At 42.8% G+C, this 1,153,433-nt stretch overlaps 2 protein-coding genes across 2 annotated transcripts; both read left to right on the top strand.

The window, feature by feature from the left end:
- The first annotated feature begins 241,649 nt into the window (after positions 1-241,649).
- Positions 241,650-944,692, top strand: GRM7 (glutamate metabotropic receptor 7). Its single transcript, XM_054978478.1, has 10 exons — positions 241,650-242,159; positions 470,484-470,700; positions 598,489-598,630; positions 620,255-620,409; positions 727,284-727,424; positions 763,591-763,791; positions 768,840-768,979; positions 838,958-839,893; positions 936,622-936,868; positions 944,622-944,692. The coding sequence occupies exons 1-10, from the start codon at positions 241,650-241,652 to the stop codon at positions 944,690-944,692; spliced, it is 2,760 nt and encodes a 919-aa protein (XP_054834453.1).
- A 114,949-nt stretch (positions 944,693-1,059,641) lies between these two features.
- LOC129328993 (60S ribosomal protein L22-like) lies at positions 1,059,642-1,063,773 on the top strand. The gene is made up of 2 exons (XM_054978363.1): positions 1,059,642-1,059,895; positions 1,063,638-1,063,773. Exons 1-2 carry the CDS (start codon positions 1,059,642-1,059,644, stop codon positions 1,063,771-1,063,773), a joined length of 390 nt encoding a protein of 129 aa, XP_054834338.1.
- Positions 1,063,774-1,153,433: the final 89,660 nt, after the last annotated feature.

Genomic DNA, 1,153,433 nt, shown 5'->3' with positions numbered 1-1,153,433 from the left:
AGGATCCCTAAATCAGAACTGAGGTAGTGTACATGGAAGGATGCCTACTACATGTGTAATTTCTGTTTCGCAGATAACACATTACAGAATTTAGCCAAGGAACTTGTGACCTATGCATTGCTATATATATACTGCTTCAGTCACGTTCTTTCCCCTATTTCAGTTTAATTAGCTTCTTTGTGATTTCCAGATCTGAGCATGTGGGAAACTTCCTAAACAAGTGATGCAAAATTTTCTTGCATGCTTCCTGGTAGAAACTGCAGTGAAGCAGTATGTGCTCTATAGTCTCAACCAAGCCTGCTCCACAAAGACAAACCCTCTCTGCCTTTGCAATCTTTTTGTAACATCCCTCAACATCTGCAAAGGGGAAAAATTACATCTGGCCATAGATAATGCCCGGTGGTAAGATGGAATCTCTGAGTATAGGTAGGCTGCTGGAGTTACAACACAGAACGATTTCATTGGGGCTAAAAAGTGTGGCATTCTGTTGATACCTCCCTGCCATTCAATATCATAGACCCTTTGCTTGATTATGGCCCTGACTTGTTCTAGGGGCATTATTTGGAGAGACTCAGGGGAAAAACCTAAGAGGTTCAACTTCTGATGAACTGCCTTGAGCAGTCCTAGGAATATACTGGGAATACCTACAGTTTTCCATGAATTTGTTCAACAAAAGAAAAAACAATCCTTTCTGTGCAGTGTCTAGCACTTCTTGAAAAATGAACATTGGACTATATGAGGCACAGAAATATGCACGACACCATATTTCCAGGCTGTAATACCCCCCTGGATTTGGGATGCTGCATTCACTTCAGTGTTAGGGGATGGAGTACAAAATACAGAAGATTTTGCAGAAAGGGAAGCCTTGTTTTTTTAGCAGAGAAGAAAATAAAATAATGCACAATATGAAAAATGGCTAATTCTCATTAAGGAAGAAGAAAAGGCAGACCTCTGCGCAATAATGGCAAAAACGCTGTCCAAATCAATTAGCTATTTAGCAAGCCTCAATTATAGCTTTCTTCCTAACTTACCAATAACTTTACTCTGTTTCCTTTGTCAATATACCCATTCAAGTTAATGAAAATTCTGAAGGCCAATTGGAGATAGAGCAAACAAAGAAATTAAGACCAGGATGACATGGTAATAACATTAAATAATTGTAGCATTAGAAAAATAGACATAATCTTATCTTGAGGGAAGCAGTACAGGTTAAAACGGTACATATTTTTAATGCACTGCCCCAGCCTCAAATATGTCCCTTCTCTAAGCATCAATAACCATTCTGCTGAACATTACAATCATTATTCTTCTGCCAAGTCCTATCACATTTTTCAACCTCTTAGGTGCAGACTCAAGAAATATTGATCCAATGAATCACCCTGACTTGGGTGTTGGTTGCTGCTGAGGCATTTCTTGCAAAAGCTGGATGCTAGCAAAGGCAAATAGATTTGTTTTCAGAATACACTCCACAGATGAGGGGAGGGAAAAAGCTCAAAAGATGAATGATATTAATAGTCAACATGGGGTTGAATCCAGTGCATCATTTCTGCAGATGCAAGGAATCTACCCAGAGCACACAACTTTTATCTTTAACTCTTCCACAACAGCTCAAAATGCCATCTGAAGTCCTGTTTGTAGGAGGCCAAGCTGCCGAAGTTGCACTTCACAGACTGAAGTCCTTGTATCCGTGGAAGTAGTTGTGCTGGATCCAATCCATTATCTGTCCACCATGACAATGGGGGAAAGGATAGTTTATGACAGGCTGAATAGTATAATAGTGGTTAAAATTAAGGATGCCTAACTTATTTATTTGTTTAAAATATTTCTATGACACTTTCCCATCCAATTAGGGCTCCCAAGGTAATGGAAAACATAGATTAAAACATTAAAATAATACTTAAAATGTATATATAAGTACAATAAAAACATATTGCCATATAAACAAACAACAGACAGGGAGAAAAGCCAATAGTGTTTACTAAGGGGTACACCAAATGAAAAAAGAAAAGTCTTTACCTGCTGGCAGGTAGACAATGACAGAGGGAGACAGCCAGATCTGGGGAGTGAGTTCCAAATTTTGGGCACTGTGCCCAAGAAGGCCCTGTCTTGGGATTGCTACCACTTGGGTTGCCATGAATACATTTGAAGGTGTTTGTAGTGATTTGTGTTCCTCTTTTCCTTTGCCTTTGGGCCTTCAGTTCAGCTCTACCTTATGTGTACTTCAGGAGGGCTCTGATCACAACCAACATTTTTTATTTCCAGTCACACAGAGCTTAAAGTGTTCTCTACATTACTCAGATTTTTACCTCAAGAACATCTTCTCTTTTTTTTTCTGTTTGTTTGACCTGTACATTGTTGCCTCCCTGATTCTCTCTAAAATTTTTCACTGCCACCAAAGGCTTTTTCCTTAGACTTCCTCAGTTTAACAGGTAATATAGGACGGCTTGCTATAGTAGTAGTGTAACATAACAGCGCATGGGGATTGCTGTAACATAATTTTTTTTCTTAAATGAAAGTAGAATTTATTTCTAAGTACATAAGGTGATGATAGCAGAATTTTGATAAGCATATTAGTTTCAGAATAATTCTTAGTAGGGGTGTACACTGAGAAAATTTTCATTTTAGTTTTAGCTCCTGGGGGTTCCAGAATAATTCTGTTCCATGACTGTTTGTTCTGGCTGGGGTGATGCCAGCTCAATACTGATCCATTTGTTTGTTTGTTTTTCATTTTCATGAGTTTCAGCCCATTGCATTGGCTGCACATGCATAGGCAGATGCTATTCTTTTCAATGAGGGTGGAGAAACGAGGCTCTGGGGTAACTATTTTTGCTTGCATCAGCACCAAAATCTGACAGAACTCAGTCCTCCCTCTAAACCATTAACCCACCAAGTTTGAGAGCATACAGCGACAGGATTCCAGGTTTATGGACCCTGAGGAATGCTTGGGAAGGGCATATGTCAAGGCAAATGCTGGGAAGTCACGCAGTGTACACACGCTAACACACTGTCCTTTGAGGGGGGCAAGGCTCTATTCATGCTTAGCTGAAAACCACATCATCCAAAAACCAATCAGTCCAATGAATTTTTTCTCAAGCACACAAAAACTCACACAACAATGAACCCCAAAGAAAGTAAGTGTTGGAGGGCACACACTAGTGAGAAATTAACTGGCAAAGTGGTGCCAGCATGGTGAGCCAGCATGGTGCTCAAGCAGAGGAGCTCTTCATTGCTAACCAGCACTGTGCAGCAAAAAAAAAAAAAAAATTAAATGCTTTTTACGATAGTGACAAAGCCTTTGAGTCCTGCAGTTTTGCTAAACCTTACCTTTGAGTCCTGCAGTTTTGCCATGTTTCCCAGTGTCTTGTAGTTTTGTTTTCATAATGAGAGGTGAATCTTCCTTACCCTAATCTGCCTGGGACTCCCTGTTTAAATCTGCTGTCTTCCAGCCTGTCCTTACACTGTGTGTAAAAGGCACAGAAAGGGAGGGCTAGATGTTGGGTTTTCCTTCACAGAAAGGGAAGTAGAGGGAAAATGGCCCTCCTTTTTTCCTAATTTTACTAGTAAAAGTGGGAGACTGGACAGGTTGCTGGCTGCCAGTCTCCCTTTCTGACTAAAACCATTAACCCAGGGTTGACTGAAAAGAAAAAAGGAGAATTCACAGGAAGACAAGCAGAAAGAAAAAAAAAATCTGACCAGATTGGTCCTCCACGTAGAAATCTGGAAATACTTGGGTGTGAGTGGTTGTGCAAGTGTGCAATGCACATGCCTGCTACCTCCCTTTCATTTAATGCTGGATTAACAATTTTAATCAGAAAAGCCTTAAAAGCCAGATGAAATTCTTCCTGTTGATCCTTAATCCACTATCTTGGAAGGACTTCTTAAATTAGAATGGTGGTCCTGGCACCATGGGGCACCTAAGCAAAGGACAGCAGCAGCAGAAGGCCACTGAATGGGCATCAATCAGCTTCACATGCCTCAGTGTGGTGCTCCTTTCATCATTGCCTTTTCTTTCCAATTTTAACCCTAATCTGCATAACATGAGCCTTTCCAGCAGCTGGGGCTCAGAGGCTGAAGGAGATGCCTCCCTTCTCAAACCCACGTATCCACATGTGAATTTTGCTGAGCTCGCTTTTCCTTGCATTGTGCACACAAATGCACAGAAAAGAATGGTAATAGCGACACTGGTGCTAACAGCAAGTGCCCCAGAACAAAGCAAATCTTTTGTGATTTGGTTCCTGCATGCCACTCATGGCCAATGCCATTGCCCAGGAAGTGCTGGAAAAAAATGCACTCATGCTTGTTGTGCACATCCTCTTCCCACTAGTGGAGTTAACAATAAGGGGTCAGACCCTTTGGATCTAATTGTTTGCATAACTGATAAGTGCTTGCCAATAAGAAAAACAGGATGCCGCCAGTTATCCCCCCACGACCTGGCTTGCCTGCACAGTCTCTGTGAAACACACAAACTTTTTGGGGGGGGGGGTCATTACAGCCTCATTTCTTGAATTTATTATGCCATTCCAGAATTCGCCTTAATGAGCTAAACCAGAGTTTTCTGTGTGTATTTTCAGCTCTTTTTTTTGTTATGCACACCCTTAGTTCTTAGCTTGGTGGTTTCAGAAATAATTATATCTTCTCAAAGATTCATTAATAGACTCACAGTGCAACCCTAAGCAAAGTTACTCCTGTCTAAGCTTATTGATTTCAATGGGCTTAGACTGGAATAACTCTTCATAGGATTTCACTGTTAGTCATACAGACTAATTTTCCAGACAGATCTTCACTAACAGAATAAACTCTCATCTCATCCACACAGGCATAGATTCATTCAGGCCTTTCCACAGAGTTTGCCAGACCTAGATAGACTATCACTCTCAGATATTCACAAACTGACACAGTCTCACACACAGTTTGCCTGACGTAAACAGAATTGGGCTCTCAGGCTTGCATATAGTTTGGCTGATTTAGTCAGAATTCTTCAGAGGACCCCAAAGACTGACTGAAATCATTTCCCACAGCACTGAGTAAAAACTGGAGTTCATTGCCCCCTAGGGCACACCTACCATCCAATTAGAGTGGGCTCCCTTCATCCATCGACCCTCTCTCCTTCTTTCCTCAGATGCCTGTCTTCTAACTCACAATAACAATTATTAAAAGCCCCACATCACCCAGTCTGTTTGCTTTGTGCTGAACAGCTGTGAACACCTATCAAACAGATTTGCATTCTGTATTTGCAAAGCTGCACATGTAATCGAAATGACTGTCAGCCATTAGCTTTACGATGGACTACTTAGACAAGCACCAAAGAGTAGGATTTTATCAAAGCACAGCATTTATTTATGACTAATTTATATTATTTGTGACTAATTGTCTATTTAAACAATTGCCTGCTGAGTAGAACATTTACACAGCAAGACTGAGGGAACAGTAGAACTTAATTAGTCTTTGTGAGAATACACATGTGCAAAAAGTCAGTTGCACTGTACTGCATGGTTAACAAGGAATTCAGCAAAGCACCAGCCAAAGAGATACAAATGAGTCAATTAACAGCCAAACTGATCAACATAGAAAAATCAGCTCCCTGTTCACAAGTGGCATACAGGATGTAAGCCAAATTGGTATGTGTGTATATATATAGTAGTGGTGGAAAGTGCTGTCAAGTCATAGCTGATGTATGGTAATCCCTGCTGGGGTTTTCAAGACAAGAGAATAACTGGGATAGTTTGCCAGTGTCTGACTCTGCAACCTTGGACATCTTTGAAGTCTCCCATCCAATTAGTAACCAAGTCCAACCTTGCTTAGCTTCTGATATTTGATGATATCAGGCTTGTCCAGGCTATTCAGGTCAGGGTGTGCGTGTGTATATGTGTGTGTGTATTAGGGGTGTGCACAACAGGAAAAAAACCAAGCTGAAAACACACACATAAATGGCTGGTTTGGTCCGTTACAGTAGCTTCCATAATGGTAGAATAAAATCAGGCAACAAGACTGTAATGATTCCCCTCCAGCAAAAAAGTTTGTGAGTTTTGTTTCAGTTCTTCCCCATGCAGCAGCAGCACAGGCAGGCAGCTCACAGCATCTTGTTTTCCTTAATGCATGCAACCAATTAAGGGTGTGCATCTAGAAAGTTTGGGTTTCAGTTTTGGTTCCAGGTCCTGGCTCTGAACTGATCCGTTTGGGTTTTTTTTCTTCAGTCCATTGCATGGACACATGTACAAACACACACTGTTCTTTTCAGGGGGGTGGGGAAACAAGGCTCTGTGGCAGTTATTTTTGCACTTAACCAAAAACAGCATCAACCATTAGTTTAAACTATTGTTCCACTGATTTTTTCCTCAAGCACTATAACTCACACATCATCAACAGACCCAGAGAAGACGAGTGTTGGCTGGTAGAGCAAGGGGGCATTCCCAAGTGGGAGAATGCTACGAGTGCAAAAAACCCAAGCATGCTTCATGTTCGCTTTTTTCTTTTTCTATAATGTCAATAACTTACTACCTTTGCATTATGCTGTTGCCTGTCAGTTTCATGTTTCCTTGTGCTTTGCTCTCACAATGATGCTTTTGATGCTCTCCATTCCACTGCAAAATGGGGCGTTCTCATTGCCAATTTTCTCCCTTGCCCAAATGCAGGCAAGCAGGCAGACAGAATGATTGGCTGAATTCCTCCCCCCCCACACACACATAACCCAAACAGATCTAAGTTTTCCTTTCACTAAGGAGGCAGGCAGGATTGTTTTTGAAAGAGAGAAAGTACACTTTTGCCAATTGATTTAGAAAATAGATGGAGCCCCGGAAGACTATGGAAGCAATCCTACACAGATCTTTTCAGATGCAAGTCCCACATTATTCAATCATGCTTAATCCCAGAGAAGTCACTATAGATTTTCAGCATATGATGAAGCCTTCCAGGGCTTTTATCAAGTTTAATTGATTAAACAGATCCCTGCCCCCCAGCACTTTTCCTCACAGTGATTCCAAGTGTCCTGATTGGGGGAGGGGGAAGACAGAACAATGCTTGGGTAGCAATGCAAAACAAAACGAGATGCACACTAGCAAGTTTGCTCAGATGTAAGACCCATTTAATAGTGCTTACTCCCAGGGGAGTGTCTTTCAAATTGCAATGGAGACAATCCCTTCCAAACATTTTCAAAGCTGTGAGAAGCAGGGGGGGGGCTCTCTAGATTGACAAGGAAGAACACCCATTTCCTGGGTAGCTACTGGTGGTGGGGAGAGATACACTCATGCCATGTGCATTGATTTCATTTCCCCTTCCAGTCAAAAGAGTTAATTCATAATGTAAAGTCCTCTCCTTGGGATCTGATTAGTGGTATTCTGGAAAACAAGGTGCCTGCTCGCTGCTGCTGAGGTATGAACTGAACTGAAACGCACACACTTTTTAGTGGGAAGGACTCATTTCAGTTTAGTTTCCCAGTTTTGGTTCAGTGTTCCAGAAGCCACTGAGCTGAACCAGAGTTCTGTGTGTAATTTTGGCTGGGTTTTTTTTTTCTGTCATGCATACCCCTACAACCAATCTGTCCCAAAGGGAGAGACTGAGCAGCCCTTAGTGCCCTGTTTGCAGGAAGAGGGATGTGCACAGTGCTCATGGGTGCATTTTTCTGAGGCAGCCTCCCTGATAATCAGGTCATTGAAAGAAGAGGAGCACCAACCCCTACCCCTATCCAGTGACTTTGAAAACCTTCATCCAATTTAATTTAACTCCATTTGAGGGGAAGAGCCCAAGCACTTTCCCACTCCATCATTAGTATTAAAAACAAAAACAAATTATCAATTTGCAAAGGTTTTCTTAATACCAGCAAGGGGAGCAAAGCAGATGGTGCTGCTGTCCAACAGCAGGTATGCACAATGCAAGGAATGTGGCAGGGTAGCACTGGCAGTTGCAGCCAGAAGAAACCTTGCATGATTTTATATATGCAGGTTGCAAGAGGGAGGGGTGTCTGTGTTGTGGGCTGCCACAGAGGCACATGTTATGCTGATAAGGTGTGTGTTTTGTGATGGAGGCGAAACTCATTGGATTGATGGGTGTTTGGACTAGGAGAGGTGAGTCTGCAGTTTTTGCTTGATTAAGCATGAATAAAACCTCATTTCCTCACCCACCCTTTGAAATGGGAGCATGTGTGGAGTCCCAATACTCACTTTGACACCTTTCTCCAAAGATTTTTGGGGGGTTACCAAACCCCATTATTGGGTGCATGCTCAAACTCAGCAGGTCAGTCAATTATATGGAGGGAGGACTGTGTTCTGAGTGATTTTGGTGTTGTTAAGTGCAAAAACAGCTGTCCCAGAGCCTTGTTTCCCCAACCTCCTTGAAAAGAACAGCGTGCATCTGCACATGCGCAACTAACACCCCCTTTGCACATGCACAATAGGCCAAAAGTCACAAAAACAAAAAGACTCCAATCCTAATAGATCAAATACAAACTGGCACCATCCTACTAGGAAAAAAAACAATAATGAAACAGAGCTCATATGGAACCCCCAGAACCGAAACCCAAGTGGAAATTTTTCCAGTGCACAGCCCATAGATAGATATAGATAAATTATGCATTTTTCCTGGATTCCAATTTTTCAGCATTACAGTATACATACCTGTAGCTGAGTGCATTGATCCATGTCTGATATTCTTAAGAAACCATTTTTCCATGCAAGTGGAGAATTTCTTGATGTTTTTAAGCCAAATTCAATTGTTCACTGTCTTGGTTCACTTATGGCAGTGTGTGGTCTCAGCCTTTTCCCAGAGATCAATAATGGTCATGCTATTATTTAGTGAGTCTCTAATCTCCACATTAAACATTAGTGGTGCTTTGTGGATCCATAACAGGGACAAGCTTTTCCAAACATTTTTTCCTGCCACAAAAAACACTCTGTTCAATATTTTTTGTTTTAGTTCAAAAATAGGTGAAAACATCTAATCACAGTGTGGATGGGGGTCAACAAGAAGTACAGGCAATATTTGGCTGTGGCATCCCATCTGGAGCTGCACATCCTCCCTTCCCCACAACACTAATTCCCACAATACTCATTTTCTCTTTTGTATAACACTCCCAAGTAGAGATGGGCACGATCTGTATTACGATAAAAAAAACCCCGTGATAATAGCAATCTCCCAATCGTGACCTGGTGGATCGTTGTCTTCCACAGCAAATGATCCAGCAGTTGGGACATCGGGGCGATCATGATAGGACCGGAAAGTTAGACATTCAGGCGCCAACAATCTGTTCCCCTGGCAACGGAGGCAGGGGAATGCCTGAGCTCTGTTTGAAACTTGATAATATTTCCCCTAGCGAGGAAAAGCTCTTCTCAGCATTAACTCTTTCAAAAAACCCTTGCTTTGAGAGCAGCTATCAAGCTTTTTTGCACTCCTCTCCTGAGTTTGTTCAGTGCTGAAAGAGTTAACTGAAAAGAGATATCTCTCTCCTTCTGGCTTCTCAGCCCAGTGCCTGCTTTTTGCAAGAAGTTGGTATGTGATTTGATGTTTCATTTGTGTTTTTCCTATTTAAAAAACCATAGGATCCATGAGGATCCGTGTGGATCCTGGTTTTACTTTCTTCCTGTTTAAAATATCCTTTTGGAAGACTGACTGCTTGCTTTTAAAATCGGATGGGATGGAGGATTCTATCCCTGCTTTTTTTAAAAAGCTGGCTGAAACTTGTTGACGGGGTGTCTCTCTCTCTCTCTCTATTTGGAGAGGCAGGGACGTGTTAAAAACTCCCCCCCCCTCTGCTCTAAGTGCGTGCATGTGAGAGAGAAAATGCCGGGTTAAAAACTCCCCCCCCCTCTGCTCTAAGTGCGTGTGTGTGTGGAGGGGGGGGGGGCTCCGATCCCAGATTCCAGATTGGAAACTGGACTTGATCGGAGTGAATCAGTGATCTGGACTCGTCACCAGCGTGGATCCACGAACAGCTTGATCGGTATTTTTTTTGGATTGTGCCCATGTCTACTCCCAAGTGAGACTGAGGGCAACGCAAAACAGGAAGCATGGCATTCACTCTATCGTGGCTTAATTTGACCTTATAGTCATCATAACATAGCCAAATTGCATTGACTATGTGAAGCTATGATGTCATCAAGGAATCATATAGTGACTGTAAAGAAGCTATATGTGGGGAAGAACAGGGAAGAAGCAGAAGATTGGGTGTAAATAAACTTTGAAGTGAGATTAGGATGCCAAAGAAGAGCAATGGGCAAACACCAAAGGGTCAAGTGAGGTGAGGCTCATTGAAGGGGGAAATATATTAGAAGTGTCAATATTCCAATATTAGAAGTTTCCAAGTCATGATGGGGGTGCTAGAGTGCTTGGTGCTATATGCCAATTTAGATATAGCAGATATACCACAAGCATGGGGGAAATTAATGGAACACTTTTATCCCTGGATATAAATGCTATAGACAGGACAGGGAAGGATATGTTGGAAGAGGGGTTGCATTGTATATCAAAGAGGGTAGGTGTGTGCTCTAAGAAAAATGTCATTATAATTTCTGATTTGGGATTGAGGGAGGGATTTTTGATTGCTGGTTTTCAGGTTAGGAATGCAAATAGATGTTGGATTTTTTGGGGTTCCAGAGTTTGGGGACCGTTATTTCCCATAGGAAATGTATTCCAGAGTCTGGGACATTTCTTTAAATATATCCAGGTTGGGAAACCAGCCAGAGAAGTAGCTGGGCTTCTGGATGACCAAGGAATAAAAGGATTGCAAGAGGAGATGGCAGTAAAGCTAAATGAATTCTTTGCATCTGTGTTCACTGTGGAAAGTGTGAGGCATGTACCCAGGCCACAGCCACAATTTTTGGGAAGGGACCCTGAAGAACTGAGTCAAATTGAGGAGATGAGAAATGAAGTTCTAAACCTACTGGGGAAATTAAAAACCAGTAAGTCTCCAAATTCTGATGGCATATACCTAAGGCTTCTTAGGGACCACAAATGTAAGCTCTCTTCTAACTTGTTACTAAAATCAGTAGCAAACATTACACCGATTTTTAAAAAGGGGTCCAGTTGAGAAACATGAAATTACAGGCCAGTTAGCGGATACTTCTCAAGTTCTAGGATCAAGAAGTGCAAAGGATTTATACTGAAGCAACTTCTACACTGGCAAATCCTGGCATCAGTGAAGAGGCTGTTTCCCATGTACTTTTGCCATGCTGAACTCCAGGTGTTCTACTATTTCATGGCAGTGCCACCATAACATTACAATAACCTTCTATTAAAATGAAGCAGCAAAAACATCCCTGGGTCATTTGAGTTTAGAAGTTTTGCTATACTCATTATAATAGTTCTCAAGAAGACAAGTATTCACTGAAGTGCTGATAATCAAGGGGCAATGTTTTTCTTTAAAAGATTGGAATGAATAGCAAGAAAGATGAACTCACCCATTAATAATATATGCACCTCTCCAGCAGCATTTTCTTTTCTTTCTTTTTTTAAAAAAACATATTTCACTAAAAATTCTGATTTCTTATATCTTTGCCATTCTGAGAGCAAAAATCCAAGTTGCATAGTTTATCCAGTGTAATTTTTATTATCACATTCTCTAGAATCAATTTCCATTCCAAAGTGACATGTTCCCTCCAATTGTGTTATTAAATAGTTTTTGAGACAGGGCAATAAAGGATTGAGATTACATCTTTCGCAGAAGAAATAGCAAAGTTAATGGAGCAATCTAATGGTGGCAGGAACAGAAGGAAGTATACTGAATTTTTTATGGCTATATCCTATTACACAGAGATGTCAATAATAATCAATGAGCTCCTATGAAAAAGAATAATAATCTCTTAACATTTTTTTTCAAAAACACTTGTAACTATAGCTCAGATATCTGGCCATCTGGGTAATGTCTAGAAATTCAATCTGCCTACCTATGTCTTTTGCCTGAATGCCATGATAGCTCTTCCTGGTGGTTTGCTTCAGCTTCATTCAACTGCACATCTAATTGTAAAGGTGTTATCTGCCCATCAACAACTATCCTTCTTGAAGAGCTAAGAGAAAAGGGTTGAAATAAACTTAACCTCCCTTTTACATGGGCAGGTATGATACCAGCAGCATCTTGGAAAGTAATGTATGAGCAGACAATGTATGTGGCATAGAAAGGTAATGTTTGCATATGATAAAAAAAATGTTCAGTACATCTAAGATACGAAAGTGATTCAAGTGATAAATCTAAAGATTCAAGTGATCTCCAAATACTAGGACAGACTCTCCTGCTCCTAAATTTCCTTTGAAAAATCTATTCAATAAATTATTCTGCTATAAACTCAGCTGATGGGATGATCAATTGTCCTTTGACATTTATAAGTATGTGAGCTCCTTGGAGGAACTGACTGATTGCCACCCCAGTCAGAATAAGAGACGGACACCAAGTTGGATCTAAGGGCCACTTTATTAACTATATACAGGAAAACAAGCCAAACAGCGGCAAGGACCTAAAAGCGGTACAGGTCAAGCCACGGTGTCCCCCTGGACCACCGCCTTGACCTGTCTTGGTGAGCCCGGAAGCCCCAGGTGGGACCCATCCAGTGGATGAGGCAGACCCAGCTGGCCAGGCAATTTTGGTCACCCCCCATTAAGCTCCTGAACACCTCAGCCATATAGCAGTGAGTGTAGGACTCACAGGCTGTGGTTCCTGAAGGCAGCCTGCCTCTGCATCTGGCAGCCGTCACAGCAGTACCAGACCTATAGGCAGGTCCCTCTTCCCACAATAGGGAAGTGCCAAGGGTGCTCACCGGCCCACACCCTACTCCTACCCAAACCAGCCAGGCCACTTCTAACAGGCACCACCCCAAGCCAATCACCTCAACCCCTAACATTAGTGCAAGGTAGGTGAAAAAAAACCCTTTCCCAAGCCAATCCGGAACTAACCGGACTAACGGGACTGAGCTGGGAAGGGCAGAGCTGTGCAACAAGCACTTGCTCCACCCTCCCAGCACTCCTTATTAGGAAAGAGGGGGATGGTGCCGTCTCCCCCTCCAGAGTGTCAATCAACGGCCCCTGGCTGAGCAACATAGCTGCATGCCAGGAAGGGGCCACATTGCCACCCTAGTCAGAATAAGAGATGGACACCAAGTTGGATCTAAGGGCCACTTTATTAACTATATACAGGAAAACAAGCCAAACAGTGGCAAGTACCTAAAAGCGGTACAGGTCAAGCCACGGTGTCCCCCTGGACCACCGCCATGACCTGTCTGGGTGTGCCCCGAAGCCCCAGGTGGGACCCATCCAGTGGATGGGGTGGACCCAGATGGCCAGGCAATTTTGGTCACCCCCCATTAAGCTCCTGAACACCTCAGCCGTATAGCAGTGAGGGTAGGACTCGCAGGCTGTGGTTCCCGAAGGCAGCCTGCCTCTGCATCTGGCAGCCGTCACAGCAGTACCAGACCTATAGGCAGGCCCCTCTTCCCACAATAGGGAAGTGCCAAGGGTGCTCACCGACCCACACCCTACTCCTACCCAAACCAGCCAATGCCGGGACCAAGCCTCTGCTTAGGTCCCGGCGCCCCACTGATGGCCTAGGGCCAACTGAAGTCCTTGCCGCAAATCCTCTAAAAAGATCTGATTGCCTGCTTGAGACAAGTGCACCCCATCACCTCTGTAAAGGTTGGGGAATTCGGCCCTGATCCTGGGGTGAGGCAGATAGACGCCTAACCCCTCCCCCAATCCTTTTTGAATGGCCCTGTTGGCCTTCATCCATGCTCTTTCGACGGCCTGCCAATTTTCAGCCTCCCTCCAAACCTGACGGGGAATCATGGCTGACCACATGATCAACACCCCTGGCCATCATGCTGCAATGAGGCGCATATCAGACAGCGCCCGTGAAAACAATGCCTTACCCTGCTGTAGGCCAAGATCATTTCCCCCCAAGTGAATAACAAGGATGTGGGGTGGAGTACCACGCCCCACTCCAAACAACAGCAGCATCAGGCCCAACCCCCAACAGCCACGTCGGCCCTGCCATTCAACCGTAGCCTGGGCACTGAGTCCAAGCTGGGACACGACTGATGTTCTGCATGCTTGATGGGCTGCCCAGAAGACATAGCTGTGCCCACATATCAGGATGCGCTGCCATCCTACCCAGGATGCTGGACCTAAGGAAAACACGAATTAGTACCGTCAAAATCGAGAAAGGAGGCGCACATAGGTGCGAAAGGCAGAAGACCACCACCTGCCTACCCTTCGGATGACCTGTCCTGAATATCCCATGGCAGCAGCCGTCGAAGCCGCCCCAATCCGAAAGGAATGCGTTCCAAAACTCACCCCTTGCAACCCCAGCTCAGCCAGGGCTCGCTTTGTCACAACCCAAAACTGGTAACGGGTTAACGGGGAACCATCCTGGTGCCTGAAGAGGCAGCCTTGCTCGGTATCCCACACCTGCTAATATCTCCTCAATGCCCTGACCGGACACAAGTCCGCATCAGAGCAAGCTCCCAACTGGGTGGACGACCCCCTAAGCATCTGGTCAGTCTTGGACCACCGAATCTTCAACACCACTGCATCACCCTCAAAAGTTAGGTCACTTGCCATAAGGGCCCGACTCGAGGTATCTTTAACTGATGCAACTACAAGCTCGCCCACTTGAAGGGCACCAAAAAAGGCAGTTAAAGCAGCCACATGAAAAAGCCTGGCTTCGTAGCCAGACCTGCAAACCACTTTCCAAACTGCGCCAAGTCCCTTGAGAACTGAAGGTGAAATGGGCTCACACGGATCCTTACGGACCACGCTCTCCCTGGACCATCCCTCGAGCATCTTCCACACCTGGAAATCGCCCGTGGCCTCAGGAAATCCCCGGGCCTTACTAATAAAGGCCAGGGCTGCAAGCTGCCCTTTAATGGGTTTTACTGCCAGCCCATGGCCCTTCTGCCAAACACAAAACTGTAGAATATGCTCGACAGGGAAGGGCCAACACCGACCAATCCGAGCCTCCCGTCTGAACTCCTCTAACTGGCCTACCGTTCTCCAATACGCCCTCCTCGTACTGGGTGTGATGGCTAGCTGGATGGCACGACACGCTTCGGCCTCCCAAGCAGCCAAAGCTCTGGGGGCATTACCGCCGGACGAGGATCCGCCTCCAGTGCAAGCTGCCAGAAACGCTCCATCTGTTGGCGAGACCAAGCATCCACCACTCCATTGCTAATTCCTGGGACATGCCTGGCCTTAAACAAAATGTTGTTCCGCAGGCACAACAACGTAAACTCCCTAACCAATTGCATCACCCTGGGGGACTTGGACGTTAAGGAATTGACCACATGCACCACTGCCAAGTTGTCGCACCAAAAGTGGACTGAGTGGTTGGCCAACTCCTCACTCCATAAATGCACAGCCACCAACATGGGGAAAAATTCTAGAAAAGTTAAATCCCTGACTAAGTCCAATGCCAGCCAGTCCAGTGGCCACTGTTCCGCACGCCACTGCTTCTGGAAATAAACTCCGAAGCCTGTGGGACCCGAGGCATTGGACGTGATTTGCAACTCTGCCTCAAGCAGCAATTCATCCCGCCAGAAGGTAATACTATTAAACCCCTCCAAGAACTCATTCCAAACCTCCACGTCTGCACGCATACCACTCGTCACTCACAAACGGTGATGGGAGGTATGCAGAGGTGCCATGGCGTCGCATAACCGACATAAAAATGGCCTACCCGGAGCCACTGCCTTACACGCAAAATTAAGATGCCCCACGAGCTGCTGCAGCTCAACCAGGGATACCTTACGCTTACCCAAGAATTCCTGAAGAGGGACTCTAAGGTCCTGAACCTTGTCCAAAGGCAACCGCATGGATTGCCAAACCATGTCCAACTCAATCCCTAAGAAAGTAAGAACCATAGAAGGGCCTTCCATCTTCTCGTGAGCCAACGGCACTCCCAGCTCATCGGCCATCTCAATAAAGGTGGTCAAGAGCTGGGTACATTGAGACGATCGTGCCCGCCCAACAAACAAAAAATCATCTAAATAGTGGGCGGAGTCATTACAAGCTGCACGTTGCCTAAACTCCCATTCGAGAAAGGAGCTGAAGCGCTCAAAGGCAGCACAAGATACGGAACAGCCCATCGGCAGGGCACGGTCCATATAATACTTGCCTTCAAAGGCAAACCCCAAAAGCTCAAAATCCCCAGAGTGGATGGGAAGCAGGCGAAATGCAGACTTAATGTCGCATTTTGCCAACTTGGCACCCACCCCACACCTACGTACCACCTTGACCGCTTGGTCAAAGGAAGTATACTTCACTGAACATAAATGCCCCGGAATGGCGTCATTCACCAACTCACCCTTGGGGTGAGACAGTTGATGAATGAGGCGGAACTCACCAGCCACCTTCTTCGGCACCACCCCTAAGGGGGAGACCCTGAAGTTGGGGGTGGGCGCATACGGCCCCAAATCCCTACCTTCCGCGCATTCCTTCTGAATTTTCTGCCTAACTATATGTTCCTTACCCTGCACCGAACGAAGTTTTCAGCCATAAATGGGGCCCTAGGTCCCTGAACAGGGATTCTAAAACCATGCCTAAAACCTTCAAACAAATAAACTGCATCCTCCTTAAGAGGGTAAGCATGCAACAAGCGCTCAAGGGCCCTCAGCCTTATCGGGCTGGGACCCTTTACCAGGGGGCTGCTGTCCTCCTGAGCCTCTTCCACCCTGCTTCCTTCCACCCCAACCTTGATGGGCTTTGTCACACGCGTTGTATGGGTATTGTCCTGCACAAGAGGGGCATTCATGCCTAAATCGGCATGGCTTTCTAGTACAGGTTCCCTTATACGCATACTCCCAACAGAGCAGCCAGGGTTGAACCTGGTGCCCCGCTCCACCGCAGGTATTGGACACCTGGGAGTTGCGGTGCACCACATGGCCGCTGTCTGAGCGATCCCCCAAATTAGGCTTAGCAGGGGACATCACCGACAACCATAGCTGCTGGTGGATACGGTCCCACTGTATACTAGGGTTCATGGCCGCCTGCATATGGAACTCCTCATCGTACTGCATCCATGCAGCACCTGAGAAGCCCGTATAACCCTTCAAGATAATGTCAAGATATTGAAACAAAGATGCAGCCCGATTGGGCTGCGCTCTGGCAATTACCCCCGCGTAAATTAGGAAGCCGGGGAGCCAATTATTCCATGTCCTATCCACCCACTTCCTCCTTAACCACTCCTTATCCCTGTCATCCATTTCATCTTTATCCTTCTTCTCTAACTCATGATAGAGAAGGGAAAATATGTCAACATATTTGCCACGCAGAATTTTATCCCTCATGGCCTGCGCAAGATGATCCCCTAAAGGCAGAGCCGTGTCTCCAAAGGGGATCACATTGAAAGAAACCTGACCATAAGCAAGTGATGGATAAGGATAATAGCCCCAGGGGCTGGCAGGATAGCCAGGCCAACCAAACGGCGGGCCCATGTACACTGCCACCCCCGGAGCTCCCCAAGCCTGAGGAGCAACAGCTTGCTGTTGCTGGGCAGAAGGCAGAAAACCTGGGCTAGGGATGTGCTGCACCATAGCACCTGAAGAAGAACCCTGACTAGTTGGTGTGTCCTGTGTTGCACTTGTGAACCCTCCCATGGTACCCATTGCCCACGGCCCCCAAGGCCATGGATAAGTGTACTGTGGTGCATTGTCCTTACCTGACACTTCCACTGGGTCCACAGCCACTGCGACCAGAGGCGGGTCCTCAGGCCAATCCCGCTCCACTTCCAGTGCTGGCTCCTGGGCTGTCACCACCTCCGCCACCTGTCCACCGCTGCTTCCAGCTGCCGGTGATCCAATAGAACCTTCCAAAGCTGCTAAACGACGTAAGATATTGCAGTTAACTGTGTTCCTGGATGTGCGATGAACTGGTCTCCCAGTATTCACAACCTGCCTAGGCGCACCCACATCCCCTTTTGCCTGTTCAAGTGCCTCCAAGCGCCTCAGAATAGCCTGCTGATTTCCCAAGGAGTCCTCCTCATCAGAAGAGGACACAGCTGGGGGAAGGGGCCGCTTAGCAGGCACTCTTTTAGCAGGCTGCTTACCCTTCGAAGCACCACTACCTTTCTTAGGCGCCATTGTACAATGAAAAGCTTGAGGTTTATAATTCACAACTAGAGGGTTCTGAACCTCCCCAATCCACCAATCCTAAGCCCCGCTTCACACCAATGGTTGGGCAGTACACCCCCAACTAAGGCAGGGAGTAGTGCCTGATTACCAGGCAGAGCAAACCAAGCCACTTATTAATACACTCTGCCCCAAAATGGCTGCTGTAATGAGCGTGCCACCTATGGCCAAACAAACGGGGAGGGGAGGCAAAGAAGAAGGATAGTAAGCCTGCAGGTGAGTGTGACTCGTGCCCAGCAACCCCCAGCCACAAGTGGGGAGGGGGGGGAAGCCACCAGGGAAAAGGCAAGGAAAAGGGGGGGAAGCCTGCAGGCGAGTGTTAACTCGTGCCAGCAACCCCCAGCCACAAGTTGGGGAGGGGGGATGGCCACCAGGGAAAGCAGGTCCCACGACCTGGAGGCCCAAAGCCTCCCTTAAGGCCTAACCCCCCTTTTGGCGCCAAGCCAACCCGCCTGCACATGGCCCGAAGCCGAAAAACTACGGGCTTTGCTGCAGTGATCACGCTGCCCCAATGGCCTTAATGAGCCACCTGCCACCGGCGAAAAACCCGGCAATCACCCAGGGAGCCCAGGCAGGAGGCCGTTCAGCTGCACTACCTCCCACAGACTAAGGCACCCGACCCCTCCAAACAGGCTGGGCCGCACGCGTCCGCGCAAATGAGTGCTGCCCAACAACCCGGTCGAGAGGCCGCACAGCCCCGGCGGCCCCACGCACCCGGCGAGGGACGCTGCCGCCGCCTGCTACCACACCTGGAAGCCTCCCCATTGGGCCGCACTCCTGAGGGCCAGAGCAAGTCTCCCCGTCCTGTCGCCGCGCCGCTGGAGCCGCTCCCGACGCTCTTCACCCCTGGGCCTGCACAGGGTAGTCGCTCGGCTGGAGACGTCCTTCTCCTCCGAGAGACTAACTGGACTGAGCTGGGAAGGGCAGAGCTGCGCAACAAGCGCTTGCTCCGCCCTCCCAGCACTCCTTATTAGGAAAGAGGGGGATGGTGCCGTCTCCCCCTCCGGAGTGTCAATCAACGGCCCCTAGCTGCATGCCAGGAAGGGGCCGCATTGCTTTAAATGAATGTAGAGAATGCACAAATGAGTTCTTCAATACATTTTTCCCATAATGGTAGCCTTGGCTTATGATTAAGAAACATGCTGAAAATTATGAAAGATTAGCACCATGTTCTACAATAACCTGGGATGCCTGCTTGTCAACCTATCAGTTCTAAACAGTTTAGAGTACATAACTTGTTAACAGCAACAGTAAACATTTTAGGAGCACACTTTCCATATAACAGTCTGAGAGCTGAGCTTACTTTAACTATAACCTTGCATCGTTCTTGGAGTTAAGCCAGCCAGCAATAACTAGAGGTGGGCATGAATCCTGAAAAAAAACAACCGCTTGGTTCGTGGTTCATGGCTTTTCATGAACCAGGAACCAGGAACTTTAACAAACTGGGGCAAGTTTGCAAACCAGTTTGTGGTTCATGGGGCTTTGCAGCGGCAGGGAAAGTGGCATTTAAACCCACAGATCAGCTGCTTGTCAGGAGATCTCTGACAAGCTGCTGATAATTTAAACAATGGGGCTTGGCTGGCCGGCCTGGAACTCCCAGCTGGCCAGCTAAGCCCTGCTGTTTAAATGGGCATTTTCCCCACTCCCAGGCAGGGAAATGGTGATTTAAACTTTGGGTGGGGCTTGGCTGGCCCGCCAGGAACTCCTGGTGGGCCAGCCAAGCTTCACTTGCTCTAAAAACAGGCATTTCCCTGCAGCTCCGAGCTGTAAGGAAATGGCCATTTAAACAGTGGGGCTTGGCTGGCCGGCCAGGAGTTCTCAGCGGGCCAGCCAAGCCCCACCCAAAGTTTAAATGGGGTGGGGAAGTTCCTCCATCTTCCCACCATTGGGTGAATGAGTGGCAGAACGGAAAGTTTAAACTTGCCGCGCTGCCGCTCAATCACCCAGTGGATTAAAAGGGCATTTCACCCCTGCAGGCTGCACCCAGCTGCTTGTCAGGGAAACCCCTGACAAGCGGCTGAGTTGGGGGTGAAATACCCTCTCCCTGCAGCTGTGCAGCATCAGGGAGAAGGGCATTTCACCTGCCCTGCACTCAGCCTACAGGGACTTTCCAGCTGGCCAGCTGTTGCACCAATATAGATAAAAGCACATGACAATAATCAATACTGAGAAATACTAGGCCAAGCACTTGTATTCTAGATGAACTTTCAGACTTTGCATGAACTGTGTGTTTTTTTCTTTGTGTAAGGTAATTCTAACAGGTGTGCTTTAATCTTTTGACAGTTAATTAAAATAGTGGACTCTATTGAGATTAAGTTTCCTCTATCAGAGATTCAACCAATAGTGATCTCTCAACTTAACTTTTTCTGACACTTCTCAGAGATTTATAGTTTGGTTTTGCAAGTTTGAGTATAATGTCATTTTTTACTAATTGGAAGGTTGTACAATAAAAACTATGAATATTCAATGAAGCATCAGACCAATTATCATTTATTTGTGCTATCATGTGAATAGACCTTAAATATTTGCATATGATGCCTTATAAAATTGCAAATTCAGATAGAATGTCAGCGCTCTGATGGAAGAAATCTCTTGAGAGAATTTAGGTAAGAACTTATTTTTACCTATGCATTTCATAGAAACTTTAATTAAACTTAGAATTTATTAGGAAATGTTAGCAAACTTATTTCTTATTGCCTTTCTGTGTTCTGTTTTATAGCATTTATATTAATAACCATTTATATTTTGATTACTTGCTTCATTAAAAAACTAGGGTGTATTTTCAATAAAGTGAAATAAACTCTAGACAGGTGTCTGTGTGTTTGATAAAGAGTTGCAAAGCAATATTGAACCCTATATAAATAAATGTACTGATAAATAGCTGGTTTAAAGAACTTATCTGTTTGACAGGTCTGAGAACTAAGTGCTGAAAGCTTTCCAAGAGAAAAGATACATCTTTCTTTTGGCTAGTAGAAGCTTAGTTTCAGACATGGGCAAAAGCTCGTTACACAGCCAAGCCCTGCTGTTTAAATGACCATTTCCCCATTGCTTAGAGTGATGGGAAATGCCCATTTAAACAGTGGGTGGGGCTTGGCTGGCTGACCAGGATTAACTCTTGGCTGGCCAGCCAAGCCTCACCCACTCTTTAAATGGCCATTTCCCCGCTGCTCTAATCAGTGGGGAAATGGTCATTTAAACAGTGGGTGGGGCTTGGCTGGCCGGGGAACTCCTGGGCTGGCTGTTTAAATGATCTGCTGCTTGTCAGGGAAATCCTCGACAAACAGCTGATCTGGGTGTTTAAATGCCCCTTTCCTTGCTACTTTGCAGCTGCAGGGAAAGAGGCATGGGGGTTCAACATGAACCAGTCCAAGTTCATGGATGTTTGTGGAAACAAGCTTCCACGAACCACTGGTTCATGGTTCTTTTTAGTTTGTATTCTGGTTCGTGCCCATCTCTAGTAATAACCTCATATAGTATCTGGAGTTCAATTCATTAATTTACATCTGGATATAATCTCACAAGGACATGTTTACAATACAGAATTAAATTATATTTTGGTGCAATTTCACAGCTGTTTTCATTTATTAATTGTCTTTTTGTATCTATTTATTTTAAACAATTCTATGCCACCTTTCTACTTCATTAAGGTCCCCAAGACTGCGAACTTCAAAACATTAAAATATTTCAATATTAAAAGAGCATTTAAAATAATTCAGTCTGGAATGACACCATGATTGATGATATCAAAAGTAGCTGAGAAGTCCGGGAGATTTTACGTGGTCTCATTTCTCCTGTCCAACTTCAAGCATAGGTCATCAACTACATAAATATATAATTTTGCATTATATTATATTAAGCATTCCTTCCTTCTTCCTTCCTTCCTTTATACTCCATCTTTTTCTCCAGTGACACCCCAAAGCAGCTTATATCATTCTCTTCCTTCTCTGCCATTTTTTAAAACTGACCTAGTTCTTATGCTTTGAACAGCAGCCTAATAGACAGAATTTCAGCTGGTGATGCTTCATCTAGAATGGAGATACATCGAAAGAAATGCTTCTCGTACTCAATTTCTGTTTGTCTGGCTCCTGTGAAAGGCACAAAAGGAGGGCCAGTTCAACTAGGTGAGGATACAAGTGGTAATCACAACTGAACCCATGGTTTTACTGGTTAAGGGGATTTTTCTTTATATTATTGCAAATGATAAAAATAACAACTTATGAAAACAGTTGTCATACTTAGCCATTTTAAAAAGTCGCTTCAGCATGGCAGTCATACATATATAACTTCTGAGAACGTGTTGAAATTAAGGCCAACTCCAGGTTGGACAAGGGTAGACTAAATGTCCCCTAGTATACCCCTTCTCACAAATTCATGTACACATAGCCCTCATTTTCTCACTTTAATAAAGCTACCTTAAACTAAGTCAAAACATTTGTCTGTCAAGGTTATTATTGTCTACTCTGACTCATGGTGCCTCTCTGGTGTCTCAAGTGGAAGTCTTCCCCATCACTTCCAATGTGATCCTTTCAACTGGAGATGCCTGGGACAATATAAGCAAAACAGATGTGCCACTGGTGATAAACATGAGACAATGCAGGTGCCTCTAGGGTGGTCTCTCATTTCCAGAGTGTTCTCCAAAGACGTTCAAAGGGAAGGCAATGGAGCACATACTTCTTCAAAACCAATCCAGTATACTAGGATTGATTGAAGTTTGTTTGTTTTCTTGCTTGCTTGTTTGCTTGTTTGTTTGTTTGTTTGTTTGTTTGTTGAATTTGTAGTTCGCTCTCCCCACAAGCAGGCTCAGAACGGATCACATCAATTTGAAAATACAAAGATAAGCAATTAGAAACTAGTAGCATAAAAAGAGCAGTTGCAGTTTCACAACAGGTTCCATACGTTGGCAAATAGAAGTCAGTAGTAGACCCTGCAGAGGACTTGAGTCCCCAGCAACTGTTTGATTATGTTAGTCCCTGATGCCATCCCTGCTTGAAACTGAAGCTTCCTTTGAATGCTCTGTTTGGCCTTTTCTGCCTTTGATTTGCTACCCCTTTGATTTGCTTCTGGAACTGTAGGCTTTCTCCCTAACTCATTTGTAATGCTACATAACCAACATAAGTAAATAATATGCCCGAGTATTTCTCCAAGACACTCAGAGACATACAAATTCTTGTAAGCATACAAATTGTCTTTTTGTTTTGCGTTTACAGAACACATGCATAATTCACAAGTTTCAGAGCTTTGCATCTCCCAACATGAAGATGGGACTAATCGGACTACAGAAAGAGCAGATGGTTCTCCAGTTTCCTACGCAAAAACACATTGGTGGGGAACTTAAGACAACATATTGTGACAGTTCATGGAATGCTGCTATTAGAATTTGAAAGGAATACATTGACTGAGCTGTTTTTGGAAGGAAAAAAACCCTGGGAACAATGTTGTCATTGTGTTCATATTTCTTTTTCATTCTGTTTCAAACAGTAGAAGAATGGAATGAAATTGTTCTTACCTTTAAGTAAGGGAGCAAGATAAACAAATATGTAAGAATCCATAATATTGAAATATAAATGGGACAGAGTGAAAGATTTTTGTCTCTATATTTTAGAAAGAAAAAATTGAACTTTGCGAGGTCCCCCGTACCCAATCCCCCACATTGTTAACAGTGAAATAAAAACATACTTTCCAGCTGCAGTTCACTATGAATGTGTGATACTGGTCCAATTATTTCTTTGAAACCAATTATTTCTTTGAAACATTTTACCTCAATCTAAAACATGAGATCACGTCAGAACCACTTATCCACAAAAGTGGATATGTTATTTTTTGAAACTTGCCCATTCAAGTAGCTGATTGGCTTGCTCTTGCACACGCTTCTGGGTTATATTGCCCATCTTTTCCCACTCTATGTTTAGAAAGTTGAGCCTCAGTTTGGGAATTTTATTTGCAATTATGTATGCAGATTTCACTCACAAAATTAAAAATGAGGCATTTGTGCACATCCCTGCTGCTTGTTTTTGTTATTAAATTCTATTATTTAAAATATTTTCATTCAGACTCTGTAAGATAACATTTAAGGTGGCTAATAGAGGTGTGCATAATGAAATTCCCAAGCCAAAGATATTAATAAAAATCACTGTTTAGAATCATTACCTTGAGTGTCCAGAATGGAATGAATATTTGTCAGAGATGCTTTAGGCTCATCCTGTATTGGGCAGGGGGTTGGACTAGAAGGTCTGTATGGCCCTTTTCAGCTCTGTGATTCTGTGATTCTGTAATATGAATCCAAGATGCTTTCCCCCCAAAAAATGTTGTTGTTGTTTAAAAAAAAAATAAATCTGGTGCTTACCGGCCATGCAGCATGAGCATGCATTTTTCTTTAAGTCTACTGATTTCCTGGACAATGGCATTTCTCCCTTCCAATTGGATCCTTGCAAGTGAGGAGAACAGAATACTCCCAGCCAATCTCAAGCTACAGAACCTTCTTCCCCTCCACACACAGTTGGTGGGGATTTCCCTCTGAAAACAGAAAGCCTGGAGGAACCAGTGGCCATAGAATTGGAACTCTTGATTAGAGACGGGCACGAACAGAAAAAAAACCTGAACATGATGTTTGTTGTTCATTGCCATCCACGAACAGGGAAACATGAACAACCATGAACATGGCCCTGTTCACGAACATGTTCATGGTTGGCTGTTCATCGGGGCCAGCAGGCTCTCCTCCAGCCATCATGCAAGTTTGGTCAAGATTCCTACTGCACCACTCCCAGAAACCTGACCTGAGCAGGCACCAGGAAAGGTACCAATGATAAATAATAGCTTGGCCCAAGAGCCTGGTAGCAGCCCTGGAACCTGAGGGTGGGCGGATCCCTACCGCACTACTCCCAGAAACCCTAACTTAGCAGGCAGCAGGAAAGCTACCAGTAATAAAAAATAGCTTGGCCCCAGAGCCTGACAGCAGCCCTGGAACTTGAAGGGGTAGATCCCTATTGCACTACTCCCAGAAACCCTACCTGAGCAGGCAGCAGGAAAGGTACCAATAGTAAATAATAGCTTGGCCCCAGAGCCTGGCAGCAGCCCTGGAACCTGAAGGGGTTCCCATCACTCACAAAGAAAATTCAAGCTCTAATGCACTCTTCCTGTCTCTCTATCAAAATGCCAACAGCAGCTGTCTCTCCATCTCCATGGTCTGCAAAGACTAGCCAGTGCTGGGAGCCCCCCTCCCCCATGGTCTTTGCTCTCTTGTAACAAATTTTGGAGCTCCACACTTGGAAGGAAGACCTGTCTATCAAGCTAAATTGGTCTTAGATTGGAGTTTCCAGGGCAACAGCAGGAGTTCAGACAGAGTTCAGATAATCCCTGCCTACATTGCCAAGGGAATTGATTGCAGGTGCCAGACTGTCTGGCTTGACAAACAGCAATGAATGAGGCTTGCAATGACCACCTGTTCATTTAGAATGGGGCCTCATGAACAGCTTGTTCTCAAACAGCAGATTGGGCTGTTCGTGCCTTTTTTTTTTGTTCGTATTGCTGTTCGTTCCCATCTCTACTCTTGATCCAATTTGCTTGAAATTTGGGTAGCCTTTAGTGGTCAAGCATTAGTTGGTCTCCTGGTATCATTTGCTTGAAAAACAGCCTCTCCAGATAACCCCCCCCCCAAGTCCCCGTAGCTAATAATAAAAGGTTGGAAATCTCCTTGTTCACTTCATTAAATAAACATACCACAGCAAATAAGCACGATGAATGCAGAGTTTTCAATAGAAAGGTAATTTTGTTTACTGTCAGGGAAAATTAAATGAATGTGGACAGGCTTTTTTTTTTAATTCAATGCCCATCTGGAGCTTTTTTACTAGGCTGCTGTCATTTTAAGAATCTACAGAGAAAAAGAAGTGCAGCTGGGTGGAATGGGGTCTGTAAAATTAACCCCCTTTCTTCAATATGTTTGAAACTTAGGGGAGTCTTTAGATAAGAGGGAGAGCTGTGATTTGTGGAAATTTGATGCCATTATCTTTATAAACAGCTGCCCTAGACTGTCCTGAAGAAAAAAAAATGCACAAATTTGACTCCGGAACTGGTTATATCATACTCAGAAATAAGTAATGATGGTAAAAACCTCTCCCCCCACAGTCAAGATGAGAAATTATAATTATTTTTTATGCATACCCCTAGCAGCTAACAATATATAACTAACTCACCCAAATTATAAAATTTCAACATAATAGAACTAGTGATAACACTCAGAGAAAGAGTTGATGGAGCAGATATATCTCTGCCCCCCCTTTCAAAACAGCATACTTTTGGTCCTTGAAACCCTGGAAAAGCAAGTTCTGTTGGAAGAAGAACAGGCACATCTAGGGAGAGGCATGGAGTGTAACAAGTGACTCTCAAAGTCTCAATAGCGGGGACAATTGTATGGAAGTGTCACAAAAGCATGGCAGTTTACAACATATTCTGAAGTCAAGGTTTTCAATGGACATAGAAGTGTGTAACTTTGCTTAGGTTGCCACCATTACCCTCCCACATTCAAGATGGTTAATAATGATAATATAACCATACTATACATATAACAATAAAAATGAAATACACTATGAATCCAAAAGAGTCCAGTAGCACCTTTAAGACTAACCAATTTTATTGTAGCATAAGCTTTCGAGAATCAAGTTCTCTTCGTCAGACGCATGATACAGAGACTGGTCAAATACAGAGAGGAGGGAAAGAAGGGGAGGAGAGAGAAGAGGCAATTAGGGGGGGGGACCCCTAATTGCTGTAGATATTGTAGTTTTTCTTCTTTCTACTTATTACTGTACCATTTCAGCGTTTTGGGGAGGGCTTTCTGATTCTATGTAAGCACAGGCTGTAGTTTCTGTGCCCAGATATCTTATTTGGGTCTTTTGGGGCTTGCTCTGCTTTTTAATTATTAGTATTGATTGAAGCCAGTGGGCTTACAAGGGTGTAACTCTGTTTAGGATTTCAGTGAAAGATATGAAGCATTTATCCAGGGAAAAATGCAAAGCCCTAACATGATGCCTACTTTTGTTTTCTTTAAGTAAAAAACAACTAACTTGGGATCCACTAGTCTCTGCCACAGTCTGTTAATTTCCTTTGTGGTAAATCAGACTAGCATTAATCCCATATTTTTTATAAATACAGACGTGCATATATTCTTCTGCACATATCAGATACCAATAAAATCTATTAACTCCAATGAAAATGATTAATTAAACCAGGAATTAATTAGTTTGATTTGGGATGGTAAAAGTCTGTGTTTGCAAGTTCTAGAAAGACCTTCCTCCCTACTCAAATTTCCAGAAAGTGTTCTTAATTTTTTTTCTTCTGAGATGTAAAAGTTGTTTTGTGAGTGTGAGTAATGGTCATGGGTTTCTCAGCCTAACGTGTCTCAGAGGGCTGTTATGATGCACATAATCCATGTAGCCTTTATTATTTGTTTACAAAGGTTCCCCCCCACCCATGTTAGGCCAAAAGCTGGGGAAAGAGTGCCATTTGTTCTCTTTTCCCATCTTTTGGCTTAATATGGGAGAAAAATCTTGGTAAACATATAACAGTGCGCTACGATTCTTGACTGTTCCTGTGTTGGAGTATGCTCCCAGTAATTTACCATTTGGTTCTCTTATGCTGCAGTTCCTCTCTCAATATATCAGAATTCTTGCCTTTAAAATAATCTGTTATGTTGCTTTTCCACCATTGGGAGGCAGAGCACTAATGCCGCTGGCTAGCTTAAGGTTTGCTAACAACTGATATTTAAACTTACCTTCCAGGAAATTGTTCACTGCCTGTCATTCCCAATTAAACCAACAGACAATCCTCCTCCATCCCTGAATGATCCTACAAAGAAGAACTTCCACTTTCATCTTTCTAAAAAGAAGCCTATCATAGTCTCACATGCTAATGTATGCCAAAGGAGTAGAAAGAAACCCCATGAGTTGTTTGCTTTTTGTCTGCATTAGCATATATATGTATTTTTTTATTCTGATTCATTAAGCTTTGCTTCCCACTTCACTGTGGGTATGTTGATGTCTCTACCATGGCTTCAATTTTGACTTGTGGAATTTGTGCACCATTGACCACAACTACCCAGAAAGCACATGGATCTAGCTGTGCACGCTTTCTGGCTCTGGCTGAAACCACCCAGGGATGAACTAGCAGCCTTCCAGCAATGAATGAAGTTTGTAACTATATTTTGAGTTTAAAATTGGTTGCATTTACAATATTTTAAAACTTGCTTTCCTAATAAGAGAACAAGCATGGAGTAAAGGTGTGCACTTTTTATTCCATTTATCTGGCTTAAAAAAAATCTTTTTTAAAATTTTCATTCAACCTAGGTGTATGTTTCCAAGGTCAAAAGAGAAAATTTAGAATAGGAAAACAGTGGACAGAGAAAGGGTTAAGTACCTGCTGCTTTTCATTTTTATCCTCCCATGGCCGTTTTTCATTTAAGCTATCTGCTATTGGAGTTCTACTACACTTCGTATGTAATATCTACATAGGTCCTCACTGCAGAAATCTGTGTGATTCCAACCACCATTATACTGGGCAGATCTTTGTGTGCCACCTTGAGCCACTATAGTTAGAAAGGTGGAATACAAAAATCCAAACAAATAAATATATATTTTCTGTATAGCTGTATCTGTCATTGATATCCCAGCAGAGAGTGGGAGATGTAATACCATATGGGAGAGGGAGAATGAACCAAGGGCCATCTTGTCCATCTACTTCAGCATCATATTTTCCACAGTGGAACACTAGATATCTCTGGGAAACCCACATGCAGCCAAAGGTATAACCTTCATCTGCTGCTGGGCCCCAGCAATTAGCGTTTAGAGATACAATGTCTCTAAATGTGGAGGCTCCATTTTAGACAGATGATCAATAGTCATTGATGGATATATGTATGTTTTGGTCTTGTTAAATTTGCTGCAGCCGACTGCACTGGGGGAACCAACTGCTGCAGCCAACTGCACTAGTGCTGGGGGAGGGGGGGAACCCCAAGAAACATTCTGTACATTATGCTTCTGAGCCAAAACTCCTCAGGAAGGAGAAACACTTGTACAGGAAATTCTGGGACTAGTCATTTGAGATAACAGAGAAATGTGACATTACAGCAATGCTTATCTTAAAGACAATGCTTAATTTTATGAGGCAAAATTAAAATTATCCATATTGTCATCATCTTTGTATCTTGTAGAAAAAATACTGAGGGCAAATAAAAATAAATGGAAGTTTAATTGAAATATTTAAGGTAGGTGTATGTATACAGCTAAACTATTTTTAAATTAACTATATAAACAATACTTTTTCATAAAGCACCACAATGGATCAGCTTGCTTCTTTTTGTGATTTTTTTGCATTACCTGGGATGTATTCTCTTATTTAGATTTATAGCCCACTCAGCAACAGAGGCTGAGTCACAACAGAGCATTTTCCACCTGCAGATACATAAGTGACTAAGCTGTTTTATTAAACTTTCCTTATCTTCACTTGCAAATAAGAACTTTTAAAAGTTATGTTAATGAATATATAAACTACAAAAGAAAATTAACACCAGCCAAAATTAAAACTGGTAAAGGAACTGTGGAGAAAGGCTCTGGGATTATTCTGCAGTCCAAAAAGAAGCAATGATCCTTTCAATCTTTGTGCATATTGTCTTCATGTTTGTACCTTCGAGGAGATAACAGCAAGAACAATTTAAATTTAATAAAAGTTTAATTGAAGTATTTTTTTCATCTATCAAAGAGCTTTTGGTGATGGGTGAGAGAGAAAGTACTGGGTGTTCATGCTGGATTGCAAAACTGGACACAGTTAGATGCTGGATAATATTTTTAGAAACTGTAATCAGACTTGTGACATTGTTTATAAGTAAGCAGCAAAAGCTAGGGGTGGGTATATACACCATTGAAAGTATCAGCTACATTAGGCTTAACCAGCACAACTGGTGAACCACTGGGCAAACCATGGCCATGTATCTTTACCTGGCAGGTGCATGCCACCAACCTTTCACTCATTTTTAAAATCCCAGACAGGCAACAAAAACAGGAGATCTATTAAACCTCTGGTGGTGGTGGTCTGCCTTATATGACAAGCCCTCTGCAGTCAGCACAATAGGTCACAAATTGTATAGGCCTGATTTAAGCTGTATGTTAGATATAATCCATTTTTTGTTGTCAGTTGCGTGATGGATGCATGACAATAGTTTTTAATCCTATATCCTTTTCTTTAGTTTGTCATTCAGTTCGACAGTCAATAAAGAACATGATATCAATTTGCAATGACAGGTGAGAATGGTGTCTATGTCAGCATATTCTCCCAGAGGCTAGGGTTTTTTTTGCAAGTATATTGCTATGCAATTCTAAACAGAGCTACACCCTTCCTGCTCCTATGTAATTATATAAGATTATAGCTGTATAGGATTTCACTGTCAGTGTCCAAGATTTAAAGGGTTTGCACGTAAGGTTTCCTTATCCTTGGGTAAGAAATTGACTGATTACCTCTGATTTCTAATGCAGAAATGGAACTTTTCCTTTCTGTCATGTGCGCACATAGAAAACCTGTGCATGTATTGGGTCATGAAGTTGCAGGCATTGTCCATAAAGTGCATCCCTACTGTTGAATATGTAGCCAAATGCAAGCAAGAAACCTGTCTTTAAAAGGTGTCACCCATCAGTCATCAACAGTACTCCAAATTGAACTTTTCTAGACAGAAGCAGGCAGAGATAGCAGGGCGTAGCAGACACTTCCATAACCAACAGGAGCTAGTTCACGTGACAGCTCTAGAATTTAAGGGAGATAGGCCTCTGAACTCCATAGTACAAAAAGTAGCTGACTCTAGATTAGAGATGGGCACAAACAGCAATACAAACAAACAAAGAAAAAAAGCCACGAACAGCCCAATCTGCTGTTCGAGAATAAGCTGTTCGTGAGGCCCCATTCTAAATGAACAGGTGGTTGTTGCAAGCCTCGTTCGTTGCTGTTCGTCGAGCCAGACAGTCTGGCACCTGCAATCAATTCCCTTGGCAATGTAGGCAGGGATTGTCTGAGCTCTTTTTGAACTCCTGCTGTTGCCCTGCAAACCCTAATCTAAGCCCAATTTAGCTTGATAGGCAGGTCTTCCTTTCAAGTGTGGAGCTCCAAATTTGTTACAACAAGGGAGCAAAGAGCAGGGGAGAGGGGGGCTTCCAGCTCTGACTTTGCAGACAGTGGAGAGACAGCTGCTGTTGGCATTTTGATAGAGAGACAGGGAGAGTGCACTGGATCTTGAATTTTCTTTGTGTGTGGTGGGATATGGATCTTCCCTTTCAGGTTCCAGGGCTGCTGCCAGACTCTGGGCCAAGCTATTATTTATAATTGGTACCTTTCCTGGTGCCTGCTCAGGTCAGGTTTCTGGGAGTAGGCATCTTGACCAAATTTGCATGATGGCTGGAGGAGAACCTGCTGGCCCCTACGAACAGCCAACCATGAACATGTTCATGAACAGTGCCATGTTCATGGTTGTTCTTGAGTCCCTGTTCATAGATGGCAACGAATAACAAATATCATGTTCATTTCTCCCCCTGTTCATACCCATCTCTACTCTAGATCCCAGGTACAGGGCGTACAGCCTTCAAAAGGACATTTATTTCTCAGGTATAATTTATATACATCCATCCCACATTGCCATGCACAGCTATAAATAAATTTCAAGAAGACAGAAATATAAAGAGCTTAAACCAAAGGTACTAAAGAAAAGACAAACCAATCCTCCAGTTTTCCTAAGGGTTTTCTACAGTTTGACTCAGTCAGTGCACTAAGTGGGGAACAAGATGAACAAAAATTGCAAGATGATTTAAAATGTATTTAACAAATGGCAAAATTGAAAAGCAGCCAGAAGTCTCCAGTCAAGTGGTTCAAAAAGTAGTCAACTAATTTCTCCACCAGCACCACTAGACTCAAAGAAGGCTGAGAAGCAGCAAAATAAAGTATCCTACACACCAGCTGCTTCATGGGTTGTTTTTTTCAAAGATCCAAAATTAGGACCTAAAGACATAACAGACTTTTCCTATCAAAAATGGCTGTACTGTGACTTGTGGTAAAATCATGGAAGTTAGTAAAGTCAATACCACAGCGTCTTATTTCCCTCCAATTCATTTATAAATTTAAGACTTCCAAAAAAGAAAGAGAGAAAGAAGGTTCCAGGACTGACTTTAACAGTTGGTAATGACTGCTTTGCCTACTGAGTATTTTCTAAAGGGGAACTCAAATATAAATAATGCCATATACTGGTGAAAAAGAAGGGCATTCACCAATTGTGAAAACATATCAGAAAATATAAAGTTCCTGAACATCATAGAGCTGTCCAAGGAGGGAATGGTCTCCAATTATCAATTGAAAAAGGAAGGACAAACCCAAGACACCATATAATACTAATCATGCAACATTTATAAATAACAATTCACGTTATATATCAGGCATAGAATCCTCACGACAGCGAAAATTGTGCGGTGAAGTATTATTACAGCTGAATGAACCTCCTCCCAAGGAGGAAGGCTCCCGGCGGGAGAATGGCAATGGGTTTGCTGGCTTTGTTGGGGTGGATTCCAGTGACCCTCCCACTGATCCCAACTCAGAGGAGCTGGTAGCCCTCTGTCTCCCCCCCGCCAGATGTTTCGCTGGCCGATGACGGATACCAGAGGCTCGGGTGGCACATCTTCAGGTGCCTAGTCAGGACCGTCGATGACAGGTGCTTCAGGTCATGCCCCTGCACACCAAGCCATCACAGACACAGCACCGCACCACACTGGGGTCATTCGGAAGGGCCAAAAATTCCTCCATACAGCGAGTTTGAACCATGCCCCACTAACTGTTCCAGGGGAGGGAGGATGAAGGGTTACTGGCTGCACCGCGGAGCTGGCAATGGAAGATGGAGTAAGGGATGGACTGCAGGCAGGGACAGTGCCAGGAGTTTGGGATGGGGACGGGATGGATGTTTGGTCAAACCCCAACCATTCCTCCATGGATCCCTCACCCTCCTCCTCCTCAAACAGTTTAAAGAGTTCCTCTTCCCCCGGCAGCAAGAGCTCTTCAGCCTCCTCTACAGCCCCCACAGGTGATTTTTGGGGAGCAGGAGTCTCTGCTGCCCCAGAGCCCTGCCCAGTACTGCTTCCAGTGGGGCAACCGGGACAATCTTTGCACTTCCCCCCATGACCACCCTTGGCCCCCGGCTGAAGCCTCATTGTGCCAGCAAATAAGAATTAAGAAGGAAAGAAAAGGAGAGAACACTTTGAGCCCTCAGCTGAGGTGCCCACTGAGCTTGGCCCCAGGGCCTGGCAGCAGCCCTGGAACCAGAGGGTGGGGGTAGAGCCCTAGCCCAGCACTCCCAGATACCTGACTAGAATCAGATCAGGCAGTAATAATAATGTGAGCCCTCAGCTGATGTGCCCACTGAGCTTGGCCCCAGGGCCTGGCAGCAGCCCTGGAACCAGAGGGGATAGATCCCTATCCCACCAACCACACACAGAAAAAATCCCAGCTCCAATGCACTCTCTCTGTCTCTCTCCCAAAAGGCTAGTAACAGCTCTGTCCCATTCCACTGCCTGTTGAAACTGAAAGGCAAAACTGGGAGCACAGTGCCCTTTTATAATTAGAGGTCTCATTGATTAAAGCAGGAAGTCTTTGGTTGGCAGTCAGAACTGCCTAACAGGGTTTGCAGGGATGAGATTGGACTGCCCATGGGTACAGAACACCCCTCCCCCTCCCTCCCCCATGGTCTCTGTTCCCATGTAACCAATTGTAACTAATTTGGAGCTCCACACTTGGAAGGAAGACCTGCCTATCAAACTAACTTGAGCTTTAATTGGGGTTTCCAGGACAACAGGATTGCAGACAGAGTTCAGGCAGTCCCTGCCTGCATTGCCAAGGGAACTGATTGAAGGTGCCTGACTGTCTGGCTTCACAAACAGCGGATGAATGCAACGAACCAGGCTTGCGACAACCACTTGTTCGTTTACAATGGCGCCTCATGAATGGCTTGTTCGCGAACAGACAAATGGGTTATTCATGGGTTTTTTCATTCGTATTCCTGTTTGTGCCCGTGTCTAATTACTAGACAGAGCAAAGCATTGGGAAGACGTCAATATTACCTTAAATCTTGCCTAAAGAGGTCTGGCAATTCAAGAAGCTAGTAACCAGATGGGTGACCTACATTATGGAAACTTTCTTGGAATTCATAAATTAAAGTTGACACATGAAGTTGGATCATGTGGAAGCCCAGAAGGAGCTTTAATGTCTTCTGGTGGCTAACTTCTGGTACCAAGTACTTTCAAGTAGTGATGTCAACCAATATTATTTTACAAGACAGAGAAGTCTCTAAAATCAAAATCACCTCTCTTGGCTGATATTATTGCAGAATTAAAGCATCCTTAGGATGTGTGCAAGTATCTAATTACTAACAGTATCTGAAGTTGCAGGAGGAGACAATTCCCCAGGCTGCCAACAGATTTTCTATGATGGTTTTAAATGAGATCATAGTATTATATGTTAAATTCTTGTGCTATGTTCCACCATTGTCATTGTAATGATATGTTTCTTTAAATACTTGGTGTGTTACTGAAGAAGAATGGGGAGTGATAGAGAAGGATGAGTGAGTGAGTGAGTGAGTGAGTGAGTGAGTGAGTGAGGTGGTTGGTTGATGACTGAGAGTATAGGCGGAGTTGAGAAGCATGAGTGGAGAGAAAACTGATTGGACAGTAGCAGTACTCTAGTGGCAGAGTGAACTGCTTTTTTAAAGTTATTGAACAGAGAGAAAAGTATTGTTCTGGGCAAAGCATGCAACCTGTGTGGAAGCCTGAAAGGATTCTCATTCTAGTTCAGTCAGGCAATCTGTGTGAAGCCTGAACTGTGTGTTTCTGAGAGAAAATATTCATTCTGTCTAAGTCAGACAAACTGTGTGTGAGCCCGAGAGAGAAAGTCTGTGTATATCTGAGTGAGAGATTAATTTATCTAAATAGGCAAGCTGTGTGGAAAGGCCTGAATGAATCTAAGCTTGTGTTGAGTTTATTCTCTTAAAGAAGACTTGTGTGGAAAATTACTTTGTATGATTGAAAAAAAGCCTTTAAGAACAGATAACTATCTTCAAAACCACCAAGCATAAGAAATAGTGTGAAACTAATACACTTCATGTACTAATAAAGGTTTGGGGTTTTTTGTTCACTCCAGAGTATAAGTGATTTCTCTATATCCCAGTCTTATTGTCAGAGCCATATAGCCCCTCAAAGGAGGCTAATGCTTGGGCACATTATTCAGGGAAAAAATAAATTAACTAGTTTGGAATTGAATTCCTGGTGGCAGCATTATCTACTCATAGGGTGAAATAACAAGATGGTTTAAGGCACTATATCGAACTAAACAATAGAAAGGGTTACAGTCATATTAAACACTTTAATCACAATTTTGTTGTCTAGAACTCATAAGTTCCAGGAGAGCTTTATGTTAAGCTGACCTAAGCAGGGTCAGCCTTGGTAAGTGGATGGGAGACCTCCAACGAAGACCAGGGGCAGACAATGGCAAACCACCTCTGTTAGTCTCTTGCCATGAAACCCTCCCTCAGGGGTTGCCATAAGTCAGCTATGGCTTGATGGCACTCTTCACCATCATCACTAAGCAAAAGATCCAGGGTCTCTGGAGTATAAGGGGAGATCTTAATTGATCAGAATCCTGCAGAGAACTAGGTCTATTCTGATTCTGCAGCTGGTGCATGGGCTGCTAACCTGGCACTACATCTCCTCGCAGCTGCCTCAGCATGAGCCTGCTGCATCCAATGTTCCTGCCAGGTGGAGGCAGGTCATGGTGGGCCTGTTGTCCATATCCTGGGCTGGTGCTTCATTGCCCCAGAATCTGGGGGGACAGATGGAAGCTCTGGTGAAGGAGCCTCAACTACAGGCTCCTTGGGGTTAGGTCTTGGAACAGATGGGTCAGGGTCTTCTACTGTGCTCCCTCTTATGACTCTATGCTTCCTCTTCCCCAGTCCATGTTTCTGGCTCCTTGGGCTTCTCCTCCAAGGCTTCTTCATACAAAGCAGCTCAGTGGGGATCAGGACAATATTGTTATCCGGCTATTCCCCCTGATGGGGACCCAAAGCAGTTTACAAAAATATACATTGAATAAATTCAAATAAAATATGGTATAAAGAACAAACAGACAAAAAGAAAGCAAGATATCCTGGGTTGGCCAAGGCCAAGGTTGTGATCCACAATCTAAGAGCTAAGGGCTAAGGGTTTGTGTCTCCAGCCATGTCTGGGCTATAACTATCTGCAGCAGGAAAGAGAAAACCACTCAGCCTTGACATTTCAAGCTGGCAGCCATCTTCCCTCAATTCTGCTGCCAGCTCTCCAACTAGCACAGCTACTCTTCATGCCTAACCACCCTTTAGCATTTTGCTCTTTGCTGATCATTACAAAAAAGAAAAGATAAACCCACAAATAAAATTCATAACTTGAAATAAGGATCTTCAAAAATCAAAATTGCTCTGTTACTTAAGCAGGACCATGTGGACTTGCATCCGCTGAAAGTGTCTTCCAACAGAAGGATTTCCTCAGCAGAAAATGACTTCTATGGTTCTCCCCTCTTGCTGCAGTCAAAAATGGTTTCATGATGAGCACTAATAAAAGATGCATGTATTTTTTGTTTTGCTTTTCCCAATAATAAAAAGCATATTAAGCCAGTCGACTGATTTCAAGCCTATCTATCTTTAACAAATCACAAATTATAGTAAGCCTGGTCCTGCAAATTGCCAAGCACTTTTATCATTTTCATCACAAGACCTAGGGTTAAAACAGATAGAGGACTACACATATGGATTTAAAGCATAATTGGAAAATACATGCTTTGGACACAATGTTACATCTTTGGCAACCCTGCTGGGATTGGCAGATTCACAGATGTTACTTATTTTGCTGATATTAATTACTGGCATCTAGCATTTGGTGCAGTCCTTAACACTGTCATTGCCATCCTCTCTGTGGTGTTACTGGGTGAACTGGAGTTCTAAGCTCTCTTAAATTTGATATATTTTGTTCTAAAGCAGGTCCAAGAGCTGCATACTTTATTTTTTTCCTTTTTCTTTGATGCTTTCTCTCCCTTTTTTCCCTTGAAGCCCTTTGATAAATATTGTTCAGATCTTCAGAGCTGACAACTTGAGTGGAGTAATTGCACTTGCAGCAGTGTAGAATGGATGGTTGGAATCTACAGCACCCCTAGAATATTTATGTGCTGGACTTAACACCTAGGGTGAGCCATCAGTGATACAGATTTCCATTTCGGCATTGTTTTCTGTCTGAGTAGTATTTCAGAAACATTTGTCAAAATGCACATAATGGTGGTAGATGTAAGAAAAATCACACTCCCCCAACCCTCTGCATAGTTTTTATGGACAACTAAAAGAGAAACCTTTCCCAGGATTGCTGGGTTTAGTGTAGCCTGCAATCCTTCATTTAGAAAAGGCAAAATGTATGCCTAATGCACTATGGGTACCCACAAGCATCATTATACATCCTGAAGGTTTGCTTATAATTTTTGTCAAAATAAGCCTTAATATTTAAATATTTACACTTCTAAAGTGACAACTACATTGCTTCACTACCCCTAGCCTCCCACCCTCATACTAATATGCCCAGGACACCAAAGTGAGCTAAGGAACAGTTAATGCACATTGGTATCAGCACTGTAAATGGCATGAAATGCCTACAGTGTGCCAAGGGCACAAATCAGCAAAAGGTTAACTATGTTTGAACACCAAAAATTAAAGTTGTACAAGTACACATGGTATGGTATGCTTTTTCAAGTGCACTGACAGCATATACTTTGTAATAGGGATTCAGGAAATTTTATTAGTATTTGAATAATTGGGCAATGTAGAAAGAGTTACCATTCAGGTCCATTTCACACATTCATGCACATAATTCGATTGCTTATGTGATGACTTTTCCAAGAAGGGAAACCACCCCAATCCTATCTTCATACTGAGGGCCAGAAGGGACCAGAGAGGCAGCCACCTGATCCCACAGAGAAGAAAGACCGAGCCTGTAGCACCTCCAGTGGTGACCCTGGGAATCAGTTTACAAGTAAGAGTGGGCATGCAGCTGCAAAGCAGTCCACCATCCAAACTTGAGACATATGGGCCTGCAAGTCGGAGGTCAGGGAAGTGGAGAGAAAGGCATGGAGGAAAAAGTTAAGAAAGGAATCACCTTTCAAATTAAGAAAGGTACAACCAAAACTCTAAAAAGATGTCTGCGTGGTTAACAACAGAAGTCAAAGAAGCAATCAAAGGGGGAAAGGTTCCATTTAGAAAGTAGGTTTGTCCTAATGAGGTGGAAAAAAAGGAGAATGAGTTCTCACTAGAGATAGGCATGAACCAGAAAAAAACCGAACCATGTAGTTTGTGGTTCATCAAATTTCACAAACCACGAACTTTCACGAACCTGCCCCTGGTTAGCGACCTAGTTCATTTGGTTCATGAAAATGTTACATCCAGGTCAGAAAAGCATCACTTCCAGGTAAGCAGAAGGTCACTTCTGGGCTAGCAGTTCACTTCCGGGTCAGCAGAAGATCTGCAGGAAGTCCATCCCCTGTTGCCTAGGAAACTGATTGATTGGCACCAGGCTGTCTGCAGTGACGAACCAGAAAACAAACCAAATGAACCATCCTAAAGTTTGTGGTGGGTCATCAGAAATGGGATCTGACGAACCGCTGGTTTGAGAACCATGAACCAGCTTGGTTCATGCTTAATTTTGGTTCGTATTTCGGTTCGTGCCCATCTCTAGTTCTGACAAATAAATGTAGGTTGGTGATAAAGTGAGCAAAAAGAGAATTTGAGGATCAGATTGATTTTTTTAAAAATAAGGCAAACAATATATATGTCCATATCAGAAGCAGGAAAGAGAGGCAAGTTGGGTTTTGGATGACAAAGGAACAAAAGGATTGCTTAACAAAGAAGGGGCCATGAATGAATACTTTGCATCTGTTTCCTCTATGGAAAATGTGGGAGCTGCTGGAGCTGCTGTTTTGGGGAAGGGTGTCTAAAGAATGAGTCAAATTGAGGTGATGTGAGATGAAGCTCTAGATCTATTGGAGAAATTTAAAAACATTAAAGTCCATACGGCATACAGCTATGGTTTTTAACAGCAGGATTTGAGTCCAGTGGCACCTTAGAGAACAACACGATTTTCAGGGTATAAGATTTTGAGAGTCAATAAGATTTCCAGGGTATAAACTTTTGGGAGCTTTGAGTCTTGAGAGCTTATACCCTAAAAATCTTGTTGGTCTCTAAGGTGCCACTTGACTCAAAATTCTTGATCTACTAAGCAATATATGTAATTTGTTCCTAAAATTGATCTCTATGCTGTACGCCTGGAAAGTAGCAAATGTCTCACAGCAGTTTTTACAGGTAGGTCTAGAAGAAAACCAGGAAATTACAGTCCAGCTGGCATAAATTCTGTTCTAGGTAAATAAATAGAAACTATTATGTTCTGAGTTGGTAAATGTGCTCCCAGACACAGTGTAGGAGAGACCTAAACTGATTGTTCTGGGTGACTTCAACTTTCATGGTGAATGTTTCTTTCTAGGGCTGGCCCAGGATTTTATAGCTTCTTTGTCAAATAGAGTCAGGGCCAACACATGAAAGAGGCCATGCCTTGGTCTTAATCTTTAGCATTGACTCTTTGAAGGGAGGTCTTTCGGGTTAGAACATTTGGCCTGAACCATAGTCTGACCATTACAGACTGAAGACAAGAGTCAATATGGCCCCTGTCATGATGAAGGCATAGATTAGCAGCCCTTTTATATCAAATTGGTCTGTGATTCACCTTTTTAAATCCAGCCCTGGGAGTAGGGTTGCCTGGTCCCTTTAGTCCCCTGGCAGGGGACTGGGAACCTGGCACTCACCCTCTGCGGTGATCGTCATTTCTTCTCACGCACGCATGCATAACGTGCACAAGCTCCCAGCACGTGTGATGACATCACTTCTGGGAAGTGATGTCATCACGTGGATCAGAGGGTGGCCTGGCATGTGTACCCGTGCTCACCCAAGGGCTGAATTGCCCCCCCTGCGGGCCTGATTCGGCCTGAAATGGGCCTGTTGCACCCTGGGTGGGGGATTGGCAGGCTTACCTGGGAGAGCACGGAGGATGGGGCAATAAACATGATTTGCTCTGGGATGGATCAAGGGATGTTATCCTAGCCTTTTGCTACCATCATAGAGCCAGAAGCATAAGAGATGTGGCCAATGTGTCAGGTATGGTGTAGTGGTTAAGAGTGCTGTTCATGAACATGTTCTTGGCTGGCTGTTTGTGGGAGGGAGGCGGGAGACTTGGAAGGGAAGAAAATTCCCTGTGTCATTTACAAATGGTGTGGAGAACCTCCTTCCCTTCAAAGTCTCCCTCCTTCCAGCCTGCTGGAGGGAGGGGGGAGACTTGGAAGGGTAGAAAGTTCTCTGTACCATTTGGAAATGGAGTGGGGAACCTCCTTCCCTTCAAAGTCTCCCTCCTTCCAGCTGGCTGGAGGGACGGGGGAGACTTTGTCAGGAAACCCGTGACAAGCAGCTGAGTCGGGGGTGAAGTGCCCCTTTCCCTGTGCAGCAGCAGGGAGAAGGGCATTTCACCCCTGCAGGCTGCACTCAGCCACTTGTCAAGGGTTTCCATGACAAGCAGCTGTGTGGGGGATTTAAATGTCCCTCTTCCTGCGCTGCGCAGCAGCAGGGAGAGGGAAATTTAAACCCCTGAAAGCTGCAATCAGCCCTTGTCAGGGTTTTCCCTGAGAAGCAGCTGAGGGCCAAGCTACACATGACGAATGACACTTGAATGGCAAGTGGATTGAGTGGAGGCAAGTGAACAGGGAGAAATACTCTTGCTGTTCAAGTGTCATTCGTCATGTGTAGCTTGGCCCTGAGTCGGGGGTGAAGTGCCCCTGGGCTTAGATTGGGATTTCCAGGGCAACAGGAGTTCCAACAGAGTTCAGTAAGTCCATGCCTACTGTTGCCAAGGGAATTGATTGAAAGACACCAGACTGTCTGACTTGACAAACAACTGATGAACACCACAGATGGCTTGGAATGAACACTTGTTCGTCCGGAATGGGGCCTCATGAACAACTTGCTCATGAACAGCTGATCGGGCTTTTCATGGCTTTTTTTTGGTTCATATTGCTTTCCATGCCCACCTCTACTCACAAACAATTTGGGAACTCTAATGGGATAGTTAAATCTTAGACTTTTGGATTTCTTTTCTTTCTTTTCTTTCTTATAGCCTTGAGCCCTGCTCCATTTATATATGTTTATGTGCTCTATGTATTTTATAATCTACTGTAATACAATAAAAATCTTTATTTGATTAAATCCAGCTGTGTATAAATTTCACCTACACACTCTCTGCTCATCCACTTGCTAGATGTCTGCACACACATAGAGGCTCAGCAGTTTCCCAAACAGCTGATGAAGGGTCAAGGCTGTTTCAGATTGGGTGGTGGCAGCCTACCGGAGGAACCAAAGATCAGAGAATAAGTGAGAAGCTCCCTCAATCATAATAGCCCTAATACCCCATGAAAAGGAGGGGACCTATTAAAATGGTCTGCCCAAGTGGAATCTTGGAACTTGAAGCTTCTTGATGCTATTGACAAGATTGACCTCTCCCATCTTTGGGGAGGAAGCCAATGCCATAGTTTACAACAGATGTCGATGACCTAAAGCGGGCTTGTAGACATCTAGAAAGACATGGACAGAAAACTTTCATTGAATCTGATAGAGCATGCTATACAGCCCATTGGAAGACCTACAAAGCAGCAGTGATAATAGCAAAGAAACATTATTTCTCTGAAATCATTGCATCAGCTGGTCCATGGCCATCCCAATTGTTTAAGGCACCATGACATGTTCTGACTTCTATATCTGAACCTTTACTGTCTCAAGTCAGACAATAAACATTAACACCGTGGCAAAGTTTTTTTGCTGATAAAATAGCATGATTATCTATATGCAAACTGTAATATAGGTGAGGCAGAAGAAATGCTTAATATACCATCTGGTCCACTTATGGATCATTTTGAACCAGTTAGAGTGATGGATATTAACAGGATCCTGGACTCTGTGAAGCCCACTACTTGTGCACTGGATCCTTGCTCAACTTGGCTGCTAAAATCATGTAAATGCCACATGAATGCCTTTTGATGTCATAAATCAGTCACTAACTCAAGGCACCTTCCCGTGGCTACTCAAAGTGGCAGTTATCTGCCTACTACTTAAAAAATCCATCCCTAGACAAAAATGTGGCCAATTATTGCCCAGTCTCTACTTTTCCCTTTCTAGCTGAAGTTATTGATAGAGCAGTAGCAGACCAACTCCCGGTCTTCTTGCTTTAATCTTGTGCTCTGGACCCTTTTCTGTCTGGGTTCAGGCCCTGGTTATGGGACAGAGATCACTCTGATGGCTTTAGTGGATCACCTCCATCTTTATGTAGACAAAGATCATGCTTCTTTGTTACTTCTCCTGGATCTATCTACAGTAGATCATGTCATCCCACTGAGGCATTTAGAGTCCAGAATTAGGTATCAAGGGATGGGCTTTGGATTGGTTTAAATCATTCTTCGTGGAACATATTCTAAGGGTTGCTGTTGAAGACAACATAACTTCAGTGAGGGAATTATCTTCTGGTGTAATGCCCCAAGTTATTCTCCCTGTATGTAAAGACTTTAGCTATGGATTGTCTGTAATCAATATGCAAATGACACCCAGCTCTATATCTCACCATTCAAATCCACTGGTGATGCAGTAGAGGTCTTGAATCACTGTCTGACAGCTGTAATCAAATGGCTGAAAGAGGAGAAATTGAAAGTAAACCCAGACAAGACTGGCTGGGAAGGTAGAGATATTGAAGAACAGTGTGCTCCCCACTTACAGGGAGGTTCAGTTGACCTTTGCAAACTTGGTTAAGAGTCTAGTGATTATACTGGAATCAGCACTACTGCTAGAGAAGCAAGTTAATGCAGTTGCAAAAAATGTTTGCTTCCAATTCAGTCTAGCCCAGATCCATACCACAGTAACATCGAGACTAGACTATTGTAATGAGAGCCATTGTGGTGTAGTGGCTAGTTTGATGGGCTAGGATCCCATGTTCAATTCCCTATACTGCCATGGAAGTTTACTTTGGAATTTTGGGCCAGTCACAAACTCTCATCCAGGGGTGGCGCAAGGGTTTACAGTGCTCCCGGCCAGCCGGCCAGGTGCCCCCCCATGTGTGTGCAAGCACAGGCGCACCGGCCTGCATGATGACATCGTGCGTGATGTCCATCATGGGAGAGCGTGCACCACCGCCGGCCCGATCGTTGTGGCAGGCGGCCTCTGAGCTCTCCCGCTCGGTTGCCTGAGCCGCCGCAGATGCCTGCCCATGGTGGCTGCGCCCGGCCAGGGGCTTGTGCTGGCATTGGCGTCGCAAGGCGTGAGAGATAATTTAATTTAATTTAATTTAATGTATTACATTTATATTCCGCCCTCCCCGCATCAGCGGTCTCAGGGCGGATAACAACAATTCAACATATTAAATATCACTAAAAACTGTAAAAACTCTACACTAAAAACTTTTAAAACTCTAGGAGGCTGCTGCTTTGTGGCACACACTCCCGCCCCCCGCGCCTCCTCTGGTGCTCCCTCTGGCACCCTGCACTTGAGGCCACTGCCTACCTGGCCTCAATGGGCGCGCCGGCCCTGCTCTCAGCCTATCCTACCTCACAGGGTTGGTGTGAGGGAAAAAATGGTAGAGAGGAGAAAGATGTAAGCAGCTTTGAGTCCCCACTGGGAGAAAGGTGAGGTATAAATGAAGTAATTTTTTTAAAAAAATGCTATCTACATAGATCTCCCATTGACTCCATTTGGTATAGAATGCCACAGTTCAATTTTTATAAAGAGCAAGGCAAAACATACTGCCATTCTTCAGTCACTCCAATAGTTACCCATCAGTTACCAGGTTAAATTCAAAGTTTTGGCTATCACAAACAGAGCCTTCATGGCCTTGGCCTTCATATCTGTGGGACTGCCTCTCTTCCTACATTCCATCACAGCAGCTTTGCTCATCTGAACAAGGCCTTCCACAGGTGCCACCATGCAAATAAGCAAAATCAAAATTGCTCGTACATGTCCATTCTCTGTTGTGGCCCCCACCTTAAGACGGGTAGATGGGCTACCACTCTCCTGGATTTCCACAAACTATGCAAAACTGAATTATTCAGAAGGAATTTTTTTACACAGGTAGGAGGGATGCTTTGGTAAAGGGATAGGGTCAGTACACTATAGCACTGGCACTGTATGTTGCTGTAAGTATACTCCTAGGTAGCATATGCATCATTTAATATGTCATGTTTAATTGCTTATGCTTTGTTTCAGCATTGTTTTCAATGCTGAATTTCTGCTTGTTTTCAAATTTCTGCAATCTATACCCTCTTGAATTTTTTTATTGAATGTCCCAGCCATTGGTCACATTGACAGATACTGGATAATCTGTGTTGAGTCTCAGTGAGAAAACTGAACTATAAATAACAGATTTTTTAAAAAAAACTAGAGATAGAATTATCAAACACACACAAAAATAAATCCTGCTGAGGGATAATCAGCATGAGTTCTACAAGGTGAAGTCCTGCCTCACCAAACTTTTGCATATGGTTAAAAGTGATTCAGCAGACATTATATGTTTGGACTTCCAAAAGGCTTTTGAAAAGGTACTTCACCTAAGACCGAGTAAGCTTAGCTGTCATGGAATAAAAAGGTTGAGTCCTCTTAGGATTGGATGTGAGAGGAAGCAGAGGGTAGGAATTAGATATGGGCACAAATTGAAAAAAATGAACCACGTGGTTCGTCGCATTCGAACTTCTATGAACTTTCCCTGGTTCACGAATTGGTTCATTGTTCGTGGTATCTCAAACACTCAGTGCTGGCTGCTGAAGCCAGCACAGGGTGTTTGAAACTGACAGCCCCCTTGTCCTGTCTCCTGCAAGTGGCAGGAGAAGGGGGCTGTGACTTTCAAACATCCCATGCTGGCTTCACCCAATCAGATGAAGCTGGCATGGGGTATTTTGAAACTGACAGCCTTCTCCTGCTGCCTGCAAGTGGCAGGAGAAGGGGGCTGCCATTTGCAGCGCCAGCCTGTCTGGCTTCACAAACCAGCTCACAACTCTCACGAACTGGGCAAAAAATGTTGTGGAGTTTGTGAAAAATGCGGCCCCACCAACTACATTTTCACAAACCACGAACCAGCCCGATTCGTGCATTTTTTTTATTTGTATTACAATTCATGCCCACCTCTAGTAGGACTAAATGAACAGGTTTTGCAGACAGGGAAAGAAAGAAGTGGGGTCCTACAAGGATCATCATTGGGACCAGTGTGATTTAATTTGTTCATAAATGATTTGGAATGTGGGGTGAGCAGTGCAGGGTCCAAATTTATTGATGATACCAAATTATTCAGGATGGGGAAAACCAAGGCAGATTGTGTGGAGCACCAGGAAGATCTTTCTAAATTGGGTAGGTGAGCAACAACATGAAAAGTGAAGTTCTATGTAGGTAGGTATAACTTGATGCACACTTGAATAAAAAAATCATAATTTTAAATATAAACTGATGGAGTATGAACCAGCTGAGACTGAGAGGAAGAGATCTTGGATTGTAAAGGATGATTCAATTAAAATGTTCAGTGTGGGAGCAGTGAAAAGGGAAAACTTCATGCTAGGGGTTATTAGGATTACTAGGAAATGAGTTAAAAATAAATCAGCTCAACTTTTGTGTCTCTAAATAGATCTTTAGTGCAGGCATTTGGAATACAGTATACAGTTCTAGTTGCTTCATAACCAAGGTTATGAAGACGTTAGAGCAGGTTGTTGTCACAAACATTATTGTCTTGACATAGGATAGCTCTCTGAGCTTGGAAATGGCATCAAACAAGAAGCCCTCCCCTTTCTTTGAAAACTGAAGCCAAATAGTATCTTTGCCTCAAAGTGAAGAACTAATGGTAGTTTTCTATCACCTCTTCAGTACAGGAGGTGCTCCAGAAAATCCCAGAAGATATCCCAACTTTGCATTTACAGCTGCGTGTCTTGGACCATACTTGTATTTTGTTACTTCTTCTGTCCATGTAGCAGCCATTTTGTGATAGTTTGCACTTCTTTTTCTCAGAATTTTAATAGTGCCCACATGTTCAACAAGTCGAGTCCCTGGCTTTTACTACAAATTGCCTTTGGCTTCTAAATCAGTGGGTTTCCAAAGTATGTTGCAGGAGTAAAGGTGTTTGGAAGTGAATTTGGAACAGAGAGAGAGATGGTTGGGAAAAGAGTTAAGCACTTCCTTCCCCCACATTAACTCTGTATACCACTTTCCCGTTTAAAAGAAGATTTGGGGCTAACACTCCTTGTATTTGCGACAAGTGATGTATATTTTGGCCTTCCAGTAAAATGTACCTTTTCAGGTAGTCTCCCAACTATGTTTGATCAAAAGTTAACAAAGTCCTCTGGTTTTCAGCTTCAGCGCATGTACATTCTCACTTTCTCAGTTAACTCAAGATGAGTAGCCATGTTAGTCTGTCTGTTGCAGTGGAAAAGAGCAAGAGTCCAGTAGCATCCATATGACTAACAACATTAGTGGTAGGATATAAGCTTTCATGAGCCACAGCTCACTTCTTCAGATATCTTCAGGTATCTGAAGAAGTGAGCTGTTGCTCATGAAAGCTCATACCCTACCACCAATTTTATTAGTAATAGGTTCTACTCTTTTCTATTCTCAGTTAAGTAATTCATAGCAATAATGGCATCATTTTTACAATGACCAAACTCTTCATGCTATGATAACCTATTAGCAGTTGTTACATTCTTCCTTAGTTTAATAGCAGTGAACTTCACCAGACTGTAAAAATATTCCAACATTGAGAAAGAAACCCCATTAATAAAAAAGCTAACACAACAACAATTAAATGGAAAACATACTGTTCCCGCCTTAACTATGCCTATATAGCAGCCTAATGGGATTTCAGAACATAGCACCTTTTCACATAGATAAATTGTTTCTGTTGTAAAGGCATAGACAGTCAATTCTTCCTGAATTCCTTAGGGTATAAATTTGTGCAAACTGTCAACATATATTGTCTTTCTCAAGTTTCTTGCCAGCATGCATTTGGGACACCCTGGATAGCCATCTGCTTTTAGCATTCAAATAAGTTTCTCTCACTACAGGATGTGCATAGCAACTAAACTCAAAATGTTATTTTCTTAAACAATATATTAGGGGGGAAATAAAATAATAGATTATTAAAAGGTCTGTATACTATGAAGGGGGGAAAAACCAGTTTATTAGTCTATGGGAACTAATCTACGAAATACAGGGGGAGGGGGGGAAATTTCACGTAGGTAGTTGGTCTACAGTAGAAGAGCAAGAGTTGAGTCTAGTAGGATCTTAAAGACCAATAAAATTGTGAGATCTGAAGCTAACCAAGGTTAGCCTTGGTTATAATTGGATGGGAGACCTCAAAAAAGGATCAGGCTTTCAGAGGCTGGTGAATGACAATAGCAGGCGTGATTGGATAGGGTGGGGTATCCAGAGCGGTAGTGGGTGTGGAGAAATCAGCATTGATAATGAGACAGGAAGCCTAGGTCTTGATTCAGTCCAGGTGAGTATTATCAGTTGCAGTTCAGAAGTTTCTCTTTTTAATCTCATAGATCCAGAAGAGTTAGCCATGTTAGTCTGTGGCAGCAAAATAGCAGAGTCATTTTTTTTTCTGGTTCATGCCCATCTCTATAATAAATATCATATAAAAACACAATTAAAATCAAAATGTGCAGTTTAATTCACTTAAAGTGCAGTAACTGTACAATTAAACTTATCTAGATCTTACATGAAGCACAGTATAAGTAAATGTACCCATACATGATATATGGAGAAGGGAGTCTGTAATTAAATCTGTAGATAGGCAGACAGATAGACAGATGTATCTCTCCAATAAAAAGAGCTAGAGACTTTTAAAAAATGAAAGATGATAATTCAAAGAAGCTAGTATTGAACAAGGGAGCTTCTTCATGCAAATCATGTGTAATATTTGAGTAATGGCTCCTTCCAGTTGCTCAGCTGAAAAATAAGACTGACATGAATGTTATTTAGTCTGAATTAGGGATGTACAAACATCCATCAGTTCAGCTTGTGCCCTATTCATTGGCAGCAAACAGTGACCTGATTTTTTTGACTATCCATTCAATAGTTTTCCAGCTTGTTCAGGGGTGTTTGACAGGTTCTTTCACTATTACTAATCATACAGTACAGCATAATTGTTTTTTTCACACATGCACATTCTCATGCAGCCCTATTGAGTCCTGCTACTCTGTCATCCTTGCTGCATACCTGCTTTACTTCAATACTATGACCTAGCTAATTTTTAAAAAGACAGCCAAAAGCCCTGTGGTGCAAGGAAAGGGAGCAACCTATTTTAAGAACTGCCTGCCAAGCAGAACAGTGGTATGGCCAGAAGTAGAACTTAATTGGGCTGCGTGAGAATTAGTATGAGTGAAAAGCTTCTATTGCAGTATGGAACACTATAAAGAATGGGATGAAGCAACCCACTAAACAATCACGAACAAGTCAATGAATAGATGAACGGTCCATTAAAAAAACTGGCTCCCTGTTCACAGCAAGTGTTCAAGCATCCCTTCCTCAGGCTAGAAGCAGACCATGTAAAAGATGCCACCCCTCCATTAAAAGTCTGGGTAAAAAAGAAACGTTTGGCCTCTTGCCCAAAAGGACAGACTAGTCTCAAGGCAAGAAGACTCCAAAGTGAGGTGCCACCACTGAAAAAGCCCTGTCTCTTGTCACCTGCTTCATTCCTGCAAGCAGGGACATAGAGACCAAGGCTCAGAAACAAGATCTTTCCTTATGCTAGAGAAGTTTACTGACATGTGAAAGTCATCCAAAGGTTGCAAATAAAAAATTGGAAATTCAGGGGACCATCATTGCTGCATAAAGCAGCAGCATACACCGGTTTAGCTTTCAGCATCAAAAATGTTAATGCTAAGCAAGCAGCCATTACAACATCAAATAGTCCTGCCTACACATCAGCTTTGGAGCTGTAACAAAATGCAACTGGTCTGGACTAATTAAATGGCATGTTCATCCCCAGCTTTGCGTAATATAATTGACTGATTCTTTTTTAAGAGTTCTGGGCTTGGAAGACCAAATTATCTCTGGGAACCCTTGATCCAGACTTTGCTGTATTTTGTTCTTGGCATCTATTATATTAGCATGTGTGTATTGTTTGTGGCAACAGCTTGAGCAAATGTTTTGAAATTATGACAGAGGAAATTACTTTTCTATCCTTGCATTAACAAGTAGGTGTCTTTGATTTTAATTGTAGCTACTGAACTGTAATTACAGCTGATAACATATGGTGAAAAGTCTGACAAAAGAGAAAGAGATCATAAATGTTCTGTTTCAAATAAAAATTGTTACACTGAATAAGTTGTTTGGTGTAGACCTGGTATCAGAAGAAATACAAAACAGGTAAAGTAATATCTTTTATTATACTATCTTCTTCTGGTTTTAGTCATGTGATGAGTTACCCAAAACCTTTCCTTAGAAGGAAATGCTAATTCTCAGATACATGCTAGGCTTGGAAGGATACTTTTTGAAAGTTTCACTTTCTTAAGATTGTGGCCTGTCCTTTAGTACGTCAACCGAAATCTCTATTTTCATTTTTTTTCACCTCTATATTTTTGATTTTTGTGAATCTGTCATTACACGTCATGACATACTTTTTCAATGGAAAAACAGTCAATACACCCCCTCCAGGGAAACTTGTTGGTCAATATGTGAAACAAGATGCTGAACTACATGGACTGCTGGTCTGATCTGGCAGGGCTCTTCTTATGTTCTTTAACCTAGGAATTCTGATCTTTCAAAGCTGAATTCCCAGTGTAATGGAGAGTTCAGAAAGGTTAAATCAAGGGTTCATGCTACCTTATCAGTACCATTACGTATTGAGCATAAATCCCATACAATTCAAAGCTGGTCAATAATGGACTCACCACAGATCCATCCTTTCCAACAGAAACTTGCATAGCAATATTATGAGGCTCTATTCGATTCTAAATGCAAGTTCTGGACATGTCATAAGAAATACTGTTCCTCAATCCACTGTGATAGCTGGAACTAGACATGAACATGAACTGCATTATGAACCAAAAAAACCCACGAACCGCCTGATCGTCTGTTCGTGAACCAGCGTTCATGAACAGGGTCCATGGCCAATGAACCAGCGTTCATTGGAAGCCTGGTTCATTGTGTTTGCCCGTGGTGTGTGAAGCCAGACAGTCAGGCACCATCAATCAATTCCCTTGGAAATGGAGCTGGGGGAATGCCTGAACTCTGTCTGCACTCCTTCTGTCACCCTGGAAACCCAAATCGAAGCCCAGCTTACCTTGATCGGCAGGTCTTCCTTCCAATCATGGAGCTGCAAATTGGTTACATGGGAAAAGACACCCGGGGGGAGGGAGGGGGAAGGGGAGTGTTCTGTAGGCATGGACACTCCAATCTCATCCCTGCAAACCCTGATAGGCAGTTCTGATGGCCAACCCCTTGTACACTGGGCCAACGTCAACTGGTGGCTCTAATTGTATCGAATGGGACTTTCCTGGAGGCCTCGGATTGGAGAGGGTATAACGCCAAGATCCCTATTGCAATCTTGACCAAACTTGGTTGTGTCAGACTATGGAATCCCAGTTATCTAGAGTTCGTCTCCCCCCTTCTGCAAGAAGCACAAAGTTTCTTGGTTCCAAAAGGTTTATTGAGAGACAATGCTCAAGATATAAGTATCCATATTCCAAGGATTTTAGGCCTTGGCTGAACAGAAGCTTTGTTGAGAATGACACATAAAATGAAAGTAACAACACTTCAAACACCCCTTCCCAGCTTCCCCCCTTAGTCCTGTCTAGAAGGCCTAGGAAGGCGAGGACATCAAGGTCAGCTGGGCTGATTAGAATTCTTCGTTCCCATGGATATAGGCGGCCTGGGCAGCACCTTGGCCTGGAGGGAGAGAACTAAATAACTACAGATTACAACAGGAGAACATGGCGTAGCTTTGGCATGAGAACTGACATTCTGACAGGTTGCTGGCTGGAGGAGAGCCTGCTAAACACTCCCTGGGAATATGGGCTCTCTAAGTCCAAAGGGTGCCGTTCTGATGCCCGCAAACCACGAACCTCGAACTGGTTCATCAGCAGGAAATGTTCGTTTTGGTTCACTGGTTTGGGTTCGTCATCGGCACCTAACCATGAACTGCTGGTTCATTAAATTTTTTTGGTTCATGCCCATGTCTAGCTGGAACATTGTCTAGGGAGCCCACTTCCTGATTATTTTGAGAATTTTCTATGAATTCATGTTCTTTTGTGTGTGCTCCTGAGGAAACATGAAGAAATTTAAGAAAGCTAATTTCTGCAAGTAATTATCATCATGTCTGTAATTATTCAAGGTATTGTTTGAATTTCAGGCTTATCCCTTTATTTTTTATGCTTTCATCATCCTGATTATAAGCCCAGGAGGAGTGCCAGAAGTTTGTCTTGCCACTCCCTTGCAGTCTTCATTCTTTTTGTCCTTTCACATGTGAAAAAGGAGAAAGATATGTGAGAGGTAGAATGAGAAGTAAAATATTCAGGGGAAATGAATAAGGAAGATGGATCTGAAAAGTATTTGGGGAAAAAAACTATAGGTAAAATGCTGGATACAGGAAAATATGAAGAGGAGATGGGAAAGGAGAAAGAATTTGGACATATAATGATTTAGACAGCAGGGAACACCTTGAGAGAAAACTGGAAACATTTTGGTGTTCATGTAGAGATGGATTATGAAGGGGACTAGAAGGTAATGGTAGATATCTTTTCTAGAAAGGCTCATTCTGTGGGGATGAAAAAGCTACAAAATTGTAAGTCAGATCTATATGATTAGATCCAAAGGTAATTTTCTGTCAGTAGAAGAGAGATGATTTTTGCTGATTACTTCTCCCATGGTAGACCCCCCCCCCCGTCCTCTCAGAGCAGCCTTAGTGAGTTGTAGTGGGATTGGAAATCAACAGAAATTACCCCTTCCTCTTCTGCTGGTTATATACACAGAAAATGACAGTTGGATCTAATTCCTGGATTTTAGAGGCACATATCATTCACTCTGCCATTGGAGCCATAATATTTCACTAGATTGGTTCCTCTTTAAAAGTTTTAAAGAGCTTTGGCATAGGCAAGAAGAAATGTCTGAATATGAGCATTGCACTGTATAATACAATCAATGAAGTAACAAAGAAAATAACTATTTTTAGTCATTTTCAAAAGCATAGCATCCAATTGTTGCAGACTTTCCTTGGCTTGTAATTAGGAGTGAACTCTTCAGCCACATAACCTTTCTCTGCTCTTGCATCAAAAGGTTAATTGCTATGGTTCTGTTTTTTTTTAAAAAAAAGCAGAAAATCACTTTAAATGTTTTTCATGGTAATTATTTGGACTGGCTTGCATGAGTAAACACAATTATGAAAAAATACATTAATGGATAAAAGACCATACCTAAACTATAGATTGTAATGTTTCATATATACAGCAGAATATTTTGCAATATGTATCATCTGATTCTTAAATAATAGCTACCTTCTAATAATACTTGTCTTGAAATTTAACATCATTAAGGATGTACCAAAACTGTATTATTCTCCATATATGTTTGATCCTTGCCTGAGGCTGGGCAGGAGTGCAGGTAGATGCCTTGTGTACTCTGACCAGTCAGGGAATGGCAGGAAGTGACATATTTAAACAAAGCCACTGCATTGGCCTTTCATTCTATACTTCATTAGAATGACAAGGTGGGGTGATTAGATGGTTGCTTCAAGGCCAAGCAGCAGGTTTGGGGGTGTTCTTTTCTCAATTTGGCCTAGATAAGGGACTAATTTTGCTTTCTCCACTTGGCTTGGGAGGGGGCATATAAATTAGCTTCGGTCAAATAATGGACTGGTTAAGCCCTAATTACAGTTTTCAGGAATGATGTGGGGAGTGTTTGCAGCTACTGAGGTTAATTTTGGAATGGTTTGGAATACAAAATGAATTAAGAAGCTTGAACTGAGATCACTGCGGCTGGTAGGAAAGCTATGCCTCATAGCAGGAGGATCAGGTTCTTATGTTCTAGACTACCCTCCCCCTTTACTTTATATCCTTCCCAAGTTGAATGGATAAGCTCCAAAAAGCAAGTGAGTTTCATAGGAGACCAGTGAAGGTTGGGGTCTGGCCTTACTGGTGAAACAGCACTTCAGATCATTGTTGTATCCAAACATTTGCCTTCCACAAACCTTTCCTTCTCAAGAAACAAAAAGTATTTCCTATCAACTGCATAAGATTGCTAATGTGATGAATGCAGATCGAAGACACTTAAATAGTTGGTGATCCCTAATCATGGCAAAGTCAAGGAAAGGAGGGTGCTAGTATAGAAGGCCAAATCAATAGCTGTCTGGATGCTCCATTGGCCTGTAGGCTAGAGAAGCAAAACCTGGAGGGAGGGAACCAAGAATGGAAGGATGAAAGAAAAGAGCTATATCAGTTTGATCAAAAAGAGTCCAGTAGCACCTTTAAGACTAACCAATTTTATTGTAGCATAAGCTTTCGAGAATCAAGTTCTCTTCGTCAGATGCATGATACAGAGACTGGTCAAATATAGAAAAGGAGGGAGGAGAAGAGGATAATGTGATAACCTGTGATAATGTGATAACCATTCATAGTCCCTATTCAGTCCCAGCTTGACAGAGTCAAATTTGCATATGAATTCCAGTTCAGCAGCCTCCCGTTGGATTTTGTTTTTGAAAGGTTTCTGTTGAACTACAGCGACCTTTAAGTCTTTGATGGAATGTCCTGGTAGACCTAATCAAAGACTTAAAGGTCGCTGTAGTTCAACAGAAACCTTTCAAAAACAAAATCCAATGGGAGGCTGCTGAACTGGAATTCATATGCAAATTTGACTCTGTCAAGCTGGGACTGAATAGGGACTATGAATAGGGACATTATCACAGGTAACAGATTTCCTTTACAGAGGCGGGGTCTGGGGGAGCTCAGTGGCACCTGGCGTGGGCTTTTGGGGACCACAGATCTCTTTGTCAGATGCATCTGGCAGGGAGAGCTGTGGTTATCGAAGGCTCATACTGCATTGGAATTGGATGGTCTAGCTGTTTGGCTGCTACAAACTAACAGGGCAAACTCCTTTGAAGCCAACTGATCCACACACCAAAAGGAGATGTTTACATATACTAGCAAAGGAATGTTTTGGTTGCTCCCTCCCCTCCCCCCCCCCCAATTGCCTCTTCTCTCTCCTCCTCTTCTCCTCCTTCCTCTTCTATATTTGACCAGTCTCTGTATCATGCATCTGACGAAGAGAACTTGATTCTCGAAAGCTTATGCTACAATAAAATTGGTTAGTCTTAAAGGTGCTACTGGACTCTTTCTGATTTTGCTACCACAGACTAACACGGCTAACTCCTCTGCATCTATATCAGTTTGAGGATTTGTTGGGGTTGGATGTGGAAGAGGTGAGAATGCCCTTCCAACATGGAAACCTGGAGTCCACATTCCTGGTCCCCTTTGAGTGGCTAGGAGAATTTTAATAATGCAACCCTAAGCATAGTTGTATCCTTCTAAGCCAGTTGAGCTCAACAGGCAGAGAAGGGTGTCACTCTGTTTAGGACTGCATTACAAATTCCACTTTCCAGCATCAACAATCCAAGTCTGATTTCCATGAGATCTTTCTTCCTATAAAATTCCACCACTCCTTGCCATAACACAAAGCAAATTCAAGGATATACTAAAACAAATATGAAACTTATTAGGTCAATTCATAAAAACAGATTATGAACTGGGTTACAAATGTGTAAAGGTGAAGGTAGTCCACTGTGCAAGCACTGAGTCATTACTGACCCATGGGGGGACGTTGTATCACGACATTTTCTTGGCAGACTTTTTACGGGGTGGTTTGCCATTGCCTTCCCCAGTCATCTACACTTTACCCCCAGGAAACTTGGTACTCATTCTACTGACCTCAAAAGAATGGAAGGCTGAGTCAACCTTGAGCCGGCTACCTGAACCCAGCTTCTGCCAGGATCAAACTCAGGTCGTGAGCAGAGCTTGGGCTGCAGTACTGCAGCTTACCACTCAGCCGCGCAGAGTGGGTCAGTAATGACTCAGTGCTTGCACAGGGGGACTAGCTTTATCTACCTTTTTACAAATGTGTGCAGTTTTTAAATTCTGTAATAGTCGCTGTGTTGGATGTTGAATGTGAATATTTTTAAAGTTAATGTTGGGGCACATTGACTACAAAGACACTTGGGATCCCATTTGGAAATTATTCCTAAACAGAATCCTGTAAGCAGCTGATCACCCTTGCTTCAATACATTCTGAAAGCCATTCAGAACCCAATACATTTCATTCAGAAGAAAATAATGGATTCCAATACTTTTCTCAGTAATTCACTTCAGTATGTTCCATTACAATGCCAGCTATAAATGACACTTTAAAAAAAAAAAAAGCTTCCCTGATTTAACATGGTCCATTGGACTTCTTTCACTAACAGTGCACAGCTCTTCCTTGAAAACTCTATTCCAAATATTTAATTTTACAGGGCCTCTAACTGTAACAGAAAAGATAATAGAATCTGATGTTCTTATTTAACAACTGGTAGGATTATTGTGTGATCTCAAGAGAGAGAAGGATCAGCTATTGCGTGAAAGCCACGTCAGTTCCTAAACAATACACTGAAGTCTTCTTCTTTTTTTACAAATAAATATTCTCCTCTTGTTTCTAGAACAAAACATTTGCTTCTTTCCAAAATAATATACTGCACAGCCTCTGCTGACTTGCATTACAAACAAATTATAAACATCAGTCAGTCTTTGAAATAAGATCAGGCGCATAAACTCTTTCCCAGTTTCTGTATAGTTTCCCAGCAAATTCCCAGTATACTGTACTGATAAATACTTCCATTTGAATGTTGAAGTTGCATACCTTCAGTTTCATCCAGCAAAGTTTTAGGATCCCTAGTGGCTAGTAGTTGTCTAATTGGACTTTTAAGAAGCTGCCTTGTTTCATTACTGTGATTTCCAAGACAGCTTCTTCAGCTTCTTGAATCAGTGATGTGTTCTAAGCCATGGAGAGAGTCTTTGCTTTTGCTATTGCTTTAACAGTACAACTTTATGTATATGTATGTGTATTTTAGCTTGGTTTCAATTGTTTGATGATGTGTATTTGTTTGATTTTAAGGGTTTTTAAGATGTATTCTTAAACATCTTAAACGTGTTTTTAATCTGTTGACTGCCTTGGTGGCCCTGATGAGGGTGGAAAGATAGATGTGCAAGCTCTTGAGAACTCAGTAATGATAACATTGTTATTCTCTTTTCTAGGTTCCAGTTGTGTTATATGATTCCACTTGACAGCCAGTTCTTAAATGATGGGTCTCAATCCTGGATGGTACTACTCCTTTCTTCAAGTAAACTAGGCCATGGAGGGGTGGTGTCCATCAGGCTGCCTCCCTTACCCCAATATCAGTCCGCTCCAGCCTCTTCTCCTTCTCTTTGCTGTTCTGTCCCCTCCTCTTCTATCTTTCTTTCCCTTTCTCTTTCCTCCTCTTGTCCGCTTCTCATCTCAGTTGTCACTCTTCTGTCTTCCTGCCTCACCCTTCCTCCTGATTGCCTTGGTGTCAGCAGCACTCCCCACCTCCATCTGTGCCTCACCTGCTTTCACCACCTATTTCTACTTCTGGGTAGTCTGGGTGAGGCTGGAGACCACCACCAAGCTCTTGTAGGGCCACTCCCAGGAGAAGTCTGGCTGCTGTCAATAGTTCGGGGCTCCTGGCTCTGAGTAAGTTGGTGGGGATGGGCCCTTTTTGTTTCATCCAGCTGGGGTGTTGCCTCTTCCCACCCCACAAAGCAGAGTATGAATTTTGTAAATCAATTAAATAAATAAAACTTGCCTATGTGGAATAACACACAACCTAACTCTCTTTCACCTCCAAGATGTCTTCAAAGATTTTCCTCTGCAATTGTCCCTTAACATTCTGAAAGTTCCCTTTCTGGAACAAAATTCCGACAAACTTTGGTGAAGCTGGTTTATTTTTTAAAAGTAAAAACACATGATAGGACCAGAAATGGCCTGTGCGACCACTGCGATGGAACTAGAAACATCATGCATTGCAAACAGAAAGTAGATTTTTATTTGGAGCTGCTGTGAGACCCAGGAATGATGTATGAAAAACTTTTTTAAAAAACTGGTTAAACTAACTGCAACTCTTTTTAGAGAAATTCCTTTATTTGAACAGATCATTTTATTCACCTTTCTTTTGCCTACTAACACTCTCTCTACACCAAAGTAAATATCGCTCAAGCTAAGGTGACTTACCAGGAACTGCATTCCTCTTTATGTTCTTCTGGAGTAATATGCAAAGAACTCTTAGATCGCTCCTCTTTTGGAAATATGAATGATCCCAGTGCTTAACCATCTCTGTGGAGAAACTATATGAATGAACTCTTCCTTTGTCTTACTGCAGATGGGCTGCAGATGAAACCCCATGAATGCAATAGAATAGGGCTTATGATGCACCAATCCAAAAGCAGCCCATGAATCCACAAACAACCTACTCTTCAAACTTGATGTAGTATGAGAAATTATAGCCTCTTCCAAAAAAGGAGGGGAAAGAAATATATACATGCGTTCAAAGGGTTTTGTGAATCTAAGACCAAGATGGTAGCTGTGATGATTAAAAGGCAGAGGGGAAGGGATAAAATGTGGGTAGCAACATTCTCAGAAAAGTAGATGTGAGGAAAAACTGGAATATACCATCCTTGGTTCTTTTAGGAAAGGTGGGATAGAAAGTTAAAATAAATATATCAGTTATTTTCTTTTCTAAGACCACAGTCCAACAAAGAAAAGTAATAAACTGATTGAATTAAGCTCAACTTAACATTGTGAGCTGCATTTATCAAACTGAACATATTTGCTGCAAGTGCCTCCAAGAACAGAGTAGAGGGAGGAGAAGCTGTTAAATCAGGTATCCTTTAAGTTGGTACATGAATCTTTTGAGGTGTTAAACTTTTGTGCCCTGAAAAATTGTAAGTCACCTAATATAGTACATTGTGTTGAGTAGCATATTTCTTACTGGGATACCTGGGCAGATCAAATCAATTTTATAAGCCATTTTTTTTACTACAATACATAATTCTTTCCTATATTTGAATAGTATTTTTGAACAGTATTTGAAAGAAAAAACATACAGAATATTGCACATCTTTATTGAAGAAAGGAAGCATAAATCATAGATTTGTGAGGCTGGAAAAGATTTATTGTCTCTATTCCATTTCGTTTACATTCTGTAGTACTTTTCCATTCAACATTCGCAAGGTTTTAGCCAATATAATTTAAACATCACATTTGGTTGAGCATTTTATCCAATCTTGGGTAAATTCTTCCAAACACTAACAAATGTAATTGCACCAACAATTCTTTTTTGCTATTAACTTTGGTTTGGATTAGAATGTGGTAGCATTATTATGGGAATTGGCCAAGCTAGAAAGAATATCAAAGAAAGTTGCATGCATAAAAGACAGGGGAATATATTAGATTCTCATCTTTTTTCTGTTGTGTATTTCATTATTAATAAAGTTTATAGTGCTGCAAAATATTTGCCTGAGCTGAAACTGTCTTTTTATTAATGGTGTTAATTCTCCTATGGCTTCTGCTATGTCCATCTAATTTTTAGAAGGGCAATATAATAACAACAACATTCGATTTATATACTGCCCTTCAGGACAACTGAACGGCCACTCAGAGCAGTTTACAAAAAATGTTATTATTATCGCCACAACAATCATCACCCTGTGAGGTGGGTGGGGCTGAGAGAGCCCCTAGAAGCTGTGACTGACCCAAAGTCACCCAGCTGGCTTCAAGAGGAGGAGTGGGGAATCAAACCCAGGTCTCCAGATTAGTTCCACTCTCTTAACCACTACACCAAACTGGCTTGCTCAGGCAAAACTTCCCTATATGCAGTATGGCCAATGTATTTCTAAAGAATCTGGCTCACTGTTAATTATTGTTAGGAGTTCTAACATCTGAAGATTCCTGGTGACTCAGCAACATAACTGATTCACTGGAAAATAAACACGCTAGTGAGCCAAATGTAACCCTAGCTCAGTTGACAATCAGGGCAGAAGTAGTTCACATTGATTGAATGCAAGAAGCTGCCTTGTATTGAGTCAGGCTAGTGGTCTATAAAGGGCAAGTAATATTATCTGATTAGCAGCAGCTCTTCAGGGTGTCCTGTTAAGATCTTCCACATCTACTACCTGATCTTTTAAAATGAAGATGGCAGGGACTGAACCTGGAACAAGGTGCATGCAAAGCTCCCACTGAGCCACAGCACTTCCCCAGCAGCACTGAAAGAAAGAGGAGAGGCAAGGGATACCAGGAGTACAGGGATATCAGGGTCACCAGGAACAGGGGAACCTAGGAACCTGCCTACAGCTGTCTGACAGCAGCCATCATTACAAAAAATCTGCCAACTACAGCATTTCAAGTTATTTCTTTTTTAAAAAAGGATTTAAATTTATTTCAATATACCAAAAATGCTACAACTTAATTTGGTGTCAAGGCTGCATGTTGTTCAGCCGGTACTGGAATACTTCCAATTCACAGTTAGCATAAAATACATATGTGTATTTCCTCCACTTACCAATTATAATAGGAAGGAGCACAAGGATTGGTTTGCCTAATAGAATGCAGGAAATTCAGGCCATCGTTAGTATATCAATTAACTTCTTTTCAATTTGGACGGCTTGCCTAAAATGAAGTAAATGGTTTGGGTTTTCAGTCATTTATCCCTTCCAGTTGGCAGAGAAACATGCTTTCTTTTCTTTGAGAGAAAATGTTTTGACAGGATATGGGTTCAGAGAAAAAAAGAAAGAAGAGTATGGTCTTGACAAGGAATGAATAAAATAATGAGAACAAAGAGGTGTTGTATGGAAAGCAAGGACATATAATGAAAATAGAGTCGAATAACTAGTGGAAAATAAGAGAGAATTCATTAACTGGAGAAATAACCTGTACTTTTACTTAGACTTTTTTTTGTCTTCATTTTGACCTCTCTCTCTCTCGACCTCTCTCTCATTTTCTGTCTTCCCTCTTCTCCCCGCCTCCTAGCCCAGTGTGGCCAAAGAGAAGAAATTGTTTAATTGTTGGTTGTTGTGGGTTTTCCGGGCTGTATTGCCGTGGTCTTGGCATTGTAGTTCCTGACGTTTCGCCAGCAGCTGTGGCTGGCATCTTCAGAGGTGTAGCACCAAAAGACAGAGATCTCTCAGTGAGAGATCTCTGTCTTTTGGTGCTACACCTCTGAAGATGCCAGCCACAGCTGCTGGCGAAACGTCAGGAACTACAATGCCAAGACCACGGCAATACAGCCCGGAAAACCCACAACAACCATCGTTCTCCGGCCGTGAAAGCCTTCGACAATACAAATTGTTTAATTCTTCACCTTCCTGGGCAGTAGGATATTCGATACAGCTCTAAGTTTCCTTTGCATGGAGACCTCACAGAGTTTTTTTACTAATCTCTTTACAACTTCACAGCTTGAGCTTCAAATGTACATGCTTAGGATAGTAATGTACCTTTAGCTAATGACTAATTAACACCACCCCAAAAAGTATATATTTGCTAATATAGCTGTTATAACTAATCAGAATTGAAAATTAAGAACAAGTTGCTAATGCCCAGAAGTCTTTAGATATATCCATTAACTTTGTAACTAAGAGTGGAAATACACATTATGGATTATCTGGAGATGCTCAAGTGCAGGATTTTGTGTGCGGTCCTTAATTCATGTGCAGGCTTTTCTTTCTCTGTGCACTTGAATGCCACTTTCACAGGAGCTCCCTTGGTGTGATTGCGTCTGCAAGTGTGTCCAGAGGGCAGAGCACCAATTCAGCACTGTTGCTGTGAGCACAAGTACTGAAGGCTCCTTTGACTTGCCGATTTGCATTTCTTTAAGGTGTGAGAAACTGTCAAGATCTACATTTCAATGAATAGATATAGGAAGTGGAGGAAACTGGGATACTTTTAGTAGTTGAGGAGGAACTGATATCGAACGAGTGAATGAATTCACATGGAGCAAACTGAAGTGTGATTATGTGAGTGAGTGCATGGAAAGTTGGAGGGGGGACAAATGAAATGAGGTTGAGTGTCCCTATGTACTTAGTAACATGTATTTCCACCCTAAGAGTTCACTGAAACTGGAAGGAGGGGAAGTGGAGGACTTATGTATCCAATAAAGATGTTATCCAGTCAATAGAGCTATACAGACCGGATAACAGTCTGCTGCTGAAAAGGATTGTGCTGATAGGTCTTCTTTTCTAGAGTTTTTAAATCAATCCTATTGCTGACTTGTGGACTTGGTGATGGTTTGATTCTATATCAGCAATGGTTTCTGGTTGCATGAGATATTGTGTTTTTGTATTGCATCTGCAAAGCACAGGGACAAATATGTATGTGTGGGTCGTTTTGTGTGTGTGTGTGTGTGTGTGTGTTGCCTGCTCCAGTATACAGACTGGGGCAGAAAGGTTATACTTACCTTCTAGAGAAGCAGCAGCACTGCAAGAAGAATAGATAGAGGAGTAGAATTTAGCAGCTCTCAGCCTCTAGTTTTGTTTTGTTTTTAATATTCCTCTCTGCTTTATAGTTGAATAGATATACAGGAGAATCACCCACAGGGGAAAAAAATTCACATCGCAGTCACAGAGCAGGAACAGGAATTAACTGGTAGATATGAAAAGTATGCCCTTCTATAATAGAAATGCTTTTTTCCCTACCTGTATAAAATTTGGATGTATAGGATCCATTAGTGATTACAGATGCAGTCCCTGATAATTTAATCAATTGCATTACCATAATATAAGCAGGATACCCGCAAAGGCTTGTGGGACAGTATCTCACCCCCACCACTATTTCTTCTTTGCTTCCCTGCAACCCCCATAACCTCTTCCTTTTTCTGTTTCCTTCTCTCCTCCCCCTTTACCTTCCCCCATGTCTTCAGTTGTCCCTCTTTCTTTTTGTCCCCTGGCAGCCTGTGCATGAGAAAATAATGGCCCTGTTGTGTGGTTCAGGCTGCTGGGCTGGGCCTAGTTACCTGGGCCGTTTCCACACGGTCAAAAATCCCGCGAATCAGGCGCAATGAATCGCCTGCCCACAACCCCACGATCATCCTCCTCATTGCGGCTTCTTCCGCATCGTGCCGCATTGTTCCTCTCCCAACAGCCCACATGGGCATTAGAAACTGCTGGGCAGTGAGCGGCTTGGCCACCCCCTGTCTCCACCTTTTTTTTTTTGTTTGGGAGCTGAGTTTTGCATTAGTTCGGGATTTCAGTAGATAAACCTGACGCTCCTCCCACAACGGCTTGTGATAGGACTGCTACTTTGCCCGCGAAAATCTCTCGGAGGCTATTGGTTGCACTGGTTTATGGGCACTGGTTTATGGGCAAACTTCAGATTAGGGGCTATCATTCCAAGCACCAGAGCAGCAGGACTCTTAAAACCCATTCCACGTTTTCTTTGCAGTTTTTCTGTGCTGCCTTCCTTCCCTCGGGGAGCTTCAGGTGCTCTCCCCAACGTCCCACCTCGGCTCCTTCTCCCGCCTCTCTTGCCCCCACGGCCAAAGGTGCCTGTGTTGCTGCCGCCTCCTTTCCTCCCAGCGGAGCCATCGCCGGTACTCCACAACAAAATCAACCCACTGTATAAAGGATTTCTCAGTTTAATGAAAGAGGGAGAGAGTCAAGCATCAGCTTCTTTATTGTACAAGGCACAAAATTTCACACACTTCCTGCCCAGCGACAACCAGCGGCTCGCTACAGCCCTGCACGTTGCCAAGCGCTGGCCGCTCCTCTCAGCCACGCACGGGCAAAGAGAGCCCCTCACCCTGGCATTCCTTCATCCATTGAAATTACGAAACTGCGCAAAATGTGCCTTTAAAAAAAATGGTTGGGCTGCTTGGCAGCAGCGACAAAAAAAAAGGAAAAGGGGGGCGGGCTTCCACAATGGTGGAATGTTTCTTCCTTCCCTCGAGGAGCTCCAGGCGCTCTCCCCAACGTCCCACCTCGGCTCCTTCTCCCGCCTCTCTTTTCCCCGCGGCCAAAGGCGCCATCGCCGGCTTGTCATCCTGCCCAGCGACAACCGGTGGCTGCTTCAGCCCCCCACGCCGCCAAGCACCAGCCGCTCCTCACAGCCACACACAGGCGAAGAGAGCCCCTCACCCCAGTGCTCCTAGCCAAGCAGGGTGGAGGTCTGCGGGGCGCTGCGGGGGTGCCAAGGGCAAAGCTAGTTGGGGGGGCAAGGGGTGTTGCAGGCTGCTGCTGATCAAAGCAGCCCCCCACAGCACGTTGGGATCTGCCTCTCCATTTTTTAAAAAATCACCTTTTCTTTTGCATCTCAAAGAAAAATCACTTTTTTCATGGATCAAAAACATTTTTTGCGATGCCCATCGGTGGGTCCAACTCATAATATCGTGCCCCTCATCCATTGAAATTACGAAATTGTGCAAAACGTGCCTTTAAAAAAAAATTGGTTGGGCTGCCTGGCGGCGGCAACAAAAAAAAAGGAAAAGGGGGGTGGGCTTCCACGATGGCGGAATGTTTCCAAACGTTAGGAATCGTCATCAGAGGATCATACGGACTGCTCAAAAATCGGAAGGACGCAGAATAAATGGAGGCGGAACAAGACAGGTAATGTCGGGTATTGTCGGGTTTTGATGGGTTTTAGAGTGAAAGTATGCGGGAGTTTCTCTCTATATCTGGACCGTGTGGAAACGGCCCTGGTCAGGAAATCACAAGGACTTTTGAGGGGGCACCTCACTTTCCCCTTTATTGCCTTCCCTACCCTATTTCCTCTTTCCCTTCTACTGGAAGATCTCATATCCTTTCCCCTTGCCCTTTCACCTTCTCTCTCAACTTTCCAACAACCTACCTTTTATATGTCCCCCATATTCAGCTATATTTATGATTTACTTACTTGATTTGTACCCCACTTTTCTCCACAATAGGGACTCAGCACATCTTACATCATTCTCTTCTCTATCATTTTATCCTCACAGCTCTTTTAGGCTCAGTTTAGAGTGTATAATTGACCCAGCATCATCTAGTGAGCTTCCATATCACACTGGTGATTTGAAGCTGGGTTTCCCAGATCCCAGATCTTTTCTGCAAGGAGCTTTGTCACTGGTTCTGGCTCCATACAGCTTCAATGTATCCTCCAGATTCTGCACACACTGTCAAAATACCCCAATTCAGTCACCAAACTGCTTCCTAGAATTTTTTGTGTTCTTCATGGTGAAAGGGTGCACTAGATGCAGAAATGGTCTTTCCCCAGGTTTTCTATTTTTCCTCCCAGGGCATATACCTTGATTTTTTTTCTATCAAAGTAAAGACAGATGTTTTGAAGTGCAGAATATTTTCTTTAATGTAAGCCCTGCCCCTGCCTTTTGCCCTCCCCTTTATCTCTTGGATTCTGATTGGTTGAATAGCAATGTGTAACTGCACCCTTTCCTCTCCTTTCTTCTTCTATCAGTCTCAGTTGTAATCCTTTAAAAAATGTCATCAATGTTTGTTTTGTGTTATGTATGCACTTTAGCAGTTAACTTTGACAGTTAACCTTGGCAGTACATCATCATCTCACAAGAAGAAGCTATCAGGATGACACTTCATTTTACCATTAAAAAAGATTAACAACAACAACAACAACAACAACAAAATAAGAGCTGAGACATTGGGGAAAAAATGCTACAATGGCTAACATAAGAACTCTGCAGAGAGCCCTAAATCTCACTTAATATTTTAAAGTGTCCCTCCAGACCACTTCAGCGAATCATACTTCCAAACACTAGAATGATATTATTATTTATTATTTTATTCTATGTACACCCCACCCTACCAGCAAATGGGCTCAAATCGTCTATACATTGTTATATTGTAACAAATGCAACAAAAAAGCAACAAAAAACCTTCCACACTGGCAAAATCTCTGACGTGTCATCATGTCCAAGAAAGCCAAGGTTGGAAACTTGGTAATGCTGTTGGAATTACATAGCAATGCCCACTGAGGGTATTTGTCTCATAGAAGTAGCTACAGGTGCTACTTCTATGACTTTGGAGGTTTTAACAACCTTTCTTTTTAGATTTTGGTTTTTTTTTTCCTTTCAGGTTTGAAGAAAGATATGTCTTGTCTGTTCATGGCTCTGTTCTCTGGATTGAAGTACCCATAGATTTAGCCACAATGTCAATTTGATATATTGATATTCTATTTATACTATTTCTTGTCTTTCATGACTCATGAAATGGTATGCATGAAATTAGACTTGACCATAGGCAAATTTTGCATGTTTGTACTGGTGGAAAGTGCTTTCAAGTTACAGATGACTTACGGTGACCTTGTAGGGATTTCAAGGCAAAGAGAAGTTCGGAGGTGGTTTGCCAGTGCCTGCCTCTGCATAGCAACCCTGGTATTCCCTGGAAGACTTTAATCCAAGAAATTATGCCTAAGGCCTAGCCATCCCCCATCCAAATAAACTCAATATTTCAGAGAACAAATTCTGCCTGCATACAAAAATTGTTTCCCCTGCCTTAATATTCTCAGGCACAATTGGTTTTAGACTTCAATCAAAAAATACACCACAGATGTTTATTTAAAAAAAAAAAATGAGGTGCCCGTGTTTGTCACCAATCACCAGAGCATTTCAAAATGTAAAGGAAGGGACCACCTATCTGCTTTACATAATGATCCATAGTTGTGTAGCATCTTAAAGTCTATGGCTGTGTACAAGCCTCTAGCAGCTCTCCAGTTACAAAGTGAATTAGACCCTTTGATACAACAATCCTCTCCTTCTTATCCCTTCCCAGAACCCTTGCCTTTACCTTGGTCTCTTAGCTGCTGCAATCATCTCCAAGATAACTTGTCATTTAAATAGAAGGTACAGCTGTAGTGGAGTGAAAGGGGAGGTGATCTCTGTCTGCCCAGTTTTCCTATAAGCACTTTGATAAAAATGTTGATAACAATGCAAAAAGAGAAAGTGAAGTATTGGGTTTTGAAGAGAAAATGTTGAGAATAAACATTTAAGCAGTATGGAAGAGAATACTAATATTATTGTGGCTCCTGCAATGCTATTTGGGAAGGAACTTCAGCCATGTTATTACAAGCAGGCTATTTGCATCAAGGCATTGCCCCCCTAGTTGAAATGAAGAGTCGGACACAAGTGTTGGATCTAAGGGCCACTTTATTAAACTAACCTCAACATGAATATTAACCCAAAACTGCAGCAAGGGTAAAAGTGGTACAGGTCAAGCCATGGGGTCACCCCTGGACTTCCGCCTTGACCTGCCTGGGCAAGCCCCGAAGCCCCAGGTGCGAGCCATTCTGGGGGATGGCTAGGAGACCCGGCTGGCCAGGCAAATTGGTTCCCTTCTTTCAAGCTCCGCTCTACATTCTGCCAGGGGAGCAATTCATGCCCCCCTCCGTTAGCAGCCAAGGCTGCATGGAGGTATGGTTGAATTCTCAGTCAGGGTATTTTGCCTTGTAATACTAATTCATTGTTACATGGTGTATATGTTGATATGTTATGGCCTATGGCTACAACATTAAACTATTACTAATACTGTATTACTAAACTAATATGAATACTGTATTCAGGATTTGTGAAATGCAGACGTTCTAGCTACAAAAGTCAATTGTCATATAATTGACAGTGCTTTGGATTGCTACTTAGGGTGCATTTTGATCTGTCATCTCTTTGCATTTCATTTCATTTTCATGGTGTCCCACTGCTAATTTTTGCAATGAGTACTTCCAGCTTCAAGACATTTTTGGCACTAAGAGAGAACTGGCCCAATATTCTCTTATTTGTCATAGAATGAAATAAAGGTTTGTGATGTCACCACCAGAGATTTTGGATAGGAATTTATTACTAAATATAAGGCTTACCACATGGAAATGCATCTCTTCTAAAATGGTAATCCCAAATGAAGCTCTCTATGTTGGTTGTGAAATTGTACTGGCAGTAGCATAATTTGTCTAAGTGCATCTCCTTGTTACATTATGTATTTTAAAGATAACTCCTCATATTTAAAGTAAATAGTACATTTCTCTTGCTGTGGAAGCAGGAGGAAGGACAGATGTTGTTTTACAAAGCAAGTCAGAAAAGATTTTATTTAGTGCAATTAGAAAAAGGAATCATTGTGTAGTGATGCAATAGCAAATGTTATAAGAAAATAGTATACCAAGAATACTGTGAAAAATTATTCCTGTCTTGGCTGCCAAGGAGTTTAAATGAGGCCAATAGCATAATAATAATATTTACAACCTCAAGTGCTTTGGAAGCATTCATCTTCTGTGCCGCAATGTGCTGCGAGCATTACTCCCCTTGGAGAAGAGGGGTGGAGGGTGGGGGGAGGAACAGAAGCCCAAAATTCCATGGGGAATCAGTAGACAAATAAGGAACAGGAAGCAATTTCCTATCCAACCTCTATGGCTCATCAAAGAATTTGAAGAGAGGAACATTTATCTCATTCAGCCTCTACAAGGAGTGAACTACCCACATACTCATTCTACTAATTATGCACTAACATTAGAATGGCTGCATAGAAAGATGACAGAATAGAAAACTGGTGCTGAAGCACACAGCCAGGTAAGTCATATTTATTTGAACCACTCAGCTTTAATTTAATGATAGAAAATGGAGAATAGATGTGAAGATCACCTTGAGTGGGCTCTAACCAGTTCTTCTGATGGTGAAAAATAAAAAGGAGTCCCCTTTGACCACCCCAGGGATCATGGGACAGATGGCAGCTGAGGCTAGGAGTGCTTTTTACCAGCTTTGAAGGGTTAGCCAGCTGCATCCTTTCCTGGACAGAAAAGATCTGGCCACTGTGATATATGCCCTGGTTATATCTAGATAGTGTGTGTGCATGCCATGAACTTGAAACCAACTTATGGCAACCCCAGCAAGGGGCTTTCAAGGCAAGTGAGAAGTAGAAGTGGTTTGCCTTTGACTTCCCCTGCAGAGTCTTCCTTGGAGGTCCCCCATCCAACTACTGACACTACTTAGTTTTAAAGATCTGACAAGGTTGTCTGAAGTGGATTGAAGCGACCATAATAATCTAGGATTGGGCCGGTTACACTGGCTCCCAATTTATTTCCAAGCCCAAGTCAAAGTAATAGTATTAACTTCAAAGCCCTAAATGGCTTGTCCCAGAATTCGTGAAGGAGCTCCTACTGCCTTAAGAACCTACCCAATCACTAAAGTCAACTTCCAAGATTTTGGTGACCCACCTTCTAAAATTAGGTGTGTGACAACCTGCAAGAGAGTGTTCTTGGCTGGGCATAAAAAATATGGAATTCTTTTACAAGGGATATTCATCTATCCCCTTCAGTCACTTTCTTCTGACAATGATGATGACTTTTTTGTTTCATTTGCCATTCCTTCAGTGATCCTTTCCTCTTCCATATGCTTGAATTACTGCTTTATGTGCTTATAATGTGTATTTTAGTTTTTGTTTTAATTATTTTTATGAATTACTTCATGATATGTTTTTATGTTTCAATTGTTAGCCACCTTGGTGCCCTGATTGGGCAGCAATGTGGTGTACAAATTTCATAGACAGACTAAGTCATTTTAGGTGGGGACTATCGTGGGGATGGGAATTGGTAAAACTGACTGAAAAGATGGCTGAATCCAACCAGATATAGCTTCTTCCTCCATTACTTATTTATTCAAGGAGGCAAGCAGAATGGCAGCAGAGAGAAAATGGAGTAATGGACAAGTAGTGGCATTGCTGGAAAAAAACTGTTTCCTTCTAAAGGACATGCTTCTCTATGGACTGCATTTAGGGAATGAACTGCCTGACAGAAGTGATATGGGTGGAGATGCTGGACCCTAAGTGTTCCTTAAAAGTGTACTATCACCCACCCAATCAAATCCTCAAGGCTGATCTTAAGATGGAGAAAAAAAACAGGGAGGCGAATAAAACAGAGAATATTGTAATACTGTGTGAGTCCAACCACCTTCATGTTGAATGTGTAAACGTGTGCTCGAGTCATGCTGCAGAAACTAGATTCTTAGACAGAATAAATGACTGTGCACTGGAACAGTTGGTCACAGAGCCAGCCAGAGGAGTAATGCTCTTGAACTTGGTTCTGAGTGGGGTTCACAGACAAGCTACTTCACCCAAGATTCCTGAGTAAGCTTAACAGTCATGGGATAGTAGGACTGGCTCTCTTATGGAAACTGGTTAAAGAACAGGAAGCAGAGAGTAGGAATAAATAGTTTTCGTAATAGAGGGAAGTAAGCAAAGAGGTCCCACAAAGATATGGATTGGGGCAAGTACTGTTTAATTTGTTCATATATGATCTGGAACTGTGGGCAAGCAGTGTAGTGGGCAATGTTGCAAATGATTCAGGAAAGTGAAAACCAAAGCCCCAGGAGGATCTCCACAGATTTAGTGAGTGGGCAGCAATGTGGCAAATGAAGTTCAGTGTAGGTAAGAACAAGGTGATCCACATTAAAACACCCCCCCCCCCATTTTAGGAATATGTTAATGGGATCTGAATTTGCTGAGACAGGGAAAGAGACCTTCGGGTCATAATAGATAGCTCAATGAAAATATCAACCGAGTGTGCAAACTCTATGCTGGAGATCAGGAAAAGGATAGAAAATAAAACAGATAATATTATACTGCCCCTGTATAGATCTGTGATGTGGTGTCATTTGAAATATTGTGTGCAGCTCTGGTTACTGTATCAGAAAAAGAACATTGCAGAACTGGGGAAAGTACAGCAGAGGGCAACCAGGGTAGTTAAGAGGATGGAATACTTTTCCTATTAGGAAAGGCTGAAGAGACTGGGGCTTTTCAGTTTAGGAAAGAGGCTATGCAGATGTTCTTGCCTCTTCGTCTTGAGTCCACTGCTACCTCTGCTCAAGCTGTCTCAGCTCCTGTTTCATCCATCATAGCTCCTCAGTAAACCAAGGGACTAGTCTGGCATGGGGGCAGAGAAGGTGAAGAGGAGCAATTGCATTGATAGCTTCAGAAAGATGGACATTCCAGCCCTCTACCAGCACATCTAGCAAATTATCAGGGGGCACTGGATCCCACAGAACATTCTGAAAACCTATTGGCTCCATCTGTCTCCCTGGGTAAGCATAAATCAACTCACTGCCGGGGGCAGGTGGGGCTGGGATAACCAGAAAGGTCTTCAGGACAAAGTGGTCTGACCGTAGTACCACTTCAATCATATCCAGATCCACATTCAGCACCATCCCAAAGATAAAATCCAGCGTGTGTGTCCCACTTTGTGTGTGGGAGCTGATACAATCTGAGAGAGCCCTAGTGCTGCCATGGATGACACTAGATCAGCAGCCTGTAAGGAGGCAGCATCATTGGCATGGACATTGAAGTCCCCCAGACTATCAGCCTACAATGCTCCAAAGCCTAGCTAGCCACTGCCTCCAACAGGCTTGACAGGGTATCCGCAGGTGAGTGAAGTGGTCGATACACCAGTCAGATAACCAGACTTTCTACAGCATTCCACACCAGGCCAACACAGTCAATGCCAGCAATCTTTGTTGTGGAAAGTGACCTGAAAGAGAAAGCCTCTCAAATGAGTATCACCAGCCCTCTTCCCCAGCCACTTGTCCAGGACTGATAAATCAATAAACTCAGGGGGTCAACTCATTCAAGGCAACCGTCTCACCTTCTCCCACCCAGAGAAGGTCTCGATCATGCATACCAGGTCCATCTTATGTGCCACAAATAATTTTGCGGTGTTGATGTTTTGTTATTAATGTACCTGGCACTGCACAACAGCAGTGCCAGAGAGAGGCATTTATTCTTAGTCCCACTATCAACATATCTTGGGATGAGGCGAACATTTGAAGGGAGCCAAGCAGAACCATATCTCCACTTCCTTCCTACACCATACTTAGCCCCATCACCATACTCTCCCTGATGCCCCAATTACTGGGATCCCCAACTCCATACTGGCTTCCCGTACATTTTTAAAATATTATCTTGAACTGATGTTTTCCTTTTTGTTTTCTTCACCAATCTGGGTCCCAGTTGGAGTAAAGAAGCTATTTAAAATACATAAATAATCAGTAGTGGTTATATCCCACTTTGTCAAAGAGATTTAAATCTCAGCAAATACCATTTGTGATTATTTGTGGCATAATAATGATGGTATAAAATGTATATGATGGTTTGCATAGTCCAATTTATGGTATTAAAATAGAAAACTATGAAAAATTATCCTGACTATGCAAAGAGTCTTACTGTCATGTCCAGATCAGTGCATTACAGTGTGAGGAAGATAATAGTATTCCTTTGCTCATATGCATTTTTTTTCTCAGTTGCATTTCACTGACGAGATTCTTCTTCCCCTACCACCATATAAAAGTTGAACTTTCATGTTCTAAATGTTTTTTCTTATTGTTAAGAGGGAGTAAATTTTAAACAACGAACAAAAAAAAAAACCTTGGAAGTACTGGTGAAAGAAATCAAATGATAATTTTAAAGGATTTATTAAAAGTCCATTTCTGTTATGATTTCAACGCCTATAAAGAATGCAAAGTAGATTATTCCACCATATGCTTCACTAGTACTTTTACCAAGAAGAATTTAATAGGCAACTGACAGCTAGTGAAGCTAGTGTGTTATGGATTCATGAGAGTAATTTCTTCTGTACGAATCAGTATCAGTTTTATGATTATAGTGTTGTCATTTTTGTTATTGGGTGCAATGGATTTGCAATGGGCTATGGTTAATGGCCTCCATTAAAAATTCAATTCTGTTTGCGTCTCACACCACTAGATTTGCAGGGACTGTGTGAACCCAAGAATCATTCTATGGATGAAATTAGCATTTAATATTTAGGAGAATGGGAGAAATTAATGACCATAGTCCTAAATATTAAGGTACCAACAATATGGCAGAAACTCAATCATCCTAAACAAATAACAATCCAGAGTCTCTTAGCAAATATATGGTGGAGCAAGGAGATTATGTTGAAATTAGGCTGGCATTGGAATATAAAGAAGCTTATAAAGAAGTATTTTGCCATACACCAGTAGTCCATAGGGAAGAACAAAGAACACGTGAAATTCTGAACATGTTAGGGCATGTAAATATCATGTGATAGTTATTTCAGGGGTTTTCAGAAGCAGTCATGCAGGATGGTCAATCAAGTCTTGAAGGAAAGGATCTGAGGGAACAGAGCATGCCTATTCAACTTATGACTTGGCTAAAGACAACCAATGAGCCAGGTGTTTCAGGGCTTTGTAGCTCGGGACAGGTTAAAGAATCAGGGGTTTATTGAGTCCGATGGGCTATCTTACACATACAGTCCAACAGTCTTGGTGGAAAAGCAGGGTTTGTCCTCAGTATGCCAACTAATATGATGCTGTAGGGACATCATGATTCGGGAGAGCTTCTAAACCATTGTAAGTACAACAAAATAAAACTTTGTATTATTCTGCATGTTAACAAAGTGCACAAATCAGGAGTAGATGCAGTAAGAAAATGCAGTGGATTGTCTCCACACAGCATGTGTGTTCAGTTGGTGTCAGCAAAAATTGAAACCAGCCACTTCAGCACCAGTACTTTCCTCCCCACAACCCCTGGAATGCCCTTTCTGTGACCTAGTTTGTTTCTTTGATTTACCTTCCAAACCAGGCAGGTTGGGCACAATCAATTTAGGCTGTTTCTGATCCCAATCTGCTCTTTTTGTGTCCAGATTTCCTCATGGGAAAAGGACTCTTGAGATCCAGAATCAAAATTTCCCTGGCTTTCCCCAAACTTTTTTCTCAGCACTTAACACCCCCTTTTAAAAAAAATCCAATTTGAAGTCACCCTTGATCCATCTTATATGTGTGCAGAATTATTTAGTCCTTAACTGCCTCTCTCCTCTCCTTTCACTGGATGCTGATTGGTCGGCCACCAGGTGGAAACCACTCCCTCCTTTCCTGGCTCTCCACTCCCTCTTTCCTTTTTTTTAAAAAAAAGAGTTGTAGTGCTGCGATAGCGTGTCTCACATGGCTGCATTGTAAATTGTGAATAACGTTTGCTTCCTACTGCCAACAGTTGTCCATTCCTGATCTCAAGGGTGGCACTTGGAGAAGCCTAACCACAAACCCTGGCAAGTGATCCAGCTATCCCCCCATTTAAATTCTTTGGGGAGGAGAGGAGGTGCAACTCTGCAATATTTGTTCCTGCTACAATTAATCACAATTTCCATCCCACCCACTCTCCACACTAGTAGTTTATGGGGATTACATCTATTTCCTTTCTTTAAAGGGGAGGTTTCATTGTGGAGATGGAAAACTGAGAGGGGTGGCCAATCTCTCCTCACCAGAACACAGTCATGTGATACAACGAGGCCAATTGTCCTGATTACTGACTCACACAGACTGCAGGCAGGGGAAGTTCCCTAGTTGTCAGACCAGGTCGCATCACGGTTCCAACATTCAGGCACAGGGTAGACGACAATCACAGCTTCGAGTCCAAAGGGGGTATTCCAGAATCAAGTCCACAATAACAGGCTGAGGTCAGAGATGAGGGAATCCATTCCAAATAGAGCATCAAGGTCAGTAGTGAGTAGACATGTTGCTTCCACATAGTCACTCCCTTCTCTGCTGCTTTTAAGCCTCATGCTGCTCAGCCACTTGTGCTGCATCATGTACCTGCCAGCTGTCTCAGTCCTGCTCCTGCAAGCACTCATCATCACTGTTCATGCTGGGCCAGTGCTGTGCTTCTAGCCTGGCACTGCACCTTCTGGCTTGGAGGACTCTCTTTGGCCTCCTCTGACAGCACTCTCGAGGCTCTGGTGATGAGGGTGGATAGCTGGCTCATGCCTGGCTCCTTGTCATCGGCCCAGAGCTGGGAAGCTGAGGGGCCAATGTGCTGGAACCTGGCTGTGAGTCCATGTCTGATCCTTCAGAGACTGCCTCCTCCTGCAGTGCCTCTGCCACTGGCAGTGCCACTGGCAGTGGATCTGGGTAGGGTTCACTGACTGCCTCTTCCTCAGAAGAGTCCTCTGCCTCTCTTTGCTCTCCTGGGCTGGGCTGGTTGACAACACCTTTGGGAATGCTGTTTCGAAGGGTTGCAAACTTTTGAAAGGTTTCCTCAGGCAGACAGGTGCCATTTTATTTATTTATTTATATTTATTTATGTCATTTATAGTCCACCTTTCTCACTCTGGCAGAGGTGCTATTTTCTGCTGTGCTTTCAAGCAAGCAAGATCAGAGATGGCTACTGTGATGGACTGCATGTTTTAAAAAGCCTGGAAGAGCTGTACACACAAAGCTGCAGGATTGTTAAGGGTTAATCCCTCTGTACTGGCCTGCTGGTTCCCAGTACTGGTGCTGGGAGGCAGACTCGGCTCCAACACACAGTCCAAGGCTGAGACTCCAGGGGCTGGGCCAGCAATTATACACATTGCATCCATGCCCAGCAGTCTCTATTGGCTGGTTTTATAGCCCCAGGACTAAGGGCCATGAGTACAGCCAACTGCTTGGGAAAGGATCCTGCACTTACTCTTTTTCAGCTTCAGAGAGCAGCTAGCACCAGCTCAGGAGGTGTGCACTTTGCCTCCTTGCCTGCAGTTCCATTCTCAGCTTCCGTCTATGACAGTATAAGGGTGGAAGTGAAGCTGGAGGGCTGGGACCAGCTAACTGAGTTTCACCTGCTAGATCAGAGTTAGAGGGTGTTGGCTCTGCCCCAGCTGTTGGTTGCACCTGCTGATCAGCCTCCTGCTGGTCAGCTTCTGTTGGCTCCCCTTCTCCTGAGGAGTCCTCAGCTTCTGGCAGTTCAAGGCTGGCTGCACAGGGCTCCTCTTCCCCCGAGGAGTCCTCACTATTGCTGACCCCTGGCTGACTCATGACACCCTCACAGAATCGGAGAACTTTGAGTGAAAGGCTACTCCAAGGGATCTGATTGGATAGCATGAGCTGGAAAGAGGAGGGACTGTTTTTGGTCCTAGCTGAAAGAAATTGAGTGTGAAGAGTTGAGAGATGGAGTCCTAAGAAGAGCAGTTTTAAGACTGGCAGGAGAATTGTGGAAAGTTGTCAAGGAGGTTTGGAAAGTAGGGGAAGACTCCCAAATGGGTCACAGAAAAGGTGATAGATCTTCTAAGGAGATGAGATTTTCCCTACCTAGTCAAACAGGGAGGTAGCGCTGGAGAGTGAAGAGATCCTTGGTTGAGTGTGGTTGGAAACTGCCTGTGGAGACTTTCAGGTTCAGTTAACAACTGACCAATAATAATAATAGCAACATTCAATTTATATACCGCCTTTCAGGACAACTTAATGCCACATTCAGAGCGGTTTACAAAGTGTGTTATTATTACCTCACAACAATCACCCTTTGAGGTGGGTGGGGCTGAGAGAGCTCTGAGAGAGCTATGACTGACCCAAGGTCAGGCAGCTGACTTCAAACCAATAAGTGGGGAATCAAACCTCGTTCTCCAGATTAGAGTCCTGCTGCTCTGATCAAGAGAACTGTGGTTCTCGAAAGCTTATGCTACAATAAAGTTGGTGAGTCTTAAAGGTGCTACTGGACTCTTTGCTGTTTTGCAACTACAGACTAACACAGCTAACTCCTCTGGATCTGCTGCTTAACCACTACACCAAACTGGCTCTCAGTTTCATGCTGAAGGAAAGCATTGGTGTCTGAGAAAAAGGGGATTGGGGTACTAGAAAGTGGGGTATCGTATTCCTAACTCCAGAAGAGAAAGAGAATACTAAAAGAAAGTATACTAGAGTGCTTGGGGGGGAAACACGGGAACCAAAGCCTTAAAACATAAGCCTTTTAAGGAATGTTCCCCCTAAGTGGTGCAGAGTTGTGAGCCAGAAATCTACTTTTGTGAGCAGCAACTTGCAAGTTTTGAGCACACCTTTTCTAAAACCAGAATCTATTTGATTTAAAAAAAAATTTGAATTGTTTGAGGCATTGTTATTGGGTGCTATCAGTGGGCACTCTTTATTAGAGATCACTTTCACTTATTTGGTCTATTTGGGCAGCCTCTAATTCCTAATGCCTATTCTATTTGTCCTCAACTGTCCAACTCCTCTCTGATAACAGAGTCAAAAATGAAGAATTTTCTTTTCCCCACAATTTTGATTTTTGTTTGCTGGCTGTACATTCTTTTTATCTCCAATCCCTCATGCCTTCATATAAAATTAAGCTTCTGTTGTCTTTTCAGTCTTTTTGAAGTTTAATGCACTGGAGTCTCTGCTGCAATTAACTAAGTCCAGCACTCTTGTTGTACAGCTGTCAGATGAAAGGTGTTTTTCACAGTCTCATGTGTTTTTCAGTGTCTCCATTGCAACTTCATGATAAACCAGTCCTCTGAATATATGCATACAAATTAATAAATCTTGGTATCCTACAAGCATTATGAGAGATCATAGATAATGCTTGTGTGTTAAACTTGCTAATAAATGTGGTGCATATTGCTTAACATAGTCCACATGTACAGCTTTAACCTATTGATAGGGGCCTTGTTAAATGGATCATGTTAATTGTTTGTATCACCTGTTCCTGTCAGACTGGGTGTCACAGAATGAAAATAAAAGCAATTAGCTTTTCTTTTAAATTGAAAGGGTGAATCTGTTCTCCCAAACTGAGACCTTGTGTGCCCAATTGCAGCCTAGAGCACATTTTTATGGCTCAGTTATAAACCTCTGGAAAAATGGGGTTTTGTAATGGAAATGGGAGACTAAATGAACGGGTCACTCTATTTACTTGGTGTTCTTTTATCCTCCTCCCATTCCCCTACTCCTTGGCTACAAGAAATGCTCTGCCAGTTCTTCTTCACTTCTCTATGTCATCTCTCTTCTGCCTCTTATGATCCTCTGTATATCCACAAGTCCAGAAAGAGGACATTTTTTATTGGTAGTAATAAGGAAAGAGACACAGGGAAAAAATATGAAGAAGACATCCTCAACCTCCACCCTCTCTAGCTCCCAAATCTTTAGGAATTTCCCTACCTGGGGCTGGCAACCATTGTGTCCATGAGAGCCAGACGAGGCCAGGGCGCAACTGCCCATTCAATATTGGCCATTTGCCCAACTTTGATGCCTCATCTGGTTCCCGTAGCCACAGGAGAAAGGACACTTGGCCACCCACCTCCTCCTCTAGCTCTCTGTGAAGGGAAGGAGAGGTGGCTTGGTGGGCCAGCTGAGAGGCTGTGTGGATGCCCACTCACTGAGACCACCAGCCCCATGCTGCTGCCAGCTCCTAGAGCTGCAGGCATGCGATGAAGAGGCCCCAAGGCTGCCCACCCACCGCTGCCGCCTCCTCTAGTTCCCCATAAGGGGAAGGAGAGGTGGCTCAGTGGGCCAGCCAAGAGGCCTTGCAGGTGCCCACTCCACAAGGCCACAAGCCCCACGCCACTGCCGACAGTGGCGGCTTCCAGAACAGTGGGGCTCAGGGGAAAGGCTGCGAGGCCCTGACCCCACATTGCCACTGCTGCCACCTCTGCCTCCTGGAGCTGCAGGCATGCGGTGAAGAGGCTCACTCTACAAGGCTGCAAGCCCCATTCCACCAGTGCAGCCGGCTCCCGGAGCAGCGGAGCTCAGGGGAAAGGTTGTGAGACCCTCACCCCATGCTGACACCACCAACACCTCTGGCTCCTGGAGCTGCGGCCGTAAGGCAAAGAGGCCCCGAGGCTGCCCGCCCACTGCTGCTGCCATCTCCTGTAGCTCCCCGTAAGGGGAAGGAGACGTGGCTCAGTGGGTCAGCTGGGAGGCCATGTGGGTGCCCACTCCACAAGGCTGCAAGCCCCATGCCGCCAGCATCACCAGCTCCCGGAGCAGTGGGGCACAGGGGAAAGGCTGTGAGGCCCTCACCCCACACTGCTGCCACCACCACCACCTCTGGCTCCTGGAGCTGCGGGCGTGCGGTGGACTACAGAAAGGCCCCAAGGCTGCCCTTCTGCCACTGCTTCTGGCTCTAGCTTCCCCTTCCTCTGTGCCATGGCTGGGGCTGCACCAGACCCTTCCGGCAGGAAACAGGGGAGCCAGGGGGTGGGGCTGGGGTTGGGGCTGCACAAGGCACACTCGGCCAGGCCACATCAAGGTGAGGCCAAGGCCAGGGTCTCACAGGCCCTGGGGGCAGGAAACAGGGAGGGCGAGGCCCAGGGCACCCCTCTGTGCGCTCGGCTTCAGAGCTGAGCACTGGGGGTTAAAATTTGTGCACCATTGCGCGTGAGTACACCTTAGCGGGAACCCTGCTTTTAAGTATCTGTGAACAGCATAAGAACTGAACAGCATAAGAACATATATGAGGTAATATGAATTACCTCATAAATTTTCCAGTCTGATTTCACTTGACCTTTCTCCTTTAAAGTAAATAAAAGAGTTAATTATTTTTGGAATTTTAAAAATGACTCTGGTGCCATTTCTGTTGTTTAATGATGAGGGGATGTTTTAACTGCTCAGAAAGCTGCCAGTGGATGAGGAGTTTCCTGGTGTGAATGAGAAACACTTGATCTTCTGGAAATATGGGGGGAAGAAAAGTTCCAGGCAGCCCTGTCTGTCTCTCACTGAAATATTGACATTTTTGAGAGAATTGCAGAGCAGATAGTACCAAGGGGCCACAACTGGACATCTTTGGAGTGCTGGTGGAAAACCAAGGCTATGCACCAGGTATATAAGAGGTTGTGGTAAACATGGCTGTTCTAGAAGCTCTCCCATGTCCTGTCCCTTCTATCAACAGCTGTATCACATACTCAGAGTGGATGCCAGCATAAATCACCATTGGGTGGCTATGAGCCTTTCCTTCCTGTCTGTAGAGGTGGCATAGGGACAGATGGCAAGCGGAACGAGGGTCAGAGGAGCTGTTTAGTCACAAGCTGGTCACCATAAACTATCAGGACATCAGTTTCTCCACTCCTTCAGATACTGGTCAGTACATTGTACATTGACTAGCTTTCAAATTTACACTGCTATGGGTGCTTGAAAAGAGCAAGAGTTCAGTAGCACCTATAAAACTAACAAAATTCTTGGTAGGGTATGAGCATTTGACCATCTTATTTCACTTCTACCACAAATTTTATTAATCTTATAGGTGCAGGCGCAGGAATGTCCAATCAGTAAATATGGGGACAAGGGGGGGGGCGAGCATGCCTACTGTGTTCCAACATTACGACATATGTACTGAGGGTTTTTTTTTTGTAAAAAAGTGAGGTTGACCTGAATGCCTGCAAAAGGAGGCTCCAAACAAGCAGATCCAAACTTGACTGGAAAAGAAAATCAGATGCAAAAATTGGTTCTGTGTCGCATCATGCAGAACATGGGAGCCCTGATCTGATTCTGCACCCTTCAGCATTGGTACTTAGAAGTGCCGATTTAAGTGTGCCATACAGAATAAGCCCTAGAATACAAGAATGTTGGACTATTCCTCTAGAAATAAGTAGATTCTGTTTCTGATTTGGTCTTCATATAATTTGCATTATCAGTTTGACTGAACAGAATCATTTTGGGAAACCAACAGTTTGCAGGTAAGCAACTTTCATTTTACACATGAGCACTATCAAATCTTCAGGCTCTTTTGAGAACAGCTGAATTTTCTGGGAAATGGAAAACAGTCTGAGTACTGGCATGCATCGGTAACTTGGCATTGCCTCCAGAAAGCCCTAATCCAGTTTAAAGATCATGATTTTATGATTTTTTTTTGTAGTGAGTCAAGTAGCTGCCTGCCCTAAAGATAAAGCCTAGGTAGGTAAGAATGAACATTATTGCTCTGAGACATTAAACCAAATTCAATGCTCCATGAGAGAGAGAGAGAGAGAGAGAGAGAGAGAGAGAGAGAGAGAGAGGGCTATTTAAATTTCTTAGAAAGAAAATTAGGTGGGGAAGAACAAATAGGAATTCATGTTTCTATTTTTATTTCAATGCAAATGATAATTCTCATGCCCAAACTATAATAATTCAAGAACTCAGTTCATCTTTCCCCCCTCTTTAATTTTTACTATGATATATTTTCTCTAGATACTATGTATGTTAAGAATAAGTCACTGAATAGTTTCCACTAGGAATTCCTTTGTAGCTTCTCTGAATAGTTCCCTGAGAGCATTTGCTATGAGCACATTTGAGAATTCATCAATGTTGCATGAATATTTCTGTTTTTTGGCAGGGTTTTTTAAAATGACTTTTTAGCATCTGCTTCTTAACATGGATAGTGGGGCTTATGAATTCAGAATATGTTTGAATATGACATTATACCAAATTCATTTAAAACTTTGATTATCATTATTGGCAACCCTTAGTTCACTATCTGCATTGGTCTGAGAGAGCAAATTTGTGAAAGGAGGCTTAATATTTTATCTCCATCAGAATATCCACTGTCTCCAGACTCCAGAGGTTTCATTCTAAGATGTTTTTTAACATCTCAAGTTTTCTCATCAAACATGATTGCTCCAAAAGTTGAATAATTTTAAGGGAGGGGGAGCTATGCAAAAGGTAGCTTAGAAGAGACTTTTGATAACATCTTTTCTTTGATGAGCTACTGTGGAATTCAAGATGATATTGCATCATCTTCCCAAATGTTGTTTAGCATTAGCAAATTGATTCACATGAATGGCTTGTAATATATCAAGAATATTTGACTGATTGATATTTGGTAAGCCTGCACAGACACAACCGCAAAATGCAATAATTTAATGGTAACTTTTTGCCTAGTGTGAATCTGCAATATTTTTTATTGGTGTTGTATCATCTTATTTGCTGTTTGCAAATGCAAATCTGACTCCTGGGAGATGGGTCATCATCTCTCATCATCGTAGGTTTGGACAGATGTCAGTTATCCAGTTCTGTACTTCTGCCATAGTTTTGCTGCCCCAAGTATTCAGCTCTGCATTCTGCCAATGATTTATTGCAAATGTATACTCTACAGGAGTATACCATATACCCTGCAGCTGTGGACAAGTTTACATCGGGACCACAAAGCGTAGCATCCAGACAAGAATAAAAGAACATGAAAGACACTGCAGACTTGGACAACCTGAAAAATCAGCAGTGGCTGAACATAGCCTAACTCAAACAGGGCACAGTATCTTATTCCAGGACACCAAAATACTGGACAACACTTCCAACTACTTTGTCAGACTGCACAGGGAAGCCATTGAAATTCACAAGCATAAGCAAAACTTCAACAGGAAAGAAGAAACCTTAAGAATGAACAGAGCATGGTTTCCAGTTCTGAAAAACGCCAGGCTAACAAAACACTCTATACCTGACAATAGCCCTACAGAGAAGATTAGCACATCAAGCACCAATCCATATGCAAAAGAACCTCCTCAGGATACAGTGAAGCCTCCCGCCATTAGCATTCCACACCCTGGGAAACTCTTACAGGATGACTCAGCTCAACCCCACCCCTCCTGAGTAGATATAAATGACCTGCCAACATCTTTTCCACACTGTGACACTGAGAGATCTCTGTCTTTTGGTGCTACACCTCTGAAGATGCCAGCCACAGCTGCTGGCGAAACATCAGGAACTACAATGCCAAGACCACAACAATACAGCCCGGAAAACCCACAACAACCATCGTTCTCCAGCCATGAAAGCCTTCAACAATACATTTATTGCAAATGTTTATGAACGTTGTTGTGTGTATCCACATGCAGTGGTCATTTTGATGCATATTATATGCATACTTTATACAAATCCAATAATTTTTGCAATGTGTATTTCCACATTCCTTCATTGGTATATCATCAACAGAGCATGACATTGTGCTTGTACTGCCAGGTTTACAGCATGCAGTACCAATAAAGCTGTACTATTCACCATATTGTGCCATCTTTTTTCTTTTTCTTTCCTTTTTCTTTCTTTCTTGCTGCTGTAATCATGGTTGGCCCCATCCAGAAAGCATATCTCAAGCAAAGACAGAAGGATTTCTCAAATCAAATTGGACTGCATTCACATTTGGATCAGAGATGCTGCAAACTTCATGTTGAACATGTTCAACAGTAGAGCTTATCTTGTTCAACTGTGATGAACTGATGCCAGTCACCAGATTTGTTCTGTCCTGCCCACTGGAAGGTTGTTTCAGGCTTTTGAAAAAATGGAAATTGTTCAATTTTTTTATTTATATAAAACATTTCGATGCTGCCATTCCACTCAGCTTAGGAAACCCAGAGTGGCAAACATTTAAAACATTAAAACAATGTTTAAAATACAAATATTTATTTTATTTATTTCACATTTCTATTCCGCCCTCCCCGTGAGCAGGCTCAGGGTGGATCACAAAAATACAATATATACAATATATACTATATATAAAATAGATAAACAGTTAAAACATAGAAGCGCATAAACGCATAGGCACACAAACAGGGAGGAGGACTAATAAAAGGTAATGAGGGAATGTCAGACAGAATGAAAAAGATTTCACTTAGAGATGTGCACAGGAAAAAAACTCGGTTGATTTGGTTTGGTAATACTGAACTGGAAAAAAATCAGAATTCAGGGAATACCAAATTTATTCTCCAGTTCAGTTTGGTAATACAGGACAAATTTGGTAACATTCGACCATAGTTTCCTACGGGAAACTCAATTTGGAATTTCTAGTAGCCAGGTGTGTGTGTGTGTGTCATTTTTGGACCAAATTTCACCAAATTTTCTTAGTATCTACTATCTACTCCTAACTGTCCTCTAATGACCCCAAAAATTCATTAAGATATGTCCACCCCCAAGAAAGTGCCCTCAGCAAACTCCAATCTCCATTATTCCCTATGGGAAAACTATTGGGGGCTATCCACGGGTCTGGGAGTGGCATTTTGCAAGCAAAATCTGGAAATTTTGCAGCAGACCTACTCCTAACTGTCTTCTAACTACCCCTCCCCCCATGTTTCATGAAGTTTGGACCATGGGGGCATTTTATGCCTCCCCCAAGAAGATGCCCCCAGCCACCTCTAATCTCCATTATTTCAGTGATCCCTTCTTTATGCCCAATATTTTAAATGTTTTAATTGTTGTTTTATGTCTTTGCTTTTTAACTGTGGTTTAACTGTTTTAATTATGAGTTGTTATTATTGTTTCAGTTGATTTTAATTGTTTTAAAATGTGGTTTTAGCCACCTCGGTGCTGCTTGTGGAGGCAGAATATAAATTTTGTTAACTAAAACAAATAATAAATATTGGAAGTAGGTGGCCTGTAAAGTATTCTGGCCCCAAGACTTACAGGGTTTTAAAGGTTAATCCCATCACCTTGAATTGAGTACGTAAGTCAACTCAATACTAGTATAGAAGGAACAAGACTGGAGTGATATAGTCCCTACAGCTCACTCCAGTCAGCCTTCTGACCCCAGCATTCTGTAACAACTGTAGCTACCAGCAAGTCTTCAAGGGCAGCATATTGTACAGAGCACTACAGCACTCTTATATGTTACCAGGGAATGCACCATATGCAGTATTTTACTAGGGTACACTAGATCTACTAGCTGATCTGAATTTCCAGCTTTCATTTGAATTAAGTATTTATTTGTATTAAGTATTTATCCTTTTTAGTTATCTATCTTTTTTTAAAAAAATAAAAGTTATTGTGATCTAGCCATTGTCAATTTTAAAAAAGCCTTCCATTGCAGGGGGTAAATGGCAGTTACAGGGAACTGAAACAAGGAAAATGTGGGGGGAAATTCTGTATGCATGCTCCATTGCCATTTCTTTACAGTGACAATGAAAGCAACACAAAGAATAAGCACCCGGCGTGGAACTTACCCGCACCGGTGTTTGTGGGCCCACGAAGCAGGGAGAATCAGCAGGAAGGCTTTCCGGCTGGCCTGGCCCAGACGCGCAGCCCTGGAGCAGGTTGGGCAGTGCGATTTGAAAAAAACCCCAGCCAGCCAATCAGGGCAGCCGGCTGGGAACCAATAGGGGGAGGACCTGTAGCCTGACCTGGAAAGTGAGGTTTTCACTCAGGTCCCCCACAAAGGGTTTAAGTTTCTGGGCTGGCCATATGTGAAGCAGTCGGCCACAGAACAGCGATCAGTGAAGGGCACTCGATTGCAGCTCTGGAGGCTGCTGCGAAGGTGGGCCCAGATGGTTGCTGTGGTAGGAGACGGGGAATTTTCAGGGGAGCAGGGAAAAAGCGATGTCTTACGCCTAGGGGGGCGGCAAAAGGGGATCCCTGGGCAGCAGTATTAAAACGGCCCCCTTGACGTAGAGGAAGCCAGTAGCCTCCCTGCCACCATTAGGAACACAGCAGCCGTGCGTACAAGCGAGTAGACTTCCTCCCACCTTTGGGAGCACAGCAGCCTTAAATATAAAAGGCAAAATAAAGTAAAGCATCAGCTGGAGAGATTGGTATGCCTGCCAAACGGCAGACTGCTGGGCAGAAGGCCAAGCGTCGTTCCAGCCAGCGAGGTAGGGCCAAGTCCCAGCCCCGCAGGGATGGCGGGGTGGCTGGGATGAAGCCCCACAGGGCTGCTGGGAATTCACAGCCCGCAGGGCCCATGAGAAGGAGGGAGGTGGGGCATAGCCCAAGGGGGCATAGCCCAAGGGGCCATGGAGGGTCCCAATGCCTTGGGGAAAAGAGGCAGGCTGGGCACCAGGCTAGCATCTGGGGCTTTAAGTCGGGCTATTACTCCAGGTACAGAGGCAGCGCAGAGGCGCAGGAGTGGAACACGGCACTAGCCCTCAGAAGGGCAGCCTGGGCACAGGGATTCACCAGCAGGCCCATCACAGCAGAGCACGCGGCCGAGACAAGCCCCTTCCTTGCAAGGCCTGTCCAGAGCCTTACAGAGGCTCTCTGAAAGAGTGGACAAAATAGGGGCCCCTATAGATGGGCCAAGTGAAGGTACTTCAACTCCCGAGAGCGACAGGTCATCAGACGGGAATGCAGGCAGGCAGGCAGGACGGAGGGGTGCCAACAAAAAGCGGTGGTGGCTTCGATCTCCGTCCAGTGGTAATTCCTCCAGCCCAGAGGTTAGACGGCATCCAGCAACAAAGAAAAAGCACAAGAAGCACCGAGCAAGACAGGTATCGAGGCGCAGGGACGACTCCGAGTCTAGCACATTGAGTGAGTCTTCTTCTGGGGAGGAAGGGAGGGATTCAGATGGGGACTACTGGGAGGCTGCTGCTCATGTGCCTCCTATAGCGGCATGGGCCGCTAGGAGGCGTTCCAGGAGGGGTGCAGGAGCATCGGGGCCTGGGGCCGTCTGGGGCCAGGATGCTGTAGTTGACACTGATTGCCCGGCGGTAAGTTATGGGGATGATGAGGATGCCCCGGGGGTGCACTTGTCATGGAAAATGAGGAGGCGCATTCTAGACGGCTATTATGTTGATGTCTTTTTGCTACTCTGTCCGGAAGCGGAGGATGGCATCTCACATCCTTCTTCACGAAGGCGTAAAGGAAAGGAAAAAAGAGTGGAGGCGGAGAGAACTTTTGCCAACTGGATGGAAGGTTATACCATTTTCATGGGGGTGGTACAGCTAGCATACCCTGATGGAGGATGGCACATTTCTAACCATTTAGCCAACATCCTCCGGGCTTCGATCTTTGGATGGGGAAACAGTGGCCATTGATTATGATGAGGCCTTTAGGAAGCGGGCCTCTCACAGCACCAGAAGGAGATGGGATCTAATCAGCCAGAAATTGTGGCTGTGGCTCGTTGGTCCCCATATGTGGGGGAGGAGTGACTTCGCCCGGCAAGGGCGGTGGGGCTCTCGGAAGGACAGAAAAATGGTTTGTTGGGAGTACAATCAGGGGAGATGTCAGCAGACCCGCTGTAAGTTTGACCACTTCTGTGAATCTTGCTCGGGGCCGCACCCTCGCATGTCCTGCCCTCGCCCTGGGGCCCCGCAACAGCCCTTTCGTGGGGGCCGGCCCACCTATGCAGGCACCCGCAAGGACGGAGGCACTGCCAGCTCAAGTCAGCCTGCACCCGGAGGAAAGTAAGAAGGCTCCTTTGAGTATGGCCCTCGCCCCTTCTCCCATTCGAACGGATGCTCTCAGGCGCTTCTTGGACAATTATCCAAATAGGTCAGCAGCAGATTACTTGTGGAAGAGGTTCACATCTGGTTTTAGAATTCCTTTCACAGGCCCCAGAGTCTCTACGACATCAGGCAATCTTAAGTCTGCCAGGAACATGCCCGACGTGGTGGCTAGGAAGTTGGATAAGGAGATTGGGGATGGGCGGATTGCGGGCCCTTTTGTTTCCCCTCCATTGCCTAATCTCTGAATTTCTCCTTTGGGGGTGGTCCCCAAGAAGACAGCTGGTGAATACCGCCTTATTCACATTTGTCTTATCCAAAGGGATCTTCTGTTAATGATTTCATCTCACCAGAGTTATGCTCGGTTCGATATGCTTTGCTAGACCACGCCGTCCACTTAGTACGTTCTTGCAGCATAGGGGCCCTGATGGCCAAGTGTGACGTTCAGGCAGCCTTCAGGCTGTTGCCAGTGCACCCAGATGATTTCTGTCTGCTTGGTTTCAAGTTTGGGGGTGCATGGTACATCGACGAGGCCATGCCCATAGGGTGCGCAGTGGCTTGTGCAGCGTTTGAGATGTTCAGCACATTTCTGGAATGAGCTGCCAAGGGCTGTTTAGCATGCCCTCAAGTTGCGCACTACCTGGACGACTTCCTCCTCATTGGGTCTCCAGGGGGAACCATTTGTGCCCAGAGGCTAGCGGGCTTTCAAGCCTTAGCGAGCGAACTGGGGGTTCCCCTAGCAGCGGAAAAAACAGAAGGTCCTGCGGCTCTGCTCACCTATTTAGGAATAGAATTGGATTCAATTGTGGGGTGTTCCAGGCTTCCCCAGAGCAAGCTGCAAGCGTTGCAGGGATTGATTCAAGCCATGCTGGGCTGCAAAAAGGTCACTTTGAAGGAGATGCAGTACCTACTGGGGCATCTCAATTTTGCCTGTAGGGTAGTTTTCCTGGGTTGCCCCTTTTGTGCACGGGTGGCTTGCACCATGGCTGGGGTCTCCTCACCACGCCATCATGTTAGACTCACCAAAGGGATAAAGGAGGATTTACGGGTTTGGCTGGCATTTTTGTCACAGTATAATGGGGTGTCGTTCTGGCAAGAAACGTGGGAGGGTGCCACTGAGCTGCAGGTTCATTCTAATGCAGCTGGCAGCACCAGCTTTGGAGTTTATCTTCAAGGCCGGTGGTGTGCCCAGCCGTGGCCCAGCAGTTGGAGTAGGTCAGGTTTGGTCAGGGACCTCACTTTTCTGGAGCTGTTCCCAATATTGGTGGTGGTCATCATATGGAAGGAACAATTCCGGAATCGGAGAGTGGTATTCTGGTGTGATAATATGGCGGTGGTCAAGGTCTTGAACAGGCAGTCATCGCGCTCTGAGCGGGTAATGCGTCTGGTACAATGGTTCGTCTTAGAGTGTCTGGTTAATAACATTTCTTTTTCTGTGAAGCATGTAGCAGGCACAGATAACAGCATCGCCGACGCATTATCTTGCTTCCAGATGGAGTGGTTCTTGGCCTTGGCACCAGAAGCATGCCGGGATCCAGACCCCTTCCCGGAGGACCTCTGGAATCTTGGGAATGCTCCATAGTCCAGGGAGTATTATCATCATTTGCTCCTTCTTCTTTACAACCACGCAACACACCAAAAGAAAGCTCACCCCAGGCGGAAAATATTCAAGGCAATTTAACCACTTCCTGTAAGTTTAGTGTGTAATACAAAAATACAAGAAACATTAAATCCAGAAAACAGTAAATATACAATATTATTGCCAATAATAACTATAGCTGATATAGTCCCCAGTTACATGAAAAAAGGGGGCGGTGGCCCCAGCAGACGTGTGTAACTGCCGTGGTCCAACAAGTTGTCCCGATCCAAAGGGTGTAGAAGCCGCTGAAGGTAAGCCAATAAAAGCAACTTGAGGCAGAAAACAGCAAGACGTCCCGGTCCGACGCTTGAAAAAAAAAGCCGCTATGGAGTGAGCGGGAACGAATTAATTAAGCACTGAAGCCAAACACAACAAGCCGTCTCAATCCAACGCTTGTAAGAGCCGCTGTAAGGTAAGCGGGAACGGAGAGCCGAGACAAAAGCCGCTGTGACATGAGCGGGAGCAAATTAATTAAGCCCTGAGGCCAAACACAACAAGCCGTCTCAATCCAACGCTTGTAGGAGCCGCTGTAAGGTAAGCGGGAACGGAGAGCTGAGGCAACGAGCGTAAGCCGGCCAGATTGTTCTCTTTTTCTCGTTTCAGACCTAATAACGTCTTTCATCAGGCCATAATATCTAAGGAGTAACACAAAAGCAATAATATGCATCGCTATATGAGAAAAAAATATAACAAGAAGACATTCAAGTAGTACTTACATCATAAATCACAGTTTTAAACTCCCAGGAATTTATCCAACATATGCGGAGTATAGGGGGTGGGGCAATACAAACGCTTAAATATATCAGGGTGGGACCATAATAACATACACGCATTCTTTTTAAAGACACAGCACAGCAAGTAAATTTACACAAGGTAAGTAACAGTTTTATATACAAGATATTATTCAGTAGTGTTGGTTACAACCACTAACCAGAGGAAGGGGAGGAAAAAGGGGGGGGGAGGGGGAGGAGGAGAAAGGGGAGGGGGAGGGGAGGAGAAGGGAGGAAAAGGGCTGGAAAAGGGCAAACCACCCAGGGAAGAGCGGGGAGGGAGGATCATAAAAAGGAGGAGAGTTCCAAATGATTATTAAGGCCATGTGGGATCATGGACCGAAGCCTAATGATCCACCTAGTTTCAGCCTGGAGGAGGAACCGATTGTGAAAACCCGGTCTCGGAACAACTTCCAGAACCCATGTTGCCATGGGTTGCCCGGCAGCCCCCTCCATTGCAATATTGTATATGGCCAATTTGGAGGAGCAATTTATTTATAACGTAGAGGCCAACCCGTTTCATTCAGAAATCATCTGTTTCCGGAGGTACGTTGACGACATTTTTTGTGTGCTGCGCACGTCCAATAGAATCCAAGAGTTTATGGAATGGATAAATGGGTTAGATTCTAATATTAAGTTTACCCATCAGAGTAGTAATGAGAGTATTCCTTTTCTTGATGTGGTTGTTTTTAAACAGCCCTCCGGGGGACTGGGGGTTAAACCCTATCGGAAGCCCACAGATAGATCAGCCTACCTCCAATATACTTCTCATCATCGGCCCACATTAAAACGGAACATTCCAGTGGGGCAGTTCCTGCGCGCTAAGAGGAATGCTACGTGCTGGCAGGATTATTGCACCGAGGCGGCTCGCATGAGCTCTGCTTTTGCAACCCGCGGCTACCCCCCATGGGTCATAAATAGAGCGAGGAAGAAGGCTGACGCTACCCCCCCGAATTAACACACTGAGTTATCGCCATCGGGATACTTCCTCAGATAGGATCACTTGGGCATTGGACTACTCTCAGTTGTCTGGTGCCATTTCCAATATCATCCGTAAGAATTGGCACATTTTGTCTGATTTGCCGGGGTGTAACAACTTACCACAGATTGGGTACCGACGTACTAAGAATCTTAAAGACCTTTTAGTCCACTCAGATTTTAGATCTAGATCCGAGGTATCCAATCTACCACAGGGACATTTTCCCTGTGGACACTGCAACATTTGCACGCTGAGTGTAAAACTAACCACAGTTAAAAATCCGACATCAGGAAAATATCTCTATTCCAGATGCTTCTCCACCTGCAGCACCCCTAATGTAGTGTATCTCCTCATTTGCGATTGTGATCAGATGTATGTTGGCTGTACCACTCGCCCGGTACGATTACGCATTCAGGAACATATATCCAGATGTAAAAATCCAAGTTTGGACCTCCCACTGTATGAACATCTTAGGACTAGACATGTCTCTGACAGACCCTTCCGATTTTCTGTTCTGGAAGTTGTTCCGAGACCGGGTTTTCACAATCGGTTCCTCCTCCAGGCTGAAACTAGGTGGATCATTAGGCTTCGGTCCATGATCCCACATGGCCTTAATAATCATTTGGAACTCTCCTCCTTTTTATGATCCTCCCTCCCCGCTCTTCCCTGGGTGGTTTGCCCTTTTCCAGCCCTTTTCCTCCCTTCTCCTCCCCTCCCCCTCCCCTTTCTCCTCCTCCCCCTCCCCCCCCCTTTTTCCTCCCCTTCCTCTGGTTAGTGGTTGTAACCAACACTACTGAATAATATCTTGTATATAAAACTGTTACTTACCTTGTGTAAATTTACTTGCTGTGCTGTGTCTTTAAAAAGAATGCGTGTATGTTATTATGGTCCCACCCTGATATATTTAAGCGTTTGTATTGCCCCACCCCCTATACTCCGCATATGTTGGATAAATTCCTGGGAGTTTAAAACTGTGATTTATGATGTAAGTACTACTTGAATGTCTTCTTGTTATATTTTTTTCTCATATAGCGATGCATATTATTGCTTTTGTGTTACTCCTTAGATATTATGGCCTGATGAAAGACGTTATTAGGTCTGAAACGAGAAAAAGAGAACAATCTGGCCGGCTTACGCTCGTTGCCTCAGCTCTCCGTTCCCGCTTACCTTACAGCGGCTCCTACAAGCGTTGGATTGAGACGGCTTGTTGTGTTTGGCCTCAGGGCTTAATTAATTTGCTCCCGCTCATGTCACAGCGGCTTTTGTCTCGGCTCTCCGTTCCCGCTTACCTTACAGCGGCTCTTACAAGCGTTGGATTGAGACGGCTTGTTGTGTTTGGCTTCAGTGCTTAATTAATTCGTTCCCGCTCACTCCATAGCGGCTTTTTTTTCAAGCGTCGGACCGGGACGTCTTGCTGTTTTCTGCCTCAAGTTGCTTTTATTGGCTTACCTTCAGCGGCTTCTACACCCTTTGGATCGGGACAACTTGTTGGACCACGGCAGTTACACACGTCTGCTGGGGCCACCGCCCCCTTTTTTCATGTAACTGGGGACTATATCAGCTATAGTTATTATTGGCAATAATATTGTATATTTACTGTTTTCTGGATTTAATGTTTCTTGTATTTTTGTATTACACACTAAACTTACAGGAAGTGGTTAAATTGCCTTGAATATTTTCCGCCTGGGGTGAGCTTTCTTTTGGTGTGTTGCGTGGTTGTACTGCAGTTTAGCTCTTCACCCCCCTTGTAGTTTTTCCTTCTTCTTTACAAGCATACCACAGGGCATTGTTTAATTTTCTGGCTGTTTCCCGGCGCTGGGGTGGTTCTGGAAGCCTGCCTACCTCCGGGGGGCTGGTACTTCAATACTTGGCCCATCTTCAAGAGCTGGGTTTGGCCCCCAGAACCATGAAGTGCCATTTGGCCGCTATCTCCTTTTTCAGCAAAGCTCGAGGTTTCCCCGATCCCTACATCTCTTTTGCAGCTAGGAGGGCCATTGAGGGATGGAGGCGCTTGTCCCCTCCATTGCCAGATTGGCAACGCCCAATAATTTAACAGGTTCTGGTTTTAATTCTTGAACACCTGCACAACGTGTGCTATTCAGCTTTTGAAGCTCAGCTATTTGAAGCCGCATTTAACTTGGACTTTTTCGGGGCCTTCCGGGTGGGAGAGCTAGTGGCTAATTCCAGGTGTGATGCTACCGGCAAGGCCTTAGGGATCAGGGATGTTAGCCTGTCCAGCTCCAGCATGATCATTCACCTCCAAAGATCGAAAACAGATCAGTAAAGGTGTGTGGGGGGGTGAAGATTCTTTTGAGAGCTTCAGGTTCCGGCCTGTGCCCGATTCGAGCCTTATCCGTCTATTTGAAGGCACGACCGGCAGGTGAGGGCTGCCTATTTGTTCACCAAGATGGGACCCCCCCTTTCCCGGTACCAATTTGTCAGGGTACTTAGGGCCGCATTGGCCAAAGGGGGTTTTCCAGCGCAGGAATTCAGCGCACATTCTTTTAGGATCAGGGCAGCCACAGTGGCGTCGCAGATGGGCCTCCCACCAGGATGGGTGAAAGCAATTGGCTGTTGGAAGTCATTCAGTTTCAGATCATACGCGCGGCCGGAACGGGTCATTAATCCTGCTTCTTTGTAGTTTTTTCAGATCAAAGGATGCAGGTGTGGATCATGGGCCACAGCATTGTTCATTGGTTGGCAAGTTATGCGAAGGTGTCTGGCTGGGGGCATGACCTGGGGCTCGGGGAATCAGTTGCAGTTTCATGGTTGGCCTCGAGGGGAATGATCTGGAAGGAGTTGCTGCCTCTATTCCTGCAGTTAGTGCAGCGCGTAGGTTCACCAGATGCAGTCGTTTTGCAGTTTGGGGAGAATGACCTTCCGAAGAGAAAGAAACTGGAAGTGCAGCAGGACATTTTGAGAGACTTGGGGGTGTTGCAAGAAAGTTATCCCAAGATGTCTGTGGTTTGGTCAGCTTTGTTACAACGGAGAGTATGGCGGGGGGTGGGGGCCAATGAGAGGGTGGATTTGGCCAGGCGGTGGCTATCCAAGACAGTGGGTCGATCGGTATTGGCAGTGGGTGGAGTGGTGATTGATCACCCAGATATCTCCTTTCGGTTGGATGCGTTGTATCAGCCAGATGGAGTGCACCTGTCCAGCTGGGGGCAAGATATATGGTTGCAAGATATACGAGAAGCTCTGCTTTATTGGTTGCAGCATTAGGAGCTGTGGCAGGGAGTCATTTCATGCCTCCAGTGGCAGTTTGGGCGTTGGGCACCGATCCCATCAGGAAAATCAGGGCCAGCTGGCACTGTTTCACCATAGATGGGGATCCCCATAAGGGATCTTGGACCAGGCCTGGCAGTGGTAAGCCCAGCTCTGGAGGCTGACAGAGCTGGCCTGTATTCAGGTGATGGGGGAGCCACGCAGAGGCTTCCTCCCAGTGTGTCTCCCTTAACCGTCATCCCGAGGTTTCCCCCTGCAGCAGGCCGGCTGGAGGGGTGAGGGTCATCGACTGGCAGGCGGGTCAGCCGATGCAGGGATCCGTGCCCTTATGCAGCCATAGCTCCTTGATTCTGTAACCAATAAAGTTGTGGCCAATTTTTCTCCAAAAAAAGAAACGTCACTGTGGTTTTTTCCTGCTCTGTGAATCCCTGCTGTTTGGGTTGGTCCCGCAATCCCCATGCAGAAGCAGCCCTCTTTAAACAATTCCTTGTGGAGCAAAGCAGCAGTGCAGCAAGAGTGGTGGTGGTAGAACTCAATCAGGCTGTGTGAGAATAAGCACAAGTGAAAGCTGCACTGATAGGAAGGAATATATATTGATGCAAACTGCTGCCAAAGAGCCATAAACAAGTAACGAATACAGTCTGCTGAAAAACTGGCGAACCAGACATGAACCAAACTGGTGGGTGTTTGAACATCCCTATAGATATTCAATACATGTATTATCCATTTTATGGTGAGGGAAATTCAATGGAAGCATGGATTACAATAGCTGCTATTTATATAAATACCCATATAATGTGTATTTTGATATGCATGCATCCATGTAAATGAAGTTTATAGAAATTCACAATGGAGATAAGTGAAAAAAGGAATACTTATTGCAGATGATTTTGGAACAAATATGGAGCAAAACTACATTTGTGCAACTCCAATTACATCTTGTTTCAGGAGCCTGAACCCTTTTGAAACTGGAAAAGTGAATCTGGGTGTCCAGTAGCCACAAATGACTGGCATTTTGGCTGCTGTAGAGCTCAAAAAGCAGGTACCACTTCCTTTCTAGGTGAGTTTTGGCATGTCTGTACTCTCAGTTAAAGCCTATATAGATCTCTTTCCCTGAAAAGATTAAAATTGGACAGAATCATTTGTTTATACCTGGTCATGGGTTTCCACTCTATTCTCACAATGGCTAAAAGAAGCTTTTTTTTTCATGGTGACAGGTTAAATTTTTAAAAAATCACTTGCATGATTCACTAGAGTTTACATCATTGACTTCAATGTCCAGTACAAGGTAGTCTGAGAACTTCCTTCAACTGTCTCATCATCTTCATTAATAAGTCACTGTTAAAGTCACAGGCATATGGTAAATTGGACCCATAATACATCCATCATTAGAGATGGCTCCCACAGAGTTTGTGCTCTCAAGCCAACTATAAACATTGTTACTGTGGCATTGTTACTGTGGTAATGTATGTACATTACTTTTCCCCTTGAACTTCTTCAGCTGACAGCATTATAGAGCTAGGAATCCGGCACAATCAAGGTCTCTTTGTTGTGGTTTAGGCACTAGAATACCATTATTGATCTTCATGGTGAAGACCAGGTGACACACAATTTGATTCTTCACCATTTGATTGTTTCATAGCTTCAGCTGGACTCCCAAAGTGCGTGCCAAAATTTGCCTGGCCAATGAGCCTTAGAATATCTATTTACAAGTGTGTGTGTGTGTGGGGGGGGAAGCACTTGAGGAGACCATTTAATTTCTCTCCCCCCCCCATCAGCCTCTACCTTGAAAACTGTGGCCCAGTTGCATGGTGCTGGCCACCAGGCAGGGTTGGTGACCCAGAAGGACTCCCAAGGGGACCTCATTTTCCCTGTATCACCTAGCGCACATGATTTCCTCTTCTCCCCCTTGACAACCTTTATATTCCCTCATCTTTCCATGCTTTGTTCTCTTCTTCCCACCCATTAAACATCTTTTATCTGCCCCCTATCTTCAGTGACTTTTATTATTTCATTTATACCCCACCATTCTCTACAGCAGGGACCTAACACAGCTTGTATCATTCTCCTCTCTCCCCATTGTATTTTCACTGCAACACTATGAGATAAATTAGCCTGAGAATGTGTAACGGGTTCAAGGTCACCCAGTGAGCTTCCATGATAAAACGGTGATTTAAACATGGATCTCTAATCACTACACCACACTGGCTTTTGTGGGGTTGCTGCTGTTGAACAGTAGCAAGCACCTGGGCCTGGGCTGAGTCATGCAAGTCGTGAGGTAGTAAATCATCCAGTGGTTGCCGCCTGGCCATACCCTGATGAGTCCTCCCTCAAAAGCCAAAACAGACCTGAAAAGGTCCTTTTACCTTCCCTTTGTCTTTTACTGACTGAAGCCAAGCCTTGAAGGCTGTGTGGTTGCCTAGCAATGGCCACTGAGGGCAATCATTTCTTAAAGCTGCAGGTGCTGCTTCTATTATTTGGGGGAGGGAGGGGTTAACCCCTACCATGTAAACTTTTTTAAAAAATGACCCTCTTGAGAATTAGAAATATTGATTCACCTGTGTGCATGTACACACATGCACGTGCATACACCCACATACATATATAGTTGACATCCTAAGAAACTGGATGAATATATTCCTAATTAAACAGGTATTCTAAAAGGACAGATGTACAAAGAAAATGGTAACCTTGCTCTGTGATACCATTGTTTATTGTTACCTTTGATTCCTGAAGAAGGGACTCTCAAAAGCTTACAGTCTGAAAATCTCGTTGGTCTCTAAGGTCCACTCTGGACTCAAATCCTGTTGTTTCCTGAAATATTCCACTCATTGTAATCATACTCCATTCTGTAGTCTTTTCATTGGCTACTCATCAGTTACCTGGTTCAGTTCAAGGTTGTGACTAGACATGGGCGTGAACCAAAAAAATAATAATGAACTAGCGGTTTGTGGTTCGGTGCCAATGACGATCTCGAGATCACGAACTGCAACAAACATTTCCCGTTACGGAACTGGTTCATGGTTCGCTGTTTGTTGGGCGTGGAATGGCCCCCGTGGCACTTACAGAGCCCATATTCCCGGGGAGTCTTTTGCAGCCTCTTATACAGCCATCACCCAAGTTTGGACAAGATTGCAAAAGGGATCTTGGAGTTCTACCCTCTCCAATCCAAGGCCCCCAAGAAACTCCCACTCAACACAATTAGAGCCACTGGTTGACGTTGGCCCAGTGTACAGAAGGTGGGTGTTGATGGCGGCTGCCATGCCTGGCAGCCATGGGGAGGCAGCGACGGGGTCTGGCCACTCGCTGGCAGCACCCCCCATGTGCCCGCCCACCAGGCCAAAGAGGAGTGCACTGGTATTCCCAGCGTGGGTGGGAGAGGACATGTCATTTGGATGGGGACCTGATCCCCCAGCAAGCGAGGGTCCTCACCCGAGGGTCCCACTGAGGAACAGTGCGGCAGCAGCTGACAGCACCCACCTTCCTGCCTTGCCAGAAAGGACGGGAGGGAGAGGAGATGTCATTTGGAGGGGAAGTGGGAAGATCCACCAACAGCCGCGAGGCCTCCTCCAAAGCTCCCACTGAGCTACTCTGTGGTGGCAGCCGACAGTACCCACCTTCCTGCCTTGCCAGAAAGGATAGGAGGGAGAGGACCTGTCATATGGGGGTAAGTGGGAAGATCTCCCTGCAACCGCCAGTCCAAAGTGGAGTGCGCTGGTATTCCCTGCGCGGGCTGGAAGAAGGGTGATGACGGCGGCTGCTGGGCCTGGCGGCTACGGGGAGGCAACAATGAGCCACCTCCTCTTTAGGGGGGGGGGGTCTGGCCGCTTGCTGGCGGCACCCTCCATGGAAGGACGGGAGGGAGAGATGTCATTTGGAGGGGTCGGAGTGCTCCAGAGAGCTACAGGTCGAAAGAGGCTCTGTGAAGTCGGAAGATCCTAACAGCCGCGAGGCCTCCTCTGAGGATCCCACTGAGGAACTCTGAGGCAGCAGCCAGCATCAACCACTTCTTGCCTTTGTGGAAAGGATGGAATAGGACAGGACTGGAGAGGTTGTTGGGAGGGGACTGAGTGTTCTGCAGAGGGCGAGGTGAGAAGAGGGACCGTGTACTTGTGTGGGAGAGGAGGGCCAAGCCCGAGGCTTCCTGGCTGCATTGTGCAGCAGGACCGGGATGGAGAGACATCCACCCTGAAGGAGTGCACAGACTGCTGTGGCAGAGGCTTGTCCACTCCCCCTGTGTCACAGTGGAGGCTGCCTTCACAGAAAGGACATGACTGGTCGTGGTGGCATTACCCATTCCCCCCTGCTCAGAGGGGGCAGCAGAAGACCATGGAAAGGAGGTGCGGTGCCATGCTAACACCAGCAACAGCAGCAGAGCTGCTCCTCGTGGCAGAAAGCAGCATCAGCTTGCAGCACCACACCTTCCTGCCTTCACGGAAAGGACATGACTGGTTGTAGCAGCATTACCCATTCACCCTTGCCTGGAGGGGACAGCCGCTGCTGTTGGCAGCGGCCACTGTGACGTACAATCTTATGTGCAACAGTAGTTGATCTCTCCCTCATGGCCAAAAGCCAAAGCATCATACAGCACCCACTGTCTGACCTTCACAGAAAGGGTGTGAGGGCAAGGGACCCATTCCCCCCTGCTCAGAGGGGGCAGCAGGTGCCCATGGAAAGGGGAGGTACAGTGCGATGCCACACTAACACCAGCAACAGCTCCTGAGCAGCCCCTTGTGCCCAAAAGCAGCAGCGGCAGACCTCAACCACCTTCCTGCCTTTGCAGAAAGGACACATGACTGGTCATGGGTCCCATTCCCCCCATGCACAGAGAGGACAGCAGGTACACATGGACAGAGGTGCACCGTGCAGCTCAAACCTGTCAAGCTCAGCAAAAGCTTCTGAGCTGCCCCTTGGGGTCCAAAGCGCCAGCAGCAGACAGCACACAACTTCCTGCCTTCGTGGAAAGGGTGCAAGGGACCCATTCCCCCCTGCTCAGAAGGGACACCAGGTGCCATGGAAGGGGGGGTAACATATGGTGCCACTCTCACATCGTCAACAGCAGCAGAGCTGTTCCTCATGCCCAAAAGCAGCATCAGCTGGCAGCACCACACCTTCCTGCCTTCGCAGAAAGGACGGGATGGGAAAGACAGGAGAGGTTGGGAGGCATCTATGCACATCCAGAGAGGGAGAGGTGTGAAGTGGGAATGGGAACTTGTCTGGGAGAGGAGGGCAAAGGGTCACCAGCCATGGAAGCAGCCCCAAGAACTGAGGGAGGCTTGAGCCCGCTGTGGATGAGCTGGGCCAGCTACAACCCCAGGGTGGCTCAGCGCCTGGGTAAGTCCAGGTCCATGGGAGGGTGCCCCAGTAGGTTGAGGTTCACCTTGATGAACACCGACATGTCCACCAGGTCTGGGTGCAGACTTGTGCGGTGGGGACAGAGGAGGTCTCCCAGGTGGGAGAACACCCGCTCGCTCTGCACGCAGGTGGGAGGGCAGGACAGGATGTTTGTTGCCAGGATGGACAGGTCCGGCCATCGGTCAGATTTCCTCACCCAATACTGCAACGGTTGGCATGGGGGGGCTCGGGGGGCTCCGAAAGGTACTCGCACACCATGGCCCCCACCAAGTCCTCCACTGACAGGAACGCACCCGCCGTGCTGCAGCCAACCACGCAGTCCACCGATGAGGCCCAGAGATTGAATGTGTCCGTTGGGGTGGCTCTTCCCTGGCGTGGCTCTCTTCCCACATCCTCCCCCTCCCCCTCCTCCTCCTCCACTGCCTGCCCCTCACTGCTGCCCGATTCCTTCTCTCCTGACCCCTGTCTCTGGAAATGGAGCACCACTCTGCAGAGCTCCTTTTTCCAGTGCTGCATCTGACCCACCTGCGTGGTGATGCTGCCTTTGATGTGGGGGTCACAGAGGGAGGCCAGTTGGTACGGCGCCTCGCAGCATAGAGAATGCAGGCTTTCAGTGACACAGGCCTGGATCCTCTGGACAAAGTCCTGGACCCTGGGGAGCAGCTGTTGCCCTTGCTGGAGCTCCTGGGACAGAAACTGGTCAAGGCGGTGGATCAGAGGGAGGACCTGACCCAGGCTGGCCTGGTAGGAGCACAAGAGCTTGGTGGCATCCTTAAAGGGTTTCATGATCTGGTACATCTGGGCAAGGACTCTCCAGTCCATGGAGCTGAGGCTCAACTCCTCTCCCCTCCTCAGCACATCCGAAGAGGACAGGAAGTATTCCAGCGCGCCCTTCTGCTCCACCAGACAACATATCATGTCATAGGTGGAGTTCCAGCGGGTGGGAAGGTCCTGCAAGAGTTGGTGCTTGGGGTCCCCTGCCTCCACCTGCCTCTGGAACAGAGAAGAGTTTATGCGGGAGAAGTGGGAAGCAATGTGACAGCAGCTGCGATGTGACAGCAGCGATGTGACAGCAGCGATGTGACAGCAGCTGTCCAGCAGATTGCGCATCCGCAAGGTTCCCTCGTCCCAGCTGTCCTTCGGCTTGCTCCCCAGCCTGAGCATGTCCCGCATCACAAGGTGCAGCTTGTGCACCATGCACACCAGGCCTGGGATGGATGCCTCTTTCAGGGCTGCCAACATGTTGGCTCCAGAGTCTGTAACCATGAAGCCATGGACAAACCCTTCCACCTCAGACGTCCACTCCCTCAGAGCCGCCTTGCCAGTGGCGGTGATGTTCTTCCCGGTGTGGACCTCATCCATCCCCCGGGCATGAAGAGGAACCGCCCTGTAGCCCAGTGTCAAGCTGAGCACCTTTTCATGGCTGACAGATCTTGGCCTGGGGAGGCGGGGGTCCTCTGGTTGCCACCAGTGGGCGGTGATGGCAAGGTACCTGTGATGGCAGCCGCTGCACAGGTCGGCCGTGAAGTGCACTGTTCTGCCTTGGGTGGCTGACAGGTCTCTGTGCACCATGTCTCGCACTGCCTCGTACAGGGCGGGCACGACTCGATGCCCAACGGTGCTCCGTGGTGGCATGGAGAACCATGGGGCAAAGTGCTGGAGCAGCAGTTGGAACCTCATGACCTCCATGACGAATAGGGGGAAGCCTTGCAAGGCAATCGTCTGTGCCAACACACGAACACTGCCTCCTGAGCCCTTGACCTCACCCTTTTCAGCAGAGCCACCCCCTACCCCAATGGAACAACTTCCCCCAGGGTGGCCTGCCTGGCCCTTCCACTCCCACCAGCCACACCCTTAAGGCAAGGCTTCTTGCTCGGGGTGCATTCCGGAGACCCTCCCATCAATCCCGGATCAGATGAGCTGGTGGCCCTCGGTCTCCCCCCAATGGATGTTACGTTGGCCAAGGATGGAGACTACAGGCTCCCGTGGTGCCTCTTCAGGTGCCAAGTCAGGGCTGTCGATGACGGGTGCTTCGGTTCATTGGCCCTGCGCACCAGGCCCTCACACACAGCACTACACCATGCAGGGGTCAGTAGGAAGAGACCGAAAGTGCCTCCAAACATTGAGGTTGAACCGTGGCCCACTAACGGTTCCAGGGGAGGGAGGACGAAAGGTTGCTGCTGGATGTGCCACGGAGCTGGCAATGGAAGACATAGTGATGGGTGGACTGCAGGCAGGGACAGCACAAGCGGTAGTTTGGGATGGGAACGGGCTGGATGTTTCCTCAAACCCAAACCATTCCTGCAAGGATCCCTCGGCTTCCTCCTCCCCCAAAATTTTCAGGAGTTCCTCTTCTGCCGCCGGCAAGAACTCTGCGGCATCCTCCACAGCCACAACTGGTGATTTTGGGGGAGCAGGAGTCTCTGCTGCTCCAGAGTCCTGCACAGCACTGCTTCCCGTGCTGCAACCGGGACAATCTCTGCACTTCCCCCCACAACCACTCTTGTCTCTCACTCGAAGCCTCATACTGACAGCAAACAACAATTGAGGAGAAGAAAGGAGATGACACTGTGAGCCCTCAGCTGAGGTGCCCACCGAGGTTGGCCCCAGGGCCTGGCTGCAGCCCTGGCACCAGAGGGAAGGAGGGACTAGAGCCCTAGCCCACCACTCCCACAGACCTGAACAGATCAGGCACTAATGGGAGCCCTCAGCCGAGGTATCCACCGAGCTTGGCCCCAGGGCCTGGCAGCAGCCCTGGCCCCAGAGGGAGGGAGGGACTAGAGCCCTAGCTCACCACTCCCACAGACCTGAACAGATCAGGCACTAATGGGAGCCCTCAGCCAAGGTGCCCACTGAGCTTGGCCCCAGGGCCTGGCAGCAGCCCTGGCACTAGAGGGAGGGAGGGACTAGAGCCCTAGTCCACCACTCCCACAGACCTGACCCGATCAGGCACTGGTCAATAATCAATGTGAGCCCTCAGCCGAGGTGCCCACTGAGCTTGGCCCCAGAGCCAGGCAGCAGCCCTGGAACCAGAGGAGATAGATCCCTATCCCCCAAATCCAAGCTGCATTATACTCTCAGTCTCTCTCCCCAAAGGCTAGCAAGTGGCAAGCAAGAGCTCTGTCCCACGCCACTGCTCGCTGAAAGTGAAACCCATCCTGGTAGCCCACGGCTATTTATAAACACAGGTCCCATTGAGCAACCAGGAGGTCTGTGTTTGGCCGTCAGAGCTGCCTATCAGGGTTTGCAGGGATGAGATTGGAGTGCCCATGGCTACAGGACACCCCCTTCCCCCTCCCTCCCCTGGGTGTCTTCTCCCAACTTGTAACCACTTTGCAGCTCCGTGGTTGGAAGGAAGACCTGCCGATCAAGGTAAGCTGGGCTTCCATTCGGGTTTCCAGGGCAACAGAAGGAGCGCAGACAGAGTTCAAGCATTCCCCCGGCTCCATTGCCAGGGGAATTGATTGCTGGCGCCTGAGTGTCTGGCTTCCTGAACTGCAGCTGAACACACCGAACCAGGCTTTTACTGACCACTGGTTCGTTGGCCTTGGCCAATAACGAACCTCCGGATCGCGATCGCCCGATAGCCATTTTCGTGAGTTTTTGAAGTTCGTAATGCGGTTCGTGCCCATCTCTAGTTGTGACTGTTCCATTCAAAGCTACTCATGGCCTAGGCCCCTCATATTTGTGCAACCGCCTCTCTCCCTATATTCCACCATGACAGTTTTGCTCATCTGAACAGAGTCTTGCAAACGTAAGTCCTGACTCCTATGTGAAATGTGGTTAACAAGATTAGTTTATGTGTAATTCATTGGATGTTTGGTGTTCAGCTCAGATTTTATGAGGTCATAAAATCTGGCTAGTGCCAGGCTTTTTGCAATGAACATTAATGCAAATGAATGACAACAAGGACTAGGTATCCCATATCATACTCCCACTCCACATCTTTTTTTCTGGATTTTCTCTACTTTCCTCTTCTAACTTTGCAGGCTTTGCAGAGAGAATTTATCTTCTTTCGGGGCTTCTTGTTTCACTTAAATGTATGAGTAATTTTACCATGCTCTTTTGTATGCCTAGGACATCATTCCTCATCTCCTTCCATCACTCTCTCTTCTTTTAAATCTCTCCCTAATACTTTCTCCTTCAGCAAATCCCTCCCAATTGACGACAGCCTCACTGTTCTGCTCTGCCTGGTATTGTCTTCCCCCTGTGTTGCTATTCAGTTATATCAAACCCTGTTCTTTCTTTTCACCTTTGTCCTGCTCATGAAGAAACCATGATGCTTCTGTGCTTTCTGCAATATCTGACAGATTCCTGGATTCATCTCAATGATAAATTTAGTAGTGCTGTGTGTGCTGGAATACCACACCAGACCATGTTTTGATCATATATTTAAACTCTTTAAAATGAACACACAAGAGAATCAGTTGATGGATTTTTTTTGACGGCCTTTTATGGTTGGAAGACCCAGCAGAGTAGATCAGCACTTGCTTTAAAATAATTAGCAAATATTTTATGCTTTTTATCTAAGATAAATTTCAAGAAGATGACATTTGACCATTTTGATTCAGCATCTGGAGGGTTTCATTTGAAGCAGGGCTTACTGGGTATTGTTCTTTGCTTGCATATTTGATCGAGGCCAGAAATTTGGATAAATAAGTGATAAACATATGCTGCACAATTCATACTTGAAAGTTTTTCTTGTCCCATGTTATCTTATTATACTATCAGTATTTGATACCACACATGGCATTAAGCAGAGCTGATATGGGAGTCGCAAAGACTTTAAAGGTATTTATTGTCCAGCACCTTTGAATATATATCAAAGACAAACAGATATTAGTGTTTTCATGCCACATATATTTCGAAAGTGGTTGCTTCCAAGCAGGACTTAATATCATTATCAGTAGTAGTATTCACACTCAGGATAAATGTAACTAAGTGTTTCAAGAACAGCAAGGTATCCTTCCAAAGAAAGATGCATTATGCAAAAGTGATTTTTAGCAAAAAGTAATGCCAAGTTTTGTCATGAACCAAGTTTTCACTTTCTTCTTAGAACTATGAAATATATGATTCATGAATTTACATTGTAGGATAGCAAAATAAAGTACGAGCTTCTTCCATCATATCCATTTTAGCAGATCTGGAAAATTAAGCAAATTAGGCAGTCTAGCCAACTGAAGAACTGATGTTTCCCATATAGATCATCCTTCTTCCAAGTCTACATTTCACAACTGATGATGAGCCACCATTATGACTATCTACAACTGGATTTTGCATGGAATGTAACAGAACTTGCAGGGGTGAGTTACATACATATATATAAAGTATGGCTGCCTTCAGAATCTGTTCATCTAGTTTACTATTGTCTAACTTTCCTATCATACTGACCTTCTATGAAATACTCAGTAAATTCCTACAAAAAATTCACCAGCTAAGCATTATGACAACTTTAACATGCCAATTGTTTTTTATTTGTTCTGTGCTTTTTTGTGTGAGTATGGGGAACTTTCTGGGTGCTTGTATTTGTCCTTTCTGGATGCTTATATTTGTCCATCATGTTCTATATGCATTCTTCCTCTAGCAACAGCTCCATTTACTATTACTTCTTGTTCACAAGTGTTTTGAGAATTGATTTGTCTATGCTCTCCTGGTAGTGGAGACTGCCCTCAAGTCATTGCTGACATATGGTGACCCTTGGCAGGGTTTTCACGGCAAGAGACTAACAGAGGTGGGTTGCCATTGCCTGCCTCTGCAACCCTGGTCTTCGTTGGAGGTCTCCCATCCAATTACTATCTAAGATTGACCCTGTTTAGCTTATGAGATCTGACAAGATCAGACTCACCTGGGATATTCAGGTCACGGCAATGCTCTCCTAGTGATTTCATTTTATTAATTATCTTTTATATGTTCCAAACATGCAGCAAGAAACCTATAGCAGTTAGCTAGAACTGACTATTGAGGATACATATTTCACTAACGCCCCAGTCCAAAATGATAGCTATACTGTGAAACACCAACTACAGTTAAAGATCTGGTTGTATATTATTCCTCTCATCGGAAAACCAGATGGAACAGAGGTTGAATGTTCATACAAGGCCAATACATTCCTAGAGATTATCGATCTGCATAGCTAATGAAGTAGGAACAGAGCTGAATGAATAATTTGGCACAAATAATTTGCTTGATGAGTTTTCCTATTTTCCCTGATCACTAATTATCTACTAGTCGATATGAGTTTTGAATATTTTAGTGCATTCCTCAAATGTGTGCTAAATTACAGTGGTAAAAAGACTGTTTTGGAATGTGGTGCTCCATCAGTTTTTTTTGCAAGAAAGCCATGTAATGGACTTGAAATTGGGTTGCCATGCAACTACATGCATAAATTCTTCCTTTCTTTTTTGCTGCTCTTTTGCAGAATTTTGGAACACAATTCACACCACCAGTTCATACTCAATATAGTTATGGCCTTGAAATGTCTCTCTCCCCACCTTTAAACTGTGACAGCCTTGACTTTTAAATGTGATTCTTATCCCCACTCTTAACTTATAGTCGATTAAAAACACTGCAAAAAAGATTGGAAGACCAAAAAATCCCAAGGAAGTATCAGATTTTGTTTAAAAATGTGATTTGTTGCAGCAGTGATTAGTGAGGGGTAAACATGCCCATATGTGGCCACAGCAAGCATTGTTGTGAAAGATTAAAAAAAAAGAGGATGAGCTTTAGTGAATGTACAATGTGGAGCTCCTAAAATGTGTGCACGCAAACAGAGGTCAACTCTCTCCCTCCAGTCTGCTCTGCCAGTTCCCAGCTCACATCCCTGCTGGGTGTAGCAGCCAGTACCTACTGTGCAGGAGGGTTTCTTAAAGAGAAGACAGTTCTTGACTAGGCCTATCTTTTCTATCAATCCCTCTTTCCAATCTTCCACACCATGACTTCCTGCCAGGGTTGCTAGGCCTCCCAAACTAAATCAGAAAGCTCAGACAATTACAACTCCAGGCAATCCAGTCAGTTCTGCACGTGAAAAGTAGCTGTTGTATGCCATTGGCCTGTATGATGATTAATCCAGTCAATGCCACTGACACAAATACTCTCAAAATACTGCTCGTTCTCGGCAGAACTCTAATCTGGAGAACCGGGTTTGATTCCCCACTCCTCCACTTGAAGGCAGCTGGGTGACCTTGGGTCAGTCACAGCTCTCTGGAGCTCTATCAGCCCCATCCACCTCACAGGGTTCTTTGTTGTGCAGATAATAATAAAATACTGCTCATTCTAAATTAGAAACATATACATAGTACTAATGTGTGTGGTGCTCAGCTTGCATTAAAATGGGCATTGTATGCAGAATAAATTTTTTTTAAACACTTCTAATTTCTTTTAACTGAAGCTCAGCTTGGCAACTTCCCATTTATTAGCAACTGGTAGGGTTGTTAGGTCCCCTAACACTCCCAGAAGGAGGGGGGACTTGGCACTTATCTGGGGAGTGATGTCCTTACGTGCGCGCCTGCCTGGCAAGACATCATCACTTATGGAATGACATCATCATGCCCGGTGGGGTATCATCCTGCACTCCACAGGGGTCAATTTGTCCTGGGAGTTTTTTTTGCCTCCTGGGCCTGTTCCCCAGCCCACCCCCCTCTAGCCAGGTGAATGGCAGTGGGAGGCAGAGGCTAGGAGAGGGGGATCCCCTGCCCCCATTAGGGGACTGGCAGCCCTAACAACTGGAGACATTCAGAGTTTGAAAATGATGCAGTTCCAAGAGAATAAGCCATTTACAGACACGCAAAAAGATTAGTGCTACATTGTTGAGATGCAAATATGAAATTAATCAGAAGATGAATTGTCCCTTTACAGAGAACTCACCTGTATACTGTCTTCGGCTTTAGATAAGGGGATATGGGAAGCAGGATAACCATATGCAGAGCGTTCCTCTGCCTTCAATAGTTAGATAGAATATATTTGATCAGGTACACCTCATCATGAAAGGGTGAGAAAAAAATGGAACCTGCTGAAATTCCTGCTTCTATACTGCTAATAAAGGAGCATTACTTATATTTCCCACATGCTGGTAGAATTATTTTGTTTGTTAAATTCACAGTCTGGAATGGTAGAAGAGGGAGTTGGAGCATTAAAAAACACATATTTGGTCACAAAAGATAACCTGCAGAGAGAATCTTCGTACATCTGGAATGAAAGAAACTTACTGTTGGAGTTCCTAAAGAAGATTATACAGGCTTTATTTTCAAGAACATTCTGAGCTCCTTTCAAATACACCACATATACCAGAACAACCCCCAGGATCCTCTGTTTTGAGCAAGGCAAAACAAAACAGGCATCTACACACTGTGAATAAAGGGAGGTTTGGAGTGGGAAGTGAGGGAGAGAAGCTGGCAATGAATCAGTCCACCAACTTACTAAAGTAAGGACAGGACTTAAAGTGCTGTCAAGGAGTTTCTCCTAATTCTCTTACTCTTTTTTTCTGAATTCTTTGTATTTAGCTCTCAAGGAAGATGGAAGATTCTACAACTCTGTGTCCCCATTCTACTTGCAAGACTTGTATGAGGGGATGGTACAATATCAGTGGGGTTTCTGTTTTACACTTCAGCCCTAAATGTTATTGTGGTATTTAGATGTATACAAATGGGATCTATTTTCCAGTGTGATGTTTGGAAGAGCCACTATCTCGGAGGCATTTGCATCTAGGTTTGCATCTATCTGTACTCATCTGGTCACAGATCACATTCACTTCATTACTGGCCATTTGTTGACTTTTTATGCTTGTAGTTTGGCTGTCTTAGTTCTGGATTTTTTGCAGGAGTAGATACCTCCAGCAGTCTGTAGTCCTAGGGATTTGGTGGCATCCTGGCCCAACTGATGACTGACTGAGGATGGAGTGGTGAGTCATCTGATCTGGCTCTATGGACCACTTTCCCTTGCTGTACTACTTCCATTTCATGGGGTTGGTCATCTTCCTTCCTCTGGTCATGTTCATATGCTTCTGAAGCTATTTCCTCAGTTACCAGCTTTGATGGTAACTATCACTGGCAGCTCCTCATCACTTCCAGAGTGCTTATGTTTACAGTCAAACATACCAGGACTACAAATTACTACAAATGAATTATCACTGGATGAAGAATCCAACTGCAGCTCTCAATGTCATATTATTTGTTAGCTCCAATATCAATTTACATGGAGATCATGTCCACTAAAATCAGTAGGAGTTCCCAAGAAAAGAAATAAGGTTTTTGAAGTTAGAATTCAGTGGGCTCTTGCTGACCATGTCTATCAAAGTTCAAAACACTTGAAGGGAATTTTTTTTTACATTCCTGCAAAGTGATTATCAAACATTTGCTAAAGTGATTGCCAACAAGTACATCAATCAATGTATTGCTTCTATTAGTAACAGTCATAATAGGTATTTTGGAGAAGTGGACACCTATCTGTCTAAAACATTTTTAGCCCATTGTGCTATGCATCTATAAAATGTACTCATACTACACATTTACACCAGCACAGAGGGACTGTGTGTATCATGAAAACTACATTCCCAGGATACCTGTAAGCCCTGCTGTTTATAGTACTACATATGCCATTTGCATATCCAGCACCCTTCATACATACAGTGGGATGCCCTCTAACATCCCCTCTGCCTCACCCCCAGTGGTATGTGCTAGCTCTGATGTGTTACAGTGAACACATGTACATTCTGCATGCATGTGTGTACTAGTGATGAGTGTAAACTAAATCCTGAGCCACAGAAATCACAACTCCGCCTCCCGTTTTTGACTCTCTGGAACAGAAATGCTAGTCTTGGCTTCTTGGTAGTCACAGAAACCCTCCCTCACAAAATCCATGTTTGTTGGGGGGGGGGGTTTGCCAAGTTTTGTCATTTACCAGCAAGGCAGCATGACTGCACATATCACTTGAATCTGTATTGAATTTCTCCCTTTCAATTTTTAAAGACACTTAAAGGACACTTCCTCCTATCTGCTTGAAAAGCACATCTTGGGCAACAGAGATGTACCTACTTGTACCTTAGTTCAAAGCATGATAAGAAAGCAGCTAGTACATTCCAGGGACATCTCAGATCACTCTAGAAGGATGCTGCACTCATTACAAGTGTGACTGGTAACAAATGTAATGCAGAGGTTGGATGGCTGTGATAGGACCATAGGATGTTTAAATCCCAACCCAGCGTGGAAATTCAATGGGTGATGGGAGGAATTTGGAGGAAGATTTTTGACCTTGATATGCTATCACAAGACATGACATCACAGCCCCTTTGAGCTTCCCCCTCCCCAAACTCTACGCTCTCCATGCATTGCCTCCAAATCTCCAGCAATCTCCCAAGTTCCTGACAATCTTAGTTCCTCTGCTTGTATAACTCGTGCCGTTTTCTTTTTTAGTGTTTGATTTCTATTAAAAGAGCATAAAGAGTAGAAGGTCAAAAAACAGGCAGTTAGTAAAATTGCTCCTATATTACCAACTGCAAGAGCCCCACTCCCTCCGTCAGTCTGGCCTGCAGCAGGCGAGAGAAGGCCTAGAGCTTGACTGAGGGAACTGCTGATTTCATTGCAGGTATGAGATGAATCCAACCACTGAAAAATTAAAGGTTAGGATTTTCCTTTTATGCACTATAATAAAGGAGGGGTTTGTCAAACGTATACTTTTTAAAATGCTTTCCCCTGCATCAGTCTGGCCTGTATCAGGCAAGAGAAGGCTTAGAGCTTGAGAGAACTGCTGATTTCTTTGCAGGCCCATGCCAGAGATAGGAAGCCTCAAAAGAAACAGCAGGAGGAGCTGTTGAAGTTTCACTGGGGAAGGAGTAGGCATCCCCTGCCCCCACCTGCCATCCCCTGGTCCTGCTTATCTCACTGGTGGGAGGGGGGAAGCACGAGGGTGATGAGAAGCACCTGCACATGCTCCCCTTCTGCAGAGGAACACCAGTGAGCGTAGAGTGAAAACCACCCCTTTGGAGGCAGCTTTCACTTTCACTTTTACTGGGATTCTGCAGAGGGGGAGCGCTATGTGTGTGCACAGGAGGTAAGTAACCCACTATTTACCCCAGCCCCCAGTACCCCCTCTTGGGCCCCTGGGACTCCTGGCAACCCTAGGAAGGAGAAGCCCTGCACTGCTTCTTTTAATGAAAATCTTGGACTTTCTGTTCTTTTTGTATTACAGAACATCATTTGTTAGGGCTTACCTTTGTTCAGAGTGCCCTTTCTGAAGGACACTGAAGATCCTGACTCTGCAAATGCTGCTGTGTTCATAGTTGTTGGGTTATGATAAATGTTTGTTACCTTGAAAATGATAATATCTTGAGTGTTTTCTTTTGAAGCAATTCCGTTCTTGCTTGCCAGGCCAAAAGGGTGCTGTCATTTAATGACTTGAATTCCTCACCCCCACCAACTCTTCAGCTGAAAAAGAGAATGTAGGAGAGGGATTCTGCTGGGTTACACTTGGTTGTTAGGAGGGGAGGAATCTGCAGCACCAACCAGCTGCTGAAAGAACTTGTAGCTGAATTTCTATGCTGCTGCTTTCTTGCGGGTAAGCTTTCTAAGCACGAGCTGTCCCAGAAGCAGGAGACTCAGGGTCTCACCACATGAGACAAAATACACTCGAATTACACAGGTAATTTGAGTGTATTTTGTAATTTGAGTGTATTCGAGTGTAATTCAAGAGTAATTTGTCTCGTGTGGTTTGACCCTGAGGCAAGAGCCAAAGCGTTGTAGGCTTGTACTGGAAGGAAGAGATATATTGACTCACACACAAGGAAAGATGTGCCCAGTGCTCAGTAAGTAGCCTTTCCCTGCTTCTGTTTGTTTACATTGTAGATTTTGTATTGTAAGCCACTTTGGGTTCTTTTGTGGTCCCTCTGTGGGATTGCAATAAATCGCTGTACTTGCAGGATCTGCTGAATGTAATACTCTGCTTTATTCTCAATCAACAATGAATTAATATAATAACAATAACAACAACATTTGATTTATATACCACCCTTCAGGACAACTTAATGCCCACTCTGAGCGGTATCCCCACAGCAAAACACCCTGTGAGGTGGATGGAGCTGAGAGAGCTCCAGAGAGCCGTGACTAGCCCAAAGTCACCCAGCTGGCTTCAAGTGGAGGAGTGAGGAATCAAACCTGGCTCTACAGATTAACATAGAAAAGGACAGTAAGTAAGAGAACAGTCTAGGGGGTGGAGTTTTCCTCCATCCTATAATCAGGTTTCAGTTAACTCTTTACTATCCATTTTACTAAAGGTTTCCACTGGGCAAATAAACATAAATAAAGAAATGGTGATAAATAAAGGTACAATCACTGACCTGAACTCTTTTGAAGTAGAATAAAAATATGTATATTAATAGCCAACCACCAGGTGGTGGAAACATTGTTCACTAGCCATGCTAGTTATGATCAGGGTGAGGGAGAATGGCCTGGAAACAATGTTAGATGTGACTGCAGAATTGTTTAGAATGAACTCAAAAGAACAACCCTCTATATTTACTGGTCCCACTGCAAAATGTTGCTGCCTCCAAGATCTCCCAGGCTTCCTTCCTAGCTCTGGCCGGGTTTGGGAGCATCTCATAGATCTCACCTGAAGGCTAGAGAAGCGCTGTTTCTGCCCATCTGAATTCATTGTAGATTCTCTCAAGGTCTTTGCTGACAAATGGCCAGTTGTTGGTTCTGAGTCATGAGCTGTTTGATTGAGTGGGGAAGCCTTATTTGTCTCAGCAGGGTCATATCTGGCCATGTGTAGACCGTACAGTGCAAAAACACAGCCAGCCCTTTCTGATGAGTGTCATTTACAACAAAACAAAATAGCTCTTCTTCCTGCAGAACATGAACTGTCAAAAATATGGTTGAGGACTTGGACTGACTTTGCAGTGTACATTGAGTGATTTTAAATGTAATGCTTTGTCTCACAATAAACATATTTCCGATGGCTTAAACCATGGTTTATTTAACATTATAGAGTCATATCTTTGCCACAGTAATAATGTTTTATGGCAGGTAAAAAGAAACACTTTGCTTTGCAGGAGAACAATATATATGAAAAAATGATGTCCTGATTCACACATGCAGCATTTCCCAGAAATTGCCTGTGGAAGCATGTGGAAGGACTGACAGCAGGATTGTGGCCAGAATAGTTTTGTACAGAAGTAGTGATATGTAAATACCTTCTGGTTCAGCTATGTTCCTGTTCACTGGTGGTGCTCGGGCTGCCAGTGAATAGATTGGGTGTTGGACTGTTTGCAACCTCTTTGTGCATATTTGCAGGAGTAGTTTCCTTGCAGTCATCAGAAGCTAACTCCCATCTGATGAGGAGTCCTGCCGCGAAAATTTTGCTCTGTACCTCGAAATGGTTTTATGAGGGAGGTAATCAGGAACCGATTCTCAGTTCATCAGCCGGAGGGCAAGTTCTACCGATCTCCTATCTTGGAAACTTTACTGCCTCCCAGACTTGCTGAGATGCAGCAAATTTAGAGGTTGGGGGTGATTTCTCCTCTCTTCTCCCCACTCCATAGCTGCTGCCTTGGGCAACAGGGAAATGGAAGGGAAACTGCCCTTTCGCTTCTCTGTTTTGTAGTGCAGAAATTAAAAGCTTTGTGTCTGTCCTCATCCAGCTTTTGGGGGGCGGGCGGAATGCTTTTTACAATGTAGAGATTAAAGGCACTGCATCGTTTTCCCAATTTTCTACAGAAAAGCTCCTTTTTGCAACTTCACTGTACAGCTATTTTGCTGACAGTGGTGAGGTGGATAAAAATCTGGCCCTCAGCTGATCCTGAATCAGCTGGCAGTCTGCTTCTGACCGAAAGACAGCTGCAGACTTATTTGGCAGCTGCTTGATCTGCTTCATGCAATCTGATGATATTCCTGATTGGTTCACAATCTGATCATAGTAGTAATATTGAAGATGAAGAGTTATCTTTCGGCCTCCTGAATACAGTCAGATTTGTCCATGATGACAACCATTCCTTCTTTTCAGCTTCTTTAATCATGATGCTTAGATTCTTTCTGAGGCTATTTATAGCATTTCTTTCCGTGTGGGTGAGGTTGTGTTGTGCAAGATGATGTTTCTTGATCACATCTGTTTGGGATCGGCAGCAAAAATATTCTATGTAAAAATCTAATGTGGAATTGTGACTATGGGGGGGGGGGGCGGGGAGGGTGTCCATGTAGAGTCTTTCTTCCTGTAGCATTGGGTGAGTGGTTGCCCATCAGAGGGTTTGGAGAGATGTCAGTTGGTCAGCAATAGTTTGTGAATTGTTCTGTTGTGAAGTTGCTGCCTGTCCATCCATGTTCTGTTCTGAGGCGTGATGAAAATACTCCTTCAGATGCAGATGGAGAAGAAAGGCCTCCAAGGCACCAAAGAATCGTATCATTCTTGAAACTATTTTTGTCTTTCTCTCTTTCTGCTAGTGTATGCCCCTTCCATCTCTTGGCTATGACCCTCAGACTAATATATTTTAGGCCTTAAACCTGACAGGGATCATGCAACAGTTACATGTATTAGAGATTCAGAGCAGACTATACACAGCCCTTTCAATCAATCACCTCACCCTTAGAATCTGTTAACCAGCAGCTCTGCTTTATTCAGCAGAAAGTTATGTTTTTCTGTCTTCGGGTGATTATACATAGTTGGGTATAAAAAGAATAATGCACTTTAGGTATCCATTATATTAATGGTCAGAAATCGGCAACGTATCCCTAGAAAATTACTGATTCCATTCTGGTATTCATTGCTGAGGGCTAATAGGCAACTCTCTTCTTTCTTAGTGCTGATTTTAAAAAAGTGTGGACATGATTCGATTACTCAGCATTTGATCAAGGTATTAGCTCCAGAGCTGTTTTCACTGAAAAGAAATTATAAACAGTCTGTCTGTGGTGCATAATCTATTAATGTCTCATTCATTCATTCATTCATTCATTCATTCATTCATTCATTCATTCATTCATTCATTCATTCATTCAGGGTATTGCTTAAAGTTACCGTCATCTCCTAATAAGCATGCATATGTGAATTTGTTCTTAGTCTATTCATATGTGCTGTTGACGTACGTCTTTATTTGAAAATGCTACTCTGTTAAAATACACCTTTCAATCAAGGTTCTATAATGGTTACATTACAATGTAATTTAAGAAGGGGGCAATGGTACCTAATTTTATATAATCCTTAACTCAGCCTACGTTACTGTAATCTGATATAATAAAATTACTTATGTTTTCAACTAGTTAATTCATTTTACAACTCTTTATTATTCTGAATTTTCAGCATATTATAACTTTTATTTATTCTTCATGTTTCATTTTTAGAAGCTATTTTATTGTCTAAGTATTGCCATCCAGGGCTCTGATGCATGGATGCCTTACTAACTTTTCTATTCTTTATTTTACTTTTATAACCTCAGAGGCCTTTGACTCTGTTCTGTAGTTAAGGGAAGAAATAAAAATGCCTCCAGCTTTTTGTCATTAAAAACCAAGCCAGGGAATTTTATGCTATTCCTCTTCCAAGCTTCATGAGACATTTGCATAACATTACATTGCTTTTATCTATTTACAAACAAATTTATGAAGCTTGGTTATTAAAAATGACACTGTCAAAAGCATATTAATCAAGATAATTTGTAATCATTTGGATGATACAGCTATTCCTGAAAGACCAACAAAATTTGCCAAGGTATTAGCTTTCATGAGTCAAAGCTCCCTTCATCAGATATTTGACAAAGTAAAGGTTGGCCCACGGAAGCTTCTACCCTGGAAAATTTTGTTGATCTTTCAGTACTACTACAGACTAACATGGTAGTCGGCTACTCACCTGATACTATTCCTGTCAGCGAGCAATCATATACTTTTGTTCTTCCCTTTTATCCAATATTTTCCTTTCCTTTCAACCTTGAAGCTAATAATTAATAGGGAATAAATGGATTTCTTCAATCAACAATAGTATAAACAGGGATAGTTTTTTCTGTCCAATCCCATTTCTGATCTTTCCAACAACCCTCATCTCTATGGTTGTTGGGGGTTTTCCGGGCTGTATTGCCGTGGTCTTGGCATTGTAGTTCCTGACACTGAGAGATCTCTGTCTTTTGGTGCTACACCTCTGAAGATGCCAGCCACAGCTGCTGGCGAAACGTCAGGAACTACAATGCCAAGACCACGGCAATACAGCCCGGAAAACCCCCAACAACCATCGTTCTCCGGCCGTGAAAGCCTTCGACAATACAACCCTCATCTCTGTTGAAGATGGAGTGGCATAGTTGACAGAATTTGGCATCATCCAGCAAATAATTTTCATGAGTAATGATAAGAGTTCTTTCCCTGCTTTTCTGTTTATCATACAGTATCTTCTAAAATACTTGCCACTATAAAGGATTGTTGGAAGGATTCTTTCTGAAGAAAAATATCCCAATTCTTTCTTTTCATTTTAGTTTAAGAGTAGCTTCACACACTCACTTTCTGCATTTTTGCTGTTTCCCTGATAATTTCATGCTTTGATAAATTCAGTGTTGACAGTTGCTCACCCGGAGACTGTCTGCTTCTTTAAGAGCTCAGAAGAAGCAAGAGATTATATGGCAGAGACACAACTCATATCACAGCACTAAAGGCCCTTTGCTTGCCCTTCTGTCCGGCCTGCTGTGGGGCATAATGAGAATTATGCTTGCTATGGCAGCCAGGAAAGAAAAGAGGGCAAAAAGGTTATTGGAATAGCAGAATGTGAACAGCTACTGCTGCTTACTCTATTTCTGCCTTTGAGATCTTAGTCTCCAGGTCAGCACTTGGCAACCTTAAATAAATCCCTCTGCTATAATAAAGCCAGTAGGTACACAAATAGATACATTATGCAACACTTGGAGGAGTGTGTGCAGTGCTTTAGCACTTGGAGGAATTCAGCATCTCAAAACATTGATTGTAAATGGAAGACTTCAACAGCACATTTCTTATCACTGCTTGTTGTTTTCTAGCCTCCGGGGCTAAAAAAAGTCATGTGAGAACTCAGATGGATGAGCATTTAATTTCTGCTTTAAACAGACCTAGAATAATTTCCCTCCATGCTCATTCTGATGTACATGGAAACAGCAGGGACATTTTTAACTCTACCCTGTCAAGTTGTATAACTGTTCTGTGTTATATTTCTCAAGAATGCTTTTTTCATTTTTTTTAAAGATCAAAGAATAATTTACGCACAGTAACATGCAGAGGAGGACAGGGAAATATTTGGAAACAAGTGAGTGGACTGAACTTACACTGAACAGCAAGTGTATGTTGTTTAGTTTATATACTAGCAACAGAGCCCGTTGTAAAAATAAATACAACCGGCTGTAACAGTGGGGTGTTGGAAGGGCCATGCCAGCAAGGCCCTCCCAAGCTCCTGCTGCCGGCGGAGGCAGCTGGAAGGGAGCACCCCACACTGTGCCTCCCTGCTGGCTTTGAAGCCGCCTGGGGGGCTTCTCCCAAACTATGCCTTTCTGCTGGCTCCATAGGCAGGCCTCTGAGGGGCTGCGGAGCTGGTGGGGAGACACAGTGTGGGTCCACAACAGCTGCTGAGATGGCATGAAGGCCATGCAAGGGGAGCTCCCCCATGCTTCATGTCCCAGCCTGCCCCTGCTAACTCATATTTTATCCTGGCGCAGGTGCACTGCAGGGCCCTCAGTGCACCTGTACCAGGATAAAAAGTGAGTCTTCAGCAACATAGTTTGCCTTTTATGTCTTAGGATGTTTATATTTTTGTCAATAGTTTTGGTCCTCAGGTTTTCAGTGTGGATAGGGTTTTTTTTTATGCAAATGGTATGGTTTTTATCCATAGTATTTTGTACAGACAACAGGTTTGGGCCAAGGGATAGATCCCAGTATAGCTGTGGCACTTCCCTTCATAAGGAGTATGAAATATCCCTTCTGAAATTGAAAAGATTGTCTTTTTGTTATCTGACACTGATAATCATGTGTCCTATAGAGTCTCTCAGTTTGCACTCACAGCCAAAAAGACAAGGTGGTACTGAATGAGGCTGTTTTGTGATTCCTGGGATAGTTTGGCACACTGTACTGTTTTAATTAATTTTAATTAACCTTTACAAACTGTGATAATGGATTTAACTGTTTATTAGTCAATGTTTGGTAAATTGTGACGGCCTATGGCTACAGACAATAAACTCTTTGGAACTTTGGAGTCTTCCCATGAACAAAAGAGTCTTCCTTCAATGACTGTTGCGTGAGAGGAAAACTCCTGGCATCCACTAATGCGGATGTGCAAAATCCAATACACAAGAAATAGCCAGGAGGACATTTTTATAACTATATTATCCTGATCTGGTGTTCTGCTATGGGAAGGAAGATGATGATTGGAAGGTAAGGGGATTGACGACAGTCCCTTTGACATTAACAAATCTCTACCTCCCAGAGTTGAGACTTACAGGGATACTAATACTTCACAGGAGTAGGGATCAATTAAGATGATCTGCCCTCACAGCCTGATGGACTCCTGACTTAATCCTGACAAAATGGAAGTGCTACTGGTGGGGAAGGTTTGACCCAGGAACTGGGCTATCTCCTATTCTAGATGGGGCTGCATTTGCCTTAAAAGAAGAGGTTCATAGCTTGGCAGTGTTTCTAGACCCTTTCACCAGCTTCAGCTGGTGATCCAGCTTCAGACCTTCCTGAGGAAGAAAGATCTTGCCATTGTGCTGCATGCCCTGGTAACATCTTGATTAGATTCCAGCAGTACGCTGTATATGAAGCTCCTCTTGAAAACTGTCTGGAAGCTACAGTTAATACAGAATACTGCAGCCAGAATGTTGACTGGAATGTGCTTGTCATGGGCCAGTCTGGGCTCAGTGAAAGTGAGGACTCCTCAGGAGGAGAGGAGCCTCGTGTAGCCAGCCCTGACTCAGCCACTGTGGGTGATCAGGAAGAACAGCTGCTGGCTAATCAGAATCCACAGCCTACAGCTGAGGCAGAGTCACCAGCACCCTCCAGCTCCTACACCACAGGTGAAGCCCAGCCAGGGATCTCCAACACCATAGGGGAAGCCCAACCAGGAGCTTACACACACACACGCACACGCACGCACACACACACACACACACACACCGGGTTCACCCACACCCAAAGAACGCTGCAGAAGAAGGTAGAGAGTGGCGCTGCAGGACAACGCCAGCTGTTTGTGAATAATGACGATGAGTAGCATCAGGATAGAGCCCAAGAAGCTGGCTGCAAACTACACCTGGCTATAAAATCCAGTCTAGAGGACCTGTTAGGCATGGAAGGAATGAGTTGAATTCCTGTTACTGCTGCGACCACGCCCTTGAACCTTGCCTTGCTCCTGTAGCCTTTGGACTGTGCCCTGTCTCTGCCTGCATCTGGACCTGACTTTACCAATACTGACTTACGGACCCCCTGACTCAGCTCTTGGACTTTGGAGTTTTGACTCATGCTCTGACCCTGGACTGGACTTTGACTACTCTGCTTGGGCTAGCCTGGCCTATGATAGTGCTGTAGGGACTATAGCACTCCAATCTTGTTTCATCCACATTTGCTCCCAATTTGTTTCCAGGTGCTAGTATTAGCTTTGGAGCCCTATACAGCTTGAGGATGCATATCATAAAGAGCATCTTCTCCCACATGAACCTACCCATCCAAACCAGTCATCTTTGGAGGCCCTGCTTCAGGTACCAATTCCATGTGAGGCTACGTGGATGGAAACCCAAGAAAGGACCTTTTCAGTTGTGGCACTAAAACTTTGGAACTCCCTTCTCAGGGAGATTAATTTGACTTTCTCTACCATTGACTTCTACTAGCAGACAAAGACTTTGTTTAATGTACCCCCAGTAACTTTTATCAGCCCTCCTCCCTTATTGTGTTACCATGTGCATTTGTCTGTTTATATTGAATTGTTTATTGTATATATACTTTATTTTAAATACTATTTTAATGTTGAAATGTTTTGATGTTCACTGCTTTGGGGGCAGTATTTGGCTGAAAAGTCAGCATATAAATATGTAAAATAAATCAATACATATTATAATGGAATAGCTCAGGAGGCCACTTTTGTAAGAGAATCCTATTGAAATGCTTATTGTATGAAGCACCTTGCTTTAATTGAATTGACTTCTGGCTTGTATACCATTTTCTATATTATGGTATGCCATGCCTGGAACAGATTTTTGTTTGTTTAATTTACATTGTTTTCAAATTCTGTAAATTTAACCCTATTGCATTGTTTATTAGATATTTTATGTTGTCTGATTGAATTGTTTTGTATATTTTGTAATCTTCCTTGAGTATCACTGAGAAAAGTGGGCTATAAAGGAAGTGGTGGTGGAGAGTGCTCTCAAGTCATAGCTGACTTATTGCGACCCCTAGTAGGGTTTTCAAGGCAAGAGACTAAGATAAGTGGTTTGACATTGCCTGCCTCTTGAAACTCTGGTCTTTGTTGGAGGTCTCTCATCCAAATACTAACCAAGGCTGACTCTGCTTAGCTTTTGAGATCTGACGAGACCAGACTCACAGGGGCTATCCAGGCCATGGTATAATGGAAGTAAATAAAATAAAAGCTGGCATTCATTTATTGTATTAAAAATTGGCACATTTTATGGTGTGAAGAAATAAAGTGGCATAAACATAAAGAATCATGAGTTTGATTTGCATAAGAGAAAAATGAAATTCCAAGAGATTTTGGAGTTAAAGAAGTAATGATGAGAAATTTACAATAATCCTTTATTTAACCAGTCACTAGGATTATCTGCAAGCATGGAATCCAGAGATAAACTCTTGTGTTCCATGAGCCATCTAAGCTTAATTCTATAGACACATGAGTGGGGCAAAGGGAACCAGAACCAAGTTAGACATATCCATTTTTGCATATGGCATATTTTTGTGGTCTCTTGATATATTTCCTAACCAGCCGCTACATTGGCAAATACAACTATCCTCTACTGAATTGTGGCAAATTATTGTCTGGCTGACTTACTTCCTACAAGATTTTCATGCATATTGGCTGACTTAGTTCAACTTGCAGATGGTTAGTGGATGTTCCTGCTTTACCACAATGGTTGAAATACATAGACTGGCGTTCTCTACCAAGTACATTTATAATGCAAAATAATAGTTGAAATTTCACATGTGGCTAATACAGTTTGTGCACTGAAAATTAAAGCCAACAACTTTTTATTTCAAAGAGATGTCCAAGAAAACAGGTAGGGAGGGCAAACGTGGGCAGAAACTTGAACAATCTGGCAGGGTTTGAGAAACCATGGAATGTATGAAGATGAGAGGAAGAACTGGTAGAGCAGAATCTTGTAGGTTTGGTTGGATCCTGGCAGAATCTGACCACTCATGCCAGAAGTAAATGGAATCTAGAGTTTATTGGGGTTAGTAGGTCAACAGATACTATATATAATGCAGTTTTGTTGTAGACCCAAACACTGTTCGTATGGTTCTTGAATGCAAGCTTCTTGTCTGTTACTGAGGGAGGGGGGTTGTAGAATGAAATTCTCAAGTTGAAAATATAGTCCGTTTCCCCAAGTCTTAAAAATAGCACCCCACTCACGGAATGCTGGTGGCTCTTTCGAGCAATTTCTGATGTCACTATTTCCAAAATGGAGGCAGGCAGTTATGATTCCGATTTTGTGGCACCAAGAAAACAGAGTCATACTGCTCGCCTCTGTTTTGGAAATGGTAACGTCAGAAATTGTATGACAGCATTCCATGAGTGGGGCACTATTTTTAAGATGTGACCAAACAGCCATAAACAAAAATAGCTGTTTCAATTATTTCCTTAATTTTCTGGAATTTTTTGCTTCTCTCAGTGGCATCATTCTGGTTATTTTAGAACTGCTCGCCTCTCAGTTCTCTACTTCCCCTGTCTTACTTGGGGACTCACTCAGCCTTATTGGTGCCAACGCTGTTGCAGTATCCTGGCCTATTGATTCCAGAGCCTCATTATCCGTTCTTACGGAAACTTTCCTCATCTATTGTTCCCCCAAACAGATCCGTGCTACAATCAATGTTTGTGGACGGCCTTTGAAGACCTTCCCTTGGCAAGCCTGATTCTAGCAGCATTTTCTGTACCCAATCGGGTGGCTCCTCTCCTCTATAGAGATCCCAGGGGCTATCTGCTGCTGTAGCTATGGCCCTGCAGGACCTTGGGGTATTATATCCTGTTGTTTTCAGCAACCTTTCTGCTTCCAGCATGCATGCATTATATAGTGTTTCAAATTTTCCCCTATGTTCTAGTGCCCACATATCCCAATCTTTGGCTGCCCCTCTATACAAGAAAAGATAATTATATGGTGTGCTTTGCGGTTGGGGCTCATGTGGTCGGACTGTAACATTTTTTGCATTTGATGGTGGTATGGGTGTTATTGGAACAAATGATGGTGATGCTGGGCTCCCATCTGATTTTGCCAGCCCTGAAGTTTGCACCAAGTTTCCATCTACTACTGGCACCTGAATTAACTGCCCCCCTTGCTGGTCATGATTTGATCGTCCCCGCATTGGTCCTGGGGAAGCTGGTGGTGAGCTGGTGGTGCTACTAAAATTTGGTCCATGGGGTACTCTGCCAGAGGTAAATCAGAATCTACGAAGGCTGATCATTTTATCAGCCTTTCCCCCACCCTTCTGGGTCATTTGTGAACTTTACATAGCATCTCGTGTCTCCCCTTCTTAAGAGCATTTGCAGCTCATCTGTGTCCTCTACTACTCCCCATTCTTTTGCTGCATTAGACCACATTTTAGCAAATTCATATTCCTCATGATTTCCAATCTCCTTGCAGTAATCCAATAATTTTCTAATTTTATCTCGTTTAAAGGATCCCGCCATTGGCCACCTTGTACCTTCTGCTAATACGTATTTCGGCCATTTGCCCATACAATACGTCATTAATTTTTCAACTGGATATTGCTTCGCCTCTTTGCCTACTCCAACCACCTTATTCCAATTCTGAATAATCTGTTCCAGTGGGGAACATGGGACAACCGCTTCTGAACATTTACTTTTCCGGTAACCCATTCTTTCTCTCTTTCCCTTTCTAAATCATAAAACAAATTTTCTTTCCTTCCAATTCTCTTTTCTCCTCCTCTCCCTCCTTATTCCCATTTCCCAGCTCAGAACAATCTTCCCTTCACATATACATTAATAACAATTATGCCAAAGATGAGAGGAGGGGTGGAGGGTGTTTCTGCAATGCACTAGGCTAGACCAGATGGTTTTCTACAAAGCGCTCTGCCCCAAATTTGTTTTCTTGGAGTCTCCTGCTCCCTGTGAAAACAGGCTACCACAGTGTCTCCAAGAGACGTGGGCCTTGTGGCAGTTGGGTCCCCCAAACCACTGGCAGGCTATAGCATGTTGCTTTCCCCTTTCAGAGAAGCACAAGTTGTGTGGAACAGTAACACAAAGCAAAGATTCTTGGGAAGAATGACCCCCCATACATTTTTTCCCAAGTTCCAATGCTTATCAACCATAAAGCATGAGCACGTTTTTCTTTGATACTACTGATTTGCTGGACAATGGCATTTCCCTCTTCCAATCAGATTCTTTTAAGAGAGGAAACAGAACACTCCCAGCCATCCCAGTCAATACCAAGCTGCAGAGAACAGCCATGAACTCAGCTTTAGCAATCTCATGTTGTTATCACCCCTTGATGTTTAGTTCATAGGTCTCCCATATGATTACTAACCAAGGCTGACCTTGCTTAGCTTCTGAGATCTGACGAGATCAGGCTCACCTGGGCTATCCAGGTCAGGGTTCTGCATTTGGTAAGAAAGATAATATAAGTTTGTACTTCTGCAAGGGTTTTTTTTTTGGTGCGATTGATAGATTTCCTCTCCATGTGACTGAATGTTTGCCATCCTTGAAGATAGTTTTAGAAGGATAGCTGTGTTGGTCTGCAATAGAATAGCAGGATTTGAGTCCACTGGCACCTTAGAGACCAATAAGGGTATGAGCTTTCAAGAGTCAGGTCTTCCTTCTTCAGATACGAGTAGGAATGAAGAACCCTGAACCTTTATTTCCCAATCAGAAAGTATCTGATAGTAGGAACTAGAAGTAGGACCTTAACTTAACCATTTTTAAAACAAAAGATATTCTACAATATCATTTGCTGCCAACAGAGTTGCCACTAGACATGGGCATGAACAGCATACAAACAGAAAAAAACCACGAATGGCCTAATCTGCTGTTCTCGAACAAGCTGTTCGTGAGGCCCCATCCTAAATGAACAGGTGGTCATTGCAAGCCTCGTTTATTGCCTTCAGCAGCCGTTCATCAAGCCAGACAGTCTGGAGCCTGCAATCAATCCCCTTGGCAATCGGAGGCAGGGAGGAATTCTGTCTGAACTTCTTCTGGCTTTACTTCTGGCTTTAACCCTTCAAAGTACTTCCAGCAGAGAGTCCCGTTTTTGCCACTGTGAAGAGAAAATGACAGCCAATGGGGAGATCTGAGGATCATGCCTTTCCCGGGGTGCAATCTCTCTGAAACTTGGGGGGGGGGTCTTCAGAAGACAGTGAGGACTGTGTCTCCTGCAAATTTAGTGGGTATTGGACATTGGGAAGGTCACTTTTGTAACCCCTCAAACTAGCTTCCAGCAGACACTGTTAGTTGTTCATTGTTAGTTGTTCATTGTTCGTGGATGACAATGAACGACAAACAAGGTGCTTGGGTTTTTTTTTACTGTTTGTGCCCGTGTCTAGTTACCACTAGGGGTGTGCAAGGCCAGAGAGATTCGATATTCCTGTTTCGGTTATAACTGAAACAGTAAACCGTTTCAGTAATCGGATATTCGGTAATTATTTCAGCTTGTTTCGGCTATTTTTTTTTTAAAAAAAATTATTGGTGAGTGGAAAAAAAGAAAATTTTCCAAGTTTAGTACATATAATCCCATTTTTCCCCCTTACTCTATCCCCCACCCTTTTCCTCCCCCCTCCCTGTCGACTTCCAACAGCTTTCCAACCCTTAACCCTTCTTATTGCTTAAATCTATTTCATTTATATTATCCTACCACCTATAAATCATATTATCTCTTACTCTAATCACATTCTAGTTCTTTAACATAAACTCTATCAAATATACTATCAATATAGTGTATATCATATACCACTCAATGTAGCATAACACAGTATAGTATAATATATAGCAAGGATCCCAATATCTCTTACTTTAGACATATTCTATTTCTTTTAAACATATACTCTATCAGATATACTATCAATGTAGTATATATTATAAAACATATATTGCCACCAATGTAGCACAGCACACAACATAATGCAACACAGCTCATGGCTCTACACAAGGGAAGGGGAGGGGGAGGGAGGGGGAAGGGAAGGGAAGTTGGGTATACAAAGGGGAATATCAAACTAAATATCGGGCCAGGGGAACAAAGGGAAGGTAAATCTGAGTTTGAAAATGGATAAAACGCTACAGGTGCTGACACTGAACGTCAATGGTCTGGGTTCGGATTTAAAAAGGTATAAACTTCTTAGATTTCTTAAACAACAGAATATAGATATAGCATGGCTCCAGGAAACACATAAATCAAAGAAAGATAAAAGACCTTTATTCAGAGACCCTAATTGGGGGATCTTGGCAGAGGCACGTGGATCATCAAAATCAAGAGGTGTGGCAATTCTGGCTCACAAGAGGAATGATATAAGAGTAATAGAAGTGATAAGAGATGCTGAAGGGAGGTTCATAATGGTTAAATGCCTGGTTGAAAATAGATTAACAACATTGATAAACATATATGCTCCAAATACGGGACAGAAAACCTTTTTATTAAAGGTATTAAAAAAAGCGCGTAGCTTCTCTGAAGGAGAGGTAATTTTGGCAGGAGATTTAAATAAGGATTTTAATAAAGATAACATAATTAATTGGAAACAATGGGATCTGACTGAAGTACACAAAGTTCTTAACCTAGTGCCCAAACCCACATATTTTTCAAGTAGACATAAAACCACCTCATGCTTAGACTATGTACTTATAAATAGAATGAGTACCTGGGAGGTAAAAAGAGTAACCACCCATCCAACATGGATTTCAGACCACGCCCCGGTAAGTGTAGAAATAATACTAATGCATAAACAAGTTAGAAGACCATGGAGATACAACAACATGATTATGGCTAGGGAGGAGGACAAGCGATATATTACGGATCAAATAAAGCTATACTTCAAAGAGAACAGAGGAACGGTGGAGACAAATACACTATGGGATGCGGCTAAGGCGGTAATTAGAGGGCAATGTATTATGAAAGAAAAGGAGATAAGGAAAAAATGGCATGCCGATAGGGAAGGGAAACTACAGGAATTAAGTAAGTTGCAAGAGGACCAAATAAAGAAATTTTGCCCCAATAGACATAAATTAATTAGGGAACTGCGGAAAAAACTGGATGTTCTTGACTCCATGGCATTATGGAAAAAGCAGGTTATGGTAAAAAACGAATACCAGAGAAATACACTTAATTCAGCCAAGAGATTAGCAAATTACCTGAGAAGGGAAAAGGAGAGACAAAGGGTGAGGAGTATTAAGATAAATAAAAAGGTGACACAGAATCCAGAGGAGATAAAAGGAGCATTTGAGAAATTTTATAAAAGTTTATATGAGGAAAAAGAGGTGAAGGAATTTGAGGAAGAGATAGGGACAGTGTTAACGGAAACTGAACGAAGGAGGCTTGAGGAGGATGTAAAGTGTCAAGAGATTGAGCAGGCGATAGGTAGCTTGAAGACAGGTAGATCTCCAGGGTTAGATGGTTTTTCAGCTGAATTTTATAGGGAAATGAAAGAGGTATTGATCCCTGAATTACAAGAAGTATTTAATAATATATTAAAAGGAGGAAAGGCCCCAGATACCTGGAGGAAAGCAGAAATAACGGTGATTTTGAAACCTAAGAGGGACCCCCAAGAAGTGGGTTCATATAGACCGATTAGCCTGCTGAATCAGGATTATAAACTCTTTGCCAAAATATTGGCAAATAGACTTAAGAATATTATTCGGAAAGTGATAAAAGAGGATCAATACGGTTTTATGGAGGGTAGAAACATTGCACACCCGATAAGAAATTTAATCAATGTCTTGTGTCATAGTAAATTTAGGAAACTGGCTTTATTAAAATTAGATGTTTATAAAGCTTTTGATACACTGTCATATCAATTTTTATGGACAGTTATGGCCAAATATGGAATTAGTCAATCAATTATACAAGTATTCCAGGAAATATATAGAGAAGGCACAGCGGTAGTTAGACTCAATGGGGAACATACCTCACAATTCTCAATTCAGAGAGGAGTTAGGCAAGGATGTCCGCTTTCCCCGTTCCTCTTCATAATGGCTATAGAACAACTAGCTCAACGCATTAGGAACTCTGGGAGGATAGAGGGATGTCAAATAGGCAAGGAAGAAATTAAATTAAACTTATTTGCAGATGACCTGATCATAGTTATATCTAATCCGAAAGAAGGAGTCAAAGAGACAAAAATTATATTAGAAGACTTTGAGTTAAACTCAGGATTAAAAGTTAATATGGCAAAATCAGAGATAATGTATATTAATGTGAGGATGGAAGAAAGGAAAGCGATACATAAATGGACAGGAATAGGTTTAGGGGTCAAGAAATTCAGATATTTAGGGATAGATATAGTTAAAAATGTTAATAAGATGGTAGAGAGGAATTATAATCGGACGTGGAACACAATATTGAAAGAAATGAGGAGGTGGGGCAAGAAGACATTAAACATAACAGCTAGGATTAATATAGTGAAAATGTTCTGGACCCCAAAGTTATTATATTTGTTTCAAACGATACCTTTAGAAATCAATAGAAAATAATCAATAGAAATAATCAATAGAAAAAATCAATAGAAATAATCGAAAATAGGACTCTGACGGCGGGGGAACCAATGGAGGAGTTATTAAAGGTGATGATAAACACAAAAAGAGGATTAGCAGGCAAGATATATAGAAGGATGATGTCTGATAAAGATCGGACAAGAACCCTCCTTCAGGGGAAGTGGAGCGTAGAAATTAGTCTAGCGGATAGAAGGGTTGACAGAATTATAAAAGGTATACAGGAGATAAAAGTGCATAAATTCAGAGAGCTGGAATTGAAATTCTACACGAAGTGGTATAGAACCCTGGCTATATTAGCTAATATGTTCTCAAGACTAAGTTCAAACTGTTGGCACTGCAGAAACGGGAAAGGATGGTACTCCCATATGTGGTGGGAGTGTGCAGAAGTTAAAGCTTTTTGGGAGAAGGTAACAGAGCAACTTTATAAGTTCTTCGCAATAAGACCAAAGATAGACCTAGAATTGATGTTAGGTAGTACTTTAGGTCATAAAGATATCAGAAAAGAAGGACAGGACTTATTTAAAGCAATGGTGCTAGCCGGTAAAGCAGTAATAGCATTTGGTTGGAAAGACAAAACTAAGTGGACGGAACTAAACTGGCAGGATTATTTATTTGAATACATTCAATCAGACATTATAGCCATAATTAATCAGGATGAGTCATGGGAATTAAGAATAGGAAAGATTAAGGAAAAATGGCATTTATATTTAAAATGGGTCATGGAGGGTCAACAACGGGACATTCGGTGGAAGCTCCTAAGCTTGTGCCCCTGGCTAGAAAGGATGAGTAGCTAAAGGGAGGGCGGGAGGGATAAGGGTATGGAAATACAGATGAATAACTTGAATGGGAAATAGTCATCCAAAATACACTAAAACTCTCAACCCTCCCCGGCTATAGGATACAATATCTTCGGCGATGAATTAAGTGAGGAGGAAGAGGAAGGAGAATCAAGGAGGAATAGAAGAAGGAGAGGACTCAGAGACTTACTCCTCTTATCCGGATGTGAAGAAACAAGATAAATAGAAGAATGATTCTTACAAGGGACTTCTGCCGAAGATATAGAAACTGTATATGAACTTATGGGGAGGGGTTGGGCAATGGGTATATATGTACGGGAATAAGGATGTTTCGAAGGAAATGCACAAAAATATACAATAAAAAAAAAAAAAAACATAATGCAACACAACAACATAATCTAATATAAAATCTGATCTACTAACCCATCATGATGTATTGTATATAATATACCTATTTAACTATTCTCATTGTCCCACGTATTCTAAGTAAAATTCCCCTAAATATTATACTAGCTTAGATTATAGTTACATTCCCCCCTAAATGGTAAGATCGCTTCTCTCTTCCCTTTACAACATTGTTCTTTAAAAATTCTCAAACTGCCACAGTTCTCCTTTCACATCCCATTTTTTTTCCAAAAATTGTTTCAATTTCCCCCAATAAACAATGTATTGTCCTAGGTCAAGATCTTTAAGTTTTCTTGTCATTTTGTCCATTTCCGCCATGTACAGCAATTTATAGATCCAGTCTTCTACCGTTGGTATTTCTTGTGTCTTCCATTTCTGCGCATACAAAAGTTTTGCCGCTGCAGTCATGTAGAATAATAATGTTCTATACTGCATTGGAACTGCCTCCATCCCCAAGTTCAGTAGCAACAATTCTGGGTTCTTATTTATTTGAATTTGTAGCATCTCATTAATTACTTCGATTATTTCTCCCCAGTACTGCTTAGCTACTTCACATGTCCACCACATATGATATAGTGATCCTTCATGCTTTTTACATTTCCAGCATTTGTCTGACATATTAGTATTTCCTAGCACAATTTTCTTTGGTGTTAAATACCATCTGTAAATCATTTTGTACACATTCTCTTTAATGTTCGTACAAGTTGAAATCTTCACTGTATTTTTCCATAGGTGTTCCCACGCCTCCATTGTTATTTCTTTATGAAAATGTATTGCCCACTTCACCATCTGGACTTTTATTGTTTCGTCCGCCGTAAACCATTTTAAAAGTAATTTATAAATCCTAGATATTTCTTTCTTGCCTTCTTGTAATATCACTTCCTCCAGCTCCGAATTTTCCAGTCTTATACCTCCTCTCAGGCAGTCCGCATTATAAAGATCTCTGATATGTCTGTACTGAAACCATCCATAACAAGGAGACAATTCTTCTTCTGTCTTTATTCTCAGCTTTGAATATTGTATTTGTGTAATCTCCTTGTAGGTTAGGCATTGCTGTTTGTTATCAACAGTTCTCGGATCTATTACTTCATATGGAACCACCCATGAAGTAATTCCATCTTCCATATACACCTTGTATTTCTTCCAGACCGTGAAGAGGCTTCTCCGAATGTAATGATGCAAAAACATAGAGTCCGCTTTTACTTTGTCATACCACATGTATGCATGCCATCCAAATATTTTTTTATGTCCCTCCAGGGCCAGCAACTTACGTTTTTTTAGCGTTATCCAATCTTTCAACCATACAAGACATATTGCTTCGTGATATAGCCTTATATTGGGCAGTTGCAAGCCACCTCTTTCCTTCGCATCTTGTAGAACCTTCATTTTCACTCGTGGTTTCTTGCCTGCCCACACAAAGTCTGAAATTTTCGTTTGCCATTTATCAAATTGTTTGGAGTCTCGGATAATTGGAATAGTTTGCAACAAGAACATCACGCGTGGTAAAACATTCATTTTTACTGCCGCTATTCTTCCCAGCCATGATAAATTCAATTTGTTCCATTTTATTAAGTCTCTCTCTATTTGTATCCACAATTTCTCATAATTATTTTTAAACAGATCTATATTTTTTGCAGTCAGTTCAATACCAAGATATTTTACTTTATTGGTTACCTCACAGTCTGTTATCTCCATTAGCTCTTGCTGCTTCTGTTTAGTCATATTCTTACATAAAATCTTTGACTTCTTTTTATTCACATGAAATCCAGCCAAATCTCCAAACAGTTTTATTTTCTCTATTACCTTTGACATATTTTCAATTGGATCCTCTACTATTAACATTATATCATCTGCAAAAGCCCTGACCTTGTAGGAAAACTCTTTTATTTTCACACCTTGAATTGTATCATCCGCACGTATTTGGATCATCAGTATTTCCAAAATCAGAATAAACAACAATGGAGATAAAGGGCAACCCTGTCTAGTTCCTTTACTGATTTTCAGTTTTTTGGTCAAGTCCTCATTCACTATAATTGCTGCACTTTGATCTCTGTAAATTTCCTTAACCGCTTGTATAAACTTTTCTCCCATTTGCAGCTTTTCCATGGTAGCAAACATAAAGTCCCAGTTCAGATTGTTGAATGCTTTTTCCGCGTCTACAAAGAAAAAACCAACCTCTCTGTCACAGTGCTTGTCATAGTATTCAATAGCGTTTATTACTGTCCTCAAGTTGTCTTTAATTTGTCTATTAGGTAAAAATCCCGCCTGTTCTTCAGCAATGAATTCTGACATCCATCCTTTCAACCTCTCCGCCAACACCTTTGCAAATATTTTATAGTCATTATTCAACAACGAGATTGGTCTATAATTTTTAACATTAGTCAAGTCTTGACACTCCTTTGGAATCAATGATATATTGGCTTCATTCCATGAGTCAGGGATCCTTTGATCTTGCATTGCTCCATTGATTGCGTCTTTCAGGAAGGGCGCCAGTTCATTGGCCATCACTTTATAGAACTTTGCCGTTAGTCCATCTGGTCCTGGCGCCTTTCCTATTTTCGTTGATTGTAAAGCTTCCTTTATTTCTTCTTCCGTCACTTCCTTGTTTAGTTTCTCTTTCCATTTTTCAGTAATTGTCGGAATTTTCATCTTCTCTAAATATTCTGCTATTGAATGCTTGCTTCTTTTTTTTGATACAATTTTGCATAAAATTTGAAAAAGGCTTTACTAATGGCAGCCTGATCCATAAACACCTTATCATCTTCTAGAATTTTACTTATAACTTTCTTCTCCTTCCTTTTTTTTAGTTGCCACACCAAATATTTCCCGGGCTTATTGGCACCTTCAAACGACCTCTGATTCATCCTCTTTAAATTCCACTCTAATTCTTTATTGTCCATTGCCGTCAATTGCTCCTGCAGAATTTTAATATCCTGATATATTTTCTTTTTCCCCGGTCTTTTCTTAAGCTGTATCTCTTTGGCTTTTATTTTGTCCAAAATTTCAGATCTCTTTTCCTCCTTTTTCCTCCTACTTCTTGCATTCAAGTCCATTAGTATGCCTCTTATCACCGCTTTATATGTATCCCATACCTTGTTAGTCGGCACTTCTTTGTTCAGGTTATATTGTATAAAAAATTTGGTCTCTACAGCAACGCAATATTTTCTTCTATTTGTAACAAGTCCTCATTTATTCTCCATCCTTTTCTTTTATTATTTTCCCCAAATCTCCACATAATTGGATTGTGATCTGAGCCTACCTTAGGCATTATCTCCACATCTCTAGTCCATAGTGCCAATTCTTTAGAGGCCCAGATCATATCTATTCTTGATAGTGTAAAATGCCTTGCAGAGTAAAATGTGTATTGTCTATTTTTAGGATATTGTCTCCTCCATACGTCTTCTAAGCTTTCTTGTTCCTTAAGCGTAAAGAACGCCTTTGGCAATAGTCCTCTTTTTTTGTGAGCAGCTTTGGACTGCTTGTCCTCTTCCAAGTTTGTAACTCCATTGAAGTCCCCCGCCAAAATTATGTGATCATAGGACAGTTCATCTAATTGTTTCTCTAAGTCCTTAAAAAACTTTTCTTTTGCACCGTTAGGTGCATAAATCCCAATTATCAATATCTTCTTAGAATTCCAAATAATTTCTACTGCTAAATATCTGGCTTCTGCATCGTTTAAAACTAGTCTGGGCTGCACTTTCTTGTACTTTTTGGTAAGTCCTTTTCATTTTCCCTAATAAAAGTCTCCATCTCATGACCAGATCTGATGCTCTTTCTTACTCCACCAAACTCAAAAGCCAGTCCTTCTGGTATTTCCCATCTGTATCTAATTTTCAATTCCTTTAGCATCTGAACCAATTCTCTATATTTCTTCCGCTCCAATAGCACCGATCTGGGCAACTCTTTCATAATTCTCACCTCTTTTCCATCAACTTCTAATGGATCCTGAAACTGTTTGCTCACAATAAATTCTCTTATATTTCTAGTCGTAAATTGCACAATCATATCCCTTGGCAGTTTCCTCTGAGCTGCAAATCTGGAATTAATTCTATACACCACATCCAAAAGAGCTGCAATTTCTTCCTCTTCTTTCCCCAGGTAATCTGCCAAAATTTCTGTAATCTGGTCTTGGGCTGATTTTCCCTCTACTTCTTGGATCGCAGGAAATCTTAATTGCTTTTCTATCTGTTTGCATTCTGCAATGGCCATTCTCCCTCTCATTCCTCTCATTTCAATCTTTTGCACATCTGCTAATGTTTCTACCGTTTCCTCTACTACGTTGACTCTCTGCTGTGTAACTTGTAGGTCATTTTGTATTTTATCCATGCCTTTTGTCAGTTCTGCCATTTCTGATTTAAGTGTCTCTTTAAAATCTTTTAGTTCTTTCGCCATCTCTTGCATCATGTCCTTTAGCTCTTTATTTCCCTCTGAAACTTTTTTGTCCAGGTTCTCCATCGTAGTTTGCCACTCTTTCTTCGACGGCTTGTTTCGGCTATTGATTTCATTGGGAAAACCCTCTCCCGGCTTTCTGGTAGCTTGGGGGAGGCATTTTCCCACCGAATCATGCCAAACTTGGCGGGGACCTTCGCCTAACTCCGCTCTAACTACCCCCCAAGTTTCAGAACAATTGGACTTTAGGGGCCATGTTATGCCCCCCAAAACCAGGTGCCCCCATCTTCCTACACTTCCCATTGTTCTCTATGGGGAAAAACAAGTCCTCATCTTGCTAGGTGGCCTGGGGTGGCATTTTGCATGCAAAATGCCCCCAACCCTCAGGGACCCTTCTCCCACCTGTCCTCCCACCCTCCACCAAGGCTCAGCCTGCTCCCACTTTGGGGGGCCATTTTATGGCCTCCCCAAGTAGGTGCCCTTTAACCCCCCTCCTTTTCTCCATTATATCCTATGGGGAAAGAAAGGAGAGGCTTGTCTGGCTAGGGGTGCATGCAAAATATCTGGCTAGGGGTGCATGCAAAATGCCCCCAACCCTCAGGGGCCCTTTTCCCACCTGTCTTCCCATCCTCCACCAAGGCTCAGACTGCTCCCACTTTGGGGGGGCATTTTATGGCCTCCCCAAGTAGATGCACTTTAACCCCCCTTTCTCTAATATTTCCTAAGGGGGAAATAACAGAGGCTTGTCTTGCTAGGGGTGGCATTTTGTCTCAGCCTGCTCCCACTTTGGGGGGCCATTTTATGGCCTCCCCAAATAGGTGCTCTCAGCCCCCCAAATCCACCCCTACAGCCCCACACAGACCCAAATCCCCCGCAGCAGCCACACACAGACCCAAATCCCCCCAGCAGCCCCTCACAGACCCAAATCCACCCCCAGCAGCCCCACACCCACCAGAACCCCAGGAGCAGGCTGGCCAGCCGTTCTCCATTGTTCCCTATGCTGGGAACTTTTAAACTCTCTTTCCCAGGGCAATTCTGCACAGCCCAGGAGTGCCACAATGGTGGGCATACTCCTGAGTGCCAGCTTGTCCCTGTGAAAGAGCACCTGATACACAGACACCCTCTCCCTGATACCTCCACCACCCTCAGAGATGAATGGCCAGCCTACCCCATTGTTCCCTATGATGGGAACCAACCTCACAACAAAGAATGAACTGCAAACACACACTGAATCAAGTTTTTTTAAAAATATTTTCTCACTTTCAAAGTACAATTGGGCAAAGCATCATGGCACATCACACTAGCAGTCCCCCACACAAAAGAATAACACAATTCACTTCACATCAAAGAATCTCCAAAAAACCCTTTTGTAAACACTTAATTTTTAGAACAGCTTTAAATTATGCAGTAGGAGGGCACAACAGGGCATGAAAAAAGCAGAGAGTTAAAATGCAGGAGACATGCAAGCAGTTGTGCAAACCACCACCACCCCAGTAAACATGCTCCCAGCTTGGTTTCATGGCTAGCCCTAAAAGATGACCCAGGGAACAACGATCCAAACCATGAGAAAGGCAAGGCCTACCCTGCAGTGCAGAGCCAGGCCTGGCTCTGGCCTAGCCAGACCCACAGGCCACAGCCATGGTGCAGAGCCAGGCCAGAGAGTTAAAAGGCAGGAAACATGCAAGCAGTTGTGCAACCCCCCCCCCCCACCAGGTAAACATGCTCCTAGTTTAGTTCCACTGCTGGCCCAGAAAGATGAAACATGGAACAGTAATCCAAGCCATAAAAAAACCAAGGCCCACCCTGCAGTGCAGGCCCACAGGCTACAGCCATAGTGCAGAGCCAGGCCAGAGAGTTAAAAAGCAGGAAACATGCAAGCAAGCAGTGGTGAAACCAACCCCCCAGTAAAAATAATCCTCTGTCTCAACCTGAAACAGTAATCCAAGCCATAAGAAAACCAAGGCCCACCCTGCAATGCAAAGCCAGTGTCACAGTGAAACATTTTTTAGCAGAGGCCAGCAAATTGGCCCAGCATCAATTTAAACAAACTCTGTGCCTTCCCTTCCTCCCATCTCTCCCCTAAAAAAAAAAGAAGAATATATCCTACCAGTCCTCTCCTGATGAATGTCCAGCCCTGAGTTTATCCTCCACAGGCAGAAGTCCACTCCACAGGCAGAAGTCCACCCGGTGCAGTCCAGAAGTCCAAGGCAGCAAAGAAGTAGTCTCTCTCACTCTCTCCTCAGCAGCAGCAACAGAGGCTGTCCCAGTCCAGCCTCTAATTTCAATCCCCTGCTGCAGCTTCTGCCAAAGATTTGAATCTATTGGCTGGAAGAAGGATGCAGCTGTGGGATTGGACACTCCTAAGTGCCCCCTCCCTTGCCTTACCCCCCCACATTCCCCCTTGGAGTCCTACTCTATCACTCCTTCCTGCTCCCCCCTCCCCTACCTAGGAATTTTGGTTGGAATCTTTTGCTGCTTGCTTTGCATTGCATTGCAAAGTGCAATGCTAGCAAGCAAGCATCTTGCAAAGCAAGGATTCCCTCCTTTCCTAGCAAGAGGGTGAGGGGTGAAGAGGAGGTAGTGAGTCACTCACTCCTTCTCCCCCCCCCCTCTTCAAAGAGCCTGCAGGAAGCAGGATTTTGTTAGCCGCTTGCAAATGCAAATGGCTAGCAAAATTGTGATTCTCGGTTTACCAAAACGATTACTGAAACATACCGAAACGTTTCGGTAATCGCTGGTAGGATATATTCTTTTCCCCCGGTAATTGGGAAACTTTTGGTAATGCCGAAACAAACTGAAACAGGTTTGTTTCGGTATTTTTTCGGTTATCTGATAACTGAATTGCACACCCCTAGTTACCACAAGCCTGGATAATTATGTCCTGTCCCTTTAATAGAGGTTTAATGTGTGACACTTTCATGGCATGGAAGTAAATAACACTACATGTTAAATAACAGTCCATTAAGCCTGTATTAAAGGGACAGCTCACTTTTTCTCCAAGTAGTTGGCAACTCTAATAATGGCCTGGGAGATAGTCATCAAACATGCAGCCAAAATGAGAAAAGAGCCTTATTGATTGAAGTGATGAGCAAAATGAAATAGGCAGCTATCAGTTACAGTTCTAAATGGTAAAAATGTCTATGATATTGTTCCATCTGCTTCTAAAGGAACACTTGCACTTTCTTTAATTTGTAAGTGGTAAAGAAGCATTAGATAGACCAAGTTATTTTGAACACTGCAGCAAAGGGCTGCTGACAAACCATCATCAATTCTTAACACAGCAAGCAGTCTAAGGGTAGAAAACAAGAGTAGTCAGTTTCATAGGCAGCCTGCAAGAAAGAGTTCACACAATGCAGCCCTGTGCTGAGTCAGACCATTAGTTCATCTTTCACATTGTTGTATGCTCCTGCTAGCAGCATCTATCTAGCAAGAATCTTTCACATGGCCTATCAGGTACATTAGAGATTGGTTACGGTCACTCAACAAGTTTCAGGGCTGAATGAGGATTAGAATCAGGGTCTTCCAAATCTTAGGTGTTTTTCACAGTCAGTTTTTCCTGATTCAGATTGTATTCTGTTCTTTTTGATCACCAAAGTTCTGCATGCGTAATGGAGACAGGAGAGGCAGAATAGAACTTTCCTCAACTTTTCCTCAACTTTTTCCCCTGTGCACATACCATGACTGGTGTTAAGCCGGCAGTAGTGCATGCAGAATTCTTATTTCAGCAGGGCTTGACCCCCTACCCTTTTGTTTTCCTGGGCACTGATTGGTTGATCACCAGCGTCTGATACTCTTATCACACTGGCCACAGTGGTTCCTCAGATATTTAATATTATCTATCTCATATGGCCAGGATCAATAGAGCAGCTTCACACAAGCCCAATGTAATTTTATTTCTTTGAAGAGGGCCCCATACCTTAAGCTGTGTCCAACAGAAACCATCACAGTTTTTATTTTGATTATAAAACTCTACTCACTTGCAAAAGCAGTTTGTGGCTATGATGTTTCCATACACGTATAGTACAGTTTGAGACTAATTAGACTAAAAGATCCTGGAGCTGTCTTCACAGGTCTTTGGGTCTTGGCCTATGTATACTGGTTGCTGTACCAGTCCAAGAATGCCTTCCTTTATTCCCTTCATTGTTGTTTCTACTTTTTATCATTTTTAACTGAGGCATACTTTATATTTCACTTACATGACTGTATGCCATACAATCTTATAGCTAGTTTTAAACAAATGCCTTGTACTTATATAAGAAACAAAATGTCTAATTAATATTAATCTAGAATGAATAAACATTCCTATTATAGACTAACGAATACATTCTCTATAAACTCTGGTTAGCCATAGATAACCCACTTCATCATATATGTTTCAAAAGATTATTCCTCAATATACTTCTTACATGTCATCCTAAGCAGGTTTGCTCAGAATCCTACTCAGGTCTGTTCATTGGGGCTTACTTTCAGTAACGTGTCCTTAGTTTTTGTGTTCGTTCCAGTGGGATGGAGGTGGGGACAGGGGAACAACAAACTCATGGCCCTAGAAGAAAACAGAGGCTTTGCAGATGCAATGTTCAGACTCAAGCTTCTTTTATTTAACTTTTAATAGGGAAGTATTGGTGGTTAACATGAACAATTTTCACAGGGAATCAATCCTATGTGTGGACCGGAGGACCTCCAGAGGTAAACCACTTGTTCTGACAATGAGAGCTCCTTGCTCTCATCTGGGCCCAGTTACACTTCCTCCCCCTGAGCCACCAATTCTTTGGATGTTCAAGGCTTTCTGCCCCTTCTCTTCCTGTCTTCTTCCAGGTGTCTCCCACAGGGTGCCACTCAAACTGGAATGTGGCTCCATTCCATAATTTTTCAGGCAACCCAGTTATCCGGGGAAGGCTTAGAAGTTCTCTGATGACAAATGAAGAACAGGAAATCATGGCCGTTTCCACACGGTCCAGATATAGCGAGAAACTCCCGCATACTTTCACTCTAAAACCCATCAAAACCCGACAATACCCGACATTACCTGTCTTGTTCCGCCTCCATTTATTCTGCATCCTTCCAATTTTTGAGCAGTCCGTATGATCCTCTGATGACGATTCCTAACGTTTGGAAACATTCCGCCATCGTGGAAGCCCACCCCCCTTTTCCTTTTTTTTTTCTTGCCGCTGCCAGGCAGCCCAACCAATTTTTTTTAAAGGCATGTTTTGCACAATTTCGTAATTTCAATGGATGAGGGGCATGATATTATGAGTTGGACCCCCTGGCGGGCATCGCAAAAAATGTTTTTGATCCATGAAAAAAGTGATTTTTCTTTGAGATGCAAAAGAAAAGGTGATTTTTTAAAAAATGGAGAGGCAGATCCCAACATGCTGTGGGGGGCTGCTTTGATCAGCAGCAGCCTGCAACACCCCTCGCCCTCCGACTAGCTTTAAGAACATAAGAACATAAGCAAAGCCATGTTGGATCAGGCCAGTGGCCCATCCAGTCCAACATTCTGTCACACACAGTGGCTAGAAATCCAGTGCCATCTAAAGGACTGTCAGTGAGGCCAGGACACCAGAAGCCCTCCCACTGCCTTCCTTCCAGCACCAAGACAACAGAGCACCACCTCCCCACAAAGAGAATACCATCTATCTCCTGTGGCTAATAGCCACTGATGGACCTCTGCTCCATATATTTGTCCAGTCCCCTCTTGAAGCTGGCAATGCTTGTAGCTGCCACCACCTCCTGTGGCAACGAATTCCATGTGTTTATCACCCTTTGTGTAAAGTAGTATTTTCTTCTATCTGTTCTAACCCGACTGCTCAATAATTTCATAGAGTGCCCACGAGTTCTTGTATTGTGAGAAAGGGAGAAAAACACATCTTTCTCTACCTTCTCTAACCCGTGCATTATCTTGTAAACCTCTATCATGTCTCCCCTCAGTCGTCTTTTCTCCAGGCTAAAGAGCCCCAAGCGCCTCAATCTTTCCTCATAGGGAAAGTGTTCCAACCCTTTAATCATTTTAGTTGCCCTTCTCTGTACTTTTTCCAGTGCTATGATATCTTTTTTAAGGTGTGGCGACCAGAACTGTACACAGTACTCCAAATGAGGCCTCACCATCGATTTATACAGAGGCATTATGATACCGGCTGATTTGTTTTCAATCCCTTTCCTAATAACCCCTAGCATAGCATTAGCTTTTTTTATGGCAGTCGCACACTGTGCTGACGTTTTTAGTGAGTTATCTATCATGACTCCAAGATCTCTCTCTTGGTCAGTCTCCGCCAGTTCAGACCCCATCAACTTGTATTTATATTTTGGATTTTTGGTTCCAATGTGCATTACTTTGCACTTGGCTACATTGAACCTCATTTGCCACATGGATGCCCACTCTTCTAGCCTCGACAGATCCCTTTGGAGTGCCTCACAATCCTCTCTGGCTTTCACCACCCTGAACAATTTCGTGTCATCTGCAAATTTAGCCACTTCACTGCTTAATCCCAATTCCAAATCATTAATAAACAAGTTAAAAAGCATTGGACCCAATACCGACCCCTGTGGCACCCCACTGCTCACCACCCTCCACTGTGAGAAGTGCCCGTTTATACTCACTCTCTGTTTCCTATTAATTAGCCAGTTTTCGATCCACAAGAGGACTTGGCCCTTTATCCCATAGCTACTGAGCTTACTTAGGAGCCTTTGATGAGGAACTTTGTCAAAAGCTTTCTGGAAGTCAAGATAAACAATATCTATCGGGTCTCCCTTGTCCACTTGTTTGTTCACTCCCTCAAAGAACTCTAACAGATTGGTGAGACAAGATCTTCCCTTACAGAACCCATGCTGAGTTTTCCTCATCAGCTTTTGGTCATCAATGTGCCCACTAATTTTATTTTTGATAATAGTTTCCACCAACTTACCCGGTATTGACGTCAGGCTGACTGGCCTGTAATTTCCCGGATCTCCCCTGGAACCTTTTTTAAAGATGGGGACAACATTAGCTACCTTCCAGTCCTCAGGAACAGATGCAGAGTTTAATGACAGATTACATATTTTTGTGAGGAGATCTACAAGTTCACACTTGAGTTCTTTCAGAACTCTTGGATGTATGCCATCTGGGCCCGGTGATTTATCAGTTTTTAAATTATCTAGCAGTCGCGTAACCTCCTCTCTCGTCACCTCAATGTGACTCAGGTCTTTCAAAACCCCTCCCAAAGTCAGTGCTTCCGGAGTGGGCATGCACTTCTTATCTTCCACAGTGAAGACAGAAGCAAAGAACGCATTCAGCTTCTCGGCCATTTCCCTATCACCCTTTAGTAATCCTTTTACGCCTTGGTCATCCAAGGGCCCCACTGCCTCCCTAGCTGGTTTCCTACTTCTAATATATTTAAAGAATTGTTTATTGTTTTTCTTTATGTTCTTTGCAATATGCTCCTCATATTCCCTTTTTGCCTGTCTGATCACAGACTTGCACTTTTTTTGCCACAGCTTATGCTCCTTTTTATCAACCTCACTCCGACTAGTTTTCCACTGCCTAAAAGAATCCTTTTTACCTTTTACAGCTTCTATTACATTGCTTGTTAACCATGCTGGCCTTTTCCTAAACCTATTTGTGCCTTTCCTAACCAGCGGTATATATTTAATTTGAGCTTCCAGGATTGTAGTTTTAAATAGTCTCCAAGATTCCCCAAGTGTTTTGACCTTTTTTACTTTCCCTTTCAGTTTCTTCTTCACGTACCCCCTCATCTCAGAAAAGTTACCCCTTTTGAAGTTAAACATGGCTGTGTTGGTCTTATTTGGCAATTTCCTATTTATACATATGTTGTACTCAATAACATTATGGTCACTGTTCCCAAGTGGTGCAATCACATTTACATCTCTCACCAGGTCTTCAGCATTACTGAGGACCAAATCCAGGATCACCTCTCCCCTAGTAGGTTCTGTAACCATCTGTTCCATAGCACAGTCATTGAGACAGTCTAGAAACTCACTTTCTCTCCCCCGATTCGAACACCCATTGGCCCAGTCAATGTGTGGGTAGTTAAAATCACCCATTACAACACAGTTTTTTTGTTTAGCAGTCATCTTTAATCCTGTCATCATTTTATAATCCTCCTCTATTTTCTGATCTGGAGGGCGATAACAAACTCCCACAGTTAAGTTTCCATTTGGGCCCGTAATTTCAACCCATAGCATTTCCAGAAGCGAATCTAATTCAGTTACCTTCTCAATCTTACTGGAATGTATACCTTCTCTGACATATAGAGCCACCCCACCACCAACCCTTCCCTCCCTATCCTTCCGATATAATTTATATCCAGGAATCACCGTGTCCCACTGATTTTCCTCATCCCACCAAGTTTCTGATATGCCCACAATGTCTATGGATTCGCCCAACACTAAACATTCCAGCTCCCCAATTTTACCTCGGACACTTCTAGCATTTGTATATAAACACCTGTAACTTCCCCGGCACACTTTGCCTCGAGACGTAGTTAGGTCATCTGCACTGTTTGTCTCCATCTCAGTTGACAACTCTAATCTATCTCCCTGTAGAAGTGTTATACCTAGCCCTTCATCTCTCTGAGATGAACCATCCTGAACCAGAGACACTTTATCTCTTGTCGGCTTTCCCCTAGCATTTAGTTTAAAAACTGCTCTGCCACCTTTTTGATTTTAAGTGCCAGCAGCCGGGTTCCTTCTCGGGACAAGTGGAGACCGTCTCTCTTGTACAGCTCCCGCTTGTCCCAAAAAGAATCCCAGTGCCTAACAAACTTGAACCCTTCCTCCCTACACCATCGTCTCATCCACGCATTGAGACTCCTGATCTGCGTTTGTCTCTCTGGCCCTGCGCGTGGAACAGGTAGCACTTCTGAGAAGGCTACCTTGGAGGTCCTGGCCTTGAGTCTCCTGCCTAACAGCCTAAATTTTTGTTCCAAGACCTCACGACTGCATTTCCCAACATCGTTGGTTCCAACATGGACCACGACCGCTGACTCTTCCCCAGCACTATCTACCAGCCTATCTATAACACGCGTAATGTCCGCTACCTTCGCACCAGGCAGGCAAGTCACCATACGGTCAGAACGCGGTTGTGCCACCCAGCTATCTACTTGTCTAAGGATCGAATCACCAACTACCAAGAGCCTCCCTCCCGCCCCACCCAGGGATGGTTCCTTGATGCGAAAGGAAACCTGCTCACCAACTGAAGAAGAGGTCCCTTCTGAGGGCATGTTCCCCTTATCCTCAGTACAGTGCCCTGATTCCACAAGATCCTCATTCTCCTTGACAACAAGAACGCTGCCATTTTTAGAGTGGGACACATCTATCCTGTCCCTGAGAATCTTGTCCTCGTGCCTATCTAACTGTCTCCGCTTCTCCAGGTCAGCCACCTTGGCCTCAAGGGTACGTACTCGTTCCCTGAGAACCAGGAGCTCCTTGCAGCGAGCACACATCCAGGACTTCTGACCAGAAGGCAGATAGTCATACATGTGACACTCAGTGCAATACACTGGAAAGCCCCCAACCCCCTGCTGGCATTCTGACTTCATTATTCTGTTTTAGGAATAACACAGAATAATAATAGCCCTAGGAATAATAATAGCCCTTGGCACCCCCGCAGCGCCCCGCAGACCTCCACCCTGCTTGGCTAGGAGCGCTGGGGCGAGGGGCTCTCTTCGCCTGTGTGTGGCTGCGAGGAGCGGCTGGTGCTTGGCGGCATGGGGGGCTGAAGCAAGCTGCTGGTTGTCGCTGGGCAGGAAGACAAGCCAGCAATGGCGCCTTTGGCCACGGGGAAAAGAGAGTCGGGAGAAGGAGCAGAGGTGGGACGTTGGGGAGAGCGCCTGGAGCTCCTCGAGGGAAGGAAGAAACATTCCACCATTGTGGAAGCCCGCCCCCCTTTTCCTTTTTTTTTGTCGCTGCTGCCAGGCAGCCCAACCATTTTTTTTAAAGGCACATTTTGCGCAGTTTCGTAATTTCAATGGATGAAGGAGCGCCAGGGCGAGGGGCTCTCTTCACCCATGCGTGGCTGAGAGGAGCGGCCGGCGCTTGGCGATGTGCAGGGCTGTAGCGAGCCACTGGTTGTCGCTGGGCAGGAAGTGTGTGAAATTCTGTGCCTTGTACAATAAAGAAGCTGATGCTTGGCTCTCTCCCTCTTTCATTAAACTGAGAAATCCTTTATACAGTGGGTTGATTTTGTTGTGGAGTACCGGCGATGGCTCCGCTGGGAGGAAAGGAGGCGGCGGCGACACAGGTGCCTTTGGCCGTGGGGGCAAGAAAGGCGGGAGAAGGAGCCGAGGTGGGACATTGGGGAGAGCGCCTGAAGCTCCCCGAGGGAAGGAAGGCAGCACAAAAAAACTGCAAAGAAAACGTGGAATGGGTTTTAAGAGTCCTGCTGCTCTGGTGCTTGGAATGATAGCCCCTAATCTGGAGTTTGCCCATAAACCAGTGCAGCCCATAAACCAGTGCAGCCCATAAACCAGTGCAACCAATAGCCCCCGAGAGATTTTTGCGGGCAAACTAGCTGTCCTATCACAAGCCGTCATGGGAGGAGCGTCAGGTTTATCTACTGAAATCCCAAACTAACGCAAAACTCAGCTCCCAAGCAAAAAAAAAAGCGGAGACAGGGGGTGGCCAAGCCGCCCACTGCCCTGCAGTTTCTAATGCCCGTGTGGGCTGTTGGGAGCGGAACAATGCAGCATGATGCGGAAGAAGCCGCAATGAGGAGGATGATCATGGGGTTGTGGGCAGGCGATTCATTGCGCCTGATTCGCGGGATTTTTGACCATGTGGAAACGGCCCAGGTTTCTTGGTACAAGTTTTGTGGGGGGTTTGGACAATTCAAAAGGGGGGGGGGTTGAACAATTCAAAAGGTGGTTCCCTTCTGTCTAGAACTTTATGTGGGTTGGTGTGCTTTGGATGTCATAGGGTGGTACTGTAAACCTTTAAAATTCAATACGATTTTCCACAATAGATTAAGATAACTATCCCTCTAAAATTTATATGCAGCTCTCTTCAATAGATTGCACTTTCACTGATAACCAATCAATAGATACAAAGTCTATGAACTAAAAACTTTATTTACTTAAATTTACATTTATATAATTGTACACAACATTTGTTACTTCCCTCCTGTCCTTAAAAATGACATCATTTGTGTTTATATGCAGATATCTTCAGCTGATTGTTCTGCCACTGAACTAGTCAATCAGATTTTGGGCTTAAAGATGTGGATGTCTAATGCTTAAAATAAAATTATTTTATATAAGATTGTTTGTGCTGCTGAAATCTGTGGATGTGCAAGGAGCAGAAAGACCTGAAGGCTGCCAGAATAAGTATAATCTCTTAAATACATTACTGTGATAATCCTGGTCAAATGAGATGATAGAAAAGATCTTGGTGAAGGTCAAGATCTGAAAGCTGATTGCTCTGGGATTTTAAAAGTTGCTATATTACAGTATCCAAAGTAGCTATTCTACCTCTAGGGTTGTTCTTTGGCAGCCAAGAGCCCTTGAATGACATACTGGTTAGTAAAATGGAAATGAACAAGCAGACAATGTACATTACTGCTATATAATCTTCAAGTCATAGTAGCGGTTGCCGATATATGGAAGTGGAAATCGTCTCTGTGGTCCCATGTTGCCTTTGTTTGGATCTTCACTAAGATCATTTCTGTTATTCTAATTGGATAAGATTAAAGCCTATTTAGTCGCCATCCAGGATGAGTGAACTCATATATCAAGCAACCTACAAATATTCAGTGGAATGTCTGCATGGAGCAGATGCACGTACAGATGAATGCATGATTTGTCTCCCTGATTTTCCAGGGTTCTTGATGGTGTAGAGAAAGCTCTTTAAACCTACTGTTTTATATCTAGGCTCCATGTAGATGTTCAAATAAATAAGCGTAGGTAGGGAGTAAGGGACCAGGCCTAATACCATATTCATTTTCTTATTTAGAAAATTTCCATGCCACTTTTCAAGGAAATCTACTTGAGGCAGCTTACAAAGTAAAGAGCCATAATACAGCATAGATAGTGCAAACTAAGAAACTATTAAAATATATATTTTAAAAATCTGCATTAAAAATCCAGCCAGAGTATAAACCATTTAGCTTAAAATGAGTTTGATAAAATAGTTCTCAGGCTAGAAGCGGACTGAAAAAAAACACCTCGTTTATTAAAAGCTTGAATAAAAAGAAATGTTTTGGCCATGTGCTGAAAAAGGTTTAGGAAAGGTAGCAGGCATGTGAGCCTCAGGAGAAAGACATTCCACAGGTGAGGTTCCACCACTGAAAAGCCCTGTGTCTGCTTGTTCCATGCCTCACTTCTGCAGGCAGTGGTTCAGAGAATGACTTGTGAGGAAGATCTTAACTGGTTAGCTAACCACTGTAAGGTGCGGCCATATCCCTATCACCACCAATTTCAGGGGGAAGATATTCTTTGGTGTCACTATGTGAAGCAGACAGGGCTCAATGAGCCTAAATGAGACTCTGCATCCTTATAAGGAGTTCCTCCTACAAGAGGATGAGGAGATCCCGGTCACTCCCATGGTTCTCACCTAACTTTACCCATGAAGAGGTGATCTTTGCAGCTGCTCAAGTAATGGCTTTTAAGGGGCTGGCTTCTCCCATGTTGGCCCTAACGGGATGCACCCCTTAGTTGTCTGGATTGCTTTGGCTCCAGCCAACGAGGTTCTGAGGGTAGGTCTGGGCTTATGCACCAAGCTGACAACCACTAAGATAGTCCTCAATAAGTAAAACCATGTGTAGCCAATGTGCTATCTGAAATAATAGTAGAGTGTGATTATATCTACTCCAATAACTGCTTTCCAATCTTCTGCCCTGTATATTTTAGATGCAACCACACTGACAAATAGTTGTTTTAGAAGACAGTTGTAGACCCCAAGTTCTGACCTCAAAGTCCTTTTCCTAATTCCCCTCCCCCATGGTATAAATACCTAGGTTTCATTTAGTCACCCCATGGGCTTGTACATCTCATCAATGGATTCATCTCAGTTCTCAGTTACTACTAGGGTTGCCAGGCAACCAGAAAGAGACTGGAGGAGCAGGACATGGGAAAGAGGTGGCCCTCAGCAGTGGCATGATTTCACTTCTGGGGAAGAAAACCAGAGATGCTGTAATGCTTCTTTAGGAATCATCAGAGCGGCATTCCTAGAGAGGCATGACATCACTTCTGGTTTTTCCCTGGAAGTGAAGTCATGTCATTTACCCAACAGCCTGTTAAAAATAATTTTCTTCTGTCACTGCTTGGAGCTACAACAGAAAACAAGAGATGGGGGCAGGGCATCCTCATCCCCACATGTGGACTAGCGGCAACCCTAAAATGAAGTTAGGAGATGGTCCTGTCTTTTCCGATTAACTTTAGGAAGGTACTTGATTGCTCTACCAAATGGTCGAGTATTCTGGAAATTTATTTAGTATGCTGGAATGGAATTTCCCACAGTTGTGGAGTGTTTTCTTGACTCAAAGATAGATTTTCTGTTCTCCCTTGGCATCATATGTCCCCAGGCTTGAAGAGGTTCAGCAGTAACACAATGGTTATCAAACGTCTAACTTATTGTCTTCTGAATTTGCTGTAGTTTTTGAGAACCACTTGTAAAGTACCTCTGTGCTACTATCTTTCTCCTCCCCAGGTTTTGGGACTCCCATATTAGTCAATGTTGATTGAGTTTATATTTTATTGCTCATGTTTAGTATTTTGAAATGTATAGTATTTATAGAACAACAACTGCGCTTCACAACCATTTTGCACATTGTGTAGAGGCAACTGAGCCTCCCAAAGGCTACCTTCCCATCTCATCCTTTTCCTTATTTTCCCTCCATTCTTGGCAACCCACTTATATTTTGGTGCCTGAACTCACCGTTTGAGAACCACTGCGTTAAAGTTTTATTGGTTAAAGAAAAGCACATTTCAAATGGCTTATGGACCGCAAAGAAATCAAAAAGAAGTTGCTTCACAGGAATGAAACCATGTTTCATAGATTCCTGCAAGCAAAATCCATAAGGTATCATGATCTATAAATTTAGATGGCAATGTCATATGCATAACAGCTTTGCAATCTTACCCCAAGTATTGCCTTAGGAAATAAGGAGGATGTAACACCTTTAGAATATTTTCAAGATACAGAAACAATTGTTCCCCTTTTCAGGATGCTGTTCAGCAAGCACCATTAAAAAGAATAATTCTCGCTCTGCTTCATTGAAATCAATGGCTGAGACGTAAAGGTCGTCACACACATTTACATAACAGCGATCCAGGGCTGACTGGGATGTGATAATATGCTGAAAGCTTTCTTTCTTTCAAAGATGAATTGTGGGTTTATTTTTGGTTCTGCGCTGTGATAATGCAGGCAATGCAATTATTATGCTCTCAGCTAGAGCTTTTCAGGAGTGAAATTTTCCAGCTTTTCCTGGAACTGTGATTGTAGTGTTGGCAGGGATGTTTGTATAAATAAGATACAGTTGCTTAGACTGATCAGGTCGCAAACAGATCACTTTGTAGGCACCATAGAATCATATCTTGGTAACAGTACAGCAGGCCCTACAAATGACCATCTATTCCAATGAGGGCAGATTTAGAGCTTGCTAAAATGTTACAGCCTGCCTGTGTTCTCCATATATTGAACCCTTTTCTTCTGACAAATGAATCAGATTATATGTTTGTCAAAATTATGGGCCAAGCAAGGAGAAGAGGAAACAGCTACCATGAACAGGACAATAAAGCACATCATCCTTTCTAACGTTTCAGGTTGCTGAGAATTTTGGTTTGATTATTGTTAATGGATGTATCCACATGGTAAAGATACAGATTATGGGAGTCAGGGCCTTTGACAAAAGAATGCCAGTGACAGCTGAGGGGTGGAGATGTTTCTTCAATGAGGGCTAACTGTCTAGAGATGGTCTGTTGTTAGATCTCTTACTCATCAACGCTTACAGAAAATGTCCAAGGAGAGGAGGTCACTGTATTTGAACAAAAGGGAAGTGTGAAGTTCTGTTTGAAAACTGTTTAGTTATTATTTTATTTACATCTTCTCTGAGACTCAAGGCAGATTCACAGTGTAAATCAATGCAGGACAGAGACATCCAATTAGCAATGTAATAGGATTAGGACTGCAGGAATCTGAAACAAAGCTGAAACAATGCAGCCCTCCCAGCTGGCAGCATGAGCAGCTATGGCCAGGGGCTGCCCCCACATTTCCTGGCCATCCAGGAATCACATGGAGGGGGCAGAGCCAGATACCTTATAAGGCTGCTCTGCCCCCTCAGTGTCTCAGTTGCACCTCATGCTTGGCCCACCCACCAACCCTGTGGCAGTATAGGTTTAGCCAATCGCTGGTTGCCAGGGCTAGGTAGGATTTTTTTCTCCTTTCCCCACAAATTGGGTTGTGGTAATTGACTTGTGGTGGAGCTGTAATTACCTCTCCTACTGACAGGTTAGAAGTTGAGTAAAGTGAGCAGGCCAGTGAGCACCCTTGGCATATCCCATTGGTCAGGAATTGGGCTCTGTCAGGAGCAGCTGGTTGCTTTATGGCACAGCTGTGAGGACAGACTGCCTTGTGGGGAACCCCTGGACAAGCCGGTCCTCTCCCAGGCTTCACGGCTTGGGCGGATGCAGCTTTAAGAGGGGGAACTTCTTCGCCTGACCAGCCAGGTCCCAGCCATGCACACAGATGGATGTCTCACACCCAGGGCAGTGGGGTTCGCCCAGACAGGTCAAGGTAGAGGTCCAGGGGTGGCCCCAGGGCTTGACCTGTACCACTAGTCAGGCCCTTGCCAGTTGACAGTTATGTTGTTATTTAATAATAATAATAATAATAATAATAATAATAATATGTTTATTGCTTTTCCGACCGAAACCATAAGCCATACAAACACCAACAAAATATGAACTGTACACTTGAACATACCCAATTCACATAGACATAACTCGTCATTATCACTTTAAACTAACTAAACTCATGAAAATCTTGTTTCTTTATTTATTATTTAATAAAGCGGCCCTTTAATTCCCAAGTCTTGCATCTGGCCTCTTTATTCTGACTTGGGGGGCAGGACGAGGGGAGTAAAAGTATTGAAATTTAGAAAAAACAGGCAAAGGCAGCTGTGAAAAATCTGAAGCATCTTGAATACAGGCTCTCTCTTTGGGAATCTGATATGGGGTTAGAAAATAAGATGCTTATAGGAGTGATCTTAGCTTGTACTTATGCTCTGTTCATATATCTATAATAATAAAAGGTACCGCATGTCCCTCTCTCTCCCTGTTGCAAGCATAATTCATAAGAAATAAAACTCGGCATCTGAAAATTGGATACCGGATTAGGATGATTATGGCATCTGAAGGGATGAAGGGACTCAGAACACCCTGGTCCAAGGAATCTGCAAAAACTTTTCCTCCATGTTACTTGCAATGAAAGCTAAAATACTGTTTATGACAGGCATAACTCATCAGAAAATGAAGCTAGGCATTTTAAAATTGGCCACCAGATTAGAATGATTATGAAAGCTGTCAGTTCCAAAAATAAGGGCTATCAGAACATCCTGGCCCAGGTGAGCTTCAATATATCTGTATGTTATTTGCAAAAGAAGCAGAGATTTAGTCATGAGAAGCCAGGAAGGTGCAAGAAGCAGGTGAAAAATATTTCCTGTTACAAAACAAAGGAAGTTAAGAACTTCCCTGAGTTATCAGAACCAGTGTAGTATAGTGGTTAGAAAATCTTACTAGCATCTAGAGAACTCAGGCTCAAATCTAACCTCTGCCACAGAAGCTTGTTTGGTAACTTTCAGCTATTTGCACACACCATAACCTACCTTGCAAAGTTGTTGCTATGAGGATAAAATGGAGGACTGGAGAATGATATATGCTGCTTTGCATGTACATTGGGGGGAAAGGCAGCACAGGCAGGGAAGGTGGAACATATTCCCCCTTTACAAAACAAACAGGGATTTAAGAACATGCCTTACCTACCATACCGAGTGTGGTATAGTAATTAGAGTGCCTGAGTGGACCTAGGAGACTCAAGTTCACCTTCGGTCATGAAAATAGGGTTGCCAGCCTCCAGGTGGGGCCTGGAGATCAGAGAATAACAACTAATCTGTAGGATACAAAGATTAGTTCTCCTTGAGAAAATGGCTGTTTTGGAGGGTGAATTCTATGGCATTATACCCCTTTGAGGTCCCTCCTCTCCCAAACCCTGCTACCCCCAGGCTCCACACTGAAATCTTCAGAAATATCCTAACTCAGAGATGACATCTCTATACAAAAGCTTGTTTAGTGACTTTTGGCCAGACATACACTTTTACCCTAAATTAAGTTTGCAGGTTGTCATTGTGAGGATAAAATGCAAGACCGGAGAATGATGAAAACCACTTTGGGTCTACACTGGGGAGAAAGTCAGCATAGGCAGGGGGTAGGGATGGTGGGAAATTTTCACTCCTATACAAAACCTGTGTGTGTGTGTGCTAAGAACTTCCCTGAGCTAACAGCCAGTATAAGCAGTTAGAATATCAGATTAGGATCAAGGAGACCCAGGTTTGAATCCCCTATCTGCCATGGAGAGTTGTCGAGCATGGTCAGTCCCACACTTTCAGCCCAGGCTACTTCACAGGGTTATTGTGAGGATAAACTGGAGGACAGTAAGAATGATGTACACTGTGGTGAGAAATTTTGGAGTCTGGCTCTGAAAGACCCAGGCCCAAGCAGTATTCCATCTAGAAATTACAAGCCGCAGTTTAAAACGCTCCAAAGTGGAGGGTTTTTTTTTTTCCTCTACTCCTCTTCAACCCCCTCCCTTTCTCTTTCCTTAACTTTCGGTTTTCCCTTATCTCCTTTTACAAAGCAGCCTGCTAAGGAATGTGTAACATTTGGCACACTATAAAGGATAGGAAAAAAAGCAAGGTCATAGGCCTGAACTAAAAAGTCACGCACGCGCACAAGCCATTACATTTCACTGCACATTTCTGCTGACTTCAGCAACGAATTCCTAAGACTGTCTTGCAGAGAAGGCTATAAGGTAAACAAGTCTTTTTGGTCGCCCTGGATCAGGTCCATTAGCCAATGGGATCACTCCAGTAGTGACGTCACACAGCCCATTGGACCACTATATAAGAGGGTTACGAGCCACTGTAAGGTGCTCTGGACTCAGAACCTGGGAGTCTAGGGACGCCCGCTTGGAGCCTGGGACAGGACCATCAGAGTGTCCCAGCCAAGTAGCCAGGGAGGCTCTCCCCTTTAGGGAGCCTCGCTGCTGCACTTCAGCTCCAGCCCAGGGAATGCCCAGGTTTTTCTATAGTTGTCTTATGTTTAAGTGTTAGAATATAAGTTGCCTGTATTCATTTAGTGTGTAAAGTGTTAAGTGATTTCTTAGAATTTTAAAAGTTAAGTTGTAAGCTGTAAGTTTGAATTGTATTCCATTTGTAGCAAACTGCTTTGTGTTTCATTTTACCCTGCTTCAATAAACCCTTCTGCTTTAGCATTATATTGCGTAAGTGTTAAGTACCCTTAAAGGAGGGAGACAAAAGCTTACCCCCAAAACCAAGGACGACTGGCTATGGAAAACCATAAGAATGAACCCCAAACAGAAAGAGCTAACTGGCAGGCTCCGGTCAGGGAGGGAGAGAGTGGGAGTCACAGGGGGAAGGGCTGCAGGCAGGTCCCTGGGATCCCCCTGGCACCAGTTTCTCTCTCCCCATCAAAGGTGGGAAGGAGCCATCCATAAAAATTCCCACCACATACACCAGGGCTCATTTTGAGGGGGAACGCGCAGGAACGCAGTTCTGGCAGTTCCCCAAAGAGGTCACATGACAGGTGGCCCCACCCAACTGACTCTCAGCCGTTTTGGGCCCGTTTCAGCCTGGATTGGGGCCGAATCTGCCCGGATCGGGCCTCTGATGGGTGGTGGATCACTCTCCTGCTCAGCAGCAGCCTGATCCCAACCATTTTGGGCCCCTTTTTGGCTATATTCAGCCTTTTTGCCATTTTGGGTCCAATTTCGGCCCAGAATGGCCAGGATTGGGTCCAAAACAGCCAGGATATGTGATGTCAGGGGGTGTGGCATATGCAAATCAGTTATACTAATGACACATTTCCAGTGATGTCCAGGGGTGTGGCATATGCTAATGAGTTATGCTAATGAGTTCTTCCAGCTCTTTTTCTATGAAATGACCCCTGATGTACACCCTTTTGGCTCCCCATTGAGTAGAAAGGTAAGGTATAACATTTGTCATAAACTTAATTTTCCTACAGTTCGCTAGAAACGGATAAGCGCTCTTGCTTTTGCTTCATCTAAAATTGTCACCACTGTTTTGGCATGATGCAGAACTGTTCATTCAGCGTTCAAAATACTGTTAAATATAGTCAGTGCAGCTAGGTATGGGGTTGATGAGTAGAGGTAGCAGGCATACTTTTAGTCTATAAACAAAATAAATATTTCAAAGATACCATAAGTCTTCAATTTGCTGTCATCCAAAGGAAACCAAATACTTTAGTGCTGCTTTGTAAAAATATGTGTCCGGCCATGTTTCAGTGGTTTTACTAATGAATCTTGGCAATTCAGTTTCGTGCCCAAAAATTAAAGGTCCACTCATAATTTCAGGGTTGGTGTTTCCCACTCTTTCAGGTTTTTGTAAGAGCAGTAATCTATGCTGGTGGTTCTGAATACAGGACTGGAACGATGCAACTTTAATTTTGTATTAATATTTTGGACATCAAAATATAAATAAAAGGACATCATATAAAAGCGCCTGAGAAGGAAACCTGAGCCAGTCATTCTCGCTCATCCTAACCTACCACACAGGGTTGTTGTGAGAATAAAATGTTAGCGACTGCGACACAAGCTCTTCTGAACATCATGAAGAAAGGGTGGGATACAAATGTATAGATAGATAAAATACATCTTTTTAGGATGGGTATCATTTTAAATCAATAAGATCAATTTAAGCAGTACTACAAAGGACCAGGAACTATGGGCTGGTAAAAGACAATTGACCTCACATTTTCATCCAGAGAAAAAAGGTAAGCTGCTTTTTATTCATTTCTATATTTCATTTATTACATATTTATTTATGTTCACAGCATCTCTGTAAGGTAGGATTTGAAAGATAACAAGGTTTCCACAGACAGTGAATGTTTCATCACCAGAACTCACGTTTCTTATAATCAGGCTGTACACCAAAATACACTGTCTATGAGGTATTATCTTAATTCTTAGTGGCCACATAAATTCTTGAATGCTCAGAGCTGTTTAGAGGAAAAACAGCTTTTCAAAAAAATTTAATGTCCTGAAACCCGTTTTAAGCCTAAAAACTGGATAGATCTTAAATAAGGAAATTCAATCATGGTGCATTATTTCTGTTTTCAGTAAAGGTATACCTGTATATTCAAAGAAAACAGTAAAAAAAATGTTCTCTAACTCTGTTCCATCTAAAAATGCAGCACAGTAGATGAAGCAAAGAAAATAAGAAAAAACATCAGTCTTTAATTTATACTTCTCCTGTGTTTTCCTGCACAGGATTCCATCCAAGAATGACATCAAATAATAAAAGAGAAGGAACAATTAATAATTAACTCTTGCTTGATCTTATATTGAAATGATCCCCAAATTAATCATCCCCCTCCCCAAAAGAATGCATATTTGATATGTTGTTAATCACTTTTTTCAGAAGGGGGCATACTTGTGCTGTTACAAGCAAATCCATTCAGCCCTGCTGACATAAATTTGTTTTAGCAGATACCAATCAATGAATGAACAAGTCCTACTATGAAGGATTTGCATATTTAACATAAAACTGCAAGTCTTATTAATCTGTGGTGTGACAATTTTAGAAACAGACACATCAGCATAATAATGCAGATCTGTGTCAGTGTTTGTTCAAATGTTTCTAATCAAACAATAATTTTCTATGCATTTTAGGGGATATTTTTTGTTGTGTATATATGGAGGGCGGGATTTATATTGGCCCTGGAGAAAAATGTGAGAAAATGTTTTCAGAATTATTTCAGCTGCTCAGCTTCTCAAGATGTCCAAGAACTTTTCTACTTAACAGTGTTCCCATGCATCCATCTCCTCTCTTTCTGTTAGATGATGGGCTGCTCATCATTGTCAGCTAGAGAACTGGATTATTCATCTGTGCATATACTAGACTGAAGTATTTTCTTCTGAATTAATTAGACTGGGAGGGGATGATAACATGGGAGGGGGTAGCTGCAAAAAAAAAACCACACACACACTTCAGTCATTGAGCTACCAGGGCTTCTTCCTCTGCTTACTTACATTGGGGATACATGCCTCCATATTTTTGTTTTCAGTTTCAATGATTACTATCACACAATAGGAATATTGCCTAATAATAGAAACAATATAATGGCATAATGGTATAATACCAATTTCAATAATGTGGCAAATCTGTAGATACTTGAATCCAGAGATTGGAGCCATGAACAGACAAGGCAGATACTTCTATACCTCTGGGGGTGGGGGAGCCCAAGGTTTGCAGAAAACTCTGAAATCAAATAAATAAATTGGGGAATTAACACCCCTCTCCCAGTAATAAACACACTCTGACCTGGATCACCAAGGCTAGGCCAAGCTCATCATATCTTGGAAGCTAAGAGCGTCTGCCGAGGTTAGAAACTGGAAGGCAAAACACCAAGAATATGGCCCTTCTAGCCAGCAGCTTCCACTGATAAGGCTGGGGGCCACTCTTTGGCTCCCTGGAAGGAGAAGGAGACAGAGCATGTCCATGGTATCTGGGTCTCAGGCCGGAGGGGCGGAGAAAGGAGTCTTATGAGGCAACTCTGCCCAGCCAGCTGGCAGTTGCTCTGCATGCTCGGCCCACCCACCTCACCCTGTAGTAGTGCAGGACTAGCCGGCTGCTGTTGCCAGAGCCAGGTAGGAATTCCCCCCCCCCTTTTCCCTAATTGGCATGGGGAAGAGGTGGTTTTTTGCCTACCTTGTACTGCTTGCAGAGGTTTGAGGTAATTGGCAAGGTGGAGCCACCTTAGGATGGTCAGTGGCAGGAGACAGTTTGGGAATAGGGAGCGGGCCAGTAAGTACCCTAGGCGCTTCTCCACTGATAGGGAAGAGGGGTCTGCCAGGAGCGGATGGTACTGCTTGTGACGGCTGCCATGCTGCGTGGGCAGACTGTCTTGGGGAACCCCATGTGCAAGTCCTTCCCTCACTGCTGTACGGCTGAGGCTTAGGAGCTTGAGCTGGGGGGATCCATTTTGCCAGCTGGCTGGGTCTTAGCCATCCATAGGATGGCTCGCACCTGGGGCTTTGGGGCTCACCGAGACAGGTCAAGGTGGAGGTCCAGGGGTGACCCCGTGGCTTGACCTGTACTGCTAGTTGGCCCTTGCCGTATTAATGGTTGATGTTATGTTTAATAAAGTGGCCCTTCAGTCTGTCTCATTATTCCAACTAGGGTGGCAAAGACCTACATTGCTACACAGAGGCAGGCAATGGCAAACCACCTCTGAATGTCTCTTGCAATAAGTCAGCTGTGTCTTGACGGCACTTTCCAACATCACCAATAAGAGAAGTAATGTTTGTAGCTTTAGGAAACGAACACCTTCAGGCAACCATACCAGTATCTCCGGTCTTCAAGCCTTGGTATCAGTTGGTAAAAAGAGGGGGAGGAGAGGCCCTTTCCAGGGCAGCTTCAGCCTTTGAAGGAGGACTCCTTAGAGCCAAGCCTGGTGTAACCACTGAGTAACTCATTTGTGTTTTAACATAACCTCCAATGTCAAAAAGACTTTGTATTTAAAAATGCAGGCATTTTTCACTGAATGATACAGTGCCGAAATAGATCTTTCTTTTTTCTTTTTCTTTTTGTCTCAAGCTCTCTCTCTCTCTATACACACACACACAAATCAAACTCCTGTACTGGCAAACCTAAGACATGATGTTCAAGTAAATATTCATCCTTCCTCTTCTTTCATCAAAGACAAAGAGAGTTGAGCTGAAAGCTGTACATCTCATTGCTGTCTTGCCTCGAAAGCAACAGTTGACATTAAAACTAATTTTCCCACTGAAGGCATGCATAGTATAAAGATATTTTGTAAGAAGCTGTCAGTTTCCTCTATTTGATTTTTTTTAATACAAACATTATAAAGAGTCTACATGTATCATAAGGAGATGACTAGACATGGGCACGAACAGCAATACGAACAGAAAAAACCCACGAACAGCCCGTTCATCTGTTCGCAAACAAGCCGTTCATGAGGCTCCATTCTGAATGAATAAGTGGTCGTTGCAAGCGTTGTTCGTTGCCTTCGTCAGCTGTTTGTCAAGCCAGACAGTCTGGGGCCTTTCAATCAATTCCCCTGGCAATGGCAGGGACTAAACTCTGTCTGAACTCCTTCTGGCTTTCCTTCTGGCTTTAACCCTTCAAAGTACTTCCACCAGAAAGTCCCGTTTTTGCCACTGTGGACAGAAAATGACAGCAAAGGGGGGACACATGGATCATGCCTTTCCCGGGGTGTAATCTCTCTGAAACTTGGGAGGTCTTCGGAGGACAGTGAGGACTATGTCCCCTGCAAATTTGGTGGGTATTGGACACTGGGAAGGTCAGTTTGTGGGGTGTTTAAAGGGCCTTGTCCCTTGCATGTGGCAGGAAAGGGCCCTTTAAACTATCAGCTGGCAGGCGGCAGGGGAGAATTCCCCCTGCCACCTGCCAGCTGATAGTTTAAAGGGATCTTTAAGGTGCCACAAGCAACGAACATGTTTGTGAACAGGGTCATGTTCATTACTGTTTGTTGTTCATTGTTTATGGATGGCAACAAACAATGAACAGCTTGTTTTTTTTTGTTCATGCCCATGTCTAGAGATGACATAAGCTCTTGCATGCTTTGTGGAAATGAGACATTTGAAATCAGTGAGGTTTACTTGACAAAAATGCTGTCTGAAGTAGTATTATCAGGCTAAGTTGTCCATTATTCCATACCCAGGATAGCCAACTATAAGTTAACCAAAGTGGGGAGGGCTTCAAGAATGTCACGCATACATTAATACACTTCTCTGCAGGAGGTCACAGGAAGCAACAGAGCCACTCAGTCATCATCCATATCTTTAAATGTATTGAAATATTAACTGCACTGACAGTCTGTTGGGGGCATTCCAGGCAGATTAGTAGCATTTTATTTTCACTGCTGTTGGGAGCATTACTACTACTCATTGGTCATGCAATATGCAGCATGTTTGGAAACCAAATGCAAAAAATGGCAAGACTTTTGTTGCGAGAGGAACTTTGAGGAGGCATAGCCTATTCTCATCCCTCTATGACAAGTGACATCTCATAAAATGCTTTTACCTCAAAAAGTGTTAAAGATATAGGAGTCATGGTGCCCCTTTATTTTTATTTATTTAATAAAATGTATAGCTTGACTTTCGGGCCAGCAAGGCAACTAACAAAAATGCCTCTAGCCCAGCTTAATAATAAATACATAGACATTTTTTCCTGTGATCTCATGGCCCATTTCGCCTGAGGACCAGTCTAACCTACCCACGTCTCTTTTTTCAGAGCAGAGGAATGGACAACATCTGGTTAGCTACCAACTGTGGAATACTTCCTCCAAGGCCTCTAGGTGGAGTCTCAGCTGTGGTTTTGTGATAAATTGTCACCTCTATTGCTCACATTGCAATTTGTGTTTGGGTACAAATCACTTGATATAAAGTGCTAAAGTAACATGTTTTGAAGGGCACGTTGTTTTTTAAATCATCTTCATCTTCTTTTAGAAACCCAACAGCAGTGATCAGGAAAAGGTCTCATGTACACTGTAAAGTGGAAAGTGGCGACTTTGGGTTGCTTTGATAGCCTCAATCAATCCCCCACCTTTTAAGCCCTAAACAGACTGGGACCAGCATATCTGCAAGACCGTCTCTCCCCATATGTGCCCCGGAGAGCATTAAGATAAGCAAATAAGAACTTACTGGTGGTCCCTGGCCCTAGGGAGGCCCAGCTGGCCTCGACCAGGGTCAGGGCATTTTCAGTTCTGGCCCCAACCTGGTGGAACTCTCTGTCGGAGGGCACCCGGGCCTGCCAAGACCTTATGTCCTTTTGGTGGGCCTGTAAGACAGATGTTCCACCAGGCATATGGTTGAAGCCGGTCTTTGATCATTTAGGAGCCTCCCTACTGGTCTCCCACCAGGGGGGCAATGTAATTATCTGCCTCCCTATAAGTGCAGTCACCAGATTATTATAAACTGTACCCCAACTCCACCCTTTTGTTCTGCTTTATCATGATTAGGGAAATTGGAGGGGGCCTGCCATCAGTTTTTGTATGTATTTATCGTGTTTTTTATTTTAAATGTATTTTATATGTTTTAATAGTCATTGAGCATTTTACTGTAACCCACCCTGAGTCCATTCGCGGAAAGGGAAAGCTAGAAATAGAATGGATGAATGGATGGATGGGCTGGCTCCTATAACAGCACCTCAGAGTAGCCTGTGGAACCCAGCACCTTCAGCAATGGAAAAGGGCTGCCTGTCTAGAGCAATCATCTTGCCAATGAGGTGAGTGATCCTCTGCTCTGACCCCTTCTGCCTACTCCTAGCACCAGCTGCACCAAACATCTTAATCCGATATGTCTTGCTTGGCATCCTTTCCTTATAGGAGTCCTTGAGCACTAGAGGGGATCATGGAGCACTGTGGAAAATGTGGATCCTCCACCCTCTTGAAGTGCTTCTAGCCTGTGGATAAGTAGGGGCATCCATGCTTATTATCAGCCAGGGGCACCACCAAAACCACCTCCAGTGAGGGGCTTAAGGCACCATGTCTGCAAGGTGAGAAACAGAAGGAGACAGAGTTTACAGGAGAAGATCACAGGAGACTATCAGCTTATAAAACAATAAATAACAAATGAGAAGGAAGGTCTTGAGAAAGAATAGGGAATAATGGTATCTGCTGTCTAGACCTTTGAATATTAAGTTGAGGATGTTTGGAACTAGATTTTGAACTTGATGAAAATGGGCAACCCTTTTCATAGTGTTTCTTCAGATCAGTATACAACCTAGGAAAAGCTTTCAGTTTCTTCTATCAGAAGAAAAAGAATAACTTCGCTTTAGCAAACACTATCTCCAGCTAAAATAAACTTTAATTACAGAAACCACAGATTCTTGTGTGCTTCATAGAAACTCCATCCTGTAAGCCTATTTCTACAAAAGTATGTTAGCTTTTAGGTCAAACTCAGGCCATCCAAATCAAGCAGTCATACAGGCTTTTAGTATCAGAATATAAATATAGGACAAGGAGATATAAATCCATATCCACACTTCACAGTAGCTCTGTTCACATGTTGCAGTGAATGCACATACATCCTGCATTAAGAAAAAACCAACATGCGTTCACTTTATACATGAAATTAGGGATCAGTATCTGGATATATGTATGATTTACATGTGTTGAATGTAACATGAGAATTATTCAATGTATATGTATATTTGGGTATGACATAAGCCTCACAGTCCCTCAGATTTCCCCTCCAAAATGGTCAAGATTGTCTCTGGTAGCCTGTCTCTGAGCATAATTTAAAGGCCTTTTTTTCTCACACTTTAAAACATTTATATTTTTGGCTTATATACCAGGCGAACTGTTTGGTAGGGGAGAAGCAAGAGCCTATTCTTTAACTGAAATGGCACTAGAGGCGGAGTGAAGTTCAAAAGGAGACAGCAGTTTTATTAAACAGACCAGTTTGGTAAATAGATAGGCAGGGAAAGAAAAGCTGAGAAACGTTTTGATTGTTGAACATAACACAAGCATTAGGCACAATAATCTTAAAGCTTAGTTTCAGTAGTTACAGATCTTAAAAGTGAGAGGTTGGTATTTCAGATTTAGGTTACTTTAACAAGGTTCCTTCATAGATTTCACTTTACACCAGACCTAGGGTCCTCCTCAGAGGACTTCTATTTTTTCAAGAAGCGTATCGGTTTCATAAAAGTAGTTCTCAGTTCTTAAAGTTACTTCATTTAAACTCATTCACACAGATCTCTTTTAAGGCTTCACACACAGTTAACCTCTTCCTCTGACTCAATATTTCTCTCACAGACGTGCTTAAAGTTACTCAGGCAGCACACAGCTAGCCTGCTTTCTTCTGACTCTATATTTCTCTCACAGAAATGCTTCAAACTCCTCAAGCAGCACACAGCTTGCCTTTCTTTCCTTGACTCTTATTCACAGAAATGCTTAAAACTCCTCAGGCAGCACACAGCTGACCGCTCTTTCCCTGACTGTGGGCCAAACTACAAGTGACAAATGACACTTGAATGGCAAGTGTATTTCTCCCTGTTCACTTGCCCTCCACTCAATCCACTTGCCAGGCAAGTGTCTTTCGTCATGTGTAGCTTGGCCCTGTGTGTTCTTTCACAAACATGCTCAGTTCAGGTTCCATACAGGTTATATTTCTCTCATAAATACTTCAACGTACTCAGGCAGCACACAGCTAGCCTGCTTTCTTCTGACTGCCTTCCTCCTTTTTAGATACTGTGCAGGAATTATTCTTCTCCAGAAGACATAACCCTGATCACTTGGCTGAAGGGCAGTCTCCTTTAACTACCCATTTTCTCTGCCAACAACCTCCCCCACTCCATTTCTGTCTTGTCTGTGTAAATTTGTGCTGGCTTTCACACTCAAGCACTTTAACTAAAGTTTTCTTTACACCTAAAGCTGTCCTAGTAGGGCAAACTTTTCCTTTTTTCTTATACAGAAGGTTACTAGACTGACCCTCCTTGTCAGACTCCAAACTTCAACTCCTTCAACAATTTTGTCAACACCAATTGTTATCTTCTCACTGGCCAGAAAGAGGGGAGAAGCCTCCCTTCAGGCAGTATTTTAACCTTTTCCCTTCCACTATCTGAGTGTTGCACTTAGTAAACCTTCCATTTAAAAGCCCATTCTGTCACAATGGGTTATACATGTAACTTGCAAAGAGAGCTAGTGACCATGTCATAAGAGCTCACTTGCTTTTATCCTTTGTGATTGGTGTCTCCTCTTCAAAACCTTTGTGCATAACTTGCTTTCACTTACTCTACAGAAATTAATTAATGAGTCAAATGGATTTGCCATTTTGAAAACAGTAGACAAAAGGGGTTATTTTAAGTCCAGATAAATGTTACTAGTATTATTAGCACTATCATTAAGGAAATGCTGTGTTATAGTTTGCTTCTGTTGCATGATGGTAGATGGGGAATTGTGGATAATTTTAATAGAATGAGACTTCAAGACTAATTTTAGCCTATGTTCTTACCTAAATATTATTAACATTTGCATATTCCTGTGTTTGCACACTGATTCTCTTAAGAGTTGCAACTAGTTATGTATGCTATATGCTGTGTTTTTCTGCTGTTAAATGAATTATGTATATATTCAAAAGTAATTAGCAGAGAGGTGTTGGTTCAGTTGAATTTTAAACTAATTTAACTGACCTAAAACCTGATTTTTTTTAAAAAAAACTGTAATCCCTAAGTAACTCCGTCAGGCATAATATATAGCCTTTGATGCGTCAACTGATGGGAGCTTTGAGAATTTTGTGTGGTGTGAATGACACTTAACCTCCAGCTTCCAGCTGACTTCAAGAGGATCTAAATTTCATTGCTATTTTTCATTAATTCTAATTCTATTCTTGTATTCCAGCAGCTTACTAACTGTGTTCTGGGATATCCTGAGGCTCCTTGGGAGCATCCTGTTCTGTTTTTCAGTGAAAGCATTAGTAATGGAAGATAAGATTTGCTGAAAGACTGCTTGTCCTACCAGTATGATTCTTTCTCTGCAGTATTCAACCAAGGAGGTCATATTCAAGGTTGCAACTCGACTTGAGGTTCAGTCAGCTGGACCAGAACTTCACGTGATCTGAATGTGTACCAGAGAACTCTGTCTCTAGAATCCATCAAAATATTCAGGCAATTCTGATCTATATGAATCCCTTGCACAGTTTAACAGCCTCCTTGGATCCACTGGCAAAGAGAGCTAGAGTTGGGTGTCATTCACATACTGATGACACCACATCCCAAAGTTTTCCAAACCATTTCATGTGGATGTAAAATATAGAGGATGATAGAACATCTAAGTGCCCTTGGAAAGTGCAGAAGGTTTTTAATACCACTATTGGTAGTTTGCCCTACAGAAACAGAAGCACTGTACAGAGGTACCTCCCAACTCTGATTCAGCAAAGCAGAAGGATGCAGCATGAATAGTATCAAAAAGAAATCTATAAGTATAATTATATCTTGATGCTAGCTTGATACTAGCTAGGTGCCCATGCTTCGCTATGGTATTTAACTACTTAAATCCAGTTATAATATTTATGTGTAGGTAACATTTTTTGGTTTGGGGGTGGTGGTGGAGTTGGTTTTGTAGTATAATAGCATAGTATCCAAGCTTCACAAAAGTGTTTGAATAAAGCAAAGCATGTTGATGACTAAAACGGATGAAGTGAATTTCAAAACGTAACATTTATTGAAGAGATTTTTAAAAGGAAAAGATTGTAGTGTGCGAAATAAAATGAAAAATACGTACAACTTTTTTTTCTACTGAAGGATCTCTTTGTAGACCACTTTGGTGGTTTTCCCCTCAGGTGCAAGGATCACCAGGTTGCTGGGTGAGCTCACTCTGGAGCAGGCCACATAGAACTGCCCATATGAGAAGCAATCCTCCCTCAAGTCAATTCCTGCCACCTTCAGTGTCTGGCCCTGGGATTGTTGATCATCACATAAAAGCAGGCCTTGAGGGGGAACTGCAGTCCCTTGAATTCTAAGGAGTTCTCTGATGGTATGAGTGGTATGCATGGTATGAATATTGTCTCTCCCCTCCCCTGCCAAGCACTGCCGGTGAACAATGTGGCCTCGACGTTCATGTTGAGGGTTTTCACTCGCTGTCTGGTGCCATTGCAGAGTTGGGGTGGGTTGAGGTTCTGGAGCAGCATTACTGGAGCCCCCACTTTGAGGAGAAGCTTGTCGTCTGGGAAACCAGGAGGGTTGAACATGTTGAGGAACTCCATAGGGTAGAGGACTGTGTAATGCATTTGAACCACTGAGTCCACAGATCTGTACTCCATTTCTGCCCCTTTGAGGGAGTTAAGTTGTGTTTCATTAATGATGGCAACCTTGTAGTTCTTGGGGTTCTGAATGGCATGCTTGCACAGCCAGTCCATGGACTTCTCCATGATAGTGGTGATATCAGGGTATAGCTTGGCTCTTAGGTCTGCTAGGATCATCACTACTATGCCCAGGCCTGCAGGGATGGTCACCTTTCCATTGGATTCAGGACTTGCTGGTACTTGGCCGCTGCTACTCAGTGGACCGCTGGAATATGATGTGCATATTTCTTTGCTGCATCTCTAAGTTGCTTCCCCCTTTTAGCATCAGTATATCTTGCACAACATCTGCCAGGAGGCTTCTTGGGGGCGGTAAGAGATGATGGCTGTGAGAGATGTGCAGTGGAGTTGGAGTGAGGGAGGGAGGGGTAGTGTGGTGGTAGGATTGTCAGGTGGTAGGATTCCCAAGTTGGGAAATTCCTGAAGATTTAGGGGGGGGGTGGAACCTAGAGAGGGTGTGGTTTGAGGAAGGGGAGGGGTCTCAGTGGGGTATGATGCCATGGAGTTCACACTTCAGAGCAGCCATTTTCTCCAGGGGAACTGGTCTTGGTTGCCTGGAGATCAGTTGTAATTCTGGGAGATCTCAAGCTACCACCTGGAGGCTGGCAACCCTAAGTTGTGGGCATTTTGGCAGGTTCATGTGAGAGACTCACATCAAAATGGCCCCTAGAAAGGTTGTGCACCATTTCCCCATGAACATTTAAAAACTCAGTTCCCATACTGATTTTTATATAAAGTCCCTATTCAAGAGTCTTGTACCTCCTTTCTTCAACTGTCTGCAATTTCCTTGACCTGATTTTTACCTCAGAACACAGAGTTCCACAGCTGACCAGTCAGAGAGAGGGGGGTGCAAGCAGGCAGGCCCCACAGTAGGGTTGCCAGGTCCAGGTTGGGAAATTCCTGTAGATTTGGGGGTTGGACCCTGGATAAAGTGGGGTTTGGGGACAGGAGGGGGCTCAGAATGGTATAATACCATAGAGTTCACTCTCCAAAGCAGCCATTTTCTCCAAGGGAACTGATCTCTGTCACCTGGAGATCAGTTGTAATTCCAGGAGACCTCCAGCCACCCCCTGGAGGCTGGAAACCCAATACCACAGGGAGATTGGCAGCCCTAGAGAACTTTTAGGGGAAGACTGGGTGCATTTTACCTCAGGACACATTCAATGACTCCCTTAGCAACTGTTTAGAATGTTGGGCTGAGCCCCAATCAGGCTGTATGTGCAAATGACCTTGAAAAGCCAGCCCAGTCAGGGAAGAGTGGCAGAGCTAGCAGTTGGGAGGGGGGTGGGGAAGCAGGCCGTAGCCTGCCAGCCATGCAGGGAAGCTCTATCCCTATGGGAAACACACATTTTACCCCCTTAGGGGGCAAATTTCTTAAAATCCCTTCTTAGTGAGCCTCTACATCACAAAAGGAACACTCTCCCATAATTTCAGGTTTCTAGGTCCAGGGGTTTGGGCTGGGCATTGATGAGTCAGTCAGGACACTTGTCTTTATATATATAGATGATGCCCAGGTAAATGATAGTGATTTAACTGACACATATTTAGCAACCAGGTATCCAAATACACTAACTGCTTTGAACCAACCAAGAAGGAAAATGGTTATCAAGGTTTTATTTGTTTGTTTTTCTTAATTTATTCCCCACTTCCTCCCCCATAGTGACTAAAAATGGCTTACATTGTTCTCCTCTCCTCTATTTTATCTTCACAACAACATTGTAAAGTAGGATAGTCTGAAAGAGTGTGACTGGCCAAAGGTTACCAAACAAATTTTCATGGCAAAATGGGGATTTAAACCTAGGTCTCTAAGTTCTTAGTCTGACACTCTAACCACTATACAACACTGGCTTTCACCACTTCCAGGATCTTGTCTTCTAATGTGACATTCAGGAAGTAGCTGATGTCAGTTTGCGTATATGCAAAATGTTTTACAGAAATTGCATATCTTGGCCCTAACATGCCCCCACATTTTCTTGGAGATCAAAACATATTAGCTCCCTATCTACTTGGAAATATTCTGTTGGACAACACTAAGGAGATACTATTGTGGCAATAACGTAATGTTTTATGGGAGAATAATCATCACCAAATTTTCTGGGTCAGATTTTGCATAAGTCTTACATAACTCCAGCCATTGTCTTTACTGACCAGGTTCTAGCTAGTAGGAGAGGGGATGAGTAATTTCTCCATTTCAGTGATCAAGCAGAACTCCATCCAGAAAATCTGAAATCATCAGGATCCATCATTCTTCAGAGACATTTCATCCTAATGGATCCTGTACCTTGCAGAAAGTATAGTGTATGTTTTCCCTGAAAGATTGAGCCTTCCTATAATCCTAAAAATAAAAAGCTGAAATTCAAGCTGATTTCACATGTGGAATGGTTTTGTAGGCCATTCGATAAGTCAATACTAGACTTGTCATAGTCATTCAAAAAATTATCTCAGCCCATCACATTTTCGTAATTATAACAATGGCTGTAATTGAATACACTGGACTCTTTTCAATATGTGACTGGGTACAACAATATATCCTTATACAATAAGCTTTACCAAATGATATCTCTTGACAAGCAACCTTAGATGATCTATGGCAGCAATGATGGCAAGTGTCTTAAGTGTTAAGCATTCTTCCATGAGAGTTTACTGCTACATTCTAGCAATATTTCATTTTGCTTGGCTAATAGCCTAACTCTTCATCATGTCAAAAGAAGAATGTCAGGTATTTTTGTCAGGTGGCATCAATAATTTCCTTATTAAAACCTATGTAACTACTACGATTCAACCTTCTTTGCCAATATCTTAGTTTCTAGGCAACCAGTAACAAGATTTCAGTCTCAAAATAATAATTTAATTCAAGCTAGTCCAGGAGTCTCCAAAATGCTTGTTACCTTTCACAGTCACCAACTTCCTTTAAATAATAATAATAAAAAAAACTGTTAATCTTTGTTGGCTTCTAGTCCAGTGAATTGATTTTTCAAGATTTCAAATTGCAATGCCTGTACATGGCTTTCTTTTGTATTTTCGTTTGGGTACAATCAACTTTCATTGTTGTTGGATGAAAAGAGGAGTTTGTCTGGCTTGGTAGAATAACATGTTTTCCAACTGAGTCACTGTTTTTCAGAAGTAAATATTTTTGTCTTAAAATAGAAATCTAAATGATAACCAGTGTGATTCAGTGAATAGAGTGACATACTTGGCCTGCGGACAACAGTTGACTTCAAATACCTGCCCAAACTATAAAATCTCTGAACATCCTTCAGTAATTTTGTGATCTCTTAGCCTGAGTGATCTCACAAAGATGGGGTTGTGAAGAGAAAATAGAATAGCCTCATTAGTTACTTGTTTAAGTTAGTTTTATACCTTGTCATAGCCACAAGATTCTGAACACATATGTGGAGGAGGGAAGGGAAAAAAAAACATCCTCCACATATCTGTTGACAGCGGTAGGATCTAAACTCCTTTGTTTACAATATACACAACATAAGTAAAATTACCCAAGAAAAGCAATCATTAGGAAAAGGCAACTAAGGGCCAAACTACAAGTGATGAATGACACTTGAACGGCAAGTGAACAGACTCACATGTATTCCTCCCTGTTCACTTGCCCTCCACTCAATCACGTAGCTGTTCACTTGCTGGTTCAAGTGCCATTCATCACTTGTAGCTTGGCCCTAAATCCAATCAATCCAGAAGCAATAACAGCAATAATTGGAAAACATTTTAACTGTACAAGCCTATATAGAATTCTTCCAGTTTAACTCATTGGACTAATGCTGCATAAACATGCACGTTAAAAATATGCCAAATTCCAATCCATTTACAGTGCAATCCTAAAAAGAGTTACTCCAATCTAAGCCCATTGAAATCAATTAGTTTAGACTGGAGTACCTCTTCTTAGGATTATACTGTTTAGTTACAGTTAAAATATATAAATGTATAAGTATATAGCAGCAAATAATAAAACAGTTCAATGAAGACCCAAGCCTCTCAGCACTTTTAAAAATAATATTTTTAATGTTTTACTTCTGTTATTAATACAAAAGATCAAAAAATGGTGTACCTGAGTTCCTTGGTATACAAATGAGATTGACATAGACAGATAAAAAAGCAGAGAAACAAATCCTTATTCCTTATTGATGTGAAAAAGACAAAATGGAAGCTGCTTGCAATTTTTTATTTAAAAAAAATATTTATGTATGACACAATCATGTTACATGCATTTTTGAAACAATCAAGGAAGAAAAACGAGAGAAGAATGAATTGATGACATTGCAAAAATGAAATATATGGTTGTGACAAAGGTAAGTTTTTATTCATATTGATTCCGATGAAAAATTTAAATTTATGCTTCAATAACCACTTAATGAAATCAGTGGAATGTCAAGATGTTTATCTATGACTGTTAACAATCCATAGTTGTATCCCAGGTGTTTCTATATAAAGACTGTCCATCCAAATATGCTCCCATTTTTAATCTCATTTGTGTAAGTCTCCTTTGTTAGTTCCGCTGATCTTCAATCCCATCAGTAATTCTTCTGTGGTTGACAGTTTAGCCTACTTCTGTAGATATGCTGCTGATATTCTACTAGTAAAAATCCTTATCCTCTGGCTCTGAATGTACTCCAGATCATATTTTTAAAATATATCCTTTAAAAATAATGAAAGGCTGAGAGGTAGGAAGCCAGCAATTAATCAAATGTAATGTCAACACAAGGTCATGATAAATTAACATCAACACCATCAATTCCATACATACAGATGCACTTTTTAAAAGCTCCTTACCATCATATACCATTGCTGGAACATTTCCTTCAACAGCCTTGAGGTAGAACGCTGTGTGCCTCTAAGATATTTTATACTTGAATAGTTTTAGACTTTGTTATTTTTTTTCCAAGATGAAGTTCCCTTTGTTGCCTAAACGATATATCATATCCTTTTCCTGTATCCAGTATAGTGGAATGATATTCTTGTTAACAATCCAGTTTTTGAAATTTTTGCAGTTTCATTCATTTCTTCTGGATAGAAAAGGGAGATGTTGGCAGTAGAGATGGGCACGAACAGCAATATAAACTAAAAAAACCCACGAACAACCCAATCAGCTGTTTGTGAACAAGCTGTTCCTGAGGCCCCGTTCTAAACAAACAGGTAGTCATTGCAAGCCTTGCTGTTCATTGCTGTTCATCAAGCCAGACAGTCTGGCACCTGCAATCAATTCCCTTGGCAACCGGAGGCAGGGACTGCCTGTACTCTGTCTAAACTCCTGCTGTTGCCCTGGAAACTCCAATCTAAGCCCAATTCAGCTTGATAGGCAGGTCTTCCTTTCAAGTGTGGAGCTCCAAATTTGTTACAAGGAAGCAAAGAGCAGGGGGGAGGGGGGCTCCCAGCTCTGATTTTGCAGACAGTGGAGAGGGAGAGACTGTTGTTGTTGGCATTTTGAGAGAGAGACTGGGAGAGTGCATTGGAGCTTGAATTTTCTTTGTGTGTGGTGCAGTAGGGATCTACCCTTCAGGTTCCAGGGCTGCTGCCAGGCTCTGGGGCCAAGCTATTATTTATTATTGGTACATTTCCTGCTGTCTGCTCAGGTAGGGTTTCTGGGAGTGGTGTGGTAGGGATCTTGATGGGTGGAAGAGAGCCTGCTGGCCCCCACGAACAACGAACAATGAATATGTTCATGAACAGGTCATGTTCGTCAATGTTCGTTGTTCATTGTTCGTGGATGGCAACGAACACCAAACACCATGTTTGTTTGTTTTCCTGTTCGTGCCCATGTCTAGTTGGCAGGCACTTGGGTTTCCTCATCAACTGCAAACAAGTGGATAATATTATTTTGTCCTACCTATCCAACAGCAGAATCAAACTTGTTCTCGAGAGCACCATCTTATATTTTTAAATCTGAGAAAGAAAAATTGTCAGAGGCAACACAATGCTAGTCATTATTTTTGTGTTGGGTATGCAGTATCTTGTTCATTAACACATTCATTGACTTTGAACATTTTAGCGACTAATGAAGGTTTATCTAGGAAGAAACCCACTGGTTTTAGTAAAAATTGAAAACCCTTCTGGGCCTTCAGGATTTGTGCAACCACTGGATTGTCCTGTCTGTTCTAGAGTGCTTGCCTTTTATCGTAATGTCTTCTCCCTCTCCTTACTGCTGTATGTTCATTTGTACAGTTAAGCAATAATGGCAGAACACATGCAAGGAGGCTTTCTACTTTAGATAATATGCTTTGTTCAAATGATGAATTATACCAAAAGAGGAAGCATTGCTAGCAGTAGTGCTTATGAACTTTGGCACACAGCTCTCTGTTTCAAACCTAGAACTCTTTAAGATGGATGAAGAGCCACTGTTATTAGCTCAACAAGGTTGAAATGATATTTCAGAAAAAGATGTCATGGCCAAGTGAATAAAGCACAAGTGAGATGCTTGGGGACCTTAGGAGTTTCTAACAAGTCATTACTTATTATAAGTTCTCATCAAGCCCTGTAGGCTTGCATTGTCATTGAACTCACATAATGGCCTGGCAATTTCTCTCAGAGGCACTGTGAGTCAACAACTCCTTAGGCTGCAGCTAGAAATCAATCACCTCACCTGCCAATGTAGTTGATTCACCAATGGAAAGGATTGTCCTTTTTATATTAAAAAAACACAGAGGCACTCTTGCTTGCTCACTGTTCTGTGAGCCTTGTATTTTTAATATCAGAGGTGACGGGCCCTTGCTTTGCCTTGCTCAAGCATTCTGAAATAAAAGGGAATTCCTTCAGAACAGGGATCATCCTATCTGCCAAGACTGTCTCTTAAGACTCTAAAAGATTTAAAGGGATAGGGATGAGTGAGGAAGGCTAAAATATATAGTTATAATAACAGAAAAAGTGTGCCAAGGGCTTATGTAAGAATCTCTGGGCCTTAGCATTCAAACATCTGCGCAGAAGCAATCTGAAACTTAACAATCTGGTTAACAGCAGACTATGAAAAAAATTCTGAGTCACAGTTGACCTCAAGGTTGCAGACTGGTGAGAGGAGAAACAGTGTGTGATCATCATTAACAGAAATAGTTGAGCAGAAAACTAAGGGGCAGCTGGAAGATGCTTGAAAAGCAACAGCGCGGTAGCACTTGCCTGTATTCACTTTGGATAAAACTTAAATATTATTCAAAGCTGAAAAATGTCAGGAAAAATGTCAGCAACTGTACAAAAGTTGCTTTTAAGGGGCTGGTGCCAACTTAAACCATAGTGCCACCAGGCCAGCCCTTTCCACTTTGTCTCATCTCCTCCATTGTGTCTGTTTCTGCTGCCTTGTCCCCCTGGCTCCACCCAGTAACCATATGTACTTGCCCTTTCTTCCAGAGGGAAGTCCTATAGAACTTGCCATATTGTTTGTAAAGAAATTTGAGGGAGAATGGGGGCAAGGAAGATTAGCTGCTGGAGGCAGAAGCAGTTGTGTGGAAGATGGGATGAGAGGCTGGTGACAAGTGGGCAAAACACTGTCAACCTCTCAAATCTGTTGTCTATGTTCATTGCAATCCTAAGCAGACTCACGTCCCTCTAAACCCACTGACTCCAGCCCTGTACCAATGACCTGTCCATGCACTGACTACTTGTGGAGGAAGAGCAGGCATGGGTGTGCTGGCCCCGCCCCACCTCCACATCATCTTCAGTGCACTTTCTCCTCGAGATCAGCAAAACTACTTTCTAAACCTTGCTGTGCATAGGGAGGGAGAGTATGTGCTTACTCTTTCCCCACATGTTCTCACAGTGCAGAGTCAGACCCCTCAGTGATCACATGATCACTTGTGCCTGCTGTTATTCTCTGAGTGGTCAGTCAACACCAGATGGATCATCTGTACAGGGATTTCAATTGACATAGAAGGGTGTAAGTCTACTTAGTCTAGATTTAAACAGCTGGCCCTGCAGAGTGACATACATTACTTTACATATACACTCTTTATCACACTCGGATCAATAAAAAAAGTGTCCACAGAAATCTTAGAAAATTCTGTTCCTTGGCGAAGAGATCTTTTTGTGCACATAATTATGATTTTTCTCTCATCAGAGATTTGCCATATCTTCTTTCTCCATCCTTATTCAGGGTTGCTTTCCTCTGCCGACCCTGTATGCTTTGAAAACACTGACCTGGTATATTTAATTTTGCAGAGCTCCACATAAACTAATGGCACTACATAAATAGTAAGAGTTCAGTGCTTCTGGAAGACTTCATGCTGAAAGCAGTTGATAATTAATCTCTTGCTTTAGGCCAGCAAGGTTGTGGCTGCTCTCCATATAATCATCCTATCAAGATGCATTAACTCTAGTAAATGTTAGATGTACAGGAAAGTGGTTAAACCAAAGATAATATACACTGGACTTACAGACATGCAAAATCAGAACTGTATCAACTATTAAAAGTGCAGTTGGGTCTCTCAAGTATGCTAGGATCTTCAGAAGCTGGAAATGACTGTATCTTCATTTAAAACTATGCAAAGGAGTCACAGACTACATGAAACTACAACACTTCTGGTTCCTAAGTACAGGACAACTAATGTAAAGAACAGGACAGATCATGATAAAGATTTGGAGGTACAGAGGTTCCATCTTCTACATTTTGTTCTGTCATTACGTATAACCACATTTTAACAGAAATTGAAATTGTGAGTTGTATACAACTCAAGTATTTTTCTGTCTCTATGATAACAAATAGCAGATCACATAGTAAAACTGTTCCTGGGCTGCACAAAGTCATTAAACGTAAAAATAAATGTCACAGAGAATGTTTTTTAGTATGGATAACATAGTTTTCATGTTTCAGTTTTTGTTTGTATGTTTGTGGCTTACGTTCAAACATGATATAATGTCTGCCACCACCTGCATTTCAGATTATTCCAGTCCAAGAACAGTTTCACCGTATGATCTGTTGTTTACAGAAACTGGGACACTGCAAGCCCAGAGTGTCACTCACAGAAGCCAGGCAGAACCCAGAGCCAATGTGGTAATGGAACAGAACAGAACTAAGTGCCAACATCAACCATTAAGCAAAACCACCAATCCAGCACCAGCACAATGCAAACAAGAACACACACAGTAGTAAATTAGTATAAGATCCCTATCCCAAGGAAGGCCTCAGAAAGTAAGATGGAGGGGTCATTTTGGGTAACCCAAGTTTTCCTCTTTGCAATCTGAAATCTACATTGTCACTCACTGGCTCTGAAGAGCCTAGAAACAGAACTGCAGAAGCTGCCTTTCATCAATGGCCCTCCTGTTCCTTCCCACCCCTGTAATAAATAAAGTTTAGATAAAGTTTAGTTAACTTCTTATCCTTCCGATAGGCCTGTAAGACAGAGCTGTTCTGCCAGGCCTATGGTTGATGCTAGGCGGAGCCCCTGTGTCTGGTCAAGTATGGGCTGTGCCCTCCCCACTGGTAACATCCTCCATTGGTTGAATACTCCCTAATGCTCTGGTGCTGACTAAAGGGTGTGCCACTGTGTGTGTGTGTGTGTGTGTATATATATATGTGTATATATATATATATATATATATATATATATATATATATATATATATATATATATATATATATATATATATATATATATATATATATATAAATTTTTGAACGTTTTATAAGTTATAGTTTTAAACTGTATGAATTATTTGATGTAGTTTTAAATTTGTGTGCAAATTGTGATCTGCCCTGAGCCTGCTGGTGTGGGGAGGGCAGAATATAAATATAATAAATTAAATTAACACAACAACAACACAAGCTTCATTTTTGGTGCTTATGTGCATTTGCTTCTGCTTGTTTTAACTTAACATTTTCACATATGTGGTGTCAATTCTCAACTTTCCGTAACATTTCTCTTCCTATTCTAGGGCAAGAAAACAACATCTTTTGGTACTCTCTTCCTGTTCCAGTGGCAAAAAACAACAACTTTTTGAACTGCTTTTCTTAATTTTCTGCACAGAATTCTGGCAAAGGTCAAGGAGAGCACTGCCTGGACTGGTGGTTTTTTTCAGTGTGTGTGGGGTGGGGTGGGGATATTCCAAGTTGGAATGTGCATTTTGTATAATATACCAAATGGATAAAGTGTTCATTCATTGTTATAGTTGCTCTCCTTGTGTGTGGTTGGGGTGGGGGATTGTTTTTTTCTTGTTGATTTAAAGAGCTGCTGGTTGCTGCCAAGAGAGGGGCTGGTGCAGGGCTTGGGGAAGGTGCCTGCTACTGCAGTGCTGGGGCGCGGGGGTAGAAAGGAGGAAAGTGTTGCTAGACAAAAGCAATCTTCCCTCAACAAGAACAGCAACTCTTAATAATAACAGCAAGTAAAAGCAATCTTCCCCCACAACAAAAGCAAACGACAACCACCACCAGAAAACAAGCAAAAGCACTCCTCACAACAGCAAAAGCAATTATTAAATAAATTTTGAAAAGGAAGAAAACTTTTCAATTCCTTCCCTTACTCTACCCATTCCCAATCCACCACCACCCCCCAACAGGAAAAAAATGAGATTATGATTCTCAAACCAGGCAGATGTTCCACAGATGATACTCTAGGCAGCCAGGTAGCAATTCCTCAGGTCATTTGGATTTTATGGACTCCCTCCACCATGTCATATTAATGAAAAAGAGCCACAAACGAACAGGTGCTTGTGAGTTACTGAGGGCCAAGCTACAAGTGACGAATGACACTTGAACGGCAAGTGTATTTCTCCCTGTTCACTTGCCCTCCACTCAATCCACTTGCCGTTCAAGTGTCATTCGTCACTTGTAGTTTGGCCCTGAGAGAATCTTGTGACTATAACAAAAGAAATCCCTGCAATTGACCATATGTATGTAGTCATATTTCACCAAATCATTGCAAAAAACAGCGTGTTTGGATTTCTATTCTTTAAGGCCTTGCTTTGCTATCATAAATAGAGTAATATCCCTCTAAGTCAATGAGGTAACTCTTTAGGAATGTTCTCCTGGGATCAAGATGGCTGCCCATCAAAGGTACTGTTCAAATCTAAGGCCAAACAAAACCATGTTTTGTTATTATACTAGATGAAAATAATTGTACTTTTGAGCCGTGTTTTCGTTGTTGATTTTTATAGATCAGCAATATCAAAACATATGGAGAAGGGGCTTTGGCTAAAAGAAATAGAAGTTAATAAGGTTCTTAATAATAAGAAACTATTCTTCTAAAACAATTTAGAAAATTTACCTCACAAAATCACACCAGTGCGTAAAATATTGGATGTGCCCTTGCCCCAAAGCAATAAAGTATTTTATTTAAGATCACCAATAATAAATGAACCCAGGATGGGGGAAAAATATACCCTCCCTATTAAAAGGGGGGTGATGACTTTGCAGAACTTTTTGCCTTCCTACAAAATAGCATTTCCAGTCCTCCAGGCCTCTTAATTCAAAATAAAACAAATGCTGGTCAAGCGTTACATATGACCATAGTCTGTATTTTTATATTAAACTTTTTTATCACTTTCAAATATCAGCCAGCAGATTTATTTTTTGTAATTAAGTGAATTGTTATTTACCAGCAGATATAAGACTGAGGTAACAGACATCTTAGCAGTAGCATAATTCAAAGGACATGAATTATTACTGAGATCTGATTAATGGAATAGTTCTTTCTTTTGCTACAGGTTAGGGAATGGTATCTCATACGGGGGGAGAGGGATCTACCATTTATATGTGGCAATGGCTATTTGCGCCTGGATAGTTTGAGAGCTAGAAATACAGAGCGGAGACATGAAATGCTAACTCTTGGACATTCACTGTGAAGATTTTTAGCTAACAAACTCCAGAACAGATGGCATGACTCTGAAAGAGATTTCCACTCAGCCTCGCACTTCGTAGTTGTAATTTTGGCCCATTAGCACTATATAGGTCTAATTTTGTTGGCACAGTTTTCCATTTAGACATCTGGATAACTCTAATTAATGTTAGGAATCAGGTATTCAAGTTTGCCATTCAGGGTGGCAAACCTCCACCCATCACACAGGCAATTTGCAGGACCTAATGCAAAGCCTAAATTAAATGGATTTAACACCCATTATAAATTAGTTAAGAACAAATGGGGAAAATGTTGACTTAAATTTGGAGATTTGTCATTCTTGAGTTAGAAAGTACACTAGAAGCACATAATGTTGTGTTCTTGCTGACACAACTCGTGTTGGTCTATTCAGGACCTAGATCACATGCAAACTCTGTGTATACCATTTCAAATTCAATGGAAGGAAATGAGGCTAGCAGGGTAATAAATAAATAATAATAAATACACTCTTGTTATATGATGAGTTCTCGCCTGTGTCCAGATCTGAATTATGGGAACGTGTGAGTGCCAATACAATGTAGTGGCAAATATGCTAGGTGAGACCCAGCTTCAACTCTCTACCATGGAGTTCTCCGGGAGCTCTTGGGCCACTTGCACTTGCTAATTCTAATCCACTTGACAGGGTTGTTACAAAGTTCAAATGGGAAAGGGAGGGCAATGCACACCACTCTAAGCTCCTTAGAGGAAGAGTGGCTCTAAAATAGATAGATACTGGTTATACACTAGCTATTGGGAGGAAAAACACATTGCCTGTAATACATATATCACTTCTACAAATAAAGTGCTTGAATTAGCAGGCTAAGAATCTGTCCTTAAAAGGTTTTCTAGAAAATGCATTAAAGTCCATCTGTAACTGCTGAGCCCAACAGTTCTTAAATTCAGTATAAATCTTTGAAGAGCATTTGGTTGATAATTGGTTGTAAGGCAGAATTTGTAGTATACAACATAAAAGGCTTAATTATCATGCTGAGCTAAGGCAAATGTACTAGTGCTTAAGGAGGGTTTCTTTTCTCCCCCTAGCAAGGTATAGAAAATATGGATGACTGTCAGCATATCACTCACATCAATTCACGCAGGTTTGGTAATTAGATATTCAGTCTTGTTTACTACAAATTTATGGCTGCAACCTCTGGATCAAGCAGTAAAAAGAAATGATCAGATTTGTAAATTGCAAGCGTAATGCTTCCTGATAGTATTGTCTGTTTCTGCAGTAGTGGGTCTCTTCCCTCAACAATCTCAGATCTCAGGATTCATTCCTTTTTATTTATTTACTTCATTTATACTTCACCTTTCTCTCCAATGGGGACTCAAAATGGTTTACAGCATTCTCCTATTCTCCACTGAATCAAGGATAAATAGAAGAGTGTACTAGATAATTACTTTACTTGAGGCCAAAATGGGAAACTTGGTTGGGTAGCAACTCATCAATTCATGCTACCCCCATATTTGTAAAAAAAACAAACAAACAATTTTTCACACTATAGTAACAAGCATCTCTGTGGTATAGCTTCTTCTGTATGCTTGCCACCACCCCCTGCAGCAGCCATATTGTGGTTGCACCTATCGCCCTGTGTCACAATTTCAAAGATACCCACAGATTAAAAAAATTAGGGATCTCTGCATCAGACAATTTGGTGGGAGGGACAGCACGATGCTACTCAGCCAGTCAGGAGACTGCTTCAGTCAGTTTAAGAGAACACCTTGTTTTCTGGCAGAGCTGCAACACTGTCACTTCCTTTCTGTAGAGTATTGGGATTCGCTGTTTTTTTCCAGGCTGAGCAGATTTTGGGGGGAGGGGGTATGTCTTTATCGGGCCTACAGTCAATCCTTTTTTCATCTGCTTCATCTTTGTTTTGGAGGAGTTTAGATGGGTAAGGTTCTGATTAAGATGGCATGTTTTGTGCAGGCTCGTTGTTATGTCAATTAGATTGGCAAGGGAGTGGCAACCAAACCAGACACCATGGATTATTTTATTCAAGTGCATGTGAAGGGAGCTCTCTGAGGGCCAAGCTACAAGTGACAAATGACACTTGAACGGCAAGCGTATTTCTCCCTGTTCACTTGCCCTCCACTCAATCCACTTGCCATTCAAGTGTCATTCGTCACTTGTAGTTTGGCCCTCAGTGCTGTTGGTTAACTCTACTCCTGAAGCTTCATGCTAACAGATGTAGGGGCCTTGACTGGCAGAATCTCTCACAACAGTTTTGATTTGTAGACAAGAGCAAGTGAAAAGTAGCTAAGTAATGCTTTGGGTTTGAAGCCAGGATAGGATTGCTTAAATGCTGCTGAACCTATCTGGTAGCCTCTTAGAGTGCCTATACTAATGGGGTAAATACTTTACCTATTCTAATTTAGCCTTTTAGACAGTGAATAAAGGTTTAATTTAATCCAGTCTTGATGTCTGGGTCTTCCTTTTTGGGAAGGGGTGGGGTGGGGGTTACGTTGCAAAACAGCATAGTTGTGTGTGGGGAGGTTTGGAAATCTGTACCTTTCTGCCCATAATGTGCAGCACTGTGATACAGCAATATATACACCACGTTGAGGCAGCAACTGTGTTATTATCTCAAGGACTTATCAGGAATGAGGTAGGCCAACTACAAACTGATATCCCATAAGGGATTTGTTATTAATTTTGCTGCAGTCCAAGTTTTATGCCATATAGTCCAAATAATCCTTGTGAATAAATAGTTCCCAATTAAACACAGAGATGCCCTTCTGTATCTTTGGCTCCCACTTTAACAATGTCCCCCAAGCAGAAGTTAACTTGGAAAAATTTCTGGAACTGGAGCTCCAAGCTTCTTCTCACTCAAATCTTCCTTTTTGTTCTTTCCTCCTGAACTTTTCAGCAGTCCTTTTGATTCATTCCTCCACCAGCAAGACCCAGTCTTGGGATTTTTGCACCTTCTAAAATTCAGCCACTCCAATATATGATAAGACTAAAATCTTTTCCAAAATTTAAATTGCCACAGCACACATCATTTCCATGGGGCGCTTGGTATGTCCCTTCAACCCTTAATCCCATGCACCCCTTTGTTCTGTTGAGTTGTTGTGATAGAAAACAAATTATTTCATTTCTGAAATGACAAATATATAACCTAGTAATGGTCAAGTAGCTGACCTCCCTCCCTGGGTCTCCAAATGTACCTATTTTTCCTCCAATTCGTGAACCCACCCCTACTAAGTTTATGGAGGAGTTAAGTGCCAGTGTACCATAGCATATAGAATGTTGTACTAGGAAGTGGGAAACTCATGTTAAATCCCCAATCAGCCATAAAACTTGTCAGGTGATCTTGACTTTTGTTCAGTGTCACATACCTTACAGGATCGTTGTGAGGATCAGATAGGAAAGAGAGAACCATGTACCTTTGAGCTCCTCAAAAGAAGGAATGGGTAACCATATCCTAGATACAATTAATTGTTCCCTCTATGTTTGTTTTATGGAGGGAGATATTATTTCTGTGCATATAGCATGGGGTTGCCATCTCCAACTTGGGAAACTCCTAGAGATTTGAAAGTGGTACCTGGAGAGGATGATGTATGGGGGTGGAGAGCTCAGCAAGGGTGTTACTTTATGATTTATGTTTCTCTTTGACTGTCATAGAGCCTGCAGTTTGAAGATGCCATTTCCTCCTGGGAAACTGGTATCTGCACTGATTCCACACATCCCTAGATTTCTACTGCATTCCACTTAAAGTGAAACTTGGTGTTCTTGCTCTGCTGAAATCTCAAAGGAATTTTTTTTTTAAGCATGAGATCTCTCGTGGCATTTTGAACAGAGCATTTGCCCCCTCAGTTGGAAGAATGAGACAGACACAACTTGTTGGTAAAAATGGCCGCTTTATTAAACATAACATCAACACTAAACTGCGGCAAGGGCAAACTATGTGGTACAGGTCAAGCCACGGGGTCACCTCTGACCTCCGCCTTGCCTGTATGGGCGAGCCCCGCTGCCCTGGGCGTAATCCATCCATGGGATGGCCTCAGCCCGGCCGGCCAGGCAAAGGGTTCCCCCTCAAGCTCCTAAAGCCTCCTAAAGCCTCAGCCGTACAGTATTTCCCAACTTTCTCCTGCCAGGGGGAGCCTACAGGGCACCACCCTTGAAATACCACCAACCTCTGCTTCAGTACAAGGTAGGCGAAAAAACCTGCCCCCACCTAGGCCAGTCAGGGGGAGCAGGAAAAAATTCCTACCTGGCTCAAATAAGCAACCGGCTAATCCTGCACTGAAACAGGGAGAGGAGGGTGGGCCGATCGCTCGGAGCAACTGCGCAGAGAAGGGGCGGAGATGCACAACGGCTCTGTCTTCGCCCGCCTCCTGCAGTACCCGGATGGGTGGGAAGCCAGTCCCCTCCTCCATCCGAGGAGGCAAACTCGGCCCTACGGCCAAAGCCACTTGTGGCTGCCGTGATTGGCCGCATTGCCCCCTCAGTTGGAAGAATGAGACAGACACAACTTGTTGGTAAAAATGGCCGCTTTATTAAACATAACATCAACACTAAACTGCGGCAAGGGCAAACTATGCGGTACAGGTCAAGCCACGGGGTCACCTCTGACCTCCGCCTTGCCTGTATGGGCGAGCCCCGCTGCCCCGGGCGTAATCCATCCATGGGATGGCCTCAGCCCGGCCGGCCAGGCAAAGGGTTCCCCCTCAAGCTCCTAAAGCCTCAGCCGTACAGCATGAGGGAAGGACTTGCACCTGGGGTTCCCTGGAGGCAGTCTACACAGGTGGTGGTAGCCATGAAGCATACCATCCTTCCTGAGAGACCCCATTTCCCCACCGATGGGGAATTGCCAAAGGGGGTGCTCACCAGCCCGCTCCCTATTTCCCAACTTTCTCCTGCCAACGCGAAAGGCCAAGCCTCAGCTTAGGCCCTCGCGCCCCACAGGTGGCCTAATGCCAACCTGAGCCCAAGCCGCAGGTCATCTAAGAAGATGTCATTGCCATCCGGGGACAAATGAACCCCATCATCCCTGTAAAGGGTGGCATTAGCGGCCTTAATGCGAGGGTGAGGGAGATAGATGTCCAGTCCCGAAGCTAAGGCTTTCTGAATGGCCCTATTGGCCCTACGCCTAGCCCGAGCCATACCCCTCGGGTCCAGAGATTCCCTCCATTTGCGTCGGGGGAGCATCTCAGACCAAAATACATAAACACCAGGCCAACGGCTCTTGATTACCCTCAAATCGGCAATCACTTGCAGTGACAGGGCTCTGCCTTTCAAAAGACCCAGGTCATTACCACCCACGTGTAAGACCAAAATATGGGGAGGAGGACCCATCCTTCCTCCAAACAAGAGAGGCAGCAACCCAGCCCACCGAAGGCCACGCCGACCCAACCATTCAATGGAGGCATCTTCGCTCAACCCAAGCTGAGCTCCAATCGGTGTCCGTCTGGCGTGCACTGCAGCCCAGAACACCATACTGTGGCCGGCTATAAGGATCCGCTTCCTCTCAAAGCTGCTCACTGCACCTGGAAAAAATCAAACTGTGTGAGACTAAAACAACGGGAGAGGACGAATGTAAGACCGGAAAGCAGACGACTTCCATCTGCCCACCTTCTGAATGGTCTTATCGGCATACCCCATGGCTGCCACCGTAGATGCAGCACCAATTCGAAATGAGTGAGTGCCAAATTTGACACCCACCAATCCCAGCCGGCGTAACTCTCTATCCGTTACCGCCCAAAATTGGTAGCGAGTTAAGGGAGAGTGATCAACATGTCGAAACAACACTCCCTCCTCCTCGCCCCTAACCTTCAAATAAGAATGAAGAGCCCGAACCAGGCACAATGCCTCGTCCTCACAGGGTCCCAAAGTTAACAAGGACCCGGCTTGCTTTTGATCGGTCTTAGACCTCTTAATTCGAATCAAAACCTTATCGCTTACAAACTGAATATCACAAGCCGATAAAGCCCGCCCTGAAACATCCCTTTGCGACTGAACCACAAGTTCACTCACCCGCAGGGCACCAAAGAACGCTGTGAGGGAGGCGGCGTGGAACAGCCGGCACTCAAAACTGGAACTACATATCTCCCCCCATAGAGCACCAAGGCCCCTAAGAATAGTGGGAGAAATCGGCTGCCTTACGTCCTTAACGACCCCAGACTCCCGGGACCAACCCTCAAACATCTTCCAGAGTCTGAAATCACCTGTAAATTCTGGCAAGCCACGTGCCTTGCTGGCAAAAGCCAACGCAGCCATCTGCCCCTTAATAGTTTTAACCGCCAATCCGCGAGCCTTCTGAGCCACGCAGAACTGCAAAAGATGCTCAGCGGGGACAGGCCACACCTGATTCAGCCCGACCCCCTCCCTAAAGTCCTGGAGCAGTCCTACCGTACGCTCATACGCTCGGCGAGTGCTGGGAGCAATGGCCATCCGAATCGCTCTGTTCACTTCCACTTGCCAAGCCGCCACAGCTCTGGTGGCATTCTGGAGGGAAGGCTGTCGGCTCCGGGAGCAAGACGCCGGAAGCGATCCATCTGTCGGCGAGACAAAGCGTCCGCCACCCCATTGTCGACTCCCGGCACATGCCGAGCCCTAAACAATATGTTAAGCTGGAGGCACTTCAAAGTGAATGCCCGAACCAACGACATGACTCTGGCAGACTTAGATGTAAGGGAATTAACCACTTGCACAACTGCCATGTTGTCGCACCAAAAATGCACTACATGGTTGGCAAGTTCATGGCCCCAAAGAAAAACTGCTACCAGAATGGGAAAAAGCTCCAAGAAGGTTAGATCCCTAACCACCTCACTCTACACCCAATCCACAGGCCATATCTCAGCACACCAGTGCCCACGGAAAAATACCCCGAAACCCGTGGACCCAGAAGCGTCAGAAGCAACCTGAAACTGGGCACCAACTAGCAACTCCTCGCGCCAGAAGGTGACCCCATTGAAGAAACCTAAAAACTCCTCCCACACCTCAATGTCAGCACACATCCCCTTATCAATGCGAATTTTATGGTGAGGGGCCCGAAGGGCTGACATAGCATCGCACAGCCGGCACAAGAACGACCTGCCAGGGGCGACTGCCTTGCATGCAAAATTCAGAGAACCCACCAGCTGTTGCAATTCGTGGAGGGATACCTTCTGCTTACCTCTGAACGCCGCCAACAATTCCCTGAGCTTGCTCACTTTATCGGATGGGAGGCGTAAAGACTGGTGCACCGAGTCAAGCTCAATGCCCAAAAAGGTCATCACCTGAGAAGGACCCTCCATCTTTTCGTGCGCCAGGGGAACCCCTAGTTCACCCGCTAGAGACACGAAACTAGCAAGCAGGCTAGCGCATTGCGCCGTGCCCGCAGGCCCAACGAACATAAAGTCATCGAGGTAATGACAGGTATCCTGGCATTTGGACCTGCGCCTCAGCTCCCACTCTAAAAAGGAGCTAAAACACTCAAAGGCAGCACACGATATAAAGCACCCCATTGGGAGAGCTCTGTCCATGTAATAATGCCCCTCAAAAAAGAAGCCCAGGAGATCGATATCACCAGGGTGAACCGGGAGCAGGCGAAAGGCAGACTTGATGTCGCACTTAGCCATAAAGGCCCCGATCCCACATCTGCACACGACCCTGACCGCCTGGTCAAAGGAGGAATAGCGCACTGAACAAAGTTCCTCAGGGATGGCATCGTTAACTGATGCCCCTTTCGGAAAAGAAAGATGGTGAATCAAACGATATTCACTAGGGGTCTTTTTAGGAACCACCCCTAAGGGAGAAACTCGCAGGCATGGAACAGGAGGCGTAGAAAATGGACCCAATACCCTGCCCTCAGCACACTCCTTCGAAACCTTATCCCGCACAACAGCTTCCATGCCCACAACAGAACGCAAATTTTTAGACATGAAAGAAACTCGCGGGCCCTGAAATGGTATCCGAAAACCGTACCTAAAACCGTCCAACAGGAACAATGCGTCCCCCTGCTTGGGATAATAAGGCAGTAAGCGCTCAAGCGCTCTCAGACTTATTGGGCTGGGACCCTTTTCCAGTCGATTGTTGACCCCTGCCCCCGCCTGAACGCCTACCACCCCCACCAGGCTTGGCTCTGGGGCAGGACTTATAAGCGTGCGGTCCGGAGCAAGCTGGACACTCGTGTCTATATTTACAGGACCTCCTGTTGCAGACACCCTTTGAAGTGAAGTCCCAACAGAGCAGCCGGGGTTGAACCTGCTGCCCCGCCTGGGAGCGGGTGGAAACAGCTGCCTGCGGGCGGTGAATCAGATGACCACTATCTGCCCTATCACCAGAGTTTGGCTTGGAAGGGGACATAACCTGCAGCCAAAGCTGCTGGTGAATCTGGTCCCAGGGAATCTGAGGGTTCAGTGCAGCCCTCATCCTAAATTCTTCGTCATACTGCAACCATGCAGTACCGACGAAGTCAGTATATCCCCTATAAATTATATTAAGATACTGGAATAGGGACACTGCCCGTAAAGGCTGAGCCCTCCCCAGCACACCAGCATATATCAAGAACCCAGGGAGCCAGTTATGCCAGGAACGATCCACCTTACGGCGCTTAATTTTTTCCTTATCACGCTCTTCCAAATCTTCCTTGTCCTTCTTTTCCAGCTCACGGAAAAGAAGGGTGAACACATCCACATATTCGCCCCTCACTATCTTATCCCTTGTAGCCTGGGTAAGATGATCCCCAAGAGGAAGCGCTGTATCCCCAAACGGGAGAGCCCTATAAGGGACCTGACCATAAGCACCATAAGGCATGAAACCCCACAGTGGATAGCAACCATATTGCCATCCCAATGTAGGCATACCTGGAGCTGGGCTATCAGAACCAGTCCAAGGACTTGTAGCAGACCCTACGGCCGTAGAAGTACCAGCTACCGCCGGAGCTGAAGCAGCTAGATCCGGGTGCCCCGGAAACTGCCATGGTGTATTAAATGATGTAGATGGAGTGTTGGGGCCTGAGGACCCGGAGGCAGCGGCCTGACCCCAGGGTCCCCATGGCCAAGTGCAAGCCTGCTGAGAGGCAGACTTACCATCAGGCCCACTAGGCTCCACAGCCACCGCCACTGGAACAGATTCCGCCTGACCTTCTGGCACAGCGTCGTCAACGATGACTTCGGCCTCCTCAGGGTGGTTCCCTCCAGCCGAAGTTCCTGCTTCCGGCCCACCTGTAGCAGACTCAAGAGCAAAAAGTCGTGATAAGACCTCTTTCCTAAAGGATGCCCTGGAAGCCACTGTAAGCGGCCTACTACGCTCACTGACTGCACCTGCTGTACCAGATGCCCGCTTGCCCTGTTCCAAGGCATCCAAACGCTTTAAAATCGCAAGGTTAAAGCTGCTATCACCCTCATCCTCAGAAGAGGAAATTGTTGGAGGAGGCCTTTTAGAGGGAGGCTTCTTAGCAGGCTGTTTACCCTTGGCCTTACCTCCACCCTTTCTAGAAGCCATCCCACCTTAAAATGAAGTACCAAAGGATAGGGGTAAAGGAGCAACCCAAGGGCTGGCAACAATGGGCACACTAACTGAACCCAAACTTTCACAATGATAGGAAGGCTTCACCGGGAACCTAAGCCTGAAAAATGCACCAATCTATAAAGATGCACCCAGAACAAAATGGCGGCCGCACAATGCACAAAATGGCGGCCGCAACAAGAGGGGGGGGTGCCTCAGTACCCCAGCCGCCCGGAAAAGAAGCTAGCTGCCAGAGAAACCAAGGGGGGAGGGGGGAGCCGACTCCCCGGCCGGGCGGGTAGCTTCCCAGCTAGATACCCCCTTCACCCGAACGCCGAGAGAGCTTCAATGCCAAAGCGCCAAACCGCCAAAAAAGCGGCGCGCCGCCGCAACACAAGCCGCCACAGAAACGGTGCCGCGGCAAACAATAAGCCCAGGAGCTCGGCACGGCGCCCCCAGCGCCGGAGAGACCAGCGGGGGGGAGGGAGGGGGGTTAAGCTAATCACCCCCCCGCCCAACCACCCCAGTGGAAACTGGCCCTGAAAGAAAGCGGCTCGCCACCACCGGAAAAAAGCCACCACCGACACGCCGACTCCGCCACCTGTCGAAGGCAAGGACGATCGCGGCCCTGGAGGCTCCCGACACGGCCGCACACACGCCGGCTCTCCCTCGGCCGCTCCGCTGAACAGGGGCCCACTCAAGACAGCGCGCGAAGCAGCGCCGATTCTGAGCAAGGCTCCCTGCGACCCTCGCCCTCCACTCCGAGTGTCGGCAGAGCAGGGGAAAAGACGTCCTGCTCTGACCGATCGCTCGGAGCAACTGCGCAGAGAAGGGGCGGAGATGCACAACGGCTCTGTCTCCGCCCGCCTCCTGCAGTACCCGGATGGGTGGGAAGCCAGTCCCCTCCTCCATCCGAGGAGGCAAACTCGGCCCCACGGCCAAAGCCACTTGTGGCTGCCGTGATTGGCCACATTTTTTTTGTTAAATTCTATACAGAACCCAGAAGCCTGTCTTTGATTATGCTGTATCTCACTGTCTTTTCAAACAATAAATATTAGGGTAGCATTGTAGCAGTTTTATAGCAGCAAGAGAGAGATTGCATTTTAGTCAATAGCCAGTTGTTACCTTGTCAAAAGAATTCAGGAAGATCTAGGCCAAAAAGTATGTGCTGGAAATAGTGGTCTTTCTTTCTTTCTTTCTTTCTTTCTTTCTTTCTTTCTTTCTTTCTTTCTTTCTTTCTTTCTTTCTTTCTTTCTTTCTTTCTTTCTTTCTTTCTTTCACTCTAAGCACTCTAGACCCTTTCCAGTCTGGATTCACACCAAAGCATAGGACAGAGGCAGCACTAGTAATGTTAGTGGATGATCTCCGATTGAATATAGACAAAGGCCATGCAACCTTATTGTTCCTCCTGGATCTATCTGTAGCCTTTGACACAGTAGACCATGCCATCCTGTTGAGGCATTTAGAAAGAGAAGTGAGCATCAAAGGAAGTGCCTTGGACTGGTTTAAATTGTTTCTCATGGAACGGACTCAAAGAGTTGCCATTGCAGATCAACAATTTCCAGAATGGGAACTCTCTTGTGGGGTTCTGCAGGGTACAATCTTATCTCCTGTGCTATTCAAACGCTACATAAAACCTTTAGGAGAACTAATTTGCAGCTATGGAGCTGGATGTCATCAATATAAAGATGACACCCAACTCTATAGCTATCCAGGTCCCCACAGGATGCAGTAGAAATCTTAGATCACTGCCTGACAGCCATAGTGAAATGGCTGAAAAATAACAAATTAAAATTGAACCCAGACAAGACTGAAGTGATGCTTGTTGGGAAGTCAGAGATCTTGAAAGACATTGTACTCCCCCCTTTTGATGGGCTTTGTTTTGCCCTTGCAGACTCAGTTAAGAGCCTACGGGTTATACGAGATTCGGTTTCGTTTTCCTGGCCATGTCGGACGCTCCTCTCCGCAGGTCCGGGAGGAAACGTCCGAGCAGCCTGACCGGGTGGTTGGCCTGCGAGGGTTAACCCCCAGGATTCCCAGTGAGGGGGTCAGGGTCCGGAGCAGCGGGAAGAACCCCCTGAAAGCAATGCAGGGGGTAAATTGCCCGTTTGCTCCAACGGAGGCCGGCAGACTTGCGCAGCACATCGCGTGCCGCCGGGCCATGGAGAACGGCAAGAAGCAGATTTAAGGTGAAAACCTGTAAGTAAGCGAATCCCTTCTGATTTCTAGGCGTATGCGAAGAATTGGTGGGAGTTGAAGCTAAGAAGGCGCGGATTTCTTCCCCTTCATGGAGTTTCGGACCCTCCCCTAAGATGGCGAGGAAAAAGCAGAGCCCTGCGATGAGTAAATCAGTGATGGCGATGTTACAGGGGAAGGGGGAAACCCTGGAAGAGATGGTCAGACGAGCGGTCTTTGGAGCTATGCAGCCCTTTGTAGCGAAGTTAAATGAAACGGGGCAAAAGGTTGATTCAGTGGAAAGCGAAGTGAAAACCATTAAAGAAACAGCGTCTGGAGCAGAGCAGTCTGCACGTGAAAACATAGTACTCATGAAAGCAACAAGTAAAGAAGTGAAGCTCTTGGAGAATCAAATAATAGGATTACAAGTGGACCGTGCCCAAACGGTACTGCGTCTTCAGAATGTAAAAGAGGAGCAAAGTGAAAATTTAAAAGATTTGGTATCGGAACTTTTGGCGTCATTCGCAAAGGCAACTAAAGAAGAGTTAAAAAGCAATATTCTGGAAGTCCGTCGGACATCTTCAAAATATGCAATGAAGCATCAGCTGCCTCACGAGATTATTATTGATTTTTCATCTAAGAAGACTCGGGACACCATCTTATATAATTCGTATAATGTGGACTTGGACTATCTGGGCAATAAGGTTAAGATATTGAAGGACGTTCCATTTTTGGCTCGTAAAAGAAGATTTAAATATAAAAGACTTGCGGCTTTCCTGAGGAAATGTGAAGTAAAATACAAATGGTTGTTTCTGGAAGGCATCTGGTTCAGATACAAGGATCAAACCTACAAGATAACATCGGAAGTACAGCTGAGAGACTTTTTGTTTAACCATCAGGAGTTTCAGCAAGAAGAAAGTCCAAAGTCTGAAGGGGAGAGTGGGGGGGGGAGGCGAGAACGAGTGCAGCTATTGTAGCTGGCAGAGAGAACTGAGACCGAGATGCAGGGGGGGGGAGAAGACCTGATCCTGAATGTAGTCTGTATTTTATAAGATCTACCAATCTGATAGCATATTAGAAAGTTAACTTTAAAGAAAAATTGCAGTATGAAGGGAATACAAGACATGTAGATGTAGTGTGTGTTTTCTGTTTATATGTTGCTCTTCCCTTTTCCCCAGTCCCCTTTTTTCCTTTATATTTTTGTAGTTTTTTGTAGTTTTTTATGTCAGAAATTAAAAATAATATATATATATATATATATATATATATATATATATATATATATATATATATATATATATATATATATATATATATATATATATATATAAACAGCCTACGGGTTATACTAGATCCAGCATTATTACTAGAAAAACAAGTTAAAGCAGCTGCGAAAAATGCTTACTACAATATCACTCTAGCCTGGAAGACAGCTTCTTATCTTGACACAGCCGACCTGGCAACCTGGATCCATGCTATCGTAACATCAAAACTTGACTATTGTAATGCACTATACATTGGTCTCCCATCTAAGTCAACTAGGAGGCTCCATAAATCTTGCAGGTAATTATTGTAAATACTTAATCCCTTGTTAGGTACAGAAGTGTATTACTTGTATTGTGTTGTTCTTTCAACACAACAGATGCATAGAAAGTTTCATGTAGGGGGTCAGGTCTCCTATTATAGTGGAAGACCTCCCAGCATTGGCCTCCTGTTCCCTTCACCACTTCCCAGGCTGGCAGGGGGGAAATGGAGGTGGTTTCCTAGTGCGTCACTTCTCCTGCAACACAAGAAATGATATATATTGTGGTATCATTCTAGGATTCACCAAAAACTTTATGGTTTGACCACAGTGTTTTCAGCAAATCCTAGAGTGTTGCCCTGATGTTATGACATCATTTCCTGTCTTATTCTAGAAGTGACATTGCATGTCTGTACAATGACAACAAGTTTGTCCCTGCCCCCCAATTTCTCCTGGTGGGTAGCCAGTGGCAGTTGGCAATTCTAGTTTCACTGCAGTCTCTTTTTGTCCTATCACCTAAGCATGTAAACCCTGAAATTAAACCAGCATTTCAGTTCTAACATTTTATGTATCCCCCTTGTAAAAATGATTTCATTACGGAAGGCCTGAGGGAATTGCAGATCCTCCATGTTGTAAACTGGAGATAATTTTCTGTATCTGTAACTCATGTAGAAAGTAATATAATCTCATTAAAGCTTCAGGGATCGTTTTAAAAAAAAAATATTTGTTTCCTCTCATAAACTTTGAGCAGTATCACATCCTTCAGAATAAGTACCACAAGTACTGCACAGATCATATTTTGATTAAAAATAAAATAAAGCAAAATAATCAAACTAACCAAAGTTAGCATTAAGGAGTGCTGTAATTTATAGGTATAGTAGAGCATTAACTATATATTATGTTTTAGGAGCAGATTTAGTTGGATTGCAATTATACTATTTTACCCAAGAGCTTAAGTTTTAATTGCTCCCATTTGCTGAGATCTGATTGTATTTTATGCATTATTGGGCCTAAATTTAATTTAACCTAATCCATTTTCAGAGAGATAGGTGAGTATTTAGGAGCATCATGTCTATTAGTCCTAATGTGAAACACACAGCAATTCTCAATGAGAGCTGAATCCAAAGCTCATAGACATTTGTCTTTCACTGGCACTTACAGGGCCTATTACCTTCTTTCTCTGAGCCCACACAAACCTTCAATGGACTTAACTTCACAACAGTCCTTTAGAAAGAAAATTGTGAGGCTTTGTTACAGATGGACTGACTGATTTGACAGATGTCATCTAAAAGACTATGTCAGGTGTCTGTGGTTGAATAAAAAAAGCTTCAATGAGCAGAGGAAGATCACTACATAATACATACAAAGCTGCTTTATTGGGAGTCAGGCCATTGATTTATCTAGCCCAGTATTGTCTACTCTGACTGGTGACAATTTTCCAGGGCTTCAGGCAGAGAAAGGACTGGCTTCATGTTTTGGGACCCCCAGCTGAGAGTGACCTGGGCCCTCTTCCCTCCTCAGCAGCAGTGGCGCCATAGTTTTTGGCGCCTGCGGCCAGCCAGTTTTTGGCGCCCGCACACCCACTTGCACCCACGCACCAGCCTGTGTGATGACATCACGTGTGACGTCATCATGGAGGCTCGCACGCCGCCAGCCCAATTGCTGTGGTGGGTGGCTGGGAAGGCGCGCTGGTGGCCTCCGAGCTCTCCTGCTTGGTTTCCCTGCACCGCCGCAGACACCTGCCTGCGGCTGCTGAGCCCGGCCGAGGCATGTGCTGGCGGCGGCGGCTCGGGGCAGGAGGGCTAGGAGGCTGCAGGTCAGTGGCGTGCGCTCCCGCCCCCCTGCACCTCCTCCGGCACCCCCTCCGGCACCCCACACTCTGAGGTCACTGCCTACCTGGCCTCAATGGGCGCGCCGGCCCTGCTCCTCAGCCTGCTACCTCTGTTTGCACCTCACTTCCTATCTACCTACCCACACGATCTCCTGCCTGCTTGGGCATCCTTCCCCCACTTGCTGATAAGCCCTCCCACTGCCTGTGCTCACAGCCACCTGCACTGCCTTTAGTCCTTTTTCCAATGGCACTGAGAGATGCATCTGGCTGAGAGTGTTGCTGTGGCTTCCAGGATAATTGCTACTGCGCACCATCTGCACAAAATTCCTCAGTGGTGCACGGCAACATGTGCAGCCAGAACTATGAGTGGCAGAGTGCTCACAAACAAGGGAGCAGGGAAGAACAGCTGAGCATTGGCAGTGGGCTCCACCAAAAGCCCTGGACCTCTAGCCATTGCCCTACCTCAAAGTATGCTGATGTTGGCCCTGTCTTTCACCATCACCACACCCACTGGAGAGTCCAAAGATTTACTCTAGGACACTTGACACTGAAGCACATACTCTACCACTGAGCCACAATCCCTTCCATTTTAAAAGGTTTTATTGTGATGGCTTTTTGTATCTCATAATAACCTAAAATATTAGGTGTTCCTGAGAAGTAACTCACATTTTCAGCTGTGACTGTTCTTTTTTAGAGGGGGATGGGAGACTGTGCAGGCATTGTTTCACAGCACATCTGAATTTTAAGCATCAGTGCTTTTATGAAAGGGGGAAAAAACCCTGTGGTGAACTTCTTAGCAATCAAAGAGATTGTTTTATAGTTCATGAGATTAAAATATGTTGCATTAAAACTGCATCATTCGAAAACATAGTAATTCATAGTAATTCTCTCTTTTCCAAAAGAATGGCTTTTGTTTTTGTATTATAAGCAAAAATGAAGTCCATTTCCAAAATATAAACTCATCTCAAAAGCACTTATAATTCTTTACTCTGTGAAGAGAAAGTCACAAATATATTTGAAACTTAAATTACTTTAAATGTGTTTTTCTAATTCCCACTCGGAACAACAGACTTAGAGCTTGAAGATCAAAGGGCTTTAAAGTTCATTTTCTACATCAGTATTCATACAAAATAAGTGCATCTGTGGTAGTTTAAACACTCTCATTTTCAAAGAATAAATTAGGATGATGAAAGTTAGAAAAGAATATCTGTTGATGCATCCAAACCTGGTGCATAATAAACTTGGTGACTGAATAGAGCTTGGATCTTATACAGGTTCACATTATGAAATTACACTAACTGATCAGTCAAAATATTCCTTGGTTTACCAATCATCAGAATTCATAATGCAAGTTGAAATGTGATGAACACTTATTTAAAAAAAAATAGTCACGTCATTTAAGCCAGCCATTTTTTTTATTGTTAGTCTGTTTTGTTTTTGAACACATACACTATGGTGCAGTAGTTATCAAAATGCTTTGTCATCATTTCCACTCATTTTTTCCCTTTAATTCAGCCCTGTTTTGGGATAAGATGCCTGGGTTTGAAAAAGCATCAAGACTACACAGAGATGCCCACAGACAGAAGCACACGAAATCACAAATGAAAAAAAAATGTGAGTCAGAAAGCTCACATGGGGACAACTCAGGAATACTACCAATAGCATCCCTTACACTGAACATGTGCACCCAGGCTCACTTTATGTCATGACTGCATTATGTCGAGGGAGACATTCTCATTTTCAAAGTAATCCATTACCAAGGTAGTGTGTGCCTATGAAATACAGTGAGGATGTACTGTAATATGATTTATCCAATGAGTGGTTTCCTGAGTATCAATGCCAAATTGAGTCATCCATAACATGGATACTCCATTACTGTCAGAAGCTGCCTTGAACTTCGGATAGGTGGATATATATATATTTAATGAACACATTAATTAATTAGCAACATAGAAGTTATTTGATCACCCTTGTTTGTAATGTAATGTCCTTTTGACATGCTTGGTCTGTCCTGTACATCTGTCATTTTATACATTTGTCACACTGAAAACTCGTAACAGATGAAAGAAAAGAATGTATTTCTTCAATTAAAGCTACAACTTAACCACACTTATTTGGGAGTAAGCCCTACAACAGACACTTTTCATCATTTTATGTACATATCCTAGTCCCAGAGTATTTTTGGAAGCTGTATACTACAATGACTGTCCTGAAACAAAATGATTCTTGGTCTAGCTAGTGCTTGTATGGGGGACTTCCTGAGATCACTATGAAAAGGTTTGAAAAGTAAATCTGATACAAATTTGCTTCTTACTATAATAAAATGTGCACTTGCACATGCAGCAAAATGAACATTTGCACTTGTCACTTGTTACAGTGCTCATATTTAATGCCTGTAACTCTGTTCTGCTAGCAGGGGAGCCTTACTGCAAAGTAACATTCATCTTCCACTAGTAAGGCTCCTTCTGCCAGAGGAAAGTGCCACCAGTGGTGAAAAAAAATCACAGGATCCAATCCAGCATGCATATTGTAATACATGGGCAGATCATTGTGCAGAAAAGCTCTGCTATGTAGGCAATTATCTTGTCCATGTGGATGGCAGCCAGTTTTGATCCCCTCATTTTGGCAAATTGGATTTGATAAAAAAGGAGGAATGCCAAACTCACAGTAATCTGGAGGCTTCCATGGAAATCTCTGTGTAAAAATAGGTTGCAAGCAACGAGAGATTTTGGCACATACTTGTCTCCAAAGTACTGTTAGATGAACTTTGTCAAATGTGATAAAAATATAACCAGGTGTATAATCCTGGTAGAAGCAGAGGTGATAATGTTACTTGGCTGTATTAAAGTTGCAGTTAGTATAAGTAATGAACAATTAACAGAGAACATATTGATAATGGCAAAGATTCTAGGTGACACTAAATGTAAACCTGATAAAGTTCCACCCAGTGTGGTTCAACAATATGTGTGAAGACCAGACAAAATACATTTAAAAGAGAGAAACTTTTATCCACTTGCTTGCTGTAATTTTGCTGCTAGAAAATTACAGCATGTTCTGATTCTGAATAGCCCATTCTTTTGGCATATTCCTACTTTGTTTATTTCTATTATATTAATTTTTCATGAAGACTGTTCCGGCTTATATAATATAATATAATGCTTACACAGCGAAGTTTTATGGTTTTATTAGAGATTGAAAATGATAAAAAAGAATTGTTTAAGACAACATGTGGTCTATTTCAGCTTCTCTATTTCTTTCAACTGTTTTAGCCAGGCGGGGTTAGATTTTGGTGCAGAGGCTCAAGCAACAACCTGGGCCTCGGATTGGGGAGTGCTGGTTTCATGGCCTATCTATTCACTCAGCAGCTGGAACACTTCATCATTACTTGTGGAGTTAGCAAGATTGTTCTGCATAGCCGTTCTTTTAATTAAAGGGAGAGAAAGGGAATTTCTCCCTAGAAGCTAAAATGACAAAACTGAGGCTATCGTACTTTGATCACATCATGAGAAGACAAGATTCTCTGGAAAAGTCAATAATGCTAGGGAAAGTGGAAGGCAGTAGGAAAGGAGGAAGACCTAAAATGAGATGGCTTGACTAAATAAAAAAAGTGACATCCTCCAGTTTGCAAGATCTGAGCAAGTCTCTTAATGATAGGACATTTGGGAGGCCTTTCATTTATAGGGTTGCCATAGGTCAGAGGCGACTTGATTGCACATAACACTCACAAATGGATAGAACCCAGATTAAAACCTGCTAGTCAGGGGTTGGTGAGCAGAACCGAGGATAAATCCAAATCCTACTAGAACATCCCTGAACACAGTAGAGATAGGGCTGCCACCATTTTCCTGAACTAACCCTAGCACAGAGACTGGAAAGAACAGGTTTCTGGCCTTACCGAGCAGTACCTGGGAGTCACTTATGCTAAGCCTCTCACCAATTAATTATAAAGGTAGCTGGGCCTTGGCTTCAATTCAGATTGAAACCAGGAACCAAGGAAACATCACATGGCATGAAGAATATTTTTGTTTATTAACATAGTACATAAAAGGTTATATTTAAGAATGTGAGCAGAATCTTTTGCTATTCTAAGCCAGGGTAACTTGCAGGTAAGAAACAGCATTCTTAGTCAGCACCCAGTTTCTGTGTCTAAGGGTCTCACCACACGAGACAAAATACACTCTAATTACACCAGTAATTCTAGTCTTTTTGTAATTCAAATGTATTTGAGTGTAATTCAAGTGTATTTTGTCTCGTGTGGTTTGATCCTAATGCATCAGAGCAGGGTTGTAATCATAAGGACCTTGGAGAGGGCCCACAAAGACACAATGGCTAGAGGCAAAAACCAAGAGCAAAATCCATAACTGAACTTTCCAGTTTTAAGCCCCATTGCCTATCAGCCTAGGCCGATCTCTTTATCCAATCAGTGCCATGTCCAATGAGGATGGCATAGCATGACCCGGGGCACATATCATCTTCCCATGAGAATGCAGGTGGGGTTGGATAAGCCCAATTTGTTGGTATGCTTTGGCCTTGCCTTCCCCTTTAGCCTTGGAGACTTCAGTAATGGCACCTAGCCTGCAAAACCATGGAGTCGTTCTCAGCTAGCAATTTTTACCTATAATGCATCCAGACGCTTGACAAGCAGGTCTAAAACTTTTAGCCAAATAGGCCAGTTTCTTTACAACAGGAAAATTTTTATCAGTCCCTGTAAAATAAAGCTGTGCAGTTGAGTGATTTTGCTATTGATACCATTAGTATAATCAAACATAATTAAATTAGTGTGATGAAATGACAGCTTTCTCTCCACAGTTATCGTATAGAAATTATAACTTTTGAAAAATAATGTTTAATTGGCACACTGCTGAGGCTCACAGTCTAGTCTAATAACGGAGAAGAGGGAAGAAGCCTGTAGTTTTAGCTTGTTCTCTGGCAGAAGCAGAGGCCAAAATTTGACCAAGGAGAAGAAAGAATCAGGGCTTTAAAAACATGATTTAAAAGAAGGAAACTGAAAAGGCTACCTTTTAAAGCTAGGATTGTAGTTATTGCCCATTTTATTTTTCTAGTTGTCTGTCTTTCTTAAATATTGTCTCAATTTTGCTGGTGTTGGGGTTTTTTTTTTGCTTTGTTTTGAGTCTTTGTGGTATAAAATGCTCTATACTGCATTATGAACACCTGCCATGCAAACATCTGGTCTGAAAATAATCAGGAGCACAGAAACAAAGCTTCTAGTCTCTTCACTCATCATCACTTATGTGAAAAAGGCCTTGAAATATTATAGCTTATTTTAACCTCTCTGCTTTTTGAACAGTAATAGCCACTGCAAATTGCCTTAATTTAATCTTAATTTGATTTTAGTCTTAATTGCAAAATATAGAGCTCTCTTCTCCCACCCCCCACCCCCCCTCCCCGGACAACTATGACAGGAATTAAAATCACTTTTTAGTTTCTGGAAATATGTCATCTGGAAATGAGCCAACCTTATTAGTGAGACAATCATATTTTCGATGGGTTCTGTTCAATGCCTTGCAAAGAGGTAATAATATCACAAATGTTTGATGCTTGACACTGCTTTCCTAGTTTGGTTGGGGTTGCATAGCAAAGTGGAAGGAGTTGCATACTGGTACCTGCATTGCACTTCTGCAGAGAGACATGTCTTGGGACTTTAGGGTGGCAATTGGGGAAACCTCTGCAATTGTTGGATATATGGAGTCTTCACTTTTTAATATAAACCAATAGGAAAAAAGTGTACAAAAAGAAGAGCAGGAAAAGGGGCAGGGAGTGGTGAGCACTAAGTTATGTCACTTCAGAGTCTCCCTCCTTTGAGGCTTTATGTTCCCCTCTCTCCGGCTCCCATCAGTGGCATGCATTCACAAATTTCCTCCTCATTTCTGTTAGACTATCTATCTATCCTATTGTTGCTAAAAAGCTTTCTTATCATCCCAGTTAAAATCTCTCAACTAGAGTTACCAATCTAGAGGTAGATCCTGGAGTTCTTCCAGAATTACGACTGATCCCCAGAATACAGAGAACAGTTCCCCTGGAGGAAAGGGCTTACTCTATGGCCTCAAAATCAAAAAGAGTCCAGTAGCACCTTTAAGACTAACCAATTTTATTGTAGCATAAGCTTTCGAGAATCACGTTCTCTTCATCAGATGCATGGATGCCAGTTTCCTTCTGCCCTCCATGCATCTGACGAAGAGAACGTGATTCTCAAAAGCTTATGCTACAATAAAATTGGTTAGTCTTAAAGGTGCTACTGGACTCTTTTTGATTTTGCTACTACAGACTAACATGGCTAACTCCTCTGGATCTATGGCCTCACATTCCCAATGAGCTCCTTCCTCTCTTCAAACTTCAATCTTCCCACCGCCACGCTTAATATCCCAGAAATTACCAAACCATGGTTGGCAACCATACTCTCTGTGTTAATGACTATCAGGATGAAGATGGCCATAACCAGAAACAGGGATTTTTCAGTGGTGGCACCTTGTCTTTAGAATGCCATTGACGATCATCTGATTGGTACCTACTCTGTCATTTGAGCACTTAAACATTTCTCTGTATCTATATTTGAACTGGGGTTTCATCTCACACTTTTTAGCTGGTTGTTTTAGGACTTACATACTGCTGTTTTATGACTATCATTGTATTACTTCTTTAAACTTCTGGGTATGCATTGCTGACTAATGTGAAGTCTGAACTTTAAGTACGAACAATATGTAAGGCTTCATGCTTCTTACATTAAGCCTGGAGTGTTAACTTACAATTCCCATGCTTTGGGGGAAATGAGTGAAAGCAATTTGTAAGACCTTCATTCTTTTTTTAAACCAAGGGCTTTTTGGTCTCACAATAAAAAACAGCTGGCACGCAGTTGCTTAGATCTCATACATTGAAAATGGAGCTGTTGTGCATACATGGCAAATTTCCCACCTTTGCCCTCCTGATGCACTCTTCTATGTTCCTTGAAATATTGCCTCCATGGATCAGTGAACCCCCACAAACATCACAGGGGTCAAAGTGGCAGCTCCAATGAAGGGCAAGGATCAGCAAAATCACTCTCACCCTCTTTCCTCAAGTGAGCAGAAAAGAAGGTTAGGATCCAAGTTATTGATTCATAATTAGATGGTCAACATAAAAAGGGATTTGCTATTCTCATTATGAAGAAGTAGTCAAGCCTGCAATATTACCATTAGCAGGCCAGTGTTTCAACTAGATTAGTTCCTTCCACAATTTCAGAAGATGATTTTTTCCCTATTGTTACTGCCAAAGGGGGAGAGCAAAAATGAAGGACTCAGTAAGTGATTTTATAAACTCTGCATATGGATAGCAGATAAGGTAGGCCTTTTGTAGATGAGAAATCAAATGAAAGTCCACTAGGATTTCTGTGGTATGGGTATTATTTTTGTTGTACTGGAAATGTTGCCAAGCGCATCCATCAAGGGCTGCGGTACCTTATGCATCTGAAAGAGGGACTAGTTTTTTTTCCAGTTGTGCCATTAAGAAAAACAGCAAGCCATCATAAATTTGCATACAAGCCACAAATATGTACAGCATTTTTTTACAAATATGTATAATCTTCTTAAAGGGTGTTCATCTTAAATTTAGGATTATTTAAGTATCAACTACCCCATATTTTATTTATTTATTTATTTATTTATTTATTTATTTATTTATTTATAGCCCACCTCACTGAGACTCAAGGCGGATTACACAGTACGAGCTTAGTACAATCAGTATCAAGTCCATTTCCATGAAAATATCCAACCACTGTGGTCATCTGTTGAGGTGTCCCCACTCTCTGAGGTTAGATACGTGGCAACCTGAGAAAGGGCCTTCTCAGTTTTGGTACCAAATACCTCCCCAGGGATATTTGTATGTTGAGGGCTTTTTTTCTGGGAAAAGAGGTGGTGGAACTCAGTGGGTTGTCCTTGAAGAAAATGGTCACATGGCTGGTGGCCCTGCCCCCTGATCTCCAGACAGAGGGGAGTTCAGATTGCCCTCCACGGCCACTGAGCAGCGCAAAGAGCAATCTACACTCCCGTCTGTCTGGAGACCAGGGGGCGGGGCCATCAGCCATGTGACCATTTTCAAGAGGTTCCGGAACTCCGTTCCACTGCGTTCCTGCTGAAAAAATGCCCTGTGTATGTCTCTTTCTACCATAAGCAGGTGAAGATTTTTGCTTTGTCCAGGGTTTCCTCCACACATGATTAAATGTTCTCTAAATGCAAGGTGGGTTGGGAGAAACCTGAATACAACTCATGTTTAACATATGACCACACTCACCTTCAAAATGAGGGTGGGGAAAATGGGCTAGTGAGCATGCATGGATGCAAGAACAGCTTTGTTGGTCCCTGCTTTCCTCCCACAACACTTTTGCAGATAGAAGAGGGTTGTGGGGGCAGGCAGTTATTCTTATTGCTGGAGACAATAATAACATTTGATTTATATACTTCCCTTCAGGATAATGTAATGCAAGTGGTTTACAAAGTATGTTGTTATTATCCTCAGGACAATCACACTGTGAGGCGGGTGGAGCTAAGAGAGCTACAAAAAGCTGTGACTGACCCAAGGTCGCCCAGCTAGCTTCAATTAGAGGAGTGGGAAATCAAAGCTGGTTCTCTAGATTAGAGTCCTGCCATTGTTAACCACTACACCAAACTGGCTTAACCACTGAAAAGTGGTTACCAACAAAACTGCTTCTGCCTCCAACGTACACTTGCAAGCCCATTTTTCCCTACATACACACTATTTTGAAGTTAAATGTGGTTACACGTTAAATGCAAGTTGAGTTTGGGTTTCTGCCAACCCACCTTGCACTTTGCACATATGTAATCAGGCCCTCAGTGATGTCCTTCTTCATGCCCTATTTTAATTGCTGCACCTGTATTTTTATATGAATTTTAATCTTGGTTTTAAATTAGTTGTATGATAGTTTTAGAATGTTCTCCCAGCCTTGGCGGCCATGATTGGAGATCAAGATGGAACATAAATTCTGAAAATAAATAAATTAAAAAAAATATCTTCTGGTAAATACAGCACACGCATTCATGCGCACAAACTTAAAACATTCTTGAATTGTTACAAGCCCTGATGCTAAGTGATGGAGTGGGTCACCAATTTAAAGGCAAATTTGCACATCTACATTTCATTTAAAAATAGCTCACCAATTTGGGTTCACAGTTCAAGGCATGTGGTATTGAAATTTATTACCTAACACATTTACATGATTTTTTCCTGCTGTTCTTCATTGGAAGTGTGTTAATAATAATGATTTTTTAAAAAAATTCTGCACTAGAATTAGCTCAGAGGGATTTTTTCTCTTCAAGTTCCTCTTCATACCACTTCTTTCTGAATAACCTATAGAGATACTTTTATTTCTTTCCAGTCTAGAATTTCTTATTATAGTGAAACTTACCCCTTTGCAGCAAGTCATTGAAATTACTTTTTTATTCATTTCATTCTCTTAATCAGATTAATAAAGTGTTCTAGGCAAAGTTGGGACAATTATAAGGCAAATCATAGGTTACTTTGAGAGGCATTCAGAAAAATGGATCTCAAGTAGTGACAACAACCTTACTGTGAAGAGTTTCCAAAGGAATTAGTAGGTTACTACTTGTGCAGATACTTCAATATGTGTAGCCCACTCTGTGCTTGGCCTGTTGGTCACCTTTATTTCTGAAAAGTGCTTTTGAGTAACTGTGTCAGAACATTAAGAAAAGACAGGGATCTTGAGAATTTTGGGGGTTTAAGTGACTGTTAAAAACAGTGGCAAATGAGAGTAAAAAAGGGACACTCACCTAAGTCAGCTTTTGAACCTGGACAACTGACATGGAGGACACAGAAGGGAATTGGAAGCAGGCCATGAGCTAATGGTCCTTAGTTCGTTTCTTTTTTTTTTGCCTTGAAAGATCTCTCTGTAGCTTCAGTTGGTACAAAATATGGCAGTGAGCCATACATATGGTGTCAGCCACTTGGAACTCAATAATTCTAGTGCTGTGTCAGCTGTAGTGGTTACTTGTTTCCAAGCCCTGTTCAACAGTTATCATGTTTTAAAGCCCTTCATGGACTGGGGCCCTCATGCTTACTGAAGTGCATCTCCTGGTACACTCCCACATGCCCGCCATGTTCATCAGGCATCCTTCTCCTAACGACGCCCAGTCATAGGACAGTCTGTAGAGCAATAGGCAGATCATTGGCTTTTTCTGTGATTGGTCTAGCACTATGGAATGTCTAACTGGAAGAATGAATGCAAATAAATAGGAAATGTTGTGGAAACAAAGAACCACAGTTTAGATGCTAGTGTTGACAACCTCCAGGTGGAGCCTGGAATTCTCTCAGAATTACTATTGATCTCCAAACTACAGATATCAGTTATTCTGGAGGAAATGGTAGCTTTGAAGAGAGAAGTTTAATTCAAAAATAACAAAATATTTTATTTAACATAGGTGGGAAAAGTCAGGTGATATTAGGCTTGAAAATTTCTGAGGTAACTCAATATAGGGTCTCACCACACGAGTCAAAATACATGTGTAATTCGAGTGTATTTAAGTGTAATTCAAGGGTAAATCAAGTGTATTGTGTCTCGTGTGGTTTGACCCTTGGATAACTCTGAAGTAAAATCAGTACATGCATACGTAACCTGTTTTGTTCAAGGAACAACATCAAATAAATTGATATATCTAATTTGAGAACAGGGAGAGTTCATGTCTATGTCAGTGTGATCCCACCTTGTGACACTTGCATTTATAAAAATAACAATGGACAAACTTGGAAAAAGAAAGCATCTTATTTGGAACAATACCATAATAAAGCATATACAACAATAATCATGTAACAAAACAGGCCTGTTTTACTCAAGCAGACCCAAGTCTCAGTCTTTGTGACATCTTCTAGCCAGTCCCTTGAAATGCAGCAACTTGTAGCTGTGCTCTGCATTGGGATGTCTTCTGTTCTTCACAGGAGTCTACAACATAGTTCATCGAAAGGAGTGCTTCTGAGGAGAGGGTGCTTCTCCCTGCAGTTTCAGGCCCTCCAGTCTCTCAGGGAAAATTGCACCTTTTTTTTTCCTTATAAGGAACACCCCAACTCTTTATCTCCCTCTAGTGGACAAGGGTTACACATAGACTTAAGGTCTAATGTTTCAGATGAGTTTCTTAAGCTCTTCCCAGTTACTTAAATCTTTATGTTGAGAGGCTTTTGTTCCAGTGTTTTTTCAAACACTCTAGTACACTTTCTTGGAGTATTCTCTTATTCTTTTTGGTTTCCAGAAGGCTGGTGCCCTCTTTCCAGGACCCAAACCCCTCCTCTTGAAACATCAGTACTTGTCTTGAGTTTTTAATTGATTCTTAAGGTCTCTGAAAGCAGTTTCTAACCACACCAGACCAGGGATCTCTTCATTCTTCAGAGCTAACTCCCAGTTTCACTGGGTAGGGAAATTCTCCTCTCTCTAGCAGATCTATCCCCTTTCTTTGGCCCGAATAGGAATCTACACCTACTTCTCAAACTTCCTTGTGAACTTTCCCTCAGTTTTCGTGCCTGTGTCAAACTGCTCTCTGTCAGGGCTGAATCTCAAAACTGTCAGTTGACTCCTCTCAGCTAGGGCTGAAATCAGACTTCCCTCTCCCCAACATCCAGTTTAGAAATCTTTCTCTGTTCAGCTCATGCTACCCAATCAGATTCCTTGGAGTATCCTGTCACTCCAGGCTGTTTGTTTCTTTGAAGAATTAACCCTTCACAGTCCTTCAGCTGTTTGTACAGCACTTCTAAGTTTTTAAAAAGTGCAATCTTTCATAGCATGCTTTGCATATTTGTTACCCAGGTGGAGAAACTGCACTTTTAAACTGCATCTTATTCAAATCTTGTGCAAGAGGAACTAGGCTAAGACTGTGTTTCCACTGCTGCATTGCTGGATCCAAGCCCATGCTTTTCATAACATGGGTCATTTGTAGAATTAACTCAGGGTTAATTCTACAGGGTTCAAGCTGCTGTACACTATGCATCCTTACACTGAGGGCCAAACTACAAGTGACGAATGACACTTGAACAGCAAGTGTATTCCTCCCTGTTCACTTGCCCTCCACTTGCTCTCCACTCAATCCACTTGCCGTTCAAGTGTCATTCGTCACTTGTAGCTTGGCCCATAGTCAGACCATTGCCCAATCTAGCTCAAAGCTGTGCACTGAAGCTCTCCAGTGGAGAAGGATCTCTCCTTCTGCCTAAGATCTTGCCACTGGAGATGCCAGAGACTGACCTCATCATGACTACTTGGATCTTATGAATGCTAAGTATATCTTGTACCACTGAGCCTTGATTCCTCCTTTATGTCAGCTTCCTTTGTTTGTTGCTTAAGTTTTATTTGATTTATATACCACCCTCCCCACGGATGGGCTCAGGGTGGGTTACATCAAGGATAAAATATAGTTTGAAATCTTGGATAGTGGTCGAAAACTTGGCCCAATGTTATAGCTAGATATCATAATAGGGGAACCAGACAGTAAAGAGAAATGTTTGAAATCTTATTGGAGGCCATGAAATCTTTAGTGCCTCCAACAATTTAGTGTTCCTGCAGCATCACATCTTTAGTGGAGTTGCTGTGTTATCTCCAAAGCTTGAATTAGAGTGGCATTTTTCTTTTCTTTATGCCCCTTTGATTCTCTGCCAAGCTTACTTTAGCCAGCAAATACTGGACTTATGTAGCTCATTGCTCTTCTGGGCACAGAAATTTTAGTAAATTTGTTTGAGCTGCAAACTGCTCCACTCTAAGAGGTTTCTAAATTTAGGCAAAGGGTCAAGAATTGAGTGGAGTCTTTGAAGCAAATGCACGCATGGATCCCAATCAATAAAGATATTTCCAATAGATCTTACCTCACATATAAAGTAGGATACATATCTGATGCCTGAAGATTGCCAATGACCCCTCCACCACAGCTGATCTTCTGGGCTGTCACAGAGAGTTCATAAACACTGTAACAACTATATGGTGATTGGTCAGCAGTTGATGGTGCAGTTCCTTTGAAGGAAGTGGAAAAAATGATTTTGAATTTGAGTCTTTCAAGGGTAAGGAAAGGAAGACCCGTGCTGTTGGGCCAAAAGGGCAGTAGGAGCTGAAGTACAAAAAGGTGAGTAGGAAAAAGTCCTGTGGGGTAAGGAAGCTCAAGGTCAATGAACTCAAAAGCAGATTATGAGAAGGAAGGAGGCAATACAGGTAATGGAGTGAGAAACAGCAAACAGCCTCAGTAAGCAGCTGCTGTGAGTTTTACCAATACTGATATAGAACAAATAAGTAATTACAGCCATTTTCCCCATCCACGCAGCAATTCTGTAAGTTAGGAATGCATCTATCGAGAAGTACTAGTTTAAACTCCGAGTGCAAAATAACAATTCTTCCCACTAAAGGAAGTTTAAATCATTTTTGAAGGAAAGTTGATTAATAATTCATCCACTTACACTGCAGACAATAAGGACACATCTGGCTTTTTAATTTTAGGGCAAACCCATATTGAGAAAAGAACACAGAGACATCACTTGTAATTAGCTTTTTCAGAACTCTAAATATGCTATTGGCAAGAAATGTACCAGGATATTCCATAGATTTGGTACCCACCATATAGCAAAAATACATCAGCTGCACATCTCTTTCTTTCTTTCTTTCTTTCTTTCTTTCTTTCTTTCTTTCTTTCTTTCTTTCTTTCTTTCTTTCTTTCTTTCTAGTAACATTGATGTACTTTCATTGAGATGTGATAGGAAGATTTGATTTCCTTATTGGTTGGGCCAGACTGGTAGTCATTGGGGAAAGTTGACAAATTCTGAGAAAGCAGAAGGATTGTGCCTTCAAGAATCATAGGAAGAAGTTGTAGTTTGCTCTGGAAAGAGCCAAGCTCATGATACTGATGTTCACATTCACATCATGATTTTTACTGCATCAAACAGGTTCTTCTGGAGTTGTTTTTTGTGTAGCATTTAGTAGTCTAGTTCCAAGAAGTTTCAAGTAACTGTGGGGCAACACACAATCCAAATCACTGATTTGGTGATTCTCTAACTTGCTGGCAGAGCTTGACTGAAGGTATTTCCACATAGATATTAGTATGAACTACCAGGAGCCCTCCTTGGTCCCAACTTCATCTGGCTGCAGCATGTGCAGGTGTGTTACTTTGGCACACCTACTTGTTAACAGATTTGTTTACCATTACGTAGGGTAATCAAATGCAAAGGAAGACGTGTCCTGTATCTTTAAAATTTGTATGGAAAGACATATTTCGGTGATTGCAAATTGAAATACGAGAATGAGAAAGGCTGCCTTCCCTAGACAGTGACTAAAGGTGCAAAAATTCTGTCTTCCTTCATTTCTGGTCATGCTGTCTGTCGTAGCATCCTGATGTCTTGCTTTGTTTACTAGTTTGGTTTTGCTGGAAGCAGCCCAAGCTACTAAGTGCTGGTGTGCTGTTAGACCATTTGCTTGCTTTCAAATATTTTTTTTCCATGTATATTAAACTGCACACATAAACTAGGAGCCCAGCAATGATGCGCAGCTGAATCCTAAACCCAAGATACTGATACATCATCAGTGTTGGCACATTGCCAACATAGTATCCTTTGGTTTTTTATCAGAAAAGAATGTCTTTTAAAAGATCCATTTTGAGGGGGCTGAGAGCATACCAACAGCACTGGGAAGGCACTGAAACGGCAATACCACCCAATGGGGTGACTCAATATTACGAGGTTTCAGAATGCTGATGATATCACCTCTCCCACCCACCCCCACTCCCCAGGGAAGCAGCCTATCAAAACTGGCAGACTTCCCCAGTCCTACTTACACTCGTGTGTGTGTGGGTGGGGTGGGGGGTTCATTGCCATCCTAAGCAGTTTACAGACTGCCTTTAGGATTGCGCTATTTTAGCAGTCAAAATTTGTTAGAATCAATCATCATTGCAGTTTTCTTTTTCATCATCTTGGATGTGCCACAACTCTTAGTGCTGCGATAACACCTTCCCACAAGAGAATGTTTTTCACATGCCAGGCAATCTTGGCAGAAAAGATGAGCTTTTCTTAGCTACAGAGACTTGCTCAAAGTGCTTTCACACTTAGTGGCCTAAGATATCTTAGGAGGATCCACGTGTGTAGTAAATGTAGCTTAAGACAACTAGTGCTCTAACCAGTGGCTTTTTTATCCTGGAGCTTCTACCCCTTGTGGTTCTGCAGGCACAGTGTCATTTCAGAGAGCAGATAAAATGTACCGTCATCACTGGGTCTTCAGCAGCTGCATTAATCAAGTTATTTTTTGCTAATTGATTCCAGTGCTTCTGTTTTGATTGTAACGCTATTGTTGTTGTTTTTTGCTATTGATGAATTAATTTATTTAAAACATTTGTTTGCTGCCTTTATAGAGTTGACGTCTCTGGCTTTGGAAATCCCTGGAGACTTGGGGGTGGAGCTTGGGGATGGTGAAGTTTGGAGAGAAGAGGTCTCCATGAGGTCTAATGCCATAGACCCCACCCTCCAAAGCAGCCATTTTCTCCCGAAGAGCTGATCTCTGTAATCTGAAGATCAGTTGTAATTCCAAGAGATCTTCAGGTTCTACTTGGAGGTTGTAGATGCAGAGAAGTTAGCCGTGTTAGTCTGTGGTAGCAAAATCAAAAAGAGTCCAGTAGCACCTTGGTTAGTCTTAAAGGTGCTACTGGACTCTTTTTGATTTTACTTGGAGGTTGGTAACTTTAAACCTTTCCACTCAGCATAGGGGCCCCAAGATGGCAAACAATCAAAACAATATGTAAAACAAATGAAACATAAACATACAGAGACACACAAAGACAGAAGAGAACAAATGAGAATTTGTGAAGGAAAGCTAAACAGAATAGCAGTGACAACAAAAGCCTCCATCTGCTGGAAAAACAGAGAGAGAGAGAGAGAAATCTCCCTGGGAAAGGGGTTCCAGAGTTGGGGCATCACAACTGAGAAGGCCGTTCTCAGGATGCCACCTGTCTAGCCTCAGATGGCAGGGGCATATGCGGTAAGCATCTGAAGTTGACTGGAGTGGTTGGGTAGGTTCATATGGGAGCAGGCAGTCCTTCAGTATGCTGGCCCCAAGGTATGCTGATTAGGGGTTTGGGTGTAGGGCTGCCTATTTGTTTTGAGATCTGATTTCCAACTTGGATTGTTGTAATTGTCAATTGTTTGATTTGTATTTATTATAAGCATGGTATCAAAAAGATGATCTATTACTACAGCAAATAAATACTGGACAGTTGCTTCTAAAGGAAAGAAAAGAGCTTGAAGGACAGGTTAGAACCTGCAGAGTAATGCAGTAACTGCCTGCCTCTGAAACCTATTTTGGCAGCTCAGTTAGGGAGGACACCTGCCTCACTGGTTCTCAGCTGGGCTTTTTATGCATCTGCTCTTCCTCGCATTTTGCAGTGTAGGAGTAGCTGATCATCAAGTTGGAATTCCCACCCACCCCAAAGCCAAATTGTTTCATATCTCAGGAGAGAGCTTTATGTACTCCCATAATGCAGGATTTGGTAGGTTGAGATTTTAGGAACTGCCTTAACTATAAGCCACAAATGGCATAGGCAGTTCAGGCTGTGAGGGGGCAAGGTTCAGTGGCCTTAGTGATGGCCCTAACTTGTCACTTACTATGTAAAGGCATCCTCTCAGGCCACAGTCCCAGGGTAATTGGGTTCAGAAAATCTTGGTCAAGTGCCTTCCTCAGGGTCTGTCTAACTAACCCCCCACCACAACCACTAAAACAATCTGTTGGGTTCAGGCAACACCTCCCTCCCCCTGTGATTATGATGAGCTTCAAACAGTTTTCACTTAGGCTTGGAGAAGGGTGGATTACCCAAACTTTGTGCCAGCCCTCTAAACCAAGGCAAAGCATGCCTGTACTGAAAGGGTAGGGGACACACAACACAAATTAGTTGTAACCCTTCTCTGTTGCAAGTTATTTGAGTTATAAAGTTGTGACCCAATTTTATACCATAGTATTCCAACTTGTCTCTTTTTTTCATGGGTGTGCTTACAATGTTACTTTGCCAGCCTTCTGTGATGAAACTATGTTGCCAGTTGAACACCTAGTTAGTGATGAGACTCTGGCAAAGAAAGAATGGCAGTAGACGTGTACAGGAGGAAAATATAGGTTGCAGACAGTAACATGATCATAAACAATCCACCTGAAGCCAAGAAGAGGTGTGGTATAAATATTTTAATAAATAAACAAAAAAACAATTAAAAAGGGAAAGGAGGTTTGGACCCAGCAATCCTTTGGCATCTTATGCAGATGGTTACAAATCACTATTCCCTCCCTCAGCAGCCCCATCTGACTCCTGATGTTAAGGGACCTGCATGAAGTAGTACTTGTGGTTTGAGGGCTGCAGTGAGGAGAGTAGGGTTGCCAGTCCTCTGGTGGAGGCAGGGGATGAGCTGTCCCACTTCTTGTTTCCTGAGAGGTGGCAGGAGAATTTTTTTCAAAAAATGGCCATTGAGCAGATGAAGTGACATCACTTCCAGTAAAAAACGAGACATGATTTCACAACTCTAAGAATCACCAAAACTTTTATGGGATTAAAAGCATAGAGTTTTTGGTTATTCCTAGAGAGGTGCGATGGCATGTCAATTTTTTCCCAAGAAGTGACATCATGCTGTTGCTGGTGGCCACCACCCATATCCCCACTCCCGTGGTCTGCCACTGGTTGCCAGGCTGGACCTGGAGATCCTAGAGGAGGGGAAGTGGGCAAAATTTCAGCCCCTTCCCTTTCTTTAGTGCAACCCAAATTATACTCCACATGAATCCCATGAATCCAAGAATCAATTTTCCCATGTTTTAAGGGCACTGATGTGGGGAAGGGAAAGCAAGAAGTTCCTTGCACATGTGGATCTTGGCGCCAACCTGGTATGTTGTTGGAGGGGCATTTCCCCCATATTCCCAAAACCTCATGACAGATAAGGCTTAGCCTTGTATAACACACTATGGTTCTGTCCACACAAAAGTGAATAGAATTAGGTATTCCATTAATGTCCAGAGGACAAGTAAAAAATAACACACTTCATTAAAATCTAAGAGATAGATTTCCAATTGTTGCAATGGAAATTAATTAATTTTTATAATGGATGTATATAATTGTACAGCGATTACATCAGGGATGAGTGAGTCTTTATAATTAAAGGCCTGCAAGGTTTCATTTGTAAATTAATATTTTCATGGGATTGTAAATCTGGAAATAAGGAGGGTGAAAGCACATGTGCAAAGTTTATCTACCACCCCACCCCTACATGCCTTTTTTAGGAATATGGTCAACTATTAATAGCTTTTTTAGTGAGTCTATGTGAGAGGGAATCTGGATAATTCCTGATGGGTTAGCTAAAATTTAGCATGCTGTGTTAAACATGCAGAGGTCGGAGTAGAGGAAGACATGCACAATTTCAATTTCTCCTATTCCATAGGTCTACTGAATGTCCACATATTCCTTGATCATGTAATATTTTTGTAACACACAATCCTAAAGTCAACCTGTTGACTGCTTAGGATAGTATCCAATCACAGTTCTCCTGAGCACCCCTGGCAGGACACCCATGCCTCAGATGACAGGGCATGTGGCATAGGCTACATCTCTTCTGGCACACAGAAGAAGGAGTGAAGTGATAGGAATTCTAGTGAAAAGGCAATTTGCATGAAAAGGAACCACTTTGCCCAAAGAACCAAGCATGAGAACATAACAATGTTTGCTTGCACTTCTTCTACCTCAGAACATTTGGAAATTCTGGGTTAGCTCCAAATTTCTACTGTACACATGTATTGCATTGTTTGCTGGATGTTACAATCCTGTTGATTGTATTAACTTATTCTGTGTAATCTGCCTTGTGTCCTAGTGAGAAAGGCAGACTATAAATACTGTAAACAAAAAACAAATAAATTATGCTATAATGTCATGTCAGTGTAACCACACCTATAGGGGAAAGAGGGAATTGAACTACCTGTCCAAGTGACTACCAGCTACTCCAACCATTGCTACTACTCACCAAATATTCACAGAGTCTTTTGCATGGCAGGATCAGAATCCTTGAAGCAAACCTAACAGAAACTGCTGACACAGTTCCAATGCAACTCTCTACAATCTGGCACTCCCGGCTGCAGCAACGCTGCATTAGCCGGGGGCCATGTTTTGCAAGCTTGCCCGGGAGAGAGACAGACTTCCTTCCCAGGCATACGGGTATTTGGCGGGGGGCGGAGCCAGTGCCTTAGAAGGCGACTCCGCTTTCCCAGCTTTCAGTTGCTGGCTTCGCTCGGCCCACCCACCTCACCCTGTCATAGTGCAGGGTAAGCCGGATGCTGTTTCCAGAGCCAGGTACGAATTTTTTGCCCCTGTTTCCGTATTGGCTATTGGTGCAGGGTTTTTTTCGCCTACCTTGCACTGCTGGCAGAGGTTGATGGTTTTTGGCCGGGGTGGTGCCGTTTAGGTTTCCCTGGCAGGAGATTCTCAGGGAATAGGGAGCGGGCCGGTGAGCACCCAGTGGCATTTCCCCCATATGTGGGGGAACAGGGTCTGCCATCAGTGTGATATGCTTGTGACAGCTACCACAGCACAGGCAGACGCCTGCGGGGATCCCCAGAAACAAGTCCTTCCCTCATGCTGTACAGCTGGGGCGTTAGGAGCTTGATGGGGGGATCCGTTAGCCTGGCTGGCTGGGTTGCAGCCATTCTATGGATGGCCTACACTCAGGGCTTTGGGGCTCGCCCAGACAGGCCAAGGCGGCGGTCAGGTGTGACCCCGTGGCTTGACCTGTACCGCATAGTTGTCCCTTGCTGCAGTTATAGTTATGCTATGTTATTGTTATATTAATAAACGGCCATTTATCTCCAAGCCTGTGTCTGTCTCTTATTCCAGCTAAGCTGGCAAGGAATGAGATACTATTAGCTCAATTACTACACTTTCCCCCCTGAAGGAGATACCTGAGGCAGAGAGGTGAGCAATAGGAAGGACACTTAGTACTAATTTCTCAAATCCATTGTTGTTGCCTTGTGCAGAAGATTCCTGTCTCTGGCACTGCAGAGAGCCAGTTGGTGTGGTGGTTAAGAACGGCAGGACTCTAATCTGGAGAACCAGGTTTGATTCCCCACTCCTCTGCTTGAAGCCACCTGTGTGACCATGGGTCAGTTACAGCTCTCTTAGAGCTCTCTTAGCCCCACCCACCTCACAGGGTGATTGTTGTGGTGATAATAATAACATACCGCTCTGCGTGGTCATTAAGTTGTCCTGAAGGGAGGCATATAAATTAAATATTGTTGTTGTTGTTGTTACTATTACTGCTCTTATGTCTCTTTTGGCTTTTTCCAGGCAGTTTTCTAACTGTAGCAGAGGCAAAGATGGACCTCATTCCAAGTGCAGTGCTGCCATACAACCAACAGCTCCAGTGACCAGTGGTCCCACGAAGCATTCAAGTGGCTTGGTTATGGTCACAGCTGGAGCTGTTTCTGTTGTTGTTGTTCTTTCATTTGTCTGTCCGTCTTCTGCTGAAACCCCTGCCCTTATTAATTTCATGCATAAATAAGGTTTATCAGTCCAAAAAATGTCACACACCATGTACAAGGAGAAAATCCAAGAAATTGGAAAGATTGCCAAAGTTTTATCTGGAAAATAATCATTAGAGCACTAGAAAGGGTTTGATCTGTCCCCTGGGGCAAGGTTGTAATTTCCTGTGAAATATTTATGGATGTTAGCAGTTTTAAAGAGGAATTATGAGGAACTTTCTCTATGGACTTCAATTGCTTTATTGCCTCTTGCTTTTTTTGTCTACTGGAACTCAACATGGTAATCTATATTATATCCCCCCCCCAAATCCCCCATAGTAATAATTGTCTTTACATCAGGATCTCAAAAAAAACTGCTTAAAATTAACTTTCCCCCTTTTTTTATTTTGTGACATCTAGCTTGATGAAGAGTTCTGGAGAACTTGAAAATTTGTACATTGTTCTTTGTCATTATGTTGGTCTTAATAAAAGGTACTACATGAATTTTTAAAAACTTTTTGGCTTTTACTTTTGAATTGACACAGCTGTAAACTTAAATAACGGCATATTTAGCATCAAATGGCTTCTAATAATTTTCCAGATAAAACTTTGGCTATTTTTTTCACACTCTAACTGAAGATTAACCAGGTACGTTTGAACCAATCATAATGATTTCACATCTCCTTAATGATTCTGAAATGACTTTTAGTGTCACACTCATGGAAACCACTGCAACAGTTGAAGTGAGGGTTGAGTCATCTCCTTGGCCTCTGAAGTGACTTTTGAAAATATAATCTAGAGATAAACATGACCATTTAAAGTACATCTTCTGCTCAGTTTAAGGGTCATTATATTACTATGTCAGACAAGAGCATTTTTACACCTTTGAACTAATGACTAACACAGATATCCAATATTCCTTGGAAAGCAAGGCTCAAGATAAGGGTTTATGTGTCTCATAGCACAGAGTGATGCAACATTTTAGTTCAATGTTAATTTTTAATCTCATCCTTCTTCCTCCTCCCCCCTTTGATGTATGGCTCAATGGAAATTTTAGGTTCTGATAAAGCAGTCTGGGCATCCTTTCTTTATGATTTGCTTTGATGAGGAGAGTGTATAGCCAAGTTTGCAGCCTTCTCTAGAAGGTTTATATGCATGGAAAGTTAAACTTGTGGGCGTAATTCTAAACACAGGCTGCTCAAATCCTCTCAAAATCAATGAGATTTAAGCAGCCTGTTTGCAGGAATGTGGCCATCTCTTAATATGGTCATGCTCCCAGCCTCCTGGTTAAATCAGCACCTGCATGGGTGCAAATTAGAGACATGTGCAGCAATGGTAAACAACAGCACAAATACCATGCTGGCTGCAGTCATGTGTATGGCACATTAGCAGGATCCGCAGTCCCATCCCCATGGGGGACATTTGGCAGGAGATCCCCCCCCCACAAGGTGCATCCTGTTGCCACTCCATAAGGAATTGCTCTGCTACTGCTTTGTCCAGTGGTGCTGCTGCATAGGGCTCAAATCCTGCAAGGCAATGGGTCCCAGGACTGTTTAACCGACTAATCTACAGAGCACAGGAGGACAGCTGCCAGGCACCCCAAACCACAGTTGTGCCCTGTCTCCATCATGAAGGGGTCCCCCTGGCAAGGGAGTGTGCTGACAAGCCAATGTGGGGTTGCAAGCATCCCTACCACCAACTGTCCCAAGAACATTTCCCCAGGGGCATGCCCCTTTGTATGCAGGAGGGGCTGGCTCAGGCTGCCCTCAAACAAACACAGCACTGGCTTTGTGTGTGAGAACTGGCATTGCTGGGGCAGTGCCTGACCTTGTGCAAGGGGAATGGCGAGGGAAGATGGAGACTCCCAAGCTGGGGTAGCTGGATCTGTGCCCCTCTTTACCTTTATATACGTGGTCTTTCCTTAAGGGTACCTATTAAGAGTCTGAAATGAGACACATTAGCCACACAGCACGGACTTTGCTCTCCCCCTTGGGTGTGAGTGCTAAGTGCTCCCCCAGTATGCCAAGTGCCCGCTATGTGCATCTCTCACCACCAAGTTACAATGCTGCATGCTCAAAGGCAGCATGACAGAGAGCTCTGTGACAGAGTCACATGCCACAACACCCTACCTACTGACATGTGGAGAGTCCTGGCTGGGGGTTATGTTGTGCTGGGGGGCAGTGATTGGATGATGGGAGGGGGTTGGTCTGTCTGTCACTGGGGAGGGAAGATATTGGTTCTTGCCACCATCAGCACCCTGTGTTCCAGAGGGGTTTTTGGAAACGGCTGCAGCTGTGGTGATGCATCTGGCCTTTTCCATTGCATGGGCACCTATGGGCTACAAAAGGAAGAAAATTTTGGCTATGACATATTTTTAAGATATAAGTCTCCACTAGAGCTGGAGGATGTTCCTGGCCTAGAGCATCTTAGGGAGTTGACTAACTCTAGTCACATCCTTGGGTCCTCCCTTTCCCATAATGGCACAGGGCCTTATGCAAGCATCCTGCAAGTGGGTGGCTGTGCCAGGACTTTGCTGGCAGCTGGGACCAGAGTATCAGCACTGTGTCTAGTCAGTTCCTAAATACTCCTTCACCTCAGATAGCTCTATTAGTTTAATGACTTTCCTCCCAGAGTCCAAGTGAATCAACCACTCAAACAAGGTGTTCCATGTCCAGTTTACATGCAATTCCTATCTTAATGGTAAACCCTGAAACTCCTGGAGACTACAATAGCCATGTAATAATACTAGAGATGGGCACGAACCAGGAAAAAACCGAACCATGCGGTTCATGGTTCATCAAATTTCATGGACCACAAACTTTCACAAACCTGCCCCTGGTTCATGAACTGGTTTGCTTGGTTCATGAAAATGTCACATACGGATCAGAAAAGCATCACTTCCGGGTCAGCAGAAGATCACTTTCGGGCCAGCAGAAGGTCACTCCTGAGTCAGCAGAAGGTCTGCAGGAAGTCCATCCGCTGTTGCCTAGGAAACTGATTGACTGGCACCAGGCTGTCTGCAGTAATGAACCAAAAAATGAACCAAACGAACCAGTCTAAAGTTTGTTGTGGTTCGTCAGAAATGGGATCTGACAAACCACGGTTCACAAACCACAAACTGGCCTGGTTCATGCTTAATTTTGGTTCATATTTCAGTTTGTGGCCATCTCTAAATAATGCTGTTTATTTTTAACCAGAGCATCGGGAAGGAAAATTCTAGAATACTATAGTGCAACAGTTTATAAACCTTTTCAAGTGATTTTAACAATAATACATAATTACATCATATTACATATCATATCATTTTTCAACATTTTTCAGCAACCTTATTCATAATACATAGAAACAAGAGTCCTCTGCAAGAGGACCTGAGGGTGTGACGGCAATGCAGCAGGAAAAGTCTTTAAAGACTCAAAATAACGTGTCTTCTTTAGCTTTTTTCTTTTCAAATTTTTCAAATGCCAAGATGGAAAAGTACGTGGCTGGTCCAAAGATGAAAGTTGGAAAGCCCAGCGGTGCCCGGAACTAAGACCGGCAGATTTTCCTATAGTTCTTCGTCCATAAGGACTTCCTCAGGGGCATCCAGCTATTTCCGTACACAGTTGCATCATATACACGCCGAGAGAACACCCATGGACGTGGAGATAATCCTATGTACGAAATTTGTACAAATTTCGTACATAGAGGTACAGTCATCACCTTTAGGCTTTTAAACACTTCCTTATCATGCATAGAACATTTTGTGTCAACATGGGCCTACTCATGGAAATGTTAATATGACTCTGACACAATCGGTCCATCTGTGTCTTATAGGAGATCAAGCATATAAAAACATACACGTTTAAACTCTGCTTTTATATATGGTTGGTGCTAAGGTATAAACCAGCTCCAATGTACAAGCAATGAGTTTGATCCAGCTAGCTTTTTCATTCATTCTCACTTAATTACCTTCCTTACTCCATCCCCTGTCATATGTCTTTTATCTATGTAGGTCTGTTGATTCTAGGCATAGCCTTTTCAGTGATCAAAGGGAACAATCTCCTCTTATTTTCTCCAGAGGAAAAGCTGGTTGGATTTAATCCACTAGTCCAATTTTCCCAGACTTTGTAGGGAAAGTGGATGCTAGATTTATAAAATAATTCAGAAACTCCATTTAAGAGAGATAAGTTAAACTTACTGGGTTGGATCTGGTCCAAAATTTCTGCTTGCTCTAGAGCTCTTGCTTCTGCTAAGTCAATCTTACTGTATCTACACGAGTTTTCACTTGCAGCTAATTGTGTGCAACCAGGAATTCTGGGAATTAATTATACAGGGAGGCAAATGCTAGGTATTGCCCCTGAACTGCACAAAGTCTGTTTTTGTTTCTGCTTGTGCATTGTTGGACCTAAGCCATCTCATTTTAAAATAATTGAAGATAGTGATTTAATTGGCTTAAAGTTTAGTCCAACTACCCATGGCTTGATCAAACTGCAGACTGAAATGATTACCATGTTAACAAGGAAAAGCAGGCAACTAAGCAAATTTTCATTGTCCAGCAGAAGCCACATTCAACAACCTCATGCTATCTCAATGAAGCATTCTTGGGAAAAGTGAAATATTGTCCTCCTTGGACTGCAGTGTGTTTGATGATTTGGCTCAAGCACTCATCTAATATATCTGCCAATTTGAAATATCTGAGCTCTCAAAGGAATACTTTTATGGTTTCTCTTTCTCCTGCATAATTGATTGATCCCTTCCTTTTAAAGGCCTGGACAGCTTTCAAAGTGATGGGACATGTATCGATGTGACTTTGAGAGAGACATGAATTGCAGGCCTGTGTTGGAAGATGGAAAAACGTCTCTTGAAAGATGAATACAGAGAAGCCTAATCGTGTTGTCTGTGCAGCCTGTTCATGAGAAGCATGACGCTATTCAAACTGGGTTATGGCAAAGCTGTTTCTAGAAACAAGAATTGACTTTGAAATCCCTCCAGATTTTCTGACAAATTTCATACTGTAGCAAGATGTGTTCATTGGCACTGCCTTTATTGGATGAAGGCCATAATGATCATTGATTGTAAATCCACAGGCATTATCTATGAGGTGCTTTATATAAAGCTGCCATGGAGGCTGCTGGGTCTAGAAGCACAAGAAGAAGTTGTCAAATGAAAATTGTCCTAGAGGAAGAATCACACACAGAACTTAGGATTTTTACCTGAGGGAAAGAAAAATGGAGCCAGCAAGGGTATAAACCTTCTCAGGGTCTAATAAATGAAGGAAAGGATGAGGCCTAAGCCTTTTAGATGTTTAATTGGGGGTGGGGGAAGTGAAGGTAAATAATTTCTTGCATAATGTTTATGTGATTCAACAGTTGAAAAAGAATAAAGAAAAGGGTATGGATTCTGGATCTTTAATATAGTGGGAAATAAATGAGAGCGATTTCCACTGCAGTCTAATAAACTGGTATTTTTGGAAATAAAACAAAGCATGTGAAAGTCTCTGACCACTCCCAGCTTTTTTCTTTCCAACTTCTTTTCACTATCTCCAGCCGATTGCTTATCATCTGGTTATGTCTGCACTGAGGGATAGTGTTCCATATAGTTTCTCTAGTAAATAAGCATTTCCTTGTGGCTGATCCCGTGAATGCTTACGTGTAAGTCGGTATCACTGAGTTCAGTAGGATATATTCCCAGAATAAACATGTAGCTTTGGTCAGCTTCTGTCCTAGATGTTGTTTTCCTCTAAAGTTGAAGAGGAAGATAATGCATTTGGGGGGAAATGCTTCTTTAGATATTATTTTAGATATTATTTGAGTAGTTTATTTTCCACTCACTGTCCCTATTGTCCATGCTATTACTTTTCGTGCATCAAATTGCACAGGTTGATGGAAACACACTTGACCATCAAAAGGTAGAACAATTGATATTTCTTAATGCATACATTCAAGGTTTTCTGTTGGTTTCCTAAATAAAATGCACTTAATGAAAAAAAATCTAAAATAACACACCTACACTGCAGTCCTAAGCAGAGTTACTCCAGTCTAAGCTAATTGATTTCAATGGGTTTAGACCAGAGTAACTTTGCTTAGGATTGCACAGTTAATGATAGCGATGCTCAGATACCCGCAAGTTCTGCTCACTTCCCATTTGTCAGTGGCGATCAGGCAATCAATTAATAGATGGGCTGTGTGGCTGCTTTTAACCTGTTCATATGTTTTAACAAGAAAATGCTGCTGGCAGCCCAGCTCTCAAAAGCCAACTTGCAGCTAGTGCCAGCTTCTGATCCTCTGCTGGGGAAAGTTCGCTTTGTACCCAGATATGTTTTTCAGGTAGTGGGGCGTGGGGAGCAGGAACCGACTCCCAGCTGATCAGGTGAGACTTGCTGGAAGGCAGCAAACTGATCGTGTGTATGGGGGGTGGGGTCAGAATCAGAAGCCCAACTGATTTCCTTTCCTTTCTCTCCTCTCCAAACTGTCAGTTTGGGCTACAGAGATAAGGATCTCTTTTCCCTTTGCAATCAGGAACTCAGAAGTATTGCTTCTGTCCCTGCCCAGCTTGGAAGGAGGAGAGAAACAGGCTGTTTCTCCTCTCCCTGTTACAACTATATTGAGTAGATGTTTTGCTGTCAGGGAAGGTTAATTCAGAATCTGACTCAGCTTGAGTTGCCAGTCTCCAACTGGTGGCTGGAGATCATCCATAATTACAACTGATCTCAAACAGAGATCAATTCCCCTGGAGAAAATGGCTCCTTTCGAGAGTGGCATTATACTCTGGCATTATACTCTGATGAGGTTCCTCCCATCCCCAAACCCTGCCCTCCCCAGGCTTCACCCCTAAAATCTCTAGGAGTTTGCCAACCCAGAGCTGACAAACCATACTTCCAGCAGATGCCTCTATCAGCCATGAGTTGAGATGAGCACGATCCCAAAAAAATTAACGATCCAGCTGATCGTGGATCGGTGCCGGAGCCAATCCCGAATTAACGATCCACACCAATCATCTCCTGTTCCTGAGCCGTGGATCGTGGATCGTGGATGCCAAAGCGGGGCACACTGGTATTCCCAGCTATGTGGGAAGGTGGGTTGCGGCAGCGGCCGACTCTCTCAGTCTCTCTCTCTCTCTCCAAAGGCTAGCAAGTAGCAAGCAAGAGCTCTGTCCCACTCCACTGCTAGCAGAAAGTGAAACCCAGCCTGGGAGACCACGGCTATTTATAAGCATGGGTCCCATTCAGCAACACAGGAGGTCTGTGTTTGGCCGTCAGAGCTGCCTATCAGGGTTTTCAGGGATGAGATTGGAGTGCCCATGGCTCCCTCCCCTGAGTGTCTTCTCCCAACTTGTGACTGCTTTGCTGCTCCGTGGTTGGAAGGAAGCCCTGCTGATCAAGGAAAGCTGGGCTTCCATTCGGGTTTCCAGGGCGACAAAAGGAGGGCAAACAGAGCTCAGGCATTCCCCTGGCTCCGTTGCCAGGGGAATAGATTGCTGGTGCCTGAGTGTCTGGATCCCCGAACCGAGCCCGATCGCCCCGATCCAAGCCTCTCCCAACCACTGGATTGTTGGCCATGGCCGATCACGATCCGCTGGGTCACGATCGTGCAATCTCCATTATCGTGGGTTTTTTTCGTTTGTAATGCGGATCATGCCCATCTCTAGCCATGAGTCAGCTTCCAGTCAATACACAGCTTCAAACTTGTCTGGCAGCTATTTGAGTTGCTTGATACAATCCAAACATATTCTTGATTTCTTTATTTTATTTTATGTTATATGTTATTTACAGCCCACCTTTCTCACTGAGACTCAAGGTGGATTGGACAGAGTAAGTCAATATGATCAATGGCCTGGACATTGACCTAACAATAGAATAAGGTATGGATTAAAAAAAATCTGAAAGCAAGCATAGATCAGCTCACAGTCTCACTATGAGTGTCAAACAAGGTAAGTCCATGTATGGCATATATGTAGCATCTCTACTCAAAGATTATGCTATTACATACAGAAGTCTATATTTTAATGTAAGATACCAGATTGTTTGCCAGAGTGGCTTAGGGTCTGTTCTTAAGTTACTATTCACATGGCCAAAGATCTGGGAAACTGTTCAATGGGAATTCAAACAGTCTGTATATATCTCACTGAGCTAACTGTGCATACATGATATTATTTCACTTTCCTGTAGGTTTCCCCACCAACAACATTGCAGATACCACCATCACCATATTCTTTAATGTAAGGGGGGGAGGGAGCTTTCACAACTTCCCGACATGTTCCTCCCATCATTTCATTATATTTTCCACAATTACTGTATTTTAATGCACAAAAAATAATCACAGTGACTTACACAGATGTGAAGTGTTTCTGTGTCCCTTATGTCTGCTTCACATAATCAATGAAAATGTGAGAATTGCTGCTATTGAGGTCAGAAAGGACAACATGCCAGAATGGATAGACAAGATGTACGAATATGCATCAATGGCTAAATTAACTTCCTATGTGCACAATAGACCAATATCAGAATTCTGGAAAAAATGGAATGATTTCTTTGATTACTTAGGTTAAAACTAAAAGATAAATTAAGGTAATTATGTTACAAAGATAAATCAAAAGAGAAATGACTGATTAAAAATTATTGACATTAATGTGTAGGTATAAGCAACTAAGGAGAGGGGATGAGAGGTATTATATAATTTAGTTGTGCTGTTATATATTCTGAATACATCTTTCTATTAGCTTAAATTAAATTTAAATGTAGTGCTTATATAAGTTTATATGCACTTTCTATTGTTATATCTTTTCTCTTTAAATAAAATCTTTACTTAAAAAATATAGAAAATACTGTGGAACAGAACCAGCTGGATAATTTCTTCAGATTTTAAGCAGGCTTTCAGTATTAATTTGACAGTTATTAAATATGTATTGAATAATTACATCATATAACCTATTAAGTAAAGCTACCAACAAGAGTTCTACCTAGCCACTGCTTCCCAGGAGCACACCAGGTTGCCAGTTCCCCTGTATTTCCCCACTGCCGGCCAGGTGAGTGGTGGTGGGGGGCAGATAGTGAAAGCAGAGGATCCCCCTATCTGTACCCCATTCTCACAAAAATCTGTGCCAAAAACCATAGTGTTTCCTAGAGGCTCAAAATAGGCATATTTTCCTGTTACTTGCAGCTACTAAGGAAATAAGTCCAGAGGAGTTAGCCGTGTTAGACTGTAGTAGCAAAATAAAAAAGAGTCCAGTAGCACCTTTAAGACTAACCAATTTTATTGTAGCATAAGCTTTTGAGAATCACGTTCTCTTCATCAGATGCATGGAGGGCAGAAGGAAACTGGTCAAATATAAATAAGGTTTCCCTTTTTTAAATGACACACCATATCAGCTGAACAGCATTGAATCTAAATACTATGTTCACCCAAGCCAAATAAAATATTTTAAAAATTATTTTAAATACAATTTACAGCCGTAAATATACACACACTCTCACACACCCACACCATCATTCATCGATTGCATTCTATAAATCTACTGCTAGATATAATCCGTAGTCCGCCTTCCATGTCTGGATTATTGTATAGTTAGTAGTGGGGCATGGCTGGAAATACGGTTTTCTGAACTAGAACAATGCTTTCACTGAGCCAATTCCATGATGGCAGAACTGAGCCTCTACAGAACTAGTGTTGTGTGAGACTAGGCCCCATGTGAAATAAAATACTATCAGCGTTTTCAAGCTAGCCAGGGTGAGAGTGCTGGAAATGTATCAAGTCCTGCCCTTTGTATTAGGCAGACAGGGATTGTTTTTCAAGCTCCTTCTTCCATAGACATAATAACAATAGCATACAGCAGTACCCTTATATTACTAAGTTTACAGCATGGCTCACCAATCAGGTTGGTTCCTCACACATTTTTTTTTAATTGCTACTGAGTGCAGAGTCAGCCTTACCCAGCATCCAGAGTTCAATTGTTTTTCCAACTCAAACTGTAACACAAGAGGTATGTCTTACTCCTGTTTCTTTAGCTGTATTATGGTTGCTGGCATGAGGCTGGCAGCCAGTGTGGGGGGCATTACCAGAGACATCATTACATCACCAGCAACACTCTAGCATTTGGCCAAAATTCTATGGTTTAAGCGTACGGTTTTAACTGTAGATTTTTGGTCAAATGCTAGAGCATTGCTGGCAATGCTCTGATGTCTCTCCTAGTTGGGCCAAAAGTGATATTAGTATGTTAGGATGCTGGCAGTCACAGCCCCCCATTTTGCTTCTGCTGCTCAGCTGACTGGCTGATGAAAGACCCTGATCCCAGTGGGAAATGGCAAACCTACTCTGTATGCTGATTTTCATGCTCTTCATCTAAGCCCCACCCCAAACCTGAAAGCCATCTCTCATTGGTGGCAGCCAAGCCAGTGTTTTTAAACTTTATTTAGAAAATGTGTATTCTACCTCTCTAGACCTACTCAAGGCAGCTCACAACTAAAACAACAGAACAAAATCAAGTCAGGAATTAAAATAAGTAAAAAATAAATTACAGCAATATAAAAACATCAATAAAACAATCAAGTCAATAAAATATAATTAAGGACATGCCAATAAAAGTAAGCCAGGGTATTCAAGCCAAAAGCAAATTGAGCAGTCTACAATGACACTGCTAAAACAATTCTCAGCGTAGGAGCAGACCATAAAGCGACCCCTTTAATTGAACCTTTATTCAGATCCTGGGTAAATGGAAATGATTTGGTCCAGCACCTAAGATAAAGTAAAGCAGGTACCAAGCTAGCGTTAAGAGGTAGGGAAGTCCAAAGACAAGGTGCTGCCACTGAAATGCATAGGCTTGCCACCCTCCGCGTGGGGCTTTGAGAGCTCCTGGAATTTTACAGCAGAGCTCCAGAGATCAGTTCTCTTAGATAAAATGGCTGCTTTGGAAGATGGACTGTATGAGATTATACCACACTGCTGCTCCCCTCCAACCCACCCCCCTACCCAGTCTTTATACCCAAATCTCCAGGAATTTCCCATTTCAGAGTTGGCAATTCTACCAGAGAGCAGATCTTTAGAAGATAATCTTAGCTGGAAGGGGAGGAAGGAAGGAATAAGGGTGAAAGTGGACCTTCAAGTACTCCAGCTCCAAACCTTTATGGCCATATAGAACCAGATGGGCATCCAGTGTTGATCATTCAGCACAAGGGATATTTGATATCCAGAACCAGCACCTAACAAAAATCTGGCTGCTACATTCTGTTCCAACTGAAGTTTCTAAACAACATCTTCAATTGTGTTGGATGTTTGTCATCCTCAATACAGCAAAATGTTTAGTGCTACACTACCAAGTCAAACTACACTGAAGACTTGCTCCTAGTCCTGCTTTTTCAAGATTTCGTGGAAATGTGTTTTCAGATTTTACTTCAATGAGTCAGCTTTCACATTCCTTCTATTATCTCCGCCCAGCACACATTTTCTCTTCCATTTTTATCAAGACCTCTGGTCAACTAAGAATGGTTCTTGTCTTTTTTCATGTTAACAGGATGTGTCTATAATCAACTATATCATTTTTAAGAAGCAGCCAAAAATAAAACTGAGTGAAACAATTGACTTGATATGACAGTTGATAGTTATGCCACAGAGCCCTCTGAAAAGCAAAAGTCACTTTTTAAAAAATCTGTATTTCACAGCATTGAACAATACCTCAGAATTTTGGTTCACCTTCCTGAAATCTGCATCTTTAAAATTAACTTTGGACTCAACATTAGTGCTTCAGAGAAAAGCAGTGTGTTCTGGAGTGAGCTTGTCAGTTTTCCTTTCTTACCTTACCAAAGTTCCAGTTTGGCATCTTCAGGAGTTCCTGATAGCAGATGTATTTGCCCCACTATTGGGAATAAGAGACCGAGACAGTAACTTGGGTTATAAAATGGGCTGCTTTATTTAAAATAAACAACAAGCAAAACTTCAACTACGGCAAGGGCCTAACTAGCGGTACAGGTCAGGCCCTGGGGTCGCTCCGTACCCTGCCCTGACCTGTCTGGGCGAGACACCCACTGCCCCGGGTGTGAGCCATCATCAAGTGGCTGGGACCCGGCCTGGCCAGGCAAAGTGGTTCACCCCTGCAAAGCTCCCCCACCCAGCCGTACGGCAGCGGGGGGAGACTGGCTTGTACAGAGCGTCCAACCACGCAACTGGGCCATACAGCAGCCAGCCACATCTGGCAGACCCCAGTTCCCCACCAATGGGGAGGTGCCAAGGGTGCTCACCGGCCCACTACAGATTGTTCCCTGACTAAAATCCTGCCACTCATGACATTAACACAGCCCACCAAGACAATTAACCTCAACCACACAGTACGAGGTAGGCGAAAAAACTCCAGCCCCAGGGCCAATCAGGGGCAGAGAGAGAAAAATTCCTACCTGGCCCCGAACTGGCGGCCGGCTAGTCCCGCACTGATAGGGTGAGGTGGGTGGGCAGAGCACGAGGCAAGACTGAGGCCACAGGGGCGGAGGAGCCAGCAAATGCTGCGAGACTCCGCCCCCAAGGCAAAAACCCCGGATGGGGATCGCTCTGCCTCCCTCCCTTCAGTGGGGCAAAGGGCTGCCACCTGCCTAAAGGGCAAGCCCTTGGCAGGGATGGCAGAATTCCATGCCTAGGCAATATTTCCATGCCATTCTTTCATGACAGCACCAACCTACACCCAGTTATAAAATCGCTGTGATCTACAAGTTTACATTAAATAGCACATTTGTCCACCATTCAATTCTATTTCCTTCACAGGTTCTATAAAGTTATTTTTTTCCCTGCTCTTGCTCATTACTTCATGGAGAACTTGTGATGAAGGTCAGAGACTTCCATTTTTGGCAGTGATGAATGGGCTTCTTCCAATACTACATTTTAGCTGGGTGTGGTGTGTATGTGGAATTAGGAATATACAGGATGACCTAACCAGCCCTAACTACTTGTACCAGCAGTTCCTTCACAGAAACCTTCCATGGTTCCTTTGACATCTGCTTCAAACTGTTTTTCCATGGTTCTGTCCTTTTATTTTATTTTTTATTTTAAACATTTCTATTCTGCCTTCCCACCAAATTCATGGTCTACAAGGCAGTGAACATTAAAACACTAAAATATTTCAAACATTGAAAATAATTTAAAATACAAATATATACAAAATATTTAAAACAATTAAAACATATATACACAAAAACACACAAACAGGGAGGGGGAATAATAAGAGCTAGCGAGGAAATACCAAACAAATCAAGAAGGCTTCACCCACTGGTGGAAGACAAGGTTAGATGGAGACTGTTGAATCCGCCTAGGGAGCGAGTTCCATAGTTTCTATGTGATGACCAAGAAGCCCCTCTGTTTGGTTGCCAGCTATCTAACCTCAGATAGCATCACACCCAAAATAGGGCCTCTAAAGATAATTATAGTGGTCAAGTAGGTTCTTATGGGAGTAGTTGGTCCTTCAGGCATGTTGACTTCAAGTCATACAGGGCTTTCAAGATCAATACCAACATCTTGAACTGGGTCAGGAAGCAAACTGGGAGCCTGTGTAGATGGAACAAGACTGGAATGATATGGTGCTTATGGCCATTTAGCATTCTGGCCGCAGCATTCTCTACAAACTGTAGCTTCTGGACAATATTCAAGGATAGCTCCCTGTAGAATTCATTGTAGTAATCTAATCTAGATATTACCAGGGCATGCCCCATAGTGGCAAGATCTTTCCTGCAAAGGAACAACTGCAGCTGGCTCACCAGCCTATGCAGCTCACATCCCATGTAGTTATACTAGATCTATGGACATTTAAAACACAAGGCATCATTATTTGTGTGGATCTTAGTCCCCTGCTGATCAGGTAATAAGGACCCATCTAATTGTTACTTGTATAATTCATACACATCATCAGAACATAGGGAATCACAGATGAGCAATCCCCATATAGGTAAATGAGGTCATGAATGAGGACAATGTTTCCATGTTTGTGCTGGCCTACCGACAACAGGTACGGCCTGGCCACAATAGCAGATGCATGAAGATGATGCCATTGCAATTGAGGATAGCAGTGTGTTCATTCCCAGGTTCACAGCAGTGCCAAATAAATGGAGAGGCACAGCATTGTCTTTTGATACTGGTATGAGAGAGAATAATGTTGCAAGCAATCACAGCAATCACAAATAACCATTATGTAAGGAAAACTTGAACAAAAAGGAACAATTTCCAGAATAAGGATAACTTCTAAATTTTTTCAAGAAAGGAAAAAATGCAGAAATCTTGCCTTCTGTAAAATAGCACATGATTACTTTGAGTTTACAGTGTGCACACTAATGCTTGAAGATTGTGTGTCTGCCTAGCAGTCTCTTGAAGGTGTAGGCCTTCAAAATACACACAACACTGCAAGGTTTTATCCAAATTGATCATGATCAGAACTCCCTCCTATGTCCAAGTGCATGGGGAAGTCTTTGAGCCGCATCCTGAACTTTGGTCAAGACCAGCCTGTTAGATTATATCTATCTGGGATTTAAACGAGGGTTTTTCTGGTTACTCTTTCCTGCATTTTTCCTAGCTTTTCTCCCTATTATAGCTTCTTCTTGATCATTTGTCTGTCTTAATAATTTGGTTTTGTATTTTTCACAGAAATCTGAGATCATTTTTGGATTTACAGTGTAATCCTAGACATATTTACACCCTTCTAAACCAAATAGATTAAGAAGGTGTAAACTCTGCTTAGGATGGCACGGATAGTGACATGAACCTAGGGATTTCACAGGAGACTTCCTAAATTATTGTCATCTGAATTTCTTCTGATATTTTGGTTTTAGAATTGCCTGATATTTTCTTTCCAACATGGACAAAATCCATTCTTTCATTTTTATATCATATTTTTTAAAATTGTTTTGCATCTATACTTTATTGCCAGTTTCAGTACTTTCATTTAATTTATGTATTTTCCCCTCCTCAACATTTCTGATGAGTACATGGACATTGATTACACAGTGCAAAAATGCAGTTTTTATGTGACTTCACAATAATTGCAAGACTGTTCTGGTATAGTCTTTTACTGAGGTGCACAGTCTTTCTCTTCTTTGTATAGCACGGCACAAAAATAATCCTGATATGACTAAACATAACTCACACGAAGTTTACTCCCTCCGCCCATCTCTTTTCTTAATACACATAAATGGACATCATTTAAACACCTCACATCCCAAATCTTGATTCAATCATATTTTTGATCATATTGCTTTTGTGCTTCCTTTTTCTTGGCTGATTTTTGCAGTGTTTATCAATGTGAAAGAAGACTCAAGCAAGCAGAAGGAACTGCCCGTTCTCCAGTCCATGAATTAATTTTACAATTGTCCTCTTTGAGCCATAATCTAAAAGAGGAAAACAGTGCACAGCAAACATTCATAAAACCACAGAACTGAGGAAATCCTCTCCTTACCAATGAATTCCTTCCCCTATAATATGTGACTTGGGTTGCTTGCTTGAAGCACCAGGGCTGTGTGTTCTGCTAGCCTCAGTGTTCAAAGCACCGTTCTGTATCAGTAGTCCACTGTAGTCTGGATTGTTTATGTTCTTCTGCTGAGGTGGAAGGAACTGATTGGGGAACCAGTCTTGCACAGGGTGATAGGCAAGGTAGTCCTTTGATCCCTTTTATATTTGATTAGCTTCCATGGCAGACAAAGGGTAAAATTTCTTCACACTCTCCTTACAAACCTTACATCCTCTAGATATCTTCCAGTGTTAAAAGCTTCTTTCTTTGGTTTACTGTCACCTTCACCTTTCAGATCTGAAAGTGTTCCGAGCTTTCATAGACTGTCAGCCGCCTGCACCTGACACATGCTTTCCGCATATCATATTCTTCATGTTAAGTAAGACAGCAAGTGGGAAAAGACTATGTGTGTAAAGTGCCATCAAGTCACAACTGACTTATGGTGATGACCCCAGCAAGGGGCTTTCAAGGCAAGTGAGAAAGCAAAGGTGGTTTGCCATCCTCTGCTGTCTTCCTTGGTGGTCTCCCATCCAAATATTGACCCTGCTTAGCTTTGGAGATCTGATCAGGCTATACCATGCTGCCTTCCCTCCCAGGAGAAGATTACAGAGCACAATAAAATGTTCTCTAGTTTACCCTGGAGTATTTGTCTCCCTTTAGTGAGCTTTCTAGTTTGGATATTATTGCTGAATGTTTCCAATTATTTTGGCTGCTTCAGTCTGCTAATTCTCCAGTCCAGCTATATTGACTATTATCCCTTCTGAATAAACTTTATTACTGATTACATTCAGTCCAGATTCTCAGCATTCATTGAAATCTTGTAAAGAGAGTTCACCACTTTGTCAGTGGATCCTTTAATACTGTTGTAAGGGTCACTACTCAGATTGGAGGCTGTCCATAAACTACATGTAAAATCTAAGTCAGCAGCTTTAACTAAGGTGGCAGAAGAATGCTGTTTCAGTGTGAATTTGGGCTCAGATCAGAAGTGGGTCATATTTACCCTGAAATATATCAGTATGTACATGACTTCCTAACTACACATGGTAATAAGTGGAGAGAAGGATCCCAGGAGAGAAATGACGTAAGAAAAGTTTTGGAATGATCTTCCCTTCCCTTTCATTTCATTTCCTTCCTTCCTTCCTTCCTTCCTTCCTTCCTTCCTTCCTTCCTTCCTTCCTTCCTTCCTTCCTTCTTGCCCAATTTTGAAATACCATGAGGCCATAATTGTAGAATACTGTCAGGGTGTAATAATAATAAAGAATAATTTTTAAATATGTTTGTACTATTAATAGGTGCAGAAATCAAGGTGACAGCCTTAACTTACATTTTCCATGTGGTTTGGAGCATGAACATTTATGCTTTTAAATTTTTCTTAAACCAAAGTTTTTTTTTTAAAGAATATCAGTAATTGTGGATAATGTTAGATTTATTCATCACAATTATTCAATACAGGAATGGAAATGTTCCATGATATCAAACAGTATAAAGGAATATTCATGTTCTTAATCTATAACAAATTTTTAAATGTGCAAAATCTGACACCCCAATATAGGATCACAAATAAATGAATGAAGACATTGACACTTTCTAGCCAGTCCTTTTCCTTTCTAAAACCTATTTAGTGTTTGGAAAATTTGTTATCATACACTGATACTGCCACATCACTCCATTACTGTAGATTATGGTGTTATATTGCATGCTTGATTAATATGATCAGTCAATATACATTACATTGTTTAGGACATAGGTTCCAGATTTCTGATGACCCTCGAAGCAAATGAACCACCAACAAATGATAGAGGAGAGGAGTTAGAGAGAGGAAGATGAAGGTTGGGGTGCGAGAGGAGCAGGAGAGAGAGCTTCCCCTTCCTCTGCACATGGCAAAATGGCATTAGCAATTGATGCTGGTGCCTAAGTTGACTTACAGAGTGATCCTAAGAAGAGTTACTCCAGCCTAAGCCCATTGAAATCAATGAGTTTAGATTGGTGTAACTCTTCCTAGGATTGCACTGTTAGTAGAGTTGGTGCTTGGTTCAGCAGATATGAACTCATTGTGTGTTGTGTCTGTAATCCAAACAGTTAATTGCACTAATAGTTTCACTGAAATCAATGGAAAAATTAGGCTTTACTCGCTTTCTTTAGATTGAAGCCATTGTCTTTGTCCCTTGTTTTTCAGTCTTTAATGCTCATTATCTACTTACAATACATTAAGAATGCTTCATGATAAGACCACTACTCTACTTTCTGTCTCCAGTATAAGCAATCTATTGTTTCAACCCACAGACAAGCTCTCCCCTGTTGTCTGATTCAAGCAAAAGGTATTAAGATGTAAACTTCCTCTAGATGTTGGTTATTACAGCTAATGTGCTGATAAACCTTGTCTCCATAAATTTCTCTAGTGTCTTTTTGCTAGACTAGTGTGTTGTAAGGCTAGTGTAAGGCTAGGTGCTCATGGAAAGTGATAGATTTTTTACACTGCATTTCCACCTGTCTTAGGATCCCCAAGCACTGAATGATCAAAACTATTAAAACAAGCTTTTAAAAATACATATTGTAAAATCCATTAAAAACAGCTGAACAAGATACACAAACAACTGAAACACATAAAAAGGAAGGAGGATCAGTAATGGAATATTTACAAAACCAGATAAACCTTTACTAGTTAGTTGGAGACAATGATTGAGGGGAGCATATGAATCTCCTGGGGGAGGAAGTCCCTAATGTTGGTCCCATTTCTATCAATGCCCATATTTGGGTTGAACTCATATAGACTCAGATGGTGAGGGAAGCCCCAAAATGGGCCCCTGGATATTAATACAGTGATCAGGTAGGTTCATATGAAGTTAGCAGTCCTTAAGGTATACTGATCCTAAAGATCAATATCAGCACTTTGAACTGAGCCCAGAAGTATACTGGGAGTGACTAAAGGTGGAAGAAGACTGTAGTGGTAGTAATAAAATCCCTACAATCCACTTCAATCAACATTCTGGCTGCAACATTCTCTACGAGCTGCAGCTTTCAAACATTCTTCAAGGGCAGCCCCACATAGAGCACACTACAGTAGTTTAATCTAGATATTACCAGGGCATGTAACACACTAGCAAGATCTTTTTTTGCAACAACGAAGAAGAAAAACGGGGAGGGGGGAGAACCCCACAAACTCAACCCAAACAAGCAGGGGGGGGAGATGGAGGGGGTCAAGTTACAACCTAAAATGCAAAATATATTCCAAGAAAGTATTTATTAGTGTTATCTACATACTGGTGACAACCCAGCCCATATTTCCGGATGTCCATTCCCAGCAGCTTTACATAGATGTTAAAACGGGTTCAGATCCTTCCTCTGCTAACAAACTTGCTGCCAGTCACTGGCAGGTAGATCCCTAAAGCCCATCTGCAGTGAACACACGTTGCTTCCAGAAGAAGTATCTTTATTAGAATCCATATAGTTCAGGTCTGCACTCCATCACAGAGTTTGACAGAACTGGCAATTCAAATCAGGCAATCTCTGTTATACTTCATTTTCCTGTGCTTTAGACAGCAGTTAGAGTTTTGGCGTGCAAGCTTACACAAGTTCTGTGAGAATCAGCTTGGTTATGACTATGAATCAGACAGACAACAGCTTGTTCCCAGTATCTGGGGAGAGTAGCTGAAACTGGCATTTAGACACTTCAAGGTTACAGCTAGCCGAGACTCGCATCTTTCTGTAAGATAAGGGAGAGGCCCTTGCTTGGGTCCTCAGTAACATCTGCACAACAGTTATGCAGGAAGAAAGAAAGAGAGTGCATATTAATTAATACACATTAATACAGTAGCATGGCTCTAGCATAATGTCAGCAGTATTGAACAATAAAGGTCAGCAACACAATCATGGCATGTATGTAGACAGACAGACATGTCACTTGCTGAATTGTAACCCTGGCACAAGATGTTGTGAGAATAAGATTGAAAACATTCTATGCTGCCTTGAGATCCTTAGAGTAATAGCAATAGCAATAGCAATAGCAATAGCAATAGCAATAGCAATAGCAATAGTAACTGTGCTTATATACCACTCTTCTAGACAGATTAGTGCCCCACCCAGAGCAGTGAATGAGTTATTATTATCTGCAGAATACAGCTGGGGAGCTAGCGCTAAGAGGAGTGGCTTACACAAGGCCACGTATTGAGCTCATGGCAGTAGTGGAATTTGAACCAGTAGAGTGTTGATTTGCAGTTAAACCACTTAACACTTTGGTACAGCAGCTACAGGAAGGAAAAGATAAGAATGCAGTATGTTCATCCATAAAAATGCATACATACTCTACACGTGCATGCTAATCAAGTAGCTTTTCCTATATCTTGTGAAAATAAATTATTACCTAGTGAAGAACATGGTAGCCTTTTAAAATAATAAGTGTTGCATAAACAATAATGATTCCTGGTAATACTCATCAGATAAATATAGAGAGTCACTGTGGGTGAAAACAGATGGCCATTGCTATTAAACTGTGGCCACTACTATAACCCTGCCACCACTACCCAATACACAGGGTAGTTTTAACCACATAGAAAATGATTGCCTGGACTATCTGGCTGAATAAAACACAATGTAAATGCAGCTGGTCAGAAAAATTGGGAAGTTTGGACCAGTCACCCTCTTGTCCCATTTATAGTTTGATCCTATAGATGGCTACCTTTCCACCAGAAAGTTCTTCTCCAGCCTTGTTAAACAGAATGAAGTGCAATGCAAATGCATGGTAGCAATCCTCTGATAGTTGATGGCAATTGGGAAGGCAAAAAAAAAAAAGAATATTTCAAATAGCAGATTGGGCCCTATGCAATTAGCAATGTTATAGGAGAACCTTAAAGGTGGTAGTATCCAACTTTTATGTCCCTGATGAACAGCTAAAGGAAACAAACAAGGGGAGATTCATGTCTACATGAACAAATTAGCTGGATGTCTCTTTTGACAGTGAGCAAGATTCACATTCAGCTGAGCAGCAACTGGATGCACTGTAATGATTGGAATGAGAGGGATGATGAATGAGTACCAGCAGCCTGCCTTTTGAATGAAATAAGCCAGGATGCAGGAATGCTCCAGCACTCGCGTGTCTCAGGTAGACAGCAGTCAGGTGAGCACACAAGGAATTTCCAGTGACACGTCCAGTCTCATCCTTCCTCTGTTCCTACTAGATTGGGACAGTTCTGTTTATACCACCATACCAAGCTCCCCCGCTGCCTCTACTTAAGTTGACACCTTGTCCTAGTTCTGTCAACATGACGATAAGCAATATTCAAAACTATGTACAAACAGAAAGGTCACAGAAGCAGAACCAGAAGCGTGGACACTGGACACCTTCTCGTCAAAGTATTTTCATTCTGCACAGAATGCAGTTGTGATTAAAAAAAAAACACTTTTGTGCTTTTATCACAACTGTCTTTTACACAATAACAACATTGATTTGAAAGTGACAGGTCTGCAGCAACTGAATATTAAGCACCATAATCACTGTATAATTTTTTGGGTCACAGAATATGTTTTGAAATGTAGACATTGTAATGCCATATCACATATCCTGTTAATTTTTTTAAAGAGTCATCCCACTCTGCCTGCCTGCTTGCCTCTCTGTCCCTCTCCTTCCTTCCTTTCCCCATGCCCTCTCTCTCTCTCTCTCTCTCTCTCTCTCTCTCACACACACACACAAACACGCACACACACACACACACACACACGTCTCTATAACTGTTTTAGAGGAACATAATCTTTATGGTTATACCTGAATTACTGGTCTGGATGTGCTCCCTGTTTTGAAGTACACATATTCAGAACTGTGATTCAAGCAGATACACAATGGGCAGCCTCCTTTGAGGTTGCTAATGAAGCCCTGCGTTTGAGAGTAGAACCTAGAGCACTGTGCCTTTTATATTAATGGTACCTGATGTCCACTTTTTGTTTCCATAACAAGTCGATTTCCAGAACCAACTCTTGCATATTTGGACACAAATTTTCCACTAAATAATGTGTTATAAAGTAATGGGTGATGTGTTGAAATCCCTTAGGGTGCTTTGAAAAACTCAATCAAGAGTTAATCAGCTAGAACCACTTATAATTTGATCAGCCACATCTGCTAGCCTACTTCCACTGTGAAATCTTAATGTTATGGGACAGAATTTGGCTGAATCTAGAAAGATCAAGAGATCTGATATAAGGGGCTCAGTATTTATAGCAACCCAGTGCACTGAAAACAGTTACTTCTGTCTGCTGCCTTCCACCTTGGACCTAAACCGTGGTGATAATCAATGATCAAAGAACTGTGGTGACTCTTATTTATTTAAAATATTAATAACCCACATCTCTGTTAAAAATGCCAGGTTGGCTCACAGCCATCTTTCAAACATATACCAATAAAACAGATAAACACTAGGAAAAAGATCAAACAACAGCTCCAAGTAACAGTTTTCTACTAAAGCAGCAATAGATGATAAAACAGCATCCTGTCTCATAAAAGTAGGACAACAGGCTAAAAAGTAGATAGTAAAATAATGAAAGTGAAGCTAAGTAAATAGGAAATACTTTGAAGAATTAAAAAAAAATTAACAGAAATCCAGGGAAAATAACTCAAACTTTTCACCAGAAAAACTGAACAAATGTAACACTAGCTACAAACTGAGCAAATGATGCACAAAGAAGGGACTTCCATAGAAGATCTTAGCAGATAGGCAGGTTTGTGTAAGTATATGGACCCTTCTATTACTCTAGTTGCTCATCATTTAGATTTTTAATTAAAAAAAATGTTCTCAATGGTGTCTTGAAATGAAGGAGGGAGGAGATAAATACAAGTTGTAAAGTCCAGAATTAATATTTTTCTGTCTCCTGTTGCAGAGGCATGGCTAGGGGGCGCTTTCAGCAAGATGGGGATTGTGGAAGATGGCTGCTATTTTGTAAGATCAATGATGAGTGTTTGTTTCTGTGCTGTTACAGTTACTGAAAACCTGGGCATAGATTGGGGTGTGATCACTTGAGCAAGAGCCAAAAGGATCTTGGCCCTTAGCCGGTGGCTCACAGCTTGTGGCCTTGATGATCTTACCCGGTGGCTCCTGGACCAATTTTTTGTGTACTTTTTTGTACCTTGTACAATTCTTATTTCAGTTGTATTTGTATTTTTTTGGTAAGCTACTTTGGGCCTCCACTGGGGAGAATAAAAGGATAATAAACAAACAGTCATTATAGTTCCTTTAATAATATTAATAACAACAGCAACATTTGATTTATATACCGCCCTTCAGGACAATTTTACATCCACTCAGAGCGATTTACAAAGTGTGTTATTATTATCCCCACAACAATCACCCTGTGAGGTACGTGGACTGAGAGAACTTTGAAAAGCTGTGATTAACCCAAAGTCACCCAGTTTCCTTCAAAGCGAAGGAGTGAGGAATCAAACCTGGCTCTCCAGATTAGAGTCTTGCCACTCTCTTAACAACTATACAAAACTGCCTTTAAGACTGGAGGACTATATTCTATGCAATCTGAACCAAGAGAATTTTCAGATCAAAGGGAGCTCCACTTAGAGCATATTACATTAATCTATCCCAGATATGAACAAAGCATAGATAACCCAACTAAAGAAAGACCCCAACTGGCAGTTTGTAACTTTTGTAGTCCTCTCCAAGGAAGCAGGCTGTTCATATTTTACCTATAGCAATAAGGATGTGAGACACTGTCTGCCCCATTTTCCTAGTCTTTGGATTCCCTCAAAATGTTTCATCTAAAGAAAACATTTGCTTCACTGATTGTTTCACTTTTCCAAATTTGCATCAATGTTTGTTTTAGGTTTGTTTTAAGTGGGCAGAATCCTCCTGAGAAATTCTACAAATCATATCAAAATATTTTCCTTTCTCTTCATATGTCTCACATGGTGCATCTAAAGAGGCAACTGTGACATCCGACTGTACCTCAGTTTTCACTGTAAAATGAAACTTTAATGCCACACCAATGTTGTACATTATGCACCAGTGGTGTTAGCCTCAGTGTCCCTGAACAGATAACCATTTTGTCTTAGAATGAGAGATGCTTTCTCCTCTTTTTATAAATCACGGCCACTAAGAATAAGACAAGAACATGCTAACTGAAGGCCTGCTTCTGCAATTACTTGCTTAGTCTGTTTATTTACAGCCAGTTCTAGTTGAAAGATTCAGTTACGGCAATTCTCTGTTGAATGCTGTTTGGCACTATTTTGTGTGTATCTACTTTCTTTCTTAAATCGTGAAAGATCTTGGAGTTCAATTAACACTTACAGCTTAATATTATGCATGGTTATTCAAAAGTAAGTCCCACTGAAGTCTCTGGGGCTTACTACCTAATAAGTGTAGGTAGAACTGCAGCCCTTAGGGAAACAAAGAATATATTACTAAGGAAAATACAATGGTGTGTCTCTAACGAAAGGTCAGTGTAGTTCATCTTCAGCTAAGTGGTGTTCTGTTAACATAGAGATCATTGTGCAAATGATAGTGCTGTGCAGGGTGTGTGTGTGACAATCTTTGTATGCTCTTGAGCAGTTACCATTACCTACTTTGAAATATCTTTCTTTAGCTGCATTATTATATTAAAAATAATGATGGGAGAAATATAACAAAACATAACAAAAATGCTGCTGAATTATCTTCATACAAATTCATCTACAGAATAAAATTTAGTTACCATTACCTTAAAGAATTTCTTAGACTTCAGTTTTATAAGCAAAATATGAACCTTTTTTTGAAATTCAGAGTTCTGAAAAGTTAGCAATGTTTGGGTTAACGTATCGAGATATGTTAGGAGTTTCACAAGAAGAAGTTAAAATAAAATCAAGAGATTTAACAACAGAAGGATACACTTGTCAATGTTTCTTTATGCAAATGTTGGAAAGGTTTAAAGTAGACAGGAGGCACTATGATTTTGAGCAATCTAAGACTGAATTTGAGATGGATCTATGTACAAATAATGAACATGTTATTGCTAAAATGTATAAACTTGAAATTTGAGACAGAGAAAGAACAAGTGAAAGAACGTATGATTAAATTGCAAAAAAAAAAATTGGATATGATATTTATAATGATTCCAAGTAAATGTGTGCATGTATCTTTAAATGCTTGATGAGATAGGTGAAGAGTGTGGGGGTGAAGGAGATGGATGAGTGAGTGATATGATTGGTTGATGACTGAGAGGGTGGGTGGAGTGAATGCAGTTTGAGACTGAGAGTAGAGAAAAAAGTGGCAGTCAGAAGAAAGCAGGCTAGCTGTGTGCTGCCTGAATATGTTGAAGTGTTTATGAGAGAAATATAACCTGTGTGGAACCTGAACTGAGCATGTTTGTGAAAGGACACTCAGTCAGGGAAAGAGAAGCCAGCCGTGTGAATGAAAGTAAATGAAGTAACTTTAAGAACCAAGAACTACTTTTATGAAACCAATACGCTTCTTGAAAAATAAACATTTATTTTGTTTTGTTATATCCCAGTGTAGCTGTCATTGCTATATCCCATTCATATCCTCCGGGCCACATAGAACCACGAAGGAGCCTGACGCTTAAACACGTTACCAAAGGGGAAATTTGAATAAAATATTTTGGAATAATATATTCCTGGTGGCAGCAAACTACCCAGAGGGTGTAAGGGGAAGGTTAAAAGAAAAATCTACCCCAAAGAAAGTACAGGTCATAACAGATATATTAATGGAATTTTGAGAAAATATGCAGTTAAAAGGATTAAAATTTACATTAAACTCTAGTCTTAAGGAGAAATTTTATAAGATGATATACCATTGGTATATGACCTCTAAGAAACTGGCTAGAATGCACAAGGTTCTTCAAACTTATGCTGGAAATGCGCTCAACATGAAGGATCATTTTATCATAAATGGTGGACTTGTAACAAAGAAAAAAAATTGGACACAAATACTATTAATTCAGAACATTTTAAGGATTAAAATACAATTGAAACCAGAGACTTTTTTTGTTGGAACTGATAGATAGTCAGTTGGAAAGAAGTTATGGAACTTTGTTTTTAAATATGACTATAGGTGGGCACGAACAGCAATACGAACAAAAAAAAGCCACAAAAAGCCCGATCAGCTGTTCACAAGCAAGCTGTTCGTGAGGCTCCATTCCCGACGAACATGTGTTCGTTCCAAGCCCTGTCCATGGTGTTCATCAGCCGTTTGTCAAGCCAGACAGTCTGGCGCCTTTCAATCAATTCCCTTGGCAACAGTAGGCACAGACTTTCTGAACTCTGTCTGAACTCCTGTTGCCCTAGAAACTCCAATCTAAGCCCAGGGGCACTTCACCCTCCAACTCAGCTGCTTGTCAGGGAAAATCTGACAAGGGCTGATTGCAGCATGACAGGTTTAAATTTCCCTCTCCCTGCTGCTGCTCAGCACAGGAAGAGGGACATTTAAATCCCCCACTCAGTTGCTTGTATGGGAAACCCCTGACAAGCGGCTGAGTTCAACCTGCCCAGGTGAAATGCCCTTCTCCTTGCTGCTGCACAGCAGCGGGGAGAGAGGCACTTCACCCTCGACTCAGAGCGGGACCACAAGTGACGCCTGACACAGGTAGGACACTTGCCAGCTTCCCTCAAGTTTTGATGGGAAATGTAGGCAGCTTGGCGGAATGTTGGACAAGTGACAGTTGAAAAGTCCATTGGACAGCAGTCAGAGAGTCAAGCTGCAAGACCAGGATGCCTACATGTCCCATCAAAACTTGAGGGAAGCTGACTAGTGTCCAACCTGTGTCAGGCGTCACTTGTGGTCCCGCTCTCAGCTGCTTGTCAGGGGTTTCCGGACAAAGTCTCCCCCCTCCCTCCAGCCAGCTGGAAGGAGTGAGACTTTGAAAGGATGGAGGTTCCTCACATCATTTGCAAACAGTATGGGGAACCTTCTTCCCTTCAGAGTCTCCCCTCCCTTCCTCCAGCCAGCTGGAAGGAGGGAGACTTTGAAGGGAAGGAGGTTCCCCATGCCGCCATTTGCAAATGGCACAGGGAACTTTCTTCCCTTCCAAGTCTCCCCTCTCCCTCCCATAAACAGCCAACCGCGAACATGTTCATGAACAGGATCATGTTCATTGTTGTTCATGATTCCCTGTTTGTGGATGGCAACGAACAATGAATATCGTGTTCGTTTTATTTCCTGTTCATGTCCACCTCTATATATGACTAGCTTGGTGCCCATGCATCACTATGGTATTTAACTACTTTAAATCCAGTTATAATACTTATGGGTATGTAACATTTTTTTAATTTTGGGGGGGAGGTTGAGTTGGTTTTGTAGTATAATAGCATAGTGCTCGAGTTTCACAAAAGTGTTTGAATAAAGTGAAGCATGTTGATGCCGAAAACTGATTAAGTGAATTTCGAAATGTAACATTTATTGAAGAGATTTTTAAAAGGAAAAGATTATAGTGCAAGAAATAAAGTGAAAAACACATACAACTGTTTTTTTTTTTCTACTGAAGGATCTCTTTGTTCTAAGGGGAACTTGAGCTGATGAGGTTACTGTGTGTGTCAAGGCATCGTATCTGTGGCCCTTCATCAGGAAACTTAAGTCAATGCCTCAAAACGCACCAGAAACACCATGGTGCTCTCATCCCAAACAATGAGCTTACAGTTCCACAGCACTTGAGCCATGTTGCTTTGTTTTGAGATGCTGAACAGGGGTGTTTCAGCATAGATGAGGTTAAGAGGCAGCTTGAAGATAACGAAGGATCATCTGCCATGCCTGAATGAGCCTTGAGCTCCTAGAAAGGTCATACACCATCTCCCCATGAACATTTAAAAACTCAGCGGCCAGACTGACTTTTATATAAAATCCCTTTTCAGGAGTCTTGTACTGTCTTTCTTCAACTACCTGCAGTTTCTTTTACCTGATTTTTACCTCAGAACACAGAGTTCCACAGCTGACCAATCATGGAGGGGAAGGGGTGCGAGCAGGTAGGAGCCTGTCAGCCACACAGGAAAGCCAGGCCCCACAGGGAGATTGGCAACCCTAGAGGGGAAGACTAGGAGGTTATTTTCACTTCAGGACACATTCAATGACTCCCAACAGCAACTGCATACTGTTTAGAATATTGGGGTGATGACCAATCAGGCCACATATGCAAATGACCTCAGAGAAGAGTGGCCGAGTTGGCAGTTGGTGTGGGGGTGGGGGGAGGAACAGCCTGCCAGCCATACAGGAAAGCTGTATCCCTATGGGAAAACACATTTTACCCCTTTTTACCTCCTTAGGGGGCAAATTTCTTATAATCCCTTCTTAGTTCTCCCCAAATTTCATGTTTCTAGGTCCAGGGGTTTGGGCTGGGCATTGATGAGTTAGTCACTTGTTTTTATATATATAGATTACAGCGGCAAGACTATTATATGCACAAAACTGGAAGAGTCCAACACTGCCTGCAATAATGGTTGATAAAAGTGTTGGAATTTGCAATGATGGCAAAACTTACTTCATTGATTAAAAAGACAATACATTCATTTATTGTTGAACAGAAACCCCTTATAGACTTTATATATGAGACTGACAGATGATTTGTGGATTTATGGACTAAAAAAATTTGGACATTAAATAAAAAGAGCCTTTATCTTCAACACAGTATAAGAGAAAAATTGAAAATGGTACTTATATTTGTCACGGAGAAAATCAAAAGGCTTCTTTTAGTTTATATAGTTTTTTTTTTTAAAAAAATGTGCTTTCTGTTTTGTCTGTACGCTCTGTTATTTTTGTTTGTTTGTTACCTGATTTTTTGTTTGTTTAGTTTTTGTGTAACTGCCTTTTTATGCTTTTTTATTATATAAAATTCTTAGTGAAATGTTAGTAATGTTTGAATATGTATGAAGTGTTGTTTCTTAACTAAATGTGCTTGATATGAAGTAAAGAGAATAGCAGAGCAGTGACCACAAGGTCAGCAGAGAATGTAAAAGAGGTAGTGGTGGTTAGTTTTTTAAGGTAATAGTAAAGTTTGTTGGTTGGATGGTTCTCTCCTGTCTAATTGGTTCTTAAACTTTCTGTTTTGGATGTACAAGGCTGGTTCATTCGTGCATGTCTTTCTATCTATTGGTTATTTTTTATCCCACTCTTCCCCAAGAAATTTAGCAGGCCATAAAGGGTCTTTTACTGATTCCATAGAAAATCATTGTCTTTGTGATGATACCAAGTGATATGAAAATTCTGTTAGTGATGTTTGGACTGTGATTGTCTATTTGCATATGCAGATCATGAGATGATAAATGTGCAGGCGTGAGCAGTCTTCAATTGTTCTAAAAGCAGGTGTTTAGGTGGTAGAATTCTTTGACACTCCATTTACTTCCCAAAGGCTAGCTGTTTTCTAATTTAGTTGTTGAAACAGAGAGAAACATAATGCTTGGTGTGACCCTGATGCATTTTCTATTTATGTTACTTCATTTCAAATGTTCAAAAGCTGCTGAATCTGTGGGTGCTCAGGAAGTCTTCTGGGCCAATTAATATTCACGCCCTCCCTTATTCTACAAGCAGTGAGAAATCTCAGAACAGCACTACAGGCTTGGGATGAGAGGGCACTTGAAACACTTATGGTTTCTTCATTGTAATATTTGTTTTATTTACAAATATACAAGCAGATATATTTGAAGGATGTTTGGTTAGCACTGAACATGTATAGAAGATAATGCAGAAGTTTGTGCAAGAAGCAATAGGAACTAGAAACAGGAAACAAATCCAAGTAATCTTGTACAAGTACTTAGAGGGCCCCAGACTTCTGAACTTCAGCTGATTAGAACCAAACTTGAGTTCTTTCTTTCTTTCTTTCTTTCTTTCTTTCTTTCTTTCTTTCTTTCTTTCTCTTTCCTCCCTCCTTCTCATTCTCCCTGCAAACTAGCTTCAAATTGTTTCTCTATCCCCACCCATCCCCACTAGCTTTCCTATATCAGATCATTTTTAAGATCTCAGAAATGAAAGCACCAGTGCTCATCGATCCCTACACATTTTGACATGGTGGAGACTAAAAAGAATGGCACTACATTGATCAAACATGAGAGGTGCAAAAGGGCCCCGACAAACTGATTCCATGAATTGCGGCTTGATTTCTGGGATAGTGAGGAGTTATGTCCCTAGTGCAGAAAGGGCTGTTCTTGCCATTCTCAGACTCTCTCTGCACCTGGGCCTCAACCCATAGTATCTATTGATACAGGTTAGTTGGCTCTTCTAATATACATAAGACCATACAATTGTGTTACTTCTTTGATTCATAACTATCTCCAAGGTTATTCTATTCTGGGTCTCTCATCTCCCTTTCTGGCATGTCCAGCTGTGAGGCCAAGATAACTCTGTCTCTGCATGCAGAGACATTCTCTACAATCTTCTTGGTGAAACCCAGCAACTGTTCCCCTATATTTCTGCCTATTCCTGTGAGAGTAATACACAGGAAACAGGAGATTATGTAACTGGATCCAACCCATAGACTACAGCTTCATTGGCTCACAAGCAAACTTTAAATATTACATTTGGAAAGGAAAAGATTGATGCCTAAAAATTCAAATGCCCATGCTGGGATGTTTAGGACTTTCAAGGGAAACAGATCAGCATCCCTGAGAGTAGCACAGCTGATCTTAGAGCCAAGCTCCAGGTGACGACTTACACTTGCCTGGCAAGTGAAGAGACTCACGTGTATTCCTCCCTGTTCACTTGCCATTCACTTGCCCTCCACTTGTAGCTTGACTCTGACTAACTGGATCTATGCCATAGTAACATTAAGACTTGACTACTGTGATGCACTGTACATAAGTCTCCCCTCTAAGATAACCATAGGCTACAGTTGGTGCAGAATGCTGTAGCTCAGCTTCAGGAGCTAAGAGGAGCTCCTGAATTATTCTCATTGGCTACCTATGAGTTACTAGGCTCAGTTCAAGGCATTGGCTATCACATACAAAGCTCTTCATGGCCTTGGTCCATCATATCTACAGGACGACCTCTCTCCCTATGTTCTGTCGTGGCAGCTTTGCTCATCTGAACAGGGCCTCCTGAAGGTACCGTCTTGGACATGAGTAAAGTCAATAATTGACTCGTATATTCTCTGTGGTGACCACAACTTTATGAAATGGTCTACCAGAAGAGGTTAGGAAAGTTCCCGCTCTCCTGGCTTTCCACAAACTATGCAAAACTGAATTATTCAAAAGGGCTTTTTATTCAGATAGGAAGGCTATAATATAAGGAAGTGGTCTCAAACAGATGCATTAGTAAAAGGGCAGGGAGTGACTATAGACTTTACTAATTGTTCCTGTAAGTATGATACTACTGTGTAGTTCATATGTTGTTTAATACATCAGTCTTAGAATTGCTTATGCCGTGTTTCAGCATTTGTTCAGTTCTGTATTGGTTTTCTGCTGGCTTTATTTTTTTTCCAAAGTTGCACCTATATACCCTATTACATTGTTTATTGAAATGTCTTTGAAATTGACTGTATTGACTCACACAGTAATCCATCTTGAGTCTTCATGAGAAGGGTGGACTATAAATAACAAATAAGTAAAATACATAAATGAATCTCCTCTCTTTGGGAAATAGGCCTAAAATGAACTGGATCGGGGCTTTGACTCCAGTTTTTGTTTTGTTTTTGTAGCAAGCTCAGTAGGTGCGGTAGCATAGTGGTTAAGTGGATGGGCTCTGAGTCAGAATGCTGCTGGTTTGACTGTCACTCCTGCCATGAACTCTACAGATGCCCTTGGGTAAGCCACTCCTCTCAGCCTCAGCTGTATTGTGGGGATAATGATAACACTGATTTTGCTCACCACTCTGAGTTGGGCACTAATCTGTCCAGAAAGGTGGTATATAAGCATGTTGTCATTGTTGCTATAACACTTCAGATGTATAGAAAATAATGCAGAAGCTTGTGTCATTTTGAAGACATTGTTCCCTGGGTCCAGATTCATGACATGGCTCTAGAAACTCCAGTGAGTGTTCTGCACATTGTCAGGGATACTAAACTGCCTAAATACAGAAAAAAATTGTGAATGATCATGAGTGAATCTGGGTTCTGGCACTGAAAACAGATTGTGAAGTTGAGCACCACTGGTCCAAATTATGTCCCAAGTTGTTTGAGTCTTCGCTAAGGATGTCCATTTGCTTTTTCTCTTGTTTCTCTTATTTTAGGAAGCCTCTCGAGTTCTGATTTGTATGGTGCTGCTCTAGCAGAACATGCTTAATTTTTTAATCAGTACTTTTTAATAACATTGTTTCAAGAGGAGCAGGGTGGTGGACTTTTTTCTATTAAGGATCCATTTCAGTGCCTTTAACTGGTTCATTTGCTTTGGTACTTGAAGAATGCAGTTGAAGAATAAGGTTACCCTTCAAACTGATTCTTCATTGGTTTAATGGGGAAAGCATTAACTGTCCCTTCTTCGTTGATTCATTGGGCAGCCATCAAAATTCGGTTCATGAGAATGACGGAAGGAGTACCGTTTGATCTTCCCTTTGACAAGGAATTGGGGTCAAGGTGGGCGCTGCAGAGCAAAGTCGTAGCACAGCCCCCTTCCCCTGTGGGGAACAGCGCGAGTTCATGTCTTCGGAACCAAACACCATTGAGTTTGGGCTATTGGCGTGCTTGGCGCAATACAGCGCTGTTCCCAGAAGACTTAAGAGTCTGCCCGTCCGAGGGGATCCGATTTCGGCACCCATATGAGGAATGAGCGCTGTGTGCCCGGTAAGATCCTTCGGGAGAAGATAACAGGTGGATCTCGTGGCTGTTCTTTAAAGAGCAGAGAAGCCCCAGGAAAGGCGCGGAGAGTCAGTCCGGCGCCAGCCAAGCTCCGGCGGGGGAAACCAGAGGGAGATGCTGCCGCCCCCTCCCCCGAGCCGGTCCATCGCTCCCTCAGCGTCGACGAGACGCTCCGGCTTCCTCCAGCCCGGCAGTCCTCCTCGCCTAGCCGTCCTTTCCCTTCGCCGGCGGTTACCTCAGCCCGCATCTCTGCGTAATGACGCGCAGGGAGAGCCGGCAAGGCTGGGGAGGCGGGCGGGCGAGAGAGAGAGAGAGAGAAGGAGGTGGGCAGATAGCACGAGTGGGAGGCGGAGAGGAGCCGACCGAGCATTTAAAGCGACAGCCAAGCCTCCCCTTCGCCCAGTGCTGAGCCGCGGGAGGAAAGGGATCGCGGCCGGCGGGAGCGTCGACGGCAGCCGGAGCAGCAGCTGAACCTCCCCGCCTCGCCTCACCTCACCTCTTCCCGCTCCTCCGGGGAATCCTCGCAGCGGGGAGGCGCCCCGGGACCCCTGGCTGGACTGAGCGGCGGCTGCCTCCTCCTCCTCCTCTTCCTCCTCCTCCTCTTCCTCAGCATGCTCCAGCCGGGGAGGCTCGTCCAGCTGCTGACTTTGATGAAGTTGCCCTGGTGCCTGCTGGAGTTTCTGCTTTCGGCAGTGGCGCAGGGCCAGGAGATGTACGCCCCGCATTCCATCCGCCTGGAGGGGGACATCACCTTAGGGGGGCTTTTCCCCGTCCACGCCAAGGGACCCACGGGCGTGCCTTGCGGGGACATCAAGAAGGAGAACGGCATACACCGCCTAGAAGCCATGCTGTACGCCCTGGACCAGATCAACAGCGACCCCGAGCTCTTGCCCAACGTCACCTTAGGGGCGCGGATCTTGGACACCTGCTCCAGGGACACCTACGCGCTGGAACAGTCGCTCACCTTCGTCCAAGCTCTCATTCAGAAGGACACTTCCGACGTGCGGTGCACCAATGGGGAGCCACCGGTGTTTGTCAAGCCGGAGAAAGTGGTGGGAGTGATTGGGGCGTCTGGAAGTTCCGTGTCCATTATGGTGGCCAACATCTTGAGGCTCTTCCAGGTAGGGGGCTCAACGGCTTCAGCATCAGGTTGTTGGGAGGGGATCTGGGAGTAGAGATGGCTGGATCCTTTGCATGTGTGCGCCGCTGCAGGCGCTTGCATGCATAGATGAGAAGAGAGAGACACACACGCACATGTATACGGTATATAATGTATATGCATTGACATGAAAACAAACCAACTGTACTGTAAGGTGCTATAATTTTGCAAACGATATGACCCGATACGATTATTATATGTCATGCATTATCGTCCGAGCATATATGAAAACATTATATAATACAAAGTACATACCCTACCTTCTACATCCCTCTCTTCGAGGTAAAATCAGGCAGATTCCCCGAGCTGCAAAGCCAAGTCAATTCCTACCCCCACCTCCACACACACGTTTTCCCAGGTCTGTTTCCCATCTTCCCTTTTCCAAACCCACCCATCCCATCTTGTTCGCTCTCCGTTCCTAGTTCTCCCTTCTCTTCCCTTTTCAGGCTCCCTGCACATGCACGGAATTTTCTCTGCATTCTCCACGCCTGGCACTTTCTGGATTTATTATCCCATTTGCAAGAAGCAATCTGTGAATCAAGGGGTGGGGGAGGGCACAAGGTGATGATTTAAATGGATTTTGCATTAGAGGGAAATATGGCTCGCGGATAGGCAACAGGGGGCACTGCCAGGGTTTGGTTTCCACCATGAAATATTCAAGGTTGGATTTTTTCCCTCTCATGAAGGCGCACAGATTACATACCGCAACTCGTCTCTGATCAGTTTAGGGTTAGTTACCTGGCAGCTGGAGTGCGTGCTGTTAATGGTGAAGCTTGGCAAAAGAAGGAGGAAGACATCAGTGCTGGGGAACGAACATTTACATTCATCTGGGTCGTTATTTTTACTCACGCTATTTTCTCCTTTAACTACTTTCCATCCTTTTGAGGCGTGCGTGTTTGTTTAACTTCAGGGGATAGTCGGGGGTGGGGGGTGTTGGATTAGATGCGTTTCGGCAACTTTCCGTTTGGGCACAAGCGTTTCCCTCATGCAAATAGGTAACATACAGTCCAGAACTGGAGCCGTCTATGATTGAACTGTTGTTTTTTTTTTTTAAATCCCTGTCTGTCCCTTGGGAGGCAAAATCTGTGAGTGAAAATCTGTCTTCAAATGAAAATGAAAGCCTCCCATCTCCAACCTGGACTCCTGGTCAGTTTCTTAGGCATCCTTGTCGATTTCAACAGCAAGAATCAGGGTGGGAACCGGAGCAAGAGCACAGAGATGCTCTCTTCTCTACCACAACCCGGATTGCCGGAGGTTTTAACGCCTCCTTCGCGTGGTTGAGGCATGGCAAGAGAAAACGGGATTAAAGCACTGCGTTCTCTTGTGTGTGTGTGTGTGTGTGTGTGTGTGTGTGTGTGTGCGCGCATGTTTGTGTGTGTGGACTAGTATCTGTGAGAGCGCACGCTCCCGTGTGTTACTGCAATGCTTTGTTTCCCGGCGTGTTTGTCTTTTATTCTCTCTTGGCTTCCCCCTTCCCCAAATTGATTTTCCCTCTGGGTGTTAATGATAAACAACGTCCCCTCCTCTATAGCTTCGCGGTGTTGAATCCAGTAGTTACGTTAAGGCATCCCCCTCCGTCCCCAAAAGCAAGCCGGTCCTCCTTCAAACCTAAATCGGATTTCGGAATTTGGATTATATCTTCTCCGCTCTCTTCCACCTTTAAAAAAAAACCCCGCAGGTCTGCCTGCTTGGAAGGAGGAGCGAGGGAAAATCCCCAACTGGGTACAATCCTGGCTCTCTTGAAGCCAGTGCCTTTGCATTCAGGAGAGAGAGAGAGAGAAAGCAGGGATTTAATTAACCCAAAGCAAAGGCTCTCTTTACAGTTCGGGAACAAGGATGTTCTCTGCAATAGGCGCTGCTTTTTTAAAAAGCTGATTTATAGCCTTGAACTCTAAAGAGGTTCCAAATAGTACATCGGCAGCGCTTCCTATCAAAAGAGTGGGGGGAAAGGGGGAGAAAGTGTGAGAGAAAAGGAAAGCGAGAGTGCAAAGAGCTCCCTGCAACTGAGCGGGGGTAGATCTCAGCCGTCAGGCTTGGCAATACACTGTAATTTTTCGTCTGCTTTGCAAATTGAAACAGTTCAGAACAGGTGGAGGAGTCCGTGCTGGAGAGAGAATGAGGCTGGGGAGAAGGCGGATGCTGAGAACAGAAGGAGGAGGAGAAAGGAGGAGGAGGAGGAGGCTGGGCAGGCTGGGTGAAAGCGCAGAGATGCATCAACTTGTAGCGTGCCCAGGAAAGTTAGGAGCTGTCCAACTTGGATTTCACATCCTTCCTTCCTCCAGCAGGTGCAAAGAGCTGCCTGCTCATCGCTGCCACCCTGCTACCTTTTCTGAGATTGATGTAGACAGGCAAATAGGACAGCTACAATATGTATGCATATGACAATGGATTGGGGCCTTTGGACCAGGGATGGAGCTGCTGCCTCTGATCCTCGGTGCTGCTGGGGGGCTTTGCAAGGGTGTGTGTGTGTGTGTGTGTGTGTGTGTGTGTGTGTGTGTGTGTGTGTGTGTGACGGACTTCTTATGTTTTCACTATCTGCAAAAGAGAAGAAGCATCTGCTGGCTAAGCAGCATTTCATGTTCTCCCGTTCCCCAGACATCTTTCCAGAGAAGCTTCCTCTTTTTACCGGGAGCTTTACAGCTCCAGTGCGCTTGATGCCTTGGGAAGTGTAAATAGTAAGCTAGTTAGCCACAGTCACATAAAAGTACCACCACCAATAATGGTTCTTTAATTAGCAGTAGCAGTTTATTCTGCAGAACGTGGATGAGGAGGAGGATGATAGCATCAGGATAGTTTCTTTCCCCTACAAGCACCAAGACAATGAGAGCTTCACAGAATCAGAGATGTGGAGTGCCAGTATCTCACAAAACTGATCTCCCCATACATTCCTGAAATACCTTGGACAAATTTGTCTCTAGCTTCCCCTCATCTTGTGACCCAATCTACCATCCAGAGTGCTTTAAGCCAATCACTTCTGTTCCCATCCTCAGTAGGCAGACTGCATTGACTTAGCCCTCTTTTTTCTGGCATAATTCTTGCTGCCTCTGCATCCAGGTCTGCACTCCATTCTAGCACAACCTTGGTGTTACTCTCCAGTTACCAGCCCTACAGCCATCACACATAGAGACCTTTAGCTGAGCCCTCCCCTTTCAGATGCTCCCCTTTCTGCTTAAGGCAGCCTCAAAGAATGTCTTTCTAGGAAGGATGTTGAATTTTTGCCTGTAAATTTTTGCTCTCACTAAATAGAAAGGTAGATTCTTTTATCCTGGATCTAAACTAAATGGCCAGTGGCCCAATGGAGACCATGGCCGTCTTATCATACTTTAGATTGAGTAGAAGGGAATGACTCCATTGTGGCAGAAATGTTAACTTGCACTTCCTCCATGATTTGTTCCTGTCGTATAATTGAGATGTGACTGGGGATGGGGGCTGAGGATGTGCTCCTATTCAGCATTTCTTTCTTTGATGATGATGGTGATAGTGATGGTTTGTGGGCTCCAGGACTTGCACAAGCTCCTGCTCGGTTTCATTTCATGTCAAGAGAGATCCCATTAAAGAGACGAGGAAGCCCTAGTTAAACAGCATTTGCTTGAGGCCTTTTTTTCACAAGCTCCTCCTTTTACTGAGAAGTCTCATTCCCCCAGCCCCCAGCCCCCAGCCCCCTCCCCACTCAGATCTTGTGCTTCATTCATGTCATACGGAATCTCTCTTAGAACTCCAACATTGTTGATCTTACCTATTGTGGCAGGAAGGCAAGCATAATAAGTCTTTTTAATGCTGATTCTAAATGCAATGAATAAAGCCACACTTGTGCTTTAAAAATGGGCCATTTTCTGATTCAGATCTCACATAGTATCCTGTTACCATTGTGCAAAAACAAATAAAAGCCTAGAAGCCTAAGTTTTTCTTACCAAGTATAAGTATGGTAAGTTTTTCTTACTAAGTATATACATATACATATACATACATATATATATATATACACACACATATATATACATACATATATATACATACACACACACACACACACACATATATATATACACACACACACATATGCACACATATATATTACAAATCAGTTGTTTCACTTGCATTTGAGTTCTTTTTCTTTTTACTATTCTTCATGTTTGCACCCCATCGTCAATTTCCGTTCCTAACCCCACCAGGACACACACAAGAAAAAATGAGATTGGCAAGAGGCAGGAGATGGGAAGTCACCAGTGAATTTCACTGTCAGTGATGAGGAGGAATAGCACTGATATTGCAGCACTGGGTGTTGGCCCTGATGTGTGATAGAAAGGGAATGGGAAAGAAATGTTACAGGCTTGTGTGATTTAACCGAAAGAGGTTTTACCAGTGCATCTCATATGTATACCAAAGATCATCAGGTCTGCCAGGAGACAGAAGGGAATAAAACTCCTGGGAGCCCAGTTACCCAGAAGGCTTATGAAGCTGGCAAGTAATGTAATCTGCCTTCACATGATGTTTGGGCTGGGTATGCATGGTGTAAAGGAGGAACTCTTTGTTTGGGGATCCCTGAAGATCACTTCAAGCTCCACTGAGCTCTTTTAAGCAAAGCTGATGTTGCTTACTGGATAAGTCACCCCTTTGGATCTCACTCCAGCCGTGAACCCACTAGATGGTCTTGGCAAGCTGCTCTCTCTAAGCCTCAGCCCCTCCCCAAGAGAAAATATAATTTTGACTTACCTTATTGGATTTTTAATACCAAGTTGTTTACTTGCTTTAACATGGAAGAATGGTTGCTGTCAAGATTATTTTCACTTCTAATAATAAAAAAACATGCTTGTCTTCAATTTTAAGCATACCCCCCCTTCCCTTTCCCCCATCTGTTAAGGTCATGGTGAATAAAATCCCACTCACCACTGTTTCTATTTCTGAAAGGCCAATTTAGCAGAGAGAAGAAAGGGTTGGACTGGCTAGCAGTATATTCTTAAATGGGCCACATTCTGATATGTATGTGCTAGCACATCACATATACTAATAATACTATTATAAGTAAAATACAGCCAATAGAAGAATGCAAGGAAATGGTGTTGCAGGATTCAGTAGTATTATTTCTTTATATGTACATTTATTATAGCTTTCTGATACACTTTGCAATTAAAATATATTTCCATTGGCTTGCTCCTTCTGCAATCATTAAAGAGCTTTTATTTTTCATCAGGGGGAATTGTACAGAAGGAGAGGAACAAGTGTTTGAATTTCCACTTTCCATTCACCTCTAGCTGAAGTCACATTTTTATGGAGAAATATCTCTGGGACCAATGGGACATGTATCTTCCTTAAATTGTTTGCCTTAAGAAAAAGAAAAACACCTTTGCTTTGACAGTTCTATTGTTGATTACTGTCATTGGTAGAGTCACAGCAGAGCCCTAAGATACAAGTGTGAATCACTTATATCTTAAAATAGCAACATGTTCTAACATGTATATCTGTATGACTGTCTCTGTGTGTATTCCTCTACATGGTGGGCCTGTCAGGTGGTTGCATCTCTTGAAGGTAAGTCTTAGGCATGGTCTACACATGCAGCAGAATGAGGTGGCAGAATTGTGAGGTGGTAGACTAGGCTGTACCACTTCAGACTACAGATGAGGGGGGGAGGGTCATATTTTTAACATTCCCCATTTTAACAACTCCTAATCTAGTGTCACTCACATACTGTGTTAGCTTTCTACTTACAGCATTACTTAATTTGTATAACCAAACATAACCAACTTTATAGATTAAAAATTAAAATATTTTTCCCTGTGTCAAGAGTGACTGCTCAGATTTGTTGAGAACTGAGATTGGTCTCTTGAATTTACAGTCTACCCCAGTTCCCATTGTTAGTTGTGTATAGTTTGACAATAAGATACAGCCCACAGGAGTAGGTTTTCATGTATATCCTTGAGAAAAAATTACAAGGAATCAACTACATCGGAATCAGTTGATTACTGACAATGAACTGATGATGCAACTGAGTAGGGTTTAACTCTGCTAAAGGTTGCAGTGTTGGACTCAAACTCAGTAATTTACCTTATACAGATCCTCTCAAAATCTCAAAACTAGTTTTGCCTTTCCCCAGGACCTATTGACTATTTTAATACCTTCTGTCTCTCTCCATCTAAGCAGGCTGATAAGCCCCACTCTTGCTGTGATCTTTCAATCCAGAGTTCACCAATGTTGGTTGCTACTCAGTTAATGCTGCTCTTCAGTAAACGTTGTGTGAATGTTAGTGTGCTGAGTTTTTCTGTGATCGACAGGCTCCACCTATATCTTTAAAATTATCTTAAAATGATCAGACTCTGCAGAACCTTGGCCAGGTACCTGAAGTTGCTGCTATGTCTGGAGATGACTTCTCAGAGATGGAGGAGAAAATGAATATCTGTGTGCATGTTTGGAAAGCATAAATATGGTTGCTTCAAATAGTATGTATGTATGTAGTTTGCCTTTCTCACTGAAACTCAAGGTGTATTACACCGTGGAAGTCAATAAGATCAATGGCTGGGATATTAACAACAGTGATATGAGCTCCTCCTGACTCATGTTGCTGTTGTCAGATGGGTTTTGTGTCCAAACTCTCTTGCTATTAATAGGTATAGATTTATATAAGTACAGAAGGTATATAGGGATGCTAGAAGTTGTGCTTTATCCTCTGGCTCAAAGCCTGCAAGCTGCAAGCTGTTACTGTGAGTATCTTTAGGGAGTGTGTGTGTGTGGCCAAACGTGTATCTTAATCATCATTAGATCTAGAGTTCACATATATATTTATTTAGAACTTGATCATTGCAGCATCAGGTCCTTAGTTGTAAATGTGAATGAATCATTGTAGATCAATCACCACAGGTACAACTTGCATCATTTGGAGCACAAAGCTTTTTCATACAGTTTATGACACATTCTGCTATGCACCATCAAATGATGAGCCATCTAGTAATGTATGCCCAGGCCTGAACTGAAGATTCATTACCTGTAGGGTGGTGATAAGGAAGAATTGACAATGAGGGTTTGGTTCACAAACTGAGAAGAAGATTAAAGTGTCATAGTGCTTGGGCTGTGAATCAACACTTTGCTGGTTTGAATCCCAACACTGCCATGAGCTCAGCAGGTGGCCTTAGGTAAGCCACTTGTTTCAGCCCCAGCTCCCCAGCTGTATTGTGGGGATAATAATAACACTGAATTTGTTCACGACTCTGAGCGGTGCACAAATCTGCCTAGAAGAATAAGCTATTATTGTTGTTGTTATTATTATTGATAGCTAGCCCTAAAAAGAATTGTCTCACTTAAGTCTGTCATTAGGAAACATGCCCCAACTTTGTTCCTCTGCTCTTCCTCTCTTGGGGTTGCTCCTTGTCCCTCTATTCTAATTATCTAATTTTGCACTCATCAAGGGCTTTTTCTTCCCACAGTATCTCCTCCTTTTCTTTTTAATTATGGATTCTCCATAAATCTCAGTGTGCATAAATTCTTATTATAAATTCTTGTAATGGGTAGTGAGAAGGAACAGAATTGCAAACTTTCAAGCTGGCACCTGGGAATTTGGTAACCCCAACAGCTGTCCCAAACCTTTACTTGTAAATGTCAGCCTTATACCGAAAGCCAGTTTGGTGTGGTGGTTAAGAGTGCGGGACTCTAATCTGGAGAACTGGGTTTGATTCCCCACTCCTCCTCTTGAAGCCAGCTGGGTGACCTCAGTCACAGCTTCTAGGAGCTCTTTCACCTGACAGGGTGATTGTTGTTGTTGGGATAATAATAGTATACTTTGTAAACCACTCTGAGTGGGTGTTAAGTCATCCTGAAGGGCAGTATATAAATTGAATGTTATTATTATATTATTATTATTTCTTGGGGGTGCCCACAACAAACCACGTAACACCTGCTGGTACCAGCAAATCTGGGAGTATCTCCTGCGGAACAGAGCTGTATGTCTAGCACTCTCTACCTATATTGCCATTGGGCTTAGACTGGAGTAACTCTTCTTAGGATTGCACTGTTAGTCACACTGCCTAATTGCCATGTCTCCCCCTACACTCATATCAGCTACTGGAGCAGACGATTGATTTGCAACTTCACAATTTTGAGCTATCATGCTCCAGGGTGGCAAAGTTACCTGCTGCCCCTCCCCATTATGGCAGTTCAGATAGCAAGATGAATTAAGTGTGGTGTGTTTCCAGAGATAAGGCTTATTGAATTCAAAATATAAGAGAGTTTAATAAATGAATTAAAAAATGCATATGATCTGTTCAAGCATTCAGGCTGAGTACGGGTACAAGAAAAGGTAGAAACAAGCTATCCTCTTTCTTTATACTTGGTACTTTTCCTAAATGTGTGATATGTTGGCATAGTGGTTAGAGGCATAGTGGTTAGAGTGTCAGGCTAGGATCTGGGATAATGAGAAGCTTGCTGGGTGATCTTGAGCCAATTACACACTCTCAGCTTAACCTGCCTCAAAGAGTTGTTGTGAGGATAAAGTGGAGGAGAGGAGAGAAGTATGTAAGCCACCTTGGGTCCCCACTGGGGAGAAACGTGGAGTATAAATGAAGTAAATAATAATAAAAAAATAGGACCAGCTAGTATTACTTGAAGTTGCAGTAGATTAAAGTTCATCATTACCTCAGTTCTCAAGGTGGAGACTTCTCCTCGTTATCCCTTGCCACATGGACCACATGGAGGCCCTAGATGAAAAAGTTTAGTCCTTCATGGCTTGAGCCCATCCAAGAAGCTGATCCAGATGGATAAGGAAATGGAAGAGTAAGAGAAGTTCTCCTCTGAGTTCTGAGAATTTATAATTTACCTTGGGGAGTAATTTGGCTGTTTCCCTCCTTCTGTCTCTTTGAGTGTCCTCTTCCAGCACGGGGTGGTAAACCGTTGTCCTACTTCAGCCAGAATCATTAGCATAATCAAAAACTGCTCTCTCTTCCACCCTTCATTTCAGCCAGCTACAAGCCTGCAGGTGGGTACCTGAGCAGACACAGAGTGTAATCACAATGACTGAAACATTGGAATGAATTCCTGGGCGAAACACATTTCTCCATAGGCAGGAAAAGACCAGAGGGCACAGAGAGGGAAACAAGCACAATGAAAGGGATGCCTCTCTATATGTCCAGAATCACCAGTCATCCCAATAATTTTTCCTAAGTGTGACTTTGACTAAGTCATAGACCTTCGCTGAATCATAGGCCTTCTCAGTAGAGGCCCTGGCTAGGTGGAATCATCGACCTGAAAATATTAGGAAGTCTCTGGCCTGTTGTTGTTGTTGTTGTTGTTTACAAACAATATAAATCAGTGGTGTTTAGGAAGGAAGTTAGAAGAAGCTAAGATTTGTATGTAGTTTAGAGTTTCAGAGACTCCGTTGGTTTTTCTTTAATGATGTTGTAGTTCATTGATATTTTATTACATTTATTATTTTCTTGGTGTTCCTGGATTTATTCTGATCTGTTGGGTAACCCTCAAGTTGTAAGGCACCTGATGTGATCTTAGGATGGAAAGACAGCATAAAAATATTTTTAATATTAATTAATTAATTAAAACACTAGAATATAGACCACACACACATGGCTTATCCAACACAACTCATGGACCATCATTGACCAGCTTGGTAGAAACACTGAATTGTATGATGACTAAGATAAGATAGTGTAATTTGTTGTAGAAAACATGGATGAAATACTGTACATCCAGCACTAGAGAAGGCAGCAAGTGCCTGTGGGACAATAATACTGTAGAAAGCATCATCTGTTGCCAAACAAGCAGTCTACTGATGACATCAAAATACCTTCAGAAATACAAAGACTTATCAAATGAAAGCATACCCTTTGAAATGAAGGTGGCTTTTGAAAGATAATTTTAATGAAAGTAATATTGATTACATTTGGGATGGCACAGTGCTAATAAGATAAACCTGCATAGGCCACCTTTTGTATTTTCTCTGCTGAAATCAGTTTGGACTTGGAGGCATTGATCCATCCAGCAAAATGTACTGTAGCATTGTATCAGATGCTGTTACTTCTATTTATAGCACTATGCAAATTAATTTCAATGAATGAGAAATACAAAGTGTCCTGGGGATAGGAATATGAAAAATTTTGTCATAATATTCAGAGATACAAAGCATGTAATTAAAACCAATTTAGGAGCATGATTTTTGATGCTGTCCAGGCAAGGGAGATGGACATCTCAGGAAAATAAGAATAGCGTGATTGAAAAGCAACCACACTTAATTAGTAATGGAAGTGTAATAGGACAATGCTACCTCCTCACAAGTACCACTCAAGAACTCAAGTAAAAACAGCCTTGGTTATCAGACCCTGGCCAAGGAATATATCCCCAGTGATGAACATCTGAAGGAATGAATAGGCAAGAGAGAGAACCATGGCCATCTGCTGCAGGTATGAGAAACTAGTCCCAGCTAGTCATATAGCATCAAAGGAAAGGCACTCAAGTGTTTTTTGCCCAGGGACTTCAAGAAGCTAGATGCCAAAGATTTCTTTGGTAAGTGCTGTGCACTTCCGCAACATTAATGGCACTAGAAGCAAGCAAGGAAGACTCCTGTAGCTTCAGTAGTTTCCACAAGGCACAGCCTTTCTCCCCACTGTAGTAGCAATCACCCTGCACCTGTTGAATTTCTTCCACACTGTCATTAATGGTACCTCTTCTTCTAGGATCACTGAAAAGAGACTTGAAGTTGATGGTGCTTGCGAACAGAAGCTTGATGTCTGGTCACTGTTCTAACTTTAGCATCACTGATTAATAATGTAACCTATTGGCCTCTTTACTGAGCATCATTCCTAAAGAGAAAAGAGGAGGTTTGGGGGCTCATCTGATTTTTGGAACCAGGACTCTGATCTGAGCTTGGTTTAAGACTTTAGAATCATTTTCTAATTCCTTTTCCTCTCTGGCATCAAACAAAGAGATAGGGATAGGTGCCTTCCATGAGGATAGTTTTAGGTGGGTAGCCATGTTGGTGTGTAGTAGAACATCAGGATTTGAGTCCAGTGGCACTTCAGTGACCAACAAGATTTTCAGAGTGTAAGCTTTCGAGAGTCAGAGCTCTCTTCTTCAGTCACTGAAGGTTGCTCTGAAGAAGGGAAGAAGGAAGCTCTGAATCTCAAAAACGTACACTCTGTGTCCGGAGTCGACAGCCCCCACTCCTATCCCCTCAGACTTACCTCCATGGCATGGTTTCTGGGGGGCTGAGCAGAGGGCTGGCGGCAGCACCACAACAACAGAGGCCAGGGCCAAGGAGGGCACTGGGGCCGTGAACAGGCAGGCAGGAGGCCCTAATATGTCCAGCCCAACAGGAGCCACTGCTGTGGCAGCCAAGTTGGTGGAAGCTGCCTGGAACAACATGGAGCTGGCCATGGCCTGGAGGTGGATGCCAGAGACTGTGACAATGAGTGGGCTGGATGCCAAACCAGGCCAAACCAAGGCCAATGGCCCCCAATGGAACATGGGTTGCGATGAGCTGGCCTGCAGCTGCTTGGCCCGGTGGAAGCCCGGACATGACTGCCTAGCCTGTCCCAGCTGGTGGTGCAAGAGAGGGATGGCCTCCCCACACCCGGGCTGACACAGCTATGGGGCCGGGCCAAGCTTAGGAAGCAGTGCACCCCGGCCCTGCGCTGGCAGTCCCAGTGGCACTGGCCAGGCCCAGCCAGCTTCACCCTTCAGCGAATCCAGGAAGTCAAGGGGAGGGGCTCTGAACAAGGAGATGCCGAGGAAAGCTCTCCCAATGGCTGGCAGAGCTGGCAATCACCCAGGAAGGGGGAAGGCAAGGCTGGAGACTGGGTGGAACCAGGAGGAGGTGGGAGGAAGCACCAGGGCGGTCCCATAAAAGTAAGCAAGACAGGGAGAGAGAGCATGAGCAGGCAGTGAGCTCTCTGGAAGCCTAGTGGGGAAGAGAGGGAAGAGGGTGCTGTAAACCCCCCTCACCTCCCCAATTCTTAGGTCCACTCTGAGCTAGCTTGAAAGGAGAGGCCAACCTGGTGGAAGCGCCCCCTTCTGGTTCCGACACCCGGGGAGGTGAAGCCCACACTCTGAAAATCTTGTTGGTATCTAAGGTGCCACTGGACTCAAACCCTGCTGTGCCTTCTATGGCTTTTCTTTTATTCTACATCCAGTCATTCTGTGATGTTCACCTACATATTAACAGAATTTGGAATCAACATCACCTTTGATTAAAAAAAAAAAAACTCACTAAGGTGAAAATGACATATTGTTGTATTGCAGTGCATACTGAAGACAACATCTTTGCCATCCTTGTCAAATTCATTTGAAATAATTCCCCTAACACTTCTGTACTTGGGTCTTCTCCAAATATGCAGTGAGCCAAGTATTTTGTTGTTTGTAAACCAACCATGTGGGCTGAGATCCATGTGATAAATCATTTTATGTTGACCCCAACAAAGCTGTGACAGACAGGAAACAGTCTTGCCCCTGAGAAGAAAAACAGCCACTCAGCCCATGGAAGTGCTACTCCAGCATCCAATCACCTTTCAGAGACGACAGAGAGGTGGGCAGGGGAGAGAAAAAAAAGAAATGTAGGGGGGAAAGATGTGTCTATTCTGCCTCTGGGGAATGTAAATGTATGAACCACTATGCAGCATGAATTGTAATATTTAATGTTCTTAAATGTTTTTAAATGTATTATTTAATGTTTTTAAATGTTTTTAATGATGTTTGTATTTGTTATCCGATGTTTGTATTTGTAATTCACCTGAGCCTGTGAAAGCGGGGAGGGCGGAATATAAATATAAATATAATAAATTAAATTAAATTAAATGGAAGAAATGGAAACTACCTCAGAAAAGAGTCAGAAATTTCATGTGTAGCCCTGCCTTGTAGTGTTAATGGAGTGGTTTAACTCCACTTCTAGGAGAGGCTAGAGTTGTGAGGCCTGCCTCTGGTGACGAGCAGACTGGGCAACTTAAAGCTTTAGAGAGAATTCACCATATATCCTGTACTTAAATAAACGTTCTTTGTTGTTTTATTAAACCTCCTGCTGCAGTAATCCCTGTTCTCTTCATCAAAACTTACCTCACAGCAGTAACCAAAAGCCTAAGAATATCTTGTAACTGAGGGGATGTTTTATATATCAAAAACAGCCAGGTCACTCAGATTTATAAGAGATGGTGTGAGTCTCCTCTGTATTTTTTTAAAAGAAAGGGCCTGTCACACTAGCTTATGCAGATTGTACTCATTCCAATATAACACATGCATATCCACTTGATTTAATCAACCCCAACCATGTGTGGAGTTGTTTGCACATATGGCTAACCACAACACTGAACTAGAACTCATCAAGAGGAAGGGTCCATATCCCAATCAATCTTGAATTACTAGCAATGATTAGGGTTCCAAGTTCTCTCATAAGCATTCACCAAAGGCTAAGTGAAATTCAATTATTTATCTCCTTTGTGTATGACAGTAGGGTTAAAGTGCATTAAAAGACATCTCATCTTTCTCTTCTTCATCTTGTATATTTGAAGTTTCAGGATGGACAACATCATGCTCTGTATCAGGAGTCAACAGCTATGGAAACTATTATATATTCACTTTAAGCGATGATATGCCACTGTCAGTGAACAAAGCACTACACTCAGGCACCATGCCAGTGAACACAGACCTCTCGTCAAAGCTTGGCCACGAAACAATTCTGTGTTTGATGGAAGACTCAGCTAGATTGACAGGCAGGAGACTGGAGAGTGCCAGTCAGACAACTCCCAGACGCTAGATTTCTCTTGATAAAGGGTTTGGTAGTTTTGTAACATATGTAAAGAAGAAGTAAAATTCCAGTTTAAAATTTCTCAAATATATTATTTCTATGTCTCTGGATGAAAGGAATTCTTCGTTCACAAAGAATGGTGAGATCAGTCATTCTGTAAATAGGATAAAACATGTTCTGAAAATAAGCTACGCATTATCAACCTGCTCCTTTGATAGTTATCTCTGACTCACTAGCATTCCAGTGGGCCTTATCTGCATCTGTAGGTCTAGCAAATTGACTGTCTTCTTTGAGACTGGTATTGTTGGAAGAGATTGCAGCACCAGCTGCTATGATCCCCGCAAATAACTGACAGTACTTTCAGACATCACAGCATTAAGTCTGTTGCCTCCCAGCTAAGTATTGGCTTACCTGTGGGCTGCTTGTGTCCTGGTGCACATACTCTGTGATGTCCATAGATCGCAGCCCTGGGGCACTGCTCCTCTTTTCTGTTGAGGGAGCAAATACTATCAAGGCATCAGAAAATCCAGGTAGAATAGCTCCATGCTTTATCAGGGGATAGAGAACATGAACTGACTGCAAAATGTAATGAAGAGGCCTCTGGTCTCACTGAAGAGTTGAATGTTTAAAGCATCTGAGCTGATCCTTGGGTTATGGCTGGATTGCTCAGATGCAGTAAGCCAACTTTGAACAGTCTTCTTGGGGATTTGTGTTGTTCCAGGTTCTATTTTTTACTGCACTGGTTCTAGTCATGTGGCATAGTTTGATCGACTGCAATGTCATTGTTTCCTTTCCACATGACTATAGTTGACTTTTAGCTAGCTGGAGAAAAGCACTAAAACACTGTGCTAAAGATATATTCAAATTGACAGTAATATCAAATATAATAGGTACAGGTAGACATTCCTTTTCCTTCTTCTGTCTCTTCTTCCTTTCTCATGGATGTGCTCAGAGAACAGCTTAATTTGTACTACAGTTTTGTACAGCAGTGAAAGAACTTAGAATCTTTGCACAGATGGTAAAACCAACGTTAGCTGAAGCTGGCCTATTCTGGTCTATTTTATTTTATATAATACTGAAACAGTTCAGCATGGTAATTGTTCTATCAGGTTTAGAATATCTGAGATGGTGTGTTTGTAAGTCATACACTGTACTTCTTTTTAAAAAATTACTAGAAGTTGAGTGAGGAGACAGTGGCAAGAACTGGCAGAGGGAAGAGGGAACAGAAGAACAGAACTATAGTCTCAGGACAAGGACTGATTCTTCAAAGCAAAGAACAGTGTTTATGGCAGATCTATTCCTAGCCAGGGTTTCAAAAGCTCATGATAGCAAAATGCTCCATTCTAGGTCTCCTACTGGTCTGGTAGGACAGTATACTGAGGTGGAGAACCAAAGAATGGTTTATCTAGAGTTCCATACAGTTCTGGAATGGGTAACCAATGCAAGCCTATGTAGAATTGCTGCAATCAAATCCATTGAAGTCAATAACTGTGCATAGAATGGCACTGTAAAACTCTCTCGTTTCTGCTTTTGAAAATGATAAAGATTGTAATTTCTGATGCTGAAACACCATGCAATGCAATTCTTCTTGTCACACTGGGTAATAAAGTTGATGCTAGAGGAACTTTGAGAGTATCCAAACAGCATGTATCCCAGGATTTCATCAAACAGATACAGAAACTGGTACTGGGTGCAAAATTTAGGCTCGTGAGAATCAGAACATTCCATTTGGCCTTTAAACAGTAGAAGAATACTTAATGAAAAAGCATGCACCCTTCAAAAAAGCAGCTATGATTACAGGAAGGATTAGCATAGGGCTCAAAGGAGGCCTCTCTCCTCTTCTCTCTAGCTACCCTTATGCATTCATGCAAACACTCACAACCAGCCATGGCTTCCAATGGGAAGGCTGTGTGTATCTCCCAAATATTCATCCTTCTATTCTTATCTTCTGCAAGTTCTTCTTACAATGAAAGTCTGACCTGGGAGGAGAGAGAAAGCAGAGGGCTCCATTAGCTCTCTGGATGCAACTCTGGATGCAACTATGCATTCTGTGTGTGTAACTGTGCCCCTTATGTAAAGAGTCTCCATGAAAAGACAGATGTGGGATTGTCTGGTGATCCCTTGTGAGATATCAGAAGGCTGTGACAGGAAGCTGAGTAGGAGTTCAAGAGGTCAAAGTATGGGGCTTTAGTGCACAATGTACAGTAGAGGCCTTGTCAGCTATAGGAATCAGTGCAAAACAATATGAGCCAGTTTCGTGTAGTGGTTAAGAGTGTGGAACTCTACGCTGGAGAGCTAGGTTTGATTCCCCACTCCTCCACTTGAAGCCAGCTGGGTGACCTTGGGCAAGTCACAGTTCAGCCCTACCCACCTCACAGGGTGTTTTGTTGTGATAATGATGGCATACTTTGTAAACTGCTCTGGCATTAAGTTGTCCTGAAGGGCAGTATATTAATCAAATGTTGTTGTTGTTATACATATGATTACCTTTAAACTGACATCTCAACTTTCCAGGACTTAAGAAGTGTGCAAACTACTGAAAAATCTTTAAAGGTACCATTTAGATTAGCGTGCCTTAATATTTTGCTATCAGCAATCCTTGAGGGTCATTAAAAAAAAATCCTTCAAATGATGGTTTTTGTGGTGCAGGGGTAACAGAGACTAGTTAAATTTTCAAGGTTCCCACTGAGGGAACCTCCTGCCTCCAGCCAGCCTTGTTACCAGAACTGCTCTTATTAATGGGGGAAATTAGCTTTGGCAGTCTGTAACTTAGAATTAGCGCAGATCTTAACCTATGTTTACGGAGGTCCCGATTCCAGACACTCTAGTGAAAAAGAGGCAGACTACAAATAGGTTCAATCACGTGTATTTGCTAACAATGTGGTGTAAGCCTAAACTTGCACAAGCGTACAAGAGAACACACAAGATCTAAGAAATACAGAGTAGGAAATGCAGAGACTTTCGCATTAGCTGGTTCCCAACGATGGTGGGGAATACTCACAATCCTGGAGCGAAGCAGAGACACAACAGCGAGGTGGCCCAGTGCCAGCGCTGGGACCACAGACGGACAGCAAGGGATTCTGGATAGGATGGCACACGCCTGGCTGGGACAGGACGGGAATGGCACGAGCACCATGCGGTCTGGGAGACCGGCTTAAATACCCCAAAACGTACCCTGGGGCTGGTGCTGTACTTGGTGGTTCTCACAGATTAAAACAAAGGTTCTATTGGGTTACTGAATGGCTTGGATGGGCCACTTTGGTAATCTGATTGTGATAAGTGACACCTCAGGAAGAGGGGACAAAAGAGGGAGGGGGAAATCCAAGTGGGCTGAAAGGATGTTCCAGCGGACAGGGCTTGTCCTGATGTCATCAGCTCTGGAATGCGGAGGTTTCTTTGAGATGCATTCTCTAAGTGCTTGGGATGGTAGGCACTTAGTTCCTTCTCCGGGGCAGCTCCTAAGATATGCAGAGCGGGGCAAGGTACTCTCGCTGCGGACGTGGTGTGCCTGCTTCGCCGAAATGGCTTCTCAAAGCAGCCTTCTTCCCTGGGTCTTCTGGCTGCCTGAGAACATGGGTGCCGGCTGGACATAGCTGGGGCTGGATAGCAGGCTGCCCGGTAGCAAGGGCAAGCTCGGCGACCGGCTCGCGGGAGGCTCCAGGCGGGAACTGACCAGGGAGCGCCTAGCCAGGCTCGCTGAAGGTTTCCCTGGCAGGCGCCCGGCTGCTAGCAGCGGCTTGGGCCCATACGAGGCAGGCTTCCATGGAGGCAGGGGGAACAGCACTTAAAACACAGTCCAAAGCAGGAAACAGGCACGGTCCGTGGCAGACGGCAGTGCAGGCACGGGGCACACTTGCAATAAAGTCCAAACATACTGGGAAATCCAGATACAGGTCTGGGCAGGGCTGCCCAGTAAAAGAGTCCTTTGTGCAGTTAACCAAACATGGAGTCAGTAAACTGCACAGTCTATTGCTGTAGCGAGGTAATTAACATGCAGGCAGGAAACTGACACGTGTACCAGAACACACACGTGCAGGGCAATCTTTGGTGTAGCAGTAAAGCAGCAACGCAGGAAACTTTAACACAGTTCATGGCAGGCTTTAAAGCAGGAGAGGGGGCCTACTTGGCAACAGCCTTTCCCATTGCCGCTCACCTAGGTGGTGATAGACAAATTGGAGAGGAATGGGGCAGAGAGGGGGAGAGAGCCATTGCCAGCATTCTGACACAATGATATCACTTCCAGTGTGACCACAAAGATGAGTTTTAGGGGGTATCATAGCTATTGAGGAAACTGCAGAAACGAGAGATTAAAAATTCAGACTAACCATAAGGTCACATGCTTTAAGCTGTGCATGTAAAGAGTGAGACTGTGGTTGTTGTTCAGAACACAGAAGCATCAGTTTCTTGATGAGCGGTGAAGGAAAATGTGGAGCCTACAGTAGCAGACTGTGGGCTAATCAACTGAGTTTTGTGGCACCTGGAAAACCCTGGACTTGGCCTACCAGGTCCTTTGCTGAGATGTGTATGATTTTGGATTTTAGCATACTAACAATTGTAATTTCAGGATTTTTATTTCAAGCCCACAAACTTGGATAAATTCCCAGGATGTTCTATCCCTGCAGTAAGAGACAGTGGGTAAAACGTGCAAAATAAATCAGACATAAACTTAGTATTTCTATATGCTTTCTACTTTATTGAAACATAGAACTTGTCAGATCTTATGTTGTACATGAATGAAGTAACCACAGCAATCTCAATATTTCTTTAAAATATCCTTATTTACTGTACAGTGCTATAATGCTAGCCTTGTGTAATACAAATATTAATGTTCAATAATCTTACTGATATCCAAAGAACAAAACAGACAAAATTAGATGGGTTGTTCCTGTCAACTTGGAGCAGTCAGACAGAGTGGTTTTTGATGGCAATCTTTTTCTCTCTATAGAGAGAGGAAGGGAAACATCGAAAACAGAAATGTCAGATAGATACAGGAGAGCTTCTCTCTTAGGGTATGATGCAATTTTTATACATTTCTGAAGTGCAATCCATTCTCTTAATATTAATATACTAAAATGATGTCCAGTCAGAGAAGTTAGGCCATTGGTATGCTCCAGAGAAGTTTAGGAAGGTTCCATTCAAACGGGATGTTTCTGTTATTGGATCATCCTGTGTAATATTTTGCCAACTAATTTCATCATAATGTTCACCCCCTACTTAGTTTGTTAAATTATTAATAAGATTTTTATCCTGCCTTTCTGCTTTCACAGGGCTACCAAAGTGGCTAACAAATTCAAAAACATGGGAATTAAAATCTCTTCTTAAAAACCATTAAAACCAACACAAAAGTGCATCATTAAAACAATGTAAAACCAGAAATTAAAATACATGCAAAATATAAAACAACAGTTTAAAACATTAAGGAAGGAGGAGAGATCACTGAAGTAATGCCAAGCAAAACAAAAAACATCTTCACCCACTGGTGGAAGACAGCAACAGAAGGGGACAGGCAAATCTCCCTGAGAATAGAATTCCAAAGTTTGGGTGCCACTACTGAGAAGGCCCTCTCCCAGGTTGCCACCTGCCTAATCTTAGAAGGTGGGAGCACTAGAAGCAGAGCCTCCAAAGGTGACAGCAGTAGTCAGGTGTGTTCACAAGTAGGTGGTCTTTCAAGTATGTTGGTCCCAAACCATATAGGGCTTTAAAGGTTAGCACGGCACCTTGAATTGTGCCCAGAAACAGATTCGGAGCCAGTGTTCCCTGTGACCCACTCCAGTCGACATCCTGGCTGCAGCATTCAATGCCAATTGAAGTTTCCAAGCACTTTTCAAGTGTTTTCAGATTCCACTGTCTAGAAATATGCTCTGTGATCAATCCCAGTTGGGAGGCAGTTCCAATCAACTGTTAAGTAATTCCTACCCACACCAGTGCCACTATCATATGGTTCCAATCAGATAGTGTCTGTCTGGATGTTGGTTTTTGTTATCATCCAAACAACTTCAAACCAGGCAGGAGATTTACACAATCCTATTGCACAGATATTTAGAAATTGTACAGATGGATGCCTTTTTCACACCTGTTACAGTTTTAAAGCAGACATGGGGACAAAGCTAACAACAACAAAAAAGTCATCGGAATGCCACCAACCCATGCTTACCATGCCAGTCTCCCACCTTCCATTTAGACTAGCATGAATCAGCATGAGAGAGTCATAATATCATATGTGGCTGGCAGGTGTCAACTGTGCAGATTCACAGGCTTCTATCTAATATCTCCCTTGTAGCCTCTGGATGCTCACCTCAGGGAGACTCCTGTTTTTTATCCCTATTTTGTTTCAGCATGGGACTAGCAATAAAAGATGGAATCTGCAATAAAGCTAATATCAAATGGCAGTAAATCATGTGGGCATAATGGAATGGAGAGCAGCTCATCCATCAAGTGGGCAAAAACCCATCCCAAGAGAGATTAAACCAGATGGCCATCTCCCCAAGGACTTTGGAGCTTCCTCACTAAGCAGTTTGGCCCTAACGAATGACCCAGATCCCCCCAAAATAAGCAACAGATCACAGCTAGCTCATTCCTGCCATTCCCTAATCCTGTCATTCAGCCATGATCCTATCTAACCTTCTCATGGGAACATTCTTTTATTTTTAGCCATTCCTGCTTGTGCTTATTGCTCATTTTGCTCATTTTGCTCTATGCAAACCAGGAAAAACTCCCCTTTACAATGTTAACATAACTTCATCACTCACATTTGCTCATCTCCAGGAAAAATTGAATCTTTATCACTCTCCCATCCAGATGCCAACATTTCATTTCCTCACCAGTATTGGCGGAAAAGGTATAAAAAGAAATCCCTCAGCCCCCAGGCACTTCCAAGCAGACAACCGAAGGAAGCAGCCTAGCTTAATTGGGTCTATCTAGAGTCGTTCATATCGACCTCCTCCCCACATTAAATGAAGGCGACTCTCCAGAATTAGGTTTTCTGACAGCCCTAATGCAGGGCAGGATCTAGCAGGTGAACATCCTTAACACAGACCCATCGCCCTCCCAGAGACAGCCATCTATCACTCCCAGTCTTTTGTTTGCTTCACACTGCCTCACCTTATGACCAGCACATTCCAGATCATGAACATCCTGAACATTCTCTTGCCTGATAGTTAGCTTTTAATCACCCAATCGAATTCAAACTTTCTGGCTCCAACCCAATCCTGAGCAAGGAACAACCTGATCTCAGCACCTCCAGCATTTTTACAGTATAATAGGGTGTAATAGGGAGATAGTTGTCCTGCATTGTACAGAGGGTTGGACTAGATGACCCTAGAGGACCCCTCCAGCCCTTTGATTCTATGAAATCCAGGTCTGGGATTCAGGAGTTTTGCCAAGTCAGCTAAATCTGACTTTTTCAAATCAGATCAGAGATCCCTAGATTTGATCTGGGAACCCAGCTCCAGACCCCCAGCTAAATATGGGTTTATCCGGGAAAGATTGCCTCACCCTCAGGCGGGCTTCTTCCTGGGCTTCTCACATTTTTTTTCCAAGAGGGGAGGGGGAGAGAGGCAGGGAACAGGGAGTGAATAGCCAATCTGTGCAGGAGCTCTCCTGTCTACCTGGCTTTCATGAGTGACACTGGTTCATTTGGGCTAAATTACAACAATGTCCCTTTCTTCAGTATGGTTTGAGTGGCCTTTGCTGCTTTGATATTATTTCTGGTTTGACATTGGTCCCCTTGCTTCACTTTGGTTCTGTGTGTGTGGCGGGGGAGGGATTCCATTCCCTTGTTTCAACGTGGTTTGCTTGGAATTCTCTATTTTGACATGATTCTCTGGTGTGATGTTCATTTTGCTTTGCTTTGGTTCTGTGTGGACTCCATTCTCTTGCTTCAATTTGGTTCTGTTGGGCTTTCTCTGGGTTGAGTTTGCATTTGGGAGTGTGCCTCTGGCCAGTGGCAGCCTTGTCCCTGTGAGTTCCTGCCAGAGAGCCAGCTTGGAAACTTTCCCACCATAGGAAACAATGGAGTGGCTGAGCAGCTTGCTCTGGGGGCACTTGGGTAGTGGAGGTGGGCATTAGTTTGGTTCTTTTGGGCTTTCTATGTATAGAGTTTGCATTTGGGATTGTGCCATGGAATCCCCCCAGATCCAGGATTAGTGTCCTGCTGCTCTTAACCACTTCACCAAACTGGCTAACACAATTTTCAGATCTCTCTGAGGTAGGTTAGGTTGTAAGAGAGAGAGGAAACTTTCTATTTGAACAGAGATTTAAATCTGAGTTTCTTACATCACAAATTAATATTCTGTGCCTTCTGCACTGCTCTTGAACTTTTTTTGTGCAGTGTTATTTTGTGGATACCTGAAGCCCACAATTTGCATTTTATATTAAGGCATGAAATGTGGACAACACATACACTTGAACCTTTTCTCTCAAATATTTATGCAAAAATTCACTGACATATTCTCCCATTGTATTGTTTTCAAAGGCAGTTTATCAGCATGCTAAGAAAAAGAATTTGTGGTTTCTTTTCCTAGTCACCAATTCTTTGTTCCTTGTTTGGTGAACTTTGGAAGTGCAGCTCCCAGTTTCCTGAACACGGGACAATGTTACAGAAAGTGAGTTCAGAGAGCAGATTTCCTTACTGCCTGACAATGTCTTGGAGTCATAGGGGTCCGCCTGCAACTGCTTCAGATGACAGAGATCCTGACAGAGTGATGTATACCCAAGAAAGGAACACCTTTTTAGAATGCTATCAGTAAATAGCAAAATTAGTTGGCATTTTAACCTCCTGCTTCAGCCGGAATAAGAATACCTTCCACTGTAGTGAAGGAGGAACCAACAGTGAAACACAGTGGCAGACCCAGTCTGTAAATCTAGGTTGGCCTCAATCATGGGAGTGAGGTGTGCATTATTTAAAGTGCAATGAGGACACGTAAGGGAGAGATAGCTGAACCCCTTCCAGTCTCTTGCAGATGCCTTCATTCCAGCTGGGTTCACTTTTAGTATTAGATCCTGACTGAGTGGGAAAGATAGAGACTAAATTGGGCATGGACTGCCAGGGGTGGAAACAGCAAAGGAAGGGAAAGAATTTAGCTTCTTTAGCCCATGTACTCCTTTGTCATTTAAAATGTATACATCCCAGCAACCAGGGCAGACCTTGATACCATTTCCTTCCCATGTATTCTAAGCCTCATCAGAAATGCTTAATCACTCTTCTGCTCAGAGTGCAAATTGTGAGCAGGCCCCCACTCGCAAACCTCAACAAAAAAGTTTAATTATTTTCCAAATAATTGAAACTGGATCCTTTACGGACACTTGTCCCTCATCCATCATCTTTGTATTTCAAAAACATCAATTAGAAAAGGTGTTGTTTCAGTCCTGCTTTGAAGGAAGAGGAATCTGTATGGCTTTGTTCTCTTTTCTCAGCCTGCCAAGTGGAGAGGGGTAACCAAAGACAAACTCTGTGATTCACTGTGAAAAAGCCTCTTGATGCCATTTTTTTTTTAAGGAAGGTATCTCCCAAGGGAGGAGGATCGGGCATGATAATAAGCCCTTTCTTTGCTGAAAATAGATCTCTCATTCCTACCTGAACTTCTTCCACACCTATGGTGTTCCAAGGGCATTGGCTTGGATTTTATCAAGTGTGAGCAACTCCACATTGAATAAATAGTAACTTTCCTAACACCTCTCCCCTGCTGCAGTCATTGGCTCCCTAAAATTATTCTCCAGTGGTTCATTGGGCCTCCAAACACATGATGGAGATCTCGGGGGAGGGCTGTAGTGAGAGAAGAGGCTTGGAAAAATGTTCTCCTCTCTTCTGCAAGTGGAAGTACTTCATGTGAGTTCTTTGGATCTGAGCCAAGCTATATAAAGGTCACCAAAGGTCCGTTAGCAGTGCCAACCTAAACAGAGTTACAGGGTTCTAAGCCCAATGAAGCCAGGAAGGCACTTCATTTCCCTTGCATCCAGCAACATTTGAGGCTGAAGATAGCCTCATTCATGTACCAGTGAAACTGGTGGGAAGAGGATGTGGGATGGGAATGGGAGCAACTCCTTGACCAACCAAAGTAATTTTTTTGCAGCCATCATAGATCAGGCAACTTTTATGATCAAGATTGTAGAAGGGGATTGAAACGGACTCATAATACAGGATGATATATTTGTCCCTGTTGCCTCACACAAGAATTGTCGGAGCTGTGCCGGCACATGTTTGCCGCTGCAGATTTGCAGCCCTTTTTTGTCATTAACATTCTATTGAAGTTTAATTGGTTGACAAAAATGGCTGCAATAGAAATAGGAAACAGATTCAACATCCCCCTGATCAAACACCTCCCCCTCCTATCCAATGAATTAAATATTCTTAGTGAAGAACGAAAAAGCACCCTACCTCCTGTGCAGGAGTGATAAGCAACCAATTAGTGCTCAGACAAGATGTCAAGAAATGTTGCCAAATTGAATTGAGTTTCTCTGAATTACCTCTCCTATGGTTTGATTCAGACCTTTTAAAGGATACATCTTAAAGAGTCTTCAATCCCATTCTGGGTGAAGATTGTGACTTCTAAAATTGCAGCACAATTCATTTCGCCACTAGCAATTAAAGCAGAATAGCTTTTATGTGTGCCCCATTCACTGAGATATACCCCAGCATGCAGGCCAAATGATGGCATGTTACAGTGTCGCCGTGGTCTGGTGAGAGAGTCAGACCAAGTTCTGAGAGAACCGAGTCTGAATTGCAGGGTGATCCTTGGGCAGTCATTCACTCTCAGCCCAACCTATGGGGGGTTGTTGTGTTCAAATGGAGGAGGGAGAGAATGATATTGTAAGCTGTTCTGGATACCACTGGGCAGAAAATCAGGGTATAAATATCTAAACAAATCAATCACTAAATAAGCAAAATGCTTATAATGAAACCTCCCTCAACAGGATGATTTTTTTAAATAAGTTCCACCCTGAGAAGGCTGGGATTTTCAACAAAGGTACTGTGTGCATGCACATGTTTACTTATCCTTTCCCTCTTTGTGCTCAAAATCCACCTTGCTCCAATTTTTCTTTACTGGAATAATTATGCGTCTAGAATCCTGCACAATAATATTCCTGCTTTTTGTTTTGGCCCCACTATCCAATATTCGGAGAAATACTATGAACACTGAGGACTAGAATCTAAGTTATTGGTATACATTTCTATAGATGTCTAACATATTATATACATTGTTCAGAAAAAAAATCCAAAATATTAGCAAAAGCACTGGCCTTCGTGTTTCTTTATATATAAGTATTTCCCAGAGGACATAATGTCCATAAAGAACCTGCTGGATCAGATACAATTACAGTATTTTTGTATCTATGAAACATATCATTACAGTGTAAAATAACATTCTTCAACTTACACAAAGGAACTTTGCACCCATTTCCTTGGGCTTCAGTGATATCTCAGAAGAAAATAAGCACCTCTGAATAGAAATGCACTGTGGAAATTAATACTTCATGCACTGCTATTACTCACCCCAACTGGAAGCTTAATATGGCTACATTTTGTTGGACAATGTCATATATAAGTCAACGTAGCAAATTGACATAGCAAGAATTGACATAGCAAGAAAGGAGTGCTTCCAGTTAGGATATTTTTATTGCGCTATACTACAGAGCTGAAATACCTGCTATTCATTAAATTATCATGCTTAGTACGACTATGCAATACCTGAGTCACCCAGGAAGATATTCAGCCAAATACTATGTATGTTTGGCTTTGTCCAATGGAGCTTACTCTCAGGTAGCAGTTCTAAGTACACTTGCTTGGGACTGATTCCTACTGAACTTAGTGACACTTTGTTCTTGGTAGGAATGCATAGTATCAGGCTGTATTATACACAGCACATAGTTCATACATCAAAGTATCCTGAATAACCAGATGACCTCAGAGGCTGTTACTAGGCAGCTATAATAATTCTTCCAGTATTCCAGGCTTAGTTGCTCTCAGTAAAAGGCAGGGGGAGGGGGCAGGGCCCTTCCTAATGCCTTTGGCCTTTGGCCTTTGAGGAGGACTCATTTGTGCCAAGTTCAGAAGCAACCACCACTTGACTCGCATGTCTCACCTAGGCCTGGCTGCTTGCTACTGTTCAACAGCAAACCCGCCCCCTCGCCAAAGCCAGTATAGTGATTGTACTTTCAAAGTAGGATGTAAGAGATCCAGGTTCAAATAGCCACTCTGCTGTAGAAGCTCAGTGGGTGACTTTGATCCAGTCACACATTCTCAGTCCAACCTGCCTCTCACGGCTGTTGTGAGGATAATATGGCTGCAAGGAGAATGAAGTAAGCTGCTTTGGGTCCCCCGTTGTAGAGAAAGGCAGAATGTAAATGAAGTGAATTAATAAATATAGAAAAAAATGGAGGGGGAGATAAAAGGTATGTTGTTTAATGGGTTTGAAGGAGAGAAGAATGTAAGGAAAGGTGAGCACATATGGAGACTGCCAGGAGGAGGGAAAGAGGAAATAGGGATACAGCGAAAAGTGAAGTACTCTGGCAAGTCCTTGCAGGTTTTCCACCATGCAACTGGGCCCTACTCAGCTGGCATCACACAACTGGGCCATAGGAGAGAGGCTGCCGGGATGTGAGGAAAGGAAAAGAGAACATGGTGGAGGAGGAGAAATTGAGATATCTCCTGTAAGTCCTTGCGGGACCCTCGCTCACTTGCTATACATAAAACCCATGATGTATCTGTTGCTACTTCACACTGAATATGTGAGTGCGCATGCACATTTGGGTGTGAATGTTTCCTCACATTGAAAAAAGCAAGCAAATCTGTACATTCAGAATTAGAAGATCAGGGAAAGACTAGGCTGAATCTTTTCCTTTAGTGTGCTAGTGTATGTAAATGATGTTTGTATTCAGGGGAGCATTCGAAGCCCTGACGACGCAGGTGGTACTGCCCAACAACAGATTTGTCACATGGGGCTGCTGATTGTGTAACTTGGCTCCTGTACCAAAACCTGGAGCAGAATTGGGATCAAATTCTCACAAATCTAGGAGTGTCCTGTAATGTGGATTCATGCTATGTGACCTATACATGGCAGCAAAGCAACTGTAGACTCACCTGTATAACCTCATACCCAACTGAGAACCAGTGCAGTGGAGTGTCCGGCTAGGATAAAGGACACTTAGGCTGTTTTCACACATCTTACCGGCTGTGCAAAATCGTGCAAAACTCCCAGAACAATGGCATCTTCCTGGCACGATTTCCTGTCATGACTCTGGTTTGCACCACAAACTGGAGTCCTGACTCCTGATGGGAATTTGCGCCAGGAAGATGCCATTGTTCTGGGAGTTTTGCATGATTTTGCACAGCTGGTAAAACGTGAAAACAGCCTTAGTTTCAAATTCCCATTCAGCCCTAAAACGCACTGAGTACCTTGGTTCTCACAGAGCTATTATAAGGATCACAGGAAGATGAGAGAACTATGTGTGTTACCTTGAACTTCTTTGATGGCAGGCAAGATAAAAATGTAATGAATACATTTATTTATGTGACAACAAACTAAGAACTGTATAACAAAGGAAAAATAAGGCAATTTACAATCTAAATCACAGTCCATCTTTTAATGCATGCCAACCACTGTTGGTCAGTGGTGCCGTTGTCAAAGCCTGCATACCATAACATGCTTTAGCAAGTTTCAAAATTCCATTTTTTCAATCACATGACCACTTCACTATATATGAACAGAGTCCAAATTTTGAGGTTTATTAGCACAACCTCCTCTCTGACTGGAGATGCAGCAGCTTGGAGGTTTCTTTTCATCCTTGTCCCAAAGCTACTCTTCTCCACCAATTGGGGAGCTATAGGTCCAGTATTGGTTGTCCCAGAAAGCAAAACATAAGACTTGGAGCAACAATTAGTAATTGGTTCAAGCAGCTCCTCTGCAGCACAGGCCTTTCCGGGCTACCAAGAGTTAGCATGGACTGCAGAAAGAACACAGAGCTGCTTCCCTAAAGGGCAAAATTTGTTTTTTATTTAAATATTCAAAGCCCTTCGTGGACCTTCATACCTACAGGACCGTCTCTCCTATTATGTTCCCCGCAGGGCCTTATGCTCTGTGGATAAGCAGCTCCTGGTGGTCCACGGCCCAAGAGACATTCAGATGGCCTAGATTAGGGCCAGGGCCTTTTCTGCCCTGGCCATGGCCTAGTAGAATACTCTCCCACTGGAGATCCAGGCCCTGTGGGACCTATTACAGTTCCGCAGGGCCTGCAAGATGGAGATGTTCCGCCGCGCCTTTGATTAGGGGCCAGCTTTATGTCTTCCCTTTCTGACACCTTGCCCTCTATTTGCAGCCACCTGGATTTACATCATGACAGTGCCTGTGGGTTGTAGTGATTTTATAATAACCTGGTTTGATCAGTGGCACCTGAATCTTTTTATCTTGATCAATTTCAATATTTTTATTATATTTATTGAAATATTGTTGGAAGCTGCCCTGAGCCCGCTTGTAGGAAGGGCAAGGTATAAGTCAAATAAATAAATAACAATAAATAAATAACAAAGATAGTAAATGTTTGAAATATTTTATGGAAATATTTTGTTTATTTTATAAAATTTAATTTGTTTCCTTGTTAGAAAGATTGAGTATGCCATTAAAAATGGACATAGTTTTGAAACATTTGTTTACATTTGTTTTGTGCAAAGAGCGGATGGGGTGGGTGTTTTTTCCAGGGCCCAAAAATCTCTCTCCCTCTCCCTCTCCTTCACACACATGCACCCACATGTGCACTCACACACAGAGGAGAGCACAAGAAACTTAAATGACCCATTTCCTTAGAACAGGCAAGTTAGTGAGGTATATAGTATTCTCACTTTCTTGTATTCTCCTGTTTATTTTCTCCCTTTAGATGAATGCTTCTATGGTTTTTAGGAAAGAGAGAACATCACATAGTAGGGTTGCCAGCCTCCAGATGGAACCTGGAAATCTCTTCGTATTACAACTGATCTCCAGACAGAAAATATCAGTTTTCCTGGAGAAAATTCCAGTTTCAGTGGACAAACTGAAGGATATACCATAGATTCTAGGTAAAATCCCTCTGCAAATTCTCCCTTCCACGGGTTCCACCTCAAAATCTCCAGAAATTTCCCAGGCCAGAGTCAGCAACCCTATCATATAGCGAAATAATTACTACTATAGTTTCTTTTGACTTATACCTCTGTAATGAAGACAGAATGAGTATAAAAAGAGGGGACATGAAGAGGACAAAAGATCTGAAGGGAAAAGATCTGAGACGGGAATGTCATTGGCTTTACGGGTGCCCCCTTCCCCAATTCTCCGCATCCTACTCACAATGGCCCTCTAGGCCTTACATGTTTCCCAAACTTGTTTTACATGCAGCCATTCCATTGTTAAGATAATTATGTTACCTACTTTTGAGAATAAGGTAATAGGATCTGAGCTTCTGTATGAATTAGAATCACTGTGCTGGGAACAATCAAATGTATCAAACAGTCCAAGCAGTTGTCCTAAGGCAAGATGTCCTACACTTGAGCTAATCTCTCAGATGCATGTCCAGTCCTTTTCTTGAAATCCTCATGGCCTCCCTTATCAGGTAGCAGGAGAACTTCTTTTAGTCAGGAAACTTCTCCTAAAGTTTAGCTTAGATCCATTTTATCGTTTGTTCTTAAAGTCATTTCTGTTTCTCAGCTGATAGTATGAACAGTTGAATGCACATACACACATGCAAGCTTAATTACATGTTCTGTAGGTTAACCAATACCAAGTTCCTTTATCCTTTCCTCGTAGTATTTGCTTTATAGTCCCTTTAATATCTTTGTAGCTCCTTTTTTGAATCCTTTTCTGTTTTTCAAAATTATTCTTAGGGATGGTAGCTGGAATTGAACCTCTTGGAGTACAATGCAGGTTCTATCTTTATTGAACTCCTAAGATTCCAGACTGGTCATTTTAGCCTGTCAATAGGGAAGTAAGATGGTCCATGTATAATTTACAGTGCAATCCTAAACAGAGTCATGCCAGTCTACACCCATTAATTTCAATGGGATTAGACTGGTTTAACTCTGTTGAGGATTGCATTGCTAGTTTACAGGCCAAAATATCATAGTTGGCAGATCTCTGTCTGTTCAAGGTTTGCACTGACTACACTGTTCACAGAATTATGCCAAGAAGAATGAGACAACTCTTGTTATTAGATTTTATTTGTTGTTTCAAAGCACACATGGATCTTTTCATAGGTCAGTCAAGTGGAGTAAAGCCTGCTGCAATAATTTGCCTAAAAACCATTCTTTTAGGCTGTGAAAATTGTGTTGATATTATTAGTATCAATTTCCCTACAGATCAACAGACATGGTGGGGGACACAGAAATATGTACAGGACTAGAATTTTGTCAGAGTGCTGATTTTAATTGCCATTGTGATACTCTGTAGTACAAAACAGTCTTCTGTTTTAACCTTACGCTACATTCAGATCCAATTTCTGTAGTAAACGCTTCTCTTGATTTCTTATCACTTTTGAGCAGAATTGGATACTGACTGGACAGCTGATTAAAGTCTAGAGGGTGAATGTTAAGAATTGAATTCACAGAAGGAAAAAAAAAAGGAAACTTGTGTTTAAAACGTAGGATTGTCAGTATATTTTGGCAGGGCTCCTATGACATAATTGTCAAATATTCAAAGTTCAGTGTTCCTGTTACTGCATTTCCATCATGGAAAAAGCCACATCTATTGTATTTCCATTGACTGCACAAGTGGTAAATGCGTCACAACTCCATCAGACAAATTGGCGAGAAGACATTGTATTTAGTATGAGGAAGGGAAGAGAAATGTGCCAAGTGCCCTTCTCCCAGCAGTTTCTCCTCTTAGTCTCCCCTCCTTGTGTGGCACATTCTGCCTGTGTTCATTCCTAATTTGTCTTTATAAAACTAAGACCAGAGGTATCTCAGAATGCACTGACTTTTGGTGGCATTTCATAAGACATATAATACTCTTTATCAGTGGACTGTTTCTTGGAGGTGTGTTTATTTTCAGAAGAATAAATGGAAATATCTTCAGCTCTTCCATATGTCATTACATTCTTTACTGAACTTCATTAAAAAGATACATCAAAAGTCCATGGTTCTGCTATGATTCCTTTCTGTTTAAGAAGAAATAGTAGTTAAACAACCCCCCTCCTGAACCTTTCTAATAAAATGTAGAAAGGTTGTCATTTAATTGATTCCTGGGTTTTGGCAGCTTTCACACACATTGGATAATGCACTTTCAATGCACTTCAGCAATTGTTTGCAAGTAGATTTTCCTGTTTCACATAGGAAAATACAGTAGCAAACGATTGCTAAGATGCACTGAAGGTGCATTATCTAACATGTATGAAAGCAACATGTATGAAAGCAATTTATGTCAATGGCATACAACTTAAAAATTGTGATAGAATGGCATACGAACGAACAAATTGGGAATACCAGGCTGAAAGGAAAAGATCTACAACAAAACCAGACATCAACACAACAAAACCCAAGGGGGTATTCATATAACTCCTGCTCTTTAAAATGGCAATCAAAACGATCTACTTCATTGGGTCGTAGTGATTTGAAACACTGTATATAATAAGATGTGGATGTAAACATTTTACACATTAAAAGTTCCATAAAATGTAATTAAACCTTAGAGAAGCACATGCCAAATAAAATGTCATGAATTTTCTTACCGGTGAAGCTTTGGTATATAGAGCTGTAAATTGAAGTACACAAGCGCTTTCATGAATTGTAGAGCATGCTCCCAATGGACCCAAGAACCAAAATTCAATTATCTATGGGAGTGACTCAATAACCTCATTAATGTACTAGAGACTGGAAGCTAACTTAGTATGAGTTCACACAATGGAACAACTTCCATGAAATCTACCCCCCTCCCTGCCACCCCAGTAGTGTTGTGTCCCTTTTACAGTGCCATTGACAGCAACTAATGATGTTTGGTCACTGTCAGGAAAACTTTCAGCTGCTGAATCAAAAGTTTAACAACAGCATGACAAAGATGCTATAAAAAGTGGGAGGGGAACAACCTTTATCTGACTATCCTCAAGTACAAGAGTTTCACAGTCCAGCATACTGTGCAAGTAAAGCTTGCATAGGAACTCTATGGATGCACTTCCATTGCAATTTGTCTTCAAAGTGGCGCATTCTGGACTTTGGCTGGCCCTCTGACTTCAGTTCTGGGCCTTGGTGACTGGAGAAGATTGACCTTTCACAGCACAAAGTGAAGTCTAGTGATGAGGCAACACTGTTTACATTTGTGTTCTATATAAAACAATATAGGTCTCACAATCATGCTGCAAAACCTCAGATCCAGTGGGATACAGTGTATGGCATCAGCTTGCTAATTAGTTAGAAATGGATTGAAAGTATGTTGATAAATAACAATGTAAAATCCATTTCCTCTGTATTCTGGCAAGTGTATCAACCTTAAAAGTGCAGTTGAATCACTACGTGCAGAACCCAGGGTGTAAGATGGGTAAATTATTTTTCTCTTAATGGTTCATGATCTCCATACACACTTGGCAGTAGAATGAGCAAAAGCTCTAGTGATATTTACAAAAGCATCCCAGATATGGGTCAAAATGCCCTCCTGTTTGTTGGCTACTATGGTCTCGAACACTGGGACTGTCTTGTATTCTCCATTAAACTCTGTGGAATTTTTATGCAGCAAAAGATACAAGTGGAGAGAAGCCATTTGACTCCACTTCACTGGGCATTATATGGAAATAAGCTTCCTAGCAGCTTTAGCTATTTCCAGCAGAGCCATCACTGCCATGTGCACAATGTGGTGGTGGTGGTCTCAGGCAACAGATTTCTGGGTGCTGATCTATACCCCTTCTGCTGCCTCACCACATACCAATGCCTCCCAAGGTTACCAACTACTGGGGTGGAGGGGTGGAGATAAGAGTCCTTTAATATAGGCTTAATTGGATGTTATGCAGCAGCTGGTGTTATTTTCCTCTCTGATATGAAAACCTTCTACAGCATAACAGTCCCACTGACCCATGAGCATTGCCCCTTCTTTCCCTCTGAGGTGTCTGGGGTTTACCAATGGCAGTCCAAGTCTCCACCTGACATGTGGCACTCATGTGGTGACACCTCAACCCTGACTCTAAGGGAAGCTCTTACTCCTTCTCCCTTGCACTGGCTCCCACCACTTGGCCTCTGTGGGAATTGCTCATGGGGAGGGCCAAGACTTCCAGCTCCCCTAGGCAGGCTTGCCACTCCTGCCTTGTGTCCAGTCTCCTGTTACGCAACACCTGCTTACTGCAAGGACTGTCTACTGCTCTTGTGGACCACTGAGGGATCAGTCAATTGCCATCAGACCACCCCCTTCCCATGGCCCCTGTTTTAGGCAGAGTGGTGATGTGGTACAGAAAACAGCTACCAGCATTTGAGAACTGAAAAAGCATTTATTAAAGAAAAGAGGGAAAAAATGTTTACATGTTACTAAGCACATCTCCAAAACGAGGGTTAAAAAACAAATGGGTAAAAACTCAATTCCTTTCTCTACCCTGGTACATGCCTAATGTACATCTTCTATTTCAGCAGGCACTCTGTCTTATGAAGGTCCAGCTAATTGTGAAGACCTCATACCTTTCATGGTTCAGGCCTCCAGCCCCCAACAGCTGCTGCCAGCAGGGAGCTAAATAGGGGACTTAGTCCAAGGAGACTATAAAGTCAAATCAATCACAGTCCATAACAATGTTCATCAAGTGCTAATGTCAAAATTACAAGGTAGTCATACATATACAATAATACCTTAATAATTAGGGTAACCACTCCTGAACCACCAATATTGTCAAATGTGTCCAGCATTTTTCCCAGCACCATCATAGCGAATGGGAGTTTAAATACTTGGTTTTACAAGTTTTGAATCCAAAACAATTGCAGTGTGCACAAAAACGGCTGTTACAAATGGAAGCACAATGGATCTACAGACTCAACAGCTTTGTCCCCAATGGTTTAAACCAGGAAATAGATTTTTTGGTGTTGCTGTGATTTTACATGTGCATGTACCTTTAAATGCTTGTAAGTTCCCTCCGGCTTTGTAATTGACTGGTGGAAGTCAGGTTCAGGTAGCCAGCTCAAGGTTGACTCAGCCTTCCATCCTTCCAAGTTGAGTAAAATGAGTACCCAGATTCATGGGGGTAAAGTGTAGATGGCTGGGGAAGGCAATGGCAAACCACCCCATAAAAAGTCTGCCAAAAAACCGTTGTAATATGTGACGTCCCCCCATGGGTCAGAAATGACTCAGTATTTGCACAGGGGACAGCCTTTACCTTTTACCCATGCCGACTGGGCTATAGCATGAACTGTATGAAACCACACAATGCATTGGAGCAGACTAATACTCATTGTTTTGTAAGTATTATATTTGCCCCCCCCAGTTGAAATGAAAGGCAGACACAAAGCTTGGAATTAAAATTGGGCCACTTTATTGATTACAACATAAGGATCTAGCTAACTAGCGGAACAGGTCAAGCGCTGGGATCACCTCAGACCTCCGCCTTGACCTGTCTGGGTGAGCCCCCACTGCCCCAGGGGTGATCCATCCGATTAATGGCTGTACCTGGCGGCCAGGAAAATGGTTCCCCCTCCAAATCTGCAGCACCTTGCCGTAAAGCAGGAAGGCCTTACTTACACAGGGGAGGCACGCGGCAGTCTGCCCTCGCCATTGGCTACCATACAGCCCACCAGCTGCTCTGGACAGATCCCAATTCTTCACCAATGAGGATGTGCCAAGGGGGTCACCAGCCCACTCGTTTGGCCATCCTAACCTGCGAACGCCAAGGGTCAAGTCTCTGCTTAGACCCTTGTGCCCCACAAGTGGCTTATGGCCAACCTGCACCCTTGCCGTAGATTATTCAAGAATATGTTGTTGCCCACCTCTGAGAGGTGGATACTATGACCCCGGTAAAGCTTGGCCCGCTTGGCCTGAATCAAAGGGTGTGACAAGTAAATCTCCAAGCCCTGTGCTAGGGCTTTCTCAAGGGCTCTGTTGGCCTTACGCCTAGCCCGCTCCATCCTCGCAGGATGTAACACTTCCCGCCAAACCCGGCATGGAAGCATCACTGACCAAATGATCAGGCCAGGACTTGCCTATCAACATGAAGTCCTCACAGGCCTGCAAAGACAGGGCTTTGCCCTTAACCAAGCCAAGGTCATTACCACCTAGATGAATGACCAAGATGTGAGGAGATGGACTGGTTCCCCCTTCAAAGAGGAGAGGCAGCAACCCAGCCAACACAGGCCTCTTCATCCCTGCCACTCGACCGTGGCCCACTCACTAAGGCCAAGTTGAGACCCGATTGGAGTCCTTCTGGCTTGGTGGGCTGCCCAAAAGACCATACTGTGCCTGCAAATGAGGATTCAAAGCCTCTCACAGCAAGACACAGCACCTAAAGAAGAAAAGAACCAACAAATTACAAGGATGTCAGGGGTCGCACGTAACCCTTGTACGCAGAGGACCGCCAATGCCCCACCTTCTGGATGGCAGGCCTGGGAAAGCCCATGGCTGCTGCTGTTGAAGCAGCCCCAATCATAAAGGAATGGGTGCCAAATCTAACACCTGCCAAACCTAGTTGGACGAGAGCCTTGCCTGTAACTGCCCAAAACTGATATCTGGTGAGAGGGGTGCCGTCCCCATGACGGAAAAGTAAACCCTCACCTTCCCCTCTCAACTCAACATAGCATTTAAGCGCGCTCACAGGACATAACCCTGGCTGGCTCAGAGCAGGCACTTAGCTGAACTAACATCCCCTTACCCCTCTGATCTGTTTTAGACTGTCTGATCCTAAGGGTAACTACATTGCCAATGAATTTGAGGTCTTGCGCGATAAGGGTATGACCTGACTCATCCCTAAGGGATTGGGCCACCAATTCACAGACACGCAAAGCCCCCCAAAGTGTCGTGAGAGCAGCCGCATGAAATAATGCCACCTCAAAATCTGAGTGGCACACCTTCCTCCACACAAGGCAGAGGTCCCGGAGCACAGAAGGAGAAATGGGTTGCCTAACATCGGCCCTTGTTCCCTGTTCACGCAACCAACCCTCAAGCATCTTCCTTAACCTGAAATCCCCAGTGCTGTCCTCCAATCCTCTAGCCTTGCTCTCAAAAGTGAGTGCCGCTAGCTGGCTTCTTATGGACTTAACCGCTAGTCCCTTACCTTTCTGCTCGACACAAAATCGCATAAGGTGCTTCACTGGTATGGGCCATACCTGTGGCAGTCCAGCCCCCTGTCTAAAGCCTGAAAAGTGATGCACCGCCCAGCTGTAAGCTCGCCGGGTACTAGGGGCAATAGCAACCCAGCATCCTGCTGCCAAGGGGAGGAGGCGGAGCAGGCTTATATGCCCGCCCGAACACCCGTATGCCAGGGAGAAGGGAACTTCCTTCCCTTCATCCGCAGCAGCAAAAGCAGCCCCCACCCTAGCCGCTGCGCTTTCGTGTGTGAAGGGGCCTACTTATTCACATTCAAATATTTATTGATATTTATTCTGTACATATATGTATTTACTAAGTATTATCAAAGTAAGTTTTATGTCCATCATATATTTATTGAAAATTGTTATTATTTTTCTACTCTTCAGGCATTTAAAAGTAGCTAGTGAAGAAGCTGTGTGAAACGGGATGTTTTAGATGCTAGCACACCCATTGCCAACTCTCCAGGAATTTTACTTTCCATTGGTCGGGACTACACTGTCCACGACAGCTTGTTGCCTGCAAAGAACGGAAAGAGAAAAATAACTGGTGGACTACAAATGGACTACTGTATATAAAATTTACTTTGTGTTTTGATATGCCCTATAGACACATGTACTTTGAAGCATTGGTGGTCACATTTGACAGTATTGGTGGTTCAGGAGTGGTTACCCTAACTATCAAGATATTTATGGGCCAAGCTACAAGTGACAAATGACTCTTGAACGGCAAGTGTATTTCTCCCTGTTCACTTGGGCTCCACTCAATCCACTTGCCGTTCAAGTGTCATTCGTCACTTGTAGCTTGGCCCATTGTCTATGTATGGCTACCTTGTAATTTTGACATTGACACTTGATGAACATTGTTATGGATCATGATTGAGTTGACTTTATGGTCTCCTTGGACTAAGTCCCCTGTTCAGCTGTTTGTATTTTGGAGACTATCCACTTGTTTTTGTTTTTGGCTGCCTTCAGGGAGCCAGGTCTCAGCTCCTTCAGCTCAAATCAGCCAGAGAGCCCTTCCTTCTCTTTTATTTTATCCTTCTTTTTAAACAGCAGTTCCCTGCAGCTTCTGTGTGGTTGTGGGAAACACAAGTTGGGGAACACGAGCTGGACCAAACTCATTAAAAAAACCACACATCTAGTTTGGCCCTTTGCCTTCCAGCCAGTAAGTATAAGCTGTGCTTTCGCTGCTCTACTCCATAGGGATACAGGAAGCCAGGCTCATGCTGTGTGTAAGTCACAGCTTGAGCATCCTTCCATCCACCCCACATAAGCTGCTACTTCTTCTATCACTAGTCTACCAAGTAGGCAAGCTAGCTAAGAGAAAACATTTGGTATTGCATCTCCAAGCAGGATTCCCAAAAGGCCTGGAGAAAAATACCTTGCCTCTTTCAATGAGAGTAGGCAGTCCTTTAAAAGGAAGCAATGGCTCTTCCCACCCACCCCTTCCTTTGTATGTAGTCAGTATATCAGTTAACCCCAATTTCAGTCTCTCTGTTACCTCCAGGTGTTGCAAGAATGAGAGTGCATCTTGGGAACTCCAGCCCTGAGAAACAAAAGCTATTTGGGGTAGTTTAAAGTGTTCATAGTGGTACTGTGAGTAGAATGTAAATTACTATGTTTTTATAGAACAAAAGCTTGTTGATTACATAAAATAAGGGTATTTTGTTACTTCTATAGATAACAATGAGATAATGTAGAAGTTACAATTAGGAGAAGGAATGCTTTTAAGCATGTTGGTAACAGATGCCCTGAGTTAAAAGCTTTTGTAATGTAACTGTTTCTTTCACACTGAAACAGCTGGTTTGGAGATCAGGTATGATCACTAACTTCATCAGTTGGGCGGATTCATTATAGAAGCTTTTATGTATATATACAGACCTCTTTGCTGCTGCTTATTGCATGTATTATAAATTAAGTGTATCCCCTGATGGAATGAAATGTCAGGTTTTATAGATTATATCCTGTAATGGGTAAACATTACTTTTCTTAGAAGAGGTGGGTTTATGGCTGCTTGGCCCGTTTTGTTTGAAGGCACTGTATACCTGGGCTGTGACCAGAAGATTAGGTAGATTTGCAATTGATCCACTTTATGAGTTATGGTTTGTAAGTTCGCTGGAGTGGAAGAACATTGAGTTTAAGTTGAAAAGAGAGGATATGAAAGTGCAGGTTTGCATCTGATGATGCATCAGTGAAAGACATATAGAGCTCACACATTCTGCCCAATTGTCTTCTGATATCCAGAAAGCTTAGTTTGGGGGTTACGAGACTTGCCTGTATGGTTGACACATTTATTTTTGTGAATGTCTATACTTTGTTTTTCTCCTCAATGGGAGAAGTGGCTTAAAACATTCTCCCCTTTCCATGTTATCCTCACAGCTGTCCTCTGAAGAAGGTTGGCTGAGGGAATATGATGACTAACACAGGGTCACTCAGTTTGCTTACATGACAGAGTATGAATTCAAACCTATCCCTCCCATATCCTAGCCTGATACTCTGTCCTGCACACTACAGAATTACCTCCTCATTGCAGCCTCCTGCTGTCCTATGTGGCAGTTCTTCTGTGCAGGTTCCATGACTCCCAAGTCCCAACTCCCAGAATCATCTTTCTAGGAGGGGTTAGAAAGGACTGCAGGAGCAGAGAGGAATGTTGGAAAAACTGGCATCCCATTGAGGCTTTATTGAATTTAGACCCTTGTCTGTGACATTTGATTTCTCATGTTTGTTTCACACATGCTTTGAGGGAACAATCAAAATTAATGTCTAGCTGGACATACACGCAAAGATGAGAATAGGGTTACCAAGTGGCCTGGAGAAAAATGTGCTGCCCTTTTAATAGAAGCTTAACTTGTAGAAATGCAACACAACAGTGATCGCACCCGGGTATTCTCTGCTCAAGATGTATCGAGAGAAACAAGAAACTCTTAAAGCTATAGTCATACAATAAACCCTTTTTCAAAATTCATAAGAAGGTGTATTCAAAGTGCTAGTGCTACAAACATGCAACAGACAACCTTTTCCTGCACCATTCAGCAGCATAAGTTTCTATACAAATAAATACACTTTCAAGAATCCTTTCCAAACGTCTAACGGGATTGCAAAAAGTCCCGTCTTTCTCTTTATGCAAGTGGGAAAGTCTACTCCGTTGTTTCCTTTTTTGCTTTTAGGTCGGGTATGTGCTCCGTGGGTAACAAGGTAAGGAGGGGTGCTCCGGAATTCTCCTCTGTTTTTTAGATGCAATCTACTTTGTCTTCAGCCGGAGCCCCGACTCCCACCACAAAAAGCCACCGGCGATCCTAACTGCGCCCGGTTGATGGCAGCTTTCGTTAGGACTTCTTCAGGGATCCGTGGCCTGTTACACAAAGTTAACCATAAGCATTCTAAAGTAAATATTCACAATCAAATTCTATACAAAGGCCCTTTTCGCACTTATGGTTTAAACCGCCCTTTATGAGCATTCGCCCCGATCGCAGTGGCTTCGGCATTGCACCTGTTCATTTCACACTGTCCACTGCAATTTCGATTTGGTGTCTGTGCTTCATTTCAAAACCTCGGTGCAATTCTGGGCTTTTGGGGCCTTGCAATTCACGTCACAGTTTTTTTAAAAAAATTGAGCATGCGTAGTGACGTTGCAATGTTGGAACCCTTCCCCCCTTTTTGCTGATTGGGCTGTCCCCTGCCCACCGGAGAGGCAATTGGTGGCAGAGTTCTGGGGGAAAACATGTACCACTCTCATTTTTTTAAATCAAGCCAGGAAAGGGTTAAAATGCTGCCGATTAATCTCCTCCCAGGAAGCAGAGGCTTGTTTCCAAAGGGCTGTGCAAAATGCTTGGGTTTTTTCCTCCTCTTTGGCAAAGTCTGAAACATGCCTGGGAGGGAGGGAAAAGCAGCCATTTAATCCTTTTCTGGCTTTTAAAGCCAGGAAGAAAGTGCAGGAACATTGCAACGTTGCAACCCATTCTTGTCTTTAAAAAAAAAAAGAATGTGTGTGCATGCCCTAAGGGAGGAAGGAGAAAGCAGCTATTTAACACTTTCTTTGATTTTAAAGCTAGCAGGGAATTAGCAGCAAGCTTAGAAATCATTCCTGGCTTTTGAAAAAAAACAAACAGCATGCATACCGGGAGGAAGGAAACCAACGAAGAAGCAGCCTTATGACCCTCAGCTTGCTTTACTAAAAAAAATGGTGGACAAGGAGTTCAGAGAGCTGAGGAGGGTGGGAGTGGTTAATTCTGCACAAACCAATCAGCTCCCAGGGAAAGGGAGAGGGGGGGGGGGAGAGAAGCAAAAAGGAGGCAAAAGTGTTCACATTAGCAAAATGCGGGCCAGCTGCCAGTCGGCAGCGAACTTAAAAAAACATCGGGGTATGTCCGCAGGGAGAAAAATCGGGGATACAGCGGACAAAAAGCGGGACTGCATCCCATGACTGCTTTTAAGTGTGAAAACCTTGCAAACATGGGATGTGGAACAGGTACAAACGCGCTCTAAAAACCGAGTGCGAAATGTACCAAAGATATGCTTATGAATACAAAAATAACATACCCGGTAGTGTGTTCTCTTCTTGCATAACCCAGGGAAGACCTAGTGGAGAAACCACGTGTCCTCCCAGGTGCTGCCCATAATCTTTTATGTCTCACTCCATTCAAAAAACCAAACGAGTTAAAGTGCTCAAGTGGTATCCTCACCGATCCTGTAAAAAACACTGCAGTGACAGCTCCGAATTTAGACCATTCGGCTTTAAGGTTCTTAATGCAAAGATCCATTCTGCCTCCCGCTTGGCAAGCTCCCTACTGATGTTAATGGGTGCAGTTGGTCTTATCACAGATAGTATGGTGACCTTCATATCCGTGGGTGAGTGCCCCTGTTCTATTAAATGTCCGGTAAGGGGTGCCTCCATCACCTTGGTTCTTATTTGAGATATATGTTCAAGAATCCTTACCCTCAGTTGTCTCGTGGTATTCCCCACATATAATCTCTCACACTGGCATAAGATATATAACTGCCTCTGTCTGGCAGGTGGCAAAATGATTGAAATAGATCTTTTGATTTGAACCCGGTATTTCCAGATCCCTGCCCTGTATCATCATCGGGCAGAGAGCACAATGACCACACCTAAAATTCCCTTTTGGGGCCACACTAGGGTCTACACGCCGACCCATATCTGAGTGAACCAACATCTCTTTTAGATTTTGTGTGCGTCTGTAACTGATGCACAAGGGACTACCACTGCCTGCGATGTCCCGTATTAAGTTCCAATGTTTATGCACTATATTCACCAGAGATCTTGCTAAAGGTGTGTAGTCAGGTGACCAAAAAAATCTCTCCCGTCTTTCCACCTTTCGGGGCTCCAAGAGCTGCTCTCTAGGGGTCAAGTTGGCTCTGCTGCGAGCCTTACAAATGATTCTATCCGTGTACCCCCTATTTTTGAATGCCACCTCCATGTTAAATCCACCACATTCATAATCTACCTGCTTGGAGGAGTTCCGCTTTAATCTGAGGAACTGTCCATATGGTATATTTTTCCTGAGGTGAGCTGAATGATGGGACTGAAAGGAAAGGTAAGTATTTTTGTCAGTAGATTTGGAATATGGGCGCACCCCCAGCCTGTTGTCCTCTCCTTTATACACTGTAATATCCAAAAAATTAATCTCTCTTTCACTGCTATTCCATGTGAAACCTATATAACTTGTAGAAATGGGCAGATGAAGTCTTTTGTGGCATGGAGCTAAATTAAAATCCTATTAAGTACTACACAGGTAATAGGGCAGTACTGTAAGAAAATGGTTTGGAAGATGCTTTGGTAAAGGGATAGGGACTGTGGACTGTACTACTGTATAAGGCATACTGCCTGTTATTGTAAGCAATCTTATGGTTTGTTTCAGCTCAGTTTCAGATTATTGTTTGGCTTCTACCATTTCTGCAATTCAATTCCTATTGCATTGTTAATTGGATGCCCCATCCTGATGATTCTTTTCACTTACACTGTGTGATCTGTCTTGAGTCTCAGTGAGAAAGGCAAGCCATAAATAAATAAATATTAAAGGGACAAGATATTTTTATCCATGCTAATAGGCAAACATAGATGGGAACAGCATCACCTGTTGAATTTTTACCTGGCATGCAGTCCTAAGACTGTTTAATTCTGTTCCTTTCTCTAAGGACCGATCCATCAACCCAAATGGCAACACAGTTGTCAGTATTGCCTGTTGACTCAACATGGATAAGTTTTCTGACATGTATCTCGTTCTCGTTTATTTATTTATTTATTTATTTATTTATTTATTTATTTAATATAATTTGTAGACAGCTCTCCCTGCATACGGGCTCAGAGTAGATTCACAATACAATAAAACAGTAAATAATAAAACAATTAAATAGTTAAGTTTAAAACAATCATACAATTATTACTAAAACATATGAAGGCAGCTCACTTTACACCCTACACCAGTATCCTTATGATTGTATGCGTGATATGTATGGTTTAGCAAGAGTGCTAAGATGACTCCTGCAACCATTACTGTTTTGTCAATTACTGGCAGTGTGACTGCGCTAAAGAAATCTTAGATAAATAGCTTTTGGATGAATGTAGAAATGCACTGCTTCATGTACATCTAATGAGAAAGATGTCAGTGTGCCTTCCTTGATTCCACAAGTTAGATAAACAGATGGCAGAGAAGGTAGTTACCGATATTGTGTCCCTCTGTGCTATGGGAGCCGAATGAAATGACAACAGGTGGCAGTTGACCTCTCAACCTTAAAATAAGCTGGCAAGTGAACTCAGAAGCCTAGCGAGGGTTTTTTTTTCTTTCATTTTGCCTATTTGTATTGACTCTCTAATAGTTCTAGAGAATCTCTCCCTTTTCAGGTACATGATCTTCTCTCTGAAAGTTTCTCCAAAGCCATCACTTTAAATTCATTAGCTCTAAAAAGTCAGTACTTCTATAGTTTTCCAAAAAGAAAATGACACTTCAAATGGGCATATTGTAGGCTTAGTCTCAGGAAAAGCATTGATCATACCACAGACATCTGGCCATAATTGTGTATTTTGTTAAATGTACTGGGGGAGTTGGCATATACAGTTCCTTATTGTGTGTGTGTAGCATTCAAAATATTCATGTACAGCTTACAAACAAAGCTTCACTTCTGGTTTGATAGCGACTGTTGAAGGAATTGTATGAACACACTCCATTTGAGCTTCATCTCTCTATATATATGGGAGTGGATAGTTGCTTTCATGTGCATCATTTTGATACATTTGCAGAATTCAGTTTTTCATGTCATAGAGCTTGATTACCATGGTGCATAGTATCAGGATTTTTACTATAGAAAGATTAGTGGTATCCTGCTGCATATAGATTGTTTCGACCTGGTATAGTCCGTATATAGTATTTATGGAAAAGAGAATTTTATGTAGTGGTAAAAATCTATTACACCATAGACTGCTTATATTGTTGGTGGATTAGTGTCCTCAGGACTACAAATACACAGGATAAGATTTGGTGGAAAGAATGTCTCATATGCCCTGTCCATGAGGCTGCACTATTTGCATGGGTGTCCCTGCAGCATAAGCTTGTACTGTACTGCTTTGGCCCCTACAATGTAGGACATGCCAGTGGAGAAAGATTTGTATCTAATGTATAAAACCAGTAGAAAAAAAGCAAGAGTCTAGTAGCACCTATAAGACTAACAACATTTGTAGTAGGAGCTTTCATGAGTCACAGCTCACTTCATCAGATACCTAATATCTGATGAAATGAGCTCATACCCTACCACAAATTTTGTTGGTCTTACAGGTGCTACTGGACTCTTGCTCTTTCTACTGCTACAAACAAACACGACTACCCATCTTAATCTATCTCCATATAAAACCAGTGCATGGCAATTCCTACTCATTCTTAACTAAGCTGTCCTTTTACAAGGTTGTCAGGTCACAACCTGAGACCTGTATTTACCTTTAAACTCCCAGATTATCAGGAATGAGGCAGCCACAGTTTCTCAATCCACTGGTTTGTCTCTTTCCCCTACCTTCTGTACAACACATTTGGAATACTGGTGGTTACAGGAGGAAGAAGATGGGAGCAGAGGATTGTGGAAACTGGTGAAGACCAGGGTTGAAATCCTTCATTCACCTACATGGAAGTAAATCCTGTTGAACTGAACTGTTGGGGGGGGGTGTCAATGACGATCTCACCTGCATTGTGGCATTTAAAGGTACATACAGATTATAACCTGGCAATTCTATCCTTTACTAAATGACTGAGAATCCTCAAGGAATATATAAGGAATCTGAGTCTCTCTGCACAAGACATCTTTCACAGGGACAGTTAAGTGACTAACTTTCTGTGTGGTCTTACATTCAAGTATACTCTGTCTCCCTAGCAGTGCATATGTAGCTACAATGGGAGAACAAGTGTAAGATCTTTCACTTGATCCTACTCATGTAAGATGTCTTGTGTAGAGAAACTCACCGGTAACTAATTGTACCCATTCAACATTTACACAGAGTTTGGTGATTAAAGGACAGGAAGAAACTAGAGGTATACATCTAGGTCTACTAGCTGAAAATATATCCTAAATTGGCCATTTCAGTTTAGTTCAGATATCTGAACAAAAACAAATGCTCCCAGAAATTCTGGGTGTGATGAAAAGTTCTCTCACAGCTGCCCGTCCTTCTTTTTGTAGGAGGCAGAGCTTGCCTAGGGCTGGGATGGTTGCTGGGATGCTGGGCCAATGCGTGGGCTTCTGGAGCCTTGTAAAGACTTTGCCAGCCAAACTTTGTAGCCAGGTACCTGCACACTGGCCCGGCAGCCATTCTCCAGCTGTCAGAGCCCAGGCAATCTCTACCTTCCACAGAAGGAAGAACCAGCGGCTGCAATGTAGTCTCAGAAAGCCAGTAAGTCATGGTTTCTTTCCCTTTTCAATGTTAAAACTTTAAAGGACCATGGATTAAGGTTTTTCTACAGGGCATGTTTTTCAGGTGCCAAAATTCCCAAACCTGAAAAAAATATGCCTGAAAATAATTCTTAACATGAGAACAGCTCCCCTGAAATTGCAACATAATGAAAAGCATGCCCTGCAGAAAACCCACACCTGAAATTAAATCAGAATTTTTTGCAGCGCCCACCCCTGGAGGAAACTCCCGTGTCTTCTCCCAGCGCTGTTCTTTAGTATTATCCTTGAAGCCTGTGTATGAATTTCAGATGCACTGCAAGTGCCAGCTAAATAGATGTGCATGTTACCATGGAATTCAAGGCTGCATTAGGGAGATATTTTTAGGGAGTGGTGGCATTGTATGAAAACATTGTTTGATGCAGCTGGGTTAGGCCGTTTTCTTGTGAGTACCAGAGCAGGTGCTTATTGCACCTTTTGAGTAACATGATGAGTTTCCTTTGGAGACTGGACTTTGTTGATGGTTATGACCTGGTCTCTTAAAATCTAGTTATTGGTTTGCTTTTCTAAGAAGAACGGCTTTCTCTGGAATTGCAAGTGGCTAGGTAGTAGCGCATTTAAAACAAGTTTTAAATATTGACCTTTTTAACAGTTTGATAGATGTTAGCAAGTTTAATTCATTAAAATATTTCTAATTTCCTGACATTAAAAAAGGAAGGACTTTTCTCAATGTGCAGCTACTCAAACAGTCATAATCAAATGTCCTAGTTTAACAAAGGTCCCTTGACTCTATGCATGCCAATGAACCTGACTATTGAATTAATAAATCAGTGCTAATATATGTCCTACAAAAGTCAGGGACTTCTGGCTGTGTATACACTGATGTCTTACAATTCATTAGAGAGGGTATAAATGCTTGAATGAGCTTGGTCTAAAGGTGCACAAATACATTCAAATGAATCTCAAATTAGGACTTTGGGAGAAAAAAGGATTAAAGGAGGGAGAAAAACACCCCAATGAGTACTTCAGGGCATAATTGAATTCTGGCCACGTGTAAAATATAAAAGGCTAAATAAATATTAATATATCTACTTTCAGGGTGATTATATTTTATTTCTAATCTTCCAGCTCTATGAATATGTGGGGTGGGTATGAATGAAATGGAAGCTTCGGTGATTCAGTAACACTGATGCAAAGTCTGTAGTCCAGAGAGCGTTTCCTTCAAAGTAAGCACCATTGAAGTCAATTTTCAGGGCTTTATTTGAGTTAGGGTTTCAGAGTTGGATCCCATTTTCAGTGATTAGGTCTCTGAACATACCTGGAGTGACTTTTTTCTCAAGTACCTATAATCAACCTCCTCTATAGCTGTAACTGTGCCAAGTGATGTAGCTCGGGAGCATGGTGTGTGGCAGCACAGCCTTCCCTCCTGTGCTGTTTTCCCCAGCTGAAATTGCTATGAAGGGCAAGTTGCTAACTCTGGGTTGGGAAATTCCTGGAGATCTGGGGGTGGAGCTCAGGGAGGCTGGGGTTTGAGGAGGGAGCTCTGCATAATATAATGCCCTAGAGTCCACCCTCTAAAGCTGCCATTTTCTCTTTGCCCTCATATCATCTTGAGTCAAATTGGGCAGGTCTCAATGCATGTGGGAATGTTATGCAATGCATGTGAAGACACATATCTTCAAGGGGGGCACTTTCAAAAGTTATTTGTGAGTTTTTTCCCCTATATTTGTAGGTGCCTTTCAGCCATAAGGTGGTTGGCAATGAAAGCAAATTACTGCAATCACATCAAATGTTTTAATTTGTTAGCTGCCATGGTGGCCCTGTGAGGGCAGAAAGGTGGGGTAAAGATCTGATAGACAGAATAATGCAGTGGTTTCAGTCATAGTGTGTTGTGTTACATCTAGTTCTCCTTCCCAGATGTCTAAATACTCTGTTCAGTGCTATTTTTTTCATCATGGAGCTTGTAAAGAAGCTTGGAGAATCCCCCTGTGCTCAGTGCTACAACATTGGATGCTGAACTTTGTGAGGGTGGAGATGGACACTCTCTTCATGTGATCGCCAATGCAGGTTGGTTCAGGTTCTGCTTGGTGGCTATGGAGTCATTGATAGACAGGTGATGTTCACTCCTTTCACCCCTCTAGGTGTTCTGGCTGCTACTGTTTCTTTCTTCACAGGGCTCATAATGACTCAGGAGAAAGACTCTTACATTCTCAGAACCTGTGACAAAATCCCCAAGGACCTACCATAGCTCCAAAGAGCTACTGAGCAGAAAATAAAGAAAACAGGTGGAGATGAATGGGGAAACTGTGTCCAGAAAACGGGTAAATTGAATGGGGGGAAGAATGCTCTAGAAAAGTAATAGAAAAAGAGCTGGCAAATAAAAGGGACGGATAAACAGATGGGGAATGACAAAGCTCAGCAGAAAATAAATGAAACCTTACAGCTGATGAAACATGCATTTGTTATCAGATGATCGATAATACATTCGGACACACGATAATTGCTAGTGCTACAAAGGGAAGATGAATATTCACAATGGCAATGCTGAGTGCACATAATTTTTTTTCTAAGAAATCTCAAAAGAAGAAGAAAGAGAACTATACTTTTATTTTTCTCATGGAAGGATTTCTTAGCAATCCTTGAAAAACAAGGTTGAAAGTTTCCCTGAAGTAATCCTTTATTTTTGGTTGTTGAAAGCATTTCACCTGAGTGTAAACAGAGTAAGAAAGAAATGGAGTCAGCATATTATGTGAGCTGAGTTGATTGGAAACTATCAGCACCATTGCAGGAAAACCTCCCATCACTACAAAGAGTCAAAGACTCATTGCAGTTGGTTCGCTATGCCGCTGAGTCTATTAAGAATTTAAGAAAACTCATATATTGCATAGGCCTTTCGATGAACAAAACAAAGCTGCCGCTTCATATATTTCCTGTAACCTATTTTAAAATGTTCTGCAGTGTTGCTGTATGCTGCTGGAGATTTTCTTATAGGTATGTGGAAGTTAGTGAATACTGTGGGAATGAATTGGAGTGTACACAGGAGTTGATTAGTTTCTCTCTCTGTTTTGAATTCCAAACCCTCCTTTAAAAAACTTGAGTAATGTACATGGTAGGGTTGCTAGATCCCCTTACCATCCTGGAGGGAGGGGAGGACCTGGCACTCACCTTTGTTCTTGTCTTCCTGCTTGTGCTCCTGGGGCTGTGCAATGATATAATTTCTAGGAATTGACATCATTGTGCAGACCCCAGGAGTGCTCCTGTGCTTTGCAACAGGCTGATTTGGCCCCCAAATAGGCTCACCCATCATGGGATCTGGGATTCTAGTATGTGAGATTGTCCCATTTTATCCTAACAACATCTGTGTGCAATAGCATAGTGGTTAAGTGGCTGGGCTGCAAATTCTGCTAGGTTGAATCCCACTCCTACATGAGCTCAGCAGTTGGCCTTGGGTAAGCCACTTCTCTCACCCAAGCTCCCAAGCTCTATTGTGGGGATAATAATAACTCTGACTTTGTTCACCATTCAGAATGGGATAGTAATCTGTCTAGAAGGGTTGTATATAAGTGGAGTTCTTATTATTAATAGAGTGACTGGCCAAGAATGTCCCAGCAAGCTTCATGGTCAAATTCTAGTTGGAATTAGAGACAGCCCTGGTTCAGCAAGAAAGCATATGCAGAAAAGTCCTAGGTTCAATCCTTGCCATCTCCAAATAACATACCACAGGAAGGAGGTGCTAGAAGACTTTTCTCCATAGGTACAGTGCTCAGACACTGTACCTATGCTCAGTGCTCATCACACACATACTCAGGGGTATGTGTGTGATGAGCATTCAACATACTTGTCTCTTATTGGAAACCTTTGGGTATCTTTCATATCTACATCTAGACCTTCCCCTTCAACTTTCTCCAAGGGATTGGCTGGAAGATGAATATAGGTCTCCCATTTTCCATAAAGGCCAGATGTGGTACCTGCATGCCTGTGCCACAAAGGAAAGTGGCCCTTTCATGCCCATTGGTGATTTCCTTGTGTGTGGAAATGACACTTCAGGGTCAAATCCTGCCAAGAAGCAAATGCCTCAGATATCATAAATGTTTCACCTGAAATCCACTGATTTTCATTACGGCTGTTTGTCATGGCTTCATGTCTTGCCTGCTACAGATGCAGGTATTTATCAATATCTTTTACTAATAGAAACCTCTTTAACTGCACTTTTCAGATATAATAGAGAAGTTTATTTGAAGAGGTGGGGGGAAATGTTTATGATTAAATATTCTAATTGAGCAATTAAGAGAATGTGAAATGTTTTACGAGCTCAAGTGCCATGAGGACAATGGTCCATAAACAAGATTAAACGGCTCTAGCCCGCCATTCATCAAAATGATACATTACATTTACTTTTCCAAGAAGGCCATAGAAATCGGTGTTCTATCAAACCATGAATTTCTAACTCATCCACACACAAAAAAGCCTCTTTCGTTCAAGATGGCATTTCATCATGATGCCTCTCTGAATTCTGCAAATGAGGTAATAATTCAAGCAAACCTTAGCTTATTGAGTAAAGTAGAAATGAATTGGCCCTGATTTGTAATAAATATCCAACATATTCAGTGAGCAAGGATAAGCAGCTCTGATTGAAGGCCTGAGATCGGTCTTGGAGCTGAATGACTAGTCTCATGTTGTAAAGACATCTGTTGATACTGGCACAAGAGGTCACGTCATCTTGAACACTTGTTGAAACAAAGACATGGTGGTATTCAGAACCTAAAATGAGCACTTCCACTAGAATACAAAATCACAAATCTGGTTGAAAATTAGACTTTCTACAGGCTATCCATGCAATGTATGTCAACAGCGTTTACCCTTCACAATTAATGTATCAATATTAATGTCATTTTCAGACAAAAGCCCAGAATTCAGTATTTGAGAATTGCTGGCAAAATTGAAAAGGAAAGCCAAGCTGTCACTCTCACACTTGTACTGTGTGTAGGAAAAATATCATAGACCAACTTGTAGGAGGTCTAGTATAGCCATTGCTTTCTCCCACTTGTTTCCTATATGCTGGACAAGCACTTGTGCTAATGGACCTAGCCAAACAATTCTAGTTGGATTATAGTGTACAGGGTAAGACTTGTCTACTGCATCTTGAGAGGGTTGAGCATCTGGGTGGTTCTGGTTTTTAAACTAAATGTTGTGATACCAAGACAGGTGCATACATGTTACACAATTCAGGCTTTAAAAAACCAGCTGTCTTCAATGTGGGAATTATCTTGTGGGATTCCACAGGGTGCACTCTTGTTTCTTAACCTCTATATAAAACCTGCAGGAGAAATCATTCACAGCTATGGAATTGGGTGTCATTAATATGTGGATGACACCCAGCTTTAAATCACTCTATTCAAATCCCCTAATGATATGGTAGCGGTCCTAAGTTGCTGCCTGACAGCTGTGGTCAAATGGCTGAAAACAAGTGAATTGAAATTGAAATCAGACAAGATGGAAGTGATGCTGGTTGGGAAGGCAGAGATTTTGAAGGACATTGTGCTTCTAGTCTTTGATGGAGTTCAGCTGACCCTTGCAAACTCAGTTAAGATCCTAGGAGTTGTAATGGATTCAGCACTAAATCAGACAAATGTCTTGGTAAAGGGGCAAGGTCTGTAGTGCTGATGGGTATGTCTGTTGGTGTAGATATACTAGTGAGAGTTTCTGCATCATTAATATGCTCACATCAAATTACTTATGTTTTGTTTTTACAGTGGCCATTTCCACACACGTTGAATAATGCACTTTCAATGCACTTTAGCAATCCTTTGGAAGTGGATTTTTTGTTCCACACATGGGAAAGCAGTTTCAAATGTTCATGAAAGCGTATTGAAAGTGGATTATCCAACATGTGTGGAAGCAGCCAGTGTTTCATATCTGTATTTGCTTGCTATGCTTGCTTTCAAATTTCTGCAATCCGTACCCTATTGTATTGTTTGATTTTACCAGCTGTTGTTTGTATTGACTTTCACTGTGTAATCCGCCATGAGTCTTAATGAGAAAGGTGGACTATATCCTCCTCATCAGTTTTATTACAGAAAGTGACTGTCCTAATGTCATCCAATGAGCTTCTCGGCAGAGCAGGGTAATATCTTTAAAAGCATGTTTACTTGGCAATTCCACTGAGTTCAATGACACTGAGCCATAAAAAGCATATACTCAAATTGACTTTTTTCATACTGAACTCTGTAACTCATTACTATTTGCTGAATAAAAATAACAAAGAGATTTTTACTGATGGTTCATTCAGAAACTCTGCCCTCCCCAATGGACTACCATGGTGATAGGCTATCTTAGAGAAACAAACCTCTTAATCCATGTATGAGGCTGTAGCAATTCCCTAAACCACTGCAGAAGGGCTTGACTATCAAATTTAGCTGCATCTGTATACTTTGGGTTATTCTAGTTGTATTTCAGTGATGGGAATGGAAAAAAGAGAATGCAAAAAAAATTAAATGCCTGGCTCCCTGAAGACCAGCCACAGTGGCAAATGTACAGTTGAGTGGAATCCATTATTATACTTAGGCCTAAGTCCAAAGCACTGCAGATTAATGTCAAATGAAGAGGATTTGTATACCTGAGGAATCCCCTTGATGGAGAGACATTATAGTTCTTTGGCCCAGCTTGCTTTCTTGAAAGTGTACCAATCCAGACAGATTTGCATATATCAAAGACATGCATGAAGGCTTGGCTGTGTCTCTTTCCCTGACATGATGTAACAATACAAAGGACTACAGCTTGATGAAAATGGAACATTATGTTCCTAATTTAATCTCTAGTCTGCTGCTGATAAAAAAAAACCCTGCACAGATAGTTTGCTAAGGTTCTCAATGAATGCTGGTCCTTGCTACCAGCATTTAGAATAGATATGTTGCAAATGTACTGAAGCTGTGTGTAAACGTGCCAATTCTATTTAAACCTGTATTAACAAAGTATTTGAAAATGCAAAGGATTCATGAAAGAGGGAGCAAGTGATGGGCACAGGCCCTATGGCATCCCAGAAGTAAGGAAAGCAGTGGCTGGGGAGAAGAGGCCATAGAGCTTCAAAACGAAGGATAATTGAGGACTGGTCTGGGTCAGACTAGAGAGGAATGGTAAGGGAGCATGGCTGGAATCTGTAGAAAGCTCTTGACCCTTAGATGGATGAATGGGTCATTCTGGGCGGCAGAGGGAGGGAAGGTTTGGAACAGTGGTAGTCCAACAGTACATTAGAACTTGATCTCTACAGGTGCTATCAAATTGTCAGTGTGTTGTATTCAAAAATGGGTTTACTTTTATTAGATGTAAAAAAAAGTGTTACTATTATCCCACAATACAGCTGAGGAGCTGAGGCTGGCAGGAGTAGCTTACCCTATGATTTTGTCCTCTGTAAACCTTCAAAACATGCCCCCACCCACAAACACATGTTGCTCTCCTGATTTGAACTGCTGTTCCTGTTTATTTACTTTTGTTCCTGGTTCTGTTTATACTAGCTCCTGAGGATCCTGGTCTTGATTTTTTTCTCTTTGTTACCATTAGGGTTGCCCCCTGTAGGTTGGGAAATTTCTGCGGATTTTGCGAGTGGAGCCTAGAGAGGGCAGGGTTTGAAGAAGAGAGAGACCTCAGCAGGTATGAGTATAATAGAGTCCACCTTCCAAAGCAGGTGAAGTAATCTCTGTGGTGTGGAGAGTAGTTGTAATTAGGGATGTGCATTTTGGGTTTCCGATTTGGATTTTAAACCCAAATCTGGCCCGATTTGGAAAGATTTGAGATTCCTGAATTGGCCCTAGTTTTGCTGAGCCGATTCAGGAATCCCAAAGCAGAGCTTTCTGAAGCAATTCGTATTGCTTCGGGAAGCTTCAGACAAAGCGACCACAGCTGGCCTGCAGCACTTTTCTAGCTGTTTACATTTGCAAACAGCAAGAAAAGTTTCAAACTTCCCAACCCGCTGCTTTTTTTCGCTGATGGGGAAAAAAGCAGCGGGTGTTTGAAAGCAATACTTTTCTTGCCGCTTGCATGCAGCCAGAAAAGTGCTGAAGTTTCAAACTTCAACGGGTTTCAGACTTCCTACCTTGCAGCTTTTTTCACCTGATGGGAGGGGGAGGAGGGACCTCCCCCTCCCACTGTGGGAGCAGCAACCCAAAGCACGAATCCCAAATCTTTTTGGGGTGCCTACCCCTAGCTATAATTCCAGATGATCTCTCGGACCCACCTGAAGGTTAACAATCCTAGTTACCACTTCCATTGGTTGTCTCCTGTTGGCATCTGAATATAATACCATATTGTAACCAAGTCTAAGTATGCTATGTTCTCCTTTGCCAACAATATCTTTGAAGTTCGAATGCTATCCATCATCTTGGAGAAGCCATTCTTCTCCTGGACATTATGTCTCTGCTTGAGATAAGTGATAATTCTTGGGATAGTGTGTTGGTGATGCCATGTTCTTCTTCAGATGTCTGAGGATCAGAAGACACTAGAGGATTCTTCTCCTTTGTCCTGTTAAGTTTGTTTTTCAGTTGGAGGCTTTCTGATACATCTGGTACTCTCAGGATAGCAGTATTAGGACAGTTTAAAAAAACAGTCATGACAGGATGGCAGGTTGTTTCAAAGTTGGGCACTGGCACCCCAATTCAGACTTGAAATAGGTTTGCTAACTTTTGGAAGGCACAAATTTGGCAAGAGGCAAGTCCCATCCAGGTAGGATTGCTAATCTCCAGGTAAGACTTGGAGATCTCTTGGAATTGCAATGGATCTCCAGACTACATAGGTTAGTTTCCCTGGAGGAAATGGCTGCTCTTGATGGGGACTCTATGGCATGATTCCTCACTGATGTTCCTTCCCTCCCCAAACCTTTCCCTCCCCAGGCTGTACTGCCAAATCTCCAAACATTTCTCAACTCAGAGTTGGCAATCCTAATCAGATGCTCTGCCACCATTCCTTCAAAAAGTTCTTATTTTTGATCAAGAATGGTGAAGCTTTCAAAGCATTCTGTAGTGAACTTAGCAGCAATTGGTAGTTTAAGGGCCAAATTATTTTAGGAATCAACATCTGACTGCATGACATATCATTTAACTGCAAAGGGAAAAAAACCTGCAGGGGAAGCCTGATGTGGATTGGGCCTGTGGTGGTGTGAAAGCAGAGTTGCAAACTATGAGTTGGGGAATTCCTGGAGATTTGGGGAGCAGAACCTGGGGAAGGTGGGAAGGGAGAGATCTCAACAGGTTATAATGTCTTTGAGTCTTCCCTCCAAAGCAGCCATTTTCTCCAAGGGAACTGACCTCTGTAGTCTGGAAATCAGTTGAAATTCTGAGAGACCAGGTACCACCTGGAGGTTGGCAACTTTATGTGGAAGATGGGTTTACCCCTTCTCCTAGGGCAGTTTTACCAATCCAGAATGCCATATTTTGCCTTCAGACTCAGCAGTGGGATAAAAAGACCAGCAAAATATGAGTATCTGTCCCCTCACCACTACCAGTGCTAGAAGCATCCTGGGGAGGGAGGACATTTTTAATCAGGAAAAATGAGAGAGAGAGAGTTAAATTATTTTTTCCCAGGGCCAAAACTCCAGTCCCTAACTGAGGGGGGGGGGGGATCTGTAGTTGTGTTTTATAACTCAACTACATGTTGAAGAATCCAGTCAAGATCTGTGACATCATGTCATGTCATCTGGGCCTCCAAAGCCAGTAAAAGGTTCTAGCTTAACAAGATTTTCCTTACTCTTGGTGACTGATAAATGTGTTGACAAGCCCACCGTCTCTGTTAGCACATATTGTTCCATTTAGTGAGGACTGGCTAAAAGTAAATGCCTCAGAAGAGTGCAATTGTGAACATTAGGCAGCAGTAATTTTCAAAAACCTATTTAGCAATAGAGTGTGGTTTTATAGGTAGAGAGAGAGAGAGTATTCATCACCTTTTTAACTAGATCTGATGGATATCCTATGAATGATTAAAGGTTTGGGTAAATTTGAATAGAAAAGCTCTTTGAAATCTGAGATTAACAATGTTCTAAAAAGATTTGAATTCGCTGTCTCAGGAATATTTAATTTTTTTTTAAAAAAAATGTCTATTTGGAAACCAGCATAGTATAGCTCAACCTTGTCGTATCTCAGCAGCTAAGCAGAGTCGGTACTATGGTAGAAGACCACTCAGGAAGACTCTGCAGAGGAAGGCAATGGCAAACCACCTCTGCTTCTCAATTGCCTTGAAAGCCTCATGCTAGGGTCACCATAAGTTGGTTGTGACTTAACACCACATGTGTACATATGTATCTATATAGAACATGTTTATCCCACCCTCCCACCAAAGAACTCCCCCATTTTCACCCTAACATCGCTATCAGGTAGGTTAGGATAGGAGGGTGTAAGTGGCTCATAGTCACCAGACAAACTTCATGGAAGAGGACATGAATTTAGATCTCATTTGACACAGTAGCCATATAACACATTGGCTCCCCATCTAAAGACCTTCAAGGAAGACAACCATCTGTAACCGCAACAAGTGAAATATAAATATCACAGAAAAAGTAAGATGCCAGAAGAATTAAAGCATTACCTAAGTGTTGCCAGCCTCCAGGTAGAGACTGGAGTTCTCTTGGAATTACAAGCAATTGCCAGACGGCAGAGATCAATTCCCCAGGAAGAAACAGCAACTTTGGATGGCAGACTCAGTATACCATTAAGTCCACGGATAGGTCGCTTCCCTTCCCTCGCACTGTCTCCAGATCTCCAGGAATTTCTCAGGCTGAAGCTGGCAACCCTAGCACTTCACCATAAATAATAAAGCCAGAACAGGAAAGCTGCTCAAGAGAAGAAAACAAAATGCCTAGAAGCACAAGGAACTAATGATAATTATTATCCAAGATGAATGCATGCCAAAAGGAAAACATCTCAACCTGGCATCTAAAAGGGGCCAATCATAGAGAGTTACAGAGGCTGAGGTCTACCACTAGAGGCCTTATCTGATGTTTTTACTCACCACATGTAAGATAGCAACAGGACACCATGCAGATTCTCAACCTAGGAGCTAATTATGTGAATTAGTTCATATGCCTAAAGCAGGTTTTTGAGATATCCATGTCTTAGGGTATGCAATCCAGGTCAAGAGTTCAAGAGAAAAACTGGATTTTTGCCAATCTGACTTAATCCAGCTTTCCCAAATCAGATCAGAGAAACTCAGAGCCTATCTGAGAAGCCAGATCCAGACTCCTAGATAAATCCATGTTAATCTGGGTTTATTTGGGAAATGTTGCTTCAGCCTCAGGCTGGCTTCTTCCTGGTTTCTCCTAAGTTTTTTTTTCCAAAAAAGGGAGGGAGAGTGAGGCAGGAGAGTGGCCAATCTGTGCAGGAGTTCTCCTGTTTGCCTGGCCTCCATGAGTGACACTGGTTCTGTTGGGATAAGTTGCAACAGTGTCCACTTCAGAATGCTTTGACTGGAATTCACTGTTTTGACATGATTCTCTGGTTTGATGTTGCTTCACTTTGGTCCTCAGAGGATTCTGTCCATTCCCTTGTTTGGTTTGGGTGGAATTGGCTGCTTTGATGTGATTCTCTGGTTTGATTTTGGTCTTGCTTCACTTTGGTTCTGGGAGGATTCCATTGTTACCCAAGTGCTGAGGGGCACTTGGGTAATGTGTGCATAGGTTCACTTTGGTTTTGTTGGGTTTTCTGTGTGATGAGCTTGCATTTGGGAGTGTGCTTCTGGCCACTGACAGTCTTGCCCCTTTGCATTTTGGCCTGAAAGCCAGCTTTGACTTTTTATCCTGCCAGAGGTAATAACGGAGAGTGACTGTGGACAGCTTGCTCAGGGGCCAGTCGGGTAGTGAGGGGGATTCAACTTTCTGAGTGTTGAACTTGCACTTTGGACTGTGCCTTGGCCATGACAGCCTTGCTCCAGTGGGTTTCTGCAGTAAGTTTTGCCTTTCCCCCCCTGCCGTAGGAAAGTGGCTGAGGGTACCTTGTTCATAGAATTTGACCCTGGGATACAATCTTCCTGAAACCTGAGTGGCTTTTAGAAGGCATTCAGGAGTAGGTTCCCGGCAAATTTGGTGGAGTTTGCTTGAAAAATAACTCCCCAAACCCCCAGATACTTTTCCCAATAGAAAATAAGAGCCGAATAAATCAAGAATTCTCTAATCTTACTGAACTGGATTAGAAAAAATTATCCATATATCAGGGAACCTGGACCCCTCCCCCCAAAACCTAGATTTCCCAAATTTCCTGGATTTTGGGGGGAGGTACACACTCCTATCCATGTCCCAAACTGTTTTGGCTTTAAAAGTAAATATAGGCACATGAATTTGATTCAGAAAGTAACAGGGAGCCAATGAGACAATATTGCTCTAATGCAAAATGCTTTTTTTGCCAAACCAGAATCCTGCTGATTATAAAATGGTGTGTTCAGAGACCAAGACACAAGCTAATATTTCAGTAATGTACCAGTGCTTTTCAATGCACTGTTAGAGGCTCCGATGCTTGAAGCAGAAACCTTATGGCCTTCCTGAGCTGCCTCAGAATCTGCTTTAATATAAAACAAACAAAAGATATGTAATGCAACTTCTGTTATTAGCAGGCATCTTGAAGCCTCTGCATTGGTCAAGTATCAGTCCTAGATTTTTCAACATTGCCTGTTCAAAGGATCAGGACCTTCTGCCCACTTAGTTCTTAGCATCAGTAACTGAACTCAGGGATGGTTGCTCTAACATTTGATCTCATTGGTCTCCACCCCTTGATTCCCCTATGGGGGTAGGGCGGGCCCCACCACCGGATGTAGAGCTGCTAACACAGTGTTCGGAAATTCCTGGAGAGAGATTTGGAAGTGGAGCCTGGAGGCGATAGGATTTGGGGAGGGGAGGACCTCATCAGGGTATAAAGCCATAGCATCCACCCTCTGAAGCTGCCATTTTCTCCAGGGGGAACTAATCTCTGTAGTCTGGAAATCAGCTGTAATTCTGGTTGGTAACCCTACAGCTGATAATGATGTCATTGGGAAATAGTTCTATAAAGCTGTCTGGTAAAGTCAGTATTGGCCCCAACTGCAAAATTTGATGGTAATTGTGATGATCCCAAAGTGATAGGCTTGGGTGTGTTTTGCTTGTTTTTAATGCTGCAATTATCAGTTCTGGAAGAGGAGGGATATCCAGCTTTGAGAAGCTTGAAACTTAGATTGTAATGGGGAGGAGTTGACAAAGTGTGGGGGCAAGGAAGAGGAAAGTATAACCATTTGTTTAGTGCATTTTTTCTTGTCTTCCTTCCAAAGAGTTCCCCTCCTCCATTTTATCCTCGTAACAACCTTGAGAAGTAGGTCGGGCCTGAAAGTGAATGACTGGCCCAAGATCATTCTGTAAGTTTCATGCAGATTTGAACTCAGGTCTCTGAAGTCCTAGCCCAACTATCCAGGGTCTTTTAAGGCAAAGGAATGTGCTGTGTTGCATCTTTAAGAGCTTCACGGACTTGCCTTCTAGGCAATTTTTACTTTCATTCTCAGTGAAGGCTTGTCTGTACTCTTCACTTTTGTAACAAGCTATTTTTTACAGGAACTTATACTAGTCCTTGTAGTGGCCCTTCAGAAAGCAAGTACATAATGCTTATAATGACCTCAAATAAAAATAATGAGCATCCACTTCTTGTTGAACAAACAATCCCTCAAATGTAAAGATGCTTCCCATTTTTTCATACTTCTTGAAAGAATTTTTCTTCATCATGTAGATGTTGTGCAGTATTTAAGCTTACTGTAAAAAAAATTACTCATGCAATTGGGGGAAGAGAATGAAAAATTAAAAGCCCTGGCCAATTTGCTTTTTCATTGGGGTATAAAACTGCAGGTATCTGGATGGGGAATATTTGAGCTTTTATTTTCTTAGATTTAAATGGTAATGGTTTTAAGAATGATTTGTAAGATACCTTGAGGAAAAGTCGGATATACATATTAAAAAAAATAAAAAAATAGTAAAATTATAAAATTAATTACAGCTTGAACATTACAAAGAGTTTCAGATGGCCATTAATTTAAATAAGGTAGTCAGAAGATTGCAAATTAAATTCTTTAAGCCTTGTTTTATTATGGCAGAATAGAAAACTAGATTGCTAAAGAATTGTTTTTCTTTCATTAATGCAGTTAGTAAAAGATCAGATTAGTGTATGAATTATCTTCTTATTTTAGTTAACATTGTGATGAAATTGACCTTTACATCTGACTAGTGGATAATAATGGTTAGCTTGCAATCACAACCATCATGGCACTGTGCTGAGATAGTGATTTGTATCGGGCTTTGGAAATATATAGTTGCTCCAAATGGATGGCGTTGTAGGCGGTGCGAACAACCAGCCTGCCCTGCCAGCACCCAGTGCCAAGGCCAATTTAACTTGGTTAATTTGGATTTTCTGATAACTGGCATTTTCACCAGCCTGATTTCTTTTCATCCTGTTTGTTATGGGTACAAGGTTATTAATTAATTATGAATTCCAGTTTGTTTTGTATAAATGCTTGACTTTTTGAGATGAGACAATTAGCCCTGGTACAGCAATTATAACAGCATTTGTATAACATGGAGCATTTGTAATGCAAAAAAAAATCATGCATCTTATGAAGAACTTCTAAAGATTACCACGTGTGTCTCAGAAGATCAGTAGATCTGGCCCTGTCTAGTCTTGGTGCCAGTTCTGAACTTATATATCAATTCTTAATTTTTTAAAAAAAATTAAATTTGAACTGATCATTAACTTCATGTTTTAACTATAGATTTAAGATTTGCATTTTTTTAGTACATTAAAGATTTGGAAGTTGGCTAGCATATCTTCAATACAGGTTCAGCATTGATTAATTAAATTTAGTTTGTATGAAGTATCTTACACCTTTTTTAAAAAAATCCAAGTCTTCTAAAAGTTTAATCAAGTAAAAAGTAGGGTCAAAGTAGTAGGTTGGTGTAACTCCTGGAACTGCCCACTGAAGTATGCAAAACAACCATAGGCATGGAATCAGAATAGATGTTTCTGCAGTGTAATGATTTTTTTCCCACTGAGCACAATTTTTTTTCTCTCCCTTTCCCATGGCAGGCCAAAATGTGCAGCAAATCCTGTTCTTGGTGGAGAAACTGCCTCTGGAGGGGGAGAATTGCAGACTGTGATTAGAAATCCTTGCACTGTAGAAATGTCTAGTTGGGGTCCAACCCATAATGCTTGTCTGTGTTAATAATCCTGAATCAGCTTTAAATTGTGCTATTAGAAGCATGAGGTGTTTTGTGTGTTTATTACTTCTGGCTGCTAGAATAAAATTATCACATATGAAGGATATGCATGAGAATTAAGGAGCTGCACAAAATGCTTTGAGTGTCTCATGTAACCAATGTCTTCCTTAGGCTTTAGAATATTGCTAATGTAAAGGACTGAGTCAGGCATGCTTTCTTTAACGAGATCAAAGGACCAATGGGAAAGAGACATCTGTTTTAAGCCTTTCATCTCTAGCACTCCTATTAAGCACAGAATGAAAATTTGATAAGAAGAAACAATGAATGTTTTTGCTTAGGTAAGTAAAGAAAATAGTGCAAACTGAGAATTTCCAGTCTTTATGAAAACATTTATTACTTAAACATGCTTTCAGAGAAACAGAAAATAAATCTTAAAACTTTTAAGACTGTGCGGATGAAATGCTTTGTTTCACAGAGAGAAGCAGCTTGATGAAAAAAATTCAAGCAGATTTCGCTAAAGTAGATTACAGATGAGAAATTTCTTGACTTTCAGATAATAGTGGGAGGTAGCCTGAGCACTCTTAAATGAATGACTGTAAGTGGGCCCCTGGAGGATGATATCAGTAAGACCCTCATTATTAGAAAGCATTTTGAGAGAAATTTTACTCTTCAAAAACATTAATCTATGCCACAGAGGTGAATAATCTTCCATCATTCCTAAATACTTGTCAAACTGATTACCTTTTTGCCTGGGAAAGTCTCTAATGACTAGGCTAATTCTGAAACTCACAGCTTTTGAAAAGAGCTTCTGGAAATCTTTGCAATGTACTTTTGGGTCCTCAGTTTCACCACAAAAGTGGTATTTATAACACCTGGGCATCTTCTATGCTTACTATATGACTTGTACTTAATGAGGTCTGAAAACATCAGATATTCAAAATGCTCTGCTGAAATGTTTTCTCAGCATTCAAAGTCACTTGATTTGTTTTTAAATAAAGAATTCTCAGCATTCTATCCTGTCCCATTTGCAGGTCTTCTACATAACCATTCTCCCTTTTAAGTTCAGAAACACTCACTTTTTCAACAGCTTGTATTGGAATTTCTTATGACAACATGTAGGAAGCCTTTTAGTTCTGTATGCTGCTAGCCTCTCAAAATCTGCTTGTTTCCCTTCCATAAAATCTGTCATATAACATATATATCTATCTTGCATGCATAGCACAACATATTATGTAAGCATTTTTCAACTTGTAACTTATATATATATATATAAAGTTACAAGTTGAAAAATGCTTACATAATATATTGTACTATGCATGTGATTGGTAAAAAATGATGGTGATTACTAAAACAGGGGAAAAATCGCTGTACTGATGGTAATTTTGCTTTATTGATGATAATTAATGACGGTGCCATGCATAATAATTGGTGGGTTCAGAATAATCCAATGATTATCTTATCTTAATGAGGTCCCGGTATCAGTTTAATACTGGACATCTCTGGGGGTGATCTGATAGTAGACTAGTGTTGCAAGTTCCAGGTTGGGAAATTCCTGGAGACTTGAGAAGGATCCTGGGAAGGGCAGAATTTGAGAAGATGAGGGACCTTGGTGGGATATAAAACCATAGACTACACCCTCCAATGCTGCCATTTTTTTCAGGGGAACTGCTGTCTGTAGTCTCTGGATCAACTGTTATTCCAGGAGATCTTCAGGCCCTGCTGGAGATTAGCAACCCTACAGTAGACCACTTTTCCAAACTTCTTGAAGTAAGATGGTGCCTAGTGAGTGAAGCAGTGGGGCTCAGCCTTAAGTAATCCATTGCCACCAAGAAGCCCAGTTTTCAGTTCTTACTAGCTATTCCCCTGTTTGCCACCATCCAGTGCTTCAGGAAAGCTTAGGAACTTGAGGAAGTTGTTACACCCCTCCTCACTACCAGTTTGTGCCACTTCATCTTTCAAGATACATTTGGGAATAGGGTAACTTGTTATGGCACAGGGATTGATGACCCAGGCCGCTTCCCTGAGCTCTACCTCAGTTCTCAGAAAGCTCCTGCATTTTCTCTGGGAAAACTTGGAAATAACAAGCAAATTACAAAGTGAGCCAGAGGGAATATGTCTATCATTACTGGAAATGCACACAGTAACTTCATGGGAAGTAGCCCTGGGGAAGAGATGCACTAGTCAATACTTGCAACCTACCTCTAATTAGTGATAGGCAAACTCTCCCCAGTCTGTATTCGCATTGCATTCAGCAATTACAAGGAGAGTAGAGAAGTAAAAAGTTCATTCTCCTTCAGAGTTCTAAATTGATCTGTAATTTCTTACTCCAGTCTGTAAGCCTCCAGCATCCTCCAATGAGTTCAGCTACCCTTCCTGGTATATGCTGCTGGTGCTCCACTTTTTTCCTTCTTCTCCCCCTCCCCTCTACTCATCCATAGAGAGTTTCCTCCTCTCTCTGCCCTTCTTTTTCTTCTTCACTGTCTCCTCAGTGGCAATAGTGGATCTGTTTCTCTCTGTGTGTGGAATGCAGGTTGGTCAATGTTCCATGTGTTTACAAGTACTGGCTTCTTGTTAAGCATCCTGGGAAAACTGTATGTCCCAGCACTCTTAGTTCTCAAAACATGAACCTAGCTGCATTTCAGGCAATTTGATACACAAAGTGATGACAGACAGACAGACGGACACACACACCCCCACACCAACCAGCCACTGCACAGTAGTAGCCTAGTATGTGAATAGGAGGGGGGAGTTGTTCCCTGGACTGCATTAAATTCTGAACTGGAGAAGGATTCAGGGATTATGTTTATATTGCATTATAACTCATCAAGGGTTATAACTCATCAAGGGGGATATTCCAAGCCAAGGAGTCATGAACGTTGATGACATTACTACCAGCAATTGCTCTTCAATAGTTAAAATATTTCACAACTCGTGCTTCATAGGAAATAAGTGATAAGAGATACCCTGCTGGATCAGACTAGTCCATCAAGTCATAGCAGGGCTTTTTTTTAGCAGGAATGCAGTAAAACACCATTCCAGCAGCTCTTGAAAATACTCACGTGACTGTGCCCCTCACTTCCTGCCTGGGCTTGCTTCTCTTTCCAGCAGATGGGAGGGGGAGGAGGGGGTTCTTCCTCCTCCACCTTGCATTGACTGGAAAGAGCAGCGCAGGGTGTTTGTAAACAGCCAGCAATACTTTAAGTGTTGCTGGCTGCTGTCAAATGCCCTGCACAGCTGGCCGCTCTTTCCAGCTGATGCACGCAGGAAGACGGCTGTCCCCCCCCCCCCCGCATCCCATGGCTGGAAAGAGCCAGCGCGGGGTGTTTGCAAGCAGCCAGCTTCAAACGCCCACTGCTCAGCCTCCCCCCCCCCCGCCCAATAAAAAATAATCGCTGTAAAAGCCTGGTTGGACTGTCTTTGCCCCAGGTGGGGAAATTCCTGGAGATTTAAGGATGGAGCCAGGAGAAGGCAGGGTTTGGGGAGAAGAGGGACCTCAGCGGGGTATAATACCATAAAGTCTGCCCTTCAAAGCCGCCATTTTCTCTAGGGGAAGTGATCTTTGTAGTCTGGAGATCACTTGTAATTCTGGAAGATCTTCAGGCCCCATCTGAAGGTTGGCAACCCTAGCCACAGGAACTGCACAGAAGAGTTGGGGAGCAGAAGTGTCAGAGCTGCCTGTGCTATGTGGAGCCAGTCCACAGTCCATTCCAGGAGCCCTTCACTGGTCGTGGAGCGGCCTGCTCCCCAGACTATTCTCCAGAGGAAAAAGGTGTTTGTCCCCCTGCCTGCAGCAGCCATTAACATTGATGGGATTTCAGGGTGTGCAATGACAGCAGCAGAAACATTTGCATCTAAGCCAAGATTGCCATTCCAATGGGTCACTTGATTTTCCTTCCAACAATTGCAACAATAAACTGGGTATAGAAGAATGAAGAGTGTTTGCTTTCTCCACCATAGATTGACAAATGCCTGTGTAACTTCTCTTTTTAGAGGTTCTATGGGGCTTAGGAAGCAAACTTTCACACATTTTTAAGTTAAGAAAGAATTTTTAAAAAAACTTTAAAACAATTAATAAAATACAACTATTTTTAAATGAAGTCATAAGTGCAACCATTCATAAAATACTATTTTTTAAAACTAAACTCATAAGTGTAACCATACAGAAAACTTTAAATCAACAATGTCTTTGAAAAGGTAAAACAGTTCGACATTCCACAAAGTGGTGAGTCCTTTTTCACTAATTCGAAGCAACTGTGGCCCAGGCTTCTATCCTCTTGTTGGGGAATTACAGCCCTTATTCAAGGTGATAAGAGCATATAAATTATTATTAAGATCCCCAGAAACCAGCCTCCTCCTCAGAAGCCTGGCTCTAGCTACTCACTACACCCTACTGGGCTAAACCAATTACCTCATAGGGGTTACACCAGCAGAATTTCTCCCGTTAGAAAATCAAGAGGTAGCTTACGTTAGACTAATTTCTATATTAGATTTGTACAAGGAATCAAGATGTCGGGCAAAATGGCTGGGAGAACTCTTTCTCCAGCATCCTACAGGTTCTCAGAGAATTGAGCAGGACTATTCCCCCACTTCTTTGAAGCTTAGCTGGAGATTGGCAACGCTATGGGAGTTGCGGCAACATTGCTTCTCTGTCTTCCCCCCACAAGGTGCTGCTTCCACAGGGGTGATTCCCAATGGGTGGATTCATTGGATCTGCAGCAGCAGCAGCAGCAACAAAAAAACGGAATCTAACAACACCTTTAAAACTAATGGAACTTATTCCCATGCATCTGATGGAGCGAGCTCTGACTCACGGAAGCATATGGTGGAATTAAAGCTTTTGTTCTCCTGACCTGCCTCTGGACCCTTGTTTTATTACCTCTCCACTCCCCCTTCTCTGCTGCTTGCTTTCTCTCTTTTCTTTTCACCCCCCCCCCCCTTAATTTCCTCCTAGACAGGCTTGTTTGTAATGAGAATGGATGGTCCTCAGCAAGTGTGTGTAAAGACATTCTTGTTTGCTACTCCCCAAATGAGGGTAATAAGATAGAGATAAGAGCTGATGTGACACCAAGTGTCGGACTAATAGGATCTAAGAGACAAGGGTTCAAGTCCCCAGTCTGCCATGAAGCATGCTGGGCCATTCACACTCTGATTAACCTCCTGCACAAAGTTGTTGGAGTAAAAAAGGGGAGGGGGAGCATGCTGTCCTGAGCTTTGGGGAGGAAGGGAGAGATTTGAAGAGTGTGTGTGTTAGATAAACTCTTTTTAAAGGGGCTGTGTAATGCAGTAGCTGAGAATAAATTGAACTGGGATACCTTCAGTTCAAATTTAACTTCTGCCACAGACTCCCTAGAAGGCCTTAGGTAAGCTCTCTGCCCCCAGTCTGCAATAAGCTTTTGTAGGTATTACTGAGGAAATGACCTGTATTCCATTAAGCAGAACTTGAAACCTTCCTCCAACTTAAGCAGTTCTTTCTCCAGTGGAAGAGCCACTTATGCTGGAGGAAGGTTCTTCCAGCCTAAGTTAGGTTATTGTTGGACCTCCCGTGACAGTGTTTGATCCAACAAAGTATGTTAAAACATGGTTGCTTCAAGGTCATCATTCAGTGGTAGACACCAAAGCAAGACCTGAAAAAGAACTGAGAAAGTTGGTGGCATGTCTAAAGTTTGGAAACTGCTTTAAAGATAATGTAAATCCATAGTGCGTGAAATAATATTATTTCAAAGAATCTCATGCGTTTCTCCATTTCCCTCTTGAGAGTTCCACCACCTCTTTTCCCAGAAAAAAAAGCCCTGAGTCACAGCATCATGCTTTGCACACCGGCCAACCAGTTGTCCTGGAAGACTAATAAATGAGCATAGAAGTCAAGGCCTCCCTGTGATGTTACCTCCAAGTGCTGGTATTCAGTCATTTACTGCTTCCAAATGGAGAAGTTCCCTTTAGTCAAGATTGCTAAAAGTCAAGAAATGCTTATTTTCCATGTTTCAGAGCCTTTGTCATCTTGCAGAAAATGCTGTGTCAGTTACTTCAGAAGGGAATAGTTCCTAAAACTTTGCTGTATCTATTTATACTCTACTGCCTTCCCCAAGGTGTGTTTCAAGTGGAGATACTTTTCTATTTGAAACTTACTTGATGCTCTATGTAAGAATTGTACCACCTTTGGGGAGTTGGCCTACAACTGAAGATGCAAAGAATAATGTTTATTTTCATTTTAATTTCAAAGACTTTATTTGTTTTAATTATATTTATTGCAGCATTTGTTTGATGCAGCATTTATAGTGATGAACGAAGCTTAGGTTCAAATCCCTGTTCAACATGGGAAAACTCCTGGAGTCCTCATGGATCTTATGTACCTCCAAGGGTGGTTGTGGGGATAAATGGAGAAAGAAAAAACCAGACATACAGTCCTGAGCTCACTGGAGGAAGAGTGGGCTAAAAATGTCATAGTTTTCTAATTTTTATATAGTGTTCTGTAATTTTCAGTAAACGAGTTTTTTTAAAAAAAATAGAGCTCACTCTTAGCTTTTGCAATAGCTATAGATTGCACTGGTAAATAAAGGGTTTTTCCACAAGGGTTTTTTCTGTTGGTTTTGACTCCATACTGCTTTGGGGGTTTTAAAAAACATTTTCCCCATTTTTTCCTCTGTTCTTTTGAGACCATTTTTACCTCAATCTTTTTCTGGAAGCCACTTTTGTGTTGATTTTTTCTCCATGTGCATAATGTTTCTCTTAGTTTTGTTTATCCCTCCCACTCCCATGTACTTCCAACCCACTTTTCAATTGTTGGACTTAAGTCATTGTCAAACCAATCCTCCCTCCACCTTCCTTCCTCCCTGCCAGTTTTGTTTTCTATCTTTTTCAAAATCATCATTTTCTTATCACTATAATGACCTACCATTGTAATATAATAGATGCAGTAGATTCTCTGCTTTCTTTTTTAAAAAGTAAGTCTCTAGCCTGCTCCATTGCAGAAATACACCTTTCCCCTTATATCCCTGCAAAGGAACAGGCTGAAATCTGGGGATTCAGAGAATCTGTTGTATCTAATATTACAATGGTAGATCAATACAGCAATATGAAAATTGCAAAAGCCATGGTGGCCCAGTGGAGGGGGAGATTGCCACTTCTGGCACCAGAAAAATGCAACATTGCACATAGCCACCACTGCACCAGGCTCCATCCCAACAGAAGTCAATTTGCTCTGCCAGTGCCAGCCTCTACCTCCTGGCTCTGGATCAGCCTAAACAGGGTCTCAGTTTGGACCACAGGGGGTGGGGCGCTTAGGTATAAGTGGTAGAGCTGCTCCCCTTTTAGACTCCCCCAGGCAAAGGCTTCCCAGTGTATTCATTTTCATAAAAAAAAAATCAGCCCTTATATCAGTATTTAAATAAAGGGTGTGTGTGACATCACAAATGATGCTGTCGATGATAGCACCTTTCCTTGAAAATCCTGATTGTTTATGATACACACAGAGAAAAACTGTAAAAATTCAAAGGGAGGGAAGACGTGCAGAAGATTTGCACTCAAACCGATTCCAAGGCTTGTCAATCGACTGCTGAGAAAATCAGGAAAAAGTCAAGTGAGTGGATTGAGTAGAGCTGATGTTTGTTTGGATGCCCGATGAATGCATCGACAGTACAAGAGAGTAGATAGCACTTCCCTATGGTGGGCTCAAAAAATACTGGCAGCTGCAGTATAACAGTCGGCAAAGCTCACATACTTGCACACCCAATAGCAAACTCACACAGATTACTCCATAGTCCAGTAGCAATGCTAACGGCACAGCACCAATCAGAAGATGTAAATACAAATTCTTTTGCAAGAGTCCCCTCTCTCTCCCTTGCGCTCTCTTGGGTGTATTTGGAGATTTTCTTGGAAGATAGGGAACTGGTGCTGGGAATATATATCCCAAACTAATGGAAGTGAGAAAAGAATTGAGCAATTAAAATTAACATCTTTAATAAAGAATTTGCTGGAATGGAATCTTAAAAAAAAAAAAGACAAACCAAAAATGAAGAAGCCAATGTGTAAATTCCTAATACTTACTTCTGTCCCCAAGGATAACAGGAGCTGATATACATGTGTAGAAAAGGCGTATCATTCCTGTCTTCTCTCCGCTCCCACAAACCGTATGTTTGATCATGTATCACTTTTACATATCCAGGCAATGAGGCATGGACAGACTCCCTCCATCTAATGTTCGTAAATCAGGCTTCTGGGTGCTTTTTAATTTAATTGATCCCTACAGAAAGCATAGCCAGCTGTTCCTGCCATGTAAACTGTCAGAGGCTACACTGACACATGCAAATCAAGGTTGCCAATGTTGAAATTGCACTTACACCTATGAAATAGAATTATGCAGCCCCCAAGATATCTTTCAATGAGGCATTAATGCGCAATGATCATTCCTGCTGCCATGTCTCCATATATATTACATTCTAGACACGTGCCTATTCATTCTTCACCTCTTCTTAATTTCACTCTTTTCCTAGGGGAAAGCATGATTGGCATAAATTTCTCTTTAATTTTTTTTAAAAAATCAATGATTAATTTCTCCCCCCCACCACCATCTTTCACTCAGTTTAAATTAGGACAGTGCATAATATAATAAAGGATCAGTCTAGTGGTGAGAGACCACATGATATGCTAATGTCTTTGAAGATCTAATGCAGTTCTACTTCTAACCCATAGAAAAGTAAAGGGAGAATAGTTTTTAAAAGAATGTTTAAACATCTGATACAGTTCTCACTGTCCCCCAGTGGTACTGAATCTAACTTATTCTCTTTTGAAAGATGCAATTATGGTTCCAAGTGTCACAGGGGAAACAGTATGAATGGGTACTATAAAGATTGTTCCAGGAGACAATTTCCAGTTCTTCCCATGCAAAGGAAATGTCATTTGGCTAGCAGGGTTTTTTTGCAAATCAGCATCCTCATGTCGATGCTGGAGTGACTACAAGATTGACTAGCCAAGGGTAGAAACAGAATGTTAGACTACATGGGCCTCTGGTCAGATTTTGCAAAGTCTTATAATCTTGGATCCTGTCTTAGGCAGATCTAGATGTCCAGGGGGTGGAGGCACCAGAGGCAGCAAGATACAACCCAAAGGAAGCCCCTAGCCTCAGTGCTGCTGCTCAGGGCCTTCTCACCTAGCCTTCATCTCCCTAGGAGAGCAGCTGGCCACAAATTCTGCTGCTGCTACCACTAGGCTCTCCACCAACCCAACTCACAGAGTGTTGATGGCTCCTTCTCTCCTACCTGGCTTGGACATGGTGGTGTCCTGGTTCCTGGATCCTTGAGAGAGTGGGGAAGAAGGGAAGGAATATCTTCAGATCCCCACTTTCAAGAGCTTCTGGCTCTTTACAAGCAATGGGAGCTGGAGGGAAAGGAAACAAAATGTTCAACCTGCTCAGCTCACAGGCAGAAAGGAAGCAAGAAGGGCCAGAACTCAGACTTGGACTGCAAGGAGGGGAAGTAGGAAAAGATGTGGTGTGAAGAGAGTGTGAGAGAGGAAGAGGGATAGAGCCAAGCCAGTTGTTGCTCAGGAAAAACCTTCACCAGCTGCAGAAAGGGGAAGCCCTAGCAAAGAAGCACAACATGCTTGAAGTACTGGTGGCCAGGATTTGCCAGTGAGTACAAGTGCCTGAGGAAGGGGAGAGGGATATTGGCTTGGGTGGAGCAGTTCAGGGCACTTCCTGAGTCCATGAGCATGCAGCAGCAGCAGCTAAAGGTACACCTGGGCCCTGGTGGAGAAGTATCTGGCTAGTGGTGTGGGGGTGGAGACGGAGAACCTGGTGCTGAAAACACTTATGGTCATCTTGAACCTTGGCCACTGTAAAATAGCTTCAGGGAGCAGGATAAAACTATAGATGGGGAAGGATGTTTTTGTCTTCCCCCACTTTAGCCTGCAGTTTCTTTTCCCATGCCATGGTGGTGGATATGTCTTTGCTACATCACAGAAGAAAGTAGCTGGTGGGAGAGGTTGGTTGAAGAAATTGGATGAGTAAGGAAATGTGTTCTTAGAGGTAGTCTTCTGCTGAACGATGAGTTCAGTCCATAGGTTGGACAAAAGTAGCAGTCTTGTTGGACTTGGAACAATCCCAATGTATGTAGAAAAAAGTTATAAGTAGACAGTACTTATATGCAGAAGTACTGTCATGGATTATCATTGCCTGAGAAGATCTGTTACAGGGTGGATCCCTGTACCAACATATTTCAGCATTAAGACTCCTGCCAACTGACAATCTCATACAGGCATCATTATTCTTTGCTACTGGCACATAACTAGCAGCGATGAAACCCTTTGATTTTGTGATATATCCAATTTCCCTTTAGCATGACTGGCGCTTATTAGCACTATGCTGCTAATAAGACAGTTTTAATGTAAAGCTAAAGGCTTGTGCACATGCACCGAACAAGATAAAGATAGGTATCATATGAAAACTGAAGTCACAGTGAATTCACAAGCTGCAAATGGAATCTGGCTTCCATCTTTGCAACTGAAATGACAGATGCGCACCAATGAATCAAATGCTGGCTGAGTCATCAGTCTCACCTTTCCCTGATGCTTCAGGTGTGCAGGCTATTTCAATTTTTAGAAACACTGCATGAATATTCATGTGTTTATCTGTTCATCAGCTGCCATGTTAATTTTTAAAGGAATTAAAAATAGCCTTTTGGCATCTTTTAAAGATTGGTAAAAGCTTTCTTGACTACTTGATTGTGGCTGGTACTATTAGGCCCTGTAATCATGTTGCTTGGGTGGCTGTGTAGCCAGAGTAAGCTCTGGGGTTTATGTCAGGGACTAATCCTTTGTTTCTCAGTTGTTGCTGGTGAGTGAATTACTTCAGTTTAGGGGGTCATCTGTGAGCATGGACGGATCTATCCTTCAAGACATTTGAGAAAAATGAGGATCATCTGGCTGTTAAGGAACTAGAAACATCTTCCCTGGCCCAATGCCTGGATGCTGTGGGGGAATGGCTGAAGGGTAGCTGGCTGAAGTTAAATCCTTTGAAAACGGAGGTCCTGTAACTGGGAAGGACTTCAGTTGTGGGGAATTTGTCACTCTCATTACTCAATGGAGCCCAGCTTTCTGCTGCAGACTCTGTGAAGAGTTTGGGGGGTTTGGCTTGATTCTAAGCTTTCTATGGACAAACAGGTGTCCATGATGGCTAGAACAGCATTTTTCCATCTTCACTAGTCCCGACAACTTTCCACATATATATCTCAGTCAGACCTTGCTACATGGATCCATGCGATGGTCACCTCTCATTTAGATTACTGCAACTCGGTCTGCACAGGGCTACCTTTAAAGATGCTCTAGAGACTTCAGGTGGTGCAGAATGTGGCTGCTAGGTTGCTAACCAAGTTGCCATGGTCAGCCCATATAACACAAATTTTGAAACAGCTGTGCTGATTACTAATTAGTCTCCAAATCCAATTCAAAGTGTTGATACTTACCTTTCAACCCCTTCGCAGTCTGGGACCCTTATACCTTTGGGTCCTCCTCACTCATTAAGAACCCCCACACATACACACTTTGATCAGCTTCTCAGTGCTTGCTGGTGGTTCCTGGACCTAGGGTGGCATGACTTTCTTCTACCAGGAAGAGGGCCTTTATGATTCTGGTGCCCTCCCTTTGGAATGCAGTCAGAAGACATTCGTGCCCAGAGGGACCTGTTGATGTTTTGGAAACTCAGCAAGGCAGAACTATTCTGGCATGATGTATTGTCGAAGGCTTTCACGGCCGGAGAACAATGGTTGTTGTGGGTTTTCCGGGCTGTATTGCCATGGTCTTGGCATTGTAGTTCCTGATGTTTCGCCAGCAGCTGTGGCTGGCATCTTCAGAGGTGTAGCACCAAAAGACGGAGATCTCTCTCCGTCTTTTGGTGCTACACCTCTGAAGATGCCAGCCACAGCTGCTGGCGAAACATCAGGAACTACAATGCCAAGACCATGGCAATACAGCCCGGAAAACCCACAACAACCATTATTATGGCATGCTTTTGGCATCTAATATACTTACTGTGAGGCACAGCTAATTGCTGTGTGTTATATCTACCTGCAATTTTATGTTATCTGCAGGGTTTTATAGTCTGTGGTTGAAACTAGAGTGGTTTTAAATATTTGTACTATGCTGTTGTTTTATTGTGATTTTATTGACTATATTATGTTTTGTATTGCTTTATAACTGATGTAATTGTTGTGAACCACTTCAATCTCTTAATAGAAGAGAAGCAGTATAACAATCAAATAAATAATAATCTTCCAGGTGGTGTTGAAGAACCTTTATGATACACTGGAGAGATTTTAGATGGGGTATGTATGTGATGAGGATGAGGATGATAACATTTGATATATACCACCCTTCAGGACAACTTAACACCCACTCAAAGTGATTTACAACGTATGTTGTTATTATCCCCACAACCAATGTTGATGACCGATGTTACTCTGTTACTCCCTCTTGCTGGGCCACCTGTGATTCTTGAATAACCACCTGGCTTCATCAGTTTGTTTCCTCACTTCACCAAGTCTGTATAAGTAAATGTAGCAATTGGTAGGCTTCTAGTATAAAGTGGTGTTTATATACCCATTGTATTGTAGATTCTAGACAGTTAAGTTCCTATGTGGACTAGTCCAGGCTCAGATAGATGGTGGAATTGATGTTGTTGAAACCTAGGAGGATTTCTCAAGGTCCTCCTTCCCATCTCTCTCTCTCTCTCTCTCTCTCTCTCTCTCTCTTTCTCTCTCTCTCTCTCTCGTTATATGCACTGCATATAACTGCTCCAACAGCACATTAGAATAGATTGTGAAGAACTAGCTCATATACACGTGTGTGCTGGGGCAGACAGAATACATTGAATAGGAGATGCTCCTCTGATAGATAAACAATGTAACTGGATAAGTTACAGGGACAACAGTCCCTAGTAGCATGTAGAAGTCATCGCAGCTTGGGATCCTCAATTTTTGTCTCCTAGAGAAGCAAATATATATACTGTAGATGCCTTGCCTTGTATTCTGGCAGTTGAAAGTTTGTGTGGCTGGCTGGTTCATTAAGCAGGGCTTCAATTTGGAGAGTACGCCCCTTAATGCTCTCCTGTTTGCTGAACAGGATGCTCAGTGGGAGATTCTGCAGCATAACTATTTACACTTGGATAGAGAGATGATATCCATATGTAGCTGCACAAGTTTCTGTTTTGAAAATGCAAAGCTGCTCTGGAGATTGAAGGAGGTTTTTTCGTGATATCAGGCCATGTCTCTGGGGTAGAGAATGGCTTTTTATGTAGAAGAACCCCGTGCTCAGTCCCTTGCATCTCTATTAAAAGATACTAGAAGCACAGAGAGAACAGTCTTTCTCAGCACATGAAACTCCGGAGGGTCGCTGCTAGTCAGCATAAAGAGTACTGAGGTAGATGGACCAGAGACCTGAACAGCCAGCAAGAGTGAAGTTTGCATTCCTTTCCCCCAGCTCAGTCATGTAGAGGAAAAGGTAAATTTGAACTTTGTGCTCCGCAGGGCTTCCTGAATGGTCCCAGTGCTCTAAATATGTTACATGAATCTTCATCTTTAACGAAGCTACCAAACAGTCCTTTAATAATTTCCATCTATTTCTTTCTGTGTGTCGGTACAATCAAATTGGGAATATGCTATGCTGCCCTCCCGATGCACCTCTTTCCCCAATCTGTAATGAATATTTATTGCCCCGCACATTTTAAAGCATGACTTGGTTTGTACTTTTCTCACGTTTTAATTCTCAGAGAGATCTCAGATACATAAAATGCTGCTCACACCTCACTTCTTTTGTTCATGAGGCACGTAGAGCTGATGGCATTCTCCAAACGGTTCACCTGCATCTCGCTGTCATGTTCACTCATTCGTTGCTTGTTAAGATGAGAGTCATACTTGCAGATGCACATTAGAGTGGAATACTAGTAATGAAGAAAAATATATCATTACGCTACAAGTCAAGCAGTATTTTAAAGGCTGACAAGGTCTGTTGCTCTGCCGTGTCCCAGATCTTCCTTAATCTTTCTTCCTGTGTACTTTGCAGTGTATTTATATCTTCTTGCATTTTGATCCAAGTGCTGTAACCTGATTTTGTGTCCATCCTGCATGTAAATAGTCATCTGGAAATGACAACTGTTTCAAATCAAAGGTTCAGAAAACTGTCACAGAACTGAAGTATTATTGAATCCACTCCCTGATTTTCTAATATAAATTACCTGTTCCACTAAACAATTAGCCTGGTCGGATGGGCTATGGTTGTGTTTCAAATTCTAGTCACTTCCCATTCCTCAGATCTTCTTTCACTGCCTGCCTCCATGTTTAAGGTGCATAATTCATGGTTAGCTTCAAATGAGACTGGTAATGTCTCTTTTCTCTGAGATGGAAGAGTTTCTTCCTTAGTAAAGATCCACACGTTTTAGATGTTTAGTTTTGGTTGTTTGGCAAGCTTAAGGCAGGTACTCTTGAATGAAACTCTGGCAGAGTTGTTGGTCTTTCTCAAATATTGACAAAGCTCAGAAACCTGTGTAAGTACCTCTATCATCATGAGAGCTCTTTCTGGTCATTTTTCTTTCTTGAAATTATTGGAAAGGATCAAATAGGCAGAGATTTTCCTCATCCAGACCATTCATTGTGGATTCATGTGTGGGAGGCAGTTAACCACCCCAGAAACTTCTCTAGATTGATTGTTAGCAGCCATCAGATTTCTTCTGGATTTCATAGATTCTTTCCCCCTTACGTTCTCTTTGGCTTTCAGTTGGCTGAGATGTAAGTGGAAAGGACTTTCCCATATCCAGCCTCATGCATTCTCCATATGCTGTCCCTCCATTATACTGCCTTTCTTTATTTGATCAGTCAAATTTGCCCCTCATTAAATGAGTGGAAGTACTACCGCTGAGCTGAAAATTTTCTTAGAATCATTTTTTGCTATTTGATTTGGAAAACACCTTGATTTTTCCTTGGGCTTTTAACTGGCCTCTTGAAATCATATCTGTTTTTGTCCAAGCCCTGCACAATAACCAGAAGTGTGAAAGTCCTTAAAGTGTTTATGATGGTTATCAGGAACTGTATAACCCCTGAGTTAGCCATCATGGCAGAATTCAGAGAGGATCCTGTACCTCAGAAGTGAACTCTGCAGTCATTGATCTTGTCTCCCCAGTCTGGCAGATCTACTTATCCTTAGGCAGACTACCTTTGTATGTTTCCTTTAAGTTTCAACATCATGCAGTTAATTCATTCCAGTCCTTCCTTGGCCAGCTCCCCAGCCTTGCCTCCATAAGATTGGCTGTGGAAGAGGGTTTATAGAGATTATATAGAGATCTTACTTCAACTGAGCTTTGTGCGGGGGAACTTTCCCTAAACTTGTTTCTGAAAAGTCTGTGCACAATTTCACAGCATTCTGATTTCCTGGTTAGGAGATTCGCTTGTACTTTAAGCTCACTTAAGGACTTGCATCCTTACAAACCAGCACTTCTGCACAGTACTGTGTGGGATGTGATTGGTGTCCAGGACCTGGAGGTAAAATAGAGCTATATTCTTGATGTTTGCACAGTTTGCTTTGCCACAAAACAATGACCATAAAAATGAAACTTTTGAAAATTAGTTTCCTCTCTCTAGCCAGAACTGCTGTTTTAAAATTCAAAGGCTAAGTGTACGATGTTAGCTCCTTCTTATACACTAATTGCATATTTAATTAGATTCAGGAGGGTAGCTGTATTGCAGTAGAAGAGCAAGATCTGAATCCACTAGGACCGCAAAGACCAACAATATTTCCAGAGTCAGATACCCTTTGTAAAATACCAGATTATTTAATTACAGAGTTTTTCCACACGGGGTTTTCCCCATTGATTCTGGCCCCATATAGATTCGATATACCCCCTGTGTTTTGCACGCACAATCAAAATACCTCAGTTCACTCTTCAAATTGCTTTCTATACTTTTTCAGGTTCTGCATGGTGAAAGGCTGCATCTGCTGCAGAATCGATTTTTCCCTTGGGTTTTCTGCGGTTTGTTTCCCTGTGCATATACCCCAACTTTTTTTTATAGCAAAGTTAAAAGATGCCAAACGAAGGGGACAACTCCCAAACAGACCCAATTGTTGCAAAACCTCTTATGCCACAGGCAAGGATTATCCAAATCAATGTACACTTAAAGAATCCACATCTTCATTCTTTTCAGTCCATCTTTATTCTTCTCATTTTCAGGGTAAACATTCAACCCACGACGCATTATACAGTGAAATCATCCTGCCTTATCAGAGGACTGCATTGCAGGATTAACTGGTGCACTAGGCACAAGCCCTGTGCCCCTGTCCCTGCCTTCAGTTCCAAGCTCCCTGCTTTCAGCTCCAGGCTCCAGTGGTTGATTATTGTAACTCATCTCAAAAAACAAATCATCTTTGTATTGCTGAACTGCTGCTATTTCTCTACATCAGCATCTTGGGATTAGATGAAATAATAATAATATAATGATAATAATAACATTCAATTTTATATACATTCCTACTTCAGCTAGAAGGGCATTGGTGGAAATTTCCTTGCACTGGTCAGCAGTCATAAATTGGAACCCCGTCTAGAGACTCCATTTATTTGTGTGTCCCATAAAATTATGCTTTATTCCTTCATATACTATAGAGTACCTGTATGTAGAAAATCATATCTGTGATGCTTGGTTTATAAAGTGGGATAGGAATGCAAAATGACCCAGATATATAAGATGAAGGTATCATAAGGAGATTTTAAAAAAAATGTTGCCAGAGCTGCAGGATTGTGGGGGAAGAAATTACAATATACACATATGGTATTTTTTAAAAAAGGTAAGTGTAAGCTTTGATGACAACAAAAAGCAAGGCATTCTTTCTATCTCTTTTGATTCTTGAAGCTCATTAAATGAAGGCTTTCCCCCCATGGATTTTCTTGCACAGCAGACATTGATGAGTTGCACACTTATTAGCTTTATAGTGTTATAAGCAGCATTCAGCATTCCCTGAAATCAACAAGGCCAAGAGCTTCTACAAAAAGATATCCAGCATATAGAATAGCTTGATTATTCATCTACCTGTGTAACTCTAGGGAATAGATTTTCAAACCCAGTAACATATGTCATCCCACTCCCTTTCTTCTGGTTTATTCATTGTCCAGTGCATGGATATGGAACTTTTTGTTTTCTATTTGAATTTTGTGCTGAGCTCATATTCATAGGAATATAGCACTATGGATTTTCTGATTACCTTCTGATTATCTTCAGTGGAACCAGCTTGTGTACGAACTTAACTTTACTGTACTTTGGAAGATGGAACCAAGTGATTGAGGTAGTCAAAGTTGTCTATCTTTATATGGCATGTTTATATACAATAGTAAAAATTTGGGTATAATTCCAAAGCCTTCATTTAATAATAATTTTAAAAAGCTATGATGTCTCTGTGCTTCACACAAAAGGAGAATTTCCATGATGGCAGCTCCCAGATGACTATGGAACAAATTTGTATCAGTGTTTTTTCATGGTAACAGTCATTGCATTTTGTACAAAAATCTTAGCAATTCTAGTTTCATGATGCTGAGAGAAAACAACTGGTGATCTTAGTCTTTATCACAAAAGTACAGTTCCTGGGCTTCCCTGGGGAGAAACAACGACTTGTTGAACTCTGTACTGTAGTGTAGTGTTGTTATGCTTCAGCCATGCTAGCAAACTGGAACTAGAACGAGAAGGCTTGCTTTACCTGTTCTCTCTATAGAAATCTACCCAAATGAATATACTGAGTTCTTATATGTGGTGAACTTGTGCACCTGAATTATAGCCATTTGAGTGGCTGTCTTCCATTAGGCCCAGCAAAGCCTTATTGTGTGCTGTATCATTCACTCATACCATCTCAGTATGGTTACTATGTAAGTGTGATACTTCTTTTAAAACAACAATGAAAAAGAGATCTGGACATGTTAATAGGGAGAGAGTCAGAACGTAGTGGAATTGTTTTTATGTGCTTTGAGAGTGGTTTGAATGCAGCCCAAGTAGCAACAAGTCTCTCACAAAACATAAAATATCAGAATGTAAAGGTTCCCAGCAAGCCTGCCCAGATCCCCAGGGGGCTGTTGGTCACCTTTGGTGGGGGTGTCAAAGGACAAAAATCCAAAAGATCGGCAAGTGGAAATATCCTTGATACTGTATGGCAATGTACTCGATACTGATTGTACTAATCTCATACTGTGTAATCCGCCATGAGTCTCAGTGAGAAAGGTGGACTATAAATGACATAAATAAAATAAATACTACAAAAACACAAAGGAATTCACCAGTGGCATATTTAGGATAGGCAGTGTTTTCTTATGTGAAAACTGAAGGGGGAACAAATGAATTGGGATTGTATCAGTCATAGATCCTATGACAATTTAACCCATCGGTTCCTTGATTATCCAATCCTTATTGCAGGTGACCTCAATGCTAGAATTGGTCAAGATGATGAGTGGTCAAAAAATGGCTAGGCTGTGAGCTAGAAGAAATTATTGCCCCTTGTTTGTATAATAGATTTTCTAAAGATACAACAATTAATGCTGCAAGTCTTAAACTGTTGGATTTTTCCATGCAAAGAGGCCACCCTAAATGGGCAAAGAACAATTGATGCAAAAAATGACTACTTTTTTTGGTCATAAGGGGGCCAGTTTGATCAATTTCTTTATTATTGCACTTTAATCTAGTTGAGAAAGTTAATGTGGAAGTATATATAGGGGGAGACCATCTCCCAATCTCACTCAGCCTCTGCACACCTCATCTGTGCTATAAGCATTTGTTCCATCCAACTAATAAGCAGACATTCGCACACTGCAGTCAATGGGCTCCTGCTATTGAGGAGGCAGCTATGAAGCTGCTTGATTCCAAAGAATTTCAGGAAAGGGAGGAAAAACTCCTCTCAAGTAATCTAAGGAATGATTTCTACTCCTTTATATTCTTTATTTAGTATCTTTGAATCTTTATATATTAAGCTATATTCAGATAGTTAAGAAATCAAAAGACCCAACAGCTGGTTTGATGGTGACTGGAAATTCTTAAAGAAGGTGAGCCATTGCAAACATATACTGGAAGTTCTAAGGGAACTGCTGAACCTTAAAGGCCAATATAGGAACACATTAAACAGACAGAAAAGAGGAAACACTAAGGACATGGCACCTCTTGATTTCCACAGTAAATAACAAATATTTATCTGGCTAATTAAAAATTTCTACTCCTCTTGTGTGGCTCAGGTCCACTGTGGAGAAAAAGGAGAACTTACAGAGCCCAAACCCACCTTCCTGAGTAGATATAAATTACCTGCCAACATCTTCTCCACACTATGACACTGAGAGATCTCTGTCTTTTGGTGCTACACCTCTGAAGATGCCAGTCACAGCTGCTGGCGAAACATCAGGAACTACAATGCCAAGACCACGGCTATACAGCCTGGAAAATCCACAACAACCAACTTACGGAGTGTTTTCACCTTGATAGAGGAGTGAAGCAAAGCTGTCTCTTAGCACATCTACTTTTTAATCTATATCTGAATGACCTTGCAACTGCCTCTCTTCAGCAGAATTTCACCCCCCAATATTTATCCTCAAAGGCACTAAATCCACTGCTCTACACTCAGTTCAGGCTGAGAAGATTCCTGAATTGTTTCTCAAAATACTGTAAACATGAAGAATTTAAGATCAATTATTCAAAATCAAAGGTTATGGTCTTCTCTAAAGCTAAGAAAATTACCTCCTCAGTCTGGACAGTGTTCAATTGAAACAAGTCTCCAAATTCCCATACCTGGGTGTGGTTTTAAATCCCCATTTTAACTGGCAATCCCATCTTAAATTTTCAATAAATAAAATCAAGCCTTCTGTGTCAGTGATTGAACAGTGATTTCTTCTCCAAAGGAGGCAAATATATCCCAAGGAGTTTGTACATATTGAATATGAAAATCATCCCACAGCTCCTTTATGGAGCTTCAATATGGATTCTCCAAGTAAACAAGAACTTAGATCACTCACTTAGCCACTTTCTGTGATGCATTCATTACAGGAATCCCAAAATAGCTCTAAGATTGGAATTGGGCCATGACTCTATTGAAACTAAAGCATGGCTGCATGCATTCAAACATAGACTGAAGGTCTTTTTCGCCACAATGAAGGACTGTTTGCTTTATGAGCTAAACCAAGATCAATTCTACTCCCAGAGGCAAGAAATAGACAAGAAACTATCTAGCCTCAGCCTAGCAAAGGACGATATAGTGAGACTTGGGAAAAGTGAATCCATACTATCAAGAAACACATGAAAGACCTAGATTACTCCTGCTCAGTTATACCAGCTCAAAGAGTATGTTCCACCCAGTTCTTTGACATCCTTCCACCTCCAACCATTCCAGCCTATACTAAATATCTCACAGTTCCTTACTACTGTAGAGCATTTGTGCTCGCATGCCTGAACACTGACCCCTCAGCAGTTCTGCATAGGAGATACTGTAATTTGCCTTATTTGGACAGACTCTGCCAACATGATTTGAAAGAAGTTGACACTGTCCCATATGATTTTGGAATGTCCTCATTATAACTTTTATCACAAATTATGAATTGCCCTTATTTTAACTAAATTACCTCCTACTGTATTCACAGATAATATAGTTCCCTATAATTGGTTGTCAGTGGAGTACCGGATTAGATTCAAGGTTCTGGTACTGACCTATAAGGCCCTGTGCAGACAGGGACCAGTGTATCTACAGGACCGTCTCTCTCCATATATTCCCCAGAGGACACTCCGATCAGGGGACAAACAGCTGTTGGTGGTCCCTGGCCCCAAGGAGGCCCACCTAGCCTTCACTAGGGCCAGGGCCTTTTCGGTCCTGGCTCCCACCTGGTGGAACGCTCTGTCTGCTGAAATCAGGGTCCGGCAGGACCTACTATCCTTCCATCAGGCCTGCAAGACAGAGTTGTTCCGCCAGGCATATGGCTGAGGCTGGGCCTCTACCAGGCTGGGAAAAAAAGGAGGTGTATAAAATCTTAACCCTCCCTGTGAAGGCTGTCCACCATCCTGTTCTAAATGTGTATGGATTTTTATTGTATTTTAATATGTTGTTTTTATTGTATTTTGTATTTTAATATGTTGTTATCCACCCTGAGCCCACTCGTGGGGAGGACAGAATAGAAATTTGAAATAAATAAAATAAATCTGCTGGTGGATAGAGACCCAAGAACTATGCTGGCTGTGGCCAAATATCTCTCCACCATATTTTCCTTAAAGAAATAAAGTCTTCCTATCAGCTGCTTGGATCAAAGAAGGAAAGGAAAAGAAAGACATTAGTCATAGCCTCAGTGTTTAATTGCTGTAAGGTACTTACAGCAATGTTTGAATAACAATTCAAGAACATATTACTTAAATATTTGCTATTTTAAAAAAGAAACATAATCCTTGCGTGTAAAAAACAGTATAGTCCCAAATAATCTGGTTTGCAGTTATGCTGCTGCCAGGCCAGGAATTTTATTGCAGTCTCTGAGGATTTTATGGTAATGTTAAGTTAGATTTGCATTTACAGTAAAGGTAGCTATCACTGGAGTGTATGATTTTCTTCCTGATGGGGTGGGGGTAGAAAAAAAGCCTTCCATTAATAATGCTGTTTTAGGGACTCAATTATTACCTTTATGAAATGCAGTTGGGCCATTTTATAAAGATCTTGCTACTATCTATTTGGAAATTATCGATTGGAGCAAGAATCTAGTAGGCCAGGTGACAGGAAACTTAAACGGTTGGATCAGACTTTTTGCTTAATTTTTGCTTTTTGCTTAAAGACTTCATGTTTTTTAAAAGGGGGTGATCTTCATTTGTTGAAAGGAGTAATTTGAACAAGTTAGACCGACAAGGGCATTCTCATTCACCTAGTTCACATGTTAATACTATGCCTCTTTTTAAGTGTTGTGTATAATGTACTCCATAACTATGTAATATTTACCAACAGATGGAAACTGACATTATTTATTTATTTACATTATTTATAGTCCCCCTTTCTCACTTGGACTCAAGGTGGATTACACAGATTAAGTCAATACAGTCAACAGGATGGGACATCCGATGAGCAATGCAATAGGATTTCTGTTGTAGAAACCTGGAACCAGCCAGAAATCTCAAAACAGAACTGAAGCAAAGCATAAATATTAACATGATGCATTAAACAATGCAAAAATGACATAGTAGTATCCTACTTACAGCAACAGGCAATATGAGCAACACACAAAAGAATAGATTTTTAAACCTTTACCCAAGAAGATTTCTAAATCATGCTATTACTGACCAGACTATACATAATGGTGTCAGATTGTATGGCAAGATATACATCTGGACAGTAGTCCCTAAGAATTGGGCTACCAGACTTACAACAGGATTGATTGGCAGTACTGGGGATGAGACAGGAGAATGGAGTGGGGAGGGCTTCCCTGCTTCTTTCTTCTCACTGGATTGTCATCACTTTGTGGCTGATAGATCCAGAAGAGTTAGCCGTGTTAGTCTGTAGTCACAAAATAGTAAAGAGTCCAGTAGCACCTTCAAGACTAACCAACTTTATTGTAGCGTAAGCTTTTGAGAACCTCTTTGTCAGATGCATCTGACGAAAAGAACTGTGGTTCTTTAAAGCTTATGCTACAATAAAGTTGGTTAGTCTTAAAGGTGCTACTGGACTCTTTACTACTTTGGGGGTGGGCTGCTTACTCATGTCAACAGGCTGCAATGGCATGTGGGAAGGGCACCTCAAACAAGTTCCTGTGCTGTGCCCAGCTGTCCGATCCTGGGCAGTCCTGGTGAGCTGGGGAGGCAGCAGGAGGAGGGCCAAGAGTAAAGACTCCTCCAGATCCTCCTCAACCCTTTGTCTGGAGCATAAGATAGCAGTAATGACCCGCTCATGCTCATTCCTTTCATTAGGTGCATAAGGTGTGTGCAGATCTCAGCTTGTTTACTCAGGATTGTTGTCGCAACTTTGAGCGGGGGGGGGGGTTAGGACATTGGGCTCCATCCATCTCAGGGGAGACAGTGCTGACAGGCCATCTCACTCTATTTTGGGGGTCCCCTTAAGGGACATTGGGGGAAAGCCATGTGGGGACTTGCCCAGTTTAGCGGATTATTGTCCAGCTTTACTCCCACGTGGCAGGTGTACCACAACATGGTTGTGCCCAGGTGGAGATCACATTAGTTGCCACCCTAGTGAAGAACCTGCTTCATGCACAGTAGTGGTCCAGCATCTCCATATAAAAGATTTAGGTAGCAGTGATGGGAAAAACTTCTAACTGGGACCCTTGCGAGCTGTTGTCACTCATAGTAAACAACGCTGACCTTGATAGTCAAGTGCTCTGATTCTGTATAAGGCAGTGTTGTGGCTTGTGACCCAACTACAGTCCACATATGGGTTTAAGCATCCCAGGTCCTCTTTATTTTAGACTTCCAAAAATTATTTTGCACTTTAAACATGTTAACAAGCTTCTGAGGGCCAAGCTACAAGTGACAAATGACACTTGAACAGCAAGTGGATTGAGTGGAGGGCAAGTGAACAGGGAGAAATACACTTGCTGTTCAAGTGTCATTCGTCACTTGTAGCTTGGCCCTGAGTCTCTGTTTTTGGCATGAAACTGCGCAAAATACGCAACCAGGGGATAAAATTAGTGGAGCAGCATCATTTACCATCCGATCAGAAGAAAAGGTTTGTCAGAAAGGGGAAGAAGTTAATTATCAATTATTCCAACTTCAAAGAGCCTTTTGTTAAGCCAATTGATTTATTGGTATTTAGCTTCAAGTGTTGGGGTTTAGAATCATCTGAGGCATATCTCTAATACATTTTTTTTGTCCAGTCAGCTGGCTTAAAAGAGTAAGAAAAAAATTCTTTATCTGCAAAGCTAGAATAACATGTTCAGCAATGAGGTAATATTTGCATTGCATCTTCTTGGTGATCCTCGTGATAGTTACTGCTGTCCCTGTATGGGTTACTGCCCTGTATGGGTTACTGAGGCTGTGCATACAACCATGCACAGGTTTTGCAGAGCAGGAATTTCCAGCTTCCCTCTTCTGCTTTGGTCCACTGAGCCCCCTCAGCAGATCCTCAGAAATGGTATAATGACCAAAGAGGGAACCTGCAGTAGAAGGGGGTAATCAGTTGATGTTGCCATCCACTCTTTTGCAAATAAAAATGCCATTCTGATGAGAAATGGCAAGACTGGCCCAGTGGCCTGCCTGAGTTCACAGATTTCAGTTCCTGGCAGAGGAGAAATCTGAATGTGGGCAATGGCTCATGTTACTCTTAGGACCAAGCTACAAGTGACGAATGACACTTGAACGGCAAGTGTATTTCTCCCTGTTCACTTGCCCTCCACTCAATCCACTTGCCGTTCAAGTGTCATTCGTCACTTGTAGCTTGGCCCTTAGGGCCAAGCTACAAGAGACGAATGGCACTTGAACGGCAAGTGTATTTCTCCCTGTTCACTTGCCCTCCACTTGCGCTCCACTCAATCCACTTGCTGTTCAAGTGTCATTCGTCACTTGTAGCTTGGCCCTTAGCCACAATGGGATACTGGTTTCCTTTTTGCATGTTTTCCAATTCAGTTGAGCCCTGTGTGGATGCTCCATTTATGAAGACATGGAAATGGTTCAAGTTTGCATCTGTTGGTTTAAGCAATCCTAGGGCGAAGCTACAAGTGACGAATGACACTTGAACGGCAAGTGTATTTCTCCCTGTTCACTTGCTCTCCACTCAATCCACTTGCTGTTCAAGTGTCATTCGTCACTTGTAGCTTGGCCCTTAGTCTCTGTAAATGGCAATCCATATCCTACTTTTGTGTGGATGTGTGCACTCAAGTGGCTTAATTAATGTGGAAGGGACCTGAATATATGGAGACTAGCATGCATAGAACTGGTGATGATCCCACCCGCATCTTAATTTATAACCATATTGAACTTTGTTTGGTGGTAAAACTTTGATCTGACTCTTATGTAGGAGCAGGGATATTCCTGTATAATGCTTCTTTTATGATATGCAACTAATCTCTTCATTGATAACCATTGAAGCACTGAGACTGATTCCTTCCTCACCATAATGGCCATTTATTTATTTATTTATTTATTTATTTATTTATTTAATTCAATTTATATTCTGCTCTCCCCACAAGCTGGCTCAAAGCAGATCACAGTAACATAATAAATACAATAAGCTGACGTGGGACAAATCTAGAGAGGGAAGCAGGCAGACAAAGACTCTAACACTTGGCTGCATCTTCTTTTTTCCTTAAATTTAGGGGGGGAATAACTATCTAGGAGAATGATTAGAATTTGTTTTTTGCTGAATTCAGTATTTTTTTAAATCAATCCTTCAATTCTAAGACACTCTTCATGAATTTATTTTACAGGTTCATTTTTTTTAACTAGACATTATATAATGAAATTGTAATTGTATTTTAAAAATTAGGAGAGGACTATAGTCACAAAGAGGAATTCAAATCTAAAACTAATTCATTATTTATTATGTTTTATCCTGTCCTTCCTCCAAGAATATGGTTCTTCACTCCTCCTTTGATCCTCACAACAAAGCTTCTGGTAAGTTAGGCTATAAGAGAATTTTATAGCAATTAAGGGGTTGTATCTGGTTCTTCCCAAGGTTAATCCAACACTGTAACCACTATGTGACACAGTCTCTCTAAACAAACAAACACATAAATAGAAACTAATTGTTCTCTCCATGCTGCTTTTGAAGAAAGTAAACGGTTTAAGAAAGAAAGCCAAGTCCTCCCCAAAGTGCTGGTGTAAGGGTATTTGCAGAAAACCGAGTCTCTTCAAAAATGACAGTTACTGAAGATTCTTTCCTTATGATTGGTACAACAGTTTTTGAGATCTTAATTTTGAATGAACACGGAACTACCAAGCTGAACAGAGAAGGCCAATTTATGATTAAATATATGACTGTGCACAGAAGGGACCACAATTTGCCTTACAGTTCTTGGGAATGAGTTAACTTGGTCCAATAAGATACCATGACAATACATAATGATAGGAAACCATAATAATACAATAATAAATTAATATATAATAATAATGCAATGTAGGATGCCATAATAATACTTAATATCTCGTAATACATATTCTGCTTTAATTTACATCTGTCTCTTTATGCCTTCGGAGATACCAATTTGCCATCCTCATAGAATTTGTTTTACTTTGAAGTTCTATTCTGTAGCCATTAGTCACTTATTTTCTCCATATTTGCAATCTGATTTTTATATTCAGTGGATCTAAAACTTTTAATTATCTATATCTACTCTTGATTATTAGTGAAAGGGGGTATTTTGTCTTTGGTATAGTTAAAATGTTGTTGGCTAGATTGTGTACCTAATTAATTAATTAATTTCATTCATTTTTATTTATTTATGTTATTTATAGTGTTCTTTTCTTGCTGAGACTCAAGGCAGATTACTGTAAGCAAATTAAGAATGTTAATAGCAAAACTCTTCAGTTCTTAAAAAAGAGTGTAATCATGCCGTGTTAAACTAAAGAGAGGTTAATGAAATAGTGTGGGGCAGTGCAACTATTTGTTTAGGCAAGCCAATAGTAGCTGTTGTGTAATGTGTTCTGATCTCATATATATCATAACTCCATTTGTCAGTTTCATTTATTTTCAATGAATGTTTTCACACAGCATGCAAGTGTTTGTTACGTTTTGCATTTCATATTCTTATTGGATCTTGTTTTCTTGGATCTATTTTTCATACTCTAGATTTGTTCATTTGTATGTATTCTTTTTCAGTTTTGTTATGTGAGTTTTAAAGGCATTAGAGACTCATTATTGAGGCAGAAAAATACTCAGAGGTAGTTGGAAATTCATGCCAATGAAGTCTAATTTCTAATGATGGATAAATTTCAGTTGCTTCAGATTATTTCTGTGGTTAACCAAGACTTTTGCAACCATGTCAGCCAACAAAGTAGCTAAATCCAAATATTTTACCAGTCTCTTTGACTCCAGACAGCATTATTTGCACTTCTGGGCAATCTTTGTTTAAAACTGGATAAGGGTAGAATATTCCTGGTTCATATTTCCAGATACTTCAGTGGCCTTTGATACAATTATACACTCCATCAAGTTTCGTCTGCTGAAGTATGGAATTGGTATTTAAGAAGTAGCTCTTTGGTGGTTTCAGTAATTTTTGTCTGATTGGACAGTTTACAATGGGGAGCAGAATTAATAGGATGGGTCCTGTCTTGTGTCTGAGGTTCCATTTGCCACCTACACTTTTCAATATTTATATGAAGCCACTGAAAGATTGCCAAGACTGTGGACTGGAGGTGATCCATGCACAGATGATACCCAGCTCTATATTTCATTATTTAGCCCTCCAGTTTGAGACTGTGGTTAAGTGACTAAGGCAGAACAAGCTGAATCCATACAAGAAAGAGAGAATGCAGGTTGAACAGCTGATGTTTTAGAGGCTTTGGATCCTCTTGTAGTGGATGCAGTGGAGTTGGAATTAGCAAAGCAATTGAGAGCTTTGCTTTGGGTGTGCTCATAGACCTGGCTATGCTGTTTGAAAAGCCCCCTTTTACCACCACACTCACTTCACCTGATGGAGGGCCCCAGAGCCACCAGGAGAGGGAAAGGTGAAGAAATCTTTGCATTTCTGTCATTTCATCTGAGATAAATTCCTTAAAAATATATCCACATAGAAGGACCATGTAGATCCTGATTGTAAAAAAGAGACCCCATGCCACCGTTGGTAACATTTTTTCCAGTTCCTTGACCCAGTCACATGGCCCTGTCCAATGCTGTTCTCTGATACGTTTGTTCTTTAATACTTTCATGGAAGTAATAATGGAAGATACAGAAAGCAGATGACCATAGCATTTTCCTATGAACCAATGTCAGACAATATGGGAAAGGAGACTTTAACTGAGCAATGTGTTAGTCCCATAGACAACATATTTTATAGGCATGGCTGCACCTGACCACAATCAAGCTCACATTTTCAGAAGTATCTGAACAACTGTGAGGAATACCTACTACTTTTTAAAAAATCACTATACACAGTAGGAGAAAAAGTCTCAGTTAGCAACTGTCAGGTTGGATTCAATTAGGAAGAGAGAAAGCTGCAAGAGTTTCACAAGAGATGAGGCTCTTATTTTCAGGAAAAGGATGCTATTGGCTTTCGTACCAGGGGCTCCAATATTCCAGCTGGGCTTATTTCAGATTTTATGCTCTTTTATCCTTACAATAAACTGCTTATATTAATAAATGACATGTACTTCCTGACTGTAAAGAGCTTCTTTCTCAAGATGTTAGTTCTTTTCTATTATAATCCAACAGGGGGCCCATGTGGAATAACATGAACATCACTTATCCTCCCAACAGGAGTAACGGACTGTATTTTAGCTGTAGATTTTATCTTTTGCCAATAAAGAGATGTGGAGAGCAAAAGTGAGCTTCAGGCTTAGAATACACAGTTAAAATGGATGTGTTCATTGTGTTGAAGGAATACTGGATATTTTTAAGGTAATGAATTAAAACTGGTTTTATAACTTTGACAGTGGTTGTTCCTGTGCAGATGTTCCAAACTCAGACTGTCAGATCTTGAGGCTTTATTTAGTGCATGTAAATTTACTTAGCCCTAACCTTGAAGGTCCAGGTAGCCTGATCTTGTCAGATCTTGGCTGCTAAACAGGTAGTAGCTCCAGGTTGCCAGCTCCAGGTTGAGAAATTCCTGGAGGTTTGGGGAGTGGAGCCTAGAGTGGGCAAAGTTTGGGGAGGGTATGGGACACAGGTGGTTATAATGCCATCAGCCCAGATAGGGACGCTGAGGAGTGCAGGAGTACTCCCACGCTCTGCAGTAGCCCGATTCTGCTCAAATTGGCCTGGATCTAGCTGTTGCGGTGCATGGGAGCATTCCTGCACCACCCAGGGGCATGTCCTGTGAGGCATGTTTCCTCCCACTGGCCAGGTAAGCGGGGGTGGGGGTGGAGGATGGGAGCAGGGAATCACTGCCTTAAAGTAGGGGACTGGCATCCCTATAGCTGTATGGGTTCAAGGTTCTCATCTGGCTAGTTTTCCATAATCATAACCAGGTTTTCCCCAAGAAAAGCCTGTTTTTATTTATTTCCTTGTTTCATTTATCTACTGTTTCCATAATCTTGGTAATCACAGAGTTGGAAAGGGCTATACAGACCTTCTAGTCCAACCCCCTGCCCAATGCAGGATGATCCTAAAGCATCTCTGACAAATATTCATCCAGCCTCTTCTTGAAAACTGCCAGTGAAGGGGAGCTCACCACCTCCCTAGGCAGCTGATTCCACCTTTGAACTACTCTAACCGTGAAAAAGTTTTTCTTAATATCCAGCCAGTACCTTTCTGCGTGTAATTTAAGCCCGTTGCTTTAGGTCCTCTGCTGCCAACTGGAACAGCCCCTTGACCTCCTCCAAATGACAGTCTTTCAAATATTTAAAGAGAGCAATCATGTCCCCCTCAATCTCCTCTTCTCCAAACTAAACATTCCTAAGGCCCTCAGCCTTTCCTCGTAGGTCTGTCTCCAGAGTCCAGACCCCTGATCATCCTCGTCGCTCTCTTCTGCACCCTCTCGATTTTGTCCACATCCTTTTTGAAGTGAGGCCTCCAGAACTGCACACAATATTCCAGGTGCAGCCTGACCAAGGCAGTATAGAGAAGGTCTATGACCTCCTGCTTTTGATACAACCCAAGACTGAGTTTGCCTTTTTTGCCACCGCATCATACTGACTGCTCATATTTAGTTTACAGTCCACTCTTACTCCAAGATCTCTTTTTCATACACTACTACCCAGAAGTGTATCCCCCATCCTGTATTTGTGTTTCACATTTTTGTGGCCCAGATATAATACTATGCACTTATCTATGCTGAACTGCAACCTGTTCACAACGGCCAACTTCTCCAGAGTATTCATGTCTTGTTGAATTTTAACTCTATCTTCTTAGGTGTTTGCCACACCTCCCAAATTGGTATCATCAGCAAATTTAATGAGTAGCCCGTTTAACCCCTTCATCTAGATCATTGATAAATATATTGAAACGTACCGGGCCCAAAACTGAGCCCTGTGGTACCCCACTGAACACCTCCCTCCAATCTGATGAAACACCATTGACCACCACTCTTTGGGTGCGGTCCTCTAACCAGTTCCCTATCCACTGGTCCTATAGTCCAGTCCGCAGCCTTCCAATTTACCCATTAGAATGTCATGGGGAAACCTTATCAAAAGCTTTGCTGAAATCCAGGCAAATCACGTTGACAGAGTTCCCACGATCCAGTAAGCTCGTCACTCAATCAAAGAAGGACATCAGGTTGGTCTGACAAGATCTTTTGGGGACAAAACCATGTTGACTTCCCCGGATCACTAAGCAGTCCTTCAGATGCTTACAGATCAATCCCTTTAAAACCTGCTCTAATATCTTCCCAGCAACAGAAGTCAGACTGACAGGCCTGTAGTTTCCCAGGTCATCCTTCTTCCCTTTGTAGGGATAACATTCACTCTTCCCCAATCTTATGGCACATCTCCAGTCCTCCAAGAGGCCTTGAAGATGATGGACAGAGGCTCTGCAAGTTCTCCTGATGAAGCTCTCTAGGTTCTTTCCAAACAATTTCTTCCCTGACCTTGAGAGGTGAAGCCCATCACGTGCTAAAAGGCCTTCTCTCAGAAAACTTATCCTGTGCTCCTGCCGGCACTACCACCTCAGCCAATGATTAACCTTGAATATGGTCTGCTCCTTTCACATTCCTCTTCCTTTGACAGGAAGGATAGAAGAGAATACCACCTGTGCCCTCACTGTCTTCAACTACCTTCCAAGAGCTTCATAGTCCTCTTTCATTCTTGCAATTGTATTTGTGACCATATCATTCGTTCCCATGTGAACCAACAAAAATGGGTACTGATCAGTTTTGGCAGTCAGTCTGTAATATCCTGAATTCTGGCTCCCAGAAAGCAACACATCTCTCTTGAGTAGGGGATCTGGCCTGGACACATGATGTTCCATACCCTTGAACAGAGAGTCCCCACCGACCACCACTTTCTGTTTTCTTCCACTTCTGTGTCGCCCCATGCCCTCTTCACTCCCTCCTCCAGGTCTTTGTGTTTCTCCTTCCACTGTCATATCCATCACCATCTCAAGCATCTCAAAATGATTCTTGAGCTTCAGTGGACCAGAGTGTTGCCTTAGTCTATGTCTTCTGTTTTGTACTGCAGAACTGAGAGGAGGCTCAGATGGGAGATCGACTCTTCCTTCTTCTCTTGGACTTACTTCTTCATGCTTGTGCAGAGTCTCCAGGCTCTTCTCAATAAAATCCTCCCCTTCCTTGATTTCCTGAAGGGTGGTGATCCTCTCCTCCAGGCTCTGAATCTTCTCCTCCAAAAGCCTGACCAGCTTACACTTCTGACAAGTGAAGTCCTTCTTCTCTTCTGGGAAGAAAACAAACATGGCATACTCCATGCAGGGGACTGGAAAGGGGCCTTCTGTCAACATCATCACCTACCAAGTATATTCCAAGAGTACTGTTCTAGCTGCAGGTCCCTTTCCTTTTCCTTCTCAGACCCCAGATGGCTGTGATGTGCCTCTGGTGAGGAGTAGCCTAATTCAATCAAGGCTCACTCAGTAAAGGGTGGGGCCATCAGTTAGCCCCACACAAAACAGACACTCTTCAATTAGTAAGAATCAGCTGTAATCTGTAATCTGTAATCAGCTCCAACTCAGGCAACTTACTCTAACTGGCACCACTTTACAGCAGGCTCTACACAGTCACACAGCCTCAAAAACTGTCCTCCCACAGAGTAACCGCAGCAAATTCCCCCAGCAGTTAAGGAAGTCAAGAGAAAAAACTCACCGTTTTAGCAGCTCCCTTTCCTGCTCCTTCCCAGAGCCCAGATGGCCCTCTGATCTCACTTAAACTAGGCAATGTCATTCTGATCATGAATGGAATGAACAGGGATAATGGAAGGGATTTACTAAGCTTTTCCTGATTCCTTCCCCTTCCATTTGCTTGGGGAGAGAGAGAGCAAGAAAGGCCAAGCCTCGAGTAATAATAACAGAAGTTGGTGGAGTGGGTCTTCCCCTGCCTTTCTCGAAAACAGCCTGCTTTTTGGCCAGAAGCCCTCTCTGATGATGGAGAAAGCCTCACAAATAGTGCAGTATTGGAAACTGCCAGAATGACAAGAGGGAACTGAATAAAAATGCCTCTATCTTCTTTGCTTCTGCAAGTCAAAAAGAAGAAGGAGAAAGAGGTGATTTTACTTGATTTCCCCTCATTGCTGCAGCACCCTCTCCTGTGGCATTTGCTGACCATGTGTGAAGCTCTCCTCAGAGAGGAGTTTGGTGGACTGACTGCTTTGGGGAAGTGTGAAAAAATCTGCTCTGCCAAATCCTTCTATGAACACTTCCACTTGATAAGTCCCAACTCTCTGTACCAGTCAGAATTCCAAAACATAGCCCAAATTCTGGAAAGGCAAAACTTTAGCCTAAACCAATTTCTTTTCAGACATCAGGAATAGACATGCACATGAACAGAAAAAAAATGAACATGGTGTTTGTTGCCATCCATGAACAATGAACAACCAACATTGATGAACATGATCCTGTTCATGAACATGTTTGTTGTTCGTGGGGGCCAGCAGGCTCTCCTCCAGCCATCAAGATCCCTACCTCACCACTCCCAGAAACTCTACCTGAGCAGGCAGCAAGAAATGTACCAATAATAAAAAATAGCTTGGCCCCAAAGCCTGGCAGCAGCCCTGGAACCTGAAGGGGTAGATCCATATCCCACTACGCACAAAGAAAATTCAAGCTCCAGTGCACTCTCCCTGTCTCTCTAACAGCAGCTGTCTCTCCCTGAAAGCCAGAGCTGGGACCCCCCCACTCCCCCCTGGTCTTTTCCTCTTATAACAAATTTGGAGCTCCAGTCCACACTTGGAAGGAAGACCTGCCTATCAAGCTAAATTGGGCTTAGATTGGGGTTTCCAGGGCAACAGCAGGAGTTCAGACAGAGTTCAGACAATCCTTGCCTAAGTTGCCAAGAGAACTGATTGCAGGTGCCCGACTGTCTGGCTTGACAAACAGCAATGAACAGCAATGAACGAGGCTTGCAATTACCACCTGTTCGTTTAGAATGGGGCCTCACGAATAGCTTGTTCGTGAATAGCCGATTGGGCTGTTCGTGAGTTTTTTTAGTTTGTATTGCTGTCCGTGCCCATCTCTAGTCAGGAAGAAGGATATTTCAAATCCAGATTATTTCTGATGCATTATGGTTCTGTCTTCTTTAGCTGAATATTCTCAGGAAAATAATTGCATAATTTCCCTTCAATCAACTCAAAATAAAACAATGAATGGGGGGATGGAGAATTAACTGTGATATAATGAATACTGTTGTGCATACAAGGCCTGAAATGACTATGGGCCGCTCTTCTCAGGGCTAGATGGCATTATTTCTTCTCTCTCTTTAATATCTCTATATTTCACTTTACAATTATAGGCTAGTGCAGTCCTCCGGTCTCTATACTTTTGAAACCAAGTTGTTTTATTTAGGTTGTATGTAGGTTGTTAAGTTGTATATGAAATGCAAGTTTTATAGAGCTTCCTCAGTCTATGACCACTCTTTCTCCAATCCACAGCCAATGGGTGTGCTTTTAACTGGTTCCTTCCACGATGAGTCTGTATCTACTAACACTTTTTATGGTGTTATATAACTGATGACTAGGGTTTCCAGATCCCTTGACTTCCCCAGTGGGAGCCTGGGAGCCTGGCACTTATCCTGCCTTGTCCTGGGTCTTTTTTTTTGTGCACATGTGCAGCACATGTGTGCTCCCAGCTTGCGTGATGATGTCACTTCCACAAAGTGACATCATCACACGGGTCAAAGCTGGCTGTACATGGCAAAGGGTGCTCCCTTGTGCTCCCTGAGTGGCACAATTTGGCCCCAAACAGGCCCATTGTGGGGTGCAGGGGGGCGCAATTTGGGCCACTGTGCTCGTGGGAGTTCACCATGCTGTTGGGGGGGCACACCATGCCACACCAATGGGGGGGACACCCTGGGAGCAGGCCAAGTAAGTGGGTGCGGGGGAAGGAATGGTAGGAGCAGGGGATCCCTTGCCCCGGCTGGGGGAGTGGCAGCCCTACTGATGACTGGCATATAACTGACTATTGAAAGGCATAATGTATTTCTAGATGTAGTTTGGGTCTATGATTTTACCTATGATAACTAATAGATGATAACACTTTCACATGTGGAAGTCATGACATGAATTTACTGCCATCAATTGATGAATGTGTCTCTCTGTATTCTCTGTATTTGGAGGAAATTATGGTTGACTGTTATCAGGTTTTGGTAGATGGAAATTATGTGGAATGGCTTAGACTGGATACTCTTTTAGGTTGTATGATTTTTGGCAGAGAGTATACATATAAAGGTATTCCCATCATTGTAAGATTAGAAAGAAATATACACATAACTAAGTAAAGAAAAAAAAAACCCAAACTTCTGAGGAAAAGTAAGATGTGTACAAACATGAGGTCAAGAGCTAGAGAAAGGTCAACTTAACCCTGATTTCCCTCCTTGCATAGAGCCATTCTTCAAATATCTAATCTCCAAACATTGGCAGCATGGATCAAAATCTCTCTATATTAATGATCCAAGTAAAATTAATGGCACAGTAATAAAATGGTCATCAATAAAGAACTTGAATGAAAGGCATCAGACCTGGAATGAGATGAAAGATTTATTTGAGCCACATGAATTGATGGCAACTGAACTGTCTGGAGCCTTAATTGAATGCTCTTTGCTGCATTAGAAAATGGCCATTTGAACAAAAAGAGATCGTCAAAGAGGAAGAAGGTTCACAGAACCACTAGAAAACTTTATAGTTTCTAAATGCTAAGGAAACATCCAATTCTATCCACCAACTGTCCATTGCCCTGCCAATAAGGGAAAAAAATGAATGATATTCTTTGAGTGGAGGACAGTAGAAAGATATTGTCTGTACTTTGTTTAACTAAAGAAAAGGAAGATGGAAAAGGGAGCGGGAAATAACATTTCATTTTGGTCCACTGGACAAGTCTTCAATCTCCACAGGACTTGTTCTCTTCATTTTTCACTCCATTTTTTTCTGTGCTCTCTTTGAACAGTTCTCATGAGCATAACCCTCAACTATTTATTTAGCTAATTATACCCCACCTTTCCCCCTAATATGGATCCAAAGCAGCTTACAATATTGTTCTCCATGTTTCCATATTATCCTCACAAAAATCCTATGAGCTAAGTTAAGATGAGAAAGAGTGGCTGACCAAGGGCCACCCAGTAAGCTTCTATGAGAGAATAGAGTTTAAACTTCAGTCTCCCAGATCCCACTCTGACATTCTAATAAGGTTGTTAGGAGCTTTGGAAGTGGGGACATGCAGGGAGCACCAGAATTGCATGCAGTGTGATGTAACTTTCAGGGGAAAACTGGAAGTGACATCATGTACTCTAGGAAAGTTGGAAACTCTATGGTAAAACCACAGAGTCTACAGCAAATGCTACAGTGACGTGTCATCACTTCCTGGTTTTTCCTGGGAGTAACTTTCTGCTGTGTGTCGTGCTGGGATTTTAAATTTTTTAATTCCAATAAGGCTTGCTAGCAAGAGGTGTCCTGCCATAGTGGGAAACCTGGCAACCCTACATTTTAACCACTGCATCCACTACTACTCTGTGTCATGGAGTTTGCTCTTTCTGGTTCTCTTTCCTTGAGATCAAAAAAGTACTGATCACATTCAGTATGATTATTTAAAGCCAATTTAATAGTGATTTTGATAACAATTATATTGTAGTGGAGGAAGGGCATGCAAATTATTTTTATATGTACAGGTTCAGGGAATGCTAGCATGGTTAAGTAAAGCCCACATAAGGTGCCAGCAGCATGAGTACCGTGTTTTGGATTTTTTCTGTTCCTGGTGACTGCTTTAGAGCATATAATTTTGAAGCCACACTTACTTACGAGTAAATCCATTGCATTTTTAAAAGGATTTATGTGAAAATATTTCACAGCACACCTGAGAGATGTACCCTACACTACTGAAGAAGTAAGTTAATTGGAAAAAGTAGTAAAAAATCTAGCTTAGCTGGGCTGGAGATCCCAGCTACTTCTCCTTCTTACTCAACATGTGACTTTCAAGAAGCAAGCCAGAATTGTTTGAGCCAGATCATACCTGAGCTGGGTTGGCAAGGAGGCCTCACACTTGAGAAAGGACCAAATAGAACCATTGCATGTCAACTATCAAATGCAATGTATGTGTGTGCATTTATGTACCTGCATGCACATGTCAAATAGTTGAAGAAATTTCAGAGAATATTTAATTCCTGTAGAAACACTGAACATTAACAGTCACAAAGTAGAATTTAAAGGAAAGTTCTTTGGGAGCAATTATATTTCAGTTCTGTTTCATATCTAAGTCCATATTCTAATGCTAGTTGTCAGTTTTTAACTTAATTGTCACTGTTCATATCCTTTCAGGTATTCCATTTTAAAATGTCTTCACTGTAGTGTCTTTACTGGTTATATTTGTTTATTGTTTTATATATAATTTTAAGGTTATTCCTTTTTTTAAAAAAGCCACATCTTTTATCATTACGATTATTAAGAAATCTAGATCAGCCTATCACCCCTTCCATTCAATTACAGGTCTATGAAACTTCAAGAGTATCCTTTGCCCCGAAATGTTCCTTCAGATCATGTGCTGGGGTGTGCATTTGGTTATACCTGGGCTAAAATTATACCCCAAATTAGAAGTTTAAGGTCAGAACACCCCCCTCTCCATTCCTGCTGTCTCTGGGAGGGGATGGCAAAAATAATGGTCCTAATTTTTGGGAACCCCCCCCCCCCCCGCAAATTCCTGAACTTGTAACAATTTTTCCAAAAAAATCTGGGTAATGAAAACAACATCCTTACCCCAAATCCAGACCTGAAATTATCAGAATGTTTGAAGTGCACACCCCCAGCTGTATGGGAAGCACCCATGTCCATACTGTCTTAAAGTGTCTATAGGCTGATATTACTTTATTTTAAAAACCCTCGCTTTTGATGTAGCTTCTTTTTTAATGCAACTCATTTTGGCAGCAGGCACTGCAGGTCTGCTCTTGAAATGATATGTTGATTCTCATACACCTGTAAGAAAAAAAATATGTAATTAGCTTACTGTTATAAGTATGGGATAGGGCATGATCTTTAAATGAGTTGTGAGGCAATTAGAGGATTTGCTGATATCTGGAAGGGCAATAACACAGCGTGAGACTCTTGTGAGTGGTGCCAGAACCCCCACATTGTATTAACCTCTAGTAATATTTAATTTGGGACTTCCTGTGTTCGTCGCTCAGAGCTCAAAATGACTTTGTAGTCTCCCAGGGGTTTCTGAGGTACCTATGTTAAGAAATAAACTTTTGTAATGAGATTGGAAGAGCTGTGGATATCTTGAAATATAACAAGAGTGCTGTAGCAAGTTCCCAGCTGGAGTTTATCAGATTGCCCTACAGTTATTCCTCCAGTTACAGCATATGTAAGATTAGTAAATACTATTTACATTCCACATATTTCTGGTTGGTACTACCACTTGATGGCCCACAGTTTCTCATCTGCCAGAGTTTCTGTCTTAAGTATGTATTTCCTCCTGCCTTCCTTGTGTAAGGTTCTTCACGAGTATGCCCGATTTATGCAGCTGACCAAGTGGGACTCTAGAACTAAACTTATGAGAGAATAAAATTGTGTTATTTTTTAGGTGCTACTAGGCTCCTGATTATTTGATATATATATATATATATATATATATATATATATATAATTTCTTTCCAGGCTGCAGTAATAGTGGGCCTACTTCTTGCACTAGCCAACTGCAGGAGGAGCTTTGATGAATCAAAGGATGTGCAGGCTGTCTGTTTCTGCATTTGTGTTTTTTGTGTACTAAGATAGGTACCTAACTGACAGTGAAATCCTAAGCAGAGTTACTCCAGTCTAAGCCCATCAAAATCAATGGGCTTAGACTGGAGTAACTCTACTTAGGATTTCACTGTTAATGTATGAGTTTAACTGTTTAAGAAAGTGAGTGTCTTTGTATATGTGCTAATGGAATACAGGCTAACTGTGTGTGGTTTTATGCTTGGTGAAGAGGATGAACAGACTTTTCTGTTTTGTGCACCAATCTTGGAGGGGCGTATTTGAGTTATCATATATTGGCTGTGGAAGGAAGGGTGGGAATTAAGAGAATGCATTACAATATTCCCGAGCCATGTTGTTTTTTGTGTTTGGAAACTTACTGTCAGAAGTGTAGCAGGTGTCTTATATTTCTTTGATTCTACTGATGTCCTTCCAATTAAATCCTTACAAGGGAGGAGCACAGAGTGATTCCAACCTTCAGAGACAAGCCACAGAGAGCCACAGTTCTCCTTCCCTCACTCTTTTGTGGGGAATGGAGCCCTTGTTTCTTCACAAATATGATGACTGGAGTTGCCTTGTTCAGTGACTCAACAGTCCAAGTCACTTGAAACTTGGAGGTCTTCGATTCGGTTTCATTTTCCCGGCCATGTCAGATGCTCCTCTCCGCAGGTCTGGGAGGAAACGTCCGAGCAGCCTGACCGGGCGGTTGACCTGTGAGGGTTAACCCCCAGGACTCCCAGTGAGGGGGCCAGGGTCCGGAGCGCGGCGGGAAGAACCCCCTGAAAGCAATGCAGGGGGTAAATTGCCCGTTTGCTCCAATGGAGGCCGGCAGACTTGCACAGCACATCGCGTGCCGCTGGGCCATGGAGAACAGCAATAAGCAGATTTAAGGTGAAAACCTGTAAGTAAGCAAATCCCTTCTGATTTCTAAGCGTATGCGAAGGATTGGTGGGAGTTGAAGCTAAGAAGGCTCGGATTTCTTCCCCTTCATGGAGTTTCGGAACTTAGCTGGTGCCCCCCCCTAAGATGGCGATGAAAAAGCAGAGCCCTGTGATGAGTAAATCGGTGATGGCGATGTTACAGGGGAAGGGGGAAACCCTGGAAGAGATGGTCAGACGAGCGGTCTTTGAAGCTATGCAGCCCTTTGCAGCGAAGTTAAATGAAATGGGGCAAAAGGTTGATTCAGTGGAAAGTGAAGTGAAAACCATTAAAGAAACAGCGTCTGGAGCAGAGCAGTCTGCATGCAAAAACGTAGTACTCATAAAAGCAACAAGTAAAGAAGTAAAGCTCTTGGAGAATCAAATAATAGGATTACAAGTGGACCGTGCCCAAACGGTACTGCGTCTTCAGAATGTAAAAGAGGAGCAAAGTGAAAATTTAAAGGATTTGGTGTCGGAACTTTTGGCGTCATTCGCAAAGGCAACTAAAGAAGAGTTAAAAAGCGATATTCTGGAAGTCCGTTGGACATCTTCAAAATATGCAATGAAGCATCAGCTGCCTTGCGAGATTATTATTGACTTTTCATCTAAGAAGACTCGGGACACCATCTTATATAATTCGTATAATGTGGACTTGGACTATCTGGGCAATAAGGTTAAGATATTGAAGGATGTTCCATTTTTGGCTCTTAAAAGAAGATTTAAATATAAAAGACTTGCGACTTTCCTGAGGAAATGTGAAGTAAAATATAAATGGTTGTTTCCGGAAGGCATCTGGTTCAGATACAAGGATCAAACCTACAAGATAACATCGGAAGTACAGCTGAGGGACTTTTTGTTTAACCATCAGGAGTTTCAGCAAGAAGAAAGTCCAAAGTCTGAAGGGGAGAGTGGGGGGGAGGAGGGAACGAGCGCAGCTATTGTAGCTGCACAGAGAGAACTGAGACCGAGACTCGGGGGGGGGGGGGGAAGAAGACCTGATCCTGAATGTAGTCTGTATTTTATAAAATCTACCAATCTGATAGCATATTAGAAAGTTAACTTTAAAGAAAAATTGCAGTATGGAGGGAATACAAGATATGTAGATGTAGTGTGTGTTTTCTGTTTATATGTTGCTCTTCCCTTTTCCCCAGTCCCCTTTTTTCCTTTATATTTTCATAGTTTTTTGTAGTTTTCTATGTTAGAAATTAAAATAAAAATATATTTTAAAAAAAGAGAAAAAAAGAAACTTGGAGGTCTTTAGTGGGCAGATAGCAATAGATCTCCTGCCATTTTCGTGTCATTTATTTTGAAAATAGCCACTCAAGCACCCCAAATCATCCATAGGCAATCATGGCAGAGCTGTGGGTCTGTCTGGCTCCTTCACCTTCCCTCCCTCCTTCCCTCCCTGGGGGCAGGCATCTTTTCATCCCAATCCACACCTCTGCAAGTGGATGGCTAGGGGCATCTTGTTCAGGGGCTCATAGAACTGGATCAATTGGTCCAGTTTCCTTGAAACATGGGAGTCTTTAATGGATAGGCAGCACTAACTCCCCTATAACGTAGAGTCATTTGGTTGAAAACCAATCCCTACCCTCCCACCACAAGTTTCCATAGGGAATAATGGCAGAGTGTGGGTCTGGCTGGTGCCTTCTCCTCCACTTCTTCCTTTGTGGGACATTTCCAGGGCCACCTTTTCTTCCCAGTTTGCATCTCTGCAAGCAGGACGGCTGGGCACACATTGTTCAGGGACCCATCAGATTGGACCCTTTGAGCCAATTCACCTGAATCCTGGGGGGAGGGTCTTTAGTGGAAAGACATCACTAGCTGTCCTGCAATTTGTTGTCATTTGGTTGTAAAACAGTCCCACCTCCCCACCCTCAAAGAAGTTACCTTGTCCGGGGACGAGCCTCCCCTCCCTCCTCGCCGCCGCCCCCCCCCGCCTCCAGGGGCCCCACAACTCACCTAGCCGGGGCAGGCGCGGCGGCGGACGGGCGCGGCCGCGGCAGCCGGCCCGGCGGCCGGGCGAAGCGCTGTCGCGGCGCCGCGGAGGAGGCGGCGGCGGCAGCAACCCGGGCGGGAGGAAGCGACCCGGGGGAAGCAAACCGGCAGGCTGGGCGGCCGCCGGAGCGGACGCCTCCAGGGCAGACGGCCCCAATGCGGTGGCGGCGACGACGGCAGAGGCGAGGCGGCGCAGCCGCGAGGCCCGCGCTTGCGAGGCCGAGCCTCGCCCGGGGCCGCGAGGCAGCGAGGGGGTGGGAACCGGCCCCGGCGTCGGCAGGCGATAGGCCGGCCCGCCCGCCCACCAGGGAGACGGGGGAAGGGCGCCCAATGGCAGCTGGGAGGCGGGAGGAAGGAGCACCAGGCTTCCCACCCCGGAAAGGCTGGAGGCAGGTGTTGCTGCCGGCGTTGGGACAGATAATGAGCCTCACCTGGGGCGCTGGCGATTGGGGAGCGGGGCGGGGCTGCCCCTAGCGAGGGAGGGGATAAAAGGGGTCAGAGGCTCCCTGGCCAGGGAGGAGAAACAGGGAGGCTGTCCTGAGGGAAGGACCATCCCTGGGCCCAGAGGCTGTGCTTACCTGTTGCCAGACACGGTTTAACAGCCCTGGAGCCATCTGAGGCCAATCAAAAGGGAAGCTGAGACCCCTGGAGCCAGCAGACAGGCCGCCTGCCCGGCCTAGGTAGCAGCGGGACAACCCCCCGGACCCGCCGGCTGCGCTGACCGCACCCCCGCCACAACGGACCCGACGGACGCGGCGCCCCCTGCTGACGGAGAAACTCACATACCTCTATGGGGTAATGGAACTAAATAATTCTGTAACCCAGAAAAACTCAAACCGGAATCCCAACAAGATACCAGGGGCCCCAACTACCGTTGAATACCATTATTAATGTCCTTCCTGAAGTCTAATTTTTTTTAAAAAAACATTTTTTTCAGGTGCACATCCCTAGTTAAGGGCTTGCAGCTCCTTTCCTGTGAGGGGAAGCTAGAGAGTCTGGGACTTTTCAGTTTTTTAAAAAAAAGACAACAGAAACAACATGGTGGAGGTTTATAAAAGTAGAAAGTAACCTGAGAGCTCTTTTTGTCTCTCTCACATAATGTTAGCACTTGGGGGCAATCTATGCAGTTGATGAGGAATAGATGCAGGACAGGCAAAAGGAAATACTACTTCACTCAGCAAGTAATTAAATTGTAGAACTCTCTGCCAGAGGATGTAGTGATAGGGAAAGTGAAGGTGAAAGTGATAGTGTGGATGATTGCAGAGAAATGCCTTCCACTCTAGAACTTACATCAGTATTTCAACCATTGTGACTACATCCTGTCTATGAGTTGGAATCTGGTTGCAAACTCATAACTAGACATGGGCATGAACCGAAAAAAATTAACGACTCTGCAGTTTGTGGTTCAGTGCTGCTGATGATCCCGAAGTCATGAACTGCAACAGACACTTCCCGTTGCCGAACCAGTTCGTGGTGCTCAGAACGGCTCCCGTTGCACTTAGAAAGCCCATATTCACAGGAAGTGTGTAGCAGGCTCTCCTCCAGCCAGCATCCAAGTTGGGTCAAGATTGCAATAGGGATCTTGGAGTTATACCCTCTCTAATCCGAGGCCCCCAGGAAACTCCCACAAAAATCCAAGCTCAATTATACTCTCTCTGTCTCTCCCCAAAGGCTAGCAAGTAGCAAGCAGCCGCTCTGTCACATTCCACTGCTAGCTGAAAGTGAAACCCAGCCTGGGAGCAGCATTTTCCTGCATGGGTGGTGGAAGGTCTTCAGTGGTATGGCCAGCGAGAGGACAGCCTAGCCCCTAGCCTGGCGGAACATCTCCATCTTGCAGGCCCGGTGGAAAGATAACAAATCCTGCCGGGTCCTAGTTTCCTCAGACAGAGAGTTCCACCAGGTCGGAGCCAGGACCGAAGAGGCCCTGGCTCTGATAGAGGCCAGGCAGATCTCCCTGGGGCCAGGGACCATCAGCAAGTTCTTAGTGGCTGATCGAAGCAACCTCCGGGGAACATATGGGGAGAGATGGTCCCGAAGGTAAGCTGGGCCCAGTCTACATAGGGCTTTATAGGTCAGCACCAAAACTTTGAACCGGACGTGGTACTCCACCGGTAACCAGTGCCGCTGATGGAGGATAGGTGTTTTATGAGCCATGATTGGTGCTCTGGCAACCACCTGTGCAGCTGCATTCTGAACCAGCTGCAGTTTCCAGATCAAGCCCAAGGGAAGCCCTGCATAGACCGAGTTGCAGTAGTCTAATCTGGAGGTGACCATCGCCTGGATCACTGTCATAAGGTCATGGGTCGATAAGTAGGGGACAAGTTGTCGATCCTGTCTTAGATAGAAGAAAGAGGATTGAACAACCACTGCGACCTGTGCCTCCATAGACAAGGAAGCATCCAGGACCACCCCCAGGCTCCTCACTCTCGACACCGGCGTAAGTGGCACTCCATCTAGAGCAGGGAGCCGGAGTCCCGCACCCATGGACCCTAGACCCACATGCAGGACCTCCGTCTTCAAGGGATTCAGTCTTAGCCGACTCTGCTTCAACCATCCAGTCACAGCTCCGAAAGCACGTTCCAGGACATCTGGGGAAGAGCCAGGCCGGCCGTCCATCATCAGAACATGGCTACAGAACACCCCCCTCCCCCCTCCCTACTACGGATATCTTCTCCCAACTTGTAACTGCTTTGCAGCTCCATGGTTGGAAGGAAGACCTGCCGATCAAGGTAAGCTGGGCTTCCATTCGGGTTTCCAGGGCGACAGAAGGAGCACAGACAGAGTTCAGGCATTCCCCCGGCTCCGTTGCCAGGGGAATTGATTGATGCCACCTGACTGTCTGGCTTCCCGAACCACGGCCAAATGCACTGAACCAGTCCTCTTCCAAATGCTGGTTTGTTTGCCGTGGACGATCATGAACCACCGGATCGCGATTGCGCGATCGCCAATTTCGTGGGTTTTTGAAGTTCGTAATGCGGTTCGTGCCCATCTCTACTCATAACTGTCAGAGAGACTGGAGAATGAGACATCAAGACCCAAGCACAGAGTACTTTAATGTTTACCAATGCAAATGGCTCTCGTCTTATGCCTTGCTAGAATGTCACACATAAAGGGTCATATTCTTAGAAAGCCAAAACGCTAAATAGTGGGGAGGGGGTTCCTCTTGAGGCAGGAAGATGACCTTAGAGGGGGTGGACTCCCAAGGGGATAGATAATTCTCAGGAAACAAAAAGGATCTTCAAAAAGTATTTAAAAAGGAATACGTGCCAAGAATTACAGACGGCTATGTTATTTTTTTTCATGTTCTTCTTTCTTTTGAGACATAACCGTTGAGATCGCAGATTTGTTTGCATATTTGCACTGATGGGTAGCTTCGTGTTTTACATTGTAGGAACTGAGCAGACAAACTGAAGAGAGAATTTTCTTGATAAAGAAGCATTTCCCTAAAGACACCTTATTGTAGTTATATGCTAACTGCATTTACAAAGTGTGTTTACTTTTAATTAGAAGGGAAAACTCCCTAACTGAAATTTCTGTCTCTTGAAATCTCTATTGTTTGGGGGAGTTAAAATCCTGTATCAGCTAATATTTTATAAAGCATTTTCTTAGTAAAATGAATTGGTTAGATCAACTGATATGAATAGCTGTCTTTTAAAAACAGAACTTTCTTTCTAAAATGAAAAGAAATATATTTTATTAAAGTTGAGGGGGAACAAAAAGGAATTAGATGAATCAAACTTAAATACAAAGATCAAAAAGATCAAAAACTTGGGAGTTTGTAGAGTTCTAAATCAAAAATACCATTATCAATCAGGTTTGTGTAATTCTAACAAGAAATGTGTACTGTAGAAATTGTGGATTCCAACAAAGAAGGTAATAGAAAACAAATATCTTTATTTGTTGCAATGTACTCATTTTTCGCTCATGTGATACTATATTGCTCCAGATCCAGAGGAGTTAGCTGTGTTAGTCTGTAGTCACGAAATAGTAAAGAGTCCAGTAGCACCTTTAAGACTAACCAACTTTATTGTAGCGTAAGCTTTCAAGAACCACAGGTTTCTGCTACAATAAAGTTGGTTAGTCTAAAAGGTGCTACTGGACTCTTTACTATTTTGCTCCAATGGTTGTTAGCCACATTTTGGGTTTGAGATTCTTTCTAGCTTTGTCTGCACAGCTTGTTATTTAGGAATGTGAAGGGAAATTAATTCTGCATATATGTTCAAAAGCACTCTTCTACCTTGTAGGGAAAGCAGGTCTCACGATTTTCGACCACCTTCTGATCCTGCTGTATGTTGCCTACTGGTCTGCTGAAGGCTGGTGGGAGAATTTCTTTTTTTTAAAAAAATGGTGCTGCACCAGTAACAGAACACCACTTCTGGAAAATACCTGGAAGTGATGTCACATTGCCAGTATGATGCCAAGGCAACACTCTGATATCCTGGAGCCTGATCTCAGCTTTGCACCAGTGACTTGACTCACTTCTGGTATTTGCTGGTACTGACACTGTGCCACCAGCAATGCCTCATTTCCACTGTTGTGTCACTCCTCTATCTTTCTGCTGATCGCCTGATATCAGGTGGCAACCCTATTAAACAATAATCACTGTCTGTTGTTTTGATCAGAATAACAAATGGCCCTTGAAATATTTGTATTCAGGCAAAAGAGGAGTGTAAAATAAAGTTCCTGCTTGTGGCAGCCCTGTATTCAAATGGGGGCCACTGTTCTATGAGTATTCTTGCATGGCTGGGAAACCTTTAAATGATCCAACAAGTGAGAATCGTTGGTCTTATAGGTCCCATGGCTGTGGCTAGGAGCAGAGTACTAGATATGTGGGGAAGATTCAGGTGTTCATGCACGCCCACTTTTTTTTTTTTTTTGGATCATTTAAATGTTTTGCCAGCCAACAAAAAAGCTGGTAACAGAAAAGTAGCTAGCCCCCATTACTGGTAAGAGGCTTCTTGAAAGGAGACAGATAATGAATGAATGCAATCTATTCAGATTAGCATATCTCCTGGGACTATATTAGTGCGGTTAAGTTTTATTTGTGCAGCATGCAATTCATCAAATATATTTTGCACCTGCATAGCTCTGATTCATAAATTAGGTTGACATTGGATTAGTATGTTGTAGAAGCACAGCAGTGTGAGAATCTGAGGATTTGTGCACAGCTAAAGCTAAAGCTTATGTTTTCAAACTATTCCCACTTCTTTTGTTTTTTTTGTTGACCAGCTATATCATTCACCATCCTTGAAAGTTTAATTGGCAATTTTTGGAAGAAATAAACAAATAGTTTAATTGCTTTACGCCAAACTGTCTTTCACTTTGCCCGCTAGAAGGTTTTAGTGGCTTGCCATAGATCTACTACTGGATTGCTCAGTTTTAAAAGTATATCATCCTGCTTCTTAATGTGTTCTGTGAGCATAACAAAATATTAGCAGGATTTAATAGTTGTCCTTCACTGCACAAGATGGAAAGAGGCCTCTCCTATCTATCTGAGTTAACAGTGCTCCGTTTTCAAGACAAAATGTAATAAAAAATTGAAAGGTGGTAATTTTATATAGATTTCTCTTATTGTAATTTTGGGCATAATGGGCAAGGAGACAGCCATACCAATTATGGGGCATTTTCCATTTACAGAGGTCTTGCAAAAGGTAATACTAGTGTTCTCCTCATTGCAAACCCTATTATCTCTACAAAGAAGTTGTTAATTAGCTACCCCTTCCCCCAGCCATTAGAAGATCATTTTCAATTGAAGGGACATCTGCATTCTAAAGGGGATATTAATAGAAGCAAACTTAATGTTTGTGGACAACAAAAGAGCGAGAGAGAAGCTAGTGTATTAGAAAGAAAATCAGAAAAAGCTGTAGCTCCTTTTTGAAAGTATTCTGTTTGGGTGTTTCAAGTAGTTATCTGGATGTGACTCCACGAAATAAATTGTTTTGCTGATAAATGCGAAAGAAAACTGTGACACCTCCCCCCTTATGATTCTGAGTTAACACAAGGAGCAATGGATCTTCCATTCTTGCAGTATATTGTCTTTTCCACAATGGTATATAATGGAGTATAAAATAGGCATCGCATTCTGCATCAAAGCTGTTCTCTGGATTTAAACATGTCTTTTGCAGAACAATATACATTTCACACCAAGTAAATTGGTAGGCATAGATTAAAACCTTGAAGAATGTTTCTAGATAAAGAATTCTCTCCTCTGTTTTATCCTTACAACAACCCTGTGAGGTAAGTTAAGCTGAGACTGTGTGATTGGTCCAAGGTCATCCAGCAAGCTTCCATGGCAGAGCAAGAAGTCAAACCTGAATCTCCCAGATCCTAGGTCAATACTCTAACCACTATGCCACACTGGCTTTTCAGCATGTTTGTCCTGCACTTCCCTTTTTTCTTCCCCATGGGATCTGAATACCCCTTCACATTGCATGTGCTTGAAAATTGAATACTGAAGCATCTGTTTTTTGCGGCAGAGGCCTCCCTAGTGTTGTGTATCCCCATCTGAAGTTTCCCTAGAACATGCAGCTATCAGGATTTTAAACCATGTGTATGTATGCAAAATATGATAATACTACATACTGAGTCAGTTTGGTGTAGTGGTTAAGAGTGGCAGGACAATCTGGACATTTGGCTGTGATTCCTCACTCCTCCACTTGAAGTCAGCTGGGTGACCTTGGGTCAGTCACAGCTCTCTCAGCTCCACCCACCTCAAAGGGTGATTGTCATGAGGATAATAATAAAACACTTTGTAAACCACTCTGAATGGGCGTTAAGTTGTCCTGAAGGGTGGTATACAAATCAAATGTTGTTGTTGTTGTTGTTTGTTGTTGTTGTTGTTGCTATTATTATTATTATTACATTAAAGGCAAGCAAAAGGATTCCATTGTATCCTCCAGCAAGTTATAGCTCTTGCCACTGAGGTTTTATTATCCAGCTTTTTACACTTGGCATACAGACTTTTACATGCCATTCCAAGTCTTTGTGCCAACTGCACATTTCTCCTGAGAAAACACTTTTTCTACATCAAAAAGACATTTTTCCCCTGTCAATCTCACTTGAATTCCATGTTACGGCATCTTCCAACAGTTTCTCCTTCTTCCTGCCTTAAAGTCTAAGTTTACCACACGTGATGTAGCACTTGTCACATTTATAAGTTTCTCTGAATCTACCAGCAAAAGCCAATTATATGGAATAAGGTAATTCCAGGTGCAATGAATGTGCCATATGGCATATGATTTATTTATTGCATTTCTATCCCACCTTTTATTCATCCTGGAACTTAAGATGATACCCATGGGCACCAACCAGATCTGAACTTGCTTACCTTCAGAAAGGTTGCTGCATTATATGTCCTTCCACTAGGACATGAACTGTATTACCCTAGACATTATGTAAATAAAACAGAAAAATCTAGATCAGAGAGAGTGATTAACCTCAATTTGATTTCAAAAAAGGACACCCAGAGGTTTCAGCAAATGCCTTCTGCCATATTCTGTAGTTGATGTAATATACTTGATATGTTATATCTGTACCAATGAAGCCATGGAAGATATTCTGCACTTTCCATTATTCCTTTTATGAAAATGTGCTTAATAAATTCCTTTATCTTTTATGGAAACAGTGTCTCCATGATCATATCAAGCCAGGGTGGACTTTTTTACTTGCTAAGGTTAAATGCTCACCTGGCATCATGCTTCTAACACTGAAGCCTCCTAAGGAAATCCAAGTGACAGATGGGAATCCACATGAAAAATCTATTGCATTACAGAAAGCAAGTGATATCCTCCCATGAGGAATTTTCCTTCTTACTATGCTGGCTCCAGGGAGCAAAAATCAAAATAACACTTTAAAGGATACAACAATATGAATCTATCAGTTAGAGAAAGTCATTTAGTATGGCAAGCCACATCTTCCTGCTTCTTCAAATATCTTTAAAATACTCTGCTACTTCACAGTTTTTCTTAGATCATTGTGATCTGCACCTTGGTTGGTTTGTTTCACCCCATATGCATAGCTGTAAAAATTAAGGTGTCCACATGATGTGGGTTTAAGTAGTCATAGGAAGCATGACTGAAACAGAGAAGGCAAAGGCTGCAATTGAAGAATAGTTTCCCGGGGAAAAGACTTCTGAGAAGATCTGCTGAGGATTGCTCCCTTATCAATTCCGATGGTTCACTTCAGTTTTACACTGCTTTAGGCTTGTTCACAGCTTTTTTTCAGCTGGAACACAGTGGAATGGAGTTCTGGAACCTCTTGAAAATGGTCACATGGCTGGTGGCCCCGCCCCCTGATCTCCAGACAGAGGGGAGTTTAGATTGCCCTCCGCGCTACTTGGCGGCACAGAGGGCAATCTGAACTCCCCTCTGTCTGGAGATCAGGGGGCGGGGCCACAAGCCATGTGACCATTTTCTCCAAGGGCAACCCACTAAGTTCCACCACCTCTTTTCCCAGAAAAAAAGCCCTGGGCTTGTTCATGTGATCAGTCATTTATCATGTGCTTTCTTGTGAATGGATTGCAATTGTCCACACATGTAAGTGAAAATACAAACTGATGGTGGCCCATTGTTTCATGATAATTTCAAGAAGCTGTGATGTCTTATGCATATGATTGATGCATATGGATAATGTAGAGTTGTCAGATGATGTCACTTCTGGGAAGTGACATCATCACGCTGCCCCAGGAGCATGTCCAGGAGGCCTTTTCCCCTGCCCTCCCCCCCACCAGCCAGATGAGTAGTGGCAGAGGGCAGAGGATGGGAGTGGGGGATTATATGATTTTGTTGATAACCTTTATTTGAGGTCAAATGTCACTTCTTGGAACTTCTGTTCTGTAAACTGCATACATCAGTAGCTGTCATGAGATGTGCTTGTTATACTGGAAAGTATATTTTAACTATCACTCTCCTATTATTTCTTTATTTATTCAAAATTAATAGTGGAAAAACTAACTTTCAGAAAATTGAATTTCTGTATGCTGCATCATATGTACATTGGTTTTAATTTCAATTGTGCCGTATGGAAATAGGTCATAGAATACCTGGACACAGTTTTGTGACATCCAGAATAAAAAAAGATCTTCTAAAACATCTACTGTCTATGATAAAACTACATGCCCTTTATTTAAGCAATATGCTAATTTTATGATGCATGCCTCAGAAATAAGTTTATTTATTTATTTTACCCTATTTATATCCCACCCTCCCCTCAAGTAGGCAAGTTGTTAAAATATTGTAAGTCTGCAATCTTTGGATTGTATAAAATAACATCGAAAGGAATAGAATGCCTTGGAATTTATAAGACTTTCCGTTAAATAAAGTCATGGACAACATTTACTCTTTTGTTATATTTGAAATATATGTGCAGGGGTTTTTTTCAGCGGGAACACAGTGGAATAGAGTTCCGGCACCTCTTAAAAATGGTCACATGACCGGTGGCCCTACTCCCTGATCTCCAGACAGAGGAATTCTGGAGATCAGGGGGCGGGGTCACTGGCCATGTGACCATTTTAGTGGAGGGCAATTTAAACTAAAAAACTCCCCCTCGTTCCAGCTGACCCAAAGTGATGTCATTGTGCATTCTTGAGTTCCACCACTGAGTTCCACCACCTCTTTCCCCAGAAAAAAAGCCCTGTATAAGTGTAATAATAAATTATACAGGCAGAAGAATTGAAGGTATCCAAGGACATTGCTGGGCAATAGGACAGACCAAAGGAAGTACTTCTTTACTCTTTGGAGGTTACACTATTGAATAATTAAACTAAAAATGTAGTGATCCTGGAGATTCTTGTACTTGATTTGCCTCACACAAACTATAACGCCAAGGAAAATTCACACTTTGTCTATGGTCCTGCTTTGCATCAGTTTGAGCATTACCTTTTTATACACTGGTAATAGGGTTGCCAACTCTAAGTTGGGAAATTCCTGGAGATTTAGGGGGGAAGCTTGGGGAAGCAACTCAATGTGATATAAAGCCATAGAGTCCACCATCCAAAGCAGCACTTTCTCCAGGGGAACTGATCTCTGTAGTCTGGAGATTGGTTGTAATTCCAGGAGCTATCCAGCGCCCCCCCCCCTGGAGATTGGAACCCATAATAGGCAAGGAGTGTGGCTTGGAAGTACTGGTCTAGGCTTCTGTTTTTCTTCTAGTCTGTGCTCAACTACTAAGGCTTTAAAAAGGTTGTGTCAGCTGAATCTGTCACATGATATTATGGTATGATCTGAGCTGACAAGACTTGAAGGATTTAAGCATGTGAGTCACATTTGATTTGCTGTATAAGGAAGCAGGAAGGCAGTACTGGATATTTACAGACCAACAGTGTCTGTAATTTGGCAGGAATCCCAAAGTAATAAGTGGTAGAGCCACCAAGAGAAGGGGGCTGTAGGGACAAAATTCCTGAGATCCAAAATCAGATAGAAGGCTCTGAGCTGGGACTCTCCAGCAGCAGAAACATGGCAATTTAGCTTCCCTAGATTGCTTCTTTCCTTTTGGCTACTGCTGGTGTGCGATTACACATGCACAGAGAGAGAGACAAATGATCTGCATAGCAGCTGCTAATCCTGTTGTCATCCTCCTCCTTGAACCTACCTTGAACCTACCCTGGAGGAGGTGGAGGAGGGGAGTTCACCCTAGAAAAGAATAGGATGGGGGGCAGGGCTGTGAAATGCCACATTATGATGCTGGACAGGCAGAGTTACCAGCTCCATTCTGTCCTCTCACCCGGGTCAGGTGAAAGGTGGCTGGGGTAGGGGGAAGGCTTGTAATCCCATCTCCTACTAATTTGTCTCTAGTATTTATCCATATCACATTCTGCAAATTATACTTTTGTTGCCATTAGAAACTTGTTATGTACCTCAAACACATACTTCTGAAGACAGTGTTTGGCTGCAGTTTATTTGGACACACAATTTTGCCTTTGCAGTTAATAATTGCAATAATAGCAATCATAGCACAGCAAATTCTGTTCAGTCCAAACTTTTTCCATTTTTTTATGATTAGTCATAAAATATGTGCAGTCCATAAAAGCAGTGAACAAGCTGAAACATTACAAAAGCAAGGTAGGACACTTCAGCATTCCCCTTTGCTTTCTATGGAGAAATAGAAAGGTGAAGCCTACTTAGAATGAAGACTCTGCCATCCCACTCTCTTTCTCTTGGTACGAGTCCATAGCGGGGTGTATTTTTATTTTATTTTTATTGACACAAAGCCTATCCCTCTTGATCTGGAATATTCATTCATTCATTCATTCATTCATTCACTTTTATTATACTCCAATTTTCTCCTCACTGAGGACCCAAAGCAGCTTACATTATTCTCATCTGTTCCATTTTATCCTCACAACAACCCTGTAAGATAGGTTTGGCTTAGAGTATGTGACTGATCCAAGGTCACCCAGGAAGCTTCCATGGTGGAGTGGGGATTCTGACCTGAAAGTGTCTTTCGAAGGTGGTTTTTTCGAGGATCTTGGAAAGATGTTGTCTAAAAAGGGTTCTTCCACCATTATCAGAAATTTTATCTGCTACTCTTTCATCCCCCCCCCCCCGCTCATTCCCATAGTTTCCCTACTTCTGCTTGAGGATAGAAGGGGTGAGAGTAACATCTTGAGAGAGTTTACAGAAATCAAGGGATCTCCTGAAGCTTCCAGTCTGAGTATGCTTTCATTAGCTGTTTCCATGAAGAAGGCTGGGATCTGTAATTTTTCATTCTGATAAATGCCCAGATGAATAGCAGTCAGCAGTGCAGCTCCAAGCATTCAAGTAATTTTCACTGTGTAATAAAAACTCTTAAAAACTGTTCTTTTCAGGCAACAGATTTAAAAAAAAAATAGGTTCCTTTCTTACCAGGTTATTCTCCTCCCTGTGAAGCTTTGTCAAGTCGAGAAAGTAATGGGCAAGATGAGTCTGGGAGATATAAAAAATGTCACTAATTCTGTTTATTCTTAATGAGTAGGAAATAGCTCTGTTAAACTAGAGTTAGGAGAATTTTCTGCATTCTTTTACAATTCCATAATTTCACTTTGCATTCTAATCTTTCCCCTAAATTTTAATCCATCTAGTAAAATTTCTAAAATGGATTCCAATATTGGAGCATGCACAGCTTTCCACGACTTTCAGATTCTTCAATTTTTCTTTTTCTTTAATTCTATCCCTTATTTGTTATTTCATTCTAGAAGGCTTTTAAGACCCCTTAACATGTGACATTTATCTGAGTTATGTTTAGCCCTTACCTCCAAAGCAGAGCATATACTGTTCTTATACATTGACCATAGATGCAAGCATTGTCTGGTTTAAGTTAGATTTAAAAGGTTTAAACCCAGATCAATAAATGCTCATTAATTAACCACTCATAGTACATGAAACACTATGTTTCAAAGACTCTGGAGCATTGAAGTTATGGAAGGATAGATTTTTCCACCTTTTAATGCAAGCAGATACTCTAATCCTTGTTGGGGGATGAAAGTGAAGAACCTTGCGGTAGTACTTATTTAGGTTTGCTAATGGCTTGTGGCTCTTGGGTGGGTCATGGATCCCCACTTGCTGGCTGAGAGCCCTCATGGAGCCACCTGCACGTGCTGCTTGTTACAAGAACCTGCTGCTTATCCTCATGCAAGAGCACCATGCCTCCTGCCTCTCTTTGCAGCAAACAAAGCTCAGAGACAGAGGATTCCTCTATGATTCTTAGATCCAGAGGAGTTAGCCATGTTAGTCTGTAGTTGCAAAATAGTAAAGAGTCCAGTAGGACATTTAAGACTAACCAACTTTATTGTAACCTAAGCTTTCGAGAACCACAGCTCTCTTTGTCAGATGCAGGATGTATCTGATGAAGAGAGATGTGGTTCTCAAAAGCTTAGGCTACAATAAAGTTGGTTAATCTCTATGATTCATGTAGTGATAAGACTCTATGCCTCAAGTAAATGTGTAAAATGTACAACACTTACAAAAGAAACATTGAATTTCATTTTGTGAATTATTGGAGAATGACCAAAGACCACCTTTACAAGAGAGAAAAACTGTAGAACATATTTTCCCATCACTGGCCAGGTGAGGGGGGTGGACAGTGAAAGTGGGGGATCCCCTGCCCCCAGCGGGAGAATGGGATTCCTATTCCCCACAGTAGAATGTGGTACTTGCAGAACCCATTTCTTCACAGTTGATTTTTGTCTTGTTCTTTACTGTAATACATTTCCTGGTGTTTGGATTATGTTTTCTGACCACAGCTCTCTTGGTCTGCCACTTTTAGCCTGTTTTGACATTGTTGAGGTCCAGTACCCCCTCTTCTGTTCACTCTGATATCCTGTGACTTTCTGCCATGTGCGTAAAGCTCACTGTGTCTCGAACTTGGTATTTAAGGTGGGTCCATGGCCTAGACGTAGAGGAAAGTGGTACAATCCCATTTATGGCTGCAAGCTCAAGGACACTTTCCTGGAGCTGTAAGCCCCATTGAATAATGGGCTTGCTTAGGATTGCTCCCTAAACCTCTATAATCTTACATTCATGTCAATGAATATATCAGAATTAACAGATGCCATGTGAGAAGTGACTGTAACTTGCAAGTTAATTTTAAGATCATTTATGAAGAGAGTTACTAGTTGTTTTATCTGTTCTCAGCATGGGGGGAAATGTCCAGTTTAAGTGCCAGTATTCTGAAGTACAGCTTTAATACAGGGCTAAAAAGTCACCCTTGTCTAAAGGCAACTGCCTCAATGAATTGGCTGCCTTCATCAACTCATCAGGGACCAGCTGGGGTTTTAAACTTGCAAATGTGCAGGAACAGGTGTTGGCAGCTAGGTTGTGCCCCTGTCAAATTGGAAAGCTCAGAATACTGATAAGCAGGTAGTTGTTTCAACACAATTGGAATGGAATTTCCTGAAATGAATGGAAATTAATGGAAATGGGTAATGGAATTCTCTGCCTTCAACCAACAGAGAGATTGGGTATGCGTGTGTTTTAATGAAAACTAATGGCCTCTATTTCAGATTTAACGAAATAACCTTATTGTAATGTAATAGAAAATATTATTTTAAAATTGAAAATCAGACAAAAATAATTCCAGTTAATTAACATTCTTTTGCAGTCTTGACTAACATCTACAATTTAATGCAAGTGGAAAACATGTATGTATGATCACCCTTCCTCCTGGTGCTCCTGGGGATTCATTCTCAAACTAAAAATGTTATGATAATCTTATTTCTACAAAAAAGTAAATTGTCTTATGTTTAGTGCACCAGTTTATCAGGGTGCTCTACCTGTATCTTAAGAAGTAATCTAAAATTAGTTTTCAACCCATGAGTTTATGCATATCATCTTCTTAGTCCATTTCAAACTTTTGATGATGTAGCTTGTTGCCTGATAGCTCATTGCACAGTTGTTCAGTTTCCAGATTACGGAATCATACCTGACTGTATTGCATGAGTATATAATACTGATTTATGTGTAGCATCTATATCCTAATAGCAGCTAGCACCAATCATGTATGTAAGCAAGAGGGCAATTTGGAATTGAACTGGGTAGCCTTGAGGCCTCTTCCAATAATAATTATATGTTTAAAAAAAATGATTTGGATTTGCTTTTTCCGATCCACAAACCCTGATGAGTGTCCTATTTCTAGCAAATGTGCACGTGAGCCTTGGAAACATTGCCTGCTTTTCCATCCTAACCAAAGCTCAGGCTTCAAGTACAGTCATTAGGTTAGGTAGATAAGGTTTATTGCATTAAGCCAAAGGCCGTTACAAACAATAAAACAGTAACAAAAATATGAGCGACGATGCAGGTAAAATATACAGTACAAACTTGATATAACACTATAGGAATTACACTATAGCCTGTGGACAGCCCTGTGCTGTCATGACCTTCTCTCGGATTTTCCCTGCTGCAAGGGCAAAAAGAGCAACCCTGTACGAGGTCTCTGGGTCCACATCTGCTAATGCAGCAACAATGTTTTCGTTATCTTGTCTGAAACCTAAATTAGCTAGGATCGGACTTAAAAATTTCTTTCTGGGGGATAAGTACAGTCATTAAACAAGTCACCAATACTCTACAAGGCTTGCCTCAGGCAGTGCTTGTTGAAGTATTTATAGTGGTTTGCATCCACCAGAAGATTTCTGCACAAGAGTTCTTGCACAATTAGAAATGTAAACAATAGTAAACACTAGTCCCTTACACTCATCCATTACTTGTTTTTATGTGAGTGTACAAATGAATTTTTAAAAAACTGAAAATTGACATACACATTGCAAAAACTTTTACTTTAAAATCTATTTTGTGTTTTGTGTAGCAGAAAACAACTGTACTTTTCTGCAATGTAAAACGTTTTTCAAAGCTAAAGCAGTAATTTCTGTAGTTTTGAAGTAATTCATTTGGTATTTAGTTTCTAGGTTGCAAAGTAGCACACCTGTCCTTCAGTAGAAAAACAAAAATAAAATATTAATCATTAAAACTGTATTTATAAATAAGATGTAAATAATTTATTTTATTTAGTGATTGGTCAGTTTGATTAATATTGGTCTACCTAAAGAGCAGAATGCCATCTCTCAAAGTCTGTGGGGTCTCAAAACACACAAAGCAGCATCCCTCCCTTTAGATTTCCCCTTCTGAGCATCTCATCCCTTCAGACCAACAATATCTGATTCAGTGATTTTGCAATTTTCGCAAAGAACGTGCCTGAAAATCAAACTTACCTTGCTCGCTATTACCATCATCTCTAGAGACCAGCACCCCATACAATTGCATTGGTGATTTGTACTCAGATTAAAACAAGTAGTGCTTTGAGAGGTTTTGCATCTGAACATTTGGCAGCATTCAACATGGCAAGTGCTGTTGGCACATAATCACAATTTAATGGCATGCATGGTCATCAAGGGAATGTCATGCATCATTTAAAATTTGCTACATAATGCTGCTCTTGTGCCTATGTATGCAGTGACAGTCATTGTTTTGCACAGTTTACTGGCTCAAACTGGGATATGAGAAAGTGCAAGTATTTGTAATGCAATTCAGAACACTTGATGGACAAACAAATGTTAGGTTTAGGGAGTCAGGAAAGCAAAATGGGCCAAGCTGGAATGATAGAGGATGAGAACAACCAATGAAAGCACCACCTCTTACGAGATACTATTTTTGGATAGGTGTGTAGGAGAAATAACGGACAAGAAAGGGGAATGAGGACAGACCGTTCACACATGTCACACATCAGAAAGATGTGTGGCATGCATGCACAATGCATTTGCAATCCAGTTTATACAATTTGAATGCACAATAAAAATAAAACATTTTCTGTGTGTTTGTGGGAACTATGGGGCAGTTACAGTCCAAAGGAAAAACAACAGCCTGAGCATCAGTGGCACATAAACCTTGAGGACTTGGATGAAAGAACTGCCCCTGGAATTTCTTGGACATTCTTACTGCTCAAAAAAAAAGGGAAAAAAAGAGTTCTTAAGTCCCATGGTAGTGTGACAACAGCAGCGTAAAAAAGCTCCATCCCACTAACTGACAACCTCTGGCAGTTGAGTATAAGCTCAGAAGCCCATTATGAAGAGTGTGATCTCATGATAGTCACAACCAGCAAGAAGTACAACACCTAAACAGCAGTGACAGGAAAACCTTGACGTCTCATGAGAAGACACTGAACCCGGTATCTATCCATCATCTTGTGTGTGTGTATAAGCTATCTTAAAGGTCATGTCTAGTGGAAAATGTGTGTGTGAAATCCTTTATTTAATTAATTGTGTGGTATGTTATGTTATTTGTAGCCCGTCTTTCTCATTGAGACTCAAAGATGATTACACAGTGTAAGTTAATACGATCGATAGGGTGGGCCATTCAATAAATAACGCAGTAGAATGGAGTGCAGAAATCCAGAATTACACAGAAATCTGAGCAGAGCAGAACCCAAGCATAAGCATTAAATGATGCAAAAACTACATAGTAGGATCATACCTGCAGCAACAAACAGTACATACTATACGCCCTAACCCTGTGGAATAGCTGGTCTGAGTAGGTCAGGAGAGCCCCCACTCTCCTGGCTTTCTGCAAACAGCGCAAAACTGAATTATTCATAAAGGTTTTTTACTCAAATAGGAAGGCTGTATTGTAGGGAGGGGATCTCAGATGATCTGCTAATGAGTTAGGGACCTTAGACTTTACCACTATGTTGTATTGGATTTGTACTAATGCTATGTCTTTGTGAACTTGTATCTATTTACCCTATGGCATTATTTATGGAAATGTTCCTGATATTGACTTTACTAATCTCACACTATGTAATCTGCCTTGAATCTCAGTGAGAAAGTCGTACTATAAATAACATAAATAAAAATAAATACATTTAAAAAAATACATAGTAGTACAGGCCACAGTTCCCATCCCTTTACCAAAGCATCTTTCAGAAACATTTTGTTGCAGCAGAGAATGCACATGTATGAGGAGTTGTTGATTTTGCCTATTTGCAGACTAGCACTTGAAGAAGGCCCTGCTCAGGTGAACAAAGCTGTCGTGGCTTAGCACAGGAAGAGAAGTGGTCCCACAAATATGAAGGCCCAGGGTCATGACAAGCTTTGGTACAATCCAAGATTACTACCATGATGCAGACGTCAGAATATTTAACTTTGGACTATGGATACTTTACTGCCATTCTGCAGTGAAGCATATTAGATGAACAGAGCCTCATAACCAAACGTATCTTGGGGTTCTTGTGAGAAAAGTTATCCCATGAATGCCAACAGGGACTCCTTGGAGAACGGATGATATAGAAATACCAGTGAATAAATAAAATCACTGTAGATCAGATTACTAGTCATGAATATTACGAAACTCTTTCAGATCTGAGACAGCACCCTCCTGGAAAAAAAAAACCTACTTTAGCTCTAATTGTCAAACAATGTCTTGAGACTATTCCAAGCAGGAGGATGAAGGAACCTACACAGACCTTCCTCTAACTGTTATTCACTTCTGCCTTGTGCCTACAAGTAGACAAGGGCACGAATGAAAAAAAAAACCCCGAACAAACTGTTCGTTGTTCATTGCCATACACGAACAACGAACAGTAACAAACATGACTCTGTTCACAAACATGTTCCTTGTTCCTTGTTCGTGACCCTTTAAAGATCTCTATCAGCTAGCATGTGGCAGGGGGGATTCCCATGGTAGGCAACGACGAAGGCAATGAACAAGGCTTGCAACAACCACTTGTTCATTTAGAATGGGATCTCGTGAATGGCTTTTTCACGAACAGACGAACGGGCTGTTTGTGGGTTTTTTCCATTCGTAATGCTGTTCATGCCCATGTCTACCTACAAGCTCTCTGCTTCATCTGTAAAATATAGAAAACTGTTTTAAAGCCTGTGATGAAATAATATAGCTTTTCTTAGACCACCCTTCTCTCTCCTTTTCAAGTACCCACATGAAAATGTTGCATGTGGGACTCTAGGTCATTGAACACTTTGCCGACATTTCCCACAGAAACTAGAGAAGAAGGACAGTTTTAGTTCCATCAGAAGTTCTAATACATTCACCATTATAAAAGGGCATCTAAGCAAAGAAACCTCAAAGGACTTTATACACTAAGGAAATTTCAAAGTGTTGTATATAGATGCATAAACATTAGGCTTGTAAATAGCGAGAATGAGAGAGTATAGGGTTTCAGTAGATAAATCAGTGACAATTACCTAAGCAAATGGTACCTCTGTCAACTTTGTAACAATATGCTCTTTTCTGTATACCAGAACATAGTCACAAGAAAAAGAGCCAAATCACTGGCCTATGAGATTAGAATTGATAGAAGATGTACAGGAAGCAACAATATAGTGATCAATAGAGCTGACAGGGTAGGAAAGAAGATGTTGAGTTGGGATTAGAGAAGGGCACAAAATGGGAAAAAAATGAACCCGTAGTTTTTATAACCTTGTGGAGGTACACACATACAAACACACATATCTGCCAACAAATCTTAATGCATCTGATAAAGTCAGTTCTGGCTCATGTAAGCTTATGCCACAATGAATTTATTAGTTTTTAAGACGTCACAAGACTCTTCATAGTATTTTGTGTCTTGAGATGGTACTGGGAAGATTAAGCAAGAGAAAATACTCTAGGGAACTCCTTAAAAATCGTTGCCTCTATTTCCTGTAATAATTTTCAATTACCTTTTCCATTTTTTTAATATTGACAAGGGTTTACAAATAACCACTGAAGGGTTTTGACTGTCAGTTTACAAGCAACATTTGTCAACAATCCCAGAAGTAAGAGAGAAGATCATACTGTTAACTGATCTACATTTTTGGAAGTATTAATTTATGTAGATGCAATGCAAGTTTGCTAATCTTAATTGTCAATAAAGCTGTTTAGGAAATCCCAGTGAAGAGAGAACAATGAACAGTACTTAAAGCAAAACAAACCAGATTGAGACAGAGAAAATACAATTTTAAAATGGCTTTGTGGGGCAGGTATATGACTTAGGTGACTGGGTTACTTCATGAATATATACATGACACATCATAGAATTGAACATGGCATGGACAAGTATATTTCTATACTGGCTCAGATCCACTAGTATTTTTGGCAGATAGAAAAGATTTCCATCAACAGAATGCCACAGCCCCCACCCCCTTCTGTTCCTAGAGATTTGGGGGTGGAGCCTGGGGATGATGGAACTTGAGATCACCAGTGATGAAATTAGGTACAGTCCACTCTCAAAGTTGCCATTTCCTCAAGGGGAACTGATTCCTGTAGTCTGGAGATCAGTTAATTCCAGGACATCTCCAGGTCCCACCTGGAGGTTGGCAACCCTAAAAACAGGAGAATCCCCCAAGTACTGGGAAGAAAGAATTTATGGAAACTACCCCACTTCTTCCTGTCTGTAAAAATCCTTCTACGGATCCAAACCATTGACTGGCTCACATCGAAACAAGTTTGAATCCTCACTCTGTCATGAAAGCTCACTGGTGACTTTGGGCCAGTTGTACTCTATCAGCCTAACCTACCTCACAGTGATGTTGTGAGTATCAAATGGAGGAGAGGAGAATGATGTAAGCTACTTTGGGTCCCCACTGGGAAGAACGGCGCGGCACAAATGAAATAAACATACAAACACTCACATACTAATAAATAAAAGGTAAGCGCACAAAGTCAACCAAGTCAGAGTGGCACATTTTATACATAACTAGGATACTCAACTCAGGATATGCAAGCTTTGTATCTCTGTATTTTTGCTCTACAGATATCATGCTGGGTGCCGCTCTAAAGAAAGTAGTGCCTAAAGAAAGTTCAAAGCAAATTGGTTTAATTATAAATGGAAAAAAATTCTAAGGAGTTTCATGCATATATACCTTCTCACAAGATTCTAGGTGAATGAAAGCCATCATTTTTTATTCCATTCTTCAGTAAAATTTGCAGTCTTTAATAACAAGGAAGTTAATAATAGTCATTTCCTTATTTAAAAAGTAGTACTACGTAAATATGAAGATACTTCCTATTCACAATGTTCTTTTAGTTTATAAGAGCTATGGATCAGGGTACTTGATCTTGTGTTGTGGAGATTCCACACTGGAGTGTATAGGATTACTGTGGAAGATTCCAAAAGCCACAATTTGGGAGGCTTAGGAATAGCAAGCAGGTAGAAAATTTGGCTGAGCAAATCGAGGACTGCTGCCATTAGCAGTACAAGCCAGAAACTGAGGCTGAGGTTAGTACTCCTGTAAAGATGTATGGGAAGCTCTACTGTCATCAAAAAGAGACACCTGAAATGCTTTGATTATGGTTGACACTGAAAGTGTTTAATATCAAATTTAGAAGCAAAACATAGGGTTTCTCCGCTAGTGAAAAATGTTCCATAAATGTTCTCAGAAATCATGCGGTATCAAAGAAGACAAAGTGCCTGTCTGTACAGTTTGTCCTTGTTTTTATGAATGGCACATCCCTTTTGGTGAGTCAAGGCTCCACAATGGTTCCATAAATAGGGACCATCTCTTTTCTCCTGGAAACCTGCCAAATTGATTTTCTTTCCAAACCAGTATCTTCTTGCCATTCCTTGTTTTCAGAAGGGCTTCTTAATGAAGTTTCCTATTAGTTCAATGATTTCCTGTCATTTTCTCACAAGACAGAATCCTAACATCTTGCTATAGCTATGCCAATGTCATGCTGATGCATGCTGATAGCTGAGGAACATCATGATAGCAAACAATAGATGAACATATTCATTGTTTAACATATGTTGACCAAGAAGGTTTGGCCAGCTTCAGGGGGGAAAAGAAACTTTGACCAACATGTCTTACTCTTCTAGAGCTGAAGTAAACAAATGTAAATGAGCCTCTGCTAGCTGTGGAGGAAATGGTCACAGTGGGGACATGGTCAAGGGAAATGGCTGCAATGTGGGCAGGAAAATCCAAATTTCCTACCCACAGAGCAATCATTCAGACTTTACTGACATATGCCCCAAAGCTTTGGAGGGAAACAGCTTTCAGAAAGGTCAGAGAAAATCCAGGGAAACATTGGAAGGTGCACCAACATACCATGAAGCTGTGGAGAAGAGGAAGAAAATCCACTTCCTAACAGCACTGAATCTGGGGAAGATAGCCCATGCAGAAATGGCCTAAGGTAGAATTTAGGAGGAGTTAAACACAAAAGGGAAGTAAATCCCAGAAAAATAAGGAATGTAACAAGGTAAATTTGCTCATTATTAAGAGCTTTGTGACTTTACAGTGAGATGCCAGCTGTGTGGATTGCCCGCATAGGCCTTGCCTGTGGACAGTTTCTTGTTTCACTGTGGCCTTAGTCTACAGTTCCACAGAGTAATAATTCCTCTTGAGTGGCTGAGTTGTTGTTCCCTTGCCTAATCCCATTGTCCCTCTAGATTTAGTCTGATGTGATGGATTTTATGTCAGAGTCCTGGGCACGCAGCCCGCATACATGCTAGCATTCTAAGCAGCTGATGTGTTGCTCATTTTTCTGCAGTCCTGGAGAGAAGCAAAATATTGGCATCTTTAGATTTTTTTTGCTTTGTTTTTCTAGTAGATTTAACCACAAGTATTTAAAAATTTAAACGTTTTAAAGCTTGGCCTTTGGAACTCTTAATATTTATTTCTTGCTTTACAAAGGTCAGTATTGATTTTCTAAGAAGGGATCGTGTTCTGAGGGGAAAGTGAAAAGAGGAAGATCAGCTGCTGCTGAGATGCACCAACCTGTAATCTGTAAATCAATGCAAAACCTTTATTTAATGGTTTGGAAACTAAATGGATGCAATCTAATTAACTCTCTTAGCTGTGAAAGATATTTATGTGAATTAATTTTTAATACTTGGTGCCGGGAGCAAGAGAACTGCCTCTCTCTGAAGCAGAGATCAAATCTGTTCTCTTGATTGAGCACAGCAGAGGGAGATGGGAAGGGTGGGGGCAAGCCAAGTTAACGTTCACATGTATGTGTGAAGCAAAAGAGAAAGCAAGATTTAGCCATTTCTGACCAGTTTCTCTTGTTCTACTTTCAAGCTTTGCTAGGCTTATCAAAACACTTCAATTTCTCTCACAGTTTTTCAATATTTATCTGAATAGTCACATTGCTTCAAATTAGGGTTGCCAATTCTGGATTGAGAAATGTTTGGAAATTTGGGGGTGGAGCTGACGGAGATGGAGTTTGGGGAGGGGAAGAACGTCAGTGTGGTATAATGCCACAGAGCATCGTCCAAAGCAGTCATTTTTCTCCAGTGGAACTGATCTGGAGATCAGTTGTCATTACAGAAGATTCCCAGGTCTCACCCAGAGATTGGCAACTCTACTTCAGATCTTGCCTTGGTGATAATTGAGTCCTAGTTAGTGATCAGCAAATCTTCTCCCAGCTTAGTTTAAATCAGTATTCAGTGAGCTATTCCACTTCCTCCCGAATTCTGAAAATAGCATTTCCCCCCCTGAGGCAAATTTGGAAACTCAATCCTTGGAATCAATTAGTTTCCAAATGCCCTACCACTATTCTGTTTATTTTCATTATTTATAGTTTTCCATTCTCATTGAGACTCAAGCTGGATTGCACAGTGTGAGTCAGTACAATCAATATCAAAGACATTTCAACAATAATGTAATAGGTATATATATATATATATATATATATATATGCAAATTTGCAAAGATTTAAAAACCAGCAGAAATCCAATAGAGAGCTGAAGAAGTATTGAAACAGAGCATAAGCAATTCTACAACTGACATATTAAACAACATAGGAACTATCCGGTAAGATCACATTTAAAACAACAGACAGTATATAGTTGTCTTACTTTTACTTATGTATCTCTTTGAGAGCATTTCCATACAGTATAGCCCTCCTATCTGAGTAAAAAAGCCCTCTGGAATAATTCAGTTTTACATAGTTTTCAGAAAGCCAGGAGAGTGGGAACTTTCCTGACCTCTTTAGGCAGGTCATTGCATAAGGGGCCACCAGAGAAAATGCACATGTCTGGGCAGCTGTTGATTTTGGTAATGTGAAAGATGGCACTTGCAGAGGGCCCGGTTCAGATGAGCAAAGCTGATACCATAGCCAAGCTCAGCTATAATAATGAACAATTAATTGAATGCAGATAGACCTAAGACAAGCAGTATTTTCTTATGTGTTTCCTATAAGCAATTCACAACTGCTTAGTTACTCTGAGAAGCTGTGTTCAGTTACATTGAGTGCTGGAAGCAAGAATTCACAGTGCTGTCTCAGAGATAACAGCACAGGCTAGCATTACGTGTGTGCCAGATATATCCAGGCAGAAAGGAATTATTGAAAGGTAACATAGACAATGGCTTATTCTGTAGGGTCACACGTGCACTATGTAACAGGAGCTGACTTTGCACTAATGATGGTGACATGTACTAAAATTTCTAACTGGGACATAACTGCAAACTAATATTTGAATTGATTCCACTGATGTTCTGATGTCATAATTGCTATAAAAACTGCTGCTCAAGGCAGGAGCCAGAAGGAACCTTTTTTGGCATTTTGTCCTCTCTCCTTTCATTGCAATTAAAGCTCTAAAGACCACTCCTTCCACTCCATCCCTTTGTGTATAATGGGGAAAGGCACAGAGGGTGAGCTGTTTCAAGCATAACAAAGCTGCTGTGGTGGAACACAGGGAGAGAGGCAGTCCTTACATAAGATGGACATGACATTGTCCACTGTCCAAATACTAGAGAGATTCAATAAATAGCAAGCATCTTTGTTTAATAATGGCCACCTTAGAAAAATCCCACTCACATATCTCACAGCTCTCATCTGCACTGGAATAGTACATTAACCATACATTCTTCACTGGGTAAAGAAAGCTCACAAATGCAAATCCAAAACCACATATTCATGTATTCAACAAGCAAGTGGCCACAAAGATCTCAAACACAGTCCAGGAGTCAGGTATGGTGTAAACGAGGTAGTTCTATTCCAGGTACTCCTAGTAACCAGGGACATAATTGGTGGAGCTCTTCCTCTCCTCTAGCATCCTCCACTTGGTACAGGCAATGTCTGCTCCCTAGCTGTATGCACCTTTGGCTTGTGCTGAGGCTTATGCTTCCTGTGCAAGGCCTCCATAAAATGACCGTCTCTCAGCAAGTACCTGTGAATGAGAAAGGGAAGTGGTCACTCTGTGGGAGAAGGGAGGGGCCTGTACCCAGCCATCACTAGCCCCAGATCAAAGCCAAATCATGCATGCATGCAGCTTTCCCTCAATGAATACCCAGCCTTGTTTGGCCTTGAAGCACCAATGACATGAATGGTAGAAGCAAAGGAGAGACTACAGAGAGACTCTCTGTAACTTATTCTGAAATCCACCCTCTCTTGGTATATGGAATGGAAACGTACCAAGTGTTCAGCACTAGACATGGGCATGAACCAAAAAAAATTTAATGACTCTGCAGTTCGTGGTTCGGTGCCGATGACGATCCCGAGGTCGCGAACTGCAACGAACATTTCCCGTTGCCGAACCGGTTCGAGGTTCGTGGTTCATGGGCATCAGAACGGCCCCTGTTGGAATTAGAGAGCCCATATTCCCAGGGAGTGTTTAACAAGCTCTCCTCCAGCCATTACTCAAGTTTGGTCAAGATTGCAATAGGGATCCAAGCTCCAATTAAACTCTCTGTCTCTCTCCCCAAAGGCTAGCAAGTAGCAAGCAACAGCTCTGTCACACTCCACTGCTCGCTGAAAGTGAAACCCAGCCTGGGAGCCCATGGCTATTTATAAGCACAGGTCCCATTGAGCAATGCAGGAGGTCTGTGTTTGGCCATCAGAGCTGCCTATCAGGGTTTGCAGGGATGAGATTGGAGTGCCCATGGCTACAGAACACCCCCCCTCCCTCCCCTGGGTGTCTTCTCCCAACTTGTAACTGCTTTGCAGCTCCGTGGTTGGAAGGAAGAGCTGCCGATCAAGGTAAGCTGGGCTTCCATTCGGGTTTCCAGGGCAACAGGAGTGCAGACAGAGTTCAGGCATTCCCCTGGCTCCATTTCCAGGGGAATTGATTGCTGGCACCTGACTGTCTGGCTTCCCGAACAGTGGCCGAACGCACCAAACCAGGCTTCTTCCAAACACTGGTTTGTTGGACGAGGACAATCATGAACCTCCGGATCACGATCGTGCAATCGCCAATTTCGTGGGTTTTTGAAGTTCATGATGCGGTTCATACCCATCTCTATTCAGCACAGACACCCCAAGAAAATGACTATTCCATGCTCCTAGTGCCTGGCCTGTAAACATCCCACATTCCTCCTGCCAGTGAGGTAGATAGGGTTGAGCATAATATGTGTTTCAGTCAGGTCCCTGGCATTTCAGCATCATTTCAGATATAGCGGTTAGAATGTTTGGCTAAGGTCTGGGAGATTCAGCTTCAGATTTCTACTCTGTCAAGACGTTTGCTGAGTGACCTTGGGCAATCACTTTTTCTCAGCCTGCAGAGGAGTTAGCCGTGTTAGTCTGTGGTAGCAAAATCAAAAAGAGTCCAGTAGCACCTTTAAGACTAACCAATTTTATTGTAGCATAAGCTTATGCTACAATAAAATTGGTTAGTCTTAAAGGTGCTACTGGACTCTTTTTGATTTTTCTCAGCCTGACATACTTCTCAAGGTTGTTGTGAAAATAAAATGAAATACACCCTCCTGAGCTCCTTGGGGATTAAAATGGTGGTGTCCTTCTGCAAGCAAAAGTGATGTTCTACCCCGTGCCATGTGCTTAAACAGATCAGCCAGAATTAGCTTGGCTAAGAAATCGTCTTTAATCTACTTGCCTATTCTACTGGGTATATATTTAGTTTAATCCATTTTTGTTGCAGTTGCATTATCTTTTATTGTTAACTCCCTGAAGCAGACCTCTGGAGAGGCAGCATACAAATATCCTAAATATATAAAACAATGAATTCATACACTGCCGGGTGTCTCAAGTGTATAAGCTTTTTATTTTGGTATTGCAAATTAGTTGACCAAACAGTGTTTGTTATATATATATATATATATTTCTTTTATTACATTTAATCAGCCAAGTACCCACTGATATAACTTGCATTGTGTTGGAAATTTGATGTGGGTACTTTTTGAAATTATGTGTGGAGGTGGCCAAACATGTTAGCTTTATTATGTGCCTAGACGTCTTCATTTTGTTAATCTGTCAGAAGTTCAGCTATCTTTTTTAAAACCCTGGAAATAAGATGTGTTGTCATGGTGCTAGGTTGCAATGTGTTTGTTGGATTTTGCTTGCAATAGCTGCAGTCTTACTAAACTGCTTTTTGAAACAAATTATGTATCAAGTTGAAAAAGGGCAATGTTTGAGTCTCTTTCTAACTAAATGGCACCTATTGTTTTATTCTTACAACTTGACCTTTACAAATTGTTTTAGTTTGAATGGTAGGCATCTTTTAAGGGGGGTGAGATTTGAGGGTTATAATTGTATTTGGCTTTTAATGGTACATGTTTTTAATCTATTATTGTAAGCAGTCTTGAGCCACAAGAAAAGGCAGGGTAAAACATTTTTAGGAAATAAAGTTACAAGATGCTTGATGAAAAAGCCCCTTTTATTTGATGTTTGTGAATACAGCACAGAAGCTCAGAAAGGAGAATTTGCATTTCTTATTTCAAGAAACAATGCTTTAAAATGCTTCTATACTCTCACCTACAATGCAGATCCTTCAGTGATGGAGAGCTTTGTGTTTTGCAAAGTGGTGTTTCTTGGCTGAAACCCCATAAGGCTGCTGTGAGGAACACAGTATGGATTAGGGCTGGTGCTGTGGATTAGTGGGGGAGTTAACTCTTTCCCCCTTCCTTCTTCCGTCTTTGCTTTTTCTGGTTGAAAATGGTCCCTGGGTTGTTTTAAGCCTCAATAAGAGTCATGGACATATATTGTCATCCGTCCCCCACCCCTTTATTAGGGCTTAAAATAAACTGAAGTGTTACATTTTCAGCCACAGAAATGGTCTGAAGGGGAAAAATTAACTTCCCAGGTCTGCAACTTACAGCCATATCAAATAACTTTTTAAAGCACCAAATACCAGATACTGAGTTCCAGTCATGCAACTTCAGTATCAAGTAACTCACGAATCAAACTTTTTTCTTAATTCAAACTTCTGCTAATAATGTTTCTGGTGTTTCTATGGGCGTCATTACAAGGAGGTAAGATAAGAATAGTGGAAACATGAATAATCTGTGCTCCTTCTTTTCAAGCTTTCTGTATAACATTGCGCGGCATCTTGCAGTGAGCTTTTGTGAGTACCATCTGGAAGTAATGAGAGGGCCTTACTTACAATACAATAATTAATAATTACAATACAATACTTAAAATACAATAATTAAAAAATAGGACAAGAAGAAGGGCTCACTGCCAGAATGCCAAATAGAACAGAAGAATCTTCACCCGCTGGTGGAAGATGCAGTGCCAGGGTTTTGGTGCCATGACCAAGAAGATGTGAGTATGGAGGTCAGGATTTGGGGAAGGGAGGGACCTCAGCATGGTATAATGCCCTAGAGTTCACCATCCTAAACAGCCATTTATTTCAGGAGAACATCCTGAAGAAATCCAGAAACATCTGGAAATCAGTTATTATTCTAGGAGAGCTCCAGGGCGTACCTGGAGGTTGACAACACTAGACTGGGGCTTAGTGGAAAGCACAGGCTTTGCAGTAAAAGGTCCCAGATTATATCCCTGGCATCACCAGAGAAAAGGATCTTACGTATTTATTGATTTACTTAATTATTTATCTCCTTTGACCCTAATGAGGACCCAAACCAGCTTACATTGCCCAGAAAGCTTCCATGGCAGAGTGGGGAATTGAACCTGGGTATTCTGGAACCGACTAGTCCATCATTCTGACCACCATCATCTTCAGGAGGAGTTGGGAGTTACAACCAGTCAGAATAAATAACAACAACAACAACAACAACAACATTCGATTTATATACTGCCCTTCAGGACAATTTAATGCCCGCTCAGAGTGGTTTACAAAGTATGTTATTATTATCCCCACAACAAACATCCTGTGAGGTGGATGGGGCTGAGAGAGCTCCAGAGAGCTGTGACTAGCCCAAGGTCACCCAGCTGGTTTCAAGTGGAGGAGTGGGGAATCAAACCCGGCTCTCCAGATTAGAGTCCCGCGCTCTTAACCACTACACCAAACTGGTTTATATACTGCTCTTCTAGACAGATTAGTACCTCACCCAGAGTGGTGAACAAGTGACTGTTATTATTATCCCCACAATACAGCTGGGGAGCTGGGGCTGAGAGGAGTGGCTTACCCAAGGCCACCTACTGAGCTCATGGCAGTAATGGGATTTGAACCAGTAGAGTGCTGATTCGCAGCCAAACAACTTAACCACTGTGCTACAGCAGCTCGATAACACTGAGCTAGGTAAACAAATAATTTGACTAAGGCAGATTCTCATGGTCATACATCTGTTAACTTAAACATGCAGTCCCTGGGAGATTAACATCAACCTCTTGGCTGGGCCTTAAATAAATGCATAAATAAATAAATAATTACAAGCTTCCTATAGATTAACCAGATAGAAACAGAGCATTGTGCAAAGACTCCCATTCCCCAGGTTAGTAGTGTTTTGTATTATGGGTCAAGTGGGAGCAAAGACCACACAGAAAAGCTTTCTGATTAATAAATCTAGCCTGCTTTGGTGGTGTCGGAGTTTTGTAGTTTATGTTCGGGTCTGTTAGATTTGCAGCTTAATCCACTACTGAGCTGTGATTACAATCTGCCGTAAGCTGCTCCTCAGCAAGATGTGGCAGCTTCAAAGGTGGCATTTCTTTCTCTGTTTTTCCACTATCGCTGTACGGCAATTTTGTAATCATGTTTCCTAGAGCACCGATCACTCATCTTTAACATTTCTTTTATCCATATTGGGTCCATTCTTATTCAGAGTCCTTCTGAAAGGAATATCCATTTTTCTTTTGGTTTGGTTTTCAGCTTATTTTAATTGTTTTGTTCTTTTTTATTTTCCTTATCTCATATGTCCATTTACTTTGCTAGATTTGTTTCCAATGGAATCTTTATTTATTTATTTATTTATTTATTTATTTATTTATTTATTTATTTATTTATTTATTTATTTATTTATACATGCACATGGGGAACCAAAGCAGCTTATACCATTATTCTCACCTTCTCCATTTTATGCTCACATTAACAACCTTGTGAGTAGGCTTGCCATTCCTCCTCTGGGGGCGGGGGATCCCCTGCTCCCACCTCCCCTCCCCCTGCCCCCACTTACCTGGCAGCACCCCCCCCCCCCGGTGGTGCAGTGCAGCCCCAGGTGGCGCAGCACACTCCTGGGCCCTGCAGCGATGCACTCCTGCACCCCGCAGTGGGCCCTTTTCAGCCAAATCAGGCCCTGCAGGGGGGCAATTCAGCCCTTGGGTGAGCACAGGAGTGCTCCCAGGCTGCCCTTTGACCCACGTGATGACATCACTTCCCAGAAGTGACATCATCACACCAGCCGGGAGCGCAGAGAAAAATAGGAGGTAGAAGCCAGCGTCCCAATTTCCTGCTGGGAGAGTGAAAGGGGCCTGGCAACCCTAACTGTGATGTGAAATGTAAGGTGAAATGTAGTGATTGATCCAAGGTCACCCAATGAAGTTCCTTTGAGGAATGGTGATTTGAACTGAGATTTCTCAGATTCTAGTCGAATGCTATAACTATTCTGTGTTTCAGTCTAGAACACATTTCTGACTACAACTTTCCTCCTGATTCCAGTTGAATTAAATTATCCGAGACTACCCCTTTCCCAATCAATCCTTGCCACAAAATTTAAGAATAGTATAAATACTGTTTTTATAAGTAACTAAAATTCTCACTCACAGAGCAAATAGAGTGGTAAGATTTTTTATAATACTAAGTAGAAGATTAGTGACCACAAATAAAAAAATAAATGTATTTACATGAGTTTCTGTTCTTGTTTAAAGAAAGCTGGGCTAGTTACCTGTTTTTAAACAAAGTCAGAGTATGCATGGAAGGACAGCTAAGCCCTGCTGCCTCATGCTTCTTAGCTTGTTGCGTCTGCAGTGGACTGCATCAACCAGCATTCAATATATTCCTTGCTTTTTGTGACTGCATGATCAGAATTTTTTTTTTTGTAAAGTGATTGCAAGAATTGATTTCAATATTAGTTAGCTTCATGAGCAGACATCTAAATAGCAAACTGCAGCTCAAAAATTCCAAAGATGTTTTTCCCCCTCAAGTATGCCCTTTTTACAATTGATAACGGTGGTGGTAGATCATAGAATCCTAGGGTTGGAAGGGATCTCTAGGGTCATTAGTCCAACCCCCTGCACAATACAGGAAATTCACAAATACCTCCCTCCCCGCCACACACACACCTAGTGACCCTTACTCCATGCCTAGAAGATGGCAAAACACTGTCAGGATCCCTTCCTGACCCCAAGGTGGCGGGTGGGGAGCAGCTGTGCAAAAGCAGTCTAATCATCCAAAGGCATGTCTGAGAGTCTTTCTACATGAGACACATTAACACATGTTCATCAAGTGTAGGGAGATGCAATGTTAGCCAGGAAGCATAGTTAAAAAGAAAGAGCCGATGGAGATGGCTCCTCAGAGGGTTGTTAATTTCATCTTAACTTCCCAAAGGCTCTATCAATTTCATCTCTCCAGTCTAAAAATGTGTAGGATCACAACCAGAGGACAGCAAGGAATGGAAATGGGCTGGCGCTGCCTTCCAGAGCTGAGCTTCGACTTGGAGAGGTTATAATGGGCTGAAGATTCCCTTCTGGCATTTCATAGGCCCTTCACACAGCTCCAGAGTGTAGCAAGGCCTTTGCCCTGCTGGCTGCTCTGTCTTTTTAAATTACTTTTCCCGGTACCATTGCATCTCCCAACACGTTCTCTTCATGTGTCAGATGTCTTGTGTACAGAGACTCTGATTCTGCTGATGAATGATCAGCGCTTTGCTCATGAGTGACAAACAAGGATCTAGCTGAATCAGTTGATGACCAGGCACTCCTGATCCCTCAACATTGGCAGGCATGGTTGCCATAGGATCTTTTTTGTTTTTCTTTTCTGTGGCCTTCCCCCCCCCCTATATTTCCCTTTCTGCCTTGTCTCACTTGTTACATTATATTTTATACTTTGGTTTACCATGCTAAATTCTGTCTTCACTGTCCCTGAGGTGTGAAATTTAAAAACCCATAAACATTTTTATTGTGTGATTAATAACTCAGGCTAATGAGGTATGTCTTCTGTAATGATACAGCAAATGACTAATGGGCTTATATCACAGTACTGCTTGCTATCCATAATTTCTTTACGTGGACCAAAATTTCATGATAAATGTATCAAGTCACAGCTATAAATGATGGCATATATCCTGCCACTTTGCTCAGCAAAGATGAAGGCTTCCTTCAACTTATGTGGCTCTTCCTCTGGAGGAATCTTAGGACTCTGTGACAGGAGCGGCTACCTAAAAGTCAACGCTGACATTACATGTGAATTGTGTAATGCTCTTTCTAGGGCTATATAATATGCTTCCAAAGAATGTTTATCTGAGAATGGTATAATAGTTTTCAAGAAGAGATGTGAGTTAGGTTTAAGGATTAGTCAAAACAAATAGGGACTTTGAGGGAGGCCAAAATGGTATGCAAAAAAATCATTATCCTTTTCACACCATTTTGCTTAATTATGTTTCTGTTTGCTGCAATGCTCACCAGCTGTTTGAGTACATTTCCTTTTTTTTTCTTCTTTGAAAAAATGGTTTTCCTCTGGCTAGCTACATGATTCAGCCAAAGAAGGATCATTTTGCCAATAAGGTGACATCAAGTTAAATCAAATTAGTCTTCAGATAACACCATAAAACCAAATAAGAGTGCTTTCTGTCCTAACTTTGATTGGGATAATGGGGTTAAATTTTACAGGAAGCATATTTTCCCACAAAACGTTTCCTGCTTCCTAACTTCACCTCAGCCCACAAGAGTTCCCTTTTTTGAAAGCTTTTTACATTGCAGTTCTAAGCAGAGGTACGTCTTTAAAAAACTGTAATATTTAATTGACTTTAAAATAATAATAATAACAACAACAACATTTGATTTATATACCGCCCTTCAGGGCAACTTAATGCCCACTCAGAGTGGTTTACAAAGTATGCCATTATTATCCCCACAACAAAACAGCCTGTGAGGTGGGTGAGGCTGAGAGAGCTCCAGAGGGCCGTGACTAGTCCAAGTTCACCCAGATTGCTTCAAGTGGAGGAGTGGGGAATCAAACCTGGCTCTCCAGATTAGAGTCCCGCCGTCTTAACCACTACACCAAACTGGCTGTATAAGGTGTATATATTACTTGTTTATATATTGTTAGTGTGTCTTCTGTTTAGAATGTTGTGTTTTTCTTATTCTCTATGTTTATTGTTTATAGTTTTTATGTTATTGTTTATAGTTTAAATAAAGAAAATTCTACTTAAAAAAGTGAGCTCTGTTTAGGATTGTACTATAAGTTGCTGAAAGAAAAGATTCACATATGGAACTTTCAACTGTAGTGTTCTGTGAAAATGTATGATTATATTTTGTGAGGGAGTAATTTGCCTTGAACACTGGAGAGATAATTTTAAAATCTACATTTATTCTTTGTCCCACTTATTCTAAGCAATATATTCTGACATAAAAATAATAAAACACTTAAATACCTAAATTCAAATGCAAGAAATATTAATATAAAGTGGGATGGGGTACTGTTCAGACCCTGCAGTCTGAGAACAAGTCAACAAATCTTATAAAACATATATTCTCGCAAATAATATTCCATTACCCTACAGGATTCAACCATACTACAGTGTAACAAATATAATTAATTACCAAAAGTTTGTTGAAATAGTGGTTTTATACAACTTTCAGACCATGATTTCCTTTGACAGATCATTCCAATATGTAGGCAATACCATGTGAGGTGGTTTACCCTATAGCAAGTGAAGGACCTTCCCAGAAATAAGGAATCACTCAAAACAGCTGGTTGGAGGATCTCATTGGGTGGGTAGGTTGATAGTGAGATGCAGTCCTTGTAATAGGTGGGTCCAAGTTTGTAAGGGTCTTTAAACATTAAAATGCGCTTGGAAATAAATGCCTTGGTTGTTGTTGTTGTTGTTATTGTGTTGTTAGCCTCACATAGTGACAGATCAGGAAAGTATAATATGGCACAACTTTATTCTACTTGAGGAGTACATTAGTATTCTACTCATATGTGCTAGAAAAATACACTGAATGTATAATCTTTGGAAGCTGAGAGTAGTTCAGCAGCTTGTAAAATGATTCCTGAGTGAGTCAGTTATGCAGTCGTACAGTGAATTAGCTTAATGCATAGATTTTAAAGTGGAACGAGACTTCTTATCCTACACAGAACAGGTGGTAAAATTTTTCAAAGCATTTTCTTTTTTGTGAAAATTGCATTGGGCTGATCAAGAATAAAAACATGATTTTCATACGTTCTCTTTTCTTCAAGGGTCTAGCAAAAATATTCAGATCAAAGTTGTGCAAATAAAGTAGGAAGGTTGCTTATGTTCTTTTGCAGGGAATATAGCTGAACATTTCATATCCTAAAGGGAATGGGTTGTTCAGGTTCAGATTATTAGCTCATCATTAATCAATTATTCTGACAATATAATTTTATTAAACTGAAAAAGAGAATGACCCCCCAATTACACAATGATGGGGTCCAAACTGGCAGAGACTGACCAAGAGAGAGATCTTGGAGTCGTGGTAGATAACTCACTGAAAATGTCAATACAGTGTGCGACAGCAATAAAAAAGGCCAACGCTATGCTGAGGATTATTAGGGAATTGAAAACAAATCAGCTAGTATCATAATGCCCCTGTATAAATCAATGGTACAGCCTCATTTGGAACACTGTGTACAATTCTGGTCAACACACTTCTAGTAAAAATAGCTTCTAGTGAAAATAATTAGTTTTCAGTATAGTTAAAATGTGGTGCTAGAAGAAACCATGACTATCAAATCCTCAGGGTTCAGCCACCTAAACCTGCCTTGGTTACATCTATGTACGGAATCATACCAGCTTTTCTGCTTGATCTCATCAGACTGGTCATATAATTTCAGTCCCTTTCACGTACTACATTGCTACATAAATATTTCTGCTAGGGAATATTACACATCATTGTATTGTTAGAAGGGTTTGCATACCTGCCTTCATTAGACTTTTTGCAAGTACAATAGAAAGCAAGATGGCACCTCTAGAGATGCAGCCAATGCCAGCCTTTAGATATTTTCCCAGATTGCATTGGATAGTGATTTAATAACAGAACAGCCTACATCTGTAGCTGAACTATTACTATCATATTTTTGTATCTAGCACTGTGTTTTATGATAAATGTAATCTTCTTTTCATTTCCATTTTGAACCTGAAGTGGAAGTCATTCCAAGTACTGCTGCAAATCCTACATGGGCTTAACCTGTGACTTTAGCAGATAACTCTCATATTGTACACAATAAGATAACATTAGTGTCAGAGAGGCAGCTGCTCCCTTGACTAATTAATTTTTTTTATAAATCAAATCTGTCCTTGAAATGGACTCTGCATATGCCCTTGAAAAAGAAAACTCATGCAGTTTTCTTTTTAAGTTGAAATATTGCTAAATGATTGCTATCATGAAGCATTTGATTTGTAAGATGTGTATTTATTTACTTTGGGAGAGCAATAAAAATATACTTCTCTTTCATTATAGTTCCTGAGCAATACAGAGTAGATGGACAATTTTCCTCAGTATTTCCAGACAGTTGGTCTGACAGTCTGATCCACAATGCACTTAAGCTGAAGTACTTTTTAAACGAAAACAAAAACTATAGATTCCTTGACAACTGGCAGGCAGAACCTATGAACTGGACATAAACTAAAGCAAAACCTTAAATCGGTGTGTGTGTGTGTGTGTGTGTGTGTTAATGTGCTACCAAATAAACGTGTGCACAGCCAGATAGGCATACTTTTAATTAATTTGTGAGGGGTGTACAATTTGACAGAGAGTCACAAGAAGGTTTTGAACTTGTATAAGTTCAAAAATAGATAGGGACAAGTGAAGGCTGGAGAGAATCTTATTTATCCTTCCAACCATTTCTTCTTTCAGTTCCCTGAAAACCCCTGTGATGGATTGCACATTTTAAAAAGCCTGGAGGTGCTGTACACACACAGTTGCAGAACTGTTAAGGGTTAATCGCTCACACAATCAGAGAGCTTTGAGTGACAGACTATACCAAGGGATCTGATTGAGAATCATGATCTGGAAAGAGGAGGGTCTGTTTTTCAATCCTGCCAGAGAGAAATCAAGTGTGAAAACTTGGGAGACAGAGTCTTAATGGAGAGCAGTTTTAACATAGACAGGATAACTGGTAAAATTAGCAAGGAGGTTTGGGAAGTAGGTGTAGATTGGCCCAAACGGGCCAAATAAAAGGGGATAGATTGTCTAAGGAGAGGAGATTTTCCCTACCCAGTCAAACAGGGAGGTAGCTCTGGAGAGTGAAGAGATCCCTGGTTGGGTGTGATTGCAAACTGCCAGCAATCCTAACAGGGAGTGTGGGGCAGCGGTTTACTGTATTTTACTTGGGGGAAATCATTAGCACTAGCCCTAATATACATTTAGAACTGCCTCACAAATTAAAACAAGGAAACAAAATGAAAATTGTGGCTGTACCAACCCTAGTATAACTGGGGAAATGAAATTTGCAGTCTCCCAAATTTACTGAGGAGGTCACATTGCTCACCATGGGTGATATCTGTATTATGCCCTAGTATGATAATTATTTTTCTAATAGTCTACCTCTAGTGTACATTTAGATTTACACAGGAACATAAACAGAAATAGTATATAAGACAAGTCACCATGCCAAGGATGTTACAGTCTTCATAAATGGGAGATAATTCATTCCAGCCTGTCCCACTTCCTCTTTTCGACTCATTGATGTAATATATGTGTCAGCAGCACATAGAGGTGCTGCCTATGCAAGATATCATGGCATGCTTTTAAAACATTGGGGCATAATATTTGAAGCCATTTCCTTGAATCAGAAATTCATCGCCCATTAAGTATTTAAATATTAACAGAAGAAAGTTATAAGCATATCTTCCCCCAATATTTTCTTTTCTGCATGTTTCCTCATTAGATAATCTCATTGAATCTATTTGTGTGTTTATTAAAATGAAATGCAATTGCTTGGACAAAAAAAAACAACCTTAGCATCTAAAAGGAAGAAAAGTCATGCACGTCTTGTTGCACATCAGCTTGAATAGTTTTTTGTAGGGGAGCAGTCGCTATAGAAGCTTGTCAAGAAGAGTTGGCTTTATAATATGGAGAAACTTCATGGAGACTCTAATTGTTTGTGAAATCTCTCCTACATCAGACCCTTTCATAGTATCTATGCTCTAATTTGCTCCAATCACTGTAATTGTGAGCTACCCCAGACTTGCAATTGTGTAACTCCTTTCCTTTTTACCATTCAATTGGCATTCTAAAGCCAGTTGCAAATGACGCTGAGCTTTCAACTCTGTTTTCTGGGGAAGAAGGGAAAGGGAAAGAGATTTATTTCTCTATTCATGAGGAAAAACTGGAAGCACTCCATTTTAAGAAAACTGGCCTAGCTGGTAATACATTTATTACTGTGCTAACAGACGCTTGGCTGTGAGTATCTTGTAATAAAGAAGAAACTTTGTTCTGAGTTATAGATGTGAATGTTTAGTGAATGGGAACTGTCTGACGGGAATAAAATGCAATAATCACAAAAATGGGGGGGGGTAGGAAAGAGAGGAGGATCTGATAAACAGGAAAATTATTTTAAGTAAATATGTGATCTGGGCAAAGACTTGAAAGCTGTAGCCAGCAATTTAAGTGATCAATGAGAGTCATATATTTGAAATGTGCATAATCAACAATCATAAGAGTGTATGCCACAATTCTGAAACCTATCTCATTAAACTCAGCTACTTACAGAGTCATGATTTCTTCAAGTAATGGCTCTAAGTAAGATAAACCAAGTAATGATTTATCTTAGCTGTTCATGGGATGGGGGAGACAAATGACAGCACATATAGACAGAGAGAAGTCCTTAAATAGTTGTGCTGGCTTCTCCTGCCTATTCGACATGAAACTGCCTTATACTAAATCAGACCCTTTGTCTACTATCACATTCAGTGTGCTCTACTCTGACTGGCAGCACCCCTCCAGGGTCATAGGCAGTGGTCTTTCACACCTCCTGCTCCCTGAGCCATGGATTCGACCCAGAGATCTTCTGTAGCCACTGATCCATGGCCCTATCACCATGTGTACTGGAGTTGTGAAATTGTTGATACCAGCAATCTGACCATATCATAAAATAGATATTTAAAATAGTTTTTTTGTTTAGCACATTTTAATCCTGCAGTGTATTTGATTTTCTCCCCTTGTCTGTGAGGGAAAAAAGAAGTTTTCAATACTGGGAGAGGCAAGTATATTTATATCCGTGTCTTTGGGACATAGAAGGTGTGGTTCAAGGCAAGCTGATCCCATCTCTTTGCTGGTGATGACTCTTTGGTGAAGTAAGATGGCAGAGAGACAGATTTTGAGACAGGCAGCTATTTATGGTGCTGAGTTTGGCTCAGGGTGGAGTCTGTCATATGACTCTCAACAGCAAAAATAAACGGAAACAGCTCAGTTTGACTTGGGAAGCTGCAAGCACTAATGGCCAGTGTTGTGTTAAGGTTTCTGTTTCTCTTTGTAAAAATTGTAACATCTGTGCCCATTGTGTGCAAGTGACTGTAATAGCATAGAAATAATTGAACATCGTGTGATTAATCAAACCCAACAAAAGTTGTTTTGATTTTCTTACATGTGGCATGAATAAATTCAGACTGACAGGTTCTAGCATGCAAATTTATCATCACTTATGACAGGAATAAATCATGCATGCAAATCATGCATCAAAGCCTAATAAAAACAGCATCTTAGAAAGTGAACAAATGAAAGAGGCACAGGAGAGGCTCCTTGCTTGGGGTGCTGTTTGGTCTGGGGATGACCCTGGTGGCTGAGATTATATAAACTGATGGAGTCAGTTTGCCCTGGGCTCAGCCTAAGGATTTATTTGGAGGGAATAACGGACTTCATTCTAGCAAAGCTAAGATATGACTTGATATTCTATTACCATGAAAAGAATGTAACTGAACTTTTCTCACATATTATACAAGTAGTTTGAGAACTTAAAATGTTAGCCCAAGATTGTTTAATCTGAGATAAAAAAAAAAATCCTCCACTTTTCAAGGAACAGATTCAGGCCTAAATTATGATCCCATCTTATTTCTCTGTAATGACCCTTACAATATATATTTCTCAATTCCCTTATGATAATATTTGGATCTTGATGTAGTTTTATTTGAATGCCAGACAGGTCATAGCTGACACATTTTTGAAAATGGAAACAATGATGATGAGAAAGAGAGGGAAAGAGAGAGAGAGACCTGGACCATGCTGAAAAAGAAAACTGCCCAGGGGTATAGGAATTGCCAGAGGAGGAAATAGCCGCTTCACCTAGGGAAGCAAGCAATTCCTTTCTTTTTTTTTTTTGAAAGTTTTTTTATTTTTCAATACCTAACATACAAACTACAATAACAATAACTACAAAAGATTACAATAACACGAGGGAAGGAAAAGAAGGGAGAAAAAAGAAAAGGGGAAGGGGGGGGTGGAAAAAAAAGGGAAGGTAACCTACAAACACTAAACACTACACTTCAATGCTTTCCCTTCATACTGCCATGATAAAGAAATAGCTTAATAAAGTAATGATGGAGTGGTTGATCATACAGAATACAAATTACAATCGAATTCAAATTAAATTTTCCTCCCCCTCCTGGGTCCCGGACGCAGTTCTCTCTGAGCAACTGCAGCCGCAGTGCTCGTTTACTCCCCCCCCCCTCCTCAGACTTCTCCCTTTCTTCTTGCTTGGTGCACTGAAATTCCGGATTTTTATCCTCAAAATCCCTTAGTTGATCTTCTGATAATATCTTATAGGTTTGATCTTTGTAACTAAACCAGATTCCTTCTGGAAATAACCATTTGTACTTTATTCCACGTTCCCTCAGAAGAGCTGCGAGCTTTTTATACTTAAAACATCTTTTCCGAACTAAAAATGGGACGTCCTTCAATATCTTAACTTTGTTACCCAAAAAGTCCAAATCCGCATTGTATGAATTGTATAGGATAGTGTCTCGGATCCTTTTAGATGAAAAATCGATGGTGATCTCGCGAGGCAGCTGACGCTTCATTGCATATTTTGAAGAAGCCCGACGGACTTCCAAAATGGAGCTTTTAACCTCTTCTTTAGTTGTCCTCGCGGGTGCCGCCAGTAGTTCCGAGACCAGACCCCATAAATCCTCATTTTCCTCCTCTTTCACGTTCTGGAGGCGCAAAATTGTCTGCGTTCGTTCCACTTGTAGCCCGATCAGCTGGTTCTCCACCAGCTTTAACTCTTTTTTCGTAGCCTTCACGAGTGACGCACTTTCCCGGGCAGCCTTCTCTGCCCCCCCCCCCCGCTGCTTCCTTAATGGTTTTCACTTCGCTTTCAATTAAGCCCACCCTTTGATCTGTTTCATTCAGCTTGTCAACAAAGGGTTTTATGGCTTCAACAACTGCCCTGCGCACCAGTTCCTCAAGCGACTCTCCCTTCTGCAGGGTAGCCGAGATTGACTTACCCAGAGCGGGACTTTGTTTTTTCGCTGCCATTTTAGGGGGGGGGGACCGCCAGCCCAAATTCTGAAACTCAGCGAAGGGGAAGAACGAGCCTTCTTAGCTTCAGATCCCACCACTCCTTCGCGTACGCTTGTAATAACAGAAGGGATTCGCTTACTTGCAGGCTTCCGTCTAGTTCTGTTCTTTGCCATTTTCCATAGCCCGGCAGCACTCGAGGCGCCGCGCACGTCTGCCGGCCTCCATAGGGACAAACGGGCAATTTACCCCCCGCATTGATTTTCGGGGGGTTCTTCCCGCAGCTTCCCGGACCCTGCCTCCCTCACTGGGAGTCTTGGGGGATAATCTTCGCAGATCAGCCGCCCGGTCAGGGTGCTTGGGTGCTTCCTCTCAGACCTGCCGAGAGGAGCGTCCGACATGGCTGAGAAAACGAAACCGAATCCCGCAAGCAATTCCTTTCTGAATGAGTTAAGAGGAATGGGATATTGAATTATTACTGCATTATAGCAGTCATTCATTATAGCACGATATCTCATTTGTCATAGATCCAGAGGAGTTAGCCGTGTTAGTCTGTAGTAGCAAAATCAAAAAGATTTTGCTACTCATGTATCTGACGAAGAGAACTGTGATTCTCGAAAGTTTATGCTACAATAAAATTGGTTAGTCTTAAAGGTGCTACTGGACTCTTTTTGATTTTATCCCATTTGTGGATCCAGCCTAAGTTGCTATAGCCAGTTGTTCACAATAGTAGTCAAAGTGTTATTTATGTGACAGGAGAAAGAGTGATATGCAGTAAGCCTTACAGACAGTCTGGCAGAAGAAACATTTGCAATAATTGTTTAAGAGTTTGAAACAAGGGATGATACCAATCAGATTGCCGTATCTCAAGAAATGTCTCAAGAAAAAGAATTGGGGAGAATTGCAGATGGTCACTCCAAAGGAACTAACAGTGATAAACCAGATAGCATAGTCCCAGAACTAATGGAAACATGCGGCAGAAGCTCCATATCTAAGCGGAGACTTAGTTAAATGTAGTGTGATCTATATATTCCTATGGTATTTTTCTCCTCCAAAAAAAGAAAGCCATACTGCTCCTCTTGGTGGAAAACAGAGAATGGACAAGTTCAGAAGCTTCTGTTTTTTCTATCTTGGTTAGTGTAGTTCTATCAGATTGCTGAGGTTCTTTTGTCTGATACAGCTGCAGGTCTTGGTGATATAGACTTCTTTTCATATGAAATTGTTCCCTAAACAGCCACCAAGATGTTCCCTCTCAAAGTTCATGATGTACACATTTCTTGTATATTCCAGTCAAGAAGCTGGTTTTCTGACTTGTTTCCTAATCGAGTAATTTCTCTTTGTTCACATGCAATCAGTGCCTTTCCCTTTTTACATTCCATGTTGCTCTCGTGGTGACTGGGAGAGGTTTGTGGCCCAAGTATTATGGATCTTTGGCACTTGAAGTCCTGTTTGAACTGCCAACAGATCTGCTTTGGACAAAGATTGCAATATGGATTCAATGCCTGTAGAGAATTCATCTGCAACCACTGGGTTGGAATTGGCAGCTGTCATCAAGAATACACTGCCCTCTCTCTGTCTATAAGCAGTTTGCAAAATGTCATCCATTATTTCAGCAGTTGTCACTTTGGTACCTTAAGTTATATACATTTTATAAAATCAAGAATTGTTCAGGGTAATACAGAAATATGTGTTGTTTTTTTTACTAATGAACATGGAAAAGACCAGATTCTGTAGAAGAGAAATGTCTTTGGAGCCACAGCATGGCTTTGTGTCCTCTTCTTGCCTTTCCTTCTGCTGTAGAGCAAAGCAGTGAGTAGAGAGGAAGGAAAATAATGGAGAGAGTGGGTGTAGAAATTTTCCATTGAACTAGTCTGGCATTAGATTCAGGACAGACTGGATGTTTTTAGAACATGTGTGTGTGTGTGTGATTTCCCCCCCTCTAACTCTAAATTACTTGGTCTTACTATCAAAGTAGAACCAATGCCCTGGTAATCCTCTGTTGCTGCGTTTCCAAATTTTGAACCGGGTACTGTGTGTTTGCAGCTTGGTACAATCCACCCCCCCCCCCCACACACACACCGTTCATTTGTATCCTTTGTCTCCTCTATATTACTCATGTGTAGATGCTCATTGAGAATACTATCAAAGACCAGTTTTGTTATGACTGTATGTAGGATTGTGTTAAGATTCTTTTTGTGCATTCCTTTACTAATACACAGGAACGTATATACATCAGTAAAACTTCATTTATACCCCACTTTTCTCCCCAGTGGGGACCCAAATTGGATTACATAATTCTCCTCTCCTCCATTTTTTTTCCTTAACCCCTCTCCCCCCCATAAAGTAAGTTGGGATAAGAGTCTGTTAACCCAGTGAGCTTCCATGGCAGAGTGAGGACTCAAATCTGGGTTTCAGTTACTCTAGCCACTACATTACACTGGCTCTCATTAATCTAGTTAAAACAGATGAACAGTGATGTAGTTTGGTAATTTTAGAATCTGAACAAAATGGTCTTTTTTCTAGCAAGGTTGGGGCTTCAGATGGTAATGCATGCTCCTGATGCTAAGATACAGCCTGCTTTGGGAAGCCCCTCCCTTGCCCATAATCTGAGCTCCTGGACTTCAACCCTGAAGTCCAAGTACTTTAAGAAGGATGATGTGCTACAGAGAGCAATAGTACAGAAGCACATGTGTTATATGCTGTCAAATTGCCTCCGACCTAATGTCATATCGTTAACAAACTTGGTCAGATCTTGCAAACTGGAGGACATGGTTTCTTTTACTGAGTCAAGCCATCTCATTTTGGGTCTTTCTCTTTTCCTACTGCCTTCCACTTTTCCTAGCATTATTGACTATTCCAGAGAATCTTGTCCTCTCATGATGTGACCAAAGTACGACAGCCTCAGTTTTATCATTTTAGTTTCTAGGGAGAATTCATGCTTTATATAGAAGTATAAAGAACATGAATGAAGCATTTCTTTGCACCATGTAACAATAACATGGATTTCACTGCTAGGAGATCTAACAATGGCCACTGTCTAATGGCTTTAAATAATTTAAGAAGAATTGTCAATTCATAGTTTGATAGTCTTGATAACTAGTCTTGATAACTAATGGAACTTCCACATTCAGATGCAGAGTATCTCTGAATGCCTATTATTAAGAGGTAAATCGCAGAACAGAGCACTAGCTTTCATATCCTATTTGTTGGCTTCTTGGAGGTAGCTAACCATTTAGTTTTGAAAATGCATAACTGAGGGCCAAGCTACAAGTGACGAATGACACTTGAACAGCAAGTGTATTCCTCTCTGTTCACTTGCCCTCCACTCAATCCACTTGCTGTTCAAGTGTCATTCGTCACTTGTAGCTTGGCCCTGAGCTAAATACAGTCTGTTTCTCTGGTAAGATCCTGCACGTGCTCCCTATATGGGTGGAACTTGGACAAACAGCTCTAATATTGTAGAATCAATTTACACTGTAAAATTAATTTACAATCCTTTCCTATAAAATCAGTTTTACCTTTATACAATAGTAGACTTCTGTGATTTGATCTAGGGATGACTGAGCACCTGCTGGCTCAGCTCACATTCTGCTTGCCTATTGTGACTAGGGAGCAAATTTTCTGATGGACAGTTCAGCTGCTCATGAACAGTTCAAGCCTAATTGTTTTGTGTGATCAAGCAGGATCTTGATGAACTACCTCTCCCCCCACCCATAGCTGCTGCACATCACCAGTCACTTAAATGTACAAATGTGCATTTGTCACAAATGTTCAGATGCCACAAAGACATTTCAAAGTTGCAGGAAGAATACTGTGTCTTACCATTTAGTATTTCTTTGAGTATGTTAAGTGATATTAATGGCTGCCAATCTGTGTTGACTAGTTCATCCACGGGTGGGATTGCCAGGCCTCTTGCTATGGTGAGACGCCTCCTACCAGCAGCCTTATTTGTCTGCCACTGGTTGGAACAGCATCAGAAGCATTAAAAATAAAACCAGCAATGTAGGTTGCATCATGATGTCACTTCTAGTGAAAACTCAGAAGTGATATTGGGTAGCTCTAGGGATCATCAGAAGCACCAGCAATCAGAAGCTACAGGTTTTCCCTGCACCCAACACTCCTATGAATTTCTAGGCTTGGCCTATCAACTCTATCCATAAAAAAGTTTCCACATCTTCATAGGAGTCTCACTTATTTTTCCCAAAGCATGAAAATATACTGTTAAAAAATGCACAGAGCACGCAAAGACAAATAAAGTGCTCGTTTTCTCATTAATTCTTGGAAGTTCCAGCATTTCCTAGGCCACCAGTTATGCCATACACAAGGTCTGTTGGGATTGTCTGCTTTCATGGTCTGTGCGTTTTGGTTTAACAGAAAAACACAGCTTCAAGGCAGAAGGAAATGAATCTCCAGCACCGTGGCTGCTACAGCCACAAAGATGTTTACCACCATGTTTAATTTGGATGGTGACAATGTGAAGAGATTTGTATAAAGAGGTTTGCAAACTCAGAACCCAGAGTCCTCGAGACAGGAAAAGCCAAAATATGTTTTTACTTGTCTACAACCAGTAGGCCACCACCAGTCCACCCAGATAAGTCCTTACACTGAGACTGAGGAATAAAGTCTTAGGCTAAACCAGACTCTACCTGTTTATTTACAGTTTAAGCTGAATATCAGCCAAACAGTTTAATCGTAGCAGGATGCCAGATGGTCAAGGCACTGTCTCTAGACTGAAGCCATAACCAAAGAGGCATAACACAGATAAAGTATAACAGCTTTTATTAAGCAGTGATCAAAGTTACAGCTAGAATGTGTGCATAAAATAAACAGGAAAAAAAGAAAGCTAAAAATTTTGAATCTCTGACATACCTAACAGAAAGTATCTGTATCAGGGTAAGAAACTCCCATATAATCCCACACAGAGAGACCCAGAGTCTAGGTTTGCCAACTTCAAGGTGGTGGAAAAGCAGAAGCCGTAGCCGACTGACTAGGAAAATATCAAAAAGTGTATTTAGAACAATTCTATCAGAGTGAATTATACAATAAGTGCAATAAACATTCCTACATCACAATCAATACAGCTCTTTAGGTATTGCTGTATTGATTGTGATGTAGGAATGTTTATTGCACTTATTGTATAATTCACTGTGATAGAATTGTTTTAAATACACTTTTTGATATTTTCCTTGTCAGTCGGCTACGGCTTCTGCTTTTCCTCTTCTATATACGTGGCTCTCTCGTTGGGGTTTAACTTCAAGGTGGTGCCTGGAGATCTCCTGGAATTACAATTGATCTCCAGGCCAAAGAGAGCATTTCCCCTGGAGAAAATGGATGCTTTGGAGGATGGACTTAAAGGCATTATACCCTGCTGAGGTCCGTCCCTCCCACACCCCATCCTCTCCAGGTTTCACTCCCTAAGTTTCTAGGAATTTCCCAACTCTGAGCTAGCAACCCTACCAGAATCATGCATCCAGTCTCTTGTCTCCCAATTGTAAAACACAGCAGCCAAGCTGGCACACTGCAAAGAACAGATGAATCAAGCAATCCTCATGTCCAGGTGAACCATAACCAATACCATTACAGGATCAACCTATATTCTCTTTGGCCCAGCAACCATGCAAGACTAATCAGCCAATCATAATTAAGCAACGACATAAAGGTGTAGGACCCTGTAGCTGCCTCAAGCCCCCTCCCCCCACCTCATGACTTGTCCTCCCCTGAGAGTCCAGGCTGAACCCAGATAAGGCAATTGAAAAGAATGTAACTTCAGCCTTGAATTCCCAACTCCTTAAATGCTTGATTCCCAGTCCCATGGTGGGGGGAGGGGATCTCTGGCTCCCAGCCTTCACCTTTCACCACCTCTCACCTGACCAGGGGGCAGGGGAGGAGTGGGAATAGGGTTGGTAACTCTGGAGCATGCTCCAGAGCACCTCCATGAACTGAGAATGATATAATTCCCAGCACAACGTGGAAGTGATTGCTCATGTCGGGGTCTGATTCAGTAAAAATCATCCCAGACACTAAATCTGAGGGCAATTTTTACTGAATCAGCCACTGGCATGACCTGTCACTTCTGCATTGCACTGGGAATGATGTCATTCCCACTGGAATGCCCCCATCAATAGCCCCTATCTTCCCCTTTGAGTCTCAGAAGACCTGGTAGCCCTATGCTAAGTGTTAGGAGAGCTTACACCTGGGTCAAGGCATTATTCAAAGGGTATATAGCTACCCAGAAAGCATTAAGAAAACTTTGGTCAAGCAGGCATAAGCTACTTAATAGAAAATTAGACTCAAGGCAGGCCAAATTTACTGCAATTTGAAATTTGGCTCAGAAGTAGTTATTGCTGTCAATTATAGTATGTTTTCTATAAAAATTGTGGCACCCCTAGTTGAACAACAAAGCGCATTTGCACCAGTGGGAAAAAGAGATGAAATTGATTTTTCTTCATTTTGCTTCAGTGTGCATTGGGTATAACATGTTGTTTATTAAAATATTTACTCTTTGCCTTTCCCTTGTGGTCAGAGTGGCTTAGAATTCCATGTTAAAACCATACTTACCCCATTGTCCTCCAAGAACACTTCTACATCTCAAATTCCTTTAAAAGGTTTAATAAATAAAGCCTAACAGTATTTCCTAAAATCTTCTAAGGTTGACACTTCCCTTACATCTTCAGTGAGTCTGTATGGTGGGAGCCCCTATAGAAAAGGTCTGGACTCTGGTATATTCCAAGAAAGAAGCCTTAGATGGGGAGACAACCGGAAAATGACAAGTAGAGGACTATAACTCATGCTTGGGAAATTATGGTGAGGGTTGGTTCATCAGATATGTGGATAAAAGTATCTGATTGCTTCAGATCAATAGTAGTTACAAAAATGACTTGGCCTATAAACCTAAATAAAGCAAAATTATTTCCACGTAGGGCTGCAGACTGCTTTGAAAAAAATGTTTTGTTTTTCTTTTTTTTCTTTTTGTGACTTTTTGGCATCTGGAATGCCATTATTTCATTAAATCATTTGTAGAGGGGAAAAGGAAATCTGTGTAAATAATGAAAGTGCATCATTCTCTCCTCCCAATGCTTTCTAACCTTTTATAGGAATATGTTGGCAGACGACCTGTTTTAAATGGGTCATAACTCTTGACTAAGGAAGGCACTTAGTGACAAGTTATGAGTTTTTTTCCCCCATGCTAGCTCAAAACTCAGTGGAATACACAGCTAGAAATAATTGCATAAGGGCCTCACTTTGTATTTAATTTCTTTTGCTACAGTGATAATATAGATCATCATTGGTGCAGATAAGATTTGGGCATTCAGGAATAATAGCTGGTCCTATCGATCCCTTAGACTTCAACTAGTTCCTCTCTGAAAATGATGGTATAGGAGCTGGGTGCAAAGCTGAAGCAAAACCATGGCCGTCATCACACGGGCTTCTATTTAGAGTGAAAATGGCTCAATTTCCCGGCAAACACCCACCTTATTCCAACACTGATGCGATTTTCTCTCTTCTGCTTTGTGCTTGATAGTCGCAATATTTTGCACCTCAGTGTGAATGCCTCACATCGATGTTTTTCGCCTCGCCACGCCATAGGCCCACCCTTTTTTTCTCTCCTCTATCCCAGAATCCATTTCTCCCGCGACTCCCTTTTTTTGTAATAATGTCCTTATATCGCTATAACGACATCACACAATGAAAATTTTCTGCTGAAGAAAACAAGTAAAAATGACTGAATTGCCATTAGAGAAATTTTTATTTTAACCCAAAACCACACCTCGCTAAAAATGGCCATGTTCAGTCATTTTCCGGATTTTTTTTTATTACGATGTTATAGCAATATAATGCCTTTATTTTTTTTGCGCGGGAAAATTTTAAACTCCGCAACCGTTCTATCCTACTTCTGCTTTCAGTTTTGCGTTACCGAGAGGATCTTAGGCGCGGAAGACTGCAGCCTCATCCAGCTGACAACAACTTCAGTTGTGCACACGGATTTCAGATTATTCAAGAAACAGCAGTAGATTAGGAAGCTAATGTTATTCCGTTATAGCGGAATTAAATGCCAATTTTTTTTTAAAAGGGGGGGAGGAGGAGCTGCTTCTGCGCCCATTAGAGAGAATGGAACAGAGCGCTTAGGTGTGGACAGCTGGGAGCGCAAAGGAATGTGAGGTGACCAAAGAAACGTTACTGTGCCAATATCAGCGATGACGCTATATGCTGTAAATTTAACGGAACAGATGCCCGTGTGACGACAGCCCATGTTGGGAGAGGCAGGCATAGGGACTTTAAAGCATGCCTGATGCCTGCCTCCCATTGGCCAATGGGCATGTGGGTGGCATACTGACTTATTATGACACTTCCCTCTGTGGTTGTGTGTGATACTACCCCAATTCCATCTCTGTGAAGTGGGACAAACTTGTTTAGAAGGAGGAGATCCTTCTAGTTTCGACGACCAGGGCATGTTTCTTAATTTTCTGCGTGTTTTCAAATGACCTTCTATCGGAAGCTGAGAGTGAATCACCCAGAAATGGATCTGTTTGTGATGGGTTGGTCGATAAATATTGCCGGCGACATCATTGTATTGCTACATAAATTCATGAAAGGGCTTGTTTTTAACCGAGCTTTTGCTTAACACCCTCAATATTTCATTTATTTCAGAGACCATTTGATGAAGGAAGCTCATTCAGAACACTTTCAGAGGCTTACTTTTGCAGACCACCACTGCTGGGTTAATTTTTCTCTTTCTAAAATCCACTACAGTGAAGAAGAATTTTAGTAGTGAAGAATTTTAATGCTTTTTTAGTAGCATTGATTCCTAAAGCAGTGCTGGCTGTACGTTTTTGGGGTGCTGCAAATGTGATGAGCTCTGAAGTTGTGCTGTTAAAGTGAAGTTTGGGATCATAGATCTCACTCCCTCTAACAGCAGTGGAAAATTGCTGCTGCTTCTGCACTCTGTCTTCTTGCCTACCTCTGCTTCTCTTTTGTGACTTGAGGGGAGCAATCACTGCCACACTTTGACACACTCTGTCAACTGTCTCGCTGCTGTCACCTGTTTAATATTCATCCGGTCCCACCCAATCCATGCCCCAGTGCTGCTGCTTCTCCCTTCTCTCTTGAGCCTTAGAGCCAAACTACAAGTGACGCCTGAACAAGTTGGACACTTATCAGCTTCCCTAAAGTTTTGATGGGAAATGTAGGCGTCCTGGTCTTGCAGCTTGGCTCTCCGACTGCTGTCCAATGGACTTTTCAGCTGTTACTTGTCCAATATTCTGCCAAGCTGCCTACATTTCCCATCAAAACTTGAGGGAAGCTGACAAGTGTCCAACTAGTGTCAGATGTCACTTGTAGTTTGGCTCTTAGTCTGATTACCTTCTCTCTCTCTCTCTCTCTCTCTCTCTCTCTCTCTGGGTGGAGAGGAGAAAAAAGGAACAGTTACAAACAGGCTGTTTAAAATTGTTGCTGCAGAGTTTACATTATCTCACATTGTCCTTCTTCCTCCTGCTAGGTAGTTGTGGGACCTACAGCCAATGGTGGCTGGGAGAGGGAATAAGTGAATAAGAGTGGAGGATCTTGAGTGAGAAACAGCTGCAGTGGTAGCGAGAAGAACAGCACATAGAAGGTACTGATTCCTCTTTGTTGGCTCCTGGAATCAGCAGCTGGATTGGGAAAGTGTGTGTGTTTGAGTTAGTAGTGACCAGTGCATGGGCCGTGGCAAATGACAGAACATGCTGCCCATTGAAACAACAATTATTTTAAACTGTGATGTAAGCCTAACTAGGAAATAAGGGGAAGTTGGCATTGCCACCCTAGTCGGAATAAAGAGGCAGACACCAGATTGGATCTAAGGGCCACTTTATTAACTATATACATCAACCATAAAACACACAGCGGCAAGGGCCTAAAGCGGTACAGGTCAGGCCACGGTATCGCCGTAGATCACTGCTCTGACCTGTCTGGGCGAGCCCCAAAGCCCCGGGTGCGACCCATCCCTTGGATGGTGCGGACCTGGCCAGCCAGGCAACGTGGTCACCCCCCTGCCAAGCTCCTAACACCTCAGCCGTATAGCAGTGAGGTAAGGACTCGCAAGCTGGGGTTTCCAAAGGCAGCCTGCCCCCCAACTGGCAGCCGTCAAAGCAGTACCAGCCCCTAAGGCAGGCCCCTCTTCCCACTAAAAGGGGAAGCACCCTAACTTAACCCAAAACCTGCCAAGACACAAGGGATAGCCTCACCCCATGCCAATTTCTCAATCCCACCTATTGGTGCAAGGTAGGCAAAAAAAACCCTCTCTACCTCGCCAATTTAAGAAAGGGGGGGGGAAATTCCTACCTGACTCTGTCAACAGCAGCCGGCTAATCCCGCACCAATACAGGGAGAGGAGGGTGGGGCCGAGCAACTTACGGCGACTGAGGCTGGGCCGGGCAGAGCCGCTTTCGCGCTTCTGCTCTGCCCGCCCAGCCGACCAAATATGGAAGGAGGGTGGGACTGGTGTTGCCTCGCTCCATCCTGGGCAGCAATAATGGCACCCGGCCAAAAGGCTTTCAGCCCACCAAGTAAGTGCCGCATTGTGAAGCCATTAAGGTGTCAGTGCCTTTGAAATACTGTAGCATTGTTTTCTGCTAATACCACTTTTGCTGGAATGTTAAACAGACAATTTGAAATGGTTTGTCTTGAGTTCAAAACCCTGTGCAGAAAACAAGAACAGGCTCTTTCCATTTAATTTTGCCTACTATTCTAACAGAGTAATCCTCTGCAGAGTTATTCTAGTCCAAATTCACTGAAATTAAAGGATTGGATTGGAGTAACTCTTCATAGGATTACACTGTGAAGTATTCAGTATTTGCAGAGTACTTCATTGTTTTGCTTCAAGAAGTTTTAAAGTCCTTTGATTTATGGGTGCATCATCACTGGTGGCACTAAAATTGTTAATAATTGTAGAGATTCAGCAGCACTAACATTCTGATGGGGTTTTCCCCTTAAAGATTGTTTCAGGTGGGCAGCTGGTCTGTAGTAGAAGGGTTGTTTGGGTTGTCTAACACCTTAAAGTCCAACTAGATTTCCAGGATATGAGTTTCGAGAGTCAGAGCTCCTTCTGTCAACTCTGACTGTCAAAATCTCATACCCTGGAAACCTAGTTACTCTAAGATTCCACTGGACCTGAATCTTGCCCTTGAAGACTGTATGTTAAATCCAAATGCTATTATAACATTAAAATAATAACATTCAATTTATATCCCACCCTCAGGACAACTTAATGCAGTTTACAAAGTGTGTTATTGTTATCCTCACAACAATCACCCTGTGAAGTGGGTGGGGCTGAGAGAGCTCTGAAAGGGCTGTGACTGACCCAAGGTCACCCAGCTGGCTTCAAGCAAAAGAGTGGGGAATCAAACACGGTTCTCCAGATTAGAGTCCTGCCACTCTTAACCACTACACCAAACTGGCTTCTCATGGACATAGACACACTACATTCAGTTTTCCATATTTTTCATTTTAACTGTTGCAAAGTAATTATTTTTTAAAAAAATATTGAGATACAGCACATAATAAACTTGGAGAGGAGTCATGGTTTAGGGGGAGACCATCTGCTTGGCATGCAGAAGGTCTCAGGTTAAATCTGGAATCTCCAGTTAAGAGGAGTCAGGTAGTAAGTGAGGTGGCAGATTTCTACCTGCAACCCTGAAGTAACAACTGCCAGTCAGAGTAGATTGAGGTCCCCAACCTTTTTGAGCCTGTGGGCATTTTTGGAATTCTGACACAGAGTGGTGGGTGCAACTACACAATGGCTGTGGCAGGAGGAACCAACTATAAAAGAGTGAAATAGGAGGTGGCGCCTTCCATACAATGTCAGGAAGTGAGGTTATGTGTAACTCTAATAGTAACTCTTCAACTTTTCAGGCAGAAGCTGAGCTTAATAGGCTGTTTTCCAACAGCCAATCAGAAGCCCTCCTGGGCAAAAGCCCACATTCTAAAAACAGTTTTTAGGTGCCAGGAAAGGTGTCAGTGGACACCATGGAGCCCACAGGAACCACGTTGGGCACCCGTGGAATAGACAATACTGACCTTAATGGACCAATGGGCTGAGTTAGTACAAAGCGGCTTCATTTGTATTCATGAGCATACTTCAGCCAGAACACTATATCTCTGTGCACAAGTTATCACCTATCTAGAAACACATCATCTGCTGGATATTGATGAAGAATGTTAAGCTGCTATATACAGGGCAGAATGTTCCCCTCTTTAAAACGATATGGTTATTCGATACTATCTCGTAAGCCATTTGAAGTTATAGTAAACCTTCTTAGTTAACATTGATCTTATTGTTCGGGTGACATATGAGTGATCTCAAAATGCTTATCATTCTTAGGTGATAAAAGAAGCTATGTTAAAAACCTTCTAGGGTTGCCAACTCTGTTTTCAGAAATTCCTGGAGATCTGCGGGTGGAGCATGGTGGGGTAGGGTTTGGGGAGGGGAGGAGAGGAGAAGGACCTTAGCAGGGTATAATGCCATGGAGTCCATCCTCCAAAGCAGCCTTTTTCTCCAGGGATTGATCAATGTCATCAGGAGATAGTTGTAATTCAGGAGATCTCCAGCCCCCATCCACAGAGGTTGGCAACCCTATAACTTCTCTCGATCATTATATTGTGGTGGTACCAGCTAAGTTCATATTTTTATTGTTTTTTTCCCTTTGAAGTGGCTTGATTTCTCTTTTTTGTGGATAAAATTAAGACTTCTAGCAAGTATTAGGGGGAAAACACTCTGAAAGAAAATGTAGAAACATATTGCTGCATGAATAATGAAAGAACATTTGGGCTTTGCACATGAAGTAGAATCGATCAGCTGCTGCGTATGTGGAAAATATGCTTTAGCAGATCAAATGCTTTTGAAATATTGGAGCTGAAACAAATAAAGCTTTTTGAGTTCATGAATAAATAGTTATATTCCTAAACATATTAGCGATACGTTTGAAGAAGAAGGTGGTTCCCTGGAGAATATCCTACTTTTTAAAAATGATTTGCTGTGGTTAGATGCTAGGCAAAAACAAGGTAACACATGTCTAGATCATGTGCTGGTATCATCCAATAAACTACATTCAAATGAATCCCTATCTGTCATTAGAAAGCCATTTGGAAGATTTGTCACATTTGCTCAGTAAGTGCTTAATGGGTTTCTGCAGACAATTTATTCAAACATTTCCTGTGCTAATTCTCTGTTAGCTTTATTTTACATTCTCCATTTATATTTCCTCCCCAAAGAAGTAGATATTCAGTGATAGTTTGCATACCTTACGTAGGGATACCAGCCCGCCAGTGGGGGTGCAGGTTCCCTTGCCCCACCTTTTGCCTCCTGGTCCCATTCACCTGGCCAGTGGTGGGAAAAGGAGGGGGAGGCATGCCCAGAACCACCACAGCACGTGGCAAAATGGCATATGAGCTCCGGTCCTCAATGACACACTTCTTCTTTTCTCAGGCTACAAGTTTCCTGTTCCAACAGTATCTAGCTGACTTGACAGCCATAATTTACTCTGAAGAAAGATTTTATTTAATCTTTCTTAAATGTTAGTTAATCAGAACAATATTATAGCACTTATTAGTTAATAATCAATATAATATAAAACATTTTCCTTGAGGCCTGCTATATACTCCCCCCTTTTGGCCTGAAATAATATATTAAAAGGCTAAACTAATAAAGTATGATCTCCCTGTAGTTTTATATTTTACCAACTTATTTATCTACTGGAAAGAATTCTAGGCTATGCATTTTAATCAAGCGCACCCTTTCAGGTGACAGTAAAGTAACTGTCATTAACTGTGCTGCAGGAAGAGATTCTTATAGACTGGAGTTGCCAACATTGTCATTTTTGAAACAGTAGACTGTATTAAGCAAATAATGCATGAAATATAATATTGTTCTGATTAACTAACATTTAAGAAATAACATTTAAGAAAGATTAAATAAAATCTTTCTTCAGAGTAAATTATGGCTGTCAAGTCAGCTAGATACTGTCCCAAACTTATAGAAGCAATAGAAAAGGAAAACAAAACACAGGAAAAGTGCACAGCCAGAAAAAAATATACGAAGGAATATAAGAAAACATTAAGTAACTAATTAAATCCACCGTCGATCAAAGCTTCAGCTGTGGGTAGACTAGCCAGCCCAGGAGTGACTAGACCAGAGCGTCTTCAGCCTTGAACCTGAACAGCCTCCTGGAGTGCTCAGGTACCAGGCCCTGGAACTGTTGCCTTTGAATCTTAGCCTTTTTTAGTAGGCTGAGATCCAGAGGGTAGCTTCTTCAGTCAGAGACAGAGGGGATCGTCTGGACAGATCTCTGAAACTCAAGGCGTGGCAGCAGGTTTAATATTAGTCCAATGAACCTAAACTGCAATGCCTTCTACCTTCACAGCAGTGGGAGTTGCTAAGTGTATGGGCCCTTCCATTTAGGTCCTAGCAGAATTACTCGCCAGTCCTTTACCCAAATCTCATCTCCTGGCTGAAATTTATGGACTGGATTAAACACTGATAAGGGCTATTGTTCTTTTACATACTTTTGAATTTTCTGCCTTTGCATCTTCTTTCCATGTCTGAGATTTGGTTTTGGCAGGGGTAGCATTGGAGGGGTTTCTTGGTCCACCCCCAGCTCCCCCTACTTGCTCTTCTACAGGCCCTTCTGCTCTCTCTCCTCCTCTAGGCAGTGAGGGAGCATATGGTGGTGGGGGCACCTCTTCTTCTTGGGTTTGTTGAACAGGCTTAGCCTTTGGCTGGAGCCCAACTTCTAGAGGGGCAGTGGGGCAGGCAGTATCTCGCTTTACTGGCACCACAGGATAGATGCCTCCCTTTGGTGGTCGCCTTCTAGGCTGTGAATTCATCCTCCTTTCTTTCCTTAGGGCCATAAGCTGCACCTCCTTCTTCCTAGCCCGGTACCCTGGCCAGTTCTTAACCCAGGGAGGGGGATTCAAACAAGTATCAAACCATGACTGTGCATATATAATCTGATCATCATGATACTTAAGAGTAAAGTGATAAACATCTAGGGCAATTGTTTCATCAAAAGTCCCTTCCTTTGGCCAGCCTAAATCAAATGTAGGCCACTCTGAAGTACAGAAAATTTCCAACAGCTCAGGGGTTGGATTCTCCCCTGACTGGACCCATCCTCTGTACACCTCCTGGAAATGTTTCAACATCAATTTCAAGGGGGTTGTTTCTGGGGATGAGCATGAACCACCCATTATCAACACAGCCCAGACAAGACAAGACAGTCTAGGGATAAATAACAGTGAGAAAGCAGTAAAGGGGTCTGCTTCTCAGGAGGCCCTACGCTCTCACTTCTCGTCTTTGACAACCTGACGAAGTCGCCCAGCCAGGAAATGCGTCTCAGAGACTCGCACACCAATCGTCCTAGGCGTTCCATTCATGTCATTCACACGACAAGTTTCCATCCCAGTTCCTCAAGCACCAGCGGGTTCAGTTGAGTCCCTCCGACTCACTTACTTGGGCTGTGCTAGGGGGTGATCAAGCCCCTCTTCGTTCCTAAAAGAGGAACAGTATCCCAATCTTAAATACTCACAAATCCTGGGATTTCCCTGGTCCTTTCGTTCTTGATCTGTTAGCCGGTTGTTGACATTCCAGGAGGCACCTCTGACTCCCAAGAAAGTAGAATCTGTTCCTGAAAACACTCAGGAGGTGCCCACAGCTTCACCTCTATCCGGAATCAGCTAAGTACCAGACTGGAAGTCAAGAGGGACCTCAAAAGTCCCCTCAAATCCCAGGACAAGCCCCCAATTATGTAGCAGGACTAGGGATTTGCCCAAGGACTTGAAACCAAACAGAATCTCAAGAAGGAAAATTTATTAAGCCGGCTGGCTTAGATGTGATATCATATTACTTCAAAATCTCTGAGCCCCGAATAGAGATCAGATGCTGAAATAGTCAAGCTTGCTTACATCACATAGAATGTCGTACATAGTTGATTACAAGTTTACAATATTTTAGCCTCATCATCAAGATCATTGCCCCAGACATGACCTTTTCTTTACACGGCATAAATCAGACATTTCTCTTAATTTAGCAGTTTCATTAGCTTTCAGGCAGTCTATTCTGAGATATACAATGCAATATACTTCTTCTTTTCTCAGGCTACAAGTTTCCTGTTCCAACAGTATCTAGCTGACTTGACAGCCATAATTTACTCTGAAGAAAGATTTTATTTAATCTTTCTTAAATGTTAGTTAATCAGAACAATATTATAGCACTTATTAGTTAATAATCAATATAATATAAAACATTTTCCTTGAGGCCTGCTATAATTAGATCCATGAAACAACTTTCCTATCCGTCAACTGTATACTGAATGTTCTGTGTCAACATCTGTATGGGGCTAGTGCTCAGACAATCCTGTGACAACTGATTCCACAGGCACAATATCTCCTTAAACATTTTCTGCTCAGCCACACTTTCAGTTTCTTTATATGCAGACGTGTTGAAAAATATAACTTTATTGTTGGCTGTGTGGTTTTGCAGACTCTCCTTTGGAGATATAGTGCTGCGACTTAGCCAAGGAAACTATTACAGATCAGGATCCACATTTGATTAGTTAATGCCATTTTGAAGTAATTTTTCAGAGTTGCCCCCTGGCTGCAGTGGGTGCAAGGATGAACTGTTCAGGAGGGGCTTTCAGTTAAAGGGTGAATTGTATTGGTGCAGCACTGGCTGCACCAATACAATTGAGGGCTGAGAGCATTATTATTATTTTAAGTGATTATATATCTGTGGTTGATAAGATAATTTTAATGATTTTGTGAAGGCTTGTTTTACTTGTCATTTTAACCTACCTTGAGTCAGAGACTGAAGAAAGGTATGCTATCAATATGTCTGATTTGCAACATGGCCCCATCTGGCCCAAGAGACTGAGACCATTGGCAGACAAGCCAGAACTTTCTACAAACTTGAAAAAAAGCTCAGGTTTGCAGGAAAAAAAATCAAACTCTTAAAAATACATTAGAGGGTTAAAACTCTTTAAAATGATAGAAGCAGCACCTGTAGCTTTATGAAATGAATGCACTCCATGGCTGTTGCTAGACATCAACAATATTGCCAGCCTTCAAACCTTGGTTTCTGTCAGTAAAAGATATCCCTTCTGTTTTGGCCATTAAGGGAAGATTCATCGAGGTTAAGCCTGGCAGCAGTCACTGGGTTACTTGAACCACATAACTTGTATGACTCACCCAGGCCTGGCTGCTTGCTACTGTTCAAAAGGAGCCATCCCACAATAGCCAGTGTAGTGTACTGGTTAGAGTTTTAGATTAGGATCTGGGAGATCCATGTTCACATCCCCACACTGACATGAAAGCTCCCTAGGTGACCTTGGGTCACACATTCTAAGCCACAGGTTTGTGGTGAGGATAAAATGGAGATTGAGGTAAGCTGCTTTAGGTCCCCATTGAGAGAAAGATGGAGTAAGAAGAGATAAATAAATAAATATAACTGAAGATGGGGGACAAATAAAAGGCAGATTGGTTGACGGGTGGGAAGAAGAGATGGAAGAAGGAAATGTGAAATATATGGGGACTGCAAGGAGAAGGTTTTTTTTTTTTTACTTTATTTTTTTTGTATCCCAGCATTCTCCCATTGCAGACCCAAAGTGGCTTACATCATTCTCCTCCCCTCCACTTTAACCACTATACTATGCCTGCTTTCTAGGAAAGAGGAAATAGTGCAGGGGAGGGGGACACAGGGGAAAGTGAGATACCCACTGCAAGTCCTTGCAGTTCTACACTCTGCAACTGGGCCCAGCCTAGGATTGCCATTTTAGGGATAGGAAATACCAAGATTTTGGGGGTGGGGCCTAGGGAAGGTTGGATTTGGGTAGGATAAGGTGCTCAGCTAGTATAATGCCATTGAGTATAACCTCCAAAGCAGCTATTTTCTCCAGCGGAACAGATCACCATAGTCTGGAAATCAGTTGTAATTCTGGGGGATCTCCAAGCCCCACCTGGAAGTTGGCAACCATAGCCCAGCCCAACCTGCCCAGCATCTTGCAAACTTGCTAGGGAGAGGGAGGAAAGGAGAGAGAATGAGGGGAAGCTGAATATGGAGAAGGGGGAAATAAAGGTTAGGTTGGTTGTAGGGCTGCCAGTGCCCTGGTAGGGCAAGGGATTCCCTGCTCCCAGCCTCTGGCCCCCAGGGGAATAGGCCTCCTGGGGTGCACTCCTGGCATGGTATGATGATGTCACTCCCAGGAGTGACATCATTACTCAGGCCTCAGAAGCAATCCCATGCTTTGCGTTGGGCTGATTTGGTCCCGGGGCCTGTACCAGGACCTGATTTGGGCCCGGGGCCTGCAAGTGATGACATTATGCTGCCTCAGGAGCTTGCATGCAAGGAACTCTTAAAACCTCCCACTGGGAGGGTAAAGGAACCTGACAACTCTAGACGGTTGGTGGTAGGAAGGAGAGAAAGAAGCAGGAAAAGGGAGGGACTATGGGGACTTTCAGAAAAGAAAAGATGAAATAGCAGAGGGAGAGGGAAATGTGATGTTCCCAAAAGTCCTTATGTGTGCCTCTCCCTGTATATTAATAAACCTGTTTCAGCCATGACCTCTTTAAGTAGGCTTGGAGAGAAGTAAGTTTGGAGAGATCATTTCTCATCTTTATATCTCTATTTGCACAATAGTAGTATAACAATTACACAATGATTGTGATAAAAAATATGATAGTTACTGTAAAGCACTTTGCATTTAGATGTTATGTACATCCATGTCAGTTTTCTCCTACCCATCTCTACAGTCTGCATGTGCATCTGACATAGTGAATAATCTGTGATTGATTGCTTGTACCATCCACTTTCTGCCCCAAACAATGGCAGTTTGCCTAAGTAGGAAAGAATTGACTAAACCTCCAGTTGTGAATGGTAGCATTCAATCATTCACCTCCTTTCCTAACTCCCCTCTTACCAATGCTCAGTTTACATATCATAATAGAGCTATGGTAACAGTAATAATTGGCAAAATTAGCTTGGATTGTTGCATTAATATTCATGTAGTCTGCAAGAATATGATTCTGATTAGTAGTCTTTCCTCTCTCTCTTTCTCTCCCTTGTGGGGAACAGAGGACAGAATGTAATTTCTTTAGATTAAAAGGATATTTAAAAACCAATTAGCATGGCATGCACACAATAAAATCCAGAGAGATTTGTATTGCATCTAAACATATCACTAAGTTGTTCCCTCCTCCTCCTTTTCTACTATCGGCCAATCAAATTAATCATAGAAATTTTAATTTTTATAGTATAGTTTGCTAGAAAATTGCCCATGATTTAGGCTCAGTCCTAAAGACACATTCCTGAGAGTAAGCCCCATTGACTAATATAAGACTTACTTCTGAGTAGACTTGCTTAGGGTTACTCTCATAACCTAGACTCTCTCTACATAAAGACAGTCTCTCTAGACAGACTTTATTTCAAAAAGAATAAGTACTTATGGCTGCAATACACAAATACACACATTCAATTTGATTTCCTTTAGAGTTCCCCGTATCCCTGCCTGCCACTGCTTATTATAGTTCTTGCCCTTGGAACCTGCAGAGTATACCAGCTGAAGGATATTCCTTCTTCACTTTATTGGAGTCTAGTGGCACCTTTGAGACCAACAAGATTTTTCAAGGATGCTTTCAAGAGTCAAAGCTCCCTTCTTCAGACTATCAGATGTTCATATGCTTGAAAAGTCTTGTCGGTTTCTAAGGTGTCACTGGACTCAAATCCTGCTGTTCTACTGCAGAACAACATAGCTACCTACCTGAAGCTATTTTCCTTACTGTACACTCTCCAGACTTGTTCAGCAGGGAAGAGGTAGCTCCTTTAAAAATGGATGAATTTTGTTGCATCACCCAGCATGGTGAAATCCATGTCCAAGTTCTAATAGGTCTACCTGTTAAGCAAAATCATTCAAACAATAAATGAGGGAGAACCGTGGTGCTTCTTTACATATTTTTGAGTTGATATTGCGGCAGTTACCCAGCTGGCAGCTAAGCTGCTCGAGCTGGGTGCCGTCCATTGCCTCCCTGGAAGGAGGGAGGCGGCACCACCCCTTCCCCTTCCATATTTGGTGTTGTCTGGGCAGGGCAGAGAAGGAGCCCTAGGAGGCTGCGCTGCCCTGCCCAGACGCAGTCGGCTTAAAGAGATCGGCCCACCCTCCTCACCCTATATTTGGTGTAGAACTAGCTGTCTGCTGTTTATCAGGGCCGGGTAGGATTTTTTCCCCCCTTTATCCAAATTGGTCCTGGATGGAGGGTTTTTTTCGCCTACCTTGCACCAATGAGGGGTTTGAGGTGATTGGCTCAGGGTGGTGCTTGTTAGTAGTGTCCTGGCAGGTTTGGGTTTAGATGGGGTGTGGGCCAGTGAGCACCCTTGGCGCTTCCCCATTAGGGGAAGAGGGGCCTGCCTGTAGGCCTGGTACTGCTTTGATGGCTGCCAAGGGCGGGGGAAGGCTGCCTTCGGGAGCCCCCGCTGGAGAGTCCTTACCTCACTGCTATACGGCTGAGGTGTTAGGAGCTCAAAAGGGGGGTGACCACATTTGCCTGGCCGGCCGGGTCTGCACCATCCAGGGGATGGGTCGTACCCGGGGCTTCGGGGCTCACCCAGACAGGTCAGGGCGGAGGTCCATGATGGATCCCGTGGCCTGACCTGTACTGATTTAGGCCCTTGCTGCTCAGTTTGTTGTTGCTGTATATAGTTAATAAAGTGGCCCTTAGATCCAACTTGGTGTCTGCCTCTTCATTCCAACTAGGGTGGCAATAGGGCTGTTCCAGGGAGTAGAACTTTTTTCCCTAAATTTTTCACTTTTAGATACAGCAGTTGGTTCCTCTTATTCTCTTTCCCTCTTTTGAAAGAGGAATTCTCTTTGGTTTCTCATTAATTTATCTTGGAGATTTTTTTTCACTGTGTGATAATATAGATTTCCTCACGTGTGGATTTCTTCCTCTTGTGCCTCTGTAATATGATACAAAGTGTAAAAGCAGTCTGATGCATCAAGGGTATGGTCTGACAAAGCCTGGCTTGTGTTTAAATGTTTATTTAATTTTAATCTTTTTATTTTGTTTGTTTGTTTGTTTAAATTTGTTTGTTTGTTTAAATTTGTATTCCCCTCACCGGCAGGCTCAGGGCGGATCACATTTATTTACATTAAAATTACAACCACAATTTAAAACATAATAAATACAGTATAAATATTTAAAAACAAACACAAGCAGCTATGGTCATAGTATATAAATAAGTGAATACTTTACTTCTTAGAGATCTAAATTGAACTTCCTCTTCATGAAAGGGGAATTGACTCAAAACTGACTCAAAATTCCTAAAAGGAGGCATAGAAAAGGACTGCTGGATTTCAGAGAGAAATTTGGCAATAAGAAATTTCTACTTAACAGCCCTAATTGGTATGAAAATTGAAGTGTTGATATATGAACTCTCTCTGCCTCCAGTTGTCTTCATTTATTTGTGTGTCTTCCCCCTTCTTAGGTAGCTTTAGAAGTATCAGATAAGGAAGTACGGCTCATTTATTGCTTCAAATCTGACCAAATATATCTTTCTCTTGGTTTATCCTACTGTTGGCTCAGCTTAATGGCAGCCATTAAAAACTGGGATTCTCAAAAGTATAGTAACTAGGAATTATTTACAAACCAGATTTCCTATGTATCTGAACTGAAGTAGATCATGCACATGATGCAGCACATTTGCTAAAGTTAACCTGATTTCGGTCTGGACAGTATCTTAATGGGAGACCTGCTGGGAACCCTTTGTATTCCCACCTTGAGTTTCATCATGGGGAAGAGGTGAGCTACAAACTTAATAAATATACTGCAGAAAGTAGAACATAGTGGGAGCCAGCATGATAATCAATACTAAATGTAGTTTATGCTTTGACAACCTCTGGGCTTGTTACTAATAGATCTGGCTAGTCATTGCAGTTATTAAAACTTTCAAACGTTTTTTTTTAATAGCTAGAAAGTAGAATTTATGAACATGTTTCTAAGGATTTCCCTATGGAGAAAGTGAATAGCTGACAGCCATTTGAAATGACATGTGGAATATCAAACTGGAAATCTGGCAAGAGACTTGTGGTTCATCGCATGATTTTAAACTTATCAATACAGTGGCCCTCAGTGTTTAAACATGATATCCCTGCTCCTACCCTGGGACCCAGAAGTACAATAAAATTGGCACTTGCTTTTTAAAAAGTCAAAGCAGCTGAAAGAGTTGCCTGAAATAATTTACTTATTTATAGCTTAGTGGTAATGGATTATACCTGCCACATTTCTCACCTCCCTCCCTCAGACTGACAGCTATGTTGGGTAATTAATAATAATGTCCCTGCCATGTAAGTAGACCTGCCAGTGAACTGTCACTGTTGTGCCTCAAATATCAGTGTATAACTATTGAAAGATACTCCCAGAACAGTGTTAGGGGTGAAGAGGAGGAGAGGAGGAGAGGGAGGCAGAAAAAAAATTGTCTTGACTCACTCACTTGCAACAATATAATGACTCTGTATACAGATGAGAAGGCTTCACACAGTGCTTAGATGAAGGAGGCTGCCATTTCACAATGCTAATTTTCCTGTTGGTTGCCTGTGATAGAAAAAAGTAGCATTTTGGGAAGTCCTGTGCTTAATAACTTTTGAGGAGGCAAATTTTGTGCCTTAGTCCATGCAATACTTGCTTAGCTTTTGTGAAAGGATTTGATCCCTGTTTCGAATGGCTTGCAAGGTCAAAAACTGTGACTGAAGTAATTAGTAGAGGAGTCTACAAAATGTGATGATATATGTACATCACATTGTATTGTATCTTGGCATATTTCCTGTTTTCTTCTGAAGGAATATTTAACTAGTAGGAAGGGAAACTTTGTTAGAAAGCTCAAATAGATTAAGATGAGGAAACTTATCACAGCCAAAAAATGGGGGCATTCTTTGTTTTGTGTTGACTGTGTGAATAAGCCTAAAGGCTTGCTTTGAGAATCTGTTAGTGGTTCTGAAGTGCTACTGAATCATAAGAAGAGCTAGGACAAATATGAAAGAACATGACTGGTTCTGTTGTATTTACATTATCACTGCTGCTAAAATCCCAAGCCCTGCTCCACACCCTTACCTGCAAAGATAAGGCAGGTGGCAACCAGTATCATTTTTTTTTCTCAGTGGTGGCATCTCATGTTTACAATGACCTCCCTCTGGAGACTTAGAGCCTATTTTAGTGTCCTTTAGAAGTCAGGCCAAAACACTTCTTTTAACCCAGTTTCTGACTGTGATGAGTTTCCTTTTAAGTGAGAGGATTCTTACTTGTGTAGCCAATTTATTGTGTGCCGTTACTGTGTGGATTATAATGTTAGGCTGATGAATGTTGTTTTATGATGCTGTTGTGCCCCTGGCTTTTAAAAACATTGATAGCTCATATGCTTTAAAAAAAAATCATATCATTGTTTTTAGTTTGTGAGTTGCACCAAACAGGGCTCTGGGGATGAGTTGTATTAATTCTCCAAATAAATGCCCCATGACACAGAGTGGTAAGCTGCAGTACTGCAGTCCAAGTGCTGCTCATGACCTGAGTTCGATCCTGGCGGAAGCTGGGTTCAAATAGCTGACTCAAGGTTGACTCAGCCTTCCATCCTTCCAAGGTTGGTAAAATGAGTACCCAGTTTCCTGGGGGTAAAGTGTAGATGACTGGGGAAGGCAATGGCAAACCACTACATAAAAAATCTGCCAAAAAAACATTGTGATGTGATGTCCCCCCATGGGCCAGTAATGACTTGGTGCTTGGACAGGGGGACTACCTTTACCTTTTTAAAATAAATGTATACATACTGAGCATTTCTAGAAAAGGGTGGAAATGTAGGCTGTCCTCCAAAAATGTTGTAATGAAATTAATCAAAATCACCAAGCTAATTTCCAAAGTTCAATCAATTTAAGAATAACTATTCTGGTTGCCAAAATGGAGCCCAGACTCCCATGCATTAACATGCTTTGTGTTTGATATCAGCTCAGTAATGCACCTGAGATATATACATTAAGGCCCAGTGTGGCCGATGAACATTCACCATGTCATATCATTGATTATGGAAACTTTATAATGGACTGGAAACCTCTATGAGCATTTGCAGTGACACCTAGACAAACATGACATAGCAGCTAGACTTCCTGGAACATGGCAAAGCTGTTGTCAGATTATGGCAAGTCTTGATTCTGAATTAAATAATACTTTTGCCTATGAACTTTCCTAGCTGTATAGTCTGTAACAATTATAAGATGTACCCAGACTAGGGATGTCAGACCTTGGCAATCCCAGGGAGCATTAGGAGAGGTAGAGATTTCTTGGAAATAACTTCTTTTGAAACCAGAACTGACATCATGACTTATTTTACTATAGACCTTTTGAAACTCCTAGAGTGTCATACTCATAACATCACTTCCCCCAATGCTGCCCCCCTCCTATTTTCCTCCTGCTGCTCCATTAAGTAAAGGTGGGGCTTCGAAAAAGCAAATATCTGAAAGAGAGGTAGACAAGACCATTATCTCCCAAGGATGGTGAAATGGCTAGGAACACCATTTTAACTTTATGTAGACTTCTGGAAGAAATGCTCATTAGCTGGAACTCTGTGTAAGCAGAACTTGTTAGACATACACCATCAAGAAATATGGTGATCTCCTTAATCTTAATCTTAATATAAGATTAAGATAGTTAGATATTATTTTCAATATATAGTTTAAGTAAAGTGTATGTAAGATATATTTGAATATAACAATTACCTTATAGATTTAAAAGAAGCCTAGAACAAAAATAGTAAAAGATGGATGAGTAATAGAGTATTAGAGTCTAAGCTAATATTAGAGTTAGGATGATGGTGGAAAGCAAAGAGCATAGGTGATTGGAAAGTAAAATGAATACAATGTTATATCTTTTAATATCTTGATTGCTAATATATATTATTATGCCAGTATTATTTTATGTAGGATATGTGGTTTAATTGAGGCATCCAAAGGGAAATTTATATTATATAGTATTTTTAGTAGAGATTAAATAAGTTTAGAGAAAAGAGTATTAAATGTGTGTATAATAGGATATATGAGATATTATGTAATTAAATAATAAGATAGACTTAGGGTTGGAAAACTGTTGGAAGTCAACAAAAAGGGGGGAGGAAAGGGAGGGGGTTAGAAAAAGATCTATAAGGGGGTAATGTATGTTTTGAATAATATTATAATCTAATCCAATAAAAAAAAATTGAAAAAAAAAGAAATATGGTGATCTCCTGTGGGTGTTACAGTCAAGGAGAAAAAGAATAAAAATAGGCTGACTTCACCAAGAAGGTTTACTCTGGAGTTCTGAAACTGTTTTTCGTTTAGCTGTGTCACTTTTTGAAGTCTGATCTATATGACAGAATATGCTATGCATGATACACTTGTAGAACTCAAGGTGAAAGTATCTTTTTCCTGCTGATAGGAGCATGAGGAGTAGTTTTAACTGACGTGTTAGAATGTCTTCTCCATCAGAACTCACAAGAATGTTTAATATTATTTAGGTCATCCTAATCCCAGCAGCATCTCAAGACCATGGTACATATCACAGAAATCACTACTGCTACTACTTAGTACCTTCAGCATTGACAATATGGAGGATACTCAGGTCTGGAGTGGGGAAAATGTTGAGGACTAGAGATGGGCATGAACCGGGAAAATACCAAACCATGCGGTTCATGGTTTGTTGCGTTTCACAAACCACAAACCATGAGCTTTCTTCATGAACTTGCCCCAGTTCGCAAACTGGTTCATTTGGTTCATGAAAATGTCACTTATGGGGCAGCAGAAGGTCTGTAGAAAGCCCCACCCCCTCTGTTGCCTAGGAAACTGATTGATCAGTGCCAGGCTGCCTGCAGTTACGAACCGAAAAACGAACCAAATGAACTGGCCTAAAGTTTGTGGCGGTTCATCAGAAATGGGCTCTGATGAACTGCTGGTTTGCGAATCACAAACAGGCTTGGTTTGTGATGAACTTTGGTTTGTATTTTGGTTCATGCTCATATCTATTGAGGACTGAAAAATACTAGAAATGCTAGAGGAACTGAGGAGGCATGTTTTCATTGAAGGCCTTGAACAACAGGAAAAATGAGATGGAATGGGAAGACTGTTGAAACTTCAATGGCCAAGTCAACATCCAATGTGTTTGTGCAGAGATGAGAGTGTCAGATGTACAGTCATGAACATGCAACACTCCTGCTTAAACCATTAAACTGGGTTTCTTTGTCTTTCTTTCTTTTCACATTCATAACAAACCCCTTGTTATTGATGTCTTCAATGGCCTTGCCCCTCATTTCTCTGTTATCATATTGTAATTCATCCATTCCCATCATCCCATGCACTATTTTTCTCTAACTCCATCACCTTCAACTGCCTGGAAGTCTCCAGCTACCTCACATGATTCTGTGCAGTATACTATGCTGTCCCCATTAGAGGTGGGCATGATCCAAAAAAAATTAATAATCAAGCTGATCGTGGATCTGCGCTGGTGACGACCCCAAATCACCAGTCCACACTGATCATCTCCCATTTCCGATCCATGGATCGGGGATCGGGGAGGCCAAAGCAGGGCGCTCTGCTATTCCCAGCTATGTGGGAAGTTGGGTGGTGGCGGCCGCTGGGCGCGTGCAAACACTCCCGCTCAGCTCCTCTGAGCCCTCTATTTACCAAGTATTACCCTTCTAGTCATGAAAAAGCAAAATCATTTGTATCACCTGTCTAATTAGAGTTCCAACCAGCTGAGAGTTTAAAGGCGGCTGTATTTTCTTTTGCACATTAACTTCTCCCCCTTCTCATTCTCAACTGCTTGCAAAAGGGATGCAGTCACTGGGCTGAGAAGCCAGGAGGAGAGAGAGATCTCTTTTAAGTGTTAACTCTTTCAACGCACTGAACGAACTCAGAGAGGAGCGCAAAACCGCTTCAGCTGATAGCCGCTCTCAAAGCCAGGGGTTTTTGTTTTCTCTCTCTCTTAACCCCTTCCTCTCCCAATCACTTTGCTTTTATTTTTCTCAGGAAGCCACCTTTTCACTCACAACTGTTTGCTTTTCCTTTCTAGAGGAAATATTATCAAGTTTCTTGCCTTAAATTTCTTTTGCTAAAAAGTTAACCTCAAGCTGCAGTATGAAACCTCCGTGTGCTTTCCAGACTGTGCGCTGCCCATTTCTCTCCCTAGCTCAAGCAACAATTTTCCCTATTCCAAAACAAGTTTCTCTCCTCCTTAATTACAGAAACACCTTCTTTTACACTTTAGACCTGGTCTCTCCCCAGACGGTTTCTCCTTTTTACACATATATTAATAAGCAAAACAAAAATTCTGTGCCAAGACAAAGGGGAGGGATAAGGAATTGGGGGGGGGGGTGTTATGATGTGGATTCAAAGCCAAAAACCAAACCAAAACAAAGAAATGCCTTCACCAAGCGCACAATTAGTACAAATCTAGGACGGAAGGCGGCTCGACTCTCACCATGCCACCTCCCCCTTTTCTGTTCTCTCCTATACGCACACTCACACAAACATCAGGATCCCCATAGTTTGTTTTGACAAACAAGACAGATAAGGATAGGGGGGGGCAGGAGGACTGTGTTTGGCTGTCAGAGCTGCCTATCAGGGTTTGCAGGGATGAGATTGGAGTGCCCATGGCTACAGAACACCCCCTCCCTCCTCTGGGTCTCTTCTCCCAACTGGTGAGTGTGTTGCTTGCTGCTCCATGGTTGGAAGGAAGCCCTGCTGATCAAGGAAAGCTGGGCTTCCATTCGGGTTTCCAGGGCAACAGAAGGAGGGCAAACACAGCTCAGGCATTCCCCTGGCTCCATTTCCCCGGAAATAGATTACTGGCGCCTGAGTGTCTGGATCCCCGATCAGATCCTGATGGCCCCGATGAAGCCCCCCCCCCCCCGAACGCTGGATCAGTCGCCGTGAACAGAACCGATCCACTGGGTCACGATCGTGCAAACACCATTATCGTGGGTATTTTTCTATCGTAATGCCAATCGTGCCCATCTCTAGTCCCCATTCCCTCAGCTGCCTCTTTCCAAAATGCCTGTATGATGATGCAACCCCTGCCTTCCATCAAAATTTCCTCATAATCTATCGTTTCTGTTGACCTATTGGCATTTCCCTTTAGTCTTTGTCCCATACTGGAATATACTCTAAGAACATGTAACAGAAGTGTTTAACCATGTGTTTCCCTTATTCCTTTGTGGTCTCTTATGTCTCAGCTTTTAGACTATAAGCATCTTATGGCAAGAACCTTTTTGTGCTCTGAACAACACCATGCATATTTTGATAGCATGATAATTAATCAATATTAGTTTTAAAAATGGTTGTGGGTTGAACAGATAACTGGCAGCTCAAAAGAAGACCCATTTAATCCTTCTCTTCTCAGCCACTTGTCCATTTAAAATATTCCCCCTCCATCCAAGCTGCTTTATTTTCTTCATGAGATACATCAGAGAGAAAGTTTTGAATATACAAATATCTGGAAAGGATACAATTAAACAGCCCACTCCAACCCTAGCTATCTGTTTACATGAAGCCATCCAAAGCTGCTTTGACTAAAAAAAATCTGTCCTGTGCATGATATTTACCCTACCTTTAAGCCATTAGATAGAGGAACTTTGTATTTAGATCATTTAAGAAGGACCACTAGATGGCATTACATAAGGGGCTTTCAGAAAGGAAAAAAAGTGAAAACGTTCGACATTTTCAGTGCAACTTAATAGAATTGGCAAAAAATCCAGATAAATTATAAAGGCGACCGTATTGCATATCTAGCCTAATTGCAGATCAGAAACAGTAGTACAATACCAACAATCCCTGAATAGCTGGCTTATGAGTGTTACTATTTGAAATAGATTCTAATGTGTCTTTGAATTAATATTTGTAGTGTGAAACTGTAGAGATTTTACAATTTTTTTTGCCTTCAGTCTTTTAGATTGTTTATATATCTAGACCATGAATCATTAAATTTATACCTTGTGTTTAAAATAAGAGCACATTGACTGCATAATCCAGTCACATATTCTCATGCCATGAATACACAGAAAGAGAGAGAGAGAGAGAGAAATATATAACCTATTGTATACAAATGATGAAATAAGAAGTACTGGCCATCAAGCTTCCTTTGGAGACAAAATTAATCTAGAGAAAGATTATTTGCTCTGTTAAAAGTTGTACGGTTAAACATTATGTGGTACAAGTACACAAACATAATAGCTAACATACACTTGGAAAGTCATATTTACAGTAGTACATGTAATTGAACTAAGAGTGGATTTGTCAGGGTTGACCAAACCTCTAAGCGCAATAGTTTAGTCATGTAAGTGGATGTGATGTATTGAAAATGAAATGTACGTATAGCATAGATCTCCAGTTCTCTACATACTTAATTTTAAAAATTCTGTCTTGCTTCTAACTTCACTTCAAGTGACTTCCAGTAAGCAATAAAACAACACAATAAAATGTGTTAAAACAGTGACACGATGAAATATATACTAGGACTGAGCCCAACCTAGAACTACTGTTTCCAACTTCAACTGACTACCATTTGATTGATGAGCTAGCTAAAGATGGGATAATTTGAGGATAGGACAACATGGGAGAAAAGAAATTACCCTTGTCTCCTGTTATCACGTCATTATGTGTGACTAATGAGGGGGTGTGGCATTCCAAACTACAATTCTAAGAATGATTGTGAATTATTCTAAAGCCGCCCACGACACATACCAATTACAACATGGAGGAAAACTTCTACACCTAGAACTGCAATTGCATATTTGATCCAAAAGATATATCCAATAAATTGTAAGTTCATGGCCAGCATCAGTCCTTAGTTTTATTCATTTTACACCTACTTGTTTTGAAAGCACTTGAACAACAATTACTTATAACTATGAAGTCCCATAGAAATGTTGCTATAATTAGTAGCAAAGCCCCCATGAGACAAACCAGGCAAAAGTATTTCAGAAGCACAAGTTAGTAGCTTAGTGCTTTGATCCCTGAAGTGTTGAGCACCAACTTGCAGACACAGCACAGAATCAGAAAGCAGCATATTCAGAGACTGAGGGAGAAGCCAATGATAGCTCCAGATGTCATTCTGCTGGGAGAGGGGGAGAAAACGGATTCTTTAGTCTCCCATCTGGGTCTTGCAGCTGCCAGGTTAATCTGTGTTTCCTCAGGGCTCTCGTTTTGTTCCGCTAGCAAGCAGTAGAGAGAAAACTCATCAGGGATGGGGAGAGGAAATACACAGTATGCATTTGACCTACAGTCATTTTTTTCCCAATTAAGAATAGTTGTCCTTTTGATTACACTTTTCAAAGGAAAATAATGAGCACCTTTCAGAACAGTACAGCACTTAAAGCAGGACCCAGGCAAACCCAGTCCTAGTAATATTGCTGAACAGGGAGGGAGAAAAACAAAATGTTTCTGATTGGATTTATTGTACTGAACAAGTGCAAGCAAAGGAGACCAAGGAATTCATTCTCACACGAGCTTCCTTTTCACACTGAACGAACAGCCAAAATCCCATGGATGGGTTCACTCATGGTTGCAGCATGGGCTTGGAGGAAATGCTTTGCAAGCCAAATATGGCCAGTTATTTACTTAGGTATCCATACTTCACTTTCTGCTCCAATGGGGATCCAAAGCACCATTTTGTCCTTGCAGCAATAATCCTGGGAGGTAGGTTAGGCTGAGAGAGAGAACAGGCAGACCAAGGTCACCCCGTGAGTTTCTGTAGTGCAGTAGGAATTTGAGCATGGGTCTCCCAGATCCTAGTTTGACACTTTAACCACAAATAAACATTCCACTTGTAATCAGTATTGACTAAGAGTTGTCCTCCAGTAAGCTCCCATCTTTCGCTTTTAAACAGGAAGGAAGGAATAGCTCCTTGAGTTGTCTTCAGTGTTGTGTTCTGAAAACTGCATTCAGAATGGTCTTTCACTCTGTCCTCATACTCTAATCATTATACTGGTTCTGTTTTTATGTTGCCTATGCCAAATACTGATGTAGAATAGAAAATTATTTAAAAATACAGAGAAATTTGGGGGGAAACTGCAACTGAAATTCACACTTACTGTGATTGAACTGATTGCATATATGTGAGTTGAGCCCCTCCTAGAATCACCTTAATATTTTGCTTGAAATTCATATTGGATACCAAGTTGAGCAACATTGTGCTACTCTCTGAATAGCTGCTTCTATAGAGTATCCTGAGTAAGTTGCTTTATATGCTGTAGGATCCTTGGTAGGTCAGGAGGACATGGTACATAAGCTACATTTCTAACTGATTTGATGCAGTAGCTTTTGCACTTCAGAGTTGGCAAAGATAGTACTTTCTGTCTCACTAGGGAAGGCATGCAACACATGGGGCCATGGCTGGGTAGGGCTGCCAAGTCCAAGTTGGGAAATGCCTCGAGATTTTGGGGTAAAGTATGGGAGGGTGGTGTTTGGGGAGAGGGGGACCTCAGTAGGGTATAATACCATAGAGACCACTCATGAAAGCATCCATTGTCTCCAGGTAACTTGATTTCTGTAGTGTGGAGATCAATTGTGGTTCTGCGAGCACTTTAGATTCCACCTGGAGATTGGCACACCTATGGTTGGGTCATGAAAATGACCTGTTTTGAGCACAATTTACATTCTTTTTGCACCTGTGAAATCAATGTATCATTTTAAAAAACTTAGTGGCAGGGGTGTAGCCCAGTGCAGCTGACCCATCTGCCAGTTAATTTGTGGATGAACTGTGAATTGAACTTGACAGAGCACCCCTGAAGGTTATCATATTTCTCCCACTCTTCCTCCAAAGAGCTCAGGGTGGTGTATATAGTTTCCCATTGTCCATTTTATCATCACAACAATCAATGTAAGGTAAGTGTATGTAACTGGTACAAGTTCAGTGAGTTTCATGGCTGAGTATTTTAAGTCAGGTTTCTGCAGTCCTAGTCTGTCCGTCATCACACAACACACCAATTCTTTATTTTTTTAAAATAAAAATTCAAATGTGTTTTGAGCTTCTAAGATCCATTTCAGATATACATCTTGCATAACAGTTTGAAGCACATGTCTCATTTAGGTAATTTTATAATTACCCTGATAGAGAACGGTTGGATTTAGATTTAATTTATTTTTATCCCATTCAACAACTCTAATCCATTTTCATTGTTCCCTCTTTGTTGTACATGTTGGCTAATTTTCATTGCATACCTGAATAAATTCAGGAGATTAAAGGTGGAAAGTGTTGACTTTTAACTAAATATAGCAAGTAATGTTGGAGAGTGCCATCAAGTCATAGCTGACTTATGATGACTTATGATGATGATTTATTAATAAGCCTTTATTAATAAAACATGATTATTTAACATTCTAAATATCAGCCCAATCAACGTAAAATCATATAATCCATTATAACTATATAGATCATGAAAGGAGAGCAATTATGAGTAGAGATGGGCACAAACAGGAAAAAAACAAACAAACACTATGTTCATTGTTCGTTGCTATCCATGAACAGGGAATCACGAACAACCACAAACATGACCCTGTTCATGAACATGTGCAGCAGCAGGGAGAAGGGCATTTCACTCCAGCAGGCTAGAGTCAGCCTCTTGTCAGGGGTTTCCCTGACAAGCAGCTGAGTGGAGGATTTAAATGTCCCTCTTCATGTGCTGTGCAGCAGCAGGGAGAGGGAAATTTAAACCCAGGCAGGCTCCAATCAGCCCTTGTCAGGGTTTTCCCTGACAAGCGGCTGAGTCGGAAGTGAAGTGCCCCTGGGCTTAGATTGGGGATTCTAGGGCAACAGGAGTTAAGACAGTTCCGAAAGTCTGTGCCTACTGTTGCCAAGGGAATTGATTGAAAGCTGCTAGACTGTCCAAGAACAGGGCTTGGAACGAACAGATGTTTGTCGGGAATGGGGCCTCATGAACAGCTTGCTTGCGAACAGCTGGTCGGGCTTTTTGTGGCTTTTTTTTTGTTCATATTGCTGTTCGTTCCCACCTCTAATCACAAGTCCAAAAAAGGTCATTCTTGCCTAGTTAGTTCATTCTTGCTTCATTTTATCTTAACAAGGTCTACGTAAAATTAATGATTACAGATTTCTCATACACATGAATAACTTTTGGCTCTCAACAAATACAACCATCCTTAAACCATCCTGTGAAGTTAAGAGATTCTTGCCATTCTCAGAGACTCTCTGCACCTCAGCCTCAACATACAGTATCTATCAATATGGGTTAGATGGTTCATCTAATCTACACAAAGCCATACAACTGTTATTCCTGAATTTTGTGCCCCTCTCCAAAGATGTTCTGTTCTAGGTTTCTAGACTACTCTTTGTGACATGTCTAGGTATGGAGCCAGGCTAGCTCTGTCTCTGTGTACAAAAACATCTTCCATGGTTTTCTTGGTCAGATCCAGCAACTGTTCTCCTATTGTTCTTTCTATATCCATCACAGCTGGAGATCCCCTGCTATTACAACAGACCACAGAGATCAGTTTCCCTGAATAAAATGCCTGCTTTAGAGAGTGGACTCTATGACATTATACCCTACTGGGGTCCCTCCTCTCCCTAAACCTCACCTTCCCCAGGCTCCACTCCCAAAATCTCTAGGAATTTCCCAACCTGGGGCTACCAACCTTGTTTGTATCTATTAATTCACTTCTGATTCTTACTTTGCCTGTATTTCTTATCCATAAACTGAGACCCCCCCACTCCAGTATGAAAAGGAGAATAGATCATGACAAAATCAGATATCCAGTTGCTACTGCACAGTGTACTCTTTTTTTTGGGGGGGGGAGCACTCTCTCAACCGTTACTGCTTCAGTTCTTACAGATTTGCTAACATGAGGGCTCAGAAATTTTCCTTTTATCAGAATGGCATTACTTTCTTGGTAAAGCCAAATTAGGATTTTAGTTATTCCACTTGGTAATTTTGTTTGAAATGTAATGTTTTAGTGAAATATTTATGCAGTGTAATCTGCCCTGAGCATTCTGGTGTGTGGAGGATGGAATATAAGTTGAAGCAAATAAAATAAACAAATAAAATAAATATACTTATTCCATAACTTCCTCTGGCATAGTGCCTTTGTTGTATTCTGTTGTCTGCTTATTCTGCTCGATAATATGCGTTATTCTGTCAGATTAGGAGGTGGGGCTGCTGCCTTCATGTTCTGCTTATGGGTTTACTAGAGGTATCTGGCCCTGTGAGAAACAGCATCCTGGACAAGATGAAGCCTTGTTTAGATCTAGTAAGGCTCTTTTTATGTTCTTTAGAAAGTATTCCATTAAAGAAGGTTCAAGTTCTTTAACAAAAAAACCTGCCAGAGTAAATTGTACCATTTTACAATTCTATAAAATTTCCATTTCATAATGAATCTTTATGGTATTCATTAGAATTATTACCTTGAATGTATTAATAGAAATGATTTCATGAGTGAGTTTCCTGGTAAAAAATGAAAGGAGTCTAATTTATGGGAAAGTCTCACAATGCAGTTTCCCAGATATTATATATCTCATCAGTTGCACAATATTTCAGCTGCAGCTACCATATTTACACACAAGGTCGCTGGCCCCAATGTATGATGTTCTCTTTTTATAAAAAGGTTATACACATACAGTTTATTATTACTCTAACTTGTATGAAAATTTAAGGCAGACGCCCTCCCCCTTTTTTTTGATAACACATGCAGGGAAAAAATTACCTTTGAGGTGAATTGGGTAGCATCTTTCCAGACCCCAAAGACATTCTGGAAAATATTTGAGAAAGAAGATTTCCTTCCTACCTGTTTCTTAAACTATATTGAAATTTGTAATTGGTACTGTTTGATGAATCTATTACAGTCAAACACTATCACAAAAGTAAATACATTACCAGCAATGTTACACAAAAACCATTACGTGTTATATTAAAACAAACAAATATAAAACATTAAATTAATACAGAACTACTGTAGACAGCTGCACAAAAATCTGGCCACTTTATTCAAGAGCCAAGGCTCGTAGCAGTTGATGGTCCTTTCATGGGCCTTTGTTGTTGGACCTTTGCTCCAATCCAAATTCCATTATTCTGCCAGGTTCACGAATAGGGTGCAATTTGATTTCACTTTTTAGATGAGGTGTGAATATTCCATCTCCTGAAATTAAAATTATTTCATGTACATCTGTAGGGATGATATAGAGAGGATTGCTACTGACAGATTAATTCTAGATTTTCAGGATCCCTGGTGCTATATTATCAAGGCTATGACCAAAACTAGCCCAAATAGTTCAGCAAGTGATAACATTAGCTCTTGGCTATACCACTTCAGATCACAGGCAGATGGACTGAATGTGCCCACAAAGAAGAAAAAATCCTACTCATAAGAAATGTGCATGTCAGGAAAAGGGCTAGGGTTGAATACTTCTCTGGTGTATAATTTTGTAGCCTGGGAGAAACATTTACAAAATATATTAAAAGATTCTGTGTGACTTAGTTTTGTTGGATTGGGTAGCCCCATGAACTTAGTCAGGCAAATTCTGAGATTGCTGTACAACACCATTTCCCCCAGAGCTCGAGAAGCTTCCTTGAGCTATTCTCTGTAGACTGCACAAATCTCTGTTGCCTTAAACTGTTGTCTTTAAAAGCTTTTGCAGAGCTGTGTATGAGATCTGCCTGGTGCCCATGACCTAGATGGAAAGCAGAGAGACATCCTGGATTTGCATGTAATTGGTGAAGATGCAAATTTTGACATGGAAATCAACACTCATGAAAATTGAGCTCAGCTGCAGTCCTTCTATGTATCCTTTGCAATAGCATATGGCATTATTCCTGAGGTCAGATCTACACTGCTTCAGTTCGGATGCTTCCTCCACAGCCTGTGTAACCCAGAAGGGCACCCTCCTTCACTGGCAGCCACTGAGTCTTTATGGCCAATGAGTTGTGAAACTATGTATTCATTACCAAGTTTTGATAGTAGAAAAGAGCAAGAATCCAGTAGCACCTATAATACTAACAAAATGTGTGGTGGGGTATGAGCTTTCGTGAGCCAGAGCTCTCTTCTTCAGATACAGGCTGTTTTTACACGTGCCCTGGGAGATTGTGCAAACACAGAATGAAGCGTCTTCCTAACACGATCTCCCAGCACGATCCCCTTTAACAGCCCAATGATGCCAGAAAAAGGGATTGTGCCAGGAAATCATGCTAGGAAGACACTTTTATGCCGTGAGTTTCGTGTGATCTTCCAGGCACATGGCCATGTGAAAACGGCCACAAGTTTTGATAATAAAGTGTTGCTTGTCTAATAGGGTAATGCTTGCCAGTTCATCTCTGTTGCTGAGACCTGGGATTAGAGTTGCCAGGCTCCCCACAATGGAGGGAGATTTCCCATCAGCAACCCATGTTGCCTGCTGCCACTCTGAGTGGTGGTAGGAGAAACATTTTTTAAATGCTAATGCCATGCACAGAATGACATCACTTCCAGGAAAAACCCAGAAATGATGTCATGTAGGATTGCCAGGTGTCTGATTTCCCCCCAGACAGTCCAGTTTTTTTTAATATGACTGTCTGGGGAATACAGTTAAAATACCAGACATATAAATGTGTGGGAGAGAGTTGTAGCTGTTCACTGGCCTGCAGGAGCTGGCAACAGTGCCAGTAGGCCTTCTTGCTCTTACTCTGCCTCCTCCCCCCTACTAGAAGCACTCCTGGGGGAGAGGCTGGCAGGCCTGCCAAGCCTTCTGCTCTGCCTCCACATCCTACTCCCTGTTTCTAGCCCACTCGCCCAGCAGCCTGTGTGCCAGGGAAGCTGCCAGCAGGCCCACTCGCTTGCTCTCCCAACTGCCTATGCACTGGGGAAACAGCTGACCAGCATGCACAGCTACCAGCGCCAGTGATAACATCATTTGCAGAAGTTATGCCATCACGCTGGAGTTGGTAGTGGTCCTGCAAAGGTGAAAAGTACAGTGAGTGCCAGGGCACCCATTTGGTTTCTTTTGAGAGGCCACCTGGCAACCCTAATGTCATTCTAGGAATCTCCAAAAACTTTATGATTTTACCATAGAATATCCAGCAATTCTTAGAGTGACTTTACACCACTTTCAGTTTTTTTCTGGAAGTAACTTGATAGCAATGTGACACCAGCACTGCCACGACTCTGCCCCATCCCCAATCTTCTACCAGTTGCATCATTTATTGGGCCCATTTTCAATCAATCCTAATTAATCTACTGTTATCAGTACCATATACTTGACATCTTCCATCATCTTGTACAACTCAGTCATCTCACTTTCTCCTCAAGCCTTTGTTTTAAAGAACTTTGCGCCAGAATTCTCAAGCATTTGATTTTGTATAGAGTAGAAAGAAGCAAAAAACCAAGGAAATTATTTAGTTACTATGAACTGGATTTAGGAACTCTCAGTTCATCCATAATTGCTGGCCTCAGGAAAGCCACCATTTTCCCAGGTGAACCCCGCTCACCTGCAGTGTGGGAATAATAATAGTGGTTGTTGGAGCTGCTGAGAGGGGGAGAACTAGGAGATTTACTTTTATAAGATGATTGAGTTGGGTCAGAGTAGTCCTAGTGGGAAACTATGCTTAGAAATCAACCATTCTGAGCAATAAAGAAAAGTGGTATGGAAATTAGAACCTGTGATAGCTGCTGGTACTCAAATAGCATTGCAAGAATTTCTGAAACAATATCTGACAACTGGTGTGAACATTTGAAATATATTATATAACTAATGAACAGGGCAAGCTTGAAAACACTTCCCTGAAAATAAGCCCTGAATAGACCTGATAGAATTCTGAGTAGATCTACTTGTCAGACTGTGGCTAGATAACGTCCTTCCTACGGGTTCTCCTTTACAAGCAAACAAGAGTCCATTGTTTGAATAAGGAAACTTTACTGCAGAAATGGTTCATTATAGTCCACTGTCCTGAATAGGAGATCCAGGATGGTACAAGAGCATTGTTACCAATGAAGGGCAAAGCATGAGGTACAAAGTAACAGTTCCCAGCTGAACCAGCCTCCCCCCACAGTTCTCAAAACAACATCTTTCAGACTTGGGAAGCTGGACTCTCTCAAGGCCAATCTTGGGTGGAACGTTGTTAGACAAAACAATCTTCTTTGGTGAGAAGTCTGCTTGGGAACTTGTGCACCTGTGGAGAAAGCACTTAGACACTAGAAGCATTAGAAAATGGAGTCAGTACAGCTCATATACACACTGAACCTGACACTACTTAGGTTTGCTCTCTTAGGGCCAAGCTACAAGTGACGAATGACACTTGAATGGCAAGTGGATTGAGTGGAGGGCAAGTGAACAGGGAGAAATACACTTGCAGTTCAAGTGTCATTTGTCACTTGTAGCTTGGCCCTCAGTTTCCCAACGTTTCCCTTCAGTCATGATGGCATTCAATTTGAGATTGGGAAATCTAGTCTGGATATTTTTAAAAATCACTTTTTAAACCCTTTCATGTTTGGGTCTGTGCACTTGTTTCTCAGTTCCTTCATTAACTTACAAGTGATATTTTGGCATTTGATAATTTGCTGTCTTTTCCAGTTCGCCTCCAAGGCAAATAAATGCTATGCTTTAACGAGTTTGCAGTGTCTGCTGAACAAGATCCAAGAGTATTTTTTTACAGAGCAGAACTATTTTAAAAGATGATGGAGAAGTAATTTATATTTTCATCAATTATAGCATAGCAGACTTTAAAAAAGTCAATTTACAGAATGCACTTGTAGAAATAAAGTATGTGGAATAACTTCTGATATTAGTGAGCTATATGTAGGTCAATAAACCATAAACTTCCCTAAAAAACAATTTCACAACCTCTCAGTTCACATTATCAACTCAGATAAAATGCTGTAAAAACCCGCAGTGCCAGTCAGCTCATGATCCCATTTTAAATTGCAGTTAATACGGTCTCATCATAATTATTTTCATCCATCCACTATTTCTTAAAAAAAGAAAAAGAAAAACTGAATATGTAGTTTTATATTTAAGCCATAAAAGTATAAGTTTTCCAAACAAATTTAGGAAAATACATTGCACACCTTTACAATGGAAATATGAAGGTCATTTTTTGCTTCATATGAGAAACTGTTTCTGTGAGCAACCTTGAGATATATCAAGAGTGGCTCTCTGTTCAAGGATAAGGATTGCTGTTTTAATAAGGAACAGTCCCAATTCCTGCCACGTAGATCTACCAGATGCTGTAGCATGTAATGGTCTGCAGGTGAGCAGGACAGGATGACAGTGACTTTCATAACTCTCAGACCTTGCTTGCCCTGTCAATAACATTTTTATCCAGGAGATCAAGGAATCATAGAGTCGGAAGGGAACTTGAGGGTCATCTAGTTCAACCCCTTACACAGTGCAGGAAGTTCACAACTGCCTCCCCCCCCCCCCCACACACACACCCAGTGACCCTTACTCCATGCCCAGAAGATGGCAAAAATCCTTCCAGGATCTGCCAAACTGCCCTGGAGAAAATTGCTTCCTGATCCCAAAGTGGCGATCAGCATTAACCCTGGGCATGTAAGAAAGGGCCATGAGAACTAAGCACTGGTGTAATCCTTCCTGCCTTGACTCTCAGGATCTGCCTAGCTTCACAGAATCAACATTGCTGCCAGATGGACATCTAGCCTCTGCTTAAAAACCTCCAAAGAAGGAGAGCCCACCCACCACCTCCCAAGGAAGTCTGTTCCACTGAGGGACTGCACTAACTGCCAGGAAGCTCTTTCTAATGTTTAGCCAAAAACACTTTTATTTTCAACCCATTGGTTCTGATATGACCTTCTGAGGCAATAGAAAACAACTCTGCATCATCCTCTATATGACAGCCCTTCAAGTACTTGAAGATGGTTATCATATCACCTCAGTTATCTCCTCTCCAGGCTAAACATACTGAGCTCCTTCAACCTTTACTCATAGGACTTGGTCTCTGGGCCCCTCACCATCTTCATTGCCCTCCTCTAGATACATTCCAGCTTGTCAACATCCTTCTTAAACTGTGGTGGCCCAACTGAACACAATACTCTAGGTGAGGTCTAACCAGAACAGAGTAAAGCACTACCATTAGTTTGCGTGATCTGAACACTATACTTCTGTCGAAACAACCCGAAATCACATTTACTTTTTTAGCTACCATTGACTCATGTTCAGTATATGGTATACTAAGACCCTAGCTCTTTTTTGCACATACTACTGCCAAGACATGTCTCCCTCATCCTGTAATTATGCCTTTGATTTTTCCTACCTAAATGCAGAACTTTATATTTATCTCAGTTGAAATACATTTTATTTGTCTTAGCCAGTTTTCCAGCCTGTCAAGATTATCCTGTATCCTGACTCTGGCTGTTTTCACACTGCTTACCCAATCGCGCAAAACTCCCGGAACGATGCGCCTTCCTGGCGTGATTTCCCACAATAACTCTGGTTATCACAGGAAATCGTGCCAGGAAGGTGTGTCGTTCTGGGAGTCTTTCGCGATCAGTAAGCAGTGTGAAAACGGCCTCTGTCTTTGCTACCCCTCCCAATTTAGTATCATCTGCAGATGAAATGAGCATCCCACCTATTCTTTCATCAAAGTATTTTATAAATATTTTGAACAACGCAGGGAACAGGACAGATCCCTGAGGAACTCCACTTGTCACTCTTTTCCAAGAGGATGAGGAACCATTAACAAGCACTCTTTGGGTGTGGTCTGTCAACCAGTTACAGATCCACCTAACAGTAAGATCTAAGCCACATTTTTCCAACTTGTCAACAAAAATACTATGTGGAACCTTATCAAAAGCCTTACTGAAATTGATAGTGATAGTGATAGTGATAGTGATAGTGATAGTGATAGTGATAGTGATAGTGATAGTGATAACAACAATAACAACATTTGATTTATATACCGCCCTTCAGGACAACTTAACACCCACTCAGAGAGGTTTATAAAGTATGTTATTATTATCCCCACAACAAATATGTCTACATATGTGTCTATGTCTACAGCATTCTCCTGATCTAGCAAGGTAGTGACTTTCTCAAAAAAAAGAGATAAGGTTAGTCTGACATGACTTGTTCTTGAGAAACTCATGCTGTACATAGTTCTCCTCCCACCATTTAATCTTCACAGCACTCCTGTGAGGTAGGTACCTTATGTGATGTAGAGATGTGTTGAGAAATATTGGTTTTACTTGCAATATTTCCAGTATTTTGGCAATTGCATTGGGGAAAGTCCATCTCAAAAAAGTCCTTAGGGATAATGGTCCATAGTTTTCATGAAGTTTTATATCTGTTGCCTCAAGGGGAATGTTAATTACAGATGTCTGGACTAGAATTGTACAAAATTACCAGCTTTACAGAAATTACCTTAATAGCTTAGGCCATATCAATTAGTTACATTTCATCTACTTCTCTTTCCAGTTCTCAATAACAGTCATCTTAACAATAGCAGGGATATTACTTTCCAATTTTTATTCCATTAGTGTTCATATGAAATAGTTCATTCTACAGACAGAATATTGAAACTCAGAATTAATCTCTTGCTCAATATCAGCAGCTAATGGACCCATAGATGAATTTAAGATGCTGAGAATGGCCAACACAACTCTGTTTTAATGGAACCTGTTGAGAATTTGATTGCTCATCTGTGTACATTTCCCTATGATTTCATATCTAGCAGAAATGAACCTCTTACTGTCTACATGCATTTAGTTGATACCTGTTGAAACAACATCGGAGGCATAAGGGAACCAAGTTAGCCCTTCATGACTTGGAGTCCGCATCCTTAAAGGGATGGTATAAACAGTGGTATGTTATACCTGCAGTAAATCACCTTGCCAGCCACCACTGGCTACTAAGACAAATGAACTTGAGAGAAGAGGGAATCTGAATGCCATAACAGAAAGTTGTAGGCATGACCTTACTTTCCAATTAATCCTCCATTTACAAATAAGTTATGCTTCTGTCTTGCCATTTATTCCATGCATTTAGAGCAAGTAAAGACGGTTTCCTTCCTGTTAGCTTCTTTCATTTTAAATCCTTGTATACAGCTCATAAATCAAAATTATTCATGCTTATAGTTTGCATAGCTCATTTATCTACTCTAAAATGTCTTGTATATGAGACTCGTCTTGTTATGGTTTAATAGCAGGGTCTTTTATAATTTCTGGCTTGTAAGCCTGTCATTGAGGTAGCATATGATGACTTTTAATAGAATGCTGCAAATAATTTATAAAGAGTTTGAGATGTACAGAAGTAAATGGAAATATCCAGGGCTAACACTTCAGAAAATGATGACATTTGCATACTCAGATGAGTGTTCATTAGATTCAGGCACACAGTTTGGAGGAGAAAATGCCCAAAACCTTGGCAAGTTAATATTATTACTGACGAGGAAGCATTAACTCAGTAGTAGCATGCACACTTTGGATGTAGATTGGTCCCAGGTTTAGTCCCTGCTACTTCTAAATAAGTCTGAGGTAACCAAGCTTGGAAAACTGTCAAAGAGAAATATCTAATTTTGGACCTTTCCTGAAGTCTGGCTCAATCTGAACAGAGCCTGAAAGAGCTATTGCAATTGAGAGAGCAATAGCAGATAATTATGATAGGCAAGCTCTCCCAGCTTTTTACGATTGGACCAGAACTCAAGTAAGATCAAAAATGTGCTTTTTTAAAAAAATAGCTTGTGTTTTATACTGTGATTTTTAAATGTAAGCTGCCTCAAGCAAGACTCTGAAAAGACAACATAGAAATATTTAAAATTCATAAATATCCAAGGGAGGGACTACTTACCCTAACTCTAACCCTTTACTTTTCAAATGTAGAGATGGGCACAAAACGGGGGAAAAACAAAACGAGGGTTTCACGTTTCATCACGTTCTACGAATCACAAAATATGAACTTCCACGAAATTGTCCCATTTCGTGATATGATTTGTTAGTTTCATGATTCATCAGAACCTGGGGCACTTCAACACCCCGCTTCATACCCAGAGATGCCAAACTCACAGGGAGTTTTCAGCAGGCTCTCTTCCACCCACCCTCCCAGTTTGGCCAAGATTGCAAAACTTTGTCTGGAGCCCACAAAGCTGATCCCCAGAGCCAGGCAGTGGCCCTGAGACTGGGCTTGGGAGGAGGGCCCCAAAACCACCACACAGACACCTTCACAGGCAGGAGAGCTGCACAAAATAAAATCAAAGGAAACAACAAGAGTGTGAGCCCTCAAAAGAGCAGAGAAAGAATTAAGGAGAAACAAAGACAAGCAAAGAAAAAATAAGGGTGGCCTCAGCCAAGCTAGGCCCCAGAGCCAGGCAAAGTCCTGAGACTAGGGTGGGGTGGGGAGAAAAAGGCACTCTCACTCAAAGACCTTCCCAGCAAGGACAAGTGAGGAAAATAAAAAGAGGTTTTTCAGTCTCTTTTGAAGCAGCAGCAAATCCAGCCAAAATCTACCAACTCCACTCTCTCTCACTCCAAATCCCAGCAACAGATCAGATCCTCCCTCTCTTTCTGTCTACTGGAACTAAAAGCACAAGACAGAGAGAGGTGCCTTATATAACAAACATTGACACAGAGCAAAACAAGAGGTCTGTGGTTGGCAGACAGACCTGCCTAACAGGGTTTGGAGGGATGAGACTGGTGTTCCCATGGCTATAGAAGGCCCATCCCCTCAGTTGCCTAGGGGATTAACCCCCCTGCTCCTTGCTGTATAGGGAAGAATGGAAAGTCTCCAGTTGGCTGCCTATCAAGGTTATGTGGGCTAAGATTGGGGTTCCCAATGGCAACAAAAGGTCTGCAGACATTCCGGTCCTATGTTGCCTAGGGAATCAATGAATTAGCAACAGCCTGTCTGGCATCATGAATTGTTCACGAATCGAATGAATTGGGCCAAAAAGTCATGAATTTCATGAAAACTGCTGCCCCATAAACGAATTGGACACACGAATCAGTCCAATTCATCATGAAATTTGATTCATGTTTCGATTCGTGCCTTAATGGTCCTAGATGGTGACACCCATTAACAATATCAAGCGCAATAGGAATCTTTCTCTCATGGTTCCTGACAGCACTGAATCCACACCTAATACAGACCGCTGATACTATTCCTTCCCACGTTCAGGTAAGTCATGGTAGGAAGGAGGATAATGACCTCTAATGATGCAAATAACCCCACATTATCCAAACAAAATGCTATTTGAACCATCTTAGTGACTGTGCATGTTAACTAAATGTGCAGAAACCTGGGTAATGCATGGCCAGCAGGAGCTGTAATTTGACGCACCCAAACCTTGAGTGAATGTCATTGCTGTGTAATTTAAAATGTTAATGTGGAAATCAGTTGTGAAATTACCTTTGAGTATTGCCTTGCATTGGATATGGATGGTCAGTTCTTACACAGGGAAATGGGGTGAGAAAGGGCAGCCAGAGTTCTGACTTTCGCCACTAGAATTTGTATAGGAAAATGCATGTGGAAATGCATTAATCATGGCATATAATTATCCAAATATGTTAATTAGAAAGGTTAAGAAGGATCTAGGACACCTGTGCCCTCAAGTGTGCTTAGCTAATGGTTTATCTGAAGCATCAACTTAAAAGACAAGTGGCTTTGATACAAAGACTTTGAATGATATATGAAGGGCTATCTCTGACTGCCATGAGGCTTTCAGATTTTTATTTTATGCACATTACAGTGAAAATATGCAAAGCTGTCCACTTTTAGAAGGCTATTGGTATTTTTACTGACATACCACAGGTGGTGGTTGGGGGGACCTTCTTCCATGAGATCACTGTCCATATATAAAGATCCAGTTGGATTACTAGTGAGCATTACTAGCTAAAAAAGGTAGTTCAACCTTACTACTTGCAATTCTATTTATGTATATACTTGCATAACAGCGTGAGAAACGTTTTCTGCATTCCACCTCAAAATGAGCAGTCTTATTGCAGCAAAAACAAAGTCCTGCAGTTCCTCAAAGACTAACAAATGAGTGGATTGGAGTTTGAACCCATAAAATGGGTTTGAGAGTGACTAGAACCAGAAAAGATTATGGAACAATATATTTGCTGATCTCTGAAGTCCCAGTAATACACTTCCTCTGTTTTCTCTATGTTATTGTGTGATTTTTCTGTGAACTACCTCTGCCGATTTCATCCATCTTACAATTCACATGGAGAATTTCTGTAGCTTTTTTTTTAAACGATGGATGTGTTTTTTTCTTCATGCCTCTTTTCCTCCTTTCAGTGCTCACAAGATTTTTTTTTAAAAAAAATCTGATTAACGGTGCAGTCCTGAATGGAGTTACATCTAAACCTAGTGACATCAATAGGCTTAGAATGCTGTAGCTCTGCATAGGATTGCTCTGTTAAGTAGCTAACTAATGGGGTTCATTTAAAAAGCAAAAAAAAAATAGCATGTATGTGCTATATTCCGGCTGGGTTCCGGCAAATGATACACAGACACCTCCGTTTGGTTGGAATGGCCACAACTTTATTAATTACAACCAGATTGCAGCATTGGCCAGGCATATGAGCAGCGGATCTTTTGGCATCGAAAGGCCCCTTGCTGTTCAATGCATAACATCCCAGCCCAATTCTGGCTCCGTGGGATGGCAAGTGATGTGCCACCATCAGCAATGCTGGGGGTGAGCCGCCCGAATGCCCTGCCCATCCCTTAAGGATCCAGCCAAATGCCTCAAAATTGCCAAACCCATAAAGTTGTGACAGGCCCATGGGTTGCCCAGAAAGAGCGATGGGTGGGCGGGAAAGCATCCTGCTCCTCTGGGGTGCCTCTGGAATGGCACAAACCACGTTGTTACTCTCAGAAGAGGCTTCCTGCCACTCCTCCTCTTCCATCATTGGACCTCGCCTCCACCTCAGCCTTGCCCTTGGTAGCAACCCAGCTTGTGCTGAGTCTGAGAGCTTCCTCTTTTGCACGAACAGATCACCATTCCTTTTTGTTAAGTTCTGATATGTTAAGTTTAGTAGATTTTCAGCTTGTTAGTTCATATTTTTGTATTTACTCTACTATGCATTGTTTTAAATTCATTTGAAGGCATAGAAACTCTTTTTAAGGAAGCACATGCCATATGAACATATTCTTTTACTTAAAAGGCTGTACTGAGGATGGGTGCAGAAGCGATTTATTTGTGCATATTGCCCTTTTGAATCCTGCCTTATTTACTGATCTAGTTACACCACCCTAGTTCCTCATTTAAATGCCTCTCCAGCTTGATTTGGATTTGTTTGAAAGATACAGCTAAGCTGTTGAAAGAGGACAGTAAAGTAGAACAATGCCTTTGTACCTTGTACATCGTTTAAAAATAAATGCTTAACTTGAGGCCAAAGGCAGAGAAAGAGTGGGTCCTATCTCTCTCCAGAAGTCTAATTCCAATCAAGCCAATATGATTTTAACTTTTCAATTTTGGCGAAATCATATTAATGCTGCACTCATCTGATTAAGTCCACATTTTGAATCATAACTTGCAGACTGTGATCCTTCCTGATTTGTTTAGCCCAGAGCATATCTTTACTTAACTTGCCCACAGGTTCCAGTGGGTTGATGCTGAAAGGCAGTGATCCGTGGATGTAGGCTAGAGCTTATATATGGCAGGTTTGGGATGGTTAGTGCCAGAAGACAGAGGGAGTAGCTTGGTGGCAGAATGGCCTTAGGAGTAGGGAGCCAGCATTTCAGAATTAGCTGCCTAAGATAGTCCGGACACAGGAATGCTGAGATCACTAATGTATATATTACTCTGTTGAGGTATGTACTCTATCTTGATAAAATATGAGGAGAGAGGAGAGGAGGGCTTGATATCAGTTTCTCAAACAAGAGTAGTGGTTTTATTATACCAGGTTTTATGGCGGCATTCAAAGGCCACATCCAGCTAATTGGTCAGAAGGGAACAGATCATAAAGGCTGTCATTGCAGTAAGTGGATGATTCAGGGTAACATAACACTATGAAAGACATTTAAGAGAAAGGGAAAGAATTGGGTGAACTATAGAACCACTGCCAATGCCAGGGCTAACAAACATTAGGCCTTATCAGACTTTTGAGCCCCCAGTGCATCTTGCTGTATCCCTTCCACACACAAAGTCTCTCTACACAAGACATCGTACACTAGTAGGATTAAATGAAATATCTTACAATTGTTCACCCATTCTGAATACACATACAACATTAGGGAGACAGAGTACACTTGAATATAAGACCCCAAAGAAAGTAAGTCACCTGAGCATCCCCATGTAAGATGTCTTGTGTAGAGAGGCTCACAGTCCTTATCCACGGTCAGAAGTGATACTAGGAAGGAGTGTGCTTAGAAGGGCTAAAGCACTGACCTTCCAAATGGTTGCCACTATGAGTCACAACACCAGCCTCTCCTCCTCCTCCAGTACACAAGTAATGCAAGTAATCTTGGACTTGACAGTATTTGCATGTGGGGAGGATGTAGAATGGGAAGTGAGAGTATGCTATTGTTATCCATGTGTTTTGTGCTTGAGGAGAAACTAGTTAAATCAATGGGTTTGGGGACTGGGAGGGGAGACTAATGGTTGGTGACAATGAGATTTTGTTTAAGCGTGAGTAGAGCCTTATTTTCAAAACCCTCCCTGAAAAGAACACTCTGTGTGTACACAGCTGCCCAACACTCACCTTGATACCTTTCCCCAAGCATTCTTCCAGGTCTGTAGACACTGAACCCCATTGCTGACTGTGTGATCGAACTTAGTGGGTTGATAGTTTGGAAGGAGGACAGTGTTCTGTGTGGTTTTGGTGCTGCTACATGCAAAAACTGATTGCCCAGAGCCTCCTTTCTCCCAACTTCCATTAAAAGAACACTGTGCATGTGTGCATGTGCAGCCAACATCCACCTTGTGTGCGCAACAGGCCAAAACACATGATAATGGGGAAAAAAAACAAATGGATTAGATTCAAACCAGCCCCCTCCCCCACCGAACAAATACAAGTATGAAGTTTGTTTGGAAACCCCAGATTCACAACTGAAACAAACTTTTTTTATTGCATACCTCTACTTGGCAGCCCTAACTACAAGTTATAGCTCAGGTCATGTAATGGGGTGATTTGGGACAGTGGAGCTGCTGGCGAAGTGATTTTGAAAGGTAAAAAGTTAGCTCATGAATATGATGCATATGAGTATTTAAAATAATAATAATAATAAACAATGATGACAATGACAATGATAATCCAGCCTCTATTTCTAATACTAGTCACCAATAGAGGTAGGCACGAACAGCAATACGAACAAAAAAAAGCCATGAACAGCCCGATCAGCTGCTTGCGAGCAAGCTGTTTGTGAAGTCCCTGTGTTCGTTCCAAACCCGGTTCGTGGTGTTCATCAACTGTTCATCAAGCCTGACAGTCTGGCACCTTTCAATCAATTCCCTTGGCAACAGTAGGTATGGACTTTCTGAACTCAGTCTGAACTCCTGTTGCCCTGGAAACACCAATCTAAGCCCAGGGGCACTCCCCCCCCCAACTCAGCCACTTGTCAGGGAAAATCCTGACAAGGGCTGATTGCAAACTGCCAGGGTTTAAATTTCCCTCTCCCTGCTGCTGCACAGTGCATGAAGAGGGACATTTAAATCCCCCACTCAGCTGCTTGTCAGAGAAACTCCTGACAAGCGGCTGAGTGTAGCCTGCCAGAGTGAAATGCCCTTCTCCCTGCTGCTGCACAGCAGCAGGGAGAGGGGCACTTCACCCTTGACTCAGCCACTTGTCAGGGGTTTCCTGACAAAGTCTCCCCACCTCCCTCCATCCGGCTGGAAGGAGGGAGACTTTAAAGGGAAGGAGGTTCCCCACACCATTTGCAAATGACATGGGGAATCTTCTTCCCTTCAGAGTCTCCCCTCCCTCCAGCCAGCTGGAAGGAGGGAGACTTTGAAGGGAAGAAGGTTCCCCATGCCATTTGTAACCTTCTTCCCTTCAGAGTCTGGGGCATGGGGAACCTTCTTCTATTCAGAGTCTTCCCTCCCTCCCTCCAGCCGGCTGGAAGGATGGAGACCTTGAAGGGAAGGAGGTTCCCCACGCTGTTTGCAAATGGTGCAGGGAACTTTCTTCCCTTCCAAGTCTCCCCCCTCCCAGCCACACACAGCCAACCACAAACATGTTCGTGAACAGGGTCATGTTCGTGGTTGTTCGTGATTTCCTGTTTGTGGATGGCAATGAACAACAAACATCGTGTTTCAGGTATTTTTCCTGTTCGTGCCCTTCTCTAGTCACCACTCCATAAGACCTTCATTGTGGAATTATCATTTAAGCTATTGTTGTTTTCTTGTCACAAATGTCATGAGTTTCTATTTGAGTAATTGCCAGCTTATCTTATAAAAATGTTGTTTCTCAGTGTACCTCAGATGTTGATAACCACTGAAAACAAGGTAGAACCACTGAAAACAAGCCCCAACTGTGATATTTTGAGGAGTTGGCTAGGATGTTGAACTAGTCAAAGTGATACTATGCCAAATCCATGTTTAAATTGTGCTCTGATACTTATATTTAAGATCTCTGTGATTCAGAGGCATCTGTAACCATCCAAGTGGCTGGTGTTATTGTCACCTCTCAGTCCTGTTTTTTTTTTGAGTGTTTCATTGTTTTATTTTAGCTGATCTTGTGTTTCTATTAACTGTGTGATATGCATAAGCCACCTTGAGCCTACTTAGATGAAGGCTAAGGTAGCATATAAATATTTTAGTATCGTAAAACCATAAATAAAAAACCGCTGTAATTAAACTAAGAAGTCCAGTTGAAATATCAATTTTGCAGTATGTACTGATGGAAAACTTTAAGATTTAGAAGTAGCTGTATATTTGTTTTCTTCTTTTTGAATAAAAATATCCTTTAAGCCAACTCACAATAAAACAAAAAGCAAAATACAAGAATTAAATGATAAATATGCAACAGCACAAGTAATATATTCAATTACATCAGTGTTAACCAGGTGCATCCAGCACTTCAGATTTTGTTCACCTATTTATTTAACAGGGTCCAAGTCATTCTCTGGTCATTAAACAAGGGATCTCCAATAGTCATTTCCTAACGCGTACCTATGGTGAAAAGGGAGGCAGGAGACAAACTCAAAGCCTACTCTAAATCTTCCCCTAAGACCAAACAACGTGTGAATGATCCCTTTGTAAAAGCCTTTCTGTGCACTCATGTTGCTCCTAAAGGACTCCCATGTGAATCAATTCCCATGTTAAGATGCAGCTCTTCTTCATATCCTTACCACTATCACTGAATATTCAGTTGGTGACATTTTCAGTCAAGCTGCTAAAACTGTCCACTTCCTCTTAAGACAATTCCACTCCATCCCGCCCGCCCCAAGTACAGGGTGGGGGGTGGGGTTTGCTGATGGCCTGTGGAGAGGAGTTTGTAGGTGTCATTGCATGCATGTGAGCAGGCACATGACTTGAGGGGCAGGCAACTGAAGACTTATCTAAAGTGTCATCATGCTGCCTCTTGCCTCGTTGAACCACCTTTGACATGGCATGGACCCTCCCTCACAACATTTTAAAAGGAGCACAAGCTGGTCTCTTTTGGGGGGCAGGGATAAGATTTTTTTTTGGTTTGCTTTTCTGTCCCAGTTGGCTGCACCTTTTCTAGCCCCACCTATTCCATTCTGAAGATCATAGCAGTGGACTTGTTCAGCTCTTAGAAATTCAGTATCAATTTCATCTGATGGCAATATCGGTGTGAGGAAAAATGGGTTCTAAGTATAAAGCTTAGCACAATGAGGCATCCATTGAAGGATGGGCAGTTCCTCAAACCAGAACCTTGGGGCTACAATGTATTCATGGAACTGGGGCAGGAATTTCTTGGATCATGCTATCATCCTTGGCTCAAAGATCTTGCAGCTAGGGAGAAACGTTGTGGTACACTTCCATTAAGCATCAGTAAATGCTTGGCAAGGAGAAGCCTGGGGAATGTACAGGGCTCCTATCCAGGACAGCAACACCCAGAATATAGGAATATGCAAATAGAGAAGACCTGACTGCTCTTTATCTCATCACCAGTTTCCCACACTATGAATAATTATGAAGTGAATTTGGCCTTTGGAGGCTACAGATTCTTATCTTGCTATCTGTCTAGACAGACAGACAGACAGACAGACAGAGACTGATTTTGAGAAGGGCTTTAGAGTTAGATCTAATTGCTGCTGTAGTTCTTGGTTCTAGTTAAGCCTTGCAATGTCACTCCAGTTTTGAGTCGCTACACTGGCTCCCAATTCACTTCTGGGCCCAACTCAAAGTTCAAGCATTGACGTTTAAAATCCTATATGATTAGGGTTGCTAGAAGTCCGATTTTCACCCAGGTAGCCCCGTATTTTGGAGGGAAGGTTCAGAGGAAATGTTCTCCAAATACTGGACACCTGGCCCCTCCCCTTCCCCCTGCTTCTAGAGGCAGCTCCATCACCCGGCCCAGCTGCCCAGCCTCCTGTGGCTGCACACAGTGCCACCCAGGAATGGCCAGCTAGCCCTGATGCCTGGAAGTGGTGTTGATGCAATGATGTCACTTCCAGGAGCAGCGTCATCATGTTGGAGGTGTACACACACTGTGCAAATGAGGGGGGGGAAGGTTGGTACCGTTCCCTCTCTCCCTGGAGTCTGGTATTATTCCGGAACTCATCTGTCAACCTTTATATATGATTTGTGGCCAGCATACATTAAAGACACTTACTCCTACATGAATCTACCCAACTACTATGGTGACCTTTGTTGGTCTTAGTTCAAGTGCTCCCACCATCTGAAGCTGGATGGATAGCAACCCGAGAAAGGTTCTTGTCGGTCATGGGACCAAAACTGTGAAGGTCCCTTCTCAAGGTCATATGTCCGTCCTCCTTATCATTGTCTTCCGCCAGTGGGTGAAGACTTTTCTGTTTTGTTTGGTGTTTCCTCACAGACACTCACTAATTCTCCTTCCTGTTTTTAATTGTGCCCCCCCTGTGTGTGTGCTTACACACACACACACACACACACACACACATACACACACACACACACACACACACACAATTACTTTTGTGGGATTTTTCAATAATTATCTTTCAAACATGAGCAATTCTGACATATACCATAGCCTGGAGATAGTGGATTGTCTGGGCATTGAGACTTTAAAATGCTTTAAAGGGCTTTACACTTTGGGTTTCTGACAACCTTACAGTTGGTGAGGTGACATGCAGTGGTGGTGTTTGTTTTCAATGTTGCTCTTTAGTCAGGAATCAGAGGATGTGTGATGAAAAATGCCTGTGGCCAGGAACAAAAATGGCTCAGTCACCTACTGACCTCCCTTCGAAAGATGATGATTGGTGTACTTAAAGGAACAGGTTTTGTTTTGCTGGTCAGAAATGCAATCTTAGTACCAAGTAATTTAGTCGGCTTATGTTCTTAGCATCTTTTGCTGCCAAGGATATTTATGATTCCTACCACTCTGCAGCTTAGCTTTTCATTTTGTTTGTTCATGTTTATATTTGTGTACTTGTCCCTTACAAAATCTGTCGATGTTTCCCATCCTAGCAAATATGCAGGACTGTTAATATACCATTACAAATTCACTGCAAGGTAACACAGAAGAGAGGCTGTGATGTGAGCAAACAGGTTCTTGTTTGAACACAAATAGCTTTAGTAATTGGCAAACATGGGCAGAGAAAGTAAGGGGGAGAATATGTGAACTGTAAACAGCTTAATGCTTTTGAAAAAAAAAATCCACTCTATAAGAGGCTACCTTAAAATAGAATTGTTTTGTTCAGAAACTGCAGTGTTGTCAATATTAAGTCATTTCTTTTGAAATAATTTTGAACTGTATACTGGCCAACACAGATCACCACTGTGTTCAATAAGGATATTAGCTAATCAAAACTTTAGCCTACTTTAGCCACTCTTTAAAATAAACTAATGATATATCTGATATTTGGGGAGGGGGGGGGAATTCTGGTGCTTCGATGTCTTGCTTAGAGTTCATGAAGATCAGACAGTGAAAAGAGAGTAAGGAGATGCTGACCGGGCTGTTTTCCAATCAGCAGCTACACCAATCTTGCCAGCAATGATAGCACAAATAGAGCTGTCTTTCCAAAGTGTTTAAACAGGTGATAGTGCTGCCTCTCTGGCTTGGGGAAATCTTTAATTCTATATAAACAGTGGATCTTGTATATTTACCATATTATGTTCTCTGATACTGTGCCTCTTAGGCACAAAGGTGAATGTTTAGCCTATAAAAGTTGACATATAAGCAGTGCTGTGGACCAGAAGAGAGAGAGACAAATGTTATATTTGTTCTACCTCCAGGATAGGTTAGGCAATGTTGCTACTGGGGCATGCTTTGATAAACATTTTACTTGCATTTCCTGTACCTTCAAAAACATTACAGACTGGGGGAGAGAGGCAAATGCTGTACTTTCCTTCCCCATGAGACATCTATCAACATCTGCTGTTTTCTCTCAGTAATGTATGTGTGTGCTTCTAGAGCCAAAAATGCAAAATGAGAGAAACTTTAAGAATACTTTCTACACAGAGGTAAAGAAACTTGACTTTTCTACTGGGAAGTGGCACAAGAAGAAGAGGTGAAAGACCCCTCTGCCCAACTCTGAAACTGATCCCTCCCCTCCACCAGCAGCTACACAAAGCATAAAATTGTTCTGTAAGGGAAAGGATGAAAAACTCATACAACAGTATCTCAGAGTTGGTAGCTGTGCGAACTGCATCTTCATTCCATCCCAGCGTGTCAGGTACAGATATGGGCTGGTAACATTCCTGCTAACCACGGTGCCCAATGGTGTCTTATTATTTATATATTTTTGTTCTCAGTCTACCTGGCTGTCTGCTTGCCAGTCACTCTGCTGTGCCCAAAGATTTTAATGCCCTATAAAATGAGGAAGATTTTCCTCCTCTGTCTGAAATCTGACACACAGAACAATCTCTGAAAATTTTATCCCATTTGAATAAGTGGAAAGAGTTATTGCTAGAAATGTGCTTATCAATGAAAACAAGGAGGGAAAAACTGAAAATAATAATATAATAATGATAACAATTTACACTCTGCCCTTCAGGCAACCCCTTTGGGGAGTGGATGGTGCCATTGGAGGAAGCTAAGGGTTTTCCCTTGGCCCCATTGTGGAGAGCTGCCCTATGATTCCAAATCCTTTCTGCCTCTTTCTGCAATTATGGGCATCTTTTTATTGAAGTGTGTGGAACTAACTTCAGAATAAATTTGCATAGGGTTGGGTACAATACTTCCCATTGCTTTCTTATTCCTTTTTATTTTTTTTCTTGGAATGTTTCTTTCCTTTGAAAAGTTTCCAGAAAGAGGGAGATATCCATTTCCTTCTAGAGTATTTTTAACAATCTATTATAATTACAATGAGTTTTCTGATTCTTCCTTCTCCCCTCTCTCTGTGACAGCTTCAGATGCCCAAACTAATCATTTGTTACAAGCAAATAGCTATCCTGAAATAACAGAACACATGATGGGGGAAGGGAGTTACAGCCTAGGGTCAGCGTAGAGGAAGTATGTAAACACCTAGTTTCTCTAAATGATGGGCCAGATGAATTGTACCAAAAGGTACTAAAAGAACTTGCAGATGTAATTTCTGAGCCTCTGTCCATTATTTTTGAGAATTCTTGGAGATCGGGCAAGGTGCCAGAAGATTGGAGAAGGGCAAATGTTGTCCCCATCTTCAAGAAGGGGAAAAAGGAGGATGCAGGTAACTACCGACCCGTCAGCTTGACATCTATAACTGGAAAAGTCTTAGAACAAATCACCAAACAGCCAGTTCTTCAGCATTTAGAAAAGATGGCTGTGATTACTAAAAGCCAGCATCGGTTTCTCAAGAACAAGCCATGTCAGACTAATCTTATCTCTTTTTTTGAAAAAGTTACTATCTTGCTGGATCAGGAGAATGCTATAGACATAGTTTACCTTGATTTCAGTAAGACTTTTGATAAGATTCCACATAATATCCTTGTCTACAAGTTGGTAAAATGTGGTTTGGATCCTATTACTATTAGGTGGATCTGTAACTGGTTGACAGATTGCAACCAAAGAGTGCTTGTTAATAGTTCCTCATCCTCTTGGAGAGACAAGTGGAGTGCCTCAGGGATCAGTCCTGGGACCTGTTCTATTCAACATTTTTATAAATGATTTGGATGAAGGAATAGAGGGAATAATTATTAAATTTGCAGATGATACTAAATTGGGAAATACGGTCGAAGACAGAGTAAGGATACAGGATGATCTTGACAGACTGAAGAACTGGGCTAAAACAAATAAAATGAATTTCAACAGAGATAAATGTAAAGTTCTGCATTTAGGAAGGAAAAATCAAATGCATAATTATAGGATGGAGGAGAATTTTCTTGGCAGTACTATGTACAAAAAGGATCTAGGGGTCTTAATAAACCATACAATTAACATGAATCAGCAGTGTGATATGGTAGCTAAAAAGGCAAATGCAGTTTTGGGCTGTATCAACAGAAGCATAGTGTCCAGATCATGCAAACTAATGGTATCACTTTATTCTGCTCTGCTTAGATCTCGCCTAGAGTATTGTGTTCAGTTTTGGGCACCACAATTTAAGAAGGATATAGACAAGCTGGAACGTGTCCAGAGGAGGGCAACGAAGATGGTGAGGGGTCTGGAGATGAAGTCCTATAAGGAAAGGTGGAAAGAGCTCGGAATGTTTAGCCTGGAGAGGAGACGACTGAGGGCCAAGCTACAAGTGACGAATGACACTTGAACGGCAAGTGTATTTCTCCCTGTTCATTTGCCCTCCACTCAATCCACTTGCCGTTCAAGTGTCATTTGTCACTTGTAGCTTGGCCCTGAGAGGTGATATGATAACCATCTTCAAGTACTTGAAGGTCTGCAATACAGAGGATGGCATGGAGTTGTTTTCCACGGTCCACTCTTCTTTGTGTATGGTGGGATAGGGATCTACCCCTTCAGGTTCCAGGGCTGCTGCCAGGCTCTGGGGCCAAGCTATTATTTATTATTGGTACCTTTCCTGCTGCCTGCTCAGGTAGGGTTTCTGGGAGTAGTGTGGTAGGGATCTACCCCTTCAAGTTCCAGGGCTGCTGCCTGGCTCTGGGGCCAACCTATTATTTATTATTGGTACATTTCCCTAGGTTTTCTGGGAGTGGTGCAGTAGGGATCTTGATCCCTACTGCACCACTTGTTTTTTTTTTTTCTGTTTGTGCCCACGTCTACTTGAAATTAAATCAAAAGAGTTTTCAGCTAAACATTAGGAAGAACTTCCTGACAGTTAGAGTGGTCCCTCAGTGGAACAGGCTTCCTCAGGAGGTGTTGGGCTCGCCTTCTTTGGAGATTTTTAAGCAGAGGCTAGATGGTTAGTTCTTATTGCCCTTAATGCCAATCACCACCTTGGGATCAGGTAGGAATTTTCCACAGGCCAGTTTGGCTAGGGATCCTGGAGGTGTTTTGCCATCTTCCGGGCATGGAGTGGGGGGTCACTGGGGCAGTCAGGGGGAGGGGGTAGTAGTGAATATCCTGCATTATGCAGGGGGTTTGATTAGATGACCCTAGAGGTCACTTCCAACCCCATGATTCTATGATTCTCCCATCTCAGGTCCTTCATAAAAAGAACCTCCCTCATTTGCTTGGAGCATGGAACTCTGTTGCCTGGCCCTTAAACTCACAAATGAGCTATTTTCAGTTTATAGACCTCATCTGGATTCAAAAGCAACTGCATAAAATTGGAGGAGTGGGAAAGTGTATTAATTATAGCTAGTATAACAATGGAGATCAGTAATTTTAAGATTGGGAGGAATGCTTCCTTTCCTCCCCTGCTAACACCCATATCTGTACTGGAGGTGTGTGTGGTGACAGTGGAGGGAAGGGAACTTAAACCATTTGGCAGAGACTGAGGATGGGGGGGGGATCTGCATTGCGGGGGATCATCTCCCCTCTCAAATATTTCTAATTTCAGAAATGTTTTCCTCATCCTCACATTCCCAAGGATGGTGGCTCCATATAAATTGACAGCAGGAAAGTTACAGGGGGTGGGTGCTGGTTTAATAAAAAAAATTATAAATAATCTTGTTAGGAATGCTGCAATGGATAGCTGCTTACAGGAAGACACTCTTCTATTGAGTAATTAATTTGAGGAACTCAGTTCTTTGGTCTGTGGGTCCTTACTATTATGTCAGAGCAGGCCCTCATGACAAATAGCTCAACACCATTACATTATGCTGTTGTTGAATATAAGCAATGTCATTGGTTTGCAACCCCTATTTCATCATACCCTCTTTATATATTTGTATGTGTGAGGGAGAGAGACAGAGAGAATAGACTGAGTAAGAACCTGAGGGGACAGTATTTATCCTAGCAAATGGGGGGGGAGGGAAACCCTAGTCTTCGCATAATTTTAATTCAAGACTGAAAAATGATTATGCACCGCTCACAGAATGCCAGAGCTCTTTGTTATGTAATTAGTGAAGTAAATTGTGAACAAAGAACCGCTGTGGGAACAGATTATTAAGTCCTGACAGAGGGAAATTTCAGCATTAGTACAACTGAAAATCTAAACCAATGCAAAGCTGTTAATCATCCATCAATCACCCGGAATTGTTTAGTGACTGAGTGCAAATTGGGAATGATTGCAAAAAATCTGATTAGATCAGATATGGCAACTGAATATGGGCTTTCGCTCCCTGGTTCAGTGGATTGCCTCCCATTCCATGGGTCTTTCAATGTGCAGTCTGACAAAGTTTTTTTTTTTAAAGCACACACCTCCACCCATTTTTATAAATGCTATGAGAGCATGCAGTTTACTGACTTTAGCTAATGTGCTGCCAGGACTTCTCTGAGGTTTAAGCACCACCAGGTAAACCATGGCATTTACAGAAAGAATGGCCTCCTTTTCTTCCTTCAGTCATAGACCTATAGGGTAAGCTTGCCAACTGGCCAGGGAGCGGGGAGGGGGAATGTCCTGTCCCTTTAATAGAAGTCTGATATACAAAAAGAGCAGGTGATGCTTTTCATGCCATGGAGCTACATAACATCACCTGGTAATTACTGACGATCAAACTGACATTAAAGAAACAGCTAGAAGATTGGCAGCTCTACTATAGGGCCAGATTTGTAATTTTTTGAATTGTTCAAAAGAATGGGGTGGCTCTTTACACTTTAAGTCCAAGAGATTCTATTTAATACAGACATTTGCAAATGTTCTCCCATGGGAGCTCATTTTCTCAGGCCATTACATTGACAGATTGCACAAATGTACCCTCACAGTATTTAGGTATTTGCTCCCAGGGTCTGTGGTTTTGCTGACACTTAGACATAAAAAGGAAGGGAGGAAGGACCCATTCTATTCCTGGGATTCTGCTTCTAAACTTCAACTGATATTCTGACTAAATCCCATAAAGAAAGATTGAACCCCAAATGGTATGAAACTTGTGGAATCTGATTATCTGTAGTGCAAATTATTCCTAAATCTTCATACTTGGTACAAAAATGGATATTAGTGACAGTAAAAGCCAACATCAATGTTTCATATAACTTTAGTTCAATAGGTTGTGAATCTGCCCCCTCCCCCTGGTCTGGAACCCATATCAATAAAACTTAATAGGAGGTTGAAAGTAAAATTACAGCAAACTGTGAACTTAATAATACCCCAGTGGGAGCTCATTAATATCTCAACAGGTACACTCATGCATTATCTTAATCGCATATGATCCTTCAGGAAATTGCCTTTTTATTTGATAAATAAGTTCTCTAACAACTGTCTTTGGAAAGAAGTTTCAGGTTAGTCTCATACTATTAAAATTCTGCCTGGATAGCAGGAGAGACAAACAGCAAAGTTTATTTAGTAATTTGAAGTAATATAGCATTAAGCATTGCATTTATATTACTATTAATGCCCACAGCTATTTACATAGTAGAAGCAGCCGAACTAGTGAAGGAGTAAAAAGAGTGGGCCAAAGCAGTAGAAAATATCATCAGAATGGGATTATTGTAATGATTAAACTCGTCAGCCAGTAACAAGGATGCCATAGCAAACTGGTTATATACTGACTGTTTATGGTTATCCTCAATATTTCATGGAAGACACAGGCCCCACAATCCAAGACAGAGTTCAGGGAACCTAAATCCATTGTAATCAATAGACTTAATTCTGCATTGGACTGTGCTCAGAATATGAAGTGCAGGATTTGTAGATGTAAACTATTTTTGAGGGTTCAAAAACTCTTGGTTTCTGTCAAAAATTTTAAAAAAATAAACTTTAAATTTAAACTCGTGTTTTAAAATATGATTAGCAAAGTACAATTTCCCAGTGAAGTGAAGGTTTTTCACTGAGTTTTGAAATTTCCTTCGGAACCTCAGGTATTATAACGTTACGCTCCAGCAGCTGTCAGATGTCGCACTAAACCAGTGGTTCTCAATCTTATTGCTATGGAGACCCGCAAGTCCAAATTTACTTCATATGGTGACCCATCTAGGGCTGGTCCAAGAGACTGAGAAGGTGTGGGGAGGTACCAAATTGAGGAGATGGAGGAAGATGGCAGATGTTTGCAAAGAAGTGGGTGGCAAGTGGCTCAATGCACTACTCCTCCCACAGCAGGTGGAGGGCAGTGAAGCACTGCAGGGGGCTTTTCAAGAGCTTGGGTTACTGAAGGAGTGGCTTCAAGACAGAGCTTGTGCTCACACACATCTCTTTCTCTCCTCCTCTTGCTTTCACAGGCTCTGAACACCTCCCACATACTCTCTAGCCTCCCCCCTTCTAGTTACTATTGTAAAGTTACTTTCCCCCCCTTACTAGTATTACAATGGGGGTGGGCGAGGCGAGAATGTGAGAAGCTGGGAAGGAAGAAAAGGAGAGAAAGAGAAGGGTGCAAAGGGCAGGGATCGCCATTAGGGATTGCAGGTCTGCAACCCACTTTTGGGTCCCAATTCACAGGTTGGGAAACACTGCACTAAGCCAGTTTTTCATAACAGCCATGAACACAGCTTGTTGTTGAAGACTTCTTCATTTCAGAGATTCATTTGGTCTAGTAAGAGCAATAGCATTTTTAGTGGTGGCCTCCGTCACTCTACAGAATCCCTAGCAATCAGGTGCCTTCTCTGTTAGCTTCCATAGAATATGGAAACATTTAGCGGTTTCAAGCTGTAGTTCTGCTGGTTCAGTGCCTTTCAGATTGTCAAATGATTGCCCAAGGCAGTCTTCACCTGTTCCAGTTACCAGGGATGGTCCTGATTTACTGGTTTCTGTCCTTTGTAAATCAGCATTTCTATTTTGTACCTATTTTCCTCTTTGAGGTGACAAAAGATTACAGCACAATTATTTTTTTTTTAGTGTGTCTTTAACCAAAGGAGCAATTACCTTTTTGATATCTGGTAAATACAGGCCAGGTTAAGGCAGAGTAAATGACTACAGGAGAGTAGAATCCTCAGCAATTTGGAATGTCAACAGAATTGGCAGCTCGTCCCTGGTAAAAAAATACAAATGATGTAAACAGCTCTGTTTTCATCAAATGTTGGAAGGTATTTAAAAAGTGGGCTTTTGAATTTGAACTTCACTTTCACTCGATGAAATGGTTTGTACCTTTTCATCTGGATGCAACATTTGCTGGACTTTTACTTTGTGTGATCTTTAGTTTTTCCTTCAAGTTTAATTTAAGATTCAGAACATATATTGACTTTCATAGAAATTTTGTTCTGGCTTCAGTGCTAATGTAAAATGAATTTTAATACTGGGAGGCTCTGATTACAGAAATGCATCTAAAGCTGTGGAAGGAAAAGAAGAAACTGGGTAGTTCTAGTGGTCAGCAGAGACATGATCAGTGCCAGGCTGAACTATTATATGAGTGTATTGTGTCAAGTCGCTTCTGATTTATGGCGACCTAATGAGTGAAAGACGTCCCAAATGTCTTGTCTTATTAACAGACTTGCTTAGATCCTGCAAAGTGGAGGATATGGCTTCCTTTATTGAGTCAAGCCATCTCATTTTGGGTCTTCCTCTTTTCCTACTGCCTTCAACTTTCCTGTCATTATTGACTTTTCCAGAGAGCTTTGTCTTCTCATCATGTGTCCAAAGTACAATAGTCTCAGTTTGTCATTTTAGCTTCTTGGAAGAATTCAGGCTTGATTTGATCTAGAACAAACCAGAAGACGTGGGCCAGGGTGACACTCTGGTCCACTGGAGCTGAAGAATCATTTTGAGATGGCTGAGATGGTGACGAAGATGAGAGTGGAAGGAGAACCACAAAAACCTGGAGGAGGGAGTGAAGAGGGCATGGGGCCACACAGAAGTGGAAGAAAATGGAAGGTGGTGGTCATTGGGGACTCTCTACTCAGGGGTATGGAACGTCATGTGTCCAGGCCAGATCCCCTGCTCCAAGAGATGTGTTGCTTGCTGGGAGCTAGAATTCAGGATATTACAGACTGCCAAAACTGATCAGACTGACTGATCAGTACCCGTTTGTGCTGGTTCATGTGGGAATGAATGACACGGCTGTGAATACCATCACAAGAATTAAAGAGGACTATGAAGCTCTTGGAAGGCAGCTGGAGACAGTGGGGGCACAGGCGGTATTCTCTTCTATCCTTCCTGTCAAAGGAAAAGGAATGCAAAGGGAGCAGACCATACTCAAGGTGAATCGTTGGCTGAGGTGGTGGTGCTGGCAGGAGCGCTTTGGGTTCTGGGACCATGGGATAAGTTTTCTGAGAGAAGGCCTTCTAGTACATAACGGGCTTCACCTCTCAAGGTCAGGGAAGAAAATATTTGGAAAGAACCTGGAGAGCTTCATCAGGAGAGCTTTAACCTGATGCCACAAGGGGAAGAGGATCAACATGGGGATTTCAATGAAGAAGTGATAACAGCGGGGGCCCACCTGGGTAGGACAGATCAAACAAAGGTACAAGGCTATAAGTGCCTATATACCAATACCCAAAGTATGGGTAATAAGAAGGAAGAGCTTGAGCTTCTCTTGCAAACAGAGGGCTACAATATAGTAGGAATTACTGAGACTTGGTGGGATGATTCTCATGACTGGAATGTGGTAGTAGATGGGTATGAGTTATTCAAGAAAAAACGGATGGGTAGGAGAGGAGGCAGAGTGGCATTGTATGTGAAGAGAGGGCTTGATTGTCAGCAAGTTCTGGAGAATGTGGTTGACAGCCCAGTGGAAAGTATATCGGTGGAAATAAGGAGAGGAAGGACAAAGGGTATTGTTGTTGGAGTCTGCTACAGATCGCCTGACCAGGGAGAGGAAATGGATGCTGCCCTCCATGAGCAGATTGGTAGAGTATCCAGACAACAGAACCTTATAATTATGGGTGACTTCAACTTCCCCAATATGTGCTGGGAGACTAGCTCAGCAAAGCTAAAAGAATCACACAACTTCCTGACTTGCCTGGCTGATAACTTCCTTTTTCAAATGGTGGAGGAAGTGACAAGGGGCATGGCCACACTAAACTTAATATTAACCAACAGGGGAAAACTGGTAGATGGGGTGAAGGTGGTGGGGACATTAGGGGGAAGTGACTATGTGCTCCTTGAATTCCAGTTGCTGTGGGGGGGCCAAGGAAGTTCGTAGCTAGACTTGTAGGTTAGATTTTCGTAGGGCCAACTTCGATGAACTCAGTAGCTTGATGAGAGTCATTCTGTGGGGGAGTGTGCTGGAAGGGAAAGGAGCGAGTGAAGGGTGTGCTCTTCTCAAACATGAGCTTTTGCAAGCTCAAGCCCTCACTATTCCAGCAAGATGGAAACATGGTAAGGGCTCCAAGAAACTGATGTTGATGAACAGAAAGCTCCAGAATAAGCAAAGGGAGAAAAAGGAAATGGATAAAAGGACAGACCTCTACAGAGGATATATGAGGGTTACTAGGTACTGCAGATCAGCCATCAGAGAAGCCAAAGCTCTGTATGAGCTGGGTCTGGCCAGGGGGGCTCACTACAATAAGAAAAACTTCTACAGATATGTGAGAAGCAAAGTCAAGGTAAAAGAGGCAATTGGATCGCTGTGGGGAGTGGAAGGAGAAACTCTGATGGAGGACAGAGAAAAAGCAGACAGCTTAATGACATTTTTGCCTCTGTTTTCTCCCGGAAGAACTCAAGCCCATCTAGAGATTGTGGTAGACATGACAGGACACCTGGAAGTCTAGTTCCTAACAGATCTAGTTCCTAACAGATCTTGCCAGACCAACCTGGGTTCCTTCTTTGATAGAGTGACCAGCTTACTGGATTGGGGGAACTCTGTTGACGCGATTTATCTGGATTTCAGTAAAGCTTTTGATAAGGTCCCCCGTGACATTCTGATGGGAAAACTGGAAGACTGTGGAGTGGACTATAGGACAGTTTGGTGGATAGGGAACTGGTTAGAGGACCACACTCAAAGAGTGGTGGTCAACGGTGTTTCATCAGATTGGAGGGAGGTGTCCAGTGGGGTGCCGCAGGGCTCGGTTTTGGGCCCGGTACTTTTCAATATTTTTATCAATGATCTGGATGAAGGAGTGGAAGGGCTGCTCATTAAATTTGCTGATGATACCAAATTGGGAGGATAAGCAAACACCCAAGAAGATAGAATTAAAATTCAACAAGACCTGAATACTCTGGAGAAGTGGGCAGCTGTGAATAGGATGCAATTCAACAAAGATAAGTGCACAGTATTACATCTGGGCCACAAAAATGGGAAGCACAAATACTGGATGGGGGATACACTTCTGGGTAGTAGTATATGTGAAAGGGATCTTGGGGTAAGAGTGGACTGTAAACTAAATATGAGCAGTCAGTGTGATGCAGTGGCAAAAAAGGCTAATTCAATCTTGGGTTGTATCAAAGGGGCCATAGCGTCAAAATCGCAGGAGGTCATAGCCCCTCTCTATACTGCCTTGGTCAGGCCACACCTGGAGTATTGTGTGCAGTTCTTGAGGCCTCACTTCAAAAAGGATGTGGTCAAAATCGAGAGGGTGCAGAGGAGAGCAACGAGGATGATCAGGGGTCTGGAGACTGAGCCCTATGAGGTAAGGCTGAGGGCCTTGGGAATGTTTAGTTTGGAGAAGAGGAGGTTGAGGGAGGACATGATTGCTCTCTTTAAATATTTGAAAGGCTGTCATCTGGAGGAGGGCAAGGAGCTGTTCCAGTTGGCAGCAGAGGGTAGGACCCAAAGCAATGGGCTTAAATTACATGCACAAAGGTACCGGCTGGATATTAGGGAAAACTTTTTCACAGTCAGAGTAGTTCAAAAGTGGAATCAGCTGCCTAGGGAGGTGGTGAGCTCCCCCTCACTGGCAGTTTTCAAGAAGAGGCTGGATGAATATTTGTCAGAGATGCTTTAGGCTGATCCTGCACTGGGCAGGGGGTTGGACTAGATGGTCTGTATGGCCCCTTCCAACTCTATGATTCTATGGTTCTGTGATTCTAGTTGACACTGACAGAGAGGTTGTAGAGAGGCACCTGACTGCACTGGACGAATACAAATCCCCTGGGCCAGATGGTGTGCACCCAAGGGTGCTCAAAGAACTTTCTAGAGAACTTGTAAAGACTCTGTCCATCATCTTCAAGGCCTCCTGGAGGACTGGGGATGTGCCACAAGATTGGAGAAGAGTGAATGTTATCCCAGTCTTTAAGAAAGTGAAGGAGGATGACCCAAGAAACTACAGACCGGTCAGTCTGATTTCTGTTGCTGGGAAGATATTAGAGCAGATTTTAAAGGGATCAATCTATAAGCATCTGAAGGACCACTTAGTGATCCAGGGAAGTCAACATGGTTTTGTCCCCAACAGATCTTGTCAGACCAACCTGGTTTCCTTCTGACATTCTAATGGGTAAACTGGAAGACTGTGGACGGGACAGTTCAGTGGACAGGGAACTGGTTAGAGGACCACACCCAGAGAGTGGTGGTCAATGGTATCACATCAGATTGGAGGGGGGTGTCCAGTGGGCTTGGTTTGGGGCCTGGTAATTTTCAATATTTTTATCAATAGTCTGGATGAAGAGGTAAATGGGCTACTCATTAAATTTCTGATGATACCAAGAAGATAGGGTTAAAATTCAACAAGATCTGAATACTCTGGAGAAGTGGGTGGTTGTGAATAGGATGCAAGTCAACATAGATAAGTGCACAGTATTACATCTGGGCCACAAAAATGTGAAGCACAAATACCGGATGGAGGAATACAGTTCTAGGTAGTAGTGTATGTGAACTGAGTAAGAGTGGACTGTAAACTAAATATGAGCAGTCAGTGTGATGCAGTGGCAAAAAAGGCAAATTCAGTCTTGGGTTTTATCAAAAAGGCCATTGCATCGAAATCGCAGGAGGTCATAATCCCTCTCTGTTTCCCTCTCTATACTGCCTTGGTCAGGCTTCACCTGGAGTACTGTGTGCAGTTCTGGAGACCTCACTTCAAAAAGGATGTGGACAAAATTGAGAGGGTGCAGAACAGAGTGACAAGAATGATCAGGGGTCTGGAGACTGAGCTCTACGTGGAAAGGCTGAGGGCCTAGGGAATGTTTAGTTTGGAGAAGAGGACATTGAGGGGAACATGATTGCTCTCTTTAAATATTTTAAAGGCTGACATTTGGAGGAGGGCAAGGAGATGTGCCAGTTGGCAGCAGAGGATAGGACTCGAAGCAACGGGCTTAAATTACATGCAGAAAGGTACCAGCTGGATATTAGGAAAAAGTTTTTCACGATCAGAGTAGGTCAAAGGTGGAATCAGCTGCCTAGGGTGGTGGTGAGCTTCACTTCAGTGGCAGTTTTCAAGAAGAGGCTAGATGAATATTTGTCAGGGATGCTTTATGCCAGGGGTGGCCAAACTTGCTTAATGTAAGAGCCGCATAGAATAAATGTCAGATGTCTGAGAGCCACAAAACATGATGCATCGAAGTGACTTCAGATGAGGAGGTGAGTTTGGGTGGGTGTCTTGAAAGTGACATCAACAGAAAGGATGGAGCTTGGGAAGAGCCATCACCTGACCTTTGACTTGGAAGTGACATCACAAAAGTGACATCATATCTTTGCTAGGCTTCACCTCCAAAGTCCCCAGATATTTTCTGAGTCAGACTTGGCAACCCCGACATTTTTATTGAAAATATGAAAGACATGGAATGAAAAGGAAGAAAAAGGGAGGGAAAGAAAGGAGGAAAGGAAGGAAGGGAAATAAACTAGACTAAAATAAAATGTGTGGCCATGGCGATACTCAGAGACCTCCAGGAGCTGCACAATATATCTAGAAGTGCCAGATGTGGCTCCCAAGCCGCAGTTTGGCCACCCCTGCTTTAGGCTCATCCTGCATTGGGCAGGGGTTGGACTAGAAGGTCTGTATGGCCCCTGACAACGATGTGATTCTGTGATTGCCACCCTAGTCGGAATAATGAGACAGACACAAGGCTTGGAACTAAAGGGCCACTTTATTAAACATAACATCAACCATTAATACGGCAAGGGCCAACTAGCGGTACAGGTCAAGCCACGGGGTCACCCCTGGACCTCCGCCTTGACCTGTCTGGGCGAGCCCTGAAGCCCCAGGTGCGAGCCATCCTATGGATGGCTAAGACCCAGCCAGCCGGCAAAATGGATCCCCCCAGCTCAAGCTACTAAGCCTCAGCCGTACAGCAGTGAGGGAAGGACTTGCACATGGGGTTCCTCAAGGCAGTCTGCCCACGCAGCATGGCAGCCGTCACAAGCAGTACCATCTGCTCCTGGCAGACCCCTCTTCCCCATCAGTGGAGAAGCACCTAGGGTACTCACTGCCCTGCTCCCTATTCCCAAACTATCATATACCGTTTACAGTAAGACTCCTGTACTGACTGGTAAATGGGCCACTGCTCAGCCCACCAGTGCCCCCACATTAAACCTAGAAGCCATTGGGCCCCAAGGTAGCAGAAACTCCACTGCTCAGCCCACCAGTGACCCTGAACTAAACCCAGAAGCCATTGGACCCCAAGGCAGTGGAAACTCCAAGGACACTTCTAGGTGCCAACACCCTGGAGATAAGGCTCGGTGCTCTGCCAGTTGCTGGAGCTCCCATAAAGAAAGGCCGGCTAACAGCCGACTGGCCCAGGTGCAGTAAACTTTCTTAAGTCTCATTTACTTGTCCCCTCCTCAGGACCACCTCATCCTTCTCCTCCGCTTCCTGAAGAGGAAAGTTAACCCCCAACATGCTGCTCCCTGTATGACTGTCCCTTTAGGACTGAGTCAAGTAACAACCCAGTGGCCAAACTGCGAAACCCAAAGGCAAGACCCAAGGTGATACAACCCAGGATCCTAAACATGCCAGTCGAGAGACTGTCGCCTGACCCCTTGGGGCCCCCACAGCCAGGCACTAGAGGCCAGTGGACTTACCTACCTTGTCAGTAACATCCACTGTCACTTCAACATGACTGGATTACAGCAGCCAAGGCCAGATCTGCTACTGACCATCAATCGTGCTAATCTGGTAGAAAGATCAGATCACATCTTAGACTTCGGTGCCCTGCATGACAGCTTTGCCTATTTCACAGATGCAACAACACAGCATGCCATTAGGTGGCCTGAGTGAGAAAACCTAAAAAACAAAAACAGCTCTTTAGGCCCACAAAGGCTGCAAATTGGGCAGGGAAAGGGGGAGGGGTTTAACCAGCCACCACCCTGGGACTGTAGATCCTTGCTAAGCCAGTAGAAATAATGTGTGCAGCAAACCACCCTTCAGATGACTGCAAGCCCCCTCCACCCGAGCTTCAGCCAGGCCTTCACTGCTGTAAGTGCTGGTGCTGTAAGTACTGCTGCTGCTGTAAGTACCCTCTCCAAATAAAGTGAAAACAGCGAGGGAGCCTAGATAGACTGGAGGCCTGCAGGGGCTGGGCCTAACCCTGCTTCAACCCTCCTGACTGAGACACACTGATAGCAGTATTTCCCTCCTCTCCTTGGCCGCTTCATCATCCTCAAAGGCAGAGTCTGCAGGGCCATTTTGCAGGAGGGCTATTCACTGATTGCTTGCCCTTAGCATGGCTACTACCCTTTTCTGGATGGCATGATGGAAACGTACAGTAAAGTAAAGTAATGTACTGTAAAATGACTGCTTTTAGAACTTCAAAGCCCAATAGGAACACAGCACCCCCAAAATGGCATCCCAAACACTGTGTAAGGCTGCAGAGGCCTCTATAAAATGGGCGCCAGTGCAAGGAGGCTAAGCAGGCCACCGTGAGACACACTCAACATGGTCACTTCCAGCACAGGATAACTTGCAAAAAACCCCACAAAAATGGCCACTACTGCCAGTAAGCAGGAGGCAAATCAGGCCACAGACAGCCCACACTCAAAATGACCACCACTGGTGCTGTGCATATTGCAGATGCCTTCACAATATGGCCACCATTGCCAGGAAGCTAAGCAGACCACTGGGTGCCACTCACAAAACGGCCACCCTAGCACAGGATAAGCTGCAAAAGTCCCACTAAAATGGCTGCTACTGCCAGTAAGCAGGATGCAAATCCGCCCACACAAAGCCCACATTCAAAATGGCCATCCCTGGTGCTAAGCATATTGCAGATGCCTTCACAACATGGCTACCATTGCCAGAAAGCTAAGCAAAGGTGTCACTCTCAAAATGGCCACCATAGCATAGGCAAGCTGCAAAAGCCCCACTAAAATGGCTGTTACTGCCAGTAAGCAGGAAGTAAATCAAGCCACACAAATGCCACACTCAAAATGGACATCCCCAGAGCTGTGCATATTGTAGATGCCTTCACAACATGGCTGCTACTGCCAGGAGGCTAAGCAAGCCCTCGGGTGCCACTCTCAAAATGGCCATACTCAACTGAATAAACTGCCAAGCCCTCCCACAAAATGGCCCCTGCTACCTGAAGGCCTTAGGCCGAGCTATTGTTGTAGGTAATATTCCCTCCCAAGTAAGTGTAACAGCAGGGGAGGGAAAAGCCTAGATGGGCGGAGGGGGGGCTACCAGCATCCACCCTGCTAGGCCAGTAGTAATAAAGTATGAATCCAGCCCTCAGATGGCTACATCTCGCCCCTGTGGCCTACAGCAAAGCCTATTGCTGCTGCCTGAAGTACTCCCTCCCAATAAAGTAAAATGGGGGGGGGAGGAGAGGTGCCTAGGAAGGCCCGAGGCCTGCAAGGGCTGGGCCTCACCCTGTTTCAGCCCTCCTGACTAATAGACAACAGGTCCCAAATGTAAGTAAGAAAAAAGCCTCTGCCAAACCACTGAGCCTGGCGCTGGGCCCTGGCTCTCCTCCTGGAGTTTGAAGGTAGCAAGCAGGGGAATATCACCGCTTCTCAAAGGCAGCTAGCGCTGCATAACCATGAGGGCCTTCGGAAAACAGCCTCAGAGGAGCTTGGCTGCGAGAGCTTGAGATGAGCTCTGCTCAGGCCGAGCATGCAGAGAAACTGCCAGCCGGCTGGGCGGAGTTGCCTCATAAGACTCCTTTCTCCACCCCTCCGGTCTGAGACCCAGACACCATGGACATGCTCTGTCTCCTTCTCCTTCCAGGGAGCCAAAGAGTGGCCCCCAGCCTTATCAGTGGAAGCTGCTGGCTGGGAGGGCCATATTCTGTGATTTTTTAATTATTATTTTTGGTTGTTCATGTGCAAAACTTCCTCCAGCATCTCATTTCAAATGAATCAATTTTCTTTTTGTCAGCGTTCTTCACTGTCCAACTTTCAGATCCATACTGGGGAATTATCTTGGTTTTAGTCCCCAGAGAGACATCCTTATCCTTGAGGTTCTTTCCCAGTTTCCTTGTGGCTGCTTGCCCCAGTCTTCTTCTGATTTTTTGGCTATGGTCTTCCTTTTGGTTGTTGATTGAGCCAAGGAATAGAAAATCTTGACAATTTCAATTTCTTCGTGCCAACCCCCAGTCGGATGGCACTCGGTTACTGGCAAAGAGCCGAGGACAAGTACTAATAGCAATATTCTTAATGATGATGGGACTGCGTCTCTATCAGAGAGACTCATTTTAATTCCACCATCAGCTGCTAGCCTCTGGGAAATTTAAAGAAGGTGATTGCATGCTGTATTGCACTCAATATGCACTGGATGGCTTCCACGTGACAAAAGAGTATGCAGGAGACCCATGAATAGAGTAAAAGTGGTTTGTATCTCCAAACAGAAACAACAGAGCTGCAGGGCAACAAGAGTGTTAAACCCTGTTCCTTCCTGCTATTTGTCTGATCAGCATCTTTCTCTTCCTGACTTGTTTTTGTTCCAATGGAGGAAAAGATATGGTGGGCTGGTATCTTCCTACTACCATTGGTGGGAGAGCAAGTTGGAGCGTGGGTTTGCTCAGACAAATAGCAAGCAAGGGAAAAGTAAAACAGCATCTCCCCCATGCCATTCACCTGCTTAAACTGGCAGCTGCCTGCAGCTGTTTCTACTTAAACAAAAATTGGTAGATTGCTTTTAACAACTTCTTTGGCAGGTTTTGTCAGACTAGCTAATGATTAGGAGGCTGCTGCAAGGTTTGGTTCTCTAATTGTACCAGAAATTTCTTAATTGTGGTTTGAGTCAGTCATATAATAGTCAGAGGTGTTTGTACAGAATTGTTTTTCTGTTTGGTTGGCAGTAGGGGTGTTCAGGGCTGCTGAGAGACAAGGACAAAGGGGACAAAATTCCCAGGGCCTGATCAGCTCTTGGGAGCCCTGGAAGCTGGATAAATCATGCATTCAGTCAAAACATTTGCTTTTTATTTTGGTGTAGTTTTGCCAGCAGCCACTAGGGAAGCTGTGATGATTAAGCAAACAGAAGAGGCTGGCTTCCCGCAACTGTCTTTGCTCTTTTGGGGGAGCATTATTTTAAAATGCCAGTAAAGATCACTCCTCAGAGGGTTTGCTAATTTCCACTTCCTGAAGCCTCTGTCAGTTTCACCTCCCCTTCTAGGAGGCGAAGAAGAAATAAACAAACCCTCTAAGGAGCGATCCTTGCTAGCTCTGTAGAGAGGGGAAATTGACAGAGGCTTTCGATCTCTTTTAACACTCAGCTTCGCAGATAACATTGCTACTCTCTTCAAGTGACAGTCCTTGTGTAATTTGTCTCTTGTAGTTTAACTTTAAGAGAAGAGGTACAATAGATGATCACAAAGGCTCTGTAAGGGGGCTCACTGACACATCTGTGGGATACATTGCAACTGAGAGGCAAGGGCAACTTCTCTGCATGCATGACGGATGCTGATGGGGGCAGAGTGGGGAAGAGAATCAGAAAGGCTTGCATCCATGCTGGCAGCCAGTGTGGTCCTCGCTGCCATTCCCAGGAAGCGAAGGAAACTGCAGCACGGTGTCCCTCCCTAGGTGCCAGCTGCTGCTGGGGATGCTTGTCACAACTTGGTGGTTTCAAGGCATTAGGCTGGATCCACTGGGATGAATTGTGCCAGCTGGGCAGCTCACCCCCCTCCCTTTTTGGGGTCCTTTAAGGGATCTGGGGAAAGCTGAAGGGCATGTGCCAGGTCTGAGCTATTGCAGGCTTCACCTTGGGTGGCAGGGACTGCCAGGTCACATCTTGATGGGTGCTACATCTCCTGGCATCCCGCAGTGCCCAGAAGTCAAGCTGCGGAAGGTGTGCCATTGAGCAGCAGGAGGGCTGTTCAATGCTGTGAATCTGTGCCCTGCCAATGCTCCAACAGTTGTAGTCTATAATGTGTGTTCGTTGTCTGGTGTGCCAGCCTCATTCATAGCGTATACAGCAGCAAATGTATTTTATTCCATTGCATTTTACTGTTCTTTAAACTTTTTCTGTGTGTTTAGAAGAAAGATTTATTGAGTATTTCCCCCCTGTGTATTTAGAAGGCTATAAATTCTTCATCAAACAAACATTTCACTGGTTATATCTGGATGTAGAGTCTGCTTTGTTCTTTCAGCAAACTACTTAAAAAACTGCTTTCTTCCATTTTTCTTATACCTCCAATACAGGGATGTCATTGCTCCAGTTATATGCTCTGACACTCAGTCATGTTCAGCAGACCCTGGCTTTCAAAAGAAACTTACATACACATAAAAAGAGTTTTTCCAATAGACTTAAAGAACAGAGTTCTGTACAAAAGATAGTGGATAGGTGGTGATGATGAAGAGTAATGTAAAAATGAAGACTGAAAGTAATCACTGAGCAGTGAATTTCCCTTTGATTGTGGGGATTTATTCTAATTTCATGTATAGTACGCTTGGCATAAAAACTGTCAATTTTGGAAATGATATTTCTTAAAACAAATAAATTTAGGTGCTTTTATACTAAAAGGTTAGGGCCTGGCTGCTCTGACTTACAAATTAGGAAAATAAAATGTGTCTCTTTCCCTCTGTACAGACTCCTCTGTCTTCATAAAACCACTTTTACATCAGAAGTGCATATAATTTGATTCCTTTGTGGGTTGTAACAGTTAGCTTGGGATGCTAGCTAATCAGCATTGCCAAGCAAACTGCCATGGATTTGTCTTAGTTGCTGTGGAAACCTGCAGCACAGCAGACTTTGGCTTTATAATAGTCAAAATATGTTATTCCTCTCCCCCATACATGTAATCATTATTATTTTACATAGTTGACCCATTTCCTGATGGGTACTCTTCCCATATGAATGATGTGGTACATAGATCTACCTTTCAAATAGAGAGGTTACCCTCAAAGTCTTTTGAGACAGGGTGGTGACAGTGGCTTGGATCCTATGAATGAATTCCTTGCATACTAGATAGTCTCTGCCATGGAGCACTTCCACTAAAACTTCCATTTTCCCACAGGCCCATTGAAAACCATTGTTCTTGTGTAATGATCTCTAGATTTCTTCTCAAGTTTCAGAATAATATTCTAACTTGCTCCCTAATAACTAGAGATGGGCACGAACAGCAATACGAACAAAAAAAAGCCACAAACAGCCCAATCTGTTGTTCAAGAACAAGCTGTTCGTGAGGCCGCACTGTAAATGAACAGGTGGTCATTGCAAGCCTCGTTCATTGCTGTTCGTCAAGCCAGACAGTCTGGCACCTGCAATCAATTCCCTTGGCAACGTAGGCAGGGATTATCTGAACTCTGTCTGAACTCCTGAGGTTGCCCTGGAAACCCCAATCTTAGCCCAATTTAGCTTGATAGGCAGGTCTTCCTTTCAAGTGTGGAGCTCCAAATTTGTTACTAGGGAGCAAAGACCAGGGTGGAGGGGGCGTCCAGCTCTGGCTTTGGAGAGGGAGAGACAGCTGCTGTTGGAATTTTGATAAAGAGAGTGTATTGGAGCTTGAATTTTCTTTGTGTGTGGTGGGATAGGGATCTACCCCTTCATGTTCCAGGGCTGCTGCCAGGCTCTGGGCCAAGTTATTATTTATTATTGGTACCTTTCCTGGTGCCTGCTCAGGTAAGGTTTCTGGGAGTGGTGCAGTAGGGATCTTGACCAAATTTGGATGATGACTGGAGGAGAGTGTGCTGGACCCCACGAACATCCAACCATGAACATGTTTGTGAACAGGACATGCTCGTAAGTGTTCGTGAGTCCCTTATTGTGGATGGCAATGAACAATGAACATCATGTTTGTTTGTTTTTTCTGTTCGTGCTCATCTCTACTAATAACCCAAACTGTCTCCCATGAAAACACATATGCCACCACATATATAGAATTAATGCATTCTCTATGATTTTTTAGTAATATTGTTTAAAGCCTACATCAGCTCTGTATGATCCCAGCTAAAGCTTTCAGCCAGGGTTATCATACTCATGCGGGTGGCAGAGGATTTTCTGTCCTGGCTTCCATTTCCTGCTACTGCTCAGAGTAACAGCAGGAGATTTTTTTTTTAATGGCCAATGGTCTGACAGCATGATGTCACTTCTGAGTAAAACATGGATCCTTCTAGGAATTGCTGGAAAGTCTGGTTTTACCATAGAGTTTTTGATGATTCCTATAGAGGCATGATGTCACATCCAGGTTTTCCCAGTAGTGACATCATACTGTCACAGACAGCTACTTATCATTCCCCCCTCCGTGGCTTTCCACAGTTTGCCAGGTCCTGACTGGCAACCTTAATCTCAGCTCTCTCTCTCTCAGTCTAGTTCATTTTGTGAAAAGGAGATGGGAGATGGGAGAACTATGCATGCTGCCATAAACTCCTTGAATGAGGGTCAGGATAAAAATGTTCTATAACTAACTTAAGATGCTTGGTATGACACAGTTGATCCAGTTTTACCAACATTTTGATTTAGGGCAGGGTATTTAATAGTATGATTTCTTCATGTTTCTGTCTTGCTTCAGGTGTTAGCTAACTAGGTGTCACATATGCAAGCATCCATGCCATTGTTGTGTTCTGCATCTTATACTGAGAGTGATATAAGCATCCATCCCATTATTGTGTTCTGCATCTTACACTACATCTTAAATTCATACTGATATAATGCCAAAGTTAAATACTGTATCTTATGCATTTTATATAAATCACCTGAGGGTGTCTAGACTGCTAATACTAATTTCCAGAGGAGCCAGTGGCCTCTTTGTTATCTCTAAGAAATATGTGCTTTCAGTTCTGAGTGTCCTTGGACCGGAGCTGTGTACTGAAATGTATTTTTTTCACAGGAGGGAATGATTCCACTCTGTACTTTGTCTAGACTAAACTACTCTGTTCCCATGTAACTTTTTGGGTTTTCATGCCTGAATGCAAATGGGCCAGAGGGTGGGAGAACGTCCCTATAATCAGTAGTCCTATTTGAATAATCACTTCTGCCAACTTCTACCTCCAAGTGCACACCTGAACTGAATAGATCTCTGAATAAAGTTTCTTCAACCAATGCACCTGCGTGCTTGGTGTGAGGGGCTTGGGGATCTAACTGCCAGGGATTGCCATCCTAGCACTGACACTAGGTAGTTTTTTTTGTTGTTTTTTGGCAAACCACTGTTTGTTCTGACTCAGCCTGCCAACTTCTTAAAGAGTTTTTATTTTTATTTATTTATTTATTTTTAAACATTTGTTTGTTGACTTTCTACCCAAATGGAACCCCCAAGGTGGCATACATTAAAACATTTAAAACATTTCAAAATGTATAAAAACAATTTAATAAAAAGTACATGCACACAGAGAACAACTGAGTTGTTTTAAAGAACACTGGATGTAATGGATGTCATGCACTTTATCACTAAAGCAGTAGTCTCAAACTAACAACCTGGGGCCATCATTTATATTTTTTTCTGTTTTCCTAAACCCTTCCCTCATTTCTCACTAGGGTTGCCAGAATAGTGATGCTACATTCTTGACTAGATGAAGATTCTTCCAAGATACCCCAGCACAGAACTTATCAGTAATCCAAATAGGAAATGAGCATGGCACATATTGTGGTGGCATTATTAGGAAGGGCTCACACCACTGCTGGAACCTGTGAATCAAGCAAAAGTAGCAGACAAAGATAGTATCCCTTTATATAAAAGAAATGACAAAGTCTAGCTTAGTACTAGGGTACTAGGTTGCTTTCTGTCTACCCTCAGCAAACATTTGCCCATTAATAAATTAATTTGCCTACTGATGCTGATTGTCACAATGGGGGAAAATGGTGATTGGGGAGGGTGAGGTTGCGTCTGAACCCAGAAATTATGGACAAAACTCTACGAATCTCCTCTGATCTCTATAGCCTTTGCCATAGATACTTGGGGGATTCCTAGAACATTACTCAGTAGTACTGTAATTTCTGGATTTGGATCCAGTTCCCCCACATACTTTCTCATACTGCAATGATCAGTAGGTCTAGCAAGCCTACTTAGTACATCTATATCTAACAGTGTACATAACCCACTGCATCTCTATAAAGAGAGAAAGGAGGAAAGATAGACACATCTTGGTTATAAATATCTCTGATCAGATTCCAACTTAGGACAGTTATTGGTAAGAATCTTACTACATAAAAGTCTAAGTGTATTCGAGATGACTCACCAGTTTATCCCTGTGCAGGCGCACTCACAGGGATAAAAAGTGAGTTGGACAACGTGCCTCTGGAGACTCCATGGCACTGCTGCAGGCAGAGGTGGCAGGAGAATGGCTAGAAGGAGCCTTTTGTTGAGATCAGCGAGGCAGAACTCCCTTGGGAGCTGGAGTCAGCCCTGCCCCATGCAGCTCACTGCTCCTCCTGCTGGAGGCTGCACTGAGCCCTCCCAGTTCAGGCCAGTCGCTGCCACTCAGCCCCCTGGGAGGAAGGCAGTGGCAACCCGAGGTCAGCCCCATCAGGGAAGAACTGGACTCTAGCGCTGCAAGAGCACAAACAGGACAGAGCTGGGATGGACTTTGCCGGGGATAGTCAACCAATGGGAGAAAAGAGTGCCAATTGTGTCAGCCATTGCTAGGCAGATCTCACTTGAGCTGAGGAAGGAAAATCACAGACAAAATTCACAATAAAAGTTACAGAACTCGCTTCTGCTCCAGCCTGCCCCCCCCTCAAACATTTGCAACTGCCCTGCAGATGAGTCACTTAGGAAGTCAGAAGTGAAGATGCAACCTTTGCTTTCAACTATTCAGGGTCAGTGAGGGATCATGCAAGCTCCCGGGATGCACAGAGCTCTTCTGCAGACAATGCTGAAGTGAGGTGGGTAGGGTTGCCAATCTCTGGGTGGGGCCTGTAGATTTTCCAGATTTACAACTGTTATTTCCAGAAAACAAAGATCAATACCACCCCCCCCCCAAATAAATTGGCCTGTTTGTGAGGTTTCCAATCTCCAGGTGGAGCCTGGAGTTCTGGAATTGCAACTGATCTCCAGATGACAGAGATCAGTTCCCCTGGGGAACTGTTTTGGAGGGTGGACTCTGTGGCATTATACCCACTGAGGTCCCTTGCCTTCCCAAATCACACTCTTCCCAGATTCAATCCTCAAATCTCCAGGAATTCCTCAAGCTGGAGCTGGCAACCTTATCAGAGTTGCAGGAAGGTGAGTGAGAGCCCAAGGCACAGCAGCCTTCTCACTGGCTTCTGCTAGAGGCCAACGGGTGTTGCCAGCACCAGCGAAGAGGCTGCAAGGACTGGGGGAGTTCTTCCATGCCCTCGGCTGCCACGCTGCAGTGCAGCACCAGGGCCGCAGCTTAGCTTTTCAAAGGTGCCTCACCTAGGTGTGTGAGGAACTAGAGGTGGAACTGCACTCCCGAGGCACTCCAGCCACTAAAGAGGTGAGGCACCGTGCAACCAGTCTTGCCAGCCAAAGGCTCACCTGGTGCTCAGCGGATGTGCAGGCTGGCAGGGCAAGCACAGGGGCAGCAGCCCAACCATATACTTGCATGGCAGCAAGGCACAACCAAGCTGCGAAGGAGCATGTATAAAGTTCCCACAAACCATGAATATAGAGTATATTGGCAAATAAATGAAAAGTTAAGTGGTGAAATAACGATATGAAATGTTTCCGGTGAGTAGCTGTGTTGCTGTGCAGTAGGGGCAGGATTCAAATCCAGTGGCACCTTGGAGACCAACAAGATTTTGGGAGTGTGATCTTGGAGCCCTGGTATGAAATGTGCCTCTTGGATGAAATGAGCTTTGACTCAGGTAAGCCTGTACCCTGGAAAGGTTTGTTAGTCTTTAAAGTGCTACTGAACTCAAATTTTATTCATCAATATGAAAGTAATAGGAAATTCCCTACATTTCCAGTACAAATTGAACACATGATGCTGTTTTATAGCAAGTCAGGCCATTGCAGTCCATCAAAGTCCATCCTTATACTGATGTGAGGTTCTGTTAGTGCAGCCCAATGCGTAACTCCAAAGGTTTTACACTGGGGTGACTGGTCTATCTAGAGATAGTCAGACCCAGCACAGAATTAGGGGGCAGCAGGAGCATCTCATGGCAGGGTATGGTTTGGCTCTCCAAGCCCCTTCAGCCCTAGACACGTCCTGAGTATCTATATTATCCTACCATATAAAAGCCAAGTCATATTGGTAACAACTCAGTTCTTATCCTGGTGCACCTGCAGAGGTGCACCAGAATAAAGACTGAGTTGTCGGCAACATGGCCTCCAGAGGCTGTAGTGGTGGGAAGGCCAGGCATGATAGTGCATCCCTCCGGAGGCCATGGTGGTGGGAAGGTCAGGTGAGGCAGCACGTCCCTCTAGAGGCCACAGTGGTGGCAGGGAGGCCTGGCACAATGCACCCCTTCCAACCATTTGCTAGAGCCCATTGCATTTTTCATGCAACAGGCTTTGTTGCTAGTTGTTACATACTGCTGAGGTAATATCATGCAGTTTTAAGAATGACTACTCATGCTGGGGTACTATTATAGACTAATCCTAAGGTGCTTATATAATGGATTTATGGTTCATGACTTCAAATTCAATAGTTAAATGTATGAATGAGCCAAGATATTTTTTGTGCTTAAATGAATTTCATCTTCTTGTCATCCGGGCTTCTCTTTCTGTTTTAATCCTATAGCAAATCCATGATAACTCATGATAATGCTGAATTTGTTGACATCTGTGCCATTCTTATGGCACCAGAGTGTGATGCCTTAGGGAGGATCGCTGCAGGATCCAACACAAAGGAACACTAGTTTTAGGATGCAGAAAGAGCATTCTAATACTGATATATTTACAGTGCAATGCTATGCAAAGTTACTCCAGTCTAAGCCCATTGATTTCAATGAGCTTAGACTGGAGTAACTGTGCACATTTGGTCCAGAATGCCTACCTGTTGCACCCCTAGAGTTGCCAACCTCCAAGTGGGTCTTGGAGTTCTCCCAGAATTACAACGGTTCTCCAGACTACAGAGATAAAATCCTCTGGAGGAAATGGTACCTTCAGAGGGCAAACTCTATGGTATATCATAGATTCCAGGTGAAATCCCTCACCAGATTCCCTCCTCCACAAACAGTGCCTCCATATAGTTAAGAATTTCCCTGACTGAAGTGAGCAAAATGATGTGCACGCCTGAAAAGGAACCCAAGGACAGAGGAGATTATAAGGCTAGACCCTAGCTTGATTTACAACCCAGAGCCGATTGTTTTTGATTTTATACATGACTAAAACATCTTTGCTGCTTTATTTATAGAATTGTAGCTCCCTCTTGAAAAAACCTCTCAGCCTATTATTTATCTGTGACCTGATTGCACTAGAATTGAACTTTTTATCTAACTGAACAAAAAGCAGCATACTGAGTGGATCTTTTTTTTTCCTCCTGACTTGAGCAGATGTTCTTTTTGTACATCTGAGGTGGTGACAGTATGCCTGGGAATGGCAACAATTCCTTCAGGGAATAAAAATGGAAAGAGGACTTCGACATACCTCTCAAAGTTTTCTGCAGTTGTTTGCAAGGAATATTAGATGCCATTCTGGCACTGTTAAAAAAAGTCCTGAATAAATTGTGAACATTGTTCAATGTTTATATGATTTCTGAAATAAATGCTGTACAAAATAAGGTTGCCAACCTCCAGTTGGTGGCTGGGGATCTTCAGGAATTGCAACTGATCTCAAGGCCACAGAAATCAGTTCTCCGGGAGAAAATGGCTGTTTTGGAGGGTGAACTCTACAGAATTATAGCTGAGGTTCTGCCTGTCCCCAAGCCCCACCCTCTCCAGGCTCCACCCCCCCACACAAATTTACTGGAATTTCCCAATCCAGAGCTGGAAACCCTAGTACAAAGTAACATAGTATAGTAGTAATTGGGCCACAAATAAACAAGAGCAAAATCAACAAACCAGTACAGAGTCAGGAAACTGGGGCTTCCATCCAAAAAGCGGGGGGACAGGAAAGTCTGGAGTTCAGGAGGCAGGGGCAAGATTCTACCTGAAAAGCAAGCACAGGTTAGCAGGACAAAATGCAAGGCAATAAACAAGGTAAGCCTCTTTTCACTGAGCAAACCAGCTCACCAAGAGGGTAGCAGGCAAGGCTGCTTCCACAACAAGGCCTGCTCTGCATGTTCCTTATGTCTGCCTAATTAGCTGACTCATCCCTGAGGCACTTGTGTTACTTCTTCCTGGCTTGGTTGGGCATTCCTGCTCCTGTAGTGGCTCTGCTTCTGAAGCTAGCACCAACCACTGTTGCATTGCACACACAGACGGGCACTTCTTCCTCTCTCCTGAGCAGTCAGGCGTTCCTGGTGTCTTCTGTATTCAGCTGGTTTGGGGAAGGCTGGTGGCAACTGAGGCATCGGCTCCTGCTTCCTTTCTTTTGTGTGCTGCGAGAATGAGCAACCCTCATTTCCCGTGGCTCAGTTGGGGATCCCTCCAGTGCAGGGCCTGGATCCACCTCTGAATCCAGAGACTTAGGCAGGGATATTTCAGTGCTGTGTATTTCCTCATCCTTGGAGAAGGGGGTGGCTAACTGGCTCATGACACTATGCTTTCCCTATCACTTAGTTGCTCAACTGTAGAACCCCAATTCAAGTGCCTCCCCACCAGGTTTGTGGTCTATACATAAGTCAGCTATGTGAAGGATCATGATGATAGCACAGTATTCATTTTTTAAAATTTGTCTTTCTTTCTAACGTTCTATGCTGTTGGGAGCTACCTTGAGCTTTAGACAAGAGGGAGATATGGGTGTTTTAAACAAACTAATAGTTAACAAGACTTTCATGTCTGTCCATGGCCTAGATGGATGTACAATGGCTTCTGTATTTATTTATTCATTTATTTATTTATTTATAGTCCACCTTTCTCACTGAGACTCAAGGCGGATTACATAGCGTGAGATTAATACAATCAGTATCAGGAACATTTCCATACAGTATTAAGGACATTTCCATACAGTGTTAAGGACATTTCCACAATAATGTCATAGGATTTTACAAAGACGTAGCATTAGCAAGGATCCAATACAGAGTTGAAGAATTGCTGAAACAAAACATCATCAATTCTAGGACTGACATTAGGTAAACATGAAGTACAGGTAGTATAAGAGTACATATTTGAGCAACAAATAATATGCAAGGCAACATAGTGATGAAGTTTGTGGTCCCTAACTCATTAGCAAAGCATTTGAGACCGCTCCCTATAATACTTCCCTCCGATCTGAATAAAAAGCCTTTTTGAATAATTCGGTTTTGCATCGTTTGTGGAAAACCAGGAAAGTGGGGGCTCTCCTGACCTCCTCAGGCAGACCATTGCATAGGATGGGGGCCACCACAGAGAAAGCCCGTGTGTGGGCTGCTGTTGATTTTGCCCATGTGCATTCACCTGCAAGAGACCCTGTTCAGATGAGTGAAGCTGCCATGGAGGGACATAAGGAGTGAGGCGATCTTGTAGGAATGCTGGGTCAAGGCCATGAAGAGCTTTGTATGTAATAACCAATACCTTGAATTGAACATGGTAACTGATAGGTAGCCAATGGAATGCCTGTAGGATGGGAGTGATGCTCATGCTCCTGCTCACTCCAGATAACAGTCAAGCTGCAGCATTTTGCACCAATTGTAGCCTCCTAGTTAACTTAGATGGGGGACCAATGTATAGTGCATGACAGTCAAGTTTTGATGTTATCATAGCATGGATCCAGGTGGCCAGGTCGGCCATGTCGAGATAAGAAGCCATCTTCCAAGCTAGAGTGAGATTGTAGTAAGCATTTTTTGTGGCTGCCTTGTATTTCTAGTAGTAGCACTGGGTCCAGTATAACCCCTAGGCTCTTAACCGAGTCTGTGAGTGTCAGACAAACTCCATCGAAAGTGAGGAGTACAATGTCTTTCAAGATTTCTGCCTTCTCAACAAGCATCACTTCAGCCTTGTCTAGATTCAATTTCAATTTGTTATTTTGCAGTTATTTCACCACGGCTGTCAGGCAGCGATCTAAGATTTCTACTGCATCGTGTGTGGACCCGGATAGTGAGATAGAGTTGGATGCCATCTGCATATTGATGACACCCCACTCCATAGCTGCAAATTAGTTCACCTAAAGATTTTACATAGTGACTGAATAACATGGGAGATAAGATTGTGCCCTGCAGAACCCCACAAGTCAGTTCCCATTCTGGAGATAGCTGATCTCTGACGGCAACCCTTTGAGTTTGTTCCATGAGAAATGATTTAAACCAGTCCAGGGCATATCCTTTGATGCCCACTTCTGTTTCTAAATGCCTCAACAGGATGGCATGGTCTACTGTGTAAAAGACTGCTGACAGATCCAGGAGGAGCAATAAGGAAACATAGCCTTTGTCTATATTCAGATGGATATCATCGACTAATGCTACTAGTGCTGTCTCTGTCCCATGCCCTGGTCTGAATCCAGACTGGAAAGGGTCTAGAGTAGACATGGGCATGAACAGCATTACGAACAGAAAAAAACCACGAACAGCCCAATCTGCTGTTCATGAGCAAGCTGTTCGGGAGGCCCCATCCTAAATGAAAAGGTGGTCATTAAAAGCCTTGTTCATTGCCTTCAGCAGCCATTCAGCAAGTCAGACAGTCTGGAGTCTGCTGCAATCAATCCCCTTGGCAACCGGAGAGGGAGGGACTGAACTCTGTCTGAACTCCTTCTGGCTTTCCTTCTGGCTTTAACCCTTCAAAGTTCTTCCAGCAGAGAGTCCCGTTTTAGCCACTGTGAAGAGAAAATGACAACAAAGGAGGATACCCATGCATCATGCCTTTCCCTGGGTGCAATCTCTCTGAAACTTGGGGGGGGGGTGTCTTTGGAGGACAGTGAGGACTATGTAACCTGCAAATTTGGTGGGTATTGGACATTGGGAAGGTCAGTTTGTAATCCCTCAAATTAGCTTCCACCAGAGAGTCCCGTTTTTGCCACTGTGAACAGAAAATAACAGCAACACAGGGGGGGGACAGGGGGGACACATGGATCATGCCTTTCTCGGGGTGCAATCTCTCTGAAATTTGGGGGGGGTCTTCAGAGGACAGTGGGAACTAAAGGGAGAGAGCCATGGATCATGCCTTTCCCAGGATCAATCTCTCTGAAACTGGGGTGTTCTTCAGAGGACAGTGAGGACTATGTCCCATGCAAATTTGGTGGGTAGTAGACATTGGGAAGGACAATTTGTAACCCTGCAAAGTAGCTTCCACCAGAGAGTCTCATTTTTGCCACTGTGAACAGAAAATGACAACAAAGGGAAGGATCCATGGATCATGCCTTTTCCAGGGTGCAATCTCTCTGAAACTTGGGGGGTCTTCAGAGGAAAGTGAGGACTATGTCCCCTGCAAATTTGGTGGGTATTGGACATTGGGAAGGTCAGTTTGTAACCCTCAAAGTAGCTGCCTTCGAACAGGCAGTTCTCTTTATTCCACTGTGAAGAGAAAATGACATCAAAGGAGGGGGGACACATGGATCATGCCTTTCCCAGGGTGCAATCTCTCTGAAACTAGGGGAGTCTTCAGAGGACTGTGGGGACTAAAGGGGGAGAGTGAGGACTAAAGGGGGAGAGCCATGGATCATGCTTTTCCTGGGGTGCAATCTCTCTGAAACGGGGGGGGGGTCTTCAGAGGACAATGGGGACTGAAGGGGGAGAGCCATGGATCATGCCTTTCCTGTGGTGCAATCTCTCTGAAACTGGGGGAGTCTTCAGAGGACAGTGACGCCTATATCCCCTGCAAATTTGGTGGGCATTGGACATTGGGAAGATTCTCCCGGGTGCGAGAGAGATCGGGCGAATCTCCCCACCTCTCTCACACTGGGCGGGCAGCCTGGCTGTGCGACTGTCCCTCCTCCACCTGCCAGCTGATAGTTTAAAGGGTTCTTTAAAGGGCCAGGTAAGTGTGTTTGAGGGGAGGGGGGCTAAATGGGGTGGTTGGGGTGGGTGTGGTTCTGGCCCCCACGAACAACGAACAACATACATGTTTGGGAACAGTTCAGGTTCATCCATGTTCATTGTTCGTGGATGGCACTGAACATCGAACAGGGTGTTTGGTGGTTTTTTTTCCATTCGTGCTCATGTCTAGTCTAGACTGCTAGATTTTCCCAAAAAGATCTGAAGTTGGTCAGCTGCCATATGGATGAACACTTCATGCATCTCATGAAGTAGGCTCTGAATCCTGAAAGCTAATGCTGGAATAAATTAGACTAGTCTTTAAAGTGCCGCTGCATACCTCTTTTCTTTTGCAACTGCAAACAAACACCACCCATCTGGTTTCATTTTAATATAAGCTTGGGAATGGCCAGGATACCATGATCAGGCATTTGCTTTGCACGCACAAGGTCCTAGGATCAATCCCTGACATCTCTCCTGAAAGGAGTGAGTAGTCAGTGACATGAAAAGCCTTTGCCTGAGACTCCAGAGAGCAATTGCCAATCAAAGTAGATAAAACTCACCTTGAGAGATCAATAATCTGACTAAGTAGAAGGCAGTTTCTTGTGTTCATCTTTCATTATTCAATTGGTTATCATTGTTGTCTTGGTTCATTAATCATTTCTCAGATCATAGCTTCTTTTACAAATGTGTCTACATTTAAAGCATGGCACCCATATTAAAAGCAGGGCATTATGTAGCTAATTTGCACATCTGTGTGCATCCAATCTGCAGATCTGTATTAATATAGAATCCTGTCTTTGGCAACAGCATTTTTCACACGTCCATTTTTTCCTCTTGCTATAGGTACCCACATCCCCTCATTTTTTTGTGTAACAGAAAGATATCTAGAACAGAGGGAAACACAAATTATATGGTGGTTAATTTATATCATTTGCAAAATAAATAGGAATCCTGATGCTCCAGCAGTTTGATGTTTTGCTTCTGTAACTTCACAATTATTGGATATGTGCATGAATAAATATATTTAATTTTATTCTGAAACTAAGTTGTTCATAAATCTCTGCATATGAAAATAGCATTTCTAAGTTGCTTGTAAGGAGTGAAGATCAAACCTCTGAAATATTTCTGTTCCCAGCTTGAAAGCCTTCCTGGCTTGACATGGGCCTGTTAAAATGTGCAACAAATTCTCAAAAGTGCAGCGCTTAGCAAAAATGCAAGGCAGAAAGACGGAGGTAATGAGGGGTGGATTTTTCTTAACATGTAGAACGGTTTCTGTAACCTTGGCAGAAAGTTTGAACATTTATTTTTGGTGAATTATTTAGAGCTATGCTGAACTAAGATTACATCAGGGATTTGACTCAGCAAGTTCTTCTGTGGTATCCTCATCAGTTTCTGAGGGACTTCTGTGCAAGAAACATTAACTGGATTAGGCTTGTTAAGCAGCATAGGTCTATGTCTTTCATTTAAAAAATTCAGTGGAGAACTGTCATGCAATTCAATTCATACAAGTGATTTTGTTTAAAAGAGGGCATTAGCAAAGTTTTGTTCCTCTTGATCCTTTTAACTTGTCACAGGCAGAACTGCTAGGCCAAAAGATCTGTTTGTATCCTGCTTGCCCACACTTTCATCCCTAAAAATCTCTTTTCCCACAAACCCACAAAAGGAACTGCCTTCATCCAATACGCATCCTTTGTTTTTTGGTACAAATGCTGACAAATAGAAATATTCCATCATACTCTGGGTTGCCAGTAGAAGTGGCTAGTATCACATAGCAGATGGCATCACATAGGTAGGCTGGCTCCCTTTACATGCCTGTGTGTTGTTTCCACATCAAAAAGATGAGGATAAGTAGAGATGATTTTTATACTAAAGTTATGTTAATCAGTTATATGAAGAGATAAGATGAAATAATGTAGTAATAATGAAATAAGGAGTCTTTCCTTTTTGATCACTAATTTTTACTATTGAATGGGGAGAGAGATATGCATTAAGTATATGTAGTACAGAGGGACAATATACAGAGTTTGGATTTAATAAAGGTTGTAATCTCCATTGTTATACTGACAAACATTGAAAAAGATTAAGTTTTTGTGCACTCTGTATTCTAACAATTCTTGTAGCAAACTGTTGTAAAATCTTCTTGACCTTATTATTTTTTCCCTCTCCTTTTTTCTTTCTGTATCCTTTCTTATTATGATAAAATAATTTTTTAAAACATTAAAAAAGATAATGCAGTAACTTGTGTAGAATGTAGTAATGGGACTGAAGGCCACACTGAAAATCCCCAAGGCCCTGAGAAGAGTGTTATGTTGTACAAGTGTGTTCTAATGAGTAGGTTAATGAACACATACCATATTTTGGCATGTTAAGATTTTTCTGTATTTGAGCGATAGGAGATACAGCTTGCCAGGGATTTGTCTTAGTGTTTGGTGGGTGTTAGGCTGGCCACACAGCCATATCGGGTTTTATTGTTGTGCTAAGATTTCATCAGTACACCCATGCAATCTGAGACTCTGGTTTGATTGGGGCATATGGGCTCGCAGGTACTTGTTAACATTTAAGAGAAATAAAGGATATAACATGAAAGTGGCATCAAATGGCACCATCCCAGTGGTAATCCAAATTGGAAGAATGTCCTAACATTTTAGTGCCATAAATTATTTGGATTGGAACACCAAAAACAGTAGAAATTCAAATTCAAATGGGAAAAAAATTGTAAGCAAGCCAATTTTTTTATCTTTGGTTTACAAATTAAACAGTACATATACATGCATATACACAAATATACATGAAGCTGCCCTCACATTGAGTTAAGCTCTTGGACTATCATAATCAGAACTGATTATTCTGGCGAAGTGGCTCTCCAAGGTCTGAGGTAGTGATCTTTTATATCACCACCTAACTGATCCTTTTTAAAAGAAGCTAGGGATTGAATCTGGAGTCTTCTGTATGCCGTTCCAGTTCTCTACCGCTGAGCCCCAGCCCTTTTTCCTTAACTTCATGAGGGATAATCACAATTGTCTCAGGTATCTGAAATTTAAGCACTGATATTTCCCCCAAATTCATATGTGGAATGCACTACCAGTGGCCTATATACAACTTAATAGCTGCTCAGTAAAAATCACACATAGCAAATGGTTTACGGCAAGTTTGAAAACTGCCAAATCAGAAGATTTGTCTCCTGGGTTGAAGTACATCTTTACAATTGATGTCAATTCTGCTCAACATGGAGTCTGCCCAAGCCAATGTTGTGATTTGTACTTTGAGTAACTAGATAGAAATCAGCTGCTGGGAAGTCTAGGTCTTACCTCAAATGAAGCAAAATGATGGTTCAAGTTATTTTACCATCTTGTTCTGTTATCTTCAAAATTAACCCTAACCACCCCACAACCCTGTTGTCTTGGGACAAACTTTTATATCATTTATTTGCATTTAACTTCAAGCATGTTAATATATCCTTCATTACAGAGGTCTAGGGTAGGACTTATAATACTTTAACTGGCCAATTAGTATTCACGTATAGAAAGTCATTTGAAAGATAGCTTCATTGACTTTCATTTAGGAACCAATAGAGATACAAAGTAACAGATGGGCATTGGGTAGGCTAATTGTATTACAGCTCAAGCTAATTGTTGTGTGCGTGTGTTGAGTTTATTAATGTATAACTCCAAATAATTGTTCTTTTCCCAACAGATCCCCCAAATCAGTTATGCTTCAACTGCACCAGAATTAAGTGATGACAGACGTTATGATTTCTTCTCACGAGTGGTTCCTCCAGATTCCTTCCAGGCACAAGCAATGGTGGATATAGTAAAAGCTTTAGGGTGGAATTATGTCTCCACATTGGCTTCTGAAGGAAATTATGGAGAAAAAGGTGTGGAATCCTTTATGCAAATTTCCAGAGACTCAGGTAGGTGAGGAACAATCCTGTATTAAATGGTCTGCTATAGAAACTGTGTATGTAGTTTTACAAAAGTTTTATCCATCAAATTGTTCTACATATTTATTATTTACCCCTCTTGGTTTCCTCATGTTCTTCAGATTATGGAGGTTTTCAGAAACAAAACATTCATGGCCTGTGGAAGAAAGACAAATAATAATAGCGGCAACAAATAATAGTGACATTGTATCTTGTGCTTCATTATCAAAATCTTATACTGAAGTGAAGTGGAATAAAGCAAAGTTTAACATCTTTTACAGAAAGTTGTTGTTTTGAAGCAAGCAAATATAGGCTTGTTACAGAACAGTATGCCTTTCAAGTTCTACATTTAAGAATTAGTTGGTGCAAACTTTTTCTTCTCAGTTCTGAAGAGTAAAACTTTATTAGCTTTGAAAGGCACTAAATCAGTGTGAGACCAAATGTTTTAAACACAGTGTATTTGGGAAACTAGAAATGCCATTTTATATTTAACAAACATTTATGTTTTTTTATAACTCTACATCTCTTGTGTGCCCTTTCCACATTGTCATGTCTGCTCAGGAACACCAGGGTATCTGCTTCAGAACTGTATGGCATGGATCTAGCCGACTTTTTCTACTCATGAGTGTATATGTGCTGTCAACTCACAACTGACTTACGGAGATACCAGCAAGGCAACTGAGAAGCAGAGGTGGCTTGCCAGTGCTTTCCTCTGCAAAGTCTTCCTTGGTTCTTGGATCAAATATCCAAGAACTGACCCTACTTAGCTTCTGAGATCTGATTGGGCTATACCATGACACCTTCTCCTCCATTTTTCTACTCAGTCCTGCTCTATACCATCTCCTTACTATAGCCCCCATCCCTCATGGATTTTGTCTATGCAAAATCTCATGCTCCCCAGAATAGCATTTTGTTTCAATTCTTTTTTCACCAGTTGAAAAATTGGCTGAATCAAACCCTGTGTGTTGTAGAAAATTCAAGGACACTTTCTAGGGCTGTCTGACAGAGCTATTGGGTTTTGTCTTTACCTTGCATGAACAGACAATTTATAAAGACATTCAGTTCAGTTTTATAGGAGTAGATTGGTAACCATAGGCAAGTTATTGTCCAGAAAAACTTTTCTGACATTGTTGATCTTTTTGCTGACAATCATTGATTAATTTCAAAGTAATTGCAAAGTTCTCTGGAGTACAATTTAAAAATCAGTGACATAAATATGCATCTCCTTTTCGTGGTAGACTATCTCAGTTGCTTAATTCTTTTTCTAGAATTATGCAGCATTACAGAAGAGGAAGGAGTGGAAATCTGGTCATCCGCTTACTTGTTAGTGGGTTTAAGAAATGTGTGGAAAAAGCAAAATGTCATGATGTTGCTACTGTTCAGTATTTATTTGATAATTTGAGGAATCTACATGGGCCAGTTACGGTAAAGAATTCATTTTGCTCTTTCATTTTATGTATGCTGACAATCCAGAGACATGAGTATACAGCTCAGTGACCTAATTTGGAAAGGAATATAAATCCCTGTCTAAATAATGCAAGAAATGTTTTGCTATCCCATGAAAACTTCTTTATGTGTAATAAAACATTTTTATGAGTATGTTTTATATGTAAACGTCAATGGACAATGGTCTATCTATGCCTTGGAAATAGCACTCAGTTCTTGTTCTGTTACCCCAGAATGATTAAAGCTGAAATGGAAAAGCTGTGGATGGTGAGAAGAAATGATTATGGGTAAGGGGCATGGGATCACTTTTGTATACAAAGAGGCAGAGGTTAACCCTTGTTCAGCTCCCTCCCTTTTCCAAAATTGCTCTTTGGCTGGCCACATTCCATTCATCTGGTGTGGAGGCTGATTTGAATGAGTTACATATTTTTGTTCTATAGGTTCACTTGACTTCTTTAATAACTCTTGGGTGAATGCCAGCTGATCTGGGTGACTTATTACAGTTTAGTTTGTTGATTCATTCAAAACCTCCCACTTCCTTCACCTCTCAGTTCTTCTTATGTAGTATATAATTGGGAAGGGAAGGATAGATAGGATGGTGAATATGAGGTTCAGTAAAGATCCTATATAATGCATATTCTTAGCATTACCTTTGACTTTGTTTTTAATGTGCTATTTCTGAGAGCCAGTGTGGTGTAGTGGTTAAAGAATCAGACTAGGACTGGAAAAAAAGCAGACTCAAATCCCCAGTCAACCATGAAGGTCACTGAGTAGCTCACTGTTACTCGCTTATAACCTAACTTACCTCACAGAGTTGTTGGGAGGATAAGAAAAGGAGGAGAGAATGATGTACGCTGTTCTGACCTTTTTAAAGGACAGGTACGATAAAAAGGTAATAAACTAATAGAAAGGTTTACGGTGTGGATACTTAATTGCCCTATACCAATTCTGACTTTTTTCTGCTACGTGTCCAATATTTTGCTACGTTCTCATTGTTCTTTCTTTATGGATTTAACCATGCTGATGTAATTCCTCACTGTTAGTCAATATAGAACTTCAAGTGGGCTGCAGTCTGCTGTGTGTGTGGTACTTTCCTGTCTGTTTCAATAAACAGGTCAGCACTCTCACTGCTTTGAATAGCACTCTCACTGCTTTGAAACAATGCCTTTGCAGACAAGATAGCCTTGCGCCCGTGGTCAGGTTGCTAGTATATGGTACATTCTTATGCTTTTTAAACTTTGTATATTGTAGTACTAGCAACAAAGCCCATTGTGAGAAAAAATACAACAGACTCTAGAAAAGGGAGGGCATGCAGGTGGGTGTTCCCTCCTCCTCCATCACTGATCCTGGCTGGATAAAGGCAGGGTGGGCAGACATGGCCACCTCCTCTGCATGTGATCCTGGCTGGGTGAACAGGGGAAAGGCAATGCCTCCTGCTCTGCACCTGATCCCGGCCAAGTAAATGGAAGGCGGGCATTGCCTCCTGCTCCACATCTGATCCCAGCTGAGTGAATGTAGAGCGGCCATTGCCTCCTGTTCCGTGGCTAATCCAGGCCAGGTAAAGGGGGGCAGGCACATTACTACCTGCTCTGCTACAGATACTGGCTGGGTGAAGGCAAGGGTGGGCATTGCCACCTGCTCCATGCCTGATCCCAGATGGCTGAAAGCAGGGGTGGGCATTGCCACCTGCTTGGCTCCTGATCCCACCTGGATGATGGTGGCATGTGGGCATTGCCACCTGCTCCGCTCCTAATCTCGGCTGGGTGAAGGGAGGAGTGGGCATTGCCACCTGTTTTGTTCTTGATTCAAGCTGGGTGAAGAGGGGATGGGCAGGCATTGCCACTTGCTTCGCCTCTGATCCCAACTGGGTTAAGGCAGGGGATAGGCATTGTCACCTGCTCTGCTCCTGATCCCAGCTGAGTGAAGGACAGGTGAGCATTGCCACCTGCTCCACTACTGATCCAGCTGGAGAAGGCAGAAGGCGGGCATTGCCACATGCTCTGCTCCTGATCCCAGGTGGATGAAGGTGGAGGGTGAGCATTGCCACGTGCTCTGTTCTTGATCCTGGCCTGGGCTTCCTGCTGAGGCTTGCTCTCTGGAGGTCTGGCTGCCTTATCTGGGTTTCCCTCCACAGCAGCGCCCTCTGGTGGTGCACCAGGCTGGGAAGTGAGTTGTCTTGAATAGGCTTAGCCTTTTATATAGTAGGATATTGTGGATCTCTCTCATAGGTATTTTAAGCTATCACCATGGTATCTCTCACCCAACAGTTTTAATCACTGGATCTTTGAGAATTTACATTTCCCAGGGGTCCTGTTGACTGGAAGAATTGTGGCTGTAGCATTCTAGGTCCACCTAATGAAGGATTTGGCAACCACTTTCTTGTCCATTGATTTCTTCATTACTTGCTGCCAGCACCCCACTTCCAAGTATCAAACCACATCAGTTGGGGCAAGAAACTAGAAGGAAGGACAGAGATATGGAAAAGAGAGTCTTGATAGCTCCCACTATATTGCTCCCAATGACATCGTTGGGGCACCACAGAGTTCTGAGTGGTCCAAGTGATCATTTTTGGTATAGCCTGTTTCTAATGTGTGAATAATGGGTTCAGATTATTCAGACAAGGAGAGGTGGAAGCCACTCACTCGTCTCAAGTGAATACCATTGAGCTAGAAGTACCAATAACCTAGTTCATGAAGACTTTCATTGCCCTTAAGTAGTCTAAACAAATACATGCAACTGTGTGCAGCCTTCAGATTTTAAACTTCAGCAAGATTTACTGTGGCAGGGTTAGACCTCTCTATCTCTGAACTAGGTCATGGGACAATTTTTCTATGATCTCAAGAGGCTGGATGAAGTTTGTGTTTGTTACTGATGTACTTAGCTAGTTCAATGAAGACGGCAGCAACCATCTCTTTGCAGATTGCTGGCATTATCTGTAAGCTGAAGAGCATTTGCATGATCACTGATGCCCAAAACTGTCATTGAGTAATTAAAAGCATCTTTTTCTTTAATCAAATCCATGTAAGAATGGCAGTACTGACGATGCTGCACTTTGAAAAACAGCATCTTAGAAGGATGATGCTTAAATCATTTCAATCTGTTGACATTCCAGAAGAGGTTGATATTTGCATGCATTTTTCCTGTATGCCTGAATGCATATTTATGTGTTATTAAGGGGAACATGTTTGGGATTAAATATAATGTAAAATGCCAAAAAATTCAAGTATGGATTGTAATGGAAAACACAAACTAGAAACACCACACCAGATTGCAAAGCCGGTATTATATTTTCCACAGTGAGGACCAGAATGGCTTTTTAAAGTTTGCATCATGTCATGTAGCAAAGGCCTAAGTGTGAAACTGTTAAGGCCACAATAGACACTTGTAATGCATATCACATTTCTTAATTATAATGCTAAATACATGGTTATATAAAAATGACAGTTTTTGTCTGTGGTTGCCCATTCTTATAAATATGTGATTATTTAGAGCTGATGCTACTGCATTTAAAATTGGATAAGATGTAGCATATTGCCTTATTTCTGCATGAGAGTCAGGAACGGTATTAAGTGATTAGGATGTTGGACTTAATCTTGAGTTGCAGTCCCCATTTAAATATAAAGCTCCCTGCCTTGTATTGGGTTACTATCCCTCAAGTTAGCCGATCTCGTAGAGTAGTTGCCTTGATGCATATATACCTGGCATGTACAAATGCGATCAACAGAAACATCAAATAAGGAGCCATTCATACACATACTATTCTCTAATATCCTTTGCTGAGTGACTCTATTTTTATGTGCTAGTTTTGAAGAAGGGTTAGAAGACTAGTCTTCAAGGGAAGTTGTTAAGAGGGGAAGATTTTTAAAAAACTAGCCGTCCAATCCCTGATGTGCATGGGGAAGATCTGGGGGGTAGGGGGAAGTACTCGTAAAAATTATTTAGAAAATGGTAGATATCCCTACCCCCGCAACACAGAACTTGACTGTAACTGGGGGGTGGGGGTGGAGGGATGATGTATAACTATAAATATTCATACAAACCTTGTAGATCTCCCCACTTGCTTCTAATACAAATTGATATTTTTTCTGTTAAACACACACCCTCTGTCCATGTTGATCCAACACATTTTTCTTTGTTCCCCAAACATCCCTCTGAAAAATGTTCCATTAATTTCCCAAGAACCTGGTACATTAGCATTTTGCCAATCTTTACCCATTGCTAGATCTACTCATGATGATCAGTTACCATCTGAAGCTAGTAAACCCATTTTAGGAAAGACAACATCTCCACTCAGAGCATGGAAACTGCCGGCCACACAGATATTCTTGTCACGGCACACTTCCTCACCACCCCATCCATCTCTGATTGGCTCAGGCTAAGACTTCCTTGCTAGCTCATCTCCAAATAAACTTTCAGGAGCAGACTTTCACATCCCTTGCCTGTTGTTTGGTTTCTTTGTTGTTGTAGAAGAGATTGGGAAGGAGAATGTGGACAAACTACTGTCTTGCTCAGCTTGCCATAAGCATGTTCTGGAAATTAGGCACCCTGCCTATGATCTCATGTACATTATTCCAAAATATCCATTAAGTGACTACAAGATGCCCTTTCTTTAGTGCCACTTCTGGTTATCCAGAATACTTCTGGATATTTTAGTTTAAATGCCCCTGCTACTGTTGGACCAGAACTGCTTCAGTCGGGACTATTTCTCGAAAAGTAATTTTGGCTCAGTAGGCTGGGTTACTGTGTGGACAGCACACTAACAGGAGAACTGGACAGAGAGCAATATTATCTATGCCTCAGATAATAGGTGGTGGCAGGAGCTGCTGCTACTGTTCTCTTGAGGATGTGGACTGCCATTGGAAAGACCATTTCTGTAGGCATTATATCTAGGACATTTCTTGTTCTAGCTGAAGCTCTAATTGTACTGAAACAACAATTTAGTGGGAAAGAGCCAACTGTGTAGGTTTTCATGTCTGCAGTGCTGAGAAAAGCACACATTTTCTTTTCCCTGACCTATTTATAGCAACAACTCCTTTTTTTGAGTGGTATAACATCAGAGGAGGCCATTTTCTCTTCTACTATGTTCCATCTTCATAACTGTAGATAAATAGGGAACAATCTGCCTCTTTACTACCTGTGCTTATATGTGACAGCAATTCCTGTTGACTGTTTGTTTGGAGTTAAGTTTGTTAGCCTTCTCTGTAAAGGGTAACACAACAGTTGGCATGCAAGCTGTAATTCTGGGGGTTGCTTTTGTTTGTGGTAATCTGTCAGGCAATGAGAAAATCCTGCTTTTGTTCCAGTCTTTAAAGCATTTGACAAGCCTAGTGTACACATGTAGCAGAATGATGAGAGAAAAATTAGATATAGGGCTTGAAATATTGTACCATATCCTTCCACACATTGCCCAAGAGAAGTCAGTTTTTCTATCCAGTCCAAACAAAAGCTGTGTAAGGTATGAGCTGGGCATTCATCAGGCACTGTTTTGACTCAAAATCCCTCTTTCAAATTCCTTTTCCCTTTTTGTGAATGCAGTCTTCAAACCCTTATTTTGGGGGCAGTTTAGCTTCTTCCCACCAGTTTGTTCCATTTAATTCATGAAATTTTAATGACAGTTTTGCCTGAATTGTATATAAATGATGTGTGAATGGTATAAAATAGTATAAAATTCTGTCAAAGAAAAAGTAAGTTGTAAAACTAACCTTAAAAATCAAAGGTGATAAAAATTGATAAAATGAACAGTCTGTGGGCAGCATATAAAAAAGAACAAAAATACTGTATTTGTATAACCATATTACAAATGCTCCAAAATGTACATTTTAACTGCCAATATTGAAATGCCTGCCTTTCCAGCTCACCTGCTTTAATGCCCATATGGCAATTCAATATAATGCCCATTTTGGCAATTCAATTCGGATCATGCATCTGATGAAGAGAACTTGATTCTCGAAAGCTTATGCTACAATAAAATTGGTTAGTCTTAAAGGTGCTACTGGACTCTTTTTGAATTGCTAAAATCATTTCAGAAAATGATTACAAGACCATGTGTGTAACTCGGTCATGTTATAGATTGAATTTTTTAAAATCGAGATTAAGTTTGCTGTGTCCTTCTTGGTAACTCTGGGGGAGTTTGGGGAGGCAGGTGTGGTTGCCTACAGGTTACTCCTATGCCACACATGATGACATCATTCGTGGTTACACACTATGCCATAGCGAAAACACTACTTTTAAGAAATCAGCCCTCACACAGTGCCATTGTTTCTGGAAGCAACATCACCTCATGGGGCATGGGAGCCTGTGCACAGCCATGTGCCTGCCAACAGCAGGCAATGTCCTGGCAGCCTGCCTCCTTCCACTGCTCGCCAGTGATCACTGGTTTCTTGGATCAGCCCTGTTGGGCAGCCCAGACTGTCTGCCACAGCTGGTCTCCACCCTCATAGCATTCACCCAGTCAGGGGTCATTTTGTAGAAAAAGAACTGCAGGAACTCATTAGCATAACTCATGAGCTTATCTCATTAGCATTTGCCATACCCCCTGACACCACCAGAAGTGTGTCAGAAGGCAACACCCACCCCTCAAGTCCCTTAACCCAGAAATCTCCAGGTATTTCCTGAAAATAAAGCAGAATGAACTCAAAGCAGCTTACCCTCCTCTGGAGAACCAGCCCCAGAAGCCCTACTTGCACGGACGCACTCACTCATTCACTAGCCACAAATGAAAATAAAGCAGCAGAATGAATTGAAGCAGCTTACCCTCCTTTGTATATCCAGGCCCAGCAGCCCAGCTTCCACTCACTCACTCACTCACTCACTCTCACAAGTCATGAATGAAAATAAAGCAGCAGAATGAATTGAAGCAGCTTACCTTCCTTTTGAGGGGAGGCAGAAGGGAGGAAAAGGAATCATGTGGGCGGGGCCAAAACCCACATGACCACTTTTTTGCTCTGCCGGAACACTGTTCCGGCGTGTTCCCCCTCCAAATGAGCCCTGCACCTGGTACAGCAGCAGGTGCAGCAAAGGAGCAAGGAAGAGGGAGAAGACCCCAGGTCCACCAACGATGGTGATGGACACAAGAGGCAGCAAACCAGCTGACAAGGCAGACAGCAGACAGCAGAGAGAAGGCCACCCCCCCCCCTGGGCCCAGCAGGACTGTGGGAAGATGAGCTTGGCCAGGAGCCCAGGAGATGCCAGTGCCCAACAGCTGTGGGCCAAGGGAGAGCTCAGGGCCAACTCCCTGCTGCGGGCTGGAACCAGTGTATGCCTCTGCTGCCTCATTACAGCAGCAGCCCCTCAGACCCCACCAATAGAAACTGGCAACAGAGGGAGTCTGCAGACCAGGAAGAAGGATAATGCAGTACGAGTGAGACTGAGGCAGGGCTGATCAGGGCAGCCCAGAAACAGGCCCAAGAAGGTAGCAGGATCAGCCAAGAGGGATTGCCTGGCCATCCTGGGCATGGGTATTGGGATGAGCCATGGGGGAAGGCCCGGGAAGGAAGGGATGGCATCTCACTTAGGAAGGGGGGATAAAATAGGGCAGAAACCCCTGGCTGGAGAGGTGACCCCTGACTGCAAGCAGTGGCCTCTAAGGTAGGAGAGGGCTCCCAGCACTTCTCGCACCGCATCTGAGGCCATAAAGGGGCACCCTCTTGGCAAGAAAGGAGGTGATACAGAGCAGAGAAAGGTCAGCCAGGTGGCCCCTGTTTGATAGAACTGGCCCCAAGGACATGAGGATGCAGCCAAGCCACAGTGGACCTGCGACCAGCCGCCCCAGCCAAGGGAAAGCCTTACAACTGGGAAAAGAGGCAAATTGCTGGGAGTTTGCCTGCCACTGGCATACTCCTGACAAGCCTAGTGAAGATAGTAGCCACATGATAGCCTGATTAAGATCAGAACTGGGAGGGAAGTAACCCTTTTCCTATGCAATTTTCTCAAATTCAGTAACTTCCCAGAGCTGGTAATTCTCCTTTGGGGGTAAACCATATATGTTTTCACTATGGGCTAAATATCAGCCTGGTGGATCATCTGGGGGGAAAAAAGTGTGTAGAGAAGCATTTAACTCCTGTCCCTTTGCAGAGCGGCCCTAATCCATTTTTTTTAAAAAAGGGAAACTATATTCACCAGTCTCTAGTTTGATCCTTAGGTTATCATTTTGGAATGTTGGTAGGAGCTGTATAAAAGAGAAAGAGTACAGTAGCACTTATAAGACTAATAAATATTGTGGTAGGGTATGAGCTTTCGTGAGCCACAGCTCACTTCTTCAGATACAGCTAGAATGTGAGTCCATCTGTCCTTATATATTAGAGAGTGGAGTGATTACAGAAGCTGAATGATAATAGCCAGTTAATGACAATGGTAGGTGAGATTGAATAGGGTGGGGTACGCAGAGGAATAGTGGGTGTGGAGAAATCAGCATTGGTAATGAGACAGGAAGCCTATGTCTCAATTCAGTCCAGGTGGATACATTCTCTTGAGCTTCATTATCAAGGTGCTGCTATAACAGTGCCACTTTATAGCTCTGGCCCTTTGAATTTAGGTAATGTGAAAAGTTACAGACCGTGTGGGAAGAACTAGTGCCAGAGGTGTCTCTGATAGCATCATTGACAGATACAAGAACCGTGTGGCAAATGCTATTGCCCTGCTGGCATAAAATATAATGAGGGGACTAATATGATAGTATAATTGAAGAATATACCTTTAAAGGATCAAGTTTCATGTGAAATATATGCTGCTCTTAATATATTTCTTCATTACGTGTTGTAGAATCATGAAATATAGATAGGGTTGCCGCTTGTCTAGGGCAGTCGTCAGTGATGGTGTGATGTTACTTCTGGGAAAAACGTCTGGCCCCACCTCTGATAGCCCTGCAGACATCAACATGTCTTCTTCATGTTGGGGAGGTGGCACATGGTTAGACTTCTCTCCACATAGTAGATAAAGTATGTAAGTTTGAATATCTAAATGTGGCTATGAGGTGTTTGGCTGTGTGACAGTGTTGTCCTTCTCTCTAGTATGCAGTTTATCTTGGCACACAAACTATAGGTGATAAAATGTATATTACCCTCACCCTGAAATCTGTGCCCAAATTACATGACGTTTTGGGTTGTTTCCCAGATTATCTGCCTAAACGCTTAGTCCACAAAACGTGCAGCTGGGACTAGTGAACATCAGTCTTCCTTTAGTTTTAACTGGTGCTTCCAGAATCAAAGGACTTCAATTTGTCCTTTTTGGAGTTCATAATTCTTCCCAAAATGACTTTTATTATGAGTACTTCAAGTTAGTTTAGATCTATCTTTATGACAGGGAATAGAGTTTTGAATTGCATACAGTAGCCCATGGAATTTATAAATTACAAAAAAATTCTAATGATGGGAAAACTAAAGGACAGTTTGGGATTATTAATGAAACTACCAGATACTTAACTCTTAAAGATGATTTCAGCTCTGATTACTTTTAAAAATTAATAAGATTTATTGCTAGTTAAAAAGTTAAAAAAAAGATTGTATATATTTATATAAAAGAGCCAGGGTAGTCCCAGTCATGAATAAGACTGCAATGCTATTCACATGTATTTGCCCATAGTCAGGCTTACTTTTGAGTAGACATACTTAGAATTCTGCTGGACTGCAGTTTTTAATGGGATTTAGTCATGACTAACTTTAGTTGCGTTGGGACCTGTGTGTGTATATATCACACACACACACACACCACCCCCACAACTGACATAGGCATGCAAAACAAACAGAATGGTTCAGATTTTCAGTAACTTTAATACCTTTTTAGTTAATTCATAGGTTGAGATATTCCACATACAACACATAAAAATGTATAGCTAGGAACGGAAAACTTCTAGATGCAATTTATAGTTCATTTACGAAGGGTGAGTCAGTTTTCCTTCTTTTTCTTCCAAATCCTATGTGGCTTCTGTCAGTTGTTAGGAAACTTGGAGCTCTAGCAATATGCGTTATGCCTATGTATGTTTTATTCCAAAACATATTTGACCAAGTCCAAAGGGGATTGCTGTCAAGCAAAGCAACTGAATGGTTTCAAACAGTGTCATTGCAGCCATTCTAAGCAAGTCTGTTCCAATTCCTATTCATTAGTTCTACTCAATGGGACTGGCTTACCATTCCATAGATTACATTGCAAATCTTTGTAACTTCTTTCTTTAAAAGTGGGGGACAAAATCCATCCTTTCTCCTAATATTCCATAACAGTCCTTAGTAATTCCATTTCAGCAGGTTGCTCTATCTGGTATTGTCGTCTACATTTATCAATTTCTCAGCTGTTGCATTTATCCAACTGGTTCATTGCTCAGTACTGGCAGCACTTTCAGAGCCCCAGGTTAGGTTTCCCTGTCCTTTACTTAAATTCAGAGGTAGGCATGATGGAAGTTTATATAATTGTTAAGGGGATGAAGAAAGTGGACAGAGAGGGCTTCCCCCCCTCTCCCATGATCCTAAAACTTGGGGGGGGGTCATGCTGTGAAGTTCATAGGCAATTTATTGAGAACTGACCAAAGGAAGAAGTACTTTGTACAATAAGAAAATAAATTGTGGAATTCATTGCTAAAAGATATATTAATGGCCATAAGCACAGATGGCTTTAAAAAGGTATTAGACAAAGTCGTGAAGAGTCATTCCATCAATGGCAGAAAGCCTTTGTATGCCCATGCTAGGAAGCCCTCTATGTCCTGTTTGTTGGACCTCCTAGGCAACTGGTTGGCCATTGGAAAACAGGATGCTGCAGGGAACCTGTTACATTTTAATAGGCCAGCAGTTAGGATAAACTGAATCACAGTCACTCATTAAGTATTTGGTTTGACTACCACTTATTCCCTACTTTGTTACTTAGGTAGATCAGAGTCCTGAAGTACAGTCACAATTACTGGTATTATTCTTATTCTACATGTAGTTACTGGTGCATACTTCAGCCACTAACAGAACATCATTTTACAAGCCAATCTACCAAAAAGTAGAAAACAAAGTGGTTCTCAGAGTGTATTTGTAGAGCATATGTTCCCAAATCCTACTGTGTGCATCCATGCAAGACAGATAATGTGTGTGGTTGGTCCTCTTGATATATCATGGCTGAAGATATATCATGGCAGGAAAACAGAGTTCTGTCTCAAGGGTATTTTCATGTCTGCTTTTTTGTAGCCTCACACTAAATACCAGTAATTTTCAAGAGATTGGGAAAAGGATAACTTCATCTTCTTGTGCTATACCTGTTATAGTCTTTATCAAAGAGACCCCATCAAAACTAAAGTAGACACCATATATTTTTTCAAACAAACCATGAGTGAGGAAAAAGTCCTAAAAATAAGATACTTAAATTCAGGGCTTTTTTTCTGGGAAAAGAGGTGGTGGAACTCAAGACCGCACAATGACATCACTTTGGGTCAGCTGGAACAAGGGGGGAGTTTTTAAAAAGTTTGAATTGCCCTCGGTGAAAATGGTCACATGGCCGGTGGCCCCACCCCTGATCTCCAGACAGAGGGGAGTTTAGATCGCCCTCCATACTGCCGAGTGGCGCAGAGGGCAATCTAAACTCCCCTCTGTCTGGAGGCCAGGGGGCAGGGCCACTGGCCATGTGACCATTTTTAAGAGGTGCTGGAACTCCATTCCACCGCATTCCCACTGAAAAAAACCCTGCTTAAACTGAAAATATGAAGGAGTCTGCATATAAAACATCTCTTATTTTGAACAGTAGAACTCTGAAGTACAGTTTGGCAAATATCTCCACCATTCGTTACTGTTCTTGGACTGCAGTCCTAATCAAAATTACATCCTTCTAAATTCATTGATTTGGATTTGTTTTTGCTTAGAAGGCAATACATGAACTTACAATGCATATGCATTGAGAGTATCTCTGACCTTGGCTCTTTCCTAACATATTAGATTGCGTTGGGCAGAAAAGGAGGAGGAAAAGATGCAGTCTCATCCATTTATCCATCCATCCATCCATGTATCCATCCGTCCGTCCATCAGTAATGTGCTGACATAATAAACATAATGAACAGCTCCTTTGGCTGATGCCTTGAAAGTAAATATCTCCATAGAGGGAACTGCTCCATTTAAAAGTTGAAAATTCTCTCAATGAAATAGGAGGGTAGAAGCTTGGTGTACATGGTAAAACTCTCTAACGAGAGGCATAATTTATGCTTCTATGGTTTTCAGTATATTGAGTGATTCTTTTCTGGTTGAGTACATTCTAATGGACTGTACTTCATTTCTCTCGTGGGTTAAATATAGTGCATAGTAGGGTATAAAATGTTAATGACACAATCATTTATGTACAGTTGCATATGGGGTTTTCAAAATGTATTTTTCCTGTTAATTGCTGTGTTCTATAATCATTTATATTAGTGCCCCCTTTACGTATTGTAACGGTAACTGATGAGCTTCCTCATTAATAAAAAGTCCCTTTTAATTGCATTTTAAATCAGTGGTACTGAAACCTTCACAAAATATCATCTCCCAAAGTCTTCCATTCATAATTAACTTTTCTTTCTTCCTCCACAATATAAAACAATATTCTATATTTTTGTTTTCTCCATTTGCATGGTTTTTTCCTCTTTGCCAACAGTGAATAGAGGAACAGTGGGTGGGTTGTATCCAACAGATCCATTCTGTTAATGGTGGTGCTTTCTCCTGTTGCAGGAAGGTTTGCCAGTGGAAGGCATAATCAGGCAGTAGCACTGGATAAAAGGGTTAATGGGACTCATTCCAGTAGTAAGGAAAATTCCAGATTCTTCAGTAATTTCTAAAGCAATTTTGTCACTGACCTTAGTGTGTGTTTGACTAATCTGTGTTAGTTGTACAGTTTGTAACTAGAACTACTTTAGCAGTGGCTTAATGTTTCTTTTTAACTCCCTTCTAAATGTATATTAATATACTGGGTGCTGCATATGCTTTCTCATGGTTTTCTTCCATTATATCTATAGCTTTGTAACTGTTAGGGATCCTAGGTCTCCCGGTGGGAGGTAAGTGCCGGATTCCCCCACACCAGGAGGGTAAGGGGAGCTGATAACGCTTTAGCTGTAGTATTTAATTTGGATGCTAGTTACACTATCACAATTATTCTGGTAATGATAAATGAGTGGCCTTGATTTTGTCCACTACAGTGAAGGATTTTTGCTGGTTAGAAACTTGTGTCAGTGGCCTGGCTCCTGAGAAAGACGTTGAATTCCTTTTGAAACTCAGATTGTCTTAGTGGAAATTAGGTTATATAGTGATCTTACAAAGTTTAAAACATTTTATCCTGTCAGCTACAGTAGTGTAACAAGAGTATTGAGAGCCAGAGTATTGAGAGCCAGTTTGTTGTAGTGGTTAAGAGCGTGGGACTCTAATCTGGAAAGCCGGGTTTGATTCTCCACTCCTCTACTTGAAACCAGCTGGGTGACCTTGGGCTAGTCACAGTTCTTTGGAGTTCTCTCAGCCCCACCCACCTCACAGGGTGTTTTGTTGTGGGGATAATGATAACATACTTTGTAAACTGCTCTGAGTAGGCATTAAGTTGTCCTGAAGGGCGGTATATATATTGAATGTTGTTGTTGTTATTGTTATTGTTGTTGTTGTTGGACTAGAATCTGGAAGATGATTGTTCAAAATTTGTATTTGTATTTGGTTTCCTCCTATGTAACAGGGATTTACCATAATACAAAATGTGAACAAACTGTCAATTTGTCACAGATTTCTTTTCTAGTTAAGCACTTTGTTTAGGCATATTTATTTATTTATTTGGCTTATCACCAATATAGGTGGATATCACTTCCCCACCCGGAAGCACTCAAGTTGTTTCTCAACAAATTAAGAATTATTAAAATCTCTCCCGAATTCTTTGGAGCAGCAGGAGACATGGCCTTTCTTCTCCAAATTAACTGTATGCATTGGAAAAAAATAGTTTGATATGAAAAATGTTAACTTCTATTGCCTAGCAGTAGACATTTCAATATCACATATTTTAAAACCTCTTCAACTACTCCTATTGTACTCATGGGCAGTTTTATGAATTATGTTTAAAGGTCAGCAAATAATGGTACAAACCAGGTGAATGATTGTGCCCACATTCCAAAAGAAAGATGCCAGACCAAAAACAAACAAAAAGGATAAACAAAGCTTTGTTGAAATTTTAATTGATTAAAAATCAGGTCAATAGTATGCATTAGAGGCAGGCATGAACCAAAATACGACCCAAAATTCGTCACACACCAGGCTGGTTCATGGTTCGTGAACCAGTGGTTCGTCAGAGCCCCTTTCTGATGAACTACCATGAACTTTAGGCCAGTTTGTTTGGTTCATTTTCAGCCAGTTGCAGATGGAAGTGCTGCCTGGCAGTGGGGGAATCCCTACCAGTACCAGGGAAATGGAAAGCCTATTCTATTCTAAGCACACTCAGTAGTAGAATCATAGAGTTGGAAGGGATCTCTAGGGTTATCTAGCCCAACCCCCTGTACAATGCAAGAAATTCACAGTTACCTCCCCTCCCCACACACATCCAGTGACCCTTACTGTATGCCCAGTAGCCATGTGGTTCAGGATTCCAGGGGTAGGAAAGGCTGAAGTGTTGCCTTATTAGGTTTAAATGTGGCCAAGAGGCTTCTACAAAAGTGTGGGGAGAGGGACATTGTTTACAAACAACATCTAGACTAGTTTTACTTACAATATCAGAATCCATCAGTGAGTTTCTTGGAACCTATTTCTTCCCCACCACATGCCTCTGAGATAGGTTTGGTCCAATTCACTTGAAACGTAGGGGTGGGGGTGTCTTTACTGGACAGGCATCACTAGCTCTGCTGCAATTTTGGTGTCATTTGGTTGAAAAACAGCCATTTCTGCTCCTGTGAAAATGCCTCTCCATAGGGAATAATGGAATCCGAATAATTCTGTAATGCCAGCCAACCCTTAACCTGAATGTTACTAGGAGACCCAAATAACATTGAATACTGATATTTATACCCTTCCCAAAAATTTGAATTGCCGAAAATACCATTTTTCCCCCAGGTGCACATTCCTACTGATAATACAGCTCTTACCTAATACAGCTCTTACTTGATCCTGACATCTTCCTACTGCATACTTCCCTTCACCTTCTGTTAAATCTAGTGGTACTTCTGTATGTAGAGCCAATTTCATCAGCATATACACTTTGGGGTACTTCTTCCTAGTTATCCTGGCAAATGCTAATATAAAGCTGTCTTGTACTGAGTTGTATGCTGTTAGCCAGTCTAGCCTAGGTACTGTTGACTGCAAGAACTTTTACCCAATCTTGCTAACCAAGATTTTTTAAAAAAACTGGAGATATCCTTTTCCCTACTTACTCAATACAAGTTCTACTTGCAGACATTATAATTAAGATATCAAAAACATTGTGCTATTAGAGATATCAGAACTAGAGTGGTATTAGATCTTTTGATTGAAAAGAACAGTAGTCACTGTGATGAACTGAAATTTCAAATTATCTACTGGACTCAGAATAACATTCAGTCACCAAACAGATGCTTAAATGTTTAGTCTTTACTGTGGGTTTGTCTCTTTGCTTAAGTGCCACTTTTACTTGAAAACTGACAGCATGCTATTAGGGATTTATGTCATCATGGCCGTAATAATTCTATACAAAATCTGTTCAAATAGAAATGTTTATTGCTCACTGAAGGTTGAGTGTCATTTTTTAAAAAAATTTAGCAATATGAATGACCATGCTTGGCATGAATATATTAGTTTTGTACATTTTCTTTCCAAGCGTGAGATGTGGAGGATAGTATTTTTAAAAACCTTTATCTTATGCATTTATAGTGGTGTAGTAGGTAGTGTAATGGATTTGAATATGGACAACTCAGGTTCAATTTCCTGCTCTGCCATGGAAGCTCACTGAGTGACCTTGGGCCAATCATAAGTCTCAGCCTAAGCTACCTCACAAGAGTTTGTTGTGAAGAAAAAGTGGAGGACAGGAGAATGATGTAAGCTGCTGCATGTCCCCATTGAGGAGAAAGGTGGGGTATAAATGAAGTAAAATAAATAGATGTTTAGAATGCATCTCTCTGTCCCAGCTATAGACCACTTATATGAATTGTACTCAATACCAGAGCCAGTTTGGTGTAGTGGGTAAGAGCGGCAGGACTCTAATCTGGACAACTGAGTTTGATTCCCGACTCCTTCACTTGAAGCCAGCTGGGTCACCTTGGGTCAGTCACAGGGCTCTCTAGAGCTCTCTCAGCCCCATCCACCTCACAGCGTAATTGTTGTGGAGATAATAATGACATATTTTGTAGACCGCTCTGAGAGGGTGTTAAGTTGTCTTGAAGGGCGGTATATAAATCGAATGTTGTTGTTTAAAAAATCATTTCTTTCATAACATTTATTTTTAAAGTCACATCTTCAAGAAGTATCTGTTGTGTTTTACACAATGAATTGATGGCTCTTGGTTTGCAGCCTATTGCTAAGGGTTTCGAGGAGGCAGCGGCGCGGCAAGAACTGCCCCAGACACAATCATGTGGAGGAAAATGGCCAAAACTTTATTGACAGAAAACAGCAAACAGGAGCATTGGCAGTCATGAGGATCGGATCCCACAAAGCATCGGCTGACCCGCCCGCCAGCCGATGACCCCCCCCCCCTCAGACCCGTGCTGAGGGGGAGGCTCCAGGAGTGGCATTCAGAGAGGAGATCATCTGGGTGTACACCCCTGCATGATCCCCCCTGCCACCTGGGAGTGAGTCCGCCCTGACAGCCCCCGAGCTGGGCATGCACCTCCGTCCTCACTCCCAAGATCCCATAAGGGGATCCCCTTACAAGGAACCAGGGCGTGCCCTGATCCCCGAAAAGAGATCTGATCCAATGACCCCCCGCCCAACAGTGTGACGAACAGCAGCAGAAAACCAAGACAAAGGGGGCGCAGAGGGTGGGATGTCGCCGCCGAGCCCGAATGCGGAGGCAAGGGGTCGGTGGCCGGTATTTATGCTGCTCTGCCGGACCTGAGGGAAGACTACCTCCCCCAGGTCCGGCAGAAGCCCCGCCCCCCTGCAGCGGGCCAGGCGGCCCCCTGATTGGCCGCCCGACATTCAAACCTACTGGCTGCTGGCCGGCCCGCTGCCTGCCGGTCCGACCAGCACAGCAACGGCCGCGCCGGCCCTCCTCTCCCCCGCGGCAGCAAACTTCCCGCCCGGTAAGTCAGGCGTTCGTGCTTATTAGGCACAGCCATTTTGAGATAAGGTAAATCTTGGTTGTGTTTGAGTTAAACTAAGTAGTTTACTGAAAGCACTTGTTGCCAGGCAGTCTGTGCAGAACCAAGTTAGAAATGTGGTATGTCAGCATAGTATCACTAGCCATATGTGTTCTTAAAGGATATCTAAGAAGACAACAACCCTGATTTTGAGAGACATTTTCTCCAAGGATTACTGAGTAGGAGTGAGCACCAAAAATTTCTGTTTCGGTTCTGGGGGGTTCTAGAATAATTCCATTCCGTTACTAGTTTGTTCTGGGTGGTCCAGTGCTAGCCTGGAACTGTTCCATTTCTTTTTCCATTTTCATGAGTTTTGGTCCATTGCATGAGCGTTGGCCTCACATGCATGAACACTCACTGTTCTTTCCAAGGGTGGATGGGAAAATGAGGCTCTGGGGCAACTGTTTTCACGCATAACTAAAATGGCATCAACTGTTAGTCCCCCTCCTAGACCACTGATCCACTGAGTTTTTCCTGAAGCACAATAACACACACACACATACGACAATGGACCTGTAGAAAGCATGGGTTGGTGATGGGGCAGTAGCAGTGAGGTGCTCCCAAGTAAGAGAGCTCTCCAGCCAATGCAGTTAGCATCATTAAAAACTATCCTGCTTCATGTTCACTTTTTTCTTTTTATATAGTGCCAATAACTTAGTAACTTTGCATTCTACTGTTGCCTGTTTCCTTATTCTTTGTAGGTTTGTTCCCACAATGAGGAACAAATCCAAATCCTTAGTTTGGATGCTCAGCAGTCTGCTACAAAATGAGGTGACTTCTCCATTGCCCAAGTGCAAGCAGGCAAGCAGGCAGAATGATTGGCTGAATTCCCCCTTCTGCTGCCACCCAAACAGACCTATGTTTTCCCCATAAGTTTTTCTTTTGCTGTGGGGGCAAGCAGAATTGTTTTTGAAAGGGTGAAGTAGGTACCCCTTTGCCATATGACTTAGAAAAGCAGATAGCCATGAAAGACTATGGAAGCAATCCTAAACAGGTCTACTCAGATATAAGTCCCATGTTATTCATTAGTGTTTACTCCCCAAGAAGTGGCTTTTGAATTGCAGCTTAAATTGAAATCTCCCTTTCAAATGTTTCCAAAGGTGATAGGAGGGGAGGTGTCTCCTCTTGTGAGAACCTGATTGGCAGGGAGGGAGAAAATGCCATTCCCTGGGTAGCTATGGGGTGGGGGTGGGGATATGCACTCATGCATATTGGTCTCATTCTCCCTTCCTGTCAACAGAGTTAATTAATAATGTAAGGTCTTTCCACCCTTGGTATCTGATTCGTGAGCTGTTCAAGAGGGTACAAAACAAAACACACAAACTTTTGGGTGGGAGGGACTTGTTACAATTTATTTTCCCGGATTCAGTTCAACATTTCAGAAGTGGCTTTAATGAGCCAAACCAGCAATTTCTGTGTGTATTTTCAGCTCGATTTTTCCATTATGCACACCCCTGTTACATAGTGGAGTCTTAATATATGGAATACCGCACTATCAACCTATAGGAGGATCTTTTAGGAATCCCGTTGTACAACCTTCTCTACCTCAATGGCTCTGTTTTTAGGCAAGAAACGGGGTCTAGCTCAGCTCTTTAGAGTTCAGATTTCTAATTAAAATGTTTTTTCCACTTATACCTTTCCTCCTTTTTATCTCTCTCTCTCACACTCACACATACAGACACTATCAGATTAAGATTATGGGGTCTTTGCTCCTTTAATTCCTTTCCCTCTTTTCCTACCATAGAGTCCTCCTTTGCCTAATGTTCCCCTTGGGCTGGGACGCAGAGCAAAGCCTATGATTTTTAATGTGGACCTGTACTGCCTGTCCAACAGTCGTCAAGCATACAAGACATACCCATAGCCAACTGCTAGGTCCAGACTAAAAGCCCTACATGTGGCCTGTTATTGTGTGGTGCAATATCTCACAGATGATAGCATTTAACCACAAACAGCTTTGTTCAGTTTACCGGCCTTTCACTCCATGGCTGGGAGAAGTGCTTACCTTTTCTCACAACCTTTTCCTTCTCTATAGGATAGGCCAGCCAGTATTTTACCCATCCACTCCTAGTAGGTGTGAATGGAACAACTGTCCTAAAATTGTTTCAGCCCTTATTATCTCCTCCTTGTCCAAGAGTAGGAGGAGCAAGGCACTTTATGTGGTGGGAAAACTATGGCCTCCCTATGACCCCCGTGGCTGAGTGATAAAGTAGTTTCAACAGGAGCATGATTCTCTGATCTTTCTAAGAATTGCTGCAGACATTAATGTCATGAAGGAGCTCACAGTGGCAGATTACTCTTCACCAATGCAGCTGGCAGAGAATTTAGAAGTGAAAGTCCTTGACATCACTGAATCAACTGAGCACATGAGTCAGACTAGATATGCCAAGAGTTAGGTTTTCCCTTCACTACCTCCCCAGACAAAAAGGAATATCTTAATTTCTGGAGTGTGTTGAGTGATAGTTGGAACAGAAAGTTAAGTCTGTAGTACCCTAAGAAATGTCTGTACCCTAAGTTAGGTCTGTACCCTAAGAAATGTCTAAATTGATTTGGTAGTATTGGTGAGTATAGAGACTGTAATCTGGGATAGGACATAAAGTTCACCATAAACCTAAACCATGTAATGGGGTCATTCCCAAAGTCAAAGCCTTTCAAAGCACATATATTATTGTTTGGGTTTCAGTAGTTCAACGTCTAGCTACAGCTTCACAGATTCCTCCTTGAATTCAGTGGGACTTACTTCTGAGTAAGTATGCATTGGATTGCATTGCATATTTCCCTTTGGCCAGAAGATCTTAGAGAAGTATAACCACAGGTGCCCAAGGAAGTCATTATTGTGCATAGAAAAAATATCCCTTACAGCTTCCTTTAAGATAGTTTATTAATTGAAGCCATGCTGTTTGGAGGACAGATTATAGTATAAATAGTTGATGCATGCATGAGCCTCTGGCTGAGAAACTGGATAGTAGATCAGAGCTTTCAGTCATCTTTGGCTATATCTTCTTTTGCTAGCGGCAAAGTATGTGGGACCAACTGGAAGTTGTCATTGTAGATTCAGGAAAGAAGCCTTCCTCATAGCAAAAAAATGATGGACTTAAATTCAAACATTAGTAACCCTTTAGAATGCTACAAAACTTGTACTACAAGATCAGACAACTTAGTGGTTGACATATAAGTTCAGAAGATCATCATCCCAAGCCAGTCAGTAAGGAAAATGTATTATCCATGTGCTATCCATATTCATAGTGCCCCCTCCCGCTTAGGACAGACAAGTGCTTTTAAAAGCCATCTTCATCTTCGATATTCAAGTCTCAGGGATGATTCTTTTCCCCTTGGGAGGTTACTTAATTGCTTTTACAGTGCTAAAGGAAAATGGAACTGTGAAGCTAATTCTAGATCTTATGGGGGCTCAGCAATTCCTGAAGAAACATCACATCAAAATTCTATAATACATAGGGTTGGATCCAGCCAGTTTTTCAGCAGGTGAAAATGGAATTAATTATGCTGGGTATCACAAGACCTGCTTGGATAAAAGTCACACGAGATTGGGGCTGTGGGATGTTTGATAGGACTGAGTGAAAACCTGGCGGAATCCAAACCATAGTATCAGCATTAAAACAGGAACCTTAATGGGTCTCTTGCAAACTTTATCATTTCATTCCAATAGGGCCAATGCACAAGGAATCTCTATAGTTTTCCTCTAACAAGAGGCAAGCTCTTCAGGATAATATCAGCATGTAGAAATTCACCAGGATCCTAGTAGTTGCTAGCTTCAGCTGAGGAGTGTAGCACCTGGTGTGTTAGATGCCTGATGATATTGGTCTTTGATAGTCCCTTGCCTTACGAGATATGAGGGAGTGATGTTTGAGTTATTTTTATTATCTGTTGTTCAAAATCCATACTCTTATAACTGGTGATTTTCTGCTGAGAACCCAGGTCAGAAATTCTTGGTTGCCATGGATGTCAGAAATTCAAGTTAAGAATGCTGAAACAAGAAGTGTATATTTGGAGAGAAAGATCTGAACAGTAAACTGAAAAGACATGGATGTAATATTCAGGGAAACAGGGATTTTGGCTAAACTCTTTTGAGCTCAAATAACCCCCTTCCCATCCTCTTGTATGTATGGTCTCATTTTCATCCTCCAACAATTTCTCCATTTGTCCCATATTCAATTTAGTTCCGAATAAGCATTCAGAACTGGACAGTTCTACTTCAAGCTGTGGGGTTTCATATAGCTAAAATACCTGGCCCCTTTTGCATTGAGCCTAACTTAGGGTAGTCTACATGCACTTAGACAGGTTACGTAGATGTTAGGTATGTGACATCTTTTAGTCATATGTGGACATCTGTGCCACTGGATAATATTTTGATCAGATTCCTACATCAAGAGTAGGCCATGGAAGACATCATAAGAACTAATTAGTGTCTAAATATGGAATTGTGATCAAGAAAGAGATGAATGGCTTTATTGCCTTGAACTCTGCAAGAATGGTTATTTATGATTTGCAAACTGTTCTTTCCCCAAAACACTTGTGCCTAAGACAACGTGAACATTTCAAGAGAAGGCCAAGGAATGCCAGAGAGAATTTCAGAAGTCTTAACTTTGAGGATAGTCTCTCAGGCTATGTAGTTTTAATTTTTTACTTGGTAATTTCCTATTGATTTGTATAGCAATCTGAAAAATGTAGTTGATACACATTCCAGGGGGTAGCATACTATTATGGTAATCTTGCAATCTTACATGTTGTGAACAAAGAAAAGATGAGCCAGTGGGGATGATTCTGACTTAGGATCTCTTAGTAAAATGACTTATCTTGATAAGGGCTCAGCCACCATTATATTAGCAGTCTCATTGAAATCAAGAGGGAATCTTTAATGGGATTTTAACAGTACTCTGTGATAATGAGAACCCTCAGGAGCCTTCTTCCTGTGATGAGAACAAAAGAAGATTGGCTTTATGGAAAATACTGTGCTAAGCTTTCCAGGTTCCTGAAGATGCACCTCATTTTTTTAAAAAAGCTCTGTTTATGGAATAAAAGACCAAGGAAACTTCCACCTTGAAAAACATAAATGGTTTGTACCTAATAAACACCTTTGATGAGCGGCTGTCCATTCTCAAAAGTGCTGAAGTTGCCTGGGCAAATATATTAACAGGAAACTACTCTCTTTCAACAGTAATTCTTAGATTCCATTTTCTGCTTTATTTCCTACATGAGTTTTGTTCCTCCCCCTAATTTTCATAATCTTCTTACTTAATGCTATTTTAATTAACTAGATTTATCATCTTTCTTTTCTTTCCTTCTTTTTATTTAGTTGTTACCCAGTCTGATGAAGAGTCCAAGAAAATTCAAATGCTCGCACAATGTTCTACGATATTTTAGTTGGCCCTAAAGAAAAGTATTATATTACCCTTAGTGGGGGAGAGGCAAGATTTTTCTGTGTTCCAACACAACTACTTACAATCTCAGCTCATTTTGGAAAATGCAAAATTTACAGGGCAATACCAAACAGATTCGCACCTTTCTAAACCCCATGATTTCAATGGAGTTAGAGTTAGAACTTTGCTTCATATCATGTTGTCAGCCATCAAAGACTGTCGTAATCTGAGATGCAACTTTGCTTGTGGGGCTTTCTTGCCTTCCAGCCAATTTTGCTTCTTCCCAATTACCCAGTTTGGCTTCCATTGATTCTCTTCATAGTGGAGCATTAAAATCAGTCTGCAGTTTTGTTAATGTAAGGAATACCCAGCATTTCCTGTCTTCTCCATTTACAGGAACTGTGTATTCCATTTGGTGCTGGAGACACAACTATTTGCTGCATTTTTATTTTCAGACGGAAATTGTCATTTGCTCTTTCTCTCAGAAAGCTGAGGTGCAGCCTCAAACAAGCTCAACTCAGCACCACCTAATTAATTTATTTTGCAATTCATTTCACACAAAATGCAGATCAGAGGCCTTAACATTATGGCTTGAGAAATTAGGACTTTTTATTTCCCCCCTCCACTTCTTTAACATTCCTCCAGGCCTGGACTTACTGGAGGCTTGGTTTGTGGGCCTACAAGGTAGGCTGTCATCTTCCTGGAGCTCCATGGCTGTCATCTTCCTGGAGCCCCATGGCTCCCAGGAACCCCTGAAGGACCTTGTTTAAATTTGAAAGCCCCAACCAGCCAATTAGCAGTAGGCTGTATGGGCCTGGGAGTGGAACCCTGCCTTTGGACTGAGAAGGTGCAGTCTTCTCTCTGGTATGCTGGCTAGGTTTAAAGCTGGGAGCTGGACAGGTCATTGGCAGTCTGCATTGTTTTGGCTTCCCACCTGCCATCACTCAGTTTTGTTATTTTGGGCACAGTGCCAAATATTCACTTGCATCGGGTCTCTGTTTTGTATTCTTGGAAGTGTTACATTCTTGGAAAAACTGGGTTTCAGTGTTCTTCTCTGTTTGGAAGGGGGCAGTTTTGGCATTGGGCCCTGATATTTTGGGGGGACCTGTGAGCCCATTTCCCCCATAGTTGGGTATCCCCTTAAGCATCCTGGGAATGATGCACTGCAAGCCCAAGCTCGAGGCATGCTCTGTGGCAGGGCGATCTACACGGAGGTTTGCATTCATATGGAATACCACATCCTGCCATCCTGTGGACCCCACCCCCCCAAGCAGGCAGGCTGGGGGAATGAGGGAGGTCACTGGTCAGCAGGCAGGTTGGCCGATGCTTGGATCTGCACCCTTTGCTGCACCAAGACTCCATAAACCAATAAAGTTGTGGCGTCTCCATTTCCCAACAATTGTCTATGGGTCTTGTTTGTTGCCCTGTCCTCACTACCACCTACCACTGGACTCAAAACAAGACTGATGAATGGCTCTGGAGATGTTAAAGATTTGTACACAATATTTTACAATAAAATGCATTAGACAACTTACGATTTTAGAATGTTTTGTGAAGCAACAGAGTTATTTCAAAAGGCATATACTAGAGTAAGTCTGTTTAGGATTGCACTGCAAGTCACTTTTCTTTCATTCTTTTGTTCCTTCACTTCATTTGTGAGCATTGTTCAATATTTATTCCTGCAGTTGGTTTAATAAATGCTTTGCTAGAATAAAGAAAATTCAAGAAAGGAAGTTGTGCTGCATATCAAAGTGGAAGATAATTATTTAGATATTTATACCTCACTTTTCTTCCTAAAAGAGAGCCAAAGCAACTAGTTACGATGTCATTCTACCTTCCTCTATTTTATCCTCAAAATGACCATATGGGGTATTGTTCTGCTAAGAGGCAGAGGGTTCTTTGGATTTGATATCAATGGAAACACTTGGTTTTGAAGGGAAATAACTGTGTTACACAAAGCAAGTTCAATAATCAAAACAAAGGATATACATAAAGACACAAGAACAAGGGGATAAATATACAGGATATATAGCATAGCATAACATAAAGCAAAGGAAAGGTGCAACCTGATGCAATCTCAATGCCTCTTCAGTCACTAGGGAAGCCTCAAGCAGTGATGGGCAGACTCCTTGGCCAAATTCTGTACAGCACGACACCGGCACTCTTGTCTGTACTGAGTCCCTACTAAGATGGCTCTCTCTCAGATGTATATAGTTTAAAGCATTCATATGCCCACCTGAAACATGACCCTCCCCAGCAGAAGGATGTTTAGAGGCAAGGTAATTAATCAAAGGGGCAAGGCCAAGGAATGCTTTCAGTGTCAGGCTGCCCTTGGTGGTTCAGGCTTAATTGATAAGCCCAAGCACCTGGCACTCGTTCAAGGTCTGATTGTCTGATCCTCCCATGATCAAGATATTAATCCCCACACTCTTGAGCCAGGCACCTAATGGATGCCCCTCTCTCTGCACTGTGCCTAGGATGGGGAGAATTCCAGCCCGAGGTTAAAGCTTGTATCGGCAGAAAAAAAGAACAAGCTAGCAAGGCATACTCATATGTAGTGTAAGGCACACATTAGAAGACATATATAGGCTAAATATGGCTCTTGAGGCAAGATGGACGGACTTATGGCACCAATATCTCCTTGGAATACAATTCTCTTCCGCAATTCCTCTACAGGTATATTAGACTGAGAGATAGAATGACTAGAACAAGGTCACCCAGTGAGCTTCCATGGCAGACAGAGGATTCATACTTGGGTATCCCAAATCTTAGTCTTTTAATCATTGCACCACACTCTCTCTCCAGTACAGATTACCTGCAGCACACAAAAGAAGCTGGAAGAAGCCTTCAGATGATAGATTGTCAACATGATGTGCAGTGCAAGCCATTGCATGATTCTTCTGCCTGACACAGACAATTTCTATTCCATGCAAACTTTTACCAAGAAGCCGATATATGATGATGCCATATATCATTGTACAGGCAGAGAATGTATCACATAGAATCCATTTTCAGTTTCCCTTATGTGATTAATGTTCTATGGTGACTTGCCCTAAATCTTATCTGATAGAAACAATTTTCACCTTTTGACTATGGTGATTTTCACTTCTTTCCTGGTGCATCTGAGCCTGCCATTATAAACTGCTACCAAAATGCAAGGAAAATGCAATCTTGTGATAATTCCTGGAATTGGTTTTATACTATTAATGACACAATCTAGAGATGACTGCAAACTGCTATGAAGGTGAACCAAATCTTAATTCTCCCTCCTCTTGGACAGTCAGTTAAAAACCCAAAAGTTTATCCATTTGCAAATGTAGATTGCTCATTAGTGGAACATAAGGCTATTTCATTTCCACAATCAGAACTAAAGCATGGCTGAAAGGGATCAAGAGTAGAGATGGCCACGAACAGGAAAAACAAACAAACATGATGTTTGTTGTTCGTTGCCACCCACAAACAGGGACTCCCAAACATTTACGAACATGACCTGTTCACAAACATGTTCATGATTGGATGTTCATGGGGGCTGGAACAGCCCCCTTGGGACTTAGAGAACCCATATTCACAGGGAGTGTTCAGCAGGCTCTCCTCCAGCCATCATCCAAGTTTGGTCAAGATTGCAATATGGATATCGAAGTTATACATTACCAAAGCCAGCATCCCCAGGAAACTCCCATTCGATACAATAGGAGCAGGCACCAGGAAAGGTACCAGTAATAAATAATAGCTTAACCCTAGAGCTTGACAGCAGCCTGGAACCAGAGGGTGGGTAGATCCCTACCAACCACTCCCAGAAAAAAATCAAGCTCCAATGCACTCTCCCGCTCTCGCTCTGTCAAATGCCAGCAACAAATCTCTGCTGAAACTGAAAGCCAGAGCTGGGAGCTCTGTGCTGTTTCCAGAGGTCCCAGAGAGAAATACAGGAGGTCTATGATTTGCAGTTAGATCTGCCTAACAGTTTGGAGGGAAGAGATTGGTGTTCCCATGACTACAGAACACCCCCTTCCCCCCTGCTCTTTGCTCCCATGTAAAAATATGGGAGCTCCACACTTGGTAAATTGGGCTTAGATTGGAGTTTCCAGGGCAACAGAAGGAGTTCAGACAGAGTTCAGACAGTTCCTGCCTACGTTGCCAAGGGAACTGATTGAAGGTGCCAGACTGTCTGGCTTTATGAACGGCCAACAAACTCAACAAACAGGGCTTGGAACGAACACATGTTCATTTGGAACAGGGCCTCACAAACAGCTTGCTCGTGAACATCAGAACAGGCTGTTCGTGGCTTTTTTTGATTCGTATTGCTGTTCGTGCCCATCTCTAATCAAGAGTAAATGCGTCTTCCAGAGAATCTTGATATTTTTGCTCAATCACTTTCTGTGGAAAAAGTAAGATGGAGGGTGACTTGTAACCAGGTTATCAAGAGATGGCTTCATCAATAGAAAATATGCTATGGTTATTCCATGGGTGGGTTTCCATTCCTACCTGTTTTTAGAGGACACAGACACCAAAAGTTTTTTAAAGATCCATGGCTGTGAACTTGAAATTCAGTTACATCAGGAATACACATCATAGAAACAAAGAAACAATAGAAAGACCCTTCAAAACAAGCCTTTTTGTGTGTCAAAAATGTTTTCTTAAGTATGAAGAAGGCCACTTTTAACAGGGTTTTTATTTAATGCCTTATAGAACATAAAGCAAGGGGAGAGAGGAAAATTGAAAAAAGAGCAAGGCTAAAAAACTCAACTGATAACTGAGAAGAAGAATCTAAGAGAGAAGAAGAGGAGAAAAGAACAAATTGCAACCCCAGTCGGAATGAAGAGACAGACACAGACTTGGTATTAAAGGGCCATTTATTAAAATGACCATTAACATAAACAAGACAAGGGCCAACTAAGCGGTGCAGATCAAGCCATGGGATCAGCTCTGGACCTCTGCCTTGACCTGCCTGGGTGAGCCCCAAAGCCCCGGGTGTAGGCCATCCCTTGAATGGCTGCAACCCAGCTAGCCAGGCAAGGGATCCCCCCATCAAGCACCTAACGCCCCAGCCGTCTAGCATGAAGGAAGGCCTTGTACTTGGGGATCCCCAGCAGGCGTCTGCCCGTGCAGTGGTAGCCGCCAGAAGAATACCACACTGATGGCAGACCCTGTTCCCCACCCATGGGGAAGCGCCACTGGGTGCTCACCAGCCCGCACCCTATACCAAAAACTCTCCTGCCAATGACAGATCAAACAGCACCACCCAAACAATACCTCAGAACACTGCCATTAGTGCAAGGTAGGTGAAAAAAACCCCTTCTCCCAAAGCCAATCAGGGCAAAGAGGGAAAAAAAATCCTACCTGGCTCTGACACAGCAGCTGGCTAATCCTGCCCTAAAACAGGGTGAGGTGGGTGGGCTGAGCACACGAGGAAACTGATGCAAGGGAAGCGGAGCCGCTTGCAAATGGCTCTTGGCTCCGCCCCCAACCAAAGCCCTGGATGCCTAGGAACGGAGCCTGTCAGCTTCCTCTGGGCAGGGCTGCAAAGCCGGCTCCCAGCATAAGCAGCTTTGCTGTGGCTGGGAAAGCCGAATAGTTATCCAGATTCACCAAAAAGAAGGAAAGCTGATAGAAAGTGGAGATAGATTGATAGACTGTAATTGAGAGAAGCTGTGATTGAAGGAAATACCTGAAATATACATGATAACAGTGGACATGAGAATAAATGTAATTTGGGGTTTGGATTTATTTTTGTTTGATACAATTGTCAGTTAACGTGACTTTGTTTTTCAGTGTAACTTCATTAACAAGCCATAATGTAGCAGTTTAAGACTGGTTGCCAATTCACCCTTCCTTTTTTATAATTGAACAGAAACTATAGTTATTATATATCTCTTTTTCATTTTTTTTCTTTTACTACTGTTTTGCTGTTCAGGGGTTACACTAAACCTGGAATTTCTCTATTTTGGGTTTATAGAGGTGTGTATATCTGTGGGCCCTCCCACTAGTATCAACTAGAGATGGGCACGAACCAGAAAAAAACCCAAACCATGCGGTTCGTGGTTCATTAAATTTCATGAACCACAAACTTTCACGAGCCTGTCCCTGGTTTGTGAACCGGTTTATTTGGTTCGTGAAAACGTCACATCCAGGCCAGAAAATCATCACATCCGGGCCAGCAGAAGGTCACTTACGGGCCAGCAGAAGGTCACTTCCAGGTCAACAGACCTTCTGTTGGCATCCCCTTTTGCCTAGGAAACTGATTGATTGGCACCAGGCTGTCTGCAGTCATGAACCAAAAAACAAGCCAAATGAACCAGTCTAAAAGTTCATGGCAGTTCATCAGAAATGGGATCTGACGGACCGCGGTTTGTGAACCATGAACCAGCCTTGTTCATTCTTCATTTTGGTTCATATTTCAGTTCATGCCCATCTGTAGTCTCAACAGACACCAGTGAAATGAGTCATTCTTTCTTTATTTCCAGGAGTTCTTTTCTTGTTTCTACAAAATTTGATGGGATATTGTTGGAGCAGTAAACAGACACCAAATCTCAGTCAGAACAGAGCTGGTGGAAACTATTCATCCTTGTTTTTAACCTGTTGATTCAGATGATATAAATTGTTTTGTTATGTGTGTGGATTGCTTTACTGAATTTGAAGGGATTACCTTATGCACTCATGATCTCTGTTTTTAAACAAAGATAGAATGTCTTAATCTTGAGTATGTGCTTGTGAAGGTGGAATTTATCCATAGTGAGGATGTGTTCAGAGCACTGTGGCAGAATTGTGATATCATGAGCCTAACAGGTTCCTGCATTGTGATGGTAGGTTCAATGAAAGTACCTAGAAGAAACATCTTGTTGGCTCAGTAACTCTGCTGGTTTTTAAATCTCCTCAGAGATGTTACAATTGAGAAAAACTCAAATTGTCAACATAGTTGCTGTACCTAAATTACTAAGTAAAATGCCTCTCACTGTTAAGAACCAAGAAAGTATAAAAATAAGCTTCAAGGATACTGTTTTGCCTGTTACAAAAAGTATATTCTGTAATACCAACAAAATGTTACCTCTGCATTTCCATCTCTTGTCTACACTTACTCAGTCCCTGCCTGTTAAGTAAAGTTATTTCTTTTTAAATGTTATACAGCTTCTAGTGCCATTTCAAAAAAAAAGGAAGAGGGCTCCTGCTTTTCCCTATCAAGTTCCTGGGCTGGGTTAAAAAGTCAAAAGTATATCTTGGTGTGGGACAAAGAAGCTTTTAAAACCACAAATATTAACATGCTACTTGGGACTAGAGATGGGCACAATCCAAAAAAAAATTAACAATCCAGCTGATCGTGGATCGGGGCCGGGAACGATCCCAAATAAATGATCCACACCGATCATCTCCCGTTCCCAATCCGTGGATCGTGGAGGCAAAAGTGGAGGGGCGCCCCGCTGTTCCCAGCGATACAGGAATGGTGGGTGATGCTGGCGGCATCTGTGTTTGTGTTTGGCCGTCTGTGTTTGGCCATCGGAGCTGCCTATCAGGGTTTGCAGGGATGAGATTGGAGTGCCCATGGCTACAGAACACCCCCTTCCCACTCTCTCCCCTGAGTGTCTTCTCCAAACTGGTGACTGCTTTGCTGCTCCATGGTTGGAAGGAAGCCCTGCTGATCAAGGCAAGCTGGGCTTCCATTCAGGTTTCCAGGGCAACAGAAGGAGGGCAAACACAGCTCAGGCATTCCCTTGGCTCCGTTGCCAGGGGAATAGATTGCTGGCACCTGAGTGTCTGGATCCCCAATCTGAGCCCGATCGCCCTGATCCAGGCCCCTCCTGATCTCTGGATCGCCATGGATGATCATGATCTGCCAGGTCATGATCGCGTGATCGCCATTATCATGGGTTTTTTTCGATCGGAATGTGGATCATGCCCATCTCTACTTGGGACTGCTCAGTCCAAGCAGGAAAAATTAATTTTGGTGAGAAAATCTGCCTCACAGTCGGGAGAGTATAGGTCATTGCTTGCAGTCTTTGGGAATGAATTTATGATTTGTTTAGGGTGATAACTTGAGTTTTTATGATCAATTTGTAAGCTGCAAGATAGGATGTAAATATTTTAAATACATAACAATAAACATTAAAAATACATATAGCTGTGTTGGTGCTTTAGAACTCCTAGCAGTTGTGATATAGCAAAGAAGTATCTTGATAGGACTATAAAGTAGACAGCAAGTTTTCATAAGATTTGTAAGCTTTAAAGTTTGTTCATTGCTTTTTTTTCTTTTTGGTCCTAATTAAAAAGAATGCTGCTGTTGCTACAGAGAATTTTAGTCCAACTTTTGGAAAATGAAGTTAAGCCTCATAGAAGCTAGATCTATCAACAGCTTGATATTTATTTATGTTATTTGTAGTCCACCTTTCTTGTTGAAATTCAAGGTTGATTACACAGTGTAGATCAATATGATCAACAGCCGTGACATTTGATAAACAATACAATAGGGTAAGGATTGTAGAAACTTGAAAATAAGAAGAGATACAATACAGTGCTGAAAACAATTTTGAAACAAATCATAAGCAAACTGACATGACATAATGTGTAACTATCTAGTACGAGCATACTTACAAGAGCAAACAGTACTCAGTAGTGTAATTTAAAGTCCCTATCTCTTTCCAAAGCTTCTCTCTGAATAATTTGTTTACAGCACAGTCCTATAACTTGTATAAAAATGCTATCATGAATAATTCAGTTTGGAAAGCCAAGAGAGTATGAGCTTTCCTGTCCTTTTCAGGCAGGCCATTCTATAAGGTGGGGGGGGGCATCACAGAGAATATGTGCACATGGGCAGCTGTTGATTTTGCCCATGTGCTGGGTGGTATATGCAGAAGGCCCTGTTCAGATAAGCAAAGCTAACACACTGAGGTATAGGGAGAGAGCTGGTCCTGTGATGAAGCTCCATTTTCAGGACAGTACACATTTGAATTCTAGATGCTGGGGCCAGTCAACAGTTGGAGCTCTGTCAGCCCCTTTTTCATTGGTGCAAAGATACTAACTTGAAGATTTGTGAGCACATACATCTGTTGCACGCCTAAACTTATGCTAGTCTATGTTAACTGAATGAAAAACGGGGCATTTAAATTTGAATTTTGAAATGAAGTGGTGATCTCAAAGGAAAGGGAGCGGTTTGAGGGGGGTCAACCTTTGACCTGGAAGTGACATCACAACATGTGCCATTGCTTAACATTTGACTTGTATGTGAAATCACCAGAGCTAATTTCGAGGGGAAATGCACCGGAACATCGTTCTGGTAGTTCCCCAAGTCAGGTGGCCCCGCCCACCTGATTTTAAATTTTTTTGGCCATTTAGGCCTTGATTGAGGCCAAAAAGGCCACAATCGTAGCCAAAACAGCCGGGATTGAGGTGGTACTGGTCACAGTCCTGCCCCCCTTGGCTAGTTCCCTGACTGGTCCAGAATTGGCTGACTGGGATTTTAATTTTCCTGGCCATGGGGCTGCAACACGGGCCCCTGGAGAGCCAAAATGGCAGCCACCATGCCTCTAGCCCCCTTGCCACCCCGTGGGCCACAACTCATTCCTCAAGTGAGTCTGGAGACAGTATATCTGAGAAGGAGGTGGGCAACACATGGACCAGGGGTAGGGAGGAGCCCACTGACAGTTGGGGGAGTTACTGGATGCTCTACCCACCTGGATGATAAGTACCAGCACCATTTTGTTTAACCCCCCAAAAATCTCAGATGTGATTAGGTGCCTAAAGCAGAGCATCTTGGAAGAAGGGAGCACTTGTGTTGGTGCAGGATGAATATATACCTAGTACACATCTTAAAACATATTGCATCGTAGTGTGTTCCAATGTCAAAGATAGTGTGGTTTGTTTCTATTTTTAATAAATTGCATAAGCATTTTAGAATTGGATCAGCCTTTCTTGGCTGTTACAATGGTGAAAAACAATAGCATTTTTAAGCTTTTCTTGTGCATTTCTTTTACTTGAAGTTTGGTTTATATTTGCAGTTGTTGCACAATTATATGATCATGAATAAGACCAAAGTTCTAACCAGCCCAATATTATGTTTTGAACAATGACCAGACTCCTGGGAAGTAATACAGATCTTCATAATGAAAGCTTGGTATTTATCACTGATATCTTTGAACCAGTGCTATACTTCTTCAAATATTGGGATTCCATTAATTTGTCTAGTCCTGTCTCAGCTTCATTAACTTGTGGCAAAGAGTTTTGTAAATTAAATTGCATGCTATATGAGAAATATTGGTGTTTGTTTAGAACTTGCCAGACATTTTCATTGGATAAGCTCAAGTTCCAACATTGTGTGAGAGAGAATTATTTGTCAAAGAAAGCTGAGCAAATTAATGGATGAAAGAAGCACTGGGAGTAATTAAGAAGAATCAGTAGACAGAAGAGCTGGGTAGAGTAACACATAAAAATGAAACCTCTCCAGTTCCCTGTTAACCACTCTCATACCAAACTGGAAATTCTGGAAATGTTCTCTGAAAAATATGTACAGTATTGCATCTGTGTGTGTGTTATGTGCTGTCAGGTCACTTCTGACATATGGTGACCGTATGAATGAAAGACCTCCAAAATGTCCTGTCATTAACAGCCCTGCTCAGATCTTGCAAACTGGAGGGTCTGGCTTCCTTTACTGAGTCCAGCCATGTCATTTTTGGTCTTCTTCTTTTCCTATTGAGAACTTTTCAACAACAAATACATTTTATTTATTTACTTCATTTATACTCCGCCTTTATCCCCAATGTGAACCTACAGTGGCTTACATTATTCTCCTCTCCTCCATTTTATTTTCACAACATCCCTATGAGGTTAAGAGTGTATAATTGGTCCAGGGTCACCTAGTTTGAGTGGAGATTGAAGCCTGGATTTTCCTTGTCCTAGTCCGACTCTCTAACCACGACATCACACTGGATAATGCAGTGATGTACGATCACACCTCAACTATTCCTTTCTATGTAGAGAAACAAGGAATTCTGTGTGGTTTTTAGAGACTGGGTAAGGGCCTCCAATGGATCTAAATATATGTATGCAACACTGAGGAAATGAGAAGCATTAAACTTTCCATTAAAATAAAATATATTTAGACACTTATAGGTAACTTTGTGAACTTGTGGTCAACAGAGTTAACAAAACCTGTACAGTGGGGCTATTGTGAAGCTAGTTGACTCTCTTCTGTGGAACACAATATAGAATTATTGTGTGGCTCCTAGAAAGTGTAGGACACTTAACAGTTCCTGAGGGTGTTCAGTATTTACTGTCAAGTCCTACAATTGTCTCCAATATCCACTGGATATAATTGCAGGAAAATGTAGCTCTACAGAAATATCAGGGGAAACTCTGCATATTAAGGGACAAATTAATGAAAATAAAATTACGATTGTGGTTGGTTATATGAACCAACTTCAGAAAGATTGTCATGGAGGACATGATTAGTTACTCTTACACTGTAGCCTGTGGTAGGATATCTAAGCACATTTACTAGAGAGTAAATCAGCATTCATTTTTTTATTAAAAAGCTAGTGTCCTATAATTTATTTTTTATTAGACTGTCTGCCCACTCATAATATTATTATTCAGAGAATATTGCTAGCCTAAAACGGGGTGGGGGCAGACCTGATGGATGATACTAAGCCTCTGTCTAGTCCAGTCTTCTGTTTCCAAGTGTGGCTACTATGATGTTTTCAGAATCCTATAAGCTGTTCTGTTTCTAGTCACCTGAGTACAGACCAGTTTAGACAGCATCAATGGCCAAAGTTCAAAGTAAGGGAATCAAACAGCACTCAAACGGCCCAGCAGTTCCAGAAAGATTGGCTGGGTTCAGTGACTTGGAAGCCAAGAGCTAACCTACGGCAAACTGTCAGGACATTGCAGAAGCTAGAAGGCAGGAAATGTTCCATAGTAGTATTATAAAATCAACTTACAGTCAGCAGGTGAGGATTATTGAGAACTGCCCCACATGTCCTGGTACACCAATGGAGCCTTGAAAATGACAAGACTTAAAGACCTTGACTTTCCAAGGTTCTGGTTTGAGTGGTGGAGTCTTCCTATGAGTAAGTACCATTCCATTCTGATTCTGATCTTTGGTACCCTGGACACAAGCTTGAGTACAAAGCCTTTCCATATTGTTCTTTTTGCTCCAGCTATTGGTATGCAAGACTTATAAATATCCACTCACTTGATTGCCTGTGGTGAGTAAGAATTGCTTCAAGGCAATCAGGCTGGAATGACTTTTTGGTCAATTAGAAGAATTGTTTCTCAATGAAACTGATTTAGCAGTACATTCAGCACAGACAAAAGAAAGTATTCTGTCAGCTCTGTTGACAGACCTGTCCTCCTCAAACTAAAAGCTAACTAAACCAGTAACTATTACTATATCTTCTGGCAGTGAATTCTATTTTATTAATTATATATTACATGAAGAAGTAATTTCTTTAATCTGTTCCAATGTACTGATGCCAATAAGCTTTAGAACAAACCTTTCTCTCATGAAAACAACAGTCTGGTTTGCTGGAAGCAGTTTGACCCAACACAGGTGGCCAGGTGAATGGATAATTATCAGTGTTTCATAATTCCCATAGAAACCAGTGAAACTTGCTACTGAGTTAATTTGGTTAGGAGAATGTGGAACTTCTTGACAGCCAGGCTGAGAAATATTATTGTTTAGTTGCTTTATATTGAGAAAGCAGAAAGTCTAGACACATTATCTTAACACATTTATTAGCTAATTAGATTTACATTGTTGGCATTTCTGAACTAATTGGATGGCTGCTAAGCTTTTCATTTTTAAGATGTCAGAATCTGGTGATTTGCTTGATTGATATTAATTTTTTTTTTTACTTTTGTGGGATGAGAAGGGAAGAAGCTTGAAACTTCAGTGGCAGCATTTGGCAATCTATATTTCCAAAAGAACAGCAAATTGAACTCAACATGACCAGTTTTTATTGATTTTCTGAAGGCAAATTATTCTTATCATGTGTTATTCCAATGTGCCATGGTAAATTGGGATCGATGGAGGGAAGAGAAAAGTCCCTTTAACATGTACATGTGTGCACACACATGCATATGTAAGTAGGGGTGTGAAATTTGGTATAATTGGTCTGAAAATATGTTCTTCCCTCACTTGGAACACAGGCAACTGGTAGGATTATGATTGGCAGCCATGCTCTCACAGCCATGGACCAGTTAAGCATCTGAGTTGCTTCCTTTCTTGAAAAAAAGTGGCGTGGCTATGCCATGATCAGGGCACCAACTGTGGCATAGCTGCATCTGAACACAAGAGATTCAGCTGTCACTGGGTTGTATGGATCCCTTTCCTCTTAATCCAGCTCAGCCTCCCCCCCCCCACCCCCAACACACTCCTGTGGAAAGGGCCAACTCCTACCTACTTTCAATGTATCCATTGCCCACATCTTCTGCTTGTCATGAATCTTGCTGCACCCCTTGCATACTTGGCTCTCAGCCATTGTGGGACCTCATCATAATGACACACCGTGGCAGGCTACAATACGGGGAATGAATTGTGTGAAATTGCCTTTCTGTCTTCTTGTAGCAGAGGAAGATTGATGGAATAAGCTCTCAACTTATACATGAAGAAGAGTTGTAGTGGGAGAATGGATGAAATCACAATATAACTACAACAACAACATTCGATTTATATACCACCCTTCAGGACAACTTAATGTCCACTCAGAGCGGTTTACAAAATATGTCATTGTTATCCCCACAACAATCACGTTGTGAGGTGGGTGGGGCTAAGAGAGCTCCTAGAAGCTGTGATTGACCCAAGGTCACCCAGCTGGCTTCAAATGGAGGAGTAGGGAATCAAACCTGGTTCTCCAGATTCGAGTCCCGTGCTCTTAAACACTGCATCAAACTAGCTCTCAAACTGGCTGTCATGTATTCTAATTATAATGAGTATTCTAGCAAACTTTGTATGAACTTTAATGTCGTTGTTAGCAGGTTGTGTAATACACAGCTGTTCATTTTATCTTTCAACAACCAATTAAAAGCTAGTTTGTTATAGTGGTTAAGAGCGGCAGGACTCTAATCTAGAGAGCCAGGTTTGATTCCCTACTCCTCCGCTTAAAGCCAGCTGAGTGAGCTTAGGCCTGCCACAGCTTATTGGAGCTTTCTCAGCCCCACCCACCTCACAGGGTGATTGTCATGAGGATAATAATAACACACTTGTAAACCGCTCTGAGTGGGCATTAAGTTGTCCTGAAGAGCAGTATATAAATCAAATGTTATATTATTATTGTTGTTATTGTTGTTGTTGTTAAAGTAGCTGGACAAAGGTGGATTAATGTATTCTTTAATTGCTAGAATGGATCACTAATAATCGGCTCACTTAACTTTTTGACACCTTTAAAGATTTACAGACAGCATCATGCACCTGGACCATAATATCACACTTGGCTTTGGTAAAATGTCATGTGATTGAAAAACTGAGGAATCAACTAAATTAGGGGTGTGCAAAGGCACCCTGTTTCAGGATTCTCATTTCGGGTATACCCGAAACGAGAATCTGTTTTGGCAACAGCTAAATTCGAAACGGCAAGCCGTTTCGGGTTTAGCAGTTCTGGTATTGTTTCGGGTTGTTTCGGGTTTTTCAATGGGAAAATGCCTCCGTCTTCCCTGACACCTGGGGGAGGCATTTTCCCACCGAATCAAGCCAAAATTGGTGGGGACCTTCCTCTAACTCCTCTCTAACAACCCCCTAAGTTTCAGACCGATTGGACTTTGGGGGGCCATGTTATGGCCCCCTAAACCAGGTCCCCCTATCCTCGCCTAAAAAAGGAAACGTGAACGTATTTTTAGCTTGCTGCTGCTAATCTTCTTCATTATTTCCTATGGGGAAAAAATGAAGAGGCAGGCTTGTCTTGCCAGGGGTGGCATTTGCATGCAAAATGCCCCCCAACCCTCTGGGGCCCTTCTACCACCGTTCCTCCCACCCCCCACCAAGGCACAGCCTGCTCCCACTTGGGGGGGGGCATTTCATGGCCTCCCCAAGTAGGTGCTCTTTTCTCTACTACTTACAGCTGGGGGAGGCTTGTCTTGCCAGGGGTGGCATTTTGCATGCAAAATGCCCACCAACCCTCAGGGGCCCTTCTCCCACCTCTACTCCCACCCCCCACCAAGGCTCAGCCAGCTCCCACTTGGGGGGGCATTTCATGGCCTCCCCAAGTAGGTGCTCTCAGCCCCCAAAGTCCACCCCCTACAGCCCCACACAAACCCAATTCCCCCCCAGCTGCCACACACAGACCCAAATCCCCACATTAGCCCCTCACAGACTCAAATCCACCCCAGCAGCCCCACACCCATAACCCCAGGAACAGGCTGGCAAAGGCCAGCCCTCTCCCTTTGTTCCCTATGCTGGGAACTTCTAAACTCTCTTTCCCTGGGCAATTCTGCACAGCCCAGGGGTGCCACAATGGTGGGCACACTTCTGAGTGCCAGCTTGTCCCTGTGAAAGAGCACCTGAACCACAGACACCCTCCCTCAAATTCCCCCACCACCTAAAGAGATGGCTGGCCAGCCAGCCCCATTGTTCCCTATGATGGGAACCAACTGCACAACAAAGAATAAAACACGAACAACACAAAATAAAGTTTTTTAAAAAATATTTTCTCCCTTTCAAAGTACAAGTAGGCAAAGCATTATGACACATTACACCAGCAGTCCCCCACACAGAAAAATAACACAACCCTCACTTAACATCAGAGAATCACAAAAGCACAATTCCTGTCAAAAACACTTTATTTCTTTAACTGCTTTAGGTTACACAGTAGGAGGGCACAACAGGGCATGATAGCAGTGTACTACACAAAATAATACAACCCACTTCACCATTTTTGACAGCTATTGTGTTCGGGTGATTCTCTGATGTGAAGTGAGTTGTGTTATTTTTGTGTAGTACACTGCTTTCATGCCCTGTTGTGCCTTCCTACTGTGTAACCTAAAGCAGTTAAAGAAATAAAGTGCTTTTGACAGCAATTTTTGTGGTGATTCTTTAATGTGAAGTGAGTTGTGTTATTTTTGTGTAAGATACTGCTGCCATGCCCTGTGGTGTGCCCCCCTGCTGTGTAACCTAAAGCTGTTCAAGAAATAAAGTGTTTTTGACAGGAATTGTGTTTTTGTGATTCTCTGATGTTAAGTGAGTTGTGTTATTTTTGTGAGGTGGAATGCTGGAATGCCCTTTGGTGTGCTCCCCCTGCTGTGTAACCTACCCCTAAACTAAATCTGAGACCAATCATATTACTATGTTATTGTCACATGTAAAAGATCTTAGATATGCCTTTATAGATTGCACATTTTCATCACTATAAAAATTGTTACCCAGATAATAAGTTAGGGTTTTAACAAAGAAAATATCATGAAAATGATTTAGGTGAGGAATATTTGTATCTTTGTGTGTTTATTGAAAAGGCAATGCATTTCATAGTAGATTAGTATGATCTGATTTGAAATCATTCTTAGCATCACTTGCGAAATGTTATTCATTTAGATTTATACCCTACCCACCCGACAGATGGGCTCAGGATGGCTAGCAATATTCAAAAATACATTAAAAGTCACAAAACCATAAAATCAATAATAATTTTTTTAAAGTCATTAAAATAGTCCAGGAGAAGGCTATTTAAACAAATATTGGGAGTCCATATATGGGCATAGCAGATGACCGAGGGCAGCCCCAGAAAAAGTGGTTGTCTTAGATGGAAGAAGGAGGACACCCACTGGTACTCAGCCAAAGGCCTGGCAGAACATCTCAATTTTACAGGCCCTGCGGAACTGTAACAGGGCCCACAGGGCCCAGACCTCCAGCGGGAGAGCGTTCCACCAGGCCGGGGCCAGGGCAGAAAAAGTCCTGGCCCTGGTTTAGACCAGATGGATGTCCTTCAGGCCAGAGCCCACCAGGCGTTGCTTGTCTGCAGAGCACAACACCCTGCAGGGGATGTACTGGAAGAGGCGGTCCCACAGGTATGCAGGTCTCAGTCCATGAAGGGCTTTAAACACCAAGGTTAACACCTTGAACTGGATCCGGAACTCCACTGGGAGCCAGAGCAGCTGGCACAGCACAGGATGTATGTGCACTCGGATTGGCGTCCCAGTAAGAGCATGTGCCGCTGCATTCCAGGTCAGGCTCAAGGGCAGCCCAGTGTAGAGTGAGTTGCAGTAGTCTAGCCTGGAGGAGACCATTGCATGGATTACTGCGGCCAGGTCCCAGGGCAAAAGATAGGGCACCAATTGCCTGACCTATTGAAGATGAAAAAAGGCAGACCTGGCAATGGTCATGACCTGGGCCTCCATTGAAAGTGTGGCATCCAAGGTCACACCCAGGCTCCAAACCGTCGGTGAAGGTTTCAGTTGTACCCCGTTGAGAACTGAGAGCCGGGTCTCTAGCTCGATTGCCCCATGACCCAAACACAAAATCTCCATCTTCAGGGGATTCAATTTCAGGTGACTCTGATGTAACCATACCATCACAGCCTCAAGACCCTTGGCCAAGGAATCCAGCACGAGATCAGACTGGCCATCCATCAGCAGATAGAGCTGAGTGTCATCCGCATACTGGTGACAACCCAGCCCAAAGCTGTGGGCTAACCGGGCAAGGGGGTGCATATAGATGTTAAATAGCATCGTGGAAAGAATCGCCCCTGAAGGACGCTGCAAATCAAAGAATGGTGAGCGCACATCTGTTCCCCAAGTGCCACCTTAGGTCCCCGATTGCGAAGGAAGGAGTTCAGCCATTACCAGGCTGTTCCATGAATCTCCACATTGGCAAGGCGGTGGGTCAGAAGATTATGATCGACCATGTCAAACGCTGCTGTAAGATTTAAAAGTATCAGCAGTTCCAACCCGCCTCAGTCCAGGTGTCACCGCAGATCATCTGTAAGGGCAACCAGAGCCGTCATTGAACCATGGTCAGGCCTGAAGCCAGACTGGAATGGATCCAGGATAGAGGCATCATCCAGATATACCTGCAGCTGTTCTGCTACCACCCTCTCAATTACCTTACCCAGGAATGGAAGATTTGAAACTGGGCGGTAATTGGCTGGATTAACAGGATCCAGTGATGGTTTCTTTAATAAGGGCTGCACCATTGCCTCCTTCAATTAGTCTGGGAAAAACCCAGAACTCAGAGAAAGATTAATGATGTCAGCTAATGGTGCCCAAATCCCATCACAGCCAGTTTTCACCAGTGATGATGGGCACGGGTCCAGTGAGCATGTGGTAGGTTTCACAGCATGCAGGACCCTGCCTACCTCCTCCTGTGAGAGTGGCCTGAATTGATCTAATATCAACCCTGAGGATGACCAAGGGGCCTCCAGTACACATACTCCATCAACTGTGGTGGACAGATCCCGGCGTAGTGACAAGATCATATCTGCAAAATAGTCTCCAAAAGCCTCACAGCTTATTACCAAATTTACATTTTTATTTGTACCATATGTGAGGGATGTTAAAGACTGAATCACTCTGGAAAGTTGTGCTGGGTGAGAACTAGCAGACACAATGGAAGCTGCATAGTAGTCTCTCCTTGCAGCCTTCACTGCCATCTCATAGGCCTTCATAAACGTCCTATAAGATGTTCTTGTCACTTCATCACGGAGTCACCACCACACTCACTCTAGCCGTCTCAGCTCCCGTTTCATTTGTTGTAGCTCATCAGTATACCAAGAAGCTACTCTAGTTTGGGGGCAGAGAGGTTGATGGAGAGCGACCTCGTCAATAGCTTCAGAGAGACAGGCATTCCAGTCCTCTATCAGCTCATCCAATGAGCCACTAGGGGGCATCGGATCCCACAGAGCATTCTGGAATTCAATTGGATCCATTTGACACCACGGGTAAGCATAAATCAGCTCGTCGACCAAGCGGGGGAGGGGAGGGGTCATGGTGCCCAGACAAGCCCTCAGGACGAGGTGGTTTGACCATTACATGCATATGTTCACTAATTAATGGTTTAATTTTAATAAGCCTTTTATTTTGCCTTATTAAAATGTTAGTTTATTTCAATAAAGAATAAAGAATAAAGATTAAACTGTAAATGAAGTCTCTGTGTGCCTTGATGGAAAGGGTAAAACAAGAAGGATTCACACAAAAATTATTTGTTCTGAGCAACAGGTTCTTTAAAGAGAGATCTCTTACTTTAGACCTTATCTGATGTTCTTCAAGCTTTTCAGAACGTGGGATATAAATCAAAGAACTGGATGGTTTGGAAGATTTAATGAGATATGGCTAAATCAGTCCATTACAACAGGGATTTTTTCCAGAATTCATAATTTCCTTTTTATTCCTGAACTACTGCAAGGCAGGGAATTTTCTTGATGCTCTCTCAAAAACCAGCACTTGCTTTTCAAGGGCCACAAGAGGCTGCTAGAGAAAGGCACTCACAATTCATATGATCTAATCCATGTGTGTGTGTGTGTGTGTTTGTGTACAGATAGAGGTTATGTAATGTAATATTTTGTACACCCTCACACACAGTCAACATGAGTTAACATTTTATTTGAGATAACTAAAGTAGTTCCTGGGCATCAGTCTGAAATATCACCAGGACTTTTTTTCAGGGGGAACGTGGGGGAACGGAGTTCGGGAACCTCTTGAAAATGGTCACATGGCTGGTGGCCCCGCCCCCTGATCTCCAGACAGAGGGGAGTTGAGATTGCCCTCTGTGCCGCTGAGTGGCGCGGAGGGCAATCTAAACTCCCCTCTGTCTGGAGATCATGGGGCAGGGCCACCAGCCACATGACCATTTTCTTCAAGGGCAACCCACTGAGTTCCACCACCTCTTTCCCCAGAAAAAAAGCCCTGTATATCACTAACAATACATCTACAAAGTACTGAGCAGTTTTTAATAACAAAAAGAGATTCTGAAAATTTCAAGGAAAATGAGTCATGGACTTTTTTTTTTAGCAGAAGCACCATCCTATTCTTATCCAGTAAATATCTGAGCCTGGAAATTCCACACATGGAAGAACATTTCATGAGAGGAATAGAAAGTTCTGAAGTGAAGCTTTGGCTTAGCCCTTGGCTGCTACCAAAGTCTCCACTAGATGAAGACAGCCTGTCCACAGCATGGGAGAAGCAGGCTGGTGACAAAATCCTCAGCAGGATCTTACACCCCAGTGCTCAGTTGTTTATTCCTAGGCTAGCCCCACTCATGTATGCAAGGCTTGGAGAGCGTGGAATGACAGCTGGGAAATTGCAATTGTAAGTACACGTCTAACACATGCCACCTCTTTAACCTTTGTATCACAGTCTCTCTTGTTGTCATTCGATTTGAACAAATTATTTCTCTCTGTTGAGTAGGATGGTAGTGTTATTAGATGCACAGGGAAAAGAATGCAATTTTGAGCCATAGGGAGCCAGCCACCTGAATAAGAATCTAAATAGTATTAAAATCTGCTGTAGTGTTTCTACCAACTTTAATAACAAGTTAATTTTACGAAACATTTGATTATGACCAATTATCTATGCATATTAAGTGCTGGACTTTATGGGTTCTGAATAAATGCATCCATTTCTAGAGTAGGTAACCTGTTTGTCACTCTTTTGTGCCAAATGATCTGTATTATTGTAGTATTCTTTTCATGCCAAATTATCTTTATTCCAGTGACACTTTTATTTTTGATATGTTGTGTATCATTAACAAGGCAGGAATGCATAATGGCCTTTAATCTACCACTCCACTAATTAAAGACAGAACTGCAGCCTAAGGAGCCTTCCTCTGATTTAAGTGGGTCTTCCTCCAACAGAAGAACCATTTCAGTTGAAGAAAGGCTATTAGGCTGGAAGTAATGAACACTTACCTGTTTGCAGCCCCTTTCTTTTAAATATGAGGAGTGAAACCACCAATGCTCAGGTCTGCTGACCCTGCCCCCCATGCTAAGAAACTGGGCACAAGCAAGGGGAAGGAGTGCAGAAAGCAGCATGAGTGAGAATCAGTGCCTGGCACAATTGCCCAGAGTCCTTCTGGCCCTCTCCCTCTTCTACCTGGCACAAACAGCTGCTTCAGCTTATGGCTGAGAGCTGAATCCATAACTTTCTATAGACTTAAAACTACAAAACTCATCATTCAATGTATCCATGAGAAATATCTGTGAGTACATTTTCTGTCTTTAATTAAATATAAAAAATATCCATTGAATCTACATGCTGATGGTAAAAGATGAAATTCTACTTTGCAGCTGGATTTGGGGTAGGATAGTGAAATGGAACTGAAAAATATAGTTCCTCCAGAGATGCCTAGTTGATTTTCAACCTGAAAACGCAACAATTGTAGTAAATCCTCAAAGCTTTACATAGATTAATGACCACATGATTAAGCAAGTTCTCAGTGATTTTAGTTAAATAACTTCTGACTACTTGAAACCTTAAGAGTGATTTAATGCTTATTATGTTCTGTATCAAAATCGATAATGTACAAACCGTCGCTGATGAACATATTTATGTAAACAAACTTGGGAAAGAGTTTCCACAACAAGCACTTGAAAAGGAGTCGTTATTGGGTTCCTCAGTATTTAATAGCCTATTGTGATAGCATTCTGTAATACTCACTGAAAAGCAATTAACACTTCCAAGTGCTTTGCAAAATTTTATTAGTTTAGTGCCTCTTGAGGTTCTTTCAAATAATGTTGTTGCTCGGAAGATCTCTTTGATGCAGCTTTCTTTTCCTCTGATTGCTCAGATAAAATGAAATGATACCTTAAGAATAAAATAAATCCTATTTTTTTGTGAATTGATATATTAATTGCATCCATGTTTTGTGTTAAGAAACTGTGTACTTTGATCATCTTTCTTGGAAATGCTTTGCGATGAAGTGGTCAGCATGGGATGATGTGTACTGAAGCAATTGCATAAATGCTTCAGCATGCAGCCACCTACATTTTGGATATTCTTAGCCCAAACCCCCAACTGATCCTACCCTGTCAGACTGGAGTGGAGAAGGTGCTTCTCAGAAGAGGATCTACTTACAGACAGCACTGTTTAAACTGCTGCTTAAAGTCATCAACCCTTAGGTCAAAATTTGGGATTAACCAAGGGCATGAACATTTTTATCCATGCTTACAGAAATCAAATTAGCTATGTGTTGGTGGAGTGTCAGAGAGGGGGATTGGGAGTAGCTATAGGGTTTTATTATTATAGAAAAAGATACATAAAGATGGGCCTCAAACATTCTGCAGGTAAAGGAGGGCAGGCAGTTAGAGCCCATCCTTCTGCAACATGATTGAGGCCTGATCCAACATCATGTCTCTCTCCTTCTAGTTGTAATCTACCAGGATTCCATCTTGCTCACTAGGCAACAATTCTAGCAGACCATTTTCATCAAGTATATATACCAGATAGTGGGGATTAAGGAAGCCTTAGGATTCAGCTAGTGTACCACCTGCCCAACTGCCTAGTTGATTTCAGGGTCCAGCTCACAGAACTGGCCAATTTTAGAAACTTCCTCAGTTTTTGTGTTGTGGGCTCTCATATCCATACAGACCTCTCCTTGTGCAAAGCTCAGAACATCATGCACTGTCTACCGACTTATTCCAGTTTAACCAACTCTTTCTCCTAGAAGCTCAGATCAGCATACATTGTTCTCTCATCCTCCATTTTATCATTACAACCACTCTGTGGCAGGTTAGGCTGAGAGACTGCGTGACTGGCCCAACACACTAAATGATAGAGCAGAGAGAAGATTTTAATCATTCCCCAGATTAAGTCTGCCATTACACCACATTACAATGATGGGGCTGAACAAGCAAGCTGTAAGACCCAATTACAAAATTGGTCCCAATACAGAAGGAAGATCTGAAGTGGGACAAATAGTAATAGTTCCCTTGTCACATCACTTTCTGGCAAGAGAGGAACTCACAGACCTCACTGCATTCCACAGGGGTGGGTGACCTTTCAAGATGGTCTGGCCTTGAAGAGGCCTGATGCCAGTGGACTCTGGGAGGCTTCCAGGAGGCTTTCTTTAGCAGGCTGTTCTATTAATGGCTTGACTGATTCTGCAAGACTGAATTAACCAAGTTTAAATGGAATGAGTAGACAATGACTAGAACATAAGAGGTAGAAGATTCTGATTAAATCCATTTGAAAACATCACAGAATTATTTTGATAGAGCAGTTGGCAAAGGAGTCTTACATCTGTGCCATCAACATGTGTGTTAACAGTGTCCAAGAGAGTTATTCAGGGTTTTCAGGAGCTTGATTCAGCCACTATCATCTATAGTCTTCTGGGTTTCTTTTGCAAAAAACTTGATAGAGAAAATCACTTGCATCTGTTACAACTTGAATGCTGCAATGATTATTAGTTCTCTACCTGAGATTCCCATGACTGCCATTAGTTGCAGTTGCTTCAATGAATTTGTGTTGACTTCAGCTGAGAATGCAAATAAAGTGATTAGATGAGTTTGCATCAATATCTGTCCTCTTGCTTCTTGTGCATTAAGGCTTGTGATGTTGAGCCAGTTTAAAGTGGCATATACAATCAGATGGATTATTAATGCTTCTTTTGTAGAAAGTTAGTTTATACTCCTCAGAAAGAGGCTTCCACTAAAGATGTCATTACAAGCCCCAGCAGAACTGAATAACTATAGCTTTGTGTCATTCTTGGGCAAGATATCAAAGGACATAATTAACTAAACAAAAGCAATAGACCTAACTTCTATAAACAGGATGGACAGAGATTCTCGTGGCTGGGACAAGACTGATGAATAATATAAGGAAAAGCATCCTTTTTCAAGAAGGAATGCAGGGGAAGGATAGGGCTTTTGGCTTAAGCAACAAACACAAAGATTAAAGCCCCTACTTTTCCTGGAAAAACCAAGATTATGCATGGATATGCTTTTACTTACCTTTTTATAACCCACTTTTCTCCCCAATGTGAACCTAAAGTAGCTTCCAACATTATATTTTCCATTTTATCCTCACAACATCCTTCTCAGGTAGGTTAGGCTAAGAGCCAAGCTACAAGTGACGAATTACACTGAATGGCAAGTGAACAGACTCTCGTGTATTCCTCCCTGTTCACTTGCCATTCACTTGTGCTTCACTTGACCACATAGTGATCAAGTGGAGCACAAGTGAATGGCAAGTGAACAGGGAGGAATATACATGAGTCTGTTCACTTGCCATTCAAGTGTAATTCATCACTTGTAGCTTGGCTCTAAGAGTGCATAAGTGGCCAAGTTTACCCATCAACCTTCCAGGGCAGAGTGGGGGTTCAAACATGGGTCTCCAAGATCCTAGTCAGATCCTTCAAGCACAAATAAACATTCTGCTCCTCAGTACTGAGTAAAAATTGTCCTCCATTGAGCTCCCATTCTTAGTTTTAAGTATGAAGGAAGAAATATTATCTTCTGTTATAGCTGAAGGTTTATGTTCTGAAAATTTCCTCCACAAAGGTCTCTCCTCTCTTCCCGAAGCCAAAATGACAGATCTTTAAATTTCTCATCCCTGCTGTTTCAGCATGAAAATCCTTCTTGCGTTCTTTTCCCCCTCATTGTGTGAATCAACCAATGATTCTTGATTTTTATGGTAGTGGGTTTTAACAGCACTCCCTGCCCCCAGTAAAATGTACCCATTTTTCAATGTTATTCGTTCCTAAGTATGATGTATATTTTATGTATAAATGCCATATAAGCTGCATATAAAAACTGTGCAACGTGCATACAGTATATAAATCAATAAAATCCAGGGTAAAATACAGAGAACTGAAACTGTTCACAAAATATAAGTGAATATAACATTAAAAGAAATAGGGATCATTCAGGTGGGTAGCTACGGTGGTCTGTAGTAGAAGAGCAAGAATTGGGAGCACCTTAGAGATCAACTAGATTTCCAAATCTACTTGGCCTCTAGGGATAATTCAGTCATCTTGAGCAAACATAGGCACTGTTTTCAGGAACCAAAAGTGTAGTCATAAAACCTCTTTCCTGGGAGTAAGCCCAACTGAGGGCCAAGCTACACATGACGAATGACACTTGAATGGCAAGTGTATTTCTCCCTGTTCACTTGCCCTCCACTCAATCCACTTGCTGTTCAAGTGTCATTCGTCATGTGTAGCTTGGCCCTGAGTGAACTTCAGTAGGATTCTGAGTAGACCTGCTTAGGATGGCACTGCAAGCTTCCTCCTTTAAAAATGAAGCAGGTGGATTCTGAAGAAAGCACATGGGCTTGCCTTTGTTTACTTCATGGAAGGTCAAGAAAAAACATTCTGCTGGTATCCAGATGCAGTCCTCCCCTCCCCCATCACATCCACAGTCTTCCCTTTTCATTGAAAAGGAGAAAGCCCTGTGTGAGAGGTAGCAAACACTAGCACGGGGCTCTTCTGTACAGTACAGTACTAACTGGGCTGTTCTTTATTTGGCATGTTGTAAGATGCTGCAGGGCTGATACAGCTGTAGGAGAGGTTTGTGTGTTTGTACTTCCTTACAAGAAAAAAAACAAAACAATTCATTGGGAAGCCCAAGAGAGCAGAGAGCAGTGCTGTTGATGAAGCAGCTTTCCTTTTAGCAAGCTTACTGGAAATTAGAAAGCTCCATGAGCAGCATTTAGGTCTGCATTTATTTGGGTTTATTCAGAAGTCATTCACTAGCATCACTAGGACCTCTGAGGGCCAAGCTACAAGTGACGAATGACACTTGAACGGCAAGTGGATCGAGTGGAGAGCAAGTGGAGGGCAAGTGAACAGGGAGGAATACACTTGCTGTTCAAGTGTCATTTGTCACTTGTAGTTTGGCCCTCAGAATCAGAGAAAGCAGAAAAAGGGGAAGCAAAAAAACACTTTTATATAAAAGTTAGTTTAGAAAGCTACCTTGAAGGAGTCTCTGATGATGTTACAATATTAAGGCTTCTTCATGCGTTAAGTATTTTAGGTACATTCATAAGACATTTATTAGCACTCTTACTAAATTTTGTGGACATGGTGGTTCAGTTTGAAAAAGCCCAGGTTCTGACATGGGTTCTTCCCACTGAGGGCCAAGCTACACATGACGAATGACACTTGAACCGCAAGTGGATTGAGTGGAGGGCAAGTGAACAGGGAGAAATACACTTGCTGTTCAAGTGTCATTCGTCATGTGTAGCTTGGCCCTCACTCTGTGTTTTATATACCACCCTTCTAGACAAATTAGTGTCTACTCATAGTTATTATTATCCCCACAATACAACTGAAGAGCTGGGGCAGAGAGGAGTGGCTTACCCAAGGCCACCTGCTGAACACATGGCAATAGTGAGAGTTGAGCTAGCAGAGTGCTGACTCACAACCCAACCACTTAGCCACTATGTTACAGCAGCTCTGAGATGAAAGTGTGATGGATCTTTTTTCCAGCCCTACTAACAATATTTTCAGAAATATTTCCATCAAGACCTTAGAGTAAAAAAACAACAACAACAACATCTAATATGGGAAATGGCAGAAACAGAAACAAATACATTGGGAACACTAGCAACGAAAATGGATTAAATGAAAAAACTCACAGTGGCAAAATGAAAAGAAAGAAGGGAAAGAGGGAGGGAAAGAGAAGTTTTATACTTAAAGTGTGCAGTAATTAAGGTGAATGTAATTGTAGCACTTATTTTAATTGTAGCACTTCTTTTATTTTATTTCACAGCAAGAGTAACATTATTGTTGTTACTTTGGTTCTAGCTAGCTTTTTCACTCAGGGCCAAGCTACACATGACGAAAGACACTTGCCTAGCAAGTGGATTGAGTGGAGGGCAAGTGAACAGGGAGAAATACACTTGCCGTTCAAGTGTCATTTGTCACTTGTAGCTTGGCCCTTAGTCTAGCCCGATTTCCCTCCCCAATATATACCCCATCCTATATGGCTTTTAACCATGCAGGTTCCATGAGCCCCAGTATAGCTTTTGAAGGTGCAAAGGGAACCCCTACTTCCTTTCTCACCACCAGAAAAACTTGTTAGATTCAACTCATTGGCATTGTTATTTGTTATTGTTATATTTTTATTTTTATTATTGATGCATTTTCATTTGATTCTAGCTGTTTCATGCACAGAAAGGAAATAGACAAGTCTACCAGTTAACTTTACAACAGTACACAGAATAGATGTAATCCTTGGATGCACTTTTTTACTCTTCCTTCACACAATAAAGTAATAATACAGAATGGAAGGACAATGTTCACTTTAGTTAATGCTTTGCACAGAACAAGAAAGCTAATCATTATAAAATATATATCAAAAAAGGAAAAACCATGTCTAACTATTCTATGTACTAATTCCAAGATATCTTACTGTTTGGTTTTCATTATGTGCAGGAACATTAGAGGAGAATTAATCTAGTAAAAAGATCCATTGACAGCTCAAAGTATGCAAATAACACTGTCATACAGAAGAAAGGATTTTTACCATTGAGATTTGAAACTTCTTAGAGCATCATGACATCACTTCCTTTTCTGAAACAGGATGTGACATTCCAGCAGTCTTTACCCCACCCCCATGCCCCCTAAAAGCATTCAGGCAAGACATAAGACTCGTGTTGCTGCCACCCATCATGAGTAGTTGGTGAATTATTGCCTCTGAACATGGAGATTCCATTTAGTTGTTATGGCTTATTGTCTACAGATGGACCTGATGGTGAAAGGTGTTAGCAGCATTGCACTCTACTACTGTCTGTTTTGTCTTGATAGTACATTCATGTAGGGCACTTCATTCACTGACTTCCGTCCTACCATCTACTTGTAATTTAGACTTACCTGGCTGGTGGGAAGGGGGAAACACACCTCTGGAGGTGTGTTCCTGGGCCGCATGGCATGCTCTGTGCACTGCAGCAGCGCAATTTAAGCCCGAAATGGTCCCTATTTGGCCAAATGGCCCAGATCAGGCCCAAACTGGCCCCAAATCAGCACGGATCAGGCCACTGCAGAATTCAGCAGTGCTCCCACACTCCACAGTGGCCTGATCTGGGCTGAAGTGTCCTGAATCTAGCCCAAATTGGGCCACTGTGGTGCACAGCAGTGCTCCCATGAGTGAGTCCATTTCAGCCCAGACTGGGCCCAATTCAGGCCCCTGCAGAGCATGGGAGCACTCCCAGGATAGCTTGTGATGCGTGCGATGACATCACTTCCCAGAAGTGACATCATCACGTAGGCCAAGAGCATGTGTGTGGTTTGCCTGCACGTGAGAAGGGAATAGAAGGTAGGTGCTAGGTTAACTAGTTAATTAGTGACTGATCTATATCAGTTAAAGAAGCCTGAATTAATGTGAGTTTGGACTAACAAACAGCCTTCTGTGGCTACCTTCATTTTGGGCAAACCCACTTTGGCTTCAAACTTAGCCAACATTATGCTGGCTTTTTTTATCCTCTTCTGCAATTAAACCAGTGCCAAAAACTGTTAATCCTCATCCCCCCATGTACTTAGGGTTGCCAGCTCCAGGTTAGGAAATTCCTGGAGATTTGGGGACTGGAGTCTGGAAAGGGGAGAGTTTAAGGAGAAGAACCTCAATAAGGTATAATGACATAGAGTCCACCCTCCAAAGCAGCCATTCTCTCCAGGGGAACTGATCTCTGTGGTTTGGAGATCAGTTGTAATTCCAGGAGATCTCCAACCACCACCTGAGTTTAGCAATCCTGTATGTACTGCTGGAGCAACTAAAGGCTCAGTTGATGCTAAGGAACCATCTTATTGTTCTAAAATATGGCAAACACACTGGAGGAATCATCCAAGGCTTGCTGAGACTCACATGACCACTGTTCTGGCTATGCTTCTCTGCAGGCATAGTCAATGCCATGGTGTGCCATTGAATAAAATGGGACTTACTTCCAAGTAGATGTGCTTAGGATTGTACCTGAAGGCAATAAATCCTAATTTATTGTTTTAAATTTACTTAAATATGCAAATAGTACATTTTTATATTCTAGCTTAGTTTTAAGTGATTTGTTTTATATCACTAAATTCTTAAAATAAGTTTAGGGTTGATAAGAAAGTAAGCATTGTGTATGTTTCAATTCCACCTCCCCCTGCCCCACTGAAGACAATGGGCTTAGAATGGCATAACTGTTTAGGATTACAATCTTAGTACAGACACACACATAATTTTTTTCCCTTTCTGCTTCTGTCAAAATTCCTCAGATGAGATGCATAATGTAAACTGGAGGAAATGAAACGACCTCCCAAATCCATGCTGCGTTTGTTGCAACCACATTGCAAAGGTATATTCTGCAGACCTGAGACAGATGGAATCACTGCTGTGTTCAGGGGAATGCTATTGAGTTCTACACAGTGGAAATTTTTGAGAGACACAGGAGACGTGATTGAAAGTGTTGTGTGTTTGATTTCATTTGAAACTGCATTTGATGTGAAAAGTGTTGGAGAAGAATTGAGTGTCTTTGGACATGAAAGACTCAAGTTGGGCAGAAACATATTATTGGGCTGCCTAAACCAATTTGTTTGGTGTAAGACATCTATAAAAACGGGCTGCTGAGATACGATGTATATTATGTAGTTTACTGTTCAAAATTATACTAGAACATTTCATTCAGTGAAGCTATTCCATGAATTTCCTAAAACAGATGTTCTTAGTTGAAAGGCAGTCAGATAGAGGCTGTCAATTTAGCTGCTCATGTATGCCCTACTATGAAACCTAAGCTCTTTACTCTCTCTCATATGCTGGTTAAGCAGCACAAGAGAAGAAGGTGCTCATGTTCATGCTTTGACTGATTACAACACTAACAGTGCAATCCTAAGCAGAGTTACTCCAATCTAGGCCCATTGATTTGAATAGGCTTAGATTGGATTAACTCTTATTAGGATTACACTGTAAATTGATGCAACTGTAGAAGATTTCCAGCTTTGATACAGGAGCGGCACTCACTTTGCATCAAATGTGGTTACGATTCCTTCAACAATTAAAGATATGGTTTTGAAAACATAAGAGTTTAAACCAAGATAGATGAATGTGGAAATGCTAATTAAAGTTATCTGGGGCAGCACCATCTTGGGCAGCCTGGAAGCATGATATTCTGATGGGCCCAGACTGATATTTGCAAAGCCAGGTTGGAAGTGATTCACCAGTGTGGGTGGGGGAGGGCATTGTGGCATGGCTGGGATGTACAGTAGGGGTGAACACTTGAAAAAATACCATTTTAACTCCATATTGTAATTTCAGAAAGGGCAGCTGCAAAAAATGCTTTCTATAACCTCACTTTAGCCTGGAAGATGGCCCTCTACCTTGACATGGCCAATCTGACTATCTGGATCCATGCTGTGGTAACATCAAGACTTGTCTACTGAAATGCACTACACATAGATCTCCCTTCTAAGTCAATTTGGAGACTTCTTGGCACAGAACACTGCAGCTCGGTTACTTTCAAAAGCGAGCAGGAGCATGAATATTAATCTCATTCTCCAGTCACTCCATTGGCTACCTCTCAGTTACTGGGCTCAGTTCTAGGTATTGGCTATCACATCAAAGTTCTTTATGGCCTTGATCCAGCAGACATACGGGACTGCCTCTCATCTGAACAAGGCCTCCTGCAGGTGCTACCCTGCACATGGGCAAAATCAACAGCTGCCCATAAATGTGCCTTCTCTGTGGTCTCAACCACCTTATGGAACGGCCTACCTGAAGATGTCAGGAAAGCCCCTGCTCTCCTGGCTTTCTGCAAATTATGCAAAATTTAATTGTTCTAGAGGGCTTTCTTACTCAGATAGGAGGGCTGCACTGTAAGGAGATGGTCTCAGATGCATCATTAAAGAGATAGGGAGGACCATAGACTTCACTACTATCTGTTTCAATACTATCTGTTGCTTTAAAGATAGCCGGACTAGCCAAGGACAGCTCCCCTGATCCCATCCTGCTCCCCCCTCCACATACACTTTCACACTGCAAGCTGCAGAGAACTGAGAACAAACCTCTCAACCCAATTCCAGATTTTTCTGGTAATTATCAGATGAAAATTATCAAAGTTCGGAAATTATCAGTTAGCTTTTCTCTGTGTTGAATATTGGCAACACAATCCAATAATGGAAAAATTGGACATTTTGTAGTATTGGTAACATCCAGCTGCACACCTCTATTATAAAGGGCAACACTGGGGGCCTCTGTGATACCAACTTCAGTTAAATGAGAGGGAGAGCAGTCCAGCAGAGCCAATAACTGACCCATCCCCAATGAAAATAAAAGATTTGCACTTACAGGAGAGCAAAAGAACAGCAATGGCAGTAATTTAATAGAAGAGAAAAAGTAAGGCTCTAGCTTGTGATGGAATAAGATAAGCCAAATACCTCCCATTGCTTTGTAGGATTGAACAAGGGTGCACAGTAGGCTATGTGGCATGCCAATGGTTAGAAATTTAGTCTTTAATGGCAGGTAACTATGCAAGGGTCACAAACTTTGGAAGGCAACAAACAAGACCAGCATTAGGGCCCTGGTTCTCTTGAATGTGAGGATGGACTGCTCAAGTGCTCAAAGCCTTGAGATGGACTGAAATTCCTCCCTCCCTCTGTCATTGTGTCTTGAGTGGGCCATTTCTGACAGGGTTAGCCCTAATCCTTCTGAATCTGCACTTGGAATGCGGGGCACTTCTACCTTTTCCTCCAAAATCTGTACTGCCATGATGCATTTTTACTGTAAAAAAGGTGTCTAAAAGTGAGGAGAGGCTTCTTGAGGAAGAAGCAGATATCAGAACCATAAGGGCAGTGTGGTGCAACCAAAAGCTTTGGGGAACACATGATTACAGGGATCTCACAAGAATTCATCCAGGACAAGATCTTGTGGCTTCCCAACATCCTCCTACAAAAGCTTCTGATAAAAGGGAGGGAGAGATGGTTGAGGAGAACATCCAAGAAAGATGGAAGTTGTCAGTCCAGTCTGAAGTGGAGGAGAAGTAAACAAAGCACAAAAATTACCCTTTTGATCAGCTCTGAGGCCAAAGTGGTCCTAGTGAAGTAGAAGTATGTTCCGTGATAAACCCATTGGTGTTCTGTATCATATATAGAGATGGGCACGAACAGCAATATGAATGAAAAAAAGCCACGAACAGCCCGATTGGCTGTTCACGAGCAAGCTGTTCATGAGGCGCCATTTTAAATGAACAAGTGGTTGTTTCAAGTCCCGTTCATTGTGTTCATCCTCCATTTGTGAAACCAGACAGTCAGGCGCCTTCAATCAGTTCCCTTGGCAACGGAGGCAGGGACTGTCTGAACTCTGTCTGCACTCCTGTTGCCCTGGAAACCCCAATCTAAGCCCAACTTAGCTTGATAGGCAGGTCTTCCTTCCAAGTGTGGAACTCCAAATTGGTTACATGGGTGCAAATACCAGGGGGGAGGGGAGATCTTCTGTAGCCATGGGAACACCAATCTCATCCCTCCAAGCCCTATTATGCAGTTCTGACTGCCAACCACAGACCTCCTGTTTTGCTCTATGGAACCTCTGGTTATAAAAGGCACCGTGCTCCCAGCTCTGGCTTCCAGTTTCAGTGGAGTGGGAGAGAGCAGTTGCTAGCATTTTGAGAGAGAGACAGGGAGAGTGCAGTGGAGCTTGAATTTTTTTGTGTGTGTGGTGGGATAGGGATGTATCCCCTCAGGTTCCAGAGCTACTGCCAGGCTCTGGGGCCAAGCTCAGTGGGCACCTCAGCTGAGGGCTCACACTGATTATTATTAGTGTCCGATATGGTCAGGGTTCTGGGAGTGCTGGGCTAGGGCTCTACCCCCTCCCATGTTCATGAAAGGGTCATGTTTGTTTATGTTCATTAATCCCTGTTCGCGGGCGGCAATGAACAACGACCACCCTGTACATTTTTTTTCTGTTTGTGCCCATCTCTAATCACATACCCCGTCCTCATGTTTTGCATAGCAGATACTTCTTACATGTTAAGATGTTTTTTGTGCCCATATGCTTGTAGTGTCAATAGAAAAAATGATTTCAAGCTTTATCCAGAACCTGCAGAGATTCCAATGTATCCTTAGTTTGTATTCAACCATTTTAAGGTAGCTGAAAGTCAACTTCCTTATGTTTGCCTTTTGAAACTCTAACAGGGATAATATGCTTATGTAGAAATATTTGTGGTAGCTTTTAAAATGAAAGAACATAGCATGATGATGAATCACTATAATAGAGGGCAACACAAGAAAAATCCTCTTTCTCTGCAAACTGTAGTATATTGATTTTTGGTATAGCTAAAAATAGCAGTGGCCGTTAGTAGGTGGATTTTGTGATGTTGCAGGATCTGTGTTGCATAGTTGCCTTGCTTGAAAATGTGCCAAATGAAAGGTTAGGGATAAAATTAGATCAACAGGTGCAAAAGGAAAGTTCAGACTGGGGAGAAGCAGTGAGAAGCAAAGATTCATTTTTCTTGTCACTGGCAATACTCTGTATTGATTTCTGGAATTTTCAACTTCTGTGATTATTTTTTTAATCTCAAGAATTAACTACGGCTGTACTTTCTGTGCAAAAGATCTTGAAGACCATTCAGAGATCTGAGTTAATGCAAAATCCATAAATATCTGTTTTGGGGAGTAAATTTTAGTGGTGGAATACATTCTTTGAACATACAAGACCTTGGGTTATACTCTTGACACTTTCAGTTAAAGAATAACAGTGTTTCTCTCCTTGGAGAACTACTGCCAGTAGCAGAAGACAAAACTGGGCTATTGGATTTGAATACTCAGCTTTTTTCATTTTATTTGCAGTCTTAAATCCTGTGTATATTTATTGGGCAGTAAATCCCATTGAATGTTGTGGGATTGACTCCTAAACAAACATGCTTAATAAGATGGAGCCTGCCTGGGTAGTCTGCCCTTCTGGCAAGAGACTTGAGCATTGAAGTTTAAAACTCTTAGAAAAGGAAAACTTGATCAAACTAACTTTCACTTATTTAGGAAGACCAAAGAGATGGACAATACAGGGAAGAGAGCATGGACAGCCTCTTCCCACTGTTCAGATATCTAAAAGTGATGGATTCTAAAGGAAATGATAGGATCAGACGCAGGCTATGGATAGCATGAATAAAATATGTCAAGGAAGAAAGCTCTGATCAACTCCTGTCTACAGTTTGGCTGGTCACCTAGCAAGAAGTGCCCAGTGAGGATGTAGACAGAGCCCATTACTGGCTGATTGTGGTGTCTGCCTCTGTCATTTATAGATATCTAGAAAAATCCTGTCAAGAGATAGGCAGCCACCCAGACAGGTCAGCATGCTTGGCTGGATTGTAAATCTGCATTACCAATTTGAAACATGTCATCTACATGCCATTTTGATATATGACATTCCCTTTCTGGCAACATTGGTCTCAAAAAACACTTGGTCAAAAATAACTATTACATCCCACACTTTTTAGATGAATAACAGTGAGTATGAGAAAACTGCCAAGCTAGATTTCTTTCGGCTTTCAGCTTTTCCCCTGACATGAATTAAATGCAAGATGCTACTTCAGCAATCTTATGCAATTTCATAATATCATTTACCCTGACATTTAGATTTTGTTTGTTGCCCTTGTTTGCGCTTAGAATCCAGAAGGAGTTCCCAGCCAGCTCTTCAGCACATGCCAGCTGGCACTCCAGTGGGAACTGTGTTGTTGTTTTAACTGGTATGGCTGCTGGGTTTTCATACTATAAGATATTGGGTTTCTTGTATCCCACAGAGACCTGTGATATTCTATTGGACTCTCTTTCAGTTCATGTCTTATTCCTGTGTCATGTCAGCAATTTAAACAAGGATGAGCTGATGCAGCCATTTGTGTTTCATTTTGATTCCATACGTCATTGTCATTCATTGGTCTGCCTCATTTTTGTTCCCATTGATGGCAATTATTTTGTTTTGCTCATGCCAGTTTTATTTAATTTGTATGCAACAAAATAATATTGAAAATGTATTAAAATCATCTTAAGTAAATAGGAAATGTTATAAAAATATGGACTTGCATATTTTCCAGTAGAGAAAAGAGAAATTGAGATGGGGATATTCAAACTGAATCATCAGGCTTGTGAGCTTTGCAGAGTAAGCCTACACTAAGGTACTGCAGTTTAAATTCATTGACTTCAATAGACTTAGACCAGGAAAGTTCAGCACAGGATTTTAGTGTCAGTCTCTTCCCTAATGTATGCAAAACGCATGCATACTTTGCATTCAACTGGAATATGACCTTCACATTTGGAAGTTGGTCACATGATAGTGTTCTTATAGGAGGTTTTGTTCTAATGAGCTGAAGGTTTCATGGTGGTGCACATCTCTCAGTGGAGTTTAATTATTTGCACAGATTCCTCTGCTCAAATTGCAGTTTGATTGCAAGTTGTGTGCTGAATGGTCAAACACTTGAAATAATGTAGCTTTTTACTGAACATTTCAAAATTGTTCTGGACTGTACTACAGTGGTTTTGTTGCATGGGCCTTCTTGCACTTTTTTTTCTCAGTTGTACTTTCCCCCCTTCTAACATCTACCCATCCCACCTGACAGAAAACAAAATATAGTCTATCTTTACAAGAGAAAGAATGTAAAGACAAACAGACTTAACAAAAATTACTTTCTTTGGTTTTCTCAATCCTGCTGGGGTGGTGGTGATGGGGAAGCTGCAGGGATATTCTTTAGTATTCCAACCTTCCCCAATTTCCTGTGTGTCTCGCAAAGCCAAGGTGATCATTCAGTATTCTAAATGGGATTGCAAATACTTTGTGCACATTTTTTGCACTGCCACCTGCTTTGAACTATAGTTGGAATCAATGGCTTGGATCAACAGAGCATTTTGTCAGATAGAACTATTTCCGCACATAGAATGTGACTTTCTCACCACCCTTCCCCCATTAGCAGTCAGACCCCCAGTCACTGAGGGGTAGTTTATAAACCATAAACACCCTTCCTCACATATCACCTCAAATAGCATAAGTGCAAGACACTGCCTAGCCTGAAATGAAACAAAATGGATTCCAGTCAGGTAAGAGCCTGAGAAAATATTTCAGAAAGGGAGGCAGAGTGGCTGATTAACTAATGGCCCCATCCATGCCCCGGAGAGACACATAATTTAGGACAATGGGTCTCCCAAGAGATCTTATCCAAGCCAGCCTCACTTCCCCTCACCCATTTACCCGAATTAAGCAACACAACACTAGTACTCACCAAATCTGCTACTTTTTCCACTTTTTTTTCCACAATAAAAAACATAACCCTATCTAGTACTCACAGGGGCATTAAGCCTCTCCCAACTCATCCACCTGTTTTTTGGGGGGTGAAAATGTCAGCTTGCCCCAGGGAGCATTTTGCCCTATATCTGGAATCCCTAGCCACCAGTGTGTGTGTGTGTGTGTGTGTGTGTGTGTGTGTGTGTGTGTGTGTGTGTTTTCTTGGACCTGTATATACACCCTCAAATCCATTTTAGGCCTTATCTATAACCTTCTCTGAAATTGCTTTCTCCCCTTTCCTCCCTGATTTCCTCTTAGTTAGCCTCATGTGATTGTATGTTTTTGATTGTATGTGTGTGATTTTATGTTTGCCCTTTCATTTTTCATTTAATAAAAACCTTTCCGGTTGAACATCTGGCTAGTTTATTTCAAGAGTTCTCTTAAGGGAAAAATACTTGTATACTTTGGTGGAGAATCCCAGTTGCCCCTTTTCGTTTTGTCTCCTTGAAGCTAATTTCCCCCAACTAATTAAGAGACTGCCAATTTGGGTAACCGCCCCCCCCCCTCGCTCCTGAGGAATACCTCAGTGACAGAAATTCAGAGAGGACATTTTGAGCTGCAGTGGGAGGGAGAGATGAGAAAGCCACACTCCATGAGTGAAAATTGTTCTGTCCATGGAGTTGCTCCATTGAATCCAAGCCATTACATTCTGAGTATGCAGCAACATGATGAATGCTGCTGACTGATGTACGCATGGACTGCACAGGTGCAAAGTGGTGCCTGTCTTTGTAAATAAACTGGTTTTAAATGACACAGGACCTACCATGAACAGCATAGAGAACATGGTGTACAAGGAAGCTAGTAAATGATGAGCATGCACTAACAGTGGCTACCTAGTCAGATGCTGAGTGCAGCCTTCACAGATGCAAAAGCACTCAAAATAATGATAATTTTAAATGGCAAAGGTATCATCAGTGTGACTATAGGTGGTGTTCAGCTCAAGAGCAAATGGCCATTCCAAACAGGTTTTAAAATGGAAAAGGTTGAATAATCACTAATGGAGGAATCAGCAAAGCATCATATTTTTGGGCTTATCTGTAAGCCAGGGATCCCCAGAATGGTGTCCATGGGTGCTATGATGTCCACAGATACCTTTGCTTGTGCCTGTCAAATGTTTTTAGAAAGTAGGTGGAGTCAGGTGGGACTTTTGACCATCAGGACTTCTGATTGGCCAGGAGAGTTTTAATTGACTGCCTCAGTTGCCTGAGTTGCCTCAGCAGCAGCTGTCCCCACAGCACAAGAATCTTCACTGTGTTACTAAAGGTGCATGCAGGAAAATATTTTTAAATAGTATGTTAATTTAGAAAAGGTATCCTGTTAAATAGCAATTCTGCCTGAAATGTTGAAGAGTCACTATTATGTAAACATAACCTAACTCCTTGTGCTATCACATTGTCAGAACCAAAGATGCCTGTAGGTTCAAAAAGGTTGGGGGGCCCTGCTCTAAGCATTCTCCACATTCCTCATAAACAATGATTTAGAAGCATTGGAATGGAATGCAAACTCCCAGGAGTTCTTATTTGCTGGCAGATATGTCTGAGTATATACCAATTATTAAGTTTCTGGGAAAAACGGAAACAGGTTAGTAAAACCTGAACAATCAGACTTCCCTTGGCTTTACCCAAACTGGTGTGAAATGTGTAGACAGTGAGTGCAGTAGGCAATGAATGAATGAATGAATGAAGCTCTTAAAAGAGTAACTGAAAGTATATTATCCAGTGCTCCTCAAAAGAGGAAGAAGTTTTTTTCTTTTCAGTGAGACCAAAGCAAAATGTCAAGTCAGCTGATGGAGATGACCATAATTCTCCATTTGTGAAAAACAGACCAATTTCCTGTACTGACATCAGTTTTTTGGGGATGGCCAGTGGATCTCCGTCCAGCCAATTCTCACAATGAGTGCAGAGGAATGGATTGCACAGAGGAAATATACCTGTGGATTCTTTGTGCTGGACATCTTGTGTTGACTTGTACTCAGTTAGACATGAGTAACTGCCAGGTACGCCTCCAGCATATCTGTCATGTGTTATGGATTTCTTGCTGTAGTGTGTAGTGTACATCTGAGAACATGCAGAGGGAAACCTGTTTTGCTGGATGGTTGCTAACTGCTTGTCTTGCAGGTGTTCTGGTTACAATTTCCTGACAGGCCTGAGAACGTGGCCTTGAAGTTTCAACAGAGACTGCATCAAACTCCTAAGAGACTGAGCAGTCTCTAAGAGACTTTCCCTCCTCCCCTCTACCCAGGCTCAGCGCGCCAAAATCCTAATGGACTTTCTTTCGCACTGGGGGTGGGGTGGGAACGTTGACCTTAACCTTGCTTTGATATCTTGAGTCACTTCAGCCAATGCTCCTGTCATAGTATCTTGATACTGGTATTCTTCTTTAATAAAACCAACTTTAACTCATTCACTCCCGTGATGCAGTGAAGTGTTTTGGGAAGCACCTGGCAAGACCTGACATGAACCAAAATTACTAGGAATGTTGAAATATAATAGGAAGACAATCAAGTAAAACTTGGAAGCAAAATTTGACATGCTAAAAATTTTAATTCAGTTAGAATTACCAGTTCTAGTTCATAAAACTATATTAATGTTCTCTGAGCATTCTAAGCCCTAAAGCACAAAGTATTAAATAACAGGAACAAAATGCCTATTTGACTTTTCCCTGTACTTCTAGCTAAAAATATCTCTGTGAGAACCCAGCATTTTTGTTCAATTTTTTGTGCACACTTATAATGGGAGACAGCTTCTGAATCAGTTTCCATATCCCCAGTTATTTAAGTAAACAAACAGAAAACAAATTCATGCAGATTGAACAAAACAAATGGAATTCTTGTTCAAAATAAAGAATCCACTTATTTATTTTTGTGATGTGGTATTTACAAGAAGTTTGTGGTTTGCCTTTGCCCTATTCAGAAAGCTGACTGTTTGTTTAGTTTTCTTTTGTTTTCCCAGGCACTTTTTGCATTTGTATGATGCAACATTCCAGTGTTGCAGTGTTCAAATTCCATTATGGAGCTTCCAAGGTCTTCTTTTTTTATTCTAATTGTTATTTTTTTAATCCAAGTAAGCAGTAAATTTATTTAATCATCAATTGACATATATTTTAATAATATTTTATTGAAATAAATCATATCAAATGTAGAACAAATTCTAATGAACTGGTGATTGTATGCTGTGATTGTTTGCTGGGGAAGTTGATATTTCAAGGGATGTCTACAATTGTAGTTCTGTCATTCTAACTCAGTCACAGATTTTCAGTGCTTTATGAATAGGTAATGATCTTTGCTGGGACACAGATTGGTGAAAGAGGTTTAGCTCCACTGATCCCATCTCTATCTGTGGCACAAGTGTACTGACCACAGTCAGCATTTTCTATCCCAATAAATTTTCTATTGAAGTGAGTATGGGGGAAGGCCTGCCAAGCTGGGTGGCAGTGTACATAAAAGTAACTGAATGTCATACCACAAATTGTCTTGGCTTTGCTACAGAAATTTTATTTTTGTCTTTTGTCATATTGTTACAATTTTCTATACAGCTAGGGCTGCCAGACAACTAGAATTTTCAACTGACAAATACTGGTTGGGCAATCACCCTCCCCCCCCCCCATAAGAAGGAAAGAACTAGGAAGTTTTCTATAATTTCACCAGCAAGTAGGAAGGTAGGTTGATTGAATCCCCCCCACCATTCATTCTCTATAGACTCTTGTAATTGTATCAGTTTACCAAAGTTGTTCCTTCACTTTTTTTTTCTAACAAGAGGTACAATATCTTTTTGGAAAACATCAGATATAACAAAGATTAGTGACAAGTTGGTTTGATATAGCTTTTACCAACAATTTGCAGAGATCAGGAGGAGCATCCCTTTTTAAGGACTGTGTTTTATCTTTGCAAGCTTGGGGACTACATTCTGAAATAATTCAGAACTCAATGTGTAACTGATCTTTCTGTTTTGTTAACTCTCTTATTTATGTAGATCTAGTATAATGAAAATCAGCTATGAAAGGGGATTGGTTATTTATCATTATTTTTGGAATCTCTTTAGCAGAACATCCTATTTACTAGTCATCACTTCCTTCTGCCTTATGGAAAACAGACAAGACCATAACAAACTCTGGAATAGAGTGGCTATACCAGTCTTCCTACCAGAGCTTATCTAAACTTGTAGAGAGATGAATCTGTTGGGTTTTTTAAAAATAAGTTTCACATTACAGTTTGTAAAAGAATGTCTTGGATTTGGCAGCTGCAAAGGATGTGCTAAGGATATTGTGTTGCTTTGGCCGAATTGGTTCTGAGGGAACGGATAAGGAAGAGAAGGTTATGGAGCAAAATAACAGCTGTTCAGCTGAATGTGTAAACTAAATTAAATACAGTTTTTACTCTTTGCTTGCTTTTCTACAGAAAAGAGAAACTCAACCCTGCAGCTGAAGCCACACTTTCTACAAATCCAGAAAACACATGATCCAGAACAACTCATCATTTAGGTCTTCTTGAGCATCCCTTTAATTCACATCCACTTTGCCACTCAAAATATCTGATTCCTTTTGAGCTGAAGAGGGAATGTAACTGCTTCATTATGCCATCAGCTCCTGTCTCCCTTTTCTTGTGGGGCTGCTGTTCAGTCGACTTTTGACAGATTATTCCTGCTAAGGTAAATATGGGTCAATTTGTGAACCCATAAGGTAAAAGGAAAGATGAGAGAACAGGAATGCAGGACAGGAAGAACCTGGAAGTGCTGGCAGGCAGGAACTCATGTAGGCCAGAGACGTGGTACTGGTAGGCAGGAATGAGAAAACTGGAATGTATAAGTCACGTAAATGCAATAATTGCCAAAGATGTGGGGGGAAATGATTTGAAAAACTGTATAAATGGGGAAAATAATGAATTAATGAATGCTTACTTTTTTTCATTCTTCCTCTACTTTCCCACCCATTCTCCCACCATACATATATTACTGTGCTAGTGGCAACAGTAGGGTTGCCAGCTCCAGATTCAGACATTTCTGGAGTTTTTGAGGTAGAGCCTGGGGAGGGGGGGTTGTTATGGGAGGGGCATAATGCCATGCAGTCTGCTCCCCAAATCAGCCATCAGAAGACCTGATCTCTGTAGCAACAGCTGCTGTTGTGGTATCAATGGTGGTACTTGGCTAGCCCAGTAATCCCACCCTCAACACAACAGCTCCTATGCAGTGTTTCAGGTGCTGAGAAATGTAGTTCTTAGGGATGTAGTAAAGAACCTGTTCTTTGGTTTCTGTAATACCAAAGATTCTTACAACAATTTAAAGACTAACACATTTATTGTGCTCCAATCTTTTGAGAGCCCATTTCACCAGACGCATGAAGATGATGAAGTTCATAAGTTAACAAACAGGGCTCTAGCTCAAGAAAGTTTGTGCCTCTATAAACACATTTGTCTTTAACAATTCACAAGACTCTTTTGGCTGCAGCAGAGTAACATGCCTACCTCCCTTCATGGAATTTTATTTCTGTGTAACTTTGTCCATAGACCCTGTTAATTTGAATATGAATTTAAAACATTTTTAACATTTTCTGAGAACAAGATGATTGCTGTAACAATCAAAAAAGCACCCTAGGAACTAAATAATAACTGCTGTTTGCTGGCATCTTCTTGAATGAGAACTAAGCTGTCATAAATTTCTAATTCTTTCTTTCTCTAAGAATTTGACTTACTGATCATTTTAGGAACTCTTTCTTGTGTTGCACTGCTATAATTACTAGGCTTGCCTTTTAGGAGATTTACTTTAATGTACAAAGTTTCACTCTTTCTTTTCTAACTCTTATTGTCAGGGAAAGATTTTTCTTTTGTTGTGCAATTGGTAGAATTTCCTCAACAGTTATCTCTTCCTTCTGCTCATCTGCAGGGGAGGAGCTTTAGGAACAGTGCTTGTGAAAAGAAAAGGAGCTCAGCATGGGGGGAAAACAGAGCTGAAGATGATTACAAGTTTTAAAAAATACATGCTGCTACAAAATTGAGATTAGCACAAAATGATTATGAAGCCTCCAACTCTAAATAAAGCAAGATTAAAATTCTCTGGGAGCTTAAAAATCTTCACAGGAGATTCATGCTGCCAATGAATCAGTGTAGCCAACTCTAGCCATAGCGTTTTTTTGGAGTTTTTTATTGTTCGATTATGAGCCTCTCTGTTACGTATTCATGCTTCTCAGCAAAGAATCAGACTCCCCTCCCCCTTTCTTGCCTTACATTCTGATTTTGCTTTCTGACGCCTCTCATCTGGTACGCTGCATTGCATGCCTCCCAGCTCCTACACATACCTCTAGGTAAATGATATCTCAACTCCAGGAGTGAAGATATTTCATCAACACCTCATTTTCAGCAGTGTAATGTGCAGAAAACATTTTGTTAAAGGGCAGATGTTTGTGTCAAGCTTAGATCAAGAAAGGATGACAAAACATTCTTGTCTTGCCAGACAAACCAGCTGTTTTGATCTGGGCATGTGGAAATTGCATTAAACTGAAGGGACTGATTTTTCCCAAATGAGCTAGACGATTCCTGACAGTTCAGAAAATGGCAGATTGGTTTCATTTTTATGAAAATGAACGCATGGAAACATTCTCTCTTGCTCTGGCCATCAACAACTTCTCAATAGCAACAATAATGGCCTTGTTCTTCTTTGAGAGGAGACAGTTTTAATATTGGGAACCTGATCAGTATAAGGATCAAAATGATCGTGCATGGTGTAGTCCAGTGTTAACAGGGACTAGGAAAAATGCTTGTATGAATTACCTGTGTATATTCAGGGGAGGAGCTGAAATGCTGAAGACTTCATGGAATATTTTAAAAACTGAATAAACCCCTGAGGCTGAAGGAAATAAGGGATGTGACTAAAGCAGATAGTGTTGTGACATTGGATGACTTCAACTACCTTCATGTTGACCAAGTAAATGTGTGCTTGATTTATGGACTAGATTGACCACTAGTCTGAGCCAACAGGGCTCTTCGTACGGTCTTACAAGTTTTAGCATAAATTAAAATTGATGTGTTGGTGTAAAAAAATGATAATTTCACATATATGGCTGATTGGATCTGTGTAAAGAAATTCCTAACCTGAAACTAGATCTTTGGAAGAAAATGGCTGAACTAGACTATAAGTATTGTCAGGTTGTGGCCTAGCTCAAATATGTGGTTACAGAGCAAAGATCCTTCCTCAGAGGGTTTGTTAATAATTGACATAGCCTTTGGGGAGGCAAAGAGGAAATTAACAAACCCTCTGAAGAGCTTTGCCAGCTCTGTAGAGAGGTGAAATTAACAAACCCTCTGAGGAGCTCTCTTTGCCAGCTCTGTAGAGAGAGATGAAATACAAACTATGCTTCCCAGCTCACACTGCGTTTCCCTTCCCTTGAGCATCCCCATGTAATTTGTCTCCTGTGGTTTAGCTCTAAGTTCCCCAGAGATTGGAAGTTGGAGAGAGAGTTCTCAGAGAGCTCTGTGTTAACTCCCCAGTTTTTCACACAGCTGAAATGCCAGTTAATAGCTTAGCCCTGATTGATTCTTGAGTTGCCAGGTGATTCACTGAGTCCTGAAAAAGATGGCTTCTCGGCTCACCCAGTTTAATTAGCTTTCTTCGATTAGCTTTTACCATGATGCAAGTATGCCAGAGAGAAGCTGAAAGCTGCATGCCATTCATCATGTTTTGGTCTCACAAAACAAAAGGGAACATGTCTTACCTGCCTGATTGCTGGAGTGGCTGTGATCAGTGCACAGAATTGGGAAGTGGGGTGCTGGGTCTTATATAGTCTGAACTGGCAGTGGCTGAAGAAAAGAAATAGCCCTTGACTTTGTGGAGGGTAACTCACTGAAAATGTTTGCGTCTATGAGTAGCAGTGATAAAAAAAGACTAATTCCATGCTAGGGATTATCAGGGGAAAGACTGAGCATAAAACTGCTATTACAGTTATGTTGTTATACCAGTTCTTGTCTAAAATGAGTGAGAAAATGCCAAGCTCCTAGAAGAAAGTTCAGCATTAGGTTCCCTTTTTAATCTGCTGCTGATGAAACAGAAAAAAAAATTCTCATAAAGGAAGACTCTGTAAGTACTTGCTGACCTAATTGAGTGAAGGCAGGTAGAACATTTTAAGTGTAGTGGAACTGGCTATGTGAATGTGTATTTTTTCAAATCTTTTTATTGTTACGAATGGATAGAAAGACCATTTTTGTTCTATTTATTTGACACATTTTCACATTTTTGTTTTCTTTCTTTTATAGCATTTTATTGGTTTTTGCACCATGTTTACATCATATATCATTTTAATGCCAGCTGTGTACCAGATGGCGTCATGGAGAGTGCCATCAAGCCATAGCTGACTTATGGTGGCCCTGGTGGGGTTTTCATGGCAAGAGACTAACATAGGTGGTTTGCCATTGCCTGCCTCTGCAACCCTGATCTTCATTGGAGGTCTCACATCCAGTTACTAACCAAGGCTGACCCCACTTAGCTTCTGAGATCTGATGAGATTGGGCTTGCCTGGGCTATTCAGGTCAGGGCATATAACAGTTAAGCAGGTGTATATCTACAGGCATTTGACGGCATTGCTTGCATTTGTCATAAAAACAAGTGTACAGAAAACTTTTTAAAATCATGAGCATTCATATTGTGAATGTAAATGGTTCCATTTTGAGGGAACAGAATGCACAGCAAAGTGATCCCACAACTTTGTCCTTTAAGGCTATAATCACCTGTAAATAATATCTTGAACAGCCATTTGCTTGTTACCATTTTCTTTCTGTAAATAGAAAAGATCCTTGAGCAGAAAACAACCCCTTAACTCATTAATTTTAAGTTTTCACTTAGCATTGTTTGGTTGTTTTTTTACCCTAAAAACAAGAACTCTTCCATTGAATGGGACAGGATCATGGAAGAGATGGGATCATTTGCTGCACCATAGTGGTTAAGTGGTTCAGCTCTGAATCAGCACTCTGCTGGTTTGACTCCTATGAGTGCAATGAGCTCAGCAGGTGGCCTTGGGAAGACATGGGCATGAACCAAAAAAATTTAACAAATCTGCGGTTCATGGTTTGGTGCCGATGAAGATCCTGAAGTCATGAAGCGCAACAGACATTTCCCATTACCGAACCGGTTTGCAGTTCATGGTGCTCAGAATGGGCCCTGTTGCACTTAAAGAGCCCATATTCACAGGGAGTGTGTAACAGGCTCTCCACCAGCCAGCACCCAAGTTTGGTCAAGATTGCAATAGGGATCTTGGAGTTATACCCTCTCCAATCTGAGGCCCCCAGGAAACTCCCACAAAAATCCAAGCTTAATTATACTCTCTCTGTCTCTCCCCAAAGGCTAGCAAGTAGCAAGCAACAGTTTTCACACTCCACTGCTCACTGAAAGTGAAAGCCAGCCTAGGAGCACAGTGCTTTTTATAAGCTATTAGGGTTTGCAGGGATGAGATTGGAGTGCCCGTGGCCACAGAACACCCCCTCCACCCTCCCTCCCCCTGGTGTCTTCTTCCAACTTGTAACCACTTTGCAGCTCCATGGTTGGAAGGAAGATCTGCCGATCAAGGTAAGCTGGGCTTCGATTTGGGTTTCCAGGGCGACAGAAGGAGCGCAGACAGAGTTCAGGCATTCCCTCGGCTCCGTTTCCAGGGGAATTGATTGATGGCGCCTGACTGTCTGGCTTCCCGAACCGCGGCCAAACACACCGAACCAGGCTTCTTCCGAATGCTGGTTCGTTTGCCATGGACAATCACGAACTGCCGGATTGCGATCGCACGATTGCCAATTTCATGGGTTTTTGAAGTTCGTAATGCGGTTCGTGCCCATGTCTAGCCTTGGGTAAGCCACTCTTCTCAGCCCCAGCTGTATAGTGGGGATAATGATAACGCTGACTTTGTTCACTACTCTGAGTTGGGCAAGAATCTGTCCTGAAGAAAAGCAGTATATAAACACAGTACTATTTTATTTTTTTAATTTATTCCAAAGGAGCCTCTCATTTTTTAAAATGTATCTGCAGAAATCCAGACATTTTGCTTGCTCTGGTTCACAGAAGGCTGAACAAATTTATGCTTGCTTTAATGGCAGGAACTTGTGTCCGAAGTCACAGGTAGGGCATCTCTGAATCACATCAAAAAATGCCCACTCCGATTAGGTTTAGTTTTCGCAGCCATGTCGGACGCTCCTCTCGGCAGGTCCGAGAGGAAGCGGCCGAGCCGCCTGGCCGGGCGGCTGATCTGCAAAGGTTAGCCCCCAGACTCTCAGGCAGGGAGTCTGAGTCCGGGATGCGGCGGGAAGAGCCCTCTGACAGATCGAGGCAGGGGGTAAATCGCCCGTTTGTCCCTATGGAGGCCGGCAGACGAGCGCGGCACCCAGTGTGCTGCCGGGCTATGGAAAACGGCAAGGAGCAGGATTAGGCGAAAGCCTGCAAGTAAGCGAATCCCTTCTGTTACTACAAGCGCATGTGAGGAGTGGTGGGGTCTGAAGGTTAGAAGACTCGGATTTTTCCCCCCTCATAGAGTCTCGGAAGATTGGCGGTTCCCCCCCCCCTAAAATGGCAGCGAAAAAGCAGAGCCCTTCTCTTGGCAAGTCAGTTACGGCGGCCTTGCAGAGGGGCGAGACGCTTGAGGAACTGGTTAAAAGAGCGGTTATGGAAGCCATAAAACCCTTTGTTGACAAGCTGAATGAAACAGATCAAAGGGTGGGCTTAATTGAAAGCGATGTGAAAGCCATTAAAGAAGCAGCGGGGGGGGGCAGAGAAGTCTGCCCGGGAAAGTGCGTCACTTACGAGAGCAGCGAACAGGGAATTAAAGTTGGTGGAAAATCAGCTGATCGGATTGCAAGTGGAGCGAACACAAACCATTTTGCGTCTCCAGAATGTTAAAGAGGAGGAAAAAGAGGATTTATGGGATCTCGCCTCGAAACTTTTAGCGACACCCGCGAGGGCAACTAAAGAAGAAGTGAAAAGCGCCATTTTGGGAGTCCGTCGGGCATCTTCAAAATATGCAACGAAGCGGCAGCTGCCTCGCGAGATTGTTATCGAGTTTTCATCTAGGAGGGTCCGGGACAGTATCCTATATAATTCATACAATGCGGAATTGGACTTTCTGGGAAATAAAGTCAAGATATTGAAGGACGTTCCATTTTTAGTGCGGAAGAAAAGATTTAAGTACAAGATGTTGGCAGCTCTCTTGAGGGAACAGGATATAAAGTACAAATGGCTACTCCCGGAAGGAATCGGGTTTAGTTATAAAGATAAAGCTTACAAGATTAATTCGGAAGATCAGCTAAGGGATTTTGTGGATAAAAATTCAGAATTTGGACCAGACACCAAGCAAAGAGAAGAGGATTCGAAGCCTGAAGGGAGGGGGGAGGCAATGAGCGCTCCGGCGGTAGCTGCGCAGAGGGAATTGCGCCCGAGGCCCAGGAGAGGGAAAAAGTTAATTTGAACTGTAATTTGTAATTTGTATGATCAACCACTCCGTCACTATTTTATTAAGCTATTTTTTACTATGGCAGTATGAAGGGAAAGCATTGAAATGTAGTGTTTAGTGTTTGTAGGTCACCTTCCCCTTTTTTCCACCCCTCCTTCCCTTTCTCTTTGTTCTCCCTTCTTTCCCATCCCTTGTGCTATTGTAGTCTTTTGTAGTTACTGTCTTGTAGGTTATGTATGTATGCAGTAGTTTTGTATGTTAGATATTGAAAAATAAAAAATATTATAATAAAAAAAAATGCCCACTCCCTAGCCAAACTCTGAAGTAAAGTAATTGTTCATGTTTTGCTGATGCTGAATGTCAAAATGTGCCTCCCAAGTAAAGATGACCAGATTTTCCTATTTCAATCCTATTTAGGGTTTGCATCATTTCCACTCCTGGGGATTTAAGCTTTGTTAAAGAAGAGCTTTGGGCATGGAAGAAATGTCTACCCCTTGCCCCTTTACCTTCTCTCTTACTCATTTTCCTCAGAGTCTATAGAGAATGAACAGTGTGTGTGTGGGGGGGGGAGATTCAGTCAAGGCACTTTGAAATGTTTCTAACCAGGCCTGAATCAGGTCCCAAAATATAGAAAGATACACGTCTTGATTCTGAGGCTTGATCCTGGCACTTAGAACACCATTTCAAAGTGCCAGGATTGAGTCTAATACTTAAACTTGATAGGACTGTCTGTTGGGAGTCATTTAGAATGGGATTTGCTCCAATCAGTAGCTCAAGAGATCTGATCAAATTGGATGCATCCCGACTCTCAAGCATAGCACAGCTGTAGGGATGATTCTATGATATCCCTCTCCAGATCCAGGCTACAGAGGTGGGGGGGGGAAGGGAAGAAAGGGCTTCCTCATGGTAAACAAGGTGAACAAATTTAAGAGCAGTGGTGGCGTGGGGGAATGTCAGACTAGGATCTGGGGAGATCCAAGTTTGAATCCCCACTTCTGCCATGGAAACTTACTGCGTGACCTTGGGCCAATCACATTGTCAGCCTGGGTTGTTGTGGGAAAATGCAGGAGGGGAAAATAATGTTCTAAGCTACTTTGTATTTTCTACTGAGGAGAAAAGTGGGATATAAATAAATCAATGCACCGTCCTCAAAACATAAATAAATGCATCTGTGGGTCCTTACATCTGCTCTTTGTGTTCAGGAATCAGCAATATCATCACCTGCACCATCACCACCAAATGCATGAGAACCATCACCACCACCACCACCACCAAAAATGCCATACTAAACTTTTACCCTTCAATCCAGATTGAATGTTAATGGTTACGTTTCAAGTAGCATGTTGAAAATAGGGCTGAGTTTGAAATGCTGACTTACACTAACAGCGCAATCCTATGGAGAGTTACTCCAGTCTAAGGCCATTGACTTCAATGGGCTTAGACTGGAGTAACTCTGCATAGGATTGTGTTGCAAGTGAAGCAGCACAAATAGCAACAGCATTAAAGATTGTGCATGAACAAAGATACTGCTTATCTTCTTGAAGTGTATTTCCAGCCCTGACAATGTACATGTAAGAGCCAGTTTAAGCTGCTTGTGCTTTAGAATATGAATGCTCTTGTGAAGCATAACCTTCATCATTTTCATAAACTTGAACTGAGATATTAAGGACACATTTGAAAAGTTAGTTTTGATGAAGCTTTAGAACAGAGTTTTATCATGTGGCATTAAATATATGAGGCTGGGGCATTGCAAGATTATTTCTTCTAATACACTGTTTTATTTTCCTGCAGTGAGTCATGTAAACGATCATCTTTTAAAAAAAATCCCATTTGTCTTAAGGGAAATAAACATTCTGAAACCTATTCCCTTGGCAAATTTTTTTACAGGGAGGGCTGATTCTTCTAATATTCAGTGATAAAGAAGCAGAGGATTTGTGAATGAGCAGAGAAAAGGAGTTATCTTTTTTTTTGCTCTTTCCCTGTTTGACAGTGTACTACATCACATTCATGAGAACATCCTGTCTTTACGACAGGATGGATTGTGTGGATAGTATTGTTTAATCCAAGAAATGGTGTCCTATCTCCTCACATTTTTTTTCTTATTTTCAAAAGCATTTGTTTGAATTTTAGTGGAGGTGGTGATTTGCTGAAATGTTACACTGTGCCGATATATTTTTGGCAAGAAGAAACCTTAAATATAACACCATTATTCTTATTCTCATTATAAAGCCTGAGGGAATACAGCTGAAATATCCTTAAATGTGTAGGGATTTTTTTGTCTTTTCACTACACTATCATTTGCTGTGCACAACAAACAGAAATTGAAATTGCAATCTAGTCAAATATGTTGAATGTTTTTAAACTGTGTTTATGCTACATAAAAATAACAGGGCATAATTTGTTTCTAATTCACCAGGTAGCGTATTTTTCCAATAAGAAAGTAAGAGGAAGGAAAAGTTTGATGTTGCTCATTATTACCATATTTTATCTACACACTCGCAAGGTACAAAATTATTAAAAAATTAAGCAACTGGGAAGTATTTATTTCAAATTAAGAGGTTTCTATATAAGGGTGTGGTGGATTGTATCAGAAGCACAAATTAGGGCTATACATATGACTAAAAAAAAAGCCCTGCCCTCAATATTTCCTTGCATCTGAGTGTCACTGCTCTACTATATGTATGTAGTATTGCCAGGCTCTCCATCCACCCCCCCCCCCCGGGTTTTGGTGGGTATGGTTGGCTCTGGTAACTGACCAATTTGTGTGTGCTCCATAGCACCATGCAGTAACGTAACTTCTGGTGCAACCTCAAAATGATGGTGTTCCACCATTGACTTGCTAAAACTCATTATATTTTGGGCTGAGTTTTAGAGAATCAGCCTTAGTGCAGCTCTGTCACTTCTGAGTTGTACTCGAAGTGACCTCACTGGAGAGTTTATGTCCATTTCACCAGTCTTCCTCCTTCCACTGATCAGCTGTTGATCAGTGGGCAGAGGCATAAATTTCCCAGAATATGTCTGCCATTGTCAGGCACCTGGCAATTTTGTATGTGGGGTGTGTGTGTATGGGGGGGGGTAGCTTTTACTTTCCTTAGCCATACATGAAAGTTTCTGCCCTAGGATGTGGGGCTTGGGCTTAAATAAAGCATTTCATGGGGCCACATTTTTTACAAAAGCCACAACTTTTGGGGCCAATTCATTTGATTCATGAATGCTTCATGATGCCAGACAGCCTGGTGCCGATCCATTGATTCCCTAGGCAACATAGGCCTGGAATGTCTGCAGTCCTTTTGTTGCCGTAGAAACTCCAATCTTATCCCAAATAACCTTGATAGGCAGCTCTCCCTGCCAACCTGAGAGCTGAGCAATGTGGGTCTGTACAAGTTTACCTGGGAGCTGTAGTCAGAGACTCATTCCCCTCTTTGTTCCCTTCTCCATTTTTAAGAACAGGATGGTGGAGTAGCTACGGCGGCGGCAGCCTCAGCAGCTCCTTCTGCCACTGCTTGCTGCTTGCCAGCTGCTTGCCAGCTTCAGGAACACTTCCCTGACTCTACCTCCCATCCTCCTGCTGCTCTGACATGCCTTCCCACCCACCACCCACTCCCAAGCTCCCCGGAGTGGATCCTGAGCGGATCCGCTCTGCTCTGCTTTCCCTTCAAGAACTTGGAGGCAGAGAGGTAGGGCATGTCAGAACAGCAGGAGGACAGGAGGATGGGAAGGAAAAGTCAGCAAAGAGAACCTGAAGAGAGGAAAACCCAAGCAGATCCGCTCTGCTTGACTTTTCTTCCAGCAGTAGTAGAAAGCAGGAGGCCAGGAGGACAGGAAGGAAAAGTCAGCAAAGAGAGCCTGAAGAGAGCTACTTGGAGGGTGGCTGGAGGATCACCTGCTGAAGTCTCCCTATGAGTTTGGCATCTCTGCGTATGAAGGGGGGGCATTGTGGGGCCCTGGGATCTGACAAATCGTGAACCTAATGAATTATTTCGCGAAACAGTACAATTTTGTGAAGGTTTGTGTTTCGTGGACGTCACGAACCACAAAACTCAGGGTTTGTTTTTTCCCCCCGTTTCATGCCAATCTCTATCCCAGAGCCTATGGGAGTACTACCCCAGCATCCAATCAGCTTTCAGAGGGGGAAATAGAATGTTGATGGGAAATACAACAGCAGTTTATTTCAGGGCTGCCTCAGGGAGGCAGAAGTTAATTCACTGTATAGTTCTGATTGATATTGTGACAGTCCTTGTCACCAGGTGAGAGACAAGCCCTGGGGTCTTTTTATTGTAAGGCACCATGAGAAGGACTCTGAAGACACAGCACAGAAATATTTTAAATAAAGTAAATAGATTTCATGCAATTGATCATTGCTATTAAAGTAGAATGCAGAAAACCATTTGTATGATCTGCTTTCTAAAATTATATGTTTATTTGTCTTTCATCTCTTTCCTCTTCCTGAAGTAGTGGGAAAACAGGGCCAGAAGTGTAGGAATGTATTATAACAAGGAGGAGATTGAGCCCAACTCTTAGCCTTTGAGGTCACAAAAGAAACAAAGACTTTGAAGGAATGTAAAAAAAGAGAAAAAAACAGACAGCAGACAATAGATTTCAAACATTCTAAAAGATTTCTCTTTTCCTCTTGACTTTTTTGGAAGCTGAACATATTTAGTGGTCAATATATTTTACAACACCTATTTAAAATTCATTTTTCAAATAAAAGTGATGAACTAGAAAACATTTTTAATTCATCCCTAATTGTAATGTGATATGTTAGGGTAAGTAAGAGAGATTCTTCAAGATGATAAACATATATAGGATACATTTGCTGAATTCCAGGATGTTGCTATTGACCTTAGTCAACAACAGATGTTTCAGAAGAAAATACATGAATGGTTTAGTAGACAGCTGCAGGATAATCTGTTCCACATATTACCCTAATCCCTAGAATCTTGAGATAGGCCTTGCCGCTGATGTATGGTATTCTCCTAAAGCATGCAAGAAAAGAAACAAAAACTTGCAGCGTTAAATCCTTTCCTTTTGAGATTATTGTCATCTGTATGGATGCCCTGTTCATGTTTAAATGTTACTTGGAATAAATCCTTAGAAATGAAAAGGAGCTTCATACTTTAATTTAAGATGACATTAAAATAAAACCAATGCAAGAGGATCCAGGACTCTTCCTCACAAAAACTACTTACTGTATCCTCTAAAATCAAAAAGAGTCCAGTAGCACCATTAAGACTAACCAATTTTATTGTAGCATAAGCTTTCGAGAATCAAGTTCTCTTCGTCAGATGCATGATACAGAGACTGGTCAAATATAGAAGAGGAGGGAGGAGAAGAGGAGGAGAGAGAAGAGGCAATTGGGGGACGGTGCAACCAAAACATTCCTTTGCTAGTATATGTAAACATCTCCTTTTGGTGTGTGGATCAGTTGGCTTCAAAGGAGTTTGCCCTGTCTAACAGGGCAAACTCCTTTGAAGCCAACTGATCCACACACCAAAAGGAGATGTTTACATATACTAGCAAAGGAATGTTTTGGTTGCACCCTCCCCCCCTAATTGCCTCTTCTCTCTCCTCCTCCTCCCTCCTCTTCTATATTTGACCAGTCTCTGTATCATGCATCTGACGAAGAGAACTTGATTCTCGAAAGCTTATGCTACAATAAAATTGGTTAGTCTTAAAGGTACTACTGGACTCTTTTTGATTTTGCTACCACAGACTAACACGGCTAACTCCTCTGCATCTGTATCCTCTAAAGGCAGCAGAAATATCTATAGAGTTCTCTCAATATTATTCCATATAGAAGGTTTGGGGTTCTGGATCTAGGAGCTGTTCAGTAGAGCCACCTCAAGACATAATGCCTATACTGTGGGCATTTGAATAGTCTCATAGGATGAAGTCTCTTACATTTCTGAAAACCAGTGAAATCCCACAGTGGCTAAATAGAGATGAACAAATGTTCCCCATTGCATTTTGTTTAATATTTATTTTTGTGCATGGTTTCAGTTCTCTGCTTTTCATGTTCATTTTCTAGTTCATTGTGCAGTTATGTTGTACGTTTTTATACAAAATTTATGCAGGATTTATGCATACTGTGTATGATGTTGACAAACAGCACTGGAAAATGCAAACAACTGTGGAAGGGAACTCAGTCTGAGGAAACATAACATGGAATTGAACTGAAATTGGAGTTTGGGACTGTAACAAAAGGAACAGAAATTCTAGAGTTGCAAACCTCCAGGTTGGGGCTCAAAATTACAACTCAGCTCAAGAATACAGAGATCAGTTCCCATGGAGAAAATGGAAACTTAGGAGAGTGGGCTGTATGGCATAACATACCTGCTCCATGCTCCACCCCTAGATCTTGAGAAATTTCTTATGTCACCTTGATAATTGTTGGAAATTTGCAGAGTTATGCAGTGATCGTGCATTGGAAGTAATGAGAATAGACACACACTCCAGTGTATCTCTGAAAGAATACTTTACTAAAAGGAGAAAAATAGGGTTACTTTGGAAGAAAATAATAAATGCTAAACAGACTACATCTTGCTAGTATAGATAGAGAGAACTGAACTGAACAAAGATCAATAAAACTTCAGTATATAGCATCACTTAATTGCCCCCCCAATAAACAAGTTGTCCAATAGAAAGTCCTAATTCTACTTCATTATGCTTAGAGACTCCTATTCTATGGTAGGGATCCTTGCTCGAGGCCTAAGTGGTTACATGCAAAGTAAGTTTACTAATTAAGTAGGTGACACAAACAGTTTAACTCTTTCATAACTGAAATAGAAACACTTATAAAACTCAATAAATCCCTTCTCAAGTGTTGGAGTAAAAGTAATGAAGGTTCATCTTCTTGCGGAGATGTTCAAGCTTTGCTTTGGTGAGTGGCTTGGTCAGTATGTCAGCAACCATCTCATCAGAAGGGCAGTATTTAATGTCTATTAATCCTTGCTGTTGCAGCTGTCTCAGTTTTAGAAGTTTCACTACTACATGTTTGGTTTTTCCTTTGATGCTTTCATTCTTTGCTAAAGCAATGCAGGCTAGGTTATCCTCAAATAGAGTGATGGGTTTTGGTTCTTCTATTCCAAAGTCCTTCAGTAGGTTGGTAATCCATCCAAGCTTATCACAGGCTTGTATTGCAGACACATATTCTGCTTCAGTGGTTGATGTGGCGATGAGAGTTCGTTTCTGGCTTGTTCAGTTGATTCAGTAGTTTCCATAGAATAATGTATCCACTGGTTGACTTGTAGTTGTCTATCTCCTCAGCAAAATTGGCGTCCATGTATCCAACTAGAATTGGGTGGCCACAGCGTGAGAACTCTAGCATCGGGTTTGCTGTTCCAATCAAGTATCTGGTTACTCTTTTGATTGCTTCCCAGTCAGCCTGGTTGAGTGCGCTTATTTTCTGCTCAGAATCCCAACCGCTGTGCATATATCTGTTTTTGACATTATACTCAGGTAGAGAAGCTTTCCAATTGTTTCTCCGTATTTGACATTGTCTTTTAGTGGTACTCCATCATGGTGTTTGATGTAACCTTGTTCCAACAGCATTCCTGCTGGTCTGGTATCTTGCATTCCTAGTGATTCCACGAGTTCCATGATCTTGTGTTTCTGGCTCAGAAGAAAACTTCCATTCTGGGTTCTTTCAGTTAGCAAAGTAACTGCTGGGTTCACCCAACTGCTTTATCTCAATGTCCTTATTTAGTTGATTAACAATTTCTTTACCTTGTTCACTGCTGTCACAACATAGAATCAGGTCACCCACAAAGGAAAACAGGTACTGATACTGTCCATTTATCATCCTTGTAAATAGGCAAGGTTCAGCTTCACCTTGTTTAAAATTCAGCTGTGAAAGTAGCTTTCTTAATTTCTCATTCTTGTCCCCTTTGATAAAGGCAGGTTTAAAGTTAAAATGTTCAGCATGTAATTCTCTGGAAGCTGCTATGCTAAGAAGTATTTTGATTTTAGTGTGCACGTTGAATTCTTCCTTTGCATCATTAATCCATTTCCCCTTTTCATGTTCATGCAATTCAAGCATCTCAGTCCAGTCTGCTGATTCACCAGCAGTTTGCACTCTTGCACAGGATTCATACCTTAGAGGTGGCACACTTTTGTTTTCCCTTGCTGAGCACCTCACCTTGATCTCTGTCTCTGTGTTGTCTGGCCATGCTTCACCTGTTTCCCCTTCTTGTGGCAGGACCCCTGCCTCTTCTGAAGGTGAGGCCCCTTTAGGTTCCTCCTGGAGATTGGCATCAGCATCAGCATCAAACAGCCTCAAAACCAGATCACAGAAATAAGGTCTGTGTCAAGTTCACAGTTAGGTGGCACTGCTGAGTCAGGTTGTTTGTTCCCTGTGAACACACTTCTCTCATCAAAGCATACAACATTAGAAACTTTTACTTCAAAGGTTCTGGGGTTTAAGATTTTGAATCCTTTTGGTGCATATCCCACAAGAATGCCCAGTTCTGCCCAGGGTTCCAGTTTTCCCCTTCTCTCCTTAGGAATATGTGCGTAAGCCTTAACACCAAATGATTTCATGTTTTAATCCTGGGTTTCTTCCATACCAGCTATAAAAGGGGGTTTCCCCTATGGCTTTGTGCAGCGTTCTTTCATAGAGGTAGGCTGCAGTCATTCCTCCTTCTCCCCTGAAGCAATCTGAAAGTCCAGCTTGAAACAAAAGCCATCTCACCATTTCCTGTAGGGTTCTATGAAATATTTATATTGTTCCGTTTTGATTAGGGCAATATCTCACACTTCTTTGATGATTTATTCCTTCCTGCTCAATATATTTCTGAAATTCACAGTTACAATATTCTGTTCCATTATCTGTAAACAGGATTTCAGGGGCTTTCCCGAATTGGTTCTTCATTGTAGCCACAAAACTCTTAAATTTATCTATTGTCTGATCTTTGGTTTTCAGCAAGTATACATTTGCAAAATGACTGTAGTCATCCAAAAAATGGTCAAGATATACTTGTGTCCAGCCATTGAACTATGAATCAGACCAATTATGTCTGAGTAAACCTTTTGTAGGGATTTACAAATCTTAATTCTCTCATGCGGTTTGCACCTTGGAGCAGTCGCTTTCCTCTTTAAGCAAGTTTCACAGGCTTGTTCATTAGCATCACAAACATCAAAGGGGATTCCATTGTTATCCAATAACTTCTGAATAGTTTAAATATTCGTGCCCAAGCCTTATATGCCAATTAAAAAGACAATTCTTATGCTCGCAATCCTTTTCTCTTAGGCTGGCAACTTTATCAATTTCTGTTCTCAAGTACAAACAATTTTTCAATTTCACAATAAGGATTTCAGCATCATGCCCCTTTAAAATAACTTTTGAGGTTCCAGTGTTGCTCATTTGCAATTTTAGTTCTGCATTCAGCATCTTGCCAAAGGAAATAATCTTCTCGGTTGCCTGGGGCACATAAAGGTAGTCCTTGAGGGTTAAGAAGTTAACATGCCCATTAAGGTCAATCAGCCTTAGAATCACAGTTCCTGTAGCAACCACTTGCAGCACACTTCCATCAACTTGGAAGAGTTGAATCTTAGGTTTATCATCAAATTCTTCAAAGCACTCTCGTTTAGGGCATAAGTGGTGACCACTCCCACTGTCAAGGAGATTCCTCAAATCTCCATCAAATTCATCACTGATCATACAAACAATGTGTCTAGAATTTCATTTATCATCAGCTCTAGAAAAGCTCTCTCTGTTTGTTCCCCTGGCTGCATTTCGACTCCTTGATCTCACTAAGCCCTGACCATGTGGTTCTCTGTAATGGCTGCTTCGTTGTTGTTCTCTAGGGAAATTTCTCCCCCTTGGGAAACTATCTCTTGATCTGCATTCTCTTGCAAAATGACCTTTCTTTCTACACAGATTGCAAATTACATCAACTTTTCTTCCTCTTTCTGACAGTTTGCACACCTGGAAGCTTTCACTCAAGCTTTCCTCTCCCTTCCTCCCTGCTGCATCCAATAAACTCTTGGTAAGGCTGGGTATGGACAAATCCGGAATATTTTTCAAGACTGTGATAATACTTCTGTATGATGGGAGTGAACAGCCCATAATGGTGGCAATTACTTCAGAATTGGGAACTGCACTGCCTTCCGATTGAAGCAGGGAGACAATGTGCAACATTTTATTTAAGCATGTCTCCATTTCTCCATCATTTTTAAGTCTGATAGTGCACAAGTGTAATCTCAGATTCCTAATTTGTGCGTTGGTTTTGCTAAGATTCCTCTCTCAGACAGCTTCATATAATTCTTAAGCTATTTAACAATGCTCAATTAATGCATTATAAGACTCATTTAACCTTGTGACAATCATAAACATCACTCTAGCATCTTTCTCCTTAAAGCTCTCATACTCAGGATCTTCACGAGAAGGGACTTTTTTAGTTAAAATGTCAAACATTTCATTTGTTTTGAGGGCAAGTTTTAAGCTGTTATTCCAGATTGTAAACTTTCTCTGACTTAGATCAGGAATCTTAAAGGACTTTATCTCACCGGCTTGTTTGTTGGTAGTTGAACTGGAGGCATCTCCGGTGCTCATCTTTCTTTTGAAGTGGACAACGTTAGATGTCCTTTCTTTTCAGATGTGCCTTTTTCCTTTCTTTCCTTTGGCCCAAAGTCATCAGGGTGATTCCTCAGGCAGGCTCCAAAACTCCACAATGGAAGTGAGTGCAAAACAAGAGGAGACCTTCAAACTTACAAAAGCCAAAAAGGGAATAGATTTTTTTTTCTTTTAGCTAACACATAGAGTTATTCTTTTAAAAAAAATATTTTTAATTTGTTTTAGTTCCATCTTTTTCTAATAACAAAAATAATCAAAAGTCTTACATTCTTTGGATACACGTTATAAATCATACATTCCATTTCATCTCTACAATTCCATCATAATTATACTATTTTCACTACACTATTATCACTATAAGTCTGCATTCTTTAATTCTAGTACTTCTTTACTCTGCTCATTCATTTTATTGTATTCTGCTAACATATAATTATCTCTCTATTTTATACTTCTGTTTAACCTATCTATAGAACGGGGTCCATTTTTGTTTTCCATCATGTCCATTTTTTTCTTTTATTAATTCTGTCAGTGTGTCCATTTCTGCCATTTCTAAGATTTTCTCTATCAATTCTTCTTTTGTTGGTATATCTGTGTTTTTCCAGTATCTGGCATATACTATTCTTGCTGCTGTTATTATATGTACTATCAAATATATATTTTCCCTATTTAGCTCCTCCGGTATTATAGTTAATAGGAGCATTTCCGGTTCATAGGGTATGTTTATTTCTAGCACCTCTTGCAACAGCTCATGTATCCCTTTCTAATATCTCTTCACTTTTTTCATAGCCACCATATATGGAAAAAGGTGCCCACTTTTTCTTTGCACTTCCAGCATTTATTGGGTACTCCAGTGTACATCTTTGCTAATTTTTCTGGTGTCACATAACTCCTATAGAACATTTTATATAGGTTTTCTTTAAAGGTGGTTGATTTTGTTATTTTGATGTTTACTCTCCATGACTGTAGCCATTGCTCCAGATCTATGCCATGCCCCAGATTTTGTTTCCACTTTACCATATAAACTTTTAAAACCTCCTCTTCTGTCTTCAGTTGTTTCATGAAGGCATACAATTTTCCTATCAGGTTTCCATCTGTTTCTAACAGTAGCTTAATAAAAGGGCATCGTTCCATGTAGAATCCCTGTGTTTTGTCTTTGGCAAATCTGGATTCTATTTGCGCTTTTAGCCACCATCCTGTCTCTATGTTCTGTTCTTTTAGTTCTTCTGTTGACTTTAGCTTACCATTCTCCCCAATAGCTGTTCATAGGTGTGGATATTCTCCCACCTTAGTAAATTTGGTTGGGTGAATGCTTCCACTGGTGATATTCATCTTGGTGTTTTGGTATATATTTGGGGGGTTTTCTCCCAGACATTCATCAGGGATTTTCTTATTATGTGATCTTTAAAATATTTATGTGTATCTTTTTTATGGTACCAGAGGTAGGCATGCCATCCCATTTTAAGGTCATGTCCTTCTAATTTTAAAAGCCTTGGATTGTGCAATAAGATCCATTCCTTTATCCATACAATGTACAGGCCTTGTAATATAACTCACAGTCAGGTAGGTCACATCCTACTTTCTCTTTGTAGTTCACATTAAATGTCCTTTCTTTTCAGATGTGCCTTTTTCCTTTCTTTCCTTTGGCCCAAAGTCATCAGGGTGATTCCTCAGGCAGGCTCCAAAACTCCACAGTGGACGTGAGTATAAAACGAGAGGAGACCTTCAAACTTACAAAAGCCAAAAAGGGAATAGATTTTTTTTTCTTTTAGCTAACACTTTTAGTTACTCTCATTATCGTATCTGGGCCACATTACTTCTGTTGGAAATTTGCAGAGTTATGCAGTGATTGTGCATTGGAAGTAATGAGAATAGACACACACTCCAGTGTAGCTCTGTAATACTTTATAAAAAGGATAAAAATAGGGTTACTTTGGAAGAAAATATTAAATGCTAAGTAGACTACATCTTGCTAGTATAGAGAGAACTGAACTGAACAGAACTGAATAAAGAGCAATAAAACTTCAGTATATAGCATCACTTAATTATCCCCCCCCTAAACAAGTTGTCCAATAGAAAATCCTAATTCTACCTCATTATTCTTAGAGACTCCCAATCTATGGTGGGAATCCTTGCTCGAGGCCTAAGTGGTTACATGCAAAGTAAGTTTACTAATTAAGTAGGTAACAAACAGTTTAACTGTTTCATGACTGAAGCGGAAACACTTGCTAAAACCCAGCAATAACCCCTTTTGAAATATAATCAGCCAAATTATTATGTTCAGGACTCATTATTTCTGCCTATACTTGCCTTGGCCCTCCATGAGAGTGCGCTGGATTCAGTGATCCTTCAGTGGAAGTTGGTGATGGTAGTGGATTTTGCCACTTTCTCTTTCCTCAGCAATTCCTTCTGTCCTTAGAAAAAATGTTTCCTAGGGTTGCAGGACCTGTGTGGGTCATTAGGCAGTAGTGAGCAGAAGGAAGAAGGCTTCTTCTGTTAGCATAGCTCCACTGACACAAGAGTCATGAAGGGTGATATCACCCTGTTCCTCATGCTGGCATGGCTGTTATTCATATGGGTCCCGTGACCCCAGGAATCTACTTTGCCAGGCTCAGACCAAGAACATGTGGTGATATCCATTATCTTGTTGCCCTACCCTTTACCATCTCCCAAGTATTACAAGTTATGACACTAGCTCTTTTGAGCTAGAGTTGGATTCTAATTCAAGAAAATGGTGAATCCACAGGTTATATATATATATATATATTCATACACACACACACATGCCCCCTCCTCGTAACCTAACTCAAGTGAAAGATTAAATACTGAGAACCTAACTCAAGAAAAAGTTAATCACAATGCCAAGAAAATAAATAATAGGCTGGACTATCCTGTAAAATACTTAGGTCAGCTGGAACACCTAAGTTCACTCCTACCTCTGAGGCTTTTTGAAATTGTACCCTGGGTGTTCCCCAGTAGGCATTGGGAGATGCCAGACAGACTTGGCTATCTCATTCACAAAAAAAGAAAAAGATAATGATGAATATTAGTATTTCTTTTTCTAAGTTTTGAAATAAATAGGAGCATTGACAGAAATACCAAAATGTTGGCAAGGAAATCCATTTTTCTGCTAATCTCTTTCATTATGACAAGCTTACAACACATCTTAAGTTCCTGTTTAAAGGTTTCTCTTCCCCAGTCCCCTAGTCACTAGAGAAGAAAGTGCCAGTTGCCGTTGGAGTTGTCTCAAAATCATGAAGGTAGAGTTTCCATAGATGCAACCGCCTACACAGCAGAGACATTACAATAAAGGAATTCTATTTTCTGATCAGTAGTAATCATTGATATGAGACAGAATTAGATTTCAAATACTGACCTATAGAGAATAGGTTCCATATTGTATTACAAAATGTCTGAGACAGCCTACGCAACTGAAATTAGTATCAGTGATTCTTGCAGGAGGCTTTTGGAGGGGGGTATTCTTAAAATAGCTTGATCTATGAAGCAGTAAATAAAACACTTCAAACCAATTGGTGGAGAAACATTTGAAATGATAGCTGTTGTTTGAATTGTGTGAAATTCACTCCTCCCAAATTAGGCCTATGATGGGAAAATTGATCATGTTTGATTTTGGAGGTATTTCTTACTCCTTTTGTACCTGGCACTGTTAGCTTCCGTATTCCATTTCCCTGAGACTCAGTTGAAAATAAAAATATTCAAGGTCACGTATGTTCACTTTAAATCACATCTGCATGGCACTTTCACCTAGCCTTGATTATCCTGGTTTACTGCCTCAGTCTCCCCATTAATATTTCAAGCATACAATTTTTCACGTGCTATCAGTCGTATCCCCAGAGACAGCACCACAGACTGGCTTGGAGGCTATCAGAAAGTGCTTATGTTTTTAAAAAAACAACCACAACATACCATGATTTTAAAGAAAATTAAATATAGATTAACAAATTGAGAATGGACACAGTCTAGAGAATTCAAAGGATTTTTTTGTAAAGAAAGACAAAAAAATGTTTTCCCCAATATCCCCAAATGTTTTCTGCCTTAAAAGATGCAATGTCATAATTAGCCATTAGAACATGATATACTCCCATTTTGACACAGCCGGAAAAAATATGTGGTGGTGAAACTAATTTAAGATTCCCATAAAATAGTGATTTTTTTTTTGCTAAGAAAATGATGGCCCCCTGTCATCTAGAGCTTGAATTAATTGCTTCATGCTCTTCTACCTACATTGTTTGGTTTCCATTTAAATGTATAGACTTCACATCCATATAAAGCTTTCTTGTACTATACTTAGCCAGCTTGGTGGTCCTGACTGAGTGGAGGCACAGGATATAAATGAAGTAAATAAGTAAACTATTGGCAACTAGCTCTCTCTTTCTCATACAAAGGTCCTTCCCATGCTTTCTACCAGAGATTATTTAATGGGAGATTTTGAGGCAGTTCTATAATGCATGGCCACCACATGGCTCTTTATGTGTGTGCTATGTGCTATCAAGTTTAACAGACTTGTTCAGATCTTACAAACTGGAGGCCCTGGCTTCCTTTATTGAGTACAGCCATCTTGTTTTTGGTCTTCCTCTTTTCCTACTGCCTTCACTTTTCTTAGCATTATTGTCTTTTCTTGTGAGTCTTGTCTTCTCATGATGTGATCAAAGTGTGATAGCCTTAGTTTTGTCATTTTAACTTCTAGGAACAATTCAGGCTTGATTTGATCTAGAACCCACTTATTTGTCCTTTTGACCATCTGTGGTACCTGTAAAACTCTCCTCCAGCACCACATTTCAGCTTTCTTCATTGTTCAACTTGCACATCCATACATAGTAATGAGGATCATAATATGAATTATCTTGATCTTGGTCTCCAGCTACACACCCGTATTGTAATGTTTTGTATTTAAATAGTTTGGATTTTATTTCTGCTTGGTAATCTGAGGTTTTTTAAGTTGTTGCTGTTAGTTAAAATGCAGGCCTCTGAGGAAAGGAGGAGTCTGGATGGGTGAGTGGAATCTGATTGGACAGTAGCTGTATCCTAGAGGGAACTGAACTGCAGTTTTGGAGAGTATGCTGAAAAAATAAAACAAGCAAGCAAATCATTACAGAGCGGTATCAAAACTGAGGAAAATGTCTCACTTATCCTTATGGATCTTTTCTAGTTTTTTCTTGGATGCCCTTCCAAGTCTCAGTCTCCTTTGGATTTTTTGGTTGCGCTCTCCGATTTGATGAGATAACCCTATGATGAAGGTACAGGGCTCTGTGAATATGTACACCTTCCAAAATTTCACAGATGGAACAGCCACACTTTTAACACTTCATATCAAGGATTAGCAACAAAAGTCTACCCTTGCCAGGTTGTATTCATTCAGTCTACAAAATTGTCATGGAATGTTTTAAAAGCTACAAAGCTATTTAGGTTAAAAAGTCAGGAAAAATAATTTATCAGCTGTTCAAAATCAGCCCCACCAGCATTGGAAGTGACAGGTTGGGCACTGCATGGTGCTCCAACTTTCATGTGCATGCATGCATGCATAATTCACTCCAACCCTTTGGAGATTTATTTTTAAGAGAACTTGGGAGGGGAATGTGCAGTCCTTAAGAATGGCAGTTCTACAAACTCACTCTAAGAGCATTTAAACAAAACCTCTTCAAGAGGGAAAACCAGAACAACATAAAAACATTAATTTTGCACAGACTGAATTTTTTTTAAAAAAACATACATGGGATGTGTTCATAATTCAGAATGATTCCATTGACTGCAGTAGGCCAGTTATATTTATACTTTTTACTGTTCATATGTAATGAAGCATTTGTTATACTGCAAATTTTAATTGAAAAAGTCAATGTAAAAAAGCTCTAATACGGTAGTTTGTTTTGGGAAGCACAATCCTCCCAAATCCAAGTACTTCCCCATAGGATCCAGAGGCTTAGTTTCTATTATGAGCTGCCGCTACTATGAATTATCTGTCCAAATCCATGTCGACCTCATGGGAAAAAAGTTTCAGCTTTGTAATGAAAAGTGCTCTCTCTGTGACCCCTTTCGCACTCACAGTTTAAAGCGCCCATTTTGAGCAGTCGCAGTGGCTTTGGCTTGGCACCGATCCTTTCACACTTCCCAGAAGTTTCGATTTGGCCTCTTGTTATTCCTTTCAGACCTGCCTCAAAGCCTCTGTTCAGTTTCGGGCTTTTGGAGCATTGCAGTGCACATCACAATTTTTAAAAACTTTGAACATACATAGTAACGTTTCTACATCTTCTGACTGACGAGGGCCCCCCATGCCCACCCTTCTACTATCCACCCCCACCCCACTCTTCCAAAGGAGTAAGGCAGGACTTTAATTTGCACAGCACCTTTTTAACTCTGAGCATATGTAGTAACATTCCTGTGTTACTTCATCTTCTGACAGACAAGCCTTCCCCCATGCTGCCCCTTCAACCACCCACCCCCACCCCACACTTCCCAAAGTAAGGCAGAACTTGCCTCCCCAGGGGTAAGGCATGGTGGGGGGAGCAGACTCATACCCACCCCTGGCTCAACTGAGACACGCCAAGCTGGAGCTTGGCTTGGATGCCCGCTCTCATGCTCTACAGCCGGACTGCGTAGCACTAGAGCCAACTTGTCCGAGCCCCAACTCGCTGCATGCTCAGCTAAGCGTGCAGCAAGCCGGGGCTTGGACAAGGCAGCTCAGATGAGGCAGCTCTTTTACTCTGCTGCCTGGCTGTGGAGCACGAGAGTGGCTGTCCCAGCCAAGCCCCAGTTCACTGCGCACTCAGCTGAGCGCACAGTGAGCCGGGGCTTGGATTAGGCTGCTCAGACAAGGCAGCTCTTGTGCTCTGCAGCCAAGCCCTGGCTCACTGAGCATGCAGTGAGCCGGGGCTCAGACAAGGCAGCTCGGATAAAGTGGCTCTTGTGCTCTGCAGCCTGGTTGCAGATCATGAGAGTGGCCATCACAGCCAAGCCCCTGCTTTCTGAGCGCTCTGCTGAGCCAGGGGTGTAAGAAGATGTAGTAACACAGGAACATTACTACATAAGCTCAGATTTTTTTTAAAAAAACAGTGCTGTGTAAATTGAAGTCCTGCCTTACCACTGGGAAAAGTGGGGTGGGAGTGGGTGGTCGTCAGGAGGGCTGCAGAATGGCCAAAAAAAAGAGAGGAAAATTAGTTTAGAGAGATGATTTTGGTAGGTGTGGTTAATTCCACACAAACCAATCAGTTCGCAGGGAAAAGGAGGGGGGGGAAGTGCTGCAAAACATTCACATTGGCATTAATCGTGTCAGCCCCGACTTGGCAGATGATTAAAAATTAACATTGTGATATGTACGCAGGAACAAAAATCAGAGTAATGGGGAAAACGAGCGGCACCGCATCCCATGACTAGCTTGCAGTGTGAAACCCCTGCAGACATGGGATGTGGAACAGGTACGAACACACTTTAAAATCCTAGTGCGAAAAGTACCAGTCTCTTTCTCTCTCTCTCCTCTTTAGAGGAGTTTTTTTGTGGGGAGTAAGACAGAGCTGTTTTTAAGAGTCTTTCATTGTCAGTCGATTTTGTTTTGCACTTCCATTTCGGATGTGCTTTGGAGGGAAAAATACCACTGAGTTTGTCCTCTGTTCCAAAAAAAGAAATAAATCTAGTGTTTCTGGTGTCATGTCTGTCACTTAGAAAATGCATCATCCATATTGTGATTTTGTAGCTGGATCAAGTCAGAAAGGATACTGGATTGCAAAGGCTTAAATCATACATATTTTAGCACTAAATTAATGTTTTGAAGATGCAGTTGGTATGTTATTTGTGTCATTTCCATTCTGTTATCCAAATGAGCATTCTAGATTGCTTTGGGTTAACCAAACCATAATCCAGTCCAAGCTTTATAGTAGACTAGAAGGACAAAGTAAAGAAAGCCATGGCCCATAAGTTTGCAAGATCTGAGCAAGGCTATTAATGAGGTCATTAATTCATAGGGTCACCATAAATTGGAAGTAACCATGGCACATAACATATAGAAGGACGAAAAAATATTCTAGAAGCAGGTTGGGTAATTTATTGCTGTAGGTCTATGCAGAAAGCAAGCCTCATTATTAAACTCTGATTCTCAGGGCTGGTCCTCTTGCTGCAACTAACTTGGAAGCAAGCCTCTTTGAGCTCTGTGTGGTTTACTTCTGAATTAACGTGTGTACTTCTGGACTGCAAGATTTGTAGTAACCATCAGAAATACAGTTGAAAAGGAGAACATACAGGAACTGACTGTCTTTTAATAATGATTGCCAGGTTGTTGCCTGGAGAACGTACATTTATTATTGAATGCTGTTAAAACAGGAGATTGTGTGACTGCAGCTGCCTGGAGCTGCCATTAACTTTGGCATTTACTTTCACTTACAGAATTTAACTTAAGGAATTTTACCACCCTAATGTGTGATGATGGCCACTGGGTTTGAAAGATGGTGATTAGATATATTTGAGAAGGATAGGTCCCGTATCAGTTATGTACAGCAGCTGTTGGGGGGAAACTGCTGAAGCGGGCTGTGGGTGTCTTGTAAACATCTGGCTGTCCACTCTTGGAAGTAAGCTGCCAATCTTGACAGACTCCTCTTAATGCAGCAGAACACTTTTTATATTCTTCCCTCCTTCGTCCTTTTATCAGCCTTTGGACTTGCTCACAGTGGCAAACTCTTTATTTACTTAGTGCATGCAGGGCAAATGAAGATGTAACTGTGACTACCTTATCTCTTGCTTAAAGATAAATGTACTTTCCTTTGTAACTGACTCCTCAGGGAGATAGACAGTACTATAATAAAACTATCTAGACTGTGAGTTGACAGGGCTGCTAAGGGGGGAGGACTGAGGGGACAAAATTCCAGGTGCTCAAGTTAGCTTGAGGGCCCATGCAGCTGTACTTCCCACATTGTGGGGATATTGTACTCCCCACTTTTGACTGAATTTGTCTTACCCTTGCAGACTCAATTAAGAGCCTAAGAGTTATACTGGATCCAGCGCTACTACTAGAAAAACAAGTTAAAGCAGCTGCAAAAAATGCTTTCTACAACCTCACTCTAGCCTGGAAGATGGCTTCTTATATTGACACAGCTGACCTGGCCGTGGGTCCATGTTATGGTAACATCAAGACTTGACTATTGTAGTGCACTATACATAGGTCTCTCATCTAAGTTAACCAGGAGGTTCCAATTAGTGCAAAATGCTGCAGGAGTGAGCAGGAGCATGAACATCACTCCTATCCTCCAGTCACTCTATTGGCTACCTTTCAGTTACTGTGCTCAGTTCAAGGTATTAGTTATTACATACAAAGCTCTGCACAGCTTTGTTCCGGCATACCTACAGGACTGCCTCTCTCCCTATGTTCCTCCATGGCAGCTTCACTCATCTGAACAGGGTCTCCTGCAGGTGCCAGGCTGCACACGGGCGAAATCAACAGGAGACCGAACATGGGCTTTCTCTGTGGTGGCCCCTACCCTGTGGAATGACCTGCCTGAAGAGGTTAGGAGAGCCCCCATTCTCCTGGCTTTCTGCAAATGATGCAAAGCAGAATTATTCAAGAAGGCTTTTTACTCAAATGGGAGGGCTGTATTGTAGGAATAGGGTCAGATGCTTCGCTGATGAGTTAGGGACCATAGACTTCACCACTATGTTGCCTTACATATTATCTGTTGCTTTGAATATGTATTCCTATGTACTACCTGTGCTTCATGTTGTCTAATATCAGTCCTGGAATTATGTTCTGTTTCGGTGTTTCTTTTCCTCTGTGCTGGATTCCTCCTAATGCTGTGTCTATTTAAACTTGTGTCTGTTTACCCTATGGCATTGTTTATGGAAATGTCCTTGACAATGTCCTTGATACTGATTGTGCTAATTTCATACTGTGTAATCCACCTTGAGTCTCAGTGAGAAAGGCGGACTATAAATGACATAAATAAATAAATAATATTAATAACCATCCTGCATTCAGTGAATGCATATAAGTTATACTAAAAGTATAATAATACTTTTAGTGCAATTTTCACTGCAGCCAATAGGAACACAGGAAAGGCCAGTCTGAGCAAACAGACACTCTTGACTTTCTGGTTGGTGCTGTTTGCCGCAAACACACAACACTAAAACAGAACCGATAATAATTATTGAGAGTATGCCAAACAAAACAAAAAAGTCTTCACCCACTGGCATCACACATCGAATTTGGATTCAATTGGGGAAACACTAGGGTTTGACTGCTGAAGCACCAGCTCTGAGGGGACCCCATTGCCATCTCCCCTGACTGGTAAGTCATGATGGGATGGTTCAGGAAGCCTCCTCCCATCATAACAAGTCTCAGGGTGCTCATCATAATCCTTTAAAGTTAGCAAAAATCTGCACTGTTCCATCCATTCCCAGTAGGGCCTAATCAAGTGGCAAAGGCAAAAAAGAACCCTTTGTGGCCAGAGTGAAAGAATCCAAAAACATCCTGCTTGGCCCTGAATAACTTTGCCAAAATATTGGGATCGGTGGGTGTTCAGGTTGCTGTTCGAAGGAGGGGAGGAGTAAGTTTGTAAGATTTGCTTGCTCCTTGCCTCTCTCAACATGCTCTTCCCCCCCCCCCAAGTTTGGTATCTTCCTTATTTGGAAAACCACTAGGGGTGGCAGCTGAAATAACATGGCAATGTTTAACAGGCATCTCCCCCCCATCACTACCCAGGCAATGGCATTGTCTCTCTGCTAATCAGGTCCTGCCAATCAGGAATAAACATAAACTGGGTATCATGCATACTATGATGGGTAATGCATTCCAAAATATTGCCACACAAATTTTTTTAGAGAAATGGAGAGGTTTTGTGTGGGTTTTGTTTTTTTCTCATAGGTGCCATGTGGTGTGTTGTTCAAACAAAATTGTTAATATTCATTAACAAGAAACCAATCAAGTCAACTACAGCAAGGATTTTACAGCCTTTCACCACTGGGAAAATAATTTAATTTACGCTTCCAGGAAGCTTGGATTTCTCAGTGTCTTCATTCATTGTAGTATTGACAATGTTGTGATAAATGTATCATCCTGGCTGCTACTTTGCTTCACAATCCAGTAACTGGTAAAACAATAACATTAACACATTTTCAGATAGAAAGAATCTCATTTGTACCATGTATTGTCGAAGGCTTTCACGGCCGGAGAACGATGGTTGTTGTGGGTTTTCTGGGCTGTATTGCCGTGGTCTTGGCATTGTAGTTCCTGACGTTTCGCCAGCAGCTGTGGCTGGCATCTTCAGAGGTGTAGCACCAAAAGACAGAGATCTCTCAGTGTCACTGCTACACAGAGGTGTAGCACCAAAAGACAGAGATCTCTCAGTGTCACTGCTACACAGAGGTGTAGCACCAAAAGACAGAGATCTCTCAGTGTCACTGAGAGATCTCTGTCTTTTGGTGCTACACCTCTGAAGATGCCAGCCACAGCTTCAGAGGTGTAGCACCAAAAGACAGAGATCTCTCAGTGTCACTGCTACACAGAGGTGTAGCACCAAAAGACAGAGATCTCTCAGTGTCACTGCTACACAGAGGTGTAGCACCAAAAGACAGAGATCTCTCAGTGTCACTGAGAGATCTGTCTTTTGGTGCTACACCTCTGAAGATGCCAGCCACAGCTGCTGGCAAAACGTCAGGAACTACAATGCCAAGACCACGGCAATACAGCCCGGAAAACCCACAACAACCTCATTTGTACCCTCTGTTCTCATTCAGATCCCATACTTCTGTATCATTAGAGAATATTCAGTCAGACATGGAAAAATGTGAGTTTGAACTCCATTTGTGTCAATTAATTTTTTTACAGACCTTATTACTACTTACATACCCTGTTCCATCTTTGTTTTTTTAAAAAAACATGTTTGCCTGATATGAGATCTGCTGTCTTTATGTATAATGATAATAGCTGCTGGTTTAAAGAATATGCAACCCAAATGTATGTATGATTTATGAGGCTGTGTAAAATGAAGCAAACAAGCCAGACGCATATCCGGAAACCCCTGTTTCATTTTGTTAAAGCAGCTTCAAGAATGGTGAACCAAATCCTGGAAAACAAATTGTAGTGACATACTCCCATCAAAAAGTATGTGTTTTGTTTCATTTTTTACCTCGCAGCAGCAGCAACAACAACAACAGTCAGGTGGGCACTGGGCCCCCATGGCAGTATCTTGTCACTATACAAAAGGGTAAGCATATTCAAGACAACTCACTTCCTACCCTGGTGGACGACCAGAGGGTGCTGCTGTGGAGGGAAGCCCAGATGAGGCAGCTAGACCTCCAGAGAGCATGCTGCGGTGGGAAGCCCAGGCTGGAATAAGACACTGAGCAGGCAGTAATGCATGCCCCCTGCCCTTACCCAGCTGGGATCAGAAACAGAGCAGGTGGCAATGCCTGACCCTGCCTTCACCCAACTGGGATCAGGAGCAGAGCAGGTGGCAATGCCCACCTCCTGCCTTCACCCAGCTGGGATCAGGAGCGGAGCATGTGGAAATATCCATCCCCTCTTCACTCAGCTTGGATCAGGAGCAAAGGAGGTGGCAATACCTGCTCCCCCCTTCACCTAGCTGGTATCAAGAGTGGAGCAGGTGGCAATGCCTATCCCACGCCTTCACCTAGCTGGTATCAGGAGCAGAGCAGGAGGAAATGCCTGCCCCCCTTCACTCACGCCTGGATCAGGCACAGAGCAGGAGGTATTGTCTGCCCCAACTTCACCTGGAAAGGATCAGGAGTGGAGCAGGTGGCAATTCCTGCCCCCTTTCAACTGGCCAGGATCAGGAGCGGAGCATGAGGCAATGCCTTCCCCCCTTTACCCGGCCTAGATCAGGCACAGAGTAGAAGGCAATGTCTGCCCCCTGTTGAACCTGCCGGAATCAGGGGCAGAACAGGCGGAAATGCTCATCCCTTCTTCACCCATCTGGGATCAGGAACAGAGCAGGCGCCAATGCCCACCTCCGCTTCACCTGGCCGATCAGGCATGGAGCAGGTGGAAAGGCCCTTCAGCCGGCCGGGATCAAGAGTAGAGTAAGTGGCAATGCCCACTCCCCTGCTTTCATCTGTCTGGGATTATTGTCAGAGGAGGAGGGAATGCCCGTGTGCACGCCCTCCCCTTTCTAGAGCCCATTGTTTTTTTCCCACAATGGGCTTTGTTACTATTCCATAAAGGCATTCACCAACTGGATTCCAAGGGAAGAGAGTACGTACTTATTAATTAACACTGTTAGATGGAAGACCCTTCTCTACCTATTGGCTTTAGAAACGTTTGGAATGGGAAATGTGCAGATTTCAGTCATAAACTGCAATTATATAGACACTTCCCTGGGAATAAGAATTATTAAATAACATGGGACTTACATCTGAGTAGACCTGTTTAGGGGGGGTGCATCTTGGCTTGTTTTGTGGCACTACCCAGACACTGGTCTGTCTCTTCCACCCTCATCAAGGCACTAGTATAGTCAGTCGCTGTGAGAAAAAGTGCTGCTGCTGAGTGTGTGTGTGCAAGTGGTCTGTTGAATCAGACAAACTTGATAAAAGCTCTAAAAGACTTCAGTTATAGGCTGCAATTCTAAAGACACTTTCCTGGGAGTAAGCACTATTGAATAACATAGAACTTGCGTATGAGTAGACCTGTTTAGGATTGTTTTCCCTCTACCTTACAAGCCATTCACCTACTCTGCCCTTTCAAAAACAATCCTACCTGCCCGCAGCAAAAGGAATACTCATGGAAAAAACACAGGTCTGTTTAGGCAGGGGGTGTGGGAGATTCAGACAGTCATGCTGCCTGCCTATCTGCCTGCACTTGGCAATTAATGTGAGAACAACCCCTCTTTGTGGGAACAAAACTGAAAAGCACAAGGAACCATGGCACCAACAGGCATCAGCAGGATATAAAGGTAATAATTTATTGCCTCTATAAAAAAAAGGAAAAGTGAACATAAAGCAGGATTGTTTTTAATGCTGCTACCCCTTTGGCATCCAGATGCTTAGAGGCAAGCAATGTCTTCCCAAATCTTCCTGTCCTCCTACTAGAGCACCACCCTGTGGTTTATAGCATCAAATAACTGAAAAGGCTGGAGTTAACAAAAGGGTGCACTGATTTCTCTTCAAAGAGAAATTCATCTTTTAAAAGACAAAAAAGCAAATAAAGGAATCAATGGCTGTATCTAAAAAATGAAGTTTTAGAAAAATTTCTTTCAGAAAACAAAGAAATTCTCCTTTCCATAAAACATCATTTGAGGTGAATGCAGGAATTGATCACCCTAGCAAATTAAGACTGGGATATCATTGGAATGATAGTCATATGTGGATATTTACACAGCTTTTAAAATAGATTATGGAAATGGCTATAAACACCAGATGAAATACGTTATTTGTTGTAAAGAAACATGTATTCCAGCGTTTTTGTACCACTACTTAGAAGGCTTAGAGGCAGGCTAACCATCTAATTTCAGAAGCCAGGGTCACTCAAAGCAGGGCCTCCATGACCATAGTGGTTGGGTAGGTTCATAAAGAACTAGGCAGTCCTTTAAGTAAAGGTCATCATCAGCACCTTAAATTGTGCCTGGAAATCAATTGAGAGCCAATGTAGATGTGCCAAGACTGGAGTGATACGACCCCTACAGCCCACTCCAGTCAATATATTGACGGCAGCATTCTGCATCAGTTAAAGTTTCCAAACACTTCTCAAGGGCAGCCCTACACAGAGTGCATTGCAGTAATCTAATCCAGATGTAACCAGGGCATGCACCAAAATGGCCAGATCTTTCCTGCCCAGGAAAGACTGTAGCTGGCTAACTAGTCAAAGCTGGTAAAAGCACTCCTAGCCACAGCTGTCATGTGCTTATCCAGCAGTAGGCCTGGGTCCAAGAGCACTCCAAGACTATGGACCTGTTCTTTCAAGGGGAGTTTAGCCCCATCCGGAATGGATAACACCAGGCTGCAGAGCACAAGAGCCACCTTGTCCGAGCCGCCTCGTCTGAGCCCTGCCTCCCTAGTCACCAGTAGCACTTCTACAGCTAGAAGATGATGAATAGTGAATGAGTTTTGTGATTCTCCTTTTCTATTAATTACACCATTTTGATAATACACAGCTATAGGTAAATCCTAGGAGTGTGGATTATTTTTCCAGGGAAACCAACTCACATGCAGAATTGGGTAGTTGAGACACATTTCATTTTAAATGTGCACTGCTATCAAAGCAGTCTGATTCTGCATGAACCACTTGAATCATGAGAGCATCATGCAGCCTTTGTCCACATTTGCATTCAGCATTAATGGACGTTACCAGTAGATTAAAAAAAATAGGCTTCTTGTAAGAAATACCTCCTTTATATAAAATGTATTGTACATAATTTCTTGTTTGATGGACCAAGGACAGCTCATGTAGTATTTCACTGAAACGATAGTTACTGTCACTGAATGTTGCTGAAGTAGGGGAAAGACTTCAATGTTTTTAACAGAGGTTATCTGGAGGTGAGGGTGGAAACACTGAGGCCACTTCCATAGCATCATATAAGCACATGGGTGCTGAATGGATAATAGAACTTGTGGATAACACAAGGACTTTTGTATTGGGCATGCAATAGGAATTCTGTCCTCAATTCTGTGTATAAAGAAGGGGCTTCAGCCTTCCCCCTCCTATGTCATTTTCACATTGTGAAATGCCACAGGGGAGCCACTATTTGCTCCATTTGGAAACACAGACAATTTTTAATAACACAGTAAATAGTAGTTAACACAGCAAAAAGGGCTGATTTAGGACATGAAATGATGTGGAGATCAGGCAGAAGCCAATTCTATGCATGTGCTATGGTTGTGATCAGTATTGTTCTCACATTTGTGTTGGAACATATGTCCAATACAAAGTTCTTATGGCAGTCACATGGACTTTAAATGCAATGAACAGGCACTTAGAATCTCCATTGCCATGACGTGGCACTCAGCAATAAAGGCAACAATCCACTTCCCTTCAGCATTGCTCAGTGATAGTAATCTGAGTCCTTCTATCAAACCACCATGTGAGCCACCCTGCTTGGTTCATTTTACAAAATTGTAGCGAGTATTCAGTTATCCCAACATCCATCAAATAATGAGATGAGCCATATAAAACTCAATACAACTGTGCATGGATTCAAATTCAACTAGTTTATTACTTAAATTTATCAATTAATTATTGAAATGGCTGATCTATGTCACTGTTTATTTAAATGAGTAGACCATTTTGAGGGTGGGATATGCTGAGCATCATTCTGCCATCTGGCAGATCGAAACTTGGACAGCATTTTCACCAGTCTCATGTATCTCAGCCTGCACAGCTAAGTGCCAAGGGGTGCCAAGCTTCATCTACCTCCCCAGGTGGGCACAAAGCTCACTCCCAGCCCAAGGTTTGTATGATGCCACTCAGGCCCTGGGGTTCTCCTCCACAGCATCACCCAGTTGCAAAACGATGTGACAGCCACTTCTGGACACCCCCGCCCCCATAACTGTGATGCCTCAGTATATTTGCCGATTACCCCTACCTGTCCAGAGTAGAGATGAGCATGACCCGGAAAAAAACCAAACCATGCAGTTTGTGGTTCATCAAATTTCACAAACCTCAAACCACGAACTTTCATGAACCTGCCCCTGGTTTGTGAACTGGTTCATTTGGTTCATGAAAACGTCACATCCGGGTCAGAAAATCATCACTTCTGTGTCAGCAGAAGGTCACTTCTGGACCAGAAGAAGGTCACTTCTGGGTCAGCAGAAGGTCTGCAGGAAGTGCATCCCCCATTGCCTAGGAAACTGATTGATTGGCACCAGGCTGTCCGCAGTCACGAACCAAAAAATGAACCAAACGAACCAGCCTAAAGTTCGTGGTGGTTCATCAGAAATGGGATCTGACAAACCGCGGTTTTCAAACCACGAACCGGCCTGGTTCGTGCTTAATTTTGGTTCATATTTTGGTTTGTGCCCATCTCTAGTCCAGAGCAACCCCCACCTTATTTCAGCCAAACTTGGTGGACTTGACCAGTTTTTTTAATCAGGTCTATTTAGATGCCCTCCCACCATGAGACAGCATGGAGCAGGTGAAAAAAGGCCCCACCAGGCCAATCTGATGAACTCCCTTCCCCCTCAAATTCCTGCTTGGTCTTACAATAGCAACCAGATATTCCCCTGATGCCTCATTGGGAGGAAGGACGGATCAGCTGTAGCAGCCAAATGCCTGCAAGGGGAAGGTGTAATAGCCTCTCTCAGCCCTACCCTGACTGGCTGAACCCTGAATCCTCCAATAATTCCTCATGCCATATTTGAATTGTAATTTGGGCTGGGACAAACTGATCTATGGCTTAACATCACCAAGATCAATTCCCCCAATATATAAAAAACCCTATCTTTATTGTCAGTAAGCAGAGATGAATAGTAAGGGAGTGGTCTGAGGAAGTATAATAACTGGTAATAAACCAACTTTGCCAGTACATTGACAATGTTGTTAATAGAGCATGGGATACTTTTAGATTCTTGGGGATGGAGGTACATTGGTTAAATTGATATGTAACAGCAGTTATGTCCATGTTCCTGAGCCATCAAAACACAGATTGTCTGAAATAAGAACCTACATCAGTTGAGAAATTTGTTTGAAGGATCTAATGTTCTAGAATTTTGTACCTCTTGCTTAGTGGGCCAATAGATAATGTTGTCCTATAAAAGGACTGTGCTCTACATAGCAGTTTTGATATGATGTAATCCTCATAGCCTTTATATAATCAAAGTGTCATCAGCTGAAGCATCCGTGCAGGTGATAGTCACTGTGATGTGGTAGTTCACAGATTTAATTATTTAAGAAAATACTACTATGATTAGAATGAGCTTAGGACAGCTATACACAACAGTCACTTTTAGTATAGCTGGTGATGGGAATTTCAAAATGCTATTGGTGAAACTTGGGGTTCAAATTCTCACTCAACCATGAAAATCATTAGGTGAGCTTGGGCCAGACACTCTAAGCTGCATCACAGAGAAACATGAAGAAGAGCAGACAACCTTGTTTGCTGTCACATGGCAAACTGGTCACCTGGAGTGACCAAACATATAACAGCAACAAAAATCTAAGCCGTTCCACTCAAAATCCACATTGGACTGATCTGTGGTGTTGTGGAAATACTAGGCTTTTGCATATGACAAATTTAGATTATTGGAGTTGATTGCCTTGTCTAATACTTTTACAATTTCTCCTGCCAGCTTGCTTCTACTGATAACATGCTTGGCTGTCCCCATACTTTGATTTTGCTTCCCATTATTAAAATATATACATGTATGTACTCAGGTGTTTTTTTTTTAAAGAAAGACCTTCAGATATTCTAGTGAAGAAGCACTTAAGGATCATCTGGCTATGAAGTAGGCAGTAGAATAAATTATAAAGAAATCAAAAGGACCAGATTGCATTAAAGGAAAAAAAAAACTTAAGAATTTTGTGAGGGTAGCCATATCTCAGTTCAAATCTCTGGAGAGGAGGGTTGATTTGTATGTCTAGTTGCATGAACTTGAACCAGGGTTAAAGTTAAGGCCTGAGTTTGCATCCAAAATGTAGTAGGTGACAGTTTAAATATATTGTTGTGTTGAGCCCTTTATATACATCACCCTGGTCAATCTCAAAGGCTTCATGTTGCCTGCCAGTTGTAGATGTCAATGTAGCACTTCTCTGTTATTTCTGTGATTGAATGACTGAGTATCCATATACCTAGTGGATAAGTCGATAAAGGAACCATTTCACGCTCAAGAATCCTGACAGTGGGGTTCAAAGGTGTTAAAAGACCTTTATGACCTTTAATTCCTTAATAAGTCAACCTTTACAAATCAAGCTTTATTTCAGTTTGCTACTTATGCTGCTAGTCTGAACAAAATAAACAATACCAAATGAAATTGTCTTATTCTGCATCAGACCATTGCTACATATTACCCTGCATTGCATATTCTGGATAGCAGCAGTTCTCCAGGTTGTCAGATGCCTCTGCATTTTTTTCAGCATCTGCTATTGACTCTGAGATGCCAGGAACTGAATCTGGGACTTTCTGCATGCAAAACACTAAGCCACTGACCTTGCATCAGCAAAAAAATTTGCCTGCCTCCTAAATCATTTTTAAAATGGTGTCTAAAATTGTATAAGCCCTATTATATTTGTTTCCAAGGTTAAGATACTTGTTGCAGCATAGTGGAAACTGAAATCAGGAGGAACTTTCCGCTTTCAAGCCTAGCAATAAACAAAAGCCACCCCACCCCCTTTTCCAGTGGTGAAGAAATGGAACACTTTCTTTAATGAAATCAATAGAATAAAATCAAGTTCATAGTAAAATGCTGGTTGGACTGAATTCAGGTTATTTAAGTTAACAGGGTCTCTGAATTCCTATTTGCACATTACTTTTCATTTTGGGAAAGTGAAGAATGACTCATGATCAGCTGCTTCCTGGTATCTCACCCTTATTTTAAAACAACTTAGATATTTCAGTCTCACTTTGGAAGCATGGTGGTAGAAAGAAATCTTTTGAAATATTTGTTCTTATATTTCTCTAAGAAGTGATTCACATGATGCATTTTATGTGTTTACTGATTTAACAATACATTTTCAAATATCATGCAGCCCTTATCACACAATTCTTTATAGCTGCTGTGCCTCCATTTGATTTATGCAACTTAGAGTCTTCAAAGTGATGAAGTGCCTGATAGTTTGGCTGCATGCTGTCTGAATTCTCCTATGCTCAAATCACAACTTGGTTGATATTTGTGAGCACACACACTCCCACACATCTTGAACTTCCTTCTCTTTGAGTTTTTCTATCAGAATCTACCCAGCACAACTTTGAAGTTATTAAAATCAACGTTTCTAAAATCGAACCTATGTATCTGACGACGTTCAGCTTTTCCCTTACCCAAAATCTTGAATTCCAAAATTACACAGTCATTACTACCCAGAGTAGTATGTTCACTTCATCAATCGGTTCTTCTCTGTTGGTAAGAATCAGGTTCAAGATAGCAGACCTTGTTGTTGCCTTCTGCACCTTCTGGAAGATGAAGTTGTCAGCAACACAAGTCAGTAATTTATTAAACCTTACATTTTAAGCAGAGCTTGACTTCTAATAGATAACAGGGTAACTAAAATCTCATCACTGTTGTTATGTTCCACTTAATTATTTTATTATGCTATCTTACGTGTTATGCTATTGTCTTTAATATTTATCATTGTTAATGTTGAAAGGAGAGATTATGGACACTTACTATTTTATTTCTATTGGGAGATGGCTAGCTAAGAGTGATGATATAAATATTTTAAATAAATAAATAAACATTTGCTGTCATGCCATGAGCTCTAATTGGATATGGTTAATCAACCAACTGTGAATCCCCCCAACAGTAGACAATAGAGGTGTGCACTGAGAAAATTTTTGTTTTTGTTTTGGATCCAAGTTTTCTGAACCAAATCTATTCAGTTACTGGGTTTTTCTGGGTGGGCCATTGCCAGTTCAGATCTAATCATTTTGGGTTTGTTATCATGAGTTTCAGTCCCATTAAGCATGCAAGGCAAGTGTTGGCTGCAAATATGCAGAACCACACTGTTCTTTTCAAGGGAGGTTGGAGAAATGAGGCTCTGCAGCAGCTGTATTTGCACTTAACAGCACCAAAATTGCATCGAACACAGTCCTCTCTCTAAACTATTGGCCCACCATGTTTTTCCTCAAGTAGATTATGCAAACACAAATGGAACCCAAAGAAGGTGAGTGCCGGGTGCACAATGTGGCAGGAAACTGGTTGTCAAATCACAGTGGTATTGTGGTGGGGTAGTGCCCAAGTAGGAGAGCACCCCAGCCAGTTCAGCAAAGCTAAGGAATTAGATAAAAATCCTACATTTATGCTCCCCTTTATCCTTTAACAACTTATAATGATGCCAATAAATTGCAACCTTCTGTTGCATGTCGCTGCCTTATTTCCTTGTACTTTGCAGTTTCGTTTACACAGTGAGGCAGGTGGTGATAAATTCTTCCTTTTGAGCTCCATCAGCATTCTTTGGTGTTCTTGTCTTCTTTATCACCAATCTCCTTCATCAATCAAGTGCAGGCAGGCAGACGTCATAACCTCCTCCCCACCCATTAGCAAACAAGACACACCTTCCCTCCAACAGATTACATTAAAGGAAGCTTTCTGAAGCTGATAAGCAGGAGGAGATCAGTCAGTGGCAGTGCTCCCCTGAGTCCTGATTGGCAGGGAGGCAATGTAATTGCCTGTGTACCCCCCCCCAAGCAACTTCTCCCCTCCCCTCCAATGGATTTAAATAGAAGAAAATAAATGATGGGTGGGCAAAGAGGTTAGTGCTCCTTTCCTTTCAATGACCTAACTGGCAGGGAGATAATAGCATTGCCTGGGAAGTACCAAACAAAAATTGCACTCATATCAACCACGCACATCTTCCTTTCTTCCAATGGAGTTAATTGGTATAACTTTAAGGGCTCAGTTTCTCCCCTTGGAATCTGCTTGGTTGGTAGACTTGCCATTAAAGAAACAAAACAAGAATCTGTTGGCCCAGTGCCTGCCTGCCTGCCTGATTTGTTGTTATACAGTAAGAACTGAAATGAAACACACAAACCTTTTGGTGAGGGAACTCATTATAGCTTCATTTCCTGAATTGGTTTCACCATTCCAGAAACTGCGTTAATGAAGTGAAATAGTCAATTCTGGGTGTATTTTTGGCTTGTTTTGTTTTGCACACTCTAGTGGATACTCCCATCAGAATTCATACCCACACTCCATATTTTGATCCAGTTACACATTTATGGATTGGGTAAAGGGAACATTGGTTCAGTTGTCTGAACAACAGTTCTTCATCCCCTCTTCACTTGGATAACCAGCTTCTAGATAAAATGTGTGTGTCTTTTCACAAAAGAGTGCAATATTGTTAGAAAGGAAAGGTGTTAGAAAGGAAAGTGACGGGCGTGATAGAGCGTCCACTAAGAAGTTGGTTTTCCCTGGCAGAAAGTTGAGCGTGAAATTAAATTTTGAAAAGAACTCTGCCCAGCGAAGCTGTTTGGCGTTAAGTCGTCTGGGGCTTTTAAGGGCTTCCAAGTTTTTATGATCAGTTCAACCTTCAAATGGATGCCGTACCCCCTCCAACCAGTGGCACCATACTGTTAGAGCTATCTTAACGGCAAATGCTTCCTTCTCCCACACATTCCAATTCCGTTCCGACTCCGAAAACTTTTGGGACAGATATGCACACGGTCTGGCTTTTCCATCCTCCCCTTTCTGAAGGAGCACCCCCCCAACCACAGTATCGCTGGCGTCAACTTGCACTATGAAGGGGCGGTTTTCATCGGGGTGTTGCAGGACAGGCTCGGACGTAAATTTATTTTTAAGCTCGTCAAAAGCCAGTTGGCATTTTGGGCTCCACCCCAATTTGGAGGAAGGTTTTTTCACTTGATCCCCCTTTCCTTTGGTTTTTAATAGATCGGTTAAAGGAAGGGCAATTTGAGCGAATCCTTCTATGAAGTCTCTATAGAAGTTGGCAAATCCCAGGAAGGATTGTAATTGTTTACGAGTGGAAGGAATTTGCCAATCTTGTACTGCTTGGATCTTGGCCAGATTCATTTTCAGCCCTTGTCCTGATATACGGTATCCCAAGTAATCCAGTTCCTGTTTATGGAACTCACATTTAGAGAGTTTGATAGGGAGCTTGTGGCACATTAAGGTGGTCAACACCTCCCGCACCAATTTCACATGCTCTTCTTTTGTTTTTGAATAAATTAACACATCGTCTAGGTAAACGACCACTCCATTATATAAATATTTGTGCAATACTTCATTGATCATGGGGCTCCAGATAAGCCAAAAGGCATAACAAGGTATTCATACTACCCTAATGGCGTATTGAACGCAGTTTTCCACTCATCTCCTTCTCTGATTCTAACATGGAAGTAGGCATCTTTTAGGTCCAATTTCGAAAAGATCTTACCTTGAGCCACGATGTTGAGCAGATCTCAGATCAGCGGGATGGGATAGGAATTAGTGGCTGATACAGCATTGATCCCTCTGAAATCTGTACACAGTCTTAGGCCTCCATCCTTCTTCTTGACGAAAAGCACTGGCGCCGCATGGGAGCTGTTTGCGGGGCGGATGAAACCTCTTTCCAAATTTTTGTCTATAAATTTTCGTAGCTCCTCCTTTCCAAGGGACTCATGGAATATAGTTTGCCTTTAGGCAGACTTTCTCCCGGAATCAATTCGATAGTGCAGTCCGTGGCCCGATGGGGGGGGGGGAGGCTGTCGGCTTCTTCTTCGCTGAAGGCTTGTTTTAGGTTTCTATATTCCTTTGGAATGCGGTTGATTTCTTCTTGGGTTAGGAGAGCCTCCTCCACACGGGGGGGGGGCTTTACGTTTCCCCGTTTCACTTGCCAACAATGTTGTTCACAATATTCTTTGTTAAACATGACAACTCCTTTAGCCCAGTCTATGTAAGGGTTATGATCCCATAACCACCAGCTGCCTAGGATGAGGGGATACTTGGCTGTTTGGCTGACTACAAAGCATCAGCTTTCCCAGTGCTCCCCTATGCCAGTAGGTACTTGCTCCATTTCAAGAGTTACCGTGTTCATGTTAGACCCGTCCATCTGTTCAAAGATGATGGGGGTTTCTAATTCTTTGGTTTCTAAACCCAAGCCGTTTACTAGTGCTGGTGCTATAATGTCTCTGGAGCAACCCGAGTCAATTAATGCTTCTATACGGATATGGGTTCCTCTCTTGGGATTTAGTAGAATCACTGGAAGAAATAATACAGACCGTTTCTCTCTCACCTCTTTGCGGTTGGATCTTCCCTTGATCTGCCGGTCGGGTCCCTTTATGACAGATCCATCTCATTTCCTGACTGTGGGCTAGGGGCTTCTTCTTCACTCTCGGTGGGTTGCATATCTAACTCCATTAGCACTTCCTCTGCTTCCAGGCCCTTCTCCGGTTGATTTCATTTCTGCACGCCTCACCCACGGCTCGCCCTTGGTGCTGGGATGGGGCGAGAAGGAGTAGGGGCGATTGGGGCTGGTGTGCAAAAGGGACACTGGGCAGCAAAGTGTCCGCTCCGGCCGCATTGGAGGCACAATCCTTGTTGCCAACAAGTTTCTCATGCTCCGCGGCTTGGAGGACCTACTCGCCCCCTTTTGGCGATTACTGGGGTCCTTCTCATCCCCATTTCCTGTTGCTGTTCTACTAACCTCACCTGTTGAATGTGATTTTCAACTTCACAGGCTAATTGTATCCACCTAATAGCGTTGGGGGGGTCGTCTTGCATTAGGGAGCCATCCAGAAGCCTGGGGTTCATGCCTCTTTTAAACATTACTATCTTGGTTCCCTCCTCACAGTGGGGACATTTGGCTGCTAATTGACAAAATTTGGCAGCATAGTCTCAGATCGGTTGCGTTCCTTGTCGCAGTGTTTGTAGTTCGGTGCGGGTGCGGTCTTCTTCTAATGAGTCCTTGTATTGGGCTCGCAACGTGGAGACAAAACTCTGCAGCGTGTCTAACTCGGGAGCTCCCGAATCATATAAAGTCATGTACCATTCGGCTGCCTTGCCTTCCAGCCTGGAGGCTAAATGATCGATCCGGCTTTTTTCATCCGGAAACAGGTAACCCCAATGGTTGAAAAACTGAAGCGCCTGGACCACGAAGAACCACAGTTTCTGTGTGTCACCATCGAATGTGGCTTCTAGTTTAATCCTTCCCCACGGCAACTCAGGCACCCCTTGTCTGTCCGGCGGCATCGGCCATGTAGCCGGAGGGGGCCCTGTTGGCACCGGCCCCTGCATCAGTCCTCAAGGCCAGATCTGTTGCTCTTGTGGTGGGGGTACATGTCCTACAATCCCCTGCGGCCGGGGTCTGGGTGCACCTCCAGGTGGTGGAGCTCTCGGCCCTTGCCCCAGTGGGCCTGGTGGAAGAAATCCTGGGATCAGCTGTGGGACCAGTTGGGGTCCAGGTAATACCAGCGCAGGGTGCACGGGAGGCGGTTGCTTTGGCGGCGGTGGGTGTTGGGGTGTCACCTGTCGAGGAAGCACTTGTTGAGGAGGCGGTGGTGGAGGAACTTGCCACGGAGGCGGCGGCAGTACCTGCGGAGGAGGAGGTGGTGGAATCACCTGTTGCGGAGGTGGCGGAGGTGGCTGAACCACTCGGCCTGGCGTCGGCTGAGGTGGAGGTGGGTGCTGTAGCTGCTGCTGAGGTGTCGGTAATATTTAAGGAATTTGCTGAAGCAGCTGTGGCGCTGGCGCCGCCGGTGTTTTCTGGGCTGGCGGTGGCTGCAGTTGGACCTGTGGTGGTCGGCACAGGGCACCCAAACCGGGTGCTGGTTGAATTCCTGGCGGAACTTGGCCCTGTGCCACCGATGGCGTTGGAGCGGACGAGGTTGTCACTTGTCCCGCCGCTCTCTAACCAACACATGGATAAGATAGATGGCTTGGGCTAGGTCTTCCTCCATTGCTCCCATTCTATCCTCCATCCGGCGGTAGTGGTCCGGAAGCCTCTCCAATGCTCCATCTTCCCCATGGTCGCTGACCTCCAATGACTCCTGTGACCTTGGAGGGACATGATCCCTGGGCCATGGTCTTATCGGACCTTCCTCTCCTCCCCCTTGCTCCTCCTCAACGGTCATGCTGGCAAGTATTCCTTTCGACAAGCCGATGACGGCCAAAATTCCGGACTCCACCACCTGGGCCCAACACTCCAGCTGCCACGTGCGGCCTTGCTCCCAGGTTCTGGATGAATTCACATCTGTATAGTCCCAGCTCATGAGCTCATGTCGTGTGGCCTCCCAGTCCTGGGTATCTCCGGTCTCCCTCTGGGGGTCCCACTCTTCCAGGCATCCAGATTCTGTGTCCCACCTATACCAAGGTTGGGTGCTGGCCCGTGCTCCTTCCGGAGTGCGATACTATAGTGCAACAGTTTATAAACCTTTTCAAGTGATTTTAACAATAATACATTATTACATCATATTACATATCATATCATTTTTCAACATTTTTCAGCAATCTTATTCACAATACATAGAAACAAGAGTCCTCTGCAAGAGGACCTGAGGGTGTGACAGCAATGCAGCAGGAAAAGTCTTTAAAGACTCAAAATAACGTGTCTTCTTTAGCTTTTTTCTTTTTTCAAATTTTTCAAATGCCAAGATGGAAAAGTACGTGGCTGGTCCAAAGATGAAAGTTGGAAAGCCCAGCGGTGCCCGGAACTAAGACCGGCAGATTTTCCTATAGTTCTTCGTCCATAAGGACTTCCTCAGGGGCATCCAGCTATTTCCATACACAGTTGCATCATATACGCGCCGAGAGGACACCCATGGACGTGGAGATAATCCTAGGATTATCACGTAGGATTATCTCTACGTCCATGGGTGTCCTCTCGCCGCATATATGATGCAACTGTGTACGGAAATAGCTGGATGCCTCTGAGGAAGTCCTTATGGACGAAGAACTATAGGAAAATCTGCCGGTCTTAGTTCCGGGCACCGCTGGGCTTTCCAACTTTCATCTTTGGACCAGCCACGTACTTTTCCATCTTGGCATTTGAAAAATTTGAAAAAAGAAAAAAGCTAAAGAAGACACGTTATTTTGAGTCTTTAAAGACTTTTCCTGCTGCATTGCTGTCACACCCTCAGGTCCTCTTGCAGAGGACTCTTGTTTCTATGTATTATGAATAAGATTGCTGAAAAATGTTGAAAAATGATATGATATGTAATATGATGTAATTATGTATTATTGTTAAAATCACTTGAAAAGGTTTATAAACTGTTGCACTATAGTATTGTAGAATTTTCCTTCCCGATGGTCTTTTGACCACCTTTATTTAGTGACTGTAATCGGGAACAGCCTTATCTTTTGGCCTTCCGGAGTGCGGGCAGACCTGGTCAAATCCCACACAATGCTCGGGCCCTCCTGCTCCATCGACCTGACAGTTCGTCTCACATCTATCATCAACCGGGAAAACATGGTGTGGGCTCATCTCTCCCTCACCTCTCGAGGCCAGGAGCCCCACTGCCGCAGCATCGACAGCAAAATCAGATGATCCCCCCGGGAATTCCATGCAGTTTTGGCCGTGCACCCCCTTCAGCTGGGTGGGCCTGTTCCGCCCCCCTATTGGGCACGGGTTCTGTCCCACTGTCCTGAACAGGTTCAGTTCATCCGTCCATAGCGGAACTATTATTAGGATTAGGCACAGTCTCAGGGTCACTGTCGGGTACCGTCTGAGTCTGGTCTGGGAATCCCCCATCCTCCGGGCCGGGGTCAGACAGATCAATCAAGTCCTTGGTATCCATCCTCCCTACGTGAGGTGTCGGGGAAAAAACAAAGGATTCCTAACAAAATGTCAGGCTATGGCATTCCAGACGCACGAGTCTGCCTTCCTCCCTTTTGCAAGAAGACAAGGTCTTTTGGTTTCAAAAGGTTTTATTTGAAAGACAGCATTCAGGCCCAGGTGTCCATACTCCAGGACCAAGTAGATCCTGGCTGAGCAAAGCTGAATTAGGAATGAGGTACAAAACGAAAGTTGTTACACATCAAGCCCTCAGAACCCAGCGTCCCCCCAGAGTTCACATAGCAGGAACCTTCTCTGTGGGAACACCGGATACCCAAGGTCGACTAAGAAGAACATAGATAAGACGCAGCATCCTCTCCCTTGGAAACTGCGGTCCTGGCACTTGGAGGGGGGGACCTGGAGGGAGAGAAAGACTAAACGACTGCAGAAATTAATATGGCGTTACTTAGGCTGCATTCTCCTAGAATAACAGACCCTGACACATTTCACAGAGGTAAGAATGTTCATGAAATTAAGACTTTCATTTTGGTCCGGCCCTCATTTAGAGCACTTGATATTTTCAGATACTTTCTTCAATGGTTTGAGTTTTACTGAAGGACTCACAATGCATGCCTCTTCTTTTCCATTTGGCTTCAAGTAAAACACTGCAGGAAATCTAACTATCAAAAGATCTCTCATCTGTCTTTCAAATTCCGTGCCTGCCAAAAGACAAAGATGTGAGATTCCAAATGAGGTGCTTCTGAGTGAGTTTCTTAGAGTCTATATTGAAAGCACCATGGGAAATAATTGAGTATCCAACAATGTTGCTTAACAATATTGTTTAGAGAGTTGTGATGCAAGACTGAAGATGGTTCTGACATAGCCTAATTGATCACTGGTCAAGCAGTTTGGACCTAGCAGCCCTTGGAACTGCAAGAAGCAATGAGAGCATCATATATATATTTGTTTCAACCTTGGTGCCAGATACCTAATGAAAACTTCAAAAACCATTGTATGTTCTCATGTCTCTCCCCCCATATCTGTTGCTTTCAGCATTCAAGTCCATGCTGTGCTCTAAAGCCACTGATCTATTAAAATTGAGAGAACATTCAAACTGGCTTTCTACAAAATGTACAAGTGCTACCCACTGATTAATCATATGCTTTTTATTGCTCATTGAATTTCTTGTTGGTTGGCAATGTCTTTGCTTGCCTCAAAGGATGCACAGTCATCTGAAAGAGTCTAAAATGCTATGCATCTGTCCAAGGGGGGGGGGGGGATAAATCAGAAAAGCTCTCAGAGCTCACCTTAAAAAAAAAAAAAGCATTGTATTTGCAACTTGTAAAATTCTTCACTATCTAGAGGTGGTCACATTAATAGTGGGGTTGGAGAGAAATCCTTATAAGAATGGCACAGCACTGAACAATCTCTTAAATTACAGTGTGGCATTCTAAAAGGCAGTTCAGAGAAATAAAACAATGTCACAGAGCATAACATTCTCCGGGGCATGCGGAGGTTGCAGAAAATTGCTTTGGGCAATGGAGCCAAAGCAGTATTGGAAAGTATTGTTTGTGAGCAGTGTTGCAACCAGTAATTCCAGGTAGAAAACAAATGACTTTGAATTACAAATGGGCAAGCACGGATGCCCACTACTCATAATGAAATTGCAGATTCCCCCCCCCTCTTTTTTTCCCCTCCAGAGAATGGATCTTTTCACAAACATTCTCTTATGGTTATATGAATTGCTACTTTGATTTTTTTTAAAAAAAAATCATTTCATTTAAAGCAATATAATTAAAATTAAACAGCATGGGACCATAAGTAGTTTGGTGTGAAAATTATTCATTATGGACATATTCACTGTTTCTATTCAGGGAACTCATCGATATACAAACCTCAGTTTATCAAAAGCTTCTTATTAATGGGTCCACTATGTGGCCTGAGGCACTTGCAGCAATTAGCATGGAGACCTTGTATTTATTCAGAACTAACATACATCATTTACTGTTCTGAAACCAAATCATATTCCCCTATGTAGTTTTGTAGGAACCATAGCAATCCTCCAGGGCATGCAGCATTCTCAAATGAAAGGACATGTTTAGAATAGAGTAATGGAGTGGGTAGGGGTATTACTCTGGGCAAGCTTGTAAGGAGATAAATTGGGATATTAGGAAAGACCAGGGCAAACAGGCCTTTGAACTTTATGGAGAGTTCCCTGTGGGCTGATGAGGACAAGCTGACCAAGTGGCCCTGCCTGGTGAGCCTATAGCTGTTATCATTGTTACCGCAGCCCAGTTCTGAACTCATGGGCTTCTGAAGTGACTTTGGGCTCAGAGTGTTCCAAACCTGGCTTAAGTGCTCATTCCACCCTAGGGCAAGACAAGAAGAGTTGTTGATAAAGCAAACTAATTATCCAGATGCCCCCAACTGGAACAGCTTATTAAACCAAGTTGAGTCCCAGTAACTACAGCAGCCAAGGAGACACAATACATAGGCCTACTTAGAGAGGCAGAAACTTAGCTGTGTAAAACTCCAGAGCAGGTTATATAGAGAGGTGGCACAGAAATGTTCTAAATAAATTACAGTGGAAGGGGAGCAGATCTCTTTTGACATTTATCTACTCATATGCCTCTGCTAATCACTTTTCCTCAAAGAAATTGTCAAGATGTTTAGTTAGCCTTGAGCAAAGAGGACACCAGGGATATGCACTGAAAAAAAAATTAGGGGTGTGCACTGAGAAAATGTCCATTTCAGTTTTGGTTCCAAGGGGTTCCAGAATAATTATATCCCATTACTGTTTGTTCTGTCTGGGGTGGTGCCAGCTCAGAACTCATCCATTTTGGTTTTTGTTTTGATCCATTGTGTACACATTGGGATGGGGAAACAAGGCTTTGAGGCAATGGTTTTTGCATGCAACAGCACCCAAATCCCACAGAACACAACCGTCCCTCTAAATGATTGACCCACTGAGTTTGAGAATATGCAAAAATGGGGTTCCATGTTTATGGACCCTGAGAAATGCTTGGAGAAGGTGCACATCAAGGTGCATGTTGGGCAGCTGTGCAGTGCGGATCTATTCACTCTTAACCAAAAACCACGTTGTCCAAAACCCCAACAATCCAATGAATTTCTCCTCAAGGACATGAAAACTCACACAACAATGGCCCTGAAAGAAAGTGAGTGTTGGCAGCACACATAATGGAGGGAAACTTATTGGCAAAGCAGCACCAGCATTGCCAACTGGCACAAGTCAGTGATTTTTTTAAAATTCCTGATTTAGTGACAAACACAATAAATTATAGCCATTGAGTCCTGCTTTTATGCCATGTTTCCCTGTGCCTTGTCATTTTGTTTCCATGATGAAGGGTGAATCCTTACTCTAATCTGCTTTACAGCAGTCCCAAGACCCCTTGTTTAAACCCACCAGCTACCAGCCTGTCCTTGCACTGCGTGTAAAAGCACATGGAAATGTAGGTCTAAATGTTGGTTTTTCTTTCACAGGAAGTAGATAGAGGATGGCCCTCTCCCCCTCCCCCCATATTTTTTACTAGTAAAAGTGGTAGACTGGACAGGTTGCTAGCTGCCAGTCTCCCTTTCCAACTAAAACCATTAACCCAGAGTTGAATGAAAAAGGAAAAAAGGATAAATTGCCAGACCAGCAGAAAGAAAAAAATCTGACCAGATCAATCATTCCCATGGAAAGACTTGGATGTGCATGTGTGCGTGCACGTGAGTGAACAGTGCACATGGCTGCTACCTCCTTGCCATTTTAATGCTAGGTTAACATTTTTAATCAGAGAAGCCCCAAAAGCCAACCAGAAGGCTTTCTGGACAAAATGAAATTCCTCCGGGTGCTTCTTGACCCTCTATCTTTGAAGTAGTTCTTTAGTCACAATGGTGGCCCTGGCAATATGGCACATAAGCAAAGGACAGCAGCATCAGAAGGCCACTGAATGGACATGAACCAGCTCTACATGTCTCAGACCTCCTCAAGTGCCCCAGTTTTCACCCTAATCTGCATAATGTGAGCCTATACAACAGCCAGGAGTTCAGAGGCTGAAGGAGACCCCACAAATCCATGTGTGCATGTGGATGTTTCTGGCCTTTCCTTTCACTGTGCATAAAAACACATGGAAAGGGATGGTGATGATGAAGTGATACTGGTGCTGAGGGCACCATGTCATCTGCTGCTCCCCTCCTTGGCACAAAGCAAACCTTTTGCGATTTGATCCCTATGAGCCACTCAATGCCAGTGCCGCTGCCTAGGAAGAGCTGAAGAAAAAATGCACTAATGCGTGCTGCACACACTCCCTTCCTGCCAACAGACTTAATGCTAAGGGCTCAGTTTTCCTCCTTTGGATCCAATTGGTTCCAAATGCTGCTAGACACCTTCCTACTGCCTGGCCTGCCTGCGCAGCCTCTGCACAGTAAGAAACAAAACTTTTTGGTGATGGTTACAGCCTCATTTCCCAAATTTGTTCCACCATTCTGGAAGTTGCTTTAACGATCCGAACAACAATTTCTCTGTGTATTTTCAGCTGTTTTTTTCCCCCATATGCATACCCCTTGTGCATTCACAGTGCAATGCTAAGAACACTTGGCTAGGAATAAGCCACATTGAATAGACCTGCTTAGGAGTGCTCTCTTAGTCACACTTAGAAATAAGGAAGGACTGGTAGAAGTAAGAATGGACTTATCAGTTCACTCTGATCCAGTGAGAGAAGGGCTAGTGAACACTGCCCTTGGACCTGAATATCTCTGATCCGGGCTGGGGGAGGTGTGTGTGTGTGTATGTGTGTCCAGTCCTTGGAAATAGGACTGGATAATACAGAATTTCAAAACCTGAGAGAAATTTTGATGAGTAGACGTTTGGAGGCAACCCTATTTAATAGTCTTATTATGTTTACAGAAAACTTCCAGAATCCTGTAATATATGTTCTTGTAAAGTTTTTAAAGAGAAACCTTGCCTCCCCTCCCCAACCCTGTTAGGAATTCATAACCATGGGACACTGAAAAATCAGTGAGTTATGAGGCTCCATAAATCTCTATTTTTAGATTAGACTCAACCCATCAAGCAAAGCTATTCTATCTTTTCCATCCATAATTATCATGTACACCATTCTTAGTATTCAATTTTGTCTTCTAGTGACTGCATTGATTTTGGTATATTAAAGAAGCTTGATTTAACTGTCATAATAAAAGTGAGTCTTTGAGGTGATAAAATGCACGAGGGAGCAGCATTAAAAATGCACCCAAAATTACAGTGACAACTTTAATAGAATAAAGTTCTTAATTACCTCATCTGTGCTAGACATTTTTAGTTTCTCTGCCAATTTGCACACTATGGTTTCTGTTTAATTTTGGTTTTGATTAAGTTTGCTGTGATGGAAGAAAAAACCTATCAATAAACACATTTAAAATGGTGCTGTCAGAAGAATACATATGAACAACTTACAAATAACTCTTTATTTTAATTCCACACAGAGATTCTCCACAAAGAAGAGATTATTCTTCAGATACATGCTGTTTCCAAATGTATTAAGAAAATATCAGTCCTCATTTTTCCTGTGTATCAATAGATCTGATTCTTAACATGTTCAAATTTGTGGATACTTAAATGCAGCAAGTGGAGCCATGGACAGACAAGATGGATCTTTTTACAAACCTGAGAATAGCCCTTGGTTTGCAGAAATATCTGAAATCTAAAAACAAAAGGGAAAATGCACCATAACAGAAGCAGTGCTTGGATTTGAGTCCATTGGTGTCTTAAAGACCAGCAAGATTTTTAGGGTATAAGCTTTCAAGCTTCAAATTTCCTCTCATCCGATACAATATAGCTATATACAATATTAGGGATTTTTAAGTCTCAAAAGTTTATGCCTTGAAAATCTTGTTGGTCTTTAAGTTGCTACTGGACCCAAATCCTGCTGTTCTACTGTAGATTTACATAGCTACTCACCAGAAAGAGAAGTAGGGCCTGCAGCTTTAAGAAACTGAATGGCCATTGTGTATGTTACTAGGCAAACACAACAGTATTGCTAGCTTTCAAGACTTGGTTTCCATGAGCTAAAGGCAGGAGAAAAGGACAGAGCCCTTTCCAGAACTGTTTTAGCCTTTGAGGGATGACTCATTCATTTTCACGATCCCTAGGTGCCCTACATGAAGTGCCTCGAGCACCCGCTGATGCAGCCTGGGCGGAATGACGACTCTGTTCTCCCAAAGAAGGCATCCCTTGTGCACCGACAGTGCAGGAGCTATATGACTAGAACTCAGAGTCCATCCTGCCAGCAGGCTACCCCCTCCACATCCAGTTGAGGACCTGGAGATTGTGGGGTCCTTGTCGGAATGGGCAGTGATGTTCGACATCAGAAGGGGTGGCTGAGGCAAGTCCTCCAGTTGCATGACCCCATATGCAGGAGAGGGGTCAGTGGCAGGGTCTGGTAGTGGCAGGCCGACAGAAACACCAACCAGTGTAGCATCCAGGGGGACATGACTTGCAGGATCTACTGGTCTGAAGTGAAGAGGCCTAAAAGAGGCCTGTAGTCGGTTCCAATTTCGAAGTGACGCCCGTAAATGTACTCGTGGATTTTTTAAACTCCCACGACCAGGGCAAGGGCCTCTTTGTCTATCTGCACATAGTTCCTTTCTGCTTGTGACAATGTCCTTGAAAAGTATGCGATAGGTGCCTCCCGCCCATCTGGCATCCAGTGGCTCAGGACCACACCAATCCCATAAGGTGAGGTGTCGCAGGCGAGGATAAGCGGCTTGCATTCATCGACGTGTGTCAATACTGTGTTAGACAACAGGAGCTCCTTAACAGCGGTGAACATGAAGGTGTGCTTTTGGCCCCAGGTCCAAGGAGTGTTCTTCTCCAGCAATCAAAGTAGGGGCTTCACTAGTGATGCCTTGTGTGGTAGGAACACATGATAACAGTTTAGGAGCCCTAAGAATGCTTGTAGCTCCTTTGAGTGAGGTGGCGGTGCACTGGTGATAGCTCGCACCTTGCTGTCTGTCAGGTGGATGCCATCAGCATCAATTAGGAACCCCAGGAACTCTGCTTGTGGGACACTGAACTGGCACTTTCTTTCAGCCTGGCATCCTGGAGACAGCGGAGAACTTCTCAAAGGCCTCCAGCAAGTTCGGTGGAGGATGTCCCCATGATCAGGATGTCATCAAAGTAAGGGATGACTCCTGGTATTCCCCTTAGCAGCACTCCATAAGTCCCTGGAAAATGCCAGGGGCCACGCTGACCCCAAACTGTAGACACTTAACCTTGAATGCTCCATGGTGGGTCACGATGGTCTGCACTTCCGCAGAGGCATCATCCACAGGGAGCTGCTGGTAGGTTTGCTTCAGGTCAATCTTGGTGAAGGTTTTCACTCCTGCTAGAGATGTCAGGAGGTGGCTGAGTACCAGCACTGGGTATGCGTGATGTTGTAGAGCCTTGTTTATTGTGCACTTGTAGTCTGCACAAATACAAACTGCCCTGTTGGCCTTGATGGGTATGACAAATGGTGTCTCCCAACCGGTGTGCAATACAGGCTTGAGGACTCCCTGGGCAATCAGGCACTCTAGCTCCTTGTTGATGTGCCATTTGAGTGTGAAAGGAACTTGATGTGGCTTCAGACGGGTTGGCAGCACTGTTGGATTGAGGTCATAGGAGACAGGAGGCCCTGTGTAGCACCCTAATGAGCCATCGAACATGGCAGGAAACTCTGCACATACTGCTTCAATGTCAGATTGGTTGACTTGTTGGACTCAAGTGATGTGGATGTCCAACACTTCAAACCAATTGAGTCCCAGTAAACTAGCGAGGTGCCCCTTGACTACGACCAAACAGAGGGGACCATGAAAGTCTTTGTAGCTGATCACGACTTGGCCAACACCCACCAATGGAACCCAATGACCCTGAAAGTCTGTCAGGATTAGATCACATGGCTCAAGCTGTCGGTTCTTCCCCCTGGGGCACACTCAGTTGAAGGTGTCCATGGAGATTATCGAGAGCGCTGACCCAGAGTCAACTTCCATCTAACATGGTGTCCCTTCAATGTGCACCGTGACGCAGATCTTCTCTTTGGTGCCCGTTTTGATGTTCAGGATGATGGTTCTGCCAGAACACTTGGTCATGGAATGGCATTCTTCAGGCAGAGGGAAACCCTTCTCTGCCGGCCGTCGTTGGCATGGAACAAGGCACGGAGACTGTTGTTGAGGACCTTCCTTCTTGGTAGCTCTGCAGGCCTGTGTGATGTGACCCTTTTTTCTGCACACCCAGCATTCAGCATCACAAAATCTGCAAGTTCTTCTCTCATAGTTTCCCCCACAGCTGACACATGGGGATCCACTATATGGATGCCGTTCAGAATGCCTGGCCCGCACTGCTTGAGTTCGGTGAACCTCATCATCTTCTTCGGAGTCACTTTCGAGGCTCTCATGGTGGACCTGTTCTGCCCTCTTGGGTAGTGCTGGACTCTGCAACTGTCACACGTCTTTGGTGGACTGGTCAGCTGCTTCTGCCATGATGGCCTCCTCATAAGCCATTTTGAAATTGATGCTTTTCTTCTCGAAATGTCATTTCTGCAGTTTTTTGGCCCATAGGCCGCACACTAGCAGATCAAATAGGGCTTCTTCTAGGGCAGTGAATTCACAATCATACTAACTTCCCCAATGCCATGATGAATGTGATTGTCTCTCCCAATGCCTGGTCATGCTTGTAGAAGGCGTGGTGGCATGCAATTTTTGACAGCTGCAGCAAGAAGTGGTCTTTCAGCTTCACCTTGATAGTTGCGAGTGACACCTCTTCCTGTACTTCTGGTGCCACAAGAGCACGTGCAATTTTGAACACTTAGGAAGACTGCTTTCTCCCGCTCATTGCCGGTAATCTCATTTGCCTTGAGGTGAAATTGGAACTGTGAGACTTATGAGTCTCAGTCATCAGTGGCAGCATCAAGTGGCTCGAACTGGCTCTTGGCAGCCATACTGTCTGTTGCTCTGAAGTGAATGAAGGATGGTGGCAGTGACAATTCCTCACCATTAAGTGATTCAGCCTTGAGCGCTGCGGGGCTACCTACCCACCTTCAGCTCTTTTAGCTCTTGTCACTGTGGGGATGCCTACCCACTCTGTATCCCATCCTCATCACCAGTATTAAGTATTGTGATTTCAGCTCAAGGGAACAGAGATTTCAGCTCATAGTAACAGCTTTATTGAAAACTGGAAGCAAACAGACCAAACACAATCTCAACATGAGCCAAATATATACTCATAAACTACGTCCCCATTTCAACCAACAACCAATAGGCACAAGAAGATAGAATCTTTAGTTTGCATTAACTATATACAAAGTAACTTATTTACAGTGCTGTGATTGGACTTTATTGTACAACATGGATTGGATGCAGCCAACAGGGAAACAGCCAATAGCAGTGAGGACTTCAGGAGCCTTGGTTCAGGGAGAAGCTACACCGGTACATAACACACAAGATGACAATAGCATACAATTTGCATGACTTGCCCAGACCTTGCTGCTTGTTACTGTTTAACAGCAGCCACATCACACACATCACTAAAGCCTGTGTGGTGCAGTGATTAGAGTTTCAGACTAGGATCTAGAAGATCCCAGTTTGAATCACCATTTTACCATGGAAGCTTACTGGGTGACTGTGGACCAGTCACAGGGTTTTGTGAGGTAAAATGGAGTTGAGAGGAATAATGTGAGCTGTTTTGGGTCCCCACTGCGGAGAAAGGCATAGTAGAAATAAAATAAATAACTAATAAATATAGCTGGATATGGGAGGCAGATAAAAGTTAGGTTGATTGTTAGGTGGAAAAGACAGGAGGAATGAGAAAAGAGGAGGATATGGGTTTAGCTGGAGGGGGGAGAAGAAATAGTGTGAGAAGTAGGAAACATGGGAAAGTAAGGTTCCTCCTACCTTGCCGGTTCCCTACCATAAATCTGGGCCCCGTGGTCAGCACTGCACAGCGGGGCACAAACCCATGGCCAGCCCTGTGTCCAACACTGTACAACTGGGCCATATTTTTCCTGGATAGAGGCTGTGAGGGGGAGGGAAGGAGAGAAAGCTGAAGATGAGGTAGGTAAAGGTAGGCTCTTTGGTAGATAGAAGGAGAGAAGGAGGCAAGAAAATGGGAGACGCCGTGGGGAAAGAGGAAATAGGGATAGAGATAAGATGTCCCCCCAGCAAGTTTTTGCAGGTCCTACACTTGTTACAGCAGAATTCCTAGAAATCTATAGCTTATGGTTTAGCTTTAGCATCTTTTACTCAAGCCTCATGCTTCCTTCCTTTGAAAGGGACAAACGCAAAATCCCCCTGAAATACAGCGGGAGGGGAGAGAAATCACAGCCAAAGGTCAAGGGCATTCAGATCAAAGGAGCAAAATCACTATGTGTTATAGTATGTACCAATACTTCGCACATACACATACACATACACATACACATACACATACACATACACATACACATACACATACACATACACATACACATACACATACACATACACATACACATACACATACACATACACATACACATACCAAGGAGCAAATGATATCCTTTTCTTTCTTCTGACAGCAATATCTTCTATTCATTGTTTATAATGGGGGATCTCTTTTCCTCATCTACTTTTCCAGTAAATTCACCATTCCACTTTCCCAGACACTTGTTTACTGATGTGTGACCAGACTTTATATGTATTCTCTGTGCCTGTGTAAATCTGCTCCATCCTAAATGCCTTGATTTTACATTTATGATTTGAGTCAGTGGGAGTTCAGTTCAGTTTGACAGTCCGAGCAATACAATGTCAAAACGGTTCCAGAGCTATTCCCAAGGATTAAAATTAAACTGAAGATGTTTCCCCTTAAGTGACAACACCCAGTGCTAATGTTTGTCCTTATTTCACATTTATCTTGGCATGCATGCATAATGCTTACATAGAAGATGGTATAGGAAAAGGAAACAAATGACAATGGAATAATATCATGTAGTTGACACTTAAAACTAATTGGGTTTTTATGTTTAAATGTCTGCTATACAAGCAAATCTTCCCTGTTAAACTGTGTGATAATCCAAGCTCTTCTCAAGATTATTTGATTTGCTACGTACAGCCTTTCCAAAATTTGAATCATGATTATTAGTATGTGGATTTGCATTTGAAGTTTTAGGGACTGCTCAACTTGGAAATTCTTTTGGAGAAATCCCACCAAAGTCCCTTAAATTGTTCAGCATACTTGCATAGAAGGACTTCCATGTAGATTATGCCTTTTCCTTTTGTTTGACCTGTACTACACTGCTGTTGCCACCCTAGTTGGAATGAAGAGGCAGACACAAGGTTTGGGTCTAAAGGGCCATTTTATTAAAGCAACAACATAAACAGTTAATGCGGCAAAGGGGGCCTAACTAGTGGTACAGGTCAAGCCAGCGGTCGCACTGAGACCTCCTCCTTGAACCTGTCTGGGTGAGACCCACTGCCCCGGGTGCGAGCCATTCAAGAGACATGGCTTGGGCCTGGCTGGCCAGGCGAAATGGTTCCCCCCTTAAAGCTCCAAACACCCCAAGCTGTGGAGCCTGGGGGAAGGACTTGTCCAGGAGGTCCCATCTGGCAGTTTGCCCTCGCACCTGGGCTGTGAAGCCACAGCCGCTCCTGACAGACCCCAATTCCCCACCAATGGGGAGATGCCAAGGGTGCTCTCTGGCCTGCTCTCATTTTCCCCAACTCTAACCTGCCAGTGGCCAAATTATTTACAGCTCCACCAAGTCCAATTACCACAACCTCTGTCTGCAGTGTAAGGTAGGCAAACAACCACCCCTCACCATAAGCTAATTTGGTGAAAGGTGGAAAAGATTCCTACCTGGCCCCATACATGGCGACCAGCTAAACCTGCCCTGCTACAGGGTGTGGTGGGTGGGCCGAGCACGAGGTGCAGACTGAGAGTACTGAGGGGGGCAGAGCCACCTAATAAGGTATATGGCTGTGCCCACTCTCACAATACCTGGATGCCCAGGAAGGAGAGCCTGCCTCTTCTCCTTCCAGGCAGGCAAAGGACAGCACCCAGCCATAGCAGCCATTGTCATACCATGCCTTTTTCTAAAATAACTTTTGAGACCTTGCAAGCAAGAAGTCTGCCAGAACTTGATAAACAAGCAGTAAAGGATTGAATAGTGAATAGTAAAAGATTGGATTTGTTGACTCCTCACTTAATGGGAATAAGTCAATGGATCCAATGCTATTGCACTTTGCACCAAAGAGGACTGATGCAAAAGATACTCATGGAGCTGAACTCTTGGAGTTTTTCTGCTGCTGACTACTCTTTGACTACCAAATAGGCTATAGTGTGGTTTATGTTATCTGCATGTACAAAAGTAATGGTGGACAGCAGCTGTAGTAGGAAGGAGCATTGTAAGCTTCACCCACCTGCCTATCTCAGCTGTATCTGTGACATACTTCTCTGGTTTGTAGTGGATTCTTAAAAGAGCATTATTACCTGAATTTTGGTGGGAAATCTGCCTCACAGTGGAGACAGTGACCCACCACAAGATGCAAGAGAGAATAATTTTCCTGAGCAAGTCAATCTGCTCATTCTGATCTGTCAGGGAAACGAAATATACTCTGGATTTTTCCTTTAGAGTTTTTTCATTAAATCTGGAAAGCACTTCATATACATTATCTCTGTCAGACCAGTGTTATCACCCATGTATTACAGATGAACATCTGAGCTAAGAGAGAGTTGCTTGTTAAGGCATTCATTGAATTCTTGGCTGAGCTGAATGTTTAAAAAAAGGAGACCCACAGCCCGTACTCATAAACACTATACTTGCCCTTGGATGGCCCAGCTCCCTTCTTGGGGGGTATTACTAGCTTATTCAGACACAGAGTTTATTCACACACCAAGCCAGCAATAATATCTGGGCTTATATATACTGCTCTTCTAGACCACTTATTTCTAATGGCCTCGGGCACACAGCCCAAAGTAATCACTGGGCTTATCACCAATCACCAAGCCGTGTCCCCACCAAGCTGCTCTTCTAGACAGATTAGTGCCACCCAGACCGGTGAAATAAATCCAATGGCCTTGGGCCAAGAATGGTCAAAAGCTATCAGGCAGTAGCCTGAATGGTACCTGCCAAACACCAAGCAGCCCTGGAATTTCCAAATTGGTCGCCAGTGCAACTGGGCTCATATACCGCTCTTCTAGACAGATTAGTGCCACTAAGAGTGGTGAAATAAATGTAATGGCCTTGGACCCTGTATGAGAGGAAGCTATCCAGCAGTAGCCTGAATGGTACCCACCACAGACACAAGCCACCCAGGGATTGCCAAAATAGCTGCTGTTGCAGCCTAAAATGGCTGCCTGCCCAACTGCAAGGTGGCCCCGGGCTCCCTAAAATGCCCCCTAAAACCTGCCAAAATGGCTGTGAGCCTTAACAAAATGGCCTGGGTTATACCCTACAATATGACTGCCCTCCAAACGGCCACCTCGCTTTTAGATACTCTTACCAGGCCTAATCCCAGGCCCCAGAGGTCACCAGGCCGCACAGCAACCCAAACAACCTGCAGATTATGAGCCAAGGAAAATCAGAAGGGGGGCTCAATAGGCATTCTTTTTATAAAGCTACAGTTGTTATTATTATTATTGTGGGGTTTTAATCCTCCAATGTATTTTTTTTTATATTATAGGGTTTGGGGTGGGGGGGTACAAATTTAGGACTTCCTTCAAATTTGTAGAAATAATCTTTCTGTCCCTACTTCAATTTTATGGATCTATGAATCCATACTCTATGGCCCAGTTCAGAATTAGTTATCTAATTGCCCCACCTCCCACATCTACCAGTGTAAAGGCAGCAAGATACAGCTCAATGATTTGGAATTATACAGTACTTTTCAAACTCACCTCTGCTGTAGAAACTGTTTTTCATGATTGCACAAGTGACAAAATTAGTCAAAAAGTGTACATCATTTAAACATTGCTTTGTCATCTGTTGTAAAAAATGAGTATTTTGTTATCACTTTTCAAAGAAACAATTTATCATTGTTTCTGTGATGCAAATGTTTTAACCTTTATAAAAATGACAAATTGTGTACCACAGTGACACCTGCTGGAATATTCTACAGCTATTTTGGGATATGATGGATTGGTTTCCTCTGATGAACTGGGAACAGAAAGGATTGCAGAAAGCTAGAAAATCAAACAGTTGTGTGGCTATAATACTAAAAGAACCCTGTAGGTACGATTTCATAGTAAAATGCACCTATTGGACCATGCTCCTTTTGTCTGCAATAACTAAGGCAGGAATACCTGAACAATACTCAACAGCTTATACTTAAAATGCTAAAGATAGGACTTAAATGTAATTACTTTGAGATGCACAATACAGCTAGTACTTGTAATGGCATGGATAATATTAATTCGCTGTGATTTTCTGTATGGGACACTGTATATTGTTTTCATTTAATGATTTAAGAAATTGATACAAAGAGGTGATACAAAACTTTTGTACTAGCTTCCAGAGAGTATTTAGCAGAATGAAACCAATTTTAATAATCTGTACTGCCCCCCACCTAGGGCACTAGATGTAATTGTTCACATTCAGGAAAGATAACTGAAACAGTATCCCAAGGCCCTACCTCAGGAGTTTTAAAAACTTAAGAGCCCAGCTGGTTTGGACCAAAAGTCATCTAATCCAGCACCTTTTTATCCACTGTATAGCTAGCCATATGATTCTAGAAGGTCCATCAGGAAGCCACAGATGAAATCTTCACTCATTGTGCCCCCTGCCCCAGCAAATGGTATTGATAAACATAACTCCTCTGCAAATTGACTTTGCATCCAGACATCACAGCAAGCTGCAAACAAACACCAATCAGATATGTTCCTTTTTACCTCCAACCTCCTCCAGCGCTTGAAAAATTTCTAAACTTGATCAAGTTCTAGTTCATCAAAATATTCAAATCCAATGCCTTGGTCAACTGCTATTTAGTTTATGCACACAAACCAGGATTGTAAACTAAAGTTTAATCCCAGTTTAGAATCCTGTTTTATGTGGAGTAAACAACTGCAGTTTCAATGAAATTTCTTCTTTCAGATTTCATGGTGAATTGGAAGTTGATCAAGTTGGGAAGAGTTCCATCAAGTCTTGCATGCTGGAGAATGGAGGTGAGAGGAATGAGGGGCATGCATACAAAGCAACATTTTGTAGCACTTAAATCTGTGCATTAATTATGCATTGTCTGACAAAAGACCTTCATTTGACTTTCATAGTATGAACCTGATTGTTCTTATTGTTCCATCATAATTTTATATATCACATCCCACTGCTTATTTTTATATGAAAAAGTGAAAAGCCCAAGCACTTTTCCTTATAGAAAAGATGCTCCAACCCATTGATATATTTTTTGTCCTTTTCCAAGCCTTTCTAATTGGTTGAATGTCATGGTGAAATCAGATCTCTCTTTTTAAGCTGAGGAAATTATTAGGTGACTAGCAGTGCAATCCTAAGAAGAGTTACTCCAGTCTAAGCCTATTTAAATCAATGGGCTTAGACTGAAGTAACTCTGGAGATTACACTGCAAAATCATCTTTTGGGAAAGAACAATTCAGCAAATGAAATATGTTTTGCTTTGCCAGCAAGGCTAGTTTTCTCTGCCAGATCACAGGGGAGTTAAGAGTCTGTCACTCTGCCTTCCTGCCTGCCTCTCTCTCTTCTCTCCTCCTCCTCCTCCTCCTCCTCTCCTCTTCCCCTCCTTACTTCTGCAGCAATAGAGGGACAGAACCATTAAGTGACACTTGTTCAAGATAATCTTTGTCTTGCATCTCAGTGCAAATTTAGGTAAACCGTACAAAATTTGCTATGGAAATTTAGATTCGGAAATAAAACAAAAATTGTGTTGCCCCTATCTTCCTCTTGATTCTGAGAAATGCAGCCTCTGCCTACTAGCTAACATAGTGTCTCTCTACACAATACTTTTGACATGTTCTTCACATGTTGGGAGATGCAGTGATAGCCAGGAAGTGTAGTTTTAAATGACAGAGCTGGCAGAGATTGCTCCAGTGGGGACAGATTCTCTTACAGCTGTCTGCTGCCTTTGGTGTCTCTCCTTCCAGAACCTGTGCCCTGCCAAGGCTCAGTTATTTCAAAGTTAAGCAGTGAGGGCAGCAGGGTAAAAGCTCCAGAAGGGGAGACAGTCTGGCACTCCAGAGGCAGTGGAGGACTGTGAGAGAATCTGTGGAGCGATCTCCTTTGGCTCTGTCTTTCAAAACTATGCTTCCCAGCTAACATTGGCTGTTTCCACATGGCTTACCTTATTCTGCAAAATAGCGAAATCTCGCAAGAAGACACGATAACAGCGTCTTCTCGCGAGATTTCGCATGAGATTTCGCTATTTTGCAGAATAAGGTAAGCCGTGTGGAAACAGCCATTGTCTCCATCCTGACACTTGATGGACATGTGGCCCAGCATCTTGTGTAGAGAGACTCATATACAAATGATTGTTTAATTACAGAATCCTCTATAGTCTCAATGTAGAAGAGCAAGAAACGTAAAAAATCTGTGTTAATATATACACACTAATTTTGTTCCCATTATTTTATTATTAGCATGATGACCAGGAGCTGAATATTTGCAGACTAACCTTTTAATAAGCATCAAATCCTCACCCTGCCATGAACTCACCAGGTGAGCTCACTGGGTGACTGGGCCAATCATTCTTTCAGTCACTCTCAGCCTCAACTACCACTGGGTGGTTGTAAGAATGAAATGAAGCAAGAAAAAAGTCATGTATGACACCATAAGCTAAGCTTATTTAAAAGGTAGAAGACAGACTGTGGCTGTTTTGAAAACTCTATTGTGTTTTGAAGTGATATAGCATTCCGTCTGTAATGGTTGTTCTGTGATTTTTCATTCACATATCTAAGTGATCATTTGCTACTATTGTCATTGTGTGATTTGATCAGTTTCTCTGAATACTTGTAATATCTCACTCCTTACACCAGTGTGAATCTGAGCACCGAGAGCCACCTTATCATATAAAAATGTAGCACAGACAAAATATTCAAAGATGTTTTTAAAAATACCCACAGTTTTGGAATCTGGTTAAAGTTAAGAGCTTAAAAACACTACGACATGCATGTTGTGGGTTTGGATGTTTCAAATATATTGATATTTACTATGTGCAACAACATAGGCCCCTAACCAGGTTGTGTCCCATTCAATAAATGGGGCTCATTCTTAAGAAAACAGTTTCATGTAGATAGCTGTGTTGACCTGTAAGTTTAGGTGCTACTGGACCCAAACTTGCTCTTAAACAAATAGGTTTAGTTTGGACCAATGCCCTCACAGTTTTCCTTATTGTATTTCTGAGGGGTTTTTTTTCTGTCAGCAAATCAACAGTTGTCCTATTGCCCAAATCCCTAATAGCATTGATAGAATTTTCTTCTTTTCCTGACAGATTACAGGCACGAAGTTCCACTTTGATTTTATATTTTGTCTAGAGGGATATTCTTTGGGGACATTTCAGGATAAATGTTTTTAGTTGTCTGTTGACTACCTGTGAGTACACCTAGGATAGAAATGCTTGGAATTTGAAGACTAGAGCAATTTAGAAGCAATTGGGTCTGCCTGCCAAACAGACTCAAGCCACAGGGAAAAGTAGCAACTGTAGAGTCAAGCAATTTTCACGATATTGTTTGGAGGAATAAAATTTCACTATTTGTATGGATCAGTATGATGCCATAACACCATCCCCACAGAGCTAAGGCTAATCAGGAAGATATTACAGAAACCCTTGTCTTTGCTGTTCTATTAATAAGCTTTAGTTTCCTGTCCAAATGTTTACTGATAGCTAAAGACAGAAAATATAAACAGAAGCTGACATAGTGTTGGCCCGAAGGGAAAATAGTTGTAAGGTGTGTCAGATGCTATCATCTCAGGAAAGCTTCCTGAAATGTACATATTTTTTCCTCCATTCTTATTTATGCTGCACTTTTAAGCATACAAGGCATACAAAGTTTCTTAACTTATTGCTCTTTTACATTAGGTTTGCTTACTGGGGTATTATGGGGTAGTTTAGGCTGATATACAATCAGAGATCTCCTGTTGTTTGTATATTCCCAGAGATCTTCATAACCATACTGGAGATTTGAATCCAATTTTCTCACGATCAAACCTAGCACCACATCTATTATATCACACAGGAGCTATCGAGTCTTCACAGCTAACTTTCTTCCCTTCTTCTACTAAACACTATTTTCTTCTAGTTTCCTTCCTTGATTTAATGTACAGATTTTAGCATCTTGTCTTCTTTCTTTCTATTAACAGGTGACCTCTGCATTGCCCAGTCATTGAAAATCCCACAGGATCGCAAAGACAAGACCTACGAATTTGATAAAATTATCAGGCTGCTCCTAGATACTCCCAGAGCCAGGGCTATCATTGTCTTTGCCAACGATGAGGATATAAAGTAAGGACAATTGGAGAAATCCATTCATGTACTTGTAATGATGTTATGGACTAAATGGAGCTGTAGGAATTTACAAAATACTATAACAGTTGGACAACTGGTTGTTGTCTGCAGCAATTGATTGATTGATTGATTGATTGATTGATTGATTGATTGATTGATTGATTGATTGATGTGCTTTATTTACACCCTACCTTTCTCCCCAATGGGGACCCTAAGCAGCTTACCTCATTCTCCTCTCCTCCATTTTATCCTCACAACAATCCTGTGAGGTAGATTGAGGCTGAGAAATTATGTGTAGCCCAAGTGTGTATAGTCACCCAGCAACCTTCTATGGCTGATTGGAGATTGAAACCCGAGTTTCTCAAGATCTTAATCCAACACTCTAACCACTATACCACACTGGTTCTTAAGGCCAAACTAATGTTTTTAAAAAAGATATCGGACCACAATTTTATAGAGGAATGGGGTTTAAACTTTTCTCCCTGTGATTTTTTTTCATAAGAAAAATAACTTTCTGTCCAAAGCTTCTATTAGGCTCAGTAAGAAAACAAGTACATGCTCTGCCAATTAATAGCAGCTTTGAAGAGAATAATTTCAATGGAAGAAACATTGCTTTTTTAGCATTAAATATTGAATTACTTGATCCAGTCACAGATCTCCTGTGTTATGCATAGTTTATCCCTCTTAAGCACTCTTTACATATTCAGTGGAGGAGAAAGTGGGATTATACCTATGTCTAACCTCCACAGATACAAAATGAATGGTTGTGAATCACACAGACAGTGTCATAGATCCAGCAACGTCCAGAAACCAGTGGGAGAACACTTCAATCTACCAGGACATTCCATCAAAGACTTAAAGGTCACTGTAGTTCAACAGAAACCTTTCAAAAACAAAATCCAACGGGAAGCTGCTGAATTGGAATTCATATGTAAATTTGACTGTGTCAAGCTGGGACTGAATAGGGACTATGAATGGTTATCTCATTATCACAGGTAACTGATTTCCTTTACATAGGCGGGGTCGGGGAGAGTCCAGTGGCACCTGGCGTGGGCTTTCGGGGACCACAGTTCTCTTTGTCAGATGCATCTGGCAGGGAGGGCTGTGGTTCTCGAGGGTTTGTGCTGCAGTGGAATTGGTTGGTCTCGGAGGTGCTGCTGGACTCTTTTTGATTTTGCTACTACAGACTAACACGGAAAGGAAAAACAAGGGGCGGCCCCAGGTCCAAACTAGGAAAACCAACACCCCGGGGAACCAAGATTTTAGAAATTAATTATGTATTTTTTTCAAAGTGCAAAGTGCAAAAGTGCTACTTAAATATAACATGCATCATAAATACATTTACAAATTACAAAGTCCATCCAATGAAACATCCAACTCGTCACAATTTCAAAATCTCAAAGTCCAAGCCGGCGAGTCAGTCCGTGTATCCTTCTGTTGCAAGCGGTGGGGGAGTGTGTTGTGCATCTATGGACATGCTTCCGGTCTGATTATGTTTATGCCCAGGATGAAGTGAGTTTTTTTCTACTCACGAAACGGGTTAATAACAATTTGCCTGCAAACTCCCGTCGGCGTCTATTAAATAATCATTTCTACTCTGGACCGTGAAAGAACAAACACCTTGCACAAGTCTCCCTTCCCACCGGCTTTTTTCACTGTACTCAGCATTTGCACTTTAAAATCTTCAAACATATTCCGGACGATGAAGATTTAGTTTATAAATGGATGGACTTTGAGATTTTGAAATTGTGACGAGTTGGATGTTTCATTGGATGGACTTTGTAATTTGTAAATGTATTTATGATGCATGTTATATTTAAGTAGCACTTTTGCACTTTGCACTTTGAAAAAAATACATAATTAATTTCTAAAATCTTGGTTCCCCGGGGTGTTGGTTTTACTACAGACTAACACGGCAAACTCCTTTGAACCTTTACAGAAGCAAACTGATCCCCACATCAAAAGGAGCTGTTTTCATCTCCATATCAAAGGAGTTGTTTGCATCTCCCCTCTCCTCCCCCCCTCCCCTCTCCTCCTCTATATTTGACCAGTTTCTGTTGGCCCTCCATGCATCTGACGAAGAGAACTGCGATTCTCGAAAGCTTATGCTACAATAAAATTGGTTAGTCTTAAAGGTGCTACTGGACTCTTTTTGATTTCACAGACAGTGCCTACAGTCATATAAATTCTAAAGTTTTCATATGGCTGTATGGGTGAATGGGCTTTAGGATTTCTTCTTCACCCAGTTAATAGATGAAATGATTACATTACTCCAGGTCCAGTTATCCTTTCCATGAAAAGTGTTTGGAAACTTTAACCAGTTCAGAATAAGGCACTTAGGCTGTTAATTGGGGTTTGCCACAGTTGTAATATTACTTCTCTACTGAAAAATCAACAGTGGATTACAGTTAATTTCTGGGTACAATTCACAGTGCTGATAATGTCTTATAAAACTCTTCAATGGAAACAAGATGCTTGAAGAACTATCTTGCACATGTGAATCTGTCCCCAAGTCTTCCAAGGCCCTCTCCTATACACAGTGATTGTTAAAGAAAGAATGTTTTCTGTGGACTGCATCCAATTTTTGAACTGTTGTTTCAAGAAGTTTTACTAGGTATCATTGGTATTATTTAGGTGCCAAACGAAGTTTTTTCCTGTTTACCCAAGCTTTTAATAGTGTTAGTAGTTAAGATATTTTTATTGAACTATTGCTAGATTTTTTATACTTTATTTTATTTTTATTTATTTATTTTGTTGTCCTGAGATTATTATTGTCTAGAGATTATAAAACATTTTATGAGCTTCTTAAAATGGAAAGATGGGGTGAATTTTTTTTTAAATAAAATAATAGCACTTTATACTGTAAAAGGGTGATTACATGGTAAAATACATTCCCGCGCTCTTTACTTAGAGATCAGCAAACTCCCCTTAGTTTGATGCAGAAAGAGCTCAACATACTTTTTTTAAAAATGGAGATAAAATTCCTCCCTAGTTGTATTTTTTGAGAGAAGTAAAAAAAAAAGTAAAGGTAGCCCCCTGTGCAAGCACAGAGTAATTACTGACCCATGGGGGACGTTGCATCATGATTTTTTTTGGCAGACTTTTTGTTACAGGGTGGTTTGCCATTGCCTTCCTCGGTCATCTACACGTTACCCCCAGGAAACTGGGTACTCATTTTACCAACCTTGGAAGGATGGAAGGCTGAGCCAACCTTGAGCCAGCCATTTGAACCCAGCTTCCGCCAGGATCAAACTCAGGTCGTGAGCAGAGCTTGGACTGCAGTACTGCAGCTTACCACTCTGCACCACGAGGCTCCTATTTTTTTTAGAGTATTAATATTTTTTGAAAGAATTAATAGACAAATGATCCTCAAGTTTGTCTTTCTATGATGTTGTCACCTGCGTGCTAGTAAATGATGCCCTCAAAGAACAGCCATCTAAACAACTCCTCAAAAATAATTGATTTTTCTATTGGGGTGCTCCTCCCCACTATATCATAATAAGATAAAAAAAATTCCTTTGGGCTTTTGCAAAGGAGAACTGATCTAGGGATGCATTGAAGTGAAATGTCTTACTTGTCTATTTGTTATCTTTGTTAGTGCAAACAGTGGGCTTCACAGGACAACATTTACCTCACTACAGAAAGATATAATATATAGGGGAAAATGCCAACACCATGAGTGATGAATAATGATAGTTATTTTCTTTCACAGTTTATGTTGGTTGAGCTAAAGTTGGGATATTGTGAAACAGTCATTTCTGCTGCCACAGATTTGCTTGATGACTTTTTTTTAAAAAATAATTTTTTTATTGAAGAACCATATACAACTAATTAATTACAATACATAACCAAACAAAAAATACTATTTGAAGTATATTATCTCAACTCCTTCTAGAGAGTCTATAATGCACATTCAACCTAACTTATAATTAATATTAGATATTGATAATGCAGTGTTATTGCTGGTCCTATATTTAAACTATGTTCTTCTTTTTTCCCTTTACTTTACAACACGATCATTACTTAATGCTATAATACAATCAATCATATCTACAATACATCATATCTAATTTCTCAGGTTCTTTGAGGTCTTCTATCTTCTTGTATTAATCCATATAATGCAATTAATTATCAAAAAGGTATATGTACAGAAACTCAAAAAAAATGAGCAGATCTAGGGAAGCCCAAGTTGTGGGCTGTGAAAGACCCCCCCCCCCAAAAAAAAGGAAGGAAAGAAGAAAGGAAGAAAAAATCTACCCCACCCATAAACCTGTGATGTGAGGGCACATACCTAATTGCTGCCTATATCCCCCAGCTCCTTGCATACAGAAAATTCAGGGTTATTACATATTCCACTTACTAATTGTAGTAAAACACCTTCAAAATTTTCAGAATTTAGAACTTAGAACCTCTCAAATTCTATTTCTCCATCTTCTGCTTCATCAGTAACATAACATTTGTTGCTTTTAGCTGAAGTCAGTGGAGATTGAGTCTTTCTTTTTTCAGCTCTAGTTCTTGCTTTGCTGTAAGGTAGACCAGCCCAGTGCAGATAGTAGAGCTGCTCCAAAAGCGTGATCATATGTGATATATTGGGCTTGGTTATACTCTACAAACATTTTGCCAGAGTGTAACCTACGATATTTAACCCCAGCTGCCTCCATTTTAGAAATGGTGGGTTTGAAATCTCTGCAAATCTTGAGATTTCTGAGGGGAGGACAGACAATACTGATATTTTGCTTCCTTGGAAATCCAAACCATTCTGCTGACGTGCTTCCATCAAAATTTTCCTCCTGGGCCGATTCCAGACGACTAACCTGAAGGCACTGCATGCCGCCATGTTTCAGATCACGACAGGGAAAACGTGAAATATCGCATTTTCTCGCGCGAGTTTGGCATGACGTCGCGCCAAACTCACGCGATAAAATGCGATATTTCGCGTTTTCCCGGTCACGATCCGGAACATGGCGGCATGCAGCGCCTTCAGGTTAGTCGTCTGGAATCAGCCCTGGTCTGTAAAACAGCAGACTCCACCACTATATCTCTACTGGGAAAGGCTGCCTCAGAAATATTTATTATTCTGCCAATTCGGTAAGCTCTCACAATTAAAGGCATCACCCCCTCCTCCAATTTTAGCAATGTAGCTAGACAGGACACCATGAAAATGGAAAGTTCCATTGCTGCTTCAGCATTTAGTAAAAAAACACGAAATTTCAATTTTTTCTCTCTTAAACGAAAATCCAGTATCATGATTTTTTCTCTACACCAACCATCTTGAGTAGTTATTCCAATCTTTTTTTCCAAGTCAGCAACTTTCTTTATAGCTTCTTCTGCTTTTTGAGCAGTTTGCTCATGCTGAGTATTCAGTTCACCCATATGATGAGCTAAGGGAGTTATCATATCCATCATATCTTGTTTTAATTCTTGATGCTGTTTTCTGAAGGCTTCTAGTAGAAATGTTATCATTAGGAGAGGTAAAGGTAAAGGTAGTTCCCTGTGCAAGCACCAAGTCATTACTGACCCATGGAGGATGTCACATCATGACGTTTTCTTGGCAGACTTTTTACGGGGTGGTTTGCCATTGCCTTCCCCAGTCATCTACACTTTATTTTATTTTTATTTTTTATTTTATCATATTTGTATTCCACCCTCCCTGAGAGCAGGCTTTACCCCCAGGAAACTGGGTACTCATTTTACTGACCTCAGAAGGATGGAAGGCTGAGTCAACTTTGAGCCATCTACCTGGACCCAGCTTCCACCAGGATCAAACTCAGGTTGTGTGAGCAGAGCTTGGACTGCAGTATGGCAGCTTATCACTCTGTGTCCACTGTATTTATGTCTCCATGGCTTGACAGGGCTGTGAAGGTGTTGGCTGCTTCTGCTGAAGCAAAAAAAATTCTCTAACAAAGAAACTCTCCCAACATTATTTTGTTTCTTCTAAGCCTTAGAAGCCTTGGGTGGCATTTTCCAAAACTAATTTGTTTCAAAATAGTAAGCTGCAGCTATTTTAAGAGCAAGAGGCCTAGGAGCAGCAGATAATGGCTTCTACTTGACAAGCCATTGAAGCCATGCCCCCGCATTTGCTTGGTGACTTGGAAGTTGGAAAGAATTGGGATAGTGAACATGCCCTAATATAATTTGTGTAATTTGTTCCACATATTTCTCACATTCGGCAAGAATTATGAGAGATAACTTGAGGAAAAAATGTTGTCTTATGAAGAAATTCTTAGAAATGCTAGTACATGCACACTTTTGGTGCCCACTACATTTGCATTTCCTTGTGGAAACTACAGTATAGACAATTTATTTTTAGGTCAAATATTTTTAATTAATGTTTTTGTCTTTTCAAAATATTCTGTTCACTAGAATGCATTACTCTGCAGCAATTTATGGCATAGACAGACGTGAAAGAGAATTTAAAAAAAAATCCTGAAAGAAACCTCTGATGCCCCTGTGTATATTTTCACCCTTCTACAACAGTACAGCAGTATTGCAATGCAAAGACATTATTTATAATTATTTTAAAAATTTTCCCAGAATGAATTCAAGCATTAAAGAATCTGATCAATCTCTATACTTATTTATGTATGTTCCACGACAGAGGAGCTCCCCTGAAGTTGTAATGTTCCGCACAAAATGGACATAAGCAGATCTAATTAATGTTTTGCATGATGATTGGAAGCCACATCAGGCTTGCCTTCTGGACAGGAGAAAAATGATCTCCTCTCTAGAAATCACAGAAAACTCTATGGTTTTCCTCAGAAGTGACATTATACCATAGGCCCAACAGCCATTTTCTTTTAAACAAGAGGTGGGGTCATGTATTTTTTGTTCCAATGGGGGGACTGCCAAACCTATTTCCAAGTCAAGAGAAGGAGTCTAAATCTTTTCCTCTTTTTATAAAAATTGGAAAAAATATACCAGTAGGAAAACCCAGCAACATCTGGTCTGTAACGCACGGTCAGTATGGGATTTGGTGCTGTGAATACTCCATGCAGCCTCTACTCTCTTTTTAAAAAAATCTTGACTAGTGTGATAAATAAAACTTCGTTTGGAGATTCTACTGAAATGAGAGCTGATTATGAAGTCAATGAAACCAATAAGGTTCAGAAGGATTCAGAAGCTTTACAAAGTAATTTGATGTATGGAAAATACAAAGTACATTTTTTAAAAAATATACAGATGTATATAAGCAAAAACGACACAACTCAAGTTAAGCAGTTCCACAGGATTTCAGAAGGCAATAGAAACAAAAAAATTTTTTCATGAGGATGTGAAAACTGATCAATAGAACATTTATTTTTGAGAATGATTGCAACTGTTGCTTTTGGTATGAAAAATTCTGGTATCTGCTTATGGTTTATGTTCTGTTATTTGAACATATCTTAATTTTTAAAAATACCATAGCCAGAAGAAAAAATAAAAGGAAGAGGACTAGATCAGTGGGAGAAGTCTTAGAGAAAACGAGGAGAAAGGGTGAAGATGAGTGCTTATGACCAGGGCCAAAGAGGCCTGGGCTTTGGAATCCTTCGACCCATTTGACAATTTGTAGAGAGCCAAATTCATAATTGCCATCAACCAAAACAGCCATCCCAACAAATAATTTATCTTAATTTAAACATTTCTGTGACGGCTTTTCACACACATAGGGTTTCCAAGATGGTAAACATCAAAACATTCAAACATTTCAGCATTAAAACAGCATTTAAAATAAAGTATATATGGTATAATTCAATAACAACATATAAACACATAATCAGGCAACACCAAAATCAGGAAGGAGGGCCCGTAACACTCATTGAATGTATGCCATAACAAAAACAAAACAAAATCCACCTGTTATGGAAAATGATGGATGAGAGAGACAACTCTCCCTGGAGAGTTCCATAGTTTTGGTGCCACAACTGAGAAGGCCCTTCATCGGGTTGCCCCCCCGCCCCCGGTCTAGCCCCATGACCAAAGTGAACAAGTAGGTTTGTATGAGAGGTGTTCCTTAAGGAATGCTAAACAATATAGGGCCATAAAAGATCAAAACCAGCACCTTGAATTGAGCCTGGAAGCACACTGGGAGTCAGTGTAGATGAATGGCTAGAGTGATATAGCCCCTATGACCCATTCTTGTCAACATCCTGGCCTCAGCATTCTGTATCAACTGTAGCTTCGGAACAGTGTTGAAGGGCAGCCCTGAGTAGAGCATATTGGAGTAATTTAATCTAGATGTTACCAAGGCATGCATCATAGTGGCAAGGTCTTTATTGCCCAGGAAGGGCTGCAGCTGGCTCACCAGCTGGAGCTGGTGAAAGACATGACTGGTCACCACTGCTACCTCTTTTTCCAACAGATGGCCTTAGTCTAGCAGCATGCCAATCAATGAACTGCTCCTTTAAGAGGAGTTCGGAGGCAGAGTACAGAGCCTGCTAAGAAGTCTGTGGATTGTTGGTTACTTTCCTCACTGGCATGAGACTCAACTTAGGGAGACTCACAGATTACTCACCCTTTCTAAATGGCCATTTCAAGGTGGGGCCCACAATCCTCAGTAGGAAAGGCCCTTGCCAACTTTCCTGAAACATGAGGTGGGTGCACCCTGAGGAACAGTACTGAGAAGACCCACAAGTGGAATGTCAAAGCATCATATGTTGCCACTCAGTATCATGGCTCAAGCCGTAATAAAACTTTTAAAAATGATACATGATGCACATAAAACCAGTTATGAAACTTACTGCCAAAGAGTCAACAAATGTCTACATTTCAAGTCACTTTGAACTTCAGACCCAGGCCAAATATATTCCTCCCCTCTGACTCCTCTTGGTTCTTCATACCACCTTCTTCAGAGGTGACAGCAGGATTTGAATCCAGTGGCACATTAGACACCTACACGATTTTCACAGTATAAGCTTTCAAGAGACAAAGCTCCCTTCTTCAGAAACCTTCTTAATGGTTAGGGTTATAGACCTCAAATTATTCTAATTCTCCTCCATCTTGGATTGAGACTACTGCATTCTTCTCTCCCTCCAGTCCTCAGTGCCACTCCAGTATACCTTCTACTGATGATATTAAAGCTGACAGTGAAGATTTTCTGCTCCCCCCACTCCAGGAACTCTTGGACTTGTAATAAAAAGGACACATGACATCCTAACATTATGTGTTTTGGAAATTACATTTCCCACATTGCATGAGACAGAGTTCCCACTCCCTGTCTCCCTTGGGCATCTTAAATACACAGCAATAAAGGTGACAAATGCAGTCTGGGAAGTATAGTTTGAATGAGGTACTCTAAGTAGGGTGGCCATTGCTCTGTGTTCTGAACCTGGACTGATCATTATGGCCTCTATATCTTATATGTTATGTTACTTCATTCTGGATTTTGTAATTTTAATTTTGATTGCTGTGAGCTGCCTTGAGCTATGTTGGTAAGTGAGGGTACACATTGCTAAAAAAGCAGTTGTTCCCAGTATGCATAACATCCTCATGGTTCCTGAGAACTATTATTTTACAGAGTACACTTGGGCATTGGGGGTGGAGTGGGGGGGGTTGGAGGAGGGAGAAGCAGAAAGTTTGTTCCAAGCTAGTTTGCCACCTTGTTAGCTGCCTGCTTGAGAAATAAGTTTTGAGAAGTGAGCGCTGCCAAATCAGATACAGAATAGCTTGAGAGTTTGTGAACCCAGTTCTAAAGTGGGTTTGTGTGAAGATTAACACCATCATCTCTACCATTTTTGCTTTATCATTCCACAAATGGATATAGTTATAGTTAATTTGCTTACCAATGAATATTCATTAAGTAGGTATTTTTGTGCAGATCCGATGAGGGCCCTCTGTAGGCTTGGATATGCAAAATAAGGCTTGGAAAATAGTGTGGACTTCAGCTGCAATAGAGTTGGCAGGTCCCCCCAGGCTACCAGCGGGAAGTGTCGGGGGTACTTACTAGTGTATGCGTGCATGAACATGTGCCCACATCCATGGCTAATAATGTTACTTCTGGAATTTTCGCTGTGTTTGGGGATGAGTATTAAAGAATTGAAAGAGTGTTAAAAAGTCCAGCCACAAAGTTAAAGAAGCAAAGGACAATCATGGTGCAGGTTAAAAATCACTATTGCCTCCTCATGATTTGTTTGTTTAACATATTTCTGTGGCACCACTTCAGACTCCTGCTTGATGTGGCTTACAATTTAATACCACTATAATAAATCACAAACATTATAAAAACTTTCCATAAACAGAAGACCACTAAAAAGCAGGTAAGATAAAACCTCTGATATATTTAAAAACAGACACCAGGTAAGCCTTAAGAGGGAGGACATTCCAAAGGCAAAATGTGCTCAGTTGCCACCTGCCTCACCTCTGAAGGCAGGGGCATAGAGAGAAGGACTTGAGAGGCAAATTTTTATTGGTAGGGTGGGTAATATTGGAGGAGAAGATCCTTCAGGTACCCTAGCCCCAAGCCATTTAGGGCTTAAATGTAAGAACCAGCACTAGGACTGCCAACTCCAAGTTAGGAAAATTCTAGGGTTTTGGAGGGGTGGAGCCTCAAGAGGGTGGGGTTTAGGGAGGGGAGAGGAGGGACTTAAATAGGGTAAAATGCAATAGAGTCCACCCTCCAGGGAACTGAGCCCTGTGGACTCAAGATCAATTGTAATTCTGGAAGATCTCCAACCACTACGAGGGGGTTTGTAACCCTAGCACCTTGAATTGTGCTTAGGAGCAGATGGGTAGCCAGTGCAGCTCTTTCGATACAGGGATGATATAATTCCTGTACGTTTTGACCCGTTTTGACCAGGATTGGGGCCAAAATGTCTGGGACTGGGTTGGTGCTAGGTGAGGGAGGCTCTGCCTGCCTGGCACCAACCCAATCCCGGCCGTTTTGGCCCCAATCCGGGCCATTTCAGCCCAAAAGGGCCATTTTTGACCCGTTTTGGCCAGGATTGGAGCCAAGATGGCCAGGACCAGGTTGGTGCCAGGTGCGGGAAGCTCCCCCTTCCTGGCACCAACCTGATCCTGGCTGTTTTGGCCCCAACCTGGGCTGTTTTGGCCCCCAAACAGGCCCCAAATTGCTATTTTTGACCCATTTCAGCCCGGATCGGGGTTGAAACGGCTGGTATCGGGTCATTGCCAATACCTGCACTGACCTGATCTGGGCTTTGGCCCCAATTGTGGCAGTTTTGGCCCCAATTGAGGCCTAAACGGCCCAAAATGTTTGAAAATCAGGTGGGAGGGGCCACCTGACTTGGGGAAATTACCAGAACGATGTTCTGGTGTGTTCCCCCTCGAAATGAGCCCTGTCTGTAACAATCCCCTGACAGTAGTCTGGCCTCTGCATTTTAGACCAATTGAAGTTTCTGAACTGTTTTCAAAGGCAGCCCCATGTGGAGCTCATTGGTAAGGTTGGAGAATGCTATCAAGTCATAGCTGACAGATTTGGTTTCGTTTTCTCAGCCATGTCGGACGCTCCTCTTCGCAGGTCCGAGAGGAAGCGCCCGAGCACCCTGTCCGGGCGGCTGATCTGCGAAGATTAGCCCCCAAAACTCCCAGTGAGGGAGGCTGGGTCCGGGACGCTGCGGGAAGAGCCCCCCGGAATCAATGTGGGGGGTTAATTGCCCGTTTGTCCCTACAGAGGCCGGCAGACGTGCACGGCGCCTCGAGTGCTGCCGGGCCATGGAAAACGGCAAAGAGCAGAATTAGGCGAAAGCCTGCAAGTAAGCGAATCCCTTCTGTTATTACAAGCGTACACGAAGGAGTGGTGGGATCTGAAGCTAAGAAGGCTCATTCTTCCCCTTCGCTGAGTTTCAGAATCTGGTTGGCGGTTTCCCCCCCCAAAAAATGGCAACAAAAAAACAAAGTCCCGCTTTGGGCAAGTCAGTTTCGGCTGCCCTGAAGGGAGAGTCGTTGGAGGAAGTAGTGCGGAGGGCGGTTGGTGAAGCCATAAAACCCTTTGTTGACAAGCTGAACGAAACAGATCAAAGGGTGGGCTTAATTGAGAGCGAAGTGAAAACCATTAAGGAAGTAGCGGGGGGGGCAGAGAAGTCTGCTCGGGAAAGTGCGTCACTCGTGAAGGCTACGAATAAAGAGCTTAAGCTGGTGGAGAACCAGCTGATCGGGCTACAAGTGGAACGAACACAGACAATTTTGCGCCTCCAGAATGTGAAAGAGGAGGAAAATGAGGATTTACGGGGTCTGGTCTCGGAACTACTGGCGACACCCGCGAGGGCAACTAAAGAAGAAGTAAAAAGCGCCATTTTGGAAGTCCGTCGGGCTACTTCAAAATATGCAATGAAGCGTCAGCTGCCTCGCGAGATCATCATTGATTTTTCATCTAAGAGGATCCGGGACACTATCCTATATAATTCATACAATGCAGATTTGGACTTTCTGGGTAATAAAGTTAAGATATTGAAAGACGTCCCATTTCTAGTTCGGAAAAGACGTTTTAAGTATAAAAAGTTCGCAGCTCTTCTGAGAGAACGTGGAATAAAGTACAAATGGTTATTTCCGGAAGGAATCTGGTTCAGTCACAAAGATCAAGCTTTCAAGATATTATCAGAAGATCAACTAAGGGATTTTGAGGATAAAAATCCGGAATTTCAGTGCACCAAGCAAGACGAAAAGGAGAAGTCTGAGGGGGGGGGAGGAAACGAGCACTGCGGCTGCAGTTGCTCAGAGAGAATTGCGTCCGGGACCCAGGAGGGGAAGGAAAATTTAATTTGAATTTAAATTGTAATTTGCATTTAGTAAGGTCAACCACTCCATCAATATAACATAAAGCTTTAACTTTTGAATAATGGCAGTATGAAGGGAAAACATTTTGTGTAGCATAGTGGTTACATGTTGTAGTTGTTGTGTTTTTTTTTCCTTCCTCCCCTTGTTCCCTTTCTTCCCTTTGTATTGTTAGTTAATGTAGTTAATAAAAAATAAAAATATTATAAAAAAAAAAGTCATAGCTGACATGGCAACCCCTGCTGGGTTTTTCAGGGCAACAGACCAACAGTGGTAGTTTGCCATTGCTTGCCTCTGCAAAGAGACCTTAATCTTCCTTGGAGATCTCCCATTCAATTCCTAACCAAGGCTGACCTTGCTTAGCTTTCAAGATTTGATGAGATCAGGCTTTCCTGGGCTATCCACGTCAAGGCAGAGAGCATTACAGAAGTCCTACAATAGTCTTGCAAGTAAATATCCGCTACAGGGGTCAAATAACCTCTCATTTTTATTTATATATTTATACCTTGCCTTTCTCCCTAATGGAGATGCAAAGTGATTTACAACATAATCCCACTGTTTTCTTTTGCAAACGTCTTCTTCTCTTTTGTTTCCTTAACGCCATTTTAATATCATTTCCATACAACTGATCCAAAATATGCAATATTTTATCAATACATTCAGAGGGAAACGATAGACATAGCTCTATTTCAAGTGTAGAGAAACCGTTTTATTTTTAACTGTAATTTTGTCAATATCGCATTTGTAATAAAATTTGGTAACTACACTCGATCACTGATCCAGTGCATTTTCCCAGTTTTTGGTTTATTGCAGCCCTGGGTTATTAATAGAGATGGGTACGATCCCCCCCAAAATAAACGATCCAGCTGATCATGGATCAGTGCCGGCGACGATCCCAAATTAATGATCCGCACCGATCATCTCCTGTTCCCGAGCCGTGGATCATGGAGGCCAAAGTGGGGCACACCGCTATCCCCAGCTGTGTGGGAAGGTGGGTGGTGGAGGCGGCTGCCGGGCCTGGCAGGCATGGGGAGGCAGTGACGAGCTACCTCCCCTCAGGGGGCGGGGAGTCTAGCTGCTCACTGGCGGCACCCCCCATGTGCCCGCCCGCCAGGTCAAACTGGAGCATGCTGGTATTCCCAGCAAGAAAGGAATGGTGGGTACTGGCGGCGGCTGCTGGGCCTGGTGAGCACAGGGAGGCAGTGGAAAGCAGCCTCCCCTCAGGGGGTGGGGGGTCTGGCCACTTGCCGGCTGCTCCATGGTTGGAAGGAAGCCCTGCTGATCAAGGAAAGCTGGGCTTCCATTAGGGTTTCCAGGGCAACAGAAGGAGGGCAAACAGAGCTCAGGCATTCCCCTGGCTCTGTTGCCAGGGGAATAGATTGCTGGCGCCTGAGTGTCTGGATCCCCGATCTGAGCCCAATCGCTGGATCGTTGGCCGTGGACGATCACGATCCGCTGGTTCATGATTGCACACTAACCATTATTGTGGGGGGGGGGTTTCGATCGTAATGTGGATCGTGCCCATCTCTAGTTATTAACAATCTGTTAAAAAAATTTACTACTCCTGTCTGCAGAAGCTTAATAGGATGTTATTTACTAGATGATGTTGTTTACCTCCATGCTCTGAAAAGCTTCAACTGCCCATTTCCACACATTATTAAAGTCACAGGACATTTTTTCCCCTCCAAGTTGTCAGTAACTCTACTGCAGCCCTGTTCAACCTGGACTGGATCTCTGAGAATCTGAATTAACAATCTGATATACTCGTTCAATGCCTGAAGCAGGGATATTAGCCTGAACTTATTATATATTCTCACACTATTTGATTGTTTGTTTGTTTGTTTAAAGTTATATTCCGCTCTCCCTACACCGGCAGGCTCAGGGTAGATCACATTTGTATACATTAAAATTACAACCACTCTTTAAAAACATAATAGATACAGTATAAATATTTAAAAAAACAAACACAAGCAGCACAAAACAGTTCACTAATCCATTTCCAACCATCACTGAAAGAAGGAGAAAACGTCTTTTTTGGAGATGGATGTTCAATAGGGAGGGCAATGTTCTACCCTATTTTGGCTGGCAGGGGCCCTACCCAGCATCATCCAAATGCCTAGCAGAACAACTGTGTCTTGCAGGCCTGGTGGAATTATAGCAAATCTGGCCAGGCCCTGGTCTCATTAGACAGAGCATTCCACCAGATTGGAGCCAGGACCAAAAAGGCCCTGGTTCTAGTTGACTCTAGGCAAGCCTCCCTGGGTCCAGAGATCATTAGTAGCTGTTTATCACTAAATTGAAGCATCCTCTGGGGAACATAAGGGGAGAGGCAGTCCTGATGATACGCAGGTACCAGTCCGCATAGAGCTTTATAGATTAATACCAAAACCTTGAATTTGATTCGGTACTCTACTGGTAACCAATGCAGCTGGTGCAATACCTGTCTTTCAAGCAATGACTCCTGTGCTCCCACATTCGATCCACCATTTGAAAGTGGAAGCAAGAGATGTAACTATGCTTAGAAACCTTTATATGATCACTTACGTCTAGCTGCCCTATTAGTGCATGGATGAAAGAAAGAAAGTTGTATAACAAGGAACTGTAGTATAAACATTCGGCATCCAGGAGGGCTAATGCCAGTGTTAAATTCATTGAGCCATCATTGGTACCATTGGGGATAAGAGCATTCTGCTGGATAAAAGCTTTCTATTCTTGTTTCTAACAGTTGGTAAAAAGTAAAGGTAGTCCCCTGTGCAAGCACTGAATTATTACTGACCCATGGGGGGACGTCACATCATGACGTTTTCTTGGCAGACTTCTGTTATGAAGTGGTTTTCCATTTCCTTCCTCAGTCATCTACACTTTATCCCCAGGAAACTGGGTACTCATTTTACCGACCTCAGAAGTATGGAAGGCTGAGTCAACCTTGAGCTGGCTATATGAACCCGGCTTCCGTCAGGATCGAACTGAGGTCGTGAGCAGAGCTTGGGCTGCAGTACTGCTGCTTACCACTTTGCGCCACAGCTGGATGCCCACCAAAACAACCATGAGGGCCAGACATCCAACACTATGGAAAAATTGGTATTCAGAGGCCTACAGTTTGTGAGCATCATATTTCTGTTGCCCTTTGCACTGTTTAATGCATTAGATACACTGATCTGCCTGCGAGAGACACTAATGGTCATAGATCTTTTGTTTCTGCCTCCAGCAGTCCCATATTACTATGGGAAAGTATGGAAGTCATGTTATCCAAATAGGTGGTCTTCTTGTGAGTTGAGGGAATTAGTGTACAAGAAGCAGCAGCAACAGGGATTAACTAAGCGAGATTTTGTCACCAGCATACGAGGATTTTTCCTCTAGAACACTTTTAATAAAAACAAGTGGATATTCAACAAGAATGTTTTTATTGAAAGGGTAGCACAAGCAAACACACAGGAAATCACATGCACCATACACGCAGAGGTAACTAGAAAACAGGGAGGAAAATTGAGAGGAGAACAGTGTTGGGTGATATTTACCAGTCTGGAAGATAGGAAACATCTGTGTGATAGTAGCTTTGAGTGACCATTGCTTCATGGCAGGAAGAGAGAGGCTCAGTCATGTGTTTGAGGGTGGGTGTCAGATCCAAGAACATGCACACACAACTATGGTAGATGGTAGCCCAATTATACTGTGGAAAGTACCCTGCCACAGAATGGCATTTTCTGCCCCAAAACAATAACTTAATGGCTGTCTCCAGAGATGAAACAATAAAATTGGAAAGGTTTGAATAAACCTTTCTGGGTGTTACTAAAGGTAAAAAGGTGTTTGATGGCCCACGATGGCTGGATAAATGGGGCTTATGAGATCCCTAAATAGCTCAGATTGAGAGCGTGGATAAGAGAAGATCAGCAGGATGTGGATGTGATTAATTCAGGAACTGTGGCAGGACCCTTTGTCTTAAGATTTATTTATTTATTTTATCACATTTCTAGACCACCTTCCCCGTCAGACAGGCTCAGGGCAGTTTAACAACAGTTTAAAACAATAAAAACATTATAAAAACATTAAAACATTAAAACATTATAAAAGCATTAAAACATTATATTATAAAAACATTACGACAATTAAAATTGGCGGGTATAAAATATTAAAATACAGCATTTTCCTGCATGGGTGGTGAAAGGTCTTCAGTGGTATGGCCAGCGAGAGGACAGCCTAGCCCCCACCAAATGCCTGGTGGAACATCTCCGTCTTGCAGGCCCGGCAGAAAGATAACAAATCCTGCTGGGCCCTAGTTTCCTCAGACAGAGTTCCACCAGGTTGGAGCCAGGACTGAAAAGACCCTGGCTCTGGTAGAGGCCAGGCGGACCTCCCTTGGGCCAGGGACCATCAGCAAGTGCTTAGCAGATGATAAAAGTGATCTTTCAGGGAACATATGGGGAGAGGCGGTCCCGAAGGTATGCTGGGCCCAGTCCACATAGGGCTTTATAGGTCAGCACCAAAACCTTGAACCGGACCCGGTACTCAACCGGTAACCAGTGCAGCTGACGGAGGATAGGTGTTATTTGAGCCATGATTGGTGCTCTGGCAACCACCCGTGCAGCTGCATTCTGAACCAGCTGCAGTTTTCAGATCAAGCCCAAGGGAAGCCCTGCATAGAGCAAGTTGCAGTAGTCTAATCTGGAGGTGACCATTGCCTGGATCACTGTCATAAGGTCATGGGTCAATAAGTAAGGGACAAGTTGTCGAGCCTGTCTTAAATAGAAAAATGAGGATCGAACAACCGCTGCGACCTGTGTCTCCATAGACAAGGAAGCATCCAGGACTACCCCCAGGCTCCTCACTCTTGACACCGGCGTAAGTGGCGCTTCATCGAGAGCGGGGAGCCAGAGTCCTGCACCCATGGACCCTAGACCTTGGCTGAGGGCTCACATCAGTGCCTGATCAGGTCAGGTCTGTGGGAGTGGTGGGCTAGGGCTCTAGTCCCTCCCTCCCTCTGGTGCCAGGGCTGCTGCCAGGCCCTGGGGCTAAGCTCAGTGGGCACTGCGTCGGAGGGCACACAGAGTCATCTCATTTCCTGTCCTCCTTAATTCTAGTTTGGTGGCACAATGAGTCTTCCTGTGTTGGCTGCCAAGGGTGGTTGTGGGATGAAGTGCAATGGCAGTCCTCTGGGTTCACTTGTGGAAAGCAGTAGTGGGTGTGGCTCGGGGGGTGCAGGGAGTCCTCCCGCTCCCCCCAATTCACGTATGTGGGCTGTGGAGGCCCAAGAGGTCTTTGCGCAGGAGGGATAGAATCTCTCTCAACATTTTGAGGAGGGGTGGGTGGGCGATGGATCCCTGGAGGAATGGTATGTGTGTTATGAAAGATCCCTCCCATCTCCATCCCAAACTCTCGGTGGTGTCCCCTACCGCAGTCCACCCCTCACCCCGTTGTCCGTGTCCAGCCCCACAGCACAGCCTGTAACCGTTCATCCTCCTTCCCCTGGGACAGTTAGTGGTTGACATTACAAGGCTTCCGTATGGAGGCACTTTCGGGCCCTTCCTGATGACCCACATGTGGTGCGGTGCCGTGCCTGTGATGTCCTGGTGCACAGGGGCAAAAACCCAAAGCACCTGTCTTCGACGGCCCTGACTTGGCACCTGAAGAGGCACCACCCGAGCCTGTCTCCCTCCTCACCCAGTGAAACATCCATTGGGGAGAGAAAGGGGGCCACCCGCTCTTCTGAGTGGGGGTCAGTGGGAGGATCACTTTGCCCTGAGGGTGATGCAGGTGAGAGCAGAGTGCTCCAGCAGGGCGCGCTGGCGGAGGTTGTCCCCTCGGGGTCCGGTACAGTGCCGCTTACAACCTCAAGGCTGATGGCTCAGGAGGCGGCTGCTGCCGCAATGTTCCTCAGCGGGACCCTCGAGTGAGGACCCGTAGCTGCTGGGGGATATTCCCCCTCCCCCTCCTCATGTCAGACAGAACAAGACAGAGAGACAGATAGAAAGATGTATTGAAAAACAACAACAAAACCATTGGAAAAAGATGGACACACAAGCCTACAGATGGGTGATGATAGAGAAAGGAAAATAGAAAAGAACATAGTTATTGAAAGAGAAAAAAAAGACAGCTAGTGATGGAAAGAAATAATAAAGGACAGATATATATACGTAGAAAGAGAGAGATTTAGATAAATAGTGGTGGAATCACATAGGAAGAGACAGAGAGAGATCGAAAGTTGCAAACAGACGGTGAGAGGGAGAAACAGAGAAACAGATAGAAAGGGGCACACAGATATCAACCGTTCTAGAAGTAGAAATAGAATGTGAATGCATCAAGGAGATATAGAATCAAACAGAACACGCCACATCCATGGAGAAAAGGACTGAAGATCAAAAACAGAGAAAGAGACAAACAGTACATAATGTATCAGTGTAATGCAAAAAACACTAGAATGTATGCACAAACATTAGAGAATGAATGTTAGTTAGAGAATGGTATATGGTTGGAGAATTGAATGTAGAGTTGGGAGTGGTTGGGGGTTGGATCTTCCCACTTACCCCCCACATGACAGGTCCTCTCCCTCCCATCCATTCCGGCAAGGCTGGAAGGTGTGTACTGTTGGCTGCCTCTGCCACACTGTTCCTCGGTGGGACACTCGGGTGAGGACCCGTAGCTGCTGGAGGATATTCCCCCTCCCCCTCCTCATGATGACACGTCCTCTCCCACCCACTCCAGGAATACCAGCATGCTCCATTTTGGCCTGGTGGGCGGGCACATGGGAGGTGCCACCGGCGAGAGGCCAGACCCCCCGCCCCCTGAGGGGAGGCGGCTCTCCGCCGTCTCCCCATGCTTGCCAGGCCCTGCAGCTGTCGCCAACACCCACCATTCATGTATCGCTGGGAATACCAGCCTGTTCCACTTTGGCCTGGTGGGCGGGCACATGGGGGATGCTGCCAGCGAGCAGCCAGACCCCCCGCCCCCTGAGGGTAGGCAGCTCTCCACTGCCTCCCTGTGCCCACCAGCCCTGGCGGCCACCGTCCACACCCACATTCCTTTCTCACCTGGAATACCAGCGTGCTCCAGTTTGGCCTGGTGGGCAGGCACATGGGGGGTGCCGCCGGCGAGCAGCCAGACCCCCATCCCCTGAGGGCAGGCAGCTCTCCGCCGTCTCCCCATGCCCGCCAGAACTGGCGACCACTGCCAGCACCCACCATTCATGTATCACTGGGAATACCAGCACACTCCACTTCGGCCTGGCGGGTGGGCATATGGGGGGTGCTGCCGGCGAGAGGCCAGACCCCCTGCTCCCTGAGGGGAGGTGGCTCAATGCCGCCTCCCCATGCCGTCCAGGCCCGGTGGCCGCCATCATCAACCACCTTCCTGCTGTCGCAGGGAATACCAGCACACTCTTCTTTGGCCTGGTGGGTGGGCACATGGGGGTGCCACTGGCGAGCGGCCAGACCCCCTGCCCCCTGAGGGGAGGTGGCTCGTTGCTGCCTCCCCGTGCCTGTCAGGCCCGGCGTCCGCCCCCAGTACACACCTTTCCTTTCTCGCCTGGAATACCAGCACACTCCATTTTGGCCTGGCGGGTGGGCACTTGGGGGGTGCCACCAGCAAGTGGCCAGACCCCCCGCCCCCTGAGGGGAGGCAGCTCTCCGCCATCTCCCCGTGCTCACCAGACCCGGCCGCCGCCACCAGTACCCACCGTTTCTTTCTTGTTGGGAATACCAGAGCACTCCAGTTTGGCCTGGTGGGCGGGCACATGGGGGGGTGCCGCTGGCGAGCAGCCAGACCCCCAGCCCCCTGAGGGGAGGCGGCTTGTCACCGCCTCCCCGTGGCCACCAGGCCCAGCAGCCACTGCCAGCACCCACCTTCCCACATTGCTGGGAATACCAGTGTGTCCCGCTTTGGCCTCCACGATCCAGTTCGGTTCGGGAACGGGAGATGTTCAGTGTGGTTCGTTAATTTGGGATTGTCGTCGGCACCAAACCATGATCCGCTGGTTCGTTATTTTTTTTGGGTTCGTGCCCATCTCTAGTTGGCAACCATTTCTTGCCTCGTCAGGCAGTGTTTCTCTGTGTTTAAAACACATGAGGAGAAGGGCTTCTGATACAGCCACATTCATATCATAAGCTTCCCTTTTAGTGTGAGGGTCAGGATCGACTGCTAACAGGGGGTGGGATGAAATCATTCTTCTTGAGTCTTCCTTCAGGGAGTCACTGTAGCTACAGTGTCAGAAATGGACAATGCGATTATGGCCTCTTTCCTCTCTTCAACACTGCCCATGGTTATTAGACCCTGTGTCTAATATCCTGCAAGCCCTGTAATTAACTTTTCTGGGAGTTAGAAAACACTGCTGGAGTGAGGGACTATGGAAACGTTCCAAAATCCTTGTATTCATGGGATGCTGGATCCAACTCAAGGGGTGGATGAGTGACCATTGAACTCTGCACTCTTGGGCTATTTGATGTTCACATATGGGCTTAGACCTAATAATCTGTTCCTATAATGACTAATTGCTTGCTTTGCAGAGCATGTGCATATCTATTGTTCAGGGTTCTAATGTGTTGGTAATGATGTTAGATAATACAAAGTTAACTTTGGTTATTGAAAATTTCATTTTAAGGAGCCATGTAGTACTAGTTTTAAATGGTAAGAGTTCTGAAGCTCTGTTGATTTGTAAATAGCATAACTGCTTCATAATGACACCAGATTACACAGCTGATTGTATGGGCTAACTCACAAAGCTAAGAAACAATGAAAGCCAAATGTGAAAGTGTCCTGATGAAGCAGGGGATTTTTTTTTTACATCTCTGAACTTCTAGTTATGAGAATATATTGTTCCAGCTCATTAAGAAACCTTTCTCTGCTTGCAATTGTCCCGAAGTGAATAAGTACCACTTTCCTTTCCCCCTTTTTATATTTGTGTGAATTAAATGTTTTTCTCTACAGGCAAATCCTAGCAGCTGCAAAAAGGGCTGATCAAGTTGGTCATTTTCTGTGGGTGGCATCAGATACTTGGGGCTCCAAACTGAACCCTGTCCTTCAGCAGGAAGATGTTGCTGAGGGAGCCATTACCATTCTGCCAAAGAGAGCAACAATAGAAGGTAAGGAATTCCCTTCTGTAGTCTCTCTCAGGTATCATTTCATTTAATTTCCTTTCCTTGTTGTTGGTGCTTTATACACATGTAGACCACAAACCTGACTTGGTGTAAACATATATTGAATTGTAATTCATATATTGAATGCTTCAGAGACATACGTTCAATACAACCTAATTTTAGCGGAATCATCTCCTTAACTGTGTATACTGCTGATATGAAACCTGTTATTTCCACAGCTGGAAATTTGTCAGCATTTTTTAAAGGACAGTAGAAGCTCACAGTGATAAACAAAGAACAGTGATAAACAAAGCTTGTAAGTTATAACAGTCATCTATAACTGAGTCATCTATATATATCTATAACTGAGTCATCTATATCTGTCAGAAGCAAACATCTCTCTAGTAGCATGAACCACACACACTCACAAGCACCTCTCTGGCTTAGCTCAGATGAAACTGTGGTTTGTTTTAACTATGGTTAAAATGTAGAAAGAGAGAGTCTCTCAACCCCTTGATAAATGCTGGTTTTCTCATCTTCACTCCCCCCCCCCCCAGAGATCATCATCAGAAATCTCACTAGTATCACTGCTTGCACTAGAAGAAGAAAAGTATCAGGGAACCAGCATCAAAGGAAACCATAATTAAGATTAACAATGGTTAACAAACCAACTTCAAATGAAGTGGTTTCAGATCCTGGTTTAATGTACCTAACCAGCAGTAGTTAGTGGAGTAGTGTGCCTTTGGATGATCACATTAACCATAGTTATCTGCATGTCCTGAAATGAATGCACAGCACCCAGAAAACGAGCGAAACTAGGTTTTATTAATAGCGAATCTGCAACCATAGATTATATGTGTTCCCTTACCAAACTTTTCAGTGTGGGTTATCCTAACCAAGGGTAGCCTCTTGGCTGTCAAGAGACAAACCCAGCCTGGCTCAGACTTTGACAGCACATTACGGTTTTGCCTCATTTCTCATTGCCTGAGCACCAAAATATGTGATGAGAGAGGCTTAATATTTCTTTTTTTAGAATGTTTTTATCGAGAAAATTATTCACATACAATAGTTATAAAGATACATATGAAAAAGAAACACACATCATAACAAACTTTACTATATTAACTATATACATAGAACCCAATTGTCTAACATTGATGATGTTTACTTTTGTTCCTTTTATTTTACTAAAAAAATTAATTGTATTGATTTTGACATTGTAATACTTTCACATTTGTTTAGTTTTTATGAGTTGAGAATTAGTTGGTATAGCTGGTTTGGAGTTTGTAATCATTTTTGGTGACATATTCAAAAAAAGTAACCATTTGTTATAGAATATTGCTATTATAGGATATATGTTAGATTGTTATAGACTGTCTGCTATTTTTTCCATGATAAAATGGTTTCATACTCTTGAGAACCATTTCTCTATTGATGGAGGTGTTTATTTATTCCAACCAGGGCTTTTTTTCAGCAAGAACATGGTGGAACAGAGTTCCGGCACCTCTTAAAAATGGTCACATGGCCAGTGGCCCCTCCCCCTGATCTTCAGACAGAGGGAAGTTTAGATTGCCCTCCATGCTGCCAGAAATCTAAACTCCTCTCTGTCTGGAGATCAGGGGGCAGGGCCACCGGCCATGTGACCATTTTCGCGAAAGACAATTTAAACTTTAAAAAACTCCCCCTTTGTTCCAGCTGACCCAAAGTGACATCATTGTGCGGTCTTGAGTTCCACCACCTCTTTTCCCAGAAAAAAGCCCTGATTCCAACATGAGGCTGTTACTGTTTTTTTCTGGCTATGAGATTGTGTCTTATCATAGGGATATTGAGATTTTGTCATTTATCCAAAAAAATGAGCTGTGGGGTGAAAGTGGAATTTTGCAGTCAGTTATAATATATATATGTTGCAGCACCTCCTTCCAAAATGTGTTTATTATTGGGCAATGTGCATATGTTCTGATTTCTCCACATTTTCTCCAGCACAGGGGAGAATATGATGCTGTAATTGCAGCTAGCTTTTTTGGTGTATGGCACCACCGTGTTATGATTTTGTATGTTTGGAGTTTTGTGTTGATTTCTTAGAACTGAGTAATTTTGATTTCCAGATTTTTTCCCCATTGGTTAGTCCTGTTGCCATTTTGTCTGGAAGTTTGTTAATTTGAGTTTGCTGATCTGGATGATAATTTTATAAATTTTGGAGAGAAGGCTGGTTGCATCTGGCTGGTATAATATGTTCTTAAAATCTGATTTGGGTTTGTGTAGTATATCCATTAATCGTATTTGTGCAGCCATATGAGAGAGTTGAAGATTTGAGAACCAGGGAATAGTCTTTACTTTCATTTCTAGTTCATCTTTTGTTAGTATACCGTTGTTTGATACTATATCTATTAATTTTGTGATGTTAAGTTGTCTCCAATAGTTGCAGGCTGTTTGATCTTTTCCAGGTGGAAACCAGTCTTGTGATAAAAATGTGGAGTAGCATGATATTTTTGGAATTTTTTTTTGCTTTTTTTAGCTTTTGAAACTTTTGATATCTAGAAGATAAAATAAGAACAGTGATAAACAAAGCTTGTAAGTTATAACAGTGAAAGGAACAACCAAGAGGTAATGCAATTACAATAATGAGCTTTGATACCAATTAACAGTGATCTTTAACAATTAACTTTAGCACAGCTTCCTTGAGTCTTTCCCTTTTTAAGGATTTATAAACTTCCCTCTATCTCCCCTTATTCCCAAACCTTCTTCCCTTCTATTTCACCCCTCTCCTATGCCCCCTCCCCTTATTGATTTCTAACAATGAGCAATGTAGTTTTAACTTTTTAAAACTTTATGAACTATTACATTTATATTAACATTTAACTATAGATTTAGATGATATTCCCTCTGTAATCTGCCCCGCCCCCATTCTATAGCTATCAAAATTAACTAGGGAAAGTTACTTAAGCTTTTGGTTAAAGTACCAAATTGAAGAACTGGACTAGTCAAAATTAAGGGAGCTTATTGCTATAAGCACTATCTCTTCCCACTCAAACCTCAATTCAAGTGTATAACATAAAAGTTTATTGCCACAACACAAGATCAGAAAGCTTTTAGAGAAGGCTTATCTTGTCAGGTGTGTCTAATTGGAATTTTACTTCTTTTGTGAGGAGATGGAGTGTTGGGTATTTTTCTCTTGTGGGCTGTTTTGTCAAAGTCCATAGGATTTTCAGTGTTTAGATCTTGCAGAAGAGTTGCCCCTGATTCTGGATCAGTTGCATAGTAATAATGATCATGAAGTTTCACTTGTAGCTTTGTGAGGTTAAACCATCTGTATCTCACTTGTGCGTTTCTCAGGGCATTGGTAGTTTGTTTTAATTCTCTACGCTTACTTAAAACAGCTGGGGGTAAATCAAGTAGAACTAAGACCGCTGAGCCTTTGTCTGTGAGGAAGCCTAGATTTCTTGCTGTGTTAAGGATCTTTTTTCATTCTCTCCAGTCGGCAAAGGTCACTAATATGTCCCCAGGGTTTCTTCCCTGTGGGTGTTTTTGCAACCCCACACGGTATGCTTTTAAAATTCTTGGTACTATTCCTTGTTCCAGATGAAGGGATTGTGCTAGCCAGTTAGCTAGGTCCTCCCTAGCTATTCCTCAATCCCTCTGAACTTGAGGTTCATTTGCCATGCTGCAGATTCCAGGGTGAGTATTCTATCCAGAAGCACTTCATTTTCTTTCTGCAGATCTCTGACTTCACCTTGTACAGTTGTGCCAAGTTCCAAGGCACAATCTGCATTTTGGGCTGCTTTATTCAGTGGGATTTTAAGTACCATAAATTGTTTGGCAAGTGGCTACAAAAGTTCTGTCATTTTAGTTAGGATGTTTTATTTCATGTTCACAAGTATGTTGGTGAATGCAGGAACTTGAGAGGCCTGTTGTGTTGTTCCTGCCATAGTTTCTTTGGCGGTCATTTTGAGAGTTTCATCTCTGTTGTCTGATGCTGTCAGTAATTGTGAGGATGGGGAAAAATCCTTTAGTCTTTTAACCACCTTGGAATCTGTTTTCCCCCTTTCTGTATTTTGTTTGCCCATTTTCCAAAGTGTTTTTGAGGTGTTGTGGTGAAGTTTGCTGAAATATTAGGGTGAGGCGAGACAGAACTCTAGTCACAGCAGGCAACTATTCTCCTCAGCTCTGAATCCACTCCCCCCACCCCCGGCTTAGTATTTCTAATGCAACAACACCCAGTAATTCAGAACACACAAATTACAGATGAAGAGAATTTTAGAAGCATTTGTTTTTGCCTGAATTCTTCTTTAGGAGAGATTTTCCCCCTGGCCTACCCATGGGCTTTAGGATGGGCATCATTGGCTAGCACAGATAAGCCTCAAGTGTTTCCTCAGTTAAAATGGAGAATTCCAAGTTGTGTTAATGTTCCTGCCTTGCTCTGCTGAGTATTCTCCCTGGCTCCTTCCAGTCTTTAAGTGTGGATGACAGCTCTCTCCTTTGGGGGAAGGGGTGATGGATGTGATATGTTTCTTACAAAGTCCAGGAGTTCAAGCAGTGGGGGAGATCTGTTTTTATGTTATGTTGAGGGGCATGTAATACCACTCTGCTGGATCAGTAGAGTATAGTTGCAGTTGCAATTTTATCCTGACTCCCTAGAATTCAGAGAGCCATGCTGTGGCTCTCTCACAAGTAGCATTTGGTCGCGTTCTTTGTAAACTCTGAGCCAAGCTACAAGTGACGCCTAACACTGGTTGGACACTTGTCAGCTTCCCTCAAGTTTTGATGGGAAATGTAGGAATCCTGGTCTTGCAGCTGTAATGGAGAGCCAAGCTGTAAAACCAGGATGCCTATATTTCCCATCTGTGTAAGGCGTCACTTGTAGCTTGGCTCTGTTGTCACACCATGTCATTTACTACTCTTTCCTTTCTTACAGTAGACATTCTTAAACACCCAATTGAAACACTTCTAGAAGCATAGTGGTTGCTGACCGAAATTCATATTCCTGTTTAATTTGGAGGAAAATTATTTCTGAAGAAGACTATGTAAAGGGTAGAAATGTCCTCTGTTGGCATATGGCTTTATCTTTCTTGTCTGTTAGACTAGGTCTCTGAAGGCTCTGAGAGACATTTCACACATTAAAATGAGATCCAATGTCTTCCCTCCCTTTAAGGAAGATCAAATATTTGCATTCCTTTTTACTACGTCAATGCTCTTATTGTACTAATTATACTTCTCAGAGCTAGAAAGACCTCTAGTCTTTTACTCTTTTCTTGCTTCCACAGATAATTTCTCCTCACATTTTTCTTCATCTCAATAAGACCAAAAGGCAGTGATTTTATTTAAGAGAACAAACATACTCTATACTCAGAGCATTTTCATACTATTGTTATTATTGTTCACTCACCTGCAATTTGAACTGTGCCAGATGTTTTGCTGCCCCTGTTGTACACCTTTATAGCATTCTTATGAGGTAGCTTACTGTTTCCATAAATTTTTCCTCAAGTTGCTAAATATATACTGATGCATTCCTCTTAACCAGTGGTTATGAGATAGGAAGCCAGGCATAGAAAGGACACTGTTAACTTCTTCCCTCAGCCAACATTATGTCTTTCTAAAAATTCCAAGCTTTATACTCAGAAATAACCTGTACATGGATCAGACAAGTGGTCCAGTATTGTCTTTCAGACAGAAGCCCACCATAGGTTGATTGTTCAGGCAAAAGCCAACCTGAGGAAGGTGATTGTTGCTATTAGGAGAATGTCTGTTTTCCCTGGAGCTAACTGCTGGCCCCACCCTCTACTGAGTGAGCCTTGAATTGAATTAGGCTCCTCCCCACCAGAGGCACATCAAAGCCATCTGGGCTCTGAGAGGGAGCAGGAAAGACAACTGCTGGAGTGGTGTGGTGAGTCTTTTGCTGTTACCTTCCTTAACTACTGGGGGGAATTAACTGAGGTTACTGTGTGGGAGGATAGTGTTTGGGGGGGTGTAAGTGTGTAAAGCCTGCTGCAAAGTAGTGACAGTTGGACTAAGTTTTTTTTCTGTTTGTCTCTTTTGCCTGGGTTGGAACTAATTGAGGAGGGTGATTGTTGCTAATTGGAGAGTGTCTGTTTTGCCTGGGGTTGATGGCATGCTGACCCTGGCCTCTGCTGGGTGAGCTTTGAATTGAATTAGGCTCCTACTCACTCTTCCCTTTGTTTCTTAGCCTGTGGGTCTGGCCTGTGGGCCCTGTTAGAAGCTGAGTATCTCTTATATCTTATAGGTGTTAGGCTTTTATCTCCTTTCTGCCAACCTTTCTCAAGTTGTATTCTGAGGCAGTTTGGCAGGGGAATTATCAGGAAAGCACCATAAAACCTGAATTACCTCTGGCTGGTGAGAGAGCTGAGGCAATGACATGTACAGTCTGTGGCATGTTTGAATTCTTACCTGAGGATAACAGCAACTACACTGGCAGCACGTGTAAGTTGGTAGCCCTAATGGAGGAGAAGATACAGGGTCTTGAGGCATGCTAGTTCAGAGTCAATTTAATAAGGAAAGGTGAAAAGTAACATGGTCAGAATACGTGAAGCACTTTTCAGAGGGCAACATGAGGAGGAGAGAAAGGTATCTCAGGATTTGGTGGAACACCCAATACAAGAGGCAGCAAGTAAGTAACCCACAGGAGCAGGATAATGAGGAGACATTCTAAGCCTCTGATGCTAAGCAATTGGTTCCAGGATCCATAGATATTGATTCTGGACCACTGGATCAAGATCTACTCCCCCAGACACCTCGAACCTTGAAAGAAATTTCTCAGGCCCCTGTGAATGAGAAGACTCAAGCTTCCATTCCTCAATATAGGAGAAGGCATGTGCTAGTAATTGAGGACTCCCAAGTAGCCATGGGTACGAACAGCAATACAAACTAAAACAAACCCACAAACAGCCCAATCCGCTGTTTGCGAACAAGCTATTCATAAGGCTCCATTCTAAATGAGCACGTGGTCACTGCAAGCCTCGTTTGTTGCTGTTTATTGCTGTTCATCAAGCCAGATGGTCTGGCACCTGCAATCAATTCCCATGGCAACTTAGGCAGGGATTGCTTGAACTCTGTCTGAACTCCTGCTGTTGCCCTGGAAACCCCAATCTAAGCACAATTTAGCTTGATAGGCAGTGTGGACTGGAGCTCCAAATTTGTTACAAGAGGAAAAGACCAGGGGGGAGACGGGCGCCCAGCTCTGGCTTTCAGGGAGGGAGAGCTGTTGTTAGAGAGAGAGGAAGAGTGCATTGAAGCTTGAATTTTCTTTGTGTGTGGTGGGATAGGGATTTACCCCTTCAGGTTCCAGGGCTGCTGCCATGCTCTGGAGCCATGCTATTATTTGTTATTGGTACATTTCCTGCTGCCTGCTCAGGTAGGGATTCTAGGAGTGGTGCAGTAAGGATCTTGATGGTTGGAGGACAGCCTGCTGGCCCCCACAAACAACGAACATGTTCATGACAGGATCATGTTCATCAGTGTTCATTGTTCATTGTTTGTGGATGGCAACGAACAATTAACACCATGTTCGGGTTTTTTTCTGTTTGTGCCCATGTCTACTCCTGAGTCCCTACTGAGAGGAATACAGGGTAAAGTGTGCCGATCAGACGTCATCTCGAGAGGTATGCTGTCTATCAGGTGCATGCATCCAGGATGTGACAGAAAGGATATGAAGACTTATCAAATCCACCAATTATTATCCCTTCCTCCTGATACATGTGGGAACAAATGATATTGCCCAGCACAGTCCAGATTGCATTAAAAGAGACTGTGTCTCTGAGTAAAAAGGTTAAGGACCTGGGAGCATAGGTTGTGTTTTCTTCAGTTCTTTCTGTCACAGGCCATGGTTTATGAAGGGAAAGAAGAATGTTGCAAATAAATGACTGGCTAAGTAGATAGTGTCATCAGGAGTGGTTTGGTTTTTTGCACCATGACTTACATTTTCAAGATGATGTTCTTCTTTCAACAGATGGTTTGCACCTCATGAGGGTAGGAAAAATGTGTTTGGTAAGAGCTTTGCAAACCTGATAAGGAGGGCTTTAAACTAAATCCTATGGGGGAGAGAGACAAAAATTCAAAGCTTATAACTGGAGAAGGGAACACTGAAGACCTGCAGGGAGTGGAACATATGCTAGGAAACATTAACTCACAGGTAAGCACAGAAACAAAAACCTCAGGGCATAAAACTCATTGCTTCCAATGTCTCAACACTAATGCACAGAGTATGGGAAACAAGCAGGAAGAACTTGAAGTCCTAATACAGGAAGGGGACTATGACATAATAGGCATTACTGAAACTTGGTGGAATGACACTCAAAATTGGCATACTAGAATTGAGGGGAACAACTTGTTGAAAAGAGAAAGAAAGTAAGGAAGGGGGGGGGGAAACAAGGGGTTCTGCTATTTTGGACTTGATATCACCAATAAGGAAGAATTGCAATCTTCTACCTACAAAAAACTAAAACGAGATCCCACCCGCAAAATCACCAGGCTAACAAATGCACTGATCAAGAATTCTTCACTTCATCCTGACACGCACAGAAAACTATGCAAGACAGAAGCACAGCCACCACGACTATATGGACTCCCTAAAATTCATAAGAATTCAGTCCCACTTCAACCCATCATGAGTGCCATTGGTTCACTGACATATGAATTAGCTAAACATCTGGCCAATCTTCTACAGGACCACATCGGAAAAGTCACGTCTTACATCGAAGATTCAGCACATTTCATCAACAAAATCAGTTCTCTGAAACTCAATCCACAGGGCATACTCATCAGTTTTGATGTTGTATCCCTGTTTACTAAGGTTCCGGTAAAAGACACAATCACACCTATTAATCAGATTTTTCCAGAGGATGTAACAGCCTTATTCCACCATTGTCTGACCACCAGTTACTTCCAATGGGATAACAAATTCTATGAACAGACAGATGGGGTGGCCATTAGGGGTGTGCAAGGAAAAAACTTTCGGCTTTCTTGTTTCGGGATTACCCGAAACAAGATTCTCTACCGTTAAAGCCGAAAGCCGAAACAAGAATCTCTTTCGGGATTCGGGATTCGGGATTCTTTCGGCATTCTTTCGGCATTCTTTCGGGTTTTTTTTTTGGGAAAATGCCTCCGTCTTTCAGGACGCCTGGAGGAGGCATTTTCCCACCTAATAAGCCCAAAATTGGTGGGGACCTTCCTCTAACCCTTCTCTAACAACCACCCAAGTTTCAGACAGATTGGACTTTGGGGGGCCATGTTATGGCCCCCCAAAGCAGGTCCCCCCATCCTCCCATAAGAAAGCGAAGGAGCAGCATATTGTTAGCATGCTGCTGCTGATCTTTCTTCATTATTTCCTATGGGGAAAAAATGAAGAGGCAGGCTTCCTTTGCCAGGGGTGGCATTTTGCATGCAAAATGCCCCCCAGCCCTCAGGGGCCCTTCTCCCACCCCTCCTCCCACCCCCCACCAAGGCTCAGCCTGCTCCCACTTGGGGGGGCCATTTCATGGCCTCCCCAAGTAGGTGCTCTAATCTCTACCACTGACAGCTGGGGGAGGCTTGTGTTGCCAGGGGTGGCATTTTGCATGCAAAATGCCCCCCAACCCTCTGGGGCCCTTCTCCCACCCCTCCTCCCACCCCCCACCAAGGCTCAGCCTGCTCCCACTTGGGGGGGCATTTCATGGCCTCCCCAAGTAGATGCTCTGCTCTCATCTCTACCACTGACAGCTGGGGGAGGCTTGTGTTGCCAGGGGTGGCATTTTGCATGCAAAATGCCCCCCAGCCCTCTGGGGCCCTTCTCCCACCCTTCCTCCCACCCCCCACCAAGGCTCAGACTGCTCCCACTTGGGGGGGCCATTTCATGGCCTCCCCAAGTAGGTCCTCTCAGCCCCTAAAGTCCACCCCTTACAGCCCCACACAAACCCAATTCCCCCCCCAGCTGCCACACACAGACCCAAATCCCCACATTAGCCCCTCACAGACCCAAATCCACCCCCACCTGCCCTACACCCATAACCCCAGGAACAGGCTGGCAAAGGCCAGCCCTCTCCCTTTGTTCCCTATGCTGGGAACTTCTAAACTCTCTTTCCCTGGGCAATTCTGCACAGCCCAGGGGTGCCACAATGGTGGGCACACTTCTGAGTGCCAGCTGGTCCCTGTGAAAGAGCACCTGAACCACAGACACCCTCCCTCAAATTCCCCCACCACCTACAGAGATGGCTGGCCAGCCAGCCCCATTGTTCCCTATGATGGGAACCAACTGCACAACAAAGAATAAAACAAGAACAACACAAAATAAAGTTTTTAAAAAATTATATTCTCCCTTCCAAAGTACAAGTAGGCAAAGCATTATGACACATTACACCAGCAGTCCCCCACACAGAAAAATTAAAACAAAACTCACTTAACATCAGAGAATCACAAAGCATGATTCCTGTCAAAAACACTTTATTTCTTGAACAGCTTTAGGTTACACAGCAGGGGGGAACACCAAAGGGCATGGCAGCACTATCTTACACAAAAATAACACAACTCGCTTCACATTAAAGAATCACCCCAAAAAATTGCTGTCAAAAGCACTTTATTTCTGTAACTGCTTTAGGAAGGCACCACAGAGCAGGAAAGCAGTGTACTACACAAAAATAACACAACTCACATCACATCAGAGAATCACACAAACACAATTGCTGTCAAAAACGGTGAAGTGGGTTGTATTATTTTTTGCAGTACATTGCTATCATGCCCTGTTGTGCCCTCCTACTGTGTAACCTAAAGCTGTTCAAGAAATAAAGTGTTTTTGCCAGGAATTGTGTTTTTGTGATTCTCTGATGTTAAGTGAGTTGTGTTATTTTTGTGTAAGATAGTGCTGCCATGCCCTTTGGTGTTCCCCCCTGCTGTGTAACCTAAAGCTGTTCAAGAAATAAAGTGTTTTTAACAGGAATTGTGCTTTGTGATTCTCTGATGTGAAGTGAGTTGTGTTATTTTTGTGTAAGATAGTGCTGCCATGCCCTTTGGTGTTCCCCCCTGCTGTGTAACCTAAAGCTGTTCAAGAAATAAAGTGTTTTTGACAGGAATCATGCTTTGTGATTCTCTGATGTTAAGTGAGTTTTGTTTTAATTTTTCTGTGTGGGGGACTGCTGGTGTAATGTGTCATAATGCTTTGCCTACTTGTACTTTGGAAGGGAGAATATAATTTTTTTAAAACTTTATTTTGTGTTGTTCTTGTTTTATTCTTTGTTGTGCAGTTGGTTCCCATCATAGGGAACAATGGGGCTGGCTGGCCAGCCATCTCTGTAGGTGGTGGGGGAATTTGAGGGAGGGTGTCTGTGGTTCAGGTGCTCTTTCACAGGGACCAGCTGGCACTCAGAAGTGTGCCCACCATTGTGGCACCCCTGGGCTGTGCAGAATTGCCTAGGGAAAGAGAGTTTAGAAGTTCCCAGCATAGGGAACAAAGGGAGAGGGCTGGCCTTTGCCAGCCTGTTCCTGGGGTTATGGGTGTGGGGCAGGTGGGGGTGGATTTGGGTCTGTGAGGGGCTAATGTGGGGATTTGGGTCTGTGTGTGGCAGCTGGGGGGGAATTGGGTTTGTGTGGGGCTGTAAGGGGTGGACTTTAGGGGCTGAGAGGACCTACTTGGGGAGGCCATGAAATGGCCCCCCCAAGTGGGAGCAGTCTGAGCCTGGGTGGGGGGTGGGAGGAAGGGTGGGAGAAGGGCCCCAGAGGGCTGGGGGGCATTTTGCATGCAAAATGCCACCCCTGGCAACACAAGCCTCCCCCAGCTGTCAGTGGTAGAGATGAGAGCAGAGCACCTACTTGGGGAGGCCATGAAATGCCCCCCCAAGTGGGAGCAGGCTGAGCCTTGGTGGGGGGTGGGAGGAGGGGTGGGAGAAGGGCCCCAGAGGGTTGGGGGGCATTTTGCATGCAAAATGCCACCCCTGGCAACACAAGCCTCCCCCAGCTGTCAGTGGTAGAGATTAGAGCACCTACTTGGGGAGGCCATGAAATGCCCCCCCAAGTGGGAGCAGGCTGAGCCTTGGTGGGGGGTGGGAGGAGGGGTGGGAGAAGGGCCCCTGAGGGCTGGGGGGCATTTTGCATGCAAAATGCCACCCCTGGCAAAGGAAGCCTGCCTCTTCATTTTTTCCCCATAGGAAATAATGAAGAAAGATCAGCAGCAGCATGCTAACAATATGCTGCTCCTTCGCTTTCTTATGGGAGGATGGGGGGACCTGCTTTGGGGGGCCATAACATGGCCCCCCAAAGTCCAATCTGTCTGAAACTTGGGTGGTTGTTAGAGAAGGGTTAGAGGAAGGTCCCCACCAATTTTGGGCTTATTCGGTGGGAAAATGCCTCCTCCAGACGTCCTGGAAGACGGAGGCATTTTCCCATAGAAAAGCCGAAAGAAAGCCGAAAGAATCCCGAAACGTTTCGGCTTTTTTCTTTCGGCTACCCGAAACGTTTCGGCATTCCCCGAAACGTTTCGGCATTCCCCGAAAGAAGCCGAAACACTTTTGTTTCGGCATTCTTTCGGCATTCTGAATGCCGAAACGCACATCCCTAGTGGCCATGGGAAGCCCTCCAGTCCAGTTATAGCAAACTTCTACATGGAACATTTTGAAAAAACAGCTCTAGAATCAGCACCCCACAAACCTACAGTCTGGTTCCAGTTCGTGGATGATACCTTTATCATTTGGAGCCATGGTGAGGAAGAATTGATGGAGTTTTTAAACCACCTCAACAATATCCACCGGAACATACAATTCACAATGGAGAAAGAAATCGAGGGAAAACTCCCATTTCTGGATACCTTGGTCATCTGCAAAGCAAACTTTCAGTTAGGTCACAAGGTCTAAAGGAAACCAACTCACACAGATCGGTACTTACACAAAAACTCCATTCACCACCCTTGACAGAAAAGAGGCATAATAAAAACATTAGTAGACCGTGCAAGATGGATATGTGAACTGCACTTTCTCAACGAGGAAATTAATCATCTAAACCATGCACTTCAAGCAAATGGCTACTCCAGAAATGAAATCAGAAGAGCGATTAAACCAAGGATAAATCAAACAACTAAGGAAAAACCGTCTCCCACAGGAAAAGTGTTTTTGCCATATATCAAAGGAATCACTGATCAGATGGGAAAGTTTATGAAAAAGCACAACCTACAAACAGTATTCAGACCCACTAGAAAAATGCAACAGATGCTACAATCAGCAAAAGACAGTAGAGACCTCCTCACCTCTGCAGGAGTATACTGCATACCCTGCAGCTGTGGACAAGTTTACATCGGGACCACACAGTGTAGCATCCAGACAAGAATAAAAGAACATGAAAGACACTGCAGACTTGGCCAACCTGAAAAATCAGCAGTGGCTGAACATAGCCTAACTCAAACAGAACACAGTATCTTATTCCAGGACACTTAAATACTGGGCAACACTTCCAACTACTTTGTCAGATTGTACAGGGAAGCCATTGAAATTCATAAGCATAAGCACAACTTCAACAGGAAAGAAGAGACTTTAAGAATGAATAGAGCATGGTTTCCAGTCCTGAAAAACACCAGGCTAACAAAATACTCTCCATCTTACAATAGCCCTTCAGATAAGATTAGCATATCAAGCAATCCATATGCAAAAGAACCTCCTCAGGATACAGTAAAGCATTAGCATTCTATTAGCATTCCACACCCTGGGAAACTCTTACAGGATGACGCAACCCAAACCCCCTTCCTGAGTAGATATAAATTAACTGCTAAAATCTTCTTCACAGTTTGACACTGAGAGATCTCTGTCTTTCGGTGCTACACTTCTGAAGATGTCAGTCACAGCTGCTGGCAAAACATCCGGAACTTCAATGCCAAGACCACCGTGATACAGCCCAGAAAATCCACAACAACCAAGGAAGAACTGGTTGACGAGGTGAAAGTAATGGGCACCCTGGGTAGCAGTGACCATGTAATTTTGGCATTTACAGCCTTGGGGAAGCCAAAAGCTGTACATAGTCAGACATATAGGTCTGGACTTCGGGAAAGAAAACTTTAACAAACTGAAAGCTATGCTGGGTAGAATCACACGGTCAGAAATACTTAAGGAGAAGAGAGTTCAAGACGGGTGGGAGTTCCTTAAAAGCAAAATATTGAAAGCTCAATCGCAAATGATTCCTATGAGAAGGAAAAATGGGAGGAGCTTAAAGAAGACACGGTGGCTTTGTAAAGCTTTCTAATTAATCGAGAAATAAAACAAACTCATTTTGGAAATGGAAGGAGGGCCTTATAACCAAGGATGAATATAAACAAATAACCAATGCTTGTAGGGAGAGTGTTAGAAAAGCTAAAGCTCAGTATGAGCTTAGGTTAGCAAGAGATGCTAAAAATGACAAAAAAGGGGTTCTTTGCTTATGTTCAAAGTAAGAAAAAGTGCAAGGACATAGTACACCCATTGCAGGGACAGGAAAGTGAAATTGTAACAGATGGTGAAGAGAGGGCAGAACTGCTCAATTCCTACTTTTCCTCAGTCTTCTCCTTAGAGGAAAATGGTGCTCAACATGGCAATAACAGAATACATGATGAGGGAAGGGAGTTACAGCCTAGGATCAGCATAGGAGGTAGTACATAAACATCTAGTTTCTTTAAATGGAACTAAGTCCTCAGGGTAAGATGAATTGCACCCAAGGGTACTAAAAGAACTCATAGATGTAATTTCTGAACCTCTGTCCATTATTTTTGAGAATTCTTAGAAATCAGGCGAGGCGCCAGAAGATTGAAGGCGGGCAAATGTTGTCCCCATCTTCAAGAAGGGGGAAAAGGAGGATCCAGGTAACTACTGACCCATTAGCTTGACATCTATAAATGGAAAAGTCTTAGAACAAATCGTCAGTCAGTCCTTGAGCATTTAGAAAGGATGGCTGTGATTACTCATAGTCGACATTCGTTTCTCAAGTACAAATCATGTCAGACTAACCTTATCTTTTTTTTTGAGAAAGTTACTACCTTGCTTTGGGGGATGCTGTAGACAGTTTATCTTGATTTCAGTAAGGCTTTAGATAAGGTTCCACATAATATCTTTGTCAGCAAGTTGGTAAAATGCGGTTTGAAACCTATTACTATTAGATAGATCTGTAATTGGTTGACAGATCACACTCAAAGAGTACTAGTTAATGGTTCCTCATCTTCTTGGGGAAGAGTGACAAGTGGAGTTCCTCAGGGATCAGTCCTGGGACCTGTTCTGTTCAACATTTTTATAAATGATTTGGATGAAGGACTAGAGGGAATAGTTATTAAATTTGCAGATGATACTGAATTGAGAGGGGTAGCAGATACGGTTGAAGACAGAGTAAGGATACAGGATGATCTTGACAGGCTGAAAGACTGGGCTAAAACAAGTCAAATGAATTTCAACAGAGATAAATACAAAGTTCTGCATTTAGGAAGGAAAAATCAAATGCATAATTATAGGATGGGGGAGACTTGCCTTGGCAATAATATGTGCAAAAAGGATCTAGGGGTCTTAGTAGACCACACACTGAACATGAGTCAGCAGTGTGATATGGTAGCTAAAAAGGCAAATGTGGTTTGGGGCTATATCAACAGAAACATAGTGTCCAGATCACGCAAACTAATGGTAACGCTTTACTCTGCTCTGGTTAGACCTCGCCTAGAGTATTGTGTTCAGTTTTGGGCACTACAATTTAAGGAGGATATAGACAAGCTGGAACGTGTCCAGCGGAGGGCAACGAAGATGGTGAGGGGTCTGGAGAACAAGTCCTATGAGGAAAGGTTGAAGGAGCTTGGAATGTTGTGCTGGAGAGGAGACAATTGAGAGGTAATATGATAACCATCTTCATGTACTTGAGGGGCTGTCATATAATGGATGGCACAGAGTTGTTTTCTGTTGCCCCAGAAGGTTGGACTGGAACCAACGGCTTGAAATTAAATCAAAAGAGTTTTGGGCTAAATATCAGGAAGAACTTCCTGACAGTTAGAGCGGTCCCTTAGTGGAACAGGCTTCTTCGAGAGGTGGTGGGTGCTCCTTCTTTGGAGGTTTTTAAATAAAGGCTAGATGACCATCTGACAGCAATACTGATTCTGTGAACCTGGGCAGATCATGAGGGGGAGGGCAGAATGGGTTACATCAGTTTTTAGTTCTCATGGCCCTTCTTACATGCCTAGGGTATGCCGATCGCCAATTTTCCACAGGCCAGTTTGGCGAGGGATCCTTGAGGTGTTTTACCATCCTTTGGGCATGGAGCAGGGGTCACTGGGGCAGTCAGAGGGGGATGGTAGTTGTGAATTTCCTGTATTGTGCAGAGGGTTGGACTAGATGACCCTAGAGGTCCCTACTAACCCTATGATTCTATAGGAACACTATAGGAACTCACATATAATGTAGCTAACTTCAAAGACAAAGAGAATCACTCTTCACCAATTTAAGCTTTCTTTCCACTCCTGTCTGTCCTTTGAATATGAAAGGACATGAAAACTGAGCATACAGGTAATAAACCTGACATGAATACCTATGTGCTGTAGCTTATGTGAACAGTCCCAAGGCACAGCCCATCACATGTGATGAGAAGTATAAACAATGAAACCAATGTGCAAAGCAGATGTTTATAAGATATTGATTGGATTTGATAAAAGCTTTAAGTGCCTACTTCATGAAGGTTGTTCTACACAGGGATTTTGGATCCCATCTTTGTTCTGTTTCTATTATGCATAGTATACTCTCTTTAAAAACTGTTTTAGATGAAGAAGATTCAGCATCAATGTAGCGGGGATGACTTATGGTGGGTTCTTGTTTGAAATACTGTGATAGGATCTTAAGGCATGTTGTGTTAATTAAAGGATGTCAATCACTTTTAGGTAGGACTGTTTATTTAGTTAAAATGGACACCACTTCTTTTTTCACCTTTATCATGAAAGCTTTAAAGACTGCCATGTTTTCATCCTTATCGTTAGATTATATATTAAGCTGAAATGGGAAAAAACACTTTAACATCATCTTTATCTTTCAGCATAGAACAACTGTTCCCAAAAGACTGCTAGTGCATTTGTGTATACCAAAAGAAGGACCGAAATATGCACCAGGAATCAGGAAGGATCTCCTTGCCTTTGAAATGGCTGGTTTTTTATTTTGTCTCACAATGTATGGATGCAACTGTAGTTTAGCACCTCTTTAAAAGATTTTTTTTGGCTATTGACACAGAATGGCTATGTCTTGTGTTTGGCTATTTCAGACTTCATTTAGCTAAGAATGAAAGCATATGCTTATTCAGATTGTTTTAAAAAATATGAAGATGCTTTGCTGTAACAGTGTTGGGTATTAGTTAGAAGGGCTTGTTTTCAGTAATAACACTTAGTATTTATGTTATGCTCCTAGATGTTTAAAGCATTTCAAAATCATTTGAAGCTGCCTTATATTTAATCAGAACATTGGCCCATCAAGGTCATTTTTAATATGAAAAATTGTATTAAATAAAATAAAATAAAGAGCACAGTATAAAAGTTATACAGATTCTAAATTAGACACTAAACTAAAAGTTATACAATCTAATTTATACAATCTTATACAAGCAATAAGTATATAAACAATACAATTATAATCGTTATCCAATCTAACACTGCTGGTTGATGATATAATTTGATGTTTGGTACAACCAGTCCTTGATTTTTGTCGTCTTGCAATACTTTGAGTCTTATCCTTGGGTTCTTTCCTTTCTATATAAATTCATTTATTGCTTTCTGCTATCTATTGAAAATCTTTTGTTCAATGTAAATTGGGATCATTTGAATCAGAAAGTTCAATTTAGGTAATATATTCATTTTAACAGCTGCAATTCTTCCTAATCATGAAATGTTTAATTTTTGCCATCTCTGCAAATCTTCAATAATTTCTGTCCAAACTTTTTGATAATTATCTATGTAAAGGTTCTCATTTAGTGATGATACATTTATCCCTAAAGATCTAATTTTTTAATGGTACAATGTAATGGTACAGTCGGTTATGCGTCTGATCTTTTCACATTCCTCTTTCATTGTCAAAAGTAACATGGTATTTGATTTCTTCTTATTCAGTTTATATCCAGAATGCTGCCCAAATCTTTACACTTGTTCCATTACATAAATCAGGGAGGTATGTGGATTTGTCACTGATATAACAACATCATCTGCATAGCTTTTCATCTTATATATCTCTTTCCCCTCCTTCATTCCAGCAATTCTGCTTTCTTGTCTGATTCTCACTGCCAAAACCTCAAGCACAATGATAAACAATAGTGGTAAGATTGGACATCCTTGATATGTTCTTTTTGTTGTTTCAATCTTCTTCCATCAAGGTCAGTTTTATCTACTCAGACTGGTAGCAGCACTCCAGGGTTTAAGGTCTTTTACATTACCTGTTACCTGGTCCTTTTGTACTGGAGATGCCAGAGAATGAACTGAATACAAAGCAGATGCTCTACCACTGAGCCACATCCCTGCCCAAAGTCATACCCTTTACCTCAGTAATCATGTAAACAAACCTCTGTGGTAGGCCTGTCTTATGATCCTTGTAGATATGAGATTGAAGCTGAGAGAAAAGGGCTTGTCTAAGACAGGAAGGTCATGGCAGAGTATGGATTAGAATCAGGACCTTGGATCATACTTTTAGCCATTACGTAGTTAAGTTTTGTGTTTACAATATGTTTATAAAAGTGTGTGTGTCCAGTTTGCCTAACAGTGTAGAGCTGTGCCAGCAGACAGTAAAATGATCCCATAAGGCCCGTTGTCTGTCAAGATGAATTGTCAATCTGGGATAAATGAATAAAGCCATTTCAGAGACTTAAAAGGATTAAGGGACAGAGAACATAGGCTGATGTAAAATACTTAGGGTTACCAGGTCCCCCTAGCCTCCTGGTGGGAGACAGGAGACCTGGTGCTTACCTTTCTGGCGTTCCCATAGTCCTCCCTATGGGAAGTGATGTCACCATGCAGGCGCAGGGATGTGCATGTACTTCAGCTGTTTGGGGCCAAAACTAGCCTGCAGCAAAGCTTGGGAGTGCTCTCCTAGGAATGACATTATCGAACCATGCTTGGAGTACACTCAGGAGGTCCATTCTCATGCCTTCCCACCTGCTGTCCAGGTGAGTGAGGACCAAGTGTGAAAGCAGGGCATCCCTCACTCCCACTGGGGGAATGGGAACCCTAGTAATGACTCAAAATGTTACTTACACTTGTCAAGATACCATGGTTAATTCTCCTTAAATCAGCAGAATTTGTACTGCAGTTGTATCTCATAACCGATAGTGGTGCTTGCCCTACATGCACTACTCTTTTTGCCATTTTGAACATTGCAACCTATGCATAGGATCAAATGTTGTAGATGCTGTTTTGGTTAGAGTTCTAGTTACTGGCAAATTTTATTGGTACAATGCTAATTTAGGGGGTTTGATTACTGTAAACTGCTTTGAAATCTTAATACAGATCTGGGTAAAATAAAGTAAAACAAATCAATATGTGTGCTATATCCTCCCATCACTGGGAGAAAATTCAGGCCAGTGGATTGAAACTCTGAAGAGAAGATTTCCAACAAAGTTTGTGGGAACTAGAATATCTTTTCAGTATCTGTTTCTGACAGTGTCTTTCACCGCTAATGTGAGGATAAAATGTCTCATGTGACATTTCTGACCTCTACTCTCACTTTTAAAGGAAAAATTGGAATAGTGAGGCGACTTGATGTCTCACTTGTATTAAATGTGTCAAAGTACCACTTTTCATAAGTCATCAAGGTTTTCTTCTTCTTTTGTCGTGGTCAAGTTGTAGTGTTTTCAATGCAAGAGACATTTAGAGGCTGTTTACCATTGCCTGCCTCTATGCAGCAATTCTGGACTTCCTTGGTGGCCTCCTCTCCAAATACTGACCAGGGGCTATTCTGCTTACCTTCCACAATCTGACAAAATCAGGCTCCTTAGTGAAGCTTTAATAAGGTGCACTGTGGTCCTCAGTGTGCATCCAATAAACAGTACCGGTAAGATAGTAGCAAAATGTAATCTTGCAATGAAATAATGGCAAGATGTAATCTCACAGTGCAATCCTATGCGGAATTTCTCCAGTCTAAATCCACTGAAGTCAATTGTCTTAAATTAGAGTAACTCTATATAGAATTGCATAGGAATGCACCCAAAAGGAATAATGTATTTATTTTAATGGATACCCTACCAAACCTCTATTTATAGAATGCACATATGTACATTCAGATAAATGTGTCTGTATAATGTTTGTGGGCTGTATATTTTTAATTATTAGGTCTGTTCACTTCAACAATTCACATTCTAAATTCCCAGAATTTGATATCTAATTATCTTCTGGGAATTAGTTTATCTGTTTTCAAATTTCAGTTGCATGCCTGATGAATGCTACACCTGTTAGGGAATATATGTGCATGGTGAGGAAAGTTATTTTTTTACAATTTAATCTGTATATTTTATTGTACATATATATTTTTTTAACCTGTGAAAATACTTTCTATCTACTCATGACACCAGAAAGGATGCAAGAAGGAACTAGAACAGAATAGCAGAGACAATCATGGGCTGGGGGAGTGTTTTTCATAAATATTTCTCAGAGTTTTGAAGGATTATACCGGACAGATTCACTGCTATTCTCCAGGGCACTTTTATGATTAGCACAAAATCATCCTTACTCCAAAGATACCATACATAGTTCTCCTGTTCACCATTTTATTCTCACAGCAACCTTATGAGGAAAGTTAAGCTGAGTGAGGGTAACAAGTAGATTTCTTGGCACATTCTCCCCAGGACTAATCCAGCACTTCAACCTTTATATAACATTGGTTGTATATTATATTATTTGTTTTACATTTTAATCTTTGTGATTTTTGTTGTATTAACACTTTTAAAATATATCTATTTCAAAATATCTAGCCAGTAGAAGAATCTTGCAAATTAAGGGGAAAACATAGTGACTTTTCTTAGTTTTTCATCATTTTCTTTAGTGCTATCATACTACACAGTTCTTGGATATGATTGTTAATTTTTGTGTTGTGTTTACTTTCCTTTGGATGACAGAACACTTTAGATTTCAGATCTCTTTGTAATTGTTGCTTTATTTCTTCAAGTACACATGCAGAGCTTATGTGTAGCAAGCAAGTACTCCTACAGTTAAGAGGGCAATATGGGAACCTGACAAGGCTATATCTATAGTTTCCAACTACCTACAGCTAGAAACTCATTTCGTTCTCTCACTCTTTCCTTTTTCACATTTAAAGCAGATGAGATCACACATTCTGTTCCATCCATAAAATACAAATTGCACACTCAAGGAGCCTAAATTGGTATTAGGGCTATAGAGAGAAAGAAAGGGGTGCTTAACCATTCAACCCCCATCCAGTTTCATTATTTGAAGCCCTGCTTGCCTGCCCTACTATTATTGGCATTTTAAAGAACATTTAAGAGGTTTCAAATCCTGTAACATACAGCTCTCATCTCAAACCAGTTTGGTATATCATTAATGACATGCTACCTATGCTGGACAATGATGCTCTTCTCTCACAGTCACAAGTATTGAGAAGTGTGGCAGAACATCCCCACTGTCCCATGAATAGAGATGGGCACAAACCACCAAAAAACCGAACCATGAGGTTCGTGGTTTGTGAATTTTCACAAACTACAAACCACGAACTGGCATGAACTGGGGCCAATTTACGAACCGGTTTGTGGGGTTTAAATGTCTCCTGGCTGCTTAGCAGCACCAGGGAAAGGGGCATTTGACAGTTTAAAGGGCCCTTTTCTGCCTTGCAAGTGGCAGGTCCCTTTAAACTTTCAGCTGGCAAGTGGCAGGGGGGGATCCCCTCTCACCACCTGCCAGCTGATAGTTTAAAGGGACCTGCCATTTGCAAGCGGCAGGGCCCTTTAAACTGCCCAAACAACAGCCTCACACTTACCTTGCTCTGAGGGCCCGCGGTGTTCCCCCCTCCTCCTGCGAGGGGCAGAAAGGCCATTTTTGGCTTCTTCCACCACTGTGTAGGCCCACAGGGTGGTGGAGGACGCCAAAAATGGCTTTCCTACCCCTCACGGGAGGAAAGGGAGCACAGGGGCTGGGGTTGGGGCTGGGGCAGTTTAAAGGGTCCTGCCGCTTGCAAGCAGCAGGTCCCTTTAAACTATCAACTGGAAGGCGGCAAGAGGGATCCCCCCTGCCAGCTGATAGTTTAAAGGGACCTACTGCTTGCAAGCCGCAGGAAAAGTTTATATGGCCATTTCCCTGGGGAAATGCCAATTTAAACTGCCCCTTTACAACCCAAACGAACAAGTAGACCAGTTTGTGGAAGTTCGTGGAAACGAGCTTCCACGAACCACTGGTTCATGAACCATGAACCATGAACCACGAACCAGCCTGGTTCATGCATTTTTTTGGGTCATAATTCGATTCGTACCCATCTCTACCCATGAGCACTGCCCCTTCTTGCCTTTTGGAGTGCCTAGGTTATTCAGCAACAGTCCAACTCTGCCTGTCACATGCTACCCATCTGGTGTCTTTCCAACTCTCAGAGAGGCTTTCACTCCTCTTTTGCACCTGCTTCCACCATTTGGCATTTGAATAAATTGCCTATGGAGGAGGCCAAGACTGCCCAGTTTCCTGCTACCCAGCACCTTGCTACTGCAGGGACTGTCTACTATACTTGTGCACCACGGGGGCATAAGCCAATTGCAAACAGATTACCTCCTTCCCATGGCATCTGTTTTAGGTAGTGTGGGTGAGTGGCAGGAGTCTATGTGGTACAGAGAACCACCACCAGTATTTAAGAATTTAAAAGCATTTAGTAAAAAAAGAAAAAATGTGCACACTCACACTTCTAAGTACAGCACCAGATCAAGCAAGGGAGGTGAAAAATAAATGGGTAAAAAGGCAGTTCCTCTGTCCTTCCTGCAGTATATGCCAAACTTAGATCTTCCATTTAGGCAGGCTCTCCCTCTTAGAAAATTTCAGTTTATTGAGATGTACTCATAAGTTTCATAGTTCAGGATTCCTGCCTCCACATGGTCCAGGTTTAATTTTTTTATTTTATTGTGGAAAAATTAAAAAAGAAAAACAGAAGAAGAAAAAACCAATAAACGCCTAGAATGGCCTATACAAAGTGAACTAAAAAGGAGAGCTAACACATTTTGTTAATCATTACAGTTTTTCCCCTACAACACTTCATTCTTCACATCAATCAGCTTGTGGTCTATTTAATTTCCTTTTTTTCTTTTTCTTTAGTGTGTGTGTGTGTATACACATACATATACGTATAAATATGTGTGTATATATGTATATCTTGTCTCTTTAACATCAGAGCTCCACATTTTAACATGACTTGGTCATTAATTCATTTTTCTTCTCCGGTCACAGAGAGGGCTTCCAATTTGCTATGTATATAAACAATATCTTTGTATCTCTTTATAACTATAAGTTTGGTAATCTCAATTAGAGCCTACATCATTCAAATCCAATCCTTCCACTAACAGCAGACAAGCCACTTTAACATTTCCCCATATAACATTACAAAGAAAAAAACCACACTCTCTTCCCCTTCTCCCCTGTCAAATTTCCCAACAGATACAGCTCTGGTCTAAACTAAAAATTGATCTATCAAATACACATGAAACACCCAAAATAATAGAATAATACTTCCATTCCTCTTCTACTCTTTAATTTACAAACCTTTAATCCTTTTCACTATTTTATAAAAGCCTGTATCATCAAATTTTTATTGGAAATTCCCTTAATTTTTATTTTTTTTAACAAAATAAATTTGGGGCTCCTTTATTTACTCTTCATTCCTTATTTATTTATTCCCAAAGTTTTTTTATTCACATCTTCATGACTCTTCTAATCTTATTCTTCTTCCCCTTCTGGTGCAGAGTAATCTTCTTTCTTCCCATTCTTTCAACTCTTCTCAACCTAAATTGTGGCTTCACTTGTTAGTTTATTTTCCTTTTATTATTGTGTATTTCATTACCACATTTACGTTGCCAATCTAGTACAAACTTTATGGATTTCAACTTCACCTTTGGGTCAACTGTCTGATATAGACTCTGAACAGTCCAGTCCACTTTTTGAGTATATCATGTGAGGCAAACAAAAACCTCAACTATTCTTCTTCTTTTTTTTAATTGGTCCCTTAAGTTAAATTTTTTCCCTATTCAGTTCCAATAAAATCCAATTATTTTAATGTAATAAAAGTCCAGTTTCATAGAGTTTTCATAGTATTATTTCTCAACAATCCAGAAATTAGTGTTATTGAGCCAGAGTTCTATAGTGGAGAGACAGGGGCCTCTCAGGAAGATTTGTTGTCATTTGGCCAATTTATCTTCAAGGCTGTTACTTTGCACTACATTCCAGCTTCTCACACCAGACTGTTTACCTTATCAGGTCATAAAAAAGACACAGGCTTCCACATACATAGCAAAAAAGTCACCCCAGGTCTATTTGAAACGTTCTTCTTTCAATATAAATAAAGCAAGCTCCTGTGTGTATATTAATTTCTTCTAATTCTTGTTTTCCAACATATAAAAAAACTTCCAAGCTAGATGAGAGTTAAGCAAGAGAAATTTTCTCACCGAAGCTGCATAGAATCACTCTGCATTGCAAGTTCCAAACTGTAGTAAAGACATCGAAGAAAGCAGTTAGTGGGTAAGATTGGGAGGGGTTGTCTGTTCACTCCAGCGTAGCTTCTAACGATGTTGCATTCCCAGTCCTCGGCACTTCAACATCAGACACTGCCTCAACATAGTCCAGGCAGTAAATCTTTCCATCGAACTCACCAAATGAGGCACAAATGGATATCTTCCAATCATACTCTTATCAAGAATGATAAATGGCTGAAGAAAGACTCTCTAGCCACAAAAAGCAGCTGCGTGTCTCTCCTACAGACATGGGAGTGTCTGGACACCATTGCCTCCCGAAGGGGCAGGACCCTGCCTCCACATGGTCAATGGCTACTGTGCCTGCTAGGAGGAGCTAGGTCTCAGCTCCTTCAGCTCCCACCTCAGATCAGCCAAACAGACCCTTCCCTCTCTGCCAGGAGGTTTTATTCTCTTCCTTTCTCCACCCCCTGGGCATGTCAAAGGTGCAGGTCTGAGAGGCTTTTCCTGGTGATTCCAGGAAGAAACTTTTTGGGCATCTTAATCCTCCAAGTCTCTGCCCACTCCCACACACCCGAGTGGTTATCACTTGGGTGGGGGGTAAGCTGCTAGCAGAAAGCCTTCTGGGCGCATCTGTGTAACTAAAGCCCAAAGCTGAGTGTGGCATGGAAAGCATTTGGCTTTACTTTCCCACACCTAACTATTCTCAGCTAAGAGACATTTTTTAAAACTCTGAATAAAATGCATTTCTTCACAGGAAGCAAACCTTTTCTTACCTACAGGCAGCCCTTAATCTTAAACAACTTCTCACTCATAATAATGAACTTCCTAATATGGACATGGACTCTGGGACTTGCAATAAACCAAGATGTCCCCATATTTACTCTGACAACACAGTGTCTGGACCTAACACCAAATATACCATCTCAGGTTCATTCACTTGCTCGTCTTCCAATGTTATAAAGTGTCACAGTGCCCTTCCACTTTCTGCGTTGGACAAACAGGTCGGTCCCTATGCAAAAAGAATAGATGGAAATAAATATGACATTAAAAATCAATCTCAAAAACCAATGGGAGAACATGTTAATCATCCAGAATGTTCCATTGTTGACATAAAAGTGGGTGTCTCAAACAGAGAAACTTCAAGGGGAGATTACAACATGAGATTGCTGAAACGGAGTTCATTCACAAATTCAGAATAATGGACTGAATAGAGAAATAGGATTCTTATCACAGATGCTAATTTCTGCTCTATCCAAGCTGCATTGTAACTTTACACCCTGACTCCTTTCTTTGCTTCATCCCTCTCACCTCTTGACTGGGATATAAAGGCCCAGGGATCTCCACTCCTCCCTGTTATACAGGAATTCCACACTGAGGTTGGGTCCACTGTGGAGGTGGACAGACTCCCCAACGATCCAGCCTCTTACTTACACAGAGATTTGTTTTGAGATCAACATGCCTGCAGCTATAGCATTTATTGAATACATAAAACAGACAGAATTTCAGCAAACACACATTGTTTACCCAAATGAGGCTTGGGCAAGTTGATGAAGCATGATCTCCTTTGATCACCTTTTTATATTCTTTTCTCTTCTATTTTCAAGGCCTTAGTTCAGTTGTTACCAGAGTACTCATACCTATGTGGGCATTTCCACAGACACATGTTCCCAGCATGCTTGGATATTTTTATCAACACAATTTCTCGACCCCTGGAATGGGTTACTGAGGGCAAAGCTACAAGTGACGAATGACACTTGAACGGCAAGTGGACAGGGAGAAATACACTTGCAGTTCAAGTGTCATTTGTCACTTGTAGCTTGGCCCTGAGTTTTAGTACCCTGAAACAGTCTAATTTGGGTAACTTTCCCTTTTGGCCTTGATATTTTTACATACAAAATTTTTATTGCTTCTTGACATCTCCAAAGGCCCTTGACCTTGGATGGACTTCCTGCTATCAGATTAACTACTCTGGACTTCATGGTTCAACTATATTCATATCCCCATGGTCATGCTTGGTTCCAAGCTTTTCCCTTGAAGCAAACATAATTGTTTATGTATTAAAGAAAGACTTTCTGTTCCTCTTGTTTAATTCAAGTCACCTAGTAAACAAGCTATTCTTGATTTTGACGAGGAATGTAGGAAATCTGTATATAGAAACTCAAGGGTGTCACAAGTTGTGGTCAACCAGCTGGTTTTCAAAGTCAGGGTTCTTTTGGGGTAGTGGTTAAGAGTGGCGGGCCTCTAATCTGGAGAACCGGGTTTGATTCCCCACTCCTCCATTTGAAGCCAGCTGGGTGACCTTGGGTCAGTCACAGCTTCTAGGAGCTTTCTCAGCCCCACCCACCTCACAGGGTGATTGTTGTTGTGGGGATAATAATGACATACTTTGTAAACCACCCTGAGTGGGTGTTAAGTCATCCTGAAGGCGGTATATAAATTAAATGTTTTTGTTGTTGTCATTATTATTATTATTATCACTGTCATTATAATTATTATTATTATTTCTCACTCACTTCTGGTTTTATGGCTGACTGAGCATCTGGTTTTATGGCTGACTGAGTGTCTAATATGGCTTTAAAGTTTTCAAGTTTGATGGAAACTTGCTGTAGAGAAATCCTGTTGGTCTCTAAGATGCCACTGATATCAAATCCTGCTATTCTTCTGCAGACCAATACAGCTTCCTACTTGAAACTATTTAAAAGGTCAGTCCACTTCTGCTGAATTGAAATTCTCTCAATTGGCTTTTACAGCATAGTTTTATTCATGTCCTTTATCAGCCAAGGGTATTGACAGTAGAACCAAAGATAGCCTTGTTCTTAGTGTTCATACTATCTTTCTTATCATCATTGTTCCTGCTTCTGTTGATGCGTTTTTACAGGATTTCTAGGTACTGGGGGAGGGGGGGAATGAAGACAAGAAATGAGAGCAAGAAGAAAATGATAGCAGAAAAGCATGGGCCTTTCTGGTCAATCTCCATCAGGCATATGCTAGAATGACAAAGCCTCTTGGCGCTCCTCCTTCTGAAGGCCAAGTTGTCGCTTGTCCAGTGGAAGAAACATGTCAGGAATAAATCCACTTGAAGAACCATGCCTTCATATTTTAATTCCTCTTGCCTTATGTTATTTGTTTACCATCCCCACAGTGGGCAAATGGAAGCTTCCAGCTTATGTTTAGATTTTATTGCTAATTGAGGTTGATTATTGTTGTCTCATTTTAGAGAATACTCTTCTTGTCTATTACTTAATACTATCCCACACATTCATTACTAAGGCATTATAATGTGGTAATCTCACTGTCCCCACACCCCAAGCAGCACAGCATGCATCTCATCTTTCTCTTAATTTGCCCCACAATTAAAAGGAAACAAAGCTTTGGTATTGATACAGGATAATTACTGTAATTAAAATTTGCAGTTCTGTTGAACAACAAGGAGGAAAAATGGGTTTAAAAACAGAACAAGTTGTTCAAATTTTAAAGGTATGGACTCCAAAAGCAAAATACTAGAATAGCTGTTGAATGTAATGGCTTAGTGGATGGCATTGCTGGCCACTATCTTTGTCCCATCTTCTCTTGATTACTACAATGTGCAATATTTGCAGCTGTTCCAGAAACTATACATCACTGTATCTGGGAGGAAAGGCACAGAATAGTATGTGAAAGGCCACCCTTCAAAATGAGTGTTGAATGTTTTCAATATTTATGTCGTGCCTGAAGTTGATGACCTGTTCACCTGATACATGCTTTGATTTGTACTTCTGTCTTTCATACAGACTCCTCAGGCATTCTGTGAGAGCACATGCTGACAAAATGTTCCTCTCAATTAGCAGCACAGACTACAATGGCTGCAAACATAACAAGACAAGAGCTTTCTGCATGCTAAGTGACTTAATTTTTTTTTTAAAAAAATGCTTCTGTTACATAGACACCAGTGAGATACCTGGAAATGTCTGAAATCACAGAACAATTTCAGGATTTTTAAAACTTTAGGTGAAGAGCTGACATCTATTTTGATGCCTCTTTTTATTGATAATTCTTGTTTCTTCTTGCCACTGCTAGTATGACTGCCTTTTGTTGAAGCAGTGGTATTCGCAAGACCGTAAGCTTGCTATATTTGTGTTCATGTGAAGAGCAAGACAAGTGGAAGGTGGCTCTCAGAAATAGGTAAGGCTGTTCCAGGTAGTGGATGGGTGGAATTTCTTTTCCCAAAATTTTCTTTTTTAGATATTACCATTGGTTCCATTTATTTTATTTCCCTCTTTCAAAAAGGAATGCAATTTGATTTCTCATAAAAATACCTTGAGGGCTTTTGTTTGTTTTTTTACCATGTAAGAGTGTTTCTGTTTATATGATAGTGCTCTACGCATAGGATTGCCAAACTCCAGGTGGGGCCTGGAGATCTCCCAGAATTACAACAGATCTCCAGACTATAGAGATCAATTCCCTGGAGAAAATGGCTGCTTTGGAGGGTGGTTTCTACGATATTATACTCTGTTGATGTCCCTCCCCAAGCTGTGCCCTCCCCAGACTTCACTCCTAAATCTCCATGAATTTCCCAACCCAGAACTGGCAACCCTGTTTTATGCATCCTTTCAATTTCAGACCTTTAGGACTTACTTACTCAGAGGGTTGTTGTGAGGATAAACATGGAGAGAGTGTGATATAGTGGTTAGGATGCTGAAATAACTTGACTCCCACCTCTGCCATGGAAGCTTCCAGAGTGACCTTGGGCCAGGCAGACACACTCAACCTGACTTCACAAGGTTATTGTGAAGGGAATACAGCCCTCCCAGCCAGCAGCTTCCACTGATAAGGCTGGGGGCTGCTCTTTGGCTCCCTGGAAGGAGAAGGAGACAGAGCATTTCCATGGTATCTGGGTCTCAGGCCAGAGGGGTGGAGAAAGGAGTCTTATGAGACAACTCCGCCCAGCTGGCAGGCAGTTGCTCTGCATGCTCGGCTCACCCACCTCACCCTGTAGTAGTGCAGGACTAGCCGGCTGCTGTTGCCAGAGCCAGGTAGGATCCCCCCCTTTTCCCTAATTGTCATGGGGAAGAGGTGGTAATTGGCAAGGTGGAGCCACCTTAGGATGGTCACTGGCAGGATACAGTTTGGGAATAGGGAGCGGGCCAGTAAGTACCCTAGGTGCTTCTCCACTGATGGGGAGGAGGCGTCTGCTAGGAGCAGATGGTACTGCTTGTGACAGCTGCCATGCTGTGTGGGCAGACTGCCTTGGGGAACCCCATGTGCTGTACGGCGGAGGCTTAGGATCTTGAGCTGGGGGGATCCATTTTGCCGGCTGGCTGGGTCTTAGCCATCCATAGGATGGCTCGCACCTGGGGCTTTGGGGCTCGCCCAGACAGGTCAAGGCGGAGGTCCAGGGGTGACCCTGTGGCTTGACCTGTACGGCTAGTTGGCCCTTGCCATATTAATGGTTGATGTTATGTTTCATAAAGTGGTCCTTTAGTTCCAAACCTTGTGTCTGTCTCATTATTCTGACTAGGGTGGCAAAATGGAAAAGATCAATATAAGCTGCTAGGGAGGGGGGAGCAGCTGTGCAAAGGGGGGCAGAAAATATCCCATCCTTTACATTACTGGTGTGTGTGTGTGTGTTCCTCTTCATAAAAGAGGAATTGATTTGAAAGTGATCCAATTCCTAAAAAGAATAAAAATGGATTTTTGGATTTCAGAGAATTCCACATAACAACCCTAGATAGGAAAGACTGTACTTCTTTAAGTATAATGAGCTAATAATCTAACTTTTTGAAGGAAAGATGGCATGAAAATGTCCCTACTAAATAAATATTTCCATTCCAAACATAATGAGCTAAGATTTCCATCTCCAGCATCATGAGCGTACAATCAAATATTGGGTTAGCTATTGATCTACAATGAGGCACCATAATTTGAGATGAAGAAGAATAGTAGTCCTATGCCAATCTGGGCTCAATTCCCAAACTACATATACAAGCTTCATACTCAGGATGACATCTCTGAAGCAACCTGGTGATTAACATTGTAAGTTAAAAAGAAGGCTTTGGGGAGAATTTCAGTAATCCCAAGATGCTTCTAGCCAAAAGGAAATATTACTGTTTAATATACAGCTATTTGGAGGCCAAGAAATGCAATTTTAGTGCAGCAAGATTGTGTTATCAAGTTAATATGGTTTCTTTCCTCCTTTTAACTTGCTAGAAGCATTTTGCCTTTCCCCCCTTTCATTAATGCAACTTCCTCCAGATATCCCTGTGAAAGTCACAGAGAAGTATATCCTTATCCTTATCCTTGGGTTGCTGCACACTGACCTGAATGAATCATGAAAGAATAATTTTTAAAGTCAAATATTTAAATCTAAATGTCAATGATTCATCAAGTACAGTCAGATAGGGATGAAGGATGTTCCCAGTTTTGATCCTTTTTGTTCTATAGATTCTTTGTGCCCCCTGTGTGTTCAGGTGTGTGTATGTGCTGTCAAGTAGCAATCCACTTAACGGTGACCATAGCAAGGGGCTTTCAAAGCAAGCAAGAAGCAGAAATGGTTTGCCAGGGCCTTCCTCTGCAGTCTTTCTCAGTGGTCACCCATCCAAGTACTGACCCTGCTTAGCTTCTAAGTTCTCCTGATTTAGGAATTTAAGAGAATTTCAAAGATTATTTCTGGAATCTAAGCATGTCATATTTCCTGTAGCAGTCATTTTCTTCAGTTCATTTATCCCTGTGTCTATGTCCATACATACCTCTAATCTCCTGATTGATGTATCATTTATAAAACTGGATGAACATTATTTTTGAGCGGTGTTTTCTTGATGGGCACATGATATTATAATTTCATCAAGGCTGGTTTTTGCAAGGTTTTATCAATAATCACATAACCATCAGGAATATAGAGGAGAGGAAAATAACTGGAAAAATAAAGTGTGCTATGGTAGGCGCAGGCCAGCCGCCGGAGAATTTTCTAGAGCTTCCATGGCTCCGAAGGGGCCGTTTGTCGCGCGCCTCAGCGACCGTTTTCCCGCCCAAACGGTCACGTGATCCTCCAGCGACCAACGGCCCCTTCCCTCAGTTCTCTTCTTGCCGCCGCTTGGAGAGAACGTGAGCTTCGTTGCTCTGTGTTTTTTGTGCTTCGTGCCTTTCTCTAACTGATTGCTTGGCTTTTGACTTCGGACTTCGTGACCTCGACTATTCTTCGGATCTCGCTTTGGACTTTGACGTGGACTCGGTAATTTGACTCGGACTGTCTTTGACCCTTCTTTCGCGTGCCTCTGGAGATGGCCTCTACGGCTCTCTTCAAGCATTGCCTGCAATGCCACACTAAAATGGCCAAATCCGATGGCCATGATTTGTGCCTTTTTTGCTTGGGGGAGACCCACAATGTCTCGGCCTGTAGGATCTGCCAGGGTTTCACCAGCAAGGCCCGGCAGGATCGCAAGGCCCGGCTAAATTCTTCGCTGTGGCAGAAGGTCATGTCAGAGGGAACCCCGTTACCTCCGTCCAAGGCCGGCCCTAGCCCCTCTGCCGAACGGCAATCAAGAGCTGGCTCAGTGGCCTCCATGAGGTCGGGGTCGAAACCGCGTCCCCCGAGTGCCTCGGCGTCGAGAGCGGCCTCTCCAGCGCAGGGACCGGTGCGGCCGCCCCGTAGCGCGTCATCCACCAGGTCGGATCCGAGACCGACGTCGGAACCGAGGATCCTGGTACCGAGTCCCCGATCGGAACCGACGACCGGCTCAATTCCGATAAAGTCTAAGAGGTCGAAGCCGAGGTCCCCTTCGAAGGCGAGGAGCGCGTCGGTTCCGAGGTCTTCTTCGGAACCGGCAAAGAAGAAGAAGAAGACCAAACATCATCGGTCGCCGCATCCCGCTCCCCAGGAGGAGGTCATCGTGCTTCCTCACACGCCTTCCCCTCATCTGGGTTCCCCCGAACCAGAGGAACTCTCCGTGCCGGTGCCGGATCCGATGGCCTTCGAGACGGTGCCCGCAGAGTTCTCGTCGGGGCCGGAGCCGAGCCCGCGCCGTCGGAGCCGACCATCTCCTGCCCTTCGGTCGCCGAGATTGGAACCGAGCCCGTCTCCTCGTCGGGTCCGTCCATCTCCTGCCCGTCCATCTCCACCTGCTGCCGGTCGTGAGCGACGTCGGTCCGGGGACAGTGGCCGCTCCGCCCGGTCCACTGCGTCCCGACATCGACAGGCCTCTTACCTTCCCTCACCGTACCATTGCCACTGGGAAGGGGCGCCTGCCGGTTTCTCCATGTCGGAACCGAGGCCTTCGACATCAAGGCCAGCGTGGGCTCCCCCTCCAGTCCAGGTTGAGGAATCCCAGCTCGGTTCCGATGAGTGGAGAGCCTTGGCGGAGAAGTGGAGAGCCTTGGCGACTACCAATCGGAGTCCTGGTCCGAACCGTCGCCGGCTGAGGATCTCCTGCCATCTGCGGGCTCACCATTCGAGGACCTCCGCATCTACTCCGACCAGATGGCAAGGATGGCTCAGGCCCTCGAGATGGACATCTCTTCGGCAGTCCCCCAGACCAAGGACAAGCTCCTCAAGCGGATCTACGGGGATAATCCGGCGTCTATTGGCTTCCCCATGCTCGAGGGTATTGAGGAGATCGTGGAGAAGGTGTGGAAGGTGCCCTGTGACCAGCCTCCAACATCTAAGAGGATTGAGCAGCTTTACAAGATCAAGCAGGGCACCTGGCCGGCACTGGTGAAGCACCCTCCACCTTCCTCCTTGGTCACGGAGGAATTCAACCCCCGACGGTCGGGTCACTCCTCGGTGCCTGCCGATAAAGAGGGCAAGAAGCTGGATGCCATGGGCAGGCGCCAGTACATCGTCGCTTTGCTGGGTCTGAGGATCGCCAAGTACCAGACCATCATGGCAGGGTACCAACTGTACCTCTGGGAGAAGTTGGCATCCTACACTCGAGACCTCCCACCTGAGCAGAAGGCTGTCGTCTCCCTGTTGCAGACAGAGGCTGTTCGGCTGTCTAAACAGCAAATGAATGCTGGGAGCCACGCTGCCGACACTGCTGCTCGGGGAATGGCTTCGGCGGTGGTCCTCAGGCGCCACTCCTGGTTGCGGTCTACGGCCCTGTCCCAGGAGGTGCGTTCCAGGGTGGAGAGCATGCCCTTTGAAGGGGACTCGCTGTTCTCCAAATCGACCGACGAGACCCTGAAAAAGAAAAAAGAGGACAGGCAGACGGCGCGGTCCTTGGGGCTGGCTCCTGCGGACAAGCCCTCCTCCAGGCCACGGTACGCTCCCCGGTCCGGCCCTTACCACTACCAGGGCAGATACCAACAGCAGCGGCCGGGCTACCAACAGTATCCTGCCTACCAGCAGCGGCCTTACCCTCCCGCACAACAGCAGAGGAGGCGTCGGCCCTTCAAGCCTCGTCCGGCACAGCAACCGGCCCAGCAGAGAGATCAGCAGGGCGCCGGGAGGCAGTACTGACGGGTCACGCCAGCCGTATCCCCGAACTTTTCGGACAGACTGAGTCCACTCCTCTCTGAGTGGGAGTCAATAACATCTGACTCATGGGTCTTAACAATTGTTGAACTGGGATACGGGCTGGAGTTCGTTGAGCTGCCTAGATGCAGTTCACCCCTGACGGCTGTCAATAACACTATGTCCGAGCTGGATGCGGAGATCGTGTCGCTCTTGGCCAAGGGTGCTGTGGAAGAATTGCCCTATGAGGACTCTGTAAAGGGTTTCTTCTCTAGGTTCTTCCTGGTCCCTAAGAAGGATGGGGGCTTACGTCCCATTTTAGATCTGAGGGACCTTAATGCCTTCCTCAAGGTGACCAAGTTCCGGATGGTTACGTTGGCGGCTGTGATCGCCTTGCTGAAACAGGGGGATTGGTTTGCGGTTCTTGACTTAAAGGACGCATATTTTCACGTGGGGATACGGGAGGAGCACAGGAAATACCTGAGCTTCGTTTACCGGCAAAGGGTTTTCCGGTATAAGGTGCTCCCCTTTGGCCTGTCCACTGCCCCACGAGTGTTCACGAAATGTGTGGCCCCTGTGGTTTCCTTCCTGCGGGAAGAAGGCTGTACCATCTTTCCGTACCTCGATGACTGGCTCATCGTGGCTGAATCGGAGTCTAGGCTGGTGCAGGACATTGGCTTGGTACTTAGCACTTGCCAACGCCTGGGGCTCCTGGTGAACTTTGAGAAATCCAAACTGGTGCCCAACTGCAAGGTGTCCTACATTGGTGCACTTTTAGACTCTGTGGAGGGTAAGGCTCTGCTCCCCTTGGAGAGGGCTCGGTCCCTAAGGGGTCTAGTGTCCATGTTTAAAAGGAACCGATTCCAGTCCGTGCGCGCTATCCAGTGCTTGCTAGGGCATATGGCAGCGGCCACCTCTGTGGTGCCCTTTGCTAGGCTGCGTATGCGCCCTCTCCAGAACTGGTTTGTGCGGAGGTACGATGCTCTGCTGCACCCTCCGTCCCTCAAGTTCTCTATCCCGAGGGTCATCCTCTCCTCCTTGGACTGGTGGCTGTCTGATGACAACTTGTTTAAAGGGACCCCCTTTGGGTATCAGCACCATGACGTCACGGTTACCACTGATGCCTCTCTGTTGGGATGGGGGGCTTACTGTGGTGATGTGTCTGTGCAGGATGTCTGGTCTGAGAGGGAAAAGACCCTCCATATCAATGTGCTTGAACTAAGGGCCATTCGTTTCGCACTTGTGTCTCTTACAGCACTGCTGAGAAATCGTCAGGTCTTGGTGCAGACGGACAACACGACTGCCATGTACTACGTGAATCAGCAGGGGGGCACAGTGTCCATGGCCCTGTGCCGGGAAGCCACGCTCACTTGGCAGTGGGCTATCAGGAACGGCGTGTCGCTCCGTGCTATACACGTGGCTGGGTCAGACAATGCCCGGGCAGATGCCCTCAGCAGGGTCTCTTTGCTGGACCACGAGTGGGAACTGAACGTAGAGTGCGTTGGGCCGATCTTCCAGATGTGGGGTCATCCAGTGATAGACGTGTTCGCCACTGCGGCGACCACCAAGGCCCACACGTTCTGTTCCAGGGCAGGGAGCGACCCCCTCTCTATTGGGGATGCCTTCCAGTTTACGTGGACGCAGGGCTTGCACTACATGTTTCCTCCGTTCCCCTTGATTCCCAGGGTCCTGTGCAAGATAGAGGAGGACGGGACGGACTGCATCCTGGTGGCCCCCTTCTGGCCACGGCAGGTTTGGTTCCCGAAGCTCCTGCGGATGTCCCAACGGACATATGTGAGTCTGCCCCCTCGGCAAGACCTTCTCCTAAACGGGAGCCTAGTCCACCACGATCCCAGGAAGCTGCACCTAACGGCTTGGCGGATCGTTCCTCCCCTGTAGGCTTTACTGACGAGGTACAGAGAGTCCTCCTGAACACCCGTCGGCCGTCCACTAGGCGCGCTTATGCGGCCAAGTGGCGCAGGTTTGAACTTTGGGCACTTGCTAAAGGAGTGGTGCCTGACAGCAGTCCCTTGGGGGTTGTGTTCGAGTATTTGTGCCACTTGCGTGGCCTGGGCTTGAAGGTGTCCTCCCTCAAGGTCCACCTGGCAGTGATATCAGCTGCCCACACCCGAGTTGAGGGTGCTACGGTGTTTTCTCACCCACGATCCCGCCAGTTCCTTAAAGGCATGTACAATCTTTACCCACCTGTGTCGGCGCCAGTGCCTCAGTGGTCACTGTCCTTGGTGCTCTCACCTCCATTTGAACCTATGGCTACATGCCCCTTGGATATGCTATCCTACAAGGTAGCATTCTTGGTGGCCGTCACATCGGCCAGAAGGGTCAGTGAGCTGTCTGCACTGCGGTCTGACCCTCCCTTTCTTGTGTTTCATCCCAACAAGGTGGTCCTGCGTCCCTGCCTCGGGTTCCTGCCCAAGGTGGTGTCCGCCTTCCACCTCTCGCAGGATATCTCACTGCCTGAATTCTTTCCTCAACCTTCCTCTAAGGGGGAAAAGGCCCTTCATTCCCTGGACTTGAAGAGGGCCCTAGCCTATTACCTGGATAGGACGAAGGAATTCCGCTCCTGTCCTCACCTGTTTGTATGTTTTGGGGCCAAGGACAAGGGTAACAGGGCTTCCTCACAGACCCTGTCTAGGTGGATTGTGACGGCCATTAGCAAGGCCTATTCCCTGGCAGGGGTGGCTTGCCCGCTTCATGTCAGAGCCCACTCCACGCGGTCCCAAGCATCCTCTTCGGCACTCCTCAGGGGGGTGCCCCTGGTTAACATTTGTAAAGCGGCCACATGGTCCTCTGCAGACACCTTTGTCAGGCATTACGCCGTTGATGTCAATGCGGAGCAAGCTGTATCTGTGGCCAAGGCTGTCTTACACTCCCTTTTTTCCTGAGGGAGTTTTGGTATGACTTTCTGGGCGTACCTGCTGGGTACCCTTGAGTGGAAGAGTGTATATATGTACCTTGGGGTGTATATATGTAAATATGGAGTATTTATGTGTCCTTACACAGTTTTTTACATAGATGTATATATGCATATCTATTTGTTGTTGTTCTTGCTTGTTCAATAAAATTGTGTTGGACTTCACCCCCGCCTTCCTTATTGTGTGAAGCTTGGTACACTCCCATGTGTGGAGGCACAGAAGAACGAAGATGAAAACAGGGTTAACATACCTGTAACTTATGTTCATCGAGTTCTTCTGTGCTGACACACAACCCTCCCTCCTACCCCGCTGTGAACTCCAATGCACGATGATGTGATGGCTGTAACGGAAATTGGTGTTTTTAAGGTGTTATGGCTGAAGTGTGTTGGTCAAGCGGCGGCAAGGGAGAACTGAGGGAAGGGGCCGTTGGTCGCTGGAGGATCACGTGACCGTTTGGGCGGGGAAAACGGTCGCTGAGGCGCGCCGGAGAATTTTCTAGAGCTTCCATGGCTCCGAAGGGGCCGTTTGTCGCGCGCCTCAGCGACCGTTTTCCCGCCCAAACGGTCACGTGATCCTCCAGCGACCAACGGCCCCTTCCCTCAGTTCTCCCTTGCTGCCGCTTGACCAACACACTTCAGCCATAACACCTTAAAAACACCAATTTCCGTTACAGCCATCACATCATCCTGCATTGGAGTTCACAGCGGGGTAGGAGGGAGGGTTGTGTGTCAGCACAGAAGAACTCGATGAACATAAGTTACAGGTATGTTAACCCTGTTTTCATCTTCGTTCTTCTGTGCCTCCACACATGGGAGTGTACCAAGCTTCACACAATAAGGAAGGCGGGGGTGAAGTCCAACACAATTTTATTGAACAAGCAAGAACAACAACAAATAGATATGCATATATACATCTATGTAAAAAACTGTGTAAGGACACATAAATACTCCATATTTACATATATACACCCCAAGGTACATATATACACTCTTCCACTCAAGGGTACCCAGCAGGTACGCCCAGAAAGTCATACCAAAACTCCCTCAGGAAAAAAGGGAGTGTAAGACAGCCTTGGCCACAGATACATCTTGCTCCGCATTGACATCAACGGCGTAATGCCTGACAAAGGTGTCTGCAGAGGACCATGTGGCCGCTTTACAAATGTTAACCAGGGGCACCCCCCTGAGGAGTGCCGAAGAGGATGCTTGGGACCGCGTGGAGTGGGCTCTGACATGAAGCGGGCAAGCCACCCCTGCCAGGGAATAGGCCTTGCTAATGGCCGTCACAATCCACCTAGACAGGGTCTGTGAGGAAGCCCTGTTACCCTTGTCCTTGGCCCCAAAACATACAAACAGGTGAGGACAGGAGCGGAATTCCTTCGTCCTATCCAGGTAATAGGCTAGGGCCCTCTTCAAGTCCAGGGAATGAAGGGCCTTTTCCCCCTTAGAGGAAGGTTGAGGAAAGAATGCAGGCAGTGAGATATCCTGCGAGAGGTGGAAGGCGGACACCACCTTGGGCAGGAACCCGAGGCAGGGACGCAGGACCACCTTGTTGGGATGAAACACAAGAAAGGGAGGGTCAGACCGCAGTGCAGACAGCTCACTGACCCTTCTGGCCGATGTGACGGCCACCAAGAATGCTACCTTGTAGGATAGCATATCCAAGGGGCATGTAGCCATAGGTTCAAATGGAGGCAACATGAGACGTGAGAGCACCAAGGACAGTGACCACTGAGGCACTGGCGCCGACACAGGTGGGTAAAGATTGTACATGCCTTTAAGGAACTGGCGGGATCGTGGGTGAGAAAACACCGTAGCACCCTCAACTCGGGTGTGGGCAGCTGATATCGCTGCCAGGTGGACCTTGAGGGAGGACACCTTCAAGCCCAGGCCACGCAAGTGGCACAAATACTCGAACACAACCCCCAAGGGACTGCTGTCAGGCACCACTCCTTTAGCAAGTGCCCAAAGTTCAAACCTGCGCCACTTGGCCGCATAAGCGCGCCTAGTGGACGGCCGACGGGCGTTCAGGAGGACTCTCTGTACCTCGTCAGTAAAGCCTACAGGGGAGGAACGATCCGCCAAGCCGTTAGGTGCAGCTTCCTGGGATCGTGGTGGACTAGGCTCCCGTTTAGGAGAAGGTCTTGCCGAGGGGGCAGACTCACATATGTCCGTTGGGACATCCGCAGGAGCTTCGGGAACCAAACCTGCCGTGGCCAGAAGGGGGCCACCAGGATGCAGTCCGTCCCGTCCTCCTCTATCTTGCACAGGACCCTGGGAATCAAGGGGAACGGAGGAAACATGTAGTGCAAGCCCTGCGTCCACGTAAACTGGAAGGCATCCCCAATAGAGAGGGGGTCGCTCCCTGCCCTGGAACAGAACGTGTGGGCCTTGGTGGTCGCCGCAGTGGCGAACACGTCTATCACTGGATGACCCCACATCTGGAAGATCGGCCCAACGCACTCTACGTTCAGTTCCCACTCGTGGTCCAGCAAAGAGACCCTGCTGAGGGCATCTGCCCGGGCATTGTCTGACCCAGCCACGTGTATAGCACGGAGCGACACGCCGTTCCTGATAGCCCACTGCCAAGTGAGCGTGGCTTCCCGGCACAGGGCCATGGACACTGTGCCCCCCTGCTGATTCACGTAGTACATGGCAGTCGTGTTGTCCGTCTGCACCAAGACCTGACGATTTCTCAGCAGTGCTGTAAGAGACACAAGTGCGAAACGAATGGCCCTTAGTTCAAGCACATTGATATGGAGGGTCTTTTCCCTCTCAGACCAGACATCCTGCACAGACACATCACCACAGTAAGCCCCCCATCCCAACAGAGAGGCATCAGTGGTAACCGTGACGTCATGGTGCTGATACCCAAAGGGGGTCCCTTTAAACAAGTTGTCATCAGACAGCCACCAGTCCAAGGAGGAGAGGATGACCCTCGGGATAGAGAACTTGAGGGACGGAGGGTGCAGCAGAGCATCGTACCTCCGCACAAACCAGTTCTGGAGAGGGCGCATACGCAGCCTAGCAAAGGGCACCACAGAGGTGGCCGCTGCCATATGCCCTAGCAAGCACTGGATAGCGCGCACGGACTGGAATCGGTTCCTTTTAAACATGGACACTAGACCCCTTAGGGACCGAGCCCTCTCCAAGGGGAGCAGAGCCTTACCCTCCACAGAGTCTAAAAGTGCACCAATGTAGGACACCTTGCAGTTGGGCACCAGTTTGGATTTCTCAAAGTTCACCAGGAGCCCCAGGCGTTGGCAAGTGCTAAGTACCAAGCCAATGTCCTGCACCAGCCTAGACTCCGATTCAGCCACGATGAGCCAGTCATCGAGGTACGGAAAGATGGTACAGCCTTCTTCCCGCAGGAAGGAAACCACAGGGGCCACACATTTCGTGAACACTCGTGGGGCAGTGGACAGGCCAAAGGGGAGCACCTTATACCGGAAAACCCTTTGCCGGTAAACGAAGCTCAGGTATTTCCTGTGCTCCTCCCGTATCCCCACGTGAAAATATGCGTCCTTTAAGTCAAGAACCGCAAACCAATCCCCCTGTTTCAGCAAGGCGATCACAGCCGCCAACGTAACCATCCGGAACTTGGTCACCTTGAGGAAGGCATTAAGGTCCCTCAGATCTAAAATGGGACGTAAGCCCCCATCCTTCTTAGGGACCAGGAAGAACCTAGAGAAGAAACCCTTTACAGAGTCCTCATAGGGCAATTCTTCCACAGCACCCTTGGCCAAGAGCGACACGATCTCCGCATCCAGCTCGGACATAGTGTTATTGACAGCCGTCAGGGGTGAACTGCATCTAGGCAGCTCAACGAACTCCAGCCCGTATCCCAGTTCAACAATTGTTAAGACCCATGAGTCAGATGTTATTGACTCCCACTCAGAGAGGAGTGGACTCAGTCTGTCCGAAAAGTTCGGGGATACGGCTGGCGTGACCCGTCAGTATTGCCTCCCGGCGCCCTGCTGATCTCTCTGCTGGGCCGGTTGCTGTGCCGGACGAGGCTTGAAGGGCCGACGCCTCCTCTGCTGTTGTGCGGGAGGGTAAGGCCGCTGCTGGTAGGCAGGATACTGTTGGTAGCCCGGCCGCTGCTGTTGGTATCTGCCCTGGTAGTGGTAAGGGCCGGACCGGGGAGCGTACCGTGGCCTGGAGGAGGGCTTGTCCGCAGGAGCCAGCCCCAAGGACCGCGCCGTCTGCCTGTCCTCTTTTTTCTTTTTCAGGGTCTCGTCGGTCGATTTGGAGAACAGCGAGTCCCCTTCAAAGGGCATGCTCTCCACCCTGGAACGCACCTCCTGGGACAGGGCCGTAGACCGCAACCAGGAGTGGCGCCTGAGGACCACCGCCGAAGCCATTCCCCGAGCAGCAGTGTCGGCAGCGTGGCTCCCAGCATTCATTTGCTGTTTAGACAGCCGAACAGCCTCTGTCTGCAACAGGGAGACGACAGCCTTCTGCTCAGGTGGGAGGTCTCGAGTGTAGGATGCCAACTTCTCCCAGAGGTACAGTTGGTACCCTGCCATGATGGTCTGGTAGTTGGCGATCCTCAGACCCAGCAAAGCGACGATGTACTGGCGCCTGCCCATGGCATCCAGCTTCTTGCCCTCTTTATCGGCAGGCACCGAGGAGTGACCCGACCGTCGGGGGTTGAATTCCTCCGTGACCAAGGAGGAAGGTGGAGGGTGCTTCACCAGTGCCGGCCAGGTGCCCTGCTTGATCTTGTAAAGCTGCTCAATCCTCTTAGATGTTGGAGGCTGGTCACAGGGCACCTTCCACACCTTCTCCACGATCTCCTCAATACCCTCGAGCATGGGGAAGCCAATAGACGCCGGATTATCCCCGTAGATCCGCTTGAGGAGCTTGTCCTTGGTCTGGGGGACTGCCGAAGAGATGTCCATCTCGAGGGCCTGAGCCATCCTTGCCATCTGGTCGGAGTAGATGCGGAGGTCCTCGAATGGTGAGCCCGCAGATGGCACCAGATCCTCAGCCGGCGACGGTTCGGACCAGGACTCCGATTGGTAGTCGCCAAGGCTCTCCACTTCCCCCTCATCGGAACCGAGCTGGGATTCCTCAACCTGGACTGGAGGGGGAGCCCACGCTGGCCTTGATGTCGAAGGCCTCGGTTCCGACATGGAGAAACCGGCAGGCGCCCCTTCCCAGTGGCAATGGTACGGTGAGGGAAGGTAAGAGGCCTGTCGATGTCGGGACGCAGTGGACCGGGCGGAGCGGCCACTGTCCCCGGACCGACGTCGCTCACGACTGGCAGCAGGTGGAGATGGACGGGCAGGAGATGGACGGACCCGACGAGGAGACGGGCTCGGTTCCAATCTCGGCGACCGAAGGGCAGGAGATGGTCGGCTCCGACGGCGCGGGCTCGGCTCTGGCCCCGACGAGAACTCTGCGGGCACCGTCTCGAAGGCCATCGGATCCGGCACCGGCACGGAGAGTTCCTCTGGTTCGGGGGAACCCAGATGAGGGGAAGGCGTGTGAGGAAGCACGATGACCTCCTCCTGGGGAGCGGGATGCGGCGACCGATGATGTTTGGTCTTCTTCTTCTTCTTTGCCGGTTCCGAAGAAGACCTCGGAACCGATGCGCTCCTCGCCTTCGAAGGGGACCTCGGCTTCGACCTCTTAGACTTTATCGGAATCGAGCCGGTCGTCGGTTCCGATCGGGGACTCGGTACCAGGATCCTCGGTTCCGACGTCGGTCTCGGATCCGACCTGGTGGATGACGCGCTATGGGGCGGCCGCACCGGTCCCTGCGCTGGAGAGGCCGCTCTCGACGCCGAGGCACTCGGGGGACGCGGTTTCGACCCCGACCTCATGGAGGCCACTGAGCCAGCTCTTGATTGCCGTTCGGCAGAGGGGCTAGGGCCGGCCTTGGACGGAGGTAACGGGGTTCCCTCTGACATGACCTTCTGCCACAGCGAAGAATTTAGCCGGGCCTTGCGATCCTGCCGGGCCTTGCTGGTGAAACCCTGGCAGATCCTACAGGCCGAGACATTGTGGGTCTCCCCCAAGCAAAAAAGGCACAAATCATGGCCATCGGATTTGGCCATTTTAGTGTGGCATTGCAGGCAATGCTTGAAGAGAGCCGTAGAGGCCATCTCCAGAGGCACGCGAAAGAAGGGTCAAAGACAGTCCGAGTCAAATTACCGAGTCCACGTCAAAGTCCAAAGCGAGATCCGAAGAATAGTCGAGGTCACGAAGTCCGAAGTCAAAAGCCAAGCAATCAGTTAGAGAAAGGCACGAAGCACAAAAAACACAGAGCAACGAAGCTCACGTTCTCTCCAAGCGGCGGCAAGAAGAGAACTGAGGGAAGGGGCCGTTGGTCGCTGGAGGATCACGTGACCGTTTGGGCGGGAAAACGGTCGCTGAGGCGCGCGACAAACGGCCCCTTCGGAGCCATGGAAGCTCTAGAAAATTCTCCGGCGGCTGGCCTGCGCCTGCGCAGTCCCATGTGTGGAGGCACAGAAGAACGAAGATGAATTATAATTTCATCAAGGCTGGTTTTTGCAAGGTTTTATCAATAATCACATAACCATCAGGAATATAGAGGAGAGGAAAATAACTGGAAAAATAAAGTGTGCTATGGTAAATCAAGCCCAAACAAAATTCAGAAATAAAAAATAAGAAGAAGAAGAATGACCTGGTTCTATGTTCGAAACAAGACCAGGTAATTCAGAGCTCTGTCTATAATCAGAGTCCTCCTTCCTCTGGCACCATTTTCATATAGAAATTGGCTTGAATTGATGGATGTTGCTGTTTAGGGGTATGCAACTAGATATTGCTAATGTAATAAAATGTCCGTATCAGATTGGCAACATCCAGTACTGTGAAATGGTTTTCTGATATTTCTTGATTCAGATATTTTTGTTACGATAAACATTGGAAATATCTGGAATTGGGATGGGAAGATTTTTGATGTTCACAGCTGGTCAGCAGTGCAGTGGCCCTTTAAACTTAATATTCAATACAGGCAACCTCCAGTGTTCATAGGCCAGGTCTTGGTATTTAAAATGATGCCCCTTTAAAGTTTGAAGGACTGATGTACTAAAGGCAAGCTAAGGGTCAGGGGCCCTTCCTCTCACCTAGTCTCTTCCTTGCCCACTCTTGCTGCCTTTGAGGAGGGGAGGCCCTTGCAGAAGTATAATTTTATATAGGAAAGTTGAGAAGGGCACTGCCACAAACCCACGTCCAACTCAGGCTTGGGCTGATCTTTCCCTACCCTGAGGTAAAACTTCTCCTCTTTAAGCCTATGAAGCTGTATACTGGGCTGGGAAGCCTCTGATAGCATGGTTGATGTTAAGCTTCAATTTTCCTTCTTGTCCCCACCCTTAGGAAATCTTAAAATTGGTTACCCAGCCAAGTCTTAGTAGGGAGCAGATCAGGGGTTTGCACTTCCCTTTAGCAGAAACTGGCACACAAGGCTTGTGGAGGTTCAAAATGTAACAGAATGTTTATTTACAGAAGGTTAAAATCAAAAGGCAGGTAGGCAGATGTTTAAACTTAATAGAAAGGTTTTTATACAGCAACTTCACTGGTGTGAGGCACAAAACACTTGGTTTAACACTAGATTGCTGGCTTCTTTCAGAGGTTGATTCTGCTTAACAAATGTTCTACTTTCAAAGCACAGGCACATCACGACTTCCTCTCCTCTCCAGACTTAAGGGTGCCTCCACTGAGACAAACCCTTACTAAATACTGGGCAGGTGTCATAGTTATTACTATGAGCTATAACCCTGTACCTGGCACTGAAGGGGAGACTCCTTTATACCCACTTCCTTGGCCCACTATAATTCCCAGATCTCTCAAGTCTAAACAGGAGTTAGTGCTGGTTTTCCCTACTTTAGTCCGAGGACAAACAGTGCTTCACAAACATTATTTCCTGTCACAGAGGATTCTCTGGCTGACCCTCTCTGGTCAAAAGCCAGACTCCAATTCCCTTTCACTCTCGTTTACTCTCTAACTCCAACTGACAGCTTCCCCAACATTCCACCCCCAACTGCCATTTCAAGCCAGCCACATGAGGGGGGGGGACTTGTCAATCATTCTCTTACTGTCTGGAAATCTCAGCATCTGAAGCAGAATCTGTCACATGTCCCACCCTTAGAGACCATTGCAATAGGAGTGGTTCTACAAACCTCTCCAATGCAATGTGATGACTGGTGAGGCATGTGTGAAACCCAAAGTTATTAACAGTTAAACAGCATTAACACTTATCTAGATCATAACATTCATGCATTATAACCAAATTTAACCCTTATCATATTATATATATATATATATATATATATATTACAATGTTTGGTTATTCATAACCTTATATATTCAAGTAACATTTCTAGAGAGAGCATCAGCGATTACATTTTATTTTCCTTGCACATGAATGATGTTAAAATTATAGTTCTGTAGCTGCAAGCTTCATCGAATTAGCTTGCTATTTGTTCTTTTAACTTGATTCAACCACTGCAAAGGCGAATGGTTTGTGCACAATGTTAACTTTCTCCCCCATAAGTAGGGTTTTAGTTTCTATATTGTGTCTGCCACACAATAGCTAGGCATTCCCTTTCAAGGACAGAAAGATGTTGCTCTCTGTCTACAAGTTTTCGACTAAGGTAAAGGATGGGGTATGGCTTTATACATTGGACCCCATCTGATAACAGACCCTGTATCTCTGACTCCTGAGATGCATTTGTTTTCTTAGGGCTTAATTTTAGTTTCTGAATTTTGAATCTATTTGATCCATTCCTGCATCCCTTTGAATTACTGGTTGGCTGACTTGTACCGTTTATATCTTTTGGATGTTCAATACGAAACAGGTAGCAGACTATTTCCATCACAAATATTCTAATGGCAGGTGCTACAAAAGATAGACCCCAGTAGGTAGATATCCAGTAGCTATCTGTTAATAATCCCATTATTAAGCCTGTCCTTCCTTTCGCTAACCAATTTCCAGTGCACATTAAGACTGCATGTAGCAGTGTGTGATTCCATTTTGATAAGCTAAAGACCGAAATGTGTCCCAAGTCATGCTGGAACCATTTCATTTGGCACTGTGCAGTAGTAAAAACTGCAACACATATGAAGAATGGTACCAAACATGTTCCAAAGTATCATACGTAAACCAGGTAGCAACATCTAATGTCACAATATAATGGAAAATCAGGAAAAAGAAGAGGATGTTGGGCTTCTGGAGTCCTGTCTTCTCGACAAGGAATCGCAGCTTCGGAAAGTTCTTGGTTATCAATTTATTTTCGTTGGACTCAGAGTTAGGTTGATCTGGTGCCAGCTCCTCATTCAGAAATGTTCTCACATTTTTGCTCTCCTGATTTTTATCAAGGTGGAATGCTGGAAATGCATCTGTGGTATCTTGTTTAGCATAGCGCCTGATCACCTGGGCACCTCCCGGGTGTCTCTTGTAGAAGTGGTTGACATTGTAGACTTCCTTGTTGCTCACCAGCCAGTGCTCCTCATAAGGCTGGACTTGTCCTGTGCACAGCTCTGTCAGGGCCTGTCGCTGCCCCCACTGGGTGGGGCACCGGCTGGCCTGGCCCTGACACCAGAGGGGTGCCAGGGATGCTGCAGGACCCTGCTCTGTGGAAGGAGGGGCGGTATACATCACCCTGACTCCTCCTCAATCCACTCGCTGGCCTGCTCAACCTGGTCTGCTTACCCTCTGTGTCCTCCATCATCTCTTCCTCCCAGAACTCGCCTCCAAGCCTCCACTCTCGCACTGCTCTGCTCTCACTCCACACCATCCCTCCTTACACCCACCACCTCAGAGCTCTTCCCAGCCAGCTTTTATAGGGCCATCTCTCACTACCCCGCCCTCCTTGCAGGTCCTGCCTGCCAGGCCACGCCCCTCTCTGGCCTCCCAGCATTGGCCTGGGCTGTCTCAAGCTGTTGCAGCAGGGGTAGCTGTCTGGGCTGTCTGGATCAGTAACAGCTGCATCACGTTCGCTGGCTGCTGGGCCTCTCTGGCTGAGCTGATTACTGAAGGTAGGCCCAGCTGTGGCCCCTTGGCTGGCTGCCCAGCTCTTCCCACAGAATGCCTTCAGCAGCTCCACCTGAAGGGGCTGGTTTCTGAGTGTGTCCTGAGCCAGGTTGCTGCCTTCAAACTGAGGTGGAGGCTGGGGCGTGGCTCTGAGTTGCTGTGGCTGCTTCTCCTCCTTGGCAGGTAAGGCCTCTGTTTGGGCTGCTGCTGGGTCCCTATTCTTCCTGCCTCTGTCCTCTCCCTCTGTCCTGCTCAGCCCTCTATCCTCCCCCTGGAGAGTGGGACCAGCTTGCCTCTCCCTGCCACCTCTAGCTCTCTGGGGCCTTGGCCCTTTGCCCTCCTCCCCTGGTGTAGGCAGGTTCTGGCCCTGGCTGCTGGCTGAGCCGGCAGGACTGCTGTCTTCTGGCTGCCTCCCCCTGCTTCCTCCTGTCGAGGCCGGGGGCTGTGCCTTAGACCCTGGACAAGCTCGACCTCTTCCCAAGTGAAGACATGGTGGAGTCTGTTCATGCCGCTGCTCACAGCCTCCTTCTTCCTTACGGGTGCATCGTAGTTCAACTGTAGCATAGTCATCTATGCTAAACAAGATCGTCCACCTGCTATCTTTCCTCGGCCACGCTGGTCTCTGGTCTTGTTGATGCCTAAATGTCTGGCCTTGGATGTTTCATGGGCCAGCTGTAATACTTGCAGCCGGTACCATCTGGAAACCACTAATTGTTTTCTTTTTTCCCAGATGACAGCACATTTTTGCCCCACCGACAGTCTGTACAGCCTCTGTCCTGGTACTCTGAACACACAAGGGCTCAGTTCCTGGGTACTTGCTTCTGCTTTCTCCCACAAGTCTCTCAGCATCTCATCTGCTCTTTGCTCAGCTATGAATTCTTCAGCTTGAGGTCCCTGTAACCATGTATCAACGTCACTAGCATGGTGCTCGGCTGGCACTGCCTGCTGCTCTTCTAGTAATGTCTGTTGCTTTGGAGCTTGAGGCCTACTTCTGGTAATTATGTTTACATTTCTCACTTGTGCTGCCAGGTCATTTCCCAAAAGAATAGGTATGTCTAAATCTTTCCATACTCCCAGAACCCAGTTCCCTTGGAAATCCTGGTACTTGATTGGGGTTTCTGCTAAGGCTACTTTGAATTCAGGGTGTCCTATCCCCTTGATGCTGCATGTCTGCCAGGCAAATACTGTTCCTGCTTCACCAGTTCTGGTTTAGATGCTGAAATCTCAGCATCTGAAACTTGAGTCCATCACAGGCAGTATTGTTCCAATATTTCTGGAACAACATTCTAAAATGATAATATTCCCAATATTTAAAAAAATAATAATAATGTCCTTCCTTACTTTCTGATATAGAATTAAAACAACAAATTTGCAAGTACATACCACTAATCCTGATCCTAGTGAATGTCAACAATTTGTAGTTCCAGATTTCATGACTGGATTCTTTGCAAATAAAAGTGTGTTACTTTCATTATATTACTAGCAATGGAGCTCATTTTAAAAAAAAAAAACGAGCCCTAGAAAGCAGAGCATGGTGGTCTCCAGAGGGATGAGCATGCTTGCCTGGCCATCTCACCATGGTGGCACCCTCTGGAGGGATGGGCTGGCTCACCTGTCCTTCCCACTGTGGCAGCACCCTCTGGAGGCTGTATTGGCAACAACTCATGTTTTATCCTGGTGCTCCTGCATAGGTGCACCAGGATAAAATGTTCGTCATCACCAATACGGCTTGCCTTTAATATAGAAAGATGCCATGTTCTATGTTTTGCAGTACTGTTTTAATTATTGAGAAATCAAGTAATTAATTTAGGGTTTTCAGCATATTGAATTAAGGAAACGTGACGTCTTTGAACTCTTCTGTAATTAGGATTGCTTCAGCCTTTAATCCAGGAGTTTCATTTTGCCAATCTGCATCAAATGTTGCAGAATTTTGTGGAAAACAATCGATTGAAGATAGAATGCTGTCCCCCATTTCCATGTCCAGACCACAAAAATTGGTAAAAAATTTCCACCCAATATATAATTGTATAAACTACTTTCATGTCCCTTGCTTGGTCACCTTTTTTCTAAACCCCAAACTTCAAGACTTTTCAGCTGTTCCTCAGTCCTTCAACCCTTTAATCAGAGTGGTTGTCCTCTTCTGCACTTTTTCTAGCTCTGCAGTTTTGTAGATTCTATCTTGCCATCTCTACAACCATCAAATGCTTGAGAAAACTTCACTATTATTGAGTACTCAAAATTGCTCTAAATTATATTGTAAATGTTTTATGCATGTGTGTTCACACACTACATTTTTTCAAGTTTCTCCTTCCCATGGTGTCATCCATCATACCAGACAGAAAAATGTTCTTTTAGAAATGTACTTATTTACTTACTTAACTTATAATCCACTTTTCTCCCCAATGGGAATCCAAATTGGTTTACAACATTTCCCCCTTCTCCATTTATATCTCACAATAACTCTGTGAAGTAGGTTAGGCTGAAAGCACATGACTGGCTCAAGTTCACCCAGCATATTTCCATGACAGGGTAGGAATCTGAACCTGGGACTCCCAGATCCTAGTCCGATCCTCAAACTATTACATTATGCTGGTGCTCCTTGATTTCCCTTGAGGCTCTTTCCTTAATTTTCTTAATCTTTATTTCAGTGTGCTCACAAAAGCTGCCTAACATTCCAAGCTTGCCCATTTTGTGCACTTGGTTTAAATTATCAATGCAATTGTATGGAGTGCTTGACTCAAGTGAGAAAAGTATTGTGACTGAGAGCTAAAACACATGAGATAAATTACACAAGGACACTCAAGACAGATGGGAAGGCTTTGTCAATTTCCCCTCTCTACAGAACTAGAAAAGAAGATCGCTCCTCAGAGGGATTGTTTATTTCATCTTCGCCTCCCAAAGGGTCTGTCAGTTTCGCCTCCCCTTCTGGGAGGCAAAGATGAAATAAACAAACCCTCTGAGGAATGATCTCTGTGGCTCTGTAAAGAGGGGAAATTGACAAAGCCTTCCCATCTGTCTTTTAGAACTCAGCTTCCCAGCTAACATTGCATCTCCCTTAACTTAAGCATCCTGGCGTAATATGTCTCGTGTGTTTTAGCTCTAAGATACTTCTGTTTTTGAATGTTTTATTAATATTAATTACGATTTTATAAACTACTGTATGCCTTGACCTGGATAGCCCAGGCAAGCCCAAGCCCATCAGACCTCAGAAGCTAATTAAGGCTGGGCTTGGTTATTAATTGGATGGGGGTCCTCCAATAAAGACAAGAGTTGAAGAAACAGGCAAAGGCAAACCACCTGTTAGTATCTTGACATGAAAAACCCAGCTATGGCTTGATGGCACTCTACCATCAGACTACTGTATGCTCAAAGCAAAGCATAAAATTGTGTCCTTTGTTCAAGGGCATTACATCCAATTTGCCTGTTACTTTATTGTAATTTTATTGAATATATTATGTTTGTATTGGTTTTTAACTTTTGTAATTATTGTGAACTCCTTCGAGATCTTAATAGAAGAGAAGTGATATAAAAATCAAATAAATAAATAAAATAAAAATAAATATAAATATAGTTACCTCTCAGTTTGTGCCAAGAAAAACATCTACCTCTGAAGAGAATTACTCTTTAAATTTAAATGACAGATAAGCAATAAGAGGAAAGTGAAAAAGAATTTAAACAACCCAGTTTTGAAGGCAAGGTAGAAAATCACTCTTAGCACCATTAACTTATTTACTGCAAACTTCAGACTGAACCTAATATAACAAGTATTTCTGTTTCATACATTCAGGAAAAATTGGGTGTCTCAAAAAGAGCATGAGACATTTTTGTTTGTTGTTTGCATTGTAGACAGTCTGAAGGACACATTAAATCAAATTAGGTTAAATTGTCCACTTATGCCACAGCTCTGGCTTCCTGTATGTGTTCATATTAACTTAATTTTGTAAGCATCACTACTCACTATAAAAACTCTTCACATTTTCTGTACTCTAGAAGTACATTATGAAACATTATTTCAGAACATGGCATATTGTGTACAGCCCTAATCATAAAGAAAGTACTCCATAACTGAAAAGTCACAATTGTCTCTTCAAAATACCTATGGACAAACCATTAGGTACTAGAGAATTCATAATAATTATAAGAGGTGCCTGATGGATCTGACCATCTAGTCTGGTATCTTGTGGCCAACCAGTTACCCTGGAGGACCAACACACAGAATACAGAAGCCAAGACCTATTTTCCCTTTTAAACTAATTCCCTTTTATAGCTAATTCCCTTTTATAGCTGTCTAATCTTCCAGAAATAGCAAAAAAAAAAAGCCTATATTTATGGACAACATGTATAGACACATTTGCTTGTTTTCCATGGAAATGTCCAGTGTTTCAGTTTGAAATCATAATTGCAGCTGGGTAGCTGTGTTAAGAGCATAAATTAAAGACCTGAAATCATGGTATTTGTTTCATAATTTTGGACAGAGCCTACATTGTTAAATTGCTTATTATTCATTTGTATCTTTAGAAATAAGCAGAACCTTGTATTCCTAAGCCTGACCTCTTTGTGCCCTTATCCATCCATTGTGGAGGTGGCCCCCTGTTGTGCCCTCTGATACTAGCTGTTTTTTGACACATTGAAAAGTGCTGGTCTTGCAGAAGCTCCTTGCATTGAAAAAATGTGGTCTGTACAGATTACCAACACTAGAACGGATTAAAGGGAACACAAAAAGAGGGAAGGTTTAGAATTCAAGTCAATATAAATATATAAAGTTTTGCATTAAGTTTGCATTATTGAAAACAGAAGTTGAAACAAAATCTCTTGTATGCATTAGGCATTTTGTACATGTAGAACTGGATTTATGGATCCAATCCATTCTGGTGCTCTCTTAGGTGCAATTGACTTAAAATCTGTTTTGTATCCAGTAGCACTTTAGAAACCAACAAGATTTTCAGGTTAAAAGTTTTTGAGAATCAAAGTTCCCATCTTCACTGTGCCACTGTTTCATTATAGATCCAAAAAATCCAGTCCCTGCATTCATATTAGTGAAGCGGGAATCTATGATTTTTCGCATCTTTGCAAGTTTTTAATCTCTCCCCAAGTTTTCTTGGCAAAAATCAAATTCTGGCTGATTCATCCCCATTGGTATTATGCTGGGTTTATAATGCTTTTATCCAGTTTTTTAAAAATATACAATGTAAGTTGTCTTATTTTTTAAAAAAATCCATTAAAATGCATTCTTTTATGTGAAATATTAAAAATCAATCTTTTTTATTCCCCAGAATTGAGAATAGGCTGGTATTGTTTTGATTTCCTTCTGTATGGCTAGAAGAAATAATGTTAATCTCTACTTTGTAAATCAATGAGGCTTACTAGGTTCCTTCCTTTACTGTGCTCTAGCTGCTGATGGATATTATTGAAAACCTAGTCTTCTTTCCTTATCACAGTGCAATGACATTCTTCTATTTCCCGCTCTTCTTCTTTTCTTTTTACAGAAATCAATCTGCCACATGTTTAACATGCCTCGTGACCTAATTAAATTGATGGATGCAACTTAACTTTGTTTAAATCAGCACAGCTTGGTTTTAATCTTTCTTTACACGCACAAATACATACTACCATCACCCCTTCTGCTGAGAAGGGTCACCTCTTCCAGGTTCCTGATACTTAACAGAACAAGAGGGTGGAAGTGGGGGTCTAAATAGTTCAAAATACATAGCTTTAATTTTACTTTATCATCATTTTGTCTTAGCCATTCTGACTGCTATGGAAGTTGTTTAGTAACTGGGCAGCAGATGCAACACAAATTCAGGACCTGCAAGGCTTGCGGGATGTCCCAGTTCACTTTTATTCAAATAAATTTATTCCAGCTGTTAAGTGATCTCCTAAAAAATGAAGGAAGCTTGCTGAAGGACTGAACCTTGCATCTCTGGGCCAAACTAGATATCATTTTTTGCATGGGTTTGCATGGTTTTTCACTTGATCCCTGCAGCCACACAGCAACTGTGGGGAACTGCTTGTTTTTTGTTTGTGTGTTTATTTTATAAAGAAGAGTCCTAATGAGCTTGGAATGGTGCTGTGGGGTAGGCAGTGCTGCAGTTTTCTCATGTGAAAACCCCGCTGAGGGAGTTATTTCATCTATTTTGCCACTTCATGTGCACAGAATACACCAAAATCAGCAAAGTAACTCCCCCCCCCACGAGCTTTTCTGTGTGAGAAAACTATTGGTGGGCAGTAACCCTTCCTTCTCCATGACACCATTCTGAGCCACTTGAGTTCTCTCTTTTTTTTACAAGCATTTCCCTGCAGGTACAGGGGATCAAGTGAACACCCATGGAAACCCAAGCAAAAAAGTAACATTTAGTACTAAACCACACAAGATGAATTACATGACGACACTCAAGTGCAGGGAGATGCAATGTTAACCGGGAAACATAGTTTGAATTTCACCTTTTTCTACACAACCAGCTAGATCACTCTTCAGAGGGTTTGTTAATTTCACCTCTACATGGCTGGCAAAGAAGGTTCCTCAGAAGGTTTGTTAATAATTGACAAAGTTGTTGGGGAGGAAAAGAGGAAATTAACAAACCCTCGAAGAGTTATCTAGCCAGCAAAGTAGAGAGAGGTGAAATTCAAACTACGCTTCCTGGCTAACATTGCATCTCCCTTCACTGGAGCGTTCTTGTGTAATTTGTTTCATGTGGTGGTTTAGCTCTCAGTTTGGCTCTCAGTTGAAGCATATAACAAGAAAGGAAAAGGGTAAATGCCAAACTTGAAGCTCTGGTCTTCATCATTGCATGGTGGCCTCCCAGTGTACTCATTATTGAAGCTTGAATTCATTTCAGGTTCCAAGCTTGAGGGCCCTGAGGGTCAAGCTATGTGTGCAGGTTTATAAAAAATTGGCACAATGAAGAAGGGCACCACGTAGTAATAGGCAACTAGCAAGATAAAGACCTACTGCAGAGAGATCTAGAAGACCCACTAAACTTAAAGAACACATTAGAGCTGAAAATTAGAAACAACTATGCTAAATGATTATCAAAAATATTTTAATCCAAACAGCTAGGCGTTAGCAAATCTATAACAAAAATACAGTTACGGTGTTCCAAAGACAAGTCAGTCAGTAACCAATAGATTTAAGCATCAAGTAGATTTAAACAACCCTGTAATTAAGTCTGAATTCTCCAAAGTCCATACAAAATGAGCGTAGAGGCAAAGCTTTCTTCTTTATATTTCTTCAGGGAAACCCAAAAGATCTAAGAAAGAAAGATCTAAGAAAGTTGAAAGATCTAAGAAAGAAACTGAAAGACTTAAGGAATCCAGACAGTAACTGGTAATTTAAAGTGTACTCTTGCTAAGGCAGAGTGTGATAGTAAGTTGAATGATCTTGAGAAGGAATGGCTCAGCTTTGAGTCTAACCTCAGGGAAAATAAAGTAAAAAAGTTCTGTTGGGACTGCAGAGACTATGCAGTTGGGTCCATCTACCAGTGGTGGGACTATAAAGGGGAATCTACATTTAAATGTAAACATGTGTCATGGGTTAAACCCCCTAATCTTTAATCTGATGTTGAGACTTCAGGACCATCAGATTTTGAGACATCCGGGGATGCGGAGACTAGATCTTTGAGGAACAGGAATGTCCCATAGGGAGATGCTCAGTCAGGAAATAGGGAATGTTTTTTAGGCAAGGGCCCTCGGACTCAGAAGAAAGGGAAGAGGTAAATCTTATATTTAGTTTGTCTTCCAGACCTTTGAATTGTGTTGAACTTAGAGTCCTTAACAAGGGGTTGAGCTTTGTGCCAACCCTGTGGTATCAGGCATGGCGTACTCACATTGATATTTTCAAACTTATTCGGCATGTCAAATTAAAGAAACTGTTTGGAAATTATATGGCTGTGGATATCTCTAAAAATATCCATTTTAGAGCAAAATCTACTTTTATGCCCAATATTCAAGATGCTGCCATAGACACCTTTGAAAAGGTAGTTCTTAAAGAGATAGCTGTGTTGGAATGTAAAAAGAGAAAACGCTGGGACAATTTGTCGAGGGAGGAAAGGTTGGCAGTATGCAGTCTTGGCAGCGATTCCACCCTAGTGATAAAACCTGCTGATAAAGTGATTCTTAACACTGAAGACTACCTCTCAGAAGTACACAGGCAGCTACAAGACTCAACATTTTATAAATGGCTTCCTGGTGATCCCACTACCCATATAAGACATATTATTAAGGTGACATTAAATGAAGCCTTGAGCATTGGTGATATTTCTTCCAATACTTATAAGTTTTTGTTTAACAAGAGTCTTAGGGTTCCCACTTTTTACCTTCTTCCCAAAATTCATAAGCCGGGTTTTCCCCCCAAGGGACACTCCAAGGGATCAAATTCCATCCTGGAGCCTCTTACACAATACGTAGACGTTTCCTCCAACCTTTAGCTAGGAAGACAGATTCCTTTATTCTGGACACTAGATCCTTCATTCATTCCATTGAGAATACCCCTCTCCCTCATGAGGCGGTTTTAGTCACTATGGATGTCACGGCATTGTACACTTCGATTCCTCACGAAGAGACTCAGAGTGCTGTGGAGGAAGCCCTACTGACAAATAATGTTCCCCTTAAAAATTTGCTGCTACAGTTTTTGGACATCATTCTAGAGCACAATTACTTTCATTTTGACCAGGAGTTTTTCTACAAATTAAGGGAGTCGTGATGAGTAGTTCCACGGCTCCCAGTATTGCTAATATCTATATGATTACTCAGGAAAGAGCTTATATTTTGAATCTTGACATCAGTCCATTTTATTTGAGTATCCTTTTCTTTAAACGATACATAGATTATCTGTATTTCATATACAGGGACGGCAATACTGTGGATGCCATGGGACAATGGCTTAACTCCAAGAATCCCCATGTACAATATTCTTGGCAATTTAATAAGTATTATTTTTTGGATGTTATTACATATAGGAATGCCTCTAATACCATTAGTGTATGACCTTTCTGCAAGCCGAGAGATAGGAATTCCTACTTACGTTATGACTCCTTCCATCCCCCACACCTTAAATGTAATCTGCCAGTTGGAGAAGTTTTTATGTTTACATAGAAATGCTTCGAACATCAATGATTATATGGATGCAATGGACAGATTAAGTCAAGATCTTCTCAAGAGGGGGTATCCTAGGGATGTCATTGCAACTGCAGCCACTAGAGTTTCATGGACTCCTAGGGATTCTCTTTTTGTACATAAGAATAGATGTGACCAATCAGTTCTTCACTGGTCTATTAACTATACCCCATTAGCAAGAGATATTACTGAAATTGCGAAACACCATTGGTATCTTGTCAGTGACATCCTGGAATGTGAAAGAGCACCATTGGTTGGGTATAGACGCACTAGGAATCTTAGGGATTCTTTAATCAGATCTGACTTTTTTTGCGTTTCTTCTAGACAGCAGCAACCAATGGGGCATTTTAAATGCCGGAGGTGTAATGTGTGTGACTTAGTGATGGAAGGGAGAACACTGTCAGTTGGCAGTAATGGGCAAGATATCACCCTCAAAGACTTGTAAGACGCCCCATGTTGTTTATGTCATCAAATGTCCTTGCACCCTTTTATATATTGGTAGTACAACTAGACCAGTAAAGATTCATATACAGGAGCACATTTCCCGCATTAGAAATAAGATGATTGAAACACCCTTGCTACGTTTTTTAAGCCATCATAGAGAGCCTAGGGAACTTAGATTCTCTGTGCTTCAAGTAGTAACAACACTTTACGTGGGGGATGAACAACAAGAATTCCTGCGGAGGGAGTCCTTTTGGATTTTTAAATTAGATACTACTGTCCCTTGAGGCTTGAATCAGATATTGGACTAGTTGTGCTACCTATGATGTGTTTTACTTCTAAACATCATGTTTTTGCCCGCATGCTGCTATGTAGAGTGTACTGTACCTTTACATTTTTGTACTGTTTGCTAGTCATTTGGCTATTTAGGAGACGTTTCTATTCATTTGATCCACCTGGTGTCTGGGTACCCATGTGGGATTAGAGAAGAGACGTTATTCATACTTTGGGAACTGTAAGTAAATGGTGTGTCGTATTTTAGTTAAATGATGCATGGGCTGAGAGATTGAGCTTTATATCTTTATTATGATTTACTAATATATTGCAGCTGTCTGTCAACGCTCTTGAGAAAGCTTAAACGAAACAGGAATTCAGCTTGCGCCCTGTTAAGCAGTTGATAGCTGTATTTCCTTCCCTGCATGCCTGGCATCTCCATTGTGGGACCTCCAGCTCAGGAATTGGCTTCTTGCTCCCTGGTGACTTTGAGTTTCCCTGAAGAAATATAAAGAAGAGAGCTTTGCCTCCATGTTCATTTTGTATGGACTTTGGAGAATTCAGACTTAATTACAGGGTTGTTTAAATCTACTTGATGCTCAAGTCTATTGGATACTGACTGACTTATCTTTGGAACACTGTAACTGTATTTTGGTTATAGATTTGCTAATGCCTAGCTGTTTGGATAAAAATATTTTTGATAATCATTTAACTTAAATGTGTTTCTAGTTTTCTGCTCTAAGGTGTTCTTTATAAATAATTGGGCCTGAGTTCCCCAGACCTAACTTGGGTCCCCTACTGCCACACAGGAGCTGTGGGGAATGGCTGTTTAAAAAAGAGAGAGAGAGAGAGAGAGAGAGAGAGAGAGAGAGAGCTGAAACAGCCCCAGAATGCCTCCATGCATGGAGGAGAGGCTCCTTCCTCAAGGCATTTCTCTGAATCAAAACAGTACGAGGGGAGTTTCCCCCCCCCCGTCTGTTTTTACTGCTCCATGTGCACAGAATACTGCACATGGAGCAGAAAAGGCTATGGAAAAACCTCCTTCCGATGCTATTTTGACACAGGGAAATGGCTTGAGGGGGTGAAGGGAGTCTCCTGTGGCTGCAGGGAACTTGAATTGAGTATGGGGAACCTAGACCCAACTCTTTAAAACCTGCATGTATAGCTTGACTGGCCTCAGGTGTGGTCAAGCAGATTCTCTTCTCAAGGGTGGCTGTGAATTACTCTTTGCCAGCCTGAATTTGGAGAATATTTTCCATATGATGAACAGCTGCTGATGAGCATCTGACAGTCATATGGTAGCCATTTTCCCACTGGGTGCAAGACTCTTCTGCCCACAGCAGGCCCTTCCTGCCGTTGCTCAACTGGATGGTAGGAGAAAAATGGTGCTTTAGGGAGTGCATTATGGTAAGTAGGAAGTTGTTTAAGGTTAGGGGGGCTGTCTGTGGGCAAGAAAAGTTTGCCATACAGTGCCTGTGAGAGTAGAATATCATTCTCCAGCATAGACTGAACTGATGAATGATGCATTGAAGTGGTTTGACCTGAGAACGTATGTGACCACTAGTGGTGCTCTATTGTTTCATTTGAGCCTATCTTGTAGTGGGCTATCCCTTGATAGCATTTTGGCTTTGTTGATCTGTTTTCTTACTATATCAGGTAGGTATTGTAATTCCTGCAGTTGAGAATCTCTGTCAGAGGGATTGAAATGGATGTGGCTGTAGTGTAGAGTTTAGCTGAGCAGCACAGAGGGGAAACCCCCACGGAAACCAAACAAAACATCAATCAGTTAATAAACTTTGAAAGTTCTTAAAGTGCCAGTGCAATATACAGTGCAAACTCTTAACATGAAAAGTATCAAATTCATTCAAATTACATTCATGTACAGTAGCATAAACATTCAGATAAACTCTACAGTAGTAGTTGTAAACATTCAGATAAACTCTACAGTAGTAGTTATAGCAGCATAAACAGAAAGTGTCCAGAAGTATGCACAGACTACAGAGGTAAACCCCTCCTAATGACGATGTTCTTGCTGTCCTTTATTCCATATTCTTCCAACAGGGATATATAAGAAGCTAAGACCTTTATCCTCCACGCTCAATCTGGGGCCGGCTGCAAATCACAGATTTCGTGCCCACTTCATCAGGAGCGTGATTTCTATCGTGAAAAAGATTATATCAATTTCTCCCCTCAATATATCAACCTAACCCAATTCTCACTGTTCCCAATTCATTTCCATACTCACATATCCCATCCATTATTCTTATTCACAATCAAGATTGCTAATTAGTCAACCTGGAGTCTGGCTCCTGCCTGTTCTTTAACGCGTACATAGTCCCCTCATTAGACCTTTTTATCTCTACTCCTATCTCAGGATCAAACGGAATTCGTCCTGTGCAGTGGATTTTGACAGAGATGGCAGATCCCTCTGTAGGCAGTTTTTGAGGAGGAATTACCCAGAGAAAGTGGTGGAGCGTGCTTGGCAGAGAGCAAGAGTGAGAGAGAGAAGATCCCTGTTTGAATCAGAAAGAAAAGCACGGGAAGATAGGATAGTCTGGGCTTTGGATTTCTCTCCCAGGGCTAATCAGATAAGGAAGATCATCTCCCACCATTGGAATATTATAGAGAGCATCAAAGGCTGTGAATTGAAACCAAGGGTAGGCTTCCGTAAAACTAAGAATCTCAAGGATGTATTAGTTAGGGCTGATGTTTGCAGTGAGACCAACTTATGCCGCCTCCCTAAGGGGAATTTCAAATGTGGGCACTGCCAGATTTGTGATCTGTTTGTGGAGGGTAAAGAGATCTCCATCAGGGGATTTAAGCATAGTTTTGGCCATTTTTCCAATTGCCAGAGTAAAGGAGTGGTTTATGCTCTGGAATGCCCCTGCAACTTGTTTTACATTGGTTGCACGCTCAGACCTGTCAGGGTCAGGATATTGGAGCACATGGCACGAGTTCGGAACAATGTCATAGAAGCACCACTGACTCAGCACTTTAAGGAGCAAAAGCACCAAGCTAATAGCCTTAAGATTGTTATTTTAGAAGTGGCTGCCAAGGGCGAACGAGAGGGAATACAATCGTGGCTTCTCCAACGGGAGGCTTACTGGATATTCAAATTTGACTGTGTGAAACCAAAGGGCTTGAATAATGAGCTGTTACTGAACTGTTACCTGTAAGTTGCACATCATAGTTGACTTGTATTTTGTAAGCCTGTACCTTTAAGTTGTGAGTCTCCAATCAAGGAGTAGAGATAAAAAGGTCTAATGAGGGGACTATGTACGCGTTAAAGAACAGGCAGGAGCCAGACTCCAGGTTGACTAATTAGCAATCTTGATTGTGAATAAGAATAATGGATGGGATATGTGAGTATGGAAATGAATTGGGAACAGTGAGAATTGGGTTAGGTTGATATATTGAGGGGAGAAATTGATATAATCTTTTTCACGATAGAAATCACGCTCCTGATGAAGTGGGCACGAAATCTGTGATTTGCAGCCGGCCCCAGATTGAGCGTGGAGGATAAAGGTCTTAGCTTCTTATATATCCCTGTTGGAAGAATATGGAATAAAGGACAGCAAGAACATCGTCATTAGGAGGGGTTTACCTCTGTAGTCTGTGCATACTTCTGGACACTTTCTGTCTATGCTGCTATAACTACTACTGTAGAGTTTATCTGAATGTTTACAACTACTACTGTAGAGTTTATCTGAATGTTTATGCTACTGTACATGAATGTAATTTGAATGAATTTGATACTTTTCATGTTAAGAGTTTGCACTGTATATTGCACTGGCACTTTAAGAACTTTCAAAGTTTATTAACTGATTGATGTTTTGTTTGGTTTCCGTGGGGGTTTCCCCTCTGTGCTGCTCAGCTTTCATTACGGAAACGGCCATTCTCTTTATCTCCCCGTAGTGTAGAGTTTGGCTGTAGATGATAGATTATTTGGTGTGTTTAAAATGGTGGCTGGAGGCATGTAGATATCTTTGGAGATGAGTTGGTTTCCAATATACGGTAGTTTTTATGCTTCTATCATGCACTTGTATAGTGGTGATTGATTCTATTCTGCTTCAGGCAGATGTCGGTGTCTGCAGGGCAATGCTGGATGATAACAAAAACCAGCTGTCAGGACAGGGGGCCAGAGGCAGAATAACCAGAATCCATAATCCACAAGAGATGTCAAAGGTAGGCCAAGGTCAGTTGTGAGGGAAATAATCTGATAAGCACAAGCAACAAGACTGTAACTCAGGGAACGTGTTGAAGTCACACTGAAGGGCCCCTCCCTCATGTTCTTATGCTCTGCGAGTTTTATGTCAGCTTGCAACAGCTGCTTCATGTCTTCTCTGATGAAGCCCCTCCTTCCTCTGGAACAGCCCACTGGTTCTAGGCTCTGAGGCATACTGATCTGCATTGGGCCTGTAAGTCTCCTCAGTACCTGCGCCGACATTGCTCTCATGAGTCTGGGGATCCTGGAGGGGATAGGGCAGTTGGCTGAACCTGAACTGTTGGCTCTGGGTGGGAAGAGGAAGACTCCTGGCCTTCTGGCTGAGATTTCATATCTGACTGCTCAGCTGCAGCTGGCTGGTGGCTGACAGGCATGGAATCCAGCTGCTCTTTCTCAGAGGATTCAGAGCTGGCTGTTCCACAACAGATTCATGGTCTGGGGTTTAAGTTGCTGAAGCCTGGTGAAATTTCTCCAGCACTTCTTTCGCATGTGTCCAGATGATAAAAATATTGTCAATATATCTCAAGTATAAGAGTGATGTCCAACAGACATCAAGGGCCACTCTGGATGCAGACTATGCTAATCTGAAGGGTCACAGACCCTTGTGAAGATTCCAAGTGTCCGTCAATCTAAATGTCACCAGATAATGACAAGGGCAGAATGGAAAATTCCCCTATTAACAAACCATGCACCTTATCCCTTTTCTGCCAACTGGTCTAAAAAGTTGCAAGTGTGTAATTCTAGACCAGTGATCAGGTATCTGTTACCAAAAAAAGAGAACAGCTGGCACACCAATCTGGAGAACCAGGGCCATTTCCCCACAGTATGCAAATAGCGCGATACTCACGGAAGGCTGCCAGCTTCCTCGCCCAATTTTTGATTCCATCTATTTGCAAAACAGAGGTAGGAAGCCATGAAAGTGCCATTGTCACTGGCTGCCTCTGTTTTGTAAACAGATGGCATAAAATCATGCAAGGAAGCCAGCAGTCTTCCATGAGTATTGAGCTATCTTTAGACTGTGGGGAAATGACCCTGGTTTGATTCTCCACTTTAAGCCAGCTGGGTGACCTTGGGTCAGTCACAGCTCTTCCAGAGTCCTCTCAGCCGCACTGACCTCGCAGGGCGATTGTTGTCGGGATAATAATAACGTACATTGTAAACCGCTCCAAGTGGGTGTTAAGTTTCCCAAAGGGTGGTATATAAATCAATTATTGTTGTTATGGTTGTATTATTTAACTGAAGATTGAAGGTAAGCTATACTAACTTTATTACTACACTATTGTGTCTTTCATTATCTACTATATTTTTGTCTTTTTCTCTGTGGCTAAGTACCCCTATTACTGTGAAATCCTCATTGACTTAGCTGGATTTAGAAAGGTGTAACTGTATAGAACTGCATTTTTAATCTTTAGCACCTTATTTCTGAATAATATTAATGCAAAAGAAAATGCACATATCACAGTAGAAATTAATGCTGTGATAAGTATAGTTTGCTGTGCCAGGTTAAGCCGGCTAGGGTCACTGTGCAGGAATAAATACACAAACACTTTGTGGGGGAAAAAACAGGCCACAACTTTTATTGGTTACAGAACAGAAGGAGTGATGGCTGCATAAGGCACAGATCCCAGCATCGGCTGACCTGCCTGCCAGCCAATGACCTCTCACCTCTTCAGCCCACCTGCTGAAGGGGAAATCACGGGATGACGGATGTGGGAGCCACACTGGGTGGTAGCCTCTGTGTGGCTCCTCCGTGAGCTGGAAGCAGGCATGCTCCATCAGCCCCCGAGCTAGGCTTGCCATTGCCATGCCTGGTCCAAGATCCTTTATGAGGATCCCCATCTATGGGGAAACAGTGCATGCAGGCCCAGTTCCCCCCCCCCCAAGGGATCGGTGCCCAGTGCCCAACCACAAAGTTGTGACAGGCTAACTCACTAAAGACTTCAACAAGGAGCCTCCTCCCTTGCTCAACCACCTTTCAGATATGCACAGATATACTGGAATAAATGGAAACAAAACATAAGCAACTCTATTCTAATACAGAACAAATACTAAGCTAATTTGAACATGAAAACCGCAGGATGGACATCGATAACCAGAAGAAAAGCAGAGGGTGGGCAGAGATTGCTGTTCCGAAGCTGACTGCTGGATTCCGGGCCAGCCCCCAAATATCTAGAGGGTTGGAGAACCTGAGGCAAAACTTCACCCTTCAGGTCCGGCAACAGCTTTCACCTTCTCATAACCCAGCCAGCTGCCCCGATTGGCTGGCTGGGTCATTCAAACTGTGCGGTACGACTTGCCTCCACGCACGCCGCTCGAACTGGGGCCAGCCGGAGGAGGAAGATGCCATTCCTGCTCCTCTCCCTGCCACATGACTCCACAATGCTGGCCCTGGTAAGTTCGTGGCTGGGGCTTTTTAAAAAAAGTTTTATAAATGTGAAATATTGTATTTAGTATTTTGTTTATCTCATGTTTTTATTTTCCCTTTGTTGATTCACAGTAGTTTTATCTTTTTACAAATCAATTATTTTTAGTATTTATCTTCTGCAGGTTTTTTAAAAAAATAATGGGTAGTGTATTCCTGTCCTTGTTTAAATCAAATTTTCCTTATAACAGCAAAAGTATATGCTTTCTAATTAACTTCCCAGCATTTCACTGTATTGCATATTGGTATACTGAAGCTTATTGTTTGGAAGGAGGTAGTAGCTGAGTCACTCTAGAATGAGTCACTTGAATATAATTTTTTTCCTGCACTCATCTCTTTGCACTGTTCAATAAAATATGCTCCTGTTGTGAAAGGTAAGAGGTAGCCAGTATTTACTTATTAAAGGAATTGAGATTTAAGTCATGAAACATAAGAACATTGATTCTTAAAGTTTGAAAAAGAGATTAGAGAAATTCCAGGGATAAATCTATCAATGGCTATAACCTTACTGGGAAAATAGATCCTTTGGCTTTGATCCATCAGAAGATTTCTGTGGGTGGATTTGTTGCCAATTCCCCCCTCTTGTCTTGGCCTTCTCCTTCATGTTATTCCTGGAGGTCCCTTATCCCCTAGGAACAGCATTCAAGGGACATTCGAGGCTGCAGGGAAGGCAAGGAAATTACTGGTTCACCCAAGTCTCCATGTTCCAAAGAAGGGAATGTCAGACGCTGAGGAAAAAAACAACTGATTGAAGCGTTGGTTTCTGTGTTCTGATGCATTGGATTGTTTATTGCAGGCAATAGGATGCTGGATAGACCACTGCTTTGATCCAATACGGATCCTCTTCTAAGGTTGCTTGTACGTTCGTCTAAAAAAAAATAAAATGTGGTTGTTTTTAGATATCTGGGCAGCTCTTTAGGCAGCACTTAACAGTGATCCTTACTTCAAGAGAATTTGAATGCAGGTTGGATTAAAGTTACAGATGAAGATGTGCTGCCTAATGCCCCACATGTCTTCAAAATCAGATCAGTAATGTTAAGCTATAATGGCATTTGGGCTAACAAACTGCTTTCCCCCCACAGTCCCTTTTGCTCTATATAGTCTTCTGGTCTTAAACAGCTGACTGTTTTAATTTTAATCATGCCACCCATTGTCCTGCTGTGAAATTTCTTTTTCAGGCTAAAGGAAGCAGAAATTTTAGTCAAGTTGTAGAAAATTTTGATGATTTGACAATAGTTTTGCCCATTAGAGTTCCTGCATCTCGATTTCGGTTTCGTTTTCCCGGCCATGTCGGACGCTCCTCTCCGCAGGTCCGGGAGGAAACGTCCGAGCAGCCTGATCGGGCGGTTGACCTGCGAGGGTTAACCCCCAGGACTCCCAGTGAGGGGGTCAGGGTCCGGAGCACAGCGGGAAGAACCCCCTGAAAGCAATGCAGGGGGTAAATTGCCCGTTTGCTCCAACGGAGGCCGGCAGACTTGCGCAGCACATCGCGTGCCGCTGGGCCATGGAGAACGGCAGTAAGCAGATTTAAGGTGAAAACCTGTAAGTAAGCGAATCCCTTCTGATTTCTAAACGTATGAGAAGGATTGGTGGGAGTTGAAGCTAAGAAGGCGTGGATTTCTTCCCCTCCACGGAGTTTCGGAACTTGGCTGGCGCCCCCCCCCTAAGATGGCGATGAAAAAGCAGAGCCCTGCGATAAGTAAATCGGTGATGGCGATGTTACAGGGGAAGGGGAAAACCCTGGAAGAGATGGTCAGACGAGCGGTCTTTGAAGCTATGCAGCCCTTTGTAGCAAAGTTAAATGAAATGGGGCAAAAGGTTGATACAGTGGAAAGCGAAGTGAAAACCATTAAAGAAACAGCGTCCGGAGCAGAGCAGTCTGCACGCGAAAATGTAGTACTCATGAAAGCAACAAGTAAAGAAGTGAAGCTCTTGGAGAATCAAATAATAGGATTACAAGTGGACCGTGCCCAAACGGTACTGCGTCTTCAGAATGTAAAAGAGGAGCAAAGTGAAAATTTAAAAGATTTGGTGTCGGAACTTTTGGCATCATTCGCTAAGGCAACTAAAGAAGAGTTAAAAAGCGATATTCTGGAAGTCCGTCGGACATCTTCAAAATATGCAATGAAGCGTCAGCTGCCTCGCGAGATTATTATTGACTTTTCATCTAAGAAGACTCGGGACACCATCTTATATAATTCGTATAATGTGGACTTGGACTATCTGGGCAATAAGGTTAAGATATTGAAGGATGTTCCATTTTTGGCTCGTAAAAGAAGATTTAAATATAAAAGACTTGCGGCTTTCCTGAGGAAATGTGAAGTAAAATACCAATGGTTGTTTCCGGAAGGCATCTGGTTCAGATACAAGGATCAAACCTACAAGTTAACATCGGAAATACAGCTGAGAGACTTTTTGTTTAAACATCAGGAGTTCCAGCAAGAAGAAAGTTCAAAGCCTGAAGGGGAGAGTGGGGGGGGGGAGGAGGGAACGAGCGCAGCTATTGTAGCTGCGCAGAGAGAACTAAGACCGAGACGCAGGGGGGGGGGGGGAAGAAGACCTGATCCTGAATGTAGTCTGTATTTTATAAGATCTACCAATCTGATAGCATATTAGAAAGTTAACTTTAAAGAAAAATTGCAGTATGAAGGGAATACAAGACATGTAGATGTAGTGTGTGTTTTCTGTTTATATGTTGCTCTTCCCTTTTCCCCAGTCCCCTTTTTTCCTTTATATTTCTGTAGTTTTTTGTAGTTTTTTATGTTAGAAATTAAAAATAAAAAAAAAATTAAAAAAGAGTTCCTGCATCTCCAGTGCCAACTGTACCTCCAACATTATACAGTTTATAACATTAATAATAATGTTTGATTTATATACATTGGGGCTTAAAAGGACCATTTTACACAATAGATGATCCCAGATGTAGGCATTCCTGGGATCTGCATGCAATCCCAGTCCCCTGATTTTGGTCTATTTATTGTGTGGAATGGCCTGTTCCCTGCTCTGATATTTGTATGTGTTGGTTTAGTCTTAAGGGCTGGAGTCCCTATGCTTTAGTTCTGTTAGTAAGAATTTTATGAGCTCCAGTATCCTGAAACTTGTTGCTCCCATCCCTGTATCTTGTTGTTAATAAATGGGTGTTGCTTTGAACATACCTGTCTCTACTGTGTGAACCTAAAAGCAGGAACCTGAGTTGACTGTCCTATTTTTGATTTGCAAGAAAGAGGGAACATCTCTCTGATAAAGCACACCTATATGATACACCTGTTTGTAAACAGTTCAATCTGAAAAAAAACTTTTGTGGGAACAAGGTCCCCTGAATAAACCTGAATACAATTCTGAGCAGACCTGCTTAGAAAGTTGCTGACATTCCCATTTCTATGATTCTGTGAATGTAGGAAAGCATGCCTAGTTTTATTAGGCTGTAAAGGATTTCAGCAATACAGTTTTGAGTGTTCTTCTTTGCCTCCATGTGAACAGCTGCCATTTTCTTTGGCACACCAAGAATTGTGTAATTTATCAGCTGTCACATTATTATTCTTGTGGGCTCCACATCGCTGTCTAAAACTTCCTGATTTGAAGAACTGAGGGTAGTCTGCTCAGTCAGCACTTTTCCATTTTTCGGATTAGATATTTTAAGTGAACCATTCCTTTATCTGCCACAGATGAAATATGCTTCTACATACACATCCCAGCATCTGGCAGGCTAGGGGGAGCACACCTTTGCTAAATGGACATAAAATTGGAAGAATAGTGTCCATTTTACTCCTTTAGAATTCTTGCTTTTAAGGTGGAGGATATTCTGACAGTGCAATCCTAAACAGAGTCACATGTTTCTAACTCTCTTTAAGTTAATTGGTTTAGATGGGTATAATTCTGCTTAGGGGTTGCACTGTCAGCTTTCTAGATCAGGTAATCCATATGCATGCTTGAATGAACTATGAAATGGTCCTAATTGCCATAAATTATCATAAATTGTTTTCTTGCTTCTGATAGTGCATTGTTAAAATTCCTGTTAGGCTTTGGTGGAAATAACTTCTTTGATGGTATACAAAAATTGTAATTTCTTCTTAGAAAAGATTAAGAATAAATGTTAGAAGTCCCTGTTCCTGCAAGCCTAACAAAACTACTGAAAAATAATGTAGTATAACCCACCCCCACCCACCCACCCCAGATAGTCGATAGCAGTTGCTGAATACACATTAGTAACAAAAGAGAATGAGAGATTACTTGGGAAATTTGTCTCAGCAGTTTTGTAAGGAAATAAAATATGTATGTCTGGTAAAGGAACAGGTGTCATGCTTGTACTGATAAAAGCAAGGAAATTTGCTTCATTTGAATTAGAATTTAATTCCTGGGTGGACAAAAATATGTATCTGTAAACAAGGAGACAGCCTCAAGCATTGCAAATCACCAATACTGTCTGGGGAAATAAATTATGGGGGATATTTAGGGTTTTTTTTTAAAGTATGCTTGCTGCATGAAGGAATGCCACAGATGGGCTAATCCCTGAAGGGTAAATGAGTAGTGCAGATGTTCTAACAGGTTACAGGCATATTTGTTCTCAATGAAAGACTAATGTTTATACTGTGTGATGGTCATACTTAGATTGTTTGACGCAGAGACACCTGTAGAGCCAGCTAGCATGGAGTTCTTTTTATTTGAAGCACATCTGCTTGATTACATTCTATCCATTGTATATATTGTACATTCATGCTATATGGTATTTTATGAGAAATGTCAGGCCAAGTGTCTCAATTCCAGATACTTTATGCTTTTTAATGGCTTCAGACATGGTGGCTGCTTGTTAGGGCACAAGGGGGGTTGCTGCGCGCCACCCCTTACCACCAGAGACTGTGGACCCCATAGGACCGAAGGGAGGCAGTCTGGTCCAACAAATCCCACCTTACCTTCAAAGTGGCCACCCCCCAGGCACAATGGGGGGTGCTGGGGTCCACTCCCCATGGCAGGAACCCATCACCCCCAGGGGAAAGAAGGGTGGAGGGTCCTTGACTGCCTCCCTGGCCCACATGGAGGGGGTGACCACCATCATAACCCATGTCTGGTGGCCATCATTCTGTTCTCAGATGAAGATTCTCAAAGACCATCTTGTAACTTTTTGGTGCTGCCTGCAATGTATTCCAATGGAGCCAATATAGGTCAATTGGCATTGGTGGCTCCTATTATATTTAATGGGACTTTCCTTGGGGCACCCACTTTGAGGGTCTATAACTCGGAGGTTCGAAAGGCAATCCTTGCCAAACTAGGAGGCTCAAACAGTCTCAGTAGGAGGGTGGCTGGAGGAGAGCCTGCTGAAGGCTCTCTGCAATTTTGGCATATCTGAGTATGAAAGGGGCCATTCTAGGGGCTGTGGAAGTGACAGGCTATGAATTGAACGAACCGGTTTGCGAACTGGGGCAAGTTTGTGAAAGTTCGCGGTTCGTGAAAAGGAACAAACCACGGACCGTGCAGTTCATTTTTTTCAGTTCGTGCTCACCTTTAGGGGAGAGTCACAACTAGACATGGGCACAAACCAAAAAAATTTAACGAACCAGTGGTTCATGGTTCGGTGCTGACAACGAACTCGAACCAGTGAACTGCAACAAACTTTTCCCGCTGATGAACCGGTTTGAGGTTCATGGTTCGTGGGTGTCAGAATGGCCCCCGTTGGACTTAGAGAGCCCATATTCCCAGGGAGTGTTTAGCAGGCTCTCCTCCAGCCAGCACCCAAGTTTGGTCAAAGTTGCAATAGGTATCTTGGAGTTATACCCTCTCCAATCTGAGGGCCCCAGGAAACTCCCATTCAATAGAGTTAGAGCCACCAGTTGACATTGGCCCAGTGTACAAGGGGTTGGCCATCTGAACTGCCTATCAGGGTTTGCAGGGATGGGATTGGAGTGCCCATGGCTACAGAACACTTTAAGCAATGTCCATCCCATCCCCTGATGGCAATCCACATTTTCCATTGCTCATGCCACAATTAAACATGGATACTGGCAAATATCCTTGAACATGGAAAGAGGTGGAACAAGTATTATGGCAGCTCTAAAATTTCAGCTTCATTTTAGTTTTGTTTCTTCCACATACTGAAACAACAGTTAAATGTTCTTACATGATTTAATATTTTTTGTGTTCAGCTAAATATTTTTTTAAGATATCACTTTTGTGGAGAAAATATATTGTCATTTTTAACTTTTATAATTTCTTTATGAGTAACTGCTTATTTTGTTACTTGGTTTTAGTCCTGTTTCTTTTTTTAACTTCTCATAAATTGCTCCCAGAATGCTACACTGAGCAATGGGCTATACATATTTTAAATAAATAGAACATGTATATGGGAGTTACTATATGTGACTTTGGAGAGAGGTTGCAGGTAACTATGCTGGTCCAAAGTAAAATATTGGCATGAAACCTTTCTCTATCCACCCCATAATCTTTCACACTTTTTTGTTTAGTTTTGCATGGTATTGATGGCTTTTGTTTTTTGGATTTGTCTTTGGAGTGCATTGCGTGTGGCATTCTTTCATAATTCTGATTGTACTTTTGCCATATGTAATTCAGCCAGGGTTGCCAACCTCCAGATGGGGTCTGGAGATCTCCCAGAATTGCTACTGATCTCCAGACTACAGAGATAAATTTCCATGGAGAAAAAAGCAGCTTTGAAGGGTGTTATACTTTGTATGGCATTTTACTCTGCTCCCCTTTCCAAACCCTGTCCTCTGGAGGTTTCACCCACAAATCCTAAGGAATTTCTTAACCCCCCAGCTGGCAACCTCCAAAGATATTTTTCCAGTGGGCACAAAAACTACCTTTCATCTCAAGTCTTCACTTTTGGGGGATATCAAGTTGATTTCATATGTCTTTGTGAACAGTAATGAACTGCACACACAGGGTCATTGCTATACATGTGATCCCACCCCTATCTGTGTGCATCTCATTCAGTATGGTGGGCATTTGCATAGTACTTCTGCAAAACTGGGGTCTTTCTAGGTGCTACTTAAATTTTGAATGTAGCACAGGGAAGAAAATTGTCAAAGAAGGATTTGGAAAAGGAAAAATAATCAATCCTTTGGAACATAAGTAGGGTGGGAAGCAGAAAATGTTCTATTTCATGCTTTTGTAATTAGTGATATGAAATAAGAGGTTGATTAAAAAACAAACAAAATTTCTGACAAGTGTTATTGTTTTCAGAAAGTGGTCCAGATTTATATCAAGCCAGTAGGCACAATTGCATTGTCTCGTAGAGCAATTGGATTGTCTAAAGTGGTTATTAAATTCAACTTATGATATATGAGCAGAATAATTCCCTTAGTACATTTCAGTATTAACTAGGTGCTGTTTTAAGAATATTCTGAATCAGAGTGAAAGGAAGTATAGGTTATTTTGGGGGGGAGGGGTCACTAGGGAAATGATAGGGCTATGCTACGCAGATTTGAATAAACCCCAAATAGATGCAAAACCTGCATTTCTCTGCCTAATTGCAAAGTAGGTTTGGGAATTCAGGACCCACCGTTATCCTCTTGTCCTTATTAACCTGACAGCTGTATAACTCAAACATATTATCAAATGAGTATAGTCATCTCATCATAGATAAACTGCACTCAGTCCTGAATGGTGAATTGCATGGACTGAGTGCAGATTTGAATTCAAGTCTCCTTTGTCCTGGTACAACACCCTAACCACTACCTAACACTGCTTTATGCTCTTTTTTATTTTTAACCATACTGTTATGGTATTTGTTTTGTTTTACTTGTTTATATTATGTTTATTAGTCTTGTAGACTTTCTAAATAGAAAGGCAGGATAGAATTTTTTTGAAGAAGTAAATATGCTAAGAAGAGTCATTACATATTATGCTTAGTTTAATCAGTATAGATAACAGGATCCTTCTATTTTTTAATAAACTTTTTTTAAAAAAAAGAATGCATTTGCCAAGTGAAAAGACGTTAATGGCTTGGTCAAAAAATAAACTAAACAAGCAAGATTTCAGAACAAATTTTTCTTAGGTCATTATCTGTGGAGAAATTGAAAATAAAATTGAAAGTAGATGTGGCTGCCTCAAAAGAAAGAGGAATTACTTTTCTGTATAGCCACAACCAATTATATCAAAGGCAATACAGTCACTGCATGAATTGCCGCCATTATTCTTGCTTATGTATTAGCTTTACATGAATGCAATTCACAATACCTGCTGGCACAAATCTTCAGTGTGTACTATTTAATTGGTGCTCCAACCGAAAAGGGGGGAGGCAGAGAAAGCACTGCATTAAGGTAACAATTTTCTTTCAAATTGCTTTTTTAATTCAGACAAAATGTTACCATGTCAACAATAAAGAGAGCATATTATCACACAGAAATGCACACAGTTGTGACTACCTGGAGTGTACAACTTGCTTAATGAGAAGGACTTTACTAGTAAATACAGCAAATAAAGGAGAAGTATGTGTTAGAAAGATAATTTGGTCTCTCCCCCCCCCCCCCCGGTCCAACCCATTAGCAATTGAAATGATTGTGACTAGCCATAAAAGTACCTCCACACCATTTCTCAATGACAAAAAGATTAGTTTATTACCCTATTTGAACCATGACCAGCCTTTAGGAGAAAGAAAAAGAAAAGGTAGCTCCTCGTGGTTAAGTGAAATCCTGCCATTTTACTTGTCATTCACTACAGAGATCGTTTCCCCTGGAGAAAATGGCAGCTTTGGAGGGTGGCCTCTATGGCACTACTTCCCTGCTGATCTCCCCCCACCCTAACTCCATCCTCTCCCGGTAGCACTCCTCAAACCTCCAGAAATTTCCCAAGCTGGAATGGGCAGCCCTAGTTACACCCTTTATGAGAACTGTCTGTGTTAAAGCCAGGCCTGCCAGATCCCTTTCCATAGTGGGTGACCTCTGCCTCAGCCTCCACCAGCCCCTGCCACCATTTTCCTTACACTTGGACAGTCTAGAGGCAGGCCTGAGGCTCATGCACAAAGTGTACATGCACCCACCCATTGCAATGGAGAAAATGGTGTCATTTCTTATGCCGCATGGAAGCAACAGGTCATGCTTGGGGGGTGGGGGTGATTCTCTAAAACTAGCCCCCAAACCTAAATTTTGAGCCAATTTTTAGATCATCAGGACCTGGGGGTGGGAACAGGTGCGGTAAGTAACCCCACCTACCTCCAGCCCCCCGGTTTGCCCCCCAGGGGACCCCGCAACCCTAGTTAAAGCATTGTGTTTGAGGTGACATACAGCACTATCAAAAATTCTGTCTATGATGCTGGAGATCTTTCATGCCTATTTTATACATATATTCCCTTTATTGATGATGTAGTAATTGAGTTATTAACATGTCTGTGTGGAATTCAGCATAAGATAAAGCTGAAAACAGAAGAGGGCAAGGAGGTTTTTACCTTGCTTTGGCAGATCTGTCCCCTAACAAATCTGAGAAACATAACAAATGGAGGGCAGTCAACCATTGCTGAAAGCCAATTACTTTTGTATGCTGCTGGTAAGGAGGGTATGGGAGAAAAAAAAGCCTCAGGATTATTGAAGGCAAGGAGGAGAAATTGTTTCAATCAAAGGAGAAAAAAGTGAATACCCCTCCCCCAAAATGACAGGGCATAGTTTATCACAGTTTAATATTTTCCCCCAAGATGCATACTTTGGTTAGTTAAAAAGTAGTAGAAGTAGGGTTGCCAGCTCCAAGTTGGGAAATTCCTCGAGATCTGGGCAGTGAAACCTGGAGAAACCAGGAAAAAGTAGGGTTTGGGGAGGGAAGGGACCTTGACATGGCATATTTCCATACAATCCACCCCCAAAATTAGTCATTTTCTCCAGGTGAACTGATCTCTGTGAGCTGGAAACCAGTTGTAATTCTGGGAGATCTCCAGCCACTACCTGGAGGCTGGCAGCCTAAGTAGAAGAATACATTTTACCCCTTGTTTAGTGATTCTAATTTGTAACTGCTTGTGAGAAAAGGGCTTGTTTGTTATGCTGGTGGTCCCTGGCCCCAAGGAGGTGTTCCTCGCCTCAACCAGGGCCAGGGCTTTTTTGGCTCTGGCACTGACCTGGTGGAAATCTCTATCTGTAGAAACACAGGCCCGGCAGGATCTACTGTCTTTTTGCTAGGCCTGTAAGACAGAAGTGTTCTGCCAGGCATATTGTGGTTGAAGCAAGCAGCCCCCCTCTCAAACAGCCTTCTGCCAGAGGGAGACATGCCCCCCCCAGTTTGCTGAACATCAAGCCGCTCGCCACCCCACCCCACAGCTTCTTGATTGCTGAGGGATTGTGCAATAAGAATACAGCTGTTTTATCAACTTAAATTGTTTTTAATTACTTTGGTACCCTGTTTTATATTTTTGATGTGATCCATTCTGAGCCTGTTTTACAAGGAGAGCTGAATACAAGTGCAATAAAATAAATATTTGTTATAGAGTTGCCAGCCTCCAGGTAGTGGTTGGAGATCTTCCGGAATTACAACTGATCTCCAGGTGACAGAGATAAGTTCCCCTGGAGAAAATGGCTGCTTTGGAGGGTGGACTCTATGGCATCATACCATTCTGAGGCCCCTCCCCAAACCATGCTTGTCTCCAGGCTCCACCCCCAAATCTTCAGGAATTTCCCAACTTGGAACTGGCAACCCTAATTTGTTATGAACTAAATTACACTAAAATGTAATTTAAGAAGCCTAACCATGATTGCTACAATCAAGGATATCTGGCAGGAAATCTGGTTGTCAGTATATATTATCCCAATTGATAGTTCTTCTTGTGTTACAACAGTGAGGCCAAGGAGGAGACAGTCTACCCAATCTTCTAAGTATGGTAAGTGCATATAATAGCACTTCACATATATGGATGCTTGCATAAGGGCATTCTTCAAGCCTAAAATTGTCCTGAGCAGAAGATCTGACTCTATTTTAAAGCACAGAATAAACCAGAGTAAATCAGAAGTAAGTGCCCATTGCATAATGTCAACAAGAATATTTTTTCTGTCATTGTACCCAAAAGTACCTTTTATCTCCATTTTTAACACTCCTTAACCATCTTTATGACACCGCGCCAGTAAGTTATTAAAATCACTCAGTAGCAGCATTTCTTTTTTTATTGGCTATGGAGGTCTAGAGAGCTTCTGTAAAGTATCTTAATAGTTCAATAAAAATATGAAGTGTACTGTTCAGGCAAGCTAATAAAATTTGAGGGGTGGGAGGATGTGCTAGGGAAAATACTTTTAAAAGAATTTCCTTAGTTGTCCCACCTGTTAATGTTTTCTTTCAGGCTTGAGATCAAGAAATAAATCTACTTTGGGCTAAGTGTTGAATTAATGACAAAGGGAAGATGGAAATATCTAAGAGCCCTTCAGTGAAATCAATCATAGGTTAATTTTGGCTGCTTATTAAATCAATAATCTTAACAACATAAGGAAAGTTTGTACTTTGATTGTGCCCATAGTTGTAACGCTGTTTTAGTTACTCTCAGAAGAGTATAGGTGAAATAAAATAACAGGTAAGGAAAGCACCAAATGAAAATGGGGACAGTGTGTTACATACAGAACTAACCGTCTTCCCTAGGAACTGTATATAGTGTACTGTCCTGTCCTTCAGACATGCAATAAAATAGGTCAATAGTATCATCTTATAATTGGATCAAGATGGGTAGCTGTGTTAGTCTGTCTGCAGCAGTGGAAAAGAACAAGAGTCTAGTAGCACTTGTAAGACTAACAAAATTAGTGGTAGGGTATGAGCTTTCATGAGTTACAGTGAGCTGTAGACTCATGAAAAGAAGTGAGCTATGACTGATGAAAGTTCATACCCTACTACAAATTTTGTTAGTCTTATAGATGCTACTGGACTCTTGCTCTTTTCATCATATGATTAGACTTTATCATTTTTGAGCTGTCTGGAACATGCCTTATCCTGAGATGCCAGTCTCTTATCTCTTTGCACGGAAGCATATGCGTGTCCTTTCCCTCCATGATGAAACTTACCTGTGTAAAAAATACACTCCATGTAGCAGTGGCATGCATTTACTAAAGGCACATCTATGCCATTGTTTACTCTCAAAAAGTGGGCTAGAATCAGAAGTATAGAATTATCTTGGACTTGTTGATGGCTTTCAAAACAATCAACCCTGGTAACCTTTTGGGAGCTGGCTTAATTGGGGGGGTGGGCACCAAGCTTCAGTGACATGAGTCCAGAAGATGGTGCTGGGGAACAGCTGTTAAATTCTGTTGCAATTTGCTATAGAGTTCAATAGGTTTCTATATTGTCCTCATGCAGATTTCTATATTGTCCTTGTCCAGTGATTTTAGAATATGGTATCATCAATATGTGGTTGACATGCAGCTCTGTTTCTTCTTAACATCTGAATCATGAGGGCCTATGGAAGTCCTGAACAGGTGCCTGAAGAAGGTGATAAATGGGTGAAGGACAAAAAAACCTTAAGCTCAGTCCAGAAGAGGTTGAGATCCTATTAGTCATTAACAAAACTCCCAGAGTCCTGAGAAATCAGGCTGTCTTAAAAGGAGCTATGCCCTCCCCCTCAAGAGTAGGTTTCTAGCTTGAGGGGTGCTGCTGGATCCTGGTTGAAGGCTCAGGTTTCCTCTGTGATACATGATGCTTTTTGTCAGTTTTGGTTGATACATCACTTATGGTCCTTCCTCCAAAAGCATGTTCTGTCCATAGTGATCCACGCTCTTATCACATCCTGGGTAGAATACAGTAGTTCTTTTTAAGTGGAGCTGCCTTTAGGACAGTTAGGAAACATCAGTCGGTCAATAATGTTGCAGGTTGGAAAGAGGGTCGTATCACATCACATGTGGGCTAGCTGTGAATCCCTAAATGCACATCTCCATTGCCTACCCATTATTAAGAGAAATTCTCTTGATTCATCTTGTTTTGCTGTCTTCATTGGTTCTGTTTTATAGCTTTAGTTTTGTGCTGCCTTGGACAAGTGTGGAGAGGCAGCATACAGATTTCCTAAATAAAATTAATAAATAGGCCCTCCATGGGCAGTACCCACATTGGAATGGGGAACACATCTGCTTTGCTATCATCCAAAGGACACAGTGGGCAGTCAACCCTGGTGCTCAGTGACGATCTATGACTGAGGGCTCCTTATGAACTTTACTCATTAATAAAAGTCTGCAAGGAACTAATTGTGAAGGACAAGAACAGGCTGTGGCTGGGAGGTTACATACATTTTGGTTTATATACACATTTTGTATATAAACCAACCCTATGGCACCAATGGCACCACGACTATATGGACTCCCTAAAATTCATAAGGATTCAGTGCCACTCCGACCCATCATGAGTGCCATTGGTTCACTGGCACATGAATTAACTAAACATCTGGCCAATCTTCTACAGAACCACATTGGAAAAACCACGTCCTACATCAAAGATACAGCACATTTCATCAACAAAATCAGTCCTCTGAAACTCAATCCACAGGACATGCTCATCAGTTTTGATGTTGTATCCCTTTTTACTAAGGTTCCGGTAAAAGACACAATCACACTTATTAATCAGATTTTGCCAGAGGATGTAACAACCTTATTCCACCATTGTCTGACCACCAGTTACTTCCAATGGGATAATGAATTCTATGAACAGATGGATGGGGTGGCCATGGGAAGCCCTCTCAGCCTAGTTATAGCAAACTTCTACATGGAACATTTTGAAAAAACAGCTTTAGAATTAGCACCCCACAAACCTACAGTCTGGTTCCAGTTCATGGATGATACCTTTATCATTTGGAGCCATGGTGAAGAAGAATAGATGGAGTTTTTAAACCACCTCAACAATATCCACCCGAACATACGATTTACCATGGAAAAAGAAATCAAGGGTAAACGTCCATTTCTAGATACCTTGGTCATCCGCAAAGAAAAATTTCAATTAGGTCGCAAGGTCTACAGGAAGCCAACTCACATGAATTGGTACTTACATAAAAACTCGAATCACCACCCTTGACAGAAAAGAGGCATAATAAAAACATTAGTAGACCTTGGGGGTGTAGGCTATTAGAATACCTGTTAGTCCAATAACCATGCTTCAGCCCTCCCCCCCCTCCGACATGCTCTTGTTTGTTCATTGAAGTTGATTGATAACAACAATATACTACCAACTTTTTTGTTTAATAATATAAATCAGTTAATAGTATGTTCTTCACAACAGCGACTACTAGGGGTGTGCAATTCGGGTATATGATACCCGAAAAAAACCAAAAACAACCTGTTTCGGGTTGTTTTGGGTTTTCCCGAAACGTTTCAGAAAACCTGAAACGTTTCGGGTAATCCGAAACTGCGATTTCAGAAACGTTTCGGTATTTCAGCTTGTTTTAGTAATGCATTTCAATGGGAAAAAGCCTCCCCCAGGCTTCCCGGAAGCCTGGTGAAGGCATTTTCCCACCAAATCAAGCCAAACTTGGTGAGAACCTTCCTCTAACTCCCCTCTAACAACCCCCCAAGATTCAGAAAGATTGGACTTTGGGGGGCCAAGTTATGGCCCCCCAAAACAGGTCACCCTATCCTCGCCTAAAAGGGAAAGGTTTTTGCTTGCTGCCGCTGATCTCTTACGTTGTGGATGCTGCTGCTGATCTCCATGTTTCCTATGGGGGAAAAATGAAGAGGCAGGCTTGTCTTGCTAGGGGTGGCATTTTGCATTCAAAATGCCCCCAACCCTCAGGGGCCCTTCTCCTACCTTTCCTCCCACCCCCCACCAAGGCTCAGCCTGCTCCCACTTGGGGGGCCTCCCAAAGTAGGTGCTCTTCCTCCCCTTTCTCCACTATTTCCAGCTGGGAAATAACAGAGGCTTGTCTTGCCAGGGGTGGCATTTTGCATGCAAAATGCCTCCAACCCTCAGGGGCCCTTCTCCTACCTTTCCTCCCACCCCCCACCAAGCCTCAGCCCCAAGGCTCAGCCTGCTCCCACTTGGAGGGGGGCATTTCATGGCCTCCCAAAGTAGGTGCTCTCAGCCCCCAAAGTCCACCCCTTACAGCCCCACACATACCCAATTCTCCCCCAGCTGCCACACAGAGATCCAAATCCCCACAGTAGCTCCTCACAGGCCCAAATCCAGCCCCAGCAGCCCCACACAATCCCAGGAACAGGCTGGCCAGCCTTCTCCCTTTGTTTCCTATGCTGTGAACTATAACACTCTGTTTTCCAGAGCAAATGTGCACAGCCCAGGGATGCCACAATGGTGGACATACTTCTGAGTGCCAGCTTGTCCCTGTGAAAGAGCACCTGAACCACAGACACCCTCCCTCAAATTCCCCCACCACCTACAGAGATGGCTGGCCAGCCAGCCCCATTGTTCTCTATGATGGGAACCAACTGGACAACAAAGAATAAAACACAAACAACACAAAGTTTTTTAAAAAACATTTCTCACTTTCAAAGTACAAGTAGGCAAAGCATTATGACACATTACACCAGCAGTCCCCCACACAGAAAAATAACATGACTCACTTAAGATCAGAGAATCACAAAAACACAATTCCTGTCAAAAACACTTTATTTCTTGAACAGCTTTAGGTTACACAGCAGGGGGGCACACCAAAGGGCATGGCAGCAGTATCTTACACAAAAATAACACAACTCACTTCACATTAAAGAATCACCCCAAAAAATGCTGTCAAAAGCACTTTATTTCTTTAACTGCTTTAGGTTACACAGTAGGAAGGCACAACAGGGCATAAAAGCAGTCTACTACACAAAAATAACACAACTCACTTCACATCAAAGAATCACTCAAACACAATTGCTGTCAAAAAAGGTGAAGTGGGCTATATTATTTTGTGTAGTATGCTGCTTTCATGCCCTGTTGTGCCCTCCTACTGTTTAACCTAAAACAGTTAAAGAAATAAAGTGTTTCTGAAAGCAATTGTGTTTTCGGGTGATTCTTTAATGTGAAGTGAGTTGTGTTATTTTTGTGTAAGATACTTCTGGCATACCCTTTGGTGTGCCCCCCTGCTGTGTAACCTAAAGCTGTTCAAGAAATAAAGTGTTTTTGACAGGAATTGTGTTTTTGTGATTCTCTGATGTTAAGTGAGTCATGTTATTTTTCTGTGTGGGGGACTGCTGGTGTAATGTGTCATAATGCTTTGCCTACTTGTACTTTGAGAGTGAGAAAATATTTTTTTTAAAAAAATATTTTGTGTTGTTCGTGTTTTATTCTTTGATGTGCAGTTGGTTCCCATCATAGGAAACAGTACAGCAGGCTGGCCAGGCTTCTCTGTAGGTGGTGGGGGTGTCAGGGGGTGGTTGTCTGTGTGTCAGGTCAGGTGCTCTTTCCCAGGGAAAGTTGGCACTCAGAAGTTTGCCCACCATTGTGGCACCCCTGGGCTGTGCGGAATTGCCCTGTTCCTGGGGTTATGGGTGTGGGGCTGCTGGGGGTGGATTTGGGTCTGTGAGGGGCTAATGTGGGGAATTGGGATTTGAGTCTGTGTGTGGCTGCTGGGGGAGAATTGGGTTTGTGTGGGGGTGGACTTTGGGGGCTGAGATCACCTACTTGGGGAGGCCATGAAATGCCCCCCCCAAGTGGCAGCAGGCTGAGCCTTGGTGGGGAGTGGGAGTAGAGGTGGGAGAAGGGCCCCAGAGGGTAGGGGGGCATTTTGCATGCAAAATGCCACCCCTGGCAAGACAAGCCTCCCCCAGGTGGAATTGGTGGAGAAAAGAGCACCTACTTGGGGAGGCCATGAAATGCCCCCCCAAGTGGGAGCAGGCTGAGCCTTGGTGGGGAGTGGGAGGAAAGGTGGGAGAAGGGCCCCTGAGGGTTGGGGGGCATTTTGCATGCAAAATGCCACCCCTGGCAAGACAAGCCTGCCTCTTCATTTTTCCCCCATAGGAAATAATGAAGAAGATTAGCAGCAGCAAGCTAAAAATACGTTCATGTTTCCCTTTTTTAGGCGAGGATAGGGGGACCTGGTTTGGGGGGCCATAACATGGCCCCCAAAGTCCAATCGGTCTGAAACTTGGGGGGTTGTTAGAGAGGAGTTAGAGGAAGGTACCCACCAATTTTGGCTTGATTTGGTGGGAAAATGCCTCCCCCAGGCGTCCGGGAAGATGGAGGCATTTTCCCATCGAAAAGAAACCCGAAACAACCCGAAACGATACCTAAACCGCTAAACCCGAAACGGCTTGCTGTTTCAGATTTAGCTGTTGCCAAAACAGATTCTCGTTTCGGGTATCCCGAAACAGTGTGCCTTTGCACACCCCTAGCGACTACAATTTTTGGTTCTTTTCTGTTTAGTGTGTCATCTTCCATTGTAGGAAATCTCCTTCTTCTAGAAGATTCCTCAGGTAGTGGAAGGGAACATTAATCCAACCCCTTGTATTTCAGTCTTAGAAAAAGTTTTAATAAGATTCAGTATTGCTCTTTCAAGATTAAATGTAATATATGCATGGCTAGTTTTGAGGTATGATGATTTACTTCTTGTTTTTGTAGGAAGGAGGAATTCCTGAAAATCGTGTAATATTGGATGTTGCTACTCCAGTGCACCAAACAAATGCCTTGATGTGTAACCCTTTCTATGCATGTTTACTCAGAAGTAAATCCCACTGAGTTCAATTGGGATTACTCTCCAGTAAGTGTGCATGGAACTGCACTACAATATTACATTAGAATCATTTCCTTTTCTGTTTGGCTATCTAAAAGATACAATCAGGTCAGATATTTAGAAATGATTGTTTTTTAACAATGGAATTGGATGTGGACTTCAACAGAATAATCTCAGCTCCAAACCTGAATAAAAACAAAACCAGCATCTATAATGGATTGGTTATTTAGAATCTCTGGAATATTGTTTCTATGAATAAAGTGACTGATTTTATACATAAAGACAGAAGACAAATAGATCATTTATTTTTAAGGAAATGGGTTTTATTAATGTTTTAGAATAGCAAAATACAGGCTGACGTATAGCCATATGTTTTATTAATGCTGTCATTAATCATTGTAATTATGAATTAGTTTCATAATTATGAATTTTTTAAAATTAAAAAACCCTCTTGTTTATTTATTACAAACAAATCATGTATACAGAATAAAAACAGTTGAAAATATAGGCTTTTGGTAAAACCAGAAGTGTAATTAGGGGATTTTTAAAAATAAGATTATAAAATCTAATATTTTAGGATTACAAAATATCCACTCTAAAAGAGCTTACACTTTCTCCACCATGGATTCTACTGAAAGAGTAGAAAGTGGTGGATGCAAAATTCTGATACTGAGACAGTTCCATAACATATGACATGGGGTACGAGTGAAAATGCTAATACTATTAGGGTTTCCAGATGGAGTCCGGAATAATACTAGACCCTGGAGAGAGGTAGGGGAACTTACTTTTTTTTTTACATGACGTGTTTATGAGCTCCTGGAGTCGTGTGATGAAAGATGTCACTAAAGGAAGTGATGTCACATGTTGATCCTCCCCCCAATTCCAGGCGCCACTCCTGGTTAGCACCGTGCAGGGTGGCTGGACTGGTTGGCCACACCTGGGCAGTGGTGTGTTGCCTCAGGAGGCCACCCAGGTTAACTGGCTGCTTCTCTGGGCTGCTGGTGGCGCTGGCATGCAGTTGCAGGAGGGGAGAGGGGAGGGGGAAAGGAAGGAGCCAGGTGTCCAGTTTTGAGGGAACGTTTTCCCCTGAGAGTCCCCCAAAATATCGGACAGTCTGGGTGAAAATGGGACACCAGGCAACCATAAACACTATAGCAGAGTAGAGTGTTTTCCCCAGCTATGACAATTTTATGTAGTTTCTCCATTGCTGCTGTGCCAATACAGCACAGCATTAATATGTATCCCACATGGCAGGTTTCCGCATAGTTTTCCTACTCCAGTCTCTTGGTCATGGCCACCCCCCACCACAAAAAGTTTTTTAGGGTTTTTTTTAAAGATCGGCAAGTAAATATTGGTATATCATATAATCAGTGCTTTTTTCCCTGGGGGTACACAGGAGTATGCATACCCCTAAACATTTTGTGAATCCATTGGGAGAAAGTAAAAATTTTAAAATGTTGGGATTTCTGCTAAACCAACTCCAACTGAGAGTACCCCGAAACATTTTTTTTTTAGAAAAAAAGCACTGCATATAAATAATCTGTGCTTCAGGTTTGTTGAATTACCAGCTTGTACCTTTTTTTAAAAAAAAGTAAGTCTCCAGCCCCTTTCATTGCAGAAACTTCACAGCCTTTGCCCATATATCTCTGCAACGAAAGGGGCTAAGAGACTTTCTTTTTAAAAAGACAATGAAAGCTGTGATTTCTGCAATCCTGATATACTAATTGTTATAAGGTTATATGGATATTTAATTGCCGATTAAAAAATAAAATGCCCCTAATGGTGGGGGGAGGAAAAGAGCGCTATGAAGACTGGTATAGCGAAAATGACTGCTGTGTGGGCAGGACCAGGAATTCCCCCAATGCCTATCCAACCAGCAGGGGTTTGCTGCAGTCATTCCAAAACAAAGCAAGTTTGGAAAAGGTCATAGAAAAGCCAGAGAAACCCAAAGGGGTACATAAATGTATCACTATTAGAGATGGGCACGAACTGCATTATGAACCACAAAAACCCATGAAAATGGTGATCGCACGATCGTGACCCGGTGGATCGTGATCATCCATGGCCAATGATCCAGTGGTCGGGAGAGGCCTGGATCGTGGCGTTCAGGCTCGGTTCGGGAATCCAGACACTCAGGCGCCAGCAATCTATTCCCCTGGCAATGGAGCCAGGGGAATGCCTGAGCTCTGTTTGCCCTCCTTCTGTTGCCCTGGAAATCCCAATGGAAGCCCACCAGGCTTGGCTGCCACCAGCCTCAACCATGTTCCTGCCCTTGGTGGGAATACCAAGGCGCTCCACTTTGGCCTGGCGGGCGGGCACATGGGGGGTGCTGCCAGCAAGCAGCGAGACCCCCCCCCCGCCTCCTCCCCATGCCTGCCAGGCCCAGCAGCCACCAGCATCACCCACTGTTCCTGTATCGCTGGGAAGGGAACAGTGGGGCGCTCCTCCGCTTTGGCCTCCACGATCCACGGTTCAGTTCGGGAACAGGAGATGTTCGTTGCTGTTCGGGAATTTGGGATCATGGTCTGCACCAAACCACAATCCTCTGGATCATTAATTTTTTTGGGTTCGTGCCCATGTCTAATCACAATGCTGTGGGGCAGCAGGGGGGGAAAAAGCTCCAAAGTTGGAGCAAATGGCCTCTGAAAAAATGGCCTAGGGCCTCCTTCAAGACTAGTTTTCTGTTTATATGAACTCTGACTTAAATTTTATGTATAAATTAGTGACTATCTGGAGTATGTGCTTAGTTACCAAGTGAAAGGACTGGGAGATGTGGGCAGTCAAATACCTAAACTCAAAGTAAGAGTCTGTTGTTGTTTATTTCCTATGTGAGTCTAAATGTTGGTATTAGCTGCGCTGACAGTGAGCTACAAGATGAGGAAGTTGTGATACTTATAAGGAATCTTTCCAAGAGAAAAATATTGTAGGCAGAGGATTGCAACAGGAAAAAAAAATCTAGACTGGAGAAAAATGTAAGAAGAGGTTTCTCCTTGGGCTCAAATGCATATGAATCTTCATTGCAATTTAGAGTGTGTTAAAATTTCTGCATCAAAATTCTTCTACTCCCACTCCACGTGCTGCAGCTGGAGCGTGGGAGTAGTTTAATGCCGAAATACAAAAGTAGTATTAAAGCATATGGGAACACATGAGCTTCTTGGTAAGTGAAAATCCTAGTCTGTTTCATAAGCTTTGTTCACAAGTTAAAGTGAATGCCCATACAGTGGTGTAGCGTGGTCCAGAGGTGCCCGGGGCAGGAGGTGGCACTCCTAGGCCCGTGTGCACATGTGTGAAGCATGCACGTGCTCTGCCCCCTAAGCAATGACATAACTTGCAAGAAGTAACATCATCGCACAGGAGCACTCCCGCGGTTCGGGATGCTCACCACCCCTTACCATTTTGCTGCAGCTACCTGCATTGCCACTGGGACCAAGCTGACAGCAGTGGTGTGGGTGGCTGCAGCAAAGAGGTAAGGGGCAGGGGAGACAAGCGGGGAGGTGAGCCACCTACCGCGCTATCTGCTGCACCACCGGGTGCCTGACTTGCTGGGCACTGAGGTGGGCAGCAGTGCCAGCAAAGGGGCAGGGAGGTGGGCCATCTGCCATGCCATCTGCCGCACTGCTGGGGCACCCAGCTTGCTGTGTGCTGAGGCAGGTGGCAGTGGTGAAGGGGCACTCCTGGGGGGGCATGGACATGGCACCCCCTCAAAATTTTGCACCCAGGGTGGCCGCCCCCTGCCCCCCATGCTATGCCACTGCGCCCATACAATCCATGTACAGTGAACACTTGTTCTTTACCTCTGTGTTGAGTAATTCTCACGTTACAGTCAACACATGTACAACTAAACATGTGATGCAAACCCCACATTTATCCCGGTACTGGTCCCCAATTTCATTTGTAAAATGAACATGTGTTGGCTTTTTCTAGTGCATGCATCTATATGCAGGTTGTGCAAGAATTTAGTGTAACGTTAACAGGGATTTGGTGATTGCTAGATTCTTCTAAAGATTTCTTTTCAAAGAGCTCTCTCTTCTTAATTAGTTGGGTAGTCTATTAATGATCTTCAGGTGCACACATAAAAGAACTGTTGCCTGCTTAGAAATGGTAACCAATTAAACAAGACCAGGCACCACCAGGAAATTCTGTATATTGGATAATATTGTATGAAACTAGCATATGTAAAATATATGTGTTTTATGTGAATTATTTTTGCTCTGAAAGGCAATTGTAAATGAAAGAAAATGGTACAGCGTGTGTGTGTCATGTACCATAAAGTCAGTTCCAACATATGGTGTCCCTATGAATGAAAGACCTCCAGAATAAAGATAAAGGTAGTCCTCTTTGCAAGCACCAAGTCATTATTGACCCATGGGGGGACATCACATCACAACATTTTTTGACAGACTTTGACGGGGTGGTTTGCCATTGCCTTTCCCAGTCATCTACACTTTACCCCCAGGAAACTGGGTACTCATTTTACTGACCTCAGAAGGATGGAAGGCTGAGTCTACCATGAGTTGGCTATCTGAACCCAGCTTCCGCCAGGATTGAACTCAGGTTGTGAGCAGAGCTTGGGCTGCAGTACTGCAGCTTGCCGCTCAGCACCACGGGGCTTGTATCTCCAGAATATCCTATCATTAATAAAGTAGCTCAGAGCCACTCCCCTTAGAAACTGGGCAGGAATTAATCTTCTCCTAAGAAGATACAACCTTCTTTTGGCTTGAAAGGGAGTCTAATCTACTACTCAATCACACTTGCCAAAACATACTTCCATCCTGGTTCTTTGGTGTCTGTGTCAAGTGAGCTTCAGCTTCTGCTGATACTTGTACTGATTATTCTTAAATAGAATTATTGTTCAGTGAAAACTATTAAAGGCGTAGCGTCTGGGGCAGAGCAGTCTGCTCAGGAAAACGCAGTACTCATGAAAGTAACAAACAAAGAAGTAAAGCTTTTGGAGAATCAATTGATAGGGTTACAAGTGGATCGTGCTCAGACGGCATTGCGTCTTCAGAATGTGAAGGAGGAGGAAAGTGAAAATTTAAAGGATTTGGTGTCGGAACTTTTGGCGTCATTCGCAAAGGCAACTAAAGAAGAGTTAAAAAGCGATATTCTGGAAGTCCGCCGGACATCTTCAAAATATGCAATGAAGCGTCAGCTGCCTTGCGAGATTATTATCGATTTTTCATCTAAGAAGACTCGGGACACCATCTTATATAATTCGTACAATGTGGACTTGGACTTTCTGGGTAAGAAGGTTAAGATATTGAAGGACGTTCCATTTTTAGCTCGGAAAAGAAGATTCAAATATAAAAGGTTTGCAGCTCTTCTGAGGAAGCGTGAAATAAAATACAAATGGCTATTTCCGGAAGGTATCTGGTTCATTTATAAAGACCAAGCCTACAAGATAACATCGGAAGTACAGCTGAGGGACTTTGTGTTTAATCATCAAGAGTTTCAGCAAGGAGAGGATTTAGAATCTGAAGGGGGGAATGGGGAGGAGGGAGTGAGCGCAGCCACTGTAGCTGTTCAGAGAGAGCTGCGACCGAGACGCAGGGTGAGGGGAAGAAGACCTGATCCTGACTGTAGTTCATATTTTATAAGATCTACCAATCTAATAGCATATTAGAAAGTTTAACTTTAAATAATTGTATTATGAAGGGAATGCAATACTTGTAGATGTAGTATGTTTTTTTATATGTTGTTTCTTTCCTTTCCCCCTGTTCCCTTTTTCCCTTTTGTAGTTTTTGATGTTAGTAATTAAAAATAAAAAAATTATATATATATATAAAAAAAGAATTATTGTTCAGGACAAAAGTTTCCTCTTTCCTCACTCCAGAGAGGAACCTCTCTGACCTTCCCTGTCAGACTTACTCACAAACTTTGTCAGAACAATCCTGTCAGAACCAATTGTCAGCCCTTCAGCCGGGTTCTAACTGACCAGTCAGAAAGGAGGGAGCAGCCTGTCACTCAAGCTATCTATTCCAAGCAAGAGTTAAAACTCTTTCCCTCTTTCCCTCTCAGTTCTCTAATTACTGTACTTTCAAGTGCAGTATGTCATGTTTGTCTTCTCATTATATGACTGAAGTACTATAGCCACAGTTCTGTCATTTTAGATTCTAGGAAGAATTCAGGCTTGATTTGATCTAGATTTGTCTTTGTCTTTTTGGCCATCCATGATATCCACAAAAATCTCTTCCAGCACCACATTTCAAATGAATCAATTTTCTTCCTGTCATCTTTCTTCACTGTCCAACTTTCAAATCCATATGTTGTGTGTGGATTATCTTGATCTTGGTTCCCAAAGAGACGTCCTTATCCTTAAGGAACTTTTCTAGTTCTCTCACAGCTGTTCTTCCAAGTCTTAATCTCTTTCTGATTTCTTGGATGCAGTCTCCTTTTTGGTTGATGATTGAGCCAAAGAATAGAAAGGTTTTAATAATTTCAATGTCTTCAACGTCAGCTTAAAAAATCCTCAGTAGTCATTACTTTTGTCTTCTTGATGTTCAGCTGAAATCCTGTTTTGGCACTTTCTCCTTTAACCTTCATCAGTAGTCATTTCAAATCTTCACTGTTTTCTGCCAGTCACATTAAATCATCTGCATATCTCAAATTAATTTTCACTCTGTTGTCTTCTAAATTTAATCTATCTTTCCTCATATGTTCTGCATATAGGTTTAACATATATAGAGATATTATCCTTCTCTGACACTTTGCCATTTGGAAACCATTCTGTTTCTCCATATTTGGTCCTACCAGCACTCTTGTCCAGAGTACTGGTTGCACATCAGAACAATCAGACTGTGGCACACCCGTTTCTTTTAACACTATCCATAGTTTTTCATGATGCACACAAAATCTTTGCTGTAATCTATAAAACACTGGCTGATTTTCTTCTGAAATTTCCTCATATGCTCCATTAAACATAGTGGTAAGGTATGTTCATATAGGGGTGGGAGAATGTCTGAATATTTTATGTATGTATTTTACTTTTGGTTGTAATTGGTTTATGATGTGTTTTATAATGTTCTGCTTTAAATTTTTACCCACCTTGGTGGTCCTGACTGGGCAGGAAGGTGGAACATAAATTTTATAAATAAGTAAATAAACATTTATTCATTCATTCATTTATTCATTTATTTATAGTCCACCTTTCTCATTGAGACTTAAGGTGGATTACATAGTGTGAGATTAGTACAGTCAGTATCAAGGACATTTCAATTAAAAATGCCATAGGGTATATAAATACAAATTTACAAAGAAAAAACACCAGCAAAAATTCAATACAGAGTTGAAGAAATGCTGAAACAGAGCATTAGTAATTCTAACCACCTCTCTACTAGAGATGGGCATGAAATGAGGAAAAAACCAAATGAGCATTTCGTGTTTTGTCGCATTCCATGAATCACGAATCACAAACTTTCACAAAATTGTCCTGTTTCATGAAACGATTCATTAATTTCATGATTTGTCAGAACCCAGGGCACTTCAGTGCCCCCCTTCATACTCAGAGATGCCAAACTTGCAGGGAGATTTCAGCAGGCTCTCCTCCACCCACCCTCATCCAACAAGCTAACAAGAACAAATGTTCTAAATAACAACAACATTCAATTTATATACAGCCCTTCAGGACAACTTAATGTCCACTCAGAGCAGTTTACAAAGTATGTTATTATTCCCCACAACAAAACACCCTGTGAGATGGGTGGGGCTGAGAGAGCTCCAGAGAGCCATGACTAGCTGAAGGTCACCCAGATGACTTCAAGTGGAGAAGTGGGGAATCAAACCCGGCTCTCCAGATTAGAGTTATGTGCTCTTAACCACTACACCAAACTAGCTCTTAGACCAAAGCTGAAAATAAGAAAAAGACTTTTCAGTCTCTTTTAAAGCAGCAGCAGCCCAAAGCTCCCAATTCCACTCTCTCACTCCAAATCCCAGCAACAGGTTTTCCCTCTCCCTCTGTCTACTGGAACTGAATAAGAATATAAGCAAAGAAAATTAAAGAAAAAAAAGGTAGGCCTCCGAAAAGCTAGGTCCCAGAGCCAGGCAATGCCCTGAGACTGGGGTTGGGAGGGGTGGAGGAAAGAAGGCACCCTCACCCAATGACCTTCCCAGCAAGACCAAGAGCTGAAAATAAGAAAAAGACTTTTCAGTTTCTTTTAAAGCAGCAGCAAATCCAGCCAAAAGCTCCCAATTCCACTCTCTCACTCCAAATCCCAGCAACAGGTCTTCCCTCTCCCTCTGTCTACTGGAACTGAAAAGCACAAGGGAGAGAGCTGTGCCTTATATAAGAAATGGTCACATAGAGCAGAAAAAGAGGTCTCTGGTTGGCAGACAGACATGCCTAACAGGGTTTGGAGGGATGAGATTGGTGTTCCCATGGCTACAGAAGGCCCATCTCCTCAGTTGCCTAGGGGATTAACCCCCCTGCTCCTTGCTGTATAGGGCAGAATGGAAGCTCTCCAGTTGGCAGGGAGAGCTGCCTACCAAGGTTATATGGGCTAAGATTGAAGTTTCCAATGGCAACAAAAGGTCTGCAGACATTCCAGGCCTATTTTGCCTAGGGAATCAATGGATCGACGCCAGCTTGTTTGGCATCATGAATCATTCATGGATCGAACAAATGGCCCCAAAAGTCGTGAATTTCATGAAAACCGCAGCCTCACAAAATGCATTTCATGGAACATGAATCATCCTGATTTGTCATGAAACTTGATTCGAATTTCGATTCATGCCCATGTCTACTCTCTACAACACAGCCCTCCTATCTGAGTAAAATTATCTTGAATAATTCATTTTTGCATTGTTTTTGGAAAGCCAGGAGTGTATAGGTTCTTCTGACCTCCTCAAGCATACCATCTATGTACCAAATCAGCTTAATGAGGGCACGTAGAACACTACCATCAGTGCTGAGTTTCCTAGAAGGTTCATTAAAATGTAAGATTGTCTGATAGCTGTGACGAAGAACTTATTTAAACAGGGTGTTTACATTTTAATAGGTATTTCCCACATTTTGTTGATTTTATTGTCCTTCCTTAGTGTTGTTATTAGTCTGAGACATCTGGAAGAAAAAAAACAGCGAATTCAGGAGGGATTTCCATCCATTTTACAGGGCTTTCTGATAAGAAATAGCCAGAGAGATGCTTTGGTAGGGACACGGACTATATGCTACGCTATTGGGTACTGTCTGCTAATGCAGATATGTTCATACTAGGGAGATTCCACATTGTTAGACATGTTTAGCAATGTTTCAGGAAGATTTCATCACTGTAGTTGAGTTTATGCTCGTTTTCAAATGTTCTGTTACCAAACCCTATTGTAACTGTTCACTAAATGTCCTAATTGTGGTTCATAATTGTATTTTGGCCAGTCAATGTCCTAGCTGTTGATTATATTTATTTATTTTATTTATTTATTTATTAGATTAGATTAGATTAGATTAGATTAGATTAGATTAGATTAGATTAGATTAGATTAGATTAGATTAGATTTTTAGTCCGCCCTCCCTGCCGAGCGGGCTCAGGGCAGAGTACAACATTTTAATTTACATAAAAACACATAAAAGCAGATAAAAACATTACAATAAAATTTAAAACACTACATACAATAAAAACTTCTCCTCAGATGACAATGGAAGAGTTATTTCATTTCAGACATGGCCCATATATCTATATCTATATATATATATAAAGGGTGGTAGACAGAATTTTTCAAGTCGTCAAGTATGGTCGGCCGGCAGGGGCCCAGCCTAGCCTCCGCCATATGCCTGGTGGAACATCTCTGTCTTACAGGCCCGGCGGAAGGATAATAGATCCTACCAGGCCGTGATTTCATCAGACAGAGAGTTCCACCAGGCTGGTGTCAGATCCGAAAAAGCCCTGGCTCTGGTCGAGGCCTGGCAAGCCTCTTTATACTGAATTTCACTTGCACTGTGTAATCTGCCTTGGGTCTCAGTGTGAAAAGCAGGCAATAAATAAATAAATAAATAAATAAATAAATATTTAAGAATGTAAAATGTTCTTTAATTTTAAATCACAGAATCAGATTAAACAATAATATAAGCAAAAATTGTTCCCATGTTTTCCTAGCTCCATATGTTAATCTATATGCCACAGCATGAGTCCTCACTCTAAGAAAGCTAGAAAATTCACCCCACCTCTCTCTTACACACATACGCACACACATTTTGATCATGTTTCAACATACGTATTAGGTGTGGTTTGCTTTGCAGTAAATCATCTGAGTTTAAAATCCAGAAATCTCTTTCTTTTCTCTTACCAATCAAGAAGAAAAAAGAATCTGAAAGGTCTGCTATCTTTGTGCCATCATCATCACTTTTTACTTAATATATTTTTTAAAAAGCCTACTAATGTACCTAGGGGGGAAATGAGGAATTAGAAGATTCCCACAGTGCCATCCCATTTAACATTCTCCATTCCTAGAGACTGAATCTAAAGCTCCTTTTTAAAAACTTCAAAGCAGAACCTCAACAGCTAAAAGGCAATCCATCCCACATTTTTTTCTTCTCCAGTGTCCATAAAAAACAAGGACTTTGGGGAGGGGTGATTTTAGGAGCAAAAGAAGTATAATTCTAAAAACTTAAAATGCAATTAATTGCTTCATTGAGTGTATTCTCATGACTTCACTACGGTTTCCCAAACTTTAGGGAAGATATGAGAGTGCACTACTAAGATCTCTAAATAGTTTAACCCTGAACATCTCCAGGCTGGCCAGAGTTAGGTCTCTATCTTTGAATAAAACAATTTCCTCTTGAATAGATTTCTGCCCTAAATATGAGTTCTTCAGGTTTATATTTGAAGACATGCTACATTAGATTGTTAACTTCAAACACTGTCTAGAAAACAGTAGCATAGACCCAGTAGTAGACTCAGCTTAAGAGCAACATCACACAAGTGTGTTCCTGTAGCTCTTAGAAAATTCTCTATGAGGTAGCAGAGCTTCTTAAAGCTCACAATTGGGCTCAAAGGAGCTCTTATAGTACTTAGGAAACTTATGAAAAGACTAATGGTGCATTCTAAAACCATGTTCTAAGTGCTGATTGACTTCAAGTGCACAGATAATCTTTTCTAAATTCTATAGAGTGCAATTGTGTTCTAAGGACCTTGTACAGGTCTTAGAAAAACTTGACCTAAGTGCCACAGGCACTTGAAATTTATAGACCTTCTCCAATACACACCTATTAGTTCTCTAAAGTCTAGGGAATCTTAAGAAAACTATATTAGTTCATTTACCAAGGTAACTGAATTGTGAAATTGCACAAATTCATTCCTGTGATACTTGGAAATTTTTCCCCACTCATAGTGTCTCTTGACATTGGGCAAAAAAAAAAGATATAAAATGAACCAAGCGGGGCTGCTCATCACAAGTTATATGGATCATGATTCGATCTAATTGGACTTTGCAATCATCCCTAGAAAAACTAACCTTTGGAAATCAAATTGGAATCCACCATAGTGAAGACTCTTCTTCCCTTAAAATAGACCAAGGTGGTAGGGAAGAGGGAATACACTGAAACAGATGGAACATGAAATACTGGAATCAAGAAGAATATAGGGCAAAGAAGGGAAAGAAATGTTCTGAGATGTGCTTTCAGATAATTGCAGCAATCATGTGGGGTGGGAGAGGAACATTTGGTCAAGGCTTAATATTCATAGAGGACCTCACATTTAGACTTTTGACATAAATACACAGATTATTGCATTGTATTTTTTTTAGATAAAAGAATTAATTTATTAAATGTAAACATTTAAAATATACCACAATTTTTGTTTTTCTTTATTTTTAATATACCGGGAGCATCAAAAAATGGAAGTGGCCTGGATAGAATTGCTAGGTATCCCTGACAACAAACAGGAGATTGAGAGGGCAGGAAAGAGGGTGCTGCATTTACCTATGTAATCTTAGTGCATGCCCTTTGTACGCATGTGCCTCTATGCCCCTTTGTGATTATTTCACTTCCAGAAGTGACTTAGTATCATGAGGGAGTGGGAGCACAAGCACACTTTGCACCAGGGCCAATTCCTTAAGAATCAGCCCAAAATGTGTTTGACTGGCAGAGTAGCAAACTACCAGGACTTTGCCCAACACTGGCAGGCACCTGGCAACCCTAGGCCTTAGCCTCTCTTAACCTCCAAGAGGCCCTGCACCAAAGTGAGATCTTACTGTAATATCATTCTTGAGGAGAAGAAGAATGTGCCAGCGAGTCACAACCGACTCATGGTGACCCTGTCCACAGGGCTTTCCAGGCAAGAGACAAATGGAGGTGGTTTGCCATTGCTTTCATCTGCATGGCAACCTCTGTCTTCCTTGGAGGTCTCCTATCCAAGTACTAACTGTGGTTGACCCTGATTAAATTCCAAGCTCTGGTGAGCTCAGGCTAAGCTGGGCTATTCAGGCTGCTAATACCATACTTAGCTCACTGGTTAATCTCACCTTTCAAAGAAGTCTCTAAGGACATTTTTAAAGATCTAGCTTCCCATAAAGAACAGAAAAAACAACTCATTTATCATGATCCAAACTACCAATGTTCTCAAAGAGACTGCCATTTAGAGCTATTCATCAGACCTTTCTTTGGCACCAACAATGATTCACCACCTTGCCAGTTAACCAAACGTATGATTTCTTCCTGTCTGAACTTGGGTAAGACCTTTAACAAAATCAGTATATCTAATTCTCAACACGGTCAAATCTGAGGATAATAAAATCCAGAGATTGGAGATATGACAGACGCGGCAGTTCTTTATACAAACAGGTTTGCAGGAAAATCTAAAATCTAATAATAAATAAAAATTGGGTCTTTTTTAAAAAAAAACAATTAAAAAAGGAGTGCCTGCAATTTTAAGAAATTGATGTCTTCAGTGGCTGTTGCTAGGCAACCATAACAGTTTTGCCAGCATTTCAGGCTTGCAAAGATAACTGAAGGCTCTCCAGGTACAAGAACAAAAATCCAGATGGGTAAACCACACCCAGGAGAATAACACTACATTCAATCTTATGAATAGTAATCTATTCTAAAATAGATTTGTGGTCTAATCTAAAGTAGATTTGTGGTCATAGTTCAGTGACAAAGAACATATTTTGCATGCCAGAGACCGCAGCTTTAAACCTTGGTATCTTCAATTGAAAGGTGGCAAAAATACCTTTCTGAGCCTATGACATGCTGCCACAGTTGACTGTGCTAACTTAGATGGATCAACAGACAAAGAACCAATATAACAACAATAATAATAACAACAACAACAACAACATTTGATTTATATACCACCATTCAGGATGACTTAACACCCACTCAGAGTGGTTTACAAAGTATGCCATTATTATCCCCGCAACAAAACACCCTGTGAGGTAGGTGGGGCTGAGAGAGCTAGAAGCTATGACTGACCCAAGGTCACCCAGCTGGCTTCAAGTGGAGGAGTGAGGAATCAAACCCAGCTCTCCAGATTAGAGTCCCATGCTCTTAACCACTACACCAAACTCACTCTCATGTGATACAAACTTCACTGTTAACAGTTCCTTCTTTCCAATACCAATGATATATTGTGATTTGTAATGCTATTCATCCTGATATTTCTCCTTGGGGTTTGAAAACTGTTGTTACAGTCAAGAGAACAGTGTAGTTGTCTCTGCAATATGTCTGGGGCTTGGTGAGTCTTGGCTGCCTGCATAGTGTTGGACAATACAAAGAGCCAGTTTGGTGTAATGGTTAAGAGTACAGGTCTCTAATCTGGAGAACTGTATTTGATTCTCCACTCTTCCACTTGAAGCCAGCTGGGTGACCTTGGGCTAGTCACAGTTCTCTGGAGCTCTCTCAGCTCCTCCCACCTCACAGAGTGTTTTGTTGTGGGGATAATAATGGCATACTTTGTAAACCGCTTTGAGGGGGAATTGAGTTGTCCTGAAAGGTAGTATATAAATCGAATGTTGTTGTTGTTGTTGTTGTTGTTATCAACACAGCCAAGTTGTTGATCAGACCCTTATTGTGTGATATATCCATCAACATCTGTATTACAATAAAACACATTTGAACTTTATTTCTAAACTTCAAATATGTTAGAAAATTTGTTTAAATTCTTTTCATTCTCCAAAATGGATTTCCAGGCATTTTACTAATAATTTTCATAATCCATCATTTTTCAGGGTGTAAAGTGCTCCATAAATATTCCTTCAGTTATCTTATTGACAACGTTATCACATGGTTGCTGCGAAACACATTTCTGCTGCCAGTGCAAGAAGACATACTGGGCTAGATTCAGACTAAATTTTCCTTTAATGCAAGGGTGATTTCTGCAAATCCTCCTTCCTGTTGCAGACACACATAACCCACCATGTTGTTTTTCATGGCCTCTTATTCCCCAGGAGCAGCATTATATATAGATCACTGGGAAGCAATATGAAGGGAGAGGCAGGAAAGTTCCAGCCTGCTCATGGAAAATGTAGTCTGAATCCAACCCATGGTCTCATTCCTACAGATCTGTGAGCCAGCTGTGTTGCCTTTTGGGGGGGAAACAGCAGCCATTAGATAGCAATACCAGCTTTGTTAAAAATTGCTTAGGGGCACAATTGCGTGGTTTAAGATTTTAGGGGGAAGTTATCAACTTTGTATGAAAGATTCAGTTACATAGTTCTGCTGTATTTGCCTTGTGATTTAGCTATTTCCTTGATATTACAGCAACTAAACTAGAGAACTGGATCTTCTTTCCTTCTTGTGAAGGGCACTGGTGGGAGTGGTCTAGGGGAAGGGGAAGGAGAAGGAAGGAGGGAGGGAGGGAGGAGGCAAAGGCTTCCTGGAGTGAATGCTGTACTATAACCCCCCAAACTCCTGCATTTCTTTTCCCTCTGTTTAAACCCCAGCTGCCACAATACTAAAAAAGTGTGTTGGGGGGAAGGGAACAAGCTTTAATTAACTTGATGGTAGTAAGTAAAGGTTTGTGCCCAGACCTGGATAACTGAGGCAAGCCTAATCTTGTCAGATATCAGAACCTAAGGAGGGTTGGCTTTAGGGTTCCTATGGACAGGCAGGCAATGGAAAACCACATCTGTTAGTCTCTTGCCTTGAAAACCCCAGCAGGGGTTACCATAAGCCAGCTATGACTTGAAGGCACTTTTCACCACCACAGAGCTTGTAATTGTTATTCTAATAATCAGCTCTCACCAGAATGGGAGCTATCTTGAGGGGTTCCACAGGGCACAATCTTATTTCCCATGATATTCAACCTCTATGCAAAGCCATTAGGAGAACTCATTCACAGCTATGGAGTTGGATGTCATCAATATTCAATATCAAGGTTCATTTGTAACCTCTTTACCACAGCTGACAGGCTTCTACTCAAGCACTAGACTGATCTTTTAAACTTTCAGAGACCCTGGCCTCAGATTTGAAACCTCTTTCCCACAGTTATTTTGACTGGACAGACAGCACACAGTTGAAACAGAACACCCAAAGATTTATTCACATGAAATAAGTTGTAGCAAATTAAAGCTTTTGTGTGGAAAAATATAAGAAGATAAATGTACCACCGACTCACACTCCATTCCTCAAATGTTATGCCTTTTCCCCACAAGGAGTTAAATAGTTGAACCTGAGCCTAAGTTAACAACACAGACACTGAGTGAAGAAATTAATGCTATCCTCTGAGACAGGGATTTTCATTATTTGAGGTTCATTTGTAACTTTTTACTACAGTTGACAGGCCAACAGGCAGGTTCCTAAAGGAAGACTTTCCCTGTTCATCTCAAGGATCTGGCAGGTAGATACTGTAGAAGGTAGTCAGTCTTTCAGTCCTTTGAATCCAAACCAGGTAAGGCTTTCATGACCAAAACTGGAACTGCATATTGAGTGCAGAAGCAAAATGAAAGCTAGTGTAGATATTGAAGAACATGTTTTATATGATCATTACAACAGTCCCCAGTAAGAACTTTAGCTGCCATATCTTATACTCGTTGAATTTTCCAGAATTAATGTGGCAGTTCCATACAGTTTGAAAAGCAAGCTGGCATTAGGGGTGTGCATAATGGAAAAACCAATCCAAAATTGCACACAGAACTTTTTGTTTCTGCTCATTAAAACCACTTCTGGAATGCTGAACCAAATCCAGGAAACTAAATTTTAACAAGTCCCTCCCACCAAAAAGTTTGAGTATTTCATTTTGGTACATAATTTCTAGAAGCATGCAGTCACTGGGCTTGCCTGGCATGGCAGCAGCTTGTTTTCCTGAACAGCTCACTGGTCAGATCCCAAGGGAAGAGAGACCGTACATTATTAATTAACTATATTGGCGTGGAGAGGGAATGAGACCAATGTGCACACTGTGTCTCCTGAATGTTTGACCATATGGTCCCTAATGTTTCCCTACTTTCCAGTTAAAGTCAACAATGCTATTTAAATTGTTAATACTACTTAAACAAGACATGTGAATCCACCATGAGCATTTAACGTTACAGTCTAAACAGTGAGAGTCCTGTCCAGCTACATATATTTTTATTTTAGCTTTTGTGGATAGTGAATAAGGGATAAGAGACAGACTGAAACAAGATTTCATCTACAGGCCAGCTAAATGGATACCTAAAGCACGCTGCACTGCTGAGCATGGCAGGATGTTTCTAATCCTGTAATGCATGACTTGTGTTGAGTGCATAGTTATCACTCCTAGTCATTGCTCTTTCGTGCTGCATGAAGTCCCATTAGTATCTGTCAGTGTGGCATTGCCCAAGCTGAGACTGTTGTCTGGGCCTTTGACCCACACTGATACCCTGATCCTTTTCTTGTTTCCACTTGCTGCTCTCATGTGAGCTTTATTTGTTGTAGGTGTAAAGGTCAGCCTTCGGACAACAAGAGTAGTATTTAGCTTATGTGTCTATTGATTTGTGATTCCTCTTATTTATAAAAAGGTGTCTCTGCATTTCTGCGGTGCTGATTCAGCTTGGTGAGGACACGCATAGGAACAAATACTGAGAACAGTCGAGCCCTTGCACTGAGGGCAGGCTGGATTTGTCATCTAATATGTCATCACTCCTATGGTTATTAGATTATTATCTGCATCCTCTGAGGGAATACAAAGCTTGTTTAATAACTTCTGCATGAATCCCAGCAGAAGAAAATCAGTGTGATCTGGTACTTTTTAGAACTGGTTCGGCTAAACTGGAGTCTCCAGTTCTACTCATCCAAATGTCACTGTAGATTTTGGAGTTATTATTAGGAGTTGGATACTATATATCTGTTCCACTAACAGTGGCATGTATCCATCCTTATGTGGGAGGTAGGCTTCAAAATTTGTTCAGGAGAGTGGTAGGATACCCATTTTTATGGTAGTTTCAGATATGTAGCCATGCCGGGCTGCAGTAGAAGAGCAAGATTCAGGTCCAGTAGTTACTTAAAGACCAACTAGATTTCCAGGATATGAACTTTCAAGAGTCAAAGCTCCCTTCAGATATCTGATGAAGGGGCCTTTGATTCTCAAAAGTTCATATACTAGAAATCTAATTGGTCTTTAAGGTACTACTGGACCTGAATCTGTATTGTAAGTAGCCATGGGCACGAACAGCATTACGAATGGAAAAAACCCATGAACAGCCCATTTGTCTGTTCACGAACAAGCCATTCGTGAGGCTCCATTCTAAATGAACAAGTGGTCGTTGCAAGCCTCGTTCACTGCCTTCGTCAGCTGTTCATCAAGCCAGACAGTCTGGGGCCTTTCAATCAATTCCCCTGGCAACGGCAGGGACTGAACTCTGTCTGAACTCCTTCTGGCTTTCCTTCTGGCTTTAACCCTTCAAAGTAGCTTCCACCAGAGAGTCGCGTTTTTGCCACTGTGAAGAGAAAATGACAACAAAGGGAAGGACCCATGGATCATGCCTTTCCCGGGGTGTAATCTCTCTGAAACTTGGGGGGTCTTCAGAGGACAGTGAGGACTATGTTCCCTGCAAATTTGGTGGGTATTGGACATTGGGAAGGTCAGTTTGTGGGGTGTTTAAAGGGCCCTGCCCCTTGCACATGGCAGGAAAGGGCCCTTTAAACTATCAGCTGGCAGGCAGCAGGGGAGAATTCCCCCTGCCACCTGCCAGCTGGTAGTTTAAAGGGATCTTTAAGGGCTCACAAACAACAAACAACCAAACATGTTTGTGAATAGGATCATGTTCGTTACTGTTCGTTGTTCTTTCTTCGTGGATGGCAATGAACAATGAAGAGCTTGTTTATTTTTTTTCCATTCATGCCCATGTCTAATTGTAAGCCCCTTCAGACAAGTTCTCTAGAGAGGCAGCATAGCAATTTTCCAAATTAATAAACAATAACAACCACTTTCCATTGGTGCAAAGGACCTTCCTCTGACTCAAGGTTTTTCCACTGGAAGAGCTCCTTCTGTCAGGAGAAATCTCCTTTTTCCACAGTGGAACTGATTCATATGAAATCCTCCGCTGCTCCATTGTCAACAACCTTACAAGGGTGTAACTCTACATAGAATTGCAGTTAGCAACTTTAATACCAAATGATTTTTTTCTTTTAATAAATATTTATCTTATTGCACATGTATTTCTTTTGTTATGCAAAAAGTTTATAATAAAGTTTTATGGAAAATTAGACCTTTACTACTTCCACAGGTGAGAATATGGTGAGAATATGGTCTTCATATTTTATGACAGAGGTAAAATGGCCACATTTCAGCTTTGTCTCCATCATTTTATAAAACAGACCTGTGTTATGATGTACTAATGAGCTGCATATCCCAGACAGAACTCCTCTTTATGTGACTTGTGAGCTGATAATTTTGTATAATGTTGATGGCAGTGCTGGAAATAAAGGATGACATTTTTTTTCTGATCAGGATAAATTCTATTGTTGCCCCCCAGTCAGGAATGAAGAGGCAGACACAAAGCATTTTGGATATTAATGGGCCACTTTATTTTAACTTTAACAAACTATAAATACGGCAAGGGATCTAACTGCGGTACAGGTCAGGCACGGTGTCCGCGCCAGGACTACCGTCCTGACCTGTCTGGGTGAGCCCCACTGCCCCGGGTGCAAGCCATCCACATGCATGGCTGCAACCTGTCTGGCTAGGCAAATGGTTACCACTCCCCGAAGCTCCAACCACTCCGCAATACAGCCTGAGTGAAGGACATTTACAGGGGTGAGTGCCAGAAGCAATCTGCCCTCTTAGCTGATCGCCATGAAGCCCACCAGCCAATCAGACAGACTCCAATCCCCCTTATTGGGGATATGCCAAGGGTGCTCGCCGGCCCGCTCCCTTTTTCCCAACTCTATCCTGCCATGGGCAGGGCCAAGCCTCTGCTTAGGCCCTTGCATCCCACAGGTGGCTTATGGCCAACCTGAGACCGTGCCGTAGGTCATCTAAAAATAGCTCATTACCTGCTACTGAGAGGTGAACTCCGTCACCTCTATAAAGATGAGCTGCTGCAGCTCGAATCTTAGGGTGAGGCAAGTATATGCCCAACCCATCCCCCAAGGCTTTCAATAGAGCGCTATTAGCTCTACGTCTAGCCTCATTCATACCCTGGGCATTGAGGCCCTCAAGCCAGCTGTGTCGCAGCAAGATAGCTGACCATAAGATCAGGACCCCAGGCCAGAGTTTACATATGTGATGCAAGTCTGCCTGCACCTGCAGTGAAAGGGTCTTACCCTTGATCAAGCCTAGGTCATTACCCCCAAGGTGGATGACCAAAATATGAGGAGGGGGTCCCCTCCTTTTTGAGAATAGCAATGGCATCAACCCTGGCCACCGAAGGCCACGACGACCCTGCCATTCCACCGTGGCCCACTCACTGAGCCCAAGTTGGGACCCAATCTGTGTCCTCTTGGCTTGGTGGGCCGCCCAGAACACCATGCTGTGCCCGCAGATGAGGATCAGAAGCCTCCCACGGCGATCCATAGCACCTACAAAAGAAAACAGCATCAACAACTTGTCGACTCTAAGGGAGAGGGCGAATATATGAACGATAAGCCGAAGATCGCCAACAGCCAACCTTCTGAATAACTGGTCCTGGGTAACCCATGGCCGCAGCCGTGGAAGCAGCACCAATCCAAAAGGAATGTGTCGCAAACTTGACACCCGTAAAACCTAACTTGCCAAGCGCCTTCCCAGTCACGGCCCAAAATTGATATTTTGTCAGGGGTCCACCATCACTATGACAGAACAGGACCCCTGGTTTTGTCCCACAAACGTGGACATACTGACGCAAAGCCCTAACAGGGCACAACTCCTGCTCCTCACAGGGCCCCAGTACAATCTCAATCCCACGCCCCCTTTGGTCCGTCTTGGAACGGCGGACCCTAAGCACCGCCGTCTCCCATCTAAATTTAAGGTCCTGTGCCGAAAGTGCTCTCCCAGACACATCTGTGACAGAAAGAGGGACCAACTCACTCACCCACAGGGCCCCAAAAAATGCCGTCAAGGCTGCTGCATGAAAGAGAAGCGCCTCATAACAAGAGTGGCAAACTTCCCCCCAAACAGAACACAAGCCCCGAAGGACAGAGGGGGAAATGGGTTGTCTATCATCCCTCCGTGCCACAGTCTCTCGGAACCATCCTTCTAACATTTTCCTAATCCTAAAATCCCCGGTGGCATCAGACAAACCCCGGGCCTTACTGGCAAATGCCAATGCAGCTAGCTGACTCCGAATCGACTTGACTGCCAGACCCTTACCTTTATGGTCGACGCAAAACTGCATAAGGTGGACAGCCGGAATCGGCCATTCCTGCTGCAGTCCTGCCTCCCGCCTAAAAGGGTTGTCTATCATCCCTCCGTGCCACAGTCTCTCGGAACCATCCTTCTAACATTTTCCTAATCCTAAAATCCCCGGTGGCATCAGACAAACCCCGGGCCTTACTGGCAAATGCCAATGCAGCTAGCTGACTCCGAATCGACTTGACTGCCAGACCTTTACCTTTATGGTCGACGCAAAACTGCATAAGGTGGACAGCCGGAATCGGCCATTCCTGCTGCAGTCCTGCCTCCCGCCTAAAAGTAGCGAACTGTCTCACCGCCCGATCATATGCCCTCTGGGTACTGGGGGCGATAGCTAAACGAATCGCCCTGCATGCCTCTGTCCTCCAATCTGCCATAGAAACTGTGGCATCGGAGCTGGCTGCAAGTCGGCCTCGGGGGCAAGCAGTCAAAATCACGCCATCTGCAAGCGAGACAAGGTGTCCGCTATGCAGTTGTTCACACCTGGAACATGCTTTGCCAGGAACAGTATATTTAACCGCAGGCACTGCAAGGTAAAAACCCTGACCAACCTCATCACCCTGCAGGACTTGGATGAAAGGGAGTTAACCACTTGCACCACTGCCATGTTATCACACCAAAAATGCACTGAGTGGTTAGCAAGGTCCTCACCCCACAAACAAACTGCTACAAGGATGGGAAAGAACTCCAAGAATGTAAGGTCCTTGGTAAGCCCTCGAGCAGCCCAATCAGAAGGCCACTGCTCTGCACACCAGTGCCCCTGAAAATATACTCCAAAACCCGTGGCTCCAGATGCGTCTGAAGTAACTTGGAGTTCGGCTTCGAGCAAAAGCTCATCCCTCCAAAATGTAACACCATTAAATGAGCTCAAAAAGTCCTCCCAAATTTGTATATCTGCCCTCATGCCACTGGTAATCTGGATCTTATGGTGAGGCTTGCGAACACCACTCATTGAGTGACACAGGCGTCTAAGAAATGCCCTACCAGGAGCCACCACCCGACAGGCAAAGTTCAAATGCCCTATAAGTTGTTGAAGCTCCTGCAGGGAAACCTTCCGCCTTCCCTTAAACAATGCCAAGCGGGTACATAGGTCACAGAGTTTGTCCCTAGGCAAACTCGAGGTTTGCCGCCTGGTATCAAGCTCAATGCCCAAAAAGGTCAGGACTGAAGATGGGCCTTCTGTCTTTTCATGAGCTAAGGGGACCCCCAGCTCCCCGGCCAGGTCAGTAAAGCCAGCCAAAAGGCGGGCGCACTGTCCAGTCCCCCGCGGCCCAACGAAAAGATAATCATCTAAATAATGACAGGCATCATAGCACCGCAAACGGTGCTTCAATGCACACTCAAGAAAAGAGCTAAAGCATTCGAAGTAAGCACAAGAAATAGAGCAGCCCATAGGGAGCGCCCTATCCATGTAGTACTTACCCTCAAATGCAAACCCCAGCAGCTCAAAATCCTCTGGGTGGACTGGGAGAAGGCGAAATGCTGACTTTATGTCACATTTGGCCATCTCTGCCCCTACCCCACAGCACCGAACTACCCTGACCGCCTGGTCAAAGGAAGTGTAGCGCACTGAGCACAAGTGCTCAGGTATCGAGTCATTCACTGAGCAGCCTTTGGGGTAAGACAGATGGTGAATTAAACGGTATTCACCAACAGCCTTTTTAGGAACAACGCCAAGTGGCAAGACCCACAAACGAGGAAGAGGCGGGGAATGAAAGGGGCCTAAAAACCGCCCCTCAGAACACTCCTTGGCAATTTTAGCCCGGACCACCTCCTCCATGCCAACCACAGACCTCAGGTTGGATGACATGAAGGGGGCTCTAACACCCAGAAACGGTATTCTGAAACCAAACTGGAAACCCCGTAATAAAAACAACGCCTCACCACGCTTAGGATAAAGCTCCAACATTTGCTTAAGGACCCTCAGTCTTATTGGACTGGGGCCCTTTACTAGCAGACTGCTGGGAGCCACCTGCTGCACCTCCACCTCACCTACTCCCTTTTTTAGGTTGCCGGGGGCATGTTGTGAAAGGATGGGGACCCCCGCAGAAGGGGCAGTGATGCCTAAAGGAACAAGATTTCCTTGAACACTCCCCTAGAGACCCAAACTCCCAACATAACAGGCGGGGTTGAACCGCCTGCCCCACTGCAGTGTGGGGAGCAGAAGGGGACTGGGACTTATGCAGCAAGTGACCGCTATCAGAACGATCTCCAGTACTAGGCTTAGCGGGAGACATAACTTGCAGCCACAGCTGCTGGTGGATACGGTCCCATGGCATGGCTGGGTTAAGGGCTGCCCTCATACGGAATTCCTCGTCATATTGCATCCACGCCGGCCCTGAAAACTCCGTATAGCCCTTGTAAATAATGTCCATATATTGAAAAAGCGGGGCTGCACACCATGGCTGTGCCCGGGCAATGACCCCCGCATATATGAACATTCCAGGCAGCCAATTGTGCCAGTTCCTGTCAACCTTCCTGTGCTTAAGCTTCTCCTTATCCCTTTCATCTAAATCCTCTTTATCCTTCTTCTCAATTTCCCTAAATAGAAGGGCAAAGATATCAACGTACTCTCCGCGCAGGATTTTATCCCTGGTGGCTTGTGTCAGATGATCACCAAGGGGGAGTGCCATATCACCAAATGGTAGCGCAGTGAAAGGCACCATCCCATAACCAGCCGTCCCCAGCTGAGGACTCCAATAACCGGCAGGATATGCCTGCCATGCTGAAGGTTGCCCAGCTGCCCCCTGAGTCATACCCCCATACCAACTGACTGGGGAAGCCCATGGCTGCCCCTGTCCAGAGGGAGCACTGACACCCAGCTGACCCCAGGTATTAGCCTGACCCCAAGGAGAAGGAACTGCAGCCGTGGCCGAAGCCGGAGCAGGGCCAGCCTGAGAACCCAGCGCCTGTGCCTGACTGGACCACATAGAGGAAGATCCCTGAGGCAGAGGGCCCGAAGGCCAAGTGTGAGTTGGTGGTGTGGTGGTACTCTTACCAGCATCCTCGGCGGGTTCAGCCACTATTGCCGGAGGTTCCACGGCCAACGCGACAGATCCACCTTCATTGGCCCAAGCTTGCTCAGTCTCACCAACTCCTTGCGCATCCATCGCGGATCCCAACTGTTGGACACTGTCACTCGCCGAACCGGCTGTCGCACCTGTGGACTCCTCAAGAGCAGAGAGACGTGTCAGTACATTCTGCCGAAAGGCTGACTTAGCAGCCAATCTGCTTGACTTGTGACGAACTGGCCCTCCTGGTGGGGCAGGAGTGACACTCCTGGCCTTTTCCAGTGCTGCTATGCGTGCTAAGATCTGGGAAGTGGAGACTCCCCCTTCCTCATCGTCTGAGGAAGACAATACCGGGGCAATGTGTTTTGAAGCAGGCCTTGTTGCCGGCTGCTTGCCCTTAGAAGGGCCCTTAGCTTTACCCTTAGGCATTGTTAAAACAAAATGGCCCCCGGGTGCAAGCCAAGAAAATGGCTGCCGAACTCCTAGGAAAATGGCTGCTACAAGAAGAGCCTATATAGGCCAGTAAGTGGTAAACCCAGTACAGCCACAACCTATGAGCCACCCTGTACAAAGCAGGGGACAAAAAGCCACCCTGGCTTCCCAAAAGGAGAGGGGAGGATGATTAATCCTTACAAGAAAAACAGCCACCCCAAGTGCCAACCAGGCAATGATCAGAGGCCCAAATCAAGGCCACTGAAAAGCCCCCTACAAACCAGCCCCAATTGCCCCAAAGGAAGCTTGGGGTGGAGGGAGGGGACCCAAGCCACTTGGCTGACTAAGGGGGAGGGGGGGAAAGCGCCGGTACCCCCGACCTACAAGCTGGCGGAGGTCCGCCCACCCCAGTCACCCCAGCCACCGAAAGAGAACGGCAGGGCACCGTGCGAGGGCCGCTGCCCTCTACCATCGTCCCATGGCGGCTCCAAAAAGCACGTGACGCGCCGGAGCGTCAGTAAGGAGCCCATCCAAACCGGCTCCGCAGACTCGCCCGGGCTGCCTATGCCTCTGTTGCCGCCGAACGCCGCCTCCCAAAGCCCAGCTTCGCCGCTCAGAGAAAGGAGCAAGTCTCCAACCGTCTCTGACGAGCGCGCGAAGCTGACTGCAGGGCAGAGGGAGCGGAGCTGCCTAGCAAGGCTTGGCTCCGCCCCCCTTGAAAGCCTGCGTTTTTGCCCTCCCTACAGCAGCCGCTTTCTCCATCCAGGGCTGCAAATGCGGCCCCCATCCTATGCAGCTTTGAGCTGCCGGCTGGGAGGGCCGTAATACCGATGAATTCCATTAAATCCCAGTAAGTGGAGAAACACTGCATTGCTTGTAATGTCATGGTCTAAAGACAGCTTCGTTGGCCGACAAAATGTGAATGATTCAAACTTCCATCATCACTGCTTCTGGATTCCATGTTTAAGTGCCAAGTTCATTTCTTTATTTACTTAATTTTATACCCCAGCTTTATTTTATTTATTTTATTATTTTAATTTATAGTCTGCCTTTCTCTCTAGAACTTTAGGCAGATTTCAAGAATGATTCTCTAATTATATTTACTTATGTACAATGCCCTCTAACAGACCTAAAAATATTATTGAGTTGCACCTCTTGCTAGGACTTACATGATCTTATATAGGAAAGCTAACTAGATGCTTAGGACCTCTTAAAAGCAAATCTGCATCTGATTCAGGTCTGATAGAGTCACACAGAACAAAAGTAAAGCAGAATAACATAGTTGGGCTAAGATTGTCCCAAAGTGGAGTTCGTGGCTTTAATCCATGGGCTAGTTTGCCTCAGCCCACATAATTCAAATGTGGCATGAGGCTGGATTGGTTGGGCTGAGGAGGCTCAGCCAATCAAAGGAGGGAGGCAGCAGGAAATGTATCTAGCTGCCCCATTCCTTCAGCAAACATTTGCCATGGTGATCTACCCACCCTTCCTCCCAGAGTGCATAGGGTTGCCAGGGCCCTATATCCTCCCGGCAGAAGAGGGGGGACTTGGCACTTACCTTGTGCTGGCAACGTGTGAGATGATGTTACTCCTGGAAGAGATGTCATCATGCCAGCCATGGGAGTGCTTCTGCACTCTGTGCAGGACTGATTAAGCTGTGTTGACCTTCTTGAATGTCTTGTTCCCTGTAACTTCAAACCTGACAAATCCTAAAACATACATCTTTTTTTAAAAAAAACTTTCTTTTTAGGATTTGATACCTACTTCACTTCACGTACATTGGAGAACAACAGAAGAAATGTATGGTTTGCAGAGTACTGGGAAGAAAACTTCAATTGCAAGTTAACGATTAGTGGGTCAAAAAAGGAAGACACAGATCGTAAATGCACAGGTAATTTCATTTTCTTTGTCCTTCTCATGATGTTGTACGTGGCATGCATTGCAGAACCTGTATAGCTGTTGCGAGGAAACCTGGTTGGAGATAAATTGAATTTTCATAGGTTTTATAGAAATTGGACACACAAGCGTAATGTTTACAGGACAAGAGAAGCAGATTAGTTTAAAAAAATGTACTCTTTCTGTTTCCATCTGTCTGTACTGTAGTAACTGACATTACTATTGATTTTGTGCCTCTAGAGAGAGGTAGTTGTCTCATTTTGAGTATTTTAAACAAGAGGAATATATTTATAAATGTCAAATATGTAGCAGTAATTTAACTAAGATCAAAATGCACAAAATGCAGAGATTTTAAAGTTATCATATTATGAGGGTTCATCTCTATGCAAAAAAGTGTGTTTTTATTCAATTTCTGCAGTACCTTTATCACAGCACAGTGGGCCCTCTGGAAAGTCTGTGTTGACTATGGAAGCCACTTTTTTTTTTACACATGTTTCTGAACCTCATTTGATGAAGCAATATTATGTATGGTATATTACAGCAGACTCAGGAAATTTCTAGAGCATGGTTGATAGAGATCCCTATGAGCAGCTGGTGTAGGTGAATAAAGAAAAATGCAGAGTACAATTGTGTACAGCAGTATTTCTCTAAACTATGGCTAGGCCTTTGAACTGCTTCACATGTTACCTGACAATAGGATGTGTGAGTAAGCCATGAGTGAAATTGAAATAAGAGACTTATTTTAAAAAGATCTTTTGAGGACAAATTAAAATGGCTGCAATCATGCCCAGAAGAACATTTAAGACGACTTTGTTTTTGTTTTTTTAAAGGGTAGCCTGAGTAACTCTTTGCTGGAATGTGGCTGTTGAAAAAAATGTAATTTGCTTTGCAAATTGAAAGTTTACTTCTTAGAACCTTTATGCTGTCCACAAGGCTTATAGTGGTTGAGTCAGGTGGATCGCTCAACTGACCTCCTGCCAGTGGGAGGGGGGATATGTACCACCAACCAGGGCTCATTTTGAGGGGGAACACACCGGAACATCTGGTAGTTCCCCCAAGTCAGGTGGCCCCGCCAACCTGACTTTAAAACGTTTTGGGCCTCTTAGGCCACAATTGGGGCCAAATTGGCCACAATTGGGGCCAAAACAGCCTGGATCAGGTCAGTGCCAGGCAGGGGAAGCATCTCTCACCTGGCACAGACCCGATCCTGGCTGTTTCAGCCCCGATCTGGGCCGAAAAGAGTCAAAATGGCAGTTTTTTTGCCATTTGGGGCCCATTTCAGCCCGGATTTGGGCCAAAATGACATGGATCGGGTCTGTGATGAGCAGGGAAAGCCTCCGCTGCTTGGTGCTGACCTGGTTCTGGCCGTTTTGGCCCCAATCCTGGCCAAAACAGGTCAAAAATTGCCATTTTGGGCCCATTTTGGCCCATTTCGGGGTCAAAACTGACTGGATTGGGTCAGTGCTAGGCAGGGGAAGCCTCCCTGCCTGGCATGGGCCCAGATGTTTTGGCTCCAATCCTGGCTGAAACGGGCCCCAAATAGCCATTTTTGGCCATTTTGGGCTCGTTTTGGCCCGGATTGGGGCCAAAGGGGCCTGGATCGGGTCGGTGCTGGGTGGGGAAGTGTCCCCCACCCAGCACTATCCTGGTCCCAGCCTTTTAGGCCCCAATTCAGGCTCAAATGGTCCCAAAACAGCTATTTTTGGCACTTTGGGGCCCTTTTGGGCCCAGATCTGGGCCAAAACAGCCTTGACTGGGTCAGTCCTGGGTAGGGGAGGGTTCCACTGCTCGGCTCCTTTTCAGTCCCAATCCTGGCCCAAGAGCCCCAAAATGGCCACTTTCAGCCATTTTATGCAGGGATTGGGGCCAGAACTGCCAGGATCTGGTCAGTGCCAGGTGGGGGAACCCTCCCCTGCCCAGTACTGATCTGGTCCAGGCTGTTTCGGCCATGATGCAGGCCAAAACATGCCCAGAATGGCCATTTTGGGCCATTTTGGGCCTTTTGGCCTGGATTGGGGGCAAAACTGCCCTGATCGGGCTACTGCCAGGTGGGCAAACATTCCCCCATCTGACAGCATCCAAATCCTGGCCATTTTGGCCTGATCAAGGAGTGTGGCATAGCCCAGGAAGTGATGTCATTGCATGGGGTCAAAGGGCAGCTAGGATCGCTTCCGCAGGCTGCGAGGAACAATTCGGTTTGAAATGGGCCCACCGTGGGGTGCGTTTCAGCCTGAATTGGGCCGCTGTGGGCACAGGAGTGTGCCGTGCCACCCAGGGGGCACCCTGGGGAGCGCTCCTCCACCAGCCAAGTAAGTGGACGTGGGGGGAAAGGTGGGAGTAGGGTATCCTCCCGGGTGGGGGAATGGCACCCCTATACAAAGCCCTTTGTAGCCTCAGTCCTTAATATCCATGGTATTGCCTTTCTCTCTCTGTTTCACTGTGGCAGCTTCACTCATATGAAAAGAGCCTTCTGCAAGCGCCACCCTGAAGGTGTGCAAAATTAACAACTGTCTGTACATAAAAATTCTCTTTAGTGGTCCTTGTGATGATTAGTGCCTGGTATTCACCACTTTTGTTGTATATTGTGTCTTCACGGCTTGAGCTGCTACTGTATTTTGGGGAAGGGAGGTGGAAAAGCCATGATGTGATATAGGATGGAGAAGGTGGGAGGGCTGAGGGGGAGACCTCTAAGGTAAAGGCTCCCTGGACTGACTGCTGTCCTATTACCGCCACATTCTGGACTCTCCTTCAGTTTAAACCTCAGCCACCATAATTTCAATAAAAGGGGTGTTTTAATTGGATGTGTCACAAACCCATGTCTCAATCTTGGGGTGACCTTCCCCTACCCTAAGGTAACACTTCTCCTCTCTAAGCCTATGAAGCTGAATAATGGGCTGGGAAGCCTTTAGTAGCATGGTTGTACAGAAACTTCACTGGTGTGAGGCACAAAACACTTGGTATGATTCTAAGTTGCTGGCTTCTTTCAGAGGTTGGCACTGCTTCACAAATTCTCCACTTTTAACACACAGACACAGCACGACTTCCCCTCCTCTCCAGACTTAAGGGTGCTTCACTGAGACAAACCCTTCCTAGATACTGGGCAGGCGTTATAGTTATGAGCTATAACCCTGTTCCTGGTGCCAAAGGGAATACTCCTTTCTACCCACTTCCTTGGCCCACTATAATTCCCAGCTCTCTTGAGTCTACGCAGCAGTTAGTGCTGTCTTTCCCACTTTAGTCCAAGGACTAAAAGTGCTTCAGGAACGTACTGATTCCACTTTTAAGGGAACTCCTTCCCTCCCTTCCTCTCTTAGTTTTTGAAATAGATATTTCCTAAGTAGCCACTGGTTGCCACTAATCTTCAATGTCCACAGTTTCCTGAACCACATCACTGTGGAAACAAATTGGAAATGTAATTTGGCTTTGAATATATCAAGCTCTGAGCACTAATTTGTTGTATTGCCAAATTACAAGTATTTAGACAGACAATATAAGCACAGTGGCTGCAGTCAGACTTTAACCACTACAAATGCAAACTTTACCTTCTTTATTGGATTTCGTCTTGACTGTACAAAGCATTCCATTTCACATCTCTGTGTGTCTGTCTATGCCAGGACTTAAATAACAAGAAATGGCAAGTATTCAGGTCCCATCAAGGACTTAGCTGAAGTTTTGTTTTGTCCCCACCCCCCACCTCAACATACACCTTGCATTAAATCTACCTGGAATGGCAGGAGCTACGAATTAGCCATGACTATATGGAACTTGGACTGTTAGAAAATCACCCAAATGACTTCTGGTTCAAAATCTATTCTTAACTATGTTATTGACAAAAACATATCCAGAATCATACATAGATCAGGAAACTTGTAAACATTTCAAACAATGTCACCCAGTATGTATGATATCCAGTACACTAAAGTCACCTTCATAAAATCTTTGTTAACGCCAGCAGCATGCAAGGGAAGCCAATTTTATTCCAACAGAGAAAATGAATGATGTTTCTGAAGTGCGACTGCAGGAGTTTTCAAAGCAGGTTACTGCCTGAACTAGGATGGAATGAGCTTTAAAGCTTCCTCCTGTTCCTTCCTCAGTCTGAAGCAAACCTTTCTTTTGATCTGTATTATAATAGCCAGAGGCATGTCCAAGATCAGTCCCAACAATCTTGTCAGAATTATGAGGTTTGCCAAGATTTGTTCAGATCCTTGTATATCCAGTTATCTGTTGGTGCTGCAATGACCCTACCATTACCTGTTCAACTCGTGGTTCAGGTACAATTTACTTTATATTTTGCATTAACTGGAAAATCCTTTTTTCAGCATCTTCATTTTGTTATTTTCACCTTCCACTGCTTGGATTGTAGGATAGTCATTTGTGATTGCATCCAAAGTTTAAGACTGCATTAAGGATGCTGAGAGAGTAAGAACTGGGGAAAAACTGATACTGTGAGATTATTAAATTGAAAGGAGTTTCAGTTTTGTCACAGGCACCTACAGGTTACTGCAGCCAACTCCTTGATGTGTAAATTACCTCCATTTTGGACTGCAAGATCCTACAGTGGAAAATCATTTAACGCTTTGGGGCTCAAATTGGAAGCCCCCACTACATTCATAAGTCACTGAAATGAATCACCCCGTAAACTATCAAAATCACTGATGTGAGTTGAAATTTAGGCTTCAGCGAGTCAAACTGCTAAGCTTACTCCCAGATAAGCAGAAAATAAACACATTTCTTGCAGCTTAGTGGCTGCTACAAATAAAATCTACAGATATTCAATTACATGGCAAGTAAACCCATTTCGTCAATGCTTACATCCTTTTGGTATATGGTGTTTGCATATCATTTTGCATTCACATTGATAGGTAAAGATGTTCTCTTACAGAGTTAGTCTAACATGAATTCTGTTGAATAATCCTAGGAATGTTACTTTGAAAATAAATAAACCGTATTAGTCTGTTGGCATTCTCTATGGTATGGAAAACAAGGCTCCTGGCATTTATAGCCATGTTCTGAATGTGATTGTTTATAGAAGTTCACAGAACTGAAAGCTGAGTCAGCCATCTCACAGTATGGATCCTATTGTTGAACTATTGTGAGTAAAGATATTGGATAGATGATTACAATTTGTTCAGAATTTATTTTCATTAATCATTTTAAATTTCCAGCTCACTTCAGCTTCAGGAATCAGAGTAGAATGAACTGTATATCCAACAAAACCAGAAAGAAAAAACTTCATGCAAAAATGCCATATCCAAATCCAACATAATTTAAATGGGTCTGCATCTGGTAAAGAAGTCCTATAACTGTAGGCCAGCTGCTATGTCTTGCACATTGTTCATATTTCAGCATGTCCCATAAGGGTCTGGGCTGATCTAAGGTAGTATGATAATTGATAACTTTTTCCCAAATTAAAACACATAGTTTCTCTACCTATCAGAAAACTGACTCCTAATGTTAACTCCCAAAGATAAAACTTCACTTTAACAATTTTGGGTTGTTAGCCTAACAAAGGAAAGTTCAGTCAGCAGTCCAGCCCTGTTTCAAATAATACTACTTTCTACTTTGCAAAATTACCCAAACACAAAAGCATTTTCATGTGTTCTGAATAGAGATGGGCATGAACAGAAAAAAAAATGAACATGATGTTCATTGTTCATTGCCATCCACGAACAGGGACTCACGAACAACCACAGACATGGCCCTGTTCACGAACATGTTTGTGGTTGGCTGTTCATGGGGGCCAGCAGGCTCTCCTCCAGCCATCATCCAAGTCAAGATCCCTGCTGCACCACTCCTAGAAACCTAACCTAAGCAGGCACCAGGAAAGGTACTAATAATAAATAATAGCTTGGCCCCAGAGCCTGGCAGCAGCCCTGGTACTTGAAGGGGTAGATCCCTGTCCCACCATACACACAGAAAATTCAAGCTCCAATGCGCTTTCTCTATCAAAATGCCAAGAGCAACTGTCTCTCTACGGTCTGCAAAGTCAGAGCTGGGAGCCCCCTTCCCCTTGTCTTTGCTCCCTTGTTGTTAACAAATTTGGAGCTCCACACTTGAAAGGAAGACCTGCCTATCAAGCTAAATTGGACTTAGATTGGGGTTTCCAGGGCAACAGAAGGAGTTCAGACAGAGTTCAGACAATCCTTACCTAAGTTGCCAAGGGAATTGATTGCAGGTGCCAGACTGTCTGGCTTGACGAACAGCAATGAACAAGGCATGCAACAACCACCTGTTTGTTTAGAATGGGGCCTCACGAACAGCATGTTCGTGAACAGCAGATTAGGCTGTTTATGGCTTTTTTTTGTTCGTATTGCTGTTCGTACCCATCTCTAGTACTGAATGCATCTACTTATTTTTAACATACCATGAGACAAGCTATATTTAATTAACCATTTTTTTAAGTATGGAGCAGCTAAAAAAAAGAATAGCCAACATATAAACATAAAGATAGCTGTTTCTCTTCGTTAAATACAATCTTCAACATCTGTGTTTCACAAGCATCAAGGAACGGTATTGGGGTGGGGTCATTTGGTATGATTCCAACACTGCCATCCTAAGCAGAGTTGCACCCTTCTAAGGACATTGAAGACAAAGGACTTTAGATAATATAACTTTGTTTAGGGAAGCAGAATAAGCAACAAAGAGTTTTTCTAATGATTTGAGGCTATATTGAACTGGAAGTGTAATTCTAATGATAGTACAGATAATTAGCTGCTCTTGAAGAGTGAGACTGTTTGTATATGGCATCTGTTTTGTAAATGTCTAAACATGGTATGCTTTCCCACAGAAATTCAGCAGAAATGGTACTGAGGCATTTCTAATTTCCTACTTACTGTGACATCACTCAGTCAGTTTCTATGGGAATAGTGTTGAATAAAGCCTGAGTAGTTGGAGTAGACAAAGAAAATGAGAAGGCAAAGTGAGTCCTGGGTTTGGTTTGAGTAAAAGATTGCCTTTATAGAGTACAAAATTGTGTGTACTTTGGAAATGACAAGTTTTAAATTAGGCTTGAAGTTTTACATGGACCATGGTGGGTCAACAGGGATTGCACTTTTCCATCTAGAAGCCCAGCAACTGACACCTCATTAGAACTGAAAACGGATGGAGTAAAACAGAAAAGTTATGCTCGAATACAACATCCTTAATTGGAACGACGTCTCATTGATTTTGGTAGAACTTTCTTAGAATGACAACCTGAAGCATATACTGCCCAGCTGTGGTTGTCTGGCCTTGTGATGTCCCACAACAGTATCCCTCTTATCAGGATTTGAAAGTGAGGGTTTTTTAAAATAAAAAGTTAACATTTAGCATGACAGATATATCATCAAGTAGCTGTAAATCTTGGCATTTACAACTTTTTTATAAGAAATATCAGGGTAAAGTGCAACCACTTTCTACAGATGTAGGATGAATTCAATTGAATCAAATATTTTTAGGTCCACAAAATTGTTGTGCTGTCCCTCACATACAGTAGGTGTACTAGTGGATAGGAGATCTTCATTATTGTGTTAGGAAGGAGACGTTCTTGGGAAAAAACCAGTGTGACAGTGCTCGGCCTTGGGATGATCTTATCCCATGAGGGAGAAAGTCAAGTGGCTGAGCACCCTTCAGCAATAGGGTGTTACAAACACCCAGTCAACCCAACCACTGGCCACACCTCCTCTTCTGCTGGGATGGGCCCCATTTGAGTGAGTCTGACATGGGTAACCCGCCCCCCAATTGGCTGTGTCAAATGCAGTGTTCTGGGCAACTGCATCTGGGGCAGGCAGAGACTGCTGCCACTGCCCGCTCCCCCGCCGAGCCTCACCTGAAGAGGCTAGTGGTCAGGTGAGTTCAGGTGAAGGGGCACTTTGGGAAAACACTGCACAAAAACATTTTATTATATATATATATATATATGTGCTTGTCAGTTGCACAAAGGGCGGGAAGCTGCACATGAGTGGGAGGGACTGACATTTGTGGCAAATTCCTCTTCTGGAGTTATGTTCAGTTTTAAAATTAACGTTTTACTAAATCCAATTCCTAGTTAAGCCAGAGTTGAAGGGGAATGGAATGCAAGTTAGAAAAAGATTCCAGAACAGTTGAAGGACAAAATGGCAGAAATCTGCTCATCCCTGCTCCTGAAAAAGCAGGATTATCTATCCGCAGAGGAGTGTGCTTGATGCATTTCTGCATGACTCGTTGTTTCTTGCCGTCTTTCAAGCCCACCAATCTCTACACTGGGATGAAAAGCATAGGTGAAGACAGAGGGCGAAGCTACAAGTGACAAATGACACTTGAACGGCAAGTGTATTTCTCCCTGTTCACTTGCACTCCACTCAATCCACTTGCTGTTCAAGTCTCATTCGTCACTTGTAGCTTGGCCCAGAGATAATGTACAAAGAGAACTCTCAGTGGTTTCCTTAGTTATGGAACTTTGCAGGTGAACGGCCGTACATGCATATCAAGTGAACTGAAGTTTGCTCAACCCATAACATATCCCAGACTCGTGCAATTGTCCGCTATCAGCTCAGATGCCTCTGATTCCTTCACTTATGGAAACTGTGACTAAAAAGAGAATGCAAATAAGTCCCACAGAAGGTAGTCATAACTGTATTTTGCTCAGGTGTGTGAGATGGGAGGAAGCTGTGCCCTTTCTACCTTTCAAGCATTGCCATAACTCCCTCCTCTTTTAGTCTACTAAATTTTTGCTGGCTTTATTAACTTTTTGTGCCAGAGGAGAAAGTAGATCCAGGATAGGGCAATTCACCTTTTTCCGTGTAAATTTCCGCAGGGGGTATTCCCAGGGCTGGAGTGGCTTGGGAAGTGGACTAATGCTTCACCCCCACCCCACCCCTTCCAACGCCAGCATGGGGACTTGCGCGAGACTTGCTCCTCCACTTGGCCGCCAAGCATGCCCGCTGCCGGTGACCCATCTGTGGTACTGTGGCTCAGGTGGGCGCTGGCGGAGAGGGGTTTACGTTGACGTGTCATTTATGCACGTGCAAAGCTTAGTTCTCTCCCTATGCTGTTTCCACCCTGCTGCTTAGAATTGCACTGTCAAACGACAATGTTATGATTTTATATATTTATAACGCACACATGCAGGTGAGCTGCAAGGTTTAAAAGAATCGTATAGGTTTTTCTGATTTTTGGAATCTTGGAAGAGTCACTCTGATGTGTTCTTCTGTTGGTCTTTTGTAGAAAGTGGCAGAGAGCTTTGTAATGGGTCAAATGCTTCCCTTTGATAAATATGCACAATTCTTGTTAAACACAGTAGGAGTACTTGTCCATGCCTGAAGGTAGCTTTAGGCCCGGTGTGTGCTCTATGTGTGACAACTTTAAAGACAGTATTTTTTAGATAAAACTTTGCTGGAGTATTAAAGTTTTCTGTTTTTTCTTACCAAACTTTAAGGTATGAAACGAATGTATCTATTTTTAAAATACAGTCTTTCATTAAGAGAGTTTGTTCGACCTGTTCTCTTGCCCATCAAAGGAGAAAAGTGAATCCACTCTCTGATCTAACAGAAACAGTTATCAACAATACTTTAACAAATACTTTTAAACAATAGTCATTCATCAAAAACACTTTAAATGCATTTTTTATGTAGCATTTTAGTTTGAAATCTTGACCCTTTTTTAAATTTAGGAAAGATCCAACTAAATCTGTGTGTGTTATGGGCCATCAAGTTGTTTCCAACCTATGGTGACCCTATGACCTCAAAAATATCCTATAATTAGCAGAGTCTCTCAGATCTTGCAAACTGGAAGATGTGGGTTCTTTTATTGAGTCAAGCCATCTCGTTTTGGGTCTTCCTCATTTCCTGCTGCCTCCCACTTTTCCTAGTATTATTGACTTTCCCGAGAATCTTGTCTTCTCATGCCATGACCAAATTGCAATAGAATAAAGGAAGATGGAAAGCATTGTGGTTTTGCACCTGAATGCACCTTTCTAGCAATAATGCTGGATCCAGTATAATCCTTGGGCACTTAACTGAGTCAGCAAGTGTCAGCTAGATACAGTGGTATCCTATGCTAGAGTTGCCAGTTCCCCACTGAGTTCGGGGGATCCCCTGCTTCCACCCTCCACCCCCTGCCGCCACTTATCTGGCCAGCAGGGGAGTAGACATGGGCACGAATCAGAATACGAAGTAAATTTCATCACAAAATGGGTTGTTTTGTTTGTCGCGAAACCGCGTTTTGTGGGGCTGTGGTTATCATGAAATTATCACAAAATTCATGACTTTGGGGTCTGTTTCATTAGCTTCATGAATGATTCGTAATTACAGACAGGCTGGTGCCGATCCATTGATTCCATTGTTATGTCAAATCTTTAGTAGATTGGTTACTGATAGTAATAGAAAACAACAACAACAATGATTTGTAACCCTTATAAACCTTGCTGGAATAACCCCTCCTTCCCTTCCCCCCTCCCTCTCTTAACTCTATTCCTTGTTACTGATGCCTAAAAAGGTAAAAGTAAAGATGGTCCCCTGTGCAAGCACTGAGTCATTATTGACCGTGGGGGGGACGTCGCATCATGACATTTTCCCAGAAGTGACATCATCATGTGGGCCTGTGAGTGTGCATGAGAGACAATGAGACATGTAGGTGCTGGGTCCCTTACCTCTTACTAGGAGGACAGGGGAACCTGGCAACCCTATCTTAAACAGAGTTAATCCAGCCTAAAGCCATTGATATTCATGGGCTTAGACCGGAGTAACTCTGTTTAGGATTGTAGTGTTAATGTGGGGAGAACAATATCCTTCAGCTTTCTCAACCAACATTACCTTCGTCTTGTTAGGACTCACTTTCAACATGTTCACTCTTAGCCATTTGATCACAGTAGTACTCAGGAGCCACAATAACATGTGACGAGTGAGATTCTTTTCTTATAGCACCATCCCCCAATTCTGAATTGATTCTTTGTTTTCACAATGAGAAAAAAATATTTACTTTTTCAATTTTAGTTTTCTAACTCAATTGTAGTTTTCTAATTCTTCGCAAGTATTTTATTGGCTTGAGAATAATCAACAGCAGTGGTAGATTTTATTCTGCATTCTTGAAGTTGACATCAGGAAATCAATCTGTGTCAAACCCAACTGGATCCAATGATATTTTATTGCAAGTTTAGCCGTTGTAATGTATCACGTCTACAAACTGATTAAATATTGAAGGAATGCTGTGTCTTTCTTTGATCAAAGCCATATCATCAAAGATTATTACACCATTTTCCTGGAAAATCATCATCAAGGCAGTTTTTATTTCTGGGCAGAAGAAAGTCTGAGTACCGTAGGGCACTATCAAGAAGATTTGCAATTGTTCCCATAGAAGAGGACAACATTTCCCTTAAATATTTTATCGTACTGTGGAGAAAATTAGAAGTCTTATCAAAGAGTTTCTGGGCCCAGTATAAAATTATATATTTGCAGAAAATATTGCTTTTATTTAGATTTGATCATTGGGCCCTTTGAGGTTATGCCTTTTGATAGAACAGAATAATTTCTGACTAACAAAAAGCAATTGCTGGTTTAAGAATTCTTTGTATCTATAAGAAGCTTTGAGTATGAGTGCTGACGGGCAAATGATGGGGGGCGGGTGAGGTAATGTGTTGCCTTAGAAACCACAAAAACATGGCTGGTTGTTGCAAAGTACCAGATAACAAGTTAAATAAGAGCAATTCTGGTATATAATATGGAAGAGATAGACAGAATTCCTGCTTCTACAAAGAATGTTATCTTTCAGCATTTTCCCCTGTGTGTTATGCAGATATTGAAGCATTCTATTGTGCCACTTCTGCATGATTTTTCCAGTGATTATTTCATTGCATTGTAGATTTCTTATAGTTATTTTCAGCCCTCTTGTCTCCAGTTTGACAAAACGTATGAGTTATAAATTCAAACTGCTCACATAGGCTTGGCTCCTATTAATGAGTTCCATGAATACCACATCTTCTCTTGCCACAGAGCATGCATCCTTTTCCTCCAAAACTTCTGTTTACCCATGACTGAATGTTGTTGAATGGTTTGTGAAAGTGAGACCTTTTGCAGATGATTAGTTCTTGTATTCACTGGGCTCCATTTTTGGTCTCCCTTAGACCCAAAGTGGCATATGTCATTGTCCTTCCATCCATTTTATTTTCACAACCACCCTGTGAAGTAGGTTAAGCTGTGAGTGTATGACAGGCTCATGGTCACCCACCGAGCTTCCATGGCAGAGTGAGGATTCAGATCTGGATCTCCAAGATCCTAGTCTGACACTCTAACCACTACACCATGTTGGCTCTCACACTTTGAAATGGAAAGGCTCCAGACTAGTTAGTGGGCAGGGTAGCATGATGCTACCCAGTGGCCCCAGCCAATCAGGAGTGCTCTTGGTACTGGCTGCTTTAAGCCAGCACTCTTTTACATGTCCACTTTTGTGCTGGAAGAGCTATTCTACCCTCCCTCCTTTTAAGTACAGCATGGGACTAGCTGTTTATTTCTTGGTTCCAAGCAGTAATTTTTGGGTCTGTCTCCAATTGGCCTTGAGTCAGTCCTTTTTTCACCTGTTTCATACTGTATGGTAAGAAGAAGTTTAGAATTAAGTAGGTCTGATCAGAGTAAACTAGTAAGGCCCTAACGAAGGTGGCAGATTTAGTGTGGGCTCATTGGTATGTTAATTAGATTGACAAGCATCCTGAGGTATCTTAGTATAGTCTTAGGTGACCAAACCAGACACTTTGGTTTGTCTTATCCAAGTGCCTGCAGCGAGAACTCTCTTGGTGCTGCTGCCTTCATGCAGACTAGTATAGGGGAACGGTTGTAATTGTCCACCTCTCTCTGTACAGTTTTGTTCAGTTGGCAAGGATGTGCAGCTATGTAGTGCTCTGGGCTAGAGGCCAAATAGCTATCCATTCCAATTCACCCTTTAAAATAATTAACAAAGTCTTAGTTTAATACAATTTTGGTGTCTTTGGGTGGGGGACCAAGAGGAAGATTACTCCATGGCAGAGACTAATGCACACAGAACTTGTTCAGTGGATCCTATCCACTGCGTGCAGAGTCCAATATCAGTTTTAGGTCTGTGCTTTTTAAGTCATCCTGACAATAAACTGCAGAAGTTTTCAGTTCAAGGTGATTGGGTCTATTGAATTCCTAAAACCACTGAGCAAAAAGTGGTTCCTAGTCAGTGGAACAAAAGTCATTTTCTGAGCACATATTTCCTGTCTACCTGGAATGCTCAATATTTTGAAATTGGAAGGGTTAAACAAGGTCATACATATGTTGTTTCACAATAATGCTTTATATTTTCTGCTGCTTTGGTCCTGTGAGTTCAGAATAGTAACTTTGCAATTATTTGTGCTAGTGGGAAGCACAAATTTGGGTGTCCACTGCCCACTGTTAATTAGAAAGGCTCTGACTTTTGCCTTGAACTTGTTTGACAGTCAAACATACTCTGATTGATTAAAGGTGTCAATCAGAGGCATTCTAAACAGCTGAGAATGCCTGCCAAATAGGTTTGAACTGATTTTTTTGCAAAAGATTCTGCTATTCAAACCAATTGATAGCCATCAGTTAATCTAAGGCATACAGCTATTGCCTAGGTTTACTAGTTCCTGCCAGCAAGCATTACCATCCACACCTACTAAATGATAATCACTGATCTACTAGAGTATAATGAATATTTGGATCAGTCCTGGCTTGCTTTGTGATGAAGACAGACCAGAAAGCCAAGAAAACCAGGGGAAAGGGCCCTCATTCTCTCCCGCCATGCCCTCCCCATGGAGGGTAAATTGGGTAGTGGTGGCGCCGTGGGTGATTTGCTAAGGGCTGGGAACACTATGTAGTGGCAGTTTTAACACAGGAATCTGAAAACAGGGATTTGTGAAAGACTTTTTATTTGAGAACAGAATAAACAAAGATATACAGACAAAGATACATATACACAAGATTTCATAGCTGTGGACCTGGCCCAGGTAGGAAGGGCTAAGATATGTACAGCCATTTCCAGCACACATTATGTACTTCTCATAGGCAAAGAACTCTGATGTAAATCACATGATTTACTTTACCTCTTGAGCTCAGATCTAACCACGCTGTATATTTTGATTTATCTTTACCTAGAAACCATGTGTCCTTTTTTTCCCCCTAAGACCCTTGCCAGACAGAACATGAAATTGCAATCTCTGGTATAATATGTGACATGCATTTCACAGAACAAAAAATATTACAAAGAAAGAGAAATGCATTATAATAAACTGGCTACATCAATATACGGGGAAAATAAATGGGGGGAAGTGCAAAGCAAGAGATAAAAATGACTTGGGAACCATCTGCCATTTGGTAGCTGGCTGAGGAACTGCAAAAAATGACAGGTCAAAAATTGCTGGTTGGCAACCTTACTGATGTATCAAATGTATCAAATGTTGTATGTATTTTTTATTATTTTTTTATTAAATGTTTATTCAGTTATGCTTAATAAACAGTTACAAATATAATAAAGATAGTTATTATACAGTAATGTCCAATAAGTTTTCTATTACATATATTAGTGATGGTTTCATACAATGATATCAAATAAGTTTTCTTTCAAATGAGTATTTCCGTCTTTAGGTTTTGAATACGGTTAATAGCTATAAACTATTAAGAAAATACTTTTTCTTGAATAATATCTAAAGATCTTTATGTAATCATACATTGATATAAGATTGTATTTCTTTATTGATGATAATCATATTATTACTATATTAATATTTAAAATTAAATTATTTTGTAATAATGATTAAGTATTGTTATAATGTCAAATCTTCAGTAGATTGGTTACCGATAGTAATAGAAAACAACAACAACAACAACAACAATGATTTGTAACCCTTACAAACCTTGCTGGAATAACCCCTCCTTCCCTTCCCCCTCCCTCTCTTAACTCTATTCCCTCTTCTTTCCCTGTTACTGATGCCTAAAAAGGTAAAGGTAAAGGTGGCCCCCTGTGCAAGCACTGATTCATTATTGACCGATGGGGGGATGTCGCATCATCATGACATTTTCTTGGCAGACTTTTTATGGGGTGGTTTGCCATTGCCTTCCCCAATCATCTACACTTTACCCCCGGGAAACTGGGTATTTATTTTACTGATCTCAGAAGGATGGAAAGCTGAGTCAACCTTGAGCCGGCTACCTAAACCCGGCTTCCACCAGAATCGAACTCAGGTCATGAGCAGAGCTTGGGCTGCAGTACTGCAGCTTACCACTCTGCGCTATGGGGCTCTTTCTGATGCTTAGGTCAATTGATTAATAGATATTTTTATTTACTGATTAATAAACTATAATCTAGATTAAATTAAATTTTCATGCAAAAACAGTTCTCTATAGCCTAAGAGTAATACCCTATAGACTATTGATATTTCTTATACCAAACCTGAAGAACTGTAGAAAATAACTGGGAGCCCTAATTGTAAGCTCCACTACCCCTGCCCCATATCTCTATTTTTGTATATGATTTAAATATTATACAGTCATAACATTTTTGCAGGTTATTTTGATTTTGATTTGCTCTCAGCTTGGGTTTTAACATCTCATTCTGTTTATTCTTAGCTTGCTTGTTGTGTCTCACTGGGATTTTACTTCCCTTGTGTGGTGATATGAGGTTGGACATTTTTCATTTCTGTGAGGTTCTATCACTGATCATAAGAGTCTCAATGCCAAGGTTCTGCAAGACTAGCCTTCCAGATTCCTGATCTGTAGCTTGTTAGATGGTGTCTTGTATAATAACTTGAAGTTTCATGTAGTGAGTCCATTTATATTTTATCTGAGCTCTCCTCAGTGTTTCTGTCATAGATCTAAGTTCTTTTCTTCAAAACTGTGGATGGCAAGTCTAAGAATTAAGATATGTGAACCTTTGTAAGGGATTGAGCCTTTATTTCTTGCTATTTCCAGGATTTTACTCCTTGTCTTCCTGTCTGGAAGTGTAGCTAGAATATCTGTGGGCTTTTTAGTTTTTAGATTTTTTTGTGCTCCCACACGGAAAGCCTTGGTGATCAATGGGGCTGCTCCCTTTTCAAGTTGCAAGTGCTGTACCAGCCATGATTCTAGAAAGGAGGGCAGATCTACATTTAAAGTTATACACTCTTTAAAGTTTCTAAATTTAAGATTTGATTGTTTTGTCGAGGTCTCCATGTGTAAAATTCTTTTTTGAAGTTGTTTGTTTTCCTTTTGTAACTCGGATAGTTCAGACTGCAGAGATGTGTTTAATTCCAGTGCTTGGTTAGCATTTTGTGCTGCTTTGCCTAAAGCCATTTTTATATCTGCTAGTTACTCTTTTGACGGTTGGAGCAAGATTGATGTTTTGTCTATTATTTTTTGTTCCATATGGGCTCGTAATTTGATAAGCGTCAGATTGGCAGAGATAGGTAAGTTAATCTTACCCCTGCTGTTCTTGTCCGCCATTTTAGTTGCTACGCTTTTTTCCTCTGCTGCTTGCTGCAAGATTGGGAAGAAGTCCTGAAGCCTTTTAGAGATGTTTGACTTGGTTTTTTTCTTTCCTGGGTTTTGTTTACTCATATTCTTTTCCTTTTTTGATTTTAAGTTATGTTATGATGATTTATAATGAAGAATTAAGGTGGGGAGGGACGGAGCTCTCTTCCCTAGCCTCCTTCTCCCTTGGAGCCAACGCCACGCCTCCCCAAATGTTGTATGTATTTGATCTTCTGTTAGGATCTGAGCAGCTCCAAGCTTGTAGATGCTGCTGAAAAGCTATGTTCCATTCAATATTTTCTGTCCTGTTTCATCTTATCTCCTTTAAAGTCTTACCTGTTTCAAGAGTGACTTAAGTAGTTGTTTTTTAAATGTTTCATAACACCAGGACAATCAGTTAAACTGAAAGGGAGAGTACAAAGGAGTTTAACAGAAAACTAGATTTCAGATAAGAAGAACAAAGAAAGGTCATGTTCACTGAATAAGAAAGAAAGGACAATATTATCTGCTACTGGTGCATTCTGTTAGGAGATATAAAAAGCTAACAAGGGACAAGAAATGGATCAAAGGGGAGATTTGCTAACAGATGAAGTGGCAACTGTACTTGGGAACACCTTAAAGCCCCTTGTGGGCTTTATTACTTTGTGGGCACCAACTCCTCTCGCTTCAGAATTCATGTTTCTTTAAGGATTTGGAATGGCAACGAAACAGAAATTAACCCACTAGGGGCACTTTGCATTCTCCAAAAACATGACTTTACAAAGGATTAATGATCTGTGAGATTTTTGTTTTGGGAAATGAATCTTTTAGGGTTATACGACTGTGAAAATATGTCTAAAATTCCAATGATAGCATTGTCAAGGCTGATGCTTCCAAAATGTAACCAAGCTGAAAAGATCCATTTTGAATGTAAAGTCTGCTTATGGTAATGACAATCTGTCACCTTGGAGAAATCCAAGGACTAACATGCCAACAAGAAAAAAAATCAAAGTGATGTAGCCATGTGTGCTTCTGTAAAATGTATCAAATATCCAAAAATATAATACCTCCATCTGACTCAATGTAAATGTTTAAATCACAAAATTGTTACATGGTATTATCAAGATGTCATACATTTTTTTTAGTTGCCAAATTAAAAGGCTTGTTTCAGTAATATCAATGGGAAGTTGCAGTGAGCTTCAGGCATCCAGTGATGTCATGAAAGGAGCATGGTTTAGTTCATGCTTCATACAGTCTGTCTCCCTGCAAGCAAGAACACTTGTTGCAGGTTATGCATGGGTAAAAAGTGCTTGCATGTTCATAGAAATGAAAAAGCTTTCTTCATCTTCAATCATAACATATCAGTGGTTGTCTGCAACACTTGGAGTTGATTGTATATTACATGGAGAATTCTGGTAATTCCAGAATTTTCTATATTTAAAAAAACAACAACAAATTTTGCTTCAAAAGGCATGGATGGTCACATTGATCCATCATAAATCCAAAAACAAAAATCATGTAATATTTTTATTAAGAACAACCAACCAACCAACCAAGAGCCAACATGAGTTCCTCAAGAACAAGTCACGTCAGACTAACCTTATCTCCTTTTTTGAGAGAGTTACTACTTTGGTGGATCAGGGGAATGTTGTAGACACAGTTTATCTTGATTTCAGTAAGGCTTTTGATAAGGTTCCACATGATATTCTGATTGACAAGTTGGTAACATGTGGTTCGGATCCTATTATTGTTAGACAGATTTGTAACTGGTTGACAAATCATACCTAAACAGTCCTTGTAAATGGTTCCTCATCTTCTTGAAGAGGAGTGACAAGTGTAACAACAACAACAACATTCAATTTATATACCACCCTTCAGGACAATTTAATGCCCGCTCAGAGTGGTATACAAAGTATGTTATGATTATCTCCACAACAAAATACCCTGTGAAGAGGGTGGAGCTGAGAGAGCTCCTAGAAGCTGTGACTGACACAAAGTCACCCAGCTGGCATCAAGCGGGGGAGTGGGGAATCAAACCCGGTTCTCCAGTTTAGAGTCCTGCACTCTTAACCACTACACCAAACTGTAGTGCCTCAGGGACCTGTTCTGGGCCCAGTGTTGTTCAACATCTTTATAAATTACCTGGATGAAGGAATAGAGGGAGGATGCTCATTAAATTTGTAGATGATACTAAATTGGGAGTGGTTGGAAACACAGTAGAAAACAGAAGCAAGATTCAAGGTGATGTCGACAGGCTGGAAAACTGGGCTAAAACTAACAAAATGAATTTGATTAGACATAAATATAAAGTCCTGTATTTAGGTTGGAAAAATCAAAGGCACACTTGCAGGATGGGGTAGACCTGTCTTGGCAGTAGTACATATGCAGATCTTAGCACATCATATGCTGAAAATTAGTCAGAAAAGTGATGCTGTAGCTAAAAAGAAAAATGCAATATTTGGCTGTATCAACAGAAGTATAGTATCCAGATCATGTGAGGTGATGATATCACTTTGCCCCCCTATTAGGAATAAAGAGGCACACAAGGCTTGGGTGAAACAGGGCCATTTATTGACCGATTTATTTTATGACTTAATAACTTAATAACTTATAATGGCAAGGATATAACTAGCGGTACTAGTTGAGCAAGGGGTCACAGGACCTGCTCCTCGACTTGCATGGGCGAGCACCCCCTGCCCCAGATGTAAGCCATCCATTACATGGCTGTAACCCGGCCGGCCAGGCGAATGGTTCCCTCCTTTAAAGTGCCAAACACCCCAGCCGTAAAGCCCGAGGGAAGGCCTTTTCCAGGGGGTCCCAGGGCAGCCTGCCCTCTCAGCGGGCAGCCGTAAAGCCTGCCAGCTGATCCGAGACAGACCCCCCATTCCCCACCAATGGGGATATGCCACCGGGTGCTCACTGGCCCGCTCTGCCTACCTGACCTAACCTACCACTGCCAGGGCCAAGCCTCTGCTTAGGCCCTGGCACCCCACATTTCCTACAGGGAAAGCCACAACCCTTGCCATAAATCGGTCAAAAAGATCTCATTGCCCTTGAAAGATAGGTGTACGCCGTCTCCTCGGTAGAGGTCGGTGTACGTATCCCTAATCTGAGGATGGGGCAAATAAATCCCCAACCCAGGACCCAAAGCCTTAAACATAGCCTTATTGGCCTTATGCCTGGCCTGCTCAACACTGTTATGATCTAAAGCCTCCCTCCACACACGACGTGGGAGTATGGCGGACCATATTATCAGAACCCCGGGCCACTGCTCAGCAATGAACTTTAAGTCAGCCTGAGCCTGCAGAATAAGAGCCTTGCCTTTAACCCACCCGAAATCATTTCCACCTAAGTGGATAACCAAAAAATGTGGCGGAGGGGCACATCTTCCCTCAAACAGGAGCGGCAACAGGCCCGGCCACCGCAGGACCCGATGGCCCTGCCACTCAACTTGGGCCCAGTTGGGACCCCAACGGCATCCTCCTGGCCTGATGGGCGGCCCAAAAGACCATGCTGTGCCTGCAAATGAGGATTCGACACCTCCCACGGCGAACAACAGCACCTGAAGAAGAAAACAATTAACAAGAGCTTATACAGGGGGCCAGCAAAGGACGGACGTACCCCCGGTAAGCCGCCAATCGCCACCGCCCAGCGCTGCGAATGGCCGCTTCTGGGTAGCCCATTGCAGCCCTATTCTAAATGAATGGGAGCAAAACTTGAACCCCTTCAGGCCAAGCTTAGCCAACGCCCTCTCAGTAACGGACCAGAATTGGTATCGAGTAAGGGGGGACCCATCACAGTGGCGGAAAAGCACTCCGTCGTCTGAGCCACTCCTATCAACATACGCATGCAGGACTTGCACAGGACAAAGCTCTGACTTGGCACACGAGCCTAGCTTCACCACCACCCCTTTCTGACGTTGGTCGGACTTAGACCGCCGAATGCTGATGGAGACGCCCTCCCCCACAAACTGTACATCCTGCATCATAAGGGCCCGGTTTGATCGATCCGTGCGCAACTGCGCAACCAGCTCCCCAATCCTGAGGGCCCCAAAAATGCGGTGAGAGATGCCGCATGAAAAAGCACAGCCTCATAGGCAGAAGAACACACCGGGCCCCAGACAGCACCCAAGCCCCTCAAGATGGATGGAGAAATGGGTTGCCTAGCATCCAGCTGAGAACCGGCCTCCCTAGATCATCCCTCCAGCATTTTATGAACCCTAAAGTCCCCCGTGACCTCTGGGAACCCCCGGGCCTTACTAGCGAAGGCTAGGGCAGCCAAAAGTCCCTTTAACGACTTAACAGACAGGCCGCTCGCCCTCCTCTCCACGCAGAACTGCATAAGGTGCTCTGTGGGAATTGGCCAACTCTGCTCCAAACCAGCATCCAGCCGGAAGCTAGCAAATTGTCGCACCGCGCGATCAAACGACCTTCTGGTGCTAGGGGCGATGGCTAGGCGGATGGCTCTTTGAGCTTCGGCCCTCCAAGATTCCACAGCTCCGGTGGCATCGGGACAGGCGGAGCATCGGCCTCAGGGGCCAGTTGGCGGAACCGTTCCATCTGCTGGTGAGACAAAGCGTCTGCCACTCCATTGTCAAGACCTGGAACATGTTTCGCCCTGAACAAAATGAACGAATGACACTTGAACGGCAAGTGGATTGAGTGGAGGGCAAGTGAACAGGGAGAAATACACTTGCTGTTCAAGTGTCATTCGTCACTTGTAGCTTGGCCCCAAGTCTTACATGGAAGGTTGAAGGAGCTGGGTATGATTAGCCTAGAGAGGAGGTGACTTAGAGGTGATATGAAAGCCCTCTTCAAGTATTTGAAGGGCTGTCATATAGAGGATGGAGAAGAGTTGTTTTCTGTTGCCCCAGCAGGTTGGACCAGAAACAACGGGTTAAAATTAAAGCAAAAGAGTTTTGGGCTAAACATTAGGAAGAATTTCCTTACAGTTAGAGCGGTTCCTCAGTGGAACAGGCTTCTTTGGGAGCTGGTGGACTTTCCTTCCTTGGAGGCATTTAAGAAGAGGCTGAATGGTCATCTGACGGCCATGATGATTCTCCAATTAATATAAATGTACACAGATCAAGAGAGGGAGTGCATGAAGGGATGAGCCGGTGCTTGGTTCTTGTGGCCCTTTCTTATATGCCTAAGGTAATGCCAATCGCCATTTTGCAGTCAGGAAGGAATTTTCCTCTTAGCCAGATTGGCCAGGGATCCTGGAGGTTTTTTTGCCTTTTTCTGGGCATAGAACAGGGGTCACTGGGGTAGGTGAGGGTGGAGATAGTTGTGAATTTCCTGCATTGTGCAGGAGGTTGGACTAGATGACTCCTGGGGTCCATTCCAGCTCTATTTTTCTACATTGAATAACACAATACATTGGGCAAGCTTTTGGATTCTCTAGAACTCTTCATCTGGCTGGATATCCAAACATACACTTGTGCATAGGATCTTTAAGGCTCCTTTGTCTGCTTGTTGGGTAGAATGTTCAGCTGACTTCAGGGGGCGGGGGTGCACAGTAGCAGGATGCACATGAAGCAATATGTGAGAATGAGGGAAACGTTGTGAGAATGAGGAAAGATTTCAGTAAATTTCATTCTGATACATAAAATATTGTGACCTTTATATGTTGACCTCTGATTCTACAATGCAAACATGTTGGTGAAAGAGAAATGCCTCTTTTCAGCCTATGGTCTACAAAACACTGGCTCCAATGCAAGTTAAAGGCCATCTATAACTGCTAATTAAAGGTTGATCAGGTTATGTTGATCAATTAAAAAGCTTTCCTGTTTGCCTGGGAAATAAAGGTCACCCAAGAGGTTGGAAGCAAGAAAGTATCCAACTTGAAGTAGGTTGGTTTCTAAAAAAAAACTGAAAAAAAGAAAGACATGAAAACATTTACTCCAAGTGAGCAAGACAAAAAAAAATATCAACGAACACGAAGAATACAGAAATGTAGAGAAGAACTGCACAACAGAAAGCTAAAGTCTACATTGCCAGAAGGAAACAACAACAGGTAATGCCTGCTCATTTGCAAATCTGGGAAAAGGTGGGGGGGACAAGATACTGAGTTCAATACAGAAAATATTTTTGTAAATACTTCACATAATCACTTTCTTTTAAATATGGTCAAAATTTGATGGCTAAAAAGAACATAACATGAAATAGTGTAAAATAAGCATCTTATTAACATAATTTTAGGTGAGTAGCCATGTTGATCTGCAGTAGAACAGCAAGATTTGAGTTCAGTGGCACCTTAAAAACCAGCAACATTTTCATGTTATAAGCTTTCAAGAGTCAAAGCTCCCAGTCTAATGAAAGGAGTATTCACTATAGAAAGCTTATACTTTTAAAATCTTGTAAGTCTTTAAGGTGTCACTGGACTCAAACCTTAATTATATGAAAGAATCATACAAAGTTGAATTTTGGCTAAAAGATCAGAAGGAGAAATAAAACAAGATTCTTTGAACATTAATGTTAAAGAATCCCTGAACAATGGAGAATTCAAAGGTTTGGGCTTCCATTCTGAATGGAAGACTGTACAAGTTGAACCAGCTAGATATGCTTTCATTTTTAGGCCTTTGAGAAAGGAGTTAAGTTCAAAAAAACATGTTATTAAAAAGACATGAATGTCCCCATGTAAGCTGACACAAAGCAGACCCAACCATTTCCTACACTCTGCATCAAGTTTATCTTTCAGCAGCTAACTCATTCTCTCTTTAATGCTTAAGCACTCTATTGTTCCCACATTTTCATATTTGAGGACATGAATTCTAAATGTCATTGAACATTTCAGAGAATTGTCATGAGATAAGGCTCCTTTTAAAAAAAAAAAGTCTGTTAACTTTTGGTTAAATGTGAGTTGCAACCTGTTATAAAAAATACAAGACTGATGATGTGTTGGTGCACATCCTCAATCAGGAAAAATATTATAAACTTGATTTAAAAGATATTTATTTATTTATTTACTTACTAATTTACTTATTCATTTATTTATACCCTGCCTCTCTCCCCAGTGGAGACCCAAAGCAACTCACGTTGTTCTCCTCTCCTCCATTTTATCCTCAGAACAACCCTATAAGATAGGTTAAGTTGAGAGGGTGTGACTGACCCAAGGTCACCCAGCAAACTTTCATTGCAGAGTAGGAATCTCAGGTGAGCCTCTCAGATCCCAGCCCTGTCTTTACATCACACTGGCTCTCTTGGAAGCATCGTGGTAGAGCACTGCTTTGAAAGTCTGTGCATTTTTTGTGGGTCCATTATGGACTCATTTAGATTTGTGTTACCTGATTAGATCAGCATAGTAAATGTAATGCACTAACCTCCTCTTCATGGTGTGTCTTCACTACCTCTTCGATTCTTGACCCACAGTTTTCCATTATCCAAGGATCCTGCCCTAGCCATGTAAAAGAAATTCTTAGGTTCATCCATTCAATTTAGAATATATTGTTTTGAATGGAGTATTTTAAGCTGCAGTCTAGATCCCCAACTATTAAACTTCCTTGATTCCCAAATGAAGACTGAGAGAGGTTATCAAATTAATTATTTATTCTATCTTCCTGTGTTTGACAAACTTTCCTTGACTTTCTTTGTTTCTTTTATGATCTCAGTGGTGGTTCCCTGTTTGGGATTTTCCCTTATTTTAACTGCTACTTCTGCCTTCCTTTTCTTGGATGCTCAGAGTCAGACTGAGTCTTCCCAAGTGATCTGCAAAAGCACACTTCTAAGACCGTTGAAGTCAATGGGCTTAGATGAATGTCACTTTGTTTAGGATAGCTGTATTCTGTATTATATTATGAGCTTACGCAAGGATTTCACAAAGCAGAGAATTTTATTTTTTTAAAAATAAACTTTACAGTAACTTATAAGTATGTAATTAGAAATGAGATTAGGCAGTATTTCTTCCATGTGATACTTCAATGACAATGTTTGATGATAGTTATTTACATGACCTCAGCACTGTAAATCGCTATCCTTTTTGAGACGTTTTTGAGCTGTTATTCTATTTCTATGATGTATATTGGTTGGTAAAAGAGAAATAGCCTAGCCTGCCAGTAACTCATAAGCTGTAACTGCTGATTAAAACAAAGTTAATCAGGCCATATTGAAAAAATTGCAACATTTGGTGCCTGTTTCTGCAATAAAATTTGCCCAGTACGAAATGCAATAAAATTTCTGCAATAAAATTTGTCCAGTACAAAATGTAGTAACAAATTGAACTGCATGTGAAAAAAGAAATGAGTGGATTGCTAATGGAAGGAAAAAAGAATGAAATGGAAACTTTCCTTTTGGGTGAGGAAGAGAGATTTATTTTGCATGAAATAATATCAATTTGCATGAAATAATATAATAATATAGAGAGGTTAGAAAGGGTCTATTTAAGCTCCATTGATTTACAAAAGGGAGATTAGCATTCCTCCTTCTAGTTTGTAACAGGGAGAGAAATGGAAACAATGAAGAATAATGGCATCCCATTTATACTTACAGGAAATAGGACTTTTAAAAAACTGTTCACATGCAGGGATGCATTTCAATATTCTAAGAAGCCATCTTAAAGCAGATTCCAAAAAATGGCTTAAAAACAAACATGCTAGCATAAAAGAGTAATTTGGATTTAAAAAAAAAAAAACCTTGGGAAGGGATGGAGCGGGATCTTTGAAAATAAATGAGCTCCCAAAGAAAGGTAGGTTTGCAATTTCAAACATCCCTAAATATTTTGAACATTACATGTGAAAAATTCCTAGTATGAGGAAAAAGGTAAAAATATTATTGATTATTCTAACTTGCAACTAACTTATACAAAGGGTGAGAACTGGAACTCCAGACTTCTTCCCCAACATCTTAGTCAGAAGATACCCATCTACCTTGATGCTGTTCTTGGTAGTTTCTGCTGTTTGGGTGACAATAGTGAGAAGAAGATCTCTCCCCACCTCTCCTCAGGATCTGGAAGCTCTAATGACAGCACTGCTAGTATCAAAAATTATGGAAGGAATAGAGGACAAGATGGGGAAGAGACAGGCAGATTATTTACCACCAGTATAGATACCATTGGTACATATGTGGTTGAAATTGCTTGTCACACTTTGTATCTTCTATGACAAACTCATTCACTCTGTCTGCACTCCTTTTAGACTTTTTATACAGATGATTTGGAATTTCTCTGACAGAAATTGTGACGTATCCACTGACATGATCACTTCACATACTCATTTCTAATCATTATGAGTAAGTTTCTGGGGGGGGGGCGTGTTGTTCTGCAGTAGAAAGGCAGGATTTGAGTCCAGTAGCACTTTAGAGACCAATATGATTTTCAGGGAATTAGCTTTTGAGAGTCAAAGCTCCCTTCTTCAGTTACCAAACTGGTAGCTGAAGATGTCCTGAAAATTTTATTGGTTTCTAAGATGCCACTGGGCTAAAATCCTGCTATCGTAAGTTAAATAGCATATGTTGCTTTATAGGCCCTCAAGAACCCCTAGTTATTGCATTTTCAAAGTTGTCTCTCTCTTCCTTTCAGTGCTTCCTTTTTTTTTTAAATCAACTGCCTATCCATATAGACCCCCAGGACAGGACACCCTTTATTCACATGATCCTTTTCCATGTGTAGTACATCAGGGGTAATTTATGTGATAGAATGGACGTGCCTATGTCTTTATATGGGTAGAACAACTAGGTCTGTCAGAATAAGAATACAAGAGCACTTATCAAAAATCAGGAGGAAGAGTGTTGAGGCACCTTTAACACAGCACTTTATGGAGTATCATCAAAGTGAATGGGAACTTCGGTTCTCTGTGTTGCAAGTACAGATGGGCACGAACCAAAATATGAACCAAAGTTTGTGATGAACCAGGACAGTTTGTGGTTTGCGAACCAGTGGTTCGTCAGAGCCCATTTCTGACGAACTGCCATGAACTTTAGGCTGGTTCATTTGGTTCATTTTTTTGGTTCATCACTGCAGACAGCCTGGCACCAAACAATCAGTTTCTTAGGCAACAGGGGATGGACTTCCTGCAGACCTTCTGCTGACCCATAAGTGGCCTTTTGCTGGCCCAGAAGTGACGATTTGCTGACCTGGGATGTGACGTTTTTACAAACCAAATGAACCATTCACGAACTAGGGCAGGTTTGTGAAAGTTCATGGTTCATGAAATGCAACGAACCACGAACTGCACGGTTCATTTTTTTCTGGTTCATGGTCCATCTCTAGTTGCAAGTAATAAAAAACAGTCTGACAGGTAATTTATAAAGGAATTTATTAAGAATGTAAGCAGGATGGATTTACAAGTTGGATTGCCTTGCCTCAAAGGGTTTAAATAATGAGATATACTTTACTTTTTTTCTGTAATGTCTCTTTAAAAACTTAAGAGAAATAATTGTGGGTTCCCTTTAAAAAGTTCATTTTGTTGCGATGGTCAAGGCTGGAAATGGTGACTGACAGCTTGTAAAAAAAGTCTTGCAAGAGGTTCCAGGATGTTGTGTGGAGTGAGTAAACATATGGGTTGTTATATAGTTTATTATCAAGCTTGATGAGATATATTTAGATAGTTTGTTTATCTTTAGAACTGGACAGCATTGATTATATAATAGTCGGCCAAGGAGGAAGATTCTTGTGAAACAAGCTGTGAATTTCAAGCTGGCAAGCTCGTCAGTCATTGAAGTTCTTTTAAAATAGTACATCTACCCCCTGTATGGATAGACTGTCCATCATTACACCTAAAAAGGAAAATTAATACATTAATGAACTAGACTTGAATTTATTGAACTTACCTGGATGCAACCTTCTATTAATTGGCAACTGAAACTTGTTATTGAAAATAGGAAAAAGAATCAATCTCTTATTGTATAAAAGGTTCATTACACTGCTACTGCATTTATAAATATACTGAATATTTTTGTATATGCTTTTACAATTGCTATTTATTCTTATGTAGAGCACTGGCACTTTAATCATCATAAATAGCACTCTTTAGTAATTGTATCTGGTGGTTTTCTTCTGTTTGATTACCTTGTTGTACCAGAACAGCCTTTCTGTTGGTTTATAGTCTTAAAGGTGCTACTGGACTCTTTACTATTTTGCTACTACAGACTAACATAGCTAATTCCTCTGGATCTATTCTCAAAACTGTTTTAGAAGTCTAAGTATAGAGTGTCTACTGAATTGCCCAACTACATGCTTTCTGAAGCTCAGGAATAGACATGGGCACGAACCAAAAAAAAAAATGAACAAACCTGCAGTTCATGGTTTGGTGCAGCCAATGAACCCGAACAAACAAACCGTAATGAACATTTCCCATTACCGAAAGGGTTTGTGGTTCGCGGTTTTTGGGCATCGGAACAGCCTCCGTTGCATGTAGAGAGCCCATATTCATGGGGAGTGTTTAGCAGGCTCTCCTCCAGCCAGCACCCAAGTTTGGTCAAGATTGAAATAGGGATCTTGGAGTTATACCCTCTCCAATCCAAGGCCCCCAGGAAACTCCCACTCGATACAATTAGAGCCACCAGTTGACATTGGCCCAGTGTACAAGGGGTTGGCCATCGGAACTGCCTATCAGGGATTGCAGGGATGAGATTGGAGTGCCCATGGCTACAGAATACCCCCCTTCCCCCCCATCTCCCTGGGTGTCTTCTCCCATGTAACCAATTGTAACCAATTTGCAGCTCCGTGGTTGGAAGGAAGACATGCTGATCAGGGTAAGCTGGGCTTCGATTCGGGTTTCCAGGGTGACAGAAGGAGTGCAGACAGAGTTCAGGCATCCCCCATCTCCTTTTTCAAGGGAATTGATTGATGGTCCCGGCTGGCTTCACGAACCACGGGCGAATGCAATGAACCAGGCTTCCAACGAATGCTGGTTCATTGGCCATGGACCCTCACAAACCGCCGGATCACAAACAGACGATCAGGCGGTCCGTGGGTTTTTTTGGTTCATAATGCGGTTCATGCCCATGTCTACTCAAGAATCCCAAATGGCTAGAGGTCAGGACTTCCATTTGCAAAAACCATACTGATTTTTCACCAGGATTTGTCTTTCTGTAAGTTAAGCAACTTAACCTTTAATAAAGCTTTCCACTGGTTTATCTCTTCTAACAAATGTCTCCATCCTCTATGGAAGCTCATTCAGATATTGATAGCTGTAGCAATAGATTTTCTCTACGCAGCTCAGTTTCTCTATTGCTTTTTGCTGTTTCATTTGACTTGTGTTGATTTAATTTCAAATGTTGCCTACCTTTTGAATTATAGATTTGAATCTAGATCTCAGTTAAAGGCCATTTGAAACTACTGTAGTGTCAGTGACTATCAACATAATACACTCTATAATCAATGTGTATAGAATGGCATAATAATAAAAAGGAGGGTATATTTTCAGAGCCCAGGCCATTTTTCACCCCGTTTGGTTAGTCAAGAGGAATTAATCATGGCTTGTCTTGTTGTGAATTATAATTGAGCTTTAACCCAGGGAATATCTTAATCATAGCACTGTTCAAAATAGAGCCCTGCAGCTTGACATATTTGAAGGCTGCCTCACCATACACTATAGGAAGATAAAAAGCATTGCTGGTGAAAATCTGCAGTAGGCCAGGGGGAGTTAGAGAGGCTTGCTGTTATGAAGTAGCTCAGAATACATAATTGAATGCAAATGTCTTGTTAGCTAACAACATTTCTGCAAGGATTTTGCTGAATGCCCAGTTCAAAAATTGCTCTATATATTTTATCATTAGTTTTGGATTAATTGCTGAATGTTTGAGTGAGCGATGCTTGATATTCTGATTTTCTTGACTATACCTGTGGAATAAGTAAATCTCTGCAAATTGCTTGGAGAATACTGCAGTGGCTTTTTGTGTGGTGTCAGTCAATATTAACAAGCATAACCTCCAAGTAGCATAGTCATTATAAATGAAAAAGAATGAGAAGCAGGAGACCTTAGGAGATGTTGCATATCTGTATAGACTAAAGTAGGACAACTAGATCATACTTAGGCCTGGTTTAAATATTTACCAAGGATGCCAGTTTTCATGCAGTGGAGGAGAGCACCTCTTCACAATCTGGTAATGTAAAATAATGGGCATTACGGCTCCTATATATGTGAAAGTTTGTAATCTTCCTTTTGTCTGGAAGAAAATACTAATGTAAATTGAGGTGCATGCTTAGGCCTTTGAGTGGAACAGCCACATCACACCCTGCTATAGGGAAGGATTCTACTTCACAACGTAAAGATTGTTGTTTCCTACTACAGTAATATTTGAGTCCAGTAACACCTTAAAGATGTTTTCAGGATATAAGTTTTCAAGTGCAATGATCCCTTTATCAGATACATGTAAGAAGGGAAAGCCCTGAGCCTTTTTCTCTTAGCCAGAAGGTGGAAAGAGTTCTGTAAGGAAGAGATACAATGCAGCTTCATTAGGTGGGAAGGGTGTTGCATACAAGGGCATGAAGATGTGCAGGTACAGTAGTACAATGCGGCCTGATTAGAGCAGAAATTAGCATCTGTAGTGAGATAGGCTGCGTTGTACCATTATACCTTTACATCTTGATGCCCTTCTTTGCAACATCCATCCTTTCTAATCAAGCTGTGTTGTACCTTTGCACACTGATGTCCTTCTTTATAACATCCCATCTTCTGACTGAGATATATGGCTGAGATATAAAGGATCTGGAATCTCCATTCCTACTTGTACCTGAGGAAGGGAGTACTGGGTGTTGTGAAGCGATAGACTGTCCTGGTGGGCCCACTGGTGTGGCTTAGTATGCAAGAGAGAAATAAATACAACACTCCTGCTAGGAAGGTGCACTTGATATTTATATAGGTGGATATATACATACAGTTATCAACCAGCCTGACAGCATGCTCCACATAACCTCTCTGAAAGCTGAGCCCACCTTGCATACTATACAGACAGCTAATATACTGTATCCTAGCCAATCACTAACAAGCTGATGCAATCCCTAACTAGACTCACAAGACATCAATTAGGAGCACCTGCTTGTAGTCACATGATTGCTAGTCTGACAGTTAGATCAAACTCATCTATCTCCTGTCATGGAACTGCTTGCTACCTCACACAGTTTACATATCTCAATACGCCTCCTAGGTAGCTAGAGTTACACCTAATCCCACTCTGAAATACTGAAACTGATCAGAGTACATACATTTGGTGAATACATCAGCAAGATTACAATCAGAAGCACATTTAACAAATTTTACAAAATTATTAACAACATTAGTTTTGACAGTTTGGTAAAGAATCAAGATGTGCTTGCTTCTGGCTCTTGCACCACAGTCTTCAGTCAAATTCAGGGCAGCAGAGTTATCACAGGAAATCTGAATTGGAAGATCACAGTTTACTTTCAAATCTTTTAACAATTGATACATCCATTCAAGTTGTATAATAGTGGCAAGTATAGCAGCATACTCTGCCTCACGTGCTCATGGCTATGATCGTTTGCTTCAAAGACTTATGCAATACTACAGCATCATTTAACATGATCACTATCCCTGTTGTGGACTTTGCCCCTGGTCGATCAGCCCAGCTGGAGTCACAGTAAGCATGTAATCTCAAGTACCCTTGAGATATCTCAGAATTCTTTTTGCTGCTGTCCAATCACGTTGGTAAGGACAGTGAATCCTCTGGCAAAGCAAATGAACCGTGTAACAGATGTCAGGCCTAGTCCATGTAGCTAGGTATAGAAGTGAACCCACTAAAGATTGATACCTGGTCACGTCATACCATAGATCACCATCAGGTTCTTTCAGATAACCTGTACTCATGGGAGTGGATACCACCTTGGCATACCAAACTCAAGTAACAATTTGACAATTTTGTCTCTTTGACTCAGTTGGTAACACCCGTCAGAACCTTGTGTCATGGTCACACCCAGATAATTGCTCACTAGACCGAGATATTTGATCTTACAAATACTCTGTGCCACACTTTCAAACCATTGTAACTGCGCAGCTGTGTCATGCTCCCACACACTTACAGACCAACTATAGCTCATTTTTTTATGCTCATCACAGAACTTGTAAGATTTCATATTTGGTTGATAACCCAAAAACGTAAGCTGTTTGGTTCTGGCACTTCCCTTCCTCCTTAACTTGCGAGGAATGTGCACTGAAGCTTTCATGCCAAATATCCCGAGAAAACCCAGGCTAGGATCCCTGTTATACAGGACTTGGTAAGGAATGTTATCAGTAGCCCTGGTCCACAACCTGTTGGACAGATAACACGCAGCACACATGGCTTCTGGCCAAAACCTCATCTGGAGACCAGAATCAGCTAACATGACATACATCATGGTCTGAAGAGTAGAATTTTTCCTCTCAGCTAATCTATGTTCCTGAGGAGAAGCCGTGTTAGTTACCCTTCTTACCACACCATTTAGCTCCAACCAGCGATCAAATTGATCAGACATGAATTCCCCACCTTGATCCACCTGTATGGCTTTAAGTGAAATAGCCAGTTGCTTCTGAGCACGCTTAGCCCAACCCTTGAATATGGTGAACGTGTCAGACTTATGCTTCCTAGGAAAGACCCAGGAATACCAGCTTTTGTCATCAGTCAGGATTAAACAGAATCTGTTATTAGAACAACTCTTGGGGTATAGCCCCACCAGATCCATATGTACCAACTCAAGAGGATGCTTTGACACATGACTGCTCGCTTTAGCAGCAGGATACGTGTGTGTCTTTACGTGTTTGCAGACGGTACAATCCAAATACTCAGAGCAAGGTAACACCTTCTCCCTAGACAAAAGCGCTAATGTTTTACGCAACCTTTCAAATGATGGGTGACCCATTCTCCTATGAAGGAGATGTATACACTTGTCGTGCTTACACTTGTTGATTACCACCTCTGCCTGTAAAGAACTATTATGCACAGGTGGTCATTTAGCTTAGGCAGTATTTTATATTTTGAGAAGGAGTACAGTCTAAGTACATTTAATAAACTCCAAAGACCCATTAACATAGACTATATGGTGTTATATAGAAAAGAGAGAATAAGGAAAGAAGGGAAAAGCTATATAAGTAAGAGGTTGAGTCTGCGTTAATAAATCCTGATATGCCACAAGATTCTGATCGTTGTTTTTTCTTCTCTCTTCATGAAAAGTGGTACATCCAGTCCTTAATCCCTCTTTCCCCTTTCAGTATTGGCATGCTTAATTCTTTCCATGCAGATCTGCTTTTTTCTTCTTCTTTCTTCGTGAGACGTAGTACATCCAATCCCTAATCAATCTGGGCCACCAAAGGTAGATTCTCTTGTCTTCTAGCCATTTCTGAAGGAGATCAGTATGGATGTAGTTACTCCTCTGGTTGTTTCCCTGTTTTAGATCCGCTGCATTCTTTCCTCCCCTTTCTGTGTTGGGATGCCTGTTTCTCTCCATGCAGGTCTGATTCATGGCCCCACCTTTTCTTTACTAAAGTTTTGTGTCTTGGAGGGGACGTCCTGATAAGATCGTCCATTTTGTAAAGTGTGTCGCAGACTGATTTTCCCCTCATTTGGCTTGATTTTTCTTTCAGTTAAGTCTGTCCCTCCAGAAATGTTTTCTGGATTGTGATTTCTTGTAATCTCTTTTCCTTTTCCACTCCAAATATCGCATCTGCTTTAATTAGTAACTCTGTCATTATTTTGGACATTTCTTGCAAACTAACAAGTACCTCTTCTTGCCAAGAAGCCATTTCAGAAAATCGTAAAAAGCTTTGATTTGGTTACTTATATTCAAAGATTTATAGCATTCCAGCAGTTGCTGAGAGAGTCATTCCTCCCCCATCTCTGCCCCTCCCAGCTCGCTCGGGCAGCCGCACATAGTTAAGCCGAATTGACCCATAAAACCATAAATCTGTCCACTTACTTGATGAAAGGCTGTGGGGTCAGTTAAGATTCTCTTAGAATTGTTTTTTTATCTGTCTTGTTAAGAATCTGCTTGATTTGCTGTAGTTCTTTTTCAGCCTGTTGGACTCCCGGGTTCACAGTTAAGTAGCCATGTTGGCTCCTTCTTTGGTCCTCGCTTCAGAACCAGTATCTGGGTTTCTGGAGGTTCGCCAGTCCCCCTAAGCTCTTCCACCTTGTTCCAGCCTGCATCCCCTCTCTGGGGGGAGGGCTTGGGGGTCCGATCTCTCGGCTCCCAAGGAACCAGGAAGGTCATGACAGGGAGCTCATAAAACTTCCCTCTCGTGCTTTCACTGTCTCATTCCGGAAGTCCCCTGGCAGAGGTTCTTTCTCTATGTGTCTTGTCTGACTGCTGCCACCAGCGCACTCAGCTCAGCTCCTTCCCAGTCTAGCTCGCCTCCCTCTGACAGAGGGAGTGCTTGCTCCTGTCTGTAATGCAAGCAGAGAATGGAGTGCCACCATGTGAAGCCTTTGTAGAGAAGCCCCTGCCAGAGCACCATGGATGAACGGGCCAGGTGTTGTGTGGGGATCCTGCCAAGCTCCCCACACAGTCCCTTCTGTGCCCTGCACCACCCCTCAGTCTGCCCGCCCTGGGCAGTGGCTTAGGAAGCGAAGGACTGGCCTTGCCTCTCCCACTCTGCACCTACCTCAACCACCCTGAACCTGCTTCACCCAGCCCTGGTGCCCTCCCAGAAGGGTGCTCTCCTAGCCTGTCCTGTGCCTGCTGCCTTCCTTCAGGCAGAGGGGTGAGAGCTCCTGGGCCAGACGGGGGATTTGCTGCCCTAGCCCTGGTGGGAAAAGGGTGCCTGGGAGAGCCACAATGACACCACACGAAGGTGCAGCGGCCCTACATGGCTCCCCTCCCAGCCTGGGCTTGGGGGGACGCCCTTCTGGGAGGGTGCCAGGGCTGGGCAAAGCAGGCATGGGACAAGTGAAGCAAGGCCAGCTCTTCACTTCCTGAGCAGCCTCGTACCTTCTGGGAGGGTGCTGGAGCCAGGCAAAGTAGTCATGTGGTGGACGAAGCTGACCTTGCCTTGCCTGACCTGTGCCTGCCTTGCCCACTCTATGCCTGTTTTGCCTTTCCTGTGCCTGCTGCCTTCCTTCAGGCGCAGGGTGGGAAAGGCAGGTGCGGAGCAGGCAAGGCAAGGCCAGTCCTTCACTTCCTAAGCCGCTACCCTGGATGGATGCACTGAGGGGCGGTGCAGGGTGCAGAAGGGGCTGCGTGGAGAGCTGGCTGGGATCCCCAAACAACACTTGGCCCATTTGTCTGTGGCACCCTGGCAGGGGCTTCTCTACAAAGGCTTTGCATGGTGGAACTCTATTCTCCACTTACATTCCAGACAGGAGCAAGCACCCTCCCCATCCCCGTCCCCATCCCCCATCAAAGGGAGGCGAGCCAGGCTGGGAAGAAGCTGAGCTGAGCATGCTGGTAGCAGCAATCAGACAAGATGCCTACAGAAAGAACCTCTGTCATGGAGAAATCACCTGAACTCTTGCATCCCACCAAGAACTCCTTGTAGATATGAATAGCTTTGGAGGCAGTTGGTATCACCATCCTTGGAGGCTGATTCAGAAAGAAGCTCACCAGGGAAGCCAAATGAATTGACCCTGTGAAATGCTCAGAGCCAGAAGTTGTTTCAGCAGCCTTGATTTGGATCTTGCGCCTTCTTGTGTGACAGCAACCTCCCTGATAGTCTCAGCTCTGATCCTCCTAGTACCAGCACTGCAGAAACTGAGACTTATTTGAGCATAGTTCTGCTATAGTGTTCCATTCTGATGTTCTAGGGTCATTTATGCCTTTGCTGTATCCTAGTGGCTGTTCAGCAGACTAGCTTCCAACAGCAGCACTAGAGGGATGTTTCCACAATCTGTGATATTTCCTGTCAGAATTACTTTCCAAAATCCAGTTTTATTGTTAAGCATTTCTATTATATTTTTGAATGTATGTGTTTTGGTGTGAAACACTGTTTCATTTTAATGAGATTTAAAATGTTTAAAAAAGCATCACCTCAGAGAACTGACATATACTTCTTCCATAAGGTTGGGAACAGCAGGGATTCTTGAGAAAGTAGAAGTTAAAGGAAAATGGTATAGCTTTCTGCATTGCTAATGGAACATTTCAGTACATTTTATGAATTCAGATGAACTCTTTTATCCCTTCTGGAACAGACAAAAGGAAAACCTCCTGAATTGCATACATGCCATGTTTCCTCAGGTTGCAGTAGGCTGGTTAACCAAATTCTCCGGAGGACCGTTCACTTTGCATCAGAAATTACTCTTTCCTTCTTCAATTGAGCCGTGTCTTTCAATTAGAGTCTGGGATTAGAAAAGCGAGCATACCATGAGACTTTAAAATAGCAGCTGTGCTTTGTTTTAAATGATTTCTCCTCAACCAGACAAATATCATTTGCTACACACTGGATTCTATGTCCAGGTGCCAGAAAGCTCATAGATGTAGGATTACGAATTTCAGTGCTGTAGGTGTCTTCATTTTGAAGTGGGAGCAAAGGCAAAATGTTTGAAATAGGAACATATGAAAAGTGCTTGCTTAGTATGCAATAAGAGTTCAGTCCTTTGCATCTTCAGTTTGGTAGTGGCGAGTGGGGAAGGGAGGGAGAAGGATCTCAGGTGCTTGAGAGCCATTGCCAACCAGATGAAGCCAAACTGGTCTAAATGAACCAGATGTCCACCTCAGTGTAAAGAAATTTCATATATAAACAATGCTATTCAAAATGCTCTGTGTGTGTTTGTGTGTGTGTCACTGTCACTGTCCATTGATTTTATTGGTATTCCTTGAAAGGGACTGACACTTCAGACATGAGCATAATTCTATTTGTGACTACTTTGCTTTTTTTTTTTTAATGTGCAGGACAAGAGAGAATTGGGAAAGACTCCCACTATGAGCAAGAGGGTAAAGTTCAGTTTGTGATCGACGCTGTTTATGCCATGGCTCATGCTCTTCATCAAATGAACAAGGATCTGTGCACTGATTTCTCTGGTGTCTGTCCGGAGATGGAACATGCAGGGGGCAAGAAGCTGCTGAAGTACATACGCAGTGTTAACTTTAACGGTGAGTCCCTAATCATTTTTTACCTCTGTGAGCCGGTTTGAGTTAATAGCTATTCAGCTAACCCTGCACTTACCTTGAAATACATTTAATCAGGGTTTTTTTTCTGGGAAAAGATGTGGTGGAACTCAGGACCGCCCAATGACATCACTTTGGGTCAGCTGGAGCAAGGGGGGAGTTTTTAAAAGTTTAAATCACCCTAGGTGAAAATGGTCACATGGCCGGTGGCCCCGCCCCCTGATCTCCAGACAGAGGGGAGTTTAGATTGCTCCAGCGGTACAGAGGGCAATCTAAACTCCCCTCTGTCTGGAGATCAGGGGGCGGGGCCACTGGCCATGTGACCATTTTCAAGAGGTGCCGGAACTCCGTTCCACTGTGTTCCCGCTGAAAAAAAGCCCTGCATTTAATGCAAAATAAAGCATGTTGCTTTCAATAAAACTTACTTCCAAGTCACTGCTCTTGAGCTGCTTTGCTTGAAACAAATGTGCAGGCCTAACACCCTCCTTATTTCAACCAGATAATTAAGCAATAGCCTTGTTTGTTAGGTGCGAGTGGATGGTTTCACCTTCCCTGCTGTCAACTCGTTCTCACTGGATGAATACTTTAAAAGATAAGGCCAGCATACACTCTTGCATCTATCATCATGAATAACATGGTTATCTGTGTCTACAGTGTAGGACTCTATAATGGAACATCCGTCATTGTGCTGATTCTGCACATAAATTCATTGATGAGCCTTTACAGCTGATACATCATAAATATTATGCTGTAATTTGTTGTAAGGTACCTTGGGTACCTTTCATATAGTATATAATGTTAATAATGATGATGATAATGATGATGATGATGATGATACTTTACCACTCTACCTTCCCACCCTTGATTACAGAAATGTCCAAAAAATAATCTGCACTAAACTTTTCTTCCAAGTAAAGTCTTCCTTATCTGCAGGGTTGGATTAAAACAAGCTGAAACTCTATGCTATATATCATGTTTAAGGGGTCCCATAGCCTTACAATAAAAATAGTAATTTAATATTTTTTAGCATTTTGTTATTTAGAGGTGTTTCACAATCTGAAATCCTAAACTGTAGTTTACTTCGCTTGTACATAAATACATCTCCGCATATCTGACAAATCCTTTTACAAGCTGAAGTGAGGCTGTTGCCTGTAATGGTTCATTAAAAATAAAATAAAACGTTCTCTAAAGTAGCACCTTAATCTTTGATCTTTTCTGCTATTTGACATAGTCCCATTCAGATTTAAGGAAGAACTTTAATAGCAGAAGAAATACTTCATGTGCAAAAGATCTTAAATTTATTTATTTACTTTTTAATTTTACTTAATTTATACTCTGCCTTTTTTCTCACTGAGGACCCAAAGTAGCTTACATTGTTCTCCTGTCCTCCATTTTATCCTCACAACAACCCTTGGTTGATTAGGCTGAGAGTAGGTGACTGGTAAAAGGTCACCCAGCAAGCAGACACATCAGGGTGGGAACTGGAACCTGGATCTCTCAGATCCTAGACCGAAATTCTAACCACTATACCAAACTAGTTCCTCATTCCTTGCCACTTCTCAGTGTTCTCAGCCCAGCTCAAAATGTACCACCTCTGTCCTCCACCCAGCAAGCACAGCTCACATATATGTTTTACCCCTCCTTGCTGTCTGCCACCCATATGAAAGCTGCTACTGCCAGTTACTCTCAGGTGCTGGTGGGACCCAAGTTCAGGCTGGAAATAGGGGCAACAAATCATTTGGTGTGAGGGGCAAAAGAAGAGTATGATGAATAGAGGTTGCTATCTCTCAGCTCCCCCTCCCACTTTTGGAAATGCAGCCCCCTCAACACTTTTGCACCACAGACTGCACTGTCTGCCCCCAAGAAACAATACGTGTGTGAGGGGAGAGGACTGTAAAAGTACTAGTATAAAGCTGAAGAAAAATAAACATATCTCCTTTGAGGACAGTTAGAATTTGTATTCCCCACTCCTGATAGCAGTCAAACCCTACCCTCATGCTAATAGGGAAGTTTATGAATCTGTCTATATCATAAACCCCTCTCCTCATGTGCTTCAAGCACAAGACGTGCTGCCTGGCCAGACAGAATGGCCCCAACCTGGCTGCAGTCAGAAAAATACTGGAACATAAGTTATAGGTGAGGCTGACTAGTTACTCCACATCTCGGAGATTTGCAAATATTTAAAAAGAGGTCTTCCAGGAGTTTCTGAGTTAATCTCATCCATACCCTTCTGATCTTCCCCCTTCCTCCTCCCTAATGAAGGCTAGTCATCCTATCCAACTTCCAATCCAGCAATCACTTTTGTTACCTTTAGTTACACCCATGAAGATACAATCAAGCCTTTCCCAATGTATTGTCTCACCTCTGGAGACAGCCATTAAGCTATTGTTTTGGGGACGGAAGACAGGATTCTGCCCCAGGGTACGTTTCACAGTATAGCTGGACTGCCCTCCACCATAGCTGTGTGTGTGTCCCCCAGGATTTTATGCAGATGAATGCCTGAGCCTTCTCCTTCTTCTTGCCGCAAAACACTGGTTGCTCAGTCTATCTCCTAGAGTGGTAAATATTGCCCAACCCTGCACTCCTCTCCCTCTTCCTCCCTATTTTCTAATTAGTTCTGTGCATATGTTGTGCATGATTTCCTGTGTGTTTGCTCTTGCTGCCCCTTTAATAAAATGCACCAATAAGAACTGGATTCATCCCACCCACCTTATTCTAGCTCCTGACATGAGCTCTTTCTTGGTCACCTTCTCACCTACCAAAGTAGAGGGCAGGACTTGCATTGGGTAGTGCAGTAGGACTCCCAATGTCTAAGGATACTGCTGTGAGCACATATGTTAGTCTCCCCAGATGTTTGCATCAGTATTCAGGCTATTGGAAGGTCTACTTCTACACCTGATACAAGACCTTCCTGCAGCCCAAGTAAATTAGTGAAATGGGAGGCAGGAGAACTAGTTTTAAAGTAGTAAAAGTCCAGTTGCACCTTTAAGACTAACCAACTTTACTGTAGCATAAGCTTTCGAGAACCACAGTTCTCTTTGTCAGAGTCCAGGTGCTACTGGACTCTTTACTATTTTGCTACTACAGACTAACTCGGCGAACTCCTCTAGTTTTAAAGTGGAGCCTGCATTCTACTGGACTTATTTGGAGCTTAGCTCGTGTTGCCAAACTCCTGGGAATGTTCAGCCACAATATCTAGGTTCCATTAGTTATTTCTAGTGCTGAGAGGGTCTAGTCCTGGGTCTGCCTTTATAGGGCAGCAGAAGAAAAATGGAAGGGGATGAAATGGCATCAGTCAATGTTGCAATGCCATTTCTAGCTGCATAACCAGAAGTGATGTCACTATCTTGCAGGACACTACAGGAGTTACCTGAAACTCTGTTTTTTACCTTAGGGTTTCAAGTGAATCCTAGAGCATCCTGCAATGCAATAATGTCACTTCCTTCTACACAGCCAGAAATGATGTTGTAGTGTCAGCAGATGCCATTTGGGTAAGTCTCACCCTACTCAGTCTCCTGGGAGTTTCCAGAATTTGGTTGGCAACCCTCCCTAGTACTAAGTATGGTTTACATTTCTGCAGCACAAGCTGATGTTACACACTGTGTCCAGTTAGGACAAACAAGAAGTATATCATCCAATTTTTTGCAGACTGTCAAGTGTTCCTCTAATAGTACCACTCTCTATTAGTCATGGGCACGAACCAAAAAAACCCCTGAACCATGGGGTTTGTGGTTTGTGGCATTTTCATGAACCAGGAACCAGGAACCCTCCGAACTGGGGCAAGTTTACAAAGCAGTTCGTGGTTCGTAGATCGCGGTTTCTGGGGTTTAAATGCCCCTTTCTGGCCACTTAGCAGCAGCAGCAGAAAAAAGGGCATTTAACAGTTTAAAAGGTCCTTTCCTGCCACTTGCAAGTGGCAGGTCCCTTTAAACTATCAGCTGGCATCCACCCCCCACCGCCTGCCAGCTGATAGTTTAAAGGGACTCTAAACAGCTCAAAGCCCACAAACCCCACCCCCTGCCCACTACCAGCTGATAATTTAAAGGGACCTGCTGCAGCAGGAAAAATTGAAATGGCCATTTTCCTCCTGCTCCAAGCCATTTAAACTGCCCTAATTGGCCCTAAACTGGCCATTTAAACTGCAGTGGCAGGGAAAGGAGCATTGCCCTTTAAAACGAACCAAGCAGAACCAGTAGACCAGTTCCATGGAAGTTTGTGGAAATTAGCTTCCACAAACCACTGGTTCGCGACCCATGAACCAGGCTGGTTTGTGGGGGGGTTTGGCTCGTATTCAGGTTCGTGCCCATCTCTACTCTCTATTGTCCTTAGAGCCATCCAGATAGATTTATGTGTGATATCAAAAAAAAAATAAAAAAGATTGTGTTTATGTCTAGCTACCAGCAAAGAGTTTCCCTAGATATGGCACATTATTCAATTATTTTCTGAGCAGGTAACTGAATATAGAAAGTATTGAAATCTAAGGGAAGGAGAATGCAAGGACGAATTAAGAATAGGTCTCTTCAGTTGTTTTTCCTTCCCCAAAGCATGTTGATTAAGAGCATGTTATGGAGGAGGAAGCTGTTTCTGGATGCTAGTCAAGATTCACTAGACCAGGGCTGTCTTTGGATGGCAATATCTCTCTGAAGCAGATGGGATATTTTCAGGGGGGGAGGGGAGGAAATAATTTAGAAGTTCAATTCACAGCACCAGTTTTCACTGAAGAATTCTCTTGTGTGGCAGAAGGGAACAACCCCATATTTTCTGTCATGCATAAGATTAGAGTGTTGTAGGTTTCTATTTTTAATTTCCTTTTCTGCCAGCAGCCATGGGGGTCATGTCAATTAATCAAAAACTGACAAAGAAGAGTATGTCATGTATTCTAAAGTGCCTATTTAAAATGCAGCAGTGACAGAAGGCCTCAGATAGTTGTAAGTCCAACCTAAACTCTCTTCAGCCTCCATAAAACAAACGAAGCGGTCATTGTAAAGTGTTGGCCTTCTCTCTCCTTTCTTTTGCTTCACTTCCTTTCTTAGGTAGTGCTGGCACTCCAGTGATGTTTAATAAGAATGGAGATGCACCAGGACGTTATGACATCTTTCAGTACCAAATAACCAACACCAGCACTCCAGGTTATCATTTGATCGGCCAGTGGACAGATGACCTGCAGCTCAATGTGAGTCTGTTTTACTCTGTACTTTGTTGCATTCATAGCCAGATAGTAATGAGATAAACTACTGTTGAGCAAATATTTAATGCTCAGGTATATATGACATGTTCTGATGAATCTCAGGTAGATGAAAGTCTATTATTTGCTCAGCAAATTTGTAATATGTATACATCTACTGCAATCTTGAGAAATGACATCAGTATTTAATATTACTTGGGGTGGGAAGGCTCTTTGGTAGTATTACTGATCTTGTTGACATCTTAGCAAAAATCTTTCAACCATGGCAAGTTCATTAGAGCTCCTATTGTATTTGTTGTTGTTGTTTTAAATCATCCACTATCTAGTTTGCTTTTACTAAGGTCCCATTTGCATGTACCTGTACTGGCTTAACAGCCAATTTGGCATGCGTAAAAAAGACCCAGGTGGATCGAGTCATGTGTCTACACACAACATGAACAATATCATCATGGCCTTCAGAAGTCTGTTCCTTTCATTGTATGTAAGCATGCCAGGAAGCTGAACCACATGAAGTGAAGTCTTTACATGTAGCAAAACTGGCACTGAAATAACTATGGAGGCAGCATTAATCACACTGGTAATGGTGCATGTAAGTGGAATCTAATGCTCAGATCCCATTTTGACATTCTCACTAACGTACTTGCATCAGCTTCTTTGTTCCCAGACTCAATGAATCTCTAAAGACTTCTGTCCTCATGAAAACCTGACTTCATAGCTAGAAACTATGGAGATGATGTACACCAACCCTTTAAGTGAATTCACTTAATAATTCTTAAATGTAAATGAAAACATATTGATTTAGGGCTAAGATGAACTGAGATGGTGACCTTTCCTAGTTTATTATGATTTATATTGTAGTTATAAACTTTGTCACACATTTATTGTATGGTGATGCTTATGCAGCAACAATATGCAGCAATATGAGGAAAAGGTTGATGTAATAAACGAAGGCTGCAATCCTATGTACACATTTCAGCTCAGGAGACTTCAGTGGGGCTTACCTTGGAGTAAGCGTTTATTGGTTCATGCTGTAGCTCTCATTGATTGATCACTTCAGCATGGCTTTCCCTGGATTTTAATAGTGGTTGCGTGTGCCATATGTTTTAAATGATCAGATGTCTTAATAGAAATTGATAGTTCTTTAAAAACCTGTTCTTATAAACAGGAAGATGTAGTCAGATTAGGAAAAAATGTCCTTCCTTCTTCTAAAATAATGCTGATATAACATCTGATTACTCAGTGATATAAGATAATTATTGAACACCTTTTTTAGCACTTTTGATATTTACCCCATGAGCTAAATATATGTATGTTTAACCCACCCTCAGCCAGCCTACTCCTGGATTCCAGAACCAAAATCTGTCCAACTGCTCACTCATTTGCAGACCATATAATGATTTGCATATATACTAAATTGCTCAAATTACTCAGAAAAATAGTAGATGATAATTCATAATATAATTGTCTGAAATCCAATCTGAATGTTGCTGGTCTGATACTGAGAATGTACAAAACATTTTAGAAGGTAGCAAACACACACACCACACACACATAGAGAACAGGGTTCATAGTTATTTAGTTAACCATGCCAACACTAGAACACTGTGTTAGAACAGAGTAGGCAGAGTTCCACAGATTTATTCTGCCAATATGTTGCTCTAATTGTCATACTGAAATCCAAGGCAAGATGCTGCTTTGAGACATATGTGTTTCTTAATATAGAACCATAAAGATTGAGAAATGATTCTCTTGAGCTGCTTGGCATCCCAGCATGGATTTGGGTTAACTGAGGATAAGGAGCAGGTACTTTTTGTACATGTGCAAGTAAATGGAATACTAAAAATATAATATTGAATTATTATTATTTAGAATTCCGTCTCATCCAAGAGGATGTGTGAACTGGAATGGTACAAAAGCAACTTTGTAATATAATAATACAATAGACTGTACTTTAGGTTCTACTTGCACTTTGAATCTCACTTAATACCCCCTATTATACATTGTATCAATGAAGTTTCTCTTCAAACTATTGATTATCCTACATGACCCTATTATTCTTTCTTATGATATTCAGTTGCACTTTTGTTATCTGGCACTTGAATACTCAGAATGTTCAGTTGTATGGCATCACCCAGAGGGCAAATTCCTCACCCACACCCATCATACCCTGAGACTCTGGGCATACACACACCTCACTCCCACCTCTCCAGCTACCCAATTTGATACCGCTGGCAATAAGCTTTATATGGCAGATTTTATTAAGTAGCAACATATTTGTTTGAATAACCAATATATAATACATTAAGAGAAGCTCAAAGATAGCTGTGACATTTAAGTGCTACAAGAATTAATAGGGTTGTGTGTCTCCAAATCATCTTTGCAGGACTTAGCCATTCTGAAAATTTCATTATAAGAGTTACTACACAAATTATTCTTTTATCATGAAATTTATGGTTCTTGTATTACTTCAGATTTGGAAATTCATCAGATTAGACTACTATGATCAATTCACCAAAAGATATGCTAGTCTCCATATTAAGAACTTAAAAGCTATTCTATTACAATGAAAGTACATTCCACTATATAAAAAGAAAGCCATATTGCTGATGACTCACTTTTTATCCTGGCGCACGCGTGTTGCCAATGATCCTCGAGCAGGTGCCTTGCTGACAGTTCTGGCCTCAAGGCCACTGTGAAGTGCCCACTTGCTGCCCGGAGGGGACCCACCAAATCAGTGGCCTAAGTACTCCTACTCATGCCTCTCTACCCTCTCATTCTGGCCTCAAGGCCACTGCAAAGTGCCCACTTGCTGCCAAGAGGGGGACCTGCCAAATCAGTTTGCAGGAGCCCGTTGTATTTTTTCATGCCTCATTCTGAAATGCAAGTAGGCAGGGGAGATGTTACACTCCCATGCTACACCTTCTGGGGTGTTACTGGCATGCAGCATTCAAGAGGAAGAGGAGCCCTGCCGGGGAAGGGGTAGTGCGGCCAGGACCCAAGCACTGGTGGCATCCTGAGCTCAGAAAAACATGTGTGAATAGACTCTCTGGAGGACTTTGAGGCCAGCGTCTCTGATCAAAAGGTAGCAAGCGGCTCAGCCATGCCAGCTTCTCCTCTGTGGCCACGGTGCCCAAGCATGCACTTTGAGGCACGCCATCCTTTCGGCCCAATTTTTAATGTGCACAATGTGGCTCCCCAGTGAAGTGCTTCTGTGCTTGGAGCAGTCCGCTCACACAGCCAGCCTGGCTAACCTCCCTTCCAGCCCGGGGGCGCTTTGGTCCTATTCAATTTGGATTTGGGTGGTCTCTGGCTAGGCAACAAGGTTTCACCTGAGGCAGAGCCCCACCTCGACTGCAGAGAAGACCCCCAAGGGCCCTGAGAGGGGGGAAGAACCAGGAGATGAAGGAGGCTGGGTCTCCAGCAGGGAAGAAGAGCTTTAAACTGAGCTTACATAGGAGGATGCTGGGGAAAGGTGCCACTGCTCTGCCACCAGCACCTGCCCTTCTCTGGGGAGCCCACATATCCAGGCCTTTTAAAAAGGGGTTAGATCAAGATGAGTAGCCATAGAAAAGAACAAGAGTCCTGTAGCACCTATAAAACTAACAACATTAGTGGTAGGGTATGAATTTTTGTGAGTCACAGCTCACGTCTTCAGTATCTTATTTGCCTATTACCAAAGGCTGCTCCCACTTTCTGCCCTTGCTGCTTTTTTGCCCCAGGAAGCAGCTGGGGAGGAGGGCACAGAGGAAAATGCAACCCACCCAAGAAGAGACAAAAGCGCAGAGAGATTTTTGAAGAAATTTTCATATAGATTTTTCTAGACGTTTTGAGTGCCACCAGGAGGGGGCCCACCAAATCAGTTTGCTAGAACCCGTTGTATTTTTTCACACACAACGGATTTGGTTGTTAGTCATACATAACAGGTGACACACTTCCTTGTACAAAAGACCACTGTTTCCAGGGCTTAGGAAAAGTTCCTCCAGTACATGTTCCACTGCAAATAAAAAAAAGGGAAAGGAAAAGGAAAAACAAAACAAGCAAGCAAGAATTTAAATTCCTATTATGTGACACTGCATGTGAGCCTTACCTTGCTTAACTTTATAAACTTCTGTGGTGGTGTACAAACAGCTGTGGTGTACAAACAGCTGAAGGACTTTGAAGGATTAATTCTTTACAGAAACAGTGAGCCTTGAGTAACAGGCTACTCTGATTGGGTAGCATGAACTGAACAGAGAAAGATTTCTGAACTGGACACTGAGGAGAAAAGGTCTGAATTCAGCCCTAGCTGAGAGGAGTCAAATACTGACAGTTTGGAGATTCAGCCCTGACTGAGATCAGTTTGACACAGACAGGACAATTGGGGAAAGTTCACAAGGAAGTTTGGGAAGTAGGTGAAGATTCCCATTTGGGCCAAAGAAAGGGGATAGATGTATTGTCGAAGGCTTTCACGGCCGGAGAACAATAGTTGTTGTGGGTTTTCCGGGCTGTATTGCCATGGTCTTGGCATTGTAGTTCCTGACGTTTCGCCAGCAGCTGTGGCTGGCATCTTCAGAGGTGTAGCACCAAAAGACAGAGATCTCTCAGTGTCACAGTGTGGAAAAGGTGTTGGCAGGTCATTTATATCTACTCAGGAGGGGTGGGGTTGAGCTGAGTCATCCTGTAAGAGTTTCCCAGGGTGTGGAATGCTAATGGAGGGAGGCTTCACTGTATCCTGAGGAGGTTCTTTTGCATATGGATTGGTGCTTGATGTGCTAATCTTCTCCGCAGGGCTATTGTCGGGTGTAGAGTGTTTTGTTAGCCTGGTGTTTTTCAGAACTGGAAACCATGCTCTGTTCATTCTTAAGGTTTCTTCTTTCCTGTTGAAGTTTTACTTATGCTTGTGAATTTCAATGGCTTCCCTGTGCAGTCTGACAAAGTAGTTGGAAGTGTTGTCCAGTATTTTGGTGTCCTGGAATAAGATACTGTGCCCTGTTTGTGTTAGGCTATGTTCAGCCACTGCTGATTTTTCAGGTTGTCCAAGTCTGCAGTGTCCTTCATGTTCTTTTATTCTTGTCTGGATGCTACGCTACCCTCACCTCTGCAGGAGTATACCGTATACCCTGCAGCTGTGGACAAGTGTATATCGGGACCACAAAGCATAGCATCCAGACAAGAATAAAAGAACATGAAAGACACTGCAGACTTGGACAACCTGGAAAATCAGCAGTGGCTGAACATAGCCTAACACAAACAGGGCACAGTATCTTATTCCAGGACACCAAAATACTGGACAACACTTCCAACTACTTTGTCAGACTGCACAGGGAAGCCATTGAAATTCACAAGCATAAGCAAAACTTCAACAAGAAAGAAGAAACCTTAAGAATGAACAGAGCATGGTTTCCAGTTCTGAAAAACACCAGGCTAACAAAACACTCTACACCCGACAATAGCCCTGCGGAGAAGATTAGCACATCAAGCACCAATCCATATGCAAAAGAACCTCCTCAGGATACAGTGAAGCCTCCCTCCATTAGCATTCCACACCCTGGGAAACTCTTACAGGATGACTCAGCTCAACCCCACCCCTCCTGAGTAGATATAAATGACCTGCCAACACCTTTTCCACACTGTGACACTGAGAGATCTCTGTCTTTTGGTGCTACACCTCTGAAGATGCCAGCCACAGCTGCTGGCGAAACGTCAGGAACTACAATGCCAAGACCACGGCAATACAGCCCGGAAAACCCACAACAACCAAAGGGGATAGATCTTCTAGTGAGAGGTGAATTTCCCTACCCAGTCAACAGAGAGTTAATTTTGAAAAATGAAGAGATCCCTTGTCTGGTGTGTTTAGAAACTGCCTTTGGAGACATTAAGAGTCAGTTAAAAATTCAAGACGAGTACTGATGTTTCAAGAGAAGGGGCTTGAGTACTGCAAACCAGCCTTCTGGAAACCAAAAAGAGTAAGAGAATACTCCAAGAAAGTGTACTAGAGTGTTTGGGAAAATGCTGGAACAAAAGCCTTTTAACGTAAAGATTTATGTAACTGTGAAGAGCTTAAAAAACTCTCATTAGTCAGAAACATAAGAACTAAAGTCTTTGCATGTACAGATTTTACCTCAGAGTTATCTATATTGTGTTACCTCAGAATTTTTAAATCCTAATTTCAACTGACCTTCCTATGTTAAATAAAATATTTTGTTATTTTTGTTTTTTTAAAAAATGCCTCTAGTGTCATTTAAGTGGTTTAAGCCAAAGAGGGATGTGTGTGTGTGTGTGTTGTAATTTCATATGAGAAAAGCTTTATTTAAGAACTCAGCAACTGAAGGCTGAGCACTTCTTACATCTTAAGTACTGTATTATATTGAATATATTGTACAGATCATACTTAATTTGAGCTTCGGTCTTCCTTGTCTGATAGATTGAACTGTTACTTTAAGTCAAGACTATCAGAGTTTAGACTCTTCAAAAAAGGGTTTAAAATCCAACTGTCCAAGTCCCTGCACAGTTTTGTTAGCTCCTAAGAGAGGAGTGAAAATGATACAGCCAGAGGCCTTCTGAAGATATCAGATTCTTATTAAACAGACAGCATACAGTAGTTCTTGGTCATTCACAAGGGCTGTATGGCAGAGACCTAGGGTTGCCAGCTCTAGGTTGGGAAATTCCTCGAGATTTTGGGGGTGGAGCCTGGAGAGGACAGGGTTTCAGAAGTGGAAGGACCTCAGTGGGGTATAATACCATAGAGTCCACACTCCATATCAGCCATTTTCTCCAGGAGAACTGATCTCTGTGGCCTGGAGATCCTTTGTAATGCCAGGAGATCACCAGCCATTACCTGGAGCTTCCCAGGCAGGTAAAGGCTGGGAGTCCACCACATGCCACCTGTCTAGCCTCTACTATAGCAGGCAGAGAGCTCTGATCTTCATAGGGTCCCCTCTCTCTTCTTCCAGAGGCTCCACCATACAGGCAGCCCATTCCCTGTATGTATCTCCTCTCACCTAGCTACTGTCCAAGGCTATTTGGGAAAAGGGAACTTAGAGGTTATCTCAAACCCTTTTCTCCCTCAGCAGCTTCCCAAAGTTTTATTTCCCTCCAAAGGACACTAATTGGCCCAACATTCTGCCCGCTCCCATTGGTTGCCTCTCAGGAGAGGAGCAGCTAGAGCCAGTCTTGTCCATCACAGGCTGCTTTACAATTTAGGGGTTCAGTTGAATTTAGAATGTTGCCCAAGCAGAACCCATTACTCGCGGAGTCTCGTCTACAGCCCATCTACTGAGATAACTACTACTGGACTTGTGCACAGATCTGTCTCCTCTAAACTGTTCAGCATCTTGTAGGCCTTTGTAGGAGCAGGAAAAAAGTGGCTGCACTTTCAACCTCTCCTTGGGCAAAACACAATAAACAATGTAATTTGGAACAGATCAAGTGACCGTCCTAAATTAACCCATAACAACATCTTCTTAAACTCAATATTGAAGGATTGGGTTAATATCAGGAGAAAAATATTGCTGGAAATATCTAGATACTCCTCCTTTACTTCGCAAAAGTGGCTCCCGTTAGGATATGACCAAACCTTCAGTATATTCTGGAAGCCAACCACCCTCACAAGAATAGTGGATGTAACCTCTCAAAAGGGACTATTACAGAAAGCAGATATGGAAAATATAGCAAAACAAAAAATTCATTGGTTTATGTATCTTCAGTTGAAAAGTCTTGCTGATCAAATTAACTTCAAAAAATAGTGAATACCCCTCAAACAAGACTTTGAATGTCTTTTAGACTCTCCAAAGTTTAAAGGCAAAGGTCTTATCTCCAAACTTTATAGCATCCTACTCTCTACCCAAATGGTTACAATACTAAAATATCAAGCTAAATGGTTTCAAGATTGTCAAATAGCTCGAACAACAGAAAAGTGAAAACAGATATGGTCTTCAAACATCTTTAACTCTTAAACTGTGGTAACTAAGTTACAGACATATAAGATAGTCAACAGATGGTATTTGACCCCCCAAAAGATGTCCCAAATTTCATCTTCGACTTCGCCACAATGCTGGAAGGGATGCAGTGAGGAAGGTAATTTCTCTCACTGCTGGTGGAAATGCCCTTTTCTAGAGAAATTTTGGAAATAAGTTCTTAAAGAAATTCAAACAAGAACAGGTTACTCAATTTTGCTGTCACCAGAAATCATTTTTCTTGATCAGTGGGAAAATCATCTGGTCCAAATCCCTTTAATACAAAGAGATCTTATAGCACCGCTACTTGTTGCTGCAAAGAGTGCCATTGCAACCTTATGGACGTCTAAACATGTCCAGACGATTGAAAATGGCTCACAAAAATTTGAGATCATTTTATATCTGAAATATTGGCTGACAAGATTTATCAGGCAGAGCCTTTCCCAAATAGACCAATTTTTATGGAGAAGTGGTTTACATTTTTGAATATCTAGAAAGCAACAGTTCTCATCCAGGTTTAAAGTTAATTCGTGTTATAGAATATGTATAAGTTATATGCAGATTTCTATATTTAGCCACTTTGCAAACTTTTTCACAGTTATGTACTATTTATCAACTCTCTCTCTGAAATTTAGTACATATGAAATTTGAAATTTTTGAAGTGTTATAATTTTGAACCTTTGGAAGTTTGGAATTTTGTAGTTTGTTATTTGTTGTTTGTAAGTTGTATTATACAATGTGAATTTTCCATTTAATCATTGTAAGGAGATAACATATTATCAATAAAAATTATTTTTTAAAAAAGTGGCTGCATCATTAGATGGTTGTAGGCAGGGCTTTTTTCCTGGGAAAAGAGGTGGTGGAACTCAGTGGGTTGCCCTTGGACAAAAAGGTCACATGGCTGGTGGCCCCGCCCCCTGATCTCCCGACAGAGGGCAGTTTAGATTGCCCTCCATGCCGCTTGGCGGCACGGAGGGCAATCTCAACTCCCCTATGTCGGGAGATCAGGGGACGGGGCCACCAGCATATGACCATTTTCAAGAGGTTCCGGAACACCGTTCCACCGCATTCCAGCTGAAAAAAAGCCCTGGTTGTAGGTGTTGGGGGAGCTAGGTATATATATGTCCCTCCTTTCTTCTCTATGGAAAGGCTGCTTAAATAAGTATATGAAATTTGTCCAAGCTTTAGTTGAATCTGACAATACATTGGTTCCCCTTTTTATTCTTCTTGGCAGGCTCATTCTCAACATATTACACTACAAGGTATGCCACAGTCAAACTATGGATGTTACTGGAGAGTAATTGTCTGTAACTCTTTTTTTGCAGAGAGTGATGTGTGCTCCTCCTATTACCTGGTCCATTCTGTTTGAATTTTTCACAGCTTGCAACACTGTAATTGTTTTGATGTCACAGGATGGGGGAATGTGGCCATATCTCCCTGTGGTGGGCAAGGGTAAAATACAAAGTGTAAAACATTGGCATCACTCCCAGGATCATGCGCGGAATTGTTATGATCTCTGGTGCTGGAATTTACTCTTGTGTTTTCAGCTATTTTGGTTCTTGTGCTTTTCTCTCAGTGTTTACTTTTATCAGAATCACCATCATGATCAAGTCAACTCTTTCAGCTCAATGATATTCCTGTAAAAGGTTATTTCTGGTCTGTGACTATTGATCCTCATTTTCACTGTATTCTCAGAATAACTAAGAATGGCATATAGCAGTTCAGGAATGAGAAATGGATCCATTCCAGCTATTTCTTTCCTGCTATTTGTTGGGGTTTTAAGCACATCAAATGGATACACTCCAGAGAGAAAGACACATTAGGTACATTTTGCCTTATTACTGTCCACGTTGTGGTTATTTTTGCATTTGTACCTCAACCCATATGTCCATCGCGTACATCTACTAAAGTAGGCTATTTCCTAAGCCCTATTTCCTAATTTTCTTCACATCGCTGATCATCTTTTGGAGCATTTTAGGGGTATCAGCGATTTGAGAAAAGTGGATTAGTTAATTAAAGGAATAGCAGTAAATCAATCAGTTCCTCTTAGCATATGTCAGATCAGATGATACTCTGAATATAATTGATGAAGATAAAAAATTACTTTAACTGAATATCACAGTGAAACAAATAACAAAATATGTCTCTCTTTGAAACGTATGACACTGAAATCAGGAGCATGTTCTGCTCATATGACGGGAATAGGAGGGAGGGTTTCAGCATGAATGTTGTCAGGCAATAATGCCATTAAAGAGGGCAGATCTGCTTATTTGCTGGCATTTCTGTTGCAACCCCAGCCAGAATGAAGAGACTGACACAGGCTTGGAATTAAAGGGCTGTTTATTAAAATGACCATTAACATAAACCACGGCAAGGGCCAATTAAGCAGTACAGGTCAAGCCACGGGATCAACTCCATTTAGCAACTGCTGTCCAGGGAAAAACGGAGCCACCAGCAAAAGGCTCATGGCTCCACCCCCGGCCAAAGCCCCAGATGCCGGGGAAAGGAGCCTGTCTCCTTGTCTCCAGGCGGGGCTGCAACAAATGGCTCCCGGCTCAAGCAGCTATGCTGCTGGGAGAGCCGCATTCTCAAAGGAAGAGCAGCCATTGCTCTTTTGTCCCAGTGGCCTTTGGTGTGACATTAGACCATTGTTGCACTTAGCATGGTTTGCAGTGCAATCCTAAACAGAGTTACACCTTTCTAAATTGGGCTTTGGATAGCACTGTTTTAATCTAGTTAAGTCTGAATGACATTTCCTCAGTTCCATTTTAAGAGTCTTGAAGTCAGTGATTTTTAAATCATGCACAGCATTTCTCTGTTCCTCCTTCCCTGCTTTATTTCTGTCTTTGTGAAACATCCAACCTGAAAAAGTGAACTAGTAAATTGGGAAAACTTGGTCACTGCTTTGTGATGTTTTAGTTGGTCTACTGCTCTTTTAGGGCATGCATCCCCCCCTCCCATTTGTGTTCTTATTTCAGCAGTCCTGATGCTTAGCAATCAAGCTGCATTTTAAAACATAGAATGTCTGTAGATATTAGATGAAAAGGAAAAATTAATAGGAGTCTTGTGGCACTTTAAAACAGAAAAGCTTATTTGTAAAAAAAAACAGGAGGTTTTATCAGCTGAAATCAACTTCATAAGGGGCATTTTAAAAAATCTGGTGATAAAGTAGTCTGTAGTCCATGACAGCTTCTGCTCTGTTGTGGCTTCTACCAGATGGAATGGCCTTCCTGGCAAGACTGTCACATTCATAGCATCCCTCAGAATGTGTATAATGGATTTGTTTAGGCAAGCATTTCTATGAAGGGAATAGGGTTGCAATTCTGATGTCTAGGAAAATACCATGATTTTTTTTTAAAAAAAATTATATTGTATCATTTATTGAACGATTGTTAATTTATTCCCCTCTATATTTGTAATATTCGTTGGTCTTCATAAAACTTACAGTATTTGGTTCTATATTTTGGTATGGATTAACATGGCTGCCTGCTAGAGTTGCCAACAACCTGGAGAAAAAAAGTGTCTTGCCCCTTTAGCAAGGGAAATAGGCTTTTGAAGCTTTTCATGGCATGTGGGTAAATGATACCACATGGTAAATGCTATCCCATTTAATCCCTAGTAAAGGGGTAGGACTTTCTTTCCTTTAGGTTGTTAGCAACCAGACCTACTGTTTTTTACTGTGAAGAAGAAAACCTACTTCTGAGTGACATCCTGTATCTAACAAGTGACTTCATATTTATGAATTGATACAGCATTCTTTTGGATAAATGTCCTACTGGCTTTGCTTTAAAGCAGTGATACTCTATCCTCTCCTCCCCACCCTGCTCAGTAAACAAGATTAACATACTGTGAGAACGTGAAACAAATTAGCATAACTGATGGCTTATTTGTCACTGTCTCCCTTCCACAGAAGAAAAGAAATCTGGAAGCGATGGAATGGGAATGTTTGGTCTCTAATGATTAATAATGACTAGTATGATTGTATATAATGCCAGTGGAAAAAATCCAAGGCTTTATAAGTTACAACCCTGCATTTATATCAGAACAGACATTTAAAATAGCTTTGTACTCTGTGATGCAAATTGCATGTAGTTCAACACCTACTGTATCTATTTGTGCTCAGACTAATATATTTAAAGTGCAGTAAACATCTCAGTTACTGGGCAAGATACAAAAAGCTACTTTAGTTGGGTCCAGGGGCTTGGGCATGCTCATCAAATACTTGTGTCAGTTTACAGTCTGCTTTTGAAAGCCCATTTAGTTTTGAAAACAGCTACAGGAATGTGGTATAGCAGTCACCATCTTAGAAGAGGTATTCCTTCTTGTGTGACAAAGAAGAAGGAAAGCCTGTTCTAAGATGGTGCCTGCCTCCCAAGTAGGGTTGCTAGGCTGAGCCTGGCAACCGGCAATAGGGTTGAAGGCAGGGAAAGGAGGGGGTGAACTATAGAATTTCTGGTAATTGTTAGAGCTACTCTACATCCCTTCAGGGTTTTACCTGGAAGTGGCATTGCTATGTAACCAGTATCATTTTTTTCCTCCCACCACATCTCTGAGGAGCAGCAAACAAAGAAGGCTGCCAGTGGGAGGCCTCCTGCTATGACAACCCTACTCCCAAGGTCATTGCACATACAGTTTTTTTAAAAAATGAACAGTTGCTTGAAAGCTGCCAACTAGTGATTCGTGCCATCTTTTAAATTGATCAAAAGGTTTAAATTGATTAATATAAACAATTAATTGACTACCTGTGGAAGCATTAGAAACTATACATTTGAAGTGAGGATTGCGAGCAGGCCTGGAGAAAAAAATCATACTGTCCCTTTCATAGAGTCTTCATGTGTAGAAATGGGTCCTTGAAGCTTTTTATGTCATGGAGATAAATAAGATCCCATTAAATCTCTATTAAAGGGATGGGACATTTTTTGGTTTCCATGCAACTGACAACTCTATGTGCCATAGTTACTTGTTAGGCATACCTGATAATATTCTGATTCTGTACATTACAGATGCTCTGTAACAATTCATGTCTTTCTATCTTAGCAGATGTTGTCATCCTGCATTACATTACAGATGAAATTTAATTTTGATTTAGCTAATAGTATTTTTTTCCATTCGGATTTTGACTTCAAAGCACAAAATTTCAATTTCAAAATTGAAACTGTGGGAAAGTGAAATATGCTTGTTTGGAATAAATGATTAATTGGTGATAAACTTAAGTTCTTAAAGTTTACATTTAGAGGAGTACAGTTGCCAATTATGGGTTGGGAATGTCATGGAGATTTGAGGGGTGGTGTCTGAGGACTGTGGGATTTGGGGAGGGGAGTGAACTCAGTGGGTTTTAAAGCCATACAGGATACCTTCCAAAGCAGCCATTTTCTCCTGGGAAACTGATTTCTGTAATTTGGAGATGAACTAATTCCAGGAGATCTCCAGGTTCCACCTGGAGGTTGGGCAACCCTAGGCAGGATGTAGAAGTTTAAAAGAGAATGAAAAAATGTTTGAGGCTCATTGCTCAAAGACACGGCTTCCTCCAACAGTCCCCTCCACTCACCATGCCTGATCCCCTGACTTCTTTTATTGGCCAGCACTGCTATGCTGTGGTTACTAGCTGTTTAAATCTCACTCAGTAAAGTGACTCACTTCTTAAATGAGAAAGTACTGGGGCTCAAACTGAGTAAAATCACCTCCTTGCTCATGGAGGCATATTGCTCTTTCCCTTGTTACAGAGCTGAATGTAGCTGTTCAATTGAATTGGGAAGGCATGCTGCACATTCTCTGAGGCATGCTCTTATATATATTACTTCACATATTTCAAGCCTGCATTAAAAAGGCACTAGGAAAAGCTTAGATGAGCATGGCACAAATTAAGGCCTCTGTCATGGGAACTGTCCATCCATAATGTTAAGTGCTGGAAGGAAAAAAAACTTTGCATATGCTCAAGATACATTTATTGCGCTAGGAACGCAACCCACTTTGTCCAACATAAAAGAGCACAAATGTAGTTTGAGAGTGTGTTTATAATGGTCAGCCACTACTTCTGACCTATACTGTGATGGGAAAGAAGTGTGTGTTGATATAGGGGAATCAAAAGCAGAAGCCAGTCCTGCCAAGAAAGAGCACAGCCAGTGATTGGAAGAAGTGGAACCAGACTGCCAAGATAAATTAGCACACTGTTGTCATTTTAGCAGATTTAACTGAGTCTCCAAGGGTGTTTAGCAGCAACCCCTCAGTAGCAAAGAAAGAGGTGAAGGAATAGAGTGAGTGTGGAATTCAGGAGAATTGACTCCTGTGCATGAGAAGCAAATCCATCTAAGAATGGTGTGAAACTTTCATTATTATATTATCCACATTTAAATGATCTTGTGTATGTACACTCAGGGCTTTTTTTCAGCTGGAACGCGGTGGAACGGAGTTCTGGAACCTCTTGAAAATGGTCACATGGCTGGTGGCCCTGCCCCCTGATCTCCAGACAGAGGGCAGTTTAGATTGCCCTCCGTACCGCCAAGCAGCGCGGAGGGCAATCTAAACTCCCCTTTGTCTGGAAATCAGGAGGCAGGGCCATCAGCCATGTGACTATTTTCTCTGAGGGAAACCCACTGAGTTCCACCACATCTTTTCCCAGAAAAAAAGCCCTGTGTACACTGGTATGGGCATCTATATATTGACATCTGGAAAGCCTTTAGCTCCATAATTTACATCATCTGCAGTATTTCTTTCTCCTAGCAGGATCATGGTTTTCTGATGGAGGGAGAAGGATAGCATTGTCAACTTTGGGTTGAGACATTCATGGAACAAAGCCTGAGGACAGTAGAGTTTGGTGGGGGGAGGGAGCTCAGCAAGGAAGTGTGGATGGGAGAACACCAGGGAAGTCTGGAGTTGATGAGAGGAGGAAGGCAATGGCAAACCACCTCTACTTATCTTCTGCCTGGAGTGCCCTGTGGCAGGGGTCTCTATGAATTGGTTGTAACTCTATAGAACATTCTTCTTCTGTATAGACCACTTTTCTCACTGTGACTCAAGGCAGATTACAGAATATAAAACAAAGCAAGTAAACAGCAGAAAGTTCAAGGCAACCAATGAGCAAAGCAAAAGGATTAGCATTACCAAATTAGAGAAAAATGTGGATGTCCTTGCCTAACACAATGTGTACTATAAGCAATCGAGAAAGTGGAATTAGAAAGGTATAATGCAGAGAGAATACAAGATGATACTGACAAAAATCAAAGTGTTAGACTACAGTCCTATGTCATTATAAAGGAATCTTCATGGGCTATTCCATTACACAACAGCTCTAATGCCTTTATAAACATGCCCCTCCTGAACATTTATGTGTAGCTCATTCTGCTAAATGATAGACGTGTGGAAGCCTTCTTGACCTCAGACAAGCCATTCCACAAGGTGGGAGCCTGGACAAGGCAGTTGCTTATCTTAACCATTTACAGGGTGATACCTTCAGAAGACTTTATTTAGATGAGCAAAGATGTCACACAGGAGCAAAGCAGGAAAGGTGGCCTTGAAGATATATGGGTCCAATGGATCCTCCGTTACTCTTCTTTATCTTTAATACTCATGTTAAGTTACATTGCATGTGCCCCTGTTTTTAAAATCAGTTCTGGAACTGGAACATGTTATCTCAGTCCTGTCCCCTGTAAACATGTGCTTTTATACAACATTGGCAAAAATCGCTCTTGTTACAAATGTACATCAGATTGCTGCAAACTATTTTAATTTGCATTGTTTTAATGATATATGCATTTCCTCTTGCACATTGTTAGAATACTCTACCCCCCCCCCCCAAATCTTAATACAAACACATTAGTGTTGCTTTTTTTATAGTCACATTGCAGGTGGTCAAGAAGGAATGGATGAAACTGAAGGTTGTGGAAAACTACACAGGCACAATGTTCTGTAGAAAACTAGGAAATAAAGAACATCAGCATGTGAAAGATTCATAATGTATCTGTTTCTAATGCATTCAGAACCCCAAAATTCCAAGGAGCAATTCAGCTGAGGAGTATTGAAAAAGCATCCTTAGTCACAGCCATTCCTGGTAGTTCCTTGTTTCTGCTCCCAGTCATTATTGTTGCCCTTCACTTCTACAAAGCTACAGGCAATAGCATTGGATGGCTGGAGATTTAGCTGCAAATTCCAAATCTATAACAGTGAGGAGATAATAGAAATAATTGGTTCATTATATATGTCACTTTCTCCTTGGCTGAGCAATGCAAACACAGTAAACACCACTTGTGCCTACCTAGGTGTATTGTGTAGGAGTAAAGGTGCTAAGATTTGGGGGGGGGGGAGAACCTAACCCAAATAATGCTTCAATATAAATCACACTGAGAGCACAACAAAAGGGTATTGAACAAGAGCTCAGCAGCCATATCTGAAAAATCTCTACTTAAGACTGACTTTGTGTAAAGTAAATACTTGAAAGGCACTTAGTGTCATAAACACATATTATATAGCAACACAGTATAAATATGGACAAATATTACGTAATGATGGTACCCTTTCTACATATACCATAGAGCTATATAGTTTGTTGTTGTTGTTATGTAATGGAATATTTTAACAAAGTCTTAATGGATCTAGTATAAGAGTAAGTGGATTGTCCCATTTCATTATTTGTCTGTGGTTTCGTGCTGCACTGTATTACACTACTCTAGAATTTTGATTTAACAAAGACAACTTCTAGAATGAGAGCACACAGTTTGCCATAGCTTTATGTTCCTTCAAGATCTTTTGTATCTTTGTTTCCTCCTGCATTAGTGATCCACCTGTATGCATTAACAAACCCTTAAGACAAATAACTAAAATCAGTCATAATAAATCTTAAAATAGAATAAAAAGAATTTAAAAGCCTACTTATTCTTTTCTTAACATTCAGCAAGATTTTAAAAAGCAGAATGAACCAAAATTTGAAATTTTGGCAGGGGCAAGGGAAGAGAAAGCAAGCCTTTCTTTAACATCTGGAGAAACAAATAATGCCTCACCAGGCAATGGGAAAACAACACCAGGTACATATTCAATGGGAGAGTTACCAAAACTGGGATGCCACAGCTGAAAATGTCCTGCTCCCATTTGATACTTACCTCATATCTGAAAAGGTAGGAAAGCAGGTTAGGGCCTCAGAAGAAACTCTCAATGCACAGGCAAGAACAGTGAGATGACAAACAAGACATATGAGAGCCAAGCTACAAGTGACGCCTGACACAGGTTGGACACTTGTCAGCTTCCCTCAAGTTTTGATGAGAAATGTAGGTATCCTGGTCTTACAGCTTGGCTCTCCATTTAATTGAAGTTTACAGAAACCCACAGACACACACCTAGCGGAGGGGAAGAGGGGTGCCCGGTGAGAGCCCGACACCTGCAATCCCCTCCCGACCGCATGTTCTCCCTCCCATAGACTGCCGCTCTGTAAACTTCAATTAAATGGAGAGCCAAGCTGCAAGACCAGGATGCCTACATTTCCCAACAAAACTTGAGGGAAGCTGACAAGTGTCCAACCTGTGTCAGGCATCACTTGTAGCTTTGCTCTGAGAATGAGATTCGGTGGTATCTTAATTCAGAGGCTGGTCCTCCCAGGCTCTGCTCTCAGACTAAAATGGTGACCAAAAAGATAAAAAGTATTTGTAGTTATATTGATGTTCATTAAAAGAGTAGACGGTGTTACAAGATAATGATATTACATAATAAAGGTGAAGCAAAGAAAAGGCTTACAACATCCATCTAGCCATTGAGCTCCCCAGCACAACACTTACGGATGAACTCCTGGGGCTGTATTTTGAGGCACACCTGACATGTCTGCACAGCTACATCTGTCAGTGAAGTTCAGGGGGCCACTTAAAGATTTTAGACAGGTAAGCCTCTACCCTCTGACTAAGCAAAAGTCAGCCCTTTCCTACTGTGAGAGTTACCCAGATAGCGTTCACTTTATCACAACACTTATTTCTTATCTAAGGCATGTGCAGCTTAGCAGGCAAAGCTCTCTCTAACAAACTAGTAGTTTCGCCCAACCAGGCTACAGTCTATGTATATTTGTGATTTCAAGAAAAGAGCAAGATACATACAGACATGGCAGCTGCTGAACAATCATGCTAATTCCTCATTGCCATATATATTCAGTATTCCTGATATTCGAGTCTAAAAATACTGGTATAGTATTTGGATCTATGTTGTATTCAGGAATCCAAATATATTTGGTGCCATTATTCCCTATTGGGGAACCCACCGGGGGGGGGGCATTTTTTGTGCAAACTCTGCCAAAATCATAGAGAACCTAGTACTTCCCGTCCATTACAGACACCCTCCTCCAAGTTTCAAGAAGATTGGACCAAGGGGCCCCTGAACAAAGTCCCCCAGTCACTCTCCATTCTTGCCTAAGGGAGAAACATTTCCAAGGCTTTCTAAGCAAACAAAACTTAACCAAACAGGGGCAACTCCTGGCCAAAAGCCAGTCCCAACGCAAGCTGAATCAACAAAGTCCAATAGAACCAATACCAAACAAGAGAATAACGGCAGAACCAATGTCAAACCAGAGAATCTCAACAGAACCAAAGTGAAATAAGGGACACTATTGCAAGCCCAGCAGAACCAGTGTCATTCACAGAAGCCAGGCAGAAACCAAGAGCAATGTGGTAACACAGCAGAACAGAATCAAGTATGAACACATCGACCACACTGCAGCAAAACCACCAGTCTGGCACAAGCAAAGTCCACTAAACAACTACAGTGCAGAACAACAACTCTTTAACACAGGAAAAAGCAATCTGCCCCCCCACAACAACAGCAACAATTAATATATAACAATTAAAATCAACTCTTAAATGTTAAACCAACACAAGCAAAGGAATTTGCCCACACAGCAACAGCAACTGTTAATATATAACAATTAAAAACACTCTTTAAATATTAAATGACACCAAAAAGAAAAAAAAATGTTCCCACATCACCAAGAATTACACAACTACCAGAAAACAAGTAACCACAACAGCAACAGCAAAAGTTTAAAAAGTAAGATTAAAAGGAAATAACAAGTTTGTTCCTTTCCCCACCCTTACCTTTACCCTATTCCTTCACAACCCAACACCAGGTCAACCCACCCAAACCCAAACAGGAAAAAAACCACAAGTCTACAACTCTCAAACCAGGCAGAAGTTCCTCAGGTGATCCTCCAGGCAGCCAGGCAGGCAGCAGTTCTTCAAGTCATCCTCCAGGCAGGCAGTAGCAGTAATACAAAATGCAGATACAAAAGGCAGTGGTAAACCCAAAAGGCAGATTACCAGCAGTGACTTAGAGCACTCACAGCATAATCTCCAAAATCTCACTCAAAATGAAATCTGCTGTGAGACAGGACTGATTTTATGTTCTTGTAGGAATTTGAAAAAGGCTCTCCCATCGACGAATTCCTGTGACTGACCAGATAGTAGCTACAGCTCCTCCATCCATTGGTCGGTCACTCACTCACTCACTCACTCACTCACTCACTCACTCACTCACTCACTCACTCACTCCTGCATCATTCCCTGTCTCCCTTACTGCCTAGAGGGCAGAAGGGGGAAAGAACAAAAGGGAAATCCAGCAAGCTTTAAAATGGCTGGGGTAATGATTCCCAGATAAACCTGAATAATTCAGTTGAGTGTGCACCAGTAATATTTGACCATTGTTTTCAATGGGAAAATCATTCTGGGGACTATCCAGTGGGCTGGAGGTGGGTTATTTTTCAACCAAACTCACCAAATTTGGAGGGAACCTACCCCTGACTGTCCTTTAAAGACACCACAAGTTTCCTGAAGATTGGACCCCAGGGGCCAGTTTTATGGGCCCCCAAAGAAGGTTCCCCCACCCAATTGCTTTATTCCCTCTGGGGAAAAATATCTGGGGAATATCCATGGGGCTGGGAGTGCCACTCCGTTTTTTCCTCTGGGGAAAAAAAAAGTTGAAGCAAGGGATACTGTTGCAACAGAATCAGTTTCATTCACAGCAGCCAGGCAGTGAGTTCAGCTAGTGGCGAAACACAACAGAACAGAACCAAGCAAAACTCAGCCACAAGCACAAGCCATGCCCTTGCTTCAGTTTGCTTCAGTTGGGCTAAGTTGCAACAGTGTCCCTTGCTTCAGTTTGGTTCTGTTGGGATTTTTCTGGGATGAACTCAGCTTGCATCTGGGAGTGTGCCTTGGCCATGGCAGCCTTGCCTCAGTTTGATTCTGCAGTGGGAGTCAGCTTTGATTTTTTCTCATAGGAAACAATGGCATGTCTGAGGGCAGTTTGTTCAGGGGCCCATGGAACTGGACCCCAGGATCCAATCTTCCTGAAACTTGTGAATGATTTAGAGGACAGTCAGGCGTAGGTCTCCTGAAAATTTGGTGGCATTTTATTAAAAAATGACCACCACCACCCCAGTCTACTAGACTGTCCCCTCAGAGATTTTCCCTTAGAAAACAATGGCTGGATTTTGCCAAATTTTTACTGAAAATTGGATAAAAATTTGGAATACCTGGGTTTTGATTTTGAATACCTGGGTTTTGATTTTGGTATTTTAATCTGAATTCCGAACTGAACTACAGACCCCTATAATTCAGGTATATTCAGGAATCCAGTATTCATATACCCAAATATATCCAGAATTATCTATGCATGCCAAACATAATCGAACAATACCAGTAAGGTATTAAGTATATTTTCTATCTGGGAATACTAAATCACACACCCCTACTATGGTCTCCCCTACTCCAGGCAACTAGCCAATTAGATGGGATAAATTGTTTGCACTTACTGTTTTATAACTCTGTAAGGAAGAGTCATAGAGACTTCTTTTGATTTCAGGTGAAACCTGGAGATTTAGAAAAGGAAATGGAAGCATCATAGCTACAAGGCTGTGACTGATCTCTGTGCAGCATTTTGTTTGTTGTAATACAAATGTGGGTGTGTGACTGAAGAGACAGAACAGTCAGTAAGCAGATATCTCCCAAGGTGGGACAGCACATTTTCCCCTGTGCTTCCCATACTGCTTCTCCCCAAAAAATCTCTAGAAAAAATATCTGAAGTGCAATGATTGTGTATACTGATTTCACTTCTTTTGAAGAGCTGAATATTTTTGGTATCAATGTGTTTTGTTTTGTTTTTCCCCTTCTGGAGTTATTTCTGAGTTTTTCTATCTTTTATCATGATCGATGGACCAAAGAGTTGTCACCATCCCATGAAAGTTTCATTTAGCCAACAGCTATTAGCTAGATACCAACCAGTGACAAGACTGATTGAAGACTTATTGAAAAGACTGATGGATTACACATAGCCAGCCAGCAGCTGCACCAGACAGAAGATGGGGGGGGGGGCAGTGACATGGTGGTTCACTCTCATCAATGGCATGATGTTATTTCTGATTTGAACCCAGAAGTGATGTCATGCTACTATACAATTCAGTGAATTCTGCTGAAGACTAGATCAGCATGACAGCAATTCCCAATTCACCCTGGAAATTGGTGTGACAGTGGTTTTTTAACTCTTATTTTTTCCCTACCAGCCCCCTGAGCTACTTGACCTAGTGCTACTCAAAGAAAAGTTCAGACCGCTCTTGAGGATTTATGGGGCTAGTGGTGCCATTCCCGGAACTGTGGCTTATGCGTCTATGTGGAAACTTCCACGATCACAACCAACTTCTGCTTTTGCTGTGGCCATTGGGACCAAAAGTCTGCTCACTCTTGGCACTTATATCAAATGCAATGACAGCAAAACAGTTTTTCAGTCTCAGTAGCTGACATTGACTCTTGGAGTGGAAAAGCTGGCAGTGGAAATAGAGCACATTAATGTAGTCTTGAAGTTCATTTTCCACCTGGAAAAACTGGCTGCTTAAGGGCTCCCCCCAACCCCCCCCCCCCCCACACACACACTGCTCTTCACAGACAGTGCTTGGACTTTGCTGGTCCTGCATGATACACTGATACATGAGACAATTTCAAAACTGAAGATGTGAAATGTCATTCTTCATAGCTATTGCTTCTAGACAATAAAGTGTAACATCATTATAAAAAGTGCTACCTGTGGCCAGAGAAAAGGGAAAAAATTAAAGGTTATCAGCTTTCGGCAACTGAGCACTGTTGTTCCTTTCCTTTTAAATGCAGTTTTAAAAATGCCAGAAGGAATACAGATGTAAAGGGAAATCATAGTAACAGAATATCTGAAAAATATATTTCCTGCACTTCAAAGATATTGGGAAAAGAAGATGTTGTAGGACTATATTTTTTAAAAAAATTGTCTTCAAAAAGCCTGTTTATTACAAAAGCTGTCTTTGAAATAATACTGGTATGATCTCATAATTTTGCTACATTTTATATTGTATTTTTAAGATGTATACCAGTTTGCAAGTTGTAAGAATAAATACACTGACCATATAATCCTAAACAGAGTTATACCCTTCAGTAAATCTGTTGAAATCAGTGGACTTAGAAGGTAATAACTCTGCTTAGGATTGCATTATGTGCATCCCACTGTGAAAAACAAAGCCAAAGGTGGAGTTATGGTGTCAGCTGTTAGCATTCAGACCCCTCTCATGCTAAAAGGGCAGTTTATGGATGCAATATCATAAACCCCTTCCTCATAGGCCATGAGCACAAGGTACTACCTAGCCCAGGGCAGATGCCAGATGGACAGGAGCATGGAAAATTACCAGAAAGCTGAATGAGGCAGTTGGCTAGCTGATGCCCCTCCACACCCCAGAGAGTGACACACATATAACAATGAGGTCTCCCAAAAATCCTTGCTAATCCCGTCAATGCCCTGCTTCCCTTCCTCAACCCACCTACATTAGTCAAAGCTATTCAGCACACATAATAGCCTTCCTGTCCAGTACTTACAGGGTCATCGAACACCAGTCACACCTTTAGTCTACTGCAGGTACAGCCATTAAGCCTCTTGTAACTTATTGTTCAAACCTCGGGACAAGCCACCAAGCCATTATCTTTAAGGCAAAGACATCAGTTTCACTCCAGGGTACATTCTGCCCTATAATAATACTACCCAGGCACCAGCTTGTACGTGTGTGTCCTGGATCCATACACCCACCATCAAGTTCATGCTTGAGCCTGCTCTTGTGTGAAATGCTGGTCATTTTGCTGCTCCTCTGCTGACCTTCCATTTCTTCAGGACTGGTAATTATCACCCTATCCCAGTTATTTTCTCCCATTTCCCTCCCTGTTTTCCTAACTAATCTTGTATGTGTGCTGTGTGTGTTTTGAGCCCATTTGATTGCTTTTTACTTCCCTTTAAGTAAAGAAACCTTTCCTGTTAATTATCTGCCTGTTTTATTTGAAAATTTTCTAAGGGAATAATCCCTTTATGCATAGGTGGAGAATCCCAGTTACCCCCTCTTGCTTGTTTCCTTTACTGCTAATTCCCCCAACTAATTAAGGAGACCTTCAAATAGGAAGCCCACATTGCTTTTAATATGTTCCTACTACACAGTGGATATTATAGATGCCTTTTGACGGAGACCATGTTGTTTTTGTCAGAAAATGAAATTGTGCAAGAAAATGCACTTACAGGAAAATGATGAATCCCTTTTAGTTATCTGAAAGTGGATTAGACATATTTTAAAATTTTCAAATGAGCATAATATGTTGGGAAACATAAATGAAAGTCTGTGTAAAAATATCTATATTGAAAAGACTATTATATTTAAAAGATTACACATAGCTTCCAGTCTAATTCTCAGCCTCCCTTTAAGTACAAGCCCCACTGGTGAAAAAAAGCTATATCAACAGATCAGTATGAAGGTGAAAATTGCTGACCAGATAGGATTGGGACCTGGGGATATGAGGGTGTCTGACATCAGTATTATCACAACCTGGAAGTGACAGTGGGTAGCTCTAGGAATTACCATAACTCTATGGTAAAACTCTATAGCTAGCCATTGCCACTTCAAGGTTATATCCAGTAGTAACATGACCAGCACAGCCTTCCCCCCCTCCTTTATTTTCTCCCACCACTGCTCATAGTAACAGTAGGCAATGGACAGAATCAGCAGGAGATTGCCCACCATAAGCAGGTATATCGAAAGCCTAGGGCCAGGGATTTGCAAAAAATTATACCAGTCTTTGCATATAAAATAGAGGCAGGTTAATCACATCTAGTTACCACCAGGAAGCTGAGTTATTTAAAAAGATTCCTGCAGCAGCACAGTGCAAACTGAACAGTAGGAAGCCACAACAATCTTATAAACAGGAGACTGATTCACAAGTGATATCAATTGAGGCACTTAAAACAGTGCTAAAAACATTCAAGACGTGAGAGGAAAGTCAGGGCACAATGCCACTCACTCTTGTTAAATCAGATTAACCTTACATTTTAACCACAGCCTCCCTCTTTTTTTTTTTACCCTAAGGCAAGTGGATGTGATTACTGGTGCCCCTCTTAGACATTTTTGCACCTGAAGCAAAAGGTCAAAATAATAAGCCTCTCCTTCCTCTGATCTGAACTCAAGGGTGTTTTTTTTTTTAAATGATGATAATACTTGGAGCTGGAGAACTTTGTTAGAAAATGGTGTTCCCTTTGGATTCTGCTGCTGCACCTTGCTTTATAGGAAGAGTGGCATTTGATTGCAGTTTCTGCTGAGAGCTGTCCATACACATGTCGTTGTTTTAGTTGCTGAAAATTTCAGTGTCAGAAAGAGTGCATGTGGGCACTTTCCTATCCAGCCTATTTTTAATATTCCTTTAAGCATAAAAACACAACAGTGTAAAACAATGGATGTACATAATGAAATAAAAATAAAAACTCCAAAAAAAAAATCAACAGTTTAAGATTCTTGTGCAGCTTAGCCTAACAATAAAACTAGAACAGGAAGTAAATATATTGATAGGAAAATCAAAAGAGAGAATGAGCAGAATAAGGGGGAGGTATGAGCAAAAAACAAAACATCAACTAAATGAGAGGTAGGAGCTCAACGTGGGAGAAACCTTGAAAAGAAAAAGTTTCCACTTGATATTTAAATCTCAAAAGATTAGAAACCATGTGATGTGATGTGAGGAAGGCATTCTACAACACAGATGCCACTAGGGGTGTGCAAAGCCAGAGAGATTCGGTATTCCTGTTTCAGTTATAACTGAAACAGCAAACCGTTTCGGTAATTGCAAATACCAAAATGGCAAGCCGTTTTGGTATTCACGATTCGGTAATCGTTTCGGTATTTCGGATTGTTTCGGCTATTGATTTCAGTGGGAAAACCCTCTCCCGGCTTTCTGGAAGTCTGGGGGAGGCATTTTCCCATCGAAACATGCCAAACTTGGTGGGGACCTTCGACTAACTCCTCTCTAACTACCCCCCAAGTTTCAGAACAATTGGACTTTGGGGGGCCATGTTATGCCCTCCCAAACAAGGTGTCCCCATCCTCCTACACTTCCCATTGTTCTCTATGGGGAAAAACAAGTCCTCATCTTGCTAGGTGGCCTGGGGTGGCATTTTGCATGCAAAATGCCCCCAAGCCTCAGGGGGCCTTCTCCCACCTGTCTTCCCACCCTCCACCAAGGCTCAGCCTGCTCCCACTTGGGGGGGGGCATTTTATGGCCTCCCCAAGTAGTTGCCCTTCAACACCCCTCCTTTTCTTCTTTTTTTTCCTAAGAGGAAAGAAAGGAGAGGCTTGTCTTGCTAGGGGTGGCATTTTGCAGTGATCTAGTTTAGATGAGACCGTTGCATGGATCACTGTAGTTAGGTCATGGGTAGACAGGGTGCAAGCTGCCTGGCCTGCCAAAGATGCAGACTGGGCAACTGCTGCAACCTGGCCCTCCATTGATAGAGTCTAGGATCACTCCCACCACAAGTGGTGTCCCATAAACCCTCAGGGGCCCTTCTCCCACCTGTCCTCCCACCCTCCACCAAGGCTCAGCCTGCTCCCACTTTGGGGGGCCATTTTATGGCTTCCTCAAGTAGGTGCACTATAAACCCCCCTTTCTCCAATATTTCCTAAGGGGGAAATAACACAGGCTTGTCTTGCTAGGGGTGGCATTTTGCATGCAAAATGCCTCCAACCCTCAGGAGCCCTTCTCCTACCTGTCCTCCCACCCTCCACCAAGGCTAAGCCTGCTCCCACTTTGGGGGGCCATTTTATGGCCTCCACAAATAGGTGCTCTCAGCCCCCAAAATCCACCCCTACAGCCCCACAAATCCCCCCAGCAGCCACACACAGACCCAAATCCCCCAGCAGCCCCTCACAGACCCAAATCCACCCCCAGCAGCCCCACACCCGCCAGAACCCCAGGAGCAGGCTGGCCAGCCATCCCCCATTGTTCCCTGTGCTGGGAACTTTTAAACTCTCTTTCCCAGGGCAATTCTGTACAGCCCAGGGGTGCCACAATGTTGGGCACACTCCTGAGTGCCAGCTTGTCCCTGTGAAAGAGCACCTGATACACAGACACCCTCCCCCTGATACCCCCACCACCTACAGAGATGGCTGGCCAGCCTGCCCCATTGTTCTCTATGATGGGAACCAACCTCACAACAAAGAATGAACCACAAACACACACTGAATCAAGTTTTAAAAAATTTATTTTCTCATTTTCAAAGTACAATTGGGCAAAGCATCATGGCACATCACACTAGCAGTCCCCTACACAAAAGAATAACACAATTCACTTCACATCAAAGAATCTCCAAAAAAAAAAACCTTTGTAAACACTTAATTTTTTGAACAGCTTTAGGTTACACAGTAGGAGGGCACAACAGGGCATGAAAAAAGCAGTCTACTAGACAAAATTAACACAACTAACTTCGAATCAGAGAATCACCAAAAACACAAGACCTTTCAAAAACACTTTATTTCTTGAATAGTAATCCAAGCCATAAGAAAACCAAGGCCCACCCTACAGTGCAGTCCCACAGGCCACAGCCACAGTGAAGAGCCAGGCCAGAGAGTTAAAAGGCAGGAAACATGCAAGCAAGCAGTGGTGAAACCCACCCCCAGTAAAAATAATCCTCTGTCTCAACCTAAAACAATGATCCAAGCCATAAGAAAACCAAGGCCCACCCTGTAATGAAAAGCCAGTGTAACAGTGAAACATTTTTTAGCAGAGGCCAGCAAATTGGCCCAGCATCAATTTAAACAAACTCTGTGCCTTCCCTTCCTCCCATCTCTCCCCTAAAAAAAAAAAAGAATATATCCTACCAGTCCTCTTCTGATGAATGTCCAGCACTGAGTTGATCCTCCACAGGCAGAAATCCACTCCACAGGCAGAAGTACAATTCCAGAAGTCCGAGGCAGCAAAGAAGCAGTCTCCCTCACTCTCTCCTCAGCAGCAACAGAGGCTGTCCCAGTCCAGCCTCTAATTTCAATCCCCTGCTGCAGCTTCTGCAAAAGATTTGAATCTATTGCCTGGAAGAAGGATGCAGCAGTGGGACTGAACACTCATAAGTCACCCCTCCCTTGCCTTACCCCCCCACATCCCCCCTTGGAGTCCTACTCTATCACTCCTTCCTGCTCCCCCCTCCCCTACCTGGGAATTTTGGCGGGAATCTTTTGCTGCTTGCTTTGCATTGCATTGCAAATGCAAAGTGCAATGCTAGCAAGCAAGCACCTTGCAAAGCAAGGATTCCCTCCTTTCCTAGCAAGAGGGTTGAGGGGTGAAGAGGAGGTAGTGAGTCACTCACTCCTTCTCTCCCCTCCCCTCTTCAAAGAGCCTGCAGGAAGCTGTAGCTTCCTGCAGGATTTTTTGCTAGCCGCTTGCAAATGCAAATGGTTAGCAAAATGGCGATTCTTGGTTTACCAAAACAATTACCAAAACATACTGAAACGTTTCGGTAATAGCTGTTTCAGTATTACTGAAACGTTTCGGTAATCGGGAAACGTTTTGGTAATACCGAAACAAACTGAAACAGGTTTGTTTCGGTATTTTTTTGGTTATCTGATAACTGAATTGCACACCCCTAGATGCCACCACTGAAGAGTAGACATGGCCACGAAATGGGAAAAGCCCAAAACAAGAGTTTCATATTTCGTCAAGATCCACGAATCATGAACCACAAAATTTCACGTAATTGACACATTTGCTGAAACAATTCGTTAGTTTCATGATTCATCAGAACCCAGGGCATTTCAATGGCTCCCTTCATACCTGGAGATGCCAAACTCACAGGGAGACTTCAGCAGGCTTTTCTCCATTCTTCCTACCAGTTTGCAATACGTTGATCGGGAAGGGTGGGAACGGAAGTGCTGCCAGAGTGCATGACTGAAACAGGGACCGGGCATTGCTGGATCAGAGGAGTATGAAGGACTGGCCATGGTAGAGCTGAGCTGGGTAGACAGAGTGAGGGATGGGGTGGGGTGGGGTGGAGGAAAAAATGCACTCTCACCCAAAAACCTTCCCAAAGTAAGTCCAAGAGCTAGAAATAAGAAGCTTCTTTCAGTCTCTTTAAAGCAGCAGCAGCCAAAAGCACAATCCCAAATCCTTCCACACGCTCTCCCATTCCAATCCCAGCAAAACACTGGCATAAATCAGATATTGAGGTCTGTGGTTGGCTGACAGACCTGCCTAACAGAGTTTGGAGGGGTGAGATTGGTGTGCTCATGGCTACAGAAGGCCCACCTCCTTGGTTGCCTAGGGGATTGACCCCCAGCTCCTGGCTGGATAGGGCAGAATGGAAGCTCTCCAGATGGCTCAGAGAGCTGCCGATCAAGGGTAAGTGGGCTATGGTTGGGGTTTCCAATGACAACCAAAGGTCTGGGGCCATTGTTGCCTAGGGAATCAATGGATCGGCGCCAGCTTGTCAGCAATTATGAATCATTCACAAAACTAATGAAACAGGGCCAAAAGTCGTGAATGTTGTGATAACCGCAGTCCCACAAAATGCTGTTTCGTGACACACAAAACAACCTGTTTCGTGATGAAATTTGCTTCGTATTTTGATTCATGCCCATGTCTACTGAAGAGGCTCCATCTCATGCTCGAGCTATCTTACCTCAGAAGCTGGGGTCACACATAGCAAATACTGAGTAGCAGACACTAGATAGCCAAACCTGATGTTCAACATAATCATTTGTTAAAACTAACCTTGTTAAAAATTATTTTCAAAACCAGTGTTTCTGAGAAACATAACAATTTTGACAAGACATTAGGCAATAATAGCCAAGAATACCACATCCTACTATATAATTGACTAAGCGCGTTTCAGACAACTCACTTTATATCCTGGTGCGACACCAGAGGGCACTGCCGAGGAGGGAAGCCCAGACAAGGAACCATGTCCCTCTAGAAAACATGCCGTGGCAGGAAGGACAGGCCGGGATCGGGAGGGGAACAGGTGGCAATACCAGCCCCCTGCTTTCACCCAGCTGGTATTAAGAGCGGAGCAGGTGGCAATGTCTGTCCAATGCCTTATCCCAGCTGATATTAGGAGCAGAGCAGGTGGTAATTCCCACCACCACCTTAACACAGCTGGTATTAGGAGCGGGGCAGGTAGCAATACCCACCCCCCTTCAGCCATCTGGGATCAGGAGTGGAGCAGGAGGCAACGCTCACCCCCCATCTTCACCCAGCTGGTACTAGGAGCAGACCAAGAGGCAATGCACACCCCCTCCAGCCAGTTGGGATCAGGAGCATTGCAGGTAGCAATGCCCACCCCCCGCCTTAGCCAGCTGGTGTTAGGAGCGGGGCAGGTGGCAATGCCCATCCAATGCCTTATCCCTGCTGATATTAGGAGTGGAGCTGGTGGTAATGCCCACCACCACCTTAACACAGCTGGTATTAGGAGCAGGGCAGGTAGCAATACCTGCCTCCCTTCAGCCAGCTATGCTCAGGAGCAGAGCAGGTGGCAATGCCTCCCCCCTGCCTTACTCAGCTGGTATTAGGAGCAGGGCAGGTAGCAATGCCCGCTCCCCTTCAGCCATCTGGGACCAGGAGCAGAACAGGTGGCAATGTCCACACCCCCTGCCTTACCCACCTGGTATTAGAAGCAGAGCAGGTGGCAATGCCCACCCCCTTCAATTCCCATCCCCTGCCTTAACCCAGCTAATATTAGAAGCAGAGCAGGTGGCAATGCCTACCCCCGCCTTTACCCAGCTGGTATACCAAACAGAGTAGGTGGCAATGCCCATCCAATGCCTTAACACAGCTGGTATTAGGAGCAGAGCAGATCGTAATGCCCACCCCCTCCTGAACCCAACTGGTATTAGGAGCGGGACAGGTGGCAATGCCTGTCCCCGGCACTTCCCACACCCCACATTAACTCAGCTAATATTAGGAGCAGAGCAGGTGGCAATGCCCATCCCCGCCTTAACCCAGCTAGTATTAGGAGCAGAGTAGGTGGCAATGCCTGTCCAATGCCTTAACCCAGCTGATATTATTAGTGGAACAGGTGGTAATGGCCACCCCACCTTAACCCAGCTGGTATTAGGAGCAGGGCTGGTGGCAATGCCCGTCCCCCCTTCAGCCAGGAGCAGGTGGCAATGCCCGCCCTCTGCCTTCACCCAGGTGGTATTAGGAGTGGAGCAGGTGGCAATGCCTACCCACCACCTTAACTCAGCTGGTATTAGGAGCAGAGCAGGTTGCATTGGCCGCCTCTCTTCAGCCAGCTGGGATCAGGAACAGAGAAGGTGGCAATGCCTACCCCCATTTACCCAACTGGTTTTAGAAGCAGAGCAGGTGGCAATGCCCACCCCTGGCAATTCCCACCCCCCCACCTTAACCAAGCTGATATTAGGAGAGGACCAGATGTGAATGCCCACCCCCCTGCCTTAAACCAGCTTGTATCAGGAGTGGAGCAGGTGGGACTGGCTCCTTCATTGGAGGGGGGGGTTTGTAAGCGGTCATACTTGCCCTCACGATATTAATGCTTATGAAGATGGCAATATCATACGCCGCTCTGCTCATGTGTTTAAAACACAGACATGCTGCCTGGGTAGGCAGGAGATGGAAAAGTACTGGAATGGGAAAAGAGAAGTAAGACTAATTAGCTCCACACCTCAGAGTTTATGCATAACCATAGAACAATGGAGGTCTCCAGAGGTACTTGGATGAATCCATTCACACACCCTGCCAATTCTACCCTTTACCCACTCTCCTGTTGTAGCCCTTCTTCCCTTCACCCAGCCGGGATAAGGAGTGGAGAAGGTGGCAATACTCACTCCCTTCAACCTACCAAAATAAGGCACTGAGCATGCAGCCATACCCACCCCCTTTACCCATCTGTTATCAGGAATGGAGCAGGTGGCAATGCCACACCCCTTTACCAGCCTGTATCAGGTGTGGAACAGGTAGCAAAGGCCCTCACCCATTCACATGACTAAGATCAGGCATGGAGCAGGAAGCAATGCCCATTTCCCCTTCACCCAGCTGGGATCAGGAGTGGAACAGGTCGCAATGCCCGCCCCCCTTTACCCAGCCTGTATCAGGCATGGAGTAGGTAGCAAAGCCCACCCCCCTTCACATGGCTGAGATCACGCATGGAGCAGGTGGCAATGCCCACTTCCTCCTTCACCAGCCAGGATCAGTGACGGAGGAGGAGGGAATGCCTGCCTATTCACCCTCCCCTTTCTAGAGCCCGTTGTATTTTTTCCCACAATGGGCTTTGTTGCTAGTTTTCTGTAATTCACTAAAGGCTTCAGAGGGGATTTCTTTAGTGTTTTTGAAGTTATCTTATCTGTTTTAATGGAATTTCCTTAAAGAGCCAAATTCATAATGTAGATTTAATGCAGCCTGCATGTGAGACAATAGTGGAAAGCAGAACTTTGATCCTCCCAACCAAGTCAGTGTGAGACTGAATATCCATTTTTACTTGTATAATACTATTCAGAAGGATTTGACAGGATTAAAATAACCAAAGGTAATTTGGAATGTATCCAAGTTATCACCACATATCTGAAGTAGTTTTCAAAATGTCTCGAGTACCTTTTCACATATTATTATGTTGTATATTATGGATTGGATCCAGTTATGTGCAAATGGAAACATAAATGGCCTTATCACTGATCTGCTTGCACAACATCTTGTGCAACACCTAGCACTTTCCTCCCTGTATATTATAGAGCCAAGAAATTGGCTCAAAGATATCACACATGAATTACTTCGTTCTGTTTCAGCATTTCTTCAACTCTGTATTGGATTTTTGCTGATGTTATGTCTTTGTAAATTTGCATTTATATATCCTATGGCATTTTTATTGAAATGTCCTTGATATTGACTGTACTGATCTCACACGATGTAATCCACTTTGAATCTCAGTGAGAAAGCCAGGCCATAAATGACATACATATATGCATACATGCATACATACAATAAGCATACTGTAAGTCTGACTTAGTGCCAGCAACTACCGTAGTTTCTTCCTTGTGTTTCCATTTGCATAAGAGCTCTAGTACAAGAGTAGAAATTGTGCACTGGATACCACCCCATCAGATTATTAATTCTTTAGCACTCAACCAAAAACACAGCTTTTTTAGCAAAAAAAAACCACTAAGTTTTTGGCTAAATGTTAAATAATTGGCCCTTGTGCAATACCATATCTTTCAGGTTATTCCAGAAGTGATGTCATTGGGTAGCAATGACAGTCACCCTACATTTTCACAGCCTAACTCCTCCCACTAATCAGCTGAGGATTGGTGGACAGAGGCAGAGATCTCCAGGAGATTGCTCATCATAAGCAGGCACCAGCAAGCCTACTATGAAACCATAGTTTATTATCATTATGATTAGTTTATGAAACCAAAATTCATCTGACAGAAAATTCAATCCCTTGCTCACTTCAACAAACAATCATTGCATCTTCGTCATTCTTTCCTCTGTAATGTTGGATTCTGTACCCTCAAGGTGGGGTTTTCACAGCAAGAGACTGGCAGAGGTGGTTTGCCATTACCTGCTTCTGCAACTCTGATCTTTGTTGGAGGTCTCCCATTCAATTACTAACCAATGTTGACTCTGCTCTTAGCTTCTGAGATTTAATGAGATCAGGCTTGCCTGGACTATTTAGGTCAGGGCATACCCTCAAGGTAGGGTGCTTTATTTGAGTCACAGCATACAAGATCTCAGCTAGGCATCCATCTTAGGAAAACTGCTCTAGCCCCACCTCCCTTGTGAGCATTCCTATTCTGGCTGGTAAACAAAAGTGTCTGCAATTTGGCTACTACATGACAACTAAGGAAAACATATGTTTAGGGTTCTCAGAGCAGGAGACCTCCCACTGGTAACTCCTGACCCCTGCTGGTACTCAGTAGGCTGATGGGGGAGGGTGGAAAGAAGAAAAATCATTTTCAGCATGCTGTTGTTACATTGTTTCCAGGAGAAATCTAGAAGTGATGTCACGCTGCTATAGGAATCAGCAGAAGTTGATTCCTAGAGCAGTATGACATCACTTCAGTGTTTTCCCCAGAAGTGGTATAACACCATCATGCTGATGGTGACCTGGTCTGTGTTATGGTGTGGATGCTCTAAGGAACAAGCCAGGAATAGTCCAAGATAACTGTATTTTAACATCATGCAGAACCATAGTTAACTCTGGTTAATAGCAGTGCAACCGTAAGCAGAGTTACACTTTTCTAAACCTATTAACTTCAATTGACTTAGAAGGGTAGGATTGTAAATCACCTTCAAACCCAGGGCTGAAATCTTAGTTTGGTATATCCTACCTTGACCATATCCTTCTGTCATATTGTCCTGCCTCCGATACTTTAGAGGTTTGCAATTTGTACAGGAAGTATAGCAGAAATATTGGTGTTCTTGTTTTTAGTATTTTTCTGTAATCATCTATCTCCTGTTTCCACCCCCACCCTACCTGCAACTGCTTGATCAACCACACATCACTGTGGCATTAATATGAGAATGTCTCCAAACAAAGTGTAATTAAAGTTCAATTAAAAAACCTCCTAATTTTTGATGTACCAGCTCCTGTTGTCAAAGAAGGATTGATTGATGACTGTTACATGGACAAGAAAATGTATTAGTTTTTCAGCTTCTGCTAGAGGCTTTAGAAAGTCAAGTACTGAGGGACTATTCTGAATTCATTGTTACTGCCTATTTCTTGTCTCTTTGACATGCTATCTATTTTTTTCCCTTAGTTACTGGAATGTATAAATTGCAAAAAGTGGCTTAGAAATGTGTGTCGTATCTGTTAAAGGCACAGAATTAAATAGGAACAAAGGTACTTCTGGTTAGGCAGACAGGGTCTTTTGTGCATAAGAAAATGGATTTAAAATTGCTATATCTTTGGCCTACTCTTTGGTGTCATTCATCCTCCTCGATTGTAAAATAAATGATGTCTTTTGTTAGCAGTGTATCTGAGACCACTACCACATCTCTGAAATAGTTTTATACCAGTTATTGTAACCTAAAAGTACTGGTTAAACAAAATGCTATTCATCCCTGAATTCCATTTGCCAAGGATCATTGAGCCAGTGTGGTTTGGTGGATTGAGGTCAGACTAGAATCTGGGCAACCCGGGTGCAGATCCCTACTCTGCTATGGAAGCTTGCTGGCTGAGTGGCCTTGGGCCACACTTTAAGCCTAACCTGCCATGTAAGATTGTTTTGAGGATAAAATGGAAGACAGTAAAATTATATGTGCCACTTTGATTTGCAACTGAGAGAAAGGCAGGGTATAACAGATTAAATACAATAAATAAAATTCTGTCAGACCTCTGTAAGACTTCAAGTCAAAGTAGGAAGGGAAAATATGTTTTGTTGATTTGAAGAAAATTATATCTGGCTATATCTTGTTCAACCTAGCTACCATTAAAAATGCAATAGCAAGAGTCCTAGTACCAAGGTAATAAAAGAAGGATATTATAATAAAAGGAAAAGCAAAAATATTAGCCTGGACATTCGGGCTTCTAAACTTTAGTTAAAACAGCATTTGCTTGCTTGCAAATCAGAAAAAAGCCAAAAAAGGTTATTGAAATTATGTAGCCTTTCACAACCTTATAATTTAGTAGGAGTAGGTGGTCTTTTTACCTGCTCTGGAAGACTGTTCCAAAGACTGATGCCACCACAGGAAAAAAAATGATGAGTTTCTTGCCAGGGTTAGATATATCTCTTAGAAAGAAGAGACTTAAGATGGCAATTAGGTCTATAAAGAGAGAGGCGGTCTATAAAGAGAGAGGTGGTCCTTCATGTTTGTTTATATCATTGACTGAAACTCAAATATGTGGGTTCCATATCCTGAAATTCTTTATAAGTAAAACCCAGCACTGTGAATTGTGCCTGGTAACATACAGACAATGGTTTACTTGTTGCAAGATTGGTGTTATATGCAGAAACATTGATTAAAAGGCCAGCTGCTACATTTTACATAGACTTCAGTTTCTGGATTATCTTCAAGGGTAACCCAACACAGAGCATGTTACAGTAGTCTAATATAGAGGTCACAGAGGGAGTTCTGCTATGTCAGCAGAATCTAAGAGGGAAGAGTGTTTCCAAAATGTTTCCAATTAACGATTAGCAACTACTCTATCACACTTACCCAAATACTTGAGGGACATAGATGAATGACTGTCTCCTCCCATATTGTCCAGCCCACCAGTTAAGATCTGCCTTACAAGCCCTGTTCTCTGTTCCTGCCTTCAGAGGTAAGGTAGGTAGCAACCAGAGACAGGGCTTATTCAGTAGTGGCACCTCATCTTTAGAAAGAATTTCCCCTTGAGGCTTTTCTGATGACTTCATTACTGTCTTTTAGGTACTAGGCAAAAATGTTTCTGTTTATCCAAGCTTTTAATTAAGGGGTTGATGTTCTACCACTATTTTAATACTATTTTAGTTTAAAAACTGCTATTCCTTTCAAGCTGCTTAATTATCTCTGTTTTTATGCTCTGTTTGGTTGTTTTATGCTGCTTTTAATTAATAATTTTATTTTTTAAAATAATTTATCATATTTTATTTTGTAAACCAACTTGGGCAAGTTCCCTGGAGAAGCAGCATAAAAATTATCCAAAATAAATAAAATCAAAAAGCAGAAACAATCCCAACTGAGGCAAAAAGGAAATTGATTACTAGTTGATAGTATTTTCAAGTGGGTAGCCATATTGGTCTGCAGTAGAAGAGCAAGGTTTAAGTCCAGCAGTACCTTAAAGCCCAATGAGATTTTCCAGAATATAAGCTTTTGAAAGTGAAACTGTTTTAGTCAGAAAACTATCAGCTGAAGAGAGCTTGACTCTTGAAAGCTTATACTCTGGAAAATCTTGTTTGTCTTTAAGGTGCTACTGGATTCAAATCTTGCTCTAGTAGATAGCAAATATCCAGTCTGGGAACCTGGATCAAGACTCCCAAATAAATCTGGGTTAATCTTGGAAACATAGCTTCAGCCTTTTGACTGGCTTTTTTCCTGTCTTCTCCCACTTTTTTTTTCTGAGGGGAGGGGAGGAGGGGACTGAGGCAAGGAAACTGAGTGGCCAATCCATGCAGGAGTTCTCCTTGCATGGCCAATTGGATTCTCCAAGAAGGAGGGAGCCTTTTTCAAACTGCCTGCAAGAGAGTTAAAAAAAGAAAATAAAGAAAGCAGGATTGGCTCAGAGCAGTTTCCATTTTGTGTGGTCTAGTCTTGGAGAGAGATTGCAGCTGAGTGCTGCTAGCTGTCTTGCCTGGTCTGCTCTCTTCTCTTTGCCTTTTGGAAGGGAGTCAATTAGCGGCCTGCCTACTGATGTAAGGCTAAAAGACCTGTGTTGACTGCTGGAGGAACTGTTTTTTCCGGTCTTTTAGGGCAGGGGGATGGGCCAGGCAACTAGGACAGATAGGTGGGAAGGAAGGGGGAAAGAGATAAGTTTTGTCTTATAATTAACCTTTTCAAAACTGCTTTTGCTGTTGTGTGTGTGTTTTGTCTTTTGCCAAATTGTTTGTTTGACTTTAGTGTTAGAGTTCTAGATAGTTGTTGTTCATTTATTTGCTGATTGTTCTGCCTGGCTTCTTTGAGTGAAACTGATTCTGTGGGGCTAAGTTGCAATAGTGTCCCTTGCTTCAGTTCTCAGGTTTGCTTCACTTTGGTTTTTTTTGGGGGGGGGATTCCATTACCTTGTGTCAATTTTTTGGGGGGGGGACTTCTCTGGGTTGAGGTTGCATGTGGCAGTGTGCCTTTGGCTGGTGGCAGCCTTGTCCCTTTGTGTGTCTGCCTGAGAGCCCGCTTGGAATTTTTCCCACCATAGGAATCAATGGAAAGTGGCTGGGGGCACTTGTTCAGGGGGTCCTGAGGTTCAATCTTCCAAATACTTGGAGTCTTTAGAGAATAGTCAGGAGTAGGTTCCATGAAAATTTGTGGTGTTTGCTTTAAAAATGCCTTCCAACCTCTCAGACATTTTCCACATAGGGAATAACCACTGAATAAATTTAGGATTCTCTAATCATGCTGGACCAGATCAGAGAATCTTACCCAGATTACAGGCATCACATACTTTTTGGAGATCCCTGAAACCTAAATCTGGATAACTCAGGGGTTTTTTGTTTGCACACCTCTAGTAACTATACTGCCAGAGCCTATTTGTGAAGCACCGAATAAGCAGAAGCAATATGAGGGAAGAGGCAATAGGCACATTTTGTGCCTGTATCGATTCCTAGCCCACCCACTGAATCTCTGCAGTCAGTAGGATCTGGGTGGCATGAGCAGAAACGGAGGATGCACTTCCTCACCAATCCTTCAGCTTCTATTAGCTTCAGATGGGCTCCAGAGACTTTCTGCAGCCTATAGAAACTGGGTTGTAAGACTGGGGAAGGGAATGCATACTCTCTCCCTAATTGTGCAGAAGTTTTCCAGCACCAGTGGGAACACATGGAAGAAAATGCCCTCCATTTCTAGCACTGAGAAGCACAGCACCTCCCATGCTACACTCTAACTGCTTGGATAAGCTAAATCTGTAAAGCAAGCAAAATGTGTAAAGTAAGCGGTGACGGACTCAGCTTCAAATGCTGGGATTGCAGGGCAGTAAAGAGGGGAGGATGTTTGACACACACACCCTAGTTACCAGAACTGCTATTTTATGGAGAAATTAGCTGCAGTCTGGGTTTAATTAGTGCGGTTCTTAACCAGCTATACCAGAGTCTTTTTTCCAGATTACTCGTGCAATAAAGAGGCAAGACTAATAAAGATAAAACGTGTTTTACTAATAGTGTTGTGTCTGCCTATAATAACACACACAAGCAAGGTACATACAGGGCCTAAGAAATAAAGAGTAGGAAAAATAGAGCCGTTTGCATGAGCAGGGAACCCACTTGAGATCGATGGAATGGGGTGATACGCACCTGGTCACGGTGAGGAATAAAGGTGTAGCAGCAAAGCGTGGCGATATCTAATGCCTGCACTAGACACGCAGAGTGACGGTCAGGGTTCAGGATAGGAATGGCAGGGAAAGCCTGCTTAAGTACCCCAAAACGTACCCTGAGGTGGGTGCCGTCCATGTGGTTCTCAAAAGAGGAACAAAGGCCTAATGGGTCTACAACTATCCTTAATGGGCCACTTTAGTGTCTAATTGTGTGATAGTGACACCTCGGGAAGAGGGGACAAAGGAGGGGAGGGGAGTGCTGGGCGGGTTGATTGAATCTGCCAGGAAGCTGGAGTTGTCTTGATGGCATTAGCTCTGGAATGCGGTGGTTGTATTGAGATGCGTCCATTAGGAGTTCTGGACAGCTGGCACGTAGCTTCCATTCCGGGATGGCTTCCAAAATATGCATAGCAGGGCGAGGCTGGCCACTGCGGACATGACAGGCACGCGTTCATGAAATGGCTTCTCAGAGTAACTTGCTCATGTTGGTTCTTTTGCTGCATGGGAAAATGGCTCCTTCCTTGGCACAGCTTGGGCTTGCTAGCAGGCTGCCCAGTGGTGAGGGCAGACCCAGTGACCATCCTGCAAGGGGCTCCCCGCAGGAACTGACCAGGGGGTGCCTGGCCAGGCTCGTGGAGGTTCCTTCCAGCTGGCACTGTGCTGCTGGCAGCATGGCTCTGGGCCCAGGTGGGGTAGGTGCCCAAGGAGGCAGGAAACAGGCATAGGTGGCACAGTCCATTACAGCAGAGAGAACAGGAAACAGGCATGGGCAATGCTGCCCTTAGACAGAGTCTTTGGTGGATCTTTAAAACAGCAACACAGGAAACTGGCACAGTTCATGGCAGGCCCCATAACAGGAGGAGGGGGGTCCCTGGCAACACCCTTGTGGCTAGCCTGAAATGGCAGTTGGTGATGGAATATTGAGGTGACAGTTGGTGGTACCAAAGGGAGGGGTGGACAGTTGGAATAAACTGAAGAGTGAAAGAAGCTGGAGCCTGGCTTCTGACCAGAGAGGGTCAGCCAGAGAGTCCTCAGTGTGAGGAAGTAAAAGGATTGTGTACCCTTAAAAGAGATATCATAACGTTTATGAAGTACTTTTAGTCCTTGGAGTAAAGTCGGACAGACAGCACTAACTTCTGTGTAGACACAAGAGATCTGGAATTATAGAGGGCCAAGGAAGTGGGTAGTAAGGAGTCTGCCCTTCAGCAACAGGAACAGGGTTATAGCTTGGGCATAACTATAACTCCTGTCCAGTATCTTAAAAGGGTTTTGACTCAGTGGAGTACCCTGAGATCTGCGGAAAAGGTGAAGCTGTGCTGTGTAGGTGTTAAACTTGGAGCACTTAACTTGTGAAGGAGTTTCAACCTCAGAAAGAACTCACTTTAACATCTTTAAATCTGATAACACAACATCTTTCATACAAGCCAGCAATTTAAGAACCACACCAAGCATTTTGTGCCTCACACCAGTGAAGTATTCAGTTCAGAAACCTCTTAAGTTATTTCAGTTTTAAACACCTGCCTACATGCATTCTTATTTTACCTACTTGTAAATAAACTTTCTGTTTCATTTTGAATCTCCCTAAGCCTCGTGTGCCAGTTTCTTTCTAAGGGAAGCGCAAACCACTGATCTTTCCCCTACTTAGACTTGGCTGGGTAACCGTACAACTTATATGGTTCTTAAGGGAGGGACAAAAAAGAAGGTTGAAGCTAAACCTCAACCATGCTACTAAAGGCTTCCCAGCCCAGTATCCAGCTTCATAGGCTTGATGGAGAAGTTTTACCTCAGGGTAGGGGAAGGTCAGCCCAAGCTTGAGTTAGACAAGGGTTTGCAGCACAAGCAAAATGTGTAAAGCTTTGTCCTGCTTATTTGTGATCACCTCAGAATAAGGTGGAAAAGTAATGAAGACAGGATAAGATGTTCTTCCCATATGCCAGATGTGCTCCTCATTTCATACTCCTTTTCTTTGGTTCTGCAGGAACCATTGGGGTGGGAAGCCACTTGAGTCAAGTGCATAGAGTTGCTTTATACTATACAGACCACACCTCCAAACATACATCTTGCCTATCATAGTGACATGATTTTTTAAAAATACTGTGTACATTATTTGCATTAACCATAGCTAGGGATTCATGAACACCCTTTGGTTTGGCTCAAGCATGCACATTATCATACACCTGACTGAGTTCTGCTACTCCTCCCCTTGGTGCATAACTGCTCTGTACAGCAGCTAATTGTTAGTAGAGATGGGTACAAACAGAAAAAAACCAAACATGATGTTCGTTGTTCATTGCCATCCACGAACAGGGACTTGCGAACAACCACGAACATGGCCCTATTCACAAACATGTTCATGGTTGGCTGTTCATGGGGGGCAGCAGGCTCTCCTCCAGCCATTATCCAAGTCAAGATCCCTACTGCACCACTCCCAGAAACCTGACCTGAGCAGGCACCAGGAAAGGTACCAATAATAAATAATAGCTTGGCCCCAGAGCCTGGCAGCAGCTCTGGAACTTGAAGGGGTAGATCCCTACTGCACCACTCCCAGAAACCTGACCTGAGCAGGCACCAGGAAAGGTACCAATAATAAATAATAACTTGGCCCCAGAGCCTGGCAGCAGCTCTGGAACTTGAAAGGGTAGATCCCTACCGCACCACTCCCAGAAACCTGACCTGAGCAGGCACCAGGAAAGGTACCAATAATAAATAATACCTTGGCCCAGAGCTTGGCAGCAGCCCTGAAACTTGAAGGGGTAAATCCCTATCCCACCACACACAAAGAAAATTCAAGCTCCAATGCACTCTATCAAAATGCTAACAGCAACTGTCTCTCCACTGTCTGCAAAGTCAGAGCTGGGAGCCCCCCTGGTCTTTGCTCCCTTGTTGTAACAAATTTGGAACTCCACGCGTGAAAGGAAGACCTGCCTATCAAGCTAAATTGGGCTTCCAGGGCAACAGCAGGAGTTCAGACAGAGTTCAGACAATCCCTGCCTAAGTTGCCAAGGGAATTAATTGCAGGTGCCAAATGAACAGTGACGAACAGCAACAAATGAGGCTTTCAACGACCACCTGTTCATTTAGAATGGGGTCTCACAAACAGCTTGTTCACGAACAGCAGATTGGGCTGTTTGTGGCTTTTTTTTTGGTTCACATTGCTGTTCGTGCCCATCTCTGATTGTTAGACAACTAGATTGCTCATGCATCATGTTAACCATTCATCAATAAACGCTGTGTTTCAATAAAATCCTATCCTTCAGTGTTCTGCTAAGTAGTCCTTATTGACACTAATGGCTGCCAATTAGTTTGAATCAGCAGAGTCTATGCACATGTGTAATTTTGGGGGGGAAACCTATGCAAACCAGTTTGAGTCACTCACAAATCATATGATCATACAATAAATGCTGTGTTTCAATAGAATGCTAACTTTCAGTGTTCAGCTACGTAATGCTTAATGATAGTAGTGGCTGCCCATTGGTCTGAATCAGCAACATCTTTGTGCATGCACAGTTTGATTGATACCTGATGCAAACTAGCTTGATAGGCATTCATAGCTGCTTGGCATGGACAAAACAGGCTGAATGATTGGCTCACATCTGATTGCCACCTTGACCATCTAACAGGTTTGCAGTGAAATTCACAACTTCCCTTCCCCATCCCCATTGTTGACAAAATGTCCACATCTCTCTTTGTGTACTTGGTAGTTTACATATCTGGGGGGATGGGGTACTTTTATAGTACAGCCCTAAGCAGAAGTTGATGGGACTGGAGTAACTCTTTTTAGGATTACACTGTTAAATTTGAACCACAAGAATAATAATATTGCAAATTGAAATATATAAACACTTTTTAAAAATCATAGTAAAACTCTACATTCTAGTTGTGCATGGTACATTCAGAGGCCATCCAAACAAACTGTCATGTTTCAATGAAGCTGAAGTTTGTTCCCAGTTGCCGGTTCCTTATTTGCAATTCCTAGTTTCTTATTTGCAGAGCAAAAAAATTCTTATTCGCAGAGCAAAAAATTGGGGGAAATTGAAAAGCTTTGTACCCCAAAATAAAGACTGTAGGAGCACATATACACTTCCATATCCAGCGGACTCTGCCCTCTAAGTGAACGTATACTGGGTCTTCCTACAAAGCCCAGTTCTTGAGTTAACATCTTTAAAGTAGGGTGCCCCCAGAACAAATCAATAAGCAGAAAGGAGGGTAGCTACCCTCCAAAAAAATCTTTGGATCACCCCAAATCATACAACTCAGCAATCCAGAGAATGTCTCCTACCCCAAAATAAAATCCCCCCAATATTTGTGATTTGCTCTGTGAATAAGGAACTAGGAACTGTGAATAAGGAACTGGGAACCAATTCCAGCTTTGTCATGTTTAAATAGGTCTATTCTCACTATTTGCTAGAGCCATGAATTCCACTGTGATCCACCCTGGCTGGTGCCACCTACTTTTGTACCTGATGTGTGTGTGAAAAACAAAGTTTCAGGTTTGTTGACAAAACCTCAATCTCTTCCTCTACCTCTCTAATAACAAATGATATCTGCTGTGTAGATAAAAGCTCCCCCACATTCTTAAGTTGCAGTGCAGTGGTCAGTAAAAGCCAAGTACTGTGACCCGTTGTCATTATGATTGAGTGAATACCTCATTAGGGAGTGTGTTCTCATCCATCAAAGGTGCCAGTTTCCATTTTTCCAGCTGTATTTCACCTAGGTTCACAGCACTTTATGACAAGCTGTATCACACCAAAAAACCATAAAACACTTGGGGGTGGCTCAAGCCATGTTTTTCTCCCCAGAGTTCATTATGATTGCCCTGGCTACTTGCCAGGTAAGCTGCAATTCATTCATTAAATCACGCTAAGAGTTGCTTCAAGCAATTTTTTTAATACTATGCCAAATACGAATTAGTTTGCACACACATTAATTTTTATTTCTTGTCTCCCATATATGCATTGTTTACATGTATATAGTAAAATGTATCTTTTACTTTCATCATGACATTCAATGCAACATGCCTAGACTTTTAAGAAGTCTATCATGCAAGAAGTGACCAAACTTAGTACAGCTTAGCTACAGCAAAGTTGCTGTGTCATATACCTTAAGACCACCCCTTGGGATCTTCAAGGACTAGAGACCAACAGTCTCAATCCTAATTGTAACTTGCACAGAAAGCTGTTGGCAAAAACTGTGTTAATTGGACTTTTGTAGGGTTGGTAGAATTAGCTTTTCAAGCTCATATTAAGTACCTGGCTTCCAAATTCCTTTGCATACTCTGAGCTTGTGGCTTCTCTTTGCTGTTAAACGTTATTATATTAGAAGATAGTTTCAGCTGCAAAAATTGTTGCACTTTTAAAATTTGTACTAATTTGAATGAATCTTGAAAAATCCATTTCCATGCTAAACTTGTTTATATAAAATGTATATTATATAGAAAATATATATTCGCTCAAGGAGGCTTACCAATAATTAAGCAATAAAACTTCATCAATAAAGAATCTGGCCCAGATTTCAGAGAACAAACTTTCATCTGAAGTGTTCTTATTCAAGCAAACTACAGTTCTAAGATACAGCCATTGGTTTTTAAAATTCTTAAAGGTTTATGGTCTGAATCCTAAACGGAAAAGCCACAGAAATTTCTGACCTCCACCTCCCCTCCCCGGTGTGAGCAGAAATGCCTTCTGCTAACTCAAGGGTACCACCGGATCTAAGTCATAATCTCTAAAACCTTTTTTTAGTCAATTCTTCTGATCCATGTTTTGTTTTTCTTTAACATTATTAAGATTACACATGAAATTCAATTGTATAAATTTCACTCCTCTCTTGTAACCCGAAGTATACATTATTTATTTATTTACATTATTTATAGTCCACCTTTCTCACTGACTAAGAGAACTGTGGTTCTCAAAAGCTTATGCTACAATAAAATTGGTTAATTTTAAGGTGCTACTGGACTCTTTTCTATTTTGCCACCTTTCTCACTGCGGCTCAAGGAGGATCACATATGGTAAATCAATACGATAAATGGTTGAGGAATTCAATAAACAGTGCAATAGTATTTGAAATAAGCTGGAGTCTGATACAGAGCTGAAATGATACTGAAACTAAACATAAGTAAATTGACATGAACTATTGACATGGAGAAACTATCCAGCTGAAGCATAATTACAGCAAAAAAAACCCAGTACACAGTAGTATAGTCAACAGTCCCTATTCCTTTACCAACACATCTCTCTGAAACCATTTCCTTACAGTACAATTATAAGATTGCTTAAATTATAATAATAACATAAAGATGGTGTGGGAAGCTGCATTCCAGTTCCATAGAGACTGTTGTCTCATGAGGCAATAAGCAGTTTGAGAGGCAGGCAGTTTTGACAGAGAAAATAGCCTATATGAAAATAGTAAAGTTCCCCTTCCTCCAAGGAGGGACATCAGGATGCAAAGGTACAATGCAACTTGATTAGAGCAGAAATTAGCATCTTAGTGAGATAAGAATCCTAAATCTTTATTCAGCCCCCTAGGGTGGGTGTGGGGTGTGTGAATTAACTCCATTTCAGCAATCTCCATTTCAGCAATCTCATGCTGTAAACTCCCCTTGAAATTTCTCTGTTTGAGGACAGCTGCGTTTAGGTCATCAATGGAATATCCTGGAAGATTAAAATGTTCTCTCACTGTTTTTGAGTGTTGTGATTTCTGATGTCAGATTTATGTCTGTTTATTCTTTTGTGTACAGACTGACCTATTTGTCCAATGTACAGAGGGGAAGAGCATTGCAAAGGGGAAGTCATTCAAAGTGGAGTTAATTGTACCTTGGCATCCTGATGCCCTTCTTTGTAACATCCCATCACCTTTTGGCTGGGATATAAAGACTCTGAGATCTCCAATCTTACTCGTGTCTGTAGAAGGGGGTTCTGACTCTCAGAAGCCCTGAAAATCTTGTTGGTCTCCAAGGTGCCAGTGGACTCAAATCTTGCTGTTCTGACTGCAGACCAGCATGGCTACTCATCTAAAACTTTACTGCCTTACCTGGCCCATCATTTTCATTTATTCTTGCATTTATTTATCCCATTTAGTGCTCTCTTTGTTTCCTTTAACACACTGAACCAAAACATACCAGGTGCTTATTAATGTTTTTCACTTATAAAATCATGCATATAACATTTGAACGTGGAGTAGAGATAGGCACAAACCAGGAAAATTCTGAACCGTGTGATTCATGGTTCGTTGCATTTCACGAACCATGAACTTTCACGAACTTGTCTCGATTCATGAACCAGTTTGTTCTGTTCATGAAAACGTCACTTCTGGGTCAGCAGAAGGTCTGCACAGATTCCATCCCCCCTTGCTTAGGAAACTGACCATTTGGCGCCAGGCTGTCTGCAGTGATGAACTGAAATATGACCAAACAAATCAAGCTAAAGTTCATCATGGTTCATGAGAAATGAGCTCCCACAAACAGCCAGTTCACGAACCACAATGAACCACAAACTGGCTTGGTTTGTGGATTCGGTTTCGTTTTCCCGGCCATGTTGGACGCTCCTCTCCGCAGGTCCGGGAGGAAATGTCCGAGCAGCCTGACTGGGCGGTTGACCCGTGAGGGTTAACTCCCAGGACTCCCAGTGAGGGAGACGGGGTCCGGAGTGCGGCGGGAAGAACCCCCTGAAAGCAATGCAGGGGGTAAATTGCCCGTTTGCTCCAATGGAGGCCGGCAGACTTGCGCTGCGCATCGCGTGCAGCCGGGCCATGGAGAACGGCAATAAGCAGATTTAAGGTGAAAACCTGTAAGTAAGCGAATCCCTTCTGATTTCTAAGCGTATGCGAAGGATTGGTGGGAGTTGAAGCTAAGAAGGCGCGGATTTCTTCCCCTTCACGGAGTTTCGGAACTTAGCTGGCGCCCCCCCCCCCCCTAAGATGGCGATGAAAAAGCAGAGCCCAGCAATGAGTAAATCGGTGATGGCGACGTTACAGGGGAAGGGGGAAACTTTGGAAGAGATGGTGAGACGAGCAGTCTTTGATGCTGTGCAGCCCTTTGTAGTGAAACTGAATGAAATGGGGCAAAAGGTTGATTCAGTGGAAAGCGAAGTGAAAACCATTAAAGAAACAGTGACCGGAGCAGAGCAGTCTGCACACGAGAACGTAGTACTCATGAAAGCAACAAGTAAGGAAGTGAAGCTTTTGGAGAATCAAATAATAGGATTGCAAGTGGACCGTGCCCAAACGGTACTGCGTCTTCAGAATGTAAAAGAGGAGCAAAGTGAAAATTTAAAAGATTTGGTGTCTGGACTTTTGGCGCCATTCGCAAAGGCAACTAAAGAAGAGTTAAAAAGCGATATTTTGGAAGTCCGGCGGACATCTTCAAAGTATGTAATGAAGCGTCAGCTGCCTCGCGAGATTATTATTGACTTTTCATCTAAGAAAACTCAGGACACCATCTTATATAATTCGTACAATGTGGACTTGGATTATTTGGGCAATAAGGTTAAAATATTGAAGGATGTTCCATTTTTGGCTCGTAAAAGAAGATTTAAGGATAAAGGACTTGCAGCTTTCTTGAGGAAATGTGATTAAAAATATAAATGGTTCTTTCTAGAAGGCGTCTGGTTTAGATATAAGGATCAAACCTATAAGATTACATCGGAAGCGCAGCTGACAGACTTTTTGTTCAACCATCAGGAGTTCCAGCAAGAAGAAAGTCCAAAGTCTGAAGGGGAAAGTGGGGGGGAGGAGAGAGCGGGCGCAGCTGCTCCAGCTGCGCAGAGAGAACTGAGACCGAGACGTAGGGGGGGGGGAGGAAAACCTGATCCTGAATATAGTCTGTATTGTATAAGATCTACCAATCTGATAGCATATTAAAAAATTAACTTTTAAGAAAAATTGCAGCATGAAGGGAATACAAGACATGTAGTGTAGTGTTTGTTGTTTGTATGTTGCTCTTCCCTTTTTCCCAGTCCCCCCTTCCCTTTCCCCCCCTTGTATTTTTGTAGTCTTTTGTAGTTTTTTATGTTAGATATTAAAAATAAAAAAAAATTACAAAAAAAAAACTGGCTCGGTTTGTGATGAACTTCAGTTAGTATTTTGGTCCGTGCCCAACTCTAATATGGAGACATTCAAATTCATAAGAAGTGGTCTTAAATTCAATATAACATTTTGAAAAAGGAAAATACATATACCTAAGGAAGCCAGCCTGCTCCCCTAATTGTTTACTCTGTGTACAGAAGTCTAAAAGATAATGTTACATTCAGTCTTTTTCTCCAAGTGGTGAGAAGTTCCAGGAGCTGATCCTTACCCAGTTTGGTTCCCTTGGAAGGAGAGAGTACTGGAGAGTTATGGTGCCTTTGTGGTGTTTTCTTTTATTCACAGAAGTGTTTCATGCACTATAGACTGAGTCACATTGATCAGAGGCCAAGCATGTACAGGAGAGCCATTCACAAATTGCAAGCAGATCCCAAACTTGTTCTAACAGGCCATGTTGAAACACATTAATATGAATGTAGAAGGTTAGACCTGAGAATATTCCTGTTTACTACAGATACAATAGAGCTTTGACTCATGAAAGCTTATACCCTGAAAATCTTGTTGCTCTTTAAGATTCCAAAGGACTTGAATATTGATATTTTGTGTGTGTGTGTGTGTTTCTTGCAACACACAAGGTTCCTTTTCTTGGAATCCTTTTCCTGAATCTCACAGTTACAGATATATGAACTTATGTGATTCTGTCTCATTTCTTTCCTCCAGTGTTGTGGTCCATGTAAATAATTAAGGTTGCCAACTCTGGTCTGGTAAATTCCTGGAGAGTTGGGGGCAGAACTTATGAAGCGGGTATTTTGGGAGGGATTTCACCTAGAACCTATGGTCTACCCTCTGAACCTGCTATTTTCTCCAGGGAAACTGAACTCTAGTCTGGAGATCAGTTGAAAATGAGGGTGAACTCTGCATCGCTTGGAGAATGGCAACGCTATGTGACACCAAGAAAAAAATGAGATGTTTTAAAGGCCAAACTGACTGCTCATTGGATCTCCAATTGGATCAGGTTTCAATCCAAAAAGTACTCTGCGAAAAGATGAAGATTCTTTTACAAAACCCACCCTAGGATTTTACTATCATTCTTAGGGCCAAGCTACAAGTGACAAATGACACAGGTTGAACACTTGTTAGCTTCCCTCAAGTTTTGATGGGAAATGGAAGTGTCCTAATCTTGCAGCTTGGGTCTCCAACTGCTGTCCAATGGACTTTTCAACTGTCACTTGTCCAACATTCCACCAAGCTGCCTACATTTCCCATCAAAACTTGAGGAAAGCTGACAAGTGTCCAACCTGTGTCATTTGTCATTTGTAGTATGGCCCTTAGTTTCAGCATAGGCCCTAATATTAATAGACAAGCTGTTTACAGCAGTGTCAGTCCAAAAGTAAAAGCCAAACTCATAATCAGTGTATGGATCAACCCAATAACACATAAAAGTGTGCATGCTTTCAAGTCTCCCAGAACTCTTCATTCGGTCAGATATGGTAAAATAAGTAAATAAGAGGAGGGAAACATTTTAAGAAAAATTTCCTGGTCATGCTGTTAAGATCTCCATATGCCAGTATATAGTGGATTTTCTGACAGGTGAAGAAGATTCAGGCTTCAGGTTGCTGCAGGCTAGGAACGATGAAAGAAAGAGGTAATAAAACAATTGAACTCCATAACAATTATGGAGTTTGGCTGTTTTATTGCAGAGCGGTAACCTTGTCAGTCTGTTTTAGCAAAATAAAACAAATCTGGAGGCACTTTAAAGACTAACCTGTAAACCCATAAAACACATAGTAAGAATATATGTACTTTTCATTTGTTTATACTATGATATTTTGTTAGTATTTAGTATTTTGGCTTTTATTGTCTTCCTCTGTGGTTGTTTCTTTAAAGACGAACACTATTCATTTCAGCAATATATGAAGGTAACAATATTGAAATAAACAAGTGGAAGACACTCAAGAAATTGTGGGGGCAGCTTATTTTTTCCTCCCTCACTATTTCGTTTTTCCCTTCTCTGGAAGCCACTGCAGACTCTTCTCTTTTCCTGCTTCCTTCTCTCCTTCCTAATCATCAGCCAGCCTACCTTTAACTACCCCAACCCAACATTTCCTTGACCTGGATAACCCATACTAGCCCAATCTCTTCAAATCTCAGGAGCTAAGCAGGGTCAGCCCTAGTTAGTACTTAGATGGAAGACCACCAAAGAAGTCCAGAGTTGCTACACAGAGGCAGGCTATGGAAAACTACCTCTGCTAGTCTGTTGCCTTGAAAACCCTATGGGATCACCATAAGTTGGCTGTGACTTGATGGCAATTTCCACCATCACCACTACCCCATCTATAGCTATCCCTTCTTTTCTCCCCCTGGCAGTCTCTGTCAAAGAAAACCACTACACAGTCACATGGTGTTGGATGCCAAGCCAGGCCCAGTTGTGCAGTGCTAGCTGCCCAGCCCGGTTGCTCAGTGGGTAACCCCAGGAACTTATGAAGGTGCAAGCAATTTCTCCCTGCATCTTCTCTCCACATTATTTCTTCTTTCTCTCCTGGCAATTACCATATCATTACCTCTTTCTGCTTCCTTCTCTCCTTCCCACCCACCTACTAACCAACTTTTTATCTGATCCTAGTGATGGCATAGCCAGTGCCACCACTTTATTTGCTCTCTTATGTTGTCAAGCATGAATGGCATTTAAAATTTTTACTTCCATAGCTGACACCTCCAGAGGATAGAGTAGTTCAACAAGAAGTGCAAAGGAGAAGGGGAAAATAAGACATGTGTACAGTGAACCCCAAACCGCTCCTTGCAGAATGGACCATGAAGATCCATGGAAGAAGATCAGCATGAGAAGCATCAAATGGCACCCCCCTACCTGCTTTCTTAAGCAAGATAAGAAAGAAGCCTGCACAATGATAAAGTGACACACTGGAACTAACCTCCCCCTTGTCATCAAAGTCCATTTCAAGCATGAAGATAAACCTGGCAAACTTGGGTAGTTAGTTGCCTTATTTTTATACTCAAAAAGGGCTTTCATGTCACTCACTGCACTTAAAGTGAGGTGGGAACCCTGCTTTGATTTAAGGTTCATCATGCTCTGTCATCACCTACTCTTCCTGAGGAGAGGAAGGGCCTCCAGTTTAGGTGCCATTCTGTTGTTTGCACATCAAAATGTACAAGTAGATATCAGAAAGCCACCACAAAAGGATACTGATGTGGGCCTGTTGCTAGTCTAATCTTTATCCTCTTTCCAGAGAAATCGGGATGTAGATCCTCCATTTATAAGAGTTTTGGAACTGATTACATCCTTTCAATATCTCAGTGTTGATAAGGATATTTAATAAGATAAGATATTACAAATTAGGGACTTCAATACACCATACACTATGCACACTGACTTCTGGTCTCCCGGGAAATGGGAGACCTCCAAAATCATAGCTTCTGAACTTTTCCGCTACCTATTAAGTATGGCTTTATCCATTCTTGCTCTAAATTAAATATAGATAATGCATTGGGAAAACAGGCACATATGAAGTATTCATATTAATTAGCCTTATTTATATAACTCATGAATGTAAAGGTATAAAAGTGACCCCAAAAGAAAAGCCTTAATCCATTCAGATCAAATTTCTCTTTGCACTTTTTTGAATCAAATTTTTCTTATTATTTGTACTTCAGGAATCAAGTGTTTTGGTTCATTGTATGTTTTTGGTTCATTTTGGTTCATTGTATGTTTGGATGTTCTGTTTGGGCCTTTCAAAGCCTGCCTGTCTTCCTTTCCGCTATGCATCCTCTCTTTGCATTCTCTTCCTGCTTCCTTTCTCTGTCTTCTTTTCTGGGAATTACTTTGTTCACTTTCTAACTTGCTTATCTACTTTTATTCCTGATTTACTTTCTGTTACAAGTATGCATGCAACTTTTAGCCACTTCTAGGGTCTCTGTATGCTTTGATCTATGTGTTTGTGTGTGTTCTGCATTACTTTCACCAAGTTCAGTCCCATCTTTCCCTATCCAGCATCTGAGATGCTGGACTTTCCTTTTCACTGTGCATTACTATATCCAGATTATCATCAGCAACAGTAGTGGAGGAAAACCTCCCAACTGTCATCTCTCCAGGAGAGGTTGTATGGCTTTATTTTGCACCTACATTTACATATAAGAAAAAGCACGCCAACATTGCCTAAATAGTGATCTAAGCTCATTTGTTTAGTATATGGTGGAAACAGCCTACTATAGTTTATGGAATATGTGCAGGTCAACATTCCTATCTCACTTATATTTTCATCATGATATTTTGATTCATTTTTGCCAACATCATTCATTTGATGTTGTATGTTATGTTAACTAAGCCTTATGTCAGGTTTAAGAGGCTGAAAGTAGCATTTACATCTGCTGGGTGAATGGGAAACTGTACTATAGACTGGTCTTGTTGTTGTTCTGTGTTTGTGGTAGTGTAGATTTTGGTCACTGCCTTCATTATTATTTTTATATATGTAAACAGTTTATACTAGAAGTTCATGAGTTGTCTTACTGATTCTTTTTATGTTAGTTGGATAATGGCTGTTGTGGGTTTTCCGGGCTGTATTGCCGTGGTCTTGGCATTGTAGTTCCTGACGTTTCGCCAGCAGCTGTGGCTGGCATCTTCAGAGGTGTAGCACCAAAAGACAGAAGTCTCTCAGTGTCAGACTTCTGTCTTTTGGTGCTACACCTCTGAAGATGCCAGCCACAGCTGCTGGCGAAACGTCAGGAACTACAATGCCAAGACCACGGCAATACAGCCCGGAAAACCCACAACAGCCATCGTTCTCCGGCCGTGAAAGCCTTCGACAATACATTAGTTGGATAATGTTAATTCCGCAATAGAAAGTCATAACTCAGGGGAACTATGAGACCTTTCTCTCCTTTGTAAGTGGTACTTTTGCCCCTGACAACCAGTAACAGCCCTTCTATGGGTATACACATGAAAGATCTCATTATACAAGATCACCCGGTAGTATTTTGCACTTTGGACAGGCTCAGACGGACTCTTCTTGAGGGGAGGGGACTTGGGTAGCCATTTGGGTAACACTCCTATATTTATTATTTCACCTATATTTATTATTTGCTTCATTTAAACCTTGACTTTCTCCACAATAGGTCCCAATGCAGCCTACATAATTCTTCACACCTCCATTTTATCTTCACAACAACCCTGTGAAGTAGGTATGGCTGATAATGTGTAACTGGCCCAAAATCACCCAGTGAGCTGGCAAAGTGGTGGTTTGAGCCTGGGTCTCCCAGATCCTACTTTTGAACTCTAACCACTACTCCACACTAGCTTTTGTGAATTGGCTGCTCTTTAACAGTAGTAAACAGCCAACCCTGGCTGAGTTGTGCAGCTATCAGGTTTTACATGCTATCAAGTTGCCTAGTTGTTGCTGATAGACCTGGCCTTCAAAGGTCAAAACAGCCCTGGAAAGGGCCCAGTCACCTACCTCTGCCTTTTAGTGACAGAAAAAAAATATATTTGAAGGCTGGCAGTACTGTTGGGATTGCCTAGCAACACTCACAGTGACCATATAGTTATTTCAGATTGTTATGCATACCTGGGACTTTTCAAGTTTATAGAAAGTTATTTCTTGTCTGTCTATGGCCCCAATCTCTGGATTTAAATATTGACAATTGGGGCCACGTTGAGAATTAGATATTTTAATGCTGTTAATCTTTAAGGTGCCACTGGACATTTGGTTTTATTAATTCATTCTTTTATGGTCCCTGGCCTACAGCAACCTAAAACTGGAATCTTCTTTTCCTGTCAGATCTACCATATGCTGACATGAGGAAGTCCTGAAAAATATACTTAAAATCTGGTTTCTCCCTCACTTTCATTTTGCAACATCTGGCCTGAAGAAGTGTTCCAGCAAACTCAAAAGCTTGCATACTTTTATTTGTCATTGATTTGGTCCTAACAAAGATGATCTCATAGATTGTGTTTTTGGCTAATATTAATAGGTAGCCTTTTAACTGATGGGCATTTTTCTTAGTATAGTGTATACAAACAAACTGTGCTCTTAACAGTCATGAGATAATGGTACCAGTAGCAGAGAACTGGACAGGATATCAAGCCTAGGAGAATTCAAGGATAGGACATATCTTTTCACACAGTTATATTAAACAATATTGTATTAAGTAATAATCTCATAGTTGCTAGCAAAAAGAGAAGAGTGAAAAAAGTAAGACCCAATAAGATTGGCAGTGTGGGACAAGTGACATTGTAAAATTCTGTTACCTCCATTCAGACTCAAACAGTAGCAACATTAGAGTTATTTGAGAAATCGAAGCGTCAGCTGCCTCGCGAGATCATCATCGATTTTTCATCTAAGAGGATCCGAGACACTATCCTATACAACTCATATAATGCGGATCTGGACTTTCTGGGTAATAAAGTTAAGATACTGAAGGACGTTCCATTCTTAGTTCGGAAAAGGAGATTTAAGTAGAAAAGGTTTGCAGCTCTTCTGAGGGAACGTGGAATAAAGTATAAATGGTTATTTCCGGAAGGTATCTGGTTTAGTTACAAAGATCAAGCTTACAAGATAACATCAGAAGATCAACTAAGGGATTTTGAGGACAAAACCCAAGAATTTCAGCAAGACACCAAGCAAGAAGAAAAGGATTTGAAGTCTGAAGGGGGGGGGGGGGAACGAGCACTGCGGTTGCAGCTGCTCAGAGAGAACTGCGTCCGAGGCCCGGGGGGGGGGGGAGGAAGACTTAATTTGAATTGTAATCTGTATCTTGCAAGGTCAACCACTCCATCAATATTTTACAAAGTTTTAATTTCTTAATAATGGCAGTATGAAGGGAAAGCATTATATGTAGTGTAGTGTTGTTATATGTTGCTGTTTTTTTTCTTTCCTTCCCCTGCCCCCCTTCTTTCCCTCTGTATTGTTAGTTAATGTAGGTAATAAAAAAATAAAAAAAAATAAAAAAAAAGAGTTATTTGAGAAATCCAGACAGATAAAATGTTCTTTTAGAATTGCATTCAAAATAGACAAACCACTGAGAGAGAAAATCCAGCAGTCAGTGACAGAATTCATGATCAGTTTTTTAATGGTATAATCAATACTTCTTTGGAATATAATAGTGGTGCCCAGAGGAATTCTTGAAGCCACTTTATCTCAACACAGAAATGTTCCAGCAGGGAACCAGCAGTGATCAGTTCAGATATTACGTCTCATTTCTCTGGTTTGAGGAGCATTTATTCAAGTGTCATGTTTGTACCTATTGTCAATTGCTGCAGTTCTAAAGGGAGTCATTTTGGATTTCAGTGGAAGGGCTACTGACGTAGGAGCTTTTCTAGATTTAGATATCTGAGTTAAAACAAGACAAAGTGAGAAAATGAAGATAATAAGGAAGCTCATCTTGGTCAAACACATCTGTTTTTGAACAATATAATGCAGGAATGCAACTTTTTATAGGACTTCTGCAATGTTGTAGACATGGCCTCTTTTTAATATTCTTTGTACACTATACAATTTGAGTAATTTTTCATTCAGTTTGAAACGACATAAAGATATGCCTATTGTCATGATAGTCTCATTATTAAGATGGTTAAAGCATGTCAGCATTATTTAATATGTTTTTGGTCATGCCCGTTCAAATTATAACTACAGAGTCGCTTCAGAAAGCTCTGAGGCACATTCAAACCCTGAAGCTGGCTCCAACTAACTGGCAGGGGACCTCCCTCCTCTGCTGATCAGCTGAAGCCAGCCGTGGGATTTGAATTTAAAGTGCCCCTTTCAGGGTGCTTTCAAACCCTATGGCTGGCTTCTCCTTCACTGGGCAGCTGAACCCAAGTGCCCATTTCAGGGCAACTTAAAACCCCACAGCTGACTGGCTCCAGCTGACTGGCAAGGGACCCCCTTCCTCCACCAATCAGCTGGTGCCCCTATCAGGCACTTTAAATTCAAACTAGGCTGGCTGGCTCCCGGTGACCAGAGGAGGAGCCTCCTCTGCCACTCAACTAGAGCCAGCCAGGGATTTGAAAGCACTCGAAAGGGGCCTTTTAAATTCAAACTCTGTTGGCTGGCTCCAGCTGACTGGTGGAGGAGCTTCCTCTGCCAGTCAACTGGAGCCAGCCACGGGTTTGAAAGCACCCAAAAGGGGTGCTTTAAATTGAAACTTGACTGGCTGGCTCCAGCTAACTGATGGAGGAGCCTCCTCCACTGGTCAGCTGGATCCAGCCCAAGGGGTTTGAAAGCACCTCTTTCAGCTTCAGCTGACTGATAGAGGAGGGGGCTCCTCTGCTTGTGAGGGAGAGGAGGGAAGCCCCTCCTCCCCTCCCATTGGGTGAACTATGTGGCAGGGCAGGATGTTTGTCGGTGTGCTTTGGATCTTTACAGAGCATACCAAAGCTCATTAATAAGATATTTCCAATATTGCCACGTCAGAAATCACTTATTTCCCACTCCTTTTCCCACTTCGGAAATTCGGAAGTGGGAAACCTGATTTTTTGTTGCTGTTGCAGACCCCTACCTGGGGAGCTACCTCCACCAGGACCACCTTGGCCCCAAGTGAAGATCAGCACCTGCCACATGTGTGGTGGGCAGAAGCCTTTGAAAGATGATGGTCCTTACCCCATGCAAAGTGGGGAAGGAAGAGCATAGCCTAGCCAAACCCCATGCTAAGCTGGTAAGGAGGCACGGCCCAGCTGAGCCCCTTGTTAGCTAGGGAAGAAGGTTATGTGGCCCAAATGAGCCATGTGCTGTCCGTAGAAAGAGGCACAAGCCCTGTGCAGGACAGGAAAAAAGGCACACAGCCAGGCCAAGCCCCCTAAGAGGCAGGGAACAAGGTGTGTGGCCTTGCTGAGCCCTGCACACCAAATGAGCTGCCTAACCAAGCCGTGCAGGGCTGGCTTATTCTCCCTCCCTCCTTTCCTCCTCCTTGGAGGCTGAGGATGGATGGGGGGGGGGGAGATTTCCCAGGCTGTTTTTTTCCCCCTACCAGTCTATCCCTGCACAGGAGAGGAGAGTGACTTGCTCATAGTTTGCATTTTGCTTTTGTCAAAGGAAGTACAGAATCATGACAGCATGCTGACAGCACCAGAATGTGGATGTGAACCACATCTTGTGTTAGAGCAAAACCACAGCTAAGAACAGGGGAAAGTCACATTAACCTGTAGTGTGTGGAATCTCTTTGTTGAAAGTACAAATGGGGCAACCAGTTCACTGATCACTATGGAAAATCCTTTATCTGTGTAAGCACCCCTGGGTTGATTGGGAGCCAAAACATCTGCCACTGTTACTTGCATTATGGTACCCAAACGTTGGTATTGACTGGCAGGAGCTCTGTTCTGCATAGGCTTACACTGTGCAGGTCAAATTATTGACTTCATAGTAATTATTGACTAGTGTCACGGGATTTGTACAATGTTTTAATAATCTTGGATAAGGAACTTATCAGATTTTGTTTATGACTATTATTTGTTTATTATTTAGATACTTATATCCCACTTTTGTCCCCTTTGAGGGACCCAAAGCAGCTTATACTATCATTGTCCCCTCTTCCATTTGATACAACAATAACCCTGTGAGGTAGATTAGGCTGAGAATAAATGTTTGGTCCAAGGTCACCCACCAAAATTACAAAAAGAGATACATGATTTCTGCTCATGTACAGACATTGCATAAACAAAAGTGCATGGAAACAAGCAAAAAAAAAATAAACGGTAGGGACTAGCCAACAGGAGAAGAGAACTGACCAGTTGGGGTAAGAGGAAAGAAGAATGAAAATGAGTTATAGGGCTGGTTGAAATGGGGGGAATAGGTTATTGTGCATGTTGGATGGAGGAACCAAGCAGTCAGGTGCAATGGAAAGGGAGGAAGGGGACACTATTAGGCAGACCAAGTCTGGCGAAAATGGGAACCAGTGAGGGATGGGGTTTCTTTCCCCCACAAGTCTTTGTGGATCCACCTTTTATTATCCCAAAACTGTGGATTGAGACATAACAGAAAATAACTCGCCTAAAGCCACCTAAGGAGAAACAAAATTCAAACCGGGGAGTTACTGGATAGCTGCTCAGCCTGTGCTACATCACCATGCTACACACACTAAATTTTAGTGTATTCATTACTGTAGTTTGTATTGACTGTATATTATTGGCATATTCTTAGCCTCAAACCATTATAGTTTTGAAGCCCAGGATTTAGAAACTAATTACAAGTCTTTAATGGATAAACCCATGGAGCTAAATCATGCAAATATTGCTATTTGTGAAGCTAAATATACCAAAACTGTTTGAACTGCTGACTTAGTAACTGGAGCTGGAAAGCAATCTGCAAGATAACAATAAATCTGAGAACAATCCTCAGCTCTTATTTCTAACACACCCATGGAAATCATGGTGTAACCACTATTAAACAGCTACAGGGAACAACTACAGCTATACAAGTGGAAGTGTTTATTTGCAGGCGTGATATGTTAATTAACCCGCACATAATTATTTCTGTACTGATTTTTATTTTAATTAAATGTTGCATGGAATTGTTTGGTATAAAAAAAACAGGAGGGTGTTATAGAAATGTTCCCTTTGGCAAGGAAACTAAATTTTGTGTAAGAAAGCAGTTATAACTAGAGATAAGATGCTGTAAGCAGGATATTATTGCTGATTCATTCCACAAAGCCATGAGTTCATGCATTTTCATGCATGGGCCAATTTCCATGAATGGAGCATGACTTTCTCACCAACCCCTTCTTGATGAACCCCAAAATGCCCCCAAAAGGTTTATTTAAAAAAAATGTACAGTAGCAGTAGGGCTGTCAGGCCTCCTCCTATGGTAGGAAGCTGCCCAATGATAGCCTTGATTGCCTGCCCCCATTCTGAGCAGTGGCAGGAGAAATTTTAAAAAAGTGAAATCAGCTATGTCATGATGTCACTTCTTCATGAAATTCAGAAGTTACATAGGGTAGCTCTAGAAATTGATGGGAAACTCCAAGGTAAAACCGCAGACTTCCCAGTAATTTACCAAGCTATCCAACTACCCACTTCTGGGGAAACCCAGAAGTGATATTGTGATGTAGCCAACATTGTTTGCCTCCAATTTCCCCTCCCTAACCCTCTTGCACATTGTCAAACATGGCCTGGCAAACCTAAGTCATGGGCAAACATGCAATCTTCTACCTTCTCTACTTTGCATTTTGAGATAGTGAACTCTTGTTCCCCTCTCTCCTTGAATTTGTAGAACTGGCTTTCTCATCAAATGAAGGCAGGATCTAACCCTTCTGTATGCTGCCTTCCAAATATATAATAATAAACACTTCCAGCCATGCTTGGAGAGAGGTGCATGTGTTTTCACAGTATTCTAGATGTATTTTCTGTACCACAGGATCTCACTTTGATAAATTTCTGGCATTCAAGACTGGCTTTTGGGATACCACTAGGGATTTCACAGTGGAACGGGGTCAAAGAAAAGCCCTAACACATGAATGGCTAGGGCCATTCCAACTAGAGTTTGTAACAATGCATTTATTTATTTATCTCATTCATGTCCGCCTTTCCTGCTGAGACTCAGAGGGCACAACAGTGTTTTTATTTTCATGCTTTCTCCCTAATTCCTGATCTTTTCAAACTCTGTTCTACATCAGTTGTCCTAAGTGTTTGAGAGACATGAAATCTGCTTTCTCAAACTCCTGAATTAAATCATTACCTGTTGCTTTTAAGAAAAGTGAGACATTGTTTTAAAACAGATGTCAAGTCTCCATTCAGCTTAATGGTTAATGTCCTTAAAAATTTGCAAACATATCTGAGATGCTCAAAATCCATTATAACTCAATCACATAGTAAAAGCGTTGAATAAGCCAACAGCCCTGCTTTGAGCCAAGCAAAATGACCTTTGTCTTTCATAGAATGGTTTTCTATGTAAAGAGCTACAGAGGCTGACTAGGGGGAAAATAAAGCCATTTCATTGTAAGTGTGAAATCAACAGCTTTTTATCTGAAAAACCACTACGAACATTCAGTAATGGGTAGAATAGTCCAGTCCATGTTCTCAGTTTCAGTAATGCCATTAACAGAAGTAAAAAGCTTGAAGTGGCACATAGATGAACATAAAGAAGTCTAAAAGCAGTATCTAGCAGCATAAAATGATATTCATAAAATAGCCCCAAGACAAGTAGCAGACAGTGAAAAACCACAGCTGGAATAATGGAGTTATTCATTTAAAAGTTTGGTTAAAAAGAATGTTTTGGCCAGTGCCTATGTAACATCACAATGCACATCTTATATGAATGTTTAGATATTTCAAGCATGAGCCAACTATGGAAATGTCACAGAGAAGCTTATACTTCATTGGTAGCCTAAGTCAACAAAGCAAACAGATGGGTAGGGAAATTAGGGCATGCTTGGAACAATGCCAACCCTGCCCTTAGAACTGGACTCATCATGACATCCACAAAGGAATTCATCAGAGAATGGGGGAGTCACAGGGCAAGCACACTCATTGAGTCAGGTAGGCCCCTGCCTCAAGTGTGGGGGGCCAGAGGGGGTGCCGGAGGGGGCACTGGGGGTGGAGGCATGTGCTGCGGAGCTGGCAGCGGCAGCGCTGGCGGCTAAGCAGGAGGGATGGGAAGCCGCAGCTGCTGCAGCCTCCCAGCCATCCCGCCTCATGCTGCTGCTGCCACCTGGACACGCCCCCCCAGGCAGGCGCAGCAGCCCTGGACCAGGCGTGGCAGGCGTCCAGGGCAGCGCAGGGCACCCATGCACCGTCCTAGCTGCCTGATGCACCAATGGGGCTGGTCCGCAGTGCACGCTGCATGATGACATCACAAGTCTTCAACAGCTGTCTTTCCTGCATCTGAGCACAAAGACTAATCTTTTAGAGATAGCTATCATAAGGTCTCTCCATACCAAATTCTTAAAATAAGCCCATAACTTGGCCTTGATATAAAGAAATCACAGCTCTTTATGCTCTGCCACTATACTGATATAAAACAGTAATTAACTTTTTCAGGGTCACAAGAGAAAGGAAGAATCTTTTGCATTTATAGCCACAGCTCCTGTAAAACACACCAAATGGGAAGGTGTCAGCAGCACACACATGATAACATTTCCATTCAATATCAAGGCATCCTGTATAGCTCTAATTTCTCTTGTTCTTCAAAGCTGTCAGGATGTAAGCCTTATACTCTGAGAGTTTTCTCCGCATATCACATCCTCTCTGCACTACAGTGTTAGCACCTGAGCTGTTAGGAAACAGGAAGCATCAGCCCCTGGATCCTAGGTACACAGACTTCTGAATCCTGGCAATTCTTAAGGCTCATCAGATTCTCCCCATTTCCCCACCACATAGAGAAACACCCCAACTTCCAATCTTATCTTAGCCTGAGTTAACTCAGAACGCCCAACTGATACAAAGATATATTGTCGAAAGCTTTCACGGCCGGAGAACAATGGTTGTTGTGGGTTTTCCGGGCTGTATTGCCGTGGTCTTGGCATTGTAGTTCCTGACGTTTCGCCAGCAGCTGTGGCTGGCATCTTCAGAGGTGTAGCACCAAAAGACAGAGATCTCTCAGTGTCACAGTGTGGAAAAGATGTAGGTCTTTTGTATCTACTCAGGAGGGGTGGGGTTGAGCTGAGTCATCCTGTAAGAGTTTCCCAGGGTGTGGAATGCTAATGGCGGGTGGCTTCACTGTATCCTGAGGAGGTTCTTTCCATATGCAAAAGAACCTCCTCAGGATACAGTGAAGCCACCCGCCATTAGCATTCCACACCCTGGGAAACTCTTACAGGATGACTCAGCTCAACCCCACCCCTCCTGAGTAGATACAAAAGACCTACATCTTTTCCACACTGTGACACTGAGAGATCTCTGTCTTTTGGTGCTACACCTCTGAAGATGCCAGCCACAGCTGCTGGCGAAACGTCAGGAACTACAATGCCAAGACCACGGCAATACAGCCCGGAAAACCCACAACAACCATGATACAAAGATATGTAAAGGGAAATCCAGAAGTAGTTGGTGCACATCTTGTGCCATCCTTCCTACCTTTCTTGGCCATCTTGTGCAAACTACCAATTTGAAGATCCTTTCTTGAGGCTTTCAGAGAACAGCATCCCAATTGTTTTTTTCTTCAGGACAGGTCATTGATTTTCTTCCACACCATAATTAAACATGATAGGAAGCCTTGAAATTCACAGCCTCACTTTTAACATAGAGTCACTGGAGTATAGCTGAAAACAAATCTTGTGGAATAACTACTGGTCAACATTGCTCTCTTTAGTCTCTTTGTTGTAGCTTTTCTAGCATTTGCCTTAGAAACCATTCCTTTGCTTTTATATCTAATTGTGATAAAGCCCTGTGTTAGATATTAGACGTTAGAGATTGATATTAACATTAATGAGAGATTCCAAGCCTAACTCCTCTTGTTGCTCTGTGATTATTGTAGTCTGGGCATTGCTCATAGCTTTTGTTTCATGTTTCTTAAGGTAAGATCAATCCTTTTTACCATCAAATAAAAGAATTGGCTTAGTGGTTGCTTTGAGATGGGTTAGGAGATGTTGATTTCCCACTACATCAGCTCGTAACATTGGAAGGTTGAGAGATCTCCCTTCCCTATGAAGTTCCCAGTGGTAACCAGCACGATTACTGTCCAAATGTTAGTCCTAGTGGTATAATTTTGTTTGCACTTTGAACATACTCAGAGGGACACCTCTAGAGGCCAGGGGGAAAAACTTGGGTAGCCATTCAGATAACACCTAGAAGACAGTAAATCAGACACCAAGGAAGCCTTTCAGGGACAACGTTTCAAAACTGAGACACCACCATTGGAAAAGCCCTGTGTCTGGTTGCTGCCTGCCTCACATTTGCGGGCAGAGGCTTGGAGAGCCTCTGCCTGCAAATATATATATATTCCTTATAAACTCTACAGTTGACTTTTTCATTATATTAAAGACACAAATCAGACAGTCTCACTATTGGCCTGGCAGAATTCATACTGCAAAAGCCACTAAACACCAGCTCTCCTTTAACCCCAATTCATTTCAATGGGAAGGATTTTGCTGACAGTGCAAAACATCTTGTTCTTTTATAGAATAAATAGATTGAGGTTTTGCACTGGAAAGAGCATCCAGGTTCTTATGCATCATTTGCAAAAACTATGTAATAATATAAAGTGATAAACAGAAATGCTTGTGCCAACAGACTCTTTCTGATGGACTATTTTTAAGCTTATGCTAGCCGAAGAAATTACAAGAGACTGTGTGTGTGCGCATAACTGCCTGTCATCATCGTTCAGTATAAACATTTAGCCTAATTAACTGCCACTTGAAGAACTGCAGGGTAGGCAATCTGGAAATAGAGAAGTGTGTTTTAGCTGCTGTGCTTAACATGATCTTGCCTTACCCTGAGTCTAGATCAATCTATCTATAGAGTTGACAAGCTCAGCTTGGCAACCAACTGGAGTGTTGGAAGTCATGGGCATGAAGGGGCAATGTTGCTAATGATACTACATCACTTCCAGGTTGTTAGAGATTTATGGTATTTTATATATTTAGTTTAGTAACTTAGCAGAGTAACATATAGCAGAGTAATTTAGTCAGAAGCGTTTAAACCCTCACAAACGTGCATTAATTAATCCTCAGACAAAATTCATAGAAAGATAGAACTTACAGTTTATTGTAGCAGGTTTCTCCATAGCAATATCTTCTGGTAATAACAAGGGAAAGATCCTATCTAAAGAGTTACATTCTCTAGGCTAATACCACGACCTGAAACTAGGCAGTGAGGTTGTAGGTGCAGGTTTGTGGACAAAGAGAAGGGCTCCATGAGGAGCATGGTAGCTTCACATCCTTTCTCTTGGAAGAGCATGAGGGAAGGTGTAAAATCTCCCAAGAGGCACAGAGGCAAGAGAGGAGGAGTCAGTAGGCGCTCCCACCTTAGACAAGAGAATGGCAGATTGCTAGACTTATACATTACATTCAAAGAGACATGCAGTGCCCCCCAGTGTCCAAAGGCAGGCTGAGTTGCCTATTCCAACACAGGTAAAACCCAGAAGTGACAATGGAAAGCTCTAGAAATTGCCAGCACTCATAGAGTACCAGACAATTCCTAGAGCTATCCATTATAACTTCTGAGTTGTATCTGGAAGTGACATACTGGCACGGATACTGTTGAGTTTTTCTCTCTTAATTTTTCTCCTTTTGCTGCTCCAAATGGCAGCAGGAAACAAAACGAATCACTGGGGATTTCTTGATATAAGCAGGCATATGGTTAACATATCTAACTACTACCTCTCATGTAGTGTTTATTCTAGCAACAACTCACTTGAGTTTATAGATCTTTCCCATCCTTACTGCTTCAGATCCTTCTAAATGAAGATACCAGTGACTAAACGTGAGACCCTATACATGTACCAACATGGCTCTGAAAGTGGATTCGTTAAGATATCTGAAATGCTATTTGTTCTCGTGTTCATGTGCTTCCTCTTCCACTCACATACACAGTTCAACTGAAGCTTTATTCATTTAGGAAGCCTTGAATCAAACTTCAACATGCTATGACATCTGAATGCACAAGTCTGGGAAAACTGAGTTGTTTCTTCCCCATAAACCTAGATTCAAAACTTCTATTTAATGCAGGTTTAGAATTCTCGTTTGTGAGACAAAACACACTCCAGTCTGCATTTAACATCACAGCAAACTGAAGTTTGTTACAAATCTTCTCAAAGCAGCAAGTCTTTAATCTTGTTGTACATGCAAAGAGACGTGATGGGGCACAAACAGCATTACGAACAGAAAAAGCCCACAAACAACCCAATCTGCTGTTCGCGAACAAGCTGTTCACAGCTGTTCGTCAAGCCAGACAGTCTGGCACCTGCAATCAATCCCCTTGGCAACTGGAGGCAGGGATTGTCTGAACTCTGTCTGAACTCCTTCTGCCTTTCCTTCTGGCTTTAACCCTTCAAAGTACTTCCAGCAGAGATTCCCGTTTTTGCCACTGTGAAGAGAAAATGACAGCCAACGGAGAGACCTGTGGATCATGCCTTTCCCAGGATGCAATCTCTCTGAAACTTGGGGGTCTTCAGAGGACAGTAAGGACTATGTCTCCTACAAATTTGGTGGGTATTTGACATTGGGAAGGTCAGTTGGTAACCCTTCAAAGTAGCTGCCAGCAGACACTGCTGTTTTTGCCAGAACACGGCCCTTTAAACTATCAGCTGGCAGGTGGCAGGGGGAATCCTCTCTCAGCCCCACCCACCTCACAGCTTGTTTTGTTGTGGGGATAATAATAACATACTTTGTAAACCGCTCTGAGTGGGCATTAAATTCTCCTGAAGGTCGATATATAAATCGAATGTTATGATGACAATGATGATGTCTGAATGTGGCCTTTTAAAATGTGGACTTGAATGCATTATTTTCTTTGTTAGACGATGACTTATACTAATTAAGAGGATTGAAGGAAGTGTGATACTTCATTCATGTATGTATTTATAATACATTCTTCCAATCCTATACCACCCAGGATTGTCTAGGATCCTTATAGCACCCAGAATGGGGATGGACAGTTATGGTATGAAGATGTGTACTTTATAGTATGTTTTCTCTAACCACAATCCCTCCATCTCAGAATAATATAAACTTTATTGGCTCAATCAAACCAACTCTCTCCCCTGCCCAGTCCTTCCTAGTTACATCTTTTTCCCCCCAGCTAACACTCATGCACTTTGGACAGGAATAAGCATGCTCAGTCTTCTTTCAGCCTACTTTGGTGGGATAAGTGGTGAAATTTTCTTTCTTAATTTACAAATGAATGTATATCTGTGGAGGTACCTGGTTATGCAGAAATGGTCCCATTTTGTAGCTCTTGCCAACCATAATGAGGCCCCCTACTTTACTACACTATTGTTCTTATTTAACTAGTAATTTATTCATTTACTCTGTATAGCTTTAAAAAAATAGATTGTTATGCTTGATTTCTAATGTGGCACATTTTCAGCTTTTTAAATATACCATCTTATCAACATATAACTTGTAATGCATTTTATGTCACCTTGGTTTCATCACAGCATGTTTTTAACTTGCCTAAATCAACCAATGAATGATTCATAGAACCAGAATTAGAAATCTGTGTTGTGAGTAGAGATGAACATGAACCGGAAAAAAACCCAAACCATGTGGCTCATGGTTCATCAAATTTCACGAACCATGAACTTTCACGAACCTGCCCCTGGTTCACGAACTGGTTCATTTGGTTCATGAAAATGTCACATCTGGGTCAGAAAATCATCACTTCTGGGTCAGCAGAAGGTCACTTCTGGGCCAGCAGAAGTTCACTTCCGGGTCAGCAGAAGGTCTGCAGGAAGTCCATCCCCTGTTGCCTTGGAAACTGATTGATTGGCACCAGGCTGTCTGCGGTGACAAACCAAAAAATGAACCAAACAAACCAGCCTAAAGTTCATGGCAGTTCATCAGAAATGGGATCTGATGAACCGTGGTTCACGAACCATGAACCGGCCTGGTTTGTGCTTAATTTTTGTTCATATTTTGGTTCGTGCCCATCTCTAGTTGTGAGTGCTATTGTTCTTTTTTCTCTTTCTTGCCTTCATTTTAATATGTGTTGCTGTGGGATTGGTTTGTAACATTCCCAACAGCTTGTCAGAATGAATGAAGACAACAATCTAAGAGCCCAATTTCCTCTCTTTCTATCAAGTAGCAGCATGACCCTGTAAAATGATAGTGGCATGCTTAATGAATCCCCATTCCCTCTCCTTTCCTGGTGTGCATTGTCATAGGAAAAGGTCAATGGACTTTTCTGTTACCCAGTCAAGTCCTCTTTCTAATCCAGTGCTCTTGCTGTTCTCTGATTAAAGCTTGAAGTTCTGAAAAGAAACTTGAGTTAGAAAGCGAGCAGGGCCGTTTCATACATCTTTAACATAGCGCACAATTTTTGACAGCATCCATTTATAAATCAGAGGCAGGCAGCCACGAAAGTGCCATCATCATGGACGGCGTCAAAAATTGTGCAAGGAAGCCAGCATCCTTCTGTGAGTATCACACTGTTTTAAAGACATGTGAAAATGGCCCTGATTCGGAAAAGAAGGAAGCACACCAAATTTCTGAATCTAGCCAATGTTGCATTCTCCAAAGTGGAAAAGGGAAGGAGTTTCCCTGTTTAAGAAAAAGTACAGTAGACCCTAGGATAATTTCTCCAAGCATGATTGTACTAGTTTTGGGTATAGGACATGAAAACATGTGCCTTAGCACATATGTTTATTGGGTAATAACAAAATACTTTTCTTGACAAAGATAATTTATAAGCTTGCCATTTCATATAATTGTAGTATCTTAATTATCTATTTATATACCTTAGACTGAACTGTCATTTTCCAGTACTGGGTCCACACCACTGAATCTGACAATAATAAGTGTCAAACTGATAACCTTATAGGTCTTTGAATAGAGTCCTCAAAAGGATTTGAAAGAATTAGTGGGTTTAATTTAATAATTAGTGGATCAACTTAAATGGACTTAGAAGGATGTATCCGTGCTTTGGACAGCACCGTGAAACCAGTAATAGCTCTCATTATTTCATTAACAATTTGTGTAATAGCTAACCAATAAGCCTGGATTCAATTAAATTTCCACCGAAGATGAAAAATATCAACATGATCAGCTTTACGCTTCCAGCAGTTAAATCTATCAGTATTTAATATCTTATTTAATCAGTCAGGCATGAGGCTGATTATAAAGCATTTTATATTCTACCTGTATGGAATAACTCCAAGAACAATAAAGCAGATATCCTAGACCAAGTTGTGCTCATTACTATTATCATTAAATATCTATCCCATTTTTTTGTTTTTCATCTGGAGTCAGCAGAAGATTAGATAACATTAATACCATTCCTTTTTAGTAATTTTATAATTCTTGATAATTTCTGCCTAAAGTATTAATTAACACAGTCTTAATTGATTTCTTAATTTTAATATGAGAACTGCCTTATTTGGAATTGATGTGGACAAATTTTGACGTATTAATCTAACTTCCCTGTAGATGCTACAATTCCCATTCACATGAAAATCTTAATCACTCCGTTGCTTGTCTTTCCTGATTAAAGGAAAAATCTCAAAGACTACCATTTTATTAAACATATGATCTTTTGGACCAGCAGTGCTTTTTTGTTTTTTAAAAAGGTGCCAGTATTCATATATATGGTTGCTTTGATTTCCACCAGTTCCTCCCATAGGAGTTAGGATAGCCCTCAGAAAGGTGCTGGTGCTCAGTACAATTAAGTACTACCACACACACAAAAAACCTCTAGTAATCAATACCAGTGGGGAACTTGTAGGACTAAACTTCCTTCTGTATTTGCCCTAAATCCTGAACAAATTTTCAGGAATAACTTTGCACTTAAGCATTGGATTCCTCAATTCTTTCTTAAACCAGGTTTAATATTCAAGACTTTAAAAGGATAAATTACTCAAGCCCAACTCTTACTTCTTTACTGGTTTCAACCAACATTGTATCCATTACCACTGAGCAGCCTCACAGTAATAACAAAAATCTGGAAAAATCAGACCTTCTCCTTTCGTTAGTTTTTGCAGTGTATAGTTTTAGCTGCTTTCCTACCCAGACAAAATTTGCCAATTTTTCAGTTCTTATGATCTGCCAATAAAGTTAAAGAAAAGAACAGAAAAAGAATGTTTTAAAGAAAAGAACTGGAAAAGAAAGAACATAGACCTTAATTGCTGAAATTCTCACAAGAAATGTTAATTGAGTTTATTCCATCTGTTCCAGTCTTCTTCAACTTATTTTACCCAGATACCTTAATTAATAGTAGCTAAGTGTCTTAAATTAGTAGAAAATCTGATACCTAAGTATCTAACTTCTTAAATAGCATTTATTTTACCAAATCAAATCTTGAACAGTAATTCAGGGGCAATAATATCCAGTTACTCAGATTTATCCTTATTCATTTTATATTCTGAAATAAAGCGTAAGTCCAATGAGTGAAATAATTTTACAAATTAATCAAATAGTTTGTCCAGCAAGATTATAATATTCTCATCATACAGCGAAAATTTAATTTGATCTCTCTCTGTTCGAGCACCCTTTAATGCACTGAGAACATACATTAGCGATAGCAATACGCTGAATTCCTAAAAATGAAATAGTGGGCAATCCTGGTGAATAATTCTCAATAATGTTAATCAATTAATTAACGTCATTTATACCCCACCTTTTCCTTCAATGGGGACCAAAAGTGGTTTACATTATTCTCCTCTCCATTTTATTCTCATTACTCCATAAAGTAGGTTAGGCTGAGTGTCACCCAGAGATCTTCTATGGAAGAGCAGGGATTTGAACCTGGGTCTCACAAATCCTATTTTAACATTTTGACCACTATATCAAGCAGCTTTTTAATTGAGACTGTATCATAGTATTCTTTCACTATCAATATTTGATACAGTAAATAATATGCATTGTGGGTCTGTTAGGAAAACACCATGGTAATGCTGGTTGTGGATATCACAAAAGATGTAGTTAAATTATGCTTGATAATCATCCTTAAATGGGCTAGTCTCTTTAGATCCTTATTTCCCAGCCCATATACCTTCTTTATCCGTATAGAGAGAGTGACCAGTAGTAACTGTAGAAATAATCAGATGCAAGAAAAAGAAAAGCTACTACTCAAGAAATGGTTCAGATATTACATTTGTTGTTCAAGGGAGTCACACCGGTCATATTCTTGAGTATATACTAACTTATTAATTCTTTGGGTAGAATTAGGGTGATTGGCTATTGTTATCTTCACAGGTACCTATCACAATCCCTGAAGTTGCTACTATTGTATTATCAGTTATGCTTGGCTCACATTATTACATTTGGATTTGACTCCAGTGACACCTTAGAGACCAACAAGATTTTCAGTGCATAAGCTTTAAGGAGTCAGAGCTCCCTTCTTCAGGTAACAGTACATCTGAAGAATGGTATCTAAAAGGCATCTGAAGAAGATAGCTTTGACTCCCAAAAGCTTATGCCCTGAAAATCTTGGTCTCTAAGATATCACTGGACTTAAATACTGCTGTACTACTGCAGACCAACACTCCTATGTGAAACTATTACATTTCTGCACTCAAGAACAACCACAGGACAACTAGACTTAGCAAGAATATAATGTCTAAACTGGCCCTAGATCTCCATTCTGGGGGGAGATGGGACACATATGAACATGAATGACTACATCAGAACAGACTTTCATCAAAGAGGTTGCATTAAGCTCAGTGGATTAGTTTACACTTTGAACTTCAGAAACTGATTTTGAAGGTTGCAGACAGAGATGCCTAAATCACATTCTCTTTGTTCATTAAATCTAAATCTCTTTGTTTATTAAGCCACATTTCAAGTGATCTCTATGAACATGAGCTTTTCAGGGATGTGAAAAATGACTTTTCATATCTTAAAAATGTTGTATAGATGTGTTTTGCTATGTTTTTGTTATTACAGCTAAAGAAAATACCAGATGGTTAAAAAATACTGTACTAAAGTATCATCTAAATCATATGGATTTTATCTAATAACCCTCATTTATTTGAGCATTATTTATTACATTATTTTACTTTTTATCTATATTAACACTCATGTATTACAATGTTTCTACCAAAACATTGTATATTAGTTTTTTTTTAATCTGAACATAATTATAAAGGAGATTCCATCACTGCCTATATTAGTTCTATGTTTCTTTTCCAGTAAACTCTTCAGTTATCTAGCTCTTTTTGATCCTTATATCCAGATAACTAGTGCCATTGACTGTATATTCTTTTACTCATAGATTGATGAAATGCAGTGGGGCAAAGGAGTGAAAGAGATCCCTTCTTCTGTCTGCAGTCTTCCTTGTAAACCAGGAGAACGAAAGAGGATTATTAAAGGGATGCCCTGCTGTTGGCAGTGTGAGCTGTGTGATGGATACCAATACCAGTTTGATGAAGAAAGCTGCAAAGTCTGCACCTACAATCAGCGACCTAATGAGAATCGCACAGGATGCAGCCCAATCCCTATTGTGAAGCTGGAGTGGCATTCCCCATGGGCTGTCATTCCAGTCTTCCTCGCCATGCTTGGAATTATTGCCACCATTTTTGTCATGGCAACCTTTATTAGATACAACGACACCCCCATTGTGCGGGCTTCTGGAAGGGAACTCAGCTACGTTTTATTGACGGGGATATTTCTATGTTATATCATCACTTTCTTAATGATTGCCAAGCCAGATGTTGCAGTGTGTTCTTTTCGGCGTATCTTCCTTGGATTGGGGATGTGCATAAGTTATGCAGCTCTGTTGACTAAAACAAACCGTATCTACCGCATATTTGAACAGGGCAAAAAATCAGTGACAGCACCCAGGCTTATTAGTCCAACATCACAGCTAGCAATCACATCAAGTTTGATATCAGTACAGCTTTTGGGGGTTTTCATTTGGTTTGCAGTTGACCCTCCCAACAGTATTGTAGATTATGATGAGCAGAAGACAATGGAACCAGATCAAGCCAGAGGAGTTCTCAAATGTGACATTACGGATCTACAAATCATATGTTCTTTAGGGTATAGCATTCTCCTAATGGTTACATGTACTGTATATGCCATCAAGACTCGGGGTGTCCCAGAGAATTTTAATGAAGCCAAACCCATTGGATTCACTATGTACACTACATGTATAGTATGGCTTGCCTTCATTCCAATATTTTTTTGCACTGCACAAGCAGCAGAAAAGGTACGTGCAATTAAGTCATTTATATGAAATCATTATAAATATAAATTGTGCATTACAGAATGGATTCAGATGATTGGAAGAAAGTGTTTCTTACAGGTACAGCAATACTAACCACGTTTTCTTCTGCAGTTAGTTCATAGGCCATTTATCTCATACTGTGGGGTGAATGATCAAAAAGAATCAGTTGATCTATCAGTTTCATGGCTGCATCTGTTTCAGCTGTACCTTTTCCAGAATGATGAATAAAACCTAGTTGTCATTTTAACACAAGGGACAGCTCATTACTAAATCACTTTGATTACAGGATGTAAAATTATCTTCTGTCAAAAATAGTTTTGTACCAACCTGAATGTCTCGAGTTCAGAGTAACAGAGAAAGCAAAGTATTGCTGAAAGTGAAGGAGTCTGTTGCACAAAATAAGCATACCATAGACACATTTTTCAAACTACAGATTCTGACTCAACCCTATTAACATGAGTAAGGAATGCCCAATCATAAGTTTACAAAAGATGGTGAGAAACAATATGCCAGGGTTATGGCTTCCGCTAATAATTCTACTGAATTTGATCTATACAAATGGCATCTTTAGGTGGTTTTCTTTATCTCTCTGTGAAACTCTGCATGAATGTGAGTTCCATACAAATAAAAGTAAGCAATAATACATGGCTTCTGTGGTCAGTTAAGTGTATCAAGAGCAAATTGGAATAGTGGTTAAGAGCGGCAGGACTCTAATCTGGAGAACCGAGTTTGTTTCCCCACTCCTCTGCTTGAAGCCAGCTGGGTGACCTTGGTTCAGTCACAGCTCTTCCAGAGCTCTCTCAGCCCCACCCACCTCACAAAGTGATTGTTGTTGTGGGGGTAAATAATAACACACTTTGTAAATCACTCTGAGTGGGTGTTAAGTTGTCTTGAAGGGTGGTATATAAATCAAATGTTGTTGTTGCCGTTGTTATTATTCAGCACTTCCGCCAGTGTAATTTTGAATGAACTGTTTCATTTTTTAAAACATGTAATAGTGTAATTAAATTTGCCAATGGGTAGCACTATCCTGAGGCCCATCTTGCCACCGGCACCAGCATGCCCTGCAGCACTGCTCATCTGCTCCCTAAGGACTTTCATAGGAGAGCTACTCTGACAGCCGAGCCCAGCAAGGCACGGTGAGGCCACTGCCAAGAGTACCCACTCCGCTGTTCTCCTGACAACCCCACCATCCTCCTCCAATATCTGTGTGCCCCCACGGCAGGCATGTGAATAGTAAGCAAGGGTGCAGCCATTGCAAGGGCTGTGATCCCTGCTGCCCATCAACACCTCCATCCCCTCCACCAGAGAGCAGGCAGCCAGGGACCACATGCCTCCACACTTACAGCACTTGCATCGGGGCACTTGGACACCTGGATGGGGGGAAGCAATCAGGGGGGGGAGCCCTAGTGCCAGAGGGTTGGCCCCCATCATTGATGGGGCAAGTCACAGGACTGCAGCCCCCCCCCCCTCCTAGGCTGTTCTCAGGATGCCCAGCCACTCCATATGGCCTGGGTAGCTGGAATCTTCTTCCTTGGAGGTATTTAAAAACAGACTGGAGAAGGTGTGGTTTGAGGAGGGGAGGAGCCTCAGAATGGTATAATGCAACCATGTTCTCCAGGGAAACTGATCTCTTTCACCTGGAGATCAATTGTAATTCCAGGATAGCTCCAGCCACCACCTGGTGGCTGGCAACCCTACCTACCTCATTCTTCAGAAAACAGACGCACACAATTATTTCCTAAAGAGAGTTTTTTCCAGTCTAAACCTATTGATTGCAATGGGATTAAACTGGAGTAACTCTTCTTAGGATTGCACTAGAGTAACTCTTAGGGTTGCCTTGGGTTTAAATGCCATTAAACTCCTTAGAAATATGACATTTCTTTTAAAAGAAAATAAATGTAAATATTTTTGTAGTGATGCCGAGACACAGGTTGAAAGGCTGCCAGCCACCTTGAGAAAAAAATGCTCTGTCCCTTTAACAGGGGTTTAATGGATGTTATTTTTCAGGTGTTGTTACCCCTCCCCTCAAAAAAAAACCTTCCTTTGCCAGTCTTCATACACATTTTCCTGCAGTGTGTTGACAATCCTTATGCTACTTCACCAAAAATAAAATATTCCTATTTCTCTGCCTTCCTCTATCCTCGCCCCCCACCCCCCAATAAACAGAGATCAACAAAGCACTATTGGTGGTGCTGGTAAATTCCATATGTAGTGTTTGAATGTGCATATGTGAGAGAGGTCACCTGAACAACCTTTGACATGAATGAAGCCCCGAGTTAAGAGATGCAAAATTGCAAATGCTCCACTTAGAAACTGTCTGTCAGAAGTCTGAATTAAAAATATAAAATATGAACCATAGCCTGCAATGCTAAGAACATTTTCCTGGGAGTAAGCCACACTGACTCAAATGGGGCTTACTTCTGAGTAGATCTGCATAGCATTGCCCCCATAGTCTAGTTTTTTGTTTGGGAAATTTGATCTATATAAGACAATCCTTCCCCCCAGTCTGTCTTGACCCTTCTTTGCTACTCAGTTATTTGAAGGAGCAAGCACAGTTTTGTGTTTGTTATGGTGCTTCTGAAAACTTCTTCAATCCAATTCATTTTTCTTACTACGCATGCCTTTTGTAAGGTTTTTGCAACAGGCAACCATTTACCATAGATTGCAGCTACAGATGAAACTATTTGGTGCATTCATGTCTTATATTGGATAATGTATTATACAGTTTATTGGGAGAGTGAAATACAGTCATGTGCAATTGTTATATGTGATGCTCTACATGCAAGTTTTGTTTTTTCCCCTTGCCCTACAAAGTGTATATTAGTCCACCAGACTTCTGACTTCTCTGATACAAAAAGTGGATTAAACACTGCAGTAGTCCAGGCAATGACACTACATTTCTGGTGGTATGTGGACTGGAAGCCTTTATTCAGTCTCTGGCATAGTTTTACTAACAATCAGTGCATCTTCTCATCTCACTCCTCTCATTAAGATCTGTCAGTTCAGGAATGCTATCGACTATGCACTGGGCTTCTTCTGAGAATCACAGGTCACTTGTGGTCAGACTCTGAATAGCATCTAGTGATCAAAATCTTCCACTGCTGCAGTGGGGAGTTCAGTATAGCTGACATCTCCTGCACCCCATTTGCTGCCCAGCTAAGCAGCATGGTGTAGCATAGCTTGTTAACCTCAGCCTTTGGAGAGCATCGCTGTACAAATGAAATGCTAGTGATGCTACTGCCAAAATAATTGGCCTTGACAACAAAACTATTTTAAATTCTTGAGCAGATCTGTGGATACCTTGATCAGAAGCAAAGCAGCCTGCAAGAACTGTTAGACTAATTATAAAAGCTATAGGTTTATGCTGGAATCAATAAAAAGTAGCACTTGAAAAGAGCAGAAACGGCTCTGGTAAGGTCAAGCAAAGCATAGCTCAATCAATAAGCCAAATTGAATCAAAATATTAGAATAGCAAAGTGAGACGATAAGGAGGTGAGTGAATCAACCCAGTTCCATAGCACATTATTCATGGGACTGACACACACTGAATAGATTTATTCCCTGGAACCTTCCCTTACTTACAAGTACATTTTCACTTTGAATTGTAATATTTCTGTCCTTTTGAGACTGCAGAACAAATATTATTTTCCATGGAATGGGAAAAACAACCAATGCTGAAGGTAGCTTCATATTTGTGAAAGTGAAGGCATGAAGGGTGTTTGTAGACCTGTGTGTGAGAGTGACAAGCATTCAACTTGTGTGTTTCTTTCATTATTAATTACAATAAAGACAAAAAAGAGGGTATTTTGTAGTTATAATAATTAATATGAAAACAAAACAAATTCACCATCTAAACAGCCTCCAATAACAAAATCCAGGGTTTGGTTCTGGTTTCTTTTGTTGTTACACTCACAGCCTCTATTGGGCTGTTTCCAGATGGCTTACCTGCACCCAGCATGTCGCGCCACATTGCAGGGAAAACACGAAATATCGCGTTTTCTCGCGCGAGTTTTGTGCGACGTCACATGAGTTTTGCGCGACTCACGCGAGAAAACGCGATATTTCGCGTTTTCCCCCGCAACGTGGCGCGACGTGCTGGGTGCAGGTAAGCCATCTGGAAATGGCCTTGGTTTCATTTTTACAAGACAGGCAGCATTTTACTAATAAAAACATAGTGAGGTAACAGTGTTCCATAGGAGGAGGGGAAGAGGTACTCTGGGAGGCTGCTAGAATTACATACTTTGTGAGGCGTTCCAATCCTGAAGGTTATGCAGTGAACTTTGCCTTCCTCTCTTCTCCCAATGCCTTTCCTATAGTGCCAAACTTTCTCTTACAGTCTGTAATTTTCTGCTTGCTCCTCTCCAAACCTTATCCCCCAACCAAGCAAATCTTCTCCAAGGTCCTCCTGCTGCTGCCTGCCTGCCCAGATGCCTTACCCTCCTTGTGCCACCAAATGGCCTTGGCCTTTTTGGTCTGCCTCTTCCTCATGCTACTGTGCTCACTGGCTGCAGTGTTTTCTGTGTTACCATTTGGAATCTTTTCTATCAATTCTCCCATAGACTTTAATGTTAAATATGGGTGCCTTTCATTGCCTCAAAAAGGGCAGGGGAGCTTTTATATTTTTTGTCTGAAATTTAGCAGTGTGGGTATCCTTGAGGAATACAATAATCCCTCTAAGGTTTATCCAGTTTGGATGGAAAACTATGAAGGTACATACCCAAGAAGAGGGGAGGTGTTCCATTGAAATCTATGGGAAATAATAACAAAACAGAATTAAGAAAATGAAACAATGATAATGAAATGAAACCATAGGAAACAATCCAGCAATAAAACAATCCCTTTTGAAATTAATAACAAAAATGAAACAATTTCCCATTCACAAGTCTAATTAACACTTGTATTTCATTGTGCAGACATGCCAAAAATTCATTATTGGTCTGTTTTTTTCAGCAGTGAAGATAGGGTTGTTAACCTCCAAGTGGTGGCTGGAGATCTCCCAGAATTACAACTGATCTCCAGGCCACAGAGATCACTTCCCCTGGAGAAAATGGTGGCTTTGGATGGTGGGCTGTATGGCATTAGACCCCACTGTGGGCTCTCCCTTCCCTAAATGCCACCCTCTTCAGGCTCCAGCCCCAGATTCTCCCAGCATTTCCCAACCTGGAACTAGCAACTGTAACTGATGAACACATGCATATGCAATGGAATAGAAATTTTCAATTACCATATGGTGATCTAACTACTTCTTTTATACTTTCCCCTCTATGGACGGACTTCAGGCACGGGCGGGGGGGGACCTGAAGAGGCTCTGAATATATCAGAAGTTGAGCTTTCATCTGCAATCGGGAAAAAAAATAAATGGTGCAGCATGAGAAGAAAATTAAGCACTGGACTTCTGGTTTGGGATTTATGGAGGTCTAACGCAGCTCCATTTGCGGAGCTGACCGGACTGCCGTTTTAAGCGGCCGGCGGGGTGAAAATAGCCCGCGGCCGACTGCTCTCAGGCGGAGAGCAGGCAAAGAACGCTCGAGACCCTAGGGCGCGTTGATCTCGGACGAGGGGGGGCTCTACACAACGGGTCCCCTCCCGATCCTTGAGGTCCCACCCTGAGACGGGTTGGCTACAACCTCTGCGGCAGTTTTGGGGCCAATTCGGCTGGCATAAGACCTACATACCCAAGCTTCGATTGGGGGAAGAAGTGGAAAGGAGAATTTGAAATCGAAACAGCGATTACAACCCGAGAAAAGTGAAGGGAAGGTAAAGATCACTATCTTCCGATACGGGACAGATTGATAAAAACAGAGAGGAAAAAAAGTAGACTTTTAAACTGCAACAGACTAGTGAAAAGGAGGGGAAGCTTCGGCAGGAGTTGTATTAGAAAAGAGACTAAGTTTAAAGAAGTTATTAAAGAAATTGGACTATTGTTTTGAATACCTGTGGTTTTGGAGCTGTGAGAAAAAGACACCATCGCGAGATCTGCTGTGGGAAGACGGGAGACAGGAAGTGCGTAACAACAATAGAGAGGCTGGAGAGAAGCGGCCCTGGCTGGAGGGCAGGAAGAAGGGAATCGCCATCTTTGAGAGGGGAAGGGCCGCGGCCTCAGCGGAAAAGGAAGTAGGCCATATTGGATTACAAAATCATAGAGAGACCATAGAGAAAAGACGCCCGACATTTTGGACCCTTTAAAATTAATTTATGCAAGAAGACCGGGACATTTGAAATAAAAAAGGTACTAAATTTAACGCCACGGAGTTAAGGAAGAGAGCGGACTCGTGGGAGCGAGCTAAAGCAAGCCCCACGATGTCGAAGAAAGAGTGGCAATCGGCAATAGAAAACCTGGATAAAAAACTTTTGGAGGTGATTAAAGAATTTAAAGACATGAAATTGGAGCTGATTAAAGAGGTTAAACAGACGGTAAAATCGGAGCTGTCAGAAGTAAAATCGGAGCTGTCAGAAGTGAAGAAAGGTATGGAAACAATACAAAGTGAATTACAAGGGACGCAGCAGAGAGTTAAAACAGTAGAAGGAGCGATGGAGAACCTAGCAGATACGCAACAAACAGAGATGAGGCTGATGAGGGGAAGGATGGCGGTTGCGGAAAGCAGACATATGGAGAAGCAGCTCAGATTTCGCGGCCTGCCGGAAGTGGAAGGAAAGACAGCGCAAGAACAGATGACGGAGGTGTTAGCTGAATACCTGGGGAAGGAGGAGGAGGATGTTGTGGCTATCCTAGATGTGGCATATCGTGTGAATTCGAGAATTGCAACCCAGAGGAAATTACCAAGAGACGTGATTGTACAATTTACAACAAGAAACATGAAAGAGAAGATTGTGACTAAACAGTTTCAAGATCCATTGGAGATCGATGGCAAGACAATTATCATAATGAAGGAACTACCCAGATCAGTGTTACTAGATCGGAAAAAATATAAAGGGCTAATCCAGATGCTGAAGGACATGAAAATTAGGTACAGATGGGAGCTTCCAGAGGGTTTGTCCTTCGAATTTGGAGGCGCTAAAAAGCGTATCAGATCTGAGCGGGAGATGGAGCGATTTATAAGGGACAATGAAAAAGACTTACCAACAAGATTATGAATATGGAGTGTAAAGTATTATCTTGGAATGTAAATGGACTAAATTCACCGAATAAGAGAAAAAATATTTTTCACTGGCTATTAAAACAAAAATGTGATATCGTTTGTTTGCAAGAGACTCATATTCGAAAACAGGATGTAAAATATCTAAAACTGGGAAAATTGGGCAAGGACTTTGTAGCGGCCTCAAGTAAAAAAAAAAAGAGGAGTGGTGTTGTATGTAAAAGAGGAGCTACAACCAAAATTTATAATGAAAGACGTGGAAGCCAGATTTGTAGCAGTGGAATGTACTTGGAATTTAAAGAGAGTGTTGGTAGTCGGAATCTATGCACCTAACGGTGCAAAAGAGAGCTTCTTTGAGGATTTGAGGAAGCATTTAGATGATCTTTCATATGACCAAATAATTCTTGCTGGAGACTTCAATGGAGTGACAGACTTGGAACTGGATAAAAAGACTACTATGACACAAAAGAAAAGAGGACTATTACCAAAGCTCTTTTTTGAGTTGATTCAACAAGAGACTCTTGAAGATGTATGGAGGAGAGAACATCCTAAAAGTAGGCAGTTTACTTTTTATTCTGCAAGGCATTCCACGTTATCAAGAATTGACATGATCTGGGCCTCAAAAGATTTGGTATTATGGACTAAAGATGTAGAAATAATGCCGATGGTAGGCTCAGATCACAACCCAATTATGTGGAAACTGGGGAAAAGGAGGAAAAGGAAAGCATGGAGAATAAATGAGGATTTGTTACAGGAAAAAGAGAATATGGAAATATTGAGAAGAGAGACAAAGTTTTTCATTCAATATAACGTGAACAAAGAAGTACCAACTGATAAAGTTTGGGATGCTTACAAGGCGGTTATAAGGGGCATACTAATGGACTTAAATGGTAGAGCAAGAAAGAAGAAAGAGGAGAAGAGACACGAGATTGAGGAGAAAATAAAAACTAAGGAAATACAGTTAAAAAAGAGACCAGGGAAAAAGAAATTATACCAGGAAATTAAAATATTGCAAGAACAGCTAACAGCAATGAGTAATAAAGAATTGGAGTGGAATCTTAAAAGGCTGAATCAGAAAGTGTTTGAGGGTGCAAATAAACCTGGGAAGTACCTGGCATGGCAACTGAAGAAAAGAAGGGAAAAGAAAACAATAAATAAAATTTGTGAAGATGACAAAACGTATTTGGAACAGAATACCATTAGTAGAGCCTTTTATAAATTCTACGCTAAACTGTATAATAAGAAAGAAGTAAATAAAGACTCAATAGCGTCATATTTGGAGAAAATGACACTTCCAGAAATCTCGGACGCTTGGAGAAATAAACTGAATAGTGAAGTAACGGACGAGGAAATAAGTAAGGCAATACAATCTGCAAATCTAGGAAAGGCGCCAGGGCCAGACGGACTTACAGCTAAATTCTATAAGACTATGGCCAATGAGCTGGCACCATTCCTAAAGGAGGTGATCAATGGAGTTTTAAGGGATCAAAGGATTCCAGACACTTGGTCTGAAGCGAACATATCATTGATCCCAAAAGAGGGCCAAGACTTGACTAGTGTGAAAAATTACAGACCTATATCGTTACTCAACAATGACTATAAAATCTTTGCGAAGATACTGGCGGAGAGACTGAAGGGGTGGCTTTCGGAAGTTATAGAGGAGGAGCAAGCAGGCTTTCTGCCAGACAGACAAATAAGAGACAATTTAAGGACAGTGATTGATGCTATTGAATATTATGATAAGCGTTGTGATAAAGAGGTTGGTTTCTTCTTTGTTGACGCTGAAAAGGCATTTGACAACTTAAACTGGGACTTTACGTTTGCCACTATGGAAAAGCTACAATTAGGAGAAAGATTCATCAGAGCAATTAAGGAAATTTATAGAGACCAGACTGCAGCAATTGTGGTAAATGATGAATTGACCAAGAAATTGACTATAAGCAAGGGAACAAGACAAGGTTGCCCGTTGTCTCCACTGTTGTTCATTTTAGTATTGGAGATTCTGATGATACAAATACGACAAGACGAGGAAATTCGAGGAATAAAAATAAAGGACTATTCATATAAGGTCAGAGCATTTGCGGATGACATAATGTTAATTGTAGAGGACCCACTGGAGAACATGCCAAAAGTGATAGATAAGATCAAGGAGTTTGGAGATTTGGCAGGTTTCTTCATTAACAAAAAGAAGTCAAAGATACTATGCAAAAATATGACTAAGCAGAAACAACAATTGTTAATGGAAACAACGGATTGTGAAGTAACAAGTAAGGTGAAATATTTGGGAATTGAACTGACTGCAAAGAATATAGATTTGTTCAAGAATAATTACGAAAAATTGTGGATTCAGATTGAGAGAGATTTGATTAAATGGAATAGGCTCAATCTGTCATGGTTGGGTAGGATTGCAGCGGTTAAGATGAATGTGTTACCAAGAGTGATGTTTTTGCTACAGACAATACCAATCATCAGAGACTCTAAACAATTTGAAAAATGGCAGAGGAAAATATCAGATTTTGTATGGGCAGGCAAGAAGCCTCGAGTGAAAATGAAAGTTTTACAAGATGCAAAAGAAAGAGGCGGAATGCAACTGCCCAATCTGAGACTTTATCACGATGCAATCTGCCTAGTTTGGCTGAAAGAGTGGATGATATTAAAGAACAAGAAACTATTAGCCCTAGAGGGATATAAAAAAATATTTGGATGGCATGCATACCTATGGCATGACAAAGTAAAGGTCAACTCGATGTTCCTGCACCATTTTGTACGGAGAAGTCTATACACAATCTGGAAGAAGTACAGAATTTACCTACAAGAAGGAACTCCTTGGTGGGTGGTTCCATATGAGGTGATAGACCCGAGAGCTGTTGACAATGAACGACAATGTCTGACATACAAAGAAATAACTAAAATAGAAGCATCTAAACTTAGAATAAAGACGCAAGAGGAACTATCACCGAACTACGATTGGTTCCAGTATAGACAGATCAGAGATTTGTATAACTCGGACTCTGTAAAGGGAGGTATACGAATAGAGAATTCGGAACTAGAGCAGACCCTTTTCAAAGAGGACAAGAAAAGAATATCCAAGGTATACCAAGTACTGTTGAAATGGTATACTGAGGATGAGACAGTTAAAACACAAATGGTGAAATGGGCTATAAATTTTAATAAAGAGATAACAATGGAGGCATGGGAATACTTGTGGAAGACTACAATGAAGACAACGACATGTACAAATATTAAAGAGAATATTTACAAAATGATTTATCGTTGGTACATGACACCAAAGAAGATTGCGCTAGGGAACTTGAACACTTCTAATAAATGCTGGAAATGTAGGAAGCATGAGGGCTCCCTCTATCACATGTGGTGGTCGTGTGATGTAGCTAGGCAGTACTGGGGGGAAATAATAAGAGAAATGAGTGAAATTTTACAATTTCAAATAAATAAGAACCCAGAACTCCTGCTACTAAACTTGGGAATGGAGGGAATTCCAGCCCATCATAGGACGTTGATATTTTATATGACAGCAGCAGCCAGACTTTTGTATGCGCAAAAATGGAAAGTACAAGAAGTGCCAACTATTGAAGATTGGATTTACAAATTGCTGTACATGGCAGAAATGGACAAGATGACAAGAAAACTGAGAAATCTGGACTCAGGGCAGTTTAACACAGATTGGGAGAAGCTGAAACAATATCTGGAGAAGAAATGGGAGGTTGGAGGGAAACTGTGGCAGTTTGAGAACTACTGAAGTATAATAGAATGTAGAGGGGGGGTGACTTTACCGGGGGGGGAAGAGATAAATGTGAATTTATAAGCAGTTAGATTAACAGATTGATATATATATAGATATATATAGGTTAATAGACAGAATATTGATGGAAAATAATTAATGATAAGGTTTAAATATAAGTATTGAGTAACCAACGATATTTTCTTTCTTTGATAAGATTTGTATAATGCACCAAACTGAATGTACAGAAGAGTTAAATTGATTGACTATGTGATGAGTTATATAGAATTACCATAAAAAGATACAATGAGTAATATATAGAGAATAAGTCAAATTGTTTGATTTAAATGTAAGATTTTTATGGTTTATGATATATAGAAATATTTAAAACTGGAAACGGGATAAATTGTTTATCCAAGATGGAAACAAAGATTTACAGTTTGGGTATATAACAAAAAAAGTAGTTAAGGATGTACTGCTTAGTATAATAGAGAATGTATATTTGTTTTAGATAGAGGAATTTAACAGAAGTAAGGAAAAAGGGACAAAGGGTGGGAAAGCTGTTGGAAGTCAACAAAAGGGGGGGAAAGGGAGGGGGTTAGAAGTGAAAAATTTGGGGAAAATTGAATGTAATGTAAAAAATAATGGATTCTAACCCAATAAAAAAATTTTTCAAAAAAAAAAAAAGAAAATTAAGCACTGTTGTAAAGAGTAGCAAAAGGTGATACAGTTTGGCCTACACAAACAGCAGCCTGAACCAAAATTTCAAATTTATACTTTTAGGAGCTTGGTATAGGGCATTTTTCTTACATGGCTACCCATGGTATCTGCAAAATTCTCCTCCAGCACCACATTTTAAATGAATCAATTTTCTTCCTGTCAGCTTTTTTCATTGTCCAACTTTCACATCCATACATAGTTTGGATTATCTTGATCTTGGTCCCCAGAGAGTCATCCTTATCCTTAAGGATCTTTTCTAGTTCCCTCATGCCGCTCATCAAAGTCTCAATCTCCTTCTGATTTCTTGGTTGCAGTCTCCCTTTTTGATGATTGAGCCAAGGAATAGAAAATCTCGAACAACTTCAGTTTCCTCATTGTCAGCTTTAAAAGTGTGCAATTCCTCAGTAGTCATTATTACTTTTGTCATCTTGATGTTCAGCTGTAATCCCGCTTTGGCACTTTCTCCTTTAATCTTCATCAGTAGTTGTTTCAAGTCTTCACTTGAAAACTTATGGGGAGTATTCTGATATTCACTTTTTTAGACATAGTCAGTGATTCCTTTTATTCTCTTTTTCTCTTTCAAAAGAAAAAAAAATTCTCTTTGATTTCTTTGTAGATTTCTGTTACATTTCTATATGCTCTTTAACTTTAACCCTTGCAGGGTTTATACAAACCACAGGGTGGTGCTCTAGCAGTAGGATAGGAAGGTTTGGGAAGACATTGCCTGTGTCTGAGCATCTGCAGAGTGTAATTATATGAATTTTTGCAGAACTTCTCTTCTTGTCCCCTCCTCTTTTGAAGTTTCTCTCTTGATCAAAACCAAATTTATTTGAAACAGATTCCAACTTCTTAAAAAGAGGAATGGTAATAGATTGTTGGATTTCAGGAAGAGGAAAAGAGATTTTTTCTTTACAATGCAAGATCTTCCCAGGTTCCCATTGTAACTGGACCTGTCAGACTGAGGATCTAGAACAACACTGGAAAAAGCTTTTCACAGGTCGAACAGTAGAGTCTAGGCTGAACCTACAAGGCCATGGGGCACAGAACATGAAGGAACCCAGTGGCAGCAGCAGTTGTGTAGGCGGGGAGGGTCTGTCAAATATTTTAGATAGAGAGTGAGAGAATATGGTTTGCCTGCAGCTACTTAGTATGAGAGGAGAGCTGGCTAATCTTGCAAATGGCCATTAGAGGCAAGTACAAACTATGACATTCCTGTGTAGAAATCAAACATAAACCAAGGTAAGGCTGTTGAAAACAATAGAAGTATTTTAAGTTTTGCATAGAAATAGTCATACCCTGAAAATCTTGGTGGTCTCTAAGGTGCCACTGGACTCAAATCCTGCAGCACTAGGGGTGTTCATCTAGAGAATAGTCACTGTGGTTTTGTTGAGTGTTGAGTGAAATGTTCACCATGATTGGGTAATTTCCCAGTGGGGCATTGCCAGGGTGGAAATTTATCAGTTTTTTTCCCCATCCTCATGATTTTCATGGACATTCTTTTCAATGGGGAAGGGAACCAATTGGAAGCTCTGAGGCAGCTGGTTTTGAACTTAACTGCACCAAAATTGTACGGAACACAGTCCTCCATCAAATCTAAAGACCGCCCCCCCCCCCCAATTTCAAGTAGATTGAACAAAGTAGGGAGCAGTTTTACAAAACCCTAAAGTAGGTCTCTCTCTCTCTCTCTCTCTCTCTGTGCAGCAGCACTAACTTCTATCCACTAATTCCTAAAATGGCCATTGAGCAGCAGCCAACATGAAAGCTCCACCCACCCACCAGCATTAAAAATAACAAAACCCTGTCTACATTCATTTCATTTCCTTACTCTTACAGTGACTGACAATAAAGTTTTTTTACCTTTCCACTAAAAACTCTGCACTTGCTTTTCTTCCTTGTTGTGGTGTTGTTTCTTTCCTTTCAGAAAAGGAGAAGGTTTCTTTTGCACACACCCAGCCATCATCGTACTTCCATTATTTCCTATGGGGGATTTGGGGGGGGGGCTAGAGTTGTTGTCACAGGGCATTTTAATTCTATGGGCTCCTGAGCAAGTTCTCCACCTGACATTAGGCTTCTCTACTTTAAAAAGGAAAAAAAAGTCTCTCTTCAGCCTTCGAGAGCCAGTTTGGTGTAGTGGTTAAGAGCATGGGACTCTAATCTGGAGAGCCAGGTTTGATTCCCCACTCCTCCACTTGAAGCCAGCTGGGTGACCTTGGGCTAGTCACAGTTCTCTGGAGCTCTCTCAGCCCCACCCACCTCACAGGATGTTTTGTTGGGGGGTAATAATGACATCTTTGTAAACCACTCTGAGTGGGCATTAAGTTGTCCTGAAGGGCGGTATATAAATCAAATGTTGTTGTTGTTGTTTTGTTGTTGTTACACATGGATGGGTGAAGTGGGGAGGAGGGGAAAAGGAGAATGGCACTTCTCTTTGGAATTGGGTGAGAGTGCTCTTTATTCTTCTCTTGCAACAGTCCGATTGGAAGGGAGAAATTCAGTACAAATGCGGGTGACATGCGAGCTCATGCTGCATTGCTGATATATACTGGAACTCAAAAAGCCACACGGATTTCATGAGAAAGGGTTTTGTTACTACCAAGCAACCAGGACTAGTGTTTTCATTCCAAGAATCACACGTAAGACCCAGAAGCCCCCGGCCCTGAACTCACCTGGGCCGGCGTTTGTGGGCCCGTGCAGCCGGGGGAAGGAAGCAGTTACAACGTTTCTGCCGGCCCAGCCTAACTGCGTGCCCCAGCTTCAAGCTGGGGGCACAGTTTGAATTTGCCCAGCCGGCCCATCAGGACAGCCAATTGGGAAGTTAGAGGGTGGGAGACGTTGCCCAACCTGAGTGAAGAGTGATGGTTGTTGTGGGTTTTCTGGGCTGTATTGCCGTGGTCTTGGCATTGTAGTTCCTAACGTTTCGCCAGCAGCTGTGGCTGGCATCTTCAGAGGTGTAGCACCAAAAGACAGAGACTGAGAGTCTCTGAGAGACTGATGCAGGTGGGGTCTGGGGGAGCTCAGTGGCACCTGGCGTGGGCTTTCGGGAACCACAGATCTCTTTGTCAGATGCATCTGGCAGGGAGAGCTGTGGTTATCGAAGGCCCATACTGCATTGGAATTGGATGGTCTAGCTGTTTGGCTTCTACAAACTAACAGGGCAAACTCCTTTGAAGCCAACTGATACACACACCAAAAGGAGATGTTTACATATACTAGCAAAGGAATGTTTTGATTGCTCCCTCCCCCTCCCCCCCCAATTGCCTCTTACCTCTCCTGCTCTTCTGTGTTTGACCAGTCTCTGTATCAGGCATCTGACGAAGAGAACTTGATTCTCGAAAGCTTATGCTACAATAAAATTGGTTAGTCTTAAAGGTGCTACTGGACTCTTTTTGATTCTGAGAGACTGAGAGATCTCTGTCTTTTGGTGCTACACCTCTGAAGATGCCAGCCACAGCTGCTGGCGAAACGTCAGGAACTACAATGCCAAGACCACGGCAATACAGCCCAGAAAACCCACAACAACCATCGTTCTCTGGCTGTGAAAGCCTTCGACAATACATCTGAGTGAAGAGGTTTTTGCTCAGGTTCTCCCACCCTCTATTTTGGGCTGGGCCAGCCTTGGCTTCCTCAGTCAGCTCTGGAACAGTAATCTGCACCCACCCTCTGCGTGATTTAAGTCATGGGGTTTTATGTTACGAGTTTGAGTGTTTGACTTAGGTTAGTATGGTTTTGTTAGATTTAGGGTTGGCTGTCGCACTGCTGTTTACAAGTGTGCATATGCGTTATGTTTGAAGCTTTGTTGAAGCTTTACAAATTTTTTTGCTGAGTTTGTCACAACTTTAGGTGAGCGTTTTGGATGTTGGACACCGATCCCTTGGGGGGGGGGAACGGGGCCTGCATGCACTATTTCCCCACAGATGGGGATCCCCATAAGGGGTCTTGGACCAGGCTTGGCAGCAGTAAACCCAGCTCAGGGGCTGACAAAGCATGCCTGCGTCCAGGTGACGGGGGAGCCATGCAGAGGCTACCGCCCAGTGTGGCTCCCTCAGCCATCATCCCGTGGTTTCCCCTTTCAGCAGGCGGGCTGAAAAGGTGAGGAGTCATCTGCAGGCAGGCGGGTCAGCTGATGCTGGGATCTGTGCCCTGTGCAGCCATGGCTCCTTCTTTTCTGTAACCAATAATGTTGTGGCCTGTTTTTTCTCCAAATAAGCATCAGTGTGGTTATTTCCAGCTTAATGAACCCCTGGCCGTATTAGGCTGGTCCCACAAACAATAATTTTCATGATTTTTATAACTAGTGATTTTCATTATGCACATCCCTTATCAGCACGTTATTTATTAACACTAGACAAAACTTTTTGCAGAGTCCTTGTACCACACCCTCCCACCTCATATATCCTAACCAGCAGGACATGTGTGGCCCTTATTCCCAGTTGCTGCTGTCTTTGCCCAGTGACATCTTCAATGGCCTTTCTATTCAAATCAGTACTACAATCAGGATGTGCAAATTCCATTTCGCAGGATGCACTTTCATTTGGAGCATTTTGTATGAGAAAGGCTATCTAAACACTATAATTTGCTGTCACATGCAGTCTAAATTAAATAATGTCGCATTAGGAAAATTGGTACAGCACATATACATTTAGGGAGATGAAGGTGTTACCGTTTATTTTATTACAATGCAAATATTGATTGACTAGTCAAGACGAATATGATTTTCACTAGGAAGGTGCTGCATGCCACCTAGAAGTGCTTCATTGGCAGTTGCTATGGCAACTATATGTATGGATATCAGTGTTCACAGTCTTTCAGTGAAACATTTGTCAATCCATATAGCACTGAACTAAGTATAATATTTTCAGTGGAGCCTGTGCTCTGTCAAACTTCAGCATATTTCATTTTAATTTATTTTTAAAAACATTTTTATTATGGCTTTCTACCCAAATAAAGCTTCTAAGATGATAAACATTTTAAAAATTTTAAACACTCTTTTAAACAGTTTAAATGTAAAACAGCATTTAAAATGGTATAAAAATAATTCAGTTAAAATACACACACAAACATACAACAGCAAGAACAGGGAAGAGAGCCAATAACAGTAATTGGGGGTGTGCCAAATAAAACTCTGGCAGAGCAGAGTCACCTGGGCTCAGGAGCACATGGTCTGCAGCTGCTAGAGGAGGTAAGGGCTTTTTGCCTTTCTTGGCTGTGGTGGGTTAAGCTGAGAAGCTAAGGGTGGTCCTCTCTAGCTTTGGGGCTTTTTGTGTGTAGTTTTGTGTTGATTTGAGTGTAGTTTTGAGGCTGAGTGTGTTTGGGCTTGATTGTGTTTGAGGGTGAGTGTGTTTGTAAGGCTGCTGGGGGTTGCTGGAGTACAAGCCACACACCCCCTTTGTGCTCACCTCCTGTGCTTAGCAGGAAGTGACCTTTTGCATTGAAAAGGCAACTGCTGGGCTGGGCAGGGGCGCGAGCCTTTGGCGCGAGCCAAAGGGCGAGAGCTAAAGGGCTCTTGGCCTGTGGCTCTTAGCCGGGGGATCATAGCCGTTTTCTTTCCTCTTAGTGTGTTATTCCTAAAAAACAGAATAATGAAGTCAGAATGCCAGCAGGGGGTTGGGGGCTTTCCAGTGTATTGCACTGAGTGTCACATGTATGACTATCTGCCTTCTGGTCAGAAGTCCTGGATGTGTGCTCGCTGCAAGGAGCTCCTGGTTCTCAGGGAAGGAGTACGTACCCTTGAGGCCAAGGTGGCTGACCTGGAGAAGCGGAGACAGTTAGATAGGCACGAGGACAAGATTCTCAGGGACAGGACAGATGTGTCCCACTCTAAAAATGGCAGCGTTCTTGTTGTCAAGGAGAATGAGGATCTTGTGGAATCAGGGCACCGTATTGAGGATAAGGGGAACATGCCCTCAGAAGGGACCTCTTCTTCAGTTGGTGAGCAGGTTTCCTTTCGCATCAAGGAACCATCCCTGGGTGGGGCGGGAGGGAGGCTCTTGGTAGTTGGTGATTCGATCCTTAGACAAGTAGATAGCTGGGTGGCACAACCGCGTTCTGACCGTATGGTGACTTGCCTGCCTGGTGCGAAGGTAGCGGACATTACGCGTGTTATAGATAGGCTGGTAGATAGTGCTGGGGAAGAGTCAGCGGTCGTGGTCCATGTTGGAACCAACGATGTTGGGAAATGCAGTCGTGAGGTCTTGGAACAAAAATTTAGGCTGTTAGGCAGGAGACTCAAGGCCAGGACCTCCAAGGTAGCCTTCTCAGAAGTGCTACCTGTTCCACGCGCAGGGCCAGAGAGACAAACGCAGATCAGGAGTCTCAATGCGTGGATGAGACGATGGTGTAGGGAGGAAGGGTTCAAGTTTGTTAGGCACTGGTATTCTTTTTGGGACAAGCGGGAGCTGTACAAGAGAGACGGTCTCCACTTGTCCCGAGAAGGAACCCGGCTGCTGGCACTTAAAATCAAAAAGGTGGCAGAGCAGTTTTTAAACTAAATGCTAGGGGAAAGCCGACAAGAGATAAAGTGTCTCTGGTTCAGGATGGTTCATCTCAGAGAGATGAAGGGCTAGGTATAACACTTCTACAGGGAGATAGATTAGAGTTGTCAACTGAGATGGAGACAAACAGTGCAGATGACCTAACTACGTCTCGAGGCAAAGTGTGCCGGGGAAGTTACAGGTGTTTATATACAAATGCTAGAAGTGTCCGAGGTAAAATTGGGGAGCTGGAATGTTTAGTGTTGGGCGAATCCATAGACATTGTGGGCATATCAGAAACTTGGTGGGATGAGGAAAATCAGTGGGACACGGTGATTCCTGGATATAAATTATATCGGAAGGATAGGGAGGGAAGGGTTGGTGGTGGGGTGGCTCTATATGTCAGAGAAGGTATACATTCCAGTAAGATTGAGAAGGTAACTGAATTAGATTCGCTTCTGGAAATGCTATGGGTTGAAATTACGGGCCCAAATGGAAACTTAACTGTGGGAGTTTGTTATCGCCCTCCAGATCAGAAAATAGAGGAGGATTATAAAATGATGACAGGATTAAAGATGGCTGCTAAACAAAAAAACTGTGTTGTAATGGGTGATTTTAACTACCCACACATTGACTGGGCCAATGGGTGTTCGAATCGGGGGAGAGAAAGTGAGTTTCTAGACTGTCTCAATGACTGTGCTATGGAACAGATGGTTACAGAACCTACTAGGGGAGAGGTGATCCTGGATTTGGTCCTCAGTAATGCTGAAGACCTGGTGAGAGATGTAAATGTGATTGCACCACTTGGGAACAGTGACCATAATGTTATTGAGTACAACATATGTATAAATAGGAAATTGCCAAATAAGACCAACACAGCCATGTTTAACTTCAAAAGGGGTAACTTTTCTGAGATGAGGGGGTACGTGAAGAAGAAACTGAAAGGGAAAGTAAAAAAGGTCAAAACACTTGGGGAATCTTGGAGACTATTTAAAACTACAATCTTGGAAGCTCAAATTAAATATATACCGCTGGTTAGGAAAGGCACAAATAGGTTTAGGAAAAGGCCAGCATGGTTAACAAGCAATGTAATAGAAGCTGTAAAAGGTAAAAAGGATTCTTTTAGGCAGTGGAAAACTAGTCGGAGTGAGGTTGATAAAAAGGAGCATAAGCTGTGGCAAAAAAAGTGCAAGTCTGTGATCAGACAGGCAAAAAGGGAATATGAGGAGCATATTGCAAAGAACATAAAGAAAAACAATAAACAATTCTTTAAATATATTAGAAGTAGGAAACCAGCTAGGGAGGCCGTGGGGCCCTTGGATGACCAAGGCGTAAAAGGATTACTAAAGGGTGATAGGGAAATGGCCGAGAAGCTGAATGCGTTCTTTGCTTCTGTCTTCACTGTGGAAGATAAGAAGTGCATGCCCACTCCGGAAGCACTGACTTTGGGAGGGGTTTTGAAAGACCTGAGTCACATTGAGGTGACGAGAGAGGAGGTTATGCGACTGCTAGATAATTTAAAAACTGATAAATCACCGGGCCCAGATGGCATACATCCAAGAGTTCTGAAAGAACTCAAGTGTGAACTTGTAGATCTCCTCACAAAAATATGTAATCTGTCATTAAACTCTGCATCTGTTCCTGAGGACTGGAAGGTAGCTAATGTTGTCCCCATCTTTAAAAAAGGTTCCAGGGGAGATCCGGGAAATTACAGGCCAGTCAGCCTGACGTCAATACCGGGTAAGTTGGTGGAAACTATTATCAAAAATAAAATTAGTGGGCACATTGATGACCAAAAGCTGATGAGGAAAACTCAGCATGGGTTCTGTAAGGGAAGATCTTGTCTCACCAATCTGTTAGAGTTCTTTGAGGGAGTGAACAAACAAGTGGACAAGGGAGACCCGATAGATATTGTTTATCTTGACTTCCAGAAAGCTTTTGACAAAGTTCCTCATCAAAGGCTCCTAAGTAAGCTCAGTAGCTATGGGATTAAGGGCCAAGTCCTCTTGTGGATCGAAAACTGGCTAATTAATAGGAAACAGAGAGTGAGCATAAACGGGCACTTCTCACAGTGGAGGGTGGTGAGCAGTGGGGTGCCACAGGGGTCGGTATTGGGTCCAATGCTTTTTAACTTGTTTATTAATGATTTGGAATTGGGATTAAGCAGTGAAGTGGCTAAATTTGCAGATGACACGAAATTGTTCAGGGTGGTGAAAGCCAGAGAGGATTGTGAGGCACTCCAAAGGGATCTGTCGAGGCTAGAAGAGTGGGCATCCATGTGGCAAATGAGGTTCAATGTAGCCAAGTGCAAAGTAATGCACATTGGAACCAAAAATCCAAAATATAAATACAAGTTGATGGGGTCTGAACTGGCGGAGACTGACCAAGAGAGAGATCTTGGAGTCATGATAGATAACTCACTAAAAACGTCAGCACAGTGTGCGACTGCCATAAAAAAAGCTAATGCTATGCTAGGGGTTATTAGGAAAGGGATTGAAAACAAATCAGCCGGTATCATAATGCCTCTGTATAAATCGATGGTGAGGCCTCATTTGGAGTACTGTGTACAGTTCTGGTCGCTACACCTTAAAAAAGATATCATAGCACTGGAAAAAGTACAGAGAAGGGCAACTAAAATGATTAAAGGGTTGGAACACTTTCCCTATGAGGAAAGATTGAGGCGCTTGGGGCTCTTTAGCCTGGAGAAAAGACGACTGAGGGGAGACATGATAGAGGTTTACAAGATAATGCACGGGTTAGAGAAGGTCGAGAAAGATGTGTTTTTCTCCCTTTCTCACAATACAAGAACTCGTGGGCACACTATGAAATTATTGAGCAGTCGGGTTAGAACAGATAGAAGAAAATACTACTTTACACAAAGGGTGATAAACACATGGAATTCGTTGCCACAGGAGGTGGTGGCAGCTACAAGCATTGCCAGCTTCAAGAGGGGACTGGACAAATATATGGAGCAGAGGTCCATCAGTGGCTATTAGCCACAGGAGATAGATGGTATTCTCTTTGTGGTGAGGTGGTGCTCTGTTGTCTTGGTGCTGGAAGGAAGGCAGTGGGAGGGCTTCTGGTGTCCTGGCCTCACTGACAGTCCTTTAGATGGCACTGGATTTCTAGCCACTGTGTGTGACAGAATGTTGGACTGGATGGGCCACTGGCCTGATCCAACATGGCTTTGCTTATGTTCTTATGTTCTTATGCTTATGTTCTTAAAACAGAAAAGTTTTCACTTGCTGGCAAAAGATAACAATAGCAAGGGACAGATGAATTTCCCTGGGGAAGGAATTCCAGACTTTTCAGCCATGACTGAAAAGGCCCTTTCTTGGGTTGTCTGTATTCCTGTGTTCTTACTGCTCTGGTAGTGGGAATTCAGCTCACCCAGCTGCAGCATAGCTGCAGAAGCTGGGAGCCAGCCTTTGCAGCCCTTCCCGGAGGGAGAGACAGGCTCCCTTTCCAGGCATACGGGGCTTTGGCCGTCAGTGGAGCCAGGAACCTTTTACAGGCAGCTCCACTTTCCCCGGCTGCAATTGCTTCATGTGCTTGGCCCACCCACCTCACCCTGTCATAGTGCAGGATTAGCCGGCAGCTGTTTCCAGAGCCAGGTAGGAATTTTTCACCCTTTTCCCTGATTGGCTGTTGGGAAGGGTTTTTTTCCGCCTACCTTGCACTGCTGGCAGAGGTTTGAGGTATTGGCCTGGGTGGTGCTGTTTTGGTTAGGTTTCTGGCAGGAAAGTTTTGGGAATAGGGTGCAGGCCGGTGAGCACCCAGAGGCACTTCCCCATGGGTGAGAAACAGGGTCTGCCAACAGTGCGGTATGCTTGTTGACGGCTACCATAACAAGGGCAGATGCCTGTGGGGATCGCCAGGGACAAGGCCTTCCCTCGTGCTGTACGGCTGGGCTGTTAGGTGCTTGATGAGGGGATCCATTTGCCTGGCTGGCTGGGTTACAGCCATTCCAGGGATGGCCTACACTCGGGGCTGTGGGGCTTGCCCAGACAGGTCAAGGAGGAGGTCCAGGGGTGACCCCGTGGCTTGACCTGTACCGCTTAGTTAGCCCTTGCCGTGGTTTATGTTTATGGTCATGTTAATAAATGGCTCTTTAGTTCCAAGCCTGTGACTGTCTCTTCATTCCGGCTGGGTTTGCAAGAGCTACACAGCAGCAGTACACACCTACTACTTGGAATCCTAAAGGATAACTGGGTAATAGAAGACATTATGTTGTTTTTGCATTTGTAATTACTACTACTAGAATGCAAAATGGTCTGGTTCTCCTAACCATTATGCTTCCATGGAACTAGAGCTCTGTAGGATCAAAGCCAAACAGAACAATTCTCATTAACTTTTGGAATGTCCATCTGATGGTCTGAACCTTAGTTGCCTTGTACATTATAGAAATTAGTTGATCCTTCTGGAGGCAGTTATGGCTTATTAATGTATCATAAGAGATTTCTGATTAAATTTGATTAATTTATCAGACTGATGGCTGATTTGAACTTCACATTGTTAATTAATATAATGGTATGTTTTCTTAACTGAAGCTGTCACCTGTTAGCAACATGGAAGGTCCTTTGCACATTGGTTATGCATCTCATTTGAGTGAAGTGTTTACATTCATCATGGTGAATTCTTTTATAGAAAAAAAAACATTGAGCAAGAAAAATGTTATTTCCAGTAAAATGTACCCTGGGTATGCTCTGTAGTGTAATATTTATTGATTCCCTCAGTCCAAATAACATTTAGCTGATGAGTATACTGAGAAATCTTACCTACTAAATTCCTTTATCTTTCTGTTAAAAGTGAGACAACAAATTAATCCCAGAAGTCTTTAATTTAATTCACTTTTTGTTGCTGGATGATGTTCAAATTTACCTCACTGGAAATAGATTCCTCACAGAAATCAGATTAGCACAGATGTCCATAATCTAAATAAAATAAGGTAAAATAAAATAAAAATGTAGCAATTAGAATAAAAAATATCCATGCTGCTTGTATTCATTCCCAACAATTTTTTCTCAGCTAGTTAGCAGCAATCTAATATGCTCAACTATTGTAGTCTCTTAATTTTATTAAGCTTTCTGGTATTATCTCATAGATGCTAGATTTTTTTTTCTTTTAAAATGAATGGCATGAATTTTTTTCTCTTTAATGAGTTTTACTTTTAAATTAATTTAATGTTTTTCCTTCTTTTTATGGCATGGCCATTCCCCTGTTCCCATCTTTTCAAAAACTTATTGAGACTTTTCAGTTCAGGTCCCCCATCCCACACAAATGTACTTGAATTATGCAGGAAATGGTAATACCATATTACTCAAAAGGAAGATGACCTTGATTTGAAAGATTGCATTTTCTTTAAAAATGTTTTGCACAAAAAGTTATCCTAATTATTGTACATACTGGTAACTTGTATGTGAATATAAAAAGACCCCATCCATCTTTCTTTCTTAAAATTAAATACATGAGGTGTTCTATTTTTTGAGAGTAGGGCTATTTTTAATTTAAGCACTGGCTACTATGAGGAAAAATAAATGTTCATTTAATACTCAGAATGATGAATGAAAAGGAGAAAAGAATGATCCGTTGTTATACTGTTAAGTTTTTGAAAACAGGAATAATTAACAGTTTTTGTTTTCATAGAGTGTTCTGTTATCTTTCTCAATACTTTTTAACTCCCTCATGAATGTACAAACCTAATCTTGTGAAGACAAAATAAAATAAAAAACCTGCAGTGAAATATTTAGAGATTTCAAACATTGTTGATATATGTTTTCAAACTATATTATTCATTACACAGAATATACAGAAGCATTTATTATACACTCTGGGGGGGGGGAGTGTTCTATGATAAATATTTTCTAGAAATATTATTCATTAGATTGCTCTTTGTGTATAATTTTTCTTTCAACACCTGGGAGCCTTCCTTTAAGACATGAACAGTACAAAAGGAATAATGCATAGGATTGGCAACATAAATTTTAGCTTGTGGAGAATAAAATTATTTTAAAGAAATATTACTTATTGCATGGTGGCTCAGTGGCACTGTTGCAATAAAGTCATCAGAGAATCATTCCAGAAATGTGTGGAAGTGTTATGTAGTGTCAAAATGGGTAGAGTAGCATAGACAGCTTTATGTTTAAAGAATGCTGCTTAATAGCATAAGGTTATTTGATGGAGCCAGAGGCACAGTGGGACAGAGCCTGGCAGACTTCAATGGAAGCTTTTCTGAATAGTAATTGAATATATGAAGCGCCTATATCGAGTCAGACCACTGGGCCACCAAGGTCAGCACTTCTGGCAACTGATCCAAAGCACCACCCACTAAATTGAGATGCACCCCCCAGTTGGTTGTAAGATAAGATAAGATAAGGACTGGGGATCACTTATGTAAATACCAGACAGTAAGCAACTTGGGCAGGATGGAACAATTTCCTTTGCAATAAATCATGATACGTACAGCTGGCATAATAGAACTGAGGCATGCAACAGCCCATCTTTCCATTATAAGGTAAGATATACTTTATAAAGGGATGATATTTGTGCTATGCTAATCCCCTGATCTGCATTTTCAGATTCTACCCTTTCCCCATCTGCTTTAGGCACTACTCCCAGGCCCTACACAGTATCAGCACTAATGCAAAGCCATATTCACACAGGATACATGGATGTGTATGTAAAGTATTATTTGGAGTAGCTAATGGTGTCTGTTTATTTCCAAGCAATAGTATACTGTCATAAAGTCATCATAAGCACATGCTACCATCTGTTGATTATTCATGTAATGTTTATTTGAATCATAATCCCTCCCAGAAAAAAAAATCTTATGTTGCTTACAACCTTGAGTACAACATGAAAAAAACATAAATATATGAAACTGCCTTACATTTTCAGACAATTTGCTCATATAGATCAGTATAATTTGCTGTGACTGGTAGTATTTCTAGACAGAGAGAGGTATTGAAAGACCTCTCTGGCAGAGAGAGGTCGCTCAATACCTCTTCCCCGAGTTCTTCTGAGAAGGTGTGATTTGAACTGCTCCCTAAGCATGTATGTTACGCATACAAAAGATGTACTCTAACACTAAACTAGACATGGGCACGAACCGCATTACGAACCAAAAAAACCCACGAACTGCCTGATTGTCTGTTCGCGAACCAGTGGTTCGTGAGGGTCCATGGCCAACAAACCAGCATTAGTGGGAAGCTTGGTCCATTGCGTTTGCCCGCGGTTCGTGAAGCCAGACAGTCACCATCAATCAATTCCCTTGGAAACGGAGCTGGGGGAATGTCTGAACTCTGTCTGCACTCCTTCTGTCACTCTGGAAACCCGAATTGAAGCCCAGCTTACCTTGATCGGCAGGTCTTCCTTCCAACCATGGAGCTGCAAATTGGTTACAATTGGTTACATGGGAGAAGACACCCAGGGGGAGGGATGGGGAAGGGGGGTGTTCTGTAGCCATGGGCACTCCAATCTCATCCCTGCAAACCCTGATAGGTAGTTCTGATGGCCAACCCCTTGTACACTGGGCCAATGTCAACTGGTGGCTCTAATTGTATTGAATGGGAGTTTCCTGGGGGCTTCGGATTGGAGAGGATATAACTCCAAGATCCCTATTGCAATCTTGACCAAACTTGGGTGCTTGCTGGAGGAGAGCCTGCTAAACACTCCCTGGGTATATGGGCTCTCTAAGTCCAACAGGGGCCATTCTGACACTCACGAACTACAAACCTCAAACCGGTTCATCAGCAGGAAATGTTCGTTGCGGTTCGCTGGTTCGGGTTCATCGTCACCACCAAACCACGAACTGCTGGTTCATTAATTTTTTTTGCTTCATGCCCATGTCTACCCTAAACCATTCCCCCCTCTCCAAACTTAAAATCTGATGCTCATAAAATATTAGTACCCATATCATCATTGAGCTTACAGAAAATATATTTTATACTCAGACAATATACCCTTTCATCTTCTCCTCTCCTTTCTTTGGTCAGATTATAGACATTCCTCATTTTATTTTCTTACCAGATGTATAAATTAGGTATGACATTCCTCAAGAGAACAATATGGGTCCACTAAAAAACCAGAAGAATGTTCACCTAGTAGTTTACACATGGATGTACTTCCCTTGTTGCCACCTTCTAGCTAAACATGTGAACTGTCTCAGCTGAGTCAGTACATATTAAGGTGTGTATGATGAGAGGGTTTGAGTATGTCAGTGTTGCTGAGAGCAACACCGTCAGGAGCACAGGTTTGATCAAGAGTCTGAACTCCTGGAAGAGTCACTCGAGGAATGGTCTAAGATGGACACCAGACTAAGATGCACCCATCCCCTTCAGGAATAAATAGTCACATTAGCAGAAGAGATTTAACTGTTCCAGTGGTGATGGGAGTGGAGGAATTCTTGTAGGTTAGCTACTGGGCAGCAGCAGTAATGGAAGGTGACACTGGCGGAGGATCTTTCACAGACAATGGCAGTGTCACTTCAACTAACCCAGGTTAGTACTGCGAAGCAGAAGAAGGCAATGGAAAACTACTTCTGCTAACTCTTACCTTGAAAATCCTATAATGAGACAATCCAGAATGAAAAAAAATTCTGCTTATCACCAGAAAAAGTGAGGATTTTGTTATGTGTAGCAAGCTGTCATTCACACCCAACTCAATGTAGATTAAAATGCAGTCATTGACTGATTAAACATGTATGTTTGAACAACCCCCATGATTAGCCAAAATCGTGTGGGTTGTTTTACTTTCATTTAAAATGAATCTCATACAATCTTTAATACTTGGGATGGAAATGGGAAATATTTTTTAAAAATATTTATACCCTACAGTCTCAGACAAACATAGCTGCTGAAAGAGCTTGTGAAATAAACTGTATCAATAAAACAAATTAATCAAAAATATGCCAGATTAGATTCCTTTTAAAAAAGTTAACATTCCCAAAAACTAGTAACAGCAGTATGAAGGGGGTGTTAAAAGAAAGCACATAGCAGCAGATATTGAATTAAACTGTTCGTACAAAATCAACAAATGAAAACAATAACAAAGTATTAAAACAGATACAATACAAGAGTGGCTTAGAAATATGACAAACACCTCCCCCCCAAATAAACTACTGGAGTTCAAAAAGCCTTAGAAAAGTAGTAAGTTTTAGCCTGACACAGAAAGGTAAAATAGATTGGGATAACTGTTCACTGCACTTCTGATAGTGGTCGTAAATGGAGCCTACAAAAAAAAGTCCCTTATCATGAACCAGTAACTACAGACGACGTTCCAAATGCATAGGAATTAAATGCTACACCATTTCATATATAACACCCCACATGACTGTAAAGATTTCCTCCAAAAGCTTCCTAAGAGTAGAATAAAGGAGCCCTTAAACATACAGATATCCTGAGCTCCAAGCAGCTTTAGATTGTGCCTCATGCTTCAACCTCTTCTCAAAGGTCTCCCTTCTCAGTCAAGAGTATTTAAATAAATATTGAGTATGAGGTCCTCCAACTGAGAGGTCCTCCATCGGAACCAAATAAGCAGCAACTTTATATGGCAGGAATAGTGCGGGTTGCTGGGGCATAAGCAGAGATAACTGGAAAGTGCCCTAAGACATTAAAGGATAACAAGAGGCTTAACAAAGCCAGCTGCTCATTGGCTGTGTGGCCTGGCAATTGGGGTGTGTGTGTCCTTCGTGCTATCTTCTAATTACCATATAGGAGGGCTGGGAGAGGGTATGAGGCTTGATTCTTTTCAATACTGGTTGAGAGCAGGCAAGAAAAAATGAGGTGTGGCAGTGTTGCTGGTTGAGTTTGGAGTCACAGCTGGGTTACCCAGATGGTATAAGCCTTCAGGGGCTGACTACATATATGGTGTGTGTAGGGTAAGATTGCCAGATCTCCTGCTAGCAACCACTGCCTCCTGCTGCCACACATTAAGTCAACAGGTGGGAAAATAAAGCAAAAAAATTGCATTGATGGCATGATAGCATTTGTCATGCCACGGGGCACCCCCTGGCGGTGGCAACGACGGGTCCGGGCGGTGCGGCCCCGGTGGGTCCGTTCTGGGCACCTTGGCAGGGTGGGCAGGTCCCTAGCAGGCGGAGGCTCCTTCCCAGGCGGCCTCAGACCCACGGGCGGCCCTTGTCTGAACCGGCGGGCTGGTCAGCACTTGGCTCCACCCAGGCCAGCTGCGCCTTAACTCTCAGGGCAGCCTGACCTCCTTCAGTAGTGTCAGCCATGCTCCAACTAGCAACCTCCTCCTCGGCCTGCCTCCAGAGCCTCCTTAAATCCTCCTCCCCCTTTCAGCTCCACCCCCTCTCCCAAGTGCCCCCACCCAACGTCAGCCCCACCACCTGGGCCACCTGCAGCCACGCCCACTGTGCCCACCTCCCCCTAGCCCATTGGGGAGTTGTCTGTGGGGTTGCCCTGCCTTCCTCCTCCTCTGCTGGCCTGTCGCCTTCCCTCCCCGTGATGGGCAAGCGTCCTGGCCCCTCCCGTCCCTGTCTGGATGGCCAAGCCGCCTCCTGGGTGGCCCACCAATCTCGGACAGGCCTGCCCCTTCCCCCGCCCTGCTGCTTCTGGCTGCTGCCCCGGCCGGCCGGGTGCGCCTGCACCGGCGTCTGGCGGCCCAGCGCGGCCTTGCCTGGCCGGCCATGGCCTTCCCCCTTGGCGGGGCTTTCCCGCCGCGGCCGCGCTGCTGGCCGCGCTCCTCAGCGCCTTCCCACGCCGCTGGCCGCCCCATCTCCCGATGCTCCCAGCGGTGGTGCGGGTCCATGCGGGCGCAACGACTCCCCGCCGACGTCGCGGCCTTTGGCTCCTCCTCGGCCCCCGCTGCTGGGTGAGTGGGGCTGGGGTTTCCGTCCGGGGAGGGGCGGGGGCAGCAGCAGTCTGAGGCCGCTGCGCCGGGCCTCAGACAGCATTTCTGGGGCAAACCCAGAAGTGATATCGTACTCTAGGATTCTGCACTAATCCTTAAGGAATCAGTCCTGGTGCAAAGCGTGCACACACTCTTGCCCCTCATGCAATAACATCACTTCTGGAAGTGATGTCTTCATGCCAGGGCATGCAAGTGCATGTGCCTGCTTGCCCAGGATGCCTACCAGTGGCTGGTGATTGCTGAGTGGCTTGCATCCTCCTGCTGTTTGCCAGCAATCAGTAGGCAGTTGGGCGAACCGCTGAAAGTTTACCAGCCACTGGCGGGCACCTGGTAACCCTAATGTCTCAGGTCTTCTCAGAAGTCTGTTCAGTGGGGATTAATCAGAGGAAAGTCTCCATAAAATATCACTGTTACACATGTAAAATGTAAGGCAGAATGGATTTATAGTGCTACACAATAATAGTTTTTCTTCATTATCATAGTGTTGGGTTTGTATCCTCAGCATGTATCACTTCCACCTAGGGATCCCATTCCCCCAGTGGGGGTGGGGGATCCCTGTCTTCACTCTCCACCCCCCACCTCCACCTCCTGGCTGGCACAGGAATGGGCCTCCCGAGCATGATCCCAGGGTGGCGTGACAATGTCATTCCTGGGAGTGACATCATAGCACTGCTCCAAGAGCATTCCTGCACTTTACAGCAGGTTGTTTTGGCCCATTTGAGACCCAAATCAGCCCGCTGCAAAGCATGCAGGCACCCCCGTGCCTGTTCAATGATGTCAGTTCCCTAAGTGATGTCATCACATTAGCTCGTAGGCATTTCACGTGCGGGAGGAGCATCATGAGCCTGGCAAGGAGGTAAGTACCAGGTCCTCTGCATCCCACTGGGAGTCTAAGGGGACCTGGTAACCCTACCTCCACCTCTGTTTGGCTTGCAGAATATAATTTGGGATGTTAACCAAGGGCAGTACAAGTGCAGGCTGATATTATTAGCTGGCATATTTAGATTAGTCCTGCAGAGAACAGCGACCAAAGTGAGAACTAATCAGAATAATTATTTTCTCCTTAGAAGTCTATAAATTAATAGTATGTGATTTTTGAAACAACAGAAAAATACATGTTTGATGTTGACCCGGTCTCCCACATTTGTTGCATTGAAATCCTTGCTAAAATTTGTACTTGTGAGGTATGCTTCTAAATTAAACTATTAAACCAAAAGAGCCCAGGGCTATAATCATGTTCTATATAAATTACCGCAAGAGTTGAATGTGCTTTTTTCAAGGAAGAACACGCCAGCAATCATTAGGATGCTATGAAAAGTATATTCATGCTGCTGTAACCTCCTGTATCTCTAATAGGAATACTGAGATGAATACTAAGACATAATTAACAGTCAGCGTCCTTTGTGGAAGTTCCAGTTAATAAAACCAATGTCTTCACAATAGAGGGATAATACTCAAATTAAACTGATAAGAAACTGCATCATAATGGTGATGTGTTCATTTAGGCAGAGGTTACTTTTTTTAAAGTCTGCCTCGAAAGGTAAGTCTGCAGTCACGGAGGAATTCTTTGAAGCTTGCAAGCCCAGGCTCTGCTGCTTTGATGTTTCATGCAGAAAGCAAGGAGTCCTTTTTTGTTTTCTCTCCCGCCCACCCACCCCCCATTTGTGATAATTCTGGCCTCTTTTGCTGGCTGTACAAAGAAATAAAAAATAAAGTAAAGAAATTAAATATTAAAGTGAAGACCCCAAACAATATGCTTGAGAAGTCAGAAAATACAGTAGAATTGAAAAGGCGGGGGGAGGGGGAGGCACACAACACACACATCTCGTTTCATGCCAGTTGAGGAAATATTTCACTGGTAACATACGGCTAAAAAATTTATACAGTAAACCCTGCATTCAGATGTAACCTGGAAGTATTGACCAACTGGACTGAAACATGAACCTCTTCATTGATGTCAGAACTGCTCTCTATCCATGGTGACTTCAGTGACCACAGCCTATTCCTGTCTACAGAGTCCCATTGTATCCAATCCATCCTAGGCAGAGCTATATGTGTACATTATCTACTGTCAACGTCCTATAGAATGATGGCGGTCCTGTGAATTAATGACCTTCCAAACATCCTATTTGAACAACCATGCTCAGGACTTGCAAACTGGAGGCTGTGGCTTCCTTTACTGAGTCAAGCCATCTCTTTTTGGGTCTTCCTTATTAATCCATTGATCTGAGTGTTTTAGAGGTGCGTAACTGTGCTTAGAATGGCACCGTATGTCTTGGTCACACTTGTGTTTGATGGGGTGTTGGGATCTGTATCAGTTAGTACAGTGCTTTGTGATGTATATCTAATGGCCCGGTGCTAAATGTTAAAAGCTAATATTTTGAAAGGTGCTGAATGCATCATGTTGACACCTATTCTTGTTGTTTGTCTTTAGAAATTGTAAAACCGCTAACAGAGTTTGAATACCCACTGTGACACTATATAATTGTCAACTTCCTAGCTGAAGTGACATCAGCGTAATAGGAAATAATTGCCATTCTGTTTGCAATGTTTTGAACACCAAAAAGCATAATTAATAAATTCTCCCCTATACTTACACCTTGATTTTTTAAAATGTCAAACAAACTTCAACTATAAATAATTCAAAAGTATATTACCATATTCATGCAATGTTTTCATTGTTTTGGTGATTTTGTGTTTAATTTCATTTAATGTACTCAGTCTTTCTCATTCTAGCCCAATAAATGTCTACAATTAATACATGTTCCTACTAAATTAACTGTAGTTACTTGATTGCATAAATATTATTAATCACTTTGTCAGGCTCCATGTGAGGGTCATCAGAACCTGGGGAGCCTGCTTGGCCTATGCATGGGGTATGGCACAGGATTGGCCTCAGAAATGGGAGAAGGAGGGGTGTTAACCACACCCTTGTTCTTTCTCTCCCTCCATAGGGTTGGCTCAATTGACTCTCTTCCATCTCTCTGCCTTGTCACACTCCTTTGCATTCTCTCTCTCTCTGTCTCTCTCTCGTTAGCTTCTGTCCACTCTCACCTACTCCTCACCAGCCATCCTGACACCTGCACTTAAATAGCCCTTCTTGGGGAGACTCCCACCCTTCCTCCTAGGCTTCACCCTGTCCAGGGCTGTCCTGCCCCCTCCCTAGAAACAGCCAGGCCTGCCAAACTCATTTGGCTTCTCCTGAGATTTCAGCTGGCCATTGGCTCCTCCCCAGGCCTCCCTCACCACCCTGCAGGGCAGGACTGGCTGGCCTTACCAATGGGTATGGCCAAGTCATCTGGCCAGTGCAGCTGGGATAGCTCAGCCTGCTGCCACCATTCCCATGGCCCTGGCATTCTCTCTGTTGGAGCTTCTAATGCTCCTGTGGCTTGGATGGCCCTCATTTGAGCCATCATCACTCCTGTTTTTCTGACGGTGCCCCCAGGCATTCAAGCTGGCTGTAGATCTGCTTCTGTGGCCTATGCACGTCTTCCAGCCTCACCGGTGGGCCAACAAGCTCGCTCCCCTTGGTGTCCTCTGTGACCTCCAGGCCACTTCCTGGCCCTGTGGTGGGCTATGCTCCTGTGGCAGCCCAGCTGGCAGCCTCTGCACCGCTCCCCGGCCCGACTGCAAGCCCTGCCATTCTGCTGACCTGTCTGGCTGCCGCCATGCCTAACTCCAACTCCCTTGACCCCCCGCTGGCACTGCAAGGTGAGCCTGATGGCAGTCAGGGGCTCAAGCCCCAGGGAGGCTGAACCTCTCCCCCTGGACAAATGTATAGAAACACACCCATAATAATGCAGCTATAAGTAGATTAAACAATATTTTATGTCAAATTTTACATTGCATCTCATAGTTCACATGATCACATATGAAGCTGCCTTATACTGAGTCAGACCATTGGTCCATCAAAGTCAGCACTGTCTGCTCTGATGGGCAGTTACTTTCCAGGGTCTTGGGCAGAGGTCTTTCATATTGCTTTCTACTTGACCTTTTACCTGAAGGTATTGGGGATTGAACCTGGGAACTTCAACAAGCAAAGCAGATACTCTACCACTGAGTCATAATAACACCTCAAGTTGTTAGAGGAAGAGGAATCTACTGCCTGTACTAGTTCAGTTCTTTATGAAGTGCTTTTTATATTATTTTATTTCGTTTTTTATTTATATCTCAATTTTCTCCCTAATTGGGTACCACATTGTTCTCCTCCACCTTATCCTCACAACAACAACCCTGTGGGGTACAATAATTTGTGAGACTGTGATGGATCCAAGGTGATTTAGTGATCTTCCATTGCAGAATGGAGACTTGAACCTGGTTGTTCCCAGTTCCAGTCCATCTCTCTCACTACTATGCCACGCCATATCAAGCTCTGCATGAAGAACAGACTAGCACAGTTCAGGCTCATAGTTTAATATATGCATCATGAAAGGATGGAGAGGGACAAAAAGAGGAGCAAATTCAGTATTAGACATGGGCACGAACAGCATTATGAACAGAAAAAACCCACGAACAGCCTAATCTGCTCTTCTTGAACAAGCTGTTCATGAGGCCCCATCCTAAACGAACAGGTGGTCATTAAAAGCCTCGTTTGTTGCCTTTGGCAGCCGTTCAGCAAGCCAGACAGTCTGGCACCTGCTGCAATCAATCCCCTTGGCAACTGGAGACAGGGAGGGACTGAACTCTGTCTGAACTCCTTCTGGCTTTCCTTCTGGCTTTAACCCTTCAAAGTACTTCCAGCAAAGAGTCCCGTTTTTGCCACTGTGAAGAGAAAATGAGAGCCAAGGGGGAGACCTGTTGATCATGCCTTTCCTGGGGTGCAATCTCTCTGAAACTTGGGAGGGGGGGTCTTCAAAGGACAGTGAGGACTATGTCCCCTGCAAATTTGGTGGGTATTGGACATTGGGAAGGTCAGTTTGTGGGGTGTTTAAAGGGCCCTGCCCCTTGCACATGGCAGGAAAGGGCCCTTTAAACTATCAGCTGGCAGGCAGCAGGGGGGAATCTTTAAAGGGCCAGATAAGTGGGTTTGAGGGGAGGGGGGTAAGGGGGGTTGGGGGGGTTCTGGCCCCCATGAACAACGAACATGTCTGGGAACAGTTCATGTTTGTCCATGTTCATTGTTCGTTGTTCATGGATGGCACCGAATGATGAACAGGGTGTTTGGTTTTTTTCCCCCATTCGTGCCCATGTCTATTCAGTACTAGTTTTTAATATACAGTTCTTATATTGGTGGTGTCAGATGAGAACTGAGGAGACTGGAATTAGAAAGCAACTGGCCAAAGTCCCCATTGAAGGTAATGGCCCCCAGTGCTGTTCAGCTCTCTTCAACCCAAGGGAGAGATTTTATGGTTGTGGCTCCCTTCCTCCAGAATTCATTAAAGAGGAGACTTGCTCCTTCTAGGATTTGGTGAAATTTTAGAGAAACTGCAAAACAGAGATGTTTCACCTGGCATTTGGAGGCTGAAACAGATATTTTTATTGGCTTGATCCTATATGATTTATTTATTATCGACAATGGACATAAGTAGGATTTAGTGATGGCACTGTTCTTTTAGATGTATGAATTTTATTTTTTGTATTCTGCTGCATTATTGGTTTTTAATGTTTGTATTTTTATTTTATTATTTATTACCGATTTTAAGGTTTATATTTATATTATTTTAATAGTGTTTTTATATGTATGCTGTAAACTGCCTTGAGCACTAAATATGGTGGTGAGGCAATAATCAGTTAAATAATAAATAAATGAAAAACAAACAAACAGATAATGGTTTAGTGAGGATTTTAACTAGAGATGGGCATGAACAGGAAAAAACAAACAAACACAATGTTCGTTGTTCATTGCCATCCACGAACAGGGATTCGTGAACATTGACGGACATGAAATGTTCATGAACATGTTCGTAGTTGGAGGTTCGTGGGAGCCAGAATGGCCCCCTTGGGCCTTAGTTGAACTTGAGCAGGGAAAGGAGTGTCCATGGGTCTCCCCCTTTCATGTCATTTTCTATTTACAGTGGCAAAAACTGGACTGTCTGCTGGAAGCTACTTTGAGTGGTTACAAGCCAGAAGGAAAGCCAGGAGGTGTTCAGACAGAGTTCAGACAGTCCATGCCTATGTTGCCAGGGGAATTGATTGAAAGGTGCTAGACTGTTTAGCTTTACGAATGGCTGACGAACGCCATGTAGAGGGCTTGGAACGAACATGTTTGCCAGGAGTGGCGCCTCACAAACAGCTTGCTCGCAAACAGCGGATTGGGCTGTTTGTGGCTTTTTTTTTGTTCATATTGCTGTTCGTGCCCATCTCTAATTTTTACTCCACCTCAGGAGTTAACCTGAGTGGGGACTTCGGCCAGTTGTTCTCTGTCAGCTTAGTTTACCTCCCAAGGATGTTATGCAGATAAAAATGGAAGAGGGGAACAATTTAAACTATACTGACATCCTTAGGATAGAAAATATCCTGTAGATAGATAAACCAGTTTTATATGAGATAGGCCATTTCAGACCATTTATTGCCATTTCAGGTCTTTAAAATTTCATGGATAGGAATGCTTAAGACCACTGTCCCAACAGGATTCAGGCCTAGAATTACTATTTTTTAAAAATGTCTGAGGACTTCAAACATGGCACTCATAGCACAGATCTGGTAAGGCTCTCACCTGAAAGGCACACCATTGCAGGTGGATCAGGAGCAGCTCCTTGCCAGAGGCCTATGTTCCACAGCAGTCCTTCTTAAGTGGCTCCTCATGCCTGGACATTCCCTAAGGAGAAGGGCAACTACTTAACAGAGTTCAATGTGCTGCACTTGCCCAGCACCTCAGCTGGCTTTACTGGGAGCCCTGGATATCTTATGGAAGAAGAGCTCTTCCAGCATCCAGGACTCCAAGTAGCGCCAAATTAGGTACTGTTTGCAAAGGTGAGTGCAGTACCTTAGACTTGGGTGATAAGCTGTACCTTCCCTTTGGGGGCACTAACATCTCTTAGCTGTGTCCTTTCATTATAGTTACTGATGAGGAGGCAGGGCCACCCAACATGCCTTCATGGGCTGTTTGTGGCATGCAGGCCATGTGTTGAAACCCAGGGGTAAGAGAGTTAGACTATTGCTAGGCTTAAAGCCCCACTCAACCATGAAACTTACTCGGTGATCAGGACAGGTCCCCACTGGAATCCCCCACTCTCTGTTTCCTGTTTCCTGTCACTGCTCTAGTAACTGGAAGGAAGAGAAAAAATAAAAAACTGCTGTTGGGTTACTGTGTGTTAACGCTTCAGGGGAAAACCTGGGAGTGATGATAGTCTGTTCGGAATCATTGGAAACTTTGTGGTTTTACTAAGTGCCTGGCAATCTGAGTGGCAAACCTCTCTCCCAAAGAGTTTTTTGAGGTGGAAATGGAGGGGAGAACTATGTAGAGTGGCATGAGCTCCTTGGAGGAGGCAGTGGATTGAAAATGTGACAGTTACAGAATAATCATCCAGCAACTGATATTAATTATTGGAAGTAGTTTTCTTGCAGCTAAACTAATCAATGAAGGTATATTTGAACGCACTCAGAAAAGGCTGTAAAACATGGTGTAGCATTGGAAGCTAAATCAAAAAGAGTCCAGTAGCACCTTTAAGATTAACCAACTTTATTGTAGCATAAGCTTTCGAGAATCACAGTTCTCTTCGTCAGATGCATGGAGGGCAAAAAGAAACATTGGAAGCTGAATGCTATAACATTAAGTTAGCATTTTGTGCAGGAAGATCATAAAGAGTCACTTAATCCCTTGGGCATTATTTGAACATAACAATATTATTTTGTCTAAAGCATAATGACTACTGATTTCTAAGCAAAACCAGGAGCACAAAGAAAACCGTAAATGATTTAGCTCCAAATAAGTTATGCGGATGTGTCTCAATTTTGTTGCTGCATTTGTGCAGAGCTCAGTTTGAGGAAACTGCTTCAGGGAAAAAGAAAAACTGGTTCAGTATGTTTGGGTCATGGAATACGTACAAAAGCAGCAGTGTTGAAGCGTTAAAATCAGAGGGTGGCCCCAGTATTCTTGGTTATCTTTGCAGCGAGCACAGTCACAGAGTGATGATATCTCTTTTTCTAGAGATTAGGACTAGGCACTGGGAGGTCCATAACCCTAGTGTGAGAATCAAAAAGAGGGTTTGCCATTTGTTTTGTTCGTGAGGCTAGTCTCCGGCTAGTTATTTCAGATATTTTTCTGCCATTCTGAAACTGCCATCCTACATTTTGGATAAAGATGTTGCTCAAAGTAGCTTTTCGGATACCAGCAATACAGCAATACAGAGCAGCAGTGAGTTATGTCTCTGGACCCCAAGAATACAGAACAGACAGATCTGCCCAAAAGGATTTGCTTATATGTTTTCAATGCAATCCTAAAAACATTAAAAAGACTAGAATAGCTCATGAATAGAAAGGCTATCTATGATACAACCAACAGGGTCACCAGTGACTTGAACAGAGAATCTACCTCCTATTTACCTCTGTCTATAAGAGGGATGGGTTAATTCATTAGTTCTTACAAAAGAAAAATTGTACCAGAGGAGATTTCTTCTGGTTGTCTCTGTCAGTCTCCTGAAGTGTTTCATTAGGAAAAGTTAAAATCGCCTCTGCACAGCGGTCTATAAAATCTTGTGTCTTCTTTAGTATTCCTTTAATAAAATTGTGCCCCTTTTAATAACAGCTACTGTTACCTTTTACTCTCCTCTCTACAAACTGATTAGACAATCCCTGTTCACTCAGCATATCCAGGGTGGAAAGAACATTTGTTTGTTTGTTTGTTTGTTTGTTTGTTTGTTTGTTTGTTTGTTTGTTTGTTTGTTTGTTTGTTTGTAGTCTGCCTTTCTCACTGAGACTCAAGGTGGTTTACATAGTGGGAGATTAGTACAGTCAATACCAAGGACATTTCAATAAACAATACCATAGGGTAAATAAATACAAGTTGAGAATGCTGGAATGAGCATGCTGACCTCATGTAACTTCTAGAATGCAGTTACTGAAATGAGAGCAAGGCTATATGCACAGAAAATAAATGCACATAAGTTCCATTTTCTCATTGGGAACATTAGTTTTTTTTTTCAGATGTTCCCGAATTTGAAGAGAAAAGCTATACACATACACTTTTGTACACAATTTGGCAGCATGCTCACATTCTGGAGATTGCATAGAGGGAAGAGATAGGGACCCCATTCATTCCTACTCCTCCTCTACACACATTCTTTCCACCCTGGTTATTTTGAATTAACAGGAATATGATTGAAATCAGAGCTGAACATACCTGAAATTGTTGTTTGAGAAGTCTTCTATGCAGGCACATACTGTTCTGTTCTTGCTCTGACCAGTGTGCATAGTACCCCACTGGACAGAAACTACAGCAATGAAGATTGTTATAATATATGACCTCATGTATATCAGTTTTGGATACTGTATACTGTTACGGCAGTGGTTTGGAAAGTATCCAAGTGATCAAATAAGGAAAATAAAATATAAACAAACTATAAGGAAAGGTTTTGCACACTCCTGAATATTTATGCATTTCTGTCAGATGTAGGATATTACCAGTCTGATAACTATTGGTAACCATCTGAATTGTGGCATAATTTTAACCAAAACAAATGTTGCATACCATATACATGTTCACCTATGAAAAAAGATGACCTTAAATTTCTTTGATTTTTCATATGTGCAGATTAATCAAAGGATTATTTCATAGCTGGGCTGCAAATTATTCACAGAGATCGTGATTAATTGGTGGCTCTTGATTTGCTTCGTTCAGTAGCTATGCATATTAAGGGTGAACATATGTATCAGTATGAAGATTTCAAATAGTTCTTGGGAAAAATCTCAGCACTAAGATGCAACTGCAAAGGAGGGGTGGTGGTGGTGGTACAGCCACCTTATAAGACTCCAAGCTCCATCCCCCCAAGCCAGATACTGAGATGCCCAGGAAATGCAGTTGCCGCTTTTTCCATCCAGGGTAGCAAAGATGGCCCCCAGCCTTAATGGCCCATGCCTGCTGGCCGGGAGGCCCAGATTATATTGAATTCAGTCAGTTTGTAACACAAGGAGCTTTCACCTATTCCTGTTTCGGGGTTTGGTTCCATTAACTGGAAGTGATTCCTATTATTTGGTGCTCCAGTTACAGTGGTTCCAGAAACAACTGATGGGGTCTCACCTTTAGTTTGGGACCTACTACATTAGACTTCATGGGGGGAGATGCTGATGAGAAAATGTGAAGAAAATGCCTTTATGGTGGGCATTTGCAGAGGTACAGTTCCACATTCCCATCTTTCCCCCTTCACTTTTGTGAAATGCAACTTCTATGCTTGGAAAGGCCTTCCCTTGTGTATTCATCAAGTAAACTCTCTTTTGAGTACATGCTTAAAACATATTTGCTGCAATGGTTTCTTTTATTGCTGTAGCTTCACCACTTAAGCCTGTTTAATACCACATTATCTTCTCCTGTCTCTCTTTTACTCCTTGTTTGTTAAGTCATGACATTCCTTGTTACTTTTGTCCTGGACAATACTCATTTTAACTAGAGATGGGCATGAACCCAAATACGAACCAAAAAAACCCACAAACCAACTCAGGTTGTGGTTCGCGAGCAGTGGGTTGTGGAACCTCATTTCCATGAACTTCCATGAACTGATCTACTGGTTCATTTGGTTTGTATTAAAGGGGCAGTTTAAATGGCCATTTCCCCAGGGAAATGGCCATATAAACTTTTCCTGCCACTTGCAAGCGGCAGGGCCCTTTAAACTATCAGCTGGCAGGCAGCAGGTGGGATCCCCCCTTGCGACCTGCCAGCTGAAGGTTTAAAGGGACCTGCCACTTGCAAGTGGCAGGACCCTTTAAATGGCCCAAACCCCAGCCCCCACCCCCCCCAGCCCCAGCCCCAGCCACATACTTACCTTGCCCAGCCGTCCTGCGGGCCTGTGGCCTCCTCCCCCTCCATTCACAAGGGGTGGGAAGGTCACTTTTGGCCTCTTCCGCTGCTGTGTGTGCCTGCAGGGTGGTGGAGGAGGTCACAATGGGCTTCCCACCCCTCAAATGGCCGACATGGGGCAGAGAGGCACTTTTGGGCCTTCTCTGCTGCTGCGCGTGGCCGCAAGGTGGTGGAGGAGGCCAAAAATGGGCTTCCTGCTCCTCATACACCCTCAGCAGGGTGGAGAGGCCCTTTTTGGTCTCCTTTGCTGCTGCGTGGGCCCACAGAGAGGCAGAGGAGGCTGTTTTGGGCCTTCCTGCCCCTCAAATAGCCGCCGCAGTGGCCATTTGAGGGACGGGAATGCCGAAAATGGCCTCCTCTGCTGCTATGTGGGCCCACACAGTGGCGGAAGAGACCAAAAACAGCCTTTCTGCCCCTCGTGGGAGGAGGTGGATGCCGTGGGCCCGCAGGGCAGCTGGGCAAGGTAAGTGTGGAGCTGGGGCTGGGGGCTGGGGGCTGGAGGCTGAGCCATTCAAAGGGCCCTGCCATGTGCAAGCGGCAGGTCACTTTAAACTATCAGCTGGCAGGCAGCTGGGGGATTCCCCCCTGCATGTCAACTGATAATTTAAAGGGACCTGCCCCTTTCAAGGCAGGAAAGGGCCCTTTAAACTGTCAAATGCCCCTTTCCCTGCTGCTGCTAAGTGGCTGGAAAGGGGCATTTAAACCCCACAAACCACAAACTGGTTCGTGAACTTGCTCCAGTTCATGCCAGTTCGTGGTTCCTGATTCGTGAAAACCCACGAACCACAAACCTCATGGTTCAGGTTTTTTGTGGTTCATGCCTCTCTCTAATTTTAATGAGTAATTCTGTTGGGCAGTAACCACATAACTGTCATTATACAACCATCATTAAAGAATTTTGTGTGAGTGAGTAGGTCAATGGAAATTTGGCCCAGTACTGTCAGCCATTTCTGAAAGCAAGTCTTCTGAGTAGCTGGAGGAATTCTTTTTTTTTTTTAATATTTTTTTAATTTTATCAAAATAGGGGTACAGAAGAAACAAAGGAGGGGAGGGACTAGTAGTGTCCAGAGAACTATAAAATTATGCACTACAAGGATTATTAAAATACAGAGTATGAAAAACATAACCTTTATCAACATTTGTCAGTATTGAAATGGAGATTACAACCAGACATAGGCACGAACCAAAAAAAATTAACGACTCTGTGGTTCATGGTTCGGTGCCAATGATGATACTGAGGTCGCAAACCGCAACAAACATTTCCCATTGCCGAACTGGTTTGAGGTTCGTGGGCGTCAGAATGGCCCCTGTTGGATTTAGAGAGCCCATATTCCCGGGGAGTGTTTAACAAGCTCTCCTCCAGCCATTACCCAAGTAATGGGTCAAGATTGCAATAGGGATCCAAGCTCCAATTAAACTCTCTGTCTCTCTCCCCAAAGGCTAGCAAGTAGCAAGCAACAGCTCTGTCACACTCCACTGCTTGCTGAAAGTGAAACCCAGCCTGGGAGCCCACGGCTATTTATAAGCACAGGTCCCATTGAGCAATGCAGGAGGTCTGTGTTTGGCCATCAGAGCTGCCTATCAGGGTTTGCAGGGATGAGATTGGAGTGCCCATGGCTACAGAACACCCCCTTCCCCTTCCCTCCCCTGGGTGTCTTCTCCCAACTTGTAACCGCTTTGCAGCTCCATGGTTGGAAGGAAGACCTGCCAGTCAAGGTAAGCTGGGCTTCCATTTGGGTTTCCAGGGCAACAGAAGGAGCGCAGACAGAGTTCAGGCATTCCCCTGGCTCCATTGCCAGGGGAATTGATTGCTGGTGCCTGACTGTCTGGCTTCCCGAACCACAGCCAAATGCACCGAACCAGGCTTCTTCCGAACGCTGGTTCGTTAGATGAGGACAATCATGAACTGCCGGATTGCGATCGTGCGATCGCCAGTTTCGTGGGTTTTTGAAGTTCATAATGTGGTTCGTGCCCATCTCTAATTACAACCATTATTTAATTTGATTAATATGTATTTTCCATCTGTACTACACAAACCAAGTACATATCTCTTTCTGCTTACTATTTAATAATAAAAAAGATCAAATGGGAAAGACTCTTTATTTCATTATTACTTCAATATCTTAGCTTATTTGTTGGTATAACTGATTAACATGGCCTTTAGTGTAAAAATTATTTCTAGTTCATTATCTTTACACCAATGTTTCCATAAAGTATACATACAATCCTATTCAAATTTACAAGACTAAAACATCCTATACATTTTATCCTTTAAAAGCAAAATAATTTCCCCATTTCTCTTAAAATTCTCTGATTGGCCTTATTTATTTTATTTATATTTCAATTTATATACCGCCCATCCCCAGGGGCTCTGGGCGGTGAACAGTTTAGATAACTCGTCATCTTTGCCATCACTGCTTATTCCGCCATCTTATCTTTCCAGTTTTCTCTGGCTGGGCATTCTTCTTCTTTCCATTTGCTTGCAAATGCCACTCTTGACACCATCAACAAATATCTAAATAGTTCATGTGGTGTTCTTTCAGCATTTTCTGGTATTATTCCCAATAGCATAGTCCGGGGGTTTCATAGCAAAATCAATTTTTAGGGTCTTTTGCATCTCAGCATGTACATCTTTCCAATGTTTTTTACTATTTTTGCATGTCCACCACATATGATAAAAGGAGCCATCTGCTTCTTTGCATTTCCAGCATGACCCTACATATTTCTTATTCATTTTTTCAATATCGTTTGTTGTGATGTACCATCTAAAAAACATCTTATACCAGTTTTCCCCTTAATGTTTGACTTGCCATGAATTTTATACCCTTTATCTAAAGATTCTCCCACTGTTGAAATGTCATTTCTTCTCCAAAATTTTGCATCCAGTTTACAATGCAGGTTTTAACTTGTTCTGTTTCTGTGTCATATTTAAGTAAAAGTTTATAAATATGACCCAGTATATGCTCCTTTTTCTGCATAATTATCTTCTCAAAATTGGTAAAATTGGTAAAATTGGTAGCTCTGTAATCCTTAAGGGCTTCTTTTAATCCAGAGACTGCCTGAAAATATGTCAACCATTGTATTTTTTCCTTCATCCTGAATTTCTTGCCACGATTTTATTTTTCCTTGAGAGTCTATCATATCTTGATAAGTTATAAAGTCATTATCTTTTCTCTGATTCTTATCACAAAAGGCATCAATTGATGAAAATATCGGCAAAATCAGCGGACTTATTCTCATTCTGAGTCCCAGATTTGAATCAGGCCGTCTTTTATAACATGACTTTTTCTCGTCTCCTTGTTCTTCTTGTCACCCAAAGATGGTTATGTAGCCCATCAGGCAGATCCGCTGCTTCTAGTTGTATTAATCTGTCCTTAGGGTTTCTTATCCAGTCTGTAATCCAAACTAAACCAGCTGCTTCATAGTATAACTTGATATTTTGGACCGCCAACCCTCCTCTGAGTAGCTGGAGGAATTCTTAACTGAGGACAGAAAAAAGTAATTAGTGCAGCACTGATGCCCACCATCAGCAATGTGACCCAATTTGCTGCATGGGACTTTACCGGGATTGCAAGCATATTATAGAGTGTAGATGCGTTCTAGTGGTCATACACAAGCATGAGTGTATCAATTTGCATATTGTGCCTGGACAGGATAAAAAACAATTCCTTTAAAAGATGGATACATGAAAATAGAGACGATGATGGTTCTTGGTAAATGCATTTGTCTGACTATGGCCTCTCAGCCAAACCAGAATGGGGGTTGGGCAAAAAAGCAGATCAACACAACCCCTTTGTATTCAGGCTGAGGACAACACCTTTTAGTTGGTAAAAGAAACAATGCCTGATATTTCTGTGATCAAAACTAGGAAGTAAATTCCAACAACAGGAATCACTTCTCTGGGCTTGATCACTCCCACTGAACATACAAAGCAGGTGATTCCTTGTCTTATTTCTATCTTTCCCCTCCCACATAAATAGAAGAACCTGCATTACACTATGTAGCTCTGCAAGAAACAATATAGATTAATTGATGCCTTATTTACATGTTTTAAGTAATTGTTCTACCCTCCTCACACCAACTGTGAACACATTAACTATGTTTTGGAGTCTGCAGTCAACCTTTCTGCAAATGTATTGTTACTGACCTGTATTGTAGAGTTGTCTTGTGAATGTACATCTCTATGAACTTCAGAGACAGAAATTGATGTATTAATTAACTTTGCTGAAGCAATGTACAAAGGACGTATTCAACAGGATAGTCACTTGAACATTGAGACCTCATTTACAGATCTTAACTGTTTAGGGCCAGAGTCTAACACATATCAGTACAAATCATACTAATGAAACTGAGGTTTGCGTTCATTCATTACCATGTTTTAGCACATTTTTAGCAGAGTGCTTTATGGTGGTTTACAGCAGTTTCACAGCACTGAGTCAGCAAGATATATTTCAAGAATTGTCAGTTGTTTTTGAGCTAATAAAGTAGTTAGGTCCCAAAAATGAGTTGAAAGAGCATGTGTGTTTGTTACGTGGTTTCACTAAGTCCAGGGATCTGACCTGGATCTTCCAAACAGTTTGTATAAACATAGAGTCCATTGTTAGCTACAGTAGTACTTCAGATTGTATCTGTTGTTCCGGCAATACAATGATCTATAAGCTGACTACATGGGAATTGTAGATAAGTACCTCAGAGCCCTTCTGAGGAAGAACAGAGTATAAGTGAAAGAAGTAAATAAATAATAGATTAACAGCATTTCCATCTTGGTAGCAACATGCTCAAAGGCAAAGATATTACCTGTTGCCATAAGAACCATGGCCTACTTTTTTGCCTGCTATATTCCTTTCCCCCTTTCCACTGCATTGCACGTTCTCTTCTCTGTGTTTTCCTTCTTTGTACCTCCCCTAAATTATTCTTCTTGTTTTATGTTCCCTTTTATCTTGTGTTGGTTGTTGCAAAGAATATCATTACAGAACAAAGAAATAAAAAGCAACTTTAGGCCAGTAGATAACTTTCAGGTTTGACTATAGAAAGTTTTCAAGCTATTTACCGTGTGCTTGATTAACCCAGGGCCACAATTAATGAGTTACCTTGAAAAAGACAGAAATTCCAGTGAAACAAGTAACAATGTTGGCGGGGGAGGGGGGGTCCATGCCTTTGGTATGTGCAGTATATGGGGCCAAAGCAGAAACAGTTACTTAGAGAGACAGAAAAAGAGCAGGTGGATAGGACATTCATTGAATAACAGCTGACTTCGTTGAAGTTTACATTTTTCCATCTACATGAGAGCAAACTGTAACATTTGATTAGGTCATTAAATAGATCTTCTGGCAAGCTAACCTTTTTATTTTATTAAAGAAAACAGATTCTCACAAAATCCCACCGTATTAACACACAAAAAAACAGTGAGATCTAACCATCCTTGTAGGAGCCTTCCTACAACTTAAGTGGCTTTTCGTTCAATGAAAGCTATTTAATTTGAAGAAAATCTCCTTAGGCTGGAGGAAGGCTTCAAACTCTGCTCAGTGAAATGATAGGTAGTATAGGATCCATCCCAATCCATTGGAATATTTTTGTAGCTGGAAGGATCTATACTCACAGAGGGCAACTTTCTCATTCCCCCCCTCCCATTACTGTCCCAAATGTCCCCTGAATTAGGGGGTATTTGGGGCTACAGTAGAAAGTGAGAAAGTTGCATTCTATGGGTATAAATCCTTGAATTCACAGAAACACTCTGGTGGATCCAAGCCAATACCCTGAGGATGGATAGAGTCATACCAAAACTAGGAGTACAATCATATATTTCCTCAGAAGGATTAGTTTGTCTCCCTCTCATTTTCTAACTATGAAAGGCATTGCTAAACACCAAAGTGAATACTGGTTCAGTTCACAGTCTTGCAACTCCACCTCATTGTCAGTCTTTAAAGAAAAAAAAGCACATCTCGTACATCTTGTCAATAAAAGTTTATTACTTGCTTTGTTTAAAAGATGTACAGCATTAAAAAAATAAAAACCTTGAAGAACTGATCCTGACAGATGGGGAAATAGTTCTGAATGTCAGGAGGAGCTAAGCCAGTTAGTGCAGAGTAGAGATGGGCAAGAACCAGAAAAGAAAAAGAACCATGAGGTTCATGGTTCATCACGTTTCATGAACCATGAACCACAAACTTTCACAAACCTGCCCCAGTTCATGAACGGGTTCATTTGGTTTGTGAAAACATCACTTCCGGGCCAGCAAATAACTACTTCCCTGTCAGCAGAAGGTCACTTCTGGGTCAGCAGGTCTGCAGAAAGCCCATCTTCTGTTGTCTAGGAAACTGATTGATCAGCACCAAGCTGTCTGCAGTGACAAACTGAAAAATGAACCAAATAAACCGCCCTAAAGTTCATGGTGGTTCATCAGAAATGGGCTCTGACGAACTGCCGGTTCGTGAACCACGAACTGGCCTAGTTCATGCTGAACTTTGGTTTGTATTTCAGTTCGTGCCCATCTCTAGTGCTGTGTACAGCTACCTTGGAGTAGAAACAGAAAGAACAGTAAGCTAGATGCTTACAAGAGGACAGTCCATCTGAATAAAACAGGTTATGAGTGCTTCTTAAGTGTGTTCACCAATCCAATTATGTACCTCTGGAAGCAAAAAGGGCTGTGATCCTACCTTGGAGGCTGCTTCTCATACTATACATGCTTCTCATGAGTACAAATTAAATATTTATTTATTTAAACCTTTTCTATGTTGTCTTTCTATCCAACTCAGGATCCCCAAGGCAGCAAACACTAAAACGTTTCAAACATTAAAAATATTTAAACTGGAAATATATATAAAATATTTAAAACAATAAAATGAAACATATAAACACATTAACACATATAAGCACACAAACATGGAGGAGGTCTAAAAAGTGTTAGTGAGGGAATGCAAAGCAAAACAAGAGAGTCTTCACCCACTGGCAGAAGACAACATTGAGGGAAACGGATGAATCTCTCTCTGGAGGGAGTTCCAAAGTTTTGGTGCCATGAGCAAAAAAGCTCTTTCTCGGGTTGCCACCCATCTTGCCTTAGATGGCAAAGGAACTCAAAGCAAGGCCTCTTAAAATGACTGGAGTGGTCAGGTAGGTTCATATGGGAGTACATGTGTTTAATATGAACTGAGATATATGGAAGTAGTCAATGGGAAGGGATCACAGCCCTGTAAGGAAAATGGTAGTCCATAAGTGTATTTTGTTCCCAAGTACAAAAATCTGAAGGGAAAAGTAGTCCTATTTCCAAGGCAGTGAAACCTATCTACTTGTCAGAGTGGGGACGAACTGCAGTCTTAGAAGTTAAACCATATTAACCCCCCTGGGTTCATTGAAGAAATAAGGCAGGCAGAAATAAGAATACAGACTTGGGAAGGAATATCCACAGGGGTGTTGTGTGGTAGCTAAGGAATGGAGGCTTTTTAAATAATGTATCACTAGCAGTACCAAACCTGGTGAGAGCATGACAGATTTAAGTGAAAAGATCAAACCTTTTGCTACACGAGTGCTTGTTAAATCAATATAATTCATTAGCTGCCTTCAGTAGTGGAAAATGAAAACTGGTAATGACTTGGGATAAGAATTAGAGGGCTTGGCCCTTTAAAAAATCATTCTTTGCAATCAGCAGTGTGTGGTTCAACCTGCTTTCCTTTGGGAGGTGAGCTGCATTGTCAATAGAGACAGGCTAGAACAGAGTTGAGACAACTGTGTGAAGTAAAGTAACTAGGAATAAATTCAATCAGACTTGAAAGTGAGCAAGAAAGACTTGTTCAGAAGAAAATAAATCTGTCTCTTGGCCAGGTGCCAAAGTATTCTCTTATGATCAGTAGAATGATATTAAACATGCAACTGCCATGAAACATGATGAAGGAAAGACAGCTTAAATATATAGAATACCATTTCATTAAAAGCCTATTTAACATTGCTTTTAGAAACTTGCAAACAATGCCAATTTCATCCAGCTTGGTTTTGAGAAAGTATTTAGGATGTTGAAGCAATTCAGATTTTGGTTTCTTGTAGCATGCTGCCTGAAGAACCCCAAACCTGTCACTGGGGTTGCTACCATGGCAACCTGAAGCTGGTTGGCTTGCTCCAAAAGTGACATTATTATGATGGGTGGAGTGGAACATTAGACCGAGTGTTTATTTGAAGGAGGCACAGAACAGCATTGGGTCAGAGACGTCTGATGAACAAAGCAATTGCCCTAGTTCTTCACTGTCACTTCTTCCATACTGGTGTGAGAGGAGGCAGCAGAAATGGGGGAGTTGTGACTAGAGATGGGCAGGATCCTCATTACGAACGTAAAAAACCCACGAAAATGGTGATGGTGTGATCGTGACACAGCGGATCGTGATCGTCCACGGCCCACGAACCAGTGGTCGGGAGAGGCCTGGATTGTGGCGTTCGGGCTCGGTTCAGGGATACAGACACTCAGGCACCAGCAATCTATTCCCCTGGCAATGGAGCCAGGGGAATGCCTGACCTCTGTCTGCCCTCCTTCTGTCGCCCTGGAAACCTGAATGGAAGCCCAGCTTTCCTTGATCAGCAGGGCTTCCTTCCAACCACGGAGCAGCAAAGCAGTCACAAGTTGGGAGAAGACACCCAGGGGAGGGACGGGGAAGGGGGTGTTTTGTAGCCATGGGCACTCCAATTTTATCCCTGCAAACCCTGATAGGCAGCTCTGATGGCCAAACACAGACATCCTGTGTTGCTGAATGGGACCCATGCTTATAAATAGCCATGGTCTCCCAGGCTGGGTTTCACTTTCTGCTAGCAGTGGAGTCGAACAGAGCTCTTGCTTGCTACTTGCTAGCCTTTGGAAAGAGAGAGAGACTGCGAGAGTACAATTGTGCTTGGCTTTAGTGGATAGGGATCTATCTCCTCTGGTTCCAGGGCTGCTGCCTGGCTCTAGGGCCAAGCTCAGTGGGCACCTCGGCTGAGGGCTCACATTAGTGCTTGATCTAGTCAGGTCTGTGGGAGTGGTGGGCTAGGGCTCTAGTCCCTCCCTCCCTCTGATGCCAGGGCTGCTGCCAGGCCCTGGGGCCAAGCTCAGTGGGCACGTCAGCTGAGGGCTCACATTAGTGCCTGATCGGGTCAGGTCTGTGGGAGTGGTGGGCTAGGGCTCTAGTCCCTCCCTCTCTCTGGTGCCAGGGCTGCTGCCAGGCCCTGGGGCCAAGCTCGGTGGGTACCTCGGCTGAGGGCTCACATCAGTGCCTGATCAGGTCAAGTCTGTGGGAGTGGTGGGCTAGGGCTCTAGTCTCTCCCTCTCTCTGGTGCCAGGGCCCTGGGGCCAAGCTCAGTGGGTACCTCGGCTGAGGGCTCTCATTGTCATCTTCTTCTCCTCAATTGTTGTTTGCTGGTATTATGAGGCTCTGGGTGGGGGACAAGAGTGCTCGTGGGGGGAAGTGCTGAGATTGTCCCGGTTGCAGCACGGGAAGCAGTGCTGTGCAGGGCTTTGGAGCAGCAGAGACTCCCGCTCCCCCAAAATCACTAGTTGAGGCTGTGGAGGAGGCCCAAGAGCTCTTGCCAGCGGCAGAAGAGGAACTCCTAAAAATGTTTGGGGAGGAGGAGGCTGAGGGATCCTTGGAGGAATGGTTTGGGTTTGAGGAAACCTCCAGCCCATTCCCATCCCAAACTACTGCTGTCCCTGCCTGCAGTCCACCCACCACTCTGTCTTCTGTTGCCAGCACCATGGCACAGCCAGCAGCAACCCTTCGTCCTTCCTCCCCTGGAACCATAAGCCGGCCACGTTTCAACAGCAATGTTTGGAGGCACTCTCGGGCCCTTGGTAATGACCCCTGCATGGTGTGGTGCTGTATATGTGAGGGCCTGGTGCGCAGGGGCAATGACCCACAGCACCTGTCATCTTCGGCTCTGACTCGGCACCTGAAGAGGCACCACCCGAGCCTGTGGTCTCCGTCCTCGGGCAGTGAAACATCTGTCGGGGGGAGATGGAGGGCCGCCAGCAAGTCTGATGCGGGATCGGTGGGAGGGTCTCCAGAATGCACCCAGAGCAAGAAGCCTTGCCACGAGGGTGCGGCTGGTGGGAGCGGAAGGCTCAGGCAGGCCTCCCTGGGGGAAGTTGTTCCCTCAGGGTCGGGGGTGGTGCCACTGAAAAAGGTGAGGTCAAGGGCTCAGGAAGCGGGCGTTCGTGCGGTGGCACAGGCGATCGCCCTGCAAGGCTTCCCCCTGTCGGTTGTGGAGGGCGTGGGCTTCCAACTGCTGCTCCTGCACTTTGCCCCATGGTTCTCGATGCCGTCATGGTGCACTGTTGGGCATCGAGTCGTGCCCACCCTGTATGAGGCAGTGTGAGACATGGTGCGCAGAGACCTATCAGCTGCCGAAGGCAGAACAGTCCACTTCACAGCCAACCTGTGGAGCGTCTGCCATCACGGGTACCTGGCCATCACCGCCCACTGGTCTCAACCACAGGACCTCTGCCTCCCCAGGCCAAGATCTGGCAGCCGTAAGAAGGTGCCCAGCTTGAGCCCGGGCTACAGGGCAGTTCTCCTTCAGGCCTGGGGGATGGACGTCCACACAGGGAAGAACATCGCCATGACCATCAAGGCAGCTCTGAGGGAGTGGACATCCAGGGTGGAAGGGTTTGTCCATGGCTTCATGGTCACGGACGCAGGAGCCAACATGTTGGCAACCCAGAAAGAGGCATCCCTCCCGGGCCTGGTGTGCATGGTGCAGAAGCTGCACCTCATCATGCGGGACGTGCTCGGGCTGGGGAGCAAGCCGAGGGACAGCTGGGATGAGGGAACCTTGTGGATGCGCAGTCTGCCGGACAGCTGCCGGTGCATCGCTTTCCACTTTTCCCGCAGCATAAACTCATCCCGCGAGTTGCTCCAGAGGCAGTGGGAGGAAGGGGACCCCGAGCACCAACTGTTCCAGGACCTGCCCACCTGCTGGAACTCCACCTATGACATGATCTGTTGTCTGGTGGAGTAGAGGTGCGTGGTGCAAGACAGCCTGTCCTCCTCGGATGTGCTGAGGAGGGGAGAGGAGTTGGGCCTTAGCTCCGTGGTCTGGAGAGTCCTTGCACAGATGTCCTGGATCCTCAAGCCGTTCAAGGATGACACGGAGCTCCTGTGCTCCTACCAGGCCAGCCTTGGTCAGATCCTCCCCCTGATCCATGGCCTTGACCAGTTTCTACCCCAGGAGCTCCCGCAAGAGCAAGAGCTGCTCCCCAGGGTCCGGGACTTTGTTCGGAGGATCCAGGCTTGCGTCACCGAACGCCTGCATCCTCTCTGCCACAAGGCGCCCTACCAACTTGCCTCCCTCTGTGACCCCCACATCAAGGGCAGCATCGCCACGCAGGTGGGGCAGATGCAGCACTGGAAAAAGGAGCTCCACAGAGCGGTGCTCCATTTCCAGAGACAGAGGGCTGGAGACAAGGAACTGGGCATTGGCGAGGGGCAGACAGTGGAGGAGGAGGGTGAGGGTGAGGGGAAGGAGGTGGGAAGAGAGCCAGGCCAGGGAAGAGCCACCCCAATGGACATCTTCGATCTGTGGGCCTTGTCGGTGGGCAGCGTGGTTGGCCAAAGCACGGTGGGCAGGTTCCACCCAGTGGAGGACTCGGCGAGGGCCATGGTGTGCGAGTACCTTTCAGAGCCCACCAAGCCCCCTCCCCCATGCCAACCCGTTGCAGTATTGGGCGAGGAAATCGGACCGATGGCCGGAACTGTCCATCGTCGCCACCAACATCCTTTCCTGCCCTCCCACCAGCGTGCAGAGCGAGCAGGTGTTCTCCCACCTGGCAGACCTCCTCCGTCCCCGCCACACACGTCTGCACCCAGACCTGGTGGACATGTTGATGTTCATCAAGGTGAATCTCAACCTACTGGGGTACCCTCCCATGGACCTGGACCTACCCGGGCTCTGAGCCACCCTGGGGTTGTGGCCGGCCCAGCTCGTCCACAGTGGGCTCAAGCCTCCCTCAGTTCTCGGGGCTGCTTCCATGGATGGTGACCCTTTGCCCTCCTCACCCAGACAAGTTCCTGTTCCCTCTTCACACCTCTCCCTCTCTGGATCTGTTCCGATGCCTCCCAACCTCTCCTGTCTTTCCCATCCCGTCCATTCTGTGAAGGCAGGAAGGTAGTTGAGGTCTGCTGCTGCTGCTTTGGGGTATGAGGGGCAGCTCAGGATCTGTTGCTGGTGTTAGTGTGGTGCCACACGGTACTCCCCTTTTCCATGGTCACCTGCTGCCCCCTCTGAGCATGGGGGAAAGGGTCCCTTGACTCATGTCCATCCCGCAAATGCAGGAAGGTGGCCAATGTCTGCTGCTGCTGCTGTTATGTTTCTGTCTCCCCCACTCTCAGGAACCACTGTGACCCGTCCAAGCAATGTCTCCTGTTCTGCCCATCCCCTACTTTCCACAAAGGCAGGACAGCGGATCAGTTCAGCCCCCAACTTCACAAGGGACTATCCTGTTACTTCTCCCTCTTTAGTTACACAGCTCGGTTGCCATCATGTATCCGATTGTACCATATAGGGGTGGAGTCGGTTGACAATGTGGTGGCTCCCCTGTCAACAGGACTGATGGGATGTCTTTCAGCTGGGTGGGAATGTGTCCCACAACTCCAGTCCTTTCCAGCAAGGCAGGAAAGTGTGAGCTGCTTGCTGCCGCCGCTGCACTGATCCTCAGTGGGACCCTCGGGTAAGGACCCGCAGTTGCAGGGGGATCTTCCCCCTCCCCCTCCTCATTATGACACGTTCTCTCCCTCCCATCCTTTCTGGTGAGGCAGGAAGGTGGATGCTGTTGGCTGCTGTCCGGTATGTCCTAAGCTGGAGTCTCAGGTGAGGACACCCGGTAGCTGGGGGATTGGGCCGCCCCCTTCTGAATGTCACGCCCTCTCCCCTCCCGCAGGGAATACCAGCGCGCTCCACTTTGTCCGGGCAGTTGCAGGGGGATCTTCCCTCTCCCCCTCCTCATGATCACACGTCCTCTCCCTCCCATCCTTTCTGGCTAGGCAGGAAGGTGGGTGCTGTCGGCGACCATCAGGATCGTTCTTGGTGGGAGCCTCAGCCGAGGACATGCAGTTTATGGGGGATCTTCCCCCTCCCCCTCCTCATGATGACACGTACTCTCCCTCCCATCCTTTCTGGCTAGGCAGGAAGGTGGGTGCTGTCGGCGACCGTCAAGATCATTCTCGGTGGGAGCCTAAGCCGAGGACACGCAGTTGCTGGGGGATCGGGCCGCCCCCTTCTGAACGTCACGTCCTCTCCCGCCCACTCCAGGAATATCAGCGCGCTCCACTTTGGCTGGGCAGTTGCAGGGGGAGCTCCTCACTTCCCCCCCCACGTGACACATCCTCTCCCTCCCATCCTTTCTGGCGAGGCAGGAAGGTGGGTGCTGTTGGGTATCTCCTAAGCTGGAGCCTCAGGTGAGGAGGACACCCAGTAGCTGGGGGTTCAGGCTGCCCCCGTGCAAATGTCGCATTTCCCCCCCCCCCCGCCGGGAATACCAGCACACTCTTCTTTGGCCTGGCAGGCAGGCACATGGGGGGTGCCACCAGTGAGCGGCCAGACCCCCTACCTCCTCCCCGTGCCCACCAGGCCCAGTGGCCGCCGGCATCACCCACCATTCCTGTATCGCTGGGAACAGCGGGGAGCCCCTCCGCTGTGGCCTCCACGATCCACAATCCACGATCCGGGTTCGGGAACAGGATATGTTCATTGCTGTTCAGGAATTCGGGATCATGGCCTGCACCAAACCACGATCCTCTGGTTCTGTAATTTTTTTTGTTCGTGCTCATGTCTAGTTGTGACCCAGGCCCCAGAGCATCCAGGATGGGGACATAAAATGCTGGACAACACAGGAGAAATTTGAGCTAAAGAATCTCAGGGCCAGCGGGGAGCTCTTCTGCTTCTGTCTCCAATAGCCAAGGCAACCGAATGCACATCTCTGATTAGCTCAAATGCTGTTTCGTGCTTCCTTTATAGAAGAGCAAGTTCAAAAGTCCTAGTTAAAGACTCACCCTTGGAACCAGGTATTGTTTGTCTTCCCCTTTTAGATTAAGCTTCCCATTAATTTACATCATAAAAGTTATCATTGTCATAACTACTTGTTAGCTGAGGGTCTAGCTATATATCATAAAGTGCCTGTTAGAGAACAACGCAAGGACTTTGTCACACATGCAATGGGAGGTTTTTTGCCTCACAGCCACACACCAGCTCTTTTCTGCTTGTGATCACAGCATGTAGGATGAAAGGGCTTTAGCCTCTCCCTCCTGCTGCTTTTGCATCTTCAAACAGACCCAGTGAGCTGATATTTTCTCCCTCGTGACACTTACCTGTATTTTTTACCGCATGATTTTTACAATAAAGCAAATAGCAGGTCAATGGGGCTGTATGAAGATGCAAAAACAGTATGGAGGAGAGGTTAAAGCCCTTTCTCCCTGCAAGCTGTAGTTGTAAATGGAAAAGACCAGGTGTGTGTCTATGAAGCCCAAATTCCCAACTCATATGTGATGCAAAGGCCGCATGTTGTTTCCCCAATAAACACAATGACTTTGTAAAGCCTAGCTGGTCCCTCTGCTGTTGGAACCCTTGCTAGCTCTTCAGCACTTGCCTCAGATCTGCTTTGCACTCCTTTCATGTCATTACAGAAATGTGTCCAGCCATTCTCAATGGCTTTTCCTTCTCCAGGTATTATAAAGGGCAAATTCACATGTGCTGGCATGTCCTGGCATTGTGGTAAGCGTTTGCTAAACTTCTGGAAGTACAGTGTCTCTCTAGCGCAATTTCTGACTCATCATGCTATACTTCTGGAAGTTTAGCGAACGTTTACCACGATGCTGGGACATGTGGATTCAGCCAAAGTGCAGAAAATGTGCTTAGTTGTGCATGATTTGTGGGGTGTGTTATTGGTTTAAGTTTTTAAAAATGATGGACATGGATATTAAGACCAGTGCCAATGACACTGTATAATTCTGAAATGCTTGGTTGTTCCATATAACCATCATTTCTGACAGTCCAGGTTTCCAAAGGTCTTGTCCTCCCCTGAAAATCTCCGTTGGGAATAAAATATCAGGAAACTGACTCACATCAAACCATTATAAAATGATACTGACACAGGTTAAGATCTGTGTTGCTGAAATGCATTTATCCAGAAACTGAAGTGGGTTTTGGATTTCATAGCAGGACACCAGTTTGTGAAGAATTCTAGCTATGTTAAATATGATCACTAGTAGAGAAATGGTTTATTTTATTTTGTTTTCTTTATTTATAATCCAGATTTCTTACTGAGTCCTAAGTAGACATGGGCATGGAACAAAACAAAACAAAAAATGAACCAGGAACCACGGAACTGGACCAGTTATGAACCAGTTCATGGTTCGTGGTTTGTGGTTCGTGGGGTTTAAATGCCCCTTTCTGGCCTTAACAGTGGCAGGGGAAGGGGCATTTAACATGGTTGTTGTGGATTTTCTGGGCTGTATAGCCGTGGTCTTGGCATTGTAGTTCCTGATGTTTCGCCAGCAGCTGTGGCTGGCATCTTCAGAGGTGTAGCATCAAAAGACAGAGATCTCTCAGTGTCACAGTGTGGAAAAGATGTTGGCAGGTCATTTATATCTACTCAGGAGGGGTGGGGTTGGGCTTAGTCATCCTGTAAGGGTTTCCCAGGGTGTGGAATGCTAATGGAGGGAGGCTTCACTGTATCCTGAGGAGGTTCTTTTGCATATGGATTGGTGCTTGATGTGCTAATCTTCTCTGCAGGGCTATTGTTGGGTATAGAGTGTTTTGTTAGCTGGTGTTTTTCAGGACTGGAAACCATGCTCTATTCATTCTTAAAGTCTCTTCTTTCCTGTTGAAATTGTGCTTATGCTTATGAATTTCAATGGCTTCCCTGTACAGTCTGACAAAGTAGTTGGAAGTGTTGTCAAGTATTTTAGTGTCCTGGAATAGGATACTGTGTCCTGTTTGAGTTAGGCTATGTTCAGCCACTGCTGATTTTTCAGGATGGCCAAGTCTGCAGTGTCTTTCATGTTCTTTTATTCTTGTTTGGATGCTACGCTTTGTGGTCCCGAGGTAAACTTGTCCACAGCTGCAGGGTATACGGTATACTCCTGCAGAGGTGAGGGGGTCGCTACTGTCTTTTGCTGAACGTAGCATCTGTTGTATTTTTCTGGTGGGTCTGAATACTGTTTGTAAGCTGTGCTTTTTCATAAGCTTTCCCATCTGATCAATTATTCTTTTGATATATGGCAAAAACACTTTTCCTGTGGGAGACTGTTTTTCCTTAGTTGATTTATCCTTGGTTTACTCGCTCTTCTGATTTCATTTCTGGAGTAGCCATTTGCTTGAAGTGCGTGGTTTAGATGATTAATTTCCTCATTGAGAAAGTGTGGTTCGCATATCCGTCTTGCACAGTCTACTAATGTTTTTATTATGCCTCTTTTCTGTCGAGGGTGGTGATTGGAGTTTTTGTGTAAGTACCAATCTGTGTGAGTTGGTTTCCTGTAGACCTTGTGACCTAACTGAAAGTTTGCTTTGCAGATGACCAAGGTATCTAGAAATGGAAGTTTACCCTCGGTTTCTTTCGCCATGGTGAATTGTATGTTCAGGTGGATATTGTTGAGGTGGTTTAAAAACTCCATCAATTCTTCCTCACCATGGCTCCAAATGATAAAGGTATCATCCATGAACCGGAACCAGACAGTAGGTTTGTGGGGTGCTGATTCTAGAGCTGTTTTTTCAAAATGTTCCATGTAGAAGTTTGCTATAACTGGGCTGAGAGGGCTTCCCATGGCCATCCCATCCATCTGTTCATAGAATTCGTTATCCCATTGGAAGTAACTGGTTGTCAGACAATGGTGGAATAAGGCTGTTACATCTTCTGGAAAAATCTGATTAATAAGTGCGATTGTGTCTTTTACCGGAACCTTGGTAAATAGGGATACAACATCAAAACTGATGAGTATGTCCTGTGGATTGAGTTTCATAGGACTGATTTTGTTGATGAAATGTGCTGAATCTTTGATGTAAGACGTGGTTTTTCTGATGTGGTCCTGTAGAAGATTGGCCAGATGTTTAGCTAATTCATATGTTGGTGAACCAATGGCACTCACGATGGGTCGGAGTGGGACTGAATCCTTATGAATTTTAGGGAGTCCATATAGTCGTGGTGGCTGTGCTTCTGTCTTGCATAGTTTTCTGTGTGTGTCGGGATGAAATGAGGAATTCTTGATCAGCGCATTAGTTAGCCTGGTGATTTTGCAGTTGGATCTTGTTTTAGTTTTTTGTAGGTGGAAGGGTCCAGGAGTTCCTTAATCTTCCTTTTGTATTCTTCTGTTTTCATGATCACTGTGGCATTGCCTTTGTCAGCTGGTAGAATAATGATGTCTGGATCTGCATTGAGGGTCTTGATGGCATTCCTCTCCATGTGTGTTATATTGCTGGTGGGAAGTTTTGCCTTACGTAGAATCCTGGCTGTCTCTCCTCTTATTTCCTCAGCTTTCGCTTCAGGCAGATGACAAATAGCAGCTTCCACATTTGCAATGATGTCTTCCACAGGAATTTCGGTGGGGGTGACTGCAAAGTTTCCTCCCTTAGCCAAGATGGAGGTTTCTTCTGGTGAGAGTTGACGATCCATCAGATTGATGACAATGCGTGCATTGTCCAGCATTGGGTTTGTCTGTCTTTTTTCCTGTAATTTGTTAAACTTCTGCTTCTGTCTGAAAGTATGGCTGGTAAACACGTATTCCATCTTTCTGTAGGTGAGATTATCGATCTTGTCCCAATCATGACTTCTCATTTTGTGGCTGGTGTTGATATGCAAGGAGAATAGCTCCTTGTCTGTGGCAGCAAGTTCTCTGTGGGTAGTATGGATTCTCTCACGTAAGAGGGCCTGTTCCAGACAGTCATAAATGCGGTTAGCCTGTGGAGTTTTGAAGATTCTTTTTGTTTTGAGAAAAGATGGAATCGTTTTCATGTCCCTGCAGTGTAGCAGAAAGGTTAAAGGACAGAGTAGATGTGCTTTCTGGTTCCGAAGTGTTTCCAATCTTTGACTTAATAATATTCAACATGTAAATGCTTTAAATTACCTGCTGAGTTATACCTTCACATCAATCCACAACAACCATCATTCTCCGGCCGTGAAAGCCTTCAACAATATATTGGGCATTTAACAGTTTAAAGGGCCCTTTCCTGCCTTGCAGGCAGGTCCCTTTAAACTATCAGCTGGCAGGTGGCAGGGGGGACGAATATAACTGTTCTTAGGATTGCACTGTACACCACTTAGAGAAAATTTCTAAGCACTCGTCTCTTCACGTCTATTAATCCCAGTAAAGTATTCTTAGGATCACCATTAATTTTAAATTAACACATTTGGTATCATGCCGTTTCCAAATACATTTCTGTTTTCCACTCTTTCATCTCATCTCAGGCTCTGTTTCAAGCCATTTCCACCCAGGGGGTGGGGGGAATCTGAGCTTGGAGACAATTAATAGGATATTATCCTAGGATGATGACTATAATCTGATAATAAGAATCTATGAAATGGATACAGAAAGATAGGATTTCCAGAAAGTTTGTTTTTTTAAAAAAAAGCTTCCTTAGTATACATAAATTAGTGTATGGGAACGTGTTTGTTGGTTTTACAGTTGTTTGGAGACAAGCTAATGAAAGGTATATAGTGCTCATACTTTGACTTAATAATATTCAACATGTAAATGCTTTAAATTACCTGCTGAGTTATACCTTCACATCATTCATATGTACTAAATTAAATGCCACTACAGAGATAAAAAATACACAGGGATAAATTTCTACATGATTTCATAATTAATTACTGCAATTTCTACCAACATGTAGTTTTGCAATCCCTCTCTTGTATTTTTATCCTGCCCTTCCTCAAAGAAGCTACATGGTTCTCATCTCCTTCTCAGAGCCACCCTAGGAAAGGCTGAGACTGTGAGATATGTGTAGGATACATGAGATACATGTGATTTAAGTTGAGTCAGGGTGTCACCCCAAGCATGTCATGTAATATTGGAGAACTAATGTTCCCAAGTGTTGCTGAGCCTGAATCAGCTTAGGAGTGCAGTGTGAGGGTACAAAAGGCTTCAGCCTTCCCTCTCATGCTGTTTTTATGATCTAAAATGGTGGTGGTAATGGGGAGTGGGGGGGAAGCATATTTATCCCTCTGTGAGTTGCATGTCTACTGACTTCAGTATGTTGGGATTCTCTGACCAACTTGTGTCACATATATTGCATACTTGTGCCCAGAATGACTGACTGAAAGGTACTCAGTGAGCTTCATTGATGACTGGGAATTTGAATACAGTGTCTCTGATCCTATTCCATCATTCTAATTACTAGACTACACTAGGGGTGCATGCTGAGAAAAATTTAGTTATAATTTCAGGTCAAGGATTCAGAGGGAACACCTTTTTGGATAGGACAGTACCAGTTTGAGATTCAAATCTGTGTGTTTTTTCCTCAAGGTTCAGAAATTTCTGGACTGTTATTTGCACAGAATATAGTGCACAGATTCCTAAATGGGTGCCCTTCAGCATAATTTGCTCCACTGTTTCCTATTGGGGGGGGGGAGGAATATGGCCACCCAGCGGGAAAATGCTGGCTGGTGGTTTAAAAAATTCTTGACTGAATCTGGTTTCTTTATGTACTCTTGCAGTGACTGTTACACAATTTTTTTTTAACATTTCCACTGAATACTCTGTATTTGCCATACTTCCATGTTGTGGTCTGTTCTCTACATTCACAAATAAGGAAGACTTCCTTTGCAGAAAACCACCTCCCCACCATTTTTCAAATTTCTGTTATACCTGCCCTATTGTATTGTTTATTGAACATCCCAGCCGTTGAACATATTCACTTACAATATCATATTCATATATCATATTCACTTACACCTTGAGTGTCTGTGAGAAAGGTGGACTACAATAAATAAATAAATAAAATCACTACAATCTATGAAATTAGTTTGAATTTTTTTAAAAAAGCAGTATGTGTGTGTGTGTGTGTGTGTGTGTGTGTGTGTGTGAGAGAGAGAGAGAGAGAGAGAGAGATTACATGATTACATCCAGTTACTATGAGCCTCCACTGTCAGGGTACCTTAATTACTACTGCTTAAGGAATTCCTCTGAAAATGTCATCCAGCTCAAAGCTGCAGCTGCAGGCTTCAAACATTCTTTCCCTGGGGCTTGTCTCCAATGGTCACTGCCTGGTAGTGCTCGATCCCTTGTTTCGACCTAGTTCAAAGGGAGAAATGCTATTCCCCGGGAAAGCAGGAAAATCAGTAGCAGCCTGCTGCTGCTACTGATGACAGTAAGCACTTGAACACAAAAATCAACATGGATTTTGGGGCAGGGGGCGGGAGGGGGGAAGGTTCGTAATGCCTAATAATCCCAGATTTGTAACTACCCCAGGCAGCTATTTTTGTTAAATATATTTTTGTTCTGAGAATTTTGGAATGCACCCTCCTAGGTTATTACAAGGTACAGAGGTAGATATATAAAAAAATGCTATTATAAGGAGGGAAGATTGGATTGGAATGTCTTTCCTAAAAGCAACCTATGACTGGAATAATCTATATTTTCTAGTATATGGAAGGTGTTGTTTTTCCTTCCTCTTCTCAGAAATGTTAGAATATTAAAGTTACTGAATTTTGGTTATGGGATCCATCTAAGTGACTGAAGTCTCCTAATGAACTTTCCATGGAAAGAGCATCTAAATAATCTTGTGTTTCAAGATTATCCAATTTCAGTTTAGCTTCATAATAAAATACCCATCTGCTTGTTTCAGAAAGGCGAGGATTCTATATGCAAAAATGCAGACTTACTTCAGTTTTAGAATTACAGGAGACTGTGCAGTTTTTATAGTTACAGTTTTATTTGATGCATTAATAGCAACACAAATTGGATGGCTGAAGTAATCTAGTTAATTAGATTCAGACTTGAATGCTACCCAAGGAATACTGGATGGAATTAGTGCTCTGAGGGATCCACCTCTCAAACAGGAAGTGTGTTATCACCCATGTGAGAAAACGTTTACATGTTTTTACAGAATATATTTATGTAGTCTCAAAATGTCTTTTCAAGGCCTTCAGGTATTACTTAAGGAAATCCTTAGAAGTTATACTGAAGAGTTCACAAAAATGAAGTGTGTTGATGAAAAAATGACATTTTCCTTGGTCCAGGCCAATGAAAATGTGTTACATTACTTTTAGAGTGAGATGTGTAGTCTCTCTGTAATTAGGGTTGCCCGGTCTCCCTGTCTCTCTTATTCCCTTGTTCAAGGACTCATATACCAATGAGTACTATCAGGAGAATGATCTCTTGACAATTACCCTCTCTTGAGAAAACATCTTCAGTCATTAACTAACAATGACATTATTTTGTGAAAAGTCTTGACTCCCCACCATGTACGATTTTAGTAAAACCCGTAGTGAGTGATAGAGCCATTCACCGTACTAGGACAGCAATCTAATAACAATGTATTTTCTAGATTTTTCACTCTGCTGCTCTGTTACAATAAATTCAAGACATAAAAGACATCTTGATTCTGTTGACATGGTCAGAAATAATGTGCTTGTTATCTCCCTGATATTGTGTCAAAAACAAATAAGCTTACTTGTATTATCACCAAGGAATAATTCAGCATACACATATTTCTGTTATAGCCAGAGAAATATAACACATATCATCTAAATATTTCAGTATTCGCAGGTATATTTAAGTAGTGTGGTGATAAGAAAAATAGTCAAATTATACATACCTATGCACTTGTGAATGTATTTGTAAGCCCATGCATTATTGTTTGCAGTGGTGCATTCTTTTTTTTCTCTTTAACTGTGCAGATGTTCATATTCCATGCTTTCCTGTCTATAGCTTGAAATGGTTGGCTTTTATTATCTAGATATACTTTCACCAACAAGATACAAGCAAGGTCTGTTTCCTTTTGTGATACATATCTTGCACTGGTGCCATTTTGGGTGCCATTTTGTCACCCTGGCAACAGGCAACCAAAAATGGTGGCTGAACTCTGGTGAGAATAATAATTTTTTTAATAGTTTGGGGAGGACTAAACAATGTGTCTGGTTTTTTTTAAGAGGTGTGGCTGTGTTCATGGTTAAGGAGGATTAACTGTTCTCACATTCTGGCAGAGCAGCTGCTAAGGCAAGGTGGCAGCAGTGAAGTGGCAGTGGATGCTTGCCTTTGGCAGCACTATGAATTGAACCAGCACTGCTTAGAACACGCTAACAGTGAAATCCTAAACAGAGTTACTCCAGTCTAAGCCTATTGAAATGAATCGGCTTAGACTGGAGTAACTTTGCATAGGATTTTGCTGTTAGTGTATCAGTAATTACTAGTAGCTTATTGCAATCTCTCTGGCTCATGTTAAAATACAAACAAACAATATGACCATTAATTACATATAGATGCTATAAGTCTGCAGACTTTGTGGTCCAAGGGATATTGAAGTCAAGAATTAGAGAACATAAGCAGATTCAGCTTCAAGCTGGGATTGAACTACGTAGGTGAAATAAATTCATAGCTTCAAGGTCTTGCCCCTACATTGCATCGTTCCAGCAAAGAACCCTGGGACAGACTACATGCACTGACTTTGATTGGCTAATTGGGATCAGGCCAGTTGCTACAGTTTTGTATAAAACAAAGATCCTCATTCTAGCTTCCCCCCCCCCACCCAGGACCCCTATTGCTTTTGGAATCTATATGGTTGCGGGAGGATTTCTGCCACCTGCTTTTGTGCCCTGGACCTGCTCACCTAGATTGGTGCCAGCCCAGGATTTGTATCCCTGAATTTTGAGACTGGAACTCTGTGGACTCTTTTGGTTTATCCTGAAAGTAATCTTGGACTGGGAGACTGAAATTCTGTTTAAGTCTGCTAAAGTAACTAACTAGTTTTGTTGTTTTCCTCTGCATTATTCTGTGTCTGTATTTTTTTTGTACCTCTGCTAATAAATTTGTTGGAGTATAACCTCTTTGGGAATTTGTGAATTTCAATTTGAAACCACTACTTTGATCCATTTTGGTCAAAGTTTAAAACCTGGTAGGACTGGGAACACACCTCTCTATTTCACAGCTAAAGATTTAGTCAAGAGTAGAGGTGGGCACAGACCAGGAAAAACCTACAGACCATGGGTCCATGGTCCGTCGATTTTCATGGACCATGGACCACAGACCACTGACCAACCCACCCCGGTTCGCGGACTGGTTCATTGATCCATGGTCAGTCAATTCTGGGGGCCATGGGACCACCTCCTTCACACTCATGGATACCAAACTCACAGTGAGACTTCAACAGGCTCTCCTCCAGCCACCCTCCAAGTTTGGCCAAGATTGCTGTTTGGAGGTCCAAGTTACAGACCCCCAAAGCAGCTGCCCCCAGTACATAGAATAGGAGCCACAACTTGCATTAGCTTGCAGCACCAAAAAGTTATAATGTAAACGTGGAATGGAGTTGGAGAATCTTCCTCTGAAAACGGAATGATGGCTACCAGAGTGGAATGACAGTTCCTGGGAGCAGAAAATCTGCTCTGGGGTTGGAATGGGGAGAGAGTTTGAGGGGGAAGTCAAGAAGATTTTGGGGGGGAGACAGCAGAAATATTCTTTTAAAGGACACAAGGACAGAGACAATCTATGAGAGGAGGTTAAATTTGAGGGGAGGGAGTGGATTTCTTTGGGGAGAAAGGAATATTCTTGTATAGGACAGGAATGATCCTGGAGGGGAGTCTTCTTGGGGGAATAGAAATCTCACCATCGGGCTGCCCAAGGGGAGGCTGGAATTGCAGAGACTCTGGGAGGGAGAACAATCATCATGAGGAGGCAGACCTGGGCATGGGAAGATTAAAAGACAGGAGGATCCTTTGGGGGGGGCAGACATCTTGAGGGGACACATATGGAAAGGAGGATGAAAATGAAGATGGGGGGAGTCAAGAGGAGTAAGTGAGTGAGCAGAGGTAGCAACTACTGCTCTTAGCTTTCATTGGTGCTCACTCAGGTGAATACCCATTACCTGTTAATCTCCCTAGATCAGCGATGGCGAACCTATGGCACGTGTGCCACAGCTGGCACAGAGAGCCCTCTCTGTGGGCACGCGAGCCAAGTTGCCGGATTGCTAGTTCCAGGGCTCATTTGGAGGGGGAATGCCTGGAACAGCCTTCTGAGCAGAGATCACATGGGTTTTGGACCTGCCCACAAGGCTGCCTCCCTGCTGCCCATCTCTTTAGCAGCAGGAAGCGGAGGCAGCAGCCAAGCTGCTGGGGCTGGCTTTCTAAAGAAGAGTCAGCTGCTTTGATTTAACTTGCTTTACTTTCAGTCGTGGCTTTTGATTGAGTGAGAGAGAGAGAGAGAGAGAGAGAGAGAGAGTGCTTGCAAGCTGCTGGTCTAAAGAAGGGCAAACTGCTTTGATTTAACTTAATTTACTTTCAGTCGTGGCTCTTGAGTGAGTGAGAGAGAGAGACAGAGAGAGAGTGCTTGCAAGTGGCTGGTCTAAAGAAGGGCAAACTGCTTTGATTTAACTTGCTTTACTTTCAGTCGTAGCTCCAGAGTGAGTGTGTGTGTGTGAGAGAGAGAGAGAAAGAGAGAAAGATGTTAATTAGTTGGGACAACTGTATGAGTTGTTTTTTCTTAACTAAAACCTCAGTATTCAGGTTTAATTGCAGTGCTGGCACTTTGAAATAAATAAGTTGGTTTTGTGTTGCAGTTTGGGCACTCGGGCTCAAAAAGGTTCACTATCACTGTCCTAGATGCTGGTAGTGCCTTCAGGACAGATCAGAGCAATCTCCTTTGTATTTTCTGTAGCAGCAGAGGTTCCTACAATATAGCAGGAGCAATCCCCCATTTCCTTTGGGAGCAGCACTGGAGAAGCAGCAGATTATGGCTCTTTTATAGATCTTTTTAGAATTCCCAGAGCGAATAGATATAAAAGTATGAAAAAGTCATGTAGGCGTACATTAGTAGGAGTGAAAGGAACATGGAAGTTAGCCTACCCAGAGCTCTACCACCACCAAAACCATCAATACTCAAATATCTGAAGCTGAAGCCTGTATGACTATAGGTGCTTCATTCAGCCAAAATAATCTCATACTCAGCTGTTTATTTAGTTCTAGAAAAAGAAGACATATTTTGTGGCTGTTGGTTACCGCCTCTGTTGTCTTGATGCAAGGTCTAGCCTATCATTTCTGGGATGAATCCTAAGTAGATGCTCCACTCACTCATATTTGTTCAGGAATATACTGGAAAAAGCACAGCAGGCCCAAACTAACTAAACAGAAACACTGTTGAGAGTTAAAGGAATCTAACTTTGCCTGTATTGTACCCATTATTTACATATAAAATAAATCCGTAGAGATTCTGTCCTATAGGGCACTGTAGGGCAGCCATCAGAGGCAAAAGCCATCAGAGTCAAAAGCTCAGAGGCAAAAGCTCATAGGGCTCAGACCTGGGCCTAGTACTTTTCAATATTGTTATAAATGATCTGGACGAGGGTGTGAAGGGATTACTGATTAAATTAGCAGATGGCACCAAACTGGGAGTAGCAAACACCCTTGAAAACTGGGGTAGAATTAAATGAGGTCTGAACACTGATTTGGTGAAATTCCAGAAGGCCTGCAAAGAAGAGATGTTTTGTCTGGCATTTGGAGGCAGATTCCATATGATTGGTTTGACTCCATAGGCTTTACTTATTTTAGACAATGAGCATAAATTGGGTTTAGTGATGGCTCTGTAGATGTATTCGTTTTAATGTTTGTATTCTACTATATTACAGTTTTTAATGCTTGTATTTATATTATTTTAATAGTGTATTTTGTATGTATATACCACCTCGATCACTGAATATGGTGAGAGGCAGTATATAAGTCAAATCAATCAATCAAAGTGGGCAGATTTGAATAAGAAGTGATTTAACAAGGAAAAGTGGTGAGTTCTGCAGCTGCATAACAAAAACGCAAAGCATGCATATTGGATGGGGGATACACTTCTGGATAGCAATGTGTGTGAACAAGTTCTTGGGGTACAGATGGATGGGAAGCTAAAAATGAACAGTAGTATCATGCAGTGGCAAAAAAGGTGAATGCACTTTTGAGATTATCAACAAAGGCATGACATCCAAATCACTGAATGTCATTGTCCCACTATATTCCATATTGGTCAGGGCCCTGGAGTATTGTGTGCAGTTCTGGAGGCCTCACTTCAAAAAGGATGTGGACAAATTGGAATGGAGGCAGAGGAGAGCAACTAGGATGATCAGGGTCCTGGAGACCAAGCCCTTCAAGGAAAGACTGAGGGACTTGGGAATGTTCTGTTTGGAAAAGAGGAGGTTGAGGGGAGATGTGATTGCTCTCTTACAGTATTTAAAAGGCTGTCAGTGGAGAGAAGGGAGCTGTTCCTGTTGGCAACAGAGGATAGGACTCAAAACAATGGGTTTAAACTACAGGAGGGATTGTACTGGCTGGACATTAGGGAAAACTGTTGCATGATAAGAGTAATTTAGCAGTGGAATTGGCTGCCTAGGGATGTGGTGGGTTCCCCCTCACTGGTGGTTTTCAAGGAGCTGCTGGATGACTACTTGTCGGGGATGCTTTAGGCTGTTTCTGCATAGGGCAGGGGGTTGGACTAGATGGTCTGTAAGCCCCCTGCCAACTTTATGATTCTATGATTTCTCTCCATTTTTTCTTTACTGTTAATTTTCAACATTCCATTTATCCTCACTGAATTGCTCACGACTCAATGTTACAAAAATTCAAGACTTCTACACTTTGGATGGGTGGTATGTGTGTCAGGGAAAAGGAAAAATCTATTTCATTTGAACTCTAATCTCTAGTCATGGCTAGAATGAATGAAATGCAATAGGTGTGAAGAAATGTGATTTATAGCAGTAGCTGAAGTCTGGCACCGAATGCCATAGAATGTCAAGATTGTGTGTCAGTCAATTTAATGGCATATTTGTGGATGTGGAAACTCAGACACTGGAAAGCTCCCTGTAGTCATCTTTCTAAACAGACAAAAGACGCACACCCACATTGTAGCCATTTTAAAAACTGTACGCCCCCTGCAAAGATGATTTGTTTATTTAATTGAAAATATTTTAAGGTGCCTCCCTGTGAAAGCAATCAAAGTGCTTTCCAGAATAAAAAATTATTTCCAATCCAAAAGACAACAGTCCACTCTATAGTCCACTCTAAAACATAAACATTTCCAAAGCCGATAAGAAAAGCATACTGTAAAACCTAAACACAGCCATCCTTCTGAAACACAGCCCCCCTCCCAAATAAGCCCTTGAGGTGGAAGCAGGAAGCAGTAATAGAGCTTTTGCATTAGCTGCTTCCTCTAGAACAGCTAGCCTGTCAGCTACCAGCTAGCTACTCTTGCTGATGTGCTCTGCCACTATTGTGGCAAGAACAAAAGTGAGCAGAGTGACTCATATGGAAAGCTGTCTCACTCAGGTCAAGGATGGTCTAGTGCTAGACTTCCACACCCAAGTCCAAGGTGGTATGTAGCTATGGCCTCTCTTTTCTCAGTCCAAAGCAGCAGGTCTTTATAGTACCTTTAGGACGGGGGTGAAGATTAGCACCTCTGGAGCAATGCAGGTTATGAGGTTAAATAAACAGCATACCCCGTCTTATACTGAAGTAACATATATAGATACGGGGGTAAAAGCAGTTACCTAAAAGAACAAGAGTCCAGTAGCATCTATAAGACTAACAAAATTTGTGGTAGGCTATGAGCTTTTGTGAGCTCATACGCTTCCTCATACCTGAAGAAGTGAACCACAAATTTTGTTAGTCTTATAGGTGCTACTGGACACTTGCTCTTTTCTACTGCTACAGGCAGACTAACATGGCTATCCATCTTGAGTTACCTAAAAGCCATATAATTCTCCAAATTCATTGTGAATCCTCTCTATAAGAAGACTTTCTCAGTGTAACTGTACAAATGAAGTACTCCTGTTTGTCTAAGATTCGGGTTGCAGTGTTTTGTTTCCCATTCTCTGATAATTGTGAAGCTTAGGTCAACCCTTTCAGACTTACTTTCCTTCAGAAGACTAACAGAGCAATCCTAAACAGAGTTACTCCAGTCTAAACCCAATGATTTCAATGGATTAGACTGGACTAACTTTGTTTAGGATTGTGCTGTAAATTCCCCAGTCCAAAACTCTTTCAGACTCCTTATCTCACTCTTTGTGCAAATACTTGGCTCATTGTTTTGAGACCAATAATGCCAATCACATAACATGTAACAAAGAGTTCTGACTCCTCACACCTTGTATTTTATTTGAATTATTTCTAGCAAATACTCAAACAGAACTTGCAAACAACATCATGTAATAGAAGTAATGTATCCATTCAGCACATGGCAACATGAGTGCATTTTTAGAATAGGACAATTAGAAGGGTGGGTGGGACTCCTTGGAGGAGGGTCTTTTTGTTGAAGAGGCAACAGCATGTGATTAGTTTTATTAATGTCAATACTTATACTGGACATATATTGTCCATTTGAACTCTAGAGGCAGTTGTAGCTTATTTTCTCTTCTGTTCAAGGCCTACTGAATGCCCCCCCCCCGTCGTCCTTCCTCTCTGCCTGTAGTAATAGGGATCCCAGGTGCTAGTCAGTGATGGGCAATCCCATCCCCCCACCGGGAGACTGGCAAGCCTACTGCTGATAGAGAATGTGGCAATCCATTTGATGACTGGATTAAGTTTATGTAATGCTAATATTGGTATAGGACCATACAATACCGATTTTGAATCAATTACATTGGCTACCAGTTTGATTTCAGATTCAGTTCAAGGCACCTTTAATTTCTTTTATGAATGTGGTCCATATATCTAAGGGATCACACCTCCCAGTAGAAACTGAAGTTGCCAGGCTTTGGCAACCAGCAGGAGCTGGAGTGGGGCTAAGTGGGGACATAGGAGGTGGATGTTGGGATAATTTCTTGTGGGGAAACCCCGGAAGTAATGTCAATCCTCTCCAGCAATTGCTGGAAACTTTATGGTAAAAACATGGAGTTTTCAGAGATTCCTAGAGAGAACTGATACCACTTCCAGGGAAAACCAGATAGTTTCTGGCAATTCCTAGAGCAGCATGACATCTCTTCTGGGTTTCCCATAGAAGTGATATCACACCATAGGCCCAGTAGCCATTTTTCATTTTATTTTTCTTGGGGGGCAGGGGATCCCAACCTCCACTGGGGGACTGGCAACTCTAGTAGAAACCGATGAGCATGCCCAGGTCTACTTATCAGTGTCTTGTACTATTCTCAGGTAATCTGAACCAACCAGTCAGAAATTGGACTTTCTTAGCAGCTGTTCTTGTTTTACGGAACAGTCTGCCTGATGGTAAGCATAGGATTTAAATCATATTGTTCTTCATGAAAGGTTGTTTCACAAGCAGAGAAGGAGGAACGTTGAATGCGTGGACTCCTGAATTAGTAAGTGGATGGTCTGTTAAAATTGATGACTTCTTAAAATTTAAATTAAAAAAAAATTAATGACTTCTGAATATTTGAATTTCTTTTACTGTTAAAGCGTGATGGTGATTGGTTGGTTTTGTTCTGGAGATGCTTTTTAGAATTGTTCTTCTGTGTTTTATGAAAGGTTTTACTGTTTCTTATATTGTTAGCTGCTGTGAGCCTGTCAGAAGGGGGATATAAATATTTTATTTTTATTTTTTTAAAGTGGACTTTCCCCCACTTTCTCTAAACCCACCACCTACCTCTCAATGAAACTAGAGTTTAGAATTGACCGAGCTTTATTTTGTTGTTATTCTGTTAACATTTTCAGAGGATTCCTGTCATAAAGAATGGAAGTGTAGTATTGACAGTGAAAGTACATTATTATCATGAACCTCGGTATATAAATATTTCACTTCAGAGGCCTTCAGAAAATCATCTGTACTTGCGCTTTGCACTCAGTTCTTTTCCTCCGTTTCTCTGGCTTGTGAAATGAAAGCTTCAGAACCAATACACACAAGCCATCTGCAGGTGTTATACTTTAAGACAAGGAGATTTAGGTTGGCTACAGCAGTGCAACACCTGCAGAAATAGTTCTTACATTGTTGGAAAGGGAAACTGGAAATTAGTCCTATAGGACCTGTTTACTCTGCAACTATCTTCTTTTGCATTTGACCTCTGCAGGTGGCAATCTTTCACAATGTGACCTCAATTTTCTTTTTGGGTATCCAAATCCTTCTGTAGCAGATAACATATTGAAGCATCCTAACACCCATAACCTGCATAACTATAGTGTATAATTTTGCTGTTGTTAAGCTCTTATGAGCTAGACCCTTAAACTTGAAAACATTTGGGCTCAGTGCTTATGGGCATCATTGTATTTCTCCTCCTTTTCTCCCCACGTATGGCATTCTAAGGCAGAAATAAGATCTTCCTTGAAAGTAGGAGCAGCATTTGTGTCAAATGAAATTTTGCAATTGCAAAAATCATGTTGAGTTAGTATGCTCCTTCTCCCTGAACCTTGCTGTTTTTACTAGGCTTATAATGGCTGTTGAAAACATCACAGCAATCTGGTGAGCAGGAGAAACTGTAGGATTCAGCTTCAAAGACCCCACACTAATGTTTGGTAGTAGCTTGGATCCAACAGAATGTTTACAGAGAGGCTAGTTTACTACAATAATACTACTTATTTCTAAAGGAACTCTCAGGAGCCATATCTGCTCTAAATTTTTGCAACCATCATGAAATAAACATAATGGGTATGGGTATAACATTGTATATCATTTCCACATTCAACATCCCAGTTTCAAATTCCAACTCTGACACTTATAATTAAGGATGCAGGGTTGGGAAAAAATATCTCCTCAGGGCCTTGCAGAGCCTCTGTCAATGAGAATTGACATTACTGGCCTAGATAACAATGACCGAACTTGATGCAAGGAGATTTTATATGTTCATGATATATGTGAAGGGAAGAAAGTCTCACTTTGTGTGTGGAAATATTCTGTTGGAGCCAAGCCATAATCTGTAGAAATTCCTGTAAATGCATAGCACTTTTCCAGTTACTATTATCTTAGGAATTCTATTTGACTATGAGCCAGTTCGCACTTCGCCATGCACCTGAGGAGCACATAAGCCTGCCATTGGGCTCTCAGCCAGATCTATTTTATGTGAAGAGATACGATTCTTTGAACGGGCACCTCCACATAATAGCATAAATGTCCTCTCCTTCATTATGATGACTATTGAATGGAGGTGGGACCTTGAAGAGAATCATCATGGGTGTAAAGGCACCTATATATATTTCACCCACATGAAGATAGTTTCAAGTGGCCAGCCACATTGGTTTGTAGAAGAAGAGCAAGATTTGAATCCAGTAGCACCTTAAAGACCAACAAGCTTTTTCAGGGTATAAGCTTTCAAGAATCAAGCTCTCTGGCAAGCCTAGTTCAGAAGCATCTTACTGTCCTTAGATGATCAATCCATGTATGAACCAGCTCTTAATTTGTAATACTCTGGTCCCCGCTTTGTCTATGTGGTACATACTTGGGGCATCTCAAAAGTAAGTAACAATCATGTGCACCAGTCTGTGGTCTCTTTTTCAATCCCTTTTTGTTACATTGCATGTGCTCACAGGACACCATGGCTGTTCAACCACAGGGAACAATTTGATACAAAGATATCAGCTCATGAAATTAATAGAACACTAATTCACTTAAACTTCATCAAACCCATTTCAGTCTGTCAAAAGTAGACAAACAGGTGTCTGCTCTGAATAATTTGGGAAATAGCCCAAGGCATGTTACTTCTAGTCAGGTGTTTTAAAATCCTCCATAAGGAGTTTTATGACAGAGACATTTTACCAGGATGAAAATCATACATATTCATGAGAAAGGGCATTTCAATTTTAGTGGGGGAAAATGGCTGTCTGCCTTCATCACCTTTTAGTCCTGCTTAGGTTTACTTGACAGCTAATTAATTACCTCACCCATAAATGCATCTTCTATTTCAGCATTACCCAATGAAATTGATCAAATATGATGGTTAATACATTGCATGTTGAAGAACCTAATGGATTAAGGAGCAGTCTATATTAGAAGAGTCTACTGAATCAAAATATCTTCTTGGTATGGTTATTCCAGGACCAGGGGCACCTTCCGAATCTGATCTCATGTTTTATTTATTTATTTATCTTTTTTTTTTATTGGCAGCATGTATAACCTCCACAAAAACTAATCTGAACATACAAGTTTATGATGTCACTGTTCCCTTTGGTTGGAATTCATAAATGTAGACAATCTATTATGTAAAAAAATGAACAAAATTAGTTTAACTTGTAAAATTGAAAGTAATATTCTCTTGCTTCAAATGTATTCCTCAGCAGTTTGTTACTTTTTGATACATTATGCCAAAATCAGAGGAATAATGGTGTTTAATGTGTGTGTGTGCATGCGCATGCACACTTGCACACGTGCATGTAAATGGGGAAAAATAGTCAACTCTCTAAACACCTCTCTGGAACTCTATCAGCGCATCTACTAAAGATTGTTATTGGAAATAAGAGTTTATGGTTGCCATCCTCCAAGAAATCTCCTGGAATTACAACTGATCTCCAAATTACGGAGATCAAGTCCCCTGGAGAAAATAGCTGCTTTGGAGGATGGACTCTATGGTATCACATCCTGTTGGGGGTTGCAACAGAAATGAGATATAAGTTTGAAGAGTAGTAGAGTTTGATAATAGCGCAGTGGAAATAAGGAGACAGATTTCTATGATTCTAGCTCTATAAAAATACTTTACATCATAATAGGGCAATTTAGGGCATCATAATAGGAAAAACAACAGTTTCTGACTACATCTTGATGTCTAAATTAGGTCCTAGAGAGAGAAGATGGCACACCCAGCTGCATGTGAAACATGCTTAGGCTGGGTGCCACTTTTGCCTCACTGCACGGATGGAGAGACCAGCCTTACATTCCTGGGCATCCAGGCTTTGGGAGGTGGGGCCTGGCCCTGTAAAGGGCGGCTCCGCCTCTGTAGGGCTCAGTCAGCTTTGAAAGCTCGGCCTGAGCAGAGCGTATATCAAGCTCTCTCAGTTGAGCTCCTCTGAGGCCAGTTTTACTGCAGGCCCTCAGGGCTAGGTGGCTAGAGCTACCTTCTTGGGGAAAGCTGTGATAGTCCCCTGCTTGATATCTTCAAACAACAGGAGGAGAGCCAGGGCCCAGCGCCAGGCTCAGTGGTTTGGCAGAGTTTATTATTATTATTATTATTAGTAGTAGTAGTATTATCCTCTTCTTATTTACACTTGGGGACTGTTGGTTATCAGTCAGGAGGGCTAAAGCAGGGTTATATCCAGTCCTTCCAGGCCTCTAGCCTAATTAGGCTCTGCTTCCCCTTATTTTGTTGGGAGGGTGTACTTTCAGCAGAAACAGCAATAGGCTTTTCTGTAGGCCGCAGGAGTGAATTGCAGCCATCTGAGGGGTGGATTACATTACTGTTCCTGGCTTAGCAGGATGGATGCTGGTAGGCCTCCTCTCTGTCTAGGCTGTTTTCCTCCCCCCCCCTTCCCGTTTATACTTACTTGGGAGGGAGTATTTCTAGCAGCAATAGCTCGGCTTAAGGCCTTCAGGCAGCAGGGGGTGCATTTTGTGAAAAGGCTTGGCAGTTTATTCAGTTGGATGCAGCCATTTTGAGTGTGGCATCAGTGGCCTTCTTGGCTTCCTGGCAGTATAGCCTTATTGTGAAGGCATCTACAATATGCACAGCTCCAGCAGTGGCCATTTTGAGTGTGGGTTTTATATGGTCTGATTTGCCTCCTGCTTACTGGCAGTGGAGGCCATTTTGGTGAGGCTTTTACAACTTCTGCTTTGCTAGGGTGGCCATTTTGAGTGTGTCATCCTGTGGCCTGCTTAGCCTAGCACTGGCAGCCATTTTATAGAGGCCTCTGCAGTTTACACAGTGTTTGGGCTTCCATTTTGGGGGTATGTGTTACTGCAGTACATTGCGTTACTGTACATTTCCATCATGCCACTATAAATTTAAAAAATAAAAAGGCTAGCAGCCCTGTTAAGGGCAAACAGCCACTGAATATGTATCCTGCAAAGCAGCCCTACCTGCACAGTTAACCTTTGAGGATGATGAAGTGGCCACAGGGAGTAAGGAAATACTGGGCTATCAGTGTCCATCAGTCAGGAGGGCTGAAACATGGTTAGGTTCAGTCCCTGCAGGCCTCTAGTTTATCTAGCCCCCCTACTCCCCAACGTTTTCACTGTATTGGAGAAAGTACTTACAGCTACAGCTGTGAAGGCCTGGCTGAGGCTGGGGTAGGGGGTGGCTTGCAGTCATCTGAAAGGCAGATTGCTTCACATATTATTGCTATTGGCTTAGCAAGGGTTTATATGCTCAGGGTAGTAGCTTGTAAACCCCTACCCCTGCTCAGTTTTGTAGCCTTAGCACAATTGACGTTGGTAGCAGAACTGGCCTAGGCTGCTGTAACCTAGTCACGTGAGGGTGACAGTGAACGCAAAGAGAAGTAGACTGAGCTTAGACTGCATGGTCTAATGAAGTAGTAGTAATGTAGCAGTGAACAAAAAGCAATAAAACCTTAGTATATGTTGCTAGCTAATTGCCCCCCCAATAAACTGGTTCATCCAATAGACAATCCTGGATTCCCTCATTAAGACTAAAGACACCCACTTTCTCTGGCGGGAAGTTATCCCGAAGCCTAAGTGGTCCTATGCTAACTAACTATCTGACTAAATAAACAGAACAACAATTTAACTCTTTCATGACTGAGCATAGGACACTTGCAAAGATTCCAACACATCTTCACATCCTCCCTCCCTTCCAACTCTGCTCTGCCCAAATTTCCAAGAATTTCTCAACCTGGAGTTGGCAACCAATTCTTTATACAGTGCATCAGATTCTTCTCAACTACATATGACCTTAACTGAGAGAGCTCCTTGTTTGCTACCTTTGCATTATAGGATGTGATCATTCTATCTCTGCAATGAAAAAGGATAGAGACTTACTTCTTTGTTTACCTGAAAATTGAAGATCTAACAGATAGATCATAACATTACAAAGCTTACAAAGTGAATTGTTGCCATGTTGAACACCCACACCTTAGAACTTCATGCTTCTTACATTGAAACACAGCTCACACATCGTTGCAGTATTCTGTCCACAAGCAAATACCTCGTGGAACTCAAATGCACATTTTTTAAAGATGGGAAATCCAAACACTACTCTTGGTTAGGTTGATGCATAGCACATTTTCAAGAATAACATCACCTTCTGTGTGAGTAGGAAGAGAGATACCAGAGAAGAACTCAGTGGGGCTGCCAGTTGCTGTGAATGCTACCCTCAATAATGTGTCTTGTTCTAGAGTTTCTAAACCTACATATCTTTAGTGGAAAAGAGCAAGAGTCCAGTAGCATCTATAAGACTAACAGAACTTTTGGTAGGGTATGAACTTTTGTTAGTCACTGCTCACTTCTTCAGATACATTTGAAGAAGTGAGCTGAAGAAGTGAGCTGTGACTCATGAAAGCTCATAAACTAGCACAAATTTTGTTAGTCTTATAGTGGACTCTTGCTCTTTTCGACTGCTGTAGACAACCTAACATGGCTAACCATCTTGATCTACATCTATTTAGTTATCATTTAGCCAGTTTGGTGATATTTTTTAAAATCATGAACAATATCATGTTGATATAATATATGCATAAGTCTTTATTCAATAACCAATCAGTAAGCCTGATGTCCCACATGCAATATCCTTAAATGTTAAACAGTAAAAGTGGTGAAAATAACTTCACGTCATTTTCTTGTCCCCACAGAGAATATCACCTTTTGTTTAATTACAAAGCACTGAATTGACAATCAGGTAGCGCAAATGATACCCTGACATTCCCATGGAAACTTCAGAAAGGCTATTTGCATGTCATGTCATTTTGTACCGTAATAGCTGCAATCATCATAACTGCTATCATTTGTTTATCAAACGTCCCCTGGGTGCCATCATTAGTCATTGGTAAAACTTAGAGAACAGCATCGCAGGCGTAGTAATCAGCATAGCATTACTTTTTCTGCACTTTGTGGTTCAATTGCCTTTTTAAAATAGTCTCAGCATTAGACTGTTGTAGGTTCAGGAAATCATACATGTTTATGTGGGTGGGGGAGGGGACTTGCAAAGGGAAATGCTAAAATCTGTGTTGGAAATAAATAATGTAAATTTCTATCATTATTACCTATTGTATCCTGACTGGCAGGTGGGAAGGCATTTAAGTTAGGGAAGCAAAGCATAATTTGGGGGGATGAAAATCACAATTGCAGATAAGCTTATGGAATATACCAGTGCATGTCAGAACAGTTACCATAGCAGTGGCTTGTTGTACAAGCTATTATGTTTCTAAATTTGCATTCATCAGGGCCAAGCAGAGTTCCACCCCCCCAGCCTCCTACACTTAAACTTTTACATATGTTACTATTTATCTTCAAAACCTGCCCCCCCCATAATTATTCCAAATAATCATTTTTCCCTGTTTTGCCTTTACTATTTGTGATGGTCTCAGTTTCATCTTTTTTATTTTTTAGTATTCTCACAAATGTCTGAAATATCTTTTAAACAGTAATATAAACATTTAAATATAGAGGTTCAAAGTTTGTTAGAGGGAGTATAGAGCAGAATTAGTAAAAACAAATTTATTCTCCGGAAATTAACAGAATAGAATACATCTACCTCAAGCTCAATATAAACATTACCCAATATTTATTGAATAGGAAGTTGATGAAATAATAAATCAGATTCTAGAAACAGAGTTAGAAAGGGCTTTATACTCTTTCTAGTCTGACCATGATCAGTTCAGGAAACCTGAACGTTTCTGACAGATTACTAGATGACCTTTGCTGGGAGATGCCTCTCCCCACCCAGTTTTTGGTTCCATTGTTAAACTGCTTATCCTAATGTTCAGCTGAAATCTATTCTTCAGTAACTGAAGTCCATTAGATCTAGTGTTGCCTTCTTGAGCTACAGAGAACAAGATTTTTCCCTCTTCTGTGTGGCAACCTGTCAGATATTTGAATCAGCTTCCACCTCAGTCTTCTCTTTTCCAAGCTAAACACATCTAGTTCCATCAACCTTTCCTCACAAAATTAGTTTTCAAATTTCTTGGCCATTTCATTGCCCACTTCTGACACTTTTCTAATTTGTCTGCATGTTTCTTAAAGTGCAGTATCCAGAAATGGACATAGCACTTCAAGTAAGGTCTGACTAATGTGGAAGAGGTTAGAACTTCTCATGATATGATACCCTGCTTCTATTATTTATTTATTTATTTATTTATTTATTTATAGTCTGCCTTTCTCACTGAGACTCAAGGCAGATTACACAGTGAGAGTCAGTACAGTTAATATCAAAGGCATTTCAATAAACATATAATTGGTATATATGTTTAACTTTTATATGTATATAAGTTTTAAAAACCAGCAGAAATCCATTGCAGAGCTGAAGAAATGCTGAAACAGAGCATAAGCAATTCTATGACTGGCATAGTAAACAACATAGAAACTACCCAGTAGGGTCATACTAGCAGTGAATAGTAGTGAAGTCTATAGTTCCTCAATATTTACAGCAATGGTATAAAGTCTGCAGTCCCTCCTTATGCCTTTACTGATGGCTCTTGTGAGACCACTTCCTTACAGTACAGCCCTCCTATCTGAATAAAAAGGCATCTTTTCAGTTTTGTATAATTTGCAGAAGGCCAGGAGAGTGGGAGCTTTCCTAACCTCCTCAGGTAGACCATTTCATAAGGTGGGGGCCGCATGTATGGGTTGTTAATGATTTTGCCCATGGGCAAGGTGGCACCTGCAGAAGGCTCTGTTCAGATGAGTGAAGTTTCTGTGATGGAATACAGGGAGAGAGGCAGTCCCATAGATATGCCAGACCAAAGCCATGAAGAGCTTTGTAGATGATAGCCAATACCTTGAATAGGGCTCGGTAACTGATATGTAGCTAATGGAGTGACTGCAGAATGGGAGTAATATTCATGGTCCTCCTAGCTCCTGATAATAGCCAAGCTGCAGCGCTTTGCACTAACTGGACTTCCCAAGTTAATTTAGAGGGGAGACCTATGTACAGTGCATTACAATAGTCACGTCTTGATGTTACCATGGCATGGATCCAGGTGACCAGATTGGATATGTGGATTGGATATGTTTTCTTCCACTAATGGAAAGGCACTTTCTCACAGGGTACAAGGGGTGATCCCTCCCTCCCACTGAAGAGCTCCACATCATATGTCGCACTGTTCCTTAGTGTCCTCCAGCTCCCAGAATCAGCATTTGTGGGACACAGTAGACTGTAGCAAGAGACAGTAAAGTTCCATTACATCAGTAGAGCTCTATTCAATCTTTTGGATCCAACCCATAGATTTTTATTGGCCATTATATATATGACATAACCCTAAATGTGCTGGTATTCATTGAAGCTGAATAACTTTATCATTAAAAGGAGGACATAAAGGATAGGGTTCTATTAAATGGACAGCTGGAGGAAGCCATAATGCAGGTTTGCAATAATAAAAACTGGAAATTAGATAAATGAGATTTTACTGTACATGTCATACGAATGCATATTTCCTTTCCAGCCCATACACTTTTCCCCACTGTATTTTCCTCTGTGTTGAGTATTGGGATGAAAAGAAGTTGAAAACAGTTTTTAAAAACATGGAACAAACATGACAGGTTTGTCTAGGCATAGAGGTGATCCTGTAATCTCCATCTGCTGCTGCAACGCAATGTACAAAGGAAACTTACGGTTTTGAAAACAACCTTATGCTATTTCATGTAGACAGTGATGGCTCTTCCCCCTTGGGATGTAACTTGTGCTAAGTGGATTTGCAAATACTATGACTGGAACAAACATCGAGATGCCACTCAAAGCAGTGTCTGCTTTTTCTCCCTTTGTGTGTTGTTCGCTATATATCCTGATGATATACTTGAATTATCTCTTAACTGAAGTGTTGTTTCTAAATTTTGATGTAATTGCACCACTTCCAAAAGGTCACATACACATGAAAAAAGACAGATTTTGCTGTGATTTGAGAACAGAAAAATACTTTTAACTATTTTCCTGCAAAATTATTTGGATGACCAAAATTTGGATCCTCAGAGGATTTCCCTGGCAGTTCTCAACTTTCTCCCTCCCACTGCAGACCTCAGATTTACCCTTACAAGCTATTTTTTGGGATCTCTTATCCTCCAACCAGGAGTAGCATTTTAGTGGGCATTTTGTGCTATAGAGGAATGCAAACACAAGAAAAGCAAGACTCAGGTACTCTATCTCCTTAAAGACCACCTGGAACATAAAGAAGTCACACTTCACAAATGGAAATCCTTTCTGTCCACAGAAATCCTCTGTGGGATCCAACTCTTAGAGCGTGGAGGCAAACTGGATATCAGAGCCATAGACAAACAAGACAGATCTTTCTACAAACCTGAGAAAAGCTGAAGGTTTGCAGAAAAATCAGGAATCTTTTTTTTTAAGAGTCATTTCTTAAAATGACAGGCACTGCTTCTATCAGTTTGGAGGATTTTAACCCCTCCCCAATGATTTTTTTAAATGCCCTTTCTAGGCCTTTAAGGGTGAATTGATCAGGGTAGGGCCTGGCATATGGTTGCCAGGTTCCCCTGGGGATGGGGCGGGGGGCAAGTCACAAAGGGAATTGAACAATTTTAAGCAAACATAACCCTGTGCAGAGAACTTCCCTTCTTTGTCGCACTAGGAACAACATCATTACTGGTGCTGTAATGAAGGCTCTGCAGTGCACAGGAGCACCTTTCAGAACTCCTGTTTCCATTCCCCATACCCCCCTACCATCCAGTAAGAGACAGCATGGTGCAGTGACTGGGAGTGGGTGATTTCCCCCACCTCAGCTGGGGGACTGGGAACTCTACAGCAGCCATCAACCATATAACTTCCTTGATTTACCTAGACCTGGCTGCTCACTACTCAACAGTAACAAAAGCCAGTGTGATGTAGTAGTTTTAGTTTCATACTAGGCTCTGGGAGACCCAGTTTCAAATCATCACTCTATCGTAGAAGCTCACTGGACAACTTAGGGCTAGTCACTCACTCTCAACCTAACCTGCCTTTTAGGATTGTTGTGAGGATAAAACTGAGGAAAGGGGAATGATGTAGGCTGCTTTGGTTACCTGTTGGGAAGAAAAATGGGGTATGCATGAAGCAAATAAATACTAAATATATCTTAAGGTGGGGACAGTTAGGTAGGTGGGGAAAAGAAGGAATCAGGGGAAGTTGAGGATATGGGGATGCTAGGAAGAGAGAAAGAGAAAATAGTGTGGGGAAGGGTGTACAGGGGGAAATGAAGTACTTTCAGGTTCCCCACTGTGCCCAGATTGGTCCAGTGATGGCCAGCCAGTTTTTCTAGGGGGGAAACAGGACAGAGGGATGCAAATAAAGTAAGGTTGACTGGTGGTGGGATGAAGAGAAGGAAAAAGGGGAAAGGCAGATACTATGGGGGCTTTTAGGAAAGGAAAAGAGGAATTAGTGGGGGAGGGGAAAATGAGATCCCCCCCCCTTTGTGGATCCCATGCTTGTACTTATCTATTTCCATCATGTACATATGGTGCCTAATTTTCCAAGTGCCCTTTGATGAAAACATCTAATTGGCTACAGCTGAAAACTGTCTTTCTCCAAATTCACAGAGCTGCAAAAATGCTCCCCTGAAATATAGTAATAAGACATAAACAACAGAATCCAGTTCTAGTTATTCTAAATCTTCAAAATTTAAACTTGGCCTCTGAAAGTTCCGTTCAAAATCAATCATGCTTTTAGTACATGGGCTGCAGATTCATCTTAGACTATTAGGCTTACCATTACCCTAGTTGGGAATGGGGATTCCCCCAAGACCAACCAGGGCTTCCTGCTGTTGCTCAGCTGACTGGCAGGGGAAAATGGCAGGCATGTAGGGGAACATCATCAGTGTCCTGGCACATTGATATCACTTGCTGTGGGCCCACAAGTGGCAGTACACCAAGGCAAAACAGAGGGGGAAAAGGCAAATGGTTCAAGGGAAGAGTTTTCCATGTTTTTATAACCCCTACATATTTTGCAACAGCTTCATCAAGGGGATATTCTAAATTCATTTTAGTGTCATTCCCATGTATACGCCAATATGTTTCAAAGTGATGCCAGGGATGCTCTATAGTTTAACCATAACATTCACTCCAAATGCTAGAGTGTACTCACCAGCCCCTGGCAATGCACCAGTATCATTTCCAGTCATAAGGATAAATTGGTCAGCCCATCGGGAAGCTGATGCAGTCCTCCCCCTACTCCTTCCATTTTTTTCTCTGCACCAGCCAGTTGAGCTGCTCTGTGACCTGTTAAGTAGCCCTACCACACCAGTTGCCAGGGGAACCTAGAAACCCTAAGTGTTCATAATTTATGTTGCTTGAACCCGTTTTTACCAAGCTATCCCATCAAATATTACAATATAATTTTTTTGACCAAGATCTGTTTAAATTATGTAACTTTTGTTCCACAATTCATTCTTGTTCAGTTCTGGAACCAAAGAGCTAATGGATGAATCTGAGGGAGTTTCTTTAATGTGTCTAAATGGTAGACAAAAATCTCAACTTTTTGTTCCATAGGAATGACCTTTCCAGTCTCTTTCATCGCCTGAGCTGCTCATTGATTTAATTGACCTCGTTGTATGTTGCTTCTGTGTAGTAAGCCATACTGCAGCTTTCAGAGCAGTGGAAGCATTCCTAGAGACAGCCTGGTATCTGCAGCCTTACAAAGAGTTTCAAGGCTGTCCTGGAAATACATGAGAGGTATCCTTCAGATTATCTTTGGCTTCTCTCATTTTCTGAAGCCCCAAGACAACATTGATATTGCTGCTAGCTTTGGGTTTGGAAAGACTAGAAGAAGTCTAGCATAGTACAGGAAATGCTCCTTGGAGCACATTTGCCTATGGTCATTTGTTGTGCCGTCTCCAAGCACCAGAGGTCTCAAGGCACACACATAGAAGATTAAGTGCACTGAAATCTGATACATACAATACTTTATTTTTAAGGTTTTTTGCGCCTCAGAATTCTGAAGATCTGGTGCTAAATGAGGGCCAGACTACATGTTACAATTTGCAATGTGGAGGGTCTGGGTTCTCCTACATGACAGGAAGACATCAGAACCTGGGGGACTTGTTTTCCAAGCATTCAAGACCTCAATTCAGATCAGAACCATGGCAAAGGCAAAAAAGGGGCTTCAGCCTTCCCCACACAATTTTCCTGTTGGGGACTTTGCATAGGTGAAACACCTCCCCCTGTCCAATGAAGGATGGACCAAAATGAAGTACTTCCTTACTTGTAAATTCTGGAATTCATTGCAGTGGATATAGTGATGGCCACTAGCATAAATAGATTTTAAAGACTGATGAGTGGAAGATAGGTCCATCAATGGCTTCTAGCCATGATTATTAATAAGAACCTCCATAAACGGAAGCAGTAAAGCTTTGAAAGCCAGAGCTAGAAGGCACATCAGGGGAAGACTTTGGCCTCTGTCTTGTTTGTTGAAACCTACCCTCCAGGGCTAGTGATTGGCCACTATGAAACTAGATGCTGTACTAGATGGACTGCTGGCCTGATCCAGCGGAGCTGTTCTTATGTTCTTATGATATTATTAGTTCGGAACTTTGTTTTTTCAGTGTGATATTGCTCCGGTTGCTTGTTACTGTGTGGACTACAGTTTTATATCACTGTGATTTTTTGCATTTTAGTGAAGTGGTTTACAATTTTTATCTCATTTTACCAAGAGCTAGTGATATTAATGGGATTGCCTTGTGCACACACAGATTGGTGAACAGTTGTGAGATCTGTGCATTTACAGTCGATTTTATAGAGCCTGGTACCACACAACAAAGGAACTATCATCTCCTGTAGTTAGTTTCTCTGAAGGGGTCTGCAGAGCATGCAGAGCCCTCAGGAATAGTATATAGCACATGCATGTTCAGAATAACAATGAGTGCAGAGAGGTACAGATATTCTTTGTGTTACTCATTACTGAAATGCCTCTACTTTTAGATAGGGATAGACAGGTAGCATCTCAAACCAAGCAAGCCAGAGGAACTGGAAATATGAAAAGGGGATGTTGTAGAGATTGCAGACAGGCTGTCTTCTTACAGAATACAAGGTTCTCTGCATTGACTGCTATTTTGTTAGGCGCTGTCAATTTGCCTCCAACCTATGGTGACCCTATGAATGAAAGACCTCCAGAACATCTTATCATTAACAGACTTGCTCATATCTTGCAAACTGAAGGATGTGGATTCTTTCATTGAGTCCAGCCATCTTGTTTTAGGTCTTCCTCTTTTCCTACTGCCTTCCACTTTTCCTAGTATTATTGATTTTTCCAGAGAATATTGTCTTCTCATGATGTGACCAAGGTACATTCTGCCCCACCCCCCAGTCAGAATGAAGAAGCAGACACAAGGTTTGGAACTAAAAGACCACTTTATTAATATAACATCAACCATTAAAAACAGCAAGGACCAACTAGACATACAGGTCAAGCCATGGGGTCACCCCTGGAACACTGTCTTGATCTGTCTGGGCAAACCCCACAGCCCTGGGTGGGAGCCATCAATGTAATGGCTTTACGCCAGCCAGCCAGGCAAAATTGTTCCCCCCTTCAAGAGCCTAAATCCTCAGCCATACAGCATGAGGGAAGGACTTGCACATGGGGTTCACTGCAGGCAGTCTCCAGGTGGTGGTAGCCGTCACAAGCATACCATCCACTCCTGATAGATGAACTGCTAAGGGGTGCTCACCAGCCTGCTCCCTATCCCCAAAATCTCTCCTGCCAGTGACTTACAATGATGCACTACCATTGCCAATTACTTCACACCTCTTCCTGCAGTGCAAGGTAGGCAAAAAAACACCTGTCCCCCTTTGCCAATATGGGGAGAGGAGAAAAAAATCCTACCAGGCTCTGGGAACAGCAGCTGGCTAATCCTGCACTACTACAGGGTGAAGTAGGTGGGCTGAGCATGTAGAGCAACTGCTAGCCAGGAGGGCTCCTCCTCCTTCTGAGGGGGCAAAATAAGGTCCCAGGCTCTAACTGCTGCACGGCAGCCAGGAGTACCACAATAGCCTTAGTTTTGTCATTTTAGCTTATAGGGAGAATTCAAGCATGATTTGATCCAGAACCCACTTATTTGTCTTTTTGGCTGTCCATGGTATCCACAAAACTCTCCTCCACTACCACATTTCAAATGAGTCTATTTTCTTCATGTCAGATTTCTTCATTGTCCAGCTTTCACGTCCATACATAGTAATGGGGAATACCATAATGTAGATTATCTTGATCTGGGTTCCCACTGCAACACATCTTTAAAGATCTTTTCTAGTTTCTTCATAGTTGCTCTTCCAAGTCTCAATCTCCTTTTGATTTTTTTGGTTGCCATGGAACAGAAAATCTTGAACCATTTCAATTTCTTCATTCTCAGCTTTAAAATTGTGTAATTCCTCCTTAGTCATTACTTTTGTCTTCTTGATGTTCAGCTTTGCTAGGACTTTTAAAAATAGGAATGCTTTCTTATATGTACCTAGTGAGATACTTCAAAGGTGAGATACTTCAATGTACTAGTAGTATATATTGTATATAGTGTCACACAGACTGAAATGACTTTGTAGCAAAGCCCTCCAAAGAAAAGGTATTTTTCCGGCTACTGATTGGCAGCTAATGAAGATATTCAACGTCTCACATGATCAGTCATAGGAAACAACCTACTGAAAGATGTTTTAAAGATGTACTTAGCACCTAAGGTAATATGTTAGTAAACTGAGACCATCGTGAAGTTTCACCATGTTGTAACTCTAAAATTTCTCTGCCTCTGCCTCCATTTTTATTATTAAACAGTTTCAGTTCTTGATGTCCTGTCTATTTGATATCTCAAACTAAAAACTCCATGAGGGCCTGATCCATAAGTGATTTAATGATACAGCAGATCCTTAGCCATTCAAATTGTCTATTTGGTGCCATATGGGCTGTACAAAGTTTCTAGGTAATACAGCTGCACTTTTAAGACTATTTCCAGTATTTTAAGGTAATTTTGTGTCATTTGTATGGAGAAAGAGAGATTGTGGCACACATGGAAATTCAAATTGAAATATTTTATGTAAGGAAAATGATCATACCTAGGTACCTTTGCATCTAAATGATATCCTTAGGGTGTAATTGTCACTAACTTACTTCAGAGTTTGATGTGTTTTTTATTTCAGTTTGACATCACAGTTTTTTATTTCAGTTTGACATCACTTTTTAAAGAGTAAAGAGGTAAGCTAGGGTAAAATTTCAAAATATGTCATGGGTTTCTATCCAACTCCACGCTATTCATTTGAGCAAGGTATTAAAAGTAGAAAAAAATGTTTTCTATGTGTATTACTTATGTTATCATGAAACATAAAATGACAGTATGTCCTCGTGACAATTCTGTGATCAATATGCAAGTAGTTAATTTTTTTTGAAAGTATCAAAAACTCCACTGGATGACATAAATCAGCTTTTCTCTTAAACTTTCTTAAATCACCACTATTAAAATGGTGCTGGGAGAGCACTGGTGTGACTGTTTAGAACTGGGTTCGCTAATGTGCTGCCTATGGGTGCCATGGTGCCTGCCATAATTCCTGGCACCAACCAAGAGTTTTTTAGCAAATGGATCAGGTAACGTGGGGCTTTATAAGTTGTTAACATTTGTGGTATAATGCAGCCATTAGCTTTCTGTAACCAAGGCTAGTTCGATCTTGTCAAATTCCAGAAGCTAAGCAGAATAGGCCCTGGTTAGTACTTGGACAGGAGACCACCAACAAAGTCTAGACTTACTTCACTGAGGCAGCCAATTGCAAGCCCCCTCTACTCACCTCTTGCCTTGAAAACCCTATGTGATCACCATAAGTCAGCTGTGATTTGACAGAACTTTCCACCACCACCACCTATGCAAATAGCAAACTGATATTCCTCTGGATCTAACAAAACAGTGGCACTTGATTCTGACCAAACACCTCTGAGCTGAATAGCTTAAAATGTTTAATGCACCTAACTAGAACTTGTATTGAAGTCATCAGATCTTCCCAATTTGAATGTATTTTTATAATTCAGATGGATGTTGATAAAAACAGTACAACATTAAACATTGGTCTCTTTCAAAAATAATGTATGTTGCTATCAAAATCTGGCCAGAATCTCTTAGGGCCAAGCTACAAGTGACGAATGGCACTTGAATGGCAAGTGTATTTCTCTCTGTTCATTTGCCCTCCACTCAATCCACTTGCCGTTCAAGTGTCATTCATCACTTGTAGCTTGGCCCTAACATGTGCAAGGAGCTCACTGTTGTTGTTACTTGTAATAGCATAGGTTAAAAATGGCTGAGGTCATTAGAGAAGGCCTCATGTAAAGGGGTTAGCCAGGAGAAATATTTTTTTTCCCTTTTCTTTCCACATCAGTGTGTTAGATGGCTGCAAAATAAATACAGCTATTACCAGTTAAGGGTTTCCTAGCTATGTATGTATACTTGTGTATATGCAAGAAAACATTTTATACAATGTGTTAATTTTAAAAGACATCCTGGTAAACGGAGCTTCTGCCTGAAATGTTGAAAAGGTACTCTGAGTTATGAATAACCTCACTCCCTGACATTTTATTTTATTTATAGTCTGCTTTTCTCACTGAGACTTAAGGCAGATTACACCATGTAAACCAATGGCTGGGACATGCCTAGGTGGCACAGCGAACACCTATGCTCTGCAGCGGACTGATTTGGGCCCCAAACAGACCCCAAATGAGCTGAATCAGGCCTGTTTAGAGCCTTAATTGGCCCGCTGTGAAGTGCAGGACCACTTCAGGGCCCATTGCACCACCCCAGCAGCGCTTCCGTGCTCTGCAGCAGGCCAATTTTGACCCCAAACAGGCCTGATTTGGCTTGCTCTGGAGCATAGGAGTGCTGCTGGGAGGGCCCTGGATAGCTCCTGCACTTCACAGTGCACCAATTTAGGCTCCAAACAGGCCCAATTTGGCCCCAAGCAGGCTTAAATCGCCCAGTTGCAAAGTGCAGGGGCATTCCCAGGGTTGGCACGAGGCCCTGAATAATGACATCACTTCTTAGAAGTGACATCATCATGCAACCCTGGAGGCATCTGCAAAGATAAGTGCCAGGTCTCCTGCCTCCCATCTGCAGGGGACCTAACAACCCTAAATAAAATATAGATTACAGAAATCTGAAAACAAGCATAGATCCAAATACAGGTATGAAATACTGCAGAAACAAAAATATAAGTAATTTAACATGACATGGTGCTGCCTCTCTAGGCATCCATTTTATGATTGACTCCACCTCCTACAGCATATAGGATACTTATGAACAGCATCTAAAAATTGACTGTTGAGTCTGTCAGACTCTAGCTGAAAACCTGGCTCAGTTTCTCAGTTCTTGCATCAGGACAGAGAATTTAATTCATGTTTGAGCTGGCTCTTATGAGAATGGATGATTGTTCATATTCATTAATAAAGTCAGTAGACATGATGTAGGAACATATATGTTTTGTGGTTGTGCCTACCTATGTGTCAGAATTCCAAAGGTGCCTGAAAGTTCAAAATTTTGGGGAGCCCTGCCTTAGAAAGTCCAAACCACTTACGGCATTCTCTCCAACAGTTGAACACTAAGCATGTACATTCTTAAGGAATCTTTGGATATTCCTGTCAGGGCTTGTCGCTGCCACCGCTGGGCGAGGAGCCAGCTGGGCCGGCCCTGACATCAGAGGGGCACCAGGGATGCTGTAGGACCCTGCTCTGTGGAAGGTGGGGCGGTATACATCACCCAGACTCCCTCTCAGTCCACTGACTGGCCTGCTCAACCTGGCCTGCTTACCCCCTGCGTCCTCCATCATCTCCTCCTCCCAGAACTCTCCTCCAAGCCTCCACTCTCACACTGCTCTTCTCTCACTCCACACCATCACTCCTTACTCACACCCACCACCTCAGAGCTCTTCCTAGCCACCCTTTATAGGGTTTCCTTTCTCCGCCCCGCCCTCCTTCCAGGCTTGTTTCCTCTCCTGACTTGGCCCAGCTGTGCCTTCCCTCAGGTGTTTCCCTCCTATCACTAATCCCTTCTAGGCTTCCTTGCCTTGCTGGCAGGGTGGGGTTGAATGCAAGCCATCCCCAGCTGAGGTCTCCTTGGCCTTGCTCATGAGAAGCTGCCCCAGTAGGTTTTTGAGCTGCTGAGCTTGCCTGGCCTTGCTCACGAGGAGCTGCCCCAGCTGGCTTCTGTGCTGCTAAGCATGCTTGGCCTTGCTTGCGAGGAGCTGCCCTGGCCAGCTTCTGGGCTGCCTGCTCATTGATGCTGGGCGGGCCTACCCATCTCCTCCCCCAGAATGCCTTTGGCAGCTCCACCTGGAGCTTTATTCAAATTCAAATAAAAGTAACTTGCAGTCATGGGGGATGGCTTTTATTAACTACATTTACTCTTCCCTTACTAAAGGTATAATATCCCTGGGTTTAGATGGCTCCGACATGTCTCCCATCCTAATTACCCTGTATGTGTGAGCCACCATTCTTAAGTCCCAGAACAGTTGTAAAACTACCTCAGGCTTATCAAAGACAAGGTTTAGAAGTGTGTTGAGGAAGCCTTTCCCAATAATCACCTCATGGCCATATAACTTTTTTGGGATAATCCAATAGCCCAAAGACTTGTCTGAGGAAGCCTCTTTGAAATGACATCTCAGGGTGCCCTCTAAAGTTACAAATCCCTTGTACTGCCCCTGCCTAGAGAAGAATCAATTTCTGCTTGCTGCCTTTCATCCCACCTGCTCTAGATAAGTTCTAGCAAGTTTTTCATCAGAAAGATAGAATATCCCTCCTACAAAAGATGAAAACCATCAACCCTAGAAAATTGTGTGCATTAAGGTTTCCAACCCATTTCACAGATCCATTAACCTTTTTCCTTGCTCTATCCAAGCATTTTGAAATAGGAATATCAGGCCAGGGCCGATTCCAGATGGGCACAAATAAAGCGAGTGCTTTCGCTTTTCCAGCGACCTCACTCGTAAAAACCCGTAATGTCCTGTCCCTGCTTACCTCCGGTTCATGGCGTTGTGTTGCGCTCCAGAAGCAGATGGTGTGAACGCCGTATTGCGAGTTTGCACACTTCTGGACGCTTCGTCGCCGTGGAGAGGCCCTCCCCTTTCCCTCCTTCCTTTGCCAGCCGGCTGGCAACAATATTCCCTTAATTTTTTTTTTAAACTGGGTGCCATTTGCACAGTTGCACGTTTGCGCACATCGAACTGCGCAAATGCGCACAAATGCACAAATGCACAAAAGTTGACGCTGCGTATTCGCATACCTGCACATTTGCGCATTTGCGCAAAACACGTACAAAATTTTTTTTAAAAAAACTGAAATGCAAACCAATGAAGGCCCCCGACGTCAACTGTGACAGGGAGGAAACAACCAATCCCGGGTACCTCAGTTGGCCGTGTGAACATCCGGAAGCGGGATGGCACGGCACGCTGCGAGACAAAGCGGATGAAGACGAAAGTAAACGTGTGGCCGGTAAGCGATTATATCCGCAGAAAAACCGCAATTTCTGGCCATCTGGAATCGGCCCAGGCTCCAGAAGTAATGCCTGATCAAACAAGGCACATGCCAGGCCAGGTTTTTAATTACTTCATAGGGTTGTTGAGGTCTTCTTGAGCCTGGCTATTCAGAGACTTGCTTGTGCAGTGACCTGGCTTACTTTCACCAAGGTGAAATACCAGGGAAAAGGAAGTGAGCAGTCTTGACTGATTAGATTCAGCTGAATCCACCACATAGCTTTTCTCCAAAACCAGTCTGAGATTATGCCACACTGTAATCTTGTTCTTGAGCCAGTTTCAAATTACTCTTCTTGCTCATACTTGTAAGGAACAGACCCAATATCATTATAGTTTATGAAGCTTAACTACATTTAACTCAGCACAGGTTAATCACATACATAATGTGCACATATGTGAAAGAAAGGGCTAACACACTTGTCCCCATCAAAGAGTGTGTGTGTGTGTGTGTGTGTTTATTTTAGAATGTGAAACTTGGAATTATGATAGACCAAGGTGGGTAGCAGTGTTAGTCTGTCTGTAGCAGCAGAAAAGAGCAAGAGTCAAGTAGCATCTATAAGACTAACAAAATTTGTGATAGAATGTGAGCTTTTCTGAGTCACAGCTCACTTCACCACCTGAAGAAGTGAGCTGTGACTCACAAAAGCTCATACCCTACCACAAATTTTGTTAGTCTTATAGATGCTACTGGACTCTTGCTCTTTTTGAAATGAGGTGATTTTTTAAATAGAATGGCATCATATCTGAGGTTTTTTCAGAAGGAATATCCCTAATCTTTAAATAACTTTCATTTGTTCAGCTTCACTTCTGTTTTTTAAGTAAATTTTGCTCCAGTTATGTTGTTGTGGACAAGACAGGTATCACTCAACTGGAATATATACTCTCTTAAAAAAAAAAAAACAACTTGAGTAAGCAATACTTCAACAATCACTTAATTGATTAGATTGCCAGTAGTTTTATTTTCCTCTACAACATTAAAATTAATGGGCTTGAGTAGATCAATAAAATTTTATTTTGATACCAAGTGATGATCTCATGAAGATGAGCATTGTGCGTGCGGGGGGGGGGGGGGAGAGATGGATCTACACACCTGAAAAATGCCCCAGGTTTGCAAAAAATCTGAAAGCTAAAAAAAATACCCAGGGAGGGGGTTAACAAAAACTCAAAATGATAAAAAGAGTGCCTGAACCTTTAACCAGCTGTTCTTAGTGGCTGTTGCTCGACAACCATAACTGTTTAGCCAATATTTCAGGCTTGGTTTCTGTCAGTAAAGGAGGGCCCTTTCCAGGTCAGTTTTGGACTTTGAGGGAGGACTTACTGGGGCCAGATCCAGAAGCAATCACTGGATGACCTGATACCACATGACTTGCATGACTCACCCAGGCCTGGCTACTTGCTAGTGTTCAACAGCACCTTTCCTCCACAAATAAAAGCCAGTGTAGAGTAGTGGAGTTTCAAGTAGGATCCAGGAGACTTGGTTCAAATCACTGTCTGCTGTAGAATCTCCCTGGGTGACTTTGATCCAGTCACACGCTCTCAGCTTAATCTACTTCCGAGGGTTGTTGTGAGAATGAAATTGGGAGAGGAGAATGTTGTAAGCATCTTTGGGTTTCCACTGGGAGAAAGATGCTTTATAAATGAAGTAAATTAATAGAGATGAAGATGGGGGCAGATAAAACGTAAGTTGTTTAGTATGTTTGAAGGAAAGAAGAATATAGGGAAAGGTGAACATATGGAGACCACCAGGAGGAGGGAAAAAGGAAATAGTGTGGGGAAGGGGATACAGTATGCTCTGCAAGACCTTGAAGGTTCTCCACCATGCAGCTGGGCCTGGCTCAGCCAGTCATGCAGCTGGGCCATAGGAATGAGGCTGCTGGAGGGGGAGGGGAAAGGTGAGGACAGGAGGCAGGCAAAGGTGTATTGGAAGAAGAGAAGGAAGCAGGGGAAGGAGAAGAGGCTATGGGGGCCAGGGAAGGAAAAGAAGACATGGTAGGGGAGGGGAAAATGAGGTGCCCTCTCCAAGTCCTTGCAGGTCCCCCACTTGACAATATATCTATTTCTCAATCTGGCCAGTTGTGATGATGTTTAAAGGTAGAGATTGGAGCCATGAATGGACAAGACAGATGTTTCTTCAAATTTCAAAAATGTCTCAGGTTTGAGGGGAAAATTCTGCAAATAATCATTGGGAGTTGGGAAAAAAATAAAAGGAATGCCTGAAGCTTTAAGAACCAAATGCCTTCCGTGGCTGTCATCAGGCAACCACAACTGTTGTGCCAGAATTCTGGGCTTCGTTTCTGACTGTAAAAGGCAGGGGGAGGGGCAGTGCCTTTGGCAAAAGGTTTTGGCTTTTGAGGAAAGGCCTCATTGAGGCCAGGCCTGGCAGCAACCACCAGACAGCTTACTATGCTACTACCTGATTTCACATGACTAACTCAGGCCTGATTACTTGGTACTGTTGAACAACAGCCACCTCCTCAGACGCCAGTGTGATGTAATGGTTAGAGTATCAGATTAGGAACTCAAATCCCCATTCTGCCACAGAAGTTCACTGGGTGACTTTGGGCCACTTATACAATCTCAGGCTAATTTATCTCACAGGCAAGGGCAGATTGGCCATTAAAGCACCAGGATACCTCTGAGTGGGCTACTGGCCTCTATCTACTTGGGTCAGTCCAGCCCTATGACAAAGGCTGAGCCCAGCCCAGCCAAGCTATTTGTAAGGTGGCATCCAGGTCACCTAAGGCAAGGCAAGGGAGGTAGTGGTGCCCCCCTCAACATGTGTGAGGTGAGGTGAAATGAGGTGAGGTGAGAGAAGTGGCAGCACCTAGCTTGGCCTGTGCAAGGCTAGGGAGGTGGCAGTGCCCAGCTCAGATAGCGCAAGCCCCATGTGAGGTGAGGCAAATGGTGCCTGGCCTGCTGAAATCCCACATGAAATCAAGAAAGTGGCTCCCAGCCAGCTCAAGGCATGGGAAGTGGTACCCAGTGCACCCAAGTCCCCAAGTCCTGTGCAAGGAAAGGAAAGTGGTGCCAGGCCAGCTGCCTCTTCCTTCCTTCCCTCCCACCTTTTGGAGGGTGGGGCAGGGCAGGCAAACTCCATTTTCCTCTCTCCCTCACTACTTTGGAGGGGTGCAGGGGGCCTTTTCCAGTTTTTTTCATTCCCAGTCCACCTAGGGTTTCCAGGTCCCCCTGTCCTCCCAGCAGGAGGCAGGGGACCCAGCACCTACTTTATCTTCCGACATGCACGCTCCTGGGCCCACTTGACATCACTTCCAGAAGTGACATCTTCACGTGGGCCGTGGCTGTTCCCGGGAGCACTCCCACACTCCACAGGAAGCTGAATCCGGCCCAATTCAGCCCAAATTGGACCCAATTCGGCCTGAAACATGCTGCTGTGGAGCATGGGATTGGGCCCCAATTGGCCCACATCAGCCTGGAATGGGCTGCTGTGGTGCACAGGACCACTCCCATGCTCCACAGCAGCCTGTTCCAGGCTGATTCGGGCCTGATGCAGGCTGATTTGGCCCTGATCCACACACATGGGAGGCCTGTGTCTCCATTGCTGGCCAGGTAAGTGAGGGCAGGAGGTGGAGGGTGGGAGCAGGGAATGATGGTGCCAGCAGGGGACTGGCAACCTTAAGTCCACCCCCACTTACAGGAGTTTTTTGATGATAAAATGAAGGACAGTTATATAAATTGTTTTGAGTCCCCATTGTAGAGAAAGGTGATGTATAAATGAAGTAAATAATGAAGTAAACAAACAATAAATCTTGCTGAAGATAGGGGATAGATAAAACTTAGGTTGGTTGGTGGCTAGGAAGGAGAGAAGGAAGCAGAGAAGAATGAGAATATGGAGGCTGCCAGGAGAAGGAAAAGAAGAGACTCATGATATGGGGAGAATGATGTCTTTGAAGGTTCCCCACTGTACAACTGGGCCCAATCCATTAACTGGTACAGTGCAACTGGGCCATAGTTTTTTGAGGTAGAGGCTACCACAAGAGGGAAAGAGGGAAAACTAAAGACAGGAAAGCAGGTAAAGATAGGTTTGCTGGTGGGTAGGAATGAGAGAAGGAGGCAGAAAAAGGGGGTTTTCTTTGCAGGATAGTGTGCTATCCTTGCAGCAAATTCTTGCAGGTTCTCTACTGTGCAGCTGGGCACAGCTCCACATCAATCACCACTCAACTGGGCCTGGTCCAATCAGGAAACTGGAACTACAAAAAGTTTCTGGGGAATGGCTGCCAGAGGAAGGAAGGAAGGAAGGAAGGAAAGAAAGCTGGAGACGGGGGCAGATAAAAGGTGGGTTGATTGAGAAATGGGAAGAAGAGAAGGAAGCAGGAAAAAAGAAGAGGCTATGGGTGCTTTTGGGGGAGGGGAAAATGAGATCCCCCCCTTGCATGTCTTTGTAGTTCCCCCACTTATGTTCTTTAATATTTAACCCATGGAAGGAAAATTTTAATCTTCAGTTAATGCATTAGATATTTAAGCTTTCAGTTAAAAGGATTTAACTATGAAAGTCTTAAAATCTGTGCTTTGTGACATGAATTAAAAAATCTCTGTCTTTGCAAGTTGTGCACATATGCAGATGGGTAGCTGTCCAGGCACAACTCTGAGTAGATTTATCCTATTCGACCATAACAGTTGTGCAGGAACCTGGAATAATGTTTCAGTGCTTGACTGGTTTGCTAAACCAAGACTGATTGTTCTTTTTTTTTTTAGAAAGAAACCTGCATGGAAGAACCTTTGAAGTAAAACTGGATGACATAGGAATGCATGGATTTAATTTTTGATTTTCATTAGAATACCTGAGAGGAACCATTTTTTTCTTTTCTCTTTTCCAGATTCTTCTCCATTTAGACATGTAGTGTTTCCAGTAGTGTGAGAGTCACATCATGTACTGACAAACATGGGGAATATATGCCTTGTACACACAGCCTATCTATGTACTAGACCAACAGACACAGAGAGGTTCAGAAGTGAATGTGATCGTCCCTCCTCCTACATTAATTTGCCCAAATTTGGGTACAAAACCCATGCTTGTGCAACCTGTCTCAGTCTACAAATAACGGAGAATTCCTAATTAAAAGAATGGAGGCTATGCATCTACAAATTGTACACACATAGATGTTATACCTTCATTTACATGAATATGTACAGGACTAGACTTAGCTAGCATACTTAGCTGTGAGTGGAGTACATAGCCAAGCCAACACGCTCATTCTGGCGCGCATGCACGCACACACACACACACACACCCCTTCCTCTGCACATTGGACCTGTATACAAATAAGGTATGCATACAGAACTTTAGTGTGAGCCAGAAGTACTCCTGTCCTGAGTGCTGCAATACACCATTGTAACAATCCATCTATAAGCTCCATTACACAATAAATTTGAACAGATGGGTTAAAGCAAATATTCAGGATCAAAAGACGAAAGCGTGAGACGGTACAATTGCTTATGTGAAGCTAGTGTGCTTAAAAATGTCTGTTGTCTACAGAAAACAGGTAGCTGGAAAAAAATGAATCTAGTATGATGCTAAACAATGTCATTCTGTTTTTATGACCTTCTCAGAGGTCAGCATTGATTTTTATGGAACAGCAGTGGTGATACTAAAGAAAAAAAGTTTAAATTATATCTTAAGAATTGCTTTGCTGAATCAATTTCTGCATCAATTCTGGCACACTCTTTCCAACTAGCCAACCAGATGCTTATGGAGAGCTTACAAGCAAGGCATAGTGGATGTTCTGTGTACATCCTGAGCATCTAGGAATCATATGTATGCTCCTGCTAATTATTAATATTCTATTTTTGTTACCAGGGCTAATCACCATTGATAGACCTTTTTAGTTCAATGTTTTCTTTAAAAAATTGGTTATCAACAGAGGCAGTGAATTCTATAATTCAACTAGTTTCATCTAGGCATAGAAATATTCTTTAAGTTTCCTGGCCCACAGTACCCAACCCTAGCCTTTCAAATTCCCTTTATGTCAGCACAGAACTTGCCCCATCCCTAGACTATATGTGAGAGAATCTCTGTCAGTCTCCATTGGCAGCCATTATATGAACATTTTCCTTTTGAACTTTCCTTTCTCCATAGATGCTACCTTTAATAATATACCTTTGGCTTTGAACCTTAAATTCAGCTCCTCCTTATTTTACTTTAAACTTTTATCTCAGCCAACACACTTTTAAATTCCATTCACACAAAGCTTAGGTGTTCTCTCCTTTACCCAAACGTTTACCTCGGAAACACCTTCTGTTTCATGTCAGTGGGACCTGTGACTTGACTTCCTTGATTTTTTTGCTGCCACAAAAGGCTTTTGCCCTAGACCTCCTTGTTGTGACTGGTAATATAGGAACGTTTAGTAGCTTGACAGAATGGTCAACATGTGAGGGTGGTTGTGAAGGAAGGTTCCCATGGAGAAAATGGCTGCTTTGGAGGGTGACTCTATACCTTTATAACTCACTGAGGTTCCCACCCCAAACTTACCATCTCTAGGCTCAACATCCAAAATCTCCTGGAATTTCCCAGCTTGGAGCTGGCAACCCTAATTCATCTGCAAATCATCAAGTGATAAGGCACCTAGTGAATGTTATATGCATTTGTGAATAAGTCTTGGGAAGATTTGCTATAGGATCTTAAACCTGCTTTCCCTGATACAAGAAGTTCAGTTTGTGCGTTGAAGCAGGCTGCTCCACACTTTTTCTGGATCAAGGCCCATGCTCAAAAAGGGTATTGTGTTGGTGGTATCTCTTGCTGAATCCTCATACTCAGAACCTGAGGGTCAATATAGTTCACCTCATTAATACCACACGCACACAAATCCAGAGCCTACATTTCCCTCCTTCAAGACATGTTTAGCAGCTATTAGTAGTAAGTACCTGTCCAGTACAAGGTTCTATGTAGGATTCAACTTTATGATAAAAGCACCAAGAATGACTGCAGTTCGATACACTATTGAATATGAAGAAGCCTTTTTGAACTTAGAAGCCTTACTGAACGTACCTCATGCATAGGATCATATCAGTCTTCTTGAACCCTAGAAGCTTTTGATTCCTTTTAGAAAATGTTTGTAAAATTGGCAAAGGCTGCATAAATGCTGGTACAAATTTAAAACGACCCAGACTGACTCAATCAACATGGTTCTAACAGGCACCTGTTTTGAAACTGGTATTGCTTCCTTCTCATACCATTTTATTTGTAATAGTGTCCTTATGTGTTGTGTTTCCTAGCTCTACGTACAAACTACCACACTTACAATATCCATGAACTTAAGTGCTTCTGTGGCCCTGGGGATGCTTTACATGCCGAAAGTGTACATCATCATCTTCCACCCTGAACTAAATGTCCAGAAACGGAAACGCAGCTTCAAGGCAGTAGTGACAGCAGCAACCATGTCATCGCGACTTTCACACAAAGCTAGCGACAGACCCAATGGGGAAGCAAAAACAGAACTTTGTGAAAATGTAGACCCAAACAGTAAGTAGCTTTGAACTTGTTACTTTCTCCTCGGGTCTTGGTAGGGGTAGTTTTAAGTGCCTTGTTTGTAAGGACCTCATAAGCTCTTATCTCCTGCACTGAAAATTACATAGAGATGTCTAAAGAGATTTTATCTCTGTGGGATATCCTTTTCATGACATTTATTCTTTCTCCACTGCTCTCTTGCTCTTTCCAGCTGGGAGCAACTCCCTGGTCTATTCTTGAAAACCATGAGTGATTCCTCCTTCTTCCATTCCCTTCTCTTTTAGGAATAACTTTCTAACATTGTGATCCTAAATAGAATTACACCTTTTAAGCCCATTAATTTCTATGGACCTAGAACTGTTACCTTAGCTAAGGATTGCACTGTGTCTAGCGGAATTATTTAATATTGACCCCAACACTTTGCACTCATAGATACTTGTCCTGTATAATAGACAGTGCTAAACTGAGAGGTAATACACCTGCTGGACGGTCTCTCTCCTTTTTATGATTCAACAGCTTGTCTTACCAACAATTCAGTTATTCACATTTTGGAAAGTTTCCCCAATGCCCAGACTCATGTTTTAAAAGTATGATAATTTTTGCTTATTGATTAAAAATTATCCTCCATTAAATTGGTTGTAACACTGCTCAGGCCATGCAATTCTGCTAGTTCCCTGTGACAAATTTAATGAAACAGAAACAAAGATGTTTTATTTCATTTGTATACAAAACTATTTTGTATTCTAAAGTAAACTTATTCTTTCTACCAGTAAAAACCACAAGCAATAGAAGCTGATAGTAGTTAATTGCAATCAATATTGCCATAATTTGAGATTATTTATATCGGAAAGCATGGCTTTGTGATGTGATGATAGGCTTTTTAGTCATGGCCTGACAACTAATGGGAGACTAGGGGACAGGGAGATGGAGAGGTCACCATTGGTGACAGCATGATGTAACTTCTGGGGAAAACCCAGAAGTGACATCAGTCCTCTCTACTAATCACTGCAAACTCTATGGTAAAACCATAGAGTTTCTGATGGTTCCTACAAAGGACAGACATCACTTCCTAGTTGTCCATAGACATGGTGTCACGTCATCAACCCAATGGCTATTTTGTTGTATTTTTCCACCTCCACCTCTTGAAACTTGGGAGTCGGGCAGCTCTATATTTCAGATTTCAAAACTAATGAAAAAGAAATATTAGGTTTCTGTATTATTCTAAAATTAATGATAGTGTATGTATATTAAATTGTAAAATAACCTTCACTCAAGAGATCACCCTTCAATATCTTAACTTTCTTACAAAGATACAGGCCAAGATCCCAAGAGTATTTCCCCAGATGAAAAGATTTCTGTCTGTGGAACATGACATTCTTGTCTTCCCCTCTCTCACTATAGCCCCAAATACTCACCAAAGGTTGCTCCTGGGGTCCCCCACCTTCCAGGAGCAGGATTTGGAGAACATTTGGAGCTATTGAGGCATTTGGGAGATGAAAACCTTGTGTTCCACAGACATAAACACTTCTTTCCATAGAAATGCTCCATTGAATCCAAGTCTCCCACCCCCAGGAGCAGAACTTTGGAGTCATTTTCAGCTGTACCAAGAGGAGGAAGTGAGAATGTTGTGTTCCACAGACATAAATATTTTTTTTAAAACCCTTGGAGCTGCATGTCTTTTCAATTAGTAACAGTATATTTTTATTAAATGCTCAAAGTATGACTGGTCATACAAAGGGTCAGACCTCATGAGACTCTGAATGATACATAATGGGATCTTCTCAGTAGCTGAAAAATAGCAGTGAAAGCTGCCAATGGTCCCACTTCAGATTAGGGCCTAGGAAAATACTGAGTATAATTCTCCCCCTCATAAGTAGTTTCACCAAGGGATGAACTGGGACATTAACATGGTGATGCAGGAGGACAGGTCCAAGCTAAGCAGCCTCTACGGCTCTGCAACTTGGATTGTTTCTAGCTTCCAGAAGTCCTCCAGTGCAGAGGCCCCCAGGATGTTGATTTCAGGTGGCAAAACTGCAGGGATAGGGAGGGTGAACGATGAATCTCTTCCCCCTGTACCTTGGCCCAAATCTGAATGGGATCCATGTACGCCAGCTTTTTTGTTTGTTTTCAAAATGCTGGTAAGTTTCTGTTTACAATTTTCCTGTTGTCATTTCTGGTTTGGCCCTGACTGTTGCAGCTAGTTCGAATTTATACAACAAGGACTATGATTGAAGAATGTCTCGGTACAGCCTCAAATAATATAATTAGATCTTACATCAGAAAGAAGATTTACTGATTTATAGGACCATCCTAAGGAGTGTTACACCATTTTTAGTTTGTTGAAATTTATGGACTTAGAACAACATAACTCTGCTTAGGATGGCAGTGTTAGATTTATGTTTGGTTTAGAAAGGTTACTGACAGATGATTGGTAGGATGGTGGTGCTTAATGATTTGTTCTAGCATTTCATGAACATTTTGGATTTTACAGTCAGATGTAAAACCATTTTTTTCATAAAGGAATGCATATATCCTGAACTGCCAGCAGGAGATTCATGTACCTCCAAACATTGGAGTGTTTAGCAACCAAAAATCAAGAAAACTAAATACAGACTTGCTGCACTTTTTTGCTGCCAAGGGATTTTTTTTAAGATTGCTGTTGCATCCAAATATCCCTATTGCTTGAATTAAATTAGAGAGAGAGAGCAACAATGTGAAACATAGCTTTCTCCTAAACGCTAATAGTATATAGGAGCATCTTCAGAGATTACCATGAAGCATTGTATAAAATCACCCCCTTTTGTATTAGCTAATCTTCAGTTGCTGCCACCTCATATTCATTCATTTAGGGAGCTTGCCTAAGCAGGTTTTCTTAGAAGTAAGTCCCATGTTACGCATTTCCCTTTCTCCCAGGAAAAAAATTCCTTAAGATTGCAGCCTAATTTGCATCCATGCTCTTAAATACCAGTAGCTTACTCTAGCAGTAGCATCATCAGTAAAGTGCTACATTGTCCATACTGCTTATTTGGTCTCCATTTAACTGGCAATGTGACGTATTGAATTGAAGCACTTTACTAATGAAGTAATATAGTGTTGCTTTAGATTGTAGTGATGAATGCCTTCTACTATGGATCAGAAATAAGAATGCTTTGACTCTGGGACAGGGAGAGGAAAATAAGATATTAATCCATTAGACCCATAATTATCGAGTTTTAACTTTTTCTTACATTTTTATCATAATATGCCTCCAATGGGGACATTAGTGGAGATGCTGAGGGGCTAATTCTTCATCAACTCACGATTATCAATGTGATAAGTAGGTCAAACGATACTAAAGGGTAATCAATCCATGACTGATTATTTTAAATAATTAGCTCATAAAATGATGTCATATCAAAAATTTAATTTTGCATGATTTTGCAGCAGGCTGAAGTTGAATCAACTCAAATCGGATGGGGAAATTAGTTTATAAAGGTTTTTAAAACGTGTGTAGAAAGGAGTTAAAATGAGAATCTCACGAAGCAGTTGATCAAAGTACAAGAGGTAGTGATTGTTATGAATACCATTCTTAGGGGACCACTGACTCTTAGTATATAGCAGGAAATGAGTATTCCCATCGTCTAATATTGCCAAGAGCCATAATGGGCTCCCAGAGATAGATTCTTTTGGGGCCTCCTCTTCCCACCCATATCCAACCCAAACACCATATTAAAACAAAATGCATGATTTACCCAGCTCCATAGACTTCCAGGGTGACCAGGTCACCCATAATTTTATTCCTGTAGTCTTCCGCTCTTGGCAGATCTGCACTAGAGATGGGCACGAACAGCAATACGAACAAAAAAAAGCCACAAACAGCCCGATCAGCTGTTTGTGAGCAAGCTGTTCGTGAGGCCCCGCTCCCGACGAACGTGTTCGTTCCAAGCCCTGTTTGTCAAGCCAGACAGTCTGCACCTTTCAATCAATTCCCTTGGCAACAGTACGCACAGAATTTCTGAACTTTGTCTGAACTCCTGTTGCCCTGGAAACCCCAATCTAAGCCCAGGGGCACGTCACGTCACCCCTGACTGAGCCGCTTGTCAGGGAAAACCCTGACAAGGCCTGATTGCAGCCTGCCTGGGTTTAAATTTCCCTCTCCCTGCTGCTGCACAGCGCATGAAGAGGGACATTTAAATCTCCTACTCAGCTGCTTGTCAGGGGTTTGTCAGGAAACCCCTGACAAGCGGCTGAGTGCAGCCTACCGGGGTGAAATGCCCTTCTCCCTGCTGCTGCACAGCAGCAAGGAGAGAGGCACTTCACCCCCGACTCAGCCGCTTGTCAGGGGTTTCCTGACAAAGTCTCCCCCCCTCCCTCCAGCCACCTGGAAGGAGGGAGACTTTGAAGGGAAGGAGGTTCCCCACACTCTTAGCAAACCGCATGGGGAACCTTCTTCCCTTCAGAGTCTCCCCTCCCTCCCTCCAGCTGGCTGGAAGGAGGGAGACTTTGAAGTGTAGGAGGTTTCCCACGCCATTTGCAAATGGCACGGGAACCTTCTTCCCTTCAGAGTCTCCCCTCCCTCCCTCTCACCAGCTGGAAGGAGGGAGACTTTGAAGGAAAGGAGGTTCCCCTTGCAGTTTGCAAAAAGAAGGAGGTTCCCCACGCCATTTGCAAATGGCGCAGGGAACTTTCTTCCCATGACATTTGCTAAGTCTCCCTCCTTCCAGCTGGCTAGAGGGAGGAGGGAGACTCTGAAGGGAAGAAGGTTCCCTGTGCCGTTTGCAAACGGCGGCGTGGGGAACCTCCTTCCCTTCAGAGTCTCCCTCCTTCCAGCCAGCTGGAGGGAGGGAGGGGTGACTCTGAAGGGAAGCAGGTTCCCCATGCCATTTGCAAACGGCGTGGGGAACCTCCTTCCCTTTCATATCTTCCCCCTCCCTCCCACAAACAGCCAACCCCGAACATGTTTGTGAACAGGGTCATGTTCGGGGTTGTTCATGATTCTCTGTTTGTGGATGGCAATGAACAACGAACATTGCATTCATTTTTTTTCCCCTGTCCGTGCCCACCTCTAATCTATACCACTGAACATAGTGAGGCATTATGCAGGCTAATTGGCACATACTAAAATAAAACTTTTCTGAGTCTTTTAACAATATTAACAGTCTGCTAATCACTGTTACACTTATCATCTGATATGTGCATGCTTTCTTCATTTAACAGCTTTGCTTTGCTATTACATGTTTGCACTAAAAACTATTTTCCAGCAGCTTATGGTAAGCACAGGCACTTTCTTCCCTGAAATTGTTCATTCTTCTTTCATGTGTTTCACTGGTTGAATTTCACAGTATTTGACAAAATATCTCATCACGTTTTCATCTGAGTAAACAGCATACCTGTTCTGTTCTTGATAGCAACTATCACAATTGGGTCAAAGCAAACAACTCTACCTGAAATAGCTTAATGGAGAGGTGCACGCTCGTTACATTCAACTGCTCTGATGGATGAATATCTTTCTAAAATGCAGCAACAGAAAATCAAGCTCTGTATTGTTCCACAAGTGGTTTTCTTTTCTTAAAGGTTGGAAGAAGTGATGGTGGCAAATTTCCAATTGAAGTCCACAAATGTACAAATGGCACATAAAATCATGGTGCCAAAGTACTACATGAGATGCATCATCATTAGGTTTATAGGTGTCAAGTGGTTCTCCATAAGTAATCACAAGCTCAGCTCATCACTGAACTTCTCACATTTCAGGTTTACGTGACTCATAGCTGAGCTAAGAGATGGCATGCTAACCCATCCAATCCAAGAGTTTTCCTGTTTTCTGTTCCTTCAGCCCTTTCTGATCCCCAGAAAGACCATCCCTAGAATCTTAAAAACTTGGGTGGAGGAACATCAACATGACTGGGGTGGAGGTGGAGGGCTGGAATGGAGAAGGGAAACTGGATGAAATTGTTCTTCCTTCCTCTTCTGCAAGCACAATGCTGGGGCAAGGGGCCAGTTCTATCCTATAAGTCTCTACTTTCTCCAGCTCATCTGATTCATATGGCTGATCTGTACAGATCCCAAGACAATGATCTTTTCTGGGAATTGGAAGGGGCTGCAGGAATAGATAGGAACACAGAAACTCTGTGTGCTTCCATGCATTAATTGTTGGCCATGTACCAGTAAAAACTGGATGAATTCATGAGCCGGGAAGCACTTCTGTGGACTGATAATGCTCAAAGCTGACAGAGCACCTGTCTGTTATGAACACTTTTTGTATGGTAGCTTTTGATTGGGAAAATATTCCATAGATTGATATTATCCTCATCTCCTTGGAAGAGAGCTGGGCATGTCCACATGAACTGAATACCCACTAGCAATGCCAGCTACCCTTGCCTGCTTTGATTGTTGATATACTTCAGAAGGTTCAAATCAATCTACTGTTGCAAAGCACCTTAAGCTACCAGTATCTAGGAAATCTGAGATCATGAAAAGGACTATTTAACTATTATTTTTAAGCATTTTAATGAGTGCTTGGCGTGAGTTTTCTTTGTGAAATGTGATATGTATGTAGAAGATGTTTTCTGTGCATGAGACCATTCATCTTAGCTTTTTGTTTGCCTGCAATGGCAATTTGGAAGCCCTAGGATGTTCAGAAGCAGAGTATGAAGACAATACTGTTACTCTTCAGGATGTAGGGATATGATCTCACAAAATGCCACCTATCTTGGATGTATTCATCTAATCTTTTTGAAAAGTTGTTTGTGCTGCTAACCATTATATTAAAAGCAGAAGAAGCATATTAAAAATAGGCTAGCCATAAACCATTTGGAGCAGGAGTTCATAGTAGGAGAGGGCATTGGATTTTCTCCGCAATCATGATTATATATTTAGCAGGCAATATTTTGCTTGAAATTTCTATGTCACAAATAACTCTCTTTCAAGTCAGTACATTTTCAGCTCATAGTGTCACTTTAAGAAAGTTGTCTCTCTGACTACCACATCTTGTATTTAAATAGTAAATTGAAATTGGGGCTGAATGTGTTTAGAACATGTCTGATAGAGCGGGGATTTCTTGCTCCCTCCTCTCTCACACACACATACACACAAACTGCGAATTACAAGGAAACATGCGCAGGACACCATAATCAAATGAAATTGAAATCCTCTGAGCCCTTCCTTCTCTCAAGATATCAAACTACTAGGAATGAAACTCTTGTCAGTCTTCATTTAGGACTTGGCAACCCTAGTGCAGGGTTAAGAATATTCATTGGCTGTGGAATCCCATCAGTGGATTGTGAGTGACGTACGCATGGAATGAAAACATCCCATGTTCTACTTCGGAGAATGAAGTAGATCCCACTGAACCAATGCTACTGTGCTGTGCTATATCTTTTGTTTGTTCATTTGTATTGTTTCCTAACATCATTGGCATGTTGTTGCCTATTTCACTTTTGGAGATGGAAGGCAGGAAAGCCTAGCCAACAAACCAAATTAGCCAAAGTAAGGGAGGACAAGGAAGCATGATTGCAGGGATAATGGAGCCTTGATTCTGGATGTAATCTCAGGTCTGTGTGGGGTGCATCCACTGTTTCTTCTGATGTGTTGGGAGGGAACCTTCTCCTATGTTAAGAGGTACCTGAAGCTTTATGTGAATTGGTTTGTTTATTATCAATTTACCAGATAATTTGTACATTGACATATTCCACATCCTTTATTACACAACTAAAGCTAGCTCATCAATCAAATAACATGCTCTATTTTAAAGTATTTATTATACATTCCAATATATTTACTTTTCCTATAGACTGCATACCACCTGTAAGAAAGAGTGTACAAAAATCTGTTACTTGGTACACTATTCCACCTACAGTATAGCTCTTGCCTGCTTTCTTAGAAGGTAAGACCAAAATTAACTTTTACTGCTTCACTTTAAAAATATAGATGAAGTTAAATGTTAAAAATGTACGTTGGCTTTAAGCTCCTAAAGGGCACAAAACATGGTCAATATAGGTAAGTATACCAGAGAGGTATGAATTATGGAGGGTTGTGCTTTAAGGAATTAAGCTACTTTAAATATTCCCAGTGTTCCAAAGTTTTGATTACTACAACTAGTTTTCTGAGTCTTTCATTGCGGGGAAGGACTGGTTTTCTAGTGAAATAATACATTAATGCCAAATAACTATCTTTGGCCAAGGTTTTGGAAGAAAAACCTCATAGAAATATATGGTTTATCACTAAAGTAGGATCTATGTCCCTTCCCACAGCAATCCTCCATGACCCCTCATGTTCCCATGACTGAAGGACTGCTTTGTACAGAAAGCCACACAGCACAGGAAACTGCTGTGAGGAGGGAGAATAGAGTGAAATCATCTTTCTCTCTCATTTACCAGCAGAGACTGCTACTGGAAGAAAGGACTGGTGGTTTTGCCGTATTTTCCCTCCTCACTGTAACCCCCTGTGCTTTTAGTTCATGAGGGTCCCCCAAACTCTTTAATTGCCTTTTTAGGGTTACACAGGTTGTTGTAAGAAAGGAAAGATGGGGGAAAGTCCTCTTACATAGATGTCTTACAATTGTTGGACTTGGCCCCTATATATTAACATGATTTTTTTTTACTATGAATTTTTTAGTTTTTTCTTCACAGGCAGTCAGTGTTCATGAGTTATCTCGAAGTTAATTGCAAATTATTTTGAGTGGTTTGCGCTAAAAGAAATTACTATTGCATTGTTTGAAAATGTATGAATTATTTTGTTATGGACTATTCAAGCCAATTGAAAAAGAAAGAGGTTGTGAGGTCAGTGCTACATATTTTGAAAATACAATGCTACATTAAAATACAGTGCTACATAGAAGATAAATAATAAATAAATATCTTAATGGTAAATATTGTTAAGGACCTTTAAAACTTTTGTGTGCTTACATAAGAATAAATGATAGAACCACACATCAGAAACATCGAAAATCTTGGAAACAGTAGAGATAGAAACAGCTGAAGATGATGTTCTTAGCACTACCAATAGGAGTTGACTCAGCCTTCCATCCTCCCAAGGTCAGTAAAATGAGTACCCAGTTTCCCGGGAGTAAAGCGCAGATGACTGGGAAAGGCAATGGCAAACCATCTCGTAACAAAAGTCTGCCAAGAAAACGTCATGATGCGACATCCCCCCATGGGTCAGTATGATTCGGTACTTGCACAGCGGACTACCATTACCTTTCTTGCCAACAGCAGCATGAATTAATCCTGTTAATCAATTAATACCTAAAATTACAAGTGTTCACTTCACATACATTATCATGAAATCTCTACAAAATCCCTGTAAGATTGGTAATAATTATTTTCTCCATAGCTGTTTCCACACAGCTTACCTTCTTCTGGAAAACAACGTCTTCACACGCGAAATCACGCGAGAAGACGCTGTTATTGCACGAAAAGACGCTGTTATCTTCTTGCACGATAACAGTGTCTTCTCGTGTGATTTCATGCATGAAGATGCTGTTTTCTGGAAGAAGGTAAGCTGTGTGGAAACGACCCATATTACAGGGATGTATGGGGGCACTTTGGGTTAGAAAAAGGGGTTTGCTTAAGGCTATTTTATGGTAGAGATAACATTTGAACTGATGAGATTCAAAGTGGAAACTTGAATATGGTGCAAACAGAGTTTTTTTTAAATAAACAGGAAATAAGGAAAAGGCTTTTACCACCATAAAATATCACTATACTTCAAACAAGAAGGTGTCTTTAATTAAAAAAAACTGTAGCAATATATCTATTAACATGGAAGGTATCATTAAGTTTACCTTTTTTTGATTAAGGAAGAATGTAGATTATTATTTTGGGGCCTCAGGTCCCCCTCCCCCACTTGAACAGCTGTCTTTCCAATAGGTTTCTCTCATTCATAGGATTGTATTTCCAAGAAGGATAATTGATACAATGGGTTGGATCTAATGATGCACGGATGTTAGAATTGCATATAAATCTACTGTTCCCTTGCCCTGCCCCCAGCAGCCATTTCTAACCCTAGGAAAATTTATTCTTGGGGCTGCAGGACCCATGTGGCCTAATAGCTATGTGTGTTGGGAAGCTGCGGTAGTGAGAGAGAACATACAGAATCCCTTCTCCTTACCTTTCCATTAGCAGCACTGAGCCGATGGAAGAGGCTCAAAGAGCAGGTCCTGCTACCTTGGGAATAAATTTTCCTAGTGTAGGAAATGACTGCTGGGGAAGGAACTTAAGAAAAGATCCATGAACATCAGTGCTTTCTTCTGATGTTTCTGGATCCAAACCAATGCAACTTGGAACAATTTCAAAGATTTCATCCCTAAGCTTCAATCTGAGAGTCACCATTTTTATTTTTATTCTTTGTTGTGTGACTCACAACTAGAGATGGGCACAAACCGTAAAAAAAACGAACCATGAGGTTTGTGGTTCGTTGAATTTCACGAACCATGAACCACGAACTTTCACAAACCTGCCCCTGGTTCATGAACCAGTTCATTTGGTTCGTGAGAACGGCACACCCAGGTCAGAAAATCATCACTTCCGGGCCAGCAGAAGTTCATGTTCGGGTCAGCAGAAGGTCTGCAGGAAGTCCATCCCCGTTGCCTAGGAAACCGATTGATTGGCACCAGGCTGTCTGCAGTGATGAACCAAAAAATGAACCAAATGAACCAGCCTAAAAGTTCGTGGCGGTTCGTCAGAAATGGGCTCTGACGAACCGCCAGTTCACGAACCATGACCCGGCCTGGTTCGTATTTCAGTTCGTGCCCATCTCTACTCACAACAGTGAATTCTTTATTTCTTATCTATCTTCTATCTTGTACCTTTTTCCTGGTCTTATTTTTCCACAAAAATGGGTACAATTTTCAATGTTATTTGTCATCAGTAAATTAGGCTTATATGTATAAATGGCATACGTTGCATATTGAAATATATTATAAAACATATTCCATTTGTATGCAATACAAATGAATCTACAAAACTGCCAGCAAAAGGTAAAGAACTAAAACCACTGACAAAATATAAGTGAAAATGTAAACAAACAAAATAAAGCACATTTGCTCAGCTCTAAATATTATTCAACTTATTTTAAAAAATGAAACTCCCTACTGATAGTTTGCATTGGAAACATCAGTACATTGGTTTTCAAAGACTTCAGATGCTGAAGAATTTTTCTCCCCCCCCCCCTAAACTTGTAATACATATTATTTGTGTCTTGAAAAATAGCTGGACTCTGTGCACCCATTCCTTGACTGAATGCTTGCTCATTGTTATTGATGAAACAGGAATAAAAGTTCCTTCTGTCTTGCATGGGTGTATGAAGGGTAGCCCCACAAGGGCTTCATTTTCGTGAACTCCATGCCAGCAGCTATTTCATTCTCAAACATGATTCACCCTACTTTGAAAAATAGGACAGATATTTGTATCATGTTTTACCTGTGGGCCTTTGGCAGTAAAATTACCTTAGCAGAAATGTTTGCTAAAAATCCTGTGGCTCTTTAGTAACCCATAGGAATCTATGGATACAATTGATGGGAATAATCTGACCAAACCAGTAGTTAGCAGTGTTTTAAGAATAATGAAGGAAATAGACTCTAGCTAACATTTCATTATATTACTACTGCTTTTAAGATGTAACAGGCTTTGTTTATTTAGAGTATTTATACCCTGCTGTAGCATAGTGGTTTAGTGGATGGGTTGTGACCAGCACTCTGCTAGTTCGATTCCCATCACTACCATGAACTCTGCAGGTAGCCTTGGGTAAGCCACTCCTCTCAGTTCCAGCTCCCCAGCTATATTGTGGGGATAATAACTGACTTTGTTCACCACTCTGAGTGGGTACTAATCTGTCCCGAAGGGTGGTATATAAGCATGCTGTTGTTGTTGTTATTATTATTATTTATTTATTTATCTAAAACATTTGTTAGCCATCTTTCTACTTGTGGCACTCAAGGCAACTTATGGCAGTCATAAAAATATATAAAAACTCAATTTAAAATCACTATATAAAGTCATCAATAAATAGCAAAATTAATTATATGCAGTTCTAAATAAATCTGCCCTCAGCTACTTCCTAATGAGTGAGGGTGAGGGGGAGAGGTGCACTTCCTGGGGAGGCTGTTCCACAATTGCAGAGCTGCCACCAAAAATATCCTCTCTTACGTACTCACAAACAGAGCTTCCTTGGCTGATGGGACAGTCAGGAAGGTCTCTCCCTATGATCCACTCCTGGGCAGGAACATATGGGAGAGGATGGCCCTTCAGATATCCTGGCCCCAAGCAATGTAGGCTTTAAAGGAGAGAACCAGTACCTTTAATTGGGTTTGGGAGCAGCTGATGTAGTTGCTGTAATATTGGGGTCAAGTGCTTCTAGTAGCTGGCTCTATCCACAGCATTCTACACTAGCTGCAGCTTCTGAATACTCTTCAAGAATAGCCCCAAGCAGAACACATTGCAATAGTCCAGTCAAGATGTAACTAAAGCATGTATCACTGCGGCTAGATCTGACTGAACCAGGAATGGAAGCAGCTAACACACCAGCCAAAGTTGGGCAAATGCACTCTGAGCCACCACAGCCACCTGGTTTTCGAAGGTGACTGCTATGCCAAGCAGTACTCCCAAGCTGTGAACCAGACTTTCCAGGGGGAGTGGAACCCCCTCCAAGATACAAGAGATCTTAAGTTGCTGGTTGGCTTTTATACTAACTCAAATAACTTCTGTGTTGTCAGGCTTAAGTTTCAGCTTGTTTGTCCCCCATCCAGCCCATTACTGACTACAAGCACCTAGGGTTGCCATTCCCCTGATGGGGGCAGGGGATCCCTGCTCCCACCTTCACCCCCACCTCCACTTACCTGACCGGTGGAGGAAGCACGGGCCTCCCAGGAGCATGCTCCCAGTATGGCACACTCCCGTGGGCCTGCTGGAACTGACCGCTGCAGAGCGTGGGAGCTCAGCAGTACTCCCACGCTCTGCAGCAGCCCATTCCAGGCCAATTTGGGCCTGATCTGGGCTGATTCAGAGTGCAGGATCATCCCCGTGCCCTGCAGTGGCCCAATTCGGCCTGAATCAGGCCTGATTTGGGCCCAAATTGGCTCGCCGCAGAACACAGGAGCACTCCAGGAAGTAGCCGTGGCCCACACAATGGCATCACTTCCTGGACATGACATCATCACATGGGCCCGGGAGTGCACAGGTAGGTGCTGGGGCCCCAACCTCCCACCAGGAGGACAGGGGGACCTGGCAACCCTTTAAGCACCAGTTCAAAACATCATCTGCATCCTTGAAATTAGGTAGAAAAGAAAAATAGAAAAGAGTCCAGTAGCACCTTTAAGACTAACTAACTTTACTGTAGCATAAGCTTTCGAGAATCATAGTTCTCTTCATCAGATGCATGCAAGGTGCTACTGGACCCTTTTCTATTTTGCTACTACAGACTAACATGGCTAACTCCTCTGGATTTATGACTGTAGAAAAGAAAGGCAGAGATGGGTATCATCTGCATATCAGTGACACTGCAGCCCAAACTTTCTGATGATCTCTCCCACTGGCTTCATGTAAACATTAAATAGCATGGGGGATAAAACTGAGCACTTCAGGACTCCAGGTAAAAAACAAGTCAGTAACATTGAAAATGTACCATAATTTCCAAAATCCATAAAAACTCACCAAAATCCAAATGGCTTCAGAACAGGCAGGTTTTATCAGAAAGTTAGGAGAGAAGGAGGCAAAAGCATTTGTGAATGCAGAGATAGCACAGGAAATCTTAATCCCTGATAGTGCTTGCAAGTTTTTCCTTTGTAAATGTATATTCAAAACAGAATACCTCCAACTGCTGTCAGATTGTGGGTAAGAGTAATGTGGCTGAAAGTAGTCTCAAATGGTTTAGGACTTTAGGTCAAAACCAGACCTTTTTGTATTGGGCCAAGAAAGGAATCTGAAGCCAGGGAAGTAAGATTCATTATTAATAATAATAACATTTGATTTATTTACCACCTTTCAGGACGACTTAATGCTCACTCAGAGTGGTTTACAAAGTATGTTACTATTATTTCCACAACAACAATACCCTGTGAGGTAGGTGGGGCTGAGAGAGCTCCTAGAAGCTGTGACTCACCCAAGGTCACCCAGCTGGCTTCAAGTGGAGGAGTGGGGAATCAAACCCGGTTCTCCAGATTAGAGTCCCACTCTCTTAACCACTACACCAAACTGGCTCTCAAGGCTTTAAGCCATTGTAGAGTTTGCCTCAGCCCACGTGAATTTAAATGTGGCATGAGGCAGGATTGGTGAGGCTAAAGAGTCAAGGTGGAGTGGCAAGAGAGTTTTCTCACTGCACCCTTCCCTCAGCAGGCATTCACTAGCCCAAAGTGTCATAAAGCAGGAATCATATGCTTAACATAGCTGGTGAATATTAAGATCCTAGCAAGTCTAAGAACTAACTGATGTTCTTCAAATGAAAACCTGCACAGAGCATGTTTCAGTAGTCTAATCTACACATTCCCAGAACCTTGTAAACAGGTTTCTCTTTCTTTACACAGGCACGTGCCACATAGGATTGCCAGGTCCCTCCTGGCAACCAACTGGGAGTGGGGACTTACTGGGTCATGTACGGCTCACTGGCAATGTCATCACATCACCAGCAATGCACTGACATCACTCCCATGCACTCAAAAGGTGCATCAGTGGGACACCAGGGATACTCAGGTATTTGGGCAGAACTGTGTGATTTAACCACAAAGTTTTGCCCAAATAACAGAGCATCCTCAGCTTCCCCCAGTGATATGCTGATGTCATTTCTGGGCACACAGGGAGCAACATCAACATGTTCAGATGCTGCTGACATCCCACTCCCATTCCCCCCCCCCACCTCCAATGGCCAGATAAATGGCAGCAGGAAGTGCCTACTGGCGGTGAGGGATCCGCCGCCCTGACAGGGACAATGTTAAGCCTGGTACCACATGCTTCTTCATACTTTCACATGTGTGTTATATTCCTACTTGGCAATGCAAATACTCTGCTAAGACTTCATGCAATTTTCCACCTCTGCAAACTCTCAGAGTTGTATCATGGCTTTGTGTCTGCTAGGATACTAGTAGCTAATATTACATGGTAGATTGCATGTTGTCAGCTTTAGATCAAATGTGTAACAATGTCCCCATTTTGAGACATGATCAGAGTGTCTTGAAGTGTATGTGAACTAATTATCTGCTGGGAAAGTACCTTAACCATTTTGATCAACCTGTAATATTCATCATTCATTCTGTAAAACAGAAACATCTGCAGATATACTTGCTTTTAGGCTAGATTTCAGGAAGACTGATGCCAGTGCATAAAGTTAAAGTGGGGCATATGTCTTCATAGGCCTGGATCTGGGCAACATGACCCTCCAAGTGTTCTACTGCATCAAAGTGAACAAAAGCTTGTTCCAGCAGGGAGTTTTAAGGATCAGTAACTTCATTTCCTGAAATATTGCTGCAAAATGCCTCTCCATCTGGACAGTTAGAAAGCTGTTCATCGCCTGCATTAGCAGTTCACATAATTATTGATTACAGCATCAGCCCCTGCCACCTGCAAGTGTTTCCTGAAGGCCAAGCTCTGTTATCCTGCTCACATTAAGTAGTATATTAATTTAGCTGTCAATTAAAATTTTAGCCCTCAGGGTGTCTAAAGTTTATTTCCATTTGTTATTTGCTTTACTCACTGATCTACTCAAAACAGGTGTTAGCACTAGACAGACTGTTGGAAATCATTGCAGGCCTGAAGCTTTCCAAGTGACTTGTTTGAACTGGGCTCTTATAACAAGTTAGAAGAATGCCTGGGACACTCAAAATAACCAGTTTGGGAGCGGTAATGATCCTATATAAAAGAGGTTTGCCAGATGGTTTCAACCCAAATACCAGACACACTCCATGTTACTCGTGTGAGCTTGCTCTGGAGACCACAATGAAGTCACATCTGGTGGGAAACTGGAAGCTCCGGGGTCTCAGTGAGGTCAAAATTGGTCCAAAACAGAGCATTTTTGCACACGCATTCACAGAGCACAACATTAAGTCTGCATATTTACAAGTAAATCCCTTGGAGTTCAGTGGGTCTTAGAGCTTAGTTTAGGATTGCATTCTATTTCCATTATGCTACAATAAAAAAGAAATATGCCTTGAATCATTACAGAGTGCCTTCCTATTTCCCTGCCCCCAGTTCATACATGTCCTTCTCCCTCTCCCATCTAACTTTTCTCCACCAGCTTCATTCAGCCTGATGCCATGCATCAAACAGTGCCTCTCTGCTGAAACACTTACCTTCTAAGCCTTTCTGGAGTTCCATTTCTCACTTTTCTCAGCTGCATGATTCACTGATTGGGAGCAGAGGACCGAGGACAACTCTTGGACTCTCCCAATCTCTTCTGCTCCACTTCTTCCATGTCCCTCAAGCCGAAGAATAATGTGGGGATGCTGGCAATGCAACAAGCATAGTCATCTCGGGGAAAGGCAGCATATTTTAAATGTTTTTGTTAATCATTTAATAATTTCCCATATTGAGATTTGGCGTGGGAAGGGGGGAAGTCTGCTTGAATCTTCCTGTGTCAGAATAAGGCAGAAAGTGAGAGTTGAAGGATATCAACTCTCACTTCTACTGTTCTGCTGTTGTGCATTATCCGGCTCTGGCAGGCTCCCTTGCTCTCTCTAGCCATTAACTTGAAAAGGAAGACAATTGTGAGAGGGAAGGGAACTGCCTGGGAAATTTGAGTATGAGCTCTGCTGCCTTGAGACAGGTAATGTGATGTTGGCTGAGGTGACTGGGCAGTCAACTGGCTGCTGCATGGAAGTAGAAGATGGTAGTGTCAGGGATATGGAGCATGAACTCTGTTCTCTTTGGCAAGGGCCAAGATTGGTTGATGAGTGGAAGCACAAGGGGGAATGGAAGAAGCAGCGCCCAAGTCTAAGCACGTCCCACTCTCCTCTGTAAGCTGCACTTGCCCTCCCCTCTTACTAGATGCTGAGACACCATCCACCCACGTGGCATATCAGCAGCTGTAGCAACCTGCTGGTGCTGTTGGCCGCCTGCCAAAATTCTTGCCTGCCTAGGCTCATCTTGCTTGCTTTAGCTGCTCCTCCCCACCACACAAAAATACCAGATATTTAAATGTCCGGTATTTTCTTTGAACTTCTCCTGGACAGTCCAAGAAAATACCAGACTATCTGAGTAAAAAACAGACGTCTGGCAACCCTAACAGAAAATGTACACATGGGGGAAGGGGGTGCATATGTTTATTAGGGGGCATAGAAATAGCTACCTGATTGAATGTTGTCATGATCCCAGATTTGTAGGCCTCAAGGAAGCCTGAGGCCTTAGGGTAAATTTCCAATAGATCTGGTTTCCAATTCCCGTGCAGGCCTACATTTCCCAAGATCTTTCATAAGCTTCTGAAAAAGGCTTACTGACTCAATACAGATGTATACAGGAATAATAAAGAAAACAATAACAAAAAATCATATTAAAACAAACAACAACAACAACAACATCTTTCCTGGCTTTCGGATAGGACTAAGGGAAATTGGACAGGTCCCAGAAGCCCCGCTAGCCCATGATGGATGCTTCCCTAGCCCATGATGGATGCTTCCAAGCAAGATCTGGTCACCTAGATGGTGACCTGTCTAAAATGAACTATCCAGCTAAGGAATGTGTATATTCTTATGATACATGTTTTATTTATTCATTCAGCTTATCTATAGCCTGCCTTTCTCACTGTCACTCAAGATGGAATACAGAGTAAAGAAAAAATACAAAAAATGAAATCATACAACATAAGACACCCAATGAAGAATTCAATAGGATGAATATAAAAATTCAAAGATGATATGAGCAACAATGAGTACAGCAAATCACCTAAGGTGAGGTATTGTGTAAGCAATGCAGAATGTAGAATTACAGGGTATAAGACAATGCATGCGGTAAAAGCCAGATCGTGCCTAAAATAATAGGTGATATCAACCATGATCACTGTAGTGGACTATGGACCTATTCCCAGATGAAGCAGTCCTTCTTGACTCTTCCATCTTTCTTTGCCGATTTGGAAACAACATCATCTCTTTCTAAAGACAGTGGAAGAAAAGCAGGTTTATTAAACCCCTCCAGTAATTTACAGGAAAGAAATGAATAAGTACAAAACAGAGAATAAATACAGAACAGAGTTAATGCTTACATTCCTATACTGCTGTTGGGAACTCCTGGAGTCAACAACAGGCAGACTGCTAGTTCTGGCTAGTTGCATGATGCTGTCTGCAGTTCAGCCCGAGCTGAGGTTCTGCTATGTAGGTGTTCTCTGAAACTTATATAGATGCTAAGTTACATACATAGTTATACCTGGCACTTGTTTTTCTCTGTCTTTAGAAAGAGATGATGTATTCAAGGTCAACTGATAAGCAGTACATTTGGCAAGACTCCAAGATGAAGAGGGTTTTGTAAAACTCTCATGCCAGGTGCCTAGTCTAAATAATCTCACTCCTAAATGGAGATGGGCATGAACCAAAATACGAACCAAAGTTCGTGACAAACCATGCCAGTTCATGGTTCATGAACCAGTGGTTCATCAGACCCCATTTCTGATGAACCGCCACAAACTTGAGGCTGGTTTGTTTGGTTCATTTTTTGGTTTGTTACTGCAGACATACAAAACAACAAAAGGCACCCAGGGGAACTGGAACAACAGAAAAACAGCAAATTCCCCACACAACCAACCTTAAGTATACCGTATACCGTAAGAAGTATACCGTAAGAAGAATCAAACAATGAACCATTTACTAAAGTCAATAACAGAAGTCAACCCCTTCAAAAGCAGTAAACACAATCATATATCACTTTAAATCAGTCAGTCTTGCACATAATAGTGCTAAACGCCAGAAACCGGAATGGGTAGAGCCTCAAAGAGGCTCAAAGAGTCAGCTCAATCAACGTGAAGGTGAAAAAAACTCCGTAGTAGGAAAGTCCAAATAGAAGCTGTAAATGATGACCAGCTGGAGAATCCACCAGGAACAAGGAGGATTCCAGACAGCGATCTGGAAAGCTCAGAAACTCCTGGGAGTGGCTGGTAAATCACTCTGCCCGACACTTAGCTAGCAAAGAAATGTTTCGTCACATAGGCTTTCTCAGGGGCAACCCAATAACATATCAATGTTGTATATACACAACCAAGAATCTGGTCTGGTCTGACTCCTTCAATAGTTCTATCAGTAATCACGGGCAAATTTGATATGTTATTATGCAAGAGCACACTTGGACAAATGCCTCTGAGTGGTTCCCCTGTCACCAGGGAGTGAGCATGCCATGACAGCCCCTGAGCTGGGCTTGTAACTGTCCTGCATCACTCCCAAGATCCCATAAGAGGATCCCTTGCTATGGGGAAATAGAGCACACAGGCCCTGTAAATCCCAAACGGATCTGTGCCCAATGTTTAATCCACCCATTAGTTGCAACAAGAGATAAAATCAAAATGAAGAAAAAATTCCCTGCGAAACCCACAAGGAAATGGTGATACTCCAAACCAGAACAGATTGCTTGGGATTGTGGGCACACGGTGACTGGCAAAGTGGGCCTGGGCAGCTGCACACCTACCTGGCTGCCTCTGATTGGCCAGCTGGGCCTTGCCCCTGGGATATACTCCTGCCTGGCCACACAGCAGCCACTTAAGCTGCCTGAGCTGAGCTGTGGCCTGGAGCCTCCACTTCCCACCCTCACCATGCGACCCTGCAAACTAGCCCACCCGAAATTGGCAGGCCATAGCTTTCTATAATAAGAATACTTTCTTTAATATTTCTGTTTTGTACATGTTTTGTACATTAAATCCCTGGTAAAGACTGGAGCCTCTGTTTTATGAATTTACTTTCAAAAGATAATTTTAAATGTGTTTTATTATATGCTTTATGATTCATGTGCCAGTTTTACCAGCATTCATTGGTCAACAGTCTTAGGGAAAATGAACTCATCTGGATCATTTGAGCCTATTGCATTCTGTCACAGGAAGGTATTTTAAAATGTTTTACTAAAGAGGAGAATAATGCTTTATATCTTTTTTGCCCTTAATATATTTATAATGCTTCTGAGTAGCTGTCATATTGATGTAGTTGAATTGTCTTTTTTTAAAAAAAAAGATGATAGATTTAGAATGTATTTCTCTTCTTTCATGTGATCAGCCAGTGGTGCTGTTCTGCTCAGCCAAGGAAAAGTTTCAAGGAATAGGTCTTAGAATGGAAGATTTTCCAAGCTGTTGGGGATTGTGTGTTGAACAGTAACATTGTCTGTTTATGGAAAGCTGTCAGAATTGGTTCCTGAGACAGCTCTCTGAGCGACATAACCTCTGACATCATAATGACCCCTTTATCAACTGCCATGTTTCTATCATCATCGAGACAATGCTAATATACCTCTAGGGATGAGCTTGACATGGAAGAACCACAGCTGAAAGGAAGGCAATGGTCATTTTTTTTTTTATAAAGCCACATCTGTGTGTCATTTAGTCAGCAATTATATAGTTAAGCCTCCAAATCATCTACACACTGCAACACATTTAAATAAAACCACAAATAATATGTGGAGGAAGCACAGCCGTAAAATGTGAAAGTATAGAGTTGGGGCCAATGGGAATGCAGTGGCTGTCAGAGAGGAAGATGTATCGTGAAAATAATAATACATTAATTGTAGGTTAAATGTTGACTAAATTAAGAGGTTCATTGTTTGAGGGGACTGTTTCAGTTAGCCTCATGGTGGAGACAAACAGGTACCTTGTCAGCATTTTTTTTTAACTTTCGCAAACGTGGATGTGGTTTTTTTTGCTGTTGCTGTTATTAGTTTTCAGGAGTATTGAAGGATAATATAAGGTGCTTTAGTACAAACATAAGAAAATACTCTGAGGTTATCTTTAAACTTCTGAGGAATGAAAGATAGCAGGAACCTAACATGCATCAGTGCAGTTAAAACTGAACCTCTTATATTTATACTTAGAATAATAGAATTATAAGGTTGGAAGGGGGCTCTAGGGTCATCTAGTCCAACCCCCTGCACAATGCAGGAAATTCAAAACTATTCCCCCTGCTGCCCCAGTAACCCCAGCTCCATGCCCAGAAGATGGCAAAACACCTCCAAGATCCCTAGCCAAACTGGCCTGTGGAAAATTGCTACATGACTCCAAGGTGGTGATCAGAATTACCCTGGGCATGTAAGAAGGGCCGCGAGAACTAAGCACTGATGTAACCCATTCTGCCCTCCCCCTCATGATCTGCCCAGGTTCACAGAAACAGCATTGCTGTCAGATGCTTAAAAACCTTTAAAGAAGGAAAGCCCACCACCTCCCAAGGAAGCCTGTTCTACTGAAGGACCGCTCTAACTGTCAGGAAGTTCTTCCTAATATTTAGCCGAAAACTCTTTTGATTTAATTTCAAGCCCTTGGTCCTGGTCCAACCTTCTGGGGCAGCGGAAAACAACTCCACATTATCCTCTATATGGCAAGCCTTCAAATACTTGAAGATGGTTATCACATCACCTCTCAGCCATCTCCTCTCCAGGCTAAACATGCCAAGCTCCTTCAACCTTTCCTCATAGGTCTTGGTCTTCAGACCCCTTACCATCTTCGTTGCCCTCCTCTGGACACGTTCCAGCTTGTCTATATCCTTCTTAAATTGTGGTGCCCAAAACTGAACACAATACTCTAGGTGAGGTCTAACCAGAGTAGAGCAATACCATAAATTCTCGTGATCTGGACACTATGCTTCTGTTGATACAGCCCCAAACCATATTTGCCTTTTTAGCTACCATATCACACTGCTGACTCATGTTCAGTGTATGGTCTACTAAGACCCCTGGATCCTTTTCACACATACTACTGCCAGGACAAGTCTCCCTGCCATCCTATAGTTATGCATTTGATTTTTCCTTCCTAAATGCAGAACTTTGCATTTATCTATGTTGAAATTCATTTTATTTGTTTTAGCCCAGTTTTCCAACCTGTCAAGATCATCTTGTATCCTTACTCTGTCTTTGACCATATTTGCTACCCCTCCCAATTTAGTATCATCTGCAAATTTAATAAACATTCCCTCTATTCCTTCATCCAAATCATTTATAAAAATGTTGAACACAACAGGTCCCAGGACTGATCCCTGAGGAACTCCATTTGTCACTCTTCTCCAAGAGGAACCATTAACTAGCACTCTTTGGGTGTGATCTGTCAACCAGTTACAGATCCTCCTAATAGTAATAGGATCCAAACCACATTTTACCAACTTGTCGACAAGGATATTATGTGGAACCTTATTAAAAGTCTTACTGATAAGATAAACTATGTCTACAGCATTCCCCTAACCCACCAAGGTAGTAACTTTCTCAAAAAAAGAGAAGGTTAGTCTGACATGATTTGTTCTTGAAAAACCCATGCTGGCTCTTAGTAATCTCAGCCATCCTTTCTAAATGCGCAAGGACTGACTGTTTGATGATTTGTTCTAAGACTTTACCAGGTATAGATATCAAGCTGACGAGTCAGTAGCTACCGGGATCCTCTTTTTTCCCCTTCTTGAAGATGCAGACAACATTTGCCCGCCTCCAATCTTCTGGCTCCTTGCCTGATATCTAAGAATTCTCAAAAATAATGGACAGAGGCTCAGAAATTACATCTGCGAGTTCTTTTAGTGCCCTTGGGTACAATTCATCTGGCCCTGAGGACTTTGTTCCTTTTAAAGAAACTAGGTGTTACATACTACCTCTATGCTGATCCTATTTATTTATTTATTTTTATTTATTTCAGATTTCTTTTCCACCCTCCCTGCGACCAGGCTCAGGGCGGGTAACAACATATTAAAAATACAACTAAAAATTCATGTACATTAAAAACAACACATTTACAACAGGATGGTGGACAGTCTTCACAGGGAGGGTTAAGAATAGATTCTAGGCTGTTGCTCCCTTCCCCCATCATGTGTTCTGTTACTGCCATGTTGAACACCATCTCCCTCGCAGGAGAAGACTGAGGAAAAGTAGGAATTGAGCATTTCTGTCCTCTCTTCATCATCTGTTACAATTTCACTTCCCTGTCCCTGCAATGGGCCTACGATGTTCTTGCTCTTTTTCTTACTTTGAACATAAGTAAAGAACCTTTTTTTGTTGTTGTTTTTAACATCTCTTGCTAGCCTAAGCTCATATGGAGCTTTAGTTTTTCTAACACTCTCCCTACAAGCATTGGTTATTTGTTTATATTCATCCTTGGTTATAAGGCCCTCCCTCCATTTCCTAAATGAGTCTTTTATGAAGCCACCGTGGCTTCTTTAAGCTCCTCCCATTTTTCCTTCTCATAGGAATCATTTGTGATTGTGCTTTCAATATTTCTCTTTTAAGAAACTCCCACCCTATTGAACTCCCTTCTCCTTAAGTATTTCTGACCATGTGATTCTACCCAGCATAATTTTAAGTCCAACTTATATGTCTGACTACATACAGCTTTTCCCTTCTCCAATACTGTAAACTCCAAAATTACATGGTCACGATTCAGTTTCGTTTTCCCAGCCATGTCGGACGCTCCTCTCTGCGGGTCCGGGAGGAAGCGGCCGAGCAGCCTGACCGGGTGGTTGACCTGCGAGGGTTAACCCCCAGGACTCCCAGGTAGGGGGTCAGGGTCCGGAGCGCTGCGGGAAGAGCCCCCTGAAGTCGATCCAGGGGGTAAATAGCCCATCTGCTCCTATGGAGGCCGGCAGACTTGTGCAGCACATCGCGTGCTGCCGGGCCATGGAGAACGGCAACAAGCAGATTTAAGGTGAAAGCCTGTAAGTAAGCGGATCCCTTCTGTTCATCTTCGTTCTTCTGTGCCTCCACACATGGGGACTGCGCAGGCGCAGGCCAGCCGCCGGAGAATTTTCTAGAGCTTCCATGGCTCCGAAGGGGCCATTTGTCGCGCGCCTCAGCGACCGTCTTCCCGCCCAAAACGGTCACGTGCTCCTTCAGCGACCAACGGCCCCTTCCCTCAGTTCTCTTCTTGCCGCCGCTTGGAGAGAATGTTTGAGCTTCGCGCTCTGTGCTGTGCTTCGTGCTTTTCTGACTGATTAATCTTGGCTTTTGGACTTCGGACTTCGGACCTCGACTATTCTATCGGATCTCCCTCTGGACTTTGACGAAATACTCGGTAATTTGACTCGGACTGTTTTTTGACCCTTCTTTCGCGTGCCCCTGAAGATGGCCTCAACGGCTCTCTTCAAGCATTGTCTCCAATGCCACACCAAGATGGCCAAAACCGACGGCCATGAGCTGTGCCTCTTTTGCTTGGGGGAGACCCACAGCGTATCGGCCTGCAAGATCTGCCAGGGCTTCACCAACAAGGCCCGGCAGGATCGGAGGGCCCGACTGAATTCGTCACTGTGGCAGTCGGTCATGTCCAAGGGGACCCCGTTACCTAAGGCCGGCCCTAGCCCCTCTGCCGAAAGGTGCTCAAGAGCTGGCTCTGTGGCCTCCGCGAGGTCGGGGTCGAAACCGCGTCCCCCGAGTGCCTCGGTGTCGAGAGCGGCCTCCCCAGCGCAGGGTCCGGCGCGGCCACCCCGCAGCGCGTCATCCACCAGGTCGGATCCGAGACCGACGTCGGAACCGAGGATCCTGGTGCCGAGTCCCCGGTCAGAACCGACGACCGGTTCGATCCCGATAAAATCTAAGAGGTCGAAACCGAGGTCCCCTTCGAAGGCGAGGAGCGCGTCGGTTCCGAGGTCTTCTTCGGAACCGGCAAAGAAGAAGAAGAAGACCAAACATCATCGGTCGCCGCATCCCGCTCCCCAGGAAGAAGTCATCGTGCTTCCTCACACGCCTTCCCCTCATCTGGGTTCCCCCGAACCAGAGGAAATCTCCGTGCCGGTGCCGGATCCGATGGCCTTCGAAACGGTGCCCGCAGAGTTTTCATCGGGGCCGGAGCCGAGCCCGCGCCGTCGGAGTCGACCATCACCTGCCCTTCGGTCGCCGAGGTTGGAACCGAGCCCGTCTCCTCGTCGGAGCCGTCCATCTCCTGCCCGTCCATCTCCGCCTGCTGTCGGTCGTGAGCGACGTCGGTCCGGTGACAGCATTCGATCCGCCCGATCCACTGCATCCCGGCATCGTCAAGCCTCCTACCTTCCCTCGCCATACCATTGCCAGTGGGAAGGGGCACCTGCTGGTTTCTCCGAGTCGGAACCGGGGCCATCGACGTCGAGGCGAACGTGGTTTCCCCCTCCAGTTCAGGGTGAGGACTCCCAGCACGGTTCCGAGGAAGGAGAAGTGGAGAGCCTGGCCGAGTACCAGTCGGAATCCTGGTCCGAACCATCACCGGCTGATGATCTGGTGCCATCTACGGGCTTCCCGTACGAGGACCTCCGCATCTACGCCGACCAGATGGCGAGGATGGCCCAGGCCCTCGAGATGGACATCTCCTCGGCGACCCCACAGACCAAAGACAAGCTGCTCAAGCGGATATACGGTGACAACCCGGCGTCCATTGGCTTCCCCATGCTCGAGGGTATTGAGGAGATCGTGGAGAAGGTGTGGAAGGTGCCCTGTGACCAGCCTCCAACATCTAAGAGGATCGAGCAGCTTTATAAGATCAAGCAGGGCACCTGGCCGGCGTTGGTGAAGCACCCTCCTCCTTCCTCCTTGGTCACGGAGGAATTCAACCCCCGACGGTCGGGTCACTCCTCGGTGCCTGCCGATAAAGAGGGCAGAAAGCTTGATGCCATGGGCAGGCGCCAGTACATCGTCGCTTCGCTGGGTCTGAGGATTGCCAACTACCAGACCATCATGGCAGGGTACCAGCTGTACCTCTGGGAGAAGTTGGCGTCCTATACCCGGGACCTCCCACCTGAGCAGAAGGCTGTGGTGTCCCTGCTGCAAACAGAGGCTGTCCGGCTGTCTAAACAGCAAATGAATGCTAGGAGCCATGCTGCTGACACTGCTGCTAGAGGGATGGCTTCGGCGGTGGTCCTCAGGCGCCATTCCTGGTTGCGGTCGACCGCCCTGTCTCAGGAGGTGCGTTCCAGGGTGGAGAGCATGCCCTTTGAAGGGGACTCGCTGTTCTCCAAGTCCACCGACGAGACCCTGAAAAAGAAAAAGGAGGACAGGCAGACGGCGCGGTCCTTGGGTCTGGCTCCTGCGGACAAGCCCTCCTCCAGGCCACGGTACGCTCCCCGGTCCGGCCCTTACCACTTCCAGGGCAGATACCAACAACAGCGGCCGGGCTACCAGCAGTATCCGGCCTACCAGCAGCGGCCTTACCCTCCCGCACAGCAGCAGAGGAGGCGTAGGCCCTTCAAGCCTCGTCCGTCACAGCAACCGGCCCAGCAGAGAGATCAGCAGGGCGCCGGGAGGCAGTACTGACGGGTCACGCCAGCCGTATCCCCGAACTTTTCGGACAGACTGAGTCCACTCCTCTCTGAGTGGGAGTCAATAACATCTGACTCATGGGTCTTAACTATTGTTGAACTGGGATACGGGCTGGAGTTCGTTGAGCTGCCTAGATGCAGTTCACCCGGCAACGCAAGGTGGGGGAACGATAAGGAGGGAGAGTATACTTCCTCAAGTAACTAGAAGCCAACAAACGGAAAAAAGGAAGTATGCCAAAGCGTAACTCAGTACAATATTATTGTCTGTACCACAATACAATTATCAATATATCTACATTGAGTTTTCAATGATCTACAGCAGTTCAAAATACATGCATAGAGAGAGAATAAATTTCAATATAGTAGAGTTCTCTCAAAATTAACTTATAGCGCCCGAAGGTATACAGTTCCAAAAGAGCTGGTTGGTGACATCCAAGGTTGCAAAGTTTGCAAAAAACGGGTGGCAAAGCAGGTGGCTTAGTCTCAGCAAGGCCAACATGAATTGCACATCAACCCACCATCAGGAACTTGACCAATAAATACATTGCACTTTTTCCAGAACCGTTTCTATATTCAACTATCTCACACGCAACCAATATAGATTATGCAACAGGGTGGCTCTCAAAAAATCCATGTGAGAGTAGCCTTTCGACCGATTACATCACCAAACTACACAAACTCACTGCATTTAAAGAGGTATATCTGATGAATATATTGCACTTTCCTCATTGCACATTCCCCATTGCAAGGTAGAAAACCAAAAATAATTTCAGCCAGAGGGAAACAATTAGGTGGAAGGGGGGGAGGGAAAAAACCCAAATTTAAAGAAACACCGAATAATCAATGTCATTATTCAAACCCTCTGGTATCATGGTGTGTAATTTAAAAATCCACCTGATTTCAGCCTGTAGGAGAAGGCGTTTGTTAAAACCAGTTCTCTTTACCACCTCCAAGACAGAGTACCTAAAAGTTCTATCAGTTCCATGTCTATTCCGCAGATGTTGATAGAGGGGCGTATCTTCACTCTGGTTTCTGACCCTCGATATATGTTCCTGTATGCGTAAACGCACTGGGCGGCTGGTACAGCCTACATATAGTAATGGGCAACTGCATTGCAAGAGATACACTACATTATTAGTGTTACATGTGGAGAAGTCCCTAGGTGTTATAGGGTGCCGTAGGCTGGAGAGTTTCATCTTCCTGAGGTCTACGCAGAAGGCACACACACTACAATGCCCGCATGGAAAGTGTCCAAGCGGTAAATTATTTTGTTTAATCGGACTCAAAAGATCTGAATGTACTAAGAGGTCCTTTAAACTCTTAGTCCGACGGTATCCTATTTTGGGCGGAGTTGCACAGCCTGGAATATCTAAAAGGACCCGCCAGTATTTTTTGATAATTCCCACTATCGATTCGGCCAGGGGAGAGTGGTCAATTGCCCAGGTGATACCCGTTCTCTCTGTATCGCGTTGCCTATAGGAAAGCAATTGTGAGCGGAGCGATCGATCTGCTCTTTGTTTGGCCCGGGAAATCACCCAAGATGGGTATCCCCGCGCCATAAAATCGTTTGCCATTCTACTAGCTTCTTCCTGATAATGACATTGAAAAGAAGCATTTCTTTTGATACGCAAGAATTGCCCCACCGGGATGTTCAATGTAGATATATTGATAATTGTATTGTGGTACAGACAATAATATTGTACTGAGTTACGCTTTGGCATACTTCCTTTTTTCCGTTTGTTGGCTTCTAGATGCAGTTCACCCCTGACAGCTGTCAATAACACTATGGCCGAGCTGGATGCGGAGATCGTGTCGCTCTTGGCCAAAGGTGCTGTGGAAGAATTGCCCTATGAGGACTCTGTAAAGGGTTTCTTCTCTAGGTTCTTCCTGGTCCCTAAGAAGGATGGGGGCTTACGTCCCATTTTAGATCTGAGGGGCCTTAATGCCTTCCTCAAGGTGACCAAATTCAAAATGGTTACATTGGCGGCTGTGATCGCCTTGCTGAAACAGGGGGATTGGTTTGCAGTCCTTGACTTAAAGGACGCATATTTTCACGTGGGGATACGGGAGGAGCACAGGAAATACCTGAGCTTCGTTTACCGGCGAAGGGTTTTCCGGTATAAGGTGCTCCCCTTTGGCCTGTCCACTGCCCCACGAGTGTTCACGAAATGTGTGGCCCCTGTGGTTTCCTTCCTGCGGGAAGAAGGCTGTACCATCTTTCCGTACCTCGATGACTGGCTCATCGTGGCTGAATCGGAGTCTAGGCTGGTGCAAGACATTGGCTTGGTACTTAGCACTTGCCAACGCCTGGGGCTCCTGGTAAACTTTGAGAAATCCAAACTGGTGCCCAACTGCAAGGTGTCCTACATTGGTGCACTGTTAGACTCTGTGGAGGGTAAGGCTCTGCTCCCCTTGGAGAGGGCTCGGTCCCTAAGGGGTCTAGTGTCCATGTTTAAAAGGAACCGATTCCAGTCTGTGCGCGCTATCCAGTGCTTACTAGGGCATATGGCAGCGGCCACCTCTGTGGTGCCTTTTGCTAGGCTGCGTATGCGCCCGCTCCAGAACTGGTTTGTGCGGAGGTACGATGCTCTGCTGCACCCTCCGTCCCTCAAATTCTCTATCCCGAGGGTCATCCTCTCCTCCTTGGACTGGTGGCTGTCTGATGACAACTTGTTTAAAGGGACCCCCTTTGGGTATCAGCACCATGACGTCACAGTTACCACTGATGCCTCTCTGTTGGGATGGGGGGCTTACTGTGGTGATGTGTCTGTGCAAGATGTCTGGTCTGAGAGGGAAAAGACCCTCCATATCAATGTGCTTGAACTAAGGGCCATTCGTTTCGCACTTGTGTCTCTTACAGCACTGCTGAGAAATCGTCAGGTCTTGGTGCAGACGGACAACACGACTGCCATGTACTACGTGAATCAGCAGGGGGGCACAGTGTCCATGGCCCTGTGCCGGGAAGCCACGCTCACTTGGCAGTGGGCTATCAGGAACGGCGTGTCGCTCCGTGCTATACACGTGGCTGGGTCAGACAATGCCCGAGCAGATGCCCTCAGCAGGGTCCCTTTGCTGGACCACGAATGGGAACTGAACGTAGAGTGCGTTGGGCCGATCTTCCAGATGTGGGGTCATCCAGTGATAGACGTGTTCGCCACTGCGGCGACCACCAAGGCCCACACGTTCTGTTCCAGGGCAGGGGGCGACCCCCTCTCTATTGGGGATGCCTTCCAGTTTACGTGGACGCAGGGCTTGCACTACATGTTCCCCTTGATTCCCAGGGTCCTGTGCAAGATAGAGGACGACGGGACGGACTGTATCCTGGTGGCCCCCTTTTGGCCACGGCAGGTTTGGTTCCCGAAGCTCCTGCGGATGTCCCAACGGACATATGTCAGTCTGCCCCCTCGGCAAGACCTTCTCCTGAACGGGAGCCTAGTCCACCACGATCCCAGGAAGCTGCACCTAACGGCTTGGCGGATCGTTCCTCCCCTGTAGGCTTTACTGATGAGGTGCAGAGAGTCCTCCTGAATGCTCGTCGGCTGTCCACTAGGCGCGCTTATGCGGCCAAGTGGCGCAGGTTTGAACTTTGGGCACTTGCTAAAGGAGTGGTGCCTGACAGCAGCCCTTTAGGGGTTGTACTCGAGTATTTGTGCCACTTGCGTGGCCTGGGCTTGAAGGTTTCCTCCCTCAAGGTCCACCTGGCAGCGATATCAGCTGCTCACACCCGAATTGAGGGTGCTACACTGTTTTCTCACCCACAATCCCGCCAGTTCCTTAAGGGCATGTACAATCTTTACCCACCTGTGTCGGCGCCAGTGCCTCAGTGGTCACTGTCCTTGGTACTCTCACGTCTCATGTTGCCTCCTTTTGAACCTATGGCTACCTGCCCCTTGGATATGCTATCCTACAAGGTGGCATTCTTGGTGGCTGCAACATCAGCCAGAAGGGTCAGTGAGCTGTCTGCACTGCGGTCTGACCCTCCCTTTCTTGTGTTTCATCCCAACAAGGTGGTCCTGCGTCCCTGCCTCGGGTTTCTGCCCAAGGTGGTGTCCGCCTTCCACCTCTCGCAGGATATTTCACTGCCTGCATTTTTTCCTCAACCTTCCTCTAAGGGGGAAAAGGCCCTCCATTCCCTAGACTTGAAGAGGGCCCTAGCCTATTACCTGGATAGGACGAAAGGATTCCGTTCCAGTCCTCACCTGTTTGTATGTTTTGGGGCCAGGGACAAGGGTAACAGGGCTTCCTCGCAGACCCTGTCTAGGTGGATTGTGACGGCCATTAGCAAGGCCTGTTCCCTAGCTGGGATAGCTTGCCCGCTTCATGTTAGGGCCCACTCCACGCGGTCCCAAGCATCCTCTTCGGCACTCCTCAGGGGGGTGCCCCTGGTTAACATTTGTAAAGCAGCCACATGGTCCTCTGCAGACACCTTTGTCAGGCATTACGCCATTGATGTCAATGCGGAGCAGGATGTATCTGTGGCCAGGGCTGTCCTACACTCCCTTTTTTCCTGAGGGAGTCTTGGAAAGGTTTTCTTGGCGTACCTGCTAGGTACCCTTAAGTGATAGAGTGTATATTTGTATATTGGGGTGTATATATGTGTATATATTGGGTACTGATGTATCACTGCACAGTTTACATAGATGTATATATGCATGTCTATTTGTTGTTGTTCTTGTTTGTTCAATAAAATTGTGTTGGACTTCACCCCACCTTCCTTATTGTGTGAAGCTTGGTACACTCCCATGTGTGGAGGCACAGAAGAACGAAGATGAAAACAGGGTTAACATACCTGTAACTTATGTTCATCGAGTTCTTCTGTGCTGACACACAACCCTCCCTCCTACCCCGCTGTGAATTCCAATGCACAAGATGTGGTGGCTGTAACTGAATCTGATGTGTTTTAAGGTGTTACGGCTAAGTGTGTTGGTCAAGCGGTGGCAAAGGAGAACTGAGGGAAGGGGCCGTTGGTCGCTGAAGGAGCACGTGACCGTTTTGGGCGGGAAGACGGTCGCTGAGGCGCGCGACAAACGGCCCCTTCGGAGCCATGGAAGCTCTAGAAAATTCTCCGGTGGCTGGCCTGCGCCTGCGCAGTCCCCATGTGTGTCAGCACAGAAGAACTCGATGAACATAAGTTACAGGTATGTTAACCCTGTTTTACTTTAAGTGTATGCAAAGGATTGGTGAGAGTTGAAGCTTAAGAAGGTTCGGATATCTTCCCCTTCATTGAGTTTTGGAACTTAGTTGGTGGACTCCCCCCCCCCCCCAAGATGGTGACGAAAAAGCAAAGCCCTGCTGTGGGCAAATCGGTTTCAGCTGCACAGCAGGGGAAGGGAGAGACTCTTGAAGAGGTGGTTAAATGGTTGGTCATTGAAGCTATGAAGCCCTTTGTTGATAGGCTAAATGAAATCGGACAAAGGGTTGGTTCAGTTGAAAACGAAGTGAAAACCACTAAAGATGTAGCACTCGAGGCAGAGAAATCTGCTCATGAAAATGCAACACTCATGAGAGCTACAAACAAAGAAGTAAAGCTTTTGGAGAATCAATTGATAGGACTACAAGTGGATCGTGCTCAGACGGTATTGCATTTACAGAACGTGAAGGAGGAGGAAAGTGAAAATTTAAAGGATCTGGTGTCGGAACTTTTGGCGTCATTCGCAAAGGCAACTAAAGAAGAGTTAAAAAGCGATATTCTGGAAATCCGTCGGACATCTTCAAAATATGCAACAAAGCGTCAGCTGCCTCGCGAGATTATTATTGACTTTTCATCTAAGAAGACTCGGGACACCATTTTATATAATTCGACTAACGTGGACTTGGACTTTCTTGGCAACAAGGTTAAGATATTGAAGGATGTTCCATTTCTAGCTCGGAAAAGAAGATTCAAGTACAAAAGGTTTGCAGCTCTTCTGAGAAAGCGTGATATAAAATACAGATGGTTATTTCCGGAAGGCATCTGGTTTAGATATAAAGACCAAGCCTACAAGATAATATCGGAAGTACAGCTGAGGGATTTTGTGCTTCGATGTATTGTCGAAGGCTTTCACGGCCGGAGAACGATGGTTGTTGTGGGTTTTCCAGGCTGTATTGCCGTGGTCTTGGCATTGTAGTTCCTGACGTTTCGCCAGAAGCTGTGGCTGGCATCTTAAGAGGTGTAGCACCAAAAGACAGTGACACTGAGAGATCTCTGTCTTTTGGTGCTACACCTCTGAAGATGCCAGCCACAGCTGCTGGCGAAATGTCAGGAACTACAATGCCAAGACCACGGCAATACAGCCCGGAAAACCCACAACAACCATCGATTTTGTGCTTAATCATCAAGAGTTCGAGCAAGAAAAAGATCCAGAATCTGAAGGGGGGAGTGGGGAGGAGGGAGTGAGCGCAGCTATTGTAGCTGTTCAAAGAGAACTGAGACTGAGACGCAGGGGGGGTGGGAAGAAGACCTGATCCTGACTGTAGTTCATATCTTATAAGATCTACCAATCTAATAGCATATTAGAAAGTTTAACTTTAAATAATTGTATTATGAAGGGAATTCAATACTTGTAGTTGTAGTCTGTGTTCTTATGTTGTTTTTTCCCTCCCCCCTTGTTTCCTTTTTCTGTTTGTAGTTTTGATGTTAGTAACTAAAATTAAAAAAAAGAAAACAAAACAAAATTACATGGTCACTGTTACCCAGGGTGCCCACTACTTTCACCTCGTCAACCAGTTCTTACCTGTTGGTGAGAATCAAGTCCAAGATAGCAGAACTCCTGGTTTCCCTCTCTACTTTCTGAAAAATGAAGTTGTCATCAAGACAAGTCAGGAATTTATTTGACCTTTCATCTTTAGCAGAATTAGACTTCCAAGAGATATCTTGGTAACTGAAATCTCCGAAGACCACTGTGTCTCGTCTCTTTGTGATCTTTTTAATTTGTTCTAGGATTTTCTCATCCAAGTCCTCTGTTTGGCTCAGTGGTCTAAAGCAGACCCCACCATAGTATCACTATTATTTTTTATTCCTTTTATTTTTACCCAGAGACTCTCAACTGAATTTCCATGCTCAGATACATGTATTTCCTCACAAGTATATACATCCTTTACATATAATGCTACTCCTCCCCCTTCCTTACTTGTCTATCTCTTTTGAATAAGTTGTATCCCTCAATCCTAGTATTCCAATTGTGAGTGCCATTCGACCAAGTTTTAGTAATGCCTATTATCTCATAGTCCCCTTCCTGTATTAGGACTTCCAGTTCCTCCTGCTTGTTTCCCATTTTCTGTGCATTAGTGTACATACATTGGAAACCATGAGCTATATGCCTGGAGGTATTTGTTTCTGTGCTTACCTGTGAGTTAATGTTTCCTAGCATATGTTCCATTCCTTGTAGGTCTTCAGAGTTCCCTTCTCCAGTTATAACCTTTGAATTTTTGTGTCTCTCCCCCATAGAATTTAGTTTAAAGCCCTTCTTATCAGGTTTGCAAGGCTCTTACCAAACACATTTTTCTTGCCCTTGTGAGGTGCAAACTATCTCTCGATAGAGCAGCTTTATCTTGAAAGCATACGCCATGCTGAGCCCACTGAAGTGGGGAGGGCGGAATATAAATGTAATAAATTAAATTAAATTAAATTAAATTAAATGGTCCAAAAAACTAAACCGCTCCTGATGACACCATCTACATAGCCGTCATTTATTTGCAGCATTCTTCTTTCCCTTCCTAAACCACGGTCTATGACAGGAAGAACTGACAAAAACACAATCTGTGCTCCCAGGTCCTCTCTGCTTCTAACAGGGCCCACAGGCCAGACTCACAGACTAAGAGCCCCAAGGCAAGATCCTCTGGTGAGGAGGAGCCTAATTCAATTCAAGACTCATCCAGCAGAGGGCAGGGCCAACAGTCAGCCCCAGGCAAAACAGACATTCTCCAATTAGCAATAATCACCCTCCTCAAGTAGTTCCAACCCAGGCAAAAGAGACAAACAGAAAAAAAAAAACCTTACGCCAACTAGCACCACTTTGCAGCAGCTATACACAGTCACACACTGCCAAACACTGTCCTTGCGCACAGTAACCTCAACTAATTTCCCCTTCCCCCAGTAGTTAAGAAAGACAACAGAAAAAGACTCACCACTCCAGCAGCTCTCTTTCCTGCTCCCTCTCAGAGCCCAGATGGCTGTGATGACTTCACTCGTTCACCCATCTAATCTGGATGATTTTGATTATTGGATTAGATGTGTTGGTAAAGAGAAGTATTATTTATCATTGGGCTAGATTGATACCAAGGTGCACCCTAGGAGACCAACAGAGCAATCCTAACCTGGTCTACTCATAATCTTACTCATTTCTTTTCAGTGGGACTTACTCACTGGAAAATATTTTTAGGATTGCACTGATAGTAAAGGGTTTGTCAGGAGTTTTCATAATCAGCGTTCAGTGCTAATATTCTGCTTTATAGTTCCAGACTTACTTGTATTAGAAATAAATATCCCATAAGCAGTCTTGATACTTATCAAATATCATCTATTTAAGATGGAACAGATTTCCTCCATTTTGTTCTACAGATTCAGTCTGCCCTTTGTTCTGCTTCATCTGCCTTCCAGTTTAACTTGGAGCATTTCAAAAATTAATTTTGAACTCAGTACAATGCACCATTGCTTATGCACACTGACTAAACCACAATCCTCCCCAAAGAAACCTCATGAACAAACAACCACACCAAGATGTCTTTTTGCAGTGTGAGTTCATTAATGTGCATATGTGCTGGTGCACATGAGTAGCCTGATGTGAACAGAAAGCTGTAGCAAATTGCTCACGTTCAGCAGTCTCAACTAAATCTAGAAGTAAAAAATGGATGAATACCAGAGTACTAATGTGTTGGTGCCACTCTGGAAAGAAGTTCAGGTAGTCCTGGTGTAGTTTATTAACTAAAGGAATGGAAGTTCCCAAGTTCAAATCTCACTTCCACCATAAACTCACCAAAATGACTTTTTATCACCCTCATCTCCCTCCTTTTGTTGCATGCAGCCACATCTGCTCCCAGGGGGCACCCCTCTGCCATGGTGTACCCCCCCCTTCGGGGCCTTGACCTGCTTTTGGCTGCCTCTACTGAGCCACCTGGCCAGCCCAGCTGGCCTTAAGTGAACATTGGGGATTGTCCCCCTTGATTGGCCTCAGACTGGAGGAGACAGTGCTGGGGTATGGGAGCCCCTGAAATCTACTGGGCTCTGTGTGGTTCGGAGCCCCTGAAATCTACTGAACTCTGTGTGGCTTGGTGGGACCAACCTATCGCCTTCTGAAGGCTGCAGGTGGGTCCCAGCAGTGGCTGCAGTGGCAGGGGGTGGTGTTGGTGGCTGTGGGTATGGGTATGGGCTGCGTCCAATGCGGGCTGGGCAAGGAGGTCAGCTCCGGATGTCCTCATAATATACAGATAATAATGTAACTTTACCGGCTGTTGTAATTTTATTTACTTAATTCATTTATTTAAAACATTTCTTATCTCTTCAGACTTGTAAAGATGGCTTGTAAGGATTATAGCTGAATATGTTTGACCAAAGAAGAAAGTTAGTGGGGTATAAAGGATGACAGTTGGGCTGACTTCTTTGTTTGAAAGTATTGCAGAATAGAAAGATACCACTTTGGTGAGATACTGGGAAGTATTGGTGGGAGCATATGAGAACTGCTGAGAAAACATGAAGATCAGTATGTATATGTATGGGGGGTTAATTCTTAAAACAATTTCATAAACTATTTGAAGTTATTTTTTTATTATATGGCTTGCTGTGTTCATGGTACAATTGTTATGCATTTGGGTATTAAATATGGGGAAGGGGTATCTTACCTGACTGGCTACCCATGTTTGTCTCCTTGCCTCTAGTGGTATCCCTCTGAGTACATCCAAACTACAAGCCAACACAACACCGGGTGAACTTTTATACCATGATCTTTCCTGTGTATACCAGGTCCAGTAGAAGGACTGTCCCTGGTTGTCAGGGGGCAAAAATACCACTTGCTAAGGAGAGAAAGATCTTATAACTCTCCCACCTCATAATTAACATCATCTGACCAACTTCAAAAGAACCACTTAGAGAACTCATAAGCTTCTGAAAACTCAAAAATGACAACTACAGGAATAATAATGAAAGCAAAAACAATACTAAAACAAACACAGAACACTAACAAGACCAATATACAGTACAGTTTCCCATTTGCCAGGCAAATAGAAAGATCATTTTCAGCCTCTAACACACAGCTTAGTCAAAGGAATCAAAGGAATGGTCACCAAGGCAAAAATTAACAAAAATATGACAAGGAAAATGTAAGTGAAGATAGGAACGCTGACCTGCACACATTCCATAAGCTAGAGTAGGCAGGTTTTCTACCATATACTAAATAAATTATTATTGTGTAGGCAATGTGGGTGTTTCTTCTAGATGTCTAAATGTGGGTGCAAAAATAGAGCCTACAACCAATTCTGAAGAGATGAGAATTGGGATGTAATTTCTTCTCTATTCTTGGTGATAATGTTCCAAATATGGTGATGTACAGTAAAAAGGAAAGTTCAGCACCACAGATATCAGATGTCAGACAGGGAAGGTTGGCACGAGATGCTGCAAAGTAAGACCAGGCATACACACACAGCGAATTCCAAGCATACAGAGCCACAAAAGAAGGTGAAAAGTTATATACACACAGTTCACTCTTATTTTTATTTAAAACAAACAAACAAAAAACAGTTCAGTCTTAGAAGTAGACAGCTAACTATCTAAAATGACCAGATTAACCTTTGTGCTCATATGTACAATATGGTTCAATGATAAGATAGCGGTGGGAGGGTGGGGGTGTAGCTCAAATGTGTGGCTGCATTGCTGTACAGACTTCTTTCCTTCCCTGCTTGCAAAGAGGAGGGGTTGAAATGGTTCCCCTTTCTCTTCGGCTGTTCTCATGCTAATCTTTCTTCATGGATCTCCTTCATCCATTCTCTGTGTGTATGTTGGGGGAGGGGGCTTGTTGCAAACATGCAAGAAGTTTGCATTGTATTGGACTACACAATCCCCCAGGGATGCCAGCTACAAAAGCAAATATTATAAAACTCTTTGGTGCAGGAAAGAATACGACAACAATTAAAATGGTGGCTATAACGTTACATGGAGCAGTAAAGGAAAGGCCAGGTAAAGGGATGTAGACATATACTGCATTTGTTTCAACCTGCTTCTTCTTTCACCAAGCAAAAGTCATGCCATTGTGCCATCAGGTCTCCTAAAGCGCCATTGCTGAATGCCAGGTCAGTTGGTGGGGAAACATTGGTCATGAAGGATAGCATATAAATTCCTTAACAAATAAATCACAACAAAATAATGAATATGAATGAATGCTGAAAGCATCTTACAAATACTAAGCATTAATTCAGAAAACCAAAGTTTGGGCCAGGAATTGGTATGAAAATTTTGTAACCATCCCTCTTTATGAAAGGCTTTTTTCAAGGGCGGGGGGAGATTTACAGTACAAACCTAGGAACAGTCTTAGACTGTGGTAAGTCTTCTTAGGACTGCGCAGTAAATTATAATTGAACTATACTAGGATATTTAACATGACTTATATTTCTAGTATATTATTAACTGTTAATAGGGTATGTTGTTTTCATTATTGTATTTTAGTAATTTGAATACTGACTTTCCCTTCTATTATTAATAACCCACATATAATACAATAATAGGATTAAGACATAAATGACTTTGCAGTCCTTAAAATACAGGGCTAAATATCGAATCACTACATGCACCTTTCAGAATGAATGTATCTTTTGATATCATTGTAAGGACTGCAATGGTTATGTCAGAAATACAGAAACATATAGCTGGAATCTTAAGGGTCATCTAGTCCAACCCCCTACACAGTGCAGGAAATTCACAGCGATTTCCCCCCTCACCTCCCCTGCTCTGCCCCAAAACCTCCAGGATCCCCAACCAATCTGGCCTGGAGGAAAATTCCTTCCTAACCCAAAGTGGTGGTTGGGATTACCCTGGGCATGTCAGAAAGGGTCACAACTGCTAGCACCAGCTCATCCCTTCATGCCTTCCCCCTCCCGATCAGTTTGGAATAAGATGTAGATATGATAAGACAGGGTATATATGAAGCTATGCTATGAAAGTAGAGGAGGCTGACACAAAGTGACTGAATTGTGTGCAGCACACACCTTTGTTTTTAAAAGCTGCATCTATGAAAATGCAAAGGAGCAGAAGTCAATTATCTGAATCAAATTCTGATTTCAACTTTTTCCTGAAAGCTCACTGATATCCTGGATGCAGTGCAGCCGTACCTGAGAGCACCCAATGTCTAATGTACTGTTTTCACAGGATTTTGAATAAGGACACAAATGAATAGTTGCCATAGTTACACTGTCTATAGTGTCTCTAGAATAGAGTCTCATGTTAAGTCATCGTAGTACTAAGATCAGATATGGGCCTTCAAATGAAAGTTGTAAATAAGGCCTATAGAGATAGAAGTCAAATTTTACTGTCATAACATTTCTACGTCAGTGGACAAAAACTGCATTTAGATAATCTAATTCTTTTCTTCACTGGAGCTGCTAGATTGATTGTGAATAATTTTAGTGCATTTTGATAGCTAATTTAGTGATTCGGTTTTTTAAAAAAATATAGAAGTCGACAAAACAATTAACAGGAACTAACAGCAAAGTTCAAACAATTTAGCAAAAGCCAAAGTACCCACCAACAGCAAAAGCAGTTTTTAAAAGGTAAACTGTAAGACAAAACTTGTCTCTCTCCTCACTCTATCCATTCCAGATACCAGGCCACCCCTGACTCTCAACCCCACCTCCAACAAAAGACAGGAAAAACTAGTGAGTCTATGACTCACAAACCAGGTTCTCCAGCAGGCAGCGCAGGTCTCTTCCGACAGGCAGCAGTGCAGCAGTGGTAGGCAAGTCACAAATCCACTGGTGATGGGTGGTGGTTAAGTAAATCTCTTTTTTTTTTTTATAAAAATTTTTATTGGGTTAGGATCAATTATTTATACATTACAATCAATTCTCCCATTTTCCATTTCTAACCCCCTCCCTTTCCCCCCCTTTTTGTTGACTTCCAACAGTTTTCCAACCCTCTGTCCCTTTTCCCTTACTCTTTTTAAATTCCTCTATCTAACAAATATATAATCTCCCATTTATTCTAAGCAATACATTCTTAACTATTTTTAATACTCTATACCCAAACTATGAGTTATTATTTCCATATTGGATAAACAATTTATCCCATTTTCCATAATTCCGATTTCAAATATTTCTCTAAATCATAAACCATATAGATCATACATTCATTTAAATCAAACAATTTGACTTATACTCTATATGTTACTCATTCTATCTTCTTCTTTCTATTTTTGTTATACTTAATTACTTTAATATTTAATATTTAATAATATCAGATGCCGTTTTGATCAGGCATCTGATGAAGAGAACTTGATTCTCGAAAGCTTATGCTATAATAAAATTGGTTAGTCTTAAAGGTGCTACTGGACTCTTTTTGATTTTGCTACTACAGACTAACACGGCTAACTCCTCTGGATTTAATATTTCTGTTTCCCTTCACTAATAATTCTATATAACTATCATCACATAATCAATCAATTTAACTCATATATATCTTCCAATATATTCAGTTTGGTACATTATACCAGTCTTACCAAAAAGAAAATATTATTAATTAATCAATCCTTATAATTAGCCCTTATGGTTAGTAATTTTCTATCGGTATTCTATTTATCAATCAGTATATATCCATATATATATCACTCTATTAATCTAACTGCTTAGAGATTCACGTTTATCTCTTCTCCCCCCCGGTAAAGTCACCCCCCTCTGCGTTTTATTATACTTCAGTAGTTCTTAAACTGCCACAGTTCTCCTCCCACCTCCCATTTCTTCTCCAAGTATTGTTTCAGCTTCTCCCAGTCTGTGTTAAACTGCCCTGAGTCCAGATTTCTCAGTTTTCTTGTCATCTTGTCCATTTCTGCCATGTACAGCAATTTGTAGATCCAGTCCTCAATAGTTGGCACTTCTTGTACTTTCCATTTTTGCGCGTACAAAAGTCTGGCTGCTGCTGTCATATAAAATATCAACGTCCTATAATGGGCTGGAATTCCCTCCATTCCCAGGTTTAGTAGCAGGAGTTCTGGGTTCTTATTAATTTGAAATTGTAAAATTTCACTCATTTCTCTTATTATTTCCCCCCAGTACTGCCTAGCTACCTCACACGACCACCACATATGATAGAGGGAGCCCTCATGTTTCCTACATTTCCAGCATTTATTAGAAGTATTCAAATTCCCTAGCGCAATCTTCTTTGGTGTCATGTACCAACGATAAATCATTTTGTAAATGTTCTCTTTAATGCTAATACATGTCGTTGTCTTCATTGTAGTCTTCCACAAGTATTCCCATGCCTCCATTGTTATTTCTTTATTGAAATTTATAGCCCATTTCACCATTTGTGTTTTTACTATCTCATCCTCAGTATACCATTTCAACAGCACTTGGTATACCTTAGATATTCTTTTCTTTTCCTCTTTGAAAAGGGTCTGCTCTAGTTCCGAGTTCTCTATTCGTATACCTCCCTTTACAGAGTCTGAGTTATATAAATCTCTGATCTGTCTGTACTGGAACCAGTCATAATAAGGTGATAGTTCCTCCTGCGTCTTCATTCTGAGTTTGAATGCTTCAGTTCTAGTTATTTCTTTGTAAGTTAAACATTGTTGCTCATTATCAACAGCTCTCGGATCTATCACCTCATATGGAACTACCCACAAAGGAGTTCCTTCTTGTAAATGAATTCTGTACTTCTTCCAGATTGTATATAAACTTCTCCGTATATAATGATGCAGGAACATCGAGTTCAGCTTTACTTTATCATGCCATAGGTATGCATGCCATCCAAATATTTTTTTGTATCCCTCTAGGGCTAGTAATTTCTTGTTCTTTAGCGTCATCCACTCTTTCAACCACACTAGGCAGATTGCATCGTGATAAAGTCTCAGGTTGGGCAGTTGCATTCCGCCTCTTTCTTTTGCATCTTGTAAAACTTTCATTTTCACTCGAGGCTTCTTGCCTGCCCATACAAAATCTGATATTTTCCTCTGCCATTTTTCAAATTGTTTAGAGTCTCTGATGATTGGTATTGTCTGTAGCAAAAACATTACTCTTGGTAACACATTCATCTTAACTGCTGCAATCCTACCCACCCATGACAAATTCAACCTATTCCATTTAATCAAGTCTCTCTCTGAGTCCATAGTTTCTCATAATTATTTTTAAATAAGTCTATATTCTTTGCAGTCAGTTCAATTCCCAAATATTTCACCTTACTTGTTACTTCACAGTCTGTTATTTCCATTAACAATTGTTGTTTCTGCTTAGTCATATTTTTGCAAAGTATCTTTGACTTCTTTTTATTAATATAGAAACCTGCCAAATCTCCAAACTCCTTAATCTTATCTATCACTTTTGGCATGTTCTCCAATGGGTCCTCTACAATTAACATTATATCATCCGCAAATGCTCTGACCTTGTATGAATAGTCCTTTATTTTTATTCCTCGAATTTCTTCATCTTGTCGTATTTGTATCATCAGGATCTCCAATACTAGAATGAACAACAGCGGAGACAACGGGCAACCTTGTCTTGTTCCTTTGCTTATAGTCAATTTCTTAGTCACTTCATCATTCACCACAATTGCTGCAGTCTGGTCTCTGTAGATTTCCTTGATTGCTCTGATGAATCTTTCTCCCAATTGTAGCTTTTCCATAGTGGCAAACATAAAGTCCCAGTTTAAATTGTCAAACGCCTTTTCAGCGTCAACAAAGAAGAAACCAACCTCTTTGTCACAACGCTTGTCATAATATTCAATAGCATTAATCACTGTCCTTAAATTGTCTCTTATTTGTCTGTCTGGCAAGAAACCTGCTTGTTCCTCCTCTATAACCTCCGAGAGCCACCCCTTCAGTCTCTCCGCCAGTATCTTCGCAAAAATTTTATAGTCATTATTAAGTAACGATATCGGTCTGTAATTTTTCACGTTAGTCAAGTCTTGGCCCTCTTTTGGGATCAATGATATGTTCGCTTCACTCCAGGTGTCTGGAATCCTTTGATCCCTTAATACTCCATTGATCACCTCTTTTAGGAATGGTGCCAGTTCATTGGCCATTGTCTTATAAAATTTAGCCGTAAGTCCATCTGGCCCTGGCGCCTTTCCTAGATTTGCAGATTGTATTGCCTTACTTATTTCCTCGTCCGTTACTTCACTGTTCAATTTATTTCTCCAAGCTTCCGAGATTTCTGGAAGTTTCGTTTTCTCCAAATATGACGCTATTGATTCTTTATTTACTTCTTTCTTATTGTACAGCTTAGCGTAGAATTTATAAAAGGCTCTACTAATGGTAGTCTGTTCCAAATACGTTTTGTTGTCTTCACAAATTTTATTTATTATTTTCTTTTCCCTTCTCTTCTTCAATTGCCATGCCAGGTACTTCCCAGGTTTATTTGCACCTTCAAATGCTTTCTGATTCAGTCTTTTAAGATTCCACTCCAATTCTTTATTACTCATTGCTGTTAGCTGTTCTTGAAGTATTTTAATTTCCTGATATAATTTCTTTTTCCCTGGTCTCTTTTTTAGCTGAATTTCTTTGGCTTTTATTTTCTCCTCAATCTCTTGTCTTTTTTCCTCTTTCTTCTTTCTTGCTCTACCATTTAAGTCCATTAGTATGCCCCTTATAACCGCCTTATAAGCATCCCAAACTTTGTCAGTTGGTACTTCTTTATTCACATTGTATTGTATGAAGAACTTTGTCTCTCTTCTCAATATCTCCATATTTTCGCCTTCTTGTAGCAAGTCCTCATTTATTCTCCATGCTTTCCTTTTTCTCCTTTTCCCTAATTTCCACATAATTGGGTTGTGATCTGAGCCTATCATCGGCATTATTTCTACCTCCTTAGTCCATAACGCTAAGTCTTTTGAGGCCCAGATCATATCAATTCTTGATAATGTAGAGTGCCTTGCAGAATAAAAAGTAAACTGTCTGCTTTTGGGATATTCTCTCCTCCATACATCTTCAAGAGTCTCTTGTTGAATCAACTCAAAAAAGAGCTTTGGTAATAATCCTCTTTTCTTTTGTGCCGTTATTGTCTTTTTATCTAATTCCAAGTCTGTCACTCCATTGAAGTCTCCAGCAAGAATTATCTGGTCATATGAAAGATCGTCTAAATGCTTCTTCAAATCCTCAAAGAAGCTTTCTTTTGCACCATTAGGTGCGTAAACTCCGACTACCAACACTCTCTTTAAATTCCAAGTACATTCCACTGCTACAAATCTGGCTTCCACATCTTTCATTACAAATTTTGGCTGTAGCTCCTCTTTTACATACAACACCACTCCTCTTTTTTTCTTGCTTGAGGCCGCTACAAATTCCTTGCCCAATTTTCCCAATTTTAAATATTTTACATCCTGCTTTCGAATATGAGTCTCTTGCAAGCAAACAATGTCACATTTTTGTTTTAATAGCCAGTGGAAGATATTTTTCCTCTTATTCGGTGAGTTTAGTCCATTTATATTCCAAGATAATACTTTACACTCCATACTCATAATCTTGTTGGTAAGTCTTTTTCATTGTCCCTTATAAATCGCTCCATCTCCCGCTCAGACCTAATGCGCTTTTTGGCACCTCCAAATTCAAAGGACAAACCTTCTGGAAGCTCCCATCTGTACCTGATTTTCATGTCCTTCAACATCTGGATTAGCGCTTTATATTTTTTCCGATCTAGTAACACTGATCTGGGTAATTCCTTCATTATGATAATTGTCTTGCCATCGATCTCCAATGGATCTTGAAACTGTTTAGTCACAATCTTCTCTTTCATGTTTCGTGTTGTAAATTGCACAATCACATCTCTTGGTACTTTCCTCTGGGTTGCAATTCTCGAATTCACGCGATATGCCACATCTAGGATAGCCACAACTTCCTCCTCCTCCTTCCCCAGGTATTCAGCTAACACCTCAGTCATCTGTTCTTGCGCTGTCTTTCCTTCTATCTCCGGCAAACCGCGAAATCTGAGCTGCTTCTCCATATGTCTACTTTCCGCAACCGCCATCCTTCCCCTCATCAGTCTCATCTCTGTCTGTTGCGTGCCTGCTAAGTTCTCCATCGCTCCTTCTACTGTTTTAACTCTCTGCTGCGTTCCTTGTAATTCATTTTGTATTGTTTCCATACCTTTCTTCACTTCTGACAACTCCGATTTTACTTCTGACAGCTCCGATTTTACTGTCTGTTTAACCTCTTTAATCAGCTCCAATTTCATGTCTTTAAATTCTTTAATCACCTCTAAAAGTTTTTTATCCAGGTTCTCTATTGCCGATTGCCACTCTTTTTTCGACATCGTGGGGCTTGCTTTGGCTCGCTCCCACGAGTCCGCTCTCTTCCTTAACTCCGTGGCGTTAAATTTAGTACCTTTTTTATTTCAAATGTCCCGGTCTTCTTGCATAAATTAGTTTTTAAGGAGTCCAAAATGTCGGGCGTCTTTTCTCTATGGTCTCTCTATGATTTTGTAATCCAAAATGGCCTACTTCCTTTTCCGCTGAAGCCACGACCCTTCCCCTTTCAAAAATGGCGATTCCCTTCTTCCTGCCCTCCAGCAAGGGCCGCTTCTCTCCAGCCACTCTATTGTTGTTACGCACTTCCTGTCTCCCGTCTTCCCACAGCAGATCTCGCGATGGTGTCTTTTTCTCACAGCTCCATAGCCACAGGTATTCAAAACAATAGTCCGTTTTCTTTAATAACTTCTTTAAACTTAGTCTCTTTTCAAATACAACTCTTGCCGAGTCTTCCCCTCCTTTTCATTAACCTGTTGCAGTTTAAAAATCTACTTTTTTTCCTCTCTGTTTTTATCAATCTGTCCCGTATCGGAAGATAGTGATCTTTACCTTCTCTTTCACTTTTCTCGGATTGTAATCACTGTTTCGATTTTAGCTTCTCCTCTCCACTTCTTCCCCCAATCGAAGCTTGGGTATGTAGGTCTTATGCCAGCCGAATTGGCTCCAAAACTGCCGCAGAGATTGTAGCCGACCCGTCGCAGGGTGGGACCTCAAGGATCAGGAGGGGACCCGTTGCGCAGAGCCCCCCCTCGTCCGAGATCAATGCGCCCTAGGGTCTTGAGCGTTCTTTGCCTGCTCTCCGCCTGAGAGCAGTTGGCCGCGGGCTATTTTCACCCCGCCGGCCGCTTAAAACGGCAGTCCGGTCAGCTCCGCAACTGGAGCTGCTTCAGACCTCCATGAATCCCAAACCGGAAGTCGGTGGTTAAGTAAATCTCAAAGGCAAAGACAAGGCCAAGCCAGAGAGCCAGCCGCACTAAGCAGTCTCTCTCCAAGATCAGACCACAAAAAATGGAGGCTGCTCTGAACCAAGCCAGCTTTTTTAAGTTGTTACAGGTAGTTAAGCTCTCTGTCGTTATCCAGGAATCCTACTGGTCAGACAAGGCGAGCTCTGCATGGACTGGCCACTCACTCCCCTCCCTGCCTCACTCCCTCCTCCCTCTTTCGTTGGCATCATCCTTCGCTTCATCCTCCCCCTTGCCCTTTAGAAAACAAGTGAGAGAAGCCCAGGAAGAAACCAATCAAGAGGCTGAAGCCATGTTTCCTAGATTAACCCAAATTAATCCAAGGAAACTTGATCCAGCTTCTGGGATAGGATCCAGGATTCTCTACTCTGAACTGGCAAAGCCAGATTTAGCCAAATCCAGCTATAAAAGCCAGATCAGAATGCTGGATTGCACACTCCTAGTAACTAGATGTCTTCTGCTTTCCAGACGCTTTCATTAAAAAATGAAAGAAGCTTCAGTTTTGCCACCAGTAACCACTTCCTTACATGTGTTTTGAAAAGGCCTTCCTATTTCATTGTTGAGTATTGGGATTTTGTGGGTCTGTGGACTGCTTTGCTTTATGTGCTCCTTCCACATAGCAATGGCAAAGTTCCCACCCCAGGCCAGGAAGTGCAGGGGACCTGGACCTTCCTGGTGTTGCTCTTGTTAGCAGTGGATCATGAATGGAAATAGTTATGTTTTTAGAGGACTAGCAGAAAATGAACTCAGGCAAAGTTGTCTGGCAACCAACTTTGATGCAATGTTTGGGTTCCCTACTAGAAGCTTCTGCCTGGGTGTGTGTACAAACACCTTGTTCAGAATGTGTTGTGTTCATGTGTTTTTGAAGATTTAATCATCTTGAATCTCAAGTCTCAGTAAATTATCTTGTTTATTCCAAGATTCTGTGGACTCAGTCACTCTGGTGAGTTTCCCATGCCTTGAGGAATAAATTAAAGAGAGAATTAATCAGTGTTGGTTGTCCAACACATATTTTTCACAAATGGAAACAGCATGGGGCAGACACAGACACATTGTCTTTAGACGTAGAATTCATCACAATGATTTACAATTATTTCTCCATATATATGGTAAGAACAGAAGATTTCAACAGTGACTGTGAACTCATTGATAAAAATTACAATTATTGTCAACACAGCAGAATAAGTTGGTTATCTCTCTTTCCTGCTGTAGAACTTGTTACTGCAGACTATTCCTGTCATGAAATCTTTTTTTTCCTAACTCAATGCAATCCACCATACATAATGAAGATTTAATTTGAAATTGACTTAACAGAAGTGTATCTGTGGCACTTACAGTCTTCAATGTTAATGTTCCATACAAAATTCCAGGAAATAGAAAGGAGTTTAATTTTGGAGGTTTTCACTGTATTGCAGTCACTTTATCAAGTGTTGCAACATAGAACAGAAGTAACCTTCATTTCAGTGAAAATCATAGTGATCATAAGCAAAGGAACAAAAGATGGACTGGAGAAAGAAGTTGGGTTGCTTATAGAAGAAGTTTTTTTATTTGTGGAAAATGTGTTTGGAATAGAGATGGGCACAAACCGAAATATGAACCAAGGTTCGTGACAAACCAGGCTGGTACATGGTTCGCGAACCAGCGGTTCATCAGAGCCCATTTCTGATGAACCGCCACAAACATTAGGCTGGTTCATTTGGTTCATTTTTTGTTCGTCACTGCAGACAGCCTGGTGCTGATCAGTTTCCCAGGCAATGGGGGATGGACTTCTTGCAGACTTTCTGCTTACCCGGAAGAGGCCTTCTGCTGACCTGGAAGTGACAATTTGCTGACCTGGATGTGCATTTTCACGAACCAAACAAACCGGTTCGCAGACCGGGGCAGGTTCATGAAAGTTCATGGTTCGTGGTTCGTAAAATGCGATGAACCACGAACTGCACAATTCGGGTTTTTTTCTGGTTTGTGCCCATCTCTAGTTTGGAATATTTGTAGGAATTGACAATTTCATAAATGAGTTTGACTTTTTTCATTGGATGACTTTAAATGATACCCTTTCATTTGATGATGTTCAGTCTATTATAACATATTTGAGAGAGCAAGATGTGTTGGTGGAAGATGTAAAATGTTTGATCAGTTCTGTAACCTGAAGACTTTTGTTGAAAGTATTTAAATCATTGATTTATTATTTGATTTATTTATTTGATTTGATTTATACCCCGCCCTCCCCACAAATGGGCTCAGGGCGGCTAACATTCATAATTAATCACTGTGATTAATTATTGAAGAATCTAAAGTGCACCAGTTAGTGACAAATGAGTTAAATACTTTCAAAAGTGCTGCAATGCAGACTGCCATTCTGAGTTGCTTAAAATAGAATTTTTCTTTTGCATCCTGGGACATGATATAAATGTTCAGAGAATATTTTCTTTAATGAACACCTAGTGGACAGATGAAAGGAATAGATTTATCATTGAAGCTATAACATGTGTCCTGTTACTACATTATAACCTGCATGACTATTCATGCCTTCAATTCTACAGATACCTACTTGAACAACTATATTTATGTTACCCAAATAGAATGTCTCCTAATTAGTTGGGAGAATTAGCTTTAAAGGAGACAAGCAAGAGAGGGTAACTGGGATTCTCCACCTATGTTTATAAGGGTTATTCCCTTAGAGAACTCTCAAATATTTCTTGTTGGTGAACAACATCCTCTTTTTTTACTCACAAAATCTGGTTACCCTACATAGAAGAAAATGTAATGTCCACAAATTAGAAAGATAAAAATAGCAACAGAGCTTGTGTAATTGTTCTAACATTTGTTATTTGGGAAAGAAGAGCAGGATTAAGTGATATATTTCGTTTGACAATCAAGGAATAGAACAATCTGAATATGGTGGTTTGTGCAAATATCCACTATCAAGACCACCTAGTTTTTTATGGCTTGGGTAATATTTACATTCATATTTATATACTCCTATTACCAGCATGAAGGATAAAACTGCCGTGACAGACTGCACTTTTTAAAAGCATAGAAGTGCTGTACAAACAGCTGAAGGACTATGAAGGGTTAATTCTTCCAAGAAACAGAGATCCTTGAGTGACAGGCTACTCCAAGGAATCTGATTAGGTGGTGTGAGCTGAACAGAGAAAGACTTCTGAATGGATGCTGGGGAGAGGTGAGTCTGATATCAACCCTAGCTGAGAGGAGTCAAGTACTGACAGTTTTTGAGATTCAGCCAGTACTGAGAGCAATTTGACACAGACAGGAGAATTGAGGGGAAGTTGGCAAGGAAATTTGGGAAGTAGGAGCAGACTCCCATTATGGCCAAAGAAAGGGGATAGATCTTCTAGTGAGAGGAGAATTTCCCTACCCAATCAAACAATATTTTGTATCCACCAATCCCCGCCATTATATCAAAACAATATTTTGTAATATTTTATACCTGCCAATTTTAATTGTTTTGATATAATGTTTTAATGTTTTTATAATGGTTTTTTTTGAAAAGTTTTTTATTGGGTGAGTCAACATACAAATTAATTATTATACATTTTATTGCCCCACCTATTCCTGTTTCCCCCACCCACTCCCTCCCCCCTTTTCTTACTAGACTTCCAACAGCTTTCCAACCCATTATCTAATTGTATCTATTATTCTAACTAATACATTATCTAAAGAAAAAAGTATATTATTTTAACACTATTAACTTATTTTTACTTTCCAAATATTATTTCCATCGGCAAAGACAACCTATCTCCCCCCTTAATAATTATCCAATGACCACACTTTCCCCCTTACATCCCATTTCATTTCCAAGTATCTTTTAAATTTCCCCCAGTCAGTAACAAATTCTTCTGAGTCTTGTTCTCTTATTTTCCTTGTCAATTTATCCATCTCTGCCATGTACAGCTGTTTCTGTATCCAATCTTCTGTTGTCGTTATCTCTTGTATCTTCCATAATTGTGCATATAACATCCTTGCTGTGGTTATCATATAAAACATTAGCGTTCTATCTTGGGTTGCAAAATCTTCTAAACCTATACATAGCAATAACAACTCTGGATTTTTATTCACTTTTTTCTGTAATATATCTGACATAACTTCAACCATATTCCCCCAAAATTGTTTAGCTTTTTCACAAAACCACCACATATGATAAAACGACCCTTCATGTTTTTTACATTTCCAACATTTATCTGACATTTGGCTATTCCCAAACGCTAGTTTCTTTGGTGTTAAATACCATCTATATATCATTTTATAAACATTCTCCCTTATGTTAGTACATGTTGATATCTTTAATGTATTTCTCCACAAATGTTCCCATGCTTCCATTGTAATATCTTTGTTACAATTTATTGCCCACTTTACCATTTGCACTTTTACTACTTCGTCTTCCATGAACCATTTTAACAAAATCTTATATATCTTAGATATCATTTTTTCCCTTCTTGTAATATACATTCTTCCAATTCTGTATTTTTTAATCTGAATCCTATTTTCCTATGATCTGAATCATACAAATCTTTAATTTGTCTGTACTGGAGCCACCCATATTGGAATGGTAGCTCGTCATTTGCTTTAATTGTAATTGTTTTTTGCTCCATTCTCAAAATTTCTTTGTATGTCATCCACTTCTCGCCATTATACTCCGTTTTAGGATTTACAACTTCCGCTGGTACAATTCACAATGGAGTTTCTTCATCTAAATATCTCTTATATTTTTGCCAAACCATAAATAAACTCCATCTCACATAATGATGTAAAAACATAGCATCATGTTTTTATAATGTTTTTACTGTTTTAAACTGTTGTTAAACCACCCTGAGCCTGTCTGACAGGGAGGGTGGTCTAGAAATGTGATTAAATAAATAAGTAAACAAACAAACAAGGAGTTAGCTCTGAAGAATGAAAAGCTCCTTGGTCTGGTATAGATAGAAACAGCTTTTGGAGACTGCAAGAGTCAGTTTAAAACTCAGGATGAGTATTGGTGTTTCAAGAGAAAGGGTTTGGGTACTGGAAAGAAGGTACCAGGCTTCTGGAAACCAAAAAAAGTAAGAGAATACTCAAAGAAAGTGTACTAGAGAGTTTGGGGAAACACTGGAACAAAAGTCTCTCAGCATAAAGATTTAAATTGTGAGGAGCTTAAGAAACTCTCATTAGTTTGAAACATAAGAACTAAAGTCTGTGCATGTACTGATTTTACCTCAGAGTTATCTATATTGAGTTACCTCAGAAATTTTCAACCCATGATTTCACTTGACCTTTCCCCTCTATGTTCAATAAAATATTTTGTTATTTTAAAATTTAAAAACGCCTCTAGTGCCATTTAAGTTGTTTAAGTCAAAAGGGTTGGGGGGGACTGCCTCTTTTTTCCTAGCAGATGCTTGAAAGTAAAAAATTCAGTAGGTGCAGCTTCCCAAGCCATAGAGCTACATCTGTTCACTTTCTGCCTCTAATTTAGAAGTTAAAGACTGTCAGGAGAAAAAGGAACCAGCCTTAATTGGATTGCATTTAGCATTCTAAGTCTCCCATATTGAGCTTGTAAGGCTGTCAGATTCATAAATACATGCTACTTTATTTATTGCCTTTGCCAATGAAAAAAGGCAGAAGAGCACATGAAATGAGAAAATCTTCTTGAAATATTCTCCAGTGTAGAACCTAATAATCCCATAACATGAAAACAATGTTTTAATGTACCTACATTTTTCCCCTTGAGAAAACAGAAAACATTCCCAGGTTTTTTGCCAAAGCCTGAGTGCCCACAGCTTCCCCATGGCTGCCTAGAGCAGGAAGTGTGTGCGTATGTGTGTGGGGGTGGGGGTGGCTTACTTCATCATTAATTAGACCTATGCAACTTGGCAGAGCTTTCATCCAGGTGTTTTCTTCACTCCATTTACAATGTCTCCATTTGGTAAGGGAATCCCTTACCTGACCTTCTATTAAGCTGTTAACGTATGGTTGCCAGGCAGTCACTGGCAACAGGCAGGAGGGTTGTGAGGGGGCAGTGTCCTGGGAGAAAAATTACAAAGGTAAATAAGGCTTTGTTTAGTTACAGAAGGTTCTTATCGCAGAGTTTTGTTGATTCCTAGAGCTTCCCAAAAGTCTGATAAAAACCTCTGGCTTTACCATAGTTTCCTAAGGCTATCACTTTGTTACTTCCATGTAGCTCTAAGAAGTACTAGAACTCTGTGGTAAGACACGATGCGGGGCTTACACTATCGCTTCTGGTGGTGACATCATTGTGCTGGCCACACAAACACTCCCGCACTCCATACTCCACAAGGGACAGATTCAGCTCATTTGGGGCCCAAATCAGCCCCAAACAAAGCACAGGAATGCTCCTGCAGCCAGCATGATGACATCACTTCCAAAAGTGACATTGCCACACTGGTTTGGGAGTGTGCACATGATGTGTGTTCCTGAGGTGCCTGTCAGTGGCAAGCAACCTCCAGAAGTTTGCCCACCACTGGTGGGCACCTGGGCACCCTATTTCTGAGGTATAAGTTCAGTCCAGCTCTGCATTTGTTCCTCTCTACAATAGGGCATCTATTGTTTATGCCTCCCTTCAGGCATGCTGGCACTTCTCAGTGGCATTATATAATTTTGCCTTCTAGTTGTCCTATCTGACCTGGGCCGATTCCAGATGACTAACCTTAAATCGCTCCATGCCGCCCTCTTCCGGATCGCGACGGGGAAAATGCGAAATATCGCGTTTCCTCGCGCGAGTTTTGCGCGACGACGCGCAAAACTCGCGCGAGGAAACGCGATATTTCGCATTTTCCCCGTCGCGATCCGGAAGAGGGCGGCATGGAGCGATTTAAGGTTAGTCATCTGGAATCGGCCCTGTTTTCTGTCTGTGATGCCTTCAGCATGCCTTGAAATAAACTCAAGCACAGGAGGATTGAGCTGGAACCTCCTACCCCTATCTTCCCTCTAAGAACAATGACTGACTTGTGAAGATGTATGTAGGAAATGTACACTTACAGGCTCCTTTCCGGTGTTCAAGAAAGGTAGAAAAGGCTATGTTTCTGATCACTTGGAGAGATTTTAAATTCACTGACATGGTCCTCATGAGCCAGAGTGGGGCCAGCGTGTTTGTGCCTGCTCTCCTTTTATTTGTGCTGATTTCAATATGTGTTCTGTTATGTATAAAGGACTTTTATCTTTCCCTGTCACAAAATATTAGCATTGTTTTATATAGGTACACAAGCATGTGTGCTCTGAGACAATGCAAATCACTCATTATTGCAAGTAAATGGCTGGGTTTCTACTGTGTCCAGTGTTGCATGAACTAAGGCATTAAAAAGAAATCTTAGCCAAGTTCTTAGAACAAAACCATCTGCCAATTTGCATATTTCTTGTTTTTAAGCAGCTGAATTTTTTTAAAGAGATAAATGAGCTAGAGAGAGAAAATGAGCTAGGATTGCAAAAAAATGTATTTATTGAATTTGGGCACCAACTGTAATATTGGAGTTATACATAAAGAAATTTCAAACTAAGAGTACAAACCGGAAAAAAAACCTTTCAAAAGCTTTATTGAAGTAAATGGGAATGGTATATTACAGTATAGTTCATCTCTATCTCCCCATCCCCAACTGGTTCTAATTCTTAGGCTAGGAATAGTAGTAAGAAGTTTTATACGTATTAGAACCAAGTGCAAAGGTTTAATGCAGTGAAAAGATCCTGGCCATGTAAATATATAGCAATAGTTAATAGCATTCCCTTATAATGCTATTATATGGATGGACAGCTGCCTGTCTAAGTTTGGATTAATGCTACCCTGATATTATTTATTCATCAGGTTTATATTATACTTTTACATCCAAGGAGCTCAAAACGTCCATTGTGGGATTATCTTCATATTATCTCTGTAGGTTAAGCTTAGAGATAATAACTTTCCTTACAAGTTTTATGGTTAAGTGGGAATTTGTTCTCAACAGTAAAATCTAAAATACAAATAACAATATCATGTTGGCCCTCAGTAGTGTTCCTTGCTTGTTACCCAGGAAACAAAGGCCACACAGGTAGCCACCATTAACACATGCCTCCCTCTTGACCTTGGTGTTGGAATCTTTTAATCCAGTCTATGCACAGGCTGTTTGGGAGAAGAGAAGATTTTCCTATGTAAAAGAAAGAAGAGGCAAGTTCCATAGGCAGTAACAATACCCAGACAAATCCCACCCACAGATAGTTCTGCTAGAATTCACCTATGAGCAAGAGACATAGAGTATGGGGACAAGGGGTTTTGAGAATGGGGCTCATGAGGAAGGATTAGTGATTGGAAGGACAAGGAGGCAAAGCTGACTAAAAAGTCCCAGGGAAAAGAAGAGGTTGTGGCTGAGGTGGTGGTAGAGAGCATGCGAAGGAGGCTTATGGGAGAAGAGCAGTTCTCTTGGCAGAGAGTGTTGGGATGACAGGAAATTAGGGATGGGAGCAGGAAGTCATAAATTGCCTGCCCTTAAGATCAAGTATAGTCTCATTGTCATGGTGATGGAAGACAGGTTGGGAGATAGCGTAGCTGAAATTAAAATGGTAGTCTAAATATGGTCTTTGATCCCCTTAATTTTCACCTTTCCAAGAAAACATCTTGCTACATTTGAAATGTGCTGAAGGCTATGGTAGTTTTGACAAGTCTGTAGGCTGGGTAGCATAGTTTCTAAGGGCTCTGGTTAACTCACTGACAGAATGGTATTTATATAATTTTATTTCCTCATAGATTGTTGTCAGGTTCCAGGCCTGATTAAGATGGATTCTACCCCTATCATATAACCTTTAGTTTAATAGGGTTCAGAGGCAGCATATTGCATAAAACGTAAGAGCCCTGTTGGATCAGATATGGCATTCAGAAGCACTCCCAATGAGGCAACTTCATATAACTATTGCATCTTGGCCATTTTATTTTAAATCCTTTTCCTACTTATCTTCAGAATAGAGCTTGCTGTTTTCACTGCTTTCACAATGAGTCAAATTTTTCATCAAGCTATCCAAGATTTTTTCTCTTCTCAGTCTCTGCTCACTTAGGACCTCATCAGCATATATTTAAAGCTGTAGGGTGAATTTGACTCTCTTGATTCTCACCTACATTGTACTGGACTTCTACAATTTTCCATTGCCATAAATTTTGGATTTAATAATGTTGTGGTTACTGTTCCCAATTGGTGCAACAACATCTACCTTTTGCACCAGGTCTTGAGTAGTACTCATAACCAAGCCCATGGCCACTATCTCTCTGGTTGGTTCTGTGAACAACTATTCCAATGTATAATACTTCATGAAATCCAGAAATCTCATTTCTATCACAAGACTTGAGACTGTTTCACCCCTTTGATATACAGACAAACACCACCCTTTCCCTTTGTCTCCTCACCTGCCCCTCATTTACCACCCTGCTCTCATTCTCAAATTCTAGTCTGCTCCCATTTCAAGTTCCATATTTAGTGGACAGGATGAGAAAGTCTAGACACAGCAATAAAAAATATTAGTGTTAAAATTCACAAACTATGAAAATCATAGTTTAGTTGAAGAAGCAGCTATACATTTAATAGAGAAAGGAAAGGTGTTGTTTGGTATTAAATTATTGTGTGTGGTGTACTATTTTAGAGTGTATAAACAGTGGTGACTATAGGAAGTTTGGAAATGATACTACAAACAAAAACTGTATTAAGATCATTACAGTAAATTTATTAATGCATTTATGCACTACTTTTCTGTAATAAACCCAAGGCTTACCATTTAAAATGTGAAAAGTCAAAATAGTAAACTTATAGAAATTATCTCAAGCCATTTGTTGTCTCCTCAGGAGCTAACAATATGACATCCTGACCTAGATATCTCTCTTACATTCACCTCAGGTCACACAGGTATTGGATACAGGGGAGGGGTTACCTCACCTGGTTTATCTCAAGCCCTTGCTGTTGGCATGAGCTCCTTGGCCTAGGTTTGAGTTTTCACTCCACCGAACTCCTCCCTTGCCACACTTTGAGTTGCACTCTTCTGAGTCAACTACTCAAAGTAATACAGCCATACAAGTTACAGGTGGCTCTTCAGAGGCTACATAGGCCCCCATTTTTATTTTCTGTCAGGGATGGTAAAAATAAAGGACAGGTGTAAAGTATGTGGCAAGTCTAGAACTTCTGAGCATGGAGCAGGGGGGGTCACTGGGGCAGTCGAGGGGGGGCATAGTTGTGAATTCCCTGCATTGTGCAGGAGGTTGGACTAGATGACCCTAGAGGACCCTTCCAACCCTATGATTCTATGTAATAATGATGAGTTGCAAGTTGAGGGTTTCACTCTTCTACTTAGAATTTTACTTGTGCTGTAGAATGGGTAGAAAGATACAACAATGCTATAGTAAGTATCTATGCATTTACCAACAGAAAGAGTCATTGCAAGCAATGACTACCATGATCCAGCCGCTATGTTGACAAAGTGATTCTATCCAACTTCAGCATACCTAAATTTTCAGTGCAGGATCAAGTATGAATATGGTTCTAACATATCCTTCTTTTCTTCCAGACTCTGATTAGATCTGTGAATGTCCTGCAGTTTTAGCCCAGTAACTGCTGGTGTAATCACAAGGAAAGCCTATTTTCTTGGTGCTGCCCAACTCTATGGATCATGCCATAGACATAATAATACATACCTGATTTATTAGTTAAGAAAAAAGCTTCACAAAAACGTTTTTAACCAAAGAAGAAACTTCAAGAAAACTATGTTTTAAAAGAATTAGTAGGTGAACAACATACAAATTATTTTAATGCCTGGTTTCAACCATGGCTAAATCAGAACAATACTATAAAATAACATTGTTAATAACATTGTTTAAATGTGTGAAAGTAATTTGCAACCCTTTGTTATCTTTCAAGTCAATAGAACTTAAATGAGAACAGACATATGCGGCAAGGCAGTTTACAATGAAATGGGCCTCCTTGATTTATGCTTTTTAATTAAAGGTACTTAAGGTTTAATGTAAATTATCTGAAATTGCTTTGTTTTTGAATAATGCATTTCTTGCAATCTCAATGAAACCATGTAGGTACACTTTTACTAAGACTCCCTGCCATATAGCAGATCTTGGATCCTTTTGAAGCTAAAGAATGGAGAGGCACTATCAGGAAAAAAATAACATAGATATCGAATTCAAAACTCAATAAAAATAACTCTACTTTCCAATAGAAGCTATTGAAGAATATAGAGAGTACTTTGCTCCAGTTGTGGCCATTGGCCAAAAGGAATAGTTCAGATGACCAGACAAATACTGTAAAATAAATTTTAACTATTTGTAAGAAATAACTTTATTATTTATGTATTATTTATTTTTATATGGGTCCGGTAGCACCTTAAAGACCAGCTAGATTTCCAGGATGTGAGCTTTCAAGAATCAGAGCTCCATCAGAACTTTGTCATCTGATGAAGAGATGGAAATCTAGTTGGTCTTTAAGGTGCAACTAGACCCAAATTTTGCTCTTCTACTGCAGACCAACATGGCTAATTTATCAATATGCCAAATTAATTTGCAGTATTTACAGCAATATATATTCTCAAGGGCATCACTTTTAGGGACCTACTTGGCTGGGACTGACAGTGCAATCCTAAACAGAATTACATCCTTCTGAGCCTGTTGATTTCAGTAGATTTAGAAGAATGTGAGTAGTGATGTACACAAACAATTTTTAGATTAATTTCAGATCTGGATTTGCATAGGGCATACATTAATTAGCCCTTATCTCCTTTGTCCTGAATAGTCAGGAACATTTTATTCATTGTCCCCCCTCCCTTTCTCCTGGAGGCAGCAGCAGGAACATGGAAGGAGGGAGGGAGAGAGGAAACTCATCTAACTGGAAGATCTGGCTTATGAAATCAGAGACCAGGTCTACCTTATAAAAAATAATAGTGCTTTAAAATTTACAGCGAATGTAGATGCCAGCTAACCACTGATTGGATAGACATGGCCTCAGGGGCTAGCAGTGCAATCCTAAGCAGAGTTATTCCAGTCTAAGCCCAATCAGTGGAGTAACTCTACTTAGGTTTGCACTATAGGTCTACCACCCACAAGACATAATGGAGCAATTATTTCCTTAGATGACAGAAGGGGCAGGTCTGCTGCCCATAGGAAATAATTGGCCCATTATTTCCTATATACAGCAGAGAGTCCAGGTCTACCTCCCATGAGTGTTAGATTTAGCCTTAGAGGCCAGATCTACCTTATAAGCTGTTAGTAGCCATTAGGGGTGTCTACGAAGAAAATTTCCATTTCAGTTTCAAATCCGTAGCTTCTGAAAGAACTATGTACCATTATTTTTCCTCAAGCAAGAGAGTGCTCCAAACAGTGCAGTGCAGTGACTTTAAAGCAATTCTGCCTCATGTATGCAGAGAAGTTAGCCGTGTTAGTCTGTGGTAGCAAAATCAAAAAGAGTCCAGTAGCACCTTTAAAATTGGTTAGTCTTAAAGGTGCTACTGGACTCTTTGATTTTGCCTCATGTATGTTCACTTTTTACTTTTTCTATAGTGCGAATAAATTGTTACCTTTGGATTGTGCTGTTACTGCTATGTTTCCTTGTGTTTTGTAGTTATGCTCCCACAATGAGGGTCAAATCCAAATCTTTCCTTTTGATACTTAGTGTTCCACTACAAACCGGGGTGTCCTGGTATTAATTGCCGACAATTAATTGCCATCTTCTCCATCACCCAAGTGCAAGCACACAGGCAGGAGGAATGATTGTCTGAATCCTCCACCCCCAACCAAACAAACCTATGTTTTCCCCACATGTTTTCCTTTTGCTGTGGGGGTAGGCAGAATTGTTTTTGAAAGGGCAAAGTAGACACACATCTGCCGTTTGATTCAGAAAAAGAAAGAACCCTGAAAGTTTATGAAAACAATCCTAAACAGGTCTACTCAAATGTAAGTCCCATGTTAGTCAATAGTGCTTCCTCCCAGAGAAGTATCTTTGCAGATGGGGGAGGAGAGGCTGCAGCAGCTTGAAGAGAAAAGTAGATTTTCCTTACAGTGACCAACTTACCAGGGAGATGTAAGATGACCTCCTTAAAAATCTTATATATAATTGTTGTTGTTGTTGGACATAACTGTAACTTGTATGGAAATATAAAATGCCCCCCTCTTTTTATGGCACATGAAAAAGCTGAGACTTACATTTGAATAAATACTGTATTGATAGCAACACTTTCCTCTCGCTCAAGGGCCCTTCCATGGATGTCTCAATAGAAAACATCTTTTGCCAGAGGAAGTGTAAACCCTGACAAGCAGCTGATCTGGGGGGTTAAATGCCCCTTTCTGTACTGCTTCTCAGAAGCAGGGAATGGAGCATTCCCCCTACCAGCTTGGATTGGCTGCTTGTCGGGGAGATCCCAGACAAGCAGCTGACCTGGGGTTTGAATGGCTCTTTCTGTGCTGCTTCACAGCAGCAGGGAAAGGGGCATTTCACACCCGCTGGCTTGGATCGGCTTCTTGTAGGGGGGATCCCTGACAAGCAGCTGATCAAGGGGTTGAATGCCCCTTTCTGTGCTGCTTCCCAGTGGCGGGGAAAGGAGCATTCCCCCCACTGGCTTGGATCAGCTGCTTGTCAGGGATCTCCCTGACAAGCAGCTGATCAGGGGGTTTAAATGCCCCTTTCCCTGCCACTTCTCAGCAGCATGGAAATGGGTATTGGGCTTTTACACGAACCAAAGCAACTGGTTTGCAGTTCGTGGAAGTTTGTGGAAAACAGGCTTCCATTAACCGCTGGTTCATGAAACACAAACCAGCCCAGTTCATGACGAACTTTAGTTTGCCTTGTAGTTCATGCCCATCTCTATCCACTCACATTTTACCATTTTGTTTACAAGGATATCATGGAAGATGCTGTAAAATGTTTTGTTGAAATCAAGCTCAATTCAGATAAGAGTGAGGTACAGTTGGGTGATAACTGTACTAATATTGTTTTAATGTTGAAAATGTTTAATGCCTGATGTTTGCCACCTTGGGGACCTTCTTTGGGTAGAATAGTGGCAGATAAATATTTTAAATAAGATAAATAAAGTCCAGATCTATAGATGGTTCACATTTCATTTGTAGTTCATCATGGAAGCTGATTCATCAGCTGCAACCCTTCCTCAATAATCAGTTCACAGTGATTCATGTTCTTGTTTGCTCCAGGTTTGATTATGTAATGTAATATACATAAAGTTACCCCTGAAGTTGGTTTGGAAGCTTTATTTGGTCCAGAAGACAGAGGCAATGTTGCTCACTAAAGTGAACTATGAGCATCATATCAGTCCTATGCTGAAAGATCTGCACTGGCTGCCTATGCACTTACAGTCTGAATACAAAGTGCTGCTTTTGATGTATAAAGCCATTTATGGTCAAGTTCATAGGTAATTAATGGACTCCCTGTCCCATACAATCCTGCCTGGCCATGTCTTTCTTGTAGGCCACATCTTATTTTCCCTTGTAACTCCCAGCCCCCTTTCTTCTTTTCCACCTTCAGCAGAGTAGTGTAGTAGTAAGGGTGTTGGACGAGGATCTGGGAGAATCTGGTATGAATCACATTTCTGCCTTTTCTTTGTTCCTTCTTCCCTCCCCTCCCCTCCCCTCCGCTCCAGCCAACCTACCTTTACCACTCTCCCATCTTCAGCTTTCTCTCTTTCTCTTACAGTGAATTCCTATGTAGAGTTCTGCAGTCCTCTGAACTTAAAGGGCTCTGGCTGGAGTTACTCTACATAGGATTGCACTGGTAGAAAGAGTATCTCCTCCCCTGGCCTCTTTTTGACTTGTTAAGCAGGCATGTGTTTGTTTACTTAATAAAGGGAAATAAAAGTAAATCTCAGATCTACATGAATACTCTAGGTTATTGTGTAGAACCTCCCCCCAAATTCTCCATCAAACCACAAATCAATCCCATGTTCCCAGATTATATCCTAAAAATCACCACTCCAACATTCCACTTTTACATGTAATCACCCAAAACTCATCATGAAATCACAGTGGATCCACGTTTCTTATGGTCATGTCTGTGATATGTGTTTTAACGGTGATTTTTGGGTTACTCTATTTAACAATCAAGAGGATCCCTCAAGATCTATGTCTTGGATTTGTAGTTCCGCCTCTAGACACAGTCTGTTCTTCCTAGGTTGGGAGGATTAGAATTTTCCAAGGCTGTTTTGGCTTCCACTCCACCCCTAAAGAGGTCTACTTAGAGAAAAGTCCCATTTCATCTCATTCTACTTGCACTTCTGTTGTTTTCTTGGATCCAGTCTAAGTTTCATGGAAAGCTTCAACTATAGCTGAGCTCTTTTGCAAAGACATGCAGGAAAACCTTGCCAATGTTTTTGTTAAATCATTAATAGGGACCATAGCAGGTAGGATCTAGTTTTACTTGGGTAAATGCAGGAAATCAGAGGCTATCTGCACCCAGCCTGTCCCCCCAATAAAGTAATACCCCCAAACAGAACTTTATTACATCCAGAGCAGCTCAAAAGCTACTCACAGATGTACTTGTGAGTAAGCGTCTCTCTCCTTCCAGGGAGAAATTGTCCTCCCATTGACTTCAGTGGCAGTGTGACTCTTCTCACATTTCCATGTTAATTACACTGTCCTGGGAGGGTAGCATGTCTGAATACAAGTCTGCTGTTTTTCCATCCCTACTTTAAAAAAAATCAAATATGGCTGTGGATTCTTCAGATATCTACTAACCTGTTTCTAACATTCTTGTCTTAGACAAGTGGGCAGTTGATGATGCTTGTTTTGGTCTCAGAATTGTCCTATTGTGTTCATGGAATGAGCAGACTTTTCCTTGCTCATTAATTATTGGGATAGTTTATTCCCTTTACAAAAATAACTGACCTGAGATTCCTTTCTGTATAGACAGATACATGTGCACATATACATGTGCAACATATATATATGTATGTGCAACGTGTGTGTGTACAACATATATGTGTGTGTGCAACATGTGTGCATGCATGCAAATTATCTCTAGTTATTTATTAACCTTCAGTGTCCCTTTCTATAAAATGAAGTTTCTATTATGCTGGTCGTTACCCAGGAAATCTTGCATATAACAGTTGTGTAGCTCCATAGAAAGTCTTAATGTATATAGCCAGAGAATTGGTACCTGCTGCATTAAGTGGTTGACTGCATTTCCGTAAGTGGTTGATTAAACCATTTTATATTACTATAGATGCATTTACTTTGTTCTAATGGCTATTTAATTATAAATACTAGTATGTACATATAGGTCAACTGTAATGTGATGATGGGTCCTTGGTCTGAAGTAAATTGCCTTATGGAACAAAATTGATGTCTCTTCTGTGCTCCAAGTGGTTTGTAAATTATTTTTAGATATTGTCTATATTAATGATGCCATCTGGAGGATGCTGATCACTTCTGAGTCTGTCTACTGCATTGATTAGTTGTCCATACAGTCAATCAAATATCACCATATTCCAGATGGCATACTATAAAATATGTATTTTCTGCAAATAATACACAATCTGCTTAAATTTTGAAAGGGGCATCAACAGCCAAGTGGTGGTTGCTTCAAAAAAGACACTCAGTTGTCTGTCAGTTTTTTTCTGATTGTAGTATGTCAAAATATTAATAACCCCAAACCTCTTATTTTTCATTAATTACATTAGAAAGGGGTGGGGTTTTTGCTTCAGAATATTACATCCTGTGATGCAGGTTACTATGACAACTTGTTTCATCCTTATTTTTCTCTTTGTTTCTACTAGACCTAATCAAATCAGCTTTACAGGGATTTTGTGTAGACCCATTATTGATAGACCCATTATTTCAGGAGGATGCTGTAAGACCAATTCTTCTCCCAAAGAGTTCTTTGGCAACCATTATGTGTTTAATTCTTATTCTGCACTCACATTTTTATTAGCTGTTTTCCTTACAACAAGTTTTCAATTACACACCTGTTTCTACTCAATGGTTCTGAGGTGGTCCCAGCTCTACCATATGTAAATAGAAGGGTTCAAGAGATATCACCGGAGGATTTGGAGAAATCTCCTATCTGTGGCACAGGTTTTAGAAGTTTGAATCTGATGGTATGTCCTTTCTTATCCTTCTTATTTTTTTCTCTCAAGTTTTCAGTTAATGCCTCTCTTTTCTCATGAAAAGTTTTTCCTTAGTAAATGTAAGTGGCTTTCCAAGATTTTGGATGTTCTATTTGCTGAGAGGAAGCCCTTCCTTGGTTTTGTTTTGCAACCACCTACTGATCAAGAAGCTATGCTGTCAGTCAAGGACTGCTGCACCAAACACTACTGAGAACAGGAGTTCACAGATATGGCAGCATTCTCTTTCTCAGCTGATCTGCAGACAGGCCCACAGCACTTTGGCTTAGATCCACATCAGCATATACCATCATCAATAAACTGATAATATTCCATTCACAGTTAGGTTGCTCAATGTTATTTCCTAGCTTCTAGAAAGCCTTGTGAGAACTGGAGCCTCCACTTTATTATTCTTCCTAAATTCTACATCACTGCATTAAAATTATGCAGTTAGAAATATACTGCAGCAGTCACCATCTGAAAATATGGTCATCAGATAATAACTACTTCTGTGAAGTATATAATGTCTAGTTTAAATTGGAACTTTTACTTCAAAAAACTAGGTCCCCTGGCAAACATCCAAGGTCATCTTTCTTGGCATATTACAGCTTCTGGGAACTTCAAAGCAATGCCAGTTAAAACAAACCATTAGGCTGAAAATATGTTATTGTCATTTATAGTTCTGGCATTGTTTATATGTTAGTATTTTACTTGTCCCCTGTGTAAAAACAGTTATTCTATAATTTACTCCCATGATTATGCAGTCTGAGTTTGTGTAGCGATTGTGCAACAGTAGAGATGGTAAATATGTATTTCTTTAAAAATGTTTTTAATGACAGAACCCGAAGGGGGTAACATTCAACTGTGTCTCAGTTAAGAAATATTTTTTTTTAAAAAAAGAATCACATCAACACAAAGAGATTGGCAGGTAACAACATTATAAATATACCCAGATATTGGCTCTTAATGTACATTGAGGTAAAAAAAAGAAGGCTATTTAAGGATTTTGAAATCACACTTCTTTTGTTTATACATATTAACAAATTATCCTTCTTTATAAACATTAGGAAAGAGGAAAGTTATATAAAGCTGGAGGAAATAGTTCCAATAATCAGGGAACAGCTGTCAGATTTGTACTCATCAAAGTTAAACCTTTATGAAAGGCAGCCAGCATTTTTAAAGAAATCTTCTTTTCTTTCCTTTTCCCCCTTCCCAGGTTCAATCCCTGGCCTCTCCAATTAAAAGTAGGCAATGTGAAGGGCCTGTACTTCACCCTGGAGTGCTGCTGTCAATCTGAATAGACAATACTGATCATTATAGACCAAAGTCCTGATTGAGCATCCTGCCACTTCTTGTGCTCATATGTTCTTTTGAAAAGGACAGTATACCGTGCCACCTTAAGCAGAATTACGCCCTTCTAGGTCCAGTTATTTCAATGGACTTAGAAGGGTGTAGTTTAGCTTATGATGGAAGTGATAGTAGTGGTTCCTAGCATGACCTTAAGCAACAGTGTGAATGGGATGGATTGCAGCAGGGTTCTCTATGCTCTTGTGCTCTTGCTGCCTCAAGTAGGGATAGTTTGTTCTGCAAATGGGGAATTTCAGTTGTAAGTCTTCTCACATACTGTACCAGCAGCATCTCTAGCAACATGAGTAAATTTTGAACAAGGGTATTTCCTTACCTTTCAATGTGTCTACATTAGACATGGGCACGAACCACAAAAAAACCTGAACTGTACAGTTCGTGGTTTGTGGGTCTCCACAAACCAGGAACCACAAACTCCCACGAACTGGGGCAAGTTCCCGAACCAGTTCATAATTCGTGGTTCGTGGGGTTTAAATGTCCCTTTCCAACTGCTTAGCAGCAGCGGCCATTTGAGGGGCGGGAAGGCCATTTTCGGCCTCCTCCATTGCTGCATGGGCCCGCAGGGCAGCAAAGGAGGCCAAAAACCGCCTTCCCACCCCTTGCAGGAGGAGACTGTGGAGAAAACAAGGTAAGTGTGGGGCTGGGGCTGTGAGGAGGTGGGGGGCTTGGGCTTGGGCTGGGGTTTGTGGGATTTGGGCGTTTAAAGGGCCCTGCCACTTGCAAGCCACAGGTCCCTTTAAACTATCAGCCAGCAGGTGGCGAGGGGGGGTCCCCCCAGGGAAATGGCCATTTAAACTGCCCTTTAATACAAACCAAACGAACCAGTAGACTAGTTCATGGAAGTTCATAGAAACGAGCTTCCACGAACCACTGGTTCACAAACCACAAACAAGGCTGGTTTGTGTTTTTTTTTCATTCGTATTCAGATTCGTGCCCATCTCTAGTCTACATGGATTGTGGATTAATTCATTTTGACTACACGACTGAGATTTTTTTTTTTGCAGGAGAACAGGAGCCCAAATTCCTTTGAATTAGTGTTTATTTGAAATATTTTTACCTGTTGTAACTAACAAAAGTTTTTAAAATAATCATTAAAAAAATTGGATGAGCTGCCTCAGACTTTCCTTGGATTGAGGTTCAAGCAATTTTGTCTCTTTCCTCATAAATAAGGAAGAGATTGCACTGATAATGACCACTCAGAAGAACTTCCCTTTTCCTTCTCCTCCAGCCTGAGCCATACATATTTACTCAGAAGTAAGTCCTACTGTGTTTAGTGGGTAAGTGTGGCCCAATTGCAGCCTCTTTCAAACTTCCAGGCATAAAATGCTACCAAGATAAACCAGTGTTAGTGAAATTAAAAGCAGCGCTCTTGGGAGCACAACAGAATGCAACTATCATAAAAAAAATCATTAAGTCTGAGTGCAGAACAATTCAGCAATCCATCGACTCATTCAAAAGCTAAACACAATCACAATGTTTTCTCCTGATACCTAAACACTTTCAAGGAAAGTGCCAGCCATGACTGGTGGAGAATGCTGTAAACTTGGCAGTGCAAGGCTATTGCCATTCACTATTGATTCTCTGCCTATGATATAGGCTTGCCATGATCCTGGCTAGAGCAGGGGAATCCCCACCTCAATGTGCTACTCCCCAGCCCCAGTCACCTGGCTTGCAAGGCGGGGAAGCTCAGGGGAAGAAGTGCATACATGTGCTCCTGTGCCCTCCTGTCGTGCCAGAGGAGCCACAGAGGAGCCTGTTCGGAGGCAATTTCTACCAAGCTCAGCTTTAGAGTGCTCTGTGGCTCCTCTATCACGTGCATTTTTTCCAGTGAGGGGGAGACACAGAATGCGCTGAAGCTGTGCTCTGTAGAAGTCCCAGGGGATTTCTTCTGAGCTCAGCTTCAGCGCACCCTGCTGTTCCTCCAGCATGCTGGAAAATGATGTCACTTTTAGTGTGATGAGTGCATGAGCTTGAGGAAGGTAACTACCCTCTGCCCCCTGTTCTCTCTCTTTGGTCCCTGGGTTCCAGACAACCCTAACTATGAAGCACCTTCATCTCACCTGGATTCAGCTTCAGTGTATTCAGTCTTAGATTTGATATTAGACATCTTTGAGCCATTGTTGCCTGAGGTGAAAAAGTGAAATCACTGACAAGCAGGGCAGCTGTGCTCCTGCAACGTACTAGCTTGAGGTCACAAAAAATACTTCTTCATACAACACAGAATTAAGTTATGGAATTCAGTGGCATAAGATGTAGTCATGGCCACTGGCTTTAAAAGAGAATTATAGGGATTTATGGAGGTTCAGCTATTTGTGTGTGTCTTGCTGATATAAAGCAGCTAGTTTTTAGTCCTGGATCTACAGAGCATACCAGCTAATTCCACCATGGGTACTGAACAGCTACTAGTCACTGTCGTTCCTGAAAACCTTGGAAAACTGAAGCAGCATTTCTGTTCAGAAAACAAGCCCTGAAACGCTGAATTCCTCTAATATGCTACTTCCCTTGGAAGACGTGCTTTGTATGCACAAGGCTAGTCCTTCCCTCGACAATGGCAACTATCTCATTTTGTGACACAGTGAAATTGAAAATCTCCTCATACATTCCAGGAAACAAATACCAACAGTTCCAAAGTATGAACTGCCTTCATTTGATGCACGGAAATGGTAATAGTCACTAGGCAACATGAAACTTTTCTTTCATGCAATTTTAGTTCTTTCCAGCTTTCCAGGCTGTGTCTATAGAGGCATAATTTGATCCTATTTGCATTGACAGTATAGGTCCATATACCTTGGATACTTATTCTTTTTATTCTCTGTATACCACCACTTTTGGATATTAAAAGATGCCTTTTTGTCTCCATGAAATCTCTCAGAGAATTTTAATGTACCTGTTTTAAACCAATTTGTTCCTTATCTACAAGGCTTTCTAAAAGCAGTAATGTAACTATTGTGATACTTGAAATTTCGAGCACTTCAGTAGACTACAGGTAGTGATATTTGCAGACATCAAATCTTAGCTATTGTCTCTGATTTTTTTAATAGGAAAGGTCAAAATATACCATAAACATGGATTAAATTCCTGCAGGTTAAAAAGAGACATATGCCAAACCTGCTTTGACTCACAGATATATTAATCATGAATTTGCATCCAGGTTTCCATTATCTTGGATGCATTAACTTGGATCAAGGAGTAATTTCTTATGGACGGGATTTTTGTCACCAGACCAAGACTTCCATGACTCTCCCCCTACTTCTAGTGTCCCAAATGTCCCCTGAAATGGTATTGGGGGGGGGATCTGAGGTCTGCATCAGTAGGGGGAATCAGAAAAAAACTGTTCCCCTTCCATTCATGGAAGGGTTAGGGATCTGCTCTATTCAAGCCATTACGAAGTACCTTCTGACTAGATATCCTATTAAATATCTGTGAGGTGCTCACTCCATTTGCCAACCCTGTAGTTTGGTGCACTCATGGAAGAATTGCAGCAACAGAAATTATCCCTTCTTTTCATTTCTTTTTTTAAAAACTGGATTTAATTATATTTACAACAAATGTCATACCCTACTCTTCTCCCCAAAATTGACCCAAGGTGCCTTACATCATTCTCCTGTATTCTACTTTATCCTCCCAACAACCCTGTGAGGTAAGGTAGGTTGAGAGTGTGTGACTGACCCAAAGTTGCCCAGCAACCTTCTGTGCCTGTAGGGAAGTGGGGGGTGCTATCCAAGTGTTCTACAGGTGAGTGCCACATGTATGATTATCTGCCCTTCAGGCAGAAATTGTTGATGTGTGCTTGATGCACTGAACTCTTGGCTCTCAGGGAACAGGTTTTTTCGTTATTCTTGTTTCGGGTTTACCGGAAACAAGAATCTGTTTCGGATACAGGCAAAAGCTGAAACGGCTAGCCGTTTCGGCTTTCGGGTTTGTTTCTGCTTGTTTCGGCTTTCAGGTTTTTCAATGGGAAAATGCCTCCGTCTTCCCGGACGCCTGGGGGAGGCATTTTCCCACCGAATCATCCCAAGATTGGTGGGGACCTTCCTCTAACCCCTCTCTAACAACCCCCCAAGGTTCAGACCGATTGGACTTTGGGGGCCATGTTATGGCCCCCAAACCAGGTCCCCCTATCCTCGCATAAGAATGGGAAGGGTGAGCATATTGTTAGCTTGCTGCTGCTCATCTTCTTCTTCATTATTTCCTATGGGGAAAAATGAAGAGGCAGGCTTCCTTTGCCAGGGGTGGCATTTTGCATGCAAAATGCCCCCCAACCCTCTGGGGCCCTTCTCCCACCCTTCCTCCCACCCCCCACCAAGGCACAGCCTGCTCCCACTTGGGGGAGGCATTTCATGGCCTCCCCAAGTAGGTGCTCTTTTCTCTACTACTTACAGCTGGGGGAGGCTTGTCTTGCCAGGGGTGGCATTTTGCATGCAAAATGCCCCCCAACCCTCAGGGGCCCTTCTCTCACCTTTCCTCCCACCCCCCACCAAGGCACAGCCTGCTCCTACTTGGGGGGGGGGGCATTTCATGGCCTCCCCAAGTAGGTGCTCTTTTCTCTACTACTTACAGTTGGGGGAGGCTTGTCTTGCCAGGGGTGGTATTTTGCATGCAAAATGCCCCCCAACCTTCAGGGGCCCTTCTCCCACCTTACCCCCCACCCCCCCACCAAGGCTCAGCCTGCTCCCACTTGGGGGGGCATTTCATGGCCTCCCCAAGTAGGTGCTCTCAGCCCCCAAAGTCCACCTCCTACAGCCCCACACAAACCCAATTCCCCCCAGCTGCCACACACAGACCCAAATCCCCACATTAGCCCCTCACAGACCCAAATCCACCCCCAGCAGCCCCACACCCATAACCCCAGGAACAGGCTGGCAAAGGCCAGCCCTCTCCCTTTGTTCCCTATGCTGGGAACTTCTAAACTCTCTTTCCCTGGGCAATTCTGCACAGCCCAGGGGTGCCACAATGGTGGGCACACTTCTGAGTGCCAGCTGGTCCCTGTGAAAGAGCACCTGAACCACTGACACCCTCCCTCAAATTCCCCCACCACCTACAGAGATGCCCCATTGTTCCCTATGATGGGAACCAACTGCACAACAAAGAATAAAACATGAACAACACAAAATAAAGTTTTTTAAAAATTATTTTCTCCCTTTCAAAGTACAAGTAGGCAAAGCATTATGACACATTACACCAGCAGTCCCCCACACAGAAAAATAACACAACTCACTTGACATCAGAGAATCACAAAGCACAATTCCTGTCAAAAACACTTTATTTCTTGAACAGCTTTAGGTTACACAGCAGGGGGGCACACCAAAGGGCATGGCAGCAGTATCTTACACAAAAATAACACAACTCACTTCACATCAGAGAATCACAAAAGCACAATTCCTGTCAAAAACACTTTATTTCTTGAACAGCTTTAGGATACACAGCAAGGGGGGGCACACCAAAGGACATTCCAGCGTTCCACCTCACAAAAATAACACAACTCACTTAACATCAGAGAATCACAAAAACACAATTCCTGTCAAAAACACTTTATTTCTTTGAACAGCTTTACACAGTAGGAGGGCACAACAGGACATGATAGCAGTGTACTGCACAAAATAATACAACCCACTTCACCGTTTTTGACAGCAATTGTGTTTGGGTGATTCTCTGATGTGAAGTGAGTTGTGTTATTTTTGTGTAAGATACTGCTGCCATGCCCCTTGCACAGCACAACAAAAATTATATATTTGAATTGGGTTATGATGGATGTGGATCCTCAGATGATGTGAATTTGTATTATGCTTGTATTAATGATTCTCATGAAAGTGCTTTATTAAACAAGTTGATATATTCATATAATCTAGTTAGTAGGGTGCAGTTTATACAGTTTGTTTGCTGAGTCAACTTTTAGGCTGCTATGTGAACCTGGTTTCCTCCAGGATCAAACTCAGGTCATGAGTAGAGATGGGCACGATCCAAACAATTTTAACAATACAGCGGATTGTGGATCGGCGTCGACAATGATCCTGAATTAACGACCTGCGCCGATCATCTCCCGTTCTGGAGCCGTGAATTGTGCATCATGGATCGTGGAGGCCAAAGTGGGGCATGCTGGTATTATGTGGAAAGTTGGGTGATGATGGCGGGCGCTGGGCCTGGTGGGTCCCATTCAGCAACACAGGAGGTCTGTGTTTGGCCGTCAGAGCTGCCTATCAGGGTTTGCAGGGATGAGATTGGAGTGCCCATGGCTACAGAACACCCCCTCCCCCCTCCCTCCCCTGGGTGTCTTCTCCCAATTTGTGACTGCTTTGCTGCTCCATGGTTGGAAGGAAGCCCTGCTGATCAAGGAAAGCTGGGCTTCCATTTGGGTTTCCAGGGTGACAGAAGGAGAGCAAACAGAGCTCAGGCATCCCCCTGGCTCCATTGCCAGGGGAATAGATTGCTGGTGCCTGAGTGTCTGGATCCCCAATCCGAGCTCAAACGCCCCAATCCAGGCCTCTCCCGATCACTGAATCATTGCCCGTGGCCAATCACGATCCACTGGATTGCGATCGCATGATCGCCATTATTGTGGCTGTAATGCGGATCGTGCCCATCTCTAGTCGTGAGCGGTGCTTGGGCTGCAGTACTGCAGCTTACCACTCTATGCCACAGGGCTCCTAAGTTAATAATTAGACATGCAAAAGGATAGTGTGAGGAATGGATTGTTAAAAGCCTCAAGACAAACAATAAGCATTTCTTTAAATATAAGTGGGAACCCATGAGATTCATGGGAGGGGATCTCATTCTACCTCCTTAACAACATGCCAGACAGTTTTCTGCTTCCCCCTCCCCTCATTCACCAAGGGTTTTGGAGGGGGGATTTTGGTCCCCAATCCACTCACCACATCTGGTGGCAGAGGGGGCATGTTGGGGAAACACAGGGTTCCTCCTTGCCCACCTACCCAATGTCACTGCTGACTGTTCAGTTGTGGTTTCAGCAGCAGGAGAGAGGATGATGGGGAATAGAAGAGGCTATCCCTCCTCCTCTTCACCTGCCTGCCTCCAGTGCTACTGCCTTGGTGGCATTTTAGGGAATGGAAGAAAGGGGGGGATGGATGCTCGCCACCCTATAGCAACTAACCCACTTTCCAGCTGGTCACCTCAGCAAACAGTAATAGGAGAGGGGTGACAGAGGTCCCTCCCCACCAACCCACCTGCATCCCATTCAGCAGCCTTGGTGGCATTTTCAGGAATAGGAGGAGGGCAGATACAGAGCCCCCCCCCAACCCACTCACCTTCAAGCTGCCCACCATGGTAGCAACTCCCTGTGCCTATCTTTGTTGCTGCAAGCGAGAGCCTTGTGTTTTGGGGAGAAATTTCAAATCTCCAATGTATTTTCTAATATTATATTTTTCTGCAGGCCTGGGCTCCCCAAAGTTTTCAGAACTAGGCCTTTTGTGTCAGTGTGGCCCTAATCTGTGGATTGAAATATCCACACTGTATAAGTAAAGGCTGGAACCAAATGATGAGGATTGTATCGGGGTGGGGTGAGGCTGGGCAGTTGCAGGGAGGGGTAATCCCATTCCCCTGCCTTTGCTTTTCTCTTCCAAAGGATCCTTTCCTTTTCCTCCCTCTCCTTCTCAAAGATCCTTCACTGTATCTTCCCTCTATCTCAAATATTCTTCCATGTTTCCCCCTTTCCTAAAGATCCTTCCTTATCCCATCTCCCCTCCATTTTCAAGGATCATTCCCTTTTCCTCCCCCCTTATCCTTCCTTGCCTCCTTGATAAATGCACCCAGGGCTTCTTTTCTGGGGAAAGAGGTGGGGGAACTCTCACCTGGGGCAACTCCCGAGAGGAGGTGGTGTGCCTCTCAATACATGCACGTGCACACAGCATGCGCACTCTCTCAAGACTGCATGATGATTCAGCCTGGAATGGGTGGCTCCGCTGCAGGAGAGCACTCCTCCACCCGGCAGTGGCCAGATCTGGGCCATTTGGGGCCCAAATTGGGCCAAAACAGGCCCAAAATGGCCCGGATCAGCCTGGAACAGGCTGTTGTCACTCAGGAGAGCACTCCCCCGCAGGGAAGCAGCCTGAATCCAGCCGCTTAGGGCTCGATCCAGGCCATTCTGAACCTAAAATGGGCCAGAAATGGCCCGGATTGGCCTGGAATGGGCTGCTGCCACATGGGAGAGCACTCCTCTGCCAGGCATTGGCCCGATTCTGCCTGTTTGGGGCCCAATCCTGGCCATTTTGGGTCTGAATTGGGCCCAAAATGGCCCAAAGGGCTCAAAATGGCCAAGATAGGGCTGCTTCCAGGTGGCAGAAAAGTGCTCTCCCTGTGGGGGAGTGCTCTCCTGTGTGACAACAGCCTGTTCCAGGCTGATCCGAGCCATTTTATGTGGCGCTTGGAGAAATTTGGCCAAATCAGGAGCCTGAGAGAGTTAGTCTTCTGACGTTATATGGTTACTGCAGTCCCGAACTCCTGACCTCAAGCAATCCGCCGGCCTCAGCCTCCCATGGTCTGTGTGTATCTCTGAGAAAGGCAAGTGATCTCCCTGTTCACTTGCCCTCCACTTGCGCGCCACTCAATCCACTTGTCGTTCAAGTGTCATTCGTCACTTGTAGCTTGGCCCTCAGAGATCTTGCCTTTCTCAGAGATACACACAGACTAACTCTCTCAGGCTCCAAAGTTTGTCTGATTTGGCCAAATTTCTCCAAGCTCCACACAGATTCATTGGACTTGGTAGAGTGAATACTCTCACAGACACAGACTCTCTCAGGCCTACACAATTTGTTCAACTTAATTAGAATGAACACTTTCTCTCAGTACACTGAATAAAAGCTGCAGTTCACTCCACCCCTGTTGGTACAGGTACTGTCCAGTCATACAGCACTCTATTCACCCATCTAGCCTCCTGTCTTCTTACTTCACAGGCCTCAATTTAAAACTACAGTAACAAATATCACAAAAACCCTAATTAAAAAGCAGAAATAAAATCTAAATTAAACACATTACCTGCAAAATATTACAGCTCAGATCAGGGCTACTTGGCTATTTGTATGTAAAGTTTTTAAAGAAATAACAAGTTGTCATCATGAGAGCAATTCAGCATTCCAGCAAGGACTGGAAGAACTAAATTTTCTTATTCATTTTTTCTACAATATCGCTGCATCAAGAGTTCCATTTTGCATCTTTCCATTGATGTACTGTGAACGTCTGTGAACTTTGTTTGAATGGATGTGCAAATAATGCATATTTTGAAATGTGGCTTGTTAGGAAAGTACAGATTGCAATATGTACTGAATACATGTAAGAAAACAATAATTCATGTCCTTCCCAAAATATACATGAATAGAAAATTGGTGAAAAGAATGCATGCAGTTCCATTCCACAGCTTGGATCAGAATGGCATATTTTGGGGATATATCGGAGAAGAATTCAGAAACATCCTTTGTGTGCCATCAGGAAGCTTGAAGACTGCTCTTTCAAAACTCTGGCAAATACTCATTTCTCTCAAATATCTTAAAGTCCTGCTATCATACAACAATCTTTTCATATACCATGCTAAAAGAAGGAGGCATCTCTATGTGTGTGGGCCTAACAAAATTTACCACATGTGCAGGACCCCAAGTCAGATTGGGACTACAGTGCAAGAGGATGGTTTTTAAAACCCCTTCATGCTGTTTTCCCAAACCAAACAACCTCGTAGAAGCTCTATTTCAGCTATTGTGAAAATGCACATGTATGTGATACTAGTTCAAATGTGTTCTCAGCACTGAGCAAGTTGTGCTCCCCCAAAGCCACTTTTCATTGGGAAGACAGCATGGGGAGAAGGCTTAAAAACTCCTTCTCCTAGTGTCATGGTTCCAATTTGAAACAGGGCCATGCACCAAGTAAATGAGATTTAAAAAAAAAAATATGAGCACAGAATTCCCAACTGACCATGTAGTTAAATTGTGTGTTAGTAATTACCAGGATATATTGACTATTTAATAGCTCCTACTGCTAGCCTGTTTTATTTTCACTTAAGGTTGCACAACAACCTCCCTGTAAAAATTATTAATCATCTCATCCTTTATTTGCAAGGGAGAGCATTCTTCCAAATCGCTCTGTCCTATGGGCACTACAGTTATGCTTTAGTTTGCATTCTGTTCACCCTTAGTGCTGGGATACATTCTTTATCAGACATAATTATTAAACATGCTTCAATTCTGGTGGCCATTTAACCAGAAAAACAAAATATTTATCATCTTGCTGCTGCAAATACTTGGTATGCCGGAAGTTCCTTAGAGGAGCTTGAAAATGCCTGAATTTAATATGCACTTTAAAACAATCTGATTAGAGGAGCCCAACAACTGCCTCAGCAAAACGAATAAATACTACAACATAAAGCAGCCTTGATGTTGTAATTTACTAGCTTTCTCTCTATTGGAGCAGTAGAACAGGCAAATAAGCAAACAGACCAGAAATCAAATTACCCCTAAAGTTAACTGCAGATCTCACAGACTTGTGCAGTTCCAGAATCAGTCGTCCTGTTTCTTAATTTACTTCATTTCCAGACAAGCTGTAAATGACTCTTTTTAAAGTCATCTCAACGTCTATGTGAAGTATTACATTTTGTCATACAAATTAGATTTCCCTTGAAGCACAGGAGGCAACATGTAGAAAGAAAACAAGATTCCCCCATCCCCATACCCCCAGTTTTGATCTATGAAATTTTGGTTCATTTTCTGTTTTCGTTTTAGAAAAATACTAAACTATTAAAGCTTCCAGCTCCACTCTTAGAAGCTGATAGCAGTGTTATGTTGCCCTTACCAAGTAGCCCTCCTCTTTAAACTATGACAAAACAAACAGAGTATAGGTTAATAGGTAAATCCTAACATTGATCTATTTGCTTGGGATGATTTGGTCATATTGTAGAAGTGAATCCTTATTCAGTATTCTCTGATGTTCTGATTCACATACACCATGGTACTGCATTTGCTTAAGAACTGTTTACTTGACACAGGCATTGCACATAAGAAAAACCTCCTTTTGCTCAAGAAGTCAGGAATGGGAGGAGCTTTCTGTAAGTTACCACTACTTTTCGTTTTCTATGGCAGTAAGTTGTTAGCTTTGTTTCTAGTAGAACCAAAAGGTATTCACATGGGAATGAGTTAGGTAATCAAGAACAACACATCCACATTTGAGTATTCATTTATTTCTAACATTACTAATCCCAGCATACTGTTAGTCATTAAAAGAGTAGTTAACAATATGTAAGGACTGCAAAGGTATCAGACAAGGATGTGCTTTATCTCCCTATCTGTTCAATCTATATGCTGAACATATCATAAGGAAAGTTGGATTAGATTTAGAAGAAGATGGAATGAAAATTGGTGGAAGGAACATTAACAAACTGAGATATGCAGATGATGCCACGTTACTGGCAGAAAATAGTGAAGACTAAAAATGACCGCTGATGAAGGTTAAAGGAGATAGAACGTTTTGGTGGTCATTAATTCATAGGATCACCATAAGTCAGAAGCAAGTTGAAGGTACTTCACACACACTCTCACAAGCACACGTTCATATACAAACACAATGATTGCTGTTTAGCTGGATTTCAAAGAAACTGAGATATTTTTACCTTTCAGATATGAGGAAGTGATCAGTCCATTCAATTGAATAGACTCCACTCCTTACTGGATAGTTGCAGATATGTCTTCTTGTTTGAACAGATCACACCTAAGAAAGAGAAAGAACAGTATTTCCAACTGGATGTGGGCTCGGATTGATCCATCTCATACATTATAATCTTGCCCTTCCTTCCAGGGGGCTCAGAGTAGCATAATTGGTTGTCTCTTCCCTACTTTAGTCTCATAAAGGTAGGTTTAGTAGGTTAGAGTGACTGATCAGGTCGGGTTCATGACAAAGGTTGATTCAGAGTCTCAACACTCTAACCATTGGTTTTCAAATTAGATTGTGTTGCCAGTGCTACAGTAGGCTTTGCTTCAGGGTTATTTTTGATGTAGTAACTGAAACCACTTTATAGAAGCAGATGCCAAATCTGTCCCGTGGATGAGCTTACTCTATGATCTGTCCATGTGTTCAATTAATGTGTACAGAGTGGGAGCAATCACAAGTGTACTGGCCCTCTCCCTACATGTTTGGCAGCTTCATAGGCTTCTGAGCCTATGAGAAAAGGAAATTTTCACACATAGGATCCCTCCTCATAGTGGGGGGTATTAGAAACACAGCAACCATGCTTATGCACATGGACTTCATCTACACATGGATGCCATGCTCATAAGACCTTTTTTTTATAAAAAAAAATTATTTTTAATTTCTAACATAGAAAACTACAAAAAACTACAGAAATATAAAGGAAAAAAGGGGACCGGGGAAAAGGGAAGAGCAACATATAAACAGAAAACACACACTACATCTACATGTCTTGTATTCCCTTCATACTGCAATTTTTCTTTAAAGTTAACTTTCTAATATGCTATCAGATTGGTAGATCTTATAAAATACAGACTACATTCAGGATCAGGTCTTCTCCCTCCCCCCCCCCCGCATCTTGGTCTCAGTTCTCTCTGCGCAGCTACAATAGCTGTGCTCGTTCCCTCCTCCCCCCCACTCTCCCCTTCAGACTTTGAACTTTCTTCTTGCTGAAACTCCTGATGGTTAAACAAAAAGTCCCTCAGCTGTACTTCCGATGTTATCTTGTAGGTTTGATCCTTGTATCTGAACCGGATGCCTTCCGGAAACAACCATTTGTATTTTACTTCACATTTCCTCAGGAAAGCCGCAAGTCTTTTATATTTAAATCTTCTTTTACGAGCCAAAAATGGAACATCCTTCAATATCTTAACCTTATTGCCCAGATAGTCCAAGTCCACATTATACGAATTATATAAGATGGTGTCCCGAGTCTTCTTAGATGAAAAGTCAATAATAATCTCGCGAGGCAGCTGACGCTTCATTGCATATTTTGAAGATGTCCAACGGACTTCCAGAATATCGCTTTTTAACTCTTCTTTAGTTGCCTTAGCGAATGACGCCAAAAGTTCTGACACCAAATCTTTTAAATTTTCACTTTGCTCCTCTTTTACATTCTGAAGACGCAGTACCGTTTGGGCACGGTCCACTTGTAATCCTATTATTTGATTCTCCAAGAGCTTCACTTCTTTACTTGTTGCTTTCATGAGTACTACGTTTTCGCGTGCAGACTGCTCTGCTCCAGACGCTGTTTCTTTAATGGTTTTCACTTCGCTTTCCACTGAATCAACCTTTTGCCCCATTTCATTTAACTTCGCTACAAAGGGCTGCATAGCTTCAAAGACTGCTCGTCTGACCATCTCTTCCAGGGTTTCCCCCTTCCCCTGTAACATCGCCATCACCGATTTACTCATCGCAGGGCTCTGCTTTTTCGTCGCCATCTTGGGGGGGGGTGCCAGCTAAGTTCCGAAACTCTGTGGAGGGGAAGAAATCCGCGCCTTCTTAGCTTCAACTCCCACCAATCCTTCGCATACGCTTAGAAATCAGAAGGGATTCACTTACTTACAGGTTTTCACCTTAAATCTGCTTATTGCCGTTCTCCATGGCCCGGCGGCATGCGATGTGCTGCGCAAGTCTGCCAGCCTCCGTTGGAGCAAACGGGCAATTTACCCCCTGCATTACTTTCAGGGGGTTCTTCCCGCCGCGCTCCGGACCCTGACTCCCTCACTGGGAGTCCTGGGGGTTAACCCTTGCAGGTCAACCGCCTGATCAGGCTGCTCGGACGTTTCCTCCCGGACCTGCAGAGAGGAGCGTCCGACATGGCCGGGAAAATGAAACCGAATCCGCTCATAAGACCTTGACCACATGGAGGCAAAAGTGAGCCAGCATCCTTAAGCCTGCTCTTGTTCGATGGCATGGGTTGAATGCACAGACAGATTGTCTGGAATGACTTAAGATTAGAGATGGGCATGAACCGAAATATGAACCAGGCTGGTTCGTGATTCACCAGATCCCATTTCTGACGAACCACCACAAACTTTTAGGCTGGTTCGTTTGGTTCATTTTTTGGTTCATCACTGCAGACAGCCTGGTGCCAATCAATCAGTTTCCTAGGCAACAGGGGATGGACTTCCTGCAAACCTTCTGTTGACCCAGAAGTGAACTTCTGCTGGGCTGAAAGTGACCTTCTGCTGGCCCGGAAGTGATGGTTTTCTGACCTGGATGTGAAGTTTTCATGAACCAAATGAACTGGTTCGCGAACTAGGGGCAGGTACGTGAAAGTTCATGGTTCGTGGTTCGTGAAATTTGACCACAAACCACATGGTTCGATTTTTTCCCAGTTTGTGCCCATCTCTACTTAAGATGCCTGTAAATCAAGCACACACAACTTGAATTCCACCAAGTCAAATGGGACTGTACACTCTATGACTTGTCAGGGACCCAGTAAACTTTAATTCATTAGTGCGTGTGATGTTTTCTCAGGAATTCCATCAAATTCCATCTATTGCTCTTAATTACATATTCTTCTGCACTCTGCTGCAGCATGAGAGGCTTATTGAGCCCTCTCCTCCTTTTTCTAAACATCAGTCATTCATTCCTTTTTTCCTGCAGCATTTTGGGATTGCTGCTTTCCAGCTTCATTGCAGCAGAACATGTGTACTTCAGAATTCTATTCTTCGCAGCAATATCTTTCATTTCACATGAGTCTTTGAAAGTTTTCCCCAGAATACTCTAAGTCAATGTTCCATCCATTTTGACCATTTTGTGTGCACATCTGATGACATCTAATGCCATTTCTGTCATTACTTTCTGGATCTTGTTTACCAGGTAGCTTCTATCTGATGGGATTTATGGCAGTTCGCTGCAGTAGATGCCTAGAAAGTCACAGCTGATTCCACTTTTTCAGCAACAAACATAACCTACTAGCAGTTGTTCCTATACAAACAGAATGAATGAATTAAACCTGAGCAAGAACACTCATCTTTCTTTGCTTTTCTATGACAGCTATTTATTTCAGTGAGTCTGCAAAGGTGAAGTTTCTAGTCAATTGTAGCCAATTACTCAAAGTGCATACAAAGTTGAAACAGATATAGCAATGGATGAAGTGTCCACACTTACAAGTAATCCAACTGAGGAGGTTAACAAATTTAGAAGGAGACTAGATGATAATTATTTAATTAGCTTTCCATGCCATTCTATGCAGAGTTACTCCAGTCTAAGCCCACAGAAGCCAATGGACATAGACTGGAATAACTGCATAGGATTGCACTGTGCATAATTTGTTGAGCAGTTGGTCATTGATGATGACCTAGAATGCTACATGGTTTTTGTGTAACAAAAGCAGAGGTAGAACCATTATTAGTCAATATCTAAAGAAATACCCACTAAAGGCTAATGCTATATAGCAAACGGATTTCAAAACTGAGCTTATATGTAATTTGAGGTATGATATATAATAATGTTGTTCCAAGTAAGTTTAAAAACCAAACAAAAACTTACTAGTTGTGTGCAAGCCTTGAGTATGCAGGATCTTTGGATCTTGACCACTGTGAACTAAAGTTTCGTTTCTCACATGTTGTGCTCTGATGACCAGTAACTATGATACATCAGCTCCAACAAGCATACCAGATTTCTCTTTTTTCTTCACATGGACAAAGGAATGCACTGAATCTACAACAATTAGGCTTTCCCAGCCACAGCAAAGCTGCTTAGGCTGGGAGCCGGCTTTGCAGCCCCGCCCAGAGGAAGTGGACAGGCTCCCTTCCTGGGCATCCAGGGCTTTGGCTGGGGGCGGAGCCAAGAGCTGTTTGCAGGCAGCTCCGCTTCCCCAGTGTCAGTTTCCTCATGCACTCGACCCACCCACCTCACCCTGTTTTAGTGCAGGATTAGCCGGCTGCTGTGTCAGAGCCAGGTAGGATTTTTTTCCCTCTTTGCCCTGATTGGCTTTGGGAGAAGGGTTTTTTTCACCTACCTTGCACTAATGGCAGTGTTCTGAGCTATTGTTTGGGTGGTGCTGTTTGATCTGTCATTGGCAGGAGAGTTTTGGGTATAGGGTGTGGGCCGGTGAGCACCCAGTGGTGCTTCCCCATGGGTGGGGAACAGGGTCTGCCATCAGTGTGGTATTCTTGTGGCGGCTACCATTGCACAGGCAGATGCCTGCTGGGGATCCCCAAGTACAAGGCCTTCCTTCATGCTAGACGGCTGGGGCATTAGGTGCTTGATGGGGGGATCCCTTGCCTGGCTAGCCGGGTTGCAGCCATTCAAGGGATGGCCTACACCCAGGGCTTTGGGGCTCACCCAGGCAGGTCAAGTCGGAGGTCTGGAGTTGATCCCATGGCTTGACCTGTACCACTTGATTGGCCCTTGCCTTGTTTATGTTAATGGTCATTTTAATAAATGGCCCTTTAATACCAAGCCTGTGTTTGTCTCTTCATTTCAACTGGGGTTGCAAAGCATATTTATCTGAAGAAGTGAAACTCTTGAAAGCATATACCCTAACAATTTTGTTGGTCTCTAAGGTGCCAGTAAGGTGCCCAAATCTTGCTATTCTGCAGACCAATGTGACTACCCGCCTAAAAGCATATCCACATTACATATGCATTCATGCCCCAGGGAACATGCATGAGCAGCTGGGGCTGTGCCTGCTTAGCCCTTCAAACAAAGCTGAAATCTTGCTCGCTGGATATTTGGCAGAGAGGAGAATACAGGCAATTTCCCATCATGTGCAGGTTCTCCAATCCTGAGCAACAGGTTGGTGGGATTTTAGCTTTGTTTAAAAAGCATGAAATTATGAGTGTAGAACTGGGATCACACATATGATTTCCCATCCAGCTAATGATACAAACTGCTTCCAAATGTATATAACCCCTGCTGAAGTGAATTTTGCTTCCATAGGAAAGAAAAGGAAACTCAGTAGCTTCCCCAAGTGGTGGTTTTCCATCTATATATACAAGTGCAGTCATTATATTTACATACCTAACTGATTTGCAAACAGGCAAAATATTCAAATAATTAACCAGATTTCAAACAACGGTTATTTAATAAACCTTATTGGTATATCTATATGTTTCTTAAGTGCGTGTGGGTTTGTGTTTTGTTTAATTGCTATATATGTATAAATTTATAATGTGTTAAAGTTTTTGGTTGTTCACTGCCTTGAGGATCATGTGTTGGGTGGAAGTGGCATAATTTTAAAAATAAAATAAAAATGTGTCCCACGCACTTTTGTTTTGTTTGTAAAGAGGGAAACATCACTTTTGCTTTTGTTTGTATAAACTTCAGTATGCAATATTATAAAAAATAATTAAAAACACAGTGTGATGGTTTTCAGTCAATGAAAAGAACAAAGTATATTCTTTGTCTCAAGGCTGTACTAAAAAGGTAGATCTAAAATATGAAAATATGATGGTTTTGTCTGTGACTGGCACTGAGCTATATGCTAGGCTGCAATTCTTGACAATTTTAATGGTGTTATGTTTAATTATTAGGGATGGGAAAGGGAGGGGTGAAAACTGGGATATAAGCCAAATGTCATAACAGAAAAGCAAGAAATAAAGTACAAGATCAGACACCTACTGAAAGCTCCATAAATTATTATATACATGGGAGCTATTTTATCTTTCCGTATAATAAAAACAAATATAGAAATATGAAAGAGTTTAATCTGAACTAAGGGCCTTAATATTACAGTAATTGTGTGCCACTGATGCAAACACAAACTAATGTATGCTAATCAGTTTATATTGGAGACCAGACTGGAGGCACCACTTTGGTTGATCTAATCAGCCATTTCATGTCAAAACAAAAGCACCACTTATGGGGGAGGTGGTATTGTCTTAGCAAGCTTGCCAGTTTTTTCCATGGGGGATCCTTGCTTCTGAGAGAACTAGTATGGATCGTGTTTTTTCAACTGAATAAGAATGGGATTCTTTTTCCAAACCATTGATATACAATCAATAGCTTCCACTACAAAGCAAATGGCCCAGAAGAAATGTTTGTGGACTAGTAACTTTTGTGGAGTTTTGCCTGGTTGTGCTACAGACACCTATACAAAGTATAGCACTGCCTGTTGTCATGTTAGAAAAAATCCCAAATCCACACATGGCAGAACCTTGAGATTCCTGTGTTGATGTCTGTTCTTTTGCCCTTTTCTTTCAGGCCCTGCTGCAAAAAAGAAGTATGTCAGTTATAACAACTTGGTTATCTAGTCCGCTGCATCAGACGGAGTCATGGGAGGATGGAGAATTTTCATCCATTCAGTCACATAACCTCGTGTAGGCCTGTTCCTGGAACTACAGCGTATGCACTGCTGGAGGCGGTGAAAGGCCAGGCAGTTATTATGGAGGATCTAAGTATTCTGAACAGCTGCTCTATGAAACAAAATTCTTAAATTATTCTTGGCTTAATAAGTCACTAGCACTGCCATTAGGCTGTGATGTTGGACATTTTTCTTTGTATGGGAGAGACGATCTATGAGTACCCAGCTCCAACCCATGAGAAGACCCAGCTGCTCTTGGGTCAACTGTGTTTGGCAATGGTAACTTTCAAGGGGCTATTTTGTCTTTATATGTACTTCCAGACTGCAAGTTTTTGAACTTTCTGTACAGTTTGTGAGGGATTTTTTTGCATATTGCCATCCATGTTGTTTCAGAGGGTCACCGTTGGTTTTTGAATGCACAGTATCTTGCAAGCCCTGTTCTTTCCAACTTTAGCACATGAAAAAACCCAGTTATCTAAGCTCGAAAAGAGAATTTATGTTATGTACATGACGTGTATAATGATGACTGTACCACTGAAATTCATATATATTATTTTTTTAATTAAAACAAAAGAGAGAAAAAGTTACTGAAGACCAAAAACTGTGCTGACAAAGCAAGCCCCTCACTATGTCCCCCACCTCCATTTTCTGCCTTTCATAATTCTGATGGCAACAGAGAAAGCAGGGGGAAAAAAGGATTGCTGAATTTTGATAGAGGTTGTCTTGATATTTGGAATGCATGCCAGTAATGTAATTTTACAGTACATGTTAATAATTTATGTTGGATATTTGTATTTGTGTTTCTATTTTGTTCCTTTCATTAAGGTATATAACTATTTTGCAATAATTTCAATAATTCTTATGGTATTGGAAGAACGGAAATGGCTTTTACATGTCTTGAAAAGGATTTTTTTTTCTTTGTTGATGCCCCACTATTGACTGATTGGTGTGATAAAAAGAATTTTAAGGGGGGGAAGCATGTATGTTTTATACTGTTTGTAATAAGTAATTTCGTTAATCTTGCTGCTTATGTGCCAATTTAGTGAGAACAATCTTTGCCGCAGAACTCCCCTCTTTCCATACTCTCAAACCTGTGATATTGTCCAAGAATGTATCAATAAAACATTTTGGTTAACTTTTCCTTATTTATTGTAACCACACTTTTTTTAGTTGTTACCCCCATTTCTGTTATCATTGCTTCACAATGAGACATAGACAGGAAAACAACTACCAGCAACCACATGTGGTACTTTCTCTTTATGGAACAATGGATTCCAATTTTGACTGATACTAAATTATTATTATTATTAATTATTATTATTTATGTTATTTATAGTCTGCCTTTCGCATTGAGACTCAAAGCGGATTACATAGTGTGAGATCAGTACAATTAGTAGCAAGGGCAAGGGTGGGCATTTCCATACAGTGTCAAGGACATTTCCATAAACAATGTCATAGGGTAGATGAATACAAGTTTACAGATACATAGCTTTAGCAAGGATCCAACACAAGGTTGAAGGATTGCTGAAACAGGACATAATCAATTCTAGGATTTTACTAAGGAGAAATCCACAGACATACTACTGGATGCTTTCACAGTTTTAAATATGCAGACAGGGTGGAACACCACCAACAACTTAACAGTATAGCCACTGTAATGGCAAGAGTGAGGCCAGGGGGTGCATTGCGTCGCTCCCCCTGCAACACTGGTTTGTACTAAGATATTTTTAAAAATACGTTTTCAAAATTTGTGACATGATAGCTTCCATTTAAAGAATGAGTTCCAGCACACACACAAACATCCCTCAAAGACAAGAGATCACAGCATTTGAATTATGTTAAGGCAGCCCACTTGCCACTGCTGTTTTGAGCAACTTCTCCCTAGCTCCAGTCTTGACCATTATTGCCAAAGAAAACAAACACCTCCTGGGCAAATTCCCATTCATGGGGCTAGCTATTATACACCCCAGAATAAGTTCCATTGGCTAAAGGCTAATAACTTGGAGTTCTGGTCATGCCCAGGCTTAAGGACCTGCAAGGAAAAGAGAAAAAAAAAACAGGCAACATACTAAGCTGCAGCTAGCAGGTTCCTCTCAACCTTTTCCCCTGCTGATCTGAGGAGACCCCCAACATTTCAGCTCAGCCAATGAGAACGAACTAATCCCATGCTGACCCATATTGGCTGAATGGGTAGCAAAAGGCATGCAGCAAATGCCTGCTTAAGGAGGGTGGAACTCGCTTAATCTTCTGCTTTTAGGCCTTCTTATTTGCTGGACCTCAGCACAGCTTGCCCTGTTATGCCTTGTTTACATGCTTGGCTATAGGGGCTTGCATGATGACTATCCATGGCACCAATTTGGTTGTGAATGTTTTAGAATAGGAACATTTCTGATATATTTTTTTTAAAAAAATTACTAATTAAAAAAATTACTAATAACTCCCACCCACCACAAGTGGGTACAGTAGTACAGCTTTATATTTTATTACATTATTTTATTATTTTAACTGCCATCTACCTTGAGCAGGACTCTGGTGAGGCAGCATAAAAATCTCCTAATAAATAAATAAGCACCTTCCATTGGTGCTGCATAGACACCAGCCCACATTGGGACTATAACAGAGGCCTGATAAACACCCTTTAAAATGAGTGAGCACTTTGCCACTGACTTCAGTTTATGTAAAGCATCTCCTCTCTTTGATGCCTCTGCTTAATATCTGCAGGATTCCATGACCCATCCCATAGCAATTGTTAGAGGACGTGTCCTACCAGAAGTTATGAAGTGTTAATTAATTCAATATGAATGTTTAATATGGAGTGTTAATTAATTCTACTAATGACATTCCCAAAGGGAATTTCTGACAACCAGCATACCTGTGATTTTTTTTTCTTTTGAGGGAGGGAATAACATAGAAGGATGTCCTGGTTACTTTTTGTGCAATTTTTCCTTTCTAGGCTGTGTATCAAGAGTGCACCACAGGTAAATCTGTGTTAAATTCCCATTCAGTCTAGATAAGACAACATGATTGCAGTAGAGACCAGCCACAATTCAATATGGCCTGATTGAAAGCACTGAGAGAGATCAAATAACAGGTCACCTTGGGATGAAAGGAAAAGAATGAGATGAGCAATATAGAGGATGGTGGACAATTCACATTGATTGCTTGCTTCTCCCAACAGATGATGGAAGTGCACCTGCATGCCAGTTTCAGAGATTCAGCAGTGTTTTGTATGTCATTTGAAGATGAGATTTCAAAGTATTTATCATCCCATTTTATCTAGACGTAATAAATTATACTGATGAAGGTAATCAGCATCAAAAGAAAGTGTGACAGTCCAGAGGCATTTGCCTACAGAAGTCAGCTATGCATGAAAGCTACAGATGCCAAGTGCAACTCAGTCTCAATACTGTTCTTTTAACAGCCTGAGAAAAGAGAAAGGGCATTCTGACATTTTCCAAAAAACATACTTCTATGAGAATGGGGTGGTAGTACAGATTTCAGGAGAATGGAATTTTGGTATGTTATATTTTGGAATAAAAAATAATATGCCAAACAAATTAAGACTGAATGTGTAACCTTAATATAGAACTCAGAATGGCTTGCAACCTGTACCCTGAATTGCTGCATGTTCAGTTGCCATAACATAACAGAGAAGGTTCTACATAAAGTCAAGATACTACAAAATGAATGCCAAAGGCTGTGTGTGCATGGGATCTTTAATCAGAGACCTCATATAGAGCTGAGGATCATACAGAGCTGATGGAGTATATTAAAATCATTCTCATATGCACATTTTAAAATCACAAGAACACAAGTGAAGCAGCAATATGTCTATGCTGACTTTTGAATGTCAATTCAACAAAGAGCAATGTCAATAATGGGTATTGGGTCTGTTTCCCCCATGTCATATATTCAGATTAAATATGAGCCCACTGGCAGAAGGTAGCCAATATAGCCATTCATTACAGTCCATGAGGTTAGGCCTCAGGTTCCACAAAGGTCTCTCAAGATTAAGTAGCAAATATGAATGTGCCCATGGGGTGGGGGTGGGGGGCAGCAATAAAGCATGTCTTTCTATTTAAAATTAGCACACAATTCTTGGGAAAGTGGAGGCATAGCAAAACTAAAATAATGTCATGGCCACCTTCATGAAGAGGTAACCCTTATATGAACACCAGGCCCCTCTAGAGCAGACACTTGAACTTTGGAAACTTTGTGAGCATAATGCAATTCTAAGAAGAGTTATTCCAGTCAAAGTCGATTGATTTGGACAAAACAAAGTTTGAAATACATGTGTTAAAGATCATGAAAATAATAACAATAAAAAAGTACTGATCCCAAATCTCTTTTTGTATATGTTCACCCATGTAGAGATGCTGAAACACTCACTGGTTTGTCTAATGTCTTGTTCACTACTTGCGAAAAAGGACCCATTTTTTTTCAATGATTAGTTTGATACTTGGCCAAACTATTTGCTGGTGTTTGACAGGTTGCTTCATTCCTTCACTGTATTCCTTCCTAACCATGCAGTACAGGCAATTGGCTTTTTTGCATATGAATGTTCTCGCACAGCCCAATTGAGGTCTTCTATGTCACCCCCACCACCAACATTCTTGCTGCTATCTGTTCCACTCAGCAGGAAATTGTTTAAATAAGCAATTAGATCACTCACACATCATATAAACCAGTCATAAGTTAAATAAATGCTGTGTTTCAGTAAAAACCTGCCCTTCAGTGCTCACCTAAGTAGTTCTTAGTGACTCTAATGGCCATCAAGCAGTTTGAATAGGCTGCACTGGCCTACTATACAAACAGTTCAAGTGATCAACTCATATCTGATCTACACCTTTGAACACAGTAAATTCAACAAACATATTTGTGGTTAAATTCGCAGAACCTTTAGAGTCTCTCTACATGAGACACCTTGGCACATGTTCATCAAGTGCAGGGGGTCGGACACACAATGTTAGCTGGGAAGCATAATTTAAAAAGACAAGCCATTGGAGATTGCTCCTCAGAGGGTTTGCCTCCCCAAAGACTCTGTCAATTTCACCTCTCCAATCTAAAACTGTGAGATCACAACCAGAGAGCAACAAGGAATGGAAATGGGCTGAAGCTGCCTTCCAGAGCCAAGTTTAGACCTGGAGAGGTTGTAATGGGCTGAAGTTTCCCTTCTGGCATTTCACATCCCCTTCACACAACTACAGTGTATAGCAAAGCCTTTGCTCTGCTGCCAGCTCTGTCTTTTTAAACTGCCCTTCCTGGCTACAATTGCATCTCCCCCATCACATGTTCTTCACGAGTCAGATGTCTCATGTACAGAGACTCTGAGTGGCAGGCACTGGAGAGGAAAGAGGAGAGAACTTAGGGGGGGGTCCCCAGCTTGCTAAAATTTGAGTTCTGGTGGTGTAGCTAATTATTTTAAGACAAATCTCTTTATACCCAAACTCCACGGTTGTAAGTCTTATTTGTATTTCATTATTAAAATGAAAATATCCATCCACTGGCCTCCAGTTGCAATAGAAATCTTCTCTTAACTGTTATTATCAATTATTAACTGATATTATCAATACTCTTGAGCAGAGTTATTGTTTTATTTAAATCCAAACGAATCCCAAAGGAGAGCCAGTTTGGTGTAGTGGTTAAGAGTGTGGGACTCTAATCTGGAGAACTCGGTTTGATTCCTCACTCCTCCACTTGAAGCCAGCTGGGTGACCTTGGGTCAGTCACAGCTTCTAGCTCTCTCAGCCCCACCCACCTCACAGGGTGTTTTGTTGTGGGGATAATAATGGCATACTTTGTAAACTGCTCTGAGTGGGTGTTAAGTCATCCTGAAGGGTAGTATATAAATCAAATGCTGTTGTTGTTGTTGTTGTTGTTATATGGGAACAAGAAATGTGCGACTGCAGAAGCCATTAGATCCAGGTTGCATTCATTCTCTGTAATTTTAAGCATCATATCATATAATCAGTTCTCTCCATTTTATCATCTATTGATAAAAGTTAGCCCATAAGTTTTTTTGAGAAAGCTGTTCTCTGAAAACTTTAAGAAGTATTATTGAGTCACTTAACTTCGGGCATCTGTATGTTTTTCTATAGGTGGCTTTCTCCCAAACAGTCACGCCTTAGTAAACACTACCCACACATTCCCCAAAGGATTCATTATTTTCTTCCTGAATGATATGCACTCAGCAACCTGCCTCAGCCATTTAAATATTTACACGAAGAGATACAATAGGAAAAGAGAGTCAGTGAACAGAAACATAAACATAGCCTTATTTCTGAAAGTGTGAAATGTATTTCATTGTCCAATTTCCTACTGGTGGTTGGCACCAATCAAACCATGACAAATATCACCTTTTTTAAAACCTCCATTCATACAGTCTTGTGAAGGGAATAGGACCAGTTCATTCTCTTGTGCTGATAAACTCTCTGCTGTCTTCTGATGAGCAACAGCTATCTTTTCACATCCTTGTGAAAAAGATGAAAAAGAGAAGGAAGACTTGGAAGCACAAATATTACAGTCAAACTCAATTGTCTCTACAGGTAATTCCTAGTGATGCTTTGGAAATTTTTCTTATCCATATTTCTTTACTGGTTTTGGAGCCCCCAAATCTTGTTTTTGAAGTAGATCTGATGCACTAGGAGCTGTCCACTGAGCCTGTTCTGATCTCCAGATTTAGGATAGAACATGATGTCTTTGCAGGTCCTTGCCGCTTCCAGTCTCTTCAGCTCATAAGCATCTTTTTCGTGTAAATATATGGATTTTCAAAACATTGAGAGGGGAGCTGAGCTTGATGAATAGACAGTTGTGAGTTTTTAAAAATCTTATTTTACTATTTCACAGCAATAGATGAGCACACCACAAAAGAAATCTTGATATGTACAGTCCCCTCAAAATTACCTCTTGCAATGTTATCTCAGTACACACTTGCAGGAGTAATGTCAAGGGGAGAGAGATGTAAATGAACTGAATGAACTATGATCTGTTGTTAATTACTCATGATTCATCTTCTTAATGTAGTTTAGAAATTCTCTTAGTTAACTCAATGGTCAAAAACATAGAGGCTTGAGGACAACAGAAAATCCACTTATCCCTACCACCTGTCTACTGAATTGCATCTGTACGTGATTTTCTTCTTATCAGGTAAACAGTTAATAATTCATCCTGTACTTCTAGAAACCTATCTGTAAACTTAAAATGATTCTCTATAGGTTTGACTGTGGCACTGTACACATGGCATGCCTGTGTACAAGCAACTTACATAAAGGAAGTTTGGAACTGCATCCACTGGATCAGCATCTTACCTATAGAAAAGGAATCCCAATCCTATGGATGAAGTATATGCATACTGTACATCATGCATAGGCTTCATGTGTATGATAGGCTAAATACATGTGGACATGGCTGGTCAACCCCCCCCCCCAGCCACCCCCCGGAACATTGCCTGCAAAGAGTTACATTCTAGGAATGGTATTTAGTAAGGGCGCTGAGCATTCTGCTAAAGATCCTCAAAGAATTACAATTCCCTGAAAAAGACAGAAACAATTTTGGACCAGTTTCTGGATGCCTATAATGTAGATATACTCAAGGTTTCCTTGACTCTTAATCACTGAAGGTTTTCTCTGTCTTTTAGAGAATACAAAAACATCAAGGAAACTCCAGCCTACAGCATTCTTAAACAGAACAGCAAGCCTGGGGAGAAGATGTTCAGCTGAGTCAGGACAGATTCTCCCTACTTTTCCCTGGGCTTCCAGTCAGACCAAAAACAGATTCCTTGACCCAGTTGATATGTTATCAGTATGCACAATACAAAAGCAAACAATCATTTGCATTTAGAAAGGATTTCATTCTAGCCTAAGCGAACAATACAGATGGAAACGCAGTATACTTTATATGTAAATATTGGGGAGGGTATAAACAGTTATAAAATCAGAAAAACTGCTCCAGCTTTTATAAAAATTAAACTATACATGCTTAAGTACAGAAACTTTGATATTTTTGTGTAATAAATACTAACCATTTAAAAAAGTTTACAGGTGTTTTCATTTTAGTACTTTCTAAACCACATTGGCAGTTAAAGGTAATGGGTTTAACCATTTTTGAACAATTTATATGCTGCCCTGCAGCCATAGGCTCCCAGGACTGAATGCAAGATAAAACATCATAAAATCACAATATTTCGGATAAAATAGCTAACGGCATGCCCCAAACCACATAATAACAGCAAAAAAGAGAGAAAAACTCAAGAAAACCAACCAAGTGCTTGAGTAAATAAAAATACTACAACCTGAAGCCTGACATTTATGTCAGCACCCAGGGGATAGTGGGGGGTGGGAGTAGATTCCATAGACAAAGTGACCCTACGGAAAAGGCCCTCTTTTTGGAAACCACCAGCATCAGCATATGATCTGAATTCTCAGCTGGTCATGTTTGTGAAAACGTGGTTATGTTAAACGATGTGGAGTTACAAAGCTGTTGTGAACACTTTGAATTCCAAGACAGTTGGACATAAGCCTGCTGTTGGGTCATAGAAATAGGATATGTGCTGTAGTCCAATGATACTCACTCGGTGGCCTTTTGCAGGTACCACTCTGTAAATAGGCAAAACTAAAACTTTCGTCTACATGTGCATTCTCTGTTGTGGCCCAGCACATTATGGAATGGCCTGCCTGAGGTGATCACGAAAGCTTCCACTCTCTTGGCTTTCCACAAAATAAACAAAACTAAATTATTCAGGAGTGCTTTTTAACACAGATAATCAGGCTGTTTTGTAAAGAAATGGTTTGGAAAGATGCTTTGATTAAAGGGATAGGGACCAGTGCTTTTTTTCTGGGGGGGATGCAGGGGTACACATACCCCTAAACATTTTGTGAATCTAACGGGAGAAAGTAAAAATTTTAAAATGTTGGAATTCCCACTAAACCAGCTCCAGACATATTATTGTGGGTATTTATGTGATTTGTTTAGTTTTATGTAGCATCTGTTGGTAACAAAGATGTTTAGTTATATTTAAACTCACTAGGAGTGCTGTTTGTCTTACAAAAAATGGAATGTCTTTGAGCATCGAACTCGCCACCGAGATCGCTGGCATAATCAGTGATCGTTAGGATACAGACAAATACAAACAAGTCTTCTCTAAGCCACTTGGAGCTCTGGTAGTTGGAATCTAGCATGGTGATTGGTCAGTCTTGTTGCTACCCCCAATGGCAGTGACCAATTTGTGTATTTGTGTACATTTTGCACAAAGAGTGCAAAGAGTTTGTTTATACCGAAACTCTTTGGTTGTGCACATGTGTCACTATAGAGGGGCTTGGTTGACAATATCCATAATTCTCATCACTGACAGTCTTCTGATGTCATTTCCTTCCACGGTGTTTCCTGAGTCTCAGATGGAAGCGAGTGTTTAATCTGTGAAGTAGTGTGGTGTTTTAGTGATGAAAGTTTGGCCTATAACCTCATTGAGTGGCAGTATTTCAATATGAGTAGGTAAATTACTAACTATTTTACATCATCACAGCCAGCAAAGAAGTGTAAAGTGAATGATGACTCTGTAAAAACAAAAGATGCGACAACGGTGTTACGTGATACAGCGTCTGCTGTAGACCACGTGGAGAGTGGGTACACAGCCCCATCTTCTGTTGACCACCTGAAGAGTGAGCATGTTCTTGGTAATTTTGTCCATTGACTGTATTTATTTTTTCCGATTTGAGCTATAAAATGGTGATTTTCTTGAGTCAAACTGAGAGTACCCCTAAATATTTTTTTAGAAAAAAATCACTGATAGGGACTATAAACTCTGCTACTGTGTACTGTCTGTTGCTGTAAGTTTACTCTAACTGGGTAGTTTCCGCATCATTTAAAATTGCTTAGGTTTTGTTTCAGCATTGTTTCAACTCTGTATTGGATTTCTTGTTTTCAAATTTCTGCAAACTGTTCCCTATTATATTGTTTATTGAATGTCCCAGCTGTTGATCATATTGACTAACACTTTGTAATCTTCCTGAGTGTCAATGAGAAAGGTAGACTATAGATTCAGATTTCTTTATTACAGCACTTAGCCAATACATTTATCATAAAAATTAAAATACATATTTTACGACCATTAAAATATGGATATGTACAATTTAAAAACATAATTTCCTAAATTCTTAGACTATAAATAACATAAACAAAAAAAACAAATAAATATTATCATGTGTATATCAATGACAGAAATTCTGCAGAATACAATGTTTGTATTGGGATTTCCCCCCCCCCCAATTTTATATGCTCTCATTTTATAATCAGTCCTCCATTTTGTAGACATTTTCCTCACCCCATCTTGGTAGTGAAGCTAGCTGTTCTATTGCAAACATATGAGGCACTATTTGCATGGCAAAGACTAAAGGAAAGTAGAGAGAAAGGTTCATTGGCTAATAATCTTGATTTCATCACTCCTACTGCATACAAAGGAAGCTTCACATGTATGCACTTCAAAAAATGTTGTTCTAATTTGTTTTGTTTTAACAAAAGGCATGATTTTCATTATGCTCTAATTTCTGGGAGGGGCTGTTTTCATTTCTGTAATTATTTTCAGGCACAGTTTTACCATTTGGACATTTCAACACCTGAAAATCATGCCCTTTAAAAAAAAAAAAAACCTCCAAATTAAAACAATGGTATTTTTGGATCCCATCCCCACCCCCTCAGCCCCGATAGCTGGAGTGGAGAGGCTGAATTTTTAAAAATCCACATTGGGAGTCTCTCCATATGCATACAGCTAGCAGACAGAAGTGCATTTCTTAAAAATAAAATAAGCTCCTTCACTTGATTATTGATTAAATCTGTTGCCATTTTGAGAGGTATGGGCTCTCCAGTTTCAGTACATAATAGTAATAGTAATAGTAATAGTAATAGTAATAGTAATAGTAATAGTAATAGTAATAACATTCAATTTATATACCACCCTTCAGGACAACTTAATGTCCACTTAGAGCAGTTTACATAGTAAGTTATTGTTATCCCCACAACAAAACACCCTGTGAAGTGGGTGAGGCTGAGACAGCTCCTGGAAGCTGTGACTGACCCAGCTGGCTTCAAGTGGAGAAGTGGTGATTCAAACTCAGTTCTCCAAATTAGAGCCCCACACTCTTAAACACAACACCAACTGGGTCTTACAGGGTCTGTGAGTAGCATGAGCAAAGAGAATGATCTTCTGTATGCTTAGTAATTTTGATGAAATGCAGCATTCCTTCTGCATAGCAAGTTGTGCCAACTTAAATTCCTTCTTCTACATCAGCATGAAAGGTAACTAATTTTTAAAGAATAAGTCTTATCTTTTTACCCTATACATTTCCCATCATGCGCATATATCAATAGTGGTCCAAAACACAAAACTTCTATTTTCAGTTTCTCATATTTCATTTTCAGTTTATCATAAGCATTGAAAATGGGCTTCCATTTTATCTACTAAATTTGATGAAGCGTGGTATAAAGTTTAGAGTGTCAGACTAGGATTTTTGAAAAACAGGTTCAGCCACACCGACCCACCCACCCTGCCATTAAATCCTGTTGGTGATCTTAGGTCAGTCACTCTTTTTCAGTATAACCTACTTCACAGGATTGTTAGGATAAAACAAGGAAAGGAGAACCTGGTACATTTTTTGAGTTGGTTGGAGGAAGGAAAGGATAAAACATACTAAAAAGATGATCCCATGTCTGGATCCTGTAAAAAATATAATCTGAACTTTTTTAAAAACACTGCTCAAATTGAAACGTTTTTTTTTTTTAAAAAAAGAGCAAGAGAGAGACAGAAGGCTGTACTAACACTGTAGGCCTGAAGCATTGCCCTTGGCTGTAGCATAAGGGAATCCCAGAGTCCCAGCTACCACTGTAAAACTTCTGTTTGAAAAATGTACAAACAGAGAGGTGACAAGCATGACCCTTGCCTTGTTAAATGATAGCACACAAACTGGGATTTGGCATGTGGATTGACACCATCCTCAGATCTGATATGGGCGAAAAAGGATCTGTATATTTTAGCTGGGTTTGCTTCATGAACTGTAACCTTGTTACAGTTCTCAAAAAGAGCTGAAATGTGGGAATGATAGAAGCATTGGCTCATTCAGAATGGCCTACTTTTCTTTAACATATCTAATCTTGATACAAGAATCTATTCCCTCCCATTACATCCCTCTATTCTATAGCACAGTAATGCATCCACAATTGTTATTGAAAACTGTCAGTGTTGCTATGTGGGTCAATGTCATTTGTTACAAAAGAAAAGTAACAGAACACTTGTTTGTTCCCAGAGAACTGAAAAAGATAAGTTGAGAAGCTCTTCTGTTTAATGTGGTTGATAAAGCTCATCTACTGTGGTTTCATGCCTTTATTAGAAATATATAATAATGATGTAGCATTAGGTAATAATTCTTATAAAAAGTAATAACACCAAAAGCCAATACCTCTGCAAAACAAACGGAGAGGGAGAGCCCTAGATTATGTCTGGAGAAACCAAGCATTCAAATTAGAGGTGGGCACGGACCAAATTACGAACCAAAGTTTGTCATGAACTGAGCCGGTTCATGGTTCGCGAACTGGTGGTTTGTGGGAACTCATTTCTCAAGGACTGTGATGAATTTTAGCTTGATTTGTTTGGTTCATATTTCAATTTGTCACTGCAGAACAGCCTGGCGCTGATCAATCAGTTTCCTAGGCAATGTGGGGATGGGCTCCCTGCAGACCTGCTGCTGACCTGGAAATGATGTTTTCACAAACTGAATGAACTGGTTCATGAACTGAGGAAAGTTCGTCGTTTGTGAACTGCAACAAACCATGAACAGAATGAACCACGGTTTTTTTTGGTTGGTGCTCATCTCTAGTTCAGATCCCTGCTTTCCATGAAACATTCTTGGTGAGCTCAGTCCAGTTACTCTATCTTATCCTAACTTACCTCACAGGATTGTTGGGACAATTTAATGGAAGTGGCACAAGGCACGTATGCTGCCCCGAGTTTCATGGGCGAAGGGAGAGAGTTTTAAAATTAAGATTTATTTAATTTCTATGCCACTTCAATAACTTGAAAAGGTTTTCAAGAGGCTGCAAAAAGTAATAAATACCTACAAAAGAGAGTTAGATTGAGATTTGTGTATGTTGTGTAGATTGAAGTTGTGTATGTTGTAACTTACGATGAATATTTTATAACATCTGTTTGCAATGGAATGTGGGGTCATGCAAAGAAAAGACTTTTATTCTTTATTGTTTTTAATATTTATATAGCCTGTTGCAGGCTATATATGTTCTTGCTGTGCAGAACATAAAAAATGTACAGTGGCAGCCCAGGTAGCTAGAAGTTATATTAGAGAAGACAATGTTGGGATAATAAAAATGGTGCCAATAATGATTACAGGTATGGTAATGAAAATCCTGAGCCATAGAAATCTCAAAATAACTGTTTCCAGGTCTTACTTGTCACTCTGTGGAACAGAAATGCTAGTCCAGACTGCTTGGTAATCACAAAACTCCTCCCTGATTTTTTTTTTTTTTGAGTTCTGATGTTTACCAGTAGTGCAGCATGAGCTCGCATTTTGTATTGAATCGGTACTAATTTTTCTGGATAATTTCTCTCTTACAATCAGATCTTTGCAAAGTAGGAGCAAAGAGCACTCCCAGTCAATCCCAAGATGCAGAGAAATGCTATTCTCCTTCTCCTCTTCTTCCTGCTTCCCCCATCATTGTGGGCTAGAGATAGATCTTTTGCGTGTGAATGTAGAAAAGCCGTGACTTGTTCAGGAGTCTGTAGTATTCGAACACTTTCCCCAGCTTGCTTGAAACCTGGACGTTCTTTAAAGGACAGTAAGAAGACATTCTGTTGCAATGTGGGTGACATTTATTTTAAAAACAATGATCCCAGCCCCTCCTCAAAGTCCTCCATAGGGAATAATGGATGTACAATTACTATGCATGGAGGTCTTTGTTCATGGGCCCATAGAATTTGAATCATTTGCCCAATTTGCAAACTTGGGATTACTTTGAAGGGCAGGCAGAAGACACTCAACTGCAATTTTGGTGACATTTGGTTGAAAAGCAACAACTCCAGATTCCCCCTGCCCCCAAATTTCCCATAGAGTGTAACAAAAATGCAAAGATGGCTGGAGAGGCTACAACAGGAAACTTCCTCACTTTCTGAAAGGAATCAAACAACAAACCACAACAAGGAAGGAAGACAAATGCCCAGCAACACCCCACTGTAAAGCTACCCAATAACACTGAAAATTTCACTCAACACCCCAGGATATGAACCACAAGGAAAGATGTATGCCTGTAATAATTATACTCTTTTTCCTGCTGCTATTTTTTCTTACTACATAACAGCTAATGAAATGGAACTAGCCTGGGAAGTTGGATTTCAAGAGTTTTCTATATATACAGCTATCTAATCTTTATAAGTGCTCACAACAATTCAAGATATTGGTAAGGACTCCCTCTTAACATACATTAGAAAAAGGGAAAGGAAATTAGAGAAAAATGTTTGGAGCTGGTAGATGGAATTGGCTTGAGCACTGTGGCTACAAGTCAATACTACATGAGCAATTCTCCTGCATGAGCCAGTATTTTGGAATATAGGCATATAACCCCATAAGATAAATAGCAGCAACATTGACGTGTTAAGTCAGAAGGCAAGTAGAATGGCTGAATATAACCTCCTTCCACTTCCCCTCCCTGGCAAGGATCTCATTGATACAACTGACTTTTCTAACAAGTTTGTGAATGTGGACTGTTGCCAGGCCCCTCCCTCCTGTTATGGAGCCTGATATGAACTGTGCCAGTTTCCTGCCTTGCTGTTTTGAAGCTCTGCAAAAGACTCTGTTAGGGGCAGCAATGCCCATGCCTGCTTCCTGCCTCTCTGCTGTTATGGACTGTGTTACCTATGCCTGTTTCCTGCCTCCTTGGACACCTACCTCACCTGGGCCCAGAGCCATGCCACTAGCAACACTGTGCCAGCCAGAGGGACTCTCCATGAGCAGGGCCAGGCACCCCCTGATCAGGTCCCACAGGGAGCCCCTGGCAGGTCAGTCGCTAAGTCTGCCCATTCACCGAGCAGCCTGCCAACTAGCTCGGAAGATATACCCAGAGAGAAGCCATGCCCCGACCGCAGAAGCAGTTTGCAGTCAAGAAGCCATTTTGTGAACCTGCGAAGAGCACATCCACAGCGCCTTGCCCTACTCTGCATATCAAGGGAGGCCACCTCGGCAACTGACATCAAGAGCCGACAATCCAAACACACTTAATGACACCAGGACCATGCAGCTGCAGCATTCCTGGAATCAATCAACCTGACGTCCCCTTCCTCCTTTCCTGCCCCCGCCCGAGGTGTTACTATCTGTTATCCTGACTCTAAAAGTGGCCCATTTGTCTTAGAGACAGGAGCAATAAAAATCTCTTGTTTTTTCACCTGAGAGCCACTGGGAAAGTGTAAGCTTCAAAGCCCCTTTTTGGGTATTTAAGCAGGATTCTTCTGCCTCAAGGGGTGCCTTTCCTATCCACACCCTTGCTTATCTCTCTGCTAGTCTAACGCAGGCCGTTAGATGAATACACATTGGCTGCTGATCCTTTTTCTTCTCACCGTGACAGGTTCGTATTATAACTACCCCAGTTCCAGCATACTCAAATGAGAGCCTGCTAATGCAACTGTCTCTATGCTTTCCTTGCTCTATTTTCTTAGTACTTGTATGTTCTTGATTGAATATGTATTATGTATGTTCTTGATTGAATATGTAATATGTACACGCAACAATTTTGCATTAAAACAACATTTTATTTGAAGCAATCACCTCCCTTTCTTGCTGCATTGGAAGTGGACCTTGGTATACATTGGGTAAGATCCACGCTAATTTAGTCACAGACTGCTAGCTAATTTCCCCCATAAAACAGCAGCTCTGGTAACAGGACATTTGGAGACTCTCGCTCCAAGAGGGTGTGTTTAAGACAACCCTACACAGACCTGGATGCACCAAGCTGAATGTGGTCCACCAGGCAATAAAACTCTTGTTTATTGTGTCAGCCTGGAGTTGTAGCGCTGGGAGTTTTAAGCATCCAGAAGGCCGTGTACATGGGATAATGGATTAACTGTGCTTGATTGGGTTGGCCAGTGCTGAGAAGCCTTGGCTTAAGACCTCCAGAAGTGCATGGCTTAATGGACTGGCGCTATTGCAGAGACCTTCTGATGCCAGGCAGAAGAACTTTATGAGGACTAGCGCTGTGTGTTATAACAGTAATCTGGGAAAACGGACTTTTGTTCAGAGGTTGTTTCGAGCATTTTCTACATCATAAAGATAATGTAAGGTGTGCTGTTAGTCAAGAACAGTCTGATCTGTGCCCTACATGACACTGGCATACTAAACTAGCTTCAGGCACATGTATGTTATCAGTAACCATTTCTGTCTACTGAACCTCCAGGTTAAGGCAGAATTGCCATGAATTTTATAGACCAAGCAAAAACAAAACTCACACTTTTTTATTAAGCACTTTTAAAAATTTCATATGCTGCCTAAATAGCTATTAGCAAAATAATTTCCATGTGGTCTATCAAAAAGACCCCTCAAACAGACCAAAAAATTATAATTATAAAGAAGGATTAAAGAGAAGGAATTAAAACCAAAATTAATAAATACATTTGATTAGGATATGCATGGGTGCACAAATACTGTAGATAGCAGTCCCAAACAGTATTTAATTATATATAAGGAGTAATTAATTTTACCAAGGAAGAAATTCTGACTCAGCCTAATCAGAATGTTCAGAAAGCTTATATTTAAAACCCTGTTCTTAGAAAAATAAGCCTACCATTTTAATACTGCAGGAAATAAGGTTAGTTTCAGCAAAACATGATATTCTGAGGTAAAACAGAGCTCTCCTCTTCTTTATATTTTCCAAAGATGTGAAATATATTTAGAGCTCATTGGTTAGGTTTTATATGTATTTAGTTAAATACTTTTAACCTCACACTCATTGCCAATGGCACTATAGGCAATTTAGAACATAGGAGATGAGTAGTAAAACAAATACTAAAACCACTGATATAGATACATTGTGAAAAGTGCAGCAGCTCTAATACCCTAGAAATATAAAAGGACAAAGAGGGGACCTGCAAAGATGTGCAAGGGCATCTGATTTTTCACTTTTCCACTCTTTCCTCTTACCCTTCTCTGAAAGCCCCCATAGCATCTCCCTTTTTCCTGCCTTTCTTTCTTTCTTTCTTTCTTTCTTTCTTTCTTTCTTTCTTTCTTTCTTTCTTTCTTTCTTTCCACTCACCAGCCAACCTACCGAAATCTGCCACCTCCTCATTTTCAGCTTCCCCTCCTTCCCTCCCACTGGCAGCCTCTACCCAGGAAAACTATGTCCATCCAATTGTGTGGAATTGCATGCTGGGCCAAGCCCAATTGTGTGGTGGGAAACACGAAAGGACTAGTGGAGGGCACCTCATTTTCCACATTATCCTCTTCTCCCACTATTTCCTTTCCCTCTTCCTGACAGCTCCACACCCTCACCTTTCCATGCTTCCTGGGGAAGTTCCCTGGGGGAACTATCACCCAGGGCAACTCACAGGAGGAGGTAGCATGCCCTACACTATATGTGCATGCGCATGCTTCCAGGACTGCATAATGAAGTAACTTCACGCAGGCCACAGCCACCACAAGAGCACTCCTGTGCTCCATGAGGGGGCTGATATGGCCCGGATAAGGCTAAATTTAGCCCAGATCAGGCCTGAATTGGCCCAGAATGAGCTGCTCCACAACGAGGGAGCACTCCCTTACCCAGAAGTGGCCAGAACCAGGCTGTTTCAGGCCCAAATTGGGCCAAAATGAACCCCAAATAGCCTGGATCAGCCTGGAACAGGCTGCTGTTGCATGAGAGAGCACTTCTCCACCCAGCAGTGGCCCAAATCTGGCCATTTAGGGCCTGATCCAAGCTGTCTTGGCACAAATTGGGCCAAAATGGGCCCCAAACGGCCTGGCTAGACCTGGAATTGGCTGTTGCCACAGGGAAGAGCACTCCTGAACCTGGCCTGAACCTGGCTGTTTAGAGCCTGATCCTGGATGTTAAGGAACAAATTGGGCAAAAGTGGGCCCAAAACGGCCTGAATCAGCCTAGAACTGGCTGCTGTCACACAAGTTAGCAAACTGCCACTGGGCAGCGGCCTGATCCGGGCCATTTTGGGCTCAATCATGGCCATTTTGGGCCTGAATTGAGACCAAAACAGCCCAAAGGGGCACAAAATGGCCAGGATTGAGTCCAAAATGGGCAGGATCAGGCCACTGCTGGGGGGAGGAGTGTTCCCTCGCCTTTAGAGGCCCAATTCTGGCAATTTCAGGCCTGATCTTGGCTATTTGGGACAGAATTGGCCCCAAAATGGTGGAAAGGAGCCCCAAAACAAGGATCAGGCTGCTGCCGGCAGTTCCCCTGCTTGGCAGAGGGCCGATAGTGGCTGTTTCATGCCCGATCCTGGCCATTTCGGGTTCGATCCTGTCCATTTTGGGCCTGAATTGGGTACAAAATGGTTGAAAGGGGCCCAAAATGGCCAGCATCAGGCTGCTACTAAGTTGGTGAGTTTTCCCAGGCCCAGCAGAGGCCCAATCCTGGCCGCTTTGGGCCAGATCCTAGCTGTTTTGGTCCTGAAATGGGCCAACAATTGCCAAAATGGCCTGAAACAGCCCGGATCAAAGCCTAAACTGCCCAGGATCAGGCCACTGCTGGGCGGGTATTAAATAGTGGGTTCAGACTTGAAGTAAACCAACAGCTCTTTATTCAGTATAACCACACAACAACTGACAACAACTGACAGAAACCCTCAATATATATACATACCAGTTTTCCCTCCCAAAGAGTTATAGCCAATGAGAACACGTACTTTAGGATACCCTCGTTTGCATAACTCACATACATTGTAACTTATTTACAGCTCAGTGATTGGTCTTTATCTGGCTCTCCTGATTTGCTGCCACCCGTACTTAGTGGCCACTGATAGCAAAGCCTTGAGTTCTCTATCAGCTACAGTTCGACCAATACATTACACTCCTCCCCCCTAAGTCAGAACTGACCTCCTAACAAATATAATCTTTCAGGTGGCTGGGAGTAGTCCGAGTCCGCTGGGACCTTCGTAAGGTCACTTGAGGCGAGGGACAAAGTGCGTCCGACACTTGAGCCGGTGTTTGGGCAGTTGGTAGCCCGTTACATAGTTCTGCTTGGTTCTCGGGGGTAGTACTTGCCTCTGCCGCCGGTGAGCTGACCGTTGGTGCCTGCTGTGGTATAGCTTCACTGTCCATTTCTGGAGGGATGGTATCCTGTTCACTGGGCGTTGGTAAACTCTCGGCTCCCGTTGTCCTGGTCGGCCATCTGCGTCGTAGCTGGTCCACGTGTCTTCGTAGTTTCCTGCCATCCGCAGCGACAACGGCGTATGACACTGGTCCCGTTGTGGTGTCCACGGTCGCAGGCACCCATGGCAGACGTCCGCTGTAGTCGCGGGCATATACGAGATCCCCCGGCTGGAAGGTCCTTACCTCTCCTTCCGGCATGGGCCTTTCCTCATCCGCTAGGTCGGGGTGCAGCCTGTCGAGAGTCACGGTGAGCTTCCTGTTCATTAGTAGTTCAGCGGGGCTACGCCCTGTCGTAGAATGCGGCGTGACGTGTTGATGTAACAGGAACGCAGCCAATCGCGATTGCCAGTCTCCTTGGCTGATTCGCCGAAGGCTGTCCTTTGTTGTCCGCACCATCCGTTCTGCCTGCCCATTGGTGGAAGGGTGGAACGGAGCAGACGTGACTTGCCTGATGCCGTTGTTGGCCAGGAACTGCCGGAACTCCGCTGACGTGAATTGTGTTCCGTTATCTGACACTACCGTGTCAGCCAACCCGTGTGTTGCAAACAGCTGACGTAGGGCCTTAATGACCACAGCAGTAGTCATTGTGGAGACGGGAACAACTTCTAGCCATTTTGAATAAGAGTCCACAACTATTAGGAAGGTTTGTCCCTGAAATGGCCCTGCAAAATCAATGTGGAGTCTCGACCAGGGTGCTCTCGCTGACTCCCAAGGATGTACTGGGGCTTGCGCTGGAGCTGGGCATGTTTCTTGGCACGGCTGACAGGTACGGACCCATTCCTCGATAGCCCTATCCATGCCTGGCCACCAAACATAGCTGCGCGCCATTGCCTTCATGCGGACTATGCCTGGGTGTCCGCTGTGTAGTGCCTCCAGCACTTGTTGTCTCAGTTTGCTGGGAATTACAACTCTATTTCCCCATAGCAGACAGCCCTTGTGCACTGAGAGTTCGTGCTGCCTAATGAGGAACGGCCGAAACTCTTCGGCCAGCTGGCCTGATGGCCACCCCCTCCACACCCAGTTGAGAACGCGGCTGAGGGTGCGATCTTTAGCAGAGTGTGACGCCACGTCGGAGGCTCTAAGTGGTGGACTCGGCAAGTCTTCCAGCAGCATGATGTGATGAGCTGGAGATGGGTCGGTCCCCTGGTCAGCAAGTGGCAGGCGGCTCAGGGCGTCGGCATGTCCCATTGCTTTGCCGGGGCGGTGCTGTAAGTCGTAGGAGTAGGCAGACATGAACACCGTCCACCGCAGCATTCTGGGCGAAAGGATTTGAGGCGTTTGCTTGTCTGGAGAGAGTAGTCCCAGGAGTGGTTTGTGGTCGGTTGCGATGAGGAACTTCCGGCCGTAGAGGTAATCATGGAATTTTTTCACCCCAGCTACGATTGCCAGAGCTTCCTTGTCTATTTGGGCATAGTTTCGTTCCGCGGCCGACAAGGTTCTCGAAAAGTAGGCGATGGGTGCTTCATGCCCGGTATGCATTCTGTGGCTTAAGACGGCTCCGATACCATATGGGGAGGCGTCGCAGGCGAGTACGAGTGGTTTTTTCTCATCAAAGTGTGTCAGCACGCTCTCTGACGACAGTAGTTTTTTTACTGCTTCAAACGCCGCGGCTTCTCTTCTGCCCCACCCCCAGGGGGAGGAGGAATCTAGAAGGCGGTGCAGGGGTTCTGCAATTGAGGCCTTATGTGGCAAGAATGCATGGTAGAAGTTTAATAGGCCCAGGAAGGATTGTAGTTCCTTCTTTGATCCTGGAGGAGGTGCACTTTTAATGGCCCGTACCTTTGCTGATGTGGGATGAATACCGGCTGCGTCAATGAGGAATCCCAAGAATTCCACACTCTCAACAGCGAATTGGCATTTCTCTCTCTTTACCTTTAAGCCGGCGTCTTGTAGTTTGCGAAGGACACAGCGAAGCCTCTCTGCAAGTGCGCTTTCTGACTCCCCCGCGATTAGGACGTCATCAAAGTACGGAATGACGCCTGGAATTCCACGTAGAAGTCCTTCCATGATGCCTTGGAAAATTCCTGGGGCGACGTTGACACCGAATTGTAGTCTTTTAACCTTGAACGCCCCTCGGTGTGTCACGATCGTTTGGGCTTCTGCCGTCGCCTCGTCCACAGGTAGTTGTTGGTAAGCCTGTGCCAGATCAAGCTTGGCAAAAATCTTTCCCCCTTGAAGCGATGCTAGGAGATGGCTCACGACTGGTACTGGGTAGGCATGTTGCTGTAGTGCTTTGTTGATTGTGCATTTATAATCTGCGCAAATTCGGACCGCTCCATTGGGTTTCAGTGGGGTTACTATGGGAGTTTCCCATTTAGCGTGAGAAACTGGCTCCAGGATCCCCTGTTCGATCAGACGATCCAGTTCCTCATCTATCTTTGGCTTGAGCGCAAATGGAACCCTGCGAGGCTTCAGGCAGATGGGGGCCACGGCTGGGTCTAAGTCAAACGAGACAGGCGGTCCTGTGTAATTACCAAGGGCCCCGTCGAAGACTGCTGAGAACTCTCTGCATACTGATGCTACCTCATCACGATGCAGCCGCTGCACGCCTGCGATTTGGATGCCGAGAGGGCGGAACCAGTCGAGGCCAAGTAAGCTAGGTTGGCGGCCTTGAACTACCACTAATCGTAGTGGGCCAATAAAGTCCTTGTACTTTACTTGGAATGTGCCGATGCCCATGATCGGCACGCGGCGGCCTTGGAAGTCTTTCAGCACCATGTTTGCTGATTCAAGATGAGGTGTGGATGACTTTCTGCGTATCAGCTCGAGGGTGTGTGACGAGATGATGGATAACGCGGACCCTGAGTCGACTTCCATCTCACATGGCAAGTTTTGGATTTTCACGGTTACTTTTATTTTGTCGAAGGCTTTCACGGCCGGAGAACGATGGTTGTTGGGGGTTTTCCGGGCTGTATTGCCGTGGTCTTGGCATTGTAGTTCCTGACGTTTCGCCAGCAGCTGTGGCTGGCATCTTCAGAGGTGTAGCACCAAAAGACAGAGAGATCTCTGTCTTTTGGTGCTACACCTCTGAAGATGCCAGCCACAGCTGCTGGCGAAACGTCAGGAACTACAATGCCAAGACCACGGCAATACAGCCCGGAAAACCCCCAACAACCATACTTTTATTTTGTTGCTGCTTGGAGGTCGTAATGCTTGCACTGATGACTCACTAGTCTGGGTTACATTAGCGTGGCGTATAGTGACTGTATGGCAGTCGCTCTTGCGGTTGGGTGCCTTGTTGTAGCCCAGTGCTGACTTGTGGCTGGACTTGGGCGATCCGACTTGGTTCTTTGCGGAGCGACAGGCTCGAGCGATGTGTCCCATCTTCCCGCAGTTCCGGCATTGTGCTTCCCGGAACCGGCAGGACTTCCTCCAGTGAGGTCCTCCACAGCTTGCGCAAGGGGTGCCCTGAAATGTTGTGCCCCCCCCGGTTGCTTGCCGTGGAACTTAGTTCTCAGGACCTCTTCTTCGTCATCCTCTGATGATGACAGGTCCTCTACACACCCCTGATGTACCTGTTCGGCCCTGCGGGATGATGGGGAAGTGTGCGACTGCCGGACCTCTTTTGCGGACTGTTCTGCTGCTTCAGCAGCGAGTGCCTCCTCATGCGCTGTTTTGAAAGTCAGCTCTTTCTTCGCAAAGAGTCGTCTTTGTAGTTTTTCATTTCGCAGCCCACACACCAACCTGTCCCGAAGTGCCATCTCTAGGTCAGGGAAATTGCATTGCCGGGCTGCCTGCCGGAGGGCTGTGACGAATGCCGCTATGGATTCCCCTTGGGCTTGGTTGCGGTTGTAGAACGCGTGTCTGCTGGCTATTTCTGATGGCTGTGGTGAGAAGTGTTCTTTGAGTCTGTTCTTTATTGTGTCGAACGGTGTAGTTTGAAGCTGGGCTGGCGCCACTAGTGCCCGCGCTATATCAAACGTGGAACGCCCACACACGCTGAAGAACGTTGCTCTCGCGAGATCAGTGTCTTCAATCTTGTTCGCCTCAAGGTAGAAGTCGAAGCGGGTAATGTAGGATTCCCAGTCCTCGGCTGTTGAGTCAAACGGTTCGAAGTGGCCCTTAGCGGCCATGTCTGCCTTCTGGACGACGCGAGCGTATGTCGGATGGCGGAGGTGACAATTCCTCACGCTTAAGATTTCAGCTTAGGTCTTGGGGCTGCCTACCCAAGCACCTTGTTAGTGATATCGCTCTGGTATTGGGGCTGCATACCCAATCAGATATCCCACCTTCGTCGCCAGTATTAAATAGTGGGTTCAGACTTGAAGTAAACCAACAGCTCTTTATTCAGTATAACCACACAACAACTGACAACAACTGACAGAAACCCTCAATATATATACATACCAGTTTTCCCTCCCAAAGAGTTATAGCCAATGAGAACACGTACTTTAGGATACCCTCGTTTGCATAACTCACATACATTGTAACTTATTTACAGCTCAGTGATTGGTCTTTATCTGGCTCTCCTGATTTGCTGCCACCCGTACTTAGTGGCCACTGATAGCAAAGCCTTGAGTTCTCTATCAGCTACAGTTCGACCAATACATTACAGCGGGGAAGGGTTACTCCACTGGCAGCAGCCCCTTTCCAGGATGACTTAGGCCCACTCTGGGTCATTTGGGCCCCAATCCGGTCCGTTTTGGGCCCTAAATGGGTCCCAAAAGACCAAAACAGCTGCCCAAATGGACTGGACTGAAACAGGCTGCTGCCAGATGAGAGAGCTCTCCTCTGCCCAGCAGCGGCCCGACCCTGGCCATTTAAGGCCCAATCCAGGCCTTTTGGTGCCTGAAATAGGCCAAAAAGCCCCCAAAGTATCACAAAATGGCCCGGATCAGGACCAAAACAGCCAGGATTGGGCTGCTGCTGGGTAGCAGAGGGTTTCTCCACCAACAGCGTCCCATTACAGGCCAACTTGGGCCCAATCTGGGCCTTTTCGGCCCCAATCTTGAACATTTGGGGAGCAACATGGGCCCAAAATGACCCAAACATGCCAGAAATGGCCCGCATCAGGCCAAAGTTGACCTGGAACGGGTTGCTGCCAGGTGGGGGAACCCTCTGCTGCCTGGCAGTGGCCTGATACTAGCATTTTTGGCCCTGCTCCAAGCCATTTTGTGCCCTAAATGGGACCCAAAAGGGCAAAACAGGCCTGAAACAGCCTGGAACGGGCTGCTGCTAGGCGACAGAACCCTTGTTTGCCTGGCAGTGGCCCAATTCTAGCCATTTTAGCCCCAATCCAGGCCATTTCAGCCCCAATCCTTGCCTTTTCAGGCCCTAAAGGAGCCCGAAACGGCCTGGATTGGGACCAAGTCAGCTTGGAATGAGCGGCTGCCAAGTGAGGGAACCCTCCCCTGCCAGGCAGTAGCACAATCCTAGCTGTTTCAGCCTCAACCCAGTCTTTTTAGGCTGTTTCTGGGCTGAAACAGCCTAAACAGGCCTGGAACGGACTCAAGTCAGCCTGGAACAGGCCACTGCGGGGTGGGGGAACCCTCCTCCACCCGGCAGTAGTCCGATCTGGGTCATTTTGGGTCCAATCTGAGCCCAAACGGGCCCTAAATGGCCAAAACAGGCCATTTTAAAAATACTCGTGACATCAGTTATGTGGGTATTTTAAAGAGGTGCTTGAATGCCATTCTGGGGCATTTCAGCTCAAAAAAAGCCCTGCTTCTCACCTTCCTACTCACCAAACAACCTCCCTTTTAACTGATCCCTTGGGGGGTAAAGGTACCACCATATGCAAGCACCGAATCATTACTGACCCATGGGAGGATGTCGCATCACGACATTTTCTTGGCACACTTTTTACGGGGTGGTTTGCCATTGCCTTCCCCAATCATCTACACTTTATCCCCAGGAAACTGGGTACTCATTTTACCGACCTCAGAAGGATAGAAGGCTGAGAGCCAAACTACAAGTGACGCCTGACACTAGTTGGTCACTTGTCAGCTTCCCTCAAGTTTTGATGGGAAATGTAGGTAGCTTGGCGGAATGTTGGACAAGTGACAGTTGAAAAATCCATTGGACAGCAGTAGGAGAGCCAAGCCATAAGACCAGGATGCCTACATATCCCATCAAAACTTGAGGGAAGCTGACAAGTGTCCAACTAGTGTCAGGTATCGCTTGTAGTTTGGCTCTGAGTCAACCTTGAGCCAGTTACCTGAACCTGGCTTCTGCCGGGATTGAACTCAGGTCGTGAGTAGAACTTGGGCTGCAGTACTGCTGCTTACCATTCTGTGCCACGGGGCTCTTTTACATTTAGTATTTATTTACTTCATTTATACCATCTTTCTCCACATTGGGGAGTCAAAGCATCTGGCATCATTCTCTTCCCCCCTGAATTTTGTCTTCACAACAACCATGTGAAGAAGTCAGACTGAGAATATGTAACTGGCCCAAGGTCACCCAATGAGCTTCTACGGCGGAGTTGTGATTTGAACCTGTGTCTCCCAGAACCAGAGCTGTATTATTGATAAGGCTGACTAGGCTGAAACCTGGGGGGCCCTTTTTTGCTGAGGCACACCCCAATATAAATTACAATTAATTGATTCTCTTATATAACCTCTATTAATAAGATAATTAACTGCTTCCTTATTGAAGTGAAATGAATTGTCTCATATATTAAAACAATTATATATACACACTCACACTCACACACACACACACACACACACACACACACATACATATTCACTTCAAAATATTAAATATTGAACAATTATACCCCCAAAATGTGTTTTCCTGAAGATTTCTACTTGCGCAATAAAAATATTAAAAGATTTTGAATAGAATTCTTCAGGAGAACCTTAAAATGAATATGTGGCTATATACTGCGGTCTAGTATCTACCATACCAAGGTCAGGCTGTCAGCTGTACTGGGGTGAAAGATTGAAGTGTCAGACAGGGCCCCAAATACCTGAAAGCCTAAGGGCCCAGCTATGAGTTAATATGGCCCTGCTCAGAACCTAGCCTAAAATTCTAACCACTACATCACACTGGCTTTCATTGTTGTTTAACTGTAGTAAGCAGCAGGACGGGAGTGAGTTGTGCAGGTTATATAGTAGCAAGTCACCTGTTGGTTTCTGTTGGGCCTGGCCCCAAAGAGACCTTCCTCTCAAGGCAAGGTTGCAGCTAGTGAACCAACTGATATTGGCTAAAGACTATCAGTGCAATTCTAAACTGAGTTATACTTTTCACAGTCTATGACAGGTATAACTCTGCTTGGGGTTGGATTGTATGTGCCAGAGAAGACCTGATCCTACATTCTGAGGTATAGGCCTAACAGCACTCCCAGGTAAACTTGGGTTTTTAAGGGGCTGTGCAACCCTATCCAATACTCTATCCACCATACAACATTGGCTCTAACTACTCTCTTGCTGCCTCTGAACTCAGCAGCGGCAAAAATGAGATAACTCTCAGAGTTAGTATCTGACAACCAAATACAAGTGAAATGAATAATGTGATAAGAGAGAAAAGGAAAATAAAAGTGCTAGCAATCCAAACAAAAGATATCTATCTATCTAGGGTTTATAAAATGAATTGTTTAGATACAATATGTTTTATGCTCTTCCTTAACATTTAAATATTTTTTCATTAAAAGAAATGTACTTCTCCCACCCCAAAATCATGCCAGGGGATCAACTGCCTGGTTTTAAACTGATATTAAAAAGAGGAAAAGTCCTGCTTCCTATTAAAGAAGCATGAGCGAGCATTCTTTGCCAAAACATAAATGAAACTTGGGCTCCGTGCCCATCCCCTCTGGAATTCCCTGTAGCTAATTGTTTAGGGAGCAGAAAATTCTCAGCGAGCTTTCTGTAAATGTACAGAACTTGCCTTTTCCATAGGATCTAAAAGACACACACACGGGTAAACAGATTTGGACAGTGAAAACATTACTGATGGCATCCATTCTATCTCTGCAGTGAATAGGTCTCAATACTTAAAAAAAAAAAGGAAGTAGCACTGCTTATGATACTAAAACGAAATGGCAAGCCATTTTGGTGTTCTTTAACACAGCACAGCCTCTAATCAGTTCGTATTGGAATTACACTTATTGGGAGATGTACCAGTATCATATAGTGGTAAGAGTGTCAGTCTAGGATCATACCCCAGTATGAATCCCCACACTGCCATGGAAGCTCGCTAGGTGTTCTTGGGATAGTCACACACACTCTCAGCTTAAGTTACCTCAGAGGGTTTCTGTGAGGATAAAATGGAGGAGGGTAACAGTATAAACTGTTTGGGTTCCGATTGGGGAGAAAGGTGAGGTGTAAATGAAAAAAATAAATCTATAAATAATAAAAAGATGCACCTGTCCATCTATCTATCCATCCATCCATTTGTAGCAGGCATAACAGCTCAGAAACTAGTTATGTGTCTCAGAACTGGTCACCAGCTTCAGGACGATTATAAGAATTGCAGTGCCAGAGATTAAAGAAACCAGAGAATCCTGGTCCAAGTTTTCGCCAGAACCCTTTCCTCCCCCATGCTACTTTTTCAGAGCAAAAGTTTACTTACAGGAAGATAAGAAGGTCAAGGTAACAAGGGCATGGAGAGTGGGAGTGTCTCCTCTGTCACAAAACAAATGGTTGTTAAGAACTTTCCTGAGCCATCAGAACCATTGTAGTGTAGAAGTTAGATTCCTGACTAGACATGGGCATGCACGCGGGAAAAAAAACCGAACACACTGTTCGTGGTTCGTTGCTGTTCATGAACATTGATGAATATGACGCTGTCACGAACATGTTCATTGTTCATGGGGGCCTGCAGCCCCCCTGACCCCAACCCCCCACTTAGCCCTTCCTCCCCTCTAATCCACTTACCTAGCCCTTTAAAGATCCCTTAAAACTCTCAGCTGGCAGATGGCAGGGGGGGATTCTCCCCTGTCGCCTGCCAGATGAGAGCTTAAAGGGCTCTGTCCTGCCACTTGCAAACGGCAGGGCTCTTTAAACAACCCCAGCCTCCACCTCCCCTGCCCCACCCCAGCGCTGCCAAGCTTCTTCTGCCTGGTGCGAATATTGCGGGGAGATTCTCCCTGTCCTGCTCGCACCCAGCAGGGTCAGCGCCCCGGGCTGCTCCTGCCCTGTGCGAGCGGGGCAGGGAGATTCTCCCTTGTTCCATTTGCACTCGGCAGGGACGGCGCTGTATGGCTGCTCCTGCCCCATGCGAGTGAGGCAAGGAAATTCTCCCTGTCCCTCTTGTACCAGGCAGAAGAAGCCACACGGCTCTGGCTTTCCCGGTACTAAGAAGGCATCAGGAGAGGGGCAGCCGGCACTCAGCTGCTCATAGGGGAAGCCCCCGATGAGCAGCTGATTCAGGGGTTTAAATGCCCCTTTCTGTGCTGCTGAGCAGTGGCATGGAAACGGGCATTTAAACTCCTCTTTGATTCTGGGTTTCCAGGGCAACAGCAGGAGTTCAGAGAATCCCTGCCTGAGTTGCCATGGGAATTGATTGCAGGTGCCAGACTGTCTGGCTTGACGAACAGCAATGAACAGCAATGAATGAGGTTTCCAAGGCTCACTTGTTTGTTTGGAATGGGGCCTCATGAACAGCCTGTTCGCGAACGGCTGAACAGGCTGTTCATGGGCTTTTTTGCATTCGTAATGCTGTTCGTGCCGGTGTCTATTCCTGACTAGGATCACAGAGACAGAAATTCAAATCCCCACTCTGACATGGAAGGTCACTTGGTAAATTTGGGCCTGTCACATACCTTCTGTCAGACCTTTCTCACAGGGTTGTTGTGACGATAAAATAGAGAACAGGAAAACAATGGGACTATTTTCAGTCTCCATTAGGGAGAAAGGTGGGGTCTGACATTTATTATAAAGCTAATTTTGCCCATAGTTTGCCAAGAAAAGATTATTGCTCTTACTGCTGCTTCATCAGGTATAGTACATGTCTTTTGGTAGGATGCAGAACTATTTATTCAATATTCAAATTACTATTACATATTGCAAGTGTGCTATGCGGATGGTGAATGGAGTGGGCAGAAATAGGCTCCTAGTCGATAAATAAAATATACACTACAATCCTAAGCAGAGTCATACCCCTTTAAATACAAAGAAGGGTGTAACTTTGTTTAGGATTGCACTGGTAGTCTGAGAAAACACAAAGCAGAGAGAACAAGGTGTAGGACTACCTCTGTTTAGACAGATTTCAGAGCCTGCAAAATATATATTTAAGAAAATACTTCTTGTTATATATGTTGCATATTCAGAAATCCCATTGACTTACTCCCTAGTAAGTGTCCACAAGACTATGGGCGCAGTTACATACACAAGACTGGAAAAGTTTTAAATGTAACATTTCATGGCCAAACCACTGAGTATGAAGTAAATGAGAAACATAAGTAAAGAGATCACACATCCTTTAACAGAATGATTTCCTGGCTATTCAGAATATTTAGATAATCAGATGAGCAGGTGGCATACTTATGAAGATTTACAGTGTCACAGGCAACAAGAGGAGCCTGCAGTAAAATGCTGGGTTTAGATAAAGGAAGGTTTCTACTACAGTGTCTTTCCCCACTTCATTATGGCAGTAAATCCATGCGGAGGCATGAAGTAGAAGAGACAGCAACAGAGCTCCAGCCAGCTTAATCACATGAGCAGAGCAGGCTGTTGAACTACCTGAGCTGCTAAGCAGACAGATGCTACTGTTACTGGAAAATATCTTATTTTATAGCTTGGCATTAGGGTTTTTGCTAGAGCATCTGTGATATAATTGATTCCGGTTGTTATACTAAAAACTTTCTATAGTTGAAAAATAAACACATACCAACACAAGTAGAATAATAATTTGGGTAGAAACAATGCTGCTATTATCACCTTGGATCCAAATAATTCCTTTATTAGATTCCTATTCTGCTTGTCCTCCAAGAATCTCAGGGTAGTGTATGTGGACTACACCCTCATTTTATCCTGACATTAACATTGTGAGGTAGATTTGATGGAGATAGAGCAATTGAGCCATCTAAGAATCTAGATGCTACTCTGACATTTTAAACACAGCACCACACTCGCTCTCACAGCAATGAAAATGTGAACATGGAAACCAGTTTATACCCAATTGAAGTGGTATGATAGCTGCCTTAAATATAACTTGGTCCTACACTGCCAGATGTGATTTGGATCCCATGTCCCACATCATTTGACTAATGTATGAAGTCCTGGTTAAATGAGACTGAATACTATCCATTTATAAACTGAGTGAATGATGTGTTTGAAGGACAAGTAAACACCCACATGATCACACTTAATGTCTTTATGGAGACTGTATGGGTCCTGATAACAAGAAAGTTTATTTCTGTAGCTTGGACACCACCTGATAACAGATTGATCCTATTTCCACATTATAACTACAGCAGAGCATTAGATGCATAAAGAGGGCTTCCATCCTTGACTCAAGCAATGCTAAAAATGGATTGTACGGACTGTTGTTAATAATCATGATTCGGAGAAACAAAGAGAAATGTGGGTACGAAATGAAAAGTGTCCTCTACTTTTTAATCCTCTCATTCCCTGTATGTCTTTAACATTATAGCAATAAAGAGAACAAAACAGAGAAACTTTCCCTTCTGTGTTTTTGAAAGATAGCAGATAGCCTATAAAGTTGTCTTCTATATTTATAGGTATGGTGGAGAGTGTCCTCAAGTCATAGCTGTCTTATGGCAACCCCTGATAGGGTTTTCATGGCAAGAGACTATCACAGGTGGGTTGCCATTGCCTGCCTCTGCAACCTTGGTCTTTGTTGGAGGTCTCCCATCCAATTACTAACCAAGGCCAACACTGCTTAGCTTCTAAGATCTGATGAGATCAGGCTCACCTGGGCTATGCGGGTCAGGGCATATTTATAAGTACATTTAGAGATATAAGGCAGGGACAGACATTACTGTATAACAGGTGCCTGGATGATTGTCTAACATGCAGTATGACCTTGTAATATCTAAGAATTACAAAGACAGTGTGTGCTGCTCCCATATAGGCATTGTAAAGACTCTCTTGTTTCTGCCCTAGTCCCAGAAGATCATAGAAACTAAATATATATTGTGCTATTTTTTTTTTTTTTAAACTGAACATACATATTTTGTTGGCATAAAATAATGAAAGCTTTGGGGTTATACAAAGTTCTTTATCAGGCAAAACTGAGACATTTGTTAGACCATATAATATAGGCATGTTTGTCACTGGGACACTAAATGAAATATATCTGCCTTTGCTTCTTCCTTCGTTTTCATTTGTCTCACAATAGCTGAAAATTAGCTACCCTTCCATTTTGTTGGTTGAAGAATTCTGAGTGCATCAACAGTGCACATATTACTCAATGAATTACTTTTGATATTGCTCCAATATCCCCTCCCTTCTCTACTTATGTGTCCAATGTTTTGTGCAATAACATCACAGCTGTGCATGTAATCGACTCTTAAACTTCAAAGTCACCAAGGATAATGAGGCTGGTTCTAGCTTTTGTGCTACAATGCCTTGAGCACAGCATTTCATTTCCCCCATAGTGTGGGCCTGGTTTACAGCATCACTGTCAAACTATCATTTCCAGAGAGAGTATTTCAGGCAGCTGGTACCCTTGGCAAGTGAGAGACCAGAACCAATGACCAAGGTACAGTGTAACCTTGGTGCCTGGGGGGGATGCAGAGCCATTATGACATCATTAGCTCTCCATATGACAGCCAGTTAGGGAGTTCCATGAGTCTTAATGTAAAGTAGGATTTGCCAAAGGTTGATCCAGACTAGAAGAGTACTTATTCAGTTTATGTTGAGCATAAGTTGGAACAGTTTAGCATTATTTATTTGAAACATTTATATACTACCTTTCCACCCCAAACCAGGGTCCCTGAGGAGGCAACAACAACTATGAAAATATTTAAAACATTAAAATAAAATTTAAAATGTATAATAAATTAAATAAAAATAAACTAAATAATAAATAAAAAATGTATAGACGGATAAACAAACACAGAGAGACACACACACAAACCAAGGAGGTGGCCAAGAAAAGTTTACGAGGGGTGCACCAAATGCAACAAAGATGTCTTCACCAGCTGGTAGATGACAGTGACAGATGAAGACAAGTGACTCTCTCTGGAGTATTGTTGAAGGCTTTCACGGCCAGAGAACAATGGTTGTTGTGGATTTTCCGGGCTCTATAGCCGTGGTCTTGGCATTGTAGTTCCTGACATTTCACCAGCAGCTGCTGGCGAAACGTCAGGAACTACAATGCCAAGACCACGGCTATACTGCCCAGAAAATCCATAACAACCATCTCTCTGGAGTCTTGAGGGTTTATCTAGCTGCCTTTGCTTGTTGTAGCACAACTGAGCGGTGATCAGATCTTTGGGTTTTATAAATGTCAGAGAGGAGGGCTAAGGAAACGGACATGAATAAGGATTCATCCTACCATACCAGATGTTATGGCATACTGATCTCACGTTTTCATGTGCTGTACTTTTCTCCTTCTGAAGTATGCTTTTTAAGAGGGAAGCTACATGATTCAAGGTACATGAGTTTATGCAAGTGAACAAATTTACATGTGTTTTCTCAGGCTGGAAATACACATTACTAAGTACCCAAGGGTGCTCAACTGCAGGATTGTATGTGTAGTCCTGAATTCACATGCAGGCTGTTCTTGCTCAGTGCACATGAATGCCACTTTCATAGGAGCTCCCTTTGTATGACTGCATCCCCCAGTGATTCTGAAGGGCAAAGTGCCAATTCAGCTCTGTTTTTGCTGTGAGTACTGTAGGATCCTTTGACTTGCCAATTTGCATTTCTTTAAGGTGTGAGAAAGTGTCAATATCTGCATTTCAATAAATAGCTGTGGGGGAAACTGGGATAGTTTCAGCAGTTGAGGAGGAAATTGAAGTGTGACTGTGCAAGTGAGTGCATACAAAGTTGTAGGGGGGACACATGGAATGAGGTTCACTTGAGCATCCTTCAGTACTTAGTAATGTGTATGTCCACCCTTAGTTGCTATCTGTGCACTTGCTCACACAGTCACATACCTCTGTTTCATGGACAGACAGGCATGGATTTTATCCCAAGTTCTTTGAGACTAGGGATAGCATCCCATGTTGCACCTCATCTTTGTGCATAAGGATGGGAAGACAATGGCAGCTTGCTTGCTGTTTGCCAGCTGCTGCCCCCAGGCTCAGTCCTCCAGACACAGCCACACCAGGGCTGCTTTGCAGCAGGGCAGCCCAGCAGGTAGTCTAGCCAGGCCCTGGGGCTTTCAGCTCCCTGCCCACTTATTCACTTGTTAATTTTTCCACTAACATAATCTTCATCTGATGACATATCAAAGGAAAACACACATAGGTTTATGAGTGGTGGAGGTTTCTTTTCATACACCTAGAAATATATGTGTTTGCATCAATTATGGGTGGGGTGGTATAAAAGAAACAGGGAAAGGATGGCTGTAATACATAATTCAAATACGTTCCTGTCTTCTAGAAAAGCAGTACGTAAAATACTTTATCAGGGATTGTTTAACACTCTGAAGAGGGAAAGGGAGAAAGGCCTCTTTTGCCATTTTTTTCAACTAAGTACCTCAACGTCTACAAAAAACATTCCACCAAAGAGTTAAATCAAGTTGCATCATGCAGTCTTGGATCATGCTATCCATTTCATCCCAACAACTAAGTGAGGTATAACAGATGAAAATGGAGGAGGCGATCAAGCAAGCTATCCCATGAAATAGCACAGATTTTAAAATTCATGAAAAAGAAGGCTCATGTTAGAAAACTAAATGAAAGTGGTTTGTGGCAACTACAGCTTTTAACAGACCAGAAGGGATACAATAGAGAAGCGATGATAAAACAAGTGAATCAGAGCTGTTGTACCACCCTTTTGCAACAAGAATGACACAAACACAATAGCTCAAGATGGGTAGCCATGTTATCCTGGCAGTAGTAGTAGGAAAGAGCAAATACAAGACATAAGGACAGATGGACTCACATTCTAGCTGTACCTGAAGCAGTGAGGTATGTCTCACAAAATCACATACCCAACGATAAATTCTGTTAGTCTTATAGGTGGTACTGGGCTCTTGCTCTTTTCTACTACTACAGTCTTATAGGTGGTACTGGGCTCTTGTTCTTTTCTACTACTACCACAGAAGAGAGAAGCAGAAGCAGAACAAAACTGAAGCTTTATACTAGTGGCTCTGTAGTTGCAACTTACAAGTAGACATGGGCACGAACAGAAAAAAACAACCCAAACACCCTGTTCAACGTTCGGTGCCATCCATGAACAATGAACAATGAACATGAACTGTTCCCGGACATGTTTGTTGTTCATTGTTCGTGGGGGCCAGAACCACTTACACCCCCAACCCCCCCACTTAGCCCTCCCTCCCCTCAAACCCACATACCCTGTCCTTTAAAGATCCCTTTAAACTATCAGCTGGCAGGCAGCAGGGGGGGGATCCCCCCTGCTGACTGCCAGCTGATAGTTTAAAGGGCCGGGAGAGCATTCACACAGCAAGGCTGCCTGCCCAGTGCGAGAGAGGTGGGGAGATTCTCACCATCCTCTCGCACACAGAAGAATCTTCCCAATGTCCAATACCCACCAAATTTGCAGGGGATATAGTCGTCACTGTCGTCCAAAGACCCTCCAAGTTTCAGAGAGATTGCACCCCAGGAAAGGCATGATGCACGAGTCTCCCTTTGTTGTCATTTTCTCTTCACAGTGGCAAAAACGGGACTCTCTGCTGGAAGTACTTTGAAAGGTTAAAGCCAGAAGGAAAGCCAGAAGGAGTTCAGACAGAGTTCAGTCCCTCCCTCCGGTTGCCAAGGGGATTGATTGCGGCAGGCGCCAGACTGTCTGGCTTGCTGAACAGTGCTGAAGGCAACAAACAAGGCTTTTAATGACCATCTGTCCATTTAGGATGTGGCTTCTAGGGGTGTGCAAAGGCACACTGTTTTGTTATTCAAGAATCTGTTTTGGATACAGGCAAAAGCCGAATCTGTTTTGGATACAGGCAAAAGCCGAAACAGCTAGCCGTTTCGGCTTTCGGCTTTCGGGTTTGTTTCTGCTTGTTTCGGCTTTCTTTCGGGTTTTTCAATGGGAAAATGCCTCCGTCTTCCCGGACGCCTGGGGGAGGCATTTTCCCACCGAATCATCCCAAAATTGGTGGGGACCTTCCTCTAACCTCTCTCTAACAACCCCCCAAGGTTACACAGCAGGGGGGGCACACCAAAGGACATTCCAACATTCCACCTCACAAAAATAACACAACTCATGTGCCAACTATTGAGGACTGGACTTATAAATTGCTGTATATGGCCGAAATGGACAAAATGACAAGAAAATTGAAAAATCTGGACCCAGGACAGTTCAACACAGACTGGGAGAAGCTGAAGCAATATGTGTTGAAGAAATGGGAGGTGGGAGGAGAACTGTGGCAGTTTGAGAACTATTGAAACATGACAAAATGTAGAGGGGGGTGACTTTACCGGAGGGTAGAGAGAGAAATGAAAATGTCTAAGCAGCTATTTTGTTATATATAGAAAAATATATAGAATATGGATAGAAAATAACTAACTATAAGGACCGACTAATTAATATTGTTTCTGGTATAAACGTGTAACATGTTAAACTGAATAAGTCTACCTGAAGAAATATATGGATCAAATTGATTGATAACTTTTGACGATAGTTATATAGATGTATAATTAAAGAAAGAGGAAATTATTAATATAATTAAATATAACTAAAGTAGAATGAAGACAAGATATGTAGAAAAAGTAATATATAGAATATAAGTTAAATTGGTTGACTTATATGAATGTATGGATTATATGGTTCATATGGTATATGGCTTATAGAAATATTTGAAACCAGGAAATTATGAAATTACGAAAAAAGGGACAAATTGTTTGTCTAATATGGGAGAAGGGACTTAAAGATAGGGTATAGAGTGTTAAAAATAGTTAAAGAATTATTGCTTAGATTAAAGGAAAAGTATATGTTTGTTAGATAGATGAATTTAAAATGAGTAAGGGAAAAGGGACAAAGGGTTGGAAAACTGTTGGAAGTCTACAAAAAAAGGGGGAAAGGGAGGGGGTTAGAAATTGGGAAACGGGAATTGATTGTAATGTGAAATCAAATGATTCTAATTCCAATAAAAATTTCTTTAAAAAAAAAAAAACACAACTCACTTAACATCAGAGAATCACAAAAACACAATTCCTGTCAAAAACACTTTATTTCTTGAACAGCTTTAGGTTACACAGTAGGAGGGCACAACAGGACATGATAGCAGTGTACTACACAAAATAATACAACCCACTTCACCGTTTTTGACAGCAATTGTGTTTGGGTGATTCTCTGATGTGAAGTGAGTTGTGTTATTTTTGTGTAAGATACTGCTGCCATGCCCTTTGGTGTGCCCCGCTGCTGTGTAACCTAAAGCTGTTCAAGAAATAAAGTGTTTTTGACAGGAATTGTGTTTTTGTGATTCTCTGATGTTAAGTGAGTTGTGTTATTTTTGTGAGGTGGAATGCTGGAATGTCCTTTGGTGTGCCCCCCCCTGCTGTGTATCCTAAAGCTGTTCAAGAAATAAAGTGTTTTTGACAGGAATTGTGCTTTTGTGATTCTCTGATGTGAAGTGAGTTGTGTTATTTTTGTGTAAGATACTGCTGCCATGCCCTTTGGTGTGCCCCCTGCTGTGTAACCTAAAGCTGTTCAAGAAATAAAGTGTTTTTGACAGGAATTGTGCTTTGTGATTCTCTGATGTCAAGTGAGTTGTGTTATTTTTCTGTGTGGGGGACTGCTGGTGTAATGTGTCATAATGCTTTGCCTACTTGTACTTTGAAAGGGAGAAAATAATTTTTAAAAAACTTTATTTTGTGTTGTTCGTGTTTTATTCTTTGTTGTGCAGTTGGTTCCCATCATAGGGAACAATGGGGCATCTCTGTAGGTGGTGGGGGAATTTGAGGGAGGGTGTCTGTGGTTCAGGTGCTCTTTCACAGGGACCAGCTGGCACTCAGAAGTGTGCCCACCATTGTGGCACCCCTGGGCTGTGCAGAATTGCCCAGGGAAAGAGAGTTTAGAAGTTCCCAGCATAGGGAACAAAGGGAGAGGGCTGGCCTTTGCCAGCCTGTTCCTGGGGTTATGGGTGTGGGGCTGCTGGGGGTGGATTTGGGTCTGTGAGGGGCTAATGTGGGGATTTGGGTCTGTGTGTGGCAGCTGGGGGGATTGGGTTTGTGTGGGGCTGTAGGAGGTGGACTTTGGGGGCTGAGAGCACCTACTTCGGGAGGCCATGAAATGGCCCCCCCAAGTGGGAGCAAGCTGAGCCTTGGTGGGGGGTGGGAGGTAAGGTGGGAGAAGGGCCCCTGAGGGTTGGGGGGCATTTTGCATGCAAAATGCCACCCCTGGCAAGACAAGCCTCCCCCAGCTGTAAGTAGTAGAGAAAAGATCACCTACTTGGGGAGGCCATGAAATGCCCGCCCCAAGTGGGAGCAGGCTGTGCCTTGGTGGGGGGTGGGAGGAAAGGTGGGAGAAGGGCCCCTGAGGGTTGGGGGGCATTTTGCATGCAAAATGCCACCCCTGGCAAGACAAGCCTCCCCCAGCTGTAAGTAGTAGAGAAAAGAGCACCTACTTGGGGAGGCCATGAAATGCCGCCCCCCCCAAGTGGGAGCAGGCTGTGCCTTGGTGGGGGGGTGGGAGGAAGGGTGGGAGAAGGGCCCCAGAGGGTTGGGTGGCATTTTGCAAAATGCCACCACTGGCAAAGGAAGCCTGCCTCTTCATTTTTTCCCCATAGGAAATAATGAAGAAGAAGATGAGCAGCAGCAAGCTAACAATATGCTCACCCTTCCCATTCTTATGCGAGGATAGGGGGACCTGGTTTGGGGGGCCATAACATGGCCCCCCAAAGTCCAATCGGTCTGAAACTTGGGGGGTTGTTAGAGAGGGGTTAGAGGAAGGTCCCCACCAATCTTGGGATGATTCAGTGGGAAAATGCCTCCCCCAGGCGTCCGGGAAGACGGAGGCATTTTCCCATTGAAAAACCCGAAACAACCCGAAACGTTTCGGGTTATTTTCTTTCGATTAACCCGAAACGTTTCGGGTTTCCCAAAACGTTTCGGATAACCTGAAACAACCTGAAACAAGTTTGTTTCGGGTTTCTTTCGGGTTTCAGAAACCCGAATTGCACACCCCTAGTGGCTTCACGAACAGCTTGCTCGCGAACAGCAGATTGGGCTGTTCATGGTTTTTTTCTGTTTGTAATGCTGTTCGTGTCCATGTCTACTTACAAGTAGAGGTGGTCATGAACAAGCAATACGAACCCCCCAAAAAATCACGAACAGCCCCATCGGCTGTTTGCAAACAAGCCGTTCGTGAGGAGCCATTGTAAACAAACAAGTGGTTGTTGCAAGCCTCGTTCATTGCGTTTGTCCACTGTTCATGAAGCCAGACTGTCAGGCGCCTTCAATCAATTCCCTTGGCAATGGAGGCAGGGACTGTCTGAACTCTGTCTGCACTCCTTCTGTTGCCCTGGAAACCCCAACCAAAGCCCAATTTAGCTTGATAGGCAGGTCTTCCTTCCAAGTGTGGAGCTCCAAATTGGTTACATGGGGAGTAAAGACCAGGGAGGAGGGAATCCTTGAAACAATGTCCCGGTTGTTGAAACCCTTTAAGGAGGCCACTGAGCTCTTGTGCTCATATGAGACCAGCCTGGGTCTCATATGACTTGCCCATCTGCTGGAACTCCACCTATGACATGATATATCGTCTGGTGGAGCAGAAGGGCCTGTTGCAGGACATCCTGTTATCGCCAGACGTTCTGAGGAAGGAAGAGGAGCTCAGCCTAAGCTTCATGGAATGGAGAATCCTTGAAACAATGTCCCGGTTGTTGAAACCCTTTAAGGAGGCCACCGAGCTTTTGTGCTCATATGATACCAGCCTGGGTCAGGTTATCTCCCTGATCCACGGGCTCAACCAGTTCCTGTCTAAGGAGCTCGAGTACAAGCAAGAGCTGCTCCTTGGGGTCAGGGACTTTGTGAGGAGGATGCAGGCTTGCATGTATGAGTGCTTGCATCCTCTGTGCCATGAGGTGCCATACCAAATGGCCTCCGTCTGTGATCCCCGTATCAAGGGCAACATCGCCATGTGGGCGGGGGTGAGATGCAGTGCTGGCAAAAGGAGCTATGCAAAGCATTGTTCGATTTCCAGGGAAAGAAGGCAGGTCTGAGGGAACTGGGTAGGGGTGAGGGGCAGGCGGCGAAGAAGGAGGAGGAGGGGGGAGGAGGGGGGAAGAGAGCCAAGAGAGGAAAGACCCACAGAAATGGGACCACTCAATCTCTGGTCCTCGTCTGTGGGCTGTGTGGTTGGCTGCAGCACAGTGGGCATGTCTCTCACAGTGGAGGACTCAGCGGGGGCCATGGTGCAAGAGTACCCCCAACCCCTTAGAGGGGAGGCAGCCCACCACCACCTCCCTGAGTCCCCCAGGCCTGGCGGCCGCTGACATAAATCACATTTCCATCCAGAAAGTAGCCTCTGGGAGGCCTGGCTGGTGGGCACATGGGGGGGGGGTGCTGCCAGTGAGCAGCCAAACCCCCCACCCCCTAGAGTGGAGGCGGCCCACTTTCAAGTCCACCCCTTGTACACAGGGCCAAAGTCAAGTGGTGGCTCCAATTATATTGAATGGGAGGTTCCTGGGGGCATCAGATTTGGGAATGTATAACTCCAAGATCCGTATTGCAATCTTGACCAAACTTGAGTGATGGCTGGAGGAGTGCCTGCTGAACACTCCCTGTGAATATGAGCTCTCTATGTCCCAAGGGGACCGTTCTGGCCCCCACAAACAATGAACACCAAACATGTTTGTTAACGGGTCATATTCGTTACTGTTCATTTGTTTGTGTTGATCGACGGCAACAAACAATGAACAGCATGTTCATTTTTTCCCCATTCATGCCCATGTCTGCTTGCAAGTCCAAGCACTTACAAAGACAACCACATACCCAGAGATCCTGTGAAATTAGCAGACATGTACTCTGCTTGGGTTAAGTCAGCATGTGACTGAAAGACTGCACATAACTTTGTTGCTCTCTTCCAATCTCCCTCTCTTGTTGCTGCCACCATGGCACCTGCAAAGAAGCTTGTGATTAACGATGGTAAAAAAAAAAAAAAGCAGGTCCCGAAATTCACTCTGGACTGTACCCACCCAGTAGAAGATGGTATCATGGATGTGGCCAAATTTGAGCAGTTCCTCCAGGAGCGAATCAAAGTGAATGGGAAAGCTGGCAACCTGGGTGGGGGTGTGATGACCATCAAGAGAAGCAAAAGCAAGATCACTGTCACCTCAAAGTTCCCTTTTTCCAAGAGGTACCTGAAGTGCCTTTCGCATCAAGGAACCATCCCTGGGTGGGGCGGGAGGGAGGCTCTTGGTAGTTGGTGATTCGATCCTTAGACAAGTAGATAGCTGGGTGGCACAACCGCGTTCTGACCGTATGGTGACTTGCCTGCCTGGTGCGAAGGTAGCGGACATTACGCGTGTTATAGATAGGCTGGTAGATAGTGCTGGGGAAGAGTCAGCGGTCGTGGTCCATGTTGGAACCAACGATGTTGGGAAATGCAGTCGTGAGGTCTTGGAACAAAAATTTAGGCTGTTAGGCAGGAGACTCAAGGCCAGGACCTCCAAGGTAGCCTTCTCAGAAGTGCTACCTGTTCCACGCGCAGGGCCAGAGAGACAAACGCAGATCAGGAGTCTCAATGCGTGGATGAGACGATGGTGTAGGGAGGAAGGGTTCAAGTTTGTTAGGCACTGGGATTCTTTTTGGGACAAGCGGGAGCTGTACAAGAGAGACGGTCTCCACTTGTCCCGAGAAGGAACCCGGCTGCTGGCACTTAAAATCAAAAAGGTGGCAGAGCAGTTTTTAAACTAAATGCTAGGGGAAAGCCGACAAGAGATAAAGTGTCTCTGGTTCAGGATGGTTCATCTCAGAGAGATGAAGGGCTAGGTATAACACTTCTTCAGGGAGATAGATTAGAGTTGTCAACTGAGATGGAGACAAACAGTGCAGATGACCTAACTACGTCTCGAGGCAAAGTGTGCCGGGGAAGTTACAGGTGTTTATATACAAATGCTAGAAGTGTCCGAGGTAAAATTGGGGAGCTGGAATGTTTAGTGTTGGGCGAATCCATAGACATTGTGGGCATATCAGAAACTTGGTGGGATGAGGAAAATCAGTGGGACACGGTGATTCCTGGATATAAATTATATCGGAAGGATAGGGAGGGAAGGGTTGGTGGTGGGGTGGCTCTATATGTCAGAGAAGGTATACATTCCAGTAAGATTGAGAAGGTAACTGAATTAGATTCGCTTCTGGAAATGCTATGGGTTGAAATTACGGGCCCAAATGGAAACTTAACTGTGGGAGTTTGTTATCGCCCTCCAGATCAGAAAATAGAGGAGGATTATAAAATGATGACAGGATTAAAGATGGCTGCTAAACAAAAAAACTGTGTTGTAATGGGTGATTTTAACTACCCACACATTGACTGGGCCAATGGGTGTTCGAATCGGGGGAGAGAAAGTGAGTTTCTAGACTGTCTCAATGACTGTGCTATGGAACAGATGGTTACAGAACCTACTAGGGGAGAGGTGATCCTGGATTTGGTCCTCAGTAATGCTGAAGACCTGGTGAGAGATGTAAATGTGATTGCACCACTTGGGAACAGTGACCATAATGTTATTGAGTACAACATATGTATAAATAGGAAATTGCCAAATAAGACCAACACAGCCATGTTTAACTTCAAAAGGGGTAACTTTTCTGAGATGAGGGGGTACGTGAAGAAGAAACTGAAAGGGAAAGTAAAAAAGGTCAAAACACTTGGGGAATCTTGGAGACTATTTAAAACTACAATCCTGGAAGCTCAAATTAAATATATACCGCTGGTTAGGAAAGGCACAAATAGGTTTAGGAAAAGGCCAGCATGGTTAACAAGCAATGTAATAGAAGCTGTAAAAGGTAAAAAGGATTCTTTTAGGCAGTGGAAAACTAGTCGGAGTGAGGTTGATAAAAAGGAGCATAAACTGTGGCAAAAAAAGTGCAAGTCTGTGATCAGACAGGCAAAAAGGGAATATGAGGAGCATATTGCAAAGAACATAAAGAAAAACAATAAACAATTCTTTAAATATATTAGAAGTAGGAAACCAGCTAGGGAGGCCGTGGGGCCCTTGGATGACCAAGGCGTAAAAGGATTACTAAAGGGTGATAGGGAAATGGCCGAGAAGCTGAATGCGTTCTTTGCTTCTGTCTTCACTGTGGAAGATAAGAAGTGCATGCCCACTCCGGAAGCACTGACTTTGGGAGGGGTTTTGAAAGACCTGAGTCACATTGAGGTGACGAGAGAGGAGGTTATGCGACTGCTAGATAATTTAAAAACTGATAAATCACCGGGCCCAGATGGCATACATCCAAGAGTTCTGAAAGAACTCAAGTGTGAACTTGTAGATCTCCTCACAAAAATATGTAATCTGTCATTAAACTCTGCATCTGTTCCTGAGGACTGGAAGGTAGCTAATGTTGTCCCCATCTTTAAAAAAGGTTCCAGGGGAGATCCGGGAAATTACAGGCCAGTCAGCCTGACGTCAATACCGGGTAAGTTGGTGGAAACTATTATCAAAAATAAAATTAGTGGGCACATTGATGACCAAAAGCTGATGAGGAAAACTCAGCATGGGTTCTGTAAGGGAAGATCTTGTCTCACCAATCTGTTAGAGTTCTTTGAGGGAGTGAACAAACAAGTGGACAAGGGAGACCCGATAGATATTGTTTATCTTGACTTCCAGAAAGCTTTTGACAAAGTTCCTCATCAAAGGCTCCTAAGTAAGCTCAGTAGCTATGGGATAAAGGGCCAAGTCCTCTTGTGGATCGAAAACTGGCTAATTAATAGGAAACAGAGAGTGAGCATAAACGGGCACTTCTCACAGTGGAGGGTGGTGAGCAGTGGGGTGCCACAGGGGTCGGTATTGGGTCCAATGCTTTTTAACTTGTTTATTAATGATTTGGAATTGGGATTAAGCAGTGAAGTGGCTAAATTTGCAGATGACACGAAATTGTTCAGGGTGGTGAAAGCCAGAGAGGATTGTGAGGCACTCCAAAGGGATCTGTCAAGGCTAGAAGAGTGGGCATCCATGTGGCAAATGAGGTTCAATGTAGCCAAGTGCAAAGTAATGCACATTGGAACCAAAAATCCAAAATATAAATACAAGTTGATGGGGTCTGAACTGGCGGAGACTGACCAAGAGAGAGATCTTGGAGTCATGATAGATAACTCACTAAAAACGTCAGCACAGTGTGCGACTGCCATAAAAAAAGCTAATGCTATGCTAGGGGTTATTAGGAAAGGGATTGAAAACAAATCAGCCGGTATCATAATGCCTCTGTATAAATCGATGGTGAGGCCTCATTTGGAGTACTGTGTACAGTTCTGGTCGCCACACCTTAAAAAAGATATCATAGCACTGGAAAAAGTACAGAGAAGGGCAACTAAAATGATTAAAGGGTTGGAACACTTTCCCTATGAGGAAAGATTGAGGCGCTTGGGGCTCTTTAGCCTGGAGAAAAGACGACTGAGGGGAGACATGATAGAGGTTTACAAGATAATGCACGGGTTAGAGAAGGTCGAGAAAGATGTGTTTTTCTCCCTTTCTCACAATACAAGAACTCGTGGGCACTCTATGAAATTATTGAGCAGTCGGGTTAGAACAGATAGAAGAAAATACTACTTTACACAAAGGGTGATAAACACATGGAATTCGTTGCCACAGGAGGTGGTGGCAGCTACAAGCATTGCCAGCTTCAAGAGGGGACTGGACAAATATATGGAGCAGAGGTCCATCAGTGGCTATTAGCCACAGGAGATAGATGGTATTCTCTTTGTGGGGAGGTGGTGCTCTGTTGTCTTGGTGCTGGAAGGAAGGCAGTGGGAGGGCTTCTGGTGTCCTGGCCTCACTGACAGTCCTTTAGATGGCACTGGATTTCTAGCCACTGTGTGTGACAGAATGTTGGACTGGATGGGCCACTGGCCTGATCCAACATGGCTTTGCTTATGTTCTTATGTTCTTATGCCTCACTAAGAAATATCGGAAAAAGAAAAACTTGCGTGACTGGCTGTGTGTGGTCACCACCAACAAGGAAAGTTATGAGTTGAGATACTTCCAGATTAACCAGGATGAAGAAGAGGAGGGAAAGGAAGATTAAATAAACAGGGATCTGGAAAACAGTTTTTGTACATTTGCTTTTCCTTGAATAAAATAAACATAAATTTGTTCGCTTGCATAAACTTGCATAACTCATGTAATTTCCCTCTCAATGCCTTTCTTCAATAACAGTGAGTTCTTAACACAGCCTTAGTAGGATTAATAGAAGGTAACTTTAGAGAGGGAATATGTTCCCATTAATAGAAAGACAGCAGTTATCAGACTGTACAGGACTGGGAAAGTCCAGCCATCAGGAGAAAGGCACAGCCTGCATGCTCTGTTTCCCCCATAAAGGAGATCCTGGGGCAAGGCATGGCAGGGACAATCTCAGCTCAAGGGCTGTATGGGCACGCCTACTTCCAGGTGACAAGGGAACCACACAGAGGTTTATGTCCATGTGGAATTCCAGTTACTGGTATCCCATAGTGCCCCTCTTCAGCTGGCAGTTGAGGGGGCTGTGGTGAGAATTCTGGGGTTTTGTGTCTGAAACCAGGCCATTAATAAGAAGCACTAAGTTCAAGCCTGGTGGGGAAAAGTTTCCTAAGTGTCTTTTGCAGAGGCCTTCATCCTCTAACTTTCATTTCTGCCTAAACTCCCCCTCAAGTTGGAGAGGAGGAATTCAGACCAACTGGAGCCTGAGGGCAATTGAGTATGTAAGCTTTCAACTTTGCTCCCTAAATTTTAGCAAGTCACTCTGACAAATGTTTTCTTAAGCTTTTCTTGTTTAGAACAACTTAAATGAAAGTAAGTGTCAAATTTCCTTTTTCCAATTAGCAAAGGCCAAGTGAGAAGAATTACATTTTGGTCCTTGAAGTAGGTACAAATTGGCTCTTCCTTGTTCACAAAACAACTGACTGAAAGATAATAAAGAGGAGTGTGGCAGCAGTGCCCACTGCTGCCCTGGCCATACAGCAGAGGAGACTTCCTTGTGAAGCCTCTGAGCTGTGGGCACAGAGAGCAGCCCAAGGGCTCCCTTGATTTATAGAGTATAGAATTGTATTCAGTGTGTCTTGTGCTCATAGGTTTAAGTCTTTAAGTTGTACCCTATTGCCACTTTAAGGTATAGAGTTAAGTATTGTCCTTTGCTTTTAGTTGCTTTCTGTTTATGGAGTCATAGTCAATAATCTTTAGTAATTTTTGGTTAAGCATTATACCTTTCGTGTAGTCTCAACTTTCTTGAGCAAGGGGCAGTGAGCTGCACCAGTCCTAGGAGCACCTTGGCTGGGGAACCAGCATACCAAACCTTTGGGGAAGCATGAAGACCTGAGCTTTCCCACACACAGCAGTGAGAAAAATCCACTCATGCCACCACCTGGGTGGAAATTTTCACACAACAGGGGTGAGGGGGGTCATCGACTGGTAGGCGGGCCAGTCAATGCTTGGATCCTTCCCCTATGCTATGCCAATTCTCCTTTTTGCTGTAACCAATAAAGTTGTGGCCTTTTTCCTCCAGTCTTTGCCACTGTGTCTTTGCTTTGCCCCACCCCTCCCCTTGAGCTGGCTCCAAAAGGGTTAAACTATCTATATGTTGTGTGTATTCATCCTGGATTAGGACCAGGATGGAGAGAGGGGCATTTGCCTTTATTTTCTGTGTTCCTAGGAGTATGAACTATTCCACTGATTGGGAAACCAAGATAACATCAATATTTCAGTTTCAGGCAACATCAATGACTCTCCAGTTAGCCTAGCGAGAATGACTTCGATTCTTTTCTTAGCTCTGCAATAGCTTTTGTGTTGTGATATTATTTTCCCTATGTTCTCTGTGTTCTGTAGTGTATCAGTGCAGTAGCGAATAAAGACCTTTCTCTTTCAAGAAAGCCGAGTGTATCAAGTTTTTTTCAGATATCACAGTGAACACACACATCCTGGCATATGTTTGTAAGGAAGAGTCAGCACATGTTCAATTTACAAATTAAACCAGAAATCAGTACCTGCACAAATTTAGGGTTTCAATCACACGTTCAACAATACACACATTGACTGTAACATGAGAGTTCCTCAACATGCATATAAAGAAAAATTAAGTGTACCCTGTATGTGAATTGTACATGCATTCACTGTAACTTGTGAGCAAGGTTATTGAACATTGGGGATTTCTTGCATATTTTGTCACCCTACGGAAAAAAGATGAGAGAACTGTTGGGTGTCATTGCTTGATATTACTTCTGATTGTAAAACAAATCTATCTTTTGGAATCTATTGTCTTATTTCTCCTATTGTGTATAGTTTGTGTATATATTTGGTTCACTTGAACAAGTCAAATGGAAGATGAAATTTAGACTGAAAGCTCTGGATACAAATTCAATTTTCAGTATATTCACACTGTGAATTCTGACACACAATTCTCATCCTCCAAAAATGTTGTAAAGAAAAAAAGAGAGCAATGTAGTATACACATAAAAACTATATAAAGAGTGGAAAAAGAGGGAAAAGAGGAGGAGATAAAACAATCAAGGAGCTGAAATTCCAGTCTAACCCCATTGAAATCAATGGACTTAGACTGGAATAACTCTGCTTAGTATTGCAGTGTATAAGTGGGATCTGAGTAGGGACAAAGATAGAAGTAAGGGCTTGTGGGATTGTTAGCGACAGCAGAGTGAGGAAGTAAGGAGTGGGTGATAGGCATAGGGTGTACCACTTTATAGAGGTAGGGACAGATTTTTGAGTGCACTGAATGTTATATGATGCAAGTGGGAAGGTAGCCCACCAGGGAGCACATCGGGCTAAATTCTTTCCTCCTAATGTGCTATGGGGGGTTTGCTGGTAATAATTTATTAAATGTGGAAGACCAATCATAGCCTGCACCTGGTCTACTGTTTTCTTTTTCTTCTGAATGTGTGTCAACTGTACTGATTATCAAGCTCGGGAAGGATGTGCTGGCAATTCTGAGATGAAACCATGGAAGAAAATTAAAAGTTAAAATAAGAGGTTAAGAGAAAGAGGTATTGTTTTCTGTGGCTATTGGCCATATAAAGATTTTGGTGGATGATCTGGTGTCACATTCCAAACACTCCTGCTGTTGCCTAGAAAATCAAACCTACATTTAATACTTGTATTGAGATTCATAGTTTTTAATCTCATGCTTTTAGATTGCAATCAATTCTTCTAATAAAAAGCTCTATTATATCTTCAGAAGCATACAACATCCACAGAACATTGGGGTGGGATTGACATTTGTGCTGCTGATCTGAAAATGAAAAATAGCAGCATATTAAGCTCAGTATGACAGTGGCAAATGTTATGCCCTACAAAGTTTACACAGGTTTATGCCAGGCTTATACCTCATGAACACCTTCTCTTAGGAGGTTGAATCCCACCGTTTACACAACTTGTGAAGTTATGCCCTACTTATGTCACCTATACATTACTGCCTTCCCTGTCCTTTCTATGAACTTTTATCTACAGGGATAACAGTATGCTACATTTTCCCCATTTTGTCCACCATATCTATGTCCTCATTTAGCACCAAGCATTCCAGCTTCTCCATCTTGGCTAGAAGCTTCTAGCATGTGTGTATAACCATCTGCAGCTTCTTTTCCACAAGCCCTTCAGCATGTGCATTTCCCCATACGGTTCTTTGGTTTCCTTAAATGTTTCTTTTTCTTCCATATGCCCATTTTTATCTTCTAGCTGATCTCCATTTAGCTGACCTGGAACATTTACTCCATTATCCTTTAGGGCTGACTAATTATGAATCAGATTCTCTCTATCTCCTACCAGTTTTCTCTCAGGAGTTAGTTGAAAAGATGCTCTGTACCATTTTTTGATATTAAGTATCAGGTATCTGGTTCCATTTTTGATCAAGTGGGACCTATATAGAGCTGGCTTGTTCTAAAATGTTCACCTGTGACCAACAAATCTAAACCCTTCTTCCAAACCCTACCATCTCATTCACACCTGCCTTATTAGCCCAACATGAAATCGGTTGCATTTCTGAGAATGCTACCTTGGAGGTCCTTTGAAATTGAGTATATCGGTTCATCTTATGGATAAACTAAGTTCTAAAGTTTAGTATAATGAGAGACTCTAGTGCCTTGGCTTCCTTGCCTTGGTGCTCAGCTCATCTGCCTGTCCTTTATTGAGTGTTCTGGCAGATTGTTCTTTTTTCTTTTCATTAAAACTGAGCCAGATTTTCTTGGCTTTAGATTTTTGCATCAAAGCATTCCATTTCAGAAAACCAGAACATTTCATTGAAAAGGAATGAAAGTTACAGCATAATAACAACAAAGTTTTTCAGGGTGTTTTGTAGGGGATGAGAATGTGCAAAGAGCACTGTAGTGGAGGAAAGGAATCTTGGCAGCTTCCCTGCTATCTGCATAATGTTTAGGTTGATTATTTTTAATTACCCTTGGGTATTAATCTTGTACTTATCTTGTCTCGTTTTTTCTTCTTTTATATGCCAAGAAAAGGTTATGATGATAATGTTTAGGCTAAATTTCTGGTTTCCTTACTGTTGTGGGTATTTAAGCTTGAACTTTTTGCCCATGGCTCCCAGTTTGAGACTTTGAGTGAGCCAGCCTAGTGGATCCAGGGTCAGTCCAGGATGTAGTTTATTGTACTCTTTTTATATTTGCTTATTTAAATAGTATTTTTGTAAGCCAATTTCGGTCCCTGCTGAAGAGAAAAGCCAGGTAAAAATACCTACATAAATAACATTAATGTATAGCTAAAGCATATGAAAATCCAATGTGCACAGTGGGTCTCTTTAACTTGTAGGGAATAGCAAAGGGACAATGAAAATGTATGCCATAGAATCCTAGGACTATACTTAGTGTAACTACTTCCACTGCAGAGGAATGCCAAGTGGTTTCAAGTGATACCATTTTAGTCCTGAATAGAAATAATGCTTTTGTTAAATTATACTGGCATGCTGTCTGCAATGCACCTTTTCCTTTTTTCTGCTTGAATAATCTGCTATGGATGAGGGAGGGGTTACTTGTGCTATTTCCCACACAGTTTCTCCAGGCTATTGTTTAAGGATAGCCTAGCTTATGTAATGTCTGAGGGAGTTAAAAAAACATTGTAAAGGTCATAGGATTGAAGTATTCATTCCATTACAGACTTTATTAGATGACAAGTTCAAATTCAAAAGTCCTTAGAAGATTAGCTGGAGTCATTTGCAACCAACTCAGTGTTTATCCTTCCTCTGCTCCCATAGTTGGTTTTAGCATGAAGTTGGGATCTTCAGGATTGTTATTTATTTATTTTACTTCACTTATAGCCTGACTTCCTTGTTGAAACTAAGGGAGGATTATGAAATATAAAATCAATTTAATTGGACAGCATAAGACATCAAATGGCCAAAATATGCATATATGTTTTTGTATATCCAGAGGAGTTAGCCGTGTTAGTCTGTAGTAGCAAAATCAAAAAGAGTCCAGTAGCACCTTTAAGACTAACCAATTTTATTGTAGCATAAGCTTTCGAGAATCACGTTCTCTTTGTCAGATGCATGGAGGGCAGAAGGAAACTGGCCAAATATAGAGGAGGAGAGGGGGGGAAGGGGGGAAGGAGGAGAGGGGGGATGTAAACAACTCCTTTGATATGGAGATGCAGACAGCTCCTTTTGGTGTGGGGATTAGTTTGCTTGTGTAAAGATTCAAAGGAGTTTGCCGTGTTGGTCTGTAGTAGCAAAATCAAAAAGAGTTCAGCAGCACAAGCAAACTGATCCCCACACCAAAAGGAGCTGTCTGCATCTCCATATCAAAGGAGTTGTTTACATCCCCCCTCTCCTCCTTCCCCCCTTCCCCCCCTCTCCTCCTCTATATTTGGCCAGTTTCCTTCTGCCCTCCATGCATCTGACGAAGAGAATGTGATTCTCGAAAGCTTATGTTACAATAAAATTGGTTAGTCTTAAAGGTGCTACTGGACTCTTTTTGATGTTTTTGTATGTGTAACTTCACCAGAATTGTTAATGCTGAAACCAGTAGAAATGTTCAGTCAAAAATGTTCTGAGAAGTGAAGTCCTGCCCTACCAATCTGTATGACCCTCATATATCAAGGTCAGAGTCTGGGGCAACATCCACCTCTTGGAATACCTTCTTCAGTCTTGAAGCAAGGGTAGGGCCTCAGAAATGGGGGAGAGGAGGAGTTCCTGAGGCATCTGTGTCTTCCTCTCCATGCTGTGCTTGGCTTTGCCAACTGCAGTATGAAAGTATGTTGCACCCTTCCTCCCCAGCCTGAATTTTTAAAGGCTCTTCCAGGGGTGGATGCTCTCCAGGCTCCCCCCTCACCTTCTGGACATCCCTGCCAGAAAGGTGGATTTAGGGGCCAATTGGCCATTTGCCTTGCCCTCTGGAATCCTAGCCCCTTCCCCCCAAAATGTCCTACTGGCCTTGGAGGTTGGTTGTGGCCATTCCTACATGGCCTGTTTTGTTCCTCCTTGTGGCCCCGCCTCCCTAGGGTGAGTCTCTTCTGATGCCAGGAAGACTGCACACAAGGCCACTGCATGCTGCTTGCCTTTCTTTGGTAGCAGTGGCAGTGGCATAGTCCCAGCTAGAGATGGGCACGAACAGCAATACAAACTAAAAAAAAAGCCACAAACATCCCAATCAGCTGTTCGCAAACAAGCTGTTTGTGAGGCCCCATTTTAAATGAACAGGTGGTTGCTGCAAGCCTCGTTCATTGCTGGTCGTTGCTGTTCATCAAGCCAGACAATCTGGCACCTGCAATCAATTCCCTTGGCAACCAGAGGCAGGGACTACCTGAACTCTGTCTGAACTCCTGCTGTTGCCCTGGAAACCCCAATATAAGCCCAATTTAGCTTGATAGGCAGGTCTTTCTTTCAAGTGTGGAGCTCCAAATTTGTTACAAGGAAGCAAAGAGCATGGGGGAGGGGGGCTCCTAGCTCTGGTTTTGCTGACAGTGAGGGAGAGACTGTTGCTGTTGGCATTTTGAGAGAGAGAGAGGGAGAGTGCATTGGAGCTTGAATTTTCTTTCTGTGTGGTGGAATAGGGATCTACCTCGTCAAGTTCCAGGGCTGCTGCTAGGCTCTGGGCCAAGCTATTATTTATTACTGCTTTCCTGCTGCCTGCTCAGGTAAGGTTTCTGGGAGTGGTGCGGTAGGGATATTGATGGCTGGAGGAGAGCCTGCTGGCCCCCACAAACAACGAACAACAAACATGTTCATGATCAGGTCATGTTTGTCAATGTTCGTTGTTCATTGTTCGTGGATGGCAACGAACAATGACCACCATGTTCATTTTTTTTTCTGTTCATGCCCATGTCTAGTCCTGGCATGCTGCTTCTCCCCTCCCCCCCACCAGTTAGCAGAGATGTCAGTGCAAGGATGGGCTTCTTGCAGCAGCTGCAGCTGCCTCACTTTGGGCCATTCCCATGGCCTTCTCTGTTGTCATGTTCTCCTGGGCTGGGCCAATAAGCATGAGGGCAAATGGGGGTGCTCCTCCACACAATCACATGACATTTGGCTGCATCTGAATATATCATATATTGGCTGCTTCAGTTGCCTATAATACCCTGTCATTGTGCTAGAATTCCAGGCGAAGAAATATGGATAAAACTTTTGATATGAGATTCTAGGAATGACATATACGGTGATGCTTGTCCTTTACATCATGACGTTTGTCTGCACTGTATTGTATGTGGTCTGTTCATATGTATGCTATATGTTTGTGGAATGGGTTAATCTGGATCCTGATTTCAGACCAAAAAGGCATAGGGAAGAAATGTTCATTCTACCTTGCCTCACTCCTAAGACCTGCCTGCCTAGGTTTTAAATGTTTTATGTTGCTTGTATGCTCTGGATCATTCAATCAGTTTGAATGATTTTATGCTGTTTTATGATTTGATCAGGTTTTATTTTGTGAACCACTTTGACCAGGTGGCATATAGATTTTCTAAATGAAAACACCTATCTAATATGAGACATACTGGGGGAGGGCAGGGTCTAAATCTAGATTCAGACCACCACACTACAATTTGGAGATCTCTGACAAAATGACTGAGCTCCTAAGAAAGTTGAAAGAGATCATGCAGAAATGAAATGTATTAAACAGAGGTAGCTTATTGTGCAGGAAGGTAAAATGTACTCAAACACACAAAATAACACCGGGCTTACAAATATCATCACATGCTGGAATATCTGCAATGAAATGCAACTATTCCAGTGCCCACCCTTTCTTGTTCAACATGTGCCACACAAGAAGTAGGAGGAAGAGCATATAGCAAAAAGACAGTAAATGTAATAGAAGTGGATTTTTTTAATGATGCATCCTATTTGCCAAGAAGTTCCAATTAATAGTCTAAAAGCCACGATGCTTACATCGGCTGTCATTGTACTCAGTGAGTTCTGATACAATCAGAGCCAAACTACAAGTGACATTTTTCACATGAAGGACACTTGATCGTTTTCGCAGGTCTTTCTGGGAACTGAAGTCCCTCTACCCCACCCCTTTTCCTTCTGTTCCTTCCCCTCTCTGTTAGAATCGCTGCCTGAAGAGCCAGAGAAAGCCAGCGACAGCAGCAGCTTTTGCAAACCGTCTTGCTCCCGGGGAGCTGCTCCAGAGAGGAAGAAAGTAAAACCAGGATCCACATGGATCCTCGCAGATCCTATGGTTTTTTAAATAGGAAAAACACAAATGAAACAGCAAATCACATATCACAGCCAGGTCCACAGACTGAAATATAAAAAACACAGATCCAAAAATATTTGGCACTGCCACGGTGAAAAAACATGAATCTGATACACGGATCCTCGTGAATTCATATGATTTTTACATTGAAAAAAGGCTGTCATATTTTAGATCTTTTGGTCCTGTTTGTGGCATTGGACATGATCAGGGACAGTATACTGGATTTTGGGTGGCCCCATGTAAAAATCAAGAGGATCCATGAGGATCCATGCTTTTGAACCATGTTTTTGCGCCATGGCACTGCCACGAAGTGGTGCATGAATGATTTTTTTGGTCCCATTTGTGGATATGGACATGATCTGGTTTTGTATGGTGGATTTTGGGAGGCCCTATGTAAAAATCAAGAGGATCCATGAGGATCTGTGCTTTTGAACCAAGTTATTGTGCCGTGGCTGTGGCACAAAGTGGTGAGTGGATGAATTTTTTGGTCCTCTTTGTGGATATGGACATGATCTAGTATTGTATGGTTGATTTTGGGTGGCCCTACATAAAAATAACGAGGATCCATGAGGATCCATGCTTTTAGACCATGTTTTTGCACCATGGGAGTTCCATGAAGCAGTGGATAACTGATTTTTTTTGCCCCTTTTGTGGCAATGGACATGATCTGGGATTGTATGGTGGATTTTGGGTGGTCCCATGTAAAAACCTAGAGGATCCATGCGGATCCGTGCTTTTGAACCGTATTTTTGCGCCGTGGCGGTTCCACGAAGTAGTGGATGGCTGAATTTTTTGGTCCCATTTGTGGCAACAGACATGGTCTGTGATTGTGTGGTGGATTTTGGGTGGCCCCACTTAAAAATCAAGAGGATCCATGCGGATCTGTGCTTTTTTAGCATGTTTTTGTGCTGTGGCAGCGCCATGGATTAGTGGATGCATGATTGTTTTGTTGCTGTCTGTAGACTAGGACATGATCTATAATATGACAGCCTTTTTGTTTTGTTTTGTAAAAATCATATGAATTCATGAGGATCCGTTTAAAATCATCTGGATCCAGCTTTTACCCACTCCCAGCTTTCTCCAGGGCAGCTCCCCAGGGGCAAGCCAATTTGCAGAAGCTGCTGCTGTCGCTGGCTTTCTCTGGCTCTTCAGGAAGCGATTCTAACAGAGAGGGGAAGGAACAGAAGGAAAGGGGGCGGGAGAGAGGGACTTCAGTTCCCAGAAAAACTTGCAAAAATGATCAAGTGTCCTTCACTTGAAAAATGTCACTTGTAGCTTGACTCTCAGACTGAGTATGCCCTGCTCCTGTTCCCTCTCTGCTGGAGTGATGCCTTAGTGCTATAAATGCCCCTCAACAGTGTTTTCTGGGCCTCACATAAGGGTGTGGGTGTTAGAGATGAGTTAATCACCTAATTAAGATGGAGGGAAAAGAGACAGATGAACACAGATGGATGTTTGATGGTAGCCATGCCGCTGCTTTGTCCATTAGTAATACTGCTTGCTGCAGAAGTCGTGACAGTCCTAAAAATATAATACTGTAACACATCAGGGATAGCAGGAGTGGAGAGGGTGGAGTGGTGATATGAAACACAGCCAGGCTCAAAGGGAAGTCTGAGCATTAGAGCGAAATGAAGGGGATAACTGGGAATGGAGAGGTATAGAGCAGTAGCTTTGGAGGAGGTCAGCTTATACTGAAATAGAATTTTGTTAATCTTTAATATGCCACAAGACTTCTGTACAATTTTTCTGCAATCAACAAACATCGTTAACCTTCCTGGAATTATTTTCAAAAACAAGAAGTGTTGAAATGCCTATTTGTGCAAGGATTTGCCAGCTTTGCTGCTAGATGTCACACAGAAACCTTGTGAAATTAGAATCGGTGTGAAAAATCAAGGGAAGAAAGAATAGATGTATAGGTGAAAAAATGGAATGTGTGTTGATTGTAAACATTGTGACTCTTTATGCTATGAGATAGAACCAAAGAAGACAAGATGCAAAGAGATCCATGACCAGATCACTTTTGGGTGGGTTTTTTTTTGGTTGTTCTTAAAAACAGACATAGGATATCTCAAATGGTACAAGGTCTGTGACATGGTGAACAGGTATATGTGACCCTTTTGCCATTTACTGTAGAGGAGGTAATTTCCAGGCTATTCGGCTCAGACAACTGCAGCACATTGTTTGCTGAAATCGGCTGAGGTCAGTAATAAAGCACCTTTTCTCCTTACAGAAGGTTCCAGGTTCATTTCCCAACATCTTCACTTCAAAGGGATCAGGCAGTAGGTGATATGAAACATCTTGAGTCCCTGGAAAGCTGCTGCTAGCCAGAGCAGAAATTATATAAACCAATAGTGCCCCTTTTCACAAGTTATAGTGAATGCACACATATGCATGTAGTTGAATATATCTGTTTGTAAGAAAGAGCCAACATACATTTACTTTACAAATGAACCAGTACCTGGATAAACATGAGGTTTTTCAACCACACGTTCAGCTGTGAGTGCACTGAATGCAACATGAGAATTAAGTGTACACTATACACAGGTTGAATGCACAATTTACTGTAAACTGTGAACAGGGCTGATCTCATTCTTTATAAGACATGTGGAAGTCTGGGAAGCAAAAATAGTAGCATAGGTAGGTAGATTTCTCAAAATGAAAGGGAAACCTTAAGTCAGGACAGTGAATTGACAATCAATCAATCAATCAATCAATCAATCAATCAATCAATCAATCAATCAATCAATCAATCAATCAATCAATCAATCAATCAATCAATCAATCAATCAATCAATCAATCAATCAATCAATCAAACAAAATAGTTCATGAGGTTTACAGTCTACTTGGTGTCATGTTGGTACAGATGAAACTATCACCCATGGAAGCTGGAATCAGTCACCTTAGAGATTAACATGATTTTCTGGGTGTAAGTTTTCGAGAGTTACGGTGTCAGCTTTTGAGATTCTGAAGCTCGTGTTGGTCTCTGTGGTACCACTGGACTTAAATTCTGCTGTTCTACTAGTGGAGACTAACATGGCTACCCACCTAAAACTGGAATCAGTCAAATGAACATAAAGAATACGTAATCAAGAATTAGTTAGAAGAACAATTAGTCTGTTCACATGCTTTCGATTATTTCACATTCCGGTGTGAATACAGATAACTGACAAAAAGGGAAATTTTCTTTTTTTCCTGAAGGGCTCAGTATTTCTCAGTAGGAGAAATATGTCCATTTTGACTGTGGCTTTTTAAAAATAACTTATGATTATTTTTCATTATCACAACAGCTTGATTTATCTCCTTTGTCAATATTTGTCTCTATCTTGCTGCCGCTGATTTATCTCCAGGGTGCAGGATCTGCCTTCCTGATCATAGGCAAAATTATGTTCTTATCATGAGGCCACAATTGGTTTACAATTGAGGCTTGAGGCTCTCTCCCAAAGTGTAAATAAGAATCCATATCTTTTTTTTAAAAAATGGCAGTTTGTATTGGATATCTAGCAAAAGCTGTTAGTACATTTTGTAGAATCTTATGTCCCAGGGGCTGGCAAACAAAGACCTGTAGATTAATGCAAAGTTGATGTAAACAAGAGAATCACTTCCTTTATACTTTATCTGAATCATCCTCATGCACCATTACAAAATGAATCTAGCCTGCCAGCTATACTACGATTTCTGGCTTTACTAAAGCAGAAACGGCCAGCTGGCAGACAGCATCTGCTCCTGCCAACAATTTTTCTAGCCCCTGCCAGTTATTTTTCTTGCCCCTTGTATTGCCTTAGAGCCTTGGAAGGAGCTCTTTTTCACTTGGCAGGTATACCTTTAGGCTAGAAATAGGAAGCAATCTTTCATATTGTGCTAGATGGAGTGCTTGCTTGGCAAGAAGTAATACTTTAAATACTCCTTTTAGCCTGGCTAGCTTTGTTCCCTGAGCATATTTGCTTGAGAAGTGGAGTTGGCTAGACGTTTCTCCCTGACCTGCCCTAAAGGAAAGGAGACACTGATCCAGAGACGTTTGTGATAGTACAGCTTTGTACTCTGGAATTCACACCAGCAAGTTCATTACAAAAAGAACAATCCAAATATAATCCTACTCTGATATAAATTCTATTTTATTTAGTGAGGCTTATTCCCAGAAAAGTGTTCCTAGGACACTTTGAGAGCCAGTTTGGTGTCGTGTTTAAGAGCAGCAGAACTCTAATTTGAAGAACTGGGTTTGATTCCCCACTCCTCCACTTGAAGCCAGCTGGGTGACCTTGGGTCAGTCACAGCTTTCTCAGAACTCTCTCAGCCCCAGCCACCTCACAGGGTGTTGTTGTGGGGAGAGGAAGGGAAGGTGATTGTAAGCTGCTCTGAGACTCCTTCGGGTAGTGACAGGCAAGGTATAAAGCCAACTCTTCTTCTTTTATGACTACAGCCTAAGACCTTTTATGAAGATGAATACATATATATAGCGAAGAGTACAATAATTGCTGCTAGTAGGGCTCTAGCATTCATTTTCTTGTATCACAAGGATTAATTTAAATTAATATAAACAAGTGGGGAACCTGCAAGAACTTGAGGGGAGGTACCACATCCCCTCCCACAATGTCCTCTTTTCCTTGCCTGGAATCCTCATAGCTTCTCCCCTTTTTCCTGCTTCCTTTTCTCCTTCTTACTTACCATTGTGTGCCCCCATTTTTCCTTACTCCCCCTGGCAGCCTCTCCTCTAAAGCCCAGTTGTATGATGCCTGCTGAGCTGGACTCATTTGCATGGGGGGAACTGGAAAGGTGTGTGGAGGAGCACCACACTACTTCCTCCTCCCTCCTCCCAGGAGCCTCTGTATGCCCACATATGGGCCTGGGAGAGCTGCAGAGCAGCACAAAGTGCTGGGCTGACTGGCTCCTTCTCCCTCTTTTCTTTGTGTGGAAGAGGTCTATATGGGCATGGACCTTTTCCCTGCTGGTTTTTCCTCTCAGTCTGACCCTGCATGTATAGCAGTATGAACAAAGTCTAGTAATAAAAACTGGAAGATCAGATTATAAAAACCTTATTTAGAACCCACCACCACCACCACTCCCACTTAGGAGGAAATTCAGACAAGGAGAAATTTGTAAGAAGCTATAATAAAAAAAAGCTATGTTGGAAAATCCTGGACTGGGTTCATACAGGATAACCAGAGACACTACAGGAAAAAGTTGGCCGTAATAACCCACAGTCTCAATTGAAGGGAATGGTTTGCCCACTTATAGCTTTCATCACATCAATCAATCATCAATTTAGATCTACAAAAGAATTTAACTTCTCAGGTATGCAGTTGTGGATAGGTACTTTATTGTAGGTGGTTTATCAGCAGACTAAAGTGGAATAAATTTATGCTGGGAAAGCATGACTCCTACTTTAAAGATGAAAATGAGAGGTCTCTTTTGAGAATGTTATTATTGTACAAGTAAAGAAAACTGCTTTGTTACTCATGGATACATCAGTTACTTTAACCATATACGTGGAGAAATCTACATGTGGTATTTCAGGTGTATATAATTTCCATACTAATTCTTCTTGAACTCCACAGAGTCTTACAATGGGGGGTCTTTTATTATGCATTTGACATTGGAAATGCGCTTATATTCCACAGACTTCTGCCCACAAAATTGCATATAATGTTTATAATACCTGATGTAACAGGGAGATAATTATAGCATTTCTGAAATGTGACAGGTATCAGGAACAAAAATGTTCTCCTCTAAGTCGCTTAAGTGTATGGGAGATAACATATGCACTGAAATGTGGACATATGCCAATATATCTGCAAAAGCCATAGACTCGATCAGTTAAATATTAGTTTCAATTATGTTTCACTCTTTTATGAAGCACTATAACTTGACCAGGCCTTATAACCTTAGGGCACATTTGATCTATACCAAATACACTGAAGATATTCTGCCTACAAACATCCTTTTATTCCTACTTTGAGAAACCAAAATCTACAAAATTTCCAAGCAAAATCTACATTACTTTCAGTTGTTCATTAAATGTTTGTTAACTCACTGTAGCACCATAGCCTGATTGAGCCAATGGACTGCTTCCCAAATCGCTATCGTTCAACAAAGGGAGACTGTAGCATGAAAATGATGGACTGAGATTCATTAAGAGTTTTCACACCGTCTCCCCCTCTGGGTTGTATGGGGACTTAGGATTTTTCTTTCACTACAAGTATGGACTGTCTGAACAAAACCTGGGACTTCCCACTCATTGAAGGGGTTAACTAGATTAGCATAACTAGTAAATGATCTCTGTATTTTCCTCAATTCCTAAACACATGCTGGTTCAAGTCACATTCTGTTTACCTCTCATGTACAGGAAGCTGATTTTTCACTGATCATTTCAGCTGTTTGCAAACAGCTTGGGCCTGTTTATTTGGTTATTTTTTTAGTGTTCTGGCAGTAGCACAGTGCACTCAACAGTATTTCACACACATATTTCTTACAGCACAATGGGAGTTCTAGTTTTTCCCTTCTCCCACAGACCACTGCTCCAGAAGAGATGGAATAGTGAGAGTTCTGGAGAGTCTGTTAAAGGAAAAGGAAGGGAAATTGATCTGGTCAAGCATCTGAGAACTTAGCTATTCCTTGCCAGGGAGGAGAGCAGATTTCAGGGAATTTCCAAACAATTGACTTCCAGTTCCCTGCAGGTGCCCAACTTGTGAATATTAGGAACTCAAACTTAATATTAAATTTTAAATGTTACTTTGCATCATTTATGTAAATGTTCTTTGTTTAAAATATTTACTCCCCATCTTATCTTTGCAAATGCAAGGCGGCTAATAAAATATCAAAATCTGCAAGGACACAAACACCATGAGTGTCCAGCTACAAGTTAAAATCAACACACAATTAAAACACAAAGCAGAAAGCCAACCTGTATGTATGAATGTATGTATGTGCTGTCAAGTCACTATTAACTTATGATAACCCTAGAAAAAGGCTTTATGGCCAAGTGAAAAGCAGAGGCGCTTTGCTTTTACCTTCCTCTGCAGAGTTTTCCTTGGTGGTCCCCCATCTAAGTACCAACCCTGCTTACCTTCTGAGATTTGACAAGATCAGGCTATACCATACAATTCCACAGCCCTAAAAACCAATGCACAGTTGCACACAGTTAAAAATGAGATATTGCAGTCCTTACATTCCAGACAAAAGTTTTTATCTGTACTAAGCTGATTTAAGTTGATAGATATTATTTGGAATAAACTAACAAATCTAAGAGGTACCCACTTTTTGAAACCATAGAAAGATATAGAATTTCAAAACTTTCACAGTTAAGTTTCCATATTAACAGTTAGCTTTAAACCTTAAGCTTCATTGTTCTGTGTCAGGCATGTAATATCTTCAGTTTGGTTTTGTACATCTTATTTTACTCTATTTTAATTATACACCTGCCAACCAATTTTACAATGTGCTCTATAAAGAATTTGTTCAAATTGTTCTTAAAGATGTATCTCAAACTTTTCTTCAGTCTTAGAAACCTTTTTTCAATCTTCACGCCAGTTTTCCTACTGAAAAAACTGCATTGTATCCCTTACACATACCAACTACATACATTAATATTTTAAGTTCTTTAGTTCTGTAAAGCTTCCCATACTTTCCAATTTCTGAACATCTAAAGGAATGTCTGCATGTGCACATGCACACACACACACACAAATCAGTCTTTCTGTGCAAGTTAAAAACAGCAACAAAAACAGAGAAGTTGCTTGAAATGTATTCTTTAAAAACCTCTATATTTGTTCAACGTCTGTTACTTTTAACAGTTAATATGCCTGCACTAAAAACTCTCAAATAGTTTCATTACATCTCTTAAATGGCTTGTACAGCACATGATACAGCTGCTTTTGTGAATGTAAGTAGATCTGGGACTGGTCAGTAAGTTTGGATAGGGGGCTCTTGACCATCCTATGTAGGCCACCATGAGCTCTATGACTGAAGAAGAATTAAGTATAATTGCACTTAATAATGAATAAACAACAGAATCTAAGTTGTTCAGCTTCCACTGAGGCAAATCTGCAATAGTATTGATTACATTTGCCCACTTGAAGACGACCATAGAATTTATTCTCTAAAGGAGGGGATGATCAGTGGGTAGATAAAAGGGGCAAAGGAACAAGTAGACTGTATATGACTCCTGAACAGAGAAGCAAAAAGCAAAAAGAAGCAAGGATAAACCAGACATGAAAACTATGAGACAGACACAAAAGGAGGCACTCAACAGTCCCAGCCTGAAAAATCAGGAATGTCAAATGATCTTTGAGACCAAATTAAGGATTTGAGTACTTTGTCTGGATGGCTGTGAGTCATCATACAGACCTAAATATACAATACAATGTCAAAATGTGTTCTTATGACTATTGAGAGGGTCAGAAAAAACATGGCAAAAGTAACCAACACATATATGACTCAGTCATACTAATGAAAGGAGTAGACTCAGAGCTGGTTCTCAGATCCACCTGACTAACCCTCTACCTTGATTTCCCAGTACCTTACACACAATTCTCTCATTTGCTCAGTATACACCAGCCTAAAAATTACTCAACTGTTTGTGAGATGAATGTCCAATTCCCATTGCAATTTCACAAAACTTTTCTCTATAGCGGAATGAAAAGCAGTACATGCATGACACACATTAACTGCATTATACTGAATCTGGCCATCAGTCCATCTAGGCCAGTATTGTCTACTCAGACTAGCAGTTGCTATTCAGGGTCTTTGGCAGAGGCCTTTAACATCACCTACTATCTGAGCAATTTTTTAAAGCTGGAGGTGCCAGGGATTGGATCTGGGAATTTCTGCATCCCAAGCAGATGCTCTACCACTGAGCTACGGCTTATCCCCCAACAAATCTCTCCTTTGGCTTGGGAAATGACGTTTGATCAGCTCAGGTCTAAACTTAAATCAAGGTATGATATGGTTATGTTTCAATATTTTTTTCAGTTGTTCCCTAAAGCTTTTTAATAACCTTGTTAGTATTCTACTCTGTCTGATTTGGGAGCTAAGCTATGAGAGCTTTTAAGGTGGGGTACTGTGGCTAAATGACCAAGGAAAGAATGTCTTGCCCCTTTAATACAGGTTTAATATGCAGAAACAGATAGTTTGAGCTTTTCTTGGTATGGAGGTAAACAATATCACCTGATTAGTGCTGCAGATTAGAGATGGGCACGAACTGAAATGCGAACCAAATTAAGCACGAACCAGGCCGATTCGTGGTTCACGAACCGTGGTTCGTCAGATCCCATTTCTGATGAATCGCCACAAACTTGAGGCTGGTTTGTTTGGTTCGTTTTTTGGTTCGTGACTGCAGACAGCCTGGTGCCAATCAATCAGTTTCCTAGGCAACAGGGGATGGACTTCCTGCAGACCTTTTGCTGACCCCGAAGTGACCTTCTACTAGCCTGGAAGTGACCTTCTGCTGACCCGGAAGTGATGATTTTCTGTCCTGGATGTGACATTTTCACGAACCAAACGAACTGGTTCATGAACCAGGGGCAGGTTCATGAAAGTTCGTGGTTCATGGTTCATGAAATTTGACGAACCACGAACAGCATGGTTCGGTTTTTTTCTGGTTCATGCCCATCTCTAGTGCAGATCTCAGCTAATACTAAAGGAACAGCTAGATTGGACAGTTTAACAGTTGGCAACCCTAGAAGGGTGGGGAATTTGTAATCTGCCTTTTATTCTAAAAAAATAGTATAAGTTAGCATTTTGGGAAGAGCCACACTAATATAAATACAGTTTGGGGTAGAGCCTTTTACAGAAGCCAACCATTCAAGCAATGAAATAGCTCTTTCCACTGATGTGAATGGTTGCCAGTGTTCTTGTGCCGTTTATTTCCAGTTTTCCATTTATCCCACCTTAGGTTGCCAGCTTTTAAATTGTTTTCTGTAGCTCTCCTTTTAATATCAGTTTGATCAGCAGCAGTTATCAGGTGATCTTATTTCCCTCCATGACATGAAAAGATTCAACTGCCAATTTCTGCACATGAAACTTTCATTAAAAGGATAAAGTTTTTTCCTGGTCAGTTGGCAACCTTACACCCCCGACTTATTTTTTCCAGACATCTAAGAATGTGCTATAAAACAAGTGGAAAGAATTCATGTGAAACATAAATTGAAAGATCAACCTTAATAGCTTCATCAGCCCTGCATGAAGAATAGCCCAGAAGATAACAAGAAGCACACACTCTTTTGAAACCCATTTCCAGACCTCCTTTGAAGCCAATGAGAAACACAGCAAAAAAAAATCAGCTATATTGGTGATATTATTTCAGAATTTTATAAAACAACACTTAAAATTAAGCATAAATTACTATTTCTTTTAAAATAATCCCTGTCTGCAAGTACTCAAATAAGGCATGCTGTCATACCAAAAAGAGATCAACTCTAAATAGGTCAACATACAATGTAAATGTGTACATTTATTTCTTTGAGTACCAATCAGACCAAAACCAACAGGGACCCAAATTCACAGCAGATCTGCATATTCATAGTGCTCTGGTTCAGGGAGAATGCACATGATGCTTAGGACATTTTTGATGCACTTTTAAGGTTTTATTAACTTTTCACGCTGCTAAATATTGGGACTGTTACCTCTAGTCAGTATCAGGGAAAAAAGTTAGAGACAGTCTTCCTTGAATAAGGTTAAATGTTAGAGACAATACAGCATTTTAATTAGCGACATCTGTTTTTATGAAAACTGTCTGCCTTATGTATCTGTGCTATCTGGAAGTAAATAATACACTTCTCCCTTTCGTCTTGAACTCTGTTCCTTTCAAGGGAACTGTTCGAATAAATATAACATCCAATGACAAGGTATTTTAAAATTTAAAATCCTTAATTAGTTGTTTACACCATGCCAACTTGGAGGCATCACTTTTTAAGTATTTTCTTTACAGTGACATGTCCTTGCTTTTAATTGTGTGCAAGTGTGGGGAAAGTTTTGCCTAATGCAATGTTTTCTGTGCAAAGTATGATTGTGGTTTTCTTGCCTTGTCATATCTGCTGGAAGAAACAGTACCCCCCAGGGCTCTTCTGCACAGATCCCTCAGTGTGATGCCCGGTCTTAGTTGAAAAATCAAAACTATTTCTAAGGATTGCTCAAAAATGCATTTTAAACATGGAAGGTTTTTCACAATAGTGAAAATAAACTGAAATATATTACCCTATCATGTCAAAATCCACTAAGGGCTAATTTATATAAAATGCAGCATGCGAAATGTGTTTGCAAATCCCATTATGGAACTTGGGAATAAGGTAACACTCACATTTTGTCCAGTAACAAGCCAATCAGCAGTAAAATGAAAGGGGACTCAGGTCTATGGATGCACTTGGGTATATCTGGGCCAAATATATACTTGAAAAATACGGCACTTACCCGGCGAGCTGAGAAGCTCCTATGCCGGGTGCTGTCATTGCTGCCCTGGAAGGAGGGAGGCAACACCAGCCCCGTCCTCCTTCCATTCCTGGGTTGCTGGGTGGGGCGGAGCAAGAGCGTTTGAGGCAGCTCCGCCCTAGCCCAGCCACAGTCGCAGCTCGTCGCTCGGAGGGTAGAGGTATCTACCCTGCGTGGAGCGGAGCTGTGGCGACTCAGCGGCGGCAGCGTTGACTCGGCGGCGGCGACTCAGGCGACTCAGTGGCGGCGAGGAGGTGCAGTTGCGGCAGCGGGAGGAAGCGGCGTGACTCAGCGCTTACAGCGCGGCCGCGGCTCGGGGCCTTTGCTGGGGGCAGCACGTGGCACCGTTTTGAGTAGCGGCTGCACGGGAGGCCTCCGAGGGAGTGAGGCGGTTGCGGCGGCATTCGCCTTGGGTTTGACGTGCCATTAAGGCGCAGGGAAAGGGGGCTGGAGTTCGCGCCTGCTAGGGCGCGGCTGGGGGACGGAGCGGGGGGAATATTGGAGGAGGCGCCATGTTAGGGATCTCCCCTCTGGGGCGCGAATCCTTTCCCTCTTTCTTGCGCCCCCCCTTTTTTCTGGTGTGCGAGTCAGGCCTGCAGGCCTTGGCTGCGTGGAAGCGCTCCTACGTTCCCTGGGCCCAGCCTTGGGCCTTTTATTTGTCACGAAGGGGGGAACACGCAGCGTGGCTCTTTTTGGGCGGGCGTTTAGCAACACCACCCCTCCCTTCCTTGTTATCTCATTTTGAGGGGCTGAGTCTTGGGGGTCTTTGGCCTTTTGACCCCCCCTCAGATAGTTGCTTGGGGAAATTGAGACCTTTTTGGAGGTGGTGGTATTTGGGGGCCAGGGGGCTTTCTTTTAAAACATCCAGCAATTGTGCTCATTGCCAGTAGGTGAGCCTGGTGGGCTGTGGGCGGTGGTATTGTTAGCGGCCATTTTGTGTGGGCCTTCCTGCCTGGTGGCCATTTTGTGGCTACCTACTATTGATAGTTGCCAGGTTGGGATAGTGAAGGTAGTATTATGCCCCCCCAAAAAGGTAAGGCACCCCCCAAGGGGAAGCGTCCTGCGGGAAAACAGGATGCTAAGCAGCCATATTCTGCCTTGTCTTCCTCAGATGATGAGGCTTCAGTAGAGCAACAGGATATTCTAAAGCATTTGGTAGCTTTAGAGCAGGCCAAGGGGTCTGCAGGGGCTGCAACACAAGGGGCGGATGCTGTGAGACCTGTGCGGCGTGCTTCCAGAAATGCAATTAACAGGGACATTTTGCGCCGCTTGTCTCTTCTAGAAGGTACAGCTGGAGGAGCGAAGGGCGAAGGCAGCAGTGGGAGTGGCGCAACAGGCATGGTGCCTCAAGAGCCAGCAGGAGACGTGGAGCAGGAATGGCAGGAGGACGCATCTCCCATGGCAGTTGCCGTGGAACCTGTGGACGTGGGAGGTAAGGACACCACACCACAGTCAGGGAGTCCTTGGCCCTGGGGGCCGTGGAGTCAAGCTGCAGCAGGTTCGGCACCTGCACTGCCGCTGGGAGGTTACACGCCTTTAGGTGGTCAGTTGGCTGTGGGTAGTCAGGCACAGTGGCCAGCAGCTGGCAGGGGGTTACCCACACAGCAGATCCCTTCGGCTTCCACATCATGGGGTGGCGGAGGAGCGCTTTCCTTTCCTGGGCTGCCTCTGGGATGGCTTGGTTATTTGGGGAGCCAGTGGGGTCTATACCCTCACCCGGCTTTGGCTTATGGACAGGTCCCCTTTAATGCCATGCCTTTTGGGGACATGGCATTACCATTAGGTGATCACTTGACCCAGGCGACTAGGGACAAGATCTTGAAAGGCGAGTATGTGGATGTTTTTTCTTTGCTATTTAGAGAGCTAGAGAAGAAAAGTAAGGATGAAATGGATGAGAGAGATAAGAAGCGGCTTAAATGGAGGAAGGTGGACAGGACCTGGAATAATTGGTTACCTGGCTTTCTGATTTATGCCGGGGTTATTGCCAGGGCGCAGCCCAGTCGGGCGGTGCAGCTATTCCAGTACTTGGACATTATATTTAAGGGGTACACAGGCTTCTCGTGTGCTGCATGGATGCAGTACGACGAGGAGTTCCGCACGCGGGCGGCTATGAACCCGAATATCCCATGGGATCAGGTTCACCAGGAGTTGTGGCTTCATGTCATGTCTCCTGCTAAGCCAAACTTGGCGGACAGGTCGGACAGTGGCCACGTGGTGCATCGCTGTTCGCAAGCTTCAAGCTCCCGCAGTGTTGCGGGTCAACCAGTTCAACCCCAGCTCCTGTGCTGGGAGTTTGTGTATAAGGGTTCCTGTATGTGGAGGCCTTGCCGGTTCAGGCATGAGTGCCCCTCCTGTGGTGGCTCTCACCCATATAACTCCTGCCCCAGGGGCAAGCAAGGATGGGGTGGTAAAAAGTCAGGGGGTGGTGGTGCAGGGAGTCAGCACCCCCCTGGCAACGGGCCCCAGCTGGGTAAAGTTGAGGGTCCTTAGGCGGCTCTTGCAGAATTATCCCAAAAAGGTTGGTGCGGTTTATTTGTTTCAAGGGTTTAAAGAAGGGTTTAGAATTCCATTTCAGGGTGTTAGGACACCGTACATGGCTGATAATCTACGTTCGGTCATGGGGAAGGAGGACATAGTTAGGAAAAAGATTGATAAGGAGTGTGCTGAGGGTCGTGTTTTGGGACCATTTGCTGCCCCTCCGACCCCCAACTTTAGAGTTTATCCCCTGGGTGTGGTGCCTAAGAAGGCACAGGGGGAGTTCCGCTTGATACATCACCTGTCGTTCCCTAAAGGGAACTCGGTGAACGATGCCATACCCGAGCATTTATGTTCAGTGAGGTACACCTCGTTTGACCAGGCGGTCAGGGTGGTTCGTAAGTGCGGAGCTGGGGCCGAGATGGCGAAATGCGATATTAAGTCAGCCTTTCGTCTTCTGCCAGTGCACCCCAATGATTTTGAGCTGCTGGGCTTTGCCTTTAATGGGGAGTATTACATGGACAGGACGTTGCCGATGGGCTGCTCCATTTCGTGCACAGCCTTTGAGCGTTTTAGCTCATTCCTTGAATGGGAGGTGCAGTGTAGGGCCGCCAGTCGTGATACGGCTCATTATTTGGACGATTTTTTGTTCGTTGGGTCAGCGGGGTCGGGTCAGTGCTCTAGGCTCATGGCCATCTTTATGACCTTGGCGGATGAGCTAGGTGTGCCTTTGGCGCATGAGAAGACCGAGGGTCCTTCCAAGGTGCTGACCTTTTTAGGGATAGAGTTGGACACGGTCCAGCAATCCTTTCGATTACCACAGGATAAGGTGGATGAGCTTTGGTCTCAGGTGGTTAGCATTAGGGCTCAGCATAAGGTCACCCTTGTAGAGCTGCAGCAGCTTGTGGGTTATTTTAATTTCGCATGTAAGGTGGTGGCCCCTGGGAGAGCCTTCTTGCATCGGCTATGCGATGCTATGGCCGGATTACGGGCCCCTCATCATAGGCTGAGAGTGTCCAGGGGCATGCAAGCGGATCTCGCCGTCTGGGAGACCTTCCTTGCTGAATTTAATGGGGTTTCCCTGTGGCGGGAGGTGCTGTTACTTGAGGCCGAACTCCAGGTGACATCAGATGCGTCAGGATCCACTGGCTTCGGAGTTTACTTCCGTAGGCATTGGTGTGTGGAGCAATGGCTGCCAGACTGGCGGGCGTCTGCGGTGGTGCGGGACCTCACCTTTTTGAAATTTTTTCCATTATTGGTGGCGGTTCACTTGTGGGGGCAGGAACTGGCGAATCATACGGTACACTTTTGGAGTGATAACCAGGCGGTGGTCCAGGTCGCTAATTCATTGACTTCCACATCCCCCAGAGTTATGAGGTTAGTGAGGGGATTTACTCTGTTGTGCCTTCGGAGGAATATTCTGTTTAAAGCCAAGCACGTTCCTGGGGTGGACAATGGTCTGGCAGACGCTTTGTCTCGCCTGCAGATGGAGCGTTTTTGGAGACTCGCTCCTGAGGCAGATCGGCAACCGGCTCGGATGCCACCAGAGTTGTGGCAGCTTGGGAGGCCGAAGTTTATTGGGCTATTCAAGTAGCCATCACGCCCAGCACACGGAGAGAATATCGGAGAGCGGTAGGCCAGTTAGTGGAGTTTAGGAAGGCAGCGGGTTTGGCTGATAGCTGGCCGGTACCGGTGGAGCATGTGCTCCAATTTTGTATCTGGCAAAGAGGTAGGGGGTTGGCGGTTAGATCCATTAGGGGGCAACTGGCGGCGTTAGCCTTCATTAGTAAAGCCCGGGGATTGACTGAGGCCATGGGCAATTTCTGGGTGAGAAAGATGCTTGAAGGTTGGGCTCAGGAAAGTGCCCGGAGTGTGGATTCTCATGAACCCATCTCCCCGGCAGTCCTTAAAGGGCTGAAAGTGGCATGGAAAGAGGTTTGTACGTCACAGTACGAGGCAACTCTTTTTCATGCGCCCGCCTTGACGGCCTTTTTTGGGGCCTTAAGGGTCAGCAAGCTTGTGGCCCAATCAGGTTAAGATGTCTCTGGTCGCGCTCTGCTTGCTGGGGACATGAAATTTGAAGGGGATGCCGTTACCCTTACAATTCGATGGTCTAAGACAGACCAGCAGCGTAAAGGGTCTGTGGTGCGGTTGGGCCCTTGTGCTGACGTGGAGTTATGCCCGGTTCGGGCTTTGCGCAGGTATTGGAGGAGGAGAGGAGATGGCGGTGGTTGGCTTTTCTCACACCAGAGTGGTGAGCCCCTTACGCGTTACCAGTTTTGGGCGGTGACTAGGCGGGCTTTGGCTAGGTTAGGGTTGGAAGGGGTAAATTTTGGTACCCATTCATTTCGGATAGGGGCTGCATCTACTGCTGCAGCTATGGGGTATACTGGGCAGGCAATTCAGCGGGTGGGTAGGTGGAAATCGGCTGCCTACCGTTCCTATGTACGTCCTCTTCCACATGTTGAACATTGTTAATTTATTGTTTTTTTAGGTTATGGAGCGTGCGGTGCCAGACAACGGATCCTGATCTGCGGGCACAGTTATGTTTTTTGGGCAGCCCACCAAGCAAGATGGATGTCTGTGGGGTCCCAGCTCAGACTGAGCCAGAAGGCTGTGGTTGAATGGCAAGGTTGCCGTGGCCTCAGGTGGTCGGGCCTTTTGCCTTTGCTGTTTGGAATGGGGCGGTGTGAGCCCCCCCATGTCCTTATTATCCATTTGGGCAGCAATGATTTGGGGCTGCTCCAGGGCAAGGCTTTGTCCTCACAGGCACAGTCTGATCTGTGCCTTATTGATAATCGCTGGCCAGGAGTGTTAATATTATGGTCAGCGATGATCCCTCGTTTGGTTCGGAGGGAGGCTGGGTCCCGTCAGTCCATTGAGCGGGCAAGGATGAAGGCCAATAGGGCTATTCAGAAGGCCTTGGAAGGAGGGTTAGGAGTGTACTTGCCTCATCCACAGATCAGGGCCGGGGTGCCCGGCCTCTACAGAGGCGACGGGGTGCACCTATCTGAAGCGGGCAACCAAATATTTTTGGACGACTTGCGGCAAGGGCTACAGTTGGCCTTATGCTATCAGTGGGGTGCCAAGGCCTAAGCAGAGGCTTGGCCGTGGCGTTGGCAGATTTTGGGTTAGTTAGGGTGCGGGCCGGTGAGCACCCTTGGCGCTTCCCCCTTTAGTGGGAAGAGGGGCCTGCCTGAGGGGCTGGTACTGCTTTGACGGCTGCCAGTGGCAGGGGCAGGCTGCCTTTGGAAACCCCAGCTTGCGAGTCCTTCCCTCACTGCTATACGGCTGAGGGGTTAGGAGCTTGAGAGGGGGGTGACCACGTTGCCTGGCCGGCCGGGTCCGAGCCATCCAAGGGATGGGTCGCACCCGGGGCTTCGGGGCTCGCCCAGACAGGTCAGGGCGGATGTCCATGGAGGATCCCATTGCCTGACCTGTACCGCTTTAGGCCCTTGCCGCCGTGTGTATTATAGTTGATGTATATAGTTAATAAAGTGGCCCTTAGATCCAACTTGGTGTCTGCCTCTTTATTCCTACTAGGGTGGCAATACCTTATTAGCAGGGCTTTTTTCTGGGAAAAGAGGTGGTGGAACTCAGTGGGTTGCCCTCAGAGAAAATGGTCACACGCTGAGCGGCGTGGAGGTCAATTTAAACTCCCCTCTGTCTGGAGATCAGGGGGCAGGGCCACCAGCCATGTGACCATTTTCAAGAGGTTCTGGAACTCCATTCCCCCGTGTTTCCCCTGAAAAAAAGCCCTGCTTATTAGTATATCTGGGTATTTTCGGGTATGTGGAGCAGTATTCAGGATTCTTGGAAATACTGGTTCCATATATTTCCAGAAATATTTGGGAATATCCAGGGATGGTAGAAAGGCTGGAAGCACCTTGTTCAGGGGCCCATAGAATTGGACCTCTTGGTTCATGTAGCTTGAAACTTGGGGGCGGGGCAACACTAACTCCCTTACAATTTTGCTGTAATTTGGTTAAAATTGCCACTCAAGCCACCCAGAAGTCCCCTAAAGAAAAGAAGGACTGCAGATAAAGGTACAAAGTTTTGGGACAGCACGGGCATGGTTCAAGCTTTGCACATGGTTAGTTCTCATACAACCCTGTGAAGAGTTTCATGGACAAGTGACATTTTGCTCCATCAAACCCTTTCATTAGGGATGGGTTGCTTTATGCTGACTGCTGTGTGGTGCAGCCAGTCTTCTTGATTTGCACTTCACCATCCATCCACCCACTGCTAGGGGGGAAATGACCCTTTAATAGGGAGTTATTGAGATGTTATGTACAAGGTAATGTGTTTGTTTTTACTTCCATGCTCTGCAAAGCTTCAGCTGCCCATTTCCACCTACTAATCCTCTATGAAATTGACAGGACTCTCCCTCCCCTGCTGCTATCTTCTCCATTCCCCCACCCATCATAAAATATACATAGTTTACAATGTACTATCAGTTACCTGTGGATCATAAATCTGAGGGACACTGCATTTGCAACAGTATACCTGAGCAAACAGTAGATTACCCCCAGCCTCTTCCAAGTGCAAACCCCATGCTGATGATGGCTAAGGTTAGTAATGAGCAAGGAATGGGAACCAAATCTATGAAACAATCCACATGTTTGCTGAAGAGCTTTAGTAAATGAGTTCTGAAGGCAAATCAGATAATAGGAGCTTTCAGCTCTCTTGAGCTAGCAAACTCTCTGTGCCTTTCAACATCATATTGCCACACACTAGAATAACTGGTATGACTACATGTCCATGATAGTTACAATTGTGCTGGTCAAACAACTGTCTGTTAAGTAGCTTTTAATGGTGTAAGAATGAAAGAATCAGTAATACCACTGCAGAGTATCTATATGCAAAGTGATCATTTAGCCTCAGCAGGTGCTTGGCATTGCATTAGGAATAGGGTCCATCCTGGCATCTGGCCCCCCTGTACCTCCAAACAGCCAAAAGAGACACAAGGACAGTAATGAGATATGTTCAACAGTAGCAACAAGAATCAGGTGGGTTCATGTGCTCTGTACAGGGAGTTCCAGTCCCCAAATCTTTCCCAGGAGATTCCCACTAGAGATGTGCATTGAACAAAAAGTCCATTTCAATTTCAGACCTGGGGGTTCCGAAGCAACTATGCACGGTTATTTTTTTTCTCCATCTGGCGCATTGCCTGTTCAACAGTGGCATTTAAAACAGTTTTGCTTTATGTTTACTTTTTTCTTCTTGTATAGAGTGAAAAATTATTACTTTTGGTGCCATGTTTCCTTGTGCTTACTCCCAGGCCAATATCTTTAGAACTTTAGCCTATGCTTGAAGTCTTCCAGGGCTTTTATCAAGGTTAAATGATTGAACAGATCATTCCCCCACCAGTGGCACTTTTCCTCACAGGATCATCTAAGTGCCCTGAAGGGGGTGGGAGAGACAGACCAGTGCCTGGGTATTGCTACAAAATAAACCAAGATGCACCCTCCAGCAAGTCTATGTAAGTATAATGTTATTCAATAATGTTTCCTTTCAGGGAAGCATCTTTTGAATTACAGCCTATGATTGAAATCTATCCCTTCTAAATATTTCCAAAGCTGATAGGCAAAGGTCTCCCCTTGTGAGGACCCAATTGGCAGGGAGACAATGGTATTGCTCAGGTATCAATGGGGGAAAAAAAGCTGCACTCATATGCATTATGCTCAATCCCCCTTCCTGCCAACAGAGTTAATTAATAACATAATCTCTCTCTCTCTCTCTCTCTCTCTCTCTCTCTCTCTCTCTCTCTCTCTCTCTCTCTCTCTCTCTCTGGAATCCAGTCGGTGAATGCTGAAAGTCCAGTACCTAGTGCTGCTGCTGCTGCGAGTTACAAACCAAACCAAAACTCACAAACATTTTTGTGGAACTGTGCCATTATAATGGTTGTTGTGGGTTTTCCGGGCTGTATTGCCGTGGTCTTGGCATTGTAGTTCCTGACGTTTCGCCAGCAGCTGTGGCTGGCATCTTCAGAGGTGTAGCACCAAAAGAGGTGCTACACCTCTGAAGATGCCAGCCACAGCTGCTGGCGAAACGTCAGGAACTACAATGCCAAGACCACGGCAATACAGCCCGGAAAACCCACAACAACCATCGTTCTCCGGCCGTGAAAGCCTTCGACAATACATTGTGCCATTATAACTTGGGTTGTTTCCACACATCCTGGCATAGCGCTAAACAAACACAATGAGGGTGTTTCCCAGCTCGATTTCTGATATCATTGTACCACGATCCCGTTTTTGAGGTGTGATGATGTCAGAAATCATGCCAGGAAGATGCCCTCATTGCATTAGTTTAGCGCTATGCCAGGACGTGTGGAAACGACCTTGGGTTCCTGGATTTGGTTCACCATTCTGGAAGCTTCTTTAACAAACCGAAACATCAATTTCTGGGTGTGTTTCCAGCTGTTTTCCTCTTTTGCCCACCCCTAATTTCCGCAGTATAAAATCCACATGTTGGGGGACACAGTACATTTCAATAAGTTGCATTACAACTCCATCAGCAGCCTCTGTTTGGCCTGCTCTATTGGACTGTGTAATGAAAAAGGATTCATGAGTATTTGCCCAGCAGTTACAATGGTTGGAACAGAATGGATGGTAGAATGGACCCAAAATGTGGTCGGACTTCACTTGCTGATGCTTATACCAGCATGCTTCTACTTTGTAACATTATGCAAGCATATATGCAAGTGGGGCCCATAACTGTGGACATTTACCCTATGTGCTTTGTGTAGGAAACACTTCTAGCAATTGCTGATGGCAGAAGAATTCTTGAACCAAGGCACAGTTCTGGAGTTAAGTTTGCAATTAGTCAGTGTTTGAAGCTGGGATTCCCCTTCCTTGCTTACCTAAGGGGTGTATTGTCCTTGCATTCTCATTTGTCGGAGTGGAGGTTCTCATTTGGTGATTGTGTCCTGAGGTACAGTACTTGTTACAGTTTTAAATAGAGTAGTGTTAGTAACATGCTGAAATAATGTTTGTACTCTCACTTGCTAGTTTCTGCTCTTTCTTTCTCTCTTTCAGCAAGGTGAACTTTCTGTAAAGTTCTCATCAAAGTTCCATCATGTTTGTTCTTAAGGGTGCCCAACATGAGATATAGCCCTAGATCACACACCATATCATTGATACAGGTTTCCTGACTTGGGTTTATATGGTGTTTAGGAGGGCAGTGTTGCAATTATTTAGGTGAGGTATGAGACAGTGAGGAGTAGTTGATTGTTCATTCACAATAAGTTGAATGCAAGATTTTTAATACATATATAAGTTTTTGGTGGCATAACCTCACTGGTCTTAGGGGCAGGACATAGGCTGGAGAGTTTAGGATACTGAACCCCAGTCCACCCCTGTCATGGCACCATTTGTACACTGGAATCAGTGTTACAATTCAATTGAACTGTTCTACATATAGTTTGCAGCTTAATCTTCTTGCAGCTCAGTGCAGAGCATCTGTTGTGCATGCAGAACATCCCAGTTCATCCCCTGGCTACTCAAGTCAAAGTGTCATAGATATCAAGTATTGGGAAAGATCTCATATGTTCTTATGAAAGATAACACCAAGTGATCTTAGCCTTGAAAACTGAGAAATCAGAATGAAAACTGGTGAGTATGTTCTGAATGATGTTCTCCATTTCAAGTACAAAGACAGTCTCAGTAACCATGCATGTATTTTTCCAAAGGGTATGAGAACGATGTAAAGTACAAGGCAATGCTGTGTGTATTATGTGCTGTTAAATTGCCTCCAACATATAGCGACCCTATGGACTTCAAGACATGGACTGAAACATGGGCTTCACCTCTCAAGGGCAGGGAAGAAAACGTTTGGAACGAACCTGGAGAACTTCATCAGGAGAGCTCTAAACTGATGCCACAAGGGGAAGGGGATGATCGATATGGCTATTTCAACGAGGAAATGAAAACAGTGGGGACCCACCTGGGTAGGACAGGTCAAACAAAAGTACAAGGCTACAAGCGTCTATATACCAATGCCCAAAGTATGGGTAATAAGAAATAAGAGCTTGAGCTTCTATTGCAAACAGAGGGCTACGATATAGTAGGAATTACTGAGACTTGGTGGGATGATTCCCATGACTTGAATGTGCTAGTTGATGGGTATGAATTGTTCAAGAAAATCTGGAAGGGTAGAAGAGGAGGTGGAGTGGCATTGTATGTGAGGAGAGGGCTTGATTGTCAAGAAGTTATGGAGAATGGGGTGGACAGTCCAGTGGAAAGCATATGGGTAGAAATAAGGGGAGGAAGGACAAAGGGTATTGTTGTTGGAGTCTGTACAGACCACCTGACCAGTGAGAAGAAATGGATGCTGCCATCTTTGAACAGATTGGTAGAGTATCCGACATCAGAACCTTGTAATTATGGGAGACTTCAACTTCCTCGATGAATGCTGGGAGACAGGGAAGAATTGGTAGATGAGATGAAGGTGGTGGGGACCTTAGGGGGAAGTGACCATGTCCTCCTTGAATTCCAGTTCCTGTGGGGGGCCAAGGAAGTTCATAGCCAGACTTGTAGTTTAGATTTTCGTAGGGCCAACTTCGATGAACTCAAAGGCTTGATGAGAGTCATTCCGTGGGGGAGTGTGCTGGAAGGGAAAGGAGCGAGTGAGGGGTTGGCCCTTCTCAAACATGAGCTTTTGCAAGCTCAAGCCCTCACTATCCCAGCAAGATGGAAACATGGTAAGGGCTCCAAGAAACCAATGTGGATGTACAGAGAGCTCCAGAATAAGCTAAGGGAGAAAAGGGAAATGTTCAAGACATGGAGAGAAGGACAGACCTCTAAAGAGGAGTATATGAGGGTTACTAGGTACTGCAGATCAGCTATCAGAGAGGCCAACGCTCAGTACGAGCTGGGTCTGGCCAGGAGGGCTCGCTACAATAAGAAAAACTTTTACAGATATGTGAGAAGCAAACACAAGGTAAAAGAGGCAATTGGACCGCTGTTGGGAGTAGATGGAGAAACTCTGGTGCAGGACAGAGAAAAAGCAGACAGGCTTAATGACTTTTTTGCCTCTGTTTTCTCCCTGAAGAACTCAGGCACATCTAGAGATAGTAGAAAATGTGGCAGGACACCTGAGTGGCTAATTGACATTGACAGAGAGGTTGTGGAGAGGCATCTGGCAGCACTGGATGAATACAAATCCCCTGGGCCGGATGGGGTGCACACAAGAGTGCTGAAAGAACTTTCTAGAGAACTTGCAGAACCCCTTTCCATCATCTTCAAGGCCTCCTGGAGGACTGGGGAATGTGCCACAAGATTGGAGAAGAGCGAATGTTATCCCAAACTTTAAGAAAGGGAAGAAGGATGACCCGGGAAACTACAGGCCGGTCAGTATAACTTCTGTTGCTGGGAAGATATTAGAACAGATTTTAAAGGTTACAATCTGTAAGCATCTGAAGGACCGCTCAGTGATCCGGGGAAGTCAGCATGGTTTTGTCCCTAACAGATCTTGCCAGACCAACCTGATTTCCTTCTTTAATTAAGTGACCAGCTTACTGGATCGGGGGAACTCTGTTGACGTGATTTATCTGGATTTCAGTAAAGCTTTTGATAAGGACCCCCATGACATTCTGATGGGCAAACTGGAAGACTGTGGACTGGACTATAGGACAGTTTGGTGGATAGGGAACTGGTTAGAGGACCGCACCCAAAGAGTGGTGGTCAATGGCTTTTCATCAGATTGGAGGGAGGTGTCCAGTGAGGCGCTGCAGGGCTCGGTTTTGGGCCCGGATGAAGGAGTGGAAGGGCTGCTCATTAAATTTGCTGATGATACCAAATTGGGAGGAGTAGCAAACACCCAAGAAGATAGAATTAAAATTCAACGAGACCTGAATACTTTGGAGAAGTGGGCAGCTGTGAATAGGATGCAATTCCACAAAGACAAGTGCACAGTATTACATCTGGGCCACAAAAATGGGAAGCACAAATACTGGATGGGGGATACACTTCTGGGCAATAGTATATGTGAAAGGGATCTTGGGGTAAGAGTGGACTGTAAACTAAATATGAGCAGTCAGTGTGATGTGGTGGCAAAAAAGGCTAATTCAATCTTGGGTTGTATCAAAGGGGCCATAGCGTCGAAATCGCAGGAGATCATAGCCCCTCTCTATACTGCCTTGGTCAGGCTGCACCTGGAGTATTGTGTGCAGTTCTGGAGGCCTCACTTCAAAAAGGATGTGGACAAAATCGTGAGGGTGCAGAGCAGAGCGACGAGGATGATCAGGGGTCTGGAGACTGAGCCCTATGAGGAAAGGCTGAGGGCCTTGAGAATGTTTAGTTTGGAGAAGAGGAGGTTGAGGAGGGACATGATTGCTCTCTTTAAATATTTGAAAGGCTGTCATTTGGAGAAGGGCAAGGAGCCGTTCCAGTTGGCAGCAGAGGATAGGACTCAAAGCAATCTTAAATTCCATGCAGAAAGGTACCTGCTGGATATTAGGAAAAACCTTTTCACGGTCAGTGTAGTTCAAAGGTGGAATCAGCTGCTTAGGGAGGTGGTGAGCTCCCCCTCACTGGCAGTTTTCAAGAAGAGGCTGGATGAATATTTGTCAGAGATGCTTTAGGCTGATCCTGCACTGGGCAGGGGGTTGGACTAGATGGTCTGTATGGCCCCTTCCAACTCTATGATTCTATGATTCTAAAGACCTCCAAAATGTCCTGTCGTTAACAGATTTGCTCAGATCTTGCAAACTGGAGGGCATGACTTCTTTTTTTGAGTCCAGCCATCTCATCTTCTCTGCAAAACTGACTTTGAAGTAAAAGCTGGTGTTTGCATCTTCACAGGCCAAAAAAAAAAAAATCAAATTAACCCCTGCAGCCATTTTAAGTGGAACAAGTGGAATATCTAAGACACGGTAAATTTAGCTGTGCTCCTTGAAGATTGAGATATCAGCATGAAAGCTGGTAGGCATAACCAGGACACATTTAAACATTTGTTATTCAAATCCAACTTCTGCTTTTGACACAAGATTGCTGAGATTGAACAAGACATTTCCTTTGTTTTAGCCATGCTTTACTAGTACAATCTGGAGCATTTCATTCTTATGTTTTACCAGCTGCTCTTTCCATAGACTGGACCTCACCATGTGAAATGGAACTTTCCTGCCTCCCCTTCTTTGACCATAGTCTGTGGAATCTCACAAAGTGCTGCTGTTGGGGGAATAAGGGACCCTGAGGAATGACATGAGGAAGATCTGCAGCAGGAAGGGGGGATTGCTGAAAATTACTAACTCATAGGTTTTGCTCTGTATTTCAAGTTTGTGTTTGCTGCCTTAGCCAGAATAAGAAACAGACACAGGCTTGGAGATAAATGGCCGTTTATTAATATAACAATAATATAAAATGCATAACTACGGCAAGGGCCAACTATGCGATACAGGTCACACCTGACCACCGCCTTGGCCTGTCTGGGAGAGGCCCAAAGCCCCGGGTGTAGGCCATCCATTGAATAGCTGCAACCTGGCCAGCCAGGCTAACGGATCCCCCCATCAAGCTCCTAACGCCCCAGCCGTACAGCATGAGGGAAGGACTTGTACCTGGGGATCTCCGCAGTCGTCTGCCTGTGCTGTGGTAGCCGTAACAAGCATACCGCACTGATGGCAGACCATGTTCCCCCACGTATGGGGGAAATGCCAGTGGGTGCTCACCGGCCCGCTCCCTATTCCCCGAGAATCTCTTGCCAAGGGAACCTAAACGGCACCACCGAGGCCAAAACCATCAACCTCTGCCAGCAGTGCAAGGTAGGTGAAAAAAAACCCAAACCAACAGCCAATATAGTAACAGGGGCAAAAAATTCCTACCTGGCTCTGGAAACAGCAGCCGGCTATTCATGCACTATGACAGGGCGAGGTGGGTGGGCCAAGCAAAAGGCAGCACTGAAAGCTGGGAGAGCAGAGCTGCCTTCTAAGGCACTGGCTCCACCCCCAGCCAAATGCCCGTATGCCCAGGAAGGGAGTCTGTCTCCTCCCCGGGCAAGCCAGCAAAATATGGCCCCCAGCTTATGCAGCATCACTGCGGCTGGGTGTACCAAATTTGATCAAGTTTAACAAAGCCTTAACTTACACTATTTTGGAACCATTAATATGCACCACCACTTTCTGCTCTTGTTTGAGTCAACCCAAAGTTATGATTCTGATTGAGTAGGTAAGAATCCCTGCATGAACAGAGTAGCACAAACCGGCGTGCCTGAGTTATCCATCTGTTTTGCAATACTATGAGAGGGATGGCACAAATATATGCTCCACATTTCAGCATTCATCTCAAACCAGAGCCTCATTAATGCAATTGTGTGTTCATACCTAAAAAACACACAAACACATACACACACCTGCATTTGTTTCCTCTATTGAAATTTATGGGTCAAGGGCAAGAGTTTAGGCCAAGGGTGTGTGTATGGTGTGTGTGTGAATAAAAGACATTCCAAAATATTTCCATAGCTGAAAGGTTTTGTTCACAATATCCATAGGAAGGCCCCCATGCTTTTATCATTTATCAGAATGTGCAAACAGAAATGTTCAGTAGGCGTTCTTATAAAGGAATCAGAAAGAGAGTATAATGGATTGGCTCTAGGAGTTAATTCTGTAAAGGATAATATTATTCTATATTGCAATGTTTATTGTATATGTTACCCCACCTCCTCCTTAATGCAGTTCAATGTCTTCTACTTTTGCAACCCTTTTATGTCAAACTTTAGACAGTTTTGTTGTCTTAGACCATTTGTTGCCTACATTTAGAGTTCTGTTGCCTTACACAACTTATTGTTGCTGCTTGCTTGCATTATCTTCTGGTTCTTCAACTGTAGCCCCGCTGGTCTACTGCATTGTTTTCTTCATTAGCAACCTTGGTTGTTTGAGTGAATTATTTTAATATATTTTGAAATCTGTTTTGGGTCTCAGTGAGAAAAGCAAGCCCTAAATTAAGTTAATAGTCCTTGAGAACAGGTAAACATCCTGAAAACTCAAGATTTTTTTAAAAATTATCTTTTGCTAACTAATGTGTAGTTGTTGACACAGCACAATGTGAGTGCAAGTGCTTAATAGCCAGTGATACGGGCTGCCAAGCTCCATGTCAGATGAAATCCAATCCATTTTTCTTCTGCAGTACATCAGGGAAATGAAATTGTAATGGTTACCATAGGAACATCTTGGCCAATAGCTTGAATATAAGTCTAAAAGAAAAAGAAAATATTTTATTTCAGTGAAAAGCTACATGTTTAAAACCATGATGACACCCATATGACATTTCAGCCCACAGAAATCATCTGAACTGTTGTCATAGGATGTTAATATTTTTCCCAAGATAGTATTTTCATTCATAAGAGTAGTACAAAGAAAATTACTATGTGGCTCGATCCTGACATTTCAGTACACAAAAGCATTCTGGGTTTATATTTCCCTCACATAATGAATTACTTTAATACAATCCTCATTTGCATCTACACTGCAGTGAAATACAGAAAGCCTGTCTGAAAATTTGTATTACATCACAATTATGCCTATTTCCACAGAAAAGAAATATATGTTGTGCATGCAGAAATTAATCTGCAACTGTACTGCCAATGCCAGTGTGATTCTCTTTTTACTCATAAGCAGTGGGGTTCACAGACAAGAAAGCACAGCTGGAGATCTACTCTTGTTTTCTGTTTGTAGTGACATCTTGTAAGGAGCTATGAGCATAGCATAGCTGGTCTATGCTCGTCATAGCCCAATCATGTCCCACAGCTGTCACTTTTGTTGGATCTTATATTAAAATTATATGACATTTCAGAAAAAAGAAGACTTCTTGGGTTTTGTTTACTTTTTCTCGTATGACTGTATTTTCATTATTTCCCATGGGCAGAATCCCACATGGTATGAGAGCTCCTTCTCTTCCCATCTTCAGTGAGCCGGGCATTGTTCAGAGTAATAGGGTGTCACACTTTCTGATTTTCCTTTCAGCCCTCTCTCTCACATGCAGGCCTTCAACTGGGAATTTAATCCAATTTTAAAGCCCCAAACTGGTAAAATAAGAAATAGGAAATGTGCCACTGTGGAAGGAAAGGGAGAGAACCCCATTAGGCCAGTGAGAATCCCTTCATGTATGGGTTGTGTGTGCTGGAAGAAACAATGTTTGCTGTACAAAGAGAAAGAAAAGAAGACTCTACAGGGGGCAGCAAGGGCTAGCCAGATGGGAAAGTGAGGTCAGCACCTCTCTTTCTATTGAGTGTCATTTCCTTGTCTTGTCTCCAGATTGGAATTCTTAGGGCAATATCGTGCTTCTTCACAGCACCTCTATCTCTCAGTCAGCTAGATAGCGAGAAGTGTATATCTCTCCACTTTGCTGTCAAGTATGTTAATTTCTCAATAAATTTTCTTAACTCTTTAATCCATTTGTGTGACTATTGCTGTGTAGATGCTCTCCCAACAGGGTTATGGGCCCAGACCACATGCATACTGATTTAAAGGTAGAAAACTTTAAGTGCCAGCAAGGCAAGTTGAGCAAGGTGGAGAACAAAGAATCAAAGATAGTGATCTCCTGTGGTGCACAGTATGGTCATTGGATACATGGCCTAGCAGATAATAATTATCAGATTTGGAGTGAAAGAATGAAGACCCATCTGATCGCATGTGATCTTTGGGATGTTACTCAAGCTGAAGACCTGTGTATGAAGCAGAATGACAAGCAGCTTAGGACTCCACAAACAGTAAGGCACAAAGTAGCTATGGTATCAGCACTGACAGATAGTCACCTTTTAAGACTCATAGACATGCAAACTGCTAAAGAGGGTTGAGAGTAGAGATGTGCAATTTGGGTTCTGAATTTTACTAAACTCAAAAGGAAATACTAAGTCATATTCTGTATTCCTGAACTCAAGTTTAATGAATTAATTCAGGTTAATTCGGTAAACTTCAGTAATAGAGACTGGGCTGTTACTTTGCTAAGGAACAGCAAAGAAACACTGTTTCCTGCCTTTTTAACCAGATGGGAGGGGGGAGAAGGGAGCGGGGATGAGGTAGAGGCAGAAGGAAGGGGAAGGAGGCAGGGGGAGGGAGTGGCCAGTCCTTGCAGGAGCTCTCCTTCTCTGGCCAATGGGCTTCTCTAAAAGGAGAGCGCCTTTTTAAAATTGCTTTGCAAGGAATTAAGGCAGGCTTGCTTCAGAGCAGCCTCCATTTGTATGCTCTGGCTGCCTGGAGAGATCTGAGACCCTGCCTGCTGCTGGCTGTGGACTCATTCTATAGGGGCTGGCATGGGCCTGGGCTGATTTGGACTCAATGTGGACTGGGACTGAATCCTGCTGCTCAGCGAATAGATTTCTGCTGCTGCCTGCTGAGACCTGCTGCTGCTGCGCCTGGAAGACTTATGCTGCTGCCTTCTTTGAGAGTTGTAGATTTACTGGGATTTCCCTGTCTTTTGGGGAAAGGGGGTGGCTTGTTGGGAGGGAAGGATCTGGGAGGAGGAAGGGCAACTTTTTTCCATTTACATTTTAAAAGCTAGATTTTTTCTGCATGGAGGGTACAGTTTGGTGTGACTTTTACTTATAGTTAGTGTTCATTTGGGGGAATTCTCTTTTATTATGTTATCCGGGTGCTTTGTTTGCTGTTTTATAGTTCCTTCTGCTTATTAAATTCACTTGTTCTTGGGAGGGGGGTCTGTGTTTTACCCTGTTGTGAGGTTGTTGTTGTTTTTTTTGCTGTACATTGCTGGTTACTTGGGGAGGGTCCGTTTTCCCCTAATTCTGTTCTTTCATTATAGAAGTGTGGTTAGTGTTTCTGTTCTCTGTTGGCAAAGAGGATTGGCTTAGTGTGTTTATTGGTTAGTTGTTCTTTTTCTGGGGGGTGTTTGTAGGGGTGCTGCTTGATTCATTTTGACCTAGTGTTGTTTAGGTGTATTTGGGTATTCAGAGAGGGTTGTGTGAACTTTTAAAAAATGTTTTAAAGATAGGCTAGGCTAGTTGTCAGTGTTGTAAAATAATGTAATTAGCTTTTAGCTCAACTGAATACTACAACTAATGGAAGACTTTGGGATAGATGAACAAAGACCCATACAATTAATTGAAGACAATCAAAGTTACATAAATCTTGCAAAAATGGAGAAGATCAACTCAAGAACAAAAGGCATAGATATAAAGCATTATATAGTAAGAAACATGCAAGAAGAAGGGCTTGTTGAATTACAGTAATGTCCTACAGAAGAAATGACTACAGATATTCTTACCAAGCCGCTTTCTTAAGAAAAGTTTAAAAATCTATATAAAAAGATGAGTATTGTGGACTTTGTACACTAGACCTTGAGAAGGGGTGTTGGAAGAAACAATGTCTGGTGCACAAACAGAAAGTGGAGAAGACCCTATAGGAGACAGCAAGGGCTAGTCTGAGAGGAATGTGAGGCCATCCTAAGTAGACTAATACCTTTTTTGGAACTTAATGGACTTAGAAAGGTCTAACTCTGCTTAGTATGGCACTGTAAACAATCATGTAGGGCCACTAAATGTGCCAATGAGCAATTGTTCTGATAAGCTAACTAAACAAAGTTATTAAGCTGGCTCTAAATTTATATTGATTTGCTACAAGGGAAAAGAGATGATAAAACTCCAAAGATGTAAAGATGTAAGAAATTCTACTTCTAATATAATAGCAAAAATTAACATATTTTAGCTTATATAAGGGAATTGTTTCTGTTGACTGTAGAAGAAAATCATATTTCTCCCTGTTTTTCTGGCTATTCCCTCATCTTTGGCTCCTTTCCAGCTTTAGTGTTAGGCAAAGATTCACACAAGACTTGGTAGCCCTGATACCAATGTGCAGAGATGCATCCCATATCCCCAATTTGCATCTGAAGACATTCAGCCAGCCCAATTGGGCTTGACTCAGCATTGTGATGCAGATGAGGCAACTCCAGATGTTCACCAGCGACCACATGAGCAGGTCACATACAAAATGCTGCTTGCTCAAGTGGATCTCTCTTTCAGAAAAGAAACAAGTGTCATTCAGCATCAGCACTGCTTCTTTTACTTCCTCTTCAGTTAAATTTTATTCAAAATATGAATGCTTCAGTTGTTATTTGCCTTTATTTTTTATTCTTTGGTTTAAGAAGCATAACTTCAGAAATACTCCTGATTAATCCAGAGGAGTTAACCGTGTTAGTCTGTAGTAGCAAAATCAAAAAGAGTCCAGTAGCATCTTTAAGACTAACCAACTTTATTGGTTAGTCTTAAAGGGTCTTAAAGACCTTATGGAGAAATACAAAAGAGAACTCAATAAAATATTAAAGACTCTCCCCATGGACATACAAGAATGCATCCATACGGATACACCCAAGGAACCACGACCAGGAAGATTCTACCTACTACCCAAAATCCATAAACCAGGTAACCCGGGATGCCCCATTGTTTCAGGAATAGGCACTATCACAGTAGGAGTGTCAGGATACATGGACTCTATCCTCAGGCCCTATGCCACCAGCACACCCAGCTATTTACGGGACACCACTGACTTCCTCAGGAAAATACAGTCCATTGACAACCTACCAGATGACACCATCCTAGCAACCATGGATGTGGAGGCTTTATACACCAATATCCCACATGCAGATGGACTGCAAGCCATAAGGAATATTATCCCAGACAAAACCACAGCACACCTCGCCACTGAACTTTGTCACTTCATACTCACTTACAATTGCTTCAAATTTGGAGACAGCTTATATTTACAGGTTAATGGCACAGCCATGGGCACACTCATGGCACCACAATATGCTAACATATTCATGGCGGACTAGGAGCAACGCTTCCTCAGCTCCCATCCACTGAAACCACTACTATACTTAAGATTCTTGGATGACATCTTCATCATTTGGACCCATGGGAAGGAAGCCCTTGAGAGATTTCATCAGGACTTCAACAACTTTCACCCTACTATCGACCTGAGCCTGGACCACTCTACACAACAGGTACACTTCCTGGACACCACTGTACAACTACATAATGGACAGATAAATACCACCTTATACCGGAAACCCACAGACCAATACTCATATCTACATGCCTCCAGCTACCACCCTAAACATACCACTCGGTCAGTTGTCTACAGCCAAGCCTTACGTTACAACCATATCTGCTCCAATGCTCTTGATCGGGACTCCCATTTAAGAGATTTACAACAAGCACTTTTGGGACTACAGTACCCACCAAATGAAGTGAGGAAACAAATCAACAGGGCCAGACTAGTACCCAGAAACAGCCTGCTCCAGGACAAACCTAAAGGAACTAACAACAGAACACCACTGGTTGTCACCTATAGTTTCCAGCTCAAACCCATCCAACGTATCATCAGTGAGCTACAACCCATCCTGGAAAATGATACCTCTCTCTCAGAAGCCCTGGGTGGAAGACCTCTCCTTGCCTACAGATAGCCCTCCAACCTTAAACGACTTCTCACTTACAATCATGAATTGGCTAGCAGAGTCACCAGCACAGGTTCCAGGCCCTGCAACAGACCCAGATGCCAGCTCTGGCCTTATATCTACCCAGGGAATACAATTACAGGACCCAATGGCATCAACTACACTGTCTCTGGCTCTTACAGCTGCTCATCCTCCAATGTGATATATGCCCTCACGTGCCAACAATGTCCATCTGCTCTGTACATTGGACAAACCAACCAACCTCTATGCAAAAGAATAAATATACACAAATCTGGCATTAGAAATGGCAACATCCAGAAACCAGTGGGAGAACATTTCAATCTACCAGGACATTCCATCAAAGACTTAAAGGTCACTGTAGTTCAACAGAAACCTTTCAAAAACAAAATCCAATGGGAAGCTGCTGAATTGGAATTCATATGTAAATTTGGCTCTGTCAAGCTGGGACTGAATAGGGACTATGAATGGTTATCTCATTATCAAAAGTAACTGATTTCCTTTACAGAAGCAAACTGATCTCCACATCAGAACGAGCTGTTTGCATCTACTCCTCCCTCCCCTCTCCTTCTCTATATCTGACCAGTTTCTTCTTGCCCTCCATGCATCTGACAAAGAGAACTGTGATTCTCGAAAGCTTATGCTACAATAAAGTTGGTTAGTCTTAAAGGTGCTACTGGACTCCTGATTAAGACCTTGTAGGATACAGAACACCCCTACATAGCAGACTGTGAGCACTTGCCACCTGCTCCACCTCAGAAGACACAGACCCAGCCTAAGCCTGCCATCTGTTGGGTGTCCTAAGCACACAAGATCCCTCATGGATGCTTCCCTCATCACCAGTTTTTGAATTTGCTACCTTTTAAGATGTCTTTCTTTCGTAAGTCTGAGGAAGATCTTACCCCAGCTTTCCTGTGTTTTTCCTCACGTGGGAGTCCAGCTGGGGAAAGCACCGGCTGGTGCTATAAGGCCTCTGCTGACTCTAGAGGCCGTTGCCTCTAGATTTATTTAGTGTTCCAGGTTGTCTATCTCAGTGGGCAACCTCCTGCCCCTACTGCTCCAGCCCCTGCACTCACGAAATGAAGTGGCAAGAGAAAAATGGGAGTGAGGGGTCATATGATTCTCTAGGAATTCTCCTAATATCTATGGTTTTCACCTAGTTTCAAGGTTTTGACCCTACATTCAACTGTTACTACCTTGTCAGGATCTACTTGTCTCTGCTAGGTCCATGAGGAAGGGGCCAGTTTGCCATTTCTTTCCCCCTGTCCTACCTGCTTGCTAGTGCTTTTATTATGTTTAGAGCTTGCACAACATCACTTTCCATTTGAGTGGCAATTATGATGTCACTTTTGGTTTGCAGTAAAATGTGATTTTGGACTTGATGTAGCAGAGATTCTTGAGCTGTAGGTCCCTTCTTCTAAAATTTTATTTTAGTTCATTTATATCCTGTATTTATCCTCAGTGGGGAACTACAGTGGCTTATATCATTATCTTTCCCTCTATTTTTCCCTGACAATAACCCTGTCATATAGGTTAAGCTGAGAGTATGTGACTGGCCCAAGGTTACCCAGAAAGCTTCCATGACAGAGCAGGGAATTGAACTTGAGTCTCCTAGATCATAGCTCGTCACTCTAGCCACTATGTCACACTGGCACTTATTCTTTTTGATAATGTTAGATTATATTTTGTAGCACTTAAAGTGCAATCAATTTTTGGGTAACATAAATAATGATATCTTTTATTTCTCAGTATTGTAGCAGGCACACTATTACCTAGCATGGAGTACTTTTTAATTCTTTACCTTAGTCTGAGATTGTGTTACAAATGTGACATTAGTGAGGAATGTTGTTCAATGCCATTTCCACTCTGAATGATTTAGAGGAAAAGCTTACAAAACTCATGATGCAATCCTTTTCATTTTTTCATCATTGGTTATATCATACTGGGAAATATATGCATCTACCCCAAGATTTCTATTTAATTTAAATCTCTGTCTCACAATTCAAGGAGAATTGAGTAAAGTTACCCTTTTTCTAAGAATAAGTGGTCTGAGACAAAATCGGCATTTAGTCTGAGCAGCGTTTTTAAACCACTTCTTAGGTTTAATTATGTTGCTCGAATTGTTCTAATGTATTCATTTCTCTGAAAGAAGTCTAAAGAGTGAATCTCCGAATTACTCATCCCATCTCTAACTTTGATAAGGTTTTCAGTAATATGGAATGGTATATCATAGCTAGCTTAGAAAAAAAAGAAAGGATAAATAAATATCATCTTAGCAGCAGTATATTGAACTTTTTGCATTTATAACAGACTTTGATGTGCATCAACTGACTGAATAACTGTAATTATACTCAGAGCTACATATGATCCATGGTACTAATATAAATATATCCCTGTATGACTAACAGCACAATCCTATGCACAGTTACTCCAGTCTAAGCTCATTGGTTTCAATGTGATTAAATTGGAACTACTTTACATAGGATTGCACTGTTAACCTGCAATCACATTCAGCATGATTCAGCATGTATTTGAAGTATTAGGAAATCATCTCAAGAAAATGACATCCACTAAATGTTCCCTGTGTCAGAAATAAAATGGAAACTTTTCTCTCAAAGAAAAAAATGTACGTACCATTCTCCTCAGTTTGTCTATATACATTCCAAAGAATCAGAGAGCTCAAATTAGCCTGGAACTGAGGGAAAAAGATGAAAACATTACCACCACACAGATAACATGAACAAGCAAAATGTATAATCAGAGCACTTCTAGAAGGGTTTGGAAATAGTTACTGTGATTGTGGAAAACCACAGTGAACTTAATCCGAACTCAAAGTGACAAATATCAACCACTTATAATTAGATTGCTTTGAACAAAACATCAGCCCTTCTGGCTTCCTTTAACTAGCCCTGAACATAATGTGTAAGATAAAATCTTAGCTGTACCTGGCCTCACAAGGAGATTTCAAGATTGCTGACTTTAGCTTGAGAAATTCTTGGAGATTTGGGGATGTTGCTTGGGTAGGAGGAGGGAACTCAGTGGAGATGTTATGTCAGAGACTCCATCTCCGAAGCTGCAATCTCCTCTTGGGGCACTGATCTCTGTAGTCTGGAGATCAGTTGTAATTCTGGGAAAATTCTGGCCCTACACCTTGAACTTGAACCCAGACTAAACAGCCTTTTGCAGTGGAGGAGGAAGCAGTAAGAAATTTAGGTTCCATGTTTTGTTCATCGTACAGTATCAGAATATGGTTTCCTTGTAGAGCTTTCCCAAAAAAATTCCCCTCCCCCCACAGAAATTCAAATGTTGTCAGACACATACATACTGCAGGAGGAGGGTGGAGAAAATCAAATTGGTTGACAACCTTTGCTCAGTACACTGATTTTTTAAAAATAAGTTCAGACCTTATTATAGAAATATTAAAGAGTATAACAATTCTGTTAATGGATGTTTATAAATGATTGTACAGCAACCATTCATAGCTGTGTTATAGCCAGTTTGGATCCAATTCAACCTCTCCACAGATGGAAGAGATTTTCATTAGCTGAACAAGACTTCCCATGTCCCCCTCCCGCTGCATCCTGAAATGCTGCTCCTGGGAAGTTCCCTTCTGTCAGAGGAAACCTCCACTGGAACACTCTCAGGAATTGTTAGCTATTTTGACACACACACACACACACCGCCACCCATTCTGCAGCACTTGTGTACTTGGCAATGTGAAATCCAATTATTTTGGGAAGGATCTTCAAGGGAAAAAAATCCTAATAGTATATCACCCTGACCTGGATGGCCCACACTAGCCTGATCCTGTCACATTTTGGAAGCAAAAAGGGGCCAGAACAGGTTAGTACTTGGATGGGAGACCACCAAGGTATTGCAGGGTTGCTACACTGAGGCAGGCAATGGCAAACCACCTCTGTTTGTCTCTTGCCATGAAAACCCACTGGGGTCTCCATAAGTCATCTGTGATGTGACAGCACTTTCGACTATGAATATTGTATCACAAACTTTTCACTAGAAACCATATGATGTCCCACCGTTGATCAAGCATTGGTTGGATGAACATTGCATGTGGTTGTTAGACAATCAAAATAGTTCAACAAAGGGACTTACATTTTCAATTGTCACCTTAGTTTGTGTATGAATATTAATAATTGAGTGATTGCCCCTCTCACACACATTCTGTTCCTTTATTATTTTAGAATTTGCTCTGCACTGTGGTTATTTATATATTTAGTTCATTTTAATCTCATTCTTCAAACAAGAAAATCATAGTGGCAAAAATAGTTGTCTTGTCCATTTCATCATCATGACACACCTATCAGGCAGGTTAGTCTGGAAGAGAGTTATTGACCTAAGGGCACCCAGGGAGTAGGGGTGCTAACCCAAAGTTGGCAACTAGAGGGAGTCTTACCTGTGAGGGGTATCTTTCTGGTGACTGGGTAATGTCACTTCTAGTGCAACCAAAAAGTATCATCATCACATCATGTTAATAGAATCATAGAGCTGGAAGGGCCCTGACCGACCATCTTGTCCAACCTCCTGCCCAATGCAGGAATAACCTAAAGCTTCCCTAACAAGTATTCATCCAGCCACTTCTTGAAGACTGCCAATGAAAGGGAACTCACACTACATCCCTAGGCAGCCAATTCCACTGATGAATGTTGATGCACTAGAATTTGCATAAAATTCTGTGGTTTTACCATATAGTTTTGGGTGGAAGCTAGAGATTATCTCTATGTGGTCATTTCTTGTCACACCAGAAGAGACACCGCCATGTTGGTATCAGCAATTCCTCCTGCCTCAGCTGGCCCACTGAATAACAGTGGGGAAAGAGGACAGCCAGTGGGGAGGTCTCCCACTAATCGGAGACACCTGACAACCCTACCAGGGAGTTTCATGGTAATCAAAAGTTGAACCTGGGTTGAAGCATTTGAAGTTGTTAGCATTGGAAGGATATAATAAACTATTCGGATGGCATGCATATCTATGGTATGACAAAGTAAAAGCAGACTCTATGTTTTTACATAATTATGTAAGAAGAGGCTTGTTTGTTGTAAGGACTAAATACAAGAAATATATGGAAGAGACTATACCAATGTGGATTATCCCTGCGGAAGTAGTAAATCCAAGAACAGAATATGCATGGGAAGACTGGTTGACATATAAAGAGATTCTTGAGATAAAGCAGAACAATTATTTGCTTAAAGGCAATGATGAATTGCCATTCCAATATGGATGGTTTCAATGTATGCAGATAAAAGATTTGTATGAGAAAGATAAAAGGAAAAATGGTTTTAGATTACAAAACTCTGAGATTGAGAATTGTTTGCTTCGGGGGGGGGAAGAAAATAATGTCTAAAATATATAAGATATTACTGAAATGGTTCACAGAGGAGGAGGTTGTTAAGGTTCAGATGGTTAAATGGGCAATAAATTGTAATCGGGAAATTTCAATGGAAGCTTGGGAAAAGGTATGGAAAAATGTAGTTAAAATTTTAGCATGTACCACGGTGCGAGAAAATGTTTATAAAATGATGTATAGATGGTATTTAACACCGAAGAAGTTGGCTAATGGTAATAGTCAGATGTCTGATAAATGTTGGAAATGTAAACAGCATGAAGGTTCATTCTATCATATGTGGTGGACTTGTGATAAGGCAAAACAGTTCTGGGGGGATATAGTAAAGGTTATGTCAGATATTTTACAAAGGAATATAAATAAAACTCCAGAATTGTTGTTATTATTCATGAACCTAGAAGACTTTGATAAAATGGACAGAGTTATGGTGTTTTATATGATTACGGCGGCCAGAATGTGTTATGCACAGTTGTGAAAGACACAGGAGATACCATCTATGGAAGACTGGATTTTGAAAGTTTTGAACATGGCAGAAATGGACAAGTTAACAAGGAAATTGAAAGAACAAGAAGAATTGGAATATACATCAAGTTGGGAAAAATTCAAGAAATATGTGGAGAAAACGTGGGACATGAAGGGGAAATTGTGGTCTTTGGATAGTTGTTAAGGGAAGATAGAAACTTACTTAAGGTTAAAAGGGGGTATATTATTATATTTTAATGGATTAGTATAGAGTTATAGAGTTATGGTATTTGAGTATTATAAAGTTAAAAGTAAGATAGTATAATTACTTGGAAAAGAATAAGATTGAATAATAAGATTGTATGAGTAATAGGGAGTATATATGATATTTCAGTGATGTAATAGAAGTAATAGATTTATAATATAGATAATAAGTATTTAAGGAATAGTACATTATATACATAGTATATAATATACATATAGTATACTTACTATATACATATAATTGTCATACTCTTAATTTAGATAAGTATTAGATAGTTAATACAAGTAAATAGATTAGATATATATTATATATATTAAAATAGATTTTAAGAATTTATATGATATATTCTTTAGATTAAGTTGGGGATGGAAAACTGTTGGGAGTCACTAGAAAAAGTGGGGGGAAGGATGGGGAAAATGCAATGGGGTGAAAATGATAATGATTTGTATGTTTATATTTGTAAACCCATCCAATAAAAATTCTTTAAAAAAACAAAAACAAAAGTTGAACCTGGGTCTTCCTGGTCCATTACACCACCCTATCCCAGTGAAATTCATGGATAAATAGAACTTTGAACTCAGGTCTCTCAGATCCTACCAGATCCTAGTATGATGCTCTAAAGCAGGTGTCCTCAATGTGGTGCCTGTGAGTACCGCAGCAGCTTCTGATGCCTTTCCTGGCACTTGCCAAGTGTTTTCAGAAAATGGGTGGGGCCAGATGGAGCTTTTGCCTAGCAGAGCTTTTGATTGGCCATTGGAGATCTGATTGCCTGTGCAGAATTTTAAAAACAATTGTCACCACAACACTAGGTTTGCTATGTGAAAATATTTTAAAACAATTTGTTCATTTTAAAAGGCATCCTATTAAACCAAGCTTCTGTGGAAAGTTGAAGAGTTACTGTTATGCATAATACCATTCTCTGACATTTTGTGGTTGGCTCCACCTTCTGAAGCGACCATTTTGTGGTTGTGGCCACCATCTTATGTCAGAATTCTAAAGGTGCCCACAAGCTCAAAAAGACTAGAGACTGCTGCTCTAAATATTATGCCACTCCAGGTCAGAAGCAGTGCAATTTCCCCCTCCTTCTACTTCTATAGGAAATCCTGTAGTTACTAAGTGAAATTTTAAATAAAGATGGAAAGACTGCTCTACAGATTCTACCAAGGCAATCACCTCAGGTATAAATGGCATTGTGTTAATATCCTGGAAGTTATTCAAGAGTAAGACACCTACTGTCAGAAACAGAACCTGAGTATACTTTAGTGACTACCTTATCTCTATTGTCTCTGGGGATTAATTCTTGAATTTCATTTCATGCTCATTTCCCAACTTGGTGCCTTGGTTATAATTCATCTGCTCGTCTGTCAATGCTAAACTATGAAGGCAACAAAACAAGCTTCTGCTGTTCTTTTTTTGTTATGGGAAACTGATCACACATTTTACCATCACTGAACTAGAATAGATGCAGAGGAGTTAGCCGTGTTAGTCTGTAGTAGCAAAATCAAAAAGAGTCCAGTAGCACCTTTAAGACTAACCAACTTTATTGTAGCATAAGCTTTCGAGAATCACAGTTCTCTTCGTCAGATGCTTCGTCAGATGCATCTGACGAAGAGAACTGTGATTCTCGAAAGCTTATGCTACAATAAAGTTGGTTAGTCTTAAAGGTGCTACTGGACTCTTTTTGATTGAACTAGAATATAGATTTCCAAATAAAGTATTCTGAGCTTCAAAGTATGCTAGTGGCACAAGAATATCCACTATAGTCATATGAAGCCCCCACTTAAATACCCTTCACTGAGGCTGATTTCTCACTAGCCATTTAGTCTGCAATTGCAATAATTTGTTCATTCAGTTGTTATGGACTATCCAGTTGATGTGATTGTCATTTCTGTTATCGTTAGTGGAAAGTCAGCACTAGCTCCCCTGCAATTTTAATGTAATTTGGATGAAAAACAGCCATCAGCACCACGACCTCTGAAAACATCCCCATAGGGAATAAAGACAGAGCTGCAGTTCTCCTTCCTCACTTTGTAAAAGGAATCATACAACAGACTGTAACAAGAGTTTTCAGCAGAAAGGTATTTTTTTAAATTATCAATCAGTCACTGTAAGAGTAGGAAAATGAAATGAATGCAGAGGTTTTTTTAAAAAAAATATGAGTGGCTGGCTGGCACTGTCCTGCTAAGCCACTGCTTGACCACGATTTGCCCCATAGGAATTAGCAGAGAGAAGTGCACATGTACTAAGAGGTACCTACTTTGGAGAATCTGTAAAACTGAACCCCTTTGTTCAATCTATTTGAAATTTAGGGAGCTTTAGATTAGAGGGAGAACTGTTTTCTGTGCAAATGTGGTGCTATTTTCTTTATAAACTGCTGCTTCAGACCATCCTCAAATACATTCTCCATTGAAAAGAGTAGTACCCAAACACCAGAACCCGAAAAACCACCCAGATTTTAATCCTGAACTGGTAATCAATAATCACAGTACCCCAACCCCAAATTCCAGATCTGAAATTGTAATGATTTTTTTTTCTTTGAGCACACCCTTACCACAGACAGTTGTTCTTTTTATTCACTTAGACTTTTCTTTCATATTAGATAAACTATGAGGTGCACATAGGGTTGCCAGGTCCCATCCTCCCAGCAGGAGGGGGGACTTGGCACTTACCTGTGAGACATCCTTGTGTATATGCTCCCAAACAAAGCCCAGGAGCATTTCCGGGGCGGGCACAATGATGTCACTCTTGGGACGTTGTTGTTGCACTGCACTGGGAATGCACCCTGGGAGGTCCATTCCCACATTTTCCCCCCACCAGCCAGATAAGTGGTAGTAGGGGAAGGAGACTGTTAGCAGGGGATCCCCCATCCCCACCACGGGACCGGCAACCCTAGGTGCACACGAATTAAAAGGCAATTATTAACTCTCAGTTAAATCATGCTATGCATTAGCTACTATAAACTATAGCGTACTTTGCCAGAGGCAGGATGAAGCTGATCTTGGCCTACAAAAGGCTATGTGCAGCCCACTACCCATATATTAAATCTTTTATTGTACTTTAGGATTATTTACTAGTTGTGCTGTAGAAGAGGCTCTGCAGATGGTCTCCTTTGGCACCTTTCTTTGAAAGGTTTAGTGAAGGATCCATGCAAAGTAATCCTAAACAGAGTCACACTTTCCCAGTGTATGTATATGTATATGTATATGTATATGTATATGTATATGTATATGTATATGTATATGTATATGTATATGTATATGTATATGTATATGTATATGTATATGTATATGTTAGCTGTCTTTCTACTGTGCAAGGACTCAAGCCAGATTACAAAATAAATAAACAATAATAAAAATACACTTTAAAAAACAGTATTTAAAAACACATCCGATAACTAGAGAAAATTAAGTGAATTGGAAAAAAGGCCATCTTCAGCAACCTTCTAAAGATTGAGAATGAGCATTTGTTTGTCTAGATAGTTTACTTTCATATTGATTGGTCTACCCACCATAATGAAAGAAAAATGCAATTGCCTTTGCTGTGGTATAGTCAAAACATAAAATGGAAGATGAAATCCCATTCCCAGTGTTGGAGAGACTGAACAATAAGCTCACATGCCCATGCAGAAATACACATGGTCTTTACTTTCATTTTCCTAATTTCTAGATATTCTCAGCCCAGAAATCAGAGAAGCAAAAGATCTCTTAGTGGGTTTTACTTTAAATGTACATCAATATCTGAGAGAAGCTTTAATAGATATTTTTACTGTGGCCAGCAGCTAATATGTAAGCTTTCTTATGAGCTCATACTTGTAACAGTTTATGACACAATAGCTATTTTTCTTAGAGCATAAAAGGCTAGGCATAGTTCTCTTCTTTTCGTATGGCAAATAGGGCCAAGGATCTCCATACTGCTTTACTTTTTTCTGCTGCCACCAATTTCTACAGATCTGTATTTGTAGAGCAATCAAGGCTTTATAGACGTGTATGCCTAAGTATGTTCGTCTTTTCCCTAATACAGACCACCTTTAGTCAGTAAGGAAAAATGTAGACAAGGAATTAACTTTTATTAAAGGTTTACCAACACAAGAATAATTCATCAATATATACATACATAATTTCTTCACTTTAATTTTAGAGTCTTTTTCTGCTTGTGGACCTTTTCGTTACTAAGTATAAAATGGGACAGACTAAGCTGCTCCTTCTGGCTTACAAAACCTTCATCCACTTTACACAGCTTTCTCTCAGATGTTTCTATCTTACTTAACTATCAGCCTGGCCTCAATATTCCATCATCTCCCATTGGCTACCTTTGGGAGAGGTGGAACTGGAGTTGTCCAAGATAATAGCCTAACAAGCATCTAGGCTGAGCAGAGGTTTGAATTCAAATCTTTCACATCCTAATCCAACACTCTAAACAGTACACAACACTGGCCAATAAAGCAAAAGTAACAACTACTATTTTTAAAAAGTCGTTATGTAAAGATAGTTGTACTGAATAGACAGCGGGTCAATTCTTCCTGGTCAGATATACCTGCACCTATATCAAAACTTTGCTATGCTGCTAAAGTTGCCCCCTGACTTCCTGCAGATAGTGAGATTTAAGTGCAGAAGTCTGTCCAGTCCTAAACTAACACTTAGCCACTAAATCATACTTTCAAAAATCTTAAAGTAGTGTTTAGTTGAAAATAGGGATCTGCAACCAGATATTGCTAACTCAAAAAAAATGCCTGATATTTCAGATATCAGATTGGCAATATCTGATATTTATTTATTTTATTTATGTCATTTATGGTCTGCCTTTCTCACTGAGACTCAAGGCAGATTACACAAAGTGAGATTAGTACAGTCTGTATCAAGGATAATTTCATAGACAATACCATAGGGTAAATAAACACAAGTTTACAAAGATAAAACATTAGCAAGAATCCAATACAGAGTTGAAGAAATGCTGAAACAGAACCTAACCAATTCTAGGGCTGACATAGGAGCACATATTTAAAGCAACAGATAGTATGTAAGGCAACATAGTGGTGAAGTCTATGGGTGACTCTATGGTCCCTAACTCATTAGTGGAGTATCTGAAACTCTTCCCTACAATACAAAAGCCTTTTTTGAATAATTTGGTTTTGCATCGCTTGCAGAAAGCTAGTAGAGTGGGGGCTCTCTTCTTGACCTCCTCAGGCAGGCTGTTGAAAGGCATGCCTGATATTTCCTGATTGCAATATTTCACTCCAGATAACTATAAGAAACATCTAGAATTGGGTAGAATGCCTTTCTGCTCTTATGCAGGCGTCAGGAGGCCAGGTCTAATACCCACTGAAAATAATGGTCCTTTAAAGTTTAAAGGGCCAGTGTGCCATGGACTGCACTGTGCATGGCAGCTTAAAGACTACCTTTGGGGCAATGCCATCTTTAGGGCAATATCTGATGAGAAATCAATCCAGCTTTTATTTCTGAAAATTGCACATCCAATATAAAGAAGGATAAAGCATTTACAAGCACAGCTGAGTAGTGCAGAACTAGCTTTTTTATACATACCCATTTGAAAATGTCAGAGCCCCTTTAAACTACCTGATTAACTCATGTTATTTTCTCCATTCCATTATCATCTCTGTTACTCCCTCAACAAAACACCAACGTCTTTCCAAATAGATGTGTATACTCAGTTTTCCAGTGTCCATCTGTGGTTTATGCCACCCAGTCTTTGCTGTTCATTGAAGGGATTATTTTCAGTTTTGCTCGTTTTTAAGATGATGGCTGTGTCACTACAGCTGAACTATACAAACTCACTTCAAAGATCAGTTGTGTGATGGCAAGTTGCTGATTAAAAAACAATAATGCCAAAAACACATTTTAAAAAGCATTTCTGTCTACTAGGAACAGAAAGCAGATGGCAATTGTGTCTGTTCCTGCCACACTGCAGCAAAGAACTTCTTTCAATGAAGTAGTCTTGTCAGCTGCTTCAAATATGTAGACCCGCATGTCTTAAAAAGGCACAATTAATCCTCTTTGAATCCAAACTGCTCTCTCTTTTTTAGAAACACTACTGGTGTTTAAAGCGCAACAAACATCACAGGCTAAACTAATACAATGAATTACTTTAATTTCTGCAGGATTTTTTACTTGCTCATTATGAGAGATAGTATGCTGCACTTGGGATTACTTAGCTGCCTCAGAATTGCTCTTTTTGTCTTTAACCTGGCCATAAAAACCTCTCTCTTTCCGTTTCAACTGAGATAACATATTATGTTGATGTGAGGATGTCAGCAGAGTTTCTTTTGCAGTATATGTAAATAGAATTTGATGAATTTTACAGAAACAGATTTTCCCCTTTCTCCAATAACAAACAGATATTATTTTTGTAGACCAAACAGAGTTCTTTAGGTAAGCCAACTCTGGGTTGACAAATTTCTGGAGATTTGAAGTTGGCACCTGGGGAGGGACCTCAGTATGATATAATGCCATACAGTCCACCTTCTAAAATTCTCTGGGGGAAACTGATCACATGCATGGTTGATGGGTGCCTGCAGGACATTCCTTTGATCTGCAACTGTAAGCTATTTGGCTACAGGCCCTGCCTGGCTCAGGAATTTATAGCTTCCCTGGCAACCCTGGGCCTCTTGCAAATTGTGACAGGCCCTACACATGAAAGAGGCTACACCTTAGACTTAAAATTTTGCACTGAGCCTTTAAGAGGAAACCTTGTCTCAACATTGGAGGTTCGGCCTGAACCATGGTCAGACCATCATCTGCTGAAGACAAAAGTGAATCTAGCCCCAACTCCCCACAAAATTGGAGGTCTAATCAAAATGATTCACCTACAAAGGCTCATGGATCCATCTAGATGTCAAAATGCCTTGGGGGATTTTAGAATCCCAGACACATGCCCCATTGTAGCTGCTGTAGAAGTATGGAACACAAAGCTCCTTGAAGCTATTGACTCCATTGCTCCTTGTTGACTGCTCCAGCCCTTGGAATGGATGCAGGCCCCGTGGTTTACCACAGAGCTCGCTGACTTAAAGAGAGTTGGAAGATGTCTAGAAAGGTGCTGGTGAAAAACTGGTGCTGGTGGAAGCAGATAGAACATGCTACAGAACCCACTGGAGGACCTATGAAGCAGAAATGAAACATTATTTTTCAGCAACTATTGCATCGGCTAGTTCATGACCGTCCCAATTGTTTAAGATATCCAGATGCCTCCTAACCCCTAAATCTGAACCTTTACAGTCCCAAGAACAGACAATTAGCTGCAAGGTCTTTGCTAAGTTTTTTGCTGATAAAATAGCATGAATATGCTCTGATCTAGATACTAGCTGTAATGCAAGCGAGATAGAAGAAATGATAAATGCACCATCCAGCTTACATTTAGATTGCTTTGAACCAATCACAATGACAGATCTTAACAGGATCTTGATGTCTATGAAAACCACTACTTGTATGCTCGATCCTTGCCCATCCTGGCTGTTAAAATCAAGTAAGGACCATATAAGCGAACCACTGAGGTCTATTGTTAATCAGTCACTAACCCAGGGCATCTTTCCCTGGCAGCTCAAAAAGGTGGTTATCTGTCGTCTACTTTAAAAAAACATCCCTAGACAAAAATGATGTGGCCAATTATCTGCCAGACTCTTATCTGCTCTTTCTGGGCAAAGTGATTGGGAGAGCATTAGCTGACCAACTCCAGACCTTCTTGGATAACTCTAGTGCTCTGGACGCTTTTCAGTTAGGTTTCAGACCAGGGCATGGGACAGAGACAGCACTAGTAGTATTAGTGGATGATCTCCATCTGAATATATACAAAGGCCATGCCTCCTTATTACTTCTATTAGATCTATCTGTAGCCTTTGACACAGTAGACCATGCCATTTTGTTGAGGTGTTTATAAACAGAAGTGGGCATCAAAGGATGTGCCCTCGACTCGTTTAAATTGTTTCTCTTGGAGCAGACTCAAAGGGTGACTGTTGGAGATCAACTTTCTCTAGAATGGGAACTATCTTGCGGGGTTCTGCAGGGTACAATCTTATCTCCCATGTTATTCAACCTCTACATAAAACCTTCAGGAGAACTCATTCACAGCTATGGCATTGGATGTCATCAATATACAGATGACACCCAACTCTATATCTCGCTATCCAGGTCCCTGCAGAATGCAATAGAAACCTTAGATTGCTGCCTGACAGCTGTGGTGAAATGGTTGAAAAACAACAAATTGAAATTGAACCCGGACAAGACCGAAGTGATGCTTGTTGGGAAAGCAGAGATCTCCCTCACTATGTTCCTCCACAGCAGCTTCACTCATCTGAACAGGGTCTCCTGCAGGTGCCAGGCTGCACACAGATGAAGTCAGCAGCAGCCTGTACACAGGCTTTCTCTGTGGTGGCCCCTGTCCTGGGGAATGACCTGCCTGAGGAAGTCAGAAGAGCCCCCACTCTCCTGGATTTTCATAAATGGTGCCAAACTGAACTATTCAAAAAGGCATTTTCTCAAATGAGAGGGTTGTATTGTAGGGAAGATACTTTGCTAATGAGTTAGGGACCGTAGACTTCATCACTATATTGCTTTACATATTATCTGCTGCTTTAAATATGTATTCCTATGTGCTACCAGTGCATATGAATACATATTGGATTCTTGCTAATACTATGTCTTTAAACTTGTATCTATTTACCCTATGGTATTGTTTATGAAATGTCCTTCATACTGTATTGAAATGTACTTGATACTGATTGTACTAATCTCATACTGTGTAATTCGCCTTGAGTTTCAGTGAAAAAGGCAGACTATAAATGACGTAAATAAATAAAATAAATAAAAACTGGTAACATGTCATTTAAACTGGGGCAATGTATACATTTGCCAAGTGGATACAGCCACATTCAACAAAAATGTGTGAATGCTAATCCTGGAAAATCCAGTAGTCAGTAGGGATGTTCACTTTGAACATTTTTGTGATGATGGTTGTTGTGGGTTTTCCGGGCTGTATTGCCGTGGTCTTGGCATTGTAGTTCCTGACGTTTCGCCAGCAGCTGTGGCTGGCATCTTCAGAGGTGTAGCACCAAAAGACAGAGATCTCTCAGTGTCACAGTGTGGAAAAGATGTAGGTCATTTGTATCTACTCAGGAGGGGTGGGGTTGAGCTGAGTCATCCTGTAAGAGTTTCCCAGGGTGTGGAATGCTAATGGCGGGAGGCTTCACTGTATCCTGAGGAGGTTCTTTTGCATATGGATTGGTACTTGATGTGCTAATCTTCTCTGCAGGGCTATTGTCGGGGATAGAATGTTTTGTTAGCCTGGTGTTTTTCAGAACTGGAAACCATGCTCTGTTCATTCTGAAGGTTTCTTCTTTCCTGTTGAAGTTTTGCTTATGCTTGTGAATTTCAATGGCTTCCCTGTGCAGTCTGACAAAGTAGTTGGAAGTGTTGTCCAGTATTTTGGTGTCCTGGAATAAGATACTGTGCCCTGTTTGAGTTAGGCTATGTTCAGCCACTGCTGATTGTTCAGGTTGTCCAAGTCTGCAGTGTCTTTCATGTTCTTTTATTCTTGTCTGGATGCTACGCTTTGTGGTCCCGATGTAAACTTGTCCACAGCTGCAGGGTATACGGTATACTCCTGCAGAGGTGAGGGGGTCTCTACTGTCTTTTGCTGATCGTAGCATCTGTTGTATTTTTCGGGTGGGTCTGAATACTGCTTGAAGGTTATGCTTTTTCATAAGCTTTCCCATCTGATCAGTAATTCCTTTGATATATGGCAAAAACACTTTTCCTGTAGGAGACTGTTGTTTGATTCCTCCTGGGTTTGATTGCTCTTCGGATTTCATTTCTGGAGTAGCCATTTGCCTGAAGTGCGTGGTTTAGATGATTAATTTCCTCACTGAGAAAGTGCGGCTCACATATCCGTCTTGCACGATCCACTAATGTTTTCATGGCATTGTAGTTTCCTGACGTTTCGCCAGCAGCTGTGGCTGGCATCTTCAGAGGTGTAGCACCAAAAGGCAAAGCTTCCCACCAGCAATATAACACGCAAGGAGAGAAATGCCATCAAGACCCTCAATGCAGATCCAGACATCATCATTCTACCAGCTGATAAAGGCAATGCTACAGTGATCATGAAAACAGAGGAATACAAAAAGAAGATTAAGGAACTCCTGGACCCCTCCACCTACAAAAAACTAAAACGAGATCCCACTTGCAAAATCGCCAGGCTAACAAATGCGCTGATCAAGAATTCATCACTACATCCCGACACGCACAGAAAACTATGCAAGACTGAAGCACAGCCACCTAGACTATATGGACTCCCCAAAATACATAAGGATTTAGTCCCACTCCGACCCATTGTGAGTGCCATTGGTTCACCGACATATGAATTAGCTACACATCTGGCAGATCTCCTGCAGGATCACATCGGGAAAACCTCGTCTTACATCAAAGATTCAGCAGATTTCATCAACAAAATCAGTTCTCTGAAACTCAATCCACAAGACATACTTGTCAGTTTTGATGTTGTATCCCTGTTTACCAAGGTTCCAGTACAAGACACTATTGCACTTATTAATCAGATTTTCCCAGAGGATGTAACAGCCTTATTCCACCATTGTCTGAAAACCAGTTACTTCCAATGGGACAACGAATTCTATGAACAGATGGATGGGGTGGCCATGGGGAGCCCACTCAGCCCAGTTATAGCAAACTTCTACATGGAACATTTTGAAAAAACAGCTCTAGAATCAGCACCCCACAAACCTAGTGTATGGTTCCGGTTTGTGGATGATACATTTATCATTTGGAGCCATGGGGAGGAAGAATTGATGGGGTTTTTGAATCATCTCAACAACATCCACCTGAACATACAATTCACAATGGAGAAAGAAATCGAGGGAAAACTCCCATTCCTGGATACCGTGGTCATCCGCAAAGCAAACTTTCAGTTAGGTCACAAGGTCTACAGGAAACCAACTCACACTGATCGGTACTTACACAAAAACTCCAATCACCACCCCCGACAGAAAAGAGGCATAATGAAAACATTAGTGGATTGTGCAAGACGGATATGTGAGCCGCACTTTCTCAGTGAGGAAATTAATCATCTAAACCACGCACTTCAGGCAAATGGCTACTCCAGAAATGAAATCCGAAGAGCAATCAAACCCAGGAGGAATCAAACAACCAAGGAAAAACAGTCTCCTACAGGAAAAGTGTTTTTGCCATATATCAAAGGAATTACTGATCAGATGGGAAAGCTTATGAAAAAGCATAACCTTCAAGCAGTATTCAGACCCACCCGAAAAATACAACAGATGCTACGATCAGCAAAAGACAGTAGAGACCCCCTCACCTCTGCAGGAGTATACCGTATACCCTGCAGCTGTGGACAAGTTTACATCGGGACCACAAAGCGTAGCATCCAGACAAGAATAAAAGAACATGAAAGACACTGCAGACTTGGACAACCTGAACAATCAGCAGTGGCTGAACATAGCCTAACTCAAACAGGGCACAGTATCTTATTCCAGGACACCAAAATACTGGACAACACTTCCAACTACTTTGTCAGACTGCACAGGGAAGCCATTGAAATTCACAAGCATAAGCAAAACTTCAACAGGAAAGAAGAAACCTTCAGAATGAACAGAGCATGGTTTCCAGTTCTGAAAAACACCAGGCTAACAAAACATTCTATCCCCGACAATAGCCCTGCAGAGAAGATTAGCACATCAAGTACCAATCCATATGCAAAAGAACCTCCTCAGGATACAGTGAAGCCTCCCGCCATTAGCATTCCACACCCTGGGAAACTCTTACAGGATGACTCAGCTCAACCCCACCCCTCCTGAGTAGATACAAATGACCTACATCTTTTCCACACTGTGACACTGAGAGATCTCTGTCTTTTGGTGCTACACCTCTGAAGATGCCAGCCACAGCTGCTGGCGAAACGTCAGGAACTACAATGCCAAGACCACGGCAATACAGCCCGGAAAACCCACAACAACCATCGTTCTCCGGCCGTGAAAGCCTTCGACAATACATTTTTGTGATGCTTTTGAATCCATGGCTGTTGAGTGAAATGTTTATTGTAAAATGTTTGTCATGGCCAGGTCAGACTTGAAATTTGTTCTCATGATTTTCATGGCTATGGGGAAGGGGAGGAGGACAAATTGAAGGCTCTGGGACAGTTGTTTTTGTACTTAACAGCACCAAAATACCACAAAATAGAGTCCTTCTTCTGAACCATCACTTGAGTTTCTAGCACACACAAACAAGGGAGACAATGTTATTGGACCCCAAAGTATATGAGTGTCAATGATGTTACCAGGAATGGGTCTCCTTGTGAGTAAATAGGGGAATTAGTGGCAAGGAGGAAAGCTATGCGAGAGGGGTAACAGTGGAATATTTCCACCAGTATTTACGGGGTTCCTTCCCCAAGGAGGCAAACGAGACCGGTGATCTTGAATGAAAGAGTATTTTTATTAAAAGGGGAAAACTCTCTCACACACAAGAGATTGTTCACAAATGCACAAGATGCCTAGGAAAAGCGGGAGTGAAGGAGGAATAGATTTGAGGGATTTCAGGGTGATTACCTATCTGGAGACTAGGATAGTCCATAGAGGAAAAGCTTCAAAAGTCCCGCCTTCTCAGCCAGGAGAGAGAGTCTTAAGGAGAGCAACCTTAAGGGAGCAGCGCTTGGATCCAGAAAGCGTGCACAGTTTGAGGGCAAGAGTCTTGGTTCTTATAGGGCAAAATGTGTTCTGAGGCTGGGGAGCCCCCTCACCCATTGGAACAAAAACCCTAAAGGTCAGTTCCTGGGAATTACAAAGGTTTGATTACTTTGGTTACTTGCTGCCAGGATGTGTGAAAGGAAATGGAAAGTCTCTCCTGCTGCCTCACAAAGGAGCAGTTTGCTAATGAATCTCCCTGAAGCTGAGTTGATGAATTTAGATAGAGATGGCATCTTTCCAGGGACAAATTATAAACTTGATGGTGCTAATTGATTGCTCCTCGATCTTGGGGTGGAGATTTCATCATGAAAGGAGGGTATTGGAATGAGCAAAGAGGGGTGATTCAACGAGAACCTATCTTATCACAGCTCACACCTGCAGCTGGGAAGGCAGTAAATACAACCACCAGTCACTCTGCATTAGCATGAATGTTCTGTTCATATTTGATCTCGCAGGCGGGACTCAGCAACTCTGGGTGGGATTCCCCTTGTTGCAAATCAGGCTGTATTAATCCAGGTGCCCTGTGATTTTTATATCACAAGCAGCTATCAAACAGTTATTAAATATGGCAAAGGCCGGGACCAATTACTTACAATGGTAGTGCAGGCTGTACATTCAAGGTAAATACATGTGTTACATCCTGTACTCACAACATGGAAACTATGCATATTGGGAGGAGCATGGATAGCATGTGCTCCCATGATGCACACTTGGCAGGCACTCAGTATATGTGCTGTGACATCTAATAAGTGAGATTGTTAATCTGACTGTCCTTACTTTGTGTGAAAACACATCTTGGAAATTGTGGCTGGGGAGAAAATAATTGGAGTGGGGTGCTCATCGAGAAAAATTGGTAATGGAGAATGGGTTGAACACCCCTTTTCATATCCTCTGAATCTGCTCAGTTTTACATGTTGGCAGCAAACAAAAGATTAGGAATCTTGTGTTTTTGCCAGACATTTTGCCTTGAGCATGTTGGAGAGACATTAGTCAAATTTTCATATTTGCTGCATTGATTGTTGTATGGCAAAAGAGATTTACATCTCTATATTCCCACAAAAGGCAGCAGTTCCCCATATTCTGACATAATTCTATCAGTTTTGAATGCTGTTGATCTAAAATAGTAAAAACAAAAAGAAAAGAGTAAGCTAAACTTTAAAAATCATAGCATTCGCTGAGAAGACCACAAGATTAAAGAATTTAATAAAACAGGTTCTTTGTACTAGATACTTTTGAATATTAGTTCATAACACTGCTTTAATGTTTTACAGCTCTTTGTGGCAAATATGAGCCCATTTTACCAGTAGTTCTTGTTGCAGCAGTAAATAAAGCAAGCCCAAATGCTTAAACACATAATGACATTGCTTTTCTCTCAATCCTTCAAGTACAAAACAATGTGTTGTGGGTAGTTTCTTTTCTCAGCTACATATAACATGATTGGAAAAAGCTTAGAATATGAAAATAAGCAGCCCAGATTAAAAATCAATAATGTTAATCACTTTTTTTATTGTGTCCAAAGAAGGGCCATTATTAATTTATTTTCCTGCTCAATGCCAGTTACCACTTCACTATTTGGCATGGATTATGCATTAATGGTCATCATTACTTATACTATTGACTAAGCAAAAGGACATGGCCCAAGAGGTTATAATCCATAAATATGCTCAACCATGATGTTTTTATTCAAGCCATTCTTATTCCCAGTATCGCATATTGACCTACTGAAGAGGCACAGCATGCCAGACTTAAGAGCCCTCTTAGAAAAAGCTCAGTTATCTGGTCCATCATAAACCTGACTGCAACAAGGGGAACCATTCTCAACAGAATGTTTGTTCCAAAATGAAAAAATGGGCTCGGGAAAGACATATCTTGAAAATAGTTATTGATAGGAATTGTCAGCATAAATACAAATGAAACAGTGGCATAGCCATCCAAATATTCTCTCAAAGACTGTTTTCCTCTCTCTTTCCCATAAGTCATTCTCCCCTTTTATATTATACTAAGTACATTTTATTTCCTAATTCCATGGCAACCAATTTGGACCTTGATTCTTAGGAAAGCAAGCAGATGTCAGATGCAACAAAAATCCTTGCTCCCTGCACAACCATTAAGGAATGTACCAGGGTAATTGAGTGCTCCAACACTCAGGGCCAAGCTACACATGACGAATGACACTTGAATGGCAAGTGTATTTCTCCCTGTTCACTTGCCCTCCACTCAATCCACTTGCCGTTCAAGTGTCATTCGTCATGTGTAGCTTGGCCCTATGATACCAGAGTTTTCATATCTTCATTTGACTTGTCTTACTCAACACTGTTTACTATAGTGCGCAACTTCTGGCATTTCACTATGCATATTTTAGTAACAATGTTACCACACAGAAAAGGAGGAGGAAGTGATGTTGACACTGGCTTGCAGTAGAAGTGTGTATGATCTACCCTCCCTCAAGGTGAAGTTTCCATTCTGTGATTTAAATGAAGACATTATGTAGCCCCAGGCCCTTCCATAAGAAGGGGGGCATTTTTGGGGCCTCCACTTTAGTTCTTACATGGGCTATGGGGTAGAAAATGGAGTCTGCATCCTGCTGAAGTTAAGCTAACCACAACAACTACGGAGCAACCCTCACAAGAACTGAACCTAACAATATAATACAAGGGCAAACAATATAAGAAACAATATAACAAAATTTAACAAAATGTAATGTATCAATAATGAATTAAAGTCCAAGGAATGAACCAGACATGAAAGTAAGCCCCCACACAAGGGAGACACAGGCAGCAATAGTCAGTGCAACACAGCAGCATAATAAGGTGCAAAGTAAGTTCAGTAAGGATCTTTAAACATCTTGTTTGAAGACAAAGCCTTTAATTCTTAATGTTGCTTGACTTGTGTGTTTTCTCTGCAGGTGTCCACAACCAAACAAGGGGTACAAAGACCCCAACGACTCTACAAGGAGCCAGCAAAGAACTTGTTTCAATTTCTTTTCCTCAGGAGTCGAAAAAACAGAGGACCACCTTAAACATAATGAAGCACCTAGAATCTCTATTGCCACCCTAGTCGGAATACTGAGACAGACACAAGGCTTGGAACTAAAGGGCCACTTTATTAAACATAACATCAACCATTAATACGGCAAGGGCCAACTAGCAGTACAGGTCAAGCCACAGGGTCACCCCTGGACCTCCGCCTTGACCTGTCTGGGCGAGCCCCGAAGCCCCAGGTGCGAGCCATCCTATGGATGGCTAAGACCCAGCCAGCTGGCAAAATGGATCCCCCCAGCTCAAGCTCCTAAGCCTCAGCTGTACAGCAGTGAGGGAAGGACATGCACATGGGGTTCCCCAGGCCAGCAGTCTGCCCACGCAGCATGGCAGCCATCACAAGCAGTACCATCCACTCCTGGCAGACCCCTCTTCTCCATCAGTGGAGAAGCGCCTAGGGTACTCACCGGCCCGCTCCCTGTTCCCAAACTGTCTCCTGCCAGTGACCATCCGAAGGTGGCTCCACCTTGCCAATTACCAAAAACCTCTGCAAACAGTACAAGGTAGGCAAAAAACCACCTCTTCCCCATGCCAATTAGGGAAAAGGGAGAAAAAATTCCTACCTGGCTCTGGCAACAGCAGCCAGCTAGTCCTGCACTACTACTGGGTGAGGTGGGTGGGCCGAGCATGCAGAGCAACTGCCAGCCAGCTGGGCGGAGTTGCCTCATAAGACTCCTTTCTCCGCCCCTCCAGCCTGAGACCCAGATACCATGGAAATGCTCTGTCTCTTCCTCCTTCCAGGGAGCCAAAGAGTGGCCCCCAGCCTTATCAGTAGAAGCTGCTGGCTGAGAGGGCCATATTGCCACCCTAGTCGGAATAATGAGACAGACACAAGGCTTGGAACTAAAGGGCCACTTTATTAAACATAACATCAACCATTAATATGGCAAGGGTCAACTAGCAGTACAGATCAAGCCACAGGGTCACCCCTGGACCTCCGCCTTGACCTGTCTGGGCGAGCCCCGAAGCCCCAGGTGCGAGCCATCCTATGGATGGCTAAGACCCAGCCAGCGAGCAAAATGGATCCCCCCAGCTCAAGCTCCTAAGCCTCAGCCGTACAGCAGTGAGGGAAGGACTTGGACATGGGGTTCCCCAAGGCAGTCTGCCCACGCAGCATGGCAGCCATCACAAGCAGTACCATCCGCTCCTGGCAGACCCCTCTTCCCCATCAGTGAAGAAGCACCTAGGGTACTCACTGGCCCGCTCCCTATTCCCAAACTGTCTCCTGCCACCACCAGGGCCAAGCCTCTGCTTAGGCCCTAGCGCCCCACAGGTGGCCTAGTGCCAACCTCAGCCCTTGCCATAGGTCATTGAGGAAGATGTCCCTGCCTTCAGTGGCCAGGTGAACCCCCATTACCTCGGTAGAGGTTGGCAAATTCAGCCTAGTATGTAGGGGTGTGGCAAATAAATGCCCAGACCCTCCCCCAAAGCTTTCTCTATGGCTCTGTGACATTTTACCTAGCTTCCCACCACACCAACATGGAAGCATTGAGGACCAATCATCAATACGCCAGGCCACTACTTGCCAATGCACTGCAAGCCTGTGTGAGCCTGTAACGAAAGGGCCATGCCCTGCAGCCAAGGTCATGCCCAGTAAGCCAAGGTCATTACCACACGGTCAATGACCGGGACGTGAGGCGGAGGTCTGCACCTCCCCTCAAACCATCAGGCCACTACTTGCCTGGGTGCTGCAAGCCTGTGTGAGCCTGTAAGGAAAGGGCCATGCCCTGTGAGACAAGGTCAACACCACATGGCGAATGACCAGGACATGAGGCGGAGGCCCGCACCTCCCCTCAAACCATCAGGCCACTACTTGCCTGGGCACTGCAAGCCTGTGTGAGCCTGTAAGGAAAGGGCCATGCCCTGTGAGACAAGGTCAACACCACGCGGCAAATGACCAGGATATGAGGCGGAGGTCTGCACCTCCCTTCAAACCATCAGGCCACTACTTGCCTGGGTGCTGCAAGCCTGCATGAGCCTGTAAGGAAAGGGGCCATGCCCTGTGAGACAAGGTCATACCACCCAAGTGAATGACCTGAACATGAAATGGAGCCCCCTCCCCTCTCCAGCTCACAAGCACCATGTTTATGTGTGCAAATCTGCGTGAGCCTATACCGGAACAGCCATGCCCCGCAGCCAAAGTCATTAGTGCCCAAGTGAATGACCAGTACATGAGGGGGGGACTGCTCCTCCCCTTGAGCACACTGGGCATCCTTGCCTATGCGTGCTCATTTGCAGGGCCTGTAATGGAAGGGTCGTGCCCATGGGAAGCCCAGCTCATTACCCCAAGTGAATGACCAAGAGTGAGGCAAAGGACCCCACATCCCATCGAACAGAAGTAGCAGCTCAGCCATCACTTTCCCCATGGCTAATGCGGAGTCAACCAGACCCTTCCTTAAGGGCTTGGGTCATCACTGTGCTAACACTCAGGATCTAACTCTCATGGCCACCATTAATGTTGTGCGACCCTGGAAGCTGCCTGGCCTTACATCAAACCGAGAGGTTTACTGGTGAACCTAAATGCGCCTAAGCTTCCTGATGGCTGCCACTGGATATGAGGCAAGGCCCCTAACAGTCCACTCCCTCATAACTGGGAGAGATCCACCAGCTCAGCCATAACTCCTACAGAGCAACTGGTACCCCAGCCTAGAGACTGCTGGCCACATCCGGTTGCCAAGAATCAATAGCCCTCCCTGGAGGCATAGCTCAGAGGAAATCCGAGGGACAAGCTGCCCCATTCCATCGGCAGGCAAGACCGGGTGCTGCCTTAAAACATAAACGCCAGGACCAGTCTCCAGAACCCTCCTCAAAATCCTATGCCACTTGGATGAAAGAGGGTTAGGTATGGGCACCACTGCCTCATTGTCCGCCTGAAGTGGCTTGAGGGGTTATCTAGTTCCCTCCCCCACAATCCAACTGCCATGAGGATTGGAAAATTCCAATCATATACGGTTTACAGTAAGACTCTATCTCCTTCTCCTTCCAGGGAGCCAAAGAGTGGCCCCCAGCCTTATCAGTGGAAGCTGCTGGCTGGGAGGGCCATATTGTGGCAACATGATGGCTACAGAACCAAAAAGCCTGTGGCCTCCTTCCTGAATAATTTGTCCCTAATGAATCACCCAGGTCTCCAAGAAAATGAGCAAAGGTCTGCTCCATCTAGTTCCTCCCCTTATTTTAGTGACTGTACAGGAAGATTCCTGCCCTCTCCTTAATCTTATTATTCACCCCCATTAGGGCTGTGTTTCTTCAAACGTCCTCTAGAAAGCATTTTTAACTTTTATGCAAACTAGGAAAACTTCCCTTGTCAATATCAGCATCCTCTCCATTTTAAACTTGAGTGATTCTCCAGAATTAGGTTTTCTGATAGCCTTAATGCAGAACAGGATCTAGCCATGATCAGCCTTATCATAGACCCATCACCCTCCCAGAGACAGCCATCTGTACTTCCTGGTCTTTTGTTCACTTATTATTGCCCCACTTTATGACCAGCATATTCCAGATCATGATGAACATCTTGGCCATAAATATAGCCCACGCATCCCTGATATTGGCAGCAGTTTTTCAAACTACTGCTCCTGTATGTCACAGATTTTTTGGAGACATGGGCTGGTCTCTGTCTCTACAGTCAACTCTACATGATTTCCGCACTCTACAGGACAGGTTGTATGCTCCTCCTCCCCTTTTGTTTTCCCTTATAGACAGGTAGCTGTGAGGGAAAGGTTTTTGGTTTGCTGCTTTGCAATCTCTTTCACTTTCTCTCATATTTGTTTAATCTGGTTTATGAGATCTCAACAAAAATCCTTTTCATTTTAAAGAGTGCTTATTCCCCCTAGTTATTCTGAGTTCCGTGCTGGATCTAGATCTTACTATACACTGGTTAAAGATCCCAAAATATTGTTTTAAATACCCTGCAATACATATTTTTGTTCTGGGCCAACAAGGGGATACTTTTGCTTGTTACAGAGCCTCCATAAGTATAGCAATTCTAGTAACAATTAGATTCTTCTTTTTGAGTGTGTGTGAACAAGTCACAGCTGTTATGGTAACCCCCTAGGGTTTTCAAGTCCAGAGTAGACATGGGCACGGATGCAGAAAAAACCCCAAACACGCTGTTCGTGGTTCATTGCTGTCCACAAACAACGAACATTGACGAAAATGATGCTGTCACGAACATGTTTGTTGTTCATTGTTCGTGGGGGCTTGCAGCCCCCCACCCCAAACCGGATTCCCCCCTGCCGCCTCAAGAGACGTTCAGAGATGATTTGCCATTGCATGCCTCTGTGTAGCAATCCTTGGCCTTTCTTGGTAGTCTCCCTCCATGGTGAGATTAAATCTACACACCATTCTGTCATCCTTGGTGATTCACTGCAACAACAGAAGCTTTCTTAGTATGACAGATACAGTGGCTCTCTAGCTAAGTTATTCTTGCAGCTGAGAAAAGGAGTGGCCTTTTCCGCTTTGAGTCCCAGTAACCACCAGAGCAGCAGGTGGCAAAGACTTCTCCTGTGGATGAATGAAATGCTTTGCATTCTAGAGCTGAAACTTCAAGGCCCAATAATCTTTTTGAGGGCAGCACACAATGACCTTTGAAAAAATGAATAAAAGAAATCATGGCTCTGAAAATTGAGGGAAAGTATTGGGCCACAAGCCAAAAACACAGTGATCCTCGATGTGCCTGTAAAAGCCTCATGATGCTCAGTGCCGTTGTATAATAATGTGCTGGAGCTGAATCTGTCAGCATTTTGTGGAGTAGGATAAAATTCAAGGCCAAGGCAAATTATTTCCTTCGTCTCTGTAAATTTCTATTCTTCATGGCTCTCGCTGCAGTATCCCCACTGGTTAATGCACTGAATAATACAAAGCGTCCTTTCTCGCTTAAAATAGTTTACTTCTCCTATGCTGAATTTCAGTTCATTTAGGGACTATAATGTTAAAATAGTAATGAGAATGCTAAAATTTCCTTTATGCAAGCATGTGAAGAGATAAAAGACTCACAAAGCAGTGGAAGCTCATAGGCAGGATGCTGAGTCTCTGGAATGTACGTGCAACTAGACTCAGATCTGTGATTTCTCATCTATCTACAGGGAAGGGGGAGTATTTTGGCCATTTGAGTGAACACATGAAGCTGACTTATGCTGACTCAAACCATTTAGGTCTTTATTATCTACCCAAAGCGGCAGTGAATCTCCAGTGTCTCGGCTGTTTTATGTCACCTACTACCCGATCCTTTTTATTCAAGATGCCAGGGATTGAACCTGGGACCTTCTGCATGCAAAGCAGATGCTTTGCCACTGAGCCATCCCCTGTGCCAGAGTCTTGCCCTGCCCTAAATAGTGCCTTGGCTTGCTCAATCAGTAGATGTCTTCATCGGGAAAGAGACAACACACCCGGAAGGCTGATGCAATAGCCCAGCAATACTTTAAACGCAGATGATCTCTCCAAAATGCTCTGTCCCATTCAACATACTGGCTCTTCTGCTGTGACAGAAAGCTGAATATGGAAAGTGGAATCAGTAACTGAAAAGGTTGTTGTTGTTGTTGTTGTTGTCGTTGTTTTACAAAACTTGTACAGAATAGAATTTTGAACAAATGTCATTGTATGACCAATGGACTTTTGACTCATGATCTATCCCGTGTGTGTGTGTGTGTGTGTGTGTGTGTGTGTGTGTGTGTGTGTGTGTGTGTGTGTGTGACAAAAGATATCCGTATACAAAATGTGAAAAAATGCTCAAGAGATGATCAGTGCTCTGTATTGTTATGGCTGAATTGCAACCGACTGCAGCTCTCTAAAAGAAGGGCTTGAAGCAAAGGATGGCTCTGTCAAGGTCCCTGTAATAGCATTTAGATGGAATATTCTTTAGCCAAAGAAAAAGGAACGAAAGGAGGAACTTGGAGAAGAGAAATTGCAAGCCAAAGTGGAGATTGTGTGACAAAGCAAGATCAAGACTTCTTCAATGTACCAACACAAAAGGAAACATCTCTCAAACAACTGAAGAAGGACAGTGGAGTGAATGGAACATTTGCAAATGAGAAGAGAAAAAATCTGTTAGAGCATGCAGAAGTATAGAGTGAAACCAGAAAAGTTGTAGTAGCAGCCAGGCAGACACACAAAGGAAAAAATATATCCTTTCAGAAAACTATACTGGCAAATTCATTTGAGCAAGAATGAAAAGGCAGAGCAGTTACATACATTCAGCTTCCTGTCTAGGGTTATTTGAGGACATCCGAAAAGGGGGGAAATGAGCACGTATTAATTGTAAAGGCAAAATGCCCTATGCAGAAAAAGAACAAGACAACGAAATTGTGAAAGTGTAAAAAGTTAGTCACCAGTCAATCCCACCCCTCCTCCTCAGTTTTCTCATGAGATCTAGCTCTCCCATATGGCTGCTGCCCCATAAGAAGATTCTTGTTGCAATGGTAGAATTAATATGTTATTTATAGTTCACCTTACTCACTGATACTGCAGGGAGATTACACTATGTCCGTCAAAGCAATCAACAGCTGGGACATTCAATAAACAATAGGATTTGGATTTCAGAAATTTGAAAACAAGCAAAAATCTGATACATCAGGGAGGGAAGCATCCCCCCAGGTGGGGAAATGGGGCACAACTGGAGTTTATGGGGTGCCTGGCAGCTTCCCCTTTGTGGATCTGCTGGCCAAGCAACCATGGCACCTATTACCTTACAGGACTGAAGCCCTATACAGCTGCAGAAGCAGAAAGAGTAGATAATGTTGATGTGCAAAGTGTCATTTGGATGGCTATGGCATGAGCCATGGGCGGTGGGGAGTCCTGATAAATGTAGCCACCCCATTGGCAGAACCATGTGCGTACCACAGACCCTACAGGGGCCCCACTATCATGACTGCTGTGGTTGGGACTAGAGATGGGCACGAACCGGGGGAAAAACACAACCATGCGGTTCATGGTTTATCACATTTCATGAACCACAAACCACAAACTTTCATGAACCTGCCCCAGTTCATGAACCGGTTCGTTTGGTTTGTAGAAATGTCACATCCAGGTCAGCAAATGGTCACTTCTGGGTCAGCAGAAGGTCTGCAGGAAGTCCATCCCCTGTTGCCTAGGAAACTGATTGATCAGGGCCAGGCTGTCTGCAGTGATGAGCCAAAAAACGAACCAAGTGAACAAGCCTAAAGTTCATGACAGTTGGTCAGAAATGGGCTCTGACGAACCGCCAGTTCACGAACCATGAACCAGCCCAGTTTGTCACAAACTTTAGTTCGTATTTCAGTTTGTGCCCATCTCTAGTTGGGACCATTGTGAGGTTCATCATCATTGCACCTGTCTCTGGTATCTGTGCATGTGATGATTCAACAGGGAGGTGACCTAGGAGGATGGCATGCCTTTTGTGGCATGGACTGACTGCAGTGACATGTATGGATTCTGCCATGAGGATGCCATCCCACTAGTTCCAGCAGAGCTCCTGAAGCATCCCCCACCCTCTCACAGTATGCCATTCTCTGTCCCTGCCTGTGATTTCCCCATTGGGCCTATTGGATTGATTTCCCTTTCACACATCTCAGGCAGCAAGCTCTGACTCAGGAAAACTCAGGCTGGGGTTGATGTTGTCTGTCTTCACAGTGCCACTGACCACTTTTTTGTTGAGCTTCCAAATATGACAGTCCAATGGCACCTTAAAGACCAATGACATATTTGAGTTTTCATGCATTTTAGCTATTTCAACACACTGACACCGCTGCTCTTCTGCAATTCCCACCTTCTTCCCACTCACACACACTGCTGGCTGCTCTATGCAGCCTGCACAGTGGGCCTGCTGGAGATGGAGAGATGCACCTCTTCTAGCAAGCAGGGGCAGGTCACACTGTCCTCTGCAGCACTGATGACATCTACAAGCCATGCATATTGGGAATTGGGTGCCTATGGCCTCAGGGTGGATGGGGCCCAGGGTGATCATGGAGGCATTGTGAAAGGAAGTCTCAGCCAAATGATAGATATCTGGGGCAGCCCATTTGCTGAGCTGTACTGTGGGGTTGAAATGTCAGCTTGAAAATTTTTGCTTGCCTCTAGCCATGCTCTGTGTGGGGATTGACCCATGAGCCCTGGCCATGCTATCCCAATGCCTTTCCACTGAGCCATGCCTGTCTTTGCACTGTTATTTGGCCTGTCCCACCCTGCTCATGGTGACATCAAGGTGGCAGCAGAATGCCTAATGCCTGATGTCATGCCTCTTTTGCATCTACCTTCTTAGCCCAGTGGCTGGATTGCTGATTTTGGATGTAGGAGCTGAGGGTTAAGCAGCCTCTGTCTTTTCTTCTTCTTTTTTTCTTTTTTGGAGAAACCATGCATGTGGCTTGGATCAGGGATGGTTGCATGTGGGCAACAAATTTGCTGCCAGTCAGACCCTTACCAGGGGTATGAGTGGATATCCTGTCTACTGCATGGGTACCTTCCCCTGTGGGTTTCTGCTGTGATGGGGTCTTGCCTTGCCCTCTGGTGCTCCTTGGGGAAAGTGGTGTCAAGGGGTAGTGGCTGCATCAGCAGGTGGTGGTTGGCTGTACAAGTGTGTACCACTCAGAGGAACATCATCAGGTGCCACTACCTGATTGATGGGTGTTGCTGGGGTTGTTATGGATTCTAGCATGCTTACTACATGGCCTGTGCCTTGTGGAGAGGCATGTGTTATTTTTCCCCCTTGAGGAATGTTCACAGGGATCCAACCAGTCCAGCTGCTATTGCATTGGCAGCTGGCCACCATCTCTACAGTACCTGGCAGAACAACAGGGATCCAGACTCTTGCTTTGGGAATCTATGCAGGATTATATGCATATTAGAGTATGTTCTGCTTCCAAATTTTAAATAGTAAGATACTAAGTATCAACTGCTCTATTTCCCACTTCCAAAGTAATCAAACCACATAGAGCTCAGCCTCAACATTTCATTACTACATGGAGTGCTAAGATCCCTCTACCTCCCCCTGACTCTATCACTTGGACTCAATGCAACTTAACACCAGCACCAGACCTCAGCTTTTTAGTTACTTTTCATACCCTTCCTTCTCTAAGAACCATCTACAAGAGCTGCCCCCTCTCTCTTCTCATGTCACTCTTTCTCTCCTTTGTTCAGCTTCCCATTTGTGCTGCCAGGACGTGTGCATGATCCCCTTCCTCAGTTGGGTCCCCAGGGGAACTAGACAAGGACAAAACACTAGAGCTAACAAAGAATCATGGACAGTAAGACTGATGGTAAAGTTTACTGCACTATTAACTGCTATTGATTCTGATTCCTCCCTTTCATTACTTTTTTGTTTATGGTGAGATGATATCCCATCCTCAGTGTCAAATGTATTCATCTATGTAATATATTCAAAGATATCTGCATTCAGTCCATTTGTAATAATTTAGAATTAGTGGTGAGAGGAATTATCTATTTCGACCCTGCTTTTCTTACCAATGGGCACCCAAAGAGGCTTATATCATTCTTCTTGTATCCTCACAACATCCCTGTGAGGTAAGTTAGGTTGAAAGAGTATGCCTATCCCATGGTCATCCAGCAAGCAGGGAGGGAATCTGAACCTGGGTCTCCCAGATCCTAGTCCAACAGTCCAACAGTCTAATCACTATGCTAAACAGAACAGCCTTTCCGAAGAGAGCTAAGAGAGGCTAGCACACATATGCAAGGGCTTGTTGAACTATAAATTTAGATATAAATATTTCTTCATGAAAAACTACCTAAAATCCATGGCTGTGGAACATGTTCATTTTTCTTTGGTGTATATCAGAATCAAAAAAGCAATATTCATTACAAAATCACTATGGATGCAGATCTTAAAAGCACTGCATTTTTGATGCACGTCAACACAAAGCATCTTCAACATCAAGCACATCTTTGAAAGGGACACACCCTGATAGCAATGGTCCAATGCATGTTCCAAGAAGAACAAAGATTACTCTAAATTTAGAATGAAGCTGCTAGAATATTTTTATTCAGGAATAGTAATTTTTCCACTGGCTATCCATTTCATTCATTTTACACATTTTAATAGAGTGACAATGCAATCCTAACCACAGTTGCACTTTTCTAAGCCCATTGACTTCATTGGATTTAGAAATGTGTAACTTTGCTTCAGTTTGCACAGTTAGTCACAAGATACTGAAAGTGTCTGAAATCAGAGTTCAAACTCTGTTGTAGAAAAGGACATGCACCTTTTAAAAAGAAAACAGATGGTTTCTTGTTAAATATTTCTGTCTTCCAGTCAAAGGATGACTTTGACAAAATATCCAAAGATAGTAAAAGGAAATGGGTGTGAAACAAGTTTTCCTGCATTTTCAGAAGCAGATCTATTTTCAGTGTTAGTTCTGAGTTTGTTTCAAAGTGTTAAAGAAGAAGAAAGTAAATATATCTCGTTTAATTGCTTTAAGACAATGTCATTCCATTTTATTCAAATGAACATTAGTATAGCTGCCAATTTAGAACAGGTATTTAATATCAAATCTATCAATCGTATCTATAGAGTTCATAGTTCTGGACTCCAGATACCTCCGTTTAGAGCACTCAGCAGCCTGCATGAGTCAAGTTAGTATAAATGGTAGACAAGCTTTTCTGTTCAAAATATTTTGCCCTTTAGGGAACCCAACAAACTAGCCTCATAAACTCTGAATTGAGTATGTGACATTTGACGGAAATATAATGGCTACAACTTAGAGTAATAATTCATTCTGGTATTAAAATCTCACAGGCTATTTCTTTGCAAATCTATGTGAAAAATATTGCTTCTGGGTAAAAGTCAAGAGAACAGTTGATATATTATTATTTTTTTAAATCATGTATTATATTTGGAGATCGGTGGTAGAACCACCTAGTTCTATTCCTCAGAGACTTGGAAGAGTAGAATGAAATCATTCTGCTGCAAATAAATCCTGGAGTGGATGGCCGAAGTCAAGAATGTGCAGCCCCATTTCTTATGTCCAAGGGTTTTTGAGCAAGAGTATTATTAATCCTCACTGCATTGGAAATGTTCCATTTTGGGAACTGGAGTTTGCACTGTATCTCATTGTGATCTTGGGCTAGTCTTAAGAATGGTCTCTGATACAGTAAAAGGATCCATTCACTGGATTTGAGACCTTCATGAAACAAAAGAGCCTTCCTCCCTTATTTACTTTCAGTGAGCTGTGAAGCAGTGAAGAATCTTCCCCTGATGCATTTTTACCTGTCCCTTGCTGGATCAGAAACCATACATTATGGAATGCAAAGCAGACTCCTGTGGCGAACAACAGTAATATTATTCTATAACACCATCACCACTCATAAAGAAGCCTAGAAATTATCCCCTCTTTTTTCCCCACTATGTCCAATGTAAACACTGTAACACCTTTCATATATAAGGACATTGTCTAATAAAACCTTCAGCAAGGATCAAACGGTAAATGAAAGGCCAATGAATGATAAACAATGTCATTTGCCCCCCTAGTCGGAATGAGAGACAGACACAAAGTTTTGGGTTATAAAAATGGGCCGCTTTATTAAAATAACAACAGCAAACATCAGCTACAGCAAAGGCCTAACTAGTGGTGCATGTCAGGCCCTGGGGTCACTCTTGGACCCCGCCCTGTCCTGTCTGGGCAAGCACCCGTTGCCCCGGGTGCGAGCCATCCACCAAATGGCTGGGATCCGGCCTGGCCAGGCAGAGTGGTTCACCCCTGTAAAGCTCCCCCACCCGGCCATACGGCAGCGGGGGGAGACTGGCTTGTCCAGGGGTTCCCCACCCAGGGTGTCTGACCTCACAGCTGGGCCGTACAGCAGCCAGCAGCACCTGAAAGACCCCAATTCCCCACCAATGGGGAGGTGCCAAGGGTGCTCACTGGCCCACTACAGATTTTCCCTAACTGAAATCCTGCCACCGCAGAGGCCAAGCCTCTGCTTAGGCCTCGGTGCCCCACAAATGGCTTAAGGCTAACCTAAGCCCTTGCCGCAGATCGTTCAGAAAAATGCTGTTACCTCTGGAAGAGAGGTGCACGCCATCCCCTCTGTAGAGGTCAACAGACTCGGCCCGGATCTGTGGATGGGGCAAGTAAATTCCCAACCCTCCTGTCATTGCCTTGAATAAGGCTCTGTTGGCCATTCACCTAGCCCTTTCAATAGCACTGTGGTCCAATGCCTCCTGCCACACCTGGCGCGGAAGCATTGCCGATCAAAAAATCAAAGTGCCGGGCCACCTCTTCTGAATCTCCAGGAAGTTGTCCCGCACTTGCCAAGAAAGGGCTACACCCTTCATCAAACCCAGGTCGTTGCCCCCTAAGTGGACGACTAAGATGTGAGGTGGAGGGGCACTCCTCCCATCAAACAAGAGTGGCAGCAACCCAGCCCATCGCAAGCCTCTTCTGCCCTGCCACTCAACAGTAGCCCACCAGCTGAGTCCAAGCTGGGACCCAATCCGTGTCCTCTTCTCTTGGTTCACAGCCCAGAAGACCATGCTATGGCCACAGATGAGGACCCGCACCCTCTCCTGACGAGCCACAGCACCTGTAAGAAAAACCATGTCAGGACGATTGGCTGCCCCCCAGGGGCCTAATGTACGCTTTATAAGCATCAGAACGCCATCTTCCCACCCTCTGAATATTGGGTCCAGAGTAACCCATCGTTGCTGCCGTAGAAGCAGCACTAATTCGAAAGGAGTGGGTCCCAAATGTGACCCCTCCCAAGCCCAGCTTCTGAAGAGCTCTGCCCATGACCGTCCAAAACTGATATTTTGTCAACAGGGTCCCATCACTGTGGCGGAAAAGAACACCAGGTGTCTCCCCCTGGGCACTCACGTACCTCCTTAATGCTGCCACCGGGCATAAATCAATAAGGGCACATTGGCCCAGGACCACATCAACAACCTTCTGATGCTGGTCTGTCTTAGAGTGCTGAATCCTGATAACCACCTGTTCCCCATCAAATTTAATGTCCGCCATCTCAAGGGCGCATCCAGAGTCATCCTTAAGGGACTGGGGAACAAGCTAACTGACTCTGAGAGCACCAAAAAATGCAATCAGAGAGGCAGCGTGAAACAGCAGCTCCTCAAAAGGTGAGCGACAGACCACAGACCAGACTGCTCTAAGACCCTGTAGGATGCTTGGTGAGATGGGCTGTCTATCATCCCTCGGGGCAGCCGATTCCCGAGACCAACCCTCCAACATTTTCTGTATTCGGAAGTCCTCAGTGGCATCCGCAAACCCACGGGCTTTAGAGGCAAAGGCCAGAGCAGCAAGTTGGCTACGGATATACTTGACCCCATGCCCCTTACCTTTCTGAGCTACGCAGAAATGCGCTATGTGATCAATCGGGAGAGGCCACAATTGGCGGAGACCTACCTCCAGCCTGAATGCGGCAAACTGCCTGACAGCCCAGTCATATGCCCTCCCCATGCTAGGGGCAATGGCTAATTGGATGGCCCTGGAGGCCTCGGATTCCCAATCCTCCACAGGTCCTCTGGCACCGGGGCTGGCAGCAAATTGGCCTCGGGGGCAAGCTATCGAAACCAGTCCATCTGCAAACGAGATAAGGCGTCTGCCACCTCATTGTTTACCCCAGGGATATGCCTGGTGGAAAACAATATATCAAGATGCAAGCACCTTAAGGTGAAGGCTCGGACCAACTTCATGACACCGGGCGATTTAGAAGAAAGGGAGTTCACGACTGCCATATTATCGCACCGGAAGTGCACGGAATGGTTAGCAAGCTCCTCCCCCAAAAGGTAAACTGTCGCTAAGATTGGGAAGAACTCCAGAAACGTCAAATCCTTCTGTAGACCTGCTTCTTTCCACTCTCTGGGCCAACAGGCTGCACACCAGTGACCCCTGAAATAAATTCCAAACCCTATGGAGCCAGAAGCATCGGAGGAGACCTGAAGGTCCCCCTCCAATAACAGATCCTGTCTCCAAAAGGAAACACCATTAAAGCCTCTCAAAAATTGGAGACAAATCTCCAGATCTTCCCGCATTCCGTCAGAAATGCGCATCCTATGATGGGGGAGCCTAAGGGTCCCCATGGCGTCACAGAGACGGCTAAGAAAGGCTCTGCCAGGAGCCACCACCTTGCACACAAAATTAAGGTGGCTGACCACCTGCTGGAGCTCTAACAGGGACACCTTACGCTTTCCTAGTAGGGTCCGCAGGCGTGCTTTCAATTCAAGGAGCTTTTCAACTGGCAGCCTGGAAGTCTGCTGCACGGTATCTAATTCAATCCCCAGAAAGGTCAGAACAGTAGATGGGCCCTCTGTCTTCTCATGCGCAAGAGGAACGCCCAACTCATCCGCTAGGCGGACAAAATCAGCCAAAAGCTGCGCACACTGTCCCATCCCCTGGGGCTCAACCAAGATAAGGTCATCTAAATAGTGGGCGGTGTCACGGCAGTGCTGCCGGCGACGTAAAGCCCACTACAAAAATGTGCTAAAGCACTCGAAAACTGTGCACGAGATTGAACACCCCATGGGGAGGGCCCTGTCCATATAAAACTGACCTTCAAAGGCAAACCCGAGGAGCTCAAAGTCCTCCGGGTGAACAGAGAGAAGACGGAATGCCGACTTGATGTCACATTTCGCCATCTCAGCTCCCTGGCCCCAACGTCTAACCACCTTGACGAGCTTGGTCAAAAGACGTGTAACGCACTGAGCACAGGTGCTCAGGAATTGTATCATTCACGGAGCCACCCCTGGGGTAAGACAGATGGTGAATTGCCTGAATTCGCCAGCTGCCTTCTTAGGTACCACCCCCAAGGGTGAGACCCTCAAATGAGGCATTGGAGGGGAGGGGAAAGGGCCTAAAACCCTGCCCTCCACACATTCCTTGGCTATTTTAGCCCATACAACGTCTTCCATGCCAACCACAGAACGCAAATTGGATGACATGAAAGAAATTCTAGACCCCTGAAATGGAATACGGAAACCCAAAGAAAACCCCTCTAACAAAAACTGGGTGTCTGCCCGCCTAGGGTAACTTGCCAACATGGCTTCAAGGACCCTCACTTTTATTGGGCTGGGGCCCTTTTCCAGGACCTTGCTGCCCGCCAGGGCTGCCCCCTTTCTTTCCAAAGGGCTTCTGTCTCTTGCAGGCACTGAGAGCATGCGGTCCCCTACAGACAAGGCATTCATGACCATAACAGCAGTTCTTCCGGCTGCAAGCCCCCTGTGAGGTAAATTCAAAGCAAAGCAGCTGGGGCTGAACCGACTGCCCCGCAAAGGTGCGGGTGCCAGAACCACCATAGGAAGAACCCAGCGAACCCGATGAGGATCACTGCACAATGTGCCCACTGTCTGAACGATCCCCGCCAATAGATTTTGCCGGGGTCATCAGCTGCAACCATAAGTGTTGGTGAATTTGATCCCACAGCAATGCCGGATTAAGGGCAGCCCTCATCCTGAACTCTTCGTCATACTGCAGCCAAGCTGCACCGGCAAATTCAGTATGAGCTCTGTATATGATGTCCATATACTGAAACAATGCCCTCCACGGCTGCACCCTTGCTATAACTCCCGCGTAGATTAAAAAACCTGGCAGCCAATTGGCCCATGTCCTGTCAATCTTGCGGCACTTAAGGCGCTCCTTATCCCTATCCTCCATGTCTTCATTATCCTTCTTCTCCAGTTCCCTGAAGAGAAGGGTAAAGACATCAACGTATTCTCCACGCAAAATCTTCTCCCTTGTTGCTGGGATAAGGTGTTCGCCCAGGGGCATGGCCGTATCACCAAATGGCAGAGCCCGGAAAGGCACCACCCGATAATTAGACCAAGGCACCCCAAATAATTTCCCCAAGGTGGCACAAGCCCCATCCCCATCTGCGATTGACTTGGTGAAGGAACCCAACTGGGGGACCTAGGCACCTGTCCTGGCAATTGACCTGACAATTGGGCCCAGTCAGGAGCCCTACCAATAATCGCTGACCCTCCGGATGGGCCCATTTGTGCATATGCAGAGTGTTGTGTAGCCTGGCTCACTTGGGGCCAGGGCCAAGCGCCACTGTGAGGGGGCCAATTTAACTTATCCTCGTTCTCAGGAGGCTGCACCACTAGCATGACTTGCCCCGCCTCAGCTGGCCAGTTCCCTTCCAAAGCAGACGCTGCCGATTCTTCGGTTTCATCTTCAATGATGTGACCACTATACGACGCTGCCTGAACCGAAGCACTGCCGCTGGAAGTCCCCTCCAAAGCAGCCAAACGAGAAAGGATATCATTAATGGATGCTGCCTTAGACGCTGAACGCACTGGCCTTTTATTCGCAGGGCCAGCCACCAGGGAAGCCGTCACCCTGGCCTGCTCCAAAGCGGCAATCCTGGCCAAAATATCACACCTCATGGTGCCCCCTTCATCTTCATCTGAAGACAGAGCTACCGCTGTCCTCTTGGGTGGGTGAGGGGCAAGCTGCTTGCCCTTAGAATTAACAATGCCCTTTTTTGGCCCCATTATTCACTAGCTAACACCGGGGCAAATTACAAGCTATTTATGGCTGGCGCACAAGCACCAATAAACTTAATTGCAGACTGCACAATGCCTAAGCAGTGCCCCTTGGGGTGCGTGATTGAAATAAACCCCAGTGAAGTAGGCGAGGCTGAGAGTGCTCTGTAGAGGGCCGCTCACAGCACCTGGCCCCCGCACCCAGAAACTGTAGATAAACTCCCACCCACAGCTGCAACGAGGCTGGAATAGAAAGAAAATGGCGGGAAACAAAAACCCCGCGAAACAAGCCTACTCAGCCAGGCAAGGAGCTAGAATGCGCAGCCACCCCAGCAACAGCAGAGCAGTGCGAAAAGTGGCTCGAAGAGACCTGCCAAGCAGCCCTCCCTCACACAAACCAAACCTTGCTCTATGAAACTGAACAGGCTCAAACGCTGGAGTCCTCCTAGGGCCTCGTGCCAGGGAAGCAACACAAAGGTCTTGCTCCCACCGAGCACGAGGCAAGACTGAGCTCTGGGGGCAGAGAGGCAAGCTAACACCATGAAACTCAGCCCCCAGCAGCTAAGCCCCATATGTAGGGCTCATCACTCTGCCTCCCATCCATCCAGGGAGGCAAACATCTGCCACCAGCCTTAGTGGCTTGTGCCACTGGCTGGGATGGCAGGATTCCTGCAGCATTCCAAGAGTGTCCATTTTTAGATCTTTTTACTTTCAGCCCTTTTTCCAATACCTTGAACTTCCTGCCGTCTTTTTGGTGCTAACAAAACAAAACATAGCTACATCCATACCATTCAAGGAACATTGCTCTCTTTAGAAATGTTGCTCGTGCACTTGCCAGAGTCATTCAATATAAAATTAGATTCTGTAACTGCTTATAAATCATTGTTTCTCAAAGTGTATTAGTATTCTAAACCCTCTTGACTTTCAGTATTTTATATATATATATTTTATATATATATATAAAATACAGGTCCCAATTGCATTTCCTTTTACATCTTCTGAATGACTTCATTCTTTTTTTTAAAAAATCCTGTAGCTTTGTTGACACTTGTGAAACTTTGTGTTGTCTTTGATATTTTCTTACTTCTCTACTTACTTTAATAATGTTCCTTATAAAGCATCTTTTTTTAACTCCCAGAGCTTTTCTTGGGCCATAGCCAGCCAACTAATAGCTTTGAATGCTCAGCCAAAAAGCCTGTCCCTGTATGACATAGCTGGATTTGTGAGTGTCATTTAAAAGGCAGTTCTGACATAATTAAATCTATGCCCACTGACCAGTTTCAAAATGAAAGGGATGTGCTTGGACCAATTTAAACACAGAGAGACACAGAGCTCCAAAATGCCGGGTTGGTGGAGGGCAGAAAATCTGAACATAGTTCTCTGCTGCTGTATGCAAACACTAGGAACACTGGGAATTGAAGAATAAATGCTAGTGAAGTTATTGGAATAATAAAAGTATACTTACGGTATGTCAAAAAGGGATGTAGCTGTGAAAATGTAGAAGTAGGCAGGTGCAAAACAATGGAGAAATATGATTACTGTCATAAATTAAAAATAAAGGTTGTTTGCAAAAAGAGAAGAGGTAAAAGATGTAATCTCGGATATAATATGCAAGTAACAATAAATTTTGCATGATTACAGAAAACATCATGGTATTTTCCAAGTATAAATTCAGGAAGTTCCTTAAAGGGAAATTAGGTTAAAATAATGTACACAGAGCAGTACTATTTTTTTCCCTTTAAAATACTCCATGAGAGTTTTTTACAGTTCCACTTTGGGTGCAGTATTTGTCTGAATACTCTCCCCCACCCCTTTCCTTGAGGACTAGACGATCTATGCATGATTTCCATATCCTTAATTCTTTTTTCTTTCTGTGCAATGCAATTTACTCATCCTCTAATGTAACTTACCCCTGCTGCCTGTGTGTGCACCCATGGATGTGCAGAGAGATATTGGGAGAAAGTATTGGGGAGACTGAGGACCACATGCAACTGCAGTGAACTTTATCTTTTGGAAATCATTTAGCCTCTCAGCAAACATGACATTTTACCACCTTCCTATGTCCCTCAGGCTCTCACCTCCTTCTAAAATATGTTGGGATCTTATATATGACTGGTAAGCTAAGCCAGTTTGGTGTAGTGGTTAAGAACGCGGGACTCTTATCTGGAGAGCCAGGTTTGATTCCACACTCCTCCACTTGAAGCCAGCTGGGTGAAATTGGGTCAGTCACAGTTCTCTGGAGGTCTCTCAGCCCCACCCACCTCACAGGGTGTTTGTTGTGGGGATAATGATAACATACTTTGTAATCCACTCTGAGTGGGCATTACGTTGTCTTGAAGGATGGTATATAAATCGAATGTTGTTGTTATTATTAAACTCTCCTATTCTTTTTGTAATGTATTTTATCTCCGATCTTAGTTTCTTCTAGCATATTGTTATGTTCAATTATTATATTTCATTGATATTCTTGTAATTTGAATTATCTATTGCAATCTCTGTATTATGAATTTTTTAAAGAATGTCAATAAAGGAATTTGGGGGGAGGGGAGATGACAGCCTACTCAAGTGACTGCCATTTTGAGAGATTTTTAAACAGCAACCGTGTGATAAATAGTATGCTGTTTTTGCTCACTGATATCCTAATGTCTGGATTTGCTCACTGAGATCCTAATGTCATGCATTTTCTTATAATAATCCAGAGAATTATTATAATCTTCCAATATTCATTATAATAAAAATGAATGTTTTAAAAATAAAAACTGTGTTACAGAATATATACTTGAATTTTAGATATTTTATCCAAAGCTGCCATGTGAAGTGATGAGGAACCACAGGCCCAATTTTCTGAGTTCTGTAAGCATAGCTTTCTTTAGAAATGTGTCAAAAGAAGCTTTAGCTGTAGATTTATAGAACAGATATTTTGGGTCCTACCATTATACCAAAGATTCATCAAGTTCAACATTTGTGCAGCTCCAGAAGGGGCCAACCAAATGCCTAGGTGATGGTTGCAAGAGGATGTGATAGGCAACACCCTTTGTCTCCAGCAATAGGCAATCAAAGGTATATCATCTGAACATGTACACCCTGTCCAACAGAGATATGAATGCTGATATGTAATGCACCTGCCATTGTACCTGACACTATTGGTCATCTAGTGGAGGGAAGAAGGGGGAGATTGTTCTAATAACTGATTGAAAGAGAAGAAGAAAGAGCCTCCCTTGTATTAGTGTTGTCAGAGGGATCTGGTTTAGGTAATGTGGCATTTTTTGCATAGTGGGGAGTGGGAGAAAACAGAGGAGTGTACCTTACTAACCCAACCACCCAGCACAGAAGTTTCTCCCTGAATGCTAGAAGGGTATCCAGTTGTATCCATGTCATCTCTTTTGGGGCATATAGACTCCATGTGAAAGGTTCAAATTTCAGCTGCAGTGATGGAGCCTATCTGCACCAAATTGAATGATACATCAACATGTTGATTGGCATCGTAAGTAGGACTGCTATTCTCAGTAGGTAGAGAGGGTTCGATCCCCACCATGTCCATGATTCCTACCATGCATAGAGACACTGTATCATCACAACCAGTTTCTAAATATACTAATTAGTGAAGACAGCAGAGGCATCCCACACACGTCCTGAAACAACATAGCAACTTCCTCCCCGTCACTTCTACATGTAGTGACCATAGCTATGATTTATATAAATATTATCAAACAAGCACCAATCACAACTTTACATAAAGTTATCTTAACACATTGATTTTAAAAGTTATAGCTTTTTTAATTATGACAGTTTTTCTCAAAAAAATATTTGTTAGAGTTATCGCTTTTAACATCCTGTATCTACCCAACTGTGTTAATCTTTTTAAAGAAAGACATTTTGGAACTTGATTATGCCATGCTATATATCAAATATCTAAATGCAGATGGTAGTTCATTCACTTTACTTTTATTCTACATCAATCAAAACTACTAAAGTATCCTGGGAATTAGAAGCACACAAAGTATTTGACTGTAAAAACACATTTTCAATTACAGCACACCCATTGATCAAAACTCTGCAATCTGTATCTCACAAGATACACGTTCTGCTGCAAGATGAATTAATTCCCTTAAGCTTAATTGCTTTGTGTAACAATGTACTGTACCCTGAGAGTGGACTATTAATGCAATGCTTCTCATAGAATAGAGTTACGAATTTTTGTAGCAAGGAACTGAAAGATTTTTAAATTATACTTATTGTTTAGTTGAAATGAAGGCTATCAATGAGTGAAGGGGCTGAAAGGAAACAGGAATGGCATGCCAGTTAAAGGCAAGACTTGTGGTCAAGATTTTTGGATGTGTTATTTGCCCTTCACATTTATGAAATGTTGTGTCAGAATGTAAAAGCCACAAAGTATCTACTACAACCCTTAGTCAGGGCTGTATTGAGATTCATATTCTCCATGGTCTGGCTACAAAGAGGACTGAATAGCCTTCCTAGCCTCTCCAATGAGTATTGCATTAGGATGCATTATAATAGTAATGAAGTGTTCTGTTTTATTCCATGGCAAAATAGCCCTTATACAGGCATTTCTTAATGGGCACTTGCTCACTTGGTTTTTAGCACCTTTACTATAACTGTCTGAAGGTGAGGCCACAACTGAGTGACATGTCATTATTGTTGTCCAACTTTTTAAGATTTTTGATGATTGATTACAATATCCTGTACTGCAGGTCATGGTAAACAAGCAGTCAGAGTGATAAATTTGAGCAGTCAGGATTTTGTTATAGTTACTGGACACAATTCCTTCTGCACTGTAGAACTGCCAGCTCTCTTCCTGGTGGAAACGCCTGTAATGGCCACAAGCATAAATGGCTTTAAAAGGAGATTAAGCAGTTTCGCGGAAGATAGGCTCATCAGTAGATACTAGCCATGGAGATACTAGCCAAAGAAAACCTCCATATTTAGAGGCAGCAAACCTCTTCATATCAATTCTAAAAAACAGCATCAGGGGAAGGCCTCTACAACAAGTGGTTGACTGCACTGTGAAACAGGATTCTAGATTAGCTGGGCCATTGGTCTGATCCAGCAGGCCTCTTCTTATCTTCTAATGGGATTAATAGCAGCATGAGGGTAAAGCTAACCATGAAGGTAGAAGGCCCATTTCGTTTACACCATTTGTTTAATGTAAAAAAAGGATGGTGAAGCCCCAAGTTCTTAGAGTAAGGCTGTGTGTGGAAGCCGTGATGAACTATGGGGATATAAACCAATGATAGGGAGGGGCTAGCTCCCCGAACCCACACACTTCTTTTCTCATCATGTCTAATCTTTTCCTAGCAGTGATAGGGAGGAGACCAGTGGTTGTCTCTCTGTCACTGAAATGAAAAAGGTGTATCTATGTCCTGTCACAGAGTATGGTGTCAGTACTAATGATTTCATCTCTATGTTCACCTCTACATTATATATCATTTGGGTTCGATTGGTTTGCTTCCTGGAAATGCTAAATCAGGTATTTGGACTGATAGCTCACTTTACATGGAAGAGGTATAGCTTGCAAACTAACTTGTCTCTTATGCTGCTTCTGACCTTCTTGGGTACTCCTTGCAATACAGTGAGTCATTTGCCCCCCCCCCCAGTCGGAAGAATGAGACAGACACAAGGCTTTGGAATTAAAGGCTGCTTTATTAAATACAATGTAACTCTAAACTGTGGTACAGGTCAAGCCACGGAGTCACTCCAGAACCTCTGCCTTGACCTGTCTGGGCGAGCCCCGCTGCCCTGGGCATGAGCCATTCTTAAAATGGTGTCGGCCCGGCTGGCCAGGCAAAGGGTTCCCCACCTCAAGATCCTAAAGCCTCAGCCATACAGCATGAGGGAAGGACTTGCACCTGGGGTTCCCTGAAGTTGGTTTGACAGGTGGTGACAGCCATGAAGTATACCCTCCCTCCTGACAGATCCCTTTTCTCCACTGATGGAGAATTGCCAAGGGGGTGCTCACTGGCCTGCTCTCTATTCCCCAACTTTCTCCTGCCGTGGGCAGCCTACCAGGCACCACTCAACCAACTCCCTCAAACCCCTGCTGCAGTACAAGGTAGGCAAAAAACCCTTCCCTGCTTTGCCAATTTGGAGAATGGAAAAAAATTCCTACCTGGCTCTGGAACAGCAGCTGGCTAATTCTGTACTAAAACAGGGTGAGGAGGGTGGGCTGGTTGCACAGAGCAACTGAAGCCATTGGGGGCAGAGATGCCTTCTCCAGCATCTGTCTCCACCCCCCCCCAGCAGGTTCTGGATGCCTGGGAAGGAGAGAGGTCTGTCTCCTCCTCCTTCCAGGAGGGCAAACTTCAGCCTCCATCTAAGCCTCTGCAAGGCAGCTGGGAAGGGGCTGCATTCCCCCCCCCCAAGTTCGAAGAATGAGACAGAGAGCCAAGCTACAAGTGATGCCTTTCACAGGTTGGACACTTGTCAGCTTACCTCAAGTTTTGATGGGAAATATAGGTGTGCTGGTTTTACAGCTTGGCTCTCCATTACAGCTGCAAGACCAGGATGCCTACATTTCCCATCAAGACTTGAGGGAAGCTGACAAGTGTCCAACCGGACATAGTTTTCCTCACTATGGACATGAATTCCCTTTATACCATCATTCCTCATGATACCGCGAGAGAAGTAGTGGAGGAGGTCCTTAGGACTAGGAATGATAGTTCTCTTCCGCCTGAATTCCTTTTACAGCTTCTAGATCTAGTGCTTGAGAAAAATTACTTTCAATTTGAGGATTCCTATTTTCTACAGTTGTAGCGATGGGGTGCACTGCTGCGCCCAGTATCGCTAATTTATTTATGGCCAAATGGGAAGAACAGCACATTTTACACCAATCTAACCCATATAGGGCAGGTGTGTATTTTTTCAGGTGCTACATAGATGATCTTTATTTTCTATACAAAGGACCCAGTCAGGTTGAAGAATTTTGTAATTGGCTCAACAATAGGGATGCCAATGTGAAGTTCACATGGCACTTTGACAATCGAGAGATACATTTTTTGGATGTAACATCATATAGAGATGGATGCAATAGGATAGGAGTTAAAACCTACACGAAAGAGACGGATCGTAATTCATATTTGGAATATGGATCATTCCACCCTCGCCATCTAAGGGAAAATGTCCCTTATGGCCAGCTTCTTAGAATCAAATGGAACTCATCCCATTCGGAGGATTTTGAGAGGGACAGTGAGAGACTTTGTAGAGACTTTGTTGAGACAGTATCCTGTTGAGATTGTTCAATCTGCCTTGTCCCGTGCTAGGTCAACATGTAGAACATCCTTGTTTCAGAAGAAAACTCAAGAGTTGGATAATAGGATCAGATGGGCCATAGAATACACTCCCTTATCCAACCAGATAAAGAAAATTGTAAACTGCCATTGGAAGTTAGTTGAAGATATTGATGGCTGTGAGGAAAAGCCGCAGGTTGGATTCCGTAGGACTAGGAGTCTCCGTGACGACCTAGTTCATGCTGACATACGAGCTATAAAAGAGCGGCCGGCATTACCAACAGGCAACTTCAAATGCAGTCGATGCAATATTTGTAATCTATTCTGGGAAGGTAGGAAAATATTAGTGAAGGACCAACGGATAGCTATACAACATTTTGCAACCTGTCAAACTTCGGGGGCGATATATATAATTGAATGCCAATGTCCGATGGCATACATAGGATGTACATCCAGACCAATTAGAACCCGTGTCCTTGAACACATTTTGAGAATTAGAAATAAAACCATGGAGGCAACTCTGACTTTGCATTTTCTGGAGAAACAGCATAAGGAGAATGCCCTCTGGGTGGCGATTCTTGAAGTGATCAATAAGGGTAACCAGGATGCAATCCAAGCTGCGCTTCTATGCCGGGAGGCATACTGGATTCATAAGTTACAAACACTTAAACCATTAGGTTTGAACAATGAGCTCTCCTTAAGTTGCTACCTTTGAACATAATGGATTGTCTATAAGGGTCATCAACTATTGCTGCAGTTAGGATTTATGCTGGATCAGCTGCGGTAGAACCATTTTCTGGAGGCATTTTACTGGAGAGTCTTGTCCCTTTAAGAATGTTTTGCAATTAAGCAGAAAAGGTTTTAGGTAATGGGGTGTGTCTGTTATGGTGCAAGAGAGCAACTCAGTCACCATATTTCGGGTCTTAAACATCATGAATGCAGATGTAAATTGAAGGTATGTGTAGACAAATGTTTAGTGTGAAACATGGATGGCAATTAGGCATTTCATGTTTAAGAGTGGTTGGTGAATGCTGTACCTTTGTTGTAGCGGGAGATACGCCCCTGAAGAAGCAGAGGGACGAAATCTGTGAGTTTGAGCCGGCCCCAGATAGGGCATGGCGTGGAATCCCTTCCATCGATTCTGCCTTCTACCGCTCATAAAAATTTCTAAGCATACCTCAGAAGAAACGACCACTACAAGAATTGACTTTCGGACTCTTTATTGTGCCTGGTTTGGCCCGTTTGTTACATGCCATGTGGAAATATTTCATTTATAGATATAAGTTATACTTTGTATTTAGAGCACGTTGCACTTTTGTAACACTTGTGAAATAGTTTGAAACAATTTTGATACTGTGAAGAAAGGTTGTATTTGTCTCCTGTGAGTTCATCTCTGTTCTGCGACGGTCTTGTTACGGGGGCAGCCATTTTTTGTCTGTGATCCTAACTGGCCTGGCTGCTTGTCAGGTCCCCCAGCCAGGGCTGCGGCCCCCCTTTCCTTTTCTAAAGCATCCAGATGCTTCAGGATTTCCATGCTCAAGCTCGTGCCCTTTTCCTCATCAGAAGAGGACAGTGCAGGTAGGGCTCTCTTGGGGGGCTGCTTCTTGGCAGGCTGTTTGCCCTTAGACTGGCCCTTACCCTTTCTGGAGGCCATCACCCTAGGGGTTCATTCTTCCTAAACAGCTCAATTAATGAAAAGGTTATAAGCAACAATAATCAATGATCCCTTATTTATTCAATTATTTACAAACCTTAGGGCTAATGTTCACAGCAGACTGCTGAAGGGCAGCAGGAAACAGAAAAATGATTGAGCCCCCTGCAAGGGCTGATGATGGCACGACTGCCACCTGCACTCAGAAACTGAAAGGCTGCTAATCATAAAATGGCTGCCAGCTAATCCAAAATGGCAGCCTCAATGTTAATTAAAATGGGCCTAAAGTGCCCAGTATGCCAAGCTGCCAAGGCCTGGGCCAGGCCCCCCTACTCTGGGGCCACATGCAACCTTTTAAGGGGGGAATTTGGGTGACTAACCCAGAAAGACAGCAGGCCACCTGGGCCTACTGTCAGGCCCCAATATTTTCAGGGCCCTGAAGTCCCTATGCTACCCCTGAGCCAGGCAGAAAAACTGGGCCCCTGAGATCCATGCGGCAGCACAGAAGCCCAAGCTACCCTGGAGTTACTAGAAAAAGTGGGGTGAAAGGGCTGGGGGAAAACCCACTGCACACTCCCCTCTATTAACCCCCGCTGCAGCAACTCCCGCCGCAGCAATGCATGCAGTGCTTCCAGGCGCACAAAATGCTCCATGGAGCTGGAAAGACACTCTGATCTGCACACCACCACCTCCAATGCTCTGCCGCTGAGGCTGCAGCTGACCCGGGTGAAGAACAGCCAGTAAGAGGCACTAGCCGCACTCTGCGCAAGGAGGGCCAGACTGCCACTGCCCATCTGCGCCCCAGCATTCCTCTATGCGTTGGTGAAAGAGCAGGAGCACAGACAAAGACCTCCTACCCCAGCCAATCACATGAACAACTGAAGCCAGTGGGGGTGGAGACACCTTCTCTAGCATCTGTCTCTGCCCCCCCCCCCCAGCAGGTCCCGGATATCCAGGAAGGAGAGAGGTCTGTCTCCTCCTCCTTCCAGGAGGGCAAACTTTGCCTCCCAGCTAAGCCTCTGCGAAGCAGCTGGGAAGGGGCATCATTGCTGTCCTTGCAGCCATGGTAAAGGCCCAACCTTACCAAAGTCTGGAGCTAGTTCTACAAATTATTTCTCTCTCTCTTTCTCTCTGGGGATTATGTTAAAGTTACTAAAATATTTTTTTGTCTCAGAATACATCTTCAATCAGTATTTCATCTGCTCTCTTTTTTTTTTACCATATTCCTGCAAGTTATGCTAGTACTGTAGCAGGCCTCAAGGAAAATGTTTTATATTATATTGATTATTAACTAATAAGTGTTATAATATTGTTCTGATAAACTAACATTTAGAAAGATTAAATAAAATCCTTCTTCAGAGTAAAATATAACTGTCAAGTCAGCTAGATACTGTTGAAACAGGAAGCCTGTAGCTTGGGAAAAGAGGAAGTTACAGCATTGTGTATCTTAGAATAGACTGCTTAAAAGATAAGACTGATGATTTAAGAGAATTTGTCTGAATTTATGCCGCACTAAGAAAAGGTCATGTCTGGAGCAATGATCTTGATGATAAGGATCTTGTTATCTAAAATAGCCTGCACTCTAAGTGAAAGCAGAAGCAAT

The sequence above is a fragment of the Eublepharis macularius genome, chromosome 4, assembly GCF_028583425.1.
Source record: "Eublepharis macularius isolate TG4126 chromosome 4, MPM_Emac_v1.0, whole genome shotgun sequence".
Lineage (NCBI taxonomy): Eukaryota > Metazoa > Chordata > Lepidosauria > Squamata > Eublepharidae > Eublepharis > Eublepharis macularius.
This window is presented reverse-complemented; position numbering and strand designations above follow the sequence as displayed.

Bases quoted from the DNA above. Each gene is read 5' to 3' on its own strand.
- LOC129328993 (XM_054978363.1), top strand. From the start codon at position 1,059,642: ATGGCACCTGCAAAGAAGCTTGTGATTAACGATGGTAAAAAAAAAAAA. The intron at 1,059,896-1,063,637 runs GTGCCTTTCGCA...TCTTATGTTCTT, and splicing joins TTTTCCAAGAGGTACCTGAA to ATGCCTCACTAAGAAATATC.
- GRM7 (XM_054978478.1), top strand. From the start codon at position 241,650: ATGCTCCAGCCGGGGAGGCTCGTCCAGCTGCTGACTTTGATGAAGTTG. The intron at 768,980-838,957 runs GTGAGTCTGTTT...TTTTACTCATAG, and splicing joins CAGATGACCTGCAGCTCAAT to ATTGATGAAATGCAGTGGGG. The intron at 936,869-944,621 runs GTAAGTAGCTTT...CTTTTCCTATAG, and splicing joins TGAAAATGTAGACCCAAACA to ACTGCATACCACCTGTAAGA.